Source organism: Pleurodeles waltl, chromosome 1_2 (assembly GCF_031143425.1).
Source record: "Pleurodeles waltl isolate 20211129_DDA chromosome 1_2, aPleWal1.hap1.20221129, whole genome shotgun sequence".
NCBI lineage: Eukaryota > Metazoa > Chordata > Amphibia > Caudata > Salamandridae > Pleurodeles > Pleurodeles waltl.
Window position 1 is genome coordinate 492,758,893 of NC_090437.1, and position 1,153,433 is coordinate 493,912,325.

A 1,153,433-nucleotide genomic window follows, 5' to 3' on the forward strand; every position below is an offset into this window, starting at 1 on the left:
GGACACAGGTTAAAGATTCCAAGCTAGAAATATACTCACCTGGTTTGGAAAGTCAGATGGCTGAGTGGATGCACATGCAGTACATCCAGATACAGGTCAATATTTATTGTTTACTTACAGACTGTGTTCCTAGAAGGACACCAATGTGTATTGTACAGCTCTTATTTGTGCCATCTATCATGTCAGACAGTTCACTAGGTAACAGAGGTGAACAGCCATGTCAATAATCAGACAATATCAGATGCCATCAGCAGTACAATCACTACCAACATAGTTCAACGGCATAAAACATGGTGTATGGAATTGAAGTTACAGAGTTTCATGTTGTGCTAAGTTAGATTTGCAGCAGCTGTCATTGTCATTGCTGGTGATCATGTTAAGGCACAGTCTGCATCTCACACAACTGCTACAATACCCCCATTTTAACCTGAACTCTGTATTTCACTCCCTTCACAGGTAACCTTGCTATTGTTACCATGGAGAGGATACCAGAGACTGTCACTACCCCTCTGGATGAAGGCCCCAGTGAGGACAACACCTCTGGATGTCTGAACTTTAATGAAAAACCTGGCCCATCTGGGACACCTGGTCAGTTGTCAGCCCTACCCTACCCACATCAACTCCTCCCAGCCCTGTTGCATCTACATCACATGCAACCATTCACCCCAAAACCTGTGTCCCAAGGACTGTTTCATCCACTGTGTGCACCACAGTACAGGCACCTGAGTCTCCCCTTGCCACCCCTGACAATGATGGACCTGCCACTACTAGGAGTGGGCACACTGTGTAAGGGGCACAGACATGTGGGGGTAAGATGTGGGGTAAGGAAGCTGTGCGTTAGAGGATACGGTCTCAAAGGGATAATACTGGCCAGAAAAATATCTCACAAGTCTTGGGTGCCTACCAAAGTTCCCAAGGCATGATGTGCCAAGTTATCACATGTTGGGGGAAATCCAAAAGCTGCAGAGGGACAACCACCAGGAAGTTATGCAGTAGTGGCAGGCACAAAATGCCCACTTGGGTTCCATTTCAGGGGTGCTGAGAAATATAAATACCACACTGAGTAGGTTTTGTACCCAATATCTGGCCCCTTCCACTAGCGATGAAATATCAGATCCTTCTACATCTGAGGATGCTAGTGAAATGGAGGCCCTGCCAGTGGAAGGACATGCCTCAGACACCCCACCCTCTGTAGCTGAAGAACACGCCCAGACATACACCCAGACACTCAGCAGGAGCAGATGCCAAGACCAAACCCACTGCCAGGAAGTAAACCTCTCTTGACTTGTTCCCCTTGAGTGCCACAGATACATCCTGTTGACTGTTCTGTAACCAATCTACCTTTTCCTAAGGTGCAAGGACACTGGACTTGTGTTTCCAAATGGTGTAGCAGCTACCCTGATGATTTCATCCACCATGACTGAACCTATCACTATTTGTGTGTTTTACATTCATAATCACATATGTTGTTTTTATTTCCACAATATATCACACTTAAACACAGGTCCTGTGTATGTCCCATTTATCATCCATGTACAATATGTATGCATGCCAACTCTAGTCTGATCATGTCCCTCTGTATTGTACACCCATTGTTATGGACATCAAATGTGGACTCCATCAGCAGGAGACTCATTAAAATAGGATTGTAACAGGACAGATCCCAAAAAAGTTGTAAACTACAACTACACGCAATCAGTTATAAATATGCTGACAGCACAAAGAGCATGACTGAGAGTAGCATCAGGATATTTGCTAAGGTATAACACAATTCTAAAACACACAACACAGACGTTAGGGTAATGTTACTCTACCCACAAGGCAGGAGGCACACCGATTGGTTCTTTGAATCAACTGGTAAAGCCTTATCACATGGGTTCCAAATATACATATCGCATGGTACAGACAGAGATCAGTACAGATGTACCCAGTCCTGGAACCTTTCGCTTACATTGGTTAAATACCCGAGGGCTTGTCACTCACCTATGTCAGTCCACAGTGACAGGCACATTGGTCTGCAAAGTAGGAACACACTGACAACTAGGTTCAAGGTAGATTACATACAACTGAAACCATTGTGATGGGAGAGGCTGTGGTCCTACATTTAGACATGAGCCAGACACATATCCCGACACAATGACAACATTTGATAACGTCCTGTACAGTACAGGTGAACTTGACTGGAAAACACTTTTCCACCCCAGTGTCATGACAGTCTAACAATGTTAGTTACATTCCACATAATCAAGACTTATAGTACCTGGTTTAAGCCATGTCCACTTTTCATGTCTGTCTACAATTTCCATCTTCTTCTGACACTGTCTGTCATTTGCCAAGGTTGATGAGCCAAACATGATGTATGCAAATCTGTGATTGAAAGAGAAAAGGGATGGGACATAGAAGAATACACTCTTCAAATCAGAGAAGTCATAGCCACAAGTGTAATTTTGCATCTGCTATAGCAATACATGATATTGTAGACTACTCTGTCCTTTACACAATACATATTTTCAGTTTGCATGCACAACTCACTTCTAGGCATTGGAGCTATCTACAACCCCACAGATGATGCAAGAAAGGGGGTGACATGCTACCCATCTACTTCTGGTTGCAAAATTGTATCACAACATTAAGGGGCTCATTCTGAGCCCGGCGGGCGCCGCCAAATGACCGCACCGCGGTCAAAAGACCGCGGCGGCCATTCAGACATTTCCTCTGGGCCGGCGGGCGCTCTCCAAAAGAGCGCCCGCCGGCCCAGAGGAAATGCCCCTGCAACGAGGACGCCGGCTCAGAATTGAGCCGGCGTAGTTGCAGGGGTGCGACGGGTGCAGTTTGCACCCGTCGCGTATTTCAGTGTCTGCATTGCAGACACTGAAATACACAGTGGGGCCCTCTTACGGGGGCCCCTGCAGTGCCCATGCCATTGGCATGGGCACTGCAGGGGCCCCCAGGGGCCCTGCAGCACCCCCTACCGCCATCCTGTTCCTGGCGAGCGAACCGCCAGGAACAGGATGGCGGTAGGGGGTGTCAGAATCCCCCATGGCGGCGCAGCAAGCTGCGCCGCCATGGGGGATTCCAAGGGCAGCGGAAAACCGGCGGGAGACCGCCGGTTTTCCTTGTCTGACCGCGGCTGAACCGCCGCGGTCAGAATGCCCTGCGGGGCACCGCCGGTCTGTCGGCGGTGCTCCCGCCGACCCTGGCCGCCGGGGTCAGAATGAGCCCCTATGTCTACTTCTCATACCTTTCAGTCAGTTGAAGTACTGATTGATGAGATCTGCCCTAGAGACTCCTGCTTCATTTTCCTCTGGCTCTTCATCACTTGGCAAATCTTCATTTCCACCCACAGGTTCTGCTGACTCCCCCTCATCTGGTATAAATGGTATCTGTCATCTCAGGGCAAGATTGTGGAGCATACAGCAGGCAACAATTATTTAACATACCTTGTTGGGTGAGTAGAGGAGTGCTCCTGCTGATATGTCTAAGCACCTAAATATTTCCTTCAGGAGCCCAAACGTCTGCTACATGACATGCCATGGCCTTTCTTGCAACTCGTTATAGTGGACTGCCCCTGGCGTGGTTGGGTGCCTCACTGGTGTCAACAACCAAAGACGGTTTGGATAGCCAGAGTCACCTGTGACCAAATTGGTAGAACAACACAAACATATATGTGGGACATGCAATATTATGATGGCAGGAGACATGCATTGCAAACACACATTTCAATTGTAGCTTACCAACCAGTCAGGCACTCTCTGTGTAGAGTTGTGTCATCAGCAGTGGGACATTGCTGTTCAGCATGATGAAGGAATCATGGACTGATCCTGGATACGGTGCACTGACTTGTGAAATGTACTGGTGTGCCAGACACACCACTTGAGCGTCTATGGAGTGGTGTTTTTTCCTATTCCTATACATCTGTTCATTGGCACTGGGCGGAACCAAGGCTACATGGCTGCCACCTATAGCTTCAACCACATGTGCAATGTGTCCCATAGCACAAAACTCTGCCTTCATAAAGGCCAAATCCACACTTTAGGGAGACCTGATGCAGCCTGAACGTGGGCAGAGACATTCCTGCAGTTAGGGCCACTGTATTCTGAAAGGACCCAGTGGCTATGAAGTGTTGCTCTGACAAGACCTGAATGATGGGAGGTATGCTATAGGGATTGCGAATGGCAATGGATCACAAAGATCCATGATAGTATGACGATTCTGCTGATATGTCTGGATTCAGTGTCTCTCCTCCATGTTGTGCAGGTCTACTAGTGGACAGTACACTGATGGTTGTTTTCTCCTTCTCATGGCAGGATAACTATGTACAAAATGTCAACATAGTATGTGGCATGCAGCATGCAGATAGTTTATAAAGTTAAATAAACAACACAAACATATCTGCTGATCTAGCTAGGTTACAAACTCTGATATCTTCAGTACAGCACATAGCTACGCATCCAATGACACCCACCTTGGTGCACATTCCCTCAAATAACTATTGAACTACACATCTGTTATTGTATATGTTTGTAAGTCCAACTGACCTGACATGTCTTACACATGTTGTTGCACATTATCTACATTTTCAAAGCACATAGGAACCTCAGAGTAGATATACATTGGTATCACCACATGTCATCCAGTAACACAGCATATACGGCACAGGCAGTACTTACAGATATACTGCACAATATGGGGTATAGTAGATGACGCAGATTATAAAACTCTTCCATACATGTAATGTGCTTAAAATGGCAGCTGCCTGACCTACTGTACTGGACATTTGGAAGTGACCTAAGTCTACTGGCGGAGGTCATCATGGCGGTAGACGGTCACAACTGCAGTGGAAATTGCCATTGGAAGACATTGCTGCCTTTGGAGGACTTGGCAATGTCTGCCGGCGGTGACAGTCATGTACATGGCAGACATGACCGCCATCTTCTGCAGTATTGCTCAATTGACTCCTGACACTGCTGACAGCAAGTCCCCCACTACCTGAGCTGCTGTGTACTGTCTCTGGCAGCTATCATGCCATGTCCTGCAGGTGATAGGGTCCCAGCCATCACCCCTGAAGAGCTGGATAAGCTCGGGGAGGATGTCCTACCCCCCTATGAACAGCCATATGGTGCACCATAGGAGCAGGTGAGTGCAATGCAATACCAATGTGTGTACCTGAAATGTAATATAGTAAAGGTGTTGATGCATGCAGATGATAATTTGTAAATAAGTATTAGTTGAGAGGATGGGAAAGTTTTCCTACTTGTTGTCACTGAAGTGTGCTCTCCACTACTATTGGTATCGTGCATGTTGACATGACTTTTTCCTTTTGTCTGTGTCATCCATGCAGGTCAACGCTCATCAGAAGAAAGGAATTTGGCATGCCATCAACAAGCAAATGCAGACCCCCGGGGTCCACAGCCGGCAGAGCATATACTGTAGGAAGTGGTGGGAGGACCTGAGATGCTGGGCCCAGCTGGGGATGTCCCTACTGGCCTGCATTTTAATGGTGGCCTACCCTGAGGTGGTTGAGTGTTTGAGGATAGCACAGCAGCCACAAGGGGGTAAATACTGACAGAACCCATGTACTTGCCTCTGCAAGTTAAGTGTGTGATGTCTAAGATTTGCATCTATGATAATGTGGCAAGTGCTACAGGTATAATGTCTACTAGGAAGACTTGGTACTACAGTTGCCAACATACAAACACAGATGTGGCCATTGTATTGTGTATAGGGATATGTTAATCACCTATGTCAAGCAAATAGTATGGCTGCATGTGGAGATGCACATCTGACTGTGTCATATGTGTAACTCTATTCAGCCATACATATGTGTAACCTGCTGTGTCATCCTTCCAACCTATTGTTCCCAAGTCAATTTACCCGAATGGTAAGTTGTATAGCTCTTTGGTATCTCAGCAGTCCTATTTCACTGGATCTAGCTCTGTGTGCAACACTGGGTCTGACAGATGAGTAACCGGGCCAAATAATCCTGTGTCCTAAAATAGATGGACACTTCATGTGAGGCTGTCATCCCAATCAGGCTTTTGGTATGGCCAACTTACTACACTCCCTATGAGGTTTGAGGAGGTGTCCCCATGGTCATGTCAGAGACATACATTGGGAAATGTGAAGTTTGATCAGGGTGGACATCCGACATTGTGAAAATCATGATGACAATAATAAATTGACATTTCACATCATAACATTGACATGTGTACAAATACCTTTTATCCTAATGTATTTGGTGTTGAGAAGGTAAATGGCTAAGCTGTCGATCCCTTAGCCCATGTATATTGTCCATGCTACATAAGGCAATACCATACCTATATGAGTGCAACAAATACTATTTTGTACCTACATCATGTGTCAATTGATACTTTGTGACTATTTTTGTTTTGAAACCTCTTCGTTACCACACTTACCTTTGCTAATTTGAGGCTGTTTGGACAGTTTTGGTAATGGCTCTGCTCATTTCTGCCTGACTCAATGGTGTAGCAGGTGTTCCATTTGACATACACATGTTGGTGTTGTGGGATATGTTGTCATTCAAGTTGCTTGACTCCAGGTGTATGTGTCATTCATGGTTACATTAGGAATTAGTTGTGTAAGTGTTAGTTCTCAACTTAGGTAATAGGAATCACATGCCCGGACAGTTGTGAGTGATGTAGGTGTTTAGATGTTGTCATGTAGAGGTTTCTAATCAGCATGTATGGTGAAATGCTATGAGACCTTCATTCACATTGTTTGGTGTCCATTGTATTGTTGGTGTTATTATGCTCCCTGTGCTTGTCTGTGGATATATGCTGTGTGTTAAGCAGGCCTCTATTGCAGTACATAGATTGCTGTCTATGTGTCAATGATTTAGATACGTGGGCCCAGATACTCTTGACAAATCTTTTCCTGGTATTTAGATAGATGTTTCAATGACATGCTATATCATTTTGTGAGGAACACTTTATGGGTATGCCATATGTAGTGTCTTCATCTGATGTGTTTGCCATTGTATAAGTTTTGTACAAAATGATGTTATGCATGTGATTAGAAAGCAACATGCTGTGTCGTATTTGAAGTGAGATGAGTTTACTTTCATGGAACATGACTATGGGCGATGGACTGGGCAGGTGTGGAGTAGGAGGAGGCATGATATTGTGTTGTCGGTAAACTTCATTTCCCTAGACTGATTTGTTGATAGACATTGATGATCTGTATGGGGATAGATTTTAGATGTAACCAATCCATCGTGTCCATGATGCTTTTGAGTTACTGCTGACTTGATGGGATGGTGATGTAGTGGTCAGATGGTTGGCTTCTGTGGTGGGTGAGACTGTGGTCATATGGGAATGGTGGAAGTATCTTGTGACATGATGTAGGCTCTGAATGGTTTCCTCCTGGGGCTTTATTTGACATAGATGTGTTGTTACTGTTGTGCATGTTGTAACGTATGTGTATGTCAAGAATGTGATGACCCTCTCTATCTCTTTCTCTCTCTTTCTCGTTCTGTGCATCAGCATCGGCGGGCGAAGGAGACAGGGCACAGCTGAGTGGGGAAGCTGCTGGCCACGGGACCCAAAGTGGTGAGATCAACAACACTGAGGGACCCAGTGGCCCCGAGAGCAAGGGGAGTACCAAGGGGGAAACAGGATCCATGTCTCATCATCGGAATCCTCCTCTAGTGGACAATCCCTGGTGGTGGCAGACCCATCTGGCACCACCCCAGCAACATCTCAGTCTGCCACCCCCTTACTACCAACACCCTCCCTGTAGCTCCCCACTCAGCACCCAAGAGAGTGGGCATCTCCTTTGCTGCAGGCACCTCTGCCCCTGCCACTGTCAGCCCTGCTGCCCTCATTGAGTAGGCTATTGACCTCCTGAGGTCGACCTGTATGGGCCAGTCAACCATCGGGAATGGCATCCAGGGACTGGCAACTCAGATACAACAGAGCAATGCGTTCCTGGAGGGCATTCACAGTGTACTGCCTGGCCTACAGAGATCCTTTCAGGATCTGGCCTCCACACTGAAGGCAGCCAGTCACCCTTTGTTTTCTGTTTGCCCCACCTTCCTCTTCCGAATCTCACACCCCTCTTCCCCAACCCACCCAAAGCACACAGACAAACAAGCATGAATCCACCTCAACATCCAAGGGTCGCTCAGACAAATGTAAGCACCACAAGACACACTACAGGCAAGCATACAAGCAACATACACCTGCACACCCATCAACAGTCACAACCTGCTCTGACACCTCCACCACCCCAAGCATCACAGACACAACACCTGACACACCTGCAGACACCACACCAACATTCACAGATCCAGCCACTACACCTATCTTACCTACAGACAGCACAACAACAGACCCTCAGACATCTACCGCAGTCTGCAGACACCAGGACCATAGATAGTCTACATGCATTGCATCTACCATACTTGCAGTTATCACCCCAACAGTCACTCACCCACCCACAACGGCATTTCACAGCACCTCCGTCCCCTCCTTCCAAGACACATAACCACCCAAACTCACCCACCCAACAGACACCCACCACCCACAAGCATACCTCGCACAAACGTGCACACAAGACATCCATACCAACACCTCAGACAACTGCTCCCTCTCCCTCCACACCCAAACCTTTTTCTACAACCATCCACGTGTGTAACAAAGCAAACTTTCCTTCCAGATTTTGCCCTTTTACCTACTCCTCTCCCACCCAGTGATACCCCCAAATGTTCAGTATCCCTCCCTAAGTCTGGCCCCTCTCACCTCCAAGACCTCCCCTGCTCCCCTGCAAGTTCCCATGCCCCTCCCCCTGCCAAGACGTCTACCCCTCTACCTAAAAGCTATCCTTCCTCTAAACCTATGTCCAAAATCAAATGCCCCTCCCAAGTCTGATCTCAAAGTCCCCCTCCAAAACCCAAACCCATACCCCCCTCCAATCCCCCAGACAACCCCTGAGGTGCCTGCCTGCCCCATTGATGCCCCTTCCTATGGAGGGTACATGTCAGTCAGGAGTCAAGTTTGGGGCACACATCTGTGCACTATGTGCATGAGGCATGTCTGCATTGTAGACTGGCCTGAGGCCTTTGTTATACATATAATGTTGACTTGCAATAATTACTTGAACCAACCAGTGGTTGATTTCCTGGTTACATCTTTGCCATGACTTTCTTTCCCTAGAATGGGGTTGTTCCTGGCTGACACTAGTTGTGTATGTACCTGTGTGTGTGTTCTGCTTGGGCAAAATGTGTTGTTTGGGCAGTATGTGTGGTTTTGTCCTGTGGTTTTGTCCGAAAATGGTAGGGAATATGTTGTGTCATGGGCATTTGTGTGTTGAAGGGATTAGTTGTGTTGGTATTGTGTGTTGTTGGGGTGGTGATATGTTTGCTGGTGTGTTGTGTGGCTTTGTGTGCATTGAGTGTGTGATAGTTATGTGCATGAAATGTTGGACTCAGAGTTCTTTGTAAGTTGATCGGTAAGTAGTATGATTGTGTATTTGTATGTGTGTTTTGCATGTTTGTTTTACGTTGTGAAGTCTGTGTGATGATCCTAGGTAGTGTCCCCTGTGTGTCCCTGCCAAGTGATTGTAGATGGTGAGGATGTGTTGTTTTTGGTACGTATTGTGGTGTTTTGTGGTAGTGTGTGAGTGTGGGCCCATGCGGTCTTTCAATGCATACAAGTGTGTGTTTGTGATGTTTGTGTGTGTATGTGTGGTAGCAGTGGCGTGTTTGTTGTGTACATGCAAGTGTGTGTGTGGCTGTCTGTGAGTGTGTGTTAGTGTGCATGACGTGTGAGGCCCTCAGAACCTCTTCCTGAATGTATGTTGTATCTGTGTACGAAAATTGTCAATATAAACAATAACGGGTAAGAGTGTGTACTTATGGTTCCTGTTGTCCTTGTCATTGCAGACTCAGAAGTCACTGGGCAAGCAGGAGCAGCGGGAAAGATGTGTAGTTCTGGATCCATAGTGGCTCCGGACAATTACGGCTTCCTGAAGGTGAGTGTCTCCTTTTATACAGTTCATTTCCGCCTGGGTTTCTGTGGTGCTGCGACCGTGGCGGAAACCTTGGTGATGAGCAACCTTGTAATCTGTCCGGTGGAAACATGGTCTCTCGTATATATATATATATGTATATATATATATATATAAAAAACACTGTTAGAAATCTTGAAAAATCTTGAAAAAAGTTAAACAATGGAAAAATGGGCAAATGTACAACATACTATTTCAATATAATTTGCATTTTGGATTTAATAATAAAAATTACACTAAAATGTTTTCTATATCTATTTATAAATGTTTTTTTTTTAATTGAAATATATATGTTTACAAATGTAATCCGATATATTCAATAATCTTTAAAAACATAAATAACATTAGACAAATGTGTTGCAATAAGTTATATTTTTTCTTACATATATAGAAGCAACTATTTTTAAAATTGTATTTCTAAGTCCAACAATACTAATTAAATAACACAAACCATTTCTACTACATACAAATACCATTTAAACAAAAGACTTCATGCTAAAATTATAAAATTAAATAATTATATTACAACGTAACCATTTTCAAAGGGATGAAATTTACTACTCCCACTCCAATCTAAACCAATTTCGGGAAGATGTTAGAACGAAAAGGGTGATATTTATTATTACTACTTCAATCTAATCCAGTTTGAGCAAGATATTGGATACTAAAGGGTGCCATTTACTATTCCCACTCCAATCTATGCCAGTTTGGGGAAAGTGTTGTACTCTAAAGGGGTGACTTTTACTATTTCCACTCCAGTCTAAACCAATTTGGGGAAGGTGTTGGACACTAAAAGGGTGACATGTAGTATTACCACTCCAGTCTACACCAATTTGTGGAAGGTGGAGGACAGTAAAGGGGTGATATTTACTAGTACCTATCTAACCTATACCAACATGAGGAAGGTGTTGGACACTAAAGCTGTGGCATTTACTATTCATACTCAAGTTCCACCCAACTGGGGGAAGGTGTTGAACTCTTAATGAGTGACATTTATCCAATCTATGCCAATTTGGAGAAGGTTTGGGACTGCAAAGGGGTGAAATGTACTGTTTCCACTGAAATGTAAAACATTTTATTAAAGGTTCTACAGACTAAAAATGTTATGTACCCAATCAATATTCCATACTCACACATTATTTTCGATCTATAAAAAGAGCGAACATTTAATTAGAAAACACACTAACCAAAACTATAAAGCCTCTATATTCATATTTAAACTTTAACTTATAAAAGCATATTTTATCACTTTTAATAATTAATATATCTTTAAAAAATATTTACTACATTCCAAAACGTTTAACCATAAACAAAAAATAAAATCATAAGTCACAAAAAACAATCATAAAATTAGAAAATAAAAAAACTATTTCTTCAAAAAAAAAATAATTTTTTATGACATTATAATTTTCAACATGTAAAGAATTTGAAAATTGTAATTATGACTTTTTTTGCAAAAATGTTAACATTTAAAATTGTGATTTATATTTGCAAATCATTTTACTGTATTCAATTTAATATCTATATATTTGTCAAAACAATTTTGTAATTTAAATATTTAGGTTAATTTTTAAAATTAAATAATATTTAAAATGTAATATTATTGATATATATTTTCATTAATTATAGGTTTCAGTTTTTATTACTGTAACAAATTCAAAGGGAAATTTCACAATATTAATTTTCATATCACTAAAATAATTAACATTAAATATATATTAAAGTATCCAGTTTCTAAAAATCTCCTCACCACTATCACCTATGTACCCAAAATTCGGCTGCTAGTGCTAAAAAAGATCAGAAATCCATAATTTGTATATATTAATACAACTAAAAATACAAATTTCAACAATTTCATAATTAATACATTTTCTTTCTAAAAACACAAATACAAAATTAATAAACCTAGATTCAAACACACTACAATAAATTACATATTAATTCATTCTTACAAAGGATATACAATAATATTTTCTAAATCAATTTATTTTTCAACAATATTAAAAACAACACTTAAAATTATATTTTTACCTTCAATGATTCTGCAGACAATATTTATGGCACGCCAATATTCTTGACACAATATTTTTCTCACAATATTTGTTTTGGGATATTTTGTTCAAACACCACTAAACTTCAACTGTGTTGGCAATTAAATGAGGCAGAAGAATGTGAAGAAGTTAGGGTCTCACTTGTGGATACATACCACATCCTTATTGTCTCTACAGGCAATCGAGGTCAACCTATGGGATGAGCCCTTAAGGCAAAGGTAGTTGGTTGGGACCAGCTTTGTCTTTACTGCACTTCAGAACTCAGTGTGGTTGCTCAATGTGGATGTGGAGGTGTTTCATTCTTGCTAGGAAAGAGATCTGAGTTTGGCTACCTCTGCCACGACTGGTGTGCCACCACTGTAGGGCTTTTTGACTATATGTAGGGTTACAAGCAGAGCTAATTTGGAACTAAGGGTTCTTTTTGGCAGTAGAGGTGGCGCTTGTGTTGTAAGAAGATCTACCCATTGTCATGGATGGCATGGTGGGTGATGCTAGGTTCATGAAGGAAACATGTCTTGCCCCTGTTAGCTAATAAATTGCTACATGGGTGAGGGTTTTCATAAATTCAGATATACAGGAACTGTTTTTGGGCTGCAAGTTGGATCTAATTGTGCCTGCAATGAACAAACAGATGGGTTTCAAGGTATAATCACTGGCTTGTCTGGATGTGTGAGAAACAAGCATGGCTTGTACCTTATGTGGGAAGTCTAGACAATGATAGGGATGGCATGAGTAAAACGTTCTCACAGACAGCCCAGAAACCTTTCATGGAAACATGGTGACCTACTACATAATGAGTTAAGGTTGTGATGATGGCAAAACTGCTTTTCCAAGATGGCCTCTTTATAACAGTGTGCAATTGAGGTAAGTGTCTGTCATCATGCATAAACATAATATAGAAACAATGCAGTCTGGCACAACCTGGAGGATTTCTCCTCCAAGTGTGAAATGAAGGCAGTCAATGTTGACCTCTTGGTAAAAGGCATGCCTGAAAAGAAGTGTTTGAAAAAACAGCCAGTTGCAAAGAGGCAGATTTCTTACTCAGGCACCACAAGAATATTCACTATAGATGCAAAACCCAGGCAACCTATGTGTCAGGCTTTCAGGGCTTGGCAGGATAAAGATGAATGTTTGTCATGGCACATCAAAACACTGCGTTGATGTGTATTATTTTGGGCCACCTAAGAGTTCACTGACATGCTGCAGTTACCTGTAAACTCTGCTGACAGAGACTGGTGTTTTAGACTGCATATATCATAAGTTAGATAATATGGAAGGTGCACAAAAGGCTTGTCTCCTTTAGGGAATAGTGTACACAGGAACATCAACTATTACATTTTAAACTGGTCCTTTAAGCAGATGGCTTGCATCTCACTAATTTGCCCTGGTTTCTGGCCTTTTATTTTGATTTAGAATACTACAGTCGAACCTTCAAAAGAAGGTGTGTACAGTAATACTGTGTGTAGCACACCTTAGGGTACAATATGGGACAATTTACATTTAAAATGGGCCTTCATGCAACATTATTACTAGCTCGACTGTTGCAGAAAATTCCCAGACAATCTGCTAGAAATGACATACCAATAAATTCTGTAAATGTGCCTCTGAATGTTGACAAAAGCACCCACCTCACATAGAGGTTCCAACAGGAATCCTTGAAAAGATAATCAACGTTGAGCATGAAATATATACACATACATATAAAATTAAACTATTTCAATGGATGTATAGAATTATTTTTCACCAATTACTAGTATGTGTATGCAAGAGAGCTCTAGGGACACAATAGAAAACTCTCTCTCTACCATCACTCATACCCATGTATACCACACACATACATCAATAAAAAATAAATACAATAGAAAAGTTGCCTAGTCGGTACAAATCTCATCAAAAATGTTCCACTAGGGAGGGCACTATTGTCCATAATATAATTTATATACAGGAATAAATTAAATATAACTAAATGTCCTCCAATGGCCAGGATGCATCTCTAATCCCAACTGTTCCTTGAAGGTTTCTTTTATTGTTTCCTCTTTATATACTCCTTTGCTGTATATATTGTAGACACCTGGTACATCTAATTTCAAATCCAGGAACTTCCAAACACCTCCTAGCGAAACAGCGTGCAGACGTACGTTTCGGTGTAATGTGGCCACCAGGTCACACACCTTCTTCAGGGCACAGATATATTGTCCATGGCTTATTAAAATATACGGAAAGAGAGGTCCTATCCATAAAGTCAATCTCTGCTAATATCTATCCATCTCATACTTTTTGTGAAGAAAAGGGCACAGCATGTGGCCTATATCCATTCTACTATATGTATAATATACATCAAAGATAATGTAGCCTCAGAGTTACACATATAGGAACTGTAGGGGGTCGCATAACTAATCTAAGCGGCAGCCTCTTCTATTTATTCTTTTTTTCAGTTTGTCCCTGTCCCGCTCCTCGTTTTTTGGTCTAGGGTACCCTTTCTTCATTTGGCCTCTGAATGTTGACAACATCCTGTAACTGCAAAATGTTCATGCATGGAGGTGAACACCACTTGCTACAGCAGATGCCATCGGGCTGCTGAGCTGTTTGCTCTGGAACCTGAAAAGCAGGGTTTGAATCCTGACCACAGCACATGACTTAAAATTGTGTGGTTCTGGGCAAATCACTTAGGGTTTGGTGGTTGGACTGCCAGACCACAAAGGTGGTGGTCCCAAAAAGGGAGCTGAGTCTACTGTCTCTCACCTGCTGTATGATAATGTTATCACTGGCCCAGAGGCAGTGTACTTGAGGGCGGTGGACCGGCGGGGCATGTGGTCAGCAATACAAGGTATATTTTTATATTTGTTTAAAATAAAAGCTACACATATGCATGACATGCGTAAAAATACGTTGTGCATGTACCATTCCATTGCTGGTGACTGGGCCATAAATGCTGAGTCCAGTCAATGGCAGAAAAATGTAAATTGTACTTACTTATATATATATTTTTTTTCAGTGGTGGAGATGCTGCCGTGAGGGGGTGGGGCCTGGACAAAGTGGCCCACATTGGAGACTGAAGAGAAAAGAAGGAACTGGAGGAGCTAGCACCCCATTCCCTGTGATTCCACCATTTCATAGCAGGCGGTCTCTCCCGCTACAGTCGGCTTGGCGGAACAGCATATCATAATGTGCATGGTGGTACCCTTGAGTTAACCACCCTGTGACGGTTGCTTTTCCCCAGCCACCATCAAGGCGGTCTGCAGTTGGCTGGTGGTGTTGGTAGGACTCAGACAGTGTCTAGCTAAGCAAACCGCCAACATCCTAATACAGCAGTAGGACCACCAACATGGCAGCAGTCAGACCCCCACCTTGGCAGTCCCCAGACTGCCAAACTTGTGATCAGGCCCTTAATCTCCCTGTGCCTGAAAAAAGAAGATGTGTAAAATGTAATTTTGCAATTCATATGCACATCCAGACTTCATGTACAAAATTTTGTATTTTTTTTGCAGAACCCCCTACAATGTAGAGTGCTCGAGTGGTGCCATCTATGCTTGCACTATATAAATTGCTAATGTATTCATACACTGATGCAGCCAACACCACACTGTCCAAAAGGGAAGAAAAGAAAGTGCAGTGTTTCTCTACAACCTGAAGAAGCATCATAACCTGTCAATGTAAAATATTTAAAGACATAGATATGCAAAGATTACTGAGGATGAGTAGATGGTCCATGGCAATGGGATTGTAAAGGTGTATGGCTTTAGGAGACCACTTTATAACCCCTTTACCATAATCCATTCAACGTCTTTGACAGGCAATGCTTCTGACAATAAAAGTAGTGGGCCTGATTCACAAAGGTAAACTTAAACTTTTGTCTGAGTTTGCAATTGTTTTCTATTTACAAAGCAATTTCATTGTGAGGAACTTTACAACTGTGACGTGTCCACACATAAAAAGATAGGACTGTTCTATTGTTTTATGTGTGGACACTTCGCAGCCATAAAGATACTACTAGTGAAATAATTTTGTAAATACCAAACATGTAAACTTACAGAACAGGGAGGAGGATGTGTGGGGTGTGCCCCCCCCACAAATAATGCATTCTCAGCTTGGTAGTTGGGTCTGGGGGACCCGAGTTGGTCTGCTATGTCTGTGTTGGATTTTCTTGTTATCATTTCGCTGAGAGGTTTCAATTTCTTCATTTTTTGGATTGAGAACTTAAATATATATTATGCGGGGTTTACCAAACAAATAGTAAATCTGCACCCATAGAAATATTATTGAATGGATGCAAGTTTACTACTTCTTGAAATTCACATGGAAAGCTTTACCATTGTCAGGTTTGCATGCATATTACTGGCAATCAGACACCCAAAAGGTGATTGGACGAAATCTTGGAAATAGCCTAACCACTGGAAATTGTTTTGAATAGTATTTTAACCAGGCCAGGATGAAAATTAAACTAAGCCAATGTATTTCCAGGAATTTCTCATTACTCTTGTTAGACGAAGTTCGAAAAATGATGTTATTAAGCCACTTCGTGTAATTATGCATCATTCTCTGTAAACATTTACAGAGCATGTTGCAATTTCCAATACAAAATTACCCTGTTGTTCATTTGAGCAGTCCATCCCGAAACTAGGTCATCTCATCCCTCCAGCCTGTGGCCCATCACCTTTAAGTTGGGTAATTTGAGATTTACACTCCCCCAGTACCACTGACTAAGATATGCCCCTGTTTGAGAAGTGACAGGAGACCACTGTCTGCATGCAAAGTCGGAAAAGAAAGGAAAAGAAAATTCTTCTTTTAAGGCCTGCTTTCACATGGCGTTAACTTTTGATGCAAAACCCTGTCTGCTATTGGTTGTAGGTAGGGTTTTGCATCAAAAGGTTGCCTGGGAACATGCATGTACCACTCATGTAACACCCCCTTTGTGCTAATGAAAGCAAAGCAGTTATGTTTAGGGCACTTTTAAGCACAAAACAAGTTTTGCGCTGGAAAGTAAGTAGGTAAAAAAGATTTTACGTCGATTTGCGTCACTTTTGTGATGCAAACATGGCGTAAACCGTAGCAAGTATACATTTACATTTCTGTGAATCGGGTCGCAATAGTTTGGCATGCCAAAGAAAGAGAATGAAGTGTACCTTGAGGTGAATTATTTCATTTGTAGGTCACCTTTCCCTCAGTGAATGCTATGTTCCATAACGCTGACTGAATCCTGGCACCTCTGCTGCAGCCAAGCATCACTGAAGTAAAAGGCTGGATGATGCAAGCCAAAGTCACTTTCAAGGCTGAGTCAGGAAAAAGCCCTGTTTTGAATGAGAAGATTGTAAAACTCAGTAAATAGCAGTGAAATAGAAGCAGATGAAGTGAGATCAACCAATAGCTCTCCCAGGCACAAACTTGTGTGCTGCTAGAGATAGCGTTAATCACTTTAATCAACAGTTTACTGAGGGATGTGACAGATAAGAAAGGTCCCGTATGGACTTCAATTAAAAACAGATGGATGTTGTAACATTATATCTCTCAGTGGCACTGGAGTACACATTTATGTTGTTAAATGCCATCAGGCGTGTTTAAAGACTGATTGTTAACTCATGTTTTGTTCAACTATGTTCTGGGGTTCACAAAATGAACAATGCAAAGTAATTAAGTGACTTTTTTTAATAAGCATATGTGTTTGTGTATTGGTGTGTGCTTTGTGCGTGACGCTGCCCTGTGTGTGGTCAAGAATAGAGAGATTAATGGATGAATGAAAAAAATTGAAGTGCGAGTATGAAGTGCATGGGAAGTAAATAAGAGATGTATGGATGGGAACATGAATTAATGAGAGTGTGAGGATACCTGAACGAAAGACTTCCATGTCCTCGAAGGGCCATGGTGTGCCGCAGGAGTCTCAACTCATTTCTGTGCTCCTGGGTGCCCCTTTATGGCTCCTCCTTTACACAGGATGTATCCTCTCCCCCAGGCCAGACAATACAACAGGAACAGTTGGCCACGGTGCAGTAAAGACTGGCTCTGCGTTCCCACATTCCCAGCTAGGATTCTAGCACCAGATACTCCAATATCACAAGCTATCAATGAGAGCGTCCGTCTCTTCGACCTGTCAGCTGTAACTAATACATTGCTAAGCTCAGTTTATTTGGTTATACAGATTTTTATTTTGTGTTCACGTGTCACTCTGCACACATCAGACCACTGGTTTAGACCAAATAACGATTAAGACCCAACTCTACGTGGTTGCACCATACCGTGGGACAAGCAGTTTGTGTAAATAAGCTAGTCACAAAAATGTGAACAAAGGAATGCTCCAAAGGGAATAAAGGGCCTCATTACGAGCGTGGTGGTCTTATGAGAGTCAAACTTGCGGGGGCGATTGGACCGCCAGGGGACCGTTGCCACCGCCGGGATCACGAATCCCAAAGGGGTGGTGGTGGTCAGAGCTGTGGTCAGCCACGACAGTGCCCATGCTGATCACGAGTCCACTTTACACGGTGGTTTCACTGCCATTGAAAGGCCGGCGGAAAGCCAGTGCTTAGGGCCACAGGTAGCGCCTCCACTATCATGGTCCTTAAGGGAGCCGAAGCCAATGCCGTGGGACTGTTTCTGCCCGGCTGACTTCCAGAAACATTGAAATACAATGTTTCTGCAGGTCAGCTCGGTGGAAACATCGTAATATGACTAGGGGTGAGGGCACAGCTATGACGGCAGCCTGGACCCCGCACGTTTGGAGGTCCGATGGTCAGCTTGCCAAACTCATAATGAGGCCCAAAGTATCGATCTTAGACTTGCAACTAGTAAAATAAATTTTTACTAACAGAAACGAATGAGGTGGTTGTTCAACTTCTATTTTTCAATTATATTATGCAAACATTACAAAATGTTTTTTTTCAAGTTACAGTTAAACAAGTCATCTTTATTGAAAATTCTCCTAACTGGTGTGGGAGTAAATGTGTAAAGCAGCATGAGGAAACGTTAGATGTACAAATAAAAATGAGAGGATTGGTGGGAGGATGGATGGGTGAATGACTGAAAGTGTGAAAATAGATGGATGAGTGAATCAATGAGAGTGAGGTTGGGTAGAAGGATTGTTATGAGTCCCCATTTACTCCTATTTTCGAGCCAGCATATAATTGCAAGTAACCACAGCAGTGCTGTTTCCCAGAAAAGGCATTATTTTAAATTTGCAGCAAGCCAGTCATTGCTATTTTCCAGTGAGCCCCTTCATCAAGCAAGAACACCATCACCAGTTTCCATAGGCTTATTTTGTCATTTTTAATAAGCACATTATCACCAGTACCTAATAGACACTGCATTGTTGTCTTCCATAAAGTGAGTCATCTCCATTTTTCAGTGAGCCAGTCATTGGCAAGTGCCATTATCCAGTGAGAATGTAATCCCCAGTTCCAATAAGGCTTATATGGTCATTTTCCAATACATTTAGTAAACTAATTCTTGGCGTTCCTCCATGGCAGTTCAGGAGTGGGAGAGTGGCTGACTGGACACTACACTGCAAGGCCCAACTGCTGAGGCAGTCAGCACCTTCGTAGGCACAATGTTACCCACATAGCACATATCACAGGAGGTAGGAACAGACATAAATGTGTGTATCAATAGAGTGTATCTGGACACTCTGATATTCTGTCTCTCAAATAAACAGTCCTGATAAAAAGGAACATGTTGTAACTCTATAAAAGCCCCGATAAAAGGCACATGCCACTCTACAAACGGGGCACATGAGAACAAGATATAGATAATAAGATGTATGCTGATGTGTGCTCGCTCTGATCTGTTGGTGCTTCACAGCGGTCAGCTACTGCCAAACCACAGTTGCAACAATGTGGCAGCTATCTTGTTAGCATCTCCTCTTTACTGTAGTTGGCTATTCCTCTGTCCATTACATCTGTTAGCTGATGAATGCATGCACAGTCAAACACCAATACAAATTCCATGTGGTGAGAACCACCCACATGGTGTGATGTTCCATGGACCTCCATTATGACCCCTATAGTGCATTTCTCAACAAGGACAAATAATGGCACAGTGAAAACCTTCCAACTAACCGAAGCATTAACGCATTGTGTTAATGCTATTTTTTTTTTATGCTACAAAAGCTCTGTATGATCAGCTCTAAAGTACAATCTGAATGCTTTGATGAAAGGAATTAAATCCCATAAAGAACATAATGATCTACTTCTACTTCAATAACATCACAGTGGTAAGCTGCAGAGTGCAGTTAACAGCAGCGTCACATGACATCAGCGCTGTGATTGGTCTGAGCAGCCTGCTTTAGCACTCAGATTGGGATTGGGAGTCTGTGCATTTTCTCACTAGACTGTGCAATACAACCGGGTAGAAAACATGCAAAGTGCGCATGTCTGTTTGGTCGGCCAAACACGGCCAGCCAAACAGACATGTGCACTTTATGGTGCACATACCCCACCTCCAGCTCTCCTTTGGCCCTCTCCAGCTCAGTCCCGCCTCCTTACCCCCAGGAAAAATAAAATGATAATAAGGTACCGTTATTATCATTTAATTTTTACTTTTGTTAAAATCCAGTGGGGCGGCGCTCCTCCGCCTTAGCGGAGGAGCCAATTGACACTTTAACCACAGAGGAGATACATATTTGCAATGTTTTGGTCCAACATTGTAGGCTTGGGATAGCAATGTGTTCTGCGGGATGGACTGCAGATTGTCTATCAGTGCTCAACAGGCATAACTTAAGGACAAAGCACCACCAATTCCACAATAAAATCAAATGTTTGTAGATAGGTTTTAATTTATACACTTGCACATGGGCACTAAATAAACTGTGCATTACTAACCTTATCAAAAGTTGTAAGAAACAATGATTCTTTATTAATGTTATAATATGTTCTGTCTAGTGGAAGCATCAAACAAATCACCTTTATCATGGCACAAAGCAGCTGCCTCTTGGTCTGGATGAAACTGCCAAGTCCAGGCAGAGGGTGCAGTCATTATGCATTGTGACTGTTGAAACAGGAATGTCTACCATATGGTATACAGATGTATTCTCCTGCCAAGAATGCATATCTGAGTGTCAATCTGATACCGTGGCTTTTATTTTGACCCTGGTGTCCTGCTGATCTAGCATTTATGCAGAGGTACAGAGCTGATCTAAACAATGCCAGGTATGGGACCGGCCTGTTATCTGGTGGTGTGCATCAAGCATGTCTTCATAATGGACAGATGAGTAATGTCCCTGTGGTGGTAATACACTGTTTTTTGTGAATCCTTAGTACGACCAGACCTTTTAATCTGTCTCAGTGGCAGTGTGGTGTACTGGCCCCTCCTGCTATGTGTACCCCAGAAGTTTGTGCTGACATCCCATGTGTACGTCAAGTGCAGGTGTTTGTATATATGTGCCGTAGTAAGGCTTTCAGGATGTACAAGTCTGAGTACTGAAGTGAATGGGATCCACTCTAGATGCCGCTGGTTTAGCATGGCACAAGATGGCGGATGAGGGCAGCTTTCTAAGGCAGTGGAGGTGTATTTTCTGGCTGGAGAGTGTAAATCCAGACACTAAAGTGAAGAGGATAGAGACAGGACTACCTTTTGAAAATCCATTAATTGCTTGTTAGGTATGGGCTGCTCATTAGTTCTTCCTAAGTACTGCCTTTTGGAAGCTGCTAGGAGTGGACTGTGAGACTGCTGTTTCTGTTCTCCATGGTGAGAATGTTTCTGGGGCCTTACTGACAATAAACAATCCATTTGCACATAGAAAAGAAAATGGAAGAAAAACAACACTCTGAGGACCTCTTGATCCTGAAGTCCCTCAGCTCAACACGCAGACAGCTAATCATGTAAGCCAAAGCAAAGTACTTTACGAACACCATCGATGACATCACCAACAGAAGTGAATTGTTGTTGAAGACAATCTAGCACTGCATCAATCCCCTGCTGGACCCACCTATTCCTCACTCCACAGAAAAATGCTATGCCATCAACCTTTGGTACTTGAAAAAAATGCAGAGGATCCAGCACCACATCAAGGACACCAAGCGTGCTTCCATACTTTCACCCACCCCGTCCTACAGAATCCCACAGTGGTCAGCCTTCAAAGCCCTAACACTCCCTTGCTGACTTACTCAACTGCCTTAAAGCCACTTCTTATGTAGATGATGTATTAGCACTGTCCTTCATCAAAGCTCTCTGTAGGGATGCTCTCTTACCCCTGAGTTACCATTGTGAATACCTCCCTCATGCAAAGCATCTTCCCAGAAGCTCTCCAGACAAACTATATCCTCCTGCTGCTAAAAAAAAAATACACTAGAGCTTTCTAACCAACCTTCTTCGGTCTGCAGGACAGTCCCTCTTCCTCAGACAGCAGGGCCGCACTTCTTCCTCAGACAGCAGGGCAGTATCTCTTCTGAATCTTCTACAGTTCCAGGAGTGCTCCAATGAGAGGTTCTAAAGGTCCTAATTTCATACCTGGTGCCAGCCTTTGTGTGGGAAAACTTCCCTCACCAACACCCAAAAAATGGTTCTGGTCAGTTCTTCTCCTTCGCCTGTTTCTGGCTCCAAACTCTAGAGTGACAAAGGCACAGGTAGCCTTGGTTTGGGGTTCTTCTGTGTGTGCTGCAAGCAGGGCTCTTAGAATTATAATCAGGGCAAGACACAACTCTTCCCCAACCATCCTGTCAGGAAGACCCTCTACCCTCAGACTTAGGTCTCTCTTATCTCAATGTCTAGAAGCAATATACAACTCACAATGGGAGAGCCATTCACAATCAGGTGACACATGACATTAGCAGGAAGGCACAGTTGGTTTGGGCAGAAAAATGCCACCTTCCTAAAAGTGGCATTTTTAAAATTGTATTGTAAAATCCTACTTTACTATTAAAGAGGATGTTAAATTGGTATTAATTTGAGTGCAAACAAAATTTACCTATCTGTTCCCAATCTGACGTTAGCACTTATTAAGTGTAATAAGGCAACCCAGTCTTAGTCTATGAGAGAGATAATTGTACAGCAGATGTTTTTCAGCATCAGGACATATAAAACGTAAGTACTTATGTTATTCTTTTTACCAACCAGGCACCCTGCCATTTGAGTCTTTAGGGACTACTTTAAGGATGACTTATAAACACTAAAAAGGAAGGGCTAGGCCTGACAAATCTTTTTATTTTGCTAGGTCGAAATGACAGTTTACAACTACACTACGGGCTACAGTGGTATGCCTGAGGCTTGTTTCAAAATGCTACTATAGTGGGAGGCACAATGAGTGTTGCAGCCCACTAGTAGCATTTAATATGCAGGCCCCAGGTACATGTTGTACCATTTACTAGAGACCCTATAAGTAAATAAATGTGCCATTAAGTATAGGGCATTTTAGGGCGAGAGCACAAGCACTGTACTACTGGTTAGAAAGGGAATGGTGCACAGAGTCCTAAAAGACAACTAAAAAAAGTACAATCAAGAAAGGCAGAGGAAGGCAATAATCCAATAATCTGGGGTGACCTCAGAGAAAAGGCCATGTCCAACATTATCCTTATTACTGATAGAGTTCAGTAAAACTCCAGTGTGTCCATTTTTCTTAGGTTTTTGGAAGTGAAGTTGGTTGCGTTCTGATCTCGGTATGGTGTTAAAGACAGTCTGAATCCATGGTTGCCGTGAAATATGCATCCACATTTCTGTTGCCTGAAAGGTTGATTGCAGATCAGGTGCCAATTAGCTGACAGTCGGTTTCTGTCTGTTATATAATGAGCTTTGAGATTTTGCAAGTATCCATGGCCTTTTCCAAATGTTTACCTTTAATTTGGGAACCTGATTTGTAACCATCGCGATATGTCAGTGGGATTTTTTGGGAGTCCTCCATAGACTCTGGGGTCATTTAGAGTATGACTGTGGTCCACATATCCTTTGCTTTAGTCGAGGCCCTCAGTTCTACTCACTCATTGCGAACCACCTGCCAAACTTAGAGATCCCTGCCAGCTCGGTGGGGATCATTCCAGCAAAAGTGATTTAACTGACCCGGTGGTATCTTTTTCATCATTCAGTGGTCAAAGCAATATTTGATGTTTAAATAGAACAAAGCACTGAACTTGACACACTGTAAGTTTCCTCTCAGAGCAAGGCCCCGTTTCTCATGAACAAAGGGCCTGCAATGGTTTAGTTTGGATACTAGTTTGATAAAAGGATGTTTTTCTTGAAACATACCAACTGAAGTTTGGCACCTCTGACAAAGGCTTTATTTGGGCTATGAATTAAAGATGTGCACTGACAATTACACCTGTATTCACTACTTTCTGATATGTGGTTTTGGGGTGCAAGATGTCAGCCAACTCAAAAAAACATGTTATGATATGTCATGTGACTCCCCATTACCGAGATATAATTTTCACTACATTAAGCTGAGGCAATTCTTACTTCACATACTGGTATATGTGATCTGCACAATTCAAGATATTTGTCTGGGTCACAGATTTCTCACTGAATCACGTCAATTTAGGATGCAATAATTTTTAAATTTAACCTATGGAAATTCAAGTACGTATGACAGCAGGATCCTACAAAATACTGAAGAGCAGATTTGAATCACCTTTCAAATTAGTGATTTCTCTGCCCCAATTCACTTTAGCTGAGTTCGATCCGGGTGGAGATTGCAGCACTCTGAAGGTCTCACTGCCAGGGTCTTAATGTGGCGGTCGGACCACCACACCAGCGGCGATCCTGACCACCACCACGAGGCTGGCCATCTCAAGACCGCCAGCCTCGTATTGAGGCCCATAGTCTTTTCAGTACGATCTCAGGGTCCATGCTATTTTAGCCACCGAGCCGGTGACGATTTTCGATACTGCTTGTTTTCCTTCATCAAGGGTGATTAAGAAGACTTCCTTATGTTAGCAAGTGTGGTTTATTTTTCTCACGTGGGTCTGAAACTGAAGTGAAGGTCACATATAGGATGATTATGCACTCATTCTTTTTTTAAATGTCTTTTTTTATTTGACAATGTTTCAATATAACCACATTGTTTAACCAAAGTTAGAAATAGTGGTGCTGGGAACACACACACGAAGTACAGATCGTCAAGATAGAGAATTAACATTTATCAATTCCACTCATTCTTAAACTTGCATTGTCTTCTAGTTCTCCATCTGTTTACTGAGAGAAGGCAGGTTAGAAAATGGTTTCAGTTTGCCAGGTCTTGAGTTTTTTTTTTTAACAGACGAAAGTGATAATGGCATCTTTCATTGTGCCAGGGACTATTCCTTTGGCTAGGGGTACATTTATTGGAATGGAAAAGACAGCTAGTAGATTTGTACTTTGACAGGAACCCACCATCATCCTCATAATTTAGTACCTTTAACTCTTTCCTTAAGTGCAAGGTTATGTAATGCAGTGTTGTTTTCCAGAGCCTGCTTCCACATGTGCTGCCAGTCCAGGCGCACATGTAGCCACATTGCATTATTTCAGGCTATTTCCTTTCAGATGGATTGGCCCATGACTGAACTGGAACAGCAGCCTGCGGAGATATGAGACCATCCAGGACAAACCAGTAAATTCTGGAACATGTATCCCTGTAGGTTACTGTTGTGACTGACAACTCTCTCCCTTGACACAGTCTCTACTACCTTCTAGATTGTGCTCAGGAGACAGTAAAATCATTTGTCCAATTGCATTAATAAATGAATACATGTATTTGGATGGAGATTTAAACCTGTACACAAAGGCTTAGAAAATTTGCATTATCACAAAGCTTAAAATTATCCAACCTGTTTAAGTCACAAAATTAATTTAAAACGAACAATTCATTACATACAATACAATGCAAAGGAACTTACTACTCATTGTGATACCGCTCCTACAATGTAGAAAATTAAATACTATTAATCATGGCGCCCATTGAGTGGTGTTGCATAGTGTGTATTAAAAATAAATTATTTCTGACCACCACATTGACAGCTGTAGATAATTACCTCAATATATCTATTTTATGTCATTCACATTCAACAGTTTCTCAGCTACTTCCATAAATTTAACCAGTCTTGCTCTCAACAGCAAATGCTCATCTCTGTGAAAGTGGATCAATGCCTGTCCCATAAATGCAGATTGTAAATAGACATGACATGAATTGACTCTGCTGTCTCTTTCTAGAATTAGTTCCCTCCACATATAGACAAGATTTAGAATTTGGCTGACAAGGTACTCCATTTCACAGGTGACAAAGTACCTTGTCCAGAACACTGACTGTCTGCATGTCCTATTTAGTGTCAGGAGGACGCCACCATTTCGTTGACAGGCTCCTGTTACTTCCATTGACAGACAGCTTCCTCCATTGGCCCCGCAGAAAAGAGAGCCATCGGATGAAGGCCATTACACTCTCTGCCCTATTAAATGTGAACAATGTGATGTCCCTTTTTCTGTCCATCATCACTAGCTAAAACATGGCACTGAGGGACAGAAAGAACACAAATAATGACCATCACACCTATGGTGAGGGGGAAAATCGGTTTTTGTTTTCCAATCCAATTTTTGAAAAACAAAAACTCAGTAAAACTTTGTTTGTCCAACAATCCTTTTGTACCTTGATAGGAATCACCATGATGGTGGTTCCTATCAAGGTACAGAGATCACTACTGAGCCAGTGGTGATCTGTACATTTTGCAAACAGTAGTCTGTCAGGGTGGCAGAAGAAATGTCCTCCACCATCTTGGCTGATAGAGTATCATTCACCAAATTTAAATCTGTCCTGTATTGTTTTAGTGACTGTAGTGTTGTGTTAATAGCGATGACAGGACTCTTTTGGTTCATTTTGAACTCAGTAGAACTGTGATACAAGTGTTTGGGTGTGGTGACTGGATTTCAGGTTCAGAATGGTGAGTTTGTGCTTGCGTGCAGAACAATAAAGGCATGTAAGACCACGCTCCATGTGTGGCATGTTCATTTAAGAGTACCCAGGCTGGGGAGGATGCTGCAGCTGGTGAAGAGACAGGGGATACGTAACACAAGGAACTGACAGTGCTCTCCCAGAGAATTTGTCGTGGTCCAGCAGACTGCCTGTCACACGCCTCAGTTGAAGTTAAGATCAACGTTTGGCTTTTGGATAAATTTGTGTATTATTGGCCAGGAACCTGCTGGTGATTCCCTGAAAGAGGTACCATGTTGCAACACAGAGCTACAAGATATGAAGTACAATAATGCTAAAGGCAGTAAAAACCACGCACATCACATACAATGCAAAGTAGTGAGAAGGGTGAAGAACCTGTGCCAGAAACAAAGCCGCTACTCACTGTGAGAGAAGGCAGCTCCGCACAGATGGAGAGTGGGCATTATGACCTCGGTGCCAGCATGTTGCAGGGCCTTGCCGATGGTATGAATGGAACACATCCTGTCGAACAGCAGACGGTGCTGAAGAGAACTCTGCTGTCAACGTCAGTAAGTTTCACAAATGTTTATAATGTAGCTTCTTTCTTAAAACCACTGCCTCCTTTTGATACTGCCAAAAAGCAAAATATTGGTGATAGATATACTGCCTAGACAGAGACTTTTGATGATTTCTTTGATGCACTGGAAGAAACAGATGACAAAGAGATTATCAAATATCTTACGAATCTGCAGATGAAGGGGTAAAAGAAGTAATAAAGAAAATACCACATGTTGATGAAGTCTCATACCTTCACATCAAAGACACGCTGAATTTAGAATTCAATCCAATGCCGAATGTTGATTACTAAAGATATATTTTCAGTCAGGAAAGACAAAGAGTTGGTGAAACAATTGATAAGTTTCTTGGGAGACTTGATATGCTCATAAAACACTGTAAGTGTAACTAATTCAACGATGAAGAAGCCATATGTCTCAGATTTATAGATGGTTGTTTGTCAGATTCGTTCAGACAAATGCTGAGAGAAACATTTAGGCCCAGATTTATTGAATTTGTCATGCAGGGCAGTACAGTAAGTCATCTTGCTGCACTGCCCTGGATCACAGGGAAAAGGCAAGAATGTGCTGTATTTATCCAATACAGCACATTTCTGCCCTTTTACCCTGCGCTGGTGCCCTTTTGAGTGCCTAGCGCCAACACAGGCACCCTTGCATCATAGTGCAAGGGTACATGCATTGACTGCAGGATTGTTTTTGTGCAGGAAGGGTCTCCTTCCTGCACAAAACAATCCTGAGTTGCTTTTACCTCTTTCTATGTGTGCTGCATTTTGCAGCACACATAGAAAGAGGAAAAACAAGGAGAAATAAACATATTTCTCCTTGTTACACCTCTCCTGATGAGGCATATCATTTTGGAGCATTCACAGGTTTGCAAGTTCTTGTAAATCTGGGAATGTGTCAAAATCCATGGATATTGTGTGGGAACACCCAGGCAACACACATTGAAACTTCTCCCTGGCTCAGAGTAATATACCGCAGTGATTTGTGCTGTGTTACGTTACTCGAGATTTATGAAGCCATGGAGGGCCACGGAAGGTGGCTTTGCGTGGCTTTATAAATCTCACTTAAGGCTTGTGCTGCTCTTGCACCATGTTGCGTGGTGCAAAGTGACTCAAACCAGGGCATAAACATGGCCCTTAGTCTGGAGCGAGTACTTGTAGCTGCCAGAGATGAGGAATGTGTGGAATGGCAAACTGCTGAGATGGAGGTTGGAGGTGCCCAAAGTGAGTCTGTCATGAACATGAAAAGTGAGCAAAAGCACATTGTGGAAGGACACAAGGTGATGTCTCCAGAGAAAAAGAAACTGTGCTTCAGATGTGGATTTCCCTTTCCACATGAACTTAAATGTTCCGACATTGGGCAAATATACAAGGGATGCGGGAAAGAAAAACAATTTGTAATGGCTTGCAATGCTGAGGGAAACCTATGGGGCATATTTACAAGCGCCTAGCACCACCAGAGCGTCACTTTTTGTGACTCTCTGGTGGTGCTGTGCACTGCGCAATATTTACAAGGTGGTGCTAAGCCACTTTTTGTGGCATAACACGCTATGTAAATATGGGCCATTGTGACGCAGTTTTCTGCGGCAGAGGGGCGTGCAATGGGTGTTGCTGTGAGCGTTCCACTGCAACACCCATTGCTCTTGACGCTGCCCCAGATTTGTAAATCTGTTGCAGGGTCAAAACCTAACGCCACCCCACTGGCGTTAGTTTATTTCTCCTCGTTTTTGCAATTTTCTATGTGTGCTGCATTCTGCAGCACACATAGAAAGAGCAAAATACCATGAATTACTGTTTATTTGTCAGAAGGTGTCCCTTCCTGCACATAAACAATCATCATTTAATCTCAATTTGCTACTTCTACGTGTGTTGCGTTCGGCAACACACAAAAAAGTGACATATTACCATTGTAGATTGTTTATTTGAAGGAAGGGACACCTTCCTGCACACAAACAAACATTCCCTTCAGCGCAGACACCCTTGCACAATGGTGCAAGGATGCGTACATTGGCACTAGGCAGCTAAATTAGCCCTAGAGCTAGGGGAAACACAGGGGTGTGTTGTATTTTTGTAAATACTTTGTATCCCTGTGTTTCTAAAGTGACGCAGCATGGCACTGGCAGTTTCGGTGCAGAGCCGCTCCACTTTATTGTAAATGTGCTCCCAATTGCGTAACTTTAAGAAAACAAAGTGGGTGTCTGAATGTTCCAGAAGCGACATTCTGCACACTCCCACAAGGTCAAGGCAAGCAACATCAGCTGAGGCAAATTGACAATGAACTAAGTAAATTGTCATCTAAATCTTTGTGCAGGAGTTCTTCAGTTTCAGAGTCAAGTGACAGTGAAGAAGATGGATGTGCAATGTTGATGTTTACTTCAGAAAAATTTGTGCATATTGGACTATAGTCAATATGAGCCAAAGTAAAGGCAGTGGACAAAATCACAGAGGTCGCTCAAACATTGTCCGAAAATCACACCAAAGAAAAATGGCTGTTCCATACCTTTTATTATTGACAGTGGTGTATCGATAAACACTGAGGGAGTCATTATGAGTTTGACGGACGGAAAAGGCTGTCTGCCAAACTCCCGTGGTCAGGTTGCCATCAGTGTGGCCGCCTACCAGGAGGCCCCATTAGGAGTTTTCCTGCTGGGTCAGTGGGTGGACACGGTGTTTCACAAATCAAAACTCAAATTATTTGGCCATATCTTTTCTGATTGGGTGTATGATGCCAGAACCAGCTAAAGTTCAAGCTTTGTTTGACACCAATCACCCACAAGATGCTACCATTCCTTGGCATGGGCAATTACTGTTCTTGATACATATGTGACTTTGCCACAGTAAGTGCTCCCTTGAGAGACAACAACAAAGAGAATGTTCTATTTTACTGGCCACCTGAATGTGAAGAGAGCTTAAAAAAATCAAGCATGCAATTGAAATGGCCTACTTTGACCCAAAGCTGCACATGGCGGTTGTTGGTGACACAAACCAACTTGGGTTGGGCGAGATCCTTGTTTAAAACAATGGACACCCAAATGCATATTGTGGCATATGCAAGCAGAAGTTTGTCACAACTGAACGTGCCTATTCACAACCAGAGAAATACATTTTAGCACTGGTATGGGCTTGTGAACATTTCCTTGTATGGAAAATCTTTCCCTCTTGTAACTGATCACTAACCATTGTATGCTATCTTTGGCAATTCAAAAGCCAAGAGGCCTCCCAGAATTGAACGTTGGGGTTTGCAACTGCAAGGGATATGACTACACTATTGTGGAAGGATCAAAACCCTGCTGATTACTTTTCACATGTGTCAGTACAGTGTCATGGTACCCCTTCCAAAGTGGCTGAAGCCTACATACCTTCATTATAAAGTCAAATACCCCTGCCACTATGTCTCTTGAACAAATTATTACTGCAGCGATAGTAACACGTTGATACTAAAAGATAGCATTACACACAAGGTTGTAGCATGGCCAGTAAGACTGGAGAGTGGCAACTTCAGATTTTTCTTCAAGCGAGCTGACATATAATGTAAAATACATTATATGGGAGTAGGGTGCATGAGAGGAGCTTGAGCTGGAATGGAAAGGGTGAAGAATACAGTTGGTAGTGGTACTAAGTGAGGGAAAACAGTATTTTGTAAACTTACCAGCATTTTTGAAGACTTTCAAAACAGAGAAAGGGAGAGAGTGGGTGTGTGTTTTTTGTCTGTGTGTATGTAAAAAGTCCTGTTGAAATCCCACAGATACCTCACCATCCCGACTAAAAGCAACTGCACCTAACCATTTACCAGAAAATCTATTTATTTGGGGCTGGGGTGTAACACCCCGAACCCCCCCCCCCCGAAGCCACACCCCTGATTACACATCAATCCTGGAAACAGAACACTCGACCTCTCACACGTGACAACGAATATCAGAAGTTCAAGAATGTAAAAGATGGCCTCTCAGTTACTCAAGAAGATATTATTTTACGAGGTTCAGGAATTGTCATACCAAAGAGTCTGCAACAACAAGTAATTGAAGTGACTCACGAAGGACATTATGGAATTGTTGCAACTAAACAAGCTCTTCGAGACCAAGCTTGGTTTCACCAGCTTGATGAGAGAGTCGAGAAAGAGTTGAAAGCCTGTCATTTGTGCAATTGCTTGTCTCCCAAAAACACTCCACATCCCTTGAATATGACAGACTTTCTGAAACATGTATGGGGGAGAGTTGATGTGTACTACTTTGGTCCTTTTGACAATGCAAATCACCTGATGGTGGTTATTGATGAATATTCTCATTTTCCATTTGTCGAAGATCTCTCATCGATCACTCAAGAAAAGGTTATTGAAAGGTTAGATGGAATCTTTGCATTATGGAGTATTCCCTCAATTTTAAAGTCCGACAATGGTCTACCATTCAACAGTGGAGAATTCAAAGACGTTCTTACTCAGCTCAATGTGAAGCATTACAAAATCACAACTCTTTGGCAATAAGCAAATGCTGTTCTTGAATGCTTTATGAGCACCTTAAAAAAGACTGCACAGGATATCTACTACAGATAGTGAACTTCTTCAGAAAGACTGCTGGAAACAAAAAAAGGAAAGTGTATGCTGACAAGCATCAATGTGCCAAGAACATCACTTTCCATGAAGGAGATCGAGTACTGGTGTGACAAAAGAGGAAATGTAAATCTGATACTCCCTTTGATGTTGAACCGTTTGAAGTTGTGACGAGTAAGGGACTCATGGTGGCTGCTCACTGTCCTAGGAAGTCCATCATGTGAGAGTCTTTGCACTTTAGACATCTACCCTAATATTTACCAGTTCCTAATGTCAGAGATGAAACTGATTTGAGTGAGACTGCAGAGCAACCCCTGACTGCATCTGTTCCTGCATCGCCTGTGTCAGTCATGAACGCTTCCCATCTGTCCTCCCAGCTGCAGCGGACACAATCAGGGCGTTTGGTCAAAGCTCTAAAGACACTTATAGAGGAGTTGTAATATATGTATATATGTCTGTAAAAATTATTTTTTGTTTAACCGGGGGAAGATGTAGTGTTGTGTGAGTAGCAATGACGGGACCCTTTTGGTTCCTGAAGGACTCTGTAGAAGTCTGACGTAAGTGCTTGGGTGTGGTGTCTGGATTGCAGGCTTAGAATGCCGGGTTCACTCTTTATAGCAGAAGAATAAAGATGTGTAAGACCAAGTTCCTGTATGTCGTGTTCATTTAAAAGTACCCACGCTGGGGAGGACACAGCTGTGGTATTTGTAAAAATGCAATATAACTTAACAGCTACTGCTTGCTTTGAGATTGCTTGTTTTAGGAAACTATAGTCCACCTTTATCTGTGCATGTGACATCATGGTTGGTAGTCCATATTGCACGCTGCAAATGTTACATTGGGCTTAATCAAGAAACATTGCAACATTTCATAAGGGTATTGACATATTGCCAGCAGCCTAACACTTTTAGGAAGATTTACTACAGGATAGAGTATGTTTCCTTACCTTGGTATAGCTAATGGATAGCAACAGAGAACTGTACATCGAGGGATACGGAGACTGTTCAGGATCGCATACATGAAATGGGAATTGAAGGTGAATCCCTTTTGTCATGGACTTGCTTGTGAGCTGGGAAGGCTCTTTGATGGATAAGACGTCCCCTGAGGGGCATGCCTTTTGTTTTTCCCTAATTGTAGGTATGATGTGGCAAGCTTGATGGGTGAAATGAGATAGTTCTAAATTATGGGGGAAAAGTTGGATATGATATTCCTATATGATGATTTTGTGTACTTTCTTTTTTCCATCAGTATGATATATTATCTTCTTGTGATCGTTTGACCCACTGAATTGTTCAGTTTTAATGCTACACAGGAAGGGGTATTGTTTATCACTTTGTTTTATGTAAAGCAACAGGTTTTCAAAAGTTTACAGACTTGCTGGAGCACCCAGTGTAGCCTACCAAGTTGAGATATATGTTAAATCTTTTCAGGCCTTTGATGAAATGTGTAGAAACATAGAGGTGCTTTCACTTGAAGTCAGGTTGCTTTCAATAGAGTGAGGAATGCTAATGAGCAGGGATTAGCCATGATTTTGGTGTGAGAGGATCAAGGTTCTACTGCGGTTCCAAAGTCTGGTTGTGGGGGTATGACTTGACTTTTAATTGGAGTTGTAATTAATTTCAAGCTGCCTGTGTGGTAGGTGCAATTGAGTGATTTTTCATTTGTGGTGAATGGTTGTGTAAATCTGTCAAGTTTTGTCTCAGAGAGCCAGTTTTAGAACTTAGGGCCAGAGTTAACAGCCCCTAATGCCACTGGAGCATCACTTTTCGTGATGCTCCGGTGGCGCTAACCACTGCTCCATATTTACAAGGAGGTGTAAAGCCACTTTTTGTGGCGTTACACCTCCTTGTAAATATGGGCCCCTCTGACACACTTTTCAGCATCAGAGTGATGTGCAATGGGTGTTGCAGTGGGCGTTCCACCCATTGCTTTTGATGCTGCCTCAGATTTACGAGTTGCCGTAAACCTGAGGCAGCGCCAAAAACTAACGCCACCCAATGGGGTGGCATAAGCATGGCAAAACGAGGAGGAATGCATTTATTCCTCCTCGTTTTTTGCTTTTTCTATGTGTGCTGCATTATGCAGCAAACATAGAAGAAGCAAAATGCCATGGATGATTGTTTATGTGCATGAAGGTGTCCTTTACCGCACATAAACAATCATTCCAAAATGGTGCTTTGGTACTTCTATGTGTGCTCCATTCTTCAGCACACATAGAAGTGCCAAATCGCCATAATGGATTGTTTATGTGCAGGAAGGGTCACCTTCGAGCACATAAACAATCTATTCCCTCAATGCAGACACCCTTTGCACTATGGTGCAAGGATGCATGCATTGGCCCAGGCAGCCTAATTTAGCACCGGTGCAGGGAGAAAGGCAGGGCTATGCTGTATTCCTGTAAATACGGTGCATCCCTGCGTTTCAAAAGTGGCGCAGTGTGGCGCTGCTATTTTTGCTGCAGTGCAGCACCACTTTGGCATAAGTCAGGGCCTTAGATTCTTTTCCACTATTGGAGGTGCTTAGACATCCGTGCTCCGATAAAAAATGAGGCAGTCTTTGAAGTGGTTGATGTCTTTAACTTTAGGGACAATTTGTGTTTCAGCAATTGGTAAATGTAATTTCTCGCTCAGAAAAAATGACTGTGAGTTGCTCCATATACAGCTTGAAGTAATTGATTAGGCAATTAAACATTGTTGGGCTCTAAGAATTACAGGTAGCAAAAATGATCTGGAGTTGACCATTTGGAAATATAGGATGGATCAAAGAGTTAAGACAAAAACGTAAGATATTGAGAGGTTTTAATATGAACTTGATGATAAACATTGTTTAAGGAACTCTGAGATCAATTAGGGAGAAAGGTGGAAATTCCACTTGCCTGCTTTGACAAGTGTGCATCCCACAACGTGCGTGTTAGGCGTATTGGTGTTGAAGGAAATTCTGAAGCTAGATCAATACAAACACTGTTGGTGTCAACATGCTCTTGCAGTTTTCTTTCAACTGCTTTGTCATTTTTTCTGATGATGTTGATGCATCAATAGACTGCTAGATCTCTGGGGTTTATGCAGGATTTCTTTAGCAATAGGGGGACCTGATCAGTTTTGATAGCACCCCGTAAGACTCCTTCAGTGATAAAGGAATTGATAAGTAGTGGTGCATGTAGGTCTCTCTTGAAAGATTTCAAGATGGGTAAGAGGAGGATGTTAAGGACATAATGTGGCTATCTTATGAGCTGTGGGAATAGCCATGAGGTAAGCACTGTAAAGAGTCTTAACTGTGGACCATTCGGATGTGGTGTATGGTGGAATGGCTAGTGTGATGGTATTTAGGTCTTGTCTATGGTTTCTCTAATCATGTCAGTTTTTATCTATGAAAAGTACATTTATGGCATTCAATGTATGACTTGCCTGGAGAACTGGTGGATTCAGTAAGTGTCTGACATAGTGTTTGGCAGCTTTTAAGATGTGATTTCAAGATTTTTCTAGAGAGTGCGGACAACAACGACTTTTAGGTGACTGTGAAATCTTTTCCATGTTTGTTTTTTTATTAATGTGTTGAGTGCTGCATAATATGGAGATAAAAACTTCTTGAATGCATATGGATGGAGCCATGTTTTATTGAAGAAGAATAGCTTTGAGCTTGAGAAGGTTGGTGGTGTCTGAGGTGTAATATATTTCCGTTATGGGTGTGTAAGTTGTAGGGCATAAGATGTTGAAAAGGTTATTTTATAAAGACGACATGAATTAAAGTAGAGTTCTTTATTATGCTTCTCTTCTTTCCACTTCCATTCAGCTCTGTGTGACTACCCTGACAGAACAGAATTACAAGGACCACAACATTCTAAGACAGGCCAAATTCCTCAACAAAAGGAATATACCAACTGTGACTAAACGAGGGGGAAGGAAAGGGAATAAATTATTATATACAAGAGAATAATGACTTATAAATGTATAATCAATATAATAAAAGAGGATACTAAATTAACATTGCCCATTATAACACATCTTCCTCAACAATTTATTGAACAGAGTTTCCTGGAAAAGAAAGAAAACCACAGAAAGGAGAGTTATTTTCTCATAACGTAATCTTTGTGCCAGGCTGGTGGATTTTTTATTCTTCTTCTTGTGTTTGAGTCATCGCAGTTGGATAGGGAGAGAGTATCTTTATTTGTGCTGCCCACTATGGGGTTGTATTTAGCTAGGCTGTTCATGCTCATTTTCTGACCATCGTCCATTACAGCTATATTGTGTTTGATATCTGCAATGCAAATGTGTTCATAGAATTTGGAATCACTGTCATCTTTTCCCACAGCTTTTTTGACATATGTCCAACGTCCTACCTCCCACTTTTGCAGTTTAGGTCTACATTTGTAGTCACATTAATCCTTGTATTTCTTCTGATGTCATACTATTGATTTCCTCCTAACTTGTATGTTGTACTCCACTCTTTCTCCTTCTCCCAACCATCAGGGAAAATATTTGGTGCATGGTTTTCTTCTTTTAAGAGACGAGGAAGGTAATATTCCTGCAATTTGGTAGGTAATGATGGCATTTTAGACTAAGTACGTATGATGTGCTTCCATGGAGTTAGTGTGTGGATTATGTTGAGCATGTTAGACATTAAGCATGTGGTGATTTATTTAGTGTATGAAAAGTGTGTCCCAGGGAACAGTCGATCATATGCTCGATTGATGCATAAAGAGGCCTGAGGGTGGAGTATTTCAGTCATTCAGTATGTATCCTCGTAAGGGTATTATGATGAGTAAAAACCAGGCTACTGTTCATGAAGATGCCCCTGGACAAACAGCAGAACAAGAGAACAGTCTGTCACCTGTGAGGTGCTTGCTTCTCAAAGGATATTAAGTTGGGCACAGCAAGCCACATGCTTTTGGCTCCAAAAAAGCCAGGGGTGCTCAGGCATCATCAATGCCACTCAGGCTTATAGGCAGACTGGATAAATGACAGACTGCGTCACATTAAAATGCTGCTTGAGCTACATTAAACCAAGTGTGACCAATCAGTACTAGTTAGCTAGGGGCTTTGATCAAAGTGAGGATGTCAGCGAGGTGTCAAGGTGCTGTTGGATCTTCTATATTTTTCCACTGTAGAAGTGATTGATAGCATTGTACTTGTCTGTGGAATGTGGGATATGAGGTTCAGACAGGGGTGATTCAGTGTTTGATTGATTTGAATAATGTTCTACTTCTGTTTGCAGATTCATTCTTTTTATTGGTATAGGACTTGGCTTTGTATTATGCGATAAGTTGTCTGCGTGTTACATGGAGGAACTTAGGTATTGTGATGTCTTTGGAGGTCAGTTTTTCTTCAATTTTCTTTCTTGTCTGTAGATGGAGCATTTGCTTTTGAGAAGGCTTTTGGAGAACGATTGTGCTGAAGGTTCTGGCTTGCTCATTCGTGTTTTAGTTAAAGTTAATATTATTTTCCTAAATTGCATTGAAATTAATTAGAAGGTGTTTGACATTGGACGTGGAGATGACAGGATGAGAGATAAGATCAAGATTTAGGTCGTCTATGGAGAAGTCTTTGAAGGATCTGAATGGTTATTGTTCTCTTTTGGGTTTATCTTGATGCGTTTGTGGGATGCCAATCAGGGAGGGGAGGATGGCAAGGTGTTTGTTCCATTGTAGTGGTGTGGGAGACATTCACTGAATTGTTGATGATTTTGAGTAGACAAAGTCCAGGATGTGGCCTTAGGAGTTTTCTGGATAAGTTACATACAGTACCATGTTGTTGGCTTGATTCAAGTTTATTGCTATCTCAAGAATTCACAAACTTTGTGTGGAGTTTTACAGCTCTGCACTCCCTATAATTATGTGTGCGGAGGTCTCCACAACTGGAGACTCTGTAGTCGGGACAGAGTGTCTGTGATGTTTGAAGCATGTAGTAGTGCAGAGTGCACCTACCTTGATAAGCATAAGATAGAGCTTGTGTTTGGAAGTTTGAGGGTGTATGGTAGTTAGTGGGATATGTATGAGGTTGGGTCTGTGTGTTGTGAGGATTTTATTTAAGTGCTTTTTCATTGTTGCAACAGAGGAGGGATTCTTGACCAAGGACCTACTCTGCCTTACAGTTCCAAAGAGGAGATGCTCTTTTCTGTATCCATCCTTTGCTGGGGATGCCGGGGTGGTAGGATGTTCTGAGGAATGGTTTGAAGTAAGCAGGATACAGGAAACATTGTTGCTTCCTTTATAGATGAATTCTGGGAACTGCAGTGATGCCACTTCCTGGTGAGATGGATGCCAGGGAATAAAGTCTGTGTGTCTGGCTTCTTCTTTAAAAAAAAGGTTTTTGAAAGGAAATCACAAATGTCATTTTCCGTAGAGAGATGCTGTGGCATACAATTTCATTGTTTGACTGCTTCTTCAAAAGATGTTTCTGGCAGGAAAATAACAATTCACTTCCTGTAAAGCTGGATGCTGGGAACTGCATTGATGTCACTTCCGGTGGAGATGGATGCTGGGGTAAGAAGTCTGCTTATCTGGTTTCTTCCTTCAAAGATGCTTTTGGGAAGAAACTACTGACATCATTACTAGGCATTCTAAGAAGAAAACATAAAACATCCAAAGACTATCCTGCCAACTTATGAGAACTTCACAAGAGAGATCCATGATATCCCTCCATTGCTGGAGAGCAGACTCAAGAAACTGGAGCAAGAAATAGGCCCTCATTACAACCCTGGCGGTCGGTGTTAAAGCAGCGGTAATACCGCCAACAGGCCGGCGGAAAAAAAATTTAATCACGACCATGGCGGAAACTGCCAACATAGCCACTTTAACCCCTTCGCTGCCAGGCCTTTTCCCCCTCCTGTGCCAGGCCTTTTTTTGCCTATTTGGGGCAGTTCGCGCTTAGGACCGCATAACTTTTTGTCCACATAAGCTAACCAAGCCAAATTTGCGTCCTTTTTTTCCAACATCCTAGGGATTCTGGAGGTACCCAGACTTTGTGGGTTCCCCTGAAAGAGGCCAAGAAATTGGCCAAAATACAGGGAAAATTTCGTTTTTTTAAAAAAAAATTGAAAAAGTGGCTGCAGAAGAAGGCTTGTGGTTTTTCCCCTGAAAATGGCATCAACAAAGGGTTTGCGGTGCTAAACTCAGCAACTTCCCAGCTTTCAGGAACAGGCAGACTTGAATCAGAAAACCCAATTTTTCAACACAATTTTGGCATTTTTCTGGGACATACCCCATTTTTGCAATTTTTTGTGCTTTCAGCCTCCTTCCAGTCAGTGACAGAAATGGGCATGAAACCAATGCTGGATCCCAGAAACCTAAACATTTCTGAAACGTAGACAAAATTCTGAATTCAGCAAGGGGTCATTTGTGTAGATCCTACAAGGGTTTCCTACAGAAAATAACAACTGAAAAAGAAAAATATTGAAATTTAGGTGAAAAAAACATAAATGTTTCTCTACGTTTTACTCTGTAACTTTTCCCTGCAATGTCAGATTATCGAAAGCAATATACCGTTACGTCTGCTGGACTCCTCTGGTTGCGGGGATATATAGGGCTTGTAGGTTCATCAAGAACCCGAGGAACCCAGAGCCAATAAATGAGCTACACCCTGACGTGCGTTTTCATTCTATACCGGGTATACAGCAATTCATTTGCTGAAATATAAAGAGTAAAAAATTGCTATGAAGAAAACCTTTGTATTTCCAAAAAGGGCACAAGATAAGGTGTTGAGGAGCAGTGGTTATTTGCACATCTCTGAATTCCGGGGTGACCATACTAGCATGTGAATTACAGGGCTTTTCTCAAATAGATGTCTTTTTTACACACTCTCCTATATTTGGAAGGAAAAAATGTAGAGAAAGACAAGGGGCAATAACACTTATTTTGCTAATCTATGTTCCCCCAAGTCTCCCGATAAAAATGATACCTCACTTGTGTGGGTAGGCCTAGCGCCCGCGACAGGAAACGCCCCAAAGCGCAACGTGGACACATCCAAATTTTTGGAAGACAACAGAGGTGTTTTTTGCAAAGTGCCTATCTGCAGATTTTGGCCTCTAGCTCAGCCGGCACCTAGGGAAACCTACCAAACCTGTGCATTTCTGAAAACTAGAGACCTAGGGGAATCCAAGGAGGGGTGACTTGCGGGGCTCGGACCAGGTTCTGTTACCCAGAATCCTTTGCAAACCTCAAAATTTGGCTAAAAAAACACATGTTCCTCACATTTCTGTGGCAGAAAGATCTGGAATCTGAGAGGAGCCAAAAATGTCCTTTCACCCAGCGTTCCCCCAAGTCTCCCGATAAAAATGATACCTCACTTGTGTGGGTAGGCCTAGCGCCCGCGACAGGAAACGCCCCAAAGCGCAACGTGGACACATCCAAATTTTTGGAAGACAACAGAGGTGATTTTTGCGAAGTGCCTACCTGTAGATTTTGGCCTCTAGCTCAGCCGGCACTTAGGGAAACCTACCAAACCTGTGCATTTCTGAAAACTAGAGACCTAGGGGAATCCAAGGAGGGGTGACTTGCGGGGCTCGGACCAGGTTCTGTTACCCAGAATCCTTTGCAAACCTCAAAATTTGGCTAAAAAAACACATGTTCCTCACATTTCTGTGGCAGAAAGATCTGGAATCTGAGAGGAGCCATAAATTTCCTTTCACCCAGCGTTCCCCCAAGTCCCCCGATAAAAATGATACCTCACTTGTGTGGGTAGGCCTAGCACCCGCGACAGGAAACGCCCCAAAGCGCAACGTGGACACATCCAAATTTTTGGAAGACAGCAGAGGTGATTTTTGTGAAGTGCCTACCTGTAGATTTTGGCATCTAGCTCAGCCGGCACCTAGGGAAACCTACCAAACCTGTGCATTTCTGAAAACTAAAGACCTAGGGGAATCCAAGGAGGGGTGACTTGCGGGGCTCGGACCAGGTTCTGTTACCCAGAATCCTTTGCAAACCTCAAAATTTGGCTAAAAAAACACATGTTCCTCACATTTCTGTGTCAGAAAGTTCTGGAATCTGAGAGGAGCCACAAATTTCCTTCCACCCAGCGTTCCCCCAAGTCTCCCGATAAAAATGATACCTCACTTGTGTGGGTAGACCTAGCGCCCGTTACAGGAAACGCCCCAAAGCGCAACGTGGACACATCCAAATTTTTTAAAGAAAACAGAGGTGTTTTTTGCGAAGTGCCTACCTGTAGATTTTGGCCTCTAGCTCAGCCGGCACCTAGGGAAACCTACCAAACCTGTGCATTTCTGAAAACTAGAGACCTAGGGGAATCCAAGGAGGGGTGACTTGCGGGGCTCGGACCAGGTTCTGTTACCCAGAATCCTTTGCAAACCTCAAAATTTGGCTAAACAAACACATGTTCCTCACATTTCTGTGGCAGAAAGATCTGGAATCTGAGAGGAGCCAAGAATTTCCTTTCACCCAGCGTTCCCCCAAGTCTCCCGATAAAAATGATACCTCACTTGTGTGGGTAGGCCTAGCGCCCGCGACAGGAAACGCCCCAAAGCGCAACGTGGACACATCAAAATTTTTGGAAGACAACAGAGGTGATTTTTGCGAAGTGCCTACCTATAGATTTTGGCCTCTAGCTCAGCCGGCACCTAGGGAAACCTACCAAACCTGTGCATTTCTGAAAACTAGAGACCTAGGGGAATCCAAGGAGGGGTGACTTGCGGGGCTCGGACCAGGTTCTGTTACCCAGAATCCTTTGCAAACCTCAAAATTTTGCTAAAAAAACACATGTTCCCCACATTTCTGTGGCAGAAAGTTCGGGAATCTGAGAGGAGCCACAAATTTCCTTCCACCCAGCGTTCCCCCAAGTCTCCCGATAAAAATGATACCTCACTTGTGTGGGTAGGCCTAGCGCCCGCTACAGGAAACGCCCCAAAGCGCAACGCGGACACATCCAAATTTTTGGAAGAAAACAGAGGTGTTTTTTTGCGAAGTGCCTACCTGTAGATTTTGGCCTCTAGCTCAGCCGGCACCTAAGGAAACCTACCAAACCTGTGCATTTTTGAAAACTAGAGACCTAGGGGAATCCACGATGGGGTGACTTGTGGGGCTCTGACCAGGTTCTGTTACCCAGAATCCTTTGCAAACCTCAAAATTTGGCTAAAAAACATATTTTCCTCACATTTCGGTGACAGAAAGTTCTGGAATCTAAGAGGAGCCACAAATTTCCTTCCACCCAGCGTTCCCCCAAGTCTCCCGATAAAAATGGTACCTCACTTGTGTGGTTAGGCCCAGCGCCCGCGACAGGATATGCCCCAAAACACAACGTGGACACATAACAGAATCAGAGCTGTTTTTTGCAAAGTGCCTACTTGTAGATTTTGGCCTCTAGCTCAGCCGGCACCTAGGGAAACCTACCAAACCTGTGCATTTTTGAAAACTAGAGACCTAGGGGAATCCAAGGAGGGGTGACTTGTGGGGATCGGACCAGGTTCTGTTACCCAGAATCCTTTGCAAACCTCAAAATTCGGCTAAAAAAACACATGTTCCTCACATTTCGGTGACAGAAAGTTCTGGAATCTGAGACGAGCCACAAATTTCCTTCCACCCAGCGTTCCCCCAAGTCTCCTGATAAAAATGATACCTCACTTGTGTGGGTAGGCCTAGCGCCCGCGACAGGAAATGGCCCAAAACACAACCTGGACACATCACATTTTTTCATAGAAAACAGGGCCTACCTGTGGATTTTGGCCTCTAGCTCAGCCGGCACCTGGGGAAACCTAGCAAACCAGCGCATTTTTGAAAACTAGAAACCCAGGGGAATCCAAGATGGGGTGAATTGTGGGGCTCTGACCAGGTTCTGTTACCCAGAATCCTTTGCAAACCTCAAAATTTGGCTAAAAAAACATGTTTTCCTCACATTTCAGTGACAGAAAGTTCTGGAATCTGAGAGGAGCCACAAATTTCCTTCCACCTAGCGTTCCCCCAAGTCTCCCGATAAAAATGATACCTCACTGGTGTGGGTAGGCCTAGCGCCCGCGACAGGAAATGGCCCAAAACACAACGTGGACACATCACATTTTTTCATAGAAAACAGTGTCTACCTGTGGATTTTGGCCTCTAGCTCAGCCGGGCCAAGGAGGGGTAGAAATGGCCTAAAATAAATTTGTCCCCCACCCCCCAACCCCCCTGCCCTCCCGGGAGCGACCCTTTCCTATGGGGTCGCCCCCCCTTGCGTGACATTGGTGCCAAAAAAAAAATCCCCGGTGCCTAGTGGTTTCTGCCCCCCTTGGGGGCAGATTGACCTACAATCGGCCAATCTGCCCCCAAGGGGGGCAGAAATGGTGTAAATACAATTTGCCCCCCAGGGGAGCGACCCTTGCCTAATGGGTCGCTCCCCATCTCTACAAAAACAAACAAACAAACAAAAAAACCACAAAAAAAACAATTTGCCCTGACGCCTAGAGGTTTCTGCCCCCCCCGGGGGCAGATCGGCCTAATACCAATAGGCCGATCTGCCCCCAGGGGGGGCAGAAATGGCCTAAAATAAATTTGCCCCCCCAACCCCCCCGGGGAGCGACCCTTGCCTGCAAGGTCGCTCCCCTTGCGTGACGGCGCAAAAAAAAGATCCCTGGTGCCTAGTGGTTTCTGCCCCCCTTGGGGGCAGATTGACCTACAATCGGCCAATCTGCCTCCAAGGGGGGCAGAAATGGTCTAAATACAATTTGCCCCCCAGGGGAGCGACCCTTGCCTAATGCGTCGCTCCCCATCTCTAAAAAAACAAACAAACAAAAAAAAAAAAAACCCCAAAAAAATTTGCCCTGGCGCCTAATGGTTTCTGCCCCCCCGGGGGCAGATCGGCCTAATACCAATAGGCCGATCTGCCCCCAGGGGGGCAGAAATGGCCTAAAATAAATGTGTGTCCCCACTCCCCCCGGGGAGCGACCCTTGCCTGCAAGGTCGCTCCCCTTGCGTGACTGCGCAAAAAAAAGATCCCTGGTGCCTAGTGGTTTCTGCCCCCCTTGGGGGCAGATTGACCTACAATCGGCCAATCTGCCCCCAAGGGGGGCAGAAATGGTCTAAATACAATTTGCCCCCCAGGGGAGCGACCCTTCCCTAATGCGTCGCTCCCCATCTCTAAAAAAACAAACAAACAAAAAAAAAACCCACACAAAAAAAATGTTGCCCTGGCGCCTAAAGGTTTCTGGGCAGATCGGCCTAATACCAATAGGCCGATCTGCCCCCAGGGGGGGCAGAAATGGCCTAAAATAAATTTGCCCCCCTCACCCCCCCCCCCCCCCGGGGAGCGACCCTTGCCTACAAGGTCGCTCCCCTTGCGTGACGGCGCAAAAAAAAGATCCCTGGTGCCTAGTGGTTTCTGCCCGCCTTGGGGGCAGATTGACCTACAATCGGCCAATCTGCCCCCAAGGGGGGCAGAAATGGTCTAAATACAATTTGCCCCCCAGGGGAGCGACCCTTGCCTAATGCGTCGCTCCCCATCTCTAAAAAAACAAACAAACAAAAAAAAAACACAAAAAAACTATTTGCCCAGGCGCCTAGAGGTTTCTGCCCCCCCTGTGGGCAGATCGGCCTAATACTAATAGGCCGATCTGCCCCCAGGGGGGGCAGAAATGGCCTAAAATAAATTTGCCCCCCTCACCCCCCCCCCCGGGGAGCGACCCTTGCCTACAAGGTCGCTCCCCTTGCGTGACGGCGCAAAAAAAAGATCCCTGGTGCCTAGTGGTTTCTGCCCCCCTTGGGGACAGATTGACCTACAATCGGCCAATCTGCCCCCAAGGGGGGCAGAAATGGTCTAAATACAATTTGCCCCCCAGGGGAGCGACCCTTGCCTATTGCGTCGCTCCCCATCTCTAAAAAAACAAACAAACAAAAAAAAAACACAAAAAAACTATTTGCCCAGGCGCCTAGAGGTTTCTGCCCCCCCTGTGGGCAGATCGGCCTAATACTAATAGGCCGATCTGCCCCCAGGGGGGGCAGAAATGGCCTAAAATAAATTTCCCCCCCTCACCCCCCCCCCGGGGAGCGACCCTTGCCTACAAGGTCGCTCCCCTTGTGTGACGGCGCAAAAAAAAGATCCCTGGTGCCTAGTGGTTTCTGCCCCCCTTGGGGGCAGATTGACCTAAAATCGGCCGATCTGCCCCCAAAGCAGGCAGAAATGGCCTAAATACAATTTGCCCCTCCAGGGGAGCGACCCTTGCCTAAGGGGACGCTCCCCATCTGTAAAACACAACAACAACAAAAATCCCTGGTGCCTAGTGGTTTCTGCCCCCGTGGGGGCAGATCGGCCTAATAAAAATAGGCTGGTCTGCCCCCATGGGGGGCAGAAATGGCCTAAAATAAATTTGCCCCCCAAGGGAACGACCCTTGCCTAAGGGGTCGCTCCCCTTACGTGAAAAACAAACAAACAAAAAAAACTCCCTGGTGTCTAGTGGTTTCTGCCCCCCTTGGGGGCAGATTGGCCTCATAAAAATAAGCCAATCTGCCCCCAAAGGGGGCAGAAATGCCCTAAATATAATTTCCCCCTATGGGAGCGACCCTTGCCTAAGGGGTCGCAACCCACACCTAAAAAACAAAAGAAAACAAATAAAAAAACAAACAAAAAAAAAGTATCCCTGGTGTCTAGAGGTTTCTGCCCCCACTGGGGGCAGATCAGCCTAATAATAGGCCGATCTGCCCCCAGGGGGGCAGAAAAGGCCTTAAAAAAAAAGACCCCCTGGGAGCGACCCTTGCCCAAGGGGTCGCTCCCTTCTGTCAATTTCATATAAAAAAATAAATCCCTGGTGTCTAGTGGGGTTTCAAAAGCCGGATTGCAAGCAATCCGGCTTTTGAAACCCTCGGAGAGACTTCAAAGGGAAGGAAATACATTTCCTTCCCTTTGAAGCCCCTCCGGGCCTCCCCCACGTGATCGAAAGAGAAATGCTGAGCATTTCTCTTTCGATCGCGCTGGATGAGGTTGTGTGATTGTCAGCGCGCACTCGCGCGCTGACGTCACGGGGGGGTGGGGGGGGTCGGGGGTTGAAGGGGAAGGGATTCCCCTGTCAGCCCTGACCTAGGGGGGTGGGGGGGCGGCCCTCGGGAGGAGCGCTAGCGATTCTCCTGAGGGCAGCATTCAGGACGTAATGGTTACGTCCATGGCGCCACACGGGCGCTGCCATGGACGTAACCATTACGTCCGTGGCGGGGAAGGGGTTAACACTCCGACCGCCACAGCGGTAGAAACATACATCGTGGCAGTAACCACCAACAGACAGGCAGAACACAAGGTTCTGCCCACTGTATTACAACAGGCCCATCTGCCACCTTTTCCGGGGCGGTACCAACGCTATCAAAAGCACAGCGGAAACAGGACTTGGAAGGGAAACCACTCACCTCTCGACACCCAACGAGGAACCAGGACGCCATGGAGCCCGAACTACAGGTCCTGCCCATGCTGCTCTTCCTCCTCTTGTATCAGGAGCAGGAAAGACGCCGTCGGTGACCACAGTGAGTACTGCACCAACAACACAGGGTAGGGGGGAGGGAAAAGAGAGTGACATACACATGCAACACACAACACCCCCACCCCCACCCTCACCCACAACACCATACACACAAATACATGCAGCAACATGACATATACACCCCGTCACCCCCTGGAAGAACGCAAGGACAAAATAACATGATTGTAACAAGTGTAATCAATACAAATCAGATAGGGCAATTTAAAAAATCAGTATATATAAATATGTACACCAACTACACAAGTGCGGATATTAATCAAATCATTGTCCATATATCACTGTCCCAAAATGCATGGGCGAAGCCCACACAAGATACCTGACTCGAAACGGAAAGAACACTGCAGGGGAATCAGATGGAAAATAAACAGGTACCTCAGGGGGGGGAGGGCACTTCAGCCGGATGAACGGACAACGCCACTGCTCCATGAGGGGGCTCCTTGCCCACTGATTGGTCCGGGGGAGTGCAAAGCCACAGTCTCTCAAGTCTCTCCAGTGGGTGGTTTGCCCACTGCTGTATCCTGGGGAGTGCATGGTCACAGTCTCCCAAGTCTCTCCAGTGGGTGGTTTGCCCACTGCTGTATCCTGGGGAGAGCAAAGCCACAGTCTCTCAAGTCTCTCCAGTGGGTGGCTTGCCCACTGCTGTATCCCTGGAATTGCAAAGCCACAGTCTCACAAGTCTCTCAAGTGGGTGGGTTGCCTACTGCTATATCCTGGGGAGTGCAAAGACACAGTCTCTCAAGTCTCTCCAGTGGGTGGTTTGCCCACTGCTGTATCCTGAGGAGTGCAAAGCCACAGTCTCTCAAGTCTCTCCAGTGGGTGGTTTGCCCAGTGCTGTATCCTGGGGAGTGCAAAGCCACAGTTTCTCAAGTGGATAACAGTCTCCACTGGTTCTGGAGGGGGCTTTGTACCCAGAGTGCTTCATCCTGCCAAGGACTGAGGTAATGGATGTGATTCTCCACTGGTTCTGGAGGGGGCTTGGTGCCCAGAGTGCTTCATCCTGCCAAGGACTGAGGTAGTGGATTTGATTCACCACTTGTTCTGGAGGGGGCTTTGTACCCAGAATGCTTCATCCTGCCAAGGACTGAGGTAGTGGATGTGAATCTCCCCTCGTTCTGGAGGGGGCTTTGTGCCCAGAGTGCTCCATCCTGCCAAGGACTGAGGTAGTGGATGTGATTCTCCACTGGTTCTGGAGGGGGCTTGGTGCCCAGAGTGCTTCTTCCTGCCAAAGACTGAGGTAGTGGATGTGAATCTCCACTGGTTCTGGAGGGGGCTTTGTGCCCAGAGTGCTTCATCCTGCCACGGACTGAGGTAGTGGATGTGAATCTCCACTGGTTCTGGAGGGGGCTTGGTGCCCAGAGTGCTTCACATGCAGTGTGGCAGGTCCCATTCCCTCACCTGGGTGTGTGTGCCACGAGATTGCCTGGGAACAGGTAGCATGATATGCCATAGAGGCAGAGACACACTCCACCCTGCTGTGACTTCGCCCGCCACCTGGAGGTACAAACAGTGCTGGGAGTCATGCCTCATGGACGCTGGGGAGGGTCCAGGATGTCTCCTGCAGCCTCGGACAGCTGCCCAATGGGGATGATTGCCGTGTCAGCTGTGGTGGCACTGTCTGAGCAAGTCGCGGGGCTGGTGGCGGTGGTTGCGCCGGTGTCTGTGGCAGAGGTGCAAGTGTCTGTACCTGTTGAGGGACACAGCAGGATGTCTCCTGCAGCCTCGGATGGCTGCCCACTGGGAATGATGCTGGGGGCTGCTGCTGAGGCAGCAGACGTGCAGGTGGCGGTGCTGGTGGCGGTGTCCACCGCCGTACAGGTTGGTGTTGTGGTTGACAGAAGGGGTGACTCTGGTCCCTCAGCCGGAGCCTTCGTGCCCTGTTCTGCTTTTCAGCTTGTGTCCCTTCCTCACCTTTGATGTCCTTGCTGGTGTCTTGCCACTGTCCTCTTTTGGTTTGGAGGAGCCCTTACTTGCTGGTAGGTGCGGCTTCTCACTCCGGCATGTGGGCACCTTCTTCACCTTGGCAGGTGGCGGAATGGCCTGCTCCTTGGCCTCGCTAGGTGGCACACTGGCAGCCCTGATGGGTGGCACCCGCGATGAGACCGAAGTTGCTGGAACCACTGTGCTTGCGGATTTGGTGGCTGAGGTGCTGGGCTGGGATCTGGACAGCCTGTCCCTAGGGGAAGGATGGGGTGGGGTGTAGAGAAGAGGTCAATGTTAGCCAGGAAAAGTTTCTTAGACACTTGGACGGGAAGATGGAGGGGGTTTGGGAGTGGAGGAAGAGGTAGTGGTTGTAGGAGGTGTACGTTTGCTGAATTTCGGTGAGGGTGCATGGGCTGGAGGCTGTTGTGAGTTGGGTGGGTGTTTGCCTGCGTTTGTGTACTTTGGGAGGAGGGCTCACAGACACACTGGGAGAGGACACAGGGGATGTGTGAATGGTAGTGGCTGTGGTGAGTGCACATGAGCGGTGTGTGGTGATGGGCGTGCTGGTGATGGAGGTAGTGGCTGAGGATGTAGTGCATGCAGGTGTGAGTGGAGATGAGACAGGGAGGGAGGAGGAGTACGTGGAGGAGGGGGACACAGTGGAGGCAGTGGATGTTGCTGTGTCTGCATGGGGATGGTGCTTGTGTGAGTGCCTGTGGGATGTGGTGCTTATGTTTGACATGTCCACTCTTGTGTGTTGATGAGTGTGCATGCTGGTCTGATGGTGTGCTTGGGATAGGCTGAGGTACAGGGGATTGGGTCTGGGTGGAGGAAGCCTGGCCAGAATGAATACTCTCCAGGTACAACATGGTAGATTGCCCAACAGTGAGGGATCTCAGGAGGTCAATAGCCTCCTCACTGAGGGCAGCAGGGCTGACTGGGGCAGGGCCTGAGGTGCCTGGGGCAAAGGAGATGCCCACCCTCCTGGGTGAGCGGGCACGGGAAACACGCTGAGTGGCTGCTAGGAGGGTGGTACTGGTAGGGGGGTGGCGGCTGTACCTGTTGATGCGGTGGGCACAGAGATGCCCGCCACCGCAAGGGAGCTCCCATCAGAGGAGGAGTCTCTGTCGCTGGTGTATGCTCCTGTCCCTGTCGTGGAGCTCCTTGCCCTCCATCCCACTGGTGCCTTCAGACTCTGTTACTTCACCCTCCAGGGCCATGTGGGATGCTGCTCCCTCCTGTCCCGGTGCCACTTCTCCTCTGCCAGCACTGTGGGCCTCCTCTGTTGGGGGACTGGATATGTCTGGCACCTCCTGTCCGGAGATGTTGGGTATGGGTCCTGTTGGGGTTTAAATGCATAGTTTTAGTATCTGTATGTGCCATCTTGTGCATTGGTTGAGGTACCCCCTACTCCTGTGCTTGGATCATTGTGTTAGCCCTTTTGTGATAGTTGGTTTGGGGTCTGTGTGGGTATCTGTACTGGACATGCTTTGGTGACGGTGGTCCATGCATAGGTGTTGCATGCAGGGCCTTGGTATTGAGATGTGTGGGTTGTGATAGTGGGACATATGTGAAATGATGGAGTGATGGGAGTGAGGGTAAGGGTGGGGGTATGTCTTGGCATGCAGGTGGGGTGTGGGGGATATGGTAATAAAGATATGACTTACCAGAGTCCAGTCCTCCTGCTACTCCTGCCAAGGCCCTCAGGATGCAGTGTTGCCAAGACTTGCTCCTCCCATGTTGTTAGTTGTGGGGGAGGAGGTGGGGGTCCACCGCTAGTCCTCTGTAGAGCAATCTGGTGTCTGGATCCCTCTGAACGCACCTTCCCCGTAGGTCGTTCCACTTCTTCCTGATGTCATCCCGTGTTCTTGGATGCTGTCCCACTCCGTTGACCCTGTCGTCGATTCTCCGCCATAGCTCCATCTTCCTCGCAATGGAGGTGTGCTGCACCTGTGATCCGAATAGCTGTGGCTCTACCCGGATGATTTCCTCCACCATGACCCTGAGCTCCTCCTCAGAAAACCTGGGGTGTCTTTGAGGTGCTATGATGTGGTGTGGGTGATGTGTGAGGTGCTGTCTGTTGTGATGTGTGGGAGGATGTGTTGGTGTGTGTGATTTGAGGTGCGTGGATGTTGTATAAGTGATGGTGTTGTGTGTCTGTGGATGCTGGTGTTGTGTTTGCTAATCTCTCTCTCTGGCCTTCTTCAAAATTTCACGTTGTAAGGGTTTGTGGGTAATGTGGGTGTGTGTTTTATAGTGTTGTGGGTGTGTGGGTGTGGTGTGTGTATGTGTATCAGGTATGTGTATTTTGAATTGTCCAATGTGGTTGTGTTTTGTAAGTGTGTGTGTATTTTGAGCGCGGAGTGTGTACCGCCAATGGATTACCACGTTTGAAAGGCCGTCGCGTTGATTCGTGGGTCGTGATAGTGTGGGCGTATTCTTGTTGGCGTGACGGTGTAGGTTTTGCTATCGCCAGTTCATCACTGACCTTTGGTGTGGCGGACTAGTGTGGGTGTCTGTATTGTGGCTAATACCTGTAGTAGAATTCTGCAGCTGCAACGGTATGTTGGCGGTCTTCAGCATGGCGGAAAGCGGGATTTACCGCCAGGGTTGTATTGAGGGCCATAGTTTCATTTGCACTACAGCCCAGCACACAACATCGCCTCTATCAAGTGTCTAAGACAGTGGGTCTTAACCTTCTGACTCTTTGATTCCCCACTGGATTATTTTTGGATTTCAATGAGTCCCACCCCCCCATTGAGTCATTACTTAGCCTAAGCAATTTCGATTATTTCAACAGCAAAACAATACACACATGATGAAATATTTTATTTAATTCACAAACAATTATTTTTAAAAAATCACCATTTTGATTTTAATGGGAAGGATGGAGCTCTTCTACATTCAACTGAGGGCATCCATCGTCCATATTATATTCTATCTGATGCAATTGTACCGCTCCCATGAATTAATGTGAGAATACCAAATTAACTTTTAACCTTCAATTACAAATAACTTTACATTTACAGAATGTCTTAACATTTTCAGTTTTACTTTTTGCTTTATTATTTCTTCACACTTTATTAATCTGTTAATAATATTTAATTTTCTAAGCAGTTGCGCAACCCTTGAGTAGGTGCTGTGGACCCGTCCCCAACGCCAGGTGTCCCTGGACCATACGTTAAGAACCACTATGCTGGGACACAAACAAATGCCCACTAGACACTGTGGGGGTCTGACCGCCGGGGGCCAGGGTTGGCGGGAGCACCGCCAACAGGCTGGCGGTGCCCCGCAGGGCATTCTGACCGCGGCGGTTTGGCCGCGGTCAGAAGTGGAAAACCGGCGGTCTCCCGCCGGTTTTCCGCTGCCCAAAAGAATCCTCCATGGCCATACCGCCATCCAGGAACAGGATGGCGGTATGGGGTGTCGTGAGGCCCCTGGGGGCCCCTGCAGTGCCCATGCCAATGGCATGGGCACTGCAGGGGCCCCCGTAAGAGGGCCCCACAAAGAATTTCAGTGTCTGCTCAGCAGACACTGAAATTCGCGACGGGTGCAACTGCACCCGTCGCACCTTCCCACTCCGCCGGCTCCATTCGGAGCCGGCGTCCTCGTGGGAAGGTTGTTTTCCACTGGGCTGGCGGGCGGCCTTTTGGCGGTCGCCCGCCAGCCCAGTGGAAAACCCAGAATCACCGCAGCGGTCTGACGACCGCGGTGCGGTGTTCTGGCGGGGGTACTTTGGCGGGCGGCGGAGGTAAGAATCACCCCCTGTGTTTGGTTTATATTTACTAATATTTCGAGCCGGTGCTCATGTGACTCTAAGCCGCACTCTGTGATGCGAAGTGGCGCAAACAGCACTGCTGATCAACTTCCGGGAACAAAATTTAATTTAAAACAAATTTTAATTTTGCTTTGTAAAGTTAAAACGAGTGTAGAGCAAAATGCCTTTGTATTGCGGAGTGCCAAGCCCACTCATTATTTATGAAAAGGGGGTTAAAGGGACATGAAGAGTACATTGACTGATAGCCTTTGACACAACAGCAGATTTACTAAAGTGGTCAGCATTGACTTTGTGAGAAATTCTAATGTCAAGTGAAACAAGCGACAAACACAGGGCAAATAGAATATTCAGTGCTTAATTTCTAAATAAGAATGTGTCGGTGCCCAAAGCTCTTTTTTGAAACTCCGGGCTGCTGCAATTAAATGTGTGACCACGGAAAACTAAAGCAGCATAATCTTAACGTCATCTTGGGCCCCCCTTTAATCAGTTACAGCCACTCCCTGCCCCTTCAGCTCACTCTTGCCGTTTTCTGCTACCTTCCTTTGTGAGGCTTTCTTGTTTTTCTCTTCCTCCGTCTTTCCCATGTGTGTCTATTTCTCGCAGTAAATGCTTGAGACAGAAAAATAAAGGGCAGACTTAAGAGCCCCTAGCGCCACCTTAGCCCCACTATTGAGTCATTTCTTTTAGGCTAAGACAGCACTAAAGTGGCATTTGTGTTACTGAATTGTTTTGCATGAAGCCCAACATGCAGATGCTAATTCGAGGTTAGTTAAGGAGTTCACTAAACAAATGCAAATAGACAAATGACTGAATCTTTGCTCAGTTGAATAAATGTGCTAATGATACTCTGCTAAAGTTAATTCATGTTGACGTCGTGCTTTTTTCTAATGTTCATGATCTTTGTTTTGATGAAGTCTTATTTAAGTTGCCATATTGTGACATTGTTGATGTGTATTCTGGTATTGAGACTAATAAACTTGCTAGTAGAGTGTAACAAATAGGGAATGAATATCATATATCTTACTAAATTTGTGTGGTTATTCATGGCTGAAAGGTCATGGGGTGTTTCGATTCCTATTAATGTCATTAACTAAGTTGATTGATTTGTTATTGTGAATATTTATGAGGATATTGATCTATTGATTGAAATGCCAAATATGTATATCTCGTCTTAAGGTGTCTCCATTCAGGGTCAAAAGATTCATTGACCTAAAACGAGTCCCCGATGAGGTAAAGTAGCTAGGACGGGACGCGTTATAAAGTTGAAATCTGTAGTGCAAAGCTCAACATAGCTGTAAAACAGCTTCTTAGAGTGACCGTCTCCAGTAATACAAACATCAAACAACTTCTAATAAATAGGAGCTGAACATTTATATTACTACTTGCACAACGCAGCACTGTTTAATTTTCCCACAGCCCTGCAGAAAGTGGTGTGACAGGTGCTGGGTGCTGACCTGGAGGGGGGGTCACTAACCTAAGGGGAGGGAGGGCGCTGTGTTGAGCAAAATGTACGATTTGAAGCTCCTTCTGCAGAGTTCCTTGTGCCTCCAGATTTCACGCAGCAATACCAATGTCAAGATAACTTGTATGATTCATGTTCCTGCTACAGAGAGAGACAGAGAGATGGAGTTTTGTCTAGTAGTAGCTTTGACTCGCCATAAAGTAGTGCAGAGGGTTAATATGCCTGCTGCAAAGAACAGTGCTGTATTTTTTGTAGATAGCTGAGTGGATTAGTAAAGCCAGCCTTTACCAGCACTTTAAAACAAATTAAGTGTATGTGAGAGAGGCGCATGGAGGGAGAGCAGCACTTTTACTGGGTGGTAGTGAGGGAATTCGAGGGGGAGGTCATGGGAGGATGGCAAAAAAGATTTTTGCACCAGATGTCATCAGCGCTAAAACGGACCGTTGACTTCTACCATACTATGCCTAAAATGGAGGACATCCCTTTGTTGGCCTCTCCTATGGATTTTCCATTAATTTTTCGCCAGCACCAAGCTGTAAATCAGGCCCTTAATGTGAAGCTCATCTGAAATGGGTCTTCTTGTTACGGTCATACATAACTTTGGGTCAAAACCAAAAATAAATAAGTGCCAATCTGCTGTTTTGTCAATTAATTGCCTGCTATTACATTTTACAACATGCGTGTAACTTGTTACGCCATTAAGTCATTTTAATTTGGCAGGTAGTGGCGGCCAGAGCTGGCGATACACAAACTGCATTCTCTATTGAAAAGCCCCTTCAGAAAGGTAAAGTGTAGGGGTGATTATTCCACAGGCCCCACATGTTTTGATTATCCTGTGCTCCTTCTGCAAAGCTGCCCTATTTATTTGAGACAATGTGGCCCACTATTAGCCTGCTTCACGTTTTTTGACCCAGGCCTACCAAAACGTCAAACTTGTGTTCTCGAGAACCTTTAACAGCAGAGCAGCTGCAACATGTTCAATATCTTAAGCGTGGCAGAAAAGATGAGACTTACCTTATTTAAAACACATTAAGGAGCATATTTACAAGAAAGTGGCGCATTGGTCCAGATGCGACACTTTTCTTGCGTCACCCTTGCCCCTCCTAATGACACCATGGTTGCACCGTATTTACAATATGGCACACCATTGCGGTCGTTAGGACAACAGCATCAACATTTTTTATGCTATTTTGGCGCTGTGCTGTACTAGCGTCTAAAATTTGGACACTAGTGCAGCAAAACGCAGGGAGGCCCATTTGTTAAAATGGGTGCATCATTTTAATGCCTGCTCTGGACAGGTGTTAAAAATGACGAAAAAATGGTGCAGTGAAATGTTGTAAATTTCACTGCACCATTGTTTGGGCCTCCCTGCGTCAGAACGCCCCCTTGCATAGATTATGCCTGGTGCAGATATAATGTGGTGCAAGAGTTCACAAAGTGGAAAAATGCAAGCATTGCGCCTCTTTGTAAATACAGCACACGAGAAAGGCCTCCTTAATGCCACCTTAGCCTAAAAGAAAATGGCACTAGAGTGCCACAATATGGCCCTAGGGGCTTGTAAATATGTCCCTAAATTTGGCTGAAGAATGCTAAGTTTTTTTAACCACAAAATTATGAGAGGATGATTGGGCTTGGATCTGCAAGCTACAACTGCACATCATAAGGAGGGTACAAGTCTAGAAGAACACACTAGAACAGGACTATGCCGGTTCCACGGCTGCCAGCAAGCGCTAAGGTCAGTGCTAAAGTCAGCACTGCACCATCTCAATGAAAGTCTTGAAAGGAGAAATCACAGCATCAAAAACAGCAGCACTTGCTGCAGGTGCAGGTGCAGCTACCAGAGACTCTTCTGTATACATTGGGAAATCTCCAAGACAGGAAGAGGTTTATTATGAATAATATAGAAAAACATATGTTCAAATAAGGCTTCATTCAGTATATGTATACCGAAACACACCCCAGAGGAAACAATCTGGGAGCACTCATCTGTCAGGTTAACACTATATAAATCCGCAAAATTAGATGGAGTTCACCTGAAGTTCTAGTGGCAAATTATTTAATGAGATTATTATGCTAAGGTTCTTTATACCCTCCTAGTCTGTGTTCATCATCACAGTTTTTACTTTCTGAAAGTGAGACCTCACCATAGAGACAAACAACTCTTTGACCACCAATACAACAAGTACAAAGTAATTGTTTTAAAATAAAAATAAAAAGTATACATTTTTTATCACAATGAAGCACCCCCACGACTCCTTTCTTGATCTTGCTTTTCTCCATCTGCCAATAGTTGCTTCATTCCCCAACCGCTGCCAAGCTGGGTTCTCATTCACAAAGGTAGCCAATTCAAACTTCTCATGCACACATAAAAGCCCTATACAACACAGGACCAGAAAACCCGAACAGCTCCATACACTTTCACAAACCCACCAGACACATACGCTCTGCCTCACTTTCACTTTCACTCGCGCACACTGCCTGCATCTGCAAAAGCAAAACTGGAGGCCACTCATTCTCCTACGTTGCATCCAGTCAATGGAATGACTTCCCTAAACACGTTAGAATCTGATCCTCACTTCTTGAGTTCCACAAGAGGCTGAAGACCTGGCTGTTTGTATAAACACCTTGGGGACCACACACCTACACAACTGCGCAAAGGCGTGGAAACACTCTCGGGTAAATAGTGTGCTATATAAATCAACATAACATAACATAAGCAAACTTGGTTCAAATAATTAACATCAGTACTTTAGAGCTCCCAATGTGTGTATACAAGGTGTAGTTTCCACACAAGGGTTTCACAGACTTTCTGCCCCTGTGCCTAAACCAGTGTAGATAGATAGCTTCCGGGTGTCGTTTGGCTTGAGAAAAGTTCTCTGTTATTAGTCTCATGTTCTGTTCCTCACTCCACCTCCACATGTGGCTCCTGAAGTGGTTGTGCATTTCTCTGAATGCTCCAGGAATCCACCAGGGAGGGTGATGATTTGTGCGCTTCAGGATCCAAAACTTTTGTGGCTTGGATGTCACAGATGAACAACTGGGTAGCCATCATGTGTTGGCCCATGGTTGACCTACACTGGTCATAGTAAAGTAAAGTAAATTTTATTACTGGTTATAAAAACTATCCACAAATACAGAATCTGCGTACATAAAACTTCCGCCAAATGCACCAACAGTGCAAAGTGCTATGCAATTATTTTACAATCGTGTCCAACCGCTGAGCGTCCAGTGATATACTACCCCTGATTTCAGCGAGCTCATAAGGTGCACAATGTCGATTCCATCAATTTAAAATACACATGTCAAATTCCAGCAAAATAAACAAGCATTTGCAATGCAAAGGGTCTCGCGTTTGCTCATGTTAGAGCTGATTGCGTTGTAAACTCCTAACCTGACTTTTCATCTATCGGCAAAAGTGCTTTTATGTACGTAACCCGAAAAAGTGAAATTAACTGTGTAAAGCGCTCGACTTCTGCCAAGCGAAATCACGCTAGGAAAATAGAACTGAGCATCCAGTGATATACTACCCCTGCTTTCAGCGAGCTCATAAGGTGCACAATGTCGATTCCATCAATTTAAAATACACATGTCAAATTCCAGCAAAATAAACAAGCATTTGCAATGCAACGCGTCTCGCGTTTGCTCATGTTAGAGCTGATCACGTTGTAAACTCCTAACCCGACTGTTCATCTATCGGCAAAAGTGCTTTTATGTACGTAACCCGAAAAAGTGAAATTAACTGTGTAAATCGCTCGACTTCTGCCAAGCGAAATCATGCTAGGAAAATAGAGAAAAAGTAGACCACGATCCGACAGAAAACAGCGAGCCTCGCATGTTTTCTGTACTTGGTTGCTGCGCTCGAGGAGGGCTAACCACCGGAAAAGGCATGACGTGGGCATGCCCTCGACTAATGAAAGCAAGCAGATTTTACTAGGCAAGCCCACGAACCAATCAAACACACTGACGTGATGTCGACAGGGCTCCGAGCCCTTTTCTAATAACTAAAGCATCTCGCTGCGATACGCATGCGCGAGCGCATGCAATGCAGGCTCGACCCTAAAAAACTAACGCTTCAACAAATTAGACCGACATCACTAAAGTAACAGATAATCATGACAAAAAAATTGACATGTGATCAAATTCATGGTAACAGGATGCGGTTAAGACACACGTTATACCGAATACGTCAAACACTGCATTCCATTACAATCGTTAGGCATAAAATTATAACCCCATCCAAATTGTGAGTTTCCCTTATTGTGCTCGCTGTTCTGAATTTGACCAAGTATATATTGTAGGTAATACAGCTGGATAGGTACAAATTATACGCCACCAAGTTTTACTATGTAATATGTTTGTAAATTGCAGTCACTACAGAGAATTTGTTGACTGACCCGGCCAACTCTGTATTATCCTAAGGGCTGATAAGCAAAGCCATCTATATCTCCTTGGCTACTTGAGGTTAGTTACTGTTAATCAAAAGATGCTCTGTTTTATCCATAAATGTAATAAAACGAACAGACACTGTAGGGAAGGCTCCTTTTATGCAAAAAATAATTTCTTTGTTCACACGTTCTTATGCCAAACTGAAGAAATACCGGCCATAGCCAATATCTTTGCTCAGGAAGGATGCATGGGCAGATACACAGCGAGAGCAAAAGAGTTTCTTGAAGGAGCAGAATCTCCGTCTATTTCTGGAGAACGCTAACGCCCATTTCAGTAGCAAATCTAGTGAAGGGAGTGTGCGAAATTGAAGTTGCGTTAGCCTAATTTTGCCAGAGAGACTGCCTGGCATTGGGCCTCTCCTTAAACCAGCACCAACAGTGCTTGTGCAAGCTACTGCCAGGATACAGGGAACTCTTGAGGTGTTTTATGATACAAATCAAGAAGTGGGTATCTTCTGGAAAGAAGGAGTGGGTGTATATTATAGGTGGTGGAAATTAACGACATGCAGAAGGCATGCGTATAGCAAAAACCACACATTGGAGGAAATCAGGAACGTTGTTCAAATCCCAATGGAACAATAAAAAGGACAAACAGTGGCTACCCTACCAGAGTACTCAACACGATTCTGCTCGAAAGACAAACTCAAATGAATTGGTAAAGGAATTCTTCAGGACCATATGTTCCCTCTCTACTAATGGTCCCAATATGTGGGAAGGGAAAAAATGCAAATCAATGCAACTAGTGGCCAAATGCATCTTCAGATTGTCCCAAGTGGTAGTATGACCTGTATCAGAAAGAAGAGAGAAGGGGGCAGGGTAGGAGGTAGGGTGACCAGGTCAACAAGGCTGGATTCATTCGAAAAACAATACAGTGAAATAAGTGTGATCATTCATTTCTCTTCCCTAATGTTAATTGGAGTAGTCTCCCAACTCTTCTCAGGCCAGGTCAAGGTTCTCTGTATGACAGTATATATTAAAACAGTCTTAAAAAGAGTTGAATGCATGTATATGAAAACCAATATCGAAGGGGATCAGGAAAATATATATAAAATACATGAAAAATAGCCCCCTGTGTATTGAATGCATTATATATCCATGTGATAGACTTTGGGCATCTTAGTATGTTAGCGAAGATAAATGCATAAGAAATATCCTGAAGTACTGAGGAATAGCCTGATGTTACTGTTATGGTTTAAAGTAAATGTAGGTTCACATGCAGAGACAAATGCATCAAATTATTTATGAACTGAGCAGCCATACGGTTTAAAGTTGTTGTATCAGATGAATACAGCTTTAGGATGATTTGGGGTCGGAAAAAGCGTGGAAGTACCAAAAAGCCCCTAATGTAGTTATTGTGGTTGCCGCTTACCTTGAATCCTTCTGTTGCCTCAAGAATAGAAGAGATGCCGGCAGGACATTATGCAGATTCTTAAATTTGAATCGGCCAAGGAAAAGGAAGTGTGTGGCTGCGACACAACATTACATGAAGTGCATGGAGGGACTGAGGCATCATAGGAATGGTAGTTCCTACCGTGTATGATGTGCAAAAGTGTATGCACATATCAATGTGGTATATCATAGCATCCAGAGGCACTCACACACACACAAAGGATTAAAAAGTTAAATGAGGCTTATTATTCCGGCCTGGAAGGATGACAATGAAAGAAAGTGAGGGTGTTAATGTCAATTTAGGAGGATGCCCATTATGAACATTAACGCCCTCATTAAGACCCTGACGGTCTTAACACCGCCAGGGTCACAGGGGCGGTCGGACCGCCGCCATTAGCACTGCAGTCAGACCACCAGCACTGCCACTTTCCTCCACAGGACGGTGTGGTGGTGTGGCGGTGCTGGCGGTCCTCATCTGCCAGGGCAGCGGTGCAAGCAACGCTGTCCTGGGGATTACGACTCTCTTCTCCGCCAGCAGTTTCAAGGCAGTAGCATCCCCATGAAACGGCTGGAGGAGAAGGGGTGCAGGGGCCCCTGGGGGGACCCTGCACTGTAGATATACTTGGCATGGGCAGTGCAGGGGCCCCCTTGGTCAGCCCTATCACCAAGTTCACTGTCCGCTTTGCTCGATTACAAGTCGGAGACAATGCTGTAGGCTGTTTCCCACTGGGCCAGCAGGCGGAAACTGAATTTCCACCCCTGACTCAACGGGAAAATTGCAATGGCCCCGGCGGGGAGGCAGGCACTTTGGCGGCAACCTCCCAGATGGAACTTTGGCGGTCGGGCTTTTCCCTCAGCTGAAGTCTTAATTAGCGCCACCTCTGAAAAACAAAGTGGGAGATTATGGGCAATGGGATGCAGCTTACAATACCAAGGAAGTTTATTTAGGGCTGCTTAAGAGCCGGCAGCAAATGGGTGTTTGCGCTGAATGCCTAATGCATAAATCATGCTTTTTATCTTGACAATAGTATTCAAATCAGTTGAGAAACTGGGTGATGGTCTGCTTCTCTTATTGTTTCTGCGAACACAGGTCCATGGAATATCATCCATAAGGGGCCTGATTCACAAAAGCCTCCACACTCGTGGCACAGGTTCGAGGTGGGATCTCTGCACTTGTGGCAGGATCTCCACAATGAGAAACTGCAGTGTAGAGATCCCACAATGAGTTAGGAGATGCCGCTACAACTGCAGAGCCTCCGCTATGATTGAGGAGGCTTTTGTGAATCAGGTCCTAAGCCTTTGATATCTTTTCGTAACCTATAGACTCAGAGTTGTTCCCACCAAGAGAGGAAATTGTATATTTTATTTGGGTGGCACTAAAAGCTGGGTTATCAATAACTGTCCATCTTATGTCATCTTCATTATGCCTTTGTTGAAGCAAGTGATTGGTCATCTTAGTGGTTGAGCATTTGCACCTAATGTTGCTCCTGTATTCAGTGATTCTTGTATGTACTTTCCTGGCTTTCATGCTTATGCAGTATAGATGGCATGGACAGGTGATCATGTACATCAACCCTTCACTACTACAGATGGTGAAGGTTTGTAATTCCCAGGCTGTCTGGAGTCCCATAGTGATTTTGTTTGTGAGGTGTCTTTCTGAGACAAGTGTGCCCCACTTGGTCCCTTACATTTGGGTCTGTCTGAAGGCAAAAATTGATTTCTGTAATGACAAACTACCTGTGTTGAGTAGGTGCCAATGTTTATTGATGAGTTTTTTATGTCATTTGAAAAGCTTGTAAAAGTATTGACACAAATCAGTTTTTCTATCAGAGGCTTGTTGTAGGTTTCCAAAAAGACACTCTTTATTGCTATACTTGGCCCTTTGTTTTGCTCATTCTATAGGTCTGAACACATAAGAGTGTTGTCTTAGTCATCCAGTCAGTAGGTTGGCATAGTTTGTGAACGTTTCTATACTGAAACAGTTTCTTCTAAGACTTAAAAACAGTTCAACTGGAAGATTGTCTTTAAGTGCTCTTTCGTGATAAATGTCAAACTCGATCAGGGAGTTCCTATTTGTGTGTCTCCTATAGACCCCTGAAACCAAACTTCTTCTTCCAGAGTGGAATAACTGGTCTAGGAAGGGGAGACTTTGTATGCTGTATTGGCTGGTAAATCGGAGATGGGGCTAATGACTAATAAGCCAGATAATAAAAGATGATATGATTTCTTTATCCCCTTGTCAGTTGATCAAAAAGTCATCAATGCACTATTTCCATATTTTGACGTGGCTATATGGTTTGCCAGGTGCATAGACCTCAAATTGGTGCATATAAACTTTTCTCAGAATAAGGGTGAGCGCACTGCCTATTGGCGTCTCAGTGGCTGAAGATATAACTGTTCCTCAAAATGGAAGAATTTTCCATTGTGACAAGGGGAGCAACATCTATTACAAAACTATAGGAATCATATGCTCATAAGAGGAAGTGTTTAATAGTTCTCAAAGCATCTTCCTCGGCTATACAGGTGTAAAACGATTCCATGTCTTTGGGTACACAAGTGTCTATATAGTTACGTCAAAATCTAAAGTTTCAAGAAGTCAAAGGCACTCTTTCTGATAAAGGTCATACTACTACTTGGACCAATCCAAAGATGCATTTGGAAATGATTGGGCTTTGGCTGTATTAATTTAGATTCTTTTTCTTCTCGTCCCATACATTGGGACCATTATCACAGAGGGCATATGCTGTCCTGAAGGTTGCTTTTACCTCTCATTTGAGGGTGCCTGTCAGACAGAAACATATTGACCTTTCTGTATAGGTCGACTCAATCACTGTTGACCCATTTTAATCTAATATTGGGGATCTGAATAAAGTTTATGATTTCCACCAATATATAGTTTAAGCTACCCACACCTGCACCTGATTTTCAGATGCAATTCCACCTTACTTGCCTCAGAAAAAACAAGCGTAGTAACATGCACCAGCACTCTCTGAGTTGGATTAGTGAGGGGGCCAATGACGAAATATGCAACCGAAGAGTGGGGGAGGTTGTTCATCCTTTAGAAAGGATTATCAGTGATCCCTAACTCTTTCAGTTTGGTATTCCCACTCACTTTGTGTCTAGTAAGGAGCACTTTTTAATCATTGTTTGAAGAATATACTCCTGTGCTTTTATTTCCTCCGTGTTCCCATGTTTATGAATAGCTCTTTGCCTGGACAGTCATCAAACCTCAAATCCTTAGCTCCAGAAACAGTTGGAGGACCTTCTTATTGAGAATAATGTGATGCTCAGATCAGAGGGCTATAGGCAGGTCACGGTCCTATCAACTTGAAATGGGATACCTTGTTCCACCATTTCTCAGCCTTTCACCAGCATGCAAAAATAGTCCGCTTTGAAGTGCATTTCTGAATTTAAACCTTCTTCTGCAATGTCCCAGTGTCTCTCCTCTATACCTCTTCTTCATAGCTGTGCCCTAAAAGTTTGGGGAGGGACTACCAGATCAAGTGTAATTAACATTCTTGGCTTACCTACCTGTTGGAGACTCGGCCTATGAACAAGATATCTTTGGAAGCAGGAATCAACCAGACTCTGTCAGTGCCCATCAGAAATGAGTCAGAGTGATGGTTTCTGATCACTGTTTTCTCTCTTACCCCCAGCTCCTTTCTCCTTTAGTTTTACTCCTGGCCCTCAAATGTGTGTTGTATGTTGTTATTGGTGGTGGTGGTGAGAAGGAAGGGTACATCACCCCCTTTGGAGCCAGAGTACAAGGTTAGTTCTTTGCTGACACATTACTTCATATGTGCAACACACCTCCATCATATAGTCAAGTGTAAACTTATTGTAAGCCTACAAATTGCTTTATATATCCAGTTTCAGTCTTATTTGCCCAAGCACAGCCATCATATTCCCAGACTAATGAAGGATGTGCCAACTATAAAACACAATCAGCACAGTAGTGGAGTAAGTTCTATGACCCCCCATTATAGAATTAGAGATATATAGACAAAAAGTGATCTGAAAAAAGATTCTGCTTTCAGATCTCAGATGGTCTCCCCAAAAGGTAATTTAATACAACAAAGGCCATATTGACCATATTCTAAAATATTTTATTTTATGTGGGATAATGTATACAATTGTTGTTTTCTGGAAGAAGAGCAGAGGTACCCATAAGTAGCAGTGTATGGCCCAATTGCTCTACAAACTTCAATACATATGCTGTTTGCCACCATTGATGTGGCTCACTGGACATCATGGATGCAGAAAAGGCACTTTTTACAGAGACATGGAATTGAAATGGAAGATTGTAAAAGAAATGTGCCTCTGCAAAATTTTTAATGAGAAGGTGAAAATAATATTTCTTAGTACATATGGCACATTTTTGCTCTCTCCATTTCAGGCCACGCAACACAGCAAGTACCAATATGCAACTTCACCTGCTCCAACAAGACTGTTATTTGTTCCCTGCCTGCTACAGACTCTTAGCACTAATTCTTGCTAAGACCTTTGCTGTTTAGGCTACTTTTTTCACTCCTCTCACCAATAGAAAACCTAACTTCCCATTGTCCTGGTATTCAATGTAGGTTATCAACCATGTTTTGCTCATCCAAACTTCCACTCTCTTATCTCCCGAAAGCCTCATACATATACTTCTTTCTTTGATGTCTTTTAGAGCTCATAGCAGATTGACTCTTCAGAGGAGTTATCACTCCATCCAACCAGGTATGCCCTCTCTGTCATACCCCATACAGAATTTACAGATGCCTCATGTCTTTCCCGTTATTAAATAGCTTGTTGTTCAGGGAGGGTACTATGTACTTGTACCCACACCTTCCCCCACTACTACAAACACCTTGATAAATTAACTCCTTATCTCTAAGACACATAGGAGTTTATTTTGAGATTTGAGGATAGAAAACTCCATCCGTCAAACTCCCGACAGGGCAGCCGCCGCCGATGCAGCAACCTCCCCACCGGAGCTATTAAGGGTTTCCTGCTAGGTCAGCGGCCAGGAAACCGAAGTTTCTGCCCACTGGTCTAGCTGGAAACAGGCTACAACATTGTCTCCAACTCGTAATTGAGATGGCGGCAATGCTGTAGCCAACAGGGTGCACTAGCACCCTCACAATGTTCACTGTCTACAGAGCTGGTTGCTGGCCAGGGGGGTCCCTGCACTGCCCATACCAAGCTCATGGGCAGTGCAGGGGCCTCCCTATGCCCCCTTGAACCTATTCTCTGCCAGCCTTTTCATGGCGGTGAACGAGGTCGTAATCCCCAGGGCAGTGCTGCATGCAGATGCGGATTAGGGCCTCCGCCACCGCCAGACTGCCGGGATCCAAGATCCTAGAGGAGCTGGTGGTCAGACCACCAGGGTTGTAATTTGGCAGTCCAGACCAGTCTACAGACCGCCACACTCGTACTGAGGTCCATAATATAGATTAACTTACACTCCGTGGGTCCAATTTTGGTGCAATGTACAGAGTACACCACATAATGATGCCCTTAGGATTTTGGTGTCAGATTTACTAAATCTCACCAATTCAGTTCTCCCCATGAGACGCCCCTTTACTCCACCACCAGCCAAATTGCAACAAATACTTCATTTACCCTATAGGCTACATATTAACTTCAAGCACCTATATGATTCAATAGTTATATTTATCATTCTTTTGGGTCCTTTAAGAGGTGTATGAATCTCCCTACCAAGCTGAATTTAAAATATTAGACCTTTATTTCCCTTGACTGAAAAGATATTCTCTAATATTTTGTTCAATAAATGTATAAAGACTCTAGTGTTCGAACTGTACTCATCACCTTCGAGTATCACCAGAATATTTACCTCCAACCGTTCCCACTGTCTGACTTTATCAAATTTGCTGTGTTGCACAGAGTGAACCTCCCATTTCATGCACACATTTAAAGTAAGTACTACATTCCTTTTTTTACACGTAAACAGTAACATTAATCTAAACTAATTAATGTATTATTCATGTTACCATTGCAATCTTGAAAGAGCCCCAGCCCGCACGCCACCAGGGGACAAAACACTTGTTGATAGTACATCACAGATATTTAACTGGAACAAGAAGAAAAGGGAATAAAAGAGTCTTACAGTTATCTTTGAAGTTGTGCAATTGTCTCAACTGAAACTCCCTAAGTAAAAAATGTGAAATATTCTATATCTATGTTTTCTGATCACTGGCATTCCTAAATCTCTTTGTTAATGGACTGCTGTGTCTTTCCAAGGTCAAAGTCAATCTAGTTACTACGTCTGTCCCATCACTTCTGCTGAGCACTCGGATGTCAGAGTTACCTGTTGATCAGTCGATTAGGTCTGATATCAGTAGTCATTCTCATATTTAATAATGCAGTTACAGAGGAAAGTAGCTGTGCTGAGTTCAAATAGAGTGTATCGGTATGTGTTTTTTATTTACTATTGTTGCTCTACCAATCGCTGAAATGACTTTGGGGTCCTAGCTTTCAGTTCTGATTCAGTGGGGACCACAGAAGTCACAAGTTTTAAGAACAACTGGCCAAGAGATGTTTCAAAAACATGTTGTCACTCCAATAGTAAACACTTTAGGGCCTGAGTGAAAACGTTTTTCCAATCTCTGCAAAGTACAAGTTGTGTATAAGTAAACACATAAGGGCAATAGCAATCCTTGTGCATAAATGAAAGCAGTATTATTCAACACAATATACACAAACAAGGATCACTTCATATGTTTGATCTACTCTCAGAAAACACACCAGATCTCACCTTCATTACAGAAACATGGCTCATCGAAGACTTTGCACCCATATGCCACAAAGTCATCCTAAATGAATTTGGCATCATCAACAAAAATCGTATTTGGCAAAATTGAAGTATGGCTGGGTGCCATCCATAAACATTCACTAAAAACAGCACATAAAAGTCCACACAAAGGACGGTTGTGAATCTTTGATGATAAGATGCCACCCCAATTCAAATATTGCTTATTCCTTCCTCTTAGTTTATAGACCACCACCACCACCCACCAATGTACAATTTAAAAATGTGTTACCAGACGCAGTGACCAAGACTTATCTGAACCTCATAAACCAATACATTCTAGGAACAGTCAACATGTGTTTTGATATGAAGGATGTAACCACAGCTATCACAACCAACCTTGAGGCCTTCAACCTCTAATAAATTGTTTCCTGCCTAACTTGCTCTTTTGGACACACTCTGGTTCTCATATATGCCCCTTTGGGAAAGATCAAAGTTGCAGGCAACTTCCCTGTAAGCTGGAACAACTACAATATCATGGCCTCGGGATCAATATACCTAATAATAAAAGCATGTCAAAGACACAAAAAATCTCCAACAACCGACACTCATATGGACAAGTAAAAAACTAGACCTCCACAAATTCAAATCTCACCTTGAAAGAACCACAATAAATACGGGACCTCAAGACATACACACCTTCTACAATTGGATCTCCACAGCACTGGAAAAACAGATGTCAACAAAGACCACATCCAGGGCTAACCACAAAAAAGACACCACAAGGATTAATGGCAATATAAAAATAATGAAAATACAACTCAGCGCAATACAACACACGTGGAGAAAATCACAAGATGAAAACGACAAAATTACACCTCATCACTACAACAGAGCCTCCAGAAGGGCCATCACAACCATGAAAAGACAACCCTACTTAATCTGATAGCCCTTCTAAGGAACTCTACAAGATTGTAGCAGAATTTCACAGTCCAGAGTGCCAAAACACAGAAATGTCACAATCACAAGACTTCTGAATTGAAGTAAAAAATTATTAAGATAGAAAGTTGCTTTCAGGAGAACACACACAATACCACCCCATCACATGACAACAACCAATATAGAGAAAGACAAGTGTCCCTGGTGTTCAGTTTGTAGACGTGGATAATAAATCTGAAGAGTCCTCAGTTGGTGATGTAAGTGTCTTTATTTGTAGGCCCAATTCGCCACAATTTGACGTAGTCATCCAAGAACAGCCAACACGTGTTTCGTCACACAAGTGACTTTTTCAAGGCTGTAAAACAATAAGCGGTGTATACAGTATGTGGGAGTAAACATGGGTAAGTAGGCTTGGTCTAAGTCCAAAGGCACAGGTGCCAGTGTAATAATTTACCCATGTGAGTGTGTGCACGTATTCATATTTGTGACGTCAGATTGGGTAGGCATGGCAAACCACAGTGAAAATTATGAGCAAAAAGTCCCGCGTGTGGATGAAAGGACACCCAGGGACAGAAAAAAGTGAAGAAGAAGAAGAGAGCAACTTACTATTCAAAGCCGTGTGTAGGATTGTGATAATGAACACCCAATCAGTTGCTGTCGACCACCCCACACTACTGTATAGATCCTATCATTTTGAAATATGTGAAATGTCCTCAAATGAATTGCTTCTTACATGAGACAAAGTATGATTTGCCTGCCACCTTTGACATCAGCTCCCCACACTCAAAATCATGGCATCCGAGGGGTCCATCATGCCCCCTTTATTATTATTTAACATCGATCCATGATCTACCATTGTTTTGACAGATCAGTCGTTTGGGTCGATTTACAGTTGCACAAAAGCCATATTGCATTTCAAATGAACGATCTGACTAAAATATGGGCGACTTTTCCAGAGGTTGTCAGTGAAAAGCCACCACCTTCTTTCATTCGCAAGAGACAGAATGCTAAAATAAAGCAGCAGGAATTAAATACCATTAACTTTTTTAATCCAGCAACACCTTATTCTTGCTAGTTTCAAGGCATTCTCCGTGGCAGATACTCAGAAGGTGACTATTGTGAAGGTGCTGTCCTATAAGCAGTCGACTGCATGGAAAAATTAGCTGATGCAGTAAGTTCCCTGAATAAATAAAGTCCGACTTGATTTAAGTAGTTGATGTGCGAAGTGGCAGGCTGCTAGAGTGGGCTTAAACTGCCTTTAATCATAATTGCGCACACTGTAAAAATATACTGCGTGAGCATAGTCAGGACGGCAGGCATAAGTACCCAGAATATTAATAGACGTTCCCTTACTGAAGCAATTTGCAGTTTTTCTTCTGCGTCTTCTCTGTCTTCAAACAGCACTGTTCTTATTTTGCTTGAAAACTTTCGAATCTGACCTAGAAAGTATCCTAAAGTGGCCAATAAATGTATTTGTCTACATTGTAAACACTTTGGGGCGTGTTTACATGCCCCTAGCACCACTGGAGCGTCACTTTTTGGTGGTACTGTGCAAAGTGCCATATTTACAGGGCAGCGCTAAGCCACTTTTTGTGGCCTAACGCAGCCTTGTAAATATGGGCCCCTCCAACGCAGTTTTCTGCTACAGAAGGGGGTGCTGGGTGCTGCTCTGGGCATTCACCCATTGCTTTTAACACTGCCCCAGATTTACAAGAATTCGTAAATCTGTGGTGTGAAAACCTAACACCACCCCAGGGGTGACATTAGCATGGCACATAGAGGAGAACTACTTTTACTTCTCCTTGTTTTTACTTTCTCTATGTGTGTTGCGTTGTGCAGCACACATAGAAAGAGCAAAACGCCATGAATGATTGTTTATGTGCAGGAAAGTGAAACAATCATTCAATAATGACGACTTGCTACTTCTATGTGTGCTGCATTCTGCAGCACACATAGAAGTAAAACATTTCAATTAAAGATTGATTATGTGCAGGAAGGGACACCTTCCTGCACATAAACAATCATTCCCTTCAACACAGACACCCTTGCACTGTGGTGCAAGGATGCCTGTGTTGGTGCTGGCAGCATACATTTAGCACACACATGTCATTCTCTTCTTCACTGTCATGATAAGCACCCACCTATTTGGAAGACAAGCTCACCATTCCCTGTGGCTCTTTGAATGCCCACAGCCAGGACACAGTCAGAGTGGATACAAAAAAATGTCAAAGGAAAAACAAGGTGACAAGCCTTCCCCACCAATGCACCTGGGACCTGGAAAACACTGATTAAACCATCATAATTCTGTCAACTCTGCTTGAATATTAGGAAAAAATGGAAGCCTCTGCTCTTCAAAGATCACCACATTATGACACAGCTAAAGCCCACTTCCATTCTCATAGCTCTGCTAGCCCTCCAGTCATCTGTTGACTGTTTCTTTGCTTTTGACCCTATCCAGCTCTCTGATGTCTTTCTGTTAAGTTACATTCCTGATGACTACTTCCAGGAGTGAAGTTGGTTGGAACTACTAATAAAGAGCAAAAGCCTAAGGTTCTCTGAATGTTCACTATTTATGGGACCTATTCTTGGGCAACCGCTACTGTAGGAGGCAGGCCTGGCTTATAGTGGGTACCTTATGGTACTTACACCCTGTTACAGGTCCAGTTATCCCTTATTTGTAGAATAGATGTGTTTCTAGCAGATTAGGCTGATAGAAGGTAGCTATGGCAAAGCAGCTTAGGCTGAACTAGGAGACATGCAAAGCTCCTACTATACCACTTATATCATATAGCACAATATCATAACAAAACACAATACTCAGAGTTACTAAAAATAAAGGTACTTTATTTATATGACAATATGCCACAAGTATCTCAGTGAGTACCCTCAGTTAGAAGGTAAGTAATATACACAAGTTATATGTACACAAACCCAAAACAGGTAAGTAACAGTAAGAAAAGTAGTGCAAACAATGTAGAATCCCAATAAGATGCAATAGGTGAACATAGGTCTAGGGGCAACACAAACCATACACTCCAAAAGTGGAATGCGAATCACGAATGGACCCCAGACCTATGGGAGCTTATAGAGGGTCGCTGGGACTGTAAGTAAAAAGTCAGGGTGTCCAAGATACCCCACCCCATGACCCTGAAAAGTAGGAGTAAAGTACTCCTACTACCCCAAAAGGACTCAATAGTCGTGATAGGGGGATTCTTCAAGAACCACAAACACCAGCAAAGCACTGAAGACGGATTCCTGGACCTGAGGACCTGCAAGGCAAGGGAACCAAGTCCAAGAGTCACGATAGTGTCCAGGGGGGGACAGGAGCCCAGGAAACCCCAGATGAAGGTGCAAAAGGGCTGCCTCTGGGTGGAAGAAGCCAAAGATTCTGCAACAACGAAAAGGACTAGGAACTTCTCCTTTGGATAGAAAATGTCCTGGGGTGTGTTGGATGTTGCAGAAGTGTTTCCATGCAGAAATACCACAAACAGAAGCTGGAGCAGCTGCAAATCACACAGTACATAGGTTTGCTGTCTGGTGTGGGGAGGCAAGGACTTACCTCTACCAAACTTAGACTGAAGGATCACTGGACTGTGGGGGTCACTTTGATCTAGCTCCTGTGTTCCAGGGACCACGCTCGTCAGGATGAGAGGGGACCCAGAGGACCGCTGATGCAGTCTTTTGGTGCCTGCGTTAGCAGGGGGAAGATTGCGTCGACCCACAGGAGATTTCTTCTTGGCTTCCAGTGCAGGGTGAAGGCAGACAGCCCTCAGAGCATGCACCACCAGGAAACAGTCGAGAAAGCCGGCAGGATGAGGTGCTACAATGTTGCTGGTAGTCGTCTTGCTACTTTGTGGTGGTTTTGCAGGCGTCCTGGAGCAGTCAGCGGTCGATCCTTGGCAAAAGTTGAAGAGGGAAGTGCAGAGGAACTCTGGTGAGCTCTTGCATTCGTTATCTCAAGTATACCCCAGAGGAGAGACCCTAAATAGCCAGAAAAGGAGGTTTGGCTACCAAGAAAGGAGGATTGGCTACCAAGAGAGGTAAGAGCCTATCAAAGGGGGTCTCTGACGTCACCTGCTGGCACTGGCCACTCAGAGCAGTCCAGTGTGCCCCCAACACGTCTGAATCCAAGATGGCAGAGGTCTGTGGCACACTGGAGGAGCTCTGGGCACCTCCCCTGGGTGGTACTGGTCAGGGGAGTGGTCACTCCCCTTTCCTTTGTCCAGTTTTTCACCAGAGCAGGGCTGGGGGATCCCTGAACCAGTGTAGACTGGCTTATGCAGAGATGGGCACCATCTGTGCCCATCAAAGCATTTCCAGAGGCTGGGGGAGGCTACTCCTCCCCAGCCCTTCACACCTATTTCCAAATGGAGAGGGTGTAACACCCTCTCTCAGAGGAAATCCTTTGTTCTGCCTTCCTGGGCCGGGGTTGGCAGCAGCAGCAGCTGTTGTGGAAACCCCGGAAAGGCAGTTTGACAGTACCCGGGTTCTGTGCTAGAGACCTGAGGGATCATGGAATTGTCCCCCCAATACCAGAATGGTATTGGGGTGACAATTCCATGATCTTAGACATGTTACATGGCCATGTTCGGAGTTACCATTGTGACGCTATACATAGGTAGTGATCTATGTATAGTGCACACGTGTAATGGTGTCCCCGCACTCACAAAGTCTGGGGAAATTGCCCTGAACGATGAGGGGGCACCTTGGCTAGTGCTAGGGTGCCCACACACTAAGGTGGTCATTACAACCTCAGCGGTCTTTAAAGAAGAACGCTGAGGGACCGCCGTGCAGAAGACCGCCAGTAGTGGCGGTTTGCCGCTCAGCGTATTATGACCGTTGGCTGCCCTCCGTCGTTTTTCCGATGGAGAGCCGTCAACAGCCATACTTGCGGGCGGCGGGGAAGTGGAGGTTGCTCCACCTCCACCGCCACGCTAACAGAACACCGCTGAGCTAATCACGTCCTGTGATTCTGTGCGGCGGTGTTCTGTTGGCGGTTTGGTGGTGGCAGAGCTGCCCCCATGGCTCCCGTCCCCTCCCGGAGGATCGACGGGACAGGTACGTCGATCGTCCGTTAGGGGAGGGGGGTGTTGTGTGGGTGCATGGGGGTGTGCGTCTCTGTATGTAGGGGGGTGTGAGTGCGTGTATGCTTGCGGGGGTGTTGCGTGTTTTGGAAATGGGTGCGTGTCTGTATGTATGTCTGTATGGATGTGTGCATGTATGTTTGAATGTGGGTGTGCATGTCTGACTGTGTGTGTGGATGTTGGCATGTATGTCGGTGTGTGTGCGTGTATGTGTGTTGGTGGTGCCTGCGTGCGTGTCGGGTGTGTCAGTGTAAGGTCATGTCGGGGTCGGGGTGGGGAGGGGGGCCCTGCCACCTTTGGGGGGTGGCAGCGGTGGTGGGGGGGTAGGGGAGGGATTTGTGGTGGGTGAGACCCCTATCAGTGCCAGTTAAGAAATTTCCTGGCATTGATAGTGCTTACCGCCATGGATTTCATGGCGGTTCCTACCCCTGGAAATCCACGGCGGTAAGCCGGTCACAATACGGGTGGCGGTATTGTCACGGCCGCCGGGCTGGAGACCCAGGTCTCCAGCCCACCGGTTGTCTCCGCCCTGGCGGGTGGAACGGGGAAGCGGCGGATGACCATGGCGGTAACCGCCATGGTCATAATACTAAAAAAAAGACCGCCAGCCTGTTGGCGGTCTTACCGCTGCTTTAACACCGTCCGCCAGGGTTGTAATGACCACCTAAGTAACTTGGCACCCAACCTTCACCAAGTGAGGGTTAGACATATAGGTGACTTATAAGTTACTTATGTGCAGTGAAAAATGGCTGTGCAACAACGTGGATGTTATTTTACTCAGGCTGCAGTGGCAGGCCTGTGTAAGAATTGCCTGAGCTCCCTATGGGTGACAAAAGAAATGCTGCAGCCCATAGGGATCTCCTGGAACCCCAATACCCTAGGTACCTAAGTACCATATACAAGGGAATTATATGGGTGTACCAGTGTGCCAATGAGAATTGGTAAATTTACTCACTAGCCTGCAGTGACAAACTTAGAAAGCAGAAAGAGCATAAACACTGAGGTTCTGGTTAGCAGGGCCTCAGTGATACAGTTAGGCACCACACAAGGAACACATATAGGCCACAAACATATGAGCACTGGGGTCCTGGCTAGCAGGATCCCAGTGACACATATCAAACACACTGACAACATAGGGTTTTCACTATGAGCACTGGGCCCTGGCTAGCAGGATCCCAGTGAGACAGTAAAAACACCTTGACATATACTCACTAACAGGTGAAAAGTGGGGGTAACAAGACTAGAAAGAGGCTACCTTCCCACAGCTACATCTTAGTTCCTCTTGTTTCCTGAGCACCTCCCTCATACATTGATAGAGACGGTGTCTGGCACTTCTCCACTTTGGTTGGATTTTCTTTCATCTCTGGTTTGGCAATTTCTAGATTTCATTGCTTCTAGACCTTGATCTATGTGCTGTTTCGCTATAAATGCTACCCTATGTTTCCTGTAAGTCGGTCTCGCTTCTTCTTTCCCAGGTCTCTGTATTCTTCAGATTTTCTCTGGAGTCCCTGCTCCCTGTCCCCCTGTTCCTCTGTTGAGGTTTGAGGTTTTTCTAGTCTCCAGATTTTCTCTAAAGCTGCTTATCTGGTCACATTTGTTTATGTTCTTCTTCATTTTCAGATATCTGGAGTCTGCAGCTTCACGTTGACAACTCTAAAACATGCTGCCAGAGCCTGTGATCCTTACTCAGCCTCTGCCATTTCCAACTTTGGACTGTCTTCTTGCTTTGGTTCCCCTTTTGTAGCTTCTTTTGTCTTATGGTGGAGGTACTCCATCGTGCCTTCTGCATAGCGATGTGTTGAATACTGGTTCAACAGAGAGGATTCAATATTATTTTCTTATTGGACCAAAACACATTAGTCACATGGGGTTAGTTCTCGATTGTATTATAAGGCCCAGTACTAAATTAATTCCTCTGAACTTTCTTCTGGGGCTGGCAGAGTGTAGAGTAAAACTTCCTTTGTTCATTGGGCTGTGCCATGCCAAAGCCATGTGCAGTGACACCGCGAACACAAGTTGTGTTGTTTCCTGCTTTATGATTTGCTCAGACTTTGAATTCCCCTTTCCTCCAGTTACTCTAGTTTCTTATTCTTCTTCCGAGTCTTGCCTTTATCTGCATTTTCTTTCTTATTATTCGTTACTGTATTTGTGCTGCGTGCTCTTCTGTGACAAGTAAATGAGGCTCCCATACCAACTATAGTGTCACAAACCAAACCAGCGCCCAATGACACCCATCTGCATTCTCCTAGGATGCGCCACAGATTTTCATCTTCTCCTTTAATTATAAAGTACTTTTCTTATTCAAACTGTTTTAAAACCTATTTGCTCAGAAGAGGGAGGGAGAAAATACGTCTCAGGTTCCATTTCTCCAGTTTTACAAGGTTGCTCTGGTGTGCCTGGAGGTGTGCAAACTGACATGCATCTCACACAATACCTATTGCTGACTTTGATTTCTCGCTTCTTCTGCTGGACTGGACGGAGGAACACCTGTTAAATTCACTATTTTATTTGACATCTTCAGGATGGTTGAAAGATCATCAAACAGGGACGACAAGGAATTTATTACTCGCAAATGATTTCCATTTGTAATAGCAATATCTTAACTTTGGAATCCGAACCTTCGTCATGGGGTTCATCTTTAAAGTTTATTTTTGTACACACCACCTTGCTATTTTGCCATTTGTCATTCACGATAATTCTATAGCTTTGCAATGCTAGGTGGCTAGTTTGTAGCTCTGGCATCGAGTTCATTTCTTATGCATATCTTTTAATGTTTTTCTTGTAAGCAATTTGTTAATTATTTTTGCTCCGTTTTAATTTTTTTCTCAGGGCGCAATCAGATCAGGTTTAGGAAAAGGAATAGAAAAGTCACTTACAAGATCTCTTGCCAAATTGAAGTATTGAAAGCCCAAAGGGAGGCCAGTGTTTTATTGTGACAGCCTTTCTGATTGCAAGCCAAGTTCAAGGTTTCCATTCTGCAGTGATAAAGATGGACATTTTAACTAACAACACAAATTAAACTGTTATTTAATAGTGGGCATAGTTTGTATTGGCAAACTTAAGAAAGACTCTTTATTAACGCATCTAACACATAGCACTGAAAATCGAAAAAAGCAAATATTGGGGTCAAGCTAAAACTAACCATTGTTTTAATGTTTTAACCCCTTCGCTGCCAGGACTTTTCCCCCTCCTGTGCCAGGCCTTTTTTTGGCTATTTGGGGCAGTTCGCGCTTAGGCACTCATAACTTTTTGTCCACATAAGCTAGCCAAGCCAAATTTGCGTCCCTTTTTTCCAACATCCTAGGGATTTTAGAGGTACCCAGACTTTGTGGGTTCCCCTGAAGGAGGCCAAGAAATTAGCCAAAAAACAGTGAAAATTTCGTTTTTTCAAAAAAATGGGAAAAAGTGGCTGCAGAAGGAGGCTTGAGATTTTTTCCCTGAAAATGGCATCAACAAAGGGTTTGCGGTGCTAAAATCACCAGCTTCCCAGCTTTCAGGAACAGGCAGACTTGAATCAGAAAACCCAATTTTTCAACACAAATTTGGCATTTTACTGGGACATACCCCATTTTTACAATTTTTTGTGCTTTCAGCCTCCTTCCAGTCAGTGACAGAAATGGGCATGAAACCAATGCTGGATCCCAGAAACCTAAACATTTCTGAAAAGTAGACACAATTCTGAATTCAACAAGGGGTCATTTGTGTAGATCCTACAACGGTTTCCTACAGAAAATAACAACTGAAAAAGAAAAATATTGAAATTGAGGTGAAAAAAACAGCAATTTTTCTCTACGTTATACTCTGTAACTTTTTCCTGCAAGGTCAGATTTTCAAAAGCAATATACCGTTACATCTGCTGGACTCCTCTGGTTGCGAGGATATATAGCATTTGTAGGTTCATCAAGAACCCTAGGTACCCAGAGCCAATAAATGAGCTGCACCCTGCAGTGCATTTTCATTCTACACTGGGTATACAGCAATTCATTTGCTGAAATATAAAGAGTGAAAAATAGCTATCAAGAAAACCTTTGTATTTCCAAAAGGCTACAAGATAAGGTGTTGAGGAGCAGTGGTTATTTGCACATCTCTGAATTCTGGGGTGACCATACTAGCATGTGAATTACAGGGCATTTCTCAAATAGACGTCTTTTTTACACACTCTCTTATATTTGGAAGGAAAAAACTGTAGGGAAAGACAAGGGGCAATAACACTTGTTTTGCTATTCTATGTTCCCCCAAGTCTCCCGATAAAAATGGTACCTCACTTGTGTGGGTAGGCCTAGCGCCCACGACAGGAAATGCCCCTAAACACAACGTGGACACATCACAATTTTTGACAGAAAACAGAGGTGTTTTTTGCAAAGTGCCTACCTGGAGATTTTGTCCTCTAGCTCAGCCGGCACCTAGGGAAACCTACCAAACCTGTGCATTTTTGAAAACTAGAGACCTAGGGGAATCCAAGATGGGGTGACTTGTGGGGCTCTGACTAGGTTCTGTTACCCAGAATCCTTTGCAAACCTTAAAATTTGGCTAAAAAAACACTTTTTCCTCACATTTCGGTGACAGAAAGTTCTGTAATCTGAGAGGAGCCACAAATTTCCTTCAACCCTGCGTTCCCCCAAGTCTCCCGATAAAAATGATACCTCACTTGTGTGGGTAGGCCTAGTGCCCGTGACAGGAAATGACCCAAAACACAACGTGGACACATCACATTTTTTTAAAGAAAACAGAGGTGTTTTTTGCAAAGTGCCTACCTGTAGCTTTTGGCCTCTAGCTCAGCCGGCACCTAGGGAAACCTACCAAACCTGTGCATTTTTGAAAACTAGAGACCTAGCAGAATCCAAGATGGGGTGACTTGTGGGGCTCTGACAAGGTTCTGTTACCCAGAATCCTTTGCAAACATCAGAATTTGTCTAAAAAAACACTTTTTCCTCATATTTCGGTGACAGAAAGTTCTGGAATCTAAGAGGAGCCACAAATTTCCTTCCACCCAGCGTTCCCCCAAGTCTCCCGATAAAAATGATACCTCACTTGTGCGGGTAGGCCTAGCGCCCACGAAAGGAAATGGACCAAAACACAACGTGGACACATCACATGTTTTGAAAGAAAACAGAGGTGTTTTTTGCAAAGTGCCTACCTGTAGCTTGTGGCCTTTAGTACAACCGGCACCAAGGGAAACCTACCAAACCTGTGCATTTTGAAAACTAGAGACCTAGGGGAATCCAAGATGGGGTGACATGTGGGGCTCTGACCAGATTCTGTTACCCAGAATCCTTTGCAAACCTCAAAATTTGGCTAAAAAAACATATTTTCCTCACATTTTGGTGACAGAACGTTCTGGAATCTGAGAGGAGCCACAAATTTCCTTCCACCCAACGTTCCCCCAAGTCTCTCGATAAAAATTATACCTCACTTGTGTTGGTAGGCCTAGCGCCCGCGACAGGAAATGCCCCTAAACACAACGTGGACATATCACAATTTTTGACAGAAAACAGAGGTGTTTTTTGCAAAGTGCCTACCTGTAGATTTTGGCCTCTAGGCCAGCCGACACCTAGGGAAACCTACCAAACCTGTGCATTTTCAAAAACTAGAGACCTAGGGGAATCCAAGATGCAGTGACTTGTGGGGCTCTGACCAGGTTCTGTTACCCAGAATCCTTGGCAAACCTCAAAATTTGGCTAAAAAAGCACATTTTCCTCACTTTTCGGTGACAGAAAGTTGTGGAATCTGAGAGGAGCCACAAATTTCCTTCCACCCAGCGTTCCCCGAAGTCTCCGGATAAAAATGATACCTCACTTGTGTGGGTATGCCTAGCGCCAGTGACAGGAAATGCCCCAAAACAGAACGTGGACACATCACATTTTTGACAAAAAACAGAGGTGTTTTTTGCAAAGTGCCTACCTGTAGATTTTGGCCTCTAGGCCAGCCGACACCTAGGGAAACCTACCAAACCTGTGCATTTTTGAAAACTAGAGACCTAGGGGAATCGAAGATAGGGTGACTTGTGGGGCTCTGACCAGGTTCTGTTACCCAGAATCCTTTGAAAACCTCAACATTTGGCTAAAAAAACTAATTTTCCTCACATTTTGGTGACAGAAAGTTCTGGAATCTGAGAGGAGCCACAAATTTCCTTCCACCCAGTGTTCCCCCAAGTCTCCCGATAAAAATGATACCTCACTTGTGTGGGTAGGCCTAGCGCCCGCGACAGGAAATGCCCCAAAACACAACATGGACACATCACATTTTTTATAGAAAACAGTGCCTACCTGTGGATTTTGGCCTCTAGCTCAACCGGCTCCTGGGGAGACCTAGCAAACCAGTGCATTTTTGAAAACTAGAAACCCAGGGGAATCCAAGATGGGGTGACTTGTGGGGCTCTGACCAGGTTCTGATACCCAGAATCCTTTGCAAACATTAAAATGTGGCCAAAAAAAAACACTTTTTCCTCTCATTTCGGTGACAGAAAGTTCTGGAATCTGAGAGGGGCCACAAATTTCCTTCCACCCAGCGTTCCCCCAAGTCTCCCGATAAAAATGGTACCTCACTTATGTGGGTAGGCCTAGCACCCACGATAGGAAATGGCCCAAAACACAACGTGGACACATCACATTTTTTCACAGAAAACAGAGGTGTTTTTTGCAAAGTGCCTACCTGTGATTTTCTCCTGTAGCTCAGCCAGCCCCAGGGGGGGCAGAAATGGTCTAAAATAAATGTGCCCCCCCCCAACCCCTCCCCGGGAGCGACCCTTGCCTACAGGGTCGCTCCCCTTGCGTGAAATTGGCGCAAAAAATAAAAAATCCCCGGTGCCTTTTGGTTGCTGCCCCCTTGGGGGCAGATTGACTGAAAATTGGCCAATCTGCCCCCAAGGAGGGCAGAAATGGTCTAAATACAATTTTCCCCCCAGGGAAGCGACCCTTGCCTAATTTGACGCTCCCCATCTCTAAAAAACAAACCCAAAAAAAACACAAAAAAAAAATTTGCCCTGGCGCCTAGAGGTTTCTGCCCCCGGGGGGTCAGAAATGGCCTAAAATAAATTTGCTCCCCCACCACCCCAGCCCCCCCGCTGGGAGCGACCCTTGCCTACGGGATCGCTCCCACTGCGTGACATTGGCACAAAAAAAAATCCCCGGTGTCAAGTGGTTTCGCGTAGCAAAAATCGGCCGATCTGCCCCAAAGGGGGCAGAAATGGCCTAAATACAATTTTCCCCTCCAGGGGAGCGACCCTTGTCCAACAGGTCGCTCCCCATCTGTAAAACAAAAAGAAATTAAAAATCGCCGGTGCCATCGGCCTAATCAAAATAGGCTGCTCTGCCCCCCAGGGGGGCAGAAATGGCCTAAAATAAATTTTCCCCCCAGGGGAGCGACCCTTGCCTAAGGGGTCGCTCCCCTTGCGTGAAATTCACTTAAAAAAAAAAAACCTCCCTGGTGTCTAGTGGTTTCTGTCCCCCTTGGGGGCAGATTGGCCTCATCAAAATAGGCCAATCTGCCCCCAAGGGGGGGCAGAAATGGCCTAAATATAATTTGACCCCTAGGGGAGCGACCCTTGCCTAAGGGGTCGCTCCCCACCTAAAAAAAAAACAAAAGAAAAAAAAAATGATCCCTGGCGCCTAGAGGTTTCTGCTCCCCCTGGGGGCAGATCGGCTTAATAATAGGCTGATCTGCTCCCAGGGGGGGGCAGAAAAGGCCTTCCAAAAAAATGTCCCCCCTGGGAGCGACGCTTGCCCAAGGGGTCGCTCCCTTATGCCACTTTCAACAAAAAAAAAATCCCTGGTGTCTAGTGTGCGTTTCAAAAGCCGGATTGCAAGCAATCCGGCTTTTGAAACGCACGGAGAGACTTCAAAGGGAAGGAAATACATTTCCTTCCCTTTGAAGCCTCTCCGGGCCTCCCCCACGTGATCGAAAGAGAAATGCAAAGCATTTCTCTTTCGATCGCGCTGGAAGCTGAGCTTCCTGCGCGATGGGGGAGGCCCTGTGACAAACCAGCGCGCGCTCGCGCGCTGACGTCAGAGGGGGGGTGGGGGGGTCGGGGGTAGAATGGGAAGGGCTTCCCTTTCCATCCCTCCCTTTGAGCACCAAGGCACCCGGGAACTGGTGCCTTGGACGAGGTTATCTCGTCCAATGCAGGGGAGAGGTTAAGCACTGGTGAAGCCATGCAGTCTCGTCTTTAATCTCTGGCTGCGGAACTATTGTCTTTGCTAAAGCTTGTTTGTGCATTCATAGGCATTAATCAATGAATGCTTTTGTTTAACTTTATGGCCTGAAACATTCAAAGATGGCCACCTGTGCACTCACGCATGGCTATCGTTGAAGGTTTTTTTGTCATAATGTATTGGAAAAACGGTGAGTACTGCACCTACGACACACGGGAGGGGGGAGGAGGGAAGCTTACGGCACACACATATGCGACCCCCACCCCCCCAAACAATGTACACACCAATGCAGAGCAACAATGCACAGTGACACCACCCAAACCCCCCTGAAAAATGCAAAGACATAATTAAATTGTGAAGAAAAATTTATATAAAAAATAGACTCTGATAAATATAGGTCAACTATTCAAAATATCCATACCAAAATAATACTATATACACTGCCATGGAGAACCGAGGCAATTAGTCCTCTACATCAAAATTAAATAGAACAGTCCGTGGGCCACAGTGTAGCGACACAAGGGCAAAGCCCACACAGGAGACCTGAGTCCTTTGGAGAGAACACTGCAGGTGCATCTGATGAAAAAACTACAGGCACCTCAGGGGGAAGGGAAGGGGGGGGCACCACAGCCACATGAGTCCACAACGCCAGATCCACGAAGGGGCCACCATGCCCATTGATGTATCCTGGGGAGTGCAAAGCCACAGTCTCTCAAGTCTCTACAGTGGGTGGGTTGCCCACTGTGCCATCCTGGGGAGTGCAAAGCCACAGTCTCTCAAGTCTCACAAGTGGGTGGGTTGCCCACTGTGCCATCCTGGGGAGTGCAAAGCCACAGTCTCTCAAGTCTCTACAGTGGGTGGGTTGCCCACTGTGCCATCCTGGGGAGTGCAAAGCCACAGTCTCTCAAGTCTCTACAGTGGGTGGGCTGCCCACTGTGCCATCCTGGGGAGTGCAAAGCCACAGTCCATCAGGTGGATAACAGTCTCCACTGGTCAAGGAGGAGGCATGGTGGGCACAGTGAACCATAAACAGTGCTTGACAGGAAGGGCCCAGCGGAGCGGTGCATGAGACGGCGGTGCCCAGCGGAGCGGTGCTTGACAGGAAGGGCCCAGCGGAGCGGTGCTTGAGACGGCGGGGCCCAGCGGAGCGGTGCTTGAGACGGCGGGGCCCAGCGGAGCGGTGCTTGAGACGGCGGGGCCCAGCGGAGCGGTGCTTGAGACGGCGGTGCCCAGCGGAGCGGTGCTTGACAGGAAGGGCCCAGCGGAGCGGTGCTTGAGACGGCGGGGCCCAGCGGAGCGGTGCTTGAGACGGCGGTGCCCAGCGGAGCGGTGCTTGACAGGAAGGGCCCAGCGGAGCGGTGCTTGAGACGGCGGGGCCCAGCGGAGCGGTGCTTGACAGGAAGGGCCCAGCGGAGCAGTGCTTGACAGGAAGGGCCCAGCGGAGCGGTGATTGAGACGGCGGGGCCCAGCGGAGCGGTGCTTGACAGGAAGGGCCCAGCGGAGCGGTGCTTGACAGGAAGGGCCCAGCGGAGCGGTGCTTGAGACGGCGGGGCTCAGCGGAGCGGTGCTTGACAGGAAGGGCCCAGCGGAGCGGTGCTTGACAGGAAGGGCCCAGCGGAGCGGTGCTTGAGACGGCGGGGCCCAGCGGAGCGGTGCTTGACAGGAAGGGCCCAGCGGAGCGGTGCTTGAGACGGCGGGACCCAGCGGAGCGGTGCTTGAGTGAGCGGGGCCCAGCGGAGCGGTGCTTGACAGGAAGGGCCCAGCGGAGCGGTGCTTGAGACGGCGGTGCCCAGCGGAGCGGTGCTTGACAGGAAGGGCCCAGCGGAGCGGTGCTTGAGAGGGCGGGGCCCAGCGGAGCGGTGCTTGACAGGAAGGGCCCAGCGGAGCGGTGCTTGAGAGGGCGGGGCCCAGCGGAGCGGTGCTTGACAGGAAGGGCCCAGCGGAGCGGTGCTTGAGACGGCGGGGCCCAGCGGAGCGGTGCTTGACAGGAAGGGCCCAGCGGAGCGGTGCTTGACAGGAAGGGCCCAGCGGAGCGGTGCTTGAGACGGCGGGGCCCAGCGGAGCGGTGCTTGAGACGGCGGGGCCCAGCGGAGCGGTGCTTGACAGGAAGGGCCCAGAGGAGCGGTGCTTGAGACGGCGGGGCCCAGCGGAGCGGTGCTTGAGACGGCGGGGCCCAGCGGAGCGGTGCTTGACAGGAAGGGCCCAGTGGAGCGGTGCTTGAGACGGCGGGGCCCTGTTCAGCGGTGCCTATCTTCACGGCGGGGCCCTGTTCAGCGGTGCTCCTCTGCACGGCGGGCCCTCTTCAGCGGTGCTCTTCTGCACGGCGGGCCCTGTTCAGCGGTGCCTATCTTCACGGCGGGGCCCTGTTCAGCGGTGCTCTTCTGCACAGCGGGCCCTCTTCAGCGGTGCTCTTCTGCACGGCGGGCCCTGTTCAGCTGTGCTCTTCTGCACGGTGGGCCCTGTTCAGCGGTGCCTATCTTCACGGCGGGGCCCTGTTCAGCAGTGCTCTTCTGCACGGCGGGCCCTCTTCAGCGGTGCTCTTCTGCACGGCGGGCCCTGTTCAGCGGTGCTCCTCTGCACGGCGGGCCCTGTTCAGCGGTGCCTATCTTCACGGCGGGGCCCTGTTCAGCGGTGCTCCTCTGCACGGCGGGCCCTCTTCAGCGGTGCTCTTCTGCACGGTGGGCCCTGTTCAGCGGTGCTCTTCTGCACGGCGGGCCCTCTTCAGCGGTGCCTATCTTCACGGCGGGGCCCTGTTCAGCGGTGCTTCTCTGCACGGCGGGCCCTCTTCAGCGGTGCTCTTCTGCACAGCGGGCCCTGTTCAGCGGTGCTCTTCTGCACGGCGGGCCCTGTTCAGCGGTGCCTATCTTCATGGCGGGGCCCTGTTCAGCGGTGCTCTTCTGCACGGCGGGCCCTCTTCAGCGGTGCTCTTCTGCACGGCGGGCCCTGTTCAGCGGTGCTCCTCTGCACGGCGGGCCCTGTTCAGTAGTGCCTATCTTCACGGCGGGGCCCTGTTCAGCGGTGCTCCTCTGCACGGCGGGCCCTCTTCAGCGGTGCTCTTCTGCACGGCGGGCCCTGTTCAGCGGTGCTCTTCTGCACAGCGGGCCCTCTTCAGCGGTGCCTATCTTCACGGCGGGGCCCTGTTCAGCGGTGCTCCTCTGCACGGCGGGCCCTCTTCAGCGGTGCTCTTCTGCACGGCGGGCCCTGTTCAGCGGTGCTCTTCTGCACGGCAGGCCCTGTTCAGCGGTGCCTATCTTCACGGCGGGGCCCTGTTCAGCGGTGCTCTTCTGCACGGCGGGCCCTCTTCAGCGGTGCACATCCAGTAGGTCAAGGGAGCCAGACCTGGGCTGGACTCCCTGCTCAGTCGCCCTCCGACCGTGATGTTTCTGGACCCTTCGGTGACGGAGTCCTGGGCCCTTTGGTGTCCTCCTTTACAGCTGGGATGTGGCATGTGGGGCCCACCTGCTCCGCGCTCCTGCTGGCTGACTTCTCCGCCCTGCTGCCCTTTCGCTCCTTAGATGGGGCTCTCGGGCCCTTGCCTCCCTTAGATGTTGTGGCTGGTGAAGTGGGCGAACTTTGCTCCTTGGGGGCAGCCGTGTCAGTCCTCGCACGGCGGCCCTTTTGTTTCCTGGTCCTCTTGCCGGGGGGGGGGCTGGATGTGTCCTTGCTGCTGATTGATGTGTCACTGCTGGCAAAGGGTGGACTCCAGAACCCATGCACAACAGTGACACTCAAAGCTGGGCTGGTGGTGGCTGTGGTGCTCTTGGGACTCTTTGCAGATGGAGGGGGTAGGTCATCGGAGGGAAAGAGGTTAAGATTAGCCAGGAAAAGTTTTTTAGGGCCAAGGTAAAGGGTAGGAGAAGTGGTGATGGGAGTGGAGGAAGAGGATGTGGTTGTAGGAGAGTCAGGTGTGCTGTCATTGGGTGAAGGTGCTGGTGCTGTAGGCTGTCGTGAGGTGGATGTCTGTTGGGTGGGTGGCTGCCTGCGTTTGTGTGTCTTGGAAGAGGGGGTGACAGACACAGTGGGAGAGGACACAGGGGACGTGTAAATGGCAGTGGGGGTGGTGACTGCACGCGTGCGGACTGTACAGGAGGGTGTGGTGGTGATGGAAGCACTGGCTGATGTTGGTGTGCATGCAGGTGTGAGTGTAGACGTCACAGGGAGGGAGGAGGGAGACGAGGAGGAGGGGGACACAGGGGTGGTAGTGACTGTTGGAATGTCTGCATCTGGGTGTTGCTTGGGTGAGTGTTTGTGGGATCTGTGGTGCTTGTGTCTGGATGAGCTGCCCTTGGGTGTTGAGGTGTGTGCAGGCTGGTCAGATGGTGTGGATGGGATAGGCTGAGGAACAGGAGACAGAGACAGGGTGGAGACAGTCAGAAGAGGGAGGCTGGAAACAGGGACAATGGCTGCCGTCAGTGCTGAGGCCAGAGCAGTGAACGATCGTTGATGGGCAGCCTGACCCGAATGAATGCCCTCCAGGTAGGCATTGCTCCGATGCACCTCCCTTTCTACCCCCTGGATGGCATTCAAAAGGGTAGTCTGCCCAACAATGAGCGTCCTCACAAGGTCAATGAGCTCTGCACTGAGGGCAGCAGGGGTGACAGGGGCAGGGGCTGAGGTGCCTGGGGCGAAGGAGACGCCCGCCTTCCTGGGCGAGCGGGCACGGAGCGTAGGCTGAGGGGCTGCAGGGAGGGCGGGGCTGGTGCGCTGGGTGGCGGCTGTACCTGTAGAGGCGGGGGGGCACGGATGTTGCCGCCACCGCTAGGGAGCACCCATCCGAGGACGTGTCTGTGTTGCTGGTCTCACCACCGGTCCCCGTTGTGGTGCTCCCCTCGCCCTCCGGATCACTGGTGCCCTCGGTGTCTGTTCCTGGGCCCACCGGGGCCTTGTGACTTGCAGCTCCATCGTGCTCCGATGCCAAATCTCCTCCGCCTGATGATGCTAATGCACACATGCACAAGAAGATGAAGAAGAAGGGTGGGGGGAGAAAAAAGAAGACCAGGTTTAGTGCATGCAATGTCAACACCGTTGGCGGAGAGGACAGACACAGGAGCCTCATGCACTAAGCCGCGCATTCGGGGTACACTACTCAGTACTTCTGACTAGGACAACAGGTCAAGAGACGACAAACGCGCACATGTGTGAGGCTGGACCATCAATAGCTGTACTTGTCACCCTACAGAGGTGGGGGCCGGGAGCACTGGGCCATGCCTAAGGGAGAGGACTACACTACAGAAAGCGCCCTGGCCTAATGTCACCCACAACCCTCCTCCCCCACCCAGACGCCTCCACTGCGCAGAAAGATAGCAGAATGTGCTGATACTCACCCCCTTGTGTCTGCTGTGATGCTCTCAAGCGCCCATCCAAATCAGGGTAGGCCACCGCCAGGATCCGGGACATCAGGGGGGTCAGGGTACGACTGGCACCCCTCCTAGGTTGGGAGGCCATCCCCAGCAGTGACTCGGCGGTCTTCCTGGTTCCGCGGCGGATGTCCTCCCACCTCTTGCGGCAGTGGGTGCCCCGTCTGACGTGGACCCCCAGGGCCCAGACTTCCTTGGCGATGGCACGCCAAATCTCCACTTTCTGATGGGCGCTGACCTATGTGACATGTACAGGGTGGGAAGGAAACATTCATCAACTTACTGCATGTTAGATGTGATTGGCCCCCCCCTCCCCAACCTTGCCATATGGCACATGCTCTCATCTGTCGTGCGTTGCACTCCTCATTCGCCCCCCACCCCACCAACTTACATCCACCCCACTCCACACAGGCATCGCCCATTCCATGTGCACCCGGTGTACTTACCTGTTGGTCTGGAGGACCGTAGAGTAACGCATACTGGGGGAGGACCCCATCCACGAGCTTCTCCAACTCTTCAGACGTGAAGGCAGGGGCCCTTTCCCCAGTCGCGGCAGCCATTGTCACTTCCAGACCGAGGTCACAGCAGCACTTGCAGTATAGGTCCTCTCCTGTGGATGATCAGGTCTCGAGTGATTAAACAGATAGAAAATGGCGGTCACGCCCGCGGCGGTGCGTACCGCGGCGGTGCGTACCGCTACCGCCGGCGCACATCGTCATTGGCTCCTGAAACCCATAGGCTTCAATGTTAACCAATGCGGCTTCGTATAGCGGTCTTCGACCGCCTACCGCCACGGTGTGCTCCGCCAGCGCATTGACCTCACATCCCATTGTCCCACTTCACAGGTCAGGCAGCCGCCATTTCAAGGGCCCACATGGCATAATTTCTACTGCGACACACAGGCCTAGGCCTTGCATTGCCACACATACACGCCTTTCAATACATAGATAACCGTGTGCTATGCAAGCTGTGGTGAACGTACCAGTGATTAGCTTGACTCTGTGCTCCATGTTGTCATTCCTAGGCACCGTCCGCTGGGACTTGCGAGGAGAAGGATGAATCCTCGCGTGTACCGACCGCTGGTGGACCTGTCGACAATGGAACTACGATACCGACTTGACCGTGCCACTATCCATGAACTGTGTGCCCAGCTGGAGCCAGCCCTGATGTCCCCCATCCGCCAACCCACAGGAATTCCCCCTCTGGTGCAGGTGCTGTCAGTCCTCCATTTTCTTGCAAGTGGCTCATTCCAGACAACAGTGGCCATGTCATCTGGAATGTCTCAGCCCATGTTTTCAAAAGTTTTGTCTAGAGTGTTGTCTGCCCTGACGAAACACATGCGGAGTTACATTACATTCCCTGAGGAGGTTGATTTGGCCATTGTGAAGGGTGATTTTTATGCCCTTGGACATATTCCCAACATAATTGGTGCCATTGATGGGACCCATGTGGCCTTAGTCCCCCCAAAAGACGATGAGCAGGTGTACAGAAACAGGAAAAATTACCATTCTATGAACGTCCAGGTGGTCTGTTTGGCTGACCAGTACATCTCCCATGTGAATGCCATGTTCCCTGGTTCAGTGCATGACGCGTATGTGATGCGTAATAGCAGCATCCCTTATGTGATGGAACAGCTACAGAGACAATGTGTGTGGCTAATAGGTGACTCTGGTTACCCCAACCTGCCTTGGCTATTGACCCCAGTGAGGAATCCCCGGACCAGGGCAGAGGAACGCTACAATGAGGCCCATGGGCGAACTAGTAGGATCATAGAAAGGACCTTTGGCCTCCTGAAGGCCAGGTTTAGGTGCCTGCATATGACAGGGGGATCCCTGATGTACTCACCAAAGAAGGTGTGCCAGATCATCGTGGCCTGCTGTATGCTTCACAATCTGGCATTGCGACGTCAGGTGCCTTTCCTGCAGGAGGATGGTCCAGATGGTGGTGTTGAAGCAGCTGTGGAGCCTGCGGAGAGTGAAGAGGAGGAAGACTCAGAGGACGACACAGACAACAGGGACAGAGTTATCCAACAGTATTTTCAGTAGCACACAGGTAAGAATCACCCACGCCATTTTACTTGTCCTGAAAGCCTCCTGCTTCTCAACTTTGTCTATGACCCCCCAGTTCTTTTTAACTGATGTTTGATTTTCCCTTCCCTTTTCAGTGCTGTATGACCCACTGCGTGACTTCTGCTTGGTTAGCCCATGGACTAATGCTTATTGATCTCGGTATGTGTTCAGCACAAAGTTAACAGAACATAATTGATCGGTAATGTGTTATACATTTGTAAATAATACAGCCTGACTCCTGATTGTTTTCAGTGCATTGAGTGATTTATTTTTTGTGCTAGATAATGGTACATGATATTAACACGGTGATGGGTGGGGGTGGAGTAATGTCCATGGCAGAGTCCAGTTCTCAGTCTCACAGGTGCATTGTCCATATGCCTGTGGAAGGATGGAGCAGGGGCAGTTCAAGGTTGGACAGGGTGGCAATGTGGGACAGTGGGATGACTTCAGGGGGTATCTCATGCTGGCGGGGGTCTTGACATCCTACTCTGTCTATTTTTTGGATCTCAGGCTCCTCTTGCGGGGTGGTTGTTCTTCAGCAGGAGGTGGGGTTCTGGTGGCCTGTCGTTGTGGTGGGGCCTCCTGTCCACTAGCGCCGGCGGAGGTGGTAGGCTGTTCCTGGTCCGGGCTAGTGACAGGGGCCCTGTGTGGTGCCACATGGTCCCGCAACGTGTCTTCTATCCGGTTGAGGGCCTGGACTATGCTCCCCATAGTGGTAGAGATGTTGGTGAGTTGATTGGTGAACCCCATGTAGCATTCCTCCTGCTGTGCCTGGATCTCCTGGAACCTGGCCAGTACCGTCGCCATCGTCTCTTGGGAGTGGTGGTAGGCTGCCATGATGGTGGTGAGGGCCTCTTGGAGAGTGGGTTCCCTGGGCCTCTCCTCCCCCCCCTGTCGCACAGCAGCCCTCCGAGTTACCCTGTTTCCCCCGGCCTCTGTCCCCTGGACGGTGTGCCCACTACCACTGCCCCCAGGTCCCTGTTGTTGTTGGGGTGGTGGGTTAGCCTGGGTGCCCTGTAGTGGCAGACACACCGCTGATTGACCTGTCCTAGAGACAGAGGCATGGGCCCGCTGGGTGGGAGCTGTGCTGTTGTTCCCAGAGGGGGTTGGGTCTGCTGTGGCCTGTGTGTGGGGAACCGACTGTCCAGAGGTCCCCGATGGTCCGGGCTGGTCATCAGGTTCCAGGTCGACAGAGCTGCTGTCATCTCTGGGGGCCTCTTCCGGGGGGGATGGACATTTCTGGACCCTCCTGGCCGGTGTGTTGGCGTTCGGGTCCTGCATGGGGTAAGAGAGTATGGTTATTGTTTCTGTGTGTGCTATTGCGTGCGATTTATGGGTGCCCTTGTCCCCCAGTGCTGTCATTCCCTTGGGGGAGGTGTTGTGGGGGTGTTTGGGGGGGGGGGGGTATGTGCAGTGGTCATGCTTAGGTGATGGGTGTCCATAGTTTGTGGTGGCATGCAGGGGTTGGTGTTGGGTGGGTTGTCCTGACATTCTCAGGGAGGATGTGTGATGGGGGCTTGGGGGTGAGGGTGGTGGTGGGGGTTAGCATGCTGGGGGGGGGGTGAAGTAGTTGAGATTGTACTTACCAGAGTCCATTCCTCCGTGTACTCCAGCGAGGCCATCAGGATGCAGGATGTTTAGTACCTCTTGCTCCCATGCTGTGAATTCGGGTGGAGTGGGTGGGGGTCCCCCGCCAGTCTTCTGCACTGCGATGTTGTGTCGCGAGACCATCGAGCACACCTTTCCCCGTAAGTCGTTCCAGCGTTTGCGGATGTCGTCTCGATTTCTGGGATGCTGTCCCACCGCGTTGACCCTGTCCACGATCCGCTGCCATAGCTCCGCCTTCCTGGCTATAGTGGTGTGCTGCACCTGTGAGCCGAAGAGCTGGGGTTCAACTCTTATAATTTCCTCCACCATGACCCGGAGTTCTTGGTCCGAAAAGCGTGGGTGCCTTTGGGGTGCCATGGGGTGGTGTGGATGAGGTGTGGGGTGGTGTATATGGTGATGAGTGTGTTGGTGTGTGGTGCTTTGTGCTTCTATGTGGTGTGTGTGATGGTGTAGTGTGCCTCTGTGTGATGTAGCTCTCTATTCTGTGATGTGTCTCTCTCTCCTTCGTCTCTGATCTTCGGTCGTAGGGGTTTGTGGGTGATGTGGGTGTGTGTTTTATAGTTGATTGGATGTGTGGGAGTGTTGTTTGTATGTGTGTCAGGTGTGTGTATTTCAAATTGTCCAATGTGGCTGTGTTTTGGAGCTGTGTGTGTATTTTGAGCGCGGCGGTGTGTACCGCCAATGGAATACCGCGGTTGAAAGACCGCCGCGTGGATTCGTGGGTCAGAATGGCATGGGCGTATTTGTGTTGGCGTGGCGGTGGAGGTTTGGTCATCTCCAGTTTTCCGCGGCCCGCTGATGAGGCGGCCTTCCTTGGATGTCGGGTTTTTGGCGGATTCACAGTTGGTGGTCAGAATGACCGTGGCGGTTTACCGCGGCCGCGGCGGTAGTATGGCGGAGTTCTGACCGGCGGTATAGGCCTTTTACCGCCGAGGTCAGAATGACCCCCTATGTCTCTTGTCAGAATGTACCGCCATAGCAGGTAGTATGCTAGGATACATTTTGCAAAAACATTGTCTGAAAGAATGTTGTGTACTAAATACAGTCACGGCCTGTGCTGCATGGAAGGGGCGGGGAGACACAGAGGGGTGGGGGGAATCAGGCAGGAGTGAAAATGAAATTTAAAAAATATAATAAACAAACACTTACCTCCTCCGTTGCGCCTGCTCCCAGCCTGCCCTCCAGCCTATCCTGACGCTCCTCAGAGCAGCATCAGGATTGGCTAGGAGTGCCCTGCCAGGGCGCTTCCAGGTAGACTGGGAGCATGTGCTGGCTCTCTCCAGCCCAGCAACTTGCGCTCCCAGGCAGACTGGGAGCATGTGCTGGCTCTCTCCAGCCCAGCAACTTTGCCTACTGCGCATGTGTGTTTGGCTGGCCTAAGACGGCCGGCCAAAGACACATGCGCTCTGAGGGGGAGTGCTGTACACTCCCCCTCATTCCTCGTCACCCCGTGGCCCGCCCCTTTATAAGGAAACAATAATAAACACTGTTTATTATCGTTTCCTTTTAAAAGTTTGCAGCTGCCGCTGCTGGTGGTGGAGGGGAGGTGACTCTCCTCCGCCCAAATGGAGGAGCAGTCTCTGACTAAATATCTTTTACAACAATATGGTCCCTTAGTGTGTACATTTTCTATTAATAAATCCAATGAGGCAATATTTTATAAACAGTTCGTATGACACCGTTGAGTCCAGGACTACAGCTTCTGCAGTGGCACTGGGATCCAGAGTCATCAGGACTCACAACACACTTATTACTGGTGTATATTAATATTTTAACAGCAGCCAAGGTGCCCATTTCCTTCCGTACACTAGGGCCAATGACATAATATTTCTGTCACATGATATTTTGGTGACAGTATTCTGGATGTTACATTTCAGAGTTGTAGTTCACTGGAAATAGGGAGGCGGTTTGCAGGAAGGGTAGAAGCTTGGCCATTGTTTCTTCCAGGCCCTCATTGGACAGACCAGCAGGGTCTTCATGACTTACTAATTGCAATGTATAAATTGACAGTACATTATGAAATTTACTAATGTTACAATGAGATATTAGTCTCATATTCTGTTTCTTGTAATCTGCATTCAACTGAACTCCAATCTGATTTATTTGTAGGAAATACAGTTTGAGATACTCCTGCTTGCATTTAAATGTTCTCTCTAAAGCACTCTTCTGCTTTTAGGCATTAGGTTCCTGCAATACGGAATAAACATATGAGGCAAGGTGGATGTTGGAAGCTTAGGGTAACCCCAGACACATCCATTCTGCTGGACATGGGGTGCTCTTGGGGCAGATGAAGAGGGCAGCACCATCCAAACCATACGTTACATGGGTGACATACATGGCACTGAATATTCTAATGGTTACTGCAATGTCTCTATATTAATTGCTTTCTTATATTTTTAAGTTAGTGGGGTGTTTACATACCATTTTTTATAATATGTAGTTTGTGGTGCATATAATTTGCATAACCTAACAATGTTTTATATAGCATAGTTTTAAATATGGTCTCCTGACTTTCCTTTATTACTTTAAGAGGTATCTTTGAAACTGTTTTTTTTCCAACAGGTTTACATCCACAATTTGCCTGCAAAAATTCTCAACCTGTTATAACCCTTAAAATCCTGCATGAAAAATTGGCTTTCCATCACTTATGTTTTTTATAATTGCCCTCTGCTTCTTTCTACCTTCTATCTCCATCTTCTGTGTACAATTCACTCTAAAAATCTCATGCCTAACTGCCTTAAATCTTGTTGGAAACCGTAACAATATCTATTAATTCCAGCTAAAAATTGTGTCTCACCTAACCCCCCCTCCCTAATAATCACATCTATGGGGCCAGTTACCACAGAATGCATGGAATGTGCATGTAAAACTAACCCTAACCCCAATAACAAGAACACTGACCACTAATTTGGCTACAGAGTAGCATGCTATTTGCAGCAAAGAGCTTTGATGCCTCGTCAGGGGTAGTAAGCGCTTTACAAATACAATTTATTATAACACTGGGGACCATACACACTTTTGTGCAGCAGGTGCATTAACTCATCAAGCTATTCATATTGTAACCTAATACCTGCAGGTTATATGCAGACCACTGTAGCAGACTCTCAACCTCCTGAGGAAATGAATTGGGACTGCAGCCTGGAACCTGGGGGTTGAGCCCTCTCGATAATACCCTCCTCGCTGCTTGTTGCATTATCAATTTAAATGGATATTTTCCAGTTTTTCAGAAAAAACAGACCTACACTTCTAGCTAATTAAAGTACCCCCTTGCTTGTACCTCGAAGAGCCAGTAGTTCTACTCCCCATAAACAGTTAACGTAAAAAGGCCTGTCCCGCTGAATCAAGGATCATACACCATCAACCACCAGCTTCCCTAGACCTACCTTGTGCAAGCAATGGTCATGCTTGACTATGCAAGCACCCCTCACAAGCACAACCAGGGGCTGTACTGGGGAAACATTGTCAGCACTATGAGTACCTTCATTGAATTTAAAGGTTGTCAGGTCCCACTGATTCAAAACTCATATGCTGCAAGGTGTGTTGGATTTAAGCAAGAGTGAGTCTTTAGGCTCTATATATGTATAGTTGTAGAGGTGTCATATGCATACTGGAAACACTCCATTGTTTAGGCAGAGCTTAGAGTAGACCGAGCATTTTGAGTTACTGCAATGCATTTAAATGAGTGCAGGGAGCGAGGGAACATTGTACCTCTGGCCGATGATGCTCTTACATGCCTCCACCCACCACACACAGCAGGGTCTAATTGGAGGTGATGAATTGAGAGGGAGAATATACCCGTATTTGAATATTTCTCCTCACCCAATATTACATTCCACCCACCATAAAATTAACTAGCTCCTTTCATTGTGGGTGCAATATAGTGCCTTGTTCTTTGAGACCACGTTGGCCCTAATTATGAGTTGCATGGTGTTGGCAGAGGGCAAACCCTGTGCGCGGAGTTACGAGTATTGTGCAGCAACATCCTGACAGAACTGTCCATTTACGAGTTGAGTCCAGGAGTACAGTTTCCACTGGTGCAAAAGGTGCAATGGCACAGGGGCCCAGAGTCATTAGGGCTCACTGAACACTTATCATTGGTGTATTTTACTATTTTAACAGCAGCCAAGGTGACAATGTCCTTCCTTGCACTAGGGCCCATGACACACTGGCTAGGCCACTGGTTCAACCCAGTAAATGCAGGTTTGGGAACACTGGGTCAGTTGTGATCGGGCAGAGCTGCACCCCCCGGGTATACTTTCCACCTGGCTGGTAATTGAGACTTCTTTTATGGTGAGCTTTTTTTAGATAGCGCTAAGCCGGGTGTATTACAACTGAGCTGCACAGAAAGCATGCAGAAACGGTGTGACAAAGAGTGATGCACTCAGTCTCAGTAACCATGCATCAAAGGGTAAGTGTTTGCAGACGAACCCTCGGCCCCGTTTCTTCTGAGGAACGCCAATGACCCAATTCTATAATAAGGGTAGTTATATGGGACAAGGTCTGCAGACCACAGCAACATCACTGGTTTTCAGTACCTTTATAAATACATATTGCATGAAGAATTGTTTAGACAATGCATTCTGTTCTCTGTGCTCTCTTTGTGAAAATGTTTGCAGTTGCATTGGGTCATGAGATCACTTCGTCATCCGAGCACATTTACTTTTTTCTATGTGACTGCAATTTCCCTCCGACCTTCGATCCTACCACAATGATGGCCCTTTCTTACTAGCCAATCAGATTGTGCCTTTCGATCTTTCGATGGATCGGTTGAGATCGAATGTGGAAAAAATAAGTTAAATCTACTCTGAGTTTCCTACTAAAGTTTCTGTGCTCTCCAAATCTGTCTGCGGATTCTAGCTTTTTCTCACGTTCCCGCCTCTTCCATTTCTAGATACATTTCTCTTCTCACCCCTACTTAATGAGCAAGGCAGCTGAGGGACTTGTGCCCCACCCTCAAGTAACGTATTAGCCTGCGGGCAGGATGACCAAGCATTAGGTAGTTTGCTACACAGCAATAACAATGAGTCATGTCGTTTAACAGGAAATAAAAAAAAAACATATGTACATGACCATTCACTCTCTCTCATCGTTAATCTCATAGTTCCAGCGCGCTCGAGTCACCTCATCTAAACAAAGGCGTTTTTTATGAAAGGCACAACACTGAATTCAATAGCTTCTTTGGCAGGAGATGTTTGGACAGTCTTGTATGCCTGCTTTCTTATCTATGTTGTCTTGTGTTTCTCTGCATCTACTAAAGTAAAGTTGAATCTGAATCACACATTAGCCAAGGAAGGGTGAGTTATGAGACTAGCCCTTTCCACTTTTTAAGGATATAAATGTTAGTACCATTTGTTTAGGTCCAGTACAGGCAGCTTTGCCAGTTTGTGACCTCTATGTAACTGACAGAACAACAAATGAAGAGTGGTACTTTGGTTCAGACCCCTTCAGCCTCTAGCTTGTAACAAATGTCTTTCACATTTTGGATCAGCTAAAAGTATTTCAGGGGATGTTTACTTCTCACAGTCAAGGCTGGATTGGTCCTATCGGGCATCAGGCGTTTCCCGGGCGGCTTGAAGGGAGGCGTTTTTGTTACTGGGAACGGTTTTGTTGAAGTGCAGCAGATTTAAAAGAACTGCAAAGTTGATTGTATATCCAGCACTGTTTAGGCAACACTAGGAGTGCCAAGATAACTCTGGTGATTAATATACCTGCTGGGGAGAGATTGTAGTTTTGTCTAGGTGGAGTTTTGACTCATCTAGTGTAGCAAAGAGGGTTAATATGCCTGCTGCAATGAAAGTGAACTATGCAGATTACAGAGCTGTATTTTATGTGCATAGCTCAGTGGCATACTGCTTTTGTCATAGATATCCTTTTGTTACTGCCCAGTTCATAAGTGTTAGAAATTAGGTTTCTGGTTGACTAGGGTATGCACCTAAGCCAGACAGAACCCACCACTCTAGTCAGGGTAAGAGAGTTACACACCCAAGAGAACCCCTGCTCACCCCCTTGGTACCTTGGCACTAGCAGTCAGACTTATCTCAGAGGCAAGGTGTAATGCGCTTTTACAACACACACACTCCAGTGACACAATTAATACACCACACAAGAGATTCCACACCAGATTATGTGAAAATAAACTGTATTGCATGTGAAACAGAGACCAAAATGACAAAAATCAGTAATTATTTTGCCAATTAGGCAATTGTCAAACCATCATAGTGCAATGAAGGAAACACTTCTATTTTGCACATTCCATATACACACCCTCCCTACTGCATACAAGACATGTCATGAACAGTACTCGCTATCCTGGTAGAATAAAAATGACATATCAGATTCTTCAGGTCGTGAAATGCAGTGAAGCCACTGAGCACTAGAAAACACATAAATTACCAAACATCCCTGTACTACAGTCATAGGACACCATCACTAATATCAGATTTCCAAATTACCTTCATAAATACATAGATCCAGTGCCCCTGCACTCCTATTATTTGGTATGTGGTAATTTGCACCAACCATGGGCTACAGGATTACCTGCTCACCTACTACGGTAAATATGGTGACTTCAGGGAGACTGTGGGGCACTGGGACACCTGCATGCCTGCCACAGTCAGTAGAAATGACAGGATCAGGGCCTCCGATGAGGATTCCTCCCTATCCTGCCACTGGATTTAGAAGAAAAATGGCCCCACAAGGTATGCTGCTAGTGTTGGTGGGGGGCACATACACACCGCCAGCCACCCGCATCTGCTACAAGTCGCCTGCACCCAGCAAAGTGTGCAAGTTCCCTGCAGTGAACTCCTCTGAGGCAGCCGCCCACGTCCACGCAGTGCAGCTGCTGAACTCCAGCCACTCTTCAAACGGAGTAAAGCATATGGAGCCCTCCAGGGCCTCCCTTCAGGCTCCCTTCTTGCTTCTCCTCGGGCAGTGAACAGACCAGCCGAGGAGAGTGCTCATCACTCTGTGCCTCAGCCCCCCAAAGTGGATGCTCACTTGGGCCCCAGGAGCACTAGATGGCGAATGCCTCATTAGCGCACTTCAGAACAGTCAGCGGTTGTTGCCGTACTTCTCCTTCTTGGTTATACGACGGAACACCGACTTCCGAAACAACGAGTGCCTTAACAACGAGGTCGGAACACCGACCTCGTTGTTACTACTAATGCCTTTACCACGAATGCCTTAACAACGATATTTCGTTGTAAATGCATTTCTGATAAAAGCATTAGTAATAGCCACCATTGATCCTGCATCCCTCACCCCAACCCCCAACCCTGCCCCAAAACCTAAAACCCCCTGACCCCCCACCCCGCCCCAAAACCAAAAACGCCCCACCCCCCAACCCACCCCAAAACCCCCTGACCCCCCACCCCGCCCCAAAACCAAAAACACCCCACCCCCCCAACCCCACCCCAAAACCTAAAATCCCCTGACCCCCACCCCCTCCCCAAAACCAAAAACGCCCCACCCCAAAACCTAAAACCCCCTGACCACCACCCCCTCCCCAAAACCAAAAACGCCCCACCCCCCCAACCCCGCCCCAAAGCCTAAAACCCCCTGACCCCCCACCCCCTCCCCAAAACCAAAAACGCCCCACCCCCCAACCCCGCCCCAAAACCTAAAATCCCCTGATCCCCCACCCCCTCCCCAAAACCAAAAACGCCCCACCCCCCAAACCCCACCCCAAAACCTAAAACCCCCTGAGCCCCCACCCCCTCCCCAAAACCAAAAACGCCCCACCCCAAAACCTAAAACCCCTGACCCCCAACCCCCTCCCCAAAACCAAAAACGCCCAACCCTGCCCCAAAACCTAAAACCCCCTGACACCCCACCCCCTCCCCAAAACCAAAAATGCCCCACCCCCCCAAAGCCACCCAAAACCTAAAACGCCTTGACCCCCCACCCCCTCCCCAAAAGCAAAAACGCCCCACCCCCCAAACCCCACCCCAAAACCTAAAACCCCCTGACCCCCACCCCCTCCCCAAAACCAAAAACGCCCCACCCCCGTAACCCCAACCCCACCCCAAAACCTAAAACCCCTGACCCCCAACCCCCTCCCCAAATCCAAAAACGCCCAACCCCGCCCCAAAACCTAAAACCCCCTGACCCCCCACCCCCTCCCCAAAACCAAAAACGCCCCACCCCCCCAAAGCCGCCCCCAAAACCTAAAATGCCCTGACCCCCCACCCCCTCCCCAAAACCAAAAACCCCCCACTCCCCCAACCCTGCCCCAAAACCTAAAACCCCCTGACCCCCCACCCCCTCCCCAAAACCTAAAACGCCCCACCCCCCCAACCCCACCCCAAAACCTAAAACCTCCTGACCCCTCACTCCCTCCCCAAAACCAAAAACGCCCCACCCCCCCAACCCCGCCCCAAAGCCTAAAACCCCCTGACCCCTACCCCCTCCCCAAAACCAAAAACGCCCCACCCCCCCAAAGCCGCCCCAAAACCTAAAACGCCCTGACCCCCCACCCCCTCCCCAAAAGCAAAAACGCCCCACCCCCCAACCCCACCCCAAAACCTAAAACCCCTGACCCCCAACCCCCTCCCCAAAACCAAAAACACCCAACCCCGCCCCAAAACCTAAAACCCCCTGACCCCCCACCCCCTCCCCAAAACCAAAAACGCCCCACCCCCCCAAAGCCACCCCAAAACCTAAAACCCCCTGACCCCCCACCCCCGCCCCAAAACCAAAAACACCCCAACCCCACCCCAAAACCTAAAACCCCCTGACCCCCACCCCCTCCCCAAAACCAAAAACGCCCCACCCCTCCAACCCCACCCCAAAACCTAAAACCCTCTGACCCCCCACCCCGCCCCAAAACCAAAAACGCCCCACCCCCCAACCCACCCCAAAACCTAAAACCCCCTGACCCCCCACCCCGCCCCAAAACCCAAAACACCCCACCCCCCCAACCCCACCCCAAAACCTAAAACCCCCTGACCCCCACCCCCTCCCCAAAACCAAAAACGCCCCACCCCTCCAACCCCAACCCAAAACCTAAAACCCTCTGACCCCCACCCCCTCCCCAAAACCAAAAACGCCCCAACCCCGCCCCAAAGCCTAAAACCCCCTGACCCCCCACCCCCTCCCCAAAACCAAAAACGCCCCACCCCCCAACCCCGCCCCAAAACCTAAAACCCCCTGACCCCCCACCCCCTCCCCAAAACCAAAAACGCCCCGCCCCCCAAACCCCAACCCAAAACCTAAAACCCCCTGACCCCCCACCCCCTCCCCAAAACCAAAAACGCCCCACCCCCGTAACCCCAACCCCACCCCAAAACCTAAAACCCCTGACCCCCAACCCCCTCCCCAAATCCAAAAACGCCCAACCCCGCCCCAAAACCTAAAACCCCCTAACCCCCCACCCCCTCCCCAAAACCCAAAACGCCCCACCCCCCCAAAGCCGCCCCCAAAACCTAAAACGCCCTGACCCCCCACCCCCTCCCCAAAACCAAAAACGCCCCACTCCCCCAACCCTGCCCCAAAACCTAAAACCCCCTGACCCCCCACCCCCCCAAAACCTAAAACGCCCCACCCCCCCAACCACACCCCAAAACCTAAAACCTCCTGACCCCCCACTCCCTCCCCAAAACCTAAAACGCCCCAACCCCACCCCAAAACCTAAAAACCCCTGACCCCCACGCCTCCCCAAAACATAAAACGCCCCACCCCCCCAACCCCACCCCAAAACCTAAAACCCCCTAATCCCCACCCCCTCCCCCTCCCCAAAACCTAAAACCCCCCACTTACCTTAGTCGTCCCCTCGTCACCTGCGTCGTCCTCCTTAGCCGACTCCCTTCTTTGTACCTTAACCACGCATGTTCGTTGTTCAGGACATGCGTAGTTAAGGCACAAAATAACGGAGTCGTGGTTAAAGAAAGCGTTGTTCCGCTTTCGTTAACCACGACTTCGTTATGAAAACTTCGGCATAAAGGACATTTCCCCGCCTTCTTCCTGACTCCTCCACAGAGGAATGGGGAAACAGTGATGCAGCCTGGAACACATGGCCAACAGGGCACACAGTCACAGGGAGAACAGGAGAGCCCACCATGTGCTCCCGGCAGATTTGAGAATAGCATTCACCTCGCGCTACGTCTCCTGTGGTACAGTGCTGACCTTGCGCTAGATGTAGAATTTATGACAAAACTGGATGGGGACACACACCACCCTTACCCCTGGAGAACAATTGAGGAGCACAAAGATGCTGGGAGCTTGCAGCAGGCCAACACATCTGGGTCCTGGAGCAAAGTGGAAATCCTTCTAGTGGCCTAGCAGGCCACAGGTCAGGAAAAAAGCAGGTGAGCCCTAATGGCAGTCCCTCCTAACATAATAGCTCTTTCCAGCAACATCTGGTTGCAAGTCCACACAGTGTCTAAAAACATGAGGCTACACCCCTGTGCTTTTACTCAAAATGTCTTTGATTTAGGGGCCAAGTCAAAGGAACTTTAGAAGTGCACAACACACGCTCTCAATCCCAGCCCTGGCTCCAGACATCAGTAAGGGGTAAACAAGCCCCTTGGACAGGACACAGCCTATACAAATGTAAGTGTGTACTGCCTCCCAATCTTCGAGCCCAGGAAGACCATTCAGTATGCAGATGTAATTTTGTTACACCTCCACCCTCCCTGTGTGATGGTTGTCTGGAGTTTGCACAAGGCCTAGCTGTCACTCTACCACAGAGGTGGATTGGAGTCAGACTGCAAAGCACGAGAGCCATACGCACAGTGAAAAGTCCACTTTCTAAAAGTGGCATTTGCACAATAGTAATACAAAATCCACCTACACCAATAAGCAGGATTTCTCACTACCATTCCAAACATACAAAACTTGTCCACGCTACTCCTCATAGATCAGAAATTACCACTGAGACATATATAAGGGAATTCCTAATACAACCCTATGAGTCGCAGCACTCATAGTATTGAGAAACCAGATAGGTTATTTGTCACTACCAGGATGTCACACAATGAAGGCACACATCCTACCTTTTATCTACACAGCACCCTGCCCATAGGGCTACATAGGACTATGAGGGCCTACCTTATGGGTGACCTATATGTAGTAAAAGGGAAGTTCCAAGATTGGCAAGTAATTTTAGATGCCAAGCCAATGTGGCAGTAAACTGCGCATGAAGGCCTACAGTGGCAGGCCTGAGACAAGCTTGTAAGGCTATTTCTGTGGATGGCGCAAACTGTGCTGCAGGCCAACTAGTAGCATTCAATTTACAGGCCCTGGGTATATGGAATACCCCTGTACAAGGGACTTGTAGGTAAATTAAATGTGCCAAACAGGTATAAGCCAATTGTGGCAAGTTTAAAGGAGAGAGCACATGCACTTTAGCACTGATCAGCAGTGGTAAAGTGCCCAGAGTCCTAAAGTCAACAAGAGAGGGTCAGGAAAACAGAAAGAGGAAGGCAAAACGTTTGGGGATGACCCTGCAAAAAGGGCCAGGTCCAGCAATAAGTTCCTACCATAATCTAGCACAGTGAGCTATGAACTGCCATTAAAGAGATGCATTCAAACTGCAAGGTACAGGTTAGAAAGTTATGTTTTTTCCATTGTTTGATTATCATAATTTTGCTAAAAAAGGTTTGTTTGGGTAGAGATAAATGGTCAACCCTAACCAGTGTGTTATATTCTGAATCCTGAGTTTAAGCTTACCCATACCAAGCACTCTTAAAAAATGCCTACCAGTGTGGCTGGCATGTGAATCCTATACCTTGTAGTCCCCTTTGTCTTATATAACATTTTCTATACACAGATATATACAAGTATGATGCATTGTCTCTGTATGTGTGTGTGATGCAAAGTGCTCCAACAACCTCTGCTAGTAAGAGAGGTGCTACAAAGCAAATGAAATGCATGTGAGAGAGGGGCTATGGAGAAATGATGGACACTTTTAGAGATGATGGTAAGGGAATTTGTTGTAAATAAAGATAGATAATTTATAGATTACAAGATGTTGATTTATTCAGCATAGTTACAGGTTGCAGGTAATGCCCCACTAGGAACAACATCCTTGCTGCCCAGCCCACTGTCACTAACTGACCTTTTACACTAACCAGGCACTCCTCAATATTCCGTGACATCCCACACACATTGATTGAGCAGCAGGAAACTGGTAACTAAGGAGAGAATGCATAGCAACAATTCAAGTTACAACAGAATTATTAAAGAGCCCCAATCAAGATTGGTGTATCCTGGTGCTCTGTAAGGTCATCTTTTACTATACTTTAAAACAAATACAATTGAATATATAATGAAAAATGCATTGTAGATTGCACTGTTTTTGCCATTTTTTCCAAATTTTCTTTGGGGGAGGAACCCCCCCAAGCCCCACTGTAGTGGTCATGCCTGCTCCCTATGTACCCTATGGGGACTAGACTGACAAAATTTGCCAGGGCAGCTTTGGGCTCCCAGTCTGGCTCTATTTGCAGTGATTATTGCAAAGAAAGTCTCTTTCCATCGTAGCTGACAGGAAAGATGCGGTCAGATGCTACATGGAAACAAACTATGGGAAAAGTGCAGAAGCTATATGCTGCTTGTGACCATTGAGTACTGCACCAATGGGTAGATGGAGAAAGCTTGGGCTGGTGTTATTCACAACAATGTTTAATTTTATGCAGAAGCTGATTTATCATGTGGGTTTGGTCGCCCAGAGCTGACTGTGCCTTATCGAGTCCTTCCTATCGGACTTCTCAACTCTATCGAACCCATATTGGGGACTGCAGCTGTCACTTTACTGGAGACTGGTGCACAATACAAGACTCAGGGGAAAATCGTGAGGAAGAGGAACGGGAGAGAAATAGATTCCAATGAAAACAGTGAAGAAAGAGCAGAGGAGAGAAGGAGTGACATGAAAATGAAACAGAAGAAAATGCAACTAAGTCCTATAAGTGAGGAAAAGAAACTTAAATAGAGGACTGAGCTGTCAAAACGGCACAGAAAAGGATTGAAACTGGAAAGAAACTGGAAGCGAGAGTAAATAAAAAGTCAAGCAAAAATGTGTGAGAAAACGAGGATTAACAACATCCAGCACAAATATAATAGAGGCCAAGCTAGAGAAGAGGCACATAACTCGAGAGAAAAATAATTAAAAGTGCAAAAAAACAGCAGGAACATAAAACACATAAGCAAATAACTGAAAAAGGGACTCTACCTAATTATCCTGGGACAGACAAACAAACAGATAAAAGGGAAACAATGAAAAGAGAAGCGAATGAGCAGCTCTTCAGGGAAGGACTTGTGGAGCTCCCCAGACATAAAACTTATTTTGATATCAGAGGGCCCAGCACAGAGCAGATAGACTGGTCTGCAAGTTTACATTTTGTTATTTGCTGAAATTGGCCTTGATGCCAAGAATTCCGAATTTATGTTGGGTAGTCGGACAAGAAAACATCTAAAAAGAGATTTCAATTATCTGCTAGAATTTTGTGGACAGGAGAATTATTATGTTCTTTTTTTTGTTCTCTTTTCATCCAAAGAAAATAAATGCAATGTACATCTTTCACGGGCTGGAGAGCAGGCCAATTCACATATATATTTTCACATTTGTCTTTGCTCGCACTGATTAAAGATAATAGCTAGGCAGGATTGGCCGAAGCTTTTATGCGCCTATAGTCACAAAGGTGATGTGAGGCCCTTCTCTGGATTTATAGCAATACCTAATGGTGCCTAAGGTTACCTTCCTTTATTGAGAATATATCTCAAAAGCCTGCGTTTGTGATTTTCTTGAAGTGATTAATCTCATTGCAGAAACGGACTAAAGTTATTTTGAAGGTACATATTGAACACATTTCTTTTGGAGAAATTTGGGATCATTGCATGAAAAGCAGAATAAACAATAGATACCACCTTGAATTGGACTGTTTTTCTGACTGGTAACCAATGGAGTTTACATAGATGGTCAAACATTTACAACCTGAGCAAGAGGTTAGCAACAGCATTTGTTGTGTTATGGTGAAATTGAGAGAAGACATCCCATGTAGTTGCATAATCCTTTCTGGACCGGATGAAGGCATTGATATTGGTCTTTTGTTAAAATGAAGGAACAAAAATGCTGGCAGAAATCACATATTGTTAAAAACAGATTTTAGATATGCATTTAACATTGCCTTCTCACGTTAATTGAAAGGTAAGTACTGTGAAAGCTTACATGTTTCCTTAGCTGGAACAGGAATGGAGCCCATGGTACTCGATCATAAAATGAAGTCCCAGGTTTTTAACTTATTGTTTACTAATAAAATCTTTGTTTTTGAAGGGTTACCTTTTAAGACATTGGAGTAAAGCCATGCCTTGACTTTGCTTAGAATGTGAACCGTATTGTTAACGTCCACTTGCTCATGAGTAGAAAGACTAAAGATTTTCTGTGTATCATGTGCATATAAATATGGGATGTGTTGAACTGTTGTAGAGGATAGGCTAATCTGCCAATATATGGATTATACAAGAGGACAACGGTGGGGATCCTTGTGGTGCACCCACATTGATAAGGAGCATATTTGATCCGAAGTTTCCTATCTGAACTGCTGAGGTTCTACCAGTGTTTCATAACTGCTTTTTTATTCACGAGAGCTGGGGCAGAATGTTGTCACACAAATACATTTTTCTGTTTCATTTCTTATTTGAGGGATCAGTAGCTGTTTCTGTTGTTACTAGCTGCCTAAGCTCTCCTGAATTTAAAAAAGCAGCAAATAAACATTGGAAAATACTAAGCTCACGCAACCTTATTATTGGAGGGCCTGTGTTCTCATTCTCAAAAGAACGTAGTTTATGAAATTTTCTAGTTCGTATACATCCTAAAAAACAACATAAAACCAACAGATCTCCAACCCTATGGAACATAGCCCCAATCCAGGGTCACTATTCCTGTGGAAACGTAGTGTGTGCCAGTTTACTAAAAAGATCGTAGAATTGGAACTAGGATTTGCAACACCTTGGCAACTGATAGGGTTTACTAACTGTAACTCAATGAATGTAATTTATTTGATCAAGTGTCCTTGTAACCTCCTCTATGCTGGCATGGCCACATGAAAAATAAGTAGGGTCAGTGTACAACGGAGCACAATACGATGTAAGAAAGACAATACCAAGGTAACAAGACACTACCTGAACAAAAAACATTCTGCGAATGAAATGGAGTGGTCTGTTTTGACAAACTAAAGCCATACACCCCAATATGACCCAATCACTCTTACATTATGAACAACGATAGATATATAGGGTAGGAACTATTAAAAAGGGTTTCAATTAAAACATCCCCTGGGCACAGCTTAACAGACATATACTATTGCAAAGGGGTTGTTTTTTCTTACAAATAGCAAACATTATGGCCTCATTACGACTTTGGTGGGCAGCTTCTGGCTTTATGAGGGCCATTGTCTTAATGAGTTGAGAAATAGCATCATTTACCCGGGTTACACATACTTATTCTCAGTAATATCATGTTTTTTTCACTCTTTAAGCACCTGTAGTTACCTGATGAGCCTACCTAAATATCTATATCTGGATCCAGTCTCCACAAATATGACCTGTGTATTCTTTTGTTTTGCCACACTTGGCAAAACATTCTATCACCTGTTAAGAAATGTCTAATGTTGCATTAGCTTCTTTTAACGATTCTAGGCAGACAGCTTCCTCTACATTCACTTACTCCCATGATTGTACATAATAACATATAAAAGCTATCTTGCTTCAGTGTATCATGGAAGACATACATCTTTCAAAATAAATGTTTCAAAATATATTTCTTTGATATTTAATTTACAATAGTGATTCATAATGGCCATAGCTATTTGTTGTCCTGGTCTTCCTACTCAATGTCAGTGTTCCCTTTCGGTAATAAACTACCCATGACCCTGTTGGGACTTTCCATTTGTTTCACTTCCAATGGGATGCCACTGCATCATGTCATAACGATGCAACCATGCCATGCTTGGGCAGAAACACTCCCCAAAATGGCAGCTGTCATGCTTTTAGCTGCATTGCCCTTGGTCTTGGCCTCAATTTTGGCTGACCAAAGGCAATACTGCAGGTGAGGTGAACCAGTCAATGCCTCCCCTCAATGAAGTAGGTGTTGGCAGTACCTTTGTATTGGCTTTGTGAGAGTGTTCCACATTCCTCTTCCTTACCCCGTGGGCCCCCACTTCCAGTACTTTATTGTATGTATTTAGTACTGGCAAACTGAACAACAGATGATGATAGGCCTATTAATTAAATGACATATGTCATGATCTATCACTACAGTGTGTTGATGACACTCATCTTCTTGAGACTTTATGAACTTCCCTGCCAATTTGAGTTCCAAATTTCCCTACACTCTAAAAGACAATTCCAGGAATGGGATTTTTCCAAACACAGCAAACAATCCTGTTACTACAACTATGCAAAAGGCGTATAAACTAAAATAAGAGTGTGACTACAGAAGCTGTCGTCCTAGATTTTGACTATGCTGTAGGCACCCAACAACTGTAGGGTAATTGAGGTTGCATGTATGCATATATTTTTTTGTCTCCACAGAATCACAACTTCACGTGTGTTGTTGTCTTTTTGATTTGTAGTGACACAAAAAGAACCACGTGTGCTGATTGTCTTTTTTCACTGATGGATTGATCATGGCAACTATAATAATATTTACAAACATAAATTTGACTATTATATTTTTCCTTTGGTTATTATTTCCCCTTAGGTGAAGGTAGGAAATTCCTCTTTCATTTGCATGACGTTGTGATTTTATGACAATTAGGTATCCTTTCTTTGGTTAGCTCTGATGAATTCCTGTGACCTTGTTTAGGCTAGAGAATAGACAGGAAAATGTTGATATGTGATTGGATGAGAAGGTCATAGCACCTATAACATCCTCCTTTTTTTAGTTTTTAATCATATCCAGTGTTCCTATCAATTAAGAGAATTCCCACAGGTTTACCCTAAGGTATTTTTAAATCTGTATCCTGGTTCTATCCATCAAACATAGTTTATTAAGAACTCCCTCTCACTGTGAGATTGAGACTGCCCTGGTATCACTATCTTACCAGGGTGGGTTGAGGAAGCCTATGATGAAGCATGCCACATTACGTGGGCGAGACTTTTTCATCCAGAAAATGTGGCTCTAGAACTCAAGCCTAAGGTTACAGAATACAGAATATACTTTGTTTCTGTAGTTTGTGTGAACCATAGTCTTTGGGTTTATATGTGTTGATGTTTGGAGAATGTATATTTTGCATGTCTCCTCCCTATCTCCTATTGTGTTGTTTGCATACATCAGCATTTTTGTCATTAGTGGTAGTTTGGTCATTTGTTTCTCAAGTTTTTTTACTGTCTCAGTAATGATGTTTTTAGAGAAAATAATTTCCTTCTATTTCAAACATGATAAGATTAATGGTCATACCAAATAGTGATCATTGGATTCTGAATAAGTAATAAAGAGGGGCACTAAAATGAGATGTATCTAGTGTGTGACCTTCTTTGTGGGAAGGTCCATGGACCCTTTGTTGTCAGTTTAGTGCAGTCATATATTTGAAATCCTAGACATCTGAATATTATTATTAGAGCAACACTCCCACTTTTCATATTTGCTATATCTTGACAAAAGATTTTGTGTTCAGGGTTAGTAATTCCTTCATTATTGAGGCGCATGCTTAGTTTAACTGCTCAATGTTGAGAAGAGAACATCTGGTTTAATAGAAGAGATTAGAGTATTGATCAATGTCCTATTTATTACAGCTAATCTGAAACTGAGTAAGCCAGCCTTACGTTTATGAGACCTGACATGCTCTTTCTTGTGTTTGATGCAAATTTGATTTAAAATGACACATAGGTAGAGCACGTTTTATTTTTCTGTCCAGCTTATTCTGATTAGAATCCTGAAAAGTGACACAAGACAACGCATAGTTTCTGCAGTTTGTCATTTTTTGCTTGGTATGTGGAAGGCCAGGCAAAAACGAGTGCAGGTGTAACATACTCGTATATGATCCACACATAAGGCCTCCATTTAGTTTTTTGTGCCCAGAAGTATTTGGTATCCACTAGAAACTTGTTGGGAGGATACTGTAGGTACCATATGTCTTATTCGGTAGTCTAGTTGGGGTTTGGTTGACACCGATTAGTTTCTATTATAAGATTTTTAATTACTGAATCAAATTAGAAGTACTATTAATGCTCATTGATCTTAACTATCAGACTATGCACTGCATTGAAATGAAATTGTTTTTAATTGCAAAAATGTAACAGAGAGTAATTTTATTGAAGCAATTGTATATATTTTTTATGTTCTTCTATGGCTGAATAGCAGAAGAAGGATTTACAGCTGTAATTGGGAGATAGTTACTATGGATGCTTTTATGGATCAGGATGCACCATGTCTGCCCACTAGCCGTGTGCAGGGTTGGACTGGCTTGCGTTATGGTGGTACAGCTTGTAAATGATGTTGGAAGCATCTCCTCAACATACATCTCCTCATGCCCTAAAACCTATTTATATTGTAGATTCTTACAACGTCTCCCATCCTGAAAAGTCATTATTTTACTTTTCTTGATGTTAATTTTCAAATAATGGCTATTGGCCATTTCAAGAGTTGAACTATTCGATTTAAATCATGGTTGCTCCAACTGGACAATATTGTTATCAATTGCCCAGTATTGAAGATGATTGTAATACACTCTTGCCAAATACATTCCAGATGGAAGAAAGCAGCATTATCTCCCTTTAGTTACTAGGCTGAGAGGCGGAACCTTTCTTGTGTAATGGAAGGATAAAACTACCCCTCTATTAGGTATGTACTTCTCTAGAAAGGAAGAAATATCTAAATTTCAGCTTCATAACTGTAATAGGTAATAGACCAGGACCACTAGCTCCTGAGGCTCTAGCTCGATGAATAATGTCCTTACGGTGTCTTTTAGATGGGGTTTAAAAGCGTTTTAACTTCATAGGAGAGGTATCACGCCTTTTCCCTCTTAGGGCTCACCTGCCTACCTCTTCTGTCAGGGAGTTCTGACAGGTCAGAGACTGAGCACTAAAGGGAGCATGATCACATATGAACATAAGGCAAAAGACAAGTGTCTGAAGAAACATGGGGCTGCTGGGGCAAAGGCGCCCAGCTGCTTCTGTGGACAGCGGGGCAAAAGTAACAACGGACTGGTTAAGGTCCCCACAAACTCCAATCCACCTCTGTCTTTACTTCACTCTATCCTTCCTGCAGTTGTATCATTGTTAAATATGTGGGCGAGCCCTGCAACTACAATACCCTCCACATATATTACATCCAATACTAAGGTTTGTGGTATAAAAAGACAGGTTTAGTGGGTTTGTCATAGTGTCGCCACATTACTAAAAGCAGAAATGTGCTGCAACGAACCAATGCAACATCATTAAAATCATTAAGGATGGTACCCTCTCACAAAGACAAGCATTAATACTTGTAATGATTCACTGCACATGGAAAGTTGCATTTGCTCCAGGTAGTGTGCTCCAGCCACCAGGCAGGAGAGATTTCTTCAGGCCTCCTGGCCTTTAAATGTTGCAGTTCTTGAGGAGACTGATTTTTACAGCTCTAAATCCTCACACATGATATGTCCCCCGTCTGGATGCCTGACACTTCTCATTAGCCTGAGGCCTTCCTCAGCAGCACCCCAGGACCCTAGGCAGGGTGCCCTCCTTGCCTGTACCTTCCAGGTCCCACAGCCTCCTTTGGCCACTTGCAAAGCATCTGTATCAGTAGAAGTCAGGGTCCAGATCCTTTTGGAAGCCACACTCATATGTGATCCAGTGAAGCCTTCCAGGTTTCTATCCAGTAAGTCCTTTCCTCTACTGTGCCTTTGAGACTGTAGGGGGACTAGCACCACTGACCTGGAGAAAGAAATCCTAGTCTCTGAATACCAACAGTAATCAGAATTTGTTGAGTTCATCCTTGCATTAGGGGTCAGGTGTCTTTACTTTTTCAGCTGGGCATTCCTCCGGTATCATTTGCCCCAGGTCATGACTGTTCTCAAAATCTCCACTTGTGTAGGAATTTGTAAGTGGGGTGGCGAGTTCTAGAAGTAAGAAACCTCTGTCCAATCTCTGCCCCACCCCCTGCACAGCAGTGTGGAATTTCCAAGGTGGCATTGTCAAGTGGTATGATGAAGGAACTTTTCTGAGAGCCTAAACTCTGCTCCTAACTGCCACAGCTGCCTGGCCCCTCCTCTCAAAAACCTTAAAGAGCAGCCCCTCCTGTGACTGACTTCAGAGGTCTGGCTAGTCTCTTTTTTCTGTGAGGCTGAGCCTTCTCAGGCCAGGTGCGGTGTGAAAATTAATTAGCACATGCAGCCCTTTTTCTCCTCGCCCAGGAGCAGGCCTAATTACTAGGTTATGGCCCTATTGTGTGGGGAGGGGTTAAATACTCCAGCTGACCTTGGCTCAGCTAGACGATTCAAAGGGCTAAGTTTTATTAGAAATTAAGTTAGAGTAAAATGATAAATCTTAAAGAGTGCTGATATGTGGAAATTTATATCAGATCAACATCCTGATGTACCATAATGTTAGTGTGTCATCCAGGTCTCTAGACCTAACTGTGGTGTAACTGAAGATTTGTGCAGAATTTGTTCATAGTGTATACTACAGTAAACAACTTTTCAGTAATCCCTACAGATGTACATTCTCACACTGTTAATGTCCACTCATGTCATAAGGCTGTCACAGGCCACAACCTATCCCTGAAGGATTCTTTCTGCCACAGGCTACATGTGCACAGCTCCTGGGCTAGGTGAAATGGTTGACAATCCCAATCCATTATGGCAGAGATTACAGTGAGAGAGACTCAGGTAGTGAGAGTCAAACTCCAGGGGAACTTGATGAGCGGAGCATATTTCTCACAGTGCAACTCTCCCACTTTGTAGTTGTGTTAAATGGGCATCATGCTTTCAGCTACATATAAACTGAGCTTTATGTCTGCACCTTGATGTTGACAGTCTGTGCCTGGCCCTGATATTGACAACCTGCTCTGTCTCTGTTCTAGAGTCTACCACAGCACATCCATGCAAATTGATGGCACTTGACCATTATCATTCCCCCAAGATCAGGAGTGCCACATCTTTGGATGATTGCAGCAAGCAATGTTTCTGAGAACATACCTTGCATTTCTTTTTCGAATAATCATCAAGGTGCTATCCCATTGAGTTTAATTGAAGCAGACTTGAACTTCTAACATGTTTTATGTTATTACATGAACAGCTCAGTACTGGAAACATGGTATCCTGCTGCTGTGGTGTGAACTAGCAACTGGTTTCTCAAAGTCAAGTTACAGGTACCCAAAGGTACTTCTTCCTTGCTAATTGTTATCTTCCCTTTTATGCAGCTTCCTGGCCCATCATTTCTCCTACTAAGATCAAAGTCTTCAAGATGAAGTCTGCAGTGATTTTTCAAGGTTCAATATGAAAATAACAGTTGTTGCACTTGGGTGCAAAGATGTTATGCTGGTGCATGCAGCAAGAATAACCGTCCAAGCTGTGCCACTCTAAAAAGCAATGTAACTGTGGAAGCACTAAATCTATTCATGTGCCTACAGGTGACTGTACTCTAGTTTACAAGGCACTACATGTTGCTAATGCCTCTGTATGCATATATCCAACAATAGTGAAAGCGGTACATGTTTGGCCATGTATGGTTTCACAATGCGGATAGGGATGCCAGGACACAAGATTTGTCGGGACTATGCATAGCCTTGGCAGCATAAGACTTTCTTGCTAACCTGTGACATGTTTAGTTTTAGGGTTAGAGCTGGCTCTACAAACATCAGTTGGTCCAGAGTGGTTTTCAAAGCGGATATCTTATCATTGCACATTCCACGTCAAGCCGATGTGATATGCAAGTGCATGCTTGTCCTGTTTGTTATGTTTTCGTAAAGTTGGCTTTCTCATCACTGGTTTATTCTAATGTGATGGAGGGAGTGTTGATTAGTCTTTTTCTGTTAGTGAATTCAGCTAATCTATTTTTCATGTTATCCAGCTAAGTTTCTGCATTCAACCCAGATCCCCTTCAACATAACCTGCTCTTCATCGGTCTCCCAATCTTCACCCCAGTGGTTCTCCACCACACCCCTCCTCTCGGCTCCCCAGCCACCTCTTGTGTAGGCCTGGGTTGAATTTGTGATTCTGCTGGCAAAATCAGAGGAATTACTAGTCAATTCCGATGCTCCACCAGTGGAATTAATCTGCAGTGGTTGGTTTCCGAACAGGGCAGGAAGAGGGAGCAGTCCCTCAATGTTTAAAAAACACTGCAGGTTAAAAGGTAATCTGCAGTGTTTTTTTCACATAGAGGGACTGCTCCCTCTTCCAGCCCTGTTTAGAAACCACTGAACTGCAGTGCATACCCCTCAGTGCCCTTACATACTTTGCAGTGATTACTGCAGAGTAGGTAAGGGGAAACAGGGGTATGCACTGCAGTGATTTCTAAACAGGGTGAGATGCAGTCCCTCTATGTTTAAAAACCTCTAACCTGAAGAGGATTTTTAAACATAGAGGGACTTCTTCATCTTCTAGCCCTGTTTATAAACCATTGCACAGCAGTGCATAACACTGGGGCCTTACATACTCTGCAGTGACTACTGCAGAGTATGTAAGGGTCCTGAGGGGTATGCACTGCATAGTGATATGCAGTGGTTTCTAAAGTTTAGAAACCATAGCATGCCACTCGGCGGCAGCGTCTTACATACTCTAAAGTGATTAAAGGTTTTAATCATTGCAGAGTATGCAGGGAGCTGAGTAGTATTTGGCTGTGCTATTTTCTTAGTGCAAAATGCATCCTCACATCCATCCACATTGGATGCGAGGGAAATAGTGCAAAATGCCCACAACTTCCTTTTGCAGAATTCTGTGGAATCTCATGGAATTTTAATGTAATTCTGAGGAATTCTGTAGAATCAAACTCTGTCAAATCTGCACACCCCTACTCTTGCCAATGCCTCCTTGCTGCCTATTCACCTCTTTAGCTACTGTACTCTACTGTGTTTAGTATTTTCATGCTTACAAGCACAGCCCTAAGCCAAAAGCTTCTGTAGCACATGCCCGGAACTTACCACATTCAAGCTCCTTGGCTGCCCGAGTTAAGGCATTTGTGCTGTAGCCCAATCTGTTCCATCTGTGAACGTGTATCTTCTGCTCATTTTTGCATACCACCTCATGCGTAGATTGCTGTAACATGCTGCTGCAACAACTATGGAGCACACTTTTTCTGCACTTATACCTTTCATTCTGCACTTTAGATGACACAGCAACCAACTCCCTTCCTCATCCAAGCATTGAAGGATTGGGCCCTACCTGGTCCACTACTTGCTGCTTTTTACAATACAATGAATCATCAATTGATGAATAATGGTAAAGATTCATTGCAGGCATGATCGGAGTCAAAAACATGTCAGAGAATACCTCAATTATACTGTTACATGGTATTTGGCTGAATCAGTCGTGCCCCTTGCCCATTTTCAAAGACGCCAATTGTTATGAAATTTCCCTCTTTCTAAATGCATTTTCAAATTGCTCTCTTTTGTGCTTTTTCTTCAAACCATTCTAGACTGATCACTGCTACTGACTGCCCAAATTTATTCAAATGCACCATGTTGTTTCTTTAAATACTCCTTAAGAAAAAGATAAAAGTCCCATGTAAAATGTTGTTTAAATCATAGTGTGTTCTATGTAGTGTTGCTGACTCAGTATTCATTTAAATACACCATTCACCAGTTTTTCCCTACATTCCTGATGGGGGAACCCCTTCCCCATGAATGTAAAACATATCGGTGGTCATTATGACATTGGTGGTGACTATTAAAGTGGCGGTAAAATACCGCCAACAAGCTGGCAGTAATTACCGCCAAATTATGACCATTGCGGTGATACCTCCCATAGACAGCCAATGTACCACACCAACCACTAGGGTGTTAACACCACTGACCAGCGCGGTGGCCATCAACAGCCAGGCGGAAGATAAGGTACTGCCCACCATAGTATGACACCTCAAACCACCAGGATTTCCGGGGCTGTACTAATGCCATCAGAAGCCTGGAGGAAACATAACACAGAAAACAAAAGACTCACCAACAAGTACACAGAGGACTCCGCCGCCGCCAGGTAACCAGAACTTCAAGTCTTCCCGATGCTCTTCTATGCCATGGCCCTCCTTGAACACCAACAACGACGGTGAGTACAGCCACCTAGCACACATGGGAGGGAGAGAGGAAAGGAAGAGTGACACACACATGCACAATACACACCATTCACATACACACCATACACAGAACCTGCTGCAGAGTCAAACCAATGTCACAGGTCACACGTTATAATGAAATCAATGATTATCAGCAAACACTGTAATTTGATGCCAACAGCCAACATGTTGTCCATTCGATTACAAATGCAGGTTACAATGTCCATAATGGGCCAATGGCCAGTCCAAAGTACAAAAGGGCCACATGGCCACAGGGCACAGTCCAAGGCCCAACTTGACTCCTGACAAGTTCCGGAATCCACTGTTCAGGGGAATCATATTGGAAATGGGGAGGCACCTCATAGCGAAGGGGGGAGGGGCCACCTCAGCTGAAGTGAGTGCTCCATGCTCATCTGTCTTTGGTGGGGAGTGAAAGGCCACAGTCTCTGAAGTGGGGAACTTGCCCACTGGTTCTGGAGGGGGCTCCATGCCCATTTGTCTTTGGTGGGGAGTGCGAGGCCACGGTCTCTGAAATGGGGAACTTGCCAACTGGTTCTGGAGGGGGCTCCTTGCACAACAGTCCTCAACAGAGGGTGGCATACATGTCCTCTGCTGGAGGTGAGGGCTGCTGTCCCTGTGCTGGAGGTGAGGACTCCTGTGCCTGTGCTGGAGGTGAGGGCTGCTGTGCCTGTGCTGGAGGTGAGGGCTCCTGTGCCTCAGCTGGAGGCAAGGGCTGCTGTGCCTGTGCTGGAGGTGAGGGTTCCTGTGCCTCAGCTGGAAGTGAGGGCTCCTGTGCCTCAGCTGGAGGTGGGGGCTCCTTGCCCTCTGCTGGTGAAGTGGGCCTCTTCTCTTCCATTGGTGGCTGAGTGGTCCTCTTCCCTTTCATTGGTGGCTTAGTGGGAACCTTTCCTTTCATTGGTGGCTGATTCGGAACCTTTCCTTTCATTGGTGGCTGAGTGGGAACCTCCCCTTTCTTTGTCTGGTGGAAGGGGATATTTAGTAATCTTTGGTGGTAGAGAGGGATCTAAGTGTCCCCTCTTGTGATGGATCACCTTGGCCTTTGACATGTCACATGTGTCCTTGTCTCCAGGACTAGGAGTTGCCTCCACTGTCCCCGTCTCCTGTCCCTTGCTTTTCAGCAGCCTAATCCTCACTTTCTGAGCCAGAGGTGTGCTCTCAGTAGGAGTGGCAGGTGGCACATTCTGTGACGCCTTTGTGCCAGCAGCTGATGATTTGATGGGAGCAGTGGCAGACTGTTTGGCTGAGGTGCTGGGCTGGGTCGTTGGGACCCTGCTCTTATGGGCAGGACGGGGGGTGGAGGGGAAGGGAACAGGTCAAGTTGGTCAAGGAAAGACTTCTTAGAGATGTTGGGGTGGGATGTGGGAGCCTCAAACGGTTGCTGTAGGGCCACCAAGCCACTGCGAATGCCCTCCAGGTATGCATTGCATTGCTGCATCTTGGATGCCAGCCCCTGGATGGCATTCACAATGGTAGACTGCCCTACAGAGATGGCTCTCAGGAGGTCAATAGCCTCCTCACTGAGGCGAAGGAGATGCCCACCCTCCTGGGTGAGCGGGCACGGGCAAATCTGTGGGGGGCTACTGAGAGGGAGATGCAGGTACAGGGTTGGTGGCTTTACCTGTAGCTGGGGTGGTTCCAGAGGTATCCGCACCACCAGGGAGCTTCCATCGGAAGAGGAATCAGAGTCAGTGTTGTCACCTCCTGTCTCCACCATGGTGCTCCCCTCGCCCTCCGTCCCACTGGTCCCCTCGGCATCAGTGGATTCTGCCTCCTGGGTCCTGTGGGATGCAGCTCCCTCCGTCACCGGTGCCCCTGCTCCTCCACTAGATGATGCTAATGCACACATGGACAGGATGACAGAAGAAAATAGGGGGGAGACCGAGAAAGGGAGCACTGGGTCAATTACAAAGCCAACACCACAGTTAGCATACACATTACCATCACACACAGGGATCAGGTTTGTGCACTATGCATTGCGCTGGCATTCCATTGGCTAGATAACACAGCAAGATGAGAGCCAACCACCACCAACTGCACCCCTCCTGGGACCCACTAACCCCTGTCTGACATGGAATGCAACTTAGCTAGGTTACTATATTTTACTATACACCCATTTACCTTGAGCTGGATCACACAGCAATGGCTGAGCTGGCATTAAGGGGAACCCATTAACTGAAACCCACCACACTTACTGTACTCACCCCCTTGTGGCTGTTGTGTTGCCCTCAAGCACCCATCCAGCTCTGGGTAGGCCACCACCAGTATGCGGGCCAGCCACCACCAGTATGCGGGCCATCAGGTGGGTCAGGTTCCGACGGGCACCCCTCCCTTGTTGGGAGGCCATCCCCAGATGGACCTCCATGGTCTTCTGGGCCCAGCGTCTCAGGTCCTCCCTCCTTTTCCTACAGTGGGTGTTCCGACAGCTATAGGCCCCCAGGGTCTGCACGTCCTTGGCGATGGCACGCCACAGTCCCTTCTTCTGATGGGTGCAGACCTGCAGAGGTAATACAGACAGGAGGACACCATTAACCATACAATCTATCCTGTCACACATATGGCCCACAAATACCATTTCCAGCTCCATTGGGACACACATCACCCGGCGCCCACCATGTACACTACCACCAGACATACCCCCCACCCAAATGCCATGCTGTGAGCACACACATCTCCATGCAACCTTGTCACATGCATCGTGCCCATGGTGTACTCACCTGTTGGTCTGGAGGCCCATACAGATGTCAATACAGGGGTAGGACCCCATCCACCAAGTGCTCTAACTCCTCTGAAATGAACTATAAGGTATTCACACACATGCATTGATTCAAAGAAAATAAACACAGGTCTGTAGATAATCACAAAAATTAATTGCATACAGTTATATATACACCGAAAACAAATTTATAGTACATCAGAAATTACGATAATCAAATAAGAATTCCATCACATTGATACTATACATATAAAGTTCATGAGGATTCTTCTCATCCAATTGTCCTGATTTCCACAATGAAATGTTATAGCTCCGCAGTTGCACAATTTGAATCCCAAATATTCATAAATGTCCAATATTAGTGCATTCCTATTCAAAGATAATCCATAAATGAATGTCCTTCTCATCGTCCCGTTGTCGACACGTGTTTCATCCCAGGAGTACCCATGGATTTCCTCAGGACCTTCTACAACAATATTTACAAATATACTCTTGTAGTATATCTTGTAATTATGAATTATTACATAAGTGTCACAATAGGTGTGCTGTGAGAACCCTTAACATTCTCATACCCCAAAATATGTGTCTAGGTAATTTTAACACATCCAGGTGAGCAAACCATTCTCTGTGATTCAAACCACTCCTGTAAACAAACAAGTTTCTAAGTGATAGTCAAGGGTAACCATTACCTCCTACTACTAGAGTGATGCCTAGTATACCACTCATGTGAACTCAATCCATGCATCAGTCCTACCTGTAAAAATTGCTCCACTTTTTGTATTGTGAATATATCCCTTGTCCTCTTATTGCCTTAATCTGGACCTTTGTCAAGACAAAATTCAAAATAAGTTCTCCAATTATCCGCTAATTTCATATTTCCAGATGTCTAAAGATAAGCTCCAATTCACTTCTTACCGCTATTATGTAATATTAGACCGTCAAGCGAGTACGCTAAACACTCCGTCTCCCGATAACTAGAAGCCGCGGCCCCTCGGCTGCCCGCATTATATACAGCTATATGATGTAGAAATCGAAAACGGACATTCCCGTAAAAGCGTCCGTGTGTTTGCCAACAGTAAAAATAGAAAACGGACAGCAACCTGAAAGCGTCCATGTGTATCTCTAAGTAAAAATAAAAGACGGACTCCAGAGTTCGGAAGGTTTCCACTATTATAAACTGATATCAAAGCTCCACATCATTCCTATAATTAGGAAAGGATTGTATCTTAGTTAATAAATAGTATATATCAAAACAACAAAGTATTATTCTTTCTCTTAGCATGAAACTATGATAAGTCCTATAATTGTTCGTATCTCAATACTTTCCATAGAACCCTATATTATATAACCAAATTCTAATAATGTATAATTTGATAAATCAAGTTGGACTCAAAACAAATACATTATATTATGGTGTAACCCACCCACTGTCTGATATATATCGACCTCAAACTATTCATTAAGTATCTCCCAAGAAGTACTCCATTTCAAAATCTGTATTTAGACCCTGCTCTACAGCTCTTAATCTCAAAATCCAGTATGACTCCTTTCTCCTAAGGGCTAATTCCCTATTTCCACCACGGGGATTAACTGCACACTGGTCAAAGCCAAAGAATTTAAATGTTTTGTATTTATCCTGTACTTGGCATACCTTCATATGAGAAGCTATAGGGTAGCGCTCATCCCCTAAATTTATTGCCCTCCAGTGTTCGGAGATTCTGACCTTTAACGGACGTATCGTGCTACCTATATATATCTTATCACATTTACATGTGATCATATATACCACAAACTTCGTATTGCAATCTATATGTGATTTAATGGCCACTAAGTTACCATTAAAATCCACAAATTCTTTCTTGGGCTGCCAAGCCCATTTGCATACCGTACAGCAACCACATTTAAAAAAACCTAGATTGCGCTTCCCTAACCAATCTAACTGCTTTTTCTCCAACGGGTAGCTGGGGCTCAATATATTATTAAGGGTGTTGCCCCTTCTATAAACAACATCAGGTCTATTACCGATATACTTCTTGAGTATGTCATCCTGAGTTAGTATTGACCAGTATTTCTTCATACTCCTAATCAGTCTCTTAGACTTTTCCGTGTAATCTAAAATAATCCTAATCTTATGCATTTTATCTCTAACTTGGGTGTCACCCTCATGTGTATCCTGCCCTAATGTCTGTCTGCGTGAGATTTTCCTCACTTTCTGCATGGATTTTCCAATAATGTTTTCAGAATATCCCCTGGCTCGAAATCTCCGTCCCATATTCTCAATTTCCTCAAGGAAGTCACTATTTTTACTGCAATTTCTTCTTGCTCTAATCATTTCTCCAAAGGGTATTGCCTCAATCTGATGCTGTGGATGAGCACTGGTGGAATGCAGTATATTATTACAAGATGTCGGTTTACGATACAGTCTACTCTCTATTTTGTTATCATCGATGAACAGTTCCACAACCAAAAATTCCAACCGTGTCTCACTATATTTATATGTGAACTTGATATTCACATCATTGCTATTCAAATATGTACAGAATTCTTCCAGTGTACTAACATCTCCTGTCCATAACATAAAACAATCATCGATGTATCGTCCCCAAATATAAAATATGGGTGTGCCATTTCGCTGCATTTGGGCCCCATATCCATATTTCCTCGAACCACCCCATAAACAAGTTGGCATACGAGGGGGGAAATTTTGATCCCATGGCTACACCCAAGTTAGAGATAAAATGCATAAGATTAGGATTATTTTAGATTACACGGAAAAGTCTAAGAGACTGATTAGGAGTATGAAGAAATACTGGTCAATACTAACTCAGGATGACATACTCAAGAAGTATATCGGTAATAGACCTGATGTTGTTTATAGAAGGGGCAACACCCTTAATAATATATTGAGCCCCAGCTACCCGTTGGAGAAAAAGCAGTTAGATTGGTTAGGGAAGCGCAATCTAGTTTTTTTTAAATGTGGTTGCTGTACGGTATGCAAATGGGCTTGGCAGCCCAAGAAGGAATTTGTGGATTTTAATGGTAACTTAGTGGCCATTAAATCACATATAGATTGCAATACGAAGTTTGTGGTATATATGATCACATGTAAATGTGATAAGATATATATAGGTAGCACGATACGTCCGTTAAAGGTCAGAATCTCCGAACACTGGAGGGCAATAAATTTAGGGGATGAGCGCTACCCTATAGCTTCTCATATGAAGGTATGCCAAGTACAGGATAAATACAAAACATTTAAATTCTTTGGCTTTGACCAGTGTGCAGTTAATCCCCGTGGTGGAAATAGGGAATTAGCCCTTAGGAGAAAGGAGTCATACTGGATTTTGAGATTAAGAGCTGTAGAGCAGGGTCTAAATACAGATTTTGAAATGGAGTACTTCTTGGGAGATACTTAATGAATAGTTTGAGGTCGATATATATAAGACAGAGGGTGGGTGGGTTACACCATAATATAATGTATTTGTTTTGAGTCCAACTTGATTTATCAAATTATACTTTATTAGAATTTGGTTATATAATATAGGGTTCTATGGAAAGTATTGAGATACGAACAATTATAGGACTTATCATAGTTTCATGCTAAGAGAAAGAATAATACTTTGTTGTTTTGATATATATTATTTATTAACTAAGATACAATCCATTCCTAATTATAGGAATGATGTGGAGCTTTGATATCAGTTTATAATAGTGGAAACCTTCCGAACTCTGGAGTCCGTCTTTTATTTTTACTTAGAGATACACATGGACGCTTTCAGGTTGCTGTCCGTTTTCTATTTTTACTGTTGGCAAACACACGGACGCTTTTACGGGAATGTCCGTTTTCGATTTCTACATCATATAGCTGTATATAATGCGGGCAGCCGAGGGGCCGCGGCTTCTAGTTATCGGGAGACGGAGTGATTAGCGTACTCGCTTGACGGTCTAATATTACATAATAGCGGTAAGAAGTGAATTGGAGCTTATCTTTAGACATCTGGAAATATGAAATTAGCGGATAATTGGAAAACTTATTTTGAATTTTGTCTTGACAAAGGTCCAGATTAAGGCAATAAGAGGACAAGGGATATATTCACAATACAAAAAGTGGAGCAATTTTTACAGGTAGGACTGATGCATGGATTGAGTTCACATGAGTGGTATACTAGGCATCACTCTAGTAGTAAGAGGTAATGGTTACCCTTGACTATCACTTAGAAACTTGTTTGTTTACAGGAGTGGTTTGAATCACAGAGAATGGTTTGCTCACCTGGATGTGTTAAAATTACCTAGACACATATTTTGGGGTATGAGAATGTTAAGGGTTCTCACAGCACACCTATTGTGACACTTATGTAATAATTCATAATTACAAGATATACTACAAGAGTATATTTGTAAATATTGTTGTAGGAGGTCCTGAGGAAATCCATGGGTACTCCCGGGATGAAACACGTGTCGACAATGGGACGATGTGAAGGACATTCATTTATGGATTATCTTTGAATAGGAATGCACTAATATTGGACATTTATGAATATTTGGGATTCAAATTGTGCAACTGCGGAGCTATAACATTTCATTGTGGAAATCAGGACAATTGGATGTGAATAATCCTCATGAACTTTATATGTATAGTATCAATGTGATGGAATTCTTATTTGATTATCGTAATTTCTGATGTACTATAAATTTGTTTTTCTGTGTATATATAACTGTATGCAATTAATTTTTGTGATTATCTACAGACCTGTGTTTATTTTCTTTGAATCAATGCAGGTGTGCGAATACCTTATAGTTAATTACGGGTAACATTAGGTTACCTCTTTTGGGGAGATTGGAGGGTGCAACCCCAATATTTGGCACCGTGCACTAAAGTATTATTTGTTGCTTTATCCTTGGAGGCAGGAGCGCCTTATCACTCGTACTTCACCCCCACATTTAGATTATCCTCTGAAATGAAGGCAGGGGCCCTTTCCCTGGTCACACAGGCCATGGCAGGATCCAGACACAGGTCACAGAACACACGCATCAGGAATCAAGTGAGGTTTTAGACAGAAAATTGTGGATATGTCCGCGGCGGTGTACAATGTCACCGCCGTCGGTGATCCCCATTGGACACTGTCCTCCATAGAGCCCAATTTTTGCCAATGAGGAATAGCACAGCGGTGCAAGACCACCTTCCGCCATGACACCCAACGCCGGCAGAGTTACCTCACTTCCAACTGTCCATACTTACAGGACAGGCGGTCGCCATTTTATGATGGTGAACAAAATTCAGAAATTAGAAACTGCGTCATTGCTGTAAATTGCACATACATTGCCATTCACATTGTCTGATTACATAAATGCTCTATGTACACTGGGGTGGTGGTTCCATTGTTCAATTTGTGACACACTACTAGCTCTTGTGTGCCTTAGATACCTACCATTGTGGTGGAATGGGAGGAGGAGATAAGATTTTGTGTATAGACCCCTTGTGTACTTGGCTACACTGGAGGACAAGCACAAAATAGTGACCTTTAGACTGAACAATACCACAATCACAGAGCTGTGTGTACAATTGGTGTGTGTTTTATAGTGCTGTGGGTGGGTGGGTGTGGTGGGTGTATTAGTGACAGGTGTGTGTTTTTGGTATTGGCCAATGTTGTGTTATATTGTTTTTGGGTGGCCATTCTGACCGCGCCGGTGTGTACCCCAATGGTTTACCGCCGTTGAATGTCCGCCTTAGTGATTTGTGGTTCATGATGTGGAGGGCGTTGTTTTGTTGGTGTAACGGTGTGGGTGTTCATACTGACACTTTACCACTTACCTTTGATCTGTCGGATTTGTGTTTGTGGCAGTATTCTGTCGGTTTAGTGTATGTGTGTCATAATACGGCGAACGGATGTTCGCCGTCACTGCGGCGGTAAGCGGCATTTACCACCAATGTCATAATGAGGGCCATTGTGTTTAAATCACTGTTACTTGTCTGCACTGTTTTTAAAAACTCAATTTGTGTCACTCTTGTTCCCAAAGCTCCCAAAAGAGAACTCCTGAACCCAGGTAAAAGCTTCTTTAAATACTACCAACTTTTGTTCGATGACTCAGTCACACAATATGCTTTAAAATTAAACACTTGCTTTGGATGTTCAAAAACATTTTCGGGAGAGAACAAGTGTGGGATCTCACAAATAGTTTATCGCCTGGGACCCACAAACCCTCTGTCTACCCTACTTTTGGGGTAAATGTGAGTACACAGAGGATGAAAGCTGACCTTATCACATTCATCACCCGTTCACAACTGAACAACAGGGTATGTCAAGCCACTGCACTATAGCAAAAGACGGAAAATGTAAGGAAATTTAGAGTCAAACACATATTAAACAAGCATTTGTAATGCAATGGGTCTCGCTTTTGCTCGAGTTAGAGATATTAGTACTGTAAATTCCTAACTGGACTTCTCTTGCCACATAAATTAAAAATAAAAAGTAAAACAGTTGACATAAGTTAGCTGATTCAAAGCGCCATGGCCGCCATGAGCATCAGTGCGAAGGGGAGACACAAAAGGAACAAGAAGTTTGCTCACAGTCAACCATATCGGCAAAAGTGCAATTATCCATTTAACAGGATTGATGGCCAAGGCGGTAACAAAACTGCCCCAAGGCGGGACAAACATAAAGCATTTACCAAAGATAACAAAGGATTTTTGAATGGCAAGCCCACAAACGAGTGATAGTGAAGGATGTGCAGTGGGCGTGGTTAAAAGCCTACAGATAGATTACATGTCAGAGCGATTGCACGCTCGACCTAAAAACAAATCCAGGACAAACAATCAGTACTATGAATTATTATAAGGGACTATAAAATATATACAAAACGCCTTCCCCTCTTCAACTTAACATCTGTTATTTTTTGCGACCTACAATGCTGTGTTCATTAAAACATCATTGGTGTACAGCATCTGTGTATTATATGAGTCTTAAAAAATAAACACAGTAAACAATGCTCTGTAACAAAGCGTTCTTCTAAAGAGGGAAAGCAAGCACAAGTGAGTAATCGAAACTGGAGTACACTCACTTGAAATATGGAAGCCAAAGTGAGCCTTCTTGTTCCCCAAAAATACACTTTTTAATTGCCTTTGGTTGAGAAACAATCACGTGCTCCTGCAAATCACAAACATGCGCTTTTAGCCTGCTGATACATTAATTGCGTTCAAGAACTTAAGGGCACGATCTCTGAATATATTAAGTTCAGAGTCGCAATAAAGGAGGCTGTGTATGTTCAATCACAATGTCGTAATGTGGGCCACATTGAAACATGCTTGAAACGGGGTGAGAATGAGATCCTGCTTTGTAAGTGCAACTGCAGTTGAGCAAATGGCCAGATTAAGCCACAGCTAATAAAGTTGTCAAGCACGTGCAAAAATTGCTCCGAGTCAGTATCACCAGGTGGAGCCCTTCAAGCAGTTTTGTGACAAGGATACTGCTGGAAATATTGTGGCCGCTTTAGAAGTCGCTACAAAAGTATTGTAAGTGTCACTAGTCAGCAGTGGTAGAAAAGGACTCATACGGTGACCGGAATGTATACTAACTTATTGTGAAACAACCATTGGAGGAGGTCATGTGGCCAAATTGAAAGACGAGTTAGCCAAAAATATACTAATTACGTTGGTGTGCCCATTCCGAATGCGAATAAGGAATGCAGAAACTGAATGGGCAGATAGTGACAGCGTGCTTAATAAAATGAAAAGTAAAACAGTTTACATAAGCGAGCCTATTCAAAGCGCCACAGCCGCAATGAGTGTGAGCGCGAAGGAGAAACACAAAAGGAAAAAGAATTTCGCTCGCATCCAAACATATTGGCAAACGTGTGATACATGTAACAAGGGTCTGTCTCCAAGGCAGTAACAAAACCACCCAAGGAGGGACAAACATAAAGCATTTACCAATGATAACGAAGGATTTTTGAAAGGCAAGCCCAGGAACGAGTGCTAGTGATGGGCGTGAGGTGGGCATGGTTAAAAGCCCACATAGATACCAAGACGTTGGTAAAAGCTCAACCTAAAAATGGACGCAATGCATGACCGAAGGTGGTATCAATACATTCAGCATTAATAAATAGATGTTACCTTCGCTTCTTAGACATTGACCTATTGGACAAATGCTATTATTGGCTGAACAGCAGCATATCTCCCAAAACCCATTGTTGAATTTGTCCTGTACATCCAGGTGTTTGCCCTCCCAGGCGTCCACATAGCGCTCTCAGACCTTAGAGTCCTGGAGTTCGGTATAATTGAACAGCAAAATGTTCGTTTGCAAAGACATATACATCTGCTGTGAAGCTTTCTCTAAATGAAGTGTGCAATATCCTATGTCAGGACTAAGGTATTTCCCGTTTCTCCTAAATAAGAGGCGTTATTTTGCAAGGCCTGCAGGCTATAGCTCAAAGGCAGAGCGATTCGATTTTTTGCATTACGCAGGGTCGTTAGAATATGTAGAGCTCATGCGCTGACTGAAAGACGATTGAAGGGTGTCTAGAGGCACCACAGCGTTAATAGTGTGGTATACAAAACACAGGAAGACACCATAGTGCGCCAATATGCATCGTAAATCCTTTTCCTGTGAGAAAGTCTGCTAAAAGCTCCCAAACTATTCAAATACAGGATGCTTACAAAAACAAATTGGACTGTTTTTTTCAAAGCAGTATACTTTCGCAAATAAAAGTTGACTCAAAGGGCTGAAATAAAATTTCTCAAGCTCACTGACAAACCGTGAGTTGAACCGAGTATTTTCTATTTAACCAAAAACAAGTTTACACTGCAGTACTAACTCGACAGGCAAAACAGGTCCAAAAGATTTATTTTTCAGCAAACAAAAGATTGTTTGCTGCGTCCTAAAATGTTCACTGTCTTGTAGAAAGTGACTTTGAACTTCCGTATTGCTGAAATGCGCGTGGTGCAACTTCTGTGGTTAAAGACATGTCTTGGATTGCTAGGCTTAAAATAACTCATATTGGTGATAAATGCATATTTATGAAATCTGAAGGTTCCTTGTGTCACAGTTAATCCCTTAGCTGCCAGGCTTCTTCCTCCTCAGGTGGCAGGCTTTTTTTGGCTTTTTGGGGCAGTTCGGCTTAGGCCCTCATAATTTTTTGTCCATAAGCTACCCACGTCAAATTGGCGTCCTTTTTTTCCAACATCCTAGGGATTCTAGAGGTACCCAGGGTTTGTGGGTTCCCTTGGAGGAGACCAATAAATTAGCTAAAATACAGCTACAATTTTGTTTAAAATAAAGGGAAAAAAGGGCTCCAGAAGAAAGCTTGTGTTTTTTCCCCCTGAAAATGTCATCAACAAAGCGTTTGCGGTGCTACAATCACCATCTTCCCAGCTTTCAGCAACAGACAGACTTGAATCAGAAAACCACATTTTTCAACACAATTTTAGCATTTTACTGGGAAATACCACATTTTTACTATTTTTTGTGCTTTCAGCCTCCTTCCAGTTAGTGCCAGAAATGGGTGTGAAACCAATGCGAAATCCCAAACAGCTAAACAGTTCTGAAAAGTAGACAAAATTCTGAATTCAGCAAGGGGTCATTTGTGTACATCCTTCAAGGTTTTCCTACAGAAAGTAACAGCTAAACTAAAAAAATATTGAAAGTGAGGTAAAAAAACCAGCCATTTTTGTCCACCTTTTCTTCTTTAACTTTTTCCAGCTGTGGCAGATTTTTTAAAGCAATATACTGTTACGTCTGTTGGACTCTTCTGGTTGCGGGGATGTATAGGGCTTGTAGGTTCATTAAGAACCCTAGGTACCCTGCTACAATAAAGGAGCTGCACCTTGCAATGGGATTTCATTGTATACCGCGTACACAGCAATTCATTTGATGAAATATAAAGAGTGAAAAATAGGTATCAAATAAACCTTTGTATTTCCAAAGTGGGCACAACATAAGGTGTTGAGAGGCAGTGGTTAGTTGCAAATCTCTGAATTCAGGCGTCCCCATACTAGCATGTGAATCACAGGGAATAGACGTCTTTTTTACACTTGGAAGGAAAAAATGTAAAGAAAGACAAGGGGCAATAACACTTGTTATGCTATTCTGTGTTTCCCCAAGGCTCCCGATTAAAATGGTACCTCACTTGTGTGGGTAGGCCTAGTGTCTGATACAGGAAACGCAACATGGACACATCACATTTTTACATTGAAATCTGACGTGTTTTTTGGAAAGTGCCTAGCTGTGGATTTTGGCCTTTAGCTCAGCCAACACCTAGGGAAACCTACCAAACCTGTGCATTATTAAAACCTAGACACCTAGGAGAATTCAGAATGGGGTGACTTTTGGGGCTTTCCCTAGGCTCTGCTACCCAGAATCCTTTGCAAACACGAAAATTTGGCAAAAAACCCCACTTTTTCCTCACATTTCGGGGACAGAAAGTTCTAGAATCTGAGAAGAGCCACAAATTTCCTTCCACCCAGCATTCCCCCAAGTCTTCTGGTACAAATGGTACCACACTTGTGTGGTTAGGCCTAGTGCCCGCAACAGGAAATGCCCCAAAACACAACATGGACACATCACATTTTCCCAAAGAAAACTGACCTGTTCTTTGAAAAGTGCCTAACTGTGGATTTTGGCCTCTAGCTCAGCCGGCACCAAGGGAAACCTACCAAACCTGTGCATTTAAAAAAAAAAGACACCTAGAGGAATTCAGAATGGGGTGACGTGTGGGGCTTTCACCGCGGTCTCTTAACCATAATTGTTTGCAAACCTCAAAATTTGCCAAAAAAACACTTTTTCCTCTCATTTTGGTGACAGAAAGTTCTGGAATCTGAGAGGAGCCACAAATTTCCTTCCACCCAGCATTCCCCCAAGTCTACTGATAAAAATGGTACCTCACTTGTGTGGGTAGGCCTAGTGCCTGCAGCAGAAAATGCCCCAAAACACAACATGGACACATCACATTTTCCCAAAGAAAATTGACCTGTTCTTTGAAAAGTGCCTAGCTATGGACTTTGGCCTCTAGGTCAGCCAGCACTTAGGGAAACCTACCAAACCTTTTCATTTTTCAAAACTAGACACCTAGAGGAATTCAGAATGGGGTGACGTGTGGGGCTTTCACTGGGATCTCTTACCCAGAATTGTTTGCAAACCTCAAAATTTGGCAAAAAAACACTTTTTCCTCACATTTTAGTGACAGAAAGTTCTGGAATATGAGAGGATCCACAAATTTCCTTCCACCCAGCATTCCCTCAAGTCTTCTGATACAAATGGTACCTCACTTGTTTGGTTAGGCCTAGTGCCCACGACAGGAAATGCACCAAAACACAACATGGACACATCACACTTCCAAAAGAAAACTGACCTGTTTTTTGCAAAGTGTCTAGTTGTGGATTTTGGCCTCTAGCTCAGACAGCACCTAGGGAAACCTACCAAACCTGTGCATTTTCTGAAAACTAGACACCTAGAGGAATCCAGGATGGGGTGACTTGAGGGGCTGTGACCAGGTTTTGTTACTCAGAATTCTTTGCAAACCTCAAAATTTGGCAAAAAAACACTTTTTCCTCACATTTCGGTGACAGAAAGTTCTGGAATCTGAGAGGAGACACAAATTTCCTTCCACCCAGCATTCCCCCACGTCTCCCGATAATAATGGTACCTCACTTGTGTGGGAAGGCCCTAGTGCCTGCGACAGGAAATGCCTCTAGCTCATCTGGAACCTAGGAAAACCAAGCAAACCTGGACATTTCTGAGAACTAGACACCGGGGGGAACCAAGGATGGGGTAATTTGTGGCACTCTCGCCAGGTTCTGTTACCCAGAATCATTTGCAAACCTCAAAATGTGGCAAAAAACACTTTTTCCTCACATTTCTGTGCTGCAAAATTCTGAAATCTGAGGGGAGCCACAAACGTCATTCTACCTAGTATTCCCCCAGATCTCCTGATAAAAATGGTACCTCACTTGTGTAGGTAGGCCTAGTGCCTGGGACCGTAAATGCCCCAAAACACTACGTGGACACATCAAAATAATCAAAATCAAAACTATCTGTTATTGCCTGATTGGGGGGGGGCACCTGTGTTTTTAGTCTTGGGCTCAGGAGCCATCTAGGGAAACCTACCAAACCCAGACATTTCTGAAAACTAGACATCTGAGTGTGTCCTCACTTGTGTAGGTGAGCCAAGTGCCTGTGACAGGGAGGAGCCAAAAACATGTAGAAAATGAGGGGAAACCAAAACGGGTCCAAAAGGCCAGTTTGGAAAAAAAACTTTTTTAGGCTGACAAGTGGGGCAGAATTGTTATCAGTCTACATGCGACAATGCTGGATGGTAGGAATTGTGTGGATTCCCGAGATTCCAGAAGGTTCCATCACAAAAATATGGGAAACATGTGTGATTTCAAGCAAAGTTAGAGGTTTGCAGGGCATTGTTGGTAAGAAAATGTTGCGTGGTGCATGTGAAGCACACCACCCTGGACTCACCCAGATGTTTAGTTTACAGATGTGTCTAGGTCTCGTAGATTTTTCTATATGGCAGCTTCCCAAAGTCCAAAAAGTGCAGCCCTCACCTTTCCAAGTGAGTTGATTTTGAGAGTTAGACAAGCTCTCATGGCCCAAATGTAAAACCAAAACCCAAAATAATCAAATGACCTGTTGCTTGCCATGGGATAAGATGTATTAGTGTACGGGGGAGAGCTGAAAGACTGTTACCCCTCCAGTTTGGGTGGGGCCATAACCACGCCCATACCGGTTGGAAGCCACCACCCCACTATTTTTTTTTAAATTCCCTGGCATTAAGTAGGCTTTCTGCCCCCCACGGAGTGGCTGGGGGTAATTGCCCCATCTGCCCTCAGGTAGGCAGAACAACCTTTCCCCCATTTATTTGGGGTGGGGGTATGCTATACCCCCACCCTCTTTTTTTGAAAAAAAATCTTACCTGGTCTCTGGTGGGCTTTCCGGCCCCATTGGGGGAAGATGGTTCTTACAAAAATAGGGGGGGGGGGGCAGAAATGGCCAACAGTAATGTGCTCTCATGGGGAGCGACCCTAGACCAAAGGGCTGCCCTCCCCACACAAAACACAAACACCACACACACACACACACCAATCCCTGGTGCAGAAATGGCCTCAAATAAATTTGGCCCCAGGGGAGCGACCTTTGCCTAAGGGGTCGCTCCCCTTGCATGAAACTGATGTGAAAAAATCCCTGGTGTCTAGTGGTTTCTGCCCCCCTTGGGGGCAGATTGGCCTAAGAAAAATAGGCCGATCTGTCCCCCAGGTGGGCAGAAATGGCCTAAAATAAAATTGCCCCCCAGGGGAGCGACTCTTGCCTAAGGGGTTGCTCCCCGTCTGTAAATAAACAAAAAAAAAAAAATCCTTGGTGCCTAGTGGTTTCTGCCCTCTTGGGGCCAGATCAGCATAATTAAAATAGGCCCATCTGCCCCCAAGGTGGTAGAAATGGCCTCAATTAAATTTGCCCCCCAGGGGAGCGACCATTGCCGAGGGGGTCGCTCCCCTTGCGTGAACTTGACTAAAAAACATTCCTGGCGCCTAGTGGTTTCTGCTCCTTTGGGGGCAGATTGGCCTAAGAAACATAGGCCACTCTGCCCCCAAGGGGGTCAGAAATGGCCTAAAAACTATTTTCCCCCGGGGGAGCGACCGTTGCCTAAGAGGTCGCTCCCCACATGTGAAAAATGAATAAAAAATGTATCCCTGGTGCCTAGTGTGTTCTGCCCCCCATGGGGGCAGATCAGCCTAATTAAAATAGGCTGATCTGCCCCCGGGGGGGAGGCAGAAAAGGCCTAATAATTAATTGCCCCCCTGTGGAGTGGCCCTTGCCAAAGGGGTCGCTCCCCTTATACATAAATACAAATAAACAAAACAAAAACAAAATCCCTGATGCCTAGTGGGGATTTCTACATCCCAATCGCTTCACGATCAGGCTGTAGAACTGCTCAAAGAGGCATGAAAGAAAAGGAAAGGCCTTTCCTTTCCTTTCATGTCCCTGCCTGCCCCCACCCCCGATCCGCGCTGGAAGCTGAGCTTCCAACTCAGTCAGAACAGCCTCTGATGAGGTCAGCGTGCGATTGTGCGCTGTCATCAGATGTCCCTGGGAGGGGGTCAGGGGTGGAAAGAGAAGCAATTTCCCTTCCATCTCTGCCCACGGGAGGGGGGTGGGAGGCCCACAGGGGGAGCGCTAGCGCTCCCACCATGGGCTGAGTGCAGGACGAGCTGGTCTCGTCCTCGGCACTTGGCAACCATGGCCGAGGGCGAGACCAGCTCATCCAGGGCATTCGAGGGGTTAGTAGAGATATTGAGAAGTGCTTGGGAATAGTCACATCCTTCAAAACTTACCACACTAACGTTCAACAGGTATTTAAGAGGGGGGGAACAACACACACCTCAAGTGAAAATAAGGTTTTACTTATTTCTTGCTTTTCAACCTATTCCTGTCACCTTTCCTAAAGTGGAATCCTTGTAGTTTGTGAATAGCAATAGTTTTACATTTTTGTGGGTGGGTGCATGTCTCTCCCTTAACCCCTCCCTAACCCTACCTTAATTCCTTCTTGCTACTCCCTAAACCCCTCTCATTTAATAATAAGTATTCCCCCTTTTCCAGCTACCTCCACTGTCCCTTCCACATTTACTTCTGGGAGGTATGCGTACATGTGCAGAGATTTCTGCTGTAAGCAGAGATCGCCATGCAGAAAAGGTAGGTTTGTGAATAGCATTTTGCAGTATGTGAGTAGTACATTGTAATACTACTAAATGTAGTACAAAATGCAGTTTATTAATAGGCCCCTAAATGCTCACGGCATGAAATTAATCTAAAGGAGTACCATGTCTGTAGCTGATACTCATTTTATTCAATAGTGTGTTAACTTGCTTCATCTCCACTCTTCAGACAGTTGTCTCAGAAAAATCTTGAAACAATAAGACACTTGTCTATTACCTCCTTTAAGGTGCTTTTGTTTGAAGAAGCAAAGTATGTTTGGATGGAATCCTCTACTCTTGGGTCCCATGGAGACTACTTTGTGTGCATGTTCCCCATCAACCTTTCTAGATCTCCATTTGCCATTCTGACTTTGATTGCTTCAAATTTAAATTTTATTGAAGTCTAAGACATGTGAGTGTTCTTACAGACTTTCCTGCAGATAATGTATGTGTTACTCCAATTGTTTCAACTTGCTTATTACTACAGCCTGTTTACTGGTGATGTTGCCAAGTGTTACTTCTATGCGTTCAACTCTTTCACCTATATATTTTTACTACAATAGTGATGGAGAGGTTTTGATTGGCCTAGATCATCCCAATTTGGGATTTGTTTTCACCAGGCAAATATTTTGTGCTAGATGTATTATTTCTTTTATCAGATGTTATGTTTTATATGTCTATATCTTCTAAGTTTGTCTTACAGGGTTAGAGCCAACAAAGAGTCCCTGGGGAATGTCACATATGTTTACAATTTGGGCCCATTCCTGTTCCTCCCAACTTCTCTTCCCTTGTTGGCGATATAGAACGATGTATTCTATGTCAGTTTTGTGCATTTATTTTTCTGTGAGTTGTATATTTTTATGGGCCTCTTTATATTTGATCAATGCTGAGCAAGAGTCTAAGGGTCTAATTATGACTTTGAGGACGGAAAAGCCTGTCCACCGAAGTCCCGACGGGTAGGTTATCCTTTTTTATTTCCGCTCAGTATTTATTTTTAATAGATTACATTTTCCAATTCACATTCAACTTTCTCATAATTATTGTTTATATTACCTAATCCAAACAAGCCCAACGTATAATACCTTTCTCTTGGACTGGTCCACAGCTGTTTCTAATTGCCTTTTACCATCAGGCTAGCACCAAAGTCAGGCTTTGTCTCCAGAGGCTATTTATAGGAGAGTCAGGTCTGACTTTCCCTTGTATCCAGACTTCAGAATTAGGAAAATACAGCATTCCTCATTGTGGGAAGATGCTGCCAGTCTACCCAGCTCTTATATTAAGGTGAAAAAGATTGTTCTCTCCCCTCAAGCTGTCATTCATTTATTTTCCACAGGCTTATGAATGCTTTTCCTTTTTTAGGTGACAAAAGCACCATTCTGGGTCAGACAGTGGTGAGTTATGCCTTAATATAACTTGCTCCCACAAATACTAATTTTAATATAAGCTTATTCACTGAATTGTGCTCCCTTTTTTTCCAGATACCAATATTTGATATCCAGCTGAGGCTTTAATAATTCCAATCTTTCACCAGTATGCATATTATTTTAAAAAATACCCCTTTTTGTTTCTATACATCATAGCACACTCCTTCCTGATGGTCTTTTCGTTGACAGTTCCCCAGGTCATTTTTGTCTTGATGAGATCCTAGTATCCAGCATGAGGGTCGACACGTTAATCGACAAGACCTCTTCAAATATGTGTTGAATTATTAATCACTGTATTGTCAAGCATACTTTATAACTTTACAAGAGGCTGTCTTTATGAGACACACCAAAGATCACAGAACTATAAGTGATTTCCTTATTGCTTTATGGTGTGGTGTCTCTTTTTTCACTTGGGATCACTTTTTCAACTATCACTCCTTGTTTATTTTCCTAAAGTATAATTATAAAAATGATTCACCATTATATGCTGATGCAGCTTCCAAAACAATCAAAACACGTTTTTCACATATGTGTTGGTACTCGATTCAGTGAAGCTTTTTTGAAAGATTCTAGACAGATGATTTTCGTCTTAATTTAACTAATTTTTGTATGAGTTAACCAGTAGCAAGATGTTTATATAATAATATTTAAATTGATTGAAAACGAGTTTCACATGGATATGTGTTTTGTGCTAATAATGACTTTGGCGGACGGAAAAGCCCGTCCACCGAAGTCACGGGTAGGTTACTGCCAGAGCGGCAGCCTTTCTGCCGGGCACATTATGAGTTTTCCACTGGGTCATGCCCAGCAGGAAACAGCCTACAGCATTATCTCCGGCTCATAATAGAGCTAGCGGCAATGCTGCAGTACATAGGGTGCAGCAGCACCTGTCGCAATGTTCACTGTCTGCTGAGCGGACATTGAACATTGCGGCGGGGCTGGACATAGGGGGCCCCTGCACTGCCCATGCAGAGTGCATGGGCAGTGCATTGGCCCCCCGGGGCACCCTGCACCCCATCTCCGCCAGCCGTATCATCACGCTGCGCCACCATGAAACCGCTGGTGGACAAGAGAGTCCTAATCCCCAGGGCAGCGCTGCTTGCAGCACTGCCCTGATGGATTAGGACTGTCAGCACCACCAGACACATGTTAAGTCGTAATCTGGCGGTGCTGTTGGTCCAACCACAGCGCTACCACTGTGGTCATAATGTGGCGGTCCAACTGCCACCATGACCTTGGCGGTCATTGGACCGCCTGGGACGTAATGAGGGCCTAAGTGTTTCTGGAGATCTCAAGAGGAATAAGGGGTGCTGTGTAGTTTTTAAAGAGTTTTTGCCTCCAAAGTACGAATAACTTCATGCTGACTGTCTCCAACTAATTGAAACTGAGCTTCTTCTATGGTCTTGTCTAAACCATACTTTGTAGTCTGTTGTGTTGTGTGGATTGTCATTTACAATGTATACTCATTACTATTTCAATTCTCAGATTGCATATGGTCTTAATTTACTATTCATGCCTACCTTGATTATGTGAATGTTCTCTGCACAACCTTGCATGAAAGGACTGCAGTTAGCCTCACAATAAATGGCTCACACAAATTGGGTACTCTCTCTGTAACATCTTTGTCCTTACTCTCTGGTTTCTTTTGAGGGTAGATAAGATGGTGGTACTAAATGTGCCACTGTCATCAAGCTAGGTTTATTTCAAGGTAGCCTGAGCTCATAATCACAGGAAGATCTACCAATTCTCAGCCCAACTTCTGGATGCTTATATCCAGTTTATGATATTTCCTACATATTCCCTACCATCAGGTCTTGGCACTTTGCTGGCCAATCTGTTAGCTACGTTGGTAGCATTTGAAAACTGTGCAACTCTATTGTTGTTTGTGTATTCATTTATATAAATCACAAACAAAAAACTAGAAGTCAAACTAGCTTCAAGGCTCTGTACAGCATAGAATAATACTAATAAATATAAAGTAAAACATAACACCAGATTAAAGACACAATAATACTTCTTGGTTATCACTTTCCTAGTTTTCATAAATCTGACTCCCCTCTGGCACCATTGTTCTGTCTGGTGATGTTGCTTTTGCTCCCCTTTCATGCAGATTTCTTACCTTTTCTTCATGGTTTGTGCTGCTGTGTTCTTTTTTCCACATACAAATCCTCCACACCTTGCATTTAAAAAAAGACCCTCTAATAACCCAGGTGGTACACAGTGTTTTTCCCCTTTTGTCTCACTTCATAGTGCTGTCCTCCCTTTGAATGATATAATGAGTGGACCTCACTCTCCATATTATAGTAGGTGTGGTGAATATTGAGTTCTTTCAATACATACCCTAACTATTGAGGTTTTAAAACATTTTGCCTTTTATGACTACATATGGCAAATAAAGCTCAAATACTTCATGTTTGTTTGTGCCTCCACTCTGTCTTTTATATATAATGATGTAACCTAATTTTTACCCCAGCATCAAAATTATCAATCTCTTTATTTAGAGATTTCAGAAAGAATTGATACTTAGGGACACAAATACATATCTTTAATTACAATAATTTGTTATCAAATGCAGACATGTAGGAGTAAAGCATTATGCTTGTTACTAGTAGAACTGCAAAGTTTCCATATGTATTTAGTTTCTAACTACATTTCCGCCTCAGCAGCCTCTAAACCTTGTATGCATGGGTGCCTGTTTAATTACTCAGAAATATTAAGGTCCTCATTTACGAGGCCCTAGTGCCTCCAGAACATCACTTTTTGCAATGCTCCTGTGGCGCTGTGTAGTGAACCACATCTAAAAGGTGGCATTAAGCTACTTTTCCTGGCTTAATACAGTCTTGTAGACATGGGCTGCCCAATGCAGTTTTCTGCATCTAAGGGGCGTGCAATGGGTGTTGCTCTGGGTGTGCCCACGCAACACCCATTTCTTTTTGACACCTTTTATGCAGGAAGGTTTGCCTTCCTGCACAAAAACAATCTCCCCCGCAATGCAGCTATCCTACACAATAGTTTGAGACTGCAACTGCATTAACAAAGCATTGACACCCAGCTTGTGGATGAGAGGTGTTCTGGGCTTTTCAGACTGATGCAAAATCTTGGAGATCTTTCCAAGTCATCTTGCTCTCAGTTGTCCTTCCTTTCAGAGTCTACCTTGAAGACTGCCACATCTGACCTGCTCTTCTGTAATCACTCTGACATGACCATTCATTCTAAGCAATCACCTTTCTTGTTGCCACATACATCAGACTCATACACCAGACACCTAGCAGTCATTTAACTAATCCCACACTGCGTCACCCCATATTTAATATTCATCCAGAATTTTAGTTTTCATTTCTCATATAGTTTTCAATGAGACAACATATTACCTCAACATTTGCATCATCTTCCTCTGCAGAGAGCTCCCTATCACCAAACAGGGTGCACCTTCAGACTCAGCCTGCCACTGTGGCAGCTTGGTGATTTCCTCAAGATCAAATGTCCACAAGGTCTCTGGGCTCAGTATGTGGTGCCCAATTTACTAATCAATTTTCGTAGACCAGCGCCAACTCCTATTCTGCAAATGGACACAACTGAGCACTTAGACCCACGGGAACACCTATATCATAGAAGCAAGTTTCAATGGGACTCAGACCGATTTACAACCATTTACAGAGAAGAAGAACATATGCTCAGTGACTCTAAGCACTTGAATGCATTGGTATGCAGGTCACTATTTTGGAGAATGCCTGGTAGACTGCCCCGTTTTATGGTTCTGCCTCAACCGATTCTATATGATGTGCTGTTACTAAGGTGAGATGAAAGGTTGCAGGAAGAGGTAATCACTTTGCACTTCTAGATGTTTGTAGATCAATCTGACTTGATAGCTTCTGGGCCATAAAAACTCTTGTGCCCATTCTACCAGGGCTCACTTAGAAATGAATACCAGTTAAGGGTTACATTTCAGTCACTGTACAATAAAGAGTTTGAACAGGGATCAGAACAGTGAACTGTGTGATAATTGTCACACTTTCACAATTTACCCTAAGGTCAAACCTGCCAAAATGTGTTGGTGTAAAAGGGCCAGTAAAAAGGCCAAGAATCATAATTTGGCACATCAAAAACGCATTTGTCATGTTATGCCTCATTTTCAAATTGAAAATGTAGAAAAGGATTATTCACCAGAAAATACCTTACCCTGGGGTAGTAGCATTTATGAGATGTGGTAAGTACTCCACCCTATTATATAAAACTTGAAATCACAGCTCGAAAGTGTTCTTCCCTGAACGTCTCTTGCATAAATTCTAGTGTCTTAACATCTTGGATACTACACTAAAAACTAGAGCCACATTGTGCAGTGGAAAACTAAAACAAAGTAGGATATCTCAGAACACTATTTTAGTATTTTAGTAAAAGTAGAGCATTTCGTCTACAGGCTTTAGCTCAGAGGAATACCAGAACCATGCATTTAAGACCAATAGTGGTGAGAGTGACTGTGTTGCTATGGTGACAACTTCAGAAGAGTACTGTCCATTCATTTAAAAATGAAATTTCTTTTGATTGGAAACATGATTTGTTGTTGCCAAGTCAAATGCTTGTATTGTCGTTGGGGTTATGTGAAACATAAGATAAGGGACTTTGGGGGTCATTTTGACCTCAGCGGTCTTTTTAAAAGACTGCCGAGGGACCGCCGTGCTGAAGACCGCCAGTGGTGGCGGTTTTCCGCTCGGCGCATTATGACTGCTGGCAGCCCTCCGTCCTTTTTCGGACAGAGAGCCACCAGCAGCCATACTGGCGGGCGGCGGGGAAGTGGAGGTTGCTCCACCTCCACCTCCACCTCCCCCGCCACGTCAACAGAACACCGCCCATCGGATCACGTCCTGTGATTCGGCGTGTCGGTGTTCTGTTGACTGTGTGGTGGCGGCGGAGCAGCCCCCATGGGTCCCGTCCCCTCCCGGAGGATCAACGGACCAGGTAAGTTGATCGTCCGTTAGGGGAGGGGGTGGAGGGTGTTGTGTGCGTGCGTGGGGGTGTGCGTGTATGTATGTAGGGAGGGTGTGTGAGTGCGTGTATGCATGCGGGGGTGTTGTGTGTTTGGCAATGAGTTCGTGTCTGTCTGTATGTATGTCTGTATGGATGTGTGCGTGTATGTCTGAATGAGGGTGTGCGTGTATGACTGTGTGTGTGGCAGTTGCCATGTATGTTGGTGTGTGTGCGTGTATGTGTGTTGGTGGTGCCTGGGTGCGTGTCGGGTGTGTATATGTAAGGTAATGTCGGGGTAGGGGTGGGGAGGGGGGTCCTGCCACCTTTGCGGGGTTTCAGGGGTGGTGGGGGGTGTAGGGGAAGGACTCGGGTGGGGGTGAGGCTGTGTCAGAAAGCTGCAGAGAGGTCCAGGAGAATGAGGGGAGCTGTGTCTCTTCTTTCAAGGATCATGCGGATGTTGTCTGTGGCGTCGGTGAGTGATGTTTCTATACTTTGGTTGGGCTTGAATTAGGACTGCTTGGCATTGAGTAACTAGTGGTTACTGAGGTGATTGATGAGGCATTGGTTGACTAGTTTCTTTAAGCCCTTCACCGGTTATGGTAGGAGGGAGATGGGTCTGTAGTTGGAAAGTGTGGATGGGTGACAGGATGGTTTCTTGAGCAGAGACATGACAGTGGCATGTTGACAGCTGTCTGGGAATGTGGCTGAAGTTATGAAGAAGTTGAGAATGGGTGTTAGTGCTTCACTGATCAGTAGTAGTCCTTTGGTGAAGGCATGGTGTGGGCAAGGGTCAGATGGAGCGCCTGAGTGGATAGTCTTCATGGTAGCAACAATTTTGATGGTAGTGACAGCAGGCCACATGCTCAGAGTTAATTTTTCAGCCGGGATGGGAAGTTTTGTTGCGAAAGTGAGGGAGTCCTGTTGAGTGTCAAATTTGGTGTATAGAGAAGTGATTTTGTAACTGACTAATTCTGAGAGCCTGTGAGGGGGTAATGTTGCTAGAGGCATCAGGGGGCGTGGTAAAACCTCTTAATGCCAGTGTTGATGCAATGTACAAGAACTGTGCTCATAGTGTTCCATATCTGCTAGTGGTAGCATCTTAGGGCTGATTTGAAGATGTCTTTTTCTGTAGTGTCTTACCTGTTCTCCATTTGCACTCCAATTGCTTGCAGCAGTGTTTCATATGCCCGAGTTCCTCTGTGTATCAGCTGGCCTGTGCTTGGGCTTTTTCTATTGGGCTGCACTTGAGAGGAGCCAGGGTGTCAAACCATGCAGTGATTCAGCTGCTGAGGTTCTTTATGGCTTTTGGTAAGTTGCTGGTGTGCCAGGGCCAGTTGGTGCAGGGAAAGTGGAAGCCTATTTCTCTTCTATGGTGTTTTTCCAGCTGTGACAGGCAGTTCTGATAGTGGTAAGTCTGTGGTTTTACTGGAAGGGTATGCTGAAACTGATGAGGGCATGGTATATCCACATCATAACTGCTGGCTTGTCTGCTCCGACCTGGAGTGTTTTCCTGGTGGTCTGTATATGAGCATTCAGCTCAGGGAGAAGTTGACTGAGATGTGTATCTTGAACGTGAAGTGTTCCATGCAGCTGGTGGAGATGTACATGCAGGTGGTGCAGTTAATGGTATCTTTGAATATGATGGCATCTCCACCTCGGGCTTGTGCTGATGGTCTTGCCCGGCAATCGTGTAGCCAGCGGGGACGGTTGTAGCAATGTCAGATGCAGAGGTTGAGTTTAGCCATGTTTTCATGAGGAAGAACAGGTCCAGACTGAGGTTGTGCATGAGGTCCCATATCTCTATGGTTTGTTGGGAGAGCGAGCAGGTGTTGAGGAGCCTGCATGTAAGTGTGACATGTTGGTGGTGTTTGGTGTTTGTGAGCATTAGATGGTGGCGGGTTTGCATGAGTGTGAGCAAGTGGGGTGCTGGATACTGTTGGTGGAGGAGTGGTGGGTGTAAGGTTTTGGAAAATGCATGACAACTTGAAGGAGGTGCATGTGAACGCTCCTGTGTTGTGTGGTGCAATGTTTCACTCACTCTCTCTTACTCTCACTGATTCTCACTCAAGACACTCAAACACATACTAATTATCACTCTTTCACAATTACTTTCTCTGACTCCCCTCATTTACTCATTCACATTCAAGAAAGAAAGAAAGAAAGAAAGAAAGAAAGAAAGAAAGGAGAACGAAAGAGTGAATGGATGGAAAGAGAATGACTGTGCAAGGAGACCAAGGGAGCAGCCTGGTTTGAGCATTTTTGCCAGGGCTGCTTTTGTTTTTCAAGTCTGGCAATGGAAGAAGATGCAAGAGGCACAGGATGAACTAGGAGAAGCTGTGACAGGACTTGGGATCCCACTGGTTCGGTTCTGTGTGACTTCTCTTTGGGTACAGGCATACACTGATGTGTGCCCTGACAACCCCATTTTAGCAGACACACTGTGCTGCCTGAGGCATACTCAGTATGTCTGCTAAATAAAATGGATTGCTCCTATGTGAGTGGACGCTAGTTGAACCTTCAGACATGCACAATCCAGATATCCACTCTAAAATGTTGTGTTCTCACACATCACTTTGCACATGGATTAAGGCTGAGCCCTCATCTTTCTCCTGTCATTGGGACCCAAGAGAGGCAAAAAGGGCTGACCTGCGTACTGGCAGTGTTCATGAAAACATAAAAGCTGCATTTTCCTGAACACTGCTGAATTAAATGAAAAGTAGTGTGGGAAGAGGCAAGGGGCAGCTTGTAGAAGGACACAGGCAGCAGGGTTCCTGTCTGACCCCCTGTGGAAGAGCCAACAGTTCTGGTGGGAAAACAGAAAGGTTTGGCCTGTAAAACAAATCTACCTCCAATGACTAAAACTATAAAGTTGATAAAGTTTATACCATTCAGTAAGGAGACAGGTAGCACAGAGGAATTTTCAACACAGGTGAATCAGAAGTTGGGCATCAATATCAGTACCAAAAGTGAAAAAAATAAAACAGTCTTTAACAGCAGTACTAAGTTTATAACAGAGATAGTGGATTCCCTTGGCGATTATTTTGATTTTGTACTAGATGGGAACCATTTTAATACAAAACGATACTTCAATACTCCCCCACTCCCTTTTTATGTGTGCTGTACAGTGCAGCACACATGAAAAATTGGAAAAATTAGGACACTTTTAAAAGTTGTTCCACCGTTACATCTGATTCGAGGAGGCATACTTTTTAGGTGGAAAACCATGTTTACAAATGTTTGTAGGTGGATATTTGCATTGAAGCCCCAGGGTGCCTGCATGGGAATGCTCATCTACCACCAATGGTAGGCACCCTTGATGCAAAAGAGCACATTGTGCTTCTTTGCTGTACTTTAGGAAACTTTCCGAGGTAAACGATGATTTGTGATTAAAAGTACATCCCACCATAACACTGTCCTGGATTTGTGTCACGTTTTTTATGCAAACCTGGAGCAAAGTATTAATAAAACAAGATTCTAGTCAATTTTCTCACCTAACTCAAAAAGAAAGTCTTATCTGAGTGTCTGGCAACAAAAACACGCCATGTTGAGGATGTACAATTTACCATCCGATCTGATTTACCTAAAGCCATAGAAGATGAAAGAAGGGAATTATGCAAAAAAATGAAGCTGTTCAGGCACGAGGGAGCAATGGTGCAACTGAAACTCCTTTCTTTACCTAAAGTGATGTTGGACGACCGAATGTACATTATTAGAAACATTACCGAAGCAGATGATTAGCTGCTTCGGTTAAAAATGTGAGCTCACAGAACATAGGCCCATTTATTTATTTTGTCCTTCTATTTTCTTTTCATGAGGTTATCTACAGACTTATGAAGTAGCCAGGCTCCACTTTAGTTTTAGCCGTTATTAAGCCTGAATGAGATCATATTAGGAGCAATCATACAAGGAATAGTAAATATGTTTAAAATATAGATTTTATTTTTTTGTACTCTGTGTGCTACTCTGCGGGGAGCAAGGGGGTTTGCAGGTCTCCTATACGGAAACTTCTAAGATCGGAGGGTTCCCCATGTTTGGGATGTGGGGATGTCCATGGAAGTGGAAATGGGACGAGATAAGTGGTAAAGAGTATAGGTAGAGATTACACCTGGTTAGTGAAAATCTGATCACGGAATGTATACAGGATCAGAAATAGATGCAAGAGGGAAAGATTACTAGAATATGTGCTACATAAGGAGGTGGATATAAAATACATACAGCAATCTCACCTGGCTTGGAAGGAAGCTCGTACGTGGCTGGTTTTAAATTGGATAGATTCAGTAGTGATTCCCTCGCATAATATTTCAACTAGGGAAATGATAATCAAATTAAATCATAGAGTTCAAAGTAACTTCCCAGAACAAGGGCCACTGTTTGGAAAGATAATTTTGGATTTGAACCTCATGAGTCTTATAACAGGCATCCACACTATGCCAAATTAAGATACTTCATTTTAATCCCTTAGCTTTAGGCCTTCATAACGTTATGTCCACATAAGCTATCCACACCAAATTTGCGTCCCTTTTTTCCAACATCCTAGGGATTCTAAAGGTACTCAGAGTTTGTGGGTTCCCCTGGAGGAGACCAAGAAATTAACCAAAATACAGCTAAAAGTTAGTTTTTTTCAGAAAAATGGGGAAAAGGACTGCTGAAGAAAGCATGTGGTTTTTTTGCCCTGAAAATGGCATCAAAAAAGGGTTCACAGTGCTAAAATCACCATCTTCCCAGCTTTCAGGAACAGACAGACTTGAATCAGAAAACCACATTTTTCAACACAATTTTGGCCTTTTACCGGGACATACCCCATTTTTACTATTTTTGGAGCTTTTAGCCTCCTTTCAGTTAGTGACAGAAATGGGTGCGAAACCAATGCTGGATCCAGGACAGCTAAACATTTCTGAAAAGTAGACACATTTTTTAATAAAATAAGGGGTCATTTGTGTAGATCCTATAAGGTTTTCCTACAGAAAATAACAGCTGAAACTAAAAAATATTGAAATTGAGGTAAAAAACCAGCAATTTTTCTCCATGTTTTACTCTGTAACTTTTTCCTGTGATGTCATACTTTCACAAGTAATATACCGTTACGCCTGCTGGACTCTTCTGGTTCCGGGGATATATAGGGCTTATAGGTTCATCAAGAACCCTAGGTACCCAGAGCCAATAAAGGAGCTGCACCTTACAGTGGGTTTTCATTGTACACCGGGAGTACAGCAATTTATTTGGTGAAATATAAAGAGTGAAAAATAGGTATCAAGGAAACCTTTGTATTTCCTAAATGGGCACAAGATAACGTGTTGAGAAGCAGTGTGGTTATTTGCACATCTCTGAATTCTTGGGTGCCCATACTAGCATGTGAATTACAGGGCATTTCTCAAATAGACATCTTTTTTACACACTGTCTTACATTTGGAAGGAAAAAATGTAGAGAAAGACAAGGAGTAATAACACTTGTTCTGCTATTCTGCATTCCCCCAAGTCTTCCAATAACAATGGTACCTCACTTGCGTGGGTAGGCCTAATGCCCGCCACAGAAAACGCAACATGGACACATAACATTTTTACATTGAAATCTGACATGTTTTTTTGGAAAGTGCCTAGCTGTGGATTTTGGCCTCTAGCTCAGCCGGGACCAGGAGAAACCTACCAAACCCGTGCATGTTTGAAAACTAGACACCTGGGGGAATCCAGGATAGGGTGACTTGTGGGGCTCTCACCAGGTTCTGTTACCCAGAATCCTTTCAAACCTCAAAATTTGGAGCAAAAAACACTTTTTCCTCATATTTTGGTGATGGAAAGTTCTGGAATCTGAGCAGAGCCACAAACTTCCTCCTATCCAGCGTTCCCCCAAGTCTCCCAATAAAAATGGTACCTCACTTGTGTGGGTAGGCCTAGTGCTCGTGACAGGAAATGCCCCGAAACACAACGTGGACACATCACATTTTCCCAAAGAAAATTGACTGTTTTTTTGCAAAGTGCCTAGCTGTGGATTTTGGCCTCTAGCTCAGTCGGCACCAAGGGAAACCTAGCAAACCTGCACAGTTTTAAAAATTAGACACCTAGGAGAATCAAAGATGGGGTGACTTGTGGGGCTCAGACCAGGTTCTGTTACCCAGAATCCTTTGCAAGCCTCAAAATTTGGCAAAAAAAACACTTTTTCCTCATATTTCGGTGCTGCAAAGTTCTGGAATCTGAGAGGAGCTGCAGACTTCCTTCCACCCAGCAATTCCCAAAGTCTCCCGATAAAAATGGTACCTCACTTATGTGGGTAGGCCTGGTGCCCGCGACAGGAAACGCCCTAAAACGCAACATGGTTCTGTTACCCAGAATCATTTGCAAACCTCAAAATTTGGCAAAAAAAACCCACTTTTTTCTCACATTTCAGTGATAGAAAGTTCTGGAATCTGAGAGGAGCCACAAACTTCCTTCCACCCAGCACTCCCCCAAGTCTCCCGATAAAAATGGTACCTCACTTGTGTGGGTAGGCCTAGTGCCCGCGACAGGAAACGCCCTAAAACGCAACATGGACACATCAAATATTTACATTGGGAACTGACATGTTTTTTAGAAAGTGCCTAGCTGTGGATTTTGGTCTCTAGCTCAGCCGGTACATAGGGAAACCTACCAAACCAGTGCATTTTTGAAAACTGGACACCTAGAGGAACCCAGGATGGGGTAACTTGTGCTCTCTCATCAGGTTCTGTTACCCAGAATCCTTTGTAAACCTCAATATTTGGTAAAAAAAACACTTTTTCCTTACGTTTCAGAGATAAAAAGTTCTGGAATCTGACAGGAGCCACAAAGTTCCTTCCACCCAGCTTTCCCCCAAGTCTCCCAATAAAAATGGTACCTCACTTGTGTGGGTAGGCCTAGTGCCCGTGACAGGAATAGATCGCACAACGATCAATGTTGGTCCTTACATGAGGGCAACTGTTGACCCTGGGGTGATTCATTCCTGAAGCAGGCACTAGGTACAGGCACTCAAGTGGGGTAGTGTTTTTATCAGGACAGATGGGGAAACACTGGGTGGTAGGAATTTTGTGGATCCAAGCATATTCCTGTAGTTAGTGTGACAGAAATGCAAGAAAAAATTGAGTTTTTATTCAACAATTCACCTCTTGCAGGGTTTTCTGGGTAAGAAACCTGTTGGGAATCCACACAAGTCACACCTCTGTGGACTCCCCCGGATGTCTAGTTTCCAGAAATGTCTAGGTTTGGTATGTTTACCTCTAAGGCCACCGAGCCCAGGACCAAAAACGCAGGTGCCTGCCTTACAAAACCAGGTTGTTTTGTGATAGATAATTTTGATGTCTCCACAATACGATTTGGCCGGTGGAACTTGGGGCTGAACTAAATTGGGGAGCTCCCAAGAGAGCACTCTCTCTGTGCTTGCCACCACATGCACCTGCTGTCTGGGTTGGGCTAACCTGCTATTGGCCCACTGCACAGACTGTGCTTGCAAAGGGACAGCAGGACTGTCCTCATCACCTCCCTCATAATCAATGGAAGAGGAGTTATCTAATGGGACTCCTCCGACTGATAAATCACTCCCAGAGTCTGTGCCATTGTCCTATCCCTCAGATGCTGCCTCAGTATCTGCTGTCTCAGTCTCTGATCCTACTTCAGAGCTGTCCTCTATAACCCGAGTGAGGGCTTGAGCAGCAGTCATCCAACAAGATGCCATTTCCACTACTGGCTAAACTGTTGCTCTAAAACACTAGCCTATGTAGACAGTCACACAATTGCTGCTGGGTGTGTGTGTGTGATATGTGCATCAGTAGAGGTCACCTTACCTTTGCTTCTTCCCTCAATCAGCACTTTCTTTCAAGACACTCAAAAAAAGACACACTATTACTTCACCTTGTCACATACCAATCGTCACAGTCTTTAGCGCCTCTAGCGCCTAGTCCAACAATCATTATTGGTGCTCTCACTCCCATGACCTCCTCCTCGTATTCCCTCACTACCACCCAGCAAAAGTGCCCTTCATCTCTCCATAGGCCCCACCCCCGCACATACATTTCATTTGTCTTATAGCGTAGGTAATGGCTGACTTTACTAATGTACTCAGCTATTTACATAAAAATACAGATTTGAAATTTGCAGTAAGCATATAAAACTTCTGCGCTACTTTATGGCATCAAAACTGCCACTAGACAAAAGTCTGATCCTTTTGTGGCAGAAACATAATCTTACTTGACTTTTTTATTGCTCCCTAAAAGCTACAGTTGAAACGCATCAGTTGAAGTATGTGCATTGCTTTGAAGACGCAACTGCAAGACAACTGGTGGTGAATATATATATGTGTGTCTATATATATATATATATATATATATATATATATATATATATATATATATATAAATATATACATATATATATATATATGTTGTATATATATATAGATCACTTTTATATGCGGGTGTGGGTTTCCTGGGGGCCCATCGCAACTCCCAGAGAAACCACACACGCGTTGACAAAAGTGATCGATACATATATATATATATATATATATATATATATATATATATATAGATAGAGAGAGAGAGAGAGAGAAAGAGAGAGAGATCTCATATCGCACCCCCAGGGGTAAACCTACCTTTTAAAAAAATATATATGCCCCCGGGGGGTGGGGGGAGGGGCAGCCCGTTTGCTGAGGAGGCCGACCCCCCCCAGGTGAAATCCCTGGTGTCTAGTGGGGGTTTCAGGAAGGCCTCATTTAAAAAGGGAGAGTCTCCCCTTTCAAACGAGGCCTTTCCGAACGGCAGGAAGGCCGCTTGGGGCTGTTTTTCCCACAAGGCCGCTTCCTGCTCCGATTGAGAAAACAAACAAACTGTGACATCAGGTGGGGGCATGGGGGAGACACAGAAGATCTTTCTGTGCCTCCGGGGTATTTTTAAATAAAAAAAATCCTCGGGTGTGACGCACCTGAGGATTTTTTAACCCCCTCCCTGGTGTCGTCCACTGGTCGTGACCCGCACTAGGGAGGTAGTGTGGGTGTCGGCCAGTGGCCGACACCCACCCTAAAGAGGTTAAGCAATACTCTAGTAAACCCTGTTAAAAAGATACACGAGGCCAATGCAACTGTAATATACAATTGATGAAATATAGCTGACAGCATTTGAAAAAGAAAAAAAACTCTCCTCAAGTGGATGTTGGTTAGATCACTAGTGTCAGAACTAAAGCCTGTCCAAAGTTGTACAAGTTATTTTAAGGTCCGCAGTGGATCATACTGTCTGGCACACAAAAAAGGCAAATCCTATGGGCTGCTTAAATCCTATCATTATAAATCAAATTCAGGTTCTGATGGATGAGATGCAGCAAACAGAAACTACAATAAAGAGGTTCACGATAAAAGTAATGGCATCAAGTACTAATAGCCAAGAAAAAGGTAAGTATATTGTGGAACTAATTAAGGACAATATCATGCTTCAGACAATTTTAGATTCTATTATTGCCAACAAATGGGAGGCTAAAGCACTTTGAATAATGTGAAATTATCCCAGTTATCACTAGAATTTTCAACAGTGTGTGGCAGCAAAATATAATGACAAAATCCTGCTTAAAGATCACTGTATTATTTTAATCTAGGATACACCCCGATATCATGTGGGAATTATTATCCAAAGGAATAAAAAAAGGGTCAGTTAAAGGAATGCATCTCAGGTATCTCACTCAAGCCATTATCATCATGATTGATATAAATGCTACTCATGCTTTACCTTAGGTCCTATATGCGGTTGATGCAGTCTAAAGTCTTTTGACTGCACCAAGGACTTTTTTGTGGAAACTGTATATAGGGGCAGGTTGGGCTCCAAATTCATTGGAGCAATACTTGAACCAGACACCTTGAATAATAGCTATTAATGGCCTTGTTCAAGAAATTAAAATCCATTAAGGAAATAGGCAGATGTGCCCTCTATCTTTTATTTTATTGAATTATTTTACAGAACCCCTGACCTGCAAACTTAGAGAGACTTCAGCAATTAAACACTTTGCAGACAAGGGATATAGTAAGAAGGTGGCACTGTGTGCAAATGGCTTGGTAATGTTCATGGCACAACTCAGAGATGAGCTTAACAAAGTTGAAGGATGTAATTGAGTTCTTTTTACCCATCTCTAGATACAAAATTCATAAGGGCAAATATGTAACAATGGTTTGGCATACCAGTTTTAGCATCCCCAATGTTAAAAGTAAAATTAGATACTTGGAAGACACAATCACACTAAAATTGGGAAGGATGGCCATATGAACTTAACAAGAGTTACAGATGATGTACAAAGATTGCTAAATAGATGGAAGGGCATACTGACCCATGTCAAGCTCTAACCTGAGTGTTCCTGCAGGAGTGAGCTGGAATCTGAGTTGTTGTGTTCAAACACCTCCACCAAGCTCAAGGCTCCTGAAACTGAAAGTATCCAAGAGTGCTGAAGCACAGTAGGGGCAAGGGGAATGGGATGACAGAGAGAAATACTGCTTCAGTTGTCTCTGAATCTTGTGCTGTTCTCCTCATGAAGACTGCAACATGTTGTGGCAAATGTTAGCTGGTGTAGATGTAGTTCCCTATTCTACTTCTCTACTCCTCATGATTAATGGGAATACCTTGTTATTCCCTCTTTCCAGACTGTTTTTGTAGTTGCTTCACTGGCAACAATTGAAGGTTGTGCCCTAAACATAAAGTGTAGTACAGTAGTATTAGAAATGGGGTATCTAGTTGGCAGTCGGTTTGAACCCTGTCCAAGTAGGGACCCTGACTCTAGTCAGGATAAGGGAGATACCAGCTCAGCTAACCCCTGCTCACCCCCTTGGTAGCTTGGCACGAGCAATCAGGCTTATCTCAGAGGCAATGTGTAAAGCATTTACACATAACACACACCATAGCAGTTTTAGAAAAAGAAGCCAATATATATCTGTGTAAAACAAAACCAAAATGATAAAAATCTGACATACAGTGATAAAGATATGAATTTTTGAAGATTTAACTTAAAAATACAGTTCCTTGAAGTCGATAGCTCCATCTGGGGCTATCACAACGTCATGATTAACAAAACCAACAGTTCAGGCCGGCTGCAGCGTTGTGGGCCAGCTACGGTGTCAGCAAGACCCGCAAACAGTACCTTGGGTTTGCAGGGAGTCATGATCCTTGGGGTGGGCTCCGGAGAGTTGCGTAGCTGGCATCTCAGTGTCGGTTCTGGAGTCGGTGCGAGAGTCGTCAGGCCCTTGAAGTCACACGTGTTGTGGATCGAACTTTGGGCTGATGAAGTCAGGAGCACTGGCATGGATGGCGTCGGGCTGTGGTACGAAGCGGGACAATGCGACGCTCGGTGCCCACAAGTCACGGTGCAGGCAGGGGCTCGGTGGTGCCCTCCAGTGGCGTCCGTGACCAGGGCTATGGTGTGAAGTGGGGTGGTGCGACCAGTTCATGGTACAGGCAGCATCGCAATTGTTGCTGAAGCGTTGCCATAGGTAGACCCAAGCCTGTGGTGCGGGACGGGACAATGCTTTATGACCCTCACAAGCGGTGTCCACAGGCCACGGTGCAGGCAGGAATGCCTGTTGACAACACTGGAGTCGATGATACTGGCATCGGTAGACCGGGGCTGCGGTGCGGGACTGGATGGTGCTTTGTGTACCTTACGAGCGGTGTCCACAGGCCTCAGTGCAGGCAGCAGCGCTATTGTCAGCAGGACTGGCGGCGTCAGGGATGCGCAGGCTGTGATGTGAGCAGGCTATGACGGAGTGCGGGCCCACAGGTCGTGACGCGGAAGTCGTCCAATTATGGCATCGGTGAGACCAGGGTCGTGATGCGAAGCGGGGCAGTGCGGCTCTGTACGGCGTCAGAAGGTCATGGTGCAGGCCAGCGGCATCGTTGGGGGCTTCACGGAGGTTTCTCCTCTTGAACAGCACAAAACATACAGTTCCCAGTGATGCAGGTTGAGGAAACTGAAGTTTTTGGTGTCCCTGAGGCTTCCAACAAGAGGCAAGCTCTACTCCAAGCCCTTGGAGAACTTTCTCAAGCAGGATACACAGAAAAGTTCACCCTTTGCACTCTTTTCAGGCAGAAGCAGCAACTGCAGGCTAGTCCAGCAAAGCAACACAGCAAAGGGACAGTACTCCTCCTCCAGCTTTTCAACTCTTCTCCGGGGCAGAGGTTCCTTTTGATTCCAGAAAGATTCTAAAAGTCTGGGGTTTTGGGGTTTCTTCTTATACCCCTTTCTGCATTTAATGTTGGCAAACTTCAAAGCAAAGTCTCAAGTGTTTGCAAGATCTTGCCTTGCCCAGGCCACAGACGCCCACCAGGGGGTTGGGGACTGCATTCTGTGAGGGCAGGCACAGTCCTTTCAGGTGCAAGCGACCACTCCTCCCTCTACTCTAGTTCAGATGGTTCATCAGGATATGCAGGCTACACCCCAGCTCCCTTTGTGTCACTGTCTAGAGGAGAGGTGTAAACAGCCCAACTGTCAAACTGACCCAGACGGGGAATCCACAAACAGGCAGAGTCACAGAATGGTTTAAGCAAGAAAATGCCTCCTTTCTAAAAGTGGCATTTTCAAACTCACATCCAAAAACCAACTTCGCTAAAAGATGTATTTTTAAATTGTGAGTTCAGAGACCCTAAACTCCAAAGCTCTATCTGCTCTCAAAGGAAATCTGTACTTTAAAGTGATTTAAAAAACACAAAATGATGGAAGGAATGCGGAACCAATCAGATAGTCACCCCCAGTCACAGATATGGGTTTAATCCATCAATTGTTTTGCTCACCATGCCACCCCAGTTTGGACCCTGCAATATGCAATCAGTCTTGACCCTGTTCCCCATGGGAATAGTCCAGCCCGAACTGCCAGGCCAGGTCCTCCCTAGACCGGAAACAAGCACCCTGGGACTGGTTTCAGGATATCACTCTTCATCAGACAGGATAGCTTGAATCCAGTGGCACGGTGATCCTGGGATCCACATCTGGGCATACCAGGCACACTTATGGTGACAAAAGCAAAGAAACACAAATGATGGACGGAATGCAGATCCAATCAAACATTCACCTCCAGTCACAGATCTGGGTTTAATCAATCAATTCTTTTGCTCACCATGCCATCCCCAGTTTGAACTCAGCAATATTCAAATCAGTCTTGACCCTGTTCCCCATGGGAACAGTCTAGTCCGAACTGCCAGGCCAGGTCCTCCTGTGCCACGGGGCCTTGTAAATATGGCCTTCAATCTCTAACAAAAGGTGGTTAGGCACTAACAATTTTTCAATTTTATTCATGGACTTAAAAAAACAATTCAAAACACTTACCACCGATAACACTGTGGAGTCTCTAAGAGATTGGCTAATAGCAATGATGGATCCAGGGATTTGGTGGGGTTTTGTTTGCTTATAAGTATTCATATCCAAACCTCTTTAAAAATAGCTGGCTGAATGTTTTGCAATTGTCATTGAGGCACTGAATTAAGGAGTTTTGTGGGTATACTCTATTTTGGTTGACATCATCCCTTGTGGGATGCAACCTATACCCAGGTATATTTTAAAGATAGGCTTCGTGTCCAATTGTCTTCAGCAGGCTTCTACATTAGATGATTCAGTAGAAATGGGGAACATCAGGAGGTGGCAGGATCACCTGGATAAGACCAATAACCAGCTATCTAAGTTTAAACATCACAAATTGATTAAGCAGCTAGCTGAGATAATTAATGGACAAATGTATCTCTCAAACATTTAGTCTGAAGTAAACAAAAGCATGCCTACAAAGAAGGCAATTAAAAAAATAATACCAACTTCTGTTTGACATTAATGAAATAAAAGTGGAAATACTTGAAGATAAGTGGATGAAGAGCTTGCCTATATTTCAAGCAACACATGTATGGCAAGTATTTACATATATTAGTACATCCAGCTATGTTTAAAAAGAAAAAAGGGAACCATTATGTTATTGTATGCAAAGCGGATGAAACAACAGAGGCTACACACACACACACACACACACACACATATATATGTATATATATATAATATATATACATTGCTGCAACTATCCAATGTTATTGCTGGACAAAAGTAAGATCCTCAGTGTGGTGTTCAGGTAAAACATTGAGGTAGGTGGCATTTTGATTATTTACATGACAGAAAAGATGAAAGGAGGGCTAAAAGGAGAGAAATATCTGTTACTGTTATATATGATCTTAGAGGTAGAAAAAGAAAAAAACATTTTGTCTGCTTGAAACGAGATATATATATCAGATTTGGACAGTAAGCATCCAAATGGACTGAAAATGGAAGAACATTTGTATATATTTTTTATAAAATTTCTCTTCTCCCTTTTTCGAACTATTGACCTCTGATGAATGTAGAAAGCAATAGGGACTTGTTTGTTATGTTTTATTTCTGAACCATGTAATTTCATTTTATGTTGTGCTTAAACTGCACTTCAGGGGAATTAATTTCAATGATTTATTCAGAATGTGTAAAAAGTTATTGTATACCCTACTTTAGGGTTATGAATTTCAAATCCCTAACTCTGATTTATTGATAATGCGAAAAAAACACTGTGCATTGCGTTTGGGAGATATGAAATAACCCTAATTTAGGCCAGGTTATTAGCATGGAGTTGAAATGCTTACATCGAGCCAATAATCATGTACATGCAAGTTTGTATTATCATTAGGTACTTGAATGACAAGAATTGCATTTGAGCAGTCTAATTATGTAATGAATAAATTTAACAGTATACAGAAATGCAATTCAGATGTATTTTGTCTATGTCCTTGATGATGTATCTAATCATGTGACAGAATTTATTTTGAAAACAATATGGGGTCAAGTATTGTGAACAAGACCGGTGTGCTATGGTTGAAATGTGTTAAGTGGCTTCTGGAATAGACTCAGAATTTTAATGCAGCTGGAGGTGTCAGTGTCTGTTTCAGTGTTAGCGTCTGTGTGATCAAGCCCGCCTGAAAGGACGAAATGCGTCATGTTTGGAATGCAGTAAAGTTGTTCCTGCACTGCAATCTTGAGGGAGTGTCTTATTTGACTGTCTGTGGATTTATATATTGCAGCAAGCCGCTTGCTCCGCTGGTGTGAATGCTCTGCCACCTATAGGGTCAACTCCGGAAGGAGCATCTGGGTTTTGAATATATATATATATATATATATATATATATATATATATATATATATATATATATATATATATATATATATATTATATATATATATATATATGTATACATGTATATCCATATATATAAATGTATATGTATATGTATGTATGTAATTAAATATATATATCTATATATTCACTAAAGAAAAGGTTACAAGGATGTTATAGTTCAGATTCTACATGCCCTAAACCATAGAAATTCAGCTGTTATAGCTAAAGTTATTTCAAGTTACAATAACTCGTGCCCTAGTCATTCACAGTTTTCTCATCAATAATTTGACTGCAAATATTACAATGATATTATCAATGATGTCATAGAAGATGCCATGAGTGATGTAATACCTGGTGTCATAAGCAGGGCATAGTGAGGGCGCAAGTTATAGTTACAGTTATGGTTACTTAAAATAACCCTAACTATGCCAGCTGAATTTATATAGTTTTGTGCATGTACAATTGAACCTGAATACAATGATCCTGTAATCCTTGGTTTTTTAGTGAATTTCTACGTTTTTTTAAAATTCTGTTTCCCAACTGTAACATCCTTGTAACCTTTGTTTTTTTCAGTAAATTTCTAGTTTTTTTTTTTAACACTAAGTAAGAATCCCATCGCAATGCACGTTGGGGGAGGAAGGTTGGATGTAAGGCCTGGCCTGGTATTGTGCTGCCCCCACCCAAGCTTCCTGCTCCTGGCCCCCTCGCCCTTGCCTTCCATTGTCCAAGTCCATGCCCCTGCTTCCTTATAACAGCTCTGTGTGGACATTGTTCTGCCACTGCCCTTACTGCCTGCTCTGAACAGTTAGCTTGCTGCCCTTCCACCTCCTCCCTACCCTCTGTTGTCCGTGTCCATGCATCAGCCTCTTCCCTCTTGCTCTGCATGGTCTGATATGCTGCCACTGCCCTCTATTTATCTTGATGTCTGTCACACCTTCTGCTCCCTTCTTCTTGTCCACCATGTTCCATGGACCCACCACTACCTCTCATATCTACTCTGAGTGTTCCCTCCTGTTGTCCATGGTCTATTTTGTTGGCAGTCCCTTCTGCCCTCCATGCTCAGTTATGCTGAACCAGCTGCTCCTGCCTTCCCTGCATGGTCTGTTGTGAAGCTCCTTCACCTGCTCTCTCTTGTCTGTGTTCAGCCCGTGCCCCAACCCTCTGTCCTCTGTCCTCCATGGTTCTTTGTGCATGCCCCTGCCCCCTCTCTCTTGCCCACCATGGCTGTGTGTTGCCACTAACCCTGCCGTTTGCCATGCATGGTCTTTTATGGTGCCCAGACCATGTGTACTGCCTCTGACCCTCTCCCATCTTCCCTCCGTTGTCTGTGTGCATGCCATTATAGTCTCCCTGTGGCACTCCATGGTGTGTTGTGCTACCAGTGCCCATCCTGCCTGCCCTCCTTAGTTAACTTGCTGCTCCTGCTCTGGCCCATGCCCCCTGCCCTCCCTTTTGCATGTGCAGGCCCCTATGCCCTCCTTCCTGCCTTGTCTTGTTCATTTTCCTGCCCCTGACCCCTCCTTCCTACCCTTCATGGTCTGTTATGCTGCAACTGTCCCTCCTGTCTGTCCGGTATGGTCAGCTTGCTGCCCTTGCCTCTGTCCCCTCTGCTGTCCATGTGCATGGCCCTTCCCCTCCCTATTGCTTTCCATGGTCTGTTGTGCTGCACTGCTGACCCGCTTGCCCTGTGTGGTGTATTGTGCTGCTGCAACCCCTGATGCCTGCCCTGTAAAGCCAGTTTGGTGCCCCTGACCATCTCCCTCCTGCTCTCTGTTAACCGAGTCAATGTCCATACCCTATTTCTCCTGCCTCCATGATCCAATGTACCATACTTTCCAACATTTTAAACTTGGTAAAAGGGAGATTTTGAAACAAATCCTAGGGAATTGATTTTCCCTTTTGACTTACATTGAAAAGGAGGAGATTTTAGGCAGGACACGGATGGAATAAAGCCTTCGGCTTAAAAACATCAGGAGTCTCCTGCGAGAATCTGGTTTGTTGGCATTTATGATTGTACAGCCACTGCCTCCTCTTTCTGCCCTCTCTTGCCTATCCTGCATGGTTGGTTTGTTGCCCTTGTCCCCCTTTCCCCTGCCCTCCATGGTTCCTTGTGCTGATCCTGCCCCCCCACCTGCGCAGGGTGGTCAGCTTGTTACCTCCACACCCTTCTCCCTGGCCTCAATAATCTGAGTCTGTGCCCCTTACCTCTGCCTCCCCACAGTATTCTAATGAACGCATACATTACTAACATCTATATTTATTACAAGTGTGGTATGCCTGATGTGATTTTGATGTAATCAAAACTGTAATAAGTAAAGAATTTCCTTTAAAAATTATAAAAATGAGAGGGTCTACTTCCCATCGAAATTATCGTTGGTGCTCTAAAAATCTAAAATGGGGACATAATTTCTGAGTTCTCAAATAGCGACAAAGCACTTTTAAATTATTTGCTATCTTTCTGTTTTTTATCCAGTTGATCAATTGATTATTTTTCACACTTCGGGGAGAGGAAGTGGCTTTACGGCCAGAGCTGCAGACTTTGCAACCGGGGAACCAGGTTTGAGTTTTGGCGTCAGCTCAACATCCTGTGATTCTGGGAAATCACTTAATATCCCTATGGCTAAAACCAAAATGAATGTGTCCCTGTGTAATGTAACTGATGCACATGTAAAGCACTCCAATACCTTTGGTCAAGTCTGTGCTATATAAAACTGCAACCAAAACAAAAGAAATACGTATTTTTGCACACTTCTGCCATTGGGCTATACCTGGGCTACATTTGGGTAATACTTGTGCTCCATTTGGGCTCTTTCTTCTCTGGTGGCCATCTTAGGAGACTTATTTGTTATGAACCTCCCTAATTTCCTTATATACTGCAGAATCCTCAGTAGAAAAAGCTTACAGTTTTCCCCTTCAGTTTCATCAAGATGTGGTCCAGATGTGCTAACTTTTGACATAAATTCAGAATGTTAGCACTCTAGTTGCTCATTAGAACACTAGTAAAGCTGCTGATCATCAGGGAGTTAACTTTCAGTCTGCTAATGGTGTCGAAAGTGCATGTTTCAGTCTGTATGCCAGAATGTTTTGATGAAATAGAAGAGGGAGATACTTGAAATCTCACCTAAAACGTGTTCTAATTTTTCTTTCTACAGCACCAACCATAATTTATATGACAAAATGAGCTCCCTCATTTTGTTCCTTTCTAAATTAAATGTTCTACATTTTACCATTCTGATTCAATCAAGATGGCTTCAGGTTGGCCAAACGTTTGTTATAAGTAAGACTGGTAGCTCTCTAGTTGTTCTTTACGTGTTTTACTGAGAAAGTCAAACTTCATTCTCATATGGATGAGAGCGATATTGTGAATTTACAGAAAATATTGTCTCATTTAACTTCTAGAGCACCTTCCGTCACCTCTATGGGGAACTCATGAGAAAACAGTTTTCTCTCAAATATGATTCATGAAATCCTAGCAGGGTTCAATCCCCTTAGAACACACCACAATTCTTAAAATTAGTATGGTAACATCAACAAATGATTTACATTGTGTTGGAAAATGGGTTATTGGTAAGGGCAGGTAGGTACCTACACTTAGCAATAGGCCACTAACCTCCACTTAGGTCAAGTGAGGTCTCAGTAAATTAAACCCAGCTCAACCCTTGGTAGCTTGGCAACGAGCGACAAGACTTAATTTAGAAGACAGAGTGTAAAGCATTCAAATATCACAAAACAGTAATTAAATAAAACACAGGCAGCAGTTTAAAAATCCCAAAACAATTTCTCAAAATAGATTATATTTTTATCTTTAAAATGACACAAAAACAAATAAAATCGGATAAGGGGAACCGGAGATATGAATTTTTAAAGAATTATTGTTTTCTAGCGCCTAGAAACAAAAAGCTCCAATCTGGTCATCTGGTCGCACCTCGACCGGGGCAAAGTCAAAGTTTAAGGCCGACTGCGATGGAGCCCAGCTCGGCTCAGCCCGTGGGAGGCCTCGGTCAAAAGTTTACCTTCGCACTTAGTCGTTTTTCTGAAGATTTTCTTCAGAGGGACGAACCTGCCAGTCCAATCCGACCTCCTGAAACTCTTCTCTGGATACACGTCGCGGGAGCCCTCGGTGGAGATTTTTACCTTCGGACGTAGTCGTTTTTTCGAGGTGAAAATCCTTCGACCGGGGTAAACCTAGATCTTGATCCAACGTCCTTGGAGCCCTCCTCAGATACGCTGGCTGGTTGGTCAGGGAAGTCCTTCTTGTGGTGAAGCCCAAGTGTGCAGCTGGTGCAGTCCTTCAGAGTGCCGGGTCCAGGTGCAGGCCAGGGGTCCAGCAGGGCAGTCCTTCTTCTTCTGTAGTTCTTCCTGGTAGGGATGTGGTAGGGAACTGATCTGTGGGTGCAGGTCTGCCAGTTTTATCCTTGCTCCTGGGTGAAAAACAGGGGGGTCCTGGTTCTCAAATCAGGTGCAGGGTCCTTCCCCCTGTGATGATCACTTCTTGGGAAGTGTGGCAAAAATCAATCCCAGGAGGAAACATTCCTCAAAAATCCATCATGGCTGAAAGTGATTTTTGGAGGTTACATCTGGCTGAGCCCACCCACTGGTGTGGCTAAAAATCATAAACACACCCCTCTCCTGCCTTCTCCTAATCTTATTAAGGGGACACCTAGTTGTCTGGGGTTGCAGGATGTGGGGGTGTTGCTGGGTTGCTCCAAATGTCCTTCTCTGCCTTTGAAGACCAGTTTGGCAGCCCTCCCCCTTCCTGCCTCACCATCTGTTGAGGGGAGATCCCCTCCCACAGGCACATCTCTCTGTGTGAAGCCAGGCCACTTCACACCTCATCAAGGCAGCCTGGCCAGGCTGCCAGAGGCTGGCCAATCAGAGCACAGCAACAAAAACAATGCAGGGCTGAAGTTGGCAACTTTTCAGGTAAAGTTTAAAACTCTTTACCTGAACAAGTTATATTAAATCCAACAACCAGAAGTTGTGGGATTTATTATAACAATTATTTTGATACCAAACTCTTTGATCTGTCACTTAAGGGGACTTTTAAAATTAAAATAATGTCTCCCCATTCTAGCCTATGAAGGCCATTCACTACAATGAGGGAAAACGAATTTGGCTGCTTTTACCTCACCAGGGCTTATAAATCTATTTTTATAAGGTCTCTGCTTATAGGTACATGGCACCCAGTCCTAGGGGCACATAGGGCACACCTTTGGGGGTGACTTATATGTAACAATAAGGTAGTTTAAGACTTTGGAACTAATTTTAATTCCAAAGTCGAATTTGCATATAACTTTAATTTAAAAGCAGCCAGCAAGACAGGTCTGCCTTTAATATGACACTGGGCACCTCAGCAGTGCACCTATGGGTGCACTACCTATGCTGGGGTCCCTAAACCAACATCCCTACCATATACTAGGGACTTATGGGTAGGTTGACTTAGCCAATTATAATTAGCCTAAGTTGCATCCCGATTTTACACAGAACACAGGCCCTGGGACTAGTTAACAGTACCCATGGCACCATCAGAGTCAGGAAAACACCAGCCAAAAGTGGAAAATGGTGGGAAAAAAGTTAGGGGGCCTCTGCAATCAGCCCTGTTTTCTCACACAAGCCCCCCCCCCCCCCAGCCCACACACCCAGGAGACTCAGCCCAACCCTGGGAGAGTCTTCCTGGCTTGTCTGGGAAGGAAGACAGTGAAGAGAACAGGCTCTCCCTTTGCAGGGCCTACACTGCCTTACATCCTCCTGCCAAGGTCACTCCCTCTGGGTAGTGAATCCATCCCAACAGTGAAAGGACCCATCTCAAACTGAAACTTCCCTCTAGGGGGGTCTTTCTCCTCTCTCTCTGCCAACTTGGGTAGTGAGGGGCCCACCTCCCCTACTCCTAACTTTGCTAGGGCAAAACCTAGCTTACCCAAAGAGGTCACCCAACACTTGAGCAACCCCACCATGGCAGAGTTATCCCTTAAATCACACTAAGGAGGATTGGCTTTCTGCCCGCACAATAGGTTTTTATAATTGTGGTCATTGTGGACTATGTAAATGGGCAAGCTGAAAAAGAATGGAATTTACAGACAACTCGGTCAAGGTATTTAAGATTAGAACACACATCAATAGTGGCACCTCCTTTGTGGTATATGTTGTTTTGTGCAAATGTAGCCGCTATTATGTTTGAAGTACAATTCGTCCATTAAGAATAAGGATAGGAGAGCATGCGAGGGCACTTGCTCATGAAGACTACAGATACCCATTAGTAGCACATAGTGGCGGTCATTACAACATTGGCGGTAAAAGCCGCTTACCGCCGTGCAGAAGACCGCCAACACACCGCCGCGGCCGTGGAATTCCGCCACAGCTATTATGACCCACAGCACGGAATCCCCCAATATTCAGACACCCACACACGTCCGCCACACCAAAGGTCAGTGATAAACTGGCGAAAACAAAACCTCCACCGTCACGCCAACAGAAATACGCCCACACTATCACGACCCATGAATCCACGCGGCGGTCTTTCAACCACAATATTCCATTGGCGGTACACACCGCCGAGCTCAAAATACACACACATATACAAAACACTACCACATTGGACAATTTGAAATACACACACCTGATACACATACACACACCACTCCCACACACCCAATACAATATAAAACACACACCCACATCACCCACAAACCCCTACGACCACAATTGAGAAAGAAGCACAGAGAGAGACACCACCATCAACAATACTAGCATCCACAGGCACACAACACCATCACCCCCATAATTTCCACGCACCTCACACAACACCCCACTACATATCAGCACACTTATCACCACACACACCACCCCATGGCACGGCAAAGACACCCCAGGTTCTCGTAGGAGGAGGTCAGGGTCACGGTGGAGGAAATCGTCCGGGTAGAGCCACAGCTATTCGGATCACAGGTGCAGCACACCTCCATTGCAAGGAAGATGGAGCTATGGCGCAGAATAGTGGACAGGGTCAACGCAGTGGGACAGCACCCAAGAAATCGGGAGGACATCAGGAAGAGGTGGAACGACCTACGGGGGAAGGTGCGTTCCGTGGTCTCAAGACACCACCTTGCGGTTCAGCGGACTGGCGGCGGACCCCCACCTCCTCCCCCACAACTAACAACATGGGAGGAGCAGGTCTTGGCGATTCTGCATCCTGAGGGCCTCGCTGGAGTAGATGGAGGAATGGACTCTGGTAAGTCAAATCTTAACTATTACATCCCCCACCCTACCTGCATGCCATCACATACCCCCACCCTCACCCTCACCCCCATCACTCCAACTCCTCACAAATGTCCCAACATCACAAACAACACATCCCAACACCAAGCCCTGCATGCAACAACAAAACATGGACACCCATCACTAAAGCATGCCCACTGCACACACCCACACACCCCCCTAAACCATCATCACACAAGGTCCCACACAGGAATGCAAGCACTGGGGTACACGGTCACCCACCCATTGCACACCATGGCACACACAGATGTAATAAACATCCTTTTATACCCCTGCAGGACCCCTACCCAACGTCACCGGACAGGAGGGTCCACACATGTCCACACCACCAACAGAAGAGGCCCACAGTGATGACAGCACCTCTATTCAACTGGATCTAGATGACCAGCCCAGCCCATCGGGGACCTCGGGACAGTCGGTTTCCATCACACAGTCACAGGCCACTACAGAGCTTCCCCCCTCTGGAAACACCAGCACAGCACTCAACCAGCGGGCCCATACCTCCGTCCCCAGGACACGTCAATCAGCAGTGTGTCCACCACTACAGGGAACCCAGGATAACCCACCACCCCAACAACAACAGGGACCTGGGGGCAGTGGCAGTGGGCACACGGTCCAGGGGACGGAGGCCCAGGAACACAGGGGAACTGGGAGGGCTGCTGTGCGACAGGGGGAGGACAGACCAAGGGAACCCACTCTCCATGAGGCCCTCTCCTCCATCATGGGAGCCTACCACCACTTCCAGGAGACGATGGCAACGGTACTGGCCAAGTTTCAGGAGACCCAGCGCCTGCAGGAGGAACAGTATTTGGGCTTCAGGGAGGAACTCAGAGCCATCAATTCCACCCTGGGCACCATTGTAGGGGTGCTGAAGGAAGTACTCAACACCAGGACGGACACTGCGGCACTACAAGGGGCCCCTGACACTAGCCTGGACGATGAACTGCCCACCACCTCCGCCGGCGCTAGTGGAAAGGAGGCACCGCCACAGGACCACCACACCAGCACCCCACCCCCTACAGAGGGAGAACCACCCCGCAAACGGTCCCTGAGATCCAGGACAAAGACAGAGAACGATGCCAAGACCCCCGCCAAGACATGAGACCACCCTGAATGTCATCCTTCTGTCCTGATTTGTCACCCTGTCCATCCTTAAACTGTCCCAGCTCCACTTCCTATGCCCATTTGGGCAATGCACCTGTGAGACTAATAGACTGGACTCTGCCATGGACATTCCTCCACCATCCACCAAAGCTAAGTTGTGAAGTATACAGCAGGCCATGATGATCAGGCACACCTTCTTTGGTGAGTAGAATAGGGATCCACCTGTCATATGGAGGCACCTGAACCTGGCCTTCAGGAGGCCGAAGGTCCGATCGATTATCTGCCGTGTTCGCCCATGGGCCTCATTGTAGCGTTCCTCTGCCCTTGTCCTGGGATTCCTCACTGGGGTCAGTAGCCATGACAGGTTGGGGAAACCAGAGTCACCAGCAAATGGCGAGGGACAACAGTTAGACACACACGAACCTGTAGGGATAACCCCAGACCCAGACAACCATTCCCACTGTCTTGCTTCCAGGTGCTCACCTAATAGCCACACACGGTGCCTCTGGAGTTGACCCATCACATAAGGGATGCTGCTATTCCGCAGGATGTAGGCATCATGCACTGAGCCAGGGAACTCGGCATTAACATGGGAGATGTACTGGTCTGCCAAACATACCATCTGTACATTCATGGAATGGTAACTCTTCCGGTTTCTGTACACCTGTTCACTCCTGCGGGGGGGGACCAAAGCCACATGGGTCCCATCAATGGCACCTATGATGTTGGGGTATGTCCCATGGCATAAAAATCACCTTTCACTGTAGGAAAATCCTCCACCTGAGGGAAAACAATGTAGCTCCGCATGTGTTTCAGCAGGGCAGACAACACTCTGGACAACATGTTGGAAAACATAGGCTGGGACATCCCTGATGCAATGGCCACAGTTGTTTGAAATGACCCACTTGCAAGGAAATGGAGCACTGACAGCACCTGCACTTGAGGGGGGATTCCTGTGTTATGGCGGATAACTTACATCAGGTCTGGCTCTAGCTGGGTACACAGTTCCTGGATTGTGGCACAGTCAAGCCTGTATCTGATGATCACATGTCTTTCCTCCATTGTCGACAGGTCCACCAGCGGTCGATACACCGGAGGTTGCCGCCATCTCCTCACATGTCCCAGCGGACGGTGCCTATGAAGGGCAACAGTGAGCACAGAGTCAACCAACTCAGAGGTACGTACCCACAGCTTACACAGAACACAAATCATTATCCAAAAAGTGGCCTGTATGTGTGTTGAGTCTAGGCCTAGGTATGTGTGACGCAGTTAAAAATGAAGCCATGTGGGTCCCTGAAATGGCGGCTGCCTGACCTCTAAAGTGGGACAATGGGATGTGAGGTAACTGCGCTGGCGTTGTACACCGTCGCGGTAGGCGGTCGAAGACCGCGGCGCAATGCTGCATTGGTTAACATTGGACCCTATGGGTCCCATGAGCCAATGACGATGTACGCCGGCAGTGACGGTACGCACTGCTGCGGACGTGACTGCCATTTTCTATCTGTTCAATCACTCGATACCTGATCTTCGACAAGAGAGGACCTACACTGCAAGTGCTGCTGTGGCCTCGGTCTGGAAGAGACAATGGCTCGAGTGTCTGGGGAAAGGGCCCCTGCCTTCACATCCGAGGAGTTGGAGAAACTCGTGGACGGGATCCTCCCCAGTACACGCTACTCTACGGTCCTCCAGACAAACAGGTAAGTACACCGGGAGCATGCTGTATGGGCTATGCCTGTGTGGAGTGGGGTGGATGTAAGAAGGGGAGGGAGATTGCGGCGTGCATGAAACAACAGTGAGTGCATGTGCCACATGGCAAGGGTAGGGATGGGGGCCAATGACTGTGACGGTGCAGTTGGTAATAAGTTTCTCTTCCCCCTGTACACTTCATGTAGGTCAGCGCCCACCAGAAAAAATATATTTGGCGTGCCATCGCCAAGGACGTCCGGACCCTGGGGGTCTACCACAGACAGAGCACCCACTGCCGGAAAAGATGGGAGGACATTCACCGCTGGAGCAAGAAGAGGGCAGAGGCTCAGCTGGGGATGGCCTCGCAACGTGGGAGGGGTGCCCGTCGCACCATAACCCCCCTGATGTTCAGGATCCTGGTGGTGGCGTACCTGGAGTTGGATGGGCGCTTGAGGGCATCACAGCAGCCACAAGGGGGTGAGTACACTCTCATCCTGTTGATTTTGCGCGCAGTGGAGGGGTCTGGGTGGGGGAGGTGGGCTGTGGGTTTCTCTGGGCCAGGGCGAGTTTCGTAGGCAAGGTCCCTCCGTAAGGCAGGCCATGTGGCACCCAACCCAACCTCTGTAGAGTGCCAAGTACACCTAGTCATGCACCTGTGTCATCCATGTGTGCAGATGTCGTCCATAGCGTAGTAGGCCATTTCCCAGGGATTGAACAGTGGAGCCCAAGAGCGCGGCGTAGTGCATGGGGCTTCTGTGTCTGTCGTGTCTGCCAACGGTAGAGGCAATGCATGCACTCAACATGTCTTTCTTCTGTAGTCCCCCCCCTTTTTGTGGTCTCCCTGTTCTTGTGTGCATTAGCATCATCAGGCGGAGGAGCAGTGGCACCGGAGCACGAGGGGGCTACATCCCACATGGCCATGGAGGGCCACACTACAGACTCGGACTTCACCAGTGGAGGGAGGGCGAGGGGAGCTCCACGGCGGGGACAGGAGCTGAGACCAGCGACATGGACTCGTCCTCTGATGGGAGCTCCCTTGTGATGGTGGCAACTTCTGTGCCACCCTCCCATCTACAGGTACAGCCGCCACCCCCCCTATCAGCACTGCCCTCCCAGCAGCCCCTCAGCCTTTGCCCCGTGCCCGCTCACCCGGGAGGGTGGGCATCACCTTCGCCCCAGGCACCTCAGCCCCTGCCCCAGTCACCCCTGCGGCCCTCAGTGAGGAGGCCATTGACCTCCTCAGGTCCCTCACTGTTGGGCAGTCTACCATTTTGAATGCCATCCAGGGTGTAGAAAGGCAGTTGCAACAAACAAATGCATTCCTGGAGGGCATTCATTCTGGATAGGCGGCCCTTCAGCAAGCTTTTCAGACTCTGGCCTGAGCACTGATGGCAGCCATTGTCCCTGTCTCTAGCCTCCCCCCTCCAACTACCTCCACCCAGACCCAGTCCCCTGTACCCCAGCCTATCACAAGCACACCTACAGACCAGCATGCACACACGTCAACACACAAGGGAAGCTCTGGCAAACATAAGCACCACACATCCCACAGGCACTCACGCAAGCATCACACACATGCAGACACACCAACATCGACTGCCTCCACTGTGTCCCCCTCCTCTCCGTCTTCCTCCTCCCTCCCAGTGTCGTCTACACTCACACCTGCATGCACTACATCTACAGCCACTACTGCTATCACCAGCACATCCACCACCACACCCCGCTCACGTGCAGTTACCACCCCTACTACCATTCACACGTCCCCTGTGTCCTCTCCCAGTGTGTCTGTGACGCCACCTCACAAGATACACAAACGCAGGCACACACCCACCCAACAGCCATCCACCTCACGATAGCCTCCAGCCCATGCACCTTCACCCAAAGTCAGCAAACGAACACCTCCTACAACCACAACCTCTTCCTCCACTCCCAAACCCCCTCCAGCTACCCGTCCCAGTGTCACCAAAAAACTTTTCCTGTCCAACCTTGACCTCTTTCCCACACCTCCCCCACCCCGTCCGTCTCCTAGGTCCTGAACTTGCACCTCAGCCACAACATCTCCGGGACCAGTGGTGCCTCTAGTCACCGGAATCTGGAGTGCACCCGGCCACCAGGGCAGCCAGTGTGGCACGGAGCCACGGCATGGACAGTCCCCCTCCTGTGAAGCATCAAAAGTTGGCCAGTGCCCGGCGGGAGAGGGGGGAAGACTCCAGCCACCAAAGCCGCTCCCAGGGGTCCCGGTGGGAGTGTGGAGTCAGCTGCGACACCTTCCAAGGTGGGGAAGGGCCACAAGAAACCAGGAAAGTCTGGGAAGAGCAGCACGGCAGAGGAGACCGCCATCATCCCCATTGCCCAGGAGGCCACCGCCATCATCCCCGCCGCCCAGGAGGCTACCGCCATCATCCCCGCTGCCCAGGAGGCCACCGCCATCATCCCCGCTGGGCTAGAGAGGACCGTCAGCACAAGCCCCGCTGGGACAGAGAGGACCGCCAGCACAAGCCCTGCTGGGCTAGAGAGGACTGCCAGCACAAGCCCCGCTGGGACAGAGAGGACCGCCAGCACAAGCCCCGCTGGGACAGAGAGGACCGCCAGCAGCTGAGTCACTGCAAAGGAGTACGCCGCCTCAAGCACCGCTGAACAGGGCACCGCCGCCTCAAGCACAGCTGAACAGGGCACCGCCGCCTCAAGCACCACTGAACAGGGCACCGCCGCCTCAAGCACCGCTGGCCCATGAGCGCCAAGGGCACTGACGCTACTGAGTCCGTCACACGCGGGATGAAGCACTCTGGGCACCATGCCCCCTCCAGAACCAGTGGAGACTGTCATCCTCTACCTCTGTCCTTAGCAGGATGAAGCACTCTGGCCACAAGGCCCCCTCCAGAACCAGTGGAGAGATACATCCACTACCTCTGTCCTTAGCAGGATGAAGCACTCTGGGCACCATGCCCCCTCCAGAACCAGTGGAGACTGTCATCCACTACCTCTGTCCTTAGCAGGATGAAGCACTCTGGGCACAAGGCCCCCTCCAGAACCAGTGGAGAGATACATCCACTACCTCTGTCCTTAGCAGGATGAAGCACTCTGGGCACCATGCCCCCTCCAGAACTAGTGGAGAGATACATCCACTACCTCTGTCCTTAGCAGGATGAAGCACTCTGGGCACAAGGCCCCCTCCAGAACCAGTGGAGAGATACATCCACTATCTCTGTACTTAGCAGGATGAAGCACTCTGGGCACAGAGCCCCCTCCAGAACCAGTGGAGACTGTCATCCACTACCTCTGTCCTTAGCAGGATGTAGCACTCTGGGCACAAGGCCCCCTCCAGAACCAGTGGAGAGATACACCCACTACCTCAGTCCTTAGCAGGATGAAGCACTCTGGGCACAAGGCCCCCTCCAGAACCAGTGGAGACTGTCATCCACTTGAGAGACTGTGGCTTTGCACTCCCCAGGATCGAACAGTGGGCAAACCACCCACTGTAGAGACTTGAGAGACTGTGGCTTTGCACTCCCCAGGATTGAACAGTGGGCAACCCACCCACTGTAGAGACTTGAGAGACTGTGGCTTTGCACTCCCCGGGATGGAACAGTGGGCAACCCACCCACTGTATAGACTTGAGAGACTGTGGCTTTGCACTCCCCAGGATTGAACAGTGGGCATGTGGCCCTCTCGTGGATTTGGTGTTGTGCACTCAGCCGGTGAGGTGCCCCCCCTTTCCCTCCCCCTGAGGTGCCTGTTTTCTTGCTCTCTGATGCCCCTGCAGTGTTCTCTCCGTCATGGTCGGGGATCTTGTGTGGGCCTCGCCCATACCGTGTGGGCCCAGTGTTCCACAGACTTCATTGGAGCACTACCTGGACTACTAAGCTTGGTGTATATTTTGTTTATGGTTACTTTGTCTTCCGCCTGTCTGTTGGCGGTGGCCGCCAAGCTGTTTGTCCGTACCGCCATGGCGGTCGGAGTGTTAAAGTGGGTGTCTTTGTTGGCGGTTTCCGCCACTGTCGTAATTCCAATTTTTTTACCGCCGGCCTGTTGGCAGTCTTACCGCCGCTTTAACACCGACCGCCAGGGTTGTAATGACCAACATAATGTCTTGTGAGTTGCAAGGACCTCGCAAATCCTTTGAATTCTTTGGTATTGACCATATAGGAATGGATCCAAGGGGGGGTAACAGAGAGTTGGCTTTAAGGAGAAAAGAGGCATTATGGATATTACGTTTGAGAGCGGTAGAAACAGGTCTCAATACGGACAGGGAACTTGAATATTTTCTTGGTGACTAGGATGAGTATGTATATTGATAGCTGCTTGATGGACAGGAGCACCTTAGGTGTTTTTAAAATATTCAACATTCAGTGTATTGATTAGATGGGTCCAAATTCATTCGCTACAGATAGTATTTGTGTGATGACTCAATATGTATTATGTGAACATGACATATATTGACTAAAGTGGCACATATATTTATGTGGACTTGTTTTATATGGATAACTTACACATGAAAATGAAGTGTAAGGAATTCATATTTTGAAGTTCTGTATAAAATGCCAAATGATATGTCCATTGTGCACAACAATTATGGTCTAATTTTCGTTTTCCATAATTTTGGTAAATTCATCATTTTGTCATTCTGCCAAGCAAGAACTCATCTTTCTCCACACAGAGGCAATTTATTCCAACCCCTTTGAACTCAAGATCATTGTTGCACACTACTAAATTATAAAAAAAAAAAAATTGATATGTTAAAATGAACACCTAATATTAATCTATATCTGGGTCTCTTTCTTATTATCCATTAATTATTTTTATAATACTCTTTCTTAATAACCAACACGATTCACGGATCCTCCCTTTTTTGGGCACCTGGCATATGTATTTAAAGCACTATTTTTTTAATGGGTCTCTCCTTACTGACATCGCACAACTTTTACTCACAAGATGGCCGCCAGTAATGTAATCCTTTTTTAATCTCTATGGGAAACACCGTCCGTAGTAGCGCGATATTTAAGAGAACAGGACGAGCGTCCAGCCCGTCTTCTTTGTTCAAGGTGTGGAGTCGCTGCCGCTGGTGGAAATAACAGTCAGGAGCCCGACACGGACTCGCTTTCGGGAAGCGGCTATTCATATTTGTAGTTTTCGACCAGTGTTCATTGTTCGGGTGAGTCATTTAGGCAAATGCGGCAATATTAAGATACGGTTACAATTCATAGAGCAATAGTAATGCTTGGTTGCTGCCGATAATATAGTACACACTTCCTACTCATATTGGCTGTGCGTGTTTTAGCTATTTTTTGACACGGTATTCCATATTTGGATTTCTTAATTGCGCTCGTAATCGGGTGAGACATTAAGACAAACGCAGTAATGTAGCGATCCGCTTAGATCTCTTTGAGCAATAGAGATACTTGGTTGGTGCTGACAATAGAATATATACTCAACACTCATATTGAAAGCGAGTGTTTTAGCCATCTTCAAACATGTGTCATGAATTATCATTGTGCTTTGAGATTATCAGGTGTGTGGTCTAAGGTAGTTTAGTATGGCTAGTGTTTGATGTTATACAATGGTAAAGCCACTTAGCTGGTACTATTTGTACTTATTTGACAGAAGATATAAACACCAGGATAGACGTGCTTGGTAAGCAGAATATATTTGGGCATATTAACAAGGAGTATTTACTCCCAATATTTGAGTCACTGCAAATATACGGCATTTGTAACATTTAGGTAAGATTTTGGGTTTATTTCTAAATATTAGGACAACAAAGGGGTCACTATGCCTTGGGGTCACCATATGATGTGGAAGGTGTGTGACGTAGTGAGATTTAGAATCTCTATATTGGAAATAATTCACCGTTTCCCACACTTGTGCACTGATATCACATTTTTTTAATTATTCAAAGATGCACAGAATTCATGAGCTAATAGTGTTTTATATTTTACACATGATACTAACATGCTTGAGGATGCATGTTTTAAATATTTTCAATAATCATCTATCCCACCTCTTAGTGAACCGGTGGAGGTTCTTTATATTATTGCATAACCAGGATGATAGATTCAGATTCAATTAACAGGAATTTATACAATTGCAGCCCTGACAAAGTCATTGGGAAATTCCCGGACGAAACACGTGCTGTAAGGTTGGATGTGAGGTTCGAATCGGCGTTGATGACACAATCACATGATATACATGGAGAACATTATTGAACATCGACTGAACAAATTTGGACTTTGATTTTTGGTCAAGTAATAAGATCGGAGCAACACACATGACAATCTTCTTTAATCTTCATTGAATTGGACTTGGATATTGATATTCAATTACAGGATATTGAAATGTGCATTGAAGTTCATATTATTTTTTTCAGAAATACATGGAATATTGTTTTGCTTGTAGAATACTGACTCTATAGTACTTTTTTTCAAATATTGTTAAATTGTGTTATTGTAACGAGTGCCTCTTGTGATTAATGGTCCAACAGGGTGAGGGGGCCTACTTTGCTTTTGGCCCTGGGGTCTGCCTCCCTGGCCAAGTACAGTGCTGCCAGGAAGGCTAGCACCCAGCAGAGGCTACTGACAGCTGTCAGTACCCAGAACCACACCCTAAGCTCTCCACTGACAGGTGGCTGAGCTGCTTTAGGGGCAAATGTGGGGTCCGGGCACCCCTCTTGCTGTCTAGAGTGGGGGGCTACCACCTCCTGTGGCAGACACCCTCCTTACACTCTCCCTTCTGTCAGTGCAGGGGCAACACCCTGCATCTGGACAGCTGCCTGACTACTCAGGACTTCCTTGGGGTCAGGTCAAGCCTCACCAGTGCCAACTCTGGGCTCCCCCCCCACTGGGGCAGAAGGCCTTTGGCTCCCTGGAACTGTCTTTAAGAGTGGCCCACCCTTCCTTTTCTTCTCTCCTTTTCTTGGGGACCCCTGTCTCCTAACTGTAGGGACTGACTCCCCAGGACTTTAAGTTGGGGGGCGCCCTGGGCGACTGCCCCATCTGGGACCACAAAGCAAAAACAACAAGTGATGTACGGAATGCTGAACATTGTCATACATTCACCCCCAGTACAGTGATCTGGGCCTAAATCCATCGTTTTTTTGCTGCCCATGCCATTCCAGTTTGGACCCAGCCATATGCAAATCAGTCTTGACCCTGTTCCCCATGGGAACAGTCCAGCCCGAACTGCTAGGCCAGGTCTTCCCTGGACTGGAAACAAGCATCCTGGGACCGGTTTCGGGGTTTCACCCCTCATCAGCCAGGCTAGCTTGAATCCAGTGGCATGGGAAGCACGGGACCCACGTCTGGGCATACCCGTCCCACTTAGGGCGACAAAGCAAAAACAACAAGTGATGGATGGAATGCTGAACATTGTCAAACATTCACCCCCAGTACAGTGATCTGGGCCATTCCATCTGGGACCAGACTCACCTCTGGGAGGTCATTGCCCAGGATACAATCTAGAGGGAGGTCAGCACTGACTACCACCTGAAACCAGTCAAGGATACCCTCCCTCTCTAGGGGCACTATTGCTACAGGTTTGGAGGTGACCTCCCCTGTGGCTATCCTGACTTTCCTGGTCTCTCCTGGCACATTCATGTCTGGGGTCACTAACCGGTCACTCACTATAGTGTGACTGGCACAGGTGTCTCTCAGGCCAGTGGTAGGGATCCCATTCACCTGAATGGGGTGAAAGTGCCTACTCCCACCCTCAGGGATCACCAGCTTACCATCTGGTCCTGTCTCCCAGCTCAATGCTAGGAGGACTTCATCATCTGAGGAGTCCTCCTCCATGGCTACACTGGACAGCCCAGCGCTAACCACCTTCTTTGGACAGGCTGCATCTCCTCTGAAGTGACCTGTCTGCTGACAGTCAAAGCAAGCCTTATTGTCCAAGAGCATTTTTAACCCTGGGTCTCCCTGTCTCTGCTTGTCAGAGTGGGAGTGGGATTTACTCTCCTTCTTCTTAGGGTTCTGGGGTACAGAGGGAGTCTCTGTGGTGGGCTTACCACCTCCCTCCTTAGGTTTTTGGGGACCTGACCCCCCTTCTTGGAGCCTGGGATTTGACAACCACCCTGGTTCTCAACCACTCATCCGCTGCCTCCCCTAGCTCTCTAGGGTTGGTCAGCTTAGAGTCCACTAGATACTGGCGTAACCTTTCTTGGATACAATTGTTCATGATGTGCTTTCTCATGATCAGATTGTATAACCCCTCATAAGTATTTACTTTGTTGCCATGAAACCAGCCCTCTAGTGCCTTAAGTGAGGTGTCTACAAAGTCAACACAAGACTGGGTACTGACCTTCTGGGTGTCCCTGAACTTCATCCTATACTGCTCTGGGGTCAGGCCAAACTTCTTGGTTAAGCACCTCTTCATACTATGGTATGAATCTGCCTCCTCCCCACTTAAGGTCAGAAGCCTATCCCTCCCTGAGTTGGGAACCAACTCCCATAAAAGTGAACCCCGGTATTGAGGCCTAACCCTTCTCATTTGGAGTGCCCTCTCAAAGGCCTCCAACCACTTGTCTATGTCATCCCCCTCTACATAAGCATGAACCACCCCCTTGGGTAATCTGGGGCAAAAAAAAACACCCATGGACACCTCAGCTTCTCTGTCACTGCCACCATCTCTTTTCTCTTTCTTTGCCCACTTCTTCTTTTCTAGAGCCAGCTTCTCTGCCTCCAAAGCTATAAATGCTAGCTGGGCCTCCAGCTCTCTTTCCATGAGGGACAGGTTCTCTCCTCCTGAAGGGACCCCCTTCTCCCAACTAGCTTTGGGTATGACCCTAGTGACTGTGTGTAATGAGGACCGGTCTTCCTCATCCTCACTTAGGCTCAGATGCCCTCCCTCCCCTGAGTGGTTGGAGCTAGCATCCTCCCCTACTTCTTCTTCCTCTGGAGCTTCCTCTGGGCCTACTTCTTGGGCCTCAGCCCATGCTGTCAGGGATTTAATCAGGACATGCTTCCTGAGGTCAGTGGTTGCAGGCAACCCCCTTGCAGTGCACAACCCCCTAAGCTGGACTACTGTCAGTGTGGGTAGGCTAGCCAGATCAAGCTCCATGGTTCCCTAGTTTTGTGTCAACAAAAACGTTTTGCAAAAATTGGAAACAAGGATTAAGAAAAATCACAAAAATTAAATAATTGAAATTAATCCAAATTAAAAATTAAAAACAATTTTTGCACTAGGACAATTTAAATGATTTTTAATGTGTTTTACTTAAAACTGTAATGTGATTCTGAACACAAGTACAGGATGCCACCACTGCGCACCAACAATGTTAGAAAAATGGGTTATTGGTAAGGGCAGGTAGGTACCTACACTTAGCAATAGTCCATTAACCTCCACTTAGGTCCAGTTAGGTCTCAGTGAATTAAACCCAGCTCAACCCTTGGTAGCTTGGCAACGAGCGACAAGGCTTAACTTAGGAGACAGAGTGTAAAGCATTCAAATATCACAAAACAGTAATTAAATAAAACACAGGAAATGGTTTAAAAATCCAAAACCAATTTCTAAAAATAGATTATATTTTGTATCTTTAAAATGACACAAAAACGTTTAAAATCGGATAAGGGGAACCGGAGATATGAATTTTTAAAGAATTATTGTTTTCTAGCGCCTAGAAACAAAAAGCTCCAATCTGGTCATCTGCTCGCACCTCGACCGGGGCAGAGTCAAAGTTTAAGGCCGACCGCGATGGAGCCCGGCTCGGCTGCAGCCCGTGGGAGGCCTCGGTCAAAAGTTTACCTTCGCACTTAAGTCATTTTTCTGAAGATTTTCTTCAGTTGGACGAACCTGCCAGTCCAATCTGACCTCCTGGAACTCTTCTCCGGATACACGTCGCGGGAGCCCTCGGTGGAGATTTTTACCTTTGGACTTAGTCGTTTTTTCGAGGTGAAAATCCTTCGACCGGGGTAAGCCTGGATCTTGATCCGATGTCCTTGGAGCCCTCCAAGGACATAAGCTGGCTGGGAGGTCCCAGTCAACTTTCTACGTTCGGACTTAGGCTCTTTTTTGGAGATTTTCTTCACCGGGATGAACCTACACATCAGGCCGGGTCGTGGTTGAGGCAAGCCGGCTAGAGTTTCTGCGGCGGGTCGGTCCCTCTATGGAGCTTTTTTTCAAAAGTTCTCCAAACTTCTCCAAACTTCTGGGTCTTCTCCCAGATGTTCTTTTAAGGTTCTTTTGGGGTCCACAGCTCACCCCAAGGCTCCAGAAGCTCTGAGATGATCCTTGGGGGTGTGGACTACAACTCCCAGAATGCACATGGCACAAACTCCTTTTTGGCCACTGGACAGTGGACAGCTGGTTGATTTCTTCAGGAGTTGGTGCAGGGGACTCTGGTTAGCAATTTTTCACCTGTAGCAAACAGGGAATCCCTCCTTGAACCAGTTGAAGCCAGGCAAAGTCCTTCTTGTGGTGAAGCCCAAGTGTGCAGCTGGTGCAGTCCTTCAGAGTGCAGGGTCCAGGTGCAGGCCAGGGGTCCAGCATGGCAGTCCTTCTTCTTCTGTAGTTCTTCCTGGTAGGGATGTGGTAGGGAACTGATATGTGGGTGCAGGTCTGCCAGCTTTATCCTTGCTCCTGGGTGAAAAACAGGGAGGTCCTGGTTCTCCAATCAGGTGCAGGGTCCTTCCCCCTGTGATGATCACTTCCTGGGTAGTGTGGCAAAAATCAATCCCAGGAGGCAACATTCCTCAAAAATTCATCATGCTGAAAGTGATTTTTGGAGATTACATCTGGCTGAGCGCACCCACTGGTGTGGCTAAAAATCATAAACACACCCCTCTCCTGCCTTCTCCTAATCTTAATAAGGGGGCACCTAGCTGTCTGGGGTTGCAGGATGTGGGGGTGTTGCTGGGTTGCTCCAAATGTCCTTCTCTGCCTTTGAAGACCAGTTGGGCAGCCCTCACCTTTCCTGCCTCACCATCTGTTGAATGGGAGATCCCCTCCCACAGGCACATCTCTTTGTGTGAAGCCAGGCCACTTCACACCTCATCAAGGTAGCCTGGCCAGGCTGCCAGAGGCTGGCCAATCAGAGCACAGCAGCAAAACCAAATGTAGGGCTGAAGTTGGCAACATTTCAAGTAAAGTTTAAAACTCTTTACCTGAACAAGTTATATTAAATCCAACAACTGGAAGTTGTGGGATTTATTATAACAATTAAGTTGATACCAAACTCTGTGTATCTGTCACTTAAGGGGACTTTTAAAATTAAAATAAAGTCTCCCCATTCTAGCCTATGAAGGCCATTCATTACAATGAGGGAAAACGAATTTGGCTGTTTTTACCTCACCAGGGCTTATAAATCTATTTTTATAAGGTCTCTGCTTATACTTACATGGCACCCAGCCCTAGGGGCACATAGGGAACACCTTAGGGGTGACTAATATGTAACAATAAGGTAGTTTAAGACTTTGGAACTATTTTTAATTCCAAAGTCGAATTTGCTTTTAACTTTAATTTAAAAGCAGCCAGCAAGGCAGGCCTGCCTTTAATATGACACTGGGCACCTAAGCAGTGCACCTATGGGTGCACTACCTATGCTGGGATCCCTAAACCTACATGCCCTACCATATACTAGGGACTTATAGGTAGGTTGACTTAGCCAATTATAATTAGCCTAATTTGCATACTGATTTTACACAGAGCACAGGCCCTGGGACTGGTTAGCAGTACCCATGGCCCCATCAGAGTCAGGAAAACACCAGCCAAAAGTGGAAGGGGGCCTCTGCAATCAGCCCTGTTTTCTCACATATTGTAACTAAGATTTGTTATCACCCTTTATATAGTCTCCTTTTTTTGACCCTCAGAACCTGCAATTCACTACAGTGCATGTCAGTGGGGGTGCTGATAGACAATCAGATCTCACCATGAGATCTGTGCTTAGGCTCCACCAGAATATACAAATTTGGATTTCCTTTAATTTCTGCAACTACTGAACAGATTTACACCAAAAAACAAAAAGCGTACTCTGCAGACCAAAAGCAACCTTTCTGCCAAATTTGGGGGAATTCTGTCTAGGGGTTGGGGCTGCAGGCGTGTCTAAAGAGACTATGGGAATTAACATGGGAAACACACTTTTGTTTGCACCCCTCCCCCTTTTTCTCAGCCCCTGCTTGATAGATCACCCTGAAACATCGCATGTACAACAAGACACTTGGGCACACTTTTTCTGGAAAATTTCCTGATGATTCGTCAAATGGCACCAAATATATAGCCAAGTCAAACAGCGCACTAGGTCCTAACTATAACTATCACCAGTAGGTAATATATATATATATATATATATATATATATATATATATATATATTGGTAGTCAACAGTAGATAGTTATAGTTAGGACCTAGTTTCTATAGAAACATTTTTTTTTTTTTTACTTATCTATAACTTTGGTGCCAGTAGACGAATCCTCACGAAATTTTCCCCAAGAAAATTGACGCTGACATCTGCTGCTGTCTGGAATGTTTTGAGGTGATCCATGAAGCAGGCCAGTGTCCCCCTGCATTTCATTGTATGTTTGGTTCTGGGGACTGGGCAGTCATCCAGGGCTTTAGGAAGCCCAGGAGGAGGAGCCCCATGTGCTCCCCTCCTTATTTTTTACATGCCCCCGGGAAGTGGCTCACCCGGGGGGCTTCATTAAGAACAAGATCGGGAACCCATGCATGGTTTTTAAAAGCAATTTGCACCAGATATGTGATCCCATTGTGGATTTGTGGCAAAGATTTAAAATAAAAATGCTTGTTTGCAGTGGGGGGTCCCTCTGGGACCCCAGCACCAGAGCTAATGGGCCAGGTTGTCCCTGTCCTGGCCCCTATTCTTATTTTTTACCCTTTTGTTCAGGAACTCGGTTGAAGCCGAGTCCCAAGATGGATGACAGCACTTTGTTGTTGTAGTGTTGGCAGCCAATGAGATCTCAGCACAAGATCAGGAGTGTTTGCGGAGCCTTCACGTCCCTATATATACAAATTAGTTTTAATATTTCAAAAACTACTCATGGATTTACACCAAATACCAAAAAGGTCACTTCCCGGACTAAGAGTTACCTTTCTGCCAAATTTGGTGTAATTCCGTCCAGAGGTTTGGGCGCCTTTGCTGTTCAAACTCCCTATGGCAAAATGAATTGGGAAAATGCATGTTAGACCCCCCCTTTTTCTTTGCCCCTGCTCGACAGATCACTCCAAAACGTAGCTGAAGTGAAAGTTGTATTTTCTTCCAAACATTTCGTGAAGATTCATCAAATGGCACAGAAATTATCAGCGAAACAAAAAACACTTTTTCTATAGAAACTAGGGGCCAGATGTAGAAAGATTCCAAATTGCGATTTGCAATTTGCGAGTCCCTGCGACTCGCAAATTGCAAGTCGCAATTTGGAATGCAGAAAGGTGTCTCAGACACCTTCTGCAACTCGCTATGGAGTCGCAAAGACCCACCTCATAAATATTTATGAGGTGGGTCGCAGTTTGCGACCCCATAGCGAGTCTAGGCACTCACGGGGATGGTGGCCTGCTGGAGACAGCAGACCACCATCTCCGTGACTGCTTTTAAATAAAGCAGTTTTTTTTTTTCTCTTTGCAGCCTGTTTTCCTTAAAGGAAAACGAGCTGCAAATAGAAAAAAATACCGAAACCTTTTGTTTCGGTTTTTTTCAGAGTAGGCTGTGGTCCATAGGACCACTGCCTGCTCTGAAAAAATAATTTTGTGAGCATTCACAAAGGGGAAGGGGTCCCCTGGGGACCCCTTCCCCTTTGCGAATGAGTTACCATCCACTTCAAGTGGATGGTAACTGCGAGTTGATTTGCGACCGCTTTCGCGGTCACAAATCAACTTAAATCGCGGTGCGAGTCGCAAATAGGAAGGGAACACCCCTTCCTATTTGCGAATCGGAAACACATTTTGCGAGTCGGTTCAGACTCGCAAAATGTGTTTCTGCATCGCTTGAGGGCTTTTGCACCTCGCAAACGGCGTTTTTCGCCGTTTGCGAGGTGCAAAAGCCTACCTACATCTGGCCCTAGGTCCTAACTACTTACTGACAACTGCCAGTAGGTAATATACATATATTCTCAACACTTACCTGTGAAATACTTAAATTTTCGTTGTAAATGCATGCGTGGTCAAGGCATATGCATGGTAAAATTTTGTGTGGTAAAGGCATACTTGGTAAAGTCATATGCATTATAATAGATGCGTGGTGAAGATATTGCGCGGTAAGTTGCAAGTTGGTATTTAAATTGACTAATCACTACAGTCCTTATTACAATAATTATGATATATCATATGCAGATCAAATGAAGTCTTATATGCTATATGTTTTCTGCAAAACATCTAGTCGGGTTGGGTCTGAAGCCAGCCCTAATAGCTGGCTGTAGCAAATATGAGGGAAAAATAGTGATTAGAATCATCACCAGTGCATATGTCTATAAGATTACCCTTAGCTGATTGTGAATTTCACAATGACCATCATTTGGGTGGTATTAGGCCATCCACAATTACAGGTGTCTCTGTGAACTTTACACACCATATTTCCGGGCCTAGAAGCACTGGACCTATTTTCACTGCTGCAAGGGCTTGGGACACCTGAATAGCTCACTCCCTTTTTGACCATGCCGCACCACAGGGGAGCAGACAATTCACCTTCCAGACAGACAAACCTGACCTACCCCCCATGCACAAATCACAGAGATTTTGGCCCTCAGAGCTCCCTGCACCAAAGTTCACCGAAGTCGTAATGAGGGTCTTGTTGTTAATCTTGAGTATAAAATGGAGTGTTGATGCTAACTGATAATGCACTACTTGTGGTTGGCATTAGACTGTCATTAATGGGAGGTAAAACGCCTATACAGTCCAGCAGGTCTTTCACCAACTTCAACTTGTCAACATATGTGGACCTTGTCTGGTGCTTTAAATACACATTTTAGAGTTTAGTAATGAATCGTTGCATGAGGTTGGTACTACACCTTATGTTCTGCTAAAGAACTGATAACCTACATTGCTGCTATTTTTGCTCTTGCTACATTTAAATCGAAAGCAATTACTGAAGCCTTTTTTTCAGAGTGCTAAGAAGCTCCTCAAGAAACAAGTGCAAGTCCATTGAGTGCTGACTCTCCTTAGTGTGTACACTGTCCCTGCACTTATACTTGCTTGTTCCATCATTGTGCGACCTTCACTATGTTGTTTAGAATGAGCCCATCACCACACATTAACTACATTTGGGTCCCCTAAGTATGCCTCTCGTCCTTTTTTGCTTATTGAAGTCAGAGCCCAAAGAATGTTCTGCAGCGACAATGCATTTCTTTTAGTCATTGTAGGATCTCTTCCCAAACATCACTGTGGGTCAGAGTGCAGCAGAACTGCCTCCTTTCGCAAATATCTGTATTTCCTGGTCTCAGAGCCACTGAATCGTTCTTTCCAGCACTACTGGATTATGATATATCTGACATTTTTGCACTAGATACCCTTTCACCCTAATCCAAGAGAAGAACAAATCTCCCTGATCAAATATGCACAATGAACTGAAAACAAATGCCTTAATACTTCATCAAGCTTCAAAACATTTGTCTGGGTGGGCTGACTGGATTCTCAGGTCCCATCCGATCAGATACCATAAGTCCAGTGTGTCCTATGAGAAAGGAAAAGTGTCCACATATTTTGAAGACTGTTTTATGATCTTTAAGTTGATCGCAAGCAGGACGGTTTTTGGCCACAGTATCAGTGTACCTTATCTGTTCCATAGGATAATCTCTATTTTGGTTTCCTATGTGAGAGAATTGGCATCCTTCCTGTTGGCACCCATCTGATTGCGAACAACATTGTAATGGTAAATAACAGTATATTTGTTATGTAACTTTGCTATCCAGTGTTGATAAGTTGTCTTCATTGCTGATACTTTGCATGTTTATTGTGTTTTTCGTTTTCCTACTATTTGGATTACTTTTCACTTTGTGTGTGTGTGTGTTTTTGTGTGTGTGTAAGAAGTTATTAAAGTAATGGACTTTTAGCTGAATAACAGTTCTGTCTTATTATTCCATCTTTTGTTGTGATTGTGATAAGTGGCATATGGTATCAGATCTCAACCTTCACAACACCTCCTTTGAGCTACACTAGGATTACTCATAAGCATCTACAAGGCCTCAAGAGACAAAGTTGGTGAGACCTGCTCTCAATGAATCGTGGCTTGTTGCACTACTTCGTCTTCTTTTACATCTAATATTTATGTTTAGATCTGAATACTCAGATGTACCTCGGGGACTCTGGCTGCCTGCAACCAGTGAGTGCCTGCAGATTGCACCACTGATGCCCCTGGATAGTCTCTAATAAGCATTTATTATGCTGAATTCCTACTCTGAATTCTATGATTTACCCCTCATTTCTCGTGGATGGTCCATTAGAGGACTGGTGCACTCAGCATTTTAACAGTTGCAAATGCTCCATTTTAGCATTCAGTTGACCATTTAATGTTTTTTCTAATGTACTAATCTCATTTTAGGAATGAGAAAAGTATTTCCGACTCCCAAAACGGGATTCCAAACGGACACAGATTTTGTATCTAGAACTGGCATGCTCTAGGAGTCCCTTCCAAATACTGGATTGGTATCTTATTTATCAATGTTTTGCAACAAAAATCTGGTCACAAAATATTGATATTTTACCAACACCTCAAAGAAGGTGGAAATGCATTGACAAAGGGGAATGAGTCCCATTGGGAGTGATTCTTTCTCGAGATTGTAAAGAAAATGTTTGTTGAGATGCCTAACACAAGCAGTTTCAGTGTTATAACTTTCACAAGCAACAGCCAACAGCTGAGATGAAACATGTGAAAATCAGAGGTTCAGATTCATGGCTGTCCTCATACTAGAATCCTGCCCATCTAAAAATTGCCCATGGCTTCTCTTCCTCTTGCCTCTCCCAAGTATCCTCATTATGGGGGTCATTCCGACCCTGGCGGTCATAGACCGCCAGGGCCGGGGACCGCGGATGCACCGCCAACAGGCTGGCGGTGCATCCAGGCCAATTCTGACCGCCGCGGTCAGAAAAGGGAAATCGGTGGTTTCCCGCCGGTTTTCCCCTGGCCTGAGGAATCCTCCATGGCGGCGCTGCAGGCATGCAGGTTTTGACCGCCAGAACCTTGCTGGCGGGAACGGGTGTCGTGGGGCCCCTGGGGGCCCCTGCAGTGCCCATGCCAGTGGCATGGGCACTGCAGGGGCCCCCTAACAGGGCCCCACAAAGATTTTCAGTGTCTGCATAGCAGACACTGAAAATCGCGACCGGTGCAACTGCACCCATCGCACCCTTTCCACTCCGCCGGCTCCATTCGGAGCCGGCATCCTCGTGGAAGGGGGTTTCCCGCTGGGCGGGCGGGCGGCCTTCTGGCGGTCGCCCGCCAGCCCAGCGGGAAACTCAGAATGACCGCCGCGGTCATTTGACCGCGGTGCGGTCATTCGGCGGCTCCCGCCAGGCGTGCGGTTACCGCCGCCGGCGGGAGTCAGAATGACCCCCTATGTGTCCTAAAGCTGCACACACTGGGAATATTGGCAAGGGTGCATCAGATGGCGCGCAGGACTGGCAGCGCTACACCATGGTCCCGCGATATGTGCTGCTGTGAATGGTCCAGGGGGCCACTACCAACTCCTAAACAAACAAAAGAAGTAGAATTTTCTTTTCAAATGTAGTCATTTTTTCTTTAAGGAAAATGGGCTGCAATCACAGTTATTGTGGTCTCCTGACCCCACCAGGCCACCATCCCTCTGATGGCCTCCAATTGTGGTGAGCCACAATTTTAGATCTACTTAGTTAATATTCATGAAGTATGTCAGATTCCGACCCACCACAATTCAGAGTTTTGGGAATTGGCCTTTTATTACAAATGTCGGCTCTGAAACTTCTTTACTAATCACAAAAATACTGATTACAAAGTGCATGTGCATGGGATGCTCTCCTGTAACTCCTGAGTGGAGCCTAAATAATATTGTCTCTGGCTGTCTGTAACAAGCACACTCATGTGGGTTTCTGTCCTGTTGGTCCACATTTACTATACTATGATTCTCCTGTGCCTTTCTGTGGGTCACTCATCATAGTTCCTGGGTTGACTTTTTAGGTTGTTAACTTTGGCTGAGTTCATCGATGGCATGGCGATAGGTCACACTACTCTTATTTCTTGGTGGACCCAGTACAGAATTTCCATGGCTCCTTATAACCTGTGCATGCCTGTGGGTTGCACACCTATCACTCCTTGGGGAATACATAGAACATCTACAGTGAATGCATCTATTCAGTGCATGCTATGTTCTGCTCCTTTATCGCCTTGCAGCTGGACTTTGTATTAACCATCAATGAGGCATACCAATAAATTAATGCAAAGTGCATGCGTTTTAGCCCTCATACACCTAGGTGCAATGACCTATCTCTGAATAAGATCACCACTCTTTTCAATCAGGCACAACACAAACCACATATAGGCCAGACTGCAAGACAAACCTGTTCTAACCAATCATGCAGTCCCTGTGTAGCATGCTAACAAACTGCTACAGTGCTTAGGTGAATGAAGAGATATATAAATATACACAATTTGCATTATTTAAATGTGCTTGCAAGAGGTTTGGAGCATTTGCATACAAAGTATATTTTTAGGCATTGATGTAAAACACATAATACAAAACAGCAAACATGCTTCAGTGGGAGGGTCATCCAGTACTTAGCAGAATACAGGAGCTTAGAAGTAAAATAAGTAATTAATCATTCGCTGGAGGTTCATGAATGCACGTAACTAGAAGAATCAAAAGTTATACAAAAATACAAAGCATATGGGATTAGCTAGACCGATAGACCAATAAATCAGTTTTAACCAGAAACCTCCCTGGACATGGGCTTAGCATAATGTGTAAGCACCACATAGTAGCAAGTAAAAAAGGAAACACATCACCTGTAGATTGCAGTGGAAAACATACAATTCAATGATCATGCATAAGTCAACACGCGCTTTTGTAACACTCCCTTCACACGCCTTTTAAATTCTGGAATTTCACCTACAACACGAGCTCCAGCAGAAGCTCTGGGTTAGTATATTCCCTTCTAGACATGCTCATGTTGAGTCTGAATGACTCCAAGTGAAAAAGGGAATAATGGCATAATCAGAAAGCTGAGTCACAAAGAGGAAAGGAAAAAATTTCCACGAGAGAATCCTGACAGTTGCTCGAATAGAAGTTATGTGCTTCTGTGGGTATGCCCATAGTGTATCCTTTCACAGCAGAGAGAGGGCATGCTTCTTCTCACCATAGGTCATTATTGCATATAAGAACATTGGATTGTTAAAAGCTCCATTGAAAAGAATGAAGTTACTTGGGTGCTAAAATGGCTGCATAGACCTCCTGCTTTAAAATTGCTTTTTTTGTCTTTATGTTGTCCCTTTCTAATCTAGAACATCTTACAGTCAGTGGGTGGAATGTACTGATATCATTATAGCCCTTCTGATTGTGACAATAATGATCGTTAAACGCCCTCTCCATTGTTATAGACCCTTGTCTGAAGATCAGGCCGGTAATTTAGGAAGGGGGCCTCTAAGCCAAAAGCAGAGTGCTTTAATGCTGTACAGGATTCTGAATTCTAGCCTTTTAAAGTGTATTGTCTATTTGTTTGGAACAGCAGTGCTTTTTAGTGACCTGTCAACCAATAATTTGGAAGTGCAGCTCAATTTGCACATCAGAATAATTAATAGGAAAAGCAGAAGAGAAGGTCACTGACACTAACAAGAGAGGATGGTGCAAATGAGTTTATGATAATACATTATGAGGAGCAGATTCTGAACCCTGAATATCCCATTGAAACATTATTGAGTGTATGCATGAACTGTAATGTGTTTGCTGTTAGCAACTTAGGGCCTGATTTAGAGTTTGCCGGAGGGGATTCTCCATCACAAACATAACAGATATCCCGTCCACCCTATTACCATTCCGTTATAGCCTATGGAACTTGTAATACGGTGGACGGGAGATCTGTCACGTTTGTGATGGAGTAAACCATGTGCCAAACTCCTAATCAGGGTCTAAGATAGCAACATGGACAGCTTTGCTAGAGATGGTGAACTTTAGTATTCTGGTACTTAGCATTACATGCTGTTACACAAATAAAGAAAATAACAATTATGGGGGAACTGGTCACATAGATCTTAGGAAAATGCCCAGCTGGCCACCTGCATCAAACCTTCTAGGACTGATCTACAGCTGCTTGTGAGTTGCTCTCTCTTCAAACAAGGGATTCCATCTGCAGACACAACTTAATGCACAAATAATTCAGCAGCACTGTGTTGTACAGGTCCTCTTCTAGGTTGCAGTTCCTCTCTCGCTACATCATCCGTGTGAACAACCCAAGTCAAAAAGGAAGATCTTCCTGGAGTCATTTTGAAGTCATCTGATGACTTCAGCTGAGCTATTCCTGTAATTATCCAGTGAAGTCATCCCAAACCATCATGGAGTATGCCTATAGGGTGAAATATTTAAATGAAATGACTCCAAAGTCATCACAATAACTACTCCAGGATGGTCTTCTGATTACTTCTTTAGAAAATGTGTGATTATCTTGAACTACTACAGGATGACTCCATGACAACAAAGGGATGAGAGTGGATTACTTCATGATGACTCCATGACAACAAATGGATGAGAGCGGATTACTTCATGATGACTCCATGACAACAAAGGGATGAGAGCAGATTACTTCATGATGACTCCTTGACAAATAGGGGATGGGAGCAGATTACTTCATGATGACTCCATGACAAATAGCGGATGGGAGAAGATTAGTTCATGATGTCTCCATGACAACTAGGGGATGGGACCAGAGTACGTCACAAAGCCTTTGCTACAACTAGGGAATGAGAGAAGATTATGATTACTTCAGGATGTGTATGTATTATTTTACAACTCCATGAGTACTTCATGGTTCTTTTTTATTACTTCAGTATGACCCTGGGGAATTCTGGATATGTTTTTCTGAGCATAATTCCATGATGATTGCATCCATTTAATTTTTTATGATTGATCTCTCTCTCAGAGTTGTTCCGCAGCTACACCATAAGAATATTAGACCATATCTTTAAGTAAATACAAAAAAAGCCCCTCAATTACAGCATTTCATATCTCTGCCTGACCTACTATTGTAGTATTACTACACTTCCACTAACTCTGTCACCGCAATCCTTAATTGCAATTACTGCAAAATATGATTTTAACAGGTTATGTGGGTGTGGAGAAAAGATACAGAGAGAAGGGTTTGGACTGTTTACAGTGGATGTACTGGGTAGATAGTGAATACACACAGTGGAAAGAGCATGTGGAGGCTGAAGAGGGAAGAACTGGGTAGAAAGAATAAGGAGGGTGGAGAGAACATATGAAGGTGGAGAGAGCACGAGGAATGTGTAAAGTATTTGGAGAGAATATCTGGATGGTGGCAAGCGTATGTTAGGGTGGAGAGTGTTCATTTAGCGTGGAGAGGCATGTATTGGCTGGGTGGAATCATGGAGTGCTGTGACTATATTAGAGCATATGAACCAAATGGAGAGGACATGCAGAGTGGAAATAAGAGCAACCGTACAAGGTGGAGAGTGCATGTACAGCACATGTGGAGTATTTACAGCACATGCAGAGGGTGGAAAACACAGAGTGGCCAGGGAAGGTAAAGTGCAGAGCGTAAAAATGAATGATGGAGATGGCAAATATAGCATGAACAACACAAGTTGACAGTGGACATCAATGATGGAGCAAATGTGCAGGGCGAATGTGTAGGGTGGAGAGTGGATATAGCAGGCAGACATTGTTTGTTGAAGTCCAAAGTAGATGGCATGCAGAGTTTGGTCAAAGGATCTAGAGGGCAATGAGTGGATGTAAATCATTGAGAAAGGATGTGTGCACAGAGGAATGAGTGCAAACTGTGAAAATGGAGAGTCGTTGTACTTGGTGGAAAGTGAGGTAGGACTTTGATAGTAAATTGGGAGTGCTTGGGTGGATATCAAAGGAGGACAACAGATGCAGATAGTGAATAAAAAGAGTAGCAGATGATGTAAAAGTCAGAGTGTGGATGTAATCCACTAAGAGCAAATGTGGTGTGGACAAAGAACAGATTGGATGTAGAGAAGTGATTGTGGGGCTTGAAGGGGAGGTTACAGAGCGCGTTGAATTAGGGGTGTGCAAAAGGTGCATAATTTGCTTCTGTGCACTTAGACAAAATTTCAGTGAAATTACGCAGAAGTAGGCAAAATTCAAATACGTCATTTTGCGTGGTAATTTAGCTCAAAATGTGCCCTCACGTAAATTTTTCAAGCAAGAACGCATTTCAGACTAAATATTGTAAAAAACAAAAGCACAGTAAACAGCGCTCACTTTCTGTTGTTCTTGTGCACTTGCAGTAAACCTTTTTTTGTAAATCGTGCATCAGTGATAAATTTTTCTTGTCAATGGTGTGCAATAGTGTAATTTAGAGGAAATGTATGCCATAAGCTTAATGTGAAATTCCTGAAATGATGCGAATTACCTCAACATAATAAAAAATTCCACCAGGCCTACTTTGAATTGATGTGTAGGGTGGAGAACAGATGTGGAGGGCAGAATGACAAGGCAGACAAAGGAGGTAGAGGAGTGAGTGCACATGAAGCGCAAAGAGCACTCTCTGAAGAGGACACTGAAGACTGCGCATGAAGGATATTGAATGTACAGGCTAGAGAGCACATGTAGACGGCGGGCTGAACATTTATTGGGTGAAGGAGAGCAGGGTGGAGAATGGATTAAGAGTATGAGGAAGGGGATTGGAGAGTAGGTGTGGAACGCAGAGAGAGGATGCAGATCGAGTAGGTGGAGCCTGCACTGCAGATGTGGCGAGATGGTGTGGAGAAAAGATGTGGAGTGTATGTGGACAGTGGAGAATGGATGGAGTGGTTAAAGAATGCATCCAGTGGGTGGAGACCACATGTATAGAGTAGTAAGTGCAAATGGAAGGTGGAAAGTGCATGTATAGTATAAAGAGTGGATGTGGACGGCAAGAAGCAGATGTGCCTGTGGAGGGCAAATGTGAATATAAGAGCATGTATATGGTGTGTAAAGTATGGTGGGTGGATCAGTTTGCATACATCAAGAGATAGCAGTTTCAAGAAAAAGAATGGAGAGTGCTTGTGGAGGTGAGCAGGGATGAAGAGTCAGTGGACATTCACACGTGGAGAGCTCAAGTCAGGGGTCATAATGGATGCGCAGGATGGTTTCGGAGGGTGGAGAGAGAGCATATGAATGTGACAGAGATGGAAAGGGTCAGTGGTGGATGTTATGCAGATCCTAGTATGTAGGATGCAGAAGCGATGAAGTGCTTGGAGAGAGAATGAAATGGGCTAAGAGTCAATCAGTAGGGTAGAGGGCAGAACGAAACGACAGAAAAAGAGAACAGATTTGATGTAGCGCGAAGAGTGTTTGTGGAGAATGGATAAGGCACGTGTGGAAAGCAAATGTACAAGGCAGGGTGAGGATATGAAGGAGTTGGAAAGCTTATAAAAAGAGCTTACATTGGTTGTGTACCGCGAAGAGCTGATGTACAGGATGGATAGAGGGGGAAGACAGTTGAAATTCTCACCACGAGGATGAACAATAAGTTTGAAGATTGAGAGTGGTGGGCAGATTTGTGGAAGTACTTGTTGGAGAGGGGATGCTTGAGAGTCAATGTAGGTGTGGTGTGAAGATGTATTGTAGAAAGAGAATATAGAGCCTGCTCAGAAGATGTGGGGAGGTAGTGGGGAGAAAGGATGGAGGGAAGAATGTAGACTATAATGAATGTGGAGAGTGAAAACAGCACGTGGAGGGTGGCAAGTGTGTAATTAGGGTGGTGAAGACATGTGGAGGTTGAGAGTACCTGTATAGGTTGAATAGCAAATGTGAAGAGTGATGTGCAGAATGGGGCGCACAGGTGGAAGGTGGAGATCAGATGTGACATGTCAAAGTATAGATTAAAAGTAGAAGAGAAGAGTGCAAATTTAGTGTGAGGAGCATATGTACAAAATGGAGAGAGCATGTACAGGGTAGAGGCCAGATGCACTGGGTGTGGAGAAAATGTAGGCAGTGGAGTGTTTCCAGCAAATGTACACATTGGGGAATAAATGTACAGAGGGGAGAGGAGGTGTACAGTGTGGAAAGTAGATATAGAGGATCAAGGCTGCGTATGTAGTATGGTCAGCACATGTAGTACAAGAGAATATAAAGAGCAACGATCAGATGTACTGCAGTGAGAAGGGAGTTGTGCAGTGAAAGGATAGAGTGTAGAACCTGAACATGGAGAGCAGATGTATATGGTGGAAAGTGTAGGTGAGGTTTGATGAGTGGATGCAGAGGGCTTTGATTGGATGTGAAGGGTTAAGAACAGATGTGAAGGGTTAACAGACAATGAATACACAGAAGAGAGTGCATGTGAAGTGTGGAGTGCATACCTGGATCCTGAAGATTGCATATGGAGGGTGACGAGAGAGTATGGAGAGCAAAAAGAGAGGTGGATAGCACATTTAGAGGGTGAAACAGATGACCAGTGTCTAAAGTGTCTATATAGTGCCCTGAGGGCATGTGGATGTGGAATGTGTGGATGTGGAATGCAGAGAGGATAGAGACCATGAAGTGCAGATATACATAAGAGTAGAATGGGTAGAACCTGCATTGCAGATGTGGTGCAGTAGTCTGAAGAATAGATAATAGGAGTGGCTGTTGACCATCTCAAGTGGATGTACAGGGTATCTTGAGGTTGGAGAGCGGATGTATGGAGTCGAAGCCCCAAATGGAGGTTGGAGAGGGCATGCACAGTGTGGATAGTGAAGGTGGAGAGCAGAGAGTTGAAGTGCAATGTGAAAAGCAAATGTGGAGGGCAGGGAAGCAGATCTGAAGTGTGGGGAGGCAAATGTGAAGGGTGGCAAGCAGAGTACTGGATGGCAACTGCATGTGAAGGACAAATCTATCAATTGAAGAGCACCTATGGAGGGTGGAGAACAGAAAGGTAGGCAAAGTGTGGAAACTCCATGAGGAGGGCAAATGTAGATGGCAGAAAGCAGCTGGCCACTGGGAGATGTGTTTCAAAGAGAGAGAATAGAGCGGATGTAAAGTGTGAATGTGGGGGGCAACGTGGAGTATGATTGCAGAGGATTTAGAATGAGTGTGTATTGTGTAGAAGAGAAGTAGAGGGTGAATGCAAAGCATAGACATTGGGTTTGGAGAGTAGACAGAATGGGTGGATAGTGCATGTAGCTGGTGGTGTGTAGTGTATGTGCAGAGTGCATGGAGTGCAGACAATGGAAAGAGAATGGATAGGAGGTAAGGCAAATGTATAGTTTGAGAACATAAATGGAAAGTGGATGCAGAGCATATTTTAGTGGGTGGATGTGGGTCATGGAGTGCTGGTGCTCATAGTGGAAAGTAGATGTCGTGGCTGCACAGTAGATGTAGTGAATGGTGTTAAAAATGGACTTGGAGTGGGTGTGGATCACAGTATAGAGAGCGGAGTTATAGGGTGGATGTTGCATGTGCATAGTGTAGAGCACATGTGGAAAGTTGCAGTACATTGTAGAGAGTGGGTGGAGAGTGAGTCTGGGTGGTGTAGGGCGTATCGGGGGGAGGAGAATGCATTTGTAGGGTTGGGAACAGATATATAGCATGGAAAGGATTGCAGGTGAACAGGCTGTAGACTGCAATTGGAGGATGTAAACATGTGAACTGTAAAGAAGATGTCTGAGTGAATAGTAATGTACAGGGAAGAAAGTGGATGTGAATTGTGAGGAGTAAATGTAAAGAGGCTAACATGAAAATTGCAGCAAGCTCATAAACAACGCACAAATCCATGTGAGTACCTGTTAATTTACAAGACAAAGTAAATATAAAGTAATTTATCATCAACATGGGCGTGCAAATCCACCAAGGCTCCTGCTGCAAGAGAAGCCACAAAGGCTAAAATAGCCCTACTCGAGAAAACCCAAAAGGCGATGCACCGCCACGCAGATATAAATGTTGCATAAAGTACAGAAAGAGTCCAGTACTCCAGTGATGTAGAAGAGTAATTATTTCTTTTTAATACTTGTTTACAAGTCTGATGCTTGGTGTGTTCACAGTTCCGTAAGTTAGCACATAAAACAATGGATGAACAGCCAACGCGGTTCGCCCGCAGAGGGGGCTTCTTCAGGGCTGTAATATAACATAAGAACAATGTATACAATGTACACTAAATTGCAAGAGTCCAATTAAATAAGACACCCGTAAAGTTCAAAATAAAAAATATAATAATCAATAAACCAGTGAGATACTATGTACCAATAAGAAAACAGCACTGTGAGACTGAAACAAAAGTGCACAAAATTCGTAAGTGCATACAAGTACGCACACGTTAAAGATAATATGAAAATGCAATGGCATGTATAATCCGAAAACTTAAAGCAGTGTGTAAATATAAAAGAGCCCCAAGTAATGAATAAACATGTGAGAAAAATAAACTCATCAAAGGAATATGCATATGGAAAGAGGTTAATAAGAAGAAAAAGACACATATCCGTGTTCAAAGAGTCAATAGATAGAAAACATCACCCTGTCCTGAAGAGACGGAATCAAGAGACATATAGGAGATAGTACATAATATGGTAAAGCATACCACAGTGGAATCCAGTTAGTCGCAAGAAACAAAAGCAGTGCGTTTGGGTACAAAAGATGTCTGGCAGGAAAGAAACGCTCATAAGTCAAAAACGAAATAAAATAGAAAATAGAAGTTTCCGCACTTAGATTCAAGAAAAAACAAATGCGAAGCAAGTGCTGAAAAGATAGTCAGAAAAGTAACATGAAGAAACAGTAAACGGGCGGTAGGAAAGTCAGAAAAATGAATAAATAAACAGATCCCATCGTCACAAAATAATGTGATCCAGCATAACAAGAAAAAATATTTTCAAAGAACGATATTACGTGTGTGCAGGAAACGGGGTGCAAATACCAAAAATAATATTTAAACATTAGATCGTAGCCGCTTCCAAGAAGTAGAGCAACATGCCACCGTAATAACAAGTAGAATAAAATGTAGAAAAAAAAAGGGAAGACAGGAGGGTAAAAACATCTTACCAGTTTGGTTGAAAAGTAGTGCACGAAATAAAGGATAACACGGTCCGAACGACCGTTAAGGTAAATGCGGAGCCGGCACAGATATAATGCTGGTACTGAAATGTGAAAACGAACGGAGGCCCCGGTTACGAGCGTCTTAAGTAAATTAAATGGAACCCGGAAGTCCGGGTTCTTAGAAAGAAGGACACAAAAATAAAGAAAGGACTATGACGGCGGCCATCTTGGGGCTGCAGTAAGGCACAAGAAAGATCTAAAGATACAGTGAATAACTGTACCAAAAGAGTGTTAGAGAAAACACACAGAATCATTATAACCAAAGATGTGATTATTGAAGCAACGAAGAAATTTGGTTTATGAAGTGGGGCAACAAAAGGGGTATATAGCGAGAGATTCTCGCAGGGAGAAAGACCTAGTGATGGGAAAGGACATCCTAGAAAGATGGCGGGGAGTCAAATCAAAGAGGACAGTAAAGAAGGGAGATAATGAGAAGGGAGAAAGAAAAATAATATAAAAAGAAACATAAGTAGAAAATGGATGTGCCCAAAAAATATATGAAAAATTGCAGAAGTAACATAATAAAGTGGTCAAGAGGAGAGTAGATTAGCCCAGAGGGGGTGAGGTACCCAAAAGAACACCCAAATTGTCTAGCAAGCATGACGAATCAAGTGTGTGAACAATACCATTAATATCCAATCGAAGTTAATATTAGTCCTGATATTGTACAATTCGAACATGTAAGAATAACAAACAAGGTTACATGAAGTTTACGCAGAACAGTATATACATGCAGTCTATTGAAAAACAAGAAGATCAAACTGCAAAAAGTAATGGAATTCATGGTCAGTATTGTGGCCCAATTCCACCGCTCCCAGGCGGCAGATCCAGACTGCCTCCCTTTGGCGTAATGTCAGTTCCCTGTTACCTCCTCTGGGGTGAGTAGGAACGTGGTTGATTCCCTGAAACCAAATCAATGAATCATTAGGATGAGCAGATGCTATGTGTGTTGTTAATGGATAGTCAGAATCCTGTTTTTTGATTGCTCGTAGGTGTTCCTGTATCCTAATTTTCAGAGAACGGTTTGTGCTCCCCACATATATTTTGTTACGTACACATCCCAGAACATAAACAAAAAATGTAGTATTACAATTAATTAAGTGATTGATATTAAATGTCTTTGTATTATTATAACAGTAATCCTTTGTTTTGTCACGACCAAAAGCGCAAACGTTGCAATCATGACATGTGTAAAATCCCCTAGGTTTGATGGAAAGCCATGTGATGGGACTAGGAGCAGAAATGTAACTAGGACACAAATGGTCCCTCAAAGTTAATCCTCTGCGATAAGTGATCTTGGGTGTGTTGGAAATACGACCTTTGAGGCCCGGGACTTCAGTCAATAAGGGCCAATGGCATTTGAGTATTTTGAAAATGTCCTGACTGTAAGCGAGTTACAAATGACAGAGAATTTTTTTGATTCTTGTTGTCCCTCTGTGATTTAACAATCAGAGTATTTTTTCTGGGAGTATCCATAATACTTTGAGCCGCTTGTGACAGAGTCTTTACCTTATACCCCCTGTTCATAAACATATGTGTAGTAAGTTGAATTTGAGTATAGAATTTATCCTTAGTGCTACAATTGCGTCTAAAGTACCATTTCTCCGAATGGAATATTCTGAATTACCGAAATAGGGTGGGCACTGGTAGCATGGAGTAAACTGTTACATGCTGTAGATTTCCTATACAGTACACTTTGTATGCTATTCTGTTCTATAAAAAATCTGATGTCCAAAAAATCTATGGTGTTTCTGCTGAAGCGTAAACTGAGCTGTACATTATAAGGATTATTGTTGAGAAAATTATGATACATAATCAATTGTTCGATGGTCCCATTCCATATAATGATAATATCGTCAATGTATCTCCCCCAAAACACAATGAAATCGGTCCAAGGCGAGGCATGTTTGCCCCAGGCGTACATTTTTTCATACCAGCCCATGAACAAACAGGCATATGATGGAGCGAATTTTGAACCCATCGCCGTCCCTTGTGTCTGTTGATACCACTCATTATCATGTAGAATTTTTTTTTTTGACAAAATAATGTCAATCATCTGTACAAGCATCTGGTTGTGTGCAAAACAATCAGCATTCCTGGTGTTTAGAAATGAAGTAACTGCTTGTATTCCAAAGGGTTTACGTATACATGTGTATAAACTACTCACGTCCATTGTAACAAAAATAAGAGCTTCAGACCAAGTGAAGTCTTCAAATTTGTTGAGGATATCTTTGCTGTCCTGTATAAACGAGGCAGATTGGAGATAAATTATTTCTGTAAATAAAAATCCTCATATTCTGACATTTTTTCTGTCGGAGAGTCTATGCCTGATATGATGGGCCTTCCAGGGGGGAAATCACCGCCCTTGTGTACCTTAGGAAGTATGTATATATAGGGAAATTTGGTTTTTTTTACAGTGAGATATTTAAATTCATCGATTGTAAGTAACCCTAGTTCATACCATCCCCACAATTTACTATTGATTTATTCCATCAGGTCACCAATGGGATTATGTGTGCGATGTTTGTAACAGGTAACATCAGACAATTAGCTATTGATTTCTTCCATATAATCAGTACGGTTCATGACCACCACATTACCTCCCTTGTCGGCTTCACGAATCACAATCGAATGGTCCTTTTTAAGGCTCCGAAGAGCCCCCCTTTCTGGTACAGATAAATTGTTTAATCATTGCCAGTTGCTAATACGTGTGCTAAAACATTTATATAAATCCGACTATACCTTTTTGTTAAACAATTCAATGTTGCTATGAGTATTGACTGGCGTAAATTTGGACTGTGGTTTCAGACCGCTAGTAATATCAATTCTCTCTAATATTACCAAATCCGTTCAGATACCCTCAATTTCCCTATAATCATCTGATAGGGATTTCAGTAGTTGTAAATCGTGTAAGTCAGAGACGGAGTGTGTAGGTAAATGAATATCTGCCGTGACGGACTGATCCATCAGCGGTTCTGACTGATATTTACTTATGTCATCATCACGGGTAGATGTAAAGTAGTTGTTAAGTTTGAGAAGACGAGTAAACTTAAATAGGTCTAAAAGGACCTCTACAGGGTTGTTAGTCTGGGTTGGGCAGAAACCCAAGCCTTTACTCAATAAATTACATTCAGTAGTACTCAAAGTACGATCGGACAGGTTGATAATAGCCAAATCGCCCTCAGTCTTGTCAAAATTACTGGGGATGGATTCTAATCCTTCTTGGACCTGGTTCGAACTCCTGATTTGCCCATATCTTTGTTTCCATCGTTTCCCACCCCTTCTGGACTTGTTTCTTTTTGAGTTGTTTTTGTGCCTAAACGTAGTCGCTCCATTTCCACAAACAAATTGGAGGCACCACAAGAGGTTTGTTTAGACGAGCAACTATCTTTTGAGGTGCAACTATCAATTGAGGATATGGAGCTCCCACTAGACTGATCAGTGTCTCCCGGGTCTCCCCCCCTAGGTGTTGAAGAATGTTTCAGTAATTCGGAATATTCCATTTGGAGAAATGGTACGCGTTAGACGCAATCGTAGCACTAATGATAAATTCTATACTCAGATTCAACTTACTACACACAGGTTTATGAACAGGGGGTATAAGGTAAAGACTCTGTCACAAGCGGCTCAACGTATTATGGATACTTCCAGAAAAAATACTCTGATTGTTAAATCACAGAGGGACAACAAGAATCGAAAAAATTCTCTGTCATTTGTAACTCGCTATACGGCTTACAGTCAGGACATTTTCAAAATACTCAAACACCATTGGCCCTTATTGAATGAAGTCCCGGGCCTCAAAGGTTGTATTTCCTACATACCCAAGACCACTTATCGCAGAGGATTAACTTTGAGGGACCATTTGTGTCCTAGTTACATTTCTGCTCCTAGTCCCATCACATGGCTTTCCATCAAACTTAGGGGATTTTGCACGTCATGATTGCAACGTTTGCGCTTTTGGTCGTGACAAAACTAAGGATTTCTGTTACAATAATACGAAGACATTTAATATCAATCACTTCATTAATTGTAATACTAAATTTGTTGTTTATGTTCTGGGGTGTGTATGTAACAAAATCTATGTGGGGAGCACAAAACGTTCTCTGAAAATTAGGATACAGGGACACCTGCGAGCAATCAAAAAATAGGATTCTGACTATCCATTAACAACACACATAGCATCTGCTCATCCTAATGATTCATTGATTTGGTTTCAGGGAATCGACCACGTTCCTACTCACCCCAGAGGAGGTAACAGGGAACTGACATTACGCCAAAGGGAGGCAGTCTGGATCTGCCGCCTGCGAGCGGTGGAATTGGGCCACAATACCGACCATGAATTCCATTACTTTTTGTAGTTTGATCTCCTTGTTTTTCAATAGACTGCATGTATATACTGTTCTGCATAAACTTCATGTAACCTTGTTTGTTATTCTTACAGGTTCGAATTGTACAATATCAAGACTAATATTAACTTTGATTGGATATTAATGGTATTGTTCACACACTTGATTCGTCATGCTTGCTAGACAATTTGGGTGTTCTTTTGGGTACCTCACCCCCTCTGGGCTAATCTACTCTCCTCTTGACCACTTTCTTATGTTACTTCTGCAATTTTTCATATATTTTTTGGGCACATCCATTTTCTACTTATGTTTCTTTTTATATTCTTTTTCTTTCTCCCTTCTCATTATCTCCCTTCTTTACTGTCCTCTCTGATTTGACTCCCCGCCATCTTTCTAGGATGTCCTTTCCCATCACTAGGTCTTTCTCCCTGCGAGAATCTCTCGCTATATACCCCTTTTGTTGCCCCACTTCATAAACCAAATTTCTTCTTTGCTTCAATAATCACATCTTTGGTTATAATGATTCTGTGTGTTTTCTCTAACACTCTTTTGGTACAGTTATTCACTGTATCTTTAGATCTTTCTTGTGCCTTACTGCAGCCCCAAGATGGCCGCCGTCATAGTCCTTTCTTTATTTTTGTGTCCTTCTTTCTAAGAACCCGGACTTCCGGGTTCCATTTAATTTACTTAAGATGCTCGTAACCGGGGCCTCCGTTCGTTTGCACATTTCAGTACCAGCATTATATCTGTGCCGGCTCCGCATTTACCTTAACGGTCGTTCGGACCGTGTTATCCTTTATTTCGTGCACTACTTTTCAACCAAACTGGTAAGATGTTTTTACCCTCCTGTCTTCCCTTTTTTTTTCTACATTTTATTCTACTTGTTATTACGGTGGCATGTTGCTCTACTTCTTGGAAGCGGCTACGATCTAATGTTTAAATATTATTTTTGGTATTTGCACCCCGTTTCCTGCACACACGTAATATCGTTCTTTGAAAATATTTTTTCTTGTTATGCTGGATCACATTATTTTGTGACGATGGGATCTGTTTATTTATTCATTTTTCTGACTTTCCTACCGCCCGTTTACTGTTTCTTCATGTTACTTTTCTGACTATCTTTTCAGCACTTGCTTCGCATTTGTTTTTTCTTGAATCTAAGTGCGGAAACTTCTATTTTCTATTTTATTTCGTTTTTGACTTATGAGCGTTTCTTTCCTGCCACACATCTTTTGTACCCAAACGCACTGCTTTTGTTTCTTGCGACTAACTGGATTCCACTGTGGTATGCTTTACCATATTATGTACTATCTCCTATATGTCTCTTGATTCCGTCTCTTCAGGACAGGGTGATGTTTTCTATCTATTGACTCTTTGAACACGGATATGTGTCTTTTTCTTCTTATTAACCTCTTTCCACATGCATATTCCTTTGATGAGTTTATTTTTCTCACATGTTTATTCATTACTTGGGGCTCTTTTATATTTACACACTGCTTTAAGTTTTCGGATTATACATGCCATTGCATTTTCATATTATCTTTAACGTGTGCGTACTTGTATGCACTTACGAATTTTGTGCACTTTTGTTTCGGTCTCACAGTGCTGTTTTCTTATTGGTACATAGTATCTCACTGGTTTATTGATTATTATATTTTTTATTTCGAACTTTACGGGTGTCTTATTTAATTGGACTCTTGCAATTTAGTGTACATTGTATACATTGTTCTTATGTTATATTACAGCCCTGAAGAAGCCCCCTCTGCGGGCGAAACGCGTTGGCTGTTCATCCATTGTTTTATGTGCTTTACTTACGGAACTGTGAAAACACCAAGCATCTGACTTGTAAACAAGTATTAAAAAGAAAGAATTACTCTTCTACATCACTGGAGTACTGGACTCTTTCTGTACTTTATGCAACATTTATATCTGCGTGGCGGTGCATCGCCTTTTGGGTTTCCTAAATGTAAAGAGGGCACGTGGACGGTGGAGAGAATGCATGTAGAAAGTGCATGTGGAAAGTAGATAGCCAATTTGGGGGGTGGAGCGTGCATTTACAAAAGTGGTAAATGGATGTTCAGGTTGTAGAGCGTGCAGGGAGAAGAGGTGTGGAGGGTTGAGAATGCTAGTGGTGAGTGGCTAATTCTTATATAGGTGTGGACAGCACAGTTTGTAAAGCAATTGTGACAGTGGAGAGCAGGTGTAATGGCGAGCGCAGATCGAGCAGGAGAGCATGTGTGCAGGGTGCAAAAATCAAGCCGAGTTAATGCAGAGGGTCGAGATCAGATGTAAATGTTTTAGTGAAAAGCAGAGAGCAGCTGGCAGCGCAAAGAGCTGGAGAAATGTGTGAAAATAGATAAGAAAGTGAAAGTAATGTAGACAGCACATGCAAGGACAGACCTTACAGCGTGAAAAGTGCACAGGTAAGGAACAGAGCGTAGATGCTAAATGTGGGCAGGAAGAAACAAAGCTGCAGTAGAATACGCTGCAGAAATGAAAGACTGATAGAAGAGAAAGGAGGCACAATGAAAAAGCCCATTATGAGGATCGAGGCATCCCCTTCCCCCGATTTTCTTTAAAAAATACCAAACTAGTCAACAGCTCACCTTTGGGGGATGGGGAGGGCCGATTCCTCACTCACCTCATTCATCTATTTCTCCCTGATCACTACACTCGTTCCCTTCCTGCCATAGCACTGCGCTCAGTTTAACACCCTGCAAAGTCCTCGATTTAGTTTGAAAAGAGACACTGTTGATATAATCCCTTCTGTTTGTTTCCATACACGCTTCTCCAAGGCTCAGCATTATTTCCCTCGGTTTCAGCAACATGTGGAAGAAAGAGCTGAATGGGCTGAGGTCGATTAACCTGATTGTTGGTTTGAGCACAACAATCCCCTTCCTGATTGGCCAAAATGGCTTGAATGCGGGCGGGCTTCAGCAAGGTTGGTTGCAGGACAGCCCTTGTAAATTGTTCTCAACAATCTTTATTGCAAACTTATTGCAAACAGACAAACAATCATGCAGCTCCAAATGGAGCAAAGAATGGAAGGCAAAAACTCTCCTATAGAAGAGCATATTTCTACTGCAGTGAAAATCATCCAACACTGACATTTGGGATATGTTAAAACAATAGTAATGTAATAGTGTTGACAAAGGGACTGCCTGTTAAGTAGATGGGGGCCACAGTTCTCAGGTATCATTTAACAACAAACTGCATCCTAGGAGTTATAGTTAGGCTTTAATAAATTACTGTACGTTGCACATGGACTAATGCTCTCTCTCCAAGTTGGAGATTTGATTTTTAAGCTAACAATGCTATTTTGGCTTTTACCCGCTTTTAATGCCTCCCATTCCAAGACAAGTAATGGCGAAATCAAATTCACACACAAGACAACCCTCTCAACTTAGACTGTATACTTCCTAAGCATTATATATATATACTTCCAATTACTTGACCAGAGCTTCCGACTTTGGAACTGCCTGGTGTCTGCTCACTATCCTCTGATTCCCTTTATATCCCCATGAATAAAAAACAAATGAAAAAGCATCAATATTGCTTTGCATAATATAATCCAGTGCTCATGCAAAGCTGTCTAACGCCATTTGATCAAGCTCATGCAGCATAATAACTGCAGAAAAAGCCGTTCTGATGAAGCATAGTCCTCAAACTGTGCATTTAACTTTCATGTTTAGAAAAATGTATGATAGTTCAGTGGGTTAATGTGCCTGCTGAAGACACCTGGAACCGGCAGCCTGCAGGTTTTAATTCCAGAATAACTGTCTCACCCTTTAATCCTTCTGAGGTCGGTAATAACATATCTTTGTTTTAGGTATTAGTCACACCTCTGAATTAGAGTGCTAGTTTAAATGCACCTACAGGCATGAAATTGCAAGGTAGGCACGCTTAAAGTAACAGTGTAATTACTGTAGAAACTCAAAAGTGAGCTTTTACTTTTGTTTAAAAGGCAAAGTTGGTGTGAAACATAGTTCAGGTACCCCAGGGCATGCAGGGTGTTACTGCACTCGAAGTGTAACACATGAAATATTTTACCTCGTGTTCTCTGGGGCCAATTTACTGTTAGATGTTAAACTGAATACTGACTAACCTCCTGTAGTATTTGAAGGATAGGGTGGCAAGACAATGTTAGTGCAATAATCACTAACCATCCTGCAGTCATCAGGAGAAATCTCTTCTTGTGATGTAATCAGATACCCTTCCTGAAATCATCAGGAATAATCTCAATTTGTGAAGTAATCAGGTAGTCATTTTTAAATCATCCTCAAGTCATCAGGCACAAGTTTCTAAGCTTTGCTGATGACTTCAAGAGCTTGATGACACCGGATGATGAGAAAATGACTTCTAAGGTAGTTGGATGATCATCAAATGACTCTGGGATGGCTTCTAAAGTAATCCTGTTTGACCTGGGAATGAGACTTAAAGGCCAGGTTTAGAGTTGGGCGATAACGAGAAATCCTCTGATTTGTCGAAGAAGTCCTAATTCCAGATGCGGAATTCGCTGGTGGCAGTTTTCCACCATACGCAAAGTGCAATGGAGGAAATTCTACTAGTGTGCTCTCACCCAGATTTAGAGCAGCGAATTTTCTTTTTTGGCTCACCCATAAACCAGGGTTGAAAGTCTTCTATTTTTCGAGCCACACCATTTAGGCCCAGCACATTCGGCGCCGCCAGTCCCGGTGCGCCATGCGAGGCACCCTTGCCGACATCTCCGGTGTGTTCAGCTTCAGGAGACGTAATGAGGATACGTGTGATCAAAACAAGTGGGATGAGTTTAGGTACCCGGCCACAGCCGCAAAGTGTGGTACAATCACAGTCCTTTGATAGGACTGCGTAGCGCAAAAAAACCTTTTTGCAGTAAATTAGTTATTTGTAATACAAACTATCGCCTACTAGCTTAAATAAAAAACGTGCAGTTGAACTGACTGTTTTCCAGATCCCTCAGGACGCGTTCCCAGATCTGTAGATTTGGTCACGTTTTGTCCCACTGACACATTGTGTCCACTTTTTATTGAAACATTGTTCCCGTTTCTTGACGCTTGCTTTCAGTAACCAGAGCGAAAGCCCAGGCAGACTCCTGCAGAAGGCGGGAGCTATTTAAGCTCAATATTACTTGCAGCCCAGAATTCCTCTTTTTTCTACTTGTTAAAATTCTGTCCACTCTCTGTATAATCTTTTCGCTGCTTATCTTTTTGATTTATTCTTCCATGTTTTAAATAAGCGATGAAAGGTCACAGCCTTCTGTATTTCTCTGTTAAAGTCTGTGGCAAATTCAGTCCCTCAGGAAATCAGCACAATGTCAGCAATTAGGGTGTGTATAAGGACAAACCTGCTATGTCGGAAGCCACATCAAATCTGAGAATTAAGTGAAATATCATAGACCATGGACAGATGCAACTCCCACGAAAAGGAAATGTGCTGTATTTTTTAAAGGTTTTTCAAATAATCTTACTAAAACTTGCACATCAACATTTTCCCATATGATAAACCCTAACTCTAATGTGGCCCCTCATCAGTTCAGTAAGAAAAATAATGCAATTTAGTATGCTTTGCACATGTGCAATTGCGAATTACGGCAAAATATTCAAAAACACCTAGGAATGTTCAAACATAAATGAACCCTGGTGCATTAGGGAATGTGCAAACAAGTGTATCCTGTGCACATACAGGTTCCTCACAGGTGTAAGACAAAATCACATCTACTTGAGCAACACCGGTGTACCAAGCAGTATGTGCCCAATTGTGCACCAGGCAATACAATTATCACTGTGCAATATGAATATTACTAACAACTGAGAAACTACATAAAGCATTGTACTATAAATAACACACAGATATACCACAGCTGGCATATGATGGCAAAACATCTTCAGGCCATGCTAAAGTCTCATACCGCTGACAAACTCCTTCTTAGGTCCTCTCACCTCCTTACTGGTTTTGAAGTGAATAGAGAAGATGCTATATTTATTCCAAATAGCAGACAGTATTCCAGACTAGGCAGTGCTGCTATTGTTTCTTTCTTTCTTATGCTCCTTTCTCTGCCTGTCTTGAGAGAAATATTTGTAAATGGTTCCATAGCTAGAGTGACAGAGGACAGTCTTGTTCCCCTTTCTATCGTGTAAGGGTGTAATTATGTGTGAACAACATGAACCCTAGCAGTGGGGTTTCAGGCCTATCTATTTCCTCTCTATTTCAGAGCAACTAAAATACCTCCTGATGACCTCATGATATTGACATCTCTCTGGACAACACACAGACAGCTCATTACACCAGCCAAAGCAAAGTACTACAGTAACACCATCAAAAAAGCCACTAACAGCAAAACACTTTTTAGGACAAACAGGCACTGACTGCATCATCCACCTTCTGATCCACCTATCCCACACTCCCCAAAACAAGTGCAATGCCATTGTGTTCTTTGTGAAAAAAAATAAAAGCATTGGCAACAAAACACCTGCACTACACGCCCCCCCCCCCCCCTCATGAAATCCTACTGTGGTCATCCTTCAAATCTCTGCTCTCACAGATGTCTTGAACATACCTCAGCTCCCTCAAAGACACTTCCTATGAAGATGATGTTTTACCTTTGCCCTTCACCAACTCTCTCTCTGGGAAGCTCTCTCACCCTTAATTAAAATGTTCAATGCCTCTGTAGCTCAAGGCTTCTTACCAGAAACTCACAGGCCAGGCCAGTTTCTCTTACTTTTAAAGAAGCTTTCATTAGACCCTGATGATCTTGCCAACTAAAGATTCGTCACTCACCTACCCTTCATTGTTAAGATCATTGAAAAAGCAGTCTGTGCTCAACTCCAAGATCACATCAAAACAAATCATCTCCAGCACGGCTACTAATCTGGCTTCAGATTATGATGCAGCATGAATATCACTACCTTAGACATCATAGTCAATGCCCTCTTGACCACAGATGAAGATGACCTCTGCCTCCTAATATTGCTGGGACTCTCAACTGCCTTTGACAGTCAAGCATCCAAACTTCATCCACAACCTGGAGTCTTGAATTGGATTCACCGGCAACACCCTTCACTGGTTCTCCTCCTACCTTTCCACTCAACACCAGTTTGTTTATGTGGGGTCTTCCAGGTCCCAAGAATTCCTATCACCTGCAGAGTTCTACAGGGTTTTATACTGTCTTACATCTGCAACCTCTACATGGTACTCCTCGGCGCTCTACTCACAGAAATAGCATCAAGATTCACCAACATGACAATGATGCACAACTCTATATGAAAGTATCACCTGCCCCAGACATTCAATGACTTAAACACTGGCTGCACCTCATCCAGATCCCCTTAATTTCATGCTACATGCTGCAGCACATCTTATTCAGGGCTGGAAGAAATATAATCACATCACCCCTATCCTGATGGAACTTCATTGACTCCACTGGCCCACCCGCACCATCTTCAAAACCAGATTCATCAATTAGAAAGTTATCCTGACCAGCACCCCGGCTATCTTTTGGACAAGCTCACCATCTCTAGTGGCCTTTGGCATGTCACTAGCCAGGCCACCATCAGCTTGGAGTCCAAGAACTCCAAAAAAGTCCAGCCCAAAGCTACTACAATTTACAAAAGGGTTCAAGGTACATCTTTTTAAAGAACACTAAATCACAATGCAGATAAAATTTCATAACCAACTACTTCTCCTGTTACTTCTTGATCGGTTGGTTGCCTGTAACACAGTACAGCTCTCCACTGTGTTTTTAGCTAGATATATTCTATAAGAATACCAAATACATACATATAAGGAAAACCTTCAGCTGAGTGTGTCAGATGCTTTGTGTACAGTAATGACCATTACCATTGCTTGGGATGGCTGTATCGGGAAACCGCCCAATAAAATGAATAGTTGATCAATGTTCAAGGAGATATTACACCCAAGAATGAGCCCATCTTCAGGTTGATGAATCATCCAGGGAAATTATGTTGCCTTCCAGCTAGGATTTTACTTAGGGTCTTATAATTTATGTTTAACATAGATAATGGCCTACAATTACCTTTGTAATGCATCTCTTCTAGGCCCGAAAAGAGACACAGCAATGGTCTCTCATGTTCAGCGAGGCAGCGAGCACCTTGAAGGGACACTGAATTCAGTTAAGCCAGTTTAGGTGCTAAAATATAGATATAGGTGGAAGGAAACACTACTGATAGGATGTTCACACCAGAAATCTTTCCCAAGCAATGTCTTTCACTGCTATTTTTTAACTGATGCTTTAATTGTATTGTCCAGAGTGCTATGGAAGAAAATGAAAGGCTACCCTCCTGTGTCAGTAGCCTTCCAATTTCCATCCATTTGCATCTCCATGCTATTTGCATTTTTATTATGTCTTCTTGCAAGCACACCTGTTCAATCCAGCTGAAGGAATGCAATTGAATGCTGTTATCTCTGTAGCCTAGGAATCAATGCTAAGAACTTCCCTACTTTATAACCCTTTACATGAGACCTTGCTAAATATTCCTTATAGTCAAAACATTCCAAACTTACTAGTAGGTGAGCACACATTGCCTCCTCTTTTTTCATTTTGTCTTGCACCCAAAGTCCCTAAAATCTACCCGCTCCACATCCCATGTTTTCTGTTCTGGTCATATATTTCTTGCTCTAAGACACAGCATACCCTTAATGCTGTCTTTACACAATGATGTCTTATAACCACTCCAAAGGCTTCCAATAGCGGCATCTGACTCTGCCATTATTTTATTTAAAGTGATTTATCTCATTTTAGATCGTAATTTTATATGCAAAGTCCTCAAGCACACTGACCTGCAATCTCCACATAGGATAATACACTAAAAGCTTTCCCAAATTTATTGTCATCAATAAGGGATTCTGATTAAAAAAAACTATTTGACACATATATTCTGCGTGGGAGATGGAGATATGTATGCCTTTCTAACCTCATGTGTAAATCATGAACTGGTGCATCAAATGAATACTTGATGTTTGGACACAATATCAAGTTCAATATATCATGATGACAAAATATTATGCCAAGAATGTAGAGGACAAGAATATCATGAAGGTAATCATGTCAAGAATAGTAAGGACAAGAATATTGTGAATTCAAGTTTCTATGGGAAAGCAACATTTTACTATACTTAACACCACATGTATGTAGCTTGATGATATACATATCTTCAAGGTTCATATATGTGGAGTTAGGAATAGTAAATCTATACTCACCTATTTCCATTTACCGCCTCGATATTTTGATCCTTGATATTTTAGACACGATATTATGTCCACACAATATTTTTGTCCTTGATATTCTGTCATCGATCTGAATACTCCTATTAGGAAATCTAGACTACCATTTCCAAATTTTTCATCCAGTCTCTCAGTGAATGGGACTGACTGATCACTACATAATTTGTAAGAGGTGGATGAACTCTTTACCACTATGACCGTCCCCAGTAATCATAGATGTATGAGCCAGAGGTGCCAGGTATCTCAAGATCCCATTGTCGAATTCAGCTTCGTCAGTGCTAGGAACATACTCGCTATCTATAACAAATCACCTTTCCTTGCCCACAGTTATCTTTCCTGCAATAAAGTCTAATCCATTCTACACCCTTTTGCATATAATAAAAGGCCTGAAAACAACAGCTGACCCTTCCAACATTTTTGTAATCTGTAGCTGCCCTCTCAAGGGAAAAGTGTCTCCTACAAGTATACCTTGTGTCTTCTTATGGTAGGCATGCATATTATACCTTTTGGAAACATGACTCATTCCACTAATGATCCATGTGAGGAACGCATAGCTACTAGGAAATTCTATATTGGACAATCAGCTGGAATGGACAGTGCCTCTGCTTCCTGTGTTTGGGAGTGAGGACCAACAACCCCGTTCACAGTGCCAGCCATTCTATGTGGCTGGACCACCATAGACCCACTGTTATCCGAACTTAAAAAAACACCCCAGCAAACCCTTTGCTGAGGCAATGGCCTAATGTCCATAAGCAAGCAAGAAAATACATTTAGACTCCTGAACTACCCAATTTTAGAGGGTGAAGAGTAGGGTATGGTGAGCAGTATTCTCTACAGCTCATCCATCAGCCAATGTCCCTGGTGCTTCAGTAGTCATCCACAGCTTACTGACTTTTAAATAAATTAACACCAGCTCTGCTTTCAGGGTCGTACAAGCCTCCATATCACAAGGGAAGAGAGCCATAATGAGTCATTTGCTGAAAGCGGTGTGATTATTGGTATATTGTTAACTTCACCAGAGGTATGATCTGAGTAATACCCAGTGTTAAACAAATCTCTGGCAGTATTGATGCCAGACCTCAAGGTAGAGAGTTCACGGCACTCTCCATCATCAAAGACATTGTTTGCATTTCTACACTTTTTAACCTCAAATAATTACTACCAGATGTGTAGGTCTGATTAAGCCATTGACAGCTAGCAAAGACTACAATACCCAGAATGCATTAGGCAGTCACATAAAAGACTAAGGGCTTGATTTAGATGTCGATGGAGGGCTTACACCATCAGATGTGTTGAAAGAATGTGATTTGTTTCTATCATTATTTTCAATTTACAGGACTCATGAGTTGATGTTACACCTGTAGGAAAGTCTGAGGAGCATTGTGGTTGAACTGCTTTAGTTCAGAGTGACAAAATCATGATTTTACTGTAGTTTATTACAACATGAGCATCTTCTTGTGCTATTTGCGATATTAGGTGTGTGTGTCACAGAATTCAGGATTTTAACGACCACAGGGCTCAGTAGTGCACCCAGTGGAGAGCTCTTGCAAGTATGCAATGAGAAAGGTCTATAGCATGAAAGATAGACCTTCAGGAGCCACCATATGAGTAATCCATTGTTCTGAAAAGCTGTTATGTTGGATCCATCCCCCTTCCCAGGTAGACCAAAAACTTGGCTGTTGTTTCATTTTGAATGACATTCCAAGCATTCCATCCTCTATTCCAGGAAGCTCAGCTTTTTGGTGAAGTCCAATGTCTCTTCATTCTTTGATTCAGTAGCGGGACTGAATTTGCCAAGAGAGGATCCTGTTTGCCCTGTCCTATTTGATAATTTTCTTTTGTCCTCTTAAAGGACTGTTAAATCTATCTTCACCCAATCAATGGTATGTTTAAAAATCTCTCATACAACAGAAATGACTTAAAGGACCTTGCTCAGTTTATTAGTTGGTGGCTCCATTTTTTAGGGGTGAGCGCAAAGCGCTCCGTCCCTCTTCTAATCTCTGTTTAGGGGATTTTAACCACACCCATGTTACATCAGTCACTTTCATTGGTTAGTGGGCTTGCCTTTTAAAATCCACTTGTTTTCATTTGTGTAAGGCATGCATGCGCAATGCCTTTTCCAGTGTTTAGCCCTCCTCGAGAGCACCAGTAAACTACTGGAAACATACGAGGCTCCATGTTTTACGTATGGTTTCTGGACTACTTTTTCTCTTTATTTCTCAGCGTGATTGAGCTCTGTTTTACACAGAGCAATGGCACTCTTTTTTTTTTTTTTACTTTAATGTGGCAAGAAAAGTCCAGTTAGAAGTTTACAATGCTAATAGCTGTAACTTGATGTAATGCGAGACCCGTTGCATTGCAAATGCTTGTTTTACTTCTGCATATACTTACAACTCACGTTGTAGTCACTCATCCTAAAGAGTAGGTGTCTCATGGAGCATTTAGTTCCCCTTGTAAGGCCCAGGGTGCCTTACTGTTTCCCCATCTCAGGAGTTGGGGATACATAAGTATTCAGTATTGCATGATGTCGACTTGACTGTAGTTGATTTGATGGTGTATTCTTTATAATAGTGAACCTGACTTTTCAACTTGCACAGAGATATTGTGAGGGTCTCTTCAGATGGGGCACATATCTTCTTCAATACTTTTGATATAGTGCACTTCAGTGGTGCAGAAACCCCGGTCTCTTATAAGGAAAGAGGGATTAGAACAAGGCCAGCCCAACATATAGATAATATGTTTACTACCCTACCTAAATACGTCTTCTTCAGTGGAACACGTGGCCTTGCCATAAAATGGCAATCTCATCTTGCCTGCATTCATTCATTTATTATCTTGAAGTCTGAAGTGCCATACATCAGTAGGGATAATCTGCCCCAAACTTTTCAGTATTGGGCACTAAATCTCACCAAACTGGCAGTTCTCTCTCAACTCTGCCGCTGGACTCCTTGGCAATGCAGGGTGAATGAAGGCCAAATACACCCAGACCTCTTTGCTATCTAACTTTGTCGAGCACTGTTGCTTAGAGGTGCAAAACAGCCCCTAGATGGCCCTCATTCCACTGTGCTGCATTTGCAACACATTGGACCCAGTTTCTTAATGACAGAGTCGAGTCCTCATCCATCTATACCATTTCTTTCATTCACCTTGGATTTTTACAGCTGGCCTCCCTGCATCACCCATTCAAATTCACCTTCTTTCAGTCCAGGTCTAAGGATGATATCAGCAGTCTACACCCAGAACGAATCTTTTGATAACTCCGCAGGTACAATGTACTTAAACTTCAAAATATCATGGCAGCTGCCTTAATTGTTCAGCTTCACCACCTCACCAGCATCCATTCAGTGCCTCTTTCTGTGCCTTCAATTTGTTTTTACACCTAATGATCCTCTGGAGTCTCCAATGCCTGATTATGCCAGTGGGATCTCTTTTGCTACCGGACCAATGAGAGGATCAGCTACAATTAGGGTGATCACTAGGGAGTTCAGAAAGATCCCAAGCTTTTCTCCTCTGAGCCTCATGCCACATCCTTTCAGTCGTGCTCATGTCATTGGGGCTGGAACATCCAGTCCTGTCCAATTTCCAGCCCTGTGATTATAAGTGCTTAATCAACATGTCTCAGTTCCTACATAACTTCCACTGAAATACACCAAATTGTTAAAATTGGAAACACATGAGCTGACCAGACCTCCAAACACATGCCCCTCTACTCTAATACAATGTTTATTTAAATGTTGTTCATGGACATAATCCACATACTGCCAGGGAGTGGAGGGAGGCACCAATCCAATACAATCTGTGCTTCTAGACATAGTTTTTGCATACAATCTGGCTGAGAGTGACCTAAATCCTTGGCGACATCGTGGAGTCAGGACTTTGGCAGCCCTGTAATGTCTGGTTTTAGGTGTGTGGAAGCAAGCTCATGCTTAGTGTAGGCCACAAAGGATCTGTGAAGCACTGTGGCCCCCAAGTTCCTGATGGTAGGTCCAGATCGTTGCTGCAGGGGCCACAGAAGAGGAGAGATTGGTGTGGGTTTGGGTGCCGGATGCATGCTCGCCAGGGTCCTTTCTGAAACAACCAAATTGCCTGCGCTCTGGGTGCATGTCTTCGGCCTGGCTTTCGGCTGAGGGCATGGTGTGGTATGGCTGCTTTGGCTGCTGTGCCCTCCTGTCTCTCTGGCAAGTGAATTAGAGCCAGAGCCCTGAGGAGTAAAGCAGCAGGGGCCCTTGGGACACAAGCCCCTTGTGCCAACCTGAGAAACTGGAGAATAAAGTGAAGGACATATCGGAGGCACATCGCTGGCCGAAGAGTCTCTGGCAAGTACAGGTTTGTGACTCACAGCACTATATATATATTCTATCCTATAATATATGCAAAGGCGTGACTCATTTAATTTATGCTGTTGTGCCTGCACGTTGCTGTGAACTTGTGAGCAGATTGATTTGTCCCAAATGTCCCCACATTATAGGTGCTTGAGATGCCCTTTTGTGGCCTGTTGACTGACTGAATAATGTCCTCTATCATTATTGAACACTTGTCCGACTTTATAGTTAGGTGAGGAGCCTCAGTCTGTGGCATGGAAAATGATGTTAGATACCTAACTGAGTTATTCCGATAAAGGTGAAGTGTATAACATAAGCATCAGGTAGTGTCATCCATGATGTGGAAGAGGATAGCAGTGATTCCAGTGATCTAAAGTGGTAGTGACCCCCCTGCGTGGTGGGAACTGTAGCAGTGGCCTGATTGACAATGTGGAGGTTGCAGCAATCCTTGTGGGATCTCCCTCTACGCAGGAGACAATCTGGACACTGTGTGATAAGATATTTTAGCTTAACTGCTTGCAATGTTCATACACAAACTGCAACAAGTAACATGTATATACCCACAGGTTATGGACAAAGGGAATCATGACCAGTCAAAACTTACATTTGACACTAGGCACGGAAGGCAAGTAGGCAGGGCACTGGCTACTTCAGAGTCTTTGAGCCCTAGGACTTTGGCCATGGATTCTGTGGTCAAGACCCCGCTGTTGGAGATTTTGAGAAGTCTGCAGAAAATAGACAATATAACTGACAGCTTATCCTTGCAGACAGATATAATGAAAACCAGAGTGGATAAACATCAAGAGCACATTGAGGCATTAAAACAGAGGCTTTCAGATGCTGAAGACTCAACCAATAATGGCAATGAGAAATTACTTAATATCGAAAAGGTATTTGGCCTTATTAAAGCAAACAAATTAGGATTTGGAGGCTAGATCCCACAGAAATAATTTGAGATTTATGGGTGTGCCAAAATCTAGTAATCTACAAATACTGGCAAGTTTAAGGACTATGGTGAAAAAATATTCATTGTTTGGTTTGGGACTGAAAGGTTTTCTTGCGTTCTAATTGTTGAAAAAGTGTATTGCTCAGTGGCACCTATGCTCCCGCCCGGTACACTGGCATGTTCCATCATTACTTGCCTGCTCATTTTCAGAGATCAAAATGTGGCCCTCCACAAGGCCAGAGGAAAGGCTCCCTGGTATAAGACAACAATATCATTGCCCTCTATCCTGATTTCACAATTATGGCTCATTAGGCTCACCATCCATTCCAATCAGTAGCTAAGAGATTGCAACAGATGTGGTTGCAATATGCCAATCTCTACCCAGCTCATCACAAAATTACAGTGTAGCAAGGCTCACAACTTCACTACCCTCTGCAAGCAGCAACATTTCTGTGCCAATCAGAGGTGCAGGAGTTTGGGCGCTCTGGGATGCCAATGTTTCGACAAAATATAAAGTCTAAAATATTGTGTGGACAAAATATTTTCTCAAGAATAACAAGGACAAGAATATCATTAAGGTAGGTTTTTATGGATATGCAAAGTTTTACTATACTTAACTCCACATTTATGTACCTTGGCAATATATATGCATATCTTCAAGGTACATAGATATGGAGTTAAGAATAGTTAATCTGTACTTGCACTTACCTTCTCAATATTTTGATCCTCAGTATTTTTGACACAATATTCTGCTCATACCATACTTTTGTTCTCGATATTCTGTCAGTGATCTGGGATAACTTTGGTCTCCACTTTTCCAGGCTGAAGTGAAGACAATGACTAAAGACCAGCTGAAGTCTATAGTTTTAGAATGTGTGTTCCTATTGCCATCAATGCATGGCATACCAACGAGTTAATGCAAGTCTTCAGATGTTAGTTAACCCAGTCAGAGATGTGAGGTTGGGGCGGCTGGCAAGTGCCTATTTAGATTGAGGCTGTAATGGGAGGAACGGTCAGTAGACTTTTATGCATGAAATACATTCACCGTGCTGATTTGTCACAACAGCATTTTTCTGTGTGACTCGTTGTACATAGGTTCTTTAAAGGTGCTGTGCTAGTACCTATGCTGCTTCCAGCCACTTGTGTTTATGTGCAGGGTGGCTGTCATTCATGGTTTCTTCCATGGTTACTTTTCCTGTAGGCTGTTCAACATATCATTTGCCGATTTATTGGGTTTTTGAGGGCAAGTGGTTGGAGATGGCAGTATGTAGGTTCCACAGGTTCAGTGACTGGTTTTTTGTGTCATTGTGTATGGGGGGGGGTGATGCTCTTAGGAATGTCTTCGTTTTATGTACTGGGGGTTTCCATTCATGTAATGCAGTTGCTATATATGTAGCAGTTTTATTATTTTTGGTTCCTCACCAGTGCGTTGGGTGGCTGTATACTAGCTGTACAAGAACTGATTCTCAAAATATGTGCAGAGAAATAGGCCATTTATATTTCCTACAAGGAATGTTAGAGTATTGAATAATCCATGCAAAATGCTCCAGGTATAGCAGTGTGTGAAATTCACATAATTTGCCTTCACATAACTGCACAGAAGGACAACAAAATTACGCGTTTTTTTGGCCTAATTACGCAAAATGCTAATCTGTCATTTTACACTATATTTTAGCATCAAATGCTTCCTCGTGTGGTTTTTTGGTGCAAGGGCACATTTAAACAAACCTAGGTTGGACAACAGCTGTTTGCATTCTGTTGTTTTCCCCTGTTTGTGGTACACATTCGCAGTACATTTTTACTGTGAATGGCTTGTAAGTAGGCAAAGTGATACAGTTTTGGAAATTTCATCTAATGTAAATCAACATTATGTGAATTAAGTATGCGGAGTTAAAATTTCGCTGAGACCTACTCAGGTTTTAGAATATTTGCACATACATAAGGTAACAATTGTTCTATTGCTGGAAGCGCATTTACCTGACACATCAGTGTCAAGGTATATAATATGCTGGTGTGCTTATAACTAATCATCATATTCATCCTGTGCATGAGGGTGATCATATAGGTCCGGGGGTTCAATTTCGCCTGCTCCACTCCATATCCGTGTACAAAAGCTACAGTGGCTTGCACATACAGCTGCTTGCCACAAACATCTCTGCTGGGCCTAACTGGACTGCATACATTCCCCATGTGTTTTTTCTCAAATCATCCTATGTTAACTTTGACACAGGACACGAGGGCGGTGCAGCGGTTGCAGTCTTTGAGTTGATCACTCTGAGCGTTATTATTTTTATGAAGGACATTCCATTGCCCTCCAGCACCTCACTTCTAAGCCTTCTCATACTGAGTAAGAGGAGTGTTTGTACTTTAGGGTTAGAGTGGTGAGTAGAAGTGAATTTCCATGTCTCCTACAGCAACCGCCGGAGTTTAAACCACTCACTTTTACTCTCCTCACCTATTAATAAGTGCGTTTATATAATGCTCTTCAGAAAGAGGCCCCAGTGGTTGTTCCAACTTCGCAAGACAAGTGGTGCTCCGAGTTAGATACGGAATGGGGGTAGAGACCATTGCAGTGCCAATTATTAGTCATCTTAAAATGATACTCTTCAAGTAATTCCATAGACTCTATCGTACACCATTACACCGGCAGAGTTGTGATTTAGTTACTGATGCAAGATGTGGGTGCTGTGGTGCAGCTAAGGCAGGCTTCTTACATTAAGCATGGCTTTGCCACAGGTGCCACAGGGATTCATATATTCACAGCAGTAGCCCACTTGTTAGCCAAGCAGGAGGTTTCCAGGCAGGTTTAACTTATTGCAGTGAGCGGCTGGAATACTATGAGAAATCCATGTCTCAGACATCCAGACCTAAAGACATCTGGTGGCCCCAGAGAGCATTTCTTCTGGGTACTGGGAGGATTCCTGGGACCTGGAACATGTATACTATTGCAGACAATGCTCTATGGCGCTATATATGCTTTTATAAAGTGATATGCTGTACTCCCAGACCAAGAAGTTCCTACTTGTTCTCTCACAGCAATGTGCTTACTTACCCGACCTTTAAAGTTGATAATCTATGTATGCTGTTATGTGGCTGATAAGCTACCACCATTTAGAACTTAAAGCCTCAGTGTTACTGTAAGTTGTGCTATATGATAAATAATAAAATAAAATAAACATACTGCCATCTGCTACTCTACAAGGCAGGAGATAGCGTGCTGCTTAGGAAACAGACAAATGCAACTGGCAGGCTGGCAGGTACATTAGCTAGATTTGAATGTGACAGCAGGCAACGCATAGACAGTCCTCTGGAAAGTAAGGGTGAACTTTAGAAAGGCTTTCAGATTTAGCAATATTGACAAAAAATGAGTAGCTCAGAGATAGGAAAAATTGTTTACCCAGGACTTCGCACTTTTCTAAACGTTTGCCCTTGGCTGGATTGTGTGTGCGTACATATCCATTAGGAGAGATAGTGTATACGGAGGCCCACGTTCGACTGCAAGGCACAAAAGGGGAATCTGTACATGGAGAAGGGAATCAGGAACCACTCCTGTGTGAAAGGCATCCTGCAGGCCTAAGATCAGTTGCCTGTGGAGGGTGAATGGTCTGTGAGAGAGAAGGAGGGAATCCAGCGTTTAGGAAACAAGTCAACAGGCAGCTAACAAGTCTTGACATGCCAAAGTGTGAAACCAGCATAAACAACTTTAGGAGGTGTGCAAAAATCCTTCTGAACTGTGCATGCCAAGGCTAGCTGTATTGCGTTGTTTGTGTGCTTTACAGCTCTGAGCTTTATCAACTGAAGACTGGAAATGTGTTTTATTACACCATTTATTAGTCATGCATTTGACATTTCGCTTTGCTTAATCCAGAGACCTGAATGCAATTGCTGACTTTTTTCTTAGATGAGCACTGTCTACCAACTAGTTTGGCCTGTTTGGGGTGGGGAGTATCAGAAGACCAGCAAAATGCTTTAATTAATTACTCTTTAAAGGATGTTCCCCAGGGGCGGCCCCTCAGTTATGGTGGAGGAGCGCCACCTCATAGCTGAAAGCAGAAACATAAAAGGATAATAAAAGTACTTTAGTATCCCTTTATTTTTCTGCTGTCTTAGGGTGGGGCAAGCCTCCTCCACGTCAACAAGTGGAGGAGGAGTAGTGGTGCTCTTCTAAGTGCGCATGTCAGTTTAGATGGCCGTCTGAGTTTGTATTTGACAGCAAGGTGGAGACCGAGTGCAGTGCCCCACTCTCTCTGAGAGGCATTTCTGCCCACTCAGGTCAATCTCAGCACTTCTTTCATGCTGTGTAACAGCATGAGAGAAGCGGCGGGATTGGTTGCAGAGCAAAGAAGATGAGAGGTGGCTGGAGTGGGAGCGGTGGCTCACGTAGAGGCAGGTAAGTTTATTTTTATTTTTTTACTGCCCCCCCCATGACTCCTGCTCCTTGTGCTGCCCCTCCCACCCCCTACCCCTTCCTGGTAGCAGTTGTGACTGATGATCCCCCTCATAACACATGCGCTTGATATCAGACTAAAGTCTTACCCCCACTCAAGGTCAAATAACGCTGACGATTTTACTGATTTTAAACTGTGCATTTCTTTTCTTCTAAATTATCTGCATATTGTTACATATAACATATCTGATTATAGTTTAACCCTTGTTTTTCACATGCAGGGGGTAAATATGCACCTGTTGTTTAATGGTATGGTCATGAAAAATTATATTTTGCACGTTACCCATTTCTACAGCATAGTGTGCAAAACTGAAGGGGCCCAGTCACAAACCACATTTTGAAGTACGTTTAGCAGTTCTATAATAGTACTACTAAAGCGCCTTAAAAGGCTACTTACGATTGCAAATCTTCCCCTTTGCTATCTTTACTATGGGGGTCCTCACACATGTAAGTTTACTACTTAGTAGTGTAAACAGAAAGGAACAGGATAGTGGCTAGAAAAAGGGGCATACTTACTACTAAATGGGAGGGGTTTAGGAAGGTTTATGGAGGCACAAGCACTCACCCAAAAACGAGTAAGTCCATTCCTATTCCAAAACTGCACTTCTAACGTTACTACAAACAAAAAGGGAGCCAGAAAAGTAGTAAATAACTCCAGCTCAGAGCTAGAATAGGTGGTGCACCATTCATGGCCAGCCACAGGTACAGTAACACCTTCCCATTGAAAATAATGGCAGTAGAAACTTTAAATAACACCCCACTGGACAAAATGTTAAATTCAATTATATTATTTAAAATAATTAAAAATATAAATAAATGCAATTTAACATTAAAAAAAAACAGAAAATGAAATGTATTTATTATTTAATTACAAAGGTGGTCATTACAACCCTGTCGGTCGGTGTTAAAGCGGCGGTAAGACCGCCAACAGGCCGGCGGTAAAAAATTTGGAATCACGACCGTGGCGGAAACTGCCAACAAAGACAGCCACTTTAACACTCCGACCGCCACGGCGGTGCAAACAAACAGCGCGGCGGTCACCGCCATCAGACAGGCGGAAGACAATGTACCGCCCACAGTATCATGACAGGCCAATCCGGCACCTTTTCCGGGGCGGATTCACCGTGGATAAAAACACGGCGGAAACAGGAATTTCGAAGGGAAAACGCTCACCTCTACACACTCGACGAGGACATCATGGACCCAAACTCCAAATCCTACCTGCAATAGTCTTCCTGCTCCTGTACCAGGAGCACGAACGCCGGTGGCGAAGAGCACGGTGAGTACTGCACCTACGACGTAGGGGGGGGGGAGGTAAAAATCAGAGACACACACACGCAACACCCCCACCCTCACCCACTACAACACACACACTAATACATATCTATACATCATAGTTACACCCCCCAAAACCCCCAGAAGAATGCAAAGACCAAAGGAAATGATTGTAACCATTGTAATCTTTTAAAATACAGTATTATAAAATATATATACACTATAAACAAATATATACACCAATAATACAAGTCCAGGTATTGCACCATTTATAGTCCGTAGACCACTGGGCCCAAAATGCATGGGCGAGGCCCACACTCGATACCAGATCAAAACAGAGAGAACACTGCAGGGGCATCAGATAGAAATACAACAGGCACCTCAGGGGGAAGGGAAGGGGGGGGCACCTCAGCCGGATGAGTGCACGACGCCAGATCCACGAGGGGGCTCAATGCCCACTGTTCAATCCTGGGGAGTGCAAAGCCACAGTCTCTCAAGTCTCTACAGTGGGTGGTTTGCCCACTGTTCCATCCTGGGGGGTGCAAAGCCACAGTCTCTCAAGTCTCTACAGTGGGTGGTTTGCCCACTGTTCCATCCTGGGGAGTGCAAAGCAACATTCTCTCAAGTTGATAACAGTCTCCACTGGTTCTGGAGGGGGACTGGTGCCCAGAGTGCTTCATCCTGTTAAGGACAGACAGAGTGGATGGATGTCTCCACTGGTTCTGGAGGGGGACTGGTGCCCAGAGTGCTTCATCCTGTGAAGGACAGACGGAGTGGATGCATGTTTCCACTGGTTCTGGAGGGGGACTGGTGCCCTAGAGTGCTTCATCCTGTTAAGGACAGACGGAGTCGATGCATGTCTCCACTGGTTCTGGAGGGGGACTGGTGCCCAGAGTGCATCACTCACCCCGTGACGGTCCCAGTTGCGTCAGTGCCCCTGCCGCTCATGGGCTAGCGGTGCTTGATTTGGCGGTGCCCTGTTCAGCGGTGCTTGATTTGGCGGTGCCCTGTTCAGCGGTGCTTGAGTTGGCGGTGCCCTGTTCAGCGGTGCTTGATTTGGCGGTGCCCTGTTCAGCGGAGCTTGATTTGGCGGTGCCCTGTTCAGCGGTGCTTGATTTGACGGTGCCCTGTTCAGCGGTCCGTGATTTGGTGGTGCCTTGTTCAGCGGTGCTTGAGTTGGCGGTGCCCTGTTCAGCGGGGCTTGTGCTGGCGGTCCTTCATGGCCCAATGGTGCTTGTGCTGGCGGTCCTTCATGGCCCAACGGGGCTTGTGCTGGCGGTCCTTCATGGCCCAACGGGGCTTGTGCTGGCGGTCCTTCATGGCCCAGCGGGGCTTGTGCTGGCGGCCCTTCATGACCCAACAGGGCTTGTGCTGGCGGTCCTTCATGGCCCAACTGGGCTGGGGCTGGCGGTGTCCTCCTGGGCAGCTGGGCTGGGGCTGGCGGTGTCCTCCTGGGCAGCTGGGCTGGGGCTGGCAGTGCCCTCCTGGGCAGCTGGGCTGGGGCTGGCGGTGGCCTTCTGGGCAGCTGGGCTGGGGCTGGCGGTGGCCCCTTGGGCAGCTGGGCTGGGACTGGCGGTGGCCTCCTGGGCAGCTGGGCTGGGGCTGGCGGTGGCCTCCTGGGCAGCGGGGATGATGGCGGTCTTCTCCGCCCTGCTGCTCTTCCCTGACTAGGCGTGTTTCTTGTGGCCCTTCACCACCTTGGGAGGTGTCACAGCTGAGTCCACACTCCCACCGGGACCCCTGGGAGCGGCTTTGGTGGCTGGAGTCTTCCCCCTCTCCCGCCGGGCACTGGCCAACTCCTGATGCTTCACGGGGGGGACTGGCTGTGCTGTGGCTCCGTGTCACACTGGCTGTCCTGGTGGCCGGTGCACTCCACATACCTGTGACTACAGGCACCACTGGTCCCGGAGATGTTGTGGCTGAGGTGCTACTTCGGGACCTATACGATGGACGGGGTGGGGGAGGTGTGGGAAAAAGGTCAAGGCTGGACATGAAAAGTTTTTGGGACACACTGGGACGGGTAGCTGGAGGGGGTTTGGGAGTGGAGGAAGAGGTGGTGGTAGTAGGAGGTGTACGTTTGGTGACTTTGGGTGCAGGTGCATGCGCTGGAGGCTGTCGTGAGGTGGATGGCTGTTGGGTGGGTGTGTGGCTGCGTTTGTGTATCTTGGCAGGGGGCGTCACAGACACACTGGGAGAGGACACAGGGGACGTGTGAATGGTAGTGGGGGTGGTGACTGCTCGTGAGCGGGGTGTGCTGGTGGGTGTGCTGGTGAGGGACGCAGTGGCTGAAGAGGTAGTGCATGCAGGTGTGTGTGTAGACGAGACTGGGAGGGAGGAGGGAGACGAGGAGGAGGGGGACACAGTGGAGGCAGTGGATGTTGGTGTGTTTGCATGTGTGTGATGCTTGCGTGAGTGCCTGTGGGATGTGTGGTGCTTATGTTTGCCTGAGCTTCCCTTGTGTGGTGACGTGTGTGCAGGCTGGTCTGATGGTGTGCTTGGGATTGGCAGAGGTACAGGGGATTGGGTCTGGGTGGAGGAAGTTGGAGGGGGGAGGCTAGACACGGGGACAATGGCTGCCATCAGTGATGAGACCAGAGTTTGAAAGGCTCGGTGAAGGGCCGCCTGACCAGAATGAATGCCCTACAGGAATGCATTAGTTTGTTGCAACTGCCTTTCTGCACCCTGGATGGCATTCAAAATGGTAGACTGCCCAACAGTGAGGGACCTGAGGAGGTCAATGGCCTCCTCACTGAGGGCAGCAGGGGTGACTGCGGCAGGGCCTGAGGTGCCTGGGGCGAAGGTGATGCCCACCCTCCTGGGTGAGCAGGCACGGGGCGAAGGCTGAGGGGCTGCTGGGAGGGCGGTGCTGGTAGGGGGGTGGCGGCTGTACCTGTAGATGCGGGGGCTCAGATGTTGCCGCCACCACAAGGGAGCTCCCATCAGAGGACGAGTCCGTGTCGCTGGTGTCAGCTCCTGTCCCCGCCGTGGAGCTCCCCTCGACCTCCGTTCCAAAGGTGAATTCTGAGTCCGAAGTGTGGCCCTCCATGGCCATGTGGGATGCAGCTCCCTCGTGCTCCGGTGCCACTGCTCCTCTGCCTGATGATGCTAATGCACACAAGAACAGGGAAACCACAAAAAGGGGGGGGGGGAAACAGAATAAAGACATGTTGAGTGCATGGATTACCGCTAGTGTTGGCGGACAAGACAGACACAGAAGCCCCCTGTACTATGCCGCGCACTTGGGCTCTACAGTGCAATTCCTGGGAATTGGCCTACAAGTCTATGGATGACATCTGCATACATAGATGACACAGGGGCATGAATAGCTGTACTTGACACTCTACAGAGGTGGGGTGGGGGGCCACAGGGCCATGTCTTACGGAGGGGCCTAGCCTACGGAACTCGCCCTAGCCTAGGGAAACCCACAGCCCTCCTCCCCCACCCAGACAACTCCACTGCGTGCAATGTCAGCTGAATGAGAGTGTACTCACCCCCTTGTGTCTGCTGTGATGCCCTCAAGTGCCCATCCAACTCCGAGTAGGCCACCACCAGGATCCTGAACATCAGGGGGGTCATGGTTCGATGGGCACCCCTCCCACATGGGGAGGCCATCCACAGCTGAGCCTCCGCCGTCTTCTTGCTCCAGCGGCGAATGTCCTCCCATCTTTTCCGGCAGTGGGTGCTCCGTCTGTGGTAGACCCCCAGGGTCCGGACGTCCTTGGCGATGGCACGCCAAATATCCTTCTTCTGGTGGGCGCTGACCTCCATGAAATGTACAGGGGAAGAAGAGAAGTCATTACCAACTGCACCGTCCCCATCCCTACCCTTGCCATGTGGCACATGCACTCACCGTCTTACATGCACGCAGCCCCCTTCCTTCTAACATCCAGCCCTCTCCACACAGGCATAGCCCATACAACATGCTCCCTGTGTACTTACCTGTTGGTCTGGAGGACCATAGAGTAGCGTGTACTGGGGGAGGACCCCATCAACAAGCATCCCCAACTCCTCCGATGTGAAGGCAGGGGCCCTTTTCCCAGACGCACGAGCCATTGTTTCTTCTAGACTGAGGTCACAGCAGCACTTGCAGTGTAGGTCCTCTCCTGTCGAAGATCAGGTATCGAGTGATTGAAGTGATAGAAAATGGTGGTCACATCCGCGGCGGTTCGTACCATCACCGCCGGCGTACATCGTCATTGGCTCCTCGGACCCATAGGGTCCAATGTTAACCAATGCAGCATTGCGCTGCGGTCTCCGACCGCCTACCGCGACGGTGTACAACGCCAGCGCAGTTACCTCACATCCCATTGTCCCACTTTAGAGGTCTGGCAGCCGCCATTTCAGGGGCCCACAGGGCCTCATTTTCAACTGCGTCACACATACCTAGGCCTAGTCTCAAAACACATACAGGCCACTTTTCGGATTATGAGTCGTGATCTGTGTAAGCTCTGGGTACTTACCTCTGAGTTGGTCGATTCTGTGCTTGCTGTTGTCCTTCATAGGCACCGTCCGCTGGGACATGTGAGGAGATGGCGGAATCCTCCGGTGTACCGACCGCTGGTGGACCTGTCGACAATGGAGGAAAGAAATTTGATAATCACCTACAGGTTTGACCATGCCACAATCCAGGAACTGTGTACCCAGTTGGAGCCAGACCTGATGTCAGCAATCCGCCATCCCACAGGAATCCCCCCTCAAGTGCAGGTGCTATCAGTGCTCCATTTCCTTGCAAGTGGGTCATTTCAAACAACTGTGGCCATGGCATCAGGGATGTCCCAGCCTATGTTTTCCAACGTTTTGTCCAGAGTGTTGTCTGCCCTGCTGAAACACATGCGGAGCTACATCGTTTTCCCTCAGGTGGAGGATTTGCCTACAGTGAAAGGTGACTTCTGTGCCCTTGGACATATCCCCAACATCATAGGTGCCATTGATGGGACCCATGTGGCTTTGGCCCCCACCACAGGAGTGAACAGGTGTACAGAAACCGGAAGAGTCATCATTCCATGAATGTGCAGATGGTATGTTTGGCAGACCAGTACATCTCCCATGTGAATGCCCTGTTCCCTGGCTCAGTGCATGACGCCTACATCCTGCGGAATAGCAGCATCCCTTATGTGATGGGTCAACTCCAGAGGCACCGTGTGTGGCTATTAGGTGAGCCCCTTGGAAGCAAGACAGTGGGAATGGTTGTCTGGGGTTATCCCTGCAGGTTAGTGTGTGTCTAACAGTTGTCCCTCGCCATTTGCAGGTGACACTGGTTACCCCAACCTGTCATGGCTACTGACCCCAGTGAGGAATCCCATGACCAGGGTAGAGAAACGCTACAATGAGGCCCATGGGCGAACTAGGAGGGTGATCGAGCGGACCTTCGGCCTCCTGAAGGCCAGGTTCAGGTGCCTGCATATGACAGGTGGATCCCTATTCTACTCACCAAAGAAGGTGTGCCAGATCATCGTGGCCTGCTGTATGCTTCACAACTTGGCTTTGCAACGACAGGTGCCTTTTCTGCAGGAGGATGGTCCAGATGGCGGTGTTGTGGCAACTGTGGAGCCTGTGGACAGTGATGAGGATGAAGCAGAGGAAGAAGACATGCAGAACAGGGACTCAGTGATCCAGCAATATTTCCAGTGAAACACAGGTGAGAATACATTCCTGCCTACTACATGTACTTTTACACTGCTACCTCTCTACTGTCTGTCGTTTTCACCCAGTGTATGGTCACTGAGTTGTCACTTTCCCTTACGGTTTCACAGATGTGGGCCCCAACGTGTGTCATCTGCTTAGATTCCTCATGGACTAGAGCTGTGTGACATAGGTATGTTGACATTACTATTTCAAGAACATTTTGTCACTGTAATTGCAAATACACTATTTCGAAATCACAGACAGACTCCAGATTGTTTTGTGCTTAAAGTGTGTTTATTTAAGTGCTCAATATTGGAGGGGGAAGTTAAATGGTGAGGGGTGATGGCGGAGCAGTGTCCATGGCAGAGTCCAGTCTATTAGTCTCACAGGTGTATTGCCCATATGGGCATAGGAATTGAGCTAGGGCAGTTTAATTATGAACAGGGTGACAAAGTGGGACAGTGGGATGACAATCAGGGTGGTCTCATTTCTTGGCGGGGGTCTTGGCATCGTGCTCTGTCTTGTTCCTGGATCTCAGGGACCGTTTGCGGGGTGGTTCTCCGTCTGCAGGGGGTGGGGTGCTGGTGTGGTGGTCCTGTGGCGGGGCGTCCTGTCCACTAGCGCCGGCGAAGGTGGTGGGCAGTTCATCGTCCATGCTAGTGTCAGGGGCCCCTTGGAGTGCCACAATGTCCCTCTTGGTGTTGAGTAGTTCCTTCAGCACCCCTACGATGGTGCCCAGGGTGGAGCTGATGGTTCTGAGTTCCTCCCTGAAGACCATATACTGTTCCTCCTGCATGCGCTGGGTCTCCTGAAACTTGGCCAGTACCGTTGCCATCGTCTCCTGGGAGTGGTGGTATGCTCCCATGATGGAGGAGAGGGCCTCATGGAGAGTGGGTTCCCTTGGCCTGTCCGCCCCCTGTCGCACAGCAGCCCTCCCAGTTCCCCTGTGTTCCTGGGCTTTGGTCCCCTGGACCGTGTGCCCACTGCCACTGCCACTGCCCCCAGGTCCCTGTTGTTGTTGGGGTGGTGGGTTATCCTGGGTTCCCTGTAGTGGTGGACACACTGATGATTGACGTGTCCTGGGGACGGAGGTATGGGCCCGCTGGGTGGGTGCTGTGCTGGTGTTTCCAGAGGGGGGAAGGTCTGTGGTGGCCTGTGCCTGTGTGAGGGGAACCGACTGTCCAGAGGCCCCCGATGGTCCGGGCTGGTCATCTAGATCCAGTTGGACAGAGGTGCTGTCATCACTGTGGGCCTCTTCTGTGGGTGGAGTGGACATGTCTGGACCATCCTGTCTGGTGACGTTGGGTAGTGGTCCTGCAGGGGTGGAAAGGCATGATTATTGCATCTGTGTGTGGCATGGTGTGCAATGGGTGGGTGACCGTGTACCCAAGTGCTGGCATTCCTGGGAGCATGTGTGATGATGGTTTAGGGGGGTATATTGGTATGTGCAGTGGGCATGCTTTAGTGATGGGTGTCCATGCTTTGTTGTTGCATGCAGGGCTTGGTGTTGGGATGTGTGGTTTGTGATATTGGTACATTTGTGAGGAGTTGGAGTGATAGGGGTGAGGGCGAGGGTGGGGGTATGTGATAGCATGCAGGTAGGGTGGGGGATGTAATAGTTAAGATTTGACTTACCAGAGTCCATTCCTCCACCGACTCCTGCGAGGCCCTCAGGATGCATAATCGCCAAGACCTGCTCCTCCCATGTTGTTAGTTGTGGGTGAGGAGGTGGGGGTCCGCCGCCAGTCCGCTGAACCGCCTGGTGGTGTCTTGAGACCACGGAACGCACCTTCCCCCATAGGTCGTTCCACCTTTTCCTGATGTCCTCCCGATTTCTTGGGTGTTGTCCCACTGCGTTGACCCTGTCGACTATTCTTTGCCATAGCTCCATCTTCCTTGCAATTGAGGTGTACTGCACCTGTGCTCCAATTAGCTGTGGCTCTACCCGGACGATTTCCTCCACCATGACCCTGAGCTCCTCCTCCGAGAACCTGGGTGTGTGTGGTGATAAGTGTGGTGATATGTAGTGGTGTGTTGTCAAAAAACAGAATGTTTGCTGCGACTTGGCTACAGCTTTAAAGCTGCAGCAAAGCCACAGCAAACATCTACCTCCCGGGGGGGGGGGGGGCCCGGGACATAGCAGGAGCCGGCCCCGGGGGGTGGCAGTCTGCAGGGCCATCAGTGGCTCCTTGATGGGGCCGCATGGCCCCCATTCAACATGAAGGAAGCCCGGGAGGGGGTGGCCCCCGGGTCTAATGGGGGTCTGAAATGGACCCCCTTTCTATTATTCACTCTTTGCCCTGGGGAGGAGGTGATACCCAGGGCAGCAAGGAGCTCTGCGAGGCCCCCGCACACAAAATAATTATAGCCCCAGAGAGGTGGTGTTTCCCAGGGCTGCATGGAGGGGTGCAGGTGCCTCTCCTGCATACTGTAACAGTGAAGCCCCAGGGAGGAGGTGGTCCCTGGGGCTGCAGAGGAGCCGACGGGCCTCCCCTACTCCATTAATTATTTTTGCCCTGGAGTGCGCCCCCCCACATACTTCATGTTAATAATGCCCACCCAGAGGCTTAAAGAAAACAGCGCAGGAGACCACTCTTCTTTTTAAAAAAAAGTTTTTGCCGGTTTCAGGAAAATGTTTTAAAAAAATGCTTTTTAGCCCTAAGGGGGGCCCTCTGGGACCCCACCACCAGAGCTAAGGGGTCAGGGTGACTCTACTCTGGCCCCATTTCTTTAGTTTTAACTTTTTATGTGGGACTCGTCTGAAACCAAATTCCAACATGGCTGACAACAATTCCCTGTTGAAGTGTTGTCAGTCAATCAGATCTCAGCATGAGATCGTGAGTGGTTGCGAATCCTTCATGTCCCTAGATATACAAATTTGGATTTGCCTCAAAGTCTCTAAAACTATTGAATGGATTTACACCAAGTAACAAAAAGGGGTCTCTCTGGACCAATAGCTACCTTTCAGCCAAATTTGGTGTAATTCCGTGCAGTGGTTTTCGTGCTATGGCTTTTCAAAATCCCTATGAAAAAATTAATACGGAAAACGTGTTCGTGGACCCCCCTTCATCTCGGCCCCCCATTAGACGGATCTCCCTGAAACTTACCAAACAGCAGCTGAAGTGAGTTTGAAAATGTTTTGGAAACTTTCGTGCAGATTCGTCAAGTGGTGCCAAAGATATTAGCAAAACAAAAAACACTTTTTCTACAGAAACCAGGTCCTAACTATAACCACCACTAGGAAATATATATATATATGTATATATTTGTATCTCAAACCAAATTCTGCACAGAACCCCCATAAATCAAATCACAGGCTTCTACCAGTAGTTGCTCCCAGGTGTAGGGAACCATCGAAAAAAAGACAGCCGTAATCCTGTAATTCCTTTATTCTCGGCGATAACAAGACCGACACGCTTTGGACAATGTGTCTCATTGGTCACAGGTATATAAGTGTGAGAAAACAGGGCTGATTGCAGAGGCCCCCTGACTTTTTGCCCCCATTTTTCACTTTTTGTTTCAGAGTTTTTTCCTGACTCTGATGGTGCCCTGGGTACAGCTATCCAGTCCCAGGGCCTGTGCTCTGTATAAAATACGTATGCAAATTAGGCTAATTACAATTGGCTATGTCAACCTACCTATAAGTCCCTAGTATATGGTAGGGCATGTAGGTTTAGGCACCCCAGCATAGGTAGTGCCCCTATAGGTGCACTGCTGAGGTACCCAGTGTCATTTTAAAGGCAGGCCTGCCGTGCTGGGTGCTTTTAAACTAAAGGTATATGGAATTCGACTTTGGAATTAAAAGTACTTCCAAAGTCTTAAACTACCTTATTTTTACATATAAGTCACCCATAAGGTGTGCGCTATGTGCCCCTAGGGTTGGGTGCCATGTAAATATCAGCAGGGACCTTATAAAGATTGTTTTATAAGCTCTGGTGAGGAGAAATAGCCAAATTCATTTTTCATTCACTGTAGTGAATGGCCTCCATAGGCTAAAATGGGGAGACTTTATTTTAATTAACAAAGTGCCCTTAAGTGTCAGATACCTCAAGTTTGGTATCAAATTAATTGTTATAATAATAAATCCTACAACTTACAATTGTTGGATTTAATATAACTAGTTCAGGTAAAGACTTTCAAACTCTATCTGAAAAGTTGCCAACATCAGCTCTGTAGTGCCCTTCTCTGATTGGCCAGCCTCTGGCAGCCTGGCCAGGCTGCCTTGATGTGGTGTGAAGTGGCCTGGACTAAACACAAAGGATGTGCCTGGGGAGGAGAACTGCCTCAGCAGATGGGGAAGCAGGAAGGGGGGGAGGGCTGCCAAACTGGTCTTCAAAGGCGGGTAAGGACATTTGGAGCAACCCAGCATCTCACTCACATCCTGAAAACCCAGACAATTAGGTGCCCTCTTGCTTAGGTCAGGAGAGGGCAGGAGAGGGGTATGTTTAGGATTTTTAGCCACCCAAGTGGGTGGGCTCAGCCAGGTCTAACCACTAAAAATCATTTTCAGCCATGATGGATTTTTGAAGAATGTTGCTCCCTGAGATTGATTTTGCCACACTTCCCAGGAAGTAGTCATCACAGGGAGAAGGACCCTGCATCTGACTGGAGAACCAGGAACCCCCTGTTTTTCACCCAGGAGAAAGGATAAATATGGCAGAGCTGCACCCAAACCTCAGATCCCTACCAGATCCCTACAAGGAAGAACATCAGGAGAAGAAGGACTGCCCTGCTGGACCCCTGACCTGCACCTGGACACTGCACTCTGAAGGACTGCACCAGTTTTAAACTTAGGCTCCATTACGAGAAGGACTTTGCCCGGCTTCAACTGGTTCAAGGAAGGAGTCCCTCTTTGCTACAGGTGAAAAATAGTTGACCAGAGCCCCCTCCATCAAATCCTGAAGAAACTGACCAGCTAGCCACTGTCAATTGGCCGTTTTGGAGTTTGAGCCAGGTGCATTCTGGGAGTTGTAGTCCGCACCCTCAAGGAGCAACTCAGAGCTTCTGGAACCTTGGGGTGAGCTGTGGACTCCTAAAAGACCTTAAAGGACCTTCTGGAAGAAGATCCAGAAGTTTGGAGAACATTTTGGAAAAAGCTCCAAGAGGGACCAACCTGCCCTGGCAACTCTAGCTGGCTTGCCTCAACTGCGAGCCGGCTTGACTTGCAGGTTCATCCCAGTGAAGAAAATCTCAGAAAAAGTGACTAAGTTCGAACTTAGAAAGTTGACTGGGACCTCCTGCGCAGTGTATCCAAAGAGGGATCCAGGAACTTCGGATCAAGATTCAGGTTTGGCCCGGTCAAAGTATTTTCAACTTGAAAAATAGTCTAAGTCCTAACGTAGAAATCTTCACGAGGTCTCCCGTGACACGCATCCGACGAAGGGCTCCAGGGAGGTCGCATCGGACTGGCGACTTCGTCCCACTGGAGAAAATCTACAAGAAAACAACTATGTCCGAAGATAAACTTTTGACCAAGGTCTCTGTTTGCTATAGCCGAGCAGGGCTCCATCGCAGTCGGCCTTAAACTTTGACTTTGCCCGGGTCGATGTGTGATCAGATGACTGGATTGTCGCTATTCGTTACTAGGCGCTAAAAAACAATATGGCCCCCATTATGACCTTACCGCCATGCTGACTGCCGCCAACAGACTACCGCCGCAGCAGATTACCGCTACCCATATTATGACCCACACATAGATGTCCGTCACTATACAGCCACACACACAAGTCCGCCAGACCAAAGGTCAGTGATAAACTGGCGGTACCAAAACCCACACCGTGATGCCAACAGAATTATGCCCACATCATTATGACCCACAAATCACTGCGGAGGACATTCAATGGCGGTAAACCATTGGCGCTACATACCGCAGCGCTCAAAATACACACACACTAACAAAACACCACGTTGGACAATTCAAACTACACACACCTGACACACATACACACACCACACCCACACACCACTATAAAGCACACACCCACATTACCCACAACCCTTTACCATTACAAACAAGTTCCACAAGAGAGATAGCAAGACCACAGCCAAGACCACAGACACACACCACCATCACCAATACACCATCCACACACCCCACATTACAGACCCCAACACAGCACCCCACACACCCTCACCCACACCTCTCACACTACACCCATGGCACTGTAACAACACCCCAGGTTCTCTGAGGAGGAGCTAAGGGTCAAGGTGAAGAAAATCATCCGGGTAAAGCCACAGCTATTCGGATCACAGGTGCAGCAGACGTCCATTGCAAGGAAGATGGAGCTATGGCGGAGAATGGTGGACAGGGTCAATGCCGTGGGAAGGCACCTCAGAACAAGGGATGACATCAGGAAGAGCTGGAACGGCCTACGGGGCAAGGTATGTTCCACAGCAGCAAGACACCAAATAGCTGTACAGACGACTGGCGGTGGACCCCCACCTCCTCCCCCACAACTAACAACATGGGAGAAGCAAGTCTTGGCGATCATGCATCCTGAGGGCCTAGCAGGAGTAGGAGGAGGGCTGGACTCTGGTAAGTCAAATTTCCATTACTATCATCCCCCCTACCTGCATGCCATCACAAACCCCCAACCCTACCCTCACCCCCATCACTTCACCACCTCCCACATACCCCACAATCACAACCCACTCATCCCAATACCAAGCCCTGCATGTAACACAAATGCATGGACACCACTCACAGACCTGCATGGACACCCATCACTAAAGCATGCACACTAGAGAGAATCACCTAGCCCACAAAATCACTACTCACACAAGGCAAAGCTGGCAGGGCAATAACAACCATACAGGGCAACACACCCATGCACAAGATGACACACACAGAAACAATAACACTGCATTTACATCCCCACAGGTCCACAACCCAACGTCACCGAAGAGGAGGTGCCAGCAACTTCCAGTCCACCCCCAGAAGAGGCCCACAGTGATGACAGCAGCTCTGGATGCCTGGGTCTGGATGACCAACCTGGCCCATCAGGGATCTCCGGACAGTCGGTTACCCAGGCACAGTTTCATACCACCACAGAGCCTACCCCCTCAGGAAACACCACCACAGTACCGATCCAATGGGCCCATACCTCTGCCCCCAGGACACGTCAATCAGCAGTGTGTCTACCACTACAGGGACCCCAGGCCACCCCACAAACACAGGACGACCAGGGACCTGGGGTCAGTGGAGGTGGGCACATGGTTCAGGGGACAGAGGCACAGAACAACAGGGAAGCTGGGAGGACCACTGTGTGACAGGGGGAGGACAGGCCCAGGGAACAGACTCTCCAGGAGGCACTTACCAATATCCTGGGAGCATACCACCACTCCCAGGAGACAATGGGCCAGATACTGGAGAAGTTGCAGGAGACCCAGCAGCTGCAGGAGGGACAGTACCTGGGGATCAGGGAGGTCTTGAAGGACATAAACACCACCCTGGTCACCATTGCAGGGGTGCTGGCTGACATGGCCAACACCATGAGGAAAGAAGGGGCACACCACAGGGCCCCTGACACTAGCCAAACCGATGAACAGCCTTCCACCTCTGCTGCCGCTAGTGGACAGGAAGCCCCGCCACAGGACCAACAGGCCACCAGCACCCCACCCCCTACTGAAGATGAACCACCCTGCAAATGGTCCCTGAGATCCAGGCAGAGAACTTTGCCAAGACCCCCGCCAGGAATATGACTTTCCTGAATGTCACCCTTATGTCTAACACCAACCATGGCGGCAGGGGAAGGGCTGGAGCACCCTCCCTACTGCCAGCCCCCACCACCAGCACCACTGCCAGCACTGCCAGCAGCCCCTGCCAGCAGCACCGCCACCTGCTCTGCCACCAGCTCTTCCTTTTAAGGGCACTGTTGTATGTATTGCTTATTCTCCACCCAGCCCTTTGGGTTTATGGGTTACCCTCTGTGGTTTATAAGTACTGCCACCAGCAGCAGCAGTCCCAGTGGGCACCGTCTGAGGCTGCAGGGGAAGGGCTGGAGCCTCCCCCACCACTGCCAGCCCCGCCACCAGCACCACGGCCAGCATTGCCAGCAGCACCGCCATCAGCACTGTCACCTGCACCGCCAGCAGCAGCTGCCCCAGTGGGCAGCCATTCAAGGCTGCAGGGAATGTGCTTGAGCATCCCCCCACCACTGCCAGCCCGACACCAGACCCGCCACTGCCACCACTGAGCAGCCGTCACCGCCGGTGGGCAGTGTGTAGTCCTGCCTCCATGGGCTGTAGTGCGTCCTGGACCCTGCAAATCCAGGTGAGAGACTGTGACCTTGCACTCCCCAAGATCTGCATCACAGGGCACCATGCCCCCTCCAGAACCAGTGGAAGAAGCCATCCACTCACACCATCCTTCCCAGGATGAAGCACACTGGACACAAGGCCCCCTCCAGAACCAGTGGAATAAGCTATCCACTCACCCCATCATTCCCAGGATGAAGCACACTGAGCACAAGGCCCCCCTCCAGAACCAGTGGAAGAAGCCATTCACTCACCCCACCCTTCCCAGGATGAAGCACACTGGGCAAAAGGCCCCCTCCAACACCAGTGGAAAAGTCATCCACTTGAGAGACTGTGGTCTTGCACTCCCCAGGACCAAGCAGTGGGCAAACCACCCACTTGAAAGACTGTGGCTTTGCACTCCCCAGGACAAAGCAGTTGGCAAACCACCCACTTGAGAGACTGTGGCTTTGCACTCCTCAGGACCAAGCAGTGGGCAAACCACCCACTTGAGAGACTGTGGCCTTGCACTCCCCAGGACCAAGCAGTGGGCAAACCACCCACTTGTGAGACTGTGGCCTTGCACTCCTCAGGACCAAGTAGTGGGCAACCCACCAACTTGAGAGCCTGTGGCCTTGCACTCCCCAGGACACTGCACAGGGCATGTAGCCCCCTCCAGTACCCCCTCCAGTGGCGTTTACCATCTTCCGGCTGAGGTGCCCCCATTCCCCATCCTCCTGAGGTGCCTGTGTGTTTTCGACTTGATGCCCTGCAGTGTTCTCTCTGTGTTGTTGCAGGAGTGAGGTGGGGCCTTGGCCTATGTGTTGTGGCCCTGTGGCCCATGGACATTGAGGACTGGGCAGTGTCCCTCCATTTGTAAATATGTATATAGGTTTGTAATTTGATGGGCTTATCCATGTTATTTTATCGTATTACACTCACTTTCTTCCAATCTTTTTGTCCTTGCAATATTCCTGAGGGTAGGGGGGAATAAGTAATGTTACTGCATCTGGTTGTGTGTATGATGTTGGGGTAGGGGTGGGGGTGGGGCAGTTGCGTGTGTGTGCCACTCTCTTTTTCCTCCCCCCTCCCTTGTGTGCTAGGCAGCAGTACTCACCGTGGTCATCTTCACCAGCGTTGCTGCTCATAATGCAGGAAGAGGTAGATGAGCATGGGGAAAATGTGAAACTCGGGCTCCATGGCATCGTGGTTGCTCAGTGAGTGTCCAGAGGTGAGTCGTTTGACTTCTGTGTTCTGTTTCCGCCGTGCTTTTGATGTCATTGGTACCGCCCCCGAAAAGGAAGCGGATAGGCCTGTTGTAATAGTGTGGGCGGAACATTGTCTTCCGTCTGGCTGTTGGCGGTTACCACCGTGGTGCTTGTTGCTACTGCCGTGGCAGTCGGAGTGTTAAAGTGGCTGTCTGTCTGAGCGGTTACTACCGTTGTCATAATTCCATTTTTTTTACCACCAGCCTGTTGGCGGTATTACCGCCACTTTATCACTGACTGCCAGGGTTGTAATGAGGGCCTAATTGTTTTTAAAATTAATATCTCTGGTTTCCCTTGTCAGGTTTTAATAGTATTGGTGTTGTTTTAAAGATACAATTATAATCTATGTTTATAAATTGGTGTTGGATTTTTATTGTGTTTTGTGTTTTACTTATTTACTGTTTTGTGATTTATTTTTAAATGCTTTACACACTTGTCTCCTCAGTTAAGCTTTGTTACTTGTTGCCAAGCTACCAAGGGGTGAGCTGGGTTTAATTTATTGGGACCTAACTGGGCCTAAGTGGAGGTTAGTGGCCTATTGCTAGTTGTAGGTCTTTACCTGCCCTTACCAATAATCCACTTTCTGACAATATATATATATATATATATATACATATATATATATATATATATAGATACACACACACACACACCACACAAACACACACACACATACATCGGCCATTGCTTGACATACATTCAATAATTTGACAAGGAAACAATGAAGTATAAATTACAAACTATAATCACCAACATGTTTCAGTATGATGACTTCTACTGGGTATAATTCATCAATAGCAATCCCTTTCCTTGATTACAAACATCACTTTTTGACTTATTTTGGCCCTCAAACAACTAGACCATATTTTGGTCTTGAGTTCTTTGGAGTCTGTTGCATCAGTGTACGCATCTTGGGCTAGATGTATCAAGATTTCAGTTTGTGATTTCCAAATTGCGATTTTTAAGAAATCACAATTTTAGAAATGCAAAACGCGATGTATCAAATTTGAAAATCGCAAATAGCAATTTCTTAAAATTTGCAAACGCTATTTGCGAGATGCAAATACCGATTCGCAAAAATGTTTCTGATTCGGTAATTGAAAATCGCAAATAACGAAAACGGCAAACCGGAACAGCCTGATGACATCACAACCAGGAAGTGAGTCAGCCCATGCTGTTTCCAGGAGCCACACCCAAAGGAGCAGTGAGAGAGACACAGCCCAGCACCAGGGAGTCAGCATTGTGAGGAATCCAGGATCAAACTGCAACATGGTCAATGCTGGCAATGGGAAGGAGAAGGGAGACAGGAAGAGGAAGCTGAAATTCAGTGAGAAAGAATTGGAGGTGCTCATTGAGGAGGTGGGTGTGAACCATGACAGACTCTTTGGCAAGAACTCACTCCAAGTACCTGAGAGTGAGAAGCGTAAACTCTGGTCTGACATACAGACATAAATATGCGCAATGGGTGTTACGCAGCGCTCTGTGGAGAAGATACGCTAGCGATGGTACGACTTGCGGTCCCGTGTCAAGGAGAGGGTGGCCAGCAGGCTTAGGGAGGCAAGCAGCACCGGAGGAGGATGATCCACCCACACACCGTCCACCCCTATGGAAGACCTGGTGGAGTCCACATTGCTGCCAGAAGCTGTCAGTGGTGTAACTGTCATCGACACCTCAGGGACACCCAGCACCAGCAAAGGTAATTCCAGTGATTATGTGTATCCCCACATGTGCATGTACACATGCCCCTTAGGAAATAGAACATAGCTTGATGCACAGTGAAAAGTAGTTCATGTCACATCTTACATACAACACAACAGTGCCTTGTGGGAGTGGTAGTACACAACCCTAAAGTGAATACACAACATAAATAGCAAGATAGTGGGCAGCCACATAGAGAAACACCACAAGTGACTCAGGGTGACACAATTTAATTGTACATATAAAGCAACACTGTGGAAATCTGTGACAAATGCCAGAACTGACTTGCTGCACATTATCCTTGCAGATGACTCGGTCCCTGCTACTGTAGGATCTGAAAAAGTGGGGGAAGCAGAAACACAGCCACAGTCAGACTCAAATACAAGTGAGTCCTACAGTATTGTTCCGACTAGACGTAGGGCAAGGATGTTACCACTGCCAGAGTACAACCTGGACTCAGATGAGATGCCATAACATGAACCCACACCACCACCAGAGCTGAGTCCCACAAGAAGACAGCAGTCCCTGCACCAGCGCCAGTCAACTCCCCTCAGGAGGTGCCACAATGCAGGCAGACAGGGCACAGAAGAAGGAGTGGGCTCATCAATCTTTGGCAGCCTGGAAGCTTCCATGCTGAAGGTGCAGCACCTGCAATGCAAACATTTGAAGTCATTGCACAGACAGTTTGTGTCTCACAATAGCAATTTAGGGTTACAAAACAAGCACTTGGAGACCCTGATTGATGGACAGCAAAGAGTTGCTGAAAACACCAAGGAGTTGACACAGGCCATTGGGGAGCTATGCACTGAGATACGTCAGGAGCGCGTCAGCCAGCGTAGGCGCCATCACCAATATTTGGCTAAGTTTGACAGCTTCTATAGATCAGTCAATCGGCTTGCAAGTTCAACAGCCCAGATATCACGGCGTGCCGTTGCCACACAGGTGGAGATGGCACATTGCAGTAGGGACATTGCACAGAGACTGGTGCAAATTACCAACGTAGTGGATGCCATCCAAACAGCATGCAGTGCCACAACCAGCGAACTGGGTGTTGGTGACAGTGAGGAGTCCTCTAGCCTCAGCAGTCTGACAGTCTCTGTGATTGATCCGAGGTGTCACAGTGCCAGACACAGTACTGCAGGTGAACCTGCTACTAAAGGTGCCAGTGAGGGCACTGAGCACTCAAGTGGAGTGCGTGGATGGAACAAGTGATGTTGAGGGCTACAGGGGACCACCTCAACATGTGTTATAAAGTCCTGCTATGATGCTAATAGTGTGACACTGTTAATAGATCATGTCTGCCCATTGTGAATAGCTATGTCCTACTGACACAATGTTTACCTGAAGTCAAGGTAATAAAGATGCTAACTACTGAAAAACATAATATTGAAGTGGATACGTCATTACTTACATAAAAAATGGTTGCGCGTGATGTCAGCACGCCTCTGTCTGCCTTCTGCTGCATTGGTCCTGTCTGCTGGTAGAAGGGATGGTAAGGGATCAGCCTCCTCATCTGAGTCTGGCTCTGTGAGTTACACTGGCATGCCCCTGGTGGTATGTTGTGCAGCATAACACATGTGGCCACAATTTTGCATGTTGTCTCTGGGCTGTACTGTAGTGCACCTCCACTCCTATGGATGCACCTGAAACGGCTCTTCAGCAGCCTAAAAGTGCGCTCCACCACATTGCGGGTAGCCCTATTTGCAGCATTGTACCTCCTCTCTGCTGGGGTGGCAGGGCTTAGGTAGGGCATTAGCATATAGGTGCACACTGCGCAGGCACTGTCTCCTGAATGTACAGAGAGTACAATGAGTACATTTGCATTTGACGTCATGCTTACATCAATGCATTATTGTGAGCTATCAAATGACTTAGTAGATATCCTTCCCCAAACTCCCCAGCTAGCAGTCTTGTGTGTATCTCGCTGTGGCGAAAAATGTAGGAGTCATGTGTGCTCCCTGGGTATCTGGCCACGAGATCGGTAATGATGTAGGAGGCATTGCATATCACCTGTATGTTCATAGAATGATGGTTTTTACGGTTGCGATACACATACTCGGTGGCCGATGGTGGATAGATTGCTACATGTGTCCCATCAATGGCTCCTAGCACATGTGGGAACTGTGCTATCTGGTAAAAATGTACTTTGGTTTTGTTGTACTGCCTGTGGGGTGCTGGGGTATCTGATGTACAGTTGTATTCTGCTCAGCATGGCATTGAGAAATGTGTTGAAAAATCGAGAGAGGGCACTCTGTGAGACCCCTCCAGCTGCTGCTATGACCCCTTGATAGCTCCCTGAGGCTAGTAGTTGCAGGGAGCCTAATACCTGCACATGTGTGGGCATGCTATTGGTCCTGTGTATTGTGCGCTGCAGCATCAGTTGTAGCTCAGCTATCAGGTCAAGTATCATGGCTGAGCTTAACCTGCACTTATCATAAATTTCCTCCTCAGTCTGGTCAAAAAGGGTTATGGGCATTCTGAAAATGCGCTCCTCTCTCCTCCTCTCTCTCCTCAAACCTGCCAAAATCCTCTTTCTCCTCGTCATGACGTAGAGTGCAGCCATTGTGGAAGAGGAGCTGAGGCATTCTGGGCCTCTTTATATAGGTTGCACCTGGTTACCACCTGGTTTCAGTTCGTGGTAAATTGCATGTACAAATGGCCATTCTGCGAATAATCGCAAATTGTGATTTTTTGCTACACTGCATTGAGAATCCATTTTTGCGTGTCACAATCTGCATCTCGCAAATAGTGGCACGATTTAGGAAATCGCTATCTGCGATTCGCTATTCTGTATCGCAATTAGCATTTCGCTAACAGCTCTTCTGTAAATCATGTTGCTATTTGAGATACGCTGCTTGCGACACGCAAATTCGTCTCTCATTCGCAAAAATTTGCAATTTTTGCGATTTCTTATTTTCCCACTGTGAATGCATTTCATACATTGTGAAATGCTTTTTTGCATTCGCAAACGGACATTCGCACCGTTTGCAAATACAAAAACGTTTGACATATCTGGCCCCTTGTTTTTCTGAATGATAATTTGCTTTAAATAGGGTTTGTTATGGAAAATGTTTGCTCGATATATTGTGATAATAATTCCTTAAAGTTGTGATGTTTTAACCACCTAAGGTGGGTTAAAGTGAAAGTGTGTTTATTCGAGCACACCCCATGTCCTCATTCCATAAACAAACATCCATGATCATTTTCAAAAACTATTATCCACATAACAATCCATTTTGAAGGTTGACTATATTATAGAGCACAGTTTCCTCTGCAATCACAGTATTCTTATATGTCCAATGTTTCATAAATGTACATGCAACTCTGCATCAGTACTGTAGTCCCATGGTATTTGCTCCCTAATAATCAAAATGAGTCTAGATTCATGTTTTCTCATTTCATGCTCCCTATTACTGCCCAAGTGATGCGCTCTAACATGTTTTATCTCATACTATTAAAATCTTTCCAATGATCCCCCAAAGTATCCCATAAATGAATGGCCATCGGATATCTCTTATCACCATTTTTTATCATTCTCATGTGTTGTAGAATACTCATTTTAAAATTGTAATTGTACTGCCTATAAAAAAAGGTATAATCACATTCCAGGATATTTATAACAAAGTCTGTGTTACATGTTATTCTGTCCCAAATTATGATAGTTCTTCCTTCAAAATGTTTATATTCTTTTCAGTTTTGACCACATTTGCATGCCTTCCATGTGGCACATTTCACAAAGCCAATATTCATGTTTAGGGCTCCCAGTTTTATGGTATTTATTTTTACATTTCTGTCTGTATTTATCCATATTCATAACTTGCACATATTATTGGTATTTATCCATATTTATTTGTGTTTTCTGAATAAATTAAGTCAGAATTTGTACATTTCCACATTTGCTTAACTCATAAATATGCACTCACACTTGATGCCTGTTAGGTTTTGACACAATAGCCAAATGTAATAAAACAACACACCTATATGAAAATATTAGCATTATACAAATATATGTTTAGATAGGGATTGATTAAGGAAATCTCAGCCCCTTTTTTTAACTCCCCATGCTGTCAATCAGCTCAGCTCCTGGCTTGGAATTCATGAATGACAGCGAGGAGAGCCTGTCAAAAGAAGCCCAATTCTGTGCATTAATTGTATGCTTTTAAAAATAAATACAGATTGGAGACACATTGTTTTCTGTCTATATTAATCTGTAAAAACCAGTAAAAACGGACAAATGATAGCCTTATTCATGTTAGTTAACCAATCTTTCAACTTCATATTTGGATTGTAAAACCTAGCTGTTAAAATACCTAGTAAGGAAGCAGTTTTTAGAGTCAAGCCTGCGAGATCACACACTAGCGCATGCGTCTGTCTTGTGAGACAAAAAGTGCTTGGAGCCTACCCGTTGTTTACCATTTGTTAACCTTGCGGCACTCTTCTTTACAGCCTCATCATTGGTCACTGCAGGCCTAACATCAATTCCATTCCTACTCTAATACAAAATCCACCCCACTACAATCCAATCCACTCCACTCCAGTCTAGCCCAATCCAGTCCAACCCAATCCAATCGACCCCATTCCATTCAAATCCAAATCACGCCATACACCCTACTCCAATCCACCACAATCCATTCCACGCCACCCCACTCCAATCATATCCACTCCAAACCAATTTAATCCAATCCACCCCACTCTAATCCATTCCACCACAATCCAACCCACTCCAGTCTAATCCACCCCACACCTATCTAATCCACCTCATTCAAATCCAACCCACTCCACACCAATCCAACCCACCCTACTCCAATCCAGTCCATCCCAATCCAATCAAACGTACTCTAAACCACACACTCAAATACATTCCAACCCATTCCAATGCAGTCTACCTCACTCCAATCCAATCCACCCACCCCATTCCAGTCAAACACACTAATCCATGTTAATGTACCTGACTCCAGTCTAATCCATTCCACTCCATACCACCCCACTCCAGTCTCCAAGACTATTCCACCCTGCTCTTATCCACTCCAATCCAACCCACCCACTCCAATCCACTTCACTTTGATCCAACCCACTCCAATACAGCCCACCCCATCTAATTCACTCCACTCATTCCAATCCACCTCACTCCAGTTTTATCCACCCCATCTCAGTGCAATCCACCCAACGGAATCCAATATACCCCACTCTAATCCACCCACTCCAGTTCAGCCCACCACACTCCAATACAATCCACCCACTCCAGCCCACCCCACCCCAGTCTACTCTGCTCCACTTCACTCCACCCCACTCCACTTCACTCCAATCAACCCCACCCACCCCATGCCAGTCCATTCCAATCCACACCAATCCACCCCACTTCACTCAATACACCCCACTTCACTGGATCCACCTCACCCAATCCATCCCACCCCACATTAATCCACCCCATTCCAATCCAATTCACCCCACTCCAATCCAATCCGGCCCACACCAGTCCAATCGACCCCACTCCAATCCAATCCAATCCACCCAACTCCAATCCAATCCACCTCACTCCAATCTAATCCACCCCACTCCAATTCAATCCACTCCAATCCAATCCACCCCAGTCCAGTCCAATCCAAACCACCACAATCCACCACACTCAACTCCATCCGCTCCACTTTAATACAATCTACTCTACCACACTCCACCCCACTCCAAAAAACCCCTCTCCAATCCAATCCACCCCACACCAATCAAACAACCCAAGCCAAGTCATATTACTCCAATCCAATTCACGCACTCCAATCCAATCCACCCACCCCAGTCCAGTCTAATCCACCCCACTCCAATCTACCACACCCCAATTCTATGCACCCCACCCCACCCCATTTTAATTCACCCCACTACAGCCCTATCCAATCCATCCAATCCACCAACTCCAATCCACCTCACTCTATCCCATTTCAATCCACCCCACTGCCTCCTCCCATTTCACCACATTCCACCCCACTCTATGCCACTCTATTCTACACCACTGCACTCTATAACACTTCCTGCCACTGAACCACTAAATTCTACTCCCCTCTGCTCTACTCTATGACACTCTACTCCCCCACCTCATTCTACTCCACTCCACCAAATCCTCTCTATAGCACTGTAGTCCTCCGCTCCACTCTACGACACTTCACACCACTAACTTTTACCTATGCTGAACAGGCGCCACATTGGTATACAACATGGCTTAAGCACATTGCAAGCATTATATGTAATACTGGGATCGCAGCCTACAACTGTTTTCAAGTGTTCATCATGTCCCAAAATATGCCATTTTTTTCTTTAAAACTGTATTTGTCTCACTTTGTGCCTCATTGTATTCAATGAACATTCTACAATCACTTTTCTCTTGAGTTTGTGTGGCAGTCATTTGTCTCATATTACTGTTCTCCCTGTATAATAGATCTTCTCTTTTCTTTATTTGAGTCCCCTATAATGCATCATCCAGGACACCTTTAGGGTATCCAGTAAGTAAACATTGTTGTACTTTTTGCTGCTTCTAATTCAGAACCCTACTCTGTAGGACATATTCTCTGGGCCCTGGGCATTTGTTCAGAGGTAATGCTCCCCTTAAGTGCCTTTTGATGCCCAATATTGGCATGGAGTTGAGGGTTCGCAGCAGTTGCCTTCCTGTGGATATTTGTAGATCCTTTATTTTCATTGATGATTAAGTCAATATCGAAACATTCAATATGCATCTTGCTGTATTTCCTAGTCAATTATATATTAAATTAATTATTGTTTCACTTCAAAATAAATCCCTCCAGCATAGAGTTCTCACCATCCCATAAAAAAAACAAATTATCAATAAAAAGTCCAAAGTGCAACATGGTTCCTAAAATGCTCATTATCTCCTGTAATCTCCTTTTTCCACCACCCCATTATCACATTTGCATAGTTTGGGGGCAAAGGAGGTTCCCATGGCTGCTTCTTGGTCTTGCAAATATATTTTTCCATCAAATAAAAAGTTGTTATATGTGAGACAATATTCCAACATCTCAAGTATCATGTCTGTATGCTGAAGATGTTCAATTAGTCTTTCCCTTACGAAGTAACACTAGGCAGCTATACCATGATTATGATTTAATGATGTGTATAAAGATACATCTAATGTTACCATTATATAACTTGGCTTCCATGGCCTATCATCTATTTTCTTATTGAAATCAGTGGAATCCTTTAGGTATGGCGACAAATTCATTATGTATGAATGAAGAAATAGATCCAGGAATGTCAAAGTATTTTCTAAGAGAGATCCTATCAAACTGACCATTGGCCAACCTGGTGGTTTTAAAGCATCAGTATGAATTTTTGGAAGGAAGTAGATGGTTGCTATTATTATATTTCTGACCGATAAATACTTACATTCTTCCAATTACAAAAGGTAATCTTCCAACCATTTCTCCAGCAATGCATGATATTCCTTTTCCATATTTTCTAGGGGACCTCTCTCAATATTTGATAGTGCTGTAAATTCTTCAATTGTCGATATGTTCCAGATAACTACTTGGTTTTGTCCATTATGATGATATTTTTCCCTTTTCTGATGCCTTTATTATTATTGACTCATCATTCTTTAACCCCCTGGGTGCCTGGGGCAAGCTGGTCTTGTCCTCCACCACGGTTCCCGTGTGCTGGGGACGAGACAAGCTTGTCCTGCACCTGGCCCACAGGGGGAGCGCTAGCACTCCTCAGGTGGGCCTCCCACCCACACCTCCCAGTCGAGGATGGAAGGGGAATCGCTTCCCCTTCCACGCCCGACTGGCCCCTCGCAATCTGATAACGTTGGCGCGCTCACAGCGCCGACTTCATCAAATGCTGCCGGGGACACGCTGGAAGCCATTTGCTTCCAGCGCATTAGGAGAGAGGACCCTTTCCAGGTGAGTCCTTCTCCTTAGGGGGGGATTGGAGGGGGGAAAACAGACACAGGGGGAAAGGAAAGAGTTTTTCCTTTCCCCCTGTGCCTGTTTTGAGTGGATTCCTACTTCACAATTGTGGAGGAGGAATCTACCCACTAGACACCAGGAATTGGTATTTGTGTATTTTGGGGAGTGACCCCTTAGGCAAGGGTTGCTCCCCTGTGGGCAATAATCTATACATGTTTCGACCCCCCCAAAAAAACAGCCGATCTGCCCCTCGGGTTCGAACCCCACTAGCCACCAGGGATCACTTGAATTTTTATATTTTAGGGCAGCGACCCCTTGGGGAAGGGTCGCTGCCCTGGGGGCATGATATTTTTTTATGTTTCAGCTCCCCCTGGGATAGATCGGCCATGTTTCTGGCCGATCTGGCCCCCGGGGATCAATACCCAGTAGGCCCCAGAGATTGTTGTGTTTGTGTGTTTTTTGTTTTTTGGGGGCACCCCTTGGGCAAGGGTCACCCCCTCCCAAAAGGGGTATAAGACTGATGGCCATTTCTACCACCCTTGGGGGCAGATCAGCCTATTTTCTTTAGGGCCTTCTGCCCCCAAGTGGGGCACAAGCCACCAAGTTGCCAGGAATTGTTTTCTTTGTTTTTTCTGTGGTGGGGGTACCCCCTCTGGCAAGGGTCGCCACCAAAAGGGTGCAGAGAACAGTTGGCTATTTCTGCCCTCACTGTGGCCAGATGGGCCTATTTATTGAGGTCCATCTGCCCCCAAGGGGAGCAGAATCCACTTAGACACCAGGGATCTTGTTTGTGTGTGTGTTTGTGTGGGGGTGGCCCCTTTGGCAAGGGTCACACCCCAAAGGGGGCACATTACTGATGGCCATTTCTGCCCTCCTTTAGGGCAGATCAGCCTATTTCCTTTAGGCACATCTGACCCCTAGGGGGGCAGAAGCAACCAAGATGCAAGAGATTTTTTTTCCTTTGTTTTTTTGTGTTCAAAGGGGTGCCCCCTTTGGCAAGGCTCGTTCCTTTAAATGGGGCACAGAAATGGTGGCCATTTCTGCCCCCCCGGGGGCAGATCGGCCTATTTCTTTAGGCCCATCTGCCCCAAAGGGGGGCAGAATCCACTTAGGCACCAGGGATCTTGTGTGTGTGTGTGTTTTGTGTGGGGGTGGCCCATTTGGTAAGAGTCTTCCCCCCTAGAGGGGGCACATTATTGATGGCGATTTCTGCCCCACTTGGGTGCAGATCGGCCTATTTTTTTAGGCCCAGCCACCGAGACGCCAGAGATTTTTTTTCCTTTGTTTTTTTTGTGTTGTGGGGACACCCTCTTTGGCAAGGGTCGCCTCCCACAGTGGGCAATCAATCAATCAGGGAATTTGTAAAGCACACTACTCGCCCATGAGGGTCTCAAGGCACTGGGGGGGGGCACTGCTACTGCTCGAACAGTCTTGAGAAGTCTCCTGAAGGTAAGGAGGTCCTTGGTCTGACGCAGGTGGGTGGGAAGAGTGTTCCATGTCTTGGCGGTGAGGTGCAGGAATGATGCGTGGAACGGTGGCGAGGGTGAGGTCGGCGGAGCGGAGTTATCAGGTTTGGGTGTAGAAGGAGAGCCGTCTGTTGAGGTATTCTGGTCCGGTGTTGTGCAGTTCCTTGTGAGCGTTGATCAGGAGTTTGAAGGTGATTCTCTTGTTGACAGGGAGCCAATGCAGGTCTCTCAGGTGGCCTGTGATGTGGCAGTGGCGGGGGATGTCCAGGATGAGGCATGCAGAGGCGTTCTGGATGTTTTGCAGCCTTTTCTGGAGTTTGGCCGTGGTTTGTGCCTAGAGGGCATTGCCGTAGTCCAGTTTGCTGCTTACGAGGGCTTGGGTGACTGTTCTTCTGGTTTCCATCTGGATCCATTTGTAGATCTTTCAGAGCATGCGGAGGGTGTTGAAGCAGGAGGAGGAGATGGCGTTGACTTTCTGGGTCATGGATAGTGAGGAGTCCAGGGTGAATCCTTGGTTGCGTGCGTAATCGGTGGAAGTCAGAGCTGTTCCCAGTGTGGCAGGCCACCAGGACTCATCCCATGCGGAGGGGGTGGAGCCGAAAATGAGGACCTCAGTCTTGTCGGAATTCAGTTTAAGGCAGCTGTTCTTCATCCATTCGGCGATGGCCTTCATTCCTTCGTGGAGGTTGGTCTTGGTGGTGTCCTTGTTGACAGAGAGGATCAGCTGGGTGTAGTCTGCATGTGAGATAATGTTGGGGTTGTGAGATCGGGCGATGTTAGCAAGTGGAGCCATGTAGATGTTGAAGAGGGTCGGGCTGAGTGAGGAATCCTGGGGTACGCCGCAGGTGATTTTGGTAGCTTCAGAGTGGAATGCAGGCAGGCGGACTCTCTGAGTTCTGCCGGTGAGAAAGGAGGTGATCCAGTCCAGGGCTGTGTCGCGGATTCCTGCATTGCTGAGTTGTGTGCATAGGGTGTGGTGCCAGACGGTGTCGAATGTGGCTGAGAGGTAAAGGAGGATGAGGGCCGCGGTTTCACCGTTGTCCAGTATGGTTCTGATGTCGTCGGTGGCTGCGATGAGGGCAGTTTCAGTGTTATGGTTGCTGCAGGATCCAGATTAGGAGAGGTCCAGAGTGCTGTTCTCCTCGAGGAAGTGGGTCAGTTGTCTGTTGATAGCCTTCTCGATTACTTTTGCCGGGAATGGGAGCAGGGAGATGGGCCAGAAGTTCTTGAGGTCCTTTGGGTCCACCTTGGGTTTCTTGAGGAGGGCATTGATCTCTGCGTGTTTCCAGCTCTCCGGGAAGTTGGCGGACTTGAAGGAGCTTTTGATGATCTTCCGGAGTTGGGGTGCGATGACGGAGCTTGCTTTGTTGAGGATGTGGTGAAGGCAGGTGTCGGATGGTGAGCCGGAGTGGATGGTGTTCATGATTTTGATGGTGTTGTTGTCATTGACATGGGTCCAGGAGCGCAGGATGGTAGTGGGTGGTGAGTCTGTGGTGTTGGTGGTTGCTGGGGGGTCTGAGTGCTGAAGCTGCTGTGGATGTCTGCGATCTTGCAGTGGAAGTAGGAGGCTAGGGAGTCGCAGAGGTTTTGTGATGGCGGATGTCATTGGCATTGGAGCTGGGGTTGGAAATTTACTTCATGACGTTGAAGAGCTTCTTGTGGCTGTGTGCGTTGTTGTTGACGCATTCTTTGAAGGCGGTTCTCTTGGCGGTTCGGATGAGTTGGCAGTGTCTGCGGACGGTGTTTTTGAAGGCTGTGTGGTGTCTGATTATGGCACCACTTCTTTTCAAGTCTTCAGCATGTCTGCTTAGATTCTTGGAGGTCGGCTGCGAGCCAGAAGGCCTTTCTATTGGTGCGTCTGTTGGATCGATTTTTGATTGGGGTGAGAACGTTGGCACAGTTGTTGATCCATTGCTTGAAGTTGCAGGCAGCTGTGTCAGTGTCTGCAGTGTTGATGGGTGGGTTCCAGGAGAGGGTAGTGATTAGTTGGTCTTCGGTGGCCTTGTTCCATCTGCGGTGTGGAATCTGTTGCGAGTGATGGTGTGTTGTGGGTTTCTCGAAGGAGAAGTGGATGCAGTGGTGGTCCTGAAAGAGACGTGTTTGCTGGCAGAGAAAATGGGAGTTGTGTGTGTGTCCTGAGGAGTGGGTGGGTGTTGTGACGAGCTATTTGAGGCTGAGGTTGGAGAGGTTGTTGAGCTGGGTGGTAGTGTTGTGGTCACTGGTGTTCTTGAGGTGGAGGTTTAAGTCCCCAAGGAGTATGTAGTCAGTGGCTGCGAGAATGTGCATGCTGATGACGTCGGTAATAGAGTTGCTGAACTGATGTCAGAGGCTGGGGGGTCTGTAGACGAGGGTCCCCCAGAGGGTGGTGTTTGGGTCGGCGTGGATCTGGAAGTGCAGGTGTTTAGCGGTGCTGAGGGTGTCTTCGGTGCTGGTCGTGATCCTGAGGGTGTTCTTGTGGATGATGGTGATGCCTCCTCCTGGTTTGTTGGAGCGGTCCCTGCAGGTGATATTGTAGCCGTCCAGGATGGCTATGGCAATGTCACGTGCTGAGGAGGGTTTCATCCAGGTCTCGGTCAGGAATGCGACATCTGGAGAAACTCAGTCGAGTAGCTTACATAGTTCTATGACATGTTTGTGGACGGAGCGGGTGTTGAGAAGGATGCATCTGAGATGGTTGCGTCCTGCCTTGGTGGGTGGGTCGTTGGCGTGGAGGCTGATGAAGGTGCAGTTCAGGCAGGAGAAGGGTCAGAAGATGATCTGCGGGGAAGCTTGAAGGCAGTTAGGTGAGTGGCCGGTATTGAGGGCGCAGAGGGTGGCAGGGTCGTAATGAAGATGTGCGTGGCGGCGGTGGGTGGCACGAGAGCCAGGGGTTCCAGCGCTGTGTGAAACCAGGCACGGACGGGCACAGACGGGTATGCCTTTGGTGCATCAGTGGCGCAGCCGTGCAGCGGCTGCCACTAAGTAGGGTGGGGGGAGGAGAGGATAGCTGGGAGACAGAAGCAGGGGGGCAACGGCACAAATAAAGGGGGCTGGGCTGCCGGGCAGCAGTGGATGGAGAGCAGCAGAGCAGCACGAGTGAGCGGAGGGGCGGGGCCGCAGGGGCAGCAGTAGCGAGAAAGAGAGAGAGGGGGGAGGGTGAGAGACAGAGTCAAGGGAAAAGCAAAAGTAAAGTCAAAGTAAAGAAAAAGTAAGGCAGAAGCAAAGCAAAAGTAAAACAAAAGTAAATTAAGTCAAAAGGGCACAGAGGAGAGCAAATGGCAGAAGGGGCATGGGGGGCAGACACGAAAGAGAGAGCACACAGAGAGAGGAGCAGAGAAAATGAGGAGAGGCAGCCTAGTAGGAAATCAGATCTCTCCCACTAGACGCCAGGAATGAGGTGCAGGCAGAAGCCATCAGGTGGAGGAGGGCCTCGAACTCCTCAAAGGGGTCAGGAGTTCAGAGGAACAAGGGATGAGGGCTCTACTTAGCAAGTGGAGCCATGGGAGGCAGAGCAGTTCACTGCACAGAACTGTTGGCCACTTCTGCCCCCCTTGGGGTCAGATCTGCCTATTTTTTTAGGCCCCTTTGTCCCCGAGAGGGGCAGAATCCACTTAGGCACCATGGCTCTTGTGTGTGTGTGTTTTGTGTAGGGGGTGGCCCCTTTGGCAAGGGCCGCCCCCCCCAAAAAAAGGCACATCATTACTGATGGCCATTTCTGCCCTCCTTGGGGGCAGATCGGCCTATTTTTTTTGGTCCCATCTGCCCCCAAGGGGGAGGCAGAATCCACTTAGCCATCAGGGATCTTGTGTGTGTGTGTGTGTTTTGTGTGGGGAGGCGGCCCCTTTGGCAAGGGTCGCCCCCCCAAACGGGACACAGAACTGTTGCCCATTTCTGTCCCTCTTGGGGGCAGATCAGCCTATTTGTTTAAGCTCATCTGCCCCCAAGGGGGCAGAATCCACTTAGCCACCAGGGATCTTGTGTGTGTTTTGTGTGGGGGGTGGCCCCTTTGGCAAGGGTCGCCCCCCAAAGGGGGCACATTCCTGTTGGCAATTTCTGCCTTCCTTGCGGGCAGATCAGGCAATTTTTTTAGGCCCCTCTGCCCCCCTTGGGAGCAGAAGCCACCAATGGGGACAGAATCCACTTAGGCACCAGGGAAAATTCCTAAATGCTTGGTGGCGGGGTGTTAGTCAACTGACAAAGTATTTGCATTTGTGATTAGAACAGTTTATTTCTCCTTTTTGTTCTAGTTCAAAGCTTTTGCTTCCTTTGCTATGGCTCCTTGCAGTTTTGGCAGTGGTTGACCTGTGGTTTGCGTAGTTGCATGCTTTAGGTAAGTAAAAACAATTTACTCCAAAGGAGTAGTGTTGCCATGCATAAATGACATGTTTGTAGGTGGTGTACTAACTGAAGGATTGTGTGTGAAATTGTGCTTAGATTTATGCACAATGATTTTGTTGTCTTATGTCTAATTTGCTTTTCTTTTTTTTTTGTGGGATATCTTTGGTGATTGCTGTGTCTGTGCAGAGTGATTGCTGGTGAGTCTACCTTTTTCAGGCAAGTGAGTGGTATAGTTTTTGAGTACATAATTCTTTGTGATAAAGCCACACGTTGTTTATTACTTATTTTAGACAGTGCTGGTTGTTGTTGGTGCATTTGTCAAGTTACACCTCTTAGAAAGGATCATGGCTAGCCTCAGAGTGACCGCTCAGCAGGTTGTTGGCATGCTTTTTGAGTCGTCTTCTGACCATGATTATGAGACTGACTCTGCATCTGAGGCAGAGGAAGAAGTGAGAGATTCTGGCAGTGAGTTTTCTGTCTGGGAGGAATCTTCTGACGAGGAAGCCACTCTCAGTGCAGATGTTTTAGAGGAGGACACTGATGTGCCAATAATGCAGCAGCCTGGGGCTGAAAGTTTTCCCATTGGAAGACCTGACACCTGGGTTGCCCCAAACATGGAGCAGCCTCAGTTGCCTGTCTTTACTGGTCTCCTAGGGTGTAGAGTGAATATGGAAAACGTTTTGCCTGTCAATTTCCTTGAGTTGTTTATGGACGATGTATTTTTGAAAGAGATTGTTGAGCAGACTAATTTGTATGTGGAGCAGTATTTGAGGTACAACACTGCCAGACTTAGGCCTCAGTCTAGAGCTACCCAGTGGATTCCCACAAATCTGGAATAGATGAAAATGTTCCTGGGTTTAACTTTTTTGATGGAGTTGATAAGGCAGACGTCTCTGGCTTCTTATTGGTCTACCAGTCCCTTAATGGCAACGGCAATATTTCCTGCAACCATGACTCGTAATCGTTATTTGCTTCTTCTTCGGATGCTGCATTTGGTTGACAATTCTTTAGCCTTGCCACAAGATCACCCTGATTGTGACAGTCTTTTTAAAATTAGGCCTGTCCTTGATCATTTTGTAGATCGTTTTTCAGAGGTCTATGTTCCAGGGAAATAAATATCTGTTGATAAGTCTTTGGTCCTGTTCAAGGGGCTTTTGGTTTTTAAGTAGTACATTCCTAGCAAGAGGGCAATGTATGGAATTAAGATGTATATGCTGTCTGAAAGTATTATAGGATATGTGTATAATTTCAGGGTCTACACTGGTAGGGATTCCAGTATTGATCCCCCTGGTTGTCCGCCTACTTTTTGAGTTAGTGAGAAAATTGTGTGGGAACTTGGTCGATGACTGTTTAACAAAGGTCACCATTTGTACGTAGATAACTTCTACAATGGAGAGCAGTTGTTCAAGGAATTGTTCAGAATGGACACTGTTGCTTGTAGCACAATCCCTTCTAACCGGAAAGGCTATCCAAGGGAACTTGTTTGTAAAACACTTGAGAGGGGACAGTGCAGTGCCTTGCGTAATAATGAGCTGCTATCTCTCAAATTTGCAGACAGCAGGGATGTGTACATGCTAACTACCAACCATGATGAGAGTACTTCCCCTGTGACTGTTTGGGGTCAGGTTGCAGAAGTGCGCACACCTGCGTGCATTTTGGACTGCAATAAGCACATAGGTGGTGTCGATAGAGTAGATCAGAGGTTGGAACCTTACACTGCTCTTCGTAAGTCTTACGTGTGGCATAAAAAGTTGGCCGTCCATTTGTTTCATTCAGCAACTTGTAATGCATTTATTGTGCTCAAGGATTGTTCCCCTGATTCAAGGATGAAATTTGTTAAATTTTAGGAGTCAGTGATAGAGAGCCTTATTGTGGTGGAACAGGCAAGAGTTCCTAAAGTAGCAATGGCGGAGGATGTGGCTAAATTGAAAGATTGCCACTTTCCTTATCACATTCCTCCCACTCCCAAAAAAGACTTGCCCACTCAGAAATGTAGAGTCTGTGCCCGAAGAGGTATCTGGAGGGAGAGACAGATGTACTGCCTGGACTGTCCTTTAAAGCCTGGGCTGTGTGTGGCTGGCTATTTCAGGAGTTACCACACACAGAATTACTGAGAACTACCATGAGTGTAAACTGGCTGTTTTATATTTTGATATGTCCAGTTTCACGGTTGGCATTACTGTCCTGTATTCAGTTAGAGCTTTTGTGTTTGTAGTTTTGTACTTATTTATAATTAGTTAGTGGTTTCTTTGTAGTTTACAAAATAAAATGATGGCGATGTGCATGGAGTGGTGCTTGGTTGGCGGTGTGCGTGGAGTGGTGCTGGCTGGCGGTGTGCGTGGAGTGGCGCTTGGCTGGCAGTGTGCATCGAGTGGCGCTTGGCTGGCAGTGTGTGTCAAGTGGCCCTGGCTGGTGGTGTAAATAGTGACTTGCTGTTGGACACTGCAACACACTGCCAGCCAAACGCCAGTCCACACGTTCCCATCAGCTGGTGTGATTGCTGTATCATGCATGTTGGCATAAGAAAGTGATGGGCACTTGAATGGCCCTGTCTGTTGATGCGAGTGTTGTAATGTGCTGGGTCCGTGGCTGACGGCATAAATAGTCTTGTGCATGTCATGTATGAAAGGTGTGTTAATGGGCTGTAAAGCGGTTGGTGCCTTGATGCAGCTTTACAGCTCATGAGCTATGAGTCATTGGTTCAATTTTTTGGCCTTTCAGTTATTACCAGTGCATTTCATTTTTTTCAAATCTCCTGTTCATAAATTTGATGTACTGAACCATCACTTACCCTCGTGCCAAAACCAACCAGTATGTGTGGTAAAAATGAAATGAAACTGCTCTGCTGTAATCAGGCATCGCAGCACACCTATGACATGCTAGGTGCCTCGGCTGGGACCCCGTTGATGAAGCATGCCACCAACTTGGTTGGTGGGTGAGGGATCTTTTTAACATAACCTAAGTGCATTTCTTTTCACAATTTTGGTGTCTGGAACATCACAGAAAGACGTGGGCACATCAAAATGAACTATTACGAAACTACCTGTGTTTCAGGGGGAGTGGCACCTGTGTTTTTGGTCCCGGGTGCGGCCTTCATCTAGGGAAACCTACCAAACCCAGACATTTTTTAAAACTAGACACCCAGAGGAGTCCAGGGAGGTGTGGCTTGCGCGTGCTCCACCCAACATTTTCTTACCCAGACTCCTTTGCAAACCTCAAAATTTGCTTAAAAAACCATATGTTCCTCACTTTTTTTTGTAGGATCACCGTGCCAGCACAAATTTCCTCCCGCCCAGCGTTCCCCTCAGTCTCCCAAGTAAAATGATACCTCACTTGTGTGGGTTCCCAAAACAGAGTCAGCCTACAGATGTATAAAAAACTTGTGCTTATCAATTCGCTGTGCTATCCCCTCAATCTCTACACGTTTTTGGCCTTTTCCTGTTGCAGGCACCTGGGCCACCCACACAAGTGAGGAATCATTTTTATCAGAAGACCGAGGGGAATATTGGGTGGTAGGAAATTTGTACCAGCACAGAGATCCTACAAAAAAAGTGTGGAAAATGTGATTTTTTTTGTTATATTTGAGATTTGCAGAGGAGTCTGGGTAAGAGAATGTTGGGGGATCCATGCAAGCCACACCTCCCTGGACTCCTCCGGGTGTCTAGTTTAAAAAAATGCACAGGTTTGGTAGGTTTCCTTAGATGACCGCTGAACCTGGGACCAAAAATACAGGTGCGCCCCCTGCAAAAACAGGTAGTTTTGTAATACATCATTTTGATGTGTCCACATTGTGTTTTGGGACATTTTCTGTTGCAGGCACTAGGCCTACCCACACAAGTGAGGCATCATTTTTATCAGGAGACTTGGGGGAATGCGGGTGGAAGGCAATTTGTGGCTCCTCTCAGATTCTAGAACTTTTTATCACCGAAATGTGAGGAAAAAGTGTTTTTTTGCCAGATTTTAGGGTTTTCAAAGGATTCTGGGTAACAGAACCTGGTGAGAGCGCCACAAGTTACGCCATCCTGGGTTCTCCTAGGTCTATAGTTTTAAAAAATGGACAGGTTTGGTAGGTTTCTTTAGGTGCCAGCTGAGCTAGAGGCCAAAATCCACAGCTAGGCACTTTGCAAAAAACAGGTAATTTTCTTTGGGAAAGTGTGATGTGTCCACGTTGGGTTTTGGGGCATTTCCTGTCACAGGCACTAGGCCTACCCACACAAGTGGGGTACCATTTTTATCAGGAGACTTGGGGGAATGCTGGGTGGAAGGCAATCTGTGGCTCCTCTCAGATTCTAGAACTTTCTATCACCGAAATGTGAGGAAAAAGTTTTTTTTTCCAAATTTTGAGGTTTCCAAAGGATTCTGGGTAACAGAACTTGGTGAGAGCGCCACAAGTTACGCCATCCTGGGTTTTCCTAGGTGTCTAGTGTTAAAAAATGGACAGGTTTGGTAGGTTTCCCTAGGTGCCGGCTGAGCTAGAGGCCAAAATCCACAGCTAGGCACTTTGCAAAAAACAGGTCATTTTCTTTGGGAAAATGTGATGTGTCCACGTTGTGTTTTGGGGCATTTCCTGTCACAGGCACTAGGCCTACCCACACAAGTAAGGTACCATTTTTATTGGGAGACGTGGGGGAACGCTGGGTATATGGAAGCTTGGGGCTCCTCTCAGATTCCAGAACTTTCCATCACCGAAATATCAGGAAAAAGTGTTTTTTTGCCAAATGTTGAGGCTTGCAAAGGATTCTGGGTAACAGAACGTGGTGAGAGCCCCACTAGTGACTCCATCCTGGATTCCACTAGGGGTCTAGTTTTCAAAAATGCACATGTTTAGTAGGTTTCCCTAGGTGCCGGCTGAACTAGAGGCCAAAATCCACAGCTAGGCACTTTGCAAAAAACAGGTCAGTTTTCTTTGGGAAAATGTGATGTGTTCACGTTGAGTTTTGGGGCATTTCCTGTCGCGGGCACTAGGCCTACCCACACATGTGAGGTACCATTTTTATTGGGAGACTTGGGGGAATGCTGGCTAGGAGGAAGTTTGTGGCTCTGTTCAGATTCCAGAACTTTCCATCACCAAAATTAGAGGAAAAAGTGTTTTTTTGCCAAATTTTGAGGTGTGCAAAGGATTCTGGGTAATAAAACGTGGTGAGAGGCCCACAAGTCATCCGATCCTGGATTCCCCTGGGTGTCTACTTTTAAAAAATGCACAGGTTTGGTAGGTTTCCCTAGATGCTGGCTGACCTAGAGGCCAAAATCCACAGCTAGGCACTTTGCAAACAACAGATCAGTTTTCTTTGGGAAAATGTGATGTGTCCACTTTGCATTTTGGGGCATTTTCTGTCACTAGAAGAGTCCAGCAGACATAACGGCATATTGCTTTTGAAAATCTGACATGGCAGGAAAACGTTACAGAGTCAAACGTGGAGAAAAATTGCTGTTTTTTTAACCTCAATTTCAATATTCTTCTTATTTCAGCTGTTATTTTCTGTAGGAAAACCTTGTAGGATCTACACAAATGTCCCCTTGCTGAATTCAGAATTTTACCTACTTTTTAAAAATGTTTAGCTGTCTGGGATCCAGCATTGGTTTCACAACCATTTCTGTCACTAACTGGAAGGAGGCTAAAAGCACAAAAATTAGTAAAAATGGGGTCTGTCCCAGTGAAATTCCAAAATTGTGTTGAAAAATGTGGTTTTCTGATTCAAGTCTGCCTGTTCCTAAAAGCTGGGAAGATGGTGATTTTAGCACAGCCAACCCTTTGTGGATGCCGTTTTCAGAAAAAAAAAAGTTTTCTTCTGCAGCCCTTTTTTTCCCATTTCTTTTTAAAAAATTAAATATTTGCTGTATTTTGGCTTATTTCTTGGTCTCCTTCAGGGTAACCCACAAACTCTGGGTACCTCCAGAATCCCTATGATGTTGGAAAAAAGGACACAAATTTGGCGTGGGTATCTTATGTGAACCAAAAGTTATGAGGGCCTAAGTAAGAACTGCCCCAAATAGCCAAAAAAAGGCCTGGCAGTGAAGGGTTAATGTAAAATGCCCTTCTAGTATTTATATGTTAAGTTGCCCTATTGTTTCCAATGATGTTTTCTCCGCAGGTCATTAATATCTTCCGCCACGAATTTGGCTACCATTTAGTAGAAGAAATCAAATGTATTACCTGCAGATTACTGTAGCCAAAATGTACTATTTGATTTATGTCTGCTTGATATTGTAAGACTGGTATTAATATCCATTCTATTGAGAATTTCCACATGAGATACACTGTTTTCTCAAGCAACAGAAGTGGTGATTTCCATTTTGCAGGCCTCCTGTTACAATTCAATAATTTCCATAAGATCAGGGATATCACGAATAATAAAGGTTGATTTTTAAATTGTCTTTTTCAAATGTTGTTCTCCTTTTTTTGGTTTAATTTGAGAGTATTTATATAATTTTAACTTTTTAGTGAACGTATATACTTTTGTTGTTAGTGTGTAAAAACTGTGGGCAGTAGGTGGGCAAAATGACAATCCATAGTTCAATATTCTGTCTTGATTTGGAGTCAATTTCTTTGGTCACATTTTAATTACCAGAGATTTTTCCTTCATGTCGTTTTCATCTCTATGGGATAATGTAGTTATTTTCTCACCTTGCCCTCGCTCTTTACTCTCACTTTTGCATCTCCTTGTCCTGCAGTGTCTTTTTCGCAATTTATTTATTTGCCCCTGCCACCCTGCCGTTTTTTCATTTGCAGGAAGCACATTTTCTCTACAACATCAAACCAAACAGAGGGTCCTTCATCTGTACTTAATCTAGCTTCAGAACTTATTTGTGTTTCAGTTTCCATGACTACAGTCATTTTTTCCACTGTTTCTTTCATCCTTAAACTATCATACTTTTCACAAAAGTGAATATCCTTTCATATTGGTAGTCCAATCTGTCTTGAGTGAATTTTCTGGACTTCCTCTCTCTAATTTCTTCATCATATATTTCGAAAGCTTTTACCATTGTATTTAATAACTCTTTAGCCTCCTCGTTATTTTATACGCCTCAAGTTCCTGTGTGAGAATGTTTATTCTTCCAGCTTCTATCTCCATTTTGCATTAAGCATGCTCATCAATTTTAGTGAGCAGTGCTCAGTTTTGAAACACCACTCCTTCATCAAATCCTCATCCACAGCCTCATAAGGGTGTAGAACCTCTTGGAATCCTACCAAATTATTACATTTTTGAGAGAGGTGCCATCTATTACCAATATCTTGCTTCCGTTTTCATCGATTTTTCCAAATTTTTGATTATTTGTACATGTGTCCTTTTTCTAAGCCCCTGCTTATCGTCACCAATTTCCACCATTGATTTCTCACAGGATGTCTGTTTCACGTCTAATTTCCATTAATTTTTTCTATCCTCCATCGTATTTCAAATAGCAGAGATATTCTTTATATTATTTTATGGTTATACTTTTATACTGCTGTATCATATATTTGAGTACAGGTTGCTATGTAGATTTACAAATCACTTCAATTGCACTTAACTTCACCATTTAATTAATTTGACAAAATGTTTTACTTATGATACATATTTCTCCTCCAACTTTGGAAGCCAATAATTAGAGCATATTCACCGGACAGTAAATAAGCGAAATATTTTCTGGGGTTTATATTTCCTCTCCCCGCTTCTTTTTGTTTTTTCCATATTAAAATGGACTACACAGAACTCTGTAACTAAAGTTTAGCTACAATTTAGCAGAACAGTCTGTCGGGAGTTAACCCCTCCCCGTGCTCCCTGTGGTGCCCTGAGCAGCGGCACTCAACCAACCCACCAATCTCACCGACCTGTATCATAGCTGCATACTAATTCACATAGGCAGAGGGCAGCTGCTCAACAAACTCCTTCTCCTTGATCCTCAGGATTAGAGCTGCACTCCTTACGTCTGTGTGACTACCATTATGTGTGTGTGACATACCTTACATTTTTCCACCACTGCTCGCAATGCATTTGTGGCAACAACAAAGCAGCACCAATCCAGAAATTAAAAGTTCACTCCTCACAATCCAGTAGTTCTTCAATCCATTTATTTGGTAAGAGAGGAAAAAAGTATAAATTACAAACAGTAATGACCAATTTGTTTCGGCATGTTATACAGTCGTGGTAGCCACTGTGTAGTTATACCTGAGTCTGAGTTTTTTGTTTTGCTAAGGCTCTGCTGATGTGGTGTGATACCTGAAACTGGTCCAGAAATGCTTGTTTCTGGTCCAGGGAGGACCTGGCCTGGCAGTTTGGGCTGGACTGTTTCCATGGGGAGCAGAGTCAAGACTGATTTGCATATGGCTGGGTCCAAACTGGAAGGGCATGGTTAGCAAAAAAATGATGGATTTATGCCCAGATCCCTGTACTGTGGGTGAAGGTTTGACATTGTTCAGCATTCCGTCTATCATTTGTTCTTTTTGCATTTGTCGACTAAGTGGGACGGATATGCCCAGATGTGGGCCCTTTGCTCCCCATGCCATTGAAGTCAAGCTAGCCTGGCTGATGTGGGGGTGATACTCCAAAACTAGTCCCAGGATGCTTGTTTCTGGTTCAGGGAGGATCTGGCTTGGCAGGTTGGGCTGGACTGTTCCCATGAGGAGCAGGGTCAAGACTGATTTGCATATGGCTGAGTCCAAACTGGAAGGGATTGGGTAGCAAACAAACAATGGATTTATGCCCAGATCTCTGTACTGGGGATGAATGTTTCACATTGTTCAGCATCCTGTTCATCACTCATTCTTTTTGCATTTGTTGTCCTAAGTGGGACGGTTATGCCTAAACGTGGGTCCGTTGCTCCCCATGCCACTGGAGTCAAGCTAGCCTGGCTGATGAGGGGTGATACCCAAAAATGGGTCACTGGCTGCTTGTTTCCGGTCCAGGGAGGACCTTGGCTGGCAGTTTGGGCTGGACTGTTCCTATGGGAAGCATGGTCAAGATTGATTTGCATATGGCTGGGTCCAAACTGGAAGGTCATGGTTAGCAAGAAAAATGATGGATTTAGGCCCAGATTCTCAGTACGGAGGGAAAGCTTGACATTTTTCAGCATTCCATCCATCACTTGTTCCTTTTGCATTTGATAATAACTTTGGCACCGTTTCACAAATCTTCACAAACCTTTCCAAAAAAAGTTCATCCACCTCAGCTCCTTCCTGAAAGTTTTGAGTGATCTCTCAAGCAAGCGGGGACAATGAAAAGGAGGGTCCTAAAGCACTTTTCCCACAAGCAATTTCCAAAGCAAAAAATATATAATAATACTGAGAAAACATCTGAATAGAACTACATCAAATTTGGAAGAAAGCTAGATCTTTACTCAGAAAGTATGCTTTTTGTGATATGGTGTAAATCTGTTCAATAGTTTTTGAGAAGTTATAGTTAAAAAAATAGTGTTATCTGGAGGGCTGGTCCCACAGGACTCCCAAGGGCCCACAAATTAAAATTTGTGGCACATGTACAGTTAAACATTTCTTTCAACACCAGTAGCAGTCCTTCAGTTAACGCCTTACTAATCAACTGTAGCTTCACCTCCGAGTTCTAATGAACAACTAGAATGATAGCATTTTGTATTTAAGTCAAAACTGAGGCACACCAAAGTACCATTTTGTTGGAATATGAGATGTTGTTATAAATATAAATATAGATAGCTATCTATATATATATATTTGTAGGTCAGTTATTTGTATTTCTTTTTGCTAAATAAATGAAGTACAAGGCAAGGATGGAGACAATATTTGAGAACTCATAGAAAATGTGTCCTCATTTCAGCTTTCTAGAGCACTAACCATTAGTGCTATGACAAACCTCTTCATTTTGTTCATTTCTAAAGGAAATACTTTAAGTTTGGTAGCTTTGATTCTATCATGAAGGCTTCAAGTGTGCCACAGTCTGAGGTGGGCAGAAAATAACACAGAACTTCATATAGGATAAACACAGTCTTTATTTGAGATACTCCAGTCACAGCCCACCAAGACCAGTCAGCGACCGTTTTCAGCTGTTCACATTCCAACTGTCAACCTACCATAACATTCTACATTACCTTCCTTCAGAGTATTTCATAACACAGAAAGGGGGAATACCATAGGGAAATATCACCCCTCCATTTTTGTTTTACAAAACTCCTGAATGGTGCAAGCCAGCGCTAAAAGTTTTGGTGCAAAACTGCACTACCGCAGTTTAAATATGCCCCTTAGTTCACTCAAACAATGGAAACAAATGAGATAACAAGTAGGGAATACCACCAAGGGAGAACAATATGAAAACTCTCCCATTACCTGATAGTATAGTCCTTTAAATACAGTGGAAGTTTAACTGCAGATGTTCTCACCCTAGACAGGGTACCACTTATGGAGCAACAGACCACTCCTCCCACCCTGTACTTGGCTGTCATTAAGCTACTCTGCCCAAGTTCCATATCTTCCCATCTTCAATTTTTACTGCATTGTGAAATAAAGTCACTCTCATAGCTTTGTAAAATTTCAACCATTTGTCATTCTCCACTGAGCATCTCATTTGTACCCAGTCACCTACCCTCACTTCATTAATCTTGGTGTGAAAGTCTTGGTCATATTTATTTTTCCTCATATCTTGGAGCCTCTTTTCTCACTGTTTTCAAGGTTGCTTAGTGTAAGCATCAGTCCAGCCCTTCTGCCACTTTATCCAGGCTGAGACAAATTTAGAATTTGGCTTCCTACCCCTTAGCAGTTCAAAAGAAGTTCTGCATGTGGTTTGATGAGTGTAAGTTGGAAAGCTCCCACCCTTCTAAACACTTGTTCTTCCCAACACACATTGTTAGCTTTAGCAAACTGGATCCCTTCCTTTAGAGTTTTGTTAAACCGTTCCATGGCCCCATTAGTCCAGGGTGGTACAGTGCAGAACTGGGATGTTTAATACCATTGCCTTGTGGAAAGTCTTCCATTTTCTTGGAACACAATAAGACCCCATTGTCAGACAGGATTGTTGAAGGTAAACCTCCTCTTTTGTGAAGGTTTCTATTAAGACTTTTATGATACTTTTTAAACTGATATCAGATAGAATTTTGTATCTCAGGCCACAGTGAGTATAGATTGATTAAAATTACAATATATGGAGTGGCTACTTCTCTAGTCAAAGGACCACATATGTTAATGGCAAGATCATTCCAAGGATTTGATCACTTCTGTTACACATTACACAATTGCCAATTAACCTTTCTATTTGGATGTCATACCTAGCCAACAAAAATCCAACCTCAGTCTCTCTTCTGTCAGAGATACCAAAGTGACCTTCATGGGCTTTACTAATGAGTTTCTCCCTTACTTTCTCAGGGGGAATCAACCTGGTGCCTATGAATAAAAAAAAACCATGTCAGATAAGTCATCCTTGACACACCAATAGGGTTTGGTGTCATTCCTGTCCTTATCCTGATAGGTCCACCCATCAATAATATACAATCTCACCTGGGATAGGATTTTTCACCCTCCAACTTCTCTTTCTATTTGCTTTCAGTAATTACTCCATCATTTACCACACAAACACTGGTTGCAGCAGTTCCCTCCTCCTCCTTTGAATCTGCATCATTATCTACACATGTTTCCACCAACTTAGATAGGCAGTCAGCCGCCCTGTTCTTAATCCCCAGAATATACTCTACAAAGAAAGTGAAACCTTCTGACCTGACTGGATATGGAATCCAGACTGTTCTTACTGAAAATCTCTTTCAAAGCCTCATGGTCAGATTTGACCTTGAATGTGTTCCCTCAATAAAAATTCCTGAATTGGTTCATTGCACAAAAACAGCTAAGGCTTCTTACTCTGTCAATTCAGCACCACGCAAAGATCTCAATATAACAGCAAAGGTTTCCTTACCTTCTGCAGTTTCTTGTGACAAGACAGCACCAAGATATTTTGTGCTTGCATCTGTCTTAATTATAACTTTTCTACCTGGTGCAAAAGAACTTAACTTAGATGCATGTCTTAAACTGCTTTTTATATCATAAAGCTCCTCTTCACAGGTTTCATACCATATGAATTCTGCCCTAGCTTTCACCAGTGTCGTCATCTGAAAGGTCCTGCTTACAAACATTTTAAAACATTTACTATAGAACTCAATCATCCAGAGGAAGGATTTGAGCTCATCTTTTTTCTTTGGAGTGGCCAACATTACAATAGAATTGATTAATTCCTCTTTTGGTTCCATACCACTAACACTGACCTCAGGCCTTAAGTGTGTAATTGCCTCACATGCAAATTTACATTTTCAGCCCTTACAGTCAATCCTAACTCTCTAACTTTTCCCAAAACCATATTAACTCTTTCATCATGTTCTGCTTCATTGGTGCCACACACCAGTACATCATCCTGATAGTAGAAGAACCCAGGTATGTCACGTAGCAAAGAAGCCATGGCTCTCTGAAACACAGGTGCTACTGACTCCAAACCAAAGGTCATGCATTTAAATGTGTATGCGCTTAAGGGTGTAATAAAGGCAGTGAGGTCCTGTGAGTTGGGGTGTAAACGTACCTAAAAATAAGTCAGGGCTAAATCCAGAGTGGAGAAGACTCAGGCCCCTTTAAGTGCTGTAAACATCTCTGAAATGGTGGACAAAGGATATCTATCAACAATCAATTCTCTATTAAGGACCCTGAGATCCACACATACTTTACTTTGTTATCAGCCTTGCACACAACAACGATGGGTGCCAGCCATTCAGTGTCTTCAACAGGTTTTATGACATCTTGGTCAAATAACTTTTCTAATTCATACTTAACTGTGTCCAGTACATTCACAGGTAATCTTCGGACTGTGGAAACTAGTGGAACTGTGGCATCTTTTAATTTTATCTTTTGGATATATGTTTTGATGCACCCTAGCTTCTCGCAAAAAAACATTACGGAATTTACTTACAAATCTGTATGTTCCTGAACAGTTTGTACTTGAATCTGAGGACATGCGCTGGGGTCCAGATATATGCCTAAAAACTTTGGACGGGTCAGCCTAGGATGTAGTCCCCTTTTTCAGAGACATACACTTTTGCTTGAGCTTCTCTACCTCTGTACTTTATTCTCCCATGGAAATACCCCTTCATGCGGATGGTTGTCCCCTAAACCCACAAGGTTGTATGCTCATTTCAAATAAAGAAACATTGTTCCTAAAACTTTAATAAAAAATGTTCTCAGAAATTATGGTCAAACTAGAGAAGGAATCAAACATTGCTTTAACATTCACTTCCTCATTTTTCACCGTCATTGGGATTTCCATCATGTAAATTGCTCATCAGTAGTACTATCCCATCACATACTTCGGAAGCTTTCGGGCCTTTGTTCCTTTTTACAGTTCTCTGGTACTTACAGCATGGTACAAAATGCCCCCTCTTGCCACACCAATTATAAGTGGCTCCCCACACAGGGCATTCTTCTCAATTGGCCATACGGTCTGCCATCCCACACCAATAACACTGACCTTTAAAAGTCTGCTCACTTGTTTTATTGGGATCCTTTTTTCCTTTACTGCATTCTCTTCACCCTTTTCCTCACTCATTTTACTATTTTCTTCGACTTTCTATTCTTTCACACACATTAACATGTGCTCCACTTGCTTAGATACAATGAGAACCTTATTTAAAGGGTGATCATCTTTGAGCCATAGTTTCTCTTTAATTCTATCAGAGTTGCATGTTAATTAAATTTGGTAGAATATGAGTCTGTCTACTGATGCCCCAAATTTACATGTGGCAATTAATTTTCTTAGGGCCGAAATGCATTTTTCAACGGTTTCCTCATCCTTCTGAACTATTTTACCAAAATGGTATCACTCTAGAACAGTACTTATTTGTGGTAAAAAAAATGTCTATCTAATTTCTTTATACAAGTTTCAAAAACACTTAGATCCCTTGAGTCATCATCACTTAATTTTGGTAAGTGTTCCAATATCTCTTGCCCTTCAGCCCCCAAATAATATAGTAGGAGCGCTACTTTCTTTCGGTACCCAGATTTGGACCACAGACAATGACATAGTTGTTAAACACCTTCTTTCGCTTACTCCAAATCTTTGGTGGGTCACTCAGGTTCACCATAAAAAGGGTGGGGGATTGATACTCCACATTATGCTTGGGTAACCTGAAAACACAAATTCAAAAATATAAGATATCGTACAAAGTACCCAAAGGAAAGAAACTACTTGGACCACAACAGTAAAGCTCCACAATCAAGTGATCCACTTCAAGTGTGTAGATCATTGTTTAACGCTAGTGATTCACTTTAAGTGTGTGGAACACTGTTTGATGTTGAGGCACTTCTCTGGTTTGTATTGACGCTTTGAATGTACTAAAACATTTTTACAGGAAAACTAGTAATAAGATTCCTTCCAGTAAAATCCCTGTAGATAGAGCACTCCAGAATGTCCTCACTGAGACACTCTCCCATAGAGTTTCTTCATCACCTGACAGAAATAGGAAACTTAGAGCAGAGAACATGATAGAGACCTTTGAGAGGGTGCATCTCCTGAGAAATAAGTCACAAGAAGGAGAAAAATGGCAATGTTAAAGCTGGTGGGCGTCGAGAACAATCCTCGAATCCCCTCACAGATGCGTTTAATGTAGCTGGATCCCTTCTCCTGTGAGGAACTGTGCTATGATCAGAAGGTGGCTCAGCACACATGATTGTGCTAGCAGCTCCAGGTAGTCAGACTCTGGTCACCTCACTGCGCTGCAAACCGCTTAGCTCTGACTATCTCACTCCTCACTGCTCAACTTCACACTCAATAGCAAGGCTGGTCAGCCAGACTCCAGTCGCTTCACTCCGTGCTGCCATGGCACTTTCTTCAAATGAGCAGCAACATGTGAAATCTTTTAAACTTGGAGAGATTGCCCTACATCCTTGGTGCTTTGGACCCTATCAGACCCTGCTTATAACAAATATATGTGTCAAATGCCGAGATTTGGTGACTTAGATCGACTCCTCTCACTGTAAATGAGTCAGTTCTTCTAGAGACAAAGGTGCACATGCTGCTACTACAAGGCCTGTGCCTGTTCCCAGATTATCTGCTGAAACTGTTTCTCTCTTCATCTGCTGGTGGGTCGAAGTCTCCTTGCCCACATCCTGTGCCTGTACCACCACTGCATGATGATGCCCCAACAACCTCTAATTATCACTGTCTCTGTCAAAGGTAAACAGCCTCCTCCTTCTGGATTTCAAATCCCTTTGTGGGTTTAGCCAGCTATCTTCCTTGCTGCTTTGAGCATATGGCTGGTGTTGGGGTTCATGCTCACAGTGTGATTGGGAATTATTCTAAGAGCAAAATGTGCTGAATCTTCCCTTGCACAGTGCAGCCCATTGGCATACAAGAGTAACCCCTATGTGTTGTTGCTGTACAAATACAGACAGCCTATTAACTATTCATCCTGCTAGATTAGCACAACATGCCTGTTAATGTAGGAAGTAGAATTCATTTAATCTAAAAGCCAATCAATTTCAATGACACTTGCCTTCAGTTTTTTCACTTTAGACAGACTGCCATAGTGTGCCTAGGGGTCAGGTGACAATTTCCCAGTACTCCAGGCTTTTAAAGTGGTTGAGCATTATTTTCATTTTCCACTTAAGTATGTTTTTAATCTTGATCGTAACCCCTTTGGATAACCAGTAAACAGATTAGTTCAGGGGTTTCTAATCAATCTTAAATCCTTCTACTCTCCTGCCATATTGAGTGTCTGACCTTCATGATTCAACGGCAGCCACCATATATAAAAAGATCTCCGGCAAAGAGCCCCCGAAAGGGGAGCCCGTCAGATATTGCACCAGCCGGTCTGACGAGGAGCTTCCCGATGATGAAGCATGACACCCTTTCGGGTGTGTGAGGGCTCTAGCTCCTAAACTTTAATTGTTCACCCTAGAGTTAGGAACAGTGTACTCTTTGTATTGATGGTGCCATAGTGTGCCAACATCTCCACTCTTCTTTCCTAGGCTTCAAAAAGTTCAATATCCATTTAACTGCAATATACCAGATATAACTGATCTCACAGTTACTGAGCATGATTTTATTTGTACATACAATGGAGCAGTAACTTTGTTGATCACAGAAAATGTGATTTAACAGTAGAAAACATTCCTTTTGATTTACTCTCCTTTGAGTACTGCCTTTGCCATGGACTGTTGTTTCTCAAATGTCACCCAGAAGTAGGTCATGCACAGTTAGTTTGTGGATCGCGAGCATACCCCTGGCTGTCTTTAGATAGACTAGGACTTGCTATGGAGGATATATTGGTCCAGCCATAAGTCACTTTGATGATCCTCCCTCAGAATAAAAGTGTCAGGTGGATTGTTTCACTTCTCCACTCTACTTCCTGTGTTTAGAATGACTGTTACTTTAGATATGATAAGGACAAATGCAGAAATTATGGAATAAATAGCAGACTCTACTGCAATAGTTTTGGGGTCAGTAACAGAACAGCTGGATGCCCATGTCAAGATGCTGATTCAAAACAGAAAGGCATTGGATTACCCCTTAGCAGCAAAAGGGGGAGGTCTGCACAATGGTAGGGATTGAATATTGCACCCTTCTTCCCAACACTTCTCCTAGCATAAACAAATGTATAGATAACACTAAGGAGAATATAAAGAAATTATATGAGAAACAAAGTGGCCCTGACCTGAGTTCCAAAGGTATCTAGGAATGGGGTGTTAAGACAAAATATCAAGTTGTAAATACCTGGAGACAGCAATATAAGAACAAAATATTGTAATACAAAACTATTGTGATGCAGAAATATCATTGACAATAATATAATTTGTTCAGGTTAGGAATATTATTCTTAAGAATATTGTTAGTTTTCAACAATGTAGTTGTAAAACATATTGTTGTTTTATTATTGTAATGTGTTTTTGTTTATATATTAATTGTATGCGTTACTATTGTTTTTACTTTTTTTTAAATATATTTGTAATTTAAAGTGATTTATAATTTTTCATTTAATTGCTGATAGTAATTTATATTGTTGTGGTGGGTTGTTCGGTTTGTAGGGGATCAGAGTGGGAAGTTAATCATGTAATAATTAATGATTAATTAATAATTATTAAGTAAGTATGTCAATTATATTAATTATGTATATTATGTAATAATGTTTAATTTTACTTGTATTTTAGGTTTGCATTGCTAGGTTTTTGGGGTGCAGGTGGGAAGTTAATTAGGTAATAATTATTTAAAAATTCCTTTCTAATGTAATATTAATTATTTAATTGATTATTAATTAAGTACATTCTGAAATAATGATGTATTTTAGTTATATTTTGGGTGTGAACTTCTGAGTTTATAGGGAGAGCTTGGAAAGATAATTACATAATAATTACTTAGCAATTCATTATTAATGTATTATTAATTATTGATCATTCATTATTGAATTGATTATTAATTATGTACAATATCTAATACTAATTTATTTTAGTTACATTTTATTTGTGGGTTGCTAGGTTGGCCGAAGTCTAGGATTTGAAGTTAATTAAGTAATAATTATTTAGCAATTAATTTTTAATTTATCACTAACTGATTATTATTTATGTTGATTATGTAATACTGATTTTTTTAGTTATGTTTTAGTTGTTGGTTGCTAGGTGTGTAGGGGCATGGATTGGGAAGTTAATTAAGTAATAATGAAAACATAATAAATATTAATGTATATTTAAATGTTTAATTGATTAACAACTAAGCAAATTGTATAATAATGAAATATTTTTGTTATATTTTAGGCGTGGGCTGCTAGGTTTGTAGGGTGGGAACTTAAATTAATATTAATTAGTTAAATTAATTATGAAATTGATTACCAATGATGTCTATTGTGTTATACTTATAAAGCAATACTTGAAGAGTGCAGCTTTTCACCTGTGAGGGTATCCAGGCGCTTGAATGCTGGGCTAGTCGAACAGCCATGTCTTGAGTTTCTTCCTGAAGTCCATCAGGGATGGAGATGTTCAGAGGTGGAGGGGAGGATGCTCCAGGACTTGGTGAGTTGGGAGAAGAGCATCCTCCACTGTGGCTGTGTCAGATGCGTGGAGTCTGCACCAAGACGAGGGAGGTGTAGAGAAGGTTTCTGGACAGTTGGAAGTTCAGACAGTGGTTTAAGTGTGCTGGTCCTTGGTCATGGAGGGCTTTGTAGGTGTTTGTCAGCAGTTTGAATTGACATCTTTTCTGAATGAGGAGCCAGTGGAGCTCCCTCACGTGCTAGGTGGTGTGGGTGATGAGGATCAGTCTGGCCGCTGAGTTCTGCTTTATCTGGAGCCTTTTCATGAGTTTGCTGGTGGTCCCTGCATTCAGTGCATTTCCAAAGTCCAGACGGCTGTCGTTGCAGAGGGAGGTATGGTTGCCAAAGATCAGCACTTCGGTCTTGTCCATGTTGAACTTCAAGCAGTTGTCCTTCATCCAGGCGGCACCCTTTCTTCATGCAGTTGTGGAAGTTGGTTTTCATTGTGTTTGGGTCTGCTGAGAGCAAGAGGATGAGCTGGGGTCGTCAGAATATGATATGATGTTGATGTTGTGGGTTCTGACTATGTCGGCTAGCAGCATCAGGTTGATGTTGAAGAGGGTGGGGCTGAGGGATGAACCTTGAGGTACGCCGGAGATGGTGCTTTTACACTGCAAGGTGAAGGGGGGAAAGATGGATTCTTTGCATGTGACCAGTGAGGAATAATGGCATCCATCTGAGTGTGTCTTCTTTGATTACGATCTGGTACAGCCTCTTGATGAGTATGGTGGGAGACAGTTTTGAATGCTGTGGAGAGATCGAGAAGGAACAGGACAGCCAATTCACCTCTGTTGAGTAGGGTGTGGATGTCATCTGTGGAAGCAATCAGGTGGTCTTGATGCTGTGGTTGGCTTTGAACCTGAATTAGGAGGAGTCTAGCAGGTCGTTTCTCTCCAGATGTTCAGTGGCGATTGATGGCCTTTTCCAGGACAATGGCAGGAAAGCGGAGCAGCAAGTTTGGGTGGTAGTTCTGGAGGTTGCTGGAGTCTGCATAGGGTTTCTTGAGGAGCGGTCTGACCTCAGCCTGTTTCCAAAAGTGGCTGTGGTGGTGGATGTCTTGAGGATGCTTCTGAGGTTGAAGAGGCAGTGGGGGCAAGGGTTGTGGGTGCTCCTGAGTGGACAGAGTTAATTATGGCTGTGGTGTCTGGCTGTTGAGCTCTCCCATGAAGGGAGCTGGTAGTCAAGAGTGGTTTCCATAGATGTGGGGAGGCTGAGGAGGTCGGTGGGTTGGGGTTTGAAGTTCCTTAGATGGTGGATAGAAGATGTAGTGCTTGGACTTGATGGCGAGTGGGGTGATAAAATGTGTGATGATGTCTCAGAGGCTGGTTTGTGGTCTAGGGGATCAGTAGACAAGGGTGACTTTGATGGTTGTTTTGTCATCGGTGTGGAGTTGGATGTTCAGGTGTTCCATGAATGCCATGGTTTCGTCTTCTGTGGTGGTGCAGTGGATTGCGTCCTTGTGTATATTGGTGATGCCATTCCTGTGTTTGTTGCTGCTGTTCCAGTGTTTCATCTTGTTGCTGGTGAGTGTCGCAGTGGCAATGTCAGGTGCTAATGCAGGGATGAGCCATGACTCTGTGATGAAGGTCACGTCAGGGGTAAGAGTTAGAGTTGGTGTCCCCGACTTTGGTGTGTGTTTGCAGGGCAATCTGGTAATGATCAAGAGGTATCGGAGTGTTTCTGGGGTGGTGTCGGCCGGCGGGGTAGGAGTGGTGACAGTTTCTGTGAGAGTGGGTGGTCCTAAGTTGCAGGTGAACTGCCAACAGTGGCAGGGAATGGTCCTGTTGTGGAGTGAGGCGATGTGAGGCAGCAGTTGTTGCAGCCTCTGTGGTCCAGGGCTCGGAGATCTATGGCAGAGTACCTGTCGGTGTCCGGAGGCCCGGGTCCCTGGTGCTGGCTTCAGTCCAGACATAGACAGGCACAGACAGCTTGCCTTTGGTGTGCCTTCAGCAGGCCATCAGTGCGCTCACTTAGCACAACTGCTGCGCTGCCGTGCTGTGGCCTCCATTAAGTAGGGTCCTGGGAGGGACACTGGGGATGTGGGAACCAGGAATAACAGGAGAACGGTCGGAAGAAAAGGAACCTCGGGGCTGAGCCTAACGCTCAGGAACCTAGGCAAGACTGAGAGCAGGGGAGAAGGCAGACTATGGCGAGGCTGACTGGCAGGAACAGTTTGGCAGCAGTGGTATGAAGGAGGTGACTGGCAGCAAGGGGAGCTGGTGAGGACCTGCCTATTTATTTTAGTTATATTTTAGGTGTGGGTTGCAAGGTTTGTAGGGGTGTAGGGTGGGTTAAGGAAGTAATAGTTAAATAACCAATATTTTTTCACTGAAAATTAATTATTACATTGTTGATGAATTGTGTACACTGGTTAACTGTTTATAGTTACCTTAGGCCAAGAATTATAGTTACTTGAAATAACTCTAACTATAACTGCTGAATTTCCCTGGTTTTGTGCATGTAAATTCAAAACATAACTACAATGTCCCTGTAACCTTTGTTTTTTTCAGTGAATTTCTATGTTTTTTTAATTGTAAAGTAATTCTCAATATTGTACATTAATCCAACCACTGCAGTGTATGGCCTTTGGCCTTGCATGGCAGGGGTTAGCCACAGGCCTTGCTGAGGCCAACCCCCCTAGCCACCCAAACCTGTGCTGTGCAAGGCCTTTGGCCATGTGCAACGGGAGTTGGCTGAAAGGCTTATCTCTCTGGGTGTGATAATTGTGGGAGTCTCTGGGTGTGATACTGGGTGTGAGAGTGTCTGTCTGGGTGTGAGACTGGGTGTGAAAGGGTCTATGTGGATGTGAGAGTGGGTGTGAGAGTGTCTGTCTGGGTGTGAGAAGGTCTATGTGGATGTGAGAGTAGGTGTGAGAGTGCCTGTCAGTAGGTGTAAGAGGGTGTCTCTAGGTGTGACAATGTGTGTGAGAGTGTCTCTGTGAGTGGGTATGGAAGTGTCTGTGTGGGTATGTGAGAGTGTGTGTGAGTCTAAGTAGGTCTGTGATTAAGTACATGAGTATGAGTGGGTCTGTGAGCGGGTGAGTGAGGGTCTGAGTGGGTCAGTGAGTGGGTGCTGTAGTCTGAGTGGGTCTGTGCTTGGGTGCATGAGTATCTGAGTGGGTCTGTGATTGGGTGCATGGGTCTCTGAGTGGGTCTGTGAGTGGGTGCATGAGTCTTTGAGTAGGTCGGTGAGTGGGTGCATGAGTCTGCGAGTGGGTGTATAAGTGTGCATTTGGGTCTGTGAGTGGGTGCATGAGTGTCTGTGTGGGTCTGTGAGTGGGTGCATGAGTCTACGAGTAGGTCGGTGAGTGGGTGCATGAGTCTGCGAGTGGGTCTGTGAGTGGGTGTGTGTATTTGGGTCTGTGAGTGGGTGCATGAGTCTCTGAGTGGGTCTGTGAGTGGGTGCATGAGTGGGTCTGTGAGTGGGTGCATGAGTCTACGAGTAGGTCAGTGAGTGGGTGCATGAGTCTGTGAATGGGTCTGTGAGTAGGTGTGTGAGTGTGTATTTGGGTCTGTGAGTGGGTGCATGAGTCTCTGAGTGGGTCTGTGAGTAGGTGCATGATTGCATGAGTGCATCTGTGAGTGGGTGTGTGAGTGTCTGTGTGGGGTGTCAGTAGCTGAGTGAGTGACTGCCACAAAGGAACCTCACCAGCCCTTTTATCTTACAAAGGTCCACACCTTTGCACAAAATATCTACCCAAGTGGAGTTCTTTCTCCCTCCTTGGATAAATGTCCCTTACCTATTCTACACTATAGCTATGTAATGGAGCACAAGGAAATGTCACCAGTGACCTTGTGTGCGTTTTGGCAACATGATTATTCCTGTTGCCCGTTTCTCTAGAATTCTGTGATAACATCAATCCTCCTATAAAGAGGCCAATGAGATTACAAAGATGTAAATCTCCACCAAACCAGAGTTCTTCCTCTTATCTATATGAAGTAAGTGCTTCTTTGGTTTGTGGAGATATCCTCATATTCCTCGCTTTCAAGAATGAGCCATTAAAATTGACGGGAAATGCACTGGGGGGGCTGCCTAAGGGGGCCCTTCTGGGCCTTTGTTGTCTTGTTGACCTCTTTATAGGATGATTAATGTTATCAGAGAATTCTAGAGAAAGACACACGAGGAACAATCACATTGCCAAACGCACACGAGGGCACTGAAGACATTTCCTCGTGGTCCATTACATGGCTGTAGTGTAGAATACACACTGGACATTTACCCAACGAAGTAGCACTTACTAACTAACCAGTAGAAAGTACTCCAGTTGGGTCAATATTTTGTGCAAAACTGTGGACTCTTGTTGGATAAATGAGCAGGTGTGCTTCTGTTCTGGCCTTAGTGCCCATTTCACAGAAATTCAAACCTCAATAGGAAGCACTTACAAATATAAACATGTCAGGTGTCCCAGTTGAAGCTCCACTTCTGGAAAGGACAAATGATCTTATACTTTTTGACGCAAAACTGCGCCGGTGCAGTTTTGCGTCAAAAATAATACCGCCGGTTAACGCCATTTTGGTGCGCTGTGCGGGCGTCAAATTTATACTTTGACGCACGGCGGCGCAAACCACAGGTATGAGTCTTTTTTTTACGCACACTGCAACTTCAAGTCGTAAAGCAAAACGACGTTAACGCAGCGGAAATGACTGTGGGCTGATTTACGACCCGGCAAACCGGATATGTGGCGTTTTTGGAAGCAATAGCATCAAAATTCCCCCCGAACAGAGCCGTTTCAGCAGAGGAGAGCCAAAATGGATCCCAGATGCCTCTACAGACCCCAGGAAGATGACAAGAGACCAGGAACCAGGCAGGAGGACCCACAGAAGAACCAGGACACTTTTAAGAAGAAAAGAAAGTGTCGCTCTAGTGCAGAGGAACAGGAAATTCTGGATAAAGAGGTTACAGAACACCAGCATCAACTGTTTGTCACCTCAAAATTGCCAATCAGTAGGAGAGAGGCTATATGGCAACAAATTGTCGACAAGATTAACAGTGTGGCAGAAGTACGCAGAACATTTGAGTGCAAGAAACGCTGGCATTACTGCAATCGCAGGACCAAGGAAAAGATGGCCAGGAACAGGAAGGCAGCACTGCAGACTGGAGGTGGGAGTCCAGCACACCAGGAGGCCCTGGACCACATGAAGGAGATGGTCGCAGCCGTCATCCCTGAGGAGATCGTCACAGGGATTCAAGGACAGGACAACGCAGACTACCAGGAGACAACGCACATGCAGGGTAAGTCGCATGGGGAATTAAAATGCACTAATGTCAACCGTAAGCAGGGGGGGATACCGACCACAAAATGCATGGAAGTCATCATATACATGGAGTGGCATGGGTAAAAGGGTATGGCATGGGGGCATGGCCTGCACAGACAGAAGCTGGGGCACACCATTACACTACACCAACAACAGTCCCATGGGGGCATGCTGCCATGCCAATGATGGAGCAAAGGTAAAGCCACGCCAGGAGGGAAGGGCACAACGTCAAACTGACATCCCGGCACACGTCAACCACCATACCCCCTACATTAACAACCTCTAGCCATAACGACAACTGGAATGTAACCGAGACAACAGTTGCCACTACCACCTCCACTCTGTGTGCAGCTCAAGTAGCCAATGGCAGTAACTTCCCCATGGATCATACACATCTAAATTAGGGGGTTGATGATGACAACTCCAGTAATCCCCTGAAACAAGACAAAGGCCCAAATCCTGTCAAATGTCAATGCCCATAGTTGTTGCAAACATCAGCTAATGTCATCAACAATAGGAGCTACACAGCACTAAGGACATACCCATGCTGCATATGTCAGGGTCCATCCTGTGCCTGGGTCACAATGTAACATCCCAAATGTCATACTGCTCAGACAACAGCATTGAGGGGGAGGACACATGTAACTGGTCACTGAAATACACCTGCACAGTCAGAGGAGGAAATAGGACACTGATACGATTATCAGGGCAATCCAATGTACCACACATTCCCAACATCAGCTGTACACATTACCAATGCCAACATCCATATCGTGCCATAACAGTGCTGTGCATAGGATACGCTACATGTCAACTACATTTAAGTGGATGTAAAAGATCAGAGACTTGGGCAGGTCCAGATTGTCAAGTGTGCTGCCAGTGCCATCAGTGCACCCACGGCCAGTGAAAGGCCTCACCATGAGAATGGATGTAGACAGAGGGTTGAGTAGGACAAGAAGGTGGCAATTCACAATTTGGTCTAAACCAACACCTAGAGGAGATGATGCTGACAAGTCTAATAACTTACCACAATACATGTGACATGCAGGTGGGCCATAGGCCTGGGAGAATGCCCATCTGAAAGACTGGAGCAATGAACATGAAACAAGATCACAATGTGAATTCATCATAAGGCAGTCATGTCACATCACTAATGCCACAACAAACACACTCATTGTACCCCATTTCATTGCAGAGGAAGATGGATCTCCTGCGGATATGCCTGTCTCAGAATATCCTGATGATATGGATGATGAGCTGACAAACATTCCCCAGCAGACCATCCAAGAGGTCCTTGGAACCCTCCAGACCCCACCTTCAGTCACAAAGAGGAGCACAGAACAAGCAACCATCGCAGAGGAGCCACCCACCACCCCAATTGTAAGACCTGCCAGCTCCAATACAGCTGATGACTCAGACGACACAGGCACCAGCTTTGAGAGAACTGTAGTTGGGGTACAGCGGGAGCTGGCCAATGAGGTGCGGGTGGGGATGCAAACTATGGCAGCCAGCCTAGAGGGGGTGCGTTTGTGCATGATGTCATCTGCAGATCAGGCAGCAGCCATGCAGGCGCTAACATCCATCCTTCAAGGACTACAAGAAACTGTCAAGGAATTCACCACTGCAGTAAGGGAGTTGCCACAAAACCTTGCACCCCAAACCTTCCACTGCATGCACAAATGCAATCATGACCCCCTCAGGGCCGACCTGGCTGCCTACCATCATGATGTGGCTGCTATTCTTAAGAATCAGCAGATCCTCCTTGCTGCAGTACTGCCCTTAAGACCTTCACAGGTAGCAGTGACCGGGATGTCTGACTCCACGTCTTCTAACACTGAGGTGTGTGTTGCCCTTCACAACCACCACCAACAAGGACAGAGGATGCAACACACACATCAGAAGAAGAAGACATGGAACAGATCACATTCACACGGAAAAGTACCCGGAAGCACTAGTCCCTGCCACATGGCTAACTATTACCAAGGTCCTATGTTGTGTAACATGCCAGTCTTACAACAACTCTACTCAATGACTGTTCTGCTAACCACTGTATATCTTGTCAGCCTGCCCAGTGATTGTCTCTCTCTTACTCATTGGCAAATCCTGTCCCTCTGCACTGTCTGAAACATCACCCTAGCATGTCAAAAGCATTTCCTTAACCCCTTGTGTAGGATCACAATGTAGGATGTCACCATAATGGACTCACAATCATGGACAATGTATATATAGCACCACAGCACTTTTCAATAAATAGCACTTACACAACCACTTTGTCTCTGTGTAATGTGACACATCAACTGTGCAGTAGATAACTGAAATGTGCCTACTGTCAAATAACGTAGCTTGTCAATACAACTGTCCTGAATTTAAGTAGTCAGATAAATCTGCACAGTGGCCAGGATAGCATCATACTCTGCCCTTCCTGAGGATAATATCTGATGAAGTGAGAAACCATACACCATCATGCTGTATTGGACAGAATAAGGCTTCCTCAAGGGATATCTAAGTCATAAAATAGTGGCAGCAAAATGTTGTCACCATGCAATACTAACACATAGAACAGTGCACACAAATCAAAGCAAACACTACAAAATCTGCATGAATGAAGGTGTCTGAGTTTACATCCAAATAGGTAATCATGCTGAACAGTGTCACAAATGATCTATGTGAGTCATGAAGACAAGACTACAAGAGTGCTTTCGACAACTCATCTTATAAGGGTGTCCTTGAACATCACACTGCAGTCAGACCTAAAACTGTTCCCCCAATACCAAGTCTGGAAGCACCGTTTGTGACTTACAAAACATACTTACCAACAAAAACACGTTGGGATCCATATTAACTGTGATTGGTGGTTGCAACGAATGGAGGAATCTTTTCAAGGTAGCTCTGGGGTAGCTGCCAATCTTACAGCTCAGTTGGGATTTGTTCGTAGCATAGGACACAAATGTAATAGAACAAAATGCATGTACACTAATGCCAAAGCCATGATCAAGTAGCATTTAACACATACTGTAAAGGGTTAACTATATATTTATTAAATGGCTATCACAAAAGAGGAAACTGAGGGAAAAGTCTTACCTACCCTGACTACTCATTACCCACAACTGTCCCTAACTAACCTAACCTAAACTTACTTATCACATGTAACGAAAGGTTCTAAACATCAATCCCCCACCCCCCTTATGAGACGGGACACATGGAGGACAACACATACTAACTTAAACACATACTATACTATCCTAAACAAATATATTTTTTTTTGTATTTGTTTGTTGTATTTTTTTGTATTTATTTTTTTATTAAAAACACAAGAACCCCAACATAGCCCCCCACCTACCCACCCACGCACTTAATAAGTAAAATTAGAAAGAATCAGGACCCCCCACCCACTAACACTAACTAAACTAACAGACTATACTAACCTAATACTAAGCCCCCTAAGCCCACTAAGTATGAGAACAAGGAAAGAGGAGGGAGGGGAGGGAATCATGTCCATTGTCAATATGGCGAACATCCCGGCTCAGATTACTGATCTTCCTCAACACACGGTCCATATTACATTCCATTTCGTGGAACGCTGCAGGGTCAACTGTTGGAGCTGGGGCAGTCTGGGTACCGGCGGAGGAGGTTTCTGGGTGTGTAGAACCAAGGCCTGTGGGCTGTCCTAAAGCTGTTGCAATGCTGGGGCCTGGAACTATAGCAGACATTGGGACAACAGTCCCAGCTGTGGCTGGTGCCACCTGGGTGGAAGTGGTGGTTGTGCTGGTGGTGGCTGTGGTGGGCAAAGTAGGGCCACCCTGTGGGAAAGCCCTCCATGCTCCGGAGGCCCGATCATGGTGGTATCGACGGGCCATCCTCCTGAACCCCGACTCTACCAGCAGGATGTGTTGGTATCTCATGGCCTGCCGCTGGAACTCACGGGCCTGGATGGGTGTCATGTTTGCAGCTGTGAAGACAAATAATTTACATTAGGAACTGCACTGTGTGAAATGGCACAAGAAGTAAATCAGACAATACATCTACTGTAATTGTAACAGCTCATATCACCATACAGATCATTGAATGTCCCTGAGGAAGTACATGGCAGGCCAGCCTACAAAGGTCACATCACACATAGCACATCCAAAACCTACGAGATGGGTAACAACTGGCATTGACTTGCCATCTGAGTTCTGCCAATTACCAGCTAACAATCATGCTGCATATCCTCCGCCAATACCTGGGCTACAGATGTCAGTGTACGGAATGCAAACTAAAGCAACATGGTCTGCAAGTTGTAACTGGACTCGCCAGTATAGTACCCATGTGCCATACCTGAGTGTGTATACTAGGTTCCGACCAAACAGTCACTTATTCACATGTATGTGTAACATACTGGTAGCATCAGTCCTAGGTACTCTATTCACAAACCCATGCCTGTGTTTAGGGGGGTGGTGGAGAAACAATGAACAATTCCAAACAACACGGACATCCAGGAGTGTATAGAAAACTCCACATGTGTTTGGCTCTACACACACACCACAGGTAAGGTCTATCAACAATTAGTAGTCTGCAAACCCTTGACCAATCATAGCGCCACACATGTCAGGAAATGCAGAGCTTGGTACACAACATATACTTCCAGTAAGGCATGACTTTCACCAGACACAGAGTTGCAAGAACATGATCATGATTAGCATGCACACCTAGGGCATTGCACTCGAGTTCCACATACCTGTAGCACTACATGTGGAAGTACATGCTGCTAGGAAGTTCTACCTACAGTTTAATAAGTACTTTGGTGAATAGGGAAGCAGAAGTCTGTTGGAAAGCGATTTGCAGTACCAATCTGGGAGAATGTGGTTCTGACAGGCTGACTAAATCTGAGCTGAGTTCAAGTGCGACTCTTGTTGATACAAGTGTTATCCACATGACTCACCCCAGTACTCATTGTGGGGCCTACAGGAATGACCTACAATCCCTAGATAATACAATCGGATAAGCATTGGCCAACTCAAAACTTTTGAGAAACTGAAATCCCACTCATGGAACAAGACAAATGATTGGCCAGCGCATCACACCTTGCTATGTGTTCAACACACAGGAGTCCATCACACATCACCAGCAAACACAACAGATAACAGACATATCAACACTTACTGGAGTGGTCGGATCCTCAAATGTAGCCACCTCTCCCACAGTGTAGGGTGCCGGTCCACCTGTAAGGCATGGAAGGAAGAAATGTGCTCAGAATCTGTGCACTGACTAACAATTTCAAAGACATATACAATGTGTAAGCTGAATAAGGAAATGACAGCCATTCAGACATGATGATACTGCATCTGATATATCACGGCCAACATGTACATTGCATGGGTCTCAGGTGACAGTTACACACATATCTGCACACATGCAGTGGCCCTAACTATCATGTGGTGGCAAACATGCTCCGTCATTAGTGATCAGAAATAATAATGGAGTGTAATCGTCTCATCATGTGCATCCAAGAGAGACATCCAAAGCCTGGCTACGTGAGGACTGCATTACCAGTCAAACAGCCCATGTGGCCATGACACATTTATTACATATAGGTACAATGTACAGAGGGGCAGGGACTTTTGTAAGCCCTCATGTTGTTACAGTTTCTTCATTTGATGTGGGCCAGCAATGGTGATTTGCACCAACCATGGAGATGTGAACCCATGTGCATACCTTTGGACTGCCATCCCTAATTGGAATGTGGCACAACAAACTCCAAATACCAGTCTAAGATGTTAGCTGAGGGCACCTTACACCTTTTCACGATGTTTTCACATCCATATCTGACATGTATCCAAAAAGATGAAAGACCACAATAATCCCTAACATTCATAGAACTTCCATGAACGCTTTCCTTCCACACTCACCAGACTCACATGAGACATATGTGTGGGCCACTTTGCTATCATCAATTGACGTGAAGCCAGCACTCATTTTCTGCATCATGTAGTGTTTCTAAAGTCAGTCTAGCTATTGCGTCAACAAAGTTAGCCAATATTTTAGTACATCTTTATTTCTCTGGCAAATGTGACCTATATAGACATGATTGGCTCCTATTTTGTTTGGTTGTCTGACACAAAGGCGGCACCAATTTACTTAACGGAAAAGTATCCTGTAAGTTTGCAGAGCACGTGCTTCCTGACAGCTAGCAATTGTGATCCTTCACATAGTGCATCAATTACCCTGTATGTTTCCGCAGCATTAGACACAGTCAGCAACTTAGCTGGCAGATATTGTACAAATCATCTGATGTCACTACATAGCACTTAATTGTGCACATTTACATGATTAGTACTCGCCAACAGGGCCACCAATCACTGTTCCCAGGTGGTCCAGCAGATCTTGCTCCCTGGTGATGAGGTCAGCCCACCGGTGCTTCAGCTGGTGGTCACTCCTCTGGCTGGCATACACGCGCTGCAGGTGATGCAGCACCTTTCCCCACCGTATTCTGCACGCCTCAGTGTGATACCCCTGTATCACCCTGCCTCGATCATGAGTGGTAGGAAATGGCACACAAGCCATATAAAGCCCCCCAACTCCTCCTCACCCATCCTGCCAAGACATGGCCTACCAGACATCTCGGAAATGAAAAGGGGAATAGGGGATAAAGAAGTAGAAAGGGGAAAAGGGGGAAAGTAGGGGTACAAAAAACGAAGAAAAGTAAACTTAACCACTAAAAGAGCCCAACTATCCCCAAACTAGCACTACCCACAACAGACTCCCACAAACAACAAAAACACTAGAATACTGGACAAATGTAAACAAAACACACTAGGACACTATACAACCACAATATTTATTTCACAAAATGACAATTGAGATAGCACACAGGACACAAAAGCACAAAATCACTGGACACCACTCTGAAAACAGCCACACAGTCTAGAAGATTCCCAGACTGCAAAGTGAAAGTGAAAGTACACCCACTGTACACAATCTGTAAACAGGATATCCTATTACATCACTTCGTGCATAAAATGGCCGCCGTTTTTTGCGTTATGCGTCATATTTTTTCACGCATACAGTTTGTGCGTCATGTTTTTCGCCGCACAGGAATGAAAATTAGGCCGCATCCAAATAATAGTAAATACTCTGTACAATGATTTGGATGCAGCCTAATTTTCACTCCTGTGCGTTGAAAAATATGACGCACAATCTGCATTGGTGGAAAACAAAATGACGCATAACGCTAGCAATGTCAAAATTTCAGTGCATGAACTGGTTTTGGGCATTTTTTCAGTTTTTATGTTATGTTACATTTGGGACACATCAGAGATAGGCTGATTGCACCCACTATGGTGTTGATGGTATATGTTCACATCTGAGACATCATACTGCAGCGGACCATGACCCGCTACTTCCTTAACAGGATTTTGACGGTTGGCTGACGCACTAGATGGCCATATGTGGGGCCTACATATATGTATTGCACAATTTGGGCATGTTTGGCATCAGGAGAGGATAGCAAGGTGGCGCACATAAGTACAATTCCTCAATGCCTATGGCTCAATGTGTGTGCAGTGGCAACTAATGTAGTTGTTGGCCGAGTGTGTGTGCATCACAAGATGCCTTATTGAACATATGCGTGTATGAATGTGAAGTTAATGTGTCCATACTTTAGATGCAAGTCATTGTGGAAATGAGAGAGGACATGTGTTAGTCATAAATGTAGCAACATCCGTTATGTGCACTTCCAAGATTTTGGGTAACGTAGACACGACAAATGACAAAGCATGCACCAGATAGATGGCAGACGCTTGTTCATGTCAATGGTCTACAATTTCATAATCCTATGTCCTAGATTTTTGGTAACAGCTTCCTAGGTACTTGTTGGTGAATTCCACAGTGAGTCAGACACATGCATTGAGGAAGTGGGTACCATGTAATTGGCCTAGACAGCTAAAGTTGAACCACAAATGTATGATGACGCCACAGTTGAGGTCATATAACTGAGCCACAACTCTCCAGTGGCTGTGGTGGACCAGCAGACGATGCAGCACGTGTCCACATATTTCCAGTGATCAATTGCACAGAGGTGTCTTATTCATGTGTGTGGTCCAATGTTGATCCTGTATATTTTAGGGGTGTATGTTGTCACAGTTAGTTCCAGGTCTCATCATGAGTCAGTGGCAGTATACTGAGTATCGTTTGTTGATCAATGTAAGTAAAGTGGATGAGGACATGAGAACCTACATGGGGATGGTCCCACCCTGTCACTGAAGACGTGTAATGAGACTGTCAGCAGGGCAGCCTTGGTGTGCTGAGTGAGATAATGTCTCAGGTGTCATGTTCCGGCAGGTGTCATTACAACATTTGTACACAGGTTGGCCTCTGCAATTCCCACTGCATCTGGGAACATCATAGCCTCTGTGCTGATTATTTTTGCAGGTATTCACCACACACGGCCCATCAATATGTTGTGAGCAATGTACTTCTGTGTGTGAACTGTCATGGTCCTGACATGTGTGGACTTTTAATGGACATTATCAGAGGTTGCTGGTTCTGCTGAAGGCCCCGTACCCAATCCCTGCATACGGCCCTGAATTTTGGTATTCACAGAGGATTTAACTCATATGGTACAATTAAAAGGCAGATGATGCTGTGCAATGTATTTGGGTATGCATTGATGAAGCACATGACCAAATACCCTCTGAGGAATGAGAGGTTTGGTAAAGCAAGTGTGGTACATATGTAGCCACAGGGAAACTTTAGGGTGACGCACAGACAGATGCCAGTCAGGCTGACAGGATGCAGGGTGAATCAGGATCCAGCAATTTCACAAGTTACATAATCAGTCGTCTGACTAAGACTGTTTGGAGGACGAACTAGACAGTTGACATGTAAAACTGTGTATGTCCTGTGTTTTTGAAGGTGACACATGAACCCAAGGGCTGTGTTACACGGCTTAATTACTAGCAATGCTTAACGATGTATTTGACAAAATGGCAACTTCAATGCTGTTCCAAGCATCAGCAGGGGCAGTGCATGTTGAAATGGGTGGTGTGCATGGAGGTGATCACTTGTGTGGGCTGCATCAGTTTCTCACAAGTCCTGTAGGTGAGATATGCATTCTAATGGCCAACAGACGTTTTCACACGGGAAGCAATCTACAGGTGCTAACAGGGCTTAGAAACTAGAAGCCAGTGTATTATTGACCTGACGTTCATGCAGTCAGATGTACTATGACAATGGTATACATATATAGGAAAGGGTGTAGCACACTGGATTGCTATTGTTAGTCTGTGTGTGTAGAGGAGGAAATATCAGGGGACACATCTTACTATTCCAGGGACCTCTTCAGACACGTGGGTTGTGACCAGGAACATGGGTGTGTCAGGAGTTAGGAAATGGGCTGACATGTACTTGGAATGTCATGTGCGCAATGCTGCTCGTATGTGTGGCACTTGTGCTGTGTATGTTCTTATTCTAGGGAACTCTAGTCACAGATAGCCCTTGCAAAGATTGGATGCAGTTGGGCTTACTGCTGTCAAGGGTCTGGTCATACATTCCTGTTACTGATGCAAAAGTACATCAACTGCCTCATGTATGAGGCGTGTTTTCCCCTTATTGAGTGATGGTGTCTTAGTTGTGAGCCATATGCTGCGATGAGCCATGGTTCCAACATGTATGTGTGAAATAGGTGTGGTCCTCTGCTATTGTCCTTCAAAGGTGAAATGTACAGGATGTATGTCATTTACAGTGTGTGTGTATGTGACCGTTGTATGGTACGCATCACATTTGCTCTGGGATTCTCAGTGTCCTAATCGGTATATCAGCAATGCTCCATGAGGCAACACTCTTATTCTGATAGTTAGAGATAAAGGTGTGCAAAAATGAATAGCCATACCATGATATGGTGATTATTATAGGTGTTTATTTAAATTAGTTCATAAAGTGGTGATTATATTTAAAAGAAATTGTTCACAATATGTTGCCGCCTATGCAAACCAGCGGCCGTGTTTTGTTGTTCCCCCTCATGTTGCAGGCCACCATCCTCCTCTTCCTCCTCTTCAGGCATGTGTGGCTCTGGTTCCAGGAGGGGAATGTTCCTTCTTATGCAAATGTTGTGCAGAATGGCTCATGTTAGAATGATCTTACAGACCATTTCTGGGGAATATAGGAGGCTACCACCAGTGATGTCGAGGCACCGGAATCTCGACTTGAGGATGCCGAAGGTCCTTTCGACTATGGTGCGTGTCCTCCTATGTGCGTCATTGTAGGCACGCTCTGCTGCAGTACTCGGGTTTCCAATAGGTGTCATTATCCATGGCTGGATGCCATACCCCTGATCAGGTGCAAGAGAAAATGAATGGGATCATGTTGATGTAGCTAGCCCCATTGAAATCACCCTGCATGGCAGTAGTTGTCTTGTGTTGTCTGTGACTCTTTTGTGTTATTGTGTCGCATCCTAGGCTTGTAGGATGTACCATCTACATTGTGTTGTTTCCTTGGCTGGACGAGTGTTTGGCTGCTGACCAGTTGTCAGCAGTATGTTTTGGGATTTGCAGTACAGTGTGCCCTCCCTAGCATTGTGACTTGTGATACAGGTGTCCCTGTGTCTTCACTGGGGGTGAGATGATAGTTCCATACACAGGTTAAAATTGACAGTGTTGTTAACACGTTCATATCAATGTACCCTCGACATCCCATACCTTTAGACTAATGCAATGGATTAATGTAAACATAATTGAGACGCTTACAATTTGCAAGGTGACATTTAGGCAACACACTCCAAACGTTGTGATCATTGACGTCTTAACATTAGGCTGTACAGTAATTTCAGATGTGTGACAGGTTCAATGGTGACCTAAGAAACATGGCTAGCGATGTCACAACCTCAGTGTGATCCTGTCGACATGTTGCTGTTGTGGTGTATGTGTTGTGTGTCCTAGAGGGTTGCTGTGCAGTGTGTATATAAGTAGGTTTCTGTACTTACTAACAAGTAGTCCATTGCCATACCGTCTATCCTGGAAGTGTTGATTGATGGTGCTGTGACGGAAGATGAATGAGTCATGAACACTCCCAGGATATTTGGCCACGATGTTGGTGATCAATCCTTGGCGATCGACAATGGCCTGCACTTTGATGGAATGTGTGTGCTTCCTACTGCAGTAGAGGTGTTCAGTTGTAGCAGGTGGCACAAGGCGTACATGTGTGCAGTCGATTGCACCAAGGACGTGTGGGAAGCCACTAATGAGGTAGAACCCCTGTTTTGTTTCCTGCTGCATCTGCAGTGTGTTAGGGAAGCAGATGTGGCAGGGTGTAAGTCCAATGATGGCATCCAGTACTTTGGGCAAAAAGGCAGAGAATGACGGCTGTGATATTCTGGCAACCAGGGCACCAGTTGATTGAAAAGAGCCACTTGCCAGCATGTGAAGTACAGCAAGCAGCTTGGTTTCTGTTGGGATGGTGCGGGGTGTCAGCAAGGTGGGTGCCAACTGTGGCTCTATGTTTCGCAGCAGCTGCTGAATGGCCTGCCAGTTCAACCTGTACCTCTGGATGATCTCACGTTCCCTGAGGCCATGAAGGGTTGTTTTGGGGCGGAATATCCTCTCCTGCCTTCTGCGCTGCCTTTGGGGTTCCTGCTGGTGTTGTGGTAGCTGCTGTTGCTGCTGGGCTCTGCGTCTGTGTGCACGCTGGATGAGAAGCACCTCCATGTCTCCCTTTTGCTGCTCTGCTGCTCTGCTGTTGCTTCTGTGTGTTCGATTAAATACAGGTGTGTTTGCTCCATTTTAACGGCTGCCCTGACCCAGGTGTTAAATTTTGATGCGAATCGGGCTGTGCGTCATTCTCTGGCTCCGCCTCCCGGCCGTGCGTCATTTTTGCCCGAAAGCATAAATACGACGCATGGCAGTTTAAGTCATTTTTTGGATGGGAACGCCTACCTTGCATATGATTAACGCAAGGCGGGTTGCCGCATCCAAAAAATGACGCACACAGCGGAATTTTGTCATCCGCGGGCTTGGGCGTCAAAGTTTAAATACGGGGAAAGGTTTGCGCTGAATGTGCGTCAAAATGTTTGATGCACATTCGGCGCAGACGGAGTATAAATATGTCCCTAAGTGTGTTAGCTCGGGGATTTCACACTGAAACTGATCTGAAATCCTTCTTGGAGGTAAATGCATTGCTGATCTATTGGAACACAATCTATATGTGAATGTGGCGAGTGGGTTCTTTCTTGTCCTTTCATGGGGGGCAGAGGACCACGTGCCCCTCTCCCCCAGTCAATTTGGACCCCTGGGACCTCATCCCCCAGGGCCTACCTTTAATAAATGGAGGAGGAAAAGGGCTGCGCAGTCCCCCTCCCTATGCTGATTTTTTGCCCTGTGGATCCCATACCCTGAGGCCCCCCCTCATATTTTGTTCTTTTGGGGAGGGGGCCTCCCTCCTTCAGTCGATCCCCTGGGCCCGGCCACGTCACATCGGTGCTCCCCAGGGCAACCAGTCACCATCATTGGGGACTGAGGGGAGAGACTCAAGGCCCGCAGTACCAGTCAGCTCCCCGCCTCCTGCAGGAGCCGGCACTGATGTCCTGGACAGAGGGCTGCTAAAGATGCTGCTCCCTCCGTGAGAGCAATTGCTTCCTCTGTTTCCCTGTACACATCTCTGTGAGCAGGGAAACTGAGGAAACCTCCACTTCCAACAAGCAAGAGCTTTTTGAATGCACTCACTTGCTGAAACTCAAGTGCTTGCTTTGACTTTGCAGGACCTGTCACAGCTCCAGCCAAGTCAGAGCAAAAAGCTATGTCTCGAGGGTGGGCACCCTGGAACATAGCAGGATCTGGCCCTGGGGTATGGCGGTCCTTAGGGCCATCAATGGCTCCTCAAAGGGGGCTGCGTGGCCCCCCTCCAATGTTAAAGCTAGCCCCAGGGAGGTGGTGGTACCCAGAGCCAGGGGTTAACGATGAACCCCCTTTATTATGTTTTTTCTTCAGCCCCGGGGAGGTGGCAGTTCCGGAGCTGTGTATAATTAACCAATTTTTCCCCAGGGAGGTGGTGGTCCATGGGGCATCGCCCCGTGTAATATTCATGTAAGCCCCGGGGAGGCTGGGGTCCCCCGGTCCGTGAGTCCATGACAGACCCCTTCATTATTTTAGTGCAGCCCTCAGGAGGTGGTCCTTGGGTGAGGGGGGCCACGTGGCCACACGCATATTTGTCTCAGATCAACCCGGGGAGATGGCAGTCCCCAGGGCTAATACAAGCCCTGAGAGCAGGGCCCTTTCACCCTTCTCCTTTTTAAAGCCCCCAGTGCCCCTTTTTAGCCCTGGTGGGGTCCATGGTGGAACTCTAGACCAAGGTTAGGGACACATGGTGACCTTACCCTGGCCCCCTTTTCTTTTTTCTAGTTCTTTTTTTGTGGGACTCTGCTGAAACGGAGTCCGAAGATGGCTGTCAACACTTAATTATTGAAGTGTTGGCAGCCAATCAGATATCAGCAAGGGGCCAGTTGGATTCGCAGAGGATCTGCATCCCTAGATATCTATATTTTTTGCCCCTCAATCGCTACAAAATTACTGAATATATTTACACCAAATTACAAAAAGCACAATCTGTGCACCAAGATCTAGCTTCCTGCAAATTTGGTGTAATTACGTTCAGCAGTTTGGGCTGTAGGCATGTCTAAAGACCCTTTGGAAAAATGAATGTAGAAAATGTGTTTTGGGACCCTTCCTTTTTTCTGCCCCCACTTAACGGATCACCCATAACTTTCAACACTGCAGTTGACCTGATGAACTGAGCAAAGTATACATTTTGAAAATTTTGTGAAGATTCGTCAATATATATTATACATATACAGGGAGATCCTTACTGTCAGATATGTAGAAAAGGAAACAGCTGGCACTCCAAAACGGAGATTCCAAAGTAGTTTATTATTATTATTTTAGCCAGAATAAACTACTTTGGAATCACCATTTTGGAGTGTCATATATATATATATATATATATATATATATATATATATATATATATATATATATCACTGAAGAAAGCAAAGGTTAGAGGGACATTATAGTTAGGCTCACATTTCAAACGTACAAAACCATAGAAATTCAACAGTTATAGTTAGAGTTGCCTCAAGTAACTATAACTCATGTCCTAAGGTAACTATAAGTCGCACCCCCGTCATGCATCGTTTTTTTCATCAAATTTGTGGAGTAATTAGCAGTGCATGGTGAGGACCCCGCTGCATATTATTTCTTAAATGCCCTCGGGAGGTGGTGCTCCCCGGGATGGTGGGAGGGGGCCAGGTGGCCCCCCACATATCATAACAGCCCTGGGGAGGTGGCGGTATCCAGGGCAGCGGGACCCCGACCCCACATATACATTATCAGCCCTGGGGAAGTGGCAGTCCCCCCGGGCAGCGGGAGGGGGCCAGGAGACCCCCACCAGCATTTCTTTAAAAATGCTCCAGGGACTTGGCCCACCCTGGGGCTTCCTGATAACGAAACACAGGAGTCTGTGCTTCGTTTTTAGTTTTTTATTTTACGTGGATCCAACCGTAAAATTAAAAAAAATGCTTTTTAGCCCTGTAGGGGTCCATTTGGGACCCAAGCAGCAGAGCTAAGGGGTCAGGGTGTTCGTACCCTGGCCCCTTTTGTGTTTTTTATTATTTTTTCCAGGACCCGAGTGCCAAGATGGTTGACATCACTTCTGTTGTTGAAGTTTTATCAGCCAATCAAATCTCTGCATGCGAATCCTTCGTGTCCCTATACATACACATTTGGATTTACTTAAATTTCTCCAAAACTATTGACCAGATTTACACCAAATAACAAAAAGGGCTCTTTCTGCCAAATTTGGTGTAGTTCCGTCCAGTGTTTTTTGCGCTCTCCCTGTTTGTGGAGATTTGTCCAGGCACCAAAGATAAAGGCAAGCAAAAAACAGCTTTTTTCCATAGAAACTAGGTCCTAACTATATCTACCTACTGGCAACCGCTAGTAGGTAATATATATGTATGTATATATATATATATATATATATATATATACATATATATATATATATATATATGTATGTATATATATGTATATAGCAAAAACAACAAGTGATGGACGGAATGCTGAACATTGTCAAACACTCACCCCCAGTCACAGATCTGGGTTTAATCCATCGTTCTTTTGCTCACCATGCCACCCCAGTTTGGACCCAGCCATATGCAAATCAGCCTTGACCCTGTTCCTCATGGGAACAGTCCAGCCCGAACTGCCAAGCCAGGTCCTCACTGGACCGGAAACAAGCATCCTGGGACCGGTTTCGGGGTTTCACCCCTCATCAGCCAGGCTAGCTTGAATCCAGTGGCATGGGAAGCACGGGACCCACGTCTGGGCATACCCTTCCCACTTAGGGCGACAAAGCAAAAACAACAAGTGATGGACGGAATGCTGAACATTGTCAAACACTCACCCCCAGTCACAGATCTGGGTTTAATCCATCGTTCTGTTGCTCACCATGCCACCCCAGTTTGGACCCAGCCATATGCAAATCAGCCTTGACCCTGTTCCTCATGGGAACAGTCCAGCCCGAACTGCCAAGCCAGGTCCTCACTGGACCGGAAACAAGCATCCTGGGACCGGTTTCGGGGTTTCACCCCTCATCAGCCAGGCTAGCTTGAATCCAAAGGCATGGGAAGCACGGGACCCACGTCTGGGCATACCCTTCCCACTTAGGGCGACAAAGCAAAAACAACAAGTGATGGACGGAATGCTGAACATTGTCAAACACTCACCCCCAGTCACAGATCTGGGTTTAATCCATCGTTCTTTTGCTCACCATGCCACCCCAGTTTGGACCCAGCCATATGCAAATCAGCCTTGACCCTGTTCCTCATGGGAACAGTCCAGCCCGAACTGCCAAGCCAGGTCCTCACTGGACCGGAAACAAGCATCCTGGGACCGGTTTCGGGGTTTCACCCCTCATCAGCCAGGCTAGCTTGAATCCAGTGGCATGGGAAGCACGGGACCCACGTCTGGGCATACCCTTCCCACTTAGGGCGACAAAGCAAAAACAACAAGTGATGGACGGAATGCTGAACATTGTCAAACACTCACCCCCAGTCACAGATCTGGGTTTAATCAATCGTTCTTTTGCTCACCATGCCACCCCAGTTTGGACCCAGCCATATGCAAATCAGCCTTGACCCTGTTCCTCATGGGAACAGTCCAGCCCGAACTGCCAAGCCAGGTCCTCACTGGACCGGAAACAAGCATCCTGGGACCGGTTTCGGGGTTTCACCCCTCATCAGCCAGGCTAGCTTGAATCCAGTGGCATGGGAAGCACGGGACCCACGTTAGGGCGCAAAGCAAAAACAACAAGTGATGGACGGAATGCTGAACATTGTCAAACACTCACCCCCAGTCACAGATCTGGGTTTAATCCATCGTTCTTTTGCTCACCATGCCACCCCAGTTTGGACCCAGCCATATGCAAATCAGCCTTGACCCTGTTCCTCATGAGAACAGTCCAGCCCGAACTGCCAAGCCAGGTCCTCACTGGACCGGAAACAAGCATCCTGGGACCGGTTTCGGGGTTTCACCCCTCATCAGCCAGGCTAGCTTGAATCCAGTGGCATGGGAAGCACGGGACCCACGTCTGGGCATACCCTTCCCACTTAGGGCGACAAAGCAAAAACAACAAGTGATGGACGGAATGCTGAACATTGTCAAACACTCACCCCCAGTCACAGATCTGTGTTTAATCCATCGTTCTTTTGCTCACCATGCCACCCCAGTTTGGACCCAGCCATATGCAAATCAGCCTTGACCCTGTTCCTCATGGGAACAGTCCAGCCCGAACTGCCAAGCCAGGTCCTCACTGGACCGGAAACAAGCATCCTGGGACCTGTTTCGGGGTTTCACCCCTCATCAGCCAGGCTAGCTTGAATCCAGTGGCATGGGAAGCACGGGACCCACGTCTGGGCATACCCTTCCCACTTAGGGCGACAAAGCAAAAACAACAAGTGATGGACGGAATGCTGAACATTGTCAAACACTCACCCCCAGTCACAGATCTGGGTTTAATCCATCGTTCTTTTGCTCACCATGCCACCCCAGTTTGGACCCAGCCATATGCAAATCAGCCTTGACCCTGTTCCTCATGGGAACAGTCCAGCCCGAACTGCCAAGCCAGGTCCTCACTGGACCGGAAACAAGCATCCTGGGACCGGTTTCGGGGTTTCACCCCTCATCAGCCAGGCTAGCTTGAATCCAGTGGCATGGGAAGCACGGGACCCACGTCTGGGCATACCCTTCCCACTTAGGGCGACAAAGCTGCTTCCCATGCCACTGGATTCAAGCTAGCCTGGCTGATGAGGGGTGAAACCCCGAAACCGGTCCCAGGATGCTTGTTTCCAGTCCAGGGAAGACCTGGCCTGGCAGTTCGTGCTGGACTGTTCCCATGGGGAACAGGGTCAAGGCTGATTTGCATATGGCTGGGTCCAAACTGGAATGGCATGGGCAGCAAAAAAACGATGGATTAAACCCAGATCTGTGACTGGGGGAGAGTGTTTGCATTGTCAGCACTCCGTCCATCATTCTTTTGTGTTGTTAATATTGCCCTAAGTGGGAAGGGTATGCCCAGACGTGGGTCCCGTGCTTCCCATGCCACTGGATTCAAGCTAGCCTGGCTGATGAGGGGTGAAACCCCGAAACCGGTCCCAGGATGCTTGTTTCCAGTCCAGGGAAGACCTGGCCTGGCAGTTCGGGCTGGACTGTTCCCATGGGGAACAGGGTCAAGGCTGATTTGCATATGGCTGGGTCCAAACTGGAATGGCATGGGCAGCAAAAAAACGATGGATTAAACCCAGATCTGTGACTGGGGGAGAGTGTTTGCATTGTCAGCACTCCGTCCATCATTCTTTTGTGTTGTTAATATTGCCCTAAGTGGGAAGGGTATGCCCAGACGTGGGTCCCGTGCTTCCCATGCCACTGGATTCAAGCTAGCCTGGCTGATGAGGGGTGAAACCCCGAAACCGGTCCCAGGATGCTTGTTTCCAGTCCAGGGAAGACCTGGCCTGGCAGTTCGGGCTGGACTGTTCCCATGGGGAACAGGGTCAAGGCTGATTTGCATATGGCTGGGTCCAAACTGGAATGGCATGGGCAGCAAAAAAACGATGGATTAAACCCAGATCTGTGACTGGGGGAGAGTGTTTGCATTGTCAGCACTCCGTCCATCATTCTTTTGTGTTGTTTATATATGTATATATACATATATATAGATAGATATGTGTATATATATATGTGTGTGTGTATATATATATATATATGTGTGTGTATATATGTGTGTATGTATATATATATATATATATATATATATATATATATATATATATATATATATATATATATATATATAAATATGTATATTCATCATGAGTCTTCACGAAATTTTCCAGAAAAAGTGCCCCAGTGATTATTGTTGCCCATGGAAAGTTTCAGGATGATCCTTCAAGCAGGGGCCGAGAGAAAGTGGGCTTAAAAAAACGCTGCATTTCCCATAATTGTTAATTCCCATAGGACCTGTCAACATGTCTATAGCCCGAACCACTGGACGGAATTACACCAAGTTTGGCAGAAAGCTAGCTGCCGGTATGCAGATTGTGCTTTTTGTTATTTGGTGTAAATACGTTCAATAATTTAGGTGATATTTAAGGACAAATACATTTGTTTATCTCTGGCCGCTAATATTTCATGATTGTTTCGCCAATAATTCACGAATACACTTGTAAAAAGAAGAATTGCAATTGGCTGACTAGAAAGTTGCGACTACCATTTTATTTCATGGGACACCGACCCAGGGGTGAAAATTCAAACTGAAAGTGACATTAGCGGTCAGGGTGACGGTACCCTGACAATAGGTGTATTTTACAGGCAAATTATAGGCTTCTTATAATTTTGCATCGCAGCTCAGGGTATTAATGAAAATTTGTGAATTTCCATGAATTTGTCGCACAGTTTTCGTGCTTATGGTCAAATTTGAAAGAAAAACCACAAACTCATTCATACACTAACTTGTTCATTCATACATGCACTCAGAGGCTCAGGCGCCCACTCACACACCCACTTAGACACCCATGCACCCACTCAGACCCACTCATAGACTCACCCACCCACTTTCAGACCCACTCAGACACTCACGCACCCCCGCACACATCCACTGACAGAGACAGGCCATGTGGCCAACCTGCACTGCGCCAAAGGCCATGCGTGGCGTGGGGTTGAAAGGTTATAAGGGCTTGACTACAATCCTGGCAGCAAGGCCAGGCCTTGTGAACAACCCCCTCTGCGCACGGCCATGGGTTAGAATAACGCACAGTAATTAAAATTACTTTACTTTAAAAAAAAACATAGGAATTCACTGAAAAAAACAAAGGTTACAGGGACGTTATAGTAAGGTTCTGAATTTACTCATACAAAACCACAGAAATTCAGCAGTTATAGTTAGAATTCTTATATATATATATATATATGCACACACAAAACGGTCCTCCTTATGGCGCTATTTCATGCTGGTGCAGTCTTCAGGAATGGACCCTTCCTCCTAATATTTCCGAAACAAACAGTTGATACCAACTGCAACACTGTACTCCAGGAGAACATTTTTCTCTTTTCTTTATTTGCAGTCGAAAAAAGTCACCAACCATCACCACCAATGCATTTCGACCTGCTGGTCTTGCTCACAGTATCACAGTCTCATTTCAATGTCCATTATTTATATAAGATCTATGTTGTAATGAGGCAAGATGCTACAAGCGGAAAGTATGACAAAATGTATGAATATCCAAAAGTAGGACCATAGTAATTAGCGAAATATCTTCATATTATACCATAGACTTCCCAATTTGAATTGATTTAGAGATAGAAGTGACTAACACTTTGAATTCCGATGTTTTTTGCACACATAAAAATGTATTTTTTATATTTATGGTGGGTGGAATCTTTTGTTTTAATATTAGTTTTTGAATAGACTACATTTCCCATAATGCACTAGTATGGGTAGTAGTGAAGAGAGTATAAATAATGGACATTGAAATTAGACTGTGATACTGTGAGCAAGACCAGCAGGGCGAAACGCATGGGTGGTGATGGTTGGTGACTTTTTTTGACTGCAAATAAAGAAAAGAGAACATTCTTCTCCTGGGGTGCAGTGTTGCAGTTGGTATCAACTGTTTGTTTAGGAAATATATATATATATATATATATATATATATATATATATATTCCATTTTCCACAACTTCAAATAGAAGTTAGGGCACTCCCGGGGTCAATTTGAAAAAATCTTAATTGCTTCCACCAAACAGACGTGTTTCGGCATCTTGCTGCATATTTGATGATTTAAGATACTGCATAAATACGACAATCCTGCCTACAGTGTACACATATCCAGCATGTGTTTGTGTGTGTGTGTATACATATATATAAATAATAATGTGCTTATTTACTTTTTTATAGTAGTAAATTTAAACAATTAAATTCATACAATGCAAAATATATACACAATATTGTTGATACCAATATTGTGTCAGTAATGTGGAAATGGTTGGAAGATGTTTTCATCTATTGGGCTATGAAGATATTTGAGTCCATTATTGGCATTATCCTGATTGTGGTTGTTAGCTACATCTCTATTAGATTGATGCTGTGCATCATCCCTTCTTCCCTTTACTAATCCTCTTCAATTAATTCCATCACTTTCAAAACAATTAACAGTAAACACATGAGATCTCAGTGAGTAATAACTTAACACACTTACCACAACTAATGCATAAGGAAGCAACAAAAAATCACTTTTTACTAATCTACTACATTTTCACCTCTAAGATTGGTTTCTGCAGCAGCGGGCTGCTTGCCACTAAGCACTTCAATCCCTCCTCTTGGGTAGTGAGTGCTATATAAATAGAATTTACAATCATAATTAGAATTATGATCATGCCATTACATACGCCATAGCAAGCAATCAACATTTTAAGACTCACAAACATTGTTCATTTAAAAAACAAATGCATATCACAATAGCCATTTTAATTACTTGGGTCAATGAGAGGAAAGTACTAGCCTACATGTAGTTGCCAAACTGTGAGCTAAGGCCATCTCTTAAATGGAACAAAAGCAACCCAAGACTGGGTTCACCCTAGTTTTCAAACCTGGCAAGGGAAGCAGGATTTTGTGAGAATAATAGGACTAGTGATGTGTATACGAAGGATATCTTCTCCTCAACTGAATTTTGCTCTTCCTCGCGAGGAAGAGCCTGACACCTACACATTAGACAAGTTTTCACTGAGAGTAACAAGCTTATGTCATTTGATTATTCTTCGCTGACTTTTATTGAGAGAACACCTGTATATATTGGATAATTATTTTATTCTTTTAGATTTTGGCTCCAACTGGCTCTTTTCTAGTGTGAACCCTGGTCAGTTGAAATTTGATCCTTTGCTATGCTGCTTGCTATTTTACACTCAACACTAATTAGACTGTAGGCTCCCAGATGTGATGTGTTATATTTTTAACACATGGAATGAATTACCATTCAATCATGTTGGATATAGCAGTGTTATACACATCAATACAACATGACCTTGAATCCTTTAATCCTACCAGAACATGCATGGTTAGCAACCCATATGAAATACTAAGAAAAAGTCATCCTTTGGCTGAGATACATTGATAATCCCATTTTGACCAGGGATGACACTAGGGAGGACTTTAAGGAATATTTTGATGGCCTAACTAGTAGGCAATACAACATCAACCTCACATAGAATCTGAGGAAAACAAAAGATAAATTCCTAGATGCATTGGTATATTTGAAAGCTAACAAAACATAGTGTATATTGTTTAGAAAAAAGACAGCCACCAACATATTGTTACATACAAGCCACTATGACAAGCATCTGAAAAGAAGAATTCCACATGATGAAATTTTAAGAATAAAAATAAATTGGTCCACTGAAGGAGAAAGCAACAATAGAAAAACAATCATGTTGCGATTTCAAAACGGACAATATTAAAAAAACATTTTACACAAAGCAATTCACAGAGCAAATCCAACGAAAAGCTAACTTACTTACTAGAAAAAAGAACAGACTATACGTAAAGAAGCGGACAATAAACTTAGACTCATTGTCTAAATCTAAGAGAAAAATAGAATGAGTAACATAATTAAGAAACATTGGCATCTAATTGAATATGATCCAGCTACCAAGAAATAACTAGGAAATCAACTATCCATCACATACAGGAGAGTTTCATCAGTCACTCACATGGTCACCACAGACAGTTTCAAGTTGAGGATGCAAACTTGATCAATGAACAGAAAATTGGTTTCAGGAAATGTTACAAATGTCTAGCATGTAAGTATGTCAAGATTGTAAAGAACTTAAAACACTATTGAAAATGTGCACTGTTAACCGCAGACTTTTGTGAAAAATCACATTTTTCATCTATGTACTGGAATGTTCATATGATCTTCAGTGTCACAAGTCGACTGATGAGGAGTGAGTTTGTGGCACTGATTACTGACAATATACACCGCTCACCTGAGTGAAGGGAAAGCACACATGGAGAATGGTAACTGTCATGTTCACGCTCATCTCAGGGGGAAATGAGGTAAGGAGGAAACAGAGGGAGAGAAACACTGGAGTTGGTTCCACCTCTCTTGTGCACATCCCATTTCCTCTCCCAGGGATGTGCCATGGCTTCTCACGAGTATAACTCTTGTACAAAGTGCAAAAAACATATATTAAGATATCAGCATATATAAATATGAGCGCTTACTTGTAATTACTCTGTAAAAATGCACGCTAACCTGATGCTCTAATGACAGGGCAGTTGATAACCCTATAAAGTTTCAGAAACCATTCACAGACTCAGAAGCACTAAAAGTAGACACAAGTGCAACAGAGTGAAGGAAATAGGTAAATCATAATGCAAGATAATCTTGAATAATACATGAAAGAAACCAGAAAGAGGGTAGGGAAAAACAACAAACATGAATGGGAATGCTAATGGTGAACAAAACAATTAGGCAACAGAGAGCACTACAACGGTTTACATTGCGAGACAACTTCTACCATCTAACTGACTCTACTTAAATTATCTCAGAAGTGCTGACCCTGCTCCTCCTGTTCTCCTATCGGTCAGACACCTGCCTCTGACCTACCCTCTCTTCCTGCTCTGCCTCCAGTGTCCACCTTCTTCATATGCTCCACTTAGGAAATTGTTTTCCTGATGTTTCCTACTGTTTACATAGCCAAATCTTTCCTACCTGCCTTCTTTCTCAAATTCAGTATTCATTATGTGGGTGGTACTGTCTGTCATATACAAGTGGGCACACATGGCCAATTAAAACTAAAGATTACATTTATCCTGTTTTTAGTCACTAACAAGGCCCACTAATAGTGACTGCAGCAGAGTACAGTATTTTGGACTCGAGCTAAAAGACATGAAAGAAGAGGTAACAGAGAAAAGAAACCAAGACAAAAAGAATACAACTTTATTAGTAAACTGAAATTAAACTGAAAAAACATGTCCATCTGGTCAGAACATTGCATAATTATATGTTTATTTAGACTAAATGAATAACATTGGTTGCAGGAAGAACTGCAGTGAACCACACAATGCATTATTCTGTATGAGCTGAATATATGCATAAGGTTGTTCTTTGTACTTTAAAATATTATCTTCTATTATGCTACATGAACTGATTGCATTGAATTATGCCTATAAACCTACAAAATAAGTAAACAGGTTTTAAAAGTGATTGACAGAGTTAATATAAGAATTATAGCTCCTCCTGCCATTCGGTCTACTCGAATTATCATTCATAGTTATACTTTCTCAAGAAAAACAAAGAAAGATTGAATACATTATAGAATACTAATATAGATAGTTGAATGTGACGGATTTCTCTGTTGAACATGTCTCACATAAATGTAAGAGCTGACCAATGTTTTGGGCAAATAATCGATGTATTTATTACCATCTTAGTCGACATTATTGTCAGGGCTGCTTGTTGTCCGAGATTTCTATGTTTTTCTGCTTCTTTAACTCTTTCACTGCCTTCCTTTCAACACTTCTGTCTTTATTTTTAAAGTCTAATAGTGATCTGGCGGTATCTTACTATGTTCAAACATGGTCCAAATTTGACGCCAGTGGCAGGGAACTTTTCTTGATTTGGATGTCTAATATGCTCTGCATTTGCTGTCCTTGTATAGGTGATAGCAATGGTTTTAAGAAGAAAGGATTGAAGCTTATTCTATATATGTTTTGATAATCAGTGGCTTGAACTCATTAGAAATGTTTACAATGACTAGTGGCATGAGAACCACAAAGTTGAATATCAATTCTTGACAATGTAGAGCTTATCATTATATATGGATGCTTGGCAATTTAGCTCACTTACATACAATGTTAAATACTTGATCTCATATTCTAACTTTGTAATTTGGAAGAATTCGAGAATGCAATAGAGAATATTGATGTTTGATAGTATAACTCAGAGGACTACGATTCCCATAATACAAGACTGGGGAAATTGAGTTACTGTTGGAGGGGGGAACCCTACTCAAGCATCAAACCCCATTTCTGTTAATGTGAATTCAAAAACAGCTCCAAATTAATCTGTGCATAAACCTCTGGTAGCTTGGTACGCAAGCAGTGAGGCTTAATTTAGAGCTAAGGTGCAAAGTATTTTTTGCAGCACTTCAAACAGTAATAAAGATTTAAGTAATAATAGTGCCTAAAAGCACAAAGCACTTACTGTGATTATTTGTTCATGTCGGACCAGGAAAAACTCACAAGTTTAGGCCAACAGCGATGGTGTACAGGCTGGATACAGTGACCAAGTTAGGCCTGCTAAACAAAGTGCCTTAAATCCTGGTTACAGAGTGTTGCGAGATTCTGCATCGCGGATGTGTTGTACAGGTGCGGTTCTAAGAGAGCTGCAAGTTGGGATGTGAAGTCCTGCAATCATCGTCAAGGAGGCCGTCGACGAGAGGCTTGCGATGCAAACTTCAGCGTTGAGGATGTGTTATGCAGAGTTGGTTTCTATGGAGCTTCAGGCTGCAATGAAAGGTCCTACGTAGGGGATTCTTTATGCAGCAGTGGTTTTGATGCAGCTGCAAGGAGATGCATTGTGCTGCGTTGGTTCTGCTCACAGGACCACAGTTGAGCTGACATAGCACCTTCACGCCCATTTTCAAGGGTCCAGGACTGGGTTGGCACCACATGGGCGCAAGACTTACAGCAGATACAGTCCAGGGGCTTGATTCAAGGTGGTGGACGCTCTTTCTGTGCTTGAGGCTCTGATCAAAAGGCCGGCAAACTAGCTCTTAATGTCACTCTGGTGGTGGTGGGTTGAACACGCAGGTACAGTCCTTCTTATAAAGGTGGTAGTGCAGCAGAGTAGCAGTCCTTCAAAGTCCTCTGCAGGTCAAGAGGTGTACTGATAAGTGGAGTCTAAGGGGCCAGTATTTCTACCAGGTACCAACTTTGAAGTAGGAGAAGGTTCTAGAGGTTTCCACCCCAAGAGGTGCTTAGAATTTCCTGCCTCCCAGCCCTGGCTTGTCTGAGGTCACAAAAGACTAGTGTCAACCCCTTTGTGAGTGTGCTCTGTCAGAGATTTTGTGGTGTAAATGTGGTAGGTGGCAGCTCCTCCCCCTCATCAAGTCAGAGATGGCCCATCTTGCCAACACCTTTTCTCTCTTTGTCTTTGTAAGAGGCTGGCCCTCTATGTAGCATGCAAAGATAGCTGTGCAGGGGGTTCAGGCAACCACACGTTGGTTTACAGGGGTAAAACGTGGATTACCTAATGCTCTATTTTTTACGGTAGCTTGGTCGAGCAGTTAGGCCAACCTTGGTGAAGTGCAAAGCATTTGTTGTGCTCACAGCATCAATCTTGCAACTCACACGCTCAAAGGAATAACTCGAGACCAATTTATAAAAAAACCTTCAGATTTTTATGTAATTTTTAAGACCAAGTTCATCAAAATTGGTTAAGTAATTTTTGAGACATGGATTTTTGAAGTTTAATAAAAAAGAGTCTTTTTGTGTGTAATTACGCACCATAGGAATCATTGGAGGATAACATTTAAAAATGCATATAAGATCACACAGTGGGTTTACCAAGTTCTTCTTTTGCTGATTGGTTGAGGTCGTTCGTGGGCATACTGTGCCAGATGGAGAAGTTGGGGCAGCTCCCGGTTCCGGTGGGAGCAGTGGGAGAAGGTCTCTGGAGCTGGACTATTGCGAGGGGCCACTTGGGAAAGCACTGCACAGGTAAGTTTAAAGGTCAATCCTGGGGCTCCCCTTGGAGTGTGGAGGTTGCAAGGGGTGAGGGACCCTTAAGGCACAGCTGGTTCTTCGGTGCAGGGCACAGGATGGCCAGGTGCAGAGCCAATCTGTGAACCAGGAGCTTTGCGCAAGGATGCGCTCAGAAGCCGGAGTTAGGTTGGGTCAAGGGTCGTTTGCAGGACAGCGGGGGCACTCTAGTGGAAGGTCCATGTTGCTTCTGAAGTTCCTTGACTGGAGCTTCCTCCTGGTCCTTTTTCAGTCTCAGGTGGGTTGTTTTTCTCAGTGTCCGAAGTTAGGTGACCAATACCCAGGGTATTAACATGGTTCAGCCACTACAGAGCGCAGTGCCACCAAACTTGGCACACTGGCAGAGTTTGTCCTAGCGATATTCAGTGTGGAGTTTGGTCCAGCTGTGGTGACCAGTTCCAGAGTTAGCATCCGGTCCGTGAAGTGGACCTCACTGGCTTGTTGGTTCCTTGGGGATTTGGAGTGGTACCTCCACTCTGGGGGGAGTTCTCTGGTGATTTGCAATGCCTGGAGGTCCTCTGGGGCTCTTTAGAGTTTTTCTAGTTGTTTAGCAGCTCCTCAGTGGCGATTGTCAGGCCCTGGATGCAGCAGACAGGGTTTGGCACCCTTTCTTTGATGCAGCAGGTCCACAGTTCTCGTGCCTTGGATCTTCTTGTTGCTGTTCTTCTTCTGTCCATAAAATCTGATTTCTTGGTCTATGGATGCCCACTAAATACTGTATTTAGTGGGTGTTTTAGGGGGAACCGGGTAATGACCAATGGTTCATCTACCTTAGGGGCTACACTCATTAAGTGACCACTTCCTGTTGGCAGGGGTCTCTTCCCTTCACCTGATTGCCTATTTCCCTTCCATACAAGATGGAGGAAAATGAAATGGAAAGTCTACCTCACAGGCAACACGATAGGGGTGGTGCATACTGGTAAGACCGCTACTCCTGTCCTTTTAATTTCCTGCTGTTGCTCCTGACAAAAGTGGGTGCTTGCAATGGAGGCAGCCATCTGCTGCTAGCAGCAGGCCTAGGGGTCAAGTTTCAAAGGTGGTCAGCCCTTTGAAGCTTGCCACCAGGGCAGTGCACATCACTGAGGGAGGGGGTATTAGCACCGCCACCCAGGAAGGGCTTTGTTCTGCAACCCAGAGAGAAGCACCTCTCACTTCAAGGTTGTAGATTGGAGTCTAGCAGTGGCAGGATGCATAGGACCAGTCAGCAACCATGTCAGGGTAGTTAGCTTTTGCAGGGGGCACCTCAAAGGTGACCCCTGGGTACATTAGGTAATAAATCCAATACTGGCACCAGTTTGGATTTATCATTCTGAGTTGTTTAATCCCAAAGAACCCAGGGTTCAGAGTGCCCATCATGTAGCTGTGAAACACATATTGACCTGTGTCCAGCACATGTATCAAATGACTGCTCTGTTCACTCACTATGTCCCAGGTTTGGCAAGGACACAATGGGGGCATATTGCTCATGCGGCTATGCCCTCACATACAGTATAGTGTATCCTGCCTTAAGGCTGGAAGGCCTGCCAGAGGGATACCTTACCCATAGTGTGTGCAGTGTATAGTCAGGTAGTGTGCCAGGTCGAGTTTGTATTTTAGGTTTGCATCAGGTCACTCAGCCTGCAATGGCAGTGCTGGGTACACCTGAATGCAGGGCCCTGGAGGGTGGCACAAGCAGTGCTGCTGCCCCCTGGGGCCTAACCTTAGTATCTCCTGCCCTGTGTACCTACGTACCATTTACTAGGGACTTATGGGGGCAGCTAAAGGTGTTTCTAACTGTGCCAATGCATCACAACAGTTTAGGGAAAAGACTCTGGTGCAGGAGGGAACCTGGTTATCAGGGGCCCTTGGCACTAATAACTTTTAGGCTACAACACACAACAGGTAAAAAGTGGAGGGTAACCATGTAAAAAAGAGGCCTTTTCTCATAGTCTTACTGTCTGGGAGCAATACACAGATATCAATTAGAAGGAGGTGAGTGGTAAAGATACCTGAGAAGACTTTGGGCAGCATTTCCATCACTTCCAAAACAATGGGGCATATTCACAAACACTTAGCCCTACCTTGCACTGCCCTAGAATTATGTATTTTTTTATGCTGAGGCAGCATTAAGGAGGCCTTTCTTCTGCCCCATATTTACAAAGTGGCACAATGGTTGCATTGTGCCACTTTGTAAACCATTGTGCCACATTATGCTTGCTCCAGGCATATGGAATGCAAGAGGGGCATTCCAACGCAGGGAGGCCCGAAAAAATGGTGCAGTGAAAGTTACAACATTTCACTGCACCATTTTTCCTGTCATTTTTAACGCCTGCTCAGGCCAGGTGTTAAAATCAGGGCTCATATTTTAATCAATGGGCCTCCCTGTGCTTTGCTGCACTAGTGGCAACATTTTTGACGATAGTGCAGCAATGTGCCACAATAGCATCAAGAAATGTGACGCTATTGTCCCAACAACTGCCATGGTGCTCCGTATTATAAATACGGTGCAACCATGGTGTCGTTAGGTGGGGCAGGGGAGACGCAAGAAAATTGGCGCCTCGGGATCGATGCACCACTTTCTTGTAGATTTGCCCCAATGTGTTGCTCTCTATTAAAGAAGGACAACTATCCTGAAACACGCATCTAGAGATACACAGCACTAGCTGCACCAACAAGGGTGAAAAACTAAAGACTTTTACTGATGTGAATGTTATCATGTACTGCTTTTACTATAATGTATAGGGGCAAACTGAGTGTTATGATTTGAGACCATGTGCCCCACTCTCACTTTGTACACAAAGACTAACTGCCAGCTTCACCTGGTTTTGTGAGGCACCAATGATTAGAACAAGAAAATGACAACTTTCTAAAAGTTGTGACTTAAAATCTGACTTTACCAGTAAAGAGGGTTTTAAATTACAATTCTTTAGACACCAATTCTTTAGACACCAAACTCGACATTACCCAATTGAAAGTTTACACTTTATACCTGGAATAAGGTAACCTAATTTTATCCTATGGGAGAGGCAGGCCTTGCAGTAGGGACAATTAAATGTAAGAGTTTTTCACCACCAGGACTTGTAAAGGTTAAAATAACATGTCTGAAATTTTTAATACACTGCTCTATTGGCTGTTTAGGGCCTACCCAGTGGGTGACATAGGCATAAAAAAGGAACGTTTAGTCCTGGCAAAAGGTTTATTTTTTCAGGTTGAAACTGCAGCTCAAAACTGGACCCAAAGGCTGCAGTAGCAGGCCTGGGGCATATTTAAAAGGCTACTTAAGTGTGAGCTTGCTCTAGGTCCACTAGTAGCATTTAATTTACAGGCTCAGTGTACATGTAGTACCATACTATTGTACTACAGACTTACAAGTAAATTAAATGTGCTTTTTGTGTGTAGGCCACTGATGCCATGTTTTAGGGAGTGAGCAGATACACTTTAGCACTGGTTAGCATTAGCAGTGGTAAAGTGCACAGAGCCCTAAGGCCGATAAAAATTAGATCAGCAGAAATGGAGGAGTAAGGCAAAACATTTGAGGGAATACCACCATAGGGCTGACAGGTCTAACAAACACATTGGTATTATTATATGTGTATACTTTCTCTACATAAGACAGTTAAAAAAAGAAGGAATTAATTGGCTGTGATCAAGACCTTCTATGGTTAAAACACATTGGCGTTTCTGCTTCCTATTTTTGTAATAACAAACTTAATTTTGATTTTTTGCACTGATCTTTGTGTCACCTCAACCCACCATTCCTTGGGGGTCATGCATGGAAATATTTGAATGAGGGTCAGACATATCTTTGTACAGTTATGATTAAGTCTGACTAACTTTGGCACCATCTGATGAATTTAAGTGAAACTTTCCAATAAAAAGTTAATCCGATTTGGGGTTGGCATAGCAAGGTTTGTGCATATTGTCGGGAATGGGCAAAAACAGGGGAGGCAAAAAGTAACTTTTCCTGTTTTAAACCAATAGGATCATTTGCTCTGAGATACCGAAAACATGCTGAACAGAATTCCACCAAACTTGGCATGAAAAAGTAGTTTATGTAGACTTAAATTTGAGCAGATCTGTCAATCAAGGTTAAGATATCTGCACACTTATTTTGCAGGTGGCCCTCAAGCCTGGGCTCGAGAACCATGCGCAGAAACAAATTGAAAAAAATACTCATCCATTTCATGCCTGTGAGGCAAAAGTCAAGTGTGTGGACCCAAGCTGTCTGACTGGCTAGTCACATCGGGAAGAAAAATCCTGTGGCTGCCATCAGAGGATGTGGGGACTTGGTCATCTTGTCCTGAAAAATAAAATGAAGGAGCTATAATGGGGCAGTGAGAGAATTCCCTGACCCTCTCGCTCAGATTGGGAATCCTCATAAGAACCCACCTTATGTGAAAAAAATGCAGACTTTGCGCTGCTCTGTTTGTGAACCATGAGGCTAGCTTCACTTTCTGTAACACAGCCCCTAAGGTCTGCAATCCTATGTCAGGGGTCTGCAAACCCACAGCAAGGGTCTTGGACCCATGTTAGACATTCTCTGGGGATAGGAGGTGCAGCACCAGGTCAGCTACCTTCGAGATGTCCAACAAGGGCACAACAGTTTGTAAGTGTCCCGAACTCCAACCAGAGTCCATGAACTTCAAAAAAAATAAATTAAATGTTAAAACAACAGGGCCATGCCTGGGGCCAAGCCATGCTGTGCATGGCTGAAGGCTTTGTACATCGGGTTCGGAAGTCATTGAAGGACTGGGTGCACAGACCGACATCCAACTGAAAACAGCTGCCAAAGATATGAACTGTCTACAGAGTAAAACTGGTACTTTAGCAAGGTTTTGAATGACAATAGTCACCAAAGCATGATTAGTTTGGGCTGTGGACAAGGTAAGGGTGACAGCAATGTCATTGAAGCAATTTGAGAAGATATTTAGCACTTTAGTAACATCCTTTGAGGATGAGTATTTGGAAGTAGGAATCTTAATTAACAAGATTCTCAATACTGCCACACAGACAAGAAGATATTTGCTAAATGGTTTTCTGTCCACTCAAGCATGCTCAGCCAAGATAGCTTGTTGACAATGGTTTACTGTCCTGTAAGATTTTGCCCAGCATACTCAAAGTGCCAAAGAATTTTAAGGTGGAAGAGACGTCCTCTGAAAATGGAGTCATATTTCCATCAATGCACTAATGCCACCATGCTGACTAGGCTGACATGTAAACTTTGGCATTCACTGAAACACTGCAACTGGAAATAAGGGCTTAGGACTGGTAATAACAATTACAGCAGAACCAGAAATCACACCTAGAAACATCAAAAAGGAGACACTAGCACATGATACTTGCTGTCTGAGAATGTGTGCCATGCTTCAAAATCATCACAAAAGGCAGGAACATGCACTTTTATCTAAACCAGTGTTGAAGAAATGTGGCTCTTGCTAGAACTTCTAGGTCTGGTTTGTACTGAGGTTATTGAGAAGATTAATATTTTCACACAAAAAAATCTATAGCAATGGGCTCACACAAAGTGCTTGGTTCCTAGCAGATCACCTGAACCTATTATCAAGGTAATGCCTGGAGAATTAATCTGACAGTGTCTTTCAAGTCCCTTGAAAATATTTCACTTGCAATAATGAGTCTCTTATAACAGAGTCCCCAAAAACTCCTTACTGGTGAGAAAGTGATTTGGATTGTGTGATACTGCATGACTGGCGTAGCAGACTGCTATTAGGTTGTTTTGTTCAAGAATGGTAGAGCATCAAAATCTGTCCTTGTAGAAACTCCTGGTAACAAAGTGTCAGCAAGCAGTTCTAAAGAGTTGCTGTGCAGAGAAAATTTTATCTTTGAGAACACTCGTCACTCCTTCTCCCCAGCTGATTCACGTGGCATCTGATTTGAATACTATGGGGGTCATTAGAACATTGGCGGTAAAAGCCGCTTACGCCGTGCAGAAGACCGCCAACACACCGCCGTGGAATTCCACCACAGCTATTATGACCCACAGCTCGGAATCTGCCAAAATCTAGACACCCACACACAAGTCCGCCACACCAAAGGTCAGTGATAAACTGGCGTTAACAAAAGCGACACCGTCACGCCAACAGGAATACGCCCACACTATCACGACCCACGAATCCACGCGGCGGTCTTTCAACTGCGGTATTCCATTGGCGGTACACACTGTCGCTCTCAAAATACCCACACTCTTACAAAACACTACCACATTGGACAAATCGAAATACACACACCTGATACACATACACACACCACTCCCACACACCCAATACAATATAAAACACACACCCACATCACCCACAAACCCCTACGACAACAATTGCGACTGAAGGCCAGAGAGAGAGACACCACCAGAAACAACACTAGCATCCACATGCACTCAACACCATCACTCACACAACATCCACGCACCTCACACAACACACCTCTAAATATCACCCCACACATCAAAACACACACTACCCCAAACATCACCCACACCACCCCATGGCACCGCAAAGACATCCCAGGTTCTCTGAGGAGGAGCTCAGGATCATGGTGGAGGAAATCATCCGGGTAGAGCCACAGCTATTCGGATCACACACACCACCACAGCTAGGAAGATGGAGCTTTGGCGCAGAATCGTGGACAGGGTCAACTCGGTGGGACAGCACCCAAGAACTAGAGATGACATCAGGAAGAGGTGGAACGACCTACGGGGGAAGGTGCGTTCCGTGCTCTCAAGACACCAGATTGAGGTTCAGAGGACTGGCGGCGGGCCCCCACCTCCTCCCCCAGAACTAACAACATGGGAGGAACAAGTCTTGGCTATACTGCATCCTGAGGGCCTCGCAGGAGTAGCTGGAGGAATGGACTCTGGTAAGTCAAACCTTTAACTACCATATCACCCAACCTACCTGCATGCTATCACATACCCTCAACCTCACCCCCATCACTCCAACTCCTCACACATGTCCCACTATCACAAACCACACATCCCAAACCCAAGGCCTGCATGCAACACCAAAGCATGGACACCCATCACCAAAGCATGTCCACTGCATATACCCATCCCCCCCCTAAACCATTATCACCGAAGGTCCCACACAAGAATGGAAGCACTGGGGTGCAGGGTGACCCACCCGTTGCACACCATGGCACACACAGATGCAATAATCATGCCTTTACACCCCTGCAGGACCCCTACCCAACGTCACCGGACAGGAGGGTCCAGATATGTCCACTCCACCCACAGAAGAGGCCCACAGTGATGACAGCAGCTCTGTCCAACTGGATCAAGATGACCAGCCCGGCCCATCTGGGACCTCGGGACAGTCGGTTCCCCTCACACTGGCACAGGCCACTACAGAGCTTCCCCCCTCTGGAAACACCAGCACAGCACCCACCCAGCGGGCCCATCCCTTTGTCCCCAGGACACGTCAAGCAGCAGTGTGTCCACCACTGCAGGGAACTCAGGCTAACCCACCACCCCAACACCAGGGACCTGGGGGCAGTAGAAGTGGGCACACGGTTCAGGGGACAGGGGCCCAGGAACACAGGGGAACTGGGAGAGCTGATGTGCGACAGGGGGAGGACAGGCCCAGGGAACCCACTCTCCACGAGGCCCTCTCCAACATAATGGGAGCCTACCACCATTCCCAGGAGATGATGGCAACGGTACTGGCCAAGTTTCAGGAGACCCAGCGGCTGCAGGAGGAACAGTATTTGGGGTTCAGGGAGGAAATCAAATCCATCAATTCCACCCTGGGCACCATTGTAGGGGTGCTGAAGGAACTCGTCAACACCAGGAGGGACACTGTGGCACAACAAGGGGCCCTTGACACTAGCCTGGACGATGAACTGCCCACCACCTCTGCCGGCGCTAGTGGACAGGAGGCACAGCCACAGGACCACGACACCAGCACCCCACCCCCTGCAGATGGAGAACCACCCCGCAAGCGGTCCCTGAGAGCCAGGACAAAGACAGAGAACAATGCCAAGACCCCCGCCAAGAAATGAGACCACCCTGATTGTCATCCTTGTGTCCCACTTTGTCACCCTGTCCATCGTTAAACTGCCCTAGCTCCACTTCCTATGCCCCTTTGAACAATGCACCTGTGAGAGTAATAGACTGGACTCTGCCATGGACATTCCTCCACCATCACCCCTGACCATTTTACAGCTTCCTCCACTATTTAGCACTTAAATAAACACCCTTAAATCACAAAACAATCTGGAGTCAGTCTGTGTTTTCGAAAATGTATATTTGCAATAACTGTGGAAAACTGCTATATCCAATGTAATGTCAACATACCTATGTCACACAGCTCTAGTCCATGCGGAAACAAAGCAGAGGTCACACAGTGGGACCCACATCTGTGAAATCGAAAGGGAAATTGACAACTCAGGGGCATATTTATACTCTATTTGCGCCGAATGTGCGTCAAAATTTTTGACGCACAATCAGCGCAAACCCTGCCCCATATTTATACTTTGACGTCCGACCCCGCGGGCGTCAAAGTTCCACCATGTGCGTAATTTTTTGGAAGGGGGAACCAGCCTTGCGTTAATTATATGCAAGGTAGGCGTTCCCTTCCAAAAAATGACTTTAAGGCCTGTGCCCCATATTTATACTCTGACGTCATTTTGACGCACAGGAGGGGGCAGGCCTTAAACAACGGCACCCAGCCTGATGGGCGCCGTTTTTTAACGCCTGGGTCAGGGCAGGCGTTAAGGGACCTGTGGGCTCAGAAGGAGCCCAGAGGTGCCCTCCCATGCCCCCAGGGACACCCCCTGCCACCCTTGCCCACCCCAGGAGGACACCCAAGGATGGAGGGACCCATCCCAGGGAAGTTGAGGTAAGTTGGGGTAAGTATTTTTTTTCGTTTTTTTTTTTGTGGCATAGGGGGGCCTGATTTGGGCCCCCCTACATGCCACTATGCCCAATGACCATGCCCAGGGGACATGAGTCCCCTGGGCATGGCCATTGGGCAAGGGGGCATGACTCCTGTCTTTGCTAAGACAGGAGTCATGTCAATGGAGGTTGGGCGTAAAAAAAAATGGCGCAAATCGGGTTGAGGCCTGAATTTTGCCTCAGACCTGACTTGCCCCATTTTTTGACACCCAACCTCCATTTTCCCCTACGCCGGTGCTGCCTGGTGTGAGTCATTATTTTTGACGCACACCAGTCCGCAGCGCCGGCTAACGTCATTCAATAAATAAGGCGCCCGCATGGCGCTTTGGAATGGCGTTAGCCGGCGGTAAAATTTTTGACGCACAACTGTGTTGGCGCAGTTGTGCGTCAAAAAGTATAAATATGGGCCTCAGTGTCCATACACTGGGTGAAAATGACAGACAGATGAGAGGTAAAAGAATTAAATCAGATGTAGCAGGCAGTGTTGTCTTCTTACCTGTGTCTCACTGGAAGTATTGCTGGATCACCGTGTTCCTGTTGTCTATGTCCTCTTCTTCTGCTTCCTCGTCTTCACTGTCCACAGGCTCCACAGCTGCCACAACACCTCCATCTGGACCATCCTCCTGCAGAAAAGGCACCTGTCGTCGCAAAGCCAAGTTGTGAAGCATACAGCAGGCCACGATGATCTGCCACACCTTCTTTGGTGAGTAGAATAGGGAACCACCTGTCATATAGAGGCACCGGAACCTGGCCTTCAGGAGGCCGAAGGTCCTCTCTATAATCCTCCTAGTTCACCCATGGGCCTCATTGTAGCGTTCCTTTGCCCTTGTCCTGGAATTCCTCACTGGGGTCCGTAGCCATGACAGGTTGGGGTAACCAGAGTCACCTGCAAATGGCGAGGGACAACTGTTAGACACACACTAACTCTTAGGGACATCCCCAGACCCAGACACCTAGTCACACTGTATTGGGTCCATATCCTCACCTAATAGCCACACACTGTGCCTCTGGAGTTGCCCCTTCACATAAGGGATGCTGCTATTCCGCAGAATGTAAGCATCATGCACTGAGCCAGGAAACTTGGAGATGTACTGGTCGGCCAAACACACCATCTGCACATTCATAGAATGGTAACTCTTTTGGTTTCTGTACACCTGTTCACTCCTGCGTGGGGGGACCAAGGCCACATGTGTCCCATCAATGGCACCTATGATGTTGGGGATATGTCCCAGGGCATAGAAGTCACCTTTCACTGTAGGCAAATCCTCCACCTGAGGGAAAACGATGTAGCTGCGCATGTGTTTAAGCAGGGCAGACAACACTCTGGACAACACGTTGGAGAATATAGGCTGGGACATCCCTGATGCTATGGCCACTGTTGTTTGAAAAGACCCACTTGCTAGGAAATGGAGTACTGACAGGACCTGCACTAGAGGGGGGATTCCTGTGGGATGGCGGATAACTGACATCAGGTCTGGCTCCAACTGGGTACACAGTTCCAGGATTGTGGAACGATCAAGTCTGTATGTGACAATTACATGTCACTCCTCCATTGTCGACAGGTCCACTAGTGGTCTGTACACCGGAGGATGCCGCCATCTCCTCACCTGCCCCAGCGGACGTGCTCTATGGAGGAGAACAGCGAGCAGAGAGTCAACCAACACTGAGGTACGTAAACTCAACTTTATAGCTAAATGTTTGAAAATCGATATAGGGCTGTATTAGTGTTTAAGCAAGGCGTAGATATGTGTGACGCAGTCAAAATTAATGCCATGTGGCCCCCTGAAATGGCGGCTGCCTGACCTGTAATGTGGGACAACGTTATATGAGGTAACTGCGCTGGCGTTGTACACCGTCGCGGTAGGCGGTCGAAGACCGTGGCGCAATCCTGCATTGGTTAACATTGGACCCTATGGGTCCCAGGAGCCACTGACGATGTACGCCGACGGTGATGGTAAGCACCACCACGGACGCCACCGCCATTTTCTCTCTGTTCAATCACTTGATACCTGATCTTCGACAGGAGAGGACCTACACTGCAAGTGCTGCAGTGACCTTAGTCTGGAAGAGACAATGGCTCATGTGTCTGGGGAATGGGCCCCTGCCTTCAGCACGGAGGAGTTGGATGGGGTCCTCCCCCAGTACACGGTACTCTACGGTCCTCCAGACAAACAGGTAAGTACACTGTGAGCATGCCGAATGGGCAATGCCTGTGTGGAGTGGTGTTGATGAAAGATGGGGGGGGGGGAGAATGAGGCGTGCATGATACGACGGTGAGTGCATGTGCGTCAAGGCAAGGGTAGGGATGCGGGCCAATGACTGTGACGATGCGGACGGTTATATCTTCTCCTTTTCCCCTGTACTATTCGTGTAGGTCAGCGCCCACCAGAAGAAGGATATTTGGTGTGCCATCGCCAAGGAAGTCCGGACCCTGGGGGTCCACCACAGACGGAGCACCCACTGCCGTAAAAGATGGGAGGACATTCGCCGCTGGAGCAAGAAGACGGCAGAGGCTCAGCTGGGGATGGCCTCCCAACGTGGGAGGGGTGCCCTTCGCACCATGACCTCCCTGATGTTCCGGATCCTGGCGGTGGCGTATCCAGAGTTGGATGGGCGCTTGAGGGCATCACAGCAGCCACAAGGGGGTGAGTACACTCTCATTCTGCTGATTCAGCGCTCATTCTAGGTGTCTGGGTGGGGGAGGTGGGCTGTGGGTTCCCCTAGGCCAGGGCAAGTTTAGTAGGCAAGGTCCCTTCTTAAGGCAGGACCTGTGGCACCCCACCCCACCTATGTTCAGAGCCAACTACACCTAGTCAGGCTCCTGTGACTTTCATGTGTGCAGCAATCGGGCATAGGCCTTGTAACCCATGTCCCTCTGATTAATTAGGGAACTCTAAGTGTACAGCGTAGTGCAGGGGGCTTCTGTGTTTGTAGTGTCCACCAACAGTAGCGGTATTGGATGCACTCAACATGTCTTTCTTCTGTCTTCCCCCCCTTTTTGTGGTCTCCCTGTTCTTGTGTGCATTAGCATCATCAGGCGGAGGAGCAGTGCCAGCGGAGCAGGAGGGAGCTGAATCCCACATGGCCCTGGAGGGCGACACAAAGGAGTCAGAAGCCACCAGTGGGACGGAGAGCGAGGGGAGCTCCACGGCGGGGACAGGAGCTGAGACCAGCGACACGGACTCCTCCTCTGATGGGAGCTCCCTTGCGGTGGCGGGCCCCTCTGTGCCCACCGCAGCTACAGGTACAGCCGCCACCCTCCCTACCAGCACTGCCCTCCCAGCAGCCCCTTAGCGTGTGCCCCATGGCCGCTCACCCAGGAGGGTGGGCATCTGCTTCGCCCCAGGCACCTCAGGCCCTGCCCCAGTCAGCCCTGCTGCCCTCAGTGAGGAGGCCATTGACCTCATCAAGTCCCTCACTGTTGGGCAGTCTACCATTTTGAATGCCATCCAGGGTGTAGAGAGGCAGTTGCAACAGACCAATGCATACCTGGAGGGCATTCATTCTGGTCAGGCAGCCCAACAGCGAGCTTTTCAGACTCTGGCCTCAGCACTGATGGCAGCCATTGTCCCTGTCTCTAGCCTCCCCCCTTCAACTTCCTCCACCCAGACCCAAACCCCTGCACCTCAGCATATCCCAAGCACACCATCAGACCAGCATGCACACACGTCAACACACAAGGGAAGCTCAGCCAAACATAAGCACCACACATCCCACAGGCACTCACGCAAGCATCATACACATGCAGACATACCAACATCCACTGCCTCCACTGTGTCCCCCTCCTCCTCGTCTCCCTCCTCCCTCCCAGTCTTGTCTCCACTCACACCTGCATGCACTACATCTTCAGCCACTACCTCCATCACCAGCACACCCACCACCACACCCTCTCATGTGCAGTCACCACTCCCACTACATTCACACATCCCCTGTGTCCTCTCCCAGTGTGTCTGTGAGCCCACCTCCCAAGGTACACAAACGCAGCCACACACCCACCCAACAGCCAACCACCTCACGACAGCCTCCAGCCCATGCATCTTCACCCAAAGTCAGCAAACGTACACCTCCTATAACTTTGGACAGGAAAAGATTTTAGGACACATTGGGACGGGTAGATGGAGGGGGTTTGGGAGTGGAGGAAGAAGCCTTCCTCCACTCCCAAACCCCCTCCATCTACCCGTCCCAGTGTGTCCCAAAAACTTTTCCTGTCTAGCCTTGACCTCTTCCCCTCACCTCCCCCACCCCTTCAGTCTCCTAGGGCCCGCCTTTCCAGGTCCCAACCCAGCACCTCAGCCACAACATCTGCGGGAACAGTGGTGCCAGTAGTAACCAGCTTCTGGAGTGCGCCAAACAGCAGGGCAGCCAGTGTGCCAAGGAGCCAGACCACGGACAGTCCCCCACCTCAAAAGCACAAAAAGTTGGCCAGTGCCTGACGGGAGGGAGGCGAAACATCTACCACCAAAGCCTCTCCCAGGGGTACAGTTGGAAGTGGGAAGACAGCTGCGCCACCATCCAAAGTGGGGAAGGGGCACAGAAAAACAGGCAAGTCGGCAAAAACCTGCACGGCGGACAAGACCGCCACCAGCACCGCTGCCAAGGACACCGCCGCCAAGAACACCGCCGCCACAAGCATCGCTGCCAAGGACACCGCCGCCACCAGCACCGCTGAACAGGGCACCACCAGCACCGCTGCCAAGTACACCGCCGCCACCAGCACTGCTGAACAGGACACCGCCTCCACCAGCACCGCTGAACAGGACACCGCCGCTACCAGCACCGCTGAACAGGACACCGCCGCCACCAGCACCGCTGAACAGGACACCACTGCCACCAGCACCGCTGAACAGGACACCGCCGCCACAAGTACCGCTACCAAGGACACCGCCGCCACAAGCACCGCTGCCAAGGACACCGCCGCCACAAGCACCACTGCCAAGGACACCGCCGCCACCAGCACCGCTGAACAGGACTCCGTCGCCACCAGCACTGCTGAACAGGACACCGCTGCCACCAGCACCGCTGAACAGGACACCGCTGCCACCAGCACCGCAGGCCAATGAGCGCCAAAGCTTCCGACGCTACTGAGGCCGCCACGAGCAGGATGAATCACTCTGGGCACAAGGCCACGTCCAGAACCAGTGGAGTATCACATCCACTACCTCAGTCCTTGGCAGGATGAAGCACTCTGGGCACAAAGCCCCCTCAAGAACCAGTGGAGAAAGGCATCCACTACCTCTGTCCTTGGCAGGATGAAGCACTCTGGGCACAAAGCCCCCTCCAGAACCAGTGGAGTATCACATCCACTATCTCAGTCCTTGGCAGGATGAAGCACTCTGGGCACAGAGCCCCCTCAAGAACCAGTGGAGAAAGGCATCCACTACCACAGTCCTTGGCAGGATGAAGCACTCTGGGCACAAAGCCCCCTCAAGAACCAGTGGAGAAAGGCATCCACTACCTCAGTCCTTGGCAGGATGAAGCACTCTGGGCAAAGAGCCCCCTCCAGAACTAGTGGAGTATCACATCCACTACCTCAGTCCTTGGCATGATGAAGCACTCTGGGCAGAAAGCCCCCTCCAGAACCAGTGGAGAAAGGCGTCCACTACCTCTGTCCTTGGCAGGATGAAGCACTCTGGGCACAAAGCCCCCTCAAGAACCAGTGGAGAAAGGCATCCACTACCTCAGTCCTTGGCAGGATGAAGCACTCTGGGCACAAAGCCCCCTCCAGAACCAGAGGAGTAAGGCATCCACTTGAGAGACTGTGGCTTTGCACTCCCCAGAATGCAGCAGTGGGCAACTCACCCACTGGAAAGACTTGTGAGACTGTGGCTTTGCACTCCCCAGGATGCAGCAGTGGGCAACCCACCCACTGGAAAGACTTGAGAGACTGTGGCTTTGCACTCCCCAGGATAAGGCAGTGGGCTACCCACCCACTGTAAAGACTTGTGAGACTGTGGCTTTGCACTCCCCAGGATAAAGCAGTGGGCATGGAGCCCCCTCGTGGATCTGGCGTCGTGCACTCATCCGGCTGAGGTGCCCCCCCTTCCCTTCCACCTGAGGTGCCTGTTGTATTTCTATCTGATGCCCCAGCAGTGTTCTCTCCGTTTTGATTGGGTATTGAGTGTGGGCCTCGCCTATGCATTTTGGGCCCAGTGGTCCACGGACTATGATGGTGGAATACCTTGGACTTGTATTCTTGGTGTATATATTTGTTTATAGCGTAAATATTTATATATATATATATATATATATATTTGATTACTGTATTTGAATAGATTACAAACGTTCAACTAATTTCCTTTTGTCCTTGCATTCTTCCAGGGGGGGTTGTAAATGTAATGTTGCTGCATGTACTTGTGTGTGTGTTGTAGTGGGTGAGGGTGGGGGTGGGAGTGTTGCGTGTTGCGTGTGTGTGTCACTCTTTTTTCCATCCCCCCTTCCCTGTGTCGTAGGTGCAGTACTCACTGTGGTCTTCGCCGCCGTCTTTGTTGTTCCTGGTAGAGGAGCAGGAAGATAAATGCTGGGAGTATCTGGAGCTCGGGTTCCATGGCGTCCTGGTTCCTCGTGGGGTGTGTAGAGGTGAGCGTTTTCCCTTCCAAGTCCTGTTTCCTCCGTGTTTTTGTTCGCTGTGAATCCGCCCCGGAAAAGGTGGCGGATTGGCCTGTTGTAATACAGTGGGTGGAACCTTGTCTTCAAGCCTGTCGGTTGCCGGTGACCGCCGCGGTGTTTGTTGCTACCGCCCTGGCGGTCGGAGTGTTAAAGTGGCTGTCTATGTTGGAGGTTTCCGCCACGGTTGTGATTCAATTTTTTTTGCCGCTGGCCTGTTGCCGATTTTACTGCCACTTTAACACTGACCGCCAGGGTTGTAATGACCACCTATATCTGAGCTGGGAACAAGAATGGCCATGGTGTTCCAGGCATCCATGGAACCTAGACACCACCAACTTTCTAAATGAGGTTCCTGATGAAATTTCATTGAATCCAAGCATCCCACTTGTTATCTCAGGTGGCGAATATTTAACCTTTGTTGACTTATTTAGTGAAGAGGACCTAGGAACACTGCTTAAACAAAGGATGCAGAAGACCCGTCCTCTGTGCAAACTGATGACATGAAATATGTTTTGAATTATTTTACATGAAATGGTCAATCAACGTTTTGTAATACATATGTGATTACAACTGAGAACCGATTGGACAACTTGTGTGAAATGTGAATTATTGAACTGTCCATTTCAGAAACCTCTTTCTCAATGCTGTCCTCCCTAAAATACCCTACATATCACGTATGGTATTGTGGTATTGTACCCAGCTATTTACACATGGAATGTTCTCCTGTGTGAGTCTACATCTTTTGAAGGCACGTTCGATGGGTTCTTAAAGATCACTGGCGGGACTTGAGGCCAATGTCGTTTCTTTTTTGTTCTGCTGCTTGGCATTTGTTCTAAACAAATTTCACCATTTTCTAAAGACTAGATTACCTCTCCTCTCTTAGAACGTGTGAATTGACTGTGTAAAACAATGAAAGAAAAATGTTTTCTTCCGTTTCTTTTAATATTTTGGATACAGTGTTCGATATATGTAACATTTAAAAATTAGTAGAACAACTCTGTGTGGCCTTCTCTTGTTTTGTGAAATATAAATATAGCATACTTCTTCTACTGCTTTCGTCTTATTAAGAACAACGTTGGAAATCACAAAAAATCAACAAAATCTCTATTCTCTTGGATAAGACCAGTTTCCCAATTGATCACATAATTCCAGATTGAAATCCATTTTAATTGGAGGAATTCGACACTGGAAGCTGTTTTATACTGACTCTCCGGAAAAAAACTGTCATCTTGGAGGAGGAGGGGAGGAAAAGACAACAAGGTACCTGAATACACCGATAGGCAATGCAAAGCAATAACTTTAACCAGAAATCGTTTAACAATCAGGACCAGCAATGTTACATCTCTTTCCTCCTTTTGAAGAAGCTAATGCATGACATAATCCTTAAATCTAGTAGGCACGGCCAGACTGTGTAAAGAGCTCCCACTAGACGTATTCTTGTTATCAACCTGAACCTACTGAGGAATCTCGATAAGCTCTTGTGGTTGAGACTCTCTGGAAGGTGGAAATGCTGTCTTTTGTGAGGTAGAACATGTATCTTTAACATCTGCCCACCTTCTGCTATCACACTACTACTGACTCCAGAAGGAGGGGCATGTGATTTCCTGGAAGTTATTACTCTTACTTCACAGAAAACATTACGCCACCTCACATTTTCCAACGAGATGGCTGTTCCTGCAGTTTTAACTACCTCCATAGTTTTGCTAAATGTTTCACCTCCCAGTTTAACTTGAGGAAGTCTGATTCTCCCCACATCATCAACACTTACATAATTCTTGAAAATTGCCTTTCTTTGGTCATAATACTGCTTCATTTTGGATTGTTCTCTTTCAACCACGTCTTGCAAAACCTCTCACTTCTCGGAAGGAAATTGATCAATAACATTTTAATTTTTACTTTGAATCAATGGGGATGTAGTTTCATCAAAGGCGGTCTACCTCTCAATAATTCAAACAGTGTCACTCCAATCACACTGTGGGCAGTAGTATGGTATGCCCAAAGAATGGGTTAGAATGCATTTCTCACTAGTAAATTGCCTTTCAGTGCCAATTGAACAGTTTCCTTAATAAGGCGACTAGCAAGTTCGACTTTGCCTTGGAGGTAATATAAAGATGATTTGCAATGTTGGATGCCTGAAGTTTTAAAAAAATGCAGACATTGTAGTAGATACATAGTGTGATCCATTGTCATTTACAATGGACATTTGAAAGCCTTCTCTGGAAAAATATTTCTTTCAAGAATTCTAATACGTTTCTGGTTGTGGGGTAGTCCATCAATTTCAGATCAATCTATTTGCTATAATAGACGATCTTGAAAACTTCATGTTTCAAATTAAAAAGTGAGTTATTAATAGGTCCAATCAGGTAAATTCCTACCCTCTGCCATGGCCCATCGTGTAGCGCGACAGGAGTAAGGAGACAGGACCCTACAGACATAGTTTTGTCAGCAACCTTACACAAACAACACTCATGTACTAAGATATCCACAGTGAGGTCCATAGAGGGCACCAGTATTCTAACTTAGTTTCTTTTTTTGTGCCAATCATCCCTGAAAGGCCCTTGAGGGACAATGGAACAAATGTATTGTTTTTCATAATAACCTCATCCCCAACGTTCAGTTAATCCTTAATTTTCCAATACGGCCTCAAGTTAACAGCTAAATGGGTTTTTTCAACAAATCTTTAACAATAACATCTGAAACCATTGAACGCTCTGCATCATCAGAAATAGCTGTCATCCATTGCATTATACATAAGACTTTTTCTATCCAGCTACATCTAATAAATATGCAAGTCACATCTTCATCGTCCATTTCAGAGGTGTCACCCTCTCTACTGTCATCATCACATGGCATCCGAGATAAACAAAATGGGCTGCAATGTTGAAATTCTCAGGAAGATATTCTACAACAATCACATATTCTTGCAATTTGCATTCAAGTTTAGTCATATGAGGTGACACTTTATCAGAATTGCACTTACTTAATATATTTACAAGTGGTTTATGATCCTTTCAAATAAGGAATGGCCTACCCCACAAAAAACGTTAAAATGTTGCCATAAAGATACAGACACAGGTTCAATGTCTCCTTCCTTCAGTCATTTGCTCAGAACATCTTGAACTTCCTTTCGTGCATAAAGAGGTAGATTGCATAACGTTTGTTTAATGGGCATGCCATTCTTTTTAAGTTTGATAAAGTGTTGGAACCCTTTTAATCATCGCAATTTCTTTATAAAGAAAGATTCAAGCTCTTGCAGGATTTCATTAGAATTCATGTCAGAAACAGCATAAAAAGAAGGAGCCTTGCATGGATGTATCCTCATAAAAAGGTTGTGCTGTTCAGACCATCTTAGTATATAGATTTCATAGCTGACTATGTATACTTTGGATTTGGTTGTTCTGTCTTTAAAACTCAGAGTGGCAACAAAGACACCTCCAAGGTAGTTTGTGAATTTACCATATGTGCCTTGTGTAATGTTACTTGGTTGCAATGCTTCCTTTTCAGGCATCTTGTCATACTCTTCCTTAGAGATAATTGTGATGAGTGATCTGATATCTACCAAACTTTCCATATTTAGCTGATTCATTTGTACAATGTGCTTGGGGTGGTCTTCAGCATCACCTTTACCTAAGATTTCATGCATTAGAATTAAGTCAACTTTTGTACACAGACTGTCATCTTATATATAGTGACTAAGAAGCTTACCTGTAAAATGATAGGCAGGGAAACCGTCATGGTAATAAACAGCAGTCAAAAGGCATGGCCAATGAATTATGTAGCCAGTCAAGAGTTAGGAGGCGGTCACCACTATTGGAGGCTGTCTAGGGGTGTGGCTGAAATGATTTACCTGGCATGGCTGAAGGGGTGCACAGCCAAACAGTAGGCTCAGGATGTTTACTGCCGATGGAGGTGGTAGGGTGTAGCTGATTTTACATCCAGCCTATAATGTGCTAGTGGAGGTGGGCTAGAGAGTGCGAGTGGGTAGGGCCACCCAGGCACAATCAGGAGCAATTTGCACTCACCAAGAGGAGGGCAGGGACAAGTGACATTTAGATGACCAGCAGAGAGGTCGGCGCAGGCCGCAGCTGTTGGAAAGTCGTCAGTGGCTGGTGGAATGTTGGCATGTGGAAAACAGTTGTGCAAAACACCAATAAAGCAGCTGAGGTCAGAAGAACAACATAGGGAAGGTACCTGCAGGCACAACACCATCCCAATAGGTCTGTAAAAACTACAGGAGCCTCAGGTAAGGAAACACCACTTTACTAACCAACACATTATCAATGTTCTATTGGAATGCATGCATTCGCCTATCTATGCCTAGAGACACACAAAGGAGGTGGAGCGGGAGGAAGGAAAGGAAAAGAAGGTACATGAATACATTGGTAGGCAATCCAAAGCAATACGTTGAAAGTGAAATTATGTAACAATAAGGACCAAGCAATATTACAAAAAGATAGCAATTGTATATTTCTGTAATATGCACATAAGCTCAGGTAAGTGTCCTTGAAGTCCCAAGTTAGCAGCCAAACTCCTAAGATAAGAAAGTCAAGTACAACTGCCTCCATCCAGAAACGGTGGAAGAGAACATACTAAGGAAATCTCCTAAAATGATTTCTAGATTATACATCTTTTACTTTTTGTGAACAGATGTCCCTGTAGCACATAACATTGTGCATTTACATCATATGACCAACAGATGTCCCTGTAGCACATAGCATGGTGTAGTTATACCTTGCCACCAATAGATGTCCTGTAGCACATAACATATGCGTAGTGACCAGGAGGTATCAATCCCCTTCTACGATTCACATCCAGTTTGAAAAATACTGCCACGTCAGGGTCAATAACATAAGTAGTGCTTTAGCTTATCATTTAATCAGGGTCAGGGCATAGCTCATTTAATTTGTCATGCTCTACTTTTGCTAGCTGTCATGAATTTGACTGGGAACAGAAGCAGGTGGTGGTTAAAGCCAGAATCAAACATCTACTTTTTGAATCAATTCAAAACCTCACTAGACCCAGTTGTGTAGAGGTTTTTCCAGTGGGGAACCTCAAAGTAAGAGGGCGAAACTAGCTCAAACTGGGGTCTTTGCCGCTATCAGTATTTTTCGAAGTAAGGCTGGCATCATCTTCTGTGTACATACAAACTCCATAATTGTCTATTTGATGAATTGCTAGAGCCACGTTCTTACCAGAAGCTCTGGAACATGCGTGAGAATCATGATCATACTTGCTGAATTTTCGCTAGTCACATCCCCAAATGAACATTAGTTAAAATGGGCTTTTCTGATGCTACAGTTTGTCTGAGGCATTATACAGGCTATACATTTACCCGGAAAACACACTTGGAAAGCAGTATGCTGAAAGAAGACAACGAACTTGATGTAGCTGTAACTGCGAGTAAAAACAACTTACTCGTCACAGGAAGGATTCTTTTAGACTATGGTGACAGATTTTGGACAATTCCTACAGTTTTCCATTTGATGTTGATACTTTCCAGACATTCTCTGAAGTGTAGCTTTTTCAATGCTATGATAAATAAACACACGAAAGGTTGCATAATACATGTCTCCTACGTTGCTAGAATGTTCCTGGAAAGCAGGGACGATTTAGCCAAGACCGTTGTTGGTCAATCTGCAACCAGCAAGTAGGGGGATACAGTGAACGTTTCAGGGTGCTTAAGAGGCACTAAAAGCAGTTGGCTGGTTGATTTAAATATCCTACCACTCAGCCTTGAAGAAAAACACGAGTGGACAGCAATAGCAATGCTAACTTTTCTTTGAGCAAGACACCCTGTCAAAAAGTCTGAGTAGAAGCTAACTCTTGAGGTATGTGCTAGCTTAAAAAAAGAGTGAAAATGCTTTTTTGATAGTTATTGCACTAGCACATCTCATGAGGGGAGCACAATTGTATCTATTTGTTTTTTGCACAGGCAATTAACTTCCTGCAGAAAATGCAAAAAAAGAGTATTGCGACATGCAAATTTTTGTGTACATTACTCACAACGTTTTTACACCAATATGATAATTGGGGGCAAAATATACCCGAAACATGGCACAAATGGTATTGGTGCAGGCGTGTTTCTGCTCACAGAATTAAAACATGCAGCTTTTTTTACTCAACTTACCCTCGGCATGAAAACCTTTGAAGACCTCTTGTCCAGGAAAACAAAAAAATGATGATTATAGGTGCTAGACATGTTACATCATCAGCAGCTAGACATTAATGTAATGTCACCCATTTTGTAATAATCTGTATTTGTGCTTTTGTTTACATCATGGTGTCAAGACTGCAAAGCAACAATGCACCATATTTGTTTGTTGTCAGTAGATTACATTAATGCATTAACTTTTGCAGCTCTAGGGTAACTTTTCTTGGCAACAAACTCGTTTTGTATTCGAGCTGGCGAGTGAGAATCTTCACACACCAGGTGCACAGACAGTAGCGTAGTAAGGGTGCCGTGGGCCCTGGTGGAAGCACAAAATGGGCCTCCTGTCCGGTGGCTGGGTAGCAAAAAATACACCCATAACTGGGGTTTGGTGAGCCCCTTAACACCCTTAGGCCCTCAATGGAACTACACCTGCTGCACTGTTAATAGCCGCGCCCATGGTCCCATCTGCTAATTACATTATTGTGAGTGTCTTCAAATGACAGTCACATCAACACTTTACATCTAGGAGTCCACAATTTCAGCAAATGAGTGAATGAACATTTGAGGTGATGTTGCACATTTATTCAGTTCTCCAACCTTTCAAAAGGAAATAGGATAAGCTTTTTGGTAGACGGAAACCAAGCCACAATACACAGAAACATAAATCAGTACGCATGCAATCTTCTGAGGACCTGGTGTGGTATTCTTTTTCGGATGTGAAAATTGGCCGGAATCAGACGGGCTAAAGCAGTTTAAATCAACCAGGCCTCTTGCAAATTACATTTGTTAATGTGCGGAAAATGTTCGCAGAGCCTCGTGGCTTCTCAATCACGCTAGATGTACTGCGCGACGACCTGTTTTCCCAAGAGAAAAAGAAGCTTCTACTATTTACAAATGAGTCACGCATGATTCCTCCCGGAAGTCATAGCCACCTTGCTAATAGACGTAAAAAAATCTTCGCGTTTACCTTGGGGTTGGTGATGAAACTCCCATCCCGTAGCACCAGCAGCCTCTTGTGGCAGAGAGTGGAAATGCTACCAGAATCTTTAAAAGCAAATTGCAGGTTATAAAATTCTGTTTGTATTTGGTAAAGCTTTGTGAATGTACTTTTACTGCCCCCTTTTTCTCATATTTTGCAAAAAATAATTAGCTTTTTCTGTTTTAATAGATTACATATCTCGGCCTATCTCTGTGGTAGACAGGTAAACGCAGAAACTAGCAATATATAAAACATAGCGATTTCGCATTTGGAAGGGGCGTGTTTAGGTCGTCCAATCCAAATAACGAATCTGAATGGGATGGTTGTATGAATGTTTTGCAACTGAATTACGGTTGCAAAACATTAATATTCTCTGTGAGGGAGGTGGTAACCCATTCTCAAATGAAAAGGGATCCTCACGAGACCCCTTTGAAAATGGGAAACAAACAATTTTTTAAGAGCAGGCAGTGGTCCAGTGGACTTGAAAGTTGCATTTTTTTCTTATTAAACACATTCGGTTTTCCTTTAAGGAAACAGGGCTGTGTTTAAGAAATACAAGATTGCTTTATTTAAAAGCAATCAGAGACAGGGGGTAGGGGCGGCATAGTGGGTCTGCTGACCCCAGCAGGCCATCATCCCTGTGAAGGCTGCAATTCCTAATGGGTTGCAAATTGTGACCTCCCTTATTAATGTTCATGAGGTAGGTCTATATGCAACCAACTAGGAATCGCTAATGAAACTCAAAAGCGTTTCATACATTAGGAATACTGATTTCCTAAGTGCGATTTGGAGAGGATTGCGATTAGGAAATCGGTATTCCTAATGTTAGTACACCTGGCCATTTGTTCCTAGAGTTACTTTATTTATCACTCAATGGTCACACTGTTGTTCTTTGTTTTTTTACACTTGACCTGCCTTAAACACACAATGGACAGATTCAATCATATTTGAACAAGTTCATATAGCCCGTTATTGGAATTGTGCAATGGTGACACATGCAAAGGCTCAGAAAGCCTGGCTGTACAATGCTTAAATACGTGAATTCTCTTCTTAAGGAACATTTGCAGCTGATGACCAATAAGAAACAACTATGTGGGACAGATTAACAAAGACTACCCTGCGTAAAGTCACAGAAAGTAATGCTAGGCACTGCAAAGTATTATAATGGTATATACTTTCGAGCACAAAAAGTATCTTGCTTTGTAAAAGGAGCCCTTATCTCAGCACAAACTGCGCTTTACACCACTTTGTGTCAAGGGGGCATTACCTGGGTGGCACTTGAGTGGATCAGCAAAAGCAATAGGTTTTAATGCAAAGTCCAGTACACTAAGGTGGACTGGGTTTGGGTGTCAAAAAGTAACTTTTCCTTGAATCAGGCGCAAGGTTGGAGGAATGTTTTATTTAATCAAACATTCCACTCATTGCATGTGTACTGTATTAGATAACACACACGCAATGTGTGGAATTTTATAGAAATTGTCTAGGCACAAGACTTTATACAGGAACGTTATACTTTCATGCATACACCTTTGCACCATGGAGAAAATTTTGTGTGTTTTTGTCTAGACAGCCTACTTCTGCACCAGCACAGGTGATGGGAGCAACAGCAGGCTATTCTTTAGCAAATATGGTTCTGTACTGTGTCCTTCCTGTAAAGTTGGAAAATGAAGCATGAAAGCACACTGATAATTTCTTCATGTAGGTTTATTCAATAAGACGCCTCATCCATCAGCCACGGCTACAGTTTATCAACTGCCATGTCAGCGTTCCCCAATTCACCCTCTCTGTGTTCCAGATTCTGTTTCCATGATGAATGATTCTGTTCTCTGAATCATTTGTTAGGAACACCACACATCTCCCTTCCACATTTAAACAAACAAAAAATAACATTTTAGAAAATGACAGACTAAACTTTGAATAACTAGACATTAGAACAACATGACCCCACTTTATGCTATTACTACAGTATGACTAAGTTTGGTGCCTATCAATTCAGGACATAGGCCCTCATTACAACCCTGGCGGTCGGTGTTAAAGCAGCGGTAATACCGCCAACAGGCCGGTGGAAAAAAAAAATGGAATCACAACCATGGCGGAAACCGCCAACATATACAGCCACTTTAACACTCCGACCGCCACGGCGGTAGAAACAAACAGCGCAGCGGTCACCACCAACAGACAGACGGAGGACAAAGTACCGCCCACTGTATTCCAACACGCCTATCCGCCACCTTTTCCGGGGCGGAACCAACGCTATCAAAAGCACAGCGGAAATAGTACACAGAAGGGAAACCACTCACCTCTCAACACCCAACGAGGAACCAGGACGCCATGGAGCCCGAGTTACATGCCCTGCCCATGCTGGTCTTCCTCCTTCTATATCAGGAGCAGGACAGACGCCGTCGACGACCACGCTGAGTACTGCACCTACAAAACAGGGGAGGGGGGAAAGGGAAAAGAGAGTGACACACACACGCAACATGCAACACGCAATACCCCCACCACCACCCTCACCCACAATACCATACACACAAATACATGCAGCAACATTACATATACACCCCCTCAACCCATGGAAGAATGCAAGGACAAAAGGAAATTATTGTAATAAGTGTAATCAAGAAAAATCAGATAGTGAAAGTTCAAAGCTCAGTCTTTACAAATATGTACACCAACTACACAAGTCAGGATAGTGTTCCAATCATTGTCCATGGACCAGTGGTCCCAAAATGCATGGGCAAAGCCCACACAAGATACCTGACTCGAAACGGAGACAACACTGCAGGGGCATCAGATCGAAATTAAACAGGCACCTCAGGGGGAAGGGGAGGGGGGGCACCTGAGCCGGATGAACGACGCCACCGCTGCACGAGGGGGCTCCATGCCCATTGCTGTATCCTGGGGAGTGCAAAGACACAGTCTCTCAAGTCTTTCCAGTGGGTGGTTTGCCCACTGCTTTATCCTGGGGAGTGCAAAGCCACAGTCTCTCAAGTCTTGCAAAGCCACAGTCTCTCAAGTCTTTCCATTGGGTGGTTTGTGCACTGCTTTATCCTGGGTAGTGCAAAGCCACAGTCTTTCAAGTCTTTCCAGTGGGTGGTTTGCCCACTGCTTTATCCTGGGGAGTGCAAAGCCACAGTCTCTTAAGTCTTTCCAGTGGGTGGTTTGCCCACTGCCTTATCCCGGGGAGTGCAAAGCCACAGTCTCTCAAGTCTTTCCAGTGGGTGGTTTGCACACTGCTTTATCCTGAGAAGTGCAAAGCCACAGTCTCTCAAGTGGATAACAGTCTCCTCTGGTTCTGGAGGGGGCTTGGTGCCCAGAGTGCTTCATCCTGCCAAGGACTGAGGTAGTGGATGTGATTCTCCACTGGTTCTGGAGGGGTCTTTGTGCCCAGAGTGCTTCATCCTGCCAAGGACTGAGGTAGTGGATGTGATTCTCCACTGGTTCTGGAGGGGGCTTTGTGCCCAGAGTGCTTCATCCTGCCAAGGACTGAGCTAGTGGATGTGATTCTCCACTGGTTCTGGAGGGGGCTTTGTGCCCAGAGTGCTTCATCCTGCCAAGGACTGAGGTAGTGGATGTGATTCTCCACTGGTTCTGGAGGGGGCTTCGTGCCCAGAGTGCTTCATCCTGCCAAGGACTGAGGTAGTGGATGTGATTCTCCACTGGTTCTGGAGGGGGCTTTGTGCCCAGAGTGCTTCATCCTGCCAAGGACTGAGGTAGTGGATGTGATTCTCCACTGGTTCTGGAGGGGGCTTCGTGCCCAGAGTGCTTCATCCTGCCAAGGACTGAGGTAGTGGATGTGATTCTCCACTGGTTCTGGAGGGGGCTTTGTGCCCAGAGTGCTTCATCCTGCCAAGGACTGAGGTAGTGGATGTGATTCTCCACTGGTTCTGGAGGGGGCTTGGTGCCCAGAGTGCTTCATCCTGCCAAGGACTGATGTAGTGGATGTGATTCTCCACTGGTTTTGGAGGGGGCTTGGTGCCCAGAGTAATCCACATGCAGTGTGGCTGGTCCCATTACCTCACATGGGTGTGTGTACCACGAGATTGCCTAGGAACAGGTAGCATAATACGCCATGGAGGCAGAGACATACCCCACCCTGCTGCGGCTTTGCCTTCCACCTGCAGGTGCAAACAGTGATGAGAGTCATGCCTCATGGAAGCTGGGCAGGGTCCAGGAAGTCTCCTCCAGCCTCGGACGGCTGCCCACTGCGGATGGTAGCCATGTCAGCTGTGGTGCCACTGTCTGAGCACGCCACGGGGCTAGTGGCGGTGCTTGCGGCAGTGTCTGTGGCGGAGGTGCTGGCGGTGGTGCATGTGTCAGCACCTGTTGAGGGACACAGCAGGACGTCTCCTGCAGCCTCGGACGGCTGCCCACTGGGGAAGATGCTGGGGACTGTTGCTGAGGCTGCAGACGTGCAGGTGGTGGTGCAGGTGGCAGAGCAGGTGGCGGTGCTGGTGGCGGTGCAGGTGGTGGTGCTGGTGCAGGTGGCGGTGCATGTGGCAGTGACGGTGGCGGTGTTCGCCGCCGTACAGGTTGGTGTAGTGGTTGACAGAAGGGGTGACTCTAATCCCTCAGTCGGAGCCACCGTGCCCTGTCCTGACCTGCTTTTCGGCTTGTGTCCCTTCCCCACCTTTGATGGTGCCGCAGGTGTCTTGCCACTGTCCTCTTTGGTTTTGGAGGAGCCCTTGGTGGCTGGTAGGTGCGGCTTCTCCCTCCGGGATGTGGGCACCTTCTTCACCTTGGCAGGTGGCAGAATGTCCTTGGCCTCGCTAGGTGGCACACTGGCAGCCCTGAGGGGTGGCGCACTCAATGACACCGCAGTTGCTGGCACCACTGTGCCTGGGGATTTGGTGGCTGAGGTGCTGGGCTGGGACCTGGAAAGCCTGGCCCTACGGGAAGGACGTTGGGGGAAGCATAGGGAAGAGGTCAATGTTAGCCTGGAAAAGCTTCTTAGACACACTGGGATGGGAAGATGGAGGGGGTTTGGGAGTGGAGGAAGAGGTAGTGGTTGTAGGAGGTGTACGTTTGCTGAATTTGGGTGAAGGTGCATGGGCCGGAGGCTGTTGTGAGGTGGATGGCTGTTGGATGGGTGTGTGCCTGCGTTTGTGTACTTTGGGAGGAGGGCTCACAGACACACTGGGAGAGGACACTGGGGATGTGTGAATGGCAGTGGGGGTGGTGATTGCACGTGAGTGGTGTGTGGTGATGGGCGTGCTGGTGATGGAGGTAGTGGCTGAGAATGTAGTGCTTGCAGGTGTGAGTGGAGACGAGACAGGGAGGAAGGAGGAGGACATGGAGGAGGGGGACACAGTGGAGGCAGTGGATGTTGCTGTGTCTGCATGGGGATGGTGCTTGTGTGAGTGCTTGTGGGATGTGTGGTGCTTATGTTTGCCATGTCCACTCTTGTGTGTTGATGAGTGTGCATGGTGGTCTGATGGTGCACTTGGGATAGGATGAGGTACAGGGGATTGGGTCGGGGTGGAGGAAGTTGGAGGGGGGAGGCTGGACACAGGGACAATGGCTGCCATCAGTGCTGAGGCCAGAGCCTGAAATGCTCTCTGTTGGGCTGCCTGCCCAGAATGAATGCCCTTTATGTATGCATTTGTTTGTTGCAAATGCCTCTCAACACCCTGGATGGCATTCAAAATGGTAGATTGCCCAACAGTGAGGGATCTCAGGAGGTCAATAGCCTCCTCACTGAGGGCAGCAGGGCTGACTGGAGCAGGGCCGAGGTGCCTGGGGCGAAGGAGATGTCCACGCTCCAGGGTGAGCAGGCACGGGACACACGCTGAGGGGCTGCTGGGAGGGCGGTGCTGATAGGGGGGGTGGCGGCTGTACCTGTTGATGCGGTGGGCACAGAGGTGCCCACCAAAAGGGAGCTCCCATCAGAGGAGGAGTCGCTGTCGCTGGTGTATGCTCCTGTCCCCATCGTGGAGCTCCCCTCGCCCTCCCTCCCACTGGTGTCTTCAGACTCCATTGCTTCACCCTCCAGGGCCATGTGGATTGCAGCTCCCTCCTGCTCCGGTGCCACTGCTCCTCCGCCAGATGATGCTAATGCACGCAAGTACAGGGAGACAAAACAAAAAGGGGGAGAAAGACAGAAGAAACACATGTTCAGTGCATGCAATACCACTACCGTTGGAGGACACAACACACAGGGAGCAGCTCTATGCACTAAGCCATGCACTAACAGTTCTTAGCAAATTCACATGCCCATGGGGAACGAGGCCTAAGCCCAATTGCTGCACACCTGGAAGTCACAGGAGCCTAACTAGGTGTAGATGGCTATTACCAGTAGTGGGGTTGGGTGCCACAGAGCCTGCCTAACAAGGGACCTAGCCTACAAAGTTCACCCTGGCCTAGGGGAACCCACTTCGACCACCCGGACACCTCGTAAAGCGCGCAGAGTCAGCTGAATTAGAGTGTACTCACCCCCTTGTGGCTGCTGTGATGCCCTCAAGTGCCCATCCAACTCTGGATAGGCCACCGCCAGGATCCGGTACATAAGGGGGGTCATGGTGCGATGGGCACCCCTTCTATGTTGGGAGGCCATCCCCAGCTGGGCCTCCGCCATCTTCTTGCTCCAGCAGCGCAGGTCCTCCCATCTTTTACGGCAGTGGGTGCTCCATCTATGGTAGACCCCCAGGGTCCGGAAGTCCTTGGCGATGGCACGCCAAATACCCTTCTTCTGGCGAGCGCTGACCTAGAGGAAAAGTGATGTAAAAATGGATGTTTCTTTCCCGTACATTTCATCTCACGCATTGCCAAACACCTCACACCCTGGCCCAGACATACATACACACACAGTCCTGACATGCTGGCCTGTCCCCCTGCCCATCCTCTTCCATCCACAACACTCCATACAATCATGTGCCATCCACCATGCTCACAGTGTACTCACCTGTTTGTCTGGAGGACCGTACAGTTGCGTGTACTGGGGGAGGACCCCATCCACCTGTTTCTCCAACTCCTCCGAAGTGAAGGCAGGGGCCCTTTCCCCAGACACTGTAGCCATCGTCGCTTCCAGACACAGGTCACAGCAGCACTTGCAGTGTAGGTCCTCTCCTGTTGAAGGTCAGGTATCATGTGAGGGAACAGTGAGAAAATGGCGGCCACGTCCGCGGCAGTGCGTATCGTCACCCCCGGCGTACATCGTCATTGGCTCCTGGGACCCATAGGGCCCAATGTTAACCAATGCTGAATTGCGCTGCATTCTTCGACCGCCCACCGCGACGGTGTACAACGCCAGCGCAGTTACCTCATTTCACCTTGTACCACCTTACAGGTCAGGCAGCCGCCATTTCAGGGGGCCACATGGCATGGAAAAAAACTGCGCCACACCTATTTAGGCCTGGAATATGGACAGATAAAGGCACATTGCGAATTTCCAACGTTTTACCAAATAACACATTGTGATACCTAAGTGTTGGATGACCCTCTGCTCGCTGTTCTCCTCCACAGGGCACATCTGCTGGGGCAGGTGATGAGATGGTGGCATCCTCAGGTGTACAAACCCCTGGTGGACCTGTCGACAATGGAAGAGAGACACATCATTATCACATACAGACTTGATCATGCAACAATCCTGGAACTGTGTGGCCAGTTGGAGCCAGACCTGATTTCACCTATCCGCCATCCCACAGCAATCCTCCCTCTAGTGCAATTTCTGTCTGTACTCCATGTCCTGACCAGTGGGTCTTTTCAAACAACAGTGGCCATGGCATCAGGGATGTCTCAGCCAATGTTCTCTAATGTGTTGTCCAGAGTGTTGTCTGCCCAGCTGAAACACATGCGCAGCTACATCGTTTTCCCTCAGGTGGAAGATTTTCCCACAATGAAAGGTGATTTCTATGCCCTGGGACATATCCCCAACATAATTGGTGCCATTGATGGTACACATGTGGCATTTGTCCCCCCCCCGCAGGAATGAACAGGTATACATAAACCGGAAAAGCTACCATTCACTGAATGTGCAGATGGTGTGCTTGGCAGACCAGTACATCTCCCATGTGAATGCCAAGTATCCTGGCTCTGTGCATGACGCTTACATTTTGAGGTATAGCAGCATCCCTTATGTGATGGGGCAACTCCAGAGGCACCGTGTGTGGCTAATAGGTGAGCCCAAGGTCCCAACACAGTTGACATAGGTGTCTGGGTATGGGGTTGTCCCTAAGGGTTAGTGTCTGTCTAACAGTTGTCCCTCGACATTTGCAGGTGACTCTGGTTACCCCAACTTGTCATGGCTACTGACCCCAGTGAGGAATCCTAGGACAAGGGCAGAGGAATGCTACAATGAGGCACATGGGCAAACTAGGTGGATTATAGAACGCACCTTCGGCATCCTGAAGGCCAGATTCCGGTGCCTCCACCTTACAGGTGGCTCCCTATACTGCTCACCGAAGAAGGTGTGCCATATAATCATCGCCTGCTGTATGTTACACAACCTGGCTTTGCGACGCCAGGTGCCTTTTCTGCAGGAGGATGGGCCAGATGGTGGTCTTGCGGCAGCTGTGGAGCCTGTGGACAGTGAAGAAGAAGAGGCAGAAGAAGAAGATGTAGACAACCAAAACAACATCATTATGCAATACTTACAGTGAGACACAGGTAAGAAGATGTAACTGCTTCCCGCATCTCATACTATTGTTGGAGCTAGCATAAGTCTGTCATTTTCACTCAGTGTATGGACCCTGACTTGTTACTTTGCCTTTCCATTTCACAGATCTGCGTCCCACTTTGTGCCCTCTGCTATGTTTACTGCTGGCCTACAGCTGTGTTACATTGGTATGTGAACAAGTACGTTGACATTGCTATATTCCAGAGGTTTTGCAATTACACATTTGTGAAAGCACAGACTGACTCCAGATTGTTTTGTGATTCAAGTGTGTTTATTTCTGTGCAAATAAGTGGAGGGGGGTGTGAAATGGGCTGGGGTGATGGTGAGAAATGTCCATGGCAGAGTCCAGTCTATTTGCTTCACAGGTGCATTGTCCATTCGGGCATAGGAAGTGGAGCAATGGCAGTTTAAGGTGGACAGGGTGTCAAAGTGGGACAGAAGGGTGACATTCAAGGGGGGCTTGTTCCCTGGCTGGGGTCTTGGCAATGTTCTCTGTCTTGTTCCTGGATCTCAGGGACCGTTTGTGGGGTGGTTCTCCTTCTGCAGGGGGTGGGGTGCTGGTGGCCTGTTGTTCCTGTGCCGGTGCCTCCTGTCCACTAGCGCCGGCGGAGGTGGAGGGCTGTTCATCGTCCAGGCTAGTGTCAGAGGCCCGTTGGTGTTCCACTGTGTCCCTCATGGTGTTGACAAGGTCTGCCAACACCCCTGCAATGGTGACCAGGGTGGTGTTGATGGACTTCAAGTCCTCCCTGATCCCCAGGTAGTGTTCCTCCTGCAGCCGCTGGGTCTCCTGAAACTTGGCCAATACCATTCCCATGGTCTCCTGGGAATGGTGGTAAGCTCCCATGATGTTGGAGAGTGCCTCGTGGAGAGTGGGTTCCCTGGGCCTGTCGTCCCCCTGTCGCACAACAGTCCTCCCAGCTTCCCTCTTATCCTGTGCCTCTGCCCCCTGAACCGTGTGCCCACTGCCACTGTCCCCAGGTCACTGATCGTCCTGTGTTAGTGGGTTTGCCTGGGTTCCCTGTAGTGGTGGACACACTGCTGATTGACGTGTCCTGGGGACAGAGGGATGGATCCGCTGGGTGGGTGCTGTGGCGGTGTTTCCTGAGGGGGGAGGTTCAGTGGTGGTTTGTGACTGTGTCAGGGGAACCGACTGTCCTGAGGTCCCTGATGGGCCGGGCTGGTCATCTTGATCCAGGCGTGCAGAGCTGCTGTCGTCAATGTGGTCCTCTTCTGTGGGGGGACTGGATATGTCTGGCACCTCCTGTCCGGTGACGTTGGGTAGGGGTCCTGTTGGGGTGTGAATGCATAATCTTAGTATCTGTGTGTGCCATCTTGTGCAATGGGTGAGTTAACCTCTACTCCTGTGCTTGCATTATTGCAGTGGCCCTTGTGTGATTGGTGATTTTGGGGCATGAGTGAGTCTCTCTACTGGACATGCTTTGGTGATGGGTGTCCATGCACTGGTGTTACATGCAGGGCTCGGTTTTGGGATGTGTGGGTAGTGGGGTATCTATGGGGTGTTGGGGTGATGGGTGTGAGGGTGAGGGTGGGAGTATGTGATGTCATGCAGGTAGGATGGGGGGGGACAAAGTAGTTAAGATATGACATACCAGAGTCCAGTCCTCCTGCTACTCCTGCGAGGCCCTCAGGATGCACTATTGCCAAGACTTGCTCCTCCCATGTTGTTAGTTGTGGGGGAGGAGGTGGGGGTCCACCGGCAGTCCTCTGTACAGCAATCTGGTGTCTGGATACCACTGAACGTACCTTCCCCGTAGGTCGTTCCACCTCTTTCTGATGTCATCCCGTGTTCTTGGATGCTGTCCCACTGCGTTGACCCTGTCGATGATTCTCCGCCATAGCTCCATCTTCCTAGCAATGGATGTCTGCTGCACCTGTGATTCAAATAGCTGTGGCTCTACCCGGATGATTTCCTCCATCATGACTCTGAGCTCCTCCTCTGAATACCTGGGGTGTCTTTGAGGTGCCATGATGTGCTGTGGGTGATGTGTGAAGTGCTGTCTGTTGTGATGTGTTGGTGTGTGTTGTTTGAGGTGCGTGGATGTTGTATAAGTGATGGTGTTGTGTGTCTGTGGATGCTGGTGTTGTGTTAGCTAATCTCTCTATCTGGCCTTCTTTAAAAATTTTGGTTTTCAGGGTTTGTGGGTGATATGGGTGTGTGCTTTATATTGGATTGGGTGTGTGGGTGTGGTGTGTGTATGTGTATCAGGTGTGTGTATTTAGAATTGTCCAATGTGGTTGTGTTTTGTAAATGTGTATGTATTTTGAGCGCGGCTGTGTGTTACGCCAATGGATTACCGGGGTTGAAAGACCGCCGCGTTGATTCATGGGTCGTGATAGTGTGGGCGTATTCTTGTTGGCGTGAAGGTGTGGGTTTTGGTATCGCCAGATTATCACTGACCTTTGGTGTGGCGGACTTGTGTGGGTGTCTGTATTGTGGCGGATTCGGAGCTGTGAGTCGTAATACCTGTAGCGGAATTAGGCAGCCGCAATGGTATGTTGGCGGTCTTCAGCACAGCGGAAAGCGGGATTTACCGCCAGGGTTGTAATGAGGGCCATAATCTTTTAAATTTTCAGGAGTAAATTTCCTCCTACTACTTTTCCTTTCTTCATACATAACTTCTCTCTCAGTACATTTATCACTACATTTAGACCCTAATGATTGTTTAGTCGCCATGTTTCCACTTTCTCCTGAAGAGACTAAGTTTTTTCCCAACAACCCTTTCACAGGAACCACTCTGTTCATATTCCATATCCTTCCATCTGACACGTTTACTGCATTCCTAAATAATTTGGTAATCTATGAAGGTCTAGTGTATTTTGACCAATCTGCACATCCAACAGGAGCTCTAATTTTTACTACATCACCCACTTTTATCTCCATCTTACAAACTCTCTTCCTTATGTCAAAATCCTGTTTCCTTTTGAGCACTAAGCTTTCCTCTCTTCTTCTCCAGTCCGTTTCATTCAAATTCAAATTATTCTTTACCCAATACATCCATCCTAGACACAACTTGGTATTGGGCACTCTTCTTCTGAAAAGTTCAAACAGTGATTTACCGGTTGTATGTGGAGAGAAGCGATAAGCTGTTATTCTTCTTAGAAGCTCCTTTCTCCAATCAATACCATTCACTCTAGCCAGTTGTATGCTCTCTTTTATGTCCCTATTGAATCTCTCCACAGCACCGTTTGTTTCAGGATGGTAAACTGCAGATTTTTTGTGTATAATGCCACAACTTTCCAGATAACTTTCAAAGTCCTTTGAACAAAATTGAGGTCCAATATCAGATAAAATTAATTTAGGAAAACCTTCTTTCCTAAAAATGTCTTCCAAAAATAGTTTCACACTGAAAGAAGAAATATAACTCACATTTTTAACCTCTACCCATCTGAAATACAAATCCATTAATACAATTAGATACGGAGTAGAATGTTCATTTTGCAAAGGATCCACAATATCAATTGCCACTTCATCCCACGGTTTGTTTGGTAATTTCCTACAAATCATGGGTACATTATGAGCTTTCAATATCTTGTCACTACATGAACACCGGACACACACATGAACCATTCGTTCAATCTCCAGATCCATGCCAGGCCACCAAAAATTAGCTCTCAAATTTTCTTTTGTTTTCACAATCCCAAGATGACCATCATGGGCTTGATTTATTATTTTATTTCTCAAATTAAACGGTGGAATTAACCTTGTACCTCTTAATAACATAGACCTATCCATAGCCAATTCTTCTTTTATCAAGTTCCAAACTTTTTCTAGATTAATGAAGTTCCCATTTTCAATTGCTTCAATAACTTTACTACCCAACTCTGTATCTTCCTTCAGTGCATCTTTCCACTCTTGTTCCGTTATAGCACCACCAGTGATTTCATCCACGTTACTGTTAATCTCGTACACATCTTCTTCCATCACTAGTTCATTACCACGTTTTTGCCCAGTTTCATTTACATCAACTAATCTTGAAAGACAATCTGCACTCACATTCAATGCACCAGGTAAATATACAACCTTGAACTTGAACTCTTGTAGTCTAATTAGCCATCTTCTTATTCTGGCAGAAATGTAATTCAAACCTTTGCTACCAAAAACTTCAACTAGTGGTTTATGATCAGACAATACCACAAAATCCGTTCCCCAAATGAAATATCTAAAATTTCTAAGAGCCCAGAAGATAGCTAAAGACTCTCTTTCAATCACAGAATATTTTTTCTCTGCCCCACTCAATGTTTTTGATGCATCCACAATCAACATTTGCTTCCCTTTATCTTCTTGCATGAGCACAGCCCTCTAACCTTTTACACTCGCATCAGTAACAATAAATGTTTGCCTGCCAGGTTTAAATGCTTGTAGACATGGTGCGCCCTCTAACTATTCTTTTATTCACCAAAATTCTTCTTCACACTGTAGGTCCCACTTGAATTCTCTCCCTTTTTTAAACAGATTTCTCATGTTCACCAATTTTTCTGCCAAATTCTTTATGTACCTGCCATAATACTCAACCATACCAAGAAAGGAACTCACCTCCTCCTTAGTCTGAGGAGTGACCAACTTCTTGATAGTATTGACTAAGCCTGGTTTGGGTCTTACTCCATTACCTGAGATCAGATGTCCCAAGTATTCAACCTCAGACACACCAAAACAACATTTCTTTATTTTAAGAGTGAGTCCTGCCCAGTTTAAACATTCCAAAACCATATTCACACGATCAAAATGTTCCTCTGCTGTGTCATAAAAAATCAAGACATCATCTTGATAGCATTTCACTCCCTTCAAGTCTTTCAGTACTTTGCTCATAACCCGTTGAAATACTGATGCAGCTGAAACAAGACCAAAAGGCATCCTTTTAAACTCAAACGCACCAAAAGGTGTTATAAATGTGGTAAGTTCTTCTGAACCTTCTTCCAACTACACCTGGTGGTACACAGATGCTAAATCTAGAGTGGAGAAATACTTTGCTCCTCCTACCATGGAAACTATTTCTTCTATGTTCTGAAGATGAAATTTGTCAACCACTATCTCCTTATTTAAGGCCCTAACATCCACACACAACCTAATCTCTCCATTACTTTTCTTTGCAACTACTATGGGAGCCAACCATTCTGTTGCTTGTACCTGTTCAATCACACCTGACTTTTCTAGCCTCTCAAGTTCTGTCACCACTGGCTTTTGTAATGCCAACGGAATCCTCCTCACCTTTGCCACTATAGGTACTGCATCTTTCTTCAACCTGATCTTATGCTTGTACCCCTTGAGACAGCCCAAGCATTCTGAGAATACATCTGGAATCATTTGTACAAATTTCCACTCATAATCACCTACTTCCTGAACTTGTACCTGTGGTTGTGCATTTGGGTTAAGTACAACACCTAATAACTTTTGATGTGTCCAACTAAGAAGAGCATCACCTTTATTTGAGACATAAACTTTTCCTACAATATGCCTTCCTTTTAACTCCAGATGTCCTTCAAAGAAACCCAACATCTTAATAGGGTAAACACCATAACCTCCAGGGCACACATCCATCTCTTTTAATTTTCTGTTCTTTGTCCCTATAGTATCAAAATTCAGTTTAGAAATAATGGTCAACTGTGAACACAACTTAAAATGCATCAACTGCCTGACACCTTCCACGAGAACAACTTCACTAGGATGTTCTCTCCTATCTGATTGCTCGTCAACTTGGAAAACAATTTCCTGTGAAACCTCCTTAACTTCTCTCATCAGATTATTATTATTATTTTTCTTCTTTCTAATACAACAACACTTCTAAAAGTGGCCTTTTTTCCCACACCCATTGCAAATCACACTCAAAGCTGGGTAACTACTTGCATTCACTTTATGCCGACTCTTACAGCATCTAAAACACTCACCCTTAAATTTCGCAATCTCTTCTTTTTTTTCTCACCCACAACATCCTTGCTTCTCACCTCACATACTTCTTCTTCAATTTTCTCAGCTTCACCTGACACTGTTTTCTTAACTGCACGCAATTCCATGACACATTTCAACATGTGTTCAACCCTTTTCGTCACCATGATAACCTCCTCTAAAGATGGCTCGTTCTTCAACCACAACTCTTCTATAATCTTATCACTACTACACTTCAGCACAAATTGATCACAAACCCTTTCATCCACCAAAGTCCCAAACTTGCACGAGGCTGCTAACTTCCTCAAACTTGTTATGTACTCCCCCACAGTCTCATCTTTCCCTTGCTCTCTCTTCCCAAAATAATATCTTTCCATAATCGTGCTTACCTTTGGTGAATAGTGTTTGTCCAATTTCAATACACATATTTCCAACTCATTTAAATTTCTCACTTCTTCACTGTTCAGGTCTGGTAAATTCTCTAACACTTCTTGTCTTTCCCCACCAATACAATGCATTAATAACGTATGCTTCTTCTCAGCACTCACAGTTGGACCACACACCCTTGCATAATGAATAAACATATTTTTTCCATTTAGCCCACGGATAACTGGCTCTCCAGGGCTAGTTAGGAAAAATGGAGGTGGAGTCACATTTTGAAATTTCAGCAAATTTTCTTTACCCACAATACTGTGTTCATAACTACAATATTCTTCTCTCAATTTGTGCACAGGTAGTAATCTGATTAAGAATAGAAAGAAAATAAAAAAATAAAATAATAATTCCAAGTTGAGATGTGCCTGTCACCGTGTGCTCTCATGCATCTCAAAGTTTCAATATATTTTAAATTGATCTTGAAACTATCGGTTCTCTATAAACTCAGTTGAACAACAGGAATAACACTAAATTCCAATAACACTTCTTTTTCCTTTTTTTTTTTTAAGCAAGCCAAATTCTGAACATGAGGCCTGAAGCTACAAATTGGCTTCAGCCTAATCCATTGCAACCCCTCGCCAATGTGTAACGCATTGCTATGACACCAGCACTCTCTGTCTGAATCAGAAATGTTTATTAGCTCCTTGTTGAATTGGGTGTCCCGCCTCTTTAAGGCTCCTCATTCGTCTTCACAATAAAAACATTTCTTATTTGTTTACCTCCGAGGAAACCTTCTGACGTGCCTGCCCCTGTAAGGCTGCCTGTCCCTTTAAGGCTCCTCATACCAAGAGACGCACGCCCCTCGTCTTGATCCAGGGAGTCATGCAGTCTCAAACGCCTTTTGAAATCCTCGTCAAACACGAACTGAAGTCGCAGCCACGCAGAAATGACTCTTCTGCCAATCCTGCTCCTCAACTACTTTGCCCGAAGCAATCCACTCAATAACCACAGACGCCGTCGTCGACACCTTTCACCACATTTATAAGTTCCCTTTGTTTAATGAAAGCTGTTTATACATGACGCCGACTGTCCGTGCTATGTTGAGGTGTCAATCCACACATTGCTTGTCGCCAATGTAAAGTTGGAAAATGAAGCATAAAAGCGCATTGATAATTTCATGTAGGTTTATTCAATAAGACGCCTCATCCATCAGCCATGGCTAGAGTTTATCAACTGCCACCTCAGCGTTCCCCAATTCACCCTCTCCGTGTTACAGATTCTGTTTCCATGATGAATGATTCTGTTCTCAGAATCGTTTGTTAGGAACACCACACTTCCATTATGCAATGCAGCAACTTTGGTTGCTGTGCTGCACTGAGCTAAATAATAATACATCTCCTCCTATAATTATTTGCTTCATTTGTGAATGTGGATGAGGTGCTTAGGTGTGGTAATGCACAGAAGTCATGAAAGTGACATTTTGTGACCTTTGGACAATATTATATGATGCAAAATCATGTTACTTTTTTTTACATGTATTTTTCTTGGTTGGTAACAGTATCAGCAGGAACCTTTCATGATCACACTGGATACATAAAGAGGCAATAACATAGTACATAGTAAACAAATGTAGCATTTCTCAGCAGATAAAACAAGCAATTGCATCTTTGCAGGAGTAAATTCTGTAAGTGTGTGTGATGATCGGAAAAACAAAGAGCCATGTGTTAGGCAGGGTATGCAGGTCTTGGAATGTGTGTAGCTAAACATCGGAGTGTAAGCCAGCCGGGCGGAAAAGAGCAGCATGGGCATGGGGCACACAGGGATAGGAGACTGTGGCATATAGTCAATGGCACTGCATGTTGCAGAATTTGGCCATTCGCGTGGCCAGCTAGCGTAGGGCCCATCCGTCAAGGCGAATGTGCTTCTTGGGTATATCCATGTGACTGTAACCTGAACACAGCCAAAGTAACTGTGGTATGTTCCCTTCATTGTGGTCAAGTATCATTATTGACCTCAATATTAACAATCCAGTTGTCTTAGTCCACACTTCACTATAACCCCCTTTGGACCGTAGTATGTGAAGTCTGCTGGCCTCTGCACAAGCCCATTGCAGGAGTGTTTGGAGCCATTTCCGCATGTCTGCTGGCATTCCCACACCATGTGATAAAAACCGGCATCTTCCAAGTGACAATGGGGGCACACAGACATCTAAGCTTGGAACATGCATTTAATGCAGTGAGGAGATAGCTAGGTATGATGTATGTAGCTAAATTGTATGAAGTGGAATCAGGTGTTTCTGGACACCTCTTTCACTTGCTGTAGAGCACGAGCCAATGTTTTGTCTGTCAGTGGTTGTGGAGGAGCATTGTTCCACCTAGCTGGTGCAGCTCCCGTGTCCCCCATCGCTCCAGGGAGTAGTGATCAGCAGAGCAAGGAGATGGCACAGCAGGCATTGCCATGCGTCACAAGAACATGTAAAGTAGATGACGAAGGTGGTTCTGCCTCTCCTGCCTCCAGATGTTCCTCAAAATCCTTTGAATGGCGTGATACAACAGAAAGTGGCCAGACACCACATTATAAGTGTCAATGCTATCTGAGAAGGAGATAAGCAGTGCCTAATTTGTGCTTGTTGTTTCTGGTGCGGAGCCGGGCACTTATTTTTGAGGACTGGCACTTATTTTTCTGCCTCAAGCATTTACTGCTAGCAAAAGACACATATGGGAAAGATGGAGGAAGAGGAAAACAGAAAAGAGTCACAAAGGAAGAAAGCAGAAAGCTGTAAGAGTGAGCTGAAGGGGCAGGGAGTGGCTGTAAATGTGTTTAAAGAGGCCCAAGATTGCTTCAGGATTATGCCGCTCAGTATTCCGTGCTCACACATTTAATTGCAGCAGCCATGTGTTTAGGGCTTTGGGCACTGGCACCTTTTTATTTACAAATTAAGCACTGGACATAAGAACCCCTTCGTTTAAGAGTTTGTCTATTTGTTCAATCCCTGTTGCCTGCCATGGTGCCAGGTCATGTCCTCTAGTTAAGATGTGACTACCCAGAAAATGTGTTAGTGGAATAGATGGTGCATAGGGAATATGTTGGATATTGCCAGGCACAAAGCATTGCCAGCATTCCTGTGACACTGTCATCTGGCCCAACTCCTGTTGGGGTCGAAAGTTCTGATCCATCAACCAAATGTAGATATTTCTCTCTCCTAGGGCATCACAAATGACCACTCACTCAGGGCATGGGGCTGCACTCAGTCAGCACACTGGCCGTTAAAGCTGTGCCACTGCGTAATACAGTTCAATGTTTGGTGCACCCAGCCCCCCCTTCCACTAAGGGTCTCTGCAGTACAGTTAGGGCCTCCGGCGCCAGTCTGACCTCATATTAGTTCAGTTCCTGGAAAAAGCTTTTGAAGCTCCAGGGCTCCATGGCCACTGTGAAAAGCAGCAGCGAGATAGAGCATCCCTGGTGAGTGCCTCTTTAGATGGGAAAATTCTCAGAGATTATCTAGCCTGTTTTGTTCCTAGCCATCGGTCTCAAGTACACAGTGCAAATCTAGCTAAGAAGCATGGATCCGAAGCCTATGGTACCCAAGGTGGACAATAGAAAGACCCAGCTTTGTGTATCAAAAGCTTTTTCAATATCAAGAGAGACTGCCACTCTGCCCTGTATCTCTGGGGGTGTGTTGTGGATGAATCTCAGTAACTGACGGATGTTAACAAAGTTGTTGCATCCTGGGAAACCCTGATAGGTCAGCATGTATAAAGCTAATAATTATATGAAGCAACCTATTTGCAAGCACCTTCCCTAGAATCTTGCAATGAAGACTGAGTAGAGATAATGGACGGTATGAACATACATCCAGAGGATCCTGCTCAGGTTTTGGGAGGACCACAACAAGTGCTTCACTCATCGTGTCTGGTAGATGGCCGGTTGATTGGGATTCGGTAAGCACATCCAATAAGTGTTGAGAGAGCTGTGTTGAGAAAGTGGAGCAGTACTTGATGGGCAACCATCAGTGCCCAGGGATTTTTTTCTGGCAGTTCGGGTTATGGCTGCTCTGATTTCTTTCAGGTGGATCGGCTCATCTAGCTCAGCCCTATTAAGCGGGGACAGACGGTGCAAGGGCAATTCATGTAGGAACCCATGCATCCAGATAGGATCAGGAGTACCTTCTGATGCATACGATATGCAGTAATAGTCCCGAAATGCATCATTAATACCTGCCTGGTAGTTATCAATGAACCATCATCGCAGCAAATAGCACCAATCGGGGTGTGCTGCAGGTCCTCTATGATCAGCCATTCCAGCAGTCTGCCTGATCGGTCACCCTCAGCATGTAACGTAGCCAAGCAACATTTATAGTCATGCTGTCCCAGGTGTGTGTCCACCTCCTTGCATTGCCTATAGAGTTACCGGAGGTGCTCAATCCCTGCAGTGTTAGTAGCCATTTCCCTTTTCCAAAGGGTGTAACTCCTTCTCTAGCATGATGAGTTCATTTTATAAGTGACAGACGTCCCATGTGGCAGCCATCCAGTGACCCGTCACAGCCACTTTGTGTGCATCAAACTCCAGATCCCCAGAGGAGGTGGTTCCTTTGTTGAGTTTGAAGTATCGAGTGAAGCAGGTAAGACATTTTCACAGAATGGGGAGGGGGAGTCAAGTAATGCCTGAGATTGAAGCCACCAGGTGGGAATGCTCAGAAGCAGCCTTCCCCAATGGAGTACCACCTGTAAGGGGCAGTGCTCCAGTAACGTACAGGCCAGATATTCCAATCTGACAATCTGAGACTCCAGCCTATTGGGTCATAATATTAAGTCCAGTCAGGTATGGGTGTCATGGACCAGGAAGTAGTCAAAGATTCACGTTCTACCGGATGACCCATGCACCACATGTTTGTGCAACCGTCAGTGTGTTAGCAATTCACAAAAATATTGCATTGTGTTGATGCATGTTGCATTGCGCAGTGGGGAGAGTGAGTGGTCCCAAGTCACATCCGGTACGCAGTTGAAGTCCTCTCCCCAAAGGCCCGGTGCATGTGAGAGTGCAAGAGTAAGCATATTGAAGAAATCAGGTTGGTTCGAGTTGGGAGAGTACAGTCCTGCTACTGTCAGTGGAGCCCCATCAAGGTACCCTTTTATTATCACATATCGACCCAAGGTGTCAACTCTGTGATTATCTACCACATATGGATTCCCAGAAGCAATCCATATGCTGCAGGCATATGCTGATGCTGCTATGCCGAATATTTCCCCGCCACTTCATGTGGACCTTGTGAACTTCAGTAGCAATGAGATGTGTTTCTTGCAACAGGGAGATATGTGTGTGGCGACGCCTAAGTTAGACATGAATGTGGTATCACTTAGCAGGAGTAGACATGCCACTCACATTCCACGTCATCCCAATGTATCATGGTATAGGACTTATGGAACGGATACCCATGTTGCATTGTTGTAAGAAATGTCCAAGGCTTTGTGTCAGCTCCCTGACGCTGGATCCATTGCATGCGCCATGCCTCACTCAGCAGCTCACCACACCTTAGCCCATCACCCCATGCCTCCCAGAGGTATATGTCCTTTCATAGAGATTCTGTGAGGACAGATGCAAAGGCCCATTATGTCCGTGGCAGGAGCCTGTTTTAGGTATCCCACCATCCAGCCTGCAAAATGTACATTGGCTTACCTGAGCAAAGTGTAGTTACAGCTGTAGGCCAAACTGTAGACACTCACACACAAGGCACAGGTATGCACTTACTATAAGTCATCAGCGGACTGTGGTGTAATATTTGGGCCACAGTGGCTATCAGCCATTGATGATCCAGAGCCTCCCATGTCTGAGTCAGATTCTGTGGGTTGCTCATCTCACAGCAGGGCAAAGGGATCCATGCTGTCTTATGATGCCTCCTTCACCACCCTAACTTGATTGTCCACTGCAAGATCCTGGGAAGTTCGGCCATGGCGGGTCCCTGCCTACGTCAATGGGGACGCGGCATCAGCCATTCACCAAAGGCAGACTCTACAGAAGAAATATGAACTAAATCAACTAAGCCCTTGGCATGTTGCCAGGTCCATACATCCTCTGTGGTGGAGAGAACATGGGATGTCTTGCCATTAATTACCTGCAGTTTCACAGGGAAGAAAAGGGCATATTTGAAGTTCAATTCCTGAAGGCGTTGTTTGACCCTTGCATAGGATTTATGGAGGCTTTGGACCTCCGCTGTATAGTCAGTATTTACAGTTATTGGGGCATTCTCATACTTCCAGGGGCCCCTCACCCAAAATTGCTGGAGCACCAGGTTCCGGTCCAAAAATTAAGAAGTCGAGCAGTGATAGGCCATAGTGGAGCCGTATAGTCAGGATATACAGTTATTGGGACATTCTCATACTTCCAGGGGCCCCTCACCCAAAATTGCTGGTGCACCAGGTTCTGGTCTCAAAAATTAAGAAGTCGAGCAGTGATAGGCCACAGTGGAGCACCTGGAGGAGGTGGTTTGCCAGGTATCTGGTGTGTTCTCTTCACTAAGAAAAACATAGGAGCCTTGCCAGCTAACAGTGTGTCTATCAGCCATGTCTGGACAAAAGGTCTGTGCAAGGGCCCTCTGATCGCTCAGGAAACCCCAATACACCGATAATAATGCATCTGGAATGTCCCTCAGCATCTTCTACTCTGAGTGTAAGGAGGCCACCTCCGCAATCAGCGATTTCATTTGCTTTTGTAGTTCAATTCCTGCACTGCTGGTCTCAGGGAGGTCTCAGTTTCATCCACCCGATCCACCAGCTTATGAAGATCAGACCTGAGTAGATTCACTTCAAGGGAAACAGTGTTGATCTTGGTCTCCAAAGAAGTCCTAGTGTCCAGAATGGCTTGTAGTACCTTTTCAAATTGGATGGAGTGTGCATGAAGAGTTGCCTCCAGATGACTAAGGGTATATTAGGTGTGATCCGAAGGAATGGAGGGGGGAGCCAGGTAAAGGAAGTCCTGTGCTTAGGGCTTGGTGGTCTTGGGTTGCCCCATCATTATATTATGCAATGTGATCTCAGACGTGAGTGGGAGAGGGGTAGCAGTGCTGCAGGTATTGCTTGATCACCGTGATGTCTGCTGATAGCAACGCCATGACAAGGTGGATGGTTGGTCTCCAGTGCTTTTAGGGTGTGTTATGGAACTGCTGGTGTAGAGTTTGAATACCTCACATGCGGCTGTACGAGCTGCGATCGAACTTTGCCCTCATGCGTGGAGTCCAGAAGGATAGTGTCACACCCTTGATGTCCTCCGGTGGGCGAAGTCTTGTGTGAACAAATGGAGGGCTATTCATCAGCTGGCAGGCAGTTAAGGAGAGGGCGATCAGCGCGGTGAACCCTTTGACGTCCCTCCAAGATGCTAGGTCAAGTGGGGCAAAGGTCCTCCAGTGGGCGAAGTCTTGTGCAAACAAATGGAGGGCTCTTCATCACCTGGCAGGCAGTTAAGGAGTGGGGGATCAGAGCGGCGAACCCCTTCACATCCCTCCAAGATGCTAGGTCAAATGGGGCAAAGGTCCTCTGGTGGGCAAAGTCTTGTGCAAACAAATGGAGGGCTATTCATCAGCTGGCAGGCAGTTAAGGAGTGGGCGATCAGCGCAGCGAACCCCTTCACGTCCTTCCAAGATGCTAGGTCAAGAGGGGTAAAGGTCCCCCAGGCAGGTGGCAGTGGGCACCCCTTAGAGCATTGTTAGCGCTCCCCATGCAGGATGAGATCCTCATCTTCAGGCTTCAGGGGCACAGGCATTGGTAGGCCCGCTCATTGTAGGTCCAGTGGAGTTTATCCACAGCCTCAGGAGGAGTTCAAGTCGGGCTCTGCCTGCCCCATTGTAAGCAGGCCTTTCGATCTCAGGCCAGTAGGGAGGGGGCAGTCCAGTGTCCTAGTAGGCCCCGTACAGCAGCACTTCTCTTTGGACCAGGTGGGGTGGAAAGCCCACATGTGCAGGGTAATGATGTCTGCTCGGGACACCATGAGGGAGTGATAAGGATTGGTCGCCCTAGCTGCTGCAAGGCTCACCGGTGCCAATTTTGGTTTCGGCACTTCACAGGACTAGCGTAGTTTCAGGGCCATACCGGTGCCATTGAAGGCCTGCTGTGCTCGCTATCCGTCCGCTGCCACAGTTGTACAGTGTCAGTAGTATTAAACCCAGGTGTCTGGCTTGTCTTCAGCTGAAGATCTGGGCTGGATGGGAATGATTATTTGAGGATATTCTATGGGCTGGGCTGGATGGGAAAGATTATTTGAGGATATTATACGGACTGGCCACGGTGCTCTCTAGATTGCTGTCGATGTGGCAGCCATCTTGGCCGCACCCCGTAAAAATCATATTACTTACAATGAGAGCTCCTCTACTTTGCTAAAGATTAGACTTCTATTTCTAGTGAAGATTCTTGAAAATGTTGTAACACTTCAACTTACTGAATACAGCAGCAAGTATCATCTGCAGGATGACTTTCAATAATGTTCTCTAGTGGGCACAGCACTCAAACCAGTTTTCTGAAGATTGTTGGTAATAAATTGCAGATGTCTGACAAAGGTCAATCCTGACTGTTAGTCCTACTGTTTCTATTATCAGCCTGTGATATGGTGACTATGAGACTCTTTCTTAATATTCTTACCAAGAATATCGGAATTGTTGCCACAGTTCTCAGATGGTTCACCCCTATGTAAAACATTGTTTGCAATATGATTCGAAGCTTTCGATTTAGACCCTCACAACTCCCTTGTAGCATTCCTTAGGAATCAATACATGTTCTTTACTTTTCAATTTCTAATTTGTATGTCTTGGTGCTACGTTGACTACACTTGAGATAACCTTTCACCAATATGTTGATTACACTCTGCTCCTTCTGAAAAATGACTACAAAAAATCTCTAATCACTGCACACCTGCCAAGCACAGATACAGACATGGACTAGCGAAGAACACTGCAACAGCACAGCGTGGGCCCATATGTTCCACCAACACCATCCACAGAGAGCCAAACAAACAGTGACAATCACAGCTGTTGCGGGTCACCTACATGCAGTCTCACATTGCAGTCACAACAAGAGCAGCCTCTCTGATCATGGCTGACGAATGCAATGAAGGCACACTTCCTAGGGTAATTTTCATATGCCCTCTGCCATTCAACCTCTTTGACTCTCAAATGAAGGGCGCTTGCTGGGAGAAATTAATAAGGCGCTTTGATCAATAGATGAGCGTTACTTGCAATGGCTACACTGATGAACAGACGAGGGACCTGTTTCTAAGCCTGGTAGGAGATGATGTTGAAGACCTAATAGCAACATTCCTGCCTGAGTCCCTCACCACCTACAAAGGCCTAATAAAATGCCTCACAGAGAGTTTGGACCCTCAGCGAAACATCAACTTTGAACACTATACTTCAACTCGCCATGCCAGCGAGCAGATTAATTGCTTGATGATTTTGCGACTAAACTGCATAAACTAGTCACTTATTGCGAATTTGACAAACTCAACAACAAGGCAGCAGTCAGGTTGTCCATCATCTAAGGATGTCACTCGACTGGATTCCGCATGAAAATACTCAAAGAAACATACACGCTGGACAAAATACTGACCATGGCAAGGTCAGAAGCCAGGGCCACGTTGCACGTTCCATTCAGATGGAAAATGGGAGGACACGCACAATAGAACAAGCTCACCGAATGGCCAGCAGCCATAACAGACATGACAAACAACAACTACCCCTGAAGGAAATATGAGAACAGACGTATTATTGCTGCAGCCTAGAGTACCCACATGTCGGCGCATGCCCAGCCATGGGACACAAATGCCGGAAATGCAACCCCGACAACCACTTTGCAAGCGTTTGCATGGGCGGCCACCTCAAAACGGCGAGAGGGCAACCTGCCCAGTAATGAATGACCTCGAATCATCATGATTGTCACACAGAAGTATGCAATCGCAGCTCTTCCACCGATTCTGATGCCGCCAATGTATAGGCAGCCAACGAACATCTATATCTCATGAAGGATGCCCTTGCCAAAGAACATGTTCAACTAATGGATGAACGGCGAATAAAGAAGACAGCAGCTGTAGATCTGCAGGTCAGAAATCACACAACATGCTTCCTACTTGACAGTGGAGCCACATGTAATATCATGTGCGTTTCGGAGTATGAAAAAATGAAACCCAAGCCTACACTGCTGCCTTACACTGTTGACGTACTTACATGGGGTACGAAACGCCCCATAGTAAATGTGGGAAAATTCCCAGAGACGCTCACATAAAATGCTGTATCTGTGAAAGAAGAGGATCATGTCCTACAAGGAGATATGTCAGCGCCGTGGCTGTTCAGTAATGTCACTGCACAAGTGATAGGCCTCATAGCCATGACGTATCACATGACTGAGCATCACAACATCCTACGAGAACACCCTGTGATCCTCAAAGGGCTTGGAAGACTTAAGGGTCACCCTTCACATCAATGAAGCAATCAAGACAGTGGCTTAAAACCACAGCAGAGTTCCTGTGCACCTGCAGCCGCAGGTAGAGGAAGAACTGAAGAGTCTGCTAGCATTAGATATCATCGAGCCCGTGGATGGACCAACCTACTGGGTGTCCCCCATTGTGGCTGCGGTGAAGAAGGGCACTCAGAAAATAAGTACATGCGTCGAAATGTGCCTACCGAACACAGCCATTGAAAGAGAATGACACCCAGGCCCTCACTTAAATGACACGATCAGCTGCCTCTTTGGGGCCTCTGTATTCTCCAAACTCGAACAATTCAAGGGCTTCCATCAACTAGAACTAGACCCTCAGTCCTGATACTTTACAATATTTTTCACTCACTTAGGGCTCTTTCGGTGCAGCAGCATAAATATTTCAAGAACTGGTTAGATGAGTGACTCAGCCAGTAAAAAGCTGCCTGAACTACAGCGATGACATCTTAGTATTTGGTCACACAGATGATGAATATGACTCAGTACTCTGGGAGGTATGTAAGCAGTTGAAAACCGCTGGCCTGCCACTGAACAAGTGTGACCTAGGACAAAGAGAACTCGTCTTCTTCAGACACATTTTCTCCCAAAAAGGGATGCGGCCAGATCCCAGCAAGGTGGAAACACTATGCAGGACACGACCTGAAGCAGAGGTAGCAGAGGTGAGGTCATTTCTAGGTTTGACAAGCTACTGTGCTCAGTACATCAAAGTCTTTGCCCCGGTGAGCACCACACTTCATGAGCTGACCAAATAAGGACAGCCATTTCGCTGGACCTCAAACTGTGCCTAGGCATTCGAGAACATAAGGAGAGCTGTCACCACCGTTGATCACCTTGTATATTTTGATTCATCCCTATGCACAGAGCTCACCATAGACGCCAGCCCAGTGGGGTTAGGAGCCATCCTCACACAACACAAGCCCAAAAGAGACTCACCAAGGCACATCGTTGCATATGCAAGTGGGAGCCTGTTGGAAGTCGAACAAGCATACTTCTAACCAGAGAAAGAAAGCCTAGCGGCAGACTGGGCATGTGAGCACTACTACATGCTCATTTACGGGAAGCCATTCACCATCATGACAGACCACCAGGCACCGGTCACAATCTATGAAAACCCCAATGCAAAAATGTCACTGCACCTTGAAAGATGGGGAGTGCGCTTGATGGACTATGACTTCAAAATAGTGCATAAACCAGTAAAGGAGCACAACCCTGCTGACTACATGTTGTGACGTCCTCTACCACAGACAATAGAGGCTTTCACTATGGCCGAGGAATACATCAACTTTGTGCTGCGACAAAACATACCAACCTCAATAACACTGGAAGAACTGGCACAGAAGACAACGGCTGATGTCATGCTACAAACAGTCAAATGACTGATGCAAAAACAGAGATGGAGACATGTGACGGACAGCAGTCCAGTAGACAAAGGAGTAAGGTGCAGAGAAGTACTTGCATTCAAACAGGTACAGGTGGAGCTATCAGAAACAGACAAAGGGATACTGCTACAAACACCAGGATAGTCATACCAAATACACTTTGAAGAGGACAGTCAGCCTGGCACATGAGGCTTGGTGGCCACAAAAAAATGTTGAGAGAGAAAGTATGGCCTCCGGGACTCAATCATCTGGTAGAAGACATGGTCACAAACTGCCACCTCTATCAGATAACGGGCAGGTTACCGAAGCCAGAACAGCTACGCATGTCTGATCTACCCAAGGTTGCTTGGACAGCGCTGGCCACTGACTTCTATGGGCCTTTGGACAGCAGTTGATCTCTGTTTGTTGTCATCAATGAATACTCTTATTTTCCCATAGTACACCAGATGTCATCGACAGACAGTGGACCCCTATTCTTAGGAGAAGAGTCCCGCAGGTTCATGGCATACTTGGAAATACACCACAGGAAAACAACACCACTGTGGGCACAAGCAAATGGCATGGTGGAAAGGTTCATGGTTAACATAAAAAGGCTGTCCATTGGGCAAAACTAGCACAAATTGCTGTGGGACAAGCCCGGACCAAGTGCTCCGGGACTACCGCAGCACCCCACATAGGTCCACAGGAAGTGCCGATCAGAACTGGTGCTAGGGAGGGCATGGAGGACCCATCTGCCTCAACTTGAACCCAAAGTCCCAGCGGATCACAGTGACATCGTTGCACGTGACCAAGAAGCAAAGAGGAAAATGAAACAACAAGCTGACTCATGATGCCATGCCTTCTGGCCTAAAGCTGGGAGACACGGTCCTTGTACACCAATGAAAAATACAAAAATCTGACAGCCCTTTCTTGAGCCACCTCTCAAGATAACCAACATCAAAGGGTTGATGGTTACATCAGCAGAAGGATCCTACTTCATGACTAGAGACACCTCTCAATTCAGAGAGTTCAGAACATCAGACGAAGGAGAAGGAGAGGCACGGTCAGGTGAAGGACGGACATCCCTCAGCAAAGCAAGGGGAACAAATAGAAGCAACTCCACCACACAAGGAGGGCCCCTTCCAGACCAAAGTTGCAAGAGAAAAAACAGACCAGGAAAAGGAGAGCTCCGGTCCAACAAGAGTGAGCAGGAAGCCCAAAAGACTGATTGAAGAACTGTGAGGACTAACCAACAGAATAACTGCCAAGACAATCTCTCTCTCTCTCTCTCTCTCTCTCTCTCTGTGCTGCATCTCCATACTTAGTGGCTCAAGGAGAACATAGTACATGGACAGCTGAGAGGACTGTAAGAAATGGACATATTATTTTTAGCTTTTGTTGTTGTTTCTCTCAACAAAGGGTTGAAATGTCTTCATGGGGCACTAGGACCACAGGCACACCAGGTGTACGTGTGGTCACTGGACACCGCTTCTGATCACCAGAGACCAAGGCAGGGATACGGGCATGACTGGACACTTCTGGTCCAGCCCCAGACAAAAAGGACGTGCCTGCCAATGGCCTGCGTGTGGGCCGATGAGAACAAAATAAATAAAGAAAGTGCGCACCCCTACAGGTCTCCTGTGTCATCCTTTGGTGGGGGCATCAGCAATATGACAGATGTCACTAAACAAAAGGTCATTCCACTAAAAATTGATTTTCCCCCTCTCCCCTAAACAAAATGGTAGTGCTACTAAAGGACTCTGGTGGTGTGAGAGATTTAAAGAGGAAATCGCTTCCATTCTTTGAAACTTCTCACTTCAGAAAGAAAGATATTCTTTAATGCCCAGTCTCTTACAAAGACTTCAAAATAAGGGACTCCCTGCAAACTCACATTAAACCTTGGCCCCTTTCTTAATGTCTTTAAAAATATCTCAAGACTCACCTAATGAATAGACTAAACCGCTCTTAGCTCGAGAAACTCTCTAAAAAAATCTAGTTGTCAGTCTATGCCCTGGTAAATATACCACTCAAGATTGTTTAACTCTTACAGTGTGGGCGTCGGCCACTGGCCGATGCCCACACTACCTCCCTGGTGCAGGTCACGACCAGTGGCCCACACCAGGGAGGGCGTTTTTAAAAAAATCCCAGAAGACACAGAAGATCTTCCGTGTCTCCCCCGACCCCTCACCCACCCCTTTGTGACGTTACTGTTTTGTTTTCACCAGCCCCAATGGGGAAAACGGGCCCAAACCGCCTTCCTGACGTTTGGGAAGGCCTCGTTTGAAAGGGGAGACTCTCCCCTTCAAACGAGGCCTTCCTGAACAGGTTTCCTAGCCCTCGATCGCAGCTATGCTGCGATCGAGGTCCAGGAAACGCCACTAGACACCAGGGATTTCACTTGGGGGGGTCGGGCCCCTCGGCAAACGGACCACCCTGCTTGGGAGCATATTTTTTTAATAGAAAGGTAGGTGTCTGCCAGGGGCTAAATTAAAAAAAAAAAAAAAAAAAAATATTTCAGCCCCAAATTTCACCACCCAAATCATATTGTGGAGACATCAAAATTATGTATCACAAAACAAACTGGTTTTGTAAGGCAGGCACCTGTCTTTTTGGTCCTGGGCTCGGCGGCCATATAGGGAAACATACTAAACCCAGACATTTATGGAAACTAGAGATCCGGGGGAGTCCACAGAGGCGTGACTTGTGTGGATTCCCCAAAGTTTTCTTACCCAGAATACTCTGCAAAGCTGAAATGTTGAATAAAAACTCTATTTGTTCTTGCATTTCTGTCACACAAACTATAGGTTTTATGCTGGGATCCACAAAATTCCTACCACCCAGTGTTTCCCCACCTGTCCTGATAAAAACACTACCCCACTTGAGTGCTTGTACCTAGTGCCTGCATCAGGAATGGATCACCCCAGGGTCAGCCGTTGCCCTCATGTAAGGACCAACATTGATTGTTGTTTGATCTGTTCCTGCCGCAGGCACTAGGCCTACCCACACAAGTGAGGTACCATTTTTATCAGGAGACTTGGGGGAGTGATGGATGAAAGGACATTTGTGGCTTCTCTCAGATTCCATAACTTTCTATCACCGAAATGTGAGGAAAACGTGTTTTTTTGGCCAATTATTGAGGTTTGCAAAGGATTCTGGGTAACAGAACCTGGTGAGAGCCCCACAAGTCACCCTATCTTGGATTTCACTAGGTGTCATCTACTTTTCAAAAATGTGCAGGTTTGGTAGGTTTCCCTAGGTGTCGCCTGAGCTAGAGGACAAAATCCACAGCTAGGCACTTTTAAACAAACATGTCAGATTTCAATGTAAAAATGTGATGTGTCCATGTTGTGTTTTGGGGCATTTCCTGTTGCGGGCACTAGGCCTACCCACACAAGTGAGGTGCAATTTTTATCTGGAGAGTTGGGGGAACGCTGGGTGAAAGGAAATTTGTGGCTCCTCTCAGATTATAGAAATGTGAGGAAAAAGGGTTTTTTTGCCAAATTTTGAGGTTTGCAAAGTATTCTGGGTAACAGAACCTGGTGACAGCCCCACAAGTCACTCCATCTTAGATTTCCCTAGATGTCTAGTTTTAAAAAATGCACAGGTTTGGTAGGTTTCCCTAGGTGCCGGCTGAGCTAGAGGCCAAAATCCACAGGAAGGCACTTTCTAAAAAACAGCTCTGTTTTCTTTGGGAAAATGTGATGTGTCCACGTTGTGCTTTGGGGCATTCCCTTTCGCAGGCGCTAGGCCTATCCACACAAGAGAGATACCATTGCTATCGGGAGACTTGGGGCAATGCTGTGTGGAAGGAAATTTGTGGCTCCTATCAGATTCCAGAACTTTCTGTCACCGAAATTTGAAGAAAAAGTGTTTTTTGTCCAAATTTTGAGGTTTGCAAAAGATTCTGGGTAAAAGAACCTGGTGAGAGCCCCACAAGTAATCCCATCTTGGATTCCCCTAGGTGTCTAGTTTTAAAAAATGCACAGGTTTGGTAGGTTTCCTTAGGTGCTGGCTGAGCTAGAGGCTAAAATCCACAGCTAGGCACTTTGCAAAAAACAGCTCTGTTTTCTTTGGTAACATGTGATGTGCCCACGTTGTGTTTTGGGGCATTTCCTGTTGCGGGCGATAGGCCTACCCAAACAAGTGAGGTACTATTTTTTTGGAAGACTTGGAGGAATGCTGGGCGAAAGGAAATTTGTGGCTTCTCTCAGATTCCAGAACTTTCTGTCACCAAAATGTGGGGAAAAGAGTTTTTTGGCCAAATTTTGAGGTTTGCAAAGGATTCTGAGTAACAGAACCTGGTGAGAGCCCCACAAGTCACCCAATTGTGGATTCCCCTAGGTGCCAAGTTTTCATAAATGTGCAGGTTGGGTAGGTTTCCTTAGGTGCCGGCTGAGCTAGAGGCCAAAATCTACAGCTAGGCACTTTTCAAAAAACACCTCTGTTTTCAATGAAAAGTGTGATGTGTCCATGTTGCGTTTACTGTCGCCAGCAATAGGCCTAACCACGCAAGTGAGGTACCATTTTTATTGAGAGACTTGGAGGAAACACAGAATAGCAAAACAAGTGTTATTACCCCTTGTCTTTCTCTACATTTTTTCCTTCCAAATATAAGACAGTGTGTAAAAAAGACGTCTATTTGAGAAATGGTCTGTAATTCACATGCTTGTATGGTCAACCCGGAATTTAGAGATGTGCAAATAAGAACTGCTTCTCAACACCTTATCTTATGCCCTTTTTGGAGCTACAAAAGTTTCTTGATACCTATGTTTCACTTTTTATATTTCAGCAAATGAATTGCTGTGTACCCGGTATAGAATGAAAACCCATTGCAAGGTGCAGCTCATTTATTGGCTCTGGGTACCTTAGGAATCTTGATGAACCTACAAGCCCTATATATCCCCACAACCAGAAGAGTCCAGCAGATGTAAGGGTATATTGCTTTAAAAAATCTGACATTGCAGGAAAAAGTTACAGAGTAAAGCATGGAGAAAAATGGCAGTTTGTTCAGCTAAATTTCGACATTGTTTTATTTCAGCTGTCATTTTCTGTAGGAAAACCTTGTAGGATCTACACAAATTATCCCTTGCTGAATCCAGAATTTTGTCTACTTTTCAAAATTGTTTAGCTTTCCGGGATCCAGCATCGGTTTCACACCCATTCCTGTCACTAACTGGAAGGAAGCTGAAAGCACAAAAAATAGTAAAAATGGGGTATATCCCAGTAAAATGCCAAAATTGTGTTGAAAAATGTGGTTTTCTGATTCAAGTTTGCCTGTTTCCGAAAGCAGGGAAGATGGTGATTTTAGCACTGTAAATCCTTTATTGATGCCATTTTCAGGAAAACAACTACAATCCTTCTTGTGCAGCCCTTTCTTCCCATTTCTTTGAAAAAAATGAAATTTTCGCTGTATTATGGCTAATTTCTTGGCCTCCTCCCGGGGAACCCACAAACTCTGGGTACCTTTTGAATCCCTAGGATGTTGGAAAAAAAAGGAGTCAAATTTGGTGTGGATAGCTTATGTGGACAAAAAGTTCTGAAGACCTAAGCGCGAACTACCCCAAATGTATCTATTGTTTTTACTTTGATTTCCATTACCATGCAAAAATCTTTTATGCTTCTCTTTTCCGTATAGTTAGCTCCTAACTAAGCACAATAAATTAATAGAAAATAAAGACGTACTTGTTTCAAGGTAATTAGGATATAGTGTTAGATAACAGGCAAGCCTTTAATATTTAATTTAATTTCCTACAGTCTACCATGGTTTACATCTCAGGGATTTACGGAAGTTGATGTTCACAGTGTTTCTTATATCTGTCTTTAGATCAGAGCTTTAGATTAAATAGGCATCCTTGCAGATAATGAAGATGACATTATAGCCTGGGAATCAAAACAGACAACAGACTAAACCCATTGAACAGGGCTCGAGTAGACTCAGCTGTATGACTCTGTGCCCTGGAAAATATTTCCTGCCTCAATTCTGCTCTTTTCCTTTCATCCTGAACTGCATCCGAGACCATGCAGATGGCCAATATTGTGAGCCTTTTTACCTAAGGGCCTCTTAGAACCCTACCATTGGGGTAGGTCTAGTGCTTTAATGTTGGCTTGCTGCTGCAGGTATGGTTGCTTGTGGGTGCTGGGATTGCTGGAGGCAGGATGAAGGAGTGCGTCTTTGCGCTGGGCCTGTGACTAGATCAATGTGCACACCGATGAAGGTTAAAGTGACATTATTGTTAGATGTTGAAATGAGACAAGAATTAATGTTAAAAAAAATCCGAAAACGTTGAAATACACCAGATCTTTTAGTCAACTAACTATAACTTGTGTCCCGATCATGCACTGCTTATGACCTCAGCAATGCTGGAGGCTGGGGCAGAGTGTGCCCTCCTCATGTGGGAACCAACTACACTGGTGAGACAACAGCCAGCCTGACGTCTTTTATAGAATAAAACATCATGTATCAGGGGACCTACTGACTGCTCGTGCCACACCTGGGAAGCGAGGGATGGTCGGTTGGCCTTGCCCCATGAGAGAAGGATCTGGTGCGCAGAATGGCATTTTATTGTGCCTGGGGTGTGTGAAGATTGGCCTGTGCCTGGCAGAACATGTCAACATGTCATGGTTAACAAACCACTCTAGACAAACTTGTGCAAACCAATACCTCGAACACAGCTGCGAATGGAGAATGGGCACAGACTCCAAGATCATGAGTGATGTAATATCTGAGGTAATCGCCAGTCCATGGCAATGGCTTGAGTTACATTTACTTTAGGGCCCGAGTTAAAGTTACCTGATTTACCTATATCTTGTGAATTTCAGTGGTTTTGGTAGCTTAAAACAGTATGTCCCTCATTACAACATTGGCGGTAAATCCCGCTTACTGCCGTGCCGAAGACCGCCAACACACCGCGGCGGCGGCGGAATTCCGCTACAGCTATTACGGCCCACAGCCCGAGACCCGCCAAAATCCAGACACCCACACAAGCCCGCCACACCAAAGGTCAGTGATAAACTGGCGATAACAAAACCTCCACCGTCACACTAACAGGAATACGCCCACACTATCACGACCCACGAATCCACGCGGCAGTCTTTCAACCGCGGTATTCCATTGCCGGAACACACTGCCGCGCTCAAAATACACACACATTTACAAAACACAAACACATTGGACAAATCAAAATACACACACCTGATACACATACACACACCACTCCCACACACCCAATCCAATATAAAACACACACCCATATCACCCACAAGCCATTACGACAGAAATTGAGAAAGAAGCCCAGAGAGAGACACCACCAGAAACAACACTAGCATCCACACAAACACATCATCACTCATATAACATCCACGCACCTCAGACAACACATACAAACACATCCCCTCACACACCACAACACACACCACCTCACACATCACCCACACCACACCACACCACAGCACCGCAAAGACACCCCAGGTTCTCTGAGGAGGAGCTCAGGGTCATGGTGGAGGAAATCGTCCGGGTAGAGCCACAGCTATTCGGATCACAGGTGCAGCACACCTCCATAGCTAGGAAGATGGAGCTATGGTGCAGAATCGTAGACAGGGTCAAGGCAGTGGGACAGCATCCAAGAACTATGGATGACATCAGGAAGAGGTGGAATGACCTACGGGGGAAGGTGCGTTCCGTGGTCTCAAGACACCAGATTGCAGTACAGAGGACTGACGGCGGACCCCCACCTCCTCCCCCACAACCAACAACATGGGAGGAGCAGGTCTTGGCTATACTGCATCCTGAGGGCCTCGCAGGAGTAGCAGGAGGAATGGACTCTGGTAAGTCAAATCTTAACTATTACATCCCCCACCCTACCTGCATGCTATGACATACCCCACCCTCACCCCTATCACTCCGCCACCTCACAAATGTCCCACTATCACAACCCACACATCCCAACACCTAGGCCTGCATGCAACACCAAAGCATGGACACCCATCACTGAAGCATGTCTACTACAGATACCCACACAGACTCCAAACCAATTATCACACAAGGCCCTACACAAGAATGCAAGCACTGGAGTACAGGGTCACCCACCCATTGCACACAATGGCACACACAGATGCAATAATCATGCCTTTACACCCCTGCAGGACCCTACCCAACGTCACCGGACAGGAGGTTCCAGACATGCCCACTCCCCCCACAGAAGCGGCCCACAGTGATGACAGCAGCTCTGTCCAACTGGATCAAGATGACCAGCCCGGCCCATCTGGGACCTCGGGACAGTCGGTTCCCCTGACACTGGCAGAAGCCACCACAGAGTCTCCCCCCTCAGGAAACACCAGCACAGCACCCACCCAGCGGACCCATCCCTCTGACCCCAGGACATGTCAATCAGCAGTATGTCCACCACTACAGGGAACCCAAGCAAACCCACCACCCCAAGAAAATCAGGGACCTGGAGGCAGTGGGCACATGGTTCAGGGGACAGAGGCACAGGATATCAGGGGAACTGGGAGGACTGATGTGCGACAGGGGGATGTCAGGCCCAGGGAACCCACTTTCCACGAGGCCCTCTCCAACATCATGGGAGCGTACCATCATTCCCAGGAGACGATGGCAACGTTACTGGTCAAGTTTCAGGAGACCCAGCGGCTGCAGGAGGAACAGTATTTGGGGAGCAGGGAGGGACTTAAGTCCATAAACACCACCCTGGTCACAATTGTAGGGGTGCTGAAGGACCTTGTGAACACCAGGAGGGACACTATGGCACAACAAGGGGCCCCTGACACTAGCCTGGATGATGAAAAGCCCACAACCTCCGCCGGCGCTAGTGGACAGGAGGCACCGCCACAGGACCACGACACCAGCACCCCACCCCCTGCAAAAGGAGAACCACCCCGCAAACGGTCCCTGAGATCCAGGACAAAGACAGAGAACAATGCCAAGACCCCCGCCAGGAAATGAGACCCCCCTGAATGTCATCCCTCTGTCCCACTTCGTCACCCTGTCCATCCATCAACTGCCCTAGCCCCACTTCCTATGCCCCTTTGGAAAATGCACCTGTGAAACAAATAGACTGGACTCTGCCATGGACAATCCTCCACCATCACCCCTGCCCATTTTACAACCCCCTCCACTATTTTGCACTGAAATAAACACCCTTGAATCACAAAACAAGCTGGAGTCAGTCTGTGCTTTCACAAATGTGTATTTGCAATAACTATGGAATATAGCAATGTCGATTGTATTGTCAACATACCGATGTAACACAGCTCTAGTCCATGAGGTAATATAGCAGAGGTCACACAGTGGGACCCACATCTGTGAAATGGAAAGGCAAAGTGACAAGTCAAGGTCCATACACTGGGTGAAAGTGACAGACATATGATAGGTCTAGCAATTGTATGAGATGTGTGAGGCAGTGACATCTTCTTACCTGTGTCTCACTGGAAGTATTGCTGGATAACGTTGTTTCTGTTGTCGATATCCTCTTCTTCACTGTCCACAGGCTCCACAGCTGCCACAAGACCTCCTTCTGGACCATCCTCCTGCAGAAAAGGCACCTGTTGTCGCAAAGCCAGGTTGTGCAGCATACAGAAGGCCACGATTATCTGGCACACCTTCTTTGGTGAGTAGTAGAGAGAACCACCTGTCATATGGAGGCACCGGAATCTGGCCTTCAGAAGGCCAAAGGTCCTTTCGATCACTCTCCTAGTTTGCCCATGTGCCTCATTGCAGCGTTCCTCTGCCCTTGTCCTGGGATTTCTCACTGGGGTCAGTAGCCATGACAGGTTGGGGTGACCAGAGTCACCTGCAAATGTCGAGGGACAACTGTTAGACACACACTAACCCTTAGGTACAACCCCAGACCCAGACAACTATTCACAGGGTATAGGGTCCTTGTCCTCACCCAGTAGCCACACACGGTGCCTGTAGAGTTGCCCCATCACATAAGGGATGCTGCTATTCCTCAGAATGTAAGCGTCATGCACTGAGCCAGGAAACTTGGCATTCACATGGGAGATGTGCTGGTTGGCCAAACACGCCATCTGCACATTCATTGAATGGTAGCTCTTCCGGTTTCTGTACACCTGTTCACTCCTGCAGGGCGGTACCAAGGCCACATGTGTCCCATCAATGGCACCTATGATGTTGGGGTTATGTCCCAGGGCATAGAAGTCACCTTTCACTGTTGGCAAATCCTCCACCTGAGGGAAAACGATGTAGCTGCGCATGTGCTTAAGCAGGGCAGACAACACTCTGGACAACTCGCTTGAGAACATAGGCTGGGACATCCCTGATGCAATGGCCACTGTTGTTTTGAAAAGACCCACTTGCCAGGAAATAGAGTACTGGGTACACAGTTCATGGATTGTTGCACGATCAAGTCTGTAGGTGACTATTACGTGTCTTTCTTCCATTGTTGACAGGTCCACCAGCGGTCTGTACACCGGAGGATGCCGCCATCTCACCACCTGCCCCAGCGGACGTGCCCTATGGAGGAGAACCGCGAGCAGAGAGTCAGCGAACACTGAGGTATAACTAAATGTCATTAGCAAACATTTGTAAATCTGCAATGTGCCTGTTATTGTGTGTATGCAAGGCCTAGATAGGTGTGACGCAGTTATTATTAATGCCATGTGGCCCCCTGAAATGGCTGCTGTCTGACCTGTAAGGTGGGACAAGGGGATATGAGGTAACTGCGCTGGCGTACACCGTCGCGGTAGGCGGTCGAAGACCACAGCGTAATCGTGCATTGGTTAACATTGGACCCTATGGGTCCCTGGAGCCAATGACGATGTACGCCGGCGGTGATGGTACACACCGCCGCGGACGTGACCGCCATTTTCTGTCTGTTCACTCACTTGATACCTGACCTTCGACAGGAGAGGACCTACTCTGCAAGTGCTGTTGTGACCTCAGTCTGGAAGCGACGATGGCTCATGTGTCTGGGGAAAGGGCCCCTGCCTTCACTTCGGAGGAGTTGGAGAAGTTAGTGGATGGGGTCCTCCCCCAGTGCACGGTACTCTACGGTCCTCCAGACAAACAGGTGAGTGCACTGTTAGCATGCTGCATGGGCAATGCCTGTTTGGAGTGGTGTGGATGGAAGATACATGGGGGGGACTGAGGCCTGCATGTGTGGACGGTGAGTGTATGTGCGTCAGGGCAAGGGTGGGAACGTGGGCCAATGACTGTGACGGTCCGGACGGTTAAAGTTTTTCCCCCTGTACTATTCCTCTAGGTCAGCGCCCACCAGAAGAAGGATATTTGGCGTGCCATCACCAAGGATATCCGTACCCTGGGGGTCCACCACAGACGGAGCACCCACTGCCAGAAAAGATGGGAGGACATTCGCCGCTGGAGCAAGAAGACGGCAGAGGCCAAGCTGGGGATGGCCTCCCAATGTGGGAGGGGTGCCCGTCGCACCATGACCCCCCTGATGTTCTGGATCCTGGAGGTGGCATATCCGGAGTTGGATGGGCGCTTGAGGGCATCACAGCAGCCACAAGGGGGTGAGTATCGTCACATCCATCTGACTCTGTGCGCATTAAGAGGTGTCTGGGTGGGGGAGGTGGGCAGTGGGTTAACCTAGGCCAGGGCGAGCTTTGTAGGCAAGGACCCTTTGTGAGGCAGGCTATGTGGCACCCCAATCCCCCAGTAGTAAGAGCCATCTACACCTAGTCAGGCTCCTGTGACTTCCATGTGTGCAGCAATCGGGCACAGACCTTGTACCCCATGGCCCTGTGATTACTCTAGGAACTCTAAGTGCATTGCGCAGTGCAGAGGGCTGCATGTTTGTAGTGTCCGCCAACGGTAGTGGTATTGCATGCACTGAACATGTCTTTCTTCTGTCTTTCCCCCACCCTTTGTGTGGTCTCCCTGTTCTTGTGTGCAATAGCATCATCAGGCAGAGGAGCAGTGGCACCAGAGCAGGAGGGAGCTGCATCCCACTTGGCCCTGGAGGGCGAGACAATGGAGTCTGAAGCCACCAGTGAGACGGAGGGCGAGGGGAGCTCCACGGCAGGGACAGGAGGTGACTTCAGCGACAGCGACTTCTCCTCTGATGGGAGCTCCCTTGCGGTGGCGGGCCCCTCTGTACCCCTGCATCAACAGGTACAGACGCCACCCCCCCTACCAGCACCGCCCTCTCAGCAGCCCCTCAGCGTGTATCCCGTGGCCGCTCACCCAGGAGGGTGGGCATCTCCTTCGCCCCAGGCACCTCAGGTACTGCCCCAGTCAGCCCTGCTGCCCTCAGTGAGGAGGCTATTGACCTACTGAGATCCCTCACTGTTGGGCAATCTACCATTGTGAATGCCATCCAGGGTGTCGAGAGGCATTTGCAACAAACAAATGCATACCTGGAGGGCATTCATTCTGGACAGGCAGCCCAACAGAGAGCATTTCAGGCTCAGGCCTCAGCACTGATGGCAACCATTGTCCCTGTGTCCAGCCTCCCCCCTCCAACTTCCTCCACCCAGACCCAATCCCCTGTACCTCAGCCTATCCCAAGCACACCATCAGACCAGCATGCACACACGTCATCACACAAGGGTGGCTCAGGCAAACATAAGCACCACACATCCCACAGGCACTCACACAAGCATCATTCCCATGCAGACATACCAACATCCACTGCCTCCACTGTGTTCCCCTCCTCCACGTCGTCCTCCTCCCTCCCTGTCTCGTCTCCACTCACACCTGCATGCACTACATCCTCAGCCACTACCTCCATCACCAGCACGCCCATCAACACACACCGCTCATGTGCACTCACCACCCCACTACCATTTACACATCCCCTGTGTCCTCTCCCAGTGTGTCTGTGAGCCCACCTCCCAAAGTACACAAACACAGGCACACACCCACATAACAGCCATCCACCTCACAACAACCTCCAGCCCATGCACCTTCACCCAAATTCAGCATTCGTACACCTCCTACAACCACTACCTCTTCCTCCACTCCCAAACCCACTCCATCTACCCGTCCCAGTGTGTCTAAAAAACGTTTCCTGTCTAACATTGACCTCATCCCTACAACTCCCCACCCGTCCGTCCCCTAGGGCCAGGCTTTCCTGGTCCCAACCCAGCACCTCAGCCACCACATCACCGGGCACAGTGCTCCCAGCAACAGTGGGCTTTTGGAGTGCGCCAAGCATCAGGGCAGCCAGTGTGCCACGTAGCGAGGGCAAGGACATTCCGCCACCTGCGAAAGTAAAAAAGTTCCCCACATCCCAGAGGGAGAAGGCGAAAACACCTGCCACCAAGGGCTCAGGGAAAACAAAAGGGGATGGCGGCAAGACAGCTGCGCCACCATCCAAGGTGGGGAAGGGCCAGAAAATCAAGGGCAGGTCAGGAGAGGGCATGGTGGCACCGACTATGGGACCAGTGTCACACCTTCTGTCCACGTTGACGCCAACCGGTACGGCGGAGAAGACCGCCACCTGCACCACCACATGCACCACCACCAGCACCGCAGTCACTGAGACCGCCACCAGCACCGCAGTCACTGAGCCGCCACCAGCACCGCAGTCACTGAGCCCGCCACCAGCACCGCCACCACAGAGCCCGTCACCAGGACCGCCACCAGCACCGCCGCCAGCCGCCACAGAGTCCACCACCAGCACCGCTGCCACAAAGTCAGCCGCCAGCACCAATGCCACAGAGGCCGCCACAAGCATTGCCGCCACCAGCACCGATGCCACAGAGGCCGACGCCAGCACCGCCACTACTGACACTGCCGCAAGCACCGCCAGTGGCCCGCGACATCCTGAGCCAGTGGCACCACTGCAGACATGGCTGCCATTCCCAGTGGTCAGTCGACCAAGCCTGGTGGTCAGTTCCAGGACCCTAGGCAGCTTCCATGATGCACCACCTTCAGTGGAAAAAGGCATCTACTACGTCTGTCCCTGGCTGGATGAAGCACTCTGGGCACAAAGCCCCTTCCAGAACCAGTGGAGAAAGGCATCCACTACCTCTGTCCTTAGCAGGATGAAGCACTCTGGGCACAAAGCCCCCTCCAGAACCAGTGGAGTATCACATCCACTACCTCTGTCCTTGGCAGGATGAAGCACTCTGGGCACAAAGCCCCCTCCAGAACCAGTGGAGAAAGGCATCCACTACCACTGTCCTTGGCAGGATGAAGCACTCTGGGCACAAAGCCCCCTCCAGAACCAGTGGAGTATCACATCCACTACCTTTGTCCTTGGCAGGATGAAGCACTCTGGGCACAAAGCCCCCCCCCCCCCAGAACCAGTGGAGTATCACATCCACTACCTCTGTCCTTGGCAGGATGAAGCACTCTGGGCACAAAGCCCCTCCAGAACCAGTGGAGTAACACATCCCCTACCTCTGTCCCTGGCAGGATGAAGCACTCTGGGCACAAAGCCCCCTCCAGAACCAGTGGAGAAAGGCATCCACTACCTCTGTCATTGGCAGGATGAAGCACTCTGGGCACAAAGCCCCCTCCAGAACCAGTGGAGTATCACATCCACTACCTCTGTCCTTGGCAGGATGAAGCACTCTGGGCACAAAGCCCCCTCCAGAACCAGTGGAGAAAGGCATCCACTACCTCTGTCCTTGGCAGGATGAAGCACTCTGGGCACAAAGCCCCCTCCAGAACCAGTGGAGTATCACATCCACTACCTTTGTCCTTGGCAGGATGAAGCACTCTGGGCACAAAGCCCCCCCCCCCCAGAACCAGTGGAGTATCACATCCACTACCTCTGTCCTTGGCAGGATGAAGCACTCTGGGCACAAAGCCCCCTCCAGAACCAGTGGAGAAAGGCATCCACTACCTCTGTCATTGGCAGGATGAAGCACTCTGGGCACAAAGCCCCTCCAGAACCAGTGGAGTAACACATCCCCTACCTCTGTCCCTGGCAGGATGAAGCACTCTGGGCACAAAGCCCCCTCCAGAACCAGTGGAGAAAGGCATCCACTACCTCTGTCCTTGGCAGGATGAAGCACTCTGGGCACAAAGCCCCCTCCAGAACCAGTGGAGTATCACATCCACTACCTCAGTCCTTGGCAGGATGAAGCACTCTGGCACAAAGCCCACTCCAAAACCAGTGGAGAAAGGCATCCACTACCTCTGTCCTTGGCAGGATGAAGCACTCTGGGCACAAAGCCCCCTCCAGAACCAGTGAAAAAAGGCATCCACTACCTCTGTCCTTGGCAGGATGATGCACTCTGGGAACAAAGCCCACTCCAGAACCAGTGGAGAAAAGCATCCACTACCTCTGTCCTTGGCAGGATGAAGCACTCTGGGCACAAAGCCCCCTCCAGAACCAGTGGAGAAAGGCATCCGCCTGAGAGACTGTGGCTTTGCAATCCCCAGGATAAAGCAGTGGGCAAACCACCCACTTGAGAGAATTGAGAGACTGTGGCTTTGCACTCCCCAGGATAAAGCAGTAGGCAAACCACCCATTTGAGAGACTTGAGAGACTGTGGCTTTGCACTCCCCAGGATAAAGCAGTGGGCAAACCACCCACTAGAGAGACTTGAGAGACTGTGGCTTTGCACTCCCCAGGATACATCAATGGGCATGGAGCCCCCTCGTGGAGCAGTGGCTTCATGCACTCATCCGGCTGAGGTGCCCCCCTTGCCTTCCCCCTGAGGTGCCTGTTTCATTTCGATCTGATGCCCCTGCAGTGTTCTCTCCATTTGAAGTCTGGTATCGAGTGTGGGCCTCGCCCATGCATTTCGGGCCCAGTGGTCCACGGACAATAATTGGTGCACTATACGGACTTGTGTAGTTGGTGTACATAATTGTATATACTGTATTTCGAGTTTTGACTACTGTTTTTTTCATGATTACAATCGTTCAACTCATTTCCTTTTGTCCTTGTGTTCTTGAAGGGGGGGTGGGTGGGTGTAAATGTAATGTTGCAGCATGTATTTGTGTGTATGTTGTAGTGGGTGGGGGTGGGGGTAGGGGTGTTGCGTGTTTCGTGTGTGTGTTACTCTCTTTTCCCTCTCCCCTCCCCTGTGTTGTAGGTGAGGTACTCACCATGGTCATCGCCGCCGTCTTTGTTGCTCCTGATAGAGGAGCAGGAATACCATCGCAGGGAGTATTTGGAGTTCTGGCTCCATGGCGTCCAGGTTCCTCTTGGGGTGTGGAGAGGTGAGTGTTTTCCCTTCCAAGTCCTGTTTCCTCTGTGTTTTTGTTCACGTTGGTTCCACCCCGGAAAAGGTGGCGGATTGGCCTCTCATAATAGTGTGGGCGGTACATTGTCTTCCGCCTGTCTGTTGGCGGTGACCTCCAAGCTGTTAGCTTGTACCGCCGTGGCGATTGGAGTGTTAAAGTGGCTGTCTATGTTGGCGGTTTCCACCATGGTCGTGATTCAATTTCTTTTTTCGTCGGCCTGTTGGTGGTATTACCGCCGCTTTAACACCGAGCGCCAGAGTTGTAATGAGGGCCTATGTTTTTTATTTTAAAAATTACATTTTCACCTAACTATAATGTCTCTTTAACCTTTGTTTTTTTCAGTCAATTGCTAACTTATTTTAGTATAAAGTGTTGAACCTGGCCTTTATTTTTCCCTTCTCCTGCTGAACCTGCTTTTGTTGGTATTAGGACTCTGTGCACTTTTCCCTGTTACCCAGTGCTCACACCCTACAACCTGGTAAAATTGGTTTACATTTTATCCACTTGTAAGTAATCCATGTACCCAAGGCCCGCAAATTAAATGCTAAAAGTGAGCTATAATGCTAAAAGTGAGCTATAGCACTCATTATGCCACCAACTAAAGTAGTATTTTAAAACATGTCTCAGGACTGCCACTGCAGCCTGTAGTGCAGTTTAAATCTTTCATTTGACCTGGCAAGCTAAACCTTTTGCCATTACTAAACCTTCTTTTTTTAGTACTTATAAGTCTCCTCCGAGGGCTCGTAGGGCATGGTGCATTGTATGTAAAAAGTAAGTCGGATATTTGTACTTGTGTTTTGCATGTCCTGGCAGTGAAAAATTCCTAAAGTAAGTTTTTACTATGGTAAGAACTATATCATCCATTGACTAACACTAGGTTACCCTACTACTTTTGATAAGTGCTAACCTTAGATTGGGAGCAGATGGAGATATGCTAATTACACTCAAATTAATTGTAATTTCAAATCTTTTTTAATGGCAAAGTTGGGTTGTAAGTTACATTTCTGAAAATGACACTTTTAGAAATTTGTCATTTTCTTGTCCCATCCACCTGTGCGTTTTGCTCGTGTTCTGGGTCACATGACTGTGAATGGCTCTGCTGTTGGGGTTTGTTTATTGCAAACTTAATTTAGCAGAGGCCTTAGTTGTGGACACGATGTGCCATCCTGGCAGGATGACTGGGGAGGGGCTGTATGCAGTTCCACTTATACTACAAAGGTCTTTGCCTCCTGCCCTCACCCCCAGCCTTTTGGAGCCTTGACAGGGAAAGGACAAGAACGTTCTAGAACCAGATGTGGGGTTAGGACAGGGAGTCCCTGCACACAAAGGTTGGCAGAAGTTATAAATATTGGACCTCCAAAGCCACTAATCAGAACATTACTGAACCTATGGAATATTCAAAACAAGGAGTTCCTTGCTGCTACGTGAGTGCCCTGATGCTGGAAGGACTGCCTTGCTGTCCGAGAAGGAAGATTGGACCTGCTTGCATTCATCCCAGTCTACTCAGAGTGACTTCAAAGGTCAGCTGGCTGACCTCCTGTGTGAGCTACAGGGAAACCAGACGATTCAGAGGCCTTCCTGCAACTGCCCAGCTGACCTGCTGCAACTGGACCATCCCGGGCCTGCAACTGGACCTGCCTGAGCTCTACTGTGGGCTTCTGCTGAGGTGAGTCCTGGTTCCAAAAAGGTGCCCCACCTCTTAAACCCTTGGACGGCAAAATTTGGGCTCCTCACTACTGTGAACAGGCCTTTTCACCCCATGACTTTGCTGCCTGCGATAACTTCCAATGGGAAGCTCCAGTGAAACCTGCTCTTTGCACAACTGTCTGCTCTGACCGGCAATGCAAGATCTGCACATTGTGCTAAAGGAACCACAGCACTTGACAATTGCCCCCATGAAGCTACACAATGGCTCTCCATGATGCTTGACTGTCTAATCACAGAACGGTGATGACTGTCCACGACACCCGACCTGCTCTTCACACTACAGTGACGACCATTTGCAATGCACAGTCTGCTTCTCAAGGAATCCTCTAATGCAAATAGAACTCTTAGGGGGTCATTCCTACCCTGGCGGTCCGAGACCGTCAGGGTAGGGGACCGCGGATGCACCGCCAACAGGCTGGCGGTGCATCCATGGGCATTCTGACCGCGGCGGTACAGCCGTGGTCAGAAACGGAAAACCGGCGGTGTCCCGCCGGTTTTCCGCTGCCCTGGGGAATCCTCCACGGCGGCGCTGCAGGCAGCGCCGTCAAGGGGATTCCGACCCCCTTACCGCCAGCCTGGTTCTGGCGGTTTTGACCGCCAGAACCTGGCTGGCGGTAACGGGTGTCTTGGGGGCCCCTGCAGTGCCCATGCCAATGGCATGGGCACTGCAGGGGCCCCCTAACAGGGCCCCACAAAGATTTTCAGTGTCTGCATAGCAGACACTGAAAATCGCCACGGGTGCCACTGCACCCGTCTCACCCTTTCCACTCCGCCGGCTCCATTCGGAGCCGGCATCCTCGTGGAAGGGGGTTTCCCGCTGGGCGGGCGGGCGGCCTTCTGGCGGTCGCCCGCCCGCCCAGCGGGAAACTCAGAATCACCGCGGCGGTCTTTTGACCGCGCAGCGGTGTTCTGGCGGGGGTACTTTGGCGGGCAGCCTCCGCCGCCCGCCAAAGTTAGAATCACCCCCTTAGTGTCAAACATGAGAAGGTAACTTTTCAGCAGGACTAACCTGGTCCCTGAATCTGACATGCCCTCCTCCATCACAGTAAGCCTGAACTTGCGACACACCCCGGTCTAGCGTGACCAGATGACTGTATGTGGCGCTTTGTGCTTTTAGGTATTATTTTTACAGAAAAATTGAAAATCTCTGGTTCTACTGATTGGATTTTTGTCATTCTGGTCACATTTTACTTACTAAATGTACTGTATTCTATGTTTCTATGTGGAGAAGTGTCGCACAAAGGTTAGAGCAGCAGACCCTGATGCAGAGATCTGGCCCGGGACCAGGGTTCAATTCCCGCTTCGGTGGATCTTGGCCTCTATTCCCCTGGACCAGATCATTCTCGCCTCAGTGCCTCATCTAATTAATGGGTCCCACTCTGTAACTCTGGGCAATAGCTTGCTTAATCTCCACAACGATCCTCACAGCGCTTGGATGCCTGGCTTCACCCTGGAGCTGTCCAGGAGTGGTTGCCTCACAGGGAAAAGCCAGGAGGGGTTCCACAGTGGTATGCGTACAGTGCCTTGAGACCCTAACGGGTGAGCAGTGCGCTATACAAGTGCGAAGTTTACAGTTTATGTTTCTAAATTGGCTTAGGATTTTTGTTGTGTTGTGGTTGCAAGACACCAGGTAGCAGTACAGAGGACTGGCGGTGGACCCCCACATCCTCCCCCACAACTGACAACATGAGAGGAGCAAGTCTTGGCGATCATGCATCCTGAGGGCCTCGCAGGAGTAGCAGGAGGACTGGACTCTGGTAAGTCAAATATTTACTACTTTATCCCCCCCACCCTACCTGCATGCCATCACAAACTACTACCACTACCCTCACCCCATCACTCCACCACCTCACATATACCCCACTATCACAACCCACCCATCCCAATACTAAGCCCTGCATGCAACACCAAAGCATGGACCCCCAACACAGACCTGCATAGACACCCATCACCACAGCATACCCAGTAGAGAGACTCACTCAGCCCACAAAATCACCACTCACACAAGGCCAAGCTGACAGGGAAATCACAATCATGCAGGGAAACACACCATGCACAAGATGGCACACTCAGATACATTAACACTGCATTTGCATCCCCACAGGACCCATACTCAACGTCACCGGAGAGGAGGTGCCCGCTACATCCAGTCCCCCCACAGAAGAGGCCCACAGTGATGACAGCAGCTCTGCACGCCTGAATCAGGATGACCAACCTGGCCCATCTGGGACCTCTGGACAATCGGTTCCCCTGCCAGAGTCCCAACCTACCACAGAGCCTCCCCCTCAGGAAACACCAGCACAGCACCCACCCAGCGGGCCTATGCCACTGTCCCCAGGACACGTCAATCAGCAGTGTGTCCACCACTACAGGGACCCCAGGCAACCCCACAAACACAGGATGATCAGGGACCTGGGGTCAGTGGGCACACGGTTCAGGGGACAGAGGCACAGGACAACAGGGAAGCTGGGAGGACTGCTGTGCGACAGGGGGAGGACAGGCCCAGGTAACCCACTCTCCACGAGGCACTCTCCAACATCCCGGGAGCATACCACCATTCCCAGGAGACAATGGGCCAAATACTGGCCAAGTAGCAGGAGACTCAGCGGCTGCAGGAGGGAGAGTACCTGGGGATCAGGGATGACCTAACAAAAATCTACACCATCCTGGTCACCATTGCAGGGGTGCTGGCTGACATGGGCAAGACCATGAGGGAGGCAGTGGCACAACAACGGGTGCCTGACACTAGCCAAACCGATGAACAGCCTTCCACCTCCGCCGGCGCTAATGGACAGGAGGCCCCGCCACAGGACCAACAGGCCACCAGCATCCCACCCCCTGCAGAAGGAGAACCACCCTGCAAACGGTTTCTGCGATCCAGGCAGAAGCCAGAAAGCACTGCCAAGACCTCTGCCGGGAAATAAGACTCTCCTGATTGTCACCCTTGTGTCCCACACTGTCACCCTGTCCACCTTGAACTACCATTACTCCCCTTCCTATGCCCCAGTGGACAATGCACCTGTGATACCAAGAGACTGGACTCTACCCTGGACTTTCCTCCACCATCAGCCCAGCCCATAGCACATCCCCCTTTACTTATGAGCACCTAAATAAACAAGCTTGGGACAAATACCAATCTGGAGTCTGTCAAATGATTCACAAATGTATTAGTACAACATTATCAAAGCATTGCAACTCAAATGTACAGTGAAATATACTTTGGGATGACCTTTGGTGGGCAGCAGTACACATATCAGGATCCATAGTGAGGCACAGAGATCTGAAAATAGAGATGCCTAAAGGTACAGTCAGTGTCCATAGACATAGGGAAAGAGGCCGCCTTGTACAATGTCCAACAGATAACTGAAACGTAAAGTGAAGTTACTGTGTCTTACCTGTGTGTCACTGGAAGTACTGCTGAATTATATTGCTTCTGTTGTCCAAATCTTCTTCCTCTGCCTACTCTTCCTCACTGTCCACAGGCTCCACCGCTGCCACAAGACCATCTCCAGGCACATCCTCCTGCAGAAAAGGCACCTGGAAACATGAAACATGCAACGATGATCTGGCACACTTTCTTGGGTGAGTAGTACAGGGATCGACCTGTCAGATGGAGGCACGGGAACCTGGCCTTCAGGAGGCCGAAGGTCCTTTCAATAATCCTCCTTGTACGCCCATGTGCCTTATTGTAACGTTCCTCTGCCCTTGTCCAGGCATTCCTCACTGGGGTCAGTAGCCATGAGAGGTTGGGGTAACCAGAGTCACCTGCAAATATCGAGGGACAACTGTTAGACACACACTAACCCTTAGGGACAACCCCATACCCAGACACCTACTCATAGTGTGTGTGGACCTTTGGCTCACCTATTAGCTGCTCCCGGTGCCTCTGGAGTTGGCCCATCACATATGGGATGCTGCTATTCCTCAAGATAAAGGCGTCATGCACAGAGCCAGGATATTTGGTATTCACATGGGAGATGTACTGGTCCGCCAAAAACACCATCTGCACCTGCAAAGAGTGAAAGCTTTTTCTATTCCCGTAAACTTGTTCATTTCTCCGGGGGGTGGGGGGACAAATGCTACATGTTTACCATCAATGGCACCAATGATGTTGGGGATATGTCCTAGGGCATAAAAGTCAGCTTTCACTGTGGCCAAATCCTCCACCTGGGGGAACACGATGTAGCTGCGCATGTGTTTCAGCAGGGCAGACAACACTCTGGTCAACATGTTAGAGAACATTGGCTGAGACATCCCTGATGCCATGGCCACTGTTGTTTGGAAGGAACCACTTGCCAGGAAATGGAGGGGGGATACCTGTGGGATGGCGAATAGCTGACATCAGGTCTGGCTCCAATTGGGCACACAGTTCTTGGATTGTGGCACAATCAAGTCTGTAGGTAATGATAATGTGTCTGTCCTCCATTGTCGCAAGGTCCACCAGGGGTCTGTACACCAGAGGATGCCACCATCTCATATTCAGCCTCAACGGTTGAAGCCTATGGAAGAGAACGGTGAGCAGAGGATCATAGTCCCACATCTATTGCACTAATGATGATTTGTTTACTTTAAAGAAACAAAATGTGAATCCGACAATCAGTTGCCGTGCCAATGTCTGCTGTGATGCAGTTAGGTGCCATGCCCTGTGCCCCTCTGAAATGGCAGATGCCTGACCTGTGAGGAGGGACAAGTGGAAATGAGGTAATTGTGCTGGCGTTGTGCGCCGTCGCAGTAGGCGGTCGATGGCGGCCGCACAAAATTGCATTGGTTATCATTGGGCCCTATGGGTTCCAGGAGCTAATGGCGATGTACGCCGGTGGTAACGGTACGCACTGCCACGGACGTCACCGCCATTTTCTATCTATCCACTCACTTGCTACCTGACCTTCAACAGGAGAGGACCTACACTGCAAGTGCTGCTGTGACCTGTGCCTGGACCCGACCATGGCTCATGAGTCTGGGGAAAGGGCCCCTGCCTTCACTGCAGAGGAGTTGGAAAAACTAGTGGATGGGGTCCTACCCCAGTACACGTTACTCTACGGTCCTGCAGACAAACAGGCGAGCACACTGTGAGCATGATGCATGGGCCATGAATGTATGGAATTCTGTGCATGTAAGCCACATGTAGGGGGGGCATAGGCGTCCTTGCCAGAGTGCAGCATGTAAGGTGGTCAATGTATGTGTATCAGGGGATGGTAGGGATCTGGTGGGCAATGAGTCTAATGGTCCGGACGGTTCACTAATTCCCTTTTCTGCTGTCTTTTCCCTGCAGGTCAGCACCCACCAGAAAAAGGGTATTTGGTGTGCCATCGCCAAGGAGGTGCGCACCCTGGTGGTCTTTGACAGGCTGAGCACCCACTGCCGCAAGAGGTGGGACCTGTGCCGCTGGGCAAAGAAGACGGTGGAGGCCCAGCTGGGGCTGGCCTCCCAACCAAGAAGGGGTGTCCGTCACACCATGACCCCCCTGATGTTCTGCATCCTGGCGGTGGCCTATCCGGAGTTGGATGGGCACTTGAAGGCATCACAGCAGCCACAAAGGGGTGAGTACTGATTCTGAAACCTGACTTTGCGCGCGTTAGGAGGTACCTGGGTGGGGGATGTGGGCTATGGGTGCCCCTAGGTGAGGGTGAAAATGGCAGGGTAGGTCCCTTGTTGGACAGGCTCTGAAGCACTCCTACCCCAATAGTGTTAGTGGGCATTTACTACTGGGAAGGGTCCTGTGGGTTTCTGGTGTGCACCTGATGGCGTTAGGTTAGTAAATGATTGGGCATGGCCTAGTGCACAGGGCTGCTTCCTGTGTGTTGTGTATGCCAATGTTGAGCACTTAGTCAACATTGACCAAGTGTATCCTCTGTCTCTCCCCCCCCCCTTTTTGTTTTGTCACCCTGTCCTTATGTGCATTAGCCTCATCTAGCGGAGGAGCAGAGGCACCGGCGACGGAGGGAGCTGCATCCCACATGGGCCTGGAGGCCGAATCCACCGAGGGTGAGGGCACCAGTGGGACAGAGGGCGAAGGGAGCACCACGGCGGGGACAGGAGGGGAGACCACAGACAGCGACTCCTCCTCCGATGGAAGCTCCCTGGTGGTGGCAGACACCTTTGTGCCCACCCCAACAACAGGTAGAGCCGCCATCCCCCTACCAGTACCGCCCTCCCAGCAGTCCCTCAGCGTGTTTTCCGTGCCCGCTCACCCAGGGGGGTGGGCATCTCCTTCGCCCCAGGCACCTCAGACCCTGCCCTAGTCAGCCCTGCTGCCCTCATTGAGGAGGCTATTGACCTCCTGGGATCCCTCACTGTTGGGCAGTCAACCATACTGAATGCCATCCAGGGTGTTGAGAGGCATTTCCAACAAACAAATGCATACCTGGAGGGCATTCACTCTGGTGTGGCGGGCCAACAGAGAGCATTTCAGACTCTGGCCAACTCCCTGATGGCAGCCCTTGTCCCTGTGTCTAGCCTCCCCCCTCCAACTATCTCTACCCAGTCCCAGTCCCCTCAACCCCAGCCTATCCCAAGCACACCTTCAGACCAGCATTCACCCAAATCAACACCCAGAAGTGGTTCGGGCAAACACAAGCACCACACATCATCCCACAGGCACTCACACAAACACCATCCCTATGCAGACAAACAAACATCCACTGCCACCACTGTGTCACCCTCCTCCTCCTCATCCACCTCCCTCCCATTAGTGTCTCCACTCACACCTGCATGCACTACATCCTCATCCACTACCTCCATCACCAGCACGCCCATCACTACTCAACCCCCCACTGGCAGTCACCAACCCCACATCCTTGCACATGTCCCCTGTGTCCTCTCCCAGTGTGTCTGTGACCCCTCCTCCCAAAGTACACAAACGCAAGCACCCACCCACCCAACAACCATCCACCTCAAAACAGCATCCAGCACATGCACCTTCACCCAAACTCAGCAGACAGACACCTCCTACAACCACTCCCTCTTCCTCCACTCCCAAACCCTCTCCCTCTTCCCACCCCAATGTGTCTAAAAAGCATTTCCTGGCAAACGTTGACCTGTTCCCTACTCCTCCCCTCCCGTCCTTCACCTCTGGCCAGGGTGTCCAGAACGCAGGCCAGCACCTCAGCCACCAAGTCGGCATCCACTGTGGTACCTACAACTCCCAGAGGCTCAAATGGGGCACCCGTCAGGCCAGCCAGTGTGCCACCAACCCATGCAAAGGACAAAACCATTCCGCCACCTGCCAAGGTGCAGAAGGGGACAGCATGCAGCAAGGAGCACGACCCACCCAGCAAGGCCGCCACCAGAACTCCAGCTGCCAGAGCCAAGGTCACAACAGCATCTGCCAAGGTGAGGAAGGGGCAGAAACCCCAAGGCAAGGCACTTCAGCCATCGAAGGCTGCAGGTGAGGACCTAGTGCCCACCAGCTGCACCGCCAGCCCTGCCACCTGCACTGCGGGCAGCACCACCAGCATCCCCGCCGCAAGCACAGCCGCAAGCACCGCCACCTGCACCGCCCTTGGAATGACTACTGTCAGCAGCAGCATTCCCAGTAGGCAGCCGTCCGAGGCTGCAGGAGAAGGGCTGGAGCCTTCCTCCACCACTGGTAGCACCAGCACCGGCACCAGCACCACGGCAAGCATGGCCAGCAGCCCCGCTGCAAGCACCACCGCAAGCACCGCCACCTGCACCGCTGACAATAGGACCACTACCAGCAGCAGCAGCCCCAGTGGGTGGCCTTCCGAGGCTGCAGTAGACGGGCTGAAGCCTACCAACACCACTGGCAGCACCCCCACCAGCACCGGCACTACCAACAGTTTGCAGCCTTAGGCGCCGCAGGATGGAGTCTAGCCCTGCCTCCATGGACTATCATGCAACCTGCTCCCTGCAAATCTCATGCCTCAGACACCCAGGTGAGGGAATGTGAACTGCCACACCCCAAGTGCTGCATCACTGGAAACAAGGTCCCCTCCAGAACCAGCAGAGATATGCATCCACTCAGCCCCTCCTTGGCAGGATGAAGCACACTGGGAACAAGGCCCCCTCCAGAACCAGTGGAGATATGCATCCACTCACCCTATCCTTGGCAGGATGAAGCAGACTGGGCACAAAGCCCCCTCCAGAACCAGTGGAGATATGCATCCACTCAGCCCCTCCTTGGCAGGGTGAAGCACACTGGGCACAAGGCCCCCTCCAGAACCAGTGGAGATATGCATCCACTCAGCCCATCCTTGGCAGGATGAAGCACACTGGGCACAAGGCCCCCTCCAGAACCAGTGGAGAAGCCATCCACTAGAGAGACTGTGGCCTTGCACTCCCCAGGACCAAGCAGTGGGCAGACCACTCACTAGAGAGACTGTGGCTTTGAACTCCCCAGGACCAAGCAGTGGGCAGACCACCCACTTGAGAGTCTGTGGCTTTGCACTCCCCAGGATATCACTGTGGGCATGGAGCCCCCTCCAGGAGCAGTGGCGTAGTACCATCTTCTGGCTGAGGTGCCCCCCCTCCCCATTACCCTGAGGTGCCTGTGTGTTTACGACCTGATGCCCCTGCAGTGTTCTCTCCGTATTGAGGCAGGAGTCAAGTGTGGGCTTGGCCTATGATTTTTGGCCCAGTGGCCCACGGACATTTGGAAAGGACAATGTACGGCCTTATGTACATATTGTATATTTTTGTAAATACTGTTTTATATTCATTAAGTATATCTGCCTATTTCTAATATATCACTGATTGGACTCTATTCCTTTTGTCCTTGCATTCATACAGGGTGTTACGTGGGTGTAAATGTAATTTTGTTGCATGTGTTTGTGTGTGTGGTGTTGTGGGTGAGGGTGGGGGGTGGGGGTGTTGCGTGTTGTGTTTGTGTATCACTCTCTTTTTCCTCCCCCCCCTCCCCTGTGTACTAGGTGCAGTACTCACTTTGGTCATCGCCGCCGCCTTTGGTATTCCTGGTAGATGAGGAGGTAGACCAGCATGGGCAAGACCTGTAACTCGGCCTTGATGGCGTCCTGGTTCTTCGTTGAGTGTCAAGAGGTGAGTGGTTTCCCTTTCAAACACTGTTTCCATTGTGCTTTTGATGGCGTTGGTACCGCCCCAGAACGGCTAGCAGATTGGCGGGTTGTGATGGGGTGGTCGGTACATTGTCTTCCATCTGGCTGTTGCCGGTTACCGCCGCGATGTTTGTTGCTACCGCCATGGCGGTCAGAGTGTTAAAGTGGCTGTCTGTGTTGCCAGTTTCTGCTGTGGTCATGATCCCATTTTTTTTACTGCCGGCCTGTTGGCGGTATTACCGCCGCTTTAACACCGACCGCCAGGGTTGTAATGAGGGCCTATGTTGCCAAGGGTCGAGGAAAGCCAAGAAGGATGGCTGGGAGATACCAGCCACTCTGGCTGTGGTGATGTGGAAAGACCCCCAATGCCAACATGTGGAGTACAGCCATGAGCTTCACCTGTGTTTCATCTCTGCGGGCAGGGAAAGAGATGAAACATCAGCTTCCAGCAGGCAAGAGCACTTTGACAGCTCTTGCCCATTGGATGCAGAGTGTTTGCTCTGACTTGGAGGGAACTGTCAAAACTTCTGCCAAGTCAGAGCAAACAGCTATGTCCCAGGGGTACCGTGCGACATAGCAGGTGCAGGCCCTAGTGGGTGGCGGTCACCAGGGCCATTACAGTCTCCCCAAGGGGGGGGCACCCTCCAATGTTTAACTTAGTGCTGGGGGTCTATGACAGACCTCCTATCTTATTTTATTTCAGCCCCAGAGAGGTGGTGGTCCACTAAGTTGTGGGCTGGCAGTGTGGGCTCCCCCCCCTTTAAGTGCATATTTAGCGTCAGGGAGGTGATGGTCCCCAGAGCTGCAGGGGAGGACGTAGAGGCCTCTCCCATTAAAAATGTTTTTTTTGCCCTCAGGGAGGTGGTGGCCCCCAGGGCTAATATAAGCCCTAGGAGAGGGGCCCAGTGTGCCCCCTCCTTTTTTAATGCCCCAGGGACCTGGCCCAAAAGAAGGCAAAATAAAAGAAAGTTACGGAAGGCTACCCTTTTTTAAAAAACAATCTCAGATCCATCCACAGATTTTTCTGAGATTTTTTTGTTTAAAAAAATGAGTTTTAGCCCTGGTGGGGTCCCTTGGCGACCCTTGCACATAGGCTAGGGGCTGAGGGTGTCCCTACCCAGGCCCATCTCCTTTTTTTAATCTTTTTTTGTTGGACTCGGCTGAAGACGAGTCCAAAGATGGCTGCCAAAACATCCTTGTTGAAGTGATGGCAGCCAATCAGATATCAGCAGGGACAAGTTGGATCCGCACAGGATCCGCTAGATATCCGTTAGATATCTATATTTTTTAACCTTTAATATTTCCAAAAAGACTGAACTGATTTACACCAAAAATCACAATCTGCGGCACAGGATCTAGCTTCCTGCCTAATTTAATGTAATTCCATTCTAAATGAATGATGAAAACGTGTTTTGGGATCCCCTCGTTTCTGGGTCCCCACTTGACAGATCACCACAAACTTTTCAAGACAGCAGATGAACTAACTAATGTATACGTTTTGAAATGTTCATGAAGATTCTTCAAGCGACGCTAAAGTGTTTGGCTAAAACAAAAAACATTCTTCCTAAGGAAACTAGGTACTAACTATAGCTACCTACTGGTGACCGTCAAACCATCTTATACTACCTGAGGAAGGTGGAAGCTGAAATGCTGTAGTAGAAATATATTTTTGTATTTTGGTGTGATCATCTATTTGAGTCACTTCTTTCTGATATATACACACACGTGTATTCATATATATATATATATACATATAAATGTATATATCTATATAGGTATATATACACACATATATATCTATATATCTATATATATATCTATATATATATATATATATATATATATATATATATATATATATATATATATATATATATATATAAATGTTACTATAGATATATAAATGTTACTATAGTTAGGACCTAGTTTCTATAGAAAAAGTGTTTTTTGTATTGCTAATAACTTTGGCACCCCTTGACACATCTTCATGAAAGTTTCTAAACAAATACTACTATAACGCTCACTTCAGCTGCTGTCTGGAAAGTTTTGGGGTGATCCATCAAGCAGGGGCCAAAAAAAAGGGGGTTCCCAACACACTTTTTCCCCATGCATCTTTTCATAGGGATTTTGAACAGGATAGCGCCCAAACCACTGGACGGAATTACACCATATTTGCCAGAAAGGTAGCTTTTGGACCAAAAAGCACCCTTTTTGTTATTTGGTGTAAATCCATTCAGTAGTTTTTGAGAAATTATATATATCTATTTGTAGAGAGCAAAGGCTCCGCAAACCGTCATGATCTTGTGCTGAGATCTGATTGGCTGTCAACACTTCAACAAGGAAGATTAAAGAAAAGAAAAGGGATCAGGGTAGGGAAACTCTGACCCTTATCTATAGTGCTGGGGTCCCAAAGGTACCCCTGTGGAGCAATAAAGCATTTTTTTACATTTTCAGCAGGAGTAACTAAAAAAAAAAAAACAAGTGGAGGCTTCAACGCTTGTTTAAATGAAGCCCCTGGGTGGGCCAGGTCCCCGGGTCCTTTGAAATTTGAATGTGGGAGGGCAACCTGGTCGCTCTGCGGCCCTGGGGACTGCCACCTCCCTGGGGCTCACATCTAATTAAATGCGGGGGGGGTCACCTGGGCCTCTCACAGCTCTGGGGCCTACCGCCTCCCTAGGGAGAAAAAGATTAAGAATGCGGGGGGCTGCGCCCACCTCCCCCGCAGCCCCAGGTACCAGCACCTTCCTGAGGCTAAGTAGACTATAGCTCGCGCCCTCGCCATGCACTGCTAGTTACCCCACAAATTACAGCACTCATGACATCTTTGACAATATCAATGTAATATTTGCAGTAAAATCTTTGACGAAAGAACAATGCATGGCTGGGGCACAAGTTAGTTACTTGAGATAACTCTAACTATAACAGATGGATTTATATGGTTTTGTAAGTTTAAAATGGGAGTCTAACTATAACATACCTGTAACCTTTGGTTTGTAAGTGAATTTCTATGTTTTTTTAAATTCTACATCCTAACTATGATGTCCCTGTAACCTTTGTTTTTTTTCAATAAAAAAATATATATATGTTTGTTTATATATTTGCACCTGTTTGATGAGTCTCTGTGAAACTTTCCAAAATGCTACTTTTTGACACGTTTGCACAGAGAAAGTTTTGGGGAGGTTCTGTCAAGTAAGGGCCGAGATCAAGTGGGGTCCAAAGTACATGTTCCCCATTCATAGTAACTTTAGACACAGCTACAGCCCAAACCACTGAACAGATTTACACCAAATTAAGGAGCATATTTATACCCCATTTGTGACAAATTTGCATCATTTTCATTTACACAAATTTGGCACAAAACTAACTCCATATTTATATTTTTACCCGTCTAACTTCAAAATATTGGCATTAGTACAATTTTTTAGCTGCATGAATCTACCTTGCGTCAATGAGATGCAAGATAGGCATTCCCATCTGAAAAATGGTGCTAACCCTAAAGCCCCATATTTATCCCCCTATGTTAAAATGATGCATGGGTGGGAGGAGGGGCTAAATAATGGTGCAACGCTTGCTTTGCACCATTATTTTACGCCTGGGGCAGACCAGGTGTTAGGGGACCTGTGGTCCCATTTCCATGGTTGAACACCATCGAATGGGTCCACAGGTGCCCTGCTCAAGCCCCAGGAACACCCCTACCCACACCAGAGGGATACCAGAGGATGGGGGACCCCATCCCAGGTAAGTATGGTAAGTATGGTAAGTATAGGTAAGTATTTTTTTTTAAATAAAGTGCCTTTGGGGCCCAACTTGGGCCCCCCTGCTGGCCACTGGGGTGGTGGGCATGACTCTTGTCTTTTCTAAGACAGGAGTCATGTGGTATTTATGGTTTTCCATCAGAAAATGAGGCTAGGCTGGTTAGAGCTATTTTTTTGCCTCTAACCAGCTTAATGTAATTTTCTGGTGCAAAACCCCCTCCTCCCATACCGCCACCCCCACACCCACCCCAACCCGGCTAACATAATTTTTGTTTTACGCTAGCGCACCCTTTGCACCGGCTTGCACCATTCCATAAATATGGTGCCCGGCTGGCGCTCAGGAATGGCGCAAGCCAGAGCAAAACTTTTAATGCAAAACTGCGTTAGTGCAGTTTTGCATCAAAAAGTATAAATATGCCCCTTAATTTGGCAAAATACTAGATCTAGATGGGGTTTGATGTAAATCTGTTCTGTAGTTTTTGAGCAATTAATGCTTTAAAACTGTATATTTCTGCGAACCCGAGAAATCTCAATCTGAGATGTGAGTGGCTGCTACCACATCAACAATGATGTGGCAGCAGCAATATTAAGACTCATTATTCAGTCCAGAGTCCTAAGAAAAAAGGTAAAGACTACCCTGATCCCACAGGCCTTGTGAAGGGGGCCCAGCCCGGAGCCAAAAACAAAAGCACTGAAATTCACCACTTAACGTTAGCTCTGGTAATCATGACTCTTGCCCTAAGGTAACTATAACTCACGCCCTCAGCATGCATTGCTAATTACCCTACATATAACATCACTCACTGCTTCTTCTATGACACCATAATAATAGCAATGCAACATTTGCAATGAGACTATTGAAGAGAAAACTATGCGTGGCAAGTTATAGTTACGCTAGAGCACAAGTTAAAGTTAACAGAACTAACTATAACTGGTGAATTTGAGTGGTTTTGTACTTTAACACATTACAATGTCACTGAAATTCTCACCTAACTATAATGTTACTTTAACCTTAGTTTTTTCAGTGAATATATATATTATTATATATTTGTGCTAATACAACAAACTTTAACAATGAGTTATACAGTGATAACTGCCGCCCAAGCCATACTTATAGCTTTGGGAGCGTGGAATAGTCTGAACTGTCAAACTTGTAGGAGAATGGTGGTTAGTAGTTGTGTTGGTAATGTCACTGGTGTAGCATCTTCTACAGCCTCATACCTGCTGAATGACTAAGCCACACACAGAGCTGTAAATTACACCTCCTTATTTCTCTGTGTGCACATGTGAACTCCAACAGTCGAAACCAAGCATTCATTACTACATATTCTTGTGATTACATCACACTGGCACGGAGTCCACAGGGAACCAGAATGTTTCTCTTCTAAATCATGCAAGACACTACGGCCCTCATTATGACATTGGCGCTAAGTACTGATTACCGCCATGCTGACTGCTGCCAACATACCGCCACGGATCACCTCTACCCATATTGTGACACACACATAGCAATCCGTCACTATACAGCCACACACACAAGTCCACCAGCCCAAAGGTCGGTGATAAACTGGCGGTAGCAAAGCCCACACCGTTACGCCAACAGAACTACGCCCACAACATTATGACCCACGAATCACAACGGCGGACATTCAATGGCGGTAAACAATTGGCGGTAGATACCACTGCGCTCAAAATACACACACTTCTACAAAACAACACCACATTGGACAATTCAAACTACACACACCTGACACCCAATCACACACCACACCCACACACCCACATCACCATAAAACACACACCCACATTACCCACAACCCTTTATGACTACAAACAAGTGCCACAAGAGAGATAGCAAGACCACAGACAAGACCACAGCCTTACACCACCATCACCTTTACATCATCCACGCACCTTACATCACACACCCCAACACATCACCCTACACACCCTCACCCTCACCACTCACACTACACCCATGGCACCACAACGACACCCCAGGTTCTCAGAGGAGGAGCTAAGGGTAATTGTGGAGGAAATCATCCGGGTAGAGCCACAGCTATTAGGATCACAGGTGCAGCAGACATCCATTGCAAGGAAGATGGAGCTATGGCAGAGAATCGTGTACAGGGTCAACGCCGGGGGACAGCCCACCAGAACAAGGGATGACATCAGGAAGAGGTGAGACGACCTACGGGGGAAGGTGAGTTCCGTGGCAGCAAGACACCAACTAGCTGTACAGAGGACTGGCGGTGGACTCCCACCTCCTCCCCCACAACTAACATGGCAGGAGCAAGTCTTGGCAATCATGCATCCTGAGGGCCTGGCAGGAGTAGGAGGAGGACTGGACTCTGGTAAGCCAAATCTCTATTACTATCACCCCCCTACCTGCATTCCATCACAAACCCCACCCTTACCCACACTCCCATCACTTCACCACCTCCCACACACCCCACCATCACAACCCACCCATCCCAAAACCAAGCCCTGCATGCAACACCAATGCATGGACACCCATCACAGACCTACATGGACAGCTGTCACTAAATATTGCACACTAGAGGGAAACAGCTAGTCCACCAAATAACAACTCACACAAGGCAAAACTGCCAGGGCAAAAACAACCTTAGAGGGCAACACACCCATGCACACGTAGAAACAAAAACACTGCATTTACATCCCCACAGGTCCCCCAGCCAAAGTCACCGGAGAGGAGATGCCAGCAACATCCAGTCCCCCCCGGAAGAGGCCCACAGTGATGACAGCAGCTCTGGACACCTGGATCTGGATGACCAACCTGGCCCATCAGGGCTCTCCGGACAGTCAGTTACACAGGCACAGTCCCATACCACCACAGAGCCTGCCCCCTCAGGAAACAGCTGCACAGTCCCCACCCAGCGGGCCCATACCTCTGTCCCCAGGACACGTCAATCAGCAGTGTGTCTACCACTACAGGGACCCCGGGCCACCTCACAAACACAGGACTTTCAGGGACCTGGGGTCAGTAGCAGTGGGCACACGGTTCAGGGGACAGAGACACAGGACAACAGGGAAGCTGGGAGGACAGGTGTGCGATGGGGAGGACAGGCCCAGGGATCCGACTTTCCAGGAGGCACTCACCAAGATCCTGGGAGCATACCATCATTCCCAGGAGACGATGGGCCAGATACTGGACAAAATGCAGGAGAACCAGCGGCTGCAGGAGGGACAGTACTGGGGGATCAGGGAGGACTTGAAAGACATGAACACCATCCTGGTCACCATTGCAGGGGTGCTGGCAGACATGGCCAACACAATGAGGCAGGCAGTGGCACACCACCGGGCCCCTACCACTAGCCAAACTGATGAACAGCCCTCCAACTCTGCTGCCGCTAGTGGACAGGAGGCCCCGCCATAGGACCAACAGGCCACCCGCACCCCTCCCCCTCCAGAAGGAGAACCACCCCCAAACGTTCCCTGCGATCAAGGCAGAAGCCAGAGACTATTCCCAAGACCCCCGCCTGGAATTAAGACTCTCCTGAGTGTCACCCTTGCATCCCACCCTGTCACCCTGTCCACCTTGAACTGATATTGCTCCCCTTCCTCTGCCCCCTTGGACAATGCACCTGTGATCCACATAGACTAGACTCTATCATGGACTTTCCTCCATCATCAACCCAGCCCATTGCACATCCCCTTCTACTTATTAGCACTTAAATAAACACCCTTTGAAAAAAATACAAGTATGGAGTATGTCAAATGATTTAACTATGTATTAGTTTAACAAGGTGTAAACACTGCAATACAACTGTACAGTAATGTATACATAGGAATGACCTGTAGTTGGCTGCAGTCAACACACCAGGAGCGATAGTGGGACACAGTTAACTGCAAATAGAGATGCCCAAGGATACAGTGAGTGGGCATAAAAGTAGGAAAATCAGCCTGCCAGTGACAATGTCAAGCACAAAACTGTCAATTAAAAGTGAAGTTACACTGTCTTACCTGTGTGTCATTGGAAGTATTGACAAATCATTGCACTTCTGTTGTCCCCATCGTCATCCTCTGCCTCTTCAGTTTCACTGTCCACAGGGTCCACTGCAGCCACACGCCCATCTCCAGCCTCATCCTCCTGCAGAAAAGGCACCTGGCGACGTAAAGCAAGGTTGTGCAACATACAGCATGCCACGACTATCTGGCAGACCTTCTTGGGTGAGTAGCACAGGGAACCACCTGTGAGATGGAGGCAACAAAACCTAGCCTTCAGGAGGAAAAATGTCCTCTCTATAATTCTTCTTGTTCGTCCATGTGCCTCATTGTAATGTTCCTCTGCCCTTGTCCTGGGTCACCTGCAAATATCGAGGGACACCTGTTAGACACACACTAACCCTTAGGACCCACACCATACCCGTACACCAACATCCACTGGATGGGAACCAGGGCTCACCCATTAGCCAGACCCGGTGCCTCTGGAGTTGAGCCATCACATATGGGATGCTGCTATTCCTCAGTATAAAGGCATCATGCACAGACCCAGGATACTTTGCATCGACATGGGAGATGTACTGGTCCGCCAGGCACACTATCTGCACATTAATGGAGTGAAAGCTCTTTTGATTTCTGAACACCTGTTCATTTCCCCGGGGGGGGAGACAAATGCAATATATGTACCCTCAATTGCCCCAATAATGTTGGGGATATGTCCCATTGCATAAATCAGCTTTCACTGTGGGCAAATCCTCCACCTGGGAGAAAAACGATATAGCTGTGCATGTGTTTAATCAGGGCAGACAACTCTCTGGTCAGCACTATTGAGAACATTGGCTGTGGCATTCCTGCTGACAAGCCCACTGTCACTTGGAAGGAGCCAGTTGCCTAGAAATGGAGCACTGATAGCACTTGCACAAGGGGGGGATCCCGGTGGGGTGACGGATAGCAGATATCAGGTCAGGATCCAATTGGGCAGACAGCTCTGTGATTGTGGCGCTGTCCAGTCTATAGGTGAGGATAATGTGCCTGTCCTCCATTGTTGCCAAGTCCACCAGGGGTCTGTACATGGGGGATGTCTCCATCTCCTATTCATCCGCAGCGGTTGCAATCTATGGGGCAAAACGATGAGCAGCTGGTCAGTTTCTCATATTTCCAAACACTACACTCCATTGCATGCTGTGATTGTAACAGTATATTGTTGGATAGGTCCAAATTGTCCTTATGTGTACTGTGACGCAGTTAGGTGCCATGGCCTGCCCCCCCCCCCCGGAAATGGCGTTCACCTGTCCTGTGTGGAGGGACATGTGGAAATGAGGTAATTCCGCTGACGTTGTGTGCAGTTGAGGGAGGCGGTTGAGAACCGCCGTGCAACTGCTCATTGGTTATCATTGGGCCCTATGGGTTACAGTGGCCAATGGTGATGTATGCCGGCGGTGACGGTATGCACCGCTGCGAACGTGACCGCCATTTTCTATCTGTTCACTCAGTTGCTACCTGACCTTCAACAGGAGAGGACCTACAGTGCATGTGCTGCTGTGACCTGTGTCTGGAATCAACCATGGCACGTGTCACTGGGGAAAGGGCCCCTGCCTTTACCGCGGCAGAGTTGGAGAGACTGGTGGATGGGGTCCTACCCCAGTACTGAATGCTGTATGGGCCTCCAGACCAACAGGTGAGTACACTGTGAGCACGTTGCATGGGGCATGAATGCATGGAGTGCTGTATGTGAAGGTCTTGTGTGGGGGGGGTGGTTGGGGGAAGGGCCCTGGACAGTGTACTCCATATATGTGTGGCCATGTCTGTGCGTAAAGGGATGTGAAGGGCTATGGTGGGCCATGAGTGTAACAGGCAGGACGGTCGGACTAATATCTTTCCCTGTGTCCATTTCCCTGCAGGTCAGCGCCCATCAGAAAAAGGGTGTGTGGCGTGCCATCGCCAAGGACATGCGGACCCTGGGGGTTTACGGTAGGCGGAGCACCCACTGTCAGAAACAGTGGGAGGACCTGAGACGCTAGGCACAGAAGATGGCGGAGGCCCAGCTGGGGATGGCCTCCCAACAAGGAAGGGGTGCCCATCGAACCCTGACCCCCGTGATGGCCCCAAACTGGTGGTGGCCTATCCGGAGCTGGATTCGCACTTGGGGGCATCACAGCAGCCATAAGGGGGTGAATACAGTGCCCCAATATACTTACTTGCGCCTGGTGGGTGGTATCCGGTGGGGGATGTGGGCCTGTGGGTGCCCTTAGGCCAGGCCGGACATTGCAGGGTAGGTTCCATGTTTGGCACATTCTGATGTAAACTTCCTCCAACCAAGCTAGTAGTCATCCACTACTGGGCAGGGGTCTGTGGGTCTCAGGTACGCTGCAATTGACGATAGGTGTCCATGTCCATGGGCTGGTGACTAGCATTGTGACTGGTAGTGCATTGCCTAGTGTATAGGACTGTTCCCTGTCTGTGTGTGTTGAGTACGCCAATGGTGGAGTTGTTGGCACCATTGACCAAGTGTACCTTTTGTCTCTTCCCCCCCATTTTTGTTTTGTCACCTTGTCCTTATGGGCATTAGCATCATCTGACAGAGGAGCAGAGGCACCGGCGACGGAGGAAGCTGTATCCCACAGGGCCCAGGAGGCCGAATCCACCGACGGTGAGCGCACCAGTGGGACAGAAGGCGAGGGGAGCACCACGGCAGAGGCTGGAGTGGAGAGTTCAGACAGTGATGCCTCCTTCGATGGAAGCTCCCTGGTGGTGGCGGGCACCTTTGTGCCCACCACAACTACATGTACAGCCGCTACCCCCCTACCAGCACCGCCCTCCCAGCAGCCCCTCAGCGAGTTTCCCATGCCCGCTCACCCAGGAGGGTGGGCATCTCCTTTGCCCCAGGCACCTCAGGCACTGCCCCAGTTAGCCCTGCTGCCCAGAGTGAGGAGGCTACTGACCTCCTGTGATCCACCTCTGTGGGGCAGTCAACCATTGTGAATGCATCCAGGGGCTGGCAGCCCAAATGCAACAGACCAATGCATTCCTGGAGGGCATTCACACTGGCATGGTGGCCCAACAGAGATCAATCCAGGCTCTGGCCTCCTCTCTGATGGCAGCCATTGTCCCTGTTTCTAGCCTCCTGCCTCCACCTTCCTCTACCCAATCCCATTCCCCTCAGCCCCGACCTATCCAAGCACACAGACAGACCAGCATGCACATAAGACAACACACAGGAGTGGTTAAGGCAAACACAAGCACCACACATCATCCCACAGGCACTCACACAAACACCATCCAGATGCAGACATACCAACATCCACTGCCTCCACTGTGTCCCCCACCTCCTCGTTGTCCACCTCCCTCCCAGTTGCGTCTACGCTTACACCTGCATGCACTACATCCTCATCCACTCCCACCATCACCATCACGCCTATCACTACACGCCCCTCACTGGCAGTCACCATCCCCACATCCATACACACGTCCCCTGTGTCCTCTCCCACTGTGTCTGTGCCCCCTCCTCCCAAAGTACACAAATGCAAGCACTCAGACACCCAACAGCCATCCACTTCACAACATCCAGCTCATGCACCTGCACCCAAAATCAGCAGAGCCACCTCCTACAACCACTTCCTCTTCCTCCACTCCCATAACTTCACCCTCTTCCCACCCCAGTGTCCCTAAGAAGCTTTTCCTCTCCATGTTGACCTCTTCCCTACCACTCCCCCACTGTCCTTCACATCAGGCCAGGGTGATCAGAACACAGGCGAGCACCTCAGCCAGCCAGTCCACAGCCACAGTAGTGTCGACAGCTACTCCAGGTGGGAGAGGACACCGAAAGGGTGCCTGCACCAGGTGCTGCAAGGAAGGCTAAGGAGGCACCCCCAGCTGCGTCAAGGAAGGGCAAGGAGGCACCCCCAGCTGCTTCAAAGAAGGGCAAGGAGGCACCCCCAGCTGCTTCAAGGAAGGGCAAGGAGGCACCCCCAGCTGCCACAGGGAAGGGCAAGGAGGCACCCCCAGCTGCTGCAGGGAATGGCAAGGAGCAATCCCCGATATTGACAGGAAGGTCAAGGGGCCTGCACCAGCAGGCAGAAAGGACAGGAGGCCTGGTGTTGGGACTCATTCGGAATCCCCCCTCACCAACCATGGTGGTTCAGCTGTCCGAGGCTGCTGGGGAAGGGCTGGAGCCTCCCCCCACCACTGGCAGCACCGCCACCAGCACCACTGCCAGCAGCAGCAGCCCCAGTGGGCAGCCGTCAGTGGCTGCAGGGGAAGGGCTGGAGCCTCCCCCCGCCAGCACCGCCATCAGCACCACTGTCAGCAGCAGCAGCCCGAGTGGACATCCGTCCGAGGCTGAAGGGGAAGGGTTGGGGCCTCCCCCCACCACTGCTAGCACCGCCACCAGCACCACTGCCACCACTGAGCAGCCGTCACTGCCGGCGGACACTGTGTAGTCCTGCATCCATGGGCTGTTGTGCGGCCTGGCTCCTGCAAATCCTGTGGGTCTGACACCCAGGTGAGAGACTGTGACCTTGCACTCCCCAAGATCTGCATCACAGGGGAGAAGCCATCCACTCACTGCATCCTCCATAGGATGAAGCTCACTGGGCACAATGGCCCCTCCAGAACCAGTGGAGAAGCCATCCACTCACCACAACCTCCACAGGATGAAGCTCACTGGGCACAATGCCCCCTCCAGAACCAGTGGAAGAAGCCATCCACTCACCCCATCCTCCACAGGATGAAGCTCACTGGGCACAATGGCCCCTTCAGAACCAGTGGAGAAGCCATCCACTCACCACAACCTCCACAGGATGAGGCTCACTGGGCACAATGGCCCCTCCAGAACCAGTGGAGAAGCCATCCACTCACCACAACCTCCACAGGATGAAGCTCACTGGGCACAATGCCCCCTCCAGAACCAGTGGAAGAAGCCATCCACTCACCCCATCCTCCACAGGATGAAGCTCACTGGGCACAATGGCCCCTTCAGAACCAGTGGAGAAGCCATCCACTCACCACAACCTCCACAGGATGAGGCTCACTGGGCACAATGGCCCCTCCAGAACCAGTGGAGAAGCCATCCACTCACCACAACCTCCACAGGATGAGGCTCACTGGGCTCAATGCCCCCTCCAGAACCAGTGGAAGGAGCTATCCACTCACCCCATCCTCCACAGGATGAAGCTCACTGGGCACAATGCCTCCTCCAGAACCAGTGGAGAAGCCATCCACTCACCCCATCCTCCACAGGATGAAGCTCACTGGGCACAATACTCCCTCCAGAACAAGTGGAAGAAGCAATCCACTCACACCATCCTCCACAGGTTGAAGCTCACTGGGCACAATGGCCCCTCCAGAACCTGTGGAAGTAGCCATCCACTAGAGAGACTGTGGCCTTGCACTCCCCAGGACCAAGCAGTGGGCAAACCACCCACTTGAGAGACTGTTGCCTTGCACTCCTCATGACAGCGCAAAGGGCATGTTGTCCCCTCCAGGACCAGTGGTGTTGTACCATCTTCCGGCTGAGGTGCCCCCCATTCCCCGTCCCCCTGAGGTGCCTGTGTATTTTTGACCTGATGCCCCTGCAGTGTTCTCTACGTGTTGTTGCAGGAGTGAGGTGGGGCCTTGGCCTATATGTTGTGGCCCTGTGGCCCACGGACATTTGTGGACTGGGCAGTGTCCCTACATTTGTAAATATGTATATACGTTTGGATTTTGATGCACTTATTCGTAGTATTTTATTGTATTACACTCACTTTCTTCAAATCACATTGACCTTGCATTAGTCCTGAGGGGTACGGGGTAGATATGTTATGTTGCTGCTTCTGGTTGTGTGTATGGTGTTGGGGGTGGGGGGAGTGTGTTGCATGTGTGTGTCACTCTTTTTCCTCCCCCCTCCCTTGTGTGCTAGGCGGAAGTACTCACCGTGGTCGTCTTCACCAGCGTTGGTGTTCATAATGTAGCAGAAGGAAGACAAGCATGGGAAAAATTTCAACTCAGGCTCCATGGTGTCGTGGTTGTTCCCTGAGTCTCCACAGGTGAGTCCTTTGACTTCTGAGTTCTGTTTCTGCCAGGCTTTTGATGTCCTTGGTACCGCCCCGGAAAATATGGCGGCTAGGTAGGCCATAATAGAGTGGGCGGTACATTGTCTTCCACCTGGCTGTTGGCGGTTACCGCCATGGTGCTTGTTGATTCCGCCCTGGCAGTCGGTGTGTTAAAGTGACTGTCTGTCTGAGTGGTTTCCGCCGTGGTCATGATTCCATTTTTGTTACCGCCAGCCTGTTGGCAGTATTACAGCCGCTTTATCACCGACCGCTAGGGTTGTAATGAGGGCCTACATCTTCCCCTCTTTTAAATGATTTTTTTTTTAAGAAAGTCATTGAACATACACAAATATCTACATATAGAAACATTGTACAACTATATCTCTTCAATTAATCTTCTTGGCTCTTTGATCAGTCGACCCAATCTGGTGACTGAAAGCTATAAACTGTCATCTTCAATGTTGGAAACTGCTAAAGACAGTAAGGAATCAACAACAGGCATTGGGTGTCAAAATCAGTCTCTATATCACCATCTCTAGTGAAGACTGACGAAATACAGGCCTGAAATAAGAAGAGTCTCTGGTAATTGACTTCCCAGGGTGCTGGGCAGCCACCATGTGTCCTTTGATAGACACTACTTGTAAAGGTTCAGCATCGTAAGGGGCAACAGATTTCCCTTGCTTAACCGTTGAGCGATCACCAAAATCTCCTTATCTGAGTGAGAGGTCTTCTGCATGTTGCCTCTTGTCGGCATAAACTTTAATTTCCTGATTATGAACCAAGTCCCTTGCTCAAATCATGTTTTCACTTCTATCTCTTTCTGTGGTCCACTGAGGTCACTTGGTTGCCATTGCTCTCCCGAACATCAAATTAGCAGAACATACACCTCTGATTGAGTGAGGTGCTGTAAGATAAGCTTGTAGAGTAGAGTTTAATATTGTCTTTAAACTGAGCTACCCAAGAGTTGCACACTGCTTTGCTTTTTTTAGCATACTAGTAAAATGCTCTATTGGCCTGTTGCCATAATGGTATGATCTTCTAATGCTTTATGTCCAGATGCTTCAGAAGTTCTTTAAATGTATTACTGTTGAAGGGTGGATCATTGTCAGACTTTAGAATGGCTGGTATGGCCCATGTTGCAAAGATGCCATCAAGCTTTTTTTGTTCGATTACCATGTCACGTGTCACAGATGAAAATATCTTCAACCAAAGGAAAACATAAATATTCATCTACAATTACCATCAAATAATGTCCATCAGCAAGTGGACCACAAAAATCAATGGCTATTCTTTTCAATGCATGTTTAGGGAGTTCTGACTTTTTCAGAGTATGTTGAGTAACTTTGGTTGACAGGCAATTGTACATGTAACAGGCCTTGAATTCCTCTTCAACTCTTTCATCTATGTATAGAAACCAAACTGGGTAGTAGAGAGCTCCCTTTGTATTAAGCTACCACGATGTCCTTTGGAATCAGGATCTACGATCATCACAACATAACGCCTTATGGACAATTTATCCTTAACATTTTTGTATTTTTTATATTCATCATCATTACTGAGAGGTCAAATGTGTTTATTCCATGACTGATGTGTGATTATGGGCCTGATTTAGATGTTGGCAATGTTGGCAGTAATGGTCTTTGACTGAAAACCTGTCTGCCGCCGTGACAACCTGCCCACCATATTTAGATGTTGGCAGTCCCATAGCTGGAATCCCGAATTCGAGCCAATATCTCTGCCAAGAAACAATGACCAATTCAACAGCAGGATAGGGAAAAGTGGCTTCCGGCAGGGCCCCAACCACCCTTCCCGACATGCAGAATTGGATTTGCCTTACGCAAGCAAAAAGTGGCTGTCCAACCTCTGCTTCTGAGTTGACGGATTGGGAGGGAAAAGAGGTGAAAACTCATCTTTTTTCCCCATTCCACCTTGATATTCGACGGGACACGACTGGACAACACCTGCTGTCACTGCTTCCACTGTCTCACAGAGAAAACATGACCCAATGTTACCAAATTTGAAGGTAGGATGCCGCAATGCCAGGGTACTTTGGGTGGGCAATGCACAGGGGGTTGGGAGCTCTGCAGGCATATACATGTCATAGTCATTTTTTTAAATCACTGTGACATGCATGTGTCGGGAGACAGTTGTGTTACAAATGGCTGGGGACACACTGGCACAAAATGCATATCGTACTGATACACACATCATTGTGGTGTCATCATTCATTGCCAAATGAATGCTGGCACTACAATGAGGGCACATTTGGGAACAATCACACTTTACACCGGTGTCCATGTGTGCTCATTTCAAGGGGACCGGTACTGGTTGGTTTGCGCTATGCATTCTGTAAGTGAGTCATTATGTGTATGTGTGTGTGTGTGTGAGTATGGATTGACTGGTTGAGGTGGAGGGAGCTGTAGTGGGTGATGTGGTTATGTCTATATGTGTGTCACTTGAATCTGAGACCCATGTTGTGTATGTTCAGGTGAATATTGTTTTTGTGTGGCAGACATTGTTGTGATGTGTGTAGTTGTGCTTGTGTGTGAGAGTGTCTGTGTACCTAAGTCTGTAGTTGTGTTGGCTGTTGTGGTTGTGTTGTATGTGGGTGCAGTGTCACTGGTGTGTGTGTGTGTTGTGTCATGGATGTATGTCAATGTGTGTTTTCGACATGTACCAGTTGTGTTGCAATTGTAATGTATGATGGTGTGTATGTGCTGTGTTGTGTAGTGTGTAGTGCACACGTATGGCTAAGGTACAGTGTGTGTGTGTGCCACTAACTCTATTCCATAGCTCCTGCCACTGTATGAAGTTCATTGGGTCCTGTTGTCATCTCTCTCCGTCAGAAGTGAGTTGCCAGTCCACCACTTGCAGAGCTGTAACATCTAAATACGGCAGGCAGAACGCAGTCAACTTGAGTTGGGGGCCTGCCGCCGACACAGCTTGGCGGTAGCAACGCCAAGCTCTAAATCAGGCCCCTATATCTTTTATCATCAGCAGGTCACTATCATGACTCGTAGCAGTGACAATCTGGGTTAACAACACAGAAGCTGGTGTTCTGAACTTGACAATGAAATTGATGTAGGAACCCTCAGCCATCTTGGATGGAGTACCATGACCCTGGATAGGCACTCTTGAAAAGTAGTCAGCAGGATTTTGATCCTTTGCTGGTCAATGCACAAGTGTATAATCGTATCCTTGCAACTGTAGTCCCCATCATTCAATTTGAGGAGGCAACATGGCTTTAGGATTGCCGAAAATGGTCAGCAAAGCTTGATGATCAGTCACCACAGTTAAAGGCTTTCCATACAGAATACATGGAAATATTCACAAGCTCATACTACAGCTGAACTTTTCTTCTCAGGCTTGGAATAGGTACGTTCTGTTTGAGACAAAACGTCTATTACTATAGACCACAATATGTAATCTAGCATTTGGGCGTCCACTATGCTGTGCAAATATAGCACCTAACCTAACTGGGCTAGCGTCAACTACAATTTCTGTATGGAGCTTTGGATTGAAGTACGCCATTTATCGTAGCCTTTTCAAAGTAATGATTCTCTTGAAACTTCTTTCACATTCTCATGACCAACTAAAACAAAAAAATTTCTTTGTTAACCCTCATAATGGAGTACTAGCAGTGGCAAAGTCCTTTATGGATCTGGAACAGTAACTCGCCTTTCCAAGAAAAGAACATACTACTGAACATCTTGTGGGGGTTCAGCATTTGTCAAAGCATGTATATATGCAGGATAAGGCGTCATATCCCATCAGAAAAGATATGACCAAAGAATTTCAGTTTTGTCTTGTTGAACTCACATTTGTCTGCATTTAAATTCAATCCTGCATCATTGAGTAATTGAAATACGTGTGTGAGGGCTCTATCATTCTCCTTCTGTGTAGCTCCAAAAGCTAATATGTCATCACTATGATTAATTGCATTTGCAATTGATTGATTGATGAGTTGTATGATGTCTTGGAAAAGTTCTGCAGCCAATGACACACCAAAACTAAGGGGGTCATTATGAACTTGGCGGTCAAGACCGCCATGCTGGGTGGCGGCGTAAATTTCCACCACTGAAATAATGAACACAGTGGGGACCACCACAGGTGGCCCTCCACCACCGCCAGGCTTCCAGCCTCCAGGAAGCCTGATGATGGCGGAATTCTTCATCTGACAGGGCAGCTCTACAAGCAGCGCTTCCCTCCGAATAAAGAACCCATGTTCCGCCAGTCATTCCATGGCGGTTTCACCCGCCAGGAAAAGGCTGGCAGAAGGGGTGCTCCGGAGCCCCCGTGCACAGCCCAGTTGCGCAGGTCACTGCCCGATTTACGGGCAGTGATTTGCACGACTGGTGCTGCTGCACCTGCCACACTGCGGCATTGACAATGGCTCCATGTGGAGCTATCGGCAATGTCCAGGCCCAGCATTCCACTGGGCGGGCAGGCGGATTGTTGGCCCGGCGGGTCCTCAACAGGCTGTCGGTCTGTGTTCAGACCACCAGCATGAACACAGCGGGGTTTCCCTCCGTGTTCACAATGAGGGCCAAAGTCTCATGTATTTAAACAAATTGACATGTGTAGAAAAGGTTGATATACATCTGCAGTTTTCTTCAATTCTAACTGATGATAACCTTTATTCAAATAAAGTCGAGAAAAGACCTTGGCACCACTTAATTGTGTTATCATGTCAGAAATGTGCAGTCTGGGATGCTGTTCTTGTTCAAATGCTTTCTTCGCATGTCACAAGTCAGTGCATATGCACACACCTCCATTATGGTCCTTTTTAGGCACCACAACTATAGGAGAAACCCATGGTGTTGGCACAGTGAAATGTTCAATACTGTTATGCTTAAATAATGATTCAAGTTCTTTTCAACAGCTCCTTGTAAGTGAAAAGCAACTTGTCTATGTCTCTGTCTATGGGGGTCATTCTGACCCTGGCGGCCGGTGACCGCCAGGGTCACCGACCACGGGAGCACCGCCAACAGGCTGGCGGTGCTCCCGAGGGCATTCTGACCGCGGCGGTTCAGCCGCGGTCAGAAAGGGTAAACCAGCGGTCTCCCGCCAGTTTACCGCTGCCCCATTGAATCCTCCATGGCGGCGGAGCGCGCTCCGCCGCCATGGGGATTCAGACACCCCCTACCGCCATCCTGTTCATGGCGGGAAACCCGCCATGAACAGGATGGCGGTAGGGGGTGCCGCGGGGCCCCTGGGGGCCCCTGCAGTGCCCATGCCAATGGCATGGGCACTGCAGGGGCCCCTGTAAGAGGGCCCCGCAAAGTATTTCAGTGTCTGCTTTGCAGACACTGAAATACGCGACGGGTGCAACTGCACCCGTCGCACCCCTGCAACTACGCCGGCTCAATTCTGAGCCGGCGTCCTCGTTGCAGGGGCATTTCTGCTGGGCCGGCGGGCGCTCTTTCGGAGAGCGCCCGCCAGCCCAGCGGAAATGTTTAAATGGCCGCAGCGGTCTTTTGACCGCGGTGCGGTCATTTCACGGCGGTACCTTGGCGGACGGCCTCCGCCGTCCGCCAAGGTTAAAATCACCCCCTATGTGTCTTAGCAGTAGGATGGACATCCACATTAATGTGTAACTTTACCTGCATAGTCTTTAACTTTCCTAAACCATGAAACAATAAAGGGAATTGACTTACTATTTCATGATGAGCATTCATGTTGTAATTCACTGAAATCACTCCCATGTCAGCAGCTGTGTTATAACTGAGCAAGCAGGCACTTGACGCTGTACGTTGAAGCACATGAATGAGTGATTGTGCTTTTGTTTTCTTATGTATTCCTGTCACTATAAACAAACCTCAACTCTTCAAAGGCGTTGATGCAGCCCAAGTGTACACTTTGGTCTTTGATGGCGTATGCCACTGAATGGGAGACAGTTCATTGTATTTATTGATGCACCACTATTGATAATTAATGGTATTGCCCATCTATTTATTTTCAATGTAATCTTTGGACTGGTTTGAATGATTTAATTGCTTTTGACATAACTTTTCTTTGACTGACTTTTCTCCTCACAGGTGACCAGTCCAACATGTGCACGTTTTTCTGAGGTGAGCATTGACATGGAGCAATCACTTTCTTCACATTCACTTATTATCGAGGTGGAAGAAGTGTTTGACGATGATTCCGATGGTGATCAACTTAGTTTAGTATCAATTTGCCTAAACTGATGTTCTAGCTTGGCCTTGTGGGTACCTATTGAATGCTGCTTCTGGAACGTTTTGGCAGCCATTTTGTTTCCACGCCCTGACGCATTTACTTTTGCCTTCACTCTGCACATTGCCAAAAAGGTTTCTCTTTACCACAGCCTTTGTATACCTGACCAACGGCAGGACATTTTCCTTCTTGTGGAAACAACAATCCACCTCAGAAACACAACTTATTTTTTGCGTGTAGACATCACTATATGTCCTTCAGTCTTTTGCTTAAAATTACTTTTCACACATGACTGATTTGCTCTTGGCCCATCCAGACTCCATGTCGACAGCTTATCTTTCAGCACATTCCTCAGCGCTGGTAACCATCAACACTCGCTCCAGACTAAGAGTATTTCTCAGCATTTGTCGTCTGAATGAATTGGACAAGCATCTATCGGTCACGCAAAGCCGCATGGCTTCTTCATCATTAAATTCATTGAACTTACAGTGTTTGATGAGTGTATTGGGTCTTTCCACAAATTCATCAATTGTTTCACAAACTCTTTGATGTTTTTGACTGAAAACATATTGTTCATAGGCAACGTATGGTACTGGATTGAATTTGAGATTTGTAAACGCTTTCTTAATCTGACAGTATGTGACTTCTTCGTCAGTTCTTGGCATTTTCTTTATGACTTCTTTTACACCATCACTAGCAATCAATCAATCAATCAATTTTTGTGAAGTGTGGCTACTCACCCGTGAGGGTTCAAGGCGCTGGAGGGGGGGAAGGGTGGAGCCTCATCCGAAGAGCCACATCTTGAGGTTCTTCCTGAAGATGGTGAGTGATGGGCTTTGTCTGAGGGATGGGGCAGGTTGTTCCAGGTCTTTGCTGCGATGCAGGTGAAGGATCGTCCTCCAGCGGTGCAAATGCGAGATAGTAGTTAGAGCCAGTTGAGTGGAGCGGAGGGATCTGGCAGGGGTGTGGAAGGAGACGTGGTGGTTCAGGGAGACCAGCCCGATGTTCTGTATGGCTTTGTACATGTGGGTGAGTAGCTTGAAGGTGATTCATTTTTCTATCAGGAGCCAGTGGAGGGTCCTCAGGTGCTGGGAGATATGTTCTTGGCGTGGGAGGTTAAGGACAAGTCTGGAAGCAGCGTTCTGGATGAGTTGCAGCTTTTTGATGTTTTATTGTCATGGTGCCGGAGTAGAGAGTGTTGACGTAGTCAAGCTAGCTTGTGACTAAGGCATTGGTGACTGTCCTGCGGCAGACTGCTGGGATCCATTTGAAAATTTGCCGGAGTTTGCGGAAGGTGTGCCAGCAGGAGGAGTTGACTGAGTTTACCTGTCAGGTTATAGATAGGGAGGAGTCGAGGATGATGCCTAGGTTGCGGACATGCTCAGTCGGTGAATGGGGGGTGCTGGGGGATGTGGGCCACCAGGAGTCATCCCATGCTGAGGCGCAGTTTCCGAAAATGATGAGCTCTGTCTTGCCAGAGTTGAGCTTGAGGCATCTTTCTCTCATCCAGGTGGCGACGGCTTCCATTTCTGAGTGGAAATTCCTTTTGGCTGTGTCCGGGTCTTTGGTGAGGGAAATGATGAGTTGTGTGTCATCGACGTATGACACGATGTTCATTCCTTGGTTTCTGATGATGGCGGGGAGTGGGGTCATGTATATGTTGAAAAGAGTTGAACTCAGAGAGGATCCTTGGGGAACTCTGCAGTGGACTCCTGTGGGTTTAGATGTGTAGGGAGGGAGCCTGACCCTCTGAGTCTTTCTGGAGAGGAAGGAGTGGATCCATTTCAGGGCTGTTCCATGGATTCCTACGTCATGGAGTCTGGTGTATAGTGTGCTGTGGGAGACTTTGTTGACCTGGTGTAGGCAGCAATGGCCTCCTGATGAGGGCCTTGGCACTTTTTTTTTTTTTTTTAATTGAACACTATTCTCAATGTCCACCTCTCCATGGTTTTGTGTACCTTTCCCAGCGTACTTTTTTTTCCTTTCCCAGTGTACTTCACTCTGAGCCCTAATCTCCTTGTCTCATTTGACCTACTTCAGTTTTACTATGCCTTGGTGACAGCACTCGTTTGGTGATGAGACACATTGCATGAAGAAAAGCAGTGCCAATGAACATCCTCGTGCAAAAGGCAGTTTGAACCAAAATTTGATGAGGCCACAGTGCTAAATACACTTAGGGGGTCATTCTGACCCTGGCGGGCCCCCGACCACGGGAGCACCGCCAACAGGCTGGCGGTGCTCCCACGAGCATTCTGACCGCGGCGGTTCAGCCGCGGTCAGAAGCGGAAAGTCGGCGGTCCCCCGCCGACTTTCCGCTGCTCGGGGGAATCCTCCATGGCGGCGGAGCGCGGGATTCTGACACCCCCTACCGCCATCCTGTTCATGGCGGGTTTCCCGCCATGAACAGGATGGCGGTAGGGGGTGCCGCGGGGCCCCTGGGGGCCCCGCAAAGTATTTCAGTGTCTGCTTTGCAGACACTGAAATACGCGACGGGTGCAACTGCACCCGTCGCACCCCTGCAACTACGCCGGCTCAATTCTGAGCCGGCGTCCTCGTTGCAGGGGCATTTCCTCTGGGCTGGGGGGCGCTCTTTTGGAGAGCGCCCGCCGGCCCAGAGGAAATGTTTGAATGGCCGCCGCGGTCTTCTGACCGCGGTGCGGTCATTTGGCGGCGGTACCTTGGCGGACGGCCTCCGCCGTCCGCCAAGGTCAGAATCAGGGCCTTTGTGTTACATGGGACCGATTCCCCCGCTAGTATGCAAAGGGAACATCACATGCAAGGGACCAGGACAAACAGCCATAGGATTTGACAGAAAGCTAAACAACGCAAAGGTCGTAACCTGGCTATGCATGAAATGTTAACACCAAGTGAAACCAAGCAAAAAAAATTAGGCACGTGGAATAACACATGATGTTCCCATGGGCATCATATTTAATTTAAGTGACATTACACATTTTCGTGATTTACCCTTTGACAGTTGTCAATGTATGGGAAACTGTGTGAGTTCAAGGGTACACATCGAAGCATTTTCTTGGCGCCACAGTGTAACATTTAAAGCTTTACAAAGACTGCATTTTCATGCAAGTATTGCCCATCACAACTTATCATGCAAATCTTTGTAGATTAGGTACTGCACAATTTTTCTTCATTAATGCAGAGCTGCACTGCAGTTTTTCACACAGCGCTATAGTGCGTAAATGATAATAAATACAGTAGCAGCTGATGTCAGGGAAAAGTGTTGGGGAGAGGAGCGGGAATGGGGGCTGGGGGTGTAGGTGACAATAAAAAAAAAAAAATTAAAACTTACCTGCCTCCCGATGCATCGCCGCTCTTCTGCTTCTCTGGCTCCACTGCAGCACAGGATCCCAGACTCCCCTACAGCCAATCCAGACACTGCTCTCATGCTGCTGACAGCATTAGTGAAGCGCCAGCATTGGCCTGAGCGCCCTTGATTTGCGCTCCCACGGGGACTTTGAGCCTGTACCTGCTGTCTCAAACCTGGCAACACAGCTCGGGTTGGAGACAGCTCAGTACGCATGTCGGTTTGGCTGTCCTGAGACGGCCGGCCAAACCCACATGCGCACTGACAGCAGTGCCACCACTCCTTCTCCATGCTGATGACGATGTTGACCCCGCCCCCTAGACTCTACCAGTGAAGAAACATGAAATGATAATAAACCTGTTTTATTATCATTTTATTTTTCAAGTTTTGCCTCTGCTTGGTGGGGTGGGGGAGTGGTAGAGGGAGGGGCGAGTCTCCTCCGCCTTACTGGAGGAGCCGCTGAGTCTCTGTGTGCTGATTCTTGTCTTGACGCCCTTTAGTTCCAACCCTGTTGCCTTTCCTCCCTGGCATCCTCGTTTGTGTCTTCCTTTCCCAGGGTCACTACAACAGTGCCCTTAAGTCCCCGGCGGAGAATCCACAGAGACCATGTCTCTATGCCCAGGTATTCAGTCTCTTTCTCAGAAACCAAATCCTCACACGTCAGACTCAACCACCCATCATTCTGAGACAATGATGACTACCATGGAGTGATGTTTTAATAACCCCTAGTGCTATAATAACATACAACGCTACACAGCCACGGGCCTTTTGGAGCAAGCGCTCTTTAAAATAAGTTATTTTTAATCAACTCATGCAGCAGCTCTGCACCGAGTACAGTATGTGCACATTGCAAACGTTAAATTAAGGCAAGCTTACTTTTCTTGCTGAGTCTGCCACCACATTTCATTTTAAAGCTAATTGGAAAGGTTTTTTTTAGGCCTCAGTTCCTACTATGCTAAGCAGGAATCTTACCTTTAATGTGATACATTAACCTCCAGCACAGAACCGGAGCAGGCATTAGCTCGCCTCCTGAATGTGCTCACACCTGTAAGGGAATGTAAACACGATCAAAGTGCACTGCAAGTCTGGGCTCGGAGCAGGGCAATGGCAGCGGGCAGCTAGCGCAATCAAGTTATAATTTGGGGAAGAAAAAAACAAAACTGAAATATTGTACGGCGCTAGGTGAGTTTTTATGGAACCGACAGAGCTGTCACGAAGGGCCTTTTAACGCACCTGATAGCATGCTAAATGAAGGTGGTCAGAAACTGATTTCCACACGCATAGGGAGGCAGGTGTCACTCTCACTTGTTGCAGAGATGTCATTTTTGTGAGTTGTTCCATGTCTTAGAGATGTTTTAGAACTCAAGGTTTGCTATAAGCCCATTAGGTGAGCATCGCAGGTTAACTGGCAGACACGCTGCGCTCATATTTTCACCGATTCATGCATACTATCGTGGTGTAGTGAATTCATGTCTTAGAGGTAGTGAGCTCAGGAGGTGGCTGTGGCAGCTTAAACGAATGTGAAGTTCAATTGATATATATATATACGATACGTAAGTGTGCGGCCTTTTTTCCAGCTCCGAGGCCCACGAGAGGTTATTGGCAGGGTTCCTGGAATTATGCAATTATGTGGCGTGGCGATTTTCACATAATTACAGATTGGCCACATGTGCCACATAATCCATCAGCTGCATGTTCTACACATTTAAAAAAATTGCTTCTAGCTCAAACGGTTCAAAAGTTATTAAAACGCAGCAACACATATTGCCTCGTGGTGGAAGGCCCTTGGCAAAGCTGGACTGGTCGTCTTACTTTTGCTTATTGCTATATTTGGATGTTAAACGGGTACTAATTAGGTGCAACCAGTGCCCAGATAGCGTTACCAAGTATAAAAATGATGAAATAATGGAGTACAACTATTACAAAATGTGCTGCATTATGCCACGTAGTTTGCCTGTCCTTGCTGTAAAATTTACTCAACCCTGCCACATAATTTGCCCTTCTCCTGCCACATAATTCCAGTGGCCCTGGTTCTTGGGCAGTATTCATTGTGATCATTGCTGTTATAATTCATTTGTAGAGAGTGTGTTCGCATATGCTTCTTGGTCCTTTTGGAAAACCCAACCTTAAAACCAGTGACTGAGGTCAAAGGCTGAAAATTGTTGATGATAAAAAAACAGCATTTCAGCTGACATCTAAAACAGAGTAAATTTGTTTCTGCCATCAAACTCAAAAAGAGAAATTTCCACAGTTTGGCCACTGTTGTAGGTAAAGCAAGGTCTTTATGGTTGACTATTGTGGTCCTAGTACGGCAAGTAAGAACTGAGTTGCTGAGTTGATGGTTAGTGACGGTTAATAGAATGAAAATATATGGAGCAGATATGAAGGTGATCTGAGTTGCTGGGCTTTATGAATATATCTTAGGGTCTTAAAGACAGCAGAAGATTGAAAAGGTAGTGAGTGTAGAGATTGCCGTACTGGTAACTAATGTGATCTTCTTCAAGCACTTGTGCCACAGAATTCTGAACAGAATTATAAGCAAGTCAATGTAAGCTTTTTACCAGAGGTTCAAGATAGACTGAATTAGCTTAGTCAAGACATGACTGAAATATATAATTTACTATTTACATATGCAAAAAGGGGTCAATACTAGGAACAAAAATATTTGGTCCCGGAGGAATGCCACATTTTGCTCCCCTATTGAAGGATCAATGGGGGGGGGGGGGTGCGGGCTTCCTGTTATATCTAGCAAAAAGGTAATGTTCCATTCCGAACTACTGTGGAGTGGAGGTAATTAATGCAATTAAGATATTGGCTTTGGTCCAGTAAATTTTGAGTAAGTGCTTGTTTAATCATCTCATGACAATGGTGAGCGTCTTCTTTAAAGAACTCTTCTTTTGATTAGAAAACTCTCGTGGATTAGCCAAGCTGAGAATTATCAGCATTCAATAAGTGCCTACTTCTGCTTGGTAGGGCAATTGAGTAAAGGGCTAAATATATACATTACACAGAAATGGCAAGAGGGTCGACCATTGTGGGACCCCACATTCCATTCAATAGAACTGGGCAAGAGTGACCACTTGCTATCCCCATGAATTGAAAGCTTGCATCCTCTTCAGGACCATACTGTGCTACTTGTAGGTCATAGAGATGGATTTTGATGCCATGCTGTAACAGGATCATTTGAGGTACCTGAGGGGTGGCTATTAGTTATGGCCAGCCAGAGTTCCCTTTGTGCAGTGTGTGTGAATGAGTCTAGATGGTTCCAAGGCTTCAAAATAGATTTAAATAATGACATGGGCAGGAATTGGTACATTTAAGATGGAGTGCCAGCTATAAGACATTTTTCTCTGAGATAAAAATTACAATGATGACATCAAGGACTTTTGATGATGGCATTTTGAATTGTATGACCACTAGGTGTTGACATTCACAGATGATGCAAAACAGTTCTTTAGAAAAGCTTACAAGCAAATCAGAGAATATTTTCTCAACTTTAACTTTTGCTTAATATGAGAACATTATAGAGTGGTATGCCTCCTTATCTGACGTGCAGTATTCTCCTCTTCATTTCCTATCACCTCCCCAAACATTTAGTATAAATTTGCTAGCTCACTTCAAAACAATTTCTGTTTTGTGTGTTTGCAGATTTTTGTTTCCGGATTGGAAGTCTTTCATCCAGGGTCAGTGCCAAATTACTAAATATGTAAAGTAGGCAATGGCCTATAGGTCCCTCTCCTTTTAGGGGCCCAAGACAACGGATCAAAATAATATTGATTTGATCTTAAAAGAAAATTACAATCAAGCTTTCTTAAATTGTTTCCAAAAGATAGAAAAACATAATCAACTCAAAGAAACTACAACTTTACATTAAAGACTCTATAGAGAAAATACTGTTCTAATGTAATGTACCCATTAAGAACTTAAAGTACATAAAGCATAGACATCAGATTCACATAGCAGTTTGTATTAAAAGCTTATCTTCTGTCAACTTTCAGTTTGTAAAAATATTTGGTACAAACTATGTTTGTGTAATGTTTAGTTTTGTGTAATAAAATTCGTATAGTAGATTGTTGGTTGGTAAAATTGAAAACATACTAGGAGAAAACGTACTGAGGGGGAAAAAATTCAACTGCCTTGGGTCCTCTACAGGGTTTAGTCTGGCACTATCCAGGGTAGTGAGGAGTTTAAATAATGAATCAGAACATTAAGGTGGAGTTTTATTAATCTTGTGGCATCATGGTTAAGGATGAAGAGATTCCAGTTGTGTCTGCCAGTACTGACAGTTTATTTTTAATTTTACCACTGGCGACCCAGGGACCTGACTAGCATAGCATTTAGACTGTATAAGCAAATATGACATTTCTACTCCTGACTCTCCAATGGAAGTCTGGGAGAGCAGCTAAGGCATACTTTGGAATTTGGTGGTAGGGTCAAAGCTTAGATATATTAGTAACAACTTGCAAACAAATCAATGCCAAATCACTGCTTTGGCTTGAAGTAAGAATGGGTCTCTGGTTTATATGTTGGAAAGGTACCTAATTAATATATGACACACACAAAATACAGAAAATACTACAGTGCTTGCTGGTATCTAATCAAATTGAGATGTGACCCAAAAATCAATTACTGCACTTACATAATAAAACACTATGACCCTCATTATGCTATTGGCCGTCTTTACTGAAGACTGCTGTAGTGATGGCCACCAAACGACTGCTACGGAGGCAGCAATCCACCTGCTGTATCATGACCCACAGAGACAAAACCACCAGAAAGCAGCCATAAGTTCAACACCGCCATAGCCAACGAAGGTGGGAGAGAGTCGGTCACACTACCCACACCATCACGCCTACAAGAAACCGGCCTCCAAATTACAACCCACAAATCACCACAGCGTCCCTCAATGGCGACAACCCATTGGCGGTGCTGACCGTCGCAGTCGATTTGAACACTCCACAACAACAGAAGGCAACATTGACCAAAATGAAAAACCACACCTGATACACATAACCACACCATACACATATTGCCAGAACTGCACACACAAACCATAGCCACCTATACAACCTACACGCATCACACACCACACATCATAGCACTACATCAAACACACACAATACCACTGCACTCAATCAGTACATCACAGCATCCCACATACTCACACACACTGCACCCCCACCAAACATACCACCCTCTACAAAACACACACATTACACCAACCACACAATCAGCATGTTCCCACAAAGAAACCCCATTTTCACTGATGAGGAGTTGTGTGTCAATGGTAGATAAAATCATTAGGGTAGAGCCACAGCTGTTTGGTGCACAGGTCCAGCAGATCTCCATTGCCAGGAAGATGGAGCTATGACAGAGAATTGTGGACAAGGTGAACTCAGTGGAACCTATCCACGCACAACGGACGACATAAGGAAGATGTGGAATGACCAATGGGAGAAGGTGCATGCAATGGCATCCAGGCACCACACTGCCATCATGAAGCCTGGCAGTGGACCCCTACCAGCTCCCCCACAGTTGACAACATGGGAGAAGAAGGGCCGGGGGGGGTGTTCAGCTGACCGCCAACGTCATAATAAGGGCGTATGTGTTTGTTATGAAGAAAGACTGTGAAGACTCAGTAGACTTTCATATACTTTTGCCTTGTCAGATGTCATCAAACTCTGTTTTGATGAACTTACAGTGAAGAATAAGTGCCAGGCCTAATTTTTCCACACTCTTATTTGCAAGGGAGAAATATACGGTCCTAAGTAATTCTATGTTTCCCCACCAAAACTAAAAAACCCAGCACCCAAAACTGCACTAGGATCCCAAGCAAACCAGAAATGAGGTTACATATTGGAAACGGGAAATTAGACAGTGTCTCTAGTCAATGTGGTGTTTTAAATGCAGGGGACATACGGACCGGGTACTCTGACATGGTTTCTTCAAGGACACAACTAGGGTTCAAAAAGCCATGGTACTGGCACAAAAGGAACCAAAAGATGGTGGGGAACTGCTTCCACTTACACATACCCTTAACATGTTTACACAGACACACTTAACAAGTTTACACATACACACACTCACACATATACACATGCACACCCACACACATGTCAATCCAATAAGAAACATGCAGACATTAATTTGGACATTGGTAATAATGGTAAGAAGAACTAATACGTTTTCAGCTCAAAGCGGGTGTAAATTGTTCTGCTTCTTTACACCATAAAAGAGGGGTTGGAAGCTTTTGTTGAAAAATAAGCTAGAAGCAATGTTTTGTATATTAGTTTCACTGAATATTTGGTTCTACCTTCCTTGCGAAGTTTGTGCCACCAAGTGACCTGATGCATTGGTGCAGCCTAAGATTTATCTATTGAAGTCTTCTCTAGTTTTCTGCAGGAGCCTGCTAACAGTGCTGTACACAATAGGTACTATTGATGTATGTAAATGCAAACCAAAGTCCTCTTAATATATCAACATTTACCTAAGCAAAAAAAGCCCACCAAGTCTGGGAGGAGACAATTAATTATTTTGACTCTTGACTCAAAACCTCCTTCGTTTTTTAAACACCCTTGGGGGAGAGCGGGGTTTGAACTGAAGGAACTGTGGAGAGTTTAATGGTGATTGTCATATCCAAGTTAAGTATCCAAAGTAGAGCTGTGAAACGAAAGCAGCTTTCATAGCTGCCTTAGCAACATTTCTCAGCATTTTATAGGATTCAATGACACAATATCAATGCACACAATATTAATATACAAAAATATCCGAAAATTAAATATTGTTAAGAAAAATATTACCTTCATATACTTAACTAATAAAAGTGCAAATATTGAGTACACATATTGCTTTTAAAAATATAGGGCCTGATTTAGAACTTGGCAGGCAGGTTACTCCATCACTACGGTGACTGGCCCTGTCCGCCAAAATCTAAATCCTATTTATGTAATGGGATTTATATTTTAACAGACAGGATATCTGTCACAGTTGTGAAGGCGTAAACCGTCCACCAAGTTCTAAATCAGACCCATAGTTTTTTACTTATATTGAAAGTGAAAATTTTAGACCAAAAATGTTGTTATCTTTAAATAAACATAGGAATAGTCAAAAATATCTGCTCACACAAATCCTTCAAAAAGGAGGCTCACTCAGGACATTTCGAAGCAAGTGAAACTTTAGTGCATCAAATTACTTGCTTTGAAATGTCCTGAGTTTCTTCAGTGAAGGAATTGTATTGCAAAAAAGGCAGACCGCCAGAGGCGTGGCTGCTCATATCTAGGCGATCCAACCTCCAGCCCCATCAGCGCCGCGGCCAACCATCGAGCCTATTACAAACATAAAGTGGCCATGGCGGTCTCCTGGCGGCAGTCAGATAATGGTGGTCTACCACTGCAGACTGCGTTCTGCAAAGTAACAGACATGTGCACATTAGATGAATTAAAAAACAACAAGGCTGACGCACATTGGTCCAGTGAACACACCTGCAAAGCACACTATAAAACACACCCTTTCACTGACCACAATCCATTGCATTTCCACATGGAGCCAAAGAACCATGACCAACGTTTATCGATTTTTACTTAGATTAGGCTCCCCTTTTTCCACCATCCCATAGAACGCCCTGAACACACTTTTGTCCATTTACTCCTTATTGGACTTCCCCTCTTAAGTAAGTCCCTATCACCCATTTTGTTTCACCACGTCATGTTACAAAAATCCCTATTTTTCAGAGGATGAGTTGAAAGTCAAGGGGGATGGAATCATAAGAGTAGAGCCACAATTGTTTGGAGCCCCAGTCCAGCACAATCATCTCAGTAGGAAAATGGAAATGTGGGACAGGATAGTCGATAGAGTGAAAGCTGTAGGCACCAAACTGAGCACAAAAGAGGACACTAGGAAGAGGTGGAATGACCTCAGGGGCAAGGTCCATTCCCTGGTCTCCAGGCAGCAGCTGGAGGCAAAGAAGATTGGCGGTGGTCCTCCCAGTGAACATTAAGACTCTTTCCCTGGGAGGAGAAGGTCTTACCCATCCAGCATTTTGAGGGCTTGACATGAATACCTGGGGAAATGGAGTCTGCTGAGTCACAACACAGAACATGTCACAGGTCAGCAATGTCATGCATGCTCACAGCTCAGCTTTTGCCACTGTCTTGTTCATGAATCTCAACAAAATTCAATACCCAGAGTATCTGAGTTGTAACACTGTCAATGTGTATTGTTGGACCCAACATCACAGCTACCAAGGCCCATCACATGCAATATGTCCAAAGTGTGCATGGAAATATCACAGTACCAAAAGCACATTCCAGGTTTCATGGTATGTCCCAGAATGTAAATTTATGCTCAAACCTAAATGCAGCCTGCATATAGACAGGTAATACCAAACATTTGTCAAGTGTTGGGGAGTAGAGAGAGTGACCTAACTGCACCTCACAAGAGGCCCTGCTTATCTTACTCCAAATAGCAGCTCAGTATGTACTTGTCAAAATAACCCTGTGTCTTAACTCTCAATTGAAGTCTACACACCTGGGAGGACACTGTTTGTATAGTGTGTGTAGTGGGAGGGGGGGTGACCTGACTGTGAAGTACAATAGGCCCTGTTTCTCTAACTTCAAACCCCTGCCCAGTGTTCACTTGTACAAATACCCCTGTGTCTTACCTGTCAATTGACTTGCACTCACCTGGGAGGATACCATTTGTCAAGTGTGTATAGTAGAGGGAGTGACCTGACTGCAACTCCCAGGAGGCCCTGTTTCAGTAACTCCAAATACCAGCCCAGTGGTCACTTGTCCAAATACCCCTGTTTGTGAACTTACAATTAAAGTGTACTCACCTTAGAGGATACCATCTGTATAGTGTGTGTAGCAGAAGGAGTGATCTGACTGCAACTCATACGAGGCCCTATTTTAGTAACTCCAAACAATATCACAGTGGTCACTTGTCCAAATACCCCTGTTTATGAACTCTCAATTGAAGTGTACTCACAGGAGAGAATACCATTTATCAAGTGTGTGTAGTAGAGGGAGTGGTCTGACTGCAACTCCCAGGAGGCCCTGATTCAGTAACTCCAAAAAATCTGGATGACGTGGTGTTCCTCCATGGTCTGATGGTCTGGCAATAGATGGTAGACAGGAGGTTGTCCAAATACCCCTGTTTCTGAACTCTAAATTTAAGTGTACTCACCTGGGAGGATACCATTTGTCAAGTGTGTGTAGTAAAAGCAGTGATATGACTGCAACTCCCAGGAGGCCCTGTTTCAGGGGGAACCTGATAAAGCTGTCAATGTGTTTCAACATTGCTGAGAGGAAGTCTCTCAACACCAGACTGAACATAGGTTGGGACCACTGTATGTTGGAAAGACCTTGTGGCCAGGAAGTGCAACACTAACATGACTTGAACAATGGGTGGAATGCCGTATGGATTACTGCTAGCTGGCATTAGATCTGGCTCCAACTGATGGCATAAATTCACTATTGTTTGCCTATTCAGAAAGTAGAGCTGGATGATGTGGCATTCTATGTTCTGAAGGTCTGGAAATGGACGACAGACAGGAGGTTGTCACATCCTCCCTATCCGAGGGTACCTATGTGTGAAAATCTATGATTTTGAACATTAGTCACTGTGTCCACATCAACGAACATGATGCATGCCAACAATATCATGTGACAAAGCATTTTTGACTGGAAATACGTTACACCCTGTACATATCACAGCTGGCACCTACACAAGGGTCATATTTGACCCCCATGTTTGTGTACATGTGTCCACAACAAGGATTCCAGCGACACCCAACTATCTGCTACTCAATTGCCCCTCCAAATGTGACAGTCTTTCTCGAACACCAAAAATACTATCAGTGGTAGTGTACCATCACCATATGCCATCTGTGCCCTGCAACACACTTCACTGGTGGTTTGTGTAGTCGGACCTACACAATAAGACAGATTGAGGATGTTTGTCGTGATCCTAAGCTTATATTGTTGTTGTGACGCATATAACAGGGCCATATACAGCATTTCATAGTGCAAAAATGGCAGATGTCTGACCTACTCCAGTGGACATCAGGAACTGGCCATGTCCGCTGGTGGGAGTCATCAGTGTGGTGGGCGGATCCAGAGGCATAAATTAACGTCGTAGCTTGTGGCAGTCATGGCCCAATACCTGTGTCCATCTGCGGTGATGACCGTGTATGCTGTGTACGTGTACACTGCACATTGTAAAATCCGTCACTTGACTCCCGTCACTGCTGCCAGCAACACCTCCATCACTTCCGCTGCTGTGTGCCACCTCTGTGAGTAATCATGTCACTTCCCGGACTTGAAAAGGCCCCTGCCTTCTCTCCAGATAAGCTGGAGTGGCTTGTGACTGAGGTCCTTGCCCTGTACCATAAGCTATGCGGTTCACCAGAGGAGCTGGTATTAACCTCATAGACAGAATTGGCTACATTGTGCCCCTGTTTGCCAGTTTGTCTTCTGGGGCCCTAAATCCAACTTGTGTTGGATGCACATAATTAGGCAAGGAGACTTTACTTCCAAACAATGGCATTTCTTTGTTTATGATGGTTGTAAATGTTAGACAACGTGTATGTGCATGATAGCATGAGCTGTGTATGCATCTTGCCTGAGTCATTTGAGGATCTTGTAAGCAATGTGTATTGTGCCACGGATCTTTCACCCACATCTGGCCTTGCCAAACCGTTGTCTAGAAGTCATATCATGACTTAAGATGCCCTTCAGGTTGCCACATAAGCCACAAGCCACATTGATGATGGCCACATGATATACTGTCATGCATGGAAGTGATGGAAATGTGAGTTTCATGTAGGTTTTGTATGCTTAGCTTACAGAGGACAGGGCCTGTCAAAGGTATCTCTCAGTAGGGGACGTAGTCCAGGCTGTGGGAGAGTTATTGTGGCAATGTAACTGTGGCCCTGTGCCCATTCCCTGTCAACCTGCAGATCCTGTAATGTGGTCAATATGAGGCTCTAGTGGCAACACTTGCCCTGAATGCCTCGGCCCATTGCCTAGATTAGGAATGGGTACTGAGATAAATCCCAGAACTAGTCCATATGTGCATTTTGCATCATTGTCAATGTGTGTCTTTGACTCATGACAGGTCTCTTATTCCCACAGGTCTATTGTCACCTTTACATATGTCATCTTTGTCCTGTACAGGTGTACTGCACAAATGACAAACCCACAGTGCAGACAGTCTGCAGATTCCTGGGAGGCCCTGACGTGTGACTCAGTAGCTTAGTTACATAGCAGAAATTGTATAACACGTATGTTGGATGCTATCTCTGTAGGTTAGAAACATATGTTCAAAGGTGCGTTCTGTAGTACAGGTTCTTACCACCGAAACCCACCCTGAAGTGTCATGAGTCTGCATTTGGTAGGGCACATGTCCACACAGGCACAGGGAAGACACTTTCCATACCCACCATGCCAGCCCTTTCATTGTCACTCAAGTGTACGGGTGAAGTCTGTACTATGGAAATTGCATGTAGTGACTGCATGCATTGAGTCAACCGTGCAGAGTGTAAATGTGTTTGTCCAGTCAGGCCTAATGAGTTCACCCTTCAGAAGACACACTGGTGCGTAGTGTTTCATTGTGTCTGTGTTTCATTGTGGCTCACATCACAGCACATGTTGTTGGAGCATGAGCTACCTGATGTCAGTGGGCTTGGTTGGTCATTGTCGGCCATGAGCAGGGTAGTGGGTTAGTGTGCAGATGACTCCAAACATGTGTAGTCATGTCTCTGTACTTATTGGCTTGTGTGCTTTACACTTGTGGTGTGTTGACAAATTGCTCATTTTGTGCTTGGTGTTTCTGACATGTGTGACAACCATTTGTGCAAAACCTTGTGTTTGTGATCGTTTGATTTGTCTCTTGCATCCATATAGGTCAACACACATCAGAAGAAGGAGATTTGGAGAGCGATCGCCCCGAAGTGTGGACCCTGGGGATCCATAACTGGCAGAGCGCCCACTCTCACAAAAAGCAGTAGGACCTGAGATGCTGGACCTGGAAAATCACAGAGGTCCTGCTGAGGCTGTCCTCCTAACGTGGATGGGGCGCACATCGGAGCATGACCCCCTTCATGGCCCTCATTCTGGCAGTGGCGTACCCGGACCTTGATGGGCATTTGAGGGGAGCACAGCAGCCACAGGGGGGGTGAGTACATGGCATATTCCTTCCTGTCACATAGCCAAGTTAATGTGTTAGGTTCTGGCATCTCCCCCTGATGATTGTAGATGGGCTATGTGTGACACACAAGATGAGTAACTGTTTGAGTAGGTATGGAATTTGGTGAATACTGATGTGCCCTGTCTATTAGGCCAGGGATCTAGGACACAACAAGAACACTCCACAAAACAATTACTCTCCAGGCACAACGCATGGCTGTGTACATTGGTCAATCGAGTAATGTTTGTTGTAGTGGATCTAAATTCTATTCAACAGAACACCACTCCTCAGTGTTACAGCCCAAAGAAAAAGAAGTGATGGATCACTGTCCTCAGCCATGTGTCTGGTCAAGTGAGTAAACTGGCATCCGCCCCCTAGAGCCCAATTGTCTTCAGTTTGAGATGAGTGCTGGTACCTCACTACTGTCTGTCATGTTAAGGTGGCCATCATACATGTGACAGAGCATACATTGTTCTTTAGGTGCAGCTACAGATCATTACTTTCCCTTGGTAAGTGGGGAATGTCCGTTGACATGATTTATGTGCCATCACTGTTGCCAAGATTCTTTGTGCCTATATGTTAGCATGTGTCCCTTTTTCTTTTGACAAAATGTGTACACTGATGTTTAATGCATGGTCTACCTGTGTACAATGAATAATTTCTCTATTCACTCACATATATTTGCATAACAACCTGTGTTTGGAATTGGACTTATGTAATGAGGCTACATTTCATGTGGTGCCACAAACAGTAGTGCGTCACCATTGATTGTTGGCTCACACATACCCTAACCCATCATTGCATGTCATTTACCACATACAACTGCAGTAGCAATGACAGACATGACAGGTAGGACTACACTTTTTACCCACAATGTGCATTTCCACACCATTGATGTAGTATCATGTGGCCAAGTGCTCTGCACATGTGAAATGGGGAAGGTTTGTTACCTGACTGTTGACATGCATCATAGAGTGATTGGCAGTTGTGTTGGAATCATATGTGGTTGGGTACAACAATTCATCCATGGACATCTGGGTTTGCAAGACCAAAATGGAGACAGTGTTGTAGCTTCCCATTGGGCAACATGTTGAGGGCCTTCTGCAAGTATTGTGGATTCCTGGGCCTCTCCAACATACAAAGGACTAATGGCTTCTAAGGGGTACCATACGTTAGAGGTGATTTCCCTGGGGCTAGCTGATTGTGTTATGGATTTTAGAGACCTATCTCCCTGACAATGTGCACATTTTGCCAACAGTGTAAATTTCCATGCCAGATGTGTAGTATATCTGAGCAACATTACCTCTACCTTCATGACTCCATTAGGACTATTTACACATGATGAAGTTGTAGTGTTGATATGTTTCCAGTGTGACATGAGTATTTCCATGTCACCTTCTTCAGGCTACTGTACTGCTGTCAGCAACATGACAGGATTTTGGAGCATCATTTCTTATGCTTGTGTTATTGTGTATGTGACAGATAGGTGTAATGCGTGACCTTGTGTGGGATCTGTGGGAATGAACTTGGCATTTGCCAACTATTGTATGACAACACGTAACTGAGGTATGCTCCTTGAAGCAAGGCATTGAAGGTGATGAGGTCTCCTACTTGTTCAAAGGTTACTGTGTTGCACAACTTCACCAATGCAATTATAGTTATCTGAAATCCAGATTTTCCTGTGGCCAACTGCTGACAGTTCATGTGGAATGCATGCATTTGGTATGGTACATGTAGGAGCAATTTTGATGTAGTTTGTTGCTGGTGCCTACTTGACGTCATGGTAATGTTTGCTAATCACAGCTGTTGTTCAACTGTGATCAGGAACATGTGGTGACTTTTTCTCTTCATATTTGCAGCATCATCCCAGACAAGAGAAGGAGACAGGGCAGAACCAAGTGGGGAAGCATCTGGCCACTTCTTTCCAGTCACACAACACTGACACGGAGGGACCCAGTGGCCTAGAGTGTGAGGGGAGGGCCATGGAGGACACAGGATCAACCTCGTCATCTTCAATTTCTACTTCCAGTGGCCACTCCATAGTGGTGGTGGACCCATCAGGACCTGCCCCTGTACCACCCTTGTCTGCCACCCCCCCACCAAGTTGGCCATGCCCGCTCACACAAGAGGGTGGCCGTCTCCTTTGCCCCAGACACCTCAACCCCAGCCCCTATTGCCCCTACTGCCCTAGGTGAGGAGGTTATTGATCTCCTGAGGAGTATCTCTGTGTGTCAGACTGCCATTGTGAATGGCATCCAGGGGTTGGCAAGCCAACTTCAGCAGACAAATGATTTCCTGGATGGCATTCATAGTGACATGTCTGGCCTACAGAGATCTTTTCAGGCTCTGGCCTCCTCACTGATGGCAGCCATCCAACCTCCACATTCATCCCACCCACCACTTCTACATCTACACAAGCACCACAAGACACACTGGCATGCAGGCACACAACATTCACCCAGAAACACTATATCAGCCACCATTTAAGCAGACCTCCCCAGCACCCCTACTGACCCACACACCACAACCATCATACCCATAGACACCACCACAACACCAAGTAACACATCCAACACACCCACCAAACACCAAGTAAAAGCTCACAACCCATGGATCCACACACCTCAGACACCATACCCCCACTACACCCATATGCATATCTACCACAACAAACATAACCCCAGACACCACCCCATACAGACATCTACCACATCCACTATACCCACAGACACCACTCCAACACATACAAACATATCCACAACATCCACCATACCGACAGACACCACAATAATAAACACACATACATCCACCACTCCCACATCACCCAGCACCTCCACTTCCCAGCCCCCCAGAACATGCAAATGCCCATACTTACACATGCAACAGATACCACCCAAACACAAGCATACCTCACACCACCCCCCAAGGCATCAATACGCACAGACAAGGCCAGCACTCCCTCAACCTCCAAATCCCCAACCACGTCTGATGACTTTACCCATTTTCCCAAGGAGAGTTTCCTCTTTGACCTTGTCCTTTCTCCAGTTCCCTCCATCCCTCTGTCGCATAGGCTCTCATTCTCCTAATGAAACTACTGGATTTTGAGTGGCAGGATCACCAGCCATGTGGGAGACTAAGTCTAACCCACTGCGGATGACACCTGTCGCTCCAATCTGGGTTTTGCTCCGGCTAACTAGCAGTGCCTCATCTCTACCCAAGGATAGGGATGACTGGACAGCCGAGCGCATGACACACTTGGTTTCTCAGGAAGCCGTGGTCACTCAGGTCTCATCCGTTTCTCTCAGTTACCTTAGTCTCATATATAAATGACAAACAGAGGCAGTATATGGTTCAATAATGATAATAATAAAACAACTGCATCTGAGATAGCAAAGTATGAGCCATAAAAGTGGCTATTGTAACAATAATAAAATAAAGCTGAATAAAATATATCTAGGTTAAGGTGCACAGCGGCTTGGCCTAGTGTGTTAAAATAACGTGCATGAAGCTATAGCTAAAATGGCTACACAACACCCTCCCCTTGTCGGTTGAAGGTGGTTCAAAGCCTAAGAACATATAAAATTGCTACTAAAAGCTCAACCTAAGATATATATATATAAATTAATGTCAATTATGACAAGTCGAAAGGACACGTAAGCATATAAAAGGACAATTTAAAACGCAAGCATGTGGCATAAAAGGACCGAATTTCAAAGGGTAAAGTTATTTTTTTTAAGTTCCTATCGATTCCGGGACTATAGAGGACAGGAAATCTTCCACTTGCGCAGATGTTAAAGTTGGAAAGGCATAATCAAGAAGGATCAAAGAGCAGTCGTGTTCCATAGCCTCAGCCTCAGCCAAGGTGGCATTCCATGGTGCGCCCAATGATGAGTCAAGAGCACAATCCTCCAGGAAGAGCAACTCATAAGTAGCTTCCCGTACCAAACACAACCTCAATGCGCATGTTTGGTAATGAGCCCTCAGCGAGCACATCAACAGAGCTGCGTTCAATGAAAGCAAGCGCTGCGTAGAAAGACAGACTTTCAGTGCGTGTTCGAAAGAGCACCAGAGGCACCGAAACACGGGCTGCACACAGTGTAAAACCAGTCTGAATGACAGAGACCAGCCACACTCCAATTGCTCCAGGAGTGTTGCTCCAAAATACTGCATCATGTGTTCACGACACAGCTGCGCTGATGGGAGCGTCTTCATTTCTCCTTGTTGCGGCGGGACAGCCATTGTGCATAAAAAATAGCAACAGCAGAATACCAGCTAATAAAGACAAAGTTCTTGAAAATCCCCCGAAAATACTAGAAAAAATGGAGTGGATGGCTGATAGTATTAAACCGAATATGGAGGAGAAGGTTGGAATGAAACCAGACCCAACAGCTTTAAAGAAATGTGCGATTCCAGTTGTACTGGACGCATTAAATATACGTCCCACGAGTTCACCAAAGTGTCTCGGAAAGTTTGTACTTAAAAGGGACTGTATTTCTGCTGATGACCTTGCCACCAGAAGTGCGTAGGTCTCGCGTGCAGATGTAAGGGCCACATGCTTTTGAAACAATAAAGCCTTGAGTCTGCTCAACTTGTCAAAATTCACATTTGAAGTAGCAATATGAGGCCAAATGTCAGCTACCTCTTTTATCTTAGTGGGGATAAAAAGTACGTTCCCGCAGCATGTAACGACCTTAGAGACCAAAACAACATAAACTATTCCAGCTCGCATCCCACAACAGTCTTCACCGTTGAGGAGGACATAGCTGCCGTTTGAAAGCACCTGGAACGTAGGTCTAATCAAGGGTACTGGAACTCCCTTCAGATAACAAGCCAAGTTCACTGCAGACGTGTTACACGCCCCATGCAAGGACAGCTGTTTACAAACCATCGAATGGTTGACTGAAGTCTTGCATTCACTACCACTAAGAAAGACTTCTTTCACGCCACTGAGACATTTGTACAAAAAGGGAATCTCCCACACCTCATGGATGTAACTATCTCCCAGCCTTTCATGTCTGCCTACCAGAATGTGTTTTAAAGAGGAGGTGAATTGAAGTGTAGAAATAGGCAGATTGATGACCCTGTGTATTAGCCACATTAAAAGGCAACTTTTCTAATTTCTCAATGTTTAGCATGACATAAGTTGCTTCTTTCTTAGCCATTAGTTGTTGTTGTCGTGTTAAATTAAAGGAAGAAAATATTTCCCTTGCGCTGACATGCTGCCAGGGAACGCGACCCACATTCAATGTTTGAAGTGTCCAACCCAACTGCATAATGGACCTTAGCTGACTCTGTCCATGGTGTAAAGAAGAACTATCTATTTGTATAATGTATATAGCAGATGAGACAATGTTATTTAAGGTGTATATTCAGTTGGACAGGGTATTAATCCCATTATCCACAACAGCTAATGCTTTCTTTAGATTTTCCTGGGTTTTTTGCCTTAACCGGGCAGCTGCTTCTTGTTGGGAGAGCTTCCAAATTTCATTATATACTTCATATAAGAAACGCTTTCTGCTGTGTTTTCTGGGGCCTAACAGAAAATCTTGTAAATCAGTATTATTAGACAGGAGACTGAGGTGTTCTCTAACCGCATCTAGTGAGGAAGTTCTTAACCATTGCTGGCATAGTTTCCCTACACTGTATGTTGTAACTATACCTGCATGTTCAGATGATATATAATGAGGGTCCGGCCTGTTAGTTCTAAAACCTCCCGAGGAGTTAATAAAACATTGGTTACACCCATTGGTATCTACTGGTCACAATAACCACCCGCCAGGATGTGTCAGTGAAACATTAATTGTACCATTCTGGACCCATTCGTCAAGCTGATCTTCAGTTGCATTTGTATACTTTTGCCATTTATAAAACTTTGCAGGGGCAGGTATACTGGGCGTGTTTAATTCCTTAATCTTTGCTAAACCTAAACAACTTGTTTGTTGTGCTGTTACATTTAAGAATATCATTTGTACAGGTATTAGGCATGCTCTGAATAGAGCTTCCTTCCCCCTTATTTTCCAATGTCTAGTTCCCCATACACTTTTCAGGTCAATCAACTTCAACCAATATTCATAGCCTTCTATAGTCAACCAGGAAACAAAGGATTCCGAATATATACATTTTGTATTCATCAATAATATGTGTATATCTTTAGTATGTGGCAATTTAAACTAATACGACTCAGCATTTTTTATCTCATGCCCAGAAAAATAACTACATTTTTCAGAATATGTTTTAGAACTCCCTTGTGGTGGAGTCGGACAATGTTCCCATTGTGTGTAATAAAAAATAGTTTTCGGGATGCTCACTCTGTGTATGAAATGGTGCCCATAATAATTACAGCAAAACATATCACCATAATTTTCTTTAGATTGTTCTTCGTTTTCAAATACAGTGTAATACTGCAATTCAGTCATCATAGAATCAACTGTTTTTGCATCCCAATCATCAGACACAATGCCTGGTATTATTATATCATTCATTGATAATTTGAACACATATGGTATTTGAATAACTTCCGTGGGACCGTAAATATATAATATTACTTTATCCTAAACAATCCCATCAGGAATTGGTATTGCAGAAATGTTCACAAAAGATAAGTCTCTTTGGACCTTTTGTGATGAAAAATTTGGTTTTAGGACCTCATCCACCAGTTCAACTGTTGATTTTTCAGGAAGAAAATTACCATGTATTAATAAAAAGAAAGTGATAACAAAACCAATCCAAAGTAGGAAAGCTAGTACAGTCAAGGAAACCCATAGATAGTTCCACGGAATAATAAAATATGTTATTTTAAGCCAGTTCATTAGCTTACATGTTTTTGAGAGTTCAGGTGTTGAAGAGAGTCAGAGATGTCATCATTGATGTCGTCAAAATGTCCAGAAGCAGTCCGTGCAAAAGCTGGAGTTGTGTTCATTGGTAGAGTTGGTGTTTCTCGTGGTGGCACAGAATAAACAGCACCATCCGTTTGTCTTGAAGTTGTATCGAATTGATCACTCATTTCTGTATTGTTTGGTGTTAGTGGAACCAATGCAAGATTATTCTCCACCCTCCCCAAGCTCGGAGAGGTGTCGGGGTTGCTGCTTACAACTTATAGAGGGACTTCTTGACCAGTAGTGAGAGGGATTCGGAAACTACTGGTTGTTCCTCTTGGTCTGCCGTGCAGGATCGGCCACATGGTGTAGTTTGACATTGTTGATGGAGACAAAACGATTTTCGTTGGCACCAGCCAACAGCGGTAGAATTACAGTTCAGGTACCGTGTATCCCCAAGACTGGGACTGGTGCTCGAAAAGAAGGGCCAAATTCCTTTTCCACAGCAACCTTTTCACGTACTAGATCCCTGACTCAAGGAATCCAGCTGGTAGGCGTTACAGGTACATCCTTGATTTCTGTGGAGGCAGCACTGATAGAAGAATTATCATCACGAAGTGTTGCAATTCCTGTAAGACAGAGGCACGTTCATTTATGTCAAAAGGTGTTTCTGCTGCCTCCAGGTCAGGACCATCAAGATCTGGAACATACATTTGAGTTCTGAACAGGCACTCATATGAAGTACGACCCCCTAGGGACCTACTAGGCAGATTGTTAACTGCTCTCTGAACTCCATACAGGTGATTAAGCCAACTACGACCCGTACCTAAGACTCTGGCTGTTAAGGATTGCTTTAAATAACGGTTTAATCGCTCCATGACACTATTTCCCTTGAGATGAAATGGAGACGAGTACTGGAGTTGGACCCCCAACAAAGCCATGGCGTCCCTGAATGCCGTTGAGGCGAAAGCAGGGGCCCTGGTCCAAGTGGAAGGCCGCAAACGCATATGTACCGATAAAGACTTGCAAATCTTTAATAACATCGCTCGCAGCGTCAGCCGAGCTTTGTGGCCACACCCATAAAAATCTGGATCAAGAATCAACAGCGACTAATATATACTTGTATGCACTATCCGGTGTTAGGGGACCTCAATGGTCCAAGTACACACATTGTAATGGTTTATTTGAAATCAAGAGGGGTGTCTGCGGAGGGCGTCTGGCAGTTGAAACTTTAATTTGTTGGCAGATGTCACAGCAAAGGACATACTGCTTGGTCTCTTTGTAGAGGCCTGGCCACCAATAGCGGGCTTGTAAGATTGAAATTGTAGCCGCCACACCAGCATGGGCAGATGCCACCCGTTCATGCGCTGCTTTAATCAATTGTGATCTTATATCTTTGTTGGGAACATCTCGTACCTCTTCGCCTGGTATCTTAACTTCAGTGTTCAGCATACCTCCCATACAGTAGGAACATTTGTCAGGAAATCCTTTTGGATAGGGCGTACCATCCGCCGTAGCTGTCACAGCAGCCCATATGTCTGCGTCCGGTTTTGAACTCAAATGAGTTACTGCAGAAACAGCAGCCACAGCTACAGCTGACTTTGCGGCTTCATTAATCAACCAATCATTATACTTGTAGAGTGCACTACATACCCGCAAGGGTCTCAAGGCGCTGGGGGTGGGGGGGTGCTGCTACTGCTCGAAGGCCAGGTCTTGAGGTGTCTTCTGAAGGTGAGCAGGTCTTGGATCTTTCTTAGGTTGGTCGGGAGGGTGTTCCAGGTCTTGGCGGCGAGGTAGGAGAAGGATCTGCCGCCGGAGGTTTTTCGTTGGATGTGGGGGACGGCGGCGAGGGCAAGGTTGGAGGAGAGGAGCTGTCGGGTGGGGGTGTAGAAGCTGAGTCTGTTGTTCAGGTAGGCTGGCCCAGTGTTGTGGAGTGCTTTGTGTGCGTGGGTGAGGAGTTTGAAGGTGATCCTCTTGTCGACGGGGAGCCAGTGAAGGTTTCTCAGGTGGGGGGTGATGTGGTTGCGGCAGTGTATGTTGAGGATTAGTCGGGCTGAGGTGTTTTGGATGCGTTGGAGGTGTTGCAGGTGCTTGGACGGGATACCTGCGTAGAGTAAGTTGCCGTAGTCAAGCCTGCTGCTGACGAGGGCCTGTGTCACTGTTTTTCTTGTTTCGGTTGGGATCCACTTGTAGATCCTGCGGAGCATGCGGAGGCTGTTGTAGCAGGGGGAGGAGATGGCGTTGACCTGTTTTGACATGGAGAGGGATGAGTCGAGGATGAAACCAAGGTTCGGTGCGTGGTCGGTTGGTGTCGTGGGGTACCCAGCGAGGTTGGCCACCACGAGTCATCCCAGGTGGAGGGGGTGGGCCCTAGGATGAGGACCTCCGTCTTGTCCGAGTTCAGTTTCAGACGGCTGCCTCTCATCCAGTCGGCGACGGCCTTCATACCCTCGTGAAGCTTGGTTTTGGCGGTGTGCAGGTCCTTGGTGAGGGAGATTATGAGTTGGGTGTCGTCAGCGTAGGAGATGATGTTGAGGTTGTGTTGGCGGGCCACTTGTGCGAGGGGGACCATGTAAATATTGAACAGCGTCGGGCTGAGGGATGAACCCTGGGGTACACCGCAGATGATGTTGGTGGCTTCGGATTAGAAGGGAGGGAGGCAGACTCTCTGGGTTCTGCCGGAGAGGAAGGATGTGGTCCAGTCGATGGGCTTTCTTTTGGATCCCAGCTTCGTGGAGATGGATTTTCAGAGTGTAGTGGTGGACCGTGTCAAAGGCAGCTGACAGGTCTAGGAGGATGAGGGCTGATGTTTTGCCATTGTCGAGTTGGCTTCTGATGTCGTCTGTGGCGGCGAGAAGGGCTGTCTCGGTGCTGTGGTTCCATCTGAATCCGGACTGGGAAGGGTCAAGGATGTTGTTGTCTTCGAGGTGGCGGATCAGTTGTGTGTTAATGATTTTCTCTATGACCTTTGCCGGGAATGGGAGCAGGGAGATGGGCCGGAAATTCTTGAGGTCCTTGGGGTCCGCCTTTGGTTTTTTGAGAAGGGTGTGGATTTCAGCGTGCTTCCAGCTTTCCGGGAATCTCGCTGTTTCGAAGGAGATGTTGATGACCTTCCGTAGTTGGGGTGCGATGGCTGTGTCTGCTTTGTTGTATATGTGGTGTGGGCACGGGTCTGATGGTGAACCTGAGTGGATGGAGTTCATGGTCTTGCGTGTCTCGTCATCGTTGATGTTGGTCCATGAGGTCAGGCGGTTGGTGCGGGTGGAGTTCGTGGAGGAGGATATTGGCGTGGTTGGGGTGGTCGGGGTGTTGAAGCTGTCGTGGATGTCAATGATCTTCCGGAGGAAAGAGGTGGCCAGTGCGTCGCGCAGTTCTTGGGAGGGTGGGATGTCGTTGACGATGGCGCTGGGGTTGGAGAGCTCCTTCACGATGTTGAAGAACTCTTTGCTGTTGTGTGCGTTGTTCACCAGGTGGGTTTCGAAGGAGGATCTCTTGGCCAGCCTGAGGAGTTGGTGATGTCTGCGTGTGGCATCCTTGAGTGCTGTGTGGCTGTCGGTGTGCGTTCGTGGAGCCATTTCTTCTTGAGTTTCCGGCAGTTGCACTTGGAGGCTTGGACGTCGTTGGTGAACCATGTGTTTTTTTAGCTGGTTTGGTTGTTGGAGGGCTTTTTGAGTGGTGCGAGGTGGTTGTTGCAGTCATTGATCCCCATTGCCTGAGGTTGTGGGCTGCGTTGTCAGGGTCGGTGGGGTCGGTAGGCGGTCTCTGGGCTAGGGCGTTGGTCAGCTGATCTTCGGTGACTTTGCTCCAGCATCGAAGGGGTTGTCGCTCTATGGTGGTGTTTGGTTTGTTTCTTGAAGGTGAAGTGGATGCAGTGGTGGTCGGTCCAGTGGAGTTCGGTGGTGTGGTTGAAGGCCATGTGGGCGCTTGTGGAGAAGATGGGGTCTAGTATGTGGCCGGCGGCGAGGGTGGGTGCGGTGACAAGTTGTCTGAGACCGAGGTTGGTGAGGTTGTCGATCAGGGTGGTGGAGTTGGCGTCGTTATTGTTCTCAAGGTGGAAGTTTAGGTCCCCAAGGAGGATGTAATCCTTGGAAGCGAGTGCGTGGGTGCTGGCGAGGACGGCGATGGCGTTGCTGAACGGTGCCCTGGGTCCGGGGGGTCTGTAGACGAGCGTTCCTCTGAGGGTGGTGTTGGGGTCGGTGTGGATTCGGAAGTGCAGGTGTTCGGCGGACTTGAGGGTGTCGTCCAAGTGGGTGTGGACTTCAAGGGTGGCCTTGTGGACGATGGCTATACCTCCCCTGATTCCGTTGACGCGATTCCCAAGGGAGATCTTGTAGCCGTCCGGGATGGCTACGGCGATGTCAGGCACCGAGGAGTCGTTCCACCAGGTTTCGGTCAGGAAGGCTACGTCAGGGGTGGTGGTGTCGAGCAGGTCCCAGAGCTCGATGGCGTGCTTGCGTGCGGAGCAGGTGTTGAGGTGTGTGCAGTGGAGGTGGTTGATTCCAGTCCTGGGAGGTTTAGAGGCTCTGTCGCAGGTGAAGCTACAGATGCGGCAGGAGAAGGGTCCGTGAGTGCGTTTTGGGGTGGCCTGGAAGCAGGTGGTGCCTCGACCGGTGTTGAGTGCGAGGAGGGTGCTGGTGTCGTAACCTAGTCTGGCGGTATGGCTGTTGCAGGGTCCAGGGGTTCTGGAGCTGGGCGCGGCGTGCCTCCGGCGATCACCATTAAGAAGGGGAGGGAGGAGCAGCTGGGAGGCGGGAGGCGTGGGCGAATGGGAGCACGAGGGGGGCGGGGCCGCAGGGACGCAGCAGCGGGAGGGGAGACGGAGTGAGAAAAACAGGTAAAAAAGAGAAAAAGGCGCAACAAATGAAAGTGCAAATAACAGGAGAGCAGAATACAAGAAAAAGTGAAAAGAAAAGAAATTAGCAAAACACACTAGTGCTTACCACTAGACACCAGGGAGGATCAGGTCCAGGAGGGCCTCGATCCCTTGGCAGCAGCGAGGACGGGGTGGGGGAGACACAGGCACGGCTCAGTGGTGCTGTGCACGCGGGGAGTGTTCACCTGGCCAAAACAGGTTAGGGGTCACTCACCTCAGCGCGCAGCGACCACCATTAGGAAGGGGAGGGGGGAGGGAGGAGCAGCTGGGAGGCGTGGGCGAATGGGGGCGCGAGGGGGGTGGGGCCGCAGGGACGCAACGGCGGGAGGGGAGACGGAGTGAGAAAATCGGGTAAAAAAGAGCAAAAGGCGCAACAAAGGAAAGTGCAAATAACAGGAGAGCAGAATACAAGAAAAAGTGAAAAGAAAAGAAATTATCAAAACACACTAGCGCTTACCACTAGACACCAGGGAGGATCAGGTCCAGGAGGGCCTCGATCCCTTGGTAGCAGCGAGGGTGGGGTGGGGGAGACACGGGCCCGACTCAGTGGTGCTGTGCGCGCGGGGAGTGTTCATCTGGCCAAAACAGGTCAGGGGTCATTCCTGACCTGTTTTGCCAATGTATTCCGAGCAATGTGGATTCCAACGCGCTGGTGTCCAAGTGTGTGTACAACATGGACATTTGGTAGCGTTTATTTTCGATCTGCTACTTTTCCCCACATAACCCTGTGTTTAATGGTGTTGCCTTTAGAATCTCTGAACCCATTCTGGCTCCAGTAATGCAGGTATTCATTGAAGGACTGGACACAATAGTGCGAATCACAAACAATCAGCGTTGGCTGTGCAGGATCCGTATGTTGCAGTGCCATCAACAGAGCTTTTAGCTCTGCCAATTGTGCTGTGTAATCCCCTATGGTTTGCGTAAATGTATGTAGGGGACAACATTTATTGTCCTCCATATACCCACATACGACTGCGCAAGCAGCAGAATATTGGTGCTTTGTGCCAATTGCAGGTTGTGCAGAGCCATCGGTATACATGACTCTATGATATTGTTCAATAGGCAGTGTGTTTGCTGGAACTTGGTATTCTAGTTCATACTGGAAAAATTCTTGAGTTTGTAGTTTTGGGTCAAAAATGTAGTCTACATCAGTGGCTGTCAAAGAAGTGGCCCATTGTATCCAGCGTCGATGTATTGCTTTTGCGTTTGGAACGCTGGCTTTTGTAACAGCCTCCATGGCTGGGATTGGGGAAACAACCACAATGTGTTTGCCTTGGGCTAGAGGTCTTTCTTTAATGACAGCCATCTGTACAGCAGTGAGTATTTTCTCAGTGGGAGCAAAGTGTTCTTCTGCTGCTGAGTACAAGTGTGATTTGTATGCAATTGGGACTGTCTCACCTTCATTAAATGTCACATAGGTGAAACCAATGGCACCAGCAATTTCTCTGATGACCAAATGTGTTTTAGATGTTGTGCTGCAAGCATGTCTGTCTGCAGTTCTCTAAGAATGCGTGTATGTTCAATTGTCCAAAATTTACTTGAAAAATCAGGACGTATCAAATCATATAAAGGTTTTATGTGTGAAGTATAATCTGGAATGTAAGTTCTGCCAAAATTTAGGAAACCCAATAGAGATTTGAGTTTTTTTATCGTATTTGGAGGTTGTAGTTGTGCGCATTTTTCTAAGAATTGTGGCGCTAGGCCCTTTCCTTCACTCGGTAGCTCATATCCCAGGAACAGGACACTGAGGAAGCCAATTTCTGTTTTCTTAAAGTTGAATTTGTAGCCAAATTCAGCAAATCCAACAACAATGCGGGCTACCCGTTTTAAATGTTGTAGCAATTCATCATCCGTAAGATAAACATCATCTACATAGGACAATGCTTCAGGGTCAATCTCGTGCAAAATTGCAGTAACACGAGCTGCGAACATTTCTGGACTGTTCTTATTCCCCTTAGGTAAACAACAGAATTTTGTCTGGGAGCCTAGTGCACTGAAACTTGTTAAGACTTTACTCTCAGGCACTATATTCTGGCAGAAGAAACCATTGGAAATGTCCAGTGTTGTTTTGTATTTTTTACGCACTATGGGGGTCATTCCTACCCTGGCGGTCATGGACCGCCAGGGCAGGGGACGGAGGAAGCACCGCCAACAGGCTGGTGGTGCTTCAGGGGCCATTCTGACCGCGGCGGTAAAGCCGCGGTCAGAAAAGGGAAACCAGCGGTTTACCGCCGGTTTTCCCCTGCCCCAGGGAATCCTCCACGGCGGTGCTGCAAGCAGCGCCGCCATGGGGATTCCGACCCCCTTCCCGCCATCCTGTTTCTGGCGGTTTTCACCGCCAGAAACAGGATGGCGGGAACGGGTGTTGTGGGGCCCCTGGGGGCCCCTGCAGTGCCCATGCCACTGGCATGGCCACTGCAGGGGCCCCCTAACAGGGCCCCATTAAGATGTTCAGTGTCTGCAAAGCAGACACTGAAAATCGCGACGGGTGCAGCTGCACCCGTCGCACACCAGCAACTCCGCCGGCTCCATTCGGAGCCGGCTTCATCGTTGCTGGGGCTTTCCCGCTGGGTGGGCGGGCGGCCTTTTGGCGGTCGCCCGCCAGCCCAGCGGGAAAGTCAAAATGACCGCCGCGGTCTTTTGACCGCGGTACGGTCTTTTGGCGGTCACCGCCTGGCGGGCGGCGCCTGACGCCCGCCGGGGTAGGAATGACCCTCTATATTGTTCATTAGTGCTGTGCTGTGCTGTGTGAGTTTTGTATAGCATATGTGCATGTATGACTGTTTAAGTGTCTGTAGTCTAAGACTATTCTGTATGAATGGTCTGGTTTAGCTACTGGGAATAATCGATTATTAATTGGGGAGACACAGGGTTCAATTACGCCCTGGCACTCTAATTGAGTGAGCATTTCCCTCACAGGTGCTTTTGCATCATGTTTTATTGGATACTGAGGTTGTGGTTGGGGTTGATTTTTAATAGGAATTACATGGTAGGGGGATTCTTTATCCCATCCTACGTGATTGCGATATAACGCAGGTGCCTGTGCCAAAGCCCAACCAATGGCATAGGATTCAGCGATTTCCTATGGAACAAGGGGCAAGAAAGAACGTTTCATAACGTCTTCTCCATATGGGCAGGTACGGACAAATTCAGGTGGCCAATCTTGCTCGGCCAACAAAACATCGTATATGTTTACTACACGATCCCAAAAGATTGCATCTATTATGCACTCAATGTCTAAATGTAGCGTTGCTTTATACACCCTATCAGGCATGGAGACACGCATGTCCGCAGTTTCTAATTGTATAAAGTCATCAGTTGCTTTCACCGCCAGATGCTCTAGAAGGCTCCGGCGAACTATTGTGACCTCTGCCGCGCTGTCTAGCAGTGCTAGTGCCCACTTCCTGTTCTTGAAGAGGACCCTCTTCCTGAGTGGCATGTCGGACTGCGACTGCTGCCACTTTTTTCTTTTTAAATTGGGGTTTTTGTTGGCCAGGTTTCTCTTCCTTTTTAACAGAAACCTCCGATGAGCAATGTGATTCCAGTCTCCGTTTCACGTACTCTGGTCTCCGCTCTGTTTGCCCACCTCTCTCATTTAGTTTTTCCGATGAGTCCTGAAAGGAACGAGATTGGCGTGTATCAGTATATTGATATCTATCAGGTGTTTTTATATTTTCTCTGTTTCTGAGATTATATCTATTCTGTGGGGTCTCCATACGTGGAGATTCTCCCCTCTCTTTTTTAGGAGTTTGTTGTTTTTTATCCCAGCATTTCTTATTACCCTCTGGAGCTTGCTTGGAAAATTATTTGTTAGATATGCCCTGAAACTGTGTTTTAGTTGGTCGGGCCCCTAATCTATCTTGACCAATGCTAGAATATGTCTCTGCGATAATCTTAGGCAGCTCGCGTTCCTGATCCTGTTGAGAAACGTCACGGAGCGGCATGCACACTGCTAGTACGACTGCTTCCCCTTTAAGATTACTTAAAATAATTGAGGATACTGTGGCAAAATTGCCCATTAGTTGCATCCCCATGTCCAGGACCGGGGCAGCCCCGTATTCATCTTGAATTTGTTTTAACACTTCCGGCAAATTGGCAAGTGTCGGTGTACTGTGTGCAGTTGTATAGAGCACGGCAAATACCGTGCCCCAAGTATTACAACAAATACCGTGCCCCAAGTATTACAGTTATCTACTGTCAGGACCATCCCAAATGGCGAGCACATCATTAGAATTCTATGTTTATCCTGAGGTCCTGTATGGGGAAATACTGCTTCCAGCGCATGTATTTTTTGTGCTGACCAAAACGGAGATTCCTCTCGTTTCGCGGGAACTTTACTCAAGATCGAATGTACAGTCGCAGGGTTTATACCTGGGGTGACTGCATGTGGTTGTGCTGGAGTACCACGTGCTGGGTTTGTATTTAATGTTTGCATCACAAACTGTGCTAATTGTCTATATGTCGCCGTTAATTCAGTTTATAAGCAACGAATGTCAGCTACTGCTAAATTCGCTAATGCAGGATGTGGTGTATAGGTGGCCAATAAAGGCCAGGTAGGACCATCATTACTTAGGGGACCTAACCTTACTGGTAATATTGTGTGGGGTAGGGTGCCATCAAGACAATTATTATGTTCTTGATAAGATAATGGTATTTCTAAACATGCATAAGCCCTGTAATGTCCAGGTACGTTTGCAAGTGTATAATGATGAAATGTGTTTGTGTTCCCATCAACTGCTGGAAATATGACCCAAGAATAAAAGAGTTCTGTTCTATAAGCTGGATGGGCATCCACCACAAACATGATTGGACCCCCTGGGCCGTTAGGCCATTTCCTAGTATGTGTGCAGTCAGAGGTTGTCTCATATTAACTATTATTGCTATCTGCTGTGCATTCGCCATATTAGATAGACAATATGTTCAGAGAAGGCACACCAAACAGGGTTTTTCCTTTTAAAGTTCAAGCTTGAACAACCTCCAGCCTCAAACAGGATAGCCGACATAGCTTGAGTGGAAATCCTCAGTACCACGGACGTCTCCGTATACAGTATTGAGGCATCATTGTATATAATGAGACAGAGATACTCCGGAGGACCTGAAAATTAGAGCATGACCAAACGTTGGCGGCGCCATGTCGCTTAGGCTCTCATTCTTCTAATGAGACTACTGGATTTTGAGTGGCAAGATCGCCTGCGGTGTGGGAGACTTAGGCCCTCATTATAACCCTGGCGGTCGGTGTTAAAGCGGCGGTAATACCACCAACAGGCCGGAGGTAAAAAAATGGGATTTTGACCATGTCGGTTACCGCCATCCAAGACCGCCACTTTAACACACCGACCACCAGGGTGGTAACGGCAGCTGGGCTGGAGACTTCGGTCTCCAGCCCAGCGGCCGTCACAATCCCACCCTCGGGATTACGACCTGGCCTACCGCCATAGTTTTCATGCCAATCTTACCACCACGAAAACCATGGTGGTAGGCACTATCAGTGCCAGTGAATTCCTTCGCTGGCACTCATAGGGGTCTCCCCAACCACCCTCCCCCTCTCCAGAGTCCTCGCACACCCTCCCCCTCCCACTCCTGCCCCCGCATATATACACACCCACACGTGCACCTATATAGACACATGCACACGCATACCCACCACCACCCACGCAAGTACACATATATACCCACACACCGCAACACACACCAACATACCTTGTCACACACATGCATTCACAACACTCACAATCACTGATTCACGCATGCATCCTACGCGACTCACACCTGCATGCACGCAACCAAAACATACACACACCCCCCTTCACATGCACAAAACACCCCCCTCTCCGGTCAGAGAACCCGACTTACCTGCTTGCAGGGGGTCCTCCAGCTGGAGACGGTCCGCGGCGCTGCTGTCAGTAGCAGTGTCTGCCAGAAAAACACCGCCAGGCCGTATCATTGGCCATGATACGGTTGGCGATGTTTTGCTGGCATGGCGGTGCTGCTGTCAGCAGCGCCACCTTACCGCCGTCCGCCGCCATGACCATCGGCTGTGATCCGCTAGCATTCTGGCGTAATACCGTCGGCCGTCATGATACACTTAGACGGCTGATAGCCACGGCGGCTGTATGTTGGCAGCCGTTGCCATGGCGGTAGGCGGTAGGCGGTCAATACTGCCAATGTTGTAATGAGGACCTAAGTCTAACCCGCTGCGGGTGACACCTGTCGCTCCAATCCGGGTTTTGCTCCGGCTATCTAGCAGTGCCTCATCTCTACCCAAGGATAGGGATGACTGGGCAGCCGAGCGCATGACATACTTGGGCCCATATTTATACTTTTTGATGCAAACCTGTGCCAGCGCTGGTTTGCGTCAAAAAATGTACCGCCGGCTAACACCATTCCAACGCGCCAGGTGGGTGCCCTATTTATGGATTGACGTTAGCCGGCGCTACATCCTGGTTAGAGTAGAAAAAAGACTCTAACTGGGCAACGCAGGCGTAGGGAAGAATGGGGGTTGTGCGTCAAAAAAATGGTGCAAGTCAGGTTAGAGTAAAAAATCATGGCTCTAATTGGACTTGCGCCATTTTTTGATGCACAATCCCCATTGAAATGACTCCTGTCTTAGGAAAGACAGGAGTCATGCCCCCCTGCCCAATGGCCAGGCCCAGGGGACTTGTGTCCCCTGGGCATAGTGGCATGTAGGGGGGGCCTAAGCTAGGCCCCACCTATGCCACTTAAAAATAAAAAATAATATATTTACCGCTACTTACCTGGGATGGGACCCCCCATCCATGGGTGTCCTCCAGGGGTGGATGAGGGTGGCGGGGGGTACCTGGGGGCAGGGAAGGGCACCTGTGGACTGCTTAGATGGGCAAAGACCATGGAAATGAGCCCACAGGTCCCTTAACACCTGCCCCCACCCAGGTGTTACAAAACGGTGCAAATCAGGCTGGGTGTCTCTTTTTAAGGCCCGCCCCCTCCTGTGCGTCAAAATGACGCAGGAGTATAAATATGGCGCACATGTCTGAAAGTCATTTTTTGGATGAGAACACCTACCTTGCATGTCATTAACATAAGGAGGTTTCACGCATCCAGAAAATGACGCACACTGCTGAATTTTGGTGTTTGCGGGGTCGGGCGTCAAGGTATAAATATGGTGTATGGTTTGCTCCGAATTTGCATCAAAAATTTTGATGCAAATTTGGTGCAAACACAGTATAAATATGCCCCTTGGTTTCTCAGGAAGCAGTGGTCACTCAGGTCTCATCCGTTTCTCTCAGTTACCTTAGTCTCATATATAAATGACAAACAGAGTCAGTATATGTTTCAATAATGATTTTAATAAAACGACTGCATCTTAGATAGCAAAGTGTGAGCTGCAATAACCAGGACGACACAACATAACAATATTAAAATTGTGACTAGAAGAGTGAAGCATAGAAATAACGCTATCATATTGTCACTATGGCCGATAGACTAACTCCTACCTGGGCTATAATAGAGCACAGCATGTTAAGCTCTAATTCTGCTCTTCAGGTTCCCCTGGGAAGCATTATCCCCCATACCTGAGAAAAGGCCTGTGGTCTGCGTTAGTATCTGTAGCGAAGCATTCGGCAATCAGCATACAGTCATGGTTCTCTGGCTGGAATCTCCCTCTAACATGTAAGGGACAAGATAGTGTTTTTATAACAACACAGCTGATGTTCTGAGAAAATGTCCCTACATAAGGATGTTTGTTTTCTATGAATGTTGGAGACTAAACTTCTACCACGTTCACCGGCAATGTACCGTGCTGTAGCCTTGGAAGAAGCACAGAGTGAGCAAGAATGTCTTGTTTGAGAACAGAGTGCTGGCCGAGGCAAAAGCAGTTAGATGAACAGAAAATAAAACAAGACCGTAAAAGTGGCTATTGTAACGATAATAAAATAAAGCCAAATAAAATATATCTAGGTTAGGGTGCACAGCGGCTTTGCCTAGTGTGTTAAAATAACATGCATGGAGTTATATATAAAATGGCTACACAACACCCCTCCTATACCCAAGAGGCTCCCACCCATATCCTAACCCATCTCTTCCACATCCAAGGCCTCCCCGTCACACCTGCCCCCCTGCAAGCACCTACACCCCAAAAGAAGAAGCCCACCCCTCAGAAGATAAAGCCCCCACCTCCCAAACCCAAACCCACCCATCCCATATCCAACCCCACCCCGCCCAAGGATGATCCCTGAGGTGACTGCCTGCTCACTTGATACCCCTTCCTGTGGAGGTTCCCTGGCAGTGATTGGAGTCATATGGACTGGCCAATGACCTTTGACCTACATCATTATAAATTCTTAAACCCAAGTTGTTGTTTTGTTGGGTACACATTTGTACTGCCATTACTTTTCTACCTTTTTGTTGTTCCTAAGCAACTTCTGTTGTATGCCTACAGTTGTTTGTGTTTCATCCTGATTGCTGATTCATTTGATGTTTGCTAAATCTGACTTTGTGGGCAATGCTGGTGACACCCAAGAGAAGGGTAGATGTTCACTGTTTGGCTATGGGTGGTCATCCAGTTGGGGTGTCATTGCATTATGTTATGTTTGCCATGGTAAGTATTTAATCTTCTAATGTCAGCATGTATGGTGTTAGATTTGTTCCCCTGATATGGATTATACATTTGTCTTGTGTGTAGAAGCTAGAGTTTTGTTTGTCCACACATGGAGGGTGTTCAATTGTGCTACCTTCCTTTGCATTTGACTGACCATGTGTCCATTTTGATATGAGTACCTTGCAGCTCCTTCATCTAGATGTATGCCCATGCTGTTGCTGTTGTATTTGATTTCCTGACTTGAATTTACACATTATACAGATTGCCATGTCACTTGGCTCTACTATTGTTTGTCCCTGACACACATGAAGAGCCAGTTCCTGTGCAAATGGTGTGTTAGTGCATGTGCAAAGTGAAATGTGTCCCAGGTCAGCATCCTTCCAGTAGTGCACCTGATGCCCCCATCCCTATTTGGCAGGTATTGTTTGCATATTGAGCTTTGGATATGTGTCTCTCAAAATAATGTACACCCCATTGACCTTATATTGTGTTGCATGTGGGTGATGTGTGGGTCCATAGCAGGGATGTTTCAGAAGAGGGGTATTTTTGTTCCAGGACACATCCATACATATTTGTCTTCAATCTTGCACAAGTCCAAGACATGTGAGCAATGTCAGGGGAAGTGATAGATTTGATGTTTCTGTGGTGTTGCTGTTGTGAGACACAGGGCCTGATTCTAACTTTGGAGGACGGTGTTAAACCGTCCCAAAAGCGGCGGATATACCACCTACCGTATTACGAGTCCATTATATCCTATGGAACTCGTAATACGGTAGGTAGTATATCCGCCACTTTTGGGACGGTTTAACACCGTCCTCCAAAGTTAGAATCAGGCCCACAGTGTTCTGTATACATCACTCTCCCTGTGACAAAGATGAGCAAATGTGTGTTATTGGGGAGTGTGGTGGTGCAGTGTCAGTGACCGGCACAAAGGGGGCATTTTAATAGCTGTGCATGTGTCATTCTTTGTGAATGCCTCCGTCCCGGAACACAATGTCAGGTGTACTTGGTGCCCGTAGTGTAAGCCCCATATCATGTGGATGACGGCATGCAGATCTCTTGTTGTGCTTCATGACACAGGTAGGTTTGTGTTCTTACCTTCGGTTGTGTCCACGGTGGTGTGGATTTTGGCCTCCATCTATGAGCAACAGCAGTGGCAGGACGTGTGTGATGGGCTCCATTGCAGCACATGATGAAATGCTGCCTGTAGGCAAGTTGCTTCCTTTATGCTCTGTGTTTCTGCCTGCTGGGATGTGGTGGTTTGACCGCCACAGTCACGTTGGCGGTAGGCAACATCATAATGTGTCTGGCAGAAACACTGGCTCTGTCGGCCTGTGTGACCTGCCTTGCCACTGTGACAATCTGCGCTGCCTGGCAGTGCCGGTGGGACCACGGCGGTCTTTCCTCTACGGGACCGCATGCATCTGTAATATAGTGGCCCAACTGCCATGCTGACAGCGGTCGGACTGCCGCCATGGCAGTTCATGGACCACCAAACTCGTAATCAGGCCCCAAGTATTCTAAGCAGCCTTGCATTATTAGACAGAATATTCTCAGCATCACAAGTTCTACATAACATAGAAGACTATGGGGGTCATTCTGACCTCGGCGGTAAAAGGCGCCTACCGCCGGTCAGAAATCCTCCATAATCCCGCCGCGGTCGCGGAAACCCGCCACGGTCATTCTGACCCGCAGAAGGCAAACCTCCGAAAATCCGACCGCCACAACAGACCGCCAGACCAGCGGTCGGCGGAAAGGTGGAGGTGACCAAACCTCCACCGCCACGCCAACAGAAATACGCCCATCCCATTACGACCCACGAATCCACGCGGCGGTCATTCAAACGCGGTATTCCATTGGCGGGACACACCGGCGCGGTCAGAATACCCACCAACGAACAAAACTCACCCACATTGGACGATTTGAATCCCACACACCTGATACACATACACACACCACTCCCACACACACAATACAATATAAAACACCCACCCACATCACCCACAAACCCCTACGCTTACAAAATCGTAAAGAAGGCAAGAGCGAGACACCAGCATCCAAAACATAACAGCCACAGCCACTCAACACCATCACCCACACACTATCCACACACAAAACAACACACACCACCACACTCAACTCACTTAAATACACATACTCCACCCCACACATCATACACACCACCCCATGGCACCCCAAAGACAACCCGCTTCACAGACGAAGAACTCAGGGTTATGGTGGAGGAAATCGTTCGTGTAGAGCCCCAGCTGTTCGGCACACAGGTCCAATACACCAGCATTGCCCGGAGGACGGAGCTATGGCAGAGGATTGTCGACAGGGTGAACGCAGTGGGACAGCACCCCAGAAATCGGGAAGACATCAGGAAGCGATGGAACGACCTACGGGGGAAGGTGCGTTCCATGGTATCCAGGCACAACATCGCCGTGCAGAAGACTGGCGGAGGACCCCCACCTCAACCCCCACAATTCACATCATGGGAGGAGGAAGTCTTGAACATCCTGCATCCTGACGGCCTCGCAGGAGTCGGCGGAGGAATGGATACTGGTAAGTTGAAGCTTCAATACTGCTTCCCCCCCACCTGCATGCCAAATCAGACCCCAACCCTCACCCCCATCCTCGAACCCCACCCCCACCCCCATCCTCACCCCCACCCTCACCCCCACCACCATCCTCACCCCCACCCTCACCCCCACCACCATCCTCACCCCCACCACCATCCTCACCCCCACCCCCAGCACACCTATTCCCCGCCAATGTCTCACCATCACAACCCACACATCCCAAAACCTAGGCCTGCATGCGTCCACTAAGCATGGACACCCATCACCAAAGCATGCCCAATGCATATACACATCCCCCCCACAAGCCACCCTCACCAAAGCCCCCACACACGAATGCCAGCACTTGGGGACACGGGAACCCACAGATACACCCATATGCCACACATTGAAACTATAACCATACCTCTATACCCCTGCAGGACCCGACCGTCAACACACCGCGGCGGAGGGGCCAGAATTATCCACACCCCCCACCCAAGAGGCCGTCAGCGATGACAGCAGCTCTGTCGATCTGGACACCGATGACCAGCCCGGACCATCGGGGACCTCTGGACAGTCGGTTCCCCTCACACAGGCACAGGCCACTATAGACCCTAACCCCTCTGGGAACACCAGCACAGCTCCCACCCAGCGGGCCCATGCCTCTGTCTCCAGGGCGCGTCAATCTGCGGTGTGTCTACCACTACAGGGCACCCAGGATAACCCACCACCCCAACAACAACAGGGACCTGGGGGCAGTGGTAGTGGGCACACCGGCCAGGGGGCAGAGGCCCAGGGAAACAGGGCAACTCGGCGGGCAGCTGTGCGACAGGGGGGGGAGGAGAGGCCCAGGGAACCCACTCTCCACGAGGTCCTCACCACCATCATGGGAGCATACAACCGCTCCCAGGAGACGATGGCGACGGTACTGGCCCGGTTCCAGGAGATCCAGGTGCTGCAGGAGGAACACTATCGGGGGTACAGGGAGGACATCCGAGCCATCAACACCACCCTGGTTACCATGGTAGGGCTGCTGCAGGACCTCGTAAACAGCAGGGCGGACACTGAACAACACCCAAGGGCCCCTGCCACTAGCCGGGACCAAGAACAGCCATCCACCTCCGCCGGCGCTAGTGGACAGGAGGCCCCCGCACAGCAGCAGCCCACCAGACCCCCACCTCCTGCAGGAGAAGAACCACCCCGCAAGAGGGCCCTGAGATCTCGCAAGACAGAGTAGGATGTCAAGACCCCCGCCAGCAATGGATACCACCTGATGTCATCCCACTGTCCCACATTGTCACCCTGTCCATCCTCGAACTGCCCATGCTCCATCTCTCCACAGGCCTCTGGACAATGCACCTGTGTGACTGTTACTCTGGACTCTGCCATGGACATTCCTTCACCATAGCCCCCACCCACTTGAAACCACCCATCCCATTTTGAGCACTTCAATAAACACCTATTTTGCACCAAAATATCAGGAGTCTGGCTGTGATTTCAATAGATTGTAATTGACATGACAGTGCAAATATGTCCTTGTACATGGTGAAGTCAACAAACAGCTGCCACAAAGCTGTAGTCCATGGGGAAACGAAGCACAGGACTCGTAGTGGGGACCCCAGATCTGAAATAGGGAGGGAAAAGCCAAAACTCAGTCATCATACACTGGGGCAAATAGACAGGCAGCAGAGATGCTGCAGAGTAGTTAACTTTTACTAAATTATCTTTGAAATGTTACCTGTGTCCTATTGGAAGTACTGTTCAATGATTCTGTCCCTGTTGTCTGTTTCAGCCCCGTCGTCTTCCTCCTCGTCACTCTCCTCAGGTTCCACCGCTGCCACAACACCACCGTCTCGACCATCCTCCTGCAGGAAAGGCACCTGGCGGCGCAAAGCCAGGTTGTGAAGCATGCAGCAGGCCACGATGATGTGACACACCTTCTTAGGTGAGTACATTAGGGATCCACCGGTCATATGCAGGCAGCGAAACCTGGCCTTTAGGAGGCCAAAGGTGCGTTCGATCACCCTCCTAGTACGCCCATGGGCCTCATTGTACCGTTCCTCTGCCCTGGTCCGGGGATTCCTTACTGGGGTCAGTAGCCACGACAGGTTGGGGTACCCAGAGTCCCCCACTAGCCATACACGGTGTCTCTGTAGCTGTTCCATCACGTAAGGGATGCTGCTATTCCTGAGGATGTAGGCGTCATGCACTGACCCTGGGAATTTGGCATTTACATGCGAGATGTACTGGTCAGCCAAACACACCACCTGGATGTTCATTGAATGGTAACTTTTTCTGTTCCTGTACACCTGCTCCCTGTCTCTTGGGGGAACCAAAGCCACATGGGTCCCATCAATGGCACCAATTACGTTGGGAATATGTCCAAGGGCGTAGAAATCACCCTTCACTGTAGCCAGTTCGCCCACCTCAGGGAAAATGATGTAGTTCCTCACGGATTTCATCAGGGCAGACAACACTCTGGATAACACCTTTGAAAACATGGGCTGAGACATCCCAGAAGCAATTCCCACGGTTGTCTGAAATGACCCACTTGCCAAGAAATGGAGTACTGACATGACCTGCACCAGAGGGGGAATCCCTGTGGGTTGGCGGATGGGGGACATCAGGTCGGGCTCCAGCCGGGCACACAGTTCATGGATAGTGGCACGGTTAAGACGGTAGGTCAGGATAATGTGGCGTTCTTCCATTGTCGACAGGTCCACCAGCGGTCGGTACACGGGAGGATTCATCCGTCTCCTCGCCCAACCCAGCGGACGGTGCCTAGGAAGGACAACATGGAGCACACAGTCAGGCAACCCACAGGTACGTACTCACAGCTAGCACAGTATACGATTCTCTATGCAGTGAATGGCGTGTATGAGTGGCTATGCAAGGCCTAGGCCTGTGTGACGCAGTTGAAATTGAGCCATGTGGGCCCTGGAAATGGCGGCTGCCTGACCTGTGAAGTGTGACAATGGGATGTGAGGTCAATGCGCTGGCGTGGCACACCGCGGCGGGCGGCGGGCCAAGACCGCGGCGCGAAGCCGCATTGGTTAACATTGAAGCCTATGGGTTTCAGGAGCCAATGGCGAAGGGCGCCGGCGGTGGCGGGACGCACCGCCGCGGTACGCACCGCCGCGGACGTGACCGCCATTTTCTATCTACTTATCCACTTGCGACTTGAACTTTCACAGGAGAGGACCTATACTGCAAGTGTTGCTGTGACCTCGGTCTGGAAGGGACAATGGCTGCTGCGACTGGGGAAAGGGCCCCTGCCTTCACTGGAGAGGAGTTGGAGAAACTTGTGGATGGGGTCCTCCCCCAGTATGCGCTACTCTACGGTCCTCCAGACCAACAAGTGAGTTTAATTCTATCTGGATTTGGGGCCACTGGCTGGCTTGGGGGCCTGGCGGGGATGGGGGGCATGTTGGGGCTGGCGGGGGCCTGGCGGGGATGGGGGGCATGTTGGGGCTGGCGGGGGCCTGGCGGGGATGGGGTGCATGTTGGGCATGGCGGGGGGCCTGGCGGGGGGCCTGGCGGGGATGGGGTGCATGTTGGGGCTGGAGGGGGGCCTGGCGGGGATGGGGTGCATGTTGGGGCTGGCGGGGGGCCTGGCGGGGGGCCTGGCGGGGATGGGGGGCATGTTGGGCATGGCGGGGGGCCTGGCGGGGGGCCTGGCAGGGATGGGGGGCATGTTGGGCATGGCGGGGGGCCTGGCGGGGATGGGGTGCATGTTGGGGCTGGCGGGGGGCCTGGCGGGGGGCCTGGCGGGGATGGGGGGCATGTTGGGCATGGCGGGGGGCCTGGCGGGGGGCCTGGCGGGGATGGGGTGCATGTTGGGGCTGGAGGGGGGCCTGGCGGGGATGGGGTGCATGTTGGGGCTGGCGGGGGGCCTGGCGGGGGGCCTGGCGGGGATGGGGGGCATGTTGGGCATGGCGGGGGGCCTGGCGGGGGGCCTGGCGGGGATGGGGGGCATGTTGGGCATGGCGGGGGGCCTGGCGGGGGGCCTGGCGGGGATGGGGTGCATGTTGGGGCTGGAGGGGGGCCTGGCGGGGGGCCTGGCAGGGATGGGGGGCATGTTGGGCATGGCGGGGGGCCTGGCGGGGATGGGGGGCATGTTGGGCATGGCGGGGGGCCTGGCGGGGGGCCTGGCGGGGATGGGGGGCGTTGGGCCACTGGAAAGGAAAATGCTGAGTAACTTGAACGTGGTATTTCTCCCTCCCTGTACGTGTCACATAGGTCCGCGCCCATGAGAAGATCGGGATTTGGCGTGCCATCGCCAAGGAAGTCCGGGGCCTGGGGGTCCACCATCGACGGGGCACCCACTGCCGCAAGAGGTGGGAGGACATCCGCCGCGGGACCAAGAAGACCGCCGAGTCTCTGCTGGGGATGGCCTCCCAACGTAGGCGGGGTGCCTGCCGTCAACTGAGCCCCCTGATGTTCCGGATCCTGGCGGTGGCCTACCCTGATTTGGATGGGCGCGTGAGGGCAGCACAGCAGACACAAGGGGGTGAGTACAAGCATCATCTACTCTGTTGTCGTGCAGTGGAGGTGTCTGGGTGGGGGAGGAGGGCTGTGGGTCCCCCTAGGCCAGGGCGATATCTGTAGGCTGGGCACCCCCGTAAGCCCCTGTGTCCCCAGCCACCACCCTCAGTAGTTTGTCAGTACATCCATCCCTGGGCCGTGTCATCCATGGGTGCAGTTGTCAACTCTAGGCGTGTAGGGCATGTTCCACGGAATGCGTAGCGGACCCCAAGTGCGCAACTTAGTGCAGGGGGCATCTGTGTCTGTCATGTCCGCTAACTGTACCGGAGATCCATGTACTCAATATCCCTTTATTTCTCTCTCCCCCCCCCCCTTTTTGTTTGTCTTTCTGTGCTTGTGTGCATCAGCATCATCAGGCGGAGGAGAAGTGGCATCGGGGCAGGAGGGAGCTGCATCTCACATGGCCCAGGAGGGCCATGCCACAGAGTCAGACTGGACCAGTGAGACGGAGGGCGAGGGGAGCTCCACGACGGGGACGACTGGAGCCTGCAGCGACACGGACACGTCCTCGGAAGGGGGCTCCCTTGCGGGGGTGGCACCATCCGTGCCCCCCGCCATTACAGGTACAGCCGCCACCCAGCGCACCATCTCCGCCCTCCCAGCAGCCCCTCCGCGTTCGCCCCGTGCCCGCTCTGCCAGGAAGCCGGGCATCTCCTTCGCCCCAGGCACCTCAGGCCCTGCCCCTGTTACCCCCGCTGCCCTCAGTGAGGTGGTCATTGACCTCCTCCGAACGCTCATTGTTGGGCAGACTACCCTTTTGAATGCCATCCAGGGGGTGGAGAGGGAGGTTCATCGCAGCAATGCGTACCTGGAGGGCATTCATTCGGGTCAGGCTGCCCATCAGCGATCGTTCCAGGCTCTGGCCTCAGCACTGACGGCAGCCATTGTCCCTGTCTCCTGCCTGCCTCTACTAACTCCCTCCTCCCAGTCTCCTGTTCCTCTGCCTGTCCCACCCACACCATCAGACCAGCCTGCACACACCTCAACACCCAAGAGAAGCTCATCCAAACATAAGCACCACAGATCACGCAGACATTCACACACGCAACATTCCGATGCAGACATGCCAACAGTCACTACCACCTCTGTGACCCCCACCTCCTCGTCTCCCTCCTCCCTCCCTGTGACGTCTACACTCACACCTCCATTCACCTCACCATCAGCCAGTGTTTCCATCACCAGCACACCCTCCACTCCAGTCCGCACACGTGCAGTCACCACCCCCACTGCCATTTACACGTCCCCTGTGTCCTCTCCCACTGTGTCTGTCACCCCCTCTTCCACACCACACAAACGCAGCCACCCACCCACCCAACAGCCATCCACCTCACGACAGCCTATCCCTCCTGCACCTGCACCCAAAGACAGCAAACGTGACTCACCTACAACCACATCCTCTCCCTCCACTCCCATTCCCACTGTACCTACCACTCTCCATTGTCCCAAGAAGCTCTTCCTCGCCACTACTAACTTCTTTCCTGACCCTGAGCCCCCCCCTCCTTCTCGTCGGGGTAAGAAGAGCACCTCAGCCACCACCAGCCCTGCAGCCCCCTTGACAAGGGTGCAGGGGTATTGGAGCCCGCCAGCCCGCATGTCTGGATCTTCGCCCAGCAGCAAGGGGACAGCCAGCCCACCCCCTGGGAAGAGGAGCAGAAGGCGGAAGGGGCGCCGCAGGAGCCCGCCTTCTACATCCCCCCCGGACACCACCCAGAGACAGTCACCAGCCACAGCTCCAAAGGGAGGCAAGGGCCACAGGCCGACGACTAAGGAGGGCAAGGGCAGCAAGTTGGAGAGGTCAGGCAGCAGGCCTGCTGCCCAGGAGGAGCCCACAACCCCCATAGCCGCTGCCCCGGGAGGAACCGGCACAGCTGCCCCGGGAGAGCCCACCACCCCCATAGCCGCTGCCCAGGGAGGACCCAGCCCAGCTGGCCAGGAGGGCCCCACCACCCACAGCCCAGGTGGGCAGTGAAGGAGCACCATCCCCGCTGCCCAGGAGGGCACCACCAGGCAATTAGCAGTTGGCCATAGACCGTCCGCCGTCTCAAGAACCGCTGAACTGGGCCCCGCCGTCTCAAGAACCGCTGAACTGGGCCCTTCAAGGCAAGAACCGCTGAACTGGGCCCCGCCGTCTCAAGAACCGCTGAACTGGGCCCCGCCGTCTCCAGAACCGCTGAACTGGGCCCTTCAGGGCAAGAACCGCTGAACTGGGCCCCGCCGTCTCAAGAACCGCTGAACTGGGCCCTTCAAGGCAAGAACCGCTGAACTGGGCCCCGCCGTCTCAAGAACCGCTGAACTGGGCCCCGCCGTCTCAAGAACCGCTGAACTGGGCCCTTCAAGGCAAGAACCGCTGAACTGGGCCCCGCCGTCTCAAGAACCGCTGAACTGGGCCCTTCAAGGCAAGAACCGCTGAACTGGGCCCCGCCGTCTCAAGAACCGCTGAACTGAGCCCCGCCGTCTCAAGAACCGCTGAACTGGGCCCCGCCGTCTCAAGAACCGCTGAACTGGGCCCCGCCGTCTCAAGAACCGCTGAACTGGGCCCCGCCGTCTCAAGAACCGCTGAACTGGGCCCCGCCGTCTCAAGAACCGCTGAACTGGGCCCCGCCGTCTCAAGAACCGCTGAACTGGGCCCCGCCGTCTCAAGGGCCCTTCAAGGCAAGAACCGCTGAACTGGGCCCCGCCGTCTCCAGAACCGCTGAACTGGGCCCTTCAGGGCAAGAACCGCTGGCCCTTTGGCAGACGTGGCAGGGCAGGATCTATCTCGGGCAGGGCTGCAGGATGTCCTCTGGCCAACTTGCCTCCTCCAGTGGCAGTGGGGTCTGTTATGGACTGTATGGACTGTGGCTTTGCTCTCCCCAGGATGGCCCAGTGGGCAGGCCACCCACTGTATGGACTGTATGGACTGTGGCTTTGCTCTCCCCAGGATGGCCCAGTGGGCAGGCCACCCACTGTATGGACTGTATGGACTGTGGCTTTGCTCTCCCCAGGATGGCCCAGTGGGCAGGCCACCCACTGTATGGACTGTATGGACTGTGGCTTTGCTCTCCCCAGGATGGCCCAGTGGGCAGGCCACCCACTGTATGGACTGTATGGACTGTGGCTTTGCACTCCCCAGGATGGGCCAGTGGTCATGGAGTCCCCTCGTGGATCTGGCGTCGTGTACTCAAGTGGCTGAGGTGCCCCCCCTTCCCTTCCCCCTGAGGTGCCTGTCCTATTTTCTTTCTGATGCCCCTGCAGTGTTCTCTCCGTGGAGTTCTTGTCGTGGGACTGGGCCTTGCCCCTTTGCACAGGACCCCTGTGATCCACGGACAGTGGTTGGACTACATTTAGTAGCTGTATATATTTTGTACATAGTTTATTTATTTATTTGGATTACTGGTGTCCATATTTCAATATATCTGGCCGTTTATGATCTCTTCTTTTGGTCTTTGCATTATTTCGGAGGGGGGTGGTTTGTGGGTTGTGACAGTGATCTGTGGGAATGCATTGATGTGTGTGTTGTAGTGGGTGTGGGTGGGTGGGTGTGTGCCGGTAATCTTTTCCCTCCCCTGTGTCGTAGGTGCAGTACTCACCGATGTCTTCCGCGCCGCCGGGCGTGCTCCTGGTATATGAGGAGGAATAGGAGTGCGGGGATGACCTGTAACTCTGGCTCCATACTGCCGGAATCTCGCGTGGAGTGCGTAGAGGTGAGCGTTTTCCCGTTCGTAGTCTGTTTCCGCCGTGTTCTTATCGGCGGTGCTCCCGCCCCGGAAAAGGTGGCAGATTGGTGGGTCGTAATAGGGTGGGCGGTACTTTGTCTGCCGCCGGGCTGTTGGCGGGAACCGCCGCGCTGTTTGTTTGTACCGCTGTGGCGGTCGGAGTGTTAAGTTGGCGGGCTGTGTTGGCGGTTCCCGCCAGGGTCAGAATGCCATTTTTAATACCGCCGGTCTGTTCGCGGTCCGACCGCCGCCTCTCCGCCGACCGCCAGGGTCAGAATGAGGGCCTATGTGCCCAAGGTACCATCCTATGTACATGTACTTTTATTGCTTCAGAAGGTGGTCTCTCTGTAACGTTTTCACCACCATAAGAAGGCTGCAGTAGTAGGATCTTTAGCACTTTCAGACCTAAGTTATTGGAAGCGGAGTGTGTCTTTTTTGACAAGTGTTGCATGGTGTGTTCACTGTTCTTAGTAGATACTTTTTAATACTCTGGTGGTCATTATGAACCTGGCGGGTAACTACCGCCAGCAGGCCGGTGGTGCCAACCAGCAAATAAAGAAGCATAGGAGAAACAGCCAGCAGCCCATCCACTCACCGCCATCTTGGTAGCACCGCCGACAACGGCGAGGTCATCTTCAGCCTGGCAGAAAGGCCCAACCCCACCACCAGATAATGATACATCACACCGCCATCAGTTCCGGGGCGGGAACCACCGCCCCGCAAAGCTTGGCGGAAACGACCCATTTAAAGGGAATACTGATGCCGATATTGAGCGAGAGTTGGAAATAATGCCAGTGCTTCTCCTTGCCATATGTCTCCAGGACCGTGACATCAGACGAAGACGACAATGGTAATGGGAGGAAATTACACACCCGCCCACCCCACCCACACCGCAACGCACACCCAACCCATCCCACCACCCCAAGCCATATATACCCTAACAAAATGTACTTACCAGACACAAGCCAACAAATACCTGCACCAATGCACACACCACACCCTCAAAGTGAAACGCTGCACAACGGGTCTACATAGCACCAACACGTCTGCTGGCAACTGAATTTATTTTGAACAAAAATAAATTGTTCAAACTAGGCCATTGGCCAGTCCATTTCAAAGTCCCAGAAGGGCAAATATAGCCCACACTTGACTTCTACGATGGAAAAGAAAATTCCACTGAGAAGGGGCATCAATGGGGCAGCCAGGCACCTCAGGGCTCAGGGGCAGGGGATGGTGGGGACTCAAGGTTGGAAGGGGGGTCTTAGGCATGGGTTCTGGAGGCAGAGAGGGTTGCTCTTGGGAGGAAGAGGAGTGGGCCTGGACCTGGGGGTGGCAGAGGGACCAGGTGCAACACGGGCCTTCTTCCACCCCGGGTAAGGGGCACAGGAATGGGTAGTGCGGACTAGGGAGGACTTGGATGAGGAAGGAGTGAGTTTATGGAGGCCAAGTGAACGTTTATGGACAAGACAGGGTGGGCCAGTGGGTTTGAACAGGTCAACATGGGAGAGGGAAAGCATTCGAGGAGCAGTTGGAGGGATCTTGGAGACAGGTTTGGGAGTGGAGGTTGAGGGAGTGGTGGTATGAGGTGTAGGTCTGCTGTGCTTGGATGCAGGTGCCTGTACAGTATACCCAAGTTTGGTGGATGTGTGTGGAGTGGATGACTGGGAGCGTTTCTGTGTCCTGGGAGGTGGGGGTGGACACAGTGGGGGAGGTGGATGTTGCTTTGTCTGCCTTGGAATGTTGGGTGTGTGCCTGCATGTGGTGGGACGTGTGGTGCTTGTGTTTGTCTGCCGGCTTCTTGGGTGTTGATTTGGGTGCATGGCTGTCTGGATGTGTGCTTGGGATGGGAGAAGGGAGTGGGGTGCTGGAAGGGGTAGAGGTGGTGGGAGGGCAGACGGAAAGACCAGGGACACTGGCTGCCGGCAAAGAGGAGGCCAGGGCCTGAAAAGATCTCCAAAGGCCAGATATGGCTCCATGAATGCCTTCCAGGAACGCATTGCATTGTTGCAGCTCTGATGAAAGCCCCTGGATGGCATTCACAATGGTTGTCTGACCTACAGAGATGCTCCTCAGGAGGCCAATAGCCTCCTCAGTGAGGGCAGTAGGGCTAACAGGCCAGGAAATGAGGTGCCCAGTGCGAAGGAGACGCCCACCCTCCTGGGTGAGCGGGCACGGGCTACTTGCTGGGGAGCTACTAGGAGGGCGGTGGGGGTGACGGAAGACGACAAAGAATGGGTGGGCTCAGTAGGGTCTGCCACCACCAGGAAGCCACCATCAGAGGAGGTGTCGGAGTCACTACCTCCAGTGGTAGTTGCCTCCCCAGTGGTACTCCCCTCGCCCTCCAACCCACTGGTCCCCTTGGCGTCGATGGACTCTGCCTCCTGGGAACTATGGACTGCAGCATCCCCACTCGCTGGTGCCTCAGCTCCCTCACCAGATGATGCTAAAACACACAAGGACACAAGAGCACAGAGTGGTGTGGGGGACAAAACAAGAAAGAGTATGTCAAATCAAGGTCAAAAATACCTATTTGCACACATACACCCCCACCCATCTCAGGCACTAACCCCCAGCAGAGACAATAGTTTACATGAATGTGCCCCTGACTGCTAGGCATGATGCCACAGTACACTACATGACCATCCTGGCCCTCTACTCTGATACACTTTGCAATGGGATACAATGGGATACAATGAGAGACAATGCAGTGGGTGCTCCGCCGGTTGTAGACCTCCAGGGTCCGCACTTTCTTGGCGATGGCTTGCCAGAATCCTTTATTTTGATGGGCGCTGACCTGCATGGGACACACAGAGTAAGGAAACAGATGTCAGGCTGGGTTCCCCATACACAAATGCCATGCCAGTTCGACCTGACATGGCCTATGGAGACACACATATTGACAATAGCCAAGACAACAACTGCCAAACACATTACGGATAAGCATCCACACAGGCAACAAGAACACCTACAGGCATCTATCACATTCACACACATTCATGGATGTCAAATAGCAGCTTACCTGAGCCTCTTGTTGCCCATACAGCTTTGCATACAGGGGTAGGACCCCATCCACCAGCTTCTCCAGCTCCTCTCTGGTGAAGGCCGGGGCCCGCTCCCCTGTAGCACATGCCATCTTAAGGACCGGAGTCAGGACACAGCCGCTCACGCAATGGAGTTTCATCCCTCTTGAGGTGCAGGAGTCAAGTGGCAGGGGCAAAGCAAAATGGCGGTGTTTACCACAGCGGTGTGCACCGTCACCGCCGGCGGTGATCGTGATTGGCCCTGCTTCCCCATAGATGCCAATGATATCCAATGAACAGGTGCACGGTGGTGAACACCGCCTACCGCCATGACGACTAACGCCAGCGGAATGAAGTCACTTCCTACTCTACACTACCTGTAGGGCAGGGGGCTGCCATTTTGCATCCACCACGCATTCATAGTCTATTTAGGGCCCAAATCCTTGGCTCCATTCCCTCTCCCTTTCGTCGAATACTGGTATGATCAGTGATCCTCCTCATAGAATCATAGTGGGAAGTGTGCCTACACTGTGATGCAATGAAATATACACAGCTCACCAGACATTACCCTGACAGGATTACCATGTTCTCTGCGTCTGTGTGAGGGACAATAGTGTTGCATGTACAAGATGAATGGTGGAACAATGTAATTGAAGTGTTTATCGCCACTCAATGTGTCTCTCTACCACCCTCATAGGTACAGACCGATGTGGCCAGGGAGGGTCCCATCTGTTTACAGCCCCCTGGTTGATCAGGCCACCATAGAGGAACATCACATCATCAACACTTACCGCCTGAATCAAGCCACAATCCTGGAACTCTGTGCACAAATGGAGTCTGTTCTGATGCCAGCTAAATGGAATCCCCATGCCATACCTACAGGTACTATCTGTGCTAACTTTTCAGGCCACAGGCTCATTCCAAGTGACAGTGGGCATGGCAGCCGGGGTATCTCAGCCAATGTTCAGCAACATCCTGTCTAATTTTCTCAATTACTTCGTGCAATACCTGCAAAGTTATGTCCAGTTTCCCCAAAGGGCTGATCTCACCTCCATCAAATCTGGATTCTATGCTTTTGCAAATATCACCCATGTGATAGGTGCCATTGATGGTACCCACATAGCCCTCATACCCCAAGAGTAAAGCGGTCAGTAGTAGGGCATTCATTTTGGAACAGACGCTAAGATCTTGGTTTTCCCTGAACAATTGTATACATATTGAACACTGTGTGCAACAAGGGTTTCTCATATGCCTGTGATTGATTGCTAGTGTGAACTAGGCTACCAGTGAAATGTATAGTATTGGGAGAATGTTGTACATAACACATGCTTGCTACACCGGTCGGAGGTGTATCTGGAATGACATTAATGATGCTTCATATTATTCTGAGCTATTTTGTTCTTACTTTCAGGCCTCTAATGCCATATTAGTTTATAGAGTAATATGTCAAATTGAAGCTTGGATGATGTCATCAGTGATTTCAACAATGATGTAATTTGAAATGTCACTAGGGATGTCATAAATGATGCCATAGAACATGTCATAAGTGAGGTCATAAGCAGTGTGTTAGACCTGGCAGCTTTTTGCTGTGTCTCCCCTGTCTTTTTGCCTTCTGACCTCATGTATTTATGGTATAGTGGACTCTGTTTTTTCTGGTTTATTGTCTCTGCGCACTTCACCACTACTGATCAATGCTAAATTGCAAGTGCTCCCTCTGTAAATTGTATTGGTGATTGGTTTATCCATGATTGACATATTTGATTTACTAGTACGTCCCTAGTAAAGTGTACCAGAAGTACCTAGGACCTGTAAATCAAATGCTACTAGTGGCCCTGCAGCACTGGTTGTGCCACCCACATTAGTAGCCCTGTAAACATGGCTCAGACCTGCCACTGCAGTGTCTGTGTGTGCAGTATTAAACTGCCAATTCGACATGGCAAGTGTACCGACTTGCCAGGCCTAAACGTTCCTGTAAGGCACCCCTAAGGTCGTCTTCGTTGCTGGACCTAGGTAGCCTGCTGGGCAGGGTGCAGTGTATGTTAAAAGTAGGACATGTACTGATATGTGTTATATGTCCTAACAGTGAAATACTGCCAAATCCGTTTTTCACTGTTGCAAGCCCTATCTCTCTCATAGCTTAACATGGGGGCTGCCTTTAAATAACTTTAAAGTGCAACTTCCCTTTGACAGCAGATAGAAATATGGAGTTTAGGGTCTCTGGACTCACAATTTAAAAATACATCTTTTACTGAAGTTGGTTTTTAGATTGTTAATTTGAAAATGCCACTTTTAGAAAGTAGCCATTTTCTTGCTTAAACCATTCTGTGATTATGCCCGTCTGGGTCAGTTTGACAGTTGGACTGTTGTGAATTCCCTATAGACAGTGACACAAAGGAAGCTGGGGTATAGCCTGCATATCCTGATGACTCATCTGAGCAAAAGTGGAGGGAGGAGTGGTCACTCACACCTGAAAGGACTGTGTCTGCCCTCACACAATACAGTCTCCAACTCCCTGGTGTGTGTCTGGGGCCTGGCCTGCACAAGGAATGTTCTTACAAACACTTGAGGCTTTGCTTTGAAGTTTGCCAACTCCCTGCAAATCCAAGGTACTGTCTGCATGTCTTCCTGACACCATAGCTGGCCCGCAATGCCGCGGCTGGCCTGAACTGTTGGTTTTGTTGATCATGATGCTGTGATAGCACCAGGTGGAGCTATCAAATTCAAATAACCGTCTTTTTAAGTAACTCTTGCAGAATTCATACATTTATTACTGTATGTATTTTTATCATATTTGGTCTTGTTTTACACAGATAAATATTGGCTATTTTTCTAAAACTGGTGTGGTGTCCTTTTGTGGTGTTCTCACTTATTACTCTGTGTTATGTGCAAATGCTTTACACATTGCTTCTGAGATAAGCCTGACTGCTCGTGCCAAGCTGCCAAGGGGATGAGCAGGGGTTCTCTCAGCGGGTATCTCACTCATCCAACTAGATTGAGGGTCCCTAATTTGACAGGGTGCAAACTGGCTGCCAATTAGAGACCCCATTTCTAACAGAGTGCATTGTGGGGCACAAGTTATAGTTTGCTCTGCTAAATAATACTGGTGAATTTCTGTGCTTTTTTAGTTCATACCGTTAATGTTGTCACTGACGTATTCACCTAATTATAATTTTACTTTAACCTTTGTTTTTCTCATTGAATATAAATATATATATGGCGATAGCCAGTTGTAATTATGACCAACTTTTTTCATAGACAGAGCATTTTTATTTTGCTAATAACATTGACGCACTTTAACTGTTGTGTGGAAAGTTATGGTCTGAGTCGTCAAGCAGGGGCTGAGTAAAAGGGGAGGGGGCATAACGCTGTTCCTCCTGCAAAGTCTTTGCAGATTTTGAATTTTTTTAACACAACTACACCCCAAACCGCTACACAGATTTACACCAAATTTGGCAGAAAGCTAGATCTTAGTCCAGAAAGAGTGCTTTCCATAATTTGGTGTAAATCTGTTCAGTAGTTTCACAGTAAGTAAAGGGAAAAAATATAGATATCTAGGTATGTGGATCCTTCGCAGATCTGTGGGTACCCACAGGGGATTCACAGATACCCACAGGGGATCCACAGATACTCACAGGAGATCCATAGGTACCCATGGATCCAAGTGAAAAGCAAGCCCCAATTGGCTGGCTGCAACCTGAAAAGAAGGTTGTGGCTGCTATTACGTTTCTTGACTGGGCCACCAGGGGAGAAAACATAAATAAAAACATACATAAGGGGTCAGGATAGAGGTATCCTGACTCCATGCAGGGGTCTCTAAGGAACCCTTAATGAGCAAACAATTACCCAATTTTTGTTTTTGGTGGACCCACAAATTGGAGACAAATAACTCATTCTAAGTATATCAGACATCAATGTCTTAAAAACTGTATCTCTCTCCCTCTCACTTTTTTCTCTCTTTCTCTCTTTCAAATAATTCTCCCACTCATGCACCCACTCAGACACTTACACACTCACTCACAGACCCCACTCAGACACTCACGCACCCACTCACAGACCCACTCAGACACTCACTTAGACACTCACTGCCTCACTCAGACCCTCTTGCACTCACTCACAGCCCCAATCAGACCCTCATGCACCCACTCAGACAGATACACATTAACTCACACACCCACTCAGACCATCACAAACCTAGTTACATACCCACTCACACCCTGATACACCCACTCACAGACCCGCACACATACTGATGCACCCACTAAAACACTGATGTACGCACTCTCACACCCAGGCAGACACTCTGACAGCCACTCTAACCCCAAGATACAGCCTCTCACACCTATTTTCACACCCATAGAGGCCGCGGCTAACTTCCACCATGCATGTGCAAAGGGCCATGCACAACATCAGGTTGAGTGGTTAAGGGGGTTGGCCACAGGAATTGGCTGCAGGCCAGCCCTTGCGGGAAACCCTACAGTGCAAAGAGAAGGCAGTGCGCCGTGCAAGGTTGGGTTCTTATAAGGGAGTGGCTTCAGGGCCAGGCCGCAGGCCAGGGCCTGTGGCCAACCGCAGCCATGCACCACCAAAGGCCGTGCGCAGCAGTGGCTGCATTCACGTATAGCAATTATAATTACTTTTTGTTAAAAAAAATATAAATTCACTGAAAATACAAAGGTTACAGGGACGTTATAGTTAGGTTCTGAATTTACTCATACAAAACCATAGAAATTCAGCAGTTATAGTTAGAGTTCTTTTAAGTAACTAAAAGTCGTGCCCTAAGGTAACTATAACTCACGCCTTTACCATTATGTCCCATTGAAGCGGACTTCCCCTGGCATAGTTGGATTCCTTAGTGGCATCAACAACCAAGGACGGTTTGGAAATGTGGAGTCTCCTGTTAAGGAATGGGACAAAAGTGCAACAATGAGTCGCTCACTTCATGATTGTAGCACTTGACATTGCACACACACAATCAGGACAAAAGTGATTTACCAAATAGCCAAGCGCTCTCTGGGTGCTGTTGTGACATCAGCTGGGGTATGGTGCTCTTCTGCATTATGAAGGAATCATGGGCTGATCGTGAGATGTAGCTATCTGCAAAACACACAACTTGCACATTGATGGAATGGAAGTTCTTTCTGTTGCAAACAACTTGTTCAGTGACCTGTGGTGGCACCAAGCCAACATGTGTGCCATCAATGGCCCCACCACATGCGGGAGGCGAGCAAAACCAAAAAAGTTTGCCTTAAAATTGGTTAAATCCTCATGTCAGGGGAACCTGATGTAGCTGTCAATGTTTTCCAACATTGCTGAGAGGAAATCCTTCAACACCAGACTGAACATAGGTTGAGATATACCAGCAGATAGGGCCACTGTATGTTTAAAGGACCCTGTGGCTAGGAAGTGTAACACTGAAATGAATTGTACAATGGGTGGTATGCAGGTTGGATAACTAATAGCTGGCCTCAGATCTGGCTCCAACTGACGGCATAAGTCCACTCTTGTTTGCCTTTCCAGGTGGTAGAACATAATTACACACCATTGCTCCATTGTCTGAAGGTCTGGCAGTAGACAGTAGACAGGAGGTTGTTGCGTCCTCGGTCTCCCCGGGTCCCTATGTGTGGCAACATATAATTTGTAATGTTAGTCAGTGTGTCTGCAGCAACATAGATGATGAATGCCAATAATATCATGTGACAAAGCATTTCTGACATCACAGCTGGCAACTACACAAGGGTCACATGTGACCCCATGGTTGTCAACAGATGTATCCACAACATGGATTTGGAAACAACTCAAAGATTTGCTATATAATTACCCCTCGAAATGTGACTGTATTTTCCGATCGCCAAAAAGACAGCGGTGATGGACCGTGTACACCATCAAATGCCATCTGTGCCCTGCAACACACTACACTGGTGGTTCTGTAGAAGGACCTACATGACAAGACAGAATAAGGATGTTTGTGATGCTACAAAATATATATTGTAGGTGTGACTCAGTTTTCAAAGCTAAATACAGTATTTCAGGACGCCAAAATGTCAGATGCCTGATCTACTTCACTGGACATTAGGAACTGGTGAAAGCATCTGGGCAGTAGGCGGTTCCAACTGAGGTGGACACAGCCATAGGCTAACACTGTTGCCTGTGGTGGTCACGGCCCAATGGCTGTGTCTACCAGTGGTGATGACTGTGTATGTGGCGGACATGACCTCCATGTTGTGCACATTCACTCTCTTGGCTTCTGACACTGCTGCCAGCAACACCTCCATGACCTGAGCTCCTGTGTACCACCTCTGGGAGCAATCATGCCACATCCTGCAAGTGATAGGGCCCCTGCCTTCACTCAAGAGGGCCTGGAGAGGCTTGTTAATGAGGTTCTTGCCCTGTATGGCCAGCTTATTGGCCTACCAGAGGATATGGTAAGTACCTCATTGGTAAAATTGACTCTGTTCAGCACCATCCTTTCCCTCCTCACAGGCTAGAATGTGCCCCTGTGTGCAAGTTAGACTTCTTGTGTGCCTGTTGTTGCAATCTGTGTAGCATCAAATGGGATATACATTGTGCTGGTACTGATGGCCAGTACTTTGTTTTAAGTTCAATCACACTGTGTGAGGGTTTTGGGATCCTAGAACCTCCTTGTGTTGGATGCACATAACCATGTAAGAAGACTTTTCTGCCATCCAATGACATTTCTTTCTTCATGATTGTTGTACATGTTGGACAACATGTATGTGCTTGACAGCATGTGCTGTGTATACATCTTGTATGATTCATTTGAGGATCTTGTGAGCAATGTGTATAGTACCACAGATCTTTCAGCCCACAACTGGCCTTCAAAACTGTTGTCTGGAATCTGTATCCTGACTCACTCTGCCCTTCAGGTTGCCACACAAATCACATGCCAAATTGCTGATGGACACATGATGTACTGTCATGCACACAGAAGTGATGGAAATGTGAGTCACATGAAGGTTTCATCTGCTCTGGGTGCAGAGTCCAGGGCCTGTCAGTTGTATATCTTAGTATGGGACCTAGCTCAGGCTTTGAAAGGGTCACTATGGCTATGCAGCTGTAGCACTGTGCTCAGTCCCTGTACACCAGAGGATCCTAGCATGTGGACAATATGATGCTATAGTAGCAACACTTTCCCTGGATGTTTCAGTCCATTGACTAGATTATGAATGGGTACTGAGGTATATCCCAGAAGTAGTCCATATGTGCATTTTGCACCATTGTCCGTTGACTTATTGTAGGAGGTTGGCCCTCTATGTAGTGTGTAAAGCTAGGCAGACTGTACAGTGGGTCCAGGCAACTACACATTGATTTACAGAGGTAAAAACTAGATCAACTAATGTTCTAATTTTTATGGTAGCTCCCTCGAGCAGTTAGGCCAATCTTGAAGAAGTGCAAAGCATTTGTTGTACTCACAGTATCAATCATGTAACTCCCACATTCAAAGGGATAACTTGAGACCAATTTTTTTATTGAATTTTAAAGAAAATAGTCTTTTTGAGCGTAATTACGCACCATAGGAATCAATGGAAAGTCACCTTTAAAAATGCATATAAAATCGTACAATTGAGTTACCGAGTTTTCCTTTTTCCTTTTTCAGGTTGGTTGAGGTTGTCAGTGGGCGCACTGTTCCAGCTGGAGAAGTTCTGGCGGCTCCCGGTTCCGGAGGGAGCAGCTGGAAAAAGTCTGTGGAGCTTGTGCACGGCCACTGTCGGGGACCACTTGGAAAAGCACTGCACAGGTAAGTTTAGAGGTGGTTCCTTGGGGTCTCCTTGGAGTGTCAAGGTTGCAAGGGCTGAGGGACCCTCAGGGCACAACAGGTTCTTCGTTGCAGGGCACAGGGTGGCCGGGTGCAGAGCATATTGGTGATCCAGGAAATGTGCGCAAAGGTGCCCTTTGGATCTGGAGGTAAGTCTTTTTGAAGGTTGCTTGCAGGACAACGGGGGCAATCTGGTGGGAGGTCTAGGGTATTCATGAAGTCCCTTGACTGGGGCTTCCTTCTAGTCCTTTTCCAGCTTCGGACGAGCTGGTTTTTCTGGTGTCAAATCTCAGCTGACCAGTACCCAGGATATTGGTACAGTCCAGCCACTGGAAGGCACAGTGCCACCAAACTTGGCACGCTTGCAGGGTTTATCCATGTGGTCATGGATGTATTGTCCGGTCAGGCTGCAACTTCTGCTTCTAGTGTTAGTGGCCAGTCAGTGAAGTGACCCTCATTGGGTTGCTGGTTCTTTGGTTGTTGCAGAGTGGTATCTCCACTCTCTGGAGGGAGTTCTTGGGTGTTTGGTGAAGCGTGGAGGTCCTCTAGGTTTCTTGAGGTCAGTCCAGTTGTCCAGCAGCTCCTTAGTGGCGATTGTCAGGTCCTGGGTGCAGCAGGCAGGGTTTGGCCCCTTTTCTTTGTGCAGCAGGTCCACAGTTCTCTTGCCTTGGATCTTCTTTGTCCTGGTCTTCTTTGTGTCCTTCGAATCTGATTTTGTTGGTCTAGGGATACCCACTAAATACTGAATTGAGTGGGCATTTTAGGGGGTACCTGGTAGTGTCCAATGGGACACTTACTTTCGGGTAGCTACACCCACTAAAGTGACCACTTCCTGTGGGAAGGGTCATTTCCCTAACCTGATTGGCTATTTTCCTTCCATCTAAGATGGAGGAAAATGAAATGGAGTGTCCATCTTGCAGGCAAACAGCGCAGGGGTGCTGCATGCCAGGTGGGGCCACTCCTCCTATCCTTTGTATAGTTTCCCTCCTTTGCTCTTACCAAAATTGGGGGTTTGCAAAGGGGCTGACCATCTGCGGCTAGGAACAGGCCTGGGGGTCGAGTTTCAAAGACGCTAATCTGTTTGAAGCTCACCACCAGGTCAGTGCACATTCCTGAGGGAGGGGTTGTTAGCTCCTCCACCCACGAAGGGCATTGTTTTACAAACCAGAGAGACAGGGCTCTCCCCCAAGGTTTGTATATTGGGTGTCTGGAGGTGGCAGGCTGGATAGAACCAGTTAGCAACCATGCCAGGGCAGTTAGCTTTTGCAGGGGGCACCTCTAGGTGACCCCTGAGTACGTGTAGGGATAAATCCAATAATGGTACTAGTTTGGATTTATCATTCTGAGTTGTTTGATACCAAACAACCCAGGGTTCAGAGTGGCCATCATGTAGCTGGGAAACTCGTGTTGACCAGTGTCCAGCACTTGCATTAAAATGGCTGCTCTGTTCACTCACTATGTCCCAGGTTTGGTAAAGACACAGTGGGGACATATTGCTCATGGAGGTATGCCCTCACATACAACATAAAGCATCCTGCCTTAGGGCTGTAAGGCCTATCAGAGGGGTGCCTTACCCATAGTAAATGCAGTGTATGGTGGACAGTGCACACAGGCAGAGTGCCATGTTGAGTTTGTGTTTCAGGTTTGCACCAGGACTCTCAGCCTGCAATGGTAGTGCTGGGTGCATCTGAATGCATGGTCCTAGAGGGTGGCACAATCAGTGTAGCTGCCCTCAGGGGCCTACACATAGTACCCCATGCCTAGGCACCTAGGTACCCATTTATTAGGTACCTATAGTGGTAGTTAAAGGTGTATCGAATTGTGCCAATGCATCACAACAGTTTTAGGGAAAATGCTCTGGCCCAGGGATCCTGGTTAGCAGTGCCCCTGGGCACTACAGCTTCTTGGCTACATAAAACATCAGGCAAAAAGAGGCCTTTTCTCACACTCATGACAGGTCCCTTACTGTCACAGCTGTGTTGTCACCTTCACATAAGTCATATTGGTCCTGTACAGGCGTATTGCACTAATGACAGTCCCACAGTGCAGACAGTGTGTTGATTCCGGGAAGGCCATGATATGTGAGTCAGAAGCTTGGTCACATTGCAGAAATTGTACAATGCATACCTTTGTATGTCTGATGTCATCTCTGTAGGATAGAGACATATGTCCAGGGGAGTGTTCTGTGATACAGGTACATACCACTGAACCCATCCTCTGAAGTGGCACGTGTCTGCATTTGTTAGGCCACATGTCTACACATGCACAAGGAAAACACTCTCTGTACCCACCATGCCACCCTCTTCATTGTCACTCATTGTTACTTCATTGTAATAGTGAGGTCTGAACAATGGAAGTTGCCTGTAGGGACTCTACGCTGGGAGCCATTCATTGTTGGTCCATTCAGGCCTAAGCAGTTTACCCTTTAGAAGCCACATTAGGGATTAGTGTTTCATTGTGGCTCACATCACAGTAAATGTTGCAGGAGCATGGACTATCTGAAGTAAGTAAGCTTGTTTAGTCATTGTAGGCCCTGAGCAGGGTAGTGGGTTAGTTTGCAAATGGATATAGGTGTTTGTAGTCATGTCCTTGTACTAATCGCTTTGTGTGCTTTATACTTGTGGTGTGTTAACAAATTGAACATTTCTGGCTTTGTGTTTCTGACGTGTGTGACTCAAACATTTGTGCCAAAACTTGTGAATGTAATCTCTTGATTTGTCTCTTGCATCCATACAGGTAAATGCCCATCAGAAGAAGGAGATATGGAGAGCTATTGCCTGAACGTGAAGACCCTGGGGGATCACAGCTGATGGAGCACCCTCTGTTGCAAGAAGTGGGAAGACCTCAGATGCTGAACCTAGAAGATTGTAGAGGTCCAGCTGGGGCTCTCCTCCCCATGTGGGCGGGATGCACATCGGACCATGACCCCCTAATGCCCTGCATCTTGGAAGTGGCATACCCACACCTTGATTGGTGTTTGAGGGGAGCACAACAGCCACAAGGAGGTGAGTACAGGGCATTTTCCTGCCTGTTACATTGCCAAGTTAATGTGTTAGTTTCTGACATCTCCCCCTGACGATTAGGTATAAGCCATGTGTGACACAGGAGATGAATGACTGTTTGCATAGATATGTTCTGTGGAGCATACTGATGTGCCTTCCCTATTGGCCCAAGGACCTAGGACACAACTGTGTTCAATTCACAATTTGCTCTCCAGCATGGCTGTGTACATTGACCAATCCAGTAATGTTTGTTGTTGTAGTGGGTGTAAATTCTATGCAACAGCCACTACTTCTCAGAGTAACAGGACAAAGGCAAGGAAGGGATGGATCACCGTCCTCAGCCATGTGTCTGTTCAAATCAGTACATTGGCATCTGCCACCCAGAGGCTACTTGTCTGCAGCATGTGATGGGTCCTGGTGCCTCATTACTGTTTGTAATGTGAAGATGGCCACCATACATGTGACAGAGAAAACATTGTTCTTTGGGTTCAGCTACAGACCCATACTTTCCCTTGATAAGTGGGGAATGTCCATTGACATGTTTTGTGGGCCATCACTATTGCCCATATTCCTTGTGCCTACATGTTAGCATGTGTTCCTTTCTCTTTTGACAAAATGGATACCCTGCTGTTTCATGCGTGGTCTACCTGCGCATATGTGATAATTCATGCATTCCCTCACATGTATGTGCATTCCAACTTGTAACTACACAAGGTTCACATGTGACCCCATGGTTGTCAATACATGTATCCACAACATGGATATGGAAACAACATGTGCATTCTAACTTGTGTGTGGAATAGGTCATTTGCCACGGGTGTTCCTTTCATGTGGTGCCACAGACAGGAGAGTGTCACCATTGATTATTGTATAACACATACCCTCAGCCATCATTGCATGTCATTTGGCATGTACATCTGCAGTAGCAATTAGGGACAAGACGTGTATGACTAGATTTTTTAGCCACAATGTGCGTTTCTAGGACAATGATGTGGCATCATGTAGCAAAGTGCATTGCACATGAGTAATGGGGAAGGTTTGTAACCTGACTGTTGGCATGCATCATAGAGTGACTTACAGTTATGCTGGAATCACATGTGGTTGGGTCAACCATTCATTCACACACATCTGGATTTGCAAAACCAAAATGGTAACAGTGAAATAGCTTCCCATTGGGCAACACGTTGAGGGCTTTCTACAAGTACTTGCAAATCTCTGGCCCTCTCCAACATACAAAGGACTAATTGCATCTACTGGTGCAATCAGAGTATGCCATAGTAAGGGGTGCAAGACATTAGTGGTGATTTCTCTGGGCCTTGCTGATTCATTGTGTTGTGGATTTTAGGGACATTGCTCCCTGTCAATTTGCATAATATGTCTAGTGCACACTTCCATGATAAATTTGTGGCATATCTGAGCAACATTAGTACTACCTCCATGATTCCATTGAGACAAATTTAACTTGGTGAAGTGCACATTGTTGATATGTTTCCAGTGTGACATGAGTAATTCTGTTTCACCTTCACCAGGCTACTGAATTGTTGTCAGAAACATGGCATGTTCTGGGAGCATCATTTCTAATTAGTGTGTTTTTGTGTATGTGACAAATAAATGTCTGCATGACCTTGTGTGAGATATGTGTGAATGAATTTGGCATTGGCCTACTATTGTATGACAACAAGTAACTGAGGTATGCTCCATGAGGCAATGCATTGAAGGGGATGCGGTCTCCTACATGTTCAATGGTTACAGTGATTACACAACTGCAGGCATGCAACTGTAGTCATCTGAGATCCTGATTTTCCTGTGGGCAACTGTTGACAGTTCAGATGGCATACATGCATATGGTATGGTACATGTAGAGGTCACTTTGGTGGAGTTTGTTGCTGGGGCCTACTTGATATCATGGTAATTTTTCCTAATCAGAGTTGTTGTTCAAGTGTGATCAGGAACACATGGTGACCCTTTTCCTCTTTGTATTTGAAGCATCATCCCAGGCAAGCAAAGGAGACAGGGTACAAGCAAGTGGAGAAGCATCTGGCCATGGTACCTCCGGTTAAGACACCACTAACATGGAGAGACACAGTGGCCTGGAGGGTGAGGGGAGTGCCACGAGGGAGACTGGATCTACGTCCTCATCATCAGATTCACCCTCCAGTGGCCACTCCCTAGTGGTGGTGGACCGATCGGGACCTACTCCTGTACCATCTTTGTTTGCCACCCCCAGTTCTATTGCCACCCTCCCTGTTGCTCGACACCCAGTTGACCGTGCCCGTTCACCCAAGGGGGTGGACATCTCCTTTGCCATAGGCTGCTCCACCCCAGCCCCTGTTACCCTTGCTGCCCTCAATGAGGAGGCTATTGATCTCCTGAGGAACATCTCTGTGGATCAGACTGCCATTGTAAATGCCACCAAAGGGTTGGCCAGCCAACTTCAACAGACCAATGCTTTTCTGGAAGGTATTTATGGTATAATTTCTGGCCTACAGAGATCTTTTCAGGCTCTGGCGTCCTCACTGGTGGCAGCAGTCACCCCCTCTCATTCCACTCCTTCACCTCCCTCTTCCCAATCCAAATTCCCCATTCCCCTATCTATCCCAAGCACAGAAACACATCAGCATGCACCCACCTCAACACACACAAGAATCACACATAAACACAAATACCACAAGACTCAAGGGAACGCAGGCAGTCAACATAAACCCATAGACACATCAGCCACCACTTCACCAGACACCCCCACTACTCCACTGACCCACACACCACATCCAGCATACCCACAGGCACCACCATAAGAGCCAGTGACATATCAACCACACTCACCATACCCGCAGACACCACACCATCCTAACAGACACACATATATCCACCATATCCCCCATACCCGCAGACACCACCCCAACAGACACATAGACATCCACCACATCCACCATACCCACAGACACCACCCTAATAGACAAACATCCACCACTCCCACATCAACCAGCACCTCCACCTCCCACCCCCAAGACATGCCAATGCCCACACTCACACACACAACAGACAGCACCCAAACAGAAGTATACCTCACACATGCACACACCCATGACATCTACACCCACACATCAGAGAACCACTCCCTCAACCCCCAAATCCCCTTTCTGATGACCATTCCAGTGTTCCGAAGGAGAGTTTCCTTTTCAACCTTACCCTTTACCCGTTACCTCCAAATCCCCTTCCATACTTCTCTCCCTCAAGAAGAAGCCCATTCCTCCCAAATCTAAACCCACCCATCCCAAATCCGACTCCCCTCAAGGATGATCCTTGAGGTGCCTGCCCGTCCACTTGATGCCCCTTCCTGTAGAGATTCCCTGGCAGTGTTGGGGTCAAATGTGGGCACACCCATGTGCATGGACATTACTTGGACTGGCCAACGACCTTTGTTCTTCTGTACTTTGCACTGATTAAACCCCAGTAGTTGTTTTGTTGGGTACACAGTAGTCCTGCAATTTATTTTCTACATTGTTGTTGTTCCCGAGTAATTTGTGTTGTCTGCCTACAGTTATGTGTGTTTCAGTCTGCTTGCGTATTCATTTGGTATTGTTTGCAATATCTGACTTTGTGGGCAATGCTGGTGTCACCCAGGACAAGGGTAGATGATGACAGTATGGATATGTGTTTGTTAATGGAATTGTGGTGTAATTGCATTGTGTCATGTTTGGTATGGTAAGTATTTCATCTTGTTGGGTCCTATGTCAGCATGTATGGTGTCCCCCTGACATGGATTGTAGATTTGTCTCATCTAGGGCAGCTTGAGTTTTCTTTGTGCAGACATGGAGGGTGTTTAAGTGCGCTGCCTTCCTTTACATTTGACTGTGCATGTGTCCATTTTACTTTGTACCTTGTAGCTACTTCATCTAGGAGTAGGTTGCATGCTGTTGCAATTGTATTTGCTTTCTTCACTTGCACTTTCACATTCTTCCATTGTTTGCCCCTGAGATACAAGTAGGGCCAGTTCCCGTGCAAATGTTGTTTTAGAGGCGTGTGCAAAGTGATATGTGTCCCAGTGCAGCATGCTTCCCTGAGTTCTCCTGATGCCCCCATCCCTACTGTGCAGGCATTGTTTGCATAGTGAGCTTTGGATATTTGTCTCTCTGACTATTGTGCATCTCATTGTCCTTCCACTGTGTTGCAATGTGGGTGATGTGTGGGTCCATTAAAGGAATGTTTAATGGGAAGGGTGTTTGTGTTCCCTACATACTTTACATATGTGTGTTGAATTTGACGATAGTCCATGGCATGTGTGCAATGTGAGGGTATCAGTTGTAATGGCAGATGTTATGTTGCTGTGGTGTTTCTGTTGTGTGATGCAATGTTTGTACACTTCACTGTCCCTGTGCCTAAGATGTGGATATCTGTGGCAGTGCTATGTGTGTGACCTTCCCAACAGGGATGTTTAATGGCTGTGAATGTGTCCTTCTTTGTGAATGACTCCAACTGTGTACACAATGACAAGTGTACTTGGTGCCCGGACTGTGACTTCCATCTCATGTGGATGATGGCACAACAATTTGTTTTTGAGCGTAATGACACAGGTAGGTTATGCACTTACCATCGGTTACGTCCACTGAGGTGTGGATTTTGCCATCGATGAGCAGCAGCAGTGATAGGGCGTGGATGATGGGCTCAATGGCGGCACAGGACGTGTAACGCTGCCTGCAGGTGAGTTGCTCCTTTTATACTCTCCATTTCCACTGCTGGGATGTGGTGGTTGGACCCCCAGGGTCACATTGGCGGTGTGCAACATCATAATGTGTCCAACGGAAAGACAGGATCTGCCATCCTGTTTGGCCTGTCTCATCAACGTCCTTGCTCCTTTTAAACTCTCCATTTCCACCCACTAGGACGTGGTGTTTGGACCCTCATGGTCACATTGGCGGTGTGCAACATCATAATGTGTCCAGCGGAAACACAGGATCTGCCAGACTGTTTCTCCTTTCTCATCAACGGCAGTGTCGGCGGAACCGCATTGGTCTTTTCTCCATAGGCTCATAATACAGGTCAGACCACCAAAATCGTAATGACAAACAAAGACAAGTGCTGTGTATCGTAAGCACCAAGAAACTTGCACTCCAAAGCTTAATACAGATGCAGAAAGGTTTAATGGCAACATGTTTTGATCCTACAAAGATGTTCCTCACAGCCTATACCAAAACAAAGTGCCCCGCCACATTTAAAAACAACTAACACGCCATAAATAGAAGTAGTAAAAAGACTATAATACAGCCACAGTTTCTTAGAAGAAAGATTCACTATAGTGAGCAAAGAAAAAGCATACACAAAATGATGCATTACATTAAAATTAATGTAACAGCATAGTCAATTATCTAACATTGATATAAAATACATTAATTAAATGCAGATAATCAAAACTAATTGTAGAATTTTAAATCAAAATTAGCCTAATTAGGGCATTCATCATTGTTGAGATGTGATAATCCATCTCAATCACATACACCCATGTCTATTTATCTGGATTTTTATATGTTACCGTATCTGTAGAACGTACCCTCATATTGTAGGGAAAATGCAGATTTCTTTACCAAGACTGATGAAATACCCTGGCAGCCATTATATCTTTTAGTCACCATTGATGCGGTCTTCTTGTATACTTGTATTGTTCACAAATTAGGAATTGGAGCATGTAAATATTTCTTTCAGGATAAAGCTATTTATCTATATGACCATACTATGATGTTACTGAATATGTTAAAGTTCTGTCTTGAAAACTTCTTCATTAAACCTTTCTGCATCTGTATCAAGCTTTGAAGTGCGGGTTTCTTTATATACATGTATATGTATTCACTGAAACCACCAAACGTTACATGGACATCATACTTAGGTTTTGAATTTACTTGTACAAAACCGCAGAAAATCAGCAGTTATAGTAATCTGAGCTAACTATAACTTGCACTCCTGTAATGCAAAGGTTATGACCTCAAATATTACATCACTCATGATATGGTCAGTGACATCACTGATGACATCTCATATGGAACCGTGACTGCAGTTCCGAACTGTGGAGCTGCTTGATGTGTAAAGAGTAATCTGGCATTTCATTGGTTACTTTTGAACCAAACCGAGTTTTGGGTAGGGCCACTCCCTAAAACAATTATTATTCTGCTATCTCTTGAGGGAGATCCTCCTGCTACAGATGGTTCCAGAATGACAAAAGGGAGTGCTCCACCACCACCTGGGGAGTCTCAAGATATTCCGGAAGAAGATTATTCTCAACAGGTGCCTTCTTCATCTAGGAAAGAGAATGATGTATGGAAATTGTTTACAATACTTAGTGGGGGAAAAAGACAGTGCAAGAATTGTGAAATACATCCCCTGTGAAAAAAAGCTCTCTTGTGGTACATCAAAGAAATACACCCACGGAATGTCGAGTATATGGAAGCATTTGCGCAAAATCCACAAACTGGCATATCAACCAATGAATGATGAGAGAAAAAGAACTAAAGCATATCAATGTAGAACCTGGTACACCATCATCTAGACAAGCTACTGCTCAGAATATCAGTATGCCAGCCACATCCTGCAGCACCTGCCAAAATCTTGTGGTTGCAAAAGTTAAAAATGTTAACGATTTCTTTTTACATGTCAAAAACCATTATTGCTAAAAAATGTTCACTATGTTTTTCTTCAAAGTAACTGTTATTGCACACTGTTGTGCTTTTATAATGCAAAAGTGTTGTATACAAGTTTTAACCAAGTTTCCAATACTTTTTCTGATAAACAAGAAAAATAAAACCAAATTAAAATCTTGTTCTATAAAAAACTACAAAAAAGGTTCTTGTTAGAACCACCACTGAATCAAATAAAAAGCTGTGTTTAAGTTTTTGTGGGTGTGTTAGTGTATACATAAGCCTTATGGCTGGATATGTTAGTGTATGCATCAGTATGTACCTGGGTGTGTCAGTGTACAAATGACAGTGTACCTAGCTCTGTTAGCATATGCATAACTATTGGCCTGGGTGTATCAGTGTGCGCATGAGAGTGTATCTTGGTGTGACTGTCTACATATCATTGTGTGTCTGTGTGTATCATTCTATGCATAAAAGTGTCCCTGGGTGACTTAGGGCCAGATGTAGCAAAGGGTTTTACCCATTTTGTGTCTATGGGAAAATGTGTTCGTACATATGGCCCTTAGTGTGTACATGACAATGCATCTGTGTGTCTAAATTAATGCATCAGTGACTGACTAGATGTTTGAGAGTCTATTCCTGTGTATCCTTCAATTTATTATTCTATGTAATAGTCTTTGTCAAAGTTTCTAAGGTTAAACGTCAGTGTTTTGTGAGTGTCTTTGAAGCTACATATATATAAATATGCCTGTATTTACAATCATGTATTCCTCTATTACTATCATCACCTATCTGTAGCTGCGTATATTTATGGACAGACAGAGATGTACTTTCTTACCTACATTACTACAGTAAAATCAACTTTTTAAATGTATAAAAATACCCAAATCATAAATATAAGTTAAACTTTGATTGTATTAAGGTATCCATTTGACGTTTTCACTCTGTAATAAAAAAGAAAATAGCAAATTTTAACACATGACAAATATTTAACACTATATATAAATTTACAAATATGATTTATACATTTTAAATGTCCTAATCCACTGTTCTCAGCTTCTATACTTTCGCACTATATAATAAGTGCATATATATATTTTTATATATATATATATATATGTATATATATATATATATATATATACACTCATCCTTGAACAGTGGGGGGAATAGTCATAAAGATTTTTTTTTTAAACCAAAACTTCATAGCATGTTATTTCAAATTAACATTACTATGTGTGGTACTCACTAGCAATATTAACCAAACTCTGCCACCGATACCTTTCAAATTATATAAAGAATGTTACAGGTTTTTAATGTAATTAATGTGTATGAATCACACTACTAGTTTTAAAAGTGTCTGAAACATCACCCTTGGCAGGCTGCATGATGTCAGAAACTCCACTCATCCATTAAAGAGGACTATAGTATGTCATCAGTTTTTTTTATCTTCAGTAGATGTAGATTGCAGTTCGCCGATTCTAATGTCCATTTTCAGTTTAGTAGTATGTGCCAATTTCTATCCAATACGAAAAATATTTCTATATTTAAAATCCCTTAGAAAGACATCACCCTTGTTAGGCTGTATGATGTCTTACATTCTACTTTTAAAACTCCCATACATTTACTGTTCCATTCCTCCAGTAATAATCTTCCTTAGAACTTTGGTTCAAGAAACAGAAGGTAAGAATTTGTTCTATCTATCACTCAACAACCATTCTAACAAAGCCAATAGTGCAGAACATAATTGTTTTTCCCTTTTCTCTTTAAGTTGATGGATCAGAGTGGGTAACGAAAACAGTCCATTAACAACTATATTAACATAGCCGTTCACTCCAGACAAAGTTTATGACTAGTAACCTACAATTTCACCATTACTATTACTCTTGTTTTAGTCTGATACTTCTTTCTTTTCTTTTTTCTTCTTTTTCTCTGGAACATCAGTCAGATCTTTTGCAATTTTTCATTTTAGTAAGATAGGAGTTTCTTTCATAAATGGGATACTGCTCTAGGTAGAGAGCATACAGGTTTCTCAAACGGTTTTATCCAATACACAACTGGAATCAGAATTTACTTTACTGTTATCAAAGTCTATTAGATACAAACCAGACAAACTTCTTATGTGTGATAATACTACATAAGACATACCTTCCTTAAAAACAGTGCTACCAATATTAATAAAAGCTGCATCTACACTTAAACCTTGAGACTTATGTATTGTTACATCATACATTAGAAATATAGGAAACTGCTTTCTACGTACACACAGATCTTGCACAAATAAGAAACGTGCAACAGATCTTGCTCTCTTTTTACTTCTTCAAGACCATCAAATTTAATTGCCAGATATGGAACTTCACTTCTGAATGGATACAGAATAAAATGTATTATTTTTTCAATAGCGCCATTAACTAATCCTTCTGCAACATTTAAATTACGCCACAAAATTACTCTACAGTTCTTATAAGCACACAAACACTTTTCTAATCCCACAGCTATGGAAACAGATTTTTCCAAGGAATCCAGTTTTGACTGTAGTTTATCACTCAATAGTATTGTTACTCCTTGATGTTCCATTTTATCAATTGGTATCAACTCTAATATTTGCTCATTCTGTAATTGTAGTAATTGTTCATTAAAATGTGTACACTCTTGAATGGTAGGCATTAAGCAGAGAATTGACTTTTGTCTTGTTAAATCTAATCATTAGCTCTGCTGCACTTTGTTTGAAGGAAATATGTTCTTCATAAGTCTTGTTTCCAGACAATGTTTTCCTTCTTTTTGTAGGATTTCAACTCTAATATTCTTCAAAATATGTCCATGTTTCTTATTGGATGCTTGACTCAGGTTTGTAATCAGTTCCTTGTCTTGAAACTTTACGAAAATACTTAGATTTACAATGCTTCCCAAAGAACTATGAGTTTCTTCATTTGATAGAGTCATAAATATAGGTTATCCTTTCACAGGGGTAAGTTGTAATAAATCACCAAAAACAATCACATGCTTTCCTCCAAAGAGTACATCATAGTCAGTTTTTAATATCTGTTGCATTCTCAAATGCACAAAGGTGAGCATTACGTTTGACACCATGCTCACCTCATCAATAATTAAAAGCTTTAGTTTCTTTAAAACTCTGGAAACCTAATGGCCTGCTCCACCAAATAACTTTTGGTATTCAAATGTATTGTTGTGTTCTACAGGGAGCATTAGTAGACGATGCAAGGTAATTCCTTTGATATTGTGTGCAGCTAATCCAGTATGAGCTGCTACTACACACAATACCATGGAGTCTGTATTCTAGTCTGTATTCTCGTATTTGTCGAATACGAGCCAGTGTCAGTCTTGTGGTGAGTTTTCCGCTGGGCCAGCCGGCAGAAATGCTGTTTTTGCCCACTGGCCCAGCAGAAAACTCCGAATAGGGAGGCAAGCATACTGGCGGTATGCTGGCTGGACCTGCTTCAGCGGTCTTCATTGAAAACCGCCAAAGTTGTAATGGGGCCCTGAATGTCTTCAGATAGTTTCTCAACTGCTACTATTGTACCGTGTAAGACGGCTCTATTCAAATCTCCTAAACATAAAGCTGGAGTCTTCACATAATATGGAGCCTCGTTATTAGTTTGGCGGACGGCAGAGGCCGCCCGACAAACTGAGACTCCATTGCAGTCTATACCCTGCCGGCCCTATTTTGAGTCTCCTGCTGGGCCGGCGGGACCACCGGCACAGAGGGACCGCCAGCACAGCAGGACACAGGGCTGTAACATTGCAATCGCCTCGTAATTGAGCTGGCTGCAATGTGATGGTTCGGCAGGTGCAGCAGCACCTGTTGCGCATACAACTGCCCGTAATTTGGGCAGTGGAATGCGCGACTCGGCTGTGCATGGGAGACCCTGCACTGTCAGTGCCAAGTGCAAGTGCCATGAAAAGGATGGCGGTATGGGGACTCGTATTCTCCAGGGTGGTGCTACATGCAGTGCCACCCTGGTGGATTACAACCGCCGGGACTGCCAAGCTGCCTACTGGCGGCCACCTGGTGGTATCGAGGATAAGACCGTAGTGGCTCCGCCACAGTCATAATGTGTCTAAAGACCACCAGACTCATAATCAGGCCCATAGTCTCCTTACCAAATTTTGCATTGTTGAATGATGCATGGCTAGCATTCTAAAGTGATAACAAATACTTTGATACACTTTCTTGGAAAGACATGCCAGTGAATGCCCTTGTAAGTTACAATATTTTCTACATCTGCAAGGATCTAATTCTTGAAACATTTTAATTTTGTGTTTTAAACTTTTTGTTTTAAACTTCTCTATGAAAATTCTCTTAAGAAATTTTTCAATTTATTAATTGACTCCTCATGGATACTACTACACTTCCACTTGTACACAGGAGCCTGTTTATGTCTTCTTTGTAGCTCAGCAGTTATCATTTGTTCTACATTCCTAGCAATTATCTTTTCTTTTTCTATAGGATTACCATCCTACACTTCATAACAACGACCACTTGTATCAACTGCTTGTACTAATGCATTCTCCTGGAAGTAACTCTCTTCATTAAAAAACAGTACTGTACTAGATGTGTGCACCCATTCACCTTTTAAAATTTTGCAAAAATTACTTTGGGTAATAATTCTCTTTCTCAAACTCCTCTTCCTCATGGACATGACTGTTTTATCCAGTGTCTTCATTCTATTAAATTTTAAAATACAAAGCTTCCTCTTCACAACAAATGCTTTATCAATTACATTCTCAATATTGTGCTTTTGTTTGATAATAGCACTTCTCCTCTTATAATTCTTCATTTTATTCTAAATATTTTTAAATAATCTGTTTTGAAAAATTTTTGTACTCAACTCCTTAAATTGTTGCTCTCTAAAAGTCTGTGGCTTCACATTGGATTTCCTAATTCTTACAACATCCATATGTTCCAATTCATCACTATAATGATAATTTCCACTTTTAATTAATTTCTTCATATAATTTTGCATTTTCAGCATTTTTTATTTTAAAAAGTCCTTAGTCCTCTTCCCATTATCACTTTTCTTCTTCTAAACATTTTCCACCTTGTTTTGTTGTTTACTGACGGTTTTGAGCAGATAGTGCAGTTGTTTCTCTTTTTTCCTTGTTTCTCTTTTGTTGGGCATTTTCAATTCACAATACCTTGAAACCAAATAAAGAACACATTTACACATGTAGAAAAAAAGTTAACAACAACATTTTCTACTACAAAGTTTACTTTATACTAAATTTGCAAACATACACTACATCACTGTTTACATGTGTCTGTGAGACTATATCTTAGATTGTGTATTACTGCATTACTGAACATAAGACTGTCTCCTTCATCTACCAGTCAATATACCACTGTATGTCTACTTGTGTCACAATATTCATAAATTTTACTTTGTTCATGCCACTATATGTATCACTGTCTTCTTCGCAACTTTTCTATATAGATTAATGTCCTCCCACATGTGTCACTCTATGGATATTTCTCTCACTTAGGCCCTCATTATAACATTGGTAGTAAAAACAGCCTACCGCTGCAGTGACGGCCACCACAAGACCGCCGCCGCTGCTACCAGCCATCCGCCATAATATGACGACAGCTGGATTTCCGCCACAAGAATGGCGGAAATCCGGCTTTGGCAATAATGGCAGATGGTGGTAAGGTGGTGCTGCTACCACCAGCAGCACCATGCCAGTAGACCGCCGCCAGCCGTATTATGACAAATAATACGGACTGGTGGTGTTCTGCTGGCGGTAGCAGCACCCTGTCCTGTCTCCTGCCAGAGGACACCCTAGATCCAGGTAAGTCGGGTCTCCGACAGGGGAGGGGGTGAGGGGTGTTGTGTGTGTGTGTGTGGGGATGTGTGAATATATGTGTGTGCGTGAATGCGGCTGTGTGTTGCGTGTTGAATGCGTGTGTGCATGTACAGACATGTGAGTGTGTGTGTGTTGTGAAATGTGAATGCGTGCCTGTGTGTATGTTTGGAAGTGTGTGCGGATGTGTCTGTGATTGGATGTATGCATCCGTGTATGTACGTGTGAATGTGTGTGTATGCATGTCTGTGCGTGTGAAGGGGGTGTGCATGTAGGGGGTGGTGGGAGTTTAGAGAGGTAGGGGGTGGGGTAGGGGGTACCTGGAGAGGTGGGGGGACCCCTATCAGTGACAGGGAAGGAATGTCGGTAGGCAGGGTCATGATCACGCTGGTGGCACAATGGCGGCCGCCGGGCTGGAGATGGATATTTCCAGCCCGGCGGCTGTTACCGCTGTGGCGGTCGGAGTGGTACATTGGCCGGTTGGCTGAGGCCAACCCGCTGATGTCATGATGTGGCGGTAAGTACCGCCAGCCGGTTGGTGGTACGAACGCCACATTATCGCGGGCCGCCGGGGTCATAATGACCCCCTTAGTCTCTCACTGCATGCATTAATCTTTCTCAAGATGTCTGACAGTAGTCAGGTCTGGGTGCATCAGTATATACATCACAATACGACTGGGTATATCAACCTCTGCATAGCTGTATACCTGGATGTGTCAGTCTATCCATTAGTGTGTAGCTACCTGTCAGTGAGTGCCTGGCTCTGTCAGAGTATAGATAAAAATGTATGTCTGTGTCCCACTACATCCATTACTGCATACCTAAGTGTCTCAGTATATATGTCAGTGTGTCCCTGGATGTGTCAGTATAGAGTATAGATAAGAATGTATGTCTGTGTCCCACTACATCCATTACTGCATACCTAAGTGTCTTAGTATATATATCAGTGTGTCCATGGATGTGTCAGTATATGGATCACTGTCACCTAGGTATTATAGTGTATGCATTACAGTGCACCTGGGTGTCTCAGTCAATGCATCAGTGTCCACTTAGTTATGTCAGTGCATGCAACAGTGCATGCTGAGGTGTGTTACTCTTCTCATTAGTAAGTGCCTGGGTATGTTAGTCTATACATCACAATACGCATAGGTGTATCAGTGTTCAGATCAGTGTGTGCCTAGGTGTGTCAGTGTATGCATCAGTGTGTCCCTGATTGTGTTATTGAACCTATCAGTGTGATCCTTGGTGTATGGCTTAGTATAGTAGAATCTTAATTGGTGAATACAAAAGTGACTTTATCACTATTTCACTAGATACAAGACTGACTGCATCTTTTCTTTATTAGCTATATAAGTACCATATGTTATAGTAGAGCGCATATATACCTGGGCATAAGTCTCTACAACCTTTAATCTCAGTCACAAAAACTCAGAACAACATGTTTAATCTTTTAATAAAAATACACTCTCTTCTATAGTCTACATCCATCTCACTTAAAGGGTGACTTTTCTCACAACACACAGTATAAACCTCCTTAAACACATTTTATAATGACAAGTGAACTTAAAAATTAAACTGTGTACTTATACTCACAATTAGTACCCTAAACCGTATTTAAACCACAATTTATATAAAGAATTTATATTATTAATATACAAAACTACATATTGTATTCAGTATATTATGTTCTAAATACATCTCTTACTGCAGCCTATGTACTTAAATTCTCTATGTCTATGTCAATATACAAGTGGTTGTTAATGTCCATCTACTTAACAGTATACATTAGACAGTATACATATACCTTAACATAGCAAGTGCACTTTTAACACAATAAAAATTAAAAACACTTTATTCTCTTCTATTGACACAGCAACCTCTTCTTCAGCCTCCATACAGTATATCTGATCCATTCACCTTCTACAGCAAAATGTATTCAACCTGCTCTCAGCCAATAATTTTTCTTACATTTTCAAGTAATATATTTTACTCATATGATGTCTAACTCATAGTGAAATAACCTCTATCATCTCTCAATACGTGTGACTTTCTGAATGAATACAACATTGCTTTTATACATACCGCTTTCTGTATAGACAAACACAATACATTTATAGCCCTCAATATAACATTTTTAACCATTAAATAACTCATTAGTGAATTCTCCATACTAGCTTCAGCATACATGAGGGATCCCTTTAATACACTGATAGAAACAAGAAACATCAGTGAAACCCCTTATCCAAGTTCAGCTGAACGCTTTTCTTAAAAATGAATTACATACATCACAAACCTAGTATTTATAGCTTTTATAGCATTTTGTGAACACACTGCTTACTTTCTTCAACCTAATATTAATTTATTCATATACTAACACGTTCTAAAATAAAGTACATTTCACTACACATACCTGAAGATTCTCTTTCTTGTGCTCTATGTTTCTCTTTCAGTATCAGTTAGAATTTCTTTTCACTGACCAAAGCTCAGAAAACCAACCACAAGAATGGAAGTCTACTCTCATAGCAGGCAACCAGTAAAGGTAACCTCTTCAACTCTCCTTTCAAGGTGACGGTGCCCAATCTCCCTTTCATGATAATACAATGTTCTACAACATCTCACTGGTTTGCATAGTTAACCCTTTGCAGGCTCCTGAAAAGTTAGCCAATACGATGTGAGTTTTGTCGGATCCTCGGAACCACTGTGGCACTCAGCGCGGCCTCCCTGTGTAAATTTGCAGGTGGATCCGTGGGGAAGTTAGGAAATTATTTTTTGATCGTATTAAAAAAACACACATTCAAATAAACACTTTTTTAGAACACAAAACCAAATCATAACATTAAATAATCATTATGAGTCACTATTGCCGCTACATATATTGTAAAACAAAGTCACAATCGAGTCTTTTTTCTACTCCCTTCCCCCATGTTCCTTTAGATCTGTTATCATGGTTACACAGTCCGCAACATTCTGCTGCACAAAGTCACAAGTTCATAACAGTTTCTGACTACAGCATGCTTAGTTTCAAGCCACATTTAGCAGGTGTTGTTAAATCTTTCCGAGTAAACATATCACTGCTTTTTTTTACTATTTTCCAATTTTTCTAAACACAATCCAACATATACTGACAATGCCATAACCTCACTAACTACCTTCACCCACAAAATATCTACAACAGCCAATGGAATAAATTCTTCCAGACTGAACCTACTACCCTCCATTTCAACTGATTTTCCTTTCATACTGGCCTCATTCAGCTGCAGCCATCTCCTGTGTGCTTCTCCAGATTACCTTCAAAATGCTGAGAGTGTGGACTGTGGGTCACAGCTTTGTATTTTGGGCCAGAGAGAGTGCAAAAAGAAGTTGTATTGACAGGGACCTAGGTTTGGCTAATTTGGCCATTAATTGGATTGGCCAGAGAGGGTTAAAGTGGCATCAATTACCTCCTTTGATTGAAATTATTAAAGATTGCCAATATCCAGACCTTATGATTGCACAATGTGGTGGCAATGACCTAAGTGTAGTCACAGGAGTTGGCTTGGAAATCCTAATGAAATAAACCTTTGGAAAATTAATGATACTCTTCCCACACACTGCCTTGTTTTTCAAACATTTGCCGAGGGCATACGTGGAACTGGTCAATTCAGTTCTGTCCACAAATAGAGAAATCCAGTAAACATGTCAATAAAACTGTTTCTGCATTCCTCAGAGACCATAACATGATTTCTTTAGATCACAACAACTTACAATTTGATATAGAAGGTATCCACAGAAATGATGGAGTTCACTTAACACAGAAAGGTAACAAACAATTCCTGCATAACTTGAGAGACTGTATCCTCTATCATGTGTAGTAATCACTTACACATCATAAACACAAAGGCTCTTTTCAAAGCCAATCTTTTACCCATATACATATATATTTCTATTTATATACTACTTTTTTTTCAAATCTCACTCGGATCCGCAAATCGCTCCGCAGATCTGTAAATGGAAAAAAACACTTTATTTGGTGCGAGGATAGGTGTGAGAGTGTCTGAGTGTGAGAGTGAGAGTGAGTGTGAGACTGTCTATGTAGGTGTGAGAGTGCTTGTAGCAGTGTCTGCCTGGATGTCAGACTGAGTGTGAGAGTAGCTGTCTGGGTGTGAGGGTGAGTGTCAGAGTGTGCCTCTGGGTTTGACACTGCATGTGAGAGTCTCTATCTTAGTGTGAGACTGAGCGTGAGAGTCTGTATCTGGGTGTGAGAGGGGTGTGACAGTGTCTACCTAGATGCAAGGGTGGATGTGAGAGTGTATCTCTGAGTGCAAGAGTGAGTGTGGGACTGGCTGTGGAGATGTGACACTGGATGTAACAGCATCTCTGCAGGTGTGAGACTGGGTGTGAAAGTGTCTGCCTGCATGTCACACTGGGTGTGAGAGTGTGTTTCTGTGTGCAATGCTAAATGTAGAGTGTTTCTATTAGAGTTTTTTACATTTCCTGAGCTCTACAAATCCAACCGCGGATTCATGCTAGTGCCACGCTCTGCCCCATTGGTGGATCTGCGGATCCCATGAAGCGTAAAAAAAATATAATTTTCTGCATTTCAAAGGCAGTATTTACCCCATCACCACAACTATATCACCCCCATGGGGTCAGGGAACCTGTACCCTGACCGCATCAACTCAATTGCCCCCCACATTTCAGCCCTGGGGAACGTTTACCAAGAAAAGAAAATGGCAGCCTCAACATTTCTCTCAGGTTGTAGGGACCCATTAAGGATTCTTCCTGTAGCACGTGAATCCGCGGTGGATCCATGGAGGATCCATGTCCCCATATATCTATAATTTTTGGCCCTAGATTTCTCCAAAACTACTGAATAGATTCCCACCAAATTACGAAAAGCATGATCTGAGGAACAGAATCTAGCTTCGTGCAAAATTTGGTGTAATTCCGTTCAGTGGTTTGGGCTCTAGGCGTGGCTAAAGGTCCTATGGAAAAATGAATGGGGAAAATGCATTTTGGGACCCCCCTTTTTCTTGGCCCCCGCTTGACCGATCACCCCAAAACTTTCCAGACAGAAGTTGAACTTAAAAAGTATGAGTTTTGAACATTTCATGAAGATTCATCAAACAGCGTCAAAGTTAGTGGCAAAATATACAACGCTTTTTCTATAGAAACTAGGTCATAACTATAACTAGCTAGTGGCAACTGCCACTGGGTCATAGAAATTCAGCAGTTATAGTTACCTCAGCTATCCCTAACTTGAACCCCAGTAATACACTGCTTCTGACCTCACTTATTACATCACTAATGACAAGATCAGTGACATCACTAATGACATGATTGCTGACATCATCCAGTGAACGTGTTTGTATTGATGTGTGAGTGGGTGAGTGAGTGGTTGACTCAGTTGTTGTATGGGAGAGTAAGTGGATGTGTCAGTATCTGTGTGGGTGAATGAGTGTGTTTGTGAGCGGATGAATTGGTTGAGTTTGTGGGTGTGTGGATGAGTTTACAGGTTAGTGGGTGTGAGAGTGCTTGTGTGGGTGAATGACAGCCTGATTTTGAAACTGTATCAGTGAATGACTGGGTGAGTCAGTGAGTGTATGGGTGAGTTAGTGATTGTATTAGTGCCTTAATGCATTAGTGTGTGTCAATGTGTCAGTGACTTTATAAGAGAATAAGTGAATACGTGAGTAGCTGTATAAGTGACTCACTGGGTGTGTGAGTCTCTGCACAGCTGAGTAAGAGGGTCTGTGACTATTTGCATGGGTGAGTGACTGGGTGTGTAAGTTACTGTATCAGGGAGTTAGTGGGTGAGTCACTGACTGGGTGAGTGCATAGGTGTGTGGGACTCTGTATACATAAATGGTAGATTGTGTCAGTCAGTGTATGGGACAGTAAGTAGATGTGTGAGTAGCTGTATCACTGATTGAGTAGCTGTGTTAGTTACTGTATGGCTGAGAAAGTGGGTGTGTGACTGGTTGTCTGAGTGAGTAAATGGGTATGTTAGTGGCTGTGTGGGTCTGTTATTGGTTTATGTGAATGGTTTTATAGCTGTGTGAGATGGTGTGTCAATGGCTATATGGGTGTGTGAGTAGGAGTGTGAGTAGCTGGGTAAGTGTATGAATAGCAGACTTAGGGCTGCATGGCTGAGTGATATGTTGTTGTAGCTGGTTTTTTATTGACTGAGTGTGTGTGTTAGTAGTGTTATGGATGTGAGAATAAGTATGTGTATAGTTATGTGGGTATGGGTGTAAAATTGTTTATGGGGGTATGAGTGTGTGACTATTTCTGTGGAATATTTCATCAATGAATTTCTAAGATTTTTTAATTCTATTTCTTAACGATAACATCCCTGTAACCTTTGTTTTTTCAGTGAATTTCTATGTTTTTTAAAGTATATTCTGTAACTATTACAGTACAAGAACCCTTCTTTTTTAGCATACTGTACCAACTGACTGATTTATTTTCAGGTTCTTTGTATAATTTTATAAATATATATATAACAACAAATACCATTACATGTGCAAGAAGACATAGCTATTGGCTTTCTGTATTACTGTTAGTTGTGTAAAATAAATAAGAAACACTAACTGTATAGTTTACATTTGAAAATACTTTACAATTAAAATAATTAGACTGAAGTGAGTATATTAAGTTTTTTTCTAAAATCAAATATGTCAGCAGAGATTGGTATTACTATTAAGACAAGATTTGTCATGTGTTTTAGAGTGAGAGCAAAAATTGAGACAGTGATAGACAGCGGTTTGCAGATCTGCTTTTTACAAGTGCTTGTCTTGGATACTGGCGAGACTCAACTCACTTAGAAACCTGAGTGTGAGCAATATGAACTTTTATTGTAGTTAAATGTAGTTTTTTTTTTTTTAAATATTAGGGGTCGCCCACCCATCGCGAACCTCTGTGGAGGGTAAGAGACTGGCGTAGTTTTAGTATCACAAATATACATATGTAGCGAGTTTAAACATTCACTTTTAGGTAAGAGGTTTACTAACAAGTTAATAAAAATGGTGGGAAGCCAAAATAAAAGTCGTTTTTTGATAGTTTTAGTGTATTTTGGGGAGTCGCGACCGCACAGCTTGCTGGCATGTATTTCCGGAATCGCTGCTGGTACATTTAAAAAAAATATATCAAAATGTCATGACACACATTTTTAAAGGTTACCTCAAGGGAAGAGGTTTAGTAACAGCAATGATAAAACACTATAGGTAGCGAGACCATTTATTTTCAAAGTCATTTAATATATTTGACGGAGTCGCGACTAATGCATGAAGGTGCGCAGGGGATCATGTGTCCCATGTGACACAATAAAAAATGGTTCTAATAAGTCGAACACCTTTGTATCTTAAATAGAAGAAGGTCCCACCCTTTTTCCCATCATTTTGGGTGGGGCTCTACATGTGCTCATCTTTAAAAGGAGACTGGGTGTTTGAATTTTGAATGGTGTTTTTTGCGGTGTTTTCTTTATTGGAAAAATGGCATTTGCACCAGAAAATATCCAGGAGAATATCTTGCTGGAAAAAGAAGAGCCCCTGAAAAAAAAGAAAGCATAGCATGGGAGATTTTTTTGCATTCCTGAGGGCTAGAAGAAGGTGAATGCTAGAAAGGTGACCTGCATTTTGTACCAGAAAGTGCTTTCACAGGACAATGAAAAGAAATACTCCTGTGGTACTACGAGCATGTACAAGCACCTCAGCACTATCCACTACACTCAATTGGCTAGAGCAAAAATTAAGAGGCTAGAGACTGAAGAACAAAGGATGCCATCTTCTAAGAATCAGTCACGAACATCTTCCAGTACAGGTCACGTTTCTCATGTGCCAACTGTTATTCCCGAGTTTGCCAAGGTTGGAATATTTTGCCTTAAGTGTAGTGCTACTCTGTGGGTTGGAGAGCAAGCAGTGTCTACATAATGAATTCACACCATTGTTAATTTGTTTTCCAGGTTCAAGCTGAGTTTCTTGTTTTTCTAGCTTGTTGCTTGAGAGGACATTGCTTTTTTTCTGTAAAGTAAGTCAAAATAGTTTGAAAAAATAAAAAAATTACAAACAGTTAGGAAAAAATTAGACCCTTTAAAACCTCTTACTCCAGTTAAAGAAAGAAATGTCATATGTGTTATGTATGTTTGTATTAGTGTCAATGTTGTCAATAGGTGATTTACTAGGTGCATGAGTGTTGTATTGTTGAGTGAGTATGTACATCAGTAGTATATCAGTGACTGAGTGTATTGGTAGAGTATACATCAATCAATCAAAAAAATGTATAGAGCGCGCTACTCACCCGTGAGGGTCTCAAGGCACTAGTGGAGGGGGGGGAGGTTACTGTTCGAACAGCCATGTCTTGAGTTTTTTTCTGAAGAGTAGGAGGTCTTTGGTTTTGCGGAGGTTGGTGGGGAGGGAGTTCCAGGTTGTGGGGGCGAGGTAGGAGAAGGCCCTGCCTCCTGTGGTGGTTCAGTGGATGCGGGGTACTGTAGCTAGTGCGAGGTCGGCTGATCGGAAGGTTGAGGGTGGGAGTGTGGAAGTTCACTCTTTCGTTGAGGTAGGTCAGGCCGGTGTTGTGGAGGGATTTGTGTGCGTGGATGAGGATCTTGAAAGTGATTCTCTTGTCTATGGGGAGCCAGTGAAGAGATTTGAGGTGTGGTGAGATTCGTTTGTGGCGGGGGAGGCCAAGGAAGAGGTGTGCGGCTGTGTTCTGGATTCTCTGGAGTTTGCGTTTGAGTTTGAGTGTGGTGCCTGCGCAGAGGGCATTACCGTAGTCAAGTCTGCTGCTGATGAGTGCATGGGTGACTGTCTTCCTGGCCTCTGGGGGAATCCATTTGAAGGATTTTTTTAGAGTGCGGAGTGTGTGGAAGCAGGAGGAGGTTAGTGCATTGATTTGTTGTGTCATGGAGAGGGATGGGTCCAGGATGATGTGGAGGTTGCGTGCGTGGTTTGCGAGGGTGGGTGCGGGGCCTAGGGCAGTGGGCCACCAGGAGTCGTCCCATATGGTTTTGTTTGGGGCGAAGATGATGATCTCGGTTTTGTTGGAGTTAAGCTTGAGGTGGTTAGTTGTCATCCAGGTGGCGGTGTCGAGGAGGGCAGCGTGAGTGAACAGGTGCATGAGTGAGTGTATGGGTGACTCAGCGGTTGCATGATTGGGTCTATTGGTGACAGAGAGGGTGTGTGAATATCTGTGTGTGGGAGTGAGAGGGTGCATAAATGGTAGTATGCATAATCAAGTGAGTGAGTGCATGGGTGGGTGTATAGATGAGTGAGAGGGTGCATGAGTCCTTTAATGTGTGAGTGAGTGGGTGTATAAGTGGGTGTATTGGTAACTGACTGAGTGAGGGTTGACTGAATAGGTGACTGACTGGGTGCATGAGTGGCTGTCAGAGTGAGTCACAAGGTGTTTGAGTTGCTGAATGAGTGGGTGGATGAGTAGCTATATGGGTGAGTGAGGGAGTATGTGAGCGGTTGCATGGATGAGTGAGTGGGTGCATCAGTGGCTGTGTGGCTGAGTGACAGGGTGTGTGGCTGGTTGCATGGATTTGTGAGTGGTGCATAAGTGGTTGTATAGATGAATCAGAGGGTGTGTGAGTGGTTGTATGTGTGAGTGAGTGGGTGAGTGTGAAAATGGGTGTATGGGTGAGTGAGTGCACGAATGGGGGTATGGGTCAATAAGTCCACGAGTGGCTGTATGGGTGTGTGAGTGGATGAATTGCTGTATGGGTGAGTGAGTGGGTACATGAGTGGCTGTATGGGTAAGTGAGTAGATGAGTGAGTGTATGGGTGAGTGATTGAGTGCATTAATAGGTGCATGGGTTAGGGTGCAGGAGCAGATGTGCATGGGTGAGTGAAAAAGTGCATGAGTGCCTGTTTGTGTGAATGAGTGGTTGCATGAGTTACTGAATGGGTTATTACCTACATGCATGAGTTTTTCTAAGGGTGTGTGAGTAGATAAGTGTATGGGTGAGTGTATGAGTGCATGAGTGGCTGTATAGGTTAGTGAATGGGTGCATGAGTGGTTATATGGGTGAGACAGTAGTTGCATGAGTGGGTTTATGGGTGAGGGAGATAGTGCGTACGTAGCTGGGTGAGTGATTGAATGACTGCATGAGTAGTTGTGTGTGTGAGTGAAAAGGTGCGTAAGCAGTTATATGCATGATGGAGTGAGTGAGTGAATGAGTGGGTGTATAGGTGAGTGAGAGGCTGCATGACTTCTTTAATTGATGAGTGAGTCGGTGCATAAGTGGGTGTATGGATGACTGAGTGTTTGCATGAGTAGGTGTGTAAATTAATGGGATGGTGTCTGAGTGGTTGTCTGTGTGAGTGACTGGGTGCTTGAATGGTTGCATGAGTGAGTGAATGGGTGCATGAGTGGCTGTATGGGTGAGTGAGTTAGTGCATATGTGAGTGAATGTGTGAGTGAATGATTGAGTAGTGTGTGCATGAATGGGTGTGTGGTTGAAAATGACAGTGCATGAGTGGTAGTATGGGTGAGTCAGTCAGTGTTTGGCGCAGTCAAGTGACTTCCCCTCTGCCCTAAAAACTCTAAAAATGCCAGGATTGAAGACGGATCAAAACAAGCGGACGATACCGCCCCACCCTGGAAATTAATATACACTGCAAATGCTCCCTAATAAGCCTTCTGTGTTCTGGGTGCTAAGCTGGCTGCCACGAGGTCCGGTATTCCTTGGCACCAATTTGCCACGGATGTTCTGGAAAAGGCGTTGGGCACCCTTCCGCTCCAGGGAGGTGAGACCTGAAAACATGCATCTTAAAACGGGAGTGCATCAGTAGCATTATTCAAAACACCAGGTACGTGCTTAGCTCTGAAGGTCACATTCAACCTTAAACACAGTAACACTATTGCTTTCAGCAGCCTTAGGATCATCTTGCACCTAGCTGTTTGCTGGTTAATGCATTCAACCAGTGACATGTTATCTGACCAGAAAATCACAGACTGGTCCCTCTGGCCAAATTGACAAAGCCACTAGAATTGGGAATAGTTCCACAAAACCAATGTTAGCTACCAGGCCCTCCTGGACCCAGTGTAAGGGCCATCGCTGATCGCACCCGGCCTTACCAAATATAGCCCAAAGCCTTTGCTGCTGCCACGTCTGCGAAAAGGCCCAATTCCTTGTTGGACCTAGGCGGACTGGGCCACACTACCGTCACATTAAAGTCACGTAGACAGGTCTCCCAAATCCTCATATCTTGTTTGACTTCGTTGGAAAGCCTGGTGTGATGACTTTCAACCCTGACATGGCCTGAGCAATGGACTGAGAAATTGGGGCCCCGTGGATATGATTCGCAGTGCAATGTTGAGCTGTCCAACCAAGCACTGTAACTGATGAAGTGTCACCTTCTGCGCCCTCAAACAAGACCACAACGCATTCAAGAAAGACACCACCTTCTCCCAAGGTAACCTCGACACACCTGCCACTGAATCCAACTATATCCCCAGGAATTCAATTGTAGAACAGGGGCCCACTGTCTTTCCCTCCGCCAGCGGGACCCCGAACTCCCTCATGAGTTTTTTAAAAACCTCCAATGCACCAGTACATTGATTAGATCTAGCAGGACCCAGGAAAAGGAAATCATCTAAGAAGTGCAGAACCCATCTGTGCGGTGTCCTGTCCCTAAACACCCACTCCAGAAAGGTACTAAACTTCTCAAAATATGAACATGACACAGGGCAGCCCATAGCCATACACCTATCAAAGTAATACCCTCCTTCCCACTGGAAACCCAACCGATGGAAGTTGTTGGGATGCATGGGCAACAACCGAAATGCGGATTCAATGTCAGATTTTGCCATCAAACCCCCGGGCCCCAGCTCCTGTAGCAGTTGAATTGCCTGATCCAGAGAAGCATACCTAATAGAACACAATGCCCCATCAATGGCCTCATTCACCAATTGCCCTTTGGGGCTGACAAATTGTTAATCAATCTGAACTCACCTGGTTCTTTTTGGGGAACCACCTCTAAAGGAGAACAAACAAAGCCCTACATGGGAATTTCATCAAAAGGTCCCGCTACCCACCCCAAATCCAGTTCCTTTTTGATTTTTTCCCCTGGCACCCCGGGGTTGGACCGCAGAGACAGCTGATTCATGAAATGGAGGGAGCCCACATAGTCTTGGGCTGGTATTTTGAAACCGTCTTTAAAGCCCAAATACAACACCTGCGCAGCTGCTTGATTGGGGTAAACATTAAGCCAAGGGACCATAGCCAATAAATTAAAGGGGAACGAAGCCTTAACAAAAAAGGAAACCATGTGACTCTTGCCCACCGAATTGTCAATCTTGTTTCTTGGCACCCTTATCCCGTGATTTTTTAAAACACTTGAATTGAGGGTGTGAGGCCTGGCGACAAAAACTCACTGATATTTGGGACTTTGTTGAAAGTGGGGGGTGGGAGGGTATGTTTTTCTGACTCCTCCCGTGGAGGGGATTTTAACTCCTTCCCATTAACTCAGTACATACAAGCCAGGACAAGCCAGAACTGTCAATTCTGGCCCCGGGAAACTAGCAATGAGGACATAATTTAGCACATCTGATGTAAACAGGTGCTGGAAGTAGGGGTGCTAGAGTTGCTGCAGCACCCTCACAATAAACTTTCTGAGGTTCAGAAGGTGAACGAACAATGAAGATGTGTTTTTACCTTGATTCGTTTTCTCTGCATTTGAAGACAGAGGTCAAGTATCAGGTTGTGTCTTCTAACATATCTTTCCTTACATTTGTAACATGGAAACAGGTATTTACTAGTCTTCATCCTATCTCAAATTGAGAGGTTTATATAAACAGAACTATGTGACAACCTTGGTGGGCACACTGAGTGTAAAATGATAGGCTATGTGATGCCATTTTTTAACATTGAACAACATGTTAATACCTGTAAAAGAATTGTACAAGTATTTCAAAGAAATAGCAGTTAGGAAGGCGTAAATTAAACACGTTTTATGTAACTCTAAAGTGTGGTAGAAAATAAATGTTTTAACAGGGTCAATAAAAATCAAAACTCTTTACTGGTTGATGTGCAAAGGATAAATATTTTCAGATATTATGCTTTAAGCGCTATATAGCTTTATCACATGGCTGCACATTTAGTGGCCATTTCAATTGAAAACGTGTTGTCTGTGAATATCAGTGTGCTACCACGCTAGGTTGTAGCAATTTATTTGTCACAGTGTGCTCCAAAATACCCTTCCAGCTGCATACCACACCCTTAGCACTCGCCTGCTGAATGAGTATGCCTAATATGCTCAGGGCTGAACTAGGAACCCAAACCAGCCATGGCAATTTTATCAGAACAGCCCAGCACGGCGATGGTGTTAAATTGTTTTTCTTTCTAAAAAAACAGCAGTAGAGTGCAAGTGTGAAGCACTGGCTGGCCCCAGGAGGCTGGAAACCAGAGTGAGTTCACTATGCTGGCTTGCTGCTTTTATTACTAAGGTCGGTATTGCAGCACCATTGAAAAACTGGCCCCCAGTAACAAAATGACTCCCAGCCTCCCAGTGGAAACGCCTGATGCCTGGTATGGCTGTGCGACACTTGTTCTTTGTGTGAGGCTTGGATTTTTCACAATCCATATGACTGCAGTACTGTTACATTGATAGCAGCACTCCCACCTCTAGGGTGACCTTGAGTCCTGAATTTGACAGGACAGTCCCCATTTTTCACCAGCTGTCCCAGCAGATTTCGGGAAATTTAGCTCATGTCTCTGTTTTTAGAGTCCCCTGAAAACGGTAAAAATTGTTTTTTTTTGTTTTCCAAATCAGAGATACTAAACAGGTATTATTATAAAGCAATTTAATTAACAGCCATCCACTGGCTTAAGAATTGCATTTGATTTGTATTCTTAGTGCCTCTTCTGTAATTCTATGCTGGTGAACCCTGTCTGTCATTCTGTGCGCTCAGTTGAAGAAAACGTGCTGTCCTTCTATTTTGTGAAATGTTCCGGTTTTGGGCTTTAAAATTCTCGTCACCCTACCCATCTCTGAAATTTGTTTCCGCACCACTGTTTATATCTGTGTGTATTTGTGCGTGTGAGCATAAAAACCTACATCGGGCGAAACAGCGTACAAACCACAATACTCTAAATGGAGGTAAAAGGCCACTTTAATAGAACAGGTCTGGAAACAATATAACCTTGGCATTTGCCTTACAAAACTATAAAGCCTCACTAATACAAAAAATTCCTAAGACCCACCCCACCCTCTACAAGAAATTACCCCTCATCAATAACCCCTTTCTATGCCCACCCTGACCCGACCAATCCAGTACCCATCTGCCCATCTGTCCACCTTCTGTAATTCCCCTTGCCTTTTCCTCCCTTTGTTCCTTGTCCAAATTCCCTGACGTCTCATCTTGTGTATCCGTACCCTTCCCCCCCAAAGCATGTCTGTAAAGAACCCGTCTACCAGACCTGTCTACCAGCAACAAAACAGTGCATCTTAAACCAAAAAACGACCTGTCCTTTTAAAGCCATATTAGGCATAATTACCTAATACACAAAAGAAGAAATAAAAACTTAAGATTCCAAGATCTAAATCAAAATTAACTAAAAGTTAACTACCAATGAAAAAATATAACGAATAAAAGAGAGCAAAAAGAATAAAGAAAGGAAGATAAAGGCAAAAAACAAATAGAGAAAAGAGAGAAAATAATAGGGAGGGAGGGAGGGCACAAACCAAAACAACGACTATCCGGAGTGTGGCAAAAACGTCCAAAGAGGCCGCCCATACCCTGCCCCACCTATATAAGTCCTTCCCTTAAACCCACCCTTCTGCCTAAACTACCCAATCATAGCCCAGCGTGGTGGGTTCTACCACCGACACCCGATCTGCCCGGGAGGAGACCGGGCATGCCCTCGCTCCCCCCAAGCCTCCATCGGGCGAAACGGCGCACAAACCACAACACTCTAAATGGGGGTAAAAGGCCGCTTTAATAGAACAGGTCTGGAAACAATATAACCTTGGCGTTTGCCTTACAAAACTATAAAGCCTCACTAATACAAAAAATTCCTAAAACCCACCCCAGCCTCTACAAAAACTTATCCCTCATCAATAACCCCTTTCCATGCCCACCCTGACCCGACCAATCCAGTACCCATCTGCCCAGCTGTCCACCTTCTGTAATTCCCCTTGCCTTTTCCTCCCTTTATTCCTTGTCCAAATTCCCTGACGTCTCATCTTGTGCATCCGTACCCTTCCCCCCCAAAGCATGTCTATAAAGACCCCGCCACACAGGAAAACCCGCCAGGCGTTTTCCTGCCCCACCCAAACTAACTGCAGGAACCCCGATCCCACAAATTCTCCCCCAACAACTCCGATATCTTCAGTCTTAACTCCAGTAAACAATGCTCATTACCTAAAAAAGATAGATGCACTCCATCCTGGCGAAAAAGAGTTACATGCCCATGAACAATCTCACCATGTTGCAGAACTGAAAAACCCTCGATATGACAGAAACTACACATTTCCCTATTCACCTTCCTACGCTGCTTCTCTATTCCCTTAAAGGAATTTGCTCCCCTTCAAACTCTCCTAGGAGCCAACTCAGTCCAAACAATATGTGTACCAGCCCATCTCTGCCTGACCCTCAACAAATCTAACTTCATTACCTTCAAAAGTCCAATCCCTGACAATGCCACTAAATCATTATAGCCTAAATGAATCACCAATAAATCTGCACAAATCCCCTGAGCCAATCTTTTGGAAAGAAAATATAGCAATTCCCCCCACCTCATACCACTTTTACCCAACCAGTAAACTTTAATCCTAGCACCATCCAAACCCAATTGTCTTCCAAAATGACGTGACGCCGTCTGCTTCTCAGCCCAACGCATGAAGGAATGCCCAACAATCCAAACGGAACAAAAATTCCTTTTGGGGCCAGCCACTCAACCTGTAAAAGGCAGAAAAACAGAAACATTACCTACAAACAAATTGACATAAGACCACAAATCTGATGAGTTCGAACATAACGTTTAAAACATTGGGACCGCCGACGCCCCAACTCCATAATCTGTCTATCTGAATGCCCAAATTGTCTAGCTTCAGTGGCCGCACCAATCCGAAAAGAATGGGTACCATAATATGAAGGATCCAACCCCAGCTTTTTTAATCGCCATTTTTAAGACTGCAAGAAGCTGAAAAGACTTCAACCTGGAACCATCCTGATGAATTAATACAAACCTGGAATCTTCTGGCAAAAATTTTGTAAAAGACAACCAACAATAGACAGGACCATCTTGAAACTCCCCACCCGCAACACTACCTCCCGACCCCTACATAACTGACCAGCTTTTGATGCCCGTAACCACAAGTATATCAGACCGTTACTTACCCTAATATCTGAACATAGAATACCATCCTTACCTCTCAACCCAACAATTCTGAGACTCTAAAAGCCATGACATGCATAAAGGTATGAGAACCACCTCTCAAGGAGAAAAACAAACATGTTGCAAAACACCAATCAATTCCTTCAACAAATGTGAAGTAATTGGTGCCTCCGATCTCGCCTAACACCCCTTCTTCTAGCCCAACCAGCAATAATCCACCTACAAATTTCACCTTCCATAGAATCATACCCCCAGAAATATTTACCATAAAAAGGAAATGCCTGACAACTTATCAGATATACTTACCGCCGATAGACCCAATTCAATCTGTTGCATGATAAAGCGAACTGCATCCTCCCACCTTTGTGCACACCCCAAACCCCCCCTGCCCTTCTTACTGCCCCTGCTTTAATGAAATCAGACCAAGCCTGCTTGTCACGGGGTCCTTTCCTCTGGATATGCACGTCGCTGGACAAAAGGTCCACCTCCCGGCGTCACCAACTCAGAAAGAGATTATAGCACAGAATTATGGTGAAGCCAGTCGGGGGGAAGGGAACTAGGGAAGGGAACAGCAAGGAGAGAGATCTGAAAAGTAAAGGTTAGAACAATTCATGGAAACGTAAATCATTTATAGGCTCCTGACTAAATGTGTCTCCAGGATATCAGGTGGAGACCTCTTCTGAAATAAGGGCAAAGCCCCTTCTTTGAAAAATGGAACAAAAGTAAAACACAACCTCAGAATCCAGAGATGGCAAGAACTTTGAACTATGATTATACACAGAATATCAATCCTGTAACATTTATGTATTCACAGCATAAATCTTTGATCATGACTTAGAAAATCTCAAAGACTTAAATATGCTTTTCATATCTTAAGCTACCCAAAGAATAATGAAAACTTTGATTTGTTTATCTCCAGAAATACTTTCACATTCATAATTCATAATAATAAATGCCAAAAGGTTTTACTCATTGGACCTAAAGTGCCTTACTTAACAACACCAGGAAGCGCTTTTACTCAAGTAGTCTGAATCACCTAGATTGTTGTGCAAAGGGGGGAGGAGCCAAAATGGCGGGCGAGAAGGACGCTTAACTGAGCGCTCCGTCCCGGGCTCGCCGAAACCATCTGCAGGGCGCTCCCGGGGTGCCATTTACTGACTGCGGGAGCAGGGTCTGCCCTCGGGGAACTGGCCCCCATCAACAGGGCCGACCGGAACGGAGCGGCATGGTGGCACGGATCGAGTAGCGGCCGCCGGGAGCTCCGGGGAGGCCGCGGCGACCGACCCTGTAAAGAGCGCGTCCCGCGGCCCAGCCCGCAAGGACCGGGTGTGCGGTGAGTGCGCAGCAGCGGGGGGGGCCTGCATCGAGGGGGGACGGGCCTTGGCTCGGGCCCTATTCCCCCCCACCGCCCTCCGCCCTTCTTTTCTCCTTTTCCTTTGTTCTTCTCTGTGCTCGTGCCGGGGGGGAGCAGACGCTGCGGCTCCGGCGCCCAGGCCCTTGGGCGCGCCGCCCAACATCCTCACGCGAGGCGAGCCCTCAGAGCGGACCTGGGGCCGCGTGAAGCACTCGCTGACCTCAGATTGGGGGGCACCTACGTGACCGGGCCCAGCCCAAAATTGGACGCAGGCGCGCGGTGCGCCCTATTGAAAGAGCGCCCGGCCGTGGCGATGACACCGGGGGCTCCTGGGACCGGGCCGGCGACCTCCCGGCACACACAGCAGATCTCCCCCCCCCCACCGGCGGATCCAGCGGCAGGAGCCTGACGTCTGCGGGGTACCCGGCGGGGGCAGAGTGGGTTCAGCTCCCCCTTTTCTCTTCGTTTGTCTATGGGCCCTGCGGTTGGGGAAACCTGCCCGCCTCCTCCTCACCATCCGGAGGCTAAAACTTCACACAGAGGGCGCCAAGGGGGCCTGCGCTCTGGACCGCGAGGTGCCCATCGGCGGCTGGTCATCGGGGCGCGTCGCCTCTGCCTGGCCTGCCCGGAGAACGCAAGTGGCCATGTGAGCACGCGAGAGGCGAGGAGACACAAACGGCGAGGTGCGGGTGCGCCATCAGCGCAATCAGCCGAGGCGCGGGTGCGCCATCAGCGCAATCAGCCGCCCGGATCGTGTTCGGTGGTGATGTGCAGCAACTCGGAGGGCCCCCAGAAGTTAAGCAAAATGGCCGGGAAATCCAAATCTGCGAAAAGTCAAGACCGAAGTACACATGGACCGTCACCCGGCGACCAACAGCTAATACCAACCTTACAGTCGCTGGAAAGCACACTCCAGGCCCACTCCTCACAATTTGAAAAAGTGCTACAGGCAATCATGGACACTAAATCCTCACTGGAAAACAGAATAGATACGGTATCGCAAGACCTGAACCTACTCAGAGTGGACCATCGCAAACTGTCTGAGAGAGTAAAGTCAACGGAAGAGGCGCTAAGTGAACTGACTCCCACGGTCTCGGACAACCAAAAACAAATTCTCCGCCTGGACGCAGAGGTGAAGGCATTGTGGAGAAGAGCAGAAGAGGCAGAGGGTAGATCCCGTCGCAACAATGTACGTTTCTTGGGATTCCCTGAAAAATCACTGGACCAAAACTCTGAACTTTTGCTGGAACATTGGCTAATCAAAGAAGTTCTGAAAGGGGCCCCATCAAAGTTCTTCTCTCTGGAAAGGGCGCACAGAATCCCGGGAAGACCCCCGGCTCCGGGCCAACCGCCAAGACCACTGATAGCCAGGTTCCTAAATTTTAGAGACCGCGATGCAATACTGCAGCAGTTCCACAACAAAGGTCCCTTCAGATATGAGGACTCAGTCGTCAGAACCTACCCAGACTTTACTCAAGAGGTACAAAAACAACGTAACTCCTATGTCAAAATAAAACAGCGTCTACGCGAGCATGACATCAAGTACGCCTTACTGTTCCCTGCTAAATTAAGAGTGTCAACTGACGAATGCACCCACATGTTTACCTCCCCGGAGGATGCCTGGACGTGGATCCACGAAAAGGGCTCGCTCGCCCCCAGGAGGGCGATGGCACTGGCGAAGACTGGCTAATATCCTCCCCGCGGAAACGTACTAAGAGACGCACCAGGGGACAACCCACAGAGAAACAGGCTGCAGAGGAAAGAGCTAAGGTCCTGAAAGAAACCCCCCTGCTAACACAGAACTCTTTTGAGGCCCTCAGGTCATAACCCGAGGACGGCTCGGAGTCGGACTCGGTCAGCTCGGATTCTACACTAACAGACATGCTAAAGGGTCCGGAGTTTACCCCCAGAACCGCAGACGCACTTTGACTGTGAGCCGCTGAGTCACCCCCCTGCTTGATCTGATTGCTAAAACTGGTGGACAGCACAGGACAACGTGTGCGCTACTAAATGTGGGTGGCTACCACATCTGTCGCTACGTATCTTTTGAATAATGCTTCTCTCCCCACTTGGCGCACTGCTGGCAGCGACAGGGTATGGGGGGGGAGGGAACAACCCACCCCGGGAGCGCCCAACATTATTTGCAGACCGGGTCCGGGGGAAAGATGTGAGCCCCATAAACGAGCCACATCTGGTCGGTAAAATTGCTCCCCCAAAGACATCCACATGGACACAGGTTTATTCACGCACCCGCGGGGTGTGTAGTTTGTTACGAGTTTACAGCAGGGTTAGGGATCCAGTTGGGGAGGGAAGGGGGGTAAAAGTTAGTTTATACACTACAGGTCCGCTCATAACACAGGGAACATTGCCGAGGCTGATGGGGTTAAACACAGACATGTCAGGGCTGGGAGGCATCGGGATGGGCTTAATAGATGGCAGTGAGTCAGGCGCAGACTCGCACATTAATACATGGCTCAAAAAGCAAACCACATCACACATCAATATGAAATAGTCACCTTGAATGTCAGGGGACTGGGGACGCCGAGCACGCACGCCTTAGGCGCCAGGGGATATACACATTGCTATCCTACAAGAGACCCACCTCCGGGACCCTGACCTGCAAGAACTGCGGGGTAAGTGGGGAGGACAGATAATAGGCACATCATACTCGGTCTTCGCTAGAGGGGTCCTCATATGGATAGCTGGTGGCGTCCCCTCCCTCCAAACATCGCACAGTATAGACCAGGGAGGCAGGTATGTGGCAGTGGAAGGTCGGCTAGACGGCAGACAATTATCGCTGATCGGGATACATGCCCCCAATACCACAACATCTGAATTTCTGGGCACACTCACCCCAGCATTATTGGTGAACCCTGAAGCCCAGCCATATGGGGTGGGGACTTCAACTGCATACCGAACCCGGCGCTAGACAGGTCAAACACCCCCCCTAAAGCGACAGCTAACAGAAACGCCAGACGCCCACTCCAGACGTGGGCTGGCGATATGGGTCTACATGATGTATGGCACATGAAACACCCATTGCAAAGGGAATATTCATTCTATTCAATACCACATAAGGTACACACCAGAATAGACATAGTGTGGGGCACCCAAGAAATTTGCACAATCGTCAGCGGGACAGAATACCTAGCTAAAACACTATCGGATCACTCACCGCTTAAAATTACACTGAACTGGGGTAGGAAGGGCCCAGCGATCCCCACGTGGAGACTACAGGTGGAAGCCCTTCACGATCAGGCATTCACAGAGACGCTAAACACAGCACTGAAACAGTACTGGGAAATAAATGTTGGATCCACAAACCTAAGAGCAGTAGAATGGGATGCACATAAGGTAGTGTTCCGCGGCCACTGTATTTCAACCACTTGGGGGGTGAGACACACACTTCACGCAGAGGTCAGCAAACTGGAAAAGAAATTGAGAGCATTAGAAATTGCAGTAGCTCGCAACGAAACGCCCTACACGGCGCTAAAAGACACGCGCGCAGAATATGCTGACGCCACACTCCGCCGACATGACTATAAATACCACTTAATGTGACTACAGATGGAAGGAGACAGATCGGGTACGCTACTTGCGTGGCTCCCACGCGAAGACCAGCAGCGCTCACCTATCGGGGCTATAGGGACAGGCGCAGGCACAATGGCTACCACGCAAGAAGAAATAAACGATACGTTCAGGGACTACTACACGAACGTATACACCAAACGCACATCATGCACCACCCAACAACTTGTGTCCTTCCTGGCGGGCTCACCCCTGGTGCAACTCTCACAAGCAGACAGGGAGATGCTAGAGGCCCCCCTGACACTGGGGGAACTAAACCTAGCCCTGGCACAACTGCTTAGGAATAAAGCGCCAGGCGCAGACGGCCTCCCACTAGAATACTACTCTACCTTTACGACACGTTTAAACTCCCATTTGCTGAAAGTATTTGAGGAGGCTTGGGCCAGTGGGACCTTACCCCCAACGCTGAGAGAGGCAATGATAGTGGTCCTTCCTAAGCAAGGGCGCGACCCCCTTGATGTTAAATCCTACAGACCACTGTCGCTGCTAAACTTAGATTGTAAAATATTAGGTCAAATATTGGCCAACAGGTTAGCCCCCTGCATGCACACCCTGATACACAAAGACCAAAACGGGTTCATCCCAAAACGTAACACTTTTCTCAATATCCGGAGGCTGCTGAGCGTGATGGGTGACACTCTCCCGTACGCATACGAGGAAATGGTGATCTCACTTGACATCGAGAAGGTATTCGACACACTAGAATGGGATTTCTTGTTCGCCACCATGCAGCAAATGGGCATTGGCCCTAAATTCACACGCTGGGTACAGACACTATACACCAACCCACAGGCCAGGGTGAAGACGGGTGGGGTTATATCAGGGAGTTTTCCGATCAACAGGGGTACACAGCAGGGCTACCCCTTATCCCCCCTGCTGTTTGCCATAGCAATGGAACCACTGGCTGCACGTGTTCGCGCGATGAAGGAAAGGTGGGGATAATTAGAAACGGGACCTACCATGCTATATCACTATATGCAGACGACGCCTTAATATATGTACGGAAAGGAAGACAGGTGCTTCCCTCAGTGATATCGTTGCTGTCTGAGTACGGAGAGATCTCGGGCCTAGTAGTAAACTGGGGAAAATCCTGCGTATTCCCACTAACCAGCTGGCCCCTGCCGAAACAAGAAAACACCCAAGTGGGACGCCTGAAATGGTGCTTCGATACATTTAAATACCTAGGGATTCACATCTATCATAAAACAGAGGACCTCAGGGATGGTAACCTGGGGAGAGCAATGGCCTCCATGAAGGGGTCAATGCGATTCTGGAATAAACTACCACTTTCACCACTGGGCAAGGTGGCCATAGCGAACATGCTGATACTGCCTAGATTGCTATATTACTTCGCGGCACTGCCGCTCGTTATCCCTAAGAGCTTCTTCAATAATTTGAATGGTGTCTTACTACAGCTTATATGGGGAGAGGGAAGGAAGCGGGTCGCACTTTCCACGCTGCATCGCCCGGTCGACGCAGGTGGACTGGGCGCCCCTAACTTTGAACTCTACTATGCGGCCGCGCAGCTACAGTGGATATCGAACTGGATTCATAGGCCTGACTCTGCGGAATTCGCCTGGCTCTCGACCCGACTTTAAGAGGCCCCCCTGCTCGCATGGCTGACAAATAAAAAAACAAAGAGCGTAAGTGAAAACCCACTGATGGCAGAGGCTCACGCATGTTGGAGGAGGTACATCCAAAAAGACGCAAAGGAACTCCCTTACTCGCCGCTCATCCCACTGGATCGGCTTCCCGGCTGGGCCGAGACTGGGTCACACTCGCCAGCAGTCTGGTCAGAGGCGGGCATACACTCAGTGGGAGACTGCTTTGAGGAAGGTAAATTAATGACATTTGAATCCATGCAAGCCCTCACAGCGGTGAGCCCGGGACAATTCTTGGCCTACCATGCCATATGTCACTCAATTAGAAAAACATGGGCGGCTGGAGAACTAGAGCCAGAGACCTCCCCCACACTACACCACATGTTGAGCTGCGACACCCAAGCAAAAGCAGTCTCGAACTCATACAAACTCCTGAGTAAGCCCCTGGAACCCAATTTGGTAAAAGCTAGGGAGAGGTGGAACGCCGTCTTGCCGGTCCCGATCTCACAGGAAGAATGGTCAAAAGCCTTATACCACACCCACAAGGTGTCAAGAAACCCCAGATTCCGCTACACGCAGTTCAATTACATACACCAAACATATTTACCACCAGCAAGGATTAAACGCATGTTCCCTGGGTCGGACTTGGCCTGCCCTAGATGCAATGCCACAGTGGCGCAATTCTACCATATGGTCTGGGATTGTCCTCATTTACAAAAAGAATGGGCTGGGGTGGTAAAAATAATAGCAGAAACGGCGGGCCTCGTCCTGGGTATGGACCCCAAGTCCTGCCTGTTAGGACTCAGGACAAGGGCGAAAAAACACAAACACCTACATAAGTTTGCAGACCTGGCTTATGTAATGTACAAAAGACTGTACCAGGTACTAAAGAAATTAGCGTGCGAGGGACTGCGACAAGCAGGCTGCGAAATATGGAGTACATTAGTATCTAAGCTAGAGGCAAAAAATGATGAGAAACCACCATGAGCTATGCAATAACACTAACACCCAGACAGTCACTGTTATGCAGCTGGCTGTGACATAACATTCCAACAGCCACCGAACGCACGAGCCCCATGTAGAACTCACTCGCCGGCACAACCAAAACACTCAACACCAGCACCCCAGCAGATCGGCACCCCCCCCCCGACCAAAATCAATGAGTCAACCCTGGGAATGTTGTGCGGCCACTCTACACCAAAATATACCATTTAACGGCAAAGGCAATAATTTAAAAATACTGGATGGAGCACCTGGACCTAGATGTGCACAATTTGTTTAAGTTGTTTTAAGTTGTGTGAATGCAAAGGATTTATTAGATCACCAACATCATGTCAATGTTAACACACGTGTGTAGCACAATGTCTTGTTTTGTAAAATTCAATAAAAAATATAAAAAAAAAAAAAAAAAGATTGTTGTGCAAAGAACCTTTTCCTCCTGTGAATTCAAGCGCTTTATATCTGGGAACAGAAGCGCCTGAATCATCATGCCAAGAGCGCTTTACATCTAAGAACTGGAGGGCCTGAGTTATCGTGACAAGAGCGCCTTACATCTAGGAACTGAAGCGCCTGAATTATCATGCCATGAATGACTGTGCCAAAAGAGTGCTTTACATTTGTGAACGGAAACACCTTGAATTACTATGCACAAAAGGGTGTTACCTCTGTGAACTGAAACGCTTTGAATTATTGACCAAAAATAGCATTTTACATCTGGGAATGGAAACACCTTGAATTACTTGTGCACCAAGCGCGTTATCTCTGTGAACTGAAACGCTTTGAATCACTGAACCAAAAAAGCGCTTTACATCTGTGAACGGAAACACCTCGAATTACTGTGCATAAAAGCACGTTACCTTTTGGAAGTAATAACTTCCTCCAAACTTGGATTCAGCAAGGCCTTACCGCTACGAGTACAACCTACTCATTTTAGAATGCACCATGGACTTTGGTTAGACGATACTCTGCCATTCAGAAACTCTGGAATTCTCCAGAGAAACCTCCACGAGGTCTGGCTGCATCGAAGTCTTCAAAATAGTGAGCAACGTGCTTGGGTGTGGCTGGGCTTTATAGGCCTGCCACACCCCAAGATGGCCACCGCCTCTAAAAACATGGGAAATGTAGTCCCTTCATAGGATAGCACTGATAAGTGCATCTTGTCCACCAATGCCCTGAACCTGCAGCTATGTGAGCTTTGCCACAGGGCAGACGACGCTGATGGCCATTCTTAGAACAAGCAGGGATAACCAGTGGTGCGCATAAAGCGCTGCAGAGTTGCGCAGCGGAATTTCGGGTGAGACCTGGACCACACATGGCCTTATTCCTGACAGTACACCCCTCTCCCAAACGCGGTCCAGGGCCTGGTTTATTAGGATGGAGGAGGTGAAATCCTCACACCAAACGTGGTGCATGAACATGTCTTGCAGGTTTCCAAGATTCTTTTTCCAGTCCGTATCCTTTACAGGGCACCAAGTCTCAAAGGGAAGAACCCCTAAATTTAGAGTCTAGAATAGATCACACCTCATACTCCCAATGACCCTGAACTAATAGAGGAGCAGGTTATGTGACGCTTGAGGGCGAAGCTGGTTTAAGAAGCAAAGTATGAAACACCGAATTAATTTTCAAAGACAATGGTAATTTTAGCTTATATGTTACTGGATTCACTTGTCGTATTACTTCATAGGGCCCTATGAATTTTGGATGAAACATATTTTTGTTTTTGAATACAAAGTTTTTTGTGGACAACCAAACTCTATCTTTGGTTGTATACTGAGTACCAGGCTGGTGTGTTTTGTCATATTGTATTTTATATTTTTTCTTTGCTTGACAAAGATTTTTTTGTAATTGTGCATGTATCTTTTGCATGTGTGTTAGCATGTCCTTGACTGCTGGAGTGGTTTGAGTAGATGTAGGCAATGTAACTGTCAAAATATGCGGATGACGCCCATATAAACCACAGAAAGGAGTTGAGTTTATTGAAGAGTGGTGAGAGTTATTATAAGCCAGTTCTGCAAGCCATAAAAGATCCAGCCAGGTTGTCGGAGACTTTGTTGCATAACATCGTGAATATTGTTTTAGAGTTTGGTTTAGTGTCTCTGTTTGATCATCTGTTTGTGGACGATAACTATTAGATAAAGTTGAATCAATTTGTAGAGCCTTGCACCATTGTTGCCAAAAATGTGCAGAGAATTGTGTTCCTCTTTCAGAGAGGATAATTCTTGGAAGTCCATGAAGCCGAACTATTTAAGATGATAGTTGCTAAGGTGTCTGAAGTTGGGAGTCCTTTACAGGCAATGAAATTAGCATATTTGGTAAGACTGTCTATTACCACTAGAATAGTTGTAAATTGTTTTATTTGCGGAAGATCAGTGATAAAATCCATAGAGATATGTTCCCATGGATGATTGGGAATGGGTAGAGGTATCAATAGACCTTTGGGCTTTCTATGTTCACTTTTGCATCTTGCACATACTTCACATGATTGTAGCATTTGCTTAAGGTCGTGAACGAATGTAGGCCACCAAAAAATACCTTTTCATGAGTTTTATTGTTTTTTGAGGACCTGGGTGACCTGCCAGGGGATGCTTGTGTAACCAATGAAAAGCTGTCTCTCTTAACTCTTCAGTAGGCAGAAATACTCGAGATTCATGTAGAGGTAAGCCTTGTTGAAAAGACCTCTTGGTGTCACGACTTACGTGCTGCTTTAGCCTGGAGTCCACAGAACGAGTGGCGAGGATCTTGTTCCTGAATGTTCAGCCTTAGCCCAGGGAGGGGCAACTTTTTCTGGTAGCCACGGTGCTGCAGGCGATGGAAACGCCAAGGGCAGGCCGTGTCCTTCAGAAGTAGTGCCAGAGGGAAAAAAACCCTGAAAGGGGAATAAACCTCCAGAAAGGAAAATTTCCTGAAACAGGAGCAAAATGAATAAGTAAATACAAGATCAAAAAGGAACAGGAAAAACACTGGAACAGACGTGAACCAGTATCTGACACAAGGAAGCAGGAGTGAAGACACTATCCAAACAGAAAGTGTTGCAGTGCAAGGAGGGAAAGAATCACAGCCCTTAAATACCAAAAAACAGGAAGCGACCAACAGGAAGTGCAAGGACACCATCTTAGATAGGGAAAAAACACATAGAACGTAATGGACAAGGAGCCATAGAGAGTAGGGAACTAAGGCATGCTGGGAAGAGAGGGGTAATATGGGAAGAAGGAAAAACATAAAAGGGCGGTACAATGAAAGTGAAAGAAAAAGAAGAAGACAACAAGAACAGGTGAGTGGGGAGGGTTAGACCTGCCTGAAAGCGCATCGCACTATGAAGGAACGAGGCCCCATGCCCAATTTGGGGCCTCATAGGTTGCACAACTGACTGGGGGCGCCGCGGCCCGAGCCGAATGTTTGGCTCGCGCCGCGCGCGACACTTGGTGTCTTGTTGTAACCACTCTTGCCACTTAGTGATGTGAAAATGATTACGAATGAGATCGAAGAATTTCTTGGCAGCTACTAAACACAACACTTTTGAAGGTGTTATAATAGGCATGGGTTTTTGTTCAGTAGGTGTGATTGAAGAATCTTGTCCAGATAATGCATCGGCCTTATGATTATCTATTCCTGGTCTAAAAATCACTATGAAATCAAATTCTGCAAAGAAGAGCATCCATCTTATTTGTCTTGGAGTTAGTAGCCTGGCAGAACTCATAAATTGTAGTTTTTTATGATAAGAATATACAGTTATGGTGTGTTTCGCTCCCAACAGATAATGTCTCCATTCTTTAAAAGCATTACAAATTGCTAGTAATTCTTTTTCTGCTATGGTGTAATTCTGTTCCGCTTCATTCAATTTTCTTTATGCATATGCTGTGGGGTGCAATTGTCCAGTTTCTCAATGACGTTGAGATAGGATGGCCCCAATGGCAACATCAGATGCATCAGCTTCCACGATGAATGGTTCTTCCACATTAGGGTGAGCTAGAATGGGAGCGGTAGTAAAAGCCTTTTTTAAATCTTGAAAAGCTTTTTCTGTCTCTTGGGATCAGTTGAAGACGTCCTTTTTTCTTAACAACTTGGTGATTGGGGCCACCTTTTGAGAGAAGTGATGGATGAAATGTCGATAAAAATTCACAAAACCACAAAAAACATTGAATATCACGCACTGATTTTGGTGTGGGCCATTCGGATACAGCTTGAATTTTCCTTTCAGTCATTTGCATGCCGTCAGGTGTTAGAATGACTCCAAGAAATTCAACTTCTTTGGTATGGAATTCACATTTACTTAGTTTACAAAACAAATTATGCTTTTGTAGTTTTTAACACTTTTTTAACATGTTGTTCATGTATATCTTCAGAGTTTGAATAAATCAAAATATCATCAATGTAAACGATGACAAAGATGTCTAGATATTCTCTCAGAGCATTGTTTAAGAAGAGGGCGTGGCCAATATGGCTGCCGGAGCGGACGCCTGAATTAGGAGCTCCACTCACGGCCCACCAAACGGCAATAATCCTGTTCCCTACCGTGACCTTTGTTGATCATCGCCTCGCGGGAGGGCCTCCCCCCCGTGCGGGGGCACTCTGGACAAAATCTACGTACCCGTAGCCCGGTCCCTGGGAGAGTCGCCGGGGTCGCTGAAGCGGCGGCGCGGCTGTAGCCCACGGCCATCGGATCCTGCTGCCCGGATCGGGGGTCGCGCGGCCTCCCGGCGCCACCTGATCGGATTGCCCCGATCCCCCCCGGGATCCCTCTGGCCGCGGTTGGGAGACGTCTGTGCCTCCTTGCGGCGGTCGCTGGGGTCGGCTCCGCCGAGCGAGGTGCTCCGCGTGTGCCGTTCCCTGGCCCGGCCGCGCCCCAGCTGGTGGGCCTCGGCTCCGGAGCGGGAGCAAGAGCGGCGAGGGATTGACGACGTGGAGCTGCCCCCTCGGATCTTCTGCCGGGGCAGCTCCTTCTCAGGTGCGGCTTGTCCGGCCGGGTGCGCTCGCGCCCTGGCCTCCTTTGATGGGGCGCCCTCTGCGCCGGGGCCGGAGCCATGGGCGCTGCCTCGCGCGTGGTGGAGATCCCGGGTGATTTCGGCCGGACCGGGCGCCGCATCTGCGGCATGGACGCCGCGGCGCTGCGGGTTGGGACCCGCAGCGTGACAACAGGAGTGCAGATACAACACAGAGGGGAAAAAATATAGAAAAGAAGAAAAAGGAGGAAAAAAAAATACAAATAAAAATAAAGGAGAAAATCCAAAAGGAACAATAAAAGGTATTAGACAACCTAATAAATAAACCAAGAAAAACAATTGCCAAAGGCGGAAAACCGGCACAGGCAACAGCTGGAACACAGGAGGATGTGATCTGAAAAGAGACGAAACACACATAATTGCACAAAGACCCAAGATAGGCTGAACAAGGCCAACAAGTAACAAGGTGAGCCGGGCGAGATGAGCTGGCACGCATAGGACGTGCTACAGGTAATGAGCCCCAGGGGGGAGAACCCAACACAAGTTGTGCGGCTAACGTAGCTACACCCGACAGCAGAACAAGACTCTCCCCTCTTCATCTGCCAAGTAACTCGTTTGTCTCCACAATAAACAGGACCTTGACAGCCACCTAGCGGGCACAATCCCCGCAGTACACTTTGGCCCCCTGATACCTCTCTACTGTCTGCCGCACGGACTTGGGTCCCTCGGCCAACTTGACTGTGTCCTCCGACAACCTTACCCAAACCAAGCTTGGTGCGCAGACCGGAAGGGACCATAATCAGGCTACACCATGGTCAAGCCGAAACACCCCAAACCGGGGACTCACATGGATGCGTCTGCTCCTCACCTGCAAGTCACCCTGAACCACAAGCAACAGCACTCCTCCAACTGAGCGAAACACTGCGTACACATTCTTTACAGTTCGACAAAATCATGCAAGCAATAATGGAGACCAAATCCTCACTAGAAGGCAAAATTGATGCTGCGGCTCTGGAAGTCTCATTGCTCGGCGATGACCACCGCAAACTCACAGACAGGGTACACAACACTGAATCGACACTGAAAACTGTCGAACCCGAAGTAGCAAGCATGAAGACCAAAATCCTACAAATGGAGTCGGAGCTAGCACAATTGCAACGCAGAGCCGATGAAGCGGAGGGTCGCTCAAGACGCAACAACATCAGATTCCTCAGCATCCCTGAATGCACAGAGTCACCTAAAGCCGAGGAATTCCTAGAGAACTGGCTGAAGGACATAATGAAAACACAAGACACCACCAAAGCTCTAGTGATAGAGAGAGCCCACAGAATCCCTGGCAGACCTCTGCGCCCTGGAGTACCACCTCACCCCTTGATAGCGCAGTTCGTAAAATACAGAGACAGAGACTCAGTCCTCCAACACTTCAGAACCTCGGACCCAATCACCCTGGAAAATAGCAATGTAACAGCCTATCCAAATTACACAAAGGAGGTGCAACGTAAAAGAGCATCATACCTCAAGATCAAACAATTATTGCGTGAACACAGTATCACCTATTCACTCATGTTTCCAGCCCACCTTCGAATAATCATCGACGAAAAAACTCTATTTTTTCCAACACCCGAGGACGCATGGACATGGATACATGCCAAGGGCCTAGTCGACTCAACTAAAGAAGACGCAACAAACGAAGAATGGACCACCTCCAGCTCCAGAAGGAAGAAAAAGTCAAAAACAACGACACGCCTAACCAAGTCACAAATGGCAGCGGATCAAGCACAAATCCTAAGAGTGACTAGCACATTCACTAGATCATTAACAGACACCAGGAGCGAAGCAGACCTTGATGACGTCTGCTCGCCAGGAAGCGTGGCCAGCTTATCCACCTCCCCCCTTCTGGTGGGCCCCGAACTCACCCCACGATTAGCAGACGAACTCTGAGCGCCCCTCGCAAATTCCCAGAAGCTGCTGCACTGGAGGCTGGGGTCCCTCCCTTCAATAGGAGCACACCTCTGACCGCGACTGCCTTGCGACGAGGATAGCTCAGCCGTTGTTTCAGAGGTCTCCAGCTCTCAGCTGCTGAGTAGCACGTCCAATCACAGGATCACACAGGGAAAGAAACATCCAGGAGGTGGGCCAATTGGGTGCCGCGCCTCAATAAATCCACGCCCCCCTCCACCTGAACGGTACCCGTATGGAGCTGATCAACCTGGACTCCATCTTAGGCACCGGTTGTGCCACCCTGTTTGAAATCGGGCTCTTCCCGAAATATCCTTTTTTATTAGTTTTTCTCCCTTTCCTTTCTTCTTTAACCTGGGGACCATCCCCCTCTTTCAGGGTCGCTGCGGCCTCACCATGGGGATCGGGGCGCTCGGGTGGGCCGGGTGGGGCGGGCGTGGGGCGGTTGGCAGAGGGTGGCAATTGTAACTGGAGCCCGATTCCTTGGTTCTAATTATTGGGAGTTAAATTACATCACTTAATACGACACACAAAGAACAGATATACAACATAATAACTTGGAATGTGAAAGGTATGGCTGGAATAACCAAACGCAACAGGATATACGCTTTTCTAAAATGCCACCACATTCACATAGCTATTCTACAAGAAACACACATCACTCCAGAAGATATGACACGATTGGAGAGGAGATGGGCGGGACAGGTCTATAGCTCTGGTACTTCATCTTTCGCCAGAGGGGTATTGATTTGGATAGCTCCAGGGGTCCCCTACACAGTACATCGCAACACAACAGACAGCGAGGGCAGGTTCATACAATTAGTCGGCCTGCTCGATGGGGAAACGCTAGGGATTAATGGACTATATGTCCCGAATGTTAGACAGGGCGATTTCCTGCAAAAAACGATCTCACAATTATCAAACGACCTAACTATACCTAGCATCTGGGGTGGGGACATGAACTGCGTCCCACAAATAGATTTGGATAGATCACACCCACCCATGGTGGCCGCCCCAGTAACGAAAAATTCACTGATGCTGCAAGCATGGATGTCAGACCGCCAACTTGTAGATATATGGAGACACCTACACCCTCACGTCAGGGAATATTCCTATCACTCCCCGGTACATTTATTGCACACCCGGATTGCCCTAATACTCACTTCACAAGACCTAACACATAGATGCACGGGCACGGACTACACTGCCAGGGTAATTTCGGACCATTGCCCACTCATTGTTCATATTAGATGGGCAGACCGCACGCAAGCATCCCAACCTGGCACCTTCAAACCCAATTATTGCGGGACCCCCCATTCAGAGGGGAAATAGCTATGCACATCTCCTCTTACTTCACCCAGAACACTGGGACATCGAGCTCCAGAGCAAACGAATGGGATGCTCACAAGGTAGTCATAAGGGGGATATGTATATCAACGACTGTGGGAGTACGACAAACACTGACATGAGAGCTCCGCAAATTGGAACAAGAAGCTCACACCTTAGAATGCAAATTTGCGCAGGACTCAATCACACACGAGGAGCTCTCCATAGTACGCTCTCAATGGGATGAAGCAGATAGATGGCTCAGGCAATTCGATTACCGCCATTACATGGCCCGTACACATGCGGAAGGGGACAGATCAGGTAAACTCCTGGCATGGCTATTAAGTAACGAACACCGGAACTCCCCCATAGCAGCCATCAGCCTTGATACAGGGTTAATAGTAAACACTCAAGTAGAAATAAACAGGGCCTTCAGAGAATATTACTGCACATTATACAAGGCTCCTCCCCCCCTCCGCAGAACAACTATGCGAGTTTTTCAATGGCATTAACTTAAACCGCCTAACTATCACACAGGTGGCGGAACTAGATAGACCGATAGATCTAGCTGAAATTCAACGGGCCTTGCAACAATTAACACACGGCAAAGCACCTGGTAGTGATGGCATACCCATTGAATATTACAGCACATTCAGTGCTCAAATATTAACCCCATACCTAACAATGCTAACCGAGGCCCTAAATCGTGGTCAATTACCCGATACCTGCCGCGAGGCGCTGATAGCAGTACTGCCTAAAAAGGGTCGTGACCCATTAGATGTACGCTCGTACAGACCGTTATCGCTGTTGAATACAGACTGCAAATTATTCAGTAAAATATTAGCTAACTGCTTGCTCCCATGGATCTTGGATCTGATCCACCAAGACCAGGCCGGCTTTATACCAGGCCGCAACACCTTCAGTAATATACAGAATTTGTTACGCCTAATGGCAAACTCCCCAGAGGGCGACTATCTCCAGGTAGCCATTTCACTCGACACAGAAAAAGCGTGGCCATTCCTGACAGAAAAACTACGCCGCATGGGCTTTGGACGCACATATATTGACTGGATAAAGGTACTCTACGCTAGCCCAACGGCAAGGGTCAAGACAGGCGACACAATTTTCGATCCATTTAACATAGAAAGAGGCACCAGGCATGGTTGCCCATTATCCCCCCTATTCGCCCTAGCTATTGAGCCGTTAGCCGCTCGACTCCGGACTTTGGCCCCATTATGGGGTGTCTGCGATGGTCTCACACACCGGATAGTGTCCCTGTACGCGGACGATGCACTAATCTTTCTTCGTAATCACACAGACTCCCTGCCCGACCTGCTGAGGATGCTGCATCGATTCGGTTCGGTAGCTGGGCTTAAGGTGAACTGGTCAAAATCATGCATATTCCCTATGCGCCCGGTCCCGGAAGCACTCCGGCTGCCATCTTACCCGGACGATCTGAAATGGTGTCACACCACTTTTAAATACCTGGGAATAAATGTGTATCACAACGTCCGGGATCTCAGGGATGGAAACCTTGGTCAAGTGATCAGATCCATCAGGGGCTCTCTGCCCTTTTGGGGCTCCCTTCCACTCTCGCCCATGGGCAGAGTAGCCATAGCAAAGATGATAATACTACCACGCCTTCTGTACTTCTTTTTGGCCCTTCCATTGGTACTACCCGCCTCCTTTTTCAAACTCCTGAACAGTTTACTAACAGACCTAATTTGGGGCAGCGGACGGCGGCGCGTTGCGTTATCCAAAATTCATCAACCACTTACACTGGGTGGATTAGGTGCTCCCAGATTCAAATTATATTATGCAGCTGCCCAACTGCACTGAATATCTAACTGGCTCGGAAGCCCCACCAGCGCAGAAACACAGACAATTCTCTTGGACCTCGGCAATAACGAGGTACCACACTTCCTCATGAATCGCGATTGCCCTAAAAATTCACAGAATATTCTGTTGAACACAGCGTTTGGGGTTTGGCGCCGATAAGTACTAGCGGGCGAAAAAAACCTGCAGTATTCCCCAAAGATCCCACTTTTGGCCATACCGAAACTCGCTAAAATAGCAACCAAGGTTGGCCTATATGCATGGCTCGATAAGGGCATACAAGCAGTCAGCGACATATATAACGAAGGACAGCTCCTAACATATGAAATACTGGCTGACAAATATAACTTGGGAATAGGTAGTTTTATAGCTTATGGAGCAGTAAGTCAAGTGATGCGTTCTCACTGGAAATGCGGGAAATCGTAACCCCACGGAGTCCCCCATACTCCACGACTTGTTAGACAATATAAGTGCCCCAGTAAAAGTATCGAGAACATACAGAATCCTATCCTCTCACGTTGAACACAGACAGGAACAAGCTAAAAGCAGATGGGATAATGTGCTATCGGAACCACTTACGCAAAACGCATGGACCCAGGCCATGGAAATGATCCACGCAGTATCACGTAACCCTTGCTTCCGCTACACCCAGTTCAATTACTTACACCAAACATACCTATCACCTCACCGCATAGCACGTATGTTCCCCCATTCACCCCAGTCGTGCCCTAGATGCGGTACCACAGAGGCCACCTTCTTCCACATGACATGGGACTGCTCCCCAATCCGACATGCATTGAACGACGTAATAAACTCACTAGCCGAATGGACAGATGTCTCATTGTCCCCTACACCCGAATTATGCTTACTGGGAATATGCCCGAACCCCCAAAAACGGAAACAAACAAACAGATGTATAGCCCTGGCACTGGTGCTGTATAGATGTCTCATAGCCATGCACTGGAAGGCTCCTGGTGCCCCGAGTGTAGACCAATGGAGAGTTGAGTTGCTGCGCTGGGTCAGGGCTGAGGCGCAGGCGTTGCGGCTCCTTTCTGAAAAAGGGATCCCGGTCAAGGGCCTGGAAACTTGGGACTCCTTCGTGTTAGCCATAGAACGTAAAGATGACAAGCGACCACCCTGAATATAACACCCACTGGTCAACGCCAGGCGCTTAAATAGCTGCATGTAGCACACCTTCACCTTCAGATAACCTGACAAACATAATAAGTTCTAAACCAACATAAATGATTGAGATATGGTCACTAGTGGTTGCCCAGTTACTCTGCCCAAAATCTCGGGGGGTCACTGGTGTATAACTAACTCGGGAGGGACAACACACGGACACACTGTTCGCTTTGACCGGGCCCATCCCCGTGGCCCTCTCCCCGCTACATGTTTACCCTTCCCTCAGATCCCCTCCCCCTGGGGTTGGTTCCTTGGGCTCACCCCGACTCTTTCCTGTGCTGGGGATTGGGACTGCTCGGGCTGGGTGTAGAGGCAGGTGCATTGGTTCACGAGAGGTTTGCTTCGCCCTCCTGCCCCTCCCTTCCCCCTCCCTGGACCTCCCCGTTTCCCCCCCGCGTACGCCCGGTCTGACCCTGACCCTACTTTGGCCCCCTTCTTCTTTATTCACATTTTCTTGGTTAATTGGATATCTCTCTTCCTTTTATTTTTCCTTTCTGTTTCTCTTTTGATGTTTCGTTTATTGCATGTCATGCTAATCTTGTGCTCCAACGGTACATCATCCCCCCCAACCCCATCTCCTGTGTGCGCGTGGGCTCTCCCGTAGCCATCCGTGCATTGGGGGTGTGGATACCGCAGTGGAATAGCAAATGTAGCAAACAAAGAAATTTGTATTACCCCCCCACACCGGAGCACAATAGCAATTGCAACTGTTTGTATTCCTTTCTTGCATCGTTTGTTGGTTGAGATAACAATAAAAATATATTTAAAAAAAAAAAAAAAGAACATTGTTTAAAAAATATTGAAAGGCTGCTGGGGCATTACACAGGCCAAACGGCATCACTAAATACTCAAAAAGGCCATATCGAGTCTTAAAAGCTGTTTTCCACTCATCTCCCTCTCGAATTCAAACTAGGTGATAAGCACCTCGTAAGTCAAGTTTGGTATAGATGACGGCGGATTTTACCTGGTCTAACAAGACTGGTATGAGAGGTAGTGGATATTTATTCTTAACTGTGATCTTATTAATTGCTCTAAAGTCAATACAAGGTCTCAAATCGCCATTTGTTTGGGTAAAAAAATTGTGGAGAAGCCGCTGGAGATCGTGATGGCCGGATTAGCTTGTTGGCTAAACATTGATTAAGGTATTCTCGTAGGACTTGATTTTCTTTCTCTGATAGTGCATAGATCCTACAATATGGTATATTGGCACCAGGTACAAGATCGATCTGACAATCGTACGGCCTGTGAGATGGAAATGAGCTTGCTTTCTTTTCACTGAAAACATCAGTATATTCAGCATACTGTGATGGTAAATCAATTTCCTTCTCAACTGCAGTAGCTATGGAGTGTTGAAGATTTCCTTCTTTGTTTCGTTTTGATTGAAAACATTTCTTTGCACAAGAAGAAGAAAAACGCAAAACCTGGTTGTGCCAGTCTATGTATGGATTATGTAACATTAACTACGGCATTCATAGGATACAACCATATTGAGGTGGTTGGATTATATCAAAACGAATTATCTCATAGTGGCTCTGATTTTTCTCATCTTTGCAAATCATTTGTATTCGTGAGGTTTGGTTAGTAACGGGGCATCCTGCCAACTCACTTCCATCAACTGCATACATGTCTTCTGGAACCTTTTTCTTGACACTGGGTATATGCAGGTCTAGTGCAGTTTGTTGGTCCACAAAATGTCCTGTTGCCCCTAAATCAATTAGAACTTGAGCATTCTGGCTTTCATTACAACCCTGGTGGTAAATCCCGCTTACTGCCGTGCAGAAGACCGCCAACATACCACTGCGGCCGCCGAATTCCGCTACAGGTAATGCGACCCACATCTCGGAATCCGCCACAATACAGACACCCACACAAGTCTGCCACACCAAAGGTCAGTGATAAACTGACGATAACAAAACCGACACCGTCATGCCAACAAGAATACGCCCACACTATCACGACCCACGAATCAACGCAGCAGACTTTCAACAGCGGTAATCCATTGGCGGTACACACCGCCGCGCTCAAAATACACACACACTTATAAAACACAACCACATTGGACAAATCAAAATACACACACCTGATACACATACACACACCACACCCGCACACCCAATACTATATAAAGTACACACCCACATCACCCACAAACCCTTACTACCAGAAATTTGAAAGCAGGCCAGAGAGAGACACTACCTAAAACAACACCAACATCCATAGACACACAACACCATCACTTACACAACATCCACGCACCTCAAACAACACACAACACATCCCCTCACACATCACAACACACACCATCTCACACATCACCCACACCACATCATGGCACCTCAACGACACCCCAGGTTTTCTGAGGAGGAGTTCAGGGTCATGGTAGAGGAAATCGACCGGGTAGAGCCACAGCTATTCGGATCACAGGTGCAGCAGACATCCATTGCAAGGAAGATGGAGCTTTGGCGCAGAATTGTCGAAAGGGTCAACGCAGTGGGACAGCATCCAAGAACACGGAATGACATGAGGAAGAGGTGGAATGACCTACGGGGGAAGGTGCGTTCCATGGTCTACAGACACCAGATTGCTGTACAGAGGACTGGCGGTGGACCCCCACCTCCTCCCCCACAACTAACAACATGGGAGGAGCAAGTCTTGGCAATACTGCATCCTGAGGGCCTCACAGGAGTAGCAGGAGGACTGGACTCTGGTAAGGCAAATCTTTATTACTTTATTCCCACCCTACCTGCATGCCATCACATACCCCACCCTTACCCTCACACACATCACCCCAACAACCCACAGATACCCCACCAACACAACCCACACATCCCAAAAACAAGCCCTGCATGTAACACCAATGCATGGACACCCATCACCAAAGCATGTCCACTACAGATACCCACACAGACCCCAACCCAACTATCACACAAGGACCATGCCAAGAATGCAAGCACTGGAGTACAGGGTCACTCACCCATTGCACACGATGGCACACACAGATACAATAATAATGCCTTTACACCCCTACAGGACCCCTAACCAACGTCACCGGACAGGAGGTGCCAGACATATCCAGTCCCGCCACAGAAGAGACCCACAGTGATGACAGCAGCTCTGCACAACTGGATCAAGATGACCAGCCCAGCCCATCAGGGACCTCGGGACAGTCGGTTCCCCTGACACTGTCACAAGCCACCACAGAGCCTCCCCCCTCAGGAAACACCAGAACAGCACCCACCCAGCGGGCCCATCCCTCTGTCCCCAGTACATGTCGATCAGCAGTGTGTCCACCACTACAGGGAACCCAGGCAACCCCACTAACACAGGACGATCAGGGACCTGGGGGCAGTGGCAGTGGGCACACGGTTCAGGGGACAGAGGCACAGGACAACAGGGAAGCTGGGAGGACTGCTGTGCGGCAGGGGGAGGGCAGGCCCAGGGAACCCACTCTCCACGAGGTACTCTCCAACATAATGGGAGCTTACCATCAGTCCCAGGAGACAATGGCAACGGTAATGGCCAAGTTTCAGGAGACCCAGCGGCTGCAGGAGGAACACTACCTTGGGATCAGGGAGGACTTGAAGTCCATTAACAACACCCTGGTCACCATTGCAGGGGTGCTGGAAGACCTTGTCAACACCAGGAGGGACACAGTAGCACAACAAGGGGCCCCTGACACTAGCCTGGATGATGAACAGCCCTCCACCTCTGCCGGCACTAGTGGACAGGAGGCACCGCCACAGGAACACAACACCAGCACCCGACCCCCTGCAGATGGAGAACCACCCCGCAAACGGTCCCTGAGATCCAGGAACAAGACAGAGAACATTGCCAAGCCCCCTGCCAGGAAATGAGACCCCCCTGAATGTCACCCTTCTGTCCCACTTTGTCACCCTGTCCATCCTTAAACTGCCATTTCTCCACTTCCTATGCCCCTTTGGACAATGCACCTGTGAAACAAACTGACTGGGCTCTGCCATGGACATTCCTCCACCATCCCCCCAGCCCATTTTACAACCCCCTCCACTTATTAGCACAGAAATAAACACACTTCAATCACAAAACAATCTGGAGTCAGTCTGTGCTTTCACAAATGTGTAAGTACAATAACCATGGAATATAGCAATGTCAATTTACTTGTGCACATACCGATGTAACATAGCTGTAGCCCTGGAGGAAATATAGCAGAGGGCACAAAGTGGGACCCACATCTGTGAAATGGAAAGTCAAAGTGACAAGTCAGGGTCCATACACTGAGTGAAAATGACAGACTTATGCTAGCTCCAAAAATTGTATGAGATGTGGGAGGCAGTGACATCTTCTTACCTGTGTCTCACTGGAAGTACTGCATGATTTTGTTGTTTTGGTTGTGGATATCCTCTTCTTATGCCTCCTCTTCTTCACTGTCCACAGGCTCCACATCTGCCACAAGACCACCAGCTGGCCCATCCTCCTGCAGAAAAGGCACCTGGCATCGTAAAGCCAGGTTGTGCAGCATACAGCAGGCCACGATTATCTGGCACACCTTCTTTGGTGAGTAGTAGAGGAAACACCTGTCATATGGAGGCACCGGAATCTGGCCTTCAGGAGGCCGAAGGGGCGTTCGATCACCCTCCTAGTTCGCCCATGTGCCCCATTATAGCATTCCTCTGCCCTTGTCCTGGGATTCCTCACTGGGGTCAGTAGCCATGACAGGTTGGGGTAACCAGAGTCACCTGCAAATATCGAGGGACAACTGTTAAACACACACTAACCCTTAGGGACAACCCCATACCCAGACACCTATTCACACTTTATTGGGTCCTTGGCCTCACCTATTAGCCACACACGGTGCCTCTGGAGTTGCCCCATCACATAAGGGATGCTGCTATTCCTCAAAATGTAAGCATCATGCACTGAGCATGGAAACTTGGCATTCACATGGGAGATGTACTGGTCTGCCAAACACACCATCTGCACATTCATCGAATGGTAGCTTTTTCTATTTCTGTACACCTGTTCACTCCTGCGGGGGGTATTAATGCCACATGTGTCCCATCAATGGCACCAACGATGTTTGGGATATGTCCCAGGGCATAGAAGTCACCTTTCACTGTAGGCAAATCCTCCACCTGAGGGAACACGATGTAGCTGCGCATGTGTTTCAGCAGAGCAGACAACACTCTGGACAACAAGTTAGAGAACATTGTCTGGGACATCCCTGATGCAATGGCCACTGTTGTTTGAAAGGAACCACTTGCCAGGAAATGGGGTACTGACAGGACCTGCACTAGAAGGGGTATCCCTGTGGGATGGCGAATAGCTGACATCAGGTCTGGCTCCAACTGGGCACACAGTTCCTGGATTGTTGCACGATCAAGTCTGTATGTGACTATTATGTGTCTCTCTTCCATTGTCGACAGGTCCACCAGCGGTCTGTACACCGAAGGATGCCGCCATCTCATCACCTGCCCCAGCAGACGTGCCCTATTGAGGAGAACAGTGAGCAGAGAGTCAGCCAACACTGAGGTATCCCAAAATGTCATTTGCACACATTTATGAATCCGCAATGTGCCTGTAACAGTGTGTATTCCAGGCCTACATAAGTGTGACGCAGTTATTATTAATGCCATGTGGCCCCCTGAAATGGCGGCTGCCTGACCTGTAAGGTGGGACAAGGGGATATGAGGTAACTGCGCTGGCGTTGTACACCGTCGCGGTGGGCGGTCGAAGACCATGGCGCAATTCTGCATTGGTTAACATTGGGCCCTATGGGTCCAAGGAGCCAATGACGATGTACGCCGGCAGTGACGGTACGCACCACTGCGGACGTGACCTCCATTTTCTGTCTGTTCACTCACTTGATACCTGACCTTCAACAGGAGAGGACCTACACTGCCAGTGCTGCTGTGACCTGTGTCTGGAACTGACAATGGCTCATGTGTCTGGGGAAAGGGCCCCTGCCTTCACTTCGGAGGAGTTGGAGAAACTAGTGGATGGGGTCCTCCCCCAGTACACGCAACTGTACGTTCCTCCAGACAAACAGGTGAGTACACTGTAAGCATGCTAAATGGGCAATGCCTGCTTTGAGTGGTGTGGCTGGAAGATACATGGGGGGGGGGCTGGGGCCTATATGTGCAGATGGGGAGTTTGTGTGCGTCCTGGCATTGGTGGGAATTGGTGGGCAATGAGTATGACGGTCCGGACGGGTGAGTAATGTCCTTTCCCCCGTACCATTCCTCTAGGTCAGCGCCCACCAGAAGAAGGCTATTTGGCGTGCCATCGCCAAGGACGTCCGGGCCCTGGTGGTCTACCACAGACAGAGCACCCACTGCCGTAAAATATGGGAAGACCTGTGCCGCTGGAGCAAGAAGACGGCGGAGGCCCCGGTGGGGATGGCCTCCCAACGTGGGAGGGGTGCCCGTCACACCATGACCCCCCTGATGTTCTGGATCCTGGCAGTGGCCTTTCTGGAGATGGATGGGCACTTGAGGGCATCACAGCAGCCACAAGGAGGTGAGTACACTCTCATTCAGCTGACTTTGCACGCATTACGAGGTGTCTGGGTGGGGGAGGTGGGCAGTGGGTTCCCCTAGGCCAGGGCGATCTTGGTAGGCAAGGTCCCTTGTGAGGCAGGCTATGTGGCACCCCCAACCCCACTAGTGGTTAGAGCCATATACACCTAGTCAGGCTCCTGTGACTTCCAGGTGTGCAGCCATTGGGCTTAGGCCTCGTACCCCATGGGCATGTGATAAATCTAGGAACTAGAAGTGCATGGCGTATTGCAGAGGGCTGCTCACTGTCTGTTGTGTCCGCCAACGGTAGTGGTGTTGCATGCACTGAACATGTCTTTCTTCTGTCTTTCCCCCCCTTTTTGTGGTCTCCCTGTTCTTGTGTGCAATAGCATCATCAGGTGGAGGAGCACTGGCACAGGAGCAGGAGGGAGCTGCATCCCACTTGGCCCTGGAGAGTGAAGCAACGGAGTCTGAAAGCACCAGTGGGACGGAGGGTGAGGGGAGCTCCACGGCAGGGACAGGAGCAGAGACCAGCAACAGCGACTCCTCCTCTGATGGGAGCTCCCTTGCGGTGGCGGGCCCCTCTGTGCCCACCGCATCAACAGGTACAGCCACCACCCCCCCTACCAGCACCGCCCTCCCAGCAGCCCCTCAGCGTCTATCCCGTGCCCGCTCACCCAGAAGGGTGGGCATCTCCGTCGCCCCAGGCACCTCAGGCCCTGCCCCAGTCAGCCCTGCTGCCCTCAGTGAGGAGGCTATTGACCTCCTGAGATCCCTCACTGTTGGGCAGTCTACCATTCTGAATGCCATCCAGGGTGTCGAGAGGCATTTGCAGCAAACAAATGCATACCTGGAGGGCATTCATTCTGGCCAGGCAGCCCAACAGAGAGCATTTCAGGCTCTGGCCTCAGCACTGATGGCAGCCATTGTCCCTGTGTCCAGTCTCCCCCCTCCAACCTCCTCCACCCAGACCCAATCCCCTCTACCTCAGCCTATCCCAAGCACACCATCAGACCAGCATGCACACACATCAACACACAAGAGTGGCTCAGGCAAACACAAGCACCAGACATCCCACAGGCACTCACACAAGCACCATACACATGTACACATACCAACATCTACTTCCTCCACTGTGTCCCCCTCCTCCACGTCTCCCTCCTCCCTCCCAGTCTTGTCTCCACTCACACCTGCATGAACTACATCCTCAGCCACTACCTCCATCACCAGCATGCCCATCACCACACACCGCTCATGTGCACTTACCACCCCCACTACCATTCACACATCCCCCGTGTCCTCTACCAGTGTTTCTGTGAGCCCTCATCCCAAAGTGCACAAACGCAGGCACACACCCACCCATCAGCCATCCACCTCACAACAGCCTCCAGCCCATGCACCTTCACCCAAATTCAGCAGACGTACACCTATTACAACTACTACCTCTTCCTCCACTCCCAAACCCCCTCCATCTACCCGTCCTAGTGTGTCTAAAAAACTTTTCCTGGCAAACCTTGACCTCTCCCCTTCACCTCCCCCCGTCCTTCCCTTAGGGCCAGGCTTTCCAGGTCTCAGCCCAGCACCTCAGCCACCACATCCCCAGGCACAGTGGTGCCAGCAACTGCGGGGTCATTGAGTGCGCCAACTATCAGGGCTGCCAGTGTGCCACGTAGCGAGGGAAAGGACATTTCGCCAGCTGCCAAGGTCAAAAAGGTGCCCACATCCCGGAGGGAGAAGCCGAAAACACCAGCCACCAAGGGGTCAGCGAAAACGAAAGGGGATATTGGCAAGACAACTGCGCCACCATCAAAGGTGGGGAAGGGCCAAAAACAGAAGGGCAGGTCAGGAGAGGGCAAGGTGGCACAGACTGAGGGACAGGTGTCACACCTTCTGTCCACATCTACACCAACCTGTACAGCGGTGAACAGTGCCATCTGTACCGCCACCTGCACCGCCACCTGCACCGCCTCCGGCACGTCTACAGCCGCTGCAACAGTCTCTAGCCTCTTCCCCGGTGGGCAGCCGTCCGAGGCTGCAGGAGACATCCTGCTTTCTCCCTCAGCAGGTGCTGACACATGCCCCGCCGCCACAGACCCCGCAGCAAGCACCGCCGCCATAGACCCTGCCGCCAGTACCGCCGCCACAGACCCCGCAGCCAGCACCGCCGCTACATACCACGCCGCCAGCACCACCACGACAGACACCGCCGCCAGCATCGCCACGACAGACACCGTCGCAAGCACCAGCAGCTGCCCCGCGTCATCCTCGGACAGTGGCACCACCGCTGACATGCCTACCATCCCCAGTGGTCAGTTGTCCGAGGCTGGTGGTGAGTTCCAGGACCCTGGGAAGCTTCCATGAAGCATTACTGTCATCACTGTTGTCACCTGCAGGTGGAATACGAAGCCGCAGAAGTGTGGGGTATGTCGCTGCCTCCATGGCGTATCATGCTATCTGTACCTCGGCAATCTCGTGGCACACACACCCAGGTGAGGGAATTGTACCTGCCACACTGCATGTGGAGCACTCTGGGCACCAGGCCTCCTCCAGAGCCAGTGGAGATTGACATCCACTACCTCAGTCCTTAGCAGGATGAAGCACACTGGGCACCAGGCCCCCTCCAGAACCAGTGGAGAGATACATCTACTACCTCAGTCCTTGGCAGGATGAAGCACTCTGGGCACAAAGCCCCCTCCAGAACCAGTGGAGAGATACATCCACTACCTCAGTCCTTGGCAGGATGAAGCACACTGGGCACCAGGCCCGCTCCAGAACCAGTGGAGAGATACATCCACTACCTCAGTCCTTGGCAGGATGAAGCACTCTGGGCACAAAGCCCCCTCCAGAACCAGTGGAGATTGACATCCACTACCTCAGTCCTTAGCAGGATGAAGCACACTGGGCACCAGGCCTCCTCCAGAACCAGTGGAGAGATACATCCACTTGAGAGACTGTGGCTTTGCACTCCCCAGGATAAAGCAGTGGGCAACCCACCCACTGGAGAGACTTGAGAGACAGTGGCTTTGCACTCCCCAGGATAACGCAGTAGGCAAACCACCCACTGGAGAGACTTGAGAGACTGTGGCTTTGCATTTCCCAGGATAAAGCAGTGGCCAAACCACCCACTGGAGAGACTTGAGAGACTGTGACTTTGCACTCCCATGGATACATCAATGGGCATGGATCCCCCTCATGCAGCAGTGGCGCTGTGCGTTCATCTTGCTGAGGTGCCCCCATCTTCCTCCCCCTGAGGTGCCTGTTTCATTTCGATCTGATGCCTCTCCAGTGTTCTCTCCGTTTCCAGTCAGGTATCATGTGTGGGCTTCGCCCATGCATTTGGGGCCCAGCGTCCACGGACAATGATTGGTACACTATCCGGACTTGTGTAGTTGGTGTACATAATTGGTTTACTGGATTTTTAACTTTGATAATGAGATTTCCCATGATTACATTCGTTCAAATCAATTCCTTTTGTCCTTGCATTCTTCCGGGGCGGGGGGGGGGTGTATGTGTACTGTTGCTGCATGTATTTGTGTGTATGGTGTTGGGGGTGGGGGTGTTGCGTTTTGCATGTGTGTGTCACTCTCTTTTCCCTCCCCCCTCCCCTGTGTTGTAGGTGCAGTACTCACCGTGGTCATCGCCGCCGTTGTTTGTGCTCCTGATAGAAGAGAAGGAAGACCAGCATCAGCAGTATCTGCAATTCAGGCTCCATGGCATCCTGGTTCCTCGTGGGGTGGGGAGAGGTGGGTGTTTTCCCTTCTGTGTACTGTTTCCGCCGTGTTTTTGTTCGCGTTGGTTCTGCCCCGGAAAAGGTGGCGGATAGGCATCTTGTGATAGGGTGGGCGGTACATTGTCTTCCGCCTGTCTGTTGGCGGTTACCGCTGCGCTGTTTGTTTGTACCGCTCTGGCGGTCGGAGTGTTAAAGTGGCTGTCTATGTTGGCGGTTTCCGCCATGGTCATGATTCCATTTTTTTTTTCGCCGGCCTGTTTGCGGTATAACCGCTGCTTTAACACCGACCGCCAGGGTTGTAATGAGGGCCTATGTCTTTTTCCCCGCACAGTCATTTGTACTAAGATTCGGAAATGTTTGACATAACGATTTGTGCAAGAGCACACTGAAGGGATTGTCAATTTGCCCAAGATGTCCTCTTCATTTTTTCTTGGGCACTTTAGTTTTCCTGTGAATTTTCTAAAGCAACTGCTATCTTTTTCTTTGTCACAACTGTTGGATCAATCTTGTCTTTGGGTTACTTTTGGCACTCTCTTTTTTCCACAATACAAACGCTAACCATTTTTTCGTCGCATGTCTTTCTCCCCTTTGGTCAGTGGTGGGCGAACAGCTCCGATATCCATGGGTTCTATCATGGAATCTGAAGACAAGTGAATGTGTCTGGATCTTTCCATTCGCCAATTAGTTTTTTCCCATTTTTCCGTTGCTCCTTTTCTTTCAGAAAGTCTGAGATCTATCCGTAGGGTTAGATTAATTAAATCAGTACAAGTTTCTGGTTGTGGTTCAACTTGGGCCAATACATCTTTTAGTTTGTCTTTTAGCCCCTGATAAAATACTGCTGACCTTTTTTCCTCAGGCCAAGCAGTTTCCACCACTAACCGGTTGAAGTGGGACAAATACGTTATCAGGTCTTTATTTCCTTGACGTAATTCTAACAACTCTTTGTCTGCAGTCATAGTGATTGCGCGTCTGTCAAAAACCTTTACGAATTCTTCTACAAAGCGACGCCAGATGTATAAAAGAGGACTGTCTAATCGGACTAATGGCACTGCCCAAGTAGCTGCATCACCATTCAAGTATGATATAAGGAATGCAATTCTAGATTGTGAGTCCAGAAAAGCACTAGGCCGACATGTAAAATGTAATTCCACCTGTGTCAAAAAAATGTGAACCTTATTGGGGTCCCCAGAAAACCTTTCTGGTGCAGCTAAAGGAATCTGTCTCGGCACATTCACAGCTATGTTAGTAGATGTGGGAGGCGTAGGACAAGACTCAGATTCAGAACCATCTACCTTACACTGTAACTGAGTTGCTTTATTCACTAAATCACCTGTAACATTTTTAGAGTCTGTCAAATCCCTTTGCATCTGAGTTACTACTTGCATAAGGGTATCTAGGGTGGCCATTTTGCGCAGCTCCTGTACAGACCAAGAGGAAAGTATAAAACTTGTGGGCTCACTATTCTGTCACGGGGTCCTTTTCTCGGGATCTGCACATCGCTGGACAAAAGGCCCACCTCCCGACATCATCAACTCAGAAAGCTATTATAGCACAGAGTTATGGTGAAGCCAGTCGGGGGAAGGGAATTGTAGAAGGGAACAGCAGGGAGAGAGATCTGAAAAGTAAAGGTTAGAACAATATGCATTTACTCATTCATAGAAACGTAAATCATTTATGGGCTCCTGACTAAATGCATCTCCGAGATATCAGGTGGAGACCTCTTCTGAATGAGGGCAAAGCGCCTTCTTTGAAACATGGAACAAAAGTAAAACACGACCTCAGAATCCAGAGATGGCAAGAACTTTGTACTATGATTATACACAGAATATCAATCCTGTAACATTTATGTATTCACAGCATAAACCTTTGATCATGACTTAGAAAATCTCAAAGACTTAAATCTGCTTTTCATATCTTAAGCTATCCAAAGAATAATGAAAACTTTGATTTGTTTATCTCCAGAAATACTTTCACATTCACAATAATAAATGCCAAAAGGTTTTACTCATTGGACCTAAAGTGCCTTACTTAACAACACCAGGAAGCGCTTTTACTCAAGTAGTCTGAATCACTTAGATTGTTGTGCCAAGAACCTTTTCCTCCTGTGAATTGAAGCGCTTTATATCTGGGAACGGAAGTGCCTGAATCATCATGCCAAGAGCGCTTTACATCTAAGAACTGGAGCGCCTGAGTTATCGTGCCAAGAGCGCTTTACATCTAGGAACTGAAGCACCTGAATTACCATGCCAAGAGCAATTTACATCTGAGAACTGGAGCGCTTTGAATTACTGTGCCAAAAAGAGCGCTTTACATTTGTGAACGGAAACACTTTGAATTACTATGCACAAAAGCGCGTTACCTCTGAACTGAAACGCTTTGAATTATTGAGCCAAAAGAGCGTTTTACATCTGTGAAAGGAAACACCTTGAATTACTTGTGCACCAAGTGCGTTATCTCTGTGAAATGAAACGCTTTGAATCACTGAGCCAGCAGAGCGCTTTACATCTGTGAACGGGAACACCTTAAATAACTTGCGCACCAGGCGGGTTATCTCTGTGAACTGAAATGCTTTGAATCACTGAACCAATAGAGCGCTTTACATCTGTGAACGGAAACACCTTGAATTACTTGTGCCCCATGCGCATTATCTCTGTGAACTGAAACGCTTTGAATCACTGAGCCAAAAAAGCGCTTTACATCTGTGAACGGAAACACCTTGAATTACTTGTGCATAAAGCGCGTTATCTCTGTGAACTGAAATGCTTTGAATTACTGAGCCAAAAGAGCGCTTTACATCTGTGAACGGAAACACCTTGAATTACTGTGCATAAAAGCGCGTTACCTTTTGGAAGTAATAACTTCCTCCAAACTTGGATTCAGCAAGGCCTTACCACTACGAGTACGACCTACTCATTTTAGAATGCACCATGGACTTTGGTTAGACGATACTCTGCCATTCAGAAACTCTGGAATTCTCCAGAGAAACCTCCACGAGGTCTGGCTGCATCGAAGTCTTCAAAATAGTGAGCAACGTGCTCGGGTGTGGCTGGGCTTTATAGGCCTGCCACACCCCAAGATGGCCACCGCTGCCTCTAAAAACATGGGAAATGTAGTCCCTTCATAGGATAGCACTGATAAGTGCATCTTGTCCACCAATGCCCTAAACCTGCAGCTACATGAGCTTTGCCACAGGGCAGATGACGCTGATGGCCATTCTTGGAACAAGCGGGGATGACCAGTGGTGTGCATTAAGCGCTACAGAGTTGCGCAGCGGAATTTCGGACAAGACCTGGACCGCGCCTGGCCTTATTCCTGACACTGCTCATAACTTTTCCTTGTTGACGGAGCTATATTCTGCTGAATCAGCTCCAACATCCCTGAATTCCAAAATCCCACAATGCCCCAGGCACTGGTATCTTCTGTGCATCTGCTCCCGGTGCAAGCCCACAGAATCTCTGCCACTGCGAATGAGATAGCGCATCAGCAATGTCGTTATTAATTCCAGGAACATACTTAGCCTTGAAAATAATATTAAACTTCAAACAGTTCAACAGGAATAACCTCAACAGACGCAACACTTTCTCATCCTTTGCTTTTTGCAAATTAACAAGCTTCACTACAGTCTGGTTATCAACATTAAAAACCACATTCTTGTTGGCTAACGTGTGACCCCAAATTGACAGTGCCACAACTAAAGGAAAGAACTACAAAAATGCAATACTATGCCTGGCCACCCTCCAAATCTCTGGTCAACTCTCTGCAGCCCAATGACCGTCCCAAAAAACGCCAAAACCAAGCACAGCTGAAGCATCCGAAAAAATTTGCACTTGCCAAAACCAATCCTCACCCTGCACCAACATCGTCACACCATTGAAATCCTGTAGAAAAGTAATCCACATCCTTAAGTCAGCCAAAACACTGGCCTTCAGCCGGATATGATGATGAGGCAAAACCGCACCTCTGACTGAAAACCCCAACCTCCTACAAAAAGCCCTTCCAACTTTTACCACCTTACATGCAAAGTTTAAATGCCCAAGTAACTTGCCTCAACTCCAACTTAGGTTTCTGCACAGCCTCTTCCAGTAACTCAATCAACAGCTGAACCTTGTCAATAGGTAAACGAACCTCCATTTTGTGTGAATCCAACTCAATTCCCAAAGAATTTAAACATGTTTTGGGCCCTTCGGTTTTTTCTGGAGCTAAGGGAACTCCCACGTCCTTCATGGCCTTCTGAAAGTCCAACAAAGCTGACATACACTCACCCGACCCAGCAGACCCCACCAAGAAAAAATCATCCAAGTAGTGTGTTACAAACTTATAACCTGTCTGTGACTGAAAAGACCATTGTAGAAAGGAACTAAACAGTTCAAACAACGAACATGAAACCGAGCACCCCATTGGCAACATTCTGTCCACAGAAATAGCCCCATCAAACTGCATGCCCAACAAAGAAAAATAGTCAGGGTGCACCGGAAGGAGCCTAAAAGCCGAATGAATGTCCGATTTTGCCATTTCCGCCCCAACTCCACAACGCTTCACCAATGTGATAGCTTAATCAACCGAGGCATAATGCACAATGGAATCCTCCGGAGCAATAAACTCATTAACAGATGTCCCCGCCGGCCAAGATAAATGATTTATCAACCGGAACTCACCCAATTGTCAAGTTTTCCAAAGGCCAATGATAAAACGGGCCAACAATTCTTCCCATTTCAAGCTCCTTATGCAACTTGGCCCTCACCACCTCCGGCTGATCTAATGCTGACTTCAAATTCTTTGCCCATCTCCGCACTCGATGTTCCTGATAACAAAGCCTAAAACCTTCGGAAAATCCCCAAAACAAAACTTTTGTTTCAGACGCCTTAGGATAGAATTGTAACCACTACCGCATAACCTCAAACTTAATAGGTGTAGGGCCCTTTTCCTGCCACCGGCTGCATATGGCCCCTACCCCTGTCACTGCCTCGCCCAAACAGGCCTTGCCCTCCCAGTGCATGCCTCCAAAACACTGAAACACTGGATGTCTGCCCCGCTGTTGGAACAATCATGTCTGAATTTGCACTGCTGTTGTGTACACATACCGCTATTGAAAGACCAGCATGCTCCGTTTTGCGGCAGTTGACCCCTTGCTGCACCCCCCACCCCATAATGGGTGGGATGACCCTGAAAGGGCTTATACTGCAAAGGCAAACCACTAGCAGTATGCATAACTTGCGCATTCCTCCCCGTGCGCAACCACTGCATCCATAACTTGTTATCTATTTCCCCCCACTCTTTATCAGGATACACCACCATCTGAGTCCGAAACTCTTCATCATACCTGAACCAACTGAAACCGCCATAGTCCATCTGTGCTCTCCGCACAATATCCATATACTTAAACAAAGCAACACAACGCTCTGGAAAACGCTCACAGTAAACACTTCACATATCAAAAAGGCTGCGTGCCAATTCTCAATTGTAGTGGTTACCTTGGGCCTACGCGCTAATTCCCACTCCTCTTCCTTCGAGCCTTCCTTAGCCTGGACCTCCCTATGCAATAACTTAAAAACATCAATAAACTCTCCTCTACAAATGTTTTCCTTTAGAGATTGAGTGAGATGCGCCCCCAAAGGCATCGACATCCCCATATAAGGATGTTTCTTATTCTTAATACTTCCCCCGCAACCTCAATATCCGTTCTAGACTCTTGCATTACCTTTTTTCTCACATGACTCGAATCCAGCTTACCTGAAACCGTGTCAATGACACATACCTCCGATACTGAATCTGTATTCAACAAAACATCAACCCCAGACACAGCCTGAACCCCCATTTCTTTTACCACCTTACCAACCAAACCTACCCCCCCAGAGTGTGACACCCCCCAAAAACGATATACTCCCCCCTTTACTCACCTTGAGGTAAGTTTACCGCAGATAGGTCAATCCAACTCCATTCCTTGATGATGCCTGTAAAACACCAAAACTCCTTCCCTTGTTAGATTCTTGGGCACAAGCACCCCTTGGTACATTATGCTATAAAGGTGCTGCCACCTCAAAACCGTTCCCTTCATCATAATCCAGAGGGCCCCCTTCCCTGGTGACACTGCAATCCAAACCACCAGCACCCCAGCTGGTAGAAGGCTCTTCTTGTACAAAAGGCTGCATATTCTGTGTCACTGGCAAATTTGACTCCCCTGAAGTCAGGTGATCCGCTCCGGGTCTCACCCTCTCTTCTTTTCAGTGTCCAGAGGGTGTACCAACCCCCACCGATGATGCCTGATTACCAACAGGCCGCCCAGCACCTGCGGGTACTACCTGCTCCTTATGCCCACCCAATGCATAAAAGCCACCACACCCAGGTCCCTGAACTAATGCACCCTGCTGCCAAACATCCACCCTCACCTGTGCCCTACCAGCCTTACCACTAGCATCAGCCTCTCCATATAACACACCTCTCATACTCACGCCACTATCGTCTGACACTTCCATATGCTGCCCTGACTGATAAATAGTCTGATTTCTCACATCCCATTCCTGAACTTTATGCAGCATTGGGCTCGACAATCTAGACACCAATTGCAGCCCTCCCCCCTCTTGCCCAAGAACAAGGACATTAACAACATTCACACCTGAGAGCACACTACCTTCTCCTAAAATATCGACCTCCTCACTATATGACAACTCAATGACATCTTGTTGCTGCACTGTAATGGGAGCAGCCATCTTGAAGGCTGCTCCCAACCGCCTTTCCTCTAAAGCACCCTCCCCTCGCTTATTGCTACTTTCGGAGGGGAGTGAAGCTTGTTTTTTCCTTCCAACAGAGCTTCGCGTCACAACGCGTGTATGGGCGTCAACCGAAAAAGCCCCCAAGCGGCTGGCATTCAACACCGCACCACTTGGAGTGAAACCTCGCCCCTTGGCGCAAACGCACTGCCGGATTGACGTGCCAGAACGGCGCGCAAACTTCTTTCCAACTCTCCTCCCAGCCGCTATCTGCGTAGGTAAGTTATTTTTCCTGATCGCCACCTAGAGCTACCACAACCTCAGGTGACGCAGCGATTTTTCTCCTTGACACACTCTTTTGCCTAAATTTTTTAGACTTGCGAGTTGGTAACTCGCAAGCCATAACCACTGCAGCCACGCCCTCAGAGAAGGCTCTCTTGGGTCTCTTCCGACAAACCCACGCCTGCGGAAGCACGCCCTCTTGGAGGAGGTCCTCCCTACCCTCCTCCTGAAGCATTTTCAAATCCTGCAAAACTTTATCTGAAGTATTCATATTCAAAAAACAAGCCATTGCAAACCGACTAATTATCACCCTCAAAACTTTCAAAAACGTATCTAAGGCCTACCACACAAACCAAAACAACGACTATCCTGGGTGTGGCAAAAACGGCCAAAGAGGCGCCCACACCCTGCCCCACCTATATAAGTCCTTCCCTTAAACCCACCCTTCCGCCTAAACTACCCAATCATAGCCCAGCGGGGTGGGTTCTACCACCGACGCCCGATCTACCCAGGGGGAGACCGGGCATGCCCTCGCTCCCTCCCAAGCCCCCATGGTTCCGTGTTACATCGGTTTGAACGTCTCTGTTCATCATGGCTTGACCCTCAACCCACTAAACACATCAGGTTGTATTAGAGAAATGACACCTTTCATTTATGACGCTTTACAAATTAGTAAACAGTAATAAAAAAGCAGATGGTCGCCATTTATAATTTTTCAAAAACGAAAGGGTTTCCTAAATTGTCCAAAATTAGAAACGTTCTGTAAAACAAACAAATGAAGGCTATTAAGATGCACTGTATCTGTGAAAAGAGTTATAAACATCCAAAAGTTTCTTTGGAGAGGCCTAGTTGTTACTGGCACTCCATATTCATCACACTCATATTTCATGATCGTAAAAGCTACTGTGACTCACTACCCGATCACCGGAAGGGCTTAGGCGCTGACTTCAGAAGCATGAGGTGCTGCATAAAAACAAGTGTAAATCATTGCACACTTGAACATCTGCACTGTGAGCTCCGGGGAGGTAGCGGTTTGCAGCTCTGAGGCACTGGAATCCGGGGACAAAGGCATCGGCTGGTTCGATATTGCCCAGGCAACGAGTGACTGGCGGTGACGGTGGATGGTTTGCGTGGAGTTACATGCTATTTGTTATCTGGATTCTCTAGTTCATTTGTCGCTTGAGATACGCGATAACGATGAAGCACTGCGTTCCTTATTTCATGTTTACAAGAGATATACCTATCTTTTTCACCATGTTTGGTCCTTAGTATGCCGGAAGCGAATGGTCCCTTCCCACCTGCCCCGTGCTTTTTTTTTTTTTTTTTCCAGTTGATTTTTTTTATTTTGGCGCAGGATGCGCCCGCGCGTCCGTTTCCCTTAGAGACTAGTAAGTAGCATGTCCGTCTGCGATGGTGCAGTCACGGTAGTACCTCGCATCCCCATTTTACGGAGACTGACACCCTAAAACAGATGCTAGTTTAAAGCCACAACTCACAGAGTCTACATTCCAAACATTTATAGATTTGGCAGCACTGTGGAAAGAAGTACAAGTCGTATGTACCTAAACTGAGAAGGAGGAGGGGAAGAAAGGTGGAAAAAGAATCGTACATCCCCAGAATTTTCAAATGCGTCTCCCAGCCGTAAATGAGACACATAAACAGCACCTGATACAGACTCCACATTCTGCTGATGAGTTGCGCTCAGCTATAATACGCTTGGCTTGCAGCTGTTCCCTATTTACGATTAGATTATCTAAACTATCAAACGAAGAACCGAGAATATTAAAACACCAACATTTTAACAGGCACCAAATGGTAGTGAGAGAGTTGAATTTACTCGATATAAATTCAGACTGACACAACTTTGAGCTGTTTGCAGTCTCAATGGGCCAGATGTATCAAAGGGTTTTTCCCATTCTGTGTCAATGGGAAAATGTGTTCCTACATGTGGCCCAATGTTCGGTGTAGTTTAACATTGACATTTCCAGATCACATACATTGTACTGGTGAAAAAACAAGATTGCACCGTCATTTGCAAGAAAACATTACATAAGTTGGTGGCCTCAAACAGTGGTGCAAGTGTCATTGCGTGAGGCCACAGCAGAGGAATTCTGGGGATGCCATGGGGATGTATGCTGCGCCATTGTTTGAGCACCACCGCTTCTCTCAGGCTGTGTAACCCTGACATTTTCAGAAGGAGGTCACTACGGTCCAGTAGGAAGCTGTGGGCTCCACCACACAATTTGAACTCCAGCTCCAATTGTTGTATAATTGGCACAGACTTCCCACGACTCAGTCCAGCAGTGCTCATAGAAGAAAATGTGTCGGTGTGAGGTCCCTAGGAATGGAACATGTTTGCAGGAAATTGCTCCAATTGTAAGTGAACATTATTAATGGTCAACCGTGTTCCCAAATTGGTCATTTTCTTGGCAGCAATCTTCTAACTTGCAGGTACCTTGGCCCATGTTTATACTTTTTTAGCACCGCATTTGCATCATTTTTTGACGCAAAAGCGGCGCAAAGTTACAAAATACAATTGTATTTTGTAAGTTTGCGCTGTTTTTGCATCAAAAAGCGGTGCAAATGAGGCGCTAAAAAAGTATAAATTTGGGCCTTTATCTTTTGCTATGAAGCTACAAGGTACGATATTTTTGAAACCGAGGAAGCTTTTTGAGCATCTTTTGTATTAGCAAAACTGCCTGGCATAAAAAACTTTATAGCAAGTGAAAATAGGACATGAGCTAAGTCACCCTACGCTAATACCCTAAAATGCTTGTTTCTGCCTCATACATATGATAGATGTGGACTTCCTCCACATGTTTTGGACATGCCGGGCGCTCTCTAAGTACTGGCACGCAGTAACAGTGCACCTAACTAGATGCATGGGACACACAACATTGCACATTATGGGGGTGTGCTTACTGGGCCAGCTGTGCCACACGAAGCATAACAGGGCTTCTACTCATGTCATCAACCTGGCCATTCTGCTGGCTAAGGGGCATATGTATACTCAGTTTGCGCTGAATTAGCATCATTTGTTTTACGCTAATTCAGCGCAAACCCAATACCATATTTACATTTTGACGCTAGACCCGTCTAGCGTCACAATATTGGTGTTAACATAATTTTTTGGATGCGTGAAACCTCCTTGCATCAATGAAATGCAGGGTAGGCGTTCCCGTCCAAAAATGGACTCAAACACCCTAGCTCCATATTTAAGCACCCGGGTAAAAAAGACGAACGGGTGGAAGGCGTACCCAAAAAATGACGTTAAAACCAATTTGCATCAAAATGTATTGCCTGGGTCAGGGCAGGCGCTTAAATGAGGCAAACACACCACTACTTAAAGAAAACATACAGAAGCAACATTACAACCCACAGGAGAAGATGGAGGTGATACTGATACTGCTTGCTAGATGGTGCAGAGGACAGCAACCACGCCAGCAATCACCAGCACAACAACGCAGCCCACAAAGGTAACGCAGAAGGCAGGAGAGGGTCTTCAGAACCAGTGCAACCCTCTTTGGCCTCAGGGACCTGGACATAATTAGGACTTATAGACTCAACGACAAGCCATACTACACCTGCTGCACCACACTGAGCCATGAATTTCAGCCAGCCTGCAGACCCTGATGAAGCAGAAAATGAAGGTTTTGGTTTATTAACGCTTAAACGTAGTGCTGAAATAATCATGTGTGACTTTAACCGAACTAATTAAGATTGTACGGGGACAAAATGTGCCCTCAGAGTAGTTTGCCATCATTTATACGCGTGCTTTATATAACGTGGTGTATTAGAATTGCACTAATCCGACATAATCACAAACGTATGCTACGATTTGCTTGTTTGAAATGCATTAGCTTAGCATTACTTTAGCGGAGGCTTTGGCCTAGTGGCCTGGTCTCACGGTTTAGATGTTCGTATTTTTTCCAATGTGCTATTAAACGTGTATTTCTGCTTGAAGCTGTACTTTTCCACAGAAACTGTTCACATGCTTATCTTAGAGTTTCGTGCCAGCATGGCATATTTTCTCTTTAATTCAAGGTCGACTTGCAGGTGCGGACAATGGAGGCTCTGAAAGTGAGCTAATTGGGAGACAATGTTGCGATTTGCGTACCCATCTCCAAGGATAATGTATGCTTAAGTAAAAGCTTGAGAACTGTCGTTTTTGATTGGACAATTTGAAGCTAACCTATGAACCCTCCAATGGAGACCCTACAGGACTTGAACTGTTGTCTATAAAACCCAGGTGCACGAGAAGAAGGTAGCCATTACCAGCTCGATACCCGCCATTTTGCAGACTTCGTAGCTATTATGGCCCACTTTGCTGCGACGCCATTTTGAGAGACTTTGATGCTTTCTCTAGTCGAGAGAAAGAGACTTTAATGATTCTTGCCCTAGAGACTTTAACTTTGATTTGTCCCTTTGCATGAAGTAGTAGTTTTACCTCGCCGCCGTGAGGCAATTGCTCCGTTCACCCCTGCCCCTTTGTCCCGTCCCATGCTGATTAAGAAACGGTACCCATGCTGACTGAGAAACGATACCTGTGAGACGAAGACTTCATTGATTGCTGATCGTAATTGGTAAATATGAAAGGAAATTGTAAAATTGCATTGTGTTTCTTTTAGGTAACCAACTGCTGATTTTGACAAGAGCCCCAGCTAGGAGTTTTCTAAATTGATGTTGCTAAATTGTTTTTGCATGAAGTCCCACATGCTGATGCTAATTTGAGGTTAGACGAGGTTTCCATATGTCGCACGATGCAATTTGAGATCTTGTTATGCTGACTAAATGTACGCAATTAGTTCATTACAGATTATCGTATTAGTGCTTTGCATTGCCATTATCGAATGTCTTGTGATTCAAATGCTACATAGATTACACTTGTTTCGACGTTATGGACAGCTATTAATGTTCATTTATGTTTATCATTTGGTGTTGAGACACATTTATATTGTGCTAGCTTTGTTAATATAGGGAAATAAATCCACTAACTTTACAATAAACTGGTGTGGTTATTCCTGACTAAAAGGTCAGGGTTCGCCGAAATGTATTCTGGATTGATTGTAAAGTGTTATGTCGTTCAAGGTGTTGCTTATGTTCGTTATTGATTATTGATCTGGGGCGACTGATCGATTAAGAATACAGAGTGTTCCCACAAAGTCAAAAGATTCATCGGCCTAAAGAGCGTCCGAACACAGGTAAATTATTAGTACGGACCGCTCTATCAGTAGATGGTAGCAGAGGACGGTTTCGTCTTTTGGGACCCTGTACTAGTAGAGTACATGGTATTGGATTAACGGTTACGCATTTTTGAGACCCCACTCGAGAAGTTGAATTAGATTTTCTTGGGTAAAACAGATTGACAGAATGGTAATGGGCTAGGTCCACCGCGACTTTCCCGGGATCTCGAAGCTTGCGAATGGAGAGAAAGGAGATGTGGAAACAGCGTTGGCGGTACTAGTGATGGTATGAGTGAAGTTAGGGTTTTGCGCTTGCACAGCTTATTGCCGCAGGGTGTGTGAAAAGGTTGCGAGGATTTTTCTTTTTTTAGGATAGCGGAGGTGCGACTCCGAGTGTAGAAGTAGAGAAGTCGTCGAACTTCATAGAGATATCGGAGGTGCGGCTCCGAGTGTGAGAGTAGGGAAGTCGTCGAACTTCATGTGCGTCTGGCGCTTTGTGCATAAAAAGGTCCACGTGGTTGTTGTTGTTGAGACGGGCCCTGCGAGGTCAAGAGACTCCGGAGTATGTTGATCCATGTTGTGGTCTGGGCGGTTTAGTAGGTTGATCGGGCGTGGTCAACGAGTCGGGTACGGGTGTTAGGGAGTGAAAGAAACTTCGACTTCGGGCTTTGACAAGATTCTAAGTGCACTAGAACAGATCATTGACAAGTTGAGAGTAGGTCTGTAGGTCAGATTTGCTTGCGAATGTGGGGACTGAGAAAGACGGAATAGCGGCCAGAGGCTAGTGAAAAGTCCCGAGGCTAGTGAAAGGTCCCTAAGGTCCTGAAGCGATTGTGTTACCCTTCCTGTAGTAAACCGACAGATCTGTTTTAGTTTTTGGTAGCTCGCGATACATGCAAAAAGTTGTTACGGGAGGAACTGAGTGAAGGAGGACTAGCCGCGAGGCTTTGTCAGCCGCAGTGTGTGTGAGTGTGACGTCACTAGAAGCCGCGCTGGGATAGGTTGGTTGGAGAGAAGGGTCGCGCACGGATTGGACGCAGTCCGTGGGACTCGATTGGAAGGGGAAAGGCAGGTGAAGAGTATTCCGGGAATTAAAGTCACCTATTGATTACAAACTTTGTGGAATAAAAGTGACCTATTGACTATAAATTTGGTGAAATAAAAGACGTGAAAATGAAATTCCTTAAAGCATTTAGGAGTGCGATGAAGGGGGAGTCATACATTAAAGCGAGCGTAGGAGAGGAGACGCCACCAGAAGGTACACCAGCTTACATTGTAATGGAGGAAAAAGGGGTAGCTCCGTGTCTTTGGCTAAAGCAATGGCACAAACTGACAGAGAAACATGGGAGCGTAGCGTTCCCGATACATGGGACATTCAATATAAGGATCCTAGAGAATTTGAGATTCGCGATGTACGACATGAAGGTGCCTCCAAGGCCAGCACAGTTTGAGGCTCTAGCAATCTGGGAATTAATGGCTAGACAGCAACAGAAGAACAAGTTTGAAACAAGGATGAGGAAGGTAGAAAAGACACTAGCGGATGCTAGGTGGGATAATGCGCAGAAGGTGTGGAGGTCAGATGTATTGCAGGGAATAAAATTGTTTCCCGCAATTACTAAGGATGAAGAGGAGACAGGTAAGAAAGCTACCTGTAAAACAGACAGGAAGTGTTCGAAGGATAGAGAGGATGAGGAAAAGTTGAGAAGAGAAGAGGAGTTAGAGGATGAGGAGTTAATAATGCAATTGCTGAACGACCGTCCACCACCTTATGCAGAAAATGGACAAGGTCCAAGTACCAGTTCTGCCCCTCCGGCACTAGTACAGAACAGTGAAACCCAGAGTTCAGGAGCACCATCGGGATCTAAGGACCTGAGTCTGCTGTTCACCCCGCAGATACCGCAGGTTAGGAGAATATATCCAGATGTGCCCGTGTTGAAACCAGCAGAAAATTATCAGCCGCAGATGACAGGGTACTACAACGGTGATAACAGTGCAGGAATGATTCTAGATCCAACAGTAAGGGGAGTACAGAATGGTTACAACCAAACAACGGCACAAGCTGAATCAACTCAGTTTTTGATGCCTCAAAAGCAGATGCAGGGAGGAAACGCATATGCTCAAATGACGGGGAGCCAGATGGGCATGCCGGCAATGATGACCCATGGTGTGGGAATGAACATGCCACAGAACATGGGGAATGGACAGAACCCAAACGCGATATCCTTACCCATTACCGTAGGTCCAGCGGTACCTCTGTATAGTCAGCCTAATTCGGGTCTGAACAGTCAGGGATCAATGCTGCAGAATGGGACAGAAAGAAGGTGCATAGAAAACACTCCAGGGATAACTCCGATAGCGGCTCAGCCAACTGGGTCTGGGTCCCTGATGGAGTTTAGTCCCATATGTGCTCAGTCAACACTGGTGAGGTCGAGCCCCCCACTGATAATACCCTTAACATCGAACACTGAAAAGTTGCCGCAACCATCGATGGCAGTCGATGTGAATGCTACACTGATGGGGGTAAATGCGCAACAGCTGACCCAGTGGTTCAACAGTCTAAATTCCACACAAAGTTCAGGCAGTGGGAAAGGAGAAGAGTACCTGAATAGGATGAGGCTGAACATGGAAGCACAAGAATTGGTGGAAGGGAATATGGGTGCGAACAGGTTAGAGTCCTACACGGAAGAGGAGCTGAGGTATCTATGTCCAAAGATCACGAAAGAAGTAAACAAGGTACATAAAAGTTTGCAGGAAGTAGCGGACAGAAACGGGATTGACATAGACAAAACAAAACACTTGAGCAGAAGCTATAGGTTGGATTTTGGGACCACAGATTTTGAACACATGAGGTCAGCAGGCATGAAGGCACACCTTAGAGAATTGTTGCAGAGTGCACAAGTGTGGAGGTGCTTAGACAAGTGGGAAAGCAGGTGGGTAAAGAGGAAGGATAAGAGGAGGGACAGTGCTACAGAGCACAATGAGAAAAGACCGCAGAGTAGTGATACAGTAACAATGTTACCAATGAGGGAGACAGCAGGGGGAAAATTAGTACATGTACCATGGCACAGAAGCGACATTCAGGGCCTGATTCTAACTTTGGAGGACGGTGTTAAACCGTCCCAAAAGTGGCGGATATACCACCTACCGTATTACGAGTCCATTATATCCTATGGAACTCGTAATACGGTAGGTGGTATATCCGCCACTTTTGGGACGGTTTAACACCGTCCTCCAAAGTTAGAATCAGGCCCTCAGTCTTTTACGAATGATTTTCCCAAACTGAGAGAGAAACCAATTGAATGGTACCAACAGACTGATAGGTTTGTGAAGCTTGCAAAATGTCTCTGGGAAGACCTGAACACTCTCTTTGAGATCGTGGTTCCGGCAGATTTATGGGAGGATTGCAAAAGAGCTTTAGGTTGGCCGACAAGTGAACCAGAAAGGGACTGGGAGACAGGTGCACCATCACCTATGGTGATGAGCTTGTACTATAAGGTGATTGAGCATTTGAAGACGAAGGTTGCCGCGAAAAATGTGGATTGGCAGAAAATTGATCGAACTGCCCAAGAGGCTAAAGAATCGATTCATAGTTACTATGAAAGGTTGTTGAAAGCGTTCAAGAATTACAGTGGCACGGAAACGATCGAGGCGAAAGATATGCTTCATTTTGTGTTCAGATTTGTGGAAGGGCTGAGACCAGAGATAAGTCAGATGATAAAGTCGCATTTGATTTGCTGGCAGTCGAAACCGATCGATGAAGTCTTGACTTATGCGAAATACTGTAGCGACGAAATTGAAGTGAAACAGAAAAAGCTGAAAGAGAAGGTGATGATGATGCAGCTTAAGGCGGCTCAGACAGGCTTGCAAGGTCTGCAAGGACTGCAAGGGTTGCCAGGGATGCAAGGGTTCCAACAGCAAGTACCGCAACCGCAGCCGCAGTTGCAGGGAAACATGGCGTTTCAGTCACAGGCCAGAGGCAGAGGAGGTTTTGTGAATAATGGTCCGGATTTAAACACTGTTGTGACGGGTGTGCAGGCAATGAAGAAAGTGATGCCGTGTCACGTGTGCGGAAATGTAGGTCATTGGAAACGCGAGTGCCCGATGGTGGTGCAGGAAGGTGCAGGTGCAAGTGTAGGTGTTGGTCAGCAAAACAATGATGTCAATGCATTTCAGACAATGAGAGGACCGAAAATGAGAGGTCCAAACTCAAATTTTCAGACCATAAATCAATTGCAGGGATTACATGCAGCCGCAGCAGATGCAGATGCCCCGTATGCAGATGACGCAAATGCAGCCGATGCAACAGCAGTTACCTATGGTACCTAATCAGCAAATGCAAATACCTTTGGCACCAATGAGTCAGCAGCAAGTGATGGTTCCTCCACAGGTAACGGGTCAGGTAATGAGTACAAACGGCACAGTACAACAGTTCCCATTACACAGTAAGAGTGGAATAAACAATGTATGGGAGAGTGAAAGCTCAGAAGAGGAAGGAGATTGTGTGCTTGCGGCATCCCTAGAAGTTGATCAAAGGGGTCCGTACGTAGAGGGAAGAGTAATGGGTCATCGTGTCTCATTCTTGGTTGACACGGGAGCCACACGTTCAACTGTTAAGAGCAGTGAAGTACCAAATTTGCCACTCTCAGGGAGGACAGTTCAAGTGGTGGGAGTAGCAAACAGACATCTGACGAACCCAATTACAGATCTGGTACCAGTCAACATTGGTAACTATCAAGGGGTACATCAGTTTGTGGTGTGTGACTCAAGCCCGATAGCACTGTTAGGAAGAGACCTATTGTGTAAATTGGGTTGTTCGATAATGTGTTCAAACGAAGGAATAACAATACAGACGAGCAGTGATGGGGAAGAAGAGGACAGTGGAGAGGGGGATGAGATGGAAACAGTCGACGAAGAGTATCCTCTGATTTGTCTTTTCCCGATGATAACTGAAGAAGATATCCCAGCAGAATTACGGGAAACAGTCGGAAAGGAAGTGTGGGACATGACAGGGAAAGAGGTGGGATTGATGAAAGGAGTGGAACCAGTAAAAGTGATGGTAAAGCCCAATGCGATCTTTCCCCAGACCCCACAATACCACATGCCACAAGATACCCTCATGAAAGTTGCCCAACTTATTGATGAATTTGTAAAGCAGGAAGTACTGAAAGAAGTGCTAAGCAGCCCATGTAATTCACCGATAATGGGACTAATAAAGCCAAGTGGGAAAGTCCGACTCGTGCAGGATTTGAGGAAAATAAATGACATCATAATCAAGTGCTGCCCTGTCATGCCGAATCCAGCTGTGATAATGTTTCAAGTCCCTTGCGATGCTGAATGGTTCTCAGTCATCGATTTGTCACAGGCATTCTTTTCTGTGCCTCTTCATGAGGACAGCCAATTCCTCTTTTGTTTCAAATTCCTAGACAGAGTGTACAGTTGGTGTCGAATTCCTCAAGGGTTTTCTGAGTCACCGTCAATATTCAATCAAGTTCTAAAGAAAGATTTGGAAGAATTAGAATTGCCATTCGAGTCAATTCTAGTACAGTACATTGATGACTTACTGGTTGCATCAAAGACAGAAAGTGGCTGCACAGCCGATACCATTGCTCTGTTGAATCATTTGGGAAGGAATGGACATAAAGTGTCCCCTTCCAAATTACAGTTCTGTCAGAAGAAAGTGAAATACTTGGGTCACCAAATAGAGAAAGGGTCACAGAGAATAATGAAGGAAAGAATTACAAGTATACTCCAAATGAGTCCACCAAAGACAAGGAAGGAGGTGAGGAAGTTTTTGGGAATGGTGGGATATTGTCGCCAGTGGATTCCCAACTTCTCGTCTCTAGCAAAGCCCCTACTGAAATTGACCCAAAAGGATGCCTTGGATGAAATTGAGCTGAAAGGAGACGAGATGGATGCTTTTGTTGAACTGAAAGAATGCATGTGCAGGGCTCCAGCTTTAGGTATGCCTGACTACACAAAGACTTTCACATTGTTTTGTCATGAACGTGATGCATGTTCTTTGTCTGTCTTGACTCAAGCCCATGGTGGCGTAAACAGACCAGTAGCGTATTTTTCAGCTACTTTGGATCCGGTCGCAGCAGCACTCCCAGGGTGTTTGCGCGCCGTAGCAGCAGTTGGTATCAGCCTCACTCAGAGTGAAGGAATAGTGATGGGACACCCAGTAACAGTCATGGTCCCTCACTCAGTTGAAATACTTTTGACCCGCTCTCGAACGCAACACATGACTGGAGCTAGACTCACAAGGTATGAAACGATAATTCTGGGCTCACCGAATGTGCAGCTGAAAAGGTGCACTACGTTGAATCCAGCAACCTTGCTTCCTGGAGAAAATGCTGAAATTGAGAACGCTGAAGACGTCGAGCCTTCAGGTGACTGAATTTTGCACAAAACCCCGACCGGACATCAAGGATACTAAACTTGATGAAAATGACCAAATTCTTTTTGTTGATGGTTCATGTCTAAGAGATGGGATGGGAATTTTGAAAGCAGGATATGCTGTATGCACTGTAACAGGTGTCTTGGAAGCAGGATGGCTTCAAGGAGTCTATTCTGCACAAGTAGCAGAACTTGTAGCCCTTACCAGAGCATGTCAACTGTCTGCATTGATGAAAGTCACCATTTACACTGATAGTCAATACGGGTTTGGGATTGTGCATGACTTTGGACAACTATGGTCGCAGAGAGGTTTCCTGACTTCTTCAGGATCCCCAGTGAAGAACGGGGAGAGGATAAGGGAATTGTTACACGCCATTCAAGTGCCAGCCGAAGTTGCAGTGGTGAAGTGTAGTGCTCACACGAAAGGACAAGACTATGTGTCTCTGGGAAATGCATATGCGGATCAAGTCGCAAGATTTTGTGCCTTGAACTGTATATTGCTAAGGGATGATTGGAATACAATAAGTGAACCAGAACTCGAACCAGCTGAAGCATTTGCCTTGAAGGTCGTAGATACAATAGAGGAACTAAAAGCACTACAGAATAATGTCAGGGAGGATGAAAGAGATTCCTGGATTAAATCACAATGTATAAAGAGACAAGACGAGCTATGGGTTTCACATGAGGGAAAATTTGTTTTGCCAAATGGTCTCTTATCGCAGCTTGCGCGGTTCTATCATGGGCAGGCTCACCTAGGGAGAGATACCATGATAAGATTGTTCAAAACTGATTGGTTTAACCCCAGATTTCGTCAAGCTGCAGAAGCAGTTTGCCATTGATGTGTCACTTGCCAGCAGATGAACCCAGGGAAGGGAACAGTTGTGAACGCGAGTCACATTGGTAGGGCAAGCAGACCTTTTAGTCGAATGCAGATGGTTTTCATTGAGATGCCTGTGCATGGGGGTCTGAAATATGTGTTGGTGATTGTGTGCATTTTTAGTCACTGGATTGAAGCATACCCCACACGTAGAAACGACAGCCTTACAGTTGCCAAGCTATTATTGAGGGAGTTAATACCACGTTTCGGATTCCCCATCTCTTTAGAATCAGATAGGGGAAGTCACTTCAATAACGAGGTGATAAAGTTACTTTGCGAAGCACTGAACATTGAGCAAAAGCTGCACTGTAGCTATCGCCCTGAAGCCTCAGGACTGGTGGAGCAGATGAATGGTACGCTGAAATCGAGAATGGCAAAAATATGTGCATCAACAAATTTGAAATGGCCTGACGCATTGCCCTTAGTGCTAATGTCAATGAGAAACACTCCTGATAGAAAAACTGGATTGTCTCCGCACGAAATTCTCATGGGCAGGACTATGAGACTTTCTGCAGTTCCCGCAAACATGCTTTTGAATATTACAGATGATATGGTGTTAGACTACTGCAAAGGACTGGCTGACGTGGTTCGCTCTTTCTCTCACCAGGTGGAAGCGACCACCTTGCCACCGATCCAAGGTCCAGGACACGCACTGAAAGCAGGTGACTGGGTCGTGATAAAGAAGCACGTGAGAAAATCGTGTCTGGAACCCCGTTGGAAAGGCCCTTTTCAAGTGATCCTGACGACAACTACCGCTGTGAAGTGTGCGGGGGTTCCCAACTGGATTCACGCCAGTCACACAAAGAAGGTGTTGTGTCCCACAGACGAGGAAGTTGAAGCGCTGAAGCTACCAGTGCCTGACAAAACAGTGCCGAGTGCTGAGACAGAACAAAAGCGAACTGAAAGCGAACAGGCAGAAGAAGGAGAAAAAGAGATATTCTCCGACGACGAAGACACCAACTCACTTGGGGGAGACCAAGGAGAAAGTTCAGATAGCGACGAAGAAGCTGCAGGTGACAAAGAACCTGAAGCAGCTGAGGGTAGCAAAAAGCCTGAAGCAGCTGAAGGTGACAAGGAGCCTGAAGCAGCTGAAAGTGATAAAGAGCCTGAAGAAAGTAACGGTGACGAAGGGCTCGAAAAAGGTGAAAAGGCAGGAGAGCCTGATCAGAGGAAGGCTGTCCCAGAAGCAGACGATACAGAAAGAGAAAAGGAGAACGTGATTGATTCCCCGGAAGAAGGGGACAAGGCAGAACAGAACGAAAAGGTTCAAGCTTCCACAGAAAAGATCGCAGGTCCATCAAATGGACATGGTGCAAAGAGAAGGTTAAGTATCTCACCAATAAAAGAAAGGGGTAAAGAAAGTTTGAACGAAGGAGGAAGGCCAAAAGTGAAAGAGAAAAGAAAGGAAGTGACTGTTGTGGAACAATCGTCAAGTGAAGAAAAAGACTTGACAAAAGAGGAGAGTACCAGCGAAGCAGAATCGAAAAGAGAAGCAAAATTGAAAAGGAAAAGGATACCAAACAGGAGGTATTCCGGTCCTGAATGGGCATATGCAGTAAATGATGATTGGACTGATGAGTTTGTATCTCTAAGCATCGAGAACGAAGAAGAAGAAGAGATACCAATAGAAAAGAAAAGTTTCATAGACTCTGTCGATTGAAAGGGTAGTAAATGGTATTGCTTGCTGCAATCTAACGTGAGACAAACAACCAGTTGAGACATTGCTAAACCGAATTGAGACAAATGCTGCTAACCGATAAGTGACTGGCCTTTTGAAGAAGACGGTGTGAACATTGCGCTCGCTCAGCTTTGTAACTGAATTGCTAAATAGTTTCATTTATAAGTGCTTCTAGCTCTCTGATTCTATACAGATCATGACGCAGAACAGTAGAAAGAAATATTGTAAATACGTGTGTATAGGCTTGGTAGTAACATGTGTACTAATAATAATGGCAATTGTGTTTGGAATGCATGGAAAGGGTGAGAATGAGACTATTGCTGCTTCTACTATTGCTCCTGTTACTGTCACTGAACTAACACCATTGAAAAGACTAGCACTGGATGAGAGGCTCTTGCACGATAAGAAAGAGCTTTCGTATAACGTTTTCTATCGCTTATTAACAGAGTATATTGAGACTATGGATGCAAAAGATTGTTATGTGTGTACCCAGATACCGACATCAGTAAAGGAAGGGGTAACTTATCACCACATGCCTCTTACATATGGGATTACATGTAGTATAGTAATGTCTAGGTTTTATGGTCAAACTAACATACAGTATTTTTACTCGAATTATGATGTTACCTTTGCTTATGTTCCTATAATAGCGCAGCTAAGCCAGACTGCAAAAGATTGGGATTTTAAAATTATGAGGGAATTTTTCGAGCCAATGCTACCTTTTGAGACGGCTCATGCTCATAGGGAGAACCTTACTTGCTCCGTCTCTGCTGTAGAAATAAGCTTTTTAGATCGCACAGATGATAGAAGGGCTCAAATGAAAGCGAAATTAGAAAAGGAGCTACATAAGAGGACGTCAGTAGATAATTATGATTTTGCTGCTATAAAGACACAGGGGAAAATAGCTTTAGATGCTTGGCATGTAGGGAAGTTTTGTATATATCGAGGAGAATCTTATTATGACAATATTTTTGTAGGAGCGAGTGAATGCAAACATACGTTTATTTTTAAGGCCAAATGAACATTCATGATGAACGGACTTGACCCTGTCATTCCAGGTGTATATTACATTTGTGGGCATAACGCCTATTATCGTCTTCCAAAGGGATGGTGGGGGAGATGTTATTTGGGTATAGTGTTCCCAAAGGTTTATCAACTGGATGACGTATCGATGATTCAAAAGACATCTGGATCCCATCGTATCCAGAAAAGAGAGACCGCAGCTGCTGTGGTAGGTGATATATTTGGAGCCATGATTCCTTCATTAGGAGTTGTGTTGAATTCTATCAAGATACGAAAGTTGTCTACTATAGTGGATAACATGTTGACAAAGTTTTCAGGTGCTATAATCCTGATAGATGCTGAGCTTGCAGCGGAAAGAGCTATGACTCTTCAAAATAGGCTTGCTTTAGACATTCTTTTAGCAAAGGATGGAGGCGTTTGCAAAATGATTGGTGCACGTCACTGTTGTACCTATATACCGGATAATAGTGTGAAAATTAAAAATATGCTTGCTAATCTAACAAAAGAAAGTGCAGATTTGAAAGAACTAAAAGAACCAGGAGTGTGGGAGAAGGTTGGAAAGGGACTAGCTTCAGTGGGACATTGGATTGGGGGAATTTGGAATGGAATATTATTGAAAATAATAGAAGGAATATTAATAGTAATAATTTGTGTATTTGGAATTTGGGGAATAAAAAGGGGAATAATAATGATTATGGAAAGAATTAAAAGAAGAAAGGAGGAGAAAATTATGAAAAGAATGGCAGAAGAATACAAAGCGCAAACTAGGGGTACTAAAAGGAAAAGGGAACTGACAGAATTTTAATGGAATAAAATTTGTGGGCTAAATTTGTGTGATGACAATTAGTCATCAGAGGAGGGATTGATGAAGCAGAAAATGAAGGTTTTGGTTTATTAACGCTTAAACGTAGTGCTGAAATAATCATGTGTGACTTTAACCGAACTAATTAAGATTGTACGGGGACAAAATGTGCCCTCAGAGTAGTTTGCCATCATTTATACGCGTGCTTTATATAACGTGGTGTATTAGAATTGCACTAATCCGACATAATCACAAACGTATGCTACGATTTGCTTGTTTGAAATGCATTAGCTTAGCATTACTTTAGCGGAGGCTTTGGCCTAGTGGCCTGGTCTCACGGTTTAGATGTTCGTATTTTTTCCAATGTGCTATTAAACGTGTATTTCTGCTTGAAGCTGTATTTTTCCACAGAAACTGTTCACATGCTTATCTTAGAGTTTCGTGCCAGCATGGCATATTTTCTCTTTAATTCAAGGTCGACTTGCAGGTGCGGACAATGGAGGCTCTGAAAGTGAGCTAATTGGGAGACAATGTTGCGATTTGCGTACCCATCTCCAAGGATAATGTATGCTTAAGTAAAAGCTTGAGAACTGTCGTTTTTGATTGGACAATTTGAAGCTAACCTATGAACCCTCCAATGGAGACCCTACAGGACTTGAACTGTTGTCTATAAAACCCAGGTGCACGAGAAGAAGGTAGCCATTACCAGCTCGATACCCGCCATTTTGCAGACTTCGTAGCTATTATGGCCCACTTTGCTGCGACGCCATTTTGAGAGACTTTGATGCTTTCTCTAGTCGAGAGAAAGAGACTTTAATGATTCTTGCCCTAGAGACTTTAACTTTGATTTGTCCCTTTGCATGAAGTAGTAGTTTTACCTCGCCGCCGTGAGGCAATTGCTCCGTTCACCCCTGCCCCTTTGTCCCGTCCCATGCTGATTAAGAAACGGTACCCATGCTGACTGAGAAACGATACCTGTGAGACGAAGACTTCATTGATTGCTGATCGTAATTGGTAAATATGAAAGGAAATTGTAAAATTGCATTGTGTTTCTTTTAGGTAACCAACTGCTGATTTTGACAAGAGCCCCAGCTAGGAGTTTTCTAAATTGATGTTGCTAAATTGTTTTTGCATGAAGTCCCACATGCCGATGCTAATTTGAGGTTAGACGAGGTTTCCATATGTCGCACGATGCAATTTGAGATCTTGTTATGCTGACTAAATGTACGCAATTAGTTCATTACAGATTATCGTATTAGTGCTTTGCATTGCCATTATCGAATGTCTTGTGATTCAAATGCTACATAGATTACACTTGTTTCGACGTTATGGACAGCTATTAATGTTCATTTATGTTTATCATTTGGTGTTGAGACACATTTATATTGTGCTAGCTTTGTTAATATAGGGAAATAAATCCACTAACTTTACAATAAACTGGTGTGGTTATTCCTGACTAAAAGGTCAGGGTTCGCCGAAATGTATTCTGGATTGATTGTAAAGTGTTATGTCGTTCAAGGTGTTGCTTATGTTCGTTATTGATTATTGATCTGGGGCGACTGATCGATTAAGAATACAGAGTGTTCCCACAAAGTCAAAAGATTCATCGGCCTAAAGAGCGTCCGAACACAGGTAAATTATTAGTACGGACCGCTCTATCAGTAGATGGTAGCAGAGGACGGTTTCGTCTTTTGGGACCCTGTACTAGTAGAGTACATGGTATTGGATTAACGGTTACGCATTTTTGAGACCCCACTCGAGAAGTTGAATTAGATTTTCTTGGGTAAAACAGATTGACAGAATGGTAATGGGCTAGGTCCACCGCGACTTTCCCGGGATCTCGAAGCTTGCGAATGGAGAGAAAGGAGATGTGGAAACAGCGTTGGCGGTACTAGTGATGGTATGAGTGAAGTTAGGGTTTTGCGCTTGCACAGCTTATTGCCGCAGGGTGTGTGAAAAGGTTGCGAGGATTTTTCTTTTTTTAGGATAGCGGAGGTGCGACTCCGAGTGTAGAAGTAGAGAAGTCGTCGAACTTCATAGAGATATCGGAGGTGCGGCTCCGAGTGTGAGAGTAGGGAAGTCGTCGAACTTCATGTGCGTCTGGCGCTTTGTGCATAAAAAGGTCCACGTGGTTGTTGTTGTTGAGACGGGCCCTGCGAGGTCAAGAGACTCCGGAGTATGTTGATCCATGTTGTGGTCTGGGCGGTTTAGTAGGTTGATCGGGCGTGGTCAACGAGTCGGGTACGGGTGTTAGGGAGTGAAAGAAACTTCGACTTCGGGCTTTGACAAGATTCTAAGTGCACTAGAACAGATCATTGACAAGTTGAGAGTAGGTCTGTAGGTCAGATTTGCTTGCGAATGTGGGGACTGAGAAAGACGGAATAGCGGCCAGAGGCTAGTGAAAAGTCCCGAGGCTAGTGAAAGGTCCCTAAGGTCCTGAAGCGATTGTGTTACCCTTCCTGTAGTAAACCGACAGATCTGTTTTAGTTTTTGGTAGCTCGCGATACATGCAAAAAGTTGTTACGGGAGGAACTGAGTGAAGGAGGACTAGCCGCGAGGCTTTGTCAGCCGCAGTGTGTGTGAGTGTGACGTCACTAGAAGCCGCGCTGGGATAGGTTGGTTGGAGAGAAGGGTCGCGCACGGATTGGACGCAGTCCGTGGGACTCGATTGGAAGGGGAAAGGCAGGTGAAGAGTATTCCGGGAATTAAAGTCACCTATTGATTACAAACTTTGTGGAATAAAAGTGACCTATTGACTATAAATTTGGTGAAATAAAAGACGTGAAAATGAAATTCCTTAAAGCATTTAGGAGTGCGATGAAGGGGGAGTCATACATTAAAGCGAGCGTAGGAGAGGAGACGCCACCCGAAGGTACACCAGCTTACATTGTAATGGAGGAAAAAGGGGTAGCTCCGTGTCTTTGGCTAAAGCAATGGCACAAACTGACAGAGAAACATGGGAGCGTAGCGTTCCCGATACATGGGACATTCAATATAAGGATCCTAGAGAATTTGAGATTCGCGATGTACGACATGAAGGTGCCTCCAAGGCCAGCACAGTTTGAGGCTCTAGCAATCTGAGAATTAATGGCTAGACAGCAACAGAAGAACAAGTTTGAAACAAGGATGAGGAAGGTAGAAAAGACACTAGCGGATGCTAGGTGGGATAATGCGCAGAAGGTGTGGAGGTCAGATGTATTGCAGGGAATAAAATTGTTTCCCGCAATTACTAAGGATGAAGAGGAGACAGGTAAGAAAGCTACCTGTAAAACAGACAGGAAGTGTTTGAAGGATAGAGAGGATGAGGAAAAGTTGAGAAGAGAAGAGGAGTTAGAGGATGAGGAGTTAATAATGCAATTGCTGAACGACCGTCCACCACCTTATGCAGAAAATGGACAAGGTCCAAGTACCAGTTCTGCCCCTCCGGCACTAGTACAGAACAGTGAAACCCAGAGTTCAGGAGCACCATCGGGATCTAAGGACCCGAGTCTGCTGTTCACCCCGCAGATACCGCAGGTTAGGAGAATATATCCAGATGTGCCCGTGTTGAAACCAGCAGAAAATTATCAGCCGCAGATGACAGGGTACTACAACGGTGATAACAGTGCAGGAATGATTCTAGATCCAACAGTAAGGGGAGTACAGAATGGTTACAACCAAACAACGGCACAAGCTGAATCAACTCAGTTTTTGATGCCTCAAAAGCAGATGCAGGGAGGAAACGCATATGCTCAAATGACGGGGAGCCAGATGGGCATGCCGGCAATGATGACCCATGGTGTGGGAATGAACATGCCACAGAACATGGGGAATGGACAGAACCCAGACGCGATATCCTTACCCATTACCGTAGGTCCAGCGGTACCTCTGTATAGTCAGCCTAATTCGGGTCTGAACAGTCAGGGATCAATGCTGCAGAATGGGACAGAAAGAAGGTGCATAGAAAACACTCCAGGGATAACTCCGATAGCGGCTCAGCCAACTGGGTCTGGGTCCCTGATGGAGTTTAGTCCCATATGTGCTCAGTCAACACTGGTGAGGTCGAGCCCCCCACTGATAATACCCTTAACATCGAACACTGAAAAGTTGCCGCAACCATCGATGGCAGTCGATGTGAATGCTACACTGATGGGGGTAAATGCGCAACAGCTGACCCAGTGGTTCAACAGTCTAAATTCCACACAAAGTTCAGGCAGTGGGAAAGGAGAAGAGTACCTGAATAGGATGAGGCTGAACATGGAAGCACAAGAATTGGTGGAAGGGAATATGGGTGCGAACAGGTTAGAGTCCTACACGGAAGAGGAGCTGAGGTATCTATGTCCAAAGATCACGAAAGAAGTAAACAAGGTACATAAAAGTTTGCAGGAAGTAGCGGACAGAAACGGGATTGACATAGACAAAACAAAACACTTGAGCAGAAGCTATAGGTTGGATTTTGGGACCACAGATTTTGAACACATGAGGTCAGCAGGCATGAAGGCACACCTTAGAGAATTGTTGCAGAGTGCACAAGTGTGGAGGTGCTTAGACAAGTGGGAAAGCAGGTGGGTAAAGAGGAAGGATAAGAGGAGGGACAGTGCTACAGAGCACAATGAGAAAAGACCGCAGAGTAGTGATACAGTAACAATGTTACCAATGAGGGAGACAGCAGGGGGAAAATTAGTACATGTACCATGGCACAGAAGCGACATTCAGTCTTTTACGAATGATTTTCCCAAACTGAGAGAGAAACCAATTGAATGGTACCAACAGACTGATAGGTTTGTGAAGCTTGCAAAATGTCTCTGGGAAGACCTGAACACTCTCTTTGAGATCGTGGTTCCAGCAGATTTATGGGAGGATTGCAAAAGAGCTGTAGGTTGGCCGACAAGTGAACCAGAAAGGGACAGGGAGACGGGTGCACCATCACCTATGGTGATGAGCTTGTACTATAAGGTGATTGAGCATTTGAAGACGAAGGTTGCCGCGAAAAATGTGGATTGGCAGAAAATTGATCGAACTGCCCAAGAGGCTAAAGAATCGATTCATAGTTACTATGAAAGGTTGTTGAAAGCGTTCAAGAATTACAGTGGCACGGAAACGATCGAGGCGAAAGATATGCTTCATTTTGTGTTCAGATTTGTGGAAGGGCTGAGACCAGAGATAAGTCAGATGATAAAGTCGCATTTGATTTGCTGGCAGTCGAAACCGATCGATGAAGTCTTGACTTATGCGAAATACTGTAGCGACTAAATTGAAGTGAAACAGAAAAAGCTGAAAGAGAAGGTGATGATGATGCAGCTTAAGGCGGCTCAGACAGGCTTGCAAGGTCTGCAAGGACTGCAAGGGTTGCCAGGGATGCAAGGGTTCCAACAGCAAGTACCGCAGCCGCAGTTGCAGGGAAACATGGCGTTTCAGTCACAGGCCAGAGGCAGAGGCAGAGGAGGTTTTGTGAATAATGGTCCGGATTTAAACACTGTTGTGACGGGTGTGCAGGCAATGAAGAAAGTGATGCCGTGTCACGTGTGCGGAAATGTAGGTCATTGGAAACGCGAGTGCCCGATGGTGGTGCAGGAAGGTGCAGGTGCAAGTGTAGGTGTTGGTCAGCAAAACAATGATGTCAATGCATTTCAGACAATGAGAGGACCGAAAATGAGAGGTCCAAACTCAAATTTTCAGACCATAAATCAATTGCAGGGATTACAACCTATGCAGCCGCAGCAGATGCAGATGCCCCGTATGCAGATGACGCAAATGCAGCCGATGCAACAGCAGTTACCTATGGTACCTAATCAGGAAATGCAAATACCTTTGGCACCAATGAGTCAGCAGCAAGTGATGGTTCCTCCACAGGTAACGGGTCAGGTAATGAGTACAAACGGCACAGTACAACAGTTCCCATTACACAGTAAGAGTGGAATAAACAATGTAAGGGAGAGTGAAAGCTCAGAAGAGGAAGGAGATTGTGTGCTTGCGGCATCCCTAGAAGTTGATCAAAGGGGTCCGTACGTAGAGGGAAGAGTAATGGGTCATCGTGTCTCATTCTTGGTTGACACGGGAGCCACACGTTCAACTGTTAAGAGCAGTGAAGTACCAAATTTGCCACTCTCAGGGAGGACAGTTCAAGTGGTGGGAGTAGCAAACAGACATCTGACGAACCCAATTACAGATCTGGTACCAGTCAACATTGGTAACTATCAAGGGGTACATCAGTTTGTGGTGTGTGACTCAAGCCCGATAGCACTGTTAGGAAGAGACCTATTGTGTAAATTGGGTTGTTCGATAATGTGTTCAAACGAAGGAATAACAATACAGACGAGCAGTGATGGGGAAGAAGAGGACAGTGGAGAGGGGGATGAGATGGAAACAGTCGACGAAGAGTATCCTCTGATTTGTCTTTTCCCGATGATAACTGAAGAAGATATCCCAGCAGAATTACGGGAAACAGTCGGAAAGGAAGTGTGGGACATGACAGGGAAAGAGGTGGGATTGATGAAAGGAGTGGAACCAGTAAAAGTGATGGTAAAGCCCAATGCGATCTTTCCCCAGACCCCACAATACCACATGCCACAAGATACCCTCATGAAAGTTGCCCAACTTATTGATGAATTTGTAAAGCAGGAAGTACTGAAAGAAGTGCTAAGCAGCCCATGTAATTCACCGATAATGGGACTAATAAAGCCAAGTGGGAAAGTCCGACTCGTGCAGGATTTGAGGAAAATAAATGACATCATAATCAAGTGCTGCCCTGTCGTGCCGAATCCAGCTGTGATAATGTTTCAAGTCCCTTGCGATGCTGAATGGTTCTCAGTCATCGATTTGTCACAGGCATTCTTTTCTGTGCCTCTTCATGAGGACAGCCAATTCCTCTTTTGTTTCAAATTCCTAGACAGAGTGTACAGTTGGTGTCGAATTCCTCAAGGGTTTTCTGAGTCACCGTCAATATTCAATCAAGTTCTAAAGAAAGATTTGGAAGAATTAGAATTGCCATTCGAGTCAATTCTAGTACAGTACATTGATGACTTACTGGTTGCATCAAAGACAGAAAGTGGCTGCACAGCCGATACCATTGCTCTGTTGAATCATTTGGGAAGGAATGGACATAAAGTGTCCCCTTCCAAATTACAGTTCTGTCAGAAGAAAGTGAAATACTTGGGTCACCAAATAGAGAAAGGGTCACAGAGAATAATGAAGGAAAGAATTACAAGTATACTCCAAATGAGTCCACCAAAGACAAGGAAGGAGGTGAGGAAGTTTTTGGGAATGGTGGGATATTGTCGCCAGTGGATTCCCAACTTCTCGTCTCTAGCAAAGCCCCTACTGAAATTGACCCAAAAGGATGCCTTGGATGAAATTGAGCTGAAAGGAGACGAGATGGATGCTTTTGTTGAACTGAAAGAATGCATGTGCAGGGCTCCAGCTTTAGGTATGCCTGACTACACAAAGACTTTCACATTGTTTTGTCATGAACGTGATGCATGTTCTTTGTCTGTCTTGACTCAAGCCCATGGTGGCGTAAACAGACCAGTAGCGTATTTTTCAGCTACTTTGGATCCGGTCGCAGCAGCACTCCCAGGGTGTTTGCGCGCCGTAGCAGCAGTTGGTATCAGCCTCACTCAGAGTGAAGGAATAGTGATGGGACACCCAGTAACAGTCATGGTCCCTCACTCAGTTGAAATACTTTTGACCCGCTCTCGAACGCAACACATGACTGGAGCTAGACTCACAAGGTATGAAACGATAATTCTGGGCTCACCGAATGTGCAGCTGAAAAGGTGCACTACGTTGAATCCAGCAACCTTGCTTCCTGGAGAAAATGCTGAAATTGAGAACGCTGAAGACGTCGAGCCTTCAGGTGACTGAATTTTGCACAAAACCCCGACCGGACATCAAGGATACTAAACTTGATGAAAATGACCAAATTCTTTTTGTTGATGGTTCATGTCTAAGAGATGGGATGGGAATTTTGAAAGCAGGATATGCTGTATGCACTGTAACAGGTGTCTTGGAAGCAGGATGGCTTCAAGGAGTCTATTCTGCACAAGTAGCAGAACTTGTAGCCCTTACCAGAGCATGTCAACTGTCTGCATTGATGAAAGTCACCATTTACACTGATAGTCAATACGGGTTTGGGATTGTGCATGACTTTGGACAACTATGGTCGCAGAGAGGTTTCCTGACTTCTTCAGGATCCCCAGTGAAGAACGGGGAGAGGATAAGGGAATTGTTACACGCCATTCAAGTGCCAGCCGAAGTTGCAGTGGTGAAGTGTAGTGCTCACACGAAAGGACAAGACTATGTGTCTCTGGGAAATGCATATGCGGATCAAGTCGCAAGATTTTGTGCCTTGAACTGTATATTGCTAAGGGATGATTGGAATACAATAAGTGAACCAGAACTCGAACCAGCTGAAGCATTTGCCTTGAAGGTCGTAGATACAATAGAGGAACTAAAAGCACTACAGAATAATGTCAGGGAGGATGAAAGAGATTCCTGGATTAAATCACAATGTATAAAGAGACAAGACGAGCTATGGGTTTCACATGAGGGAAAATTTGTTTTGCCAAATGGTCTCTTATCGCAGCTTGCGCGGTTCTATCATGGGCAGGCTCACCTAGGGAGAGATACCATGATAAGATTGTTCAAAACTGATTGGTTTAACCCCAGATTTCGTCAAGCTGCAGAAGCAGTTTGCCATTGATGTGTCACTTGCCAGCAGATGAACCCAGGGAAGGGAACAGTTGTGAACGCGAGTCACATTGGTAGGGCAAGCAGACCTTTTAGTCGAATGCAGATGGTTTTCATTGAGATGCCTGTGCATGGGGGTCTGAAATATGTGTTGGTGATTGTGTGCATTTTTAGTCACTGGATTGAAGCATACCCCACACGTAGAAACGACAGCCTTACAGTTGCCAAGCTATTATTGAGGGAGTTAATACCACGTTTCGGATTCCCGATCTCTTTAGAATCAGATAGGGGAAGTCACTTCAATAACGAGGTGATAAAGTTACTTTGCGAAGCACTGAACATTGAGCAAAAGCTGCACTGTAGCTATCGCCCTGAAGCCTCAGGACTGGTGGAGCAGATGAATGGTACGCTGAAATCGAGAATGGCAAAAATATGTGCATCAACAAATTTGAAATGGCCTGACGCATTGCCCTTAGTGCTAATGTCAATGAGAAACACTCCTGATAGAAAAACTGGATTGTCTCCGCACGAAATTCTCATGGGCAGGGCTATGAGACTTTCTGCAGTTCCCGCAAACATGCTTTTGAATATTACAGATGATATGGTGTTAGACTACTGCAAAGGACTGGCTGACGTGGTTCGCTCTTTCTCTCACCAGGTGGAAGCGACCACCTTGCCACCGATCCAAGGTCCAGGACACGCACTGAAAGCAGGTGACTGGGTCGTGATAAAGAAGCACGTGAGAAAATCGTGTCTGGAACCCCGTTGGAAAGGCCCTTTTCAAGTGATCCTGACGACAACTACCGCTGTGAAGTGTGCGGGGGTTCCCAACTGGATTCACGCCAGTCACACAAAGAAGGTGTTGTGTCCCACAGACGAGGAAGTTGAAGCGCTGAAGCTACCAGTGCCTGACAAAACAGTGCCGAGTGCTGAGACAGAACAAAAGCGAACTGAAAGCGAACAGGCAGAAGAAGGAGAAAAAGAGATATTCTCCGACGACGAAGACACCAACTCACTTGGGGGAGACCAAGGAGAAAGTTCAGATAGCGACGAAGAAGCTGCAGGTGACAAAGAACCTGAAGCAGCTGAGGGTAGCAAAAAGCCTGAAGCAGCTGAAGGTGACAAGGAGCCTGAAGCAGCTGAAAGTGATAAAGAGCCTGAAGAAAGTAACGGTGACGAAGGGCTCGAAAAAGGTGAAAAGGCAGGAGAGCCTGATCAGAGGAAGGCTGTCCCAGAAGCAGACGATACAGAAAGAGAAAAGGAGAACGTGATTGATTCCCCGGAAGAAGGGGACAAGGCAGAACAGAACGAAAAGGTTCAAGCTTCCACAGAAAAGATCGCAGGTCCATCAAATGGACATGGTGCAAAGAGAAGGTTAAGTATCTCACCAATAAAAGAAAGGGGTAAAGAAAGTTTGAACGAAGGAGGAAGGCCAAAAGTGAAAGAGAAAAGAAAGGAAGTGACTGTTGTGGAACAATCGTCAAGTGAAGAAAAAGACTTGACAAAAGAGGAGAGTACCAGCGAAGCAGAATCGAAAAGAGAAGCAAAATTGAAAAGGAAAAGGATACCAAACAGGAGGTATTCCGGTCCTGAATGGGCATATGCAGTAAATGATGATTGGACTGATGAGTTTGTATCTCTAAGCATCGAGAACGAAGAAGAAGAAGAGATACCAATAGAAAAGAAAAGTTTCATAGACTCTGTCGATTGAAAGGGTAGTAAATGGTATTGCTTGCTGCAATCTAACGTGAGACAAACAACCAGTTGAGACATTGCTAAACCGAATTGAGACAAATGCTGCTAACCGATAAGTGACTGGCCTTTTGAAGAAGACGGTGTGAACATTGCGCTCGCTCAGCTTTGTAACTGAATTGCTAAATAGTTTCATTTATAAGTGCTTCTAGCTCTCTGATTCTATACAGATCATGACGCAGAACAGTAGAAAGAAATATTGTAAATACGTGTGTATAGGCTTGGTAGTAACATGTGTACTAATAATAATGGCAATTGTGTTTGGAATGCATGGAAAGGGTGAGAATGAGACTATTGCTGCTTCTACTATTGCTCCTGTTACTGTCACTGAACTAACACCATTGAAAAGACTAGCACTGGATGAGAGGCTCTTGCACGATAAGAAAGAGCTTTCGTATAACGTTTTCTATCGCTTATTAACAGAGTATATTGAGACTATGGATGCAAAAGATTGTTATGTGTGTACCCAGATACCGACATCAGTAAAGGAAGGGGTAACTTATCACCACATGCCTCTTACATATGGGATTACATGTAGTATAGTAATGTCTAGGTTTTATGGTCAAACTAACATACAGTATTTTTACTCGAATTATGATGTTACCTTTGCTTATGTTCCTATAATAGCGCAGCTAAGCCAGACTGCAAAAGATTGGGATTTTAAAATTATGAGGGAATTTTTCGAGCCAATGCTACCTTTTGAGACGGCTCATGCTCATAGGGAGAACCTTACTTGCTCCGTCTCTGCTGTAGAAATAAGCTTTTTAGATCGCACAGATGATAGAAGGGCTCAAATGAAAGCGAAATTAGAAAAGGAGCTACATAAGAGGACGTCAGTAGATAATTATGATTTTGCTGCTATAAAGACACAGGGGAAAATAGCTTTAGATGCTTGGCATGTAGGGAAGTTTTGTATATATCGAGGAGAATCTTATTATGACAATATTTTTGTAGGAGCGAGTGAATGCAAACATACGTTTATTTTTAAGGCCAAATGAACATTCATGATGAACGGACTTGACCCTGTCATTCCAGGTGTATATTACATTTGTGGGCATAACGCCTATTATCGTCTTCCAAAGGGATGGTGGGGGAGATGTTATTTGGGTATAGTGTTCCCAAAGGTTTATCAACTGGATGACGTATCGATGATTCAAAAGACATCTGGATCCCATCGTATCCAGAAAAGAGAGACCGCAGCTGCTGTGGTAGGTGATATATTTGGAGCCATGATTCCTTCATTAGGAGTTGTGTTGAATTCTATCAAGATACGAAAGTTGTCTACTATAGTGGATAACATGTTGACAAAGTTTTCAGGTGCTATAATCCTGATAGATGCTGAGCTTGCAGCGGAAAGAGCTATGACTCTTCAAAATAGGCTTGCTTTAGACATTCTTTTAGCAAAGGATGGAGGCGTTTGCAAAATGATTGGTGCACGTCACTGTTGTACCTATATACCGGATAATAGTGTGAAAATTAAAAATATGCTTGCTAATCTAACAAAAGAAAGTGCAGATTTGAAAGAACTAAAAGAACCAGGAGTGTGGGAGAAGGTTGGAAAGGGACTAGCTTCAGTGGGACATTGGATTGGGGGAATTTGGAATGGAATATTATTGAAAATAATAGAAGGAATATTAATAGTAATAATTTGTGTATTTGGAATTTGGGGAATAAAAAGGGGAATAATAATGATTATGGAAAGAATTAAAAGAAGAAAGGAGGAGAAAATTATGAAAAGAATGGCAGAAGAATACAAAGCGCAAACTAGGGGTACTAAAAGGAAAAGGGAACTGACAGAATTTTAATGGAATAAAATTTGTGGGCTAAATTTGTGTGATGACAATTAGTCATCAGAGGAGGGATTGATGAAGCAGAAAATGAAGGTTTTGGTTTATTAACGCTTAAACGTAGTGCTGAAATAATCATGTGTGACTTTAACCGAACTAATTAAGATTGTACGGGGACAAAATGTGCCCTCAGAGTAGTTTGCCATCATTTATACGCGTGCTTTATATAACGTGGTGTATTAGAATTGCACTAATCCGACATAATCACAAACGTATGCTACGATTTGCTTGTTTGAAATGCATTAGCTTAGCATTACTTTAGCGGAGGCTTTGGCCTAGTGGCCTGGTCTCACGGTTTAGATGTTCGTATTTTTTCCAATGTGCTATTAAACGTGTATTTCTGCTTGAAGCTGTACTTTTCCACAGAAACTGTTCACATGCTTATCTTAGAGTTTCGTGCCAGCATGGCATATTTTCTCTTTAATTCAAGGTCGACTTGCAGGTGCGGACAATGGAGGCTCTGAAAGTGAGCTAATTGGGAGACAATGTTGCGATTTGCGTACCCATCTCCAAGGATAATGTATGCTTAAGTAAAAGCTTGAGAACTGTCGTTTTTGATTGGACAATTTGAAGCTAACCTATGAACCCTCCAATGGAGACCCTACAGGACTTGAACTGTTGTCTATAAAACCCAGGTGCACGAGAAGAAGGTAGCCATTACCAGCTTGATACCCGCCATTTTGCAGACTTCGTAGCTATTATGGCCCACTTTGCTGCGACGCCATTTTGAGAGACTTTGATGCTTTCTCTAGTCGAGAGAAAGAGACTTTAATGATTCTTGCCCTAGAGACTTTAACTTTGATTTGTCCCTTTGCATGAAGTAGTAGTTTTACCTCGCCGCCGTGAGGCAATTGCTCCGTTCACCCCTGCCCCTTTGTCCCGTCCCATGCTGATTAAGAAACGGTACCCATGCTGACTGAGAAACGATACCTGTGAGACGAAGACTTCATTGATTGCTGATCGTAATTGGTAAATATGAAAGGAAATTGTAAAATTGCATTGTGTTTCTTTTAGGTAACCAACTGCTGATTTTGACAAGAGCCCCAGCTAGGAGTTTTCTAAATTGATGTTGCTAAATTGTTTTTGCATGAAGTCCCACATGCCGATGCTAATTTGAGGTTAGACGAGGTTTCCATATGTCGCACGATGCAATTTGAGATCTTGTTATGCTGACTAAATGTACGCAATTAGTTCATTACAGATTATCGTATTAGTGCTTTGCATTGCCATTATCGAATGTCTTGTGATTCAAATGCTACATAGATTACACTTGTTTCGACGTTATGGACAGCTATTAATGTTCATTTATGTTTATCATTTGGTGTTGAGACACATTTATATTGTGCTAGCTTTGTTAATATAGGGAAATAAATCCACTAACTTTACAATAAACTGGTGTGGTTATTCCTGACTAAAAGGTCAGGGTTCGCCGAAATGTATTCTGGATTGATTGTAAAGTGTTATGTCGTTCAAGGTGTTGCTTATGTTCGTTATTGATTATTGATCTGGGGCGACTGATCGATTAAGAATACAGAGTGTTCCCACAAAGTCAAAAGATTCATCGGCCTAAAGAGCGTCCGAACACAGGTAAATTATTAGTACGGACCGCTCTATCAACCCCACACAACATACCACCTATAACAAAGCTGCTTGCTGTCCTGCACATGCTGGCAAGTGGCTCATTCCAAACAATGGGTGCACTGGTTGGTGGTGTCTCACACCCGTCGTTCTCTGCATTCCTGCCAAAGGTGTTAGCAACAGAGCACTTATACCGGAATCGCAAGCACATGCATTCCATTAATGTGCAGGCAATAGTGGGCCACCATGGATTATTCATAAACATTTCGGCCAAGTATCCTGGGAGTGTCCATGACACCTACATATTCCGGCACAGCAGGATCAATGAAAAATTCCAGGATGGACAATTTGGAAATGGCCTACTTGTGGGTAAGTCTACAAATCTAGTAATGTACACCTAGCACCCCAACCCTGTCGGACACACAAGAAATACACCACTACAGTAACATATGGCCAGGGTTACACACATGTGCAGGTGATAACATATACGCACCATGCTGCAGTACAGCTCAATCAGTGCACAACATCAATACATACACCGACATGTAAGTAAAACACACACAACTTGACAGGCACACCACAGGAAGCACAGGTGTAGATATGTACCATTTGAAAATAGCAGAACTACACAGATGACCACAAGTGCCGTCAGGTTGCCCACTATGTACACATCACACACACTACACCAAACAAACATTAGCACAGACATGTCAAAGGCACACACCATGCCCATGTCATGTAACTTCCAAATAGGCACAGATGTCTCAAGTCATGCTGTGCAAATCAGTGCCAGAACAAATATCAAACACCACACAACTTGCGCCTATATCAACTGCATCTCATCAACACATACCTAACTTACCTGTAGTGTGCAGAGACATCTGCCTGACGCATTGGCTCACACACATAGAAATACAAGAACAATCCCCCTCACATACCATGTGCCAGATGTGTGAGAAGTGGAACCACAGTCACTGTAGTGCAACCTTACATGCAACACTCGCTGACTCACTACACCATCATGTCTGTACCAGATACAAGAAACGGCCTAACAGGGGGCAGAGACATAGTCAGACAGTGCAGATCATGGATGTCACAGTGGGAACGAGTAGGAGACAACAGGACATCACTGACCTCACATGCACTGTGCCAAGGGACACATTTGCTAAGTAGCTGAGATACACCCCATAGCCTGCACTGTGCATGTGTCAACAGTAGAAATGCACATTAATGTTTAGGAAGATAGAGGAGACACTGCTCGTTATGTTGATCACCCTGTGACAATGGAATACACAACCTTGGACACCTCATGGCTGACACAAACATTAGCTGCCACACAGGAACACCAAGGGAACAATGTTATAGCCCAGAGTTCCATAGTCATGGCCAGCACTGTATGTACATCTTGGCAGATGACCATCTCTTCATTACTTGAAGCCACCTTAAAAATTGGCCACCCGCCCATGCTGTACGTAGCGTGGGAGGGGTGTGTAATGTTTTTCGCTGCAGGTCTGTCACCACAAGATACATAGCATGAAGTTGCAGACTCACATGTAGCTGTCCCCTAAAACCTGAGGAAGTGCCAACGACAAATGCCACCCCAGGGGTGCAGTATGCAGGTTGCAAATAGGAAGTAGACTGTGCTATGAACTCAGATGAATGTGGCACAAATGCATGCTGCACACACAGAAAGAGCCAAATGGCCATCAAAAAGCATATGTCCAGAGCGGTGTACCATCCAGCACAGATACATCCGCCTCCACAAGGCAGATAGTTAAGTACCCTGGTGTGGGGTAGGTAGCATTGGTACATGGCTACACATAAGCAACTGGCGCAGGGGACAACAAAGGGTTGCCAAGTAACATGTCACACATGGGGCATTCTTGCATAGTTGAAATGTTGCAGGATATAGCAGCAAATTTAAGAGACGTGCATTCACACTTATCAATTTCATAGGCCCTAAGTGTCACACATCATCTGCAATGACACATGTCAAAAGGGATGGGATGTCCAGGCACTGTAGTGCTACCATGTTGCCATCACATCTGACCCCATTGTGTTATTAGGATGTGTCATGTCCCCTCTAGTGATAGTACACTGATACAAAGGTGCACTACATAATGCATGGCACATACATAATGACTATCAGTGTGGAGTCCAAATCAAGTGTCCTAGATCCTTGACACAAACACAAGATATTCATGTCCAACAACCTAGTGCTGAGGAAAGATCACACTAGGATATGAACTCACACCAAAACACAAACACATATGAGCCACAACCAGATCCTAATATCAACTGCCATGCTACATGACTTAACCGTTGCAAGTCCTTACAACAAATTACGCCTGTAATCTTTTGCAGTGGCTCTGGGTTATGGCATACAGCCATGGATAATTACCCCATTCCACAACCCAAGCACTGCAGGAGAGCATGCATATAATGAGGGACATCAGAGGACACAGACTATTGTGGAGAGGACATTTGGCATTTGGCATCCTGAAGTCCAGATTCAGGTGCCTGGACATCACAGGAGGCTGCCTCCTGCCCCACAAATGGTCTGCAAGATTATATTGACTTGTGCTATCCTGCACAACATATGTGTATGGATGAGTGTACCATTGTGTGAGCAGGTTGATGACCTTCCCGAGAAGGAGGAGGAGGATGGTGGAGAAGAAAATGAGGGGGAAGACCACAACACAGCTTCTTGGATACACCACAGACTGCACATTGTACAGAACTTCGTCACATAATCATCACGTAACTCACCTTGTAAGTTTTGTCAATAAACATCTCATTCATTCACACAATGTGGTTTTCGTGTCTTCAATCTCGTAAACATTTACCTTAGGATTTTGAGTCTACCCTCAGGGAGCATGTCACAAATACAAATCTGAAGAGTACTGTAGCAACATCACATGTGAAGCGTAAGAGTGAACTGCTACCGTCACACAGATAACAATTGGCCTCATCAATCTGACAATTGAAGGACACAGTTTATGGACCACAAAATATCAATTATATCCACGTTGCCAACTTGTATAACAATAGCTCATCACACATAACAACTGTGGCCCTCATTACAACCCTGGCGGTCGGTGATAAAGCTGCGGTAATACCTCCAACAGGCCGGCGGTAAAATTTTTTAAATATGACCACCGCAGAAACCGCCAACACAGACAGCCACTTTAACACACCGACCGCCATGGCTGTAGCAACAAGCACCGCGGCGATAACCGCCAACAGCCAGGCGGAAGACAATGTACCGCTCACACTATTACAACAAGCCAATCTGCCAGCTTTTCGGGGCGGTACCAACGCCATCCAAAGCACGGCTGAAACAGTACACAGAAGGGAAATGACTCACCTCTGGACACTCAAGGAAGAACCACGACGCCATGGAGCCTGAACTACAGGTGTTACCCATGCTGGTATACCTCATCCTACACCAGGAACATGAACAGCAGCAAAGACGACCACGGTGAGTACCGCACCTATCACCCAAGGGAGGGGGGGAGAGTGACACACACACTCAACACGCAACACCCCCACCCCCAACACCATACACACAAACAGATGTAACAACATTACATATCCACCCCGTACCCCTCAGGAATAACGCACGGACAAAAGGAAGTGAGTAAAGTAAGTGTAATAATATAAAGTTCGAGAAATATGCCCTCAAAGCAAAATACAGTATCTAAAATATATACAAATGGAGGGACACTGCCAAGTCCAAAATGTCTGTGGCCCACAGGGCCATGTCACATAGGCCAAGGCCCCACTTGACTCCTGCCTCAATACGGAGAGAACACTGCTGGGGCATCAGGTCGAGAATACACAGGCACCTCAGGGGGAAGGAGAAGGGTGGCACCTCAGCCGGAAGACGGTACAACGCCACTGCTCCTGGAGGGGGCTACATGCCCACTGCTTGGTCCTGGGGAGTGCAAAGCCACAGTCTCTCAAGTGGGTGGTTTGCCCACTGCTTGGTCCTGGGGAGTGAAAAGCCACAGTCTCTCAAGTGGATGGTTTGCCCACTGTTTGGTCCTGGGTAGTGCAAAGCCACAGTCTCTCAAGTGGGTGGTTTGCCCACTGCTTGGTCCTGGGGAGTGCAAAGCCACAGTCTCTCAAGCGGATGGTTTGCCCACTGCTTGGTCCTGGGAGTGCAAAGCCACAGTCTCTCAAGTGGGTGGTATGCCCACTGCTTGGTCCTGGGGAGTGCAAAGCCACAGTCTCCCTAGTGGATGCCTTCTTCCAGTGGTTCTGGAGGGGGCCTTGTGCTCAGTGTGCTTCATCCTGGCAAGGAGGGGGTGAGTGGATGCCTTCTTCCACTAGTTCTGGAGGGAGCTTTGTGCACAGTGTGCTTCATCCTGGCAAGGAGTGCGTCAGTGGATGCCTTCTTCCACTAGTTCTAGAGGGGGCTTTGTGCCCAGTGTGCTTCATCCTGGTAAGGAGGGGGTGAGTGGATGCCTTCTTCCACTGGTTCTGGAGGGGGCCTTGTGCCCTGTGATGCAGATCTTGGAGGGTGCAAGGTCACATTCTCTCACCTGGGTGTCACACCTACAGTTTTTCCGGGGGCCAGGACACACTACAGCCCATGGAGGCATGACTACACACTGCCCGCCGGTGGTCACGGCTGCTCAGTGGTGGCAGTGGTCGTGGCAGTGGTGCTGGTGGCGGTGCTGGCGCCAGTGCGGGTAGGCTCCAGCCCTTCCTCCGCAGCCTCGGACAGCTGCCCACAGGGGCTGCTGCTGTTGGCAGTGGTGGTGGCAGTGGTGCTGGTGGCAGTGCAGGTGGCGGTGGTGGGGGCGGTGCTTGCGGTGGTGCTTTCAGTGGTGGGGAGACTCCAGCCCTTGCCCCGCAGCCTCAGAAGGCTGGAGTGCCTGGACTGGTGTTGTTTACCCAGATGCTGCTCCAGCCAAGGCCCCACTTGACTCCTGCCTCAATACGGAGAGAACACTGCTGGGGCATCAGGTCGAGAATACACAGGCACCTCAGGGGGAAGGAGAAGGGTGGCACCTCAGCCGGAAGATGGTACAACGCCACTGCTCCTGGAGGGGGCTACATGCCCACTGCTTGGTCCTGGGGAGTGCAAAGCCACAGTCTCCCAAGTGGGTGGTTTGCCCACTGCTTGGTCCTGGGGAGTGAAAAGCCACAGTCTCTCAAGTGGATGGTTTGCCCACTGCTTGGTCCTGGGTAGTGCAAAGACACAGTCTCTCAAGTGGGTGGTTTGCCCACTGCTTGGTCCTGGGGAGTGCAAAGCCACAGTCTCTCAAGCGGATGGTTTGCCCACTGCTTGGTCCTGGGAGTGCAAAGCCACAGTCTCTCAAGTGGGTGGTATGCCCACTGCTTGGTCCTGGGGAGTGCAAAGCCACAGTCTCTCTAGTGGATGCCTTCTTCCAGTGGTTCTGGAGGGGGCCTTGTGCTCAGTGTGCTTCATCCTGGCAAGGAGGGGGTGAGTGGATGCCTTCTTCCACTGGTTCTGGAGGGAGCTTTGTGACCAGTGTGCTTCATCCTGGCAAGGAGGGGGTGAGTGGATGCCATCTTCCACTAGTTCTGGAGGGAGCTTTGTGCACAGTGTGCTTCATCCTGGCAAGGAGGGGGCCAGTGGATGCCTTCTTCCACTAGTTCTAGAGGGGGCTTTGTGCCCAGTGTGCTTCATCCTGGTAAGGAGGGGGTGAGTGGATGCCTTCTTCCACTGGTTCTGGAGGGGGCCTTGTGCCCTGTGATGCAGATCTTGGAGGGTGCAAGGTCACATTCTCTCACCTGGGTGTCACACCTACAGTTTTTCCAGGGGCCAGGACACACTACAGTCCATGGAGGCACGACTACACACTGCCCGCCGGTGGTCACGGCTGCTCAGTGGTGGCAGTGGTCGTGGCAGTGGTGCTGGTGGCGGTGCTGGCGCCAGTGCGGGGAGGCTCCAGCCCTTCCTCCGCAGCCTCGGACAGCTGCCCACAGGGGCTGCTGCTGTTGGCAGTGGTGGTGGCAGTGGTGCTGGTGGTAGTGCAGGTGGCGGTGGTGGGGGCGGTGCTTGCGGTGGTGCTGTCAGTGGTGGGGAGACTCCAGCCCTTGCCCCGCAGCCTCAGAAGGCTGGAGTGCCTGGGCTGGTGTTGTTTACCCAGATGCTGCTCCAGCACCAGGCTCCATATCCATCCTGCCTGCGGCGTCTGTGCCTTTGTCATTGCCCTTGGCAGCTGGTGTTCCCTTCCTGTCCTTGCCAGCTGGTGTTTCCTTCCTGCCTTTGGCAGCTGGTGGTGCCTCCTTGCTTCTGCCAGCTGGTGGTGCCTCCTTGCATTTGCCAGCTGGTGGTGCCTCCTTGCATTTGCCAGCTGGTGGTGCCTCCTTGCTTCTGCCAGCTGGTGCCTCCTTACTACTGCCAGCTGGTGGTACCTCCTTGCGTTTGCCAGCTGGTGCTCCCTTTTTGCCCTTGGCAGCTGGTGCAGGCACACTGTCTGTGTGGACGGGTGTCTTCACGGTGCCTCTCACAACTGCAGTGGATGCAGAAACGACAGTGGTCGTGGACTGGGTGGCTGAGGTGCTAGCCTGGGTCCTGAACACCCTGGCCCGAAGTGAAGGACGGGGGCAAGGGGCAGGGAATAGGTCAAGGGTGGAGAGGAAAAGCTTTTTAGGGACACTGGGGCTGGAAGAGGGTGAAGGTTTGTGAGTGGAGGAAGAGGGAGTGGTGGTAGGAGGTGTCTGTATGCTATGTTTGGGTGCAGGTGCATGGGCTGGATACTGTCATGAGGTGGATGCCTGTTGGGTGTCTGAGTGCTTGTGTTTGTGTACTTTGGGAGGAGGGGGCACAGGGGACGTGTGCATGGATGTAGGGGTGGTGACTGCCAGTGAGGGGCATGTAGTGATAGGCGTGATGGGGGTTGTAGATGAGGATGTAGTGCATGCAAGTGTGAGTGGAGATGCTACTGGGAGGGAGGTTGACGAGGAGGAGGGGGACACAGTGGAGGCAGTGGATGTTGGAGTGTCTGCATCTGGATGGTGCTTGTGTGAGTGCCCGTGGGATAAAGTGTGGTGCTTGTGTTTGCCTGAGCCACTTCTGTGTGTTGGTTTGGGTGCATGCTGGTCTGAAGGTGTGTTTGGAATAGGCTGGGGTTGAGGGGAATGGGACTGGGTAGAGGAAGTTGGAGGGGGAGGCTAGAGACAGGGACAATGGCTGCCATCAGGGAGTTGGCCAGAGCCTGGAATTATCTCTGTTGGGCCACCATGCCAGAATGAATGCCCTCCAGGAATGCATTTGTTTGTTGCAAATGCCCTGCCAGACCGTGGATGGCATTCACTATGGTTGACTGCCCAACAGATATGGATCGCAGGAGGTCAATAGACTCCTCACTGAGGGCAGCAGGGCTGCCTGGGGCCGGGCCTGAGGTGCCTGGGGCGAAGGAGATGCCCACCCTCCTGGGCGAGCGGGCACGGGAAACACACTGAGGGGCTGCTGGGAGGGCGGTGCTGGTACGGGGGGTGGCGGCTGTACCTGTAGTTGGGTTGGCCACAGAGGTGTCCGCCAGGGAGCTTCCATTGGAGGAGGTGTCGCTGTCCGAACTGTCCCCTCCAGTCTCTGCCGTTGTGCTTCCCTCGCCCTCCGTCCCACTGGTGCCCTCACTGTCGGTGGACTCGGCCTCCTGGGCCATATGGGATGCACTGTGCCTCTACTTCTCTGCCAGATGATACTAATGCACACAAGGACAGGGTGAAAAAACAAAAAGTGGGGTGGAAGAGACAGGGGATACGCTTGGTCAATGCCAGCAACAACACTACTGTTGGCGTACACAACACACAGGGAATAGCCCTATGCACTAGGCCATGCACTACCAGTTACAATGCTAGTCACCAGCCCATGGAGTACAATGCCTAACGCCAATAGCAGCACAGCTGAAACCCACAGGACCCTGCCCAGTAGTAGATGCCCACTAGCATATTTGGGGTTGGCGTGCATCAGACCGTACCCATCATCGAACCTACCCTGCCATGTTTGTCCTGGCCTAGGGGCACCCATAGACCAACATCCCCCACCCACATAACACCTCAACATGTACAATTTTCTGAATCTGAAACTGTACTCACCCCCTTGTGGCTGCTGTGATGCCTTCAAGTTTCCATCCAACTCCGGATAGGCATCGCCAGGATGCAGAACATCAGGGGGGTCAGGGTACAATGGGCACCCATACCTCGTTGGGAGGCCATCCCAGCTGGGCCTCCGCCGTCTTCCGTGCCCAGCGGCACAGGTCCTTCCACCATTTGTAACAGTGGGTGCTCTGCCTGTCAAAGACCACCAGGGTACACACGTCCTTGGCGATGGCACACCAAATACCCTTTTTCTGATTGGCATTGACCTGCAGAAAAAGATACACAGAAGTAGGTATTAGTCATACCATCCGGCCTGTTACACTCAAGGCCCACCATATCCCTCCCATCTCCTTACGCACAGACATTGACCACCATACATGCAGCAGTCTGCCCAGGACCCCTCAGCCACCCCCCTTACACAAGGCTTACACACACAGCACTCTATGCATTCATGCTCACAGTGTACTCACCTGTTGGCCTGGAGGACCATAAAGTAAACGGTACTGGGGTAGGACCCCATCCACCAGTTTCTCCAACTCCTCCGAAGTGAAGGCAGGGGCCCTTTCCCCAGACACTCGAGTCATGGTCGCTTCCAGACACAGGTCACAGCAGCACTTGCAGTGTAAGTCCTCTCCTGTTGAAGGTCAGGTATCAAGTGAGGGAACTGATAGAAAATGGCGGTCACGCTGAGCTAGAGGAATAGTGAAGTAAAAAAGGATGTTACTCCCCCGTACAGTTCTTCTCACACATTGGCCACACACATCCCACCCTGGCCCAGAATAACATACACTCACCATTCGCACATGCTGGCCTGCCCCCGTCTCTTCCATCCATGACACTCCATACAATCATGTCCCATCCACCATGCACACAGTTTACTCACCTGTTTGTCTGGAGGACCGTAGAGTAGCATGTTCTGGGGGAGGACCTCATCCACCAGTTTCTCCAACTCCTCTGCAGTGAAGGCAGTGGCCCTTTCCCCAGACACTGTAGCCATTGTCACTTCCAGACGCAGGTCACAGCAGCACTTGCAGTGTAGGTCCTCTCCTGTTGAAGGTCAGGTAGCAAGTGAGTGAACAGATAGAAAATGGCTGTCACGTCCACGGCGGTGCATACCGTCACCGCCGGCGTACATCGCCATTGGCTACTGGAACCCATAGGGCCCAATGATAACCAATGCGGTGTTGCACGGCAGTCGTCCACCGCCTCCCGCAATGGCATGCAACGTCAGCGGAATTACCTCATTTCCACTTGTTCCTCCACACAGGTCAGGCGGCTGCCATTTCAGGGGAGAACAGACCATGGAACCTAACTGCATCACAGCAGACATAGGCGCATTTATGGAACGACACGTTCACATACTGTTTCTGTCACAACATGCAAGGCATTTTACTCTGAGGATATGTTTGAATATGACCATCTGCTCACCGTTTTTCACCCTAGAGTTCAACCGCTGAGAATGAATAGGAGATGGAGACATACCCCCGTGTATGGACCCCTGGTGGACCTGGCAACAATGGAGGACAGGCACATTATCCTCACCTACAGACTTGATAGGGCCACAATCCAAGAGCTGTGTGCCCAATTGGAGCCAGACCTGATCTCAGCTATCCGTCACCCCACTGGGATCCCCCCTCTTGTGCAAGTCCTATCAGTGCTCCATTTCTTGGCAAGTGGTCCCTTCCAAGCGACAGTAGCCATGGCAGCAGGGATGTCACAGCCTATGTTCTCAAACATGCTGACCAGAGTGTTGTCTGCCCTGATGAAACACATGCGCAGCTACATCTTATTCCCCCAGGTGGAGGATTTGGCCACAGTGAAGGCTGAGTTCTATGCACTGGGACATATCCTCAACATCATTGGTGCTATTGATGGTACACATATTGCCTTTGTCCCCTCCCCGGAGAAATTAACAGGTGTTCAGAAATCCAAAAAGCTTTCACTCTATGAAAGTTCAGATAGTGTGCCTGGCGGACCAGTACATCTCCCATGTGAATGCAAAGTATCCTAGGTCTGTGCATGATACCTTTATCCTGAAGAATAGCAGCATCTCATATGTGATGGCTCAACTCCAGAGGCACAGGGTTTGGCTAATAGGTGAGCTCATGGTCCCCACTCAGTGACTGTTGGAATATGGGTGTGGGGTTGGCCCTAAGGGTGAGAGTCTGGCTAACTGGTATCCCTCGGTATTTACAGGTGACTCTGGTTATCCCAACCTCTCATGGCTACTGACCCCAGTTAGGAATGCCAGGACAAGGGCAGAGGAACATTACAATGAGGCACATGGGCAAACAAGGAGGATCATTGAGCGGACCTTTGGCCTCCTGAAGGCCAGGTTCAGGTACCTCCTTTTGACAGGTAGATCACTGTGCTACTCACCCAAGAAGGTCTGCCAGATCATCGTTGCATGTTGCATGTTGCACAACCTGGCCTTGAGACACCAGGTGCCTTTTCTGCAGAAGGATGAGGCTGGAGATAGTCGTGTGGCAGAGTTGGAGCCTGTGGACTGTGACTAAGAGGAGGCAGAGGAAGAGGATGTGGACAACAGAACAACTATAATACAACAATACTTCCAGTGATGCACAGGTAAAACACTGTAACCTCACCTTCCATTGCTGTTTTGTGAAGTTAATTTTTTTCTGCCTGGCTGCTGTTCCCACTACAAAGGCCACTTATTGTACCCTTTAACATGTCTATTTGCAGATATTTGTGCCCTGCAGTGGCTCCTGGTGTATTGACTGCAGCACATTACAGGTCATATCTATGTTTATATCACTGTACTGTCTATTTGCAATGTCTACAGATTGTTAAACAACTACATACTTAAATCATTTGACATACTCCATACTTGTTTTTTCCAAGGGTGTTTATTTCAGTGCTGAGAAGTAAATGGAGATGTACAATGGGCTTGGGTGATGGTGGAGGAGAGTCCAGGATAGGGTCCAGTCTATTGGTATCACAGGTGCATTGTCCAAGGGGGCATAGGAAGGGGAGCAATGGCAGTTCAAGGTGGACAGGGTGACAGTGGGACACAAGAGTGACAATCAGGGGAGTCTTATTTCCTGGCGGGGTCTTGGCAATGTTCTCTGGCTTCTGCCTGGATCACAGGGCCCGTTTGTGGGGTGGTTTTCCTTCTGCAGGGGGTGGGGTGCTGGCGACCGTTTGTTCCTGTGGTGGGGCCTCCTGTCAGCTAGTGTGAGTGGAGGTGGAAGGCTGTTCATCGGTGTGGTTAGTGTCAGGGGCCCGTTGGTGTGCCACTGCCTCCCTCATGGTGTTGGCCATGTCTGCCAGCACCCCTGCAATGGTGACTAGGGTGGTATGGATGTCCTTCATGTCCTCCCTGATCGCCACGTACTGTCCCGCCTGCAGCCACTGGGCATCCTGCAACTTGGCCAGTATCTGGCCGATGGTCTCCTGGGAATTTGTGGTATGCTCCCAGGATCCCTGCAAGTGCCTCGTGGAGAGTCGGTTCCCTGGGCCTCTCCTCCCCCTGTTGCACAGCAGTCCTCCCAGCTTCCCTGTTGTCCTGCGCCTCTGTTCCCTGAACCGTGTGCCCACTGCCACTGACCCCAGGTCCCTGATCATCCTGTGTTTGTGGGGTTGCCTGGGGTCCCTGTAGTGGTGGACACACTGCTGATTGACGTGTCCTGGGGACAGTAGTATGGGCCTGCTGGGTGGGTGCTGTGCTGGTGTTTCCTGAAGGGGGAGGCTCTGTGGTGGTATGGGACTGTGCCTGGGTAACCGACTGTCCAGAGGTGCCTGATGGGCCAGGTTGGTCATCCATATCTAGGCGTGCAGAGCTGCTGTCATCACTGTGGGCCTCTTCTGGGGGTGGACTGGATGTTGCTGGCACCTCCTCTCCGGTGACTTGGTGTGGGGGTTATGTGGGTATGTAAATGCAGTGTTATTGTTACTGCGTGTGACATCTTGTGCATGGGTGTGTTTCCCTCTATGGTTGTTATTACCAAGGCAGCGCTGGCTTGTGTGAGTTGTAATTTGGTTGGCTAAGTGATTGTCACTACTGTGCATGCTGTGGTGATGGGTGTCCATGCAGGGATGTGAGTGGTGTCCATGCATTGGTGGTGCATGCAGTGCTGGGTACTGGGATGGGTGGGTTGTGATGGTGGGGTATATGTGAGGTGGGGTGATGGGGTGAGGGTAGGGGTGGGTGTATGTGATGGCATGCAGGTAGGGGGTGAAAGTAGTTAACATTTGTCTTACCAGAGTCCAGTCCTCCTGCTACTCCTGCCAGGCCCTCAGGATGCATTATTGCCAAGACTTGCTCCTCCCATGTTGTTAGTTGTGGGGGAGGAGGTGGGGGTCCACCGCCAGTCCTCTGTACTGCTATCTGGTGTCTTGCAACCACAGAATGCACCTTCCCCGTAGGTCATTCCACCTCTTCCTGATGTCATCCCTGGTTCTTGGGTGCTGCCCCACGGCATTGACCCTGTCCGCAACTCTCCTCCATAGCTCCATCTTCCTTGCAATGGATGTCTGCTGCACCTGTGATCAGAATACCTGTGGCTCTACCTGGATGATTTCCTCCACTGTGACCCTTAGCTCCTCCTCAGAGAATCTGGGGTGTCTTTGTGGTGCCATCGGTGTTGTGTGTGTGGTGTGTCTGAGGGTGTGTGGATGGATGTGTTGGGGTGTGTGCTGTGAGGTGTGTGGATGGTGTATGGCTGATGGTGTTCTGTGGCTGTAGTTCTGTGGGTGCTCCTGGCGTGTCTTTCTCTCTGTTGTAAATTGTTTGTTGTGGTAAAGGGTTGTGGGTAATGTGGGTGTGTGTTTTATAGTGGTGTGGGTGTGGTGTGTGAATGTGTGTCAGGTGTGTGTAGTTTGAATTGTCCAATGTAGTGTTGCTTTGTATGTGTGTGTGTATTTTGAGCGCGGTGGTATGTACCGCCAATGGTTTTACCGCAGTTGAATGTCCGCTGCCGTGATTCGTGGGTCATAATTCTGTGGGCGTATTTCTGCTGGCGTAACGGTGTGGGTTTTGGTACCGCCATTTTATCAATGATCTTTGGGCCGGCGGACTGGTGTGTGTGTCTGTATAGTGGCAGATTTGTATGTGTTGCTCATAATACACGTAGCGGTATATCGCCGCGGACGTGGTATGTTGGCGGCAGTCAGCATGCGGAAAATGGGACTTACCGCCAAAGTCATAATGAGAGCCTATATGCCTAAAAATGACCTAAATAAGGGACCCACACCTGAGGCAGTGGATGTTAAAATATGGTGAGACTGTAATGTTTGAACAGACCACTAACACAACTCAGTGTGAGAGTTGCAATGGCTGCATGGAGCATGTGTGACAAGGTGGGGACATCATTGGTGACAATTCTCAACTTCAATAGCCCAGATATGAGAAGCAATGGGAGGAATGGAGCATGTGAAGCACATCCATGGAAATCACTCCTGCCACGGGGCCCAACCCTGTCACAAGGTACAGATGACCTTACACTTGCATGTACATGTCTATGGAATGCACACCAGAATGGATGTGGACATATGCAGCTAGGGCTGCAGATCCACCACAAAGTAATTGTAATTACAAAGCAGCATGTTATGATTTTCAACTGTCTATTGTGTTCAATACATGATATGGTTGGAATGTAGGCAGAGTGTGTCAATCACAGCATGTAGCAAAGATGTACACATGTCAGACATATGTTTAGTCCACACACAAGTCATCCATATGTTCATGATTAACATATGGAGACATTTGTCGGGTAACATTTGCCAAATAGCACTCATCAGCTATCATCAACAATCCCTGAGCTGTGAATGTTGTATGAAATGTGATGCTCTGTAAGACAACTACACACAGCACATAAGTGAACACAAATCACAATCACATACCATGACACTTGCATAGTACTGACTGCCATACATATGTGGATGAACTGTTGTCACACATACAGACATATGCATGACGTGTGTACATTTGCATGCTGTTGATTCTGTAACACACACATTGGTGTAACAGACCAATCACACACAAATCACATTGTACAATGGACTACCACATGTGGCCATACACAAAATGTCATACTGCAGCCCAGCATATACAATGTTTATGTTGATACAGGGTGCACATATTAACAAATGTCAAAACCATGCAATCAGGATTAAAGTAAAAAAAAAAGATGCAAATGCGTCGAAAATATCAGCAAACACTGTTTTCCACCTTCGCACCCATCACAATGTTGTTTTACTGTTAAATCAACGCACAAGGGTAATGCGACAACGTAAATAGATGCACGTAAATAATGCATCAGAAATACTCACACAAATATCAAATGCGTAAACAAAATACACGCATCACAGAAAACGTGTCGCAAGGTCACAGGAAGTGATGTAATAGGATATCCTGTTTACAGGGATGGTGCAGTGGGTGTAATTTCACTTTCTCTTTACAGTCTGTGCCTCTTTTGACTGTGTGGTTGTGTTTTGGAGTTGGTGGTGTCCTCTTGCTATTTAGTGTATTTTGTTCTGTCCCTCCCATTGTGTTACTGTTGTATTTGATTGTCATTTGTCCCAGTGTCTGTGAATTTGTGTGTCTAATGTATTTGACCTTTTACCTGTGCTTTTGGGTGTCTATCTGGGCTAGTTCTATAGGTGGGATAGATAGGTTAGTGAATTTTTCCCAATACTATTGTTTTACATTTTTTCTACCTGTACCCCAGTGCAATGTGTGGCTGGGGGGGCAGACCTGAATGGGTGAGGAGGAGTTTGGAGGCTTTATTTGGCTGGTAGCCCACTACCTCCTATTGATGCTAGAGATCGGTGGCTTTGTGATCCAGGGCTCCCGTACGGAGGCAAGGCGGCTGCAGAGGGGAAAGGTTAACACCACCTGAAGAGGGTGTACCATAGCAGTAGCAATGACCATCAGCTGAAGCATCGCTCGGCTGATCTTGTGGCCAGGCAGAAGGATCGTCTGGACCAGCTTGGTGTGGTGATTGGTGGCCCTGTTGGTGAGTACCCCATTGGCTAACTAATTGCTATTCACTGTACTTGAATGACAGTATCAGATGTGTTGGTGTGCCGCATGCAATGCTTGTGGACAGGTTGCATGCAACCAGAATGAAGTGTCACTGTGCCAGTTTAGACATGGGCTTCACATATCCCAACATTTTACAAATGCAAGTCAGAAGTTAGGAGAGTCATGCACATCCATCACTAAATCACACATTTCAGGGGCCATGGCAACATCTGTGCCCCAGCATTGTGTCATGTATGATAAGCCAAGACACTGCCAGCATACCATTTGTAAGTGGATTGTGATAACTAAGTACAACAATCCATGTATGGTGCAATAATGTCAGATTTACACATACATCCTCCCTGCCATTATGTTTACAAAGGGGTAATACCTGCCTTAGGGGGCACTGGCAAAGGGCCATTTGATGTTATCACCCAACTGTGACACATCTGTCATGGATTCCTCAGTGCATGAAAATTGCAGATGGACTATTTAGCTGCTTGTCCTCTACAAAGTGTCTCTGTGTGCCTTGTAGGACAAGCCAGAATACATGAATCAGTTGTCTTGCAGAGCACAAGGGTCGTGTCATTTATCTGTCACCCAACTCCCCCCTCATTCCATTGAGTTCCATCTTCTACAGATTGGCCACACTTGGTTGTTGCAGAGTGTAGCACTACATGAGTCTCAGGCGCAGTGTAAGACTGCAATCTATGGCTCTCATTCACCAGAGTGATAGTCTCATTGTGAGTTTGCAATGGTGTGTCTGTTGCGCTGTCCACAACCTGGATGATTTTCTCACTCTTCAGAAATAGTACATACAGCCATATCTTGTCCACTAGTAGTGACAGTAATGTTATACTAACCATGGTTTTCCATCCACATATTTCAGGTGGACCTCCCCCCTACACCATAGGGGAGGTGGCAAGATTTGAGGACCCAGATGTATCAAGCAAGTGTGATATTGTCTGTCCTGTGTAGTGTCTAAGTGTTTAGTGTGAGTGAGTCATGAGTTCAGCACCCAATGCTAGAAGTGATGAGCTGTAAAATGATCAGAATTCAAAGTTGCCTGGATGGTGACACTGTGTCACATTAAAGTGGTTCCCCATGCATGTGCAGAGAGTCATATCTTGTGAGGCTTCTGGTGCAATAACCAGCCTTGTGTAAACAACTTGATGACAAGCCACATGTAGCTCCATATGTGACTTAGATGTGCACCGTTGTGCATATAATGGCACAGGAACACTCCGTCATTCCCACAACACAGTGATGCACCATTTTGGACACAAATTGGTGCACCCCTGTATTGTAATGTACATGTAGGATTGTGTGGGCATTTGTCCCCCAGCATGGTGCCAATCATTTTGTAGTCCACTTACATCACAACTATATGGAATGTAATAGGCGTGCATGCAGGTCAAGTCCAATCATGTGGTGGCATGGTTATGGGTGTGTGAGGAATGGTATTGGCTGATCAGGTATTGATGGGTGTCTACACCCGGACACATGAATGTAGAAGTGATAGACCTATGGATACCAGCTTCATTTTTGTCATCAGCTAAATTATGGATCACTCCCTGACTCCATGTATGAGTGGGCATGCATTGGTGGATGACTTGGACAGTTGAGATGTTGATCTGCATGGCCATACCCCCTGAGGCACAGGGGTGGGATTGACAAATGTGCAGGTAGATGTGATGCTCATAGTGCAGGTGACAGTCATTTAGATCAGGCTTGCAGATATATCTATCAACACTGTACCCTTATGATAAACAACAGCTTCCCATACTCCCAATAACAGCATCAAGTTTCAGGTGATGTATGTTAGAAATTTTGACACATATGAAGGGAAATAGTGGCCCTGATCAATGTGATTTTGGCGCTGCCTCAGTATTGTCAAACATGGTGCAAAGTCTAAGCAGATCTAAATTAGTTTGTAACTTAATCTTGTTGTGGATGGCTATGGTGTAAGGGAAATGGTGCTAAGGCAGCGTTGTCATTTCATCCATCAGGACCATTGTATCATCTGGATTGTGAGTAGGAGTGCATGTGCTATTCAATGTAGATAGTAAGCTAATTTACTTTACATACTCCACACAATACTGACACTGATGGTTGCCTGTCTCATTTTAACAGCTGCCAACATTAATAACGAACAACTTTGTGTCTTTCAGAAGAGGGCAGTGCGCTATAGGAACATATTGGCAGTGGATTCTGGGTTCAGGAGGATGGCACGCCGCTATCACTCGGAGTGATCCCCTGGTGAGTGGCGGGCATTCAGCCAAAGGGGACCCACACTGCCCACACAGGACGGACCAAGCACCACAGCTGTGCAGGGGCCAACAGCTGCCAACATGAATATTGCTCCAGCTGCTGCACCCACAAGTACCATCACACAGCAAACCACATCTGCTGCCATGGACATGAGTGCCATTACAGATATTCAGAGGGATGTACAACAGGTCCTCCAAAAGTTGGACTCCATTGAGAAGGAGGTGGGCAAGAATAGCAAGGCCCTCAAGAATATTAAGAAAATACTGAAAAGGGCCAACCTTGAATGGCGTTGTATCACTCCTCCCAAGTTCACCCCCCTCCCTCCTCTTTTTCTAGTTTTTTTTGTGGGTATTAGGGGTTTAGTTGTAGGTTAATATAGGTTAGTGGGTTAGCTAGGATAAGTAGGTTGTGGGGTGTTTTTTTTTCTAATCTTAATGTTTTACTATGTGGGTGGGTGGGGGGTGATGTTGGGGCTTTTATATGTTTTAAAACAAATAAAAATACAAAAAAAAAAATTGAAAAGACAAAATAGAAAAAAACATATATTTGTTTAGTCTTAGTAAATGTTTAGTTTAGTGTATGTTGTCTTGCATGTGTCCTGTGATATAAGAGGTGTGGAGGCAAATGTTTAGAGTGTGTTGTTAAATGTGTAAGGTAAGTGTAGCAAAGAGTAGTTAGGGTCTGTTGTGGGTTATGTATAGTTAGGATAGGATAGATTATGATAGGTGTTAATTACTATTGTTTTATTGATTAAATAATCATGATAAAAATTAATGGGCACTCCCTTACTTCATGTGTCATATGCTTGGGTCTCAGGGTCTTCCCATGGGTGTACAGTGAAAAATGTGTGTTGTCCTGGGGACTCCGTCCTGCATTAAAAAACCTCTCTTGACATGTTCAACACCTCCTTATGACTGAGCTGTCACATTGGCAGCTACAACACTTCTACCTACCTGTGCACCTGCCATCAAGTGTTCCCACCACTCAAGCTGACTTTGTTGACCATGTATAGGACAGGATAGGTGTGTATTCAGCTGATATTGTATGGGTTTTGTTTTGGAATGTTGGGCACTGTGGGACAAATTACAACAGCCTACATATCATTCCTATCTTGCTAAACTGAGCAGTGGCAATAATTGATGAGTTTGAGTCCCTCTGTTTCACACCAATGTGTACTACTGGCACTCCCAGCTGACGATATTGCCCATTTACTGTTTCACACTCATTCTTGCAGTATGTAGTGGGAGTAGCATACATGTGTTCAACATGTATCACATATTCAGTGATTTGCTTGTAGGGGATGAGGCCAACATTGATGTACAACATGGAGGTAGCATGTGCATAGATATGTGCCCACATATTCATGCACTCTTGTACTGAAACTCTGTGACTTGAGACATGTTACACACATCACAAACACTAGGCATAGTAGAAGTGTCACAGGTGGTGTTTATTTACAAGTGTAACAGTGCTATGTATATATAATGTCCAGGTCTGTGACCCATTTGTGGAGTCCATCCAATTGGAACACTACACAAGTTCAGGGTTGAAGGATATGTCATGGGACATGCTTGGGTAAAGTGTCTTTCAGTGCAGGAGAACATACATTGCCAAATAGAAAGTTAGGGACAATAGCAGTCCATAGCAGAAAAGTCAACAGTGTGTTGAGGAGGAATGCATATCTGTCAGATTGCCAACACTGGCATGATGTCAAGCACAGGACAAAGGTAAACACTGCCCATGTGGCAAGGGCTGGTGCTACCGGGAACTCCTACGGGTGAAGATGATCTATTCCTCATCTTCATCCTCCGATGTGTGTGGTGCCTCCTCTACCCTTGATGGTGGTAGTGGGGAGGTAGAGGGGGCCACACACACCTCAGTGGTTGCAGATGTGGACTCCCAATTCCAGGCAGCTGCCATCTGTGACACTACATATGTCATCACTGCAGCAAGGAGGAGCTGCTGGTTTTTAAGTATAGCTGCAAAATCCCTGTGGTAGGAAGCCATGTCTGCCCTGAGGGAGTCCAATTTCCGGTGTATGGAGTCCTTATTGTCCTCAGGTACACTGCTGCCAGTTTGGGAGGGCAGTTGTTGTGGGCTCTCCCTCATGGCAGCAGCTATATCCCTCAGACAGTCTGTTCTGTTGCCGTGACCATGCACATCCGCACCCCCTCAAGGCTGGCTGCTATTGTTTGCATCCCCACCCGCACTTCCTTGGCCAGCTCCCACTGGATTCCTACCACTGTCCTTTCAAAGCTGGTGCCTGTGTCCTCGGAGTCCTCTGCTGTGTCGGTGCTTGCAGGTCATACTCTTGGGGTGCTATGTGGGGCCTGTGGGATGTCTGTTAATTCTATACTCCTCCTCGTGACTGGAGGTGGTGTTTGCATGTTCACAAGGACTTCTTGGAGGGTCTCTTGGCTGATAGTTGCCAGCTGGTCATCCAGGTCATGCAGATCCGCAGGAGAGCCATCACCCTCTGCAACAAGATGGTGTAAAATCAGTCTATCTGTGTTGTGGCAGTTGACAAGTCACGTCACTGACTTGATATTTGAGGATCATTGTCCCATGTTGATGTAAATGTGGTGCAGCACGGTGCTGTGCAATAATAATCAGCCCCGCACTGCTTCACTTTGGTGACACAAGAATGCACAGTATGTAAGTGAATACGGGGAACTCCTGTGTTGTCCCCCATGCTGGTGCAAGTTTCAACTGCCATCGTCATAGAGTCATAGCAGGCATCCTTGCACCATCCTGCAAGGATGTATGCGTTGATTTATGCGTTGAGGGGTGTGACTGTTTATTTGCGTGAAAGTGTCCCTTCATACACATTAACAATTACCAATGGCGCTTTGGCACTTCTGTGTGAGCTGTAGAATGCAGCACACTCGGAAGAGCCAAATCGTCATTTACATATGATTGTTTATGTGCATGAAGGAACACCTTCACGCTCATAAAAAATAATTTCTGGCATTTTGCTCTTCCTATGCATGCTGCAGAATGCAGCACACATTGGAAGATCTGAAATGAAGGAGGTATAAATGTGGTCCTCCTCGTTGCACCCTGCTAATGCCACCCCTGGAGCTGGCGTAATAGGTTTGGCCCTACCTCAAGTTTACAATATTCCATTTATCTGAGGCAACATCAAAATTTAATGTGTATTGCCGTGGCACGCCGAAAGCAACATCTATTGCACCACCTTCAACGCACAGTCATGATCAGGTGGCTATGTATTAACAAGGTGACTTAATGCCAAAAAAAAGTGGCTTAACGCTACTTTGTCAATACAGCACAGTAATTAGCGCCACAGGAGCATCACTGAAAGTGACGCTCCAGAGGCGCTAGGGGCCTATTATGGGCCCATTAGTTCCAATGGATTGTTCCAGTACATTATAGCTGCGTCTACAGCCCTATGCCCAACCTGCATGTCACATAAATGGAAGCCAGGTTGCCACTATTGGCTACATTATGTCTTCTAAGTGTGTTGTCTATTCTTATTGTGTCTTGATGGCCTCTTATCTAGTTCTACCCTCCCTTTGCATTCATCTTCGTGGTAAGGCCCTGCAAAGTGTGCTGCTGTGCTCAGGCCACAGCACCACACATGGCAATTTTCACCTGTCCCAGTCTTACATGTTTCACATACACCCATGCCGTGCTGAGACCTTGCACCACCCAACGGATGGCATATTTGCAACACTGTGCTCTTGCTGCCATTGATGTCTCCTCATGTTGTCATTTGTGTTTGTGTGCTACTTTGCATAGCATTCATTGACCTGGCAGAGTACTGTTTCAACTCCTGTTGGTGTAGGTTGTTTACCTTACTAATCCTTACTAAGCACCTATGTCTTCCCACTCAATGCAGCCCTTCTTGCACTATGATACATGAGTGCAGCATGGTGACAGTACATGTCACGTGACAAAATAATGAGGTTGAACCCAGGGATGGGCAATATGGGTACGAAATTTCAGCTGTGTACATTATTCTGTATGTGGCAGTGCCTGATGGTAAATGTGTCAATGGACATTGCCAATTCAGAGGAGTTGTACTTCAGGGCCTGAATTAGGTTCACATTTCATGCGCATCAGTCCAAGGGGCACCTGACTGCCACTGTGTAATTGTTCACCACCCCAGCAAAGGTGGTAATGGCAACTGTTGTCAATGTCCGACCTCCTGTTTGCGGTGCTGCCTTTCTGTTCCAGGCCATTTTTTCCTTGGTCCTTCTCTTGCAGTCATGCCAGTGTTTCTTGCACTCAGTCACAGTTCTCCTAACCTCTGCCACACTGTTAATCTTATTCACAATCTGCTGCCATATGGCCTCTCTCCTTCCAATTGGCAATTTAGAGGTGACGAAGAGTTGATTTTGATGCTCTGTCACCTCTCTCACCAGTATTTCATGCTTTTCTGCGCTGAAACAACAATTCCTCTTTTTCTTCTCCCTCCCCTGGGTCTTGTCTGTGTCCTGCTGGCTGGTTTCTGGGATCTCCCTGGGGTGTCTCCTGGCTTCTGGGATCCATGTTGGGGTTCCTTTGCACTGTTCGCTCCCTTAGCCTCTGTTTTTGATGCTATTACAGGCAAAAATGGTGCATTTCCATTTTGCAATGTGTTTCCATGTCGAAAACCGGATTAGAGTTGTTTTGCCACCGTTAACTTCATTTTACATTACGACAAGGTGCAATGGTTAACATGGGAAAAAATGACTCTAAACATTTTTTTGCGCCACCCAGTGTCAAAGTATAAATGTGATGCCCGAGTGGCGTTAAAAAATGGCGCTAGTCAGCGCTAACCTTTTTGATGCAAAACTACATTAGCGCAGTTTTGCATCAAAAAGTATGTCAGGGCCTAAATGTCAGATCACACACAAGTGTAGGTCACCCGAAATTCTATGTCAGGCCCGGAAGTTTGATTATGCTTCTCTCTCTTTACTGCATAAAACACAGCAGCCAATAAAACTTCAGTAACTCAAAAAACTACATTTCCCATGAAACTATGTAGTTTAGTGTCCACCAATCATAGGGAAACCCCCTGTATATTAGTCTCTTCATAACACAGTCCTTCCTCTTTCTTTGCTGCTGCAGCCACAGATAAGTCCTTTTCCGTCTTGCTTACTTATTTTTACTCAGCATAGGTTAATTAATTCATTATCACAGCGTGGAGCGGAAGCGGGCTCTGCACGCGTCACGGTGCTTCTTTAATTGCCACAATTCTCGAGCGATCGCTTCATTGCGATCATCCCGATTTTGCTTATTTGCCCCTCTGCTTGGGGTCTGATGGTGTTTTGCGGGGATGGCCGCAATTAGCTTAGGAGCTGGCCAGCTCCTAGACCGTGACAGCGTCAAGAGGACTAGTCCTCTTTTGATGCCCTTGGTAGCACATGCGCTCTCCTCGCTCTCCCGACAAGTTTCTCGAGCTAGGTGATCGCAGTGCGCAGGTTGAGGAACGAGGCTATTTTTATCTCATTTCTTCATACGCTTCTACAATCCTGAGCCCTAGAACGCCCGACGGGGCGAAATTACGCATTAAGGCCTTGCCTGAGGGAAATTGCAAGGGCTCCCTCCACACCTTATTGTTGCTGTGATACATATCTTGGATATCATATATTGGATAGCATTATTACATATCCCTGCTGGGGCTTTCTTTTTTCCCCGCTTGAACTCCTCCATATATCCTCTATTCCCATGGAGTACTACACTGAGGAGGATGAATATTATCAGGATCAGCCTGACACAAACGATGACCATCATATGGAGGAAAGACTAGTGGAAGCGCTGGGCTATCATGACCAGGATTCCGTGAACCAGGCTCTTATCAATGCACTGAAACCCTTTGCTCAACCCCTGAGACGTTTAAACAACGCGCATGGAGGGGACGTCCTCTACTTGACTCTGGTTCTCAGCAAGACCAGTCTGCTGAAATGGGCACTGCCCAAGGCCTTAAGGAGACCCATGTCCTCTGCAGATATTTTGGCGCACATGGCCGCGTCGGTTCTTCAAGACCATGGATATGGCTCTTTTTCTTCGCTGGAGACACCCGAGGTAGGTCTGGATGCATCCACCTTGCCAGAAGGTTCCCCTTCCTCTGCCTCTCATTCCTCCTGTTCGGATCTATACCAGGAGAACCCTAAACCGACCGGAAAGCGCAAACGCAAGTCACAGAATACTCAGGAGCAAGATTCTTCCTCTCGTACACTTTCATTTGATCCTGAGAATATAATCCATCCCCGATCCTCGGAATGGATCCCTTGTACGGAAGTAGCACATTATGTGCAAGGTCACATTAGAACGTGTTTTGACTGAGATGTGCAAAGTACTCTGCGCTCAGAAATTCCCCGTCCTTCGCTACTGGGTAAAATAGCAGAGACCCCTGAATTAGACCCTAATATGGTGACATTTATGAGGAAATGTTTCAAGGACCCTAAAAAATGACTAGATCGCGCATGGAAAGGCTGCCAAGACAAGTTACTGGATATATCGGGGCCTATCACGAAAATCCTTGACTTAGCAGTTCAAGCCAAAGAATCTGATTCTCCTCTGGATCCCCAGACAGTGCTAGAATGGGCACAACGAGCCATATGCTTATTAGGTAACACGAACTGCGCTATGTCTACAGAATGTAGACATTCTTTTTTTATGAGAATTGACCCCAAGTTAGCTGAATTAGCTCCCAATGACTCTGGATCTTCAGCAAATGGCTTACTGTTTGGCGATAAATTCGTCAAGGACCTAGGAAAGTATGTTGCCACCTTTTCTGCCTTAAACAAAGCCCAATCCTCAATGAGGAAAATGTTTAATAGAGGCCTTTTTGTCAGGGCCGGACGTTTCATAGGTCGAGCGTCGGGCCGTGGTTTCAATCAGACCTCTGGAAAATTACAACCAGCAAGGTCAAGGCTACTATTCCAGATCAGGGTTATACCCATCTAGAGCCCGCAGAGGTAAAGGATGTGGCTACAGCAACAACAGAGGGGGTTTCAACTCCTCCGAAGGGACTTCCATTCTGTTTTCAGTCGTTTTTCTAGAGGGGGGATTGAAAGATCATCTGGTAGCCTGGGAGCGCATATCACAGGACCCATGGGTCCTCCAGACAGTGCGAGGATACAGAATAGAGTTTTACACCCCTCCTCATCAGAAGTCTCTTCCTCGTCCCATTCTTTTTTCCCAGACAGAATGCTCTTTCATGGACAAAGAAATAGCTCTTCTTCTACAGAAACGCACCATCTTCCAGTCCAGCCTTCATCCTGCGGGATTTGTACTTTCAATTTTTCTGGTTCAGAAGAAAGGAGGCGGCTCTCGCCCAGTTCTCAATCTGAGGGAATTTAATTCTTGGGTCGTTTATCAACATTTCAAGATAGAAGGCATCCACCTCTTGAGAGACCTTCTTCTAAGAAGGAGACTTCTTATTGCGGTTAGATCTCAAAGATGCATATCTTACAGTCCCTATTTTCGAACCCCATCGCCATTACCTTCAATTTTGTTGGCGAGGGATTTGGTACGAATTCGCCGTCCTTCCTTTTGGTCTTTCGTCCTCTCCTTGGTGTTTTACCAAACTTTTAAGACCCGTGGTTCAACTCCTCAAGGAGAGAGGGGTCCACCTCATTATATATTTGGACAATATTCTGATCATGGCTCAATCAGAAGAGACAGTTCTCCTTCATCTTACTTGGACAATTCAACTTCTTCAGGATCTGGGATTCCTGATCAATCTAGACAAATCGGTGATGACTCCTTCCAGGGTTATAGAATTCTTAGGATTTCAGGTAGATTCCATCAAAGCACAATTGCTGTTGCCTCTTACAAAGAGGAGTGCCATCAAGAAACAGTTGAGGAGAGCCCTTGCCTCTCAGACTATATCGTTGAAGACCCTGGCACGACTAGTGGGTCTTTTAGCTTCTTCAATCCAAGCTATATTTCCAGGGCCACTTCACTATCGAGTCTTACAGCGGCTGAAGATCCTCCATCTTCGCAAAGGCTTCACTTATGCAGAACAGGTTGTTCTGTCAAACGAAGCCAGAGCAGAGATCGATTGGTGGTTAGTACACATGGATGCATGGTATGGCAGAGCCATCTTTGCATCGAATCCGGAAGTGATTATAGAGTTAGATGCCAGCCATTGGGGTTGGGGCACTCGTTGTGGCCCGGTTCAGACGGGTGGGAGGTGGTCCCAGGAAGAATTGAATCTTCATATCAACTGCCTGGAATTACTGGCGGGAGCCTTCGCAGTTCATTCCCTTTCTCCTCGGCAGGCAAAATTTTATATTCTTCTTCGGATGGACAACATCTCAGTGGTGCAGTATATCAACCGTCTGGTGGGACCAGGTCCCGTGTGTGCACAGCCTTGGTTTCCATTGGCGATGTCAATGTTGTGCGCTCTTCTAGTTGCGATTCCGCCAGACCCTCAACTACTATTAGACCCAGTGGGTTCTCCTCACCCTCTAGTATGGATGGGGCAATTGTCCCTCATGGCATGGAGAATTTCCGGAGACGTTGGCAAGTACCTGGAGTTTCGGACGACGCAATGTTTTTCTTGTCCTAATCTTGGGCTCCTTCCACTCACAAACGATATCAATCTTCCTGGAAAAGATGGGTGTGTTGGTGTGGTGAACAAAGTGTTGATCCCTGGGGGTCCTCCATTGTGATGATTGTCAATTTTCTTTCTGAGCTGGCTGCTCTGGGTTTAGCGTACAGAACTATTAATAATTTCAGATCGGCAATCTCAGCAGGCCACCCCCACATAGAAGGGAAACCGGTGGGGGAACATCCATTGGTTTGCAAACTCCGTTGTGGAGTTCGCATGGTTAAGCCACCTCAACCTAAATATACCTCCCTTTGGGATGTGAGTATTGTTTTAAAGTTTTTAAAATCATGGCCATACAACGAAGATCTTTCTCGAAAACAGCTTTTGGCGAAGTTAACTATTTTACTGTGCCTGTTGTCCTGTCGGAGAGTATCTGACGTTCGAGCACTGGATTTGGCAGGTAGAGTATTTACTCCTTTGGGAGTTTCCTTTACTATTTCCAACCATACAAAAACGAGTTCTAGATGTGTTTCTTACCCTCTTTTTCCTCACCATCAAAAACTGTGTATTGTGAAATGTTTAAAAGCTTATGCAGAATGCACTAGAGAAATACTTAGAAATGTACAAGGTCAATTGTTGATTTCTTTACAAAAACCTTTTGTCCTGTTTCTGTTGAAACCTTGGCACGTTGGGTTCGATGGATCTTACAGGAAGCTGGTATAGATGTTTCTATATCTGGGGCACATACAGTTAGAGGAGTGATGGCTTCTAAGACGTTCTCTGTTGGTTCTCGTTTGGAGGATATTATCAGAGTGGCTGATTGGTCATCCGACTCCACGTTTAAAATAGTTTATCATAAACCAATTGTAGATGTAGTGACAACTGTTGTGAATCAGCTTTGAACTAGCATAATCCAAAGCCTCCGGTCCTGACATAGAATAAAAATAATTCTAGCTTACGCGCCAAGAATTTTTAATTATATTAAGGCTAAATCACAGTTATTACATGATTACTTACCCTCCCATTTTTTATTGTATGGACATTAAGCCAAAGAAAGGGCTTTTATTATTGTATATTTCTTTATTCTAGGTACGGAAAACAAAGGGGTCTGATCACAGTTGCGTTGAGGAAGATCCAAGGGAAATACAGAAATCAAAGATCCTTGATCTGTCTACGGAAGACGAACGTCGAGGCGAGGTTCGGTGTTCTTCCAAGGGTTAATGGAGATGCTCCTGAGTTCGGTTCGTTCTGAGAGATTACAGGTCCAAGGAGTCAAGTACTTGTTTGATTTATTGCAAAGAAAGAGGAAGGACTGTGTTATTAAGAGACTAATATACAGGGGTTTTCCCTATGATTGGTGGACACTAAACTACATAGTTTCATGGGAAATGTAGTTTTTTGAGTTACTGAAGTTTTATTGGCTGCTGTGTTTTATGCACTAAAAAGAGAGAGAAGCATAATCCTCACCTCCGTGTCCTTAATAGAATTGAAAATTCTTGCCGCGTAAGCTATACATTTTTTTATCCTACCCCTGAGTGCTCTCCATGAGTGAATGTGTACAGGCTGAAAGCAGGGCCTTACACCAGAAGGACACTAAAGGTCTCTGTAAATATCCCATAGCAGCTGCATGGAACACCTTTCTGGCAGATTTCCAAGATGCTGCACGTGACGGAAACCAGCCAGCTGCATCAGAACCCGGAGCACCTGCTAACTCCCCCTTGCAATAGCACAGAACACATGACATGGCAGGCACTGCACAGAAACATGCCCACACACTGTTGCACAATGCAGGATACTGTGACACTCCCTCTGACCCTTGCAGACAGGTGCTGACCAGTCTGGTTGGTGGTATTAAGGACAAGAAAACTATTTTTTTAATCTCTTGCGATGTGCCAATAAATATGCACTAATTGTGTTATGTTGATTACCAGGAAATGCTGAAAAATTCATGTAAAACACTAAGGAAATGTAGAAGTGTTACATTGTTCGTGAATTACACTAATTATCATATGTACATTGATATCAAGATATACCATCTTTAATGTTGAATACCGTAATATAAAATGCTATACACAAAAAAATACTTAATAAAATGAGTTTAACAAAAGCATATTAGCTAATTCAATGTCAATGCTTTTTGTGCCCCATTTTGTAACACCAAATTTTAACAAGAGCAAAACGAAAATAGCAAAGCTCATTTTTGCAAGGGTAATACACGGTAGAGTGCCTTAAAGAACATCTGCAAATAGTGAAACGTCTGTTATTACAGATTAGTTTAGTGGGAGCTAGAGAGTAGACAAAGTTTAAGGTTTTTAAAGAATGAGTAGGGATGTGCCACTGTCCCCTGCAGCCAGGAGGGATGAAACCTTTAAGGGACAATCTTCATTCAAAGGACGTTGTCTGCTCGTTAAGCCAATCTAACATTTTAGAGGGCCATTATATATTAAGGCGCATGAGGGTCCATCACTTTGCATCACACTAAACTCCACACAGTGGGCTTGTTTAATATCAAATGTAGGGTGAAATTTAAAACACAAACTGTGCGCAAGGAAGTAGCCAGAAAATTAAAATACCCCCACTTTGAAACAAAGGTCTTATTTCACAAAGCAAATGGAGCAAGTTGGCACAGCCCTCACCGAAGAGCTCTCTTGCCTCTTTCATCCAAGCATCTATCCATTTATTTTTTCATCCTCTACTGATATTCACAATTTCACCTTTACGTTCTGTCACCCATTCATTCTTTCATCTATCATTCATTCTTTCACTATTCCGACTGTCCAGCCATCCTTATCCAAACCTATCCATCCATCTCCAAATGTATCTATCACACACATCTATCTATCCATCCATTCACCCTTTTACTCACTCATCTCTCCACCCACCCTTTCATTCATGCATTCATCCACCCTTCAGTCATATATCCACCCTTTCGCATCCATCCTTTTACTCCCTCTTCCATCCATCCTCTCATCATCCATCCATCCAACCACCCTTTTGACTCAGCCATCCATTTTTTCATTCACTTATCCATCCATTCTTTCTCGCATCATCCATCCACCCTTTCACTCATCCATCCATCCTTTCATCCCTCTATCCACATGCTCCATTTCACTCATCCATCCATTCTTTAACTCATCCATCCATCCGTCCATCCTTCCAGCCATCCATCCACCATTCCTTCCACTCATTCATCCATCCATTCATTTATGCATCCTTACATGCACCCTCTCACTCACTCATTCATCCACTCATCCATCCAATCTTCCACTCACCCATCCATCCACCCTTTCACCTACACATCCATACATCAATCGTTTCATTTACTCATTGTACTTTGTCTGCCAAGTTGCAAACCGAACCGGCCCATCAAGAACTCTGCCTGCTGTAGCTGCTAAAGTTGGGGGTTCACAATGCCCCAGCTCCATCCTTTCACTCATCCATCCAACCATTCACTCATCCATCTTCCCACCCTTTCATTTCTCCATCCTTCCACCCTTTTACTCATCTATCCATCCATCCACCCACCTTTTCACTCATCCACCTATTCACACTTTCATCTAGCCATAAAGCCCCCTTTAATTCATCCATCCATTAATTCACTTATCATTATCCACCCTTTTTACCACCCATTCACCCTTCCTTTCAATAATCCATCCATTCTTTCACTCATCCTTCCTTACATCCACCCTTTCACTCATTCATCCATCTACCTTTTCACTCACCCAACCACTGTTTCACTTATTCACACACCCATCCATCCGTCCTTTTACTCAGTCAACCTTTCACGGTATTTATGAGTCTTTGTCTGCTGAGTTGCAGACAGAAGCCCATTAAGAGCTCCACTACTCTTGTAGATGCTTAAGCGGGAGGTTGATGACGCCCCTGACTGTGCACATTGGCGTTTGTGCAATTGCTGAATAATAGAACACACGTAGACGTGTGTGGACATTATAAACTAATAACATATGCATTTTGAAAGTGGTCCTAACGTTGAGCAGCATGTAATTCAGCATTCCCCTGAGACACAAGGAATAAAATAAAGAGCTGAAAACTCAAAGAAAGAAGAGCACCAAGAGAAAATAACAGACAAATATAGAATAAAAGAAGAAATGGCTGAAAATTTGCAAATCACATGTAATCCTTTAGTTTCACAGAAGAGGTCCTGTTGCAAGCCATGGATTTAAAATGTTCAGCATGGCAATTTCCCTGAAATTGTTCTACAGGCTCACTCCTGACCCAATCAATCGTGCTCAGAAACTCGACACCCATCTCAGTTGGACGCAACCTGCAATCACCCTCATTAAATAGTCAGCAGGAGACAGGTCTCATTTACTATAGTACATAGCACAATTTTCCTCACACTTCACACACGACCACCCTGAATTACAACACACCTTGGATTGAGTTTCTCCACTTTCATTGGTTTCCCATATTAGAACATTCCCTTCTTTATAAAACTAGACTTGCAAACTCTGATCCATCCACCCTAACCCCACAGTCAGGTCTCTTAACCACAAATTTCTTGTCATGTTTTCGTCTTCTCTTTACTTGCAACTCTATTAGCCACATAATGAATATGTTCCTCATGAGCAGCAACTTTCTGACTAATTTCCTTGCTTCTAAGCTACTTCTTTAACCACCAAGGGCACAGCTTAAAGGCTGTCTCTCTTCTGTTCAGTAAACCAAACGGACGGACTCCAGTAGTACTGTGAGGTGTGTTACATTGCATCAATAATTTAGGCTTGAGGAACTCTCTCCAGTGCAAACCGTTAGCTCTAGTCCATGTCACTACCCCTCCAACTGTCCTTTACATTGTGGGTCATACAGTGCTGTGGTAATGTGTTTAATGTTATATGTGGAAAGAATGTGTTTGAACGACTGATACGTGAATTGTACTCCATTATCAGTGACAATGGATTGAGGATGTCCTTCCCCAGCAAAACATCATTGAAATGAAAAACTCACTTACTGAAATAGTGGTGAGAGTGTACAAATGTAACTTCAGGCCATTTGAAAATTAAAATTAATCAAAACCAAATCATACTGGTAGTCACTAGAAAGACATTGAAATGGCCCCAATATATCGAATGCTGCCATTTCCCAAGGATTCTTTTGCCAAAGGATGGGAACAAGGGGATCCGATCAGACAATAAACAGCTTATTAAAGCAGCTCCTTTGATGACATTCTCTCCCCCGCCAAGCATCCATCCTGTCCATAACAGGCTGACAAAAATGTACACATAATAGTCTTTTCATGGAAGACATCCCTGGATGAATTTCATGAGCTGCTTCAGGTCATGTCTCTCTTGTTCTAACATGTGCTATGCACTGAGCATACCTTCCCTCTCCAAATCTTCCCCACCTGCCATAAATGGGATACACTGTGCTGGTAAAACATTTCACCTGGGACAGCCTACCACTATCCATTTGTTTACTAACTTCAGAGTAGCATCACTTTCATCCACATCTTTCCATTCAACCTCTAAGATTCCACCAAATGGTCCTGCAACAACACTTCTCACTAGTACAATACATATCTCATCATCAGTTTCCTTCATCCTCTCAGGCATTTTAATAGACAATCTGGACAAAAACAAATCTGTGGTCACATACTTTTTTTCCTAGAACAAACTGGATCTTAAAATTATACTATTGCAAGCTGGTAATACGTGCAGTGATATTCCATCCCCCTCCTGGTCAAAGAATGTTGACCAGAGGTTTGTGATCAGTTCTAACTACGAATTTGTTTAAACAAATATAGTTCCTGAAGAGTTCTACTGCCCAGACGCACACAAATGACTCCTTTTCAATTACAGCATATTTGTGTTTCCCCTCAGAAAACGTCCTAGGAGCACATACCAGATGCCAGCTATTCTTTCCAGCCATTTGAGCCAGCACCACGCCTATACCATACATACTGGCATCTAGTGTGATTACACATTTTTTCCACATGCAAAATTACTTCAGAGTAGCATTAGCAGTAGTTACCTTAGTATACTCAACTGTTTTCTGTTGTTCCTCTCTACAGACACATTCCACATTCTTTTACACCAAATTTCAAGGAATAATCACAACCCATGTCAGGGTGAACCCCTAGAGTCACTAAATTAACCTGAGAAGAACACTCTGGTAGCTATGGATCAGGGGTAGATGAGCTTAACTTAGGTCAATCTATAAAGTATTCATGGAGGGACAAAACAGTAGTAAAGTTGAGTGCCAAACAGTAAAAATCCCAAACTGAATCAGAAAAATAAAGTAAAATTAAGACCAAATTGATAAAATTCCAATAAGGGCAACCAGAGATGATTTTTTAAAGTTTTACCGAGAAATAACACCAATAAGCACAAGGTATCAATGAGAGTTGATGGAGACAGTAGAACAACACATAGGTCTAATTTGACGCTCGAAACAGAGAGCAGATGGGATACACTAACCAGGTCCTCTTTTACCTTGTGACTTTAGTCCTTTTATTCCGAATCTTTCACAGCAGTTCCCTTCTAAAGTCCCTTAGAGCCTTAGGGAAGGCACTTTAGGCCTTGTTTTTGAGGATTTGGCGCCAGGCAGTGCCGCAAGGATTCTTGCAGTGGTGCCCTACATCAATAGAAAAGGGCAGGAATGCGCCATATTTCTGAGATACAGCGCATTCCTGTCCTTTCCCCTGTGCTGGTGCACAATGGGCTGCCATGCGCCAATGTAGGCACCCTTGCACCGTGGTGCAAGGGTGTCTTCGTTGCAGGGATGATTGTTTTTGTGCAGGAAGGGACACCTTCTTGCACAAAATCAATTAGGAGAAGTGTTTTTCTATGTGTGCTAATGCATACATCGAAAAAGGAAAAACAGGGAGAAATAAAGGTATTTCTCCTTATTGTGCCTCCCTTACAACTCCACTGCGGAGGTGTAGGCTTTGGACGCATTTCCAGGTTTAAAAAAATTCTCAAAATCTGGGAATGTGTCAAATGCGGTGGGTATTACATTGGAACACCCACCGTAACACCCATGGCACACCTCCTTGTCACAGTGTGAGGCAACGCAGAAACTTGAGCTGCGCTGCCTCAGTCCACATCTATAAGGTCATGAAAAGCAACACAGGAGGACTTTACATGGCCTTGTAGGAATGGCCCAGCAGTGTGGGCCGCCGGAGCGTCACTAAAAACGACATACCGTCTGTGCACAGGGACTTGTAAATAAGCCCCTTAGAGACTCACAGTAGTGGGAGGCAGAGACCAACAGGAGGGTTCAGTCCAGGAACAGTTGCCACTGGTCAACTAGGCAGCTACAGGAAAAGGCCCCTTGTAGCATGTTAAGTTCCTGAAGCTTTAACAGGAGGTCTGCCTTATGCCCCATGGAGTCCACTTTTTTGTCCTGGATACAAGAGGGAGATTAGGTCTATTCTTCTAGGCTTTTCCGAGGTCTCAGGCTGCTGGTTCAGTCCTCTTATGATCTTCCACAAGTCCAGAAGTGTTGTTAAGTGGATGTCTTGAGGTGTCACATTTATGCCTGCCATGAGTTAGTGGGTAGGAATGGCTCCTGGGCACACCCTATGGGGGAAGGTTCCTGGACGAACCCTGCTCACTTAGGGCACTTTCAAAACAGCAGAAATTTTCAACCACACTAAACTTGGGCTTTGAGGGCTAGGGCTGGGGAGGGTGCTTTGGTAATCCTATTGTTGTCCCACATCTAACACTACAATTCAGTTTGGGGCAGTTACTGTACACCAGGGGCGGCCCCTCCGTTAGAGCAGAGGAGTGTCACTCCCCCGCCAGCAGTGGCAGCTAAAATCTTTACAAGAAAATGATAATAAACTGTTTATTTCTTCTAAAGGGGCGGGACCACAGGGGTGATGAGCAGTGAAGGGGAGTGTACTGCACTCCCCCTCAATGCGCATGTATGTTTGGCCACCGTCTCAGGCCAGCCAAACACACATGTACAGTAGGCTCTCTCTGCCCAGCAACACAGTTGCCGGGCTGGAGAGAAGATGCACAGGCTCCCAGTCAGCCTGGGAGCACCCGTGCTGGGCGATTCCAGTCAATCCTGGGAGCCTGTGCCTGCAGCAGAGGAGCGGATGGAGCGGTGCAGCGGCGGTGATCGAGCTAAGGGTTAATTTTTTTATTATTACTTTCATTTTTATTGCCTCTGCACGCTGCCCCACCCCTTCCGCCCGCTGTGAGCCACAACTGCTGTACACAGAGACAAAAGTCTGGTAGAACTAAAAGTAGGGCTTTCAGCACTCATACAGGGGATAAACCGTTCCTAGGTGTCAGCCTACACTGACAGGGGAGGCCTCTTTGAAGTTAATCCAGTTGCTGGGCCGATCACAGAAGGACCTTCTGTCAGAATAACAGAAGCACCTTCCCACACCCAAGGAGATTGTTTTGCTCTGGAAGCAGGTTCTATACCTCATCAACGGGACTATTCAGCTACCAGATGACAGCTGTAATTCAGGCAAATGAGCTTCCTGTGGCGGGGAAAAGGAAACTTTCTAAAGGTATCTATTCCAAAATGTTTATTACAAATCTAACTTCACTAGTGAGTTAAGCTTGTATTAAATATTTAAAAAAGGTCAAGAATAACATTTGTAGCTGTTTCTTACCAGAGATAACATTATTAAATGTGATATTGCATCCCAATTTATTCCTGTGGGACAGCCAGCCTTGCTACAGTGAGAGTAGATTTTGGCCACTGTAAGGACATGTGTAACATTACATATTTATATCTCCTACTTTTAAATACCATGCATGCTGCCTTACGGGCAATGTGGTGACATATTAAGATTGAGACTGAAGGTTTAGGACTGGCAAAAGGTGCTATTTTTATAGGTCCAATTTGCAGTTCTAAAACGGCACAACTAGGCTACAATGGTAGGCGGGCATTCATGTTTGCACTGTCACTGTAGTGGGTGGCACAATAGATGATGTGGCCGCTAGTGACATTTAACTTCCAGGCCCTGCGTGCAATTTGCACTACATTTTAGGGACTTATAGGTAATTTCAATATGCCAATCAGAAGCGTACTAATATCATCAGGTTAGAATGAGGATTTTACCAGTGGTTAGTAGGGGAAAAGTGCACAGAGTTGTACAGCCAGCAAAAACAGTTAAGACAAAAATCTGAAGGGACATCACACAGACAATGGTCATATCCTAGAGATTCCATTTGGTCAGCAAAACCCAGCAAAATTATTAACAGATTTACTATAATATTCACAAAAACCAGCGAGTGGCAATAGCTTATATTTATAATAGGAAGGAGGGGCTTCCAGAATTGCTTTAACAAGAGAATCTTTAGGCACAATGTCATCATCCAAAATGGTGTGTCCTAAATATTCTACATTGGTACAAAAAACACACGTTTCAGTTTTGAGAATCAGACCATATTCTTTTTGCTTTATCACACAACAGTTAAATGTGTAAATGTGTCTAATGTGATCCATTTTATTTTTAGAATAGACCAAGATGTCATCATGGACATATTTTACAAATATTTACTTGTTATTAAACAAATGGTATATCTTGCTGAAGTTCTGATGTAGCTGAGGCTAGCCTAAATGACATCTCTTAAATGGAAACAAGCCATGCAGTGTGAAAAAAGCTGTTGGATGACACAAATCGTGTGTTAACATGACTGGGTGATAGGCTGAACCAAGATCCAGTGTGGAGAACTATTTTGCTCCCTCTAAGTTTGTGACCAACTCATTAACGTTTGGCCACAGATGACAATAAATTAATATAGTGGCATTTATTGTTGTTAAATCAACACACATTTAAGTTTTATTTGTGCATATACACTTCCAACTTTCCATGTTTCTGTGAAAAAACCCTGGAAAGCGATGGATAACCCAATCATCAAGTTCAGTTTCTTGAATAAAGAGTATTTGTTTCATTCCCCTGGATTTAAGAGAAAATTCAACTCCTCCTGGTCTCGGCAACCCAGGACATTCCCTTCTTTATGTGTTATGTTTGACCTATCAGCCTTAGGGTGGTCTTCCCCAAACATTTTGCCAGCTTGGCTCCAGTTTTGCTGGGCTTATTATTGTTGTCCTTCGGACTCTGTGTACTTTACTAGTGATAAAATGCTTGTGCTTGTGCTTACTCCCCTAAACATGGTTTTGGTTGGTATATGCCCAATTGGCATATTTAATTTACTTATAAGTCCCTAGTAAAGAGCACTACATGTGTCCAGGGCCTGTACATTAAATGCTACCAGTGGGCCTACGGCACTGATTGTACCACCCACTTAAGTAGCCCTCAAAACATATCCCAGGCATGCCATTGCAGCCTGAATGCAGTATTGTCAATGTGGCATATAAAATCCCTTGCTAAGCCTAAAACTCTCCTTGTTTAATATATAAGTCACCCTTGAGGTAGGCCCTAGGTAGTCCATGGGGCAGGGTACTATGTAATTAAAAGATAGGACATGTGCCTTCCAGTTTTACATTTCCTGGTAAAACTCAAAAATTCATTTTTCACTACTATGAGGCTTAACCCTCTTCTAGGATAACAATAGGGATTCCTTACTGCATTTAATAAGCTGTAATTCCTGATTGGGAAGAGGTAGATCTGCCATGATTAGTACCTATTAAATTGTAATGATACATACTCTTTAATGTTAAAACTGGATTTATCGTTCTAATTTTAAAAATGACACTTTTAGAAAGTTGGTGTTTTCCTGCTTTCAGCCCTTGTGCCAACAGCCTGTCTCTGATCACTTGTTTGGGATTGGTGACAACTGAGCTTTGTGTATTCTCTCTAGACAGCCACACACAATGAGAGCCCTAATGGGCCAACAGAAAGGATGGGAGGGAGGAGCTGGCCACAACCTCACACTTACACCTGAATAGGTTGTGTCCTGTCCCACACAAAGGGCTGAATACCTCCCTCTAGTGAGTCTAAAGCCAGGGCAGGTTAGGGGTTACCTCTGAGCACTTTAAAGACTCCTTTGATGTCTCCACTACTTCAAAGGCACCAATGGAAACAAGAACTGCACCTCAGATGCTACTGCTTCAGTATACTTCTGGACCTGTGGAAACCCTGCTAGGAATAAGGACTTCTGTGCTGATACAAGGACTGCCAATCCTAGATTGCTGCTCTGGAAGAACAACTGCCTAGCTGTGCTGACCTGCTGCCCACCTTGCCTCGGTGAGAAGACTGGATCTGTCTCTCTTCAACCCAGAATGACTCCAAGGGCTAGCTGACTGGCCTCCTGATTTGAAGTCTTAGGGATACAAAATACTTCCAGCCAACTCAAGTGGACTCTAGCAGCTGTGAGCCTGACCTGCCAAGTGGTGCCTTCCAAGTCCTGCACCCTTGGAGGTAGATCTTCAGTTGCTGCTCCAGCAGAACCCCCACATCTCTGCTGTTGTGTGGACAGAACTGGCACATCTCAACGGTTGCATGAAAAAATCTTTCCATTGCTTTCAGAACCAGCACTGTAGCATTTCCTTCAGTGCAAGGCTCCTGCTTCCCCGTTGACAACAGCCTCGACGATGACAATGAACTCTGCATTGTTTGTGAATTACCCTGACTAGGATTGTGGTTCATGCCTGATCAGGGTGCATTCTTCTGTCAACCAGAAACCCAATTTCTAACATGCTACATATAACTTGATGGTGGCCTCACAATCTTTAAAAGTTTGTTCAGCTCTCACAAAACCTAAAAATGTAATAACATCACAAGCAATGGACTTTGCAACAATGTCTGTATCTTCTAAGTTCTCCTCAGACAATAAGCCTTCAAATTGCTCTTGAAAAAATTTAATTCTCTGGCCACAATTGCCCATGGTGAACCTGAGTCTACCAAAAGGGGAATGATTGTCTTGACTACCTGCATCCCTCTATTGGTTGGCAATTTGTACTGCAGAATTTACTTCCTCTTTCTCCTCATCTCAGTTTCTGTCTTTATTCCACACATTTCTACTCATTAACATATGCTGCCTTACTTTTTAGTATTTACTTTTCACTTCTCACCTCTACACACTGTGGCAAAATTCCCCATCACATAGCAATATTTACATTCCTTACCAATTGCAAGACAAACTTTGAATGAAGACAGGGCATGGCTTCCACACATACAGCATAACACCTCTTTCTCATATTTCTTCTTTAAAGAGTTATTGTGATAGTTTATACTACACACATCCCCACTTTTATGCTCACATTTTCTTTCACTTATTGTTCTTTGTCCATTTCTCAGGTTGTTCTATTGCTTTAGTTATAGAAATATAATCCAGAAGACTAGAATCTTCAAACACCCATAACAGTTCTTAAATTATTTTGTTCCTAACGTTGAATAATAACTGATCACAGGCCATTTCATCTTCTATTGGCCCCAAATTGCATGCACTACAAAGCACACATACAGTGGTTAGAAAACTATCAACTTTTTTCCCACTCACTCTGAGCTCTAGTGTAGAATCTGCACTTGTCTACCACCAGACTTGAACTTATTTTGAATCTTTCTCCAAAACACATAAGTGCCTCATAATACTCATTTATTTCTCCTAGTCTCTCCATATGGAATATTTGAGGTAAAGTTCTGAAAACTACTTGCCCTCCTGATTGAAACAGTGTAAAAGGGTGTCTTTATGACATTCTGCTGTCAATGTATCTGCTTCTATATCGTTCATGTTGTAAAAACTCTTTTTCCATCATGTCAATGGAATGTTAGTTTCCTCCTTTTATTGGGATTTAGTTAAAATTGCATGTTGTGTGATTCAGACAAAGGCTAAAGTATGTAAATTGCCTCTGTCATCCATTAATAATAACTTCATGTAACCAGATAATTGGGAACGCACAAGTAATCTAAATGGCATGATGTTGTAGAGCATAAACAATGACTGCAGGGTAATAGACATGCTATGTAATGTTCCAAATTGTGTGTGTATCACAGTGATTATACTTGGTCTCTAACTTTTAAAAGTGTGTATCACAGAGTTGGTGATTGTTAAATATTAACACTGCTGAGTCAGTAAAATGTGTGTATATGAGCCAGGAAGTATTGTGGTTAAAATTAACCCAAAAGACCGACATACCCATGTGTGCCTGCCACAGAATAGGTAACAGACGTCACACTGTTGAACATTAGTTCTTTAATGTACACAAATCGTGAGTTTACTTGTTAGATAGAACTGGGGCCACTAGTTGGCAGTGGTTTGTACCCTGTCCACATAGAGACCATCACTCTAAACAGGGTAAGGGAGTCACACAGCTAGGATAACCTCTGCCCACCCTTTGGTAGCTAGGCTCAAGCAGTTAGGCTTATCTCAGAGGCAATGTGTAAATTATTTGTACACAAACACACAGTAACACAGTGAAAACACCACAAAAGTACTCCACACCAGTTTAGACAAATAGCCAATATTTATCTGAGTAACACAAGACCAAAATGACAAAAATCCAACATACACAAATGAAGATATGAATTTCCAAATATTAAATCTCAGTATAGTGCTTAGGAATACAATAGCTGCAACTGGGGCTATCATAGTATCTTGACGGAGTCACTTCCAACAGTCTATCGCCACTTGAGAGGGAGTGCTGGCTGGTCACAGAGTCGCATGGACCCCAGGTAGAGTACCTTGGAAAACAAGGAAACAAAGACTCTGCACGAAGTCGGGGAGGTGAGGTGTCACTGGAGCCAGTGCTGCGTCAGTTCCTTACTGCTACCAGGGCAGTGAGGCGTTGGTTCCTTACTGCTAGACAGGGGAGATACAGCGCTGGTTCCTTATGGCTGCAGGAGAGGTGATGCAGTGTCGGTAGTGAGGCATAGGTTCCTTACGAAAAGGCAGGATCAATGAATCGAGCAGGTCAAGATCCAAGGCGTCAACTTTGCGGTCTCGCGGTCACACCATGGGGCCACAGGTGCTGCGGCAGAATCAAATGTCCTCGACGTCAGGGAAATGTTGGTTGGGACTGCAGCAGAGTCGGGCCTGTGTTGCAGGTCGCTGCACACAGCAGGGACCTTTACAGGCAGTAGGCCAGCACAACAAAGCAACAGTCAGAGTGGCAGTCTCTCCTACTGCATCCAGGTCTTCTTCCTGGCAGAATGTCCTCAGTCCGGAAGTGTTCTAGCTATGTGGTGTCAGAGGTCCAATACTTTTTGTGTGACTGTCTAGAGTGAATGCACAAACAGCCCAACTGTCATCCTGACCCAGACGTATATCCCACAGATAGGCAGAGGCACAGAATGGTTAAACAAGAAAATGCCCATTTTCATACCTACATTTCAAAAACCAACTTCACCCAAAAAATTTTTTTTAAATTGTGAGTTCAGAGACCCCAAATTCTAGCTCCATCTGCTCCCATTAGGAAATTACACTTAAAAGGTATTTCAAGGCAATACCCAGGTTAACATATGGGAGAGACAAGTCTTTGCAATAGTGAAAGGCGAATTTAGCAGTATTTCACTATCAGGACTTGTAAAACACACCAGTACATGTCATACCTTTTAAATACACTGCACTCTGTCCATGGGGCTGCCTTGGGCCTACTTTAGGGGGTGACTTACATGTAGTAAAAGGGAAAGTTTGGGCCTTGTAAGTGGGTGACTGTTGTGTTTACATTTGAATGCGTTTCACAGCGTCTCGTGCGCCGTGGAACGCGTCGGATGAGAAGGAAACGGGAGAGCGGTTGTAGAAGAGGCTTATCCCGCAGGCTCCGGGCATTAAAGTGTTTTTCACTTAAATTGTTGTGACGTCTTCACTACAATTTGGCGGCGAGCGCCTGGAGCCAAGGACTACGCGTGCTGTGCTGTGTGAACTCATCTGGTACTGCGGAACACTCTTTCTGTGACGATACTTACTGCCATGTGTATAGCAGCTGGGAGGATCGATCGATTCGGTGTGATCAGCAGTTGTGCGGTTTAGTAACAGGATTCACACGGCAAATTGGGCTCTGGACAACAGTAATTTGAAGCGTTGTGCGTGCGTCAAGTTGCCATAACAACGAGAATGCCGGTTGGTTGTGTATGGCGGTGGCCATTTTGATGGATTCAGTGCCTTCATGTTGTTGCTGGGCAAAGATGATGAAGGGGGTCATTCCAACCTCGGCGGTAAAAGGCGCTTACCGCCAGACAGAAGACCGCCATAACACCGCCGCGGTCGCAGTAAACTGCCACGGTCATTCTGACCCACAACAGGCAAACCGCCAAAATCCCGACATCCACAAAAGTCCGCCACACCAAAGGGCAGTGAGAAACTGGCGATGACCAAACCTCCACCGTCACGCCAACAGAAATACGCCCACACTATCACGACACACGAATCCACGCGGCGGTCTTTCAACCGCGGTATTCTATTGGCGGTACACACCGCCGCGCTCGAAATACACATACTCGGACACAACACTACCACATTGGACAATTCGAAATACACACACCTGATACACATACACACACCACTCCCACACACCCAATACAATATAAAACACACACCCACATCACCCACAAACTTTCACTCCTAAAGATTCGTGAACACGCACCGAGAAAAGACATCCGAGCACCCAGGCGCCCAATTCACTGTCACCCTGCAATATTAGCACGAACTTCACACAACACAACAATCCACATCACCACACTTAGCACCACACAATCCATCCTACACATCACCCACACCACCCCATGGCACCTCAAAGACACCCCAGGTTCTCAGATGATGAACTCAGGGTCATGGTGGAGGAAATTGTACGAGTAGAGCCCCAGCTGTTCGGGACACAGGTGCAGCACACCACCATTGCCAGGAAGATGGAGCTATGGAGCAGAATAGTCGACAGGGTCAACGCTGTGGGACAGCACCCAAGAAATAGGGAGGACATCAGGAAGCGGTGGAACGACCTACGGAGGAAGGTGCGTTCCATGGTATCAAGGCACAACATCGCACTGCAGCGGACTGGCGGTAGACCCCCACCTACTCCCCCACAATTTACAACATGGGAGGAGCAGGTCTTGAACATCCTGCATCCTGAGGGCCTCACAGGAGTAGCTGGAGGGATGGACTCTGGTAAGTCTCATCTTCACTACTTCATCCCCCCCATCCCACCTGCATGCTAAATCATACCCCCACCCTCACCCCCACCCCCATCACACCTACCCCTTGCAAATGCCTCACCATCACAACCCACCCATCCCAAAACCTAGCCCTGCATGCGACCACAAAGCATGGACACCCATCACCAAAGCATGCCCACTGCACATCCCCATCACCCCCCAAACCACCGTCACAACAGCCCCCACAAAGGAATGCCAGCACTGGGGTACACGGGCACCCACCCATTGCACGCCATTGGCACACACAGAAGCAATAACCATACTTTTATACCCCTGCAGGACCCGAATGCCAGGTCACCGCGCAGGAGGGTCCACAAATGTCCACTCCACCCCGAGAAGAGGCCCACAGTGAGGACAGCAGCTCTGTCTCCCTGGATCTAGATGACCAGCCCGGTCCATCGGGGACCTCGGGACAGCCGGTTCCCCTCAGACAGTCACAGGCAACAGCAGACCTTCCCCCCTCTGGGAACACCAGCACAGCACCCACCCAGCGGGCCCATACCTCTGTCCCCAGGACACGTCAATCAGCGGTGTGTCCACCACTACAGGAAACCCAGGCTAACCCACCACCCCAACAACAACAGGGAACTGGGGGCAGTGGCAGTGGGCACACGGTCCAGGGGACAGAGGCCCAGGGAAACAGGGGAACTGGGAGGGCTGCTGTGCGATGGGGGGGACAGGCCCAGGGAACCCACTCTCCGCGAGGCCTTCTCCTCCATCATGGGAACATACCACCACTCCCAGGAGACGATGGCGACGGTCCTGGCCAGGTTTCAGGAGATTCAGCTTCTGCAGGAGCAACAGTATATGGGGTTCAGGGAGGAATTAAGAAACATCAGTTCCGCCATGGGTACCATCGTAGTGGCCCTGAATCAGGTAGTCACCGCATTGCGGGACACTGTGGCACCTCAAAGGGCCCCTGTCACTAGCATGGACCAAGAACTGCCTACCACCTCCGCTGGCGCTAGTGGACAGGAGGCCACGACACAAGACCAACAGGCCACCAGAACCCCACCCCCTGCAGAAGGAGAACCACCCCGCAAGCAGTCCCTGAGATCCAGGAAGAAGACAGAGTAAGATGTCAAGACCCCCGCCAGCAAAGGATACCGCCCTGATTGTCATCCCACTGTCCCACATTGTCACCCTGTCCAACTTTAAACTGCCCCTGCTCCACTTTCCACAAGCATTTGGACAATGCACCTGTGATACTGATAGTCTGGACTCTGCCATGGACAATCCTCCACCATCACCCCTCACCGATTTGCAACCACCCATCCAATTTAGAGCACTTGAATAAACACACTTAATGCACATAAACAATCTGGAGTCTGTCTGTGATTTTAACAAATGTATTAGACATGACAGTGCCAAAATGTTCATTCACATTGTGATGCCAACAAACCGCTGTCACACAGCTGTAGTCCATGGGGAAACAAAGCAGATGTCACTCAGTGGGGCCCACATCTCTGAAAACGGAAGGGAAAGTCACAACACAGTTACCATACACTGGGGGAAAAAGTCAGACAGTAGAGAGGTAGAAGTCTTTAAGTAAATGTAATATGCCGGTGTGTACTCTTACCTGTGTGTCATTGAAAATACTGCTGTATTACTGTGTTCCTGTTCTCTATGTCGTCCTCTTCGGCTTCCTCCTCTTCACTCTCCACAGGATCCACAGCTGCTACAACACCACCATCTGGACCATCCTCCTGCAGAAAAGGCACCTGGCGTCGCAAAGCCAGGTTGTGAAGCATACAGCAGGCCACGATGATCTGGCACACCTTCTTTGGTGAGTACATTAGGGATCCACCTGTCATATTTAGGCACCTGAACCTGGCCTTCAGGAGGCCAAAGGTTCGCTCGATCACCCTCCTAGTCCGCCCATGGGCCTCATTGTACCGTTCCTCTGCCCTGGTCCTGGGATTCGTCACTGGGGTCAATAGCCATGACAGGTTGGGGTAACCAGAGTCCCCTAATAGCCACACACGGTGCCTCTGGAGTTGACCCATCACATACGGGATGCTGCTATTCCGCAGGATGTAGGCGTCATGCACTGACCCAGGGAACTTGGCATTAACATGGGAGATGTACTGGTCTGCCAAACAGACCATCTGGACATTCATGGAATGATAACTCTTCCTGTTCCTGTACACCTGTTCACTCCTGCTGGGGGGGACCAAAGCAACATGTGTCCCATCAATGGCACCAATGATGTTGGGAATATGTCCAAGGGCATAGAAATCACCCTTCACTGTAACCAAATCCCCCACCTCAGGGAAAATGATGTAGCTCCGCATGTGTTTGAGCAGGGCAGACAACACTCTGGACAACACCTTGGAAAACATGGGCTGGGACATCCCTGATGATATGGCCACTGTTGTTTGAAATGACCCACTTGCAAAGAAATGGAGTACTGACAGCACCTGCACTAGAGGGGGGATCCCTGTGGGTTGGCGGATGGGTGACATCAGGCCTGGCTCCAGCTGGGCACACAGTTCCTGTATAGTGGCTCGGTCAAGCCTGTATGTCAGTATGACATGTCGTTCCTCCATTGTCGACAGGTCCACCAGCGGTCTGTACATGGGAAGATTCCTCCATCTCCTCGCATGTCCCAGCGGACGGTGACTATGAAGGACAACAGCGAGCACAGAGTCAATCAACCCACAGGTACGTTCCCACAGCTTGCACACAACATGATTCACTATGCATTGAATGGTTTGTATGAGTGTTGAGGCAAGGCCTAGGTATGTGTGACGCAGTTAAAAGTAAGCCATGTGGGCCCTTGAAATGGCGGCTGCCTGACCTGTGAAGTGTGACAATAGGATGTGAGGTCAATGCGCTGGCGTGGCACACCGTGGCGGTAGGCGGTCAAAGACCGCGGCGCAAAGCCGCATTGGTTAACATTGAACCCTATGGGTTTCACGAGCCAATGACGATGTGTGCCGGCGGTCGCGGTACGCACCGCCGCGGTACGCTCCGCCGCGGGCGTGACCGCCATTTTCTATCTACTTAATCACTCGATACCTGATCTTCCACAGGAGAGGACCTACACTGCAAGTGCTGCTGTGACCTCGGTCTGGAAGAGACAATGGCTGCTGCGACTGGGGAAAGGGCCCCTGCCTTCACTTCTGAAGAATTGGAGAAACTCGTGGATGGGGTCCTCCCCCAGTATGAGCTACTCTACGGTCCTCCAGACCAACAGGTAAGTACACTGGGACCATGCTTTGTGGCCAATGCCTGCGTTGAGTCGGGTGGATGAAAGATGGTGGGGAAGGGAGCGATTGAGGCATGCATCAAACGACAGATGAGAGCATGTGCCACATGGCAAAGGTGGGGATGGGGGGCCACTCACATCGAGCATGCAGAAGAAGACGGGGCACCCACTGCCGGAAGAGGTGGGAGGACATCCGACGCTGGAGCAGGAAGACGGCAGAGGCTCAGCTGGGGATGGCCTCCCAACGTAGGAGGGGTGCCAGTCGTACTTTGACCCCCCTGATGTCCCGGATCCTGGCGGTGGCCTACCCCGATTTGGATGGGCGCGTGAGGACATCACAGCAGACACAAGGGGGTGAGTACACTCTCATTCTGGTGACTTTGCGCACAGTGGAGGTGTCTGGGTGGGGGAGGAGGGCTGTGGGTATCCGTAGGCCAGGGCGATTTCTGTAGGCTAGGCCCCTCCGTAAGGCATGGCCCTGTGCCCCCGCCCCCCACCTCTGTAGGGTGCCAAGTACAGGTATCCATGGCCCTGTGTCATCTATGTGTGCAGTTGTCGTCCATAGGCTTGTAGGCCATGTCCCACTGATTGAGTAGTGGACCCCAAGTGCGCAGCGTAGTGCAGGGGGCTTCTGTGTCTGTCCTCTCTGCCTACGGTGTCGCCTATGCATGCACTCAACATGTCTTTCTTTCTCCCCCCCCCCTTTTTTGTGGTCTTCCTGTTCATGTGTGCATTAGCATCATCAGGCGGAGGAGAAGTGGCATCGGAGCACGAGGGAGCTGCATCCCACAAGGCCCTGGAGGGCCATGCAACGGACTCTGAGTACACCAGTGAGACGGAGGGCGAGGGGAGCTCCACAGCTGGGACTTGTGCTGATGTCAGTGACAGCGACTCGTCCTCTGAAGGGAGCTCCCTTGTGGTGGCGGCAACATCCGTGCCCCCCGCAACAACAGGTACAGCTGCCACCCAGCGCACCAGCAACGCCCTCCCAGCAGCCCCTCAGCATTTGGCCTGTGCCCGCTCACCCAGGAAGGTGGGCATCTCCTTTGCCCCAGGCAACTCAGGCCCTGCCCCTGCCACCCCTGCTGCCCTCAGTGAGGAGGTCATTGACCTCCTGAGGACCATCATTGTTGGGCAGTCTACCCTTTTGAATGCCATCCAGGGTGTAGAAAGGGAGGTGCACCGGAGTAATGCATACCTGGAGGGCATTCATTCTGGTCAGGCTGCCCATCAGCGATCGTTCAACTCTCTGGCCTCAGCACTGACGGCAGCAATTGTCCCTGTCTCTAGCCTCCCCCCTCCAACTTCCTCCACCCAGACCCAATCCCCTGTACCTCTGCCTATCCCAGACACACCATCAGACCAGCCTGCACACACCTCAACACCCAAGGGAAGCTCATCCAGACATAAGCACCACACATCACACAAGCATTCACACAAGCAACATCCACATGCAGACACACCAACAGCCACTGCCTCCTCTATGTCCCCCTCCTCCTCGTCTCCCTCCTCCCTCCCTGTGACGTCTCCACTCACACTTGCATGCACAACATCTTCAGCCACTACGTCCATCACCAGCACACCCACCAGAACACTCCGCACACGTGCAGTCACCACCCCCACTACCATTTACACGTCCCCTGTGTCCTCTCCCAGTGTGTCTGTCACCCCCTCTTCCAAACCACACAAACGCAGGCAGCCACCCACCCAACAGACATCCACCTCACGACAGCCTCCAGCCCAAGCACCTGCACCCAAAGACACCAGACTTCACACTCCTACAACCACGTCCTCTTCCTCCACTCCCATACCCACTACACCTACCCGTCCCTCTCTTTCTAAATTGATTTTCCTTTCCAAACTTGACCTCTTTCCAACAACTCCCCCACCCCGTCCATCTCATAAGACTGCAATCAGCACCTCAGCCACCACAAAACCAGGACCTATCAAGACTATTGTCCAAGGACTGTGGAGTCCCCCACCCTCAAGGGCAGCTAGTTCTGCTAGGAGCCAAGGCACGGCCAGCCCACCCCCGGAAAATCACCCAAAGATTACCAGTGCCCGGCGCGAGAGGCCAAAGACACCAGGGACCAAGGCCACAGACGACCAGGGAAGGGTGGGAAGGACAGCACGCCCCACAAGTCCGGCAGCAGGCCAGCTGCCCAGGAGGGCCCCACCAGCCCCATCCCAGGTGTGCAGGAGGACACCCAGAGGCCCGGTACTGCAGCCCAGGAGGGCCCCGCAAGCCAACAGACAGATGGGCAGGAAGGCCCCACCAGCCACATGTCAGGTGGCGAGTGAAATCCATGCCATGGCCGGATCCGCTGCACTGGACACTCATCTCAAGCACTGCTGAAGTGGGCCCTTCATCTCAAGCACCGATGAACAGGGCACCGCCGTCTCAAGCACAGCTGAACAGGGCATCGGCGTCTCAAGCACCGCTGAACTGGGCCCTTCATCTCAAGCACCGCTGAACTGGGCCCTTCATCTCAAGCACCGCTGAACAGGGCACCGCCGTCTCAAGCACCGCTGAACAGGGCCCTTCATCTCAAGCACTACTGAAAAGGGCACCGCCGTCTCAAGCACCGCTGAACAGGGCACCGCCGTCTCAAGCACCGCTGAACTGGGCCCTTCATCTCAAGCACTGCTGAAGTGGGCCCTTCATCTCAAGCACCGCTGAACAGGGCACCGCCGTCTCAAGCACTGCTGAACAGGGCACCGCCGTCTCAAGCACTGCTGAACAGGGTACCGCCGTGTCAAGCACCGCTGAACTGGGCCCTTCATCTCAAGCACCGCTGAACTGGGCACTTCATCTCAAGCACCGCTGAAGTGGGCCCTTCATCTCAAGCACCGCTGAACAGGGCACCGCCGTCTCAAGCACCGCTGAACTGGGCCCTTCATCTCAAGCACCGCTGAAGTGGGCCCTTCATCTCAAGCACCGCTGAACAGGGCACCGCCGTCTCAAGCACCGCTGAACAGGGCACCGCCGTCTCAAGTACCGCTGAACAGGGCACCGCCGTCTCAAGCACCGCTGAACTGGGCCCTTCATCTCAAGCACCGCTGAACTGGGCCCTTCATCTCAAGCACCGCTGAAGTGGGCCCTTCATCTAAAGCACCGCTGAACAGGGCACCGCCGTCTCAAGCACCGCTGAACTGGGCCCTTCATCTCAAGCACTGCTGAAGTGGGCCCTTCATCTCAAGCACCGATGAACAGGGCACCGCCGTCTCAAGCACCGCTGAAGTGGGCCCTTCATCTCAAGCACCGCTGAAGTGGGCCCTTCATCTCAAGCACCGATGAACAGGGCACCGGCGTCTCAAGCACCGCTGAACAGGGCACCGCCGTCTCAAGCACCGCTGAACAGGGCACCGCCGTCTCAAGCACCGCTGGCCCATTGGCAGAAGGGGCAGGCCCTCATCTGTGTTGGACAGGGCTGCACGAAGCACTCTGGGCACCAGTCTCCCTCAAGAACCAGTGGAGACTGTCATCCACTTGAGAGACTGTGGCTTTGCACTCCCCAGGATGTAACAGTGGGCAAACCACCCACTGTATGGACTTGAGAGACTTTGGCTTTGCACTCCCCAGGATGTGACAGTGGGCAAACCACCCACTGTATGGACTTGAGAGACTGTGGCTTTGCACTCCCCAGGATGCAGCAGTGGGCAAACCACCCACTGTATGGACTTGGGACACTGTGGCTTTGCACTCCCCAGGATGGGACAGTGGCCATGGAGGTCCCTTGTGGATCTGGCGTTGTGTACTCATGTGGCTGAGGTGCCCCCCCTTCCCTTCCCCCTGAGGTGCCTGTAGTTTTTCTATCTGATGCCCCTGCAGTGTCCTCTCCGTTGGTGTCTGGTATCCTGTGTGGGCTTTGCCCATGTGATTTGGGCCCAGTGGTCCACGGACAATGCCTGCAAAAATTAAAATCGGACTTTTAATATTTTTGTATATAATAGTTTTAAATGTGTGATATTTTTATAAGCCAGTAATACAATATATTCCAGATTTTATAATCATTTCCTTTTGTCTTTGCATTCTTCCGGGGGTTTGGGGGTTGTAACTGTGATGTATTGCTATGCATTGATGTGTGTGTTGTAGTGGGTGAGGGTGGGGGTGGGTGTGTCGCGTATGTGTGTGCCCGTAATATTTTCTCCTCCCCCCTCCCCTGTGTCGTAGGTGCAGTACTCACCGTTGTCTTCTGCGCCGGCATTCATGCTCCTGGTAGAGGAGCAGGAATACAATAGCTGGGAGGATGTGTAGTTCGGGTTCCATGCTGTCCAGATTCCTCGTGGGGTGTATGGAGGTGAGCGTTTTCTGTTTGAAATGGCTGTTTCCGCCGTGTTTTTATCGGCGGCGCTACCGCCCCGGAAAAGGTGGTGGATTGGTGGGTTGTGATAGGGTGGGCGGTACATTGACTCCCGCCTGTCTGTTGGCGGTGACTGCTGCGCTGTTTGTTTGTCCCGCCGTGGCGGTCAGAGTGTTAAAGTGGCGGTCTCTGTTGGCGGTTTCCGCCAGGGTCAGAATTCCATTTTTTTAACTGCCAGCCTGTTGGCGTGTTAGCCGCCGCTTTAACACCGACCGCCAGGGTTGGAAAGACCCCCTAAGTGTCTGTGAGCTCCGACTCGTGGAAGATACTGAAGCTTCATGTTTTGCAGGGCGTATCGTGGAGATACTAAAGATCTGCTGACTGTATTGTACTGCTATACGCACTAGTTTTCAACAATTTTTTATTTGGAAACAACGTTTCTGGCTACTGGACTAAATCGAACTCCTTGGAATTACCCAATGTGTTTAGCGGCCATCTTTATTCTTTAGGATATTCCACATGGAAAACATAGTTAACTAGTTGCATAGTTTTTTTTTTTCTCCATATCTTTGTGTTAAATATAAGTTAATAGTAGTTATTTTAGAATGGCAACACAGAATTTCAGCATTTCACCACCACATGCATTTTGGCCAACAGGTTCTGAACCGTCGATTAAATGGTTAGAGTGGAAGGAGTACTTTATAAATTACATTGATGTGGTAGGTGATTCAAGTAACATGTCAGCAGAACAGAAAAAAATGTATCTTGCTACATTCTTTAGGTCCTTATGGGTTAAAAGTGTATAACCAAATGTTAAAGGCTCCAGTTGCAGGAGATCAGAATGTTTTTGAGGCGGCATTGAAAGATCTTGACACTTATTTTGCACCTAAGGTTTGTATAGGTATTACTAGGTATACATTTTTTCAACGTAAGCAAAATGAGAACGAATCTGTGGATGATTACGTTGCTGAACTTAAAAAATTAGCAATTGATTGCAAGTTTGGAGCATCACAAACTGAGTTAATTAGGGATCAATTGGTTATGCATATTCATAATCAAGGCATTCAAGAACGTTTATGGGTGAATGGGGTTTCATCACTTGAGGAGGTTATGGACATTGTGCCCAAAGCTGAGATGTCTGGTAGATGTGCCAAGGAGTTACTGTCAAAAGTTAAAGAGTCTGAGGTACTCCAAACCTGCAAGGAAGTCTTACAATACCCTCCAGCCTGCCAGTAAGTCTGTCAATGCCCAATTTAAATTGTTTTCTAAAGAAAACAATAGGTGCTACAAGTGTGGTAGTAAGGATCACTTGGCGTATAGCAAGACTTGTCCAGCTATTCAAAGAAAGTGTGGAAATTGTGGTTTGATTGGTCATTTTGCGAAGGTTTGCAGGAAGTGTGTGTAAGGAAATGCCTCCTTGGCACGGTTACCCCCTGACTTTTTGCCTTTGCTGATGCCAAATTATGATTTGAAAGTGTGCTGAGGCCTGCTAACCAGGCCCCAGCACCAGTGTTCTTTCCCTAACCTGTACCTCTGTTTCTACAATTGGCACACCCTGGCATCCAGGTAAGTCCCTTGTAACTGGTACCTCTGGTACCAAGGGCCCTGATGCCAGGGAAGGTCTCTAAGGGCTGCAGCATGTCTTATGCCACCCTGGGGACACCTCACTCAGCACGGACACACTGCTTGCCAGCTTGTGTGTGCTAGTGGGGATAAAACGACTAAGTCAACATGGCACTCCCCTCAGGGTGCCATGCCAACCTCACACTGCCTACAGGTATAGGTAAGTCACCCCTCTAGCAGGCCTTACAGCCCTAAGGCAGGGTGCACTATACCATAGGTGAGGGCATAGGTGCATGAGCACTATGCCCCCACAGTGTCTAAGCAAAACCTTAGACATTGTAAGTGCAGGGTAGCCATAAGAGTATATGGTCTGGAAGTCTGTCATGCACGAACTCCACAATGGCTACACTGAAAACTGTGAAGTTTGGTATCAAACTTCTCAGCACAATAAATGCACACGGATGCCAGTGTACATTTTATTGAAACATACACCCCAGAGGGCACCTTAGAGGTGCCCCCTGAAACCTTAACCGACTATCCATGTAGGCTGACTAGTTTTAGCAGCCTGCCACACACCAGACATGTTGCTGGCCACATGGGGAGAGTGCCTTTGTCACTCTGTGGCTAGTGACAAAGCCTGTACTGGGTGGAGGTGCTTCTCACCTCCCCCTGCAGGAACTGTAACACCTGGCGGTGAGCCTCAAAGGCTCACCCCCTTTGTCACAGCACCCCAGGGACCTCCAGCTAGTGGAGTTGCCCACCCCCTCCGGCCACGGCCACGGCCCCACTTTTGGCGGCAAGGCCAGAGGAGATAATGAGAAAAACAAGGAGGAGTCACTGGCCAGTCAGGACAGCCCCTAAGGTGTCCTGAGCTGAGGTGACTCTAACTTTTAGAAATCCTCCATCTTGCAGATGGAGGATTCCCCCAATAGGGATAGGGATGTGCCCCTCTCCCCTCAGGGAGGAGGCACAAAGAGGGTGTAGCCACCCTCAGGGCTAGTAGCCATTGGCTACCAACCCCCCCAGACCTAAACACACCCTTAAATTCAGTATTTAGGGGCTCCCCAGAACCAAGGAACTCAGATTCCTGCAACCTAAGAAGAAGAGGACTGCTGAACTGAAAAACCTGCAGAGAAGACGGAGAACCCAACTGCTTTGGCCCCAGCTCTACCGGCCTGTCTCCCTACTTCTAAAGACACTGCTCCAGCGACGTGTTCCACAGGGTCTAGTAACCTCGGAAGCCTCAGAGGACTAGCCTGCATCTAGAAGGACCAAGAACTCCAGAGGACAGCGGCTCTGTTCCCCAAAGACTTCGACTTTGCAACAAAGAAGCAACTTTAAAACAACACATGTTTCCCGCCGGAAGCGTGAGACTTTGCACTCTGCACCCGACGTCCCCTGCTCGACTTGTGGAGAACAAACACCACAGGGAGGGCTCCCCGGCGACCACGAGACCGTGAGTAGCCAGAGTTTACCCCCCTCAATCCCCACAGCGACGCCGGCAGAGGGAATCCCGAGGCTCCCCCTGACCGCGACTGCCTGCTTCAAAGACCCGACGCCTGGGAAAGACACTGCACCTGCAGCCCCCAGGACCTAAAGGATCCGACCTCCAGTGCAGGAGCGACCCCCAGGTGGCCCTCTCCCTTGTCCAGGTGGTGGCTACCCCGAGGAGCCCCCCCCCCTTGCCTGCCTGCATCGCTGAAGAGACCCCTTGGTCTCCCATTGATTTCTATTGCAAACCCGATGCCTGTTTACACACTGCACCCGGCCTCCCCCGTGCTGCTGAGGGTGTACTTTTTGTGTGGACTTGTGTCCCCTCCGGTGCCCTACAAAACCCCCCTGGCCTGCCCTCCGAAGACGCGGGTACTTACCTGCTGGCAGACTGGAACCGGGCCACCCCCTTCTCCATTGAAGCCTATGTGTTTTGGGCACCACTTTGACCTCTGCACCTGACCGGCCCTGAGCTGCTGGTGTGGTAACTTTGGGGTTGCTCTGAACCCCCAACGGTGGGCTACCTTGGACCCAAACTTGAACCCCGTAGGTGGTTTACTTACCTGCAAAACTTAACAAACACTTACCTCCCCAGGAACTGTTGAAAATTGCAGTGTCTAGTTTTAAAATAGCTATATGTCATTTATGTGAAAACTGTATATGCTATTTTGCTAATTCAAAGTTCCTGAAGTTCCTATATGAAATACCTTTCATTTGAAGTATTACTTGTAAATCTTGAACCTGTGGTTCTTAAAATAAACTAAGAAAATATATTTTTCTATACAAAAACCTATTGGCCTGGAATTGTCTTTGAGTGTGCGTTCCTCATTTATTGCCTGTGTGTGTACAACAAATGCTTAACACTACTCCTCTGACAAGCCTACTGCTCGACCACACTACCACAAAATAGAGCATTAGAATTATCTATTTTTGCCACTATCTTACCTCTAAGAGGAACCCTTGGACTCTGTGCATGCTATTTCTTACTTTGAAATAGTACATACAGAGCCAACTTCCTACATTGGTGTGTCAGCGGCGGGGTACAAGACTTTGCATTTGCTGGACTACTCAGCCAATACCTGATCACACAACTAAATTCCAAAAATTGTCATTAGAAACTGATTTTTTAAATTTGAACTATTTTTCTAAATTTTTAAAAGTCCTGCTAGGGCCTTGTGTTAGTCCCTGTTAGCATTTCTTTTACAGTTTAAAAGTTTTGTAAAAGTTTGAATTAAGTTCTAGAGATAGTTTTAGATTCTTAAAAAGTATTCCAACTTTTAGAAACATAGGCCCATATTTATACTTTTTGACGCAAAACTGCACTGGCGCAGTTTTGCGCCATAAATATTACCACCGGCTAACACCATTTTGGTGCGCACGGCGGCACAAACAACAGGTGGGAGTCATTATTTTTGACGCACACCGCAGCGTCAAGTCGTAAAGGAAAACGTCGTTAACGCGGCGGAAATGCCTGTGGGTCGATTTACGACACCGCAAACCGGATATGCGCCTTTTTTTGACTCAATAGCGTAAAAAAAAACCTCGAACACTGCCATTTCACCAGAGGAGAGCCAAAATGGATCCCAGATGCCACTACAGACCCCAGGAAGATGACAGCAGACCAGGAACCAGCCAGGAGGACCTACACAAGAACCAGGACACTTTTTAGAAGAAAAGAAAGTGTTGCTTCAGTGCAGAGGAGCAGGAAATCCTGGTTAAAGAGGTGACAGAACACCAGCACCAACTGTTTGTCACATCAAAGTTGCCAATCAGTAGGAGAGAGGCTATATGGCAACAAATTGTTGACAAGATTAACAGTGTGGCTGAAGTACGCAGAGCAGTCATCGAGTGCAAGAAACGCTGGCATGACTGCAAACGCAGGACCAAGGAAAAGTTGGCCAGGAAGGCAGCACTGCAGACTGGAGGGGGGAGTCCAGCACACCGGGGGGCCCTGGACCACATGGAGGAGATGGTCGCAGCCGTCATCCCTGAGGAGATCATCACAGGGATTCAAGGACAGGACAGCGCAGACTACCAGGAGACAAAACACATGCAGGGTAAGTTGCATGGGGAATTAAAATGCAATAATGTCAACTGCAACCGGGGGGGTGGAATACCTACTACACATTGCATGTAAGTCATCATATATATGGAGTGGCATGGGTAAAGGGGCACGGCAGGGGGGCATGGTCTGCACAAACAGAAGATGGGGCACACCATTACACTACACCAACAACAGTCCCATGAGGGCATGCTGCCATGCCAACGATGGAGCAAACAGAAAGCCACGACAGGATGGAAGGCCTCTACGTCAAACTGACATCCTGGCACTCATCAGCCAACATACCTCCTACATTAACTAGGGCCCTATTAGTAATCCTCTAGCCAAACCGACAACTGCAATGTAACGGCAACAACAGTTGCCACTACCACCTCTGATCTGTGTGCAGCTCAAGTAGCCAATGGCAGTAACCTCCCCATGAAACATACATACCTAAATTAGGGGGTGAGGATGACATCTGCAACAATCTCCTGAAACAAGAAAAAGGCCCCAGTATACTCAAATGTCAATGCCCATAGTTGTCACAAACATCAGCCAATGTAAACAACAATAGGAGCGACACAGCACTAAGGACCCACCCATGCTACATATGTCAGGGTCCATCCTGTGCCTGGGTAACAAAGCAACATCACAAATGTCATACTGCTCAGACAACAACATTGAGGAGGGGACACACGTAAATGGTCACTGAAATACACCTGCACAGTCAGAGGACGAAATAGGACACTGATACGACTATCAGGGCAATCCAATGTAACACACATTACCCAACATCAGCAGGACACATTAACAATGTCAACATCCATATCAGATCATAACATTGCCATGCATAGGATATGCAACATGTCAATTACAATTAAGTCGATGTGAACAATCAGGGATTGGGGCAGGTCCTGATAGTTAAGTGTGCTGCCAGGGCCATCAGAACACCCACAGCCAGTGAAAGGTCTCACCATGAGAATGGATATACACGGAGGGTCGAGTAGGACTAAAAGGTGGCAATTCTCTATTTGGCATAAACCAACACCTAGAGGCAATGAGGCTGACAAGTCTGATAACTCAATAACATTCATGTGACACACAGGTGGGCCATAGGCCTGAAACAATGCCCATCTGAAGGACTGCAGATATTAATACAAAACAAGATCACAAAGTGAATTCATCAAAAGGCAGGCACGTCACGTCACAATTGTCACAACACAGACACACTAATTGTACCCTGTTTAATTGCAGAGGAAGATGGATTTCCCTGATGACATGGATGACGAGCCGATAAACTTTCCCCAGGAGACTATCCAAAAGGTCCTTGAAATCCTCCAGAACCCACCTTCAGTCACAAGGAGGAGCACAGAACAAGCAGCCATCGCAGAGGAACCACCCACCACCCCAACTGTAAGACCTGCCAGCTCCAATACAGCTGAGGACTCAGACGACACTGGCACCAGCTTTGAGAGAACTGTAGTTGGAGTACAGCGGGAGCTGGCCAAGGAGGTGCGGGTGGGGATGCAAAATATGGCAGCCAGCCTTGAGGGGGTGCGTTCGTGCATGATGTCATCTGCAGATCAGGCAGCAGCTATGCAAGCCCTAACATCTATCTTGCAGGAACTGCAGAAAACCCAGAAGAAAATCAGCACAGCTATAATACAGTTGACCCAACACCTACAACAGCAATCCTGTCAACGCGTGCACGAATGCAACATTGAACCCCTCAGGGCCGACCTGGCTGCCTACCATCGTGATGTGGCTGCTATTCTCAAGAACCAGCAGATCCTCCTTGCTGCAGTACTGCCCTTAAGACCTTCACAGGGAGCAGCCACCGGGATGCCTGCCTCCACGTCTTCTAACACTGAGGTGTGTGTTGCCCCTTCACAACCAACAACAACAAGGACAAAGCAGGCAACACACACATCAGAAGAAGAAGACATGGAACAGATCACATTCACAAGGAAAATGACCCGGAAGCACTAGTCCCTGCCACATGGCCGACATTTACCAAGGTCCTGCGCTTTGTAACTTGGTGGCGGTCAGAGTGTTAAAGTGGCGGTCTCTGTTGGCGGTTTCCGCCAGGGTCAGAATTCCATTTTTTTAACTGCCAGCCTGTTGGCGTGTTAGCCGCCGCTTTAACACCGACCGCCAGGGTTGGAAAGACCCCCTAAGTGTCTGTGAGCTCCGACTCGTGGAAGATACTGAAGCTTCATGTTTTGCAGGGCGTATCGTGGAGATACTAAAGATCTGCTGACTGTATTGTACTGCTATACGCACTAGTTTTCAACAATTTTTTATTTGGAAACAACGTTTCTGGCTACTGGACTAAATCGAACTCCTTGGAATTACCCAATGTGTTTAGCGGCCATCTTTATTCTTTAGGATATTCCACATGGAAAACATAGTTAACTAGTTGCATAGTTTTTTTTTTTCTCCATATCTTTGTGTTAAATATAAGTTAATAGTAGTTATTTTAGAATGGCAACACAGAATTTCAGCATTTCACCACCACATGCATTTTGGCCAACAGGTTCTGAACCGTCGATTAAATGGTTAGAGTGGAAGGAGTACTTTATAAATTACATTGATGTGGTAGGTGATTCAAGTAACATGTCAGCAGAACAGAAAAAAATGTATCTTGCTACATTCTTTAGGTCCTTATGGGTTAAAAGTGTATAACCAAATGTTAAAGGCTCCAGTTGCAGGAGATCAGAATGTTTTTGAGGCGGCATTGAAAGATCTTGACACTTATTTTGCACCTAAGGTTTGTATAGGTATTACTAGGTATACATTTTTTCAACGTAAGCAAAATGAGAACGAATCTGTGGATGATTACGTTGCTGAACTTAAAAAATTAGCAATTGATTGCAAGTTTGGAGCATCACAAACTGAGTTAATTAGGGATCAATTGGTTATGCATATTCATAATCAAGGCATTCAAGAACGTTTATGGGTGAATGGGGTTTCATCACTTGAGGAGGTTATGGACATTGTGCCCAAAGCTGAGATGTCTGGTAGATGTGCCAAGGAGTTACTGTCAAAAGTTAAAGAGTCTGAGGTACTCCAAACCTGCAAGGAAGTCTTACAATACCCTCCAGCCTGCCAGTAAGTCTGTCAATGCCCAATTTAAATTGTTTTCTAAAGAAAACAATAGGTGCTACAAGTGTGGTAGTAAGGATCACTTGGCGTATAGCAAGACTTGTCCAGCTATTCAAAGAAAGTGTGGAAATTGTGGTTTGATTGGTCATTTTGCGAAGGTTTGCAGGAAGTGTGTGTAAGGAAATGCCTCCTTGGCACGGTTACCCCCTGACTTTTTGCCTTTGCTGATGCCAAATTATGATTTGAAAGTGTGCTGAGGCCTGCTAACCAGGCCCCAGCACCAGTGTTCTTTCCCTAACCTGTACCTCTGTTTCTACAATTGGCACACCCTGGCATCCAGGTAAGTCCCTTGTAACTGGTACCTCTGGTACCAAGGGCCCTGATGCCAGGGAAGGTCTCTAAGGGCTGCAGCATGTCTTATGCCACCCTGGGGACACCTCACTCAGCACGGACACACTGCTTGCCAGCTTGTGTGTGCTAGTGGGGATAAAACGACTAAGTCAACATGGCACTCCCCTCAGGGTGCCATGCCAACCTCACACTGCCTACAGGTATAGGTAAGTCACCCCTCTAGCAGGCCTTACAGCCCTAAGGCAGGGTGCACTATACCATAGGTGAGGGCATAGGTGCATGAGCACTATGCCCCCACAGTGTCTAAGCAAAACCTTAGACATTGTAAGTGCAGGGTAGCCATAAGAGTATATGGTCTGGAAGTCTGTCATGCACGAACTCCACAATGGCTACACTGAAAACTGTGAAGTTTGGTATCAAACTTCTCAGCACAATAAATGCACACGGATGCCAGTGTACATTTTATTGAAACATACACCCCAGAGGGCACCTTAGAGGTGCCCCCTGAAACCTTAACCGACTATCCATGTAGGCTGACTAGTTTTAGCAGCCTGCCACACACCAGACATGTTGCTGGCCACATGGGGAGAGTGCCTTTGTCACTCTGTGGCTAGTGACAAAGCCTGTACTGGGTGGAGGTGCTTCTCACCTCCCCCTGCAGGAACTGTAACACCTGGCGGTGAGCCTCAAAGGCTCACCCCCTTTGTCACAGCACCCCAGGGACCTCCAGCTAGTGGAGTTGCCCACCCCCTCCGGCCACGGCCACGGCCCCACTTTTGGCGGCAAGGCCAGAGGAGATAATGAGAAAAACAAGGAGGAGTCACTGGCCAGTCAGGACAGCCCCTAAGGTGTCCTGAGCTGAGGTGACTCTAACTTTTAGAAATCCTCCATCTTGCAGATGGAGGATTCCCCCAATAGGGATAGGGATGTGCCCCTCTCCCCTCAGGGAGGAGGCACAAAGAGGGTGTAGCCACCCTCAGGGCTAGTAGCCATTGGCTACCAACCCCCCCAGACCTAAACACACCCTTAAATTCAGTATTTAGGGGCTCCCCAGAACCAAGGAACTCAGATTCCTGCAACCTAAGAAGAAGAGGACTGCTGAACTGAAAAACCTGCAGAGAAGACGGAGAACCCAACTGCTTTGGCCCCAGCTCTACCGGCCTGTCTCCCTACTTCTAAAGACACTGCTCCAGCGACGTGTTCCACAGGGTCTAGTAACCTCGGAAGCCTCAGAGGACTAGCCTGCATCTAGAAGGACCAAGAACTCCAGAGGACAGCGGCTCTGTTCCCCAAAGACTTCGACTTTGCAACAAAGAAGCAACTTTAAAACAACACATGTTTCCCGCCGGAAGCGTGAGACTTTGCACTCTGCACCCGACGTCCCCTGCTCGACTTGTGGAGAACAAACACCACAGGGAGGGCTCCCCGGCGACCACGAGACCGTGAGTAGCCAGAGTTTACCCCCCTCAATCCCCACAGCGACGCCGGCAGAGGGAATCCCGAGGCTCCCCCTGACCGCGACTGCCTGCTTCAAAGACCCGACGCCTGGGAAAGACACTGCACCTGCAGCCCCCAGGACCTAAAGGATCCGACCTCCAGTGCAGGAGCGACCCCCAGGTGGCCCTCTCCCTTGTCCAGGTGGTGGCTACCCCGAGGAGCCCCCCCCCCTTGCCTGCCTGCATCGCTGAAGAGACCCCTTGGTCTCCCATTGATTTCTATTGCAAACCCGATGCCTGTTTACACACTGCACCCGGCCTCCCCCGTGCTGCTGAGGGTGTACTTTTTGTGTGGACTTGTGTCCCCTCCGGTGCCCTACAAAACCCCCCTGGCCTGCCCTCCGAAGACGCGGGTACTTACCTGCTGGCAGACTGGAACCGGGCCACCCCCTTCTCCATTGAAGCCTATGTGTTTTGGGCACCACTTTGACCTCTGCACCTGACCGGCCCTGAGCTGCTGGTGTGGTAACTTTGGGGTTGCTCTGAACCCCCAACGGTGGGCTACCTTGGACCCAAACTTGAACCCCGTAGGTGGTTTACTTACCTGCAAAACTTAACAAACACTTACCTCCCCAGGAACTGTTGAAAATTGCAGTGTCTAGTTTTAAAATAGCTATATGTCATTTATGTGAAAACTGTATATGCTATTTTGCTAATTCAAAGTTCCTGAAGTTCCTATATGAAATACCTTTCATTTGAAGTATTACTTGTAAATCTTGAACCTGTGGTTCTTAAAATAAACTAAGAAAATATATTTTTCTATACAAAAACCTATTGGCCTGGAATTGTCTTTGAGTGTGCGTTCCTCATTTATTGCCTGTGTGTGTACAACAAATGCTTAACACTACTCCTCTGACAAGCCTACTGCTCGACCACACTACCACAAAATAGAGCATTAGAATTATCTATTTTTGCCACTATCTTACCTCTAAGAGGAACCCTTGGACTCTGTGCATGCTATTTCTTACTTTGAAATAGTACATACAGAGCCAACTTCCTACATTGGTGTGTCAGCGGCGGGGTACAAGACTTTGCATTTGCTGGACTACTCAGCCAATACCTGATCACACAACTAAATTCCAAAAATTGTCATTAGAAACTGATTTTTTAAATTTGAACTATTTTTCTAAATTTTTAAAAGTCCTGCTAGGGCCTTGTGTTAGTCCCTGTTAGCATTTCTTTTACAGTTTAAAAGTTTTGTAAAAGTTTGAATTAAGTTCTAGAGATAGTTTTAGATTCTTAAAAAGTATTCCAACTTTTAGAAACATAGGCCCATATTTATACTTTTTGACGCAAAACTGCACTGGCGCAGTTTTGCGCCATAAATATTACCACCGGCTAACACCATTTTGGTGCGCACGGCGGCACAAACAACAGGTGGGAGTCATTATTTTTGACGCACACCGCAGCGTCAAGTCGTAAAGGAAAACGTCGTTAACGCGGCGGAAATGCCTGTGGGTCGATTTACGACACCGCAAACCGGATATGCGCCTTTTTTTGACTCAATAGCGTAAAAAAAAACCTCGAACACTGCCATTTCACCAGAGGAGAGCCAAAATGGATCCCAGATGCCACTACAGACCCCAGGAAGATGACAGCAGACCAGGAACCAGCCAGGAGGACCTACACAAGAACCAGGACACTTTTAAGAAGAAAAGAAAGTGTTGCTTCAGTGCAGAGGAGCAGGAAATCCTGGTTAAAGAGGTGACAGAACACCAGCACCAACTGTTTGTCACATCAAAGTTGCCAATCAGTAGGAGAGAGGCTATATGGCAACAAATTGTTGACAAGATTAACAGTGTGGCTGAAGTACGCAGAGCAGTCATCGAGTGCAAGAAACGCTGGCATGACTGCAAACGCAGGACCAAGGAAAAGTTGGCCAGGAAGGCAGCACTGCAGACTGGAGGGGGGAGTCCAGCACACCGGGGGGCCCTGGACCACATGGAGGAGATGGTCGCAGCCGTCATCCCTGAGGAGATCATCACAGGGATTCAAGGACAGGACAGCGCAGACTACCAGGAGACAAAACACATGCAGGGTAAGTTGCATGGGGAATTAAAATGCAATAATGTCAACTGCAACCGGGGGGGTGGAATACCTACTACACATTGCATGTAAGTCATCATATATATGGAGTGGCATGGGTAAAGGGGCACGGCAGGGGGGCATGGTCTGCACAAACAGAAGATGGGGCACACCATTACACTACACCAACAACAGTCCCATGAGGGCATGCTGCCATGCCAACGATGGAGCAAACAGAAAGCCACGACAGGATGGAAGGCCTCTACGTCAAACTGACATCCTGGCACTCATCAGCCAACATACCTCCTACATTAACTAGGGCCCTATTAGTAATCCTCTAGCCAAACCGACAACTGCAATGTAACGGCAACAACAGTTGCCACTACCACCTCTGATCTGTGTGCAGCTCAAGTAGCCAATGGCAGTAACCTCCCCATGAAACATACATACCTAAATTAGGGGGTGAGGATGACATCTGCAACAATCTCCTGAAACAAGAAAAAGGCCCCAGTATACTCAAATGTCAATGCCCATAGTTGTCACAAACATCAGCCAATGTAAACAACAATAGGAGCGACACAGCACTAAGGACCCACCCATGCTACATATGTCAGGGTCCATCCTGTGCCTGGGTAACAAAGCAACATCACAAATGTCATACTGCTCAGACAACAACATTGAGGAGGGGACACACGTAAATGGTCACTGAAATACACCTGCACAGTCAGAGGACGAAATAGGACACTGATACGACTATCAGGGCAATCCAATGTAACACACATTACCCAACATCAGCAGGACACATTAACAATGTCAACATCCATATCAGATCATAACATTGCCATGCATAGGATATGCAACATGTCAATTACAATTAAGTCGATGTGAACAATCAGGGATTGGGGCAGGTCCTGATAGTTAAGTGTGCTGCCAGGGCCATCAGAACACCCACAGCCAGTGAAAGGTCTCACCATGAGAATGGATATACACGGAGGGTCGAGTAGGACTAAAAGGTGGCAATTCTCTATTTGGCATAAACCAACACCTAGAGGCAATGAGGCTGACAAGTCTGATAACTCAATAACATTCATGTGACACACAGGTGGGCCATAGGCCTGAAACAATGCCCATCTGAAGGACTGCAGATATTAATACAAAACAAGATCACAAAGTGAATTCATCAAAAGGCAGGCACGTCACGTCACAATTGTCACAACACAGACACACTAATTGTACCCTGTTTAATTGCAGAGGAAGATGGATTTCCCTGATGACATGGATGACGAGCCGATAAACTTTCCCCAGGAGACTATCCAAAAGGTCCTTGAAATCCTCCAGAACCCACCTTCAGTCACAAGGAGGAGCACAGAACAAGCAGCCATCGCAGAGGAACCACCCACCACCCCAACTGTAAGACCTGCCAGCTCCAATACAGCTGAGGACTCAGACGACACTGGCACCAGCTTTGAGAGAACTGTAGTTGGAGTACAGCGGGAGCTGGCCAAGGAGGTGCGGGTGGGGATGCAAAATATGGCAGCCAGCCTTGAGGGGGTGCGTTCGTGCATGATGTCATCTGCAGATCAGGCAGCAGCTATGCAAGCCCTAACATCTATCTTGCAGGAACTGCAGAAAACCCAGAAGAAAATCAGCACAGCTATAATACAGTTGACCCAACACCTACAACAGCAATCCTGTCAACGCGTGCACGAATGCAACATTGAACCCCTCAGGGCCGACCTGGCTGCCTACCATCGTGATGTGGCTGCTATTCTCAAGAACCAGCAGATCCTCCTTGCTGCAGTACTGCCCTTAAGACCTTCACAGGGAGCAGCCACCGGGATGCCTGCCTCCACGTCTTCTAACACTGAGGTGTGTGTTGCCCCTTCACAACCAACAACAACAAGGACAAAGCAGGCAACACACACATCAGAAGAAGAAGACATGGAACAGATCACATTCACAAGGAAAATGACCCGGAAGCACTAGTCCCTGCCACATGGCCGACATTTACCAAGGTCCTGCGCTTTGTAACTTGCCAGTCTTGCAACAACTGTACTCAAGCACTGTTGTGCAAACCACTGTATATCTTGTCACCCAGCCCAGTGATTGTCTCTCTCCTATTCATTGCCAAATCCTGTCCCTCTGCACTGTCTGAAACAGCAACCCCAGCATGACAAAAGCATTTTGGTAAACCCTTGTGTTGGATCACAATGGAAGATATCACTATAATGGACTCACATTCATGGACAATGTACAGATAGCACTACAGCACTCTTCAATAAATAGCACTTACACAACAAATCTGTCTCTGGGTAATGTGACATATCTACTGCGCAGTAGATAATTGAAATGTCCCTACTGTCAAATAACGTAGCTTCTCAATACAACTGTCCAGATATTATGTAGTTAGAGAAATCTGCACAGTGACCATGATTGCATCATACTCTGCCCATCCTGAGGGAATAATCTGATGAAGTGAGAAACCATACACCACCATGCTGTGTTGGACAGAAGAATGCTTCCTCAGGGGATAACTAAGTCATCAAATAGTGCCCGCTAAATGTTGTCAACGTGCAAAAATAACACATTAAACATGCCACACTAATCTAAGTAAACACTAAAAAAAACTGCACAAATGAAGGTGTCTGAGTTAACGTACAAATAGGTAATCATGCCGAACTGTGTCACAAATGATGTATGAGGGTCATGAAGACAAGAATACAAGATAGACAATGAGAACTCATCTTATAAGGGTGTGCATGATCATCACACTGCAGTCAGACCTAAAACTGTTTCCCCAATATCAAGTCTGGAAGCACTGTTAGTGACTTTGAAAACACACTTATCAACAGAAACACATTGTCATCCATATTAACTGTGATTGGTGGTTGCAACAAAGGGTAGACACTTTGCAAGGTAGCTCTGGGTTAGCTGCCAATCGTACACCTCAGTTGGAATTTGTTTGTAGCATAGAACACAGAGGTTATAGTACAAAAGAGATGTACACGGAATCCAAACCCACAATCACGTACCATTCAACACATACTATTAAGGGGTAACCAAATATTTATTAAAAGCTAACCATAGATGAGGAAACTGAGGGAAAAATCTTACCTACCCTAATCTACCCTGACTACTCATTACCCACAACTGTCCCTAACTAACCTAAGCTACACTTACTTATCACATGTAACGAAACGTTTTAAACATCTACCCCCCAACCCCCTTATGAGACGGGACACATTGAGGACAACACATACTAATGTAAACACATACTATACTATCTTAAACAAATATATATATTTTTGGTAATTTTTTTAAAATGTTTTTTGTTTTTTTGTTTTTTTATATATTTTTTTTACACACAAGAACCCCAACATAGCCCCCCACCCACCCACCCACCCACACATGTAATAAGTAAAAAAATAAACAAGCAGGACCCCTGCCCCCCACCCACTAACACTGACTAAACTAACAGCCTGTACTAACCTAACACTAAGCACCCTAAGCCCACTAACTATAAGAACAAGGAAAGAGGAGGGAGGGGGGGGGTATCATGTCCATCTATTCAACTGTCTAGAGGTTGGCCCTCCGGAGGGTCCTCTTGATATCCTTGACCCGCCGTTTAATGTGCCGCACGTCCCGGCTCAGGTGGCTCACCTTGCGCATCACTTTGTCCATCTTCTCTTCAAGTCTATTGAAGGCGGCAGGGTCAACAGCTGGAGCAGTGGCAGTCTGGGTACCGGTGGAGGAGGTATGTGTGGGCTGTCCTGCACCGGTGGCAATGCTGGGGCCAGGAAGTCCTGCAGGTGTTGGATCAACAGTGGCAGCTGTGGGTGGGGCCACCTGGCTCTCATTGGTGGTTGTTTCTGTGTTGGCTGTGGTGGGCACAGTAGGCCCACCCTGTGGGAAGGCTCGCCATGCCCCGGAGGCACGTTCATGGCGATATTGCCGGGCCATCCTCTGGAACCCCGACTCCACCAGCAGGATGTGCTGGTATCGCATGGCCCGACGCTGAAATTCACGGACCTGGTCTGGAGTCATGTTAGCTGCTGTGAAGACAAATGCAGATATGCCACATTAGTAACTGCATTGTGTGAAACAGCACAGCAAGTTAATCAGACAATACATCTACTGTACTTCGAAAAAGCTCATATCATGACACAGAGCATCGAATGTACTGAGGAAGTACATGGAAGGCCAGACAACAAAGGTCACTTCACACAAAGCACATTCATAACCCACAAGATGGGTAACAACTGGCCTTGACTTGCGTTCTGAGTTCTGACAGTTAGCATCTAAGAATCATGCAGCATATCCTCCACCAAGAGCTGGGCTACAAATGTCAGTGTACGAAAAGCAAAACTAAAGCCACATGGTCTGCAAGTTGTAACTGGAATTTCCAGTATGGTACCAAGTGCCAAACCTGAGTGTGTATAATACTATGCAACCAAACCGTCACTTTTTCACAGGTATGTGTAACATACTGGTAGCATCAATACTAGGTACCCCATTCACAAACCCATGGCCATGTTTGAGGGGGGGCGGTGGATATACAACTATAATTTGCCAACAACATGTACACCGAGGAGTGTATAGGCTAATCCACACATGTTTCTCTCTACAGACACACCACAGGTAAGGTCTATCTAAATTTTGGAGTCAGCAAACCCTAGAGCACTCATAGGGTCAGACATGTCAGGAAAATCAGAACTTAGTACACAACATATTCTTCCAGTGAGGCCTGTCTTACATCAGACACAGAGTTGCTAGAACACCCATGATCATGAATTGCATGCACACCTAGGCCATTACACTCAGGTTCCACAGACTTGATGCACTACATGTGGAAGTACATGATGCTAGGAGGTTCTACCGACTGTTTCAAAATTACGTAGGTAAATAGTGAAGCAGATGTCTATTGGGAAGCTATTAGCTCCACCAATCTTAGAGAATGTGGGTCTGACAGGCTGACTAAATAGGGGCTGACTTCCATTGTGACTCTTGTTGATACAAGTGTCAGAGACATGACTATCCCCTGTACTCACAGTGGGGCCTACAGGGATGTCCTACAATCCCTACATGATACCATTGGATACGCATTGGCTAACTCAAAACATGTGAAAACTGCATTCCCACTCATGGAACAAGTGAGAAACTTGACCACAGCATCACACCTTCCTATTCGTCCAACTCACACGAGTCCATAACCAGCAAACACAACACATAACAGACATATCAACACTTACTGTAGTGGTCGGGGTCCTCAAATGTCGCCACCTCTCCCACAGTGTAGGGCGCCGGTCCACCTGTAAGGTATGGAAGGAAGAAATGTGCTCAAAATCTGTGCACAGTGCAACATTTTCAGTATCATTTACAGTGAGTAAGTAAATGGCAGCCATTCAGACATGATGGTACTGCATCTGATATTTCACGCCCAACTTGTACATAGCATGGGTCTCCTGTGACAGTTACACACATATCTGCACACATACATTGGCCCTAACTATCATGTGGTTGCCAACTTGACCCATAATTGGTGAGCACTAAAAATATGGAGTGTTATCGTCTCATCATGTGCATCCAAGAGAAACATCCAACGCCTGGTTACTTGAGGACTGCATTACCAGTCAAACATGACTTGTGGCCATGACACCTTTAGTGCACATAGGCCCAATGTACAGAGGGAGGGGCACGGACTCCTGTAAGCCATCCTGTTGTTACAGTATAGTCAATTGATGTGGCCCAGCTATGGTGATTTGCACCAACCATGGAGATGTAAAGCCATGTGCATACACTTGGTCTGCCATGCATATTTGGATTGTGGCTCAACCAATTCCAGCAAACATCTTACAATGTTAGCTGAGGGCACCTTACACCTTTACACGATGTATTCAAATCATGAACTGACATTTATCCTAGAAGATTAAGAAACACAATAATCCCACACATTCATAGTACTTCTGTGAACGTTTTCCTTCCACACTCACCAGACTCACATGAGACCAATGTTTGAGCCACTTTGCTATTATAAATTGTTGTGAAGGCAGCACTCATTTTCAGCATCATGTAGTGATTCTAAAGTCAGTCTAGCAATTGCGTCAACATAATTGGCCTAAATGTTGGTACATCTGTACTTCTCTGTCAATAGTACCCTATATAGACATGATTGGCTCCTATTTTGTTAGCTGTGCTGACAGAAAGGCCGCACCAATTTCCTTCATGGTAAAGTTACCTGTACGTTTGCTGAGCACGTGCTACCTGACAGCTAGCAATTGTGATCCTTGCCATAGTGCATCAATGATCCCCTCATATGTCCCCAAAATTACACACAGTCATCAAGTTAGGTGGCAGACATTGCACTAATCCATTGATGTCACAACAGAGCATTCATTTGTGCATAATAACAATAGTTGTACTCACCAACAGTGCCACCAATCATGATTCCCAGGTGGTCCAAGAGATCCTGCTCCCTGGTGATGAGGTCAGCCCACTGGTGCTTCAGCTGGTGGTCACTCCTCTGGCTGGCATACACACGCTGCAGGTGATGCAGCACCTTTCCCCACCGGATTCTGCGCGCCTCTGTCGGGTAGCCCTGTATGACTCTTCTCCCTGCCTGGATCATGAGCGGCAAGAAATGTGTAACCAGCCAGATGAAGCCCCCTCAACTCCTCTTCACCCATCCTGCCAGGACGTGGCCTACAAGACATACTTATAGAAGAAGATAAGGAATAGGGGTAAAAGAAAAAGAAAGGGGAAATGGGTGAAAGTAGGGGTAGAAAGACAGAAAAAAAGTAAACCTAAACACTGAAAGAGCCCAACTATCCCCAAATTAACACTACCCACAACAGACTCCCACAAACAAGAAATACACAAGATAAATGAACAAATGTAGACAAAACACAGTACTACAGTATACACAAACAAAATTTATTTCACAAAAGGACTTTACAGATAGCACGCAGGACAAATACAGCACAAAATCTCTGGACAACACTCTCTACACAGCCACACAGTCTAGAAGGATCATAGACTGCAAAGTGAAAGTGAAAGTACACCCACTGTACATGATCTGTAAACAGGATATCCTATTACATCACTTCCTGAATGAAAAGGCCCGCCTTTTTCGCGTTATGCGTCATTTTTTGTTGCACAAAACAGTATTTGCGTCATTTTTTTTCGCACAGATGTGAATATTAACCCGCATCCATATAATGATACATGGACTGTACAAATAACTGGATGCGGGCTATATTTCACTCCTGTGCGTAAAAAAAAACGACGCAAAAACAGTTTTGTGCAACAAAAAATGACGCAAACCGCTAGGGACGTCAAAATTACAGTGCATTAACTGGTTTGGGGCATTTTTACATGGTTTTTTGGTTATTTGGAACACATCAGAGATTGGCTAATTGAAGACAGTATGGTGTTGATGGTGTATGTTCACATGTGTGACATCATACTGCAGCGGAACATCATCCACTACACCCTTCACAGTATGTTTACAGTTGGCTGACGCCATAGATGGTCATATGTGTGGCCCTCAAATTGTGCATGTTTGCCATAAGGAGAGGATAGCAATGTGACGCACATATGTACAATACCTAATTGCCTTTGGCTCAAAGTGTGTGCTTTGACAACTAATTTGTTGGTTGACCAGGTGTGTGTGTACATCACATGAAGCATTATTGTACATTTGGTTGTATGAATGTGACGTCCATGTGTCCAACCCTAAGATGCAAGTAAAAATTGGAATGAGCAAGGGCATGTGTTAGTCATACATGTAACAACACCCGCAAAGTATACTTCCAAGTTTTAGGGTCACGTAGACACCACATGTGACATAGCAGGCACCAGATGGATGGCAGACACATGTTCATGTCAAAGGTCCACAATTTCTACACCCTATGTCCTAGAGTATTGGTAAGAGCTTCCTAGGCACTAGTTGCTGAATCCCACAGTGAGTCATACACATGCATTGATGAAGTGGGTACCATGTTGTTTGCACAGATAGACAAGGGTCAATCTCATATGTATGATGACACTACAGTTGAGGCCATAGAAGTAAGCCCCAACTATCAAGTTGCTGTGGTGGACCAGCATACAAGACAGCACGTGTCCACAACTTTCCAGTGATCAATTGCACATAGGTGTCTTGTTCATGTGTGTGGTCCAATGATGATCCTGTAGATTTTTTGAGATGTAATTTGTCACAGTTTGGACCAGGACTCATCATGTGTCAGTGGCAGCTATTCCTGTAACTACTGAGTATTCTTTGTTGATCAATGTGAGTAGAGTAGATGTGGACATGTGAACCAACATGTGGATGGTCCCACCCTGTCACTAAAGACGTGTAATGAGACAGTCAACAGGGCAACCTTGGTGTGCTGAGTGAGATAATGTCTCAATTGTCATGTTCCGGCAGGTGTCATTACAAAATTTGTACACAGGTTGGCCTCTGCACTTCCCACTGCATCTGGGAACATCATAGCCTCTGTGCTGTTTATTCTCGCAGATATTCAATAAAAACACGGCCCATCACTATGTTGTGCGCACTGTGATGCTGTGGTCAACTGTCATGGTCCTGACATTTGTGTATTATTCATGGACATTATCAGAGGTTGCTGGTTGTGCTGAAATCCCTGTACCCAATCCCTGCCTATGACCCTGGGACACTGTCACACTTTGTCATTCATGCATAAATGCAACCCAGACAAGGGATGGGCCATGGGTTTTGCATTTCCAAGAGGATTTAACTCAAATGGTACAGTTAAAAGGCAGATGATGCTATACAATGTATTTGTGTATGCATGGTAGAAGCCCATGCCCAATGCCCCCTGATGAATGGCAGGTTTGACAACGCAAGTGTGGTACATATGCAGACACAGGGATACTTTAGTGTGACGCACTGACAGTTGACAGTCAGGCTGACAGAATGCAAGATGATTCAGGAGCCAGCTACTGGACAAGTTACATAATCAGTGGTCTGACTAAGACTGTTTGGAGGACAAACTAGACAGTTGACATGTCCATCTGTGTATGTCCTGTGTTTTTGAAGGTGACAAATGAACCCAGTGGCTGTGTTACACGGCTTAATTACTATAAATGGTTGACGATGTATTCGACATCATGGCTACTACTATGCTGTTCCTGGCATCATCAGGGGCAGTGCTTTTTGTAATGGGTGGTGTGCATGGAGGTAATCACAGGTGTGGGCTGCATCTGTTTCTCACCAGTCCTGTAGGTGAGACTTGCATTCTAAGGGCCAACAGACATTTTCACAAGGGGAAGCAATCTACATGTGCTAACAGGGCTTTGAAACTAGAAGACAGTGTATAAATTGACCTGACGTCCATGCAGTCAGATGTTCTTTGACAATGGCATACCTTAGGAAAGGGTGTAGCACACTGGTTTGCTAATCTTGGTCTGTGTTTGTAGAGGAGGTATTATCAGGGTACACATCTTAGTATTCCAGGGACCTGTTCCGACAGGTGGGTTGTGACCAGGTGCATGGGTGTGTGATGAGTTCGGAAATGGGCTGACATGTACATGGGATGTCATGTGCACAATGCATGTCATATGTGTGGCACTTGTGCTGTCTATGTTCTGCTTCTATGGAACTCTAGTCACAGATATTCCTTGCAAATATTGGATGCAGTTGGACTAACTGCTGTCAAGGGTCTTGTCAGACATTCCTGTTAGTGATGCCAAAGCACATTGACTGCCTCATGTATGAGGCATGTATTCCCCTTATTGAGTGATGGTGTCATAGTTGTGTGCCATATGATGTGTTGGACCTTGCTTTCAACATGTATGTGTGAAATAGTTGTGGCCCTCTGCTATAGGCCTTCAAAGGAGATATGTACATGATATATGTCATTAAGAGTGTGTGTGTATGTGACCATTGTATGTTAGGCATCACATAAGCTCTGGGATGTTACGTGTCCTACTCAGTATCTCAGCAATGCTCCATGAGGCAACACTCTTATTCTGATAAGTAGAGATGAAGGTGTGTAAAAAGGAATAGCCAGACCATGATATGATGATTATAATAGGTGTTTATTTAAATTAGTTAACTAAAGTGGTGAAGGTGATCATATTCAGAAGAAATTATTTACAATCTGTTGCCGCCTGCGTATACCAGCAGCTGTGTTCTGTAGTTCCCCCTCCTGTTGCAGGCCATCATCCTCCTCTTCCTCCTCTTAAGGCATGTGTGGCTCTGGTTCCAGGAGGGAAATGTTTCTTCTGACACAAATGTTGTGCAATATTGCACATGTGAGGATGATCCTACAGACCATCTTGGGGGAATATAGGAGGCTACCACCAGTGATGTCGAGGCAGCGGAACCTTGACTTGAGGATGCCGAAGGTCCTCACGACAATGCTGCGTGTTCTCCTATGGGCCTCGTTGTATGCACGCTCTACAGCTGTACCCGGGTTGCCAAATGGTGTCATAATCCATGGCTGGATGCCATACCCCTGATCAGCTGCAATAGAAAATGAATGGGATCATGTTGATGTAGCTGGCACTATTGAAAAGACCTTTAATGGCAGTACTTGTCTTGTGTTGTCTGTGACTCTTTTGTGTACTATTGTGACATCCTATGCTTGTAGGCTATACCATCTGCATTGTGTTGTTTCCTTGGTTGAACAAGTGTTTGTCTGCTGACCGTTTGTCAGCAGTTTTTTTTGTGATTTGCAGTACAGTGTGCCCTCCCTAGCATTGTGACTTGTGATACAGGTGTCCGAGTGTCTTCACGGGGGGTGAGATGATAGTTCCATGCAGAGTTAAAATTGAAAGTGTTGTTAACACGTTCATATCAAAGTACCCTGGACATCCCATACCTTTAGACTTATGCAATGTATTAATGTAAAGGTCATTGGGACACTTACAATTTGCAAGGTGACATTTAGGCAACCACACTCATTGACGTCTTCACATTAGGCTGTACAGTAAATTCCGATGTGTGACAGGTTCAATGGTGAGTTAAGAAACATGGCTAGTGATGTCACGACCTCAGTGTGTTCCTGTTGACATGTTGCTGTTGTGGTGTATGTGTTGTGTGTCCTAGAGGGTTGCTGTGCAGTGTATATATAAGTAGGTTTTTGTACTTACCAACAAGTAGTCCATTGCCATACCGTCCATCCTGGAAGTGTTCATTGATGGTGCAGTGACGGAAGATGTATGAGTCATGTACACTCCCAGGATATTTAGCCACGATGTTGGTGATCAATCCCTGGTGATCGACTATGGCCTGCACGTTGATGGAATGTGTGTGCTTCCTGTTGCGGTAGAGGTGTTCAGTTGCAGCAGGTGGCACAAGGCGTACATGTGTGCAGTCGATTGCACCAAGGACGTGTGGGAAGCCACTGATTGCGTAGAACCCCTGTTTAGTTTCCTGCTGCTTCTGCAGTGTGTTAGGGAAGCAGATGTGGCGGGGTGTCAGTCGAATGATGGCGTCCAGTACTTTGGGCAAAAAGGCGGAGAATGATGGTTGTGATATTCCGCCAACCAGGGCACCAGTTGTTTGATAAGAACCACTTGCCAGCATATGAAGTACGGCAAGCAGCTTGGTTTCTGTTGGGATGGTGCAGGGTGTCACCAAAGTGGGGGCCAACTGCTGTTCAATGTTTCGCAGCAGCTGCTGAATGGCCTGCCAGTTCAAACGGTACCTCTGTATGATGTCGTGTTCCCTGAGGCCCCTGAAGGGTTGAGCTTGGGTGGAATATCCTCTCCTGCCTTCTGCGCTGCCTTTGGCGTCCCTGCTGGTGTTGTTGTAGCTGCTGTTGTTGTTGCTGGGCTCTGCGTCTGCGTGCATGCTGGATTAGAATGACCTCCATGTCTCCCTGTGCTGCTCTGCTGTTTGTTCTGTGTGTTCTGATTAAATACAGGTGTGTTTGCCCCATTTTAACGGCTGCCCTGACCCAGGCGTTAATTTTTTACGCAAATAGGGCTGTGCGTTATTTTCTGGCTCCGCCTCTCGGCCGTGCGTCATTTTAACCCGAAAGCATAAATACGACGCACGGCCGTTTAAGCCATTTTTTGGACGGGAACACCTACCTTGCATATAATTAACGCAAGGCGGGTTGCCGCATCCAAAAAATGACGCACACGCCGGAATTTTGCCATCCACGGGCTCAGGAGTCAAAGTTTAAATAGGGGGCAACGTTTGCGCTGATTGTGCGTCAAACAATTTTATGCACAATCGGCGCAGACGGATTATAAATATGCCCCATAATGTCTAATGCAGAAGAGAATGTGATGGAACTCGACATCACCCCTTACCTGAATCTTAGGATGTCAGAGTTAAGGTCTCTCTGCAAAACAAAAAAGATTAGAACTGGTTCAAACCCTACCAAAATACAGCTCCAGGAGCTTTTGGCAGAGTTTGCTAAGAACAACCCCTCTGACGATGACCTCCCAGAGGGGGAAGCTGGTGAATTGGAGGAATTCCCACCTCCAGTCCTAGTTAGGGAGACCAGGGCTCCTCCAGCCCTGGTCCCAAAAGTGATAGTCAGAGATACTGGTTCTCTCACAGGAGAGTCCAGCAACTCTGGAATCACTGAGGACAGCCTCAGTGAAGATGACCTACTGTTAGCCAGGATGGTCAAAAGATTGGCTTTAGAGAGACAGCTCCTAGCCATAGATAGGGAAAGACAAGAGATGGGCTTAGGTCCCATCAATGGTGGCAGCAACATAAATAGGGTCAGAGATTCTCCTGAAATTTTGAAAATCCCAAAAGGGATTGTAACTAAATATGAAGATGGTGATGACATCACCAAGTGGTTCACAGCTTTTGAGAGGGCTTGTGCAACCAGAGAAGTAAACAGATCTCACTGGGGTGCTCTCCTTTGGGAAATTTTCACTGGAAAGTGTAGGGATAGACTCCTCACACTCTCTGGAAAAGATGCAGAATCCTATGACCTCATGAAGGCTACCCTGATTGAGGGCTTTGGATTCTCCACTGAGGAGTATAGAATTAGGTTCAGGGGGGCTCAAAAATCCTCGAGCCAGACCTGGGTTGATTTTGTTGACTACGCAGTAAAAACACTGGATGGTTGGATTCAAGGCAGTGGTGTAAATGATTATGGTGGGCTGTACAATTTATTTGTGAAAGAACACCTGTTAAGTAATTGTTTCAATGATAAACTACATCTGCATCTGGTAGACCTAGGACCAATTTCTCCCCAAGAATTGGGAAAGAAGGCGGACCATTGGGTCAAGACTAGGGTGACCAATACTTCCACAGGGGGTGACCAAAAGAAAGGGGTCACAAAGACTCCCCAGGGGAAGAGTGTTGAGACATCCAAAGGGAAAAATAGTAAAGAGTCTTCTACAGGGCCCCAAAAACCTGCTCAGGAGGGTGGGCCCAGAGCCTCTTCACAATCCAATTTTGGGTACAAGGGTAAAAACTTTGATCCCAAAAAGGCCTGGTGTCATAGCTGTAGTCAGCCAGGACACCAAACTGGAGACAAGGCCTGTCCCAAGAAAGGTTCCACTTCTAACTCTACTCCAGATAACACTGGAATGGCCAGTCTCCAAGTGGGATCAACAGTGTGCCCAGAGCAAATCAGGGTTCACACTGAAGCTACATTAGTCTCTGAGGGTAGGGTGGATTTACCCACACTGGCTGCCTGGCCCCCTAATATGCAAAAATACAGGCAGCAACTCTTAATTATTGGGACAAGTGTAGAAGGCCTGAGGGATACAGATGCCAGTGTCACCATGGTGACAGAGAAACTGGTTTCCCCTGGTCAATACCTGGCTGGACAAACTTATCCAGTCACCAACGCTGACAATCAGACTAAAGTACACCCCATGGCTATGGTAACTTTAGAGTGGGGAGGGGTCAATGGCCTGAAACAGGTGGTTGTCTCCTCAAATATCCCCGTAGACTGCTTGCTTGGAAATGACCTGGAGTCCCCAGCATGGGCTGAGGTAGAACTCAAAACCCATGCAGCCATGCTGGGTATCCCTGAACTGGTGTGTGTCAAGGCAAGGGCACAGTGCAAGGCTCAGGGTGAAAAAGAGGTGTTGGAGCCTGGAAAAAGGGCCCAACCCTCCAAGAGAAAAGGAAAGAAGACTGGGGAACCAGCTTCAACACAACAAGAAAAAGAGAACCTCTCTTCCCAGGAAGAAGTTCTCCCCTCTGAGAGAACTGAGCCCATGGAGTTAGGCCCTTATCAGGTTGAGCTCCTAGGCCCAGGGGGACCCTCAAGGGAACAGTTGTGTAAGGGGCAAGAAACCTGTCCTTCTCTTGAAGGCCTTAGGCAGCAAGCTGCTGAAGAGTCCAATGGAAAAATAACAGGAACACATAGAGTCTACTGGGAAGATGGACTCCTTTACACTGAGGCAAGAGATCCCAAACCTGGTGCCACTAGGAGAGTGGTAGTGCCTCAGGAGTTTAGGAAGTTCATTCTGACGTTAGCTCATGACATTCCTCTTGCAGGGCATTTGGGACAGACCAAGACGGGGGAGAGATTAGTCAACCACTTCTATTGGCCCAACATGTCCCAGAAGGTCAAGGAGTTTTGTGTCTCCTGTGCCACCTGTCAAGCCAGTGGTAAGACAGGTGGACACCCAAAGGCCCCCCTCATTCCACTTCCAGTGGTGGGGGTCCCCTTTGAAAGAGTGGGTGTGGACATATTGGGTCCACTTGAACCTCCCACAGCCTCAGGGAACCAATACATACTAGTAGTAGTGGATCATGCTACTAGATACCCTGAAGCAATTCCCCTTAGGTCGACCAAAGCACTCATTGGTATTTTTACCAGAGTGGGGTTTCCTAAGGAGGTGATGTCTGACAGAGGTACCAACTTCATGTCAGCATACCTGAAGCATATGTGGAATGAGTGTGGGGTGACTTACAAATTCACCACACCATACCATCCACAAACCAATGGTCTTGTTGAAAGATTTAACAATACATTGAAAGGCATGATCATGGGGCTCCCTGAAAAACGCAAAAGGAGATGGGATGTCATCTTGCCATGTCTGCTTTTTTCCTACAGAGAGGTGCCTCAGAAGGGAGTAGGGTTTTCCCCCTTTGAACTTCTGTTTGGCCATCCTGTAAGGGGACCACTAGCTCTTGTAAAAGAAGGCTGGGGGAGACCTCTTCATGATCCTAAACAAGATATAGTGGACTATGTACTAGGCCTACGTTCAAGGTTGGCAGAGTATATGGAAAAGGCAAGTAAAAACCTTGAGGCCAGCCAACAACTCCAGAAGTTTTGGTATGACCAAAAGGCTGCTATGGTTGAGTTTCAGCCAGGGCAGAAAGTCTGGGTTCTGGAGCCTGTGGCTCCCAGGGCACTTCAGGACAGATGGAGTGGCCCTTACCCAGTGCCAGAGAAGAAGAGTCAGGTCACCTACCTGATAGACCTAGGCACTAGCAGGACCCCCAAAAGGGTGATCCATGTGAACCGCCTCAAACTCTTCCATGACAGGGCAGATGTGAAACTGTTGATGGTAACAGATGAGGACCAGGAAGCTGAGAGTGAACCTCTCCCTGATCTCCTCTCCACAGACCCTAACGATGGTTCAGTAGATGGAGTGATCTATTCAGACACCCTCTCTGGCCAACAGCAATCTGACTGCAGTAAGGTCCTGCAACAGTTTTCTGAGCTATTTTCCCTAACCCCTGGTCAGACACACCTGTGTACCCATGATGTGGACACAGGAGACAGCATGCCTGTCAAAAACAAAATTTTCAGACAGTCTGACCAAGTTAAGGAAAGCATCAAGGTGGAAGTCCACAAGATGCTGGAATTGGGAGTCATTGAGCACTCTGACAGCCCAGTGGTCGTAGTCCCCAAACCTCACACAAAAGATGGAAAGAGAGAGATGAGGTTTTGTGTGGACTAAAGAGGACTTAATTCTGTCAACAAGTCAGATGCCCATCCCATTCCAAGGGCTGATGAACTGATAGACAAACTAGGTGCTGCCACATACTTAAGTACCTTTGACTTGACAGCAGGGTACTGGCAACTCAAAATGGCACCAGGAGCAAAAGAAAAGACAGCATTCTCCACACCTGATGGGCATTATCAGTTTACTGTTATGCCCTTTGGTTTAAATAATGCCCCTGCCACCTTCCAAAGGTTGATGAATCAAGTCCTTGCTGGCTTGGAGTCCTTTAGTGCAGCTTATCTTGACGATATTGCTGTCTTTAGCTCCAGCTGGCAGGATCACCTGGTCCACCTGAAGAAGGTTTTGAAGGCCCTGCAAGCAGCAGGCCTCTCTATCAAGGCATCCAAATGTCAGATAGGGCAGGGAACTGTGGTTTACTTGGGACACCGTGTAGGTGGAGGTCAAGTTCAGCCACTCCAGCCCAAGATCCAGACTATTCTGGACTGGGCAGCTCCAAAAACCCAGACTCAAGTCAGGGCATTCCTTGGCTTGACTGACTGTGTACTACAGGAGGTTTGTGAAGGGATATGGATCTATAGTGACACCCCTCACAGAACTTACCTCCAAGAAAATGCCCAAGAAGGTAAACTGGACTGTAGAATGCCAACAGGCCTTTGACACCCTGAAACAAGCAATGTGCACAGCACCAGTTCTCAAAGCTCCAGGTTATTCCAAGCAGTTCATTGTGCAGACTGATGCCTCTGAACATGGGATAGGGGCAGTTTTGTCCCAAACAAATGATGATGGCCTTGACCAGCCTGTTGCTTTCATTAGCAGGAGGTTACTCCCCAGGGAGCAGCGTTGGAGTGCCATTGAGAGGGAGGCCTTTGCTGTGGTTTGGTCCCTGAAGAAGCTGAGACCATACCTCGTTGGTACTCACTTTGTAGTTCAAACTGACCACAGACCTCTCAGATGGCTAATGCAAATGAAAGGTGAAAATCCAAAACTGTTGAGGTGGTCCATCTCCCTACAGGGAATGGAATTTATAGTGGAACACAGACCTGGGAATGCCCATGCCAATGCAGATGGCCTTTCCAGGTTCTTCCACTTAGAAAATGAAGACTCTCTTGGGAAAGGTCTCTTTCGTTTGGGGGGGGGTTGTGTAAGGAAATGCCTCGTTGGCACGGTTACCCCCTGAATTTTTGCCTTTGCTGATGCCAAGTTATGATTTGAAAGTGTGCTGAGGCCTGCGAACCAGGCCCCAGCACCAGTGTTCTTTCCCTAACCTGTACCTTTGTTTCCACAATTGGCACACACTGGCATCCAGGCAAGTCCCTTGTAACTGGTACCTCTGGTACCAAGGGCCCTGATGCCAGGGAAGGTCTCTTAGGGCTGCAGCATGTCTTATGCCACCCTGGAGACCCCTCACTCAGCATGGACACACTGCATGCCAGCTTGTGTGTGCTAGTGGGGATAAAACGACTAAGTCGACATGGCACTCCCCTCAAGGTGCCATGCCAACCTCACACTGCCTACAGGTATAGGTACATCACCCCTCTAGCAGGCCTTACAGCCCTAAGGCAGGGTGCACTATACCATAGGTGAGGGCATAAGTGCATGAACACTATGCCCCTACAGTGTCTAAGCAAAACCTTAGACATTGTAAGTGCAGGGTAGCCATAAGAGTATATGGTCTGGGAGACTGTCATGTACGAACTCCACAGCACCATAATGGCTACACTGAAAACTGTGAAGTTTGGTATCAAACTTCTCAGCACAATAAATGCACACTGATGCCAGTGTACATTTTATTGTAACATACACCCCAGAGGGCACCTTAGAGGTGCCCCCTGAAACCTTAACCGACTATCCATGTAGGCTGACTAGTTTTAGCAGCCTGCCACACACCAGACATGTTGCTGGCCACATGGGGAGAGTGCCTTTGTCACTCTGTGGCTAGTAACAAAGCCTGTACTGGGTGGAGGTGCTTCTCACCTCCCCCTGCAGGAACTGTAACACCTGGCGGTGAGCCTCAAAGGCTCACCCCCTTTGTCACAGCACCCCAGGGACCTCCAGCTAGTGGAGTTGCCCACCCCCTCCGGCCACGGCCCCACTTTTGGCGGCAAAGCCGGAGGAGATAATGAGAAAAACAAGGAGGAGTCACTGGCCAGTCAGGACAGCCCCTAAGGTGTCCTGAGCTGAGGTGACTCTAACTTTTAGAAATCCTCCATCTTGCAGATGGAGGATTCCCCCAGTAGGGATGTGCCCCCCTCCCCTACAAAGAGGGTGTAGCCATCCTCAGGGCTAGTAGCCATTGGCTACTAACCCCCCAGACCTAAACACACCCCTAAATTCAGTATTTAGGGGCTCCCCAGAACCAAGGAACTAAGATTCCTGCAACCTAAGAAGAAGAGGACTGCTGAACTGAAAAACCTGCAGAGAAGACGGAGACACCAACTTCTTTGGCCCCAGCTCTACCGGCCTGTCTCCCCACTTCTAAAGACACTGCTCCAGCGACACGTTCCACAGGGTCCAGCAACCTCTGAAGCCTCAGAGGACTACCCTGCATCTAGAAGGACCAAGAACTCCCGAGGACAGCGGCTCTGCTCCCCAAAGACTGCGAGTTTGCAACAAAGAAGCAACTTTAAAACAACACACGTTTCCCGCCGGAAGCGTGAGACTTTGCACTCTGCACCCGATGCCCCCGGCTCGACTTGTGGAGAACAAACACCACAGGGAGGACTCCCCGGCAACTACGAGACCGTGAGTAGCCAGAGTTGACCCCCCTGAGCCCCCACAGCGACGCCTGCAGAGGGAATCCCGAGGCTCCCCCTCACCGCGACTGCCTGCTTCAAAGACCGGCGCCTGGGAAAGACACTGCACCCGCAGCCCCCAGGACCTGAAGGATCCGACCTCCAGTGCAGGAGCGACCCCCAGGTGGCCCTCTCCCTTGCCCAGGTGGTGGCTACCCCGAGGAGCCCCCCCCCTTGCCTGCCTGCATCGCTGAAGAGACCCCTTGGTCTCCCATTAATTTCTATTGCGAACCCGACGGCTGTTTACACACTGCACCCGGCCGCCCCCGTGCTGCTGAGGGTGTACTTTTTGTGTGGACTTGTGTCACCCCCGGTGCCCTACAAAACCCCCCTGGTCTGCCCTCCGAAGACACGGGTACTTACCTGCTGGCAGAATGGAACCGGGGCACCCCCTTCTCCATTGAAGCCTATGTGTTTTGGCCACCACTTTGACCTCTGCACCTGACCGGCCATGAGCTGCTGGTGTGGTAACTTTGGGGTTGCTCTGAACCCCCAACGGTGGGCTACCTTGGACCCAAACTTGAACCCCGTAGGTGGTTTACTTACCTGCAAAAACTAACAAACACTTATCTCCCCCAGGAACTGTTGAAAATTGCAGTGTGTCAAGTTTTAAAATAGCTATATGTCATTTATGTGAAAATTGTATATGCTATTTTGCTAATTCAAAGTTCCTAAAGTTCCTACATGAAATACCTTTCATTTGAAGTATTACTTGTAAATCTTGAACCTGTGGTTCTTAAAATAAACTAAGAAAATATATTTTTCTATACAAAAACCTATTGGCCTGGAATTGTCTTTGAGTGTGTGTTCCTCATTTATTGCCTGTGTGTGTACAACAAATGCTTAACACTACTCCTCTGATAAGCCTACTGCTCGACCACACTACCACAAAATAGAGCATTAGAATTATCTCTTTTTGCCACTATCTTACCTCTAAGGGGAACCCTTGGACTCTGTGCATGCTATTTCTTACTTTGAAATAGTACATACAGAGCCAACTTCCTACAGTGTATGTTAGAAAATTCAGAACAGGAAGATGAAGAGGATGGAGGGAGTCATGTGTTTAGAAGTGATAGTGTTGTATGCTCTACAACAAATTTGATTTTGAATGTTAATGGGGAGCCAGGGAAAAACAAGCCAGAGTGTCAAATAAGTATTGGAGGAGTTATCATGAACATTTTTGCTCATTCTGGTTCACCATATACCATTGTGAATGAAGAGGTGTGGAGAGATAAATTCGTAGGGAAGATTGGTATGGAGTTATGTGAACCTGACATACGACCGCAAGGTTATAGTGGTGATAAAATCGATATGTTAGGTTATAGATGGTTAACCTTTAGGTTTAAAAACAGATCCACTCGAGCTAAGTTGTACATAAGTAAGAAAGGACCACCAGTTCTTGGCTGGATTGATCAGGGCAAATTGCATATTGTCCTGGATCCAAACAGTGATAAACAGGTGAAGGTGGTGGATGAAGAGTTGGACGTCGCAAAGGATATGTTACATAAATTTTCTTCAGTTTTTGACACAAGCTTGGGAAATTTAAAAGGTTTTGAACATCAGATAACTTTGAAGGCCAATGCAGTTCCAAAGGTACACAAGGTTAGAAATGTTCCTATTTTGATTAGAGACAAAGTTTCAACGGAGTTGGAGAGATTGGTGGCATTAGGAGTAATTCAACCCATTGAAGCGTAAGAATGGATTTCTCCATTGGTGGTTGCCAGACGCAGCAATGGGAAAATTCGTCTATGTGTGGACCTATGTCATTTGAATGATAATATCGTTATTGATCGTTTTCCTTTACCTAGGATTAATGAAATGGTTCTCTCCTTAAAGGATGCAAAAATATTCTCCACCATAGATTTATCTGCTGCGTATCATCAGATTTCCCTGACTACTGACTCCAAAAAGTACACAGCGTTTATTACACCTTTCGGGTGTTTCCAATTTAACAGGATACCTTTTGGGTAAGAATCTGCTGCTGCGGTGTTCCAAAGACTTATGTCACAGTTATTTGGGAATATTCTTGGTGTAAAAATTTTCCAGGATGACATTCTTATCTATGGAAAGAACAATGTCGAACATGATTCAAGACTGAAAGAGGTGATGAACATATTGGGGAAAAGCGGTTTAACTGTAGAACTGTCAAAATGCAAATTTGCAAGGAACAGCGTCACGTATTTGAGTCATGACATTGGAGCCCAAGGTGTCATACCTAAAGAGTCTCTGGTGAATGCTTTCAAAGATGCTGCGCTCCCAAGTTCTAAAGATGATGTCAGATCTTTTTTAGGATTAGTGGAATACTGTACAAAATTTATTCCACGATTTGCTGACAAAAGTTTCCATCTGAGACAGCTATTGAAAAACAAAGTCAAGTTTGAATGGTCTAAGGAATGCCAGGAAGAATTCAACAGCATCACTTCAGAAATTAATAAAGTTCAAAGCTTGCACTGTTTTGATCCTAACCTGGATAACTGTATCACAACTGATGCCAGTGGTAAAGGGTTAGGTGCGGTATTAAACCAGAAGGACAAGGATGGGAAGGAATTTATAATCTCCTTTGCTTCTAGAGCTTTATCGCCAACTGAGGAAAGGTATCCCAAAATTGAGAGGGAAGCATTGGCATGTGTGTGGGCTCTGGATCACTTTAGAGTTTTAGTGTAGGGAAAACCAGTAACGATTTTATGTTATCACAAGCCTTTGGTGAAGCTATTGACAACGGAGGGAACTGTTAATGCTTCTGCGAGGATTGCAAGATTGTCAATAAGAATGCAGGATTATCTATATAAACTGATATATTTACCTGGCAAGAACAATCTTGTAGCGGACTTTCTATCTAGAATGCCTACTAAATTGGAAGAGTGAATGGATGAGAGTTGGAATAATTTTCAAGTAGCCTTTGTACATGCAGATGGTAGTCATGCTGTGTGCAGGGAATAATGGATATCTGAATATGATAAAGATACAGTACTCATTGATGTTAAGAAATGTTTGCAAGGAAAATGGCCTGATAAAGGCAAGTTGGGGGAGGAGGTTAAACCTTTTTGGGAAGTGAGATCGCAGTTGTCTGTGGAGAATGGTACGATAATGAAAGGTGAGCGAATTATTCCTCCCAAGAAGTTGAGGGAAGTAATTGTGGATCTATGTCATGAAGGACATTTTGGAATTGTAAAAACAAAGGGAGTGGTAAGAAGGTTATTTTGGTGGCCTAATGTGGATATTGAGGTTGAAAGGTTTGTAAGGAATTGTTCCAAGTGTTTGAATGCTGACAAGACGTTGCAAACATTCAGACCGCCAATGAATGAACATTTCTTGCCCAAACAACCATGGGAATATGTGGCAATTGACTTTGCAGGACCGTTTGGAGATGAACAAAAATACGTAATAGTGTTGATGGATCTGTTTTCAAGGTGGCCTGTTGTAGAAATTGTGGAGAGAGTAGACACGAAATGCGTTTTGGAATTTCTAGATAAGGTTTTTGTGTCTGAAGGTTTACCTAAAATGGTACTAAGTGACAACGGTGTTCAATTCTTGTCCAAGGCATCGAAAGGTTACTTCAAAAGAATTGGTGTTCAACATAAAACTACTTCCCTTTATAATCCTAGTTGCAATGGCATAGTGGAAAGGTTCAACAGGGTGATTAAGGGAGTTATTCAATCAGCAGGTGTTAGTGGTGAGGATTGGGAAATACAGTTACACAAGGCTGTGTGGGCATACAGAGTAATGAAGAATGAGGTAACAGAATTGTCTCCTTTTGTGATGATGAGAGGGCGGGAGCCTAGTACAGTTTAAACAGGTTGCATCACCGTAACGTGGTGCAATGGTCTTTAGAATCAGTTCAGAATAAGATGAGGGAAAAACATGATATTATGAAAAAACTTTATGATGAACAGCATGGTGCTAAACCAGTTGACATTGTGGTTGGTGATTGGGTTCGAGTCAAGAAACCGGGTACGGTTATAAAAGGACATAGCCAATTTCATAAACCAGAGGAAGTTGTAGAGGTTTTGAACAATGCAGTCAGGTTGAGCAATGGAAAAGTATGGAATCTTAAATGGGTGGCCAAGGTGTGTAGGGAAGTTAGGAAACATAAACCCTCTACGTCTGATTTTGGATGGTTGGAAGGGGTAGATGGTGATACAGTAAGTAGTGAAGGACTTTTTATGGAGAGTGGCGGAAGTGAGAACGAGGAGATGGGTGGAAATGAGAATAATGCTGAAGTGAACAAGGATGGTGAGAGTGATGTAAGTGAGGTTTTGAATGAAGGGAGAGTGAGGAAACCACCTTGTTGGCTTAAGGATTATGTGTGTGGGGAAAAGGTTTTCTTGAGTTAAGTATTAATGTACATAATATATGTAAAGTACAGCTATTAGTACTACTGTACTACTGTGAAATGTCAATGTTTTGTTGTTTCCTGAGTTCATTATTATGGCTTTAGCCGTATGTACATACTAGGGTTTTAAGTACAACTGTAAGTACTACTGTTAAATTCAATGTATTGTTATTTTATTTTTATTATCTGTGTATTTGAAAGGAAGGGGATGTGTTGTGTTTACATTCGAACACGTTTCACAGCAGCTCGCGCGCCGTGGAACGCGTCGGATGAGAAGGAAACAGGAGAGCGGTTGTAGAAGAGGCTTATCCCGTAGGCTCCGGGCATTAAAGTGTTTTTCACTTAAACTATTGTGACGTCTTCACTACAATGACTTTGCTGGGTCGACATGGCAGTTTAAAACTGCCCCCACAGACACTGCAGTGGTAGGTCTGATATATTATAGGGCTACTTATTAGTAAATCAAATATGCCAATCATGGTTAAACCAATCAATACAATTTAGACAGGGAGCACTTGCACTCCAACACTGGTCAGCAGTGGTAAAGGGCCCAGAGTCCTAAAGCCAGCAAAAACGAAATTCAGCACAGGATCCAAAACAGGAGCTCAGAAGCAAAAAGACAGAGAAAACAACACAAATAGCTGACAGGTCTAACATTACTTAACGGTGTGAATGTCTCAGAATAGTGTAAAATATCTCTGGTGTACACACCGAGATTCAAATTAAACAGATGACAGCTCTTATTAGTATAAACCATAACTACATAAAATAGAAGAATGTAAAATATTAAGAATACTTGACCGTGGATTTTTTATTACATCTCAGCGCGTTGGGAATCCAACAGACCGGGCTACACCAAATGGCTAAAACCCCATAGCATCCTGCTCGTCGAGTATCGAACAGACGAGGATATGCCGGATGGCTGAAACAACTACGGCAGCGTCAAGCAGTATGCAGGCGCGGTTTGAGGTTACTATATAATATGAGATTCCCATGTATTGCAGATAAATTCAGGGACGGTTTGGTGATTTAATCCAGGGAAAAATCTATCAACTGCATATGCCTCGAATTAAGTGTTGATAGTGGCAGGACAAACTGAGAAAGTTAAAAGCAGTCAAACCTACACCTGTATGCAGAGTGAAGCCGCAGCGCGGTGTGAGAAAAATTGCCTGCAGAATGTTGCCAACAAATGACTCCAGGCGACCAGCATCAAAGGTACGCTGTTGAATCCACGCGATGCACTCGTTTGGCAGTTTCACACACAAAGTGCGTTTGTGATGAAACAACAGAAGTGCTTGTAGAAGCGCGTGGACATTATAAACAGTAATGGCATCTGCATTATGAAAGCAGTGAAAATAGTGGGCAGCTTGTAACATCACGGTTAACAAGGAGAGGCAGAGCACTGCTTGAATCTAAGCACTTTGAAGCTGGCGGCGTCAATCCTCAGTCTTTTCTTGTACATTTGTGCAGCAGTAAGGGAGATGTGGAAGAAATGCCATTGGTCTACCAAAGAGTCTGATGCATGTCAGTGTTATGCACAAGATTCTTAGGCTCATTAATTTTGTGCCACAGTAGCGTGGTTAATGGTTGAATTCGTCAAAGATAGGTAGGTGAAGAAGAGAGGGAAAGCCATTTCTCATTACTGAACATGGCACCTAAGCCGTTGTGGCAAATGAGGATGGAGATACATAATACATGTTTGTGTGCAAATTGGATGTTAATGAGCATGAGAGAGAGAATAAGGCCCATATTTATACTTTTTGACGCTAAACTGCGCTAACGCAGTTTAGCGTCAAAAAATTTTGCGCCGTCTAACGCCATTCTGAAGCGCCATGCGGGCGCCGTATTTATGGAATGGCGTTAGACGGCGCAATCAGACCGGCGCTGCCTGGTGTGCGTGGAAAAAAACCACGTAGACTAGGCAGCTCCGGCGTTGGGAAAAAATGACGTTAGGGCGTCTTAAAATGGCGCAAGTCAGGTTGACGCTAAAAAATCGTCGTAACCCGACTTGCGCCATTTTTTTTCGACGCCCATCCCCCATCAACATGACTCCTATCATTGTAAAGATAGGAGTCATGCCCCCTTGCCCAATGGCCATGCCCAGGGGACTTATGTCCCCTGGGCATGGTCATTGGGCATAGTGGCATGTAGGGGGGCACAAATCAGGCCCCCCTATGCCACAAAAAAAAAAAATATATACTTACCTGAACTTACCTTAATGTCCATGGGATGGGTCCCTCCGTCCTTGGGTGTCCTCCTGGGGTGGGCAAGGGTGGCAGGGGGGGTCCCTGGGGGCAGGGGAGGGCACTCTGGGCTCATTTTGAGCCCACTTGTCCCTTAACGCCATCCCTGACCCAGGCGTTAAAAAGCGGCGCAAATGCGCCGATTTTGGCCACGCCCACTCCCGGGCGTCATTTTTGCCCGGGAGTATAAATACCACGTAAAGGCCTGGGAGTCATTTTTTAAGACGGGAACGCCTCCCTTGCATATCATTAACGCAAGGAAGGGGTTCACGCTAAAAAATGACGCACATTCCGGGAACTTTGGCGCTAGACGCGTCTAGCGCCATAGTATAAATATGGCGTTAGTTGGCGTTAGTTTTACGTCGAATTTGCGTCGAAAAAAACGACGCAAATTCGGCGCAACCAGAGTATAAATATGGCCCTAAATGTTCCTATGTGTAAGGAGGCATGGGACACCCTTGTAAATGTGGAGGAAGGTGCTGTCTAGATTCATGTGTGGGACGATCTTGGGTGTGTCTGATTTTCTTGGGCTAGGGAGCATAGTGTTAGTTGCCTGGGTGTAAGACACACAGGCCCTCATTACTACCTTGGCGGTCTGTGTTAAAGCGGCGGTAATACGGCCAACAGGCCGGCGGTTAAAAAAAATGGAATCACGACATGGCGGAAACCGCCAACATAGACAGCCACTTTAACACTCCGACCGCCACGGCGATAGAAACAAACACCGCAGAGGTAACCGCCAACAGACAGGCGGAAGACAATGACCGCCCACTGTATTACAAGGCACCAATCCGCCAGCTTTTCCGGGCGGTACCAACGCCATCAAAAGCACGATAGAAACAGTCTTTGGAACGGAAACCACTCACCTCTCGACACCCAACGAGGAACCAGGACACCATGGAGCCTGAGTTACAGGTCCTGCCCATGTTGGTTTACCTCCTCTTCTACCAGGAGCAGCAAAGACGCCGGCGACGACCACGGTGAGTACTGCACCTAGCACACAGAGGAGGGGGGAGGAAAGAGAGAGGGACACACACACGCAACACCCCCATCCCCACCCTCACCCACAACAACATACACACAAACACATGCAGCAATTTGACATTTACACCCCATCACCCTCTGGAAGAACGCAAGGACAAAATGAAATGATGGTAACAAGTGTAATCATCGAAAAATCAGATAGTCCGACATTTAAATCATCAGTATATACAAATATGTACACCAACTACACAAGTCCGGATAGTAATGCAATCATTGTCCGTGGACCAGTGGTCCCAAAATGCATGGGCAAAGCCCACACATGATACCTGACTCGAAACGGAGAGAACACTGCTGGGGCATCAGATCGAAAATAAACTGGCATCTCAGGTGGAGGGGGAGGGGGAGCACCCCAGCCGGATGAACAGACAACACCACTGCTCCACGAGGGGGCTCGATGCCCACAGTTTGGTCCTAGGGAGTGCAAAGCCACAGTCTCTCAAGTCTCTCCTGTGGGTGGTTTGCCCACTGCTTTATCCGGGGGAGTGCAAAGCCACAGTCTCTCCAGTTGGTGGCTTGCCCACTGCTTTATCCTGGGGAGTGCAAAGCCACAGTCTCTTAAATGGATGTCATTCTCCACTGGTTCTGAAGGGGGCTTTGTGCCCAGAGTGCTTCATCCTGCCAAGGATTGGGGTTGTGGATGCTTTTCTCCACTGGTTCTGGAGGGGGCTTTGTGCCCAGAGTGCTTCATCCTGCCATGGACTGTGTGAGAGGATGCTTTTCTCCACTGGTTCTGGAGGAGGCTTTGTGCCCGAGTGCTTCACATGCAGTGTGCCAGGTCCCATTCCCTCACCTGGGTGTGTGTGCCACGAGATTGCCTGGGAATAGGTAGCATGATACTCCATGGAGGCAGAGACACACTCCACCCTGCTGCGACTTCGCCTGCCACCTACAGGTACAAACAGTGCTGGGTGTTGTGCCTCATGTACGCTGTGCAGGGCCCAGGACATCTCCTGCAGCCTTGGACGGCTGCCCACTGGGGATGATAGCCATGTCAGCTGTGGTGGCACTGTCTGAGCACTTCACAGGGCTGGTGGCGGTGGTTGCGGCGGTGTCTGTGGCGGAGATACTGGCGTGGTGAATCTGTCAGCACCTGTGGAGGGACACAGAAGGACGTCTCCTGCAGCCTCAGATGGCTGTCCACTGGGGATGTTGCTGGGGACTGTTGCTGAGGAAGCAGACATGCAGGTGGCGGTGCAGGTGGCGGTGTCCACCGTGGTACAGGCTGCTGTTCTGGTTGCAGAAGGGGTGATTCTGGTCCCTAAGCCAGAGGCTCCGTGCCCTGTCCTGACATCCCCTTCGCTTTGTGTCCCTTCCCCACCTTTGATGTCGCTGCTGGTCCCTTGGCACTGTCCCCTTTAGACTTGGAGGAGCTCTTGCTGGGTGGTTGGTGGGGCTTTTACCTACGGCATTTGGGCACCTTCTTCACCTTGGCAGGTGGCGGAATGGGCTGATCCTAGGCCTCGCTAGGTGGCACACTGGCAGCCCTGATGCGTGCCACCCGCGATGTGACCAGACTTGCTGAGACCACAGTACTGGAGGATTTGGTGGCTGAGGTGCTGGGCTGGGACCTGGACATCCTGGCCCTAGGGGAAGGACGGGGGGAGGTGTAGGGAAGAGGTCAACGTAAGCCAGGAAGAGTTTCTTAGACACACTGGGATGGGAAGATAGAGGGGGTTTGGGAGTGGAGGAAGAGGTAGTGGTTGTAGGAGGTGTACGTCTGCTGAATTTGGGTGAAGGTGCATGGGCCGAAGGCTGTTGTGAGGTGGATGGCTGTTGGGTGGGTTTATGCCTGCGTTTGTGTATTTTGGGAGGAGGGCTCACAGACACACTGGGAGAGGACACAGGGAATGTGTGAATGGTAGTGGGGGTGGTGATTGCACATGAGTGGTGTGTGGCGATGGGCGTGCTGGTGATGGAGGTAGTGGATGAAGATCTAGTGTATGCAGGTGTGAGTGGAGATGAGACAGGGAGGGAGGAGGAGGACGTGGAGGAGGGGGACACAGTGGAGGCAGTGGATGTTGGTGTGTCTGCATGGGGATGGTGCTTGTGTGAGTGCTTGTGGGATGTGTGGTGCTTATGTTTGCCATGTCCACTCTTGTGTGTTGATGAGTGTGCATGCTGGTTTGATGGTGTGCTTGGGATAGACTGAGGTACAGGGGATTGGGTCTGGGTAGAGGAAGTTGAAGGGGGGAGGCTGGACACAGGGACAATGGCCAGCGCTGAAATGTTCTCTGTTGGGCTGCCACGCCAGAATGAATGCCCTCCAGGTATGCATTTGTTTGCTGCAAATGCCTCTCGACACCCTGGATGGCATTCAAAATGGTTGATTGCCCAACAGCGAGGGATCTCAGGAGGTCAATAGCCTCCTCACTGAGGGCAGCAGGGCTGACTGGGGCAGGGCCTGAGGTGCCTGGGTGAAGGAGATGCCCACCCTCCTGGGTGAGCGGGCACGGGAAACTCGATGAGGGGCTGCTGGGAGGGTAATGCTGGTGAGGGGGTGGTGGCTGTACCTGTTGTTGCGGTGGGCACAGAGGTGCCCGCCACCGCAAGGGAGCTCCCATCAGTGGTGGAGTCGCTGTCGCTGGTGTCTGCTCTTGTCCCCGTCGTGGAGTTCCCCTCGCCCTCCGTTCCACTGGTGTCTTCAGACTCTCCAAATTCACCCTCCAGGGCCATGTGTGTTGCAGCTCCCTCCGTCTCCGGTGCCAATGCTCCTCCGCCAGATGATGCTAATGCACACAAGGACAGGGTGACAAAACAAAAAGGGGGGGAAAGACAGAGGAGGTACAAGGTCAATGCCTGCAACACCACTACCGTTGGCAGACACAACACACAGGGAGCAGTCCTATGCACTAAGCCATGCACTAATAGTGCAGGGGAAAAGCACATGCCCATGGGGACTCTGTCCAGACCCATTTCATGCACAGCTGGAACCCATAGGAGCCTGACTAGGTGTAGAGGGCAACTACCACCTTTGGGGTTGGAGTGGGACTGAGCTTCCTAAACAATGGATCTACCTTGGCGTGTCTGCCCTGGCCTAGGGGAACCCACAGCCGACCCCCCCCCCCCCACCCAGACACCTCATCAAGCGTGCAGAGTCAGCTGAATGAGACTGTACTCACCCCCTTGTGGCTGCTGTGATGCCCTCAAGTGCCCATCCAACTCAGGATATGCCACCGCCAGGATCAGGTACATCAGGGGGGTCATGGTGCGACGGGCACCCCTTCCACGTTGGGAGGCCATCCCCAGCTGGGCCTCTGCCGTCTACTTGCTCCAGCAGCGCAGGTCCTCCCATCTTTTACGGCAGTGGGTGCTCCGTCTATGGTAGACCCCCAAGGTCCGCACTTCCTTGGCGATGGCATGCCAAATACCCTTCTTCTGGTGGGTGCTGACCTAGACGAATAGTGAAGTAAACAAGGATGTTACTCCCCGTATAGTTCTTCTCACACATTGGCCACACACATCCCTCCCTGGCCCAGAATAACATACACTCACCATTCCCACATGCTGGCCTTCCCCCGTCTCTTCCACCCACAACACTCCATACAATCATGTCCCATCCACCATGCACACAGTTTACTCACCTGTTTGTCTGGAGGACCGTAGAGTAGCATGTACTGGGGGAGGACCCATCCACCAGTTTCTCCAACTCCTCTGCAGTGAAGGCAGGGGCCCTTTCCCCAGACACTTCCAGATGCAGGTCACAGCAGCACTTGCAGTGTAGGTCCTCTCCTGTTGAAGGTCAGGTATCAAGTGAGGGAACTGATAGAAAAGGGCGGTCACGTCCACGGCGGTGCGTACCGTCACTGCCGGGGTACATCGTTATTGGCTCCTGGAACCCATAGGGCCCAATGATAACCAATGCTGAATTGCGCAGCGGTCTTCGACCGCCTACCGCAACGCTGCAGAACGCCAGCGCAGTTACCTCATTTCCCCTTGTCCCCCATTACAGATCATGCTGCCGCCATTTCAGGGGGCCACATGTCAGGCCAACTAACTGCGTCACAGGAATTTTGGCCAGGAATATGGACAGACAAAGGCACACAGAGATTATTTCACAATTGTGCTAAACAGCCTTGTGAAACCTATGTGGTGTATGACCCTCTGCTCACCCTTCCCCTCCATAGGGCATGTCCGCTGGGGCAGGTGATGACATGGCGGCATCCTCCGGTGTACAGACCCCTGGTTGACCTGTCGACAATGGAAGACAGACACATCATTATCACTTACAGACTTGATTGTGCCACAATCCAGGAACTGTGTGCCCAATTGGAGCCAGACCCGATGTCAGCTATCCGCCATCCCACAGGAATCCCCCCTCTAGTGCAGGTCCTGTCAGTGCTCCATTTCCTGGCAAGTGGGTCCTTTCAAACAACAGTGGCCATGGCATCAGGGATGTCACTGCCAATGTTCTCTAATGTGTTGTCCAGAGTGTTATATGCCCTGCTGAAACACATGCGCAGCTACATTGTTTTCCCTCAGGTGGAGGATTTGCCCACAGTGAAAGCTGACTTCCATGCCCTGGGACATATCCCCAACATCATTGGTGCCATTGATGGTACACATGTGGCATTTGTCCCCCCGCAGGAATGAACAGGTGTACAGAAACCGGAAAAGCTACCATTCAATGAATGTGCAGATGGTGTGTTTGGCAGGCCAGTACATCTCCCATGTGAATGCCAAGTATCCTGGCTCAGTGCATGACGCTTACATTTTGAGGAATAGCAGCATCCCTTATGTGATGGGGCAACTCCAGAGGCACCGTGTGTGGCTAATAGGTGAGCCCAAGGACCCCACACAGTTTAAATAGGTGTCTGGGTATGCGAGATTCCCTAATGGTTGGAGGATGTCTAACAGTTGTCCCTCGAAATTTGCAGGTGACTCTGGTTACCCCAACCTGTCATGGCTACTGACCCCAGTGAGGAATCCCAGGACAAGGGCAGAGGAACGCTACACATGGGCGAACTAGGAGGATAATAGAGTGCACCTTCGGCCTCCTGAAGGCCAGATTCCAGTGCCTCCATCTGACAGTTGGCTCCCTATACTACTCACCGAAGAAGGTGTGCCAAATAATAGTGGCATGCTGTATGTTGCACAACCTGGCTTTGCGACGCCAGGGGCCTTTTCTGCAGGAGGATGGGCCTGATGCTGGTCATTGTGGCATCTGTGGAGCCTGTGGACAGTGAAGAAGAGGAGGCAGAAGAAAAAGATATAGAAAACCGAAACAACATCATTATGCAATACTTCCAGTGAGACACAGGTAAGAGGATGGCACTGCTTCACACATCTCATACTACTGTAGGACATAGCAGAAATCTGCCTTTTTACCTCTGTGTATGGACCCTGAAATGTCACTTTGGCTTTCCATTTCACAGATCTGGGTCCCACTTTGTGCCCTCTGCTATGTTTACTGCTGCCCAACAATTGTGTAACCATGGTATGTGAACATGAACATTGACATTGCTAGATTTCTGAAAGGTTGCAATTACACATTTGTGAAAGTACAGACTGACTCCAGATTGATTTGTGAATCAAGGGTGTTTATTTCTGTGCTAATAAGTGGAGAGGGGTGTGCAATGGGCTGGGGTGATGGTAGAGGAATGTCCATGGTAGAGTTCAGTTTCTTGGTCTCACAGGTGCATTTTTCATGGGGGCTTAGGAAGTGGAGCAATGACAGTTTAAGGTGGACAGGGTGAAAAAGTGGGACAGAATGGTGACAATCAGGAGGGTCTTATTTCCTGGCAGGGGTCTTGGCATTGTTCTCTGCCTTGTTCCTGGATTTCAGGGACCGTTTGCGGGGTGGTTCTCCTCCTGCAGGGGGTGGGGTGCTGGTGGCCTGTTGTTTCTGTGGCAGGGCCTCCTGTCCACTAGCGCCGGCGGAGGTGGAGGGCTGTTCATTCTCCAGGCTAGTGTCATGGGCCCGTTTGTGTGCCACTGTGTCCCTTATGTTGTTGGTCAGGTCTGCCAGCACCCCTGCAATGGTGACCAGGGTGGTGTTGATAGACTTCAAGTCCTCCCTGATCCCCAGGTAGTGTTCCTCCTGCAGCCACTGGGTCTCCTGAAACTTGGTCAGTACCATGCCCATGGTCTCCTGGGAATGGTGGTATGCTCCCATGATGTTGGAGAGTGCCTCGTGGACAGTGGGTTCCCTGGGCCTGTCCTCCCATTGTCGCACAGCAGTCCTCCCAGCTTCCCTGTTATCCTGTGCCTCTGTCCCCTGAACTGTGTGCCCTTCTGCCACTGACCCCAGATCCCTGATCGTCCTGGGTTAGTGGGGTTGCCTGGGGTCCCTGTAGTGGTGGACACACTGCTGATTGACGTGTCCTAAGGACAGTGGCATGGGCCCACTGGGTGGGTGCTGTGCTGGTGTTTCCTGAGGGGGGAGGGTCTGTGGTGGCTTGTGACAGTGGCAGGGCAACCGACTGTCCAGAGGTCCCTGATGGGCCAGGCTGGTCATCTTGATCCAGGCGTGCAGAGCTGCTGTCATCACTGTGGGCCTCTTCTGTGGGGGAACTGGATATGTCTGGAACCTCCTGTCCGGTGACGTTGGGTATGGGTCCTGTTGGGGTGTAAATGCATAGTTTTAGTATCTGTGTGTGCCATCTTGTGCATTGGGTGAGTTACCCTCTATTCCTGTGCTTGCCTTGTTGTGTTTGCCATTGTGTGATTAGTGTTTTGGAGTCTGTGTGGATATCTGTACTGGACATGCTTTGGTGATGGGTGTCCATGCTTTGGTGTTGCATGCAGGGCTTGGCATTGGGATGGGTGGGTTGTAATAGTGGGGCATATGTGAGGTGTTGGAGTGATGGGGGTGAGGAGGTGGGTGAGGGTATGTGATGGCATGCAGGTAGGGTGGGAGGGATAAATTGGTAAAGATTTGACTTACCAGAGTCTAGTCCTCCTGCTACTCTTGCGAGGCCCTTAGGATGCAGTATTGCCAAGACTTGCTCCTCCCATGTTGTTAGTTGTGGGGAAGGAGGAGGGGGTCCACCGCCAGTCCTCTGTACAGCAATCTGGTATATGGATACAACTGAACGCACCTTCCCCTGTAGGTCGTTCCACCTCTTCCTGATGTCATCCCATGTTCTTGGTTGCTGTCCCACTGCGTTGACCCTGTCGACGATTCTCCGCCATAGTTCCATCTTCCTAGCAATGGAGGTATGATGCACCTGTGATCCGAGTAGCTGTGGCTCTACCCGGATGATATCCTCCACCATGACCCTGAGCTCCTCCTCAGAAAACCTGGGGTGTCTTTGAGGTGCCATGATGTGGTGTGGGTGATGTGTGAGGTGATGTTTGTTGTGATGTGTGAAACATTGTGTTGCTGTGTGTTGTTTGAGGTGCGTGGATGTTGTATGAGTGATGGTGTGGCGTGCTTGTGGATGCTGGTGTAGTGTTGGCTATTCTTTCTCTGTGCTTCTTCGCCAAAATGTTGTTGTAAGGGTTTGTGGGTAATGTGGGTGTGTGTTTTATAGTGTTGTGGGTGTGTGGGTGTGTGTATGTGTATCAGGTGTGTGTATTTCGAATTGCCCAATGTAGTTGTGTATTTTGAGCGTGGCGGTGTGTATCGCCAATGGATTACCGGGGGGAAAGACCGCTGCGTTGATTCGTGGGTCATGATAGTGTGGGCGTATTCTTGTTGGCGTGATTGTGTGGGTTTTCCTATTGCCAGTTTATCACTGACCTGTGGTGTGGTGGACTTGTGTGGGTGTCTGTATTGTGGCGGATTACGAGATGTGGGTCATAATACCTGTAGCGGATTTCCGCCTTGGCCTCGGTATGTTGGTCGGCCTTCAGCACGGCGTTAAGTGGGATTTACCTCCAGGGTTGTAATGAGGGCCACAGTTTCTTACCCTGTTGGAGCAGGGGTTGTAACTCAAGTTCTATGCATGGCCCTAACAGCGTCAAGCAAGATGGAGACATCAGGACTGGGCGCCCTGGATTACTTGGATTAATAGCTTCCAAAATCTTAATACAGTTACATCACATTGGCTCAGACAATGAATGTAAAGTTAGGGTCCTCAGGAAGGCAACCATGAAGCACCTGGTGAAAGTTGCATATTGTAGAGTTTGAAGCAGAGATTATCAGTGGACTATCTGGGACGTATGTCCCTGATTTCAACCTAATGAACATATATTGACAGACATCATATCTTGAGCTCTTTCCTATCAGGCTACAGGTCTGGGCACAGTAAAGAAACTAGTCTTCCTTGGATATTCAATGGCACCCTCCCACTGCATAATAAAGGAAACTCCTTGCTAGTTCTGCTATATCGATTGTCTGCAATTGACCCAATTAATTATGATATTCTCCTGGCATTACTATACAATAAAATGAGATAAATGACATCATAACTCACCAACATGCTTCAATGCATGAAAATTAGAGACTTTTCATCTGAACTCCCTGCAGCATTCTTTGAAGTTACTCAAGGTACAATGCTGGAGTTTTGTGGACTAGTACACAAACTCAGAGTGACTTTCCACCAAGATAGAAAGGATACCCAATTATACATCAAAATAGAATTTTACAATAGCATCAACACTACAATGACATGCATATCAGCGGTCCAATCATAGATGAGGAATATGAAACTGAAAGTCAACCTGCAAAAATGAATTTCTGATCCTGTCTCTCAGATACCATCATCAGCTTCTACCTGATTGGTCTGACCCCAGGATGGTCTGACCCCAGGAACAACACAGACATCTGTCCCAACCTTGACGCCAGAGCCAAATCTCTGTGTAGACCCAGCTTAAAGCCCAAATAGTGCTAACTACTTAGAATCATTAGAACCCTCAGAGATTTCTTTAAAAAAATCAGACCTGTGGGCCAGTTTTCAAACTGCAATGATTTTATGCATGGAATATGGAAAAAAACCTTAATTGCTTGACTTCCCCAAAAGTTCTCTCTCCTTAAAGCCATGTCACACTCTGAAAACTGAAGGATGTATGCTATCGCAACATTTGATTACATACACCAGTTCTGCCAGACCTAAAATGGCTATACTTCAAAGCTCACAATGCATCCAAGAAAGCCTGTATCATATATTTCACGTATACAGCACTAAACCCTGACATTTTTCAATACCTTAGAAACAAAACTGATATATTTAGAAGGTATAATACCTCTAGAGTCAAAGCAGCTCTTCATTCAGAAATCCAAACTTTTAGGAAGTACTCCACCCTGAAGTGCTCCTTTACTGTGAATGATTCTAGGACCTAACATTTTTTCCAGGTCCTAACAAGCTTGCTATCACATTAAAGAAATTAGGGAAATTAAAAAGTGAACTAGAAAATCACCTAATAACCATGCACCAATTACAACTGAATGTGCTTGTTTGTGGCTACAATCCATATTAGTTGTGTTCCAATACTTAGTCCTTTCTGATGAACCACAAAAGAAAAACTGACACTAAGGTATGTGTGCTACATAAAACTCTATCTTAAATACTTTCTTTGAATTTACACTTTGTGCTAATTGATTTTTAACTGCACTTAATCTGCTTGACATGTACTTTTTTGTTTGACTTCCCAACAGTATCCTCTTACAAAATGCACTGCCACGCGGATGGGGTGTAGCATGTGCTTTACAGAAGCGGCTGCAGCCAGGAGGAGGGGGGCAGCGCACAGAGCAGGGGGTAGGGTTAGGAACAATAATTTAAAAAAACATGCCTGATGTCTCAGTGTTCTGCCGTTGCCTCGATTCTTCTTGTTGTCTTCCCCTCCCCACGCAATTCCATTGCTTCTCTGACGCTGTTACCAGCATGAGAGAAGCACCGGGATTGGCCTGAGCAGGAAGAAATACCGCTCAGGGAGGGTCTGGAAGCCTGCGCTTGGCCTCCACCTGGCTGTGCAACACAGCCGGGAGGAGAGTTCTAAGTGTGCATGTCAGTTTGGCCAGCCTCAGACGGCTGGCCAAACTGACATGTGCACTCAGATGTGGACATACCACTCCTTCTTACCGGTGACATGGGGGTGGCTGGCCCCGCCCTGCCCTCACCAAGCAGAAAAATAAAGTGATAATAAAAGTATTTTATTATCACTTTATTTTTCTGCTTTGAGCAGCAGGTGACTCTCCTCCATCATACGGAGGGGCTGCCCCTGGTGCTTTAGAAAAAAGCATAGCTATCAGATGAAAAGCTAGTGTCTTGACTTTAGGCACTAAATTCAAGTGAGTAAAACAAACATACTGTAGGAAAGTGGCACTGTTGGCATGGTTACCCCCCACTTTTATGCCTGGTGTTGATGCCAACTTTGATTGAAAGTGTTCTGGGACCCTGCTAACCAGGCTCGAGCACCAGTGTTCTTTCTCTAAAACTGTACCTTTGTTTCCACAATTGGCCTTGCCCTGGCACACAGTTAAGTCCCTTGTAAAAGGTATCCATGGTACCAAGGACCGTGTGGCCAGGGAAGGTCTCTAAGGGCTGCAGCATGTATTATGCCACCTAGGGGACCCCTCAGTTAGCACATGCACACTGCCTTGCAGCTTGTGTGTGCTGGTGGGGAGAAAAAGACAAAGTCGACATGGCACCCCTCTCAGGGTGCCATGCCCACAAACACTGCCTGTGGCATAGGTAAGTCACCCCTCTAGCAGGTCTTACAGCCCTAAGGCAGAGTGCACTATACCACAGGTGAGGGCATAGCTGCATCAGCACTATGCCCCTACAGTGTCTAAGTCCATTCTTAGATATAGTAAGTGCAGTGTAGCCATACTGAGAATATGGTCTGAGAGTTGTCATTACGAACTCCACAGCACCATAATGGCTTTACTGAATACTGGGACGTTTGGTAACAAACTTCTCAGCACAATAAACCCACACTGATGCCAGTGTGGGATGTACTGAAAAATGCACACAGAGGGCTTCATAGAGATGCCCCCTGTATGTTAGCCCAACTGCTAGTGTAGGACTGATCAGTCTGTGCCAGCCTGCCATTTTCAGACAAGTTTCTGACCACATGCGGTGAGTGCCTTTATGCACCCTGTGGTCAGAAACAAAGCCTGTCCTGGGTGGAGGTGCTTCACAACTCCCCCTGCAGGAACTGTAACACCTGGCAGTGAGCCTCTAAAGGCTCAAGCCTTGGGTTACAGTGCCCCAGAGCACTCCAGCTAATGGAGATGCCCGCCCCTGGACAAACCAACACTTTTGGAGGCAAGTCTGGTGGGAAAACGAGGGAAAACAGGGAGGAGTGACCACCACGGCCAGAACCACCCCTAAGGTGTCCAGAGCTAAAGTGACCCCCTCCCTGCCGAATCCTCCATCTTGTTTTGGAGGACAGGGACAGGAATGTGCCCCCGCCCCAAAGGGAGTGGGCACAAGGAGGGTGCAGCCACCCTCAGGGACACCCTGAAACACCCCTAAGTCTAGGATTTAAGGGCCTCCTTGATCTCAGCTCACCAGATTCCTGGTGACCTACAAGAAGAAGAAGGACAGCTAAGCTGAAACCCCAGCAGAGGAAAAGGAAGATGACAACTGCTTTGGCCCCAGCCCTACCTGCCTCCCTCCTGCTTCAGAGAAACCTGCAAAAAGACCAGCAATGAATCCAGTTAGCCCAGCGACCTCTGACAACTCCAAAGGACTGCCCTGCACCCAAAAAGGACCAAGAACTCCTGAGAACAGCGGCTCCTGTCTGAAGAAACATACCACCAAGGACTCTCACCTCACTCCAGATGCATGAGTCTTGACCCCTGTGCACCTGACGCCCAGGGTCCGTGTCCAGGTGGTGTACCCAGCAAGAGAGGGTCCCCCGGCCTCAGAGGGAACCCCGAAAACCCCCCTGACTGGGAGCTCCGGACAAAGATATCCAACGCCTAGAGAACACATTGCACCCGCAGGCCCCAGGCCTTGGAGAAACCGACACCCTGGTTCCTCATTGTTCAGCAGGCGGCCCTCCTCCCTGTCTGACCAGTGGTGTCCCCGAGATCCCACCCGGACCTTGTCTGCGGCATCTTAGTGACCCCCGGGGTCTCCTCATAGACCAGCATTGGAAACCCGACGAACTGTTTGAGCCCTGCTCCCGGCTGCCCCTGTGCCGCTGAGGGTGTGTGTTTGGTGCCTACTTGTGGCCCCTCCAGTGCTCCTCTAATCCCCCCTGGTCTGCCCTCCGAGTCACGGATACTTACCTGCTGGCTGACCGGATTCCAAGTACCCCCTGTCTCCATAGGAGCCCACGTTAAATTGGTCTCTCTTTGACCTCTGCACCGACCGGCCCTGTGTTGCTGGTGGTGGGTGTTTGGGATTAGCTTGATCCCCCAGCGACGGACTACCTAAACCCCGGAGATAAGAACTGTAAATTGTATACTTACCTACAAAAATGTACTATCTTTTGTTCTCCAAGGAACTGTTGAAAAATGCAGTGTCCACTTTTAAAATAGCTTTTTGCCATTTTAAGGAAAACTTTATACATTTTCAACTCTATTCAAAGTCCTGATTATACATATGCAAAGTACCCTTTATTTTATGTACTTACCTGCAAACGGAATCTTGTGGTTCCAGAAATAAACTACCAAAACATGTTTTAATATTTAAAATCCCATTGAGTGTGTGTTTCTTCTATTACTTATGTGTGTACAACAAATGCTTAACACTACTCTCTGATAAGCCTAACTGCTGGATCACACTATCACATATAGAGCATTATTATTATCTATTTTGTGCCTTTGCCAAGCCTCTGGGGAACCCTGAACTCTGTGCACACTATGGCCCTGATTACAACCCTGGCAATAAAGTCCGCTGACCGCTGTGCCGACAGCCGCCAACATACCGTGTCCGTGGTGGAAATCCGCTACAGGTATTATGACCCTCACTTAGAAATCGTCCACAATACAGACACCCACACATTGCCGCCACACCAAAGGTCAGTGATAAATTGTGGGTACCAAAACCCACACCGTTACGCCAACAGGAATACGTCCACACTATCACGACCCACAAATCAACGCAGCAGTCATTCAACCGCAGTAAACCATTGGCGGTACACACCGCCATGCTCAAAATACAATTACAAAACACAACCACATTGGACAATTCAAAATACACACACATGACACACATACACACACCACACCCACACACCCAATCCAATATAAAACACACACCCACATTACCCACAACCCCTTACAACAAAATATTTTGAAGAAGCGGAGAGAAAGACAAGCAAAGACCACACAAGCATCCTGAGGCACACAACACCATCACTCATACACCATCCACGCACATAACACCATACACCCCAAAAAATCACCCCACACATTACCTCGCACATCACTCACACCACATCATGGCACCTCAAAGACACCCCAGGTTTTCTGAGGAGGAGCTCAGGGTCATGGTGGAGGAAATCATCCGTGTAGAGCCACAGCTATTCGGATCACAGGTGCAGCAGACATCCATTGCTAGGAAGATGGAGCTATGGCGGAGAATTGTCGACAGGGTCAACGCAGTGGGACAGCATCAAAGAACACGGGATGACATCAGGAAGAGGTGGAACGACCTACAGGGTAAGGTATGTTCCGTGGTATCCAGACACCAGGTAGCCGTACAGAGGACTGTCGGTGGACCCCCACCTCCTCCCCCACAACTAACAACATGGGAGGAGCAAGTCTTGGCAATAATGCATCCTGAGGGCCTCGCAGGAGTAGCAGGAGGACTGGACTCTGGTAAGGCAAATCTTTACTACTATATCCCTCACCCTACCTGCATGCCACCACAAACACCTACCCCTACCCTCACACCCATCACTCCACCACCTCACATATACCCCACTATCATAACCCACCCATCCCAATGCCGGGCCCTGCATGTTACACCAATGCATGGACACCCATCACAGACCTGCATGGACACCCATCACCAAAGCATGTCCAAGGGAGAGACTCACCCAGGGCACACAATCACCACTCACACAAGGGCCAAGGCGATATTGCAAGCACAGTAATAGAGGGAAACACACCCATTGCACAAGATGGCACGCACAGATACAATAACAATGCATTTAAACCCCAACAGGACTCCTACACAACATCACCGGACAGGAGGTGCCAGCCATATCCAGTTCCCCTACAGAAGAGGCCCACAGTGACGACAGAAGCTCTGCACCCCTGGATCAAGATGACCAGCCCGGCCCATCAGGGACCTCTGGACAGTCGGTTCCCCTGCCACAGTCCCAACCCACCACAGAACCTCCCCCCTCAGGAAACATGGCAGCGCATGGCCTAGTGCTTAGGGCTACTCCCAGTGTGTTGTGTCCGCCAACTGTAGTGGTGTTGCTGGCATTGACCATTGGTCTCCTCTGTCTTCCCCGCTTGTTTTGTCACCCTGTCCTTGTGTGCATTAGCATCATCTGGCAGAGGAGCAGAGGCACTGGAGACGGAGGCAGCTGCATTCCACCTGGCCCAGGAGGGTGAATCCATGGAGGGTGAAGGCACCAGTGGGACGAAGGGGGAGGGGAGCTCCACGACGGGGACAGAAGGGGACACCAGCAACAGGGACTCCTCCTCTGATGGGAGCTCCCTTACAGTGGCAGGCACCTCTGTGCCCACTGCAACAACAGGTACAGCCGCCACCCCTCCTTCCAGCACTGCCCTCCCAGGAGCCCCTCAGCGTGTTTCCCATGCCCGCTCACCCAGGAGGGTGGGCATCACCTTCTTCCCAGGCACCTCAGGCCCTGTCCCAGTCAGCCCTGCTGCCCTCAGTGAGGAGGCTATTGACCTCCTGAGATCCCTCACTGTTGGGCAGTCAACCATTCTGAATGCCATCCAGGGTGTAGAAAGGCAGTTGCAACAAACCAATGCATTCCTGGAGGGCATTCATTCTGGTCAGGCGGCCCAACAGAGAGCATTTCAGGCTCTGGCCTCAGCACTGATGGCAGCCATTGTCCCTGTGTCCAGCCTCCCCCCTCCAACTTCCACTACCCAGACCCAATCCTCTCTACCTCAGCCTATCCCGAGCATACCATCAGACCAGCATGCACACACATCAACACACAAAAATGGCTCAGGAAAACATAAGCACCACACATCCCACAGGCACTCACACAAGCACCATACCCATGCAGACACACCAACATCCACTGCCTCCACTGTGTTCCCTCCTCCATGTCCTCCACCTACCTCCCAGTCTCGTCTCCACTCATACCTGCATGCACTACATCCTCAGCCACTACCTCCATCACCAGCATGCCCATCACTACACACCACTCACGTGCAATCACCACCCCCACTACCATTCACCCATCCCCTGTGTCCTCTCCCAGTGTGTCTGTAAGCCCTTCTCCCAAAGTACACAAATGCAGGCACACACCCACTCAGCACCCATCCACCTCACAACAACCTCCAGCCCATGCACCTTCACCCAAACTCAGCAGACGTACACCTCCTACAACCACTACCTCTTTCTCCACTCCCAAACCCCCTCCATCTTCCCGTCCCAGTGTGTCAAAAAAAATTACCTAGCTAACCTGAACCTCTTCCCTACACCTCCCACCCGCCTTTTTCCTAGGGCCATGATGTCTAGATCCCAGCCCAGCACCTCAACCACAAAATCTGCATCTGCTGTGGTCCCTGCTACTATAGTACGGTCAAAGGGGGCACCCGTCAGAGCTGCCAGTGTGCCACCGACAGAAAAGAAGGACCACCCTATTCCACCACCTGCAAAGCTCAAAAAGGGACCGGCTTCCAGCAGGAGACAGTCACACCACCCACCCAGCAAGGCCTCACACAAACACAGAGTGGACAGTGCCAAGGTCCCTGCAGCGACTGTCAAGATGGGGAAGGGCCACAAGACAAGGGGCACATCACCTCTGGGCACGATGTCACCTGGGGAGGGGCTGGTGACCACCAAATCATCAGGGATGGCAGCCACATGCACCACAGTCACCACCGCCGCTCTGACCACCACCTGCACCGCCGCTGCCACAACGTCAGTCTGCAGCATCCTCCCTAAGGATCAGCCATCCGAGGCTGCCAGAGACGGTATGGTGTCTCCATCCACCCCAACAGTCACTTGCACCACGGCCAGCACTGGCAGCATCTCAGCCACAGCCACTGCCGCCTGCACCACCATCATCACCACCACGTGCACAGCCGATGCCACTCTGTCGAACGTCAGCCCCATCCCCAGTGTGCAGCCGTCAGAGTCTGCAGGTAACGTCCTGGACCCTGGACACGCCACTTGAGACACCACCTCCAGCACTGACACGAACCAGCAATTGTCAGCCTAAGTCACCGCAGGATGGAGTGTGGGTCTGTCTTCATGGAGTATCATGCTACCTGTTCCAGGTACATTGCATGGCTGTGACACCCAGGTGAGACGAAGTCAACATACCACACCCCAGCATCACTGGTCACAAAGCCCCCTCCGGAACCAGTGGAGAAAAGCATCCACTATCACAGTCCTTGGCAGGATGAAGCACTCTGGGCACAAAGCCCCCTCCAGAACCAGTGGAGAAAAGCATCCACTAACACAGTCCTTGGCAGGATGCAGCACTCTGGGCACAAAGCCCCCTCCAGAACCAGTGGAACATGTCACCAACTTGAGAGACTATGGCTTTGCACTCCCATGACCAAGCAGTGGACAAACCACCCACTTGAGAGACTTGAGAGACTGTGGCTTTGCACTCCCCAGGACCAAGCAGTGGGCAACCCACCCACTTGAGAGACTTGAGAGACTGTGGCTTTGCACTCTCCAGGACCAAGCAGTGGGCAAACCACCCTCTTAAGAGACTTGAGATACTGTGGCTTTGCACTCACCAGGACACAGCAGTGGGCAAAACAACCACTTGAAAGACTTGAGAGACTGTGGCTTTGCACTCCCCAGGACCAAGCAGTGGGCAAACCACCCACTTGAGAGACTTGAGAGACTGTGGCTTTGCACTCCTCAGGACCAAGCAGTGGGCATGGAGCCCCCTCGAGGAGCAGTGGCATCGTACCATCATCCGGCTTAGGTGCCCCCCTCCTCTTCCTCCTGAGGTGCCTGTTTTGTTATCGACCTGATGCCCCTGCAGTGTTCTCTCCGTTTTGAGGCAGGTGTCATGTGTGGGCTTTGCCCATGCTTTTTGGGACCACTGGTCCACGGACTATTCATGGGACAGTGTACGGACTTGTGTACTTGCTGTAAATGTTTGTGTATACTGCTTATTTGCTGTTCTCTTGGACTATCTGATTGTTTGAATATTACACTAGTTAAACTCATTTTGTTTGGTCCTTCCACCCCTTCCCTGTGTGCTAGGTGCAGTACTCACCGTGGTCGTTGCTGCCACCGCCTTCTTTCCACTTCGAGGTGAGTGTTTTCCCTTCCAAAGACTGTTTCCACCATGCTTTTGATGGCGTTGGTACCGCCACGGAAAAGCTGGTGGATTGGTGCCTTGTAATAGTGTGGGTGGTACATTGCCTTCTGCCTGTCTGTTGGCGGTGTCTGTTCGGGGTTTGTTGCTACCTCCATGTTTTGACCACCGGCCTGTTAGCGGTATTACTGACCGCCAGGGTTGTAATGAGGGCCTATATCTCACTTTGATATAGTATATACACAGCCAGTTTCCTACATTGGTGGATCAGTGGTGGGGTCTACGACTTTGCATTTTCTGGACTCCTCAGTCACTACCTGATCACATGACTTAAATTCCAAAATTGCCTCTAGAAAACAGATTTTTAGAATTTGACTATTTTTTCTAAATTTTTAAAAGTCCTGTTAGGGCCTTGGTTAAATCCCCTTAGTATCTCTTTTTAAGCTTTAAAGTTATTGTATTGACACAGGAGCTGAGTGTGTTGTCGGAATCAGAGGAAGTTCGTGACAAGAGGTTGCTTCCGGTTCTGGGTCGCAGCCGAGCAGCTGTGCATGCTTTGAGCTGAATGGTTGCGAATCATTGCCGGGTGTTGCTGCTGCTGCCGGGTGCCTGGCGAAGACCGAGCCCCTCCGTCCCCGAGCCCTCCAATGAGCCGGAAGGTCAGCGGGCTTCAAGGGGGGCCGGGTGAGACCGGGTGAGACCGGGTGAAGCCGGGCGTGCTGGTCGGCTGGTCCGGAGCCTGGGGGCCCAGTGGCAGGAATCCATGACAGGCCGAGACGGGCCGTGCGCCGGTAAGCTGCAGTGCATGCTGCAGTGAGGAGGAGGAGCGGTGCAGGAGGACCTAGGGGCGAAAGAGAGAAGGACTACAAGCTTGGAGAAGGAGGCGGTGGAGACTGGAGAGACCAGAGAGCAGGACGCAAGTGAAGGAGTGAAGGAGGGCAGCGGCAGCCAGCCGTTGGCCTCTGGACTAAGGTAGAGGGGAGAGGGGGAGAAGCGGCTGCCCCACTCTCGCCCCCCTGGTTACTTGGCTGCCTGGTTACTTGGCTGCTCGCCCCGCCAGCCTTCCCCACTTGCCTGCCTGCCTGCCCACCTCACACCGCCTCTTCTTCGCCTCTCACCACCCTCCATTGATCTTACCATTACGCAGGAGACTTGCAGGAGACTTAAAGGAGACTTAAAGGTATTCTTTATCTTCTCACCCTTTTCGGACTTCCATTGACTTTTATTGACTCCCAGGAGACATAAAAGATATCTTAGTCACCGTGGTTGTTGCTTGGCTTGGCTGGTGCTGGTGCTGGTGCTGCTGCTACTGACGCCCACGTCACTGTGAGGAGGATCGGAGCTCAATCTGGCACAGTACATTGGGGCTCATCTCCACATCTGGGGCCTGAGGGTCTGTAGCTCGGGGGAGCCTCACTGCAGTTGCTGCAAGCAGCGCACTCCACCCGCCTGGGTCCCCCAGATTAGCAACTTCTCCCTCACGTTCTCTCGTGGACCCCTGCTGAAGCGGCCCGACCGGGTGCGGCTTGCGGGGGTGAGTGGGGACCCAGTCTCTCTGTTTGTCATGTAAGAAGGCCTTTGTTTCCAAGACATAGCCTCCCCTCACGGCGCCCCGCCCATGCCTATGACACTGTGAGGTGGGTTGGATCAGAGATCAGCCGGCACAGCATATCGGTGGACGTAGACGACGCAGCAGAGAGCTGAGCGCACAGTGCATAGGGCACAGAAGAGCAGCGGGCAGCTGGGGGCTGTTGCTGGTCATCACTGGACACCCATTAAGTTGCTCTAGGCTGAGTCAGCTGGTGTAGAAGTGGTTGAAATTGGTAAAGAGGGTGACGGCTGTGAGAGTTTGACCTTGCTTGCTTCGCCTAAGCCGCAAATCAGTAGCATTAGCCTTCTTGTGCCCCTAGTGGGGGTAGTCTCTACTATGACCATGAAGAAGCTCTGCTTAGGTCGTCTGCTACCAGGAAGATCTTGCTTAAAAACCAAATCCAACCCCATACGGAACAAGGCTATTCCAGCACTCTTGCTGAAAGGACAGTCACAGAAGCAACTATTTACCTTTTGTGGTAAAGAGAACACCACATTACAGGAAACAAAAGGTGAAGTCCTTTCCATCGCAACGCTGGATATAGAGCCAAGGGAGCCAGCTTCCTTATTCAAGCTGACCTGGCTCCGAAAAACTTTCAGGAAAGTAGTGCCAACTCATCAACAGCGTCTGTTGTTATCGGGCCCTGTGACTTTACGCTGCCGGACCTGGATCCAGATTTATTTCAGAGATATGGCCCCCAGGCTAACGATGGCGCACTTCCGTCTGCGGATCCCAGGTCCAAGGGCTTACTGACACCAACCAGTCTTGAGCTGTTTAATAGTACACCCTTGTTACAAGATTCACTATACATCCATTCTCATTTGTCTGTGATGCCAGCCTTAGAAGTGAGTGGAATTCAGCCAATTCAACCTCTGGAATCTGAGACTAGGCTCTCAGCCTCTCTGTTTAACTTGGAAAACCTTCTTGCCTCAATTTTAAAGCTCTTGTAGAAATTTGTAGGGGGTTCAGATTGGATTCTTGACTCTGTAACAGCAATTTTAGCAGAGATGACTAAAGATAAAAAGGTGGTCGAACCTTTAGATTCTATTCATCCTAATGCTGCTTCTTTGCAATTTCTTAAAGATCAGAGGTCTTCCTGGGTGTCTCCCAGGGCACCCCGAAGTGAGCGTATGTGGGAGGATGTGGGTACTCAAGCGGGAAACACCCAATGCATCCGTTTTAGTGCAGCAAAGCCTCTACCAGTTAGCCCAGTGGACTTTATTTGATTCACCTTTGATCCCCCTACGCTGAAGAGCAATCACTCTGCACATAGCAACCAGCCCCCTTTGAAGGTATTTCCTATCTTTGAAAGAGCTGTTAACCAAAAGAGTGGGCCCATAATTCCCCCCCCTGTGCAATCCTTGGGAGAAGAACTTAAGAGGGGAATCATTGCTAAAGGTGGGAAAAAATCTAAGAGATCAAAGAAGTTAAATCGACGGATCAGCAGGAAAAAAAGAAGGAAATTATTGTTCCCCGATACGATAACGGATGGGACAATTTCTCCCCAACTCCGCATAGATCCACACATGAAGCAGCCCTGTCTGCTTTCCCCGCTAAGGCCCAACATTTCTAAAAGGTGGCCAGAAAGCGAGCACAAAACTGTCCTCTCCACCAGTCCAGCCTTGAATCCAATCACCTTGCCATTCCTGCCCTCCGGACGGGAGGCCGCTCCTATTGACTCTTCCATCTCATTGCCTAGGGAAGGAGCACCTTGAACAGGTTATAACATGGACTCTCAGATTGTAGACATTTTTTTTCCTATGTTTGACGCTGATTTAATCCCAAATAGGTCCACTTTGTTAAGATGTTTCTCGGAATCCAGCTCTTTGAAACACATCACTAGCTATGATATTGACCTTGTCTCCCTACTGATGATTAATGGTGGCTTTAGGGATAGGATCGCCTTCTGCTCCCCACACTCGCCGAACGTGGTCCTCTCCCATGCTAATTTTTTGCAGTGTCGGAGGATTGATGTGTTCCGGCTTTTGTCTTACACTGCTCTTGGCGGGAAAAGGGTGTGACTAAGGCCCCTAAGAGGCCCCAATCACCTGACCACTTTAAAGGTACTGACTTCACTGTGTACAGATCTAGATTAGATCTACAGGCCCTTAAAGTCTCCCTAACAGGGAAGGATAAACAGGTGTTACTGTGGGAGATGCAATCCGTACCTAATAATCAAGCCACTTATGCCCAGGAAGATTGGAGTTGGCTTCCAGGTGCCCTCGCTTAAGAGCAGGGGCCCAGGGACCCACTCCATTCCTCTTCCTAATAGAGGATTAAAAATCATCTCTTGGAATGCAGCCGGGGTAAAATTTTGCAGGGAAAAAATATCTTATTTTAGCACACTTAAACCAGATCTAATTTGCTTACAGGAGACTTGGGCAGACAAGGACCTATTGTGGATAACTATTTTGTCATTGATTGTAAAGCCTCTTCATCACGAAGGGGACACACTAAAGGGGGAGGTAGCCTGTCTACTGCCTAACACGCTTAATTGGGATTATTCCTGCTATAAAGTCCCCAGTAACCTCTTCATGGCCCTAACTATTCAAGTGCATAAAACCGCGCGAGGCCCTACATCACTGTTACAAATTCATGTTTATGTGCCCCCAGAGGAAGTGTACGATTCTCTGTTACAAAGGGTCTTTGCCTTTCTAGAGGATGCCCTAGACACTGAGTTCCCTCCACTGATAGCACTAATGGGAGATCTAAACTGTAAAATTTCCAACTTTGCCTTATGCCAAATGCGTGAAGCAGAGAGAGAAACAGTGCTTAGTATTCCAGCCTGCGTCCCCCCCCCCCTTCAATTAAAACTAACAAAAGAGGTAAACTTCTCCTCAGCCTTCTAAAAAAAAAACGACTGCATTATCGCCAATGGTAGGTCCACCTCAGATTCTCCTGCCTCCTTTACACATATATCCCCTGGGGGAATGACCATTCTAGATTACTTAGTACTTGGACATTCCTCTTATTGGTTATTGGAAGATCTTAAGATTATAAGTACCCCCTATAGTGACCATAATTTGCTTCTTATTACTCTAGAAATGTCCATATTGTCAATAGATTCTTAGAAGTCTGGTGGGTTTACCCAGAGTTTCGTTAATAAGACAGGGAGGACCCTGTGGAACTTTAAGAGGGTTGCAGGTGTTTCGGCAATATTAGCACCCGTGATTGCTGACCTGATTAGTTGGGAAAGGATGGAACTGCAATATTTTTCTAATCTCATGAAGCAGTTGGTGGCTAACACTTTGTCTGGGGGGCAAAAAGTAGCCCGAAAAATTCTCCCCGTGCACTGCTTGATTTAAATAGAGAAATAAATAACTTGGTTAGGGCCCAGTATTTAGTTTTCTCTGAGGAAAGGAAAGTCAGGGTCGTCCTATTAAAAAGGAGAAAGAAGGGGTTGAAGGTCCGCCTCAAAAAAGAATCTGGGGATAGGCTTTGAATTCAGCTTCGGGAAGCCGTTATAAAGGTCGAGAACTCGCCCCCCCGGCGCGATCACCAAAGCCCGTTAGTCTGAATTTATTGCCTCCCTGTATGCCTCAAATGGGGTCATACCATTTCGGCCCCCAGAAAATTCAAGAATATTTGCTCTTCTTTCCCTGTCAATAAAAGAGCTTGACTGTGCTATTCGTGATATGCGCTCTTCTGCTTCAATGGGCCCTGATGAACATCCCTTATCAGTTATAAAACAGGACAGGAGCTCTTGGTGTAAGATTTTATATGTGGTCTTTAATAGATGCTACCTTTCTAGAAGCATTCCTCCCTCGTGGGTCGGTAGTATCATTGTTCCCTTATTCAAAAAGGGCGACCAATCCTGTCCTGGCAATTATCGTCAGATTGCCCTTCTTGATGCTGTGGGCAAAATTGTTACCAAATGTTTACTTTCTAGACTAACGTCTTGGGCAGAGGAGAATAACATTATCCCCTTGAAACAATCCGGATTTAGGCGCAAACATAGTACCCTGGACAATATCGCTGTGCTACAAATCATCTCGGAAAAATATGTGAAACTGAGAGGCAGGGTGGTCTATGCTGCCTTCATAGACTTTTCCACCGCTTTCGATAAAGTAGATAGAGACCTACTATGGGCTAAGCTATGCAGCCTGGGGATACCTATATCCCTCCTTGAGTTAGTAATAGCTCTCCACTCCAACACCTGGTGTAGAATCCTTTTGGGGGGAGATAGAGGTCTATCCCATAAGATATCTATGTCTAACGGGTTAAAACAGGGTTGCCTATTGGCTCCCTTGCTCTTTTCCCTCTACATCTCAGATCTTCCCTCCTTTTTGTCCCAGGGCAAAGGCTTTTCCCCGTTAGTGGGTGGGCTCCCAATTGGCTGTCTGCTATATGCAGACGACATTATAATTTTCAATTTAACCCCCAAAGGCCTACAGAATCGCTTGCAGCGTTTATCAAAATATTCTGACTCACATTATTTGAAGATCAATGTTTCAAAAAGTAAGGTTCTCTATCTTCTGGGGGAAAAAAAGATGACTTTTCCAATTACCATTGGACATTGGGTAAGCAAAACCTAGAAATTGTGAAATCTTATCCCTTCTTAGGGAAAATAGTGGGCAGAAACCTTAGTGGTGTTGCCCATATTGCCTCAAATAAATCAAAGGCCGAATGTCAGGCAAGAGGTTTGGGGGGCCCCTTATACAACCACAGGGAGAAGGCATTTCTCATATCTTTTATCTGCATATCGAGTCAAAATTCCAGCATCCCAGCTATATGGGGTGGAACTCATAGATGTTGCTAAATGGGGGTTCCTGAATCAGTCAGAAGGAAAAATTCTTAGAAAACTAATGTCTGTTAATACGGCAGCCTCTGTGGTGGCCTTATGGTCATAAATGGGGCTTAGAAGTGCGTATGTTCAAGGATTAGCGGGGGTTATTCGGTTAGCCACTTCAATTCTAAAGAGCGAGGAAAACACCATAAGATCATTATTAAAGAAAGAACTCTTCTTAGACAGTAGCAAGGTCAAATATGCCTTTTGTAAGAACTTCTCCAATGTCCTGGAAAGGTTGGAGCTGGATCGCAGCCAGGTCCTGGAACTTTCTCCATTGCATTTGAAAGTGATTTTGTAGAAAGCAACGTGGGCTTTGAGCTTCCGCCTAGACTTGGAGAGCTGTTAAAAAAATAAGTTCTGTGAATATAGTCGATACTCTAGTAATAACAAAATCACAACTTTACTTCACTTGGAATATCCCTCATAGTGTTAGACGCTTTTGGACGCTGCTTCGACAAGGATTGCTTCCCTTGAACACACTACTGGCGAAATGGCACGGAACAGCAAAAGAGTGTAAATTCTGTCTGGCGGAATCTCAAGACCTAGTCGATGTATTATTTGTCTGTCCATCTCTTGCTTTATTTAGGCGTAAATGGCTAAAACCTATCTGTCTACAGCTCTCTCTGTTGTAGGTGCCTGAGTTCCTCTGTGCCCTGTATGATCCTCCTAACGAAAGATTTTGTTTTAAAATATTTAATTTTTTCAAATATTTTTTAAACTTATTTTAAGAGCACTCGCCGAATGGCAAGTCGGGTGGCAAGGTCTATTAACATGACTATTGCTTCAACTCGCTTGTAATAATATTATGGTGGGGCTGAGAGAGCAAGGCCCCTCACGATATAACGCAAAAAGAAGACTTGAGTTTGGCCCATGAAAATTTCGTTTTTTGCTCATGTATTTATCAGCAATATTATGTTTAGAGAGGTTCTGTTTTAAGACAGTCGGTGCTGGAATTTTTAATTTTATTATTCCTCCCTCTTACATACTGTCCTCTAATTATACGTTGCCACCCTACATCTTGCAGCTATATTTAGCGGGGATTGTTTTTAAAGTCTTAGGGGGTCATTACAACATCGGCGGTAAAAGCCGCTTACCGCCGTGCAGAAGACCGCCAATACACCGCCGCGGCCGCGGAATTCCGCCACAGCTATTATGACACACATCACGGAATCAGCCGAAATTCAGACACCCACACAAGTCCGCCACACCAAAGGTCAGTGATAAACTGGCGAAAACAAATCCTCCACCGTCACGCCAACAGAAACACGCCCATGCTATTACGACCCACGAATCTACGCGGCGGTCTTTCGACCGCGGTATTCCATTGGCGGTACACACAGCCGCGCTCAAAATACACACACATCTCCAAAACACCGCCACATTGGACAATTCAAAATACACACACCTGATACACATACAAACACCACTCCCACACACCCAACACAATATAAAACACACACCCACATCACCCACAAACCCCCACGACCAAAAAATAGAGACGAAGGCGACAGAGAGAGCACAGCAATAGACAACCCCACCACACAGAGGCACACAACACCATCACCCACACAACATCCACGCACAAAACATCCCACACCACTACACATCACCACACTCATCACCACATACAACACCCCACACATCACCTACACCACCCAATGGCACGCCAAAGACACCCCAGGTTTTCGGAAGAGGACTCAGGGTCATGGTGGAGGAAATCGTACGGGTAGAGCCACAGCTATTTGGATCACAGGTGCAGCACACCTCTATAGCTAGGAAGATGGAGCTATGGCGAAGAATCGTGGACAGGGTCAACGCAGTGGGACAGCACCCAAGAAATCGGTAGGACATCAGGAAGAGGTGGAACGACCTACGGGGGAAGGTGCGTTCTGTGGTCTCCAGGCACAACATTGCGGTTCAGAGGACTGGCGGCGGACCCCCACCTCCTCCCCCACAACTAACAACATGGGAGGAGCAGGTCTTGACCATTATGCATCCTGAGGGCCTCGGAGGAGTCGGTGGAGGAATGGACACTGGTAAGTCAAATCTTAACTATCATATCCCCCACCCTACCTGCATGCTATCACACACCCCCACCCTCACACCCTCCCCTATCACTCCAACTCCTCACTAATGTACCAATAACACAAACCACACATCCCAACACCAAGCCCTGCATGACACAACAAAGCATGGACACCCATCACTAAAGCATGCCCACTGCACATACCTATAACAACCGCTAACCATCATCACACAAGCCCCCACACAGGAATGCTAGCACTGGGGTACACGGTCACCCACCCATTGCACACCATGACACACACAGATGCAATAATCATGCTTTTATACCCCTGCAGGACCACTACCTAACGTCACCAGACAGGAGGGTCCAGACATCTCCACCCCACCCACAGAAGAGGCCCACAGTGATGATAGCAGCTCTGGCCAACTGGATCCAGATGACCAGCCCGGACCATCGTGGGCCTCGGGACAGTAGGTTCCCCTCGCAAAGGCACAGCCCAACACTGACCTTCCACCCTCTGGAAACACCAGCACAGTACCCACCCAGCGGGCCCATACCTCCGTCCTCAGGACACTTCAATCAGCTGTGTGTCCACCACTACAGGGAACCCAGGATAACCCACCACCCCAACAACAACAGGGACCTGGGGGCAGTGGCAGTTGGCACACAGTCCAGGGGACGGAGGCCCAGGAACACAGGGGAACTGGGAGGGCTGCCGTGTGACAGGGGGCGGACAGGCCAAGGGAACCCACTCTCCACGAGGCCCTCTCCTCCATCATGGGAGCATACCACCACTCCCAGGAGACGATGGCTACGGTCCTGGCCAAGTTTCAGGAGACCCAGCGCATGCAGGAGGAACAGTATTTGGGGTTCAGGGAGGAACTCAGAACCATCAGTTCCGCCCTGGGCACCATCATAGGGGTGCTGAAGGACATACAGAACACCATGAGGGACACCATGGCACTACAAGGGGCCCCTGACACTAGCATGGACGATGAACTGCCCACCACCTCCGCCGGCGCTAGTGGACAGGACGCCCCGCCACAGGACCACCACACCAGCACCCCACCCCCTGCAGATGGAGAACCACCCCGCAAGCGGTCCCTGAGATCCAGGAACAGGACAGAGCACAATGCCAAGCCCCCCGCCAAAAAATGAGACCACCCTGATTGTCATCCCACTGTCCCACTTTGTAACCCTGTCCATATTGGAACTGCCCCAGCTCCACTTCCTATGCCCATATGGGCAGTGCACCTGTGAGACTAATAGACTGGACTCTGCCATGGACATTCCTCCACCATCACCCATCACCATTTTAGCACCACCTCCAATAATTAGCACTTCAATAAACACCCTTGAACCACAAAACAATCTGGAGTCAGTCTGTTATTTTGAAAAAGTGTATTAGCTATGACAATGACAAAATCCGTTCTCAATAGTAATGTCAACATACCTATGTCACACATCACAAGTCCATGAAGGATGCAAGCAGATGACACACGTTGGTAACCACACCTGTGAAACCGTAATGGAAATGTACAACTCAGTTACCATATACTGCTTGAAATTGACAGACAGGATAGAGGTAGAAGTGTGAAAGTAAATGTATTAGTAAAGAAAGTGTTCTCACCTGTGTGTCACTGGAAATATTGCTGTATGACTGAGTCCCTGTTGTCAATGTCTTCTTCCTCTGCTTCCTCCTCATCACTGTCCACAGGCTCCACAGCTGCCACAACACCGTCATCTGGACCATCCTCCTGCAGAAAAGGCACCTGGTGTCGCAAAGCAAGATTGTGAAGCATAGAGCAGGCGATGATGATCTGGCACACCTTCCTTGGTGAGTAGAATAGGGTAAACCACCTGTCATATGGAGGCACGTGAACCTGGCCTTCAGGAGGCCGAAGGTGCGTTCGATCACCCTCCTAGTCCACCCATGGGCTCATTGTAGCGTTCCTCTGCCCCGGTCCTGGGATTCCTCACTGGGGTCAATAGCCATGACAGGTTGGGGTAACCAGAGTCCCCTAATAGCCACACCTGATGCCTCTGGAGTTTACCCATCACATAAGGGATGCTGCTATTCCACAGGATGTAAGCGTCATGCACTGAGCCAGGGAACATAGCATTTACCTGCGAGATGTACTGGTCTGCCAAACATACCATCTGTACATTCATTGAATGATAACTCTTCTGGTTCCTGTACACCTGTTCACTCCTGTTGGGGGGGACCAGAGCTACATGGGTCCCATCAATGGCACCTATGATGTTAGGGATATGTCCCAGGGCATAGAAGTCACCTTTAACTGTAGCCAAATCCTCCACCTGAGGGAAAACTATGTAGCTCCTCATGTGTTTCAGCAGGGCAGACAACACTCTGGACAACACGTTGGAAAACATAGGCTGGGACATCCCTGATGCCATGGCCACTGTTGTCTGAAATGACCCACTTGCTAGGAAATGGAGCACTGATAGCACTTGAGGGGGGATTCCTGTGGGATGGCGGATTGCTGACATCAGGTCAGGCTCCAACTGGGCACACAGTTCCTGGATTGTGGCACGGTCAAACCTGTAGGTGATGATTAAATGTTGCTCCTCCATGTCAAGAGGTCCACCAGCGATCGGTACACCGCAGGATTCTGCCATCTCCTCACATGTCCAAGCTGACGGTGCCTAGGAAGGACAACAGCGACCACAGAGTCAAGCAATTCAGAGGTATGTACCCACATCTACACAGAACAAGAAACAAACTCCACAAAGTTGTCTGCATGTGTGTTGAGTCCAGGCCTAGGTATGTGTGACGCATTTGAAAATGAAGCCATGTGGGCCACTGAAATGGCGGTTGCCTGACCTCTAAAGTGGGACAATGGGATGTGAGGTAACTGCGCTGGCGTTGTACACCGTCGCGGTAGGCGGTCGTAGACCACTGTGCAATGCTGCATTGGTTAACATTGGACCCTATGGGTCCCAGGAGCCAATGACGCAGTGCACCTGCGGTGATGATACGCACCGCCACGGACGTCACCGCCGCGGACGTGACCGCCATTTTCTATCTGTTCAATCACTCGATACCTGATCTTCGACAGGAGAGGACCTACACTGCAAGTGCTGCTGTGACCTCGGTCTGGAAGAGACAATGGCTTGTGCGTCTGGGGAAAGGGCCCCTGCCTTCACTGCACAGGAGTTGGAGAAGCTCGTGGACGGGGTTCTCCCCCAGTGCACGCTACTCTACAGTCCTCCAGACCAACAGGTGAGTACATAGGGTGCAAGTTGTATGGGCTATGCCTGTGTGGAGAGGGCTGGATGTAAGAAGGAAGGGGGCTGAGTTCTGCGAGCATGAAGGAGTGTGAATGCATGTGCCACTTGGCAAGGGCAGGGATGTGGGCCACTCACTTCGACGGTGCAGTTGTTAATGACTTCTCTTCTTCCCCTGTACATGTCATGTAGGTCAGCGCCCACCAGAAGAAGGATATTTGGCGTGCCATCGCCAAGGACGTCCGGACCCTGGGGGTCCACCACAGACGGAGCACCCACTGCCGTAAAAGATGGGAGGACATTCGCCGCTGGAGCAAGAAGACGGCGGAGGCTCAGCTGGGGATGGCCTCCCAACGTGGGAGGGGTGCCCGTCGCACCATGACCCCCCTGATGTTCGGGACCCTGGCGGTGGCCTACTCTGAGTTGGATGGGCGCATGAGGGCATCACAGCAGCCACAAGGGGGTGAGTACACTCTCATTCTGCTGACTTTGCACGCAGTGGAGGGGTCTAGGTGGGGGAGGAGGGCTTTGGGTTTCCCTAAGCCAGGGCGAGTTCCGTAGGCTAGGCCACTCCGTAATGCAGGCCATGTGGCACTCCACCCCAACTCTGTAGAGTGCCAAGTACAGGTATACATGCCCCTGTGTCATCTATGTGTGCAGATGTCCACCATAGCCATGTAGGCCATATCCCAGGAACTGCATCTGTAGAGCCCAAGAGCGCGGCGTAGTGCAGGGGGCTGCTGTGTCTGTATTGTCCGCCAACGGTAGTGTTAAGCCATGCACTCAACCTGTCTTTCTTCTGTTTCCCAACCCCTTTTTGTGCTCTCCCCATTCTTTTGTGCATCAGCATCATCAGGCGGAGGTACAGTGGCACCGGATCATGAGGGGGCTGCATCCCACATGGCCATGGAGGGCCACACCACGGACTCCGAATACACCAGCGGGACTCGTCCTCCGATGGGAGCTCCCTTGTGGTGGCGCCACCATCTGTGCCCCCCACTTCTACAGGTACAGCCGCCACCCCCCCTACCAGCACCGCCCTCCCAGCAGCCCCTCAGCCTTCGCGCTGTGCCCGCTCACCCTGGAGGGTGGGCATCACCTTCGCCACAGGCACCTCAGCCCCTGCCCCTGTCACCCCTGCTGCCCTCAGTGAGGAGGCCATTGACCTCCTCAGGTCACTCACTGTTGGACAGTCTACCATTGTGAATGCCATCCAGGGTGTAGAAAGGGAGTTGCAACACACTAATGCATTCCTGGACGGCATTCATTCTGGTCAGGCTGCCCATCATCGAATCCTGCAATTTCTGGTCTCAGCACTGATGGCAGCCATTGTCCCCGTGTCTAGCCTCCCCCCTCCAGCTTCCTCCACCCAGACCCAATCCCCTCTATCTCAGCCTATCCCAAGCACACCTACAGACCAGCCTGCACACACCTCAACACACAAGGGCAGCTCAGGCAAACATAGGCACCACACATCCCACAGGCACTCACACAAGCATCACCCACATACAGACACAGCAACACCCACTGGCTACACTGTGTGCCCCTCCTCGTCGTCTCCCTCCTCCCTCCCAGTGTCGTCTACACTCTCACCTGCATGCACTACCACTACAGCCACTAGGACTCGCACCAGAACACCCAGCACCACACCCCGCTCACCTGCACTCACCACCCCCACTACCATTTACACGTCCCCTGTGTCCTCTCCCAGTGTGTCTGTGACACCCCCTCCCAAAGTACACAAACGCAGGCACACACACACCCAACATCCATCCACCTCACGACAGCCTCCAGAACATGCACCTGCACCCAAATCATCAAAGGTTACACCTCCTACAACCACCTCCTCTTCCTCTCCACTCCCAGACCCCCTCCAGCTACCCGTCCCAGTGTTCATCAGAAACTTTTCCTGAGCAACGTTGACCTCTTTCCCACCCCTCTCCCCTCCAATTCATAGGTCCCGTAGTAGCACCTCAGCCAAAAAATGTCCGGTACCAGTGGTGCCTGTTAGAGGTATGTGGAGTGCACCGGGCACCAGGGCAGCCAGTGTGACAAGGAGCCAAAGCACAGCCAGTCCCCCCCTGTGCCCGACGGGAGAGGGTGAAGACTCCTGCAGGCAAAGCTGCTCACAAGGGTCCCGGGGGGAGTGTTGAGTCAGCTGTGACTCCTCCCAAGGTGGGGAAGGGGCAGAAGAAAGCGCCAAAGTATGGGAAGAGCAGCACGGCGGAGAAGGCCGCCATCATCCCTGCTGCCCAGGATGCCACCGCCAGCCCCATCGTCACTGGTCAGGAGACCACCGCCAGAGTCAGTGCCCAGGAGGGCAGCACAATCGTCACTGGTCAGGAGACCACCACCAGAGTCAGGAGGGCCCCGGCAGCCACAGCCCCGCTGGGCAATGAGGGACCGCCATGGCACACACCGCTGCACAGGTCAGAGACAGCAAAGTCAAGCACCGCTGAACAGGGCAAAGACCACCATGGCAAGCACCGCTGAACAGGTCAGAGACAGCAAAGTCAAGCACCGCTGAACAGGGCAAAGACCGCCATGGCAAGCACCGCTGAACAGGGCAAAGACCGCCATGGCAAGCACCGCTGAACAGGTCAGAATCTGCAAAGTCAAGCACCGCTGAACAGGGCAAAGACTGCCATGGCAAGCACCGCTGAACAGGTCAGAGACAGCAAAGTCAAGCACCGCTGAACAGGGCAAAGACCGCCATGGCACGCACCGCTGAACAGGGCAAGCACCGCCAACACAAGCATCGCTAGCCCATATGCGGCAGGGGCAGTGACGGAACTGGGACCGTCACGGGGAGAGTGATGCACTCTGGGCACCAGTCCCCCTCCAGAACCAGTGGAGAACAGCATCCATTACCTGAGTCCTTAACAGGATGAAGCACTCTGGGCACCAGTCCCCCTCCAGAACCACTGGAGACCTGCATCCACTACCTGAGTCCTGCACAGGATGAAGCACTCTGGGCACCAGTCCCCCTCCAGAACCAGTGGAGACCTGCATCCACTCCGTCTGTCCTGCACAGGATGAAGCACTCTGGGCACCAGTCCCCCACCAGAACCAGTGGAGACTGTTATCCACTTGAGAGACTGTGGCTTTGCACTCCCCAGGATGGTACAGTGGGCAACCCACCCACTGTAGAGACTTGAGAGACTGTGGCTTTGCACTCCCCAGGATGGTACAGTGGGCAAACCACCCACTGTAGAGACTTGAGAGACTGTGGCTTTGCACTCCCCAGGATGGTACAGTGGGCAAACCACCCACTGTAGAGACTTGAGAGACTGTGGCTTTGCACTCCCCAGGATACATCAATGGGCATGGAGCCCCGTTATGGATCTGGCGTGGTGCTGTCATCTGGCTGAGGTGCCCCCCCTTCCCTTCCCCCTGAGGTGCCTGTTGTATTTCTATCTGATGCCCCTGCAGTGTTCTCTCAGTTTCTGGACAGGTATCTTGTGTGGGCCTCGCCCATGCATTTTGGGCCCAGTGGGCCACGGACATTGAATGGTGCATACCTGCACTACTAATCGTGATGTATATTTTTGGAATGTGTATATATTTCTGTATATATTAGCTTACTGTATTTTGATACATTACAATGGTTGCACTCATTTCTTTTTGTCTTTGCATTCTTCCGGGGGGTTGGGGGTTGTTACTGTGATGTATCGAAATGCATTGGTGTGTGTGTTGTAGTGTGCGAGGGTGGGGGTGGGGGTGTTGCGTGTGTGTGTCCCTGACTTTTGCCTCCCCCCTCCCCTATGTCATAGGTGCAGTACTCACCGTTGTCTTCGGCGCCGGCGTTGCTGATGTTCGTAGAGGAGCAGGAACACTATTGCAGGGAGTATTTGGAGTTCCGGCTCCATGGTGCCCTCCTTCCTCGTGGAGTGTGTTAAGGTGAGCGTTTTCCCTTAGAAATGGCTGTTTCCGCCGTGTTTTTATCCATGGTGAATCCGCCCCAGAAAAGGTGGCGGATTGGCCTGTTGTAATACTGTGGGCGGTACTTTGTCTTCCGCCTGTCTGGTGGTGGTGACCGCCGTGCTGCTTGTCTGTACCGCCGTGGCAGTCGGAGTGTTAAAGTGGCTGTCTATGTTGGCGGTTTCTGCCATGGTCATAATTCCCTTTTTTTTCCACCGGCCTGTTTGCGGTATTACTGCCGCTTTAACACCGTCGGCCAGGGTTGTAATGACCCCCTTAATATTTTTGTATTTTCTGTTATTTTAATTGCACTGAGGTGAACAAGGTTGGAAAACATTGCAGAGCATTTTGATACAAATTTTATTGTATACATTTCTTTTATGTATCCAATCTGATTTTAGGTGTAAATAGCAATAGAGACTAACGCTTGGTTATAGTGTGCATTTTTTTTTTTTATGTGGACCTCAGACAAGTTCCAAATCATAAATAAAATAAAATTGAATTGAATTGAATTGAATTATTGTAAAGTTAGGATTTAGTTACTAGAAGTAGTTTTTAGTTTCTAAAAAGTAATCCCAACTTTTAGTAACATAATGTGCAGCTCAGAGGAAATAGTGATGGAACTCAACTTCACTCCTTACCTCCATCTAGGGATGGCAGAGTTAAGATCCCTCTGAGAGCTGAAAAAGATGAGAGCTAGTTCCAACACTACGAAGGTCAAGCTCCAGGAGCTCTTGGCAGAGTACACCAGGGAGCACCCTGGTGAGGAGGAAAAACTCCACCCAGACAGGGAAGATGTTAGAGATGAGGAACGTGAACCCCCTCCTCCTCACCTAACTAGGGAGACCAGGGTCCCCAAACCCCTGTCTCCAAGGATAGAACTCACTGGATCTCGATCGTCCACAGGGGAGTCCAGCTCCTCTGGGAACATTGAGGGCAGCCTCAATGAAGAGGACATCCTCTTAGCAAGGATGGCCAAAATGTTAGCTTTGGAGCAACAACTCCTAGCTATAGAAAGGGAGAGAGCAGAAATGGGCTTAGCACCCATTAATGGTGGCAGCAACATAAATAGGGCCAGAGTGAATACTGATCTCCTAAAAATTCCCAAAGGGATTGTCTCAGAATATAAAGAAAGTGATGATATCACCAAGTGGTTCACAGCTTTTGAAAGGGCTTGTGCAATTAGAAAGTTATACAGATCTCTCTGGGGAGATCTCCTTTGGGAACTGCTCACTGGTAAGTGTAGGGATAGACTCCTCACACTCTCTGGTAAAGATGCAGAATCCTATGACCTCATGAACCCTGATTGAGGGCTTTGGATTCTCCACTGAGGAGTATAGAATTAGGTTCAGGGGGGCTCACGAAACCTAGAGCCAGACCTGGGTTGATTTTGTAGACTACTCAGTGAAAACACTAGATGGTTGGATAACTGGCAGTGGAGTGCATGACTATGGTGGGGTTTATAATTTGTTTATGAAGGAACACCTGTTAAGTATCTGCTTCAATGACAAGTTGCATCAACATCTGGTAGACCTAGGTCCAATTTCTCCCCAAGAATTGGGAAAGAAATCAGACCATTGGGTCAAGACTAGGGTGACCAAGACTTCCACAGGGGGTGACCAACAGAAAAGGGGTCTCAAATGCTCCCCAGGGAAAGGGTGGTGAGACACCCAAGGACAAAAACAAAGAGTCTTCACAAGGGCCCCTAAAACTTGCTCGGGAGGGTGGGCCTTGAGCCTCTTCACAGCCCACAAATGGGTACAAAGGTAAAAACCTTGATCCCAAAAAGGCCTGGTGTCACAACTGTAAACAGCATGGACACCAAACTGGAGACATGGCCTGTCCCAAGAAAAATCCCACTAGCACTACTCCAGTTAGTACTGGAATAGCCTGTCTCCAGGTGGGATCAACAGTGTGCCCAGAGCAAATTAGGGTTCACACTGAAGCTACACTAGTCTCTGAGGGTGGGGTGGATATAGCGAAAGTGGCTGCCTGGCCACCTAACATGCAAAAATACAGGCAGCGGCTCTTAATCAATGGGACAACGGTAGAAGCCCTGAAGGATACAGGTGCCAGTGTCACCATGGTGAGCGAAAATCTGGATTCCCTAGGACAGTATTTGGCTGTAAAAACATACCCAGTTGCCAATGCTGACAATGTGACTAAAGTCCATCCCATGGCTATGGGGAATTTAGAATGGGGTGGGGTTATTGGCATGAAACAGGTAGTGGTCTCCTCTGCAATCCCAGTGGAATGTTTGCTAGGGAATGATTTGGAGTCCTCAGCATGGGCTGAGGTAGAACTCAAAACCCATGCAGCCATGCTGGGTATCCCTGAACTGGTGTGTGTGAAAACCAGAGCACAGAGCAGAGCACAGGGTGAAAAAGAAGTGTTGGAGCCTGGAATAATGGCCCAACCTTCAAAGAGAAAAGGTAAGAGGATTGGGGGACCAGCCTCTGAACAGCTAAAGAAACAAGACCTCTCTTCTCAGGAAGATATCTTATCCCCTGAGCGAACCGAGACCATGGGGCTGCAACCCTATCAGGTGGAGCTCTTGGGCCCAGGGGAACCCACAAGGGAACAGCTGTGCCAGGGACAAACGACTTGCCCACTCTTGAAGCCCTGAGACAGCAAGCTGCTGAACAGGAGAATGGAGATGTCAGTGGCTCCCACAGGGACTATTGGGAGAATGGACTCCATTACACTGAAGCTAGAGAACCAAAACCTGGAGGCACTAGGAGAGTGGTAGTGCCTCAGGGGTTTAGAGAGTTTATCCTCACATTGGCCCACGACATCCCCGTAGCTGGGCATTTGGGACAAACCAAAACATGCAGCAGACTTGTGAAACATTTTTATTGGCCCAACATGTCCCAGAAAGTAAAGGAGTTTTGTAGCTCCTGTATCACCTATCAAGACAGTGGCAAGACAGGTGGCCTCCCAAAGGCCCCCCTCATTTCACTTCCAGTGGTGGGGTTACCCCTTGAGAGGGTTGGTGTGGACATTGTGGGTCCACGTGCCCCACCCACAGCCTCAGGGAATTAATACATACTGGTAGTAGTAAATCATGCTACCCGATACCCTGAAGTAGTTCCCCTTAGGGCGACTACTGCCCCTGCAGTAGCCAAAGCCCTAATTTGTATTTTTACCAGAGTGGGTTTCCCTAAGGAGGTGGTTTCTGACAGACGTACAAACTTCATCTCAGCTTACCTCAAGCACATGTGGAATGAGTGTGGGGTGACTTATAAGTTCACTACATCATATAATCAATAAACCAATGGACATTGTGAGAGATTCAACAGGACACTGAAGGGCATGATCCTGGGGCTCCCTGAAAAACTCAAAAGGAAATGGGATGTCCTCCTGCCATGCTTCCTTTTCGCCTACAGAGAGGTGCCTCAGAAGGGAGTAGGGATTTCCCCCTTTAAACTTCTGTTTGGCCATCCTGTAAGTGGACCACTGGCACTTGTTAAAGATGGCTGGGCGAGACCTCTCCATGATCCTAAACAAGATGTGGTGGACTAAGTGCTTGGCCTCTGTTCCAGGATGGCTGAGCACATGGAAAAGGCATCCAAAAACCTTGAATTCCAGCCAGGGAAAAAAGTCTGGATTCTGGAGCCTGTGGCTCCCAGGGTACTTCAGGACAGATGGAGTAGCCCTTACCCAGTCCTAGAGAAAAAGGGTCAGGTCACTTAGTGGACTTGGGCACTAGCAGGACACCCAAGAGGGTGATCCATGTTAACCACCTGAAACTCTACAATGATAGGGCAGGCATAACCATGCTGGTGGTTACTGATGAGGATCAGGAAGCAGTAAGCAAACCTCTCCCTGACCTCCTCTCAACAGACTCTAAAGATGGGTCAGTAGATGGAGCTGTCTATTCAGAAACCCTCTCTCCCCAACAGCAAGCTGACTGCAGGCAAGTCCTGCAGCAGTATGCTGAGCTCTTCTCTTTGACCCCTGGTCAGACACACCTGTGTACCCATGATGTGGACATAGGAGACAGTGGTTTACATGTCAAAAACAAAATCTGTAGATAGTCTGACCAAGTCAAAGAGAGCATCAGAGTGGGAGTCCACAAAATGCTGGAGTTAGGGGTAATAGAGCTCTCTGACTGTCCCTGGGCTATCCCAGTATTCTTGGTCCCAAACCTCATACCAAAGATGGAAAGAGAGAAATTAGGTTCTCTGTAGATTACAGAGGACTCAATTCTGTCACTAAGACATACGCACACTCCATACCCAGAGCAGATGAATTAATTGATAGGTTAGGTGCAGACAAATTTCTAAGTACCTTTGAATTAACTGCAGGGTACTGGCAAAGTAAAATGGCAAAGAAAATACAGCATTCTCTATACCTGATTGGCAATATCATTTCACTGTTATGCCCTTTGGCTTATAGAATGCCCCTGCCACCTTCCAAATGTTGGTGAATCAAGTCCTTGCTGGTGTGGGGTCCTTTAGTGCAGCATATCTAGATGGTATTGCTGTCTTTAGCTCCAGCTGGCAGGATCACCTGGCCAAAGCACATGGTCTTTCCAGGTTCTTCCACTTAGACAATGAAGACTCTCTTGGGAAAGGTTAGTCTCATCCTCTTTCGTTAGGGGGGGTTGTGTAGGAAAGTGCGACTGTTCGCATGGTTACCACCTACCCCCACACTTTTGCCTAGTGTTGATGCCAACTTTGATTGAAAGTGTGCTGGTACTCTGCTAACCAGGCCCCAGCACCAGTGTTCTTTCCCTAAAACTGTACCTTTGTTTCCACAATTGGCACAGCCTTGGCACACAGTTAAGTCTGTTATAAAAGGTACCCATGGTGCCAAGGGCCCTGTGGCCAGGGAAGGTCTCCAAGGGCTGCAGCATGTATTATGCCACCCTAGGGGACCCCTCACTCAGCACATGCACACTGCCTTGCACCTTGTGTGTGCTGGTGGGGAGAAAAAGACTAAGTCGGAATGGCACCCCTTTCAGGGTGCCATGCCCTCAAACACTGCCTGTGGCATAGGTAAGTCATCCCTCTAGCAGGCCTTACAACTCTAAGGCAGGGTGCACTATACCACAGATGAGGGCATAGCTGCATGAGCAATATGCCCCAACAGTGTCTAAGTCCATTCTTGGACATTGTGCACAGTGTAGCCATATTGAGTATATTGTTTGGGAGTTTGTCATTACGAACTCCACAGAACAATAATAGCTTCACTGAATACTGGGAGGTATGGTATCAAACTTCTCAGCGCAATAAACCCACACATATGCCAGTGTAGGATTTATTGAAAAATGCACACAGAGGGCGTCTTAGAGATGCCCCCTGTATGTTAGCCCAACTGCTAGTGTAGGACTGACCGGTCTGTGTCAGCCTGCCACTTTCAGACAAGTTTCTGACCACATGGGGTGAGTGCCTTTGTGCACTCTGTGGTCAGAAACAAAGCCTGTCCTGGGTGGAGGAGCTTCACACCTCCACCTGCAGGAACTGTAACACCTGGTGGTGAGCCTCAAAAGGCTCAAGTCTCGGGTTACAGTCCCCCAGGGCACTCCAGCTAGTGGAGATGCCTGTCTCCCGTACTAAGCCCCACTTTTGGTGTCAAGTCCAGTGGGAAATTTAGGGAAAACAGGGAGGAATGACCACCACAGCCAGGACCACCCCTAAGGTGTCCAGAGCTGAGGTGACCCCCTCCCTGCAGAATCCTCCATCTTGTTTTGGAGGACAGGGACCAATAGGGATAGGAATGTGCCCCCCCCTAAAAAGAGTAGGCACAAGGAGGGTGTAGCCACCCGCAGGGACAGTAGCCATTGGCTACTGCCCTCTGGCCCCTGAAATGCCCTGAAATCTAGGATGTAAGGGCCTCCCTCAACCCAGCTCACCAGATTCCTGGCGACCTACAAGAAGAAGAAGGACTGCTAAGCTGAAATCCCAGCAGAGAAGAAAGAAGACGACAACTGCTTTGGCCCCAGCCCTACCAGTCTGTCTCCTGCTTCAGAGAAACTTGCAAAAAAGCCCAGTGGTGCATCCAGAGGGCCCAGCGACCTCTGACAACTCCAGAGGACTGCCCTGCACCCAAAAGGACCAAGAACTCCTGAGGACAGCGGCTCTGTCTGAAGAAACCTACAACCAAGGACTCCCACCTCACTCCAAATGCAGGAGTCTTTACCACTGTGCAACCGACGCAAACGGCCCTTGTCCAGGTGGTCCACCCAGCAAGAGAGGGTCCACTTGCCTAGGTTGACCTCTCCACCCCTCCACAACGATGCCTGCAGAGGGAACCCCGAGGAACCCCCTGAGCTCCGGGCGAAGATATCCGATGCCTAGATAACACACTGCACCTGCAGCCCCCAGGCCTTGGAGAAACGGACCCTCAGTGCCTCATCATTCAGCAGACGGCCCTCCTCCCTGTCTGAGCAGTAGTGTGCGCGAGACACCCCCCCTGGACCTCACCTGCAGCCTCTGAGTAACAGGGGTACTTACCTGCTGGCTGACCGGATTCAGAGTACCCCCTCTCTGTATAGGAGCCCAAGTTAATTTGCACCCGACCGGCTCTGTGTTGCTGGTGGTGGGTGTTTGGGGTTAGCTTGAACCCCCAATGACAGACTACCTAAAGCCAGGAGATAAGAACTGTAAGTTGTATACTTACCTGAAAAACTCTACTATCTTTTCCTATCCCAGAAACTGTTGAAAAATGCAGTACATATGCAAAGTACCCTTTATTTTATATACTTACCTGTAAACTGAATCTTGTGGTTCTAGAAAATAAATTAACAAAACATATTTGTCTATATAAGATCAAATTGGTCTGGAGTTAAGTCACTGAGTGTGTGTTTCTTTTATTACTTGCGTGTGTACAACAAATACTTAACACTACCCTCTGGTAAGCCTAACTGCTCGACCAGACTGCTAAAAATAGAGCATTAGTATTATCTATTTTTGCCTCTGCCAAGCCTCTGGGGAACCCGTGGACTCTGCGCACACTATATCTCACATTGATGTAGTATATAGAGAGCCTGCCTCCTACACATACTATGTTAGTTTTACTGACCATTCATATCTCACATGTATTAGGAGAATGCAAAATGAGAAACCAAGCCTGGAGTTGTTTGATTTACCATCTAGATGGTACCTGACCTGGCAGTTCTGTATGAAATATTCCTACTGGAGCAGGACCAGGTCTGATGTTCATGTCTCTGGTCTTTGTTTGGAGTAGCATAGTGGGCAAAACAGTGATGGACTGGAATACCACCTGAGTAGGCAACTGTGACTAAGATTAATTAAAGCATTTCACAGATTTCCTTTTTGTGTTTTTCCTTTTCATCCACACAGACTCTTCTCATTGCTGCATTCTGAAGATGACCTGCCAAAGAGCAGCTATTGCCATTGCATGTTGCATGTTCTTACCACTTGCTCTATAGATGGCCCACAGGGGAGTCATTAGAAAAGACTAGATCTCCCATCTGGTTACAACATCCCTTGGTCATTTAAATGGTTACCAGTCTCAACAAGTGTCACCAGCTCAACATCTTTATAGAACTGGGGTCCCAGAATAGGCTACACCTTCATAGTGTGTGAGTTGATGACATGTAGAGCATCTTTGGTTATTAGGTGATATTCAGACAGCAGTCACACACCCATATAGCCCCTAGTACAACATCCTTCAGCACCTCAGCAGCACACCTAGTTGTGGAGGGCCCATCAATATGCTTTGCTACTAAGCTCCACGAGTCCAGGTGAATAGAGTGGTGACTTGCCAACAGAGGCATTTTGCAGTGATACCTTAGGAACTGTGAGCGGTCACACACAAAGGCTACGCTCCTCAGCACTGCTAGTGTGAATGAAAATACAATTGTGTATTTATGTATGCTACCAGTGATCATGTCACCTAGGTCGACCCCCCAGGAGTCAGTGAGTTGGGGGGCAAGTACTTCTGGTTGAACCATTTTCAATCTACAGACTGCTGCATACATGGCAATCTGCAGGTTAATCTCTAGTACAACCTGTGGCAGACAACCCATGCCTGCCTGGGCAGCAGCATAGCATGTCTGCTGAATGGTCCTGCAATGCTGCACTCATTAATGAGCTATCTAACCAACACAAGTTGTATAAAACAGCAGAGGTAGGATCCTCAGCTCTATCCAGCTTCTGATAAGAATGGACTGCACCGCCTATCTGAAGCTGGTAGAGTGCTTGAGAAGGGTCAACCTCCTGATAATCCTGCCCCAGTTACTGTTTAGTTTCCTTCTTCCACAGTGGGGTTCCTGTCTAACCCACTCGCTCACCAAAGAGGGGTGGAAGCTCTGACCTGCAGCAGCCTGGCATCATGACCATAGACAGTGAAAGCAAGGCAAGTAAAACAAAAGCAGAGCATACCTGCATGTTCCTGTTTGTGTGTATGTGTGTGTGTATGTGTGTCATATAGAGTATGTTGTCCCTGGCATATTGCTTGTAATGGTTGGCTCTTAGAAGACACCCAAGGCAAAATTGTCCCGGACCTATACTTTGGCCCTCATTACAACCCTGGCGGTCGGTGTTAAAGCGGCGGTAATACCGCCAACAGGCCGGCAGGAAATAAAATGGGATTACGACCACGGCAGAAACCGCGGACATAGACAGCCACTTTAACACTCCGACCGCCACGGCGGTACAAACAAACAGCACAACAGGCGGAAGACAATGTACCGCCCATCCTATCACAAGATGACAATCCGCCACCTTTTCTGGGGCGGAACCAACGCAAACAAAAACACGTCGGAAACAGTACACAGAAGGGGAAATCACTCACCTCTCCACACCCCACGAGGAACCTGGACGCCATGGAGCCAGAACTGCAGATCCTGCCGGCGATGGTCTTCCTGCTCCTCTATCAGGAGCTCCAGAGATGGTGGCGACGACCACGGTGAGTACTGCACCTACAACACAGGTGAGGGGGAGGGAAAAGAGAGTGACACACACATGCAACACGCAACACCCCTCCCACCCTCACCCACAACACCATACACACAAATACATGCTGCAACATTACATATACACCCTCCCCCAACTCCCCTTGAATAACGCAAGGACAAAAGGAATTTATTCGTAATCAATAAAAATCCAGTACTCAAAAACTCTAAATACAGTATATACAATTATGTCCACCAACTACACGTCTGGATAGTGCACTAATCATTGTCCGTAGACCACTGCGCCAAAAATGCATTGGCGAGGCCCACACTAGATACCTGACTCCAAACGGAGAGAACACTGGAGGGGCATCCACGAGGCCGCTCCATGCCCATTGATGTATCCTGGGGAGTGCAAAGCCACAGTCTCAAGACTTTTCAGTGGGTGGGTTGCCCACTGCTTTATCCTGGGGAGTGCAAAGCCACAGTCTCTCAAGTCTTTTGCAGTGGGTGGGTTGCCCACTGCTTTATCCTGGGGAGTGCAAAGCCACAGTCTCTCAAGTCTCTCCAGTTGGTGGGTTGCCCACTGCTTTATCCTGAGGAGTGCAAAGTCACAGTCTCTCAAGTCTTTCCAGTGGGTGGTTTGTCCACTGCTTTATCCTGGGGAGTGCAAAGCCACAGTCTCTCAAGTCTTTTTAATGGGTGGGTTGCCCACTGCTTTATCCTGGGGAGTGCAAACCCACAGTATCACAAGTGGATGCCTTTCTCCACTGGCTCTGGAGTGGGCTTTGTGCAAAGAGTGCTTCATCCTGCCAAGGACAGAGGTAGTGGATGCCTTTTTACACTGGTTCTGGATGGGGCTTTGTGCCCAGAGTGCTTCATCCTGCCAAGGACTGAGGTAGTGGATGCATTCTCCACTGGTTCTGGAGGGGGCTTTGTGCCTAGAGTGCTTCATCCTGCCAAGGACAGAGGTGGTGGATGCCTTTCTCCACTGGTTCTGGAGGGGGCTTTGTGCCCAGAGTGCTTCATCCTGCCAAGGACTGAGGTGGTGGATGCCTTTCTCCACTGGTTCTGGAGGGGGCTTTGTGCCCAGAGTGCTTCATCCTGCCAAGGACTGAGGTAGTGGATGCCTTTCTCCACTGGTTCTGGAGGGGGCTTTGTGCCCAGAGTGCTTCATCCTGCCAAGGACTGAGGTAGTGGATGCCTTTCTCCACTGGTTCTGGAGGGGGCTTTGTGCCCAGAGTGCTTCATCCTGCCAAGGACAGAGGTAGTGGATGCCTTTCTCCACTGGTTCTAGAGGGGGCTTTGTGCCCAGAGTGCTTCATCCTGCCAAGGACAGAGGTAGTGGATGCGTTTCTCCACTGGTTCTGGAGGGGGCTTTGTGCCCAGAGTGCTTCATGCTGCCAAGGACTGAGGTAGCGGATGCCTTTCTCCACTGGTTCTGGAGGGAGATTTATGCCCAGAGTGCTTCATCCTGCCAAGGACAGAGGTAGTGGATGTGTTTCTCCACTGGTTCTGGAGTGGGCTTGGTGCCCAGAGTGCTTCATCGGACGAATGACCACTGGGGATGGCAGTCATGTCTGTGGTGGTGCCACTGGCTCAGGATGTCGCTGGGCCACTGGCGGTGCTTGCAGCGGTGTCAGTCGCGGCGGTACTGGCGGCCTGCTCTGTGGCGGCGGTGCTGGCTGTGGGCTCTGTGTTAGCGGTGCTGGCTGCGGGCTCTGTGGCAGCGGTGTTGGCTGCAGGCTCGTGGCAGCGGTGCTGGCTGCGGGCTCTGTGGCGGTGGTTCTGGCTGCGGGCTTTGTGGCGGCGGTGCTGGCTGCGGGCTCTGTGGCAGCGGTACTGGCTGCGGGCTCTGTGGCGGCGGTGCTGGCGGTGGCCTCTGTGGCAGCGGTTCTGGTGGTGGGCTGAAAGACAGTGGTGCTGGCGGCGGGCTCTGTCGTGGCGTTGCTGGTGGCGGGCTCTGTGGCGGTGCAGGTTGTGGTGCAGGTGGTGGTCTTCTCCGCCGTACAAGTTGGCGTCGACTTGGACAGAAGGTGTGACACTGGTCCTTCGGTCGGTGCCACTATGCCCTCTCCTGACCTGCCCTTTAGTTTCTGGCCCTTCCCCACCCTGGATAGTGGTGCAGCTGTCTTGCCACTATCGCCTTTTGTTTTCCCTTGGTGGCAGGTGTTTTCTGCTTCTCCCTCCGGGATGTGGGCAACTTTTTTTGTTTTGCAGGTGGTGGAATGTCGTTGCCCTCGCTCCGTGGCACACTGGCAGCCCTGATGGTTGGCGCACTTCAATAGCCCACAGTTGCTGGCACCACTGTGCCTGGGGATGTGGTGGCTGAGGTGCTGGGTTGGGACCTGGAAAGCCTGGTCCTAGGGGACAGAAGGGAGGGAAGAGGTCAATATTAGCCAGGAAACGTTTTTTTAGACACACTGGGACTGGAAGATGGAGGGGGTTTGGGAGGGGAGGAAGAAGTAGTGGTTGTAGGAGGTGTATGTCTGCTGAATTTGGGTGAAGGTGCATGGGCCGGAGGCTGTTGTGAGGTGGATGGCTGTTGGGGGGGTGTGTGCCTGCATTTGTGTAGTTTGGGAGGAGGGCTCACAGACACACTGGGAGAGGACACAGGGGATGTGTGAATGGTAGTGGGGTTGGTGAGTGCACGTGAGCGGTGTGTGGTGATGGGCGTGCTGGTGATGGAGGTAGTGGCTGAAGATGTAGTGCATGCAGGTGTGAGTAGAGACAAGACTGGGAGGGAGGTGGGAGATGTGGAGGAGGGGGATACAGTGGAGGCAGTGGATGTTGGTATGTCTGCATGGGTATGGTGCCTGTGTGAGTGCCTGTGGGATGTGTGGTGCTTATGTTTGCCTGAGCCACCCTTGTGTGTTGAGGAGTGTGCATGCTGGTCTGATGGTGTGCTTGGGATAGGCTGAGGTACAGGGGATTGGGTCTGGGTGGAGGAGGTTGGAGGGGGGAGGCTGGACACAGGGACAATGGCTACCATCAGTGCTGAGGCCAGAGCCTGAAATGCTCTCTGTTGGGCTGCCTGGCCAGAATGAATGCCCTCCAGGTATGCATATGTTTGTTGCAAATGCCTCTCAACACCATGGATGGCATTCAGAATGGTAGACTGCCCAACAGTGAGGGATCTCAGTAGGTCACTAGCCTCCTCACTGAGGGCAGCAGTGCTCATTGGGGCAGGGCCTGAGGTGCCTGGGGCGAAGGAGATGCCCACCCTCCTCGGTGAGAGAGCACAGGACACACGCTGAAGGGCTGCTGGGAGGGCGGTGCTGGTGGGGGTGTGGTGGCTGTACCTGTTGATGCGGGGAGCACAGAGGGGCCCGCCACTGCAAGGGAGCTTTCATCAGAGGAGGAGTCGCTGTCACTGCTGTCACCTGCTGTCACCTCCTGTCCCTGCCATGGAGCTCCCCTCGCCCTCTGTCCCACTGGTGGCTTCAGGCTCCGTTGTTTCGCCCTCCAGGGCCAAGTGGGATGCAGCTCCCTCCTGCTCCGGTGCCACTGCTCCTCCGCCTGATGATGCTATTGCACACAGGGAGACCACAAAAAGGAGGGGGGGGGACAGAAGATGCAACACCACTACCGTTGGCAGACACTACAGACACAGCAGACCTCTGCACTACGCCATGCACTTATAGTTCCTAGATTATTCACAGGGCCATGGGGTACAAGGCCTATGCCCACTTGCTGCACACATGGAAGTCACAGGAGCCTGACTAGGTGAAGATGGTGCTAACCACTAGTGGGTAGTGGCTGAGCCTGCCTCACAAGGGACCTTGCCTACCAAGGTCGCCCTGGCTAAGGGGAAGCAACTGGCCATCTCCCCTACCCAGACACCTCGTAATGCACGCAGAGTCATATGATTGTGACTGTACTCACCCCCTAGTGGCTGCTGTGATGCCCTCCATCGCCCATCCAACTCAGGATACACCACCGCAAGGATCCGGAACATCATGGGGGTCATGGTGCGACGGGCACCCTACCCACGTTGGGAAGCCATCCCCAGCTGGGCCTTCTCCGTCTTCTTGCTCCAGCGGTGAATGTCCTCCCATCTTTTCTGGTAGTGGGTGCTCCGTCTGTGGTGGATCCCCAGGGTCCGGACGTCCTTGGCGATGGCACGTCCACATCACACATCACCTCACACATATTACTCACACCACATCATGGCACCTCAAAGACACCCCAGGTTTTCTGAGGAGGAGCTTAGGGTCATGGTGGGGGAAATCATCCGGGTACAGCCACAGCTATTCGGATCACAGTTGCAGCAGACCTCCATTGAAAGGAAGCTGGAGCTATGGCAGAGAATCGTCGACAGGGTCAACGCCGTGGGGCAGCATCCAAGAACCAGGGATGACATCAGGAAGAGGGGGAATGACCTACGGGGGAAGGTGCGTTCCGTGGTATCAAGACACTAGATAGCAGTACAGAGGACTGGCGGTGGACCCCCACCTCCTCCCCCACAACTAACAACATGGGAGGAGCAAGTCTTGGCGATCATGCATCCTGAGGGCCTCGCAGGAGTAGCAGGAGGACTGGACTCTGGTAAGTCATATCTTTACCACTATATCCCCCCACCCTACCTGCATGCCCTCACTAACTCCTACCCTCACCCCCATCACTCCACCACCTCACATATACCCCACTATCACAACCCACACATCCCAATACCAAGCCCTGCATGCAACACCAATGCATGGACACCCCTCACAGACCTGCCTGGACACCCATCTTCACAGCATGCACACTAGAGAGACTCACCCACACCACACAATCAACAATCACACAAGGCCAAGGCGACAGGGAAGGCACAATTCCATTGGGGAAACACACCCATTGCACAAGATGGGACACACAGATACAATAAGAATGCATTTGCATCCCAACAGGACCCCTATCCAACGTCACTGGACAGGAGGTGCCAGCTACATCCAGTCCCCCCACAGAAGAGGCCCACAGTAATGACAACAGCTCTGCACGCCTGGATCAGGATGACCAGCCCGGCCCATCTGGGACCTCTGGACAGTCGGTTCCCCTGCCACAGTCCCAAACCACCACAGAGCCTCCCCCTCAGGAAACACCAGCATAGCACCCACCCAGCGGGCCCATGCCACTATCCTTAGGACACGTCAATCAGCAGTGTGTCCACCACTACAGGGCCCAGACAACCCCACTAACCCAGGACGATCAGGGATCTGGGGTCAGTGGCAGTGGGCACACGGTTCAGGGGACAGAGGCACAGGACAACAGGGAAGCAGGGAGAACTGCTGTGCGACAGGGGGAGGACAGGCCCAGGGAACCCACTCTCCACAAGGAACTCTCCAACATCATGGGAGCATACCACCATTCCCAGGAGACCATGGGCACAGTACTGGCCACGTTTAGGAGACCCAGCAGCTGCATGAGGGACAGTACATGGTGATCAGAGATGACCTCACCAAAATCTACACCATCATGGTCACCATAGAAGGGATGCTGGCTGATATGGGCAATACCATGAGGGAGGCAGTGGCTCAACAAAGGGCCCCTGACACTAGCCAAACTGAGGAACAGCCTTCCACCTCTGCTGGCACTAGTGGACAGAGGCACCGCCACAGGAACAACAGGCCACCAGCACCCACCCCCTGCAGAAGGAGAACCACCCCGCAAATGGTCCCTGCGATCTAGGCAGAAGACAGAGAACATTGCCAAGACCCCCGCCAGGAAATAGGACCCTCCTGATTGTCACCCTTCTGTCCCACTCTTTTACCCTGTCTACCTTGATCTGCCATTGCTCCCCTTCCTATGCCCCATTGGACAATGCATCTGTGATACCAAGAGACTGGACACTACCATGGACCTTCCTCCACCATCAACCCAGCCCCTTGCACATACCCCTCTACCCATAGCACCTAAATAAACACCCTTTAATCAAATACCAATCTGGAGTCAGTCTGATGATTCACAAATGTATTACTACAACATTAGCAAAATATTGCAAGGTATATGTTTATTAGCTCATACCAATGTATGACAGTTGTTGGGCAGCAGTGCACATGGCAGAAGGCAGACTGGGGTACACAGATCTGAAAAGAAGGAAATCCAAAGGGAACAGTCAATGTCCATAGACAGAGGTTAAGAGGCTGCCATGTACAATGTCCTAAAGTATACTGATATGTGAAGAGGAGTTACAGTCTCTTACCTGTGTGTCACTGGAAGTACCGCAGGATGATGTTTGTTCTGTTGTCAATATCTTCTTCCTCTTCCTCCTCTTCCTCACTGTCCACAGGCTCCACCGCTGCCACAAGACCATCACCAGGCTCATCCTCCAGCAGAAAAGGCACCTGGCATCTCAATGCCAGGTTGTGCAACATACAGCATGTCACGATGATCTGGCACACCTTCTTGGGTGAGTAGTACACCTGTCAGATGGAGGCACCGGAATCTGGCCTTCAGGAGGCCGAATGCCCTCTCAACAATGTGCCTAGTTCACCCATGTGCCTCATTGTAGCGTTCCTCTGCCCTTGTCCTGGCTTTCCTCACTGGGGTCAGTAGCCATGAGAGGTTGGGGTAACCAGAGTCACCTGCAAATTTCAAGGGATACCTGTTAGACATACACTATCCCTTAGGGACTACTCCATACCCAGATACCTACTCATACTGAGTGGGGACCTTGGGCTCACCTTTAGCCACACCCGGTGCCTCTGGAGTTGGCCCATCACATAAGGGATGCTGCTATTCCTCAAGATATAGGCGTCATGCACAGAGCCAGGATACTTGGCATTCAGATAAGAGATGTACTGGTCCGCCAAACACACCATTTGCACTTTCATCAAATGGTAGCTTTTTCTATTTCTGTACACTTGTTCATTTCTGCGGGGGGAAAAATACCACATGTGTCCCATCAATGGCACCAATGATGTTGGGGATATGTCCCCGGGCATAGAAGTCAGCTTTCACTGTGACCAAATCCTCCACCTAGGGGAACACGATGTAGCTGCGCATGTGTTTCAGCAGGGCAGACAACACCCTGCTCAACACGTTTGAGAAGATTGGCTGAGACATCCCAGATACCATGGCCACTGTAGTTTGGAAGGAGCCACTTGCCAGGAAATGGAGCACTAACAGGACCTGCACAAGAGGGGGTATACCTGTGGGCTAGCGGATAGCTGACATTAGGTCTGGCTCCTATTGGGCACATAGTTCTTGGATTGTGGCACGATCAAGTCCGTATGTGATTATGATGTGTCTGTCTTCCATTGTCGACAGGTCCACCAGGGGTCTGTACACCGGAGAATGCCGCCATCTCATCATCTGCCTCAGCGGTTGTAGCCTATGGAGGAGAACGGTGAGCAGAAGGTAATTTACCACATAGATAGCACAACTGTGTCTGAACTAATGTTAGAGAATCCGTGTGTGAAATCGTGAGTCTGTATATGTCCCAATATGTGCTATGACGCAGTTAGGTGTCATGCCATGTGCACCCCTGAAATGGCGACTGCCTGACTTGTGAGGAGGGACAAGGGGAAATGAGGTAACTGCGCTGGCGTTGTACAGCGTCACGGTAGGCAGTCGAAGACTGCTGCGCAACTCCGCATTGGTTATCATTGGGCCCTATGGGTCCGAGGAGCCAACAGCGATGTCCGCCGGCGGTGACGGTACGCACCGCCGCGGACGTGACCACCATTTTCTATCTCTTCACTCACTTGATACCTGACCATCAACAGGAGAGGACCTACACTGCAAGTGCTGCTGTGACCTGAGTCTGGATCGACAATGGCTACAGTGTCTGGGGAAAGAGCCCCTGCCTTCACTGCGGAGGAGTTGGACAAACTGGTGGATGGGGTCCTCCCCCAGAACATGCATCTTTACGGTTCTCCAGACAAACAGGGGAGTACACTGTGAGCATGATCCGTGGGCAATGCCTTTTTGGAGTGGTGTGGATGTAAGCCACATGTTGGGGGGTGGCCTGAGTGCTGCATGTGAGGTGGTCAGTGTATGTGCGTCAGGGCATGGGTGGAAACTGGTGGGCAATGAGTATGACAGTCCGGACGGGTGAGTAATTAAATTTGTTCGCTCTGTTTACCCTCTAGGTCAGCGCCCACCAGAAGAAGGGCATTTGGCATGCCATCGCCAAGGAGGTGCGGACCCTGGGGGTCTATCACAGACGGAGCACCCACTGCCGCAAGAGATGGGAGCACCTGTGCCGCTGGAGCAAGAAGATGAAAGAGGCCCATCTGGGGCTGGCCTCCCAACGTGGAAGGGGTGCCCGTCGCACCATGACCCCCCTGATGTTCCAAATCCTGGCGGTGGCCTATCTGAAGTTGGATGGGCGCTTGAGGGCATCCCAGCAGCCACAAGGGGGTGAGTACAGTTTCAGAAAGCTGACTCTGTGCAGTTTAGGAACTAGCTGGGTTGGGGGAGGGGTCTGTGGGTGCCCCTAGGCCAGGGCGATCATGCCAGGGTAGGTCCCTTGTTTGCAGGCTCTGAAGCACCCCTACCCCAATGGTACAATTGGGCAGCTACTAGTGTGCAGGGTCCTGTGGGTGTCAGGTGTGCATGTGCTGGTGTTAGGCATTGTACCCCATGGGGTGGTGACTACCATAGTGACTGGTTGGGCAAGGCCTAGTGCATATGGCAGCTCAGTGTGTGTTGTGTCCGCCAATGGTAGTGTTGTTGCTGGCACTGACCATGTGTGTCCTCTGTCTTTCCCCCCCTTCTTGTTTTGTCACCCTGTCCTTGTGTGCATTAGCATCATCTGGCGGAGAAGCTGAGGCACCGGCGACCGAGTGAGCTGCATCCCACATGGCCCATGATGGTGAATCCAGAGAGGGTGAAGGCACCAGTGGGACGGAGGGCGATGGGAGCTCCACGACGGGGACAGGAGGGGATACCAGTGACAGTGACTCCTCCTCTGAAACTCCCTATTGGACACCACTGTGCCCACCCCAACAACAGGTACAGCCGCCACCCCCCCACCAGCACCGCCCTCCCAGCAGCCCCTCAGCATGTTTCCCATGCCCGCTTACCCAGGAGGGTGGGCATCTCATTCGCCCCAGTCACCTCAGGCCCTGCCCCAGTCAGCCCTGCTGCCCTCAGTGAGGAGGCTATTGACCTCCTGAGATCCCTCACGGTTGGGCAGTCAACCATTCTGAATGCCATCCAGGGTGTTGAGAGGCATTTACCGCAAACAAATGCATACCTGGAGGGCATTCATTCTGGCGTGGCAGCCCAACAGAGAGCATTTCAGACTCTGGCCTCAGCACTGATGGCAGCCATTGTCCCTGTGTCCAGCCACCCCCCTCCAACTTCCACTACCCCGACCCAATCCCCTCTACCTTAGCCTATCCCAAGCATACCTTCAGATCAGCATGCACACACATCAACACACAAAAGTGACTCAGGAAAACTTAAGCACCACACATCATCACACAGGCACTCACACAAGCACCATACCCATGCACACATACCAACATCCACTTCCTCCACTGTGTCCCCCTCCTCCACGTCCTCCACCTCCCTCCCAGTCTCGTCTCCACTCACACCTGCATGCACTACATCATCAGCCACTGCCTCCATTACCAGCACACCCATCACAACACACCGCTCACGAGCAATCACAACCCCCACTACCATTCACACATCCCCTGTGTCCTCTCCCAGTGTGTCTGTGAGCCCTCCTCCCAAAGTACACAAACGCAGGCACACACCCACTCAACAGTTCGTCCACCTCACAACAGCCTCCAGCCCATGCACCTTCACCCAAACTCACCAGACGTTCACCTCCTACAACCACTACCTCTTCCTCCACTCCCACACCCCATCCATCTTCCCATTCCAGTGTGTCTAAAAAACTTTTGCTGGCTAACATTAACCTCTTCCCTACACCTCCCCCCATCCTTCCCCTAGGGCCAGGATGTCTAGATCCCAGCCCAACACCTCAGCCACCAAATCTACATCTGCTGTGATTCCTGCAAGTCCAGGTGGATCGAAGGGGGCACCCGTCAGAGCTGTCAGTGTGCCACCTACAGATGTGAAGGACCACCTGATTCTGCCACCTGCCAAGGTCAAGAATGGGTCAGCATCCAGCAGGGGAAAGTCACACCACCCTCCCCCCCCAGCAAGGCCTCATCCAAACACAGAGAGGACAGTGCCAAGGTCCCAGCTGCGACTGCCAAGGTGGGGAAGGGACACAAGACAAAGGGCAAGTCACCTCAGGGCACAATGCCTCCTGGTGAGGGGCTGGTGACCACCATTTCCTCAGAGATGCAAGCGACCTGTACCACGGTCACCACCGCCGCAACGACGGCCACCTGCACCACCACCTGACTGCCGCCTCCACCACCACCTACACCGCCGCTTCCACAACGTCAGTCTGCAGCATCCTCCCCAAGGATCAGCCATCCAAGGCTGCCGGAGATGGTCTGGTGTCTTCCTCTACCACTACAGACACCTGCACCACAGGCAGCACCAGCAGCATCTCTGCCCTAGCCACCGCCACCGCTGCAGCCACCGCCACCTGCACCACCATCTGCAACGCCACATGCCCAGCCAGTGCCACTATATCGGACGTCAGCAGCATCCCCAGTGGGCAGCTGTCCGAGGCTGCAGGTGACGTCCTGGACCCTGGACACGCCACTTGAGGCAACACCACCAGCACTACCAGCAGTTTGCAGCATAAGTCGTTGCAGGATGGAGTGTGGCTCTGCCTCCATGGAGTATCATGCCACCTGTTCCATGTACATCTTGTGACTCAGACACGCAGGTGAGAGGATGTTAACTGCAACACCCCAGGTGCAGCATCACTGGGCAGAAGGTCCCATCCAGAACCTGTGAAGAGATGCATCCACTCCCCCTATCCTTGGCAGGATCAAGCACTCTGGGCACAATTCCCCCTCCAGAACCAGTGGAGAGATGCATCCACTCCCCCTATCCTTGGCAGGATCAAGCACTCTGGTCACAATGCCCCCTCCAGAACCTGTGGAGAGATGCATCCACTCCCCCTATCCTTGGCAGGATCAAGCACTCTGAGCACAATGCCCCCTCCTGAACCAGTGGAAGATGCCATCCACTTGAGAGACTGTGGCTTTTTACTCCCCAGGACCAAGCAGTGGGCAAACCACCCACTTGAGAGTATGTTGCTTTGTACTCCCCAGGACCAAGCAGTGGGCAAACCACCCACTAGTGAGACTGTGGCTTTGCACTCCCCAGGACCAAGCAGTGGGCAAATCACCCACTAGAGAGACTGTGGCTTTGCACTCCCCAGGACACCGCAGTAGGCAAACCACCCACTTGAGAGACTTGAGAGACTTGAGAGACTTGAGAGACTGTGGCTTTGCACTCCCTAGGGCACAGCAGTGGGCAAAACAACCACTTGAGAGACTTGTGAGACTGTGGCTTTGCACTCCCCAGGACCAAGCAGTGGGCAAACCACCCACTTGAGAGACTTGTGAGACTGTGGCTTTGCACTCCCCAGGACCAAGCAGTGGGCAAACCACCCACTTGAGAGACTTGAGAGACTGTGGCGTTGCACTCCCCAGGACCAGGCAGTGGGCATGGATCCCCCTTGAGGGGCAGTGGCGTTGTACCATCTTCCGGCTGAGCTGCCCTCTCTCCTTCCCCCTGAGGTGCCTGTGTTTTTTCGACCTGATGCCCCTGCAGTGTTCTCTCCATTTTGAGGCAGGTGTCATGTGTGGCCTTCGCCCATGCTTTTTAGGACCACTGGTCCACGGACATTTACAAGGGACAGTGTAGGCCTTGTGTATATAATGTAAAAATTTGTATATACTAATTATTTAAATTTCTATTGCTATATATGAATGTTCCAATAAAACACTGGTTAGACTCATTTCCTTTTGTCCTTGCATTCTTCCAGGGGGTCATGGGGTGTATCAGTAATGTTATTGGATGTGTTAGTGTGTATGTTGTTGTGGGTGATGGTGGGGGTGGGGGTGTTGCGTGCCGCGTGTGTGCGTCACTCTGTTTTCCCTCCTCCCTCTCCTGTGTGCTAGGTGCAGTACTCACCGTCATCGTCGCCGCCTCCTTCTTTCTACTTCCTGGTGTATGAGAAGATACACCGACATGGAGAGGGTCTGCAATTCAGGCTCCATGACGTCCTGGTTCTTCGTTGAGTGTCGAAAAGTGAGTGGTTCCCCTTCGATGTACTGTTTCTGCCATGGTTTTGATGTCGTTGGTACAGCCCCGGAAAAGCTGGCAGATTGGCCTCTCATAATAGGGTGGGCGGTACATTGTCCTCCGCCTGTGTGTTGGCGGTGACCACCACGGTGTTTGTGGCTACCGCCCTGGCGGTCAGAGTGTTAAAGTGGCTGTCTATGTTGGCGGTTTCCGCCGTGGTTGTGATCCCATTTTTTTTACCGCTAGCCTGTTGGCGGTGTTACCACCGCTTTAACAACGAACGCCAGGGTTGTAATGAGGGCCTTAGTCACCTACGCTTTTCATTCTATTTATAAAACCACTCATCTTTAGGAATTCAGGGCTGCATCTCAAAATCTCTTCTGCCAATAACAGTTCTCTCCTTTCTAATTCCTTGGAGGCCATTCAGAGATTAATGACTATTTGTAAGGCTAAACTAAACGCTCTGAAAATACAGTTTTTTTTAAATTTCCCAAACATTCCATAATTACGAGATAAAGTACCTCCTGCCTTACATTATAAATATATTAAATGTAAGGTACATTATAAGGATATTAGAGCCACAGAGGAGGTATGTCACTATGTAGAGGAATGAGACTGGAGGCAGAGAAATTACAATCAGCGTTATGTAAATTCAATTAAAAAAGACCACGGCTCAGAATGTGTAAAAAAAAGGCAGACAGGCTCTATTTTTTCTTTAATGTACTTCAAAGCACAAAAAAGAATCGTTCCCTTAAACATCTTGCTCACAGTTGTGTGTTTTGGAAAACAAGATCATAAGAATGAAAATCCAGTTTTTGTTTACCGTGCCTTATGTAAGCCGCTGCTGCAAGTATGCCCATGACCTGCCTTTCAGCTTGGTTGCTCGCTGGAGGCATTATGAAGTCACAATTCAACTATAATAACTAATTACAGTTAAGTAGCTATGTCATGCCATTATCATCGACTACTAGAGACATCACAAGTCACCTGTAATAAGGAGAATAGAGACCTCCCATGTAACATATATTCTCCAGGTCTCCATTTTGCAAACTGCTACTCCTTTGCTGCCTCATGACTCTGTGGAAGAGCGTTTCAATTTGTGGTCTTCCATGGTTCCCACCAACATGTCTCCTACTCACTGCTTCCTTAGTTGCCCAAGCTTTTATCTCAACACTTTTACTGGCTATCGAATCTGCATTGATGCTAACCCAATACTGTTGCTGTTTATCGAGTTGAAGTACCATTCACTTAAGTGTCTGCTGCACACTTCCGTGACGTTATGTCTTTGTTTCTATTATTTATCCACGGCAACCTAAATTGTTAAACTATATAGCACTCTTATCTCTAAAGTACTCTTAACTGGAAGTTTGGCGATTGTGTATTCTTGGCACCAACTAAAATATATCATATGAAATGCCCATATCCTTTAGGAGACTGAATTATAATCCAACAGCCAAGCTGCTCTGTTTAACAACAGACTGTATGCTGACTTTTTACCATCGACCTTATAGCTGAAGTAGCAGGTCAGTGGGAATATTCTTCTCTGTAAGAAGTCAAGCTCATTTCAATCAATGCCATATACTGGGGATAGCTTGACTCACATATGATTGCCAGTGGCAGCTCGCTTGTGATGCAACCCTCTAAGAGAAAGTTCACCTCACTGAGTAACTATCAAGCTCAACACTTTAATGTGTCTCTCAGGCCATCTGTTATCACTTGGGGCCACCTACAATCAGTACGAGGCAGATTGTGACAAAGAAGGGCAAACAAGAAAACAAGGCAACAGGCCCTCTCTCTATATGCAAGGTTCTGGGGCAACAGACTAACCCCGTTCTTTCCCAAATTTGCCTTTGGAGCCTCTTATATTTTACAAATTACCTCCAGTGTGCCAATGCCATCATTTTGTAATGGGTGCCCACTTATGAAAAGAATTATACACAATATGCCAGTACCAGACTTTTGCCACTTAATACTGTCTGAATGCCCTGGGTGAACCATGTGTCAAAAGTTACATACAGTATATCGGAGCCAGCATTTTCTCATGATTTGCATCCGTCCAACGTAACCCCACACCCTCAATATATCAGGTTGCCAAGAATTATCTCCAGTATGTAGCACAAGGATTTTGCCATAGGTGTCACCCATTTGCCAAGAATAACTTCTAATGTAGCAGGACCTGCATATTGCAATTCCAAACATTACCTCGAACATTCCAGTGACATCATGTTACCTTAGAAGTCCCAAACAAGCCAAAAATGAATTTAAGTGTTCCATGGCATTGGCAGAATCACTAGAATAAAATATGCAAACAGACACACTCTTACTCACCATCACTCTCACTCACAAACACACTTACACACAGGGAAGGCACGTAATTGTCCTGCCCATGTTTAATGCAGATAGTACCAGCATACATTTAGCACCAGTGCTATCTTAAAGGGGTGTTCCCTCTTTTGTACCGGGATGTGTTTCTATGTAAATGAAAGACACACTTTGGGCCTGATTCACAAAGGTAAACGTACACATTTGTGTAAGTTTACTCGATTTCAGTATTCACACAACTGCAATTTAATCGTAAGTTTCCAATGGCAGAGACTCCTAAGTCAGGGCAGAGAACTCCACAGATAAAAGGATAGGACAGCCACATTTTTTAGGGTCGAGCACGCGCAAGCACTCTGGACCCTGTTGTAATTTCTCTGTGGGCTTCAACCACGCCCATGTCACGCCCATCACTTTCATTAGTTCGTGGGCTTGCCTTTTAAAAATTGATTGAATCTATTTGTGAAAAGAAATGCATACGTCATGCCTTTTCCGGTGTTAAGCCTTCCTCGAGCGCACCAGTAAACTACTAAAAACATACGAGGCTCTGTGTTTTCAGCTGGTTTCTGGAATACTTTTCATTTCGAACACAGGGCGATCTCGCTAGGCAGAGGTCGATCGCTTTGCATGACATCGACCCTGTTACATAGATAATTACACTTTTGCTGGTTACATGGTTAATTGCACTTTTGCTGGTAACCCTTTTACATGGATAATTGCAATTTTGCCGATAAGTTTCACTCCGAGCGAACCTCCTTTTCTGTGTCTCTTTCACGCTCATGGCAACCTTCAGCTCACATACGTGAAACTGTTTTATTTTTCATTATTAGTTTATGTGCAAGAAAAGTGTGGTTGGGAGCTTAAAACGCTAATAGCTCTAACACGAGCAAACGCGAGACCAGTTGCACTGCAAATACTTGTTATGTGTAGCGTTCTCTGCCCTGACCGCGCAGTCTCTGCAGTCATAAACTTACAATAAAATTGCAGTTTTGTAAATACTGAAAAAGAATTAACACACACAAACATGTAAGTTTACCTTTGTGAATCAGGCCCTATATCTCTGCACACGTGCTGCATTATGGATGTTGGTGCAACTGCAAAAAGAGGCCATCTGATTGTGTGCCAAAATAAAGATTGACACACTGCCAGTGCGACTTGAAGAGGACCCCTGCAAGTGGAGAATGGCCAGACATTTCCCTGCTGTCAGATGAAGCCACTCATTGCACCCATCTGCATGGGAAGATGTTCCCCTTTACATTGCAGGTTAGGTGCCGCTAGCACTGGGAAAGACAAAGCTGCTGCTTCAAACAGACACTCTGCTTTTCATTAATGCTCTGCCCCCAGGGCAGCTGTGAGTTTGCATCTGTGCAAGGTGCAGTGCATTGTATGTAATAGGGTGCACTGTCTCAGTCTGCGCACAGCACAGGGTACTCTGTTACAGGTGCTCCGTAGCACAAACAGGGACAGTGCACCCTATTTGTAGTCTACAGGTGTTCTGATTTAATAAATAGGATTCAGTAGATCCTCACGTCATTGGGCCCTGCTGGGACTGCTCCTGCTGCGTCATTAACAGCTGCATCCCTGGCTCGTTCCAATTTCCTCTCACAGGTTCCACCTTATTGATTGTCACTAACAGTCCTCTTCTCGCTCCCTTGCACTTGCTTCACTTGCTTTCACTTATTCATACTGACGCAAACTCACTCTGTGACCATAACTAACTTTCACTCTCACTGACTCTCTCAAATACACTCACTATCGCTCAAACCCATTCACTCTGAATCACTCATAGACACACATAGAAACAAGTTCAAACTGTCTCTCAGCTTCTGGAGAGGAGTGGAAGCACACACCTATCAGAATCTGGGACAGTGCTTGGGATCCTGTCCCTTCTGTGCTGTGTAACTCCTTATTGGCCTCAGGGATCAGTGACGTGTGACCTGACCGCCGGATTTTAGCAGTAATATTGTGCTTTCTGAGGCATGTGCAGTATGTCTGCTACATATAAATGATTGTGCCTGTTTGAGGGGATAGTATTTGAAGTACTTCCCTCAGACATGTGCAATCAGGGCATCCACATACAGAGTGCTGTGTTTCCAAACAGCACTTTGTAGATGGACCATGGCTTTGCCCACTCAGCTCACTCCTCCTCCTGTCATCAGGAGCCTGGAGAGGTCAAAAGGGCTGACCTGTGTGCTGCAATGTTAATGAAAACACAAGAGTTTTGTTCCATGAGCACTGTTGAATAATGAGCAGTGTGGGCAGAGGCAAGAAGCAGTATATGGAGGCTCACAGGTGACAGGGCTGCAAGTTAAAGCCCCTCTTGGGGAGCCACAACTGCACCCCAGTACAACTCTAATACAGAAAACAGCTCAAGACACACATCTTTTCATGGTGAAGTAGCCGTCAATATCTACTCTGAGAATTCAGCTTCTCATCCAGTAACTTTTGGTTGGTGTCCTTGAATTTGACCAATGGAGTGCTCCACAGCCTAATGGCTAGGTTGCATTATACTAATGATGCATATGTACGTGCATTCATACATTTCCTGCCTAATGATGATTATTCTTTCATTTTATAATTTATACTTTAAAGTGTCAGATGACTCCAGCTTTTCTCTTACTGTAATATATCAGAGTTCTACATAGAAACACTGTGCACTTTTGGACAAATTATTAAACAACACCTGAATATATAGTGTCGCTCAATGCTGATTATGCAATGTTTTATCGCCCCCAGCCTGATATCTCCATTCAGCTGTTGCTTGACGTCATGCAAGAGTTCTGGGAATATTCAGGATTGCAACTTAATAGTACAAAATCGATACTGTTCCCGCTGGGGTATTTACATGGCTTATCTGTCGAACAACTCCCTATGGTGGACCTGCCCTGAGCAATGGACAAGGTTAAATACTTTGGAATATATGTTGCACATAATGCACAGCTGATATTTGATCTGAAATTGGACAGAGTGATATCTAACTTGTGTCCCTCAATCAAGTTTTGGAATACCCTTTGAGTATCCCTGATGGGGAAATTACCTATAATAACAAGCATTTGCAATGCAACGGGTCTCGTGTTTGCTTATGTTAGAGCTGATAGCGTTGTAAACTCCTAACCGGACTTTTCACCTATCGGGCAAAAGTGCATTTATATACGTAACCCGGAAAAGTGCAATTAACTATGTAAAGAGCTCAACTTCTGCCAAGCGAGATCGCGCTCGTAAATTAGAGAAAAAGAAATCCAGGAGCCCGATGGAAAACAGCGAGCCTCGCAAGTTTTCTGTACTTGGTCACTGCGCTCGAGGAGGGCTAGCCACCGGAAAAGGCATGAGGTATGCTTGCCTTCGACTAATGAAAGCAAGCAGATTTTATTAGGCAAGCCCACTAACCAATAAAAAACACTGACGTGAAGTTGACAGGGCTCCGAGCCCTTTTCTGAACACTAAAGAGTCTCGCTGCTATTCGCATGCGCGAGCGCATGCAATGCAGGCTCGACCCTAAAAATTGTGATCTTGCCCCATTGCCTTCACACCCTCCACGGAGTGATGTATGAAATACCCCAAAAAGTGTTCCGAGAGATAGACTCCCTCTTGGTGGAACTCTTAGGGACTGGCGGGAAATGTAAAATAGGCCTCAATCTACTTAAAAGAGAATGGGGTAAGGAGTAATGGAAGTTCCCAATCCAGAACTGTATTATCTCGCGGCCCAGTTGCAACGTGTTGTTAACTGGTTAGACTGGGAACCTAACTGGGAGAGATCATTATTTGAGGGCACACACAATGGATACAAGCTGGATAGATTGTTGATGTGGTCAAGATATCCCAGATACCTTCCCATTCTTGGTCTGACTAATGAGCAAAATATGGACCAGAATGGTCTGGAAAGTGATTGAGCATGCCCCATACGCCCCAGACCTAGATCAGTGGACAATGCACCCATTCGCCCAAATTACAATATATATGACAGTCAACAAATGGCAAAAGGTAGAGAGTATAATGTTACTATACAGGAGGCGGTGGACAATTTCGGACTGCGGAATGGACAATTCCTCCAATATGCAAAAATTTGTGCCACTGCCCGATAATTATGGCAGCGTTCCCTGATGCCCTGAATCCTCACACACGATGATGATGTTACTGAATATGGTGGGGGAAAGCCTGCTAATAACACATTCGAAGAGGCCCTTCGAGCAGACAAGTGGACGATACCACTGTGACTAGAGGAGACATAGCAACATCTCTGCGATGAGCCTATTACTCCAAAGGACTGCAGAATACATACGCCCGGTCCGGAGGGCGCCTACCTGTGCACGATTCAAACAAATACAATATAATTTTGTGCATATGGTGTACCTCTCCCCTAGGAGTTTACATTCCATTTACCCGGGCAGTGACATCCGATGTACCCGATGTCGCACTGCTGAAGCAGATTTTATAGGCACTGCACACTAGGGGTCCATTCTGGGAGGTTGTGCTTTCTCAGATAAAACATGCCACAGGATGGGGATCCCAAGGCAGATCACTCGATTTTTGCTAGGTCTGCTCCCTGAAAACCATAAGTATGCCTTGAGCAGGCGATAGACCATGTTGGGGCTTATCGTGGCGCACTGTGGTACAGTAGCTTAGGCACCACCCCGAGGACTGCAGACAAGAAAAGGGATTTAATTGAATGGGCTAGAGTGGAGGAGCTCATAATATGAGGAGAACACACAGAGACACAAAGGCAGCAATGCCCTGCTGGCCTAAGGGACAATCACTGAGGCTTTATCAGAGTCCTCAAGAATGATTTCTTCCAGAGATTAAGGTGACAGAGCATGGCCAGAACATCCCCGCCGGTTGATGGAAAATATATATTTTGTCAGTAAGCTCTAAGATGTCCACGAGACTGTCTACATGTTTGATGATAGAAAACATGCAATGAATAGCTTAGTATGTATCAACATAGGCAAAAACAGATCACAGCACACAATGCGCAATAGTAAAACAAAAAAGTCATGATACTCTGTAGTATTAGGTTAAGTAGAGTAGATGAAGAAAATAGGCACATCGGTATTTGAATCTTTTCTTGAGAAGTGAGTTCCTTTATTGTGGCGAAGTTGTATTCAATAAGCAAAGAGCATCATTCCAAACACAGCCAACACGTGTTTCGTCACACTGGTGACTTTTTCAAGGCTGTAGAAAAACATATATATACATACGTGATGTATCAATGGAAAATTACAAAATAAAAACAATTATATATGACAAAAGGAAGCCATCATGTGCAATGGTTAGTGCACGGGGTAACAAGATCCCAAGGTCAGGTAAGCAAATATATGCACCATGGACATGGCTAAGAAATCCCAGAAATATCACCTGTGTGTACCAAATATCACCCAGGTCTACAAGAGGTGAAAAAGACGGCAGAATTCCTGTAAGTTTCCCTAAGTTGAGTAGTATGGGAAACTCTAGTGACCAAGTGTGGTGACATGGAAGAGAGCTCAGTTAAGGTGACTAAAAACGGAGTGATAAAAACAGGGAAAGTAGCAAAAAGGAGACTGTCTACATGTTTGATGATAGAAAACACGCAATGAATAGCTTAGTATGTATCAACATATACTGGGAGATTTGGAAACTACTGGGAAGGGGTAGAGAGAGCTTGAGGAACTTTTTCTGTTTGCTCTAAAATGGCACTGCAATACTACAGTATTTATGGCAATATGTACACTGCTCACAGTGCTCTTCCATTGATGTGAGAGACTCATTATAACCTTACATTTTTGAATGTCAAGGCTATACCTGACAGGGCCTAACCTTGATCATTGGTGTTCTGATACTTGCTTATGCAGTAGATATATATTCACTATGTGAGGATGCACATGTAAAGCCACTTTGATGCACTGTGTCATATGTTTTAAATGCTAATAAATACATTAAAAAAAAACAGTGCATGGATGTAGCTCCCCCTACACCTGTGTTTGTATGAACATTTGTTGTAATTTGTTCAATCTTGTATGCGTCAATAAATATTTATTTTATAAAACAAAAAGACATTTTATATTTTTAAAGTGCACTTCAGTGGATGTTGCCTTTGCATATTGGTCTCTACAAGCTATTATCAACATTGTATTGGATACGAGATATCAGTTAGATTCAACACAGCTAGGAAACAAGGGGAAGAAGGCAGGTTTATTCTGCAAGGTAGAGTATAGGTCCTTTGTGTAGCTATGGCCATGGGAAGATACCCTACTGGAACCACTTGATCCTAATGAACGTGACACACTACAACACAATGGGCCTGTTTATGACCTTGGCGGATGGGATGCTCCATCACAACCATGATGGATATCCCGTCCGCCGTATTACAAGTACATTGTATCATATGGAACTTGTAAAACGGCGGGCGGTATATTTGTCACGTTTGTGACAGTGTATCCCATCCGCCAAGGTTGTAATCAGGCCCAATGTGTGTGATTTCTTAATTTTTTTTTACCACAATGTTTTAGCTGTGAATCTCAAAATTAAAAGACTGTCTGTATAATATTGTACATTTTTAATTTCTCTTCTTATTGTACTTTGCATTTTATGAGGTATATTTTATAAACAAATATTTTGACTGGTTGGTTATTCCGCTCCAGCTAGGCACAAATTTCAGCTGTGAATAGGTCCTTCCCTTCCAGGTTGATACCTTGACACAAACTATGCTAAGCCCTACATTAAATTTATATTCACCTCTCGATTTTAAGAGATATTTAGATTCACAGAATGACAGCTGTTTTAATACCAAATTCAGTTCATCGATATATAAAAGAAATTAAACATCTTATGGAATTAGAAGAAGAAATTCTAGTCAGCCATAGAAAAAGTGTAACATAAAAAATATGCCACATAATATAAACAATTTTTTGTATAAGAATGCCAATACTAATGTAAAACATGTTTTTGATCACTCAGCTACATCAAGAGTTATTAAAATAATAACAGTGATAATCTAAATGACTACTGAGTAGAAATAAAGCTAAAAATAGTAAGTGGAACTGTCAGTCAAACCCATCATTTCCTGCATGGACTCTGTACATGTGATGTCTTTGCATGCAGTTAGTTTTGACCAGCTAGCTTCTTTGAAACCTTTATCTCATTTCATTTCAAATAAGCTTTATTTCAGGAACTAGTACCATAAAAGCACAGAACATAGACATCAAAACACCACATTTCATATACATAAAAATAGATTAAGACAAGAATAAAATCCATACAATAATAAATACCACTGGGCCCAAGTCTCAAAATATAAGGTTTGTGCACAGAGTACTCCAGCACCATACACATAAAAATATTAAAAGTTATAAATCAGTGCAAAGCGCAATAGTTTGTTCAGAGGTCAACGCCAGTACTAGAAAAAAAGAAAGCAGCAATCGCTTTCCCAAATGGTTTACGAGATTGATCACAAAACTTCACAGTATAGACCACAGATTCAACATAATCAATGCACAGCTTCTTTGGCAATGGAAGCAGTGATTTCTTTCCACGAGAGATACAGTTATCATGTAACCATCAGCTTCATCATCGCCCTTTTTAAGATTAAACAGAAGGTCATGATTTTGTGGCAAAAGCCACAAGCCCTAAAACGATATCCCCCTCCCAGACCCCCTTCTATAAAAATGCACACCAGAACAGTAGTATTATAAATACATGCACTAGTTAACAATTCATTTCACGAGAGTGAGCTAAACCACATTCATCATCGTAAGAGCAACCTGTAATCACATAAAGCTATACATACAAAGCAGTTTCACATAAGTGAAGATAAAATCTTTCCTCTGTTGGTCCACATAGCTCCAAGAAATTTAGTGACAGCAGTAACCAAGACATAATGAGTGTCTGATCTAAGAATGCCCAGGTTTCAGGATGCCCAGCAGTCTGCAGGCAGGAGCAAGCCACTTCCTGTGAGGAACTGCATAAGCAGGACAGCCAATACATGGGGCAAATGTTCAATAGGGGCGTTACAAGCTGGACAGACAGTAGTCCCATCAGATCACCAATTGCTAGTGAATGATCCTAATGGTAGGGTTCCTACGTAAAGCTGAAAGTACAGCTTCCTGTCCTTAGGAGTCGAAATTATGTCCCACAATGCCTCGTAACTTTTTGCATCTTTCAGATCAGCAAAAGCGTGAGACAGCTTGGAATGAATTGCTACACACAAATCCTCAGAATCTACCATCCTCCAATACTTGTTTTTAAAGTCAAGCTTTGAAGGAAAGGCAGCAGTAGTTGGACGATCCCAGAACTCGCAGCAGCCAATCAAATACAATGATGCCTTAACATATATAAACCAAGGAACTCTAAGAAAGCAATCAGCTTCAACTACTGATTGAAGGGCTTCAGTATATGAGGCAAGCTCTGGAGTAGTCCAGAGCCATCTGCAGTACAAGGGAGGACGCAAGCAGGCTTTGGGGCCTATTCCCTTGATACCCAGATCCTTAAAAAGAGGAAACAGCGGGGTGTTCAATGGTAGAGAAACATGTTTCCTCAAAAAGGTACTCTCAACACAGATATTTCTTGAGCTTTCACATAACCCCATAGCTCCGCACCATAAAAGGTGGAACTAACAGCCTTAGTCTCATAGATCTGAAGTACCGGAAGGATCAGTTTAGTATATGAGGTGCCAAAATCCCTGACTAGGACCTCATTGTGCTGTTTTTCTTCAACGCCACCTTAGTGATATGGGATTTCCAAGACAGGTTCTCTGATATGGTTAAACCAAGGTAACCAAAAGATTTCACCTTTTCAGGTGGTATCTCAAGTACTATCTCCCCTTTGAATGATCTGTGGGGGTTAAACATCATCAGTTTCATTTTGGAGGTATTGATCTCCAGTCCCCGAGAGAGACAGAACTCCTCAAATTGCTTTAGGAGTTTCTATAGACCAGTAGGGGTCTTGGAGATTAAAAGAGTGTTGTCTTCAAACAACAATACAGGAACTTTCCAGGCACCTATACATGGTGCATCTGCCTCCACCATGGCTAAAAAGGGGACAATATCATTGATATACAATGAAAATAAAGTTGGAGCAAGGACACATCCTTGAAATGTGCATAGGTATGCTCATGAAGGCACACTTGTAAGGAAAGAATGTGGGGAGGCATTGCCAAGTCAGAAAGAACTTCATACAACTTATTGATGGGTACTAAGTCAAACTCAGATTTTAGATCCACAAAAGTAACATAAAGATTTCCTTTGCTAATTAAGACAGTTTTCCCATATAGAAGTAGGAATCTAAAAACTTGATCAATAGTGGAAATTTTTATATGAAAACCAGCTTGCAGTGGGCTAAGAATGTCATGTTCAGATATCCAATCGTGAATCTTCCTGAAGAGGCAGTGGCAGAAATTATTTTGCACACAATCTAATAAGCTGATAGGTCTATAGTTACAGGGCAAGCATCTATCTCTCTTTCTATGAATGGGTACAAAAACGGCACCCTTCCACGAATCGGGAATTGGTGCCCCGCCCCAAGTGCATTCGATAGAATTTTTGATGTATCTGGACCAGGCATCTATGTAAGTCAAAAACAAGTCTGCTGGAGCGCCGTCCAAGCCAGACGCCCTACTGCGCTTAAGTGTGAAACAACATCAGAAAGAGTGAACAATTGGAAAGTTTGGCGTTTGATCAATAATAGCAGGAAGAGCCCAGTTCTTCTCATACATCACACTACAACAATCAGCGGAGTATAATTAACTGAAATGTTTAATCCACTCTGATGGAGCAATGTTTGTTTTTACGCAAAATACACCATTATCAGGGCCTAGAACAGCCAAGGACCACAATTTTACACAATGTTTATCAAATGCAGCTTCATTCAGTGCAGCCCATCGTTTCTCACCCTGCATGCGTATGGCTTTAAAGATAGCAGCCTTATAAGACTTCCTGGCTATGCGGATAGAGGCTATATCCTTGGTTTTGATAGCTTCAACCAGTAATTTGTTTGAGGCCCGACAGTCCTTATTATACCAAGGATGTTTTCTTTTGAGTCTTTTGCCACCAAAATTACAATCTACCATGAGATGGGCTGCAATGCTTTCAAAACAAAGAACATGACATGTAATCAGCTGAATGTTATTAGTTGTGGAGCCCGTGTCTAGTTGTGCCAACCAAGACCTCAAATCAGTGTTGACAGAACTTAAAATATCAGGCCGAGCTGCTAATTGATGCCACTTCAAGTGTCTTTTGTCATTGGTCATACTGATGTATGAGGTATAGTGGGAATGCTAGACATAGACAATTGAGTACAAACAGCAAGCATTTGGACAGAAAGTGGGTTATGATCACTCTCTATCCTCTCAATAACTATCATGTCAACGACCAGAGACCACATCTTAAATCAACTAAGTCGTAATCAATTCTGTTTGTATGAGTTCTTTTATTATACGTATCACAGCCGTTAGCATCTGATTTAGTTCTGCCATTAAGAGCTCTAAGCCCAAATTCCATAGTCAAAGCTTTTAACTGCACTGCTACTTGCAACTACCTATTGATGAGAGGGATGTCTAAGGATGGAACAAACCACATCCAATCCTCCTCATATGTTGAGCCAAGATCAGCCTAGTCGAAAGTGACATTGAAGTTGTCTGCTACAATTTTTTTGAAATATTGTGGGGACTGCCTAAGAAATGCTTTCAACAGCATTGAAAGCAGGAGGACAGCTCCCCCAACCCCTTTTGCATGAATATTAATATTGATTACTCCAGACTTCGATCCAAATGATAACTGAATACGCAATATGTCAGAAGAGTCAATGGGTAACTGTAATATACGACAGTTTAATGTTGTTCTGACCCATGTAGTTATACCACCAGAGAGTCTACTCCTCTTGCTAGGAAGTGCTGGGATATAAAAATTCACAAACCCAGACCAAAAAAGAGGATCCATGTTTCCTGGAATAGGCATATATCATAACCCTAAATAAATTGATCAAAAGCTAGCAAGGAGGCAGTAGATCTTAAACCTGCCACATTCCAAGAGACAAGAGGTACCCCATCATTATGAGATGCCGGGTGCAACGTAGATGTGATAGTGGGACCTTTGGCTGGGTAATTAACTAACTGGTTTTGAGATGCGTGGCAAGAGCTGTCAAAGGTAGAGAAACTAATACACTCAGGGACAGGAGCAGATAAAAAACTAATGCCAGAAGCAGCTACATCGTGCAAAGAAGGAACAAATGATGAATATGCTAAAAAGATCTCAAATGATGCACTGAGTTAGTCATTATCATTTAAACCTGATGAACTACCCCCTGGGCAAGGTAGAGGTCGAGCATTATGGTGCGTAGAGAAACTAGGGTATTTCAACTGGAAACAAGAATTCCTTGGTGGACATGTTCTAGCATCTAAAGCTACCATATTATCTACCATATCCTTATCCCTGACTGTCAACTCGATCATGTCATAGAGTGTAGCAGGATCTGGTCTCCTGACTGCCCTAATTATGTCCTCATCGATCACAGAATGGCAACCTCTCACGTAATGTATCCAATGAATCACCTTGTTTTTAATGGTCTCTCTGCCCTCCCTAGATGCAGCAGGATGTAGCTTGGGTACATTGACCATCAAGACGGTATTGGTACATTTAGGCCTGTCAGCAACAGAGTGTCCCGCGCAATCAGAGGTACCACTATCCACAGGCCTGAAAGGTTGACAATAGACTTTTGGCTCCTTCACCATGCCCGTGCCACTACAATTGGGAACCTGGCGAAGATTCTCTAACCTCCAACCTGCTGACCATTGGCTGACACAAAGAGCCAGACTATCATTAGCAGAGCTGGACAAGGGGGAAATACTTTTGTTACCGACTGGCCAAGGGAAGTTAGGCAACATAGATAATGGACCAGGGGAACTAGATGCAAGGCCATGGGCACCAACCAAGGTAGTCAACACATCCGATGTAGTCATCTGCTTGACCATAGAGGGTATAAGGTAGATAACATAGATTTGAGCTCAGCCACTTCAGCCTTTAAATCTTGCAGATGAGAGAGATGTTGAGACTCAACCACATTGGGGGCGACAGTTGTAGCTATAGTCTCACCTGCCATAGTATTGGTGACAGGATCATTGTGTGGGCCTAGGATGTCTCTTAAGGGACTGAAACGGTTACTATAGAACAGAACATTACTGTCACCGAATCATGACTTGTTCTCCTGTGTCGTTGAAGTGTGTGACATGAGCCACCCCCACTTTACCTTTGTGCTCAGACCCCTGCAATTCTTGTGCTTTAAACATGTCAGGAATTTTTCTGCGTTGAACACCCAAATTTATCGAGTAACACACACCCTTAGCGGTTTTGGGGCATTATCTGTGGGAGAGGTCAGTATTTCCTTGCATTCAACTAGAAGATTGTCAATCCTTGTCAGCACACAGTTGTCTGCTGCATGCTTCCCATTTTTACATTTTTTCTTTTGCACTTCCCCAGCCCCACCCTCTGCCACCTTCCTTTTACCCATATGCAGTATGACTTGTAATGAATACTAAATAAATAGGCCCCCGCCGGGCCTGCTGGATCAGTAACCCTCCTACCAAAATACAACAGCTACAGCAGCAGCCTATAAGGCCACTTTGATTAAGCAAAACAATTTTTTTTTAAACAAGAATGTTAGAGGGTTGGCCCAGCCTCCTTTGGGCTCTGACAGGCATCAACGGGCCTGCCCTTGGCCCGTGTGCATCCCGCACAGCAGTGATCTTGGTAACACTATAGACACTTGTCATTGGCACAAGTGTGAGCAGCTGAGCAGGTAAGATGGCCGCCTCCAGAGGCCAAGAGCAGTCTGGGATGTGTAGTCCCCCAGGCAAAGTTCAGCGCGTCCCTTTATCGCTCTGGGTTGGGCTCAGTCATGCTGGTCAGTTCTGCTGATCAGTTCTGGCCAATCTTCCGCAAGATCAATAGCCCCTTCCTTGAAGTCGGTACAGCACATTAGGATGTCATTTAATAGATTAGGCCTATCTTCCTTCCAGGCCAATTCCTCTCCCCTTACCAGAAAAGAACTCTAGGCTTTACAAGTCACATACTGGATAAAAGTGAACTCAACACATCCAAACTAATTACTCATCACTCCATGGACATTATTTATTTTGAATGCAAGATAGAATGTGACATAGAAAAATAGATGAGTTATCCCCAAGAGACGGCAGGGCACTGTACCCCAAACATAGAGTAAGTGTTCTGCTGGGCATACAGTAGACTTACATCTAATGTCATAATGATGTGAATGATACCTTGAACCACGTTATTAGCTTCATGTGGCTCACTAAGAAAATATGCCAAGTCTATAAATATATTTGCTTATCTAAGGAGACTGTATGTATAGGCCCTTGGATTGCTAATAGTATTTATGGTCTGCTAGTGGGACAAAGATTGCCCAGGCTATAAATATTCCATTTTTGATAATGTTCCTGGTAGTAAAAATCACCTCTTTAAATGTCACCCTGTCCAGCAAGAATGTAAATTGTGCATTAATGTGGTAAACTGGAATATGACCTCTGAACTGCAGTAATAAAAGTGTGAATGCATGTATATTAGCACAGTTGCTTTAAATAATGTTATTGGCCCATGATTATTATCACAGAAGAGGCAAAGTGGCATATATATATAATGTATTGTATGGAAAGTTCCATGGTAGATATATAAGATATATACAGTATGGTATGGAAAGTTTCATGCAGATCATGGAGCAATGCCAAAGTTATTAGCAAAACAAGAAATGCCTTATCAATGGAAAGTCTGAGCTACCCATAATTACAGTTGCATAATAAGAATGTCACCAAGAATGCCTAGAATATGTCAAGAAAGGGGCCCTATCAAGCTAGACAATGCAGGAATGCAGCCAAGAATGTCCATAATAATTCTGGTTTTATTGGGAGCCTGTGTCTCTCTTTCGGCACCCCTACGTTGCTTCCATTGGATCGCATAGCCTTCCATTATTGCTCTAATTTAATTAGGAATAAGTGTCTAGCACTGGTTTAAATAGGAATCTGGATATCCTTCTGTTTATGCGACATTGCTCCTGAGTGGAGCTCATTCTCTTTAGGTAACATAAATGTAACTAGGAAGCTACATCTTGCTTTGGTGACACTATCGCTGCTCCTTCAATTTTTCTGTTGATAATTACAACACTCCCTTGGACATATATACTGTATCTCCCTTGGACTGGACTTGCCAACTTCTTACAGCTCTAGGGTTTATCTATGAAGCAGGGACTTCATAGTCTTTAGGTTATAATATTTAAACTAGAAACATCTTTTTCCTTTGGTCATAGCTTCAGCACTCCTCATGTTCTTAAGTTACTATTGAGTTTTATAGAATGCCATATCTTTCTTTGGTCACACTTACACTGTTCTTGAGTGAAACTCATTTTCTTTCAATGGTGCTTTGGTTTATCTAGGAAATTTCATCACCCATTGCTTGCAGCGACGGTACTCTCAGTATCCTGGTAAGTCTGTTGTTCAACTGAGAACCTTGCTTGCCCTGACCACAACACACATTATGTTTGCACACTCCATCAAACTCATTACGTAGTGTTCTCCTTTCGAGCTCTTCAGAGGACTGTGACAGAGCCGTCAAAGAGATGGACAGCCAAGGTATTTTCCCTAGGCCGTGCTCCATAAGGATGATCTCATCTACTCTGTGATTAATTGTGGTGACCTAGTATTCATTCAAAAATATGTGTTAGTGGTTGTCACAGCAAAAATGCTAAACCCGCATAATAAAGAGAAAGACATAGCAAAACATGTAAACTCACACAATAAAAACAAAAGACTAGATGAATGAAATGGCCTTGAAATGTATTAACTACAACAAAAGAACATAATTATTTTGAGGACTACCCCAATAAACGCCCACAGTAGGTTTAATGGGCCCGATTCACCAGTAAAAGTATGGTTCCAACTGTACGACAACGCTAGAACCTACTTTTACACTGTTTTGCTGTTTACAAAGTAGGCTTGCAGACATACTATTGCACCTGTCATGTTACTTTCTTGCAAGTGACTATTTCCTCATAGTAGGAAGCGCGGCTGAATGAACAATATTCTTCCCCCTCTCCGGGGAAGACATTTTTCCACGGAGAAAGTCCTTCTCCTATAGCCCCAAGTTATTTCTGTTTCGCCCTCCCATTCCCGGACCATATCATGAAGGGCTACACAGGGTTAGTGCAGAGGCAAGCACCTTTTTATGTGCATTGCTGGGTGTAAGGTGAATTAATTAAACCTGATATTTCTCTAGGTTGCAGCTAGATTTTCAGACTATACTGATCACTGAGCAGGGTTTGCCTCCTACTGAACTGTGCTGGCTAAAAAAATGTACTATTTAGGAGAAATAGCAATTCGAGTGCACTCACTTTACACATTTTAGGAGCACCAAAACAGGTGCTTGTCTAAGATGAGCTAGTGCAGCCCTTCATGGTACAGCCACTGAAAGGAACGTTTCGACCATACCTAGGGTGGGAGGCTAATCCTCAACTTGTAAAAACTAATTCCCTTCAGTGGAATTTACTCCTGCAGTGTCTCGACACTCGTGGTGGAGAAATCTGCCACATTAAATCGATTTACCTCTGCCATGCGAACATGGAGGTATTTTCGGCTGTATATGTATGCTTATGACTAAAAATACCATTGTGAATCAGGCCCACTCTCTCTACCTGTTCAAAATGCCTGTCTGCAAAGGGAAGTTGTGGCTAGGCTATACTGCAGCAGTGACAATCTGAAAGTTGCTAGATTTTTACACAGTGCCTCGGCAAATGCTCGATATTAGCGGACTGGCCAGAGATCACAGGATTTCTCATTTAGCAGAGAGTGTGTGGGGCATGGTTGCAAAGACAGATGTCTGTAAATTAAGAGATATATGACTAGACTCCAGAACGTTTATCTGTCTTATCCATGACTGTGAGTCAGGCACAGTTCCCTGAAGGAGTGTCTGTTCTCAGTAGTTCAGGCTCCCTGGTCCTCATGTCATTAATTTAAACCACAACCTTAAAAGTTACCCAAAGCATGCTCAACCTTTTTCTGCTCTCTGGGTGTGGATAGTTCCTGATGATTTCTCTGGGCTTCCAGCACATTCTGGAACAGTCACTGTCTTGGCTCCTCTTTTTGCACCCCGTATTGTATAAGGCTTCCTTTGCCACCAGATGAATACACATGGGGCCCAACCTGAAGGCATCTCTGCACCAGAAAAAAACACAGACACATATGCCTGCACGCAGTCTTGTCCCCCTAGCATGCATGGTTCACTCATTCCAGCTGTTCATGGAGCATAATATTTTCTTGTAGCTCCCATGGATGAGGTGAGACTTCTAGATTACTTGTTTCATCTGCAAACCTGGTTCTCCTTCCTGGCACTCAATCAAGCCTTCACTCACAGTTATCCTGCTTCGTAGTTTGACTTTATTTGCAGGTTTGGCACCCTATCTCCTGATCTGTGGGTCTTGATGCATTTCTGTAACTGCCTCATGGCCCACCTTCTGCATGTCAGACATAATCATACATTCCTGTTGGCATGGTGACTCAATCTTTCATCAGGAAGACGTTTTCTGTTCAACCGAATAACATAACACTTGTATGAACAACTAGAGAGAATGTGTAGTGTGTACTATTCAGGGTTAAGATTATGGGGGTCATTACAACATTGGCGGTAAAAGCCGCTTACCGCCGTGCAGAAGTACGCCAACACACCGCCGCGGCCACGGAATTCCGCCACAGCTATTATGACCCACATCTCGAAATCCGACAAAATCCAGACACCTACACGAGACCGCCACACCAAAGGTCAGTGATAAACTGGCGAAAACAGAAATACGCCCACACTATCATGACCCACGAATCCATGCGGCGGTCTTTCAACCGCGGTATTCCATTGGCTGTACACACCGCTGCGCTCAAAATACACACACTCTTACAAAACACAGCCACATTGGACAATTCGAAATGCACACACCTGATACACATACACACACCACTCCCACACACCCTATACAATATAAAACACACCCACCAACCCCTACGACCACCATTACAGAGAGAAGGCCAGAGAGAGACACCACCATCCACAAACTAGCAGCCACAGGCACTCAACACCATCACCCACACTACTTCCACGCACAAAACACCACACACCACTACACATCACCACACTTATCACCACATACACCACCCCACACATCACCTACACCACCCCATGGCACGGCAAAGACACCCAAGGCTCTCGGAGGAGGAGCTCAGGGTCATGGTGGAGGAAATCGTCCGGGTAGAGCCACAGCTATTTGGAGCACATGTGCAGCACACCTCAATTGCAAGGAAGATGGAGCTATGGAGAAGAATAGTCGACAGGGTCAACGCAGTGGGACAGCACCCAAGAAATCTGGACGACATCAGGAAGAGGTGGAACGACCTACGGGGGAAGGTGCGTTCCGTGGCCTCAGGACACCACATCGCAGTACAGCGGACTGGCGGCGGACCCCCATCTCCTCCCCCCAACTAACAACATGGGAGGAGCAGGTCTTGGAGATTCTGCATCCTGAGGGCCTCGCAGGAGTCGGTGGAGGAATGGACTCTGGTAAGTCAAATCTTAACTTTCATATCCCCCACCCTACCTGCATGCTATCACAGACCCCCACCCTCACCCCCTCCCCTATCACTCCAACTCCTCACAAATGTCCCAACATCACAAACCACACATCCCAACACCAAGCCCTGCATGACACAACAAAGCATGGACACCCATCACTAAAGCATGCCCACTGCACATACCCATAACACCCCCTCAACCATCATCACACAAGCCCCCACACAGGAATGCTAGCACTGGTGTACACGGTCACCCACACATTGCACACCATGACACACACAGATGCAATAATCATGCTTTTACACCCCTGCAGGACCACTACCCAACGTCACCAGACAGGAGGGTCCAGACATCTCCACCCCACCCACTGAAGAGGCCCACAGTGATGACAGCAGCTCTGTCCAACTGGATCCAGATGACCAGCCCGGACCATCGTGGGCCTCGGGACAGTCGGTTCCCCACACCCAATCACAGGCCACCACAGAGCTTCCACCGTCTGGTAACACCAGCACAGCACCCACCCAGCGGGCCCATACCTCCGTCCCCAGGACACGTCAATAAGCTGTGTGTCCACCACTACAGGGAACCCAGGATAACCCACCACCCCAACAACAACAGGGACCTGGGGGCAGTGGTAGTGGGTACACGGTCCAGGGGACGGAGGCCCAGGAACACAGGGGAACTGGGAGGGCTGCTGTGTGACAGGGGGCGGACAGGCCTAGGGAACCCACTCTCCAAAAGGCCCTCTCCTCCATCATGGGAGCCTACCACCACTCCCAGGAGACAATGGCAATGGTACTGGCCAAGTTTCAGGAGACCCAGCGGCTGTAGGAGGAACAGTATTTGGGGTTCAGGGAGGAACTCAGAACCATCAGCTCTGCCCTGGGCACCATCGTAGGGGAGCTGAAGGAAATACTTAATACCAGGAGGGACACTGTGGCACTACAAGGGGCCCCTGACACTAGCATGGACGATGAACTGCCCACCACCTCCGCCGGCGCTAGTGGACAGGAGGCACCGCCACAGGACCACCACACCAGCACCCCACCCCCTGCAGATGGAGAACCACCCCGCAAATGGTCCCTGAGATCACGGGAACAGGACAGAGCACGATGCCAAGACCCCCACCAAGAAATGAGACCACCCTGACTGTCATCCCACTGTCCCACTTTGTCACCCTGTCCATATTGGAACTGCCCCAGCTCCACTTCCTATTCCCATTAGGGCAATGCACCTGTGAGACTAATAGACTGGACTCTGCCATGGACATTCCTCCGCCATCACCCCTCACCATTTAACTTCCCCCTCCAATATTTTGTATTTAAATAAACACCCTTGAATCACAAAACAATCTGGAGTCAGTCTGTGATTTCGAAAATGTGTATTAGCAATTACAGTGTCAAAATGCTCTTTCAAATGTAATGTCAACATACCTACGTCACACATCTCAAGTCCAAGAGGAATCTAAGCAGATGACACACGTTGGAAACCACACCTGTGGAACCGTAAGGGAAATGTACAACTCAGTTACCATATACTGGTAGAAATCGACAGACAGGATAGAGGTCGAAGTGTGAAAGTACTTGTAGTAGGCAGGAATGTGTTCTCACCTGTGTGTCACTGGAAATATTGCTGGATAACTGAGTCCCTGTTGTCAATGTCTTCTTCCTCTGCTTCCTCCTCATTACTGTCCACAGGCTCCACAGCTGCCACAACACCATCATCTGGACCATCCTCCTGCAGAAAAGGCACCTATTGTCGCAAAGCCAAGTTGTGAAGCATACAGCAGGCCACGATGATCTGGCACACCTTCTTTGGTGAGTAGAATAGGGAACCACCTGTCATATGGAGGCACCTGAACCTGGCCTTCAGGAGGCCGAAGGTCCGTTCGATCACCCTCCTAGTCCGCCCATGTGCCTCATTGTAGCGTTCCTCTGCCCTTGTCCTGGGATTCCTCACTGGGGTCAGTAGCCATGACAGTTTGGGGTAACCAGAGTCCCCTAATAGCCACACCCGGTGCCTCTGGAGTTGACCCATCACATAAGGGATGCTGCTATTCCGCAGGATGTAGGCGTCATGCACTGAACCAGGGAACATAGCATTTACCTGGGAGATGTACTGGTCTGCCAAACATACCATCTGTACATTCATCGAATGATAACTCTTCCGGTTCCTGTACACCTGTTCACTCTGTGGGGGGGACCAGAGCTCCATGGGTCCCATCAATGGCACCGATGATGTTGGGGATATGTCCAAGGGCATATAAGTTACCTTTAACTGTAGGAAAACGATGTAGCTCCGCATGTGTTTCATAAGGGCAGACAACACTCTGGACAACACATTGGAAAACATAGGCTGGGACATCCCTGATGCCATGGCCACTGTTGTTTGAAATTACCCACTTGCAAGGAAATGGAGCACTGATAGCACCTGCACTTGAGGGGGGATCCCTGTGGGATGGCGGATTGCTGACATCTGGTCAGGCTCCAACTGGGCACACAGTTCCTGGATTGTGGCACGGTCAAACCTGTAGGTGATGATCAAATGTCTTTCCTCCATTGTCGACAGGTCCACCAGCGGTCGGTACACCGGAGGATTCCGCCATCTCCTCACATGTCCCAGCAGACGGTGCCTAGGAATGACAACAGCGACCACAGAGTCAAACAACTCAGAGGTATGTACCCACAGTCTACACAGAACACCATTCATACACAAAATGTGCCCTATTTTTGTGTTGTGCGACAAGGCCTAGGTCTGTGTGATGCAGTTGGTAATTAGGGCATGTGGGCCCCTGAAATGGCTGCTGCCTGACCTCTAAAGTGGGACAATGGGATGTGAGGTAACTGCGCTGGCGTTGTACACCGTCGCGGTACGCGGTCGAAGACCGCAGCGCAATGCTGCATTGGTTAACATTGGACCCTATGGGTCTCAGGAGCCAATGACGAAGTACGCCGGCGGTGATGTTACGCACCACCGCGGACGTGACCGCTGCGGACGTGAGCGCCATTTTCTATCTGTTGAATCACTCGATACCTGATCTTCGACAGGAGAGGACCTACACTGCAAGTGCTGCCGTGACCTTGGTCTGGAAGAGCCAATGGCTCGTGCGTCTGGGGAAAGGGCCCCTGCCTTCACTGCAGAGGAGTTGGAGAAGCTTGTGGACGGGGTCCTCCCCCAGTACATGCTACTCTACGGTCCTCCAGACCAACAGGTAAGTACACAGGGAGCATGTTGTATGGGCTATGACTGTGTGGAGAGGGCTGGTTGTAAGAATGAAGGGGGCACAGTTCTTCATGCATGATGGAATGTGAATGCATGTGCCACATGGCAAGGGTAGGGATGTAGGCCACTCACTTAGACGGTGCAGTTGTTAATGACGTCTCTTCTTCCCCTGTACATGTCATGTAGGTCAGCGCCCACCAGAAGAAGGATATTTGGCGTGCCATCGCCAAGGACGTCTGGACCCTGGGGGTCCACCACAGACGGAGCACCCACTGCCGTAAGAGATGGGAGGACATTCGCCGCTGGAGCAAGAAGACGGTGGAGGCTCAGCTGGGGATGGCCTCCCAACGTGGGAAGGGTGCCTGTCTAACCATGACCCCCCTGATGTTCTGGATCCTGGCGGTGGCCTACCCGGAGTTGGATGGACGCTTGAGGCCATCACAGCAGACACAAGGGGGTGAGTACAACATCATTCAGCAGACTTTGCGCACAGTGAAGGTGTCTGGGTGGGGAGGAGGGCTGTGGGTTTCCCTTGGCCAGGGCGAGTTCCGTAGGCTAGGCCCCTCCCTAATGCAGGCCATGTGGCACCCCACCTCTGTAGAGTGCCAAGTACAGGTATTCATGCCCCTGTGTCATCTATGTGTGCAGATGTCGTCCATAGCCTTGTAGGCCATTTCCCAGGAATTGCATCTGTGGAGCCCAACAGCGCGGCGTAGTGCAGGGGGCTGCTGTGTCTGTATTGTCCGCCAACGGTAGCGGTAAGCCATGCACTCAACCTGTCTTTCTTCTGTCGTCCCCCCCCTTTTTGTGGTCTCCCTGTTCTTGTGTGCATCAGCATCATCAGGCGGAGGTACAGTGGCACCGGAGCACGAGGGAGCTGCATCCCACATGGCCATGGAGGGCCACACCACGGACTCAGAATATACCAGTGGGACAGAGGGCGAGGGGAGCACCACGGCGGTCACAGGATCTGCAACCAGTGACACGGACTCGTCCTCCGATGGGAGCTCCCTTGTGGTGGCGGCAAAATCTGTGCCCCCCACTTCTACAGGTACAACTGCCACCCCCCCTACCAGAACCGCCCTCCCAGCAGCCCCTCAGCCTTCGCCCCGTGCCCGCTCACCCAGGAGGGTGGGCATCACCTTCGCCCCAGGCACCTCAGCCCCTGCCCCAGTCACCTCTGCTGCCCTCAGTGAGGAGGCCACTGACCTCCTCAGGTCCCTCACTGTTGGGCACTCTACCATTTTGAATGCCATCCAGGGTGTAGAAAGGGAATTGCAACACACTAATGCATTCCTGGAGGGCATTCATTCTGGTCAGGCTGCCCTTCATCGAACCCTGCATTTCTGGCCTCAGCACTGATGGCAGCCATTGTACCTGTGTCTAGCCTCCCCCCTCCAACTTCCTCCACCCAGACCCAATCCCCTGTACCTCTGCCTGTCCCAAGCACACCATCAGACCAGCCTGCACACACGTCAACACACAAGGGAAGCTCAGGCAAACATAAGCACCACACATCCCACAGGCACTCACGCAAGCATCACACACATACAGACACACCAACATCCACTGCCTCCACTGTGTCCCCCTTCTCGTCGTCTCCCTCCTCCCTCCCAGTCTCGTCTACACTCACACCTGCATGCACTACCACTACAGCCGCTACATCCTGCACCAGTACACCCACCACCACACCCCGCTCACGTGCACTCACCACCCCCACTACCATTTACACGTCCCCTGTGTCCTCTCCCAGTGTGTCTGTGACTCCCCCCTCCGAAGATACACAAATGCAGGCACACACCCACCTCCTACAACCACCACCTCTTCCTCCACTCCCAAACCCCCTCCATCTACCCGTCCCAGTGTCTCCAAAAACCTTTTCCTGGCCCACCTTAACCTATTTCCCACCACCACCCCCCCCTCCAACTCATAGGTCCCGTACTAGCACCTCAGCCAAAAAATCTCCGTGACCAGTGGTGCCTGTTGTTACAGGTATGTGGAGTGCACCGGCCACCAGGCCAGCCAGTGTGGCACAGAGCCACAGCACAGCCAGTCCCCCCCCCTGTGAAGCACCAGAAGTTGGACAGTGCCCCGCGGGTGAGGGGGATGACTTCAGCCAGCAAAGCCGCTCACAAGGGTCCCGGGGGGAGTGTCGACTCAGTTGTCACTCCTCCCAAAGTGGGGAAGGGGCAGAACAAATCTTCAAAGTCTGGGAGGAGCAGCACGGCGGAGAGGACCGCCATCATACCTGCTGCCCAGGAGGCCACCGCCAGCCCCATCGTCACTGGCCAGGAGGCCACTGCCAGAGTCACTGCCCAGGAGGGCAGCCCCATCGTCACTGGCCAGGAGGCCACCGCCAGAGTCACTGCCCAGGAGGCCACCCCCAGAGTCACTGCCCAGGAGGCCAGCCCCATCGTCACTGTCCAGGAGGCCACCGCCAGCCACAGGCCAGCTGGCCGGGAGGGCCCCGCAAGCCACAGCCCAGCTGACCCATGAAGGACCGCCAGCCACAGCCCTGCTGGGCAATGAAGGACCACCTTGGCAAGCACTGCTGAACAGGCCAGGGACTGCTGAACAGGGCAAAGACCGCCATGGAATGCACCGCTGAACAGGTCTGACACTGGCAACACAAGCACCGCTGAACAGGCCAGGGACCGCTGAACAGGGCAAAGACCGCCATGGAATGCACCGCTGAGCAGGTCTGACACTGGCAACACAAGCACCGCTGAACAGGCCAGGGACCGCTGAACAGGGCAAAGACCGCCATGGAATGCACCGCTGAACAGGTCTGACACTGGTAACACAAGCACCGTTGAACAGGCCTGGGACTGCTGAACAGGGCAAAGACCGCCATGGAATGCACCGCTAGCCCATTTGCGGCAGGGGCAGTGGCACAATTGGGACCGTCACGAGGTGTGTGCTGCACTCTGGGCCCCAGTCCCTCTCCAGCACCAGTGGAGACTGTTATCCACTTGAGAGACTGTGGCTTTGCACTCCCCAGGATAAAGCAGTGGGCAAGCCACCCACTTGAGAGACTTGAGAGACTGTGGCTTTGCACTCCCCAGGATATGGCAGTGGGCAACCCACCCACTGTAGAGACTTGAGAGACTGTGGCTTTGCGCTCCCCAGGATTGAACAGTGGGCAAACCACCCACTGTAGAGACTTGAGAGACTGTGGCTATGCACTCCACAGGATATGGCAGTGGGCAACCCATCCACTGTAGAGACTTGAGAGACTGTGGCTTTGCACTCCCCAGGATTGAACAGTGGGCAAACCACCCACTGTAGAGACTTGAGAGACTGTGGCGTTGCACTCCCCAGGATATGGCAGTGGGAAACCCACCCACTGTAGAGACTTGAGAGACTGTGGCTTTGCACTCCCCAGGATACATCAATGGGCATGGAGCCCCCTCGTGGATCTGGTGTGGTGCACTCATCCGGCTGAGGTGCCCCCCCTTCCCTTCCCCCTGAGGTGCCTGCTGTATTTCTATCTGATGCCCCAGCAGTGTTCTCTCCGTTTTGATCAGGTATCTTGTGTGGGCCTCACCCATGCATTTTGGGCCCAGTGGTCCATGGACAATGAATGGTGCATTACCTGCACTACTAATTGTGGTGTATTTTTTGTTTAATGTGTATATATATCTGTATATATTTGCTTACTGTATTTTGATATATTAGAATGGTTGAACTAAATTCCTCTTGTCTTTGCATTCTTCCGGGGGGAATGGGGGGTGTTACTGTAATGTATAGATATGCATTGGTGTGTGTGTTTTAGCGGGTGAGGGTCGGGGTGGGGGTTGGGATGTTGGTTGTGTGTGTCCCTGTGTTTTTGCCTCCCCCCTCCCCTATGTCGTAGGTGCAGTACTCACCGTGCTCTTCGCCGCCGGCGTTGATGATCCTCGTATAGGAGCAGGAAGACTATCGCTGGCAGAATATGGAGTTCCGGCTCCATGGGGGTGTCCTGATTCCTCGTGGGATGTGTAGAGGTGTGCGTTTTCCCTTTGAAATGGCTGTTTCCGCTGTGTTTTTATCCGCGGGGAATCCGCCCCGGAAAAGGTGGCGGATTGGTAGGTTGTGATACTGTGGGCGGTACATTGTCTTCTGCCTGTCTGTTGGCGGTGACCACCGCGCTGTTTGTCTGTACCGCCGTGGCGGTCGGAGTGTTAAAGTGGCTGTCTTTGTTGGCGGTTTCCGCCACAGTCATAATTCAAAAATGTTTACCACCGGCCTGTTGGCGGTCTTACCGCCACTTTAACACCGTCCGCCAGGGTTGTAATGACCACCTATGTCTTTTCTTCCGTTAAGTTTTTTTTTTTTTTTTTTTTAAATAGGCCACTTTATTTGAATTCTATCATGTTTTGCCCACTCAATAAGGCAAAATGTACTGGAAAATTAGTGTTCTGGGTTTTAATCTTTTAACACGGCTTCAGTTCCATTAGGGCCCGTGATTTGCTTGTCACGCTGTCCTGTGTCCACCAGATGTAGAAGGCGACCCCAGGGAGCTTCTAGGCCAAACTGGAAATGAAGGTAGATAAAGGAGAGGAGGAGAACGTTTTGGAGGTGCAGGAGTGTTTCCATCTGGAAACCTTTCTTACATGTCGGAAATGTGTATTTACACAGCAACTACATTTCATAATTTTTTGACGTCGATTATGAAATATGTTTTCATCAATATAAAGTATGTGGAAGACACTCAATTATATTATACACCACAGTGTGATACTGTAAATTACCCAGCTGCTGTTCTGTTTAAAAATATCTCGTAAAAGAGCGCGTTTGTACAAAAGTGTCACCGTCTGAGATAGATGACAGCTTCTGGAAACACGGTATTAAATATGCCTAGAAAGTAAAGCTTCCTGTGGGCAGTACTTCAAAATCACGGAAATCAGCACAGCGTATCCAGAAGTGGCGGTCCTCCCACAGACTCCAAAATGCACATGCCTGCTAGATGGGCACTGTAGGAACCAAAATGATGGCGTCAAAAATGGAACATTACAAACATCAAAGCTTCTCTTTCTATTGTAATATAATATCCTGCTAATGTAGAACTGCTGTCAATATGCTTGGAATTGTTTTGCCATTGGCAGGATTCGACACTGTAATGTAGGAGTAATGACAATATTCTCTCCATCTTCCCTTAACCTCTTGTCTCTGACATCCCGGGCATACCCTTTGTCCTCTTTACATGCAATTGTGTAGGTTTAGATATGCTAACTGTTTTAAAAGAAAAAAGCTGCATGATTATCCTTGTCTGTATTCAGGGGCATGAGAGCAGAAAGAGGACTGAATTTGTAGTTAGGTGAGTGACGAGTTGATTGGGAGCTAAGGAGTAGCCAGAAAAGTAGAACAACATTTTCATGTAATGATATGTTTTCACGAAAATGAGACCATATTTTAGAGGTTATCAGGGGAAAAACGGAGTCAAAATGGGCATCTAAACGAGCTCATCGTTTGAAAAGGGGGGCCGCCGTCGTTGAGCCTACTGCACCTCGTCCAAGTGCTCACAAATGAGTTTCAAATTCTCAAATTGTAGCCAAATGCCTCTTCATTGGACACACTTTGGTACCTTCTTCCGCTCTAATGATTTCCTTTTCATGCTTAGAAACTTTTCATGATGTTGAACTCTGCCAGATGGGCAAAGGTGCACTCACGGACGCATTGTTTTATGTGGCAGAAAGATCTGAGCGTGACAAAGTAGGCTATTTTGCCTGCCGGGGGTGTGCCTTCCTTGGCTATCCTCAGCACCTTGTCCCAGTGGCTAATGTCGTAATTAAAGCTCAGGCACACTTTTCTTTTATGCTAACTTCTCTTATATCTTTACCTATGTGCTAATCATTCCGTATTTGCGTGCATTCTGTAGTTGTTACTTATCTTGTATTCTTTTGAAACAGATTCCACATTCTGTCTTTGGTTGTGGCAGTTGACTGGCTCCCATGCTTTTTCTGTTATCCGGGTATCAGTGTGTGGGTTTTACTAAAAAAAAAAAAAAATGATTGTGCTTTTCTCTTTCTGATCCATGGATCACCAAAGGTAATAAATTCAGTTATGATGCTCCAAATGCCTTAGGTCAAGGTCTTCAGGATCTTCTGATATGACACTGCATCAATTGTTGAGAATTAAAAATAAAGGATTGTCTACTTCCTGTCAGGGCCACGGCCAATTTGAAATGCTCTTAATAATTTACTGATTATACAACGTCTATAGCACTTCATTATTCAAAGATGTCCTGTCGCTGTAGAGATCAAGTGTGGCAGAAGGAACACCCTAATTCACAGAGATATTTTCTCCCAGATATATGAAAGAAGATATGCTTTTCCTATGACCAAATACAAAGAGGGATGCTAGTTCCTAAAATGGCTGCCGCGGCAGAGAAAGCGTGTCCTTTCGTACAGGTAATGTGAAAATTGGGAACTTCTGTGGAGAGCAGCAAAGCTTGTTGAGGTGTACGGATGAAGAATTTCTTCCTTAGATATTAAGGATGATAATGGTATATACAGTAGGCTTCTGTAGCATGCAAAGAGACCTGAACTCAGTTTGCTTCTCTACTAGCAATTTGTGCAAGAAAGCAGGTGGGATTTAAGTGCAGGTTATTTTGCAAAATGATCAAGCAACTAAGCAAAATATTGGCACCTTTCAGGCTTGGTGAAGGTTGTCATCTGGATGCGAGAGTCCAGCCTTAGAATCAGTTCTAACAAGACAGACCAGTGTGTTAGGTGACGCTCCTCTATTCTGGTCAGACACTTAGTTGCCCACTTCAGTTTGTCTGCATCCTAGCCCAGTTACCCAAGTCAAAAATGTGGATGTCTTTTTTATAACAATCCACCTTTTGTCCCCAAGATAAAATATGCAGTACCTAGCTGTTTCTTTCTTCTTAGGACCCTGAAGTAAATTCCACTATATCTTCATCCGAAAAGCCAGAAAATCCAGAAATTAATTATTCTAGCTACTATTGTTTTGAGACTTAATTATAGGCTTAATCTTGAACGCTTTTAAATTCTGTTGCATGACTCCTCGTTAATTGCTTCACTATACGACACGCTTTACGCTTTACCAATGTATAAAGTTATCCTTCCTAAAATGGTAACATTACATTCAACCAATGTCAATCTTTCAAAATGCAAAGGGCGCCCACATTACACGTTTCAAGGTGGATCGTTATGCAGTAAGATGCTTTAAGAGAACACTGTTACTGCATATTTACATAAAGTGAGATTTGGTATTTAAATAAAAAAACGGTCAACTTTGCATTTCAACAGTGCACACATTATGACATGGCTGCTTATCAGCCCATTTACTTGGTTTTTCGTTTCACTTGTGGGTGGTGGAAGACTCACGATGGAAAGCATGTGGTATTTGATTTTTAGGCAGCCATATTCAAACAGTTTGAAATTATTAGAAAAATAATACAGCTCAGCGTTGGTAAATGGGGTAACTATGAAAGGTAGATGTCTTTATCAATGTACAAGTCAGAAGCATTTGAAAATTCTCTTGAGTACTTCATTATGGTCTTGTGCTTGCATGTAGACCTCAAGATTGTACATACGTGTGTACATAAGAACGACCATACCACTTTCCTACAGCTCTCTCATTATGTCTGAATCCTGTCCTTGGGGGGCAGTGGGGTCTAGTCTACATCCATAGGCTAGAAACACAGAAGCTGACCTTTTGCCCCACTCATGGAGTCAATTTCTTATCTCTAGAATAGAATGTTGTAGTGGGATAACGGGAATACTAAGACACAATAGTAGCTTTCACAGTCTTGAAACCATTTATATAAATTTTAGACAAACACTTTTAAATACACAATTGCCAACTCAGGTAAGAGATTAAATATAAAGGCCCGTATTTATACTTTTTGACGCTAAACTGCGCTAACGCAGTTTAGCGTCAATAAATTTTGCGCCGGCTAACGCCATTCTGAAGCGCCATGCGGGCGCCATATTTATTGAATGGCGTTAGCCGGCGCAAGCAGACCGGCGCTGCCTGGTGTGCGTGGAAAAAAACCACATACACCAGGCAGCGCCGGCGTAGGGAAAAATGGCGTTAGGGCGTCTTAAAAATGGCACAAGTCAGGTTGACGCTAAAAAATCGTCTTAACCCGATTTGCGCCACTTTAAACGACGCCCAGACGCCATTTACATGACTCCTGTCTTAGTAAAGACAGGAGTCATGCCCCCTTGCCCAATGGCCATGCCCAGGGGACTTCTGTCCCCTGGGCATGGTCATTGGGCATTGTGGCATGTAGGGGGGCACAAATAAGGCCCCTCTATGCCACCCAAAAAAAAAAAAAATAAAAAAATGTATACTTACCTGAACTTACCTGAATGTCCCTGGGATGGGTCCCTCCATCCTTGGGTGTCCTCCTGGGGTGGGCAAGGGTGGCAGGGGGGGTCCCTGGGGGCAGGGGAGGGCACCTGTGGGCTCATTTTGAGCCCACAGGCCCCTTAACGCCTACCCTGACCCAGGCGTTAAAAAGTGGCGCAAATGCGGGGTTTTTTGACCCGACCACTCCCGGGCGTGATTTTTGCCCGGGAGTATAAATACGACGCATTTGCGTCGCCGTCATTTTTTTAGACGGGAACGCCTTCCTTGCATCTCATTAACGCAAGGAAGGCGTTCACGCAAAAAAATGACGCTATTTGCCCATACTTTGGCGCTAGACGCGTCTAACGCCAAAGTATAAATATGGCGTTAGTTTTGCGCCGAATTTGCGTCGAAAAAAACGACGCAAATTCGGCGCAAACGGAGTATAAATATGCCCCAAAGTCTCTCACCGCATATTATGAAAGAGATGACTAATCATGCTCACTGTCTATCAACCTTTCCCTTTTAACATAGTGTTCTAGAGAGGCTTGAACATCCGAATACAGGGTTTGTGTATTTAGTTCAGTACATTAGCATTTCATTGGCAAAATCAATTTTATCTAAAAAATGGGAGGCATACATGTTCCCACTTTGAAAGCTTACCTACCCTGTTGGATACTTTAAATACCTTTGTGATATTTCATGTTTCACTTTTCACTCTCTGTCAAGTGGGTTTAGAAAATAACACATGTAGACAAAATCAGTCTAACGTGGTATACTCTAGCCATTCAAGTTAGTAGTCCTACTCAGCTATGTTGGGGTAGGCAGTATTCAATAGCGATGATGTTTCTGTGAGTCACAATTAAAATGTCACCCATCAAAATATGCATGTTTGTCATAGGTAAGTAATCTGTTAAATGTTTAACTCCTTTTTGCACCCCTAAAAGTTTAGCACTCAACTTCTGGAGAACCTGCATCGATTCTTCCACAACTGGGCTTCTGCAGACAGTACTGTTTTACAGAGATCTACCCTACTGCCTATATGTTCTTCTTGGGACACACACACGTTCATTAGTTTCTTGAATTTGCTCTGCTGTATGGACAGTTGTAGTTTGATGTTGGACTCATGATGCTCATGGAGTGTAGCACTGCTATAGCCCATGCTCTGTGGTCCAAACATTTGCTATGAAAATTGTGTATTTTTGGACTAGATGTGACCCTTCTGGGTGTCCTCTCGTAGTAAAGAATATGGGGGTCACAAGGGAACATCGGGGGGCGGGTCAAATCTGGTGCTAAAATATTTAAAATGTATAATTTCAAGCCTTTGTGTCAACAAAATGGGGGCATAACAAAGTTGCAATAACATCATATTAAAAAATGTCTTGGAATTGAAAAAGTGTTGCTTGGCAACATTGTTCTAATCAGATTCATTTACATTTTTGACTGTTGTCTATTGATGGTCCATTTGATTAAATTTATGGTAACATAATGGTTCAATTATACAAAAGATTCACCCTTTCAAGCTCACCAGCTACATTGTAATGCTCAATCTAATTTTACTGAACTAATTTACACTAAACTAAGAAATAATTTCACTCTCAAATTTCTTTATTTCAACTCCTTTTGATGCAGAAAAGAGCAAACATTTCTAAGGGACTTAAGTTGCAAATACTGGGGGTTACCCCCAATAATCTTCCTAGACCAATCAGCACGAAATTTTAAATGTAAAACCTTATTTGAATGCACCAGGCCACTGCAATATTATGTGAAGGTTTATCAAACAAAGCCATCACTATTACCAATTAAAATGTACATTTCCTATAGGCTAACCAATTCAAACTGTAGCAGAATCCTTATCACAAGCCTTGTTATATGTATTTATATCTTCATTCAGTTGCATATGTGGACAAATGTTGAATATCATTAGTTCTATTAAAGTTTCTGATTGGATCTCAATGAGTAAGGCCCCAAGCCTTGAGTTTGAGCATCGGCGTGGCTTGTAAGAAATAGTATGTGTGGACTATTGTTCAAACATGTGGACTTCATTTAGATTTCTTATAGCATTTTAATGAGTCTCACATAAGGAGGGTGGCACTAAATATTGGCACTTGGACTTCACCTTTTTAAATTTAGGGACTATTTCTCATCTCTTTGAGCCGTCCCAGCATCAGCTTCACAAAATGTTTCCCTTTCCCTATCCTATCATAATAGATGTATTTTACTTCAGAGCTTTTGGTGCTGAAAAGAGCTACTATTTCATGGATTAGATTTTGCCTTTTTGAGTGTAAGGAGTCCCTCATCTACTTTAACCATCCATGGGTAAGCAATGCAGAAGTATTCCCTATATCAGAGTGAATCTTGATAGGCTTTCTTGAGTTGCTGAATGAATTTCCCAAGCGACGTCTGAAATTAAACTAATTAGATATAACCGGAGATGTCTGGTATCCTCATTCCTGATCCCCCAGCACCACCCATGCCCTTACCAGCAGTAAGGATGCAAACTATGGTGCTGATACCTGGAGCTGAACTTTTTTTGAGGGATTCACCAAAGTATAAGGTCCTTATGATACATATGCAATCATACTTTTGACATTGATCTTTGTCCTTCTTTGGCATGGATTTCCTTATGTAGCATTCACCGCCACCTGTCTCAGTGGATGTGTGGCCTCTTGGGGAACTCCACTCCTTTACAGAACATTTTATTAGGGTAAAATTTGACTGATTTCAAGATGAAGAGCAGTGGAGCTGAGCGAATAACAAAAGGTAGACTGAATGCCCACACCATCGTGTAGGATCACCAATCCTCTTAGTGGGTTATGAGTCCTGAAACAGCATACAAAAGAGGTTTTGGGCCGTTTTTGGACTTACATGGTGTGGGTGCATGTCATATTTATTGACTAGAATCTTGTGGCAAAAGGCACCAGGTAGCACATGTATTTTAGGTATCCTCATTATGGGGTGCAGCATTGGTATATCTGGGGAATTATATATGTCCAGGCACATTTTCCCCATGGGGAACAGGGTCAAGACTGATTTGCATATGGCTGGGTCCAAAATGGGGCGTCATGGTAAGCAAAAGAACAATGGATCAAACCCAGATGCGTGACTGGGGGTGAGTGTTTGAAAAATGTCAGCACTCCATCCATCATCCTTTTGTGTTGCTAAAGTTACCCTAAGTGGGAAGGGTATGCCCAGACATGGGTCCCGGGCTCCCTGTGCCTCTGGATTCAAGCTAGCCTGGCTGATGAAGGGTGATACCTTGAAACTGGCCCCCGGATGCTTGTTTCCAGTCTAGGGAGGACCTGGCCTGGCAGTTCGGGCTGGACTGTTCCGATGGGGAACATGGTGAAGACTGATTTGTATATGGTTGGGTTCAAACTGAGGTGGCATGGTAAGCAAAGGAACCATGGATTGAACCAAGATCTGTGACTGGGGGTAAATGTTTGAAAAGTTTAAGCACTCCGTCCACCATCCTTTTGTGTTGCTAAATTATTTTCTTCCTCCATCCAATTTGGTGGCAACCTTGTTGTAGTTTCTGAGAGGTGCACCCTAAATGAAAATGGGATCCAGTAAAGGGTTGCTGAGTGATTTCCTTAGTCAGACAGACAGTAAGATACAGCAGCGATTATTAGGATTTGTCTGGATGAGATATATGTGTAATTGACTGTATGAATGTGCTATCTGCAGTGTCTGGAACAACTCCAAATATCATTTCAAACTATGATATTTAACAAATGTATAGGACGTTGGACTCCTTTGTGTCAAACTCACAGTTTATTTTTATCTTTTGAACCTTTGCAGTGCTGTGGGGCCCCCTAATGGAGTCTCAAGCACTCTAATGTTTTTGGTAAAATGGTTTTGAGCTGTAACTTCAAGTGCCCAATTTTTAAAAGAAGGTCAGCTGCTGTACACCTGGTGTAACGGGCTGGCTGTGTGTGAACACTTGCACATGAACATGTGGAATCTGAACAAGGAAGATTGCTTTCTGAGTCAGCCCAGCCTCTGGGCACAGTGAGGTCCAGACTAAAATTATATGATTAATTGAAAGTCAAATCCCAGGATTTGTATAGTTTAACTATAATTTAACTATAACTTAATGAAGGCTGCAGTCTTTATCACACCTACTGATTAATGGAAATGATAAAGAACAGTGCACCACTTGTAATTATGGACAATTCACGGTGATCAAGACTTGCTAGTCGAAACACATCGGTGTTGGTGTTGATGGTGTTGTGGTAATTATAAACAGAAAAGCAAGTCTCCTGGAGTGCCGTGACTCTCTTTTGACAAACATAAAAAACATATATACATATATATATATATATATATATTTTTTTTTTTATTATTAAGAACAGAATCAGAATATGTAGTCAATTTTGACATATCTGTATTTCTAAAAATACTTTAGAGTTTGGCATATTTTTCACAGGCCTTGTGATTTAATCTGCCTGGCTGGAAGAATTAATTGTTCTAATCTAGCAGCGGGCAGATTACAATACGCCCATTCCATTTAGGCTAGGCCTTTATTGCTGGAGCAAAGGGTCGCTTGAATTTTCCATAGTTGTTAGCAGCAAATTCCTGTAAATAAGCTTAGAAAATGTTCCAACATGGGCAAAGGGAGGACAGGTAGATCTATGCCTTCAGCCACCACAGGAGGTTTATTTCATGTTTTGGAGGGAAGTGACCAAGACCTGAGTGTGCAGAGCATGGCTCCTAGAGGAGATATACCACATTTTTTTGAGAGTTTTGACATTTGAAGTCCCCAACTCACAGACAGTACAAACAATGGACCAATTCCTGCTAGTAAAACAAAAGGGTAGAGGGATGATATGGCATCACCATGGTAGGTGATAGCCTCACCAGACATAGTGAACTCCATGTTCCTTTTTAAGTTCTTACAGAGAATCAGAAAGGTAAGAAGAAGCATGCAAGAACAGAGGAAGAACCTGCCTGGCTGATGAATCCTTGCCAGGAGTCTGGAGACTAGTATTGGGCTTTGTGGACTCTCTGCAGGGCTGCTCACACTCACTCATTGTCTCCCTCTCAGAACCAATTGAGGGTGTAGTAGCTGTGGACCCTGAAGGAGGGGTTACGCTGGACTAAAGTTAGAATGGCCTTGCTACAATGCTCTAAGAGGTGGCTACTTTGGCCATGAGAAGAAGTCACCATGTAAGAGTTAGAAGGCTGAGAGGTGAATGGGGATAGCCTGGGCAGGAGTAGGCTCTGCTTTGGATGACTTGTTGGACTGCTGAGTAGTTGTAGAGCCCATTGGTAAGGCGGTCCCCAGGCTGGACAAGATGGCAGGTTCTGACCCTATAGTTCAGCTGCTGCTAAGGAGGAGAAAGCAGTGGTGTCAGAGGCTGTTGACAGCCTGCAGAGAATCCTTATCAATTCTTAGGCCTAGAAGGCTGCTAGAAGACTGTTTACTGAAGTGCACCACCAGGAGCCAGTTGCTGAAAGCCCTACTGTAATCTTTCCAGAAGGGCCTGAGATACCTGTAGAATAGATTGTCAGAAATGGTGTTCACATCTCTGTGACTAGTGGAGACTGGAAAAATCTGTTGCCCTCCTTGGAAGCCCACATGACTGCAGGATTTGGCTCTGTGAGGCAGAATCCCCCTTGGAATCAGAAGGAATGACCATTCCCTTCTCTGACCCTCCACAATTAGGAGCAGCTACTGGAGGTGAGTCAGAGATAGTGAATTTCGCCTGCCGAGCTGTGTGTGAAGTCCAGGAGGTGGGGAAAGCTGCAAGATCACTCTGCTCTGGGACCCCTTCATGGTCACAAAAGGCATGTGCATGGGGTCACCTATGGATGGATGGGGTGCCTTCTTGATAAAACTATTGGCAGTGGTCACATCAAAAGCAAAAAACATACACAAATGAAATAATGCACCAGAGCACCAGTGCACTATATAAGACCCCATAGTTGCCATGAGAAAATCTGGATATTAAGATGTGGGTGCCCAGGAGGGACCAGGACGCCTTCACTGAATTAAAAATAGCTTTGGTGTTTTTTTCTGAAATAGCAGCACCCACACACGAGGTCTGTGGTCTGGAAGAAATCTCGCACCTCAGGTCACTCAGAAGGTTATTAACCTGTCATCCAGGGATCCCACAGGGTCTGTGATGCCTACTCAGGGGGTCCGCGGCTAATTAGTAAATCAAACAGTTTTAACAGAGTATTATAGTTTATATAAATAAGGGACATGTAAATTAAAACATTGGAAATGTTCTTTAAATGTGAAGTAATATGATCATGGTGGCTAAAAATTAATTTGATATCATCAAATTGATTTGTGGGAGCACTGCAAGTGCACCAAACAAAATACAGTATGGATGATGGGTTGCTTCATATGAAATTAGAAAATCTTCAACCTTCCCATTTACATTGTTTTTTTATAAAATAAAATATTTAATCATCTGTGTATTTGTTTGCTGAAAGTTTGTTTCTGTATTTTTGTGTAATGTTTTGCGGTTCAAATCATCAAAATTGCTTATGGTGTGGTCCCTGGCTTTCAGTAATGACTCAGTGGGGGTCCTCAGAATCTAACAATAATTCAAAGGGTGTCCCTGGGTTTCAGTAACGATTAAAAGGGAGTCCCTATGTCAAAAGATTAAGAGCCACCGACTTGATGGGTTTCAGATTGTAATTCCACCTGCAATCCAGTAAAACTGTCATTTTTTTGGGCAGCTAACACTTAGGTGAGTGTGCATTAAAAACATTTCAGTTGTATAGTAAAAGAACTGTCTTGGCCATTAATTATTAAGTATAATTTAGTATGCTGCTGAGCTCCTAGTTTCTAACAAATAACAGGTTTATAATTCAGTCTTGGTCTGCTCTGCCCTGACATTTAAGTGCTTGGTTTACAGTTTGATGGTCTGCAGTACTGACGCACTGAGACATCCAGTCTTAAAGGCCCATGCTACACAATTGGGACCCATTAACTTGTGATTGCACTGGTACCTCTAAAATTGAATTTCTTACATAGTGCTTCCTCTTAAACTGTACAGAGAACAAAAGCAGGTGTTTGATAACAAAATGGTGAAAACGTGATGTGGCAGAAAGAGTGATCAGCAGTGTGCAACAGGTCATTACAAAATAGAACAAGACCAAGAACAAGAATTCTTCTCTCCTCGCATGTACAAAGTAAATAAATCTTGTGAAGGTAATAAGATGAAAAAGGCAGGAGCAAGAAACATTGATAATGTGTATGCAGGAATAATGACAGTAATCAAAGATACAGCCCAGATTAAGAGCAGAGGATGACGTAAAATATGTAAGTAGGCATTGAGGATTTTATCCTTATAAAACAAGAAGTTATGCTATTGTAAATAATGTGGTGAAAGAAGAAAAGGAGATGAAAAGCAAGGAATCATTACCACAAAGGTCGAACCAATGGCTGTGGGGCCACATTTTTCATTCTTCACAGGAATCAAATGCGCAACAAGGTTGACGGACCTTCGGACCCAGAAAGATGTGTGGTGAACCATCAACAATACTTCAACACTATCCAACAATTTAGACACCATGACCAATGTGGCCACGGAAGGAAAACTCCAGTCAGGAATAAGGCTAAAAGATTGATTACAAACACAAGCTCAAAGTCATGTAGACAATGCACAAAACCAAGTTACACAGATACATATTCACCAAGGGTTGCCCAAAGCGACAAAATAAAGTTACGCATACTAACATTAATAAAACTAAGCATTCAAGAAGAAGAATACAGAAAGTCAATAAAAATATCTGGGCGACAGATATAACACGGTGTTCAGAAATTTCAATCATTAGTCAGTTCAAATTTAGCAGAGTCAATAATCTTTGGCTGGGCACAAGCCAACTCTGCAGCTGACCACATGTGTGAGGAGGAACACATGTGGGAAAAATAAAAAAAATGCAAAAACGACAAAAAAAAATTGGAAAAGGATTAATTTGGGCTATAGGTCACTAACTAAAAAAATAATTTAAGCATCTGCATAATGGAGTTTCCAACCTTAAAGGGCATTTGAAGGAGCATTGGCAAATAGCAGAGAGAAAGATATCTCTCCAAAGAATACAGCATCCAGGGAATCTGCATCACCACAGCATCTAGTCAGCAAGGCAATTGCAAGCGTTAGGAAATTGTCTGTCTTTGACCAAGACAAGACTGCTTCAGCACAGCTCTGAACTCGGACTGCTCTGAGCAAAGTTAGAATATCCATAAATATTTAATTCACAAAAAGCATTCTGATTTGTCAAAGGTGTCATTTCATATTAAACTGAAGGGGCATCATCCAATTAAAATTGATCACCAGACTCTGGGTTGCAACAGTTCGACAATTTCCTAAGTCTGTCATGGAAACATCTCCTTTCAGTGTGACTCCAAACAGGTAGTAACAAATGTATATGATTTCAGTCCATGTTCCTCCACTGCAAATTCCTCAAGGACGAATGGGTACAGTTCTTCCACAGTAAAACAATAGACTTATTACAAAAGGACTTTGCTTCTGGTGGGAACAAAATCTGAATGAAGACTGCACATTATGAAAAAATAATTCAACATTTTATGTGACTGCAAAAAAGCTGTGTAGGCCACAGTTATGCTATAACAAGGAAACATTTTAAATGCAATTAGTTAATAATTTTTAGTAAAACACTGAAATATGCAAACTTATAATTTCATCATTAATAATATTTTATCAATATGAGTAATACATTTCATATAAATTGGAAAAGCTTTGTTATCACATTACATTGGGTATAGGAGAGAACTGCATCGTAATCACTTGCACAGATTTTCAGTCATTCCAATTAACACAAGAAATCTAATATAGTTTCCACATGGGCTATTAGTTTAAAGTCTAAATTACATTTTAACATTAACTTTAACCTTCCAGCATGTGAATTAATTACACTGGCACTTATGTCGAACTTTGAAATACATGCTGTGAGAAAACAGGGCTGATTGCAGAGGCCCCATAACTTTTTGCCCCCATTTTCCTCTTTTTGCTGGTGTTTTCCTGACTTTGATGGTGCCCTGGGTACTGCTAACCAGTCCCAGGGCCTGTGCTCTGTGTAAAATGGATATGCAAATTAGGCTAATTATAAGTGGCTAAGTTAACCTACCTATAAGTCCCTAGTATATGGTAGGGCATGTAGGTTTAGGGACCACAGCATAGGTGGTGCACACCTAGGTGCATTGCTGAGGTGCCCAGTGTCATTTTAAAAGCAAGCCTGCCTTGCTGGCTGCTTTTAAATTAAAGTTATAAGCAAATTCGACTTTGGAATTAAAGGTACTTCCAAAGTCTTAAACTACCTTATTTGTACATATAAGTCACCCCTAAGGTGTGCCCTATGTGCCCCTAGGGCTGGGTGCCATGTAACTATAAGCAGGGACTTTATAAAAATAGATTTATAAGCCCTGGTGAGGTAAAAACAGCCAAATTCGTTTTTCCCTCATTGAAGTAAATGGCCTTCATAGGCTAGAATGGGCAGACTTTATTTTAAATTTTAAAGTCTCCTTAAATGTTGCATACCAAGAATTTGGTATCAAATTAATTGTTGTAATAAATCCTACAACTTCCAGTTGTTGGATTTAATATAACTAGTTCAGGTAAAAAGTTTAGACTTTACCTAAAAAGTTGCCAATTTCAGCTCTGCATTGTTTTTGCTGCTGTGCTCTGATTGGCCAGCCTGCAGCAGCTTCTCCCAGGCTGCCTTGATGAGGTGTGAAGTGGCCTGACTTCACACAAAGGAATGTGCTTGGGGGAGAGAATCTCCCCTCAGCAGATGGTGAGACAGGAAGGGGGAGGGCGGCCAAACTGGTCTTCAAAGGCAGAGAAGGACATTTGGAGCACCCAGCAACACCCCCACATCCTGCAACCCCAGACAATTAGGTGCCCCCTTGAATAGATTAGGAGAGGGCAGGAGAGGGGTGTCTTTATGATTTTTAGCCACACCAGTGGGTGGGCTCAGCCAGATGTAACCTCCAAAAATCAGATTCATCCATGTTGGATTTTTAGAGACTGTTGCCTTCTGGGATGGATTTTTGCCACACTTCCCAGGAAGTGGTCATCACAGGGGGACGACCCTGTCCCTGATTGGAGAACCAGGACCCCCCTGCTTTTCACCCAGGAGCAAGGATAAAACTGGCAGACCTGCACCCACACCTCAGATCCCCTCCAGAATTCAACAAGAAAGGAACTAAAGAAGAAGAAGGACTGCCCTGCTGGACCCCTGGCCTGCACCTGGAACCTGCACTCAGAAGGACTGCACCAGCTGCACACTTGGGCTTCACCACAAGAAGGACTTTGCCTGGCTTCAACTGGTTCAAGGAGGGACTCCCTGTTTGCTACAGGTGAAAAATTGCTAACCAGAGTCCCCCTGCACCAACTCCTGAAGAAAGCGACCAGCTGACCACTGTCCAGTGGCCAAAAAGGAGTTCGCGCCAGGTGCATTCTGGGAGTTGAAGTCCGCACCCCCCAAGGACCATCACAGAACTTCTGGACCCTTGGGGTGAGCTGTGGACCCCAAAAGAACCTTAAAAGAACATCTGGGTGAAGCCCCAGAAGTTTGGAAAAGATTTGAGAATTTTTGGAAAAAAGCTCCAGAGAGGGACCGACCCGCCGCGGAAATTCTAGCCGGCTTGCCTCAACCGCGACCCGGCCTGACTTCGTGGTTCGTCCCGGTAAAGAAAAACATCCAAAAAAGAGACTAAGTCCTCCCAGCCATCGTATCCGAGAAGGGCTCCATGGACGTCGGATCAAGATCCAGGTTTACCCCGGTCGAAGGATTTTCATCTCGAAAAAACGACTAAGTCCGAAGGTAAAAGTCTCCACCGAGGAAACCCACATCGCGTATCCGGACAAGGGCTCCAGGAGGTCGGATTCAACTGGCAGGTTCGTCCCGGTGAAGAAAAACTTCAAAATAAAGACTAAGTCAGAAGGTAACTTTTTAACCGAGGCCTCCCGCGACCTGTAGCCGAGCAGGGCTCCATCGCGGTCGGCCTGAAAGTTTGACTTTGCCCCGGTCCTGGTGCAACCAGATGACCCGATTGGCGCTTTTTGTTTCTAAGCGCTAGAAAAGTAATAATTCTTTAAAAATTCATATCTCCGGTTCCCCTGAACCGATTTTAATCGTTTTTGTGTCATTTTAAAGATACAAATATAAACTATTGTTATAAATTGGTTTTGGATTTTTAAACTGTTTCCTGTGTTTTATTTAATTACTGTTTTGTGATATTTGAATGCTTTACACTTTGTCTCCTAAGTTAAGCCTTGATGCTCGTTGCCAAGCTACCAAGGGTTGAGCTGGGATTAATTTACTGAGACCTAACTGTACCTATGTGGAGGTTAGTGGCTTGTTGCTAGGTGTAGGTACCTACCTGCCCTACCAATAACCCATTTTCCAACACATGCAAATTGCACATTTAAAATGTATGTCAGTGCACCTTTCTACATTAGTTTTTCCACTCTTTAATTTCATAAAATAAACGTAAACTTTTCACAGTCTAATGACTTTAGTGACACGAGGGACAGCACTAAAATTTACGCTCTATTAGTCCCTCCTTTGATGGTGAAATATGCCATTAAAATAGGCCAAATTCTCATTTTGATGAGATGATTCAGAATTTCAACCTCTCGTTTTGATGAGGTCTGCTGTAATTCTCAGTTTTCGTGAGGTTACAATTATAAATGCTTCTTCTTTTCTCCATTTCTATCACCTCTTTCATCTTTTCTGTCAGTATCTTCATAGCCTGTACGTTCCAAGTGTAACTATGACCCACAACACCACAATCAACAGGGTTCTCAAGATGATTCCTACTATTCCTTTTCCCATGTTCCCAAACCATGTTTAAATGGCTGAAAAACCACTTCCGATAGCTTCCCATGCACCAGTGGCTGTCAGACCTTTCAGGTCTCTTTTCAAGTCAGTCATGTTTGCAATGTACTTTCTTATCTCCTTAGTAATGTCAGGAATGTAAGTGCAATAATGTTGAACATGTAACGTTTTACAAACTCCGCCCTCCTTTGTCAGTAAGATGTCTAGCACAAGACGATTTTCCAAAACCATTGATCTCACAGCAACCATCTTTGTGTCCATTAATAACATAGCTCCTGCAGTCTCAAAAGATAGCTTGTCCACTATGGTTGACAACTTCCTAATCTTGAGATCATTCAATATAGCTCCCACTGATGGAGTTATGGCACCAAATATATCTCACACTATCCCTAAGGCATTTGCTCCTCTTTTAACCTTGGAGTTTGATTTCTCATCCCAGACTGGATCATTAATGTTGTCCGCATGATAAGTTTTTGGAAAAACTACTCCCAGGTAATATGTTCCATACCAGCCTTTCGGCAGCTTGTAATAAGCTTTTTTCCCACATATAAAATAAACACCTGGTATAGCAGGATCATGTACATTTATGATAAAGGTCCATGTGCTTTTTAAACACAAAAACATATCTACATTCACTAGTACCTACAAAATGTGTATCCGTCTTTGACTTCAGTCTATATAATTTCCATACATGTTGCCAAGCTAAGCCTAAGAAACCTTGGCTCTCAGAAACTGAGGGCCATATTGATGAAAAGTTTGCGCTGCCTTTGATTCTTTTTTTTTTACGCAGCAGCGCTAACTTAACGCCATGTTTATATTTTGACGTTAGACCTGTCTAGCGTCAAAATAACTGATTTAGCACCACTTTTTGGGAGCGCCAACCCACCTTGCGTCGTATTGCGACAATGATATGCAAGTTGGGCTAGCCCTCCAGCGCCATATTTACCTCCTGACGCAAAAACGACACACACTAAGGAAGTGGACCCAAAAAATTATGCAAAGGACGTTTTGTGTCAAATTTTAAGACTGGTCAGACAAGGCATTAAAAAGAGGCCCACACACCGCTACTTAAGGAAAACACACAGAAGGAGCATTTGCAACCTTCAGGACAACATGGAAGTGTTACTGCTCCAGCTTGGCACACACCACTGATGTCTACAACGACAACAGGTCCCGCCACCACCACCACAGCAGGCCCAAACACCTCTACAGCAGCCACAAGGGCAGCGCAGAAGGGGGGAGAGGATCTTTCGACAACGTACAACCATCCTTGGGCTCAGGGAACAAGATATCATCAGGACTTAGCATCTGAACTGAGAGTTAATTGTATGCGTGCTACACCACATTGTGCCAGACATCACTGCAAGGGTGGCAACTCTAACAAACATACCATCCATGACCAAACTCCTTGCTGCCCTCCAGAAGCTGGCGTCTGGATCCTTTCAGACAACGGACACACAAGTGTCTGGTATCTCAAAGCCATCCTTCTCGGTCTTCCTTCCAAATGTTTTGGACACAATCATATGCCTCACAACCCACCACATCTGCTTCCCCAACACCCGGCAACTGCAGCAGGAGACCAAGCAAGGTTTCTATCTAATTGCTCGGTTCCCGCATGTGCTGGGTGCAATGGACTGCACCCATGTCCAACTGGTGCCACCTGCAGCAACCAAACACCTATACAGGAACTGCAAGCACATCCATTTCATAAATGTGCAGGCCATTGTGGACCACTATGGGCTCTTCTCCAATATCCTTGCAAAATACCCCAGCAGCATTCATGATGCCTACATATTCCGGCATTCCACCAGCAATGAGCGGTTCCAGGATGGCCAATATGGCAATGGCCTACTCGTAGGTAAGCCACCATTCCAAACAGTACACAGACAACGCAACTACCATGTAGAACAAACAAGACATGCACCACACTAAACACACATAGACAGGGGAACACAGATATACAGGCAACAACATATATGCCACATGCCACACTACACTGCAATTATTGCACATAACACACACATATACATTCACATGTCCATAATACAGCCACAACCTGACTGGCACATCACATGAGGACAGGTGGAGCTATGTCCCCTTTGCATACAACAGCTGAGCACGAACCACTACAAGTGTCCACTGGTTGACAACCAAATACAGATCCCACAGACATTACACCTAACAATGTTTTGCTCAGCAATGAGAATGGCATAGGCCACATCAATGTTAACACAGTCACACATAGGTCATGGGGTACAAGCATCTGGCGGCACCAATTTCAAATGCCACCCAAGTGTTGCCATGACCAACTTAATATCACCTACACATACCTGACATAGCTGTAGTGTGCACATTCACCTGTCTGCTGCATTGTGACGCATACATAGAAATACAACATTACCTGACATGAAAGAACATGGGGCAGAATGACAAGAAGTCGTGCAGCATCTAGTTCAGTGCCACCTCACATGCACCCCTTAATACCCTCTAATACCACCATGTGTGTGCCACATACAAGAAACAGTCCACCATGGCACAGAGTTTGTGCAATACTGTAAAGATCATTGTTGCTATTGTAGGACTCAGTAGGAGTATAGTGGACATACCTGACCTTTCATGCATCATGAATAGGGACCAATGTAAAAGAATGGTGTGCCCCTCCCAAAGCATGCACTGTGCATGTGTTGAAAGTGTCTGTGATAAATGATGCATAGGAATTTTTGAGATTCCACTGTACCAACTTTTGATCATCCTACAAATGTGTGATTCACACCCTAGTACACTTGATGGCTGGCACACCCATCAACTGCCACAAAGGTTAACCTGGAGGCCAGAATTTGGCTCTGTAGGTCTACCATGGTGTCTCTACATATGACACCACTATGGTGCAACGAGGTGGAAGGATCCACCAATAATAGGACACTGGCAAAATTATGGACAACACAACACATATTTGCAAGGGCAGAACCACCTGTTTAGATAGAATATTATAATCCCCAGGTCCCTGAACCACAACCGAAGATTGTCATATCCATCAACACAGACCTATGAAACCATTTCACAAAACAGGAACATACACTATACCAGAAGCAAGTCTGAGTCACCACTCCACCTAAAACTAACAACTGCCATGGTATGTACGAAACCACATCAAACACATCTTCTCTCATTCCTTCGCAGCCGACCAAGGTTACGACAAACAGCCATGGGTCATGACTCCATTTGGCAATCCCACAACGGTGGAAGAGCAGGCATATAATGAAGGGCACAGAAGAACATGCAATGTAGTGGAGAGGACATTTGGGCTTCTACAGTCATGGCTCAGGTACCTGGCCCTGACAGGAGGAAGCCAGTTGTAAGCTCCACCACTGGTATGTAAGATCATACTGGCATGTGTAATCCCATATAATATATGTATACTGACCAATGTTCCCTTGGATGAACAGGTAGATGTCCCCAACGAGGAGGAGGATGACAATGGTGCAGCACATTTGGAGGGGGAACTACAAAACATTGCTGCAGGAGTTCGCAGGAGACTACAAATTTTACAGAACGTTTACACAGTCACTGTACAATTATTATCACTTTGTAATTATCACCAATAAAACACTTTGCACCTGAATCTTCATGGTCTACTCATTCTCCACTACATTTACCATTGGAATGTAACTCAGAGAGCAGGAACGAAACACAACAGTTATAAGTATAGTAGCAGCAAAGTTTGTGATCGAAGAGGGTCTAGAGCCTCCATGTCACACATCAGTGTCACGTAACTCACGGGCATGTGACTCTTGAAGGCCTAGATCCATGCACCACAACATATAACATGCTGTCAAATGGGCAATGTGCTCATTTCTAGCCCTTTCTCCACATCATCACCACACTTGGCAGGATGTATGCAAGGTGGCATACATAAAGTAGGGACTGTTATCAAATGGTGTTTAAGTAAAGTAGGAACAGAACAGTGTCACACCTCAGGCGGATTGCTGCTTCACCAGCACTGTGCATGTGTGACAAGGGGGGGGACATCATTGGTAACTATGGACCTTCAGTAACTGTACAGGGCTTGTAGCCAATGTTAGAGGCAGAGCCTGCACTGTGTATCCATGGGCTTATGTGCTGGCATTGCTTTTGGGCATAACTCAGACACATGGTGTGCTGTACCTCACTTATAGCACACACACGTTGGCTGTGGAGTGTGCTATGGATTGCCAGACAAATGAAGCAGCAATGGGTGCTGAATCACTATCCAATCATATGACCCATTGTCAGGATCTAAGAATGAAATGGGACAAAGCACCACCACATTATTGTCCGGGTGGAATATAGGTAGAGTGTGTTCCACTCCCTATGTACATTTTATACACATTTGTCACACAAATCTGCTGTCCTGACACTTGCCTAAAGCAAATCCAGATATACATGTGAAGACTGATGTACCGGTTCATGGCCTAGGTAGCAAAGGGTTTGCAAGTACCAACAATGGTTGATGTGTCAGCATGGTAACCTAGTATACTTTGTATAACACCATCACACAGCACATGGCAATACACGCCACTCATTGTCACTCACATGCCAGACCAAGAGCAAGGTATCAACAGTGACAAATTTCCCTAATATGTTTTTGTCTCCAAAATGCCAATTAGGTGTGGTATGTACAATTATGTCCCGCAATGTCCAAACATGTCAAAGACCCATTCAAAAAACTAATGGGAGTAGAAGCAGACAGATATGTTGCATTTGGCTAATGAAAAAAGCAGCACTGAGATGATTTCACACATCAATATCATACAGTCACGGTAAAAGTGACATTAGTTGTGGAATGCAGGAATAAATGCATACCCATGGTCAACGGAGGAAGTGGATGGATAGCTGAGAGATACCCACAGATACTTGGAAATACAACATGGGAGGTCACTTGGCAATGACACAAGTGCTGTGGCAGGTGTAATGTCATGTGTGTGTAGCACTATTTAAATTTCGCAAAGCCCGGCAATGGGACGGTAACTATCATGTAGCTAGTAGTAGAAGATGTGTACATCTACAATTTACACAAGTCACACGTTGCATCCTGTCCATGTATGGCCAGACAATGTTGCTGTAGAAGATATGTACAAAGTGTTAGCACCCTAAAGAATGGAAGCAAATTAGGACACAAAATATTCCTAACAAGGAATGCGGTAAAATGTGGAGAAGAACACACATAGACCAATACTGACTGTGCAGCACATCAATGTCTACATGTGATCACCCAACATATGTACAGAGAGGATGGCTAGGTCAGGACATAACCCAGTCATGTTTGCCAATATCATAACCTGGTAGTTGCCCATTTCATGCCAACATGACAGGAGGCAATGACAGATAACACCATTTATTCCATGGCACGTTCCCAAAATAAAAGTCACAACTGTGATATAACCACTAACCAAGCTGCCCATGAAAATTACTAAGGACATCAAATGATGAGCCAGGTTCTACACATGCAAGTAGCCACTCCTCAGTACATGATTACAGAAGGCTGACATCTAGTACCTCAGAGGAAACATTTATATCCCAATCCATTTGATCACATTTGTGCATGTGTCTGTCTGTGGGGGACTGTGCATTGCTCTGCTGATTAGCAATCATGAAGAGGCTAGATACCTGCCCAAAACACCCTAACACCACTCCTCTGGCTACATAGACTTTTGATATTGTCAGGGGCCTGATGCATGTGCACAGTGGACTGAGTAGTCTGGAGCACCGTAAACCTGTGCCTTCACATGCAACCATGGGTCTGTGTCAACATCCAAACTACCACAGTAGTGATGAAGAGTAGGCTGCCATCTTTTCCAGACTGCAACACACCTACACAGTGGTATGCCATTGTATGTGACAGTCATAATAAACATGATGTGGATGATTGTGAGTGCCTAGTTGGTGGCATGCACACATATACCAGATGTCTCAGCACACATGTACCACTTAAATGGCACCAGCCTGGTAATGTGTATTGGAGTCAGAACAAAAGGCAACTTATCGCAAATGTAAGTGCATATGTATCACAAGATTATTGACAGACATAAATGACCTTCACATGTGTTCTGACATACAGAAACATAGATGGCACAGATATGACCACACAGGCATTTATCAAAGTCCAACAACATGTCTCCATGCAGGAAGACAGATATATGAGCTTTCATATCCCATGAACACACTACTGTGATTATATGTTCCTGAAATGACACTACACACATCTTTACACACATGGCACATAGCAACCTCCTGCAACTAAGATGTATGGGGAACTATATGTCATACGTGTAGCAGAGCATCATGAAGGCAAAACCAACAACACAGCACAGAGTGGACACACATGCACACACAAATTGCCAGGGGTAACGTGATTTCAACCCAGATGTAGTCCACTACATCCTCTGAGTACAAATTGTCATGGCTGTCACATGCCTTACCATGTATTGGACATATCCCATCATATCTATTGTGTTGTTGGTATGTGTACATTTGTATTTCAGACATAACAATGTGGTACGCCCACAAATATGTGTTAAAACACATATGTACACTCATAGTAGATATGTGCTAACATGTATGTGGACACAGTGTAACTACACACATAAACAAACATATAGGTTGAACACACCAATATCACCGTCAAGATATGAATAGATAGGCACACACATGTAGCCATACCATACTGACAACATTATTGCATAGCCCCTGTGACATGGTATGTGAATCTGAGTGCACTCTAAGCCTACATAGTCAATTTTCACACATTCCCATCATGTGTCAACATTTTTTGATGCAAACGGCTGAATTCCATACACGCAACACCAATAAAATGACACCTGGCCCCTGAGCAGCTATCACAAGTCCACAGGCCTTTTCACACACAATGGGACAAAATCAACCCATAACCGTCAAGTGTTAAAAATTGAAACGCAAACACCTAAACTTCATACTTTCCTATGGAGCAAAAAGATGCCTGGCCCCTGGGGGTCTATCGCAAGTCCACAGGTCTTGTCATGCACAAAGGGAAAAAATCGAAGCATGACCGTCTGGCATTAAAAAAAACAATGCATAACTGAAAACATGATACACAGACCCAGCAAGTGATGAGACAGGACATCCTGCCTGCATACATGGTACAGTGAGTTTACTTTCACTTCACAGTCTTATTGTCTGTGACTGTGTAAGGGTGTGTGGAGCTGGTGTTTTGGAGTTTTTAGAGTGTTTTTGTGCTGTGTCCTGTAGCTGTGGTGTCTTTTTTGACTTTTAATCAGTCTTTTGTGGTGTATTCGTACTATATTTGTCACTTTATTGTAGGGTATTTGTCTAGAGGTAGGATAGTTTGTTAGGTAGTTGGGGTAGTTTAATTTTTTTCCCCCGCAATTGCACTTGCAGGATATATACACTGTATGAAGTCAGGGAAAGGGAGGATGTCCATGATGTTGGCAGATGAGCTGGGGGGCTTTATTTGGCTTGTGCAGCATTTCCTGCCAATTATGCTTATATTTGGTGGGTGCGTTATCCAGGGCTACCCCACAGAGGCTAGGAAGCTGCAGTGGGCCAAGGTGCTCCACCACCTGACACAAATATTTGGCACCGGATGTGATGACCACCAACTTAAACATCATTGGGCTGACCTGATCTTAAGGGAGGAAGATCTACTGGATCAGCATGTCAGGGATTGAGATAGGTGGAGCAGTTGGTGAGTATCCCATTTCCATAGCAACACCATTATTTGCATGTGCATGACAGGTGCTGATAAGGTTGAGTGCAGCATGTTTTGTCAAAGGATCTTGACATTTAGTATTGTGCCTGTATTAAGAGCCCCGGTGCCACCTCAGGGCTGCCATAGTAATAAACATTTTTGAAGCAGAGCCAGGGCAGAAGTGCCATATTCCCTGCGCAATCATAACAAAGTGGTGCGATGCATGCAGAGCACCACTCTATTAAGACCAGCACAACATTAGGCCTGCGCAAGGCATCATGTATGAGAGGAGGCCCTACACCTTTTTGGGGGGCTAAAGTACATGCCTCTGGGAAATATGAGAAATTACCTAATGCCATATTTCCTGCACTTTGAACGGCTGCTCAGAGCAGGTGTTATAATGGGACATATAATCGTATATGATGGGCCCCTATGTACTCAGCAGAAGACGTGATCATCTGTTTTGTTGCTACTCCTGCTGAGAACATAATTTGCGTCCATATAAATAGATGTAGTTGGACCCTACCTGCACCATGCTGCACTGTATTTCTGATAAGGCGCACACATAGGGGGTGATTCTAATTCTGGCGGGCGGCGGAGGCCGCCCGCCAGAATTCCGCCCCCATAATACCGCTCCGCGGTCAGAAGACCGCGGAGGGTATTATGAGTTTTTCCCTCGTAATCGAGCCGGCGGAGTGGGAAGGTGCGACGGGTGCAGTAGCACCCGTCGCGTATTTCAGTGTCTGCAAGGCAGACACTGAAATACCTTGCGGGGCCCCCAGGGGCCCCGCGACCCCCCCTACCGCCATCCTGTTCATGGCGGCTTTCCCGCCATGAACAGGATGGCGGTAGGGGGGGTCAGAATCCCCCATGGCGGCGCAGCAAGCTGCGCCGCCATGGGGGATTCTGAGGGCAGCGGTAAACCGGCGGGAGACCGCCGGTTTACCCTTTCTGACCGCGGCCAAAGCGCCGCGGTCAGAATGCCCTGCGGGGCACCGCCGGCCTGTCGGCGGTGCTCCCGCCGACCCTCGCCCCGGCGGTCGAAGACCGCCGGGGTTAGAATCAGCCCCATAGTGTGGAAAAGGGGTGCACTAAAAGCCACAAGGACTGTAGTGATGCACTTGGCACAGCACCACTTTCCTTTAATCTGCCCCTTTGTGTCAATGCATTCCTCAACACTTTGGAATACTCACATAACCCCTGGACAGTTGTCTGTCAGTTTGTGGTGCCAAGGAGTTAGATGTTTTCAACATCTGAGGCAGGATCAAAAGCTATGGGTGACACAATGGGATAGCCACTACAACAACCATTGCATGCCCCTCAGATGCAGAATCCAGTGTCATGCAGTCCCATATGGTCATGGAGGTGTAAACCTACAATACACCTGCATGACAATTCCATGTCCATATGGTGCAGTGAAATGCACCACAGGAGTGTCAGGGAAAGTGATGGTTTGTAGGTGCCAGGGTCTCCATTATCTGAGATTTTGTGTGACTGACTGATCATAGATGTTTGACAGTTGGTCTGATCTACCACTAGGTTGACTTGCTCACTCAGCCTAACAAGTTGATTTTTAACATTGTTGTCCATTCACAGAAATGTCCAAATATCACAAAGCTATATTCTCCTTTCCTGTATTGCAGGTGGACCGCCACCTACACCAATGGGGAGGTGTCTAGATTTGAAGACCCCAATGCTACTAGTGAGTGTCACCTTGTGCGTCATGTGTGGCAATCCAGGATTTGGTGTGAGACAGTCTGATGTGTGCAATGCAATGAATAAAAGTTTTGCATGACCAATGCTATGATATCATTGGAGTTAGGATGGTGACATCATATCTGTTGCAATGTTGAGCATTGAGAATGTCTTGATTGTTGCATAAGTGGCAACGTGTGCTGGTATGAATTGTGGGTGTAAGGAAATGGAATGAATGGCCACATATACATTGATGTCAATCATGATAGGTGTCAGAGCAGCTATTTATGTAATTAGCATGCCTGTTGACAACATCTTTCTCACAGCACTGTGTGCCACACATAGTTTATACTTACTCACGAAACGGTACAGATGAAGGAAATGTATAGAGGTCTCTGGGGGGCTTATGTAGGAGACACTTGCACCACTGATGCCTCAGTACCCTTCAGATATAAATTGAGGCTGCAGTAGTGCAAGGAGCCATACTGTGCTGGACAACAGTCAGTGGAGTACACAATTAGGATACAACTCGGCTCCAGGTGGTTGTGGGAAATGTCTATGGATTGTCCCAAGCTAGATCTCAGCAGAATTAGCAACATGGTCCTGCCATCATGATAATTGTGAGTGATCTTGGTCACATCACATGTGCATATGATGTGAATGCTGAGTGTGCACCTGGTACTTAGGTGATGTCTGACATGCATGTGCACATGATGTTCAATATATAAGAATACTATAGCAGCACCCAGTGCAGTGCCAATCTTACTCTGACCCTAAAGGCACCCATCCAGCTACCATGTGTGTGCCGCATTACACATTTTGCACAACATAGCACAGGGTAGGGGCCATTAGTTATGTAATCTGTAGAAAACTTTGATATCCTTTTCAGGCTTTGGCCAAACCGTATGGTAACATTGCATTATTTGTACATGCAGGCACATCATGAGCAATGGTGTGTCCCCTTGTAACGCTTGCTCAGATCAGGTCTCAAACCAGTAGACATGAATGAAGCTTTAACAAACCTTAGAATAGCTGGTGGGAACTTTCCAGCCCCCCTATCAGATGACCCCCCACCTTGCATCCATGATACCTGGGCAAGCCTTGATGTAGCACCAGGAGTTTTAAAGTGGTGGACTGCATACAAAGACCTCCATATTGACATGGACACAGGAAATCTAGACTTGTTGGGCCACATCATCCTCACAAGTTTGTTAACACAAATGTTGAGCAAGGACACAGTAGTCCACTCATCTCTGGGCCCAGATGGTCAACAATGGATAGCTGTCATCTTGGTGACATGTACATGATACCGTAGATGGCTGGTAGGAACTAGTCATAGATTAGGAGGAAGTCATTGTTGAGGAAGGTGTGGTGGACTGTATTTGTCATTGCGTATGCAGTGTACTTTACATGTCGGTTCTACCTCCACCCAATGCTGTATTTAATGCTTTATTCTCCTCAATTTTCAGCTGCCAATATGACACCTGAAGAACGACATGCATTCCACAAAAGGGCAGACAGGTACCATCACATTTTGGATGTCAATGCCGGTTACCAGAGGATGGAGAGGAGGTTCCAAAAGGAAAAGGCCAGAGGAGCATAGCATGCTTTCCCACATGGGGGACCTCCACAGGAGCCACAAAAAAGCAGGCCACATTGGGAAATACATCCGGGAACCAGGGGTCCTCTGCGGGTCCAATCCCCTCCACATCAGCTGCACCTGTCACAAGCCAGGTACCCATGCAGCCACCTGCTGCAGTCATCACACAAAACTTTGAAAGTGACATGAGACGGGACATGGCCACCATGATGGCCAGACTGGACAGGTTGGAGCAGGAGGGTGCCAAAAATTGCAAGTTACTGTAGTACTGCGAAAGAAAAGTGAAGAAATTGTGATGTGTCAGTGCCACAATCTCCCAGTTCCTTCCATCTTCCTTTTACAGTTGATAATTTATTTTAGATTGGGTTTTAGATGGGTAGTGTTAGGTTAATGAAATAGTGTAGAGTAGGCATAGGCATAGTATAGTAAGTATAGTTGGGGTGGGTTTTAGTACATTTTTTTAATTGAAGGGGGTTGGGTGTGGGGTTATGTTGCGGTATATGTGTAAAAAAAAATTTAAAATATAAAATACCAATACGTTACCCTGCACAGGTAAGTATGGAACCTGAACTGTCATTGGTGGGATCTTATAGTATCATTATTGGCAAGTGTGGCACATATGACAACAGGCAAATTTGGAACTACATCCTGCAACACTGACAGGTGCCCATCAGTGATGAGGTTAGCCTCTTCTGTACCACACATATTAGTTGTACTGGTACTCCCATCTGGGTAAATTAACATTGACTTGGTTCTGAGACATGAATGCTGCATGTCAACTTCCAATGATGTCTGTTCAATATGTGTATAGAATACTCAGTAGGTTGTTTGTAGCCCACAACACCATCATTCACCTTTCTCATAGTAGGTTCCTAGCGTGTGGCTTTGTGGCTGACAGTAATGCACTCATGTAATGATGTTCTGTACTCATTGACATGCAATCATTTAGCTGAGTTGATGGATCACAGTAAACGTAGAAATATTACACGTAAACAAGGTGCTTTATTTACAGGTGCAGGTGTAATTTCAAATGCTATACAATATCCAGTTTACAGACCCAATAGAGAACCTTAGCCATTTGTTGTACAATCAGAGTCCAAGGGAGAGGAACATGTCATGAGATATGGGTATGAGAAGTATGCATTAGTGAGGAGGTTTCAAATTGCCAATAGGTAAGAAAGAAGACAATGACTGTACATAATAGACAAGTCAACAGTGGTTGAGTGAAGAGAGCACATTTCCTGCTGTCACAACACTGGCATGATCTTAAGCCCAGAACTAAGGAGATACTGTCCATGTGGCACAGACTGGTGCTACTGGTGGTTTTCCTTGGGAATGTTGTTACTTCCACATCTTCATCCTCTGATGTGTAAGGAGCCTCCTGTGGCATGGGTGGTGCTGTTGTTTAGTTTGCGGGGGCCACACACTCATCAGGGGATAGAGATGTGGAGTCAAAGGTCCCGGCAGGTGCCATTTGTGGGAACACACCACTGCAGCAAGGACGAAGTGCAGATTTTTCAATACTGCAGCAACATCATGGTGGTAGGCAGCCATGTTTTTCCTGAGGGAGGCCACTTTCCACTGTATGGACTCCAGGGTATTCCGGATAGCCCCCAGCCTGTTGTCTATCATGCTTCTGTCACTGTGGGAGGGCAACTGCTGAAGCCTCAGCCTCATGACAGCAGCTATGTTAGCCAGGGGCTGCTGGAGTTCATGTAGGGGGGAGTGGGTGCCTTTGTTGGCAGCTGAGGTGTCCTTAAATGAACTGAGGCACCTCTGCATTCCCCATAGGCTGCCTGTCATGGTCTCCATCCCAACTGTACCTACTTGGCCAGTTCCCGCTGGACTCCTACCACTGTCCTCTGGACTGTGATGCCTGGGTCCTCAGAGTCTATGGCTGAGTCAGTACTGTCCGGTGGTGTGTGTTGGTAGCTGGGTGGTTCATGTGGAGACCCCGCAATGCTGTGTGTCCTCCCTTGGACTGGAGGTGCTGTCTGGAGGGATCCTAGGACATCCTGGAGAGTCTCTTCATTGATGGTCGGCAGCTGGTCATCCATGTCATTTGTAAAATGGAGGACAGGCAGGTCGGCAGGAGGTAAGCCAGCATCCTTTGTAATGAGATACTTAAAAGTTAATCTTGGATTGTGGTGGCTGTTGACATGGCACATCATTTACTTGCTACTGGAGGCTCAGTGACATGTTACAGGCCCAAAGTTGTAGTTGTATATTATGAGTGGCATTGTGCATCACACATGGGTCAAGCTCACGAGGTATTTTGGGGCATATTTAGGTGACCCTCGCACCACCTGAGCATTTCTTCTTGTGACTCTTGGGTGGCGCAATGCCCTGTGATGGTTTTACAATGTGGCGCTAAGTGACTTATGGTGGCTTAGGGCCATCTTGTAAGACAAGCCCCTTCACACGCAGCACTTTGCATGGTAGGGGCGTGCAATAGGTGTTGCTGTGGCATGCCACAGCAACATCCATTGCTTTTTGACAGTGCCTCACATTGGTAACACTGTTTTAAGCCAGAGTCCTTGACAAAATATCACACCACCCCACGGGTGGCATTGGCATGGTGCAATTATGTTAAATGCCATATTTGCTCCTCATTTTGAACTTGTTGCATGTGTGCTGCATTTAGCAACACACATAGACAGAACTAATGGCCTTTTAAAAATGTTTTAGTGCAGAAAGGTGTTCCTTCCTGCACAAAAAACAATCTCCCCGTCAATGCAGCCATCCTTGCACTATGGTGCAAGGCTTACTGCATAGGCCCACGTCACCCCCGGCACAGGGAGTGACACAGGGGTGTCCCATATACTGATGGCCATATTCTAGTGAATACTGGCCATCAGTGAGTTTTGAAAATGACGGTGCCCCATGTTACCAAACTTAGGGTGGCGTGGCACACCATAATTTCCTATTACATCTCAACCTTTGTGATTTTATCCCACACCACCTACCTCGTTTCAGGCTTCTTGTTCCTGCCACTGATGCAATGGTGGCATGTAATTAGCCTTCCTATTCACCATGGTGGACATTGCCACAGTACTGTAATGTGTGCTGTCACTCTTTTGGTGCAATGATGCATTGGCACCATAAATGATAGGACTACTTCAGCGTAGCACAGGTAGGTCCATTGCATACAATGCTTTTGTTACATTCTCATCTGCCTGTAGCAGGCCCCACACATGTGCTAATTGGAAGGGGCAGTGCAACCATTATGGATTGTCTGCCCCAATTAGATTGTCCCTCCCTAATTTTCCTTGTACACAAGATATCAGCAACAGTCATGTGTTGATGTAAGGATGTTGAATGTGGATCAATTCATGCATTTTGTGACTTTGTAGATGTGGCACAAGGGGAATGTACAGATTGGTTCCACATGGGCTATTATTTGAATGATGATACAGTTGCGTTACAGGCTAGTGACATTGTGCTGGTAGTGCAACATTGATGCCAGTTGTGCCAGTTCTCAGGCATGTTGATTGTACCATTAAGCACTAGACCAACCTTTCACACAAGACACTCTGGGGCTCATTCTGAGCCCGGCGGGCGGCGGGAGCCGCCCGCCTGGAGGGAGCCGCCAAATGACCGCACCGCGGTCAAAAGACCGCGGCGGCCATTCAGACATTTCCTCTGGGCCGGCGGGCGCTCTACAAAAGAGCACCCGCCGGCCCAGAGGAAATGCCCCTGCAACGAGGACGCCGGCTCAGAATTGAGCCGGCGTAGTTGCAGGGGTGCGACGGGTGCAGTTTGCACCCGTCGCATATTTCAGTGTCTGCATTGCAGACACTGAAATACACAGTGGGGCCCTCTTACGGGGGCCCCTGCAGTGCCCATGCCACTGGCATGGGCACTGCAGGGGCCCCCAGGGGCCCCGCGGCACCCCCTACCGCCATCCTGTTCCTGGCGGGAGACCCGCCAGGAACAGGATGGCGGTAGGGGGTGTCAGAATCCCCATGGCGGCGGAGCGCGCTCCGCCGCCATGGAAGATTCCCCCGAGCAGCGGGAAGTCGGCAGGAGACCGCCGACTTTCCGCTTCTGACCGCGGCTGAACCGCCGCGGTCAGAATGCTCGTGGGAGCACCGCCAGCCTGTTGGCGGTGCTCCCGTGGTCGGTGGCCCTGGTGGGCACCGGCCACCAGGGTCAGAATGACCCCCTCTATCTTGTCGGATGGTGAGATTGCAGCTACTTGTACAGTTGCACACATGGGCCCTCATTACAACCCTGGCGGTAAATTCAGCTTACCGCCGTGCAGAAGACCATCAACATACTGCTGCTGCTGTGGAATTCCGCTACAGGTATTACAACCCACAGCCCGGAATCCGCCACAATACAGACACCCACACAAGTCCGCCACACCAAAGGTCAGTGATAAACTGGCGATAACAAAACCGACACCGTCACGCCAACAGGAATACGCCCACACTATCATGACCCACGAATCAACGCAGCGGTCTTTCAACCGCAGTAATCGATTGGTGGTACACACCGCCGTGCTCAAAATACACACACACTTACAAAACACAACCACATTGGACAATTCAAAATACACACACCTGATACACATACACATTACACACCCAATCCAATATAAAGTACATACCCACATCACCCACAAACCCTTACTACCAGAATTGTGAAAGCACGCCAGAGAGAGCCACCACCTAAAACAACACCAGCATCCACAGACACACAACACCATCACTCACACAACATCCACACACCTCAAACAACATACACCAACACACCCCCTCACACATCACAACAGACACCACCTCACACATCACCCACACCACATCATGGCACCTCAACAACACCCCAGGTTTTCTGAGGAGGAGCTCAGCGTCATGGTGGAGGAAATCGTCTGGGTAGAGCCACAGCTATTTGGATCACAGGTGCAGCAGACCTCCATTGCAAGGAAGATGGAGCTATGGCACAGAATTGTCGACAGGGTCAATGCAGTGGGACAGCATCTAAGAACTAGGGATGACATCAGGAAGAGGTGGAACGACCTACGGGGGAAGGTGAGTTCCGTGGTCTCCAGACACCAGATTGCTGTACAGAGGACTGGTGGTGGACCCCCACCTCCTCCCCCACAACTAACAACATGGGAGGAGCAAGTGTTGCAATGCTGCCTCCTGAGGGCCTTGCAGGAGTAGCAGGAGGACTGGACTCTGGTAAGGCAAATCTTTTCTACCTTATCCCCCCCCACTCCACCTGCATGCCATCACATACGCCCACCCTTAACCTCACACCCATCACCCCAACAACCCACAGATACCCCTCTAACACAACCAACACATCCCCAAACCAAGCCCTGCATGTAACACCAATGCATGGACACCCATCACCCAAGCATGTCCACTACAGAGACTCACTCATGCCCCAAAATCACCAATCACACTAGGACCAAGCCAATAATGCAAGCACTGGAGTAGAGGGTCACTCACCCATTGCAAACAATGGCACACACAGATACAATTATTGTGAATTTACACCCCAACAGGACCCCTACCCAATGTCACCGGACAGGAGGTGCCAGACATATCCAGTCCCCTCACAGAAGAGGCCCACAGTGATGACAGCAGCTCTGCACAACTGGATCAAGATGACCAGCCGGCCCTTCTCGGACCTCAGGACAGTCGGTTCCCCTGACACTGTCACAAGCCAACACAGAGCCTCCCCCTCAGGAAACACCAGCACAGCACCCACCCAGCGGGCCCATCCCTCTGTCCCCAGGACACGTCAATCAGCAGTGTGTCCACCACTACAGGGAACCCAGGCAAACCCATCAACCCAAGAAAATCAGGGACATGGGGGCAGTGGCAGTGGGCACACGGTTCAGGGGACAGAGGCACAGGATAACAGGAAAACTGGGAGGACTGCTGTGCGACAGGGGGAGGATAGGCCCAGGGAACCCACTCTCCACGAGGCACTCTCAAACATCATGGGAGCTTACCATCATTCCCAGGAGACAATGGCAACAGTACTTGCCAAGTTCCAGGAGACCCGCGGCTGCAGGAGGAACACTACCTTGGGATCAGGGCGGGCTTGAAGTCCATTAACAACACCCTGATCACCATTGCAGGGGTGCTGGCAGACATTGTCAACACCAGGAGGGACACAGTGGCACAACAAGGGGCCCCTGACACTAGCCTGGACGATGAACAGCCCTCCACCTCCGCCGGCGCTAGTGGACAGGAGGCACCGCCACAGGAACAACAGGACACCGGCACCCCACCCCCTGCAGATGGAGAACCACCCCGCAAAAGGTCCCTGAGATCCAGGAACAAGACAGAGAACATTGCCAAGATCCTGCCAGGAAATGAGACCCCCCTGAATGTCACCCTTCTGTCCCACTATGTCACCCTGTCCATCCTTAAACTGCCATTGCTCCCCTTCCTCTGCCCCTTTGGACAATGCACATGTGAAACAAATAGACTGGACTCTGCCATGGACATTCCTCCACCATCACCCCAGCCCATTTTACAACCCCCTCCACTTATTAGCACAGGAATAAACACACTTCAATCACAAAACAATCTGGAGTCAGTCTGTACTTTCACAAATGTATAATTACAACTTCATCCACAAATATCAATGTAAATGTTCATTTGCACATACCAATGTATGATAGTTGTTGGGCAGCAGTAAATATAGCAGAAGGCGGAATGAGGTACCCAGATCTGTGAAATGGAAAGCCAAAGTGAACTGTCAGTGTCCATACACAGAGGTATAGAGGCTGACTTAGACAATGTCCTACAGTAGTCAGATACGAGATGAGCAGTGCCAGTCTCTTCTTACCTGTGTGTCACTGGAAGTACTGCATGATGATGTTGTTTCGGTTGTCAATATCTTCTTCCTCTGCCTCCTCTTCCTCACTGTCCACAGGCTCCACAGCTGCCACAATACCATCATCAGGCCCATCCTCCTGCAGAAAAGTCACCTGACGTCGCAAAGCCAGGTTGTGCAACATGCAGCATGCCACGATTATCTGGCACACCTTCTTCGGTGAGTAGTATAGGGAGCCACCTGTTAGATGGATGCACCAGAATCTGGCCTTCAGGAGGCCGAAAGTCCGCTCAATGATACGCCTAGTTCCCCATGTGCCTCATCGTAACGTTCCTCTGCCCTTGTCCTGGCACTCCTCACTGGGGTCAGTAACCACGAGAGGCTGGGGTAACCAGAGTCACCTGCAAATGTTGAGGGAAATCTGTTAGACACACACTAACCCTTAGTGACTACCCCATACCCAGACACCTATTCCTACTGTGTGGGGACCTTTGGCTCACCTATTAGCCACACCCAGTGCCTCTGGAGTTGCCCATCACATAAGGGATGCTGCTATTCCTCAAAATGTAAGAGTCATGCATAGAGCCAGGATACTTGGCATTCACATGGGAGATGTACTGGTCTGCAAAACACACCATCTGCACATTCATAGAATGGTAGCTCTTCTGGTTTCTGTATACCTGTTCATTCTGTGGGGGGGGGTACAAATGCCACATGTGTACCATCAATGGCACCAGTGATGTTGGGGATATGTCTCAGGGCATAGAAGTCACCTTTCACTGTGGGCAAATCCTCCACCTGAGGGAAAACAATGTAGCTGCGCATGTGTTTCAGCAGGGCAGGCAACACTCTGGACAACACGTTAGAGAACATTGGCTGGGACATCCCTGATGCCATGGCCACTGTTGTTTGAAAAGACCCACTGCCAGGAAATGGAGCACAGACAGGACCTGCACTAGAGGGGGGATTCCTGTGGGATGGCAGATAGCTGACATCAGGTCCGGCTCCAACTGGGCACACAGTTCCTGGATTGTTGCACAATCAAGTCTGTATGTGACTAGAATTTGTCTCTCTTCCATTGTCAACAGGTCCACCAGGGGTCTGTACAGCGGAGGATGCTGCCATCTCATCACCTGCCGCAGCGGACATGCCCTATGGAGGAGAACAGCGAGCAGAGAGTCATCCAACACTGAGGTATCACAATGTCTTATTTTCAGAAATGTTATTAATCCGCAATGTGCCGGTATCTGTCTATATTCCCGGCCTAGATAGGTGTGACGCAGTTAACATCCATCACATGTGGCCTCCTGAAATGGCGGCTGTCTGACCTGTAAGGTGGGACAAGGGGATATGAGGTAACTGCGCTAACATTGTACACCGTCGCGGTGAGTGGTCGAAGACCGCGGCGCAATTCTGCATTGGTTAACATTGGGCCCTATGGGTGCCAGGAGCCAATGACGATTCACGCCGGCAGTGACGGTACGCACCGCCGCAGACGTGATCGCCATTTTCTGTCTGTTCACTCACTTGATACCTGACCTTCAACAGGAGAGGACGTACACTGCAAGTGCTGCTGTGACCTCAGTCTGGAAGCGACGATGGCTCATGTGTCTGGGGAAAGGTCCCCTGCCTTTACTTCGGAGGAGTTGGAGAAACTAGTGGATGGGGTCCTCCCCCAGTGCATGCAACTGTACGGTCCTCCAGACAAACAGGTGAGTACACTGTGAACATGCTGCATGGGCAATGCCTGTTTTGAGTGGTGTGGATGGAAGATACATGGGGGTGGGCTGAGGCCTGCATATGCGGATGGTAAGTGTAGGTGCGTCAGGGCAAGGGTGGGAACTGGGGGGCAATGAGTATGACAGTCCAGACAGGTAAGTAATTTCCTTTCCCCCTGTACCATTCCTCTAGGTCAGCGCCCACCAGAAGAAGGGTATTTGGTGTGCCATCGCCAAGGACGTCCGGACCCTGGGGGTCTACTACAGACAGAGCACCCACTGCCGTAAATTTCTAGGAACTGTTAGTGCATGGTGTAGTGGCAAGGGCTGCTCCCTGTGTGTTGTGTCCGCCAACGGTAGTGGTGTTGCATGCACTGAACATGTCTTTCTTCTGTCTCCCCCCCCTTTTTGTGGTCTCCCTGTTCTTGTGTGCAATAGCATCATCAAGCGGAGGAGCATTGACACCGGAGCAGGAGGGAGCTACAACCCACTTGTCCCTGGAGGGTGAAACAACAGAGTCTGAAGCCACCAGTGGGACAGAGGGCGAGGGGAGCTTCACAGCGGGGACAGGAGCAGACAGCAGTGACAGCGACTCCTCCTCTGATGGGAGCTCCCTTGCGGTGGCGGGCACCTCTGTGCCCACCGCATCAACAGGTACAGCCGCCACCCCCTCAACCAGCACCGCCCTCCCAGCAGCCCCTCAGCATGTGTCACGTGCCCGCTCATCCAGGAGGGTGGGCATCTCCTTCGCCCCAGGCACCTCAGGCCCTGCCCCAGTCAGCCCTGCTGCCCTCAGTGAGGAGGCTATTGACCTCCTGAGATCCCTCACTGTTGGGCAATCTATCATTGTGAATGCCATCCAGGGTGTTGAGAGGCATTTGCAACAAACAAATGCATACTTGGAGGGCATTCATTCTGGGCAGGCAGCCCAACAGAGAGCATTTCAGGCTCTGGCCTCATCACTGATGGCAGCCATTGTCCCTGTGTCCAGCCTCCCCCTTCCAACTTCCTACACCCAGACCCAATCCCCTGTACCTCAGCCTATCCCAAGCACACCATCAGACCAGCATGCACACTCATCAACACACAAGAGTGGACATGGCAAACATAAGCACCACACATCCCACAGGCACTCACACAAGCACCATCCCCATGCAGACACACCAACATCCACTGTGTCCCTCTCCTCCACGTCCTCCTCCTCCCTCCCTGTCTCGTCTCCACTCACACCTGCATGCAATACATCCTCAGCCACTACCTCCAACACCAGCACGCCCATCACCACACACCGCTCACATGCACTCACCACCCCCACTACCATTCACACATCCCCAGTGTCCTCTCCCAGTGTGTCAGTAAGCCCTCCTCCAAAAGTACACAAACGCAGGCACACACCCACCCAACAGCCATCCACCTCACAACAGCCTCCGGCCCATGCACCTTCACCCAAATTCAGCAGACATACACCTCCTACAACCACTACATCTACCTCCACTCCCAAACCCCCTCCATCTTCCTGTCCCAGTGTGTCCAAAGAACTCTTCCTGGCTAACATTGACCTCTTCCCTACACCTCCCCCCGTCCTTCCCCTAGGGTCAGGCTTTCCAGGATCCAGCCCAGCACCTCAGCCACCAAATCCCCAGCCACAGTGGTGCCAGCAACTGCGGAGTCTTCGAGTGCACCACACATCAGGGCTGCCAGTGTGCCACGTAGTGAGGGCAAGGACATTCCGCCACCTGCCAAGGTGAAAAAGGTGCCCACATCCCAGAGGGAGAAGCCGAAAGTACCAGCCACCAAGGGCTCAGCAAAAACCAAAGGGGATAGTGGCAAGACAACTGCGGCACCATCAAGGCTGTGGAAGGGCCAAAAGCTGAAGAGCAGGTCAGGAGAGGGCATGGTGGCACCGACTGAGGGACCTGTGTCACAGTTTCTGTCCATGACCATGCCAACCTGTAAGGCAGCGAACATCGCTAGCTGCCCTGCCACCACAACCCCCACCTGCGCCACCACCTGCACCACCCCCGGCACATCTACAGCCTCAGCGACAGTCCTCAGCCTCTTCCCCAATGGGCAGACGTCCGAGGCTGCAGGAAACGTCCTGCTGTGTCCCTCTGCAGGGGCTGACCCATGCACCACCGCCAGCACCGCCGCAAGCACCGCCGCAACAGACACCGCCGCAAGCACCGCCACCGGCCCCACGGCGTCCTCGGACACTGGCACCACCGCTGACATGGCTACCATCCACAGTGGTCAGTCGTCTGACGCTGGAGGAGAGTTCCTGGACCCTGGGCAGCTTCCATGAGGCATTTCTTCCATCACTGTTTACACCTGCAGGTGGAAGGCGCAGCCGCAGCAGTGCGGGGTGTGTCGCTGCCTCCATGGCATATCATGCTACCTGAACCTTGCAAATCTTGTGGCACGCACACCCAGGTGAGGGAATTGTACCGGCCACACTGCACGTGGAGCGCTCTGGGCACCATGCCCCCTCCAGAACCAGTGGAGAGATACATCCACTACCTCAGTCCTCGGCAGGGTGAAGCACCCTGGGCACCAGGCCCCCTCCAGAACCAGTGGAGAGCTACATCCACTACCTCAGTCCTTGGCAGGATGAAGCACTCTAGGCACCAGGCACCCTCCAGAACCAGTGGAGACTGTAATCCACTTGAGAGACTGTGGCTTTGCACTCCTCAGGATAAAGCAGTGGGCAAACCACCCACTGGAGAGACTTGAGAGACTGTGGCTTTGCACTCCCCAGGATACATCAATGGGCATGGAGCTCACTCGTGCAGAGGTGGCGTTGTGCGTTCATCAGGCTTAGGTGACCCCCATCCCCCCCCACCTAAGGTGCCTGTATATTTTCGATCTGATGCCCCTGCAGTGTTCTCTCTGTTTCCAGTCAGATATCATGTGTGGGCCTCGCCCATGCATTTTGGGCCCAGTGGTCCACGGACAATGATTGGAACACTATCCGGACTTGTGTAGTTGGTGTACATATTTGTATATACTGAATTAGGAGTTTTGACTAATGGATTTTTCATGATTACAATGGTTACAATCATTTCCTTTTGTCGTTGCGTTCTTCCAGGGGGCGGGAGGGTGTATATGTAATGTTGCTGCATGTATTTGTGTGTATGTTGTTGTGTGTGAGGGTGGGGGTGTTGCGTGTGTGTCACTCTCTTTCCTCCCCCCCCTCCCCTGTGGTGTAGGTGCAGTAGTCACCGTGGTCGCCGCCGTTCGTACTCCTGGTAGAAGAGGAGGTAAACCAACATGGGCAATAAGTGTAGTTCGGGCTCCATGGCGTCCTTGGTCCTCAGGTGTCGAGAGGTGAGTGTTTTCCTTTCTGTGTACTGTTTCTGCCGTGCTTTGGATAGTGTTGGTTCCGCCCCAGAAAAGGTGGCGGATAGGCCTCTTGTAATAGGGTGGGTGGTACTTTGTCTCCCGCCTGTCTGTTGGCGGTGACCGCCGCGCTGTTTGTTTCTACCGCCGTGGCGGTCGGAGTGTTAAAGTGGCTGTCTATGTTGGCAGTTTCCGCCATGGTCATAATCCCTTTTTTATTCCGCCGGCTTGTTTGCGGTTTTACCGCCACTTTAACACCGACCGCCAGGGTTGTAATGAAGGCCATGATGTTCACAGACATGCTCCATGTGTTGTATGTGTTGTATTTTGTGGCCATTCCCATATGGCGCATGGAGTTGTGTGTGAGTTGTTGTGAGTTCACCCTGTGTGGTTTGAGGTCCACAGGTTGCACACTATAGGCCTGATTTTTTTTCAAGGGACACAACTCAGTGCATCAGCAATATGTGTTGCCCAACACTGCACCTGTTTAGAAACGCAGGGATGTGCCATGTTTACTGGAATGCAGTACAGCCTTGCAATTCCCCCTGCACCTGCACAGATTTGTTCTCCCTGCACCAACACAGACACTGTTGCAGCATGATGAAGAGGTGCCTGCCTTGAGGAGATAATTTGTTTATGTACATACGTGAGAAGGGCAACGAAACAAGGAGGAAGGGATGCATTTTGACCTGTTACACCACCCTGACACCACCCCTGGGGTGGTATTGACTTCAGTCCTTGTCTCTGATGCATAGGTTGCGTAGGATCAGGGGCTTTGACAGTATGCAATGGGTGTTGTCGTGGCACAGTCAGTACATGTGTGGCTTGGGTGGGGATGGAGCCTCTTCATTCAGGGCCTATGTGTCCTATGCAACCCTTTAGCATGTATTGAGTGTGTAGTATGTACTTTCCCCTTCTGCCATTTATGGAATTCCAGATTTTCCCCCTGCAACTTACCCTGCATTTGTGGTAGTTCTTGGTAGTCTCCGCTGTCCTGCAATTCCAGTGACCAGCTACTCCGGGATGACCACTGCAACCATCTCCTCTAGCTCATCCAGGTCCTCCTGTGGAGCGGGACTTCCACCTCCAGTCTGCAGTGCTGCCTTTCAGTTCCTGGCCAGTTTCTCCTTAGTCCTGTGCTTGCAATCATGCCAGCGCTTCTTGCAATCGGTGACAGTCCTCTTCACCTCTGCCATGCTGTTGACTTTGTCTACGATCACCTGCCTTATTGCGTCTCTCCTACAGACTGGCAATTTGGAGGTGACAAAGAGCTGGTATTCTTGCTCCATCACCTCTCTGGCCAGGATGTCATGCTCCTCCTCATTAAAGCGACACTTGAGCTTCCTCTTCTCCTTCTCCTGCGACTTTGCTGGGCCCTCCTGGCTGGTACTTGGGTGATTCGGGTCTCATTGGGGTCTATCCTGGCCTGCAATCTCCAGCTTGTCTTTCAATTTGTACTTTTCTTGCTTATGCATTGTTTGTTGACGCTAATGCAGTAAAAAATGGCGCTAACCCGTTTTGTGTCAAAAATACATGCTGCAAAACAGTCTAGAGCCACTTTTAAAGCATTAGCGTCATTTTTCTTAATGCATGTTACAATGGTTAGCGTCATTTTTTTTACGCTAACCATTCCTTAGCGCCATTGTGCATCATTTTTTAAAAAAGGCACACAGATGACGTTAGGGAATGATGGTCGCTCGCCTTAAAAAAGATTGACCCACAACTGCGCTAGCGCAATTGTGCGTCATTTTTCATAAATACGGGCCTGAACGTGTGGCGTCTTTTTCTTAATTTTGCACAACTACTCCCTTTTCTAGTTCGGCTTTCTTTGCCCTCCTTCTGTCATCAACTTGCCCAATGAACTCTTTTTTACTGAACTGTGGACCATGTTTATACTTTTTGATGCAAAACTGTGCAGATCCAGTTTTGCGTCAAAAAGTTTAATGCGGGCTAACGCCATTTCCTTGCACCACCCGGGCGTCAAATTTATACTTTGACGCTCGGCGGTGCAAACCACTGGTTAGAGTCTTTTTTTTTTTACTCAAACCAATGCGCCACATCGTACAGAAAAACGACGTTAATGCAGCGAAAATGACTCGTAATCCGTTTTACGACATGGCAAACCGAATACGCGCCATTTTTGTCACAATAGCGTCAAAAAGCGGTGCAAACACAGCAAAATGTGCAAATGAGCCCCAAAATGGATCCCAGAAGCCATGAGAGACCCCATGAAGATGACAACCGACCAGGAGCCAGCCAGGAGGACCCAAACAAGACCCAGGAGAGGGAGAAGAAGAAAAGGAAGTGTCGGTTCAGTGCAGAGGAGCATGAAATACTGGTGAGAGAGGTGACGGAACACCAGCATCAACTTTTTGTCACCTCTAAATTGCCAATTGGTAGGAGAGAGGCAATTTGGCAACAAATTGTCGATAAGGTCAACAGTGTGGCAGAAGTATGGAGAACAGTCACCGAGTGCAAGAAACGCTGGCATGACTGCAAGCTCAAGACCAAGGGAAAAATGGCAAGGAACAGGAAGGCAGCACTGCAGACTGGAGGTGGGAGTCCAGCACCGCAGGAGGCCCTGGACCACATGAGGAGATGGTGGCAGCCGTCATCCCTGAAGAGATCATCACAGGGATTCAAGGACAGGACAGCGCAGACTACCAGGATATAACACAGAGTGTTATTGGCATGTGGAACAAAAATGCCTAATTGTTAACTGCAACCAGGGAGGGAACATACCTACTACACAATGCCTCTCAGTCATGATAATCAGGTAGTGGAAAGGGCTAAGGGGCACGGCACGGGGGCATGGGCTGTGCAGGGCAAACCTGGAGCACAGCACAAAGCTACACCAACAACCTTTGCATGGGGGTACTCTGCCATGTCAAGGATGTTGAAAAAGCAAAGCCAGTCCAGGAGGGTAGGGTACAACGTAAAACTGGCCTGCTGTCATACAACATCTGGTATTGTCGCTCCATGAACTAGGGCTCGCTTTCCAGTCTCAGGCCATATCCGCAAGTGGTATTTACCAGTGACAACAGCTGCCACTACCACCTGTGCTGTGTGTGCACTTCAAGTAGCTAATGGCAGTTACGTGCCCATGGATCAAGCACACCCAAATTAGAGGGTTCAGGATGACAACGTTATAAATCCACCGTAATTATAAAAAATTTGCAAATCCTGTCAAATGCTCATGTCTATAGGCGCTACAAACATCAGGTATTGTATGTAACATTTTGAGGTACACAGCAGTAATGTCATACCCATGCTGCACATGTCAGGGTCTACCCTGTGCCTGTGTTACAATAGCTGCAATGCCACCAGGCAACATCTCAAGTGTCATAGTGCTAAGACAACAGCATTGAGGGGGAGGACATATGTTTTCAGCTAGTGAAACACACCTGCACAGTCATAAGAGGAAATGGAACACTGCTAGGACCACCAGTGCAATCTAATGTAGCATGCATTGGCAAACATCAGCAGTACACACTACCAATGCTGACACCTGTATCGTGCCATGCCAATGCTATACATACTATATGCTAGGTCTCAGCAACATATAGGTGGATGTGAAATATCAGAGACTGGGTCAGTTCCAGATTGTTAAGTGTGGTGCAAGTGCCATCAGAACACCCACAGCCAGTGCAAGGCCACACCATGATAATGGAAATAGACGGAGTGTTGAGTAGGACAAGAAGGTGGCAGCATACAATTTGGGCAGAACCTACATCTAGAGGATGTGATGCAGACATTTCCCCAAACTGCTCACACTACATGTGACATGCAGGTGGGGCATAGGCCTGGGAGAATGCTAATCTTAATGACAGGAACAATGAACAGGAACCAAGATGACAATGTGCAACTAATAGGAAGTCAGGCATGTCACATTACAAATGCCACAACAGACACACTAATTGTAAAATATCTCATTGCAGAGGACGATGGCTCTCCTGGGGATATACCGGTCCTGGACTTCCCTGATGACATGGATGACGAGCTGACAAACATTAGCCAACAGACCCTCCAAGATGTCCTTGGAACCCTCCAGACCCCACCTTCAGTCACAAGGAGGAGCACAGAAGTAGCAGCCATCACAGAGGAGCCACCCACCACCCCAATTGTACGACCTGCCAGCTCCAACCCAGGTGAGGACTCTGACGACACTGGCACCATCTTTGAGAGGACTGTAGTTGGAGTACAGCGGGAGCTGGCCAAGGAGGTGCGTGTGGGGATGCAAAATATGGCAGCCAGCCTTGAGGGGATGCGTTCGTGCATGATGTCATCTGCAGAACAGCCAGCAGCCATGCAAGCACAAATATATATCCTGCATGAACTTCAACAAAGTGTAAAGGAAATCAGCACTGCAGTCGGGGAGTTGACACAACACCTCGTACACCAAACCTTTCACTGCGTGCACGGATGCAATCATGACCCCCTCCGGGCCGACCTGGCTGCCTACCACAGTGATGTAGCTGCTATACTTAAGAACCAGCAGCTCCTCCTTGCTGCAGTACTGCCCTTAATAGCCACACAGTTGGCAGCTACCGGGATGTCTGACTCCACATCTTCAAACACTGAAGTGTGTGTGTTGCCCCTTCAAACCCACCACCACCAAGGGCAGAGGAGACGACACACACATCAGGAGATGAAGACGTGGAACAGATCACTTTCACCCATAAGAGTACCAGTAGCACAAGTCCATGCCCAATGGGCACTTATATCCTAGGTCCTGTGGTTGTTAACATGGCAGCCTTGCAACAGCTGCTCACATGCACTGTTCTCCAGCCCACTGTTTACCTTGACACTATGCTCTGTGATTGTCTCTCACTACCTCATTGGCTATTCATGTTCCTCTGCACTGTATGACACTTCACCCCAGCATGTCCAATGACATGTCCCATTGCACCTGTGTAGTATCACAATAGAAGGTGTCACACTAATGGACTCACAATCCTGGACTATTTAAATATTGCACTACAGCACTTTCAAATAAATAGCACTTACACAACCACTTTGTCTCTGTGTAATGTGACACATCAACCGTGTAGGAGATGTATGTCACATGTCAATGGCCATAGAATGTCAATATAACTGCCTTGAAAGATTGTGGGCTGATAACTATGCACTGGGGTCTGGATTGTATCATCATCTGCGCTTCCTGAGGGTTATTTCTGAAGTCAATAGAAAACTAACAGTATAAAGCTGTGTTGGACTGAAAAAGTCCACTTCAAGGGATGTTTAAGCAGAAAATCAAGGTGTTCAAAATTCCCTTCTAGGCAATCTTTATGTATGTGACATCTGACCATAAACTTTCAACACACACACACACCATACAACAGGAATGGATGTGTATGAGTGTATGGACAAATATGTAATGTGGGAGTACAATGTAAGAAATGATAGGTGTGAGTCATGCATACAATACTACATAAGATTATACCATCACTCACCTTATCAGAGTTCATATGAACATCAGGCTGCAGACAGACATACCACAGTGCCCAAGATTCCAAATCTGGTCTCAAACGATGACAGATTGAAAACACACATCCAAACTTAACAACACATTGGGGACCATAGTAACCTTGAGTGGTAGGTGCATTGGATGGCAGATGCATAGAGAAGTAGCTTTGGTGTAGCTGGCAATGTGACAGCTCAATTGGAATTGGGAATAACCATGTCAATAATGGGATTTGGATGCAGGATGGAACACAAATGCAAATTCTAAATTGATACTGTTCACCCATGCCAAGGCCCTGATCCCCAAGCATATGACACTGTAAAGGAGTACCTAAATATTTATTTAACAGTAAAAAAGGATACTAAAACTAGGGGAAACACCTTAACTAACCTAACCTATCCTAACTACACATTACCCACAACTGGCCCTAACTACCCTAATCTAAACTCACTTATCAGATTTAACTAAACACTCTAAACATCAACCCCCCACCCCCCTTATATGACGGGACACATGTAGGACAACATATACTAACCTAAACACATACTATCTTATCCTAAACAAATATATATATATATATATATATATATATATATATATATATATATATATTTTTTTTTTTTTGTTTGTTTATATTTTATACACATAAACCTCAACTTCATCCCCCACCCACCCACAAAAAACCACATGTAAAAATATAATCCCCTCCACCCCCCAACCCACTTATACTATCTTAACTAACAGCCTATCCTAACCTAACAGTAAGCCCCCTAAACCCACTAAATATAAGAACCCGGAAAGAGGAGGGAGGGGAATCATGGCTGAGGGTCACAAAGTCACAAGTTTGCCCTCCGCAGCATCTTCTTTATCCCACGCAGTCTCCTGCTATTGCGGGACACCTCCTGCTGCAGTCTGTCCATCCTGTGCAACATCCATTGCATGTAACGTCCCATGTTCATAAGTTCGGCATTGTCTATGACTGCAACAGGGGTTGTCTGTGTGCCACTAGTGGATGGCGGTGCTGGTGCCAGTGCTGTGCTTGGAGGGGGAGGTGCAGTAGATGCAGTCTGTGGGCATGGAGATGATGATGTAGAGGGACCTGCAACAGTGGCTGTCATCCTTGGTGCGACTGTGTTTGGAGTGGTGGTGCTGGTGGTGGTGGCTGTTGTGGGCAAGGATGGCCCCGCCTTGGGCAAATGCCCTACAGACCCCTGAGGCTCTCTCATGGCGATAACGCTGTGCCATGTTGCGGAACCCAGACTCCACATCCAGAATGTGTCAGTAAAGCATCGCCCTCCTCTGGAATTCCCTGATCTGATTGGTATCCATGTTGGCAGCTGTAAAAATAGAGAAAGCCAAACATTAGTTACATCATTGTGTGATACATCTACTGATGATATTCTAACACTTCCTCAACATTAGCTTAAACAGTCCAAATCACTGTACAGATCATAGATTGTCCCTGAGGAATGACATGCCAATGCAGCCTACACATCTCCTCAGCAATGCTAAAAAAGGTGAGTACCTAATTAAATGATCTATGCATAATTGTTCTGCCATTAGTCATGTAACAAATGCTGCAAGTCCTCCACATGTGACAGGCCAACTAATGATTATCTTCTGGATGACAATCAAGGGCCACAAGATCTGTGATTTGTAAATGGAATTGCCAGGTCGTTATGCAGTTGCTAATCATGAGGCGGTATCCTAGGTTGGAACAAATAAATGTTGGAATTACATGTCTGTCTTCTACACTGGGATCCTCACACCTAGGTACACATATTTCATAAACCTAATGATAGACATGCAACACATACTTTTAAACATCAAGGACAGCCAGGAAGCTGTGGACAGCTGTCCATGGGTTTAGTCAGTCCACCACAGGTAAGGAGGGCTGCTAACTAGGATAGACACAAACATTGGACAATCACATCCACATTTATGTTCCAAAATGCGGACAATTGTCAACATCATTTGATCTCACTAATACCTTTCCAAAAACAAGCACTTAGATGCAAGCACCCATCTGGGCTTGAGCTGCATGCACACCTATGACATTCTACTCAAGTGCCACATAAACATAGCACAACATGTGGAGCTAGATGCTGGTAGGAAGTCAAACATACAGTCCTACATGTTCATTAGTTAACAGGGAGGCTCAAGTCTTTGGGTAATACTTCAGCATCACTGGTCTGTGTGAATCAGGGTATGACTTGCTGACTAAATCATGAAAATACCTATCTCCAAACATTTCATTGGCATAAATGTAGCAACAAATATCACCCTGTTCACCTGCCCATGCCTACAGCACAGCACTAGATTCCCAAAATATGACTCTCCGCCACTGATTGTCCAACTCAAAAATTGAACAAAATGTCAAACTCCAGCCAAGTCACATATCAGATCATGTGCCAGCACATCATACCTTGCTATGTGTCCGACACACAGGAGTCAATCACACAACAGCTGCAAACACAACACAGAACTAACAAATCAACACTTACTGGATATGTCTGGGTCCGCAAATCGAGCCACTTCTCCAATTGTGTAGGGGGCTGGTCCACCTGTAAAACATGGAAGGGTGAAATGTGCTCAATGTCTGCTCACTGTACAAAACTTGGAACAAAAACTCACTGTTTTTGACATTTTATATGATAGACCAGCATCCTCAGACATGTAGACACCCCAACAGACATACCACTGCAAACATGTATTGACCCTGTCTCTCCAGTGAGTGATAGACACACATATGCACACATGCACTCGCCCTAACAATCATGTGGTGACAAACATGAGTACTCAATTAGGTGCAGAATTATTTATAGAGGGTACTCCATTTCTTCATTTGTTGTTATGAGAGCCATGCAAAGCCACATTCCTGGTGCACTGCAATACCAGTCACTCAGGTATTGTGGCGTGTGCATCAAGGGACAATCAGTTACTGTGTGATGCTCATGTGGGTTGAGTTTAGATCAGGAAGTATTATGCTTTCTATGGTCCATTATAAGTGGCCCTGTGTTGTCTGTAGGTTACATATGTCACATTGCCAGTGTACCCAGAGCTGTAGATGCCCCCTATGACACCACTGATGGCAGGGATCCTGTGTGTTACTTGATGACAATGTTATGCTAAATATGGATTGGCCATTTATCTAAATCAAAACAACAAACAAATATATGCAGACAGTGTCTAATTTGATCATCCATGACAGAATGCATGGGCACAGGTGTAGTCATTGCACCTGAAATATGTTACTCATGGCCCTGTGTACCTATATCAGGTATTGTAAATCACAGTTAGCCACATTCATCAACTTACATTTGCCAAGTTGGCCGATCTGTGGTTATACAACGAACTGACACTGTCCCCTAATTCAAACATGGTTTAGCAAATGTCCTACTGTGGCAATATTGATGAGGTAGGTCTCAATTTGTATGCACCTTGGGAATGGCAGCAGTAACAGCAATGCTGGTCTGTTGATCTTAGCATACACCCATGTCTGTGATAGCCTTCATACTGAGAAGTTAACTATTGTACATATGCTGCACTAGATCAGCAGGGGTGTACCAAACGTAAACTAGCAAACTATTTTGTCCCTTTAAATGTATGATGGAAGCAGTCAGGGGTCCCTTGCACAACATCATGCAAATAAATAATTTGTGACCATGCATTCACCAAGTTCAGGGATCCCATGATGACCCATTAACTTATGAACATTGCTTGGCTATAAAGTGACACAGATGGCAAATGCATAAGCTCTGTACCAGCAATTGTGCCCAAGTCAAATTAAAACACACAAGAACAATGAACATAGGGACAGATAATCTTTTTTTTTTTAATGTGTAGCATTTGCTTCATGTTTTTACGCTACAGCTATGGAAAGTAGCACCAAACATTTAGATATTATCCCGTGTGCATTACTTTGGCATCCATTTCTAATTAAAAGCTGCACAAACCAAGTCAAAGTATCAGCCTAAGATATTAGCAGAGGTTAGGAAGAACTTTGTACGTATGGCCATGAATACAGTTCAGACATGTATTCCAAATAAATGGGGACTACATTCATTCCCTGCTTTAGCATGTGAAATACATCTCATTCCTGGTAAACTCACAGACCATGAATAAAACATATGTTTGAGCCGCATTACCATCATCTACTGACGTCAAAGCAGCACTAATTTAGAAGATCAAGTTGTGTTTTGTAAGGTTGTGCAGCTTTTGTGGACAAACATTGCATGGAGCATATAAACAAATCTGCTACTGTCACTACAGAGCATTTAAATGTGCACATTAGTCTGATTTGTACTCACCAACAGGACCACCAATCACCACACCCAGGTGGTCCAGCAGGTCTTGCTCTCTGGCCACAAGGTCAGCCCAGCGATTCTTGAGTTGGTGGTCCTTGCGCTGGCTGTTGAATACTCTCTTCAGATGGAACAGCACCTTGGACCACCTGAGCCTCCTCGCCTCCGTGTGATACCCCTGTATCACCCTGCCACCAGCCTCCTACATCAGGGGGAGGAAGTGGCACACCAGCCATATGAAAGCACCCAGCTCCTCCTCACCCATTCTCCCCAGACATGGCCTTCCCAACATGACAAAAATAATAGGGATAGGAAAGGGTAAATAGGAAAATACAGGGAAAGGAGGTAGGAAAATGAAACTTAAAGAACCCACAAACAGCCCAACAATACCCCAACTAACAATATCCACTACACACTCCCAACAGTACAAAGACAAAATTAGACACAAAAAATGACAAAAACACACTTACACTGATTGAATGAGACAATTACAAAAACAACAGGTGACAATTGGAATGGCACACAGGAGACAAAAGCACAATTTGGACAGCCACACAGTCTAGAAGAATCACAGACTGCAAAGTGAAAGTGAAAGTAAAAGTACACCCACTATACCATTTCTGCAAACAGGCTATCCTATTACATTACTTCCTGTCTCAAATGCGGTGCTTTTATATTATGATGCGTGTAACTTTTATGACGCTTACAGCCTTTGTGTCAAATTTTTTTGACGCAATGTTTAAAAATGACCCGCATTCAAAGATCAATATATTTTTCAGGGATAACCATTTTCATGGGGTGCAGTGTTGGAATTACCGCTAGGGACCAATGGATGTATAATGGCTGTGAGCACCATTTTTCAACACATATGCAGCAAAATTTGATGCATATGCGTCTTTTTTGACATGTTTGCATCAAAATATCTGTCTTTAACTGTGTTTGTGTAATTTTTCTCATTTTTAACGTACATGAAAGCTGTAACTATACAGAGATAGGCTGTTAGGGCCTGCTGCGTGTGTTCCAGTGTTTAGGCACATGTGGCAGACCACACTACTGCGGACCATAATACTCATGTTGTTGTGCCGGATTAGCACTCTTAACTGACGCAACCCAAACATTTGGAATGAAAATTGGTATTCCCTAGTTTGAGCAGGTGGTGCATCAATAGAGGATAGCAAGGCTACGCATCTTAATACATTCACTCATGGCCTGTGTGTATATGTCTATGAGTTGGCTATTTCAATTGTTGTTGTGCCTCTGTGTGAACGTCACAAGACGTGTTTTGCATAATGTGCTTGTATGCATGTGTTGTAAATGTGGATAACCATCAGATGCCATTCATTGAGTTACATCAGTCAGGATATGTGTTTGTCATACCCGTAGCGTCTTATGCTGTGTGAACTTCCCTGAGTTTGGGGACAAAACATCTCCCATGACAATCTATGCACAGGATAGATAGAGGATGGTTGATTATGACGTTGTTACAAGGGTGAGCCATCACATTTACAGGAATGTTGGATACCACTTCCTGGTCACTTGTTTGTATACTACCCATGAGTCAGGCATTTGAACATGCTAGGTAGGTACAGTGTTTGTGACACAGAGTCCCAACACCAATCCAAAAAAGTTATGGTACACCACAGTTTGACCTATGTTTCTCCTGTGGCAGTGGAGGACCAGCAGACCAAGCTGCATGTGTTCTCATATTTCCATTGGTTCATTGCACAAAGGTGTCCAGTTCAAGTGTGTGGACAAGTGTACTCTGTGTCAGTATTGGCCTCCATGTTGTCACAGTTACGTGCAGGTCTACTCATGAGTCTGTGGAGCCATTCCATGCATTAACAGAACATCCTTCAAAGCAGAATTGACATAAAGCCAAAGATAAATTGACGACACACATGGGGATAGTCCAGCTATGGCACTGCAGAACTTTTATAAGGCTGACAACAGGGAAACCTTGGTGTGCTCAAAAACTTTATGGATCAGTAATAGGAAACAGGCAGGTTTCATCACATTTGTACACAGGGTAGATTTCCCACTGCAACAGGGAACATAAGTGCCTCTGTGCTGATTAATCTCACAGCTAGTCACCACGCAAGCCCCATCAATAGGTTGCGGCCGATGTGATTCTGTGTGTGGACCGTCAGGGCACAAACATGTTTTGTCCTTTCATACACATTAGCAAACCTTGTTTGTTGTGCTGGAGGCACTGTACCAAATCCATGCATACAGCCATAGTACACTGTCACTGTTTGGCACTCATGAATACATGAAACCCAGACAAGGGATGGGGGCTGGAGTAGGCATTTTTGAATACATGTCGCAGACCATAATACGATAATAAACTGATTAAACTATACTATACATTTGAGGATTCATCGTAGACCTACCAGACACAATACCTCAGGAAGAAAGAGAGGGCATGGAAAGCAACTATGAGACAAATGTAGCCACAGTGAACCTCTATGGTTAACGCAAAGACAGGAACCAGTCAGGCTAACAGGATGCAGGGTCTGTCAGGAACAAACATGAACAAGGCAAATACACATTGAGCAGACTCTGACTGGGAAAAGCTGGAACAACACTGTGGGAACTAAAAACTGTATTTGTGCAGTGGGCTGCAATGTTACACAATCCCCCAAGGGCTCTGTTACACAAGTGATTTATACGGCAATGCACAACAAGGATATTGAGAAAATGTCAGCTTCTAAGCAGTTCCAGGCAGCAGCAATGGCAGTGCAGGTTCAAATGGCTGGTCTGCATGGAAGTGCTCACAGGTGTGTGCACCTTCAGTCTCTCACAAGTCCTGTAGGTGAGAATCAAGTTCAAAAGGCCAACTGGACCTTTCACATGGGAAGCAATGGACAACTGATTACAGGTCCTACCGACTACCAGGCAGTGCATTATCAGACCTGAAGTCCATGCATACTGATGAACTATGACATGGCATGCCATACTGCAGAGCGAAGCACACAGGAGTCAGATTGGGAGTCTGGGTGTGTGTAGATGAAGGTGATCAGGGTACAATAGTACAATTACAGGGCCCCCTAGAGAAGGGTGGGGAGAGACTTAAAACATGGCAGTGGCAGGACTTATTACCTGGGATGGACTGCGCAGGGCATGTCTTGTGAGCAATGCTTGTCATACTTGGGGCACTCGTGCTATTCATTTTAAGCGTAGTTGGACTCCTTGTCACACATGCTCCTTGCAAAGATAGCTGATGTCACACTTACTGCTGTCAAGGGTCTGGTCATACATTCCTGTTACCAATGTAATAGCAGATCCACTGCCGCATGTATGAAACACTTTTTTACCTTATGATTGATAGTGTCTTAGTTGTCTGTCATGTGCTGCAATGAACCATGTTGGCAACATGGATGTGTGTCATAGCTGTGGTCCTCTGATTTTGCCCTTCACATGTGAAATAGACAGGACATATGTCATTTCCACTGTGTGTGATGTTGGCTGTGCATTCATACCCATCAAATGTTATGTGGATTTTTCAGTATCCTAATCTGTATTTCTGCAATGCTCAATGAGGCTAAACTCTAATTATGATTCCTAGGGATCATATGATGCATAAATAATTACCCAGACCATGATTGAGTGATGAAGTGAGGTGTTTAATGACATATGGTAAGAAAGTAGTGATGGTGACTAGGGTTAAAAGAAGGTTTGTTCAATATGTTGTTTCCGACGCACTCTTGCTGCAGTGTTTGGATGGTCCCCCTCATGTTGACAAACAGCATCCTCCTCTTCCTCCTCTGCAGGCATTTGTGGGTCTGGTTCATAGAGAGGAATGTTCCTCCTTACACAAATGTTGTGCAGGATGGCACAAGTCAAAATGATCTTGCAGACCATTTCAAGTGAATACAAGAGGCTGCCTCCGGTGATGTCGAGGCACCTGAATCTTGACTTCAGGATGCCAAAAATCCTCTCTACTATGATGAGTGTCCTCCGATGTGCCTCATTATAGGCACGCTCTGCTGCTGTGCTTGGGTTTGCAAATGGGGTCATGATCCATGGCTGGATCCCATAACCCTGATCAGCTAAAAGAGAAAATGAGTGTAAATATTTGGATGTTGCTTGCACCTTGATTATCACTTTGCATGGCAGTTGTTATCTTGTGTCGTCTGTGACTCATCTGTGTTTGTGCTATTGTGTGGGATCCTCGGCTTCTAGGATGTTCTTTCAGCATTGGGTTGTTTATTTATCTGAACTAGTGTTTGGCTGATTGACCAGATATAAGCGGTATATTTGTAAACTTGCAATTCGTTGTGTATCTACCATGCATTATGTCATGTGAAAGAAGTGTCCATGTGCCTACACTGGAGGTGACATGATACTTCCACACACAGAATCGATTCCACTGTGGTGGTAATACGGTTGCACTTTATGGCCAGAACATCCTATCCAATTCAACATATGTAATAGCATGTGAAAAAAGTGAGGCCCTTTGATTTGGCTAGGTGACAATGTACAACACATCTCCATAAGTTGGCAGCACTGAAGTGTTCACATTTGACAATGCACAAATATCCCATGTGTGACACGTTCTATGCAAACCTATTTTTGTGCCCTTACAGAGTTGGCTCATGTGCAAACGTGTACCTACACTACTGAGCTAACTTGGTTGTGGGGGGTGAAAGTTTAAGTGTCAGAAGGTCCATGTGCCTGTACATCTGTTATGTATATATGTAATTGTCTCAATCCGTATGTGTAGCAGTGTGCAATTTGCATTAGTGTCACATCAAAATGTGTTCTTAGCACAGTCCACTTCCTTATTGCTAGCGGTCAATGTCACCCCAGGAGTGATGTGAGATGTTGGTACAGCCTCAATGATTCCATGTCACCTTCATTCGAGTCATCATCATGCTATGTGTCTCATGTGTTTGACCTGCAGCGAAACACATTACACACCCCTTACACAGTACGTATTGCTTGGAAGGGTGTGTTATTGAGTGTTATTGATGTGATATTGTAAGATTCATCTTCCAAGTTGTACTGCCAGTTAAGGCCATGTCATTGTCACTGTGTGGTTTTCAATTGGTCCTTTGTGGCTCTGGAGTGGCATCTGTTGTTATTTGCATCTGTCATTTGTCCCTAGGTGTGTATCCCATTGGGTCAGGATATCAAACATGACTACCAGTGTCACAACCTCAGTGTCTTCCTGGCCACGTGTCAATATAGTGGTGTATGCGTTGTGTGTTCTACAGGGTTGATTGCTGTGTGTATATGACTAGGTTTCTGTACTTACCAACAGGTAGGCCATTTCCATATCCTCCATCCCGGAAGTGTTGATTGATGGTGCTGTGGCGGAAGATGAATAAATCATGTACACTCCCAGGATACTTTCCCCGGTGATCCACAATGACCTGCACATTGATGGTGTGTGTGTGCTTCCTGTTGCGGTATAGATGCTCGGGTGCAGCAGGTGGCACAATCCGTACATGTGTGCAGTAAATGGCACCAAGCACGTGTGGGAAGCCATTGATTTGGTAGAAGCCCTGTTTGGTCTCCTGCTGCTTCAGCTGTGTGTTTGGGAAGCTGATGTGGCGGGGTGTGAGGGAGATGATGGCGTCCAGTACCTTGGGTAGGAAGGCAGAGAATGAGGACTGTGAGATCCCGGCAACCAGGGCACCAGTGGTTTGAAAATTGCCACTTGCCAGCATGTGGAGGACAGCTAGCAGCTTGGTCTCTGGGGGAATGATGTGGGGTGTCTGCAAGCTGGGTGCTAACTGTGGCTCAATGTGGCGCAGCAGCTGCTGTATGGCTTGCCAGTTTAGTTTGTACCTCTGGATGATGTCATGTTCCCTGAGGCGCTGAACGGTTGTCCTGGTCCGGAATATCCTCACCTGCCTTCTGTGTAGCCTTTGGGGTCCCTGCTGGTGTGGTGGAAGCTGTTGCTGTTGGTCCTGTGCTCTGCGTCTTCATGCATGCTGGATGAATAGCACATCCATGTCTTCCTTTTGGAGCTCCGATTTTGCTTCTGTGTGTTTTCCTTAAGTACTGGTGTGTTTGCCCCATTTTAACGCCTGCCCTGACCCAGGCATTAATTTTTTACGCAAATCGGGATGTGCGCCATTTATCGACTCCACCTCCCAGCCGCGCTGCATTTTCGCGTGGTTGGATAAATATGGCGCACAGGTGTTTAAGTCATTTTTTGGACGGGAACGCATACCTTGCATCTCATTAACGCAAGGCGGTTTCACGCATCCAGAAAATGACGCACACTGAGATATTTTGACGTTAGCGGGGTCTAGCGTCAAAGTATAAATATGCCCCTAAGTGTGCAGGTCAAATTATTCTTGTGGGCAGATACTGTTTCAAAAGTCAAAGTAGGCTCAAAGAATCCTCCCACAATGTCAATGTTTTTCGCTTTAGCAATATTACTCAGGTGCTTCTTGATATGGATAAAACAAAACACTAGATCATAGCTTGAATAGAAGTATTGATAATACTCCTACTCATACAATAGGATTAGTTAACAGACTACAAGAAATTCCATATGTTAATGGCAAGCTGTGATAAGTGATTCCTTCCTGTACTGATGATGGGATTTTTGTGCAAATGTAACAATCTTGGACGTTCATGGTTTCAATGTATTCATATAATAATTTGTAATGCACATTTGATGTCAAATTTCCCTTAGAACTATCTGTGTGTAAGAGTTTCTCATCCTCATATAGGTGATCTCGATTTGTGAGTGAATCTTTTAAATTTGGGGCCCTTGTGACTGAAATAATCTCACTCTCATCCTTGTCAGGCAAACTCTTTCCAATAATCATCAAAATAATCACAATCACACATGCTACTACTAAACTTACACATACATACTTACCTTTACTCCTCTTTCTTCGATCAGATGAAATGGCTTGTCTAGACTCAGACCACAATATATTTCCAATTAAAAATAAAAATCAAAAATGCAAAAACAGCTTTCAATTATTTCACTGTCTCTTGCAGGCTTTTCTTTGTTTGAGCAAAGCAAATTCATAAAACAGTTTCTTCAAAAAACAAAAATCCAAAACGTTCATCAAGAGTCTCTCTTATTTACACAAAGGTTCCAACTAAAAGTTCAAATGTCTCTAATAAGAGACCATCTGGTAATCACTGATTAGTACTTCCAGCAAATAGTGTTTTTGTTCATCAAGTGACAATGAGAATTCAAAGTTCAGTTCCAAAGCAATTTCAAGTTCCAAAATGTTCAACTATAGACGAAGTGGTAACACAAAAGACAATTGACTCCTTCTCCCGTTCATCAGTTGTGAAAGAAGTCCATTCAGGAGTATCTTCGACTTGGCACTCTTCTTCTCTTTGACCTCCTTGTCACACAACCTCCAGTTTCACTGTCACTTTGATCTGATTCTTCAGTTGTTTCAGCTATAGTATGACCCACTTTTATCTATGGGGACACTGATTTACATTAACAACTCTTTTCTCTGGTACGACTGGGATTTTTTACCAGACAACGTATGCACTACATTAGTTACTTGTCCAGTCCCCACAGCTTGGCTAACTTTGACCCTTTTTCTCACTGTAACCAACCCTTCGGGAAAAGGCTCTGTTTCATCAAGAGGACTTAGAACTTTGTGTGTGTGGCTCGCATGAGTGCAGTTTGGAAGACCAGCACACTTCACAGCTCCTTTCCAATGTTGCTACAAACATGTCTTTCATAATGCTTTTTCTTTAACACTCAGTTACCAGGAGTCAGGTCAGAACAACATTCTTGTTGCAGTTGTACAGTTGCTTCTCCAACTTGGCGAGACAAAGAATGAACCACATCAGCTAGTCCTTCGCAATAATCTGTAATGTTCACAAGAGCAGTTACAGGCACTGCTGGCAATCTCATAGCTTGCCCCATGATGATCTCATGTGGTGACAACCCTCTCTTACTGTCAGGTGTGCTGTGCATAATCAGGACACGAAGCAATGCATCTAGCCATTTCAGTGTCATAGCTGCACATAATTTTGCCAGTCGAGACTTCAGTGTTCCATTTATCTGCTCTACCAGTCCTAAAGCTTCTGGTCTCTAACTGCAATGAAATCTTTTCTCAACTTGTAATGCCACACACAATAATTTAAGGCACTCACTATTGAAATGAGTTCCTTGATCCAATTCTAGAGAAGTCGAAAAACCGAAACAAGGCATCTCTCTCAATAGCAGTTTTGCAACTGTGAAGCTATAATTTCTTTGAGTCGGAAAACGGAAGAACACACACACACCACCACCAAAATATACAGCCCATTGCACAATGGCTATTCAATGAAATCAAGTTACCCAGATACCCTTAGGGGTGATAGTGCTGCATTTCACAAATTGATGTCTTGATGGATTGAAGTTGCACTCTGTTAAACGTTCCTCCTGATCTGCTTGTGTGACTCAGTGTAACAACTGTGCATTTCCCTACATTCATCTGCTGACATGTTACACATATGTGACACACTGCTTTTGCAACCAATTTAAATCTAGGATTGTGCAATGTTTGCTATTTTGCAACACTGCTTTACCATCACTCAAAACCCAAACATTATCCTCGTTCCTCTGGACATATCCTGCTCTAATGTAACCCTGCTTCTCTTCTTCTGTCACTTCCTCTTGCAACCTTTTAACGTCTTCCCAAGTATCATTAGATGTCATGAAGAGATTTTGACTTAGCTCATTGTCACTTCTATAGCTCAATTCCTCATTAGTGGAAGTGCATTGCAAAGCACAATACTTCACAACTTTGTTGGCATAGACATTGCCCAAGGATATATAATCACTTGATTTCTGGTGAGCTGCATATTTTACAACTGTAATTTTCACAGGTAATTATAATACTTTCAGCAATTGATAAACATTGTCACTGTTTTGGATAGGTGATCCAGAAGAGGTCATGAAGACTCTCCGGGACCACAACTGTCCAAAGTCATGAACAACATCAAACTCATATCACTGAATATGGTCACTGTGAGCTATTCAAAAACACAGCATGGTCTAGTAGGAGCAATCAATTCAGCTACTTCGACAGAAAAGACCCCTCGAAGCCAAGAAGCTTCTATCACACCTGAGACTGTGCAGACTCCATAACCAGCTCTCAGGGCACCATCAGAATCTCTTAAACAGGAGCCATCAACAAAAATGACATAGCCATTTTGCATCCAAGGGGACATCTTTAATATCAGGTCTTGGTTTGGTGCACAGTTCAGTCACATCAAGACAGTCATGCTTAACCTCATCTTTGTAGTTACCACCATTTTTAACAGGATCTGGCAAAATAGTAGCCACATTCCTAACATTGCATTTCTTTATATTGACATTAGAAGAACCTAAAATGATTTGCTCATAGTGGGTTAAACGTGCATTGATTACATGTTGGGTCTTAGTATGGGTGAGCAAAATCTCCACTGAATGGGGGATAACAATGTTCAGCAGATGACCCACAAGAATGCTTTTGCACTGTTTGATACTGATGCTTAATGCAGTAACAGCTCTTAGACAGTCGGGCAATGCTGCAGCTACAGGATCAAGTGTGGCTGAAAAATATGCCACAGGCTTGATAGCATTTTCATGTAACTGTGTCAAAACAGAGAGAGCACATTCATCCCTTCACACCAAAACAAAGAAATAAATTTGTTGTAATCAGGCATTTCTAGAGCTGGGGCTCAGCACAAGCTTTCTCTCAGCTGAGAGAAGGCTTCCATGCATTTGTCATCAAATGGTACCAGGACAGACACATCCTTGTGTATCAACCTCTGCAAAGCCTTGGACAAAAAGGAACAAATTGGAATCATTTGGTGGCAGCAGCCAACCATTCCCAGAAACATTCTGACTTTCCTCTGAGTAACTGGGGGGTTATTCTGCATGATTTCCATATTTCTCTCTTGGGACACCTTCCTTGCACATTTCTCTATGTGGTGACCTAAATATCAGACTTTCTTTTTACAGTAATGCAACTGTGCTGGAGAAACTTTATGTCCATTTTCTCCTAAATGATTCAAGAGTGCTGTGATATCTATCCTGCAGGCTTCTCAAGTATTTGACGCAACCAACAGGTCATCAACATACTACACTAAGACTGAATTGTAGGGCATTTCACGGGACTCCATCTTCTTTTTCAAAATCTGATTAAAGATGGCAATTCTGTATGCCCTTGAGGAGTACTGCACCATGTTAAAATATAACTGCAGAGTTCAATGACAAAGAGGAATATGGAGAAAGGCTTGGCACAAATCAATGATGGTGAACCATTCTGCTTCACACGGCATCTGAAATAAAATCACTGCTGGATACGGTACTACAGGCCAACATGGAACGAGGATCTCGTTCACTTTTCTTTTATCCTGAACTATGCAGTATTTTCCATTGGACTTCTGCAATCCACAAATAGGGGAATTACAAGGGCATCCCAAAATTTCCTCCAGAACAGCTTGCTCAATTAGACTCTTCATCAAGGGTATTATTCCTGCAACTATCGAAGGTGTCATTTTGTAAGATCATATCCTCAGATATGCTGCATTTGACTTCACTGTTATTTTGATTGGAACAACTCCTTTTATGAAACTATATCCTTTTCCTGAAAATTCCAAAACTCAGAAAGAACTGTTTTCTGCAATAAGATATGGATAGTGCCATATTGGATAAAGGCGTCGGCCATTTTGAACTGGTGTCAGCTATACTAAATGTATATAGGTTATATGACAATTATGGCCCACCATCAATTGAGGGTGAATCCAATTTAAAAAACCCTAAAATTGTGAAATTCTAAATAGAATTTAGCCAACAGGGGAAAAAAGAGAACAAAGACCTGACAAACGATGCCTATTCAAAGGAAATAATGGAATTCTTCATCTGTATTGTGGCCCATGCTCACAGTGCGTAGGCGGCATATCCATGATGCCTCTCTGTGCCGCAGGATCAATTCTCTGTCACCCCCTCTTTTGTTTGATGGTACCGTATCAATCCCATGAAACCAGATCTTATTGTCATCTGTAGGTTGTTCCAACATATGCAGTGACAGAGGATATCTAACATCTTTATTCTTAATTGCACGGACATGTTCTTGTATACGGAGTTTGAGAGGCCTTATAGTGCTGCTAACATAAATTTTACCACATCCACATCCTACAATGTAAACAGCATATCTCGTTTTACAGTTGAAGAACTGTTTAATTTCATAGCTTTTACGAGAATTGTAACAGAATTGTAGCTTCAATACCCAAGCTACAGATGTTGCACTCATGACATATAAAGAAACCTAGTGGGTCCATAGAATCCACGTAGATGATTTATTCGTAGCAATATAACTAGGGCACAAGTGATCCCTAAGGGTTCTACCCCTTCAATAGATTATCTGAGGTTTTTTAGAGATACTATTACGAATATTAGGTATTCCCAATAGTAAATGCCAATGCTTCCTAATGATCTTATATATGTAATTGCTTGATGTAGAGAACTGGGTAACAAATCTCACAAGGGTCTGCTCCTGTCTTCTTTTGTCACTATTACTATTATTCATCACAAGCGTATTGCTTCTCATTAGTTGTCCTACTCGCTTTTCCGCTTTTGTCAGTATATGTTCTCCATAGCCTCGATTTCCGAATCTTTGCTTGACTTTGGCGACATGTGTAGTGAATGTCTTGTTGGTGCTACAATTGCGTCTTATGCGGACCATTTCTCCAAAAGGGATATTGTTGATCACAGACTTAGGATGGGCACTGCTGGCATGTAGGACACTGTTGCATGAGGTAGGCTTTTTAAAGAGAGTGCTCTGTATCTTATTCATTTCAACATAGAATGTATTGTCAAGAAAGTCAAGCTGTTCCTTGCTATATTGTAGACTGAGTTTGACATTAAAGGGGTTATCATTAAGAAACATATAATACATCAAAAGTTGCTCAACAGAGCCTTTCCATATGAGTATAATATCGTCTATGTATCTACCCCAAAAAACCAATAGATCAGTCCATTGGGACGCATGCTTGCCCCAGGCATGCTCCCTCTCATACCAAACCCATGAGAAGGCAGGCATAAGAGGGAGCAAATCTGGAACCCATTACAGTCCCCTGTATTGGATGGAACCACTGACCATCATGTGAGAAAAAATTATTTGAAAGAATGATATCAATCATTTCCATCACCATGTTAATATGTTGCCAATGGTCTGCCGTCCCAGTACATAGAAAAGCTTCAACCGCTCTATACCGAACTGTTTATATATACAAGTGAAAAGACTAGTAACATCCATGGTTACAAACATATATATGTCTCTATCAATTATATGTGTGAATAACATTCCTGGTAGCATGTGTCCCTTGTCTCTTATGATTATGAGTTCTTTATGACCATAAGTATGTGCATTAGAGGTGATTTTTTGTATGTTCTTGTACATTTTTGTATTTACTGTGTCTTATCTGTCCTGGTGTGATATATACATTCTTTTTGTGTTACTTTTCAGCCCTGAAGAAGTCCTTTTGTGTAGGACGAAATGTGTTGGCTGATTGCTCGTTTGTTCAAGAAAAAGCAATAATAAAAAATGAAGATGTTTAAAAGACAACGTTGTGTTACTGGACTTTACTGACTTTGCGCAGTGGTGCACTATCCATATCTTTTTGTATGTAATCCTTTCAGGATTGCCCCTTGGTGGCAGGTGCCGTGATTTGTGCACAGGTATAGCCATAGATATTGGGCGACAATATAGTTCACAGAGTTTTAATATTTATGGTAGTCTAAGACAGGTGCATTCTTAAGGTTTGACCTGCCACCAATTCAGTAGCAGTTCTGTTTTCTGCAATACATCAGGCAAATCATTACATGCCATCACTGGATACAGCGAGACAAGTGGGCACTGTTCTACAACTTCACAAGGGACATCTTCTTCCTCATTTGTTTGTATTTCTATTCGTTTGGGTGTACAGCTAATGGAACAGTTTAGCTTACACAACAGGTCACATCCGAATAGATTTACTGGACTTGAATCACAAACCACAAATTGCTGCTTACCTTCAAATGAACCTATTTTTACTGAAGCATGTTCTGTAACAGGATTTGTCAACTGCTTATTTGATACTCCTATAACCTGAATTCTCCGTCCTGATAGGGGCAAGTCTGGCACTTCTGCAGCTCTGACAATGGAACGTATCGCTCCAGTGTCAACCAAGAATGACACGTTGGGGTCCATATTGTTGGCATTTATATAAGGACCACATTGATCTATCTCAAATGATGCAGCTAACATGCAATCCTCATCATCTGAACTATCACTGTGAAATGTTTCTAAGAATTCCTTATCATTCAAATCAATTAAGGGAAATTGTGAAGCTATCTGGTTCACGTTTGCATTTGACAATATATTTGAATTTGCATTTGCCATCTGATTAATGTTTTGCTGAGGAACAATCACCTGCTGCTGTGTCATCTGGGCTTGTGGTACCTGCATCTGCTGTACTGGAGACATTTGTACATTCAGAATTCGGGGTCTCCAGACTCTCTGAATTTGAACCTGTTTGTTACCTTGAGTCTGAGCAACTCCAGCATTCTGTACCAAATTATTTACATTATTATATGGACATTCCCTCTGCCAAAGACCAAAATTTTCACAAGCATGATATAGGCTTGTTTTATTCAATGACTGAACAACACCAAATTGCTAACCTGCTGTTGCACACCTTGCATCCATTTGTATTCACCATCATCAATGGGCTCTGACTTCCTCTATTTTGCAGCCTTCAATTGCATCACCATCAACTTCTCTCTCAACTTTTTCTACTTAAATTCAATTTCATCGCTATAGTACCGTGCATACTGCAGGATCTCATCAATGGCCTTGTTCTGCCAACAAATAAAATGCTGCTAAATAATTGCACTTATGTCTGGCTTCAATCCTTGCACAAACCTAAACAGAAAATGACCCATATCTTTCATCTCAATGTTTTCCGTACTGGTATGTTGTTTGAAAGCTTGCATCAATCTCTAATGATACGCATGAACAGACTCTTTAGTTTCCTGTGCTGTCCAGTAAATTTTCTGCCAATCAATATCTTTCTGGGACACTTTGGGGGTGATTCTAACCCTGGCGGTCGGTGATAAAGCGACGGCCAACCCGCCAACAGGCTGGCGGTCCAACAAATGGAATTCTGACCCTGGCGGAAACCGCCAACACAGACCGCCACTTCAACACTCCGACCGCCACAGCGGGACAAACAAACAGCACGGCGGTCACCGCCAACAGGCAGGCGGCAGACAATGTACCGCCCACCCAATCACAACTCACCAATCCGCCACCTTTTCCGGGGCGGGAGCACCGGCGATAAAAACACGGCGGAAACAGACTACGAACGGGAAAACGCTCACCTCTACGCACTCCACGAGGACAGCATGGAACCCGAATTAAACATCCTACCTGCTCTCGTCTACCTTCTCATCTACCACGAGTACGAAGTCCGGCGCAGACGACAACGGTGAGTACTGCACCTACGACACACGGGAGGGGGAGGACGAAAGGTTACGGGCACACACATATGCGACCCCCACCCCCCCCCAAGATGTACACACCAATGCCGAGCAACAACTTACAGTGACACCACCCAAACACCCGTAAAAAATACAATGACATAACCAAATTGAGAATAAATATTTATGTACAAAATAGCTACAGAAAAGTCTTATTCACCCATCAAAAAATATTTCTTCTAAAAAAAGTATTTACACAGCAGTGGATAACTGAAGCAAGTAGTCCTGCACATCTTACGAATTCATCATGTCCGTGGGCCAAAGTGTAGCGAAACAAGGGCAAAGCCCACACAGGAGACCTGAGTCCTTTGGAGAGAACACTGCAGGGGCATCTGGTGACAAAACTACAGGCACCTCAGGGGGAAGGGAAGGGGGGGGCACCACAGCCACATGAGTCCACGACGCCAGATCCACGAAGGGCCCACCATGCCCACTGACATATCCTGGGGAGTGCAAAGCCACAGTCTCTCAAGTCTCTACAGTGGGTGGCTTGCCCACTGTCATATCCTGGGGAGTGCAAAGCCACAGTCTCTCAAGTCTCTACAGTGGGTGGCTTGCCCACTGTGCCATCCTGGGGAGTGCAAAGCCACAGGCCATCAGGTGGATAACAGAGTCCACTGGTCATGGAGGATGCATGATGGGCACAGTGAACCGTGAACAGTGATTGACAGGAAGGGCCCAGCGGAGCGGTGCTTGAGACGGCGGGGCCCAGCGGAGCGGTGCTTGACAGGAAGGGCCCAGCGGAGCTGTGCTTGACAGGAAGGGCCCAGCGGAGCTGTGCTTGACAGGAAGGGCCCAGCGGAGCGGTGCTTGACAGGAAGGGCCCAGCGGAGCGGTGCTTGACAGGAAGGGCCCAGCGGAGCTGTGCTTGACAGGAAGGGCCCAGCGGAGCGGTGCTTGACAGGAAGGGCCCAGCGGAGCGGTGCTTGACAGGAAGGGCCCAGCGGAGCGGTGTTTGAGGCCGCGGGGCCCAGCGGAACGGTGCTTGACAGGAAGGGCCCAGCGGAGCGGTGCTTGACAGGAAGGGCCCAGCGGAGCAGTGCTTGAGACGGCGGGGCCCTGTTCAGCGGTGCTCTTCTGCACGGCGGGCCCTGTTCAGCGGTGCTTGTCTTCATGGCGGGGCCCTGTTCAGCGGTGCTCTTCTGCACGGCGGGCCCTGTTCAGCGGTGCTTGTCTTCATGGCGGGGCCCTGTTCAGCGGTGCTCTTCTGCACGGCGGGGCCCTGTTCAGCGGTGCTTGTCTTCATGGCGGGGCCCTGTTCAGCGGTGCTCTTCTGCACGGCGGGGCCCTGTTCAGCGGTGCTTGTCTTCATGGCGGGGCCCTGTTCAGCGGTGCTTGTCTTCATGGCGGGGCCCTGTTCAGCGGTGCTCTTCTGCACGGCGGGGCCCTGTTCAGCGGAGCTTGTCTTCATGGCGGGCCCTGTTCAGCAGTGCTCTTCTGCACGGCGGGGCCCTGTTCAGCGGTGCTTGTCTTCATGGCGGGGCCCTGTTCAGCGGTGCTCTTCTGCACGGCGGGGCCCTGTTCAGCGGTGCTCTTCTGCACGGCGGGGCCCTGTTCAGCGGTGCTCTTCTGCACGGCGGGGCCCTGTTCAGCGGTGCTTGTCTTCATGGCGGGGCCCTGTTCAGCGGTGCTTGTCTTCATGGCGGGGCCCTGTTCAGCGGTGCTTGTCTTCATGGCGGGGCCCTGTTCAGCGGTGCTCTTCTGCACGGCGGGGCCCTGTTCAGCGGTGCTTGTCTTCATGGCGGGGCCCTGTTCAGCGGTGCTTGTCTTCATGGCGGGGCCCTGTTCAGCGGTGCTCTTCTGCACGGCGGGGCCCTGTTCAGCGGTGCTCTTCCAGTCAGTGTAGGGAGTCAGACCTGGCCTTGACAACCTGCTCACTCGCCCTCCGAACGTGCAGTGTCAGGCCCCTTCGGAGACGGAGTCCTGGGCCCTTTGGTGTCGTCCCTTGCAGCCGGGATGGGGCGTGTGGGGCCCTCCTGCTCCGCGCTCCTGCTGGCTGGCCTCTCCGCCCTGCTGCCCCTCCGCTCCTTAGATCGGGCTCTCGGGCCCTTGCCTCCCCTGGCTGTTGTGGCAGGTGAAGTGGCCGGAGTTACCTCCTTGGGGGCAGCCGTCTCAGTCCGCTCACGGCGGCCCTTCACTTTCCGGGTCCTCTTGCCTGGGGGGGGGGGGCTGGCAGTCCCCTTGCTGCTCAGTGAAGTGTCACTGCCGCCAAAGGGTGGGCTCCATAATCCATGCACCACTTGCACCTTCGAGGCTGGGCTGGTGGTGGCTGAGGTGCCTTTGGGACTTTTCCCAGATGGAGGGGGTGGGTCAGGGGAGGGAAAGAGGTTAAGATTGGAGAGGTAATATTTCTTTGGACCAAGGTAAAGGGTAGGAGTAGTGGTGAGAGAAGTGGAGGAAGAGGATGTGGTTGTAGGAGAGTCAGGTGTGCTGTCCTTGGGTGCAGGTGACTGGGACGTAGGCTGTCGTGAGGTGGTTGGCTGTTGCTTGGGTGTCTGCCTGCGTTTATGTGTCTTGGAAGAGGGGGTGACAGACACAGTGGGAGAGGACACAGGGGACGTGTACATGGCAGTGGGGGTGGTGACTGCACGTGTGAGGACTGTAGTGGAGGGTGTGTTGGTGATGGAAGAACTGGCTGATGTTGGTGTGCACGCAGGTGTGAGTGTAGACGTCACAGGGAGGGAGGAGGGAGACGAGGAGGTGGGGGACACAGAGGTGGTAGTGAATGTTGGTATGTCTGCATCTGGGTGTTGCTTGGGTGAATGCTTGTGTGTTCTGTGGTGCTTATGTTTGGATGAGCTGGCCTTGGGTGTTGAGGTGTGTGCAGGCTGGTCTGATGGTGTGGATGGGATAGGCTGAGGAACAGGAGACAGAGAAAGGCTGGAGGCAGTAAGAAGAGGGAGACTGGAGACAGGGACAATGGCTGCCGTCAGTGCTGAGGCCAGAGAAGTGAACGCTCGTTGATGGGCAGCCTGACCCGAATGAATGCCCTCCAGGTAGGCATTGCTCTGTTGCACCTCCCTTTGCACCCCCTGGATGGCATTCAAAAGGGTAGTCTGCCCAACAATGAGCGTCCTCACCAGGTCAATGAGCTCCGCACTGGGGGCAGCAGGGGTAACAGAGGCAGGGGCTGAGGTGCCTGGGGCGAAGGAGACGCGCACCTTCCTGGGCGAACGGGCACGGAGCGAAGACTGAGGGGCTGCTGGGAGGGCGGTGCTGGTGCGCTGGGTGGCGGTGTGGGGTGTTGTATGTGGTGATGTGTGTGTTGGTGTGTGGTGCTTTGTGCTTCTATGTGGTGTGTGTGATGGTGTAGTTTGCCTCTGTGTGATGTAGCTCTCTATTCTGTGATGTTTCTCTCTCTCCTTCGTCTCTGATTTTTGTTAGTAGGGGTTTGTGGGTGATGTGGGTGTGTGTTTTATATTGTATTGGGTGTGTGGGTGTGGTGTGTGTATGTGTTTCAGGTGTGTGCCTTTCACATTGTCCAATGTGGTGGAGTTTTGGAAGTGTGTGTGTATTTTGACCGCGGCGGTGTGTACCGCCAATGGACTACCGCGTTTGAAAGACCGCCGCGTGGATTTGCGGGTCGTAATGGCATGGGCGTATTTCTGTTGGCGTGGCGGTGGAGGTTTGGTCATCTCCAGTTTACCACTGGCCGCTGATGTGGCGGACTGCAGTGGAGGTCGGATTTTTGGAGGTTTTGCAGTTGTGGGTCAGAATGTCCGTAGCGGCTAACCGCGGCGATATTGTGGCGGCCTTCTGACCGGCGGTAAACGGCTTTTACCGCCGAGGTCGGAATGACCCCCTTTGTTCTTCAGGAATTCAATTACCTTATAATACTTTTTCATCATCTCTTCAGACGGCGCACTTGCTACTATATCTCTCAGAGGTTCACGCTCAGGCCAATCATCACTTTTTTGCACTCAATCCACAGGTCAGCTGGAACAACAGCGTATTCAAATCTTCCCACAGACATTTTGAAAGTTTCACAAATCTCTCTGACTGCTTGTACCACTCCACTGTTTTCTCTCTCAATCTTGGGTAATCATTAGTAAATTACAGTATATCATTCCTACTCCAAGGTACATGCACACAACCTCTACCTGGTATTTCTCTCATAGGCATCATTTTTACATTGTCATCAGCCTGATTTCCTCCAGCAGGAGGCAAATTCTGCTTTGCATTTTTTTTATCTCTTTTCTTTGCCCATCTTCCTTCCATTTATTTAATGATCCCCATGTTTGAATATTTGTGTGTAAGAGGGAAGGGTGGAAATATGGCTTTGCAGGTTTGGGTGATTTCTGAATCTTGGTCTTTATTTAATTCCAACAAGAAAAATATTGACAAGGTTTCACTGGTAGGGTTGATCTCTACCGGTATAAGTCTAATGTCTCTTCTCCTCCTTTTAAAACAGTCATTCCTTGATAATTTTGTTTCCCTTCTCTCTCTTTGCAGGATTTTCCCTGGTTTGGGGCCGCCACCAGTCCCCTCGGAAAAAGGAGCATATACAATGAGGTAAACATATTGTTTTTATGTAGGTGGGGCCACCGTCACCATAACACCAGTAGTTTTCTTGTGAGGGCTGGTTCCCAACTTCTGTGGGTGGAGGTAAAGAGATGAAAAATGGTGCTCGGGTCAGGGGTAGGAGTATAGCTTTAGGAAGAAGGGGTGCTCCATGCACACAGTATTGTGAAGAAGGAAAATAATAATAAACATAAGGGTACTACTACTTTGTAGGGTGTAGAGCACCCGGTTAACTGAAATTCCCTTAAATTCAGGCCTCCCACTACTCTACACATCATCCTTCTATGGCAATACTCTCATTTCCCCCCCACTCTCCGCACTAGACACAACTCTCCAGAGTTGTTGCGGACTCTGGGGCTTTCACTAGCAGCGTCCACCAGTCCTCACAGAAAATTTCAGTCATGTCTCCCTGACATCTTCTCTCCACGTCTTTTTCCACACACGGCTTATCCTGCAGTGTTCTAGGGGGCTGGGTCCTATCCAGATGACCTGTTCCTCCTTGTAGGTGCTCAACTCCTCCCGCATCTCCTGAAAGGGCAAGTCCTTCATTAGTGTTGGTGACCTGAAATGGATTTGCTTCCTGATCTCTAATATTTTGTCCTTCTTCCTTTTCAGATGTTCCCGGCCGCGGAGGAGAGGAGATGGGAGATCTCGGCTAGACTACCAGGTAAGGAGGGGGTGGGAGAGGAGGTCTCATCACATTGTGAATAATTCCTTAATGTGCATTCTCATTCCAGTTGATCTCATGTTAAGAATAACTTTGGTACGGAACTCTAATCTGTAACTTCTCTTTAAAGGTTTTGATTTCTTTAATTCCACTTCATGTTTCTCGGCCAATTCTGCTAACTTCTTATCAGCCTGTCCTGCACGTTGAGTAACATCTTTACACATGAATTGCAATTCACCTTCTGTGTACGTTTCCAAGTGGTCCATATCTAGCTTTCCCATAATTATTTCATTCAATTCTAATTTCAACCTGGCACATTCACTGTCCTGTCTCTCACCTGTGTCACTTCTGATCTAACATTACCATTTGTTGCACCTTTTGCACCTTGCAGGCTCAGATTGTTTAACCAATCTGTTAACTGTTGTGCTGAAAGACCTTGCAAACTGATATTATTTCTCTGGGGCACATCTTCTAGGGTACTGTAATCTGCATTTGCAATCTGATCAGGTGTGGCTATGCAAGGAGGTGGGGTTCCCTGAGGAAACCTCGCATCAAGGACTAGTCCTGCCTGATTTAACATCTGGTTAGGTTCTGCAATTTATGTAACGTTCATGGATGGACCAAAAGTAGCTGATCTCTCCATCTCTGAATTGTTTGAATGAACTGATCTCTACATACCAATTAGTGATATCCCAGCAGATGCAGCTGGTGTTTCAGGAACTACTGAAACTTTAATTGAATGGACACTACTTCAGAATTACCTAAAGTATACAAAGGAGCAACTTGACCTATAGTCATGGGAACCTTGTTAATGCATCGGGCACCAAATTTTTCTGACTCTGTAGAATTGTCATTTCAGTACCTTGACCTGTTAAAACAGTACAGACAGTCTGTCCTGTTTGATTCTGGGTAACATTTGACATTATCTGCACTGGTGTATACATAGGCATAGGCTGATCCTGACAAAAATTCTGCACAGGCGTGGTCACATTAGGTGCCTGCACCTTTTATTTCACATTAGGACTTGGCATTACCTGATTCATAACTGGGCTTGATTTGTAACTGGACTTGGAGCGAAGTGTCCTGTGCTAGCAGTCGGAACTGGTGGATAAACCACGGGCACTTGTGTCTTTGAATTTGCAGGTGTACCTGGAATTGTCTGAATCGGGGTCTGTGCAGCTGGAGCAGCTTGCACATTCTGGAATATACTCTGTCTTGCTTCACTACTCGTTTCTGCCTCATTTGAATGATACGGTGAGGGACGATTCATCAAACATTGATTTAGGAACTTATCGTCCAAATCACTTTCATATTTGACTGTCTTTTTACATTCATATCCTGCTGTCTGCTCTGCCTTTGTTGCCTGTTTCTTATGAGTCTTAGGTTTTGTACTCCCATCACTTTCTTCAGTTACAGCTGGAAACATTCTCACTCCAACTAATATCTCTGCTCTACAGATTTTTTGTTCTGCTTCCCATCTAGCTTCCGTTAATGTCTTTACTGCTTTCTGCATTCTATTCACAAATTGTGTTGTTGCCTTCCGTCTTGCAATAAGTTCCCAAATAGCAAGGACTGTGCGGGGCTTGGAAGCAATATTAATTCGCACATTACTCTCCTTAAATTGTGTAATCTTCTCAAATTAAAGGTTCCATAATGAGGAATAGCTAATGAACCCCCTTTCTCAGTAATTTTACACCATTGTTTAAGCCATGCGCATGCTGAAACTCGGACTCTTCATAAGCTGGGGTTCCCTCGGTTGCAACTTTTTCATCCTCTCTGACCGGAATAAACACATCCACCCTTAGCGCACTCTTTAATGCCTGAAAAAGTTTCATTTTTGCACAAATTTAATTAAACACAATGATTTTCGACTAAATCAGGAAGTCATTTCAATCCCTCTATCCTTTTTGCAAGCTGTACTCAAACAATATCAACACAGTACTGTCTACCAATACCAGCACGACTTCACAGTAACTGACCTATACCAGCGCTGCACAGAAAGACATCACACTCACTTCTCTCAGCAGGTCAAATCGCTTGGCAACTGTCTCTTACACAATCACTCACACCTAAGGCAAACTATTGCGAGCAGAAACCAACAACCTGACTGCTCACTATGGGCAGGGACTAAAACACTCCGAAACCTGTACTTGCTACACTTCCTATTGTGGCTTTTACAATTACACAATGAGTGAAACTTGACAGGGAATTTTACTATCCTGGTTGATATAGATCCTCCATGTGCAGTCAGGATTCACCAAAATACCAACCAACAACTCACACTCACTAAAGAAAAAACAATTTGGCACAGTCAACAATTTCTCATGACAAGTATCTCACTGCAGACAATAAATTAACCAAGTGTCTTCTACACTTGGGCATTACCCTGTAATCTTAGGTCACACCAGACCTGTCAACAGCAACAACAACTGCAGACATTTTGAGCACAAAGCACCACAATCACTTCGAGTATGGTGACTCTGCATCACACTTCACTATAATCTTGAAGCAAAAAGCATCGCAAGCACAAAACTCTACTTATACTCATGCCACACGTCACATGTGGTCACAATGCTAAAACTTCATCAATCACTGGAACGGACCATGGGGCGAATTGCAGGGTGGGCAATTTTTGGACTGGGTAATAATATAGGATCAACTAAACAAAAATACACTCTCACTTCTTATGGGACGAAATCATCAGTCTGCTACTAAATCTGGGGACACATTTTTCATCCTTCACAGAAATCAAATGTACATGACCAATGCAGCCATGGGTGGGGGAACTAGAATCAGGAATGAGACTAAAAGATTTATTACAATCACAAGCTCAAAGTCATATAGACAATGCACAAAACCAAGTTATAAAGCTACATAATCAACAAGGGTTGGCCAAGGTGACTAAATACATTCAGGCATACTAACATCAATAAAACTAAGCATGCAAGAAGAATAATACATAAAGTAAAGAAATTGCAATCATTTGTCAATTCAAATTTAGCAGAGTCAATAATCTTAGGCTGGGCACAGGTCAATCCTACAGCTAACCAGATTCGAGAAAAACATGTGATGTGTGGGGAGGAATTCATGCACGCAAAATACAAAAAGCCAAAAAGGACAATAATAATTTGGAAAAGGATTACAGGTCACTAACTGAAATAAAAGAAAAGAAATTAAGCATCAGCATAATGGAGCTTCTAACCTAAAAGGGCATTTCAAGGGGCATTGGGTAATGTCAGAGAGGAAGATACCACTCCAAGGAATAAGGCATTCAGGGAATCTTCGTCAGCAAAGTATCTGGTCAGCAAGGCATCTGCAAGCATCAGGAAATCGTCTGTCTTTGACCAAGATAAAAATGCTTAAGCACAGCTCTGAATTAGGACTGCTCTGGGCAAAGTTAAATGTGCATAAATATTTGAATTCACAAAAAGCATTCCATTTTATCAAAGGTGTCAGTTCATGTTGCGTTAAAGGGGCATCATTCAATTATAATTGATCACCAGACTCCAGGTTGCAACAGTTCAACAATTTCCCAAATCTGTAATGGAAATATCTCCTTTCCGTGTGACTCCAAACAGGTAGTATCAAATGCATATGATCTCAGTCCATGTTCCTGCACTACAACGTTCTCAAGGATAAATAGGTACGGTTCTTCCACAATTAAATAATAGACTTATTACAAGAGGACACTGCTTCTCATGGGAACGAAATCTGAAAGAAGACTTCACATTATGAAAAAATAATTCAACACTTTTGCATGGCTGCAAAATAAAAGCTCTTTAGGCTACAGTTATGCTAACACAAGGAAAATATAAAATGCAATTAATTAATACTTTTTAGTAAAACTTATAACTTTATTATTAATAATATTTCATCAATATGAGTAATATATTCCATATAAACTGGAAAAGCTTTGTTATTGCATCACATTAGGTATAAAAGAGAACTGAATTTTTCTCACTTGCACATATTTTCAAAGTCATTATACTTCCATTAGAAACAAGAAATCGAATATGTTTGCACATGGGCTATTAGTTTAGAGTCTAAATTACATTTTAACATCGACTTTAACCTTCTAGCATGTGATTTAATTAAAAAAGGCACTTAAGTCGAACTTTGAAATACAAGCAAATTGCAAATGTGTATCAGTGCAACTTTCTACATTAGTTTTTACACTCAATACTTATATAAAATAAACTTAACCTTGTTGGTCTCTAATGACTTTAGTGACAAGAGGGACATCACTAAAATGGATGCTCTTTCAGCTAAAGGAAGTGATAATCCTGAAGTGGGGAGAGCTGTATTTATAAAAGGGAAGGTGACCCAGGACTGAGTACTGAGATACCCTGTAAAGAATATGAAGAGAGACAGATTTAGCTCAAGAAACAAATCAAGTGGGATTAGAAAGATCCAAAAGAGCGATGAAAGAGTCTTGCCAGAGATGCTGAAAGGTGGCAGGGTAGACATGACTATAGAGTGCTATACTGTACAGATAGAATAAGAAGGGAGGCTAGGTTAGGGAGACAAATAGAACAAAGATGATTAGGTGCAGCAAGAAGCAAATTTTCCTATTGATGGGCAGAGCACAACTCCAACTGAAGAGGAGGAAGGGGGACATGAGAGTCAAGGAAAACAGAACGCTTTTTGTGTACATTGTTTTGAAGATGTTCAGAGAAAAGGAGAGGAGGTACTGAAATATCAGGAGTAGCAGTTTGAGGAACTGGAGAATGACAGAGGTGGTCATTACAACCCTGGCGGTTGGTGGTAAAGCGGCGGTGAGACCGCAAACAGGAGGCAGAAAAAAAATGGAATTATGACGTCATCTGGCACTTCACCATTCCGACTGCCATGGCGGTGCAGACCGCTGGGCTGGAGATTGCGGTCTCCAGCCCGGCGGTCATCACTAGACCGCCAACGGATTCAGTGGGTGGTGTTCTGTTGACATTGCGGTGGAGGTTGAGCAACCTCCACTATCCCCCCATCCGCCAGTATGGCTGCTGGCGGCTTTCTGTACGAAAAAGGACGGCGGCCTGCCAGCGGTCGTAATACGTGGCACGGACACGCCACCACTGGCGGTCTTCAGCACGGCGGTACCTCGCGGTCTTGCGAAAAGGTCGTAATGACCCCCAGAGTGCATAATGAAAATAATGACCGATTTCAAGAAACAGTTCATGATAGTAACTGAAGAATTCTCACTGTAACGCTGTATATGGTAATTCTCTGCTCTATGGTTAATTCTAAGGGCAAAACACAGGAATTGGTGGGAAGGATAAAACACAGAAGAGACACAGAGGCTTGCTGATCTTGCCTCCCAGGGAGTCAATCTGATTTTGATTCTATCAAAGGCCTTCTCCTGTCCACATTTTATATGAAAAGAACAATGCATAAATACACTTGACCTCTTAATATATATTAGCAATATAGTACTTTCTGGGATAAAGTAGAAATGTAGTCTTAGTAGTCACAGCTGGATGAAAGGCTGGGGAGGCTGGAATTGGCAACAAGTAGGATGACTGGCCTCTAAATTGCCCCGTCCATGGCAAACCCTCAATTACAGATATCATAATGGACTAGTGGCTAAAGGAACATCATTTTCACCTTCATCGAGTATATACTTGATCCTGCATCCAGCAATTTCTTCAGATGCACGTAAGATGCCCAGATCACTGTAAACAGAATAGGTGGCCAGGAGGCAGTGGCACAGAGGGGCCTCATAACACAGCTCGGTTGGTTGGAGGAGACGGGTTGAGGAACTTCTACCTGCACCTGAAGCTGGTGATATGAAGCGACAACAAGGTGCTGGTGCTACTGTCAAGCTCAAAGAGTGGTAAACACCCTCTGCCTCCTAAAGGCTATAGGGGAAACTGCCCCTATATGGAGCAAGCAGGTGGGTAACAGCAGGTATAAAATACAAAGCTACTTAAGTAAACCAAACAGTGCCAACCCAGGATTCCATGCCCAGATTTTCCAGTTGGAAACATTTACCAGGTCACTAGTGGAGTCGACCACATAAGGCAGTCATCTTTGATTCAGGCAAAAAGTAAAAAGAACTCACTCTTTATGATCTGAGATGATGGTAGATACTCCCTTACATTTCTCAGCAGTACCATCTACCAGCTGTTCCATATGACTTCAATGCAGACAACACTCCTGTAAAGAGGAAGATTGTAAATGGCAATGCTTGATTGGAGAAAGAGAGGACAACTCTCACTTCATCATCCCCAGACACAAATAATACATCTAGCCTGACTTTTACAATCAGCGACTGAGACCGCAGATTGCTGCCAGGCATCTCGTTCCAGTACTCAGTGGCATTATCAACAAGTCCATCAAACTGCCAGCATCATCTTTATTGCAGGCTGAACATCGATGAGTAGACATTATTTTTACACCTTTTGGTGCTTGACCGTGGCAGAGCCTTCACCTCTAATAGACACACTTGTAGGCCACCACTCATTGCAAAGGACTACACCCCCCTGGTGTGAGGGAGTCATCTTGCCCTCCTAAAGGCTCTCTCTGTGTAAAACACACTTTGTAAATTCAAATTCCCTCACTGCCAGGGAGCAAAACATGTCACCAACTGACATTTTCCAAAGCCCTCCCTGGCACTAAAAGAAAACCAGCAGAATCATGAATACTGATCAGGTAACACATTCCATAATGGAATTAAATAATCAATACACTCTGTGGAACTTTCCTAAAAAGAAACAATGAAGGGGATGAAAAACATTCACATTCACATAAATTCAAAATTACTCTAGACACTACTAAGAACAGACTATCATTTTTGGAAGATAAACTATACAATGCCCCTAATTAGGGAGAAGCCTTACGGAACTTAAAAAAATTCTGTGACTTAGACGTTCACAGAAACAACATACACCTACATGGCATTCCTGAAACAGAGGAAGGCAATAACATCTACAGTTTCCTACAAGCTTTTATACCTACAATCTTGAGGGCTGAATTCACACTGCCAAGAGAATTTGAACAGGCACAGAGACGGAGACACAGTAGACCTGGAGAAGAGGGCCATCCAGGCCCGATCATAATGTGCCTTCGGACACACCCACAAAATAGAATGATTCTCCAGCTAGCCAAAATTAACTTATAAAATAACAAAAATGGTCTTTGTAGCAGAATCCTCTTGTGACACCCATATCCCCAGGAAGAAATGTATCTCATTGTGGCCTCTCCTTAGACAGTTAGATATCTACTAGGGCCGCATAAATCCAGCTGCCAGGTAATCGTATAGAGAGGAACAATTGAAGGCTTTGTTCCGACACCCTAGCTTCCGGTGCAATACAGGTTTCAGCTGCTGATGTTGGAAGAATTCTGACAACTCTAACTGGAACTTTGCACGTTGGGTTTAGAACAATTCAAAGTTGTTGCCCTGGATGATCTGATTAACAGAATTGATTCCCATCTGTGACCACATGGGTCAGTGAACTGTTTCATTGTCCATTTTGATTGCCATTTTTTTCCAGATGGGGGTGTTCACATGCAGGTTAATCTGCAGTGAAAGTGGAAATATGGTTTTGGCACTCATTCGGCAGTTTACTTTCAAGAAGCAATACCCAAAGCAGAAGTCTGTTTCTTAAAAAAAAAACAGTGGCCCTGACTCAGAGGGAGTTTTATTCCTGGGTGTCGGGGTCACTCTAATTTCCTTGCCTGGGACTATCATGTCCCCCATAGTGGTTCAGTCAGGGAAATTGAGTGTTGTTCGCCCAGGTCTTTATAGGGTGTAGTGATCAGTGCTGTGACCTGAAGGGCCAGAGGCAAACAGGGCTGCCAGGTCAGAGGTTTATCAAGCAGACTTAGCTGAGGCTCCACTGTTGAAAACCTAACACTTCCCCCATCTCTAAATTCAATAAGCAACCACAAGTTTGCAAAACGGGAACCTCATGTAGTGATGAGTAGGTATTAGAATATGGGCATGAGCAATCTGGAATGCTCTTAGGCATATAAGGATGGTGAATAGAATGTTATGATCCATTCTGTGCTGGTGCTATGCTGCGGTAATCCTTTGCTGCATATGTCTTTGTATACTGAATACAAACACTGTAAGAAGTTGAGTCCTTGATCAACTTTACTACACCCAACCAGGTTACTGAGGAGCTCCCAATCCACACCACTGTAATTGAATTGAATATCTCTTCATAATTGTCAGACTTCTAACAAACTCCACTCAAATGATTCAACAAGTCCTGAGGCCAGCTAGGGGTCTACAACTTGCTGCATGCATGTAATAAGCCTCGATTGTGACCTATTCTCAAGATTCCCATGAAGCTGAAGACCTGGCTATCTGAATGACAACTAAACGTCTTTACTGTGACCAGACATGCTCCAAAACCACCAGTGATCTCTGGTCATCCTGCAGGTTCCATATTTATAACTGAGGAGTGACACAGCAGGGGGAAAATACCTCAGAATGCTTACTGTACTGCCAATCGAAAGCCTTCACAAGTCCTTAAAACAATGGCTACCAGGCCAAAAAATGTCCAAAGACTACTCTCTTCTCATGAATAAGGCACCTTTTCTGGGCCTTCCGACCGCCCCAATTACTGAACCACAGCACCATGTGACACAACAAGGTTATTAGGATGTACCACCTTACACTGCTGGGTCTGGGTAATAGAAGTGCTTAAACCAGGGTCTAGCATTGCTCATCCTACGTTTCCCCAAAGCACCCCCAGCACAATGGGTGGTGGAGGTAGCAGACTGAAAAATATTATTCTCAGTCCAGGCTCTTATGATTTCAGCAGTTGTAATCTGATGAATTAAAATTTAGAACTGAAAAACCAAACCAAGGGCATGAACCTGAGCAGCTGGTGGCCTTCAGTATCTCTAAGGGCATTATCACCATATTTCACTAGTTACTACAGTCTGCTTTGCAAATGTATCCATACCACAGCAAATTTCACATTTGGGAATATCATGTACTACAGTTGTAAATTGTTTTCTTATGCAAAGAGCAGGATTTGTAAGGTGGACTAATGAATGTATTTTTGTAGAAATTCCAAGCTTTAACTTGACCACCACTATGGTGTAACAGTGTTCACCACGAAATGGACAAAGAAATCAGAGCATAAAGTTTCTTTGTTCTGGAAAACTAATCCTTTTAATAGGCAACAATGGTTTATTTAGTTGACTGTACCTAGGGAAAACACGTGAATGGCAGTTGAAAAATCTTTTGTATGATACCTTATCTTTAAAACTTTTTGGCTGATTGCAGAATTTGATGCAATCAGCATCAAATTGTTAAGATAACTGAAAACAAAGTGTTAAAAGTTAATGGTAACCTTCATGAGTGGTACCGTAGGAAGAAGAAAGGAAGTCCTGCATAAATAAGGGCCAGATGTAGCAAAATTTTGCGAGTCGCAAATGGCCCGAATTGCTATTTGCGACCCCGCAAAATCGGAAATGGGATGCAAAAACCCCATTTCCGAATCGCAAATAGCGGCGCGAGCCAATACCGACTTGCAAAATTTGCGACCCCATTGTGCGACCCGCAAATAGGAAGGCGTAATTTGCGAGTCGCAAACCATATGAAAAAGCCACTCGCAAATTGCGACTAGTCGTAAAAAGCCCTTTTTGCACACCCAATTTACCACTAACTCAGAGCAGGTGGTAACCAGAACCAAAGTATAAAAGGAGACCCAGAAGGCACCTGGGTTACTCAAGATGGCGGAGATATATGTGATAGCAAGGAGGAGGAGAGTCCACGCCGCACAGCAGAGGAGGAGGAGCCAGAGACAGGAGAGGATATACAGAACCAGGCAGACACTTTTCCAACAAACTAAGAAGGAGTATTATGATAAATACAGACTCAGCAGTGCAGCAATATTAGAAATAATAGACCTACTCAATCCGCAGCTTCAACGCCAGACTGTGCGCGGCAGCGCCATCCCCACACATATACAAATGCTATGCTCACTGCACCTCTTGGCCACGGGTAGCTATCAGGGGGTGATTGCTGTGGCAGGTGGGGTATCCCAAAGTGCACTCTCACGGTTTTTCAGATGTTTCTTAGATGCCATACTCACACACATGTCCAGATATATTTACCTACCCAGGAATGAGGCAGAAATCAACAGCACCAAGTTGGAATTCTACAGGATTGCCAACTTCCCACATGTAATAGGGTGTGTAGACGGGACACATATACAAATATGTCCTCCTGCAAATCTGGAATATCTGTTCCGCAACTGGAAGTGTACCCACTCACTGAACATCCAGGTGGTATGTGACGCCAATTATGTCATCACTGACATGGTGGCCAAATTTCCAGGGAGTACACATGACTCTTACATTTTCAGGCACAGTGGGATACACCAACGCCTAGAACGTGGGGAGTTTGGAGACGGATATCTATTAGGTATTGCTGACTACACCCTGAAGACATACACACAGGTCAATGTGGATACCATCCATGCCCTGCTAACATTGCTTATTTTTGTCAACAGGTGACAGTGCATATGCTCTAAGACCATGGATACTTACCTCGTACTTAACACCCAGCAATGAGACTGAGAGGCGATACAACAGTGCACATAGGAGGACCCAAAATGTTATAGAGAGGACCTTTGGGCTGTTGAAGGCAAGATTCCGATGCCTCCACAGAAGTGGAGGTGCGCTCCAGTATGCCCCAATAACAGCATTCATGATAGTTGGCGCATGCGCTATACTACACAACATTGCCACCAGACGTGGTCTACATCTCACCCCTGAAGACCCAGATTCGGAGGATGACGAGCAATCATGTGGATAGAAGCATTGCAAATCAAGGCAGACAGAGACGGGACCACATGGCAAACCAATACTTTGGAAGGTATGTGCTGCCTGTCACCACACACACGAATGTCACACACAAAGAGCCCAGGTGTGAAGTGGAACAAACAAGAACTTTTATTAAGTGAACCAAATAACTATAGAACTGAACTGTTGGTCAGGGGCTGTAAATGTCCACCTGCTATGAGGACACATTAACCTCATGTACCTCAATTGTCCGTAAGTGCGTAGCTCAACTCCTACGCCTAGGACGCCCAGCATGGCTAGTGCCTGGAGCGTCAGCAGATCCCTGCTGTGCACTGCCACTCCTCAACACCCTGGTGTCCGTGGTAGATATACTACTGATAGTGGAGCCCTCCTCACTATCTTGAGGCGTGTCTGCCGTGCCCCTAGCCACCTGTCTTGCCTCCATCATGTCCACAGCGTGACTTATCCGTCCCAGGCCGCGAGCCACATCGCCTGCAAAGTGGCCCATGTCTACTTGTAAACTGACTGTCCAAAGTGACAGCCCTGTTGTATTCACAGCCAGGCGGACGATGGAGGCAGCCATGCGGTTCAAACGGTGGATGAGTTGGCGCCTTGCACTCTCTCTCTCTGTAACAAGTTCAGTCACTAGTTGCCTGATGGAGAGTGCAAGGTCACCCACATGACTGTTCAGGTTTTGGAAGTCTGTGTGGACCTGTGCCAGCCCTGTTGTGAAATTTCTCTTCATTCACTGCATGGCCCCTGATATAACTCTCATCTGCCTTGTTTGCAGGCGCTGACCTCTGATGAGAGCTGCCTCGGCGGCGGACATGGAGGAGTCCCCTACATCTCCCTGTGACACTGCAGGGACATGGACACGTCGTCTGCGACGTGGTGGAGCATCAGTGTCCTGTTGGCTGGCACTGTGGCTGGGACCGGGTGCTGGGTCAATCTCCACAATGTCCAATGGTCCATCTGGAGGGGACTGTGGTCGGGTGGTGCAGGGCCCTGTGGTGGCTGCTCCTGTGTCTTGTGCTGCCTGTTAGCTGCCCTCTGTACCCTGGACGGACTGGCTGGTGGAGATGTCTTGTGGGAGACCTGTGGGACATAGGGAACACACTGTCAGTATCTAACATCTGTTGTATGCTTTCAAATAAACTGTTGCCTATCAGCTGCCTACTGGACTACATTGCCCATAATGCACCATTCTGGTGGTTGCTACTCTGAAATGGAGCTCATTTGGTTGTGCATGCTGCTGTGTACTGGGTGGATGGGTGGGGGTATGGCAGATATGGGTGTACATGCATTTTTCATGGTACTCACTTGTTGATGGTCCTGGCACTGACATGTCCAGCTCTCCTATTCCAGCCACTGCCTCTGGCTCCAGGGTCTGTTGCACTCGTTCCTCCATGGTTGTGGGTGGTGGGACGGTAGATGGGCCTCCTCCTGTGCCCCTCATCTCCCGGAGGCTCTCTGCCACCCTCTCCTTGGTCCTGGAGCGCAGGTCGTACCATCGCTTTTTCAGCTCATCTATGCTCCTGTGGCTCACCCCAATTCAATTCACCTTCTCCTGGATGTCTGTCCAAATCCTCCTTTTGTCAGACTCTAGCACACTGAGGGCAGCCCTTCCAAATAGTTGGTCATGGTGCTGGCAGCATTCATCTGTCAGCACCTCCAGTTCCTTCTCTGAGAATTTGAGTTCCCTCTTCCTGCCTCAGTCCTCCATTCTTGCTGCTGTTCCTCCTGGTGATTGTTCAGCAGTTGGAAATGGGTGTGGTCCTCCCTCCTCCCAGGTGTATTTGTAAACTTCCTGGCTGTGATGTCATCATCAAGAGCCAGGAAGTGTTTTCCAGAGTGTTCTGCTGCACCTGCATGCAATTTGCGGCACAGTCGCAATTTGCGACACCCACTCGCAATTTGCGTGTTCGTTTTTAGCGAGGTCGCAAAAAGCGACCTCGCAAACAGCGGACTCGCAATCTGCGGTGCGACTTCATTTGCGAGTCGTAAAATGAAGTCGCTTCTTCTTGTTGGATACCTGTTTGCGAGTCGGAAATTGCGAGTCGCAAAGACTCCCAATTTCCGACTCGCAAATTTTGGGCTACCTACATTTGGCCCTTAGAAACTCTTCCTTTTTGCAAATAGCAATGTGTAGGCATTGACTGTGTTTAAGTACCAAATCACAAATTGTGAATTGATATGTCGCAGATAGGGACTGGTGCACGGTAAGCAAGTCAGGACATCAGCCATTTCAGGAAGTACATTTAATTTCAGGTGCACAGTAGAAAGAGAACGTCTCTCCCATTAAACAAGGAATTCTAACCAACAGATTCAGTCAGGATCTACAAGCGAAGACTGGCAGGATATTAAAACGTACATTTATTGATCAAGACTTGGTAATTCTGGTGGAGGAGTGTATCTCTGAACATGAGAAACTGTTTGGGAAATCTTCAATAGATAAATACTGTAGTTGTCACCAAAATGTCTGTGTAACAAATCAGGAAACAGTGTTATGACCTGCATTCTACCGCCAAGGAGTGGGTGGCATCAAGAAGACAGGCGACTGCAGCTACAGGTGGAGGAATCAAGTACACTGCCACTTTCTACCCCTTTGTAAGAATTAATTGGGACCACCCTCCAGCCTGAATCCATCTCTGGAGTATATTATATTGACATATAAGCCCCTTTATCTGATGCTCCAGGTCAGTTCATTACAATGCATTTGTATAAATATATTCTAAAAATAAATAAGTGTAATAACTTTTCTAAATAAAATGGATATAGAGGTGTGGTAATGATATAATCTTTATTTAGCAACTAGTCAAAATAGTTGTTAAAGAAAAGTCAAAATTCAATATATTGTTAATGCTTCATATAAATTACAACCATGTAGCTCTTAATTTTCTTATTAAATTATTAACCAAAAATGTTTAAATTTACTTCCTCTAGCAATATTTCAACTATGTTTTTACCTACAAAAACTCAATATACTTATACAACACCACCAGAAACAGAGGAAGCTGGTTATTACTCCTGTCAGTCAGAAGTCAGAAACAAAAAAAGTTTACTAATCCATGTGCTTTGTTTGCTCTTTCTTTACAATTATGTATGTGTACAATTAGGTATGTGATGTGCACCTTAAACATAGCTACTAGTTACATCATTCCTGTATGCAGGTCGCTCTGCAGCTCTTGCAGCATCAGGTACTGGAGGTGGTGTTCAAAGGGGAGTTTCTACACTAGCATCATCATTTGCCTCACTTGCATGGTCCAAATGCCCACCTATAAGGCTCCTTGTTTGTTTATGAGTAGCATTGTGCCTTCTTTATCTAGATGTTTGAGGATTAAAGTATGGAGGCATGATCCATGGTCTTGAAATATATGCACTTTCACGTGAAATTTAATAAACTTGTTTTTAGAAATATTAAAAACACCCAAAATTTAACAAAAAGGTTGCATTAAAATAACTAATACCTAAGAACCATCTGCCTCCAAGCTCTCTTCCTGCTATTTGCTCATATAATCCACAGTATCTTAAAATAAGAGTCATGAGTAACTCCTGGGTATCAAGCAACTAGGTCTGTCATCAGGCACTGCACACTACTTGTATATTATATTTAATTTAATGAGTGCTGACTGTTTCTACTGCAATACATGTACTCAATTTCAGAGGGCGGATTAGTACATGTGTAGATTCTCCGCTGCTAGGCATCCAATCACTTTGGGGAAAAGAGCTGTAGAATTGAATTGGCTTTTTGTAGCTTTCAGCTCTGCAGGGGAACATGGAAATGCAATATGCGAATGAATGAATTCTTGACGACATCGCATCAAGAACATTCCTAAAAACCCTGCAGAAGGAAACCACTGATAGTTCTCCTGCAACTGTACTAGCTTCCAAAAAGATGTTACACCAAACCTGAATGTGGGTAGGATTAGTTACACAGTGCTGTGACAGGGCCCAAATAATTAATTGACATAAGAATTACCTCTTTGCTAAACCTCTACCCATGATAAAACTCTGCATCTCTTTGGTCTGTCTAAATATTCAGTCGCTCCTGCCCGTCCTCTGTTGGGTTCCAAGAATCTGCCTTCTCCAACTACAGCATAGAGTGTAGCCCATTGTGAATGACAGAAATGCATTTTGTTTTTCCTTTGATACTTTGAATCTGTTGCCACCTGCTTCCAATTATTGGTAATTTGCACTTGCAAAATGCCGTGTTTTATCAAGTTTCATATTTGTAAATGCTTAGCAAATCGAAATAATGAATCGTTACTTGGTACATATAATACCTTTTCAGCATTTTAGTGCAACAATAAGAAACTAAGAATTATTCGGTACGGCGTGCAATTGTAAGAAATACACCTTCAGCGATTTTTTGAGAATCATCAACACCCAATTTAGGTGTCAGAAACCAGTTCGTGACAGGTTATTTTTTTTGTCCTTCAAGCCCCTCAAATGAGCCACCCTGGTTGAGAAGTTCAAGAGCTCTGCCCCAAATATCTATCCTTGCTGAGTCTGAAACTGAGCCTACAGGACATTTCCTCTCTGTTTTAAGCTCTGGAACTCCATGTCTAACTTACAAAAATGTGCCATTTTCTTTTTCATATCAGCCCAATTACACAATGTAGCACTGTCCCCTCGAATAAATGGCATAGCTCAAGAAGACATGCATCGGTTGAGACAGCAGATGGTACATATTGTGAAAGCATAGGAGCATCATAGAGCATGTTCTCAGAGAATGACTACAATTGTTGAGCGCTGTACAAACTCATCTCAAACTACTTAACAAATCTAGTCATGACTTAGAAGCCTACTTTTTATGTACAGAAAGCTTCTACTAGATCCATAGGCAGTCTATGGAACTTCTGGTCCACCACATTGTTTTAAAAACAGATGATTAAAATAAAGTGTTGTTTTATGTGTGTTTAAGTGTTCACAAACATCTGAATGTCAGTTGCTGTTAAAAAACCTCAAGGTGCACACTGAGTATCTGTTGTTAGTATTGTTGGTCCATTGTTTGTGTATACATGTTAAAATTATAGCTACTTTTAATATGTGTTGTGTGTGTCTCTTTTTGTCTAAGTGTTCTTGAACATATATATGACAGTGAAAACCTGGTATGTGCAAATTAAATTAAATATGTTCAACAACTATGTTATGTTAGCAGCTTTTTATTGATCGTAAGTTGTGTCTTCTGTGTACTGATTATGTTTGTTGATATGTGTCTATGGTTGTCTTGTGTATGTTCTGTCTATTGTTTTCTAAAAGGCCACCTCAGTTTGGGGTGTGTGTTATGTGTGCATTGTGTATCTATTGTGAGTATTATTAGTACTTTATTTTTGAACATGTTTTAAATGCATGACAACTTTAATGATACCAAACATTCATGTCCCATGCAGGAATTTTGCATTTACTGCATTGTCGTCCCAAATCTTTCACCTTTTGCTGGACCCTATTTTTGCTGTCTTTAGAACTCTGAGCACTTTACCTCTGCTAACCAGGATTAAAATGGCCAGTGCTCCCCCTTTAGACATGGTTTAATTGACTTATTCCTGATTGGCACCTTTACCTTGCTTATATTTGCCTAGTATAGTGTAGAAAGTGCACCAAGGGCCTAGAAGTTAAATGCTGCTTGTAGATGCATCACCTATTGTGCCATCCACTATAGTGGCAGTGCAAATATGCCTACACTGAGTAGCCTGACTGCTACAGTGTAAAACATGCAGAGTGACTTGTCAAAATAATACTTTTTGACAGGTAAAGACTTCCCTTTTAAATAGTAGTAAGTTACTCCTATTAAGGCCTTGTAACCCACGAGGCAGGGTGCATGGTACTTAAAAGTGGGGTATGCAGAAAACTAGTATTACCATGTCTCTACAGTAAGAAAGCAAGCCCAAAAAGGTATTTTCACTGTGGCAGGACTAGTTGGCTTTTGTAGGAAATCAGAGTACTATTTAAAAATACTAACATTATATCGCAGGAATGGGACCAGCTAGCAAAATAATTAAACCACTAATTCTTATAGTTATTAAAATACAATTATAATGGTGAAGTCAGATTTTTGTTAAAGAATGAGCATCTTTCACAAAGCTACCTTTCTGTGCCTGCAGCTCATAGAGGCTTATTCGGAGTAGTTCTCCAGCAGTAGCTCCACCAGGATTAGGCCTGGTGAGGTTTGAAAACTGCTCACAGAGCAGAGAGAGTGTGTCGGTCTGGGCAGGTGTTTCATTCCCTTGGCAAGAATAGGAATACCAGTTGGTGCAGGCCGAGGCACCTAATTTACATCAAAGGGGCCTCCTGCCAAAAGGAAATGTTAGGTGACACCTGGAAGGACGCCAGCTTTTATTGTCCCGGTTGGGTTGACACCGAACCCAGTAGGGGAAAGCTGCCCCCAGAACTGGCTTGAAGCGACCACTGAGCAGGGGGCTGCTCATTACCCTGGCCACACCTCAGAGTGGGCACACAGGCTCTGCACATTGGGAGAAGTGTAAATCCATCCTGAATGTATTTCAATGTATTTCAAGAGTGGAGGGCTCTGTGGGATTGTTTGCAGTAGAGAAAACAGGATCTGATGCTAAAGTGGGCAAAGTGGGTAGAATTACCCCTGGAAACCTTTGCGCCATTGTATGAAAGGAGCCAGGAATCACTCCACCCACTAGCTGAAGCCAGGGATAAATGTGGAACGTCCAGGTACCCACTTCCAAAAACTTTCTGAACCAGCAGAAGAACAGAAGAGGACTGGGCCTGCTACCTGTGACTTGAGACAAGAACCTCAACGACTGGACCTGCTTCCCTTATTTCCAGGACTACAAAGTGAACTGCAAGGTTCAATTTGCAGACCGCCTGTGTAGATGCAGGGCCACAACAAGCTGCAAGAAGCCTCTTCCCTTAACTTCCGAGAGGACCAGTACTAACTTGACCTGAACTGGACCCTGCTGCTTGCATCTGGTGGAGTGGAGCCTTGACCCCCACAATTTTTTCTACAGTCCTGGGATGCCTGGATCTGTCTAAATGGACTACCCCTAACACCTCTAAAAAGCTGGGACTTAGAAAGTTTCGAGACTTACAAACCTCCTCAGATCTGGGTCGTAGAACCTCAGTCCAAGGCACAACCTATCTCAGTTGAGAAAACAGGTTTCACACACTTGAAGCTTCTCTGTAGCAGCAGATCTGATTCAGTGGACCATCAGTAAGAAGGTATCAGATCTTGTGAAACCCATCCTCAGATACAGACTTTTTCCTTGCTCTGCTGGAGGATCCTGATCTCCAAAAAATAGATAAGTTCAAAGGTAAAGATCACGCCTGGATGAAGGGGCCATAAGTATCCAGCCAGTGAGAGCACTTCAGTCGGTGTCAATTTTTTATTTTTTCCACTCAGAGCTTTTCCTGCTGCTCTGTTTGGTATTTTTAATGCTTTTTTTTTTTTAATTTACTACTGTTTTGGTATCACATAAATTCTTTACATATTGCCCTAAGTGAAGCCTGTTTACTGTGTTCTGTACTTAACAGGAGGCTGAGCTCAGTTTGATTGAATAACTTTGAGGGTTCACCCTCACAAGAGTTGTGATTATTTCAAAGGTAGGCAGTGGTCCACCCCCAATTATAATCCAGGTTCTTACAGTAAGTGCACTATTCGACTTGTATGTCTGCTCAGAAATTCATATTCAGCAAATCAAGGTTCTCTTTTTGCTGCCAGAAAGTGAAATCTAAAGGATAAAAAAAGTTTGAGAATCAGCTACTTATGGTCCGAGATAATTTATCACACTTTAACGTTGCTTGCTTCCTTGTTGTATGTCAGATCTGCCCACTCACACAGTGGCACCATCAACACAATATTAGCTTCATTCATCTGGTCGCTTGGTGCAGAAAGCCCTGCAGAGGGTTTCTAGCCCCTTTGTAGATGCTCTGCACAGGTGGTGTCTGGGGGTGTGGTTCCTTGGGGGTTTGTACCTCCTCTCCGCACAACACCGACAGCAGTCTTAGAAGCTGGGCTTCAAGGTTCCTTCACACTATGTATTCCCCATCCTCTTCTCACATGCTAGTATTTTTTTTAAAATTAAAAAGCCTGGTATTTTAACCAGTGGTTGTGCATAAAAAAGCACAGATATAGAGAAAAAGAGGGAACAATAAATGTTTGTGCCAGGATGAATGAAGAGTTGTTTTCCTCAGTTCATTTTCGCCGACTTTTCAGTATTCAATGTCCTGTGCCTAAGGCTGAGGTGTTTTAATATTCAATAAATACACAGATAATACTGTAGTTTCGCATTTTGCACTGTGCACATTTAATTTTGTTCTGTTGTAGTTTAATCGTTTTCATGTATTTCCAAGCATAAATTGCAACATTTTTCAGATTCACCACTACGTTTTAATTGTGTTAAATAGTTTTTTTGATACATCACCTTTAATTTTCTTTCTTGTGAGCCCTGCATCTGTCTCTACCAAGTCTCACTTCCTAATTATGATAGTGCTGTCTTAAAAAATGACTTCTTTGGTGTATATTGCCTCTAACTGTCTTATTCCCCAAAATATCAGGAGCTGCGTGCAGACAAAATGTCAGTTGAAGAGCACAGAACTTCACAGCGTGTGGTTTTCATACCAACAGATGTACCATGCTCTTAGTAGTCAAACTGGACTGAAGGCTTATAGGGAATGAAATGTTTTAACCTTCAAGTCATCGGTTTGGGTGTTATTGTGTTTGTTCAATAACCTTGCTAAAAAAAGAAATATATGAACAAAGCAGGCTGTAATATCCATGTGGCATTCTGTAGAATCTTGATCCGGATTGGAACTGGTTAAGGAGAAAGATATGTCAAGATTCGAGACATGGCAGTTAGTCCAGGTTGTTCTGTGAGGATTGGACTTTTTTTGTTTTTAATTTATTTATCTATTGCATATAAAACAACCAGCACGCAAAGTAAAGTCCATACCCAACCAGCAAAAGGTCAATGTAAACTGCACAAGTCAACACCCATTTAAGCAATAAAGAAAGTAACAGGATAAGGCAGTCATATATCATAACATGAACATCCATTGAGTGCAAGGCATGGATACGTGGAAAAAAGATGGTAAGAGAGAGACATAGAAAAAAGCAACAGAGGAAGAGGGAGAAGAAAAAACCAGCGTGTTACAGAACAGTCCTGGAGAGGGGATCAGGTCATCTCAACACCCCCAGAGTAGATCGAGCGCCTCAGAATAAAAAACGTCGGGGGAGGCACAAGAAGCTAATCTGCTCCCTGAGCATGAGCTGCAAGATACGCCAGCAATGGGGACCACAGATCGCACTGGCAGGATCCCTCTGGCATTAGCTCCCAATAGGTTACCAATTGTTCCTTACAGTATGCAGCATCCTTCAGCCAGTCAGTACAGTGGGGCACCCACCCCCGACCCCAGCACATTGCCATTCTCCACTTAGCAAGGAGCAACAATAGTCCCACCAACCTACGAAAGGCAGGGGGGACCTTCCGCACATAACTGAGAAGCACCACCAAAGGGGTGTGCAGCAGCTCAAGGCCAGTCATCTCTTCAAGCGCGGCCAGCACCTCAGACCCGTATTCACGCAGCGCCCACAGTCCCACACCAAATGCAAAAAGCCCGCCTCCAAAAACCGAACAGCATTTGCAGCGAGCATCCGCCTGCAACCCCATTCTTTTCAGTCTACCAGGCGTGTAGTACACCTGCTGTAAAAAATGTAAATGTATGAGGCAAAGTCTGTAGTTAGGGGAGAGCTCCCTCATCTGGGCACAGCAATAACTCCATTGCTCCTCAGAAATAGACACAGCCAGCTCCGCTTCCCAGCGCACTTAGCCCTAGATTCAGCTATAGGCGCCGTATTTTGCAAACAGACATATAAATGTGTGATAAGTCGGCGAGCAGAAGTCGCTGTGCAGAGTAGTTCCAGCGCCCGACAGAGTGGAGGCTCCTCCGGGAAGCAGGGGTACCGCTCCCCCAATAAAGCCCGTATTCGATAAAAAAGTAGTCTATGAATCGCAGACTCACCATGCTCGCCCAACGCAGCCTCCAGCGAGACGAACGTCCCCGCCTGGAACGAAGCCCCAAGTGTAGTCATATCCAACTCCTGAAGTCACTCAGAAAGCTGACCATCCTCCAATGGGGACAGGCCTGCCACATCCCGCACCAGCATAGATGGCACGAAGACTTCACGCAACTTAGCCTGCTGCAGCAAGCAAGACCAGGCCCTTGCCGAGCACCCCAAAGTGTCCACATCCTGGCAACGGGCCGAGGCAGCCTACCAATCACCCCACCCAATTTCTCCGGCCACACCAAATCAGCCTCAGGAGCAAAATGCGGTAGATAGCGAACAGGATGCACCCAGAAATAAACAAGGTGGACCTGTGCACAGTAATACTAAAGTTCCAGGTCCGGAGCCGCCAAACCCCCTCGCTCAAACAGCAGTGTCGTTTCCCAGAGAATTCTGGGTTGTTTACCAGCCCATACAAGAGTCACAAGCAGGGATCAAAGCCATCTCAGAAAACTGGTGGTAAGAACAAGAGGCAGATTAACAAAAAGGTTTAAGAACTTAGGCAGTACCACCATCTTGGCTATTGCAATCCGCCCGGTCAAAGAAAGCGCCAACAAGCGCCAAACCGCCACTCTTTCCTCCAGCCACGCAACCGCCGCTCCATCATTAGCCGTCCAAAGCTCATCAACCCACGGCTCAGCCAGACACCCAAATATCACACCGGCCTGTCCGCCCAACATACAGGGTAGCCAGAGGGACATCACACCATAGCATCAGTTAAGGGCAGCACCATCGACTTGGACCAATTGATCATAATCCCAGAGATTCGACTGAAATGGACCACCTCATCCAGCAGGATATCATGATGAAGGTGCGGGTCGTGGACGTAAAGCGCAATATCATCCGCGTAAAGGGAAATCAGAACAGGACACTACCGGAACGCCAACCCCCTGTGATTGTGATGCTGGCATAATCGCCCTGCAAGAGGTTCCATAGCTACCGCAAAAAGAAGCGGTGAGAGGGCAGCTCTGTCGCGTAACCCATTAACCCTCAAGCGAGCAGTCGGCTTGGAGTACAGCAAATGTATCAGCTGAAGAAATGGTGCGCTAAGGCCCACCCTAGCCAACAGAGCGAACATTTACACCCAGGCCAGTGAATCAAACGCCTTCGTGCCATCCAGAAAAAGCGCCACTGCACGATCCTCAGGCCCGAGCATATGGGAGATTGCAAAAAAGGTATGGAGATTATAGGAGGTCGAGCGACCCGGCACAAAACCCGATTGGTCTGGCAATATCAGGGACGGGAGCAGGGGCTGCAGTCGTGTCGCAATGAGTTTCGCCAAGATCTTAGTGTCTATGTTTATGAGCAAGAGCGGCCGGTAAGAGTCACATCTGCTAGGGTCCTTTCCCGGTTTCAGAATCGTCACTATGAGAGCTTCTCGCAGCAAGGTGGAAGGACACCTCCCTCAAAGGCCTCAGCTTAAACCTCAAGAAGATGGCGCCAAAACATCAGCATATGCCTTATAAAAGGCAGACGTCAGCCCATCCAGACCCGGGGCCCTATCCACAGGGAGGCCGCGTATAGCCTGGATCACATCATCCACCGTGAAGGGGGCGTCCAGGTATTGCCTGTGTGAATCCTCCAGCCAAAGCAGACTAAGCTCCTCAAAGTAACTAAGGGAATCCGAGGCGGATATTCCTGGGCGCTCAGCATACAAATCCGAGAAAAAGTCAGTCATGACACGCTAAGCCTCAGCTGTACCCGTACGTAGCGTCCCCCCAGAGTCAACGAGTTCAACGACATAGTTCCCCGCCCACGGCCTGCTGAGCATAGCCGCCAACGTGTTCCCAGCTCGTTCACCCTCACCATACCGCCGCGCTTTGGCCTCTTTACCCAGATAACAAACCTCATGCTGCGCTGCCTCCCTGTACGAGGACAATGCTTCCCAAAATTCAGCCAGAACACTCGCCGACCAGGAAGAGGCTAATCTCGGTTCCAAATCAGCTAAGCGCGTCTCCAACCCGTGAGTTCTCTACGGAGTGCCCTCAGCACACCATGTTGATTAGCAAGGCAGATTCCCGGAATACCAGCCTTAAAGGCTTCCCAAAGGGTGCACGCCGATAACACTGAGTGCTGATTAAAATTGAAGTAATCGATGATAGCAGTATGAATTTCGTCTCGGAAAACAGGATCCCGCAGCGCCCCACAAGGCTGCCACCATGCAAATGCACAGCCAGGACCTCCGGGCACATGCAACTCCAACAAGACCGGCACATGATCCAATAGTGTAGGAGGCATATGCTCACCAGAGGTCGCCCAAAGTTCCACATCTTTGGTATCCAACCAGCGATCTATTCTAGACCAGCTACCATGTGCATGGTTGATGCACGTACCCTGCCTCTCCTTCCCATGTCCAGTCCACCAAGGCTCCTTCCTCCATAATATGCGCTAAAGCTCTTGCTGCAGCTACATGCCGGGGTCTGGCCCTACTCTCCTGGTCCGTGAAAGGGTCCGGAATCACATTGAAGTCTCCTCCACACAGGAGAGAACCAAGGCCCAGCAAGCCGATCAAGCGCCAGACCTCAACAAAAAACCCAGGAGAGTCAACGTTGGGGCCATAAAGGGAGACGAAACAAAACGGCCTATCATATAGCGTGCCCTTCAACATGACATAGCGGCCACATGGATCTAACAGCACCCTACCCGTGTGCCACTGCAGGCCCTTCCGGATCAGAATCACAACACCGCGCGCATACCCTGAGTATGTCGCCATATGACACTCCCCAGTCCAGCCAGCACTCACCCTCGCCTTCATGCCATCAGACAGATGCGTTTCCTGTAACATGCAAACATCAATCGCATGGCGCTGTACATACGTAGATATCAGTTCATTTTTCGGCTATCATTCAGTCCCCTGACATTCCAAGTAAGACATCTAATAGCAGGCACATCTCTAGCCACCATCCCGACAGTCTCTCAACTGTACAACAACCCCAATCAACCAACAAGAAGCAACTGCTGCTAAGAAAAGAAAAGAGGGAAAAGAGACAGAAGAGATAGCAACAACTCCATCAAAGAACCCTGCAGCTACCCGCCCACCCACGCTGGCTCCCCAATCGAGCCAGCCCAGAGGGTCACCCCCCCACCCAAACTCAAAAATTGCAGCAAAGCAACAAAAGACTGATTTGGATACATCCACCAGGGCGTCAGCAAGGCCACCCGATAACCACCCTAATAGGTGGTGGGTGAGCGGATACAGGATAGCGTTCATAGTCTGGAATCAGCCACCAGCCGGCCGGCTTCTCACAAAACAAAATTCAAGCACGGCCCATAGGCAGAGGTGTAGAGCGATCAGCGACAGCAGCCAAAAGTTAGTCATTATCACAGCCATCGGGCGGTGCATCCTCCACCTCCCCACCCGGAACACAAGCCAGAGGCGCACTCTTAGGAATAGCCTTGGCATACTTAGCCACCAGCTTTGGATCTGTGAAAAAATGCAGCTTGGCCCTGTGCATAACACGTAACTTGGCAGGGTAAATAAGAGAAAACTTAGCATCAGTTTGGCTTAGGGTACGCTTGATCGGCCTGTACCCCAGGTGTATAGTCCAGAAAAACTCTGAGCTCATTATTATTGTAAATCACTGGATGATGCTCATGAGCCAGCCAAAGTATGGCATCCCTGTGGTGATAGTTCAGTAAGTGCAAAATGATTGGCCGAGCCGGCGCCCCCGGTGGAGGCCTAGGGCCCAGTGATCGATGCACCAGCTCTACCACCAGCACCTGAGAGAGCTCGCCCGGAAACAATGATGTAAACATAGTCTCCATATAGCCCTCCATGTGTCCCATGGCAGTCGACTCAGGTAGGCCCAATATACGAACATTATTAGGGCGGGAGCGGGCCTCAAGATCTTCATTTTTATTACGCATGAGCTCTAGCACATGTTCCATCCTCAGCAATTTCTCTCCCTCCTCACGGCGGCCATCCTCCAAATCCGACGTTCGAGACTCCACATGATCAAGACGGGTGGCATGACCATCCACCTTTTCCTTCAGGCGGTCCATCTGCGCAGACAAGTGATCCAACTTGCCATCGATACTGGCCAGGCTATGCTTAAGGTCTACAAATATAGCCTTCACACTGGACGACTGCATGTCATCCTCCTGAGAAAGGACATCCAAGACTTGCTCGCCTGACTACTATTCTTCTTGCCCTCGAACGTCAGCTTGGGCTGCTTCTGATCAGCCTTCCCCATTCTGGGCACAGACTTCACCATCAACCAGCGGCCACCAAAAAAGTTCCTGCTCGAATGCCCACTCAAAACAAAAATAAAAAATGCGCAGAAGGTGCACCCGCTGCCCATCCAGGCCTCGAGGCGCACACCAGCATCGACAATTCCAAAAAAAGCTGGTTCAGCGCACCAAACAGGGCCCAGCCACCATGCCGCAAGGACAGCAGTCAGCAAAAGAAAAACGGGCGCCACCGCAAATCCCCCACGACGGGTAGCAGAACCAGAGGATGCAAAGGTAGAGGGCCCAGAGCCACGAGGTCAGTCGTCCCATCCAAGGGTCACTGCCTCGTAGAGTGAGTAATAGGGGCTCAGGCCAGGGGGAATGGCCAACGCCCACACCCCGCACCACAACGTCCCCCTCTGTCCGAGGTCAGGGCAGCAGCAGGGCACCCCTAATGCCCAAACCAGCCGGCAGGCCCAAATGTGCAGTACGGAGCAGCAATAAATCTCCTGCCGCCCCGCGGAGCTGGCAGTTAATCAACCCCAGCCCCCGTGGGGACCCGCGGGTCGATCTGCCTGCCGACCCGGCCCCGCGAACTTCCCACCTGCCAGGGGCTCCACGCGGCCGTGGCCGCCAACCTTCAGCTTCTCCCAGGAGCATGGAGCAGAGAGGGGCACACCCGCTACAACCAGCTTTGGGAGCGCCAAGAACCAGGCCGCTCCCACGATGCAACCGCGAGGCAGGCGCTAGGCCCAGCGCCGCCTCGCACCCTCCTTACTGCTGTCGCCAGTCCTGCAAGGGAATCAGCGGCGCTCCAGGTCCAAGCAGGTGAACCCCCGGGCCCCACGTGCAGGGGGCACCCAGCTGACGACTGATGGCCGACTCTAGCAGAGGAAATGGAGGATAAAGTCCCCTGCGCAGCAGAGCCTCACATAGTGGTGGCCATTTGCTGGAAGGCCAAGCCATGCCCCGAGGATTAGACTTAAAGAGATAACAATACTCACAGCTCTTAGAAGAGTATTTATTCAGAAATACAACACTGGTGACAAGCAGGCACACAGAATGGAAGCCTGGAGCTCATCTGGATTAAAGGTCAAGGCTACTGGTGGCGTTGCTGATCGGAACTATCATTTGGTGCTGCTGACTAAGGTGAGGTGCCGTTACTGAAGTGAGGCCACAACGAGGTCAGTCAGGCATTTTGAACCAAGCCCTGCAGGTGAGAAGTAATCTAGAGGGCACCATGTTTCAACAGTGTGCGCAAGCCACCACAGGCGCAAGATGGCTGAGCGTGAGTTCCTTTTCTGATTACAGGAGGAGTGTGTGCCAGAACGTAGCACGAGCCGATGGAAGATATGTTTGAGTGCGCACAATAATTCCATACAATGGTAAAGGTCACATGCAGCTGTAGTGGAACAACTAAAATGTGAGACGTGCATGTATTGGAGACCAAGCAATGCCATTTTGGATGTACACATGCAGTTGTAGTAGAACAACTAAAACGTGAAGCGTGTATGTATTGAAACTAAGCGGTGAACTTCATTTTGGATGTATTCACAACTGAAGATTACAAGCAGTGGAAAAAAATTAGTGCGTGAACATTTGTAAATAAAACATTTTTATGAGCACCAGTGATTCTCACACTAAAGTGGAAAGTAATCTGCAGACACTGAACTTGATTTGTGCGAATTCTTAAAATCTCAAGGAGGAGTCAATGACTGCACACAAAATACTACTGTGAGTACTATAGAATCACTGATTCACACACTTCAAGAAAATTAGGTATACACATGTTATGGTTTTTGGTATTTTAGTTTTTAGTAGAATACAGAGGGAATTAGTGCTCCTGCACCCTTCCTATCTAGTACAGGGGAGCCAGCACTAGAATGGGGACAATGGAAGGAAGGTTTTGTACCCTATTTGGAAGCTATTTAAGGTGACATGTTTACAGAAAAAAGAGCAATTCTAAAACACTGTGTAGGGTCTGAAGGTAGAAGGAGTTTACCCCATTTGCCAAAAGTGATACACAGTGAAGAAGATGAAGATGAAAGTGATGTGTATGGAGAGGCATTGAAGCAGATGGAACTACACTATAAAAAAAAACTAACAGTTGTTGCTAGACAGAAAATGTTAGGAAGAAGTCAATTACCCAACAAATCGATAGATTAATTTGTGAGTGATCTGAGAGTACTAGCTGCTATGTGTAATTATGGATCTTTTAGGGATCGAATGATATGTGATCAATTAGTGCACAAAGTATGTGATTGTAAATTACAAAAGAAATTGTTGTTGGTGGAAGTTGAACATTGAGCAAACCAATAGATATAGCTCACCAATTTGAAGAAATGAATGTGAGAATGAAAGATTTAACACATAAAACTACAGAAGACATATGTATGGTAAATAAGAACAAAGCAGCTAAATCTAATAAAGGGTTAGGCTGAGGCATGGATAGTAAACCCAAGATAATGCAATGTAGTAGTGTTACAAGGGAGAAAAAACGAAGTGCATGATTCAATGTGGTCAAAGCGGTCACTATGCTATTGATAAAACATGTCCGGCAATTGGGCAAATTTGCACATATTACAAAGTTACAGATCATTTTGCATGAGTATGCAAAAAAAGACGACCTAGTTATAACAACGAGGAATATGGGAAACAATGTCAAATTAGAGAGGTCAAACAGGAAGAAGAGACAATGCTAGAAGAGTAAGTCCTGGGAGTCTATGAGGTGATAGATCATAAGAAAGATTCACCATTTTGAGTGGTAGAATTTGGAGGGATTGAAGTAAAAGTCATGGCAGACTTTGGAGCAAGGCACACTTTAATTGGTAATGATCTATTGCATTGTTTACCTAATGTAAAGCTGTCACTACTGGACATCAAATTGGTGGGATATGGAAGCAAACCCATGGGTGTGATTGAGTATTTTCCATCTTTATTGGCTTACAAAGGAAAAACAACTGATACCAAGATATACATAGTCAAAGAAGGATCATGCCTATTAGGTTGGTCACAGCAAAGGGATTTGATTAAGCTTAATCCAAATCTTCTTGAGCAAGCTTTGGAGTATGAGGTTCTGATTGCTCAGGTGAGGGAGGACAGTTCCAGAGAGTGGGAAAATATGTTTCCTAAAGTATGTTTATTAAAACGATTTGAGCACAAAATCATTCTTAAAGAAGGAGCAGAAGCGAACGTTCATAAAGTTTGTAATGTGCCCATATCAATGAGAAAGGCATTGAAGGATGAATTGGGGAGACTGTGCAAAACGAGTGTAAATGAAGAAATGTAATCTATGGAATGGCTGTATCTGGTGGTACACAGATCTAACAGCAAAATCAGATTATGTGTGGATTTCAGTTTAAGTAGTTGTGTGTGGGTGGACTGCCATCCTTTACTTAATATTGGAGAAATGTTTGCTAAATTGAAAGGGGCCACAGTGTTCACCACGTTAGATCTTTCTAATGCATATCATCAAATTGCATTACGTGAGGACAGTAAACCGTATAAATCTCTCATTATACCAGAGGGGGTGTATTGCTATGTTGTGTAGCCATTTTAGTTATAGCTTCATACACGTTATTTTAACATACTAGGCCATCAGCTGTGCACTTTAACCTAGATATATTTTATTCGGCTTCACTTTATTATTGTTACAGTAACCACTTTTACGGTCTTGTTTTATTTTCTCTCTATCTAGCTGTTTTTGCCTAGGCCAGCACTCTGTTCTCAAACAAGACATTCTTGCTCACTCTGGGGGTCATTACAACATTGGCGGTAAAAGCCACTTACCGCCGTGCAGAAGACCGCCAACACACCGCCACGGCCGCGGAATTCCGCCACAGATATTATGACCCACAGCTCGGAATCTGCCAAAATGTAGACACCCACACAAGTCCGCTACACCAAAGGTCAGTGATAAACTGGCGATACCAAAACCGACACCGTCACGCCAACAGGAATACGCCCACACTATCACGACCCACGAATTCACGTGGCGGTCTTTCAACCGCGGTATTCCATTGGTGGTACACATCGTTGCGCTCAAAATACACACACTCTTAAAAAACACTACCACATTGGACAATTCCAAATACACACACCTGATACACATACACACACCACTCCCACACATCCAATACAATATAAAACACACACCCACATCACCCACAAACCCCTATGACAAAAATTGTGACAGAAGGCCAGAGAGAGACACCACCAGAAACAACACTAGCATCCACAGGCACTCAACACCATCACTCAGCACACCCCTAAATATCACCCAACACATCACAACACACACCACCTCACACATCACCCACACCACACCATGGCACCGCAAAGACACCCCAGGTTTTCTGAGGAGGAGCTCAGGGTCATGGTGGAGGAAATCATCTGGGTCGAGCCACAGCTATTCGGATCACAGGTGCAGCACACCACCATAGCTAGGAAGATGGAGCTATGGCCCAGAATCGTGGACAGGGTCAACGCAGTGGGACAGCACCCAAGAACACGGGATGACATCAGGAAGAGGTGGAACGACCTACGGGGGAAGGTGCGTTCCGTGGTCTCAAGACACCAGATTGCAGTTCAGAGGACTGGCAGCGGACCCCCCACCTCCTCCCCCACAACTAACAACATGGGAGGAGCAGGTCCTGGCTATACTGCATCCTGAGGGCCTCGCAGGAGTAGCTGGAGGAATGGACTCTGGTAAGTCAAATCTTAAATACTTCATCCCCCAACCTACCTGCATGCTATCACATACCCCCACACTCGCCCTCACCCCATCACTCCAACTCCTCACACATGTCCCACTATCACAAACCACACATCCAAAACCCAAGCCCTGCATGCAACACCAAAGCATGGACACCCATCACCAAGGCATGGCCACTGCAGATACCCATACACCCCCCTAAACCATTATCACACAAGAATGCACGCACTAGGGTACAGGGTCACCCACCCATTGCACACCATGGCACATACAGATGCAATAATCATGCCTTTACACCCCTGCAGGACCCCTACCCAACGTCACCGGACAGGAGGGTCCAGACATGTCCACTCCACACACAGAAGAGGCCCATAGTGATGACAGCAGCTCTGTCCAACTGGATCAAGATGACCAGCCCGGCCCATCTGGGACCTCAGGACAGTTGGTTCCCCTCACACAGTCACAGGCCACTACAGAGCTTCCCCCCTCTGGAAACACCAGCACAGCACCCACCCAGCGGGCCCATACCTCTGTCCCCAGGACACGTCAAGCAGCAGTGTGTCCACCACTACAGGGAACCCAGGCTAACCCACCACCCCAACAACACCAGGGACCTGGGGGCAGTGGTAGGGGGCACACGGTTCAGGGGACAGAGGCCCAGGAACACAGGGGAACTGGGAGGGCTGCTGTGCGACAAGGAGAGGACAGGCCCAGGGAACCCACTCTCCACGAGGCCCTCTCCAACATCATGGGAGCCTACCACCATTCCCAGGAGACAATGGCAACAGTACTGGCCAAGCTTCATGAGACCCACCGGCTGCAGGAGGAACAATATTTGGGCTTCAGGGAGGAACTCAAATCAATCAATACCACCCTGGGCACCATTGTAGGGGTGCTGAAGGAACTCGTCAACACCAGGAGGGACACTGTGGCACAACAAGTGGCCCCTGACACTAGCCTGGACGATGAACTGTCCACCACCTCCGCCGGCGCTAGTGGACAGGAGGCACCGCCACAGGACCACGACACCAGCACCCCACCCCCTGCAGATGGAGAACCACCACGCAAACGGTCCCTGAGATCCAGGACAAAGACAGAGAACAATGCCAAGACCCCGACAAGAAATGAGACCACCCTGATTGTCATCCTTCTGTCCCACTTTGTCACCCTATCCATACTTAAACTACCCTAGCTCCACTTCCTTTGCCCCTTTGGACAATGCACCTGTGAGACTAATAGACTGGACTCTGCCATGGACATTCCTCCACCATCACCCCTGACCAATTTACAACCCCCTCCACTATTTTGCACTTAAATAAACACCCTTAAATCACAAAACAATCTGGAGTCAGTCTGTGCTTTCGAAAATGTGTATTTGCAATAACTGTGGAAAAATGCTATATCCAATGTATTGTCAACATACCTATGTCACACAGCTCTAGTCCATGCGGAAACAAAGCAGATGTCACACAGTGGGACCCAAATCTGTGAAATTGAAAGGGAAAGTGACAAATCAGGGTCCATACACTGGGTGAAAGTGACAGACACATGAGAGGTAGAAGAATTAAATCAGATGTTACAGGCAGTGTTGTCTTCTTACCTGTGTCTCACTGGAAGTATTGAAGAATCACCATGTTCCTGTTGTCTATGTCCTCTTCTTCTGCTTCCTCGTCTTCACGGTCCACAGGCTCCACAGCTGCCACAAGACCTCCATCTGGACCATCCTCCTGCAGAAAAGGCACCTGTCGTCGCAAAGCCAAGTTGTGAAGCATACAGCAGGCCACGATGATCTGGCACACCTTCTTTGGTGAGTAGAATAGGGAACCACATGTTAGATGGAGGCACCTGAACATGGCCTTCAGGAGGCCAAAGGTCCTTTCTATAATCCTCCTAGTTCGCCCATGTGCCTCATTGTAGCCTTCCTCTGCCCTTGTCCTGGGATTCCTCACTGGGGTCAGTAGCCATGACAGGTTGGGGTAACCAGAGTCACCTGCAAATGTCGAGTGACAACTGTTAGACACACACTAACTCTTAGGGACATCCCCAGACACCTAGTCACACTGTAGTGGGCCCATGTCCTCACCTAATAGCCACACACGGTGCCTCTGGAGTTGCCCCATCACATAAGGGATGCTGCTATTCCTTAGAATGTAAGCGTCATGCACTGAGCCAGGAAACTTGGCGTTCACATGGGAGATGTACTGGTCGGCCAAACACACCATCTGCACATTCATTGAATGGTAACTCTTCCGGTTTCTGTACACCTGTTCACTCCTACGGGGGGGACCAAGGCCACATGTGTCCCATCAATGGCACCTATGAGGTTGGGATATGTCCCAGGGCATAGAAGTCACCTTTCACTGTAGGCAAATCCTCCACTTGAGGGAACACGATGTAGCTGTGCATGTGTTTCAGTAGGGCAGACAACACTCTGGACAACACGTTGGAGAACATAGGCTGGGACATCCCTGATGCAATGGCCACTGTTGACACACTTGCCAGGAAATGAAGTACTGACAGCACCTGCACTAGAGGGGGGGATTCCTGTGGGATGGCGGATAGCTGGAATCAGGTCTGGCTCCAACTGGGCACACAGTTCCAGGATTGTGGTACGATCAAGTCTGTAGGTGACAATTACATGTCGCTCCTCCATTGTTGACAGGTCCACCAGCGGTCTGTACACCGGAGGATGCCGCCATCTCCTCACCTGCCCCAGTGGACGTGCTCTATGGAGGAGAACAACGAGCAGAGAGTCAACCAACACTGAGGTACATAAACACAACTTATTCCTTAATTTTTAAAAATCGATATATGCCTGTATTAGTGTTTATGCAAGGCCTAGATATGTGTGACGCAGTCCAAATTAATGGCATGTGGCCCCCTGAAATGGCGGCTGCCTGACCTGTAAGGTGGGACAAGGGGATATGAGGTAACTGCGCTGGCGTTGTACACCGTTGCGGTAGGCGGTCGAAGACCGCGGCGCAATCCTGCATTGGTTAACATTGGACCCTATGGGTCCCAGGAGCCAATGACGATGTACGCCGGCGGTGACGGTACGCAATGTCGCGGACGTCACTGCCATTTTCTCTCTGTTCACTCACTTGATACCTGATCTTCGACAGGAGCGGACCTACACTGCAAGTGCTGCTATGACCTCAGTCTGGAAGAGACCATGGCTCATGTGTCTGGGGAAAGGGCCCCTGCCTTCAGCACGGAGGAGTTGGAGAAACTAGTGGATGGGGTCCTCCCCCAGTACACGCTACTCTACGGTCCTCCAGACAAACAGGTAAGTACACTGTGAGCATGCCGAATGGGCAATGCCTGTGTGGAGTGGTGTGGATGAAAGATAGGGGGGGAGAATGAGGCGTGCATGAAACGACAGTGAGTGCATGTGCGTCATGGCAAAGGTAGGGATGCGGGCCAATGACTGTGACGTGCGGACGGTTATATCTTCTCCTTTTCCCCTGTACTATTCGTGGAGGTCAGCGCCCACCAGAAGAAGGATATTTGGCGTGCCATCGCCAAGGAAGTCCGGATGCTGGAGGTCCACCACAGACGGAGCACCCACTGCCGGAAAAGATGGGAGGACATTCGCCGCTGGAGCAAGAAGACGGCGGAGGCCCAGCTGGGGATGGCCTCCCAACGTGGGAGGGGTGCCCGTCCCACCATGACCCCACTGATGTTACGGAGATGGGCGCATAAGGGCATCACAGCAGCCACAAGGGGGTGAGTACACTCTCATTCTGCTGATTCAGCGCACATTGTACGTGTCTGAGTGGGGGAGGTGAGCTGTGGGTTCCCTTAGGCCAGGGCGAGTTTAGTAGGCAAGGTCCCTTCTTAAGGCAGGCCATGTGGCACCCCACCCCACCTGTGTTCAGAGCCAACTACACCTAGTCAGGCTCCTGTGACTTCCATGTGTGCAGCAATCGGGCATAGACCTTGTACCCCATGTCCCTGTGATTAATTAGGGAACTCAAAGTGCAGGGCGTAGTGCAGGGGGCTTCTGTGTCTGTAGTGTCCGCCAAAGGTAGCGGTGCATGCACTCAACATGTCTTTCTTCTGTCTGCCACCAACAGCACCGCAGGCCAATGAGCGCCAAAAGCTCCGACGCTACTGAGGCCGCCACGAGCATGATGAAGCACTCTGGGCACCAAGCCCCCTCCAGAACCAGTGGAGATTCACATCCACTACATCAGTCCTTGGCAGGATGAAGCACTCTGGCCACAAAGCCCCCTCCAGAAACAGTGGAGAGATACATCCACTAACTCAGTCCTTGGCAAGATGAAGCACTCTGGGCACCAAGACCCCTCCAGAACCAGTGGAGAGATACATCCACTACCTCAGTCCTTGGCAGTATGAAGCACTCTGGGCACCAAGCCCCCTCCAGAACCAGTGGAGAGATACATCCACTACCTCAGTCCTTGACAGGATGAAGCACTCTGGGCACCAAGCCCCCTCCAGAACCAGTGGAGATTCATATCCACTACCTCTGTCCTTGGCAGGATGAAGCACTCTGGGCACCAAGCCTCCTCCAGAACCAGTGGAGATATACATCCACTACCTCAGTCCTGGGCAGGATGAAGCACTCTGAGCACCAAGCCCCCTCCAAAACCCGTGGAGAGATATATCCACTACCTCAGTCCTTGGCAGGATCAAGCACTCTGGGCACCAAGCCCCCTCCAGAACCAGTGGAGACTGTTATCCACTTGTGAGACTGTGGCTTTGCACTTCCCAGGATACAGCAGTGGGCAAACCACCCACTGTAAAGACTTGTGAGACTGTGGCTTTGCACTCCCCAGGATCAAGAAGTGGACACACCACCCACTGTAAAGACATGTGAGACTGTGGCTTTGCACTCCCCAGGATTAAGCAGTGGGCAAACCACCCACTGTAAAGACATGTGAGACTGTGGCTTTGCACTCCCCAGGATAAAGCAGTGGGCAAACCACCCACTGTAAAGACTTGTGAGACTGTGGCTTTGCACTCCCCAGGATATAGCAGTGGGCAAACACCCACTGTAAAGACTTGTGAGACTGTGGCTTTGCACTCCCCAGGATAAAGCAGTGGGCAAACCACCCACTGTAAAGACTTGTGAGACTGTGGGTTTGCACTCCCCAGGATACAGCAGTGGGCATGGAGCCACCTCGTGGATCTGGCGTTGTGCACTCATCCGGCTGAGGTGCCCCCCTTCCCTTCCCCCTGAGGTGCCTGTTGTATTTCTATCTGATGCCCCAGCAGCGTTCTCTCCGTTTTGATCAGGCATCTTGTGTGGGCCTCGCCCATGCATTTTGTGCCCAGTGGTCCATGGACTTTAATGGTGGAATACCTTGGACTTGTATTCTTGGTGTATATATTTGTTTATAATGTAAATATATATACATATATATATATATATATGATTACTGTATTTTAATAGATTACAAACGTTCAACTCATTTCCTTTTGTCCTTGCATTCTTCCAGGGGGGATTGGGGGTTGTGAATGTAATGTATCAACTTGTACTTGTGTGTGTTACCGCCGCGGTGTTTGTTTGTACCTCCGTGGCGGTGTTAAAGTGTCTGTATATGATGGCGGTTTCCGCCATGGTCGTGATGCCATCTTTTTTACCGCCGGCCTGTTGGCGGTTTTACCGCCGCTTTATCACCGACCGCCAGGGTTGTTATGACCACCTCTGTGCTTCTTCCAAGGCTGTAGTAAGATAGGTTGCTGGTGAACATGGTATAAAGTTTTGTCTCTGACATTCATAGAAAACACATATCTTTAAGTAGGGACATTTTCTCAGAATATCAGCTGTTTTATTACAAAAACACTTCCCTGTCCCTTGCACGTTAGAGGGAGATTCCAGCCAGAGAACCACAACTGTATGCTGATTGCTAAATGCTTCCCTACAACTGCCCATGCAGAAATCAGGCCTTTGCTCAGGTATGAGGGATGATGTCTTTCCAGGGGAACCTGAAGGGCAAAATTAGAGCTTAACACGCTGTGCTCTATTATAGCCTAGGTAGGAATTAGTCTATTGACTCTAGTGACAATATGGCAGAATTATTTTTATGTTTTACTTAGTCACAATTTTAATCTTGTCATGCTGTATCATCCTGGTTATTGCAGCCCACTCTTTGCTATCTAAGATGCAGTCGCTTCATTAAAATATTATTGAAACATATACTGCCTCCGTTTGTCATTGTGTATGTGAGACTAATGTAACTGAGAGAAATGGAGGAGACCTGAGCGACCACAGTTTCCCTGAGAAATCAATTATGTCATGCGCTCGGCTGCCCAATCATCCCGCCTTTGGGTGGAGATGAGGCACTGCTAGTTAGCCGGAGCAAAACCCGGATTGGAGCAACAGGTGTCACCTGTAGTGGGTAAGACTCAGTCTCCCACATCGCAGGCGATTCTGCCGCTCGAAATCCAGTAGTCTCATTACACTAATGAGAGCCTACGCGACATGGTGCCGCCAACGTTTGGTCAGGCTCTAATTTTCGGGTCCTCCTGAGTATCTCTGGCTCATTATATACAAAGACACCACAGTACTATACATGGAGATGTCTGTGGTATTGAGGGTTTCCTCCTCAGCTAAGTAGGGAACACACTATCTGACACTGGAGGTTGTTCAAGCTTGAACTCTGAAAGGGAAATCCCCATTTGGCGTGCCTTCTCTGAACAAAATTACCATCTACTATGGCGAATCTGCAACAGGTAGCAATTGCAGTCAATATGAGACAACCCCTGACTGCTCATTTTCTGGCAAATGGCCTAACGGCCCAGGGGGGTCCAGTCACATTTGTAGTGGACGCACATGCAGCTTATAGAACAGAACTTTTCTATTCTTGGGTCACATTTCCAGCAGCTGATGGGAATACAAACACATTTCATCACTATACACTTGCAAACATACCTGGACAATACAGAGCATATGCATATTTGGAGATACCTTTATCTTATCAAGCACATAATAATTGGCTTGATGGTGCCGTAGCCCACACAATATTACCAGTTAGGTTAGGTCCTCTAAGTAATGAAGGCCCTACCTGGCCTTTATTGGGCACTTATACACCTCATGCTGCAGTAGCGAACTTAGCATTAGCTGAAGTCCATCGCTTTTACACTGAGCTGATGGCAAATTATAGACCATTAGTACAGTTTGTAGTGCAAACATTGAATACAAACCCAGCATGTGCTGCTCAAGCACAACCAGATGCAGTGATGCCAGGGATTAACCCTGCAACTGTACACTCAATTATGGGTAAAGTACCCGCCTAACGAGAAGAAATTCCGTTTTGGTTAGCTCAAAAAATAAACGCGCTGGTAGCAGTATTTCCCCATATTGGACTTCAGGATAAACATAGAATTCTAATGATGTGCTTGCCATTTGGGATGGTCCCCACAGTAGATAACTGTAATACATTGGGCATGGTATTTGCCACACTCTACACTACCGCACACGGTACACCGACACTTGCCAATTTGCCGGAAGTGTTGAAACAAATTCAAGATGAATATGGGGCTGCCCTGGCTCCAGACTTGGGGATGCAATTAATGGGCAATTTTTCCACAATATCCTCAATTATACTGAGTAAACTTAAAGGGGAAGTGGTTGCACTAGCAGTGCGCATGCAGCTCTGGGATGTTCCTCAGCAGGATCAAGAACTCGAGCTGCCAAAGATTATCACAGAGACCTATTCTAGTATTGGTCAAGATAGTCTTGGGGCCTGACCAACTAAACCACAATTTTAGGGCAAATCTAATAAAGATTTTTCCAAGCAAGCTCCTGAGGGTAACAAGAAACGCTGGGATAAAAAAACAACAAACTCCTAAATAAGAAAGGGGAGAACCTTCACGTACGGAGACCCCACAGAATGGATATAATCACCGAAATAGAGATAATATAAAAACACCTGATAGATATCAATATACTAATACACGCCAATCTCGTTCCTTTCAGGACTCATCGGGAAAACACAGTGACAGAAGTGGGCAATCAGAGCGAACAACAGAGTACATGAAACCGAAACAGTAATCACAACACTCAACAGAGGTTTCTGTTAAAAAGGAAGAGAAACCTCTCCAAAAAAAAAAAACAATAATAATTTAAAAAGAAAAAGGTGGCAGCAGTTGCAGTTCGACATGCTGCTCAAGAAGAGGGTCTTCTTGAAGAACAGGAAGTGGGCACTAGCGCTGCTAGACAGCGTGGCAGAGGTCACAATAGTTCGCCCGAGCCTTCTAGAGCATCTGGAGGTGGAAGCAACTGATGTCTTTCTACAAGTTGAAACTGCGGACATGCGTGTCTCCATGCCTGATAGGGTGTATAAAATAACACTACAGTTAGAAGGAGAAATTGAACGCACAATAGACGCAATCTTTTGGGATTGCGTGGTAAATATATATGATGTTTTGTTGGCCGAACAAGATTGGAGGCCTGAATTTGTCCGTACCTGCCCATATGGTGAAGATGTTATTAAACGTTCTTTCTCGCCCCTTGTTCCGGAGGAACTTGCTGAATCCTACGCCATTGATTGGGCATTGTCTCAGTTATACCGCAACCACGTAGGATTGAATAAAGAATCCCCCTACCATGTAATTTCTATTAAAATCAACCTCAGTATCCAATAAAACATGACGCTAAAGCACCCTTGAGAGAAATTCTCACACAACTGGAGTACCAGGACGTAATCGAACCCTGTGTCTCACCAATGAATAATCCTTTATTCACAGTAGCTAAACTGGACCATTCATACAGAATAGTCTTAGACTACAGACACTTAAACAGTCATACATGCACATATGCTATACAAAACTCAAATAGCACAGCACTCATGAACAACATAGTGCGCAAAAAATACAAAACAACACTGGACATTTCCAATGGTTTCTTCTGCCAGAATATAGCACCTGAGTGTAGAGACTTAACAAGTTTCAGCGCACTTGGCTCCCAGAACAATTCTGTTGTTTACCCCAGGGGTACAAAAACAGTTCGGGACTGTTTGCAGCTCATGTAACTGCAATTTTGCACAACATTGACCCTGAAGCATTGTCCTATGTAGATGATATCTATCTCACGGATGATGAATTGCTAGAACATTTAAGTCGGGTAGTGTACTGCCATTTGATAAAATTTTGTTTTGACCAATGACTTTGTGTTTTACCACTGCGCATATTAGTTGCTCAATGTTCACCAGTAGCACATGGTATGTTTTGTTCAGTTGAGCCGCCTATTGGCTTTGACATTGCATTCCTATTGGCTTTGACATGATGTATTCAGTTTAGCTGCCTATTGACTTTGACATGCTATTAGATATTCTGCCTATTGGCTTTGACATGATATCATATATTACATTTTGTATTCAGCTCCGCTGCCTATTGGCTTTGACATGATACCATATATTACATTTTGTATTCAGCTTAACTGCCTATTGGCTTTGACATGATATTATACATTGCATTTTGTATTCAGCTTAGATGCCTATTGGCTTTGACATGACACTAGACATTGCATTTGATATTTAGGTTAGCTGCCTATTGCCTTTAACATGACATTGCATTTGATATCTAGGTTAGCTGCCTATTGCCTTTAACGTGGAGTTAGACATTGCAGTTGAGAATCCAAGCTGTATTTTTCCAAGCTGTGTTTTTGCACCAGAGAACCAAGATGTTTTTCTCACAGTAGACTAGACATGATAAGAGAGAGTACATGGGTGTTGTTTTTCCTTCGCTTGAGCTTGGGAACAGGAGTAGTCTTGGAGACCTGGCCAGTCTCCAAAAGGCTTTCTCAGTTTCCCAGGTCTGAGAGGAGGGGGCACACCTTTGTAACGAATGTAACAGGCTGCAGAGGGTCAGATTCGAATCTGCCGGACCTCGTGCTGGAGCTTGGCGCCAGCTGCCAGCAATCCCGTGTGGGTAGATGAATCTCTCTTTCTCGCGGCTGACAGGGGTCCTCAGCTTGCAGACCTTAGAAAGATGAAGCTGTGAATAGTTCCCACACGGTGAAGTATTTGTTTTGCTTTGCATTCAATATCTTATAAATATAACCTGCTGTGTATATTGCAAACTGATATATTTTGTTTGATTAACGCGGACTTGAAAGCTACTAATTCGTCATTCATAAAATATTGTGGTTGGGGAAGAATTAACAACAATAAAAGTCTTCTTTGACCTCAGAAGTGCATTTCTGTTGTGTTATGTTAGTGCTTAGAAACTAGATAAGAGGAAAGCACTACAATTGGTACCAGGAGTGGGGTGTCGGTCATTAAGAGGTGATTAAAGGGGTTTGACGAGTTAGTAGATTTCTAAGTGCACACTTTAAAAGTGTAATTGTTTTTTTGTTGTTTGGAGAGTTACAGAAATTGTTTTTTGTTGTTTGGAGAATCACAGTAGCACGGCAGACCATGTCATGTGTTGTTAAACTGCCTGATGGTGCTACGAAAAACTGTGAATTGTTTGTTGTTTGAAGAATCACAGTAGCACGGCAGACCATGTCATGTGTTGTTAAACTGCCTGATGGTGCTAAGAAAAACTGTGAATTGTTTTCTGTTTGGGGAATTACAGAAGAAAATGCATGTGTAGAAAACATGTGTTTTGGAAGTAATGATGACAGAAAGGTCTGGATACCTTTATCTGCTTACAGAGAAATGCAGGAGAAATGTAGGAAGTTGGAACATGAAAATAGGAATTTACGTGAGCAAATTAGCCCGACTGAAAGTTATAAAAGGGCTGTTTTTGAAGAATCTTTCTTGTCCCATTCCAGTAATGAGGGGGTTAAGACAGCTCCGAGCTGCACTGAGTTTTCGTGTGAGCCAGGGTTTTTGGCAGCCAAAGCGCATTCCTTAACTGATAACACGGACGAGAGAGACCAGAATGTGATTTACGAGTTACCGTTGCAAAATGCACAAGTAAAACGAAGGATTTTAGAGCAAGAGCCGACTTTCATTAGCTTGTTTGATTTTTGGAAAAAGAATAGCCCTCATTTGAGTGAAATCCTAACACTTTTGTATATGGTCACTGTGAAAAATTATATGCAGCTGCGCGCTTGTGATTTGGCAAATGAAATAATGCAGACTTTAGGTTTCTGCGCAGTGCAAGAAGGAAATACTTATGTACATGTAACTCAAGAACAAGGAAAGAAAATAGTGCCCCTAGCTAGAATCATACAATGGATCTGGTACTTGCAAGACAGGGCTAGAGTACCACAGGTAAAAGAGTTACCAATGAAATTGTGTGCACCATTTGAATTCGTGTCCACTGAAGATAAAAAGCATGTTTGTTTTACTAATGATTCATTGACTGAAATGTTGTTTTCTGGCACAGGAGAAGGAATGGAGTTGTATAATGTGTGTCAGATTTTAAAGCAAGAGCTACGTGAGATGTGTCATTTTTACGCTGATTTTTGGTTCATTGCTAATGTTTTAGCCACATGGCTTGTACCTAACTGGTTCAATTACCTTGCAGATGTTAATGAGAAAAATGCAGAGAGAGAAGTGTTCACCCAGAATTCTGCCTTAGTGGGGATGGCTAAGTGGGTGCCCCAGAAATGTGAACAGCTGAGAGAAAAAGCCACTTACAGGTGGGCAGAGATGAGAGAGATGCACATTCCCCTAGATTTGATAAAAACTGTGCAGCACGCACAAAAGCAATCTGTCATGCAAGCAGTCACAGAGCAGTTGGGGAGAGGAACGTTACCAGGACAGAAATGGCAAATTGATCAGGTTTTAGGGAGAGTGATTGCTGCAAACTACCAAGGAAAAATCGAAATTATGCTGATACCTAGAAAAGAATCTGATTCATTCATACAAATTGGAGACAGAATGGCCCAAATTGACAAAAGTGCAGTGAATGGAGGTTTGGTAAAGAAGGAGTCTGCCCCAGCCCTTCTGACAGTGCAAGAAAAGGGAAGCTGTGGCGCAGCAGATAAAAACCTCAGTGCTGATGTGTGGGCTGAAGCCCCAAGTGACCCTCCAGAACCTGCAGAAAATATAACAAAGGGCCCCAAAAACGTCCTGCTGATTATAAAACAGGGAAAGAAAGAGGAAGGGTGCAGTTTAAATGAAAAATTTTATTTGCAAGAAAAGTCATACTTGTTTCTTTTGCAGATCCTACCACGTTTCGCCACTGTCCCTGAGTGTGCTGTGTGGTCCCCCTTCCGGTGTGTGCGTGTGGGGTCGGGGAAGGGACCGAATCCCCAACCTGAACCTGGCTGAGTAAAGTGCCAGCACCATGGATCCATTTTGCGCAAACTGCGCCTTCAGTTCAAGTTCAACTTGTTTGATTGCATTCTTCCAATGGAACTAAGCTGTGTTTTTTTTTTTTTTCCCTTCTCGTATGGAACTCTGACTTTTGCTTACCTTCCAGCAAACCTTTCAGGTGGACCGTGCCTCTTTACATGAGCAGAACTCATGCCACATCAAATTGCTAACACTGTTGAATTAGAGACTCATTCAGAGTATAAAAATTGCCCAGTCTTTTCTATGTAGATGTATCTGATGTGAAAGGTTATGAAATCAATGTGTTAATTCACTTCTATTGCTTAACAGGGATTGCTTTGATCATTCAAATCTGACTTACTGATAATGTTTTTTTTTCTGTGCTGATGTTTTTTTGTTTTTGTTTGAAACAAGAGATATGTGAAACAAAAATTCATTGGTCAAAGGGCGGAATGTACTGCCATTTGATAAAATTTTGTTTTGACCAATGACTTTGTGTTTCACCACTGCGCATATTAGTTGCTCAATGTTCACCAGTAGCACATGGTATGTTTTGTTCAGTTGAGCCGCCTATTGGCTTTGACATTGCATTCCTATTGGCTTTGACATGATGTATTCAGTTTAGCTGCCTATTGACTTTGACATGCTATTAGATATTCTGCCTATTGGCTTTGACATGATATCATATATTACATTTTGTATTCAGCTCCGCTGCCTATTGGCTTTGACATGATACCATATATTACATTTTGTATTCAGCTTAACTGCCTATTGGCTTTGACATGATATTATACATTGCATTTTGTATTCAGCTTAGATGCCTATTGGCTTTGACATGACACTAGACATTGCATTTGATATTTAGGTTAGCTGCCTATTGCCTTTAACATGACATTGCATTTGATATCTAGGTTAGCTGCCTATTGCCTTTAACGTGGAGTTAGACATTGCAGTTGAGAATCCAAGCTGTATTTTTCCAAGCTGTGTTTTTGCACCAGAGAACCAAGATGTTTTTCTCACAGTAGACTAGACATGATAAGAGAGAGTACATGGGTGTTGTTTTTCCTTCGCTTGAGCTTGGGAACAGGAGTAGTCTTGGAGACCTGGCCAGTCTCCAAAAGGCTTGCTCAGTTTCCCAGGTCTGAGAGGAGGGGGCACACCTTTGTAACGAATGTAACAGGCTGCAGAGGGTCAGATTCGAATCTGCCGGACCTCGTGCTGGAGCTTGGCGCCAGCTGCCAGCAATCCCGTGTGGGTAGATGAATCTCTCTTTCTCGCGGCTGACAGGGGTCCTCAGCTTGCAGACCTTAGAAAGATGAAGCTGTGAATAGTTCCCACACGGTGAAGTATTTGTTTTGCTTTGCATTCAATATCTTATAAATATAACCTGCTGTGTATATTGCAAACTGATATATTTTGTTTGATTAACGCGGACTTGAAAGCTACTAATTCGTCATTCATAAAATATTGTGGTTGGTGAAGAATTAACAACAATAAAAGTCTTCTTTGACCTCAGAAGTGCATTTCTGTTGTGTTATGTTAGTGCTTAGAAACTAGATAAGAGGAAAGCACTACAGGTAGCCCACATTGTGGTGGGATTTGCTGAATTTGGATACAAATTCAATAAAAAAAATAAAAAAAATAGCCTTCCTCAGCATCCTGATTCTGGGATACGAGCTATTGAGTGAAGGGAAGAGCCTAACATCACAATTCTCGGGAAAATGCGCACAATTGCAACCTCCAAATAAAATTAAAAAACTTCCATCTCTATTGGGTTTCCTACATTTTGGCAGAACTTGCAACACGCATAAAACCTTTATATGACTTAATACGTCCAGACTTTTCAAGTACATTTTGGACAGTTGAACACACACGCATTCTCGGAGACCTGCAAATAGACATGCTTGAGGCACAACATTTACACACAAGGGACAAAAAACACATTTGGTCATCAGAGTAATTGCTGGTGCCATCGGTTTCACCTATGTAACTTTTTATGAGGGTGAGACTGTCCCAATTGCATACAAATCACATTTGTACTCAGCAGCAGAATAACGCTTTGCTCCCACTGAGAGAATTCTCACTGCTGTTCAAATGGCTGTCCCTAAAGAATGACCTCTAGCCCAGGGCAAACGCATTATTGTCATCTCTTCAATCCCAGCTCTTGAAGCAGTTACAAAAGCTGGCATTCCTAATGCTAAAGCATTACATCTACTTTGGATACAATGGGCCATGTCTTTGACATCCCCTGATGTAGATTACATTTTTGACCCTAAATTACTAACTCAAAATCTTTTGCAATATGAACTAGAATATCCAGTTCCTGCCAATACACTGCCACTCGATCAATACCAAAGAGTCATGTACACCTATGGCTCAGCGCAACCTGCAATTGGCACAAAGCATCAATAGTCCTCTGCTTGCGCAGTTGTAAGTGGCTCCATGGAGGGTAATACATTTTATCCCCAACATACATTCACGCAGATCCTAGGGGATTGCACAGCACAACTAGCAGAGCTAAAAGCTCTGGTGATGGGACTGTAACATACGGATCATGCACAGAAAATGCTGATTGTATGTTATTCATACTAGTGTGTCCAGTCCTTCAATGAATACCTACATTACTGGCGCCAGAATGGGTTCAGAGATTCTAAAGGCAACACCATTAAACACAGACTTCTGTGTGGGAAAGTAGCGGACCTTAAGGAAATGCTACCAAATGTCCATGTTGTACATACTCTTGGACACCAGCATTTTGGAATACACGTGGCTGGGAATACACTGGCTGATGAAGCCGCAAAGTCAGCAGTTGCTATGGCCACTGTTGCTGCAGTAACCCTCTCAAGTGCGAAACCGGATGAAGACATATGGGTTGCTGTGAAAGGTATGGCTGATGGCACGCCCTATCCAAATGCATTTGCTGCTAATTATTCCTACCTAATGGGAGGCTGCCTAAACGCTGAAGTTAAGATACCGGGTGTAGGGGTTCGAGATATTCCCAACAAAGATATAAGACCAGAGTTGATTAAAGCAGCGCACGAGGGAGTAGCATCTGCCCATGCTGGTGTGGCGGCTACAATATCTTTTCTACAAGCCCGTTTTGGTGGCCAGGCCTATACAAAGAGGCCAAGCAGTATGTCCTTTGTTGCGGCATCTGCCAACAAATTACAGTTTCCACTGCTAAGCACCCACGGCAGACACCCCTCCTAATTTCCAACAAACCTTTACAATGTGTGTACTTGGACCATTGCGGTCCCCAAACACGGGATAGTGCATAAAATACATTTTAGACACTGCTGACTCCTGCTCCAGATTTTTATGGGTGTGGCCACAGCGCTAGGCTGACGCTCAGACTGTTAATAAAGGTACATATGCAGTTGCAGCTTTCCACTCGGACCTAAGGCCTGCTTTTGCCTCAAGGGCATTCAGGGACGCCATGGTTTTGTTGGGGGTCCAACTTCAGTACTCGTCTCCATTTCATCCTGAGGGAAATAGTGTCATGTAGCGATTAAAACATGATTTAAAGCATTCCTTAACAGCCAGAGTCTTAGGGATGGGTCATAGTTGGCTTAATCACCTGTATGGGGTCCATAGAGTACTTAACAATCTGCCTAGAAGGCCCCTGGGGGGTCGTACTTGATAGGAGTGCCTGTTCGGAAGTCAAATGTATGGTCCAGATCTTGATGGTCCTGGCGTGGAGGTGGCAGAAAAACCTTTTGACACAAATGAACGTGTCACTGTCTTACAGAAATTGCAACAGTTCCGTGACACCAACGCTTCTGCCACTGCTGCCTCCACAGGAGTTAAGGATGTACCTGTAACGCCTACAGGCTGGATTCCTAATGTTGGGGATCTAGCACATGAAAAGGTTGCTGTGAAAAAATAATTTTGTCCTTCTTATCGTGCACCAGTACCAGGACTGTCATTCTACCGCCGTTGGCATGTGCCAAAGAAAATTGTTTTGTCTCCATTGACAATGTCAAACTACACCATGTGGCTGATCCTGCACAGCCGACCAAGAGGAACAGCCAGTAGTTCCTGAATCCCTCTCACTACTGGTCAAGAAGCTCCTCTACAAGTTATAAGCAGCAACACTGACACCTCTCTGAGCTTGGGGAGGGTGGAAAATGATCTTGCATTAGTTCCACTGACATCAAATAATACTGAGATGATTGATCGATTTGACACAACTTCAACACAGACGGATGGTGCCATTTATTCAGTGCCACCACAGGAAACACCAACTCCACCAACTAACACGGCTCCAGGTTTTGCATGAACAGCTTCTGGATATTTTGCCGACTTCAACTATGATGTTTTGGACTCATTCGCCTCTTCGACACCTGAACTGTCAAAAACACGTAAGCTGATAAACTGGCTTAAAGTAACTCACTTTGTTCTTCCATGAAACTATCTGTGGCTTTCCTTGACTGTACTAGCTTTCCTGCTTTGGATTGGGTTTGTCATCACTTTCTTTTTGTTAATACATAGTCATTTTCTTTCTGAAACATCAACTGTTGAACTGGTGGATTAGGTCCTAAAACCAATTTTTTCTACGCACAAGGTCCGCAGAGACTTGTCTTTTGTGAACGTTTCAGCCATACCAATTCCAGATGAGATTGTTTGGGATAAAGTAACATTCGATATATATGGCCCCACAGAGGTCATTCAAATACCATATGTGTTTAAACTTTCAATGAACAATGTAATAATACCCAGAGTTGTTTCTGATGATTGGGATGTGAAAACAATTGATTCTATGATGGCTGAATTGCAGTACTATACTGTATTTGAAAACGAAGATGTTTATCATTCTAAAGAAAATTATGGTGATATGTTTTGCTATAATTATTATGGGCACCATTTCATCCACAGAGCAAGTACTCCAAAGACTGTTTATAATTACACTCAATGGGAACATTGGGCCAGATGTATCAAAGTTGTTTTTCATTCGCAAACGGTGCGAATGCCCGTTTGCGAATGCAATAAGCCATTTCAGAATGTATCAAAGGCATTCTGAAAGCAATTTTAAGGAATCAATAAAATAGCGATTCCTTAAAATTGCGACCCTGTTTAGAGAGTCGCAAATTGTGACTCTCTAAATAAGAAATCGCAAATAAGGATTCCTTATTTGCGATTTCTAAAGCACATGTAAGAAGCAATTCCTTAATGTGAATTGGACATTAAGGAATTGCTATTTACCACCAAGTTGAACTTGGTGGTAACCATGTGCAAATTTTAAAAAAGCATTTAAAATGCATTTTTAAAATGTACATGTAAAGCACACATGCCCTTCTGGCATGTGTGCACCATACATGTCCTAAAAAACATTTTGGGGTGCAGCAGAGGGGGCTTTAGGCCCCCAGCACTCTGGGGTTTTACATTTCCAAAATTGCAAATTCCAGTTAAGAAATCGCAATTTTGGAAATGCAAAAAATTCACAAATATGGGCCTACAGGGCCATAGGTGCGAATGGGGCCGGTATCGCAATTTGTGATTCGGCAATAGCATTTGCGATTTTTAAGAAATCGCTATTACCGAATCGCAAATGTGATACATTGCATTTTGCGTATCAAAAATAGCGATTTCTTAAAAATCGCTATTTCCGACTCGCAAAAGGCATTCTTGATGCATCTGGCCCATTGTCCTACTCCCCTGCAAGGTAGTTCTAAAGAGTAGTCTAAAAAGTTTACATATTTTTCTGGACATGATGTTAAAAATGCTAAGTCATATTATTTTAAATTGCCATCTACAGAAAATGTATGTATATTATTGACAAATACGAAATGTATTTATTCGGATTCCTTTGTTTCCCGGTTGACTATAGAAGGATATGATTATTGTCTGAAGTCGATTGACTTAAAAAGTGTGTGGGGAACTAGACATTGGCGAATACGAGGGAAGGAAGCTTTCTTTAGAGAATGCCTGATACCTGTTCAAATTATATTTTTTTATGAAACTGTACAACAGAGGAGTTGTTTAGGCTTAGCAAAGATTAAGGAATTAAACACGCCCAGTACACCTGCCCCTGCTAATTTTTATAAATGGCAAAAATACATTAATGCAACTGAAGACCAGCTTAATGAATTGGTCCAGAATGGCACGTTTAATATTTCACTGTCACGTTCTGGCGGGTGGTTATTGTGGCCAATAGATACCAATGGGTGCATAAATGTTTTTTAAACTCCTCTGAGTTTTTAGAACTAGTAGGCCGGACCCTTGCTACATATCGTCCAAACACGCGGGTATAGTAACAACATATAGTGTAGGGAAACTATGCCAGCAATGGTTAAAGAGCTTCTCACTAGACACGGTTAGAGAACACCTAAGTCTCCTGTCTAATAACACCGATTTACAGGACTTTCTGTTAGGCCCAGAAAACAACATAGAAAGCGCTTCTTACATGAAGTATATAATGACATTTAGAAACTTTCCCAACAAGAAGCTGCTGCTCGGTTAAGGCAAATAGATCAATAAAACTTACAGAAGGCATTAGCTGTTGTAGATAATGGGATTAATACCCTATCCGACCGAATATACACTTAAGATAACACCGTTTCTTCTGCAACAGACATCATACAAACAGATATGTCTTCATTACACCATGGACAGAGTCAACTAAGGTCCATTATGTAGTTGGGTTGGACACTTCAAACACTGAAGGCAAGTGGCGTTCCCTGGCAACATGTCAGCGAAAGGGAAATATTTCAAACCTTTAATCTAACGCGACAACAACTAATGGCTAAGAAAAAAGTGACGTATGTCATGCTAAACATCGAAAAGTTAGAAAAGTTGCTTTTACTGTGGCTGAAATACCTTCTGCTGGGTGGTTAATACAAGGGGTCATTAATCTGCCTATTTCCACACTTCAATTGACCTCTTGTTTAAAACACATTCCGGTACGCAGATATGAAAGGGTGGGAGATAGTTACATCCATGAGGTGTGGGAGCCACCCTTCTCAGATAATTGTCTCAGTGGCATAAAAGAAGTCTTTCTCGGCGGTAGTGAGTGCAAGACTTCTGTCAGCCATTCGATGGCTCGTAAACAGCTGTCTTTGCACGGGGCGTCTAACGCATCTGCAGCGAACTTGGCTTTTTATCTGAAGGGAGTTCCAGTTCCCTTGATTAAACCTACGTTCCAGGTGCTTTCAAACAGCAGCTATGTCCTCCTCAATGGTGAAGACTGTTGTGGGATGCGAACCGGAATAGTTTATGCTGTTTCTGTCTCAAAGATTGTTACATGCTGCGGGAACGTACTTTTTCTTCCTATTAAAATAAATGACGTAGCGGACATTTGGCCTCATATTGCTACTTCTAATGTAAATTTTGACAAGTTGAGCAGACTCAAGGCTTTATTGTTTCAAAAACATGTGGCTCTCACACCTGCGCGTGAGACCTACGCACTTCAGGTGGCAAGGTCATCAGCATAGATACAGTGCCTTTTAAGTACCAACTTTCCGAGACACTTTGGTGAACTCGTGGGACGAATATTTAATGCATCCAGTACTACTGAAATCACAAATTTCGTTAAGGCTGTTGGTTCTGGTTACATTCACACCTTCTCCTCCATATTCGGTTTAATACCATCAGCCATCCACTCAATTTTCTCCAGCATTTTCGGGTGATTTCTGATAACTTTGGCTATAATTGTTGGCGTTTTGCTGTTGCTATTTTTTATGCACAATGGCTGTCCCACCGCAACAAGAAAGAATGAAAGCGCTCCTATCAGTGCAGCTGTGTCATGATCGCATGATGCAGTATTTTGGAGGGAGCAACACTCCTGAAGCAATTGGAGTGTGACTGGTCTCTGTCATTCAGACTGGTTCCACATTGTGTGCAGCCCGTGTTTCTGTGCCACTGCTGCTTTTTCGAACATGCACTGGAAGTTTGTCTTTCTACGCAGCGCTTGGACGCTGATCTGTTGATGTTCTCGCTGAGGGTTCATTACCAAACATGCGCGTTGAGGGTGCGTTTGCTACGGGAAGCTACTTATGAGTTGCCCTTCATGGAGGATGCGGTTCTTAACTCATTATTGGGCACACCACGAAATGCCACCTTGGCTGAGGCTCAGGCTATGGAACACAAATGCTCCTTGGTCCTTCTCAGCGATGTCTTTCCAACTTTAACACCTGCCAAAGTGGAAGATTTCCTGTCCTCCTTTGTACCGGAACAGATTGGAAATTCTAACAAGCATTTGCAATGCAACGGGTCTCGTGTTTGCTCATGTTAGAGCTGATAGCGTTGTAAACTCCTAACCCGACTTTTCACCTATCAGCAAAAGTGCATTTATGTACGCAACCCGAAAAAGTGCAATTAACTGTGTAAAGCGCTCGACTTCTGCCAAGCGAAATCGCGCTAGGAAAATAGAGAAAAAATAGTCCACGAGCCGGACAGAAAACAGCGAGCCTCGCATGTTTTCTGTACTTGGTCGATGCGTTCGAGGAGGGCTAGTCACCGGAAAAGGCATGATGTATGCATGCCTTCGACTAATGAAAGCAAGCAGATTTTAATAGGCAAGCCCACGAACCAGTGAAAAACACTGACGTGACATCGACAGGGCTCTGAGCCCTTTTTCTAATACCTAAAGCGTCTCGCGACATGCGACGCAGGCTCGACCCTAAAAATAACTCTGACTCTTGAAATTCGGTCTTTTTATGCCACATGTTAATAGGTTTTAAATTGTCCTTTTATGCGCGCATGTATCCTTTTAACTGGTCATTATATTCGTTTTAGTAGCTTTTATGTATATTTTGGCTTTGAACCACCTTTAACCGACAAGGGGAGGGTGTTGTGTAGCCATTTTAGTTATAGCTTCATACACGTTATTTTAACATACTAGGCCTGCCGCTGTGCACTTTAACCTAGATATATTTTATTCGGCTTCACTTTATTGTTGTTACAGTAACCACTTTTACGGTCTTGTTATATTTTCTCTCTATCTAGCTGTTTTGGCCTAGGCCAGCCCTCTGTTCTCAAACAAGACATTCTTGCTCACTCTGTGCTTCTTACAAGGCTGTAGTAAGATAGGTTGCCGGTGAACGTGGTATAAAGTTTTGTCTCTGACATTCATAGAAAACATATATCCTTAAGTAGGGACATTTTCTCAGAACATCAGCTGTTTTGTTATAAAAACACTTCCCTGTCCCTTGCACGTTAGAGGGAGATTCCAGCCAGAGAACCACGACTGTATGCTGATTGCTGATTGCTAAATGCTTCGCTACAACTGCCCAGGCAGACATCAGGCCTTTGCTCAGGTATGAGGGATGATGTCTTTCCAGGGGAACCAGAAGGGCAGAATTAGAGCTTAACACGCTGTGCTTTATTATAACCTAGGTAGGAATTAGTCTAATGACTCTAGTGACAATATGGTAGCATTATTTTTATGTTTTAGTCTCTTAGTCACAATTTTAATCTTGTCATGATTTATCGTTCTGGTTATAGCAGCCCACGCTTTGCTATCCAAGATGCAGTCACTTCATTAAAATATTATTGAAATATATATTGCCTCTGTTTGTCATTGTGTATGTGAGACTAATGTAACTGAGAAAAACGGATGAGACCTGAGCAACCACAGTTTCCCTGAGAAATCAATTATGTCATGTGCTCGGCTGCCCAATCATCCTGCCCTTGGGTGGAGATGAGGCACTGCTAGTTAGCCGGAGCAAAACCCGGATTGGAGTGACAGGTGTCACCTGTAGTGGGTCAGACTCAGTTTCCCACATCGCAGGCGATTCTGCCGCTCGAAATCCAGTAGTCTCATTAGAATAATGAGATCCTATGCGACAGCTATAAAAGAATGCCATTGGTCTAATTTCTACATCAGTGGTATTTCAGCAACTGATGCACAAATTCTTAACATTTTTTAGCAATGTATTTTCAGGATGCTATTTTGATGTGGGGTAAATTAAAACAGGAGCATGCTGAGACCAGGGTAAAAGTTTTCTCTAAATAGTGGATTGACTTTAACTAAAGAGAAGTGTAAATTTAAAAGAGATTCTGTTGATTACTTGGGTCACAATATTGCTAAACACGGTATTGCACCAAAGAAAAGCTTGGTAAAAGCTTTTAAAGATGCACCAGAACCTAAGGGCAAGGAGCAGTTAAGATCTTTTATAGGTTTGGCAGACTACTATGCCAACTTTATTCCAACTTTCTCAGATAAAACAGTATATATGAAAGAATTATTGAAAATGAATCAGAAGTTTGATTGGAATGATGATTGCAAGTGTGAGTTCAGTGATTTAAAAAACTGTCTTGCTAGAGCACCAGCATTAGCAATATACTAGCTGATTTTTTGTCGAGACTACCGCTATCTGAGAGTGATGATGTACAGATAATTGATAATGACACAGAAAAGGTGATATTGATATGTGAAATACCTAAAGGATACTTAGCGGAAGACCAATGGAGAGAAGCAAGTGCCAATGACACAGAAATACAATTAGTTTTGAAGTACATTAAATCGAGCTGGCCAAGAAAGAATGTTTTACATGAAAATGTATTATCATACAGACATGTGGAGCAGGAGTTGCCTATGCTGTATTGTGTTACATAGTAAACAATAAGTTGTACCAAAGAATTTGAGAAATTATATTTTGGAATGGCTCATGAAGGACACCTGGGTATGAGCAGTATGAAGAGAAGAATAAGATGTGATTTGTGGTGGCCCAGTATGATACACATATGGAAAATAGAAAGTGAGATCATGTATAGAATGTGCAACAAGTGTTAAATGTCAGAAAGCAGTCAAGTATGATAAATTACCTATGTCAAGGCCTAGTAGAGTGTGGGAGGGAGTATCCTTAGATATTGCAGGAACTATGGTGGTCATTACAACCCTGGCGGTCGGTGTTAAAGCGGAGGTAAGACCGCCAACAGGCCAGCGGTAAAAAAATTGTAATTATGACCGTGGCGGAAATCGCCAACAAAGACAGCCACTTTAACACTCTGACCGCCACGGCGGTATAAACAAACAGCTAGGCGGTCACCGCCAACAGACAGGCGGAGGACAATGTACCGCCCACAGTATCACAACCTACCAATCCACCACCTTTTCCGGGGCGGATTCACCGCGAACAAAAACACGGCGGAAACAGGACTTCGAAGGGAAAACGCTCACCTCTACACACCCCACGAGGAATCCGGACGCCATGGAACCCGAGCTCCAGATCCTGCCAGCCCTCTTCTTGCTCCTCTACCAGGAGCACGAACGCCGGCGGCGAAGACAACGGTGAGTACTGCACCCCCACCCTCACCCACTACAACACACACACTAATACAGCATGATACATTACAGTTACACCCCCCAAACCCCCCGGAAGAATGCAAAGACAAAAGCAAATGAGTGTAACCATTGTAATGTATTAAAATCCAGGGCGCAAAAATATATATACACTATTAACAAATATATACACCAAGAATAGTAGTCCAGGTAGTGCTCCATTGAAGTGCGTGGAACACTGGGCCCACACAGCATGGGCGAGGCCCACACTCAATCCCCGAACATGACAGAGAGAACACTGCGGGGCATCAGATAGCAATAAAACAGGCACCTCAGGAGGAAGGGAAAGGAGGGGGCACCTCAGCCGGTTGAGTGCACAACGCCAAATTCACGAGGGGGGCCACATGCCCACTGTTAATTCATGGGGAGTGCAAAGCCTCAGTCTCTCAAGTCTCTACAGTGGGTGGGTTGCCCACTGCTTTATCCTGAGGAGTGCAAAGCCACAGTCTCTCAAGTCTCTCCAGTGGGTGGGTTGCCCACTGCTTTATCCTGGGGAGTGCAAAGCCACAGTCTCTCAACTCTCTCCAGTGGGTGGGTTGCCCACTGCTTTATCCTGGGGAGCGCAAAGCCACAGTCTCTCAAGTCTCTCCAGTGGGTGGGTTGCCCACTGCTTTATCCTGGGGAGTGCAAAGCCACAGTCTCCCAAGTCTCACAAGTGGGTGGGTTGCCCACTGCATTATCCTGGGGAGTGCAAAGACACAGTCTCTCAGGTGGATGCCTTTTTCCACTGGTTCTGGAGAGGGCCTTGTGCCCAGAGTGCTTCATCCTGCCAAGGACAGAGGTAGTGGATGTATCTCTCCACTGGTTCTGGAGGGGGACTTGTGCCCAGAGTGCTTCATCCTGCCAAGGACAGAGGTAGTGGATGTATCTCTCCACTGGTTCTGGAGGAGGCCTTGTGCCCAGAGTGCTTCATCCTGCTCGTGACGGACTCAGTAGCGTCAGTGTCCTTGGCGCTCATGGGCCAGCGGTGATTGTTGCAGCGGTGTCCTTGGCAGTGGTGCTTGCTGTGGCGGTGTCCTTGGCAGCGGTGCTTGTGGTGGCGGTGTCCTGTTCAGCAGTGCTTGTGGTGCCGGTGTCCTGTTCAGTGGTGCTTGTGGCGGCAGTGTCCTGTTCAGCAGTGCTTGTGGCGGCGATGTCCTATTCAGCGGTGCTTGTGGCGGCGGTGTCCTGTTCAGTGGTGCTTGTGGCGGCGGGGTCCTTGGCAGTGACTCAGCTGCTGACAGTCCTGTCTGGCCCAGCGGGGCTGGTGCTGGCGGTCCTGTCTGGCCCAGCGGGACTGGTGCTGGCGGTCCTGTCTGGCCTAGTGGGGCTGGTGCTGGCGGTCCTGTCTGGCCCAGCGGGGCTGGTGCTGGGGGTCCTGTCTGGCCCAGCTGGGCTGGTGCTGGCGGTCCTGTCCTGGGCAGCTGGGCTGGTGCTGGAGGTGGCCTCCTGGGCAGCTGGGCTGGTGCTGGCGGTGGGCTCCTGGGCAGCGGGGATGATGGCGGTGGCCTCCTGGGCAGCGGGGATGATGGCGGTGCGGGGATGATGGCGGTGGCCTCCTGGGCAGCGGGGATGATGGCGGTCTTCTCCGCCGTGCTGGTGTTCCCAGACTTGCTGACTTTCTTGTGGCCCTTCCCCACCTTGGAAGGTGTCGCAGCTGACTCCACACTCCCACCTGTACCCCTGGGAGCGGCTTTGGTCCCCTCTCCCACCGGGCACTGGCCAACTTTTGATGCTTCACAGGTGGGGGACTGTCCGTCCTGTGGATCCGTGCCACACTGGCTGCCCTGCTGCCCGGTGTACTCCAGATTCCGTTGACTACAGGCACCACTGGTCCCAGAGATGTTGTGGCTGAGGTGCTAGGTTGGGACCTGGAGATTCGGGCCCTAGGAGACTGACAGGGTGGGGGAGGTGAGGGAAAGAGGTCAAGGTTGGACAGGAAAAGTTTCTTTGGAACACTGGGACGGGTAGCTGGAGGGGGTTTGGGAGTGGAGGAAGAAGTTGTGGTTGTAGGAGGTGTTCGTTTGGTGACTTTGGGTGAAGGTGCATGCGCTGGAGGCTGTCGTGAGGTGGATGGCTGTTGGGTGGGTGTGTGCCTGCGTTTGTGTATCTTGGGAGGTGGCGTCACAGACACACTGGGAGAGGACACAGGGGACGTGTGAATGGCCGTGGGGGTGGTGACTGCACATGAGCGGGGTGTGGTGGTGTGTGTGCTTGTGATGGAAGTAGTGGCTGTAGATGTAGTGCATGCAGGTGTGAGTGTAGACGAGACTGGGAGGGAGGAGGGAGACGAGGAGGATGGGGACACAGTGGAGGCAGTGGATGTTGGTGTGTCTGCATGTGTGTGATGCTTGCGTGAGTGCCTGTGGGATGTGTGGTGCTTATGTTTGCTAGAGCTTCCCTTGTGTGTTGACGTGTGTGCATGCTGGTCTGAAGGTGTGCTTGGGATAGGCTGAGGTAGAGGGGATTGGTTCTGGGTGGAGGAAGTTGGGGGGGGAGGCTGGACACAGGGACAATAGCTGCCATCAGTGCTGAGGCCAGAGTCTGAAAAGCTCACTGAAGGTCTGCCTGACCAGAATGAATGCCCTCCAGGAATGCATTTGTTTGTTGCAACTGCCTTTCTACACCATGGATGGCATCCAAAATGGTAGACTGCCCAACAGTGAGGGACCTGAGGAGGTCAATGGCCTCCTCACTGAGGGCAGCAGGGGTGACTGGGGCAGGGGCTGAGGTGCCTGGGGCGAAGGTGATGCCCACCCTCCTGGGTGAGCGGGCACGGGGCAAAGGCTGAGGGGCTGCTGGGAGGGCGGTGCTGGTAGGGGGGGTGGCGGCTGTACCTGTAGATGCGGGGGGCACAGATGTGGCCGCCACCACAAGGGAGCTCCCATCAGAGGACGAGTCTGTATCACTGGTCTCAGCTCCTGTCCCCGCCATGGAGCTCCCCTCGCCCTCCGTCCCACTGGTGAACTCCGAGTCTGTTGTCTTGCCCTCCAGAGCCATGTGGGATGCAGCTCCCCTCCAGTGCCACTGCTCCTCCGCCTGATGATGCTAATGCACAGAAGAACAGGGAGACCACATAAAGGGGGGGGGGAACGACAGAAGAAAGACATGTTGAGTGCATGCATTACCGCTACTGTTGGCGGACACGACAGACACAGAAGCCCCCTGCACTACGCCGCGCACTAGGGGTCCACTGTTCAATCCCTGGGACATGGCCTACAAGGCAATGGCCGACATCTGCACACATCGATGACACAGGAGCCTGACTAGGTGTACTTGGCACTGTACACAGGTGGGGTGGGGGGCCACAGGGTCTGCCAGAACAAAGGGACCTAACTAGCACACTCGCCCTGGCCTAGGGAAACCCACAGCCCACCTCCCCCACCCAGACACCTCCACTGCACGCAAAATCAGCAGAATGAGAGTGTACTCACCCCCTTGTGGCTGCTGTGATGCCCATCCAACTCCGGGTACGCCACCGCCAGGATCCTGATCACCAGGGGGGTCATGGTGCAACGGGCATCCCTCCCACATTGGGAGGCCATCCCCAGCTGGGCCTCCACCGTCTTCTTGCTCCAGCAGCGAATGTCCTCCCATCTCTTACAGCAGTGGGTGCTCCGTCTGTGATGGACCCCCAGGGTCCAGACGTCCTTGGCGATGGCACGCCAAATATCCTTCTGGTGGGCGCTGAACTACATGAATTGTACAGGGGGAAAAGAAAAGTTATTACCAATGCACTGTCACAGTCATTGGCCCCCATCCCTAACCTTGCCATGTGCACATGCACTCACCGTCGTTTCATGCACGCCTCAATCCCCCCCCCATCTTTCATCCACCCCACTCCACACAGACATAGCCCATACAGGATGCTCCCAGTGTACTTACCTGTTTGTCTGGAAGACCGTTGAGTAGCGTGTACTGGGGGAGGACCCCATCCACGAGTTTCTCCAACTCCTCCGATGTGAAGGCAGGGGCCCTTTCCCCAGGCGCACAAGCCATTGTCTCTTCCAGACCGAGGTCACAGCAGCACTTGCAGTGTAGGTCCTCTCCTGTCGAAGATCAGGTATCGAGTGATTGAACAGATAGAAAATGGCGGTCATGTCCGCGGTGGTGCGTACCGTCACCGCTGGCGTACAACGTCATTGGCTCCTGGGACCCATAAGGTCCAATGTTAACCAATGCAGAATTGCGCCGCGGTCTTCGACCGCCTATCGTGACGGTGTACAACTCCAGAGCTGTTACCTCACATCCCATTGTCCCACTGTACAGGTCAGACAGCTGCCATTTCAGGGGCCCACATGGCTTAATTTTTAACTGCGTCACACATGCCTTGCCTCAACACTCATACAGGCCAAATTTCGGATTTGTGTTCTGTGTAAGCTGTGGGTACGTACCTCTGAGTTTGTTGACTCTGTGCTCGCTGTTGTCCTTCATAGGCACCGTCCGCTGGGACATGTGAGGAGATGGCGCATCCTCCGGCCAGGTTCAGGTGCCTCCATATGACAGGTGGATTCCTATTCTACTCACCAAAGAAGGTGTGCCAGATCATCGTGGCCTGTTGTATGCTTTACAACTTAGCTTTGCGACGACAGGTGCCTTTTCCGCAGGAGGATGGTCCAGATGGCGGTGTTGTTGCAGCTGTGCAGCCTGTGGACAGTGAAGACGAGGAAGCAGAAGAAGAGGACATCGACAACAGGAACTCGGTGATCCTGCAATATTTTCAGTGAGACACAGGTAAGAATACAGACCTGCTTACTACATGTACTTTAACACTACTACCTCTCAACTGTCTGTCGTTTTCACCCAGTGTATGGTCACTGAGTTGTCACTTTCCCTTACGATTTCACAGATGTGGGTCCCACTGTGTGACATCTGCTTTGTTTCCTCATGGACTAGAGCTGTGTGACATAGGTATGTTGACATTACATTTGAAAGAGCATTTTGACACTGTAATTGCTAATACACTATTTCGAAATCACAGACTGACTCCAGATTGTTTTGTGCTTCAAGGGTGTTTATTTAAGTGCTCAATAGTGGAGGGGGTTGTAAAATGGTGAGGGGTGATGGTGGAGGAATGCCCATGGCAGAGTCCAGTCTATTAGACTCACAGGTGCAATGCCCAAATGGGCATAGTAAGTGGAGCTGGGGCAGTTTGAGGCTGGACAGTGTGATAAAGTGGGACAGAAGGATGACATTCAGGGTGGTCTCATTTCTTGGCAGGGGTCTTGGCATTGTTCTCTGTCTTTGTCCTGGATCTCAGGGACCATTTGCGGGGTGGTTCACCCTCTGTAGGGGTTGGGGTGCTAGTGTGGTGGTCCTGTGGCGAAGCCTCCTGTCCACTAACGCCGGCGGAGGTGGTGGGCAGTTCATCTTCCAGGCTAGTGTCAGGGGCCCCTTGTGCCACAGTGTCCCTCCTGGTGTTGAGGACTTCCTTCAGCACCCCTACGATGGTGCCCATGGTGGAATTGATGGATCTGAGTTCCTCCCTGAAGCCCAAATACTGTTCCTCCTGCAGGCGCTGGGTCTCCTGAAACTTGGCCAGTACCGTTGCCATCGTCTCCTGGGAATGGTGGTAGGCTCCCATGATGTTGGAGAGGGCCTCGTGGAGAGTGGGTTCCCTTGGCCTGTCCTCCCCTGTCTCACAGCAGCCCTCCCAGTTTCCCTGTGTTCCTGGGCCTCCGCCCCCCGGACTGTGTGCCCACTGCCCCCAGGTCCCTGTTGTTGTTGGGGTGGTGGGTGTGGCATGGTGTGCAATGGGTGGGTGACCGTGTACCCCAGTGCTTGCATTCCTGTGTGGGACCTTGTGTGATGATGGTTTGGGGGGTGTATGGGTATGTGCAGTGGCCATGCTTTGGTGATGGGTGTCCAGGCTTTGTTGTTGCATGCAGGGCTTGGTGTTAGGATGTGTGGTTTGTGATGTTGAGACATTTGTGAGGATGGGGGTGAGGGTGAGGGTGGGGGTATGTGATAGAATGCAAGTAGGGTGGGGGATGTAATAGTTAAGATTTGACTTACCAGAGTCCATTCCTCCATCTACTCCTGCGAGGCCCTCAGGATGCAGAATCGCCAAGACCTGCTCCTCCCATGTTGTTAGTTGTGGGGGAGGAGGTGGGGTCCCCCGCCAGTCCGCTGAACCGCAAGGTGGTGTCTTGAGACCACGGAATGCACCTTCCCCCGTAGGTCGTTCCACCTCTTCTTGATGTCATCCCTATTTCTTGGGTGCTGTCCCACTGCGTTGACCCTGTCCATTATTCTTCGCCATAGCTCCATCTTCCTAGCTATGGAGGTGTGCTGCACCTGTGATCCGAATTGCTGTGGCTCTACCCGGATGATTTCCTCCCCCATGAACCTGAGCTCCTCCTCAGAGAACCTGGGGTGTCTTTGCTGTGCCACGGGGTGGTGTGGGTGATGTGTGGGGTGGTGTGTGTAGTGATAAGTGGGGTGATATTTAGTGGTGTGTTGTGTGAGGTGCGTGGAAGTTATGTGGGTGATGGTATTGTGTGCCTGTGGATGCTTGGTAGTTGTTTGTAGTGTCTCTCTCTGGCCTTCTCTCGGTAATTTTGTCGTAGGGGTTTGTGGGTGATGTGGGTGTGTGTTTTATATTGAAATGGGTGTGTGGGAGTGGTGTGTGTATGTGTATCAGGTGTGTGTATTTGGAATTGTCCAATGTGGTAGTGTTTTGTAAATGTGTGTGTATTTTGAGCGCAGCGGTGTGTACCGCCAATGGAATACCGCAGTTGAAATACCACCGCATGGATTCGTGTGTCGTGATAGTGTGGGCGTATTTCTGTTGGAGTGAAGGTGGAGGTTTTGTTTTCGCCAGTTTATCACTGACCTTTGGTGTGGCGGACTTCTGTGGGTGTCTGAATTTTGGCGGATTCCGAGCAGTGGGTCATAATGACTGTGGCGGAATTCCGCAGCCGAGGCGGTGTGTTGGCAGTCTTTTGCACGACGGTAATCGGCTTTTACCGCCAATGAGGGCCTATGTGTTTAACCAAAATACAGGTATTTTATTTAGTCTTGCTTGATCAATTGTCCCAGTGGCCTGAGGTGAAATTTGTTAACCAAGTTACAACTAGAAATGTAATTCTATTCTTAAAGGATGTCTTTGAAAGAGAAGGTTTCCCCAAGAGTATTGTGACAGACAATGGTGTCCAGTTGACATCTGAGGAGGTGAAGTCCTTTTTATTAGGACATGGATTTGAACATAATCATACATCAGTATAATATCCACAAAGTAATTGCAATGTGGAAAGGTGGATAAAGGTTTTAAAATAATGTTTACAATTGGCTATAGCTGGTGGGAAAGATTTTCGGCAATCTGTTAGGGAACTGTTGTGGAGCTATCGCAATACCTCTACAGATGTGTGTGAGAAGTATCCATTTGAAAGTATGGGAGGAAGAGCAGCAGGGTTTAATTTGAAACAAATGTGGATGTTGGATGTGTTAGACACGGTTAAAGAGGATGATAAAGAGCAGAACAACAGTAACATATGATGTGATGAAGGATGTAATAATTCTGGAAGTCAGAAACAGTATGATGATCTCAAAATAAGCAATTGAGTGTGTGTGAAAAAGGAAACTATATAAGAGTTGGAGAATCCAAATATTCTGTTCCCATGAAAGTGATTAGAGTAGGAAATAGTGTGGTGGAAGTATCTGATGGGAATAAGGGGAGTATCAACAAGGTGTATCAATTAAAGAATTGTGTATGGCCCAAAGAAGATGTGACACAGATGGAAGTATTAAAAGAAGATGAAAAAACAAGAACAAGATCTGTTCTGAATGTTGAATACAGGAACAAGAGATTGATGTCATGATCTAAGGATTCTCCTATTTGGAGAAAAAATTACATGATGTATTAAAAGTTACATGGATGCATTACTTATATACAAGATAGCAACTTTCCAGCAAACAGAGTTCATGCTGCACTCCAGGAAAGTGTTTATGCAATTTATTTGTAAAGCATACACCAAGTTCTCCACCACCAATGACTACAAGTCTTGCCCAAGGCAGCAACTGTAGGAGTTGAACATGGTAAAAATGTATTGTACATATACGATTTGCACAATCGTGCAAAGAACATTATTGTGCTAATGTTTCACTAAAATCTCAAAGCAATGGTTAAATGATGTATACAGTTGTATTGGTTGTTTGATTGAAGGGAATGCGTAATATCCGCATGGCATTCTGTAGAATCTTGATATGTAGTTCCAGATTGGAACTGGTTAAGGATAAAGACATGCCAAGATTCCAGATGCAGCAGTTAGTCCAGGTTGTCCCTTCTGTGACGACTGGACTTAAATAAATTAATAAAGAGATAACGATACGCAAGGCGTGAAAAAGAGTATTTATTTGGAAATACAACACAGGCTTCATTCTAAGCTAGTTTCTTCTCTGTCTTGTCACAGAACACTTTCTGCCATAAAAAAGCACAAACAGTATGATTCCAGTTTGCATCCTTTTCACAATCAAGCCATTCATCCCTGTCAGAAACGTTTTATCTGCAGCCCAAGCTCTAATCTTATCACATAAAAGCAATGCACTCTTTCCTTACTGGTCTTCCAGAGTGACCATTCACACCAATCAATATTGTTCTTGCCACAGCTGCTCAACTCATCACCCACCAAAGGCATCTCCCCTACTTTGCAAGAAATGTTTTTGCTCAATCTTTATCCAAGTCAGTTAATTGTGTGATCTGTAAATTTCTCCTTTTGAGTAAACTGTACCACCTTGCCTCTAAATTCAGCGCAATCAATTGTGTGCTCTCTACTAGAAGGCCATCCATGGCCTCACTAGAAATCCAAACACGCACAAGGACGAAGTACGTGCTCATCAGCAAACTAGTTTCTGTGCACAGGGATGAAGATTCTGAAATTACCTTCATTTTCACCTTCTACATGCTCCTTTGTTAGTGTAATAAAGTGAAGTTGTCAACATCAGTTGCTTCACTATCTTTCTACCATCACTGTATCCCATCCCTCTACCACTTCACCTCACTGTGGTGCTGTGTTTTTTATCTCATCTGTATATTTACACATTTCTTGTTGTTTATTGTTTAAGGTAAGCAGGCCTGTGTGCCTACAAGTTTCCTAAATGCTGGGCAGGGATCTGGCCGTGCTCACAAATGAAAAGTTGAGTTTGGTGAATTTTGGCTACACTATCCAGGTTGACACAACACCTCCACCAGGCATATCTACCCAGATAAGATCTACCATAGAGCGCTGAAGGAAGGAGAATACAGAATCAATTAGAATAGACTCGAGGATGACTAGCTACAGTAGATCAAGGCAGCACCCCTTGGGAGGGTCACACAGGCAGCCTATCTGAAACAAACTGTATATTTTTAATCCACTTTTGTTTGAAAACCTTAGAAAGATATTCAAAGTAGAATAGGTATAGGGGTCCAGAGCTCTCTTTATGTCTCACTTAGGCAGTTGGCCATGGTATGTTATTGCATTCACAATCGCATGCATGCTATGTCAAACTCTTTCCATCACAGGTTCATATGTTTTCATCAATGCATAAATGTCTATTGTGATAACAAAGGGCATAAAGTATAGTTATCCTATATTGCTATGGCAACATTAAGCTTGTGACTGTGTTGGTAATACCTTTGTGTAGTAATTGTCCTTTTAGTTTGTTGCAGTCTCTGAATTGAATATATTTTCAGAATCTTCCCTTTCTTTTCAAGTCATTTCAGTTTCCTTAATTGTTTTGCTAATAATGCCATTAATATGATTTCATCATTTAGCTGCAGTCCCTGCTCTCAACATTTTAAACAGGTATAGCACTGAGGCTGAGATTGCACAGTGCCTGATTTGTGCTTATTCAAAATCTTTGTGTAGAGGTTGACATCTGTGTTCTACTTTAGTGTGCTTCTCTAGAGTACAGAAGCTAGAGTTTGGCTTCTCCAAAAAAACAATGACCTACTAGGTTACGACTCCTTCTCAATACATAGAAAAAAACAAAAATCAACACAAACAGAAGACCTCCGTGTGACAGCTGCAGGACTTTAAAAATGCTGATGTGGCATTTTACCTAAGTGAAAATTGTGTGAGCAGGCACATATTCACCTATATGTTTGGAGACTAAGAACAATCTCCAGCGATCTGTCTGCAACCTAGGTGTCACTTGAGCTTCAACTGTATATGTTCTATGAGTGTTTATAGTTGTACTAGTCTGCCTGCTGGATCTTTACTACGGGGAGTGGAAAATTACCTCCTGTGAGAGAGGGAAGCCTTCTAGCCCTGTGCTTTATCTGTTCTGTGAGGAAGCAAAGCTTGCACTGCTGCTGCCCAATTTGTACCTGTCATGTGAGAGGGAAATTGTGTGCTGTAGGTGCACTGTTTCTGCCCCAAGAGGACCGGTTCTGAGAGGAAGGGGTGCTTCCATTGCTATTGGCCCATTTTAAAGTGCCTGCAACAGCATTGTGATGCTGCCTGCGTTTAACATGTGCAGCACACCTTGCAGATGCTGCCATGAGAGGTTAGCCAGTATCTAGCTGTGCTGTCTATAGTCTTTTATTATATCAGTATAGCCAAAGATATCAGGATGTATCACTTTACAGCAAACATCTATATAGTTTAGTGCTAACCAACAGAAAATCTATGTCACTGAAATTGTTGAATAGTGGGATCTTCTCTGCTGAAGACAGCCAGGCAGACAGGCAACTGTTTGCCTTCTTTGCACACCTATGACTAGTATCTTTGAAATTCTTTTATATCTTGAACCCAAAATTCAACCTAAGATCTTTCAAACATTTAAAATCCTAAACTGTTAAATTTATATATTCCATTTCTCTTCCACTTCACCTCACCGTGATGCTATGTTTTTGATCTCTTCTGTATATTGGCACATTTAATGTTGCTTATTGTTTAGGCTAAACATGGCTTCATATCTGCAAGTTTCGAAAATGCTGGGCAGGGATCAGGTTCTGCTCACAAGTGAAAAGACTTACGGCCATATTTATATGCAGCTTGCACCTCTAGTGCGTCACTTTTTTTTTATGAACCAACAGCGCAGGCTGCATGGCCACATCTACAATGCCATGCAAAGCCACTTTGTCTGGCTTTGCATGGCATTGTAGATATGGAGTAAGGCAATGCAGTGCAAGTCGTGGTGTTGCTTTACTCTGCGTCAAAGAGGTGCTCCATGGGTAATGCAATGAGAGTTCTCATGAAACACCCTTGGACTTTGACACATTCCCCGATTTACAAGGATTTGTAAACCTGGGAATGTATCAAACGCCTACGCTGTCTGGCACAATAGCTTTCAGTGAATGCATGATACAAACAAGTGGAATACCCTGCCAATGACATTATAAAGTGAATCTGAAGGGTATACATCAAGAAAAGGAGTTGGTTAACCTCCTCATTAAGTAGCTAGAGACTCCTCTCTTCCCCCTGTACTTTCAGATCTCTAATCCTTGTCCTTACTCTTTGATGTTTCATGCCTCTTCGAACAGCACTCCATTGCTTTCTACCTAGATTTATGTTCTATAAGTAACATACATATATACTTTGGATATCCAGCAAATATGATCAGCAATTATTTTCCTTTCTACTTGTTCAGTTCCAAGTAACGTTTTTGTTGTTATTCTCTGTTAGTAATATCATAGCAAGACAAGTGTGCTTGGAAGGTGAAAGTCAAGATTGGGCACTGACCACTTTTGTTTTCTTTAGTTTTTTGAGTCCTCATTTACAACAAAAGACAGGAGAGGTCTTACCATGTCTCAGCCCTTGTCAGGTCCCAGCCCTGAGAGCGGACACCTGTGATGCTGCCTCCATCAACATGAGGTGAGGAGATACAGGGGGAAAGAAATAAGAACCAATACACCTCCCCGCCTCCTCTCTATTGCATCTAAATTAATCATTGGACTCTTACTATGATCAGCTGGAGAGAAATAGTCCCATATCTATCTATTCGGGAAAATTGATTCTATAAAAGGTTAAAAAAGGTTCCCACATTTTCTGACATTTGTGCTGGCCTTTACTACGATCGAGGTCAGAAACTTTCTTCACCGACAATACCCAGTCAATATGAGTGGGGGGCATACTGAATACCCACTTGGTACATATTTTCTGCTGTGCTATCAATATTAGATAGAAAAAAAGATGTGCCAAAGGTTTCATCAATTTATCATGTATGCTTCCTACAGAACCCTCATACAGTCCAAATATAATCATTGGTAAACTAATTTCTGCTCAACTGTTTATAATGAATAGAATCACCTTGCCCACATTTTCTCCCAAAATTTGTATTCCTGGACACCACCACCAAAAACGTATGTCATCTGCACAATCTAGACTGCACTTCCTGCAATTGCTCCTCTTTTTTGAAAGCCTATTTCAGCTAACCTTCTGGAGTCCAATAAGCCCCGTTCAAGGTGAACAAGTGATTCCTCCTCAAAGAGGTGGCTTTCAAAACGGACCAAAGTGTCTTCAAAGATGTTTACCAAAAGTGAACAAGGTCAAATGGCAGAAAATCTCATTTCCACCCCTCTACGGGTGGTGGGAGAAAGGCATCTCGGTCTGTATTAGTACCCAATACCATCTTGAAACTTCTTTCTTTAACCTCTGGGTGCCTATAATTTCACTTTCCCAATCTGTAACAAGCCCGGCCTCAGGCTCTCCTTGTACCCAAGATTTAATTTGTATATGTTTAAATCTGGATAATTTAGCATTTGTCACATCAGATAAGAGCTCCCATGAGGTCGCAGAGCCACTAATAACTATTTGTCCCCCTCATACAATTCCTCCCTCTATCAGTGGGGTAGCTAAAGCATCTTGTAGACATATCGGTGTACCTGGCGAATCCCAGACTGGGGCTAACTCACTATAATAAGGAATTCCTAACCTCGTTCTCAGTGCGAACCAAATCCTACAAGCGGAGTTGAGAACTTTTAATCCTACTTTTTTGTAGTATTTAGAATGACCAAATTTATAAAGAAAATATGTAGCCTGCTCCGAAAGCTGCCCGCTAATGCCCGTAACCGGGGGGAACCGTATTTTCTACCAAATAGTGGTCTAATATTTTTCAATTGGAATGCCCAGTAGTAAAGCTGAAAATCTGGAAGTGAAATTCCTCCATCTAGCTTCATTTTCCTCAATTTTTTCCAGGCTATTCTTGGATTTTAATATGACCAGATAAAACTAACTACTTACCCCTGCAATTTACGTAACCAATCAGCTTTTAAAAATAGGGAGAGAGTGTTAAAAATGAATGTACATTTTGGGAGTATCACCATTTTTATTAAATTCGTTCTACCTAAAATTTGGAGTTGCGACCATCGGATAAAAAGCCTTTTAGTTTCCCTAAAGAGATTTTAAAAATTCATGCGGGCTATCTCTGCCAAGTTTTTGACCACTTTTACCCCAAGATAGCGAATTTCATCTTTCTCTAATCTACTATGTTGTGGGCCATTCAAGTCATCACTTCAGATTTATCGGTATTGACTAAGTAACCAGAGATTTTCCCAAACCTTGCTATAGTTTCAAAAATTACCTGGAATGAGCTCTGAGGATCCTGCGTATAAACCAATAGGTCGTCTGCATATAGGGCGTCCTTCAAAACCCATCCTTGATACTGAAAAGGTGTCATTCTATGATCTGATCTGATTCCCCTGGCCAACGGTTCAGTATATAGGTTGAAGAGAAGGGGAGAAAGAGGGCATCCCTGTCGTGTTCCTCGTTCAATTTGAAACTGTGGAGATAAGGAGCCATTAATCAAAACCCTAGCTAGAGGATGGGTGTCAAAAAACTTTATTCAGTTTGAGAATTATCAACTATTAAAACAAATAAATAAACATCACATAACACTAACAATCGTTATTCAAAAGAAAAGAAAAAAACACTACCAAATTACAGTGGAACAACCATCTACCCAATAAATAATTTTAAACAAAATTTTAAAAGAATTGCATTAATCCATCAGGTTTATCACCTCACGGATTGCTAATAATTCAAAATTTCGTTGCACAATTAATATTTCAATAAGGATAATAAATTCTAAAAATGATTTAAAATAATTTAAGCTGTTCGCCAGGTTATAGCTCCCTTAAGAAAAGATTGTACCCCCACCACCCAAGCACATCAGAAGCCATACGCAACCAAAAAAAGCTGGGCGATATTGCACAAAACCAGTGGACCTCAGCAAGGGGAGTAAATAACGTCGCCTAAAGGGAGGAAAAAATTACAGAACAGAGTAAAATTAATTAGAGACTGTAGGGACACACCATCACAGGGGCACATTTTTATAGATTTTTGATCAAACTGGCCTAACGGAAAACACAAATTGCTTCTAATTACCCCCAAACGGAATCGCGAAATGAGAGTCCTTGCTCTGACATTTCTTATCTCCAAGAGATATGCCTCTGGGCCCACCCCCATCTTTAACATTATAAAATCTCTCACTGATTTTTTTCCTTAATTCCTCCTCCTCCCTCTTGGCCCCTAAGATTTTAAAGAAATTCTCCTTTGCCCAGCATTTATCAGAGCTGGTTACACTCTCTGGTACCTCAAACATATATAGACGTCCAAGTGCAATGGCTACTTTTCTTCTATACATCAACCAGGAATATCCTTTGCATGATCACATAGCATGCAATCGCGCAGGATTTCTCTGTTCAAAAAGGCAAACTCATTAGTCCAGATAGAGATCCACAACAAGAAAGGAGCAATCTTGATGGCATCTTCTATGAGGTCTAGATCAAATTCAGCATGCAAACAAAAACCAGAGGTATTTTGGCCAACTCCTAGCAGCCTTCTGCAGAAGCAATTTTCCTCTATCACAAGGGACCTATTTTCCATATAGCCCCCGGAGTAGAGCCCCATACATCAAAACTGGGAGACATTTGCACCTGTAAACTTCAAGCAGGGACTTAACAGGTTTCTTTCCCACCCTTGCAGCAAACTTAAATGTGGCACCTACTGTGGCATTAAAAAGCACCCCTCTCCTATAGATACAGGATTTCCAGGTGCCCTTATCATTGAAATTAACCCCTGAATAGGGGAATTCCTTTACCTTACTAATTACTTGATCATTTATCTTCAGCCCTCCCACCCTACTCAACAGTTTGCCATACACCATAAAATGTGATTTACTACAATTTATCTCTAAATCTAGGGCTGACATAAACATTTCTTAAGCTTTGACCACCTCACGGAGACCATTCATGGTACGGGCCATAAGAACTGCATCGTCAGCAGATCAATACCGGGACACTCTTACCATTGATTTTAGGAGCATCCTTACATTGTTCAACTAAAAATTCATACAGCCCATTTGTGTAAAGAAGGAAAAGGGTAGGAGCCAGGACACACCGCTGGCATACACCCCTGTTAAGCTCAAACAAATCTGTGCATTCCTCATTTGGCCCAACCCTCACATTTGTGTTTGTTCCTAGGTGGAGATAACGGAGCAGCTCCACGATTTGGGGATCCATGCTCAACCGGGTTAGCCTCTCCCACAAATTACTCTGATTAACCTTATCAAAGGCACAACTAAGATCCATAAAAGCAAGATACAAAGTGCCCCTCTTAGCTTGTGTGTATTTACCAATCAACATGAGCAGATTTAAACAGTGTTCCTGGGTACCAAGCCATTCCATAAAACCATATTGCAACCTGCTCAGAATTGCATTTTCAGCCATCCGATCCTCAATACACCTTAAAATAATCTGACCCAGAATTTTAGCTGAGAAATCAAGAAGTGAGATTGGGCGATATGACTTTGGTTCATTTCGATTGCCCTTTTTATAGACAGGTATAATACATGCAAATCTCCAAGTAGCAGGGATTCCAACGCTAACTGCTGCATTGAGGATGTTGAGCACAATAGGCACCCATAACTGAGGCCAGTATTTGTATAGATCCATTGGGATAGTATCAGGGACCGGGGCTTTATGGCTAGCACTACCTTGCAGTGCCTCCCTTACCTCTAAAAGTGTAAACCTAGTAGCTAAATTGGGGGGATCACCATACTGTTTACCCATTTTCTCTCCTAAGGGGCTCCCCAGAAAAATCCTACAAAAAAGGCTCACCTAAACCTCAGGGGCAATATTGTAGCCCAGACCCTCAGATGTTTCTGTCTTAATGGAACCCCTATTTACAACCTGCCAGAACAGGCCTGGTTTCTTATGATGTGATGCATTTTCCAGTTCCTCCCAGGCCAGCTCCTTGAGCTGTTGCTTTCTAGCCTGCAGAACAATTTTATAATGAGCCCTTGCATCTCTTATATGGGCCTTATCTCTTGGATGATCATTTAGAGCCTTTCTCAAGGCTTTCTTGGCCTCATGACAGGGCTTGCTAAACCATCCACCCTTGTACTTAAAGAGGACTGAGCAGCTACAATCAGACATTATTTAAAAGCTACATTTACTCTAAGCATGGCATCCATAACTTCCCCTGACCTGGGTGGTTCAGCCAAAAGTGTACCTGTAATCAGATTTAGATTTTCACCCACCACCCTCTCTACTACTTGCTTGATATTTACCTGTCTCCAACCAAGTCTCCTACCTTGATTTTTTGTCCTCACGAGACTGGCCCTCCCCACCCTGATTTGCGTAAGATCTCAGGAAAATTAAAGAAAATCATGAGGGGGTTATAATAACTAAAATGCTTCTCTACCACCTCACCATACATAACCAAATTGTTTAGAGATGGGGACACAAAGATGTAATCAATTGTCGTTCCAGCCCCTCTGCCTACAAATGTTTCGGCCTGATGTGCACCCACAACTTCCAGGTCGCAAGTATTCAGAGGACCCAAACTCCATAGGCCCTTAATCAGGTCCCTGCCCCTTGCATCCTGTAATCGCTCAGCTATATATACCTCATAATCCTGCCCAAAAGGATTCACTACTGTACTATGCCACCCTATCTTGACATTAAAATCCCCTGACACAACAGCACAGAACTCCAAACCAAATCCCTCCAATCTACACTTCAATATCTGTAGAACTGAGAAAAGGACCCCAATTTGACTGCTGGAGTCCCAGACAGCATTATAAAAATGTACCAGCAAGAGATTAAATGTATTTGGAAAGACTACACAAACAATTAATAAACCCTGATGTTTGCAGGTCATTTAATACACTCTTGCTATTTTAGAGAATCGGATTTGGGTAACTAGGCCTCCTTTAGGGCGACTTCCTTGAGGCCGTGCAGCTGGGACTACAAACCTTTGATATCCATGCCAGGCTGCCAGCCCATCCGAGCAAGTTTCTTGAAGTAAAATAAAATCATAATGTACCAAAAACCTTATCCATTTACAATCTAATAGCTTAGTGTCACACCCTGCTACATTCCATGAAATAAGACAGCACTTTGTGGTCTTTCTACCCTGATCTTCTGTGTTCATAGTAACATTTGGGGGTTTTACCACATCCACTGAAGGTCTCCAAACATAACATCAATCCACCCCCTCCAGATCTAGGAAAATATTAGGACCATTACCCAGGCTAGTTGGCTGTAAAACCCTCTGCCCTAGATTGGGATTCCTAGGATTCCTAGTTGGAAAGTCATCAGTCTGCCGAGTATGATTATAAAAGAAGCCCAAGGGCACATACTAATCTTTCCCTTCTTCTGGGAAACCAAGCATTGTGTCAAGAGGAGCCACTGGGCCAGACCTGGATATCTACAATTTACAATAATGCAACCCCCATTTCCCGAAGCTCAACCCAATCAATTCTTCTAACAAACAAGATATCCCTAGGGTCCTTGCAAGCAAAATCACAGTTTTTGCTCAGTCAGTGACAAGTCTTATTTTTTAGCTGGTCCGTGGATTCACTTGTTCCTGGTGCTAGAGAGGGAACGTCTGTGAGCACCACCATATAAGGGGCGCAGGCTGGAGGGAGCTCCAAACAGACAAGTGGAGAACCTTTCTTCAAATACAGATCTTGAACATTATTACTTCTGTGCGACTCCCCCCATTCTCCATATGCCTGCTTCCAGTTGACCTTCCTTCTCTCAGCCTGTAATTTCCCCTTATATCTACAGATGAATCAGCCGGGGCAGCCTCCACGCAATTTCCAAGAGCCCCCAAATTTGAAAAGCTTGTGGGTTGCTGCATCTCTCTTTCCAGGGTCCTAAGGTTTCCCTTTTGTAGAAATATCTCCTTGGACAGCTGTCTTTGGTGACTAAGACCCAAAAGACCACCCTTGGCTGGGACTGAGCTACAGCTCTCCTGTCCAATCAGCAGGGAAACTGCATTTTCAAGCACCTGTAATTTCTCCAAGACCGGGGCCATACTAGCCTCAATTATCTCCCTGAACTTCATCAGTATATTTTCTACAGCAAGACCCGGGGACTGAGGCCAGTGCCATCTGCCAAACCTGTACAATTCAAGTTAGCAGACAAGGGTGGTTTTAATTTTTTCCCAACTTTCTTCAATGTCTTTTTCTTTTTCAAAGGAGGGCTACTACTGCCTGGGGGAGAGACCATCATAAGTCTTTTACTCTTCCTTATTGTTCCAGCCAAACCCTTTACCCCTGTTTCTGCAGGCAGTGGGTTTTATGGCAAACCCCCCTGTTCTACCCGTAGGGGTCCATCCACATCTTCCGAGGATCCCAGAGCCTCGCTTTCTATGGAGACTTGCTGCCAATCGTCCATCTCCAGCAAGAGTCTCCTCTCTGCCAAATCAATCCCCTGAGTGACAACCCCAACTGCTCTATCAAGAATGGACTCTAACATTGTATTTGATTTTCCCTTCCCTCCCACACACTGGTCCTCAATTTGCAGGGCTCTGCTCCTGCCCATCCTCACAGTAAGCCAAGAGAGGCCTCCCTGGGGAACAACAGGTCAGCTACAACCAAAAAAATTGTAATTTCACATAGAAGGTGGAGGTCAAATTCAATAGAAATTGTACAAAAGTCAGTAAAGTCAGTAAAGTCAATCACTCACCCGTTGTACCGGGTATAAGAGGGATGGCCCAGCCCAGCCTCTTCCGGACAATGACGGCCAAAGGATGGGCCCTCCCTCGGCCCGGGCATCGCCCGGGCACGTCCCGTGGCAGAGAGCACCTCAGCGCTTTAGAGCGCTCGCTGGCCTTGGCTCCGCCCCTTCCTCCTGGCGGCTTTCTGGGACACAAAGTCCCCCTTCCAGAGTATTGCGTGCCCCGCACGGCAGTGAGCACCTCAGTGCTTTAGAGCGCTCGCTGGCCTTTGCTCTGCCCCTTCCTCCTGGTGGCTTTCTGGGACACAGAGTCCCCCTTCCAGAGTATTGCGTGTCCCTGGTGTTCCAAATACCTGTGTGCAAGAATATCGAATGCACCTTGCTGAGCTCAATAAGAAGGAATCCTCAACAATGCTAGAACCGTTGGAGACACGTTTAGACAAAAGATCCTAGCTGGATGTTTTTTATAAATAGTTTTAATTGTCTTAAGAAAGTTGTCTCCTAAGTTATAATGTTCCATCACTACATGCAAAAAATGCCAACTCACACGGTCAAAAGCTTTTGCAGCATCAACTGTTAAAATGGTGAGAAGCATATTAGTGGTGGTAGAAATGTGAATTGCAGAGATCAAATCATGAACCAAATCACTTAAGTGCCGATTTTTCATAAAACCTTTCTGGTTGTTATGAACCAGATCACCAATCACCTTATCTAGTCTCCTGGCAAGTACTTGTGTAAAGATTTTATAGTCGCTATTAAGTAGTGAGATGGGCCTATACAACTCACATCTCCTAGCATCTTTCTGCGGTTTTAATATTAGAGTTATAATGGCTTCATTCCATGAGAACGGAACTGAAGTAGACTCTATGAATATCGAATTCATCAATTGAGTTAAAACTGGCACAAGCTCTTGTTTTAGAAGTTTATATAATTCGGCCAGGATCCCATTGTGGCCCAAGACCTTTCCTTTTTTCAAACCAGCAATAACATTTTCTATCTCCTCGCATTGGAAACATTGATGAAGGGCCTAATTCTTGTCTGGTTCTAGCCTAGGGAGGGTGTCCCCCCTAAACCAGTTTTCGATCACCTCCGCCGGAGCGACAGTGTCTTCCTAATATAGTTCTGAAAATAATTCAATAAATGCTCCTTCAAGATCATGAACTTCTGAGGACACCCAACCCGACCCATTCATCACTATGCTTTTAATAAAATTTCTAGTATTATCAGACCTGGTTTTCCAAGCTAGTAGCCTCCCACATCCTTTTCCATTCCCAAAATGCGCAAGTTTACTAGCTTCCCATATGCTTCTCACAATTGATTCCAGGAAGGTCCCAAGTGAGTTTTTAGCTTCCAGAATACAATGCCGTAAGTCAGCCTGCGTCGTTGCATCCTTAGCAGTGTCTGTCTGAGCTTTCAATTTGCAGAGGTTACCCTCCAAGGTCTCTATTATAGCTTTGGTTCTCTTAGTCTTATAAGCTGTATAACTGATCAATTTCCCACAAATAAAAGCCTTGCATGTCTCCCATACTGTGGTTATCGATGCCGAACCTAAATTAATCTAAAAAAGTCCTTAGAACCCTTTTCAACCATTGTATGATCTCATCTTCCCCCAAAAGGGATCTATCTTGTGTCCATCTGGGATATGTGCGTGGACCGGTAAGAGTTATATCCAGCTGAACCGCCGAGTGATCGGAGAGGTGACATGGCTGGTGGGAAACTAGCTTATTTGTTCTGAATTCTCATATCTATCAGAAAAAAAATCAATTCTAGAGGCATGGCCATATTTTTTGTTCTAAAAAGTAAACTCCTTAGTCTGCCCCATTCTGATTTGCCAGGGGTCAACAAGGCGAACATTCTTAATTATGTTATGGAGACAGTTCCTCATTTTAATTGTGCTGACAGTTGGTCTAGCTGTAGATCTGTCTAGAGTAGGATTGAGCAAAACATTGAAGTCCCCTCCAATTATTATCTGGTTCATGGCTCTGTCTGACAATTGCTCTTATAAATCCATAAGTGGACCAGGGTCATCCACATTGGGTCTGTAATTAGAGACCAAAGTATACTCAACCCCATCTAGCTTGATATTCGCCAATACCCATCTCCCCCTAAGATCAGCACTCACACCTGTCAAATGACCTTGAGTCCCATTTTTCACAATAATTGCTACCCCTTTTACATTACAAGATTGTTGGGTACAGGCAAACTGAGAAATCCATTTTTGTGTCTTAAGAACATTTATCCACTTCTCATATCTTAAATGTGTCTCCTGCAGGAGAAAAATATGGTTGTCAGATAGTCTTAAAAATTCAAGAATTCTCTTTCTCCTGCCGCTTACTCTGAGACCATTTACATTCCAGGTAAGAATCTTAAGATTAAACATAATATCGGACTCCGTAGACCTGTCCTGATACAAACAGTTACCTCCTGTCTAACCCATAAATTATATTAAAGTGTGAGGACTCTTTTTTTTTCTCTTTTTTCCGATCTGCTCCCCACCCAGTGAAAATGTAACCAAATCATTTTACTGCGTGACACCCCAGAACTACCTTCCCTTGACCTCCCCTTGGGAACCCTCCTTTAAACCATAATGGGTGGATCATCGTACCCCTGAGCCCCGCCACTCTAGAGCCCGCTAACTCTCCTTCCTTATCTGTTCAATTAGGGCCATAACTTCTTGAGGATCTCTCAGTTTGTGCATTTTATTCCTCCACATTACCTTTAGGGTGTCCGGAAACCTCAGTTGTGAAGTGGCACCCAAGGTTTTAAGCGCCTGCATATGCTTCCCTAGCTCCCATCATCGATCTTGCGTTGCCCTAGACATGTTGGACCTTAATGAAAAAGACCAACCGTCATGCTTAAAGCCCTGTACTTTAAGAGCCTCTGTAAGAATCTGCTCCTTCACTCGGTAAGAGGCAAAGTTAACCAGAACCTTCCCAGGTTTAGCTCTGTTGGGATTCCTCCTAAAAGGATCCCAATGGACCCTCTGTATTTCCAAGTCCAGATCAGTGGTGGCTACCGTGGGAATATGTTCTTTAATTAAGGCTATAATGAGGCCTATAATATTATCTCCTTCCATTCCCTCTGGAATATTCAAGAACCTAAGGTTGTTCAGTCTGCAGTGGTTCTCCAAGGATTCTACTTTATCTCTCAGGTCTTTCTCATTTTGTTTTAAGGCGTGAAGCTCTTTCCTATTTGCCTCCACCTCAGTCTGTAAACCCACAATAGTGGACTCTATAGCCCCTAATCTCTCCGTCAAATTGGTAATTTTAGCATCAAGACTATCACAGACTCCATGGATTTTAACCTGATTAGACTCAGATATAGCAAACTTGTCTCTCATTTCTTGCAAAATAGATTAGAGTAAAGAGTCTGTGTAGGTTATACTGCTCCGTGCTACCTCCACCTCCTGTGATACTGTGGAGTCCCCCCTTGACATAATTTGTCCTGTCTCTTGAGTGACTAAACTCTGTAGTGGATCTAACGGGGTAGATACTTCCTCTGCTGTAGCAGTGTCCATATTTGCCTGGGGGCTAGACATACTCTGTTGTGTGGGGGGATCAATATGCTCCTGTACCTTAAAAAAGGAACTGAGTGAAGGAGTGATTTTAATTTTCTAAAAGGTAGTTTTTGCAGTACCTCCTTTTTCTCTATTAGTTCCAGTAAATAGGGTTTATTGCTTTGAGAAGGTGCCCCACCCTCAGTTTTCTTAATGGTAGTTTTCGCAGTACCTCCTGTTTCTCTATTATTTCCAGTAAGTAGGGTTTTATTGCTTTGAGAAGGTGCCCCCCACACAGAATGCAGATATTGGTAATAAATTGAGGGGCCTTACCTTTATTAGCGCGCTTGCTGTTGAGCTCAATATCTACCAGAGAGTTAGATGTAGCTGGCAGGGGGCCCACCTGGTCCAATTCGGGCCTAGAAAAGGATAGTTTCTGCCCCTGCTGCCATGTCCTGGCCCTAGGCCTTGATAAAAGTCTGGGGGTTATGCAGAATTGTCCCCCCAGGGCAGCCTGGCTGGTCCTGATAGAATTCTTAATAACAAAAGGCTCTAATGGCAGCCCCCTGCCCAGCTCCTGCTCAGGCCGGGAAAATGCCAGGGGAGAGCCTGTGCTGATGCTGCCCCAGCCGCCCCATTAATGTAGCCTGGCCGCCGCCCCTCTGTTCCGGCGGATTGACCAGGCTACCTGAAGACAGCGTAGTGGAGACGACTGGGAGAGGCGTTGCAGTACCTCAACCCGCCCAGTGGGATCTGACCACTTTGCAGGAATTACATAAAATAAGTTTCTCTTTCTCACCCTCCTGAAAATCCTATGCATCTGTAAAGACATAGATAAAAATCTGGTGCAAAATTCTCAAAGGGAAAACAGAACTGGGGAGAGAAAAAAGGCAGTGAGTAGAAGATAACTCAAGATGTCTTTGTTCACTTTGTTTTGGAAATCTTCAAGCCACTCTTTTCATTGGATAAATCTGCATGAACAGAAATAGCATAGGATGAGCACATATTATGGGAAATGATACACAATTTTGTTTTACTTTTGATTGAAGATTATATATACATATCTCTCTCTCAATATATATACTTATACATATATGTATATAAATGTATATATTTATATGTATATATATATATATATATATGTATATATATATATATATATATATAATCACTGGTAGGTATAATTAGCACTGTTTCCATAAGAAAAGCATTTTTTGACTTGCCTATATCTTTGGCTTCATTTGATGAATCCTCACGAGAAAAAAAAATTCAAGTGTGACGGTGATTCTTCTTGTGCATGGAAAGTTTTGGGGTGAATAGTCAAGTAGGGGCCGAGAAAAAGGGGTGGGGTGGGGAAGTAGGTTTCCCATGTTAATTCCCATAGGAGTTTTGAACATGAAACAATGGCCGGAATTACACCAAATTTTGCAGAAAGCTATATTTCATTCTGCAGATTGTGCTTTTATTATTTGGTGTAAATCCGTTAAGTAGTTTAGGAGAAATTAAAGGGAATCAAAATTTGTATATCTGGGTGGAGTCTAAGCACAGGTCTCAAGGTGAGATCTGATTGGCTGTCAGCCATCTTGGAACCAATTTACATAAAGCACCCCATTAAAATGCCTTGTAGTGATTGGCAGGTCTCGAGGGGCACAAAAAGGAGAATGCATAAAGGGTGATAAACATTTTTAGTTACAACATAAATCGTTTGTTGATGGTGCCATACCAAGTTTAGGAATTGTGGTGTGTTCTAAGGTGATTTTACATGCTGGGCTTTCGTGAAGAATGTTTGAGAGAAAACTGTTTTCCTATGATTTTCCCATACAGGTGATGGAAGGTGCACTAAAATGTGAGCATATTTTCTGTAAATTCACACTATCTTTCTCAGTCATATGAGAATGAAGTCTGATATTCTCAGTAAAACATGTATTTCCAACAGGAGCAGTCTGTCAGCTGATTCCCTTGCGTTCTAGTGCAGCAACCCAGAGTGTTCTAAAGAAAAACTAGAGCGCTAACAGTCTTACTTATCACAAAAGTATGGCACACCTGACTTGATTGAATCAAACTAGTAAAATTTAAAACATTTAATTTAGAAAGGAACAAAATGAGGGGGTTCATTTTGTCACAGAAATTTTGATTAGTGCTGTAGGGGAAACAGCCTTCACAATGAGGGCTGAACCCTGCATGCCTTTACCACGCAGGCTCTTAACCACACATGCAACATTACCACACATGCTATTATCATCCATACCTTTACAACGAATATGCCTTTACAATGCATTCCATTACAACAACTTTCATCGTAAAGGAATGAATGGGAAAAGGCATATTTGTAGTATAGGTTTTATAGGCAAGTAATAAGTGTATATAAATATATATATCAAAAACACTTTTATATTTTTCTCTGCTGAAGAAAGGATTGACCTAGAAACACGTGTCCAGAGATGATTTTATAATTTAAGGCCTGGAATAATGAAACTGCTTAAAGAATTCACTGTGAGTTGCTGGCTTTGCTTTTTCTTCATGTTTATATAACCTGTTGGGAGTGCGCTTTCACATGAGGACAACTTTGTTTTTGATATTTAACCCGCCTGTCCAGTCGGGAAAGCAGCACCACTGCACATCGTAGCAGGTCTGTGTGACTAAATATGGATTGTCACATAAGAGCAGTCAGGTTGGGATATTCACAACAAATCTGACAATTTTACTTTGGATTCGCCTACAAAGGTTTTGCACTTTGGTTCATTATTTCGTTTGGCTCCAGCAACCCACATGGGGCAAAATGAAAAAATTGCAGGACCACCACAACCAGCATGCACTGCTCACTTGAGAGGCCCACTGGGGCGGACTGGTATTTAAAGAGACTAATCAGGTGCCTGTAATTAGACAAGCTGAAGCCATGCCGGTCTTTTCAGTCAGAAATAAATGCCTGGAACACTTCCAGCACTGGCTGCACCTATGAGGGTGAAACACTTTTATATTTTTCTCTGCTGAAGAAAGGATTGACCTAGAAACACGTGTCCAGAGATGATTTTATAACTTAAGGCCTGGAATAATGAAACTGCTTAAAGAATTCACTGTGAGTTGCTGGCTTTGCTTTTTCTTCCAGTTTATATAACCTGTTGGGAGTGCGCTTTCACATGAGGACAACTTCGTTTTTGATAAATATATATATATATTTGTGCTTAGGGTGAGTATGAGATTTTGCGTAGTAAGTGTTTTTTCTAGGGTTTAGGGTGTGTTTCGGTTGTTGGGTGGAAAGTGAATTTTTAGAGTTTAGGGTGGATGTGAGTTTTTGGGTGGCAAGGGTAACTCAGGGTTTAAGGTGGGTATGGATTTTTGGATGACAAGGGGCATTTCAAGGTTTAGGGTGGGTATGGGTATTAGGGTGGCAAGGGTACTTTAAGGGTTTAGGGTGGATATGGGTTTTTAAGTGGCAAGTGTGATTTTAGGGTTTAAGGTGGGTATGGGGTTTTGAGTGGCAAGGGTGATTTTAGGGTTTAGGGATGGTATTGGTTTTTGGGTGGCAAGGGAATTTTTCTGGTTTTATGTGTGTATGGGTTTCTGTGTTTTAGGGTGTTTTTAGAGTTTAGGGTGGGTATAGGTTTTTGGGTTGTAAGGTATTTTTAGTGTTTAGGGTGGATATGAGAGGTGGTTGGAATACCGTATAGTAATTAAAATTTACATTAAAAAACATAAAAATTCACAAGTTTACAGGGATGTTTCAGTTAGGAAACAGAATTTAAAAAACATAAATTCACTGACAAAAACAGAGGTTACAGGGTTGTTATAGTTAGGCTCACATTTTAAATGTACACAACCTTAGAAATTCAGCTTTTATAGTTAGAGGTATTTCAAGTAACTATAATTCGTACCCTGAAGTAACTATAACTCGTGCCCTCGCCATGCACTAATTACCCTAGATATTACAGAATTCATGACATTTTAGAACACCATTGATAATGTTACTACAACATTTGCAGTAAAATTATTGATTAGATAACTGTGCATTGCAGGGCGCGAGTTATAGTTACATTATAGCATGAGTTATAGTTACTGAAAATAATTCTAACTATAATAGCTGAATTTCTATGGTTTTGTATGTGTAAAATGAGGCTGGGCTAAATTAAAGGTTGAGGTGGGGCCGTGTGACCCCCCTCATAGACCCAGTAATGGCCCTGGGTACCACCACCCCCCAGGGCCGGCTCCTGCTATGTTTGAGGTGCCCAGACCTGGGACAGAGCTATTTGCTCTGACTCTTGCCAAGCCAGAGCAAACACTCTGCTTCCAGTGGGTGAGAGCTGTCAAAGTGCTGTCGTCTGCTGAAAGCAGAAAGAGCAGGGAAAGAGATTGAACAATGGCTAGTTCCCTGTGGGCAAAAACAATGCCAGTTCCTGCAGGAGGCGGGGGGCCAACTGGTACTGCAGGGCCATTCAGGCTTCCCTCGCGACACCATTGCACACTGGGTGCTCTGGGTGGCACCCAAGAGACATGGCTGGGTTCCGGGGGATCGGCACCTGGGTCAAAATTGGCCTGGGGAGGGGAGCTGCTCTTGTCTATTGAGTGAAGGCAGGGCCCCGGGATGGGGTTCCTGGGATCTCCCTTTAAATTGCTACAAGCATGCAAACGTGCAAATCACCTGAAAGCTCCACCCGCATTACCCTGCACTGCTCACATCAGTAGTATGCAAAGGTTTTCCTGCCTTTTGCCAGGATGATATACAGATGATATACAGATGATATACAGCTTACCAAGACGCCCCCCAGTGGGTTTCCCACCAATTTTGGGGGGTGTTCTTGATGTTCAGGAATGTGAGGACTTCTCCACTAGACAAAGAAGCACTTACATCAAATAGATAGGAGGAAGAACCGTGGTTTGGTGGAGATTTACGTCTTTGTAGTCTCGTTGGCCTTTCTATAGCAGGATTCATGTTATCATAGGATTCTGGAGAAAGATGCATGAGGAACAATCACATTGCTAAACGCACCCAGGGTTGCCTGGAGACATTTCTTTGAGGTCCATTAAACAGCTGTAGTGTAGAATACACACTGGACATTCACCCAATCGGGTAGCCCTTACTGACTAACCAGTGGAAAGTGCTTGAGTTGGGTAGACATTTTGCGCAAAACTGTGGACTGATTGGATAAATGGGCAGGTGGGGTTCCTTGGTGGCCGAGTCACTCACACAGCTCTGACACACCAACACAGACATTCACAGACCCACTAAGGCTCACGTACCCACTCACAGACCCACTCTGAGACTCATGCACTCACTCAAACCCACTGAGAAACTCATGCACTCACTCACAGATGCACCAAGAGACTCATGCATTCACTCACAGATTCAGTCAGAAACTCATTCTCTCACTCACAGATGCACACAGAGACTCATGTACCGACTCACAGACCTACTCTTACACACACGCACCCACTCACAGACTCACTTAGACACTCATGCACCCACTCACAGACCCACTCAGAGACTAACGCACCCACTCACAGACTCCCTCAAAGACTTATGCATCCACTCACAGACCCACACAGAGACTCACACACTCACTCATAGGCCCACTCAGAGACTCGTGCACCCATTCACAGATCCACTAAGAGACTCACATGCTCACTCACAGAGCCACTTATACACTCAGACACCCATTCACAGATCCACTCAGACATTCCATTCACACACCCACTCACAGACACAGACTCTCACACACCCATTCACAGACCCCATAGACATTCACACACACACTCACAGAGACACTCTCACGCCCAAAGACTCCCTCTCACACCTACTCTCACACCCAGACACTCTCACACCAACATAGACACTCTCACAACCACATAGACACTCTCACGCCCACTCTCACACCCAGGCAGACACTGTCACACTCACTCTCACACCCAGAGACACTCTCTGACACCTATTCTCACACCCAGAGAGATAGGCCTGGTGGCCAACACCCGTCGCAATTGGTCAAAGGCTGTGAAGTGTGCGAGGTTAGGTGGTTATAGGGGGTTGGCCATAGCCCTATGGCCAATCCATGCCATGCATGGCCAAAGGCTGTGTACAGCAGTGGTTGGATTAACGTATAGTAATTAAAATTACTTTACATTAAAAAACCCACAGAAATTCACTGAAAACCAAAAATGTTACAGGAATGTTGTAGTTAGGTTCTGAATTTACTTTAGAGGTAAAAGTACTTCAAGAAACTATAACTCGTGCCCTCGCCATCCACTGCTAATTACCCCAGATATTAAAGCACTCATGATAACTTCTATGACATTATTAAAAATATAAATTAAGCGTTTGGAATCAAATTAAGGAAGAAAAAACTGTGTATGGCGGGGAGCATTATAATTACATGAAAAAACTCTAGCTATAAATTCAGAATTTCTAAGATTTTGTACAATCAAATTCAGAACCTAACTATAACTTCCCTGTAACCTTTGGCTTTTTCAGTGAACATATATATATATATATATATATACACACAGACACACACACACAGATATATATATTACCAACTGGCAGTCACCAGTAGGTAGTTATAGTCAAGACTTAGGCCCTCATTTCAACATTGGACCCACAGTCAGCCGCCTATGCGGCCAGGAACCCGCTGGCCGCATTTGGACATCCCCACTGGAACGTAACATTGCAGCTGGCTCCTAATAGAGCCGGCCGCAATGTGGCGGTGTGGCAGGTGCAGCAGCACCCGTCGCGCTTTCCACTGTCTGCCAAGCAGACAGAGGAAATCGTGGTGGGTCTGTGCCTGGGGGCCACTGCACTGCCCATGCCAAGTGCATGAGCAGTACAGGGGCCCCCAGGGGCACCCCGAGTCCTCTTACCGCCAGCCTTTCCATGGCGGTGTTCCCTGCCATGGAAAGGCTGGAGGTAAGGGTAGTTGAAATCCCCAGGGCAGCGCTGCCCTGGCGGATTACGACCACCGGGACCACCATGGCGGTATTCCGCCAGTCCCGGCGGTATGACAATTTATGCTGTGTAGTACTGCCAGCCTGTTGGCGGTACTACCGCCACATGACCGCCAGGGTTGAAATGAGGGCCTTAGTTTCCATGGGAAAATAGTGTTTTTGCAAATAAATAATCAATCAGTTTTTATAAAGCGCAACTGCTCACCTGTGAGTGTCTCAAGGCGCTGGTGGTGGATCTGGGCCTCATTCAAAGAGCCATGTCTTGAGGTTCTTCCTGAAGATGGTAAGTGATGTGTTTTGTCTGAGGTGCGTGGGCAGGTTGTTCCAGCTCTTAGCTGCAAGGTAAGCAAAAGATCTTCATCTGGCGGTGGTTTTCCAGATGTGTGGGATGGTGGGTAGGGCCTGCTAGGTGGAGTGGAGGGGTCTGTCGGGGTTATGGAAAGAGATGCGATGATTCAGGTAGGCTGGTCCGATGTTGTGAAGGGGCTTGTAGGTGTGGGTGAGTAGTTTGAAGTTGATTTGCTTCTCCACTGGGAGTCAATGGAGGATCCTCTGGTTTTGGGAGATGTGTTCCTGGCGGAGGAAGTTCAGGACGAGTCTGGCTGAAGCGTCTTGGATGAGTTGTAGTTTCTTGATGTTCTTTGTTGTGGTGCTTGCGTAGAGTGTGTTGCCGTCGTTGAGCTTGCTTGTGACTAAGGCGTGGGTGACTGTCTTGTGGCAGTCGACTGGGATCCATTTAAAGATTTTGTGGAGTTGGTGGAGGGTGCGCCAGCAGGAAGAGGTGACTGTGTTTACCTGTTGGGTCATTGATAGGAAAGAGTCCAGGATGATTCCTAGCTTGTGGGCATGGTCAGTCGGAGTAGGTGGGGCGCTGAGCAATGAGGGCCATCAGGCGTCATCCCAGGCTGAAGTGGAGTTTCCTAAGATGATGAGCTCTGTCTTGTCTGAGTTGAGCTTGAGGCAGTTGTCCCTCATCCAGGTGGCCATGTCTTCCATTCTGGTGTGAATGTTTCTCTTAGCTTTGTCCGGGTCTTCAGCGAGGGATATGATAAGTTGTGTGTCATGTTCATTCCGTGGCCTCTGATGATGGCTGCAAGCGGGGCCATGTAGATATTGAACAGCGTTGGGCTCAGGGAGGATCCCTGAGGGACTTTGCAGCTGACTTCTGCTGGTTTGGATATGAAAGGTGAGAGTCTCCTGACTCTCTGTGTTCTTCAGGAGAGGAAGGAGTGAATCCACTGCAGGGCTTTTCTGTGGATTCCTGTGTTGTGTAGTCTGGTGCATAAGGTGCTGTGGGAGACCATGTCGAAGGCTGCTGAGAGGTTGAGGAGTATGAGTGCTGTGGTGTGTCCGCAGTCGAGGAGTGTGAAGATGTCATCACTGGCTGCAATAAGAGCTGAGTCCGTGCTGGTATCCAGAGAGTTGTTGTCTTTGATGAATTGTCGGAGCTGTGAGGTGATGGCTTTTTCCATTACATTGGCTAGCTAGGGTAGTGGTGAGATGGGCTTGAAATTCTTTAGCTCTAATGGGTCGGCCGTGGGTTTATTCAGGAGGGGGCGGACTTCAGCATGTTTCCAATCTTCAGGGCAGGTAGCTGTGTTGATAGAGCAGTTCAGCGTCTTGCTGAGTTCGGGGATGATGGATGCGCTGGCTCTGTTGTAGAAGTGGTGAGGACAGGGATCTGTGGGAGCTCAGGAGTGAATGTTGTTCATGATGTTTTCAGTCTCTTCTGTGGTGAGAGTGGACCAGCTGTGGATTGTTTGGGCGGGTTCTGGGGGGCTGTGTCGGTCATAGGTTCTGATGCTGGGAGGGTTCTGTGGGGGGAAGCCATCATAAATGTCCTTAATCTTGCGGTGGAAGAAAGTGGCCAATTTGTCGCAGAGGCCTTGCAACAGGGGGATGTTGGTGGCTTCGGAGGGGGGATCGGTGAATTCGGTGATTACCGTGAAGAGTTCTCTCTTGTTGTGCGGGGAGGTGTTGAGGTCACCCTACCACCTTTCCCACACAGAGTGTGGGTTTTTTTGTGCTCTTGATGCGTCGGTGGTGGGTGGCAGTGGCAGCTCTGAAGGAGGCGAGGTCTTCGCTGGTTTTGCTGTTTCACCATTTCTTCTATAAGGGCCTGCAGGTGAACCTGTTGACTTTTTTTGAGATGCACTTGACCGAAGTTAATCAGAGGTGTTCCAGGAGTTGAGTTTGCGTGCTGTGGTGTTGGCGTCGTCAGTGGGAGGCAGGGGTGAATTGGCAAGGGTCGTGGTGAGTTGCTCGTCAGTGATTTCATTTCATTTCCTATGGGGGGCCATGTGGAAGCGGAGGCAACTGTTGGGTCTGTGGATGGTGAAGTGTAGGCAGTGGTGGTCGGTCCAGTCCGAGGTGGAGATGTTCTTGATGGTAATACAGTTGCTTGAGGTAAAAATGGGGTCTAGTGTGTGGCCTGCGTGGTGCATGGGCGCAGTGATCAGTTGTCTAAGGCCGAGTGTGGTGAGATTGTCGAGTAGGGAAGTAGTGCTTCAGTCGTGCGGTTCTTGAGGTGGAAATTCAAGTCACCAAGGATGTGGGGGGTGGCGAAGCCTACAATGGTGTCGATGAATGCTGGGCAGGGGTCGGGCAGTCTGTAGATCAGGGTGCCGCGGAAGGAGGAGTTGTGAGTGGCGTGGATCAGGAAGTGAAGGTGTTCCATTGTGGTGCAGTGTTCCTCTGTGTTGACCGTGATGTGGAGTGAGGACTTGTAAGTGACGGCCAGCCCTCTGGCTGGACTGCAGGGCCGGTCCTTCTTTAGGATGTTGTAGCTGTCCCAGATTGCGATGGCAATGTCTGGTCCAGAAGTAGGGTTGGTCGAAGTCTTGGTTAGGAATGCGATGTCTATACAGGTGGAGTTGATCAGGTCCTAATGTTCGGTGGTGTGCTTATGAAGGGAGCATATGTTCAAAAGGAGGCAGCTGATGAGGTTGTGACGGGCGGTGGTGGTTTCAGGTTTGGGGTGTTCCGGCTGTTGTGGCTGAAACTGAGGTTGCAGTTCTGGCAGGAAAAAGTTCAGTGGGTGTCCTTAGGCGATGCGGTGCAACAGGCACTGAGAAATCCAGTGTTAAGGCGGTGGAGGATCTTGGCGTCACAATTGAGTGTGGCCAAGGAATGGCTTATGAGAGATTCAGGGTTCCTGGCACTGGGCGTGTTCCAGGTACGGACGGGCACAGACAGGCTTGCCTTTGGCATGCCTTTGGCGCACCAGTGGTGGGGTCGTGCTGGGGCCGCCATCAAGAAGGGGAGGGAGGCAGGGGGTCAGGTCAGCTGGGAGGGTGATAAAAGCCCTTTGCAGGGGAAGAGGTCAGGTCCGCAGGGGCAGCAGCGGCGTGGGATGGAGAGGGAACAGAAGAGACAGAAAAGAAGAGAGGAGACAAAAAAAAGGAAAACATAGGAAAAGGAAGTGAAAGTAGAGGTAAAAGGCAAGAGTATAAATCAGGAGTAAGGAGAGAACAGAGAAAGACAGAAAGTACTTACTTGTAGATGGCCACTAGACCACCAGGTATGAGGCGCAGGCAGGAGCCTGTGGATGGAGGAGGACCTTGAACTGAGAGTTAGGCAGATTTTCAGTTCGATCCCAAGGCAGAGGCAGCAGCAGCAGCAGGAGGAGCCGGGAGGGCAACAGACGCTGACCAGGAGGTCAGAGGAATCCCATTTAACAAATCCCTGTTTAACAATTCTTCATGACATTACCAAAATTAATACAACAGTTAGTTCAGCTGCTGTCTTGAAAGTTTCAGGGTGATCCGTCAAGCAGGGAGCAAGAATAACGGGGGGCCCCAAAATGCATTCCCCCATGAGTTTTTTAACACAACTACAGCCGTAACCTCTGGACCGATTTATTTCAAATTTGGCAGAAAGCTAGCTTTTGGTCCTGAAAGCATGCTATTTGTGACTTGGTGTACATCTGTTCAGTAGTTTTTAAGATATTAAAGGAAAAAGTAATGTAGATGTCTAGGGACAGGGATTCTCCTCGGATGCAACAATCCTTGTGCTGATATCTGATTGGCTCTCAACAATTCAACCAGGAAGTGTCCGCAGCTATTTCAGGAGTCTGCTTCAGGCCGAGTCCCAAACAAAAGCACAAAAAAAGAAAAGGGGCTGGGTACGAATACCCTAACCCCCGAGCCTAGGTCCTGGGGCAAAAAAGTATTTTTACAAATTGTTGGCAAAAGCTGTGATGGATCTATGGAGTTTGCCCAATTTTTTTTTTTAAAGCACGGTCTCCTGCGCTTCTAATTAATCGTGACCCCGGATGGGCCAGATCCAGGGGCCAAGCCCAATATAATAAGTAAGGTGCGGGCACATCCCCCCGTTAGGGCTCTTAAAAGACTTGGGGACCAACACCTCCCTGGGGCTACAAATTAGAAATATACGGGGCAGTGTGGCCCCCCTGGGCCCCAAGTTCACCACCTCCCCGGCCCTATATCTAATAAAATTATAGTGGGATACTGCGTGGACCCCCCCATGAGCCACAGGGACCAGCTCCTCCCCAGAGCTTTATTTAAATAATTGTTGCAGGGCCCAGGTGGGCCCCAGGGACCTCCTTGGGGCCAATTTGTTTTTTTTTAATGAAGGAGGGTGTACACAGCTGCCCTTTTGGGCCAAATATGGCCCGGGGACCACCACATCCCCGGGGACGGCCCATGCAGAGCAAAGAAGGATGGCTGCATGGCCCCTCTTCTGGAGCCATATACGGAGATGCAAAGAAAGGGGATCGGAGGCTTTATGTCTTACTAGATTTGAACACCGAAAACCCACAACTTCAGTCACCGGCAGCAATGCTGTTAAATATCCTATGGAGATAGGATCAATTTGTCCACCCTTAACCAAAGAAGAGAAAGAGTCATGCCAAAAATTAGGTCTCTCTTTACATTGCCGAAAAAAGGGGCACTTTGTGAAAGAGTGTCCCACCAACCTAAAGAACAAGTTCATAGGACAGTTACCTGCTAAGGTGGTAAACACCATCCAAGAGGCCCCAACAGAGAACTAACACGCTCAAAGGACAATGAAGGGAATCTTTTGAGTCCAAAGAGAATCCCTTCAGTAAGTACGCAGGTCAGTGATCATGTGTCACACTTTATGTTGCAAATGGAACTCCTCTCTACACAGCGTCAGAGTCACAAAATCATGGTTTTATTAGATTCATGGGCCACAGGAAACTTTGTTGATGGCACATTAGCAACCAAATAAAATTTGCCCTGTGTACATCAAAGAAATCTTGAAGTTGTACAATCAGTGGATGGACAAGTATTGACCTCAGGATCAATCACTATGCAGAACGCAGAGTTGGTTTTGAAATCCAATTTAAACAACAATATCATTCAGAAAGAATTCACTTTAACTTGATTGATGCACCACAAGATGGCTTCATACTTGGACTACATTGGCTCATGGTACATAATCCTAGTATTGACTGCAAAGCTCACTCGATTACAACTTTGTCTCCGTATTGTATAGAACATTGTTTATAATCCAAATCAGAAGAGAACAGACATTCTATTCTTACAGCAGTTGAAAAAGAAGTTTTTCTTCCACAACAATACTCCCAATTCCAACAGGTGTTTAATAAACAACAAGAAGAAGAGTTACCACCACATCACACATATGACTGTCAAACCGATCTGGTGCCAGAAGCAGTGATTCCCAGTTGTTGCATTTATATATTATCAGAGAAACAGAATGCCCATCTGAGAGACTATTTGGATACATACCCTGCAAATGGATTTATTAGGCCCTCCAAATCCCCTGCTGCCTCTTCACTGTTTTTTGTTTTCAAGGCTAATGGCAGACTCCATGTCTGACTTGTCTACTGTGAAGTGAATAAAGTAATGATCAAAAATAAGTATCCACCTTATTCCAGTGCTTTTAGATCAAGTCAGTCGGTAGTCATTTATACTCAATTTAATCTTAAGGGAACATAACATTTGATCCGGTTGCAACAGGGAGACGAGTGGAAGACCACCTTTAAAACCAGCTATGGCCTCCTTGAATACACTGTGATGCCATTCGGTATTGGTAATGCACTGGCAGCCTTCCAGTTCTTTCTGAATGACATGCTCAGAGACTGCTCAAATGGTTTAGTTATAGTGCATATTGACAATATTTTGATTTATTCAAACTCAGTGCAGGAACACCAGTTATTCTGCAAGTTAAGCAAGTGAGAATTCCATGTTACGCATGTGGATTTCCCAGGAGTGATTCTTTCCTCAGTAGTTCTTAAATTGGCAGAAAGGAAGATCCAAGTGTCTTGCAATGGCCAACTCCTAAAAACATCCATGATGTTCAATGTTTATTGGGGATTGCCAACTTTTACAGGCATTTTTTAGAGCACTCTTCCAGGTTGTGGCCCCTATTACCCAACTACAGAGAAAGAATGCTGCATTTGAGTGGACTTCAGAATCCCAGGAAACCTTCTCACAATTGAAAAAAAGCCTTCACCACCGCACTCATCTTGGTTCACCCAGGCCCCATCTTGTTTTGGGGTACTTCAAAGTACCTGTAGGGACAATACTGTCACAAAGACACACCACCATGGGACATTTGCACCCAGTGGCGTATATGTCCAAAAAACTGATACCCGCAGAAAAAAACTATACAATTGCTGAGAAGGAACTCCTCGCAATCTGAGAAGCATTCAGGGTGTGAAGGCACTACTTGCTTGGTGCACATCATATTGTAATGGTGTTTCCAGACTACCGAAATCTGCAGTTTATGAAAACTGCTAGAGGGTTAACTCCACGTGAATTAAGGTTGATGCCTTTTTTTTGCAGACTTTGATTATGTGGTAACCTTCCGCCCTGGTACAGAAAATCATAAGGCTGATGCTTAACTCGACAAGTTAACACTCTGTGATCCAGCCCCATAACCTCCAAGAGTGATCCTGAATACAACAGGTGTCTTACATCTACTCCCCACGTAGGACTTTTTAGATCAAGTAAAAGGCCACTTTAAAATACTGGATTGGCAAGCATGGGTACAACAAGCCCCAAAGAGACATATCATGCAAGGTTTTCCCATTCATGACTCCAAATTATGCATACCGAGACAAACATTACAGAAAAAAAGTGTTCCAGTGGAATTATGAGCATCCCAGTGCTGAGCAAGCCAATGTCCAGCCAACTAAACTAGCAGTGGAACAACATTTCTAGAAGCCAACATTGAATCAAGATATCTGTACATGGATACAAGAATGCCAAACCTGTCCAAGAGCTAAAAAAGTTCAGGGAAAGCCATGGGGTACTTTATTCCATTTACCAACACCTATTACTCACTGGGCACATGTGCCCTTAGACTTTAGCACAAACCTACCAAGCGATCAAGGTTACAACACCATCCTAGTGGTAATAGATTGCCTTACTAAATTAGGACATTTCATAGCATGTAAAAATCTTCCCAATGCAGTGCAATTAGCTCACCTTATCTTATATAAAATTGTATGCCTACATGGAATCCCTAAGAAAATAATCTCTGACAGAGACACTCAAGTTACAGGCACATTTTGGAAAAATTGGTGTGCCAACCTTAAGATTGCTCCTGCATTATCTGCAAGCTATCACCCACAATCAGATGAGCAAACTGAGCTCCCACACCAGAAACTAAAACAATATCTTAGGTGTTATATCACTACAACCAATGATTCCTAGGTCAATCTCCTCTGGGTAGCAGAAATAGCCTACAATTCCACCCATCATTCATCCATTCAAGCATCGCCATTCCATTGTACCTATGGTTTCCAACCTATTTATCTTCCGATTCCTTGTCCTAAAAGCACCAATACTGTTCCAGCAGTGACTCAAAGAGGGAACCAAATCCTATGCATTAAATGCCAGATAGTCAAGAAACTGACTAAAGCCAAGGAGCTATATAAACAAGCTGCTGACAAAAAACGTCGTCCAGCGCCTCTTTATCCTGCTGGTGACAATCCCTGGCTTTCAACAAAATATATCTTAATTCGCCAGAAGAAAGCTTTCTATCCTAGGATCATTGGTCCCTATCACGTTGTAAAACACATTAATCATGTAACTTTTCAGGTGAAACTGCAACCCCAACTTACAATTCACCCTCTATTCCACACATCTTTGTTAAAGCCAGCACCTCAGTCCTGCAGGGCATAATCACTGCCACTTTTGGTCCACGGTCATGAGGAATATGAGGGTCATTGGATCCTGGAAGCCCGACGGTGATGTGCCAAGTTGTGGTATCTTATTGCCTGGAAGGGGTATGACCTGGAGAATGACTTCTGGGAACCAGCAGAGAATGTCCATGCTCCATGTTTGATCAAACGCTTTCATGCTTTACACCATCATAAACCTGCCCCAAGTGGCCACTTCAGAGGGGGTAGTACTGCCATGATGCTGACTGGAAGCCTTTGGGACTCCAGGAACGCAAGCACCTCCCATCTAGTGCATGTTCATCATGGGAGCCCTTGTGGTTGTATCCACAAGCAGTATGCTTGGACCAAAACTTGGCTCTGCTGTTATGCGATGCCATGTCAGCACATACGCTACCAGTCCTGTTCTTTTTGTTTCCCATGTGACTTTGTGAACACTCTGGCCCTCATTCTGACCCTGGCGGTCGGTGATAAAGCGGCGGCCAAGCCGCCAACAGGCCGGCGGTCTAAAATATTCAATTCTGACCCTGGCGGGAACCGCCAACACAGCCCGCCAACTTAACACTCCGACCGCCACGGCGGTACAAACAAACAGCGCGGCGGTTCCCGCCAACAGCCAGGCGGCAGACAATGTACCGCCCACCCTATTACGACCCACCAATCTGCCACCTTTTCCGGGGCGGGAGCACCGCCGATAAGAACACGGCGGAAACAGACTACGAATGGGAAAACGCTCACCTCTACGCACTCCACGCGAGATTCCGGCAGTATGGAACCAGAGTTGCAGGTCATCCCCGCACTCCTATTCCTGCTCATATACCAGGAGCACGCCCGGCGGCGCGGAAGACATCGGTGAGTACTGCACCTACGACACAGGGGAGGGAAAAGATTACCGGCACACACCCACCCACCCACACCCACTACAACACACACATCAATGCATTCCCACAGATCACTGTCACAACCCACAAACCACCCCCCTCCGAAATAATGCAAAGACCAAAAGAAGAGATCATAAACGGGCAGATATATTGAAATATGTACACCAGTAATCCCAATAAATAAATAAACTATGTACAAAATATACACAGCTACTAAATGTAGTCCAACCACTGTCCGTGGATCACAGGGGTCCTGTGCAAAGGGGCAAGGCCCAGTCCCACGACAAGAACTCCACGGAGAGAACACTGCAGGGGCATCAGAAAGAAAATAGGACAGGCACCTCAGGGGGAAGGGAAGGGGGGGCACCTCAGCCACTTGAGTACACGACGCCAGATCCACGAGGGGACTCCATGACCACTGGCCCATCCTGGGGAGAGCAAAGCCACAGTCCATACAGTCCATACAGTGGGTGGCCTGCCCACTGGGCCATCCTGGGGAGAGCAAAGCCACAGTCCAAACAGTCCATACAGTGGGTGGCCTGCCCACTGGGCCATCCTGGGGAGAGCAAAGCCACAGTCCAAACAGTCCATACAGTGGGTGGCCTGCCCACTGGGCCATCCTGGGGAGAGCAAAGCCACAGTCCAAACAGTCCATACAGTGGGTGGCCTGCCCACTGGGCCATCCTGGGGAGAGCAAAGCCACAGTCCATACAGTCCATAACAGACCCCACTGCCACTGGAGGAGGCAAGTTGGCCAGAGGACATCCTGCAGCCCTGCCCGAGATAGATCCTGCCCTGCCACGTCTGCCAAAGGGCCAGCGGTTCTTGCCTTGAAGGGCCCAGTTCAGCGGTTCCTGAGACGGCGGGGCCCAGTTCAGCGGTTCTTGAGACGGCGGGGCCCAGCGGAGCGGTGCGTGAGACTGCGGGGCCCAGTTCAGCGGTTCTTGAGACGGCGGGGCCCAGTTCAGCGGTCCTTGCCCTGAAGGGCCCAGTTCAGCGGTTCTTGAGACGGCGGGGCCCAGTTCAGCGGTTCTTGAGACGGCGGGGCCCAGTTCAGCGGTCCTTGCCCTGAAGGGCCCAGTTCAGCGGTTCTTGAGACGGCGGGGCCCAGTTCAGCGGTCCTTGCCTTGAAGGGCCCAGTTCAGCGGTTCTTGAGACGGCGGCCGGTCTATGGCCAACTGCTAATTGCCTGGTGGTGCCCTCCTGGGCAGCGGGGATGGTGCTCCTTCACTGCCCACCTGGGCTGTGGGTGGTGGGGCCCTCCTGGCCAGCTGGGCTGGGTCCTCCCTGGGCAGCGGCTATGGGGGTGGTGGGCTCTCCCGGGGCAGCTGTGCCGGTTCCTCCCGGGGCAGCGGCTATGGGGGTTGTGGGCTCCTCCTGGGCAGCAGGCCTGCTGCCTGACCTCTCCGACTTGCTGCCCTTGCCCTCCTTAGTCGTGGGCCTGTGGCCCTTTCCTCCCTTTGGAGCTGTGGCTGGTGACTGTCTCTGGGTGGTGTCCGGGGGGGATGTAGAAGGCGGGCTCCTGCGGCGACCCTTCTGCCTTCTGCTCCTCTTCCCAGGGGGTGGGCTGGCTGTCCCCTTGCTGCTGGGCGAAGATCCAGACATGCGGGCTGGCGGGCTCCAATACCCCTGCACCCTTGTCAAGGGGGCTGCAGGGCTGGTGGTGGCTGAGGTGCTCTTCTTACCCCGACGAGAAGGAGGGGGGGGCTCAGGGTCAGGAAAGAAGTTAGTAGTGGCGAGGAAGAGCTTCTTGGGACAATGGAGAGTGGTAGGTACAGTGGGAATGGGAGTGGAGGGAGAGGATGTGGTTGTAGGTGAGTCACGTTTGCTGTCTTTGGGTGCAGGTGCAGGAGGGATAGGCTGTCGTGAGGTGGATGGCTGTTGGGTGGGTGGGTGGCTGCGTTTGTGTGGTGTGGAAGAGGGGGTGACAGACACAGTGGGAGAGGACACAGGGGACGTGTAAATGGCAGTGGGGGTGGTGACTGCACGTGTGCGGACTGGAGTGGAGGGTGTGCTGGTGATGGAAACACTGGCTGATGGTGAGGTGAATGGAGGTGTGAGTGTAGACGTCACAGGGAGGGAGGAGGGAGACGAGGAGGTGGGGGTCACAGAGGTGGTAGTGACTGTTGGCATGTCTGCATCGGAATGTTGCGTGTGTGAATGTCTGCGTGATCTGTGGTGCTTATGTTTGGATGAGCTTCTCTTGGGTGTTGAGGTGTGTGCAGGCTGGTCTGATGGTGTGGGTGGGACAGGCAGAGGAACAGGAGACTGGGAGGAGGGAGTTAGTAGAGGCAGGCAGGAGACAGGGACAATGGCTGCCGTCAGTGCTGAGGCCAGAGCCTGGAACGATCCCTGATGGGCAGCCTGACCCGAATGAATGCCCTCCAGGTACGCATTGCTGCGATGAACCTCCCTCTCCACCCCCTGGATGGCATTCAAAAGGGTAGTCTGCCCAACAATGAGCGTTCGGAGGAGGTCAATGACCTCCTCACTGAGGGCAGCGGGGGTAACAGGGGCAGGGCCTGAGGTGCCTGGGGCGAAGGAGATGCCCGGCTTCCTGGCAGAGCGGGCACGGGGCGAACGCTGAGGGGCTGCTGGGAGGGCGGAGATGGTGCGCTGGGTGGCGGCTGTACCTGTAATGGCGGGGGGCACGGATGGTGCCACCCCCGCAAGGGAGCCCCCTTCCGAGGACGTGTCCGTGTCGCTGCAGGGTCCAGTCGTCCCCGTCGTGGAGCTCCCCTCGCCCTCCGTCTCACTGGTCCAGTCTGACTCTGTGGCATGGCCCTCCTGGGCCATGTGAGATGCAGCTCCCTCCTGCCCCGATGCCACTTCTCCTCCGCCTGATGATGCTGATGCACACAAGCACAGAAAGACAAACAAAAAGGGGGGGGGAGAGAGAAATAAAGGGATATTGAGTACATGGATCTCAGGTACAGTTAGCGGACATGACAGACACAGATGCCCCCTGCACTAAGTTGCGCACTTGGGGTCCGCTACGCATTCCGTGGAACATGCCCTACACGCCTAGAGTTGACAACTGCACCCATGGATGACACGGCCCAGGGATGGCTGTACTGACAAACTACTGAGGGTGGTGGCTGGGGACACAGGGGCTTACGGGGGTGCCCAGCCTACAGATATCGCCCTGGCCTAGGGGGACCCCCAGCCCTCCTCCCCCACCCAGACACCTCCACTGCGCGACAACAGAGTAGATAATGCTTGTACTCACCCCCTTGTGTCTGCTGTGCTGCCCTCACGCGCCCATCCAATTCAGGGTAGGCCACCGCCAGGATCCGGAACATCAGGGGGCTCAGTTGACGGCAGGCACCCCGCCTACGTTGGGAGGCCATCCCCAGCAGAGACTCGGCGGTCTTCTTGGTCCCGCGGCGGATGTCCTCCCACCTCTTGCGGCAGTGGGTGCCCCGTCGATGGTGGACCCCCAGGGTCCGGACTTCCTTGGCGATGGCACGCCAAATCCCGATCTTCTCATGGGCGCGGACCTATGTGACACGTACAGGGAGGGAGAAATACCACGTTCAAGTTTCTCAGCATTTTCCTTTCCAGTGGCCCAACGCCCCCCATCCCCGCCAGGCCCCCCGCCATGCCCCCCGCCAGGCCCAACATGCCCCCCATCCCCGCCAGGCCCCCCGCCAGGCCCCCGCCAGGCCCAACATGCCCCCCATCCCCGCCAGGCCCCCCGCCATGCCCCCCGCCAGGCCCAACATGCCCCCCATCCCCGCCAGGCCCCCCGCCAGGCCCAACATGCCCCCCATCCCCGCCAGGCCACCCGCCAGGCCCCCCGCCAGGCCCAACATGCCCCCCATCCCCGCCAGGCCCCCCGCCATGCCCCCGCCAGGCCCAACATGCCCCCCATCCCCGCCAGGCCCCCCGCCAGGCCCAACATGCCCCCCATCCCCGCCAGGCCCCCCGCCATGCCCCCCGCCAGGCCCAACATGCCCCCCATCCCCGCCAGGCCCCCCGCCATGCCCCCCGCCAGGCCCAACATGCCCCCCATCCCCGCCAGGCCCCCCGCCAGGCCCAACATGCCCCCCATCCCCGCCAGGCCCCCCGCCAGGCCCAACATGCCCCCCATCCCCGCCAGGCCCCCCGCCATGCCCCCCGCCAGGTCCAACATGCCCCCCATCCCCGCCAGGCCCCCCGCCAGGCCCAACATGCCCCCCATCCCCGCCAGGCCCCCCGCCATGCCCCCCGCCAGGCCCAACATGCCCCCCATCCCCGCCAGGCCCCCCGCCAGGCCCAACATGCCCCCCATCCCCGCCAGGCCCCCCGCCAGGCCCCCAAGCCAGCCAGTGGCCCCAAATCCATATTGAATTAAACTCACTTGTTGGTCTGGAGGACCGTAGAGTAGCGCATACTGGGGGAGGACCCCATCCACAAGTTTCTCCAACTCCTCTCCAGTGAAGGCAGGGGCCCTTTCCCCAGGCGCAGCAGCCATTGTCCCTTCCAGACCGAGGTCACAGCAACACTTGCAGTATAGGTCCTCTCCTGTGAAAGTTCAAGTCGCAAGTGGATAAGTAGATAGAAAATGGCGGTCACGTCCGCGGCGGTGCGTACCGCGGCGGTGCGTCCCGCCACCGCCGGCGCCCTTCGCCATTGGCTCCTGAAACCCATAGGCTTCAATGTTAACCAATGCGGCTTCGCGCCGCGGTCTTCGCCCGCCGCCCGCCGCGGTGTGCCACGCCAGCGCATTGACCTCACATCCCATTGTCACACTTCACAGGTCAGGCAGCCGCCATTTCCAGGGCCCACATGGCTCAATTTCAACTGCGTCACACAGGCCTAGGCCTTGCATAGCCACTCAGACACGCCATTCACTGCATAGAGAATCGTATACTGTGCTAGCTGTGAGTACGTACCTGTGGGTTGCTTGACTGTGTGCTCCATGTTGTCCTTCCTAGGCACCGTCCGCTGGGTTGGGCGAGGAGACGGATGAATCCTCCCGTGTACCGACCGCTGGTGGACCTGTCGACAATGGAAGAACGCCACATTATCCTGACCTACCGTCTTAACCGTGCCACTATCCATGAACTGTGTGCCCAGCTGGAGCCCGACCTGATGTCCCCCATCCGCCAACCCACAGGGTTCCCCCTCTGGTGCAGGTCATGTCAGTACTCCATTTCTTGGCAAGTGGGTCATTTCAGACAACCGTGGGAATTGCTTCTGGGATGTCTCAGCCCATGTTTTCGAAGGTGTTATCCAGAGTGTTGTCTGCCCTGATGAAATCCGTGAGGAGCTACATCATTTTCCCTGAGGTGGGCGAATTGGCTACAGTGAAGGGTGATTTCTACGCCCTTGGACATATTCCCAACGTAATTGGTGCCATTGATGGGACCCATGTGGCTTTGGTTCCCCCAAGAGACAGGGAGCAGGTGTACAGGAACAGAAAAAATTACCATTCAATGAACATCCAGGTGGTGTGTTTGGCTGACCAGTACATCTCGCATGTAAATGCCAAATTCCCAGGGTCAGTGCATGACGCCTACATCCTCAGGAATAGCAGCATCCCTTACGTGATGGAACAGCTACAGAGACACCGTGTATGGCTAGTGGGGGACTCTGGGTACCCCAACCTGTCGTGGCTACTGACCCCAGTAAGGAATCCCCGGACCAGGGCAGAGGAACGGTACAATGAGGCCCATGGGCGTACTAGGAGGGTGATCAAACGCACCTTTGGCCTCCTAAAGGCCAGGTTTAGGTGCCTGCATATGACAGGTGGATCCCTAATGTACTCACCTAAGAAGGTGTGTCACATCATCGTGGCCTGCTGCATGCTTCACAACCTGGCTTTGCGCCGCCAGGTGCCTTTCCTGCAGGAGGATGGTCGAGACGGTGGTGTTGTGGCAGCGGTGGAACCTGAGGAGAGTGACGAGGAGGAAGACGACGGGGCTGAAACAGACAACAGGGACAGAATCATTGAACAGTACTTCCAATAGGACACAGGTAACATTTCAAAGATAATTTAGTAAATGTTAACTACTCTCCTGCATCTCTGCTGCCTGTCTATTTGCCCCAGTGTATGACGACTGAGTTTTGGCTTTTCCCTCCCTATTTCAGATCTGGGGTCCCCACTACGAGTCCTGTGCTTCGTTTCCCCATGCACTACAGCTTTGTGGCAGCTGTTTGTTGACTTCACCATGTACAAGGACATATTTGCACTGTCATGTCAATTACAATCTATTGAAATCACAGCCAGACTCCAGATATTTTGGTGCAAAATAGGTGTTTATTGAAGTGCTCAAAATGGGATGGGTGGTTTCAAGTGGGTGGGGGCTATGGTGAAGGAATGTCCATGGCAGAGTCCAGAGTAACAGTCACACAGGTGCATTGTCCAGAGGCCTGTGGAGAGATGGAGCATGGGCAGTTCAAGGATGGACAGGGTGACAATGTGGGACAGTGGGATGACATCAGGTGGTATCCATTGCTGGCGGGGGTCTTGACATCCTACTCTGTCTTCTTGCGAGATCTCAGGGCCCTCTTGCGGGGTGGTTCTTCTCCTGCAGGAGGTGGGGGTCTGGTGGGCTGCTGCTGTGCGGGGGCCTCCTGTCCACTAGCGCCGGCGGAGGTGGTTGGCTGTTCTTGGTCCAGGCTAGTGGCAGGGGCCCTTGGGTGTTGTTGAGTGTCCGCCCTGTTGTTGACGAGGTCCTGCAGCAGCCCTACCATGGTAACCAGGGTGGTGTTGATGGCTCTGATGTCCTCCCTGTACCCCCGATAGTGTTCCTCCTGCAGTACCTGGATCTCCTGGAACCGGGCCAGTACCGTCGCCATCGTCTCCTGGGAGCGGTTGTATGCTCCCATGATGGTGGTGAGGACCTCGTGGAGAGTGGGTTCCCTGGGCCTCTCCTCCCCCCCCTGTCGCACAGCTGCCCTCCGAGTTCCCCTGTTTCCCTGGGCCTCTGCCCCCTGGCCGGTGTGCCCACTACCACTGCCCCCAGGTCCCTGTTGTTGTTGGGGTGGTGGGTTATCCTGGGTGCCCTGTAGTGGTAGACACACCGCAGATTGACGTGCCCTGGAGACAGAGGCATGGGCCCGCTGGGTGGGAGCTGTGCTGGTGTTCCCAGAGGGGTTTGGGTCTGTAGTGGCCTGGGCCTGTGTGAGGGGAACCGACTGTCCAGAGGTCCCCGATGGTCCGGGCTGGTCATCGGTGTCCAGGTCGACAGAGCTGCTGTCATCGCTGACGGCCTCTTGGGTGGGGGGTGTGGAGAATTCTGGCCCCTCCGCCGCGGTGTGTTGACGGTCGGGTCCTGCAGGGGTATAGAGGTATGGTTATAGTTTCAATGTGTGGCATATGGGTGTATCTGTGGGTTCTCGTGTCCCCAAGTGCTGGCATTCGTGTGTGGGGGCTTTGGTGAGGGTGGCTTGTGGGGGGGATGTGTATATGCATTGGGCATGCTTTGGTGATGGGTGTCCATGCTTAGTGGACGCATGCAGGCCTAGGTTTTGGGATGTGTGGGTTGTGATGGTGAGACATTGGCGGGGAATAGGTGTGCTGGGGGTGGGGGTGAGGATGGTGGTGGGGGTGAGGATGGTGGTGGGGGTGGGGGTGAGGGTGGGGTTCGAGGATGGGGGTGAGGGTGGGGTTCGAGGATGGGGGTGAGGTTTGGGGTATGATTTGGCATGCAGGTGGGGGGGAAGCAGTATTGAAGCTTCAACTTACCAGTATCCATTCCTCCGCCGACTCCTGCGAGGCCGTCAGGATGCAGGATGTTCAAGACTTCCTCCTCCCATGATGTGAATTGTGGGGGTTGAGGTGGGGGTCCTCCGCCAGTCTTCTGCACGGCGATGTTGTGCCTGGATACCATGGAACGCACCTTCCCCCGTAGGTCGTTCCATCGCTTCCTGATGTCTTCCCGATTTCTGGGGTGCTGTCCCACTGCGTTGACCCTGTCGACAATCCTCTGCCATAGCTCCGTCCTCCGGGCAATGCTGGTGTATTGTATCTGTGTGCCGAACAGCTGGGGCTCTACCCGAACGATTTCCTCCACCATGACCCTGAGTTCTTCGTCTGTGAAGCGGGGTTGTCTTTGGGGTGCCATGGGGTGGTGTGTATGATGTGTGGGGTGGAGTATGTGTATTTAAGTGAGTTGAGTGTGGTGGTGTGTGTTGTTTTGTGTGTGGATAGTGTGTGGGTGATGGTGTTGAGTGGCTGTGGCTGTTATTTTTTGGATGCTGGTGTCTCGCTCTTGCCTTCTTTACGAATTTTTTAGCGTAGGGGTTTGTGGGTGATGTGGGTGGGTGTTTTATATTGTATTGTGTGTGTGGGAGTGGTGTGTGTATGTGTATCAGGTGTGTGGGATTCAAATCGTCCAATGTGGCTGAGTTTTGTTCGTTTGTGTGTATTCTGACCGCGGCGGTGTGTCCCACCAATGGAATACCGCGTTTGAATGACCGCCGCGTGGATTCGTGGGTCGTAATGGGATGGGCGTATTTCTGTTGGCGTGGCGGTGGAGGTTTGGTCACCTCCACCTTTCCGCCGACCGCTGGTCTGGCGGTCTGTTGTGGCGGTCGGATTTTCGGAGGTTTGCCTTCTGCGGGTCAGAATGACCGTGGCGGGTTTCCGCGACCGCGGCGGGATTATGGAGGATTTCTGACCGGCGGTAGGCGCCTTTTACCGCCGAGGTCAGAATGACCACCTCTGTGTCTATTTTTGTTGCAGGTTTGTTTTATTTTCTATTGTGGACTACATGTCCCAGAAGGCTTGGAGCAGTGGCCATATTGGGAGGTGCCCTGACTATAATTGGAGCCTCGCCCCTCACCACTTGCTGGCTATTCCTTCAATTGGCTCCTGTGGTAGAGTCTCTCTCTGTACCACTCTTCTCTAATCGGCCTTTCCAGCATTGCATTCTTCCAGAGCTTCTGAGAGTGTGAATGTAGCGATCTGCCTCTATGCTTTTCTGAACGTTCTCAGTCATGTAAAGAGGTCGGTAGGGCCTCTTGGGGTAAGAGCGCGAAGGCGATTTGTGTATATATTTACTGAGCACCAGCATGGCACAAATCTTTGGAGCAAACAAGCACAGCAGTGCGTCCCCCTTAAGATGAGGATTATAGCACAATGGCGCTCGCTTTCAGTAACGACCGTGCAGACGTGCACAGATCTGTAAATGTGTATATAGCGAGTCTAGGCCTGCAACCTTAGTTCTTTGGGGATTCTTAAAAGCTCAGCGGATAAAGGTGGTTCAGGTCCTCATGAATAACCACAGATACAGCTCACGGTTGTTACAGTGACTTTTTGTGAGGACTAAAGACACAGCAAAGACAGAGCTGTAGTTTGGTAGGTGTGGGTTTGTGAATAGTAGTATGCATGATAAAAGTGTATTGCTGTAGATAGGAGGAAAGATTTGTATGTTTGACCTGTATGTCTTGGGGTTACCCTTCCTCTAAGCAAAAAGAAAGCAAACTCACAGCACCACCTTAAGTCATTTGAATATTTAAATACATATTTTAGTCTACGCAGAAGGGAGGGGCTCGAGGGGAGTGAGTTCAATTATTTACAAATTCTTCTCCTTTCTTAATAAATCTCCCTCCCCACCCTTTTCATCCACAACACTATTTCCCTCACATGACCACTCCAATAATCTGCGTTGTTACAACATTCAGACTTGGTGCTTGCCTGGAGATGAATCGTAAGAATTGACGAGGATGCTCTGAGGAACACAAAGATACCTTTGATAGGGGGCCTTGAGGTTCCCTCTACAGTTCCCAACATGTATTTAAAAAAATAAATCCTGCCCAGCATATCTATCCTAGATAAATACGCAGGACAGGATTCATTCTGGCACAATACTAATTTCACAGAAAATAAACATCAGCGGGAAGCACTTACAGATATAAGCAAAGCAGGTGGCAACATTGTAGTTTAACGTCTCTGAAGTACTAATCATCCTAATTTCTTCCCCATGGTCAAGGCAAAGCAAGTGTTTTTCTCTGCATTTACACCATGAAAATGTCTCAGTAAACCTTGATGGATGTGATTGCATCCTTGTTTATATCAAGCGCAATATCTCTTGTAGTGACTGTGATGACTGGCTCTTTCTTGTCATATGCTGCTTACACCAGAGATTGCGTTATCCCTTTTAAAAACTATAAGAATGTAAAATGGTATAGAAGCTCTGCCCCTTTGGCCTCATCACATATACATTAGTGGTATGCAGCGTCTTTCTACAATTTTCATAGGATGATGGACAGCTTACAAAAAGGACACCCAAGCGCAGATCTGCCAATTTTGGAGATGCATTATTGATTAACAGGAATATGATCACATCTCCACCAAGGAAAGAAGCACTTCATGAGTGGCCAGGCCCTGCAGCCAACCCCCACAACCACGCGTGGCTGAAGGTCGTGCATGGCGCAGGGTTGGGTGGTTATAGGGGATTGACTGTAGTGCCTGGCCACAGGCCAGGCCCTCTGGGCAACCCCTGCCGTGCATGGCAAAACACAGTGCACGGGCAAAGGCTGTGTGTGGTGCGGGCTTGGGTGGTTGAAGAGGGTTGGCCAGAGGGCCTGGCCTGTGGTGGTTAGATACCGCTAAGTAATTAAAATTACTTAATGTTAAAAAAATAAAATAGAAATTTGCTGAAACAACCAAAGGTTTTAGGGACATTATAGTTAGGAAATAGAATTTTAAAAAACATAGAAATTCACTTTAAACACCAAAATTTATAGGCACGTAATAGTTAAGCTCACATTTCAAATGTACAAAACCATAGAAATTCAGCTGTTATAGTTGGAGTTATTTCAAGTAACTATAACTTGCGTCCTAAGGTAACTATAACTCGCGCCCTCACCATGCACTGTTAATTACCCCAGATATTACAGCACTCATGACATCTTTTAAAACATCATTGATAATATCAATGTAAGATTTGCAGTAAAAGTTACTGATGAGAAAACTGTGCATGCCAAGGGTCTTGCCTGACTATATCTGACCTGTGTTAAATTGTGGGAGATTCCAGCGATAATGGGAGACTTCATATGTGGTTAGTGCTCCGCTTGCAAATTTAGCCATAACACAAGTAATTTTACATATGGAGATGAAGTGTTTAACCTGAGTTTTCTCAGCAATTGTAACCCAGGGGTGTCATTTATGTTATTTGCTGTCCATGTCCATTGATGTATATTGGTCAGACAACGCATAAGGTAGAATGTAGCATCCTATAACACAGGTGCAGGATCAAATGTGGGACTACAGAAGAACCATTAGTTGCACACAGCAGAGACCATTTGAAATGGCAGATGACTGAGAAGGTTTCCCTTTGCCCTAGAGGAGGTGATAAAGCCAACCTTCTGTGTCGCCGTGAACTTTTCTGTATGGAGAAATGTGGCACAATCACAAGGGGCTTAAACACACTGGAAAACTGGTAGCAAGCTGCTCCTTCATGAGCTTTTGGCTTATATCTTTGTTGCTGTATTTCATTTTAATCTATTTGAGACTAGATGATTGAAATCTATCTTGCTAATTGCCCTTATCTCTGCATAAGATTAATTGGACATTCTATGTTTTCTCTTTTTTCTTTTAGGCCCATGTGTGCCTTGGTTTGTGCAGGAATGTGGGCTCTGAGACGTTTGTCCCTCTTTGGGGTGACATGGTTTATATGTGACCTGTTGGGGATTATGAGTAATTTTTGCTACTTTCAAGTTTTGTTCTTGTTTGTGTTGTTGGTGGACGTTATCTAGATGAAGCATCCTTTAAGTTTGATATTTCAAATTCTCATGCTTTTGATGCTGAACCATTATGAACAATTTTTGTGAGAATTTTGGGATGTTGTGGATTATGCGGAATCATGCTTTTGTGAACATTATCTGTAGGAAGCATCCACTATGTCTGCCCTTGATGTTGTGTAGGGCTTTGTATGCGGCTACCTCCCCTCGTGCCAGGGTGTTCCTTGAGTAGACACTAGTTGGTCCTCTGCTACCATTATGTGCACGTTGCTTATATCATTACGTTTCTAGATCTGCCGACATTTGGCTATCCTCATTGAAGGAGACAAGATGATAAATCTGTGCTTCGATGAGTCGGGAGGCTGGGTATTTGTTAGCTGTGTAATCTCTCACAGCACTGTGGATTTGTTCATAATAAGGTGAGTACTGCAAGATTGTTTATGTGTTTGATCGTGTGCCTTTTTTCTTGCGGTTTTGTTTTGAGCAGTAAACTTTGGCATATTGCAGTGCCCTATTGCTTTAGCTCACAGATGTGTGCTTGCTTTTATGTATCGGCTATGCCTTCAAGATACAATCCGGAGGTCTGGTTCTGTTCACTATATACAATTCCAAGTATTGGAATAATAAAACACAGTCTGGAAGTCTACCCATTACCATCTGAGTTATTGCCTCATAGAGTTGCTTTAAGTTGCTTTTGATTTATTTCGGCCTTATATTCTCATAACTATATCAGGTCTAGTCTCCTCATAGTGATGTGTTCTACATATGATAATTATGTGGTTGGCTCCTTCATTCATTCACCATCTGAGTTTTTGCCATGTTGATTTTGTCCCTTATGGGCCTTATAATATGATGACTATTTCAGTTCTGGTGTCCTCATAGTGATGTGTTCTGCATATGAGAATTCTGGTTGTTTACTCCCTCTTTAGGTGTTTGTTTTGATTAGGTTGTGCTGTGTTTTCCAGTGTATTAAGGACACACCATCAGTTGGATTTAGATCACTGAGTTACCGTGATTCCTCATGAAGATTCCTTGTTTTTTTTTTAGGAGTGTGGAGATACATCTGTGCATGAAAATATTAGCTTATACCAATTTGGCAAGTGGACATACTTGGTTGTGATATGTCTTCCCTTCAGGGGTACACCTTTGTGATCCTTGGTTACTCAGTTGGGCATACGTTGTATACAGACTGGCATATAATGCCTTGTTTTGTTTTGTTCCCTTTCTCCAAGGTGCCTTCTGCAACTCTTATTTGTCCTGATGATGACCCGTTTATAATTCATGTATGCCTAGGGTCAAAAGGTTGACAATGAACACATAGGTACACATAGGTGGCCATTACAACCCTGGCGGACGGTGTTAAAGCGGCGGTAAGACCGCCAACAGGCCGGCGGTAAAATTTTTGCAATTACGACCGTGGTGGAAACCGCCAACAAAGACAGCCACTTTAACACTCCGACCGCCACAGCGGTACAAACAGCGTGGCGGTCACCGCCAACAGACAGGCGGGAGACAATGTACCGCCCACACTATTATGACAGGCCAATCCGCCACCTTTTCCGGGGCGGATTCACCGCGGATAAAAAAACGGCGAAAACAGGAATCCTGAAGAGAAAACGCTCACCTCTACACACCCCACGAGGAACGAGGACGTAATGGATCCGAAACTCCAAATTCTACCTGCAATAGTCTTCCTGCTCCTCTACCAGGAGTACGAACGCCGGCGGCGAAGACCACGGTGAGTACTGCACCTATGACACAGGGGAGTGGGGAGGGAAAAAACAGTGACACACACACGCAATATGCAACACCCCCACCCCCACCCTCACCCACGACAAGACACACACTAATACAGCATGATACATTACAGTTACACCCCCCAACCCCCCCCGGAAGAATGTAAACACAAAAGGAAATGAGTGTAACCATTGTAATATATTAAAAGCTAGTAGGCAAAAATATATACATACACCATGTACAAAATATATATAAAGCATAGTAGTCCAGGTAGTGCTCAAATAAAGTCCGTGGAACACTGGAACCACACGGTATGGGTGAGGCCCACACAAGATCCCCGACCATGACGGAGAGAACACTTCAGGGGTATCAGAGAGCAATAAAACAGGCACCTCAGGGGGAGGGAAAGGGGGGGCAACTCAGCCGGTTGAGTGCACGAGGCCAAATCCACGAGAGAGCCACATGCCCACTGTTCAATCCTGGGGAGTGCAAAGCCACAGTCTCACAAGTCTCTACAGTGGGTGGTTTGCCCACTGTTCCATCCTGGGGAGTGCAAAGCCACAGTCTCTCAAGTAGATAACAGTCTCCACTGGTTCTGGAGGGGGCATGGTGCCCAGAGTGCTTCATCCTGCTAAGGACAGAGGTAGTGGATGGATCCTCTCCACTGGTTCTGGAGGGGGCATGGTGCCCAGAGTGCTTCATCTGTCATCCTGCTAAGGACAGAGGTAGTGGATGGATCTCTCCACTGGTTCTGGAGCCCAGAGTGCATCATTAACCCCGTGACAGACTCAGTTGCGTCAGTGCCCTTGCCGCTCATGGGCCAGCAGTGCTTGAGGCGGCCGTGCCCTGTTCAGCGGTGTTTGAGATGGCGGTGCTCTGTTCAGCGGTGTTTGAGATGACGGTGCCCTGTTCAGCGGTGCTTGAGACAGCGGTGCCCTGTTCAGCGGTGCTTGAGACAGCGGTGCCCTGTTCAGCGGTGCTTGAGACAGCGGTGCCCTGTTCAGCGGTGCTTGAGACGGCGGTGCCCTGTTGAGCGGTGCTTGAGACGGCGGTGCCCTGTTCAGCGGTGCTTGAGGCGGTGGTCTCCATTCCAGGGACTCAGCTGCTGGCGGTCCTTCATGGCCCAGCTGGGCTTGTGCTGGCGGTCCGGTCCTGGGCAGCTGGGCTTGTGCTGGCGGTCCGGTCCTGGGCAGCTGGGCTTGTGCTGGCGGGCCGTTCCTGGGCAGCTGGGCTTGTGCTGGCGGTCCGGTCCTGGGCAGCTGGGCTTGTGCTGGCGCTCCGGTCCTGGGCAGCTGGGCTTGTGCTGGCGGGCCTGTCCTGGGCAGCTGGGCTTGTGCTGGCGGGCCTGTCCTGGGCAGCTGGGCTTGTGCTGGCGGGCCTGTCCTGGGCAGCTGGGCTTGTGCTGGAGGTGGCCTCCTGGGCAGCGGGGATAATGGCGGTCTTCTCCGCCGTGCTGCTCTTCCCAGACTTCCCGGGTTTCTTGTGGCCCTTCCCCACCTTGGATGGTGTCACAGCTTACTCCACACTCCCACCGGGACCCCTGGGTGCGGCTTTGGTGGCTGGAGTCTTCCCCCTCTCCCGCCGGGCACTGGCCAACTTCTGATGCTTCACAGGTGGGGGACTGTCTCTGCTGTGGCTCCGTGCCACACTGGCTGCCCTGGTGGCCGGTGCACTCCAGATTCCGGTGACTACAGGCACCACTGGTCCCGGAGATGTTGTGGCTGAGGTGCTAGTTCGGGACCTAGGAGACGGACAGGGTGGGGGAGGTGTGGGAAAGAGGTCACGGTTGGACAGGAAAAGTTTTTGGGAGACACTGGGACAGGTAGCTGGGGGGGGTTTGGGAGTGGAGGAAGAGGTTGTGGTTGTAGGAGGTGTTTGTTTGCTGACTTTGGGTGAAGGTGCATGCGCTGGAGGCTGTCGTGAGGTGGATGGCTGTTGGGTGGGTGTGTGCCTGCGTTTGTGTATCTTGGGAGGGGGCGTCACAGACACACTGGGAGAGGACACAGGGGACGTGTGAATGGTAGTGGGGGTGGTGACTGCACGTGAGCGGGCTGTTGTGGTGGGTGTGCCGGTGATGGTAGTAGTGGCTGTAGAGGTAGTGCATGCAGGTGTGAGTGTCGACGAGACTGGGAGGGAGGAGGGAGACGAGGAGGAGGGGGACACAGTGAAGGCAGTGGAAGTTGGTGTGTCTGCATGTGTGTGATGCTTGCGTGAGTGCCTGTGGGATGTGTAGTGCTTATGTTTGCCTGAGCTTCCCTTGTGTGTTGACGTGTGTGCATGCTGGTCTGTAGGTGTGCTTGGTATAGGCTGAGGTACAGGGGATTGGGTCTGGGTGGAGGAAGTTGGAGGGGGAAGGCTAGACAAAGGGACAATGGCTGCCATCAGTGCTGAGGCCAGAGTCTGAAAAGCTCGCTGAAGGGCCGCCTGACCAGAATGAATGCCCTCCAGGAATGCATTGGTTTGTTGCGACTGCCGTTCTACAGCCTGGATGGCATTCAAAATGGTAGACTGCCCAACAGTGAGGGACCTGAGGAGGTCAATGGCCTCCTCACTGAGGGCCGCAGGGGTGACTGGGGCAGGGTCTGAGGTAAAAACAACAAGTGATGGACGGAATGCTGAACATTGTCAAACACTCACCCCCAGTCATAGATCTGGGTTTAATCCATCGTTCTTTTGCTCACCATGCCACCCCAGTTTGGACCCAGCCATATGCAAATCAGTCTTGACCCCGTTCCTCATGGGAACAGTCCAGACCGAACTGCCAAGCCAGGTCCTCACTGGACCGGAAACAAGCATCCTGGGACCGGTTTCGGGGTTTCACCCCTCATCAGCCAGGCTAGCTTGAATCCAGTGGCATGGGAAGCACGGGACCCACGTCTGGGCATACCGTTCCCACTTAGGGCGACAAAGCAAAAACAACAAGTGATGGACGGAATGCTGAACATTGTCAAACACTCACCCCCAGTCATAGATCTGGGTTTAATCCATCGTTCTTTTGAGGTCTGAGGTGCCTGGGGCGAAGGTGATGCCCACCCTCCTGGGTGAGCGGGCACGGGGCGAAGGCTGAGGGGCTGCTGGGAGGGCGGTGCTGGTAGGGGGGTGGCAGCTGTACCTGTAGATGGGGGTGGCACAGATGTTGCCGCCACCACAAGGGAGCTCCCATCAGAGGACGAGTCTGTGTCACTGGTGTCAGCTCCTGGCCCCGCCATGGAGCTCCTCTCGCCCTCCGTCCCACTGGTGAACTCCGAGTCCGTAGTGTGACCCTCCATGGCCATGTGGGATGCATCCCCCTGGTGCTCCAGTGCCACTGCTCCTCCGCCTGATGATGCTAATGCACACAAGAACAGGGAGACCACAAAAAGGGGGGGGGGGGGCGACAGAAGAAAGACATGTTGAGTGCATGCATTACCGCTACCGTTGGCTGACACGACAGACACAGAAGCCCCCTGCACTACGCCGCGCTCTTGGGCTCCACTGTTCAATTCCTGGGAAATGGCCTACAAGGCTATGGACGACATCTGCACACATAGATGACACAGGGGCATGACTAGGTGTACTTGGCACTCTACAGAGGTGGGCTGGGGTGCCACATGGCCTGCCTTACAGAGGGGCCTTGCCTACAGAACTCGCCCTGGCCTAGGGGAACCCACGGCCCACCTCCTCCACCCAGACACCTCCACTACGCGCAATGTCAGCAGAATGAGAGTGTTCTCACCCCCATGTGGCTGCTGTGATGCCCTCAAGCGCCCATCCAACTCCGGGCATTGGGAGGCCATCCCCAGCTGAGCCTCCGCCGTCTTCTTGCTCCAGCGGCGAATGTCCTCCCATCTTTCCCGGCAGTGGGTGCTCCGTCTGTGGTAGACCCCCAGGGTCCGGACGTCCTTGGCGATGGCACGCCATATATCTTTCTTCTGGTGGGCGCTGACCTACATGAAATGTACAGGGGGAAGAGTAAGTAATTACCAACTGCACCGTCAAAGTGATTGGCCCCCATCCCTACCCTTGGCATGTGGCACATGTATTCACCTTCTTTCATGCATGCAGCACTCTCCCCCTTCCTTCTTGCATCCAGCCCTCTCCACACAGGCATAGCCCATACAACATGCTCCCTGTGTACTTACCTGTTTGTCTGGAGGACCGTAGAGTAGCGTGTACTGGGGTAGGACCCCATCCAAGAGTTTCTCCAATTCCTCTGATGTAAAGGCAGGGGCCCTTTCCCCAGACACTCAAGCCATTGTCTCTTTCAGACCGAGGTCACAGCAGCACTTGCATTGTAGGTCCTCTAATGTCGAAGATCAGGTATCGAGTGATTGAACAGATAGAAAATGACGGTCACGTCCACGGCGGTGCGTACCGTCACCGCCGGCGTACATCGTCATTGGCTCCTGGGACCCATAGGGTCCAAAGTTAACCAATGCAGCATTGCGCCGCGGTCTTCGACCGCCTACCGCGACGGTGTACAACACCAGCGCAGTTACCTCACATCCCATTGTCCCACTTTAGAGGTCAGGCAGCCGCCATTTCAGGGGCCCACATGGCTTCATTTTCAACTGTGCCACACATACCTTGGCCTACACTCAACACACATACAGGCCACTTTTTGAGTATGAATGTTGTTCTGGGTACGTACCTCTGAGTTGTTTGACTCTGTGCTCGCTGTTGTTCTTCATAGGCACCGTCCGCTGGGACATGTGAGGAGATGGCGGCATCCTCCGATGTACCGACCGTTGTTGGACCTGTCGACAATGGAGGAGCGACATGTGATTATCACATACAGGCTTGACCGTGCCACAATCCAGGAACTGTGTACCCAGTTGGAGCCAGACCTGATGTCAGCAATCCGCCATCCCACAGGAATCCCCCCTCAAGTGCAGGTGCTGTCAGTGCTCCATTTCCCTGCAAGTGGGTCATTTCAAACAACAGTGGCCGTAGCATCAGGGATGTCCCAGCCTATGTTTTCCAACGTGTTGTCCAGAGTGTTGTCTGCCCTTCTGAAACACATGCGGAGCTACATCGTTTTCCCTCAGGTGGAGGATTTGCCTACAATGAAAGGTGATTTCTATGCCCTGGGACATATCCCCAACATCATAGGTGCCATTGATGGGACCCATGTTGCTTTGCCCCCCCACCCACAGGAGTGAACAGGTGTACAGAAACCGGAAGAGTTATCATTCAATGAATATACAGATGGTATGTTTGGCAGACCAGTACATCTCCCATGTGAATGCCATGTTCCCTGGCTCAGTGCATGACACCTACATCCTGCGTAATAGCAGCATCCCTTATGTGATGGGTCAACTCCAGAGGCACCGTGTGTGGCTATTAGGTGAGCACCTGGAAGCAAGACAGTGGGAATGGTTGTCTGGTTCTGGGGATATCCCTACAGGTTAGTGCGTGTCTAACACTTGTCCCTCGCCATTTGCAGGTGACTCTGGTTACCCCAACCTGTCATAGCTACTGACCCCAGTGAGGAATCCCAGGACAAGGGCAGAGGAACGTTACAATGAGGCCCATGGGTGAACTAGGAGGGTGATCGAGCGGACCTTCAGCCTCCTGAAAGCGAGGTTCAGGTGCTGCCATATGACAGGTGGATCCCTATTCTACTCACCAAAGAAGGTGTGCCAGATCATCGAGGCCTGCTGTATGCTTCATAACTTGGCTTTGCAACAACAGGTGCCTTTTCTGCAGGAGGATGGTCCAGATGGCGGTGTTGTGGCAGCTGCGGAGCCTGTGGACAGTGAAGACGAGGAAGCAGAGGAAGAAAACATGAACAACAGGGACTCAGTGATCCAGCAATATTTCCAGTGAGACACCGGTAAGAATACAAACGTGCCTACTACATGTACTTTAACACTACTACCTCTCTACTGTCTGTCGTTTTCACCCAGTGTATGGCCACTGAGTTGTCACTTTCCCTTACGATTTCACATATGTGGGTCCCACTGTGTGACATCTGCTTAGATTCCTCATGGACTAGAGCTGTGTGACATAGGTATGTTGACATTGCAATCGAAAGAGCGTTTTGTCACTGTAATTCCTAATACATTTCAAAATCACAGACAGACTACAGATTATTTTGTGCCTTAAAGTTTTTTTTTAAGTGCTCAATATTGGTGGGGGCAGTGACATGGTGAGGGGTGATGGTGGAGGAATGTCCATGGCAGAGTCCAGTCTATTAGTCTCACAGGTGCATTGCCCTAATGGGCATAGGAAGTGGAGCTGGGGCAGTTTGCGTATGGACAGGGTGACAAAGTGGGACAGTAGGATGACAATCAGTGTGGTCTCATTTCTTGGCGGGGGTCTTGGCATTGTGCTCTGTCCTTGTCCTGGATCTCAGGGACCGTTTGCAGGGTGGTTCTCCCTCTGCAGGGGGTGGGGTGCTGGTGTAGTGGTCCTGTGGTGGGGCGTCCTGTCCACTAGCGCCGGCGGAGGTGGTGGGCAGTCCATCGTCCATGCTAGTGTCAGGGGCCCCTTGTGGTGCCACAGTGTCCCTCCTGGTGTTCACGAGTTCCTTTAGCACCCCTACGATGGTGCCCAGGGTGGAGCTGATGGTTCTGAGTTCCTCCCTGTAGCCCATATGCTGTTCCTCCTGCAGGCGCTGGATCTCCTGAAACTTGGTCAGTACCGTTGCCATCGTCTCCTGGGAGTGGTGGTAGGCTCCCATGATGGAGGAGAGGGCCTCGTGGAGAGTGGGTTCCCTTGGCCTGTCCGCCCCCTGTCGCACAGCAGCCCTCCCAGTTCCCCTGTGTTCCTGGGCCTCCGTCCCCTGGGCCATGTGCCCACTGCCCCCAGGTCCCTGTTGTTGTTGGGGTGGTGGGTTAGCCTGGGTTCCCTGTAGTGGGTGACAAACAGCTGATTGACGTGTCCTGGGGATGGAGGTATGGGCCCGCTGGGTGGGTGTGGTGCTGGTGTTTCCAGAGGGGGGAAGGTCTGTGGTGGCCTGTGACTGGGTGAGGGGAACCGACTGTCCCGAGGTCCCGAGGGTCCGGGCTGGTCATCTAGATCCAGTTGGACAGAGGTGCTGTCATCACTGTGGGCCTCTTCTGTTGGTGGTTTGGGTATGTGTGGACCCTCCTGTCCAGTGACGTTGGGTAGGGGTCCTGCAGGGGTATAAAAGGATGGTAATTACATCTGTGTGTGTCATGGTGTGCAATTGGTGGGTGACCATGTACCCCAGTGCTTGCATTCCTGTGTGGGACCTTGTGTGATGATGGTTTAGGGGGGTGTATGGGTATGTGCAGTGGGCATGCTTTAGTGATGGGTGTCCATGCTTTGTTGTTGCATGCAGGGCTTGGTGTTGGGATGGGTGGTTTGTGATGTTGGGACATATGTGAGGAGTTGGAGTGCTGGGGGTGAGGGTGGGGGTATGTGCTGGCATGCAGGTAGGGTGGGGGATGTAATAGTTAAGATTTGTCTTACCAGAGTCCATTCCTCCACCTACTCCTGCGAGGCCCTCAGGATGCAGAATCGCCAAGACCTGCCCCTCCCATATTGTTAGTTGTGGGGGAGGAGGTGGGGGTCCGCCGCCAGTCTGCTGAACCGCCAGGTGGTGTCTTGAGACCACGGAATGCACCTTCCCCCGTAGGTCGGTCCACCTCTTCCTGATGCCCTCCCGATTTCTTGGGGGTTGGGGGGGTTGTCCTACTGCGTTGACCCTGTCCACTATTCTTCGCCATAGCTCCATCTTCCTTGCAATGGAGGTGGGCTGCACCTGTGATCCGAATAGCTGTCGCTCTACCCGGACGATTTCCTCCACCATGACCCTGAGCTCCTCCTCCGAGAACCTGGGGTGTCTTTGCCGTGCCATGGGGTGGTGTAGGTGATGTGTGTGGTGATAAGTGTGCTGATATGTAGTGGCGTGTTGTGTGAGGTGCGTGGAAGTTCTGTGGGTGATTGTGTTGTGTGCCTGTGGATGCTGTTGTTCTTGCTGGTGCTGTCTCTCACTCTCCTTCTTTGGGAATGTTTGGTCGTAGGGGTTTGTGGGTGATGTGGGTGTGTGTTTTATATTGTAATGGGTGTGTGGGAGTGGTGTGTGTATGTGTATCAGGTGTGTGTGTTTCCAATTGTCCAATGTGGCAGTGTTTAGTAAATGTGTGTGTATTTTGAGCGCAGCGGTGTGTACCGGCAATGGAATACCATGGTGGGCGTATTTCTGTTGGCGTGATGGTCGAGGATTTGTTTTCACCAGTTTATCACTGACCTTTGGCGTGGCGGACTTGTGTGGGTGCCTAGATTTTGACGGATTCCGTACTGTGGGTCATAATAGCTGTGGCGGAATTCGGCAGCCGCGGCGGTGTGTTGGCGGTCTTCTGCACGGCGGTAAGCGGCTTTTACCGCCGATGTTGTAATGACCACCATAATGTTTGAAAGGATTTATGACTATCCAAAATTTGGGGTGTTGTAAAAGCATTACACTTCTACAGCCACATTTCTCTTGATTGCATATGTTTGTACATTTTACCGGTACACTTTAAGTTCACTTATTCACCATTTCACTGCGCTGTCACTTTATAGGAGCACCTTTTTTCCTTTTTCTTCTGGATTCATCATTTTTTACTGTTTTTAATGTAAATTCTTGAAATTTTCGGTGGCACGTTGATTCAAAAGAGAAAATACAATTTTACCTATTTAACAATGAAGAATTTCTTCTCTATTCAGTTGAAATAGAATCTTACTTGTTTATTGCCGTGGGAGTTTAGGCTTATACTTCTCACATATGGAGCATAGTTTTGTATTTTTATTTGTTACCAGGGTCCACAGTTTACAGGGTTTTTGCCCTGTTGTGATTCCTAGTGGTTGGCTGCAGGGCCTGTCTTGAGACCAGGTCCTGGCAGCCAACCCCCTATAACGACCCAACCAGGCTTTGGCTGTGTGGGGTGTAGCTGGCCGCAGTGCCTAGAATGCAGCCAGTCCCTGCGGCCAACCCCCTTAAGCACCCAACTCCACGCTGCGCATGGCCTTTGGCCAGGTGCAGCAGGAGATGTCCGCAGAACCACATGGCTTACCTCTCCCAGCCAATTTCGGCCCCAGGGACCTGATTCCCTGGGGCACAGCATTAATATATTTATTATTTTGGGGGGCTGTGTGACTCCCCTCCCCAAGCCCATCTTGGACCCGGGGACCCCATCCCCTGGGACCCAGCCATGTTATCTGGGGCATGTCTGCAGGCAGGGAAACAGAGGAAACCTCTGATTCTAGCAATTGTGGTCTGTTTGCCAGCTTTCACTTGCTGGAACAGGAGTGTTTTCTCTGACTTGGCAGGAGCTGTCAAAGCTCCCGCCAAGTTAGAGCAAACAGCTAGGTCCCAGGGGTGGGCACTTTCTTAGATTCAGATAGTGTTTCTTCAAGGTTTGTGGTACTCTTCAAACAAGGTGGTTCGTGTGTGGATCATTGGACACACTTATAACTTTTAGGCTCCAGAGTATGCCAAGAAGCGTGGAATTGAGTGTAATTTAGGCTGGCTAAACATTGAAATCACAAGGGTGGCTGAAAGAAGTTTATGGTAGAGTAGCATCCTACCTCTCATTACCTCTCTTACTGATTGCGAGCAACCCCATTTTATAATTATTCATTGTGGAATCACTGATATTAGTCCCCTCACTGGTATTTGGATTAAAATAGAGATGAAAGGGGTTTTCATTATTAAAGACTGTATTTCCTCACACCAATTTTGTGTTCTCAAATATTTGCCATAGGATAAAATGGAAGTAATCATTAGCAAATGCGGGAAAGTATGAGAAAACGTGCAGACATACAAACAAAATTGTGTCTGTCTTCCTAAGAGATCATACCATGCCTTTGCTATATTACCTAAACATTGCTTTTTTAAAAGCTGACCTATATTGTGTTGTTGGTGCACATTTTACTGATGGCAATAATGCGTTAATTAATAACATCTGGCAGTTCCTGCTCAAGTGCACACTTGTAATCAAAGGTTCTTTTATGAGCCAACCTAACAGGAAGATGGGTAAATATAAAAATATATGGATTAAAAAAAAAAAACTTTTCTGGTACCGCTGTATTTTTTTAAAAATATATATATAGGCATTTCAACATATTATCCACTTAATATGAGTACTATGGTATACTAATACTACTTAACAGTACAACACACATCTTGATTTTAAACTAACTGTTCAGGTGTATTACAAAACACAGGCTAACCGTATTGTCAAACAACATGGCTGCCTTCATGGTTTGGAAAAAAGCACATTAACTAATCATATAATCCCTTGTCACCACTATGTACCACAGTAGTACTGCAGTTCTAACGCGGCCAGAGATATCAGAAACAAAAACCTTATAACATATTTACTTACTCTACGTACCTACACTACCTCAGAGAATCATCTGCTCCCCCTACTATGTAATTCTGCCAAATGTAACTAAAATCCAGCTTATAGTTTTCACGCTACACAAAATACAGAGGTCTATGAAAACTGCATGGCCCTTTTTCAATTTCCACCCTCTTGACCAAACGCCGCAAAACATTCAGTCTTCCCAAAATGAAATTGGGGCAGCTTGTCTGCAAACGTTTGTACACATTGGTCAAATGGGTGAAAAGTTATGGGGCAACATTCTGAAAAATCTCTGGTCACTATGTATATGTAGATATATATATATATATATATATATTCACTTAAAAAAAACAAAGGTTATAGGGACATTATAGTTAGCCTCACATTTTAAATGTAAAATAAACATAGAAATTCACCCGCTATAGTTATCTCAAGTAACTATAAACACCCAACCTTGCTCCGTGCACGGGTTGGCCACCAAGGCCCCTAATCAACCAACCCTAAGAGAGAAAAAGAAAGTGAGAGACTGAGAAAGAGAGAGTGATTTAGAGAAAGATCTCACAGAGAGAAATTGAGAGAGAGAGTGACAGAGAGATTGAGTTTTTTTAGGCTTTGATGAATGATCTACTTAGAACAGGATATTTTCGGACAAATTGAAAATGTTATTGTTGGTTACAAAATGTGAAATCGCCTTTCAGTATGTAACGCAAATATTTATAGTCGAAAAGAAACTAAAGCAGGCAATGACCACAGACTCACCTAGACTGGAACCTTTAACCTTCAGTGTGCATGTTGGAGACCTTAAGCACTAGGACAAAGGTGACTCTTTACTGTGCAGTGTTCAGACTTGGCTATGATATTCAACCCACAGATTTTGAGAGGAAAAAGACCTCAATGTTTCATCACTAAGAATATTTAACATACAAAACACTAGAAAATAAACAGGCACACTGTTATGAGATACTAGGATTTGAACCTTCAACCTACTGAAAGTCCAAGAACTTTACAATAAGGACAGAAGTAACGTGTGTCTGCTGTCCATTAAAAGGTAGATATATCATTTGCACCAAACATTTGCTAGTTTTACGCTTTGAAGACATTGCATGGAGTAGCCATTGTAATAACAATCTCTCTATCTCTCTTCCATCCCACTATGGGAATGGAAGAGAAAGAGAGAGAGAGAGAGAGAGAGAGAGGCAGACAGAGAGAGAGAGAGAGAGAGAGATAGATAGAGTGAGTGAGAGACAAGACCACGAAGGGGCCTCAAGGCCCCCGTGGACATAGTCAGCTCCCCGCATCCTGCAGGAGCCAGCATTGCTCCAACAAGCAGGGAGCTACATTAAATTGTAGCTCCCTGATTGTGGGAGCAATGTTTTCATCTGTTTCCTTGCACGTATATTTGTGTACAGAAAAACACAAAAAAGCTCCACTTTCTGCAGAAAGTGGAGTGTTTGCTCTGACTTGATGGGAGTTGTCAAAGCTCCCCCCAAGTCATAGCAAATACCTATGTCCAGGGGATAGGCACCCCAGGATATAGCAGGAGCCAGCCCTGGGGGGGTGAAGTCCCCATGGCTATTATTGGCTCCACAAGGGGGAGGGGCTGCATGGCACACCTCCAACGTAACATAGCCCGGGGAGGTTATCATCCGTGAGGTCCGCAGTGGACCCCCTTAATTATTTTAGTTCAGCCCTGGGGAGGTGGTGGTCCCTGGGGCTGCAGGGGGGCCGCGTGTCCCCACAAATTCTATTTAATTTCAGCCCGGGGAGGTGGTGGTCCCTGGTGTTGTGGGGGGGGCAACGTAGCCCCTGCAATCTAATTGATTCCAGCCTCATGAAGGTGGTTCTCTCCGGGGCAGCAGGGGGGGCATGCAGCACCCCACATTCTATTTGATTTAAGCTCTGGGGAGGTGGCAATACCTGGGGCTGCCACGCAGCCCCCCCTCACATTCATTAAAATTAAAGCCCCAGGGAGGTGGTGATCCCTAGGGCTTCAGGGATGGCCACGTGCTCCCCACACCATTATATTGGATATCGGCCCTGGGAAGGTGGCCGTCCCCAGGGCTGTGGGGGGCCCCGGTATTCATTAAGATTTAAGCAGTCCCTGGGGCCTCCGTGCATCCCCTTCCTTTATTTCAACATGCCCCCGGACCTCATAAAAACAAGCACAGGAGCCAGTGCTTTTGTAATTAATTTTTGCCATGAATTTGTGACATTGTTGCAAATTTGCTGCAACATTTTTTTTAAAGTGTTTTTTACCCTGGTGGGGTCCATCTGGTACCCCATCACCAGAGCTAAGGGTGTACCTACCCTGGCCGCTGTTCTTTTTGTTTCAATTTTTATCTGGGACACGACTAAAGTTGAGTCCCAAGATGGTTGCCAACACTTCCTGGTTTGAAAGTTGGCAGCCAATCAGAGTTCTGCAGCTCTCTGCAGGAGCTCTTAATATTTGTGAAGTCATCAGAGAGAATCTGAGGCCCTAGATGTACAAATGTATTTTCCCTTTAAGATCTCAAAAAACTACTGAATAGATTTACACCAAATAACCAAAAGCACAATCTGCGGAAACAAAATATAGCTTTCTGCCAAATCTGGTGTAATCCCGTCCAGCAGTTTGGGCTGTAGTCGTGCTCAAAACGCCTATGGGAACTAAAATGGGAAACGCATGATTTTTTACCCCCATGCCCCCTTGAAGGATCACCACAAAACTTCCCATGGACAGCAAGAATCAACCGCACACCTCTTTTAAAAAAAAGAAATTAGTGACCATTCGTCAAACGATGCCAAAGATATGCGCAAGACATAAAACATATTTTTATAGACACATGGTCCAAACTATATATATATATATATATATATATGTATATATATATATATATATATATATATTATAATATGTATATTAACTGAGAAAAACAAAGCTTACAGGGTCGTTATAGTTAGGCTCAGTTTTCACTCGAACAAAACCATTGAAATTCAGCACTTAAAGTTACCTGAGCTAACTATATCTTATGCACCCGCAATGCACTGCTCATCACCTCACATATTACATCGCTCATGACATGGTTAGTCCAATTTTATTTCCTGCCATAATCCCCTGTAACCTTTGTTTTTTTCAGTGCATTTCTATGTTTTTCTTTATTCCATTTCCAAACTATTATGTCCCAGTAAACCTTGTTTTTTCAGTGAATTTTCAAGGTTTTTTTAAATTCTATTTCGTATCTATAATGTCCCTGTAACCTTTGTTTTTTTGGTGAATTTCAAAGTTTAAAAAAATGTTATTTCCTTACTGTAACCTGTAACCTTTGAGCGTGGGTGTGTGAGTGGCTGTATAGGTAGGTGAGTGGGTGTGTGAGTAGCTGTGTTAGTCACTGAGTGGATGTGTGGGTGGGTTTGTGGGTGTCTGAGTGGGTCTGTGAGTGGGTGCATGAGTGTCTGAGGGGGTCTGTGAGTGTGTGTGTGAGTCTCTAATTGGGTTTGTGACTGGGTGCATGAGTCTCTGAGTGGGTCTGTCAGTGGGTGCATGAGTGCCTACGTGGGTCTGTGTGTGGGTGTCTGAGTGTCTGAGAAGGTCTATGAGTGGGTGCATGATTGTCTGAGTGGGTCTGTGAGTGGGTGTGTGGGTGTCTGAGTGGGTCTGTGAGAGGGTGCTTGAGTGTGAGTGGGTCTCTGCATGGGTGCATGAGTGTCTGTGTGGGTCTGTTAGTGGGTGTTTGAGTGTCTGAGTGGGTCCCTGAGTGTGTGTGTGTGTCTGAGCGGGTCTGTGACTGGGTGTGTGAGTCTCTGAATGGGTCTGTGAGTGGGTGCATCAGTGCCTGAGTGGGTCTGTGAGTGGGTGCATCAGTGCCTGAGTGGGTCTGTGAGTGGGTGCACCAGTGTCTGAGTGGGTCTGTGAATGGGTCCATGATTCTGTGAGTGGGTGCATAAGGGTCTGAGTGGGTCTGTGAGTGGGGGTGTGAATATCTGAGTGGCTCTGTGAGTGGATGCTTGAGTCTCTGAGTGGGACTGTGAGTAGATGCATCAGTGTCTGAGTGGGTCTGTGAGTTGGTGCATGATTGTCTGAGTGGGCCTGTGAGAGGGTCTGTAAGTATCTGAGTGGGTCTGTGAGTGGGTGCATGATTCTCTGAGTGAGTCCGTGAGACAGTGTGTGAGTGTCGGAGCGGGTCTGAAAGTGGCTGTGTGAGTCTCTGAGTGGGCCTGTGAGTGGGTGCATGAGTGCCTGGGTAAATCAGTGAACAGGTGTGTAAGTGTCTGAGTGAGTCTATGAGTAAGTGCATGAGTCTCTGAGTGGGTCTGTAAGTGGGTGTGTGAGTTGGTCTGTGAGTAGGTGCATGAGTGTCTGAGTTGATTAGTGAGTGGGTGTGTGAGTGTCTGAGTGGGTCGGTGAATGTATTTTGTTTTATTTTTTCACCAATATAAAAGAATTGTCACAACGTTACATGAACGGGCCGTGCTGACAGATGCAATGATTTTGCGAATATCGCATGTGGACAAAAAACGCAGCTTTTCAAAATATTACAGTCATCGGGGTAGCTCAAAGACCCCTATATTCCAGCCTGGGGGTTAGATCACCTCTACCCTGACCCCTTATAGTACTTTTAATTTAAATTTTCTTCCCCAGGAATCATGTCCTGTTACCTAAAATGGCAGCCTTAACTTTTTGCTCAGGTTGCGGACAGCCAATTACAGTATTCCTGTTGGGGCACACATCCGCGAATTTGCTGCAATAATCGAGAAAAAGTTGTGAAGAAACCTGCAGACCTAGATATACAAAGGTCTTTTCCCTTTAATATCTCGAGAAATACTGAACAGATTTACACCATATAATAAACATCACTATCTGTGGAACAAAATGTAGCTTTCTGCCAAATTTGGTACAGTTCCATCAAGCAGTTGGGGCTGTAGTTGTCTTCAAAACTCCTATGGAAATTAATATGCGAAAAACAGTTTTTTTACCTCCCCTTTTTCTTGGCCCCTGCTTGACAGATCACCCCAAAACTTCCCAAGCACAACATGAATTACTGGCACACTTTCTCAGGAACATTTCGTGAAGATCCGTCAAATGGCGCAAAAGATAAAGGCAAGTGAAACAAACGCTTTTCCGATGGAAATATATTCCTAACTATAACTATCTACTGGCAACGGTGAGTAGGTAATATATACCCTTTCAGGCTTAGAGTGCTGCATAAATTATGCACAAAAGAAGTAGAGAACTTTGGGTTGTTCCCAAGTTTATGTGAAGAGCAGCTCCTGTACAGAGCACCATAAAACACCAGTGACACACTGAGGGGGTCATTCCAACCCTGGCGGTCATCGACCGCCAGGGTGGATGACCACGGAAGCACCGCCAACAGGCTGGTGGTGCTTCCCTGCCCATTCTGACCGCGGCGGTAAAGCCGCGGTCAGAAAAGGGGATCCGGCGGTTTCCCGCCGGATTTCCCCTGTCTGGGCTGAATCTCCATTCCGACCCCCTTCCCGCCATCCTGTTTCTGGCGGTTTTTACCACCAGGAACAGGATGGCGGGAACGGGTGTCGTGGGGCCCCTGGGGGCCCCTGCACTGCCCATGCCACTGGCATGGGCAGTGCAGGGGCCCCCTAACAGGGCCCCAGCATGATTTTCACTGTCTGCTTAGCAGACAGTGAAAACAGCGCCCGCTGCCCGCCAATCTCGGAATGACCCCCTGAATCTGCTCACTTCAAATAACTTATTTTCTAGCAAAGTTTTTAAGCATAGGGTTAGCACAATGCATTACTTTTAACAGAAATTGTAATTGATCTGGCTATCTTACATTGCATGACTGTTTCTGAAATGATATGAGAGAGCTGTTAAGTTGTCTCCCTCTTGGGTATCGAGTAAAGAAGCATGATCCATAAGAACCCTTTAAAGCCACAGAAAAAGTTTAAATAAGCAAACAGGCTCCCCTGGAGAGGAGAGTACTGTCAATGAACCTAAGGGTGAATAACAAGCAGAGGAACTTCCAGGACAGGTGGATGCTCAGAGAATTACCCCAATGCACCTTTTGACACTAGAAGATGAACTACTAGATTTCCCACCTGCTTGACCCAGAACAGGATACCAAAAGGGAAGAACTAGTTTTAACTGCTTATGCAGAGAAAGCAAAGCAAATTAATCAAAGGAGCTTTGCGGACCCATTGCCCTAATCTCCAGGCAGTAGCAACAACCTTGTGAGCTGAGATGCAAACATATATAGGCCAATACCTTAAATTCCATGAGTGAGGACACTGGGAGTTCGGAAAAAAGCTTTTGCACACATTTGCACCATTTAACATATTGAGCTAGAGCATTAAGGGTGCTGTTGTGGTACAGTAGTTACACAAATCAGTGTATAAAAGAGACTGATAAGAAAGGTCGGAAACATACTCCAGAGGATTTAGGGAGCATTCCAAACAATTGAACCAGATTTAACAAGCTTAGTTGGACACTTCAGGAAAGCTGCCTTAAGTATAGATTAAGGGAAGTATTGTTAAGACCTATGAAACTTTTTACAACATGATCACAAAGAAGAATATGTTGAGTAATTATTTTGATTGCTTAACCCTGAATTTAGACTAACCAGAAAACTGGAAGAGCAAGGTGAAGGTAAAGCTGGTTTTACCAGAGTAGTACATTCCTGGACAGTCCTGTGATATGCCCTGCCATGGCAAAACAAGAATGTGTATTATCTGTAAAGCGATGGTCTTTCTTTTCTGAAGGGGCAGCTGTATCTGCTAGAACTGGGCAATCATTCAGAGAAAATCAGGTAGCACTAGCCCTGAGGAAGTGTCTCTGGAACCATTTACAGATTTTAGGAGTTGTGTTCATTTTAAGAAGGAAAATGAGTTCGGAAAAAGAAGTAGGGTTTGAATTGAGGCAGGAGCAGCCTTAAACAGAGATACCAATGGATGACAATGTACCTGCTTTTTAAGAAGAGGCGTCTGGGGCAGAATTTTCTGCATTGGGTGGCTTGCATGAACTTCCTGCAATGAAGACTGCCACATATTGCACAGAGAAAGATTTCTGCAAGTCAGAGCAATTACCCTTGAATGCTTTTAAAGGAAGGCTGCGGCTTTCAGAGAGCTGAACGCTAAGAGTTATTCAAAACATATTGGAAGAATGGTATTTTCCACAGCGAGACTAAGGACTCAAAGAGTGGACCACTAAGCATTTAGTAGGGCCTCAATGATACAGTGATTTCTTATTGTATTTGGCTCACAATAGCTCCCTGGTTGGCTATCTTGGTGTTACTATAATCTATGACTGGCTGCTTAGCCATAATTACTGCGACCAGAAAGCGGGAAGCCATTTTAGTGCACCTTAGCACCAGGTCAAATTCATTGAATTCTTCACCTTTCAAAAGTTTTACCAAATTTGGCAGAGGCTGGCATTGCTAACTTCTCCCATCCCTGAAGCCAGATGTCGAGCACAACATGGTTGGGACACCAAGCAACCATGATTGTTGTCTTCCTGTTGTCACTGACGTCAGAGGGGGAAAACTAATGTCCATCACTCAGGCACGTTACCTCCTTTTCCTGATCCCAAAAGCCTCTTCTTGGAACTTCCAGCATCGGGGAAAGGAGAAAGAGTGCCTAGCCGTCCTCAAAGGAAGTAAGTGAAATTTCTGGCAATGCTCAAAAGTTATAATCTCCCTGCAGAAGCACAATGTAGGGTAGGGCCCTTTTAAAGCCATAATTGTTATTTAATCTGGGCTAGCTTCATGATTCATGCAAGTGGAATACAGAAAATGGTGACGTGAGATATCCACGCTACCCAGCAAGAAGTAGATAGTTATGTTGGTATTGCAAGCCATGTTAAGCCAGTGTTGCCAAGAGGCCAGATGATGCATTCTCTCATACCAAAGTGAGCAGTTTGTAGTCCTTTTGAGATGGTAGGGCTGAACACTTTTTATCCTTTGGGCTAAGGCCTCCTCATTGAAAATGTTTGGTCTGGTAGTCGTAGTTCACAGCACAAGATCAACTTGGGTAGAGCCCACCATTACAGTCAATACACCTGAAGTGGCAAGGGCTTGCCACATTATCACATTATCGTGAATATTACAAGTGAATACAGCGGGATACACATTCTGCACTTCTTCATTAAAAAGTTCTGTAAGACGTTGACAGTTTTAACACAATCCTTTTTGGTGGCCTGAAAGAGCCATCAAGTAGGAGTTTGAATATTCTGCTAGCATGACAGTTTTCTGTCTACAGGTAAATACCACTAGAGAGTGGGGTTACAAACACCTGGCACTTTGCTAGGCTGGAGGTATACCTTCCTGCACATAAACAATCTACAATGGCGATTTGGCACGTTTATGTGTGCTGTAGAATGAAGCATACCTAAAGGTACAAAAGCGTCATTTTTGAATGATTGTTTTTGTGCAGGAAGGGATACCTTCCTGCACATAAACAATCATCCATGGAATTTTGATCCTTCTATGTGTACTGCAGAATGCAGCACACATGGAAAAAAGCAAAAAACAATGAGGAATAAAAGCATTCCTCCTCGTTTTGCCATGCTAACGCCCCAGGGTGGTGTTAGTTTTTGGCGCTGCCACCGATTTATGTTTTCTCATAAATCTGGGGCAGCACCAAAAGTAATAGTTGTTGCAATGGAATGCCCACTGCAAAACCCATTGCACGCCCCTCTGATACAGAAAACTGTGTCAGAGGGGCCCATGTTTACAAGGAGGCGGAACGTCACAAAAAGTGGCGTTACACTTCTCAGTAAATATGAAGCAGTGATTAGCGCCACAGGAGCATCACAACATGTGACGCTCCAGTGGTGATAGGGCCTTGTAAATCTGGCCCTGAGTACTTGACTGGGTCAACGAGGTTGTAAATGGTTGTACGTTACTACGCACATTACGTACATTACTAATATAATGTTGTCTTATTACTGCGATTGGTTTAAATAATATGACATTTATATATGTACCCGATTTCATCTTTTACAACTACACTTATGATTAAGATATGTGTTTCATTTAAATCATAACAATTAAAATAAGCTCCTCTTGACTCATTAACTACTTGATCGGGCACTCAACAGGACACCAGTTTAAACAGAGAGACTGAGTAGATGAGTCTATGGAACATGTAATATTTTAAGATAAGCAGACTAAGTCCTTCCCAGTGCTGGACACATCCAGTGACGAGAATTATCATATTTTCTTAAGTTCCCCAGATGTCCCTACAGATTTATCCATATCGTTGACCTGTCTTACACTCCAGCATGACAGGACTAGTGGTGATGCTGATGATGGAAAGTAAGAAAAGAGGCGGAGGAGACTGATCCCCATAATTTCCTCTACATGGCAAAAAGAAGTAGAAAATCTCTGTAGAACATTCAAAGTACAACAAACATTGGCAAAGCCAGTAGGTCTTGCCTATGTGAGATTTATTGGTTTTACTAATGTTTTAGCTATGTTGCAAATGGCTGAAAGCAATGTAAAAAAAGTTGTATGACATGGCCAGAGTTGTCCGTGTTATACCACTTTTTGTATTTTCAGCTGTGCTGCACTGAAGCTAACGCTGCTGTATAATATGCCTGAAAAAAATGGACAAAGTCAATAGATGTCGCATAGGCGAGACATAATGGCTTTGCCAATGCTTGGTATGAATTGCCATATGGTAAGTTATAAGTATTTATATAGTGTTTACAGCAGTTGAAGTGCTAATGTTATAGCATGGAGAATACCCTTGCCAATGTGTTGCTGTGTCCAGATTGAGAAGCATTTTAGAACCATACAAAAACTGTGAAACTCTGCCATATAACTTTGCTGAATGTGACATATGTTGTAGAGAGATAACAAAGTCCAATAGTTTACTGCTTTTCCTACAGTGATCCTTCAGGCTATGTGTTACTTTGGGTGCAATGGTTACAAAAGAATAAAAAAACACTCCTTGCTTCTGTAGTAGTAAAATACAAAACAAATCGGTGTTAAGTGGAAAACCTAGAGCTTTTGGTCCCTGGGCCACTGCACCTGCTGCACCATTCAAATTGTGCCCCCCCTTATTGCCTGCAAGGTAAATGTGCTTGTGATGGCTTGTTTAGTGGTAACATATAGCAATAATCAGTGCTCAGTGGGTTTCCTTGAGCTTTTGGCCTCTGTGCCAATGCACCTGCTGCATCATCCAAATTGTGGCCCTAGTGCCTCCAAGGAAACTGCGCTTGTGACTGCTTGTTCAGTAGTAAAATATAGCAATAATCAGTGCTCAGTAGGTTCCCTAGAGCTTTTGTCCCCAGTGTCACTGCTCCTGCTGCACCATTCAAATTGGGGGCCCTAGTGCCTGCAAGGTAACTGCGCTTGGGACTGCTTGCTCAGTTTTATCAAATAACAATAGTCGGTGCTTGGTGAATTCCCTAGAGCTTTTTGCTCCTCTGCCGCAGCATCTGCTGCACCATCCAAACCATGGCCCTACTGCCTGCAAGGTAACTGCGATCTGGACTGCTTGTTCAGCAGTAACATGTAGCAATAATCAGTGCTTGGTGGGTTTCCTAGAGCTTTTGGCCCCAGTGCCACTGCAACTTCTGCACACCCAAAGTGCCTGCAAGGTAACTGCACCTGTCACGACTTGCTCAGTGGCAACATATAGCAATCATCTGTGTTTGGTGGGTTTCCTAGCACTTTTGGCCCCTGTGCCCCTGCACCTGCTGCACCATACAAATCATGGCCCTAGTGCCTGCAAGGTAACTGCGCTTGTGACTGCTTGCCTTGTGCTGACATATAGCAATAATCGGTGGTCGGTGGGTTCCTAGAGCTGTTGCCACCTGTGTCACTACACCTGCTGCACCATCCAAATCATGGTCCTAGTTCCTGCAAGGTAGCATCAGGAAATCGTTTATATCCAGTATTGTATGTGTTCCGAAAAAGGCACATTTGCAGATGGAATACATAATTATTTTGTAGGTAAGCCAACATGAAAGCTTTCCTTAAAAATGTCTTTAAACTTATCCAACTCTCCAAAATGAGTTGCCACAGATGTCATAAATAAAAGACAAGCTTTACACATCAAAGTGAAAACCAAGCTTTTTTAAATTGTCTTACAATGTGCCTGGCTCTTTTCTGTGAAAAGATCTTATCCTGTGCTTGATAGTGAATGGACCGTAACCAGTGTAAATTGCCCAAAATCACCATATGTTAGGCACACACTGAGTCTGAAATGTGGTTTTGTACTTTGTTCCTAAAAAATCAATTTCACAAATAAATGGACTCAAAGAAGAAGAATTTTGCAAAAAGGTGCAAATGATTTGTGCAGATGAAGAACAAGATACCTTTTGAGATGGCTACTTCTAAAAACTTTTTTTTAAAAGGGCACAAGCAGGCTTCATGGAGAAAGACTGCATTCTGCTTTCCTATAAAGGTTGTTACTTTGAGGAAAGTAGAAAGCAAAACAAGATAACCAGGGGCCCACAAAAACACAGCTTAACATTTGACCTTGGTGTTTGAATGCCCAGCAAATGTGACAGGATAGAACAAGATCTAAAGGCCTGTTGACAGAAAAGTAGTTCATGGAAGTATTCAGTGAACACAGCTTTCTCATCGGGCGGGACAAACTGAACCTGGACAGCTTAAAACTAATAAAACCAGCAAATGGGAAGTATAAAAACATGAGTTACAAACTACAAAGCTAAAGGCAAGTGACGGGTAAAATGCATCCACAGGTCACCTTTCTGAAACTCCACAAGGTGTCTTTCTCTAACCAGACAGCTACGTTGTCAGGTAGGCTGCGCCCTAAAAATCACTCCCCTATTTTGTCAAAAGAGCAATAAAGAAACTCACATTTCTTAATTGTGATAGAAAGAGTACTGATACCCGAAGGTCTGCTCAGAAGCCGGCAGACGATACTAATAAATGTGGGTGTGCTGAATTCCAAGGCTGGAAGCCTTTTTCCCAGTTTTGCAAGTTCCTGCTTTCTCCATTTGTGAAGGTTTTGCCATTTTTCTCTTCCTCCTTCTTTCTGATGTAAGGCCCTCATTACAAGTCTGGCGGTCTTATATTCCTGTAGCCGGGATACTCCCGCACACAGGTCCACATACCCCCACACATGCACTCACATACTCCCACACTCAAACAAACACACCCCCACTCACCCTCGCACTCGCGTCATACACCCCATTCACACTAACATACATAAACACCCCACTCATGCACGCATTCACTCCTCCGCTCCAGCGCATATATACATTCACACCCCCACCCCCTGCACCGCACACACACTCACACACACTCTCTGTCCACCGAAACACATGCACCTGCTCTCCCCGTTCACTCACACAAACACGCACCCATTCCCTCCGTCCATTCACAGACACTCACCCCCCTCCCCATCCACTTACATACACATGCACACGCATACATGCATACACGCACTCACCCCTTTCATCCGCTCAATCGCACTCACACACTCACCCCACCCCAATTCACAAACATTCTCAACCCCCAATCCACTTATACACACGCACCCCCACCCCAATCCATAAACACTCACACACCCCCTACCCCAATCCACTTACACACACACACTCCCCACCCCAGTCCACAAACACTCACACACACCCTCATCTCTTCCACAATCACTCACACACGCAGACACTCACCCACAAACTCCCCCACATCCCCCTGCATTCACAACATTCACACACACACCCCCCCCCCCGTCAGACAATCCAATTACCTCATCTGTCAAGCAAGTCGTTCAGGAAGGGACATGTCCTGGCGCTTCCACTGCCGACATTGCCCCACCATCAGGACACCGCCACACCGTATTACGTGTCGTAATACAGCGTGCGGTGTCCCTTTTGGTGTGCCAGCGGTGGAGCCGCCTCTTCACTGCCGACCGCCAGCATGACTGGTGTCGGAATTCCACCCGATTTCGGGCAGAATTCCAAAATCAGTCATAATAGGGTGGCTTAAGACCACCAGCACTGGCGGTCTTTCAGCGCCCGCTGCTCCGACGGTCTTACGATAAGACCACCGAAGTCATAATGAGGGCCTAAGTGTTTTTCCGGTTCTTGCACTTACATATCTGAAGCAGTAAAGTATGTGATGGTCTCCAAAAAAAAGTTCAGTTGCTCCCCACCGGCAGCCACCAGCTCATATTAGGCATGGAATACTCAATTTACAGCCTGAAATTACTAATTGGTGTATCCACTATATGAATAATCGAGACAGCATGCCCAGCAAAGATTGTCGCTAAAGTTTGTGTGGGCAGGTTTATATCGTTTGTCCCTTACAGGTTTTTATTTTCAGACGTCTGAATTTTATTATACCCTGTGTTTTATTTTTTTAAGGAAAAAGACTTGATTTTCATTCTAACAAAAATTATTTTTGTACTTTTTCCTAGATTTTTCGCTTTTTCTGGATAGTTAATTTTTTTCTATATTTTGAAGTTTTCGATGGATTCCTATGATTATTGGATGTTCTATTTTTCTCTGTTTATTTCTTTAACGCTATTTTATCAATATTCTTTGGGACTGTAAATTTTGGAACATCATTTCACTAACCAAGACATCAGTTAGGAAATTGTAGGTGTTATCTTATTTTATGTATTTACTTTATTGAGTGGACATTTTTTTTGCCTGTATGTCTGCCTCTGTATCTTTCCTTATTTTCATATGTCCTCTATCTCACTCAAATGTAGAAATGTTCACTTTTAATTGTACAGATGTTATCTTTGAACACACACACACAACTAACAGAAAAGGCTGCAAACATACCAGTTGCAGAGCAATTTTGGTAAACTCGGTGTGCTATTGGGATGACTTTGTGTAACTGTCCAACTGTCCCAGTTATTGAGAGGTTTATACAGCTGTTGTCTAGAGGAACTGGTTAATTGGAAGCAATCCTGAAGAGAGTAGAATTAGACTCTACCAGCAAGACTTCATGGAAAGCCTGAAGAATCGCAACAGAGAAACAGCATGCATCAGTCAAGGAATTCACTTCTTTTCTGCCCCACTTGCCTCTGTAAGGGCTGGGGGCCTCTAGCAAATGTGCACTACGGCCCACTACTAGATACTTTTGATAAGAGTTGACACATTTACTAAGTGTCTTTATTGATTTCCTATTCTTTTATATTTTGTCACCAATTCCTGTTTTCACATTGTCCGTATTTTCCTTTGATCGTTCATTTTTGTGAACTTTGTCCCATTTCATTTTTTATCGAATCACCCAACCTTGATTTGGGCGTTTAGATACTTTATTTATTTACTTGTTATGCGGTTTGTTTGTTTGATGTGTTACATAAAAACCATATGTACTTCTCTAAAGATTGGCTTCTTATCTAGTCCAATTGCTTTTGTGGGTCTTTTTGTTTCTGTACTGGTGGAGTCTAGTTGCAGCTAACAACAAGCCTGTGATCTTTCCCATAGCTTGCCTCTCAGATTGCTTGCAGCGGTGGTATGAAGTTCCAGTGTTGCTAGTGGCTTTGGCACTCACTTGATTTTCCACTTGCTGTATGCATGTGGTCAAGGTTTCTTTAGGACAGTTGCATTCAGCAGAATATCAACCGGTGGGATCGAGGCAGAAAAAAACAATGGGACATTTGGCTTCCTTGTCCATGTATCCGTTGTGTGTTGTCCGAAGTCACAATCCCATCTGCATGTGTGGGTACCATCAATGTCACTGAGCACAATTTTAACTGAAGCAAGCTGCTGTCTTTTCTGCCTGACGTTGGTACAGATAGGGAATTAAACAGGTCCTATTTCTGTGTGCTTGTAGAAGAAAGCTCACGGAGTGAGTCAGTACCCATCCAAGGTTCTTGAGTCACATTCTCTTCCTTTAGGGTTGCTGCTTTATTGCTCAGTCTGGTGGCTAGTCTAATGCTCTTGACTTTGTCTGATGTTCTGTCTCTATCAGCACCTCAGGGCCAATGGTGCAAGCATGCAGACATGGTGCACGTCAGCTGTCTTGTATGCACATATATTGTACAGCTGTTTGAAGGCTGGTGAGGAGGGCATAAAACATACATTAACTTCTCTGTGGCTCTTACATTAGAGCTCTCAAACACAGCAGGGCTTCGTTTTGTCATTGGGCCAGTAGGCAACCGAGGCATTTATGGTTCATACCTTCCCACGCCCCATTGTGTTACCTATGTAGAGACTAGCCATAGTACCCCGTGAAATGAATGTCCAGCTGCTAGGATACTTGAGTAGCTGGCTTATCAAGAGTGTACTCAACACAGAATGTACCAGTTCTGATAAATATATAGCACTATAAAATGCTTGTCACAAATTATCAAAATCACTTTTCTCATCTAGAGGGGCAGATGCTATTCTGGTTGCATTGCTCATAAATGTTCCCACCCTTAAATTGCAACTATCGGGGCGCCTGCTGACTTCTGATTTTATGCAATTCAGCATCTCAGCAACAGTGCCTCCAGATGTAAATAGAGACCCATAATGATATATTTGTTAATATAAGTTAATGGCTGCCTAGCAGGGTACAGATCATTGTCTTCTTTAGGAATAACTGTAGAACGCGCAACCTGTGGAGTCATACAGAACTGGCTTCCTAAGCCTGAACGATTAGGGCAAACACATGTGGTGCCCCATGTGCAGTAAATCACAAAGAATGTTGCCATACTACCACCCTCACTCGATATTTCAGCACTGCAAAGACTGCATCTCGATTACCAGAGTCTCTTGACCCACAGTACACAATCATTTAATACAGGTTTGTCATAGTCCACGATTGGTGGAATTACAATGTAGGTGCAGTCTGCAGTGTCCCAGAAGGATAACGGGCGGATCCCTTTTAAGACTTAATAATCGCACATACACTTTTTAGAAGCAGCCTATAACACACATATAATCATACAAGGCATACACAGCTCTAGTGGCCTATACATTTTCACTGGGTTTAGGAGCAGACCAGCACCTGGCTTAACTATGCCCTTTGTCAGACCAAGCTCGCAGGGCGAAACTACACTTTGCACCTCTCTTTGTCTAGGTTAGATCCCTTACCTGTTCTAGTGTTCTAGGAAAAATAAAGGGTGAAAAACATTGGTCTGTGCGTCTAGTGTAAGGGAGCATAACATCTGTTTTGAGAGAGGACTGTCCAATGCTTAAACCCAGGTGCAGGATTGGTAAACCTACAATAGTGACCTTGTATGTTCACCCATTTATAGTCCTTCTTTCCAAATCCTAGGCACAGTGTTGTCAACATGTCTGGCCTCTCTGTTCACAAAAGTATAGGTTTAAGGTTCCAGATTCGAACACCTTCGAGCAACCCAGCTTTGACCAACAGCCCACCTTCCCATTCTACGCCTTTTATCATGGTAGGTAGCCATCCGCAGATAGGGTCTTCATCAGAAGCACGCAGTGAGTGATGCACTGCACCCACCTCCTTAGAGGCCTCCTCTCCTCCTGACATTCCAACATGCTCTCTCAATGTCCATATCATGCTCTTAGAACTGTAGTCGAAGCAGACAGGAACTAAGCACACTGGCATCCAGGCTGTGCTTATAAATTCTATCACACAATCTACCTTTCATTAGGAGAAACTTGTAGTTGTGTCGCCAAACTAGACCAAATATAACACCATATGAAACATTCATTATTTATTTATTGTCATCACCAATAACCTTACAATATATACTTTAAGCTAAGAAGATAAAACCATCACGTTCGTAAACACAGTAGTTCAACTTACAGCAACAAAAAGATTAATAATAGTATAATTAAAATCTGTAAAACATTTAATTTAGCCTACGATCAATTTTCTTTAATTAAAATGTGGTGAAACTGACAAGATATAAGCTTTTACAGGGCATAAGATTACTCTGTTGTCTCTTTTCTGCAAGATTGTTAAAGCATTCCCAGGTGATATAATACTGGAGGGCATGAATAGTTGCAACAGCCAACATCGACATATTTATCAGTCTTAGGGGACTATAGAAGAAGATGCATAATTGTCTTCTTCCCTACCAGTGGCACAATTAGAATATTCACTTCCTTCTTGAAGCCTCCCACATCCTACTAAATATTCTTTAGTTGGGAACGTCCCAATCATCAACTTAATGCATAAAACGCGCTTCATTTCAGAATTGATTAAGTCCAGGTGTTGCTAAAGCCCTGGTTCACCTTTATACTCGAGCTAGCCTGCGCCAGGCTACCAACTTTAATCCTAGAAATGTTTTCCTCTTGTTTAAGAGACCACTGCCATGCATTAGCAGTTTTTAAACTACCTGCACCATCTAAGGTGGGGTTGTAGAAGAAATGACCTAGCTGCTGGGCTACCAAAGATTTTTAAATATATGACAGCCGAATACTTTCTCCCACACCTCCATAGTTTGATATCTCTATTACAGATTTTTGATAAATTGCTGTAAAGGGATTCTAATGTAACCATATACATAACAACACAGGTCTTAGTGCAGCCACATTAGTAACAGTGGAAGTACCTAGCTCCAGATATAAAACTGTTAGTGGTGTGCCTGGGCCCACCTTTAACAGGGACCTCGGGAAGTTATTCTGCACCACTTGTAATTCAGTTAGGTTACCATATCCCCATAACTATGGTCTGTTTATAAATCTCAAAGATTGTATTTATAAATTTGCTACCCACTTTCTTTAAAAATAAAAACAAGAACATCCATGCAGGGTAGTGATACAGTGCAACTTGCCTTTGCTATCTGCTCCTTCCACTTGATTTGCTTTTCAAATTGGATTCCTAAGTAATGGTACTGTGCTACACATCAATTGGCTCTCTCAGTACATCAAATTGTCTTTTTAACAAGGGGCCGGTTTCAATATCACGGACTTAGTTTTGCTAATATTTCTAACTAAGTGCCTGATTTAGAGTTTGGCGGATGGGTTACTCTGTCACAAATGTGACGTATATCCCATCTGCTGTATTATTATGTCCATGGGATATAATGAAATCGTAATAGGGCAGATGGGATATCTGTCACATTTGTGATGGAGTAATCCCATCCACCAAACTCTAAATCAGGCCCGAAGTCTTTTTCATCACAATAGCATGTGAATCATTCCAGCAGCCAATGCACTGTATTTTCAGTTAGGAAGTCATCTCTGGACAAGAGGTTCGGGGCCGTAGAGCCAGTCATTTTTGGGACATCGAGATAATCATTCATTAAATGATCTATGACATCATTTAAAAATAAATTATTCAGATCTATAGCTAATACTCACCCCTTACTCCTTTGTTAATTGCAAAGCTGTCTCTACATTCACTATAGGGTCCATGAAGGACTCTAGCTGAGTAACTCACATTCAATTCTATTATTGCACTCAAAAGCGAGTCCTCAACTCCCAGTTTCTGCAATGAGTTCCACAGTTTTCCAAGACTTAGAAGGCAGAAGGCGGACTTCAGATCAATGAAAGCCAAGTACATCATTTGATACAAATCATATAAAGCTGACCTGCTTGATTAATTGATTAATTGTTTCACTCTGAGGCCAAAAACTTGGTTCTGCATTGGACAGTATGTTCTTACCATCTACCCAACCTTGTAGCCTGTTTAAAAAAATACCTTCACAAATATCTTGTCATCCCCATCTAATAACGAAATATGCCAATAATTGGATGTGATACCCCGGTTGCCTTTCTTGCATGGTGGTATCAAAATCATGAACCGCTAAAAAAGAGTTGCAATATTAGTGGCTAAATCTGCATTAAAGACTTTGGCTAATGGACAGGACCAAAAATTGGGTTCAGCATGATACACACCTATGGGCATTAAATAAGGGCCAAGAGCTTTCTTTGCTTTCATATTTAACAATGCTTTTTTCCACTTCCAGCATCAATATATTCAAGGAATGTGTTTTAACAGGGGATCTTTCACTTTGGTTCAAAATATAGCTTCTTTCTAGATTTACACCAGAACTCTCCACCCTGTATCCATTTCTAAAATGACTGATCCACTCATTAGTTCTGATATAACATTCCTGTCTATTCACTGCCCCCGCTCCTGCATATGTTACCATTACACAAAACAATTGAGTCTTTCCTATACTTTGCTTCATTTATCTCAACCAATAAATTACATTGGGCTTCCATCTCTTTCCTTTTCATTAGACTTTTAAAGTCTTTTCTAGATTGCCAATGGTTGAAGATGGCAGAATGCTAATGCAGTTGAAGCTTGTACTTTCTATTAAAGCACTCTGAATCATACTATCTACAATTGTTGAGAGTGTCAGATCTTAGATGATTAACTTTGTTAGGTAAGGACGAGAGTGATTTTATTTCAGAAAGCTTTATTTGAAATGAGTATAGTTGTATCCAGGACTACATTATCAACCCTCGATAGAATATGAACAGTAGAATTTCTTTGTGATAGTTTTCATAATTTCACCATATTGCATTCCTTGATTAGATCATTTCTGGGTATTATTCTACCTGGTTAGGTTTCATGCATCCTCTCTAGCTACTGCCATTTATGACAAGGCCTACTGCTAAGGGACCATGATCACTCTCCATCCTTTTAATGGTTTCCATGTTAGCTACACACTTTTACCTTTCAGGATTAATCATACAATAGTCAGTAAGAGAGCCTTTAATACCACGACTGAACGTAGTTTGTGCCAAGGAATGTGAAGTGGTACAACCATTCAGAAAGCTTAATCCAGAATTTATAAGAAAATTTGAGAGCACTTTTTCCTTTTGACTGGATCTTTTACACATCAAAATGGGTTTTGGTACCCTAGCACAAATCTTGTTTAATGACCTCTCAGTTAGCTGGTTTGTACAAGGGAAATCTGTTAAAATCTCCACAAATTAGGAGTACCTGGGCATCGGTAGCCAGGCCACTCTCTTGTGTGAGGCTCACATATTCCTACAGAATATTCCAGGGGTGCTAGACCTCAGGTGACTATTCAGGGGGTAAATATACATTGAGGATATCATTGCTTCCAACTTCTTTGCTATCCTTGGTTAGCCTCACATGCAAGATGTTAGAACCTAAATTTACCACATAAAATTGCTGTGATTTGCTTTTCAATTTACATGAGACCCAAACTGAAAGCTCACTGCCAACCCGGCCTTCGCTGGTTCATAATACTCAGTAAAACCATCTTAAACACTCTTTGTCAATGCCCACATTTCTTGAAAGTAACAAATCTCATACTTTTTAACAAAACTTGCCCATGTCCATCTTCCAACCTCCTATCTAAAACAGCACTATTTTAAGACATAATAGTCATACAAACACTTACGAAAAACAATCTGTCCTGGTTTCTAGGTTTTCCTTTACTGGCACTGGCTGAAACAAGCCATGTCCAATGAGACACACTTCTCCTTCATCTGTTGCTTCAGGATTATTACCTCATTTTGACAATTTAGCTATCCTCATATTGTCATCCTTAGTAATAAGAAGACTATCAAAATTTACTTTATTTCTCGCAAACACCATTTTGGGCTCAACTGGTATTTTGGGTTGAGTGGATCTTGATCTGTCAATGTTATCTCTCCAACGTCATGAGTGCAATGAGAGTTTCACTCTGGTCTTAACTGTTTCATACTGGGAAGCACATCCATACCAACAATATGCAGATCATTCAGATGTCCTAAGAAGAGTTTGCTGGTATTAAGATAGACAAACCTAGCTTCCGTAGCTTGAGGATCCTAGCCAAAATGTCATGGATTTCCCCAAATTTACAAGAATTGTGTCTTGTAACGTTATTATCCTAAAGGACGATTTAGCATGGAAAAGAGATAAGAGGCATGATTTATTAAGTGATTTAATTATATTAACATCAGAAAATTAATCAATAAACTCTCAGATGCATGTATCAGCATTAGTGTCTGGTGTAGGTTCAGACTTTGCCCTGTCAAAGGCCATCTAAATCTCTCATCCTCCTTCCCCATAATGAAGGGTTTAGCTAATGGATTTAGTTGTGGATCATTGACTTCTTTGTGTATTGTATTTAGAGACCCTTTTTAATAGTGGAAAAATCAATGTTGATATGCACCATGATATATTCACACATGAAAATGAAATTGCATCCCGTTTCCCGGATTCACCCTCATGTGCTTTCCATTAACCCCCAACTTGAAAGTGCGTGGTCAGGAAGGCTCTGGGACCTAGGCGTGAAGTTACAGATTGACAGATCACAGGTGAGGCAGCACGTAGCCAGCAAACAAATGTGTGAACAGGAAACTCAGGTCAGTCCCATGGATAGGCGTAGTGAAACCACAATGGTCCCAGGCTGCGACCCTCCAAGTCATAGAGGACCTACTGACTAGTAAGATTTCTACATCTCCGACCCCCACATCTTTTATCATGGAATGTGCCTCTTTGGCTCTGACTGAGAACTATTTTGAGTTTGAAGATCAGCTCTACCACCAACTACGAGGAAACTTGATGGGAAGTACCTTTGCCCCCTGTTTGGCCTGCCTCTACATGCATCATTTCGAGGAATGGTTCATACTCAATGACTCTAACCCATTCAAGAACAATATTAAACTGTGGTGTTGTTACATCGATTACATTCTCATTGTTTGGCATGGCCCTCATCAACTGGTGGGCACTTTCACAACATGGGTCAATGAACTTGACCCTTTTCTCAAGTTCACCTCGACTGTCTCTACCACGCAGCTGTCTTTTCTTGACCTATTAATCACTATCCACAATGGCAGGTTAGAGACCAGCACTTATCACAAAAAAACTGATCGCAATAATTTGCTTCTATCTGAGAGTCATCACCCCAAATCATTACGAGACAATCTACCTTATGGTCAGTTTCTGAGACTCCGCCGCAACTGTAGCAACATCCCCAGCTTTGAGACACAAGCAGACGACCTTTCTCAGAAACTTTATGATAGACATTACCCTCTCCAGATAGTCAAGTCTGCCCACTAACCGGCTCGCAATAATCATAGAGAGGCCCTTTTTGACACTAGTACCCAACCATTCGGACCTTAGATTGATCTGTGTCTCCACTTACACCCCAGTGTCCAACACCATCAAGAAGTTAATTAACAAACAATGGTCTTTTCTTGGCAGCGGTGGTGAAAATATCCCTAAACCTTTGTTTTCCTTTAAACTGACTAAAAATATTAAAGATTGAATAGTCCATACCCGCCCCAAGGCACTGACTTCTAAACTTAACCAGGCGACTCTGTGGCAACTTCCTCAAGTACAAGGACACCACCCGTGTGGGTGTTGCAATGTATGTTCTCTAACCTCACGGACGGAGTTCTTAGATTTGCAGCCAATCGGATGATGGCATCTTTTCAAACACACTAAATGTAACACCCGTAACTGCATATATATGATAACTTGTCCTTGTCAGTTATGTTACATAGGAATGACTACACTACCAGTCAAGATTAGAATCAACAAACACCGCAGTAATATCAGATGCGGACGAACAACGACCAAACTGAGTATTCATTTCCGCGAGAACAACCATACCCCCAATGATATAAGGTGGGTAGTTTTAGAATCTCCATACTATCTGGCTAATGGATCTAAGAGTCTTTTTTTAAAAGAACAACGTTGGGTTTTCAAATTGGGGACCCATACGATAGGGCTAAATGATGATATCCCGTGGATTAGCTTTTTTTCTGGCATATGATTATTGGATGAGCACTTCTATTCTTTAGCTTCCTTAACCGACAGACTCTCATGACAATTTTATTTTGTGCTGCTTTAAACTCAGGGTCACCTTTGTACCCCGAGCCTGTTGTTTCCTGTCTCATTTTTTTTAATTGATCCTGAGATAACTACCGGAAAATCCATTTTTTTATCTTGCTCAGTGATATGTGGTCCCTGTATTATTTATTTGTACTCTTGAGGCATTACATATCCTTGGCTGAGACTTGTTTGTGCCTTTCAGAATAGGGTGCCTTCCAGATTTATTTCCAACCCATGAACACTGACATTACGTATGCAGGCCAATGTGACAGCGCAATGCCAATGTCCGGCTTCAATTTGTTCTAGAACGGGCGTCACTGATATATAAGCTTTTGTTTTCCGCCCTGTTAAAATTTGGCATTTCTCTGATCCGCCGTAATTGGTAACACGATGCAGGTACTGTCCGTCATCGTCCCTGAATGTGAGTGGCTAACCCCGTAACTCCAATGAGAAACCAGTGATCTGATTGGTTCCCGCCGTACTTCCCCGTTTCACTTCCGGGAAGATGGCCACGGGGTAGGTCTCCGGCGTGGGACTTCGTTGAGTCTGAGTATTTCACTTTTTATGTTCTGCTAGCAATCTCCGCGCTGTGTGGACACCGTCTTGGCACCGTGGCAATTTATTACAGTAATGGGGGTTTAGACGCACTGCATCTGCCGTCCATGCCATTTCGCAGCCTTTGCGTACTATGTAACTTAATGGATCGCTCACATTTGTGACAGATAGAGTGATGGGCATTAGCTTTTGGAAATCACTCTTGTTTTTTGACAACTGGGTACATATATTCTGACTGACTAAGAAGGCTTGAGGCAGTATTATATTGGCTGGATGTCTTTGTCCGTCTTTTTCAATAGAAAAGTGAGATGAATTTTATATGCCTACATACAGGCATGTCGTTGTATAATCCTCTGATGTCTTTGAAATCTGTACAGAGCGACATTAGCCAAATGGCCCGTTCTGTCCAAAGGAACCCGTTCTCTAATATGGGAGGGTAAGGATCATCCTTTATGGTCATCCATTTCACGTTTTTTGCATGGCAGCACAACAAACACTGAGTTTTTTTACACGATTGGGTGTTGTTAATAAGTGTTGATGCATTGTATTGTATTCAACTATACTTTTGTATCTTTCTTGCACAGGTTCACCTCTTTAGGTTGTGATTAGTGTAGCGTGCTATGTAAGTAGTTCTTCTCCTTTTTTTCTTAAAGCTTATTTAGGCGACTATTGTAGCTTAGGAGTTATTGTCTGGTCCTGAGGAAGCACTATACGATCTGTAGGGACACTTAGGGCGTGAAACATGTTTTCTTAAAGCTTATTTAGGCGACTACTGTAGCTTAGGAGTTATTATCTGGTCCTGATGACGTGCCATACGATCTGTAGGGACACTTAGGGTGCGAAACATGTTGACCATAGCAGTCAGCTAAAGGGAGAATTTCCCTTTTTGGTCTGATACTCTATGTAGAGTGGCGGAATTTTATTCCCTCTCCACTCCTATATGTTTTTAACATTGACCTTGAGCCTCCACTCCAATTAAAACAAGTCGTTCGAAGGCCCCAGAGTCAATTTTAACCTTCTTTTTTTCCTGCTCTACCTTGAGGGTAGGTTTGAATCAATTCCTAAGTACCTCACTCTTGGCACACATTTCTGACTAAAGATCTCCGGTAAAGTGCCCCCCTGTGGGGCCCGTCAGGCATTGCAGCGCCGGCCTGACGAGGAGCTGGCCCTATGATGAAGCATGACATCCACTGGATGTGTGAGGGCCATAGCTTCTAACTTAAGAAGTGTCTAGATTTGGAACCTGTGCTCCCCTTCTTTATTTATCTCTATAGGAACAGTGTATCCATCTTTGCTTTGTTCAGTACCCCAGGAGATTAGCCCCAGTAAAGCCCACATGGCCAGATAGGTGCGCACATTCCAAAACACCATAAAGTCAGATGCCACATGTAGTTAGGAACACTTAGCCAATCAAAACACAGCACGCATAGTAATACACTGTGATTACGCACCCCTCAGGCCAGACATCCAGACACGTATCCACCGGCCCTCCTGGTGTCCATGCAAGGTCGAGGCCCACCTGCGTTTGCTATCAGGACCATATTTATGACTCCAAGCCAACTGTTCACATTCTTTACCCTAAAAAAGAATGCTGTCATTGTTTTATGGTTCTCAGAGAAATATAGAAAACACCGCTCATATCAACTGTACCTTGGGACAGTCCCCAGACCAAGCTCTGTACCTGCTCTCCCTGCTGTAATGTTTAAACAAGCTTTTCCTGCTTTGACAAACGCCTCTTGTCTTTAATTTTTTCAACGTGCATTTCACATTCCAGCAAAACCTCAAATCTTGGAAGGAACAGGGTATTACAGATTCATACAAAAAAGGTGTACACGGGCTCCCCGTAAGGGGGCTCTTTGCCGGAGATCTTTTAGGTAGCAGCCGTGGTAGCGGACACTACAAAACCTGGTGTTGTGGTCAGGCGCTAATCCTGGCAGGAGAGTGAAAGCTAAAATTGGTTCCCAGTCTTAATAGGAGCGAGTCAATTTAATTAATCAATGGAATAAGACCGGGACCAAGATTAAAAACAGAAGGAAAGTGTAAAATGAGGAATAATGCTCAACCACTTTCTGCATGGTGCTGGAGCTTAAGGAGATTATCGTCGGGCTCCTAGGACATGGTCAACATGTTTCGCGTACAGTGGTCTAACAAGATCCTATGACGCTTCTTCAGGACCAATACATAATAAGACTTCTCCTGTCTATATTACCGAAAGTTTGCAAAAATGTCAAACAAATCATATAGTCACTTACATTGAAGTTCACTAATTGTCAGAAACCTCTAATGGTCGCCCATCCCTTGGTACATGGGGGGCCCCTTGGGAAGTAGCATGCCGAAAGCGGTCACTATTTGTGGATGGCGGCAGTCTGCAGGGGAACCTACCCTGACGTGCTATCCCGAAAATACTTTTTTGCAAACAACACCAGGTCTTGTAGTGTCCGCTACCACGGCTGCTACCTAAAAGATCTCCGGCAAAGAGCCCCCTTACGGGGGAGCCCGTCAGACATTGCAGCGCCGGTCTGACGAGGAGCTACCCGATGATGAAGCATGACATCCTCTCGGATGTGTGAGGGCTCTTGCTCCTGAACTTTAATGTTCCCCTAGTGATTATATTTTTCCATTTGGAACAGTGTACACCTTTTTTGTATGTTCAGTTAATTGGGAGACCATACACTGGACCAACTAATCTCCCAGTCCCTCCCTTTGTTGATACGATATTACAGATTCATATCATCATATGACTCTCCTTTGGCTAAGATGCTTCATTATTTGCTGCTTACACTTCCAGAAGTTTCCTACCTGTTTTCCTTTAAAAGACTGGTTTCACACTTCCACAGTTTGTATGCTTTCATCTATACTAATGGGCTTATTCCCACATCTAATGAAGATGGGTGGTAAACCAAGAAAGGATCTTTAACCTCAGCAACTTTAGAATATTTCCCCTCATCAGTTTCAAGACTAATGTCCTTAATTTCTTAAACCATACACTCATCTCTAACGATGCTACTTGGTTAGATATAGATGGATCAGAAAACAATTTACTTAAATAGGAAAGTCACATTCTCCTTTTTCTCCATCCAGTTCTTTTTTTTCTTTTTGATGGTTTTTGAAATTAGTGATCCTTCCGTTTTACTGTTGTATTCTAACATTTGAGAATAGTTACAAAACTTAACATTCTCAAATTGATTTGATTCACACTCTCCGCCCTATGGTTTATAGAAGGATTTTGCCCTTACGTTGTCCCCAGTTTCAGTTGTAAAGGTATTTACATGCAGTCGACAAGGTTTTAGCTAATTTTTAGAGTAAAGTCTGTAATAGGTGAGTGGTCTGGTTTCATGTAGACTAAAGATGATATGATTTCAGTGGTATGCATTTTGCTCAAACCCTCATCATGCTAATAAGGAAAATTATAGTCAGACTTAATAAGAGGCCTTGCTGAGGGAATTTAATCATGGCATAGCCTCTTATATTCTCATACTTGCTGAGGACGCCAATTATGGCTGGGATATCACCATCACACATCTTAGCCTTAACTGCCACTCTCAGCCTTCTCCATCTCTGTCGCTACCTTCTTTGCCATATAAAACACCACCCAAGCATGTATCATTAGCATCTATTAAACAGGACTCATGGGTCAGAATATCATCAGAGGGGTAAGCCTCAGTAGATTTGGCATCTTTGTTAGCAATGATCTCACAAGGGACCTCTGTAACAAGCTGTGTTGCATAATTCTCCTTGCAGTATATGATTGTTTGTGAACAAAGTTTGTAAGTAAGTTTCTTTTTGTCCTAAAGAGGAGTACACTGGTCACCTCCATCCAAGGGGAGTGGTGACACTTGTATTGGCCTCTTATTGGCCCTCTTCCTCTAGAGCAGAGAAGCAATCAACTCTCAGTGACAGTCTAGACCCTGGATGCTTGCTGCAAAGTTTTTGTTTTTATGTGCTGTCATTCTCACAATGTGACGTCTGTTAATTGTATTAGTTTCAGTACCTATTGATGATTAGTTGAAGCTGAGCAAACCTTTTCCAGCAGCTATCGCTCTGGCAGTTAGAGCCTGATTTATATATTGCAGATTGGTTACTCCATCACAACAGTGACAGATATCCCATCCGCCGAAATCCAAATCCTGCAGGAAATAATGGAATTTAGATTTCGGCAGATGGGCTATTCATCAATATCTAAATCAGACCCTTAGTCTCTCAAGTAGTTATTAAGTTTGTCCAGGCCAAAACTCATATATTAAAAATAGGAATCAAACAGCCCTTATGCAATTAGCTATGTCAATGTGAGTATGCAAATATGTTCAGCCCCTTATAGAGGTCAATAATAACTTATCATGAATTACCAGTTTATTTCCCAGCTGTCTTATCAAAAACTGTTGCTAATGCTTATGGCTGTTTTGGAGGTGGCATGTGTCAGATGGAGGTGGCATGTAAGGATGAGTAAAAACAGTCCTCGGTCCTAAAGGTGGCAACTACTAATGGCTGCGTGCACCACAAGCCACAATGACACCAACACTTCAGACATTAGCTATGCCCTAGTACGACGCAGCCCCCCTGCGACCTCCATTTCTCCTGCAACCCCGGTGCGAGCCTGGTGCTGCAATGTCACCGACTCCTTGAGCTGCAGTGCAATCAGAAGATGCTCACCATTGTCATCTCCAGAGGACTACGCTCACATTTGCGGAGGTTTAGTTGGGTCAGTCTTGCAGAGCCAGAACAGCACAGCAAGGTTTCGCAAGCCTCGGGCGTGAAAGCAGGTGTGGACACAGGAATGTTCTGCCGCTTTCGTGTTGCAAAGCTGCAGCACTCCACGCTCTATCAAACCTCCAACCCTCCATCCATATGGAGCAAATGCAGCATGCAACCAGAACGCACTCAGCCTCCAAATAATGCCAGTCACTTCTGTGAGCTAGTCACAAAATGTACCTGCCATTCTGCCTGGAGGGAGTGACCTACACATAGTACAGTATCTGTGTTTTTGTACTCCTAAAAACATGTTCCACGTAAAGGGTTCAGCTTCTACCTAAAGTGAGATCCACAGTAAATCAAATATTTAAACAAATTGTTAAATATAACATGGTGTCAATAGATACTAACCAACAGAAATAAATGGGCTGCTCCTAGAGCACAGGCAGAAATTATGCTAGCAAACAAATTGCATAATTCCCTAGGCACATCTAGACGAAGATGGCACAACATAGTTTTTCTGATACATGAACTGGGGACATATTTTGATTGCAAATGCACGAAAATTCAGAAGAAATATGGCTGCCGTGAAGCTGCAAAGCGTCAAAGCTCTGTTGCCTTCGAGAACTGATTTTGAAAAAGGAGATGTAAAGTATCTAAAATGTCCCGTAGCTATTTTGATTACTTCTGCATTAGAAAAATGATGGCTGGGTGATTGTAAGATGTTTGTTTTGAAAGAATGCAGCAAGATTATTTTATTTTCCCTTTATCTCAGAAGTTACAGAGCTTGCTCCTTCCTTATGTTTCTTTTCCAGATTTACTGGAGGTTATCACCCTGGTCCTGGGTCCCATCGCTCGAGCCCTATGCATGTGATGTCAAATTGAGGAGATGTGAATGTGTGAGGTATTTTGTCTGGATTCATAGCAGTCAACGTCTCTGCCCACAAGTGAAGTCAGGTAGCCTAACAGGCTCTGAAGCGGAAAATGATGCACAGAAACAAACGCAAGGCGGTCAATGTACGTAAGATTACCGCTGTACAGACAGGAACCTAAGGCCTAGGGCTCCCAAAGAAAGAGATAGGTGGCCACTGAAGGCCAAAGTCCGACAGTGGACATCACAATTTCAGTGCAATTTATAATCCCAACGCTGTGCCAAAAACAAGGCACACAGGAGAAAGAGAACGCACGATTAAATGGAGTTTTCAGAAGTGGACATGACATCAATTTAAACCAAAGGCTGGTTAATGTTTTTTTATAAATGTGGATATTTGTAAGTCCTCTGAACCTGCGGATTTCTTTTCTCTTCGCTACCCTTGCTGTCTTAGCACTGATCTGTTCCTTTTTAACAGCTCAGCGCAGAGAACCAGGACGGCCACTGTGCAATGATGTATTTACACCAATGGTGTTCCAAGGCTTGGAACGTGGTAGGCGACGGTTAGATCTGTTTGATGTTTGCTTTCTTGGTCCCCTATTATTGTTGTTTTAGCCTCTTTTTGGTTGTCTGATCTTGCAGCATTTGTCCTGGCACACAAATGTGCTTAGAGATATACCTTCGCTTACAAAAACTATTTTTAACCAAAATGTACTGAATACCAAGTGTCCCTATTTACAGTCAGAGCTTCTTTAAGGGTGGCTGGCCCAGACAAGATGCAAGCAAACAGTGATCCTACGACTGACACCTTACTAGCAAGAACACTATGGGGGAAACATTAAGTGCGAGGATAGCAGTGCTAAAGATAAAAATGCAGATATAACATACCTCCTTAGGGACTCTTGTGGCCCAACTAAAACATCGACAACATAAGGCCAAAAGGACACACAGTCGTTAATCATGTCTCTCAGATTGGATTTGATACGAAAAAAGGAGAAAGAGCAATCAATGAAGAAAAATTATGAATTATTGAAGTGGTATATAACAGATACGATCATGGAGTAATTGCTGTCATGAAAGGGACAAACATCCCAAGAATCCCTTCCACCCACCATCCCCCCTGAGGTACCTGCCTAACATCAGCATAATGCCCCTGTCCAGTGGAGTGACTTGGGCTGTAAGGAGTCAAGTTGGGCTTTGGAAGTTGCCCTGTGGGTTTTCACAAACATTGAACTGGCCAATGGCTGTTTCTGTATTTATTCAATTGATTTTTATTGTGGTAGTTATTCCCACCGAATTACAGTGGTTGGACCAAAGCTATGTGTCCTGGCTTTCTTTACTCCTGGCTTATGTTGTTGTTGAATTTCTCTGCAGATAGTTCTCCGTGTGTTGTATGTGTGTATGGTGTGTGTTGTGCGTGTGGGTGTGTCACTCTCCCCTCCCTCCCTTGTGTGCTAGGCAGCTGTACTTACCGTCGGCATCAGCGTTGCTGCTCCTGGACTGCCATCATGTAATACAGCATTGGTAAGACTTCCAGTTTGGGCTCCATGGTGGCTGCGGACTCCTCTTTGTCCCTGAGGTGAGTGTCTCCTTTAAATTATTCATTTCCACCAGGCTTATCGTTGCAGTGGTCCCGCCCCGGAAATCCTGGTGGTCTGCTATGTCATAATATGGTGGGTGGGGTGTGGTGTTCCACAAGCCTGAAGATGGAAACCGCCGTGGCCAGTGGACGGACTGCACTGGTGGTTCAGGTGGTACTTTGGCTGTATATGGGATGGATCACCGCCTTGGTCATTATGTGACGGTCTTCACCGCAAGCATGCCGACGGATGAACCGCCAGTATTGCGGTCAGCTGACCGACAGTGTCATAATGACCACCTATATCCCCTGTTCATTTCATTGCAACAAAACAGAAAAAACTGCCTTCTGTGTTTTCTAAGAATTATGGCCCTCATTACAACATTGGCAGTAAGTGCCGCTTACTGCCAGGCTGACTGCTGCCAACATACTGTGACTGCAGAGGTATACTGCTCTGGGTATTGTGGCCAACACAGAGAAATCTGCCACTATACAGACACCCACACAAGTCCGCCAGACCAAAGGTCAGTGATAAACTGGCGGTAGCAAAACCCACACTGTTACACCAACAGAAATATACCCACAGCATCATGACCCATGAATCACTGCGGCAGACATTCAACCACAGTAAACCATTGGCGGTACACACCGCCACGCTCAAAATACACACAGCCTAACAAAACAACACGACATTGGACAATTCAAACTACACACACCTGACACACATACACACACCACACCCATACACCCACATAAATATAAAACACACACCTACAATTCCCACAACCCTTTACGACCCAAACATTTTGGCAAGTGGGAGAGACAAGCCAGGAGCACCCACTGAATCTGAGCCACATAACATCATCACCCATACACCATCCACACACCTCACAGCACACACCCCAACACACACCCTCACACATACTACTCACACTACACCCATGGAACCACAAAGACACCTCAGGTTGTCAGAGGAGGAGCTAAGGGTCATGGTGGGGCAAATAATCTGGGTAGAGCCACAGCTATTCGGATCACAGGGGCAGCAGACATCCATTGCTAGGAAGATGGAGCTATGGATCATGATGACCAACCTGGCCCATCAGGGATCTCTGGAAAGTCAGTGACCCAGCCACAGTCCCCACCCACCACAGAGCCTCCGCCCTCAGGAAACACAACCACAGCACCCACCCAGCGGGCCCATCCCTCTGTCCCCAGGACACGTCAATCAGCAGTGTGTTCACCACTACACGGACACCAGGCCACCCCACAAACACAGGACAATCAGGGACCTGGGGTCAGTGGCAGTGGGCACACGGTTCAGGGGACAGAGGCACAGGACAACAGGGAAGCTGGGAGGATTGCTGTGCCACAGCAGGAGGACAGGCCCAGGGAACCGACTCTACACGAGGTACTCACCAACTTCCTGGGAGCATACCACCATTCCCAGGAGACCATGGGCCAGATACTGTACAAGTTGCAGGAGACCCAGCGGCTGCAGGAGGGACACTATCTGGGGATCAGGGAGGGCCTGAGGGACATCCACACCACCCTGGTCACCATTACAGGGGTGCTGGCAGATATGGCCAACACCATGAGGGAGGCAGTGGCACACCACAGGGCCCCTGACACTAGCCAAACCGAAGAACAGCCTTCCACCTTCGCCGGCGCCAGTGGACAGGAGGCCCCACCACAGGACCAACAGGCCACCAGCACCCCACCCCCTGCAGAAGGAGGACCAGCCCGCAAACTGTCCCTGCGATCCAGGCAGAAGCCAGAGACCATTGGCAAGACCCCCGCCAGGAAATAAGACTCTCCTGATTGTCACCCTTCGGTCCCACTCTGTCACCCTGTCCACCTTGAACTGCCATTGCTCCACTTCCTCTGCCCCTTTGGACAATGCACCTGTGATACAAATATAATGGACTCTACCTTGGACTTTCCTCCATCATCAACCCAGCCCACTGCAATACCCCCTCCACTTATTAGGACATAAATAAACACCCTTTGAACAAGTTCAAGTATGGAGTCTGTGAATTTTATGACAAATGTATTAGTTTCACAAACTCTAAACATTGCAATTCAATGTCGTGGCCTGTAGTGGGCAGCAGTAAACACACCAGGAACCAGAGTGGGGCACAGAGATCTGAAAATAGAGATGCCAAAGGGTACAGTTGGTGGCCATAGAAGGAGGGAAATCAGGCTGCCACGTTCAATGTCAAACACAAAACTGCCATGGAAGGTGAAGTTACAGTGTCTTACCTGTGTGTCACTGCAAGTACTGTTAATGAGTGTACTTCTGTTGTCCACATCTTCTTCCTCTGCCTCCTCTTCATCACTATCCACAGGCTCCACAGATGCCACATGACCATCTCCAGGCTCATCCTCCTGCAGAAAAGGCACCTGGCGTCTCAAGGCCAGGTTGTGCAACATGCAACATGCAACGATGATCTGGCAGACCTTCTTGGGTGAGTAGTACAGGGATCCACTTGTCAGATGGAGGCATAGGAATCTCGCCGTCAGGAGGCCAAAGGTTCTCTCAATGATCCTCCTTGTTCGCCCATGTGCCTCATTGTAACATTCCTCTGCCCTTCTCCTGGCATTGCTCACTGGGGTCAGTAGCCATGAGAGGTTGGGGTAACCAGAGTCACCTGCAAATATTCGAGGGATACCTGTTAGCCACACACTCACCCTTAGTGCTAAACCCACACCCATATACCTACCTCAACTGGGTGGGGACCATGGGCTCACCTATTAGCCACACCCTGTGCCTCTGGAGTTGAGATATCACATATGGAATGCTGCTATTCCTCAAGATAAAGGCATCATTCACAGAGCCAGGATACTTGGCATTGAAATGAGATAAGTACTGGTCTGCCAAACATACCTTCTGCACATTCAGAGAGTGAAAGCTTTTCCTATTTCTGAACACTTGTTCATTTCTCTGGAGGGGGGGGTGGCGACAAATGCAATATGTGTACCATCAGTGGCACCAATGATGTTGGGGATATGTTCCAGTGCATAAAAGTCAGCCTTCACCTTGGCCAATCCTCCACCTGGGGGAATACTACGTAGCTGCGCATGTGTTTCAGCAGGGCAGACAACAATCTTGTCAGCACGTTTGGGAACATTGGCTGAGACATCCCTGATGCCATAGCTACTGTCGCTTGGAAGGAACCACTTGCCAGGAAATGGAGCACTGACAGGACCTGCACTAGAGGGGGGATACCTGTGGGGTGGCGGATAGCTGAAATTAGGTCTGGCTCCAATTGGGCACACAGTTCTTGGATTATGGCCCTATCAAGTCTTTAGGTCAGGATAATGTGCCTGTCCTCCATTGTCGCCAGGTCCACCAGGGGTCTGTACACGGGGGTGTCTCCATCTCCTATTCATCCTCAGCGGTTGAACTCTAGGGTGAAAAACGGTGAGCAGTGGGTCATATTCACACATATGTCAATATTAATATGCATTTCTTCCTTCACAGAAACAGTATGTGAACTCGAGAGTCAGTTGATGTGCCAACGTCTGCTGTGATGCAGTTAGGTGCCATGGCCTGTGCCCCCCTGAAATGGCGGCTGCCTGACCTGTGAGGAGAGACAAGTGGAAATGAGGTAATTCCGCTGGCGTTGTGTGCCGTTGCGGTCGGTGGTCGATGACAGCCGCGCAACATCGCATTCGTTATCATTGGGCCATATGGGTTCCAGGAGCCAATGGCAATGTACGCACGGAAGTGATCTCCATTTTCTATCTCTGCACTCACTTGCTACCTGACCTTCAACAGGAGAGGACCTACACTGCAAGAGCTGCTGTGACCTGTGTTTGGAAGCGACAATGGCTCGAGTGTCTGGGGAAAGGGCCCCGCCTTCACTTCGGAGGAGTTGGAGAGACTAGTGGATGGGGTCTTACCCCAGTGAACTTTACTCTGTGGTCCTCCAGACAAACAGGTGAGTACACTGTGAGCATGATGCGTGGGCCATGAATGTGTGGATTGCTGTGTGTGAGCCCCGTGTAGGGGGGGTCTGAGGGGTCCTGGGCAGAGTGCTGCATTTATGGAGGGGAATGTATGTGCATAAGGGGATGGAGGGATATGGTGGGCCATATGTGTGACAGTCCGGACGGTATGACTAATCCCTTTTCTGCTGTATTTTGTCTGCAGGTCAGCGCCCATCAGAAAAAGGGTATTTGGTGTGCCATCGCCAAGGAGGTGCGGACCCTAGGGGTCTTTGACAGGCAGAGCACCCACTGCCGCAAACGGTGGGAGGACCTGCGCCTAACGAGGAAGGGATGCCCGTCGTACCCTGACTCAACTGATGTTCCGCATCCTGGCAGTGGCCTATCCGGAGCTGGATGGGCACTTGAAGGCATCACAGCAGCCACAAGGGGGTGAGTACAGATTCAGAATCATGACTTTGCGGGTGTTAAGGTTTTCCCTGGGTGGGGGATGTGGGCTGTGGGTGCCCCTAGGCCAGGGTGAACATGGCAAGGTATGTTCAATGATGGGCAAGATCAGATCCACTCCGACCCCATTAGTGTTAGGGGGCATCTACTATTGGGCAGGGACCTGTGGGTTTCAGGTGTGCAGCAAATGGCTTTAGGCATTGTACTCCATGGGCTGGTGACTAGCATTGTAACTGGTAGTTCATGGCCTAGTGAATAGGGCTGTTCCCTGTGTGTTGTGTCCGCCAACGGTAGTGTTGTTGCTGGCATTGACCAAGTGTATCCTCTGCCTCTCCACCTCTTTTTGTTTTGTCACCTTGTCCTTCTGTGCATTAGCATCATCCAGCGGAGGAGCAGAGGCACCGGCGATAGAGGGAGCTGCATCCCACATGGGCCTGGAGGCCGAATCCACCGACGGTGAGGGCACCAGTGGGACGCAGGTCGAGGGGAGCACCATGACGGAGACAAGAGGGGACTGACAGCGGCGACTCCTCTGATGGAAGCTCCCTGGATGTGGCAGACACCTCTGTGCCCACCCCAACAACAGGTACCAGCACTGCCTTCCCATCAGCCCCTCAGTGTGTTTCCTGTGCCCACTCACCCATCTCCTTCGCACCAGGCACCTCAGGCCCTTCCCCAGTCAGCCCTGCTGCCCTCAGTGAGGAGGCTATTGACCTCCTGAGATCCCTCTCTGTTGGACAGTCCACCATACTGAATGCCATCCAGGGCGTAGCAGGGTATTTGCAACAAACAAATGCATACCTGGAGGGCAACAGAAAGCATTCCAGGCTCTGGCCTCCGCTCTGATTGCAGCCATTGTCCCTTTCTCCAGCCTCCCCCCTCCAACTTCCTCTACCCAGTCCTAATCCCCTCAACCCCAGCCTATCCAAAGCACACCTTCAGACCAGCAATTACCCAAATCAACACACAGAAGTGGTTCAGGCAAACACAAGCACCACACTTCATCTCACAGGCACTCACACAAGCACCATCCCCATGCAGACACACCAACATCCACTGCCTCCTCTGTGTCCCCATCCTCCTCATCGTCCGCCTCCCTCCCAATAGCTTCTCCACTCACACCTGCATGACCTACATCCTCATCCACTACCTCCATCACCATCACACCTATCACTACATGCCCCTCACTGGCAGTCACAACCCCCACATCCATTCACACGTCCCCTGTGTCCTCCTCCACTATGTCTGTGACACCTCCTCCCAAAGTACACAAACGCAAGCACACACACACCCAACAGAAATCCACCTCACAACAGTATCCAGCCCATGGACCTGCACCCAAACACAGCAGACTGACACCTCCTACAACCACTCCCTCTTCCTCCACTCCCAAACCTTCACCCTTTTCCCGCCCCAGTGTCCCTAAGAAACTTTTCCTTGCCAATGTTGACTTATTCCCTATCCCTCCCCCCTGCCCTTCACATCAGGCTAGGGTGACCAGAACCCAGCCCAGCACCTCAGCCACCCAGTCCATGGCCACTGTGGTTTCTTCAGCTGTGAGAGGCTCCAAGGAGGCACCCGTCAGCCCAGCCAGTGTGCCAGCAACACCTGCCAAGGCCAAGAAGGGTCCGCAAGGTCAAGAAGGGGACAGCAGCCGGCAAGGGGAAGGAGGCAGAACCAACCAGCAAGGGCAAGTCAAAGACTCCAGCTGGCAGAAGCAAGGAGGCACCACCATCTGCCAAGGGCAGGAAGGGGCACAGAACACCAGCCATGGCACTTCAGCCATCCGAGGCTGCAGGTGAAGGCCTGGAGGCTACCACCACCACTGCCAGCACAGCCACCTGCACCGCGGCCAGCACCACCACCTGCACCGCAGCCAGCGCCACCACCTGCACTGCGGCCGGCTCGCCACCTGCACCGGGGGCAGCACCGACACCAGCAGCACCACTGCCAGCAGCAGCAGCCCCAGTGGGCAGCCATCCGAGGCAGCAGGTGAAGGCCTGGAGGCTACCACCACCACTGCCAGCACCGCCACCTGCACCGCAGCCAGCACCGCCACCTGCACCACAGCCAGCACTGCCACCTGCACCGCGGCCAGCACCTCCACCTGCACTGCCGCCAGCAGCACCACTGCCAGCAGCCTCAGTGGGCAGCCGTCCGAGGCTGCAAGTGAAGGCCACCACCACTGCCTGCACCGCCACCTGCAGCGCAACTATCATACACTGAGCAGCCGTCACCGCCAGAGAGCAGTGTGTAGTGGTGACTACATGGGCTGCAGTGTGTCCTGGACCCTGCAACACCTCTTGGTGTGACACCCAGGTGAGAGACTGTGACCTTGCCCCATCCAGGAGGAAGCACACTGGGCACAAGCCCCCCCCCCCAGAACCAGTGGAAGAAGCCATCCACTCAGCCCCTCCTTGCCAGGATGAAGCACACTGGGCACAAGGCCCCCCTCCAGAACCAGTGGAAGAAGCCATCCACTCAGCCCCTCCTTGCCAGGATGAAGTATACTGGGCTCAAAGGCCCCTCCAGAACCAGTGGAAAAAGCCTTTCACTCAGCCCCTCCTTTCCAGGATGAAGCACACTGGGCACAAGGCCCCCTCCAGAACCAGTGGAAGAAAACAGCTACTAGAGAGATTGTGGGTTTGCACTCCCCCAGACCAAGCAGTGGGCAAAGCACCCACTTGAGAGACTAGGGCCTTGCACTCCCCAGGACCAAGCAGTGGGTAAACCACCCACTAGAGAGACTGTGGCTTTGCACTCCCCAGGACCAAGCAGTGTGCAAACCACCCACTTGAGAGACTGTTGGTTTGCACTTCCCAGGACCAAGCAGTGGGCAAACCACCCACTTGAGAGACTGTAGTGAATCCTAGTTTGTTTTAATGGGATAACAGGAGACTTTGGAGTTACTCTTCAAGATCATGACTATAGTTCCACAAAATAATGATTGGCTTTTTGTACCAGACTACAAATACAGACTATGCTTTATGGTCATTACTTTGGCCTGCTGTGCTTGTCATGGTCGACATTAAGTCTCTTATATGTTTTTTAAACTATTAATTTTTAACTATGTTCTTTTTTTAGCTTTGTTTTATGCTTCGCTTTTAGTCCAGAGCAGCTTTTTAGCTTTTGGATTCCCTCATCTTCGGTGGCGTCCTGTAATGGCATCATGCTTGTTACGGCAATGGGGAGGGTGTAGTAAATCCTAGTTTGTTTTAATGGGATAATAGGAGTTAGCTTAGCCTTTGGCTTGCAGACTCGTGCCCCCGTCACCAAGGGACTTTTAACCTACTTAGCTTGCTCTGTCTTAGATCATTTATTCAATTCATTTTTCTAAGATGGCTGCCTTGTTTATCGTTAGGCCCTTTTTGTTTATAGTTATGTTATCAGTGTCACCTCGATAAGGCGTCAAATCAAGCAACAAAGACAAACAAACAGTAGGTGCTCACATTAACATTACCATCCCAAGCATGCGGCGTTATCTATTGTTTGGGAACAACCTACGTCAGGGGTCCAAGTAGATCTGTATAAATACATCACACTTGAGACAGATAATCAGAGGGATTCCGACCAGATACCATTGCTGCTACTGATGTTGCACGTCGCCTTGATGCTGACCTGGACTTCGAGTCCCTACGAAGACTGAGCTATAGACCTCATTCCAAGGTAACAAGGGTTAGGGGCTCCTTTCAAGGACATGGCATTGGCAGATTAGGTTTAACATACCAAGCTCTCCTTTAGGTAGACGGTTAGGCCTATTGAGATAGGGTATTAGGACATATTACACACTTCATGTCTTTTTGTATCATTGGGAGATGGTGGAGGTCTTTATAATAATGACTCTTGTGGTTTTACCATTCTGTTCCTTGCACTGTGCATTATCTTAATCATTGCAGCCCATGCAACTTATTGCAGATTGCAGTTGTGGTAAATAAAAACTATTGAAACTTCACTGCATCTTCGTTATTGCCTGTGTTTGATTGAGACATGATGTATCTTTGAGAAAGGGGTAATCTCCATTCAACCACAACACTCACTGAGATGTCATACTCATGAGTCCATGCGTAAAGGCTGCTACAAATCACTGTTAACTGTTTTGGTGTGGTGCTGCTAGTGAGCCGGAAGGGCTGGGACTACAGTTGCAACTTGTTGTAGGATAGGCATAGTCACCTACAAACATTAAGTACTGTCATCCTTAAAACAGCAGTCTTGCCTAGAGCAAGAGTCCAACTACAACATGGCGCCACCAACGATGGTGTAAAGTCACTAATTTACGGATACCCCGACTGTCTCTTTAACAACAGGTACTCTAAGTCCCATTATACGGAGACATCTGTGGTCTTTGGGAAAATCCTCCTCAGCTGAACAGGAAGCACCTAATTAGGCTGTAGGTTGTTCGAGCTTGAACTATTAAAAAGGACTCTACTTCCCATTTGGTGTTCCATCTCTTCACCCATTTTTTACAATATTGCTAACGCCATAGACATTCCTGAGAATGCTAGACAAGCATTAACATTACATCTAGTAGCGCATGGCTTAACAGAAGAGGGCAGGGACGTCACTTTCATAGTAGAAGCTAATGAAGCTTACCCAGCAGAAACATTCTCCTCCTGGGTCACCTTTCCTGAGGAAGACACAGGTCAGTCACATTCCACACATATAGAATTGCAAACGTACCTCAATGGTACTAAGAATACCAGTATCATGAAATACTGCTCACATATCAAGAGCATCAGAACTGGTTTGAAGGAGCCCTACCACATGTAATACAATGAGTGAGATTAGGTAATTTAGGAAATGATGGACCCACGTGGCCCATGTTTGCCACATACACACCTCACCCAAGCATATAAAACATGCAAGCAGCAGATCTGCAAAATTTATACGATGAGATAGTAACGTTATACATGACGACTTGTTCAGTTCGTAATGCAGACTTGGAACACAACACCAGCGTATCCGGCAACACCAGCACTGCTGGGTATCAATTGGCTACTGGGATTAATCCACAAATAGTGCATACTATTATGGGTAAGGTTCCCACAGAATGGGAGAAAATACCATACTGGATAGCCCAGAAAACAAATCAGCTGGAAGCTGTGTTTCCCCATACGGGACCACAGGAAAAACATAGAATTCTCACAATGTGCTTACCCTTTGGGATGGTTCCCTCAGTGGATGACTGCACCACATGGGGTACAGTCTTCGCTGCAATATATATACTACCACGCATGGTACCCCGACCCTTGCCAATTTACCAGAAATGTTAAAACAAATACAGAATGAGCATGGGGCAGCACCTGCCCTAGATTTGGGAATGAAATTAATGTGTAAATTTGACGCTGTTTCCTCAATAATACTCAGTAACATTAAAGGGGAAGCAGTAGCACTGGCTATACACCAGCGTCTCCGAGAAACTCCACATTTGGAACAAGAGAGACAGCTACCAAAAATGATTTCCGATACCTATACTAGTATAGGACGGCACAGTTTGGGAGCCAAACCAAAGAAGCTGGAATTACAGAATACCGCCCGTAAGGATGGCATGAGACAGGCACAGGAGGGTTCTAAGAATCTCTTGGAAAAGCCAAGACAATTTAAAGACAGACAAAAGCAGAGAGCAGATTCTCCACATCCGGCGAACTCCGAAAGGAGATACACTCTCAGAAATAGGGAGAATATAAAAATTCCTGACAGACATACTGATACACGTCCCTCTCGTTCCTTTCAGGACACACCAGATGGACGTAGCGATAGAGGGGACCGTCCTGATCGACGTCCTGAATACGTGAAACAAAAGAAAGACTCATCGCAGTTTACAGTCAAAAAAGAAGAAAAGACTACACAACAAAGCCACAGTTTAAAAAGAAAAAGGTGTGGCAGCAATATCAGTAAAAAATGCCAGTACACTTGAGAACACTGCTGAAGAACAAGACGTAGGTAGTGACACTGTTAGACAGCACAGCGGAGGTCACAATATGTCGCCAGAGTCTGAAAGATCATCTGGATGCGACACCAACAAGCAATTTTATTACAGTTGAAACAGCGGACGGACGCATATTCCAACCTGATAGACTTTATGATTTAAAGATTCAAATTGAGGGAGATGTAGAGCGCACCATTGGTGTGATATTTTTGGACAAACTTAATTGTGATATCCTATTGGCTGAAAGAGAGTGGCTGCCCAAACATGTCCTTAAGCTCCCACATGGGGAAAATTTAATTTTACCTTCTTTCTCTAATCTTGTTCCAGAGGCAGAAAAAGAAGCCTACACTGTCAAATGGGCTTTAGCACACGCACCGGCATTATACCGCAATCATGTAGGTTTGGGACAGGGACTCTCCATGTCATATCATATCTATCAGGTCTACACCCCAGCCTCAGCCACAATTTACAGTTAAGCATGAGGCAAAGGCTCCAATGAGGGAAATCCTCACTCAGCTAGAATATCAGGGGGTAATTGAGCCCTGAGCCTCTGCAATGAATAACCCGTTATAGAATAGTCTTTGATTACAGACATTTAAACAGTCATACACGCACATATGCTATACGAAATTCTCATAGCACAGCCCTAACAAAATAATATAGTACGCAAAAAATATAAAACAACGTTGGATATTTCCAACGGGTTTTTCTGCCAGAATTTAGCGGATGAAAGGTGGGACCTGAATGCATTCTCATTTGGTTCACAAAAATGCTTTTGCCGTTTTGCCTCAAGGCTATAAGAACAGCCCAGGGCTGTTTTCAGCCCGTGTTACATCAATATAACATGATATTGACTCTGAGGTGTTGTCCTATGTGGATGACATCTATCTCACGGATGACGACCTCAACAGTCATCTTGTCAGGGTGGATTGGATCATTTTAGTATTTGCAGCCCTTGGATACAAATTCAATTTTAAGAAATCAAAAATAGCCTTTTTCAGTGTACTATTCCTGGGCTACGAGCTATCAAACAAGGGGAAGAGCCTGGCCCCGCACTTTCTAGAGAAATGTGCACAACTGCACCCACCTAACACTTTAAAGAAACTACAGTCTTTACTTGGTATCTTTAATTTTGGCAGAACTTACATTCCAGACTATGCACAACGTATAAAGCCCCTATACGACTTAATACGTCCAGATTTTTCTAGCAGACACTGGACAGTTGAACACACAAGCATCCTTAGGGAGTTACAGCAGAACATGCTGGAAGCTAAAGACTTGCACACATGTGACAATAAAACAAATTTAGTCATCAGGATAATTGCTGGTGCTACTGGGTTTACTTACGTCACCTTCAATGAGGGTCACACGGTGCCCATAGCATATAAATGACATTTGTACTCAAATGCAGAACAACGTTTTGCGCCCACAGAAAAGATTCTAACTGCAGTTCAAATGGCTTTCATAAAGGAGAGGCCACTTGCCCAAGGGAAACGCATTATTGTCGTTAGCCAGGTGCTAGCCTTAGAGGCTGCTACCAATGCGAGCGTTCCTAACGCTAAAGCACTACATCCACATTGGATTTAGTGGGCAACGTCCCTGACTGCCACTGATGTTGACTACATCTTTGATCTGAAACTCCATACACAAGAATTTCTCCAATACGAACAGGAGTGCCCCGCTCCTCTAGATCTTTTGCCCTTAGACAGCTACCATACTGTCATTTATACTGATGGTTCTACCCAACCAGCTGTAGGTACAAAACATCAATACTCAGCCGCTTGCGCTGCCGTAAGTGGAATGATGAAGGATGGAGTTTTTCACCCTCGCAACACCTACACGCAGACCGTAGGGGACTGCACAGCTCAGTTGGCTGAACTTAAAGCCCTTATTTGAGCGCTAGAAAAAACTGAAACAGAAAAAATTACTTTAATAGTCTGTGACTCATACTACTGTGTGCAGTCATACAATGATTATCTTAATCATTGGAAGCTGAACGGGTTTAGAGATTCTAAAGGGAACACCATATCTAAAGGATAAGCTGCTGGGTGTCCATGTAGTACATACATTGGGCAACCAACGTGTAGGAGTACACGTTATTGGTCATACATTGGCTGATGAAGCAGCCAAATACGCAGGGCTACGGCTTCTGTGGCGGTTGCATAATGAAATGCTGACTGCCGTGAAAGCTTCAGCTGAGGGCAAGTCTCTCCCGAAAGGGTACCCTGCAAAACATTCTTAACACATCAGTGCACAGAATGTTGCTTATGCAACACTTCATGGGGTTGGCGACCAAGCGATCCCCAATGAAGACCAGAGATCAGGTCTAGTGAAAGCAGCGCATGAGGGTATCGCTTCTGCTCATGCTGGTATTTCAGCCACAGTAACACTCTTGCAGTAAAGATTCTGGTGGCCAGGTCTATACAAACAGACAAAGCAATACGTTCTTTGTTGTAACATTTGCCAGCAGATAAAATGCTCTAATATCAAACTCCCGCCGCAGACATCTCTCATAGTGGCCAGCAGGCCATTACAATGTGTGTACCTGGACCGCTGTGGTCCACTCCAACATGACGGTGCATACAAATCCATCTTAGTCGCTGTATATTCTTGTTCTAGATTCCTGTGGGTATGGCTGCAGCGGTCGGCTGACGCTCGAACTGTTATAAAAGACTTGCTGATCTTTATCGGTACATATGCGGTTGCAGCATTCCATTCAGACCAGGGCCCTGCATTTGCCTCCAAGGCATTCAGGAACACCATGGTGACGATGGGTGTTAAACTCATTACTCCTCACCATACCATTCCGAGGGAAATTCGGTCGTGGAGAGGCAGAACCATGATCTAAAGCTGTCCTTAATAGCTAGGGTATTAGGTTCAGGCCGTAGCTGGCTTCATCACCTTAATGGGGTCCAGAGAGCACTGAATAATCTGCCAAGACGGTCCTTGGGGGGACGCACTCCATATGAGGTTCTCTTTGGGATACCTATGTATGTCCCAGATCTTGATGGTTCTGGTATGGTGGCAGCAGAAACACCCTTTGACATAAATTAACATCTCACTGCCTTACAGGAGCTTCAGCAATTTCATGATGATAAATCATCAACCAGTGCTGCCACCTTAGAAATAAGGGATATACCAACAACCCCACTGGCTGGATTCCTAAAGTTTGGGATCTGGCTCGTGAAAAGCTTGCTATGAAGAAGGAATTCGGCCCATCCTACAGAGCACCAGTCTCAGTCCTAGGAATACAAGGTACCAGAACTGTTATCTTGCCACCGCTGCCTGGTTCCCAAGGAAACAGATTTGTTTCAAGTGACAACGTCAAACTTCACCATGTGGCCGATCCTGCACAGTAGACCAAGAGGTCCCTTGGGTAGTTCCCGATCCCCTCTCACTACCCAACAGGACATACCTCTTCAGAATAGAATAAACACCACTACAATGGACTATGTAACAATGTCCAACAATGCAACAATGCAACTCCTCCCCGACCATGGGGTGGCCGGAAACTAAGCTCTTGCTGGTCCCTGTTACCACTTAAGCAACAACACCTGTCCAAGATTTGGCCGTTTTATACACCAATAAAACACAGACTGATGGCACCATCTACTATGAGCCTCCACGTGAAGTGGACCCATCTACAAGTACTGCACTTGCTCCCGTATTTGCAGAAACTGCCTCTGGTTACTTCCTCGACATTGCTGACTTTTCATCGGACTCATACACTCCAGTGATTGACAATGTTTCAAAAACACATGAGCTATATCTATGGCTTAAGACAAATTACTTAATTAACCCATGGAACTGGTTATGGTTCTGCCTGACATTTTCTACCTTATATCTATGGATTGGGTTTTTGGTCATTATATTCCTGAACGCGCCTCTGTAGCGCCTGTGGATGAAGTCTTAACTCCATATCATTCCTCACACAAGGTCCGCAGAGACTGTTTCTCAGTGAACATTTCAGCTGTACCCATTTCTGATGGGATTGTATGGGACAAAGTTCCATTTGAAATATGCGGGCCTACTGAGGTTATTCAAATACAATATGTATTCAAAATATCTATGACAGATGTTAATATACCCAGTGTTGTATATGATGATTGGGATGTCCAGACAGTTGATTCCATGCTAACTGAAATGAAGGACTATTCAGTATTTGAAAGTGATGATGTACATGTAAATACAATGAATTACGGGGAAATGTTTTGCTATATTAATTGGGACATCACTACCTGCAACGTGCAAATAGACATAGACCGGTACTTAATTACACACAGTAGGAACATTGTTAGACACCACCAGTGAGGAGCCTGAAAGTTTATTTAGCGAAATACACTTATTTTTCTGGGCATGATACAAAACATTCTGAATCATATTATTTCAAGTTACCTCCTTCCAAAATTCAGAAAATTTTGCTAACAGACACAAAACTGATTTATTCAGCTTCCTTTGTTTCCCGTCTTGCTGTTTAAGGTTACGATCACTGGAAGAACACTATTGATTTAAAGAGTGTATGGGGAACACAAGATTGACAGATACAGGGTAGGGAAGCTTTGTTTAGAGCATGCGTGATTCCTGTGCAAACAATCTTTTTAAATTACACGATTCAACAGACCTCCTGCCTAGGGTTAGCAAAAATAAAGGAAATTAACACTCCCAGTATTCCCACACTGGCAAAATTTAATGATTGGCAATTCTTCTTGAATAACACTGAAGAAAAGCTAGATGCAAAGGTTCAAGCTGGTACCTATAATTCTTCAATTTCCAGTCCCGGCGCGTGGTTAATCTGGCCACTAGACACTAATGGTTGTCAGGCACACTTTTTGAATTTCTCAGGGGGGTTCAAGATTAGCCAGATCCCCGCTTTATCTCAGGTCAACACACAGAGATAGTTACTACATATAGGGTGGGTAAACTGTGCCAACAATGGGTACAGTCTAACAAGTTAGCCACAGTTCGCAGAGGGGCACATATTGCTATTTTACAGGAAACCCATTTGATAGAGCAGGAAGTGGTAGCGCTACGGAAAAGGTGGAGAGGCCAAATATTTGCCACTAACTACTCAGCATTTGCGAGAAGAGTACTAGTTTGGATACGCCCGGGCATCCCTTTTCAAGCATTACATACTTACATAGATAAAGAAGGCAGATATGTAGTCATTTCGGGCAGGCTAGATGGGAAAGAAATAACCATTGGAGGCCTCTATGCCCCGAACCAAGACCAGAAGAAATTCTTTGACAAAATTTCTGGGGAACTGAGTCCGATTCTGGCAAATCCGAAAATTATAGGAGGTGACTTTATCTGCATTTCTGATATTACGATGGACAGATCACACCCCCCCCCCTCACAGACTCAATCGATAAAAGCAGAATGGCAACAAGGCTGGCAAATCAGAGACTGCTGGAGACACCTCTACCCACATAATAGAGAATATTCCTTTTATTCTGCGGTTCATGATCTACACGTAAGATTAGACGCAATACTAGTCTCACTGGAGCTGCAACCCGTTGTAACTTCAGCAGAATACCTAAGCCGTACCATATCAGATCACAACCCCCTATTAATATCAATTAATTGGCATAAAGAAAAACCAGTAATACCCTCTTGGAGACTCAGTACTGAAATATTAGAGGACGAGGCCTTTAAACATCACCTCCTCAGTAGTATGAACGATTATTTTAAACTAAATGCAGAAACTGCATCCTCTAGAGCAGTGGTCTTCAAACTTTTTAATGCCGCGCCCCCCCAATTGAAAAATAAAAATCATTGGGCCCCCCCTCAGAATTTTTCACATTTATTTTAGAAAGATGGCAATGTTTAAATAGGTCTAAACCTATTTAAACATTGCAGTTAAGTATTGTTACCTTTTTAAAACTGAAATAACATGCTTTTGCTTAAAACAAAGGCATGTTATCTATATAATATTTCTTTTGGCCAGAGTTTGGCGCCCCCCCTGGGATCACTTGAGGCCCCCCAAGGGGGGCCCGCCCCCCAGTTTGAAGACCTCTGCTCTAGAGCAATAGAATGGGAAACCTTTAAATTAGTAACTAGGGGTAATTGTATTGAGGAAAGTATCGGAGTGCGCAGATCTATCGAAACAGAGCTTAATAAATTAGAAGACCCCCTAAGAGATATTGAGTGCAAGCTCCCCTCTGACCCTGAGTGCAAGCTCCCCTCTGACCCTGAACTGTCCTCTCTTTTGAGAGAAACTAAAACGAAAATAATAGAGGAGAATATTAGACTTTCTCGCTTCAACTATAAACAATACTTAAGTAGACAGCATGCGGAAGGAGATAAAGCAAGCGCTCTTCTGGCTTGGCTAGCTAAACCCCCCAAACACCAAACTATTATACTTGAAATAGAGACAGATCCAGGGATTAGAGCACCTAGCCAAAAATAAATTAATAATTGCTTTTTTGAATACTACTCCTCTCTATACGCCCCACCTTCCGAAACAATTAATGGTACCCAAATCGTGGAACTGGAGTCACTGAGACTCCCTACATTGGAAGCTACAGAAAGTACAACCCTAGCAGCCTCTATATCGATTATAGAAATCAAAACTGCAATACAAAGCATGGCAAAGGGTAAAGTACCAGGAGCAGACGGCCTCCCAACAGAGTTCTATCAGCTATATCAGGACACATTAACACCCAGACTTTGGACACTATATACAGAAACCTGGAAAAATAACAAATTACCGCAATCCACTAATGAGGCCATAATGATTCCCTTATTAAAACCAGACAAACCTGCTACGGATGTCCGCTGATACCGCCCGCTCTCAATGCTGAATTTAGACTATAAAATATTAAGTAGAGTACTAGCTAACAGACTTCTACCACACATGACCTCTTTGATTCACCAGGATCAATCGGGATTTATTCCACTGCGCAGCACAGCACTAAACATCAGGCGATTAATATCACTTCTTCATTCCCTACCTGACACCTTACCACAAGCTGCTATAATCTCGATAGACATCGAAAAAGCCTTCGACAGCCTGAGATGGGATTATCTAGAGCAAGTCATGCTAAAACTTGGACTGGGGGAGGGCTTCGTCCGCTGGACAAAATTGCTATACACAAACCCCACAGCAAGAGTAGGTACGGACAATACCTTCTCTGAGCCATTCATGATGGGAAGAGGGACTAGACAAGGCTGCACACTCTCCCCTCTTTTATTCGCAATCGCAGTGGAGCCCCTGGCACAAACTGCAAGATCCAAAGGTCACTTTGAAGGCATCTCAATTAACAATTGGACACACCACATCGCGCTATATGCCGATGACAAGCTACTATTTCTTAAAAACTTGGTGGCGGATCTCCCTGGGGTGATAGAAATGCTAGACAATTTCGGCTCGGCCTCGGGATTTAGGATTAATTGGAGAAAATCCTCTATTTTCCCAACCTCCAAAGACACCCCAAAACCCCCTGACACTAAGGGCTTACCCTGGGCCTCATCCACCTTCAAATATCGTGGAGTCAATATCTATCATTCAGTAGAAGATTTACTAGAAGGGAACATACAAAGCGCAATCAGGGGAATTAAAGCTAGCATGCAATTCTGGAGCACCTTACCCCTTACAGTCGCTGGAAGAATTGACCTGATCAAAATTATAGTACTGCCCAGGCTTCTATACTACTTCTCCACGCTACCCCTAATAATTCCCAACTCAATATTTAAAAGTGCTGAATCATTAATTACAAGCTTCATTTGGGGTCCCAGTAGACACAGAATAGCACTTCGGACCCTCCAAAGACCTACCTCCGAAGGGGGACTAGCTGCACCTAACTTAGAAACCTATTATTGGGTGGGACAATTGCAATGGTTAGCAAGAATGATTAACAAACCACAAATTGCTGCTGACTTACAAATACCATTAACATGCCCATTAAGCAAAATCCTGCAAATAATACTGATCCCCAGAAAACAGAAAGAACCGCTTCCTATAGAATGGGAATCCATCAGACACTGCTGGGAACAGTACCTCAAACGCTCCAGTTTAAAAACACCTTATGCTCCTGAAATCCCTTTGGAGGCTCTGAATTGTTCCCCAAATAAACAAATCTTCAAACACATTAACAAATTGACCCCGTTCAACATCACGAAAATAGGTGAGCTGTATGGTAATGGGAAACTTCGTCCCTACGTGGAGCTACAGGAACAATTTGATCTCCCTCCTGGATTGTTTCTCACACAAACTGCCATTGTAAGAAGCATTAAAAAAATATGGGGCAAGGGAACCTGTGAACCCCCAGCACATAAGGGATGCGAACTCCTATGCTGAATGGGCGAGCAGAGGAGGTTAATCTCTGGTATATACAAACTCTTGCAAGGTGACACCTGCACTCCGCTAAATAAACTCAAGGTAAAATGGCAAAATGACCTTGACATGATATAAGAAGACAGTCAATGGGACAGAATTACATCCCACATCTACACTATCTCTAGAAATGTAAGATTTAAATTGATAAACTTGTACATTTTCAAAGAGCTTACCTAACTCCTAAAAGGATAGCCAAAATATATAATACAAATAAATCTGATTGCCCACGTTGCTCAGATCCAGCAGCATAATACATATGTTTTGGAAATGCCCCCTCATTAGCGCATACTGGTCGGAAGTATTCGAGAAGCTAGCTAACTGCACTGATAGAACGCTATCACCTATACCGATGGCAGCAATCCTGGGGGACTTCCCACGCCCATCGACACATAAGATGTCAAACAAATTCATAGACCTAGCTTTGATATTAGCGAGGAGAGAAATAACATTACATTGGAAGGACCCAGGTGGCCCACTAATAATTAGATGGCTAGGTGCACTGGTAAAATGGACTGAAATAGAGAGCACAGTATTAATGAGAGAAGCATCCCGAGGCCAAAGACCCAGAGAGAGTGTTACGCAATGGGACTTACTGCTTGAAAACCTAACACCAACCGATGCCACCTCCTCTGATGAAGACAGCTCTTTATCGAATTCAGACTCCGAACACGACACTACAACTACTTAATGCCAACGCCGGAGCGTTTACCTACCTCGAGACTTTTGAGACTTCATCATAAGAAATATATTGAAGGACTCAGTGCACGATGGAGGGTGGGAGGGTTCAAGTTACCGGGGAGTTTCACAAAGTGTTTTGATTCATGTTATCACCTTTATAAAAGTAATAAAATATATATTTTTAAAGAAATTAGCCGCAGTTAAAGAACACCTTAATACACTTTTGGAAGACATAGTTGGTCATTCCAACCTCGGCGGTAAAAGGCGCTTACCGCCGTTCAGAAGACCGCCATAACACCGCTGCGGCCGCAGTAAACCGCCACGGTCATTCTGACCCACAACAGGCAAACCGCCAAAATACAGACATCCACAAAAGTCCGCCACACCAAAGGGCAGCGGGAAACTGGCGATGACCAAACCTCCACCGTCACGCCAACAGAAATACGCCCACACTATCACAACACACGAATCCACGCGGCGGTCTTTCAACCGCGGTATTCCATTGGCGGTACACACCGCCGCGCTCAAAATACACACACACTTACAAAACACAACCACATTGGACAATTCAAAATACACACACCTGAGACACATACACACACCACTCCCACACACCCAATTAAATATAAAACACACACCCACATCACCCACAAACCTCCACTCCTAGAGATTCGTGACCACGCACCGAGAAAAGACATCCAAGCACCCAGAAGCCCAATTCACTGTCACCCAGCAATATTTGCACGCACTTCACACAACACAACAATACACATCACCACACAATCCACCCTACACATGACCCACACCACCCCATGGCACTGCAAAGACACCCCAGGTTCTCTGATGATGAACTCAAGGTCATGGTGGAGGAAATAGTACGAGTAGAGCCACAGCTGTTCGGGGCACAGGTGCAGCACACCACCATTGCCAGGAAGATGGAGCTATGGAGCAGAATAGTGGACAGGGTCAACGCTGTGGGACAGCACCCAAGAAATAGGGACGACATCAGGAAGCGGTGGAACGACCTACGGGGGAAGGTGCATTCCATGGTATCCAGGCACAACATCGCGGTGCAGAAGACTGGCGGCGGACCCCCACCTTCTCCCCCAGAATTTACAACATGGGAGGAGCAAGTCTTGAACATCCTGCATCCTGAGGGCCTCGCAGGAGTAGGCGGAGGAATGGACTCTGGTAAGGCAAATCTTAACTACTTCTTCCCCCAACCCACCTGCATGCCAACTCATACCCCCACCCTCACCCTCACCGCCATCACATCCTACTCCTTGCAACTGTCTCACCATCACAACCCACCCATCCCAACACCTAGCCCTGCATGCGTCCACAAAGCATGGACACCCATCACCTAAGCATGCCCACTGCACATACACATACAAACCCCCCCCAACCACCATCACAACAGCCCCCACAAAGGAATGCCAGCACTGGGGTACACGGGCACCCACCCATTGCACGCTATGACACACACAGAAGCAATAACAATGCTTTTATACCCCTGCAGGACCTGAACGCCACGTCACCGCGCAGGAGGGTCTACAAACGTCCCCTCCACCCCAGAAGAGGCCCACAGTGAGGACAGCAGCTCTGTCTCCCTGGATCTAGATGACCAGCCCGGTCCATCGGGGACCTCGGGACAGTCGGTTCCCCTCACACAGCAACAGGCCACAGTAGACCTTCCCCCCTCTGGGAACACCAGCACAGCACCCACCCAGCGGGCCCATACCTCTGTCCCCAGGACACGTCAATCAGCGGTGTGTCCACCACTACAGGGAACCCAGGCTAACCCAACACCCCAACAACAACAGGGACCTGGGGGCAGTGGTAGTGGGCACACGGTCCAGGGGACAGAGGCCCAGGGAAACAGGGGAACTGGGAGGGCTGCTGTGCGACAGGGGGGGGACAGGCCCAGGGAACCCACTCTCCACGAGGCCCTCTCCTCCATCATGGGAGCATACCACCGCTCCCAGGAGACGATGGCGACGGTCCTGGCTAGGTTTCAGGAGATCCAGCTTCTGCAGGAGCAACAGTATATGGGGTTCAGGGAGGAACTAAGAAACATCAGTTCCGCCATGGGTACCATCGTAGTGGCCCTGAATGAGGTAGTCACGACATTGCGGAACACTGTGGCACCTCAAAGGGCCCCTGACACTAGCATGCACCAAGAACTGCCTACCACCTCCGCCGGCGCTAGTGGACAGGAGGCCCCGACACAAGACCAACAGGCCACCAGAACCCCACCCCCTGCAGAAGGAGAACCACCCCGCAAGCGGGCCCTGAGATCCAGGAAGAAGACAGAGTAAGATGTCAAGACCCCCGCCAGCAAAGGATACCGCCCTGATTGTCAACCCACTGTCCCACATTGTCACCCTGTCCAACCTTAAACTGCCCCTGCTCCACTTCCCACAGGCATTTGGACAATGCACCTGTGAAACTGATAGTCTGGACTCTGCCATGGACAATCCTCCACCATCACCCCTCACCGATTTGCAACCACCCATCCAATTTAGAGCACTTGAATAAAAACACTTATTGCACAAAACAATCTAGAGTCTGGCTGTGATTTAGAACAAATGTATTAGACATGACCGTGCCAAAATGTTCATTCACATTGTGATGGTAACAAACCGCTGTCACACAGCTGTAGTCCATGGGGAAACAAAGCAGATGTCACGCAGTGGGGCCCACAGCTCTGAAAACGGAAGGGAAAGTCACAACACAGTTACCATATACTGGGGGAAAAAGTCAGAGAGTAGAGAGGTAGGAGTCATTAAGTAAATGTAATATGCCGGTGTCTACTCTTACCTGTGTGTCACTGAAAATACTGCTGTATTACTGTGTCCCTGTTCTCTATGTCGTCCTCTTCGGCTTCCTCCTCTTCACTCTCCACAGGCTCCACAGCTGCTACAACACCACCATCTGGACCATCCTCCTGCAGAAAAGGCACCTGGCGGCGCAAAGCCAGGTCGTGAAGCATACAGCAGGCCACGATGATCTGGCACACCTACTTTGGTGAGTACATTAGGGATCCACCTGTCATATGGAGGCACCTGAACCTGGCCTTCAGGAGGCCAAAGGTTCGCTCGATCACCCTCCTAGTTCGCCCATGGGCCTCATTGTACCGTTCCTCTGCCCTTGTCCTGGGATTCCTCACTGGGGTCAGTAGCCAGGACAGGTTGGGGTAACCAGAGTCCCCTAATAGCCACACCCGGTGCCTCTGGAGTTGACCCATCACATACGGGATGCTGCTATTCCGCAGGATGTAGGCGTCATGCACTGACCCAGCGAACTTGGCATTAACATGGGAGATGTACTGGTCAGCCAAACACACCATCTGTACATTCATGGAATGATAACTCTTCCTGTTCCTGTACACCTGTTCATTCCTGCTGGGGGGACCAAAGCAACATGTGTCCCATCAATGGCACCTATGATGTTGGGGATATGTCCAAGGGCATAGAAATCACCCTTCACTGTAGGCAAATCCCCCACCTCAGGGAAAACGATGTAGCTCCGCATGTGTTTCAGCAGGGCAGACAACACTCTGGACAACACCTTGGAAAACAAAGGCTGGGACATCCCTGATGATATGGTCACTGTTGTTTGAAATGACCCACTTGCTAAGAAATGGAGTACTGACAGCACCTGCACTAGAGGGGGGATCCCTGTGGGTTGGCGGATGGGTGACATCAGGTCTGGCTCCAGCTGGGCACACAGTTCATGAATAGTGGCTCGGTCAAGCCTGCATGTCAGTATGACATGTCGTTCCTCCATTGTCGACAGGTCCACCAGCGGTCTGTACACGGGAAGATTCCTCCATCTCCTCGCATGTCCCAGCGGACGGTGCCTAGGAAGGACAACAGCGAGCACAGAGTCAAGCAACCCACAGGTACGTAACCACAGCTTGCACATAGCACGATTCCCAATGCATTGAATAGCTTGTATGAGTGTTGGTGCATGGCCTAGGTATGTGTGACGCAGTTGGTAATTAGGCCATGTGGGCCCTTGAAATGGCGGCTGCCTGACCTGTGAAGTGCGACAGTGGGATGTGAGGTCAATGCGCTGGCGTGGCACACCGTGGCGGTCGAAGACCGCGGCGCTAAGCCGCATTGGTTAACATAGAACCCTATGGGTTTCAGGAGCCAATGACGATGTGCGCCGGCGGTCGCGGTACGCACCGCCGCGGGCGTGACCGCCATTTTCTATCTGCTTAATCACTCGATACCTGATCTTCGACAGGAGAGGACCTACACTGCAAGTGCTGCTGTGACCTCGGTCTGGAAGAGACAATGGCTCATGCGACTGGGGAAAGGGCCCCTGCCTTCACTGCGGAGGAGTTGGAGAAACTTGTGGATGGGGTCCTCCCCCAGTATGCGCTACTCTACGGTCCTCCAGACCAACAGGTAAGTACACTGGGACCATGCTTAGTGGGCAATGCCTGGGTTGAGTCGGGTGGATGAAAGATGGTGGGGAGGGGAGCGATTGAGGCATGCATCAAACGACAGATGAGAGCATGTGCCACATGGCAAGGGTGGGGATGGGGGGGCCACTCACATCGAGCATGCAGAAGGTGATGACAATTTTTCTCTCCCTGTACATGTCACATAGGTCAGCGCCCACCAGAAAGTCGCGATTTGGCGTGCCATCGCCAAGGACGTCCGGACCCTGGGGGTCCACAACAGACGGGGCACCCACTGCCGGAAGAGGTGGGAGGACATCCGACGCGGGAGCAGGAAGACGGCGGAGGCTCTGCTGGGGATGGCCTCCCAACGTAGGAGGGGTGCCAGTCGTCAATTGACCCCCCCTGATGTCCCGGATCCTGGTGGTGGCATACCCCGATTTGGATGGGCACGTGAGGACATCACAGCAGACACAAGGGGGTGAGTACATTCTCATTCTGCTGACTTTGCGTGCAGTGGAGGTGTCTGGGTGGGGGAGGAGGGCTGTGGGTATCATTAGGCCAGGGCGATTTCTGTAGGCTAGACCCCTCCGTAAGGCATGGCCCTGTGCCCCCGCCCCCACCTCTGTAGGGTGCCAAGTACAGGTATCCATGGCCCTGTGTCATCTATGTGTGCAGTTGTCGTCCATAGGCTTGTATGCCATGTCCCACAGATTGCATAGTGGACCCCAAGTGCGCGGCGAAGTGCAGGGGGCTTCTGTGTCTGTCTTGTCCGCCAACGGTAGCGGTAATCCATGCACTCAACATGTCTTTATTTCTCCTCCCCCCCTTTTTTGTGGTCTTCCTGTTCATGTGTGCATTAGCATCATCAGGCGGAGGAGAAGTGGCATCGAGCATGAGGGAGCTGCATCTCACATGCCCATGGCGGGCCATGCAACTGACTCGGATTTCACCAGTGAGACAGATGGCGAGGGGAGCTCCACAGCGGGGACTCGTGCTGATGTCAGTGACAGCGACTCATCCTCTGAAGGGAGCTCCCTTGTGGTGGCGGCAACATCCGTGCCCCCCGCAACAACAGGTACAGCCGCCACCCAGCGCACCAGCACCGCCCTCCCAGCAGCCCCTCAGCGTTTGCCCCGTGCCCGCTCACCCAGGGAGGTGGGCATCTCCTTCGCCCCAGGCACCTCAGGCCCTGCCCCTGTCACCCCTGCTACCCTCAGTGAGGAAGTCATTGACCTCCTAAGGACCATCATTGTTGGGCAGTCTACCCTTTTGAATGCCATCCACGGTGTACAAAGAGAGGTGCACCAGAGTAATGCATACCTGGAAGGCATTCATTCGGGTCAGGCTGCCCATCAGCAATCGTTCAACGCTCTGGCCTCAGCACTGACGGCAGCAATTGTCCCTGTCTCTAGGTTCCCCCCTCCAACTTCCTCCACCCAGACCCAATTCCCTGTACCTCTGCCTATCCCAGACACACCTACAGACCAGCCTGCACACACCTCAACACCCAAGGGAAGCTCATCCAGACATAAGCACCACACATCACACAAGCATTCACACAAGCAACATCCACATGCAGACATACCAACAGCCACTGCCTCCACTGTGTCCCCCTCCTCCTCGTCTCCCTCCTCCCTCCCTGTCACGTCTCCACTCACACTTGCATGCACAACATCTTCAGCCACTACGTCCATCACCAGCACACCCACCAGAACACTCCGCACACGTGCAGTCACCACCCCCACTACCATTTACACGTCCCCTGTGTCCTCTCCAAGTGTGTCTGTCACCCCCTCCTCCAAACTACACAAACGCAGGCAGCCACCCACCCAACAGCCATCCACCTCACGACAGCCTCCAGCCCAAGCACCTGCACCCAAAGACACCAGACTTCACACTCCTACAACCACATCCTCTTCCTCCACTCCCATACCCACTACACCTACCCGTCCCTCTCTTTCCAAATTGCTTTTCCTTTCCAAACTTGACCTCTTTCCTACAACTCCCCCACCCCGTCCATCTCATAAGACTCCAATCAGCACCTCAGCCACCACAAAACCGGGACCAGTGAAGACTGTTGTCCATGGACTGTGGAGTCCCCCACCCTCAAGGGTATCCAGTTCAGCTAGGAGCCAGTGCCCGGCGCGAGCGACCAAAGACCCCAGGGACCAAAATCCCTACATTGGCTCCGTCAGGAAGTGAGGTGCCACCTGGCACACTGCCAAAGGTGGGAAAGGGCCACAAGCGTGCAGGGAAGGGTGGGAAGGGCAGCACGCCCGACAAATCCGGCAGCAGGCCAGCTGGCCAGGAGGGCCCCACCAGCCCCATCCCAGGTGTGCAGGAGGACACACACAGGCCCGGTACTGCAGCCCAGGAGGGCCCCGCCAGCCACAGCCCAGCTGCCCAGGAGGGCCCCGCCAGCCACAGCCCAGCTGGGCAATGAAGGACCGCCAGCCACAGCCCAGCTGCCCAGGAGGGCCCCGCCAGCTACAGCCCAGCTGCCCAGGAGGGCCCCGCCAGCCACAGCCCAGCTGGGCAATGAAGGACCACCAACTCAAGCACTGCTGAACATGGCAAGGACTGCTGAACATGGCAAGGACTGCCAAGGCAAGCACCGCTGAACAGGGCAAGGACCGCTGAACAGGGCAAGGACCGCCAAGGCAAGCACCGCTGAACAGGGCAAGGACCGCTGAACAGGGCAAGGACCGCCAAGGCAAGCACCGCTGAACAGGGCAAGGACTGCCAAGGCAAGCACCGCTGAACATGGCAAGGACTGCCAAGGCAAGCATCGCTGAACAGGGCAAGGACCGCTGAACAGGGCAAGGACCGCCAAGGCAAGCACCGCTGAACAGGGCAAGGACTGCCAAGGCAAGGACCGCTGAACAGGGCAAGGACCGCTGAACAGGGCAAGCACCGCTGAACAGGGCAAGGACCGCCAAGGCAAGCACCGCTGAACAGGGCAAGGACTGCCAAGGCAAGGACCGCTGAACAGGGCAAGGACCGCTGAACAGGGCAAGCACCGCTGAACAGGGCAAGGACCGCCAAGGCAAGCACAGTTGAACAGGGCAAGGACTGCCAAGGCAAGCACCGCTGAACAGGGCAAGCACCGCTGAACAGGGCAAGGACCGCTGAACAGGGCAAGGACCGCCAAGGCAAGCACCGCTGAACAGGGCAAGGACCGCTGAACATGGCAAGGACTGCCAAGGCAAGCACCGCTGAACAGGGAAAGGACCGCCAAGGCAAGCACCGCTGAACAGGACAAGCACCGCTCCGCTGGGCACCGCCGTCTCAAGAACCGCTGAACTGGGCCCTTCATCTCAAGCACCGCTGAACTGGGCCCTTCATCTCAAGCACCGCTCCGCTGGGCACCTCATCTCAAGCACCGCTCCACTGGGCCCTTCATCTCAAGCACCGCTCCGCTGGGCCCTTCATCTCAAGCACCGCTCCGCTGGGCACCGCCGTCTCAAGAACCGCTGAACTGGGCCCTTCATCTCAAGCACCGCTGCACTGGGCCCTTCATCTCAAGCACCGCTGAACTGGGCCCTTCAGCTCAAGCACCGCTCCGCTGGGCACCTCATCTCAAGCACCGCTCCGCTGGGCACCGCCGTCTCAAGAACCGCTGAACTGGGCCCTTCATCTCAAGCACCGCTCCGCTGGGCCCTTCATCTCAAGCACCGCTCCACTGGGCCCTTCATCTCAAGCACCGCTGAAGTGGACCCTTCATCTCAAGCACTGCTCCGCTGGGCACCTCATCTCAAGCACCGCTCCGCTGGGCCCTTCATCTCAAGCACCGCTCCACTGGGCCCTTCATCTCAAGCACCGCTCCGCTGGGCCCTTCATGTCAAGCACCGCTCCGCTGGGCACCACCGTCTCAAGAACCGCTGAACTGGGCCCTTCATCTCAAGCACCGCTCCACTGGGCCCTTCATCTCAAGCACAGCTGAACTGGGCCCTTCATCTCAAGCACCGCTGGCCCATTGGCGGAAGGGGCAGGCCCGCATCTGTGTCGGGCAGGGCTGCACGAAGCACTCTGGGCACTAGTCCCCCTCCAGTACCAGTGGAGACTGTTATCCACTTGAGAGACTGTGGCTTTGCACTCCCCAGGATGGCACAGTGGGCACCCCACCCACTGTAGAGACTTGTGAGACTGTGGCTTTGCACTCCCCAGGATGGCACAGTGGGCAACCCACCCACTATAGAGACTTGTGAGACTGTGGCTTTGCACTCCCCAGGATGGCACAGTGGGCACCCCACCCACTGTATAGACTTGTGAGACTGTGGCTTTGCACTCCCCAGGATGACACAGTGGGCAACCCACCCACTGTAGAGACTTGTGAGACTGTGGCTTTGCACTCCCCAGGATGGCACAGTGGCCATGGAGGCCCCTCGTGGATCTGGCGTCGTGGACTCATCTGGCTGAGGTGCCCCCCCTTCCCTTCCCCCTGAGGTGCCTGTAGTTTTCCTATCTGATGCCCCTGCAGTGTTCTCTCCGTTGGAGGCAGGTATCCTGTGTGGGCTTTGCCCATGTGTTTTGGCCCAGTGGCCCACGAACAATGGCTGATGGACATATCGGACTGGACAATTTATGTATATAAAGTTATAGATGTGTGATATATTTTATACTCAGTCTTACAATATAATTCTATATTTATAATCATTTCCTTTTGCCTTTGCATTCTTCCGAGGGGTTTGGGGGTGTAACTGTGATGTGTTGCTATGCATTGATGTGTGTGTTGTAGTGGGTGAGGGTGAGGGTGGGTGTGTCGCATATGTGTGTCCCCGTAATTTTTTGCCTCCCCCTCCCCTGTGTCGTAGGTGCAGTACTCACCGTTGTCTTCTGCGCCGGCGTTCGTGCTCCTGGTAGAGGAGCAGGAAGACAATGGCTGGTAGGATGTGTAGTTCGGGTTCCATGCTGTCCAGATTCCTCGTGGGGTGTATGGAGGTGAGCGTTTTCCATTTGAAATGTCTGTTTCCGCCGTGTTTTTATCGGCGGGGCTACCGCCCCGGAAAAGGTGGCGGATTGGTGGGTTGTGATAGGGTGGGCGGTACATTGTCTCCCGCCTGTCTGTTGGCGGTGACCGCCGCGCTGTTTGTTTGTCCCGCCGTGGCGGGCGGTGTGTTAAAGTGGCGGTCTCTGTTGGCGGTTTCCGCCAGGGTCAGAATTGCATTTTTTTTACCGCCAGCCTGTTGGCGGTTTGGCCGCCGCTTTAACACCGACCGCCAGGGTTGGAATGACCCCCATAGACTTGCAGGACTTCTTGTTAGGTCCTAGGAGACAGTGATCTAAAAGATTCATCTATGCTATGTATAATGAAATATGGAAACTTTCTCAGATAGAAGCTGCTGAGCGATTAAGGCAATTAGATAAAGAAAACTTAGAAAAGGCTTTAGCAGTTGTCAATAACGGCATGAACACTCTGTCCAACAGGATTTATTCATTGACAAATATAGTGTCATCTATGATAGATATCGTTCAGATGGACATGTCCCGTTTATACCATGGACAAAGTCAGCTGTGTTCCATCATGCAGCTTGGTTGGACATTACAAACATTGAAAAATGGCCGTATTCCATGGCGATATATTAACAGTTTTGAATTGTTCACTGCTTTTAATTTATCCAGGGAACAAAAGACAATGGCTAAAAGGGAAACGAGTTTCACCATGCTTCCTATAGAGAAGTTAGATAAGTTGCCTTTCACAGTCGCAGAAAGTCCTTCAACAGTATGGCTCCTACATGGCATCATTAATCTGCTCATTTCCACTTTTCGTTTTTCGAAATGCTTGAAATATCTTGCCGTGGGCAGGTACGAGCGACAGGGCGATAGCTATATTAAGGAAGAGTGGGAGCTGCCCTTTGAAAACAAATGTCTGAACGGCGAAACAGAGGTTTTTCTTGGCAGAAGCGAATGTGAGACTACTGTTAGTCATTTAATGATCTGCAAGCAGGTGTCCCTTCAAGGCCATTGCAATGCTGGGGCCGCAAACTTGGCCTGTTTACTGAAGGGCACTCTCGTCCCTTTGATTCGATCAGCATTTCATGCACTTTCGAATGGAAGTTATGTGGTGCTGAGCAACCAAAGTTGTTGTGGTATGCGACCAGGAGTTGCAGATGCCATTTCGGGCACTAAGGTCGTTACGTGTTGTGGACATGTTCCCCCCCGCCCCACACGAGAGATAAAGGTATCAGAAATGGAGCATCACATTGATACTATTAATGTAAATTATGACAAGCTGAGCAGACTAAAGGTGCTACTATTTCAAAAACAGGTTGCGTTGACATCCGCTAGAGAGACGTATGCTCTCCAGATTGCGAGATCTTCAGCCGAGATACAATCCCTATTAAATACCAACTTCCCCAAGCATTTTTGTTAGCTGGTATCCAGAATTTAATGCCTCGAGCACTACTGGGATTGTCCATTTATTTAAGGCTGTCGTGTCTGGATTTTTGTCAGTCTTCCAGACTATCTTCGGAGTCATCCCGTCGGCCATACATTCACTCTTTTCGAGTGTGTTTGGTGGCTTTCCTGTAATTTTGGCATTAATTGGTGGAATACTACTGCTATTTTTTCTGATTCGCAGTGGTTGTCTCTTTACAGCTACATGGAGCGATGGAGCATCTGCCACCAGGACAACTGTGCCGTGAACGCATGGTTCAGATCTTCGATGTTTCCTTGCTGGAGGAACTAGAGTGGAATTGGTCATTGACATTCCGACCACTCCTCTGGTGCTTGAAGCCTGTCTTTCGCTGCGAATGGTGCTTCTTCGAACATTTGCCATCAGTGGGTCTTGCCGTCACGCCGGTGCCTCCTGTGGACTAAGAACTGCTGATGTCCCCAATGAGGGTTCATACACGGTCGTGCCCCATGAGACTAAGGCTGATCCGCGAGGCCACCTCTGAACACTCTGTATTGACTGAGTTGGCTCTTCATTCTACAGAGACTGGCACTAATGCAGATGGACCTGCACAAGAGACTATGGTGCATTTCTGCTTCGTAAATCCCTCCGTCCATGTGATCAATCTCACATCTGACGATCTGGCCTCATTTTTTGATGACTTTTTGGTTGGTGACTTTGGAGTTACTCTTCAGGATCATGACTATAGTTCCACAAAATAATGATTGGCTTTTTGTACCAGACTACAAATACAGACTATGCTTTATAGTCATTACTTTGGCCTGCTGTGCTTGTCATGGTTAACATTAAGGGGGTCATTCTGACCCCGGCGGCCGGGGTCGGCGGTAGCACCGCCAACAGGCTGGCGGTGCTCCGCCGGGCATTCTACCGCCACGGCCAGAAACGGAAAGTCGACGGTGTACCGCCGACTTTCTGCTGCCCATGGGAATCCGCCATGGCGGCGCAGCTTGCTGCACCGCCATGGGGATTCCGAGCCTCTCACCGCCATCCTGTTCCTGGCAGTTCCGCCCGCCAGGAACAGGATGGCGGTGAGGGGTGTCGTGGGGCCCCTGGGGGCCCCTGCAGTGCCCATGCCAATGGCATGGGCACTGCAGGGGCCCCCGTAAGAGGGCCCCACTTTGAATTTCAGTGTCTGCTCAGCAGACACTGAAATTCGCGACGGGTGCTACTGCACCCGTCGCACATCCTCCACTCCGCCGGCTCCATTCGGAGCCGGCATCCTCATGGAGGGGTGTTTCCCACTGGGCTGGCGGGCGGCCTTTTGGCGGTCACCCGCCAGCCCAGTGGGAAACCCAGAATACCCACGGCGGTCTTTTGACCGCGCAGCGGTATTCTGGCGGTTCCCTCCAGGCGGGCGGCTCTCGCCGCCCGCCGGGGTCAGAATGACCCCCTAAGTCTCTTTATATGTTTTTAAACTATTAATTTTTAACTCTGTTCTTTTTTTAGCTTTGTTTTATGCTTTGCTATTAGTCCAGAGCAACTTTTTAGCTTTTGGATTCCCTCACCTTTGGTGGCGTCCGGTAATGGCGTCATGCTTGTTACGGCAATGGGGAGGGTGTAGTAAATCCTAGTTTGTTCTAATGGGATAACAGGAGTTAGCTTAGCCTTTGGCTTACAGACTTGTGCTCCCGTCACCTAGTGACTTTTAACCTACTTAGCTTGCTCTGTCTTAGACCATTTGTTTAGTTAATTCTTCTAAGATGGCTGTCTTGTTTATAGCTAGGCCCTTTTTGTTTAGAGTTATGTTATCAGTGTCACCTCGCTAAGGCGTCAAGTCAAGTGAGAAAGACAAACAAACATTAGGTGCTCACATTAACATTAACATCCCAAGCATGCGGCGTTATCTATTGTTTGGGAACAACCTACATCAAGGGTCCTAGTAGATCTATATAAATACATCACACTTTAGACAGATCAGAGGGATTCCGACCAGATACCATTGCTGCTATCGATGCTGCACATCGCCTTGACGCTAACCTGGACTTTGTGTCCCTACGAAGTCTGAGCTAGAGACCTCATTCCAAGGTAACAAGGGTTGTGGGCTCCTTTCAGGGACATGGCATTGGCAGATTAGGTTTAACATACAAAGCTCTCCTTTAGGTATACGGTTAGGCCTATCAAGATAGGGTATTAGGACATATTACACACTTCATGTCTTTTTGTATCATTGCGAGATGACGGGGGTCTTCATAATAATGACTCTTGTTTTTACCATTCTGTTCCTTGCACTGTTCATTATCCTAACCATTGCACCCAATGCAAGTTATCGCAGATTGCAGTTGTGTTAATTAAAAACTATTGAAACCTCACTGCATATCGTCATTGCCTGTGTTTGATTGAGACATGATGTATCTGTGAGAAAGGGGTAATCTCCGTTCAACCACGACACTCCCTGAGATTTCATACTCTTGAGTCCATGCGTAAAGGCTGCCACAAATCACCGTTAACTGTTTGGGTTTTGGTGAGATGCTGCTAGTGAGCCGGAAGGGTGGGGACTACAGTTGCGACTTGATGTAGGATAGGCATAGTTACCTACAAACATAAGTACTGTCATTCTTAAACCAGCAGTCTTGCCTAGAGCAAGCGTCCAACTACAACAAGACTGTGGCTTTGCACTCCCCAGGACCAAGCAGTAGGCAAACCACCCACTTGATAACTCTGTGGCCTTGCGCTCCCCAGTGCCAAGCAGTGGGCATGGAGCCCCCTCCAGGCCAGTGGCGTTATACCATCTTCCGGCTGAGGTGCCCCCCCATTCCCTGTCCCCCTGAGGTGCCTGTGTGTTTTCGACCTGATGCCCCTGCAGTGTTCTCTCCGTATTGAGGCAGGAGTCTGGTGTGGGCTTGGCCTATGTGTTTTGGCCCAGTGGGCCACGGACATTTTTGAGTGGCCATTGTCCCTCCTTTTGTATATATTGTATATATTGTACATACTGTTTTTTCTTTATGAACATATTTCTCAAAATTACTAGTATTACACAAATGTTACTCCATTCCTGTTGTCCTTGCATTATTCCAGGGGGTTACGGGGTGTATATGTAATGTTGTTGCATGTGTTTGTGTGTATAGTGCTGGGAGTGAAGGTGGGGGTGCTGTGTTTTGCATGTGTGTGTCACTCTTTTTCCTCTCCCCCTCCCCTGTGTGCTAGGTGCAGTACTCACTGTGGTCGTCTTCGCCGGTGTTCATGTTCCTGGTGTATGAGAAGGTACACCAGCATGGGGAACACCTGCAGTTCGGGCTCCGTGGCATCCTGGTTCTTCCTTGAGTCTTGAGAGGTGAGTTGTTTCCCTTCTGTGTTCTGTTTCCGCCGGGCTTTTGATGGCATTGGTACCACCCCGGAAAAGCTGGCGGATGGGCGTGTTGTAATGCAGTGGGCAGTACATTGTCTTCCGCCTGGCTGTTAGTGGTTACTGCTGCGGTGTTTGTTGCTACCGCCATGGAGGTTGGAGTGTTAAAGTGGCTGTATGTGTTGGTGGTTTCCGCCATGGTCATTATTCAATTTTTTTTTACCACCGGTCTGTCGGTGGTATTACCGCTACTTTATCACCGACCGCCAGGGTTGTAATGAGGGCCAATGTATGTTTTAGATGTGGCAGAGAATAATTAATTACGTAAATTATATTTCAGATGTGCAATGTGACGATCCTTCAGATGTAGTACTTCTCAATAGCACTGCAGTATCCCTGATGATGGACTCTGGTGCTAGACTTTCATTAGTTTCTGACAAGGGTTATACGCAAAACCTTCAGGTTAAAGTTCAGCTAAGCGACCCAGATGTCACTCAATATATTTATGGGGGTAAACCCATTGAACTGATTGGATTTTTTAAAACTAATATAGAATTTCAAGCTAATCATAGCCTCAGTTAAAATATATGTTCTTATCATGAGTGATACAGTGTTGAGCTAGCCTCATCAGAAACTGTTAGGGATTTATCTTGATCTGAATTCTGATCCTCAGGTTCAGATAAGAAAAGTGGATACCATGTCACTAATGTTACAACAAGAATTCCCAGAAGTCTTTTTAAACAAAGGTATTGCATCTAAGGGTATCTGCATCACATCAATGATGGAACAAAGCCTGTGTCTTGTAAGGCCAGAAAAATACCTTGTTGATTGCAAGATGCAGTCAAAAGTATATTAAACTGGTTGAAAGCTGAGGGAATAATAGAGACAGCAATGGGTAGCACCTATGGTAGCTGTTACCAAAAGGTCTGGTATCATCAATCTTTGTATGGACTGCAGACATCTTAATAAAGCTGTGTACTTACTATTACAGAAAGTAAATGTTTGTGCTTATCATCTGGTCAGCCTGTGTGAAGAACCTAAGATTTTACAGCTTCTATAACACCCTTTGGAGTTTTTATCTTTAACAGAATACTTTTTGGTCTTTAATCAGCTGCTTCTGTGTTTCATAGACTCATGACTGACATCTTAGGTAAGATGTCAGAAGTGGAGATTTTTCAGGATGAGGGGTTCATTTTTAATAACACTTCAAAGGAACGCTTGATCTAAGTCAGAGAAGAGTTAGGACCATTCAGTAAGAAAGGAATTACTCTCACAATTAGTAAATTTAAGTTTTGTCATCCTAACATCTTATATTTAGGACATGCCATCTCAGGGGAAGAGGTTAAGCCCAAAGTTGACCTGAACAAATATATAGCTGATTTACCTTAGCTGATCCAGAAAGAAGATGTTCAAATTTTTCTGGGGATTACTGAATTTTACACCAGGTTTGTTCCTCACCGCTCCACTGCCATTTGTTGACTACTCAAGCAAGTATTTGCAATGCAATGGGTCTCGCGTTTGCTCAAGCCAAAGCCATTAGCGTTGTAAACTCCTAACTGCACTTTTCTTGCCACATAAACTGAAAATAATAAGTAAAACAGTTTTACATAAGTGAGCCGACGGCCGCCATGAGTGCAAAGCGGTCATACAAAAGGAAACAGAAGTTCGCTCGCAATGAAACGTATCGGCAAAAGTGCAATTACCCATGTAATTGGCAAAAGTAGAATTATCCACTTAACCAGCAAAAGCGCAAATATCCATGTTACTGGGTCGATGTCATGTAAAGCACTCGACTACTGCCCAGTGAGATCGCACTACGTAGGAAATAAAATGAAAAAGTAGTCCAGAAACCATACCAAAAACACAGTGCTTCGTATGCTTTCAGTAGTTTACAGGTGCGCTTTAGGAGGGCTAAACACCGGAAAAGGCATGACGTGGCATGCCTTTCACTAATTAACTCAAGCGAATTTTGAAAGGCAAGCCCACAAACCAACCAAACTGATGGGCGTGACATGGGGTGGTTAAAAGCCCACAGAGAGATTACACCAGGGACAGAGCGCCTTGCGCACTCAACCGTAAAAAGGGATCAAGGTTGAGTAGAATAAAGATTGTCAAAAAGAATTTCTAAATTTAAAATTCAGTCTAACCTCTGAAGAGTTTTGGTTCAGGTTTACCCTGTTGGGTTGTGACGGATGCCTGTAATAAAGGTCTAGGAACTGTTTTGAAGCAAAACCTGGAAGAGAATGAAATCACTATAGCCTTTGCTTCTATGTCATTTAAAGGAGTGCCAACACAGTATTTCACCACAGAGAAAGAAAAATTGGCTGGTTTTTGGGCAATAAAAAAATCAAGCCACTTTTGTGCATCATGAAGTTTGTTGATTACAAGACTCTTCAGGAGGTTTTTTGATAAAAGGGTTTACACTGCATTTCCTCTAGAATCTGTAAGTGGCTTTTATGACTACAAGACTATCACTTTGTAGTTATGTACTTGCCTTCTGTTGAACATAATGTAGTAGATCAATTGTCATGGTTAGTTGTAGCACCCCAAAGTGAACAGCAAGTAGAGGTTGCTTGGTGGAAGGATGAGGAGAACAAGGTTTGTGCCATCACTAATAGGAGTATATGGGAAAATTAATGGTTAGCTGAAATGGAGAAGTATGATGCATTGAAGAAACTGCAAAAAGCTATTATCAAGGGCAGAAAGAAGTTTGCAAGTAATGCTACAGCTTCAGGGATTGAGACATTTTTGGATGAATTATCTGTCAATAATGATATTTTACTGAGGGGAGGAAGAGTAGTCCCACTTCTAGGAGAAAGAGATTTCTTAGTGCACCTTACTCATGAGGTTCACCAAAGAATTAGCAAAACTAAAGAAATACTAAGAGGTACTTATTGGTGGTTTGGGGTGTATATCCATGGTGAAAGGTTAGTTCAAGATTGTTGTGAATACAGACTGAGTGATATATCTCAAAAACGTTGAACTTCTCCGATGGTATTTCTTGAGATACCCACCTCTGTGTGGGATGAAATAGCTTTGGACATCGTCTGACCCCTGAGTATGGAAGTTCTTCTAAGATTTTGCTGGTACTTGTGGACATGCTCTCCAGATGGTTAGAATTGAGTGTGCTTTGTGAAGTCATCATTTCATCAGTTATCACATTTTTGACAGATATGTTCTTTAGAGAAGGACGCCCTAAGTGTATACCACGAACAATGGGGTGCAACAGACCTCCAAAGAGATGGAAAACAGTTTAGAAGAAAGAGGCATTATACATAAGAGGTGTGCCCTGTACCATCCTGAATCGAATGGTATGATAGAGAGATTCAACAGAACTTTGAAGGAAATTATACAAATTGCTAAGTATAAAAGGATTAGCTGGATGGAAATGGTAAAGAGAAGGATAGAGGAGTAGAGGTTGACCCCCCCCCCATTCCACCACTGGAGTGAGTCCCTTTGTGTTGTTCAGGAAATGTAAACCATGTACTAAGCTGCGTCTTCCTTGGATTGGTACTTATTGCATGGAACCTTTTGACATTGAAGATCTAGTAAACTAGGAAGGTCAAGAGACCTCCAACTGTAAGAGAAAAGGAAAGAACAGTACGACCTGTGCAAAGCATTGAAATATTTCATGTTCAAGGTGGATGATGTTGTAAAAGTCAGGTCATCAAACAAATGTATGTTTCCTCTCCTTTTAGTAAACCTAATGAGGTAGTCAAGGTTTTTCGTAATGCTGCTAAACTAGTCGATGGGCATTTTTGGAACCTTAACAGAATAGGAGTCAATAATTAAGGTTTATGGAGAACGCTTTTTTACTGTCACCCTAATACACTTGGTTTATAATATTTTTATTTATTTTCCGTTTGGACATTTAAGAGGGGTGTGTGGTGATGTTATTATTGCATTATTATTAGTTTGCTCTTCATATGTTTATGTATATGTTTATACATTCCTTGTTATTGGTATGTCCCATTTGGAGTGTTGATGTTTAAAGAGAAGCTAGCGAAGACTTTTGACTCACTGATGCTTGGTAGTGGATGGAGTTTTTCTTTGACAATAAAGATGCCACATCACATATTCAAGTTTACGTGTTTTCTTTCACCATTCATCAAACATCACATTAATCCAGGCCACTGTGGATGCAGCTGCAATCATGGCTTTATTGGGATTTGTTAAGTGTATACCTAAGTATTCTATGGGACTAACAGTACTAGAAAAATATATCATTACATGTTCACAAATGCAGGGACCATTGCTGATGGCTAAATCATGTTTCCGAGATGCTGCATCCCCCAAATAATGTGCCAACGCCTATTGAGGTGCCTACCTTGTAGGTCTGTACCTGAAATATCTGGAACCCACTGACTATTCACTTAGGAAATAAGGCCTCTATCTTTTTTCAGTAAGCGGCAAATAGAGACTACTGAAATGTGGATGCACTTCTGAAAGAAAAACTGATCCTTTTGCTTGCTGTCCCTTTTCCTGATTTACAGACCTAAGGTTTGTTAAATTTTCCGTTTCTACAATGATCTTATGATACCTGTACTGGTTACCAGAGTTGCACTCATGTGGGTCTATTTCCTTTTCAGTCACTTCCCTTTCATATATTATAATGCGGGTGTTGATAAACAATGTACATCTTGCAGCTTTACTGTAATTGTACAAAATCTAAGGTAAAGTTGTAAAAAAGCCAGCACCAAAAAAAAAAGAAACATAGACATCTTTGATTTCAGAAGATAACACTTTGTAAAAGGGGTGTCATTGTGATTTACTAAGATCACTTGTTAATGTGTTTTAAAAGAACGTGCAAAGACCCCTAATAAACCTCAGCTGCAGAGACAGTATAGCTACGATCCAAAACAAAGATAAATTGATATTCAGCAGTTATGGTGCGATAATAAACATTACACCCACCAATGCACTGCTCAAACCTCACAAATGATGTTGTAGATGACATCACCAATTGCAGCATTACTGGATATATCACGTCCCATCCTGCTTTAAAAATATTTTATTACTACACATTTTACCACTTGCCTGAAAAAATATCCATTAATCACTATTTTCTCTTTTTTTCCCTCATAGTTTTAAATCCATAATTAATTAATTCAGCATAGGCAAGTGGGTGATTTATTTAGCATTCCTTCCTAATGGATAATTAATTTAGGACTGGCCCCAGGCTTTGCTTTCTAGAGCCTGAAAGCGACTATTTTATTTTCCTCTCTGGTCAAATCCCTTTCACACTCCACCTTCTGCCTCCTCTATTATCTCTCCCCTTGCTTTTCAATACTTTTTTCTCTTTGTGATGCCCACTGTGTTATTGGAGGGCAGCCATCTTAAAATGTATATTTGACTCTTTCAAGATGGCCACCCATGTGCAAATGCACACACACACACACACACACACACACACACACACAATAAGGCCAACTGTGAATAGTTTTGTTTTATTTTAACAAATCCCATTCAAAGCTGGCCAGCAGTGATGAGTGAGCATCCACACCGGTCATCTATGTACAGGACTTATTAAAAAAAAATGAAAAATGCATTCAAAGATGGCTGTACAGATGTGTGCAATGATGAAGGCTATTTGTGAATGATATTTGTTAAAACATTACAAATATATTCAAAGATGGCTGCCATTGATGCATATACCTCCACGTTGGACATAATTTAAGTAAATTAGTAATAATTAAAAGCCAATGCCAAGATGGCCACTGTGGATGCAGGCACATTAGCAACAGCTAGCTAGGCCAGAAAAACATTGGCAAGCCAGTAGGCTTCTCTACTGAGGCCTATTGGCTTTGCTAATGAGTGTTAGCTTGTACAGCTGGTTGCATTTTGAAGCATGCACGTATAGTTGGTAGCCCTATAGTGAATGAGGTGCTGATAAAAGGGGGCAGTTTCTATCGTTAACCCCTTCGCTGCCAGGCCTTTTCCCCCTCCTGTGGCGAGCCTTTTTTTGGCTATTTGGGGCAGTTTGCGCTTAGGCCCTCATAACTTTTTGTTCACATAAGCTACCCACGCCAAAATTTGCATCCTTTTTTTCCAACATCCTAGGGATTCTAGAGGTATGCAGACTTTGTGGGTTCCCCAGAAGGAGGCCAAGAAATTAGCCAAAATACAGGGAAATTTTCGTTTTTTTCAAAAATATGGGAAAAAGGGGCTTCAGAAGAAGGCTTGTGGTTTTTTCCCTGAAAATGGCATCAACAAAGGGGTTGCGGTGCTAAAATCACCAGCTTCCTAACTTTCAGGAACAGGCAGACTTGAATCAGAAAACCCAATTTTTCAACACAATTGTGCCATTTTACTGGGACATACCCCATTTTTACGATTTTTTGTGCTTTCAGCCTCCTTCCAGTCAGTGACAGAAATGGGCATGAAACCAATGCTGGATCCCAGAAACCGAAACATTTCTGAAAAGTAGACAAAATTCTGAATCCAGCAAGGGGTAATTTGTGTAGATCCTACAAGGGTTTCCTACAGAAAATAACAACTGAAAAAAACAAATATTGAAATTGAGGTGAAAAAATCTGCAATTTTTCTCTAGGTTTTACTCTGTAACTTTTTCCTGCAATGTCAGATTTTTTAAAGCAATATACCGTTACGTCTGCTGGACTCTTCTGGTTGCGGGGATATATAGGGCTTGTAGGTTCATCAAGAACTCCAGGTACCCAGAGCCAATAAATGACCTGCACCCTGCCTTGGGTTTTCATGCTATACCAGCTATACAGCAATTCATTTGCAGAAATATAAAGAGTAAAAAATAGCTACCAAGAAAACCTTTGTATTTCCAAAATGGGCACAAGATAAGGTCTTGAGGAGCAGTGGTTATTTGCATATCTCTGAATTCCGGGGTGCCCATACTAGCATGTGAGTTACAGGGCATTTCTCAAATACACACTCTCTTATATTTGGAAGGAAAAATTGTAGAGAAAGACAAGAGGCAATAACACTTGATTTGCTATTCTATGTTCCCCCAAGTCTTCCGATAAAAATGATACCTCACTTGTGTGGGTATGCCGAGCGCCCGCGACAGGAAATGCCTCAAAACACAACGTGGACACATCCCATTTTTTGACAGAAAACAGAGGTGTTTTTTTGCAAAGTGCCTACCTGTAGGTTTTGGCCTCTAGCTCAGCCGGCACCTAGGGAAACCTACCAAACCTGTGCATTTTTTAAAACTAGAGACCAAGGAGAATCCATGATGGGGTGACTTGTGGGGCTCTGACCAGGTTCTGTTACCCAGATTCCTTTGCAAACCTCAAAATTTGGTTAAAAAAACACATTTTCCTCACATTTCGGTGACAGAAAGTTCTGGAATCTGAGAGGAGCCACAGATGTCCTTCCACCCAGCGTTCCCCCAAGTGTCCCGATAAAAATGGTACCTCACTTGTGTGGGTGGGCCTAGTGCCCACGAAAGGAAATGGCCCAAAACACAACGTGGACACATCACATTTTTTCACAGAAAACAGAGGTGTTTTTTGCAAAGTGCCTACCTGTGGATTTTGACCTCTAGCTCAGCCGGCCCAAGGGGGGGCAGAAATGTCCTAAAATAAATTTGCCCCCCCGGGGAGCGACCCCGTGGTTACGGGGTCGCTCCCCTTGCGTGACGGCACAAAAAAAAAGATCCCCAGTGCCTAGTGGTTTCACCTAAAATCGGCCGATTTTCAGAAATGGTCTAAATACAATTTGTCCCTCCAGGGGAGCGACCCTTGCCTAAGGGGTCGCTCCCCATCACTCAAAAAACAAACAAACAAAAAAAAGAACACAAAAAAAAATTAGCCCTGGCGCCTAGAGGTTTCTGCCCCCCCGGGGGCAGATCGTCCTAATAACAATAGGCCGATCTACCGCCGGGGGGGCAGAAATGGCCTAAAATATATGTACCCCCCCCCCAGGAGCGACCCTTGCCTACGGGGTCGCTCCCCTTGCCCGACGGCGCAAAAAAAAGATCCCTGGTGCCTAGTGGTTTCTGCCCCCCTTGGGGGCAGATTGACCTAAAATCGGCCGATCTGCCCCCAAAGCGGGCAGAAATGGTCTAAATACAATTTGCCCCTCCAGGGGAGCGACCCTTGCCTAAGGACAACAACAAAAATTCCCGGGTGCCTAGTGGTTTCTGCCCCCCTTGGGGGCAGATCGGCCTAATCAAAATAGGCTAATCTGCCCCCCTGGGGGGCAGAAATGGCCTAAATATAATTTGCCCTATATGGGAGCGACCCTTGCCTAAGGGGTCGCTCCCCACACCTAAAACAAAAAAATAAACAAAATCAAAACAAAAACAAAAAAAAATAGCCCTGGTGCCTAGAGGTTTCTGCCCCCCCACCCCCCGGGCCAGATCGGCCAAATAATAGGCCGATGGGGGCAGAAAAGGCCTTAAAAAAATGCCCCCACTGGGAGCGACCCTTGCCCAAGGGGTCGCTCCCTTATGCCAGTTTCAAAAATAAAAAAGACATCCCTGTTGTCTAGTGGGCGTTTTGACAGCTGGATTGCTTTCCATGCGGCTGCCAAAACGCAGAGAGACACTTCAAATACATTTCCTTCCCTTTGAAGCCTCTCTCGGCCTCCCCCATGTGATCGGAAGATAAATGCAAAGCATTTCTCTTCCGATCGCGCTAGAAGTTGAGCTTCCAGCGCAATGGGGGAGGCTCTGTGACAATCAGCGCGTGCTGACGTCACAGGGGTGTTGGGGGGGGTCGGGGATGGAAGGGGAAGGGCTCCCCCTTCCATCCCTGACTTGGGGGGGTGGGGGAAACCCCACAGAGGGAGCGCTAGCTCTCACTCTGGGCTGTGTGCCCAGGACGTAATGGTTACGTCCTGGGCACAGCAGCACTGTGCCGCAGGACGTAACCATTACGTCCGCGGAACAGAAGGGGTTAAAGAGGGTAGTTCTCCGGGTAGACTGGCTGGGCTGACATAGATCAGTGAAGTGTTGGTAGTATTGAGTGTCAACATTTATGGGATCCCTTTGGTTTTATTCTTACAGTGAGAACTGCCAATATGAGACAGAAGAGACCTTATGTTTCCTATAAAAGTTACTTTTGGGTGCCAGCTGGTGTGTGGGACCGCTAAAGCAGATTAAGGTTTCCATTCTAGCGGAATACTTAGTTTATTATATGTGGTAATATTGGAGAGCTAAACCAATGAATCAACTGTATTTGGCATATTACTGGTGTCAGTGTGCAATTTTCAAAAGTATTCCTCATTACTACTGAAGCTGCTATACAATTTTTAGAAAAAGTCTTCTTTCAGCATATCATATTTGTTTTACAGTGTCAAAAGTTGTTGTGTATTTGTATCAACTTAGTGTCCTTATAAAATGGCAAAGTTCTTCACTTTTGTTGATTACATTATTATTATATCTTAAAGTACCTATTCATCAATTGGTTATGCAATGTAGAAAGGCCACACACAATTCATGCACACTCTTCAACCTTTAACATTGCAATTTTCTTTCATGGTAGCAATATTTTGAAATCTTGTAATAATACCCTTACTACCTGCTTCACCTTTTGTTCCTCCACCTTGATTTTGGAAGGCAGCAAGAGAATACTGCAATCCACCACAGTAACATTAATTTAATCCAACCCTTCAGTGTTTTTACTGAGTGACTGCCCTTGACTTTTGCATGGTATTTTCCTGAAGCGTCAGATCTCCTCTTCTGTACATGAGCTTCCAGATTAAGTGAAAATATCCCAATCATCTTTTCTGGGTTATCATTGCTATGTATTTGAGACAGCTTCATGCCTATATGAGCCAGTTAAAATAAATAAATATATTCAGGGTTGGCTCTAGGACTTTGGGGGCCCGTGGCAGAAAGGGAATTTGTGAGGACTCCCCTCCTAATTTGCATACAAAGTTAAATCACAGAAAATGACATCATAGGCAGTGTCATCAATTGGCTATTGTTGAGCGTCTTTGCAAAAGGCAGCTTTCTTGGTGCAGATGACTGTAAAACAAAAACATATATATTAACACTACCAAAATAGGCACATATATTTTACATTTCAATTAACTAGAAATACATTACATTGGTCACCCTGGATGGAAAAGTTTGGCCTACGTCTCTCCAAAACTTATAAGGTCAATCCAATGTTAATGATTTATTTCCAGAGTAGTGCATAAGATACGTATGTATGAATGCTGTATTTAAACAGCACAAACCTAGACAAAAAACTGCATTGTACAGGGTCAAAGACTCAATCAACATGTAATAGGAGAAGAAGATGGTTTGTGGATTGAGAATGGATCATAATTTAGTTTTTTTTTTTTTACGCAGTTTAGCGTCAAAAAATTTAGCGCCGTCTAACGCCATTCTGAAGCGCCATGCGGGCGCCGTATTTATGGAATGGCGTTAGCCGGCGCAAGCAGACCGGCGCTGCCTGGTGTGCGTGGAAAAAAACCACGTAGACCAGGCAGCGCCGGCGTAGGGGCAAAATGGCGTTAGGGCGTCTTAAAATGGGGCAAGTCAGGTTGAGGCAAAAAAATCGCCTCAACCCGATTTGCGCCATTATTTTCGACGCCATTTAAATGACTCCTGTCTTAGTAAAGACAGGAGTCATGCCCCCTTGCCCAATGGCCATGCCCAGGGGACTTATGTCCCCTGGGCATGGTCATTGGGCATAGTGGCATGTAGGGGGGCACAAATAAGGCCCCCCTATGCCACACAAAAAAAATTAAAAAATATAAAAAATTATACTTACCTGAACTTACCTGAATGTCCCTGGTGTGGGTCCCTCCATCCTTGGGTGTCCTCCTGGGGTGGGCAGGGGTGGCAGGGGGGGTCCCTGGGGGCAGGGGAGGGCACCTGTGGGCTCATTTTGAGCCCACGGGCCCCTTAACGCCTACCCTGACCCAGGCGTTAAATAGTGGCGCAAATGCGGGGTTTTTTGACCCGCCACCTCCCGGGCGTGATTTTTGCCCGGGAGTATAAATACGACGCATTTGCGTCGCCGTCATTTTTTTAGACGGGAACGCCTTCCTTGCATCTCATTAACGCAAGGAAGGCGTTCACGCAAAAAAATGACGCTCTTTACTCATACTTTGGCGCTAGACGCGTCTAACGCCAAAGTATAAATATGGCGTTAGTTTTGCGCCGAATTTGCGTCGAAAAAAACGACGCTAATTCGGCGCAAACGGAGTATAAATATGCCCCTCACTGTTTCATAAATTGGACCTGTGTTTGGGCTGTCCGATAAATATGGGAATAACATTCCAGATCCTTGTTGCATAGATGGGAAAGTCCTTTTCTTAAATTTTCTCTTTTTAGCACATCTTCTTCGGTCTGAAGGTGTCCTTACTGCAGTTGTGTGAAGAGCCACTATTGATGGCGAGCCTGTCATCCAAGAAGACACGGGTACCAGTCATATAGTGCAGACCTAGCCAAAAGGAACAGAGCACTGTACAGGGTCAATGACAAGCATAAAGTCAAGGAGTGATGGGAAAGGTAGCTGGTTTGTGGACTGTTCATGCATTGGGATGGGTTTGTAGATGAGGATGCTGACCTTAAAGATGATGCAGACCAGCAAGTGGGATCTGTGGAATTCCATCACAGTGTTATGATGTGGTCATAGTTCTACATGCCCTAGTGAGGTAGAGGCAGCATGTAGAATGCCCTTAAGGTGAGCAGTGTGGATTAAAATTCACAGTTACACAGTGCAAGATAGGGTATGTACAAAAAAGATACAAAAGCAAATATAACAGTTGAAAATAGCTTGACTTCTATTAAAGGCATCACTCTAGTGACCGAAAAAAATCAGAAACTACCAGAATACAAATCTATGTAGGATAAAAGGGTTTAAGGTCATGTGCTATGAGCCATGGCTACAACACCCCTATCAACATCCTCTGAAGCCTTTAAATGATCTAATACTAATAACTAGTATATGCTTACACGGTTCCAGAGTGGATCCAGAGTACATTTCATTTTGTAAATTAGTATACTGCAGATTCAATTAACAGATCTTAGATACATTTCCTCATTTTAAACAACACCCATAAAGCACACGTTCAAACGCAATTTAATAATGCTGTGAGCCAGACCCACTAACCAGAAGAGGCCACTAGGATTGTTGAGCTGGTCAGTATTGTACCATCATGTATAGTATTTTCATGTCTAAAACATACCCAAAAAAGCAAACAACCTCAACAGAACTTCTAGGGAAATAAAAATATAGAATGAAATATCTGTGCCTCATCAACTAAATAAAATCTTTCATAAAATATAAAGACAAATGTTGTAACTAGAGGTCTTCAAATTGAAGTGTGGCTCCCCTGGTGGACATCAATTGTTCTCATGAGGGCATCAGCCTCAGCAGTGGCTGAAATTAACTCATGCATTCTATCCTTCTCTTTTTGGATACTTTAGTATCATGCCCTAAGTGGGATGGGCATGCCCAACCGAGGGTCCTGAGCACACTGTGTCACTGGAACCAAGCTATACCTGGCTGATGATCCATAACAAGGGCGTCACCTGTCCTGGGTTTCTTGTATCCCAGATCAGGAAGGACCTGGTCTAGCAGTTCGGTCTGGACTGTTCCCATTAGATTAGGGTCAGGAATGATTTGCATATTGCTGAGTCCAACCTGAGGTAGCATGGTGTGAAAAATAACGATGGTGTTGGATGCAGCCAGAGTAATTGCAAGTTTCTGAGATTAATTCAAGCATTCCATCCATCACTTTTTGTATACTTTTTGTGGACAGTAATATGCAGCCAAAATGTGGATGCCTTGGACTTATAAGCCCACAACGCCATGGTCCCACTGCATTTGCTGCACTATTGATAGCTATGCCCTTCAGAAGAGCCTCTTGCCCTGGGCTTTGTGTCCATGGACCAGTGGTGCAAGGTCCAGAACAGTTGGCTTACTCCATTGGCCCTCCCAGCACTGGACCATGGCTGGTAGGCCTTGGGGAGGATGGCCCCTTCTTGGATTTCGCAGCTCTGGGTCTTGGCTGTGCGGTCCATGAGAGAAGGGACCAAAGGCATAATAATGGAGCCATGGGCCCTGATGCAAGAAAAACATTCCAAACAGTAAAAGGCAATCATAATACAGGTGCATTAGTCCCATTACATCCATGATCCCTGGTGCCACTGCACCTGCTGCACTCCTGATAGCTACACCCATGAGAGAGGTCCCCAATGAGCCTCAGAGCCATAGATATGCCCTGCTATACTCACGGGCAGGTGACTCCACCCCTGAGTGTCCAATAATGCCTGGCTGCAATGCCCAGGGAGAGGGAGGACCTCTCCCAGGCCTCTCAGCTCTGGAAAATGGCTGCAATGCCCCTGGAAGAGAGGCACGTAGCACAGCAATGGTGCCTTGTGTGTTGGTGCAAAGTTAAAGAGTTTTCTTACTCTTGTCCACTGGCTGCAAAGTAAAATAAAGCAATAATTTGGGAATATTGGCCACTCAATACCCCTGGGCCCATTGCTACTGCACCTGCTGCACTACTGATGGATATGCCACTGGCTATGCCCCTGACTCATGGCTATGTCCTGGCAGAAATGGAATGTGCTAGTCCCCTCTAATTTGCATACAATGTGAACTCACAGGAAATTATATCAAAGGACATGGGCCATGGTACAGAACTGCGAGAGAGTTTAAATGGGTCACTCCAACCATCCCCTGGGCTTCTCTGACATGGTGTAGCTCTGAGAGGATTATGAGAGGGAGCCCAGCCTCACAGCACATAGGCATGGCTGCAAGGCCTAGGGGAGAAGGGCCCTCCCCATAGACTAGCAATGCTACACCATGGCTAAGAGGCACAGTGTAGGGGCCTCCACTCCCTTAGGCCTCGCAACCATGGTCTAGTGCTGCAAGGCCCAGGAGAGGGGACCCAGGATAGGGGAGCCCTCCACCACCGGCCTCAAACAATGGTGTAGCACTGCAAGCCAAGGGCAAAGGTGCTCCCTCCCCAGACAACCCACCTTTATATGCAGCTGTGAAATCTTTGGGATGTGGCTCTATTTCCCTGGGCTTAACATCCATGGTCCCAAGCCATTGCTGCAAGAGCCAATTTTCTAGCATCCCATCACAGGACAATTTGTGCCTTTGGACAAACACTGCATGTGTGGACACACATTTTGTGTGCAGAGACATCGGAAGATGTTGATTGGGGAGCAGGAGAACTATGAGTCACTTAGCAGATATTTGTGGCTTTATTCTAAGTCCTCCCTCTAAAACAGGTCATGTTAAGAGATAACTTTGCTGGAGATTGAGTTTATCAAGCATGTTTACTCTTCATACTATATTTGAGTTCTCATCCCTTTATCACCTCCTGGAGTAAGCCTTGTCTGCTCAATATTCCAAATTTTGAGCGACAAGTTGAGAAAATGAACATAGTATCAAAATAGAATGAACTCGTCATAAGCTTTGACACATCAGTGGTAACTATCAGTATCTACCATGCATACTGTCCAGTAAGTACCCACTGCCAGATGACCTGGTCTAGCTGGTATGTTTTACCCATGGAAGTAGGAAACTTGACATCTAATCTCAGTTTTATGGTGGAAATCATCACCATGTTCTGACGCTGAGCAGGGGTCTTAACAGAGTGGCAATTCCCTAGGAGGGGGCCGACCCTCAGCCTTGCCATCTGAATCACTGGCACCCCAGTTGTGGTCTAGTGGACTAGTTGGAGTTGGTGAACCAGGAAATCCCATTTGACCTCCCACTTGGCCAAATTGTGTGCTCTTGGGCAATCACTTTTCTGAATTTATTGGCACGGCCACTGGAATTATGCAATCGTTCGGCCACTGCATTTTTTGCATATTTATAGATTTGCTGCATTTGCCACATTATCCATGATCTGCAGATTTTAACAAAAAAAGTCTGTTTCTAGCTCAAATAGTTCAAAGGTTACTAAAGACTGAACAACACATGTTGCTACACAGTTGAACACCTTTTGCAAAGCTTGACTGGTCACCTTTCTGTTGCTTATTGCCACATGTGGATGTTAAACTGGTACTAATGGTGTGCAACCAATGCCCAGGCAGTGTTAACAGGTGACTATATAGTGAAGTAGTACTACCATACAAATGTGCAGAATTTCATTGCATAATGTGCCTTTTCTTGGTGCATAATTCACTCATCCCAGCCGCATAATTTGGCCCGCTCCTGCCACGTAATTCCAGTGGCTCCTGCTCCCTTCTTGGCAACATTGGGAGCATTTTGATTCAATGGAAAAACTGCTAGTCACCCTGATTTAAAAAAATGTACTGAACATTTCCTGAGAGGAGAGAGGTGCCCAGTCATATGTTATAGTCACCTAAATGTGATACCGTGATATATATATTGCCTTTCTACCAAGTAGCAGTGTATTACAATTGTGGGTCTTCTAATTTAAGAAACTTTTTGACCATGGGCATATAATACTTGCCCTGTTCCTTGTCCACTGATCTGACTATATGGCATCAGTTTCAAACAGGCTTAATGTGAGAAATAGACACCAAAGACATACTTCTAGGCTCTGACTTAGCTCGAGGGACAGTTTGAACCTTAAGTCCATAATGAGCTGAGCTTTCATCTTGCTTCTGCCTGCCACCCTCCATCTAACCAGGATGTGGTGTTACAGCTAGAGCTGCTGACTTTGTAACTGAGGAACCAACAGCCTATGCTGTAAAAAAAGAATGTATCCTTATGTGATGTAACCAGTTCTCATGTAAGCACTCCAATACCTTTGGGTTGAGTTTGCGCTATACAAAACTGCAAAAAATGGGTTTTATTCACTGATTCAAGGCTGTTTTATTCTAGGCTTGCCACCTGGCTCTTTTTCTGTCCCGTTCTGTTCTGTTTAAAGTCTCAGACCTATACAAATAAGGAAATTACCTAAAGCTGTTATTTTTAGCCCTTATCTGTACATACTTCAAACAGCAAATATAAACAGAAAACACATTTAAATGTGTTCTCGAGCCATGGACAATCCCTGAGTAATAATTAAAGTAAACAAAGACAGAAACGTCTTGTTACAAATGAATACATACGATTTTCTTTAAGGTCTTATTTAGTATCCGTGCTTTGCAGTCTCCTAAAACAGCAACAAATGGCCTAATTTTATCTCTAGAAAAAGTGGCAACCCTATTTGCATCCCAATAGATGAAGGAAAACCTGAACCTGCATGGTGCAGGATCCCTCCTGTGGTGCAACGCCCCTCCCAGACACTGACAAGCATCTCTTCCACAGCTCATCAAGGGCTGAAAGAGTGAGAGTTGGTTGCTGTTTGAAAGGTACTTCCCCTATTCCTGGCAGCAATACACATTCCTCTGAGGCCCAGGAGAGAGGTGCCCCTCCCCTGGGCCTTGCAGTGCTGGAGCATAGGTGGCTGGCCCAGGGCCCAGATGGGGGGGACACCGCCACGAGGCTCCATGTTGCTGGGCTGACAAAGGCGCCCTGGGCAGCTCCCATGCTGCACATGCCGAGCACCAGCCCTGAGTATATTAACTTGGAATATATCAGACTATGGGTCATAACTACCCACTAAACCATGTTTGGTATGTTGAGATCATGGTTCCTGCTAGTTTGGATCAAGTATCACAACTAAACAATATGACATTATTTGACAAAATAAGACTTTTAAGACATTGGGTCTCATTTTCTCTAATTCTGGTAAAATGAATTGACCTGCTAAATTGAAACCCCTATCTGTATGTTTATATCTTTTTTCCAGGTGGAATATTTTGGTATGTTTGGCCCCTTCTTTATTTGACAATCTAAATGTTCACTGTGAGGAAAGTGGATCATTATATAGTGTGGTTGTGCAACCTCATTGTGTAATGATGACATAATCAGATCAGATCCAGTCAGGTTTGTTGGTAAACTCTTAGCTCAGTTCTGGGTAGCTATGGCTAAAAGCACTTAAAGGAACAAGTGCAAAGGATTTAAGAAGTTCTAAAATGGTGAATAAGAAAACGCAACACAATAAAAATCAGACACCGATTCATTTTTATCTTTAAATAGACTATTCAATAAGAAAAATCCAGAAGAGGGTTCCAGAGATATGAATTTTCAAAGAAACAATAAAACACTGCTTTTCCCTAAATGCAATAAATCAGTGTATTCTACTGCGATCACAGTTTAGGGTTAGCCACAACAAGCAAGTAGACAACAGCTATATGGGTGCTCTTTGGGGTGCCATCTCCACTAGAGGCCAGTCAGGTCCAAGGAGACAGTTACTTCTTGGTTTCTGCAGTCCAGTTCTAAATCCTATGGTCAAACCGCCATTTAAGTCAATGGAGTGGTCCTGATGCAAGGGATAAAGGATGTTGAAGATGCCCAAAGATGCTGAAGATGTTGAGGCAGTTTTGGGGGTCTTCCTGTGGCCACCCTTTGGTGCGCGAGCTTGGGGGTGACTTTGGCCTCAGGGGTTGATCTTCCATAGAGTCCAGGAGAAGTCCAGCACAAGTGCAGTTGCCACTGATCTATTGGTTTCCGATTACAGCAAAACCAGAGTTTTCCCTTTGTTGGCAATAACTTTCTTTCTAGGCTACCCAAAAGCACTCTGATGACTCTCCTGGATCTCCCTGACTTGGACGCTACTTTTGAGGGTCAGGACTTGGTCTCCCAGGCTGCACATCAGAGCCTAGTGACAGAATGGCTTCTTGGCGTTGGGCTCTCAAGGTTGCAGGCTTCTCAGCGTGTATGGCCTGTGGCTTTAACAGGGAGATGGCCAAATGGCTCTTGGAATCCCTTCTTCTGTCTAGGGCTCATGGACAACTTTTCCATAAGTAGGGCACTGCAGGCGCAGTCCTTTTACTGCTAGTGCACAGGTACAGCAGGTGCAGTCCAGACTTCAATGGAGACTCTCCTTGCTGGGTCCAGGGAACAGCAGGGTAGTCCTTTTTCAGTCCTCCCTCCAGTACAGATGTGATCTGAGGTCTGGGTTCCAGGAGTGCCACTTTTATGCGTGCATGCCAAGCTTGGGGGGATGTGGCAAATAACTAGCCAACATGCTACTAAGTCCCTTTCTGCCTGATGACAACTTCCTGCAGTGTGCCATCTGACTACCCAAGAATGCACTACTCTGCCCACTCCAAACATTGGAGGAATCTTCTCTTGGTGTGTGGAGCTCCCTAGCTCAACCCAGAGGTGTGGCTACCTGTGGGCTACACTCCCCTTGAAAAAACTGTTTGGCAACAGCTTTTCCCTCTCTGCTTGAGATTCCATCTTGTCTTCTAAAACACAAGAGCAGCCCCTTCCAAGTGTTACTACCATTTGCCTTTAGGCTCTCACCCACTTTTTAAATATATGTGTACCATGCCTTTAGGGCTTCAAAACCTTGTCTTAGGGATGACTTTAAAGTATTAAAAAGGAAGGTTTTGGCTTTGCCATTGGTTTAAATGGCAAATTCAAGTTCGCAGTTTAAAAACATTCTGCCAGTCTACAATGGCAAACTAAAAGTCATGCATTACTTCGTCATACTTGTGGTAACATAATAAGTCCTACACTCAATGAGGGTTACCTAACTTAGCGGCCCTGTGTACCCCTGGTACCATATACTAGGGACTTAAACATAAGTTATCTTATACCAGATGGGGGTAAGCTAATTAAATGTACACATTTTAAGGGTCGGATCAATGGCACTGAGACCTGTTTGGAAGGATTAGTGCACTTTTAGAGTCGAAAAATCAGGCATGCTCAGTCCAAAGGTTTGGGGGTGGTTCGGCAATAAGAGGTATTTCCTTACATCATGACAAGTAGATGTGCCTTCTGTTGCCAATTGACAGGGAAGCTAGGCACTCCTGAAGTCAAAACTTATTTCTAAATAGTAATGATCACTAATTAAGTCTTAACATGGGAATAAATTAGTCAAGGTCCCAGTTCATTTGACCTTCTTCACGGACGTTTTTGAAAGATATTTCCTCTCCAAGTTTGGACAACCTACGTTGTGCAAGATAGTCAGTTTTTAACAAATATCAGTTGTATTTAGAAATTTGTTGGGCCACCTATAGTTTTTGTTACACCCACAGGTCGTCAAAATAGACTACTTGGTAACTGAACCAAGTATTTCTTTAGATCCAGATGCTAACAAACTAACTATATAACAACTGACATCAGCATCAGTGTGGATGCATTTCAGTCATTCACCTATAGAATGGATGTAGCAAATGGGTTCTGGCCATTTAGTCCCTCGTGCTTTTTCCCTTTAGACTGCCTGTTTTCAGACTTTTACTGTGAGTCTCACTCATGGTAAACTCACAGTAATTGGTCAGAGTGCTACCTGCCAGTGTCCACCTTTAAAGTTACTGTGCAACTAGGGTGAGGGGCTCTGGACTGGTTACACATGAGCACATCTGCACATGTGAGACTATCGGATTTGCACAGTCTGGTATCTGTGCACAGTTAACATGTTGTAGAAAGGACTCTTCAGGGATTGTTGCTGACCTTCAGTAGGTCTTATAATGTGAGACCTTTGGGACTTTGACCCCAGAGGATCCTGAGTACTCCAGGGCCAGTGGTGTTAACCCCTTTTTTCCCCCCTTGAGGAGCAGGTGGGGAAAGGCACCTGCTGGGGGACCCTGGATCGTTCACCTGGACCTTCCATGACTGACCCTCTGACTTGCTGAACCTCTATTGCCCTTCAGAAAGAAAGGAGGCTGTTGGCCTGGGGGACTAGAGTGGAGATGGTGTTTTGTAGGCTGGTTGTGGAGGACCAGCTCAAGATGCCCCCACCAAGAGGAGAGGCACACCAAGAGTCAGGCAGAGAACAGATCTATTGCAGCAAGACAGTAAACACAGTTTCCTATGAAAAAGCGCACCTTTAGATGCCAGGACGTGTGAAGACGAAATGAGCCCTACAGAGCCTGAGTAACAGCTCTGTCCCCCAGGTGGACCAAGCAAAGAATAAAGCACATGGTGCTTTGCTACCAGGCAAATAAATTCTTCCAGGGTGGGACAGGGCCTGGGAATCACTGCTGCATTTAATTATTTTAAGCAGGGTCGTGCAGATCATCAGCAACCCACCCGCAAGGGCACGTGTTGGAGAATCAGCACTCTGGCTCCCGTGCCGGATGGTGCTGGTTGGAAAGGGCAGCTGGTCCAGGAGAATGGGAGTGGGTTCCCCACACTGCCTGCAAACAAAACAAATAGGAAAGGCATATGGATGCCCCAGGTGGGAACGGGACACCCAGAAAATTAAGAAAATAAAAGAAGTAACAAAGCAAGAGGCTGCATTTATCTAGGAAAACACCCTCAATTTTCCCACTCATTTAATATGTGCAGATTTGGGCATCGGAATGATCCATAATGCCCTGTGAGAGAGCTAGAATGTAGATACTGTTGTTTGTGGTGCCTCAAGTAGGTAGGAGGCACAGCAGCTCCCAATGAATGATTTTAAAATCCTTATCCTACTTCTCCCAGGAAATTGAAAGCCTGACCCAGTAAAAGGCTAACCTTCATTTTCAAGCATTAGTGGAGCTGAAGCTTTTAGTCCTGGGCTATCGAGTGTGGTGTCCCCTTGGCTCCCACATTATTAGTCTTGGGCTGGATTAAAGGATTGGGCCCCGTGGAGGGTTGTACCCCCTTCCCACTGTCGCAAGGGCTGCAGGGGCCTTTATTGTGCCCATGTGCCAATCAAGCACTTCCTTGGAGGTAAAATGATACACCACCTTGCCAATAACTAGCATGAGGTGAGAGAGTAATACTCCTCTGGTGGAGCCAAAAAACAGCCTCGCTATATTTTAAAGTTGATAACAATACCTCTTGCAGAAAGCTGTGCTGTCAAGCCACACCTGAATGAAGGGGCCCGTGGAGAGAGAGACGCAGTCTAGTCTCTCCGCGGGTGGATTCGGGACGGAGAAAGTGGCGCGCAAGGCGCCTCATTGGTCATAAGGTAAGTTGGGGCGGGGTTTATGGTAGGGTTTATAAGGGGGGTGGAGGGTGGGGTCGGCCTCTTCTCCGCGCCGACTTAGTGAGGGAGGGTTGGTTTTGTTTAGTGAAGAGGTAAGGAGGCAGTTTTTCGTTAGGACAGTTTAGGCAGCGTGGGGAAGTTTAGGCAGGCCCCCTGACACGCGGAGCCAACAGGGGGAGAAGGGCACCGGCGGAAGGGGAGGCCGGCCCCTTGGGCATTGTCACGGCGTGCAGAGACGGGGGAGGCCGCCCCCCTTGGGCATTTCCTATCGGCGCGCAGAAACGGGGGAGGCAGGTCACTTGGGCAATTCTGCTTGGCGCGCGGAGACCGCGCTGTAAAACGAGGCGGCCCCCTAGGGTTTCCAACGCGCGGAGACCGCGCATCAAAAGCCAGCTGGCACAGGCCTAGCTGCGGTATAGGCGCCGCCACACCCCCGTGGGGGGCCCCCAGGACAGAGAAGGAACGCGGAAGGGGCGGGGAGGGCCTCTCGGGCAGTTTTAATTTTTTTTAAAAAACTGTTTTAATTGCGGGCAACATCGAGATTAGGCATTTTGCCACCTCCCCAATACGGGGAACACTATAGGGAGCACCCAAAACACGGGGGACAGCCAGGTTAGGCCCACAAGGGCATAAAAAATAAAAAATATATATATATATAAAAAATAAAATAAAAAAAACACATATATTTATATACAGAGATATAAAGGAAACCAGATAAATAAGACCACATTAGAACAGCAGCTGATAGTTAACGGCCGGCAACATGGCTATAGGCCATGACGCAGAGGCAGTGAGGGCTGCACTACGCGTGCTAGGCGAAGCAGGCAGGGCGGACTTACTTAGACCAGGGGTCCTAGACCAGGCCTGGGTAGGGATGGCATGCCCCACCAGGGCGGCATCGGGGCGGGTCGCGGCCGCAATAGCGGCATGTGAGTCACAGGACTCCGACGGGGGGAAAGATGAGGGGCCTGCGGCCACCGGGCAGGGCGCAATGGCACAACAAGTTCTTCACGGGGCGCAGAGCCCACTGATGTTTGACGGGGAGACACAAGCTACTCAGGAAGAGGGAACAGACAGCGTGCAGGCAGGGGTTGACCCCGCAGGCACTGGGGGCCAGATGGCAGGGGGGTGGGGCCGACGGGCAAGGCAGGGAGGCAGAGCAGCCCATACCGGGGCCCAGCTGGGATTTCGCCCCCCTAGATTTGCCATACCATAGAGGGGAGGGCCCCAGCTCAGGTTTTTTCGGGGTGCCAGTAAAGAAAAGAGGCAAGTACGCCAGTAAACACGGGGGGCCGGGGAGGGCCAAGACAGCGCCCCGTCAGGCCATGGGGGGAAAGTCAAGGCCGCACAGGAACCAAGGACCACTGTGGGCCAGAGCCCGCACACACAAGGGAATTGGGGCCAGGCAGAGACCTGGGACTTGGAGGCCAGAATACGGGAACAGCGTAGGGTCGTATTAGAGACGGAGGCCAGGTGGGCGCAGCTGTGCAAGGACAGGGAAGAGGCAAATGCTCGCAGCGAGACAACCCCAAAAACCAGAGAGGCCAGAGGGCAAGCAGAAACGCAGCAGCCAGGGCCAGGAAGCGGAACCTGGGTATGGGTGCCACAGGTAAGGGGAGAACAGAGACAAGAGGCTCGAGCGGCCGAAGGGTCAGTAGGCACGGGGAAACCCGGTGACGCAGACGGTTATGGGGGCAAAAAGGCAGCAATGCCAACGGCAGAGGTTGGCAAGAGACGGTATACGCCAACTGGGCGCAATACGGCCCAAACACGTTGGCACGAAGCACTGGAGGGGTCTGCGGCGGCCTTCTCCACACCGGGGGACCACGGATACCGTCCCGATGACACGCGTCATGCGGGGATGGAAGCAAGTGAGAGTACATCAACCAATGCAAGAGATTTTGGCCAACACAAGGGCCAGTGGGAAGGAGAGGATGAGTTGGAACTGGACTATGAGGAGGAAGGGGATGAATGGGAGGATGGCGAAATACGAGATTGGGAGGTGAGCGCTGTGAAAAAGGGTGGCGGGTGAGGGCGCAAGAGCTGCGCAACCTCTTCTTCGTGCTCTGTTTTACAGGTTGCAGCTCCTTTGGAAGGCCCCACTGGTGGTCGGCAAGTCATGCTGCGCGGCAGAAGCCTGAAAAGAGTGCCAAGGAGTTTGGGGGACAACGCTGGAGGTAAGAAATGGTGGTCAGTGTGGGGCGAAGGGGGGACAATAAGGGAGGCTAACACAAGTAGGTCCATCGGGGTAGGAGACGGGTCAGTTTTAGAGGTAGCAGGCAATAGCGCCATACAAAAGATGGTCGAGAACAAAGATAAAGAGGGCACCTCCACGATAGACACAGCCACAACGGGAAAGGCGGATGCGGGGGAAAAGACGGTAGAGGACAATGAGGGGGGAGGTCACAAGAAGAGGCTGCCGTACATGGGTTTAGCTATGCCACTAGGTTCGCACGTGGCAGAGAAAACAAAAAGCAGAATATGGAAACACGAATATGTAGATGTTTTTAAACTATTGCATAGGGACATACAGGCGAAGGAAGGGTCCAAAGAGGAAGAATGGGAACTAGCACGAAGGCCCCGGGTACCTATAACAATGGATAACTGGACGTCGGCCTTTTTGATATTCGCCAGTATATACTGCGAGAAATACCTGGACAGGGCCATTGCACTTTTTAAGTACATGGATATAATTAGAAAGGCGCAAATGCATTTTGGGGGGTTCGCGTGGCTCAGTTACGACGAGGAATTCAGGGCTCGGGTGAGTGTTAATCCGGAGAAACCGTGGGGTGACGTGGACCCCGAACTGTGGATGCAATGGATGGCATCGGCGCAGACAGCGGCGTCCACTCACACGGCGTGTGGCCTGCCAGTGACTTACAAGCCCTTTCAGGCTCACCCCGCCCATGGAGGGGCGGGCAATACCACAAAGGCAACGGGGACAACTTCGGGGGCTTGTTGGAACTTTAACAAGGGATTTTGTTCCAGAGCACAATGCAGGTTCAAGCATGACTGCTCCAAGTGCGGGGGCCATCATCCAGTAACCCAATGTTTCTCCCTGCCCAGCCCAGCTGAACAGTGGAGGGCTGCTAGAGGGAGAGGGGCGCATGGCGCTCCTGCGCCAAAAGGGGCCTACACCAGTTAGACTGGAATTTCTGCTGCCATGGTTGCACATATACCCAGACACGGATAAAGCGCGCCTACTGGAATGGGGTTTTAAAGAAGGTTTTAGAATAGGTTACCAAGGCCCTCGGCAAAGGAGATGGGCTGACAATTTGCGGTCAGCCATAGAGCGTCCGCAGATAGTGCGTGACAAACTAGCAAAGGAGGTAGGTTTAGGCAGAATAGCAGGTCCTTTCTCCAGGTGGCCAAGTGACGCTTTGATGATATCCCCTTTGGGAGTGGTACCCAAAAAAGCACAGGGAGAATTTTGGTTGATTCATCATTTGTCATGGCCGGAAGGTACGTCAGTCAATGATTTCATTGCCCAAGAGGACTCTAAAGTAATTTACGCGTCAGTCGATGATGCGATAAAGTTAGTCCTAAAGTGCGGTAAGATGGCGGAAATGGCAAAATGCGACATTCAATCGCCTTTTAGATTGCTCCCTATTCATCCAGCAGACTTTGACCTCTTGGGCATGCAGCTGGACGGCAACATCTATGTGGACAGGGTGCTGCCCATGGGTTGCTCGATATCATGTGCTCTTTTTGAGACGTTCAGCACCTTTTTGCAGTGGGTCTTTGTGAGAACGAGTGGGCATAGGTGGGTGACGCATTACCTGGACGATTTCTTATTCGTAGGAACAGCGGCATCCAGGGCGTGTGGGCGGGCTCTGGACACTTTTCAGAAGCTGGCGCAACAGGCGGGTGTGCCTTTGGCTCCGGAGAAAACAGAAGGCCCCATGTCGATTTTAACCTTTTTGGGCATTGAACTGGTTGCGAAAGAGTTGGTCGCTAGGTTGCCAGCGGCAAAAGTGGGAGAGATACTAGATTTCCTAGCGGTGGTGCGCACTTTGCGCAAGATGGACTTGCGAACGGCTCAAAAGCTTTTAGGCTACCTTAACTTTGCATGCAGGGTAGTTAGGGGAGGTAGGACTTTTTGTAGGCGCTTGAGACTTTCCATGTCAGGTGCCGTACTTCCGCACCACAGGATACGAGTGTCATTGACATTACGAGAAGACATTAGAATATGGGAGATCTTTCTGAGAAACTTCAATGGAGTACCGATGTCTTTTGGTGAGTCGGACACAGTATGGCATGTCCAAATTTTCTCGGACGCGGCGGGAGCGTCGGGTTTTGGTTTATATTGGGATGGGAGGTGGTGTGCGGAGACATGGCCGGCATCTTGGATGCAGCAAGGGAGAAGCATCGCGTTACTGGAGTTTTTTCCCCTGTTAGTGGCACTGGCAGTGTGTGGACAAGAATTAGCCAGCAGGACAGTGATTTTTCAGATAGACAATATGGCGGTGGTAGAGCTGGTAAACAGACAGAGAGCAAGGGACCTCAGAGTTTTGCGCTTGTTGCGGCAGTTCATGCTTTTATGTTTATCTTTGAATGTTATAATTAAAGCTGCACATATACCGGAGATTTACAACGAGATTGCAGACTCCCTATCTTGTTCACAGTGGCGGCGTTTTCGCGAATTGGCACCTGGAGCGGATCAGAACAAGACTGTGGTCCCAGCAGACATCTGGGAATGGGGGGCATGATGATCACGGGGCTGGTGGAGATGTCATTAGCGGTATCCACGCGGCGTAATTACAGACTGGCATGGTTGGAGTTTCAATCTTTTGAACAGTTTGGGGGCAATTTTTGGGCACAAAGCTTGCCAATGCTTGAGGCACGGACTAGACGTTTTGTGCTGTTTCTGATCGGGGAGGGTTTATCTCCAGCTACAATTGGGGGGAAACTGGCTGGCGTGTCTTTTTACGGAAAACTGTTCTTTGGTTATGACCCAGCGCACAATGATTTATTGGGTAAAATGCTGAAGGGATGGAGCAAGGTTAGAGTGAGCGGAGATAAACCAGCAAGAGAACCCATTACGTTTGAAATGTTGGTAGAGATGGTACAGGTGTTACCAGTTTGTTGTAGGGATGAATACGAGGTGGGTTTATTTCGTTTATGTATGTTGTGGATGTTTTTTGGCGCATTTAGAGTATCCGAGTTGTTGGGGGTGGGTAAAGAAATTGGGGTAAGGAGAAAAGAGGTATACATGCATAAAGACAGGTTGGGGATATGGCTAAGACGGTCTAAAACTGACCAGCTGGGAAAGGGCAAGTGGATATGGCTGGAAAAAGGGGGAGTGGAAGTAGCTTGCCCGGTAGAGGAATGGGTCAATTTTAAAGCTAGGTGGCCAGGGGCAGGTGAATCAGGGGTTTTTATGCATGTGTCAGGGAAGAAGCTAACTAGTTATCAACTGTTACAAGTTATGAGAATGGCCCTTGGAAGGATAGGGCGGCGCGCAGGCGACTATGGAACGCACTCATTTAGAATTGGCGCGGCGACGGAGGCAGCACATTTGGGCTGGGATTGGGCTAAGATCAAGTCCATATGGAGATGGAAGTCTAGGTGCTGTGAGCGGTATGTCAGACCTTGAAGAGAACAAAACAAACAGGACTGGGGGGTGGGTGGGTGTTTGTTAGCTTATCAATACAGTTGTTACAATGTTTTTTCTTTACAGGCTGTGTGGCTGGGCCGGAGAAGGGAAAGATGATGACGTGGTTGGTCGGCCATTTGTTCGTTCATTGGGCGGTGAAATGTGCAGAGAAGCAAATTTACGGCAGATCATTGGGACTGCCCAGCAGAAGCCATGAAGTGTGTTGGTGGGGCAAGAGTGGTATGAGGTGGGGGAGCCTGATCCCATTTATCACGGGTAACTTGCCGCAGTGGGGATGCCCAGATCTGTTATTGATTCATCTTGGAGAAAATGATTTAGTGAAGCTATCGGGCTCACTTTGATACAATTGATGCAGAGGGACTTGGAACTTTTGAAACAAAAACTATGCGGGACATGCTTGGTATGGACGGAATTTGTGCCAAGAAGGGCATGGAGAGGGGCTATCAATCATGGAGCCATAGAGCGGGCTCGGAAAAAATTGAACAGGGCCATGAGAGTTTTCTGTTGGGCCCAAGGGATCAAGGTTTTAAGACACGGGGATATAAAAGAGCAAGAACAAGTTTTGTTTTGTGATGACGGGGTCCATTTATCGCAGATGGGTAACGCGTATATATCACAGAACTGAGACTAATGCTGGAAAGCGTATGGGGAACAAATTTGTGTACCCGAAAATAAAAAGAGGGTGGGGCAGCGAAACGCCTCACGGGTTTCGCTGGTTGGCAGGAGATGGGGAGGGTGGAGAGCCAGGTGCGGGCTTGTCCACCCTTCCAGGGGGAAAAACAAGGAGGTGAAGGATCAGAGCGGGGAGGGGTAGGCTACAGGCAGGGAAGGCATGGGAGGAATAGGGGAGCATATACGGTAGGAAAATTGAAGGGAGATATTTGAGGAGAAAATGAAGGCAAGGGAGTTGTAAAAGTTAAAGTCTGCTTTTAAAAGAAGATATACAGTTAAATGTTTAAGTAATGTTGTGTTAAATCCTGTTCTAAATAAATGACCTTTTACACCAACAAGAGTGTCACGTATGTATGTCCCGATGAAGGGGCCCGCGGAGAGAGAGACGCAGTCTAGTCTCTCCGCGGGTGGATTCGGGACGGAGGAAGTGGCGCGCAAGGCGCCTCATTGGTCATAAGGTAAGTTGGGGCAGGGTTTATGGTAGGGTTTATAAGGGGGGGGAGGTGGGGGTCGCCCTCTTCTCCGCGCCGACTTAGTGAGGGAGGGTTGGTTTTGTTTAGTGACCACCCACCCACCCAGCTTAGGAAGGCAGGGGGAGGAGGGGATAGTTAGGCAGGGAAGTGGGGGCAGGTAGGGGCGGTTAACAGTCATTTAGGACAGGTGAGTTGAGAGAGCTAGCAGGAGATGGGGGAGGGTGGAGAGCCAGGTGTGGGCTTGTCCACCCTTCCAGGGGGAAAAACAAGGAGGTGAAGGATCAGAGCGGGAAGGGGTAGGCTACAGGCAGGGAAGGCATTAGAGGAATAGGGGAGCATATATGGTAGGAAAATTGAAGGGAGATATTTGAGGAGAAAATGAAGGCAAGGGAGTTGTAAAAGTTAAAGTCTGCTTTTAAAAGAAGATATACAGTTAAATGTTTAAGTAATGTTGTGTTAAATCCTGTTCTAAATAAATGACCTTTTATACCAACAAGAGTGTCACGTATGTATGTCCCGAATCCACTCTATGAATAGTTTATAGAATTGATAACAATAGTATTGAGAATCATGCATTGTTGAACCAGACCTAAAAGCTGGTCTAAGAATGTATTGATTAAGAAGTATGAATGGACGAAAAGACTGAACTTTTGAAACACATTTTACGATTAAATATGCCATTGTTTTTGTTTCCATTTGCACTGTGTTTCTTATTTAGCTTTACTTAGCCGAACTAATTTGTAATAATCCCTAGGTGTGATGAAAGACAAATACGCATAAATATAAGCACTAACACCGAGGAACTCTGAAAGTTGCGCACACAGTCGTGGAAACATATGTGCAAACATAATCTGCATGTGTTGTAAACACTGGGGCGCCGATTCACAGTTTGCACCTTTTCACTGAAACGCGCTAATGCACCAGCGAGACTTTTCTTCTTCAAACACCAAGGCCCCACCGACTCAAAGGCCTTTTTGCAACCGTTGGTTTGACTGGAAACCATGACAATTAATCCCGATGCACGTCAGGAATACTTGCGCTTTCCTTGAGGCCTTCTCCGTGACTGGCAGTGAGCACAGGAACAGCGAGGACAGCGACTTCCCTTCCTGTTCCCGCCATTCCTGTTAATCAGCCTTTGGCATCAGTCTCTGAAGGCATAAACCGTGACTCCAACATGTGCAGCCGGCTAAGGAGCTGTGCCAGGGGGTAATCAGCTAGAAATTTTCATTTGTAGGCTGTGTGTTTGGAAACCCCTGGCGACTGAATGTCAAGTGTTCCTAAACGTGCTGCAGCCACTGTCCAATTTAGGTTTCTTTTTTGTAACATCCTTAGATTCCTGAGACTGAAATACTTCTCTCTCACTTGGAAGCATGCTTTTAGTTCAGTTGCAAAAACATTTTCTCGTATAAGGCTTGAATTACGAACGTTTATTAGTAAATTAGTGCTCTTCAAGCTACCTAAAAATTGCCTGTTTTTAATTTCCTGCCATTAAATTACATATCTGCACACAGACGGACAAAACATCTGGCCCATGGCATGTGCAATGATGCAGCTGTTCTTTAATAGAAAAAGGTGCTTCTTATAAAGAGGTTTTTTGCATACGGAGCAGTTGCTGCTAAAGTGGTATTTGTGGCTGTTCCAAATTCACCCTATTTTTGTTCTCGATTTATTAAAAGCCTAGACACAGCCATCATTTATGACTCTAGCTCATGCCTAGTCCTAGGTATTGTCTATTAGCAAAGGGTGGTGTTTTAAAATAAGTATGCAAATCGAATGCTTTATGAATAAGGAGGGCCTGTACATATCATTCAGCCATTTACAAGGAAGATAGCGATCATATGCAATTAGCGTTTAAGTTCCTCCTGGTCACAAATGTACAGGGTTTTGGTGAGCTTCACAGATTCTAATAAATGAGGCTTGTGAAATTCAAGGTCACAAGGACAGGCTAATTAATGTCTGCCTCAGAAACTGAACCTTGTCATCTTGCATTCCACGGCTAACACGTTTGATCAGGCGCCAAAAAGTAAGGTTCAGTATTGGTTAGCAAAATGAAATTGGAACAAAAATCAAGCTAAATGTTATTGTTGAGGTGGGGAAAATGTCCCCTGTATTGCTCTGGAGACTGTGCACCCCCTCTTCGAATGCACCTCAACATGCAGCAACTTTTCGACCCCTTCCTCAGCAACACGTCGATCATGTGTGTAACTTTTGTGGCAAAGACCCGAAGCTGGGATTTGTAGTCAGAGGGACATATCTTGTGCCCCCTCCTTTGATTATCATGACTACTGTCAGCCCTGCAGAGGTCTGAAAAAGCAGGTAGCAATGTGATATCAATCAATCAATCAATGACACTTATAAAGCGCGCTACATACCCGTAGGGTCTCAAGGCGCTGGGGGGGGGGGGTGCCGCTACTGCTCGAATAGCCAGGTCTTCAGCTTCTTCCTGAAGGAGAGGTGGTCTTGGGTCAGGCGCAGGTCGGTCGGGAGGGAGTTCCAGTTCTTGGCGGCCAGGTAGGAGAAGGACCTTCCTCCTGTAGTCGCTCTTCGGATGCGGGGGACGGCGGCGAGGGCGTGGTTGGCTGATCGGAGGTGGCGCGTGGGAGCGTAGAAGTTGACTCGGCTGTTGAGGTAGCTCGGGCCTTGGTCGTGTAGGGCTTTGTGTGCGTGGGTGAGGAGGCGGAAGGTGATTCTCTTGTTGACGGGGAGCCAGTGCAGGTCTCTCAGATGTCCGGAGATGTGGCTGGATCGTGGGATGTCGAGGATGAGTCTGGCTGAGGCGTTCTGGATCCGCTGGAGTCTCTTCTGGAGCTTGGCGGTGGTACCGGCGTAGAGGGCGTTACCGTAGTCCAGTCGGCTGGTGACGAGGGCCTGGGTGACGGTCCTCCTGGTCTCGGTGGGGATCCACCAGAAGATCTTCCGAAGTGTGCGTAGGATGTTGAAGCACGCCGAGGAGACGTTGTTGACCTGCCTGGTCATGGAGAGGGAGGAGTCCAGGATGAAGCCCAGGTTGCGTGCATGGTCTGTCGGTTTGGGTGCGGTGCCCAGGGCGGGAGGCCACCAGGAGTCGTCCCAGGCGGAGGGTGAAGAGCCCAGGATGAGAACCTCCGTCTTGTCCGAGTTCAGTTTCAGGCGGCTGGTCGTCATCCACTCGGCTACCTCTTTCATCCCTTCGTGCAGGTTGGCTCTGGCGGCGGCGGGGTCGTTGGTCAGGGAGAGGATCAGCTGGGTGTCGTCGGCGTAGGAGATTATGCTGAGGTTGTGTTTGCGTACGATGGCCGCGAGGGGGCTCATGTAGACGTTGAAGAGGGTGGGGCTCAGAGATGATCCTTGTGGGACGCCGCAGATGACTTCGGAGGCCTCTGACTTGTACGGTGGTAGGCGGACTCTCTGTGTTCTTCCGTCGAGGAAGGAGATGATCCATTCCAGCGCCTTGTCCTTGATTCCGATGTTGCTGAGGCGCCGTACTAGGGTGCGGTGGCAGACCGTGTCGAATGCCGCGGAGAGGTCTAGGAGGATGAGGGCCGCTGTTTCTCCATTGTCCATCAGGGCTCGGATGTCATCGGTGGCGGCGATGAGGGCGGTCTCGGTGCTGTGGTTGGCTCGGAAGCCGGACTGTGAGGGGTCGAGGGATCCGTTCGTCTCGAGGAAGGCGGCCATCTGCTTGTTGACGGTCTTCTCGATGACTTTGGCTGGAAACGGGAGAAGCGAGATGGGGCGGTGATTCTTGAGGTCGGTGGGGTCCGCTGTTGGTTTCTTGAGTAGAGCGCTGAGTTCGGCGTGTTTCCAGCTCTCGGGGAAGATGGTGGTGTCGAAGGATGTGTTGATGATGTCTCGCAGGTGGGGTGCGATGACAGCGTCGGCCTTGTTGAAGACGTGGTGAGGGCAGGGGTCGGTCGGTGATCCGGAGTGGATGGAGTTCATCGTGCGGATGGTGTCTTCGGTGCTGATCGGGGTCCAGGCGTGGAGGGTGGTGGTGGGGGGTGGTTGTTCGGTCATGGTGTGCGTTGGTTGGTTGTTGAAGCTGTTGTGTATGTCCGCGATCTTGTTGTTATCAGTAGCAGTCTTTGGAATGGCAACCGCCTCATCCCTGGATACAGATTAACAAATCGTTAAATGTAACAGCCTCCTTTGAGGTATACTATTGTGGGTTTCTCCCCACAAGAGACTCTCAGTTCCATACTGCCTTCCTGCTGACACCTGAAGACAAAGCCCATATCAAACCATCCTGAGAGAAATAAGTATTATGCATGAACTGCCTTAAATCAGTCTCAGAGCAGAAAATTAGAGTCCACAGACATTGTCTGCAACTTTGGTATGAAGATGGGACAGAAACGTCCAGTCAGTGTGCCAAGATGTCTTTTTCTGAATCTGGGGATATCCACAACAGTAGTGACAGGGAGTAGCTATCCTCTAATACCATGGCGACTGAGCACAGTTTGGAGGAGAGTGCTGCACCGGTTTCATTGCCACTGTGCCGTGTCAGAGCCTGAATGTGATGATTTTCTAACATGAACAGCAAAACTGAAAAAACACTTCAGGAGGAGGCTCATTGAAGGCAGCACAGCAGCAGATCAGCCTCTCACCCTGACCTACATTGCACCTATTGAGGTCCAAAGTGCAAACGTCTGACCCAGGCAACAACAAACCCTCATAAACTTGGAGATAGCCTGGGAGATACGCTTAGAGGAAAAAATGACTCTACAGAGGCTGTCTTGCGTTTTGACTTAAGACAGAAAACAATAGTCCATGATGTGTTACCTTTACATAGAAAATGAGGATGTACCTAAAATCAATATTGTTAGTATATCTCTCTACTCTCTCATAAAGTAATCTTAAACTACTAGGAATGAATACTATAATATTACATGCTACAGAACATCACTTCTACTCCTTATGCAACATTTACATAGGAAATGAGGATGTACCTAATTTCAAAGTAATATCCCACTAAAGGTTTGCTCATCTCTTTTCTGTACTATATCTATATTACTTGTCTTAAAGATTTTCAATAAAAAAGATTGTGACATTAAAAAAAGACCTGCAGTTTACAAGTGATTTTGTATAGAATGTTATTGTAGAATGTTATTGGTGTGCAATTATTGTTGCCCACTGTACATTTGGTTCTCATTTGAGAATGGCGATATGAACAGTTGAGTTGGCCATGGCAGAATCTAAACCTACCTCTTGCAGGTTGCATACGTAACTCAGTAGTTAGAGTTTAATCTATTATACTCAAAACATGTATGTAGTAGATTGCTTTCACAATAAAAGAAAACATGAGAGAAAAACCGTATCCGCAGTGGTTAAACCTAATTATATTTGATGACTAGACAGAATTATCTCCATGTGAGTACATACATTAGTAAACTGACAGGGACTGGAAAATACAACCATGTCCATTACGTCAGGGCTAACATTTGGCTGTGTTGTTACTGCCTATGTTGCCACTTATTGTAACATCACCTCACATTGAAATGCTGATTAGACCCCCTATGATCTGATCTAATCTAATCAACCTAGTGTGGGGACCCAGAGATGACCTAGACAGACAGAGCAGGTGGTGCAATGAGTTATGGGCAAACATGTTTTGTAAAAGGAATGCCATGCAAAGCATCATGGGGTGAGTTTCCGAGTGCAGCAAATATTGTAGTATCTTGATTGTAATGCTCAGAACAGCCCCTACAGGGCACCACTATGAAAATAACATTTTAAGAAGCATGGTCATGTAACCATGTAGTCAGCCCCTAGAAAGCATAACCACATGAAAACAGAATGTCAGAACATAATGCAGTGTAACCATATATTTAACACCTAGAAAGCATAGTGCATTACACATTTTCAGGCCTAGCAGGCCTACCAGAATAATTTTACAAACAAGGCCCTTAAAAAATGAACTACTCGCAGTTGTAAAACAGAAGTTTCAGCCATGAGAGAACTTAAAAAGACACTGACTGGTGACAGAGGTTATTATTTTGGGGACCCAATGATGTCCTAAACCGAAAGAGTGTGTCGTGCTGAACATTTTGATGGTGGTCCCATTGTCCTAGGACCACCACGCTGTGAGTTATGGGTAAGAGATTTTGTAAAAGGAATGCCTGGCAAAGCATTATGGGGCAATTTTCTGAGTGCAGCAAATATTGTAGCATCTTGACTGTAATGCTCAGAAAAGCCCCTAGAGGACACCATAGTAAAAATAGCATTTGTAAGAAACACGGTCATGTAACCATATAGTCAGCCTCTAGAGGGCATAGCGAAACTGAAACAGAATGGCAGAAAGTAATGCAGTGTAACCATATATGTAGCCCCTAGAGGGCGTAGTGCCTTACACATTTTCAGGCCTAGCAGGCCTACTGCAATACTGTTACAAACAAGGCCCTTAAAACACAAACTACTCCCAGCTGTAAAACAAATGTTCCAGCCATTAGAGAGTTTAAAAAGACATTAACTGGTGGTAGAGGTTACTATTTTGAGGTCCCCCCCCAACCTAGTGTGGGGACCCAGAGATGACCTAGACAGAAAGAGCGGGTCGAGCTGAACGTTTTGATGGTGGTCCTAGGATCACCAGATGGTGCATTATGGGCAAAAATGGTGGGACAAACCTAAAGCATTTATCTACGAAAACAAGGGAATTTTGAAAGGCAGGTAAAGGAACAAATGAAAGTGATGGGTGCGGTACAAGCCCACAGATGTAGACTACAATATGTCGAGAGACATCGCTTGCGCAATGCCTAGGCTCATCCTAAAAAGGAGAGTGGAAGACTAGTAGGATCTAATCATCCTATCAACCCAAAAATAATTCTATTGTGTTCAACAAGTTTATTGCCTTAAATCCCAACTAGGTCTTTGCCATTCAACAGTTTATAACTCTATACACACCATTATATTCCATTTTAGAAGAGCTCTGTAAACTTAGCTTGTGGTGCATAGTAACACATTGCAAGGATGCCCATGGTCAAAATACTCACATGCAAGTCAAAATATTTATGCTCCTGCATTATAGTGAGGAGGTCCACATCACAATCATATATGATAACATGACAAATCTTATCTACATACATTCTTCAGGGCCCCATGGCATGCGGTGACATGGTGTTCTCCTTTATCAAATACTAAAAAGGCATGAAGCTTATTTGTCACTGTCCCAACAACAAACACACATTCCATAGCTTTGTTGGTTGTGATAAAATTGTGGTATACCACAATCATTCGGAGTAAATGTAATCTACTCCCTCCTGAATAGTGAATAACTTGTGCCCTTTTTTGAGAACCTTTTATGCCAAGTGAATATCTGTTTTTGTTACAGATTGTGTGTCCTGAATGTGTGAGAGAATGCTTCCACCGCACCTATGATGGCAATTCCTGAACATATTGGTCATCATGGTCATATGGAGGCTTGGTTTGCATATGGTGGTAGTATCTGGCATCTGCTAAGTATCCCTTGCATGAGTTGCTTCTCAAGTTCATCAAGTGCATAAAAGAACACCCCCAATTGGAGGGCTATCCTAAATATGTGGAGGCCAACAAGTGGTATTCCTGTATGTGGTGGCTCCCCACAGCATGTATTGAACTTCTTTGTCTTGTAGTGTCTATTTCTGGGACCTGATGGCCATCCCTAGTGTTGTCCATCCCTTGCAATCTGATTGCCATTTCAGGCATTGCAACTCATCTAATATCATACATCTGGTAAGCATCACTCTCAACTGTTCTGCATTTTTGGTAGATAGTGGACATCCTTAGTCCATAGCATGTGTAACCCACCCATGCACTTTTCTGGCCATCCCTGGCAATTTATGGTCATCCCTTGCATGTGGCGAGCACTTCAAACAGCCATCCAGTTGGCCTCCCTGCATAACATAAACAAAACCAGACATACCTGCCCTCAAGAGGATTGCAGGGGCCCCACAACTCCCCGTACCGCCAGCCTTTTCCTGGAGGTTTAAACCACCAGGAAAAGACTGGCGGTAGGGGGACTCGTACTCCCCTGGGCAGCGCTGCTAGCAGCGCAGCCCTGGCGGATTACTACCGCCGGGGCCATTGTGGCGGGAAACCGCCAGCCCCGGCGGTGCGACCACGGCGCTTCCGCTGCGGTCGTAATGACCAGGGAAGCACCGCCAGCCTGTTGGCGGTGCTTCTGTCATTTCAGCCCTGGCGGTCTTGTACCGCCAGGGTTGTAATGACCCCCATAATGTCCTATCTCTTTACATTTTTTTATTGAAATAATTATACTAGATATAGCTGCTGTCTAAGATGAGAGACGCTAAGATCAGTGTAACTTAAAGCCCATGTCTGCTGTCTGAACCTGTAAAGCCTATGTACTGTAGGAGGTGGAATAGTTCTATAGGCAAAGGTCACAGATTATAAAATGTATGCCATTTTTTTATTTCACATTCTAAACTTTGGAAGCAATCCTCAGCCATATTAACCAGCTCAATTGCTGTACTCATCTGGCGCTGTTTTGGTGCAGGGATCTCTGGCCCACAAGCTTCAAAGTTCACACACCACAATTCTAAGGAACAGAAGGCAGTTGCTGTGCTAGGGTCCCATCTCTGAACTGGAGTACTGCATTAGCCTCTACCTGGATGTTACTGCAGTCATAATAAGTAAAGAGAGGATGTTAGACTAGAGTGAATACTGTTTCTTTCACCAAAGTGTCACAAAGGGGACATTAGAAATATTGCCTGCACCAACCAAGCAAGGGGCCCATTTGCTTGAATATATTAACCCCTTAGCTGCTGGGCCGTTTCCCCCCCAGTGCTGAGCCCTTTTTTGGCTATTTGGGGTAGTTCGCCCTTAGGCCTTCATAACTTTTTGTCCACAGAAGCTATCCACGCCAAATTTGTGTCCTTTTTTTCCAACATCCTAGGGATTCTAATGGTACCCAGAGTTTGTGGTTTCCCCTGGAGGAGACCAAGAAATTAGCCAAAATACAGTGAAAATTTCGTTTTTTCCAAAAAAATGGGAAAAAGGACTGCCGAAAAAGGCTTGTAGTTTTTTCCCTGAAAATGGCATCAACAAAGGATTTCTGGTGCTAAAATCACCATCTTCCCACCTTTCAGGAACGTGCAGACTTGAATCATAAAACCAAATTTTTCAACACAAGTTTGGCATTTTACTGGGACATACCCCATTTTTACTATTTTTGGTGCTTTCAGCCTCCTTCCAGTTAGTGACAGGAATGGGTGTAAAACCAATGCTGGATCCCGGAAAGCTAAACATTTCTGAAAAGTAGACAAAATTCTGAATTCAGAAAGGGGTAATTTGTGTAGATCCTACAAGGTTTTCCTACAGAAAATAACAGCTGAAATAAAAAAATATTGAAATTGAGCTGAAAACAACAGCCATTTTTCTTTATGTTTTACTCTGTAACTTTTTCCTGCGATGTCAGATTTTTTAATGCAATATACCGTTATATCTGCTGGACTCTTCTGGTTACGAGGATATATAGGGCTTGTAGGTTCATCAAAAACCGTAGGTACCCAGAGCCAATAAATGAGCTGCACCCTGCAGAGGGTTTTCATTCTATACTGGGTATACAGCAATTCATTTGCTGAAATATGAAGAGTGAAAAATCGGTATCAAGAAAGCCTTTGCATTGCCAAAATGGGCTCAAGATAAGGTTTTGAGGAGCAGTGGTTATTTGCACATCTCTGAATTCCGGGGTGCCCATACTAGCATGTGAATTGCAAGGCATTTCTCAAATAGACGTCTTTTTTACACACTCTCTTATATTTGGAAGGAAAAAATTTAGAGAAAGATAAGGGGCAATAACACTTGTTTTGCTATTCTATGTTCCCCCAAGTCTCTCGACAAAAATGATACCTCACTTGTGTGGGTAGGCCTAGGGCCGCGACAGGAAATGCCCCAAAACACAACGTGGACACATGCCATTTTTTGACAGAAAACACCTACCTGTAGATTTTTGCCTCTAGCTCAGCCGGCACCTAGGGAAACCTACCAAACCTGTGCATTTTTGAAAACTAGAGACCTAGGGGAATCCAAGATGGGGTGACTTGTGGGGCTCTGACCAGGCTCTGTTACCCAGAATCCTTTGCAAACCTCAAAATGTGCCTAAAAAACACATTTCCCTCAAATGTCGGTGACAGAAAGTTCTGGAATCTGAGAGGAGCCACAAATTTCCTTCCACCCAGCGTTCCCCCAAGTCTCCCGATAAAAATTATACCTCACTTGTGTGGGTAGGCCTAGCGCCCGCGACAGGAAATGCCCCAAAACACAATGTGGACACATCCCATTTTTTGACAGAAAACAGAGCTGTTTTTTGCAAAGTGCCTACCTGTAGATTTTGGCCTCTAGCTCAGCTGGCACCTAGGAAAACCTACCAAACCTGTGCATTTTTGAAAACTAGAGACCTAGGGGAATACAAGATGGGGTGACTTGTGGGGCTCTGACCAGGTTCTGTTACCCAGAATCCTTTGCAAACCTCAAAATGTGGCTAAAAAAACACATATTCCTCTCATTTCGGTGACAGAAAGTTCTGGAATCTGAGAGGAGCCACAAATTTCCTTCCACCCAGCGTTCCCCCAAGTCTCCCGATAAAAATGATACCTCACTTGTGTGGGTAGGCCTAGCGCCCGCAACAGGAAATGCCCCAAAACACAACGTGGACACAACACATTTTTTCATAGAAAACAGTGCCTACCTGTGGATTTTGGTCTCTAGCTCAGCCGGCACCTGGGGAAACCTAGCAAACCAGTGCATTTTTGAAAACTAAAAATCCAGGGGAATCCAAGATGGGATGACTTGTGGTGCTCTGACCAGGTTCTGTTACCCAGAATCCTTTGCAAACATAAAAATTTGGCCAAAGAAAAAACCTTTTCCTCTCATTTCGGTGACAGAAAGTTCTGGAATCTGAGAGGAGCCACAAATTTCCTTCCACCCAGCATTCCCCCAAGTCTCCCGATAAAAATGGTACCTCACTTGTGTGGGTAGGCCTGGTGCCCGCGACAGGAATAGATCACACAACGATCAATGTTGGTCCTTACATGAGGCAGCTGTTGACCCTGGGGTGATCCATTCCTGACGCAGGCACTAGGTGTAGGCACTCAAGTGGGGTAGTGTTTTTATCAGGACAGGTGAGGAATCACTGGGTGGTAGGAATTTTGTGGATCCCAGCATATTTCTGTAGTTTGTGTGACAGAAATGTGAGAAAAATAGAGTTTTTATTCAACATTTCAGCTTTGCAGGGTATTCTGGGTAAGAAAACTTTGGGGAATCCACACAAGTCACACCTCTGTGGACTCCCCTGAATGTCTAGTTTCCAGAAATGTTTGAGTTTAGTGTGTTTCTCTATATGGCCGCCGAACCCAGGACCAAAAACACAGGTGCCTGCCTTACAAAACCAGTTTGTTTTGCGATAGATAATTTTGATGTCTCCACAATACGATTTGGGCGGTGGAATTTGGGGCTGAACTAAATTGGGGAGCTCCCAAGAGAGCACTCTCTCTCTGCTTGCCACCGCATTCACCTGCTCTCTGGGTTGGGCTAACCCACTATTACCCAGTTGCACAGACTGCTTGCGAAGGGACAGCAGGACTGTCCTCATCACCTCCCTCATAATGTACTGGAAGAGGAGTTATCGAATGGGACTCCTCCGACTGAAAAATCTCTCCCAGAGTTTGCGCCATTGTCCTATCCTTCAGATGCTGTCTCAGTATCTGATGACTCAGTCTCTGATCCTATGTCAGAGCTGTCCTCTATAACCCGAATGACGGCAGCAGTCATCCATCAAGATGCCATCTCTGCTATTGGCTAAACTGTTGCTCTAAAACACTAGCCTACGTAGACAGTCAAAAAATCGATGGTGTGTGTGAGATACGTGAAACAGTAGATGCCACCTTACCTGCGCTTCTTCCCTCAATCAGCACGTTCTTTCAAGACACTCAAAAAACACCTTGTCACATACCATTCGTCACAGTCTTTAGCACCTCCTGCGCCCAGTCCAACAATCATTATTGGTGCTCCCACTCCCTCCTCCTCGGATTCCCTCATTACCACCCAGAAAAAGTGCCCTTCATCTCTCCATAGCCGCCCTCCACCCCGCACATACATTTCATTTGTATTATAGCGCAGGTAATGGCTGACTTTACTAATGTACTCAGCTATTTACATAAAATACAGATTTGCTCTTTGCAGTAGGCATATAAACCATCTGTGCTTCTTTATGGCACTAAAACTGCCACTAGACAAGTCTGACCCTTTTGTAGCAGAAACATAATCACAATACTTGACTTTTTTATTGCTGCCTAAAAGCTACAGTTGAAAAGCGTCAGTTGAAGTATGTGTATTGCTTTGAAGACGCAAGCTGCAACTGCAAGACAACTGGTGGCAAATCTCTCTCTCTCTCTATCTCTCTATATATATATATATATATATATATATATATATATATCACTTTTATATGTGGGTCTGGTTTTCCTGGGGGCCGATCGCAGCCCCCAGGGAAACCACACACATATTGACAAAAGTGATATATAAATATATATATATAGATCTATCTCTCTCTATATATATATATATCTACATAGATATATCTATAGATAGATCTATAGATATATATATATGTATATATACATATATCTATAGATCTATCTTTAGATATATCCATGTAGATAGATATATCTACATAGATAGATCTATATATATATATAGATCTATTTTTTTCAGTTGTTGTATGGTTTCCTTGGGGGCCAAAATGGCCCCCAGGGAAACCCTACAACAACTAAAAAAAAATATTGCCCCCACAGGGGGTCGCCCTGCCCACGGGCGACCCCCTGTTCATTTCTTTTTCTTTTTCTTTTTGAAAAAAATGTAGCCCCAGGGGGCACCTACCATTTAAAAAAATAATAATATGCCCCCGGGGGGGGGGCATTTTCCGAGGGGGCCAACCCCCGCAAGTGAAATCCCTGGTGTCTAGTGGTGTTTCCTGGCCAGGAAACACTTTCAGAAGGCCTCGTAAGAAAGGGGAGACTCTCCCCTTTCTTACGTGGCCTTCCTGAAACTGTTTCCTGGCCCCCGATCGCAGCTGTGCTGCGATCGTGGGCTAAGAAACACTTTCAGGAAGGCCTCGTAAGAAAGGGGAGACTCTAACGTGGGGAAGGCCGTTTGTGGCTGTGGGGAAATCCACAAAGTAACGTCAGCGCGACGTCACAAAGTGGGGGGAGACACGGAAGAGCTTCCATGTCTCCCAGGGATAAAAAAATTAAATAATAAATCCTCGGGTGCGTATTAACCCCCTCCCTGGTGTGGGCCACTGTTCGTGACCTGCACCAGGGAGGTAGTGTGGGCGTGGGCCAGTGGCCGACGCCCGCATTTAAGAGGTTAAGACCTGTGGCTATCTATCAACACCACTAAGTAGTGACTGAGATTTGAGCTCTATAGTTGGGACAACTAAAGCTAACTCCTCTAACCAGTTTCAGCATCCAGGGGTAATTTGGTGATTCTAATAGGAGGGATGGCTGATACCATGCTTCATAGGAAAGAGCTGACTGACTGCTCAGGAAGGTCATCAGAGATGCCCTTGAGGAAGACACTGTCCTAAAGGTCAGGAGCTGCAAAGGAGTGAATAAATCTGTACCACCACTGCAAGATGGAAAGGAATCTGCTCCACTGTACCGAGGGTAAGGTCCGAGGGCCTTGATGTTTCACCCCAGCATAGGTGACTGAATGAACAATCGATGGTGTTGTGAAATGCAGTAGGGTGCGAGTTTCATTACACATATCTAGCACAAAGAAGCATTTGAATGCCAAAGAAATTTTGACTGCAGTTCTAATTACCAAAAAGTCTACAAGTCCTAAAAGAAGATGGACACAACAGAAGAGGTGGTACCAGCAAGATGTATTCACTGTAGTGACAAGGGTTGTACAATTAGCTTGTTTGGAGGAGTGGGTTTTGTGACTGAGCTCAATGAAGAACTCAGACGGCAAAGTCCCCCAGACAGCATGCGCTGCGACCCTGAAGCAGCCTCCTCTCAAATGATGCTGGTGCTGCTGTTTACCTGAGTCACTGTGTGCTGGCAACCTCATCATGCAGCAGGATGACATCAACTGGGCCCGGGCAGGGACATCAACATTTCCTCTCAGCAGGATGTGCAGGACACACACCTCCCAGAGCAGCACTGCCCCTGCCGATCAGCAACAACCAAAATCATTGCCTGTGACTGAAGAGACTGAACAAGAGCAAAAAAGTAAAGTTCACAGAGGTGCATGGGGGTCGATTTACCCCAAAATAAGGGCAAGGAAAACCAAAATCTAAATGACTAAGGCCTTCCATAGATACATACTATCAGAGAACCCACAGGGGAAATTCCCCAGCGATGATTTTTGTCTTGCCGGGGAATACCAGTGGGAACTGACCCATCAGAACTGTTGTTTAGCCTCCAAACATGCGTATTAATGAATGCCCTCGGCTATTATGTAAAGTATTGTGTTATGTGCCAGAGTCTAAGGTAAAATCAAAAGACCTGAGTTAGAATTTGGCGGAGGGGTTACTCCGTCACAAGGGTGATGGATATCCCGTCCGCCGATATCTAAATCCCAAGATATCCAAATGGATTTAGATTTCGGTGGATGGAATATCCATCACATTTGTGATGGAGTAACCCCTCCCCGAAACACTAAATCAAGCCCAAAGTATTTTAAAGTAAAAGCACTGGCTGATTTATTGATCACTGCTGGATACACCACCTCTCACAGTAAGTTTTTTGACTGCTCAATTTTTCTACCCTGTGTGTCAAGTGTTAACATAGTGTACTTAGTGCTTAGGGTTGGGCTCAATAATAAGGATAAGCCAGAGGACACCGGTGGTAAAAGTGTCTGATTGTCACACCCTAAGCCCAGTAGCTCCTAACTGCCCTGGGACTCCTTCAAAAGATCCCACAGAGAACTAGAGAAAGAGAGAGGGAAAGAGAGCAAAGAGAGTGAGAGAGAGCAAGAGTGTGTGAGTGTGTCTGTGTTACCCTTGGGCTCCTTATTTCTTTCTGTATTTCTGACTCTCTAATTTTTCTTCTATTTAATTTTCTCTTTTTTTCTGTGTCCTTTTTGATATGTCTTACTTTTATCTCAATTCTTGTCTCCTATTTTATCTCCCCCTTTTCTTGTTCATGCCCAAGATTGTCAAGACCTCTTTTCATACTGATTCAATTTTCAAAACTTAGGTGCCAAAATGTAAGCAAAATGACAGTGAAATATTATGGTTCTTTGAAATATGATAACCTTATGGACCAATGAGATATCCAGTTCTCACAAGTAGAGATTTTTGGAACTCCTTTTTTTCCATCAAGCATGGTACATTCAATAAGGTATTTATTCCATCAGTGTAAAAAAAATTTTTTAAGTTTTACAGAGGAAACTAGAGCTTTAACTTCTTACTGGTTCTTCTGATTTGCCTGTGAGTTCATATGACCTTATCTCTCATTTTGGAAAAAAATTGTTTTGTCACAAGACTTCCTCAATTTTTAGCACCTCCAACCCATTCTTTAGAATTGTAGAAAAATGATTTCTCCACCATTGTTTACCAAAACCTCCACACATCGCCAGGATCTTGTACAACAATTTTCATAGCAAAGTAGCCTTTTATAGTAGGAAATAGAGCTCTAACTCCATGCTTGCAGCATATTCCCTGACTGTTATGTTTGATCTTCCTATGTCATGTGACCTTTATCTTGGAGCTGGAGACGTTTGCAACCATACAATTTATTAAAACACAGTCCATTGATTATAAGTGTATTCACCTTGTGGAATAATAATTCTAGCTAGAATTGTTTATAAACATTTGGGAGTAGAATGCAGTATCTGTAAGTATTTGACTTTTTAAGTTTCATACCAGGCAGCATTTAGTTGTATTTACGAAAGACCTCTTGGGGACTCTACCAAAATCTTACAGTGGACATCGAGCTCACCCATTGCTTACCATTGGGCGGCTTTATTGTCACTGTTATTTCCTTGATAGTCATAGAATGGTGGACCGTCCTCTTCTTGTGTTTGTACCTTCCCTAAAGCATAGTTTTAACATTGTTTACAAGATTACTTGTATTCCTCCACTGCTCACATTCAGGGAACTACTTTTTCTTACAGCACCCCATGAGAGTGCACGTGTTTCCTAGCTCTGTCCATTGTGTGCTATCTCCCCAAAACAACTGTCACCCTGCACACTTTGCTTCCTCAACTTTCCCCAGAAGCTTTCTCCACATATATGTTATATACTTATATTTTTTTTTTTTGAGGATCCTGAAGTTGCCATTTGCTGCCAGACCATTCCACAGTGCAAAAAAACATTTTCATGCACCTAAAATGATATGTTTTTTTACTGATGCAAATGGCATCTGCCATCTTGGACGGATCAATAAACAAAAAGTGGCACCCACGTCATAGAATGCATGGTGATACGAATAATGCCTTTGCACTATTTTTTCTCTTTCCTCATTGCATCAGAAAAAAACATTGGCAAAGATAATAGTTAAAAACTGTGAGACCTATTGGACAGTGCTTGTTTGTTTTTGTGATATTTTTTCCATTTACAAACTCCCATCTCTCTCATTTTCTCCTAGGAACACTCAATTCTCTTCAGTGGAATCATGTGACACAGCATGAGCCCTGCCTCACCCAGCAAAATTCAATTATATTCAAACATAGGTTTTCATTTTTTTAGCCTTATCCTCTGTATCAGTGCACCTGCCTCCTTGGCCTACCTATAGTTATACTCCTGAATCTGCCATATAAATTTAAGGACATAGGGGAGTTTCAGCTGTGGAGAAATTCCAAGTTTCTTCAGCTTTTTCCATGTTCCTAGAGTCTACTACAGTTGCTCTGCATGTGTCTGAACACGTTTGGAAGATTAAACCCAGTGCTTGAAGTGAGTTTGCTTTCAAATAGGCAGAAATAATTATTGCCATTACTGTATAAGTTTTAAAAAATAGCAATAATTATGCTGGGTATTTGCCTATTAGGATTCAATCTGAAAGAGTCCCAATGTACACTTCGGATTTCACATCTCAGAGGAGTAGGAGGATGAAGAAATATTTTTAGTGTCGGACATAGGCCCTAACTAATTCACTATATAATACAAAAGTATCTGACATTCTAGAAAGGCAGAACTTGGACCTCTACCATTGACATCTGGTAATCAGTTGAAGGATAAATCCTATTGATGGGATTCCATAAAAAGGAAAAAAGGACCTCACCCACAGAAGTGGCATGTTTCACAATCAGGCCCCTCCTCACCATGGCTTCCAAGGAGCACACCATTGCTCTCTCTGTGGCTCTTTAAACGAAAGAGAGTGTTCCTCCCTAACAGTGATGTATGGGGCATAAGAGAAATATAAATGTGTGAGGAAAGGTGGGATTTTAAACAAAGATTATTAGTCCCTCTCCATGGAATGATTAAAAATCAAAATTCCGGAGAATCTGTACAACGCAGACCCTTTGTTAAATGTCAAGATGTTTTTGCCCCCTAGAATAGTGGCCAAAACCAATAAGAGCAATTCTTCAGCACTAGGGATACTATTCACAATGGTAAATTTACACATATATATTTACTTCTGAGTAAATGTACTACTCTGCATAGAAAAGATAGGAGAGGTGGTGCCGAAGTTTTCTGCTTGTAGGTTTTTTAAATAGCACGTAGTACGTGAGTAGTGATACTGTACTGCAGTACTACTCACTCACTTCAAAGGCAGTTTGTGAATAGGTCCTTGATTCCTTCCTCTTCCTTATGTCTAGCCCTATCTTTGTGTCATGAAGCTCTCCTTAGTTTTGCCATGTATTTGAAAGAAGGAATGGTAAAAAACTAAGGCCCTCATTATGACATTGGCGGTAAGTATCGCTTACCGCCATGCTGACTGCTGCCAACATACCACAGTCGAAGCGGATTACCGCCACCCACATAGCAATCCATCACTATATAGCCACACACACAAGTCCGCCAGCCCAAAGGTCAGTGATAAACTGGTGGTAGCAAAACCCTCACCGTTACGCCAACAGAACTACGCCCACAGAATTATGACCCACGAATCACCGCAACGAAACAACACCACATTGGACAATTTGAATAACTCACACCTGGCACACATACACACACCACACCCTCACCACTAAAAAACACCCACCCACATTACCCACAACCCTTTACGAATACAAACAATTGCTACAAGAGAGATAGCAAGACCACAGACAAGACCACTGACACACATCACCATCACCTATACACCATCCACGCACCTTAAATCACACACACCCCAACACATCACCCCAGACACCCTCACCCACACCACTCACACTACACCCAAGGCTCCACAACAACTCCCCAGGTTCTGAGAGGAGGAGCTTAGGGTCATGGTGGAGGAAATCATCCGGGTAGAGGCACAGCTGTTCAGATCACAGGTGCAGGAGACATCCATTGCTAGGAAGATGGAGCTATGGTGGAGAATCGTGGACAGGGTCAACGCCGTGGGACATGTCCTCCCCCACAATTAACAACATGGGAGGAGCAAGTCTTGGCAATCATGCATCCTGAGGGCCTGGCAGGAGTAGGAGAAGGACTGGACTCTGGTAAGTCAACTCTCTATTACTATCACCCCCCTACCTGCATGCCATCACAAACCCCCACCCTTGCCCTCACTCCCATCACTCCACCACCTCACACACAACCCACCATCACAACCCACCCCCCCCAATACCAAGCCCTGCATGTAACACCAATGCACCGACCCCATCACAGAACTGCGTGGACATCGATCACTAAAGCACGCACAATAGAGAGAATCACCTAACCCACAAAATAACTACTCACACAAGGGAAAGCTGACAGGGCAATAACAACCATAGAGGGCAACACAACCATGCGCAAGATGACACACACAGAAACAACAACACTGCATTTACATCCCCAAAGGTCCCCCACCCAACATCACCAGAGAGGAGGTGCCAGCAACATCCAGTCTCTCTCCAGAAGAGGCCCACAGTGATGACAGCAGCTCTGGACGCCTGGATCTGGATGACCAACCTGGCCCATCAGGAATCTCCGGACAGTCGGTAACCCAGGCACAGTCCCATACCACCACAGAGCCTCCCTACTCAGGAAACACCAGCACAGTACCCACCCAGCGGGTCCATACCTCTGTCCCTAAGACACGTCAATCAGCTATGTGTCCACCACTACAGGGACCCCAGACCACCCAACAAATACAGGATGATCAGGGACCTGGGGTCAGTGGCAGTGGGCACATGGTTCAAAGGACAGAGGCACAGAACAACAGGGAAGCTGGGAGGACTGCTGTGTGACAGGGGGAGGACAGGCCCAGGGAACCAACTCTCCAGGAGGCACTCACCAACATCCTGGGAGCATACCACCATTCCCAGGAGACGATGGGCCAGATCCTAAACAAGTTGCAGGAGACCCAGCGGCTGTAGGAGGGACAGTACCTGGGGATCAGGGAGGACTTGAAGGACATCAACACCACCCTGGTAACCATTGCAGGGGTGCTGGCAGACATGGCCAACACCATGAGAGAGGCAGTGGCACACCAGCAGGCCCCTGACACTAGCCAAACTGATAAACAGCCTTCCACCTCCGCTGCCGCTAGTGGACAGGACCCCAGCCACAGGAACAACAAGCCACCAGCACTCCACCCCCTGCAGAAGGAGAACCGCCCTGTAAACAGTCCCTGCGATCCAGGCAGAAGCTAGAGACTATTGCCAAGACCCCCCCCAGGAAATAAGACTCTCCTGATTGTCACCCTTGTGTCCCGCTCTGTCAGCCTGTCCACCTTTAAATGCCATTGCTCCACTTCCTTTGCCCCTGGGACAATGCACCTGTGATACAAATAGACTGGACTCTATCCTGGACATTCCTCCACCATCACCCCAGCCCATTGCACATCCTCCTCTACTTATTAGCACTTAAATAAACACAATTTGAATAAATACAAGTATGGAGTCTGTCAAATGATTGAACTATGTATTAGTTTAACAAGCTTTAAACACTGCAATACAACTGTACAGTAATGTATACATAGGAATGACCTATATTTGGCTGCAATTAACACACCAGGAGCGATAGTGGGGCGCAAATATCCTCAAATAGAGATGTCAAAGGGTACAGTAAGTGGCCATAGAAATGGGAAAATCAGCGTGCCAGTGACAATGTCAAACACAAAACTGTCAATGTAACGTGAAATAACAGTGTCTTACCTGTGTGTCATTGGAAGTATTGTCGTATTATAGCACTTCTGTTGTCCTCATCCTCATCCTCTGCCTCATCATCTTCACTGTCCACAGGGTCCACTGCTGCCCCATGCCCATCTCCAGCCTCATCCTCCTGCAGAAAAGGCACCTGGCGATGTGAGGCAAGGTTATGCAACATACAGCATGCCACAATGATCTGGCACACCTTCTTGGGTGAGTAGCACAGGGAACCACCTGTTAGATGGAGGCACCGAAACCTGGCCTTCAGGAGGCCGAATGTCCTTTCTATTATTCTTCTTGTTTGCCCATGTGCCTCATTGTAACATTCCTCTTCCCTTGTCCTGGGATTCCTCACAGAGGTCAGTAGCCATGAGAGGTTGGGGTAACCTGCAAATATCGAGGGCCAACTGTTAGCCACACACTAACCCTTAGGGTCAACACCATACCCACACACCAACACCTACTGGGTGGGAACCAGGGCTCACCTATTAGCCATACCCGGTGCCTCTGGAGTTGAGCCATCACATATGGGATGCTGCTATTCCTCAGGATAAAGGCATCATGCACGGACCCAGTATACTTTGCATTGACATGGGAGATGTATTGGTCCGCCAGGGACACTATCTGCACATTCATGGTGTAAAAGTTATTTCGATTTCTGAACACCTGTTCATTTCTCCGGGGGGGGGCAAATGCAATAGGTGTACCATCTATTGCCCCAATAATGTTGGGGATATGCCCCATTGCATAGAAATCTGCTTTCAATGTGGCCAAATCCTACACCTGGGGGAAAACGATGTAGGTGCGCATGTGTTTAATCAGGGCAGACAACACTCTGGTCAGCACTATTGAGCACATTGGCTGAGACATTCCTGCTGCCAAGCCCACTGTCACTTGGAAGGAGACAGTTGCCAGGAAATGGAGCACTGATGGGACTTACACAAGAGGGGGGATCCCGATGGGCTGACTGATAGCATATATCAGGTCAGATTCCAATTGGGCACACAGCTCTGTAATTGTGGCTCTGTCCAGTCTATAGGCGAGGATAATGTGTCTGTCCTCCATTGTTGCCAAGTCCACCAGGGGCCTGTACACGGGGGATGTCTCCATCTCCTATTCATCCGCAACAGTTGCAATCTAGGGGGGAAACGCTGAGCAGCTGGTCAGTATTCCATATTTCCAAACACTACACTGCATTGCATGTTGTGATTGTAACAGTATATTGTTGGATAGGCCCAAATGGTGCCTATGTGTACTGTGACGCAGCTAGGTGCCATGGCCTGCCCCCCCCCCGAAATGGCATCCGCCTTTCCTGTACGGAGGGATAGATGGAAATGAGGTAGTTCCGCTGATGTTGTGCGCCGTTGCAGGAGGCGGTCGAGAACCACTGTGCAACTCCTCATTGGATACCATTGGGCCCTATGGGTTACAGTGGCCAATGGTGATGTAAGCCGGCAGTGACGGTACACACCGCCGCGGACGTGACCGCCATTTCCTATCTGTCACTCACTTGCTACCTGACCCTCAACAGGAGAGGACCTACACTGCAAGTGCTGCTGTGACCTGTGTCTGGAACCGACCATGGCTCTTGTCACTGGGGAAAGGGCCCCTGCCTTCACCGCTGTGGAGTTGGAGAGACTGGTGGATGGGGTAGTACCCCAGTACCAAATGCTGTATGGGCCTCCAGACCAACAGGTGACTACACTGTGAGCACGATGCATGGGGCAGGAATGCATGGGGTGCTGTGTGTGAGGGCCTTGTGTAGGGGGGGATGGTGGAAGGGCCCTGGGCAGCGTGCTGCATCTATGGTGGGCAATGTCTGTGCATAAGGAGATGTGAGGGCTATGGTGGGTCATGAGTGTAACAGGCAGGACGGTCTGACTGATACCTTTTCCTATGTGTATTTCTCTGCAGGTCAGCGCCCATCAAAAAAAAGGCATATGGCGTGCCATCGCCAAGGACGTGCGGACCCTGGGGGCCCACGGCAGGCGGAACACCCACTGTCGCAAACAGTGGGAGGACCTGAGATGCTGGGCAGGGAAGACGGCGGAGGCCCAGCTGGGAATGGCCTCCCAACGAGGAAGGGGTGCCTGTTGAACCCTGACTCCCCTTATGGCCCGCATACTGGCGGTGGGCTATCCGGAGCTGGACGGGCCCTTGGGGGCATCACAGCAGCCACAAGGGGCTTAGTACAGTGCCCCAATATACTAGTTGCGTGTGGTGGGGTGGCATCCGGGTGGGGTACGTGGGCCTGTGGGTGTCCCTAGGCCTGGCCGGACATTGCAGGGTAAGGCCCATGTTGGACAGGGTCTGATGTACACCTCTTCCAACCAAGCTAATATGCATCCACTACTGGGCAGGTGTCTATGGGTCTCAGGTATGCTGCAATTGGTGTTAGGTATCCCTGTCTAAGGGCTGGTGACTAGCATTGTGACTGGTAGTGGCATAGGGCTGTTCCCTGTGTGTGTGTAGTGTACGCCAACGGTGGTGTTGTTGCCGACATTGATCAAGGGTATCCTTCGTCTCTCCCCCCCTTTTTGTTTTATCACCCTGTCCTTATGTGCATTAGCATCATCTGGTGGAGGAGCAGAGGCACCAGCAATGGGAAGAGCTGCATCTCACAGGGCCCAGGAGGCCAAATCCACCAACGGTGAGGGCACCAGTGGGACGGAGGGCGAGGGGAGCACCATGGCAGAGACTGGAGGAGACAGTTCGGACGTTGATACCTCCTCTGATGGAAGCTCCCTGGTGGTGGTGGACACCTCTGTGCCCACCCCAACTACAGGTACAGCCACCACCCCGTACCAGCACTGCCCTCCCAGCAGCCCCTCAGCGTGTTTCCCATGCCTGCTCACCCAGGAGGGTGGGCATCTCCTTTGCCCCAGGCACTTCAGGCGCCTGCCCCAGTTAGCCCTGCTGCCCTGTGTGAGGAGGCTATCGACCTCCTGTGATCCATCTCTGTTGGGCAGTCAACCATTGTGAATGCCATCCAGGGACTGGCAGCCCATTTGCAACAAACAAATGCATTCCTGGAGGGCATTCACTCTGGCATGGGGGCCCAACAGAGATCAATCCAGGTTCTGGCCTCCTCCCTGATGACAGCTAGTGTCCCTGTTTCTAGCCTCCCCCGCCAACTTCCTCTGCCCAATCCCATTCCCCTCAACCCCTACCTACCCCAAGTATACAGGCATACCAGCATGCACCCAGGAAAACACACAGGAGTGGTTCAGGCAAACACAAGCACCACACATCATCCCACAGGCACTCACACAAACACCATCCAGATGCAGACATACCAACATCCACTGCCTCCACTGTGTCCCCCTCCTCCTCCTCGTCCACCTCCCTCCCAGTTGCGTCTACACTCACACCTGCCTGCACTACATCCTCAGCCACTACCACCATCATGCCTATCAACACACGCCCCTCACTGGCAGTCACCACCCCCACCTCCATGCACACATCCCCTGTGTCCTCTCCCACTGTGTCTGTGCCCCCTCCTCTCAAAGTACACAAACACAAGCACTCAGACACCCAACAGCCATCCACCTCACAACAGCATCCAGTCCATGCACCTGCAGCCAAACACAGCAGACATTCACCTCCTACAACCACTTCCTCTTCTTCCACTCCCAAACCTAAACCCTCTTCCCGCCCCAATGTCCCTAAGGAGCTTTTCCTCTCCACCCTTGACCTCCTCCCTACCACTCCACCCCCGTCCTTCTCATCGGGCCAGGCTGGTCAGAACCCAGACGAGCACCTCAGCCACAGTCCACGGCCACAGTAGTGTCGACAGCTACTGCAGGTGGGAGAGGATCTCGGGCACCAGGCAGCAACATTGACTGGGTGCCTGCACCAGGTGCATCAAGGAAGGGCAAGGAGGCACCACCAGCTGCGACAGGGAAGGGCAAGGAGGCATCACCAGTAGCGTCTAGGAAGGGCAAGGAGGCACCACCAGCTGCAGGAGGGAAGGGCAAGGGGCAATCACCGGGTGGTGACAAGAGTAAGAGCAAGGGGCCTGCACCAGCAGGCAGGAAGGACAGGAGGCCTGGTGCTGGGACTCATTCGGAGCCCCCTCCACCAACCATGGTGGTTCAGCTGTCCGAGGCTGGAGGGGAAGGGCTGGAGCCTCCCCCCACCACTCCCAGCACTGCCACCAGCACCACTGCCAGCAGCAGCAACTCCAGTGGGTACCCGTCTGAGGCTGCAGGGGATGGTCTGGAGACTCCCCCTACCACTGCCAGCACCGCCACCAGCACCACTGCCAGCAGCAGCCGCCCTAGTAGGCAGCCGTCCGAGGCAGCAGGGGATGGGCTGGAGCCTCCCCCCACCACGGCCAGCACCGCCACCAGCACCACTGCCAGCAGCAGCAGCCCCAGTGGGCAGCCGTGTGAGGCTGCAGGGGATGGGCTGGAGCCTGCCCCAACCACTGCCAGCACCCCCACCAGCACCACTGCCAGCAGTAGCAGCGGTGGGCAGCCGTCCGAGGCTGCAGGGGATGGGCTGGAGCCTCCCCCCACCACTGCCAGCCCCGACACCAGCACCGCCACTGCCACCACTGAGCAGTCGTCACCGCTGATTGACAGTGTGTAGTCCTGCCTCCATGGGCTGTTGTGCGTCCTGGCCCCTGCAAAGCATGTGGGTCTGACACCCAGGTGAGAGACTGTGACCTTGCACTCCCCAAGATCTGCATCACAGGGCACAATGCCCCCTCCAGAACCAGTGGAAGAAGCCATCAACTCACCCCATCTTTCCCAGGATGAAGCACACTGGGCACAAGGCCCCCTCCAGAACCAGGTGAAGAAGCCATCCACTCACCCAATCCTTCCCAGGATGAGGCACACTGGGCACAAGGCCTCCTCCAGAACCAGTGGAAAAAGCCATCCCCTAAGCCCATCCTTCCCAGGATGAAGCACACTGGGCACAAGGCCCCCTCCAGAACCAGTGGAGAAGCCATCAACTCACCCCATCCTTCCCAGGATGAAGCACACAGGGCACAATGGCCCCTCCAGAACCAGTGGAGAAGCCATTCACTAGAGAGACTGTGGCCTTGCACTCCCCAGGACCAAGCAGTGGGCAAACCACCCACTTGAGAGACTGTTGCCTTTCACTTCCCAGGTCCAATCAGTGGGCAAACCACCCACTTGAGAGACTGTGGCCTTGCACTCCCCAGGACCAAGCAGTGGGCAAACCACCAACTTGTGAGACAGTGGCCTTGCACTCCCCAGGACCAAGCACAGAGCATGTTGCCCCCTCTAGAGCATGTGGGCAAACCACCCACTTGAGAGACTGTGGCCTTGCACTCCCCAGGACCAAGCAGTGGGCAAACCACCCACTTGTGGGACTGTGGCCTTGCACTCCCCAGGACATCGCACAAGGCATGTAGCCCCCTCCAGGACCAGTGGTGTTGTACCATCTTCCGGCTGAGGTGCCCCCCCATTTCCCGTCCCCCTGAGGTGCCTGTGTATTTTCGACCTGATGCCCCTGCATTGTTCTCTCCGTGTTGTTGCAGGAGTGAGGTGGGGCCTTGGCCTATGTGATGTGGCCCACAGACATTGAGGACTGGGCAGTGTACCTACATTTGTACATATGTATATACGTATGTATTTTGATGCACTTATTCATGTTATTTTATCGTATTACACTCACTTTCTTCCAATCATTTTGTCCTTGCATTATTCCTGAGGGGTATGGGGTGGATATATAATGTTTGTGCATCTGATTGTGTGTATGGTGTTGGGGGTGTTGCGTGTGTGTGTGTCACTCTCTTTTTCCTCCACCCTCCCTTGTGTGCTAGGCGGCAGTACTCACCGTGGTCGTCTTTGCTGGCATTGCTGATCATAATGCAGAAAAAGGTAGATGAGCATCAGAAATATGTGCAGCTCGGGCTCCATGGCGTCGTGGTTGTTCCCTGAGTCTCCAGAGGTGAGTCCTTTGACTTCTGTGTTCTGTTTCTGCCGTGCTTTTGATGTTGTTGGTACCACCCCGGAAAAGATGGCGGATAGGCCTGTCGTAATAGTGTGGGCGGTACATTGTCTTCCGCCTGGCTGTTGCCGGTTACCGCCGTGGTGCTTGTTGATACCGCCTGTTGGTCGGTGTGTTTAAAGGGGCTGTCTGTCTGAGCGGTTTCCGCTGTGGTCATGATTACATTTTTGTTACCGCCGGCCTGTTGGCGGCATCACCGCCGCTTTATCACCGACGCAGGGTTGTAATGAGGGCCTAAGATACACCATTCCTGAATGGTCTTCTGATCTATAACAAGAAGGGAACATCACACACTTTTAATAGTTCACATGCACAAGTATGTCATGGGCCCAGTATCTGAAATTGCATAATGCAGATTCTTCATGTGCAACAACATGCTTAGGTCAATATGTGAAACACACTTGGTCTCTGCAAACCACATGCTGTAAGTGCACCACCAAATACACATATACACTTTCCACCACCAAAAGTTCACACCAATCATTTTAGTAAGGCCCACCAGGAATTGTGAATAATCAGTTAGCAATGCCTTTGGGTACTACTAAAATGAAAAAGGTTAAGAGATCCTTCATCAAAATATCATATGGCAAAGGCCCTCAAAGGTCAAATGTATTTACCAGATCCTCAGGTACACCACCTTTGATCCAATACTGATCTGCTGCACAGTTAAATGCCCCACTGGAGTCAGATTCTAAAGAGGCATCCACCCATGGTGGGCCCAGTTGCCAAATTATTGTGTCATCATACCCTGTAGTGAGCGCTGGTGTGTGCGAAAACACACAGTGTAGTGTATGTTGTAACAGAGGGGTGTTCATGTCATATATATCTAATCATGATTGCCCAGTAGGTTCATCATGTTTATGCGCGGGAAGTTGGAAGTTAGTACATAGTGATTAACTCTATTCTAAACAATGAACAAGGTAAGTTAACCAAATATGGGGAGCAATGAGAAATGCCATAATTGAGTGGGTATAAAAGCAATGTTGCTTTAGTCAAAAGGCGAGTACTCCTCCATGCTTGTGATGTGTTCCAACACTTGTATGAGTATGTAAGACAACCGACTGACACCAGCACTGCTAAAAGTCATACCACTGATAGAAATGTAGTGAAAAAGTTGTGTGTGTCCATAGACAGATATTCAGTATGCCTTAACATTTATTTTAAATGTAGAACAAATAAAAAAAGCTGGCATTAATAACTTAATTTTGAATTAAAGCTTCACATAACTTAAATATCATAAATTGAAATTATTTTCCTGAAGTTGAAATTAAAAAATAAATTCTCACCAAAAGTATCAAAATATTATTGTGCATCAAGAATTATTAAGAATGATGTAATGAATTAATTAAAAGTAATCAAAATATGTTTTATTGGAATTTAATGTTACATTAATGTTTAAATCTGCAAGGGCTTTTAAAATAACTTATAATTAGATAATAAATATTTATTATTTTTAGATATTTTTCTTAACAATAAATAATATTTATTTATATTTTTTAATATTTTAAATAATGTAATTTTTGATTTTTTTATTTATTTGCTGGATTAATAAATAAAATTACAATTTAGAAACAAAGCGTGGTTAAACATAGAGCACAGACAATTTATTAGATGCCCTACATGCCCCAAACTAAAAAGGCTTAGGTACCAGTACAAATAAAAGGTTTAGAAGACCCAGAGGTAGATCAGAAAGCAGTGGAGTTGTAACACCAGCAAGGTCCAAATGGCGCAATATTTGTCCTTGCAAGGGTTAGCAGGCTGGAAGGGAAATGAGCCACCACAAGACCCTGACAAGACTCTAAATTCTGCATTGATAAGTTGGCTCACAGTTTTATTTTGTTGGCTCAGAAGAGTGAAACGTCAATGACGCATTAGAGTACAGTGCGCACTTGTCATACGGCATGGCAATTAACCAGGAGGCGGAGGCAGATATGGTGTGGGTATTACTGGGCTGTCGCGTTCAAGCTACCTTCATGGTCAGCTTTTAATATACGTTTTGCAAAGCATGCTATATATTGAGATGTCAGCCTCTTTAGACAAAACAGAATTGTGTAGTGGCAGGTCCTAATGCCATTGGCATTTAAGATTTTTTTTAGGTAAATTTTACGTCAAGGTAGCAGGGCGGGGCATTTGCAAAGGATATGTGGAAAGTCCTCTCAGGAGTATGCACATAGCCTGCATCTCTCACAGTTTGGGGGCAAAACCCATTTTGGAGCTGCACTGAGTGAAGAAAGCAGGCCCAGTCCAGTGTGGAGCATTTTTACCTTTAGATGCTTTTTTAATAAGGCAGCCATATATGGCTGAGCGTCCGGCACCTTATAAGTGTTGATCGTCATCCATTCATGAGAATGTAAGCTAAACTTAGCTTTTTGATTGCTCTAAGAGAGCTGCTAAATTTGTTTATTCAGTAGTTGCTTAAAGAATTTGTGTGGTAAGTTGTTTTGCCAGGGATGCTTAGCCTGCAGGTGCTTAACTGTCATTATACTTCTCTCCGACCACATGTTTGAATACTGGGACGTAGTAAGACCAATTTCTTTCCCGATCAGGGCCTTCATTGTGTTTGGCACTGTCTATCTTAACAGTGAGGCATATTTGAGAAAGGCCCTCTCTTGTACAAGTTCTTGCCACTGGAGTCCAAATTCCAGTCTGATTTGCACCAGAGAAGTGCTGTGTGGCAGTAAAATGTGGAGGCGAAAGGCTTTGCTCTGAGCAGCATTCAAGAAGTTGGCAAACTTGCTGGGAAAAATCTCCAAACCATATGAGAGCATGGGAAAAAACTTTGACTTGGTCACAGTTGGTAATGGGCGTCAAGTCGGACTTTTCAGTTTGGATGACAGGGCATTTAAGGATGCAATTTGGGATGCCATCCTTGCCTTCAGGGTGTTTAAGTGCAGATGGTGAGAACAGCACTCCTGTAGCCAGATGCCGAGATATTTGTGACTGCCATTTCTGCCCATCGGCCGATCTTCACAAAACCATTGCTTTTTCTTGATTATTCACTTTTCAAAGATGACTACCTTGGTTGTCTCCAAGTTCACAGATAGCTCAATTAGCTTGCGGTATTGGTGGAAGGCATTTACCAAGTTTTGCAGGTCAGTGCCTGAAAGATTCAATAAAACAATATTGTCTGCATATCACAGTGCTGTTATTAATTGTTGGACCAATTTAGGGAGTTGGGAGCTGAAGGTATCCAATTGCTCGCACAGGTCTGCCAGGTACAGATAAATAAAGTTGGGCCAGCACACAGCCTTGTTTAATGCCTCTGTCTATGTGAATTTTGGCAGTTACTCTCCTATTACCACCAACTGTGACCCTGGCAGAGTTTTCAAAATATAGGAACTGAATCAAAAGCTTTGGATAAGTCGACAAAGCAAGTGCACAAAGCTAGTTTCTTTCTTGTGTATTTATCAGCTAGCATAGTCAAGGCTGTAAGGCTAACAGAGGTGCTTGATGAAGGGTAGAAGCCAGTTTGGTTTAAAGGTATTAAGTTTAAATTTGTGGCCCATGCTTCAAAGACCTCTAGCAGGAGGCCCGCAAATATTTTTGCGTTGATATCGGGCAGCAAAATCATATGGTAGCTGTCTGGGTTCCCATAGGGGCTCTTCTTATAGATGGGGGATTTTAGGTCAGCAGGCTAGTTGCTTGCTGACGCTTTGACTTCTGGGGGGCATTCACTACAAATGCTGTCGCGGAAGCGGACGCACAGCGGATAACCGAGTAAGGGAAACTATTACACAGGCTATTTTTTACCCTTCTTGTGTTTTTAAAGTCTTTTTAACTGGAGCGCTTGAGGTTATTTTTAATACTTTTTTAATAGTTGATGTGCTTTACTGAAATTATTACATTGTTGACATTGTTGACCGTTACGCTTGGGACTCACCCTTGGTGTTAATGTTCCGGGGCTCTTTTCTTGTTCCAGGCAGAGTCCTCTTTCTGCTGAACTGCCGCTTGCCGAGAGGTTTGGGCCTGTTAGAGCCCACCTCCTTCTAGGCATTTAGCGGGCAGACATATGTGGGAAAGTAGCCTCTTTCTAGCCTTGCTACCCCCACTTTTGGCCTTTTTGTGAGTGTATGTCAGGGTGTTTTCACTGTCTCACTGGGATCCTGCCAGCCAGGGCCCAGTGCTCATAGTGAAAACCCTATGTTTTCAGTATGTTTGTTATGTGTCACTGGGACCCTGCTAGTCAGGACCCCAGTGCTCATAAATTTGTGGCCTATATGTATGTGTTCCCTGTGTGATGCCTAACTGTCTCACTGAGGCTCTGCTAACCAGAACCTCAGTGGTTATGCTCTCTCTTTACAAATTGTCACTAACAGCCTAGTGACCAATTTTACCAATTCACATTGGCATACTGGAACACCCTTATAATTCCCTAGTATATAGTACTGAGGTACCCAGGGTATTGGGGTTCCAGGAGATCCCTATGGGCTGCAGCATTTCTTTTGCCACCCATAGGGAGCTCTGACAATTCTTACACAGGCCTGCCACTGCAGCCTGAGTGAAATAACGTCCACGTTATTTCACAGCCATTAACCACTGCACTTAAGTAACTTATAAGTCACCTATATGTCTAACCTTTACCTGGTAAAGGTTGGGTGCTAAGTTACTTAGTGTGTGGGCACCCTGGCACTAGCCAAGGTGCCCCCACATCGTTCAGGGCAAATTCCCCGGACTTTGTGAGTGCGGGGACACCATTACACGCGTGCACTATACATAGGTCACTACCTATGTATAGCGTCACAATGGTAACTCTGAACATGGCCATGTAACATGTCTAAGATCATGGAATTGTGGCATTGGGGAGACAATTCCATGATCCCCCGAGTCTCTAGCACAGACCCGGGTACTGCCAAACTGCCTTTCCCGGGGTTTCACTGCAGCTGCTGCAAACCCCTCAGACAGGTTTCTGCCCTCCTGGGGTCCAGCCAGGCTTGGCCCAGGAAGGCAGAACAAAGGACTTCCTCAGAGAGAGGGTGTTACACCCTCTCCCTTTGGAAAAAGGTGTCAGGGCTGGGGAGTAGTAGCCTCCCCCAGCCTCTGGAAATGCTTTGATGGGCACAGATGGTGCCCATCTCTGCATAAGCCAGTCTACACCGGTTAAGGGATCACCCAGCCCTGCTCTGGCGCGAAACTGGACAAAGGAAAGGGGAGTGACCACTCCCCTGACCTGCACCTCCCAGGGGAGGTGCCCAGAGCTCCTCCAGTGTGCTCCAGACCTCTGCCATCTTGAAAACAGAGGTGCTGCTGGCACACTGGACTGCTCTGAGTGGCCAGTGTCAGCATGTGACATCAGAGACTCCTCCTGATAGGCTCTTACCTGTGTTGCTAGCCTATCCTCCTTCCTAGGTAGCCAAACCTCCTTTTCTGGCTATTTAGGGTCTCTGCTTTGGGGAATTCTTTAGATAACGAATGCAAGAGCTCATCAGAGTTCCTCTGCATCTCTCTCTTCACCTTCTGCCAAGGAATCGACCGCTGACTGCTCAGGAAGCCTGCAAAACCGCAACAAAGTAGCGAAGACGACTACTGCAACCTTGTATCGCTGATCCTGCCGCCTTCTCGACTGTTTTCCTGGTGGTGCATGCTGTGGGGGTAGTCTGCCTCCTCTCTGCACTAGAAGCTCCGAAGAAATCTCCCGTGGGATGAGGGAATCCTCCCCCTGCAACCGCAGGCACCAAAAGAACTGCATCACCGGTCCTCTGGGTCCCCTCTCAGCACGACGAGCGTGGTCCCTGGAACTCAGCAACTCTGTCCAAGTGACTCCCACAGTCCAGTGACTCTTCAGTCCACGTTTGGTGGAGGTAAGTCCTTGCCTCCCCACGCTAGACTGCATTGCTGGGTATTACGTGATTTGCAGCTGCTCCGGCTCCTGTGCACTCTTCCAGGATTTCCTTTGTGCACAGCCAAGCCTGGGTCCCCGACACTCTAACCTGCAGTGCACAACCTCCTGAGTTGTCCTCCGGCGTCGTGGGATCTAATTTTGTGACTTCGGGTGAGCTCCGGTTCACTCTTCTTTGTAGTGCCTGTGTCGGCACTTCTGCGGGTGCTGCCTGCTTCTGTGAGGGCTCCCTATCTTGCTGGGCGCTCCCTCTGTCTCCTCACGCAATTGGCGACATCCTGGTCCCTCCTGGGCCATAGCAGCATCCAAAAACCCTAACCCCGACCCTTGCAGCTAGCAAGGCTTGTTTGCGGTCTTTCTGCATGGGAACACCTCTGCAAGCTTCTTCACGACGTGGGACATCCATCCTCCAAAGGGGAAGTTCCTAGTCCTCTTCGTTCCTGCAGAATCCACAGCTTCTACCATCCGGTGGCAGCTTCTTTGCATCCTCAGCTGGCATTTCCTGGGAATCTGCCCAATTTCGACTTTGTCGCGACACTTGGACTTGGTCCCCTTGTTCCACAGGTACTCTCGTCTGGAAATCCACCTTTGTTGCATTGCTGGTGTTGGTCTTCCTTGCAGAATTCCCCTATCACGACTTCTGTGCTCTCTGGGGAATATAGGTGCACTTTACACCTACTTTTCATGGTCTTGGGGTGGGCTATTTTTCTAACCCTCACTGTTTTCTTACAGTCCCAGCGACCCTCTACAAGCTCACATAGGTTTGGGGTCCATTCGTGGTTCGCATTCCACTTTTGGAGTATATGGTTTGTGTTGCCCCTATACCTATGTGCTCTCATTGCAATCTATTGTGACTGTACATTGCTTGCATTACTTCCTTTTGCTATTACTGCATACTTTTGGTATTGTGTACATATATCTTGTGTATATTTGCTATCCTCATACTGAGGGTACTCACTGAGATACTTTTGGCATATTGTCATAAAAATAAAGTACCTTTATTTTTAGTATATCTGTGTATTGTGTTTTCTTATGATATTGTGCATATGACACCAGTGGTATAGTAGGAGCTTTGCATGTCTCCTAGTTCAGCCTAAGCTGCTCTCCATAGCTACCTTCTATCAGCCTAAGCTCACCTCTTCTACACTAATAAGGGATAACTGGTCCTGGTACAGAGTGTAAGTACCCCTTGGTACCCACTACAAGCCAGGCCAGCCTCCTACAACATATTAGGGGGATTTTAGGTCAGCAGGCTAGTTGCTTGCTGACGCTTTGACTTCTGGGGGGCATTCACTACAAATGCTGTCGCGGACGCGCAGCGGATAACCGAGTAAGGGAAACTATTACACAGGCTATTGTTTACCCTTCTTGTGTTTTTAAAGTCTTTTTAACTCGAGCGCTTGGGGTTATTTTTAATATTTTTTTAATAGTTGATGTGCTTTACTGAAATGATTACATTGTTGACATTGTTGACCGCTATGCTTGGGACTCACCTTTGGTATTAATGTTCCGGGGCTCTTTTCTTGTTCCCGGCAGAGTCCTCTTTCTGCCGAACTGCCGCTTGCTGAGAGGTTTGGGCCTGTTAGAGCCCACCTCCTTCTAGGCATTTAGCGGGCAGACATATTAGGGGGATTTTAGGTTAGCAGGCTAGTTGCTTGCTGACGCTTTGACTTCTGGGGGCCATTCACTACAAATGCTGTTGCGGAAGGGGACGCGTGCAGCGGGCGCGCCAAAGGCAAGCCCGTCTGCGCCCGTCTGCGTCCGGAAGGGGCCGGGGGCCGGACATTATGCTGCTAATCAGTATGTTTCCAACTTTAATCAGGACTTACTTTCTTTAAACAAAACCCCTGCTAATCACTGCTGCAGACGATTTGATCCTGCAGTAGATTTGAGCGCTATTTGTAATCATTGCTACTGGAAGCCTTCGCCTAATCTGGTAGAAGGTGATGTTTCAGACTCACATAGTAATGTGAAGCCTGCCAAGCAAAGCAAGTCATGGGGTCTGATTAATGCCCGCTCTTTAATTAAACATGCCCTTGAAATTAATGAATTGATTAAGTCAGCCAATTTGGACTGCCTTTTTGTCACGGAGACTTGGGCCGGAGAGGACTCTGACCCGGACTTTTTAATTGCTTCACCTCCAGGCTATTCCTTTGTTAGACACGATAGAGAAGGAAAAAGAGGAGGTGGGTTAGCCATCATTTTAAAAAATGATTTAACTTGTTCCTTAATGGAACTTAAGGGCTGCCCCCAGATATGTGAAAGAGCTTACTTCAAAATTAAAGCTCAGAATAGTCAGGTGATTGAAGGCCTACTTTTATACAGACCACCAGGCCCCAAGAATGCTTTTTTGGCGGCCTGGCCGTCAATGTTGGAACCATTGCTCCTAGTTAAGAATGCTTTGGTATTAGGTGACTTCAATCTTCATTTTGATGATCTCTCTGACCCTAGTATGGTGGATTTTACTAGCTATATGCAGAGTTTGGATTGGCTTTCTGGAGATAGTGCTCCTTCTCACACGGCTGGCCATAGGCTGGGTGCCATTTTTTCAAGATCAGGATTGATCTCTAGGAACGATAATAGGGAGGTAGACTGGTCTGATCACTTTCTATTATCTTTTACACTCTCTCAGACGCCTCCTATACCAAAACTCCCTCCTAGTATTGCCCAAAAAAGACCATGGCATAAAATCAATAAGTGCAATTTTCTCAGGCCCTGAAAGCGGGTTGGGCCCAAGCTAAGTTATTAGGAGGCTCTCACCTTGAGACTTTTGATTTGGGTTTGAAAAGGGCCATTGACGCGCTTGCACCACGGGCCAGGATAATTCCCAAAGCCCGACGGGTGCAGTCGGCACCCTGGTTCTCGGAGGAGTTGAAAGATCTACAAAGAATTTATCGAAGGCATGAGCGTAAATGGCTACTAAATAAATCCCATTCAGAAAGAGGAAATCTTAGGGAAGCCCTGAGGAAGTATAAAGCAGCCATTAAGCTAGCAAAAACTTCACATTTTTCTAAAGTAATTAGAGGAGCTTTGAACTCGTCTAAGGAACTGTTTAACACAGTTCGTGCCCTAACATCTTCTCCGTCAGCAGTCTAGCTGTTAGAGAATTCCCCTCAATTCTGTCAGTCAGTAGCGGATTTTTTCAATAATAAAATTACCAAATTGCTGACAAATTTCAGTCTTCCCCTCCCTGATTTAGAGGACAAAGCTTCTTCGTGCTATGCAGAACCAGTGCAAGTACTGGACAGCTTTCAACCTCTTTCTGTTAATAAAATCTGTGATCTTCTCATAGCAGTAAAATCAGGCGCACCCACGTTCATTTGGGGTCCAGATTGTCTCTTATGCAGACGACACACAGATGATTGTGCCCATTTCTCGTAATTGGGAGGACACAAAGGAGAATTTTCAACGCTGCATGTTAGCAATTGACAATTGGATGACTTGCAAGTGGCTTAAACTTAATGGGGACAAGACAGTGATTATGTGCTTTGGCTGTAACAACTCTCCTTGGGACAACAGTTGGTGGCCCCCCACCTGTGGGGGTTGCCCGTCTCCTGTGCCAGCCGCAAAAAATTTAGGCATCATTTTTGATGACACACTCTCTTTTAAGTTACAGATTAATCATATTGTCAAGATTTGTTTTTGGATATTAAAAATACTCAAGAAAACTTTACATCTTTTAGAGGATGACTTAAGACGACCGGTGGTCCTGGCGTTAGTCACTTCTAGACTGGATTATTGTAACTCACTGCTGCTCAATGCTAATAAATCTTCTTTAGATAAATTGCAATCAATTCAGAGCGCGGCAGCACGTTTAACCTTGAATCTCCCTCAGTTTATATCTGCCAATAGATATGTATCATCATTACACTGGCTTCTGATTAAGAAGAGAATTATTTTTAAAACACTCTGTCTCACGCACAAAGCACTACAGTCGGAGGGATGCGATTATTTGAAGTCTACTCTGTTTTTTTCTCAACCATCGAGACACCTGAGATCCTCGTCCAAATTTATGATCAAGGTGCCTCGCTGTAATAAGGCCAGATGGGGAGACCAGGCTTTTACGGTGGAAGCAGCCAGGCTCTGGAATAGCCTGCCTCTTTCACTTCGTCAAATAACGACTCATTTCTCTTTTAGGAAAAGCCTCAAAACCTGGCTTTTCGAGAATTAGATTCTTTGGGTAGTCTGTGTTCTTTTTTCCTGTATCTCTGGTTTGACTAGCGCTTCAATGCTTTTGCCGGAATGCGCTCTACAAATAACTTAATACATACATACTACATACATGGGATGCATAATTACACCTTTCCATGTGTCTGGTGTCTTGTTTTCCATCACACAGGCATTAAACATTTTGCATAATTGGCTGCTCCAAAATACTTGGTTGTTTTTAAATACTACTACAGACAGGCCCTTTGGGCGGGGGCCCCACTGCTTCTGTAGGTCCGTAGTCTCCGTTCAATAGTTTGCTCCTCAAAACTTATGGAGGTCGTCTTGCTATGTGTTTTTGAGGTAATTCGACCACTTTCTGATTCTGGTTTAGTTTGGAGATATGGTCTATCCATTGTGGCACTCTCACTGTGTATAGTAGGATTCCCACGGCCCCTCGCTCAAGTTGATTAATGATGGTCCAAAGCAGCTTGCTATTTTTTCCCATACAAGCCTCTAAAATTTTGATCCACTCCTCATCCATATGGATTTGCTGAGCTTCCCATAATGTCTTCATGTATTTCTTTCTTGATTCAAGGAAGTAACTATGATGGGGACTTTCTGAGTGCTGGAGCTTTAGGAGTCTGGCTGCTTTATTAAGTTGCTGCCTTTGTTGATTTAGGGCCTGCGTGAACCATCTTTTTATCCCAGGTCCCAACACAGCAGACTGCTGCTGTTGGAAGCCCAGCTGTTTCTTTAGTGATGTCAGCATGGCCTCCCAGTTAGCGATTACCTCCACTTAAATCCCTTGAGATGTTGATAGACTAGGTTTCAATGTGTCATCGTTTTCCATGGATGCATTCAACCATTCTACCATTATTCGTAGCAGATAACTTACTAGATCCTGTTCATTCAGCTTTTTTATGTGATCCGCATATTGATTGCTGTTTGATATTATTGTAAGCTGCAGATGGTGATCACTTTCACATCTTATCTCTATGTGGAAATCCTGTATGTGCTTGAAGAGGCAAAGGTATAATCTAAGATATGTGCTGATTTTTTTTATTTATGAGTCGGGTTCATTGGAGAGACCTTTAGAAGATTAAGGGCCCTCAGTTCTAGGGCCTCCATGACTCATGTCAAAGGTTGGTCACATTTATCGATGGACATGGAGTGTGATACTTGTGGTGGAATACCCAGACTCTGATCCTGGGCACCTTCTCTGATGCTTCGTTTGCCATGATTGGTCATGCTAAAGTTGAAGTCTCCTGTGATGAGCCAGGGAGTATCCCCATATGACGCTCTTTGAGTTAGTAATTCACTTTCAGTTATGCTTAAAAGTTGTTGTTTTTGGGCCGCGTTGGGGTTGAGATAAATGTTTACTATTATAATGGCCATAGATGTTGGGCCCAGTGCCCAATTTTCAATAATAACTGCTAGCATGTGGGCTGGCTTCAGGTTTAGACTCTTCACCTTAAAGGTTTTGTGGATTGTTGTGTAAGTCAATAGGCCTCCTTTTGGGTGTCCTTCTGATTTTGCCTTGTCTGCTGGTCTTGAGAATTCACAGTACCCCGGTAGAGCATTTTCGCCTTCTTGGCAAGTTTCCTGCAAACGTATGATGTTGAAATTTTGCAGGAAAGATTCCAAGTTTGGGTCTTGAACAAGTTTACTGGGCCCCACAATGTTCCAAGAAATTAGGTTTGTATTGACAAGTTTGCCTTCGGGAGAGTCCGATTCATCTGGATTTTCTTGGCCTTACTGATTGTGGCCTTGTCCCTGGGGATCCCACCTGTATCAGGACTGAGGGTGGGCAGATTGATGCTTGCAGACAGCCACATTTTGTACACTACTTCCCTACAATGTCTTGTCCCAGATTCCCCCTGGGTGATGGCAATTGAGAGCTACTTTGGCATAATGGTGAAGGCTGATGTTGCGCCCTTAGCACAATGAAGGACTGACCTCTCGTTGTCCGCCCTGATGTCTGTTATTGTGGCATCACCTCCCATTTCATTTGACCTTTGTGGCATCAGAAAGGATGGATATTTTGTGCTGTTGGTTTTCTTTAACTCTATGCCCCAGCATTCAAGTGCTTCAATTTTAGACAGCACGATTTCCGGGTTATGAAAATGTACCTCCTTGCTCTCATTTAGTTCACCATTTTCAGAGGATATACAGGCTACATATTCTAGGTCTTTACCCTTTACATGTTCTAAGCCCTGGATTGCATTGCAAATTCTCATGAGGTTGCAGCAGTTGAGGATGTACCAGGGACACTGTGATCTGTAGCTCAAAGCGTCTGTATCCTTTAAGATCGACAAGTGGTAGGGACTCGTAGATCTCCTCTTGTTCCATCTGGGGCAAGTGAGGGCCTCATGGGTTTCGGGCTGTTGGCAAGTCTCACAGTTCACACAGGCTTTGTTGCCTAAAATTGAGCTTCCATATTAGTAGGGGCTCTCTGGTCTCCTCTTATTCTGTCCGGTGCCCTCCATGTATAAGGTATCTAAGTGATGGTTTCTGGCTACTGTCGGGCCTTTTGCATTAGCCGCTTTTGGCGCAACCCTTCCGTTCCAGTTGTTTGGGGTACCTGATCCGGGGTCCCAATATTCTCACTGTAGGAGGTTCCCCTACTTGCCTCCGCGGAGAGGCTTTGTGGTTTGTTTTCTCTTCGCATAGTGGATGGCAGCTCTAAAATAGGTGGATTCTTGGGGTCTAATATTTGGGAAGGTAATGCATTCTCTGTCTTACCCTCCTTTGGATTATTCTTTTGCTTCTCGTCCTTCATGGTGGGCTTTTGCTCCCATTTTGCGGAGTTGAGGATCTCTACTTTCTTGACTTGTAACTTGTTTCCCATTTTGTTTCAGGTGTATTTTGTTTTTCCTTGACAAGACGGGTATATAAGGTCCTTCTTCTACATTATCATCCATAGTTGGATTGTCCATTGGTTCTCCTGGTACCCACTCAGTTCCTTGTCTTGTGCTACTTTATCAGGGTCATCTTCTTCCTGCTAGTCAATTGCCTCAAATCCTTGCTGTCCATGTGATGGTGGCCTACTATCTTTCAGGTGTTCTGATTCCTGTTTTAATTCAGTCACCATTGAAGACATGATTTCCGGCAGTTCCCTAGGTTTTTCAAAAAATGTATTTAAATTAACAATATTTACAATGGGGTTCTATGTAAGACGCTCCTTAAATTATTTTTTATGGAAGAGTGTTGCAGTATCAGTGGTTGGCCACGTTTGGTGCTGGGCTTATTACTGTTTCTTTTTGGCAGTATTAATTTACACTTGTAAATTTGACTCCACACCTTTTTCAGGGAATGGAGACGTGTAACTCTACCCATCATAGTAACTTTACACTTTAACATAGTCAATGTGTAAGAGTAAATTACCTTTGTGAGTAGCCACAAATTTCTTTACACAGGTTGAATCTCATGATTGTTTGTAGTCTGTAAATTACCAATCATAGGAGACTTTCTACTATGCCTGGCTCCATTCAATATCATCATTAAGGTGCCTTAAATGGTTCTAAGCCTGAAGCCCCAAAGTTGCACATACCGGAACAGAGTTCTGGTGTCCCAATTTGGACCTTATCAAAATAATCCGGAATATTCAGGATCCGTTTGTTATTATGTGTGGCCTGGTTTTTAAGCACTTCTTCTTGACCCTTCTACTCATTCTTTGAGATTTGTGGTCCTTTGTGCAAATCTTTCTATCTTTTTATCTAGCCTGACATGTGAAGATTGACTCTCCCTCTGGTACTGCTCTAATACTTCAAACGGGGCTATCTTCATTTTGCAAAGTGAGGTGATAATTTTATCCACAGATCCTCTCCTTTCTGCCTGTGAATCAACCAGTGGAATCACAGGCCGACCTTATGCTGCTTAAGTAGTTTGATTATCTATTAAGTCAGTCTGGTTCTAATGCCGTCTCTTTTTGTATTTCTGCAAGAATGCTAAACTGCCATTTTGCCCTGTCATCTATTTTTCAGGTCTGCTGTCTTGTCTTACATCAATTTTTGTTTTCTAACTTGCACCTTCTATGAACTACTTTGCATATGGTACTCTGCAAAAGAAATTATGGTTGAAAAAAGTCTGGTCAGTATGTGTTCCAAAACTGGCTTAGGGTGTTTAAAACCATGAAACATAGGGAGTTTTGGATATGTCTTCCCTCCTGCTTGCCATCATAGAATCTGCATCATGATAGATGCATTAGGCTCAAGTCTAAATCAGGAAAGGGAGCTTCAGCAAAAGGGGACCGCTTTACTAAGGAACATTTGGCTTAGAGTTTAGGTTGGTTATGTTCTTAATTAAAGAGGATACAGGGGATGTAACAGTCTTTAATGCAGTGGTGATTCTGTGTTGGAAATGGCCCTCTCTGCAGGGGTATCCCCAAATGTTTGCCTTTCTCCTCCTAATTGTCTGATCCTCTTTTTATTGGCTTTAGGACTCTGGGCCTTTTACCACTAATCAGTGTTACAGTGCATGTGCTCTCTCACCTAAACCTTGGTATAATTGGCTTACACCTGTTTGGCTTATTTAATTTACCTCTAAGTCTCTTGTAAAGTGATATACCATATACGCAGGGCATATCAAATAAATGCTACAGTGGGATTGCAGCACAGATTGCAGCACTCACAGAAGTAGCCTTTAAAGTTTGTCTGAGGCCTGCCACTGCAGTGCCCGTGTGCGCAGTTTACTGCCACATGGACAAGGCAAGTCAAACTACTTGCCAAGGCCTAAAGTCCCTTTTTACTACACCTACGACGTCCCTAAGGTAGGCCCTAGATAGCCCCATGGGCAGGGTGCTGTGTATGTAAAAAGTAGGACATATATTTTTATTTGTTACATGTCCTTATAGTGACAAACAGCCTATTTTGTTTTTCACTACTGTGAATGCTGCTGCTCTCATAGGTTTGCATTGGGAACTCCCTTATATATGGCTAAGTGGTCATTTCTAATCTGTGAGGAGTATCGTGGGCATGTTTGGTATGTTTGGATTGGTAGTGAGAAATCCTGCCTGCTGGTGTAGGTAAATTTTATATTACTGTATTAGAAAAGTCACTTTTAGAAGATGGGCATTTCTCTGCGCTTACAAATCTGGTGATTTGCAGCCTGACTCGAATCCACGTCTAGGGCAGAGTGATAGCTCCACTTTGTGTGAACTCTCCAGACAGCCATCCATCCGGGAGGGTTAGGTGTGACAGGGTTATATCTGGATTCAAATACATGCTGATGGTCTTCCTGGGCTGGGAAGGAGGGAGGGCCATTCACAATTTACACTGGAATAGGCTGTGTCCTGCCCTCACACAAGGGGTTCATGTACTCCGTACTGATGTCTGGAGCCAGAGTATGGGAGAAGGGGAAATTCTTAGAACTGTTCAGATCTGGTTGGAACCTTCTCCCACCTTCTAGATGCTGGGCAACAGGAGCAAGTACAGGGGCTCTTGCCCCATGATTAGGGAGCACTTTGGAACTGGGACTGAACCTCTGCCAGAAGGACTGCTGAGCTGCAAAAGGACTCATCTGGACTGCTGTCCTGTTGTGGCCCTGCTGCCTGGTACCTGCTGGGTGGCAAAAAAGACACACATGGATTGATTTCCTTCTTGGTGCCTGGTGCCAGCTGCTCCCTGACTCTCATTACACCAGGCACAACCAAGTGGAACCGCCATTAGAACTGCCTGCTTTGTTGTGCCGGCCTGCTGCCCATTGGACTAATGGAGGGACTGCCACTTTGTCCAGGACCTGGATATGCTGGTCTACTGCCTGCAACCTGCTTTTGTGTCCCCCAAGTGACTCCAAGAAGCCCAGTGTGTGGCGAGCACTGTTTTCTGCTCCTCACTGTAGAAACCAGCTAAAAATCTGCCTTGGCCATGGGACTCCCAACTCCAGCCACACAAGTCTTTGCTTGCAGAGCTGAGCACTTTTGCAGACCAGTGTGCCACCTGCCTTTCCCTGCTTTGCCGACTCTAGGATGGTGTGCATTACCTACTGCTGCACCCATCAAAGGAGAGCATCACAAGGTGCAAGGGAATCCCCCCATGGCAAGCTAATCCTGCTGTGGCCACTGTATACCCCCTCATTGCTGTGACAGTCGGGCTTCGCAGAAGAGACATCGCTGCAGGGAACAGATCAGCGTGTGATCCTGATCCGCTGAAAGATTCTTTTCTCACCCAGTGCTACACCTTCAGGACCTCAAGAGGGTCCCTGTGTCTGTGGGTCACCAGGTGCCTGAAAAGTATTGCCACAGCTGCGGAGGAGGCCCCACTGCCCCACGCTCCTTCCCGGGTGCCCATGTCTGTCAGTACTGGCCATGTTTCGGCAGTCGCACTTGCAGCCCCGCTGGTACTTACGGTGTATGTTCCCCGTGGGCTGCACTTTCAGACCATTGGTTCACTGTGTGGTTCTTCATCTTGCAGAGAGAATTCTCCTTGGAGACCCCAGTCGCCACCAAGGAGTGGCTTTGCCTCCTGTAAGAACTTCTACAATTATTGTATCACTCCTAGCAGGTGTGCAGAGGATTCTGTGTCCTTCCACTAAGTTTACATTACCCTTCTCGACCAGGCACTCTACAAATACTGTAGCTATGCTACTAGGAGGGCAGAGGTCCTGATGCCTGGGAGGCTACTTGTTACTAATATGCTGATGTTGATAAGTGGCGATGTATATGCTCTGCAGGGATACCTGATGATTCATGTGCTTGTTCCTACATATTCTATTGTGTTTTGTGCCCTGGGGTTGTGATGTATGACATTTTTCTTTCTTGCGTAGCCAAAGTAAAAGGTACTGACTCAGAATTTGCATAGTGTGCACGGTATTTATGAGTAATGTTGTTTTGGGTTATGTTATGTACAATATACTATATTTTTATACAACACTGTGTGAAGTCTCTTTTGTGGTGTATTTATTGTGTCACTAGTATGAGTGTATTGTGCAAATCCTTCACACATGACCTCTAGTTATAAGTCTGACTGCTGTGTGCCAAGCTACCAGGGGGTAGGCACAGGTTAACTTTAGTGCGTGACTTACTCGCCCTGATTAGAGTAGTGGGTTCTGCTTGACTGAGGTAGGTGATCAGTGGTAAGAATACGACTTGTGTTTGCATGATACCAGAGTGAATCATTTTGCACTACAACCCTGCACTGAAACCATTATGTGTTGTATTTTGTGATTCTCCTGTTATCTTGCAGAGGTAAGTTTTATTTATTACCACTATTTCATATTCTTACATCTGGTATTCTGTTGTTTTACACTTATGTTTGGTTATAGTCACCTAGACAGAACGGAATTAGTCCCCAGCTGCCTGTCATCTTGTAGTATGAAGGAGAGAGGGGACTACCTGTGAGGAGAAGTTCAGATAGTTTGGATCTTAGGTTACCCCGCCATACATTTGCGCTCCAACGCAGGGAGCTGGTGACAACAGAGGATCTGGGGGAGGTGGTTTTGAGGAAGACCCTAAGGAGTACCCTGAGATTATTGAGGACTGTCAGTGGGAGGGTTCCCAGTCCACACCCCAGAGGGATAGTGACCCCAAAGAGTTTGAAGCAGAGGGAGAAGATGACTGCACAGGGATACCAGTAGAGAGGGCAGACCCTATTGATAGGGAATCCCTTACTGGGTCTAGTGCCAGGAGCAGTGTCAACTCCCATACCCTGTCTCCTGAGGAACTCAAGGATAGACAGGCTGAGAGGGACCTGAAGTTGCAGCTGGCACAGCTGGCTGTGAAGAGAGAGAAGGCTAGAGGCTGAAAAATCCAAGTGCAGGAGAGAATGGCAGAGGCTGAAAAGGCCTTTGCCATGGAGAAGCTTGCTTTTTGAGGGAGGAAACTGAGCCCTGAGCATAGTTTTAAAGATATGGACTCAGCAGCACTGCAGGTGGAGTACAGTAGTGGCAGCAATACTGAATCTAGTGTTGAGGATTTTTGCAAAACACTAGATGGATGGGTAAAGGGTAGCACAGCAAACACATTTGAAGGGCTGTACAATCTGATTGGCGGAAAGCACATGTTCCATTGTTGTTTTCCAGGGCTATGTCAACACCTGTTGAAGAGTAAGTTCCCTGACCCGAGGGAACTTGCAAAGGAGGCAGACCTCTGCGTGAGTACCAGAGGGTCTTGTAAAGCACTTGGGAGTAACCTTAAAGGGAATGGCTTGGGTTCCCCCAGCTGAGTGCAGGGGAGGTGCAGAGTAGCCCAGATGAATCCCCTTATACTGGAGTGGGTCCCATGTCCCTTCTCATAAGAAGAGGACAGGTGGGAGACTTCCCATTGTGCCCTATGCCCAGTCCCAGCGCATGGAGTGTACCCCAAGGGAGCCCCAGGAAGGGAATCTAGTTTGTACTGGAAGACCACCCACTGAGGGGGGCCCCTGAGCATCAGGGAACTTGGGGGGGGAATGGCTGACACAAGAGCCTAACCAGTTCTGGTATCTTCAGTACCGCTCCTCAGAGTAGGGTGCAGAAGCCCAGAGGGAGGGATTTGAGGGAGAGGAAGGACTTTCCCCTGACCTTCAGTTCAGCCCAAGGGCGCAGACCCTGATTTGGAAGGCCAGGTTCAGGGTATCACCCCTGACCTGGGGGAAGGGGCGACTGTCACAAGAATCCATCAGTTTTGTCTTCTGGGGGTACAACTCCTGGTGGCAGGGTGCGGAACTCTAGAAGGAAGGTCAGGAGGAAGAAGGTCTCTCCCCTGACCCCAGTTCAGCCAAGGGTGCAGACCCTGGGTTGGGAGACCAGTTGTAGGGTAGCTCCCCTGAACTGGCAGCAGGCTGAACAGGATGGCTGAAACAAGCGTCCTGACAGTTCTGGATGCCAGGGGTACACTCCCAAAAGGAGGGTATGGAACCCCAGAAGGAGGGGCGAGGGGGTGAAAACATCACCCCTGATTCCTGTCCAGACTGAGGGTACATACCCTAGGCTGGGGGACCAACCCCAGGAGACCTCTGAACTAGTGGGAGATGGAGTGGAGGAAGGATGTGATACACATGGAGCTACCACCCCCCCACTCTAAGAAACCACAGAAGACAGAGACCACTAGATGGTCTAGGGCCTGCCTTTTGACACTGAGAGTTGTCAGTGCCCTCTGTTGGTTGCTGTCCCTGTTGACAGAGTTTTCCTTGGGTTGGGCACAGAAACCAGACCCAAGGGGTGGAATGTGTCACATCACTTTGTTGGCCCTGTTGGCACTGTCTGCCTACTGGGATGCATCTGTGAGCAGAATAAAGTTGGGTGCACCACAGATGGGGTCCACAGACAAGGGGAAGGAGTCCTCATTGGTTAGTGTAGTGAGCCCTGAGAGTATAGACAGAGGGGTCCAACTGAGTACAGAGTGGTATAAAACCGGCAGGTGTTGCCCCTGCAGTTGTGGGCCATTGACCACGTTCTATTGCCCTAAGGAGGAAAGAACATCACTGTACTGATTGGTCTACCCTAGCTTTAGGCTGGTGGGGGGTTGTGTTGGAAATGGTTCTTTCTGCAGGGGTATCCCCAAATGTTTGCCTTCCTCCTCCTATTTTCCTGACCCTCTTTTTGTTGACTTTAGGACTCTGGGCCCTTCCCACTGCTAATCAGTGCTGAAGTGCATGTACTCTCTCCCCTAAAACTTGGTATAATTGACTTACACCTGTTTGGCTTATTTAATTTACCTGTAACTCCCTAGTAAAGTGGTACACCATATACCCAGGGCCTGTAAATTCAATGCTACTAATGGGCCTTCAGCACAGATTGTGCCACCTACAGAAGTAGCCTTTCAAGCTTGTCTCAAGCTTGCCACTGCAGTGCCTGTGTGCAGTTTTCTGCCACACTGACTAGGCAAGTCAAACTATTTTCAAGGCCTTTTTTACTACACCTAAGTCATCCCTAAGGTAGGCCCTAGATAGCCCTATGAGCAGGGTGCTCTGTATGTAAACCATAGGAGATATTTTTATGTGTTGCGTGTCCTAGTAGTGAAAAACAGCCTATTTCGTTTTTCCCTGCTGCGAGTGCTGCTCCTCTCATAGGTTTTCATTGGGAATTCCCATATATATGTCTAGGTGGTAATTTCTGATGTGTGAGGAGTAGCATGAGCATGTTTGGTATGTTTGGAATGGTAGTGAGAATTCCTATGTGCTGGTATAGGTGATTTTTATATTACTATTTTAGACCTGCCACTTTTAGATAGTGGGCCTTTCTCTGTGCTTATACCTCTGGTGCTTTTGCAGCCTGACTCCAATCCACATGTAGGGAAGGGTGACAGCTCCACTTTGTGCAGAATCTCCAGAAAGTCATCTATCAGGGAGGGTTAGGTGTGACAGGGTTACATCTGCATTCACCTACATACTGATGGTTTTCCTGGGCTGGGAGAGAGGGAGGGTTGTTCACACTTGAATAAGCTATGTCATGCCATCACACAAAGGGCCTTTACCCTGTACTGATGTCTGGAGCCAGAGTAAGGGAGAAGGAGAATTTCTTGGAACTGGTCAGATCTGACTTGAACTTTCTCCCACCTTCTAGAAGCTGGGCACCTGGAGTATAAGTACAGAGGCTCTGCCCCATTATTAGAGAGCACTTTGGAACTGGGACTGAACCTCTGCCGGAAGGACTGCTGAGCTGCAACAGAACTCATCTGGACTGCTCTCCTGTTGTGGCCCTGCTGCCTGATATTTGCTGGGTGGCACAAAGGACTCACCTGGATTGCTTTTCTGCTTGTTGCCTTGCTGGCAGCTGCTCTCTGACTCTGGTTACACCAGGCACAAACAGGACTACCAAGAGGAACCACTATTAGACTGCTTGCTTTGTTGGGCTGGCCTGCTGCCAGTTGGGCTGATGGAGGGACTGCCACTTTCTCCAGTATCTAGATGTGCTGGCCTACTGCCTGCAACCTGCTGTTGTGCCCCCCAAGTGACTCCAAGTAGCCCAGTGCGTGGTTAGCGCTGTTTTCTGCTCCTCGCTTTAGAAACCAGCTAAAAATCTGCCTCGGTCATGGGACTTCAAAGTCCGGCGATCCAAGTCTTTGCTTGTCGAGCTGAGCACTTTCATGGACAAGTGTGCTGCCTGCCTTTAACTGCTTTGCCGATGTTAGGACAGTGTGTGTGATCCAGCACTGCACCCATCAAGGGACAGCACCAAAAGGTGCAAGGGAATCCTCCCATAGGAAGGTAATCCTCCTGTGGCCACTGTCTCCCCCCGCGTTGCTGTGACAGTCGGGCTTTGCTGAAGAGACGCCACTGTGAAAAAAAGGCCAGCATGACGGCTGTAGGAGGCTGGCCTGGTTTGTAGTGGGTACCAAAGGGTACTTACACTCTGCACCAGGTCCAGTTATCCCTTATTAGTGTAGAAGAGGTGTTCTAGCAGCTTGGGCTGATAGAAAAGGTAGCTTAGCAGAGCAGCTTAGGCTGAACTAGGAGACATGCAAAGCTCCTACTATACCACTGGTGTCATATGCACAATATCATAAGAAAACACAATACACAGATATACTAAAAATAAAGGTTCTTTATTTTTATGACAATATGCCAAAAGTATCTCAGTGAGTACCCTCAGTATGAGGATAGCAAATATACACAAGATGTATGTACACAATACCAAAAATATGCAGTAATAGCAAAAGGAAGTAATGCAAGCAATGTATAGTCACAATAGATTGCAATGAGAGCACATAGGTATAGGGGCAACACAAACCATATACTCCAAAAGTGGAATGCGAACCACAAATGGACCCCAAACCTATGTGAGCTTGTAGAGGGTCGCTGGGACTGTAAGAAAACAGTGAGGGTTAGAAAAATAGCCCACCCCAAGACCATGAAAAGTAGGTGTAAAGTGCACCTAAGTTCCCCATAGAGCACAGAAGTCGTGATAGGGGAATTCTGCAAGGAAGACCAACACCAGCAATGCAACAAAGGTGGATTTCCAGACGAGAGTACCTGTGGAACAAGGGGACCAAGTCCAAGAGTCGCGACAAAGTCGAGATTGGGCAGATGCCCAGGAAATGCCAGCTGAGGATGCAAAGAAGCTGCCACGGGATGGTAGAAGCTGTGGATTCTGCGAGAACGAAGAGGACTAGGAACTTCCCCTTTGGAGGATGGATGTCCCACGTCGTGAAGAAGCTTGCAGAGGTGTTCCCATGCAGAAAGACCGCAAACAAGCCTTGCTAGCTGCAAGGGTCGCGGTTAGGGTTTTTGGATGCTGCTGTGGCCCAGGAGGGACCAGGATGTCACCAACTGCGTGAGGAGGCAGAGGGGGCGCGCAGCACGATAGGGAGCCCTCACAGAAGCAGGCAGCACCCGCAGAAGTGCCGGAACAGGCACTACGAAGAAGAGTGAACCGGAGCTCACCCGAAGTCAGAAAAGAAGATCCCACGACGCCGGAGGACAACTCAGGAGGTTGTGCACTGCAGGCTAGAGTGTCGGGGACCCAGGCTTGGCTGTGCACAAAGGAAATCCTGGAAGAGTGCACAGGAGCCGGAGCAGCTGCAAATCACGCGGTACCCAGCAATGCAGTCTAGCGTGGGGAGGCAAGGACTTACCTCCACCAAACTTGGACTGAAGAGTCACTGGACTGTGGGAGTCACTTGGACAGAGTTGCTGAGTTCCAGGGACCACGCTCGTCGTGCTGAGAGGGGACCCAGAGGACCGGTGATGCAGTCTTTTGGTGCCTGCGGTTGCAGGGGGAAGATTCCGTCGACCCACAGGAGATTTCTTCAGAGCTTCTAGTGCAGAGAGGAGGCAGACTACCCCCACAGCATGCACCACCAGGAAAACAGTTGAGAAGGCGGCCGGATCAGCGATACAAGGTTGCAGTAGTCATCTTTGCTAATTTGTTGCGGTTTTGCAGGCGTCCAGAGCAGTCAGCGGTCGATTCCTTGGCAGAAGGTGAAGAGAGAGATGCAGAGGAACTCTGATGAGCTCTTGCATTCGTTATCTAAAGAATTCCCCAAAGCAGAGACCCTAAATAGCCAGAAAAGGAGGTTTGGCTACTTAGGAAGGAGGATAGGCTAGCAACACAGGTAAGAGCCTATCAGAAGGGGTCTCTGACGTCACCTGCTGGCACTGGCCACTCATGGCAGTCCAGTGTGCCAGCAGCACCTCTGTTTCCAAGATGGCAGAGGTCTGGAGCACACTGGAGGAGCTCTGGGCACCTCTCCTGGGAGGTGCAGGTCAGGGGAGTGGTCACTCCCCTTTCCTTTGTCCAGTTTCGTGCCAGAGCATGGCTGGGGGATCCCTGAACCGGTGTAGACTGGCTTATGCAGAGATGGGCACCATCTGTGCCCATCAAAGCATTTCCAGAGGCTGGGGGAGGCTACTCCTCCCCAGCCCTGACACCTTTTTCCAAAGGGAGAGGGTGTAACACCCTCTCTCTGAGGAAGTCCTTTGTTCTGTCTTCCTGGGCCAAGCCTGGCTGGACCCCAGGAGGGCAGAAACCTGTCTGAGGGGTTGGCAGCAGCAGCAGCTGCAGTGAAACCCTGGGAAAGGTAGTTTGGCAGTACCCGGGTCTGTGCTAGAGATTCGGGGGATCATGGAATTGTCTCCCCAATGCCAGAATGGCATTGGGGAGACAATTCCATGATCTTAGACATGTTACATGGCCATGTTCGGAGTTACCATTGTGACGCTATACATAGGTAGTGACCTATGTATAGTGCACGCGTGTAATGGTGTCCCCGCACTCACAAAGTCCGGGGAATTTGCCCTGAACAATGTGGGGGCACCTTGGCTAGTGCCAGGGTGCCCACACACTAAGTAACTTAGCACCCAACTTTTACCAGGTAAAGGTTAGACATATAGGTGACTTATAAGTTACTTAAGTGCAGTGGTAAATGGCTGTGAAATAACGTGGATGTTATTTCACTCAGGCTGCAGTGGCAGGCCTGTGTAAGAATTGTCAGAGCTCCCTATGGGTGGCACAAGAAATGCTGCAGCCCATAGGGATCTCCTGGAACCCCAATACCCTGGGTACCTCAGTACCATATACTAGGGAATTATAAGGGTGTTCCAGTATGCCAATGTGAATTGGTGAAATTGGTCACTAGCCTGTTAGTGACAATTTGGAAAGCAAAGAGAGAGCATAACCACTGAGGTTCTGGTTAGCAGAGCCTCAGTGAGACAGTTAGGCATCACACAGGGAACACATACATATAGGCCACAAACGAGCACTGGGGTCCTGGCTAGCAGGGTCCCAGTGACACATAACAAACATACTGGAAACATAGGGTTTTCACTATGAGCACTGGGTGCTGGTTAGCAGGATCCCAGTGAGACAGTGAAAACACCTGACATATACTCACAAACAGGCCAAAAATGGGGGTAACAAGACTAGAAAGAGGCTACTTTCTCACAACGGAGGGTGGTCCTGATCTCCGGAAGGGATCTTTTTCTACTCAGCGCTGCACCATCAGGACCGCAAGAGGATCCCCGTGTCTGCTGGCTGCCAGACGCCTGAAAAGTGTTGGTGGGGCTACAGAGGAGGCCCCGCTTGTCGCGCCGCGTGGTGCGGCGCGAGCCGAGTGTTCGGCGCAAGCCGGCCGTTCGGCTCGGGCCGCGCATCGCGTTTTCAAAACGCGGCACACCCTTAGCCTTTCCTGCACATTGCGAGGCCCCAGAATTGGCATGGGGCCTCGCTCAGCTTTTTCACCCCGCAGTTTTGGGGACTCCTGACCCCTCTTACCTGTTCTTGCTCCTTCTTTTTCTTTTTCTTCTTCTTGGGTCTTTTTTGTTGTACCTTCCTTTATGTCTTTTCCCCCTTCCCAGGTTACCTTTTCTTCCCAGCATTCCTTGTTCCCTATTCTCTATGGTTCCTACTCTATTCTGTTCTATGTACTTTTCCCTATCTAAGATGGTGTCCTTTTACTTCCTGTGGGTCACTTCCTGTTTTTTGGTATTTAAGGGATGTGTTTTCTTCTTTTCTTTGCGCTGCAACACTTTCTGTTCGGAGGGTGTCTTCGCTCCTGATTTCCTTGCCTTTCGGTTCTGGAATTCGTCAATTCTGTGTTATCTGAATTTTGTTCTTTTGATTCCTGTTCTTTTGTTCTTGTTTTCAGGAATCATTCTGTTTGGAGGTTTTTTCCCCTTTTTTAAGTTTTTTTTTCCCTCTGGCGCTATTTTCTGAAGGGCACGGACTGTTCTTGGCGTCTCCATTGCCAACAGCACCGTGGCTACCAGAAAGAGTCGCCCCTTTCTGGGCCAAAGCCGAACACTCAAGACCCACGCCACTAGATCTGCAGATTCCAGGCGCAAGCAACACGTGAGTCGTGACAGATTGCAGCGCCCAACCATCCCGACGTCCTCTAACACCATGGATAACACAGTGGCGGCTGCTGCAGATCCTGATCAATCTCTTCTGACAACGATTCAGCAACAAGCTCAGGAATTGCAACAACTACGCAATGAGAATGCTGCGTTACGACAGGCTTTGGCTTTCCGCAGTAGTGATGTTCCGACCATCTCCGCTTCCACCCCTCGTTTCTCCGGTGAACCAACCAAACTGCGTGAGTTCCTTGATGCATTAACGGTGTACTTCGCCTTCCGACCTACCCAATTCTCCCATGACAGGACAAAGGTGGGTTATCTTATCAGTGCTTTATCCGGTCCTGCCTTGGCCTGGGCAACCCCGATGGTATCATCCAACGATCCGGTATTGTCGGACTATTCCATCTTCGTGAATCGCTTCAAACAAATGTTTAGTCGTCCAGGATTGGAGGCCTCTGCGGAAGAAGCCTTATGCGACATCCAACAAGGCTCACAAGATGTCCTTCAATATATAACACGTTTTCGTCAGCTAGCGGCAGAGACCACCTGGGTGGAACGTACTCTGGTGACTTTATTTCGTAGAGGACTCACAGAAGAAATAAAAGATGAATTAGTACATTCCACCAGAGTGGAAGATCTTCGTGGCCTGATGGATCAGGCACTTTCCATCGAGTACCGTCTTCAGGAACGGAGATCGGAGAAGAGAAGGAGTAGAGGGTCTTCCCAGCCAAGCACTTCACGAGCTTATCTGCATCGTTCTGAGGAACCTCGCCTTCCTGCTAGAGACATCGAAGGGGAACCCATGCAGGTGGATACTACTCGAGGCCCGCTCTCGGCTAGCGAGCGGGAAGACAGACGTAAGAAAGGGTTGTGCCTGTACTGTGGTTCTGCTGGTCACATGCTTCGTACCTGTCCTGTACGTCCGCCAAGGCCATCGGGAAACACCACTTCCCGTCCTCTGTAAGAAGGGAGGGGATGGGATCATCGGCTATACCTTCCATCAGTTCCTTTAATGACAATACGACATCCTTGTTCATATTACCTGTCCTGTTACAACTTCCTGACGGCCGTCAAGAAAAGACTATGGCATTACTAGATTGTGGTGCTAGTGGTATTTACATGGATAAGACGTGGGCCACTACTCAACAAGTTCCTACACAACCCAAAGAAATTCCTGAACAAGTGCACACAGTGGACGGGTCCTTGATATCCTCTGGTCCAGTTGATACAACTACCCTGATGTTAAGTTTACAGATCGGTAACCATCAAGAACACATCTCCTTTGATCTCATAACATCCCCCAACCATACCATCATTCTTGGAATTCCGTGGTTCATCAGACATAATCCATATGTGAATTGGGTAACCCGGACTGTTTCCTTGTCTTCCCAGTTTTGTCATGAGAACTGTTTTGCTTCCGACAAGTATTGGTCACCGAAAAGATCAATATTTACTGAAAGTACTACCGGTTATTCCATTAACACTGTCCAAGGAGTCCCTGAACACTATTTGGAGTTCCAAGATGTGTTCCAAAAACCATCCAGACCTGTGGTACCTCCACATCGAGACTACGATTGTGCTATTCCCTTGGAACCTGGCACTATCGTTCCTTTTGGGAGGATGTATTCCCTCACGGAACCCGAAAAGGAAGTTCTAAAAGAGTATCTGGAAGAAAATGTACAGAGTGGTCTTATTGTTCCATCGTCTTCTCCGGCCGGGGCTCCTCTCTTTTTTGTACCCAAGAAGACAAAGGATCTTCGTCCTTGCCTGGATTTTCGAGGCCTGAATAAGATAACTATTAAAGATCGTTATCCTTTGCCTCTCATCAGGGATATTCTAGAAGCAGTCAGAGGGGCTCAACGTTTTACCAAACTAGATCTACGGGGAGCCTACCACCTTTTACGCATTAAAGAAGGAGACGAGTGGAAAACAGCTTTCAGGACCCCATTTGGTCACTTTGAATACAAAGTTATGCCTTTTGGTCTCACTAATGCCCCGCAATCTTCCAGAGATTTATGGACTCAGTGTTTTCTGACCTTCTGAACCAGACAGTTGTAATTTACTTAGATGATATTCTTATTTATTCTTGAAATCCCGAACTCCATTCTTCCCATGTGAAACAAGTCCTTCAAAGACTCCGGGTACATCAACTATATTGCAAACCAGAAAAGTGTGAGTTCGACAAAACGGAAGTCAAATATCTGGGTTATCATCTAAGTCCACCGGCATAGCTATGGATCAAGAAAAAGTACAAGCTATTCTAGATTGGCCTTCTCCTTCTTCTATTAAAGAAACACAATGTTTTCTAGGATTAGCAAACTTTTATCAGCAATTCATCATAGACTTTGCGAAACAGACTAGCCACATAACTCACACTTTAAAGAAGGAAAATTTAACGAAAGGGTTTGTCTGGACTAAGGCGGCTGAAACAGCCTTTCAAGATTTAAAGAGGGCTTTCACTCAAGCCCCCATCTTAAGACATCCAGATACCAACAAACAATTTATTGTAGTTACCGATGCTTCCGAAAGAGCCATCGGAGCTGTCTTACTCCAACAGAATTCGTCAATTCTGTGTTATCTGAATTTTGTTCTTTTGATTCCTGTTCTTTTGTTCTTGTTTTCAGGAATCATTCTGTTTGGAGGTTTTTTCCCCTTTTTTAAGGGTTTTTTTCCCTCTGGCGCTATTTTCTGAAGGGCACGGTCTGTTCTTGGCGTCTCCATTGCCTACAGCACCGTGGCTACCAGAAAGAGTTGCCCCTTTCTAGGCCAAAGCCGAACACTCAAGACCCACGCCACTAGATCTGCAGATTCCAGGCGCAAGCAACACGTGAGTCGTGACACCGCTGCACTGTTCTCCTTTCTGGGTGGCCAGACCTGCCAGTATGGACTGTGTTTTGACAGCCACCTGTGCAGCCCCGCTGGTACCTACAGTGCACCCACCCCTGTGGACCACACTTTCAGGGCATTGGCTCGCTGTGTGGTTCTTTGTCTTGTGAGGAGAATCCTCCACAGAGGCCCTGGTCGCCACCAGGGAGTGGCTTTGCCTCCTGTAAGAACTTCCATAATTACCGTATCACCCCTAGCAGGTGTGCAGAGGATTCTGTGCCCTTCCACCAAGTTTATATTCCCCTTCTCAACCCAGCACTCTACAAGTACTGTAACTCTACTGCTCAGGATTTGCATAGTGTGCACAGTATTTATGAGTAATGTTGGTTTGGTCTATGTTATGTACAATATACAACATTTTATATAACCCTCTGTGGAGTCTCTTTTGTGGTGTATTTACTGTGTCACTGGTATCAGTGTGTTGCGCAAAAGCATTACACATGACCTCTGGAGATAAGCCTAACTGCTGTGTGCCAAAGTACCAGCGGGTGGGCCCAGGTTATCTTTGTTGTATGACTTACTTGGCTGGACTGGAATGGTGGTTTCTGCTTGGCTGAGGTGCATACCCTAGCCAACCAGAAACTCAATTTCTAACATTCTGGAAAAAGACTGCTGTGTCTGCCTTGTGATCTTAACTACTTTACCATTTAAACTTATACCCCTGACAACTCCGTTCCTGAGGGCCTCAGTCTGACTTTCCTTGTATTATACTGGGCACATTCTCTCATAGTGTCTAAAGGTGGGAAGTCTCCATGAATGCTTTCTATGGAATGCTTCATCCTCCAAAATCCTATCCCGTTGCTTGGTAAGATTGCCAACTAATTGTTTAATTACTTTTCTTGTTTATCTATGAATACAGTCTTCCCTTTTGAGGGTCCTCTCTGTGACTATTTCTCCCACAACTCTTTTAAAGCCCCAGCCCTAGTTTTCTAAGGAAATAACAATGTATAGAACCCGTGGTTACCATTTAATGGAGACAGAAGGAAACCACTCCGAGCAGCAGAAACTAAATCGGACTCAGCCACCAATATAAAAGCAAATAGCAAATGAGTAAAGCTAATGATAGTCCCCTGATGCTCATCGTCCTGGCATTAACTGACAATTCTAAATCTTGCTCAATATCAATATTGTGACAGACTTAAATACAGACCTCAGGGTTTGTACCCATATTATCAAGGTGGTTTATGCATTGTCCAACGGGTGGTGCAACTGTCAAGACTACTGGGATCATACTTCAACTCAATGCAATGCTTGAATGCCTCCTCGAAGCCCAGGTGTAACTGGAAGAGCAGCACGTCTCTGGAAGTCATTAGCAGCCTGATCCTCTGCTCTGCTTATATTCATTCCACCAGAGACTTCCACCAGGGTCAGACTGAGAAAAAAATAGGCCCAAGCACCAAAATGAAACTGGATCACATTAGGGTACCAGATAGCAAAAAAAGTTGCCAACACTTGCAAATCAGGCCCGTTTTTAACTTGTCAGATATGCTGTGTGGGTATTTTGCAGAGTATGAGAATCTGCATGCATCTGTGCTTGCTGCAGGCAATGTGGTGGTAATATCAGGTAAATCAAGAGTAAAACCAGGCCCACCTGGCCATAAAACAGGCCTACAAACTGCTAAAAATCCTGTCAACACACTGGTTTGTCAAAGCAGCCCATCGAGCACTGACATAATGCCTTATAGGCCAGTCTGATCCTGATTTCCACCACAGCTCACCTAGTGCTGATACTGCTTCATTTGCACTTTCCACCAGTGCAACTGGAAAGACTCCAGGTGCTGTGTGACTTGAACTAAGAAAATTGCTGCCAGTTTCCAGCAAAACAACTCCCTCCCACAGCGTGCTTCAAAAGTGATTTAGGGAAATGCTGACCACCAAACTTCAACACAGCAAGAAAGGGGGCCATCAGGCAAAAGATAAGTTAGATGGGAGCTTACTTTTTTGAGAGGAGGCCTCTTTTTGTATGGTTAGTCCCTACTTTTTGACTGATGTTGACGTGTTCTGAAAGTTGGTAGTGCCCAGGGCCCCTGCTAACCAGGGTCCCTGGGCCAGAGCTCTTTCCCTAAATCTGTTGTGATGCTTGGCACAATTGGATACACTCTTACATATCACTGTAAGACCCTAGTAAATGGGTACCCCAGTACCCAGGGCATGGGATAGTAGAAGGCCCCTGAGGGCAGCAGCACTGATTGTGCCACCCTTTAGGGTCCTGCACTCAGATACACCCAGCACTGCCAGTGCAGGCTGAGTGTACTGGGGCAAACCTAAAAAGACAAACTTGACATGGCACACTCCCTGTGTGCCCTGTCGACCCTACACTGCATATGTTATGGATAAGTCTCCTCTCTAGTAGGCCTTACAGCCCAACGGCAGGGTGCACCATACTATATGTGAAGGCATAGTTGCATGAGCAATATGCCCCCACTGTGTCCTTGCCTGACCTGGGACATAGTGAGTGAACAGAGCAGCCATTTTAAGTACATGTACTGGACACTAATCAAACACGAGTTACCCAGTTATATGATGGCCACTCCGTACTCTGGGTTGTTTGGTCTCAAACAACTCAGAATATTAAATCCACACTGGTACCAGTATTGGATTTAACCCTAAATGTACCCAGGGTCTCCTTAGAGGTGCCCCCTCCAAAAACTAACCTAACTGGCATAGTTGCTGACTGGTTCTGTCCAGCCTGCCACTTCCAGATGGCCAATATACAAACCTGGGGGGAGAGCCATGGCTCTCTGGTTTGTAAAACAGTGTCCTTCCTGGGTGGAGGAGCTAACACCCTCTCGCTCAGGAATGTGCAACACCCTGGTGTTGAGCTTCAAAGAGCGACTGCCCCTGAAACTCGATCCCCCAGGCCTGCTGCTAGCAGCAGATGGCTTTTCCCATTGCAATCCCCCAATTTTGGCAGGGGCAAAGGAGGGAAACCAGACAAAGGGTCCCGTGGCTGAATTGTGGCAATACCCGAGGTACTGTACAGTGCATGTCGGACATCACTAACAACAGCGCTCCCAGAGCTGCAACTAGACCAGGAGGGAAGCCCCCGTCGAGGGACTTCAGTGACATCCTAGACCTCCTGCCAGAGCGCTTGCAACATCCTGCAAGACCCCAAGAAGAAGACTTACCTCCAGCTCCAAAGGGTCTCTTTGCGCACAGCATCCAAGACCTCCAAATCACCCTGCACCTGGCTGCCCTGAGCCTTTCCCTGAGCCTTGCATCGTGGGATCTGCTGTGTGCCCTAGGTTCCCAGCCCCTTTCAACTTTAAGTCTGCAAACCAGATCCTTTTCCAAGTGGCCCCTCCAGGTGGTCATGTGCCTGTGCCAAGAGGTTTTCCAACTCTGCTCCCGCCGGAACCGGGAGCTGTCCGAGGCTCTCCAGCTGGCACAGAGTGCCCACCAATTACTACGACCATCCTGCAAAAGAAGAGACTGGTAACCCAATTGTATGATTTTTAATGCATTTTTAAAAGTGACTGCCCATTGATTCCTATGGTGCATATTTACTCAAAGAAAGACTAAGTTTATTAAAACTTCAAAAAGTCATAACTCAAAAAGAACTTAATGTATCTTAAAGATCTTGGTCTTAACATTTATATAAAAGTCTAAAGTATTTTTCCAAATTCCGGTCTCAAGTTATTCATTGGGTGTGTGCGGTGCTTGATTGGATTTGTGAGTACAGCAAATACTTAGCACATCTCCTGGATTAGCCTAACTGCTCGACCAACTACCTTAAAAATTGGAGCATTAGGTGGTCTAATTTTTACCTCTGGCAACCATTGTGTGGTTGCCTGGACCCTCTGCACAGTGTAATAGTTTTGCCCACTACATAGAGGGCCAGCCTCCTACATTTGGTGGCAGCGGTGGGATAAAAACTTTGAATTTGCTGATACCACTTTTCCAATTGAGTGAACACATGCATAACTCTCTAAATTGTCTTTAGATAATTGGTTTGGATTTTTATAATTGACTACCAATTTTTACAAATTTTTAAAGTAATTGTTAGGCCCGTGGTTGGTCCCTACAACTTTAGAAAACGTTTTAAAAGTCTTTGCTTTAGTCGGTTCTCCAGAAAGGGGAATTCTTAAATTCTAAAAAAATGTCCCAACCTTAGTAAGATAAAAATGTCTGATTCAGAGTCCAGAACCTAGGAGCTCAACCTGGACCCTTATGAGGCATAGACCTATGACCAATTCAGGGGTCTCTGCAGACTATACAAGATTCCAACTGGAAAAAGCTCCAAAACAGAGAAACTTAGGTTTCAGGTGGCCCAGTATGAAAAAGATCACCCCCAGCTAATAATGATGATGCATCTGAGGAGGATGAAGATCCTGTGGAAATAGGGGAAGAGGGTAGCTCCTCTTCCCACAGCAGCTCTAAAGCACCCACAGATACAGACCTGGATGTCAGCTTTTGGAAACAGAAAAACAAAGAAAATAGTTGGGCTTAGTATCCATCTATGGTGGCAGCATTCAAGTGTTGAAAGAAAACGCCTTCAACATCAAACTCCCAAAAGGAGTTGTCCCTCCCTTCACTGAAGGGGATGATATAGGAAATGGTGTGCTGCCTTTGAAATAGCCTGTATTGGGTGTGAAATTGAAAAGAAACACAGGGGCACACCGATGTGTGAGTTATTCTCAGCAAAGTGCAGGGACAGAATCCTAACACTGAATGAGACAGATTCTAAATCCTATGACCTCATGAAGGTTACCCTGATTGAAGGCTTTGAATTTACAACTGAAGAGTATAGGATAAAGTTCAGGGAGGCATGAAAATCCCAGAGCCAAACCTGGGTTGACTTTATGGACTATTCAGTGGTGGGTGGTTGGTTAGCTGGAAACAAGTTACAAGACTATGATGGGCTGTGTAATTTATTTATGGAAGAACATCTGTTGAGTAATTGTTCCAATGATAGGGTACATCAACATCTGGTAGATCTACGTCCACTTTCCCCTGAAGAGTTAGGGAGGAATGCAGATCATTAGGTCAAAACAATGGTGACCAAAACTACCGCTGGTGGGAAAGACCAAAAGAAAGAGGCCAAAAGGCCCCCCAACGGAAAGATGGGAGCCAGCATAAAAACAACAAAGAGTCTTCTCAAGGCCCCCGAAAATCTGCATAGGAGGGCGGGCCCAGAGACTACTCACAGTCCAAGGAAGGGTTTAAATGGAAACACTTTGACCCCAGCAAGGCTTGGACCAAGACTGTAAGACAAAAGGGCACCAAACTAGAGACTCTGGCTGTAAAAACAAAAAGAATGCCTCTATTCAACCTGCAGTAAAGACAGTTGTCAATACCCAGATGGGGTCAGAGGTGTGGCCTGACCATGTCAGTCCTCACAGAGACAACATCAGTCAGTGAGTTTGGGGTAGCTTTATCCTGTGCTGCCTGGCCAAGTAACATGAACAAATACAGGCAGAACCCTGTGATAAATGGGGAGAAAACAGAAGCCTTGAGGAATACAGGGGTTAGTATCACTATGGTGTCTCAGAACCTGGTTCCCTCAACTCAGTTCCTGGTAGGGAGGTCTTATCCTGTCACAAATACTGACAATGTGACCAACCTCCACCCCATGGCAATGGTTAACTTTGAATGTGGAGGAGTAACATGGCATAAAGAAGTGGTTGTGTCCTGATCCATCCCTGTAGATTGCCTGCTTGGTAATGATCTGGAGCATTCCCCCTGGACTGAAGTAGAGCTAAAGACTCATTCAGCAATGGTTGGGATCCCTGAGTGGGTTGTATCAAGACTAGGGCATAGAGCAAACTTTGGAGAGAAAAAAGAGAGCTGGATCCTAAAATTGTGGACCAGCCTCCCGGGAGAAAAGGTAAGAAGACTTGGGGACCAGCTTCAAAACAGATCCCAAGACAGGACCCCTTTTTGGAAAAGGAGTCACCCACCTTAGAGGGAACTGAGCCTGAAGAGCTTGGGCCTTACCACCCAGAGCTCTTGGGCCCAGGGGGACCATCTACGTAAGATCTGTGGTAGGGACAAAGGGAGAGTCCCACTCTTGAATATCCGAGACAGCAAGCTGCTCAGGGGAAGCTAGGAAATGTCAGTGGTACCCACAGGGTCTTCTGGGAGGAGGGGCTCCTGTACACTGAGACCAGAGACCTCAAGCCTGGTGCAATCAGGAGGGTGGTAGTGCCACAGAAGTTCAGGGACTTCCTTCTCACATTAGCCCATGACATCACCATAGCAGGGCATCTGGGCCAGAACAAAACATGGAGTAGGTTGGTTAACCACTTCTACTGGCCAGGTTTGTCACAAAAAGTGAAGGACTTTTGTCAGTCCTGTTCCTCTTGTCAAGCCAGTGGCAAGGCAGTGGGAACTTAAAGTCCCTCTAATGCCACTACCTGTGGTTGGGGTCCCCTTTGAAAGGGTGGGGATTGACAGTGTTGGTCCCCTTGACCCTCCAACAGCATCAGGACATAGGTACATCTTCATGGTAGTGGATCATGCCACTAGGTATCCTCAGGCTATTCCCCTTAGTACAATCACTGCAACTGCAGTTGACAGGCCCTACTTGGTATCTTTACCAGAGTGGGGCTCCCTAAGGAGGTAGCACCAGGCAGGGTCAAACCTCATGTCTGTATACTTAAAACACATGGGGCAGGAATGTGGGGTGACATATAATTTCACTACCCCATACCATCCACAAACCAATGGGCTGGTAGAAAGATTCAACCAGACCCTAAAAGGCATGATTGGAGGGCTCCCTGAAAAACTCAGAAGGCGATGGGATGTCCTACTTCCTTGCCTGCTCTTTGCCTACAGAAAAGTGCCACAAAAAGGAGTAGGTTTTTCACGTTTTGAACTTTTGTTTGGGCACTCTGTTAGGGGACCAAAGAGTCTTGTAAGGGAAGGCTGGGAGACACCACTCAAAGAGCCCAAACAGGACATTGTGGACTATGTGATTGGCCTATGTTTTAGAATGGCTGAGTATATGGAGAAAGCCAGCAAAAATCTTCATGCCAGCCAAGAGCTTCAAAAGCTTTGGTATGACCAAAAAAACTGCTACGTTGGAGTTCCAACCTGAGTAGAATGTTTGGGTGTTGGAGCCTGTTTTTCTAAGGGCCCTCCAAGACAAATGGTCTGGGCCCTATCCCATTCTTGAAAGAAAAGGGGAGGTCACTTATCTAGTGGACCTAGGCAGTTGCAAAAACCCCAAGAGAATTATACATGTCAACCGCATAAAACCCTTTTATGACAGAGGTGATGTGACCATGCTCATGGACGCAGATGAGGGACAGGAAGATGAGAGTGAACCTCTCCCTGATCTCCTCTCCAGCAATCCCCAAGATGGTTCTGTGGATGGTGTGGTCTTGTCAGACACTCTCTCAGGACAACAGCAGACTGATTGCAGGAAAGTCCTCAACCAGTATGCTGGGCTCTTTTCTCTGACCCCTGGGAAGACAAACTTGTGTACCCATGATGTAGACACTGGTGACAACCTGCCTGTCAAAAACAAAATCTCCAGACAGTCTGACCATGTCAGAGAAAGCATAGAAGCTGAGGGCAAGAAAATGTTGGATTTGGGTGTCATTGAACCTTCAAAGAGCCCTTGGGCTAGCCCAGTAGTGATAGTCCCCAAACCTCACTCCAAGGGTGACAAGAAAGAAATGAGGTTTTGCGTGGACTAGAGAGGCCTCAGCTCAGTAACCAAGACAGATGCACACCCACTCCCAAGAGCTGATTAGTTCATTGGCAATGCTAGGGGCAGCCATGTATCTGAGTACGTTTGATTTTACATCAGAATACTGGCAGATTGGCCTGACCTCAGGCGCGAAAGAGAGGTCAGCATTTTCTACTCCTAGTGAGCATTATCAGTTCACTGTTATTCCCTTTGGACTCATAAATGTACCTGCCACCTTCCAAAGGCTGTTGAACTAAGTCCTTGCTGGACTATAAATGTTTAGAGCAGCTTACTTTGGTGACATGGCTGTCTGTAGTTCCACCTGGTAGGATCACCTGATCCACCTTGGAAAGGTCCTTGAGGCTCTGCAGAAGGCAGGCCTCACTATCAAGGCCAGTTCGTGCCAGATAGGGCAGGGTAAAGTTGTGTACCTGGGCTACCTAGTTGGTGGAGGGCAAGTACAACCTCTACAACCCAAGATTCAGACTATTCTGGCTTGGGAATCTCCTAAAACCGAGACACAGGAGGTTTGTGAAGGATTATGGCACCATAGTTGCCTCCCTGAAAGAAATCACCTCCAAAAAGATGCCCAGAAAGATCAACTGGACAGTGAGTTCTCAAGAGGCCTTTGACACTGTGAGGAAAGCCATGTGCTCTGATACAGTATTACAAGCACCAGACTACTCTAGGGAAGTCATAGTCCAGGCAGATGCTTCAGATATGGGTCTAGGAGCAGTCCTCTCCCAAAGGAATGATGAAGGGCATGACCATCCAGTTGCTTGTATCGGCAAAAAGCTACTCCCTAGGGAACAAAAATGGAGTGCCATAGAGAGGGAAGCCTTTGCTGTGGCTTGGGCTCTGAAAAAAGTTGAAGCCATACTTGTTTGGCTCTCACTTCACTGTTCAGACTGACCAAACGCCTCTCAGATGGCTACAACATATGAAAGATGAAAACCCCAAGCTGCTTAGGTGGTCCATTTCCCTACAGGGGATGGACTTTAAAGTAGAACACCGACCTGGGACTGCCCATGCCAATGCAGATAGCCTCTCCAGGTTCTTCCACTTAGAAGATAAAGACTCACTAGGGAAAAGGTAGTCTCATCCTCTGTACTGGACACTGGTCAAACAAGAGTTCCCCAGTTACATGATGGACACTTTGTGCCCTGGGTTGTCTGGTATCAAACAACTCAGAATATTAAATCCACACTGGTACCAGTATTGGATTTAACCCTAAATGTACCGAGGGGTCACCTTAGAAGTGCCCCCTGCTAAAGTTAACCTAACTGGCATAGTTGCTGACTGGTTCTATCCAGCCTGCCACTTCCAGACAGCCAATATGCAAACCTGGGGGAGAGTCATGGCTCTCTGGATTGTAAAACAATGGCCTTCCTGGGTGGAGGAGCTAACACCCCTCGCTCAGGAATGTGCAACACCCTGGCAATGAGCTTCAAAAGGCTACTGCCCCTGAAACCTGGGACCCCAGGCCTGCTGCTAGCAGCAGATGGCTCCCCCCTTTGCACCCCCCCCACTTTTGATGGGAGCAAAGGTGGGAAACCAGACAAAGGGTAGGAGGAGTGGCCTCACTGAGCATGCACCACCCCTAGGGGCTTGCAGGTGAAGAGGAATTCCATCTAATTTTCCTCCATGTTGGATGGCAGGAAAGTATCCTTTGAGGTTTAGAAAAGTGACCCTCCCCAGGAAGTGGTCATTGTAGTGGGTGTAGCCACCCAAGGGTAAGTGTCCCATTGGACACTACCTGGTTTCCCCCTAAAACACCTACTAAATTTATTATTTAGCAGGCTCCCCTGGACCAAGATTTTAGATTCATCTGGAAGAAAAGAAAACAGCACCGACCCGACAGGATGAGAACAGAGGACCTGCTGCACCAGAAGAGGCTCCAAAACCCCTGCTGCTGCACCAGAGTCTCGACAATCGCCGGTGCAGAGGAGCTGACCACTGGACTGACCTCAAAAGACCCCAAGGACCTCCAGGCTTTGCAAATAGCCCAAGATCTCCCTCCTGAGTGAAGGCACCCATCAAGAAACCCAAGGAACATGCAAGGCACCTGCAAACCGGTGAGGGACACTTCACTGACTGGATGATATCTCCGGAGCTGGAAGTCGCAGCCAGACCTGACAACACACCAACGACAGCCTGGATGTCCCCTGCAAGTGTGCCAAGTTTAGTGGCACAGCGCCCTCCTGTAGACGAGTTGTGGCAATACCCCAGGTACTGACCAGTGCACATTGGAGATCACCAACAACAACTCTCCCAGAGCTGCAACTGGACCAGGAGGAAGGCCCAGGCGAGGGACTTCAGTGACACCCAGTACCTCCTGCCAGAGCACCCGCGACATCCTACTAGACCCCAAGAAGAAGACTTATCACCAGCTCCAAAGGGTCCCTTTGCACACAGCATCCAAGCCCTCCGAATCACCCTGCACCTGGCCGCCCTGAGCCTTGCATCGTGGGATCTGTGTGTGCTCCAGGTCCCCACCCCCTCACGACTTCAACAGCCCAAGGGGACCCCCAGGCACCAACTTTAAATCTGTAAATCAGCTCCTTTTCCAAGTGGCCCCTCCAGGTGGCCCTGTGCCAAAAGGTTTTCCAATGCTGCTCTCGCCAGAATCGGGAGCCGACAAAGGCTCTCCAGCTGGCACAGTGTGCCCACCGACTACTCCAACCACCCTGCAAAAGAAGAGACTGGTAACCCAACTGTACAATTTTTTATGCATTTTTAGATGTGACTGCCCATTGATTCCTATGATGCCTAATTACGCACAGAAAGACTAACTTTATTAAACCTTCAAAAAGTCATAACTCAAACAGAACTTAACGTATCTTAAAGATCTTGCTCTTAAAATTTATATAAATGTGTGAAGTATTTATATAAATTCTGGTCTCGAGTTATTCATTCAGTGTGTGTGGTGCATGATTGGATTTGTGAGAACAGCAAATACTTAGCACATCTCCTGGATTAGCCTAACTGCTCTTCCAGCTACCTTAAAAATGGGAGCACTAGTTGGTCTAATTTGTACCTCTGGAAACCAATGTGTGGTTGCCTGGACCCCCTGCACAGTGTGCCTAGTTTTGCACACTACATAGAGGGCCAGCCTCCTACAACTATCACTCTAAGAAATGACCCCATACTATACCCTGCATTAACATAACATGTGTATTTGTAAAGCGCATGTTCACCCGTAGGCCTCTTGGCGCTGAATAAGATATGTTTATTGTTACCCAACTCAAGGGTGCTCATTTTATCGACCTCAGAATTTTGGATGAAAGAATGAGGGGACCCGCCAGGTTTTGAACCTGTGATCATGAGGTCAAACACAGGCCCCTACATTGGACGCTTTAGTACACTAAGCCACCAGACCCTATATTAATATACTATCAGCAAACATACTAAACAATACAAAACAGCATGCCATATCACATTATACCCTACAAATGACAACTTTCACAGTGTGTTGACGGGGACAGAGGGGATTAGAGTGGTGGTAATATGCAACACAGAGTGGCTCCAAAAGAGTAACCAATTATGACTCCAGTGGGTCCCTTAACCCCTTCGCTGCCAGGCCTTTTCCCCCTCAGGTGCTAAGTCTTTTTTTGGCTATTTGGGGAAGTTCGCGCTTAGGCCCTCATAACTCTTTGTCCAAATAAGATACATACTCCAAATTTGCGTCCTTTTTTTCCAACATCCTCGGGATTCAAGAGGTACCCAGAATTTGTGGGTTCCCCTGGAGGAGAGCAAGAAATTAGCCAAAATACAGCTAAAAAGGGTTGCAGAAGAAGGCTTGTGTTTTTTTCCCCTGAAAATGGCATCAACAAAGGGTTTGCGGTGCTACAATCACCATCTTACCAGCTTTCAGGAACAGGCAGACTTGAATCAGAAAACCACATTTTTCAACACAATTATTGTATTTTACTGGGAAATACCCCATCTTTACTATTTTTTGTGCTTTCCACCTCCTTCCAGTTAGTGAGAGAAATGGGTATGAAACCAATGCTGGATCCCGTAAAGCTAAACATTTATGAAAAGTAGACAAAATTCTGAATTCACCAAGGGGTCATTTGTGTAGATCATACAAGGTTGTCCTACAGAAAATAACAGCTGAAATAAAAAAATATTGAAATTGAGGTGAAATTCTCTGAATTCCGGGGTCCCCATATAAGGATGTGAATTACAGAGCATTTCTCAAACAGACATCTTTTTTACACACTGTCTTACATTTGGAAGGAAATAATGTTGAGAAAGACAAGGGGCAATAACACTTATTCTTCTATTCTGTGTTCCCCCAAGTTTCCAGATAAAATGGCACCTCACTTGCATGGGTGGGCCTAGTGCCTGCGACAGGAAATGCAACATTCACACAGACATTTTTACATTGAAATCTGACATGTTTTTGCAAAGTGCCTAGTTGTGGATTTTGGCCTCTAGCTCAGCCGGCACCTAGGGAAACCTACCAACCATTTTTTTAAACTAGACACCAAAGGGAATTCAGGATGGAGTGATTTGTGGGGCTCTCACCAGGTTCTGTTACCCAGAATCCTTTGCAAACCTCAAATTTGGCCCAAAAATACACTTTTTCCTCACATTTGGGTGACAGAAAGTTCTGGAATCTGAGAAGAGCTTTTGCCCAGCGTTCCCCCGAGTCTCCCGATAAAAAATGGTACCTCACTTTTATGGGTAGGCCTAGTGCCTGCAACAGGAAATGCCCCAAAACACAAAGTGGACACATCACACTTTCCCAAAGAAAACAAAGCTGGTTTTTGCACAGTGGCTTGCTGTGGATTTTGGCCGCTAGCTCAGCGAGCACCCACAGAAACCTACCAAACCTGTGCATTTTTTAAAACTAGACACCTAGGGGAATAAAACAATTTCTAGCTATTGCATCAAGAATTTTCAATTCCATTAAGGACACAGAGGCGAGGACTATGCTTTCTCTTTCTTTACTGGAAGAACACAGCAGCCAATGAACGTTTAAATAACAATAAAACTACAAAACCCACCATTCCCAATAGTCTAACCTGACCAATCCCTGGTCTACCGTCCACATAAATGTCCATGAATCGTTAGTCCTTCCTCTTTCTTTGCTGCTTGCAGCCATTAGTTAAGTACCCTGTAACTTTTGTATAACGTTGATTGTTTTAGGTTGTGTTATATATATATCTGTTTATGGTGGCCGTGGAGCGGGAGCAGGGGTTGAACGGCACTCGTTGCCTGGTGTTTTCCAGTCTTTGAGGTGTGTGGCGGCCCGCGCTCGCTCTATGCTTGATTTTGTTCCCCTTCAGGGTTCGCAAGTGCGGAGGTGCTGGAAATTCCTGCCGAACATCGAGGCCCCTGTGTTCGAGTGTGCTGTTTACGGGTTCTGCAAGCCGTTCAAGTGCTGGATATTGAGAGGCTAGTCTTTTCTTGATTTCCACATTGTGCGCATGCGCAGATGAGATCCAGGACTTTCTAAGCTTTGGATCTCACCAGCAAAGACACGTGTGTGGATGCAGAGAGTATTCTCCCCTGAGAACGCCCAATGGGGTGGTAAAAGTGGAAAAAAGGGCTTTGCCTTAGGGAATTCTTGCAGGTGCTCCCTCCACTAAGTGGACACATCAAAATTATCAAATACAAAACTACCCGTTTTGCGGGGAGGGGGCACCTGCGTTTTTGGTCCTGGGCTCAGCAGCCATAGAGGGAAACCTACCAAACCCAAACATATCTGTAAACTAGACACCCAAGGGAGTCCAGGGAGGTGTGACTTGCGTGGATCCCCCAGTGTTTTCTCAGCCAGAATCCTCAGCAAACCTCAAATTTAGCTAAAAAAATTAAATTTTTCCCACATTTCTGTGTGGGATCACTGCACCGTACACATTTCCTACCGCCCAACATTCCCCTCAGTCTCCCGGTAAAAATGATACCTCACTTGTGTAGGTAGGCCAAGTGCCTGTGACAGAGAAGAGCCAAAACATGTCGATGAGGGGGAAGCAAAGCAGGTCCAAAAAAGCAGTTGGAAAAAAAAATGTTTTTAAGCTGACAAGTGGGGAAAAATTTTATCGGTATGATGCGACAATGCAAGGTGGTAGGAATTTTGTGGATTCCTGCAGATTCCATCACAAAAATGTGGGAAAAATGTGTGATTTCCAGCAAAGTTGGAGGTTTGCAGGGCATTGTAGGTAAGAAAATGGTGTGAGGTGCATGTGAAGCACACCACCCTGGACTCACCCAGATGTTTAGTTTTCAGATGTGTCTAGGTCTCGTAGATTTTTCTACATGGTAGCGACCCAAAGTCCAAAAAGTGTAGCCCTCACCATTCCAAGTGTGACGATTTTGAGAGTTAGACAAGCTCTCATGACCAAAATCCAAAATAATCAAATGTACTCTTGCTTGCCGTGGGATAAGATGTTTTAGTGTGCAGGGGGAGAGCTGAAAGACTGTTAGCCCCTTCAGTTGGGGTGGGGGCCTACCATTGCCCATACTCGGTGGTGGCCACCACCCCAGTATTTTATACTTTTTTTAAAATTCCCTGTCATCTAGTAGGCTTTCCCTCCTCCCCCCGGGAGTGAATCAGGGGTAATTGCCCCATCTGCCCACCGGTGGGCAGAACAACTTTGTCGAAAAAACAACAAAAGGAGGGGCAAAAAGTGGGATATTCGGAGTTCAAACTCCTGGTCCCGTGTGTAAGGTTCCCAATAGTCAATAAGTCAAAAAAGGTTACACACGGTTCCAAACAATACAGAGGGTTTCTTTCAAGGGAATGAATCAATCAGTAGATGAAAACCGAAAATTTTCGAAGCAAGAGCCCTCACTCACCTTCCGGTGACATGCTTCATCATAGGGCCAAGCTCCTCGTCAGGCCGGCGCTGAAATGCCTGACGGGCCCCACAAGGGGGCTCTTTACCGGAGATCTTTTAAGAATCGTGTATAGCCGGTCAAAAACAATAAAGTGAAGGATTGGTATATGGGAAAATGTTAAAAATGACTAGAGGTAACCACTAATGATTTTTATTCTCATGCTGATACCTCTGACATGATTAAAACCAGTATGGGGGGAATTAGTGGAATGATGTCCACAAGTCCCACAAAAAACAGGTAGGTATAATTGCTGTGTCTCTTAATAGGGAATAGTAAGAAAGAGACGGTGCACACAGGATCCCCTGTGTCACTCTATGTAGTTGGTCAACATGTTTCTCGCTTTTTTCTCGTCACAAAATGATCTTATGCGATTCGTCAGGACCTAACTACATACCTAATCCTTTAAACCATGGATATTCCCAAAAATAAGGAAATCAAAACCCTCCAAAAACTAATGGTAGGGCCTCATCGGGGTGGTACCAGGCTCTACAAATCCACTCTGATTTTAACAGATGACGGACATTGCCGGACCACCTACGCCTGTTCCGGGGGATATGTAATTAGACACAGCAATTATACCTACCTGTTTTTTGTGGGACTTGTGGACATCATTCCACTAATTCCCCCCATACTGGTTTTAATCATGTCAGAGGTATCAGCATGAGAATAAAAATCATTAGTGGTTACCTCTAGTCATTTTTAACATTTTCCCATATACCAATCCTTCACTTTATTGTTTTTGACCGGCTATACACGATTCTTAAAAGATCTCCGGCAAAGAGCCCCCTTGTGGGGCCCGTCAGGCATTGCAGTGCCGGCCTAACGAGGAGCTTGGCCCTATGATGAAGCATGTCACCGGAAGGTGAGAGAGGGCTCTTGCTTCGAAAATTTTCGGTTTTCATCTACTGATTGATTCATCCCCTTGAAAGAAACCCTCTGTATTGTTTGGAACCGTGTGTAACCTTTTTTGACTTATAGAACAACTTTGTCCCCATTTATTTGGGGGTGGGGGTATGGCCATACCTCCACCCTATTTTTTTGAAAAATAATTCTTCCCTGGTGTTATTTGGGGTGGGGGTATAGCTGTACCTCCACACTCTTTTAAAAAAAAAAAAAAAAAATCTTCCCTGGTGTCTGATGGGGTTTCTGCCCCCCTGGGGGGGCAGGTGAGCCTTACACAAATAGGCCGATCTGCCCCCAAGGGGGGTAGAAATGGCCCAAAATAAATTCCTCCCCCCCAGGGGAGCGACCCTTGCCTAAGAGGTCGCTCCCCTTGCGTGAAAGTGACCTAAACAAATCTGTGGTGTCTAGTGGTTTCTGCCCCCGTTGGCGGCATATTGGCATAATTAAAATTGGCCGATCTGCCACCAAGGGGTGCTGAAATGGGCTAAATGAAATTGCCCCTCCCCCCCCTCTAGGGGAGCGACCTTTCGTCTAAGGGGTTGCTCCCCTTATCAAGGTCAACAAACAAAAAAAAATCCCTGGTGTCTAGTGGCTTCTGCCCCCCCGGGGCAGATCGACCTAATTAGTATAGGCCGATGAGCCTCCTTTTAGGGGGGGGGCAGAAAAGGCTTAAGAAAAAAATTGCCTCCTGGGGAGCAGCCCTTGCCAAAGGAGCCAGTCCCCTTATGCCAATTTCATTTTTTTTTAAATCAATGGTGCCTAGTGGCTTCTACCCCCCCGGGGGCAGATTGGCCAAACCAATATAGGCCGATCTGTCCCCGGGGGGGAAGAAAATGCCTAATAAAATTATTGTCCCCTAGGGAGTGACACTTGACTAAGGGGTCGCTACCCTTATAAATCAAAATAAACACAGAAATAAAACAATCCCTGGTGTCTAATGGCTTCTGCCCCCCTGGGGGTAGATCGGCCTACACAATATAGGTTGATCTTCCCCCGGGGAAGCAGAAATGGCCTTAAAAACAATGCTCCCCAGGGAAGAGACCCTTTTCCAATGGGTCGCTCCCATTTCATGCCAACTTCAAAAAAGAAAAATCCCTGGTGTCTAGTGGGCATTTCTGCAGCCCAATCGCTTTACGATCGGGCTGCAGAAATGCTCAGAATGACATCAAAAGAAAGGAAAAGCCTTTCTTTTCTTTTGATGTCTCTGCCTGCCCCCTCCTCCCGAGCAGAAGAGAAATGTTTAACATTTCTCTTCCGCATTGCGCTGGATGCATGGGAGGCGACTTCTGGTGAGGTCAGCGTGCTGATGTCAACAGACGTCACTGGGGGGGCTTCCCCCGAGGGCCGGTCCCAGGACGTAATGGTTACGTCCGTGGTGCCTCAACGCCACAGCCACAGACGTAACCATTAAGTCCATGGCGGGGAAGGGTCTCTTAACCTAGATTCCCAGATTCACAAATAAGATCTCTTGAGCATCAGCAGCTTTGTCCATGGGATGATCTCAATCTAAGGAACACCTAAAATGTAATTTAACATAATAGTGAGAGAGACTGCCCCAGTGCCAAAATCACAGCAAGTGGTTAGCTTCTTCATTCTTCAGTCTTGTTCCTCATGGACCATTTACTCCCTTGCGAGTTCGATGCCTCATGAGAACTCTGCAGCTAGCCTAATTTAATCTGGGTGGTAAACGTACATGCCCAGAGATTCTTCTTGATGTTTGGGTGTGTATAGAGCACTAGGAGGTATACGTATAGTGGGCCAGCAGCGTTCGTTGCTTGGGAAAAGGGACACTTACCAAGATACTGAAGTATTTCAGGCCAGCACCATTGCCCCATTCCTTGGGTGAGACACTCACCTAGCCACTGCCAGCAGTCATCTGTACATATTTATTTACTATCTCCATTTAACTGAACAGTGCTCAGCCACTATGGAAGTGGTTATAGCTCTGCAAGGCGGAACTGTAACAGCGATTTAGAGGTAGCACTCTAGTTAGGTTGGTAGAAAGAGCAAACATATATAAAGAAGAAGAATAAACATGTAGTAATAGTGATACTGATAGTTTCATTAAATAGTGCTATGTACTCTAATGTGAAAAGTCTCATTAATAATATGGAGACAGGTGAAGTAATGTATCTGCAAAGGACAGCTGAATAAGAACAGCTTAGGGATGGGTGAATTAGCTTAGCCACAAGACTGGAAAGAGCGAATGATAAAGACAACATAGTCAGTGATTTTGGGGGTCCTGGGCAAAACATATTTGGGGGCTCCTGTACTGTACAGATGTGATCTTTATTACCCTTTTCAGGCCCACATAATGCTAAACAATATTAAATGATATCTTAAATGTTAACAGTCACACAAACCAGTTGAAATCGGTCTTGCCCGGTTTTCCAAAAATCCCTAAGAAAGCACAGGTATTAAGAGACAGAGCTAGAGGTAATGGTGGGTTATATGGAGAGAACTTTCAGTTTTTGGAGGGGGGCCTTGAAAGAGGGGGCCCTGTACAATTGCCCACTTTGCCCATGACTTAAAATGTCTCTGACCATAGTGATCAGATTCATGATTATTGCAGGTACATCCAGCTTGAGCAAACAGGTGTTATACAGGGAAGGAAAGCTATAGGAAACATGTTGGTGTGCAAGTAAGCACAGTGGGGCAACAGGGACCTAAGAAAGGGAGATGCAATTTCACCCTGTTGTGTGACTGATCGTTCATATTCTGCCTTCCTCTGGGACTCTTCGCATCTGACCATGTTATGGTAAGACCTGGTGTTTAAGGTTCAAGGGATGAGGTGCAAACTGAATGTGAGGGCTTCGATGTCCTGGTGGAGGACAGGTATCTTTGACAAGAGAACATTCCACAATAATTTACACCATATCACAATACATCTTACTGTTTAACACCACATCATCCTTCAGAACATCAGAGATCCCGTAACAATGTTTAACTGACGAGGTAGGATGCCATCTTTACTTTTTGTTTGTGATTGTTCAGTACTTATTGGTACCATCTATGTTTAATGTAATTGCAAGTTTGAGATATCAAAAGAAGATGCATTGGTCCACAGTGCGAAATACAGTAACGTGACAAATACAGTGTAGAGTTTGAGTAGGATGAAGCTACTAGAGAATTTGAGTAGGATCAAGCTAGGCTGTTAGTTAATTTAATACTTGTGATCCTTCACTACTTAATTTCTCCATTCTTCTGAAGAGAAGTCTTGTGCCTGTCATTTTAACTTCTATATGTTACTATTTATTCAGCCAAGATCAACCTGAACCTGACTTTTTGTTTGAGATCAAATAGAGCAAGACTTTAATGTCCCTCTTAAATGTTGTTCTTTTGCAGGAAAGACCACATTAAGATACAGAGATAAAGTGTAATTTTTAAAACCTAAACTCAAAGCAGGCAATTCTGTTTCAGGGGGAATGCAAGGGTATTGCTTCTACTCAACACCCTCACATGTACTTAGGAAAATAACTGATCTTGGTAGTTAGAGACATTGCGAGTCAAAACCCAGAAGCAGTGCAGTTCATGCCTGTAATCGCACTGTCTTGCTTTCTCTACTTTCGTCATCTCCTTACGTTCAAAAGACATGCATATGGAAGAGTTTTACTGTGACTTACATGCACCACAGGATGAAAGATATAACATAAAAAAATATCTTCATTGGGTTTACAAAACATTTGGATTTAGTGTAAGCAAGGAGAACCAACACTCTTGAATTAGTTCATTTGGAGTGGTACCCATGTAAGTGACTGCCTACACAGCGCAGTCTCAAAGACTGAACTTATAAGGCCATATCCTGCAACTATGCAGTCCAGGAAACTTTTCTCTAGAGAGATACTTTCTACTGAGATTTTAGTAGAAAAAAATGGCAATAGACTGTATTAAAAAAATAACATGGAATCAATATTGTTTTTTGCTATTGCCATTTGGTGAAAGTGGTAAAGATTATTTAGAAATGTTACGTTTAGAGTTAGAGTTTACGTTAGCTTTAGTGTAAGTTACTAAACATGTAACCATGTTGTGGTTAGGGTTTAGTTTGGGGGAGGGCAGTTGAAATGCTGTGCAGAGGTCACATATGAGCTACCGAGCCCACTGAAAAATGAAATGAAACTCAGACTTCGCTCTGTGTACTTACATACTGCCAACTTAATCAGACAGCCATCCCACTCAGCTAGGCCACAGAGTGACACGCCAAACAGTGCACTCATATGTTCCAATGAGTTTGGAGTTATGACTATATTTTTATCTTAACGTGAATGCCACTCAAAAGTGAAATGCATAACCCTCAAAGCTCAACACTTGGGAATAAACTCATATTTAAAATATACTTTTAAAATCAATTGAGGCAAAAGCAGCACCAGAAACAAATGACAGGTGAAACTATAGCCTGGAAGTAAGTAAAGTCAGAACATTGAACCAAGCCTCCTCATCGCTAGCTTCAAGTCTATGGAACATTCTGCCTGAGGATCTCAAACTTACTGACAAACTTCTTTCATTGAAGAGAAACCTAAAGGCCGACCATACTGAGTCTTTTTTTCTCTTCAGAGGTCACATATTTCTGTAAACCCCATCTTTTCCTAATTAAATCGGCACTGACATGATTGTTGACATTATCATCTTATATTGTAAATTCATCCGTTCTCATCTTCAATTTATTCCCTGTTCCCTGTAAAGCGCATTGATGCTCATATGGCTAGGACCACACTATATAAATATGAATGATAGAAACATAAATAAATAAATATTATGAAGTCCTCTATAACAAAATTTTGACGGAGTCATGGAGGTACGACTTTCTAATTTTTTGGCTGCAAAAGTGAACACTATGGGGGTTATTCTAACTTTGGAGGAGGTGTTAATCCGTCCCAAAAGTGACGGAAAAGTGACGGATTTACCACCAGCCGTATTACGAGTCCATTATATCCTATGGAACTCGTAATACGGCTGGTGGTCTATCCGTCACTTTACCATCACTTTTGGGACGGATTAACACTCCTCCAAAGTTAGAATAACCCCCTATGTACTTTTTGTTACTGTTACTCTCAAAAAAAGGAATGTAGGGGTTAAACAAATGTAAGTATTCGAGGAGGAGTAAAGATAGTATAAGAGTGAGAGTTAAAAAAGGGTTGGATGAGGATAGGTGGGAGTATTTTCTCCATTTAGCAATTTATCATAATGGGTTCGTGTTTACACAACATTCAGTGTTATGTTTCATTTTCATTACTCTGTAACTTCTTCATAGATTACTCCCAAAATTTTTTTTTCTTTAGTGTGGTAATCTCTGTGATCACAAATATCCTTACATCATTTCTTAAGTACAACATTAGTGTACAGACCCAATGCCCCCTTGCAAAAGCAGTATCCCAGTCAGAGTGCAGCAGTACATCCTACATAATACATGTTCGAACCTCCAAGAAATGTACCGCAGGGAGTGCAAGCATCTAAAGGTTAGTATTTTTACTCATTTGTGAAGGATACTGAGTACCGCAGTGAGGCTGTCTCTCTCTGGGTGTTTACGTAGTAACACATGAGGAAAACTCAGACTGGGAGAAGCCTGCCTTGTCATACAAACATCCACTGCCGGCCTAAACACTTCACTGAGAAACCAACCATTATCAGCATGCATTTTTATTCCATAGATATGGAAAAAGTGCCCTGTACACGATGGTGGTGGGAAACATTTCTTGGTAAAAAGTCACCTGGAAGTTGAGTATTTCCAATAGTATACCTGGAAGGTTGGCGACCATTTGTGGATTCAAATATTGTTTATAATAAATGTATATTAGATGATCAACTTTTAATTTTTTGTTACTCTTAAGATGATCTCAAAAAGTCAGGAATGAACCCTTGCATGTTCCTTTCCCTCTCTTGAGTGCAGTGGGTCTGCATACCAGCCGATATGCAGCAATATATTTAGAAGAAGCAGAAGGCCACAGGAAAATGAAGCAATTTCACCATATTATTCAGTTGAGAGGCAGTTCCTTCTACCACTGTGCTCCATGTTTTCTCCAGAGTCTTCCCTTAGGTTAGGAGGGAGTTAGTGGTGGTGGAGAGGTGCACCCTCCCATTCCCCAGGACTGCAGCACTTTGGTGGGACTGAGGGCTGGCAACCAGCGAATCCTGCATTTTTGGGTCTTTATTCACAGCAATAGCGTGCGAAGGGAGCATTCTGATTAGCTGGCCTACTCCCAACATTACATACAGTATGCTATTTGATAACAATGACCTTGTTTTGGGAAGCTTTGACCAAACTTTAATTCAGATCAAACATTATTTAAAGTAATCAGCTTGTCAATGTCAGAAATCAGAGAAAATATGCCTGGATGAGAATTAGAAATAAAATCAACATAGTCTATAAAATAAAACCTTTTTTGTTTCAGAGAAACTAGATTTCCTTAACATGCACAAGCAGCAGGAACGGGCAAATACATGCTGAGGATTTCATACAACAAGCACTGGAAATGCAATAGGTCTCCCATTTGCTTGTGTTAGAGCTATTGGCATTGTAAATTACAATGTCTTTTACCCATGTGTTATGGAGTGTATGTATGTGATGTGCAGTAGAATTATGTGGGTTGGATTGGAATTGTTAGTTGTGGAATTGTGTGGCCTGGAATTGTGTGGTGTGGAGTGGATTTGTGTAGTGGAATTATGTGGCATGCAGTGGAAATATGTGGATACTAGTTATGTGGTATTAAGTGTACTGGAATTATGTGGAGTGGGAGTGTGTGTGATGGAGTGTAATTATGTAGAATTGTATTTTATGTTGTGGAATGGTGTAGGAAGCTAGCTCTGTATTTACCATATCAAAATGAGATTTAGGGCCAGATGTAGCAAACGTTTAGCGAGTCGCAAACGGCAAAATTTGCCGTTTGCGACTCGCTAAACGCGTTTCCCAATGCAGAAATGCATATTGCGAGTCGTTACCGACTCGCAATATGCATTTCCGACTCGCAAATAGGAAGGGGTGTTGCCTTCCTATTTGCGAGTCGCATTGGGATGCAATACCACTTGCGACCGCGTATGCGGTCGCAAATGGCATCGCAGTTACCATCCACTTCAAGTGGATGGTAACCCACTCGCAAATTGGAAGGGGTCCCCAGGGGACCCCTTCCAGTTTGTGACTGGACCCAAAATATTTTTTCAGGGCAGGGAGTGGTCCAAGGGACCACTCCCTGCCCTGAAAAAATACCGAAACTAAAGGTTTCGTTTTTTTTTAAGTGCAGCTCGTTTTCCTGCAAGGAAAACGGGCTACACTTAAAAAAAAAAAAACTGCTTTATTGAAAAGCAGGTCACGAACATGGAGGTCTGCTGACGTCAGCAGGCCTCCATGTTAGCGAGTGCCTATACTCGCTATGGGGCCGCAATTTGCGAGCCACCTCATGAATATTCATGAGGTGGGTCATTGCGACCCCATAGCGAGTTGCAGTCGGTGTCTGAGACACCGTACTGCATAGCAATTTGCAACTTACAAATTGCGAGTCGCAGGGACTCGCAATTTGCAAGTCGCAAATTGCCGATTTGCTACATCTGGCCCATAGTGTGCACAGAGTCCAGTAGTTCCTCAAGAGGCTTGACAGAGGCAATAATAGATAATACTAATGCTACTATTTGTGGTAGTGCAGTCAAGCAGTTAGGCTTATCAGTTAGGCTTATCAGAGAGTAGTGTTAAGCATTTGTTGTACATACACAAGCAATAGAAGAAACACACACTCAATGATTTAACTCCAGACCGATAGGATTTTATATAGGAAAATATATTTTTGTTACTTTATTACCAGAACCACAAGACTCAGGTCAGAAGTAAGTACTGTTGCAGGTAAGTACTTACCATAGACATCAATGTAACTTTGTGTCACTTTAGTGGAGTGAAATGTTTTTTAAGAAAACAGAGAATATCTATTTTGAAAGTGGACACTGCATTTTCAGAACAGTTCCTGGGGGAAGAAAATAAAGTTTTAGATGTAAGTACACAACTTACAGTTCCAGTATCCGGATTATAGGGTGTCCACTGTTAGGGGTTCAAGTCAACCCCAAACACCCACCACCAGCAACATGGGGCTGGCCGGGTGCAGAGGCCAAAATTGAGCAAGTCTAACCTGGGCTCCTATGGAGACAGGGGGTACTCGGAATTCGGTCTACCAGCAGGTAAGTACCAGCGGCTCGGAGGGCAGACCAGTGGGGATTAGAGGAGCACTGGAGGGGCCCCAAGTAGGCACCAAACCCACACCCTCAGCGGCACTGGGGTGGCCGGGTGCAAGGTGCAAACAGGGTGTCGGGTTTCCAATGAACCTCTATGAGAGGAGCTAGGGGGTCACTCAGGTGCTGCAGGTGAGGTCCGGGGGGGGGGTGTCTTGGGCACACCACTGGGCGCAAAGGGAAGAGGGCCGCATGTTGATCATCGCTGTACCGGGTGTCGATTTCTCCAAGGCCTGGGGGCTGTGGGTGCAGTGGGTCCTTTGGCGTCGGTTATCTTCGTCCAGGGCAGTCGTGATCATGGGGGTCCTCGGGATTCCCTCTGCAGGCATCGTTATGGAGGGGTGGAGACATCAACCCAGGATGGGCTCTTGGTCACCGTCACCTGGGGGCTATTGGAGTGAGGTGGGAGTCCTTCACAAGAGGTTTCTTCTTCTGTTCTTCTATGGACAGGGCCGCTGTCCATGTGAGTTCTTGATCCTCTGTGATGCAGGCAGTCCTCTGGAAGTTTTTCAGAGGTCACTGGACCTGCAGGACGCGTGCTTTTCTTCTGCAGTTTCTGTGAATCAGGAGACAGGCTGGTAGGGCTGGTGCCAAGTCAGTTGTTGTAGTCCTTCTTTTTGTGAGGTCGTCAGGAATCTGGCTAGCTTGGTTCAGGGAGCCCTTAAAAACAAGATTTAGGGACGTTTTAGGGATCAGAGGGCAGTAGCCAATGGCTACTGTCCCTGAGGGTGGCTACACACTCCTGCTGCTCACTCCCTTTGGGGAGGGGAGCACATTGCTATCCCTATTGGTCTCCTTCCTCCAAACCAAGATGGAGGATTCTGCAAGGAGGGGTCACTTCAGCTCTGGACACCTTAGGGGTGGTCCTGGCTGAGGTGGTGACTCCTCCTTGTTTTTCCAAATTATCCCTCCGGACTTGCCGCAAAAAATGGGGCTTTGTACAGGGGCTGGGCATCTCCACTAGCTGGAGTGCCCTGGGGCATTGTAATACAAAGCCTGAGCCTTTGAGGCTCACCGCTAGGTGTTACAGTTCCTGCAAGGGGAGGTGTGAAGCACCTCCACCCAGTGCAGGCTTTGTTTCTGGCCCCAGAGAGCACAAAGGCTCTCACCCCATGTGGTCAGAAACTCATCTCTCAGTGGCAGGCTGGCACAGACTAGTCAGTCCTGCACTGAAGGATTGGGTAAAATACAGGGGGCATCTCTAAGATGCCCTCTGTGTGAATTTTTTAATAAATCCAAAATTGACATCAGTGTGGGTTTTTTGTGCTGAGAAGTTTGATACCAAACTTTCCCAGTATTCAGTGTAGCCATTATGGAACTGCAGAGTTTGTTCTGACAAACTCCTAAACCATATACTTAATATGGCCACGCTGTACTTACAATGTCTAAGAATGGACTTAGACCCTGTTGGGGCTTATTGCTCATGCAGCTATGCCCTCACCTGAGGTATAGTGCACCCTGCCTTATGGCTTTAAGGCCTGCTAGAGGAGTTACTTACCGATGCCACAGGCAGGGTTTTGTGTGCATGGCACCCTGAGGGGGATGCCATGTCGACTTTGCCTTTTTCTCCCCACCAACACACTCAATCTGCAATGGCAGTGTGCCTGTGTTAGGTGAGGGGTCCCTTAGGGTGGTACAACACATGCTGCAGCCCTTAGGGACCTTCCCTGGTTACAGGGCCCTTGGTACCACTGGTACCTTTTACAAGGGACTTATTTGTGTGCCAGGGGTGTGCCAATTGTGGTAACAATGGTACATTTTTTAAGGAAAGAACACTGGTGCTGGGGCCTGGTTAGCAGGACTCTCAAGTCAAGTCAGCATAAATATCAGGCAAAAAGTGGGGGGGGTAACTGCAACAAGGGCCATGTTTCCACAAATGGCATGCAGTGGAGTGGAATTATGTGGTGTTGAATTTTGTGACATGATGTGAATTTTGTGGTGTTATCTTATTTTATTGTGCAGAAGATTACTGAGCCTCATAATCATTCATTTTGATCAAGGTTACAGAACACATTTAAGTCCCATTGTTCTCTGTGCAAGCCGATATCCGAATGAAATTACAGCTCTCTGAGCAAAACTAAATAAATGTGTATTTCACCACCTAGGTTGGAAGGTTGTGGTGTTGAGAACCTCTAACACCAGAGGGTAAACATTTCTGCATTGCAACCTTAATGTTAGGGCAGCACATTAAAGGATGAGTCATGTCATGCATGTCCTGGTGGAGATTGATTCATCTCCTGTCCTCTCTCCAATAGGTATCTTAGCCAGGTATTTTATAGACTGGCAAACCAGGCTTAATAACAGGTGCGGGGTTGGTAACGGCACATATGTCAGTCATACAGTTCCATTCTAAACAGATGAAACAGGGTCCAGGAGACAACAAGTAAATGTCATTTGACGGGTAACTACAATCTGAAATTGTTTCCAAAGCAAATAATCTTGGAAGCAGTTCTTCAAATGTTACCTATACCAATGTAGGGGGATTTTGATGTACTAAGGGACAAAGCCTGAAGGCTAAACATTCCGCCAATGCAAGATATCAATATGTTACAAACCAGTATGTACTGTAATACCCGTTGGTTAGCAAGTAGCTTTCAACTAAGTCTGCACATCTCGGTAATCGGCAAGGTAAATAAAACAAGAGAAACAAGCTTTGGTCAACAGTACAAATCATCTATCATTACAGCATTCCCCATACCAGATGGCAGCGTTAATATGCATCATGTGATTATCACTGGTAAAAATTTAACCATTACAATTGATCAGGTTTAGTGCATAGACAAAATCCTGTGCATCACCTCCGCAGAATTCTTTTCTGTATTAGAATGCAATCAATGTGTTGTCCAAGCCATGTGCAGTCTGTTTTTGCAACCATGTGATCTACTGATGATAGCAAATCAAATATAAAATAATTTTTGTAGGACTGTAACAAAACATCACCATGGTGGGCATGCACATAAACACATTGTGGGATAAAGATGTTATTTAAGAAACGGCAAATCTATCATACTCATTCTCTGTGTAGGAAAATACAAGGTGCATTCCAAGAGTTAAATGAAGAGTTTTTAAAAAAAACAACGCAATTAACATGTTTCTCCAAACTTCAGAGAATTCTGGAAATGAAAAATGTCAGAGAGGTCTTTCAATGGCCGCTTCAAAACTATATTAAAATAAATATGGATTGGGACCTTAACATACCAACAAGTTTGGGCTTTGACTCTGTGATATTTTGATACTAGGCTGTCTCCTTTTGATGAAACATGGGCAAAAGTTGCATCACCCTAAACTCATCTTCGCATCCAAAACCCCAAACAGTGCATCTGTGAATTGTTTGTTTGGGATGAGAGGGGGAGTCGACTTTGTGAGAAGAAACAGCTCAACTGTTGTCCAAAGAGGAGCTAGTGAGGGGCCACACTGAGGACACAGCAATAGTCCAGAGGCACTGAATTACAAGGCCCCCTAGTGCCAGGAAATGACCTATGCAGGTTATACAACATTTCACAGCAACATGTTGCTCACATAAACCCTGAGCAAAGCTGGTTTTTAAGCGCTTTCCACATTCTCCCTTCCATAGATAACCGAACTTCTGATGATGAGTCACTATAAATTGACAGGGATCACATAATGTGGTCTCCCGTTTCGCAGTTATAGAATCCCAGAAGGCCCATTCCCGGCACTGTAAACAGTTTGTATGAGAGTGAGAACAATATTATCAAAGAAATCTCACTTTGGATGGAAATTGTCTTTGTATATCAGCCACCTCACTTTTCCGAGTTCCTGTACATTCTCTAATGAGCTAACCAAAATATACAATCTTCAAACTTTTCAACCAGCTTACAAATATATACGTGGTTAAAAAAGTTTGAGAACTGTTGTGAAAAACAAGGTTGTGAGGGAGCCAGAGCTGAGGCTCAGCACAACTGAGTGTGGTATGCAGACAATAATACTGGTCATTGGGCAACACCGGGACCAATCAGGGTGTAAGGCTTTATTTATCACCACTTCCAAAACAAATGTGAAAAAGGTGCAGTGGAGTGGATGCCTGCTTGCGCCCCAGGGGAACCCTGGAGTTCATGTTGGTACGGGAGCACTCTAGTTGGTCCCTACTTGTGTCCCTGGGACACTGTAAAGTGCATGCTCAAACACGACAAAATCACCCAGTCTTCACAGCCTGAGCCCTACGCCAATCAGTCAGGAGCAGCTATGGGGCACTGCATGCATGATGGTGAAACATGAAAATGGGTGCTGTGACAAGAATTACATGTCTGTTTTCAGTCACACTCACAATGGAAAGCCAGGGGTGCAGCTGTGCCTAAGGAGAGCTTTCCCATGCCACCATGCCGGAGCAGAAGAAAAAATAGTGTGCCAAAACTCACCCGATAGGAGAGGAGGAGTACATTAAATAGGGCCAGTAGCCAAACACCAAAAGGAGGGACAAATACAGCCAATGCACCAATGAAATGGCAGGTTTTCAGAAGACCACAAAAAAGAATGAATGAAAAGTGATGGGCGTGCTCGAAACCCATAGAGTAGATACCGCATCTCTCGAAGAGACAGCGCTTGCACTGCTTAGGCGAGACCTAAAAAAAGAACAACATAGAGTGGAATGCATCATAAGCAGTTTCTATCTTTGTTGGGGAAAATGAGTGAGACAAATATATTGTAGCATGTGAAGCAGAATTTGGATATCAGGAAGGCAAAGTATGTTGGTTTTAGTTCTCATTCCTGCTATTGGGAAAATTGATGTGACAGAGAAGTCGGTTTCTTTTTGGCGATCATTTGAAGTTGGCAGATAATGCTAAAGTTTCTTTTAATTGACTATTGCAGGTTATAACATTCTTCTATTTGGCAGACACAACGTTATTTTTGTAGTTTCTTCTAGGACAGTGATCATGCTTGATGTGTTCTGCTGCAATGTAGAAAGACTGGCTTCCAATATTTAATCAAGATGTATTCACAGAATTGGTATGTTTTCTAATGAGAAATTGTTCAATTTGGGATAACTGGCATGTGACGGAATTGACTAACAGTGATTATGTTCATAAATATTTAACTCAAGGATAATTAAGGCAAAGTTGACAGGTAGTAATTAATGTGAGCAAGGATTAGGTTATGGTAAATGAGATTATCTTAATGTTGACTCGCTTTTCCTTATTTTCATCTAGTCAAAGCTATTCAAAGACAGACAGTCAAGTAAGACATTCATTAAGAGAAGGTGAGCTAGAACCCAATTGAAAAAAATAATCTACAAATTATGAACTGAAGGTAAATTTTTCCTTATTTCTTTCCTATTTAGAAACTGCCAATAATAGGAAGTAATATTTTTTCACAAGTCTGACTGCTGTCTTCCCCTTCCCCTGTTATTCGAAGTCAGCTAATAGCTCTGAATCAGGGTGCAAAAGACATAAGTGTTCTTTGAATCTTGGTACTCAAGTAACTAAATCAAGTTAGAGACAATCAAGAAATAATGGGAATTTGGCACTCACAGATCTAAAAAGATTGTGTATTTTAGTCTGACAAAACACATAAGTGAGCACTTGCCACTGACATCTAGTGTGACCTGCATGTCAGAAGTTTGAATCCCAGCAAGGCCAACAGAACCCTTCATCCTTCTGAGGTCAACAAATTAAGAGCCATTAAATTGTGAATCTTTTATTTACTATGCTTAAAAACAGCAAAGAATGCAGTATTAAACTCTAAGTAAAAAAGATGAAATTGGTATTGTTAGTCCGCAGCAGTTCTCTTTGGAATGACAATGTTAAAGTTTTTGTTGGAAAGGACTGAGGCGATATCAAGGGAGCAACATCACAGTACCCCACATGCTCTATAGTCCCAACAATCTAGAAAGAGTGAATTGATTTAACACTCAGTATTAGAGAAAGACAAGTAGAAAGATAAGAACAATGAAGCGTATGACTAATTTTGTTTAATCTTCTAAACCTATCCAATTAAGAATGCTTAAAGCTCACTAAATGTAAACAGAAAGATGAAGATCTTGAAGAGTAAATGCACCTTTTGTACAGGGATGGCTATCAAGATATTGGAAGTTACTTGAAATGTAGGGGCTGCAAGCCGGCAAAATATCCGGCCTGGAAGGAGAGCACTTGGTGAGCTCTGCACTATATTCTCCTTTCTGCAATGCTAGTATTGCTCAGTCTAACAGTATTTATATTAGTAGTTTCTATAAGGACTATAATTTAGAGGAAACAGCATCAGTTGTGTACATAAAACTGTTTAGCTATTGGACTATTCACAGATGTCTTATCTGCAACAGAAAGTAAGCATCTCAGCTTAATAATGATCAGATGGAAGCAATTTACTCTGTTGAAAACTCCAATCCACTTGCTGTCCCACTTCATCACTAAAGCTGGTGCAGAATATATGTAATACTTTCCACCATATGGGTATGTCTTTTCATAAGATTTCAACCAGTTATGTCCCCCATACTCCCCCATGACAAAACCAATTCAGATAATCTGTGATAATCCCCATCATAAGGTTATCTCTTTTTATTTTTAATTAGAACTCCCTAATTCTCATTATTTCTGGGAATTACATGGCTGATATGTTGTAGCACAAAGATAGAATGAGAAAGCCATCCAGATCTTTTGTTGATATTTTCAAAATTCTAGTTGTCCCCTCTGCTCTTGTTTTTTTGTTTGATGACATCCGTTGCAGCCCTCCACTGCTGCTCACATACTTTGAAGCAAGAAATAATTATTCTAGTGGCTAAGCCTTTAATGGGAAATAAATGTTAGATTATTTTAGCAGTTTGTAACTGTAAGGAGCTGATAAATGATTTCTTCACAGACCATAGGACTGCAGAACTGCCCATTCTGATTCAACATGTGAAGTGGTTGCATGTGCAGGAGAAACTCATTTGAATGCCATGGGCACAAAACACAACTTTTCTCAGAAAGGTATATTATTTTTAGACCATATCTGTTCACCTCATAGAACTGAATTGGAACCACTGAGATCTGAAAAGTGACAAAGATCATAGCATCATTACAATAGTGTATTAGCTTCATCAATTTCTAGAAAAGGGTCTTGGAGGTTTTCTCCTCCTGTATTTAATCTTTCACAAAGTCATTTACAATGGGATGCCTAATAAGTTATCTACAGTGTCCCAAAACATCTTTGATACCATAAACATAGTTTTTACAAAAGTACTACATACTGGAGTGCTTTTGTTCCCTGGTAACATTATTTGAAGGATGCATGGTAGCGTATTATCACAGTTTCCTATTGAAAAAATATCATTTTTGTTCAAAGGAGCCATGTTTATTTATTAAAGACAAATTTTATGGCCTTTGTTCTTCACACTATTCAAGTTCATTTTTAAAGTTTAAATCTTACCTTTATAATACCTAAGCGCATTATATTTCTTAACTTTTGCTACAAGAGCATGATGAACTACCATTTCATCAGATGTACTATGAGTTCTGTGGTGTCACAGTAGTGTTATGATCAACTAGTATCCAGACAGCCAAGATGAAGTTACAATCTATAATTGGTGCAAAAATGTGTAGCAGAAAGGAAAGAAATTAAATCTGATGGATGAAAAGGAATGCCTGATTCAGTAAAACTTACCTTGTCTAGACATTTATTGATGCATTTGGGTTTCCATGTTTTTCTTTATCGTGAATAGTTGAGCCTCAAAGTACAACTAAACTAGCTTCAGACTAAGAACAAAATGTAGATGAAATTGAAGTCTGGGAACTCTTGGGCTCTGCAGTGACAACTGAATGGACTTTACTGACCGGAAAACATGAGGTCTCAACAGTTCTGTTCAAATGCCCTGCAACAATCTGACCACAACTCTACCCATCTGGTACTGCTGGACGACCTGATCTATTCAGTGATCCAACAGGTACATCAAAGGGGAACTTAATGAGTGCCTACAGGGTCCCTATGTAAAGGTCTGACAGCTTTAAGCTATGTTTGTGGTGCATGGTCGGGACTTTTGGATGGGAATATCTCAAATGGAGAGCTTGCTCTGAACAGAAACAAGACGATTCAAGAGGATTGAGTGAACCAGGGAATTCTTGTATGGAAGAAGATTAAAGACTGGAGCAGAGCTGAAGGTTACGAAGGACAGTGTTGTGCTCAAACATTCAAGAAAAATACTTAAGGTGAGGGTTGAGGACAGCATTGAGGAAAAGCTACAGACGGATCTGATGCGAGCTGGGAGAGATGTGCTGTCCAGTAGGTTCTCATTATCCTAATGAGACTAGTGGATTTGGGTGGCAGAATCGCCTGTACTGTAGGGGACTGAGTCTGAACCCACTTCAGGTGACGCCTGTCGGCCTAATCCGGGTTTGTTCCAGCTAACTAACAGTGCCTCATCTCCACCCAAGAGCAGGGATGATTGTGCAACTGGGCTATTAACACAAATGACTCCTCAGGGAAATCGTGGTCACTCAGATCTCATCCGTTTCTCTAAATTACATTAGTCTCACGTATGCAAGGACAATCAGAGGCAACGTAAAGTTCAACAAGGTTTTATTGAAGTAACTGCATCTTAGATAAAAAAGCATGTATTGCAATAACTAGGACAATGAAGCATGACAGGATTAAGACTGTGACAAGGAGAGTAAAACACAAAAACAACGCTACCATTGTATCACTAAGAATTGTGAAGGATAGTTCCTACCTAGGCTATGTTAGAGCACAGCATGTTAAGCTCTAACTCTGCCCTTCAGGTTCCCCTGGGAAGACATCATCCTTCATAACAGAGCAATAGGCATGCAGTCTACATAAGCAGCTACAGCAAAGCACTCAGCAATCAGCATACAGTCGTGGTCATCTGGCTGGAATCTCCCTCTAACGTATAAGGGTCAAAGTAGAGTTTTTATAATAAAACAGCTGATGTTCCAAGAAAGATGCCCCGCGTAAGAGTGTGTATGTTTATGTGAACATTGGAGACAAAGCGTACCACTTTTGCCAGCAACCTATCTCACTGCAGCCTTGACAAAGCACAGTGTGAAAGAAATGTCTTGTTTAAGAACGCAGTGCTGGCCTAGGCGAAGAACAGCTAGATAGAGAAAAATAGAACAAGACCGCAAATGTGGCTATTGTTAAAATAATATAAACGAAGCTGAATAAGATATACCTAGGTTAGAGTGCATAGCAGCAGGCCTAGTTTGCAATGGATCGCATTAATCTGTTATGTTTGTAATGTATTGCCTATGGGAGGTCAAAGGAAACAAGAGTCACAAGGAAACAGACTGGTGGTACTGTAAGAGACTCCTGAGAACTCTGCAGGTACCCCTTAGGGTTCCTTTTACAAATGGATCAGCTGAAAGAATGGTGAAGTCAGACACTCATGGATGCAGCTGGCCCCAGTGCTTGGTGAACGCCTAACAAGATTGCTGTGATCTGATGTCTTCAGAAGCTAGCTCAGAAAGAGCTGATGACTCTTGGTGCCTCATTTTCCTTTTGTACCTCTTTTGTTTTGGAGGAATTGATGATGTGCCAGAAGGCTACCTCTTTCATTTCAAGTACAGCTCTCTACTCACTGACTGGGTGGTGCAAGTCACTGGAACTAAATGAGACTTACTCCACAAGCCCCATATCCATACTGGGAGACATGCTTGACTTCTCAGTTCAATGGGCCTGCTGTACAATGCAGAAGTAGGGATTGGCTAGATTTTCCAATGTAGTGGTGGCACAAGACCTCCATGATCTCAAGAGTGCCTGCCTTATTTGGGTTTCAAGAATGAAAAAAGGTTTGATACCCAATGGACCACAACCCTTGGCATCTTTCCTGACCTCCTAAATAGGTTTCATCTTAAACTAATAATATGGCATCTTTCCTGGGGTGCTTGCACCACTTGTGGAGGCCAGGTGAAGCTGAACATGTGTCATCGACAGTGTCTTGAGTGGAGGTGGGAAAAGCCTCACTGTGTAATCGATAAAAAGGGTACAGTGTACCCCTCCGACCCCCCCATACTTACCACCTGACTCTGCTTCCTAATGATGAACTCTAACTTATGCTTTGGTGTCAGTGCACCTTTATCCTTCATATAAGCTATGTGGTTTCAAACAGACCTTGTACTAATGGTAGCCCACAAAATGCAGACATGCACTGGGAGACTCTTACCCCTAGCAAGAGATACAAATTAAGTGGATCGGCTGCTATAAATGTTTGGGATAAAACGTGGAATGTTTAATTCTGAAGGAAGAAAGGAGGGTAAAACAACTTTAAATGGGTTTTGTGGGCAAGGCCCTATATTTGAAATTTGCGAACATGACAGAAGGGCCCGATCCACTCCATTGGGCAGAAAAACTGAACTGATGAGGACGTGCATATGTGCAGGGAAGAGGGCTTATTGGGCCTGATTATGAACTTGGCGGATGGGACAAACGTGACAGATATCTTGCCCGCCGTTTTACAAGTTCCTTAGGATATAATGTAAGTTGTAATAAGGCGGTCGGGATATCGTCACGTTTGTGATGGAGTATCCCATCTGCCAAGGTCGTAATTCAGCCTATTGTGTGTGACGTAGACAAACATGTGCAGCAACTGTGCGAAATAGCTCTGACTCCTCAACTCTATAAACAGTTTATAGTTCCTCCACCTGGACGCAGGGTATCAACAAGGTGAAATTAAATTAAATATTAACTCCACTGCCTCCCAGTCTAGAGCTTACTTAGACGTTCAATGCCATAAAAGCTTCATTGACATCAGTGGACTTCACAAAACGTTAGATTCAAATTGAGGTCCTCCAAGCTAAGGGGGGGGGGGGGGCCTTACTCAGTCCTATTGCTAACTTTGGCTGTCCTCGTGATCACTTTACCAAGAAACTTTTACTTAAAGTTGGTCTCAGTAAGGAGTACCAATTCCATAGTATACATTGGACCGGAACTCTGTCTTCCATCTTTTTAATTAAAGAATATAAAGTGCCCATTCCACTCTACAGGCAGAGAAGGAAAGTCGGCGTATGTGATTACTAAACAATCAATGAGGCCGCATGCGCATCAGCAGCAGACAAAAGCATAGTCTTTAAAGTTAGACTTGCATGTTATAAGCAGGGCTGCTATCTAAAACGAGAAAAGATTTAAGCAAATCAAAAGGAGGAAAATCACAATCCATAATACATAAAAAAGAAAATGTGCAAAAAGGTAACTAAAAAATACAATTCTGCAAGCCACTGTCCAGAGAGGAATGCCTCAGATGCTGGCAAAGAATAAGGTACCATTTTAAAGTGCGGCTGTCGGTGGGAGAAAAATAAACTGAGGAATTTGGGGAAAAGGGGTCGCACAGCAGTACAGCAGTATCAGCACCACACCACAGCTTTCAACGCATCAGACCTATATAGAAAACTATTCTAAAGCTGAATAATATTGTCTCCGTCTCCTTGTCTGTCACTAGGATGTCGGGGAGCTGTCGGCGGGACGGAGGAGCAGGAGGTGTTAAGCAGTTTTAAATTATTCTACCAGCAGTTTTCAAATTTAGGGAGACTGTGAAAACGGCAGGAAAAAGACTTACAAATCATTAAACAAAGTGCTGAAATGTCGCCTGAAGCATAACGGAGGCCTTATCATGACACTCAATGGTTTGGAATGTTGAACCATACACATAGCACAATCAAGGGACTTTTTAGAAAAATGTAATCAGGACCACATACCACTATGTGCAAGTCTAGTAGTAATACAAAAGACCATAAACATATGTTATGTTTTTTAAAACAAGTTAATGAATTACAGTTTCCAGGTAAAATGTAAGGGCAAAGAAGACAGTTGAAGCATCTAGAGCTGGACTCATCCCACTGTAAATGAGCTTTCCTGGCCCTGTTTCTGTTATTGCCCCGACAGGTAACTTTGCAAGAGGCTGAATGAGTTCTACTTCACTTTGCGCACAAACAGAACATTTTGCATAAGTGCAAAGTTAGATGTTTTTCCTAGTCTACAAGTGCGTAGCTCGTTGTTTGCAGACTACAGTGTAACAGATGACAAACATCTAAAGTTTGCAAACTTCGGTCTAAAGGCACTTTTCCATTGTGTTCTGATTGCAATTATATAGCACTTACAACTCTGGACGAGGCGTCGACGGGCATTAAGAGAATAACACACTACTCTAGAACCCAATGCTAGTGGTTAATTCATTGGTTACTGTTGGTTACTGGCACAAGTCAGAGCTAATAACACCAAGATCCCAACATACAGGTTTACAATTATCTCAGACATAAGGGCGCTGAGCTTTTTTTTGCAATTTTGCACTATTTTCATCCCGGGTGTCAATTACTCCCTGTAAACTCCTTTTGGGTCATTTGCCGTCACACCGAATGACTCTGAGTGACGTAACACTGCATCACTGAGATTTTGTAGGGTACATTTTTTCAATACAAAATTTCTCATTTATTTGTAACAAATCATTTTGTTGGTTCAGGATACAGCTTAATCTTTCAGAAAAAAATGCGCTTGTCATTTATATACAATCCTAAAAAAATGTGTAAAAACTTTCAATATGAAACATAGAGATATTTTGAATACTAAAATCCTTTATTTGACAACACAGAAATGTCACGAAAACAGCTTTACCGGGCACGTTTTAATGTGTGTTTACAGTTTTCCACATGCCCTGGTACGTAAATTTTCATAAATACAATGTTTTTTCATAATTATACAAGCATACAGACACCTTACACAAATATCTATTAGAAAATATAATAGATAACTACACAAATCAAAAAAACGGGGAACGCTGTGAAAGGAGTATATTTTTGGGCATGTAATGTGTCTATAAAATCCCCAGCCTCCTGCAACTGTGGAAATGTAATCCTTTCCAACATACAGTGGGAGATGTCTTTTATTCACTAGAACAGAGAGCCGCGCAGTGTGAAACTGCCAAATTTAATAAAAACAAAATCTAGAATATTTAGCTGCTACACGAGAGCCGACTGTTTGATATCACTATGCATCTAGCCGTGATCAAAGACCCACTACTGCTTTTCCCTGAATATACTCGACCCCGTATGGTATGCTCATTTAACACGTTTCGTTCCTATTATTTCGTTATTAGCTAACGCCAGTGAGAGGACCTCCTATGTTTTATATTAATTGGTACAGGGCTGCGTGCCAGGGGGCTAGGCCAAGAGTAATGTGTACTGGCTGGAATGAATGATGTGGATGGGTTTGTGGCCCCTTTTCATAACTTGGATGTGAGGTAAGTGATAGAGCTCCCGACTTTGGAGCAGGAGAACCAAGTTCGAGTTTCAAGGTGGGCTCAACGTCAAGTGATTCTGGAAAAAAACACTTAACATCCCGAATGTGTCCTGGTGTAATTTAACTGGTGCTGGTACAAAGGCTCCAATGCCTTTAGGTCGAGGTCGCGCTATAAAAATGTTTTTTTTTTAAAAGCCTGTGTGCTTGGCATATACTAAAAAGTACTGATTATAATTTCGGTCTAGGTCTCCCTCTACTTTGCGCTGGAGAGTGGAAAATGTTATAAGAAATAAGCAACACTCCAGTTTTCTTTCCTAAAGTCTCGCTTATTGGGTGATAATCTTGTATGTAAAAGTGCTTTATATGGCAGGAGTATTAATTTAAGTGCTCCATTGCAAGCACAACAGTCAACGCATTCTTATTTTTCTCACACCCTGAACATGGTATGAAGTAAATAAAGTCAATGAATGTGGTAAACTAAATGGAGGCAGGAATTATTTCCAGGCTATGTAGGTGTCTAGCAATTGTGAACAAAATGACATGTAAAACGCCACAACCCCAGCACCAGACTCATAAGTTCTTAAACCAAATCAACCCAGGAAACACATGCAACATGAGAGCCTTGACAGTGAATGCATTTTGAATTTCTAAGTACAATGGTACAGGTCTAATATAGTCTGAACTAAATGTCATGTTCATTTCTGTTTGCTGTACAGACATCCCTTACCCATCCGTGTACGGCTTAAAGTAGGCTGAGAATGGAGGTGGGCTACTGGAAGGCCCAGATGACACTGATTGCTTCCACCATGCTGACTCTCTTTCAGCACTATGGACCCACCAGAACTACTTCTAAGTCACACCTCCTGCACAGTATATGTGTCTGATTGTGTCAGCTCCCTAGGAGATAACTGGGGACTCTGGTAAAAAACCTTATACCTGGATCCAACTTCCTTCTATGTGCACCTCAGCATTCTGCCAATGCTGCTCACAAAAATTTTACATTTTTCATCCATCTGGCCCCTATTTATGTAGTTTGTCTGGTGAGATGCTTTAGTCTGTCAGAAATTTCTGCTGTTCATTCCTTATACTCTACTGATGGATATTGAGATATTGTGTGGTCATTTGTTTTTAGTGGAGTATTGTCAACCAAATAAAATGTTTTGGGGCTCTTGGACTGGTCACCTCTCTAATCCGGGCAAAGGGGTCTGGGACTAAGCCCAGCGAGAATGGATTACCTGGATACGGAGCCTGCTATACTGGAGGGTAGGGGGGGATTAGATAGGCTGAAATGTGGTCCTGTAGCACACTACAGTCACGATCCGGCAAAGTGTATGGCAAGTGTGTACCGTACTGATTATCTGGTTCTGTTATCATAAAACAATAAAACCGGATTAAAAACAAATGTTTTAAATTTCTATATTAATCACTACTGTCTATCATAAAATAGTTGTCCAAAGTGTTTAAAAAGAATAATGTGTTGTATTTTGGTCATGAGAGTGAGTGGTGGTGTAGTAGCACTCAGTTATATTATTTGTTGTTATGGTAGAACTTGATTATATTATTCGTTGTTTTTAACATTGCAATGTATGGTTGTTGAAGATTAATACAATGATTCTTTCCATGTGTGGGTGCAGCTATTACTATCACGTGTTAGGTATCATGAGGTTTTTGCTCTTGGCTCTCTGATGGCAATCCAGACCATGACACAGAAGATGTCTCTGGAAAAGTACATTTGTGTCTGGAAATTGACAACGCGCATACTTCAAGCCTGTGCCCTAAGGCACTATCGACACTTCACCACAAAGAGTTGTAATGCATTTGTTTCCGTACATTAATAATGGATCTTGTCAAGTGGATTGTTAGCAATCTCTTTGAAATATCAATGCTATCCTTAAAATTAGTTTTATTGAATGTAGTACATAATTTTGATGATTGTTCATCTCTGCATTAGTAGTCTGAGATTTCTTCAGACAGGGAAGGAATCTGCATTCTGTCTGGGTTCACAGTGTGCAAAAATGTTCCAAGAGCCGAAATAAGTTTGGAAGCACAGCTGTGCGAATAAGGCTTGGCTCTATTTTTTTAGTGTTGGGCTTTAGTAAAACTAGACCTTTTACATAGCTCTCTTTGGTCTAGCAGTAGATATCAGAGGTCTTGATCTCAAGATCTGAATTTATCACATATCTGGTCCAAAGATCCTAAACAAAGAGAGCAAATTCAGTTTTGTTGTCTCACCCTAATGATATGCTCAGTTTGTTAGCTGTCATTCATTCCATGAAAATAGAGTTTTTTTTACTTATTGGCAGTACCATGAAGCATTAGCGTTACAGCATGTTTTCCTGTTTGGATGGGACTAACGATGCTTGTTCCCATAGCAAAATATTGAATATATACAACCTTATTTTGTGAAAGCAGTCATGATGCAATTGCCAAAACATAACTAGGCATGAAACTCAGATAGGAGCACGATTTACTATATTTTAATAAAGTAACACACACCACTTACACATTCTAAAGTCACTCTTCAACTCATGTTTTAATTAAGTCTTTGGTCAAAGATCGCAACTCTACTTCATTATATATTTGAATGAATGAATAAACGTAGGATCTTTGCTAAGGGAATATACTTTCTAAGTATGTATTCTACCTTACCAATTAGCAGCATGGGTCATTTATTAACTGATTATTTTGTTGACAGATTAGATGAAGATGCATTTTAAATACAGTTTGCAAAATCTCTTGTATCCAATAAATATGACTCTGCACCATACAGACACACTCAACAGGTACATATGTTTAGAAATAAACCTAAACACGTTTTAATGTTCCTTTATTTGTCTGTATTTGTAGTCAAATTTCTCCCTTATTTTTCACTGAGGAATAAAATATGTTTCTGGGCCACCCCTCTAGGCTCTTCCAGGTGTTATCTTGAGGACAACGCAATGGGACACTCTGCATGCTTCTCGATGCCTCAATTGCCTTTGTTATTGCCTCGCACCTTAGCTTTTGTGGAAGCGTCTCCAGTATCTTCACCAGTAAGAATCATTACTTCAGTTAGTTTCCTGTGTGCCACTTGTTCTTTTGTTTGCCCCTTTTCTGGAAGTTTTGCATCATGGGGAAGCATAAGTTACTGGTTGCTCCAGCCAAACCACATGCAAGCGCCTCAAACTCCACCATGATCGCTTTCATACAACCTGCTGTAAGCGTCATTGACAAAGAGATAGAGCTGACCAAGCACCGCCTTTCTCTTTCTTCCTCTCCCATTGGTTCCTCTGACCCTGCCCTGTCGATCCTTTCGGCCCAGGATCTAGCCTGATGCCTCCTCTCTCAGTGGATAGAGGGAGGGCAGCTTGGCCTCAGCGTCCACCAATGTTGAGGCCAGAGTACTACCAAACTCAAGCAACTCAAACATCCTGTTGGAACCTGAGGTCCATGTGGTCACAAATCCGTGAGGGAGGGAAGGAGCAGGTTGACCTGCATACTGTAAATAAGTGTAATGCAGCATTGGGCAAGCAGAAAATGTTTTTGCATTAACCCTAAAGGCCCAAAGGCTAATGCCACCAAATTACCCAAGGTAAACAAATGCACTTGCAGAGAATACGCCATGTTAGGAGAACTTCTAGACTCTCTCTGAGATAGCCTAATTGCTGCTTTGGATGCCAAGCTAGATCCAATCAGGTCCGACTGGCCACAATAGAATTGGAACTTACCAAGAGCTGTCAGCCCACACTCTACACCCTTACTTCCACCCCCTTTCCTGACACTACTCTGCAGCAGGCAAGCAAAGCCGGTGATAGTGGGGGGTATCACAGCAAGAGGAATGGAGGGCAAAGCATCTGGGATCCATCCTGTCTCTAATCATCAAGAAGTTACATGTAGACAGACCTCTGGGCTTGGACAAAAGATTGTCACCCAAGGGAACTCAAGATCGAACACAGGAAGTTGTGTTCAGTCATCTGACTTGACGGAAAGTAGGCCTACAAGGTCCCATGTTACTAATTCAACAGAACAGCGGCCTTTGCCCCACCGACCAATCACCCCAGGCTAGATGTATGTCCATTTAATTTTGCAAGTCTCTAATTGTGACTTTTTGCGATTGCAATTAAAGACTCGCAAAACGAGATGCACAAAGGTGGCTCAGACACATTTAGCAATTCCCAATGGGGTGGTGAAGACCTGCCTCATCAATATTCATGAGGTAGGTTGCAATTTGCGGCCACATTGGGAATGACCGCACTCACAGGGATGGTGGCCTGCTGGGGACAGAAGAACACCATGTCTGTGACTGCTTTTAAATAAAGCAGTTTTTTTTAAATGCAGCCCGTTTTCCTTAAAGGAAAATGGAATGCATTTCAAACAAAAAAATGAAAAATTTTCTTTTCATTTTTTCAGAGTAGGCAGCGGACCACTTCCTGCTCTGAAAAAATATTTACTCTTCCATTCACAAAGAAGAAGGGGTCCCTGGGGACCCCTTCCCGTTTGTGAAAGGGTTACCACCAACTTGATGTTGGTAGTAACTGCAAATGTTTTGCGACCACATTCACGGTCGAAAAACATTCCTACATGCCAGTGCGATTCGGTATTAGGAAGGGACACCCTAAACATACCCATTCCTAATACCGATTGCAAAAGTAAAATGCGATTGGGTAAACAAGTTACAGAGTCACATTTTGCTTTGGTACATAGAAAAAAAGCATTGTACATCTGGCCCCACATCTCTCGACTTGTCCCCCAAAACTACGCTTTATGTTGTGGTCCTAGGTAATATGACCCCCCTCAAGGATGACATTCCAGAATCTTTCTTTCAATTAAAAAACAAGGTACTTCATTGGCCTGTCCGGAATTCTCCTTTGGGGACGTGTGCAGGAAGATGGATCAACATGGTCAGGCAGGTAAACTGTATTGGCAATAGCGCTAAATATTTTGAAGGTGGTTGCATAATTATTAACTGTAATAGGGCCTTTGCGGCAGGACACATTCTGGCCTCAATCAGACATCCTTACCCCAGTACTCCTGGAAGCATTATTATGGTGCTCTCATTGGGCTATTTTTATCAACCTGGATTTCTGGATCCACTGATTCAAACAAATGGAGGGCGCACTGCAATGCGCCAAGTACATGTTAGCTAGAGGAGGTCAGCCCGCAGCACCACGCAAGTTAAGTCTCTCTAACAGATATGCTCCTTTGGCTTCCATTAATGACTGTGACTGACTGGTTGCTCCCAACTATTAGGGTGTCAATTATGATTTTAAGATTGTATTTTGGAATGTGGCTGGTATTTCAAATAAGGTTAAAAATGCTGATTGGTGTAATGCAATTAATAGCTTTGAGGATGTATGTTTGCAAGAAACGTGGTCAAGGAAGGTAGTTCATATTGATGGGTTCATTTCAATACACACAGCAGTGGAAACCTTGAGAGGGGGTCTTTTTAATATCTACCTCCCTTCAAAAAAGATTATCAAAACATTTTTGGACTCTTCCCACTTTCAAGACATCCTCATATAGTTCCAACCATAACTTTGTACAGAAAAGAGTAAACATAGTGGCTGCTTTTGACGATACTCTTACTCATTCATATACATATTGTCAGTAAACTCCAATCGGATTATTTTGCTATATGGAGAGGGGATTTTAATTGTAGATTATGCACAGCAGATGGCCTGGCTGTTTGTGGGTATTTAGGGTGGGATAATGAGGACATGTTGAACACTTTCCTTGAGGGGATGTCTTTAATGCAATATTGACCAAGATGTCCCTTTACTTAACACTCAAATTAAACAGTCGCCCAGATGCAAAACAGATTTCCTTGGTGGGAAGAGGCAAAGGTAGCTATAGATTTTTCACACTCTCCCAATCTTACAGACCAAAGAACATGCTTGTTCCAGGATACTGGGTCTGATATGCAGAAACAGGTTTCAACCTCTAACATTCCAGCTCTGTATGACACCAATAAGGGGATTATTCCTCATTGGATTTCGACAAGTTCTGGCCATATCTTAGAGCAGTTGTCAAAATCAAGCAGTGACAGGTATTGCTTTACATAAATAACAATCTTGAGTGTATGTTAAAGGGTTTTGAGGAGATCTCCAGGACAACTGCTGACCTTCTCACTATAAAGTGTAGGAAGAGGGAAACCAGGTTGAACAGATGGTTTGATGGAAATCGCTCCAAAACACACCAAGATTTTCTGCTCGCCCTCAAACAAGTCCCTCAGGGCAGAGAGTGAGTACGACTTGAGAATAAGCAGGCTATTGCTTAAAAGAAAAAAGATGTCAAACATGAAGCCTGGAAAACGTCATATAGAGCAGGTGTAAGTAAGAACTCCCATTTATTTTGGAAAACAATAAATGACCCCTATTTTAAGGATGGTCATAACACAGATATAGATCATAGTATCTCCCCTCAAGGTTGGGTTGATCATTTCATGATCGTTTCATGAGGCTCTATAATTTCAGTGGTAAACTCGATAGCCTGGTTGTGTCTGGACCATCCATTTTCCCGACTGGCAGTATGGAGATTCCCCCGCCTGACTACTGGAAAGTAGTCTGTGTACCTAGTTGCACTCTGCGTGATAACACTCCCAGCCCTGATGGGGTACCAGTTGACCTCTTCCTAGATGATCCCCATTTGTGGGCCCAATTGTTAACAACATTTTGAGGTGCGTGGCTACACTGGACCCTCCTAAATCGTGGCTTAGCTCTATCATACCCAATTTCAAGAAAGGCAACAGAGCAGAGCCCCGTTGTTATCGCCCAATCTCTCTAATTGAACCACCAGTAAACTTATGAGTAGAATTCTATTAGAATGCTTGGAAGGCTGGGTTCATGACAAAGGGCCTCTCTGCAATACAGTATGGGTTCAGAAGAGGTATAAGGACTGTGGAACAGTGCCTTAGCCTGCATCTGGGTATCTCAACATATACTGCGGTCAAGCGTGGTACTACCACTTAGGTTTTATGGATTGAACATATGCCTTTGACTAGGTGAATAGAGGCATGTTGTGGTCCAAAATACTCGATATGGGCATTGATGCTGCACTGGTTGGTCTACTTTTTGGCCCATATGCATATGGGGTGATGAGACGAGCGAGGTACGGGAAAAAAGGAGAGCTCACAGACTCAATTGAAATTAAATGTGGAGTTAGACAGGGCTGTGTGTTGGCATCTTACTTATTCCCTCTGTATATAAATGACCGAGAGAACTTTCTTAATTTAGAAGAAGTTGATGTCCCGCGGGTTGGTTTGAGGAAACTACATTCCCAATTGTATGCAGACAACTGTGTTTTTTTTTTCAAGAACAAGCACTGGGTTACAGAAACTTCTAAACAGATCTAATTCATTTATGAAGAGCTTAGGACTAAAAGTAAACACCACTAAATCTAATTTCATGGTTATCAGGAATGGTGGTGCATTCTTAAAGTCACAGTATATTAACAGAAAAAACTCTAATATGTGTCTACCTTCTCCTATTTAGGAATACCGCTTGACCATAAGTCCTCATGGACTCATCTGATTAAAATCAGAAAGTTGAGGTTGGAACAATCCTCAAAGGCCATATTTACATTGGCTGGAAAGCTAGGCAACAGACCGCTAGCCATTATGATCAGGGATTTTCCGTGCTTGTTGTCTTTCTGCAGCAACCTATGGAGCAGGGGTGTGGGGTCCTGCAGCTGCCAGAAAACAAATTTTTAAGGAGACTGTTGCCTGTACTAAATAGCTTTCCTGCATATCCCTGCCACACAGAAGTGGGAATGGTACCACTAGAGGACTATGTTAAATTGGCACCATTAATGCTCTGGAGATCAATCTGGGTTAAGCAGGAGACATCAATTAATCAGGTCATAATTAATGACTGCAAATCTTTAGATAAAGCACATAACCTCCCCTGGTTATGGTATGTTAAGGAGAATCTTGTTTTGATAGGGAGAGAGGATTGTTATCATAATCCTCTCATATTGGTAAACATTCCCAAAAAGTGTTTTAAACAAGAGTTTTGATTACTCTGCTCTGAACTACGGCAAGGGCGGGAGTTAGGAAAGAAGAGGGTAAATGATTATCTTCCTCTTGCCACAACTTGCTCCACAGAACCATACCTCACATATCCTTTGACTCACACCCAAAGATTTTATTTAATCCGATTTAGATTTGGCATTGCTAAATGTTTAGTATCATATCCTAGTAATGCCCATCCCGATGCCCTGTTGGACCCTTGCCCGTGTGACTCCATAACAAGCCAGTCTCTTCTGAATTTCCTTTTCTTTTGTCAGCTATACCCTGCTCTGTGGAAGCAGTTTTTAATCCCCTTATTAAAGCACTTCAATATTAAAAGATACAAATCAGCACTATGGGGGTTATTACAACTTTGGAGGAGGTGTTAATCCGTCCCAAAAGTGACGGTAAAGTGACGGATATACCACCAGCCGTATTACGAGTTCCATAGGATATAATGGACTCGTAATACGGCTGGTGGTATATCCGTCACTTTACCGTCACTTTTGGGACGGATTAACACCTCCTCCAAAGTTGTAATAACCCCCTATATTTCTTACATCTTCTTCAAAAAGAGTATGTATGTCTGAAGATATATAGATTTGTAGCCAGTGCTGTTCTATTAAGAAAGGCAGTAGAAACAAAAAATATGTATTACTGTTATTATGGCATTTTTGCACATCATTTTAGGCTTCTGTTGTACTGCCTTGAAAGTTATTGTAATCTTCAGCACATGGCATGTTAATGGAAAGTTAAGGTGGGCATAAGCAGTGCTACCTGTAGTACATCTAAATTGTAGTACATCAACACTGTCTTTTTTATTTTCTATCATGCAGTGGTCTATAGTATCTTTTGCACTTTTTACAACCCTTGCATTGTGTTTATGGCAGTTGTACCATGAGGCATTTTAAAATCATTCTACATTTTACAACTTTGTATCTTTTATAAGATTCTATTTGATAATGTTTATAGTATCTTTAATGGTTACCACTGTGTATACCGAATAAAGACTTTTTATTCATTCATGTTTCTGTATTTTCAGACATTTTGTATCACAGTACATCATTGTATCAAACTACACAATTTTAAAATGTAGGTTTGAGTATGTTTTTCTTGTACTAGAAAATATTTTCAGCATTCCAATACAAAACTATTTTTCAATCTCTGAGTTGTGATGCTACCTACGCCAATTAAATAGTTTCTGTCAAAAGAAGAATGTAAGTGAATTATACTCCTATACTGTGGGCTAAATTACATATATTTAGCAAATACAGGTGTAGAAACCATTGTTTTAACTACCTTTATAATGGCTTACAAATTAATTACATAATATACATATTATATAAAACAGATAGACCTGGAGAGTGTAGTAGCTATAATGCAATGCATCAGGGTTCACAAAACATGAGGCACACCAGGGTTGTCTTACGCCTCCAATATATACTATAATCACAGATTATTTGGTGTCAGATACTACTTGTATGGTTAAGTGTTTTTCCAAACAGAAAATTAAGGGACTAATTAGGACCCTGGCCATCTTAAGACCGCCAGGGTTGTGGTGGCAGTCTGGCCGCCACATTACGACCGTGGTGGTTGTGCCACAATCGGACTGCCAGCACAGCCAGTTCCCCTCCACAGCAGGGGCTGGCGGTGCTGGCGGTCTCAATCCGCCACCCTGGGGATTACGACAACCCCTCTCTGCCAGCTTTTATATGGCGGTAGCACTGCCATGTAAAGGCTGGAGGAGACAGTGTAGGGGACCCTGGGGGGGGGGGGGGCTGCACTGCCCATGCACTTGGCATAGGCAGTGCCCCCATGGCCAGCCTCACTGCACAATTCACTGTCTGCATTGCAGACAGTGAACTGCGTAACAGGTGCTGGTGCACCCTACGCACCACAACATTGCTACCGGATCAATTATGAGCAGACGTCAAGGTTGTAGTCTGTTCCCCGCTGGGCCAGCGGGCAGAAACACTGTTTCCACCTGCTGACCCAGCAGGGAACTACTAATGGGGCCCACAGGAAGGCCTTGTCCGTCCGCCAAACTCGCAATGACCCCCCCTAAATGTTAATTTAGAGAAAATGCAAACAGTGTAAAAATGAACATGTGTTTTATATTTCTGTATTTTGTCTTGAATAGAATATTTCATTCATCAATCAATCAGCAAACTGCTATCTGTCACAGAATAAAGTTTCTGCCATTGACTAATGGCTTTGAAAGCTTAAATCATACTATGTAAATATAACAAATTTACTATACTAAACAAGGATCATTGAAATGATTGATTATTTTAGACAAATGCCCCTACATGGTAAAAACAATCAGCAGAATCATTATGAAAACTGAGTACAATGGCTAAAGTTACTTCACTGAAAGGTGTGCCTAAAAAGTATGTCTCAAAGCCACTGATGTGTATTTTTTAAAGGAAGCTCACTTTAGAGCGTAATATCGCAAGCCTGGAGTTTGCCTTGTATGCTTCAAAAAGTGTAGAAAATACAGTTTATATTTGCTCACAGGAGCCAAAGATATTCAGAAGGTTGTATTGAAATTTTATGGAGAAGAAAGTAATGGGGATCCTGCAGATTGTCTTGTGAACACTTAACTCCAGCACACTGACTTGGGTACGCTTAACTCTGTTTATTCTTTGTACGTTTTCATGGCTCATTTTCACGTCTACCCAAGGACATTCAGTTCGATGGGAGAGTAGTATGCATTTTTTTAATGAATTGGCTAAAGGGGCAAATAAGCAGTTAGCATTCTGTGTCAATGTAGTGGTATGAAATCAGTAAGAATCCCAAGCAGTATGTAAACTGAAAAGAGAGATTCTACATGTATTCTCTCTAACTCTGACTAGAGATGTACACATAAATATTATAATAATGCACTAAATAATGTTACTGTTAGCAATATTGTAAATACGATTGAACACTATATTTTAATATCATCCATCACATCAATCTATCATGTGTTATAGATGCAAAAGTACACAAAACAATAGGTAACACGCTCAGTCAAACTAATGGGGCTTTCCAAGCTCACACATGAATTCAAACCTTCTCTTTATATAATGCAACAATTAGTGTATCACTCCCTAAATATGTATTTAGTGAGCATCGGTTAATTGTTTTTTTTAATGTGGAAATTAATCCTTCAAATTCAGAGGAATGGGGCATTAACTATGTGTTCCCACATCACCAGCTTCATAATACATATGCTGCACACAAAGTGTTAGCAATTCGAAGGTTAGCCACTGTAAAGATAACAAAAATGTCTGGGCAACAATATTTTAACTTAAAACTATGATGAAAATGGCATTATCTGTATATCTGTAACTGTAATTCAGATACTTAGGTGACACCCTCAAATGACTGCTGAGAATCACTCGGTTGGTCAGACTAATTAAGATTAGGGCATTAACTACTGCTGTTTGGATACATTCTAGGTTCATTAAAAGTGTAGAGAAGAGGCATAAAGAAGGTAAGAAATGCATACCTTTGCCTGCCCAGTAGGCATAAATTCATCTGCCCAAGGAATGGTTGCTAATGGCCCTTGCTAAAAATATCAACTCTTTAAAAGTAGTAAGAGTGCATAAATTGGAGTGCTAACTTATAGGTCGTTTTTAATTTAAAATGATTGCTAAGATGCAAAAAATATGCATTACAAAGGGAATGTCTTTGCAATGTTTAAAAAGTAAAATAATGTCCCCCAGCTTTGAAAGAAAAATAATCTATGATATCATGAACTAATTCCACAAACTGAGCTTAAATGTTTGCACTTAGAATTATGTACATTTTTGTGCTTCATATATTAAATGTTATGTGTGGGATGACTAACTATATTATCAGAATGCACTGAACTCCTGCAATTCTGCAGGCTAACAGTCCTGGACTCTTTGGAAGAAAATAAGCCATAGTATGTAATTGCAGCCAGAGTATGGCCCTTAAAACAACAATTTACAATATATGCATATATGTGTTTATTAAGTATGCTCACATCAGATTAGTGTCATAAAAACACACAAACACTCAAGTATACATGCTCTATAAGTGGCAAGACGAATATACTGTGCACTTACACAATACTTCATAAATATATTGAGGTATTCATCTTATTCATCTCATCTTTGAAAAGCACAAAGATGTGCAAGGTGTAAAATTAAACCGTTTTCGGAAGGCTGTCTCAAATTCTAACAAAAATACTTGGATCCGACTCACAAAGTCCAGACTGCTTCTATGGTTAAGGTAAGCTTCCCTTTCTTGGAATTCTCAAACTACACCCAGCTAGCTTTGGCAGTTGCAAGTTCTCAGGAATACTACTCAAAAACTTTTATGATTTACAATGGACAAAATATTGTTGCCATTTTAGCATATATCATGCACATTTATAGAATGGCAAATGTACTTTCAAACAATAAGAAACAAATTCTATGTAGATACAATATTTTGCACTGTAGAGAAATTCCCTCTGCATTAACCCACCAAACCTAATGTGTGGTCCCATCTGATTTCCTAACTGGAAATTAATGTAATCCTGTCTGTGACATGTGTATGTCTCTCATCAATTACAGGGTGGGAATTGGCCATAGAAGCATTTGTGATTAACAGCATAGAAGGACATTTGTAAGTGTTGCCAAAATTTACAAGCCTTTTGCTCTTTTGGAACATCCCCTTAGCACTCATGGACAAATGTTTTCTCACACAACAAAGTATGTGAAAGGAAATCTTTTTGCAAGAGTAGAGCCATTTTCACAAGCATTGCTTTACACATGTAAAAAGATGTCACTTGCTAGTGTAAGGTCAACTTACAAACACAGAGGACTTTATGTACTGGGCCTTTAAGAATTAACAAGGTATATCATTATTTTTATTAGATATATAAGAACAAATAACTCCTTTCCTTAAATTGACAAATGCTCACATCACATGTCGATGAAGGCATTGAAGTGGGAAGGTTAACTCTATGCTCAATACAATACAGAATGTAATTTTTAAGGTCAGTGACTAGGGAACAGTTCAAGTGATCTATTTTGAAAATATATGCAAAATAACGTCCCTGTAATACTATGGAAGCTGGGGCAAAATAGTTGTGAGTCATCAGAGTCGACATGGCTACCAGTGATTTCTGCCATGATATCATGAAACACCAAAGTTGCTTGCTACAGCCCCATCCATACATTTACAAGTAGCCTATCGTTTAGAATCACAAAAGCCACAAGAGTTTCCATTGTGAAGTATCTCATAATATATATATTTCTTCTCTAGTTTGTGTCTTAATTTGAATGGGCTTTCAGACCTTGTGAGGGACGTTATGTAATAAAAAGGAAGAACACTGTAAACAAATGCCTAAGTTCAACTTAAAGCATGTCCTTTTGTTTGTATCTGTCACAGTGGCTCCCATGGCCAATAATTTGTGTCTTGCCTTGCAAAGACTAATGGTTATTGGCAGCAGTGCCTTGACAGAAACTAAGCAGCAGCTACTTCAGTTCTAAAAAAAACCAGCAACAGCATTTGAAATGGCTATATGCCTTTAATTTCTGTGTGCTACAAGAGACGGGGCTAGCCTGAATTCTGGCGCAACCTGGGTGTTCATGAAAATTTAACTATGCTGGTTACTCCAAAATTCATTTGCATGCATTTATAGTTAGTTAGGATGGCATTGCTGTGTCAACCAATGCTTGTATCGAGAAATGTGATGCAAAACTACTTTGCAGTTCACAAATTTATTCAGGGCCTTGATTGAGAAGAAGAAGAAACAAATTATTTAAACTAGCCACATCACGAAATACTGGTAGGCTTGAATGATTTTGTTACAGCCACCCGTGAGAACATAACCACTTAGGACATCCCTAATTTATCAGTGGAATGATGAACATATTTTTGTTCTTCATTTTTCATACAATTGACTGCTGCTACACAAGTTGACCATCTGGATGAAAATTGCAGGTATTTAGTACAACAGAGGTCGAAACATCAATTTTTGTTTTTAACTGTTTTTTTGAATATTGCCTTTTGGGATCTCAAAATGTTCGATTGTAGGTGCCTTGGCCATATGCTGCACACAGTTCATTGTTAACAGCTAAACATAGTTTTCTTTGTTTTTTTATTAAGCCACATGCTTACATTAGGCCTGGTTTATATTTCGGCAGACAAGTTAAACCTGTTCAAAGAAATATAAATCCCATAGGAAATAATGGGATTTATATTTCGGCGGACGGGATATCCGTCACCATTGTGACGGAGTAACACATCTGCCGAAATCTAAAATAGGCCCATTGTCATAACATTTATCATGTTTAAAACACCAATTATACTATGCTGTTTGCATGCTTCAAACTGCACTTTGATACTTTTCAAATATATGTAAATAATATATGTAAATAAATAATTATCAACTTCTTTTTGATCCGGCCCTGAGTAGGCTCTTTGTGAAATACAGACCAATTTTGAATAAGGTTTTTCATACAATGTATGGCTGTGACAGTGATCTAAGCCTACAAAAATGAATATAAATACATTAAATCCACTCACGACTAAATATTGACTGACAGTGGTTTTAGGATGTAATGGAAATAATGCTTACAATATTTTCAAAAAATCTTAATTTGTTAGAGTTATTGCATGAAAGGTGCATTTTCCTCTTTATTCCCTAGCACACATTAAAAAAACGTCTAAAGTTGCATTACATAAAACAGAATGAGCAGTTTGATGAAAGAGAGATGGCTGCACTGTTACAACCTAATTATAATAATCACATATGTGATTGTATGTACTTAATATATGAAATCCCTGCAAATGGTACATACGTGTATTTGATTCACAAAGCCTTTTTTGTGATTAGGTGTATTTTATTCTTGTCCTATGTGCAAATTACTCCCAAATTCACAAAGTATTTCCTGTAAGCTAGTATGTCTTACTTCAGGCGGTGGTGTGACTTATGTCTTCATTGTCAGGAGTGAGATATTCAAAAACATGGAAAAAAGCTTTGTGAAAGTAAGCATGTCTTACCCCTGTAGGTCAGACCAAAAACAGGAGTGAGACTCAACCATTCACAGAAAAAACGTTATCAATCAGGCCCACATAAATGAGCTCTAGTGTGTGTCCCAAAGAAGCTATCCGAAAAGTGGACTAAAAACCCAAAGCACATGAGGCTGAACACTCACCTAGTTCTAACATTGTGGCTAGCCACCAGGAATTTGTAACACATTTATCACAACTATCTTCACATATAAATTGGATCCTGACATTCCAGATGTAAATAATGCAGAAAATGTTGAAATGTGAGCCAAAGGAAAGTAAACAATTCTCTGCAGAGACGACATTAAAAATGCAAATGTTTGTTATGAACTACAACTATTGGAAAAATGCAGATTTCTTAAATTTTGCTAGCCCTATGTGTATGGTGAGAAAACAAGGTGTATGTCAGTAATGTATGCAACTATTGCAGGCATTCACTTATATATTACAACCTGCCAAATTTACACTTGTATGAAAGGAATATATATGAATCCCTAAAACACTCAGCAATCATGACCGTGTGTAGGCCTAATATGTACATATCAATGTACAAATGTCTGTCGGATACATTTCAGAATTGGTAAATATGTGTGTGATGACAGAGATGGCGGGAGACATGAGGGCATGCTGCACCAGAATTGACCATGATGGCACCACGAGGGCAGAGTTTTAAGGACTCTTTTGGAGGGCCACCCTGTTATGATTCAGAACCACAGCTAAAACTAACACCAAAGATCCCTTCTGGAGAGTGCATTTATAACTGAGGAAAAAGGGAAAGCTGTCAAAAACGGTGACTGTAAAATTACTGACAGGTTTGAGAAAATGCTGCAGAACACAGGTGTGTAAAGCAATTTGAAGCTTTAGTAAAGACAACTTGCCATATTTCACATGCCTATAGCTTGCACGAAAGACTGCTGACGCAGAAGGTCAGTTCTCCGAGGACATACCTTGAAACATTCACACAATGAGAATAGGCTCTGAGGTAATGGCTTCTAACTGGCATGCAACGCTACACTCTGCTGGACATGACCCAAACATACATGACTCTCAGTCCATCTAGGACTTAAAATGGACATCAAATGGGTCCTTTCCATCAAAGAGTACATCATTCTCTGCCAATGGTATTCAGATATGAGCCTCTTAGTATGGTTGGTAAGAACTAAAATACACTCCCTAAGATTTAGTAAACTTATAACTGAGTAATATAAATGAGTTCTACCTTGAAAGATAAAACATAAGTTTTCATTACACATGAGGATTGCTTGCAATATAATGTTGTACTATGGTCTGAACTAATATAAGGTGTCCACAGCCACACAGTGGCTATTAAAACTGCACAACTGGAGAATCCCTGATAGCTGGGAAATGATGAAGAAGAAAGAAAATAAGGCAGTCTGTAAAACTATGTTAAATCACAAACTTTGAAGAGAACATAGGATAAGACAGTTCGAATCTATCCAGAATCCTATGAACAAGACAGCAGATATTCATTTCTCCATTAAATGTTGAGGCCAAGAGAGCTTGAAAGAAGCCAGTGTGCTATTAATTGGGAATTATTTGCCAAGCAGGAGTTATCAGATAGGAATAACGAACAGGTCAGAAAAGGCAGTGACCAACAGCAACCAGAGGGCATCGATAGGTCACAAAGTGGAGGGGCTATAAATGCTCTTTATGCTAATTGGTCTTATTTAACAGTAAGTTAGGTAGGGGCACAATGAAATCCATTCCATCCACCGTTCTATAGGCAACTAAACCAATGCACAAATATACTTCTGCTATTTCTGTCATGCATTTCTAAAACTGGTCCCTCTTATCAGTGCATTCATACAACCAAACACAAGCATACGTTCACAAACACAAGCTTGTGCACATTTCTTAAGGCCCGATACTGAATGTGCTCTTTATGAGAAGTGTATGTATAGCATCTGGCTCTAGCTGTGCACATATACTGCACAGTCTGGTCAAATTGAATTACAGGCATCATTTTGGCGGTGGAATACCCTTTTCGAATATTACAGAAATTTCAAACGTGCTCAACAGGCACAGCAGTAGGGGGCCCCAAACCTCAAGAGCACAAGATGGAGGAAAGTTACATGACCTCAGCCTGTGAGTCGTGAGACACAGTAACTGCTGACTGAAGCTGTATTCTGGAGCCTTGAAATGAGGTACAATGGCAGGATCCATGGAAAACAGTGCGGTCAATCTTCTGCTGCTGCCAGTATCAAACAATCGGCAAAATATAATACCTAAGTAAAACTTATTGCTCCTGATTTAGATCATAGAACAACCATGGACATTAAACTTTTGAATTGCCAAAGATGCTCAGATATGATTGTCTTCTTGTATCTGCACATAAAATACAAGCTGCTATATGTATAGTTTACAGTACTTAAACATAGATTTTCAAAAATGAAGTGTAGATATGCTATTGTTCAAAGATACATGATTTTTTACAGAAGGGGTTTACCCAAACTTTGCTTTTTTACAGACATTTGTTAAACAACAACTTCACTAGTATCGCTAAGTTACATGAAATTAAAGGTTCAACAACCGAAATAGAAGGATATTGGTGGATTCCCCAGACACCTTTAGATAGGGTGAGTTTTGTCATTATTATTTTTGAGGAAACCCCTGTACATTGGTGTAAATAATGTCTGAGTATTGTCTTCAGGACTAAACAGTTCCTAAATCAGAGACTGTAGCTTGCCAGTCACTGCAGACTGCTTTGAAAATAAGGTCTATTACTGCTTAAAAGAACCATCGGAAAGCTTCAGCGTTGGGAACCGGTGTCCGCTACAAAGAAAAAAGCAAGAAAACATGTTAAGCTTTCTCTTGTGGCAATTGAAAGGTCCCACTTTCACATTTCATGTCTGAAATAATGTATTGATAAAACATGAGATAGAAGAAATCTAGCACTTCACTGAAACAAAAACAAAAATGTCTTCTAAGTTTATTGAAAACTGGATTTAGAAAATAACTGCAATTAGATCTAGTTCAAGCATGCAACCATGTAAAATGGACAATGTTATGGGCTACGGAATGGAATGTTGGATGGGTTATGAGTACTAGGATGGGGGTAATAGCTGTTTCTGTTTGACATTTGTAACACTAAAGTTGACATTTTTTAAAGTAGACTAATCACTAAAATAACTCATCATAAAGGCCATTGACTACTAAGGTTTGTATCTCAGTTCTTATTCACCTCTTGAAATATCAGAATTATATACACCCGGGGTCTCTAACCTTTCCTGTAACAAGAGCTTCTTAAGTTCAATGAAAGTCATCCAGAGCGTCTAATATTAGTGCCATAATAGTGATCACATGAGGAGAGACTACATTAGTGGCCACAATATACAGATTACCAGAAGTGATGGCCTCAATTCATCAGGTACGGTTGCCAGACGTAATTCAGAAAAGGCCTTGTCAATGTATAATGCCTCTAGGTAGGTAATATATCATAGCCATAGTTGCAATGCCCCTAGCAACAAGGTAGTTATATTAGTAGTTGGTCTCCCCAATACCACATGATTTTTCAATGAAATATCAGCTTTATATATATTTTGCAAAATTCAACCATTTCGCTCCAAAATATCAGCTTAGGAGTTATGAAAATACACCAATTTATCGTTTCCAAAACATGCTTTTCAATTTTGGTATAAATGTATTAATTCAACCAAGCGAAAGGCTGAGGTGCACACAGGAGAGTTACCTATAGTTAGCTGGAGAGCTAACAATAACGAATGAGCTACTCGTTGGAGGAGCCTGATATACACCAATGTCAAGGGGGCACCACCCAAATTAAAACAAATTAGCTAATCTTTATGTGACAGTTTTCATACATTCTAATGTATATTTTGCAGGCTTAAACTACTAAAATAACAAGCTTCCTGGAACAGTGCACATGAGGGAGACGGTGCCCCTTTTAGCTGTGCAGTTACATTTTCTGGCAAACAGATCCGGACCTGCTAACTCACATGATACCACCGTTTGTCAGACAATATCGGCTTTATTCACATGCCACCCAGTGAGCCGCTGAAACCACCTGGTGGCAGGAAAGACGGGCTGGAAACCACTGCAGAGAGTGGCTTTCCAGCATGTCTTTGGAGCGAGTCGACTATTAATGAGTGTCAAAACGGCAACCCTGATTGCCAGAGTGCCTCTTAGATAGCTTTTGGGACGGGGCCCTGCCCCACCTCCTCATCACATGATGAAATATATTTATAGATTTGCCGATCTACACATCGGATTCACACTCATGACCTGCGGGTTTGGAGTTGATCATCCAGGAACAACAGTTCTTGCACTGCATTTATGACCTGGAGTTTTGTGTAATAAGGAATCATGCCCACATTTGCTGCTCTGTTATGCATTGGTTCCAACAAAACACAACAGAGGAGGAAAAGGGGGTCTGCAATATCAGAAGGATTCTGTCTTTTACAATGTACTGTTTTCATGAAAAGGCCTTTGGGGACACATTGCTAAGTCTAAAAGAAGGGTGATCATATATTCCTGTACTCCACTGCTAAGATGTTTCATGAACAGAATTCTACTGGTAGAATTCTGCTGGCAAGGGGCATTTGTGCCCCCTCTTAGGATTACATCGAGGCAGCATGCAAGTAGGGAAGCCATATGCTGAATCTATCTGTGACATTTCTGTGCTGGAGAATTTGTCCATTGCAAAATCACAAATTGCATCTTTTCCCATCTACACTAGAGTAGGTAGGGAAAGGGGTTGTGTATCTGGCTCCTTGTCTATATGCAAAATCTTGACTTGCCACAAACAGCTTTAGTGCTGAATTTGACTGATGAGTGGACTTTATGCAGCATTCACTGTTTCATTGTTTATTCACTGCAAACATTGTGTTTGATGTTTATGAATTTCAACTTTTTTATATAATTTTCCACAGAAATACAAAATATAGTGAGTTTATTAACCTAGAGCATAGAAATGTGCAATATAAGTCAATGATTCACACAGTTCATCAAAGAACCCTACTAGCTACCATCCCTTCTCTGGGCATCTGTGGGTACACCTGTGGTTGCCATTCTATCTAGTGAACAGCACTTACTGTGTCCTTGTGCTCTTTAAACTGTTTTCACACCACTCGATCTGTGGAAGTTCAACAAGGATCTATATTCAGACCCCTCCTCTTAGCTGTAGAACCACCATTTCAATGCCTTCTACTACACTTTTGGATCGGATTACAACCATTTCCAAGATTAGACTGAAATATAATTTCCTTCTATACTTTTACTCTTCTCATCCAAAGTTAAGTGACTGCCTCATCACAGGATAGCCTTGGGATCCTTTATGTTCAAATCTTCCAAAATGGTTATTTACTATATCCCTTTGTCCACTGGTAAGACTTTACTATATCATTTCACACAATTTAATATACAGCATGAAAAATAGACTAGATAAACCTCAAGGTTTCCTGTTACGTTTAATAGAAAACACTAATTTCATTGAAGAGTGAACCACTGCAAATGACATATAATTCCTTATAAGGATTGTATTTAAAGCCAGTGTGCTTTTATAAACAATAAGACTAGATATTGTTGTTTCGGAATCTAAACATAAGTAAAAACAAACATTGGCAAAGCCAACATGTCTGGACGTAATATGTCAACATATACTGCATTAGCATATTCCAGCAAAGCACAAAGATGGAGGTGCACCGGGAGTGGACAGAGAGGGTACAGTTGCAATGTAGTCCAACATTCAGTTCAATGCAAGCTGTAGAATGGAGGCAGAAAGATGCACCGAAATAGCCAACAGCAGTATGTGCAAGACGAATATTCACTGGGCTGAGCCAAGACGTGATTGGGAAACTCTGGCAGAAGAAAGCCAATGGTTGAAAGGGGCATACCCAAGACCAATTATTTTGTCAGCAATAGGTCTGTTTGACAAATATGTTGTCAAAACCAAGACCTAAGAAATCTTGCCGGGCCAACAATACATCTCAAATTATATCTAATGTAGAAACTGAAGATATATTCACTGGGAAGGTAAGCAGAGAATCCTACATATACCCCCTTAGTTAAACTCACAGTGTTTTTCCAGTCACCCACCAAACCAAACTCAACAAAAAGCACTACCCTTGACTGAAAACTGCACATATATTTAACAGGGGAAACACACCCACTCTCACTGCCACCTCAATTCACACGCAACCTCCCTTCACCAAGGCGATCCTCATTAAAAACAATTCTCACCAAGTATCCACATTCTAAATATTTATAATATGAGGTAACAGAAGCAGAATTCAAACCGAGTCAGAGGAGCAAAACCAAAAGCTACCTGCAATCTTAATTTGTTAAAACGTATTCTGGGTTCGCTTGAATTTCCATAGTATTTATTTTCTATGGGACACTTTCATGGTATTTTACAATGTGTATACTATTATACAAGTATAATTTGATGCAATGCATTGTCTTGGCTTTAAAATAGGTAAAAGGAGTATCACCAGCGCATGTTACACTGCTCTCTTCCATTTTACCATCTGTCAGGAACCTCAGAGTTCAATGCTATAACTGAATAATCCCACCCTCTACCGCTGGTACCTTCTCTTCCTCAGTATGTGTGAGATCTTGTCCCACCAGTTATTCTGCTCGTCCAGCACTCTTCCAAGCAGCAAAATGGATCTATTTGCTGGCATCCTCCAACATGCTTCTTTACCTATACAAATTATTAACTTTACAATGAGAGCTTCCTACATGCTGCCCAACATCCTTTTGGTTTGATATAAATTCATCATAGGGTGCCATGCGATGTGAAATGAGGCAGTGCATTGATATCCATCCATGTTATTCAGACATACGCCTTTATAGTATGAAATGCTGCGCTTCTGTTATTTTCCCAATCCCCTTTGTGCAATCCCCAAATTGATGGTTCACTGGTCTCGTGCCACTGTGTCTACTCATTGATGTAATGTCTATCATTTGCCTGCCAACTTCAAACTCAGGAGCCATTTGTTCTCAGCAAGAAGAAGCTTCACTCTGTAGCTCTGGGGTTAGATTACGAGTTGACTGTCCTGTAAAATTGTACAAAAGTGCTTGCACTCAGACCTTTGAGGTAAATATTTACAACTACATAAGGTGACACTCTCGCGACCGTCCTGTAAATAAGTGCTAGTTTCTGTTGTCTCAATTACGTGTCCTTTTCCCCATCTTCCACCATCTTAGTGTACATAATCGTTCATCCATTCAAAGTACTTTTGTACTATTTTGTAACTTATACACAGGATATATATTGTATAAGCAATTATCGAATATATACACATAAATAAACATTAAGAACAAATCTTTACTTTAATTACACTCATTAAAGAACACAATCCAATCTGACTGAATTTCTGGGTGAGCACGTTTAAGTGCACCCAGCCAGGCGGCCGCTTCGAAGCGTGAACATATATGCCTTTGCGTGCTGACCATTCACATTCTTGGGCTGTAAATTCAGGAGTCACAGCTGGGGAATCAAACTCTTGATGAGATTACAGCGAGTTTCTGAATTTCAGTTGCGCTTGCAGGGAATCATTATCCTGAGTGACAGGGCCCGGGATATTCTCCAGGATGCTGGGGATGGGGGACGAACATGGGGAGGGGGATGGGAGAGAGAGTGGAAGCAACGCATGGAATCCGAGCTGAACAGCACTGTTCCAGACGGCCTCCCCTGCTCATGCAGGTGGAAACCCTAGCAAACGACAGCTTTCTTCCAATGAGATCAACACACAAAGCCTGCAGGCCCAGCGTCCCTACCGGTTAACTCTGTATAGCATGGCGGATGTAAAGAATCTATGCCTGCACAAAGGTGACCGGAAATCTCCTTCCAGTTTACAGAACTGGCTGTTAATGTGCCTTCAACTCAGCTGATGAAGGTGCGTTTTTAATCAAAGGCTGAAAAGCATCAAAGATTCGATAATGATCAAATATTGATTTATTTCCAAAAAGGCATTTTTCTTGCATTAAAGGAAGCAGGACTATAAATTAAAATATTTAAATTGCAAAGCGCCGATGTACGGTCAGTATTTCTCTTGCATTTACTACTAATTGCAGAAAAAAACATGGGCTAAGGTATCAGGAAAGAAAACACTGAAGTCACAATTGTCATATAAACAAAAGTGGGATAAAACTCCGACATAAAAATATGATCTGAAATGAAATGCAAATACATTTATATAATTACGCCATTACAGTAAGAAAGGAAATGTGACCATTACGAGCTCGGATTTCAAAATATGTACTTTATGAGCACTTAAAGTGTTCAAGGACTTATGAAAGGTAAAATGCTGCACGTAGGTGTAAAGTGCTCATGGAAACGAATGGAGTTGTTTAAGTATTTAATCGAAATAAAATTAAATTAAACCTGAAGTTTTACATTCTTTTTTCTAAATTCTATTAAAGACACGCCAAGTGAGGCACCACAAATTCCATGTGCAAATAATACATGAAAATGAAGAAAAAGATTTGTGTTCGTGAACAATTTTTAAAACAATTATTTCTAAACTCTATCCCTCGTTCCAACTTTATGAAGTATTTGATCTTCATTTCTGAAACTATTACAAAAATTAATAGGTTCCACGAAACAAGAGAGAAAAGTAGCAGTTAATTTTCATGACGAGGTGCACTTTTCACAGGCATTTCACCATAACTCTTCTTGCAAGAAGGAAGTGCTGATTGTTTTCTCTTTCTGAATGGGATCGTCGAAAAACAGCTAGAAGTAAAAGTGCACTGGCATCTAACAAAAGTACACCGATGGTGGTGCCTTAAGGAGATGCATTAACTTGGTTGTGTACAGTGCTTAATTTGCGATGGTGGTTGCAGGTGGTGAACCAGTAGTATTTTTCATCATCAGTCTTTGACTGAGAGCAAAAGAGAGAAGGTCAACACATGAAGAAAGAACGAGAAGACATAGAAAGATATGCAACAGTGACAATGGGAGAAAGCAGGGTTGAAAAGGAATCTTTAGGCGTGAGATAAGAGACAGGAAGTACAAGGTAGTGGAAGAAAGACACATGAGAAGGGATTAAAAATAGCCTCGGTCCCTGGCAACCAGGGCATTTTCACTATCAGTGGTGGGCACCAAAGAAAAACTGGTCCCTGCACTAATTTCAAATACAAATTAAGTCCTATTTGGATAATCATGTGACACCTTTGAAGGTCAAAAGGAGTTTTAGATGTAATGTATTGTTATTTTAATGGACCACTGTCGTCGTTTTCCGTCTTTGAATTGGCCAAAGAATCAGGGTTTGGTTTGAGAGACTACCAAGTTGTAGAAATACCCACACCCATGGAAGAAGTTTTCAAAGAGAGAGCACAACCTTCAGATATAGTAAAAAGGTCACCTAGCCTTACTCACAATCTAGTTTGTATTGTAGGTAATAAAGTGCACGGAAAGAGTGAAGGGGTCTCCATGTAGCCAGTTTGGTAATTCTGCAAGTAGGAGTGTCAATGTTCGAACCTTATATCATGTACAATACCTTTAGTGTGTGATGAGTATTTAAACAATTCTGAAATGGACTTTGGTACCTCATGCTAAATTCCATAGACACACAGATAAGCCTCATCTATCTCTCCTACATAAGAGTAATTATTAGCACTGCACTGAAACACCTATCACCATGCTTGGAGTCTTGTTATAAAGAGAATGAGCTGAAGAACACTGGCAGAGAACGGACTGATTCAATATAGTTTCTGTCAGACCCTGGAGCATTCCTAAAAAAGGGCTCTAGTTCAATGGAAAACTGCAAAAACAGTTTGACACATCAACACAGGAATTTGAAACATTTTCCTGGCTGAAGTAATGGCTACAATGCAAACCAATTCCAAGAAAGACAGCATAAGTTACCATTGCAAAAAGGCTCCTAAGAAGTCCAAAAAGTTGTTCACTTCAAAGAGGGGAGAAAGGATTTAACCAAAGAATAAGTATCTCATAACACAACATCATATCTACTTGGAATTAAGCACATCTGAACAATATTTTAGTAGCATGGATCTTGAAATATGTAATCCAGTGGGGTCATAATGAAATACAAATTTTACTAAGTAAGGTTAGCCAAGAACCAGTCCTAATAGGAGAGAATTTAACAGTTCTTCTGCATTGTGGCCTTTTATATAATTGAAGCCTATAATGTTAAACTACAGATCTTCAAGAGAACAAGTTTCGAATGCACACTGTTGAACTATGTGAAACATCACCTATCCGTTCTCTTGATGTTATAAGGCTTATTGCTTACCTTGATGTGAGTTACTGCAGTTATGCTGGTTTAACTCCCACTGTGGGCACTGTGGCTTTCTCTGCCTCCTTCATCTGGAAATGAAGGGCAGTTAAGGAGATGAGTTGTGAGAGGGACTGATTTCATACCAATGTGTGCTTCCAGGCCTTTCTTTTACCATACTTTGGTGTTAAACGTGGATCTTTCGTTCACTAAAATTTGAACTTGTTCCCTCAAAGGAGTTGAATGAATGATTTCACAACTTTCCCTGCAGCCCCACCTCACATACATTGTGATCATCTCTTTTCCCCCAGAGGTCTTATTTTGAGTATAGTATAAACTATCACTATGTTATACTCTCAGTGGGAAAATAACTTCAAAATACTGCCACCCAACATCAATTTTTATAAAGATGTAATCGCAATGGTGGAGAAAATTGGTACATCATCCGGTCCCCTGGTACTTCATCTTCGGGTTGTGCGGCCACTTCGTACATGCTCTCATTCTGAGACAACAAATGTTTCTCAGGTAACAAAAGTGCATTAGAACACACAACAAAATTCTATTTATGTACTGTGAAGAAGGTACAAGAATGTAAGTATCTATTCTGCCTAAAGATGAATAAGAATGAGGTTGCCGTGTTCAGTAAAGCTCTCCAACAGCAAAGACTAACACAGAGGTATACACCTTTAATAAGAATGAATGATGAATTAGTACATTTTTCAAATGACAGTATTCAAAAACTAATTATTACTTTTTTTAAATGCCCTCTATTTTAGTAGTCATTGAGGATAGGGCAGGGATCAAAAGTACCTCTTCCAGAAAAGCAGCAACCACAGACAATAATGTTGTGACTACTACTAGGATGCAGCTTTGTGGGAAGGACATCACTTACAACAGAACATTCCTCTTCCCAACAACACATTGTAGATATTTTGTGAAACATGCAAGAATCTGATGATTTGCAACCTCAAATCCTAGCAAATATCACTTTAGGGTTCTGTTGTGAGCTGTCGGCCTATGATAGGCCAGAGTGACCTGATTCAATTTTCTAAATGGAAATGCTTTGAATAAACCCCATATATTCTCCTTTGTTCACTACTCTCTTATTGATCAAGTCCTTTGACTCTCTGAAGAAGCAGGGTATGACTACTTTTTCATTTTTTATGGTTATGTAGATTATTTTTTACAACTTTTGCAACATGGTCTGACAATGTGGTCCAATGTAACACTAACTTTGAGAACTGCATTCTCTGCTAAATGCCATGATATATGTTACTCTTTTCTACTGGTATGTTGTTAAAATATGTGGAAAGAAGGTAATTAGCATTACCTTGGCCTTTTGATCTTTGAACAATGGCTCATCATATTCTAGAAAGCATTGATAATTTCATTGTGGGTATCTGCCAGCAAAGAAACATTTACGCCATTCAGCTTTGGCATGAATCTTATCACAGAGGAAATCAAAATCAGCAATGATAACTAATGTCAGTGGGAACCTACCTAAAACTGTGTCTGCTAAATAAATGGATACTCTTAAAATGTTTCGTTACATAGTTTCCTACTTCCAGAATGGCTGTGGCCTCTATTTATTTATTCTGAAGAAGACACTCAAACAATGTTTTTCAATATAGGAGTGTTTTTGTGAGTGTCTTTGAATGACAAGACCTTTCTCCATCCTGATGACTTCAACAACATGGATCTCATGTTTCCTTTCTTTTTAGAAGCAGACCTTATTACTATTGTTTTCTCTGTAGCTCAGCCCTTCATTACCAAATGGATACAGTCCTCACCCATTTGGAGAGAACAAAAAAAACCTAACAGAAAAAATAGCTTCAAGACCTTTTGAATCACCTTTGTCTTATGGGAAGTATAAAATATCAAGACAGAGGCCATGTGCCTTAAAATTTCCTCTCTATGAACTTTATGTTTCTGTCATTAAGAGCTTGTAGGGCAATGCGTGCATGCTGTCCATGCCTTGGGTCTACTTCTTTGTTTTTACTAGAGTGTTCTTTATCTCTGCTCCTTATGTACCGTTTGCTGTGGCCCGATTAGGAGTTACCACATAATAGGTGAAGATTAGCAGATGTTAACAGCCATTTCAAAATTCAGATAAGTTCCATTCAACTGCCTACTTCCCTATAATGTCTGCCCTTTATGGTTGTTAAAGGAGTGGATCTCTACTTGTAACTTTGTTCCCCAAAGGGAGTTTAAGGAATGTTTATGCTATTTTAGAATGCATTGCAGAGGTATTATATAGTGCAATGATAACTGTTTATACTGTTTGAAGTTAAAGCCGTGAGATGGGTTTGCCAAAACTGGAGGGTGTTTCTAGCAATGACTGGGTCTTCCAACTCTCAGCGTGAACCTGCTTCAGTGTGTCTGCTGCAACCATTGTGATAGTGCTGTTGCATCCTGAGAGGGTTTGTCCCCATTTGTATTTATACTTCTATGCTGCATTTGTCTTCCAGTTGCTCACAGAAAATCAAAGTTCTTTTAGGTCAGACAGGGCCACTAGCAAGATGTCCACAAAAATGACCACATGCAATAAGTTAGTTTATATTGGTAGTTTGAACCCATTGTAATTGCTTAGTCATAAGTCCAAAATCAAACCCTCTGTAGATCCAACCTTTTATCAAATTTCTTTAAAAATAAACTAGCTTCCTCTTAAATTGATGTGATTTTCATTGGATACTGCAATGGAAAACAGGTCCTCAGCACTTCTACAAAACTTAACTAGGGTTATCATTTGACAAGAAGGTTGTCAAAATTGAAGCCCTAATGGAGGGGCTACAAGGAGGGGGGAGAAATAACCTACTGGACTGCAAGGACAAATAGAACTTGCCCACTGACCCTTACAGGAGATGAAATGACCAAGGACCGGCAGAGTTTCCATCTTAAAGAATTGCTATATTCCAGAATAAGTGGACAAAGGACATTTACCCTCATATGGAGTCTCATCTTGCTTGCCGTTCTAAAGGTGTGTATTGATATTCCAGCCAACAGGTCAAAGACTTCAGGTAAAAATCACTCAGAAATCCTAATGATAAGTCCCCAAACAGGAATTTGAAGCTGCACAGACTGTCTTTGAATGAATCCCTATATCATCTACTGAGGTGTCAAAAGCTACAATCACAACTTTAACCTTTAACACTTGAAAGAGAACACAAGCACTCGGAATGTTTACTGTAAGAGACTTCAGCATGCTTTTATTTTACCGAGGAATTACTGCCTTATGCTTCAGATAACTTCACATATTACACACTTTAAGGCTTGCTACATCTAAACCTTGAACAACCCTTACTTGTGATGTTCAAGAATCCTTTCCCCTGTTCACCTCACCACTAAACCTGCTTCTTACTAAACATACATTCTGGATCCTTTCTTGGACTTGACAATAACTGCATTTTTATTCTACCTAAATCACCATCTTGTGTGGGCTATAGAAACTTAGGTACAGCTCTATTCTGGCTCTATTCCCTGTGATATTATTCCCCTCGCTGATTCCATGGCTAAAGATGACAAGAGCCACTTGGAATGGAGGACATGCTTTCCTATTTAAAGATATTACATTTCACTACAACATGCACACCTGCCAACATACCCCATGGTGAAAACTACTAATGGTGGCCTCCAGTTAGAATTTTTCTGTCTGGCTATGAGCCTGGAAGGTAGTAAAAAAAAAAAGATCATGTTTTCACAAGGAAACAGCCACTACATTGCTGCCGTTACCATGCAATGCCTTTCCCACGGATATATTAATATGGTTTAGGGGTGGGTAATGGTAAAGGGTGGGAAGGGTGATTTTGGGATTTAGGGGTGGACTCTAGTGAAGGGTAGTAAGGGTGTAAGGGTAAATGTAGGGTTTGGGGTAGGTGGTGGTAAAGAGTGGTAGGGTAAGCGTATTTTAAGGTTTAGGGGTGGGTAGTAAAGAGTGGTTAGGAGTAAATTATTATATATATATATTACATCTCTTCAGAATATATATATATATATATATATATATATATTCTGAAGAGATGTAATGACATCGAAACACGTCAGGGGTTGCTTTTGTTTATTCCAGGTTGGCTTGGATGGTATTTTACCAGTCCAAAGCTGTAATAATGTGCCTGGCGTGGTGAAAGGCTTTTGCCATTTTACAGCTCTGCAAGGATGGCACTGGGCCAATCCTTTGCTTAAAGATTTTGCTGAATGAATGGCAAAAGACTTTGTCGCTTTCTAGTTCGGCGTAGATGGCACTGGGCCAATCCTATGCTTAAAAACTTTGCTAGAAAAACAGACATTTAAGGTGAGCAAATCTAGTAACGCTGGTGTTGCAGGATGCTTCTTACTGGAGCTGCTCTCCACCTAAACTTGGGAACTACCCAGAGTTCTCTCTTCTGTTTTGCATAATTTATGCGTCTCCCTAACCCTGGAAGGGTTTAATATATACATATATATATGTACCTACTGGCGATTGTCAGTAGGTGGGTATAGTTAGGACCTTGATTCCATTGAAAAATCATTTTTTGACTTGGCTATATCTTTCGTGCCGTATGACAAATCTTCACAAAATTTTCCCAAAAAGTGTGCCCGAGGGTCTTGCTGTCCATGGAAATTTTTGGGGTGATCTGTCTAGTGGGGGTTAAGAAAAAGGGGGTAGGGGAGTCAAAAAAAAGTGTGTTTTCTATTTTAATTCCCTTAGGGACTTTGAACACGACTACAGCCTGAACCACTAGACGGAATTATACCAAATTTGGCAGAATGGTAGCTTTTGGTCCAGAAAGAAACCTTCTTGTTATTTGGTGTATATATGTTCAGTAGTTTAGAGAAATGAAAGGAAAACAAATTTGTATATATCTAAAGGCGCAAACACTTTGTAAATCCTCCCAATCTCGTTCAGAGATCTGATGGATGCCAACACTTTAACCAGGAAGTGTTGGCAGCCATTTATACACTCATGTTGAGCTGAGTCTCTAAAACAAACCTTAAACAAAAGAAAAGGAGTCAGGGTATGTTTATTCTAACCCTTTAGCGTTGGTGCGGGGGTCTCCCTCGGAACCTGCCAGGGAAAAAAACATTTCTTTATTTCTTTTTAAATTCACAGTGAAATTTGTGAATATTTGTGAATTTCACCATGAAATTTAAAAAACAAAAGTATGCACGGTCTCCCAAGCTTGATTTTAATACTGTCTCCAGTTGGGCCAGGTCACGGGGGCATAGTTACTCTTGTAAAAAAAAAAGTCGGGGCTATATGAAAAAATGTGAAGGGGGCCGTGCGGGCTCACCTGGGGACCACCACATCTCCAGGGCAACAAACAAAAAAATGAATTGGGGTTCCCACTGATCCTTGCAGACCCAGGGACCACCATTTCCCCAGGGCTACTATGAGAGGATATGTCAGGGGCCGTGTGGACTCACCCGGGGACTACGACCTCTCCCGGGCAAGAAACAAACAAATGAATGGGGACCTGGGGACCCACCAAGCCCTGGCGACCACCACCTCCCCAGGGCTACGTTATGAAATATGCAGGGGGCACGTGGAACCCCAATTCCCCACCGCCACCCGGGGGCTAAAGCTAAAAATGTGTTGGGGGTGCGAGGACTTCCGTAACCCCCAAGTCCCAGGGACCGCCACCTCCCCAGGGCAACAATTATAATTAATAAGAGGGTCCATGCAGACCCCCTTGCCAGGGGACCATGAACTCCCTGGGTCCAAATAGATAATAGGAAGGAGGGGGCTGCGCAGCCCTCCTCCTGGAGCCATACATGGCCCAGGGGACTGCCTCTCCCCGTGGGCCAGCTCTTGCTACCTTCCAAGGTGCCTGCCCTCGGGAGAAGCTGTTTGCTTTTGCTTGGTGGGAGCTGACAGCTTCTGTCAAGCAAAATCAAACATAACTCCGCTCCCAGCAAGTGGGAGCATTAAAACTGCTCCTGCTTGCTGGTAGCAGAGTTTTCATTTCTGTCCATGCCCGAAAGAGATGAAAAGATTGCTCCCACAAGCAGGACACTGCATTTTTAGCAGTTCCCTACATGCATGCAGAAGCAATGCCAACTACTGCAGGAAGTGGGAAGCTGGCTGGTACCGCGGGGGCCTCACCCTGCGGTCCCCTAACCAGGAAAACTTTGTGGCCATGGCAAGACAAAGCAAGTATGTTTGCATGCTTGCTTTTTTTCAACTGCAATATCTCATGTAGTGTATATTTAAAATAGGTCCTTTCTTGTGATTTGCTGCTGAGACCAGAGATTGTGTTCTAAATTTTTAAAAACTACAAGTATGTAAACTTGCACAGATGTTCCGCCCGTTTGGCCCCGTTTCAAATCATCAAAACTTCATGCACATGGCCAAGGCAAAGCAAGTGCATTTTCTCTGCCTTTCCACAGTAAATAGTTACCTGTAATCTTTGATGGAGTTGATTGTATCCTTCTTTCTTTTTTTTCTAGTGCAATATCTCTTGTAGTGTCTGTGACAAGTGGGTTCTTACTTGTCTTCTGCTGAGACCAGAGATCATGTTCTAAACTTTTAGAAACTACAAGTATATAAACTTGCCTAGAATAACCTCCTATTTGGCCTCGCTTAATGGACATTAGCGATAGTCAGTGTGTTCTGCCCTCCCTTCCCCATTTTCCATGGATGATGGAAAGCTTACTAAAAGGACCCTCTGAGAGTGTTTATCACTGATTTTGGAGACATGCTTTTGATGCATAGGAATATTATCACATCTCCAAACAAAGAAACACTTCATGAGTGCTGTGGGCCATGCAGCTGTGTATGGCTGAAGGCCCTGCGTGGCGCGCCATTGGGTGGTTATGGGGAATAGGCCACAGGCCCTGCTGCCAATCACTGCCGCGCACGGTCGAAGGCATGGGGTTTCAGTGGTTACAGGGGACAGGCCGCAGGGCATGACTTCAGGTCAGGTCCTGCAGCCAACCACACGGCTGAATGCAACATGTGGGGTAATTAGCTGTGCATGGCGAGGGCATGAGTTATAGTTATTTGAGTTAACTACTTGAGTTAACCATAACTATAACTGTTGAATTTCTATGGTTTTGTGCGAGTAAATTTAGAACCTAAGTATAACAGGACTGTAACCTCTGATTTTTTTCATGAATTTCTATGTCTTTTTAGCATGTACATTAATTTAACCCACCGCATGCAGCCAAGCCCAAGCTTGGCCATGTGAAGCATGGGGTTGGATGGAGAGGGAGGTTTTTTCTCCCTTTTACTATAGATCTGCCGCAGAGTTTACCAGGTGACCACGCTAAGCCCCGTTGAGTTCTAAGGGACCCCTCTATGTGACATATGGGATCATGATACCTGTATCCTGATCCCTTATGTGTTTTTGCACTCTTCTTTTACCAACCCCCAGTCAATGCAACAAACAAAATGGGGGCCTCAACTTTTCTGTCAGGTTGCAGCCAGCCAATCAGGGCCTTTATTTTCCCCCCAGATCGGCGGATCCACCATGGGTGGATCCACAGAAGATCTGCGTTTCTATATAACTAGCATTTGTTTTAACCTACAATAACTGGAAATATACTGAATGGATTTACACAAAATCACAGAAGCATGATTTGTGGACAAAGCTCTAGCTTCATGTCAAATTTATTGTAATACCATTCAGCGGGTCAGGCTGTAGCCGTGTTTTAATATTGCAGTATCCCCATAGATACAGAATGGGGAAGAAGTGTTTAGGGACACCCCCTTTTTTTTCTCAACCCCTGCTTGACGAATCACTCTGAAACTTTCAATGCAGAACAAGGCAATGTAGGACACTTTTTTGGGGGAAATTTCATGATGATTTGTCAAATGGCGCCAAAGTTATTAGCAAAACAAAAAACACTTTGGCTATGGGAAACGTTGGTCCTAACTATAACTACCTACTGGCTACTGCCAGTAGGTAATTATATACATATAGTTAAGTTCAGATTTTGCACATATAAAACCGTAGAAATTCTGCAGTTATAGTTATAATTATCACAAGAAACCATAACTCGTGCACTAAGGTAACTGTAACTTGTGCAGTTTTTTTTATCAATAATTTTATTGCAAATGTTACAGTGATATTATCAATGATGTCACATAAGATGTTGTTACTGCTGTTATATGTGGGGTAATTAGCAGTGCATGGTAAGGGCTTGTTATAGTTACCTTAGATCACGAGTTATAGGTTCTTGAGAGAAGTATAACTATAATCCTCTGAATTTCTATAGTTTTGTGTGAATTGGAACCTAACTTTAACGCCCCTGTGACCTTTGGATTTTTTAGTGCATTTGTAATGTGTTTTTTTAAAATTCTATTTCCTAACTATAACATCCCTGTAACCTTTGTTTTTTCAGTGAATTTCTAGGGTTTCTTTAATGTAAAGTAATTTTTAAAAGCCATTTTAATCCAACCACCGCTACACATGATCATCAGCCATACGTGGTGGGGGGGGTTAGCCGCAGGCCTTGGGCTTTGGCCAGGTCCTGCTGCCAACCCCCGCATGCAGCCAACCCTTCACTGTGGGTCTGTGAGTGACTGTATGGGTGTGTGACTGAGTATGTGTGGTTGTGCACGTGGGTATAAGAGTGGGTGTGAGAACGGCTATGTGGGTCTGAGTGGATCTGTGAGTGAGTGTCTGAGTGGCTGTATGGGTGTGTGAGTGGTTGTGGGGGTGTATAAGTGGGGATGTGAGTGTGTGTACGACTGGCTCTGTGGGTCTGTGAGTGGGGAAACTGCCAGATAATAGTATCAGCATGCAATTAGCAAAATAAGCGAGCATATGAATAGATAAATTGGAGAAGTAATAGGACTGACATTATTTTTCTTAAGATTGAATCATATGGGAAAAGGAAACATGACAGTTCACTTTATTTTTCCATGTTAATTCTCATAGGGATTTTAAACAGGAATAGCGCCTGAGCCACTTGACGAGATTACACCAAATTTGGCAGAAAGGTAGTTCTTGGTCCAGAAAGCGCCTTTTTGTTATTTGGTGTAAATATGTTCAGCAATTTTCGAAATATTAACGAAAATTCAAAATTTTAAATATAGGGATGCAAAGGCTCTGCGAACCCTCCCGACCTCGTGCTGAGATCTGATTGGCTGTCAATACCTCAACAAAAAGTGTTGGCAGCCATGCTGGGACTCAGCTTTAGCTGAGCTCAAGAAAAAAAAAAAAAAAAAAAGAAAAGGAGCCAGGTTAGGTACGCCCTGACCCCTTAGCTCTGGTGTCCAAGGGACTCCTCCCAGAGCAAAAAAGCATCTTTTTTAAACAATTTTACTGAGAGTTGCAGCGATCCAGTGAAAAATTATAAAATAAAAGAACAAGCGTGGGTCTTATAAATAGTCCCCAGGTGGACCAGGTCCCGAGGAGCATGTTAAAAATAAAGAGGGGGGCACACAGGGGCCCCTCCTGGGCTTACTGAAGGCCAGGGACCACCACCTCTCCAGGGATCATACTACATTGAATGCAGGGGGGGCACCTTTCCCGGGAAAAATGCTTTCATTAATAACGGGGGGGGTGGGACCATCTTTTAATCATATGTGGGGGGCTGTACGATCCCTCCCCCAGGCAGCCCTGGCAACCTCCACCTCCCTGGAACCAACTTTAATTATATGCAGGGCACCCGACAGCCCATGAGACCGCCACCTCCCCAGGCAAAATGCTGATTAAAATTAGGGGCGGCACGCCTCCACCTCCCCCTGACCTCTCCATGCAACCCTGAGAACCGTCACACCCCCCCCCGGGGCTAAAATGAAAGAATGAAGGGGGTCCACTGTGGAACTGCTGCCCTGGGGACCACCACCTGCCCAGGGCTTATTCTAATGCTGGGAAGGGGCCGCACAGCCCCCCTCAAGGAGCCAATATTGGCCCTGGGAACCGCCACTCCCCAGGGCTGGCTCCTGCTATGCCCTAGAGTGCCTACACCTGTGACAGCTCCTGCAAACACTCCGATTCCAGCAAGTGAGAACTGTCAAGCATCTCTTGCTTGCTGGAAGCAGAGGTTTCCTGCAGGCAGGGAAACATAAGAAACAACTGCTTTCACAGAGAGGGAGGGTTTTTAGCAGCTCCCTCTCTGCGACAGCAATGCCGGTGCCCGGAGGAGGCGAGAAGCAGGCAGGGACCATAGGGGGCTTTCAGGCTCCTCCGCGGCCCACAACCATTTTGACTGGGTGCCCACGGGGGCACCCAGGTGACATGGCCGGTCTCAGAAGGGGGGGGAGGGGTGCGTGGTCCCTCCCCCCCAAAATAAAATGTTTAGACTGGGACCCAAAGGATGGGGTCCCCGGGGTCGAGATTGTCCCAGGGTGGGGTGCTACCCAGCCCCTCCCCTTAAAAAATATGAAATCCGCGCCACAGGGTATGGGGTCCCTGGGGCCCAAATCAGTCGAGGAAGGGGGGCCCCCTACCTCCCAAAACATTTTTTTTTTTAGAAGGCCAGGCTTTATGGTATGGGGTCCCCGAGGCCGCAATTGGCTGGAGGAGGGCCATGTGTACCTGGGGCCAACTGCAGCTGAGCATGGCCTTTGGCTGGGTGGTTATGGGGGTTGGTGGTAGGGGCTGGCCACAGGTCAGGCGCTGCAACAATCCGTACCCCACATGGCCTAAAGCCGTGCACAGTGCAAGGTTGGGTGGTTAAAGGGGATTGACCACAGGCCAGGCCCTGCAGCCAACTGCCGCCGCGCACAGCGCGGTGGTTGCATTAACGTATAATAATAATTAAAATTACTATACGTAAAAAAAAAACATAGAAATTCACTGAAAAAAAAAGGTTACAGGGACATTATAGTTAGGAAATAGAATTTTTTTTAAAACATAGAAATTCACTTAAACAACCAAAGGTTACTGGGACATTATGGTTAGGCTCACATTTTAAACGCACAAAACCATAGAAATGTACCTGTTATAATTAGATTTATCTCAAGAAACTATAACTCTTGCCCTAAGGCAGTTGTTTTCAAATGTTTTAATACCGTACCCGTCCTCAGTGGGAAACAAAAAAATCACCCCCCTCAGAATTTTTCACAATTGTCCTATCAAGTTGGCAACGTTTAAATATGTCTAGAATTAGTTAAACATTGCAGTTAAGTTCTGTTACTTTTTTAAAAATGCAATAAATGTTTTTCTGCTTTAACCATAGTACTGTTATCTGCATAATGATTCTTTTGGCCAGAGGCTGCACCCCTCCTGGGATCACTTGAGCCCCCTGCCCTCCTAGGGGGCCTAACCCCCAGTTTGAAGACCCCTGCCCTAAGGTAACTATAACTCGTGCCCTCGCCATGCAATGCTAATTACCCCACAAATTATGGCACTCATGACATTTTTGATGACATCATTGATAATATCAATGTAATATTTACAGTAGAAACATTTATGAAAAAACTGCGCATAGTGAAGGCGCGAGTTATAGTTGCCTTAGGGCACGAGTTATGGTTACTTGAGATAACTAACTATAACAGGTGAAATTCTGTGGCTTTGTACGTTTAAAATGTGAGCCTAGCTATAACATCCCTATAACCTTTGATTCTTTAAGTGAATTTCAGTTTTTTAAATTCTATTTCCTAACTATAACATCCCTGTAATCTTTGGTTTGTTTAAGTGAATATAATATTTATATAGGCACCTCTTTCTGAAGAAATTAAATGTATCGATTTCATAAATGTCTGCACGTTTAAACCCAACTCTCACAATGGGTCGAATAGAATTACAAACATATACACAATATGAAAAATCAATTTCTCCAGGGGGTATTCCTCTTCCAGTGGTCTTCTTCTAGAAATATTCTCCTTTTTCTCTTTGGGATCTTTTTCTTTTGTGAGGGGCTATAGTGTGTATTAGGTTTTCCCTGCTCTGATAACTCTTGACAGAGTCAAAGGTGGTATAAATAATGAGTTGTGAAAAGCAGACTGTTGCCTTTGTGGAGCCAGTCTTTTACTATTGTAAGCATGTGTGGAATGTGAACTTATATCCGATTTTCCAATATATGCATGGAGAAGTGAACCAGGATCGTATCACAGACTTGATGTGGAGATGACTGTGAAAGCAATGTGGAAGATGTTTATGGTGGGGGTTGGTCTGAAGTTTTTGAATGATGACTTCCATTTTGTCCCTGGTTACATTACGCAAGCTTGTTTGTGATGCAAAATTGCTGTTGTTGTGCCAAATATTTCTCTAGTTTGTCTAGAATGCATGTCATCAGCATCAAAAGGCAGAGAAGTCAAACCACATGATAAGTGATTTTACAGGGGCCACAGACACACTTTGAAAATCAGTTAGGAGGAGGGAATGCGTGTTCTCCAATTGTAGAGAGTTTAAGAGCCAGGGGCCTACATTTTCAAAACGATTTAACTAAATTTAAAACTGTGGTGTTAATGGTCAATTTTCGCACCAAGTTTTATCTTCACATTTGGAAACACAGAATGGATTTTGGAACACTGAGAATTGCCTGATCTAAGCTGTGGAGTGGCCCTCTCAAGAGTTTTTGCCTACTGTGATGTCCTAAAAATAATTATAAGGGCAGGGAAATCTTACTAATGGGTATTTAATGTACTGAACTACATGTTACTAGTTTAGCACCACAGTTTAGTTTGGATAGTTTTAAGATAATTTACAATTTGTTTTTATCAATGCTTTTGGTATTTTGTAATTTGTTATCAGTTTTACTGGTATAGCAGCCAGAAGCAAGTGATGGTATAGAGATGGATTTATTTTCAAACCCCTTCTACTATTCTGATAAAAATATTCTTAGTTGATGTGTTACCCCTTTAAAGCATGACATGTGGCATTGTGTGAATAGTGTCATCTCATTTTGATGTAAAGTTGTTTTAGGTTACCTTGGGGACAGTATAATACTTTTGTGCAATAAAGCAGGACATTAAATTAGGAAATCTAATGTTTTCCTAGATAGTGACCACCTAGGTCCCATTGGCTTCATAGGAGTTATGGTTCATAAACGCTTTTTTGATTCAGAAAGCAAAATTAATATATATTTTATTCCGTGGCCCGGTGCCAAACCTGACCTTGACCAACAGAGTAGGGCAATTCAGCTTCCAAAATGACCCTCAGGAATTGAACTGTTTTGTAGCACTTGTGTGCTGAATGATAACTAAGTAGGTTGCATGAATGGTTGACATGGGATACAAAATGAGCTAGAGGCTGGAGTCTGTGGCAGACAACCTTCTTAGTATGCTTCTTAGTCTGAGAGTTTTGCGTCACCATCCATGTGTCACACTGAGTAAAAGAGCAAAGAGAGACTTTTTAGAAGGCCGTTAGCTAGTTGCATGAACGTTCCTGAGAAAGCCTGAGACTCAGGCACTGTCCAGTTTTCACACACTATGCCTACTTCTATGTATTGAACAACCACTTAAGCCAGGAGCTGGACTTTTATGAAAAGTTGCAAATGATGTCAGACAGATTTTTAAGCCTCCAACATCACCACAGGGAATCAGTGTAAATCTACTAAGGTAAAAATGTTTATCTCAATACCCACCTATAGGACCATGTATATCCTTGATGTACAGAGGTCCACACTGATGATAAACGGCCTCTTGGTGCTGAGCAGCCCACCTTTTCCGCTTTTTCAGCTAAGCAAATGGATAGGCAATTTCTATTCACAGGAGACTTTTGTTTTTAGACGTTTCTATCTCATATTTAACACATTTGTAGCCAAATAGGTTAAATTATCAACAATCCTCCACAGGTTAGTTTATGCTAGTATCCCCTTCAAGTTTTTCTTCAAGGGATTTTGAAATTAATATATTGTATATGTTCTCTTATGAACTTGTTCAGTGCTTAAACATGCCTTACTTCTTACCAGTAAGGTGTTAGCTATGTTGTATCTTTTTTGTTACTTCAGCACAAAAAAAGAAAAAGTAGGACAGAATCATTTTAAAGGAGCCTTTATTCGCCAAAGCTGCCAAGAGTGTTTCTCACAGCTATATTGCTATGTTTTTGGACTACATAAGTAAAAAGGAAAATTCCCTACAAAAAGCTAGAAAACTTAGACAAAATGACTTGGGGGACACATTATTTCTTTTCAAATATTCCCTGATGTAATTTAAGAAATACCTAAGAGATGTTGGGGAATGAAAGAGTTCAATCTGAATTTAAAATGGAAGGACATGTGACAATGTTAATACATAGAGAAATATTAAGGGCCAGATGTATCAAGATCCGTTTTGCTTTTCTTACATAGCAAATTTTAAGAAATCGCTATTTAAGAAATGCAAAATGGGATGTATGAAATTTGCGATTCGGTAATAGCAATTTCTTAAAATGTGCAATTGCTATTACCGAATCGCAATTAGAGAATGCAACTCCATCCATCCCTATGGGCCTGGAGACCCATAGGTGCGAATGGTTTTGCATTTCCCAATTTGCGAATTCCAGTTAGGAATTCGCAAATTAGGTAATGCAAACCCCAGGGTGCTGGGGGCCTAAGGCCCCCTCCGATGCACCCTAAAAAAATATTTGCGGACATGTGAAGCACACACATGCCCTAGGGGCATGTGTGCGCTACATGTCATTTTTAAGAATGGATTTATAATGCATTTTAAAAAATTGCACATGCTTGAGTTTGTGGAATTTGCATTTCCTAAATGCCCAATTCTCATTTAGGAAATGCTTGATACATGTGTTTTGGAAATCGCAAATAGGAATTCCTTATGTGCGATTTCCTATTTAGAGAATCGCAATTTGCAATTCTCTAAATGGGGGTCGCAATTTTAAGGAATCGCTATTTTTGCGATTCCTTAAATTGCACTGAGAATGCCTTTCATACATTGTGAAAGGCATTTTTGCATACACAAACTGCTGAATTTTGCGATTCGCACTGTTTGCTAATGCAAAAAGGTTTGATACATCTGGCCCTAAGACACTTTGCTTATTTTCCAAAGTAGAAGATGCTAGAAACAACTGAAAGAAATTGAAAAAAAAACAGTAAATGAGAGAGGATGCAGCAATGTACGTGTTTTGAGCTACCAGAGGGATTGCTATCTAAAGTCTGCTATATTGATTCATTTTTATAAAAGAAACTAAATATTCAACAGTGATGTGCCGGATGCTCAAAACCTTAGTGAAATCTTCCTTATGTATGCAAATAGTTTCACATGCAAATAAAAATGATACATCCAGATTCACAGAGTCAAATCTGCTGTACTCGCAGATACAAAATACAACTTCAAACATACTCCACCTAGCTGAAATAACCAGGTATTTAATTTTCAGAAATTGGTGGTAATAAGGAAGATCCAAAGGAGCGCAAGTGTTGGTAACTGGGAAGTAGGCAACACCCATAAAGCCTTAACTTAATGAGAATTTGCATTCCCAATGGCAATTCCCACCTTTACTACAACAAAGGTAGGAGGAGTAATGCGTTAAATGTAGGAGAAATCCTGCAATGGTCAAATAATGTCTAAGGGGATAGTGGAAGGAATTTCTCCATCTTGAAATAAGCATTCCATGTGGAGAAGAAAACAAATAAACCAATGCACACATTGCCTTTAACCCTTAATCTCTAGACAGTCTACACCATTGAGTACTTTAGAAATGCTGTGACTCTTTTGTGATGTCTCTAATGTACTGTTTTTCTTAGAAGCTGTCTCATTGCATACCATAAAAAGAGGATTGAGGGTCAGTGTAGAACTTCCCAAAAGGCAGTCTATGGGATCAAGCCTGAGGGATAAAAGTGTGGCAAAGACCATGTGGAATGAGAAGTTACTGAGAAGAAAGTCAAATGTCCTAACAGCATAAGGAACTTGGCAGATAATAGTATTAGCCAGCATTTGGCAGAATTAGCAAGCATATGAAGAGATAAATTGTAGAAGTAAAAGGCCTGACATTATTTTTCCAAAGCAACAACTGACTGAATCATATGAGAAAAGGAAACATAATAGTTCAATTTATTGTGAGACCAAGACACAGAATTCTTTGCTCAGTAAAACACCCCGCCCCCATCATTAGATAACACATTCCATCACACAGCTGGAAGCAAGAGGCTGAAAATGTTTCTTGTGAAGTAACTCATTGTTAGGCGTTGTGGCTACACTGATAATGAAACCTACAGATATTAAGATCAATAAATAAATCTAAGGGGTAAGAGTCGAAGTGATAATTGATGGGTAATCCTTTTGTTATTAAGCACAGATCAACCCCTGGTGGTAATTTATTAATGTTGGTTTGTAGAAGGCAATACTTTATTTAGCAAGTTGTTGGTTATTTCTGCTGTATGTCCGTTTCTGTGGTCACAGAACACATTTTAAAATGATTCAGGTTCAAACATTTAACTCTGTCTCTCAGACATGTCTGTTTTGTCTTTAGCTCTCTATAATGTTGAGGTACAGCAATTGAGCAAAATATTTTATTCTAATCATTCGACCTCAGTTTCTATGTGTAAAATGTGTTTAAAGCATACTACTTGAACATATGTTTAATTAACAATGGATCAGCAAATTAGAAGAAAGTTTGGAGAGCTTTAACAACGTCACTGGGACAGCAAATATGTAAAATCTTTGCCAGTTTCACAAAGTGTCTAGTTGCCTAAAAGTTGTCATGGGAGGTGGCAGCAATGTTCATATCTCCATGGAAGGCTAGAAACAGAAGTGCTTACATTTTGTTAATCTGTGCTTCTTTTGCTTTTTCTAATCCCTGAAAACCCCAGGAGAATTAAAGACCTCAAAAGTCTCCAGAGGGGACTGCTGAAATTGGGGACGTTATAAGTTCTCTGGTATCAGTGAACAAAGAAGCTTGCCCAGCACATCAACTACCTTCAGTCTCATCTCCCATCTTCTTGAACCAGACACCAGGCTCCAGGGACAATTCTTTTACTTTGCAGTTCAAAGAGAAAATATTGGACATTCTATGTTAGTAGGGGCAAAATTCTCATAATCCCCCACCTACAAAGGGAGTGATTAAGTATTCTCCCAACTTTAATTTAGAATGTATTTCCCTCCTTAATCCTATAATAAAATGACAGTAGTTAATGAGCCCCAAAGTTTGATGAAATGTATTACTGAAGCAACTGTACGGTTGTATAAATATATGAATTTTTTGAAAGTTAGAGGTAGTTGTTCTGCAGACAGGCACTGAAACTGATCAACAGTATGTGTAACTTTCCAATAAGGAGGACAAACTTTCATTGTGTTTCTACTTCCTTGTTTATGTAAACAGTGACCCATTATTCATTGATATGCTGAAAACAGAATCACAGTTTTACACTTTAGCACACAGCTGAGAAATACAATGAGCTCAAAATATACTCAGCTTAAGAAATGGCAACAAGAACATTTTTAATAATATGGTAGAGGGTGTTTGTTTTCATTGTCTGCAACAGCTCGAAAATCAATATTAAGCGGTAAAAAACTGACATGAGGACAAGGAACTAGAAGGACCTAATTCTATTTTGCAACAATGTGATAACACGTGTAATTATTTCTTCTTCTGCAAATGCCTTGATACAGTATAAAAATCTTACCAAACTTTACAATAAGGTGAAAACTTATTTTGCATTCAAACGTCTTGTCTAGGTCTTTTGCTTATCCAGTTGCAAATCTCCACACACTGTTAACCAGTGCCATCTAAGTACACGACCACAAAGCTTCTCTTGTAGTCAAGAAAACAGGCTAGATTTTTGCATTTATTTTGAAAATGCAATGTATTGTTGAAGGATGCTGTTAGATTGTTCTAATAAATCGCCACCTGATGTAAGGAAAACTGCATGAAATATCTACCATTAAACAGGGGTCACTTGGTCAACTGGGCCTGAATTCCTCTAGTATATGGCTGTAACACGCGGGGGAATAGGAAAGAAACACAGTTTAATACTCAAAACCGTAAAAGTCTAATACAACTAGAGCCTATGACGAAGGGAGGCAACAATACATCAAATATAATTATTTCTAGAATTCAATTAATTTTGTTGAAGGTTTAACATAAAAAGAGGAATTCCGTGAATCTACTGCTCTAAATTATAGAAGGAAGCCTCGATAGGAGGCTTCACTTCACATATGGATAGAACCAAGAGTTACATTCGAATGTAGTTCAACAGGAAGAGGTTTATCCAGCAGAAATGCCAATTTTAATAAACTCTATGGTAGAGATAAGGAAAGCGTAATATCTCATAAAAACTGGTGGAATAAGAAAAAGGCCTGTAGATCTGTTAGAAGAAGCAACAGGGACTGGAAGGGAGAATCATGAAACGTAGGAGTAATTGGAGAGGGTCGGTATTGATTATAAGAAACAATTTTGCCTTTTTCAGAAGTGCAAATATACCCTGACTGATCTAATTAAGCACTTTCTGCAACAGGTCCTACCATGCTTACATTTTTTAGTGCATTCCAGGCTTAACAGGAAGAAGATTCAAAAGAGCGAGGCAAAGCTTTAACCACATCTGGAAGAGTAGGCCAAAGAAGCGGCAAAATGCAGTGTGATTCTATAAGCATTGACTGAAAACAATATAAGATGAACAACAACAACAAAAGATGGCAATTGTATGGCAGTGCTATTTCACAAATCAAAAAAGTATAACCAACTGCGGCCAAAAAATCAGAAGCTCAATAGTTTTCCTCACTTTTCAATCACAGCCAAAAGTCCTATAACAACTTATGGAGCGCAGATAAATCTGTCTGACAAAAGTATTTTAATATGGAATTCATCAAGTTCTTATGGACTCCAATACTGGCTCCAATAGGGTGTAAGTGAGTCACATCTGCAGAGAGAAAAGACAGATTATCGTCTGTAGTAGTATGTGAATCACCAGTTACAATGTACCACAGGTTGGCTGTTTTGGGGACTATGTTTTGCTTGTCTCAACACTGCAATTTAAACTGGTAGACTTTTAGTGTTGTACTATGGGTGCAATATGGTGGCTTTACAGCAATAGTGTGTCACAGTGCTGAAAATGCAACTGTGGATTCTGGGGGTGTTACTTAAAATACAGTTCAGGCATCCACGGACAATAATAATGATATGTGTAATGCTATATTCCATGGTTTCTTAGAGTTCCCTGGGTTATTGGTACCTAAGGCGTATGGGAATCGCTGATACAATTAATCTGATTATAATGTTTGAGTATCACAAGTGTTATTTTCTCATCCCAGAATCACTTCTTGGTTAAAAAACAAACAAAAAACTATTATGTGACAATATAAAGTGCAGAGTTTTGTTATGGCTCCTTTTGTGGTTCAGGTCAACAGAGAGGGTGAGATTCTAGAACTGTGAGATGTTCCAGTAGGACAGCTTCACTCAAATTGCATATGCTAGCAATAAGTATGGATAGGTACGGAGTAGGAAGCCCATCAAATTATAGCCAACAATGGAAAAGACGCTGCGATCGCTGCAATTCTAGTTTGTTTTAGAAATGAATGGAAAGGAATTATTACTTTTTAGGAGGGAAATGAGAAGGGCAGGGACAAATATGAGCTCGTGCTTTGTCACATACATAGTTTCACATTTTGATGCCCTGAAATACACATGGCCAAACACAAACAGGTCTATGGAGGTTTGGAAATCAGAGAGAACACCTCGAAAATGTGTGTATGTTTACAAGATCAGGAGAGAAAAAAAACATGTACTTAGTGGAAATGCAGTAATGTGTTGCCTTTACACCTGCTGAAATGTAAGCCGATTCTTTATGAAATGCATAAATGTAGAAGTATGTGAATGGTTTTGGGGAGCTGACAAAGTCACAGCTTCCACTTGAATTCTTTGTAAATGCCAAGTACCCTTAACAGGACTAATTTCAGAGGATTTGTCGTAAATTAGGCTTTACGTTTACAGAAAATACCTTGTGATTGTTCTACCAGCATTGTTTAATGATATTAAATGTTTTGTAATGATCAGCTCTTAAGTGAACATTCTAATATAAAATGGCTAGCAACAGCCCTACCACCTAGTGCAAACCATACTTTACCACATCTTACAACATATCCACCATGCCATTCCTTGACACGCCATACAACAAAGCAGCATGCAGCACTAGTCCATTCTAAGCATTACACTGTACAGACTATGTCATGCCACACATTATAGCATATCTCGTGTACCTTATGAAAAGGCATCATCCAACATCATATCATAATAAATCAAAATACACAGCACCTCACAAGCAAACACCAGATCTCATGACACGGCAACACCAAGACCACCAATCACCACATGACACCTACATCATACTATATAAGACCACACGCTAACACATTCCACAGTACTGCTGCCCACGATATTTCACCAAATCACATCACACCAGTCTATACCATACCACATTATGCTCAGCAGTAGACTAAGACAACGACTGTAGAAAGAAGAGAGGAAAGGCTAATACAAGAGAAATAGGGCCTGATTACAACTTTGGAGGATGGTGTTAATCCGTCCCAAATGTGACGGATATCCTGCCCACCGTATTACGAGTTCCATAGGATATAATGGACTCGTAATACGGCGGGTGGTATATCTGTCACATTTGGGACGGACTAACATCCTCCTCCAAAGTTGTAAGCAGGCCCATAATGTGTTGACAGAATGCTAGAATGATTAACTGTTAGTGAGTTTAGTGAGTTACTTTTGGGTGCTAAGAGGAGATTGCACACAGCTAAAAGTGTGCAATATCCTTTTTGAGGGGTATATTGTTTCCTGATACTTCAGGATCTCCTCTATTGCACATGTCCTTGTGCAATGCAAGATCGAGCAGCTGAAGTCTGGCAAACGTCATCCAGTAAGGAAAATGATGACAAAGAATAGCATATGATATACTGTCCTGATGCCTGGGTAAAAGAGGAGCATTTGTTAGTGACTAGGGCAGGAATGGGGGAATACAAAATAAGGGTCAAGTCTCAAATTAAGAGAGAAGATATTTGCACCCTCGTTGCAACACTTCACAAGTGAACATACTCTGAGCAATCTAAATACTGGCACACACAATCGCCACATTCTAAAGACAAAGGCAATAGCACTAAATGCCTCCATCAAGACTGCATATTCACCCTTGTTGTAGTATGCCAGTCAACTTGAGTGCCTGCCAGCCCCCCACATGGTGTCATCTCTGGTGATAACCCACAACCATAAGTTAAAAAGTCATGGAAACAGGGATCAAATGGAGAATAAGCAGAAGAACATACAACAGCCTATCAGTGCCTAAACAGTGGATACAAGGAAATCTGAAAAGGGCAATTAAAAATAAAACACTGTCAGGTTCAAATCACACAAGTAAACTAGAGGTCCAAACACACTGTAAAGGCTTGACCTTCTCCCCCTACAGGACGAACCTCCAATTTGAGTAATTATCTGCCTTCCGAGGACACACCAACAACAATGGGCCATCAAAATGGATGATATATCTTATGTAAGGGAATCTCTTTAGGAAGGTAGTGCAGATATTTTGTGCATATGATAACAAACACGTTTTGAAACTGCATGCTAAAAAATCAGTTTAAAATGCATGTTGTTGACAAAGGACAAGGGAAAGAAATGGTAAAGAACTTTAGTGTGTTTGTGCGTGTTTCCCTTCAACAGGCTTGTTTATTTTTCTGGAAAGAGTATTAAACAACTAGACCCATAACACCCTTATAATGAACGCTTTGAAAGATAATTCACCTCCCCAAACAAATGCCTTAAAATGGGCAAAGTATAGTTGGTAAGGGATTATCCATTGTTCAACGGGACAACTGAGAATCATTATACTGAATATTATAGCTAAGGTATCAAATAAAAGTATAAAAGGTAGTGGTATATGTGGGGCAGGGCTGTGACTCCCAAGATGCAAAACCACATGTAAATGAGGATACCACCCCTCCCAACCTTCATCAATGATAATAAATACCTCACTACTCTGCATATCTGTGGTTTTCATATGAGATAGCAATAAAGGAAGATATTTAACCAGAGTTTAAAAGGAATGGAAATACAATGAGCTAAAGCCATATTAAACAGGCCTTCCTAATATGTCCACAGTTCTACTTTACTGTAAAGTGAATGTACCATGGAATATGTGAGGCATTAATCATCATTCACTCAAGTTATTTAAGGTGTACTACAGTAACAAATACACCACCACCTTTGCCCTGTAATAATAAATGTGCTGATAAGCATTTATTAGTACACATTTCAAATAATATTTTATTGGGTTGCATCTATATTCACTGGCATGACAGGTAAAGTATATATGGAGATGTGGTAAGTGTAACATGTTGAAGGTGGAGAGGGATCAGGACTCACAAGAAGCAAAGACCAGAGTTTGTCATGGCACCACTCTTTTACCTCGACAATGGTAACAACTAACATATTACAGTCAGCTGATTGGAACGCATGGATTATGTCAGACTGCTTTTCATGTGCCACAATTAAAAGAAATGTATTTAATCATAACAAGAGCACAAGGGGTTACTTCCATGTTGTGTGCAGTCAGGAAGAATCAAAGTAACTAGATCTTATAAGACTGCTGGTTTCTTGTGTAAACAGTTTCTAGAATGGGATATGTGAGGCAATAAGCAGTGTTTTTTTTCTAGCAAGTTAAGCTGTACTGTGAGAATAAGATGCAATGTGACTTGTGCATTGCAACAATAAAAGTGTGAATCGAAGTCTGTTAGTATAGTTCTTGCAAATAACATCTTATTGGACACATTTGTTGCTAGAAATATGTATTCCAAGCACACCACACACACACACACACACAAATCCACACACATGAATTAACACTCAACAAATGTTTTATCGATTTTGTATTCCATTTTCACTCCTCCCAGCCTTACAGCTAGCTTTCTGCTCTTATACCCCACAGCAGAGCTACTTGCCTACGACAGTAGAATTAATATTTTATCCTATGAAAGACGATAAACTGCAGATTTAATTATTTTTATATTTCTTCCTCCCAATAAAATGCAAAAATCATTTAATGACACAAGACACCTAAGCGGTCTAGAACTTCCCATATGTTCAGCAATCAATGTTTATCAGCTCTTATTTTCTATTTACAGCCAACAAGCCACACACACATACCAGTCCTGAAAAACAAAAATATAACATCTTTCTGACACAAAAACATCACATCTATACTAATTGCTCTTCCACAGCCCAATTTAGAAAAGTTCTTGGGCGTGAAATGTCAACAGACATAAGCAAAATTTGTTAATTGGTGGGATGGGAATTCCTGGGATCAGAAGCGGGGTATACTGAAATTTTTCTTCTACCAATAATATTTATTCCTACAGACTAACTACGAGTGTGGTGGGTTGTCTTTCTTACTAAAATGGGAGGAAGGACAGAAGGTTGTTAAACCAAAAGTCAGACAATATTCACAAGCGTTTAAGCTTGTAGGGATGCCCAGACTTATGCTGCTCTTTTCCAACCCTGGAAAGTTACTCTTCTGCAGAGAAGATTAAGGGCATCAAAACGACTTCTGTGGTCCTTTCCCAAGACCACCAAAGCTGCTGCAGGCAAAAGACCGCCAGTACTGGAGGTCTTTTGCCTGCCATATTAGGAGTGTTACGCTGGCCCAACAGAACACTCACCACAACATTGACGCCGGCTCATAATTGAGCCGGCGGCAATGTGCATTGGGTGAGACAGCACCCGTTAAGCATTTCACTGCCTGTAATTCGGGCAGTGAAATGCGTGATGAGGCTGTTCATGGGGGCCCCTGCACTGCCCATGCCAAGTGCAGTGTCCTCCAGGACCCCCCCCGACACCCCTATTCTGCCAGCCTTTCCATGGTGGTGCTTACCACCATGGAAAGGCTGGCGGATGGGGACTCGTAATCCCCAGGACAGCACTGCCCTGGTGCATTACAACTGCTGGGACCACCAGGCTGCAGCCTGGCAGTGTCGGCGGTTAGACCATGGCGACTCCTCCACGGTCATAATTGGGCGGTCCGACCGCCATCGTGAGGCTGCGAGACTTAAAACCACCAGACTTGTAATGAGGCCCTAAGTCACTTTCAAGGGTGGGAAAATAACTAGTGCAACCTCATATTTCGTGAAACTGAAGAAGTAGGGTCTCAGCAGCAAGAAACAATTTCTTATGGAGAAAAAAAAAGAAAAACAAACGAGATTTTATATAATATTTTTGCCATCCGTACACCAGTGGATAGCTGCAAAATGGACATGTGGATTAAGTGTGCTTACTGGACCACGAGTCCAGTTGGTCGTCTATGATTTGTGTAAATTTTGATGGTTTACTCATTATGATTCTGTGAGCCCTAAAAAATGCTTTTATATTTATAAAATTAGTCACAACTGTATGCACAGGTAAGTATCTTTTTTCTGTCAATTGAGGTGATGGAACGAATTAAGCTGTTTTCATTAACATTCTATAAACAATTAACATAGAGGAAAAAAATGTAAAAACACTGAAGGTAACTGCAGTGTCTATTAAGAGATCACTAAGAAAATATGTCTAACGCAAGATTGTTCTTTCCTAAGGATAAGAAAGACAAAATTGATATTAACATATAAGTTGGAGCTGCCACTGAAAAACTGCAGTCTTAAAGGGCATTGTTTAAACCTCATGACTCAACACCATATCAATTAACTGATGATGCAGCCTTTCTCTGGTTGCTTGTGATTTTTCAATTCCAGATGCCCATTAACTGATCACACCAATTAAAGTGATCAATGCTGAATCTACTTTCCTTTACACAACTGTAATATCTTCAGCATTATGGTATTAAAAGCAGTCTCACAAAGAAAAAAAAGTTTGTTATGGAGCTGAGATAACTGAAGAATTCGTTTGGTAATATCTGAGTACCTACAAGTGCTGCCAGGGCCATCCAGGCAACTAACTGCTTACCTGATGTGGAAACCAAATAAAATACTTTACAGGTTTTAATTCTGATTCCTTCTCTTTTGAGTGTTCAAAAAGTGACTCTTTGAACCCAAAGTGAAGGTCCATTTTCACAAAATCAGGATGTGCATTAATTTATACCCACAGATGGAACTTACAACTGTGGAAATTTCACCAGTAAGGCCATGTTTCCCCATCACCTTATGTTTAGATGGGGGTATATTAGTAGTCCAAGCCCCGGGATGGAGTAGAAGCCTCTTGGAAAAGGGATCAAAGAACCACAAAGTCATAGCTTTGCTGGCATTCACAATCCTTTCCAACAGTTTTTACACCCAATTTGCACACTTATATTTCATGCTAAAACGGCTGGAGTGGTATGCTATGGTTGTGAAGAACATGCAAATACAACCACAGTTGCTGGCGAAATGGTAAAGTAGATCTTTGTGCCAGAGAAATGTCTTCCAAGTAGAGAGATCAGGAAAAAATGAAGGTTGTTTACTTCTAACTTCAAACTTGCTTGCTAAGGCCTGAATGAATACATTTCCACGATTTCCATGCATTTATACAGGGAGTGCAGAATTATTAGGCAAGTTGTATTTTTGAGGATTAATTTTATTATTGAACAACAACCATGTTCTCAATGAACCCAAAAAACTCATTAATATCAAAGCTGAATATTTTTGGAAGTAGTTTTTAGTTTGTTTTTAGTTTTAGCTATGTTAGGGGGATATCTGTGTGTGCAGGTGACTATTACTGTGCATAATTATTAGGCAACTTAACAAAAAAAAAAATATACCCATTTCAATTATTTATTATTACCAGTGAAACCAATATAACATCTCAACATTCACAAATATACATTTCTGACATTCAAAAACAAAACAAAAACAAATCAGTGACCAATATAGCCACCTTTCTTTGCAAGGACACTCAAAAGCCTGCCATCCATGGATTCTGTCAGTGTTTTGATCTGTTCACCATCAACATTGCGTGCAGCAGCAACCACAGCCTCCCAGACACTGTTCAGAGAGGTGTACTGTTTTCCCTCCTTGTAAATCTCACATTTGATGATGGATCACAGGTTCTCAATGGGGTTCAGATCAGGTGAACAAGGAGGCCATGTCATTAGATTTCCTTCTTTTATACCCTTTCTTGCCAGCCACGCTGTGGAGTACTTGGACGCGTGTGATGGAGCATTGTCCTGCATGAAAATCATGTTTTTCTTGAAGGATGCAGACTTCTTCCTGTACCACTGCTTGAAGAAGGTGTCTTCCAGGAACTGGCAGTAGGACTGGGAGTTGAGCTTGACTCCATCCTCAACCCGAAAAGGCCCCACAAGCTCATCTTTGATGATACCAGCCCAAACCAGTACTCCACCTTGCTGGCGTCTGAGTCGGACTGGAGCTCTCTGCCCTTTACCAATCCAGCCACGGGCCCATCCATCTGGCCCATCAAGACTCACTCTCATTTCATCTGTCCATAAAACCTTATAAAAATCAGTCTTGAGATATTTCTTGGCCCAGTCTTGACGTTTCAGCTTGTGTGTCTTGTTCAGTGGTGGTCGTCTTTCAGCCTTTCTTACCTTGGCCATGTCTCTTAGTATTGCACACCTTGTGCTTTTGGGCACTCCAGTGATGTTGCAGCTCTGAAATATGGCCAAACTGGTGGCAAGTGGCATCGTGGCAGCTGCACGCTTGACTTTTCTCAGTTCATGGGCAGTTATTTTGCGCCTTGGTTTTTCCACACGCTTCTTGCGACCCTGTTGACTATTTTGAATGAAACGCTTGATTGTTCGATGATCACGCTTCAGAAGCTTTGCAATTTTAAGAGTGCTGCATCCCTCTGCAAGATATCTCACTATTTTTGACTTTTCTGAGCCTGTCAAGTCCTTCTTTTGACCCATTTTGCCAAAGGAAAGGAAGTTGCCTAATAATTATGCACACCTGATATAGGGTGTTGATGTCATTAGACCACACCCCTTCTCATTACAGAGATGCACATCACCTAATATGCTTAATTGGTAGTAGGCTTTCGAGCCTATACAGCTTGGAGTAAGACAACATGCATAAAGAGGATGATGTGGTCAAAATACTCATTTGCCTAATAATTCTGCACTCCCTGTATATGCAAGCTATGTGATTTTTGAGAAGTCCAAAAAAGAGTAACTAAACAAATAGTAGTATTATGCCTATAAAAAGTTATTTTGTTTGCGAATTAGACACTTATATTTTCCTTCCACCATCTTTGTCAAGAGTCCAGTCCATATTTTCACTAATATTTCTGCAAAACAACACATCCTCTATTTTTTGGCATGTGCCATTACTTGCCTCATGCTGTAGTTTTAAATTTGAGTAGTTGTCCATTGAAAATTGCCAAAAGATGGACATGAAAAAACAAAGCCTTCTAATTTAACTGTAAAATGTATGATCTAACAAAGGGCTCAGTTCAAACCTAAAGTGGTGCTATTTGGCCCGACAGACTACAAATTAGTAGGCGGTATGGCGAAATATCACCTAGATTAGTTTCTTGGTTCCAACATTTTTTATTTTCTCCTATTTTATAAAAGATACACTTCTCATGTTTTATGTTTTCATATGTCTTGTTCACACATAAATATATTATGTGGGAGATATACTCTGCAATCATGTTGCTCCATTTACTTATCTTTGGATCATATATATTTGATATGACATTACACTATGGGGGTTATTCCAACTTTGGAGGAGGTGGTAATCCGTCCCAAATGTGACGGATTTACCACCAGCCGTATTACGAGTTCCATGGGATATAATGGACTCGTAATACGGCTGGTGGTATATCCGTCACTTTACCGTCACTTTTGGGACGGATTACCACTTCCTCCAAAGTTGGAATAACCCCCTATGTTTCCTTGCTATTGCATTCATTACAGTGGTATGATAGTGTTTCTCCAATAAACTGTTTCGTCATCAAACGTTTAATAATGTGCATGTACGTGGATTTATTCAACTATGATAAATCATCACCCTTTTTAAGGAGTAGTAATGGGAGTGATCCTCAAGAAAGGTTGAAAACATAGTACGACAACCAGTCAGACCAACGAAAGACAGTGTATGCTGAAAAGGGAAAGGCAACTAATGGCTTTCAAGATAACCTTCAATAAAATGTGCAAAAGAAGTGATTAACATATTTACGTTTTGTCCTAAATGATTAGTGATACTAGCTGAAGCCACAGAAAAAATAAGTTAAAACTGAAATAGTTTGCAAAGACAGATAGTCCATCTTCCATTCCATTTACATTGCTGCAAAAAAAGTATAAGATTTCCATGTATGAAGAATTCCTTATTCTTTGGATTATGGTCAGGGCCACTGGAATTATGCGCCAGGGAATGGCTAAATTATGCACCAAGAAAAGGCAAATTATGTGGCTTGATGCAGCCCATTTTATAATGGTAATACTTCATTACTTTGTCATTTTTACTTGTTAACGCTCTCTGAGCATTGGTTGCACCTTATTAGTAGCAGTTTAGCACTCATATATAGCAATAGGCAACAGAAAGATGAGCAGTCAAGCTTTGCAAAAGGCCTACCATTGTGCAGCAACAGCTGCTTATTTCCGTACATACTCACACTTGAAAAGAGTCTTGACAGGTTCTAGTATGGAGCAAAGAAAAACACTATGGAAAAGCATAAGTAGAGTTGTGTATTTTCCCACTCAGCTCTTTTTGCTTTATATTACCGACTTTACAAAAACATTGGTTAAGAGGATAGATTGTGCTTTTTGCTAAAACTCCAATGGCAAAGGTCTACTGCTTGCATGCTCGTACAATATAATAAACTGTTTATTCATTTAAAAAATACTAAGATATTTTATAAAGGCCAAACTAAAGTCCACAACAGATGAAGTTCAGACTATGGGCCTTATTACAAGTTTGGCGGTTGGGTTGTAACCGCCGCACTCCTGGACAGCCAGGGGCAGCCGCCACCACCAGGATCATGAATCCCGATGGGGTGGCAGTGGTTGAAGTTGTGGTCAGCCACGGTGGTGCTGAATTCAGCACCGCTGTGCTGATCATGACTGCCCTTTCGACCAGCCTTTTTATGGCGAGGTGCCTACCATGAAAAGGCTAGCGGAAAGGCAGTGCTGGGGACCACAGGAGGGACCATGCACTGCCCGTGACCATGTTGTGGGAAGTGCAAGGGCCCCCCGCCCAGCAACCCTGGAATGCGCACTCATTCCGAGGGTGCTGGGGGCACCCTCTGTGCAATGGCATTGGCCTCGGCTCTCGCAGGAGCCGAGGCCAATGCCACCACACTGTTTCCACCAGGCTGACTGACGGAAATCTCCTAATATGGAAGTTTCCACTAGTCAGATCTAGCAGGCCAAACTGATATTGAGGCTCCATGTTTAAAAAATTCAGGGGATCTCCCTATGATTTAGAAATATAAACCATTAACAGTCTACTGAGAAAACTAAAGGCCTTCTGTGAAAAGCTTACATGTGACGGAGGAAGAGTATTTGTAGTGATTAGAGCTGGGTCTCACAGGACAAAGGTTTAGGATTTAAGCTCAAATATTAGGATATATTTGTTCGTTTAAGTATGGTACTCCAGATACCATTCGCTGTTTAGCTGTGCAAGATTAAAAACGGACAAATTCATTGTAAATGCTTAGTATACTAAAACAAATAATTGCCATTTGCAATGAATTTCCTACTCAACTGAAACCATGGCGGAAGAAAATTCTTCAAAAATGGATTTTTAGTAATGAATATAATAATGTAGTTTTATGTGGCCTTTATATTTAGATGAAGCAGCTCAGTATTTGGCTAAATGCAGTTTATCGAGCACCTGACCTATCTGAGATACAGATGTCCATAGTGACTATGTGAACTTTAAGATGCGAAGTCTTTAATTCAGTGTAAATATGTAGCAGCGTCAAATAGCAGGCTCTGTAGTTGTCCTGTGAAAGACGCAATATGTATGTTGTGTTTCTGCCCTAGTTTTTGTGGGTGCCAGATAATATTTTCTACTACTGTTATTAAGAGTTTCAGTGCATGTAACTTTTCTAGTATGCTAGGCTTACTGTACAGAGCAAATACTGTGAATATAGCAAGTAAATTGTAATGTAAATTTTGTATGTATTTTTTCTTATTTATTGATGTCTTATTTAACTGTTAGGTGCATTTCAGTAATCTTCTGTGCGAACTTACTTATATTCAAACAATAAAAACAATAAAAAATAAATAAAAACGTTGATCACTGCGTGTGCTGTTACAACGAGAAACTAGGAGGACAAAACTCAACAGGAAAGTTGGCATCATTTAGTCGAATAAAGAAGGAAGGGAACAGGCTAATCAGCAGTTATATTTTACATTGGTGAAAATGTTGGCCAATAGTCTTTTAAATTTACTGTGTTCGGAAATGATGATGATATTTCATTCCAAGGAGAAAACAGAAATTTAAGAATTAAATGTTGAGCTTCCAATGACCCTCTGACTCAACTGACTTCAGTCAGGTTCGGAAGGTCCTTCCTAAGAGTACCTTGCTTAGTGGGGTGGCAGTCCTCCTCAATGCAGATAGCTTGTTAAGAAAATATACATTCAGGGACATTTATAGAAATGTAATCATGCTACCAATATACAGTAAACAGACCATACAAAACTGATCTCTACTAATGGAGAAGGTATTATTCATCTTAATCAGGCCTCTTAACTATGGGCCGACCTTTGTTGTAGGGTACATACCATTAATAAATAATGTAAGTGGCCTCATGGGGATACTGTCCAGTTAATTTATTAGTAGATAAAGCACTGTTCATTGCAATGAATATTATGCTGGCATTAGCAACATTCTGTTGGGCTGATAGAGGGTATTCTATTTCCAGTCTTTCCACCAACAGACAAATTTAGTTTCAGGGCTCATGCTGAAAAGGGGAAACGTGACCTCCAAGAGTAAAAATGAGTACTGCCTTACATATGTGAAGCATGCTGCATAACAACACACACACATATTTGTTTCTCTCATTCATCCATGGCTGGTCACGATTTTCCCTCTAAGGGTTTTGTTTATTTAAAAAAAAACTAGCGTTTGAGTAACAGTGGAGAAAGAAAGATCAAACTACAAAGGATTTTTCCCATGGGTAACCAAACAGCGATTTTTAAAACCACAAATGTCAGATGAATTGTAAACCCTCTACAATCTCAAAACAGGAAATACTAGTTACTACCCTGCAGGAGATAATTATGTAGCTTAAAAGGAGAACCAAACTGGAATGCATACATCATATACCATTAAGTCAGTTAATAGTAGCAAATGGACTAGAATGTTAACTTGACTGATTTGTGTGTGATGAAATTAGAACTGGGATGAGTGAGAAACTGGAGATGTGCTAAAGAAAGAGAACAAGAGCACCATAAAAAGTCAAGAGAAAAACACTCCTTAACACTTGCTGGCACATGACAAGGAAAGTGACTGACAACCACTGATATGCCCTGATGGAGACAGCCATCCGCCAATTTCACAGAATAAGTCCTATGAAAAAGATCTTTGCCTCCCCCACCTGCACAGAAGTGAAGGTCACACCTTTGGCAATGACGAAAAGACTTGAACAGTGAGGCAACAAACAGTCAGTCTAATCAAGGCATACCCACAACAAACCATCAAAGGCTTAATCTATAAACAGGTGAATGGCTGCTTGCTTTCCTTATGACACCCACTGAAGTAACAGATGCAGCCAAGAGGCAGGAAAGCGGGCAGTGTCTATGGAATTGTGGTAAATGGAGTGAGACAGAAAAGGATGATACAAGAGGACAGAAATGTTTAAGAGCACAAGCACAATGAATCTTTTTGCTTTGCTTCTCAACATGGACTCCTGTTGAGTCTGAAGGATTCACAAAGAAAGAGTCCGGAGCCCCCTTGAGCAAAGAGCTGGCAAATGTGGAGGAAACTTAAAAGGTCCTGCAGAGGAATGTACCCATTATGGCAATGGAAAGCAACATCTTAATAGTAAATCAAATAAAATCAATTACGCTCGAGTGTTACAGCATAGTGATTCCGAGACCAGTTGAGAAATAACCTTTACAGTCCAAATTAAGTAATATTGGTAACAGATGTTGGTGTTAATAGTCTAAGAAAAACAATCAAGCCTGCACGTAGATTATGTCTTGAGACACCAAAAGCATGTAGGACCTGGTCGGGAATAGGGAAAACAGGAGAGGTTCAAAGAAGACCGTGCAAACATAAGCCATGTGATTTTTTGAAGGTGTGGAATACTGATCCTGATAGAGAAGCATAAAGCTTACATGAGACTAGGAGTTACTGAACCAGATGTATAATTTATTGGTCCAAATTACATAAAGGTTTTTAAAATAAATAAGAAAATAAACAAATCAAAAATATACAAAAAGTAATTAATTTATTAATTAATATTTGTCTCACAGAAAAAAATAGTAAAAGAAATACCCGAAAAAAGGAGATGAAATTATGGGACAGAAGACTCTTCACCTCCTAGAAAGTAGCCAGACGAAACTAGAAGCAAGTCAAAAATTTGGGTTGATTGCACCATAATTTACAAGGTCAAACCTAAACCTCAACATACATAATGCTGTCATTTTACAAAACTGAGCAAAACACAGCGTCGCCCCTTCACCCAACAAGAAATTGCACAAAACTGAGTAACAACGTAGGGATTCTAAAAAGAAGAATAACTCAACCAGATGGCCCTTAACATATTTTTTCCAGAAGCTATCCATACGGCTAAGCAGACTCTAGAAAATGTTCACAACTGACAGGATACTGCAGAAAATAGGCTCCACTGCTATATCTCTTGTATGTCGATCTGTAGTACCCTTATAAATTGTCTTCAACCACTAGTGGAAACAAGCCACACATTAGGACCTCATGAGAGACCTAAAAACCAAACCTAGTCACATTTGCAATCTCTAACTTGTGTCACTCCCCAGTCCAAACTGATGTCACAGCTTGAGAGCTGTAGTTTGCCGATATCGTCTCTCTCCTTTTCAAATATTAACTCCATGAGTTTATTATGTCTCGGATTAAGTCATATAAACATTGTTTGCTTTTCATATCTTTATTTTGCTGATTATAAAACGGACACCATGCTATTATATCTCTGTATCGGTATTTTAACAATAACCTGCTATACTAAATAATAGCAGTAGCAGTTATACGCTCAAGCATCTGGAAGATTGGCAACATGGATGTGCACAATAAAGAGTGTTAAAAAGATCAAACAGAACAAAATCTGAATTGAACTAGATGATGGACTAAAATAGCCATGTATACAGGAATTATTTTCAGTTTAGTATGTAGACCTTTGTAGACATATCCTTTTAAGTACATCTTGCTAGCTGGTGCTAACACAGTCCCCCCTACGATCAACTTAGTTAACAATCATTACTGGGGACCAGCTCCATTTTGACCGATGAAGCATTCCTTAGCAGAAACTTGTTAGATGTGACAAGTCAGTCTTCATGCAGAATTCCTGTCACTGCTCCACTACACTTTCATTGACACCAAAACTTGAGCAGCGCATGGTACCCTCCAGAAAACTCAGTAGTGTCACATCGCAGGAGACTTGGACATCATTAGCCTGGAAGGGTCTTTATCGTGTTCCCTAACTCACAGCCTTTTTCATCTTGTGTACTTTATTTGCCAAGGCTGTTACAATCTATAGAAGTAAAAATAAAATTGAAATAGCAAGCCAGTGAGTGCCTGGATCACCGAAGTGGCAGGAGTGGCTGCCCCCTTTATTTACTCACGCCACTTGACGTGTGTAAACAATTTTTTACAATCCATACAAAGTAAGACACCAGAAACAGGTCACATTGTGTTAAAACGTGTGCACATGCATCAAATCTCTTAAGCAAGTTACTCTGTAAAATACCTGACAGAATTTGTTTTTACTGTGCATTAAATAAATTAAATTGTATAAATATACCAATGAAATACTAGTGTGATGTACGTTTGTCTAAGAACAAGGAATAGGTAATCAAGACCAAGGGCAGAGGTCACCAACATGACTGATGATTGAAAAGATGTCCAGTTGTGTACAGCTGCTTGTTCAAGAAAACTAAATTAGGAGTCGCTTTTACAAAAATGATGTTATAAAAGTCCTCTTCTAATGTGAGGGCATCACTAAAGGCTGGGCGTTGGTTTTACCACGACTGACCCTAGCATGCACATTCGAACTTTTGTGTTCCTTTTGCACTGAGTCAAACTGAATGTAGTGGGTGTGAATGTTGGGTGACGTTGGAAGATATTTGTTTTAATTCTGCAAACAGCTCTAGGGTGAATGATTACATTTTCTTGTTACAAACATCCATTTCGTTTGCCTAATGTCGAGTGACCGAAAAGAGGTAGCACAGTTTTTTAATTCCTACGGAGAAAACTCTGCCTCACTCTGTCCCAGCATGAAAAAACTATAAAAATACATTAACCCCAAATAAACAGAGTAAAGTGTGGATTTGCCCCGAGTTCATTTTAAATTCACACTGTTGATTGAGAAGAGAAATAAATCAAGTCATTTTACATGTTATGTCAAGAACATCATTTTAAATAGAGAAAATTGGTGAGCAAAGGGAGCACCACACTTAATGGAGTATAGAAGAAATAAATATGGTGATAACAGGCTTTCCAGTTCAAGTTCCCTACCTGTTCGGAAGTAGCATAGTGTAATTGTAACATCTTGACCCAGCATAAGAGACTTTCAGAAAATCTGACACACTGAAGAATGGGAGCCCTAAAAAGTGAAAATATCTTTCATTTTTTTAAAACATTTTCTTAGCCTCACTTTTATAAGAGGCACCCCAGAACAATGCTTTAGACTGAAAGATGGCAGACTACCGCATGCAGAAAACGCAAAGGTGCAGTGATTTCAAAACATCTCCGAAACAGGCCTACCTGTATGCTGTGACAATCAGTGTTAATGAAGCAGAGGTTATACTATGAAATAATAATTGCAAGGACATGTTAATGAGTGGCACTACAAAGAGATCAGGGAAAGCCTTGCGAAGATTCAGGACGTTCAGCCTGTCCAAAACTGCTGCAAATTTAAGCAAGTATAAAAGTCACAAACACTGAAAGTGTTTTAAGATACAACCATCTTACCAAAACTAAGGCAGATCGTGTGGACATCAAGCTCAAGAGATTAGATTTTGTTCACCGTTTCAAAGTAAGCCTACTATGAATCATCCGACATTTAACTCAAATGCAAAAAAAAATCAACAAATTACAAAACAAGCATACTGAACCGTATTTTTTTAACTAAAAACCCTTAGTTACCCTTCAGTCAACAGCTTGGACAGATGCAAAATGGACCATGCCTACTTTAAATGTAATCCTGTTTTCTGTCAGTAGCTCTCGGCTGGCTTTGGCACCTCTAGAACTAACAGTGCCAGAACTAACACTACAGCAGTCGGTCCTCAGCACAGAGTTCTAACACCAGTTGCTAATGGTGGATGATTATACAGTGGAAAAGTAATGATAAACGTGATCTGGCAGGCCCAATTACAGGAAAAGCCACCACATCGAGATGATCAACTGGGCTTCCTAGTGGAAATCAAGTGATGATAAACAAAGCTTAGCTAACAGATCTCTTTTTGGATGCATCTTTTTTCTTAAATGTTCTTGGCTGTACTCCTGGATAGATTAAAAAGAATCCTGAAGACCCAATCAATCCATGACCTGCCGCTAATCCAAGACCATGCTGCAATAAGAGTCAGTTTCAAAAGAAAGTAGTGAAAATTCTTATTTCCACGGCTGCAAGAATATAAATTTGTGCAATACTGAGATCCATATTGTGTTTCTTGATTAAGAAGTAGTCCTTTCAAATTTGCTAATATTTTTCAAATAAGTTACCTCAGTGTTTAACATATAGTTATTATTCAGAAATGCACTTAGGCACAAATCCCGCATTGGTGAATTCACAAAGACTATTAATTCCCAAAGTGCAATCAAATACAAAGGAAGAGAAAAAAAGGCTCCAATGTCTCTCTCAAATCGAGATAGAGGCAACCAGAAATGTGCCATAACAGACAGACTGTCCCAAATGAAACATGCTGTAATTGAAAATAATGAAAACGCAAGCAAAATAGGACAACACAACGCCAGCTTTATTATGCTATTAATTAGGAACAATTTATAATAAGTATTCCCAAAATTCTCCCAATCCTCTAACAGAGATTCCAGAAGACTGAATATTCAATTGTAGGTCATGGCAGATTAACTTGTAAAAGTTACAGAGGTAGATCACTGGAGGGCCCAAAAGCAAATTTTGTTCCAATAGCAGCACCATGACTGTTCGAATAGCATTATGGGACTGTAATTAGATTTTAAAGGAAATGTAGATTTGAGCAGCTTTAGGATACAATGGCGACTTACAAACAATTTATATTTACTACAAACCAGGGTTTGGGTGTCAAAGTGCAGCTGTACTGAGGGATGGAAATACAAGGTCCAAATGAAGTTTGGTCTTACTACGTGTAAACAAAAAGAAAGATTTATAGTACACAAACTACGACTATTTTATGGAAGCTTTTCTATATCTTTATAGCTCTATAACGCTATAGCTTTAACGTCAAAGAGCATGAGTTTAAAGTCTTCCACAATCAAACAATTACATAGGTTTGGAACAACTTGGTTTAGATCTTCCCACACTACTCATGACAAAATTAGAAAGCCTAATCCACTTTCTGCAGGGTCATTACTCGATCACACAGGATACATTGAATAGAAGTCTGAAGATGAAAAACAAGGGCTAGAACTACAGTTAATTCAGCTGCATTCTATGTCATGGGATTATAACCTGTTAATGACATGGTTTGCCTTCCATTAATGGCCTTAGGCTGCGGAGTTTTTAAATTCACTTTTATATTTTTCTGTTACATTGTGCAGGTGCAGAAAATCACATTAACAAAGGACCAATCAATACTAATTTGTAAAAGGACAATACTAAAACAAACTCCTAGAACGGAAAACACACTTTAAAAAGCTGTACAACAAACTTAAGCAGAAAATGCAAAATAGCAAAAAACGGGATCGTAGAAAAAGCTAGTATAACATAAATAAAACCCCAACAGAAGGTAATGAAAACGAATACTGTAGTGAGAATTATGTGGAATTTTCTTAAAGATTGGAAAGGGAGGGGCAGGGTGAATGGAATGCCTGGCACACTCCCTAAATGCACAGTTTTTATGCTAGAAGGCTCCAAACAGTACGAGAGGTTATAACATGCAAGATAGTGATTGGACTCAAAAAGTTGGGTTAATTTGGAAGCTCTGGAAGACACTCTTTAAGCATACTTCATGGGCACATCACTGTATTCCAGAACATGCACCTGCTTCATCCCTTGAATGGTGAACGCACATAAGAACCAACGCAGAGTAACAACTTATGGTACAGAAAATGTTGGCCAACACTTACAAACTACTGAGGCACCAAAAGCAACACAATTAAAGCATGTTTATGAGATTTCCTATCGCGCTTTCAGGGCCTCTGAGCTAAAGCTTGTCCTGCCCTATAAGTTTTTGCAACAAACTTTATTTCCTCAATACTCCAAAAGAGTCAATTAGACCAAAACTTTAAACCGATACAGGGGCTTTAACATGCTGCACATTACCTACATATCAGAAGTTGTGCATCCTATTTACACAAAGTAGTAATTGGCAGCCTTGAAAATGTGTGCAATTTAACCCAAAGCCAAAGAGATACGGTGTGGTTGGTCCCTTCCAGCAAAATGTCTTTCTCATCTGTAAATATAATTGTTCTTCTTGAATTCTCCTCCATGATCGAACCGGAAGGGCCTCTTCATAGCTGCCATTCTTACTAGGTTACTATCCCTCCAATGCAGGGGCGGTGTTAGCAGGCAAGCAATTTCTCCCTCTCTATTACTGCTTACAACCTTTGTGGACTGCCTTGCAAACAATACAATTTAACTGATGAGATTGCTGAGGCCATATAATAGAAACAATTTTAAGTTGACAGTGTTTCCATTCGGCAGGATTATAGGAGGAATCACATGAACAAATCTGTGTCAGTTATAGTTTTATTGTGTCTGTTATTAAAAGCTGTCAGCGCTACTTTATTTTACCCCCCAAGTTGTATTTATTAAAATGCCACTGGTAGCAGTGAAAAAAAATATTGTGCAATTTAACACTAACACTCTGCAGTATACTTATGACAAATTAAAATACAGCTGAGAGCGTTTACCCCCATAAAATAAAGAGACCACCAACAGAGATCTATTAATTTGATTCAGTCATTATGGCAGACAAATTCAAGCGCTGCTGACAGCAATCCTGCTTCACTGCAATGATCTGAATAATTTAAAATTATCACTCATTTTGTTTTTTGGTAGTTTAGATAGCATATTCTTTGTAACTGTGATCGATCCGTGTTAGGTCTGACCTAAAGAGAGCCTTAGCTGTCCTGCCAGCCTCATGCATTCAAAAACATTCATAAATAGAAATATACATATATAGTGGTGAGGGGGTCAGCCCCCTTCATCCATTGGTCTGTTAAATTGCCTGTCACCTCTTTCCCTATGTTTATTAGAGCATACACATAGGCCAACGGGGCAGCCATTGGTTCTCTTGCACTGTGACTGAAAGCATTTAATCTGATCACATCTGAACTTACACCTACAAAGTAATGCACTTCAGTGACAGGGGTGGTGATGAAATCTTGAGTTTAATTTCTGTAATTTATTTATTTTTTCTTTGCCAATTTTTGTGTAGAGCCGGTAGCTCCATGAGCATTTTTCGTTTCTATTACTTTTATATTTTTAACTTCAGTGGCATAGGCTTATAAAAACTGCAGGCTTGCAAAGTTTAGGCACACTGACTATGACAATGCTTGTTTATAAACATATCGCAAGCTCCAAGTTGTATTTAAGTTTATTAAAGAACACCAACCCTTCATCTGTACTAAATGTCAGGTGATGGGATTCCTGTCCCGTCGAGGAAAAGAGCAAACGGCTTGTATTGTCTCTTGCTCCACAAGTGTAATTCGAGAGAAAATACACTACTGTCTACTTGTAGTCGCATTTGGTGCCAACCTTCACGCGATGTAGGGATCCACTGTAAATAGTTTATGAAAAAGATAATTCAGTGAAAATACAAGAAGCAGAAAGAGTTTAAAAACAGCTTTCAGCTTTGCACACAGCGCTCTATGTCACACAGGGTTCAGGATCACAACTACATGTGAGACATACCATTGTTTTACACAGTGAAACAATGAAAACAGATTTTTTTAAAGACAAAGTCTATTCAATGGGCTTAGCACACAGCAAGCTGCGGCTTCTTTATAGCCCTAAAGTAAATTAATGGAGTTCCAGGGAGGAGAAAAACTATTTCCCATAATGTACGGGAGTAGATGTTAACAAGCCTGCTGGGATCTTTTTAGCCCCTGCAGAGCTAAGGCTTCAGTGTTATTAAATGTCTGTCGCATCTGAAGTATGGCGCAACATAACTCAATAAGCAACAGAAAACATATGATGCCGAAAGGCGGAGGCTTTGCATTACCCTGCAGAATAATTCAGTTTCCGGACAGGTGTTCGGTTCTTACGGAACACAATATCACTTGGGGGCAATGAGGAATGGAGCTGGAGAAGACAGCAGTTTAAGCTGTACAGCAAAAGCTGTATCTCATGTGAGACCCTCCATACTTGATCACAGGTTATTGTATAGAAAATGGTCATAGGACAAATAAATGCGTGATTTGCTTTCACGGCTGTGAAAGCTCTGAATCAGAAATAAAAATAACAAACACTGGCCAAGCAAATAAGTGTGACTTTTGTATATTGCAAACACACTGAAGCACTTTACGTCCAGAATTACAATGAAAACAAGCATTTGCAATGCAATGGGTCTTAAGTTTGCTCGAGTTAGAGCTATTATCTTTGTAAGTTCCTGACTGGACTTTTCTTGGCGCATAAATTGAAAATGAAAAGTAAAAGAGTTGACGTAAGCGAGATGATTCAAAGTGCCACGGCCGCCATGAGCATCAGTGCGAAGAAGCACAAAAGGAAAACGAAGTTCGCTCGCAGTCAAACGTATCCGTAATTGCGCAATTATCCATGTAACAGGGCCGATGGCCAAGACGGTAACAAAACTGCCCCAAGGAGGGACAAACGTAAAGCATTTACCAATGATAACAAAGGATTTTTAATAGGCAAGACCATGAACAAGTGATAGTGGTGGGTGTGGTTAAAAGCCCACAGAGATTACAACACGTCAGAGAACTTGCGCGCTCTACCTAAACCATGTTTATGGGGAAAATACACAGCAAAGACACTAAGCAAATCTATGCATATGCAGGACAACATGCATAGAAACACACATGCACCCAAACCAATAAAGATATACTCATCCAACTGCAAAGGTCTATATGTACACTAGCAACAGATTCACACATAGAAGGAACCATGTTAACAGAAAATGTACACACAAACAACACATGCAAAGTCGCAGGCAACAAGCACACAAGAATCTATGTGTGAAGGGTGGGTGGATGGATGGATGGATGCAGTTGGACAGAGCCCTTAAGGTAAATGGTCTTCCAGACACTTTTACTTTCTACAGTCGGGCAAATACCTCAAATCAGAATAAGAGGCAGCAGCAGATACAGGAGATACATTCATGGGGTCAGCAGCTCATTGAATGCAAAATATAAATAAGTTAGGACCTCATTAGAAACTGTCAGAGTGAAAGCCACAGTCCAAATCAGCAGGGTAAAAAAGTCTGAAATCCCCTCATCTCAATTACAGGTGGAGCCTCATCTGGATCGGACATCATAAACCTTTCATTGCCTGTCAAAGGGCTGCCAGACAATGAACACCTTATTTAACGTTTGGCAGATTGGATACTCTGTCGCAAATGTGACCGATGTCCTGACCACTGTATTACAAATACCTAACAGTCAACAGTAAGTGCAATACAGCAGACAGGATATCCATCATGTTTTGATGGACTACCCCGCCCACCAAATGCTAAGTATGACCCTTAGTCAGAATGTAGAAATCTTGACCTGATGAAGGCGTGGACAGCATCTGGCCAACGAGAGGGCTTTACTGGGTGCACAATTTGCATTGTTCTGTTCTGAGCTTTTCCTGCCAAAACCAGTGGACTCAGAGAGACTTTAGTCAATGGTTATCTGATTTCCAGAGGACTTTATCAGATAAAGCCTTCAACCATTCCCCACTGGAGGAGTTTGACTTCCAGAAAAAAGACTAAGTAAGATGTTTACTACTTTGATCAGGTCATGGTACTAGGCTTAGCTAACTTTGGGTAAAGCTCATTCTGCCACGACCTGTGACTAGGTTCCAGGCTACTTCATCCATAGACACTAACCTGGTCCTTGGAACTTTTTAACCTACAATGTTAACACAATCATATCTACAATAACCTTGATTGGATTTTAAACAGTTAGGGTCATTTTTCTATTTGTGAGTGCTGTGCATGGTCAAACATAAAGTCAAATAGTGATATTAGAGGTAGATGGGTCGTGGATGGTTAATTTAGTGTGATGTAGCATTCTTTAAAAACTTTAGTGTTCAACTCTTTTCTAAACTGTAGAAGAGTTGGAGAGGTTTTGATGGATACAGGGATGCTGTTCCAGATCCTGGCTGTGTTACGATGGAAAAGGACTGCTGCCTTGTTTTTTCTTTTACACGTCTTAGTCTGCAGTCTGATGGCGACTCAGCTGCAGGTTTGTGAGAGCCACCTGAGGTGGTAAGCTTATCGGGAAGGCAAGCGTGGCTGATGGTCGTGATGGCTCTTGATTTGTAGAAGCTGGTTGTGGAATTTTTAAGATGTTCTGTTTTGTCTTTTTAATGATTCCATACTGCTAAATACTTTGCACACTTTTCCTCAATTTAAGCCTGTTTGCTCTATGCAATAGCAACCAAGGTTTGAACCCTGTCTCTTTAACTTGACAAGTTTTAGTACTTATTCCTTGTGGTAGACTCACAACCACCTCAATAGCCCACTGCCTACAAGCACCAATTAAACAAAGAATATAATTTCACACACTGCATCCAACTTCCTTTGACTTCTCTTGCCAAGAATGACGCAGGCAAAAGCAAAGTAGATGGTGGCATAGCTGGGAAAAGGTGTTCTTTGTCAAATGCAAAGAGCTAGGACAGTATAGAAACACAGCACTTCCAAACAAATCAACAGTCATTACATATTCCCGCAGTGCCTGGCAACTTCTGGCTTAATATGTCGAAAAGGTGAGCGGTGCATATCAGAAAATGAGCTAGACCTAATCCTTTAAACACACAGAAAAACACACCAACATTCCTCCCATAGATATGCATGTAGCTGAATGGATAGTAAACTGATATTTATAACACAGCTTTTGACAACACACCAGCCAGACTATGCTCTGTGTTTTATTCCTTTGTTTTTTGCTTGAACAGGTCTAAATAACTGACTAAATAAACCACTTTAAACAAAGAATGGAATACCATCCACAAGTGCTCCATAACTCAGGCAAACACTGCACTTCACGAGAAGAAAAGTAACACAGCATCCATATTATTGGTGCATGGAGTAAGCTGAATTTGTTGTTACAAAACATGTTGATGTAGTGAATACATAATGATATTTACCACCCATCATTTGAAAATATGACATTAAAAACCACTGAGCCTTCTTTTCATTATGTAGTGGGAAGAGACAAAAGATATATGGTACAGAGAACTACCAAGAACCTTATTTTGACTTATGACATATTTCGTTGGCCACAAAATGTTACAATTACTAGACTTACAATTCTTCTATAACCAATAAAGATGATCTTAAAAAATTAGAAGACCTGCCTCCATAGCTTTACTGAAACCCAGTGGAATCGGTGTATGAATAGGACACCGTGTCCTGCTAGTACACCATCTGTATGTCAGGAAGTTATTAACAGGGTTCTTTTCCATAATGTCTTTGAGACCTTTAGGTTAATGTCGGAACGACTTTAAACACTACATGAATTACCATCACCAGGGTGACTGTGGACTCCTTCTATAAAAATCAGATTTTTCTTTTGGAATGTCAAATATGAGTATCTTTCCCAGATGTCCCACTGGCAAAACTGTATAAAAAATGAGTTTTCCCTTGGTTCTAAAAGTGTTCCATGCTTCTGTTGTGAAGAACTGAATCATGCATGAAGAGGGCTCATTATTGAAAGTGTGCCTAGGCATATCTTTTGCTTGTGTGTTCACACAGGGGCAGATGCACGTGATTAAAAGCACTGACAAAACTAATAGTTCTGACGTCTGCATCTGAGTCCTGCCGAAAACAATGATCAAGTACTGGCACAGCCAATGGGTCTGGCGTTGATCACCAGCCTTTTGACAATGAGAGTTTTGGTCAAGGTTCTTTGAAAAGTTTTTGGGGGGAGAAGCTGCCGGACCCTCAATCAATCACTAAAATGTATGGCTAAAAGCAAAACAACAAATGTCCCCAAAATGTACACATTGCCATCGTAGTTGCCGACATTTAGGGGAACTACTTTTTATGTGAATGTGTTCCTTGCGAGAAGGCAGAATGCCATTACTCACAGTGAAGTTAGCCAATGGCTGAAGTGTGTTGACCCACTACTCTACTCTGTATGTTGCAGCTGGCAGAAGTAAACTATGAATGACACAATAACAGTCTAGTGAATGAAGACAGCTAGCTGAAAGTCAATTTAAGTAGGAGTATTATAGATATAAATGTATTAACCTCAAAGGTTCTTGGTTAATGCCAGGCATAAAAATGTTTCATACAATTCCAAAAACAATTAAAATAAGGCTTGCTATGTTTATACAGTGCTTGGGTGAGGTAAATAATTCAATGTTTGATGACAGCATATTCTTCGGATGTAAGTGAGTCCCTCATGCATTCCTTTGGGTGAGGAAGGATACACTCAAATAGCCAACAGATACAAGTTGAGATTAAACTCGCTTGAAAATAATGCTTTAGAGCAGATAAGGCTTACAAGTGTTGTTCACCCTTCTCGTTTTAAATGAAGCATTGACTAGTTATGACCCATTTGTCTGTAAAAACATTCCAAGTCCCACGTACCAAAATGGAGATCCTATGTTCCTCTAACACTGATGCTGAGCATAATAACATATGGAAATTTGTCAAGCACATGGAACACATGGCTGGCAAGAAAAACTGAGGCATCTATTGCTTTTATTTGGCCAGCCATACTTTAGAGACTGTACATTACAAAGAACAAGTGGAATCACGAATTTCAGGTAAATGAGAGCAGCAATAAACGTTTATGGAGCACCATGTGCAGCATGAATTGACAGATATCCGGCTATGGAACACAGGGGTGAAATTCGTTGGCTATGCCCACCTGAATTTAAAGGGTAAGTCTGGTAATCAACTGTCCTGAATGATGGGATGCCCTAACCCATACAAATAACCATAGTTCCAATGTTGCAGGTCAAAGATGCGAAAAAACGTTGTTCTTCCTTATGTAATCCAATCATTGTGTAGACTCCAAAAAGGATTAATGCAAATGTTCCATTCTTCATTCGTAATGCACAATTGTGATTTCCTCAAATATTCCTAAAGTATGCGTCTCTAATTTAAAACAAACAACCAACACGCGTTTCACCCCCTAGTAGCTACCAAGCATGGGGCATCTTCAAGGTGAATACTAAACGCAGTCAAAATTCAAAGAGTATGAGAACCTCACACGGTAATCTGTGTGCAATCCAGGACAAAATGATACATTTGCACAAGTCAGTCAATTCAAAGTTCAGAGGGAACGTCATCCACAAGGCTGTGTCGGGCACAAAGCAGCCAAAACTGCAGCCTCTAGGTATCCCAGGGTTCCTCGTACCACAGGAAGACCACGTTAGTCCATCTCCGTATCAGGCACTGGGCTAACAATTTAAATTGACTCTTGCGGTCCTGCTAGCCCAACACGGCCTCATGGATGGCAAAATTGGAACCCTGAATTGACTGATATGCCTCTAAGAATGATCACTTAATATTTATGGAATGTAAGAATGCCACTTCTGTGTCATCTGAATAAAGAAAACAAAATCAGGGTGAAGACATCATTCATATTCCAAATTTCTTAGCTTACTAAAAGTATCTGGCTAGAATCAGCTCAATTATAAACCAGCCGATGCCAAAGTTCACCAGCATCGAGCACTGCATACACACACACACATCCAAAGACTAGGCACTAAAAACGTCTTGGCCACAAAAAAAAAACAAAAAAAACATTAAATAGCCTCAGCAAAGCAACAGTTAGGCAGAGCACACAGCCGCATTGGTTCCAGTGTATCATCCGTACCTGCCAGCTTTACCAAATTAGGCAGTTAGCTATTGCTTTTGCAGGAGTCTGATCGCCTACCAATTCATTCATGCTTTATCGCATCTTTTAAATTGTGGGCATTTTGTATTAAATTGCTTCTTGTGTGAAGTGTTTGAAAACTTAAATCAAGACTCCAGTACAGACTGAATGAAGCAGCCTGAGAGTGAGAGCATCCGTAATAGCCAATCCACACCTACTAAATAGTGCCACTGAAAGGCTGGGCATATAGCACTGCTGTCCTCCTTCCTTTACAGTGCGATCCTTGTGTTTGATGGGAAGGGAGGTCCGAACAGGAATAAGACTCAAGTTGCTGCACTCAGCCTGGTGGGTGGGGCCAGGGGGTTCCTGCAGCAGATATCGTTCTGCAGGAAAAGAGAAACACTGGAAAAGAGCAGTCACACAGTTCCACTTCACAGATGTGTTGAATAAAATGTAATTTCCTTAAATATTGCCTTAGATCACCAGACTCCTGTGATGGCATCATTATACTAAGTGCCGTTTTGCAGTCTAAATAAGTCTACCCCTTTTTGGTCACAGAATGTTGGCAAGTATGTGTACCAGGAAGGAAATCACAGCAATGTACATTGTGCATCATCTGGTACCTAAAAAAGGTATATTTTCAATAAATAGTGCCCTTTCCTTGGTCACACCAGAGAAGGTCTAGCAGAACTTTCTATCTCCTGCCGTTTGGCAATTTTACCACTCACTATTGAGTGCCGGAGCAGAGATTAATGTATTAATGCAGGAATATATGGAGCGAGATATCCATGGAGGCCTTCACTAATGCCTCTCCATAAATCAAGCGACATAGGGCAGGGGCTGGGGAAGGGTGGTGAGGGAGAGTAAGCGGATGGTGAGGCAGGATCCTCCCACAGAATTTATATTGTGTTTACTGAAAGTGTGAATCAGGGCGAGTCGCTCTTCCCGTCTGCAAATTACACTGTTTCCCTGTTTTTAAGCCCAATTTGGTACGAAAATCAACAAATGTTCGGTATTCTTAACGCAGTCTGATTTGTAATATTAAACTCGGTTTCCATACAATAAATTGCAACACGATGGAGGGCATGTAGTCAAGCAACACTAACAGCAGAGTGTGTGGGAAAAAAGTGATGTTATGTGGCCAGCGCTAACCTTCATAGTGCTTTATCCTGTTTATTATAGAGGTAGGATGGGACTGCAGGCACCACCATGAGTTGGAGCCAACAAGGAAGGGTGGGAAGGAGGAGCAAGGTGCAACACTGGTAACAGAGGATGGGAGCTAGGTGCTGGGGAAAGCACAAGGACAACAGAGGATGGGAGGAAAGGGCAGGGGCAAGCCACAATACGACAACAGAAGAAGAGCACAAGGGGCCAGCTGAAAAAGCTGCACGCTGGTAAAGTGCTTAAACCCAAAGCAAAAAGTAGCATCAGGATGTCACTATCAAATGATTTTGAAAAAGATTGTCAGGGCCACTAGAGGTAAGGGCAGAGAACCCAATGTTTTAAGCAATTCCCAATTTTGCCCTACATCATCTTACAAGTATACAAAAAAAGTGATGGATGGAATACCTGAATTAATCTCACCCACTAGTAATTACTCTGGCTGCATCTTAGTCCATTGTCCATTATTACTCGGGCTGCATCTTAGTCCATTGTTATTTTGCAAACCATGCCACCTCGGTTTGGACACAGCCATATACAAATCAGTATCTGCTACAAAACTCCGAAAAATGTCAGACTGCATGGAAGACTGATGCTCGCCTTCATAATTATGCTGGTCAGTATTACAAAAATATATTTAAATAAATTGATTTTCACAATTCTCTTCTCCAACATAACACAAACTAGAGGTATTTACAATATGAGTTGTAAGCTTTGGACATGCTTAGGAAAAACTGTGTTTCCCAGCACGGGTCCTCTAGAAGAGTGAACACAGAAATTACCGGACAATTTGAAATTATGAGATGTGCTGGAATGCTGTAGATCTGCTTTGCTTTGTCAATTTTTGACAGCTGAAAACATTCAAAATCCAATGGTGAAATTCCAGATGGAAATGGAGAATTACGAATAAAATGGGATGCACAATTACTGATTCCCTGGTAACTCCTCTATCCTATGGGAACCGTAGGTTTCACATGTACTGGAGCACTAACTCCATCCCCTAGAGTATCTCCATACCCAAAGTATCAGTAACTCCAAGAGGCGGACTTAATCCAGGCCACTTGTAATGGGGACCATAATAGTTGAGTGCACATGACTGAGTCATTGAACAAAGGGTGAAAATGTGTATTTGCCAAGTCGAGGAAAGAGCTTCATGCTGCAGTTGAACTGATGCTTCTCCAATATTCAACTTTGGTAACAAGCATATTGTTTGATTTAAATACTCATCGCTTTTATATGTGGAAACCGCCTAGATCAAATGCATGAACTCTAGGATGGCGGACCCATTCTACACACAAATGTGCCAGAATAATATGCCCAACATTAACGTTGTTACAAAATACGGCCACCACTTAATACTTTAACATCTTATATACTTACAAGAAGCACTTACAATCCTACCACTTAAAAAACCTATAAGTTTATATTTCAGTTTTCAACTGATGCAATCTGAAGAGTGGAACACTTTGTAGTGATAAATAAAATCCTTTGCCATGCATTGAGACTAAATATTTCAACTGTCCTTTACGTTCTCCATCACTATTGTATTCACATACCATTATGTGCAGTCTGTGGCTGAATGCCACAAAGGGCCAATTCACAAAGGTTATATGGATTATGGAAAGCAGAACTCCTTTAGCATTCTTTTAAGTACACTTACAGGCCTTTGTGAATTGGCCCTGTGAAAAATAACAGAAAAATATCCACAGAATATTAATATACAACTAATACAAATGTAAAGGAACCGAGCCGTCTTTGCATTTTCACTAAAAAGGAGTCAGGCGTTCTGGAAGTAGTTCACAAAGCATATAAGAGGATGCCTAAGAGTACTC